Source organism: Mirounga angustirostris, unplaced genomic scaffold (assembly GCF_029215605.1).
Source record: "Mirounga angustirostris isolate CCGP_5_RB_7025 unplaced genomic scaffold, mMirAng1.0.hap1 SCAF_6, whole genome shotgun sequence".
NCBI lineage: Eukaryota > Metazoa > Chordata > Mammalia > Carnivora > Phocidae > Mirounga > Mirounga angustirostris.
Window position 1 is genome coordinate 147970100 of NW_026991714.1, and position 990609 is coordinate 148960708.

At 44.3% G+C, this 990609-nt stretch overlaps 8 protein-coding genes, 3 long non-coding RNA genes and 2 pseudogenes across 42 annotated transcripts; 5 read left to right on the forward strand and 8 right to left on the reverse strand.

Moving 5' to 3' along the window:
• Positions 1-191684: 191684 nt before the first annotated feature.
• Positions 191685-191784, reverse strand: LOC123847233 (U6 spliceosomal RNA; annotated as a pseudogene).
• Positions 191785-312012: 120228 nt separating this feature from the next.
• Positions 312013-322937, reverse strand: TEX36 (testis expressed 36). Its single transcript, XM_045879231.1, has 4 exons — positions 322887-322937; positions 317531-317662; positions 316696-316776; positions 312013-312309 (listed from the first exon to the last, which is right to left on the reverse strand). Exons 1-4 carry the CDS (start codon positions 322935-322937, stop codon positions 312013-312015), a joined length of 561 nt encoding a protein of 186 aa, XP_045735187.1.
• Positions 322938-355078: 32141 nt separating this feature from the next.
• EDRF1 (erythroid differentiation regulatory factor 1) lies at positions 355079-396565 on the forward strand. Of its 8 annotated transcripts, XM_064595436.1 has the most exons (27): positions 355079-355299; positions 356354-356562; positions 358388-358454; positions 359111-359236; positions 360170-360294; positions 360534-360690; positions 361406-361450; positions 364035-364136; positions 364404-364525; positions 365232-365343; positions 368095-368242; positions 368319-368427; positions 368720-368831; positions 370479-370739; positions 373338-373409; positions 373686-373836; positions 375855-376043; positions 376637-376903; positions 378183-378401; positions 380375-380598; positions 382724-382882; positions 383040-383189; positions 384396-384549; positions 386186-386301; positions 387192-387343; positions 395052-395160; positions 395722-395859. In XM_064595436.1, the coding sequence occupies exons 1-27, from the start codon at positions 355192-355194 to the stop codon at positions 395725-395727; spliced, it is 3771 nt and encodes a 1256-aa protein (XP_064451506.1). In that variant the 5' UTR covers positions 355079-355191; the 3' UTR covers positions 395728-395859. The 8 variants fall into 8 exon arrangements, with proteins under 8 accessions (XP_064451506.1, XP_045735003.1, XP_064451502.1 ...); XM_045879047.2 differs by lacking the exon at positions 395052-395160 and having other exon boundaries at positions 395722-396565; XM_064595432.1 differs by having other exon boundaries at positions 395052-395858.
• Positions 396566-396719: 154 nt separating this feature from the next.
• MMP21 (matrix metallopeptidase 21) lies at positions 396720-405073 on the reverse strand. Its single transcript, XM_064595549.1, has 7 exons — positions 404912-405073; positions 404098-404596; positions 403104-403243; positions 402694-402835; positions 401550-401807; positions 398858-399030; positions 396720-398604 (listed from the first exon to the last, which is right to left on the reverse strand). The coding sequence occupies exons 1-7, from the start codon at positions 405071-405073 to the stop codon at positions 398305-398307; spliced, it is 1674 nt and encodes a 557-aa protein (XP_064451619.1). The 3' UTR covers positions 396720-398304.
• A 5721-nt stretch (positions 405074-410794) lies between these two features.
• Positions 410795-443719, reverse strand: UROS (uroporphyrinogen III synthase). Of its 9 annotated transcripts, none has more exons than XM_045879050.3 (10): positions 443463-443716; positions 434449-434537; positions 434178-434261; positions 432032-432128; positions 429725-429799; positions 422050-422124; positions 417115-417195; positions 416671-416756; positions 415643-415741; positions 412640-412936 (listed from the first exon to the last, which is right to left on the reverse strand). In XM_045879050.3, exons 2-10 carry the CDS (start codon positions 434509-434511, stop codon positions 412802-412804), a joined length of 795 nt encoding a protein of 264 aa, XP_045735006.1. In that variant the 5' UTR covers positions 434512-434537; positions 443463-443716; the 3' UTR covers positions 412640-412801. The 9 variants fall into 9 exon arrangements, with proteins under 9 accessions (XP_064451520.1, XP_045735006.1, XP_045735007.1 ...); XM_045879051.3 differs by having other exon boundaries at positions 434449-434590; XM_054508459.2 differs by lacking the exon at positions 417115-417195 and having other exon boundaries at positions 443463-443718.
• A 262-nt stretch (positions 443720-443981) lies between these two features.
• On the forward strand, positions 443982-456954 carry BCCIP (BRCA2 and CDKN1A interacting protein). Of its 2 annotated transcripts, none has more exons than XM_045879059.3 (7): positions 443982-444179; positions 446794-446868; positions 447476-447556; positions 451988-452077; positions 452726-452913; positions 454940-455114; positions 456506-456954. In XM_045879059.3, exons 1-7 carry the CDS (start codon positions 444012-444014, stop codon positions 456671-456673), a joined length of 945 nt encoding a protein of 314 aa, XP_045735015.1. In that variant the 5' UTR covers positions 443982-444011; the 3' UTR covers positions 456674-456954. The 2 variants fall into 2 exon arrangements, with proteins under 2 accessions (XP_045735015.1, XP_045735014.1); XM_045879058.2 differs by having other exon boundaries at positions 443984-444179; positions 456503-456954.
• Positions 456739-507471, reverse strand: DHX32 (DEAH-box helicase 32 (putative)). 4 transcript variants are annotated; one of them, XM_045879056.3, is made up of 13 exons: positions 507204-507320; positions 502515-502543; positions 492968-493498; positions 481648-481841; positions 477361-477733; positions 472240-472485; positions 470859-470958; positions 470613-470771; positions 462414-462605; positions 461442-461591; positions 459686-459873; positions 458335-458516; positions 456739-457283 (listed from the first exon to the last, which is right to left on the reverse strand). In XM_045879056.3, exons 3-13 carry the CDS (start codon positions 493247-493249, stop codon positions 457112-457114), a joined length of 2238 nt encoding a protein of 745 aa, XP_045735012.1. In that variant the 5' UTR covers positions 493250-493498; positions 502515-502543; positions 507204-507320; the 3' UTR covers positions 456739-457111. The 4 variants fall into 4 exon arrangements, with proteins under 4 accessions (XP_045735012.1, XP_045735013.1, XP_045735011.1 ...); XM_045879057.3 differs by lacking the exon at positions 502515-502543 and having other exon boundaries at positions 493354-493498; positions 507204-507471; XM_045879055.3 differs by lacking the exon at positions 502515-502543 and having other exon boundaries at positions 507204-507471.
• A 94-nt stretch (positions 507472-507565) lies between these two features.
• Positions 507566-606801, forward strand: FANK1 (fibronectin type III and ankyrin repeat domains 1). Its single transcript, XM_064595447.1, has 11 exons — positions 507566-507697; positions 581451-581628; positions 587565-587689; positions 594557-594638; positions 595607-595681; positions 596499-596564; positions 602309-602474; positions 605520-605663; positions 606209-606286; positions 606412-606456; positions 606552-606801. The coding sequence occupies exons 1-11, from the start codon at positions 507685-507687 to the stop codon at positions 606603-606605; spliced, it is 1026 nt and encodes a 341-aa protein (XP_064451517.1). The 5' UTR covers positions 507566-507684; the 3' UTR covers positions 606606-606801.
• A 2721-nt stretch (positions 606802-609522) lies between these two features.
• On the reverse strand, positions 609523-956885 carry ADAM12 (ADAM metallopeptidase domain 12). 7 transcript variants are annotated; one of them, XM_064595438.1, is made up of 23 exons: positions 956291-956879; positions 913222-913380; positions 865773-865846; positions 749807-749885; positions 733291-733367; positions 715671-715857; positions 708508-708573; positions 707356-707427; positions 702560-702729; positions 700037-700121; positions 694988-695136; positions 668847-669024; positions 663726-663815; positions 662088-662283; positions 646305-646413; positions 645999-646197; positions 643838-643915; positions 640998-641106; positions 637554-637689; positions 636812-636920; positions 634821-635000; positions 616382-616515; positions 609523-614368 (listed from the first exon to the last, which is right to left on the reverse strand). In XM_064595438.1, exons 1-23 carry the CDS (start codon positions 956432-956434, stop codon positions 614308-614310), a joined length of 2841 nt encoding a protein of 946 aa, XP_064451508.1. In that variant the 5' UTR covers positions 956435-956879; the 3' UTR covers positions 609523-614307. The 7 variants fall into 7 exon arrangements, with proteins under 7 accessions (XP_064451508.1, XP_064451511.1, XP_064451510.1 ...); XM_064595440.1 differs by lacking the exons at positions 609523-614368; positions 616382-616515; positions 956291-956879 and adding exons at positions 627906-628819; positions 892225-892276 and having other exon boundaries at positions 913222-913358; XM_064595442.1 differs by lacking the exons at positions 609523-614368; positions 616382-616515; positions 913222-913380; positions 956291-956879 and adding exons at positions 627907-628819; positions 892225-892276; positions 899476-899741.
• LOC129045916 (ubiquitin-conjugating enzyme E2 E1-like) lies at positions 717552-724670 on the reverse strand (annotated as a pseudogene).
• LOC135364812 (uncharacterized) lies at positions 807082-813433 on the forward strand. Of its 6 annotated transcripts, none has more exons than XR_010412618.1 (6): positions 807082-807194; positions 808099-808195; positions 809126-809271; positions 809621-809829; positions 812397-812548; positions 812820-813433. It is a non-coding gene; the product is annotated as an uncharacterized LOC135364812 (long non-coding RNA). The 6 variants fall into 6 exon arrangements; XR_010412616.1 differs by lacking the exon at positions 807082-807194 and adding an exon at positions 812031-812090 and having other exon boundaries at positions 807685-808195; XR_010412617.1 differs by lacking the exon at positions 807082-807194 and having other exon boundaries at positions 807686-808195; positions 812404-812548.
• LOC135364814 (uncharacterized) lies at positions 837997-848152 on the forward strand. 2 transcript variants are annotated; one of them, XR_010412621.1, is made up of 3 exons: positions 837997-838268; positions 846050-846195; positions 847147-848152. It is a non-coding gene; the product is annotated as an uncharacterized LOC135364814 (long non-coding RNA). The 2 variants fall into 2 exon arrangements; XR_010412620.1 differs by lacking the exon at positions 837997-838268 and adding an exon at positions 843881-844015 and having other exon boundaries at positions 847147-848140.
• LOC135364813 (uncharacterized) lies at positions 839485-843477 on the reverse strand. The gene is made up of 2 exons (XR_010412619.1): positions 841944-843477; positions 839485-839822 (listed from the first exon to the last, which is right to left on the reverse strand). It is a non-coding gene; the product is annotated as an uncharacterized LOC135364813 (long non-coding RNA).
• Positions 956886-990609: the final 33724 nt, after the last annotated feature.

Sequence of the window (990609 nt, forward strand, 5' to 3'; positions counted from 1 at the left end):
AAAACAGGTTTCAAAAGAAAATTTGCACACCATGTTCACAGCAGCACTATCAAGCTAGTCCAAAGGTAGAAACAGCCCAAACATCCATCGACAGATGGATGGATAAAAAAATGTGATCTATCCACACATTGGAATATAATTCAGCCATTAAAAAGGACCAAAGTCCTGACAAACGCTACAACATGGATGAACCTTGGAAACATTATGCCAAGTGAAATAAACTAGACACAAAAGACCGCATGTATGATTCCATTTATATGACATATTCCAAATTGGTAAACCCATAGAAACACAAAGTAGATTAGTGGTTGCCAGGGGCAAGGGAGAGGACAGGATGGAGAATGACTGCCTACTGAGCACTGAATCTCCTTTGGGGATGATGAAAATGTTCTGGTAGAGGTAGAAGGGGTAGGTGTACAGCCCTGTTAATGTACTAAATGCCACTGAACTGTATACTTTGAAATAGTTCTTTTTATGTTCTGTGAATTTCACCTCAATAAAAAATATAAAAATCAGTGAGAAGGAGGTGGAGTTTGGGAATCCTGGCCTGGGGATGATGATGGCTCCTGTCAAGAGAGCATTGGGGAAGAGAAGTGGTCAGAGATCTGGAAAGATCAGGGGAACCCGAATGGGAAGCCCAGGATTGGCCAGAGACGTAGAAGAATGCTGAGGTTCAGGGCCCCAGGAGCCAGGGAATGGGTTATCAGTGGGACACAGGTGGCCAGCAGCACTCAGCCAGGTAGAACAGTTGAAGAAAGAGAAGTTGTAGAAAGGTCACTTGGCTGAATTATCCAACGTATATTTACCGAGCTCCTGTGGTATGCCAGGCTCCGTACTGGTTACGGGGATTTCAGTGTTTTTTGAGGAAGTGGTTTTAGTGGATTGCTGGGGAGGGAAGCCAGGTCTTAGGTGTTTCGGGTGGGGATGTGTGGAGAGGAAATGGAAGCACCGGATACAGAGGAACAAGAGACTAGAGGTGGAACTGGACAGGGCCTCGGGATCAAGTGAGAATGTCCATGCTAAGAAGGTGGATTGAGGGGATCATTGACGATGGAGGGGAAAGAGCCCCAAAGAGGAGGAGAATGAAGGAGCCAGAGAGGGAAGGGTTAATTTGGAGGCAGATGCCTTGAATGAAGTGGCATTAGAGCTTTCTGAATCCAGGCCATGCTGTACCAGTGGGCTCATTTTGGGGGTTACCATTTTGGATGATGCCAACAGCCAGCAGTCACAGCTTTACTGATCTCCGGCCCAAAGATGAGGTGGCCCTGAGGATGTGTTGGGCATCAAATGCTCTCAACTGCTCTAAGCACCTTTGGGGTGTCCCATTACTGTGTGCCAGTCATGCATTCTCCCCCTGAGTTCTCCAACCAAGGGGAACCCGGCAACTTGGGACCATTTCTCTCAGATCACTGAGGCTCACATCAAGCCCAAAGGTTTGAAGAATGTCATGATAGTTTTGATGTCTCCCTGCTACCACTCTGCTGGCCAACAAGCATTGGCATCTGTGACTCCATTCTGTCCAAAACTAATTCAGTGCTTAAGAACATGAGCGCTTTCCAAAGACCATCTGTTTACTCTTCTGCTTAAGGAACTCCACTCTCCCACAGCCTCCTAGGATTGGATTCAATAAATTCTGACACGGAGGGATATTTTTTTGGCAGGCCTAGAAACTGAATGTTTTCCAAATGGTACATTATTGATATTAAAACCGATTTGTGCATCGCCAGCCATCAAAGAAATGTACTAAATAATATCTCCAGGAATGAAAAGGAAATTGAAAAGCCCATCCACACACATTTATCAGCAAAAACACTAGCCTAAACCATAAAACTCAGCAAGAGAGAAATCTATGGATCCCTACACACAAACAAAAGCTCCTTAGGTATATTCAGACTTAAATCCACTGAAATCCACCTAGAAACACCTGACCTGAGACGAGCTGTCCCAGGCAGCCTTGGCTCTGCTCCCCTCTCCCAGCATGTGGCCACCACAGGATGCACAAGGCACAGATCTGGAGTGACGGAACCTTGCATCTGAATCCCAGTCTCCACCTCCCACCTCCCAGAAGTTGTGGTGTGATCCTGCACAAGTTATTCAAACTCTCCAAAACCTCAGTTTCCTCCTGAGTAAAAGAGCCTTCTCGTAAGATTGGGTGACTAGTACATCTCACTTTCGTCTCCTTCTCTACTGCTCTTTGCCCCCCAGCATATGTGTGGGCACTGAGAACGACATCAGACCAGCACCCTGTCCTTCTGTTCATCCTGCTTTCCCTGGGGTTGGTTTGCTCGCTGCCTGTTTGCTATTTCAAAGAATGTGATTTTCTAATAGAGAAACACTAAACAGAGTAGGAGATATTTAATCAACGTTTGGTTGAATGCATAAGGATTGCATACAGGATAATTCAGTGAGTAACTTAAGTAAAGCAATGGCATAAATATTTAAAGACTCCTTGAGAATGCAGCTGTAAATCGGTATTGATTGCTGCTGCATGGTTTATTGAACGTTATAAATTTATGTACATCATCACAATGAAGAAGGACAGATCTCCCCATGATTAGAAGGCAGGCATGATTTCCACTGGTCATGGAGAGTGGAGTGTAATATCTGCTTTGTCATCAAAAGGGATTTTCCGGCTGGTCAAGGGGCTTTTGGTGAGCTTCCAAGGTTGGATGATTGCAGCAGATTTCTTTTGAATTTTATACAACTTAAATATCAGGCAGTGGTTTTAAGCTAGAATCACCAATGGTGTATCAAGTATTTGACTTAAAATTTACATCTAGAATAGATTAGTGACAAGTTTTATAGGGCTTTAATTTAAAACCCATCATGTCCACACAAATGTGCAATAGTCCAATTTTAACTAGGTGGGGCTACCAGCTCAGTCACACAGGATGAGCCTGGAATAAGGCTTCTGGGATCATTCCTGTGGATAGGTATAAACTTCTAATAAAGGTGTTTTCTGTAAGAGAGACTATAGCTATACACTGGCCTTTTTCTGAATCACACAACCCATATGTTGTACCCAATGAAAGGCTAGGCAAATTCAAGTGCATCTACCTGATCCATGTTCCTAGACTACAAAATTAGTCAAATGGGCAGTTACAGTTTATATTATGATAATGCTGTCTTATGGTGGTTTTTTTTTTTTTAAAGATTTTATTTATTTATTTGAGAGAGAGAGAGAATGAGAGAGAGCACATGAGAGTGGGGAGGGTCAGAGGGAGAGGCAGACTCCCCGCCGAGCAGGGAGCCCGATGCGGGACTCGATCCCGGGACTCCAGGATCATGACCTGAGCCGAAGGCAGTCGCTTTAACCAACTGAGCCACCCAGGCGCCCCTCTTATGGTGGTTTTGGAACTAGTGAATTTTAAGTGTTTACTGTCTGACCCATGTTTGACAAAACATGGAGGTAGCTGAAAAGATAGAACAATGTATCATCTAAGGAAAACAGAGGAGAAATAGCTTCATGATCATGGGTTAGACAAAAATATCTTAGGATACACACACTCTCACAAATGCTATCCACAAAAGAAAAGCTTGCCAAATTTGACTTCATTAAAATTAAGAACTTAAAAAAATTGAGATGTAATTAAAATTAAGAACTGTTGCTCATCAAAATATGCTATTAAGTGAGTGAAAAGGCAAAACAAAGATTGGAGAAGATACTTGCAACATATATATCTGACAAAGAATTTGTATCCAGAATATATAAAGAGCCCCTACAAGTCAATAAGGGAAGGACTTGAACAATTACCTCACAAAAAATAATGTTCAGATGGCAAATAAACATATAAAAAGATGCTCGACCCACAAGGAAATGCAAATTAAAATCATAATAAGACATCACTGTACACTCTCTAGAATGACTAAGACTAAAAAGATTGTTAATCCTGTTGGTGAGGATAAGGACCCTCACACATTGCTCGTGGAGAGTTCATTGTTATAATCTCTTTGGAAAGCTATTTGACATAATCTACTGAAGTTGTGCAAGCATATCTCCTGTGACTAGGTACATACCCAAAGGCATAAGTTTATCTATCTCCCAAAAGAATGTACAAAAATGTTCATACCAGCTTTATTTAAAAACTGGAAACAATCTAGGATACAATTTAATATACAGAAATCTGTTGCATTTCTGTGCACTAATAGTAAAGTAGCAGAAAGAGAAATTAAGAAAAAATCCCATTTACATTTGCACCAAAAATAATAAAATACCTAGGAATAAACTTAACTAAGGAGGTAAAAGATCCATACTATGAAAACTATAAAACACTGATCAAAGAACTTGAAGAGGACACAAACAAATGGAAAGATATTCCATGCTTATGGATTGGAAGAACAAATATTGTTAAAATGTCCATACTACCCAAAGCAATCTACAGATTTAATGCAATCCCTATCAAAATACCAACAGCATTTTTCACAAAACTAGGATAATCCTAAAATTTGTATGGAACCATAAAAGACCCCAAATAGCCAAAGCAATCTTAAGAAAGAACAAACAGGAGGTATCACAATCCCAAATTCAAGATACACTACAAAACTGTAGTAATCAAAACAGTATGGTACTGGCATAAAAATAGACACATAGATCAATAGAACACAATAGAGAGCCCAGAAATAAACCCAGGCTTATATGGTCAATTAATCTTTGACAAAGGAGTCAAGAATATAAAATGGGGAAAAATCAGCCTCTTCCACAAATGGCACTGGGAAAACTGGACAGCTACATGCAAAAGAATGAAACTGGACCACTTTCTTACACCATACATAAAAATAAACTCAAAATGAGTTAAATAGCTAAATATAAATCCTGAAACCATAAAATTCTAGAAGAAAACATAAGCAGTAGTTTCTCTGACATCAGCTGTAGAAACATTTTCTACACCTGTTACCTGAGGCAAGGGAAACAAAAGCAAAATCAAACTATTGGGACTACATCAAAATAAGAAGCCTTTGCCCAGCAAAGGAAACCAGCAACAAAACAAACAAGGCGACCTACTGAATGGGAAGATATTTGCAAATGATGCATCTGATAAGGAATTAGTATCTAAAATATACAAAGAACTTCTACAACACCAAAAAACCCCATTAATTAAAATCTGATTAAAAATGGGCAGAGCACCCGAATAGACATTTTTCCAAAGATGACATACAGATGGCCAACAGACACACGAGAAGATGTTCTACATCACTCAGCATCAGGGAAATGCAAATCAAAACACATCTGTCTCAGAATGTCTAGAATCAAAAACACAAGAAACAACAAGTGTGGGAGTGTTCTAGGGTGTTGTAGGCATTCTATTTCTTGATCAGAATGATGGTTACTTAGGTGCATATATAGTAAAAATCCATCCATCAAAAGAATCCTTAAGATTTGCATACTGTATTGTATGTATGTAACATTGTAATAAAAATGTAAAAGAAACAGGAGCCAGCAGCGTGCTAGCAAATGTTTAACAACAAATTCCATAGGGAAAAACAAATCCCCGCCTTGATTTCTAGTGTTTGCTAATTTCCCTGGTGTAAATATTCTCACCATAGCCAATTCCAAGCTGTACTGATTTAAGAATTGGCAACAAAATTCCCCCAAATTTAACACTCAGCTCTCACCGGTTTAAACTTTCCACCACTGTGGGGATGATTGTATTATACTTTTGATGGTTCTCAAAACTGACCTCCTCCTCTTTCAAGCTTTTGAAATTAGGGGACCAGCCTGAGGTGTTTATGTAACCCGCTTAAAAGTATTACCATTTGTGGGCGCCTGGGTGGCTCAGTTGGTTAAGCAACTGCCTTCGGCTCAGGTCATGATCCTGGAGTCCCGGGATCGAGTCCCGCATCGGGCTCCCTGCTCGGCAGGGAGTCTGCTTCTCCCTCTGACCCTCCCCCTTCTCATGCTTTCTCTCTCTCAGTCTCTCTCTCAAATAAATAAATAAAATCTTTAAAAAAAAAAAAAGTATTACCATTTGTAGCTACTTAACTGTTTGACTCAGGATTCTCTTGGTATTAAGAACCCAAAATAAAGAAATCGATTGATTGCTGTTGTTGATGCTGCAATCTTCATCTACAGCTCCTGGCTTTAATTTTTGTGTGATTATAAAAGTCTTGCTGTTTTTATTTCAAAAGAAATATTATAGGAGCACCTGGGTGGCTCAGTCATTAAGTGTCTGCCTTTGGCTCAGGTCATGGTCCCAGGGTCCTGGGATCAAGCCCCGCAAAGGGCTCCCTGCTCCGTGGGAAGTCTGCTCCTCCCTCTCCCACTCCCCCTGCTTCTGTTCCCTCTCTCTCTGGGTCTCTCTGTCAAAAAAAAAAAAAAAAAAATCTTAAAAAAATATTATAAAAATTGGATTTATGGAGTATTTTTTATATATATATCAGGACTCTTTGGGCTGCAAGCCATAAAACACAACTAAAAAAGGGGGGGCAATATATTTACATTTGTAACTGGGAAATCTTGGGGGAAATTAGGAATGGCTGGATCCAGGGGTTCAATACTCTAATGGTATTAGAGTTCTGTCACTTTTTCTCCCTCTCACTTGTTTGCCTATAGCTGCTTTTATTCCCAAGCATGTTCTTTCCATGTAGTGAATGGTAGCTGGCCGCTGAACTTACATTCTCCTTACAGCTCCTGATCCCAAAGACAGAAAAGTTTGGGAAAGACTCTAATTGGCCTGACTTAGATGAAGCGTCCATCTTTGAACCAACCATAGTGGCTAGGGATATGGGGTTCTCCCACTGGCCTCAGCGCACTTGTCTTGGGTCTCTGGTGGGTGTGAGGGAACAAGAGCTGCCCCTGGGACCACATGGATTGTGCAGGCTATCTATGGGGAGACAGAAAGATGGCTCTGCAGAGGGAGCAATGGGATGCAGATAGAGATTGAGTACCACGTGGCATGTAAAATGTCATTCAAAGAGAAATTTTGGCCACTACAAAGACATTTGGAAGGTGAAACTCACAGGCAGGGAGAAAGAAAAACTCAAGTCAGAAGAAGTCATGTGACTAAACACGTGGAAAGGGAAGAAAGTTTAAGAATAGGATGAGGGGTTGGGTGTCAGGGATCATAAACCGTGCAAGGACCTGAGTGCAGCAGGTGGAGTGGGTGCCTGCCTATGACTAGGACAGAGCACTGTATTTTGTCCTGTACCTCTGGCAGACCCACTGTGGGGGCAGGGCTTGCTAACCCTGACCTCATCAACGCAAGCCTTGAATGCCAGGACAAGTATACTCGATTCAGGAGACAGTATAGACTCAGGGAACAGACGTACGAAACACTAGTGGAGTGATTTGGTTAGGGGGAGCGCTCTAACCTCTCTGAACCTCTGATTCTTCAGCTGTAAATTGAGAATTATATCCACTTTGAAGGGTTCTTGAAAGGACTAGGGCTAATCTACCACTTATTAGCCAGGGGTGACCATGAACAAGTTACTTAAACTTCTCCGAGGCTCTTTTCCTGAGTCTATAGAACAGGAAGAGTAATAGCACCACCTCACAGAGCTGGAAAGATTAAATGAGAAAATCCACATAAACCGTACAAACAAGGCCCAGGACACTGCATATAATGATAATAGTAACAACAGTTATTCTAACCAGAAGCAATCGGTAGTTTTATTCAGCCAGAAGGCATCATGCCTCCTCTGAAGGCACTTTCCATATCGTGGGAGAGGTGTGCAGTCCGTGTCTGACCTTCTGTCCCATCCTGACCTCCTGTCCCATCCTCTGAGCTCTATTAAGGGAGAAACTGCATCTTCCTATCCCCATGGTGCTTTATGCCTAGCAGGTGCACCGTAAGTGTGTGCTGAAGAAATGAATGAATGGAAGCTCATTATGATGAATAGAACCAGAACATACCTAGAAGGCAAGTTAGCAATGGAAATTTTTATCTTGAAAAAGCAAACCCTGAGCAAGATCTATATCCTTTTACATGGATGAACCTCACAAGATAGAACTGCAGTAAAAAAAATTAAGTTGGAGAATGAGGACTATTCCATGACATCATTTATGTAAAATTTTAAAGGTACAAAATGTTTTCTATAGAGGGACAGGTTGGTAAGAGTATTATTACCTAGGAGTACAACGCTGAGCACCACCCGCGGGAGTGTCTCCCCTGGTGAGGCACGAGGGCGTGTCTGGATGTGTTGAAGGTCAAAGGAGTTTAGCTTTATCTGGAATGGTTTAATTTTTTTAAAAAGGACAATGGGTTCATATGAATTGTATAATCTTTAAAAATAATAAACAGGCAAAAACCAGGGAGCAAATATGGCAAAATATAAATAAGTGGTTAATTCTGGGTGCTGGGAATCTGGGGTGATAATTATTTTTATTATCTATCATGTTAGATTTAGTTTTTATGTTATTTATTTTTATATTTTAAAATTTACACTAAATTTATAAATTTACTTAAATTATATCTTATTAACCAAATGATTATTTTATCCACAGGTAAAATGGCACACTATACAAACTCAAAGCTACAAACAGTTATACAAGGGAAGATTCTCCCCACCCCCACCCAGATTCTCTCCCTACAGTCAACAACTGTTAGCAGTTTCTTAGGAATTTTTCCAGGGATAGAGTCTAAGTTTACACAGTGTGTTTTTTGCACAAATGGTAGCATTCTACACACATTATAACTTACTCTTTTAAACTTCACAGAGCATCTTAAAGATAGTTCTATGTACATACAGAAATTCTGCACTTTTTTTTAAAATAAAAGGTTAACAGTATTTCATTTTATGAATGTACCATAATTTTTTTAAGCAGGCTCCTATTGATGGTCATGGAGTTTGCTTCCAATTATTTGCTATTAGAAACAGTGTCTCAGCAAATACCATTGTCCATACATCTTTGGGCATGTCTGTGAGTCGATCTGTGGGAGCAATCATTACAGGCAGAACCGCTGGGTCAGAGGGTGTGTGCATTTACATTTTTGACTGATAGCACCAAATTGTCTTCTATAGAGATCATTCCAACTTATCCCCCACCATCAGGGTATGAGAAACTGTATTCATTATCAGTATGATAGGTGCAAAAGTTTGTGTTATTTAAAGCATTAAAACAGAACAAAACTCAAACAATCCGTAAGTTTTGAGTCCCAGGAACTGCAGAGACCTGTAGGAATCATGCGTATCTGCTTTCAGAATTGGCAGGCATTAACAGCAGAAGATGGGGCACGTTTTAGGTAAATATTATGGCTAATGAATTTTGTTCTTGCTGGGCTTCAGTCCACATTAAGTACCCGCAGTGTTAAAATTTAAAGTATTTTAAAATCACTTTATGTAGCATAACATAAGCATTCTATTACCTACTCCAATCTCCACTGGTTTATTTTGAAAGTGCCTCCCCCCAGTAACTGCCTTAACATACCATGTATTTTAATTATCTGATTTACAGAGTTTGGGAAAACCTAAACAAATCGGCATATGTCAGAACATTAACAACTTATTTAGCGGTATTTTTTTTTATTTTTTATTTTATTTTTTTTAAAGATTTTATTTTATTTATTTGAGAGAGAGAGAATGAAAGACAGAGAGCATGAGAGGGAGGAGGGTCAGAGGGAGAAGCAGACTCCCTGCCCAGCAGGGAGCCCGATGTGGGACTCGATCCCGGGACTCCAGGATCATGACCTGAGCCGAAGGCAGTCGCTTAACCAACTGAGCCACCCAGGCGCCCCAACGGTATATATTTTTTAAACCAAAGGCCAAGAAGATAACTATCAATTATATATTACACATAAGATTTCTTTAGAGTGTTTATTTCTGCTCCATTTCAAATATCCCCAGTGTCTAAATGATGGATTTTTATTTTAATTAGTCTTAAATTCCAGGAGAGTGATCCTAATGTATAAGAAGATGTTGGCAGTTGACTGATAATAAACTACAAGCCCACCTCCCTCAGTGAAGCCGACAACCACACAATGGCCTTTGGGGACTGAGCTTTGGCCCCAGACTTTGTTGTACCAAATCAAGGCCAATAAAACTTCCTGCTTTGAAAAGAAATGGGCAGTCTGGCACTTTCTTCGAAAGTGTGCTTTGTTTTTTTTTTTTTTAAACATGAAAAGGATGCAAGTAAAGGCAAAAAACATGACTGACGCAGAGAGAACTTTCCAGTTGCAATGGATGTCAAAATCCCACCAAGTTGTTCTGTGGATAGCAACGAACCGATTCTAAAATTTACATGGAGGCAAGAGACCCAGAATAACCAACACAATATTGAAGGAGAAGAACAAAGCTGGAAGACTGACACTACTTGACTTCAAGACTTACTATAAAGCTGTAGACAGTGTGATATTGGGGAAAGAATAAACAAATGGATCAATGGAACAGACTAGAGAGAAATATACCCACATAAGTAGTCAACTGATCTTTGAAAAAGGAGCAAAGGCAAGAGAATGGAGGAAAGATGGTCTTTTCAACCAATGGTGGTACAGCAGCTGGACATCCTCATGCAATTAAAATAAAAAAGAATCTAGACATTTGCAGTGGACAGAACCAGATTTTTAGGTGTGAGGGGGAGGAAATGTTAGATGAAATGCCAGAGTGGGGCTACCGAGCAGGAGTAAGGACTTCTTTCTTAAAATCTCTCAGAATAAACAATCCTGCCTAATTGGGAAGGTCAGCAGGGCCTGCTAAGGTTGCTGGAATTCTACAGTATTTTTCACCCTCTGACTAGGCTGTCTCCCCTGCCCTTTCTTTATCGTGCCCAGGGGTGATACAGAGCAATCAAAATGTGTTGAGGCTTATTACACCCAACCAGGGGCTTCTGCTCCAAGCAAATCGGAGTGCAAAATAAATATTCATTGGCTTTGTCCAGGCTTATCCAAACAGCCTCGTTAATGGGCGCTTCCAAAAAATATATTTTGCCTCTTTGAGTAGAGGAAAATCAATAATAATATTAAGTTTATGTGAAGGTCAGCTGGTTCAGCACTTAGCTTCTCTCATCCTCAGATTTTAAAGGGAAGGATGAAGGAGCATTATTTCTGACAACCCTGCATGGAAAATAGTCTTGACTGAGATTCTTGGACTTAATAAAAGATTTATGGTAGAAATTCTGCAAGTAATATCTTGTTAAAATAACTTCTGTGCTAACCTCAAGTGACAAGGGATTGCTCCAACTTGTTCCTACAATTCCTGGGCCTTCTCTTTAATCTTTTATTAGCTCTGTTCTTCAAACTTGAAATACAAGGGACGACAATTGTTTGGGTCCATTATCTTTGATATGAGTGTCTCTTTGCTGTATTTGGAGATGTGTTTTCTTTTTCCGAATTACAAATGAAGTAAATGTCACTGTTTGATGATAATGGATGGCATTTAAATACACACTGATGTTGCATTGCTTAAAAGTCAAGACCCTCGTGAGCAGTGGTAAGTGATAGGCAGAGGGTGGTTTCTGGGCTAGAGAAGACAGTGGGAAGAGTTCACAGCTCTGGTGGAGAAAGCCAGAAACACTGCCTGCCCCTCAAGATCTTTATTGTTATAAAATGAAAACAAAGAAAAGCACAAGTGTGTGTATACATAAAGACTATTTCAGAGAAGAACCATAGCCAGAATCGTCTCCCACAATCTGGTAACTGGGCAGGTGATCCTGGTTGTCCATGATTATGGACTAAATTGTGTCTCCTCCTCCTCCAGTCAGATATTGAAGCCCTAACCCCCCCCATATGATTGTATTTGGAAATGGAGACTTTAAGAAGAGAGTTAAGGTTAAATGAATTCGAAAGGGTAGGGCCCAAATCCAATATGACTAATGTCTTTATAAGAAGAGACCAGGAGTGCATATGCACAGAGAAAAGGTAGTGTGAGGACAAGGTGGAATGATGGCCATCTGCAAGCCAGGAAGGGAGCTCTCACCAGAAACCAACCCTACTGGCACCTTGGTCTTGGACTTCCAGCCCCCGGAACTGTGAGAAAATAAATTTCAGTTGCATAAGCCCCCAAGGCTATGCTATTTTGTAATGGTAGCCCCAGAAGACTACTATATCTGTCCATCCACAGATGCCAACTCATCCTCTGCAGCTTGGGCATGGGTATGTGACCCATGCTAGTCAATGAGAGAGAAAGGAGAGTCTGCTGGGGGCTTCTGGAAAAGACTTTCCTTCTGATAGGAGAGAGAGACATGTTAGAAGAAACTCTCACCTCCTTTTTGCTTTTGAATGTTGTCATGTGAGGATGTGAAGCCTGGAGCTGCTGCAGCCATCTTAAGACTCTTTGGAGAAGGCCAAGAGGATTGCCAGGGTCTGGCCCCAGAGCCCTGGAAACTGCTTATCCCTACACTCTTTGGGATGGGGAAAAATAAACCCCATATCTGAGTTACTCTTACCTGAATATGCATCCTTGGGTTGAAAATATCTAAAGAATGCAGTGATTAAAAAGCACACAAAGGAAGTCTACTGAAAAGCCTGTCATTTTACATGATACGATATCAGACAGAGGAGCTGTCTCATTCTAGAGAATTCTAATTAACTCAGGCCATTAGAAAATTGAATCCTAAACATAGAGGCTTCTCAGTGTTGACATTACCTATTGACTATGAATGATTACAATGACTGTGTGTGACTCCAACACCACTAGCATAGGATGACATTCAACAGTTTCTAGTTTTTTCGGATATTCTCCCTGAAGACCACTAGAATTTATCTCCTTTCCCTCATCTCTGGCATGAGCACCCCGATCCATTGTCTTGCTCCTACACAGCTCCCATGGCTTCCCTCCTGGTCTATGTGCACATACTTGTTTATCTTTTACTTAAGAAAATTCAAATTGAGGTAACACATGTACAAGGTCAGAAAATAAAGCTGCACAGAGGGATCAAGGGCCTCGCCACCTGCACCCCAGTCCTGCTCCTCACAGGCACTCCCTTTAACCATGAAGTCATTGTTGAGTAGCTTTATGGTCCCCCCTCCCATAATTATATTATTATTTTTAGTTTTTTTATAGTTTGTATCTATATACATATACTTATTTATCTACAGTTTGGAGGTTTCTTCAAAAGTTAAACATGTCCCAAGAAGAACAAACACATATGTCCACACAAAGACTTGCACGAGAACATTCATAGAAGCGCTATCTATAATCACCAAAAGGTGGAAAGGACCTATATGTATATTCACTTATGAATGGATAAAGCATGCTATATTCAGACAAAAATATTATTCACCAATAAAAAGGAAGTATTGACGCATGCTACCACACGGATGAGCCTTGAAAATATGCCATGTGAAAGAAGCCAGACATAAAAGACCACATACTGTATAATTCCCCAGATGCAAAATGCCCAGAAAAGGCAAATGAATAGAGACAGGAATATGAGTGGTTTCCAGGAGCTGGAGGGTGGGAATGGGGAGCACCTGCAAATGGGCATGAGGGCTTCTCCTGAGCTGAGAGAAATGTTGCACAGATCTGTCAATTTATTAATAATCATTGAATTGTGCACTTAAGGAGTGAATTTTATGGTATGTAAATTATACCTCAAGAGGGCTGCTAAATATATAAATATATAAATAAATAAATAAAATGACAGAACTCTCTATTTCTTGTTCTATCAGCTAGAAACAGTGCTGTCCACTTCCTTCTTTGTGGGATGAGATGGTTACCTCATCTCCCACTGCTCCGGCTTCCTTCTATTTTCCAACTTCTCTGAGTTGTAGATTTCCTTTTGTTTTGCAAAAAACGCTAACATTTTACACACATAAACTTATAGGATTGAAATCTGTAAACAGCATTTAAGTTAACATGATGATGCAAATGTTTTTCATGAAAGAACCAAGTCTGGTACGAGGATTGTATTTCCCTCTCTATAGCTCCACCATCATTTTTCCTGGATCACTCAAAGGGAAAAGGGAATATTCAAATGGTTCCCCATTTTTGCCTTCTGTCAATTCCTTAAAATTGTGTTACATTTGATTTTTCTTCATATCTGAGCAACGCCTTTCTTATACATTTGCACCCTTCTCCTGCCCCTGGATTAAACAAATAACTTTTCTATTTTAGAATAGTTTTGGATTTATAGAAAAATTGAGAGTACAGAGTGTTTCCATATACCCCACATGCTGTTTCTTCTGTAATTAACATTTTACATTAGTGTGGTATATTTGTCACTATAAATGAACAGATATTGATACATCATTATTAACTAAAGCCCATACTTTATTCAGATTTCCTTAGTTTTAATGTAATGTCCTTTTTCTGATTCCATTCTGGAAACCACAATACATTTAGTTATCATATCTCCTCAGGCTCCTCGTGGCTGGGACAGTTTCTCAGACTTTCTTTGTTTTTAATGAACCTTGACAGTTTTGAGGAGGACCGGTCAGGTGTTCTGTAGGGTGTTGCTCTACTGGAATTTGTCTGATGTTTTTCTCACGACTGGATAGGGTTATGGGTTTTGGGGAGGAAGATTACAGAGGTAAAGCGTCACTCTGATTATAATATGGCAAGGGTATATAAATGAAAGTGGAGCCTCTGCATAAATTATCTGGACTTCTGCCTAGAAGCTTTGTTTATTCTTCCCCAACTATTCATTGATCCATTCATTTTTATTAGTATGGACTCATGAATACATGAGTTTATCAATTTCTCTAAGTCTATGTGAAAACAGAGAGAAACTATATAGCAAAACCCCAAATCCATGGACAACATTTACAACAAAACTAGGCAATATTAAATCATTTCTATCTACCCCAAAATAAACCTGAGTGGGAGAAACACCAAGAACTGTAAGACTTGCTTGTCATCAGTTCACAGGAAGGAGGAGGAAAAGATGGAGTAGCATTTAATGAATCTAAGTACAGGACAAACCCCAAATGCCAGGAAGTACCCACTGGAAAGAAGGTGGGAAAACTGGAGAGCAACAGCTGATACCAGGAAGGGGTCTGCCCTCTCTAAAGAGGTAAGCATTGAGGGCACATTCTGCATGGAGCACTGGGTGTTATGCACAAACAATGAATCATGGAACACTACATCTAAAACTAATGATGTAATGTATGGGGATTAACATAAGAATAAAAAAAAAGAATAAATAAAGAGGTAAGCGTAAGAGGCCTGTGCTAAGAAGAACTGAAGGGGTCCCACACGAGGGAGAAAATGCTGGGAATTTAAAGATTGAGCAGGAAAGGAACAAGAGAAAGGAATGAAAGAAAGATCCAGGTCAAAGCAGGACAGAGGAACATAGGCAGCAAAGCCCAGAAAATGAGACACGGTACTTTTGGGCACCATGCAAAAAACAAAAGAGGGAACTCTGTGAAGTCAGGAAAACTGTTTTGAACCCCTTTGTCATTCTTAAAGTTCAGAACTAATTTCCCATAAAAATAACAGAAAAGCATTAAGGCCAAATCTCATACAAAAATATTGGGGGGAGACGAACCATGAGAGACGATAGACTCTGAAAAACAAACAGGGTTCTAGAGGGGAGGGGGGTGGGAGGATGGGTTAGCCTGGTGGTGGGTATTGAGGAGGGCACATTCTGCATGGAGCACTGGGTGTTATGAACAAACAATGAATCATGGAACACTTCATCTAAAACTAATGATGTAATGTATGGGGATTAACATAAGAATAAAAAAATAAAAAAAAAATTAAAAAAAATAACTATATACTCAGCAAAAAAAAAAAAAAAAAAATACTGGGGGGGGAAAAAAAAAAGAGAGAGAGAGAATAAAGAGCAGAACAATACCCGATGGAAATCTTCAAGAAAGGCATGCCCATGAAACAGATGGAAGCCGCAATCCAAGGAAAGAAAATATGAGCCAAGGATTTTATATCCAGCAAAACTAACTTTCAAGTTTAAGGATCATGGATAAATTGTACTATTGATCCCATGAGCCCTTCCTGAGAACCTACTAGAAAGCAAACTTCACACACCCCAAATAATGGGAGGTTCACCAGGTAAGCATTAAATATAATTACCCACAAGATGTAGACCCACTGAGGGGAAAGAGAGAACACATCCAGTGCAATGGTCAGATGCTCTGACAATATAGTCAAACTACCATGATGGCAGGGGGAGGGGTGGGGTGGGGTGGGAGAGGATATAAAAATATTTAATGTTTTTAGTAAGCCTAATAATAATACTATTCTGGGGTTGTACATACAACACAGGATAAAATAAATGATTAATTACAGGCCATTCTAACATCCCTTATGACTTTGAAAACCAGGGATTTCAGTGGGGAAGGAGGGAGACAGAAATGGAATAGAGAAAAGGAAATAAAATGTGTATGTATTTGCTTTTTTATTTTCTAGCTCTGTCTGCTGAAAAGGTCTAGATATAATGACCAACTGTATTAGTCTGCTAGGGCTACCACAGCAAAGGGTCACAGTCTGAGTGGCTTAAACAAGAGAAATTTATTTTCTCACAATTCTGGAGACTGGAATTCTGAGATCAAGGTGTTGGTTCCTTCTGAAGCCTCTCTCCTTGGCCTGTGGATGGTTGCCTTCTCCTGTGTCTTCACATGATCTTTCTTCTGTTTGTATCCTAATCTCTTTTTCTTAAAAGGACACTGGCCATATTGGATTAGGGTCAACCCTAATGACCTCATTTTAACTTAATTATCCCTTTAAAGACCCTATATCCAAATACAGTTACATTTTGAGGTACTGGGGATTAGGACTTCAACATATGAATTTTGTGGGGAACACAATTCAGCCCCTAACACCAACCTAGTTCAATAGTAATGTGCAACTCCACTGCCCAATGTCTGGTCCTTTACACTAAAAGAAATAGGCCTTTTGGAGAGACTTGTGGGGTAGTTTTTGACTGAGGTGGTGGTCACAAGGTGTTCACTTTATAATAATTCATTGTCATATACTCATTTTATGTAGTTTTGGGTATGTGTTTCATTTTATACTAATACTATAGATTGAATGTCTATATCCCTCCAAAATTCATATATAGAAAGCCTAATCCCCAAGGTGATGATATTATGAAGTGGGGCCTTTGGGAGGTGATTAGGTCATGAAGGTGAAGGCTCACAGTTGAGATTAGTGCCCTAATAAAAGAGACCCCAGAGACCTAGCTTGCTCCATCTTCCATGTGAGGACATAATGAAAAGACAGCCATCTATAAACTCAGAAGCAGGCTCTCACCAGACACTGAAGTGTTGGTACCTTGATCTTGGACTTTCCAGCCTCCAGAACCATGAGAAATAAATTTCTGTTATTTATAAGCCACCCAGTTCATGGTATTTTGTTATAGCAGCCCAAGTTGACAATGGCAAATAAAAAAGTTGAAACAATTTTAAGAGGAAAGATGAAATGCCTAGCAACTTGATCAAACATGCAAAAATAAGAAAAATGTACAAGAGGACCAACACTTGAAATAATAAAGACAGAAGGAATAATATCAAGTATATCAGTCATTATATTAAATATGAATGAACTAAATCCTACCACTAAAGACAGAGGTTGTCATATTCGGTGTTTAAAACCAAACTCAGCTAGTATAAAGAAAATGTGGTTTATATATACAATGGAATATAAGTCAGTTGTATAAAAAAGAATGAAATCTTGCCATTCACAACAACGTGGGTGGAGCCAGAGAGTATAATGCTGAGTGATCTAAGTCAATCAGAGAGAGACAAATACCATATGATTTTACTCATATGTGGAATTTTAAAAAACAAATGAACAACAACAAAAAACAAGAGACAAGCCAAAACAAAACAAAACAAAAAAAACCCAGACTCTTAAGTATAGAGAACAAACTGATGATTATCAAAGGGGCGGTGGGTTGGGGGGGGATGAGTGAAATAGATAAAGAGGATCAAGAGTACACTTATCATGATGAGTACTGAGGAATGTATAGAATTGTCGAATCACTGTATTGTATACCTGAAACTAATATAACTCTGTATGTTAACTATATGGGAATTTTTAAAAATGGAAAAAAAACCCAATAAAGCCAGCTAAATACAAGGTATACATATTTAAAGATAAATGGCAAAAAACGGTTGAAAGCAATGGGTTGGTAAAGCAATACTAAGCAGATACAACCAAAAGGAAACCTCTATGTATATGTGTAGCACATTTTCTTTAGGCATTCATCCATCAATGAGTACTTAGCTTGTTCCCAGATCTTGGCTATTGTAAATAATCCTGTAATGAATGTGGGGGTGCAGATATCTCTTTGAGACAGTGACTTCATTTCCTTCAGTTAAATACACAGAAGTGGGCTTGCTGGATCATACCGTAGTTGTTTAATTTTTTTGAGGAACCTCCATATTGTTTTCCATAGTGTCTATATGAATTCATATTCTCACCTACAGTGTCCAAGGATTCCTTTTGGTCCATGTCCTCGGAAGTACTTATCTTTTGTCTTTTTTGGAACAGCCATTCTTATTTATTTATTTGACACAGAGAGAGACAGACAGCAAGAGAGGGAACACAAGCAGGGGGAGTGGGAGAGGGAGAAGCAGGCTTTCCGCCGGGCAGAGAGCCTGATGCGGGGCTTGATCCCAGGACCCTAGGATCATGACCTGAACTGAAGGCAGATGCTTAATGACTGAGCCACCCAGGTGCCCCTAGAATAGCCGTTCTAACAGGGTCAGGGTAATATCTCACTGTGGTTTTAATTTGCATTTTCCCAATGATTAGTAATATTGAGCACCTGTTCATATACCTGTTGGCCATTTGAATATCTTCTTTGGAAAAATCTCTATTCAGGTCCTTTGCCCATTTTTAAATTGGATTATTTGTTTTTTCGTTTTGTTTCTGCTGTTGAGTTATATAAATTCCTTATATATTTTAGATACTAACCCCTTTTCAGATGTATGGTTTGCAAATATTTTCTCCCATTCTGTAGATTGCCTTTTCATTTTGTTAATGATTTCCCTGCTGTGCAGGAGCTCCCACTTATTTATTTTTGGTGCTTGTGCTTTTAGGGGCATATCTATAAAATCATTGCCAAAACTAATGTCAAGGATATTTTCCCTGTATTTTCTTCTAGGAGTTTTACGGTTGTACATTTAAGTCTTTAATTCATTTCAAGTTAATTTTTGTGAGGGGTGTAAGATAGGGGTCCAGTGTAATTTTTTTTTTTTTATGTGTGAATGTCCACTTTTCCCAGCAACATTTATTGATGACACTATCTTTCCTTCATTGAATATTCTTGGCTCCCTTGTCAAGTATTAGTTGGCCATAGATGTGAGGGTTTATTTGGGGGCTCTTGATTTTCTTCCATTGCTCTTTGTGCCTGTTTTTATGGCAATACTGCACTGATTTGATTACTACAGCTTTGTAATATAGTTTGAAATCAGGTATGATGCTTCCAGCTTTGTGCTTTCTTAGGATTTCTTTGAATGTTCAGGGTCTTTTGTGGTTTCAAAGGATTTTAAGATTGTTTTTCTATTTCTATAAAAAAAATGCCATTGGAATTTTTATAGTGACAAAAATAATCCAAAAAATTCTATGAACGAATAAATCCTAGATGATAGTCAAGAATGTGTAAAAAGAGAAGCTTAATGAGGGGAAATTTGTCTTATCTGGTGGTAGACCACACAATAAGGGTACTGCAGTGAAAATAATATGGTTATTTGTTTCAGAACAGGCAAATAGATAAGTGAATCAGAATAGTGAATCTGAAATTAGAGCCAGAAGAGAATTTACATATGACAACAATGGTGGTTAATTTTGGGGAAAGGACAAGATTATTTAATAAATATTGCTGGCACAATTCACCCAACACCTAGAAGAAAATAAAAGTGAATCCTTGTCTTATATTCTATTTAACGACAAATTACAGCTGTATTATGGAATAAATACAAGAAGCAAAACCTAGCAAACTCTGTGGATAATCTAGGAGTGCGGAGATTTTCTTTACCAGACTGACAATTCAAAAACTAAAAGAAAAAGATAGACATATTTGAATATATAAAAATTAAAAACCTTTGTATGGTGAATGATTTATAAACAAAGTCAACAAACAATAGTTTTGAAAAAAATATTCAATAGAGATGACAAAAGTTATTTCTATCTATTACATAAAAAGAGCTCTTATAAATTGACAATAAAAAGCTGATAGAAGCAATCCAATAGAGAAGTGAATAGGGCGTTCATGAGAGTGCAAATCAGAAAGACCAGCAAACAGGAAAAGGGCCTTGAGTTTACCAGTGGTAAGGAAATTTCAAATTAAAGTAGCGATGTAGGGCGCCTGGGTGGCTCAGTTGGTTAAGCGACTGCCTTCGGCTCAGGTCATGATCCTGGAGTCCCGGGATGGAGTCCCGCATCGGGCTCCCTGCTCAGCAGGGAGTCTGCTTCTCCCTCTCCCGCTCCCCCCTCTTGTGCTCTTTCTCTCTCTCACTCTCTCTCTCAAATAAATAAATAAAATCTTTAAAAAAAAAAAACAAACCAAAATAAAGTAGCGATGTAATATCATTTAAACCCACAAGAATGTTTAAGAGGAAAATAACACCATGTGTGTGAAATAAAGTGTAAAACCTCTTACATGTGTATATATGCAAATGTGTACTTACACGTGCATTTTTTGGTCTGTATATGATTTTATGAGCATGGAAAATTAAGAAAGGCTTTACTGTAGATTGCTAACATAAGTCACTAATGTTGGTGCTGGAAGGAAGTGGGAAGGAAAAGGAGAGGGAGAAAAGTAAGTCAAATGAGAAAGGAAAACAAAAAATAAGACAGTATTTTTAAAAAACATTGATAATGGGGCAGCTGGGTGGCTCAGTTGGTTAAATGTTCGACTCTTGATTTTGGCTCAGGTCGTGGTCTCAGGGTCCTGGGATCGAGCCCCACATCGGGCTCCCTGCTCAGTGGGGAACCTGCTTGAGACGCTCTCTCCTTCTGCCTCTGCCCCCCACAACCCCGCTTTCACATGCACTCTAAATAAAGAAATCCTTTTTAAAAAAGCACTGATGAGGGCGCCGGGGTGGCTCAGTTGTTAAGTGTCTGCCTTCGGCTCAGGTCATGATCCCAGGGTCCTGGGATCGAGTCCCACATCGGGCTTCCCGCTCTGCGGGAGGCCTGCTTCTCCCTCTCCCACTCCCCCTGCTTGTGTTCCTGCTCTCGCTATGTCTCTCTCTGTTAAATAAATAAAATCTTTAAAAAAAAAAAAAAAAAGCACTGATGATATATTTATGTATTTGTGTGAAGTTATATGTGTATGTACATATGTAGGCTTTTCTTTTTTACAAAGAAAACATTTCTTCAGATTCTTGAAACCCTCAGTCTACTGCCTCCCCATCCCCATTTTATTATAAATTTTAAAAAATAGAAAAATTGAAATAGTACAGTAAACATTTGGATATCCTTTACCTAGATTCAACCGCTGATAACAGGTTAATCTATTTGTTTTATCTCTAAGGGTGTGTGTATAATGTATATATCTGTGTTATGTACACACATTTATTCTCAGAATTATTTGAAGGCAAATTGCAGCATAATGTCACTTCATCCTTAACCACTTCAGCGTGTATCTCCTAAAAGTAAGGACATTTCCCCAACATATCCACAATACTATTATAACTAAAAAAATGTACACAAATTTCATAATGTCATCCAATATCCATTGCATATTCAGTTTCCCCCAGCTATCCCAATGGCATATATATGTTCACTCTCTTTCATTTTTTGAACCAGGATCCAATGAAGTTTTATGCATTGCATTGTCATTTCTTTTTGTGTTCTTTAAATCTAGACTTTTCCCTCTGATAGTGACCTTTGGAAGAGTCCTGGCTAGCTGTTTTGTTGAATGTCCTCATATACCATGGATTAATCCTCCCTGGTCTCATTTGACCACCTGTTTATCTTGAGTTGCCTGGAGTAGAGTGCTGACCCATGGTCAAAGCTACAGACTGCACTAAGTGGCCCCCATCTCCACCACCCTTTTTGTCTACTTCTCTGTCCCACCTTCCATCAGGCACAGTGTTTCTTATTCGTGAGCATCCAGGGTCCCTGGGGATAGACCAGTCCTCCTCCACAGGGTTCTGACCCCTGTGCTTTGCTCTCTGCTAAGTTCTGTCAGCTGGGCCTCAGGAGCTACCTCATCACCATCTATTCACCAGCCTCCATAAATTCTGCCCTAGTCCGGGCTGAGCAGAGGCAAAGGCCAATGAGCTACCACTTTACTAGGAAGTGGAACTCCAGGTACAGGGGAGGGACATCAGGAGGAGGGAGAACCCACACGAGGATGTGCTGGCCCATTGAGTACAGCGGACAGATCTTGCGGGACCAGACTGTGAGGGGTCCAACGGCCCCATCTCTCTCATTAGTCAAAGGTTTACCTTATGAGGCTTGAACGCCCCACACTTGCAGGTTGCCAGGGTCTAGAAGCCCAGGAGCGCCTGCGGTACCCCGTGCCTCAGGGAAGACCGGGGAGGAGGTAAGACTTTGTCAGGTGCTGCGGGCTGGAAGTTGGCTAAAGCCCTCCCGGCTCTGGCTTGGTGCTGTTGTGGCTAGGACAAGGAGTTTTGAAGTGGTGCTGGAGAGGTATCCCATGTACCACTCTGGCCAGTGGTCTGCCTCTGCTGTCACTGACTTACACCTTTTCTTGGTTGTTGTTTACCATGATTTAGGAGGGGTGACAGGAAACAGGAAAGATAAATGCACACAGTTGACTCTTCACCATGGATAGTGTTTTCTTCATTTGTTTTATGTGCTTTCTGAAATATGAAGATGTGAACTCAGTGGTATGCTGGGGAATGCTGAATAACTGGCTCTCAGGGGGGAAAAAGCCCTGATTTGTAGCATTTGCTGATTTTCATGGTGCAAATATGGCCATCATGGCCAATTTCAGGCTCCCAATGTAATGTCACTGAATGCAGAGTTGGGAAGAGACACAGACAATTAGCTCCCATGAGCTGGTACACGCCAGTTCCCACACATCCCTGTGTGTGAACTGAATATTAAGCAATGAAGGACGCAGGAAGTGTGGGAGGCCTGCTCCATGGTCAAGTTGAGAGAAGCAGAAAAAGCAACAATTAAAAACGAAAGGGCAGTCCTCCATTTGCTGACCCTTTATTTATTTTTTTTTAAAGATTTTATTTATTTATTTGAGACAGAGAGAATGAGAGACAGAGAGCATGAGAGGGAGGAGGGTCAGAGGGAGAAGCAGACTCCCTGCCGAGCAGGGAGCCCGATGTGGGACTCGATCCCGGGACTCCAGGATCATGACCTGAGCCGAAGGCAGTCGCTTAACCAACTGAGCCACCCAGGTGCCCTGCTGACCCTTGATATACAACAAAGCACCAACTCACAAATGAAATATTAGAAAATACCTTGTTCCTGACATGGGAACTGCTTGTATTTCTCAGCTATGCCTGATTTTTTGGGTTCTATACCAGTCCCCATAAAATATCAATGACAGAAACAACAACAACAAAATAGAGACAGTTTGAGGAGGATGCAAGGAAGAAGTGTATCCTACCTGTTGAGCCCGTCGGCTTTGCAAGCAAATAGACCCAAGATCTGATCTCCATTCCTACCCAAACAACTATAGGAATTCCATAGGACCCAGCTCTCCCAGTAACACTTAACCTCAGTGTACCTGGGCCCACATGCTTAACTCACACAACCTATTTCCTAGCAAAGGGATTTTCTTTTGTGAAGCCCATCAATATCACCTAGTGAGCTTTGTCCAGCCCCCACCCCGCCCCCAACTAATAAAAGTTTCCATCTGATTCAATTGTGCCTCCAGGGTTGAGAATCACTGTACTGGTAGGTGTACAAACACAAAATGACTTTAAGACCATGCGTGAGACACACCTTTTGGCGAGTCCTCAAGGGGCATCACTGGAAAATCAAAGTTACCTGTCTAAGAAAATGTTTCTAATGGCTTCAGTGTTCAGTAGAAGGCCCTTGAGGAAATGGCTCTGGGGTTGGTCCGTGTCTGCACACTCACTGGATCCTGAATGGTGCAGAATAGTTAGTGGTCTAATGACAATGGCCTGGTGCTTGCCCACCTTATTCCAGTTCTGCAGAATTTAATAATGCATAGCTCCTGTATTGTAGATTATGTTACCCAGGTGCTTATAGAACAGTGGGCAGGGAAACTTATTGCTCTTCTAAGTCCTGGCTGGATGGCAACAGTCTTAAGACCTGAGAGGTCTTTTTTTTTTTTTTTTAAAGATTTTATTTATTTATTTGAGAGAGAGAGACTGAGAGAGAGAGCACATGAGAGGGGGGAGGGTTGGGAGGGTCAGAGGGAGAAGCAGACTCCCTGCCGAGCAGGGAGCCCGATGTGGGACTCGATCCAGGGACTCCAGGATCATGACCTGAGCCGAAGGCAGTCGCTTAACCAACTGAGCCACCCAGGCGCCCAAGTCCTGAGAGGTCTTAGTGATTCAGCTAGACTGTCTCCCCAGAGCTCAGGCCACTAATGCAGGGCCTCACATTTATGCTTTTGTTGCTCCAACATTTCAGAATGTGGCATCCAAGTCCACCCCGATCTTATCAATGATATTTATCCTTAGTGGATTTTGATCATATTTACTCCGAGATTTTACCTGTCTAGACCAAAGAGGCCCCAAGCCTGCAGCCCATTCTCCTCAGCAGCCCCAGCATGACTTCCGTGGTCCTTCCATGGGCGGCCTGCCGAGGCCCCAGAGGCACAGTTTTATTTAACCATGTAGATAGGTAAATGCTGTCCAGTCTTTTCTCATTACTTACATCAATCGGAGGCCAGTTGGTGGGAAAGAACTCCAACTAGGAGTGACTCAAACAAAAGAGTATTTATTACCGCATGTACCAAGAATTCTGGAGGTAGACTGGTTCAGGCTGGGTTAATTAAGCAGCTCAGATATTATCAGAGACCTAGGTGCTTTCTATTTTTCCACTCTGTCATAGCCTTCATGTTGTCTATTGTTCTCAGTCTTGTTCCCTGATGTTAGAGATCGGAGCCCCAGTGCCCACTCCCTGGGCAGACATAGCGACATGAGCAGCAGGGAAGAGGAGTTGTCTTCTCCTGTGTGTTCCCTTTTATCAGGAAGGAAGAGCTTGCTCTGAAGTTTTCTAGAAGTTTCCCCTAATATCTCACAGGCCAGAATTTCATCATACACCCACCCCTAACTGATCAGTGGCAAAGAGAATGTATTTACTACGAATGGTTCAGACTAATATTTAATCTGAGCCATCTTGTATTGAAGAAAATTGGGGTTTATTAGCAAGAGGAGGAGAAATGGTTGTAGGACAAGCAACTAACCATGTCTGTAGCCCCACATTTTGGTTACAACAGCGTACCTGAGGTACATGACTATCCGGATTTCCAGGAGACTTTCTGGAGATCTTCATTTTACACAGGATACATTGTGGACTCCTTGCATACACAGAGGTACCTTTACTTGCCCCTACATTTCACTGCGGGTTTGGCTGCGTCTACACTGCCAAATCAAAAGCACTTTCCCACAGGACTTTGAGGTACTGTTCCAGCACCTTCCAGCACTCCATGTGTCTGCAGAGAAGTCTGAGGTAAGCCCGACTCTCAGGCCGAGCCTGATAAAATGTTTTGTTCTCTCTGGAACAGTTCTGAATTTCCTCTTTAATGTTGGAGGTCTGAAACTGCACCCCAAATATCTAGGTGTGGACCTTCTCTTGTTCATCTGCCTGGGCACTCGGTGGGCAATGGTAGTCTGAATATTAAACCTTTACTTCCATGTTTATTTCCTCTTTTTTTTTTTCCCCCTCTGCTTCTGGAAGTCTAACAGAACTAATATTTTACCTTCTGGATCTATCATTCTTGTTTTTTCACCTTTTCTAAATTTTCTGCTTGTGTCTGCTCTAAATGATAGGAGGTTTCCTCGGCTGATCTTCGAGACCAGGGATTGGCGAGTTACAGCAGATGTGGCAAATCTTGTCCACTACCTGTTTTTGTATGGCTTACGAGTTAGATTTTTAAATACGGCTCCGCCCATTCATTTACATACTGTCCGTGGTTGCTTCGGGCTGTAATGACAGTCACACAGCTGTGGTGGAGACTATGGTTGGCAATGCCTCAAGTATTAACTGTCTGGCCCTTTACAGAGAAAGTTTGCTGAGTCCTGTTAGAGAATACCACTGGGGCTTTTAACCATGCTCATTCTATTGTTCAGGTGGTCCACTGAATGTTTTCATCAATAATGATATTTTAAATTTCTTTTTCTTTTTTAAAGATTTGAGAGAGAGAGGGCATGCATGCGCCACGGCACAAGTGGGGGTGGGAGGGGCAGAGGGAGAGCAGGCTCCCCGCTGAGCAGAGAGCCTGATGCGGGGCTCAAACCCAGGACTCTGGGATCAGGACCTGAGCTGAAGACAGACGCCTAACCCACTGAGCCACCCAGGCGCCCTGAATTTCTAAGAACTTTACTTCTCTGGTTATTCTTTTCATCAGATGGATCAGCTATTTTGTTATGGATTTAATAATCGTTTTTAAGTAAGCTTTTTACACAAGTACAAAAAGGGGCACAAATCATAAGTGTAAAATTCACTAAATGTTCACAAAGGGAACATGTCCATGTAACCAACCAAAAGAAAAATAAAATGACCAGCACCCCAAAACCCCCTTTGTACTTCCATAGATTACCAACCAAAAGGTAACCACTACTTTGACTTCTAATTTTGAGCTTTATCAGAATGGAGCCATTCAGTATGTGTCTTTTGTGTCTAATTTCTTTCACTGACTATTATGCTTGCGTGTAGTAATCAGTGGTTCATTTGCGTTTCTAAATATTATTCCTTTACACGAATATACCACAACTTATTTAATAATTCCATCAAAGTTGTTTCCAACTTTTATAGCACTGCTATACACATTCTTACACATTTTAAAGAACATATTGTGTACATAACCATTAACGGGGAATAGATTTCTGAGCCAGAGAATATGTTCAGCCACAGCTGATACCGATGAACCCCCACCAGCAGCGTATGAGAGGTCAGTTCAACATCCTCACCAGCACTTGGTAGGATCAGTCTTTTGAACTGTAGTCATGCCAGTGGATACGTGTTAGTGTTCATTGTGGTTTTAATCTCTACTTCCCTAATGACTAATGAGTCTGGGAAATTTCCATATGTTTTGGGCCATTTGGTAGCCTCTTTGGTGAAACATCTGCTTAAGTATCTTGCTCAGTTTTCTACCAGATTGTGTCTTTTTCTTATTGATTCATAGGAATTCTTTATGTATTTTGGAAATGACTCCCTTGTCACTCTTCATGGCTTGCCTTTTTTACACTCTGAATGGTGGGGGTTTTTTGGTTTTTGTCTTTTTTGATGACCAGAAGTTCTTAATTTGTAGTGGTCTAACTTTATTTTTTAAGTTAAAAATTTTCCTCTTTAAATTTAAAAAAATTCTAATTTTGGGGGGTACCTAGGTAGCTCAGTCGATTAAGAGTCTGACTCTTGATTTCTGCTCAGGTCATGATCTCAGGGTCACAAGACTGAGTCCTACATTGGGCTCTGTGCTCAGGGCAGAGTCGGCTGGAGATTCTCTTCCCCCCGCCCCCTGCTTGAGCTCTCGCTCCCAAATAAATAAAGTCTTAAAAACAATTCTAATTTTTTTCCTTCATGGTTAATGCTTTTAACGTTATGTTTAAGAACTCTCTGCCTACTTTGTAGCCGTGAAGATAATTCTCCTGTATTTTTTTTTCTAAAAGCTTGTTTTGTTTTTCCTTTCACAAGCTGATCTCCAATTAATCTGGAATTCATTTTTGTTAATGGCTAGGATTCACTTTTCCTGCATGGATATCCTATTGACTCTGTTTCATTTATTGAAAGGGGTATCTTTTCTTATTGCATGGATGTGTCACCTTCGTTATGAATATAGTGACTCCATACGTGTGGATCTCTTTCTGGATCCTGGGTTCCACTCCACTGCTCTGTTTGCCTGTAAGTGCACCAATACCATCTGCTTTGGGTAGTATGGCTTTGTAATAAATCTTGACATCTGGTCTTGTAAGACCTCTAGCTTTGTGCTTCTTTAAGATTGTCTGGGTTGTTCTTGGTCTTCATCATTTCCCCATAAACTTGAAAATCAACTTAGTTCAGACACACACATTAAAAAAAAACTTCTGAATTTTTATTGGGACTGCATTGAATCCATAATTCAGTTTGGGAATATCTTTATAACATTGACTATTCAAATTCATGAATGTGTCCTTCCTTCCTTCCTTGCCTCCCTCAGGTCTTTTAAAATTTCCATTGATACTGTTTTGCATTTTGTTGTGTGTATAGATTTCACAACATCTTTTGTTAGATTTATTCCTGGACATGTTGTTTTCTGATGCTATTGTAAATGATATCATTTTTGAATTTAATTTTCTATGTGTATGTGGCTGGTACAATAGATTTCTGTATATTGACCTTATATCTAGTGACCTTGAATTCATTTAGCTGTGAATCTTTTCAGTTGCTAATATTCAAACGTGTTGTTTGTGACTGTCAGTTTTTTACTTTCTTTCTTTATCCTTAATTTTTTTCCCTTACTTTATTGCACTAGCAAAGACCTCTAGCACAATGTCGTATAAAGGGAATAGTGGGCAGTCTTGTCTCATTCCTAATCTCAAGGGGGGGGAAAGATTTCAATATTTCACCACTAAATTATGATGTTTGTTCTGTTTCTTTTTTTGGCACTTTTTCTCAGTTTAAAGAAGTTCCCTACTATTCATACTTTTGTTATGAATGGGTATTGAATTTTATTAAATGCTTTTCCTGCATCTACTGAGATGATTGCAGAATTTGATAATGTAGTACATTATTTTGATTGAATTTAGAAGGTTGAACAACTTTCCATTCTTAGAATAAATGCAACTTAATAATGATGCATTACCCTTTCTATCTATCACTGAATTTGATATAGGTAGATTATTATCTACCATTAGATATTAGGGTTTTCTAGTCTCCATTTGTTACCCTTGTTCTTTGTTCCTATTTTTGTCTTCCACTCTTTTTTTTCCTGCCTTTTGTTGTTCGGATTGAGCATTTTACAGGATTCCATTTTCTCTGCTTTCTTAGCAGATCAGGTATACTTTTCCTTTTACATTTTTTACTGGTTGCCTTAGAGTTTGCAATATATACTTACAATGTATCCAAATCTACTTGCAAATAACACCGTGCCACTTCCTGGGTTGTGTGACTGCCTTACAGTAATGAAATAATTGTCCTCCCTGCCATCCCTTATATCATTGCTATCGTTCATTTTACTTATATGTTAACATATACTAGTCTATATGTATATACTAATATAGTATACATATATATGATATACATGAAACCAAACATGATTAGATACATTGTGGCTATTATTATTTTGAACAAACTGTTATCTGTTAGATCAATTAAGAAAAATAAAGTTTTTATTTAACCTTCACTTCTTTCTTCTTTGATGCTCTTCCTTTCTTTTATGTAGATCCAAGTTTTGGATCAATATTTTTTTCCTTCTAAGGAACTTCTTTTAACATTTCTTGCAAGGCAGAACTACTATAAAAAATTGTCCTCGACTTTTGTCTGAAAAGTATTTCTCCCTCACTTTTGAAGGATAATTTCACAGGGCACAGAATTCTAGGTTGGTGGGTTTTTTCTCTCAACGCTAAATATTCCACTCCACTCTCTTTTTGGTCATGTGGTTCTGAGGGGGAGTCAGATGTAGTTCTTAGTTTTGTTCCTCTCTAGGGGAGCTGTTTCTCGCCGCCGCCCCCTCCCCCCCCCCCCCCCCCCCGGCTTCTTTCAGAGTTTTTTTTATCTTTGATTTTCTGTAGTTTAAAGAAAATATGCCTAGGTGTAGGTTTTTTGGACATTTACTCCACTGGATTTTCTTTGCGTTTTCTGTATCTGTGGTTTAGGATCTGACATTAATTGGGGGAAATTCTCAGTCATTATTCTTTCAAATATTTCTTCTGTTCCTTCCTCTCTTCTTCTTCTAGAATTCCCATTGTGCATATGCTACACTTTTTGTAGCTGTCCCAGAGTTCTTGGATATTCTGTGTTTGTTCTCTCTGCTTTTCAGTGTTTGAGGATTCTATTGATCTCTCCTCTGGCTCAGAAATTCTTTCCTCAGCTCTGTCCAGTCTACTGCTAAGTCCATCAAAGCCACTCTTCATTTCTCTTACAATGTTTTTGATCTCTAGTATTTCTTTTTGGTTCTTTTTAGGATTTCCAGCTCTCTGCTTAGATTACCCATCTGGTCTTGCATGCTGTCTACTTAATCCATTAGAGCCCTTAGCATATTAATCATGGTTGTTTTAAATTCCAGGCCCGATAATTCCAACATCCCTGCCACGTCTGGTTCTGATGCTTGCTCTGTCTCTTCAGATTGTGGTTCTTGCCTTGTAGTATGCCTTATAATTTAAATTGATATTCAGACATGATATGTTGGTACCAGGAATGTACCAGGTGAATAGGCGTTTAGTAATGTGAGGTGAGCTATAGGGAGAAGGGAAGGATTCTATGGTCCCAGGACTAGGTCTCAGTTTTCTAGTGAGGCTCTGCCTCTGGGCTGTGAGTTTCACAAGTATTTCTCAGTTTTTTTTTCTCTCCTTTAAGTGGGACACCAGGGCTAGAATGGAATTGGGTATTTCCCTTCCCGCAAGTCAGTCAGGTTCTAGGTAACTAGTTTCCCTTGAGGGCAGGGAAGAACAGGGTTCTCTGACATATGTAGATAGGGCTCCTTTTCCACTCCCCCTGCCAGAAGCCTGAGGGGATGTTTTTCCCTCTGACATTTACTGTGGGAATGCGGTTGAGCTCCTGGAAGTAAATCTCACAATATTTTGGAGGCTCCCTTAGGACTGAATCCCCCTCGAGTTTTCAACTTCATACTTGTCCACACTGAGCCTCCAGCCATCTGTCAAGTAGAGCTCAGAATTTCCTCCCTGGCCCTGGTTGCTTCTGTGGTTTCTGCTTGTGAGTCTCGGCTCTGGTTAGCTGTGACTCGCTGTATCTGCCTTTTCCTCCAGCCTCGGGAGAAAGTGGAATGTGTTCTCCCCTCTCTTACGGACTCAAGAAGAGCTGTTCATTTTTCACTCTATTTAGCTTTTTACCTGTTGGGATGGAGTGGCCCCTTCTAAGCCCCTGATATGGGGAACTAGAAGCTGAAAGTTATCACTGAATTTGATTTGCTCATACTTGTTTAGGTCTTTTCATCTATGTTCATGAAGAATATTGGTCTGTAATTTTCCTTTCTTGCTAACTGCAGAATTGAATATAGCCTGCTACCCACATGCTACATGGTGCTTCTTACAGAAGCCCCACGGATGGGAATCTGGAGACACCTGTTGGGGTAGCACCTACACATTCTAGAAGACTGGTTGGTATGGGTGTTTGAGGCTTTCAGTGAATTGAGTCACCATGCCGTGGTACATCAGGCACAAGACCGTATTCACCATGGATTCCTCCCTTTACCTTACCCTTGGCATCAATATATTAGTAATTCCTGTTGGTGGTACCTTCATACAAAATCAAAATTCAAAGAACTTCTTGCATTTTTGTTGCCCTACCCTTGTCCCAGACATGGTCTCCTTTTGCCTGGACTACTGTAATTGCCCAACTCATCTCTCTGCCTCCCCTCTTGCCCTGTGCTCTCACAACCCATCCTACACTCAGAAACCAGAGAGGTCTTGAAAAACATCTGTAGCTAGTCGTGTCACTTCTCTTTTATCCATCCACTATGTTCCCATTGCAGCTAGAATAAAATCCAACCTGCTTACAGGGTTTCAAACAGAATCCAGTCCTTGTATACCTTATAAATCTCATGTCCTACTCCTTTTGTTACTAGGTTCCAACCTTCTAAATATGCTATCAAATTACCAGGTGTTATTTTCTTTATAGCACTTCTCTGTATAAAATAGCCTTGTTCCCTGTTTATTTTCTGCCAACCTTCCCCACACTCCTTGAGAGTTGGACATTCACTGACTGCCATCCCCAGCCCTGAGAACAGTGCCTCATCATAGAAGGTATTGGATACATGCATGAACGCTCTCTCTTAGTTCTTCAAACAAGACTGAAGTTTGCTATTGGACTTTTAGCGGCCCTACCTGGTGTATTTGAGCCTTCCCTTGGAGAACACCCATCTTTCCCTTCTTTCAGGCATCTACTCTCCTCCAAAACCTGTCTGCTCTGGGTTGTTCTCCAGTGCCTTTAGGCAGTTATATTTTTATATTTTATCATTTGCACAAGAGTCTATTTGATTGGAACTTCTCCCAATAACCAGGACTGGATGGATATATTTTTGAAGTTAGAATGTGGAGCTTAAGAGAATTTTGGTTTCTAAGGAGTTTTCATTGGAAACTTGTAAAGACAGAGTTAGCACCAAATGAACTGGGGAAGACTGAGGATGGTGCAAATTTTGGGGGGAGGGTAGACCAGAAGTGCAGTTTTGGACATGTTGAGTTTGAGATGTTTGCTGAGTAGGTCACTGATATGCAAAGAACTACATCTTGGCAACAAACATACAAATTTTATTTAAAGCCATGAGACTAGGGGAGATAGTTGGGAGTGGGGACACTGAGGAGAAAACCAAAGACTGTGCCCTGCACACTCCAAAATGAAGCTGGGAGAAGAAGAACCAGCAAAAGAGCAAGAGCAGTAGTCAGTAAGGGGGTGGGGAACCAAGAGTGGTACCCTGAAAGCCATATTGAGAAAATGGATCACGAGGGAGGGAATGCTCCTGACAGGGCCGCAAGGTGGGACCTGAGAATGGGCAATCCTGAATGCTGGTGCTGAGAACCTGGTTGGGTGGTGGAGTTTGAGAGAGAACTGGGGGTGGGGACTGGGGATACAGAGGGGTTTATTTAGAAGTGGCTCCTCGGCAAGTTGGTGTAAGGATCAGGATGAGGGCATCATCAAGGCGGTGTTCAAAAGTGCATGATGCCAAGAATTTCTTGGGATGAAAGGGAAGCCAGAAAGAAACTCACAGAAAAAATCTCGATTGGCTGCAAGGTCCCTGAACCAGGGAAGAGCCTGTGAGGTGGGAGGAAGGAGTGAGAAGGTCAGAGAGGGCCCCTGATGTTTGCTGTTTCCTCCGTGGAGCCATTCTTTGCGATGAAAAGGCTCAGAAGGAGCTGAGGGGAGTCTGGCAAGGTGGGTGGAGCCCGGTGGAAGAATAAGGAGCTTTAAGGCCTGAGCGGGATGGAGTGCACAGACAGATGATGGACTCGTGGAAAGGTCTGGGGTGCAGAGAAAGACTGGACCGCTGGATCCAGCTGTCAGCGCAGGACGAAAGTGGGGCAGTGAGTGGGGGAGGAGCTGATGGTGAGGACACATGCCGGAGGCTGGTACAGCTGGATGGTGAGGGCTCCACAAGAACGAGGTGAGCTGAAGGTATAGGGGAGATGGTTCTGAAGTCCTACTCCCACCACCCTTGTCCCTGGGGTGTGGGCACGTGCAGAACGAACACCCTCAAGAGATCAGGGCTTTGGGGGAGAGCAAAGCTTCAGCTCTATTACTCTTAAAAACATCAGGGGGATTATTTCTGCCCCATCATTCAAGCCTTCAATAAGAATAGTCAATACCAAATACTTCTCAGTCCCAGAGCTATTACTCCTTGGCATTCTGTGCTCATAATGTACTTGCAAATTGATTGTTTGATGTTTTGTTTTACTTAACTTTTCAGGGTTAGCGGTAAACCAATGACTAAGTGTGCTCCCTCCACAAGCCTTCTCACGCCCCCTCAGTTCAAAGTATCACTACCTCTCAGCTCCTCCCCTGCCACTCAGCTCCTCCCCAGCTCCCCCTCCCTAAGCCCCCCTCCCCCGCTCCTCCCCTGTCCCCCCAGCTCCTCCCCTGCCCCCCCCACCTCCCCCCTTCCTCCCCTGCCCCTCCAGCTCCTTCCCGGCCCTTTAGCTCTTTCCCTGGCTCCCAGCTCCCTTCAGTCCTTCGTTCTTCTCAGCATTCAGATCTCATCTTAATGTCACCTCCAAGAGATAGACCTTTTGTCATCATTCTGGATAAGGTCACTGCCCTTCCTCCCCAATCTGTTATTTCCACACCCTTTTCCTTTCCTTCATAGAACTTAGTCCCATTTATATATTTCCTTTTTAAAGGATCTATTTCTCGCAGAATAAAATTGCACTAGGAGTTGGGTCAACTGTCCCGTTCACCATCGTATTTCCAGTACCTGCCGTAGTGTTCGGCACATAGCAGGCATTTAATAGGTATTTGTTGGGCATGTATTTGTATCTCCATTTTATAAATGACAAGAATGAGACTCAGCGAAAGTGACAAAGCCTGGCTTCCGACCAGGGTCATCCAACCTTCCTCTTTCTATAATCCCTCTTGAAATTAGGAAATGGTTTATTCTAATTCTTCATGGTGGGTCAGAACGGCCGCAACGTCTTTATCACATTCTTTATGGAGAGGTGGTGAGTCCCTGGCCCTCCTCGGATCTGGGCTGCTCCTGAGACTGCATCCCCCAAAAGGAGGCTGTGCTAGTTCCAGGCTCGGCCTCGAAGAGGACTGGCAACTTCGCCTTCCTCCCTCTGAGAACACTTACTGTCAGGACACCTGACCGCCCCGTGAGACTGACTGTCCTTCTGGAGAGACCACGTGCCAGAACCACGTGCACCATACGCAGCTGCAGGTGCATTTTGGCAGAACCTCCAGGTGACTCCCGCCCCAGCTGCCAATCAGCTGCAACCTCAGGAGATCCCGAGACCCCACCCAGGTGAGACCAGCAGCCCTGCCCAGCTGAGCCCTTTCAACCCGCAGGACCACGAGGCTTGTTGAAATGGTTGTTTTAAGCAGGGTGGGGACTAGGATGAGGCAAGAAGGCACCTAGGGCACATGATGTAAGGAGGCGCTCTGCTCTCAGGGACCCAGCTTGTCCTTGAGAGTGAATACCTCCCTAGGCCTTGTGCCCTGGGGGGCCTCACTTTTCTCTGCCCAGACCTGGATTTTCAGCCATTAGGTTTGGGTAGTTTTACCCAGCTCTGGAGAACCGAAGCACTCGTGGTGACTTGCACAGAGCAGGTGAAGTTACTCATGCTTAACTGAATCAATTAAAGTACCATTCCAACTTCCAAACAAGGTGCTTTCATAGGAATCCCTGGCCCTGACCCTGACCCTGACCCTGACCGTTTACATCACACTTTCTTCAACACATCAGTCCTGCAGATTTCTTGCATGTCTTTTCCTATGGTTCTAAACTCTCATTGTCTCCACCTCAGCAAACATTCTTGAGCATCTACCTTGGGCTCAGCGCTGTCCCGGCGCTCAGAGATGGTGGGGAGAGGGCAGGGGAGACAAATGAAGAAGTGGGTCCTGCCTCCAAGCGCCGACCACAGACCCAAGCAGCCGATGTGGTTGGCCAAGACTCAGGGAGCCAGTGCCATAGGACGTGGGGGCTGCCCAAGGGGCTGGAGGCCGTGACGCCTGAACTGGGGACACAGCGGAAGACTGGGAGGGGGCAGGTTTGTGCCGAGCCCCAAGGGTGAGGACGGCTCTGACCAGCAGCGGTGAGGGGACAGGACACCTGTGCCCAGCTGTCACTGAGGGCCCGGGCTGCTCACATTGACCTTTTGTTCTCTTGTTCCATCCCCTTCCCCACCCCCTTCGGAAGGATCAAGGGAAAAGGGTGTTTCCAGAGGTCTCTCTGGCTCTTACCTCAGTGGTGGCTCAGACTGACGCCAGAGCTGGTGCCTTTCAGGGCAGGGCAGCGACGCGTTCCTGGTCAGTGGCCGGTCACAAACCACAAAGTCTCTGTTGCCCTAGCCCTGCTCCATTGTCCCCTAATAAAATGACCTAAAGGGACTGGACCCATTGCTCCTCTTTGCAGATGTTCTATAAAACCCGACTCGTTGGAAGTAAATATGGGAAAGCTGGTGAAGCGCCTCCTGCACTGAGATCCGTGTTCACAGCCCCGCACTGCCTCGCTGGCTCCCTGTCAGGTGCTCCCGCAGGCCCCAGGGTCAGGCAGGGCTCATTTTCATGTAATTCTTTACAATTAGCACGTGGCTTGTCTGCAGAAAAGGGTAGCCAAGTGTTTTCAAATAGTATCTTCTCCGCAGGTTAAACATTTACTTTCTGCTCTGCTAACACAGTTGATTTGCAGAGCGAACCCCCTTTCCTCTGAACTTCTAACAAATGCAACCCAAATTCTCCAGGTCCCACACCAGCTACGATGGTGGGTTGGGGGGTGGGGCGCAGGTGTGCTAGTGAGAACTTGGGCAGAATCTGGCGGAGGAGGCAACTGGTTCCAGCTGGCAAGGGAAGCGAGGGAAATGGACAGAACCTCTCTGTGACAACCTGTGTGGGGCCAGGAAAAAGGTTGAAAAAAAACCCTCTTAAGCCTTGTGGCCCGTTGGGGATTTCAGCGTTCTCTAGGAAAGAATCCCCATATTCTGGGACCCATGGCTTCAGGCCTCGTGGAAATCCCAGGGACAATAAGTATTGTTCATAATATAATCGTAAACATATCCGTTGTACTTCTTGATTTTTATGTTTACATAACCATTCTTCTCTTAGGGTCGAATGTCTCACTGAGGTTTGGCCACGAGAGTGAAGGCGGGGGGCCTGACTACTGGCCCTCCTCCGTCGTGGATGTGGGGGCTTGCAGACTCAGACTTGAGGGGCTCGGCAGGTGACAGGAATAAACAGCACGTGGGGGGCAGACCGGTGGCCATGTGAGGCCCTTGGCTCGCCTGGAAGGAAAGCATGACTGCACATTCCTGCTTGTGAGAAACAGTGGCCCCGTGGTCCTGCGTGGCCAGATCTTAATAAGAGAAGATGGCTATCTGTACTTTTCCTTGAAATTGGCAGCAAAACATTGCTAGACCAAACGAAACGTGTGTGTGGTCTGCACTGGGCAGCCGGGGAAGGGCAGGGTGTGCAGGGGAGGGAGGGAGGGAGTGAAGTCAGATCTCTGGATGCTGGTTCTCTGCAGTCACTGGCTGTGTGACATTGGCCAAGTCATGTCCCTTCTTGGGCCTCATCTTCCTCATCTGGAGAGTCACGGGTCTGGAAGTTTCCATCTTTATTTTGTTTTTTATTTTTTATTTTCTTAGAGGGGACGAGGAGCAGAGGGAGAGGGAGAGAGAGAACCTCCAGCAGGCTCCATGCCCAGCGCAGAGCCCGATGCGGGGCTCGATCCCATGACCCTGAGATCATGACCTGAGCCGAAATCACGAGTCAGACACTCGACCGACTGAACCCCCAAGAGCCCCTGGAAGATTCCGTCTTTAAAATGTTGTTCAGCCTCAGGATTTTGAAACCCCAACACACGGTGTGATATCTGTACTCAACGAGGTGGCCAAAAAATTGATGTTAAATTAATAAAAGAATGAATGACTCACCTGGACTTTTTGCAAAGATAATCAGCCTCAGAAGAAAAGTCTTAGACAAGTCCCTGCTTTTCCCTAACAAGTTCCCCATTGTTTTCTAAATCTTCCCTTGATGCTGTTTGCCCCTTAGATCTCAGTTTCCATTTCCCATGAAACCTCAGCTTTTGGAAAAGCAGACCCGCGGACTCCTCTGCACAGCTCCGGTATGGGAGCCCTGGGTGGGCTGGCTGCCCTCCCCTTGGCAAGCCGCGCAGGTGGTCCTGACATGCGCCTGTGGTCAAGAGCCACCGACGTGAGCACTACACGCTTCCACATGAGACGGGAGTAAATCTGAGAGTGCTGGATGCCCCTGAAGGAGGACACCAGGTTCTGTGGGCTGCCGTCAGTGGCTCAGCAGCCACGAGAGTAAGGGCGGGTGTGGTGCACTTGTGGGTACAGAAGGAAAGGTGATTTGCCCAAGCGTAGCCCATCCGGGTGATAGCCTGGCACCTGCACCTTCTTACGGGACCCCTTACCTGTGCAAATGAAATCAGCCTTAACAGGATAGGATCCCAAAGATGTTATAGACGAAGACGGGGTTTTCCAGGATTTGCAGAAGTTTTAAACTGAAGGGACCCCAGGGGAGAGGATGTCTGGGAAGAGCGGCTGGCCTACTGTGTGCCGTCCACTCTCTGGAGAGCTTGTATCTCACTTGGATCAAATGATGTGTTATTATACGATCTTACCAGTGGCAGAATGAAGGTCAGGTGAGGGAGGAAAGTTCCCCAAGATCATGTCACTTGTAGGTGTGGATCCAGGACCCAAACTCGCCATGATCTGGCTCCAATGTCCTCATTCCTCCAGTGAGGAATTGAGACATGGTTTACCAGATTGGTCTCCTTCACTGGACAGGTGAACAGAGGTCGCCCCCAGAGCTTACTGGCTTCATCAAGGTTAGAGCGAGTGTGTCAAACAGCTGCTTTCCATGTGGAAAGGGGGTGGTCTTTTGGTGCTGTGTTCGGCTCTGGGTGACACCAGGCTGGTGGAGGCAGGTCCCCAACACCAGGAATAGAAACCTCTTGCCATTGCTCCCTCTTCATGACATCCTCAACTCAAGAGTCACTTTGGATTGGACCAGGCTAAGGTCACCTTCTGAAAGAAGCCACTGAGACGGTCATTGAAGGCCGCCATGAATGTGGCTTGGGGACACAAGAGTCCAGATATGGGAGCACCACCCACGGAACCCCTCCTCTCCCCACGGGCCCTGGTGTTCTTGTCCCACTTTGGGGCTGGCTCCTCTGTTGCTGGTAGGCTTGCGGTCCGGGGATTTCACTCAGGGCCATACCATGGCAGCAGTGGTAAGCGTGACCCAGTTCCCTGTTCCCGGCCTCTCCACTTCCCCGTCTGAGTTGGCCTGGGAGGTTTCTGTGAGCTTCATAATCCCCAGCAGCCAGCCAGTCCTCGGATTCGTTTCAGCCCGGTAAGTTCTCCTGCCGCTGAGCCACCTGTCAGGCAAGGCCTCCCACACCAGATGGCCGTCCCTCCTGCCCCTCCATGGCAGTCCAGCCAAACCCAGGCCCGGCATGGACAGAAGAGGACCCGCGTGGCCGTGGCCAAGGTCAGAGTGTCCATCTGGACACAGGTATGAGCAGAGCCGAGGCATGCCACAGAAACAGCTTTGGCAAGGGAGCTGTTCACAGGCTCTGGGCTCTTGGTTCCCTTGCAGTCTGGTTTCAAGCTCAAAAGCCGCTCGGAGGCACAGCTTCTCCCATGGGTAGCGGACTTCCTGAAGAACCGCCTCCCCCAGGCTCCCAGTCATGGCACCTGCTTTCTGTCACCCCGTAACCCCGAGGGCGAATGATCTCGAATCTTTGTCAGAGAGGAGTTTGGCTATAGATGACCCCCCTCAGCTTTTCCAGGGCCTATGTGGCCTGGTGCTCAAGGTCCATGGTCAGCAAGCCTTTCCCTGTCCCCTCTCTCTCTCTCTCTCCTCATGGCAGAGCCTTGAATGCTGAACTTTTTCCAGTGTCATCCTCCCTTCCTTGTAGCTCTTCAATTTGACCTCACACTGTGGCAGTCAGATGAAAATATGAGACAATATTATTGTACCAAATTATTTACCAAACAGACAACTGGAGAGGAAATGCTGTTTTATTTTCTGAACAGTGAGAAATCTAAGGAGACCTACTTATTTTCCATTCTCTGATTTTTCCATGTGTACAGAAGAGGGCCATTAAGATGGCCTTGCAGGAAGCTCGTTTTGGCTGCGAAGCAGACCCTCCTCCTCCAGTCACATCCCATTGGTAAGTAATAGACTCTGAATAAAAAAAATATCCCACTGCATTCTGAGTTTCCAAACCAGCACAACCCATTTCTTATTCTAAACAAGGGAGCCAACCAACATTTATCTTCAGGGCTGAGATGTCAGTGTTAAAAAAATGTTTTAGAACAGAAAATGTAACACCCATGTCCCAGCCTGGCAAGGATGACTACATGCATTAAGCTGGTAATTGCAGAGTATTCATGCTTCTTCCATAGAGCTTTTATTTTTTTCCCAAGCGGTAGCTTCAGGAAGGCACCTTTGTTTTCATTCCAGTGTGGCTTACGTTGGATTCAGTTTTTCAAAATGGCACCAGAAACATCTTATCAATTTCCCCAGGACCTGGTGAGATGGAACCATAAGACTGATCATGTTCCTTCATGAGACACACGTTTGAACAGGGCAATCCTATCACTACTCAGGCCCGTCTGGGAGTCTGGGTGGATCTGGTGTAAGTAAAAGAAATGATGGGCTGGTAGTCCTTTGGGCTTCAGAAGAACACTGTGCTGATTTGCCTGATTTGCCTGCCCTCCTCAGATCACTGTTCAGCCACCAGCATCCCAAGTCCTGTAGTCTTTTCCATTTGCTTCTTTATGGATGGGCAGGTCACCTGACAGCTGCCGCCTGGACGGAGCTGGCCTTGCGGTTCTGCCATTCTCCCTTGGCTGTCCTCTGATGCTGGCCAACCACTTGCCAGCCTCACTTGTGCATTGCCGATACTGGGGAGGGAGTCACATCTCATTTGAGCACCGTTTTAGCTGCTATTTTACACCCAGATGTGAGTACCTTTCTCTCTACATTATATAAGTATTTAAGCTTTCATTCCAACTGTCTCCAGTACTTACTACAACAGACAGGCAGATAGACAACCCCCACGGTGCCGGAAATACCTCTCCGCGTACCTTGCTCTTCAAAGGCTGTCATAAATAGAAGGTACTGAAGTGAAGCAAGACTGATGCGGGTTCCAATAAAGTCACCCCAACTGTCTCTCCGAACTATGTCATATATTCTGGAAGTGTGCTGGCAGTGGTGGGGGAACACGTCTTCTCTGTTCCCAGTTTGGGCTCCTCCAAATGAAATATTAATAGTATCACCATAGCTGCAATTGGGCAAGATGAAGAAGCTTCCAGTAATAAGTCGTGCTTACAGAAATGTTTGTATTCATTTCAGGTTAGCAGAACCACGATTGATGTAGAGTGCTAGGTGTGTGTTCTCCACGCACATAAACTGTTCAGGGAGTTCCTGAAACCCTGGAGGATAATTCAATCTCCCAAATGAAGGTTCCCTGGGAAAAGTGAATACAGTGCTGTGTCAGCAAAGGCTTGCCCCTGTCCATTAGGACTCAGTGATTCATCCCGGAGGCAAATGGCTCACTGTTAGTGTCCATGCGCATAAATAATGCCATTTTATAAGTGCAAAGACTGCGTGTCTGAGTGCGCACAGTTTTAGTCTGGCTGATGTCTGTGGTGGTTCTGGTGGGCCTTGTGGAGTGGATTGCCAGGTGGTGCCAGAGCTTATAGGCAGGAGGCAAACCCCAGCAAGGTGGGAATGTGGAGTCAGCTCAGCTGCTAGAACAAACAGCCTAGCCTGGGGGAGCTTACAAAGCACGCATTTGTTTCTCGCCGGTCCGGAGCCTGACGTCCAACATCAGGAGGTCCGCGTGGTTGGCGTCTGGTTAGGGGGCCCTTCTCGGCCCAAAGAGAGCCTCTCTCGTATCCTCACATGGCAGAGGGAGAGATCATCTCCCTCCCATCTCTTCTTGTAAGGACACTAGTCCCAGTCAGGAGGGCTCCACCATCATGACTGAATGACCTCTCCAAAGCCCCCCCTCCAGACGCCATCACGCCGGTGGGTAGGGCTTCAACATGTGAATTTTAGGGGGGACACAAACATTCAGTCCAGAGCACAAAGTGCTGAGTGTAGGTGTCCCTTTGGGAGGGAGATGGTTGAGCTTAAACCCTGAAGAGAATCTCGGAGGAGAGAGTTCCGGTGAACAGAGGGTATGCAGGAGGGTAGGACTTCTGCCTCACCACTCCGCGTGACTGGAGAACTTTGGAAAATGGAAGCTCTTTGGGTAGACCCATCCTCAGGCACCTCTTCACCACACAAGTCATGAGGATTAATGAGATGAGAAACCTCTGTAAGCTCCTCAGATAAAACTTCTATTCACTGATGGTGTCGTTACCCTCATCTATGCGTGAGGTGTCCTGATGAGGGAGTCTCCTTCTGCATAAGAAGACTTGCTTCTTCAGGATCATTTGGGGTTTGTGCAGAGGTCATTCACAAACTGGAATTATGGGCTCAGAAATTGTTTCCCATCTAGGTGCTGCTTAGGTACTGAGATTCAGTAGCTCTTGGTCCCTGGCTCCCTATTATCTCCCTGGCTCCCAGTCCCCCAACCAGAGGGATCAGCAAACTTTTCCTGGAAAGGGCCAAATAGCAAATAGTTTCAGTTTTGTGGGCCCTATAGTCTCATCGTCCCTGCTCAACTCTGCTGTTATTGCACGAAGTAGCCATATGTAAACTAATGGTGGCTGTGTTTCTATAAAACTTTATTTACAAGAACAGAAGGATGGCGGGATTTGGCTCCTCGTTGTAGTTTGCTGATTCCTGCCCTAGATGACGTTGGTTGGTCAGCTGGCTCAGGCAATAAATCATTCACGTATTTAACAAAAGTTCACTGCACATCTGCTCTGTACTCTAAACTGTCCACAGTTCTAGCTATTTGGGATATATCAGTGAACAACACGGACAGCAGTCCATAGAGCTCTGTGCTCTTAGAGCTTACATTTTTTTAAAAAAGATTTTGCTTATTTAACAGAGAGAGACACAGCAAGAGAGGGAACACAAGCAGGGGGAGTGGGAGAGGGAGAAGCAGGCTTCCCGTGGAGAAGGGATCCCATGACCCTGGGATCATGACCTGAGCCGAAGGCAGACGCTTAACGACTGAGCCACCCAGGTGCCCCTAGAGCTTACATTTTTATCAGGGAGACAGACAACAAGTCAATGGGATGGATTCCCTTCTATACCTCTATTCTGCCCCTTCTCACTTCACCCCAGAGAGGCTCTGTGCCCATGGTGGTCCAGGGGGACTGCATCAATACACTCTCTTGTGTCCACCTTCCTCCCATTGGGTCCAGCCCATGAGAGGTAGAGGCAAGAAGGGATTTTATTCCTCCTGCTCCTGAGATATCTGGTCCATAATACCTATTTGGGTGTACATCTGTGTACAGACACCCTTAGCTGCATCTGTCTGTTTGTTTCTAAGCCATTTAATGTTCTCCAGAGAGCATACTGGAGGCCAAATAACAGTGGTTGAGAATATGAAGTCAGACAGATGTGGGTGTTACTTTAAGTTAAGAGGATGGCGTCAGACCGATTGGGGCAACTTCTTGGAGCTGCTGTTTTCTCATGTGTAAAGAGAAAATAATAAGAAAACTGCCAACCCCATAGGGTTGCCATGAGTATCAAATGTGATAATGCAGGTAAAGTGCTTGGTACAGGGCCTGGCACACAGAAAAGTTTCAATAAATGGTAGCACTGATCAATATATGTGGTATATTGCAGCTCATGTTGGCAAGTTACTTTAAATATGGTGCTTATTATGAACATATCTTTTTGTGTCATGAGCACTGTAGACCCGAGGGCAGGTGCATGGAGAGAGATCCAGTTGGCTGCAGTTTTCAAGTCTGGAGCCTCTCTGGCTACTTCTGGGCTGAATGGCCCCTGCCCCCGCCCCATGCCCACCACTCAAATCCAGCTTCTGTCTCCCTCTGTTCTATTTCACAGCCTAGATTCACCCATCACCTTTACATTATTTAGGAACTGATGGCTCCCTTTGGTTTCCTTCATTGTTGTGAGATCCTACATTTTTTTGTTCCTTCAATATTATTTTAATGGAGTCTCAGGAGAAAAGAGAATGCTGGGGCTCAGTTTTCACCTGGAAGGCTACCACTGAGGCTTTCTGGGTTTTTAAAAAAGCTTGATTCTCTAAAAATTAATGTTTAATTGTGGTAAAATATATATAACATAAAATTTACCATCTTAACCATTTTAAAGGTATAGCTCCGTAGTGTTAAGTACATTGATATTGTTGGGCAACCACCACCACCATCCATCTCCAGAGCTCTTTTCATCTTGTAAATTGCAATTCCGTCTCCATTAAAAAGTAGTTCCCCCATCCTGCCTTTCACTCACCACCATTCTACTCTTTGTCTTCATGAATTTGGTTACTCCAGGGACCTCACATAAGTGGGATCATACAGTATTTGTCCTTTTGTGACTGGCGTGTTTCCCTTAGCACAATGTCCCCAAGCTTTATCCACGTTGTAGCCTTATAATATTCCATTGTATGTATAGACCATATTTTGTTTATCCATTTATCCATCAATGGACACTTGGGTTACTTCCACCTTTTGGCTATTGTGAATTATGCTGCTGTGAAGATGGTTGTACAAACATTGTTGAGTTTTAAAAGGGCTGCCATGCAAGAGACCCTGGCCACTCACCCCCAGATCAGATGTATCTGTGTGTACATTTCTCATTGCATTGAGATGAAATAATCATCACCATCATCATCATCATTATCACCATCACATTGTCATCCTATAATCCCCCAGGGTGAAGAGTTTTACTTGATACACTTCTTCTAGGTCCATTATCATAATCCAAGAGGTAGCTCAAAGAGTTTGAACTCCAGAGAGATTCAGTGACTTCCCTAAGCTGGTGAGAGGTACAATTAAAATTACAGAATAGTTCTATCAGCCTGAAAGACATCGTTGAACTCTTTTGTTTGCATAGACACTATTGTGGGTTGATTAGGTAGAGATGGCCATTGAATGATTATCTCTAATCTGGTAACTTTAATGCAACTTTTCCTGATGAGACAGACTGATACTATACGTTTCATGTAAAAAAAAAAAAAAGAAAGAAATCTGAGACTTTGCCAGCTAAGATAAGACAGAGTATCAGATAAGATTCAACTATTAAAATGATAGAAATTCATTCCTCTTTATTTTCATGGAGGGGAACAAGGTAAGCTTTCTTGGGTTGTTGGCACTTTTTCTCCCATTTGTATATTCCTTCTAAACATGAGCATTATGTTGTTTATTCATCTGTTAATGACAGCTGATTATCAAACCGTAAATATACATGTTGGATCTAATGGTTTGTGAATGTTAAGCATCAGACAGTAATATTTGTGGATATTTAGTGAACTCTACAGCTTCATCCCAATCACTATCTAGCTTGTCAGTTTTGTGTAGAATTATCTGATTCTTTGTGCTGTCAGCCGAATCATGTGTTCGGCAGAAAGCAGAATTTTTTCCTCCCATTATTGCTATTTTTTTCTTCCTGTCAGTAAACAGATTAAAAAAAAGAAAGAAGGAAACACAACTCTCTTGTGTAATCTAGGCTACAGATATCACATTTTCTCTGTGTCTTTTGGAAAATAGTAAATGTGATTTCTTAAGGCTTTTCATTTTCAAATCATTTCAGGCACGTTAGCAGATCCACATGCACTCGGTACTTTTGCACTGTATATGGGAGAGAGTAACAGATATGCAGATGCTGAAGTTCAAATCAAAGGACTTCATCCTTCAGCCCGGAAGTCCCATGGTACTTATTTAAAATTAAAAAATATTTGGCCACTAGCGGTTTGCTCCCTGAATGCCAAGATCCATTTATTTATTTTCTTAGCAGAGCCAGAGTAGCCTGGTGTTTAAGCTTTGACGGTATGCTAATATGTGCTGAAGAAAGACACACTGGTCTCCAGGGTACAGCCAGGAGCCTCTGAGAACTTTTCTTAAAATGTCTTCATTCTTGATTCACCCAGAAAAGAGTGAATAAGCACCTACTAGTGCCAGGTCTGCGCTCAGCTCTGGGGGAATGGGAGGTTCCAAGATAGAATGGGAGGCAACATGGCAGAGCAGAAAGGGCATGGTCAGAACCCCAGCCTTAACCTCCCCAACCTTTCCTCTTTGACCAGGATGGAGACACCTATCCCAGGGAGCTGGAAGATGAACTGCATGGCCTGTCACTAGCTCATTGTGCAGTGCTGCGACCCTCAGGCTTATTTCCTCAAACAATAAGATGGCTTACCTTTCCTGTGTGCTGCCCGCCCCCCTCCCCTTCCCATCTCCTACATCCTACCAGCAAGGTCCAAGAGAGCGCCTCAGTCCACATTCTGTCCAACACTTCTATGTCAGCCTTCTTCATTTTTGTCAGTTGAATGGGCATAAAAATTGCATCTTATTGTGATCTTGATTTGCATTTTCTCAGTTCTAATAAAATTGAATATCTTTGCATACCTTTATAGGCTATATTTTTTTTTTCCTCCTCTGAATTTATAGGCTTATGTCTTATCCATTTTTCAACTAGGTTGTTTGTTTTTGTTATATTGATCTGTAGGAATAAGACAAGGATGTCCTTTAATGCCCCTCCTATTCAATACTATCCTTGAGGTCCTTGTCAAAGAATAATAAAGACATGAAAAAGAAATTAAAGACATTAGGATTGGAAAGAAATACATTACTGAGTACATAGAAAACTCCAAATAATCTAAAAATTTTTGTACTTACAGGAGACCTTAGCAAGGTGGTTGGATATGGAACCAATAGACAAATGCTAGTGACATTTCTATTCACCATCTATAAACAGTTAGAAAATGTAATATTAAGAAGGTCATTATTTATAATAGCCAAACAACATTACCCAATAGCTACAATTAACTCTATAAAGAGGTACGCAAGACAAAACCTTAAAAATATAAAATTCTTTAATAAGTCATATTCAGAAGACCTAGATAAACTGAGAGAAATTTTATGCTCATGGATAGGATTTCAGTTCTCTCCTGCCACTCCCCCAGTAGATCTATAGAGTCAGCACGATTCTATTCTGTGGAATTTGACAGTTTAATTCTAGAATGTATGTGGATCAGTAGGAGGGCCAAGAGCAATTAGTAACTGTTAGGACAGTTGCCCTGTCAGACCTAAGTCTTATTTTAAACATTTAATAGTGAAGACAGTAGAATCAGTGCTTGGATAGGCAAATCGTGAGTGCAACCAAGAGAGAGCAGGAAGAAATCCCTGTGTATGTGGAACTGTGAAATATACCACAGGTGTCATGAGTGATCACTGGGGAGAGATGGAGCACTCAATAAATGAAGCTGAAAAATTGATTCTCCATATGGAAAACCGAATTGGGTCCCTATCAACTCCAAGTGGATTAAAGTTTTGACTGTCAAAATGACACTTTAAAATAGAGGTGAATATCATTCTCATCTTGAGAATGGATGTGTCTTTAATTTCTTTTTCATGTCTTTATTATTAGGACCTCATTTTCTCAGGTCTAATAAAATTGAATATCTTTTCATACCTTTATAGGCTATATTTGAGGTCCTGAGGACCTCAAGGACAGTATTGAATAGGAGGGGCATTAGAGGACATCCTTGTCTTATTCCTACAAATCAATATAACAAAAACAAACAACCTAGTTGAAAAATGGAAAAGACATAAGCCTATAAATTCAGAGGAGGAAAAAAATATAGCCTATAAATGTATGAAAAGATATTCAATTTTATTAGAACTGAGAAAATGCAAATCAAGATCAAACTTTTTCATCACTTTTTCAACAAAACTCAAACAAGTGAAGCACAACAGGGAAGAATGCTAATTCTGACTAAATGAAAATGAAAGCCTTCCTCCTCCTCCTCCTCTTCCTATTCTTCTTCTTCTTTAATCAAAAACCATTTAAAAAAGAACAACCATTTTTTAAAAAGTGAAATGGAAAGCCACAAACTGGAAGATATCAGTAGTAGAGATAAGTGACAAAGGATGATTGTCAAGAAAATATGAAAAATCCCTTAGAACTCCTTAAAAAAAAGATAATCAACCTAATAGAAACGTGTTATTTTTGTATTTTCACAGTAAAACTGTACTATATACACTAAAAATGTACATTCCAAAGACATTACAAAATTAAAAGAGAAAATGAAGAGAGAAGTTGTTTTATCCATAAACACATGCTTTCTCTCCATTTGAGTCTTCTTTAATGTCTCTCTTTAAAAGCCTTTATAATTTCTTATGTTTAGATTTTGTTTATTTCTAATGGATTTCCCTGAAAAAATATAAAGTAAAAAGAGACCAAGTGTTAAAATAATTAATATATAGTTCTTACTACCCAGTAAGAAAAGTGCTCAACATAATAGAAAAATAGGCTAAGGGTAAGAAATCAATGAAAGAAAAGTACAAATGGAGAATAAACATAAAAATGTTTTACTTTACTAGCCATCAAATAAATGAAAATAAAAACAGCAATGAAATTCCATTCTTCCATTTCCAAAGATTGTAAGAATGAGTGAGATAGTCATTCTCATCTACTGAAGTTGGGTGTATAGACTGATTCCACATTTCTGGGAAGTAATTTGATAGCCTGTTTCTTTCTTTCTTTCTTTCTTTCTTTTTTTTTTTTTTTTTTAAGATTTTATTTATTTATTTGACAGTGAGAGACAGTGAGAGAGATTCCACAAGCAGGGGGAGTGGGAGAGGGAGAGGCAGGCTTCCCGATGAGCAGGGAGCCCAACACGGGGCTCAATCCCAGGACCCTGGGATCATGACCTGAGCTGAAGGCAGACGCTTAACGACTGAGCCACCCAGGCGTCCCTTTGTTAGCCTGTTTCAAGAGCCTTTAAAATGTTCCTATTTTTTGACCAAGTAACTCAACTTTTAAAATCTATGCTAAAAATGATTAGAGACACAAAGTTTATAAATAAGAATGATTATCATTATTTATAGTAGCACAAGACTAGAGGCAAAAATAAAATATAAAAGGTAAAAAAAAGGGGGGCTCTATCCATTCATAGACTATTATAGAGACTAACATTTTTTTCATGCTCAAAATTAAGGTCATTTAAATAAAATATCCACGTGATACCAATTTTTACCAATGAGATTAAGAAAATCGATGGTTCTAAGCGGTGGGAAAGATAACGCAACAGGCAGCATCACACACCTCAGGGGTACATTTTACTTGGCATAGTTTTTTTGGAGGGAAATCTGGCAGCACTAATAAAAATGTTAAATGCATATACCCAGCACTTTTACTTTTGTAAGTTTCCCGATAGATATATCTGTTTGAGTGGAAAGACTTTTGTAAAACAATTTCATCACGTTGTAATTTGAAACACTCTAAATATCTATCAGTAGATGACTTGTTAAATTACAGTAGATGCATATGATGAAATACAACATCAATCTCTCTCACAAAATGAGATAGAACACAGGTGCTGAGATGAAAAGATATCAAAAGCATACAATTAAGGAAAAAGGATATGTCTTAGTGTGGGTTTCCTTGGAAGCAGAGCCTGAGACAGGGGTGTGGTGCAGGTAGTTTCTTTGGGAAGAGATCCCAGGAAGAAGGAGTGAGGAGGCAGGGGGAGTGAGTCAGGGAAGAGGAAACAGCAAAATCATCACATAATGGGGGAATCAAGAGCTTGATCCACCTGGAACCTCCTGAGAAGAGTATAGAAGGGCTCCAGAAGTGTCCCCTGATTGCAAGACAGGAGACAGAGTGTCTGGACAGAAGATGAAAAGGTGGACAGTGTGTAAGAGAGGATGTGGTGCTCACCCAGAATTGCCTGCCCCACTTGGGGCTGAAATTAGGGGTGGTCCAGGGGATGTGACCTGGAGTACCAGAGGAGTCCACTACAGACTGATTCAATTTAGTTAAAAAATAGTTTACATATATACATAGGGATATGCACAAGAAGTCCTCTTCACTGTGATTGATTAACTGATGCCCTCCAAGCCCTTGATGAAACATGGTCCACATTTGTGTAGAAAGTACGGGACTAGCAGGTTACTCTCTAGAGCAGTGGTTCTCGAATGTTAGGGAACATCAGAATCACTTGGAGGGCTTGTTAAGACATTGATTTCTGGGCTCTACCCCTGCAGTTTCTAATTCACTAGGTCTGGATTGGGCTGGAGAATTTGCATTTTTCACAAGTTCTCAGGGATGCTGATGTTGCTGGTCTAGAGATCACTTGCTCAGAACATCTATGCATTTTCCCCACCAGCTGGATTGTGTGATTACCCAGAGTCCAATGTGTTAGTTCCCAAAACTGTTTATGTCAGTTGTCCTTGTTATTGTAACTGGGTAATCTAATTAAACGTTGAATGAACTCATGAAATGTGAGGGGGGCAAGGAAAAAAGACCTGTATCTATAAAATATGAGTTGAGTGCTATTGAACAGACACGATATAGATGAGTCATTGAAAAATTGCTATAGAGTTAGGAGTGATCAAGGCAATGGTAAAAAATCACAATAACTAAAAATTGAAGAACCACAATAAGCTAGAAAATTAAGAGATTATTTGGAAATGTCCAAGTTCTTGCTTCATTATAGAGCATCTCAAAACAAAAATGTATGCCAGTGTATTAATAGTATAAAAGATTAATATATAAATAATACATTTGAAATGCACTTGAATACTTAACACTGAAAGAAGAGGTCTTGCACCTACATTAGAATATTGTCAAATCCATGTAAATTTATTTGTTTTAATTTAAATATAAAGTTTAAAGTACTTACGATTTTTTTTTCTGATTTTCTGCTTGAACCATTTTGATCAATGACTGGTCCTGATCCAATTGAAGGAGAGACCCTCTTTGTTTTTTTAAGATTTATTTCTTTATTTTAGAGAAAGAGAGAGAACTTGGGTAGGTGGAGGAGGCAGAGGGAGGGGGAAAGAGAGAATCTCAAGCAGACTCCCTACTGAGTGTGGAGCTCCATGCGGGGTTCGATGCACGGCTTGATCCCAGTACCCTGAGATAATGACCTGAGCCAAAGTCAAGAGGCCGATGCTTAACTGACTGAGCCACCCAGGTGCCCCTGAAGGAGAGAACTTCTATTGTCTCCACTATTGAATCTTTCTGTCCTAAAGCAGTTATTTTTCCAGGCATAAAGCTGGAAACTAGGAATTCTGATGAGGATCCCCTCAATGCCCCTAACAATAGTATTTTGTTATTAGGGAATGTTAATTTAGCATTTAAATTGTACAAAATTGTACATTTTATACGTTGTTGCCAATCTCTTTGAGTCATGACCCTGTCCCCAAGTACACACAGAATAAAATCTAAATCCTTGGTGTGGCATTCAGGGATCTCTCTGATTTGATCAACATCTGTCTGTCACTCCCTGTCATTTCTCACTTCTTCCCTTTGTATACCTTGAACCACACATAAATTATCATTTTTTGCAACTTGTGCCTTTTTAATGAGCTCTTGCCTTTGTTCATCTGTCTAGAGAACTATTTATCCTTCAAAGTTGAGCCCAAATATCCCATCTCTGGGAAGCCTTCTCCAATTCCCTCCCTTATTCCAATAGCGATTTGTGTATAGTCTTTGATAGTACTTGTCAGATTGCTTTGAATTTTTTTGCTTTGGTTTCAGTGGAACCTATGAAATCTTAGCTTTCAATGTCTAGAATATTTATAATCTTTTACCGCATTTTACCTTATCACTTTACCTGAGCTTTGTTCCAGTCCTGACACTCAGTAGGGGCTCGGTAACATTGTTGGAAAATATGAATGAATGAATGAACGAATGAACGGACACTCATGACCTTTTACATGTTTATGCTTCTTAACCACCTGTAGACATAAAAACTCACTGGAATTTAAATGACGACTTAAGTGCAATACATATTGTCTTGAATTACTCACATCACTCACTCTCGTTTAATGCTCACCAATTTCTTCTTGTATTCATAAATAAAACCCATCCCTGTTCTAAAAACTGTTTTAAAAACACAGGAGTGACACCCAAATTGCTGAATAGATAAATAGCTTTATTAAATATGATAGCTTCAGCATTTTACAATTCATCAGTGAAAATTCCCCTCTGGGAGAACATGATGCTTCTCAGTCTCATCAGCTGTAAAATGGGGGTTATGGGCAGTAATTAGAGAGATAATTTATGTAAGGTATCTGAGCACAGCAGGGAACCAAGAAATTAACCGATTACACTTAACCGTGGATTTAACTGACCACATTTTTGTTGAATTGAGTTTGCATAGCTGTAGAGACCAGTGCTAACCATTTGCATATCTTTAAAAAATTTTTTAATTGTTATGTTAATCACCATACATTACATCATTAGTTTTTGATGTAGTGTTCCATGATTCATTGTTTGTGCATAACACCCAGTGCTCCATGCAGAACGTGCCCTCTTTAATACCCATCACCAGGCTAACCCATCCTCCCACCCCCGTCCCCTCTAGAACCCTCAGTTTGTTTAGCAGCCATCAAAAGGAATGAGATCTTGCCATTTGCAACAACATGGATGGACTGGAGGGTGTTATGCTGAGGGAAATAAGTCAATCAGAGAAAGACATGTATCACATGACCTCACTGATATGAGGAATTCTTAATCTCAGGAAACAAACTGAGGGTTGCTGGAGTGGGGGGTGGGGTGGCTGGGTGATAGACCGTTTGCATATCTCAATGCAGGACTCCTACACTGAGGTATTTACCCAGTAAAGCTCACATAGATGCATCAAAAGACATCACAAGAATGTTGATAGCATCGGTCCTCATAATGGTCCCAAATTGGAAACAATGTGAATGTCAGCATGAGAATGGTTAAATGCATCATATTACATTCACACAACCATCCACACAGCAACAAGAACAAAGGAAGAACTACACGTTTGACTCTCATAAGCTCAATGCAAGAGAAAGAAGTCAGAGGCAAAAGAGTAAATGTTTTAAAGTGATACACACTTTAACAGCAAGCAGACCAACCTGTGGTGACAGAAATCCCGAGCCATTACCCTTGGTTGGTGGGGGAGACACTGGGAGGAAGTACAGAGGGATTCTGGGGTGCTGTGATGTCCTAGATCTCCAGCGGGGTGGTTCTCTGGGTGTGTTCACTTTGTGAAACTTCATAAAGCTATTTATGACCTGTTTGCCTTTCTTTATGGGTGCCATATTTCAATAAAAAGCTTACTTTAAAAGACAAAAGGGAAAAAATGGCTGGGTGACTGGAAGGATGGACCTGACAAACATAATGACTAGGAATTCCCAGGGTTTGAATAGTGGTAGAGAGGCAGGGAAGCAGCCAAAAGAATGAAGGCATCAGGAAGAGATCCTCGAGTCTCTATGTGTATGGATGAAAACCAAAACCTCTGACAGTAATGACTTGTTTTTTTTCCTGGGTGATGCAGCAAAAATGCTTGTCACCTGATGAGACAGGAGAGTAGCCATCTGGAAAAGTAAATATATGATCTAAACTCTACACTGTACATCAGGATAAATTCTAAATGAGTCAAAGATTTATATGTAAAACAGGAAACCATAAATTTACCAGAAGAAAAATGGGAGAATTCCTCTTTTACTTTGGAGTGGAGAAGCTCTTTCTAACTGTGACATAAAAGCAAGAAAATACCCATAAATTTGACTACACAATAATAAAAGCCTCCCGTATGGCAAAACAACCATGACCACATCACACAATAAAATAAACAGAAATCCTAGGAAGCAAAGCAAAGCACAAATGAAAACCGAACAGATAAATTATAATTCATACCGTTCACACTGTAGCAAAGGACTAACCTTCTGAATATGTAAAGAGCTCCTAGAAACTGATAAGAATAAAACAGAACCCAAAAACTCAATAGCAAAATAGGCAAATGATACAGTTTAAAATAAAGGAAATATAAGTTCCTTTTAAACCTATGAAAAGGTGCTTAGCCTCCCTCATAATTAGAGCAATGCAAATAGAAACGGAGCCTCCATTTTTCATTTATTAGATTGGAAGAAAAACATGTTTGATAATATTCTGTTGGTGAAGGTGTGGGGAAAAAGGCGTACGTATGCATGGCTGTTGAGTGAGTGGATTGGTGCAAACCTTCTCGAGGCTGTTTGGCAATACCTATCAAAATTTAAAAGGTCTATCCCAGTGACCCTGATTTTCAGTTCTGGGAATTTGTGTATAAGTCTTCAAGCCCACAAGCCAGTATGGAGTATGGGTCAGATTATTCACTGCAGTACTGTCATCGGGAAAGACTGGAGACAATCCAAGTCCATCAACAGATGGCTGGTTAAATGGACGATGCATCCACACAATCTCTAGTTAGGTGAAGAAAGATCTCCAAGATACACCGTTGGGTGGAAAAAACCAAGGGAGAACAGTATATATAGTAGGCTACTTTTTACATAAAGGTGTGTGTGGTGGGTGGGGCCAGGAGAAGACTCTATATCCGTACTTGTTTGGTTTGGGTAAAGAAACGTGGAGGACTACATTAAGAATCTCAAAACAGAGGTAATCTGTGTAGAGAGGTGGGGGGTGATGGCAAATTGAGTGGGGAGCAGACTTTTCCCTGATTACCTTTTCATATAAAGGATGTTTGATCTTTGTGAATATGTTAGCCATTCAAATGATTTAAAACAAATTATTACATGGCAGTCTGCACTGGTATAGTTTTGGGTAGAATGCCCTGCCTCCTTCTTAAGCTGGTGACTTGGCAAAGTAAGATGAGAGAGAGAGAATTTGTGAATTTGTGGTCTTTTGTGGCTTTAGTTTTTTCATTAATAAGAGCAAATACAAGTCACGTACTACTTCAGAATCATATTTTTACGATGGCTTTTAGGGATTGTCTAAGTAAAGGGATTTAAATGTGTTGCTCACATTCTGAGACTCATCGTAAAGGACAGAGTGCTGAAAGTCTACCATGGAGCAGAGAGGCCCAATGTGGGAAATGTGTTGGAATTGCTCACTTGTAACCTCCCAGGTAGAGACAAAGGCGAGTAAAGAGAGGGGGCTCGCTGCAGGGTTTGGTGAGAAATTGAGCACACTCCAGTTTTACCCAGTTACCTGAATATTTTAAACAGAAGTAGCTTTTGGGTAAACAATCATTCCGGACAAGTGTCTGTGCTTTCTGATTTTATCGGGTGCAGCCGGACAGAGAAGTGACTCAGAACCCACCGCCCATCCCTGTCTAAATCGCACGGACCCTGTCTTAAGGGCAGGGCGTGTGTCGTGCTTATCCAGGCAACGACCTCCTGAGTGAATGGGGGGGATGAAACAATTCTTTGTGTTCCTGGCGTTTGGGTGCAGCCGGCGGAGTAGGAAGGAAATCAACATGCGCGGTGCCTGCGGCCGCGGGACCCGCTTGGTGAGTGGCTCTCGATTAATTAAAGCGGACGTGCGGTGAAGTCGTTCTGTGCAAGTTACAGACTTTGAGAAATTGTCTCAATAAAGGAGAACTTCATCTGGCCTTAGGTAAAAGCCAATCAATAAATTAGTTGGCTGAGGGCAGAGACGTGAAGGGAGAAGGAATAAGGGTCAGGACGGCGATCTGTGTAAAAACAGGACGGCAGCAAGAGTCAAGGAGGTGGGGAGGGGGGCAAAGCAACTGATGAAGGGCAACAAAATAAAATGAGATGAAAAGCCGCTCCAGCCCCAGCGCGCCATTTCCCGGTGATGTATGCGCTAGCTGAAGCTTCGTTAGCGGTGTAGCCTGGCGAGCGGCGGAGAGGGCGCAAGGGGGCGGGGGGGGGTTGATGGCCCCCGCCCCCCGCCCCCCCGCCCCCCCCCGCCCCAGTCATCTGTTTTCCCCTGGTGGTGGTCTCCATTAGGGTAGAGGGGCGATCCATCAGAAGCCAGCGGCTCGGGGACGTCCCGGGCGGGCAATTGCGCAGAGAGAGGCCGGGCGGTGCGCTCAGTCCCCGCAGGTGCCAGGGGCGGCGGCCCGGGCCCCGCTGGCCCCGCTGGCCTCGCGCACCTCGAGTCATGGCGTTTACGCCGCACCTCCCCGGCTACACTACTGTTATTTAGCATCCGCCTGCCATCCATAAAGCACTTCATCGCCGTTTGTTTGTTATTTCGGACTCTCCTGAGGTTCGCTGTTCTCATTCCCAGTCTGCAGGGGAGAGGGAGCGGGAGAGCGAGGGAGGGAGGGAGACAGAGGTGGGCGGGGGGGGGGGAGGGAGGGAGGGAGACATGGAGGGAGGGAGGGAGGGAGGAGGCCCTGCCCCAGGCTGCTACCTGCACACCCCGCCCCCCGCAGGCCCCTGCACAGGTGGGAAGCCTGGCTCCCCCCCCAAGGGCCCTGTCCCCCTCAGCGGCAGCACCTGTCGGGTGAGGGCGGCGGGGCTGGAAATACCGGGACTCGCATCTGGTCCTCTCTCCCCCACTGTTCCGTTTTATGACCGTGGGCAAATCTTTCAGTGTCTTTTGTGTGTCCTGAGCTACAAAAGGACAAATTATGGTGGCCCCTCCCCGCCGCCCCCCACCCCCGCGAAGTCCTGCCGGATCTTTTGTTTTTCCCTACTGTAATAAATCTGAGAGACCAAATATGATGATCAAGAAGAAAATCCACCGAGTTCTGAGAAAGGGCACGTTTCTACACTCTCCTGCTCGCCGGCGTCCTCGCTGGAAAGGCCGTCCTCTGGGGAGGAGTCCCCGACCCCTCTCCCCTTCCACTTCCTCGCTTCATTTCCCGTCTGTGCCTCCTCAGCTCGAGGCCTTCCAACGGCCCCTACCTCCCGGGAGTCAAAGTGGCTCCCCGGAGTGGCCTCCTGGGACTGGCCCCCTCCCCGACTGTAACCGCCAGGCCTCCTCCCCGCTCCGGCCCGGCTCGCTGGACTCCCCCTGCACACCTGCCTCGCCTCTGCTTCTCCGCGCTGGCTGGTTCACAAGGTCCCGATCCTGGTCACCTCCGGGGCTCCGCCCTGGTGACACCTGCTCAGGGAGGGCTTCCCTGACCATCCTTGGCACCCCTTGCCTTATTTTCCTCATAGCACTTGCCGCCAGCTGACATGCTTGGCACCCTCCTTGTGCGTTTGCTCGTGTCCACCTGCCCAGACCCGAACCTCTGCAGGGCGGGGATTTTGCGGCTCTGTTCCCTTCTCTATGTTGAGTAGCTTCACTGGTTTCTGACTCTTGGTAGACAGTAAACATTTACCGAATAAGTGAATATAGCTCTACTGTAGCAATTAATAGTGATAATGCTAAACATTTGCACTACAATTTGCAAAGCACTCTGAATGCAAAGCAAGCAGCATTCATGTATTTTCATATCTTGAAGGTACGTTTGCTGGTCACAAACTTGGATGTGCAAAGAGGATCACTTTATGTCTCCTGGGAGTGAACTTGTTTCCAAATGCCTGATTCATGGAGGGCGGAAGAGTTCCTCCTGCCCATAGGAGGCTACTCTAATTTTCACCCCCTCCCCTCTCCCTGGACAGGCTCTAGGGTACCAGCCCCTGCTGTGCTGGGTCCTCTCTGGCTGGCCTCAGTGGAGAACTGGCAGGCTCTGACATGCCTCACCCAGACCCCGTTTTTCTGGGGTGCTCATCCTGGGAAAGGCCCACATCCTCCTGCCCTGCCAGGCTGGGGAGCCCACTGGCAGCCTCGCCCTGGAGCCCCAGCCAGGGAACAAGCAGACTACAGATCCTCTTGCACTCCACTCAGGCTTGAGGAGAGTTTTCGGATTCCAGAGCCCTGAGGAATCATGGGTTCTTCCTTCTGCTCAGGGTTGTGAGCTCATTATGCCCTGAGACTCCTTCCTCTCAGAGTGCCAGTGGGGAACCACTTTGTGTTATCTAATGTTGAGTCTCCGGACCCATCCGGGGAATCTCAGATGACACTTGGGGCATTGTGTGAAAAGAGGACCTTCACCAGCATTTAGACCCCAGCCTCCTCCCCCAGTTCTTTTAGCCTGTCCCATGCCACCCAGGGAGCAGGGGAACCATCCTGCTGGCACACATCTTTCTCTCTACTGTGGTTCACACCCCAGTCTACCAGATTTCAGGTTTTTTTTTTTTTTTAAGATTTATTTATTTATTTTAGAGAGAAAGAGCACCAGTGGAGAGGGGCAGAGGGAGAGGGAGAGAATCTCAAAGTAGACTCCTGGCTGAGGGCTGAGCTCAACTCAGGGCTTGATCTCATGACTCTGAGATCATGACCTGAGCCAAAATGACCAGTTGGGCAAGTAACCGACTGAGCCTCCCAAGCACCCCCACCAGATTTCAGTTCTGATGGGCCAGTCATGTTTTTAGAAATCCCCAGAGCCGTGTCTCTCTCCAGAACCTGGTGCTTGCAAACCAAAGGCAAGGCTGGAGGTTGAACAATGGTGCACATGGACTTTCAACAGTCTGCATTGAAACTCAAATGGAAAACACAGAAATGACCCAGAAGGAAAGTACGATGAGTAATATTTCAAAATATCGTCTGCATGCATATGCATTGCCAATTTACAGTTTACCAGATGTTTTCACCTACATAAGTGATATAGTCCCGTTGTAGAGACAAAACAGTGGCTTCCTAGGGAATAAGGGCACTTCCGTCCTGACATCCAGTCTTTTGGTTCTAAAATTTTTTTTCCTACGTTAACTTTCCATCTTCGGGCTCTAAGTGGTGGTAAGTATTTGATGACCTGTCACATTAGCCTAGAGACCATATCTGATCAAATCCCATGTCCCACGCTTGAGAGACCTGACATGTGTGGGTTGAGAATTTCTACTCTCCAAATGCAGCTGTCCTCGAGGGGCTTATAACAGGAATCACTTCCCTTTATCTCTTTGTCTACTTCCCTTTTTCTGGTGTTTGCTGCTCTTTTCGATGTCTGTAGTGTTATCTTGCTTTGTCATTTGTTTGGTATATTTCCTTGCCCAGTGTCAGACTAACAGCTGCTTTATTATACTTTCAAGTAACAATTGAAAACAACCAAATGTTCAACAACTGGGGACATGTTTGTTCAGTGAAATATTACGTAGGCCCTAAAAATGAAATTAATAGATGTACAGGGAAAATTTTTAAAAATATCTTTATGTTAAAATAATGAATAAAAAATGGTCTGTACACCATGCTACATTTTACCTGTGTAAAAATGAATCCATGTTGATAAGAACTAGAAGGAAATATGTGAAAAAAGAAAAACAACTTTGGAGTTATGGTGATTATATTAGTTAAGGTGAAGCAGGTGTTATAAAAGAGAAACTCTGAATCTCAGTGGTTTCATGAACTAGAAGTGAATTTTTGCTCACAGCAAGTCCAGTGCAGGTAATCAGGGACCCAGGCTCCTTCCAGCTGATGGTGATTCCCTCCTCTGGGGTTTGGCATCCTCTCCATTCAGTGGTGGATAAAGACTCATGTTCTAACCCACTAGCCTAGAGGTGAGTCTATTTCCGCTCACATTTGATTGGCCTGAGGGAGTCACATGGCTCCATCTGGCTGCAAGGAAGGCTGGGAAATGTAGTCCCAGCTGGGCTGCTGCTTCCTAATCACAAGTGCATACTATGCAAGGGAGCATAGTACTTCAGTATAGGTAAGTATTTTAGTACTTTAAATGCTTTAATACTTTAGTACTCATCTGTGTCTCTCCCAGTGATATTTTTCTTTCTTTAAAGTTTTCTTTAATTTCATTAGATGTATTTTAAAATAAATATAGGTAATTAAAATTCTTCTGTATATCCTTTTATTTCAGAAGAGTGAAACAAGGACACATAAACTCAGAAAACCAAGATGACCTGGGAGTAGAAACGGGTAGGTAAAGCAGAAAGCATAAATCAAAGTCACGTCTTAGTGCATGTCAGTGTTCCCTCTCATTTCCAAACTTTTGTTCAATTATTACCTGTTACGGACTGAATTGGATCCTTCCCAAAATCATACGTTGAAGCTACAACTCCCAATGTGACTGTATTTGGAGATAGGGACTTGGAAAAGTAATTGAGGTTAAATGAGGTCATAAGAGTGCGTCCTTGATCCAAAAGAACTGGTGTTCTTAAAAGAAGAGGAAGAGACACCAGGAGTGTGTGTGTACAAAGGAAAGGCCTTGTGAGGACACAGGAAGCTGGCTGGGTGGAAGCCAGGAAGAGAGTCTTCAGGAGAAACCAAGCTGCTGTTCCTTGATCTTGGACTTCTAGCCTCCAGGAGTGTGAGAAAGTAAATTTGTGTTGTTTAAGCCACCAAGTCTGTGATATTTTGTTATGGCAGCCTGAACAGGCTAACACATGACCACTCCCCCACCAATTCATTGCAAGACTCTTTGTCCCTTAAAGCTCAGGTAGGATGCTGCTTCTTCTGGAAAGCCTGCCTCTATCCCAAGCATCATTTAGTGTCTCTCCCTTGGACTTTCCCAGCATCCTGGTGTTACTCTGCCCACATTGTTCATGAAACCCAGCTATAATGCCATCTCCTTATCTAGAGTGTAAGCCCCACAACAGGAAGGACTCTATCATGTATCTCCAGGTACCCAGCACAGTGTTTGGTGAACAGTGAGTACTCACAAGGTGATGTATAACAGTTGGGAAAAATAATGCACAAACAAAAGATTTAAAAGAAAAATCTAGGAAATCAGAGGTCCACAGGGAGCTTTGGAAATCTCTGATATATTGTTAGGAATCTGGAAGGCCATGCGCATATTTAGGGATGTACACATGTCCAGGGCTATGCATATGTTCAGGAAAGACCTGAGAAGGCTCTAAGCTCTCAACTCTGAAGAACTTTGAGGCTCTGCACAAGCAGAAAGTGAGGCTAAGACAGAGTTGTAAACCACCTGGCTGTGGGTTGAAGGAGTGCTCGACATGCACACAGAGCCCCTCATCAAAGACTGGGAGATTTATCATTTCTAGACATTGAAGGAAATCTCTAACCTGTGATTAGCTGACCACTAAGCTAACTGTGCAGACTTTAGTTACATATCAAAGAATAAGACTTTACAGAATTGGTTCAGAAAAGTCAATAAAAAGCCAACAGCAACCATAATAAACAGCAACAACAACAAACCCTGTGGAGGGGGGAGGATCTGATTTCCAGAGTCGGCCACTTTATATTATTTTAAATGTCTAATTTTCAGAAACAAACAAAGAAACAAAAACACAAGGCTTGCAGATAAACAAGAAAGTGTGGTCCAAATAGAGGGGGACAAAAGTCAATAGAAACTGTCTCTGAGGAAGCCCAGACATTGGATTTACTGGACAAAGACTTTAAATTATTTATTTAAAATATGTTAAAAAACTAAGGTGCCTGGGTGGCCCAGTCAGTTAAGCATCTGCCTTCGGCTCAGGTCGTGATCCCTGGGTCCTGGGATCAAACCCTGCATCAGGCTCCCTGCTTGCTGGGTAGCCTGCCTTTCCCTCTCCCTCTGCTTACCACTCCCCCTGCTTGTGCACTCTCTCTCTAATAAATAAATAAAATCTTTAAGGAAAAAACTAAAAAAAATGTCAATAAAGAACGAAATGAAAGTACATGAATGATGTCTTGCCAAACAGAGAATATCAGGTAGGGACAGAAATTGTGAGAAAGAGCCAAATAGAAGTTTTGGATTTGAAAAGTGTAATAATTGAAATGAAAAATATAGTAGAGGGGCTCAATTACAGATTTGAGCAGGCAGAGGGAAAAATCAGAAAACTTGAAGATAGGTCAACTGAAATCTTCCAGTCTGAAGACAGAAAAAAAAAAAAAAAAAGAAAGAAAGAAAAGAATGAAGAAAAATAAGCAGAGATCTGTAGGACTCCATGCAACATACCAACATATGCCTACTGAAAATCCCAGAAGGAGAGCAGAGAAAAAGGGGCAGAAAGACTATTTGAAGAAACAATGGCCAAAAACTTCCCAAGTTTGATGAAAAACATTAATCTACACATTCAAGAAGCTCAATGAATTTCAAATAGGATACACTCAGAGAGTCATAGCTAACCACATCATAATCAAACCATTGAAATTCAAAAACAAAGAGAGAATCTTAAAAGCAGCAAAAAGAAGCAACTCATCACATACAGAGGATCTTCAATAAGATTAACACCTGAGTTCTCATTAGAAATGATGGAATCCTGGGCACCTGGGTGGCTCAGTTGGTTAAGCAACTGCCTTCGGCTCAGGTCATGATCCTGGAGTCCCGGGATCGAGTTCCGCATCGGGCTCCCTGCTTGGCGGGGAGTCTGCTTCTCCCTCTGACTCTCTTCCCTCTCGTGCTCTCTGTCTCTCATTCTCTCTCTCTGAAATAAATAAATAAAATCTTTAAAAAAAAAAAAAAAGAAATGATGGAGTCCAGAAGACAATGGGATGACATATTCAAAGTGCCAAAAGAAAAGCTACCAAGGGGGCACCTGGATGGCTTAGTTGGTTGAGCGTCTGACTCTTGGTTTCAGCTCAGGTCGTGATCTCAGGGTCATGATCTCATGGTCAATGGGATCGACCCCTGCATCAGGCTCTATGCTGGGCATGGAGCCTGCTTGGGATTCTTTCTCTCCCTCTCCATCTGCCCCTCCCCCCACTCATGTGCTCTCTCTCTCAAAACAAAATAATAAACTATGTTTAAAAAAAAAGGCCATGGGGCGCCTGGGTGGCTCAGTTGGTTAAGCAACTGCCTTCAGCTCAGGTCATGATCCTGGAGTCCCGGGATCGAGTCCCGCATCAGACTCACTGCTCGGCGGGGAGTCTGCTTCTCCCTCTGATTCTCCCCCTCTCATGCTCTCTGTCTCCCATTCTCTCTCTCAGATAAATAAATAAAAAATCTTTAAAAAAAAAAAAAAGGCCATGAAGCAAAAATTAAATCTAGCAAATTATCCTTTGAAATAATAGAGAAGTTAAAAATATTCCCAGAAAAACAAGAACTGAGTCATTTGTTTCCAATAGACCTGCTCCACAAGAAATAGTAAAAGGAGTCCTCAAGTCTAAAATGAAAAGACTCTAGGCAGCAACTTGAATCCATATGAAGAAATAAAGAATACTGGCAAAGAATACTGGCAAAGGTAATTATAAAAGAGAAGTATTTTTTTCCTTTTTTTTTTATTCTTATGTTAATCCCCATACATTACATCATTAGTTTTAGATGTAGTGTTCCATGATTCATTGTTTGTGCATAACACCCAGTGCTCCATGCAGAATGTGCCCTCCTCAATACCCATCACTAGGCTAACCCATCCTCCCACCCCCCTCCCCTCTAGAACTCTCAGTTTGTTTTTCAGAGTCCATCGTCTCTCATGGTTCGTCTACCCCTCCGATTTCCCCCCCTTCATTCTTCCCCTCCTGCTACCTTCTTCTTCTTCTTTTTTTTCTTAACATATATTGCATTATTTGTTTCAGAGGTACAGATCTGAGATTCAATAGTCTTGCACAATTCACAGTGCTTACCAGAGCACATACCCTCCCCAGTGTCTATCACCCAGTCACCCCATCCCTCCCACCCCACCCCCCACTCCAGCAACCCTCAATTTGTTTCCTGCGATTAGGAATTCCTCATATCAGTGAGGTCATATGATACATGTCTTTCTCTGTTTGACTTATTTCGCTCAACATAATACCCTCCAGTTCCATCCACGCAAAAGAGAAGTATTAATGTACTTTTAAGTCTTCTTTTCTCTTATTTGATATAAAAGACAACTGCATAAAGCGATACTTATAAATTTGTGTTAATTGACATACAACGTATAAAAATGTCATTTGTATACAAGTAACAGCATAAAAAATGAGGGAGAGAACAGAACTATATAGGAGCATAGTTTTTGTATAATACTGAAATTAAGTTGGTATTAATCCAAATTTTTGTAATTTAAGTTGTGAATTAAGATGTTAATTTTGATCCATAGGGCAACCAGTAAGAAAATAACTACATTTTAAAAAATGCTAAAGTAATGACAATGGAATTAAAATGGTACATGAGAAAATATTTAACATACAAAAGGTGATAATGGAGGAATAGAGGAACAAAAGAGAAAGAAGACATAGATAAGGCAAATAGAAAAATAGCAGACATAAATCCTATCCTATCAGTAATTATATTAAATGTAAATAGATTAAAACTCTAATTAAAAGGCAGATATTGGTAAAATGGATTAAAAAAATATTCTACTGCATGCTGTCTATAAGAGACATGTTTTAGGTTTAAAGACAAAAGTAGATTGAAAATCAAGGGATGTAGAAGATATATAATGTCAACAGTAATCAAAAAAGAGCTGGAATGGCTATACTAATATCAGAAAAAATAGACTTTATGTCCCAAATTGTTACTAGAGACAAAGAAGGAGATTTTATAATGATAAAAGTTCAAGAAATCAAGAGGATATAACAGCAATAAACAATTATGCACCTAATAGAGTTCCAAAATGCATAAATCCAAAACAGAATTGAAGAGAGAAATAGACACTTCAACAATGATAGTTGGTGACTTCAATGCCTCCCTTTCTTTTTTTTTTTAAAGATTTTATTTATTTATTTGAGAGAGAGAGAGTGAGATAGAGTGCATGAGAGGGGTAAGGTCAGAGGGAGAGGCAGACTTCCCACTGAGGAGGGATCCTGATGTGGGACTCGATCCTGAGACTCCAGGATCATGACCTGAGCCGAAGGCAGTCGCTTAACCAACTGAGCCACCCAGGTGCCCCAATGCCTCACTGTCAATAATAGAGACAACCAGGCAGAAGATAACCAAGGAAATAGAAGGCCTGAACAATGCTGTAAACCAAGTCGACCTAACAGACATCTACAGGACGTTCCACCTGGCAGCAGAACACATATTCCTCTCAAGTACAAAATGGATTAGACCCCAAAATAGACAATATGTAAGGTCATAAAACAAGACTCAATAAATTTACAGGGCTTGAAATCATACAAAGATAGGATGAAATTGGAAATCAATGACAGAAGAAAATTTGGGAAATTTATACATATGTGGAAATTCTTTTTTTTTTTTTTTAAGATTTTATTTACTTATCTGACAGAGCGAGAGAGACAGTGAGAGAGGGAACACAAGCAGGGGGAGTGGGAGAGGGAGAAGCAGGGAGCCCGATGTGGGGCTCGATCCCAGGACCCTGGGACCATGACCTGAGCCGAAGGCAGATGCTTAACGACTGAGCCACCCAGGCGCCCCTACATATGTGGAACTTACACAACACATTCCAAATAACCAATGGATCAAGCCAGAAATCACAAGTGAAATCAGAAAAATCCTATGAATGACTGAAAACAAAAACACAACATACCAAAACCTATGGCACACGGCAATGATAGTGCTTAGATGGCACAAAATACCTATATTAGAAAAGAAAAAAATATCCTGAATCGATAACCTAAACTTCCCCCTCAAGAAACTGTAAAAAGAAGAGCAAACTAAATCCAAAGCTAGGAGAAGAAAAGAAATAATAAAGATTGGAGTTGACATAAATGAAATAGAAAATAGAAAAACGATTGAGAAGATCAATGAAGACCAAAAAGATAAAGAAATGGAAAAATCTTTAGACTGACCAAAAAAAAAAAAAAGACTCAAATTACTGAAAACAAGATTGAAAGAGGAGACATTACCACTAAGAGAAAGGACAATGCGGTAGTACTATGAATAACTGTACACCAAAAAAATTCAGATAACTTAGGTGAAGTGGACAAATTCCCAGAAGGACAGAAATTACTAAAACTAACTTAAAAAGAAATAGAAAATGTGAATATAAGGAGATTGAATTAGTAATAAAAAACTTCGCAAGAAGAAAAGCCCAGAACCAGGTGGCTTCACTGGTAATTTTCACCAAACCTTAAGGAAGAATGAATTAATTCTTTAGTTTAATTAATTAGTTTAATTAACTAATTAATTAATTAGTTAATTCTTCAACACCTGGTCTTCCCTAAGTCTTCCAAACGTAAAGGAATGGAGACCACTTCCCAAATCATTCTGGAGGCCAGTATTACCTTGATATCAAAACCAGACAAAGACATCACAAGAAAACTACAAACCAATACCTCCTATGAACATAGGTACAAAAATTCTCAACAAAATACCAATAAACTGAACCCAGCCACATATGAAAAAGCTTACACACCATGACCAGGTGGGACTTATCCTGGGAATGAATGCAAGGTTGGTTCAACACCTGAAAATCAATCCATATAATGCACCATATTAATGGAATAAAAGACAAAACCCACATGATCATCTCAATAGACACGGAGAGACCTTGTGTCCAAATTCTGCCTCTGCCACTCACCGACTTTGTCACCTTGAGCAAATGTCTTGACATCTCTGAGCCTTATTTTCCTCAGTGGTAAAGGATTAAATGAGTCACTAGAGCTAATACAATCAACATATGCTAGTAATTCTTAGTAGAGAACACGAGAAATTCCGATGCAGTAGATCAGAAGTAGGTTCAGGTATGTGTATGTGCAATTAACTAACAAGTTTTCATTGAAAGTAAAATATATGTGTTAATCTAAAAAAAAATTGCATGGACATACACGATAAAAACTTCTCCCCAGTGGTGAACGGTTTCAGACATTTTCTGTGGTGCGTACGTTTTCCCACAGCCCCCTTGGATGCATGCCACGGGGTGCCACTGGGTGCCTACACTGAGACTCGTTGAATGTGTGAACCATGTTGGCACATAGCAGGTGTTCAATGAATTTCGTTTCCTCCTATCTTCTCCTCAGACATTTCTTGTGCCTCTGGTATGATTTTTATGGAGCTCATTCTTATTCAGTGTTACGAACTCTATGCTTTGTCTTCTGAACTAGCTCATGAACTCATTTGGCAGGAGGAGGGCTCTATCTTTTGCTCCTTTTATGCTCACCACAGGGTTAGGTGTACGGCAGTTGGGTAGATTTGCTTTTGAAAAATACCTTGTTGAGCGGCACCTGGGTGGCTCAGTCAGTTAGGCATCTGCCTTCAGCCCAGGTCATGATCCCGGGTTCCTGGGATCGAGCCCCTCATCGAGCCCCCTGAAGGGAGCCTGCCAGGGAGCCTGCTTCCCCTCTCCCTCTGCTGCTCCCCCTGATTGTGCTCTCTGTCTCTCTCTGTGTCTCTGTCTCTATCAAATAAATAAAATCTTAAAAAAAAAAAGAAAAGAAAAATACATTGTTGAGAACATATTAGAATCGATAAGCCAAATGAAATAAGTATTTGTGCTTTTATTTTAATTCGTAAACTCATTTGGAAATGTTATCATGTAGCGACAGTGCACTAGATATAGTAGATACACTATTATTTCCTCCCTCAGAGCACTTAATTTCCCGCAATGGTCATGCCTGGGCACTGCGGACTGCAGTCACATCTACCAACATCGCACCGAGAGCAAATAGGAGATACTGAAGCAACTGTTGAATCCACTGAATGGTAGTGAAATATGGGCTCACTGTTACTGATGAGAGAACAAAGAAAAACACAGAACCTGTTTAAGACATGAAAGATGTTAGTGTCAGGATGAGCAATGAGTTCGTACCTCTACCAAATGTGCAAAGCAGGTTTTTGGAGACAAAAACAAAAGGTTATTTTGAAGGCAATCAATTTTGTTTAATTTTAACATGGCCACATTTGTGCCAAGTGATTAACATTTTCTCGTCAGCCTAGCAACTGTGATATGGCTAAAATATTTGGCAAAATGCTGATTTTAGAAGTCAGGTGTTGTGCCAACCTTGCTAAATGATCTAGATATAATTTTTAAATCACCCAACCACTTCTCGATGATTTAAATGGGCCATAATAGCTTTTCATCGAAAGAAAGATATTTTTCTTGGTGGAAAGAAAGATATTTAAGGTACCGAAGATAATGCTGAATATTAGAAGAAAAGGAACACGTTGGAGGTGTTTGAAAGGTAGAGATATTGGATATTAAAGAAAAATCACTCCCTGGAGGAATCTGCCACTACCGTTTTCCCAAGGCCAAGAGATACGGAGAGATCCTGGCGTTCTACTCTCCCCCACCCTGCTCTGGGGGATTGCAGTGAGAATGAAGAGTCCGGACTGCACACGTTGAAATTCATTTTTATTTTGACTTTGCCTTTTCATGTCAATTAGAGACTCTTTGTTAAAATGATGACATAATTTTCACAGAACTATGTTATTGTAGGCTGGAGGATATAAAGCCGCTTAAATGTGACTAATGTACTCACAAATTCCTGCCCAGAGCACCATTTCTCAAGGGGGCCTTCTGCATAGCATCTTTTTAAAGTGCAGTAGAGAGAGATGTAAATGCCCAAGAGATCCAAGCAAGGCTTTTGGCGGAGATGGGGGATAAGCTCCTTGTTCCACAGCCGACAGAGGTTGCAGGGAACCAGAGCGTCCTTTGCCTTGGACTTGTCTCCACGCTCCCTTCCTGTCTTGTGATAAGGTTACACTGAATGGGGCTGGCATCCTTCAAGGTTACTGTTCCAGAAAATATTTGCAAATAATTTGACGTGCTGTCAGCTAGCAGGCTGCAGTGAATTCTTATAATTCAACATACTAATGTAGTTTTTCATGCCTTAAGCTATAAATAAGTTAGATATGCAAAAGTTTCTATAATATTTATTTAATAACAATATTTTAAAAATAAATCTTGATTATCCCATCGCGCTCCAGTGGAAATCTTCCACTCTGATGGTTGTCTGTGACCTCAGGCGGTTTCTTCTTGCCTTTGTCTCATTTGATATCACAGAAGAAACACGCTTGTTTTTCTTTTCAAGCTTTTGGAAGTAGCACTCTGTCGCTTCTGCCTACATGCTCCTCATCCAGGTCTCTGCTTGTTAAATGACTGAACTCAATTCAAGTCGAATAACCGCAGGGGGATGGAACCTCCACGGGTCGGGGGGCCCTGGGCTGGGGCCATGAGAAAATGAAGCAGGTGTCCCAGACCCTGACTCATAAAAGACCAATCGTACCACAAAGTGACTGCCCTCGCTTTTAAGAGAACACAGACGGGATTACTGACCAGTTCTTGGAGAAGTGGCCCTGAATGGGACCTGCAAAGAGGTATTTAAAATGCCATCAGGTTGTGGGCAGGGAGAGCTGCCTGTACAGACAGGGAGGTGGGAAGAGTGTGGCTCAATAAGGCAAGGCAAATCGTAGTGGCAATTTTTCTACCGGTCAGTTTCTGGAATGAGGTCATTTAAACTTTAGATCTGCCGAGTTCATCTGCATGGCCCTGGGCATGCCTGGCAGGAGGCCTCCAGGAACTTCTTGGAGCTGGGTACAAGCCAAGAGCACTGGGGCTGGTGTCACAAGGAATTGGGTCCGCTGTACTGACGGGCATCTCTTCCTTCCGAGTGTCCAGGCTACGTGTCCTTCCTCTGGGGTTGCTGTCACTGATCCTAAAGGAGCCTGGTGTCTGACAATGAAAGGACACGAAAGGGATGATCATGCTGTGTTTGCCCCACACTTTCAACAAGGTTGGAACGGGACCCTGCGGAGGGGGGCTGAGGGAGGGAACAGCATCGTGGCTTCACGTGGTTCCTGGGGATGTCCCCAGAACCAGGGCTGGTCCTGCCTTTGGGGAATGTAGCCATGTGCACAGAGGTGACCAGTGTGCAGGGGATGGCTGGGAAAGAGTAGGTCAGCATCCATCCGCCAGGGCAGCAGGTGTGGCTTCTCCAGTCACTCTGTCTAGTTTTATAATTGAAATATAATCCACCCACCATATAATTTGCCCATTTAAAATGTACGATTCAGTGGTTTTATATTCAGAGTTGTGTATTCCAAACCACAATCAATTTTAAACATTTTTATTAGAACCCCACCTAGCTTACCTGTTTCCATCCCCCATTCCTCTCTCCTTCCACCACCCGCCCCCAGACCCCCACTCATCTGCTTTCTGTCTCTATAGATTTGCTGTTCTGGACATTTCGTAGGAGTGGAATCATATAATATGTGGTCTTGCCTGCTGGCTTCTTTCACTTAGCATGTTTTCTAGGTTCATCCATGTTGGAGCTAGACTATAAGCTCCTTAAGCAGCCGGCACACAGTAGGTGCTAAAATATGTGTTGGATGAAACAGTGTGCAAGTGGGAGTAGCCGTGGTGCGGCCATGACCGTGGCCTGCCACCCGAACACCTGGTGCCTTCCTCCCAGTTCGGCCCCTCCTGCCTTCCTTTAGTTCCACCAGGAACACGGGCTCTGGTTCATGGAGACTTGGACCACTCTGAGACTGTAAATGAGTTTTGGAGATCATAATGTGCTGTCTAAATTTAGGGAAATATTATGAACAGGGCAGTTAAAGGACACAAAACAGGTTCACCCTCTGGGGCAGAGCTAGCTTAGCAATGGCCAATTGCTTAGCAGTGCGGGTAATAATTTTATGAAGACTTTTCCCCCCTTTATCATCCCCCACCATAAAATATGCAGGTAAGGGTTAAGCCAGGCTTGAAAATATTTTTGTTGCTTTTCGAGCATACACAATTTTGGGGAAAAGAATTTACTCATTGTAGTTATGCCCTACTGAGCAGAAATATATCTACAACTATGAATGTCTTTTTATATTTTAAATAAGTAGACTGGCTTTTTTTTTTTCTCAAGCAAAGGCATAATTGTATTTATTTTAAATTTATATCCTGTCTGCTTCAAAAAGGAATTTGAGGCAGCCAGGAAAATCATAAGCTATAAAATGAGCAAGCTCCATTTTATACTAATAAAATAAAAGTTAGGATCTCATCAGTGAAACAACTTCTCTTTGTGCTGTACTGTGTGCAAATATTTGGATTACTAAAGTGAATTTATGAAGCAATTACTTTTAATGCTATAAGAGGAAATTAAGTACTCATTGATTCTTGATTTATAAGCTAGAGCTAAAGATCATGAAAAAGCAAATATAACTTAATTAAATGTCCCTTGGCTTTGCTACTATTGAGGTCTTCACTCATAAAGTTAGTAAAACAAACCATTCCTAGAACATAAATGTATATTGGTTCTTCCAGTTGGGAAGGCATATAATTTACTGGTTAAATATATTCAGCAAAGTTAACCCAAGTGAGAGATTTTCCCAGTGTCCTCTGGGGCTTGAAGAGATAAAAGCTATTGTAGTTTTAGGGAAACCATTGTCCTGGGAATGATAGGCACTAACTTGCTGTAAAAAGGAGTAAACAAAAGGGCATCTCATTTTTTTTCTATTAGAAAATATATTTTAATATGCTCACAAAATAGACTATAGATCTGTGAAAGAAATAGAGCTTTATAGTCTATTCATTGGCTATGTACTTGTGGTTATTCATTGCTGACAGTGAACGCATTAACCTGGGATAATTTAATTGAGTCTTCTAGTAATGTTGCTATTTTTCTACTCTGAAGTGTAAATGATTTTTAAAAATTGGGTTCTAAAATGTAACACTTCAAATGATGTATACAGCGAATCAAGGAGCCAGTGCAAGTCCCCTTTTGTGCTCCATGAGTTACTGATTAGAAAAGAAAGAATAAAGAAAGGAAAAATAAAAGAAAAACACATAGCAGCAAAAGGGTGGGAAATGGAAATTAGACCCATTGGACAAGGAGTGTCAGGAACCTCCACCTGCATCTCTCTTCCCTGCAATTGTTGGTCTTTTGTGGAGATGAGTGGGGTCAGGGTTTGGGTCTCCTATCTGGTTGGGTAATGGGAGGATTTATTCAAATAAATTGTAAGTGAGCATGCCCAGCCAGAGTTTCAAAGTTTCTCCTGGCTAATGTAGGTTTTGACAAATTCTCTTCTCCATCACTAGGATAGATTGGAATCTCATCTTCGAGGGCATATCATGCTGGTTTGAGGAGGAAGTAGCAAGAGAATCAGCTTTTAGATTCTAACCAGGAAGTGTTAGGATAACCATTATGAAAAACAGAATATGCTCACTTCAAGAGGATGAAATCACCATCAGTGGGATTTGGACTTCATGGACATTTTTTAGGAAGTATTGATAGGCTAGCAGACTCCCTCTTGGGTTGGCCTTGTGCTAGGCAAACATTTTTATCTAGTGGTTGCTTTGGCATTAGGGACATTCTGTGGTGACAGAGATGTGTTTTCCATCTTGTGACTGAGTCCATGACCTTGGCCTCACTGGCAGTATGTTCTAAACACAGGTACTAACTGGACCTGGTTTGTAAACTGGGTAGACTAAGAGTACACTAAGAATATAAGAAAATCAAAGTGAAGAGACATATTAATTTGCTAGGGCTGCCATAAGTACCACAGACTAGGGGCCTAAACCACAGGCATTTATTTTCTTACAGTTCTAGGGTCTGGGAGTCTGAGATCAAGGTGTCTGCGGAGTTGGTGTCTTCAGAGTCCTCTGTTCTTGGCCTGCAGATGGTCCTCTTCTGCTTCTCCCTGTGTCTTCACATGGTCCTTCTCTGTGTGTCTGTGTCTTAATTTCTTTTTCTTGTAAGGACACCAGTCATAATGGATTAGGCATTATCTACTTACTTACTGAGAGCAGAGAGCATTTGATGAACAGGATAACCTTGAACTTTGATTTTCATAACTCCTTGGGAATGGAAGGCAAAGCTCCAGATCTATACGAGGATGGAGTCTAAAAGGAGAATCCCTGCTGGTACTCTAAAGCAGTAGTTCTTTCCTAACTGGGGGTGATTTGGCCTACCAGGTTACATGGGGCAATGTCTGGAGACATTTTTGATTGTCATGGCTGGAGAGGTCTACTGGCATTTTCTGGATCAAGGCCAGCGATGCTGCTAAATACCCTACAACGTACAGGACAACCTCCCACAGCAGAGAATTATCTGGTTTGAGGTTGAGAAACCCTGCTCTAAAAGGTTACATCGTTAGTATAAGAGTGAACTAGAAATTAAGCCACTTTTCTCCCATCCCCCAAAGTGCAAGTAAAATTATGTTTCTAAAACATGGTGCTGGGGAAGGTGTGCCTCCATGAGAGTCTATAAGCACAAGATTTACACCTCAAATTTATTCTGAGGCTATTTTATCTCAGGCAAATTTAAAGGGGTTCCAGGCTGATCATCCTCCTAGGTGCTTGGCAGAAGCAAATTATCTCTCTTCTCTCTGGGCAAGTCCACCTTCAACTTGTGTCTCAACTAACCCACACATATAAACTTCTGAGAAATACACACATAGCAAAAGCCACAAGAAAATAAGCAAGAGTGAAAGCCAGCAGAGAGAGGAGGATCAGATTCCCAAATAAGTCAGTTGTTGAAATTAACACATAGAGAATATACAATAAAGAGAGTTAAATGTTTAAAGAAATAAAATGAGTACATGAAACGATGATTAAAGAATAAGAGACTATACATAATGACTGAGCAGATTTGAAAAATAAACATATAGAATTCAAAAAATGAAAACCGGAATGATTAATATTGAAAACTCCACGGAAGGCAATTAGACACAGCTGACAAGAGTCAGTAAACTAAAAGGCAGGTGTAAAAACGTTCCCAGGGAAGCACAGAGAAATTAAGGCATGGACAAGTAGAAAGAGTGACAAGGAGATGTGCAGGATGGAATGAAACGGTCCAGCGTATGTCTGATTGGAGTTTCTGAAAGAGAATAGAGAGAAAATGGCATACAGTCACTGTCTAAAGAGATAATCGTCGGTCATTTTCCACAACTCATGAAAGATGCCAATGTATAGAGTGAGAAAGCCCAGGGAAGCCCAAGCAAGACGGACAAAGAAGAAGAAATCCTGCACATAAGCTCATCATAGTGAAACTGAAGACCACTAGGGACAGAGACAAGCTTAAAAAATATCCCGAGGAAATTCAGTTACCTTAAAATGAATGGCCATTAACTGACCACTGATTTCTCAGTAGGAACAACAGAAGCCCAAGCAGAATAGAATGCTATCGCCATCACCCTAAGAGAAAACAACTATCAACCTAGAGTAATGTACCCAATAAAATTTATTTCTAGAAAACTGAGAGACTTTGCCATCTGTAGACCTCTAAGCACAGTAAATTCTAAAAGAGGGACGTTAGGCAGTAGGAATGCGATCAGGATGGAAGGTCTGAGATGCGAGAAGGAAGAAAGAGTGAAGGAAGTATGCACCCAAACAAAAATGGGTTAAAGAAAACAGTATCAGCAATTCTCCTGGTTGAAAAAAAAAAAAAGAACTCTTATAAAATAGCACTAATGTCTGGAGGGGTTGCTCAGAATTAAAGTGTTCTAAGGCCTTGTATTGTTTCAGAGGAGAGTAAAGATAGTCATTAGTTATACATTTTGGAAAATTCAATGTGTGTGTGAAAATCCCTATGTAGCTATTAAAATAATGAAAATGAGATGCATTATTTCTAAACTAATAGTGGAAAAAGGGAAGGACCCATGTACAAAAGTTTGAAAACAAAACTAAAATAAATATTGTTAAGGCATACAAACACATAATAAAACTATAAAGAAAAATAAGAGTGATACACACAGAAGTCAGGATCATGGTGACCTGGCAGGGGGTGGAAGGAATCAGAAGATCCGGGAGGGACACACAGGGCTTTGACTTCAAAGGCAACTGACAGTTTTTTCCCTACACTGGGTGATGGGTCCATGATCATTGACTTGTTATTATTTACATCTCAAATTTAATTCATTGTGTCTAGTCAACATTTGATTATAAAAACAACAGATTTTCAAAAGAAAAGGATAAAAAAACCTCTCATGAAACACTTTCTGTTTTCTGTAACACTAATAACACTTTCAGAGTCAGAGAGATTTCTGTAAGGGGCCCATCGCCCTCTCCTTCTACGGCTTCTGGGGCGGACACAATGCATCTCAATTCTCACATCTTCATTGGCACCTCACTTAGCAGGGTGGACAGAGAAGGTTTGCAACACATGCTGTTGTGTTTAACTGAGTTTATATAAAAGAAGCTATGACTATCAGTAAGACGACTGTGCTTAGAAATTAAAGGAACGCGCGCCATTATTCGTCAAATAATTTAAATAAACACAGTTTTTCAGGGCAAAGGTTAAAATAATGGCCTTCACCTCTTCAGGGGGCTGTCTTGATTTGGGTTCCCCTGGAAGCAGATCCTGAGATAAGGATTCAAGGTAGTTTATTTGTAAGGTGATCCCAGGAGCTGAGACAGGGAAGGTAAGGAAGCCAAAAAAGGATGACTTATGGAGCTAGTCACTGGGGTGGGCTCCATCCCTCTGGGGCCTCCAGCAGGAAGTCAACCCAACCATGCGCTGAGGCAGCTAGGTATCTGTCACCACTTCCCTGGCGTAGGTGATGCCTCCCAGGCAATCCCTCTTCAAAGGGCTGGCTTGTCCTGTGTCCCCAGCAGGAGACAAAGCCCACGGGCAGAGCTGTACTGTGTGTAGTAAGGAAGCCTCCTTTGGCTCGTAGAGGCGAAAACTGGGGGACATGGGCAGATAACTACAGCGTGTGCAGGGGCCCTGGCAGCCTTCTGGGTAGGATGCTGGGATTCGTGAGCTCGGGCAGGAGTGTGGCACTTAGCCTCGAGGAACCAAGCAAGAGAAAGGAGATGTGAGATCGTAAAAGGGGTTGAAAATACAGGGGCAGCCACACTGAGTGCCATGGTCCCAGTGGCAGAAAGTGGGCAGAGGTGCAGGGAGACTCCCCGGACTGTGACAGCTGTGACAGTAATTGGGGCTTCTCTGAACCTGGAGGTACAGAATTAGGGGCACCACAAGCATAAACATTCCACAGATGGCAAGGCTGAGAAGATCACCAGCGAGCGTTGAAGTTATCATGGGAAAGGTTAACTTTTCCATGTAGAGTAGATGTATAAAGGGGTAGTTTGGACATATCACTCAAAAGGGTGAATCAATGATGTGGTTTCATTTCTAAAGGATGTAAATAGATACACATACAGAAACATACTATATAGGATAGGCAAATACAGGGCAAAAGAATGAGAAAAACAGATTACAGTATGAATATCACATAAAGAAGAATTCAAGGAAAGAGGCATTGAATGAGACAATCGCTAGGAAGGTAGTGAATGAGCATTTGTTGACTGCTTTTCCAGAACCTATTTCCCCAACATTGTTCTGATTTCCCTTGAGGGGAAATCCCCTTGAGGACTTTATGCTTCTTCCATTATTAGCCATGTGTCTTGAGCTGGGGATCACCCACTTTCAGCTTTGGGATGGGACCGCAAAGAACATAGATACTCCAAAAGACAGGATGGAAAGAGGCAGAGAAACCAAGATCTTGGTGGCATCAAATAGGGCTGCTGGATCAAACCTCACCTAAAGCTTGCCTTGTTAGTTACAGGAACCAGTACATTTCATGTATTATCCAAACAATCTTGAGTCTGGTTCCTATCATTTGCAATGTAAAGAGCTTTTACTAACACAAGGGGTATAGTACACAACCAAGATAAAATTGTCACAATCTTTATCAACTAAATAATCTATCATTGAAATATATAAAGAAAAAAAACCTCAAGAAATGCAGGAGAAAAAAAAATAGAAATAAAATTTTAATGGAAGACTTTAAAACTCTTTAGGGACCAAATAGGAAACAAAAGTGAACATGTAGAAATGTGAATAATGTAATTTAACAAGGCAGATCTAATCGGTATATCAACTTTATGCCATCTGCTGTTTCAGGTGCCACTGGTACATTTACACATTTCCATAGTTGAACCGTGACAAAAACTGAATGTGTTCCCTAAAGAAGAACAAGTACGGCGGTCTCTGCCGAATATTCTGGGAGCTAACAACAAAGGTGGAAAAGAAACTCAAAAAGCCTCCAAACCAATCTCCCTTTTAACCCATTTTTTAAATAAAAAAGGAAATAAAACCTGTAACTATATATAGAATATCTAGGAAATACTGACAATAAAAATACAATTTTAAAGTCAATCAGAGAAAGATAATTATCATATGATCTCACTGATATGTGGAATTTAAGAAATAAGGCAGAAGATCAAAGTGGAAGAGAGGAAAAAATGAAACAAGATGAAACCGGAGAGGGAGACAAACCATAAGAGACTCTTAATCATAGGAAACAAACAGGGTTGCTGGAGGGAAGAGGGAGGTGGGGTAACTGGGTGATGGATGCTAGGGAGGGTATGTGTTGTAAAGAGCACTGGGTATTACATAAGACTGATGAATCACAGACCTGTACCCCCGAAACAAATAATACATTATATGTTAATTAATTGAATTCAAATAAAAAAATACAATTTTAAAAACAAGATATAGCTGAAATTGGACTTTATGGGCATTTTCTATGTAGTACTTTATTAAATAAAAAGGAAAAATATGTAACTCAAGTATTCAATTCAGATAATAAGAAAGAATCTACCTTCTGCTCCATTTTCCTGTGAACCTAAAACTACTTTAAAAAATTAAAACCTGTTTTAAAAGAGAGCTCACTGGGGCACCTGGATGGCTCAGTAGATTAAGCGTCCCACTCTTGATTTCTGCTCAGGTCATGATCTCAGGGTTATGCGATCAAGCCCCAAGTTGGGTTATGCACTGCGCATGCATGGAGCCTGCTTAAGATTCTCTCCCTCTCTATAAATAAACAAACAAACAAACAAACAAACAAATAAATAAAAGAGAGTTCACAAATTTTAAGAAAACAGAAGTAAAAGCAGACATAAAATTACATATTAATAAATTAGAAAATGGTATAACTAAGAAATACAAGAGAGTTCTTTGGGAGGTTGGGGGATAATTAATGTCTTGTATTAGTTTACTAACTAGCTTAGTCAAGATCTGGGAGAGAAAGCCCAAATACACAAAACTCGGATTCACACAGAGAAACTAAGTACAGACGTTGATCAAATTTGAAGGATGCTAAGACAGTACTTTGCTTAATTCTATACTAATCAACTTAAACACAGGGATGAGGTAGATAATTTTCAAGGAAAATAAGATCATAATCAACTGAAAGGTAACTAGAAAATTTAAGTGGGCTAATAACCAAGGAATGGGCTGGAGGAAGTTAAGACATCAGTGTGTAAAGGTATTACCCTGAGGGTTTCATGGCCAGTTCATTCAAACCTTCAAGGAACAGATAATTCCTATGCTTTGTTAGCTCTTGGAGAGCACAGACAAATAAGGAAAGCCTCTAAAATCTTGTTTGAATGCCCAAATTTGTAAAATAGAGCATGCACCAAACCAATGAATATATTGACAGAAAAACAGCAGGACAACCTCACTCAAAACCCCGGTAAAAATTAGAATCCTCTATTGAAATATAGAGTCTATGGGATATTAAAGGAATTATACCAAGAGGTATACCAAGACCGAGAGGGGTTCTTAGTAGAAGAGTAAAGATGATTTAATAGTAAGAAATCTACTAATATATTCCATTAAATATTATCAATAGATATCAAGGGGCGCCTGGGTGGCTCAGTCATTAAGTGTCTGCCTTCGGCTCGGGTCATGGTCCTAGGGTCCTGGGATCAGGCCCCACATCGGGCTCCCTGCTCGGCCGGGAGCCTGCTTCTCCCTCTCCCACTCCCCCTGCTTGTGTTCCCTCCCTCGCTTTCTTTCTCTCTGTCAAATAAATAAATAAAAATAAAAATAAATAGATATCAAAAATTTATTTAATAAGTTTCAATATCTACTCATTTTTATTTATTTATTTTTTTTAAAGATTTTATTGTTAAGTAATCTCTACACCCAACATGGGGCTCGAACTTACAACCTCGAGATCAAGAGTCACATGCTCTACTGACTGAGCCAGCCAGGTGCCCCAGAATATCTGCTCCTTATTTTTAGAAAGCCCATGGTTAAACAGAAATAAACAGATACTTCTAGATACAATTTTATGTGTGCGTAAGGTATGTGTGTAAATTATGTTACACAAAACAGTAGCCAATTTCTGCTTAATAATAAAACACTAGCAGCAAGGCCCATTAAAGTCAATAAAAGACAAGAGTGCTGGTTATTATTACTATTATCACAATCTGAGAGTTACCACCAGATTTCCCTGCTACAGGTTTTAACAATTTATTCTCCTCTCAACTGAATATGAAAGCACCTGTTACCCTAAACTTTGGCTTACACTGTCTTATCACTCTTTGCAATCTCTGCCAACTTGATACAGAAAAATGATATTTTACAGTTGTTTTAATTTTCATTTCTTCAAGTGTTAGTGAGCTGAATTTTTACACATTTAAACACCACGTGTACTTTTGTGAATAACGTGTTCAAGTTCTGTACCCATTTTTCTTTTTGGTATTCCATGTGTGTTATCGTTGTATTTGCAAATTAATGATGTTAACCCTTTGCCATGTATCTTGCAAATATTTTCTCAGCTTCTAGTGTGTCTTTAATCTTGATGGTATCTTTTGACATGAAGACATTTATTTATTTATTTATTTATTTATTTATTTATTTATTTATTTATTTATTTTTAAAGATTTTATTTATTTTTATTTGAGAGAGAGAGAATGAGAGAGAGAGAGAGAGAGAGAGCATGAGAGGGGGGAGGGTCAGAGGGAGAAGCAGGCTCCTCGCCGAGCAGGGAGCCCGATGCCCGACTTGATCCCGGGACTCCAGGATCATGACCTGAGCCAAAGGCAGTCGCTTAACCGACTAAGCCACCCAGGCGCCCGACATGAAGACATTTAAATGTTTTCATATCATAAAATATTTTATCTTACCTCTAAAGTTTTCTGGCCTGGGTGGAACTTCCTATATAGGGGAAGTTTCTTTTTTTTTTTTAAGATTTTATTTATTTATTTGACAGAGAGAGAGCACAAGGAGGGGGAGCGGCAGAGGGAGAGGGAGAAGCAGACTCCCCGCGGAGCAGGGAGCCCAGTGTGGGCTTGATCCCAGGACCCTGGAATCACGACCTGAGCTGAAGGCAGATGCTTAACTGACTGAGCCACCCAGGCGCCCCATATATAGGGGAAGTTTCTATTGCAAGAGCATAACAATCTTCCCCACTGTTTTATTCTAACAGTTTTAGAGTGACAATTACAATTTTACATTGAACCCTTTGATCCAACTATAATTTATTTAGGCATAGGGACTAAGGTGGGGCTACAAACAGTTGGTATGTTTTTCCATATTCATATCCGCTATTAAATAATTCATCTCTCACTCATCGATTGTAGGCATCGTCCCTAAATGCTATTTCTTCTCTAAGCTCAGGTTTGCTTGTGTGCACTCGGTTCTATTTCACTTGTCTGTCGCAGTGCCAGGATGCACACTGTTCCAGAAACCAGCATTATTGGTTCTGGTATTGGCCAGGGCGAGCACTCCATAATGATTCTTCTATTTTAGGATTTTTCTTCTTCTCACAAGTTAGTTCTTCCAGAGAATCTCCAGAAGCTTCAAGTTCCAAAGCAATCTCATTAAAACAACCATGTAAAGGTGAATTAAGGGACGGCAATTTCCTGCGTCCCCCCCCCCCCCCCCGAGCGCTCTGTCTAAATGTACCACGCTGCTGTGGTTCTCGGCGTGGCCAGGACCTAAACTGACCTGGCCACTATCTGTGCGGACACCGAAGCTCGGCCGTGGCCTTCGCCACCATGCATCCTGACGGATGGCTCACAGCATGCTTTTAGCATATTACATCACACTCTTCAGCTTCGGGACGATTATTAATAAATGAAAGGATTAATAAATGAAAGGATCGCATCCTCTCATGAAGAATAGGCAGCAATGGTAGATCAATTTCTTAAAAAGATTTTCTCTTAATTAAGGAGTCGATCCCATTTACAATTGCACCCAAAACCATAAGATACCTAGGAATAAATCTAACCAAAGAGACAAAGGATCTGTACTCAGAAAACTATAAAATACTCATGAAAGAAATTGAGGAAGACACAAAGAAATGGAAAAACGTTCCATGCTCATGGATTGGAAGAACAAATATTGTGAAGATGTCAATGCTACCTAGAGCAATCTACACATTCAATGCAATCCCCATCAAAATACCACCCACTTTTTTCAAAGAAATGGAACAAATAATCCTAAAATTTGTATGGAACCAGAAAAGACCCCGCATAGCCAGAGGAATATTGAAAAAGAAAAGCAAAGCCGGTGGCATCACAATTCCGGACTTCAAGCTCTATTACAAAGCTGTCATCATCAAGACAGCATGGTACTGGCACAAAAACAGACACATCGATCAATGGAACAGAATAGAGAGCCCAGAAATGGACCCTCAACTCTATGGTCAACTAATCTTCGACAAAGCAGGAAAGAATGTCCAATGGAACAAAGACAGTCTCTTCAACAAATGGTGTTGGGAAAATTGGATAGACACATGCAGAAGAATGAAACTGGACCACTTCCTTACACCACACACAAAAATAGACTCCAAATGGTTGAAAGACCTCAATGTGAGACAGGAGTCCATCAAAATCCTAAAGGAGAACACAGGCAACAACCTCTTTGACCTCAGCCGAAGCAACTTCTTCCTAGAAACATCGCCAAAGGCAAGGGAAGCAAGGGCAAAAATGAACTATTGGGACTTCATCAAGATAAGAAGCTTTTGCAAAGCAAAGGAAACAGTTAACAAAACCAAAAGACAACCGACAGAATGGGAGAAGATATTTGCAAATGACATATCAGATAAAGGGCTAGTATCCAAAATCTATAAAGAACTCATCAAACTCAACACCCAAAGAACAAAGAATCCAATTAAGAAATGGGCAGAAGACATGAACAGACATTTTTCCAAAGAAGACATCCAAATGGCCAACAGACACATGAAAAAGTGCTCAATATCGCTCGGCATCAGGGAAATCCAAATCAAAACCTCAATGAGATATCACCTCACACCAGTCAGAATGGCTAAAATTAACAAGTCAGGAAACGACAGATGTTGGCGGGGATGCGGAGAAAGGGGAACCCTCCTCCACTGTTGGTGGGAATGCAAGCTGGTGCAGCCACTCTGGAAAACTGTATGGAGGTTCCTCAAAAAGTTGAAAATAGAGCTACCATATGATCCAGCAATTGCACTACTGGGTATTTACCCCAAAGATACAAAAGTAGGGATCCGAAGGGCTACGTGCACCCCGATGTTTATAGCAGCAATGTCCACAATAGCCAAACTGTGGAAAGAGCCAAGATGTCCATCGACAGATGAATGGATAAAGAAGATGTGGTATATATATTCAATGGAATATTATGCAGCCATCAAAAGGAATGAGATCTTGCCATTTGCAACGACGTGGATGGAACTGGAGGGTATTATGTTGAGTGAAATAAGTCAAACAGAGAAAGACATGTATCATATGATCTCACTGATATGAGGAATTCTTAATCGCAGGAAACAAACTGAGTGTTGTTGGAGTGGGGGGTGGGGTGGGAGGGATGGGGGGACTGGGTGATAGACACTGGGGAGTGTATGTGCTCTGGTAAGCGCTGTGAATTGTGCAAGACTGTTGAATCTCAGATCTGTACCTCTGAAACAAATAATGCAATATATGTTAAGAAAAAAAAAAAAGAAGAAGAAGAAGAAGGTAGCGGGAGGGGAAGAATGAAGCGGGGGAAATCGGAGGGGTAGACGAACCATGAGAGACGATGGACTCTGAAAAACAAACAGGGTTCTAGAGGGGAGGGGGGTGGGAGGATGGGTTAGCCTGGTGGTGGGTATGTAGGAGGGCACATTCTGCATGGAGCACTGGGTGTTATGCACAAACAATGAATCATGGAACACTTCATCTAAAACTAATGTTGTAATGTAAGGGGATTAACATAAGAATAAAAAAATTAAAAAAAAAAAAAAAAAAAAAAAAAAAGATTTTCTCTTTATTACTGTCAAGGGGTTAGATCTAGGATAGTGTAGCATACAGATAATAAAGGTGAAATACAGGATACTTTGCAGATAACTACTATCCACTTTCTTTTTTCTGACAGTTATGGAGGGAAAAGAAAACCACAGATGTCTGATAAGACCCAGAGACGTCCTTTCATTATGTGTCTTAAGAGATAGGAGCAAGGGAGAATAGAGTAGAAAGAGACATCAGAAAAAATTAGGAGGGGAGAGAAAAAAACGGAACAGTCCTGTATTATATGGGTGGTTTCTGATTACTGCACATCTGCGGACAATATTTGAGATTTATTTCCTTTCTCTGGGGATTCCTTTGCCGGGCTAAAGTTGGTGTCTGCAGCTCTGCAGAGCTTCTGTGGAAGGGTCCCTTGGCAGATTCAATTCCACGGTTTTGTCTTCATTCATAATCCATACTTTACACATCTCTGCAAATAACCACTGGAATTTAAACTAGAAAGTGACAAAATGGTCCTGGCTGTGGGCCTAAACAAAATCGGAACATTTGACTCTTTTGAAGTCATCTCTGATCGCTGTCCCTTTAACACTAGGCTAATCTTCTCCCATTGAAATTGTTCTTCCTTGCTTTTAGGATTACCAACAGTGAAGAATGAAAACAAAGACATCACAGCACAATTTCTCAAAATAAGTCTCTAGGCTGACAACGTCCATATGAAAATAGGAAGAAAATCACCATAAACATTTAAAAGAGAAAAGAAGAAGGAAAACAATCAGACTGCTCGCCACTCCGCCTCCACAATGGCCCAGCCTTGAGGACACAGTAAAAGTCCGTTTATGAGTCACCACAAGTCACCATGGGCAGCTTCCAATTTTTAACGGAATTTATTTCGAGGTATAACCCATAGGTCCCTGTTAGCATGATCCCAGATCCCAGAGCAGTCCAAAGATGTTCGTTCACCCACGTGAGCAGGAGAACCCACACACAGCCTTCACTGGTGGGGTCACTGAGACACAGGTATGCCATGCTTAGGTACCGAAGGTGGGGCTCAAACTGACCAACTTTTCGGTCAGTCTGGAGATCTGGGAAATATCTAGATACACTTTAATTTCAGGTAAAAATTTGTTCTTTTTCTGTATTTATTTATAAGGGATCAAATTCTATCTGAGATAAAGAGAAATGAGAATATAGATTACAAAGAAATTATGAAACAGAGCCCATGAAAATAAACATATAGAAATGTAAATGTAACCAAGTAAATAGAAAAACAAAAACAAGGATCCATAATCAAACCATCCTAATACTACTATATTTAGCATTTTAATTCTTTCCCTTCTGATCTTTTTTCCTATGTGTATATGTATGTAAACTCTTTTAAAAAAATGGTCATATTCTTATTGTGATAAAATGTGTATCTTGTTTTTTTTTTAATTAAGCATGATATTGTAAGCATTGACAAAGTTCCTACACAATCTTAATAATCTATTTAGTGGATTTACCATCATTGATTATTCCCTTCTGATTACGAATGCATGTGGTGTCTAAATGTTATGTGTGTGTGTGTGTGTGTGTGTGTGTATAGGATGCTTTTATGCATTCTGCTTTCCCTTTTTTTCTTCCTCGCTCCTGCTTTTTCATCTTTATTTCCTTTTACCCCAAATCTCCACTATTATTCCTCTCCCCGCCATAGAGAGCAATTCTAATTCAATGAGTTTGCTTTTGTTTGTCAGGGTTTTTCCAAAATGAGCAATGCTGTTTGTGTGCGTGCATTTATATTTTACAAAAATGGTATTTGGTTATGTATCTCATTCCGTTTCTTACTTTCTTCACTGAGCACTAAGATGAAGATCCATCTGCATTGCTAAAGGTCCGTGTCCTTGCTTCCCTCTGCAGTAAACATTCCATGGCGTGTAATCACCACACGCCTAGTAAACTATCCGCTCCCCTCACCCCACGCCCCCCCCTGCTGCCCCTGCCACCCGCCCATTGCTACTGATAACTCTGTGCTTGTATACGTTCTTTTTGGGAACATACTTGTATATGTCCCTTTTTGGATTTGCTGGGGAATTTCTTGGGAAGGCATATCCAGGGTGAGATTGCTGGATCATAGGGCCTATAATACTTCTTTGACTAAAAAGAGCCAAAATTGTTCTCAGAATGGCTGTAACTTTTTACATTTTTACCGGTAGTTCATGAAAATTTCACATCTCCACATCCCTTCCAACGCTTGGAGTCATCCCACTTCCTAAATTTTTGCCAGTCTTATAGATGTGAAATGTATCTCTTCACTGGTTTAATTGTTACTCTCTGATTACTAACACATTTGAGTGTCTTTTAATTTGCCTGCTAGGTTTTTGGGCTTCCTCTTCTGTAAGTTGCTCGTTCGTATTCCCCACCCCCATTTTTCTATTGGGGCTGTCCTTTTCTTTTGGTTTATGGGACTTCCTTGAATATTCCAGCTTTATCTCTTGTGTATTCTCTATTTGTTGGACTTTTGTCTATTGGTCCATCAATTACTGAGAGTGGAATGTTAAAATCATTAACTATGCTTTTTATCCCCAACTTTTCCCTCTAGCAATTTATTTTTTAATGTGTTTCTATGCTCTGCCATTGGGTGCAAGCACATTTAGAATTGTTGTCTTTCTGATGAGTGGACCCTTTTATTACTAAAAATCTCTCTCTTTATCTCTTGTAGTTCTCCTTGCCCTTAATCCTATGTCTGATATTAATAGAACCACCTCAGTTTTCCTATAATTTATACCTCTAGTAAAGATTATGGTTTATCGTTTCTATCCTTTTACTTTTAACCTACCAGTGCCTCTATAGCCTTTATATTTTATAGGAAACTTTTGCAAAGAGGAAATCGGTCTTGCTGTTGTTTTTGTTTTTCAAATCCAGTGGAATTAGGCTAAGAAGAGTCAATTCAGAATAAAGAATTCATTACACCATGATGGGTCCAGGAAACAAGCAGGGAAGTGGGAATTGTTTTAGTGACCAAGACGGTGTCTGGTTAATTTGGAAGGAAGAACATTTTAAATTTCATTATCCAGGTGGCTTGAATTTACTAAGGTTTTTCTTGACCTCCAGCATCATGTTTTCTTGGCAGTCCTGATTCAAGAATATATTACAGGAGGGAGGAAGGCACTTAATTTTAACCTCTCGGGGAAAAAACAACAAGCAAAAAATCAAACCAGAAATTTTTGATTGTTTCTCTTTAGAACTCTGCCCATTACTGAAGATGTGCTCACCGGATAATTAAGTACCCTCATGATAATCAGGGGTGTTAAGATGCTGGAACAGAAAGAAGAGATTTCATTATTTTCCAATAACCTGTAGTCTTTAGGCTGTGATGCTCCTAAGATCAATATTTTTATCTCTGTGAGGACAGTATACATTCATTTTGTTACACATCCAGCATTTCCAAAGAGGCCATTGTTTCAGGCAAATGGAGTCAGCCCAGTGCTCTGTTGTTATAATGAATTCTCCTTCAAGACGCATAAAGTACTTGGAAAATTGCAAACTCCTGTTTTAACCAGCATGATTTCCAGCAGTTTTAATGAATGTTTTTTAGAGAAAAAAAATCACCCTGACAACTAACAGTTGTGTTTATCATCTCTGCCACAAAATAGTAAAGATCTGACTGTTCTTCAGGTAATCAATTTCCAGGAATTGCTAATAACAGACTTAGTAAGTCTCCCAGGCTCTGCAACTCAACAGTTGTGTGTAAGCTGTAATTTGCATTACAAATAGTCATCTCATGACACAAATCCTGAGATCATACTAACAGCCAACTTTCATGCAAGAGACACGGTTTGTTATATACATGACATGGGCTGTCCTGTAAGGCACCTAATTGCGCAATTAAGGTTTATCACAGAATTCTTATATATCAACAATTTTGCTTTAACCCCCAAGTTTCATTTTTTAGCTCTCAAACTAATGTGGAAATAAGGTTTTAAAAATTCACGGTTCTAACATGTCACACCGTTGTCGACTGACCTTTTTGAAAGAGTTTGCTAAATGATTAGAAGAGTACTAATTAAAATTCAGGCTTCAAGAAACGTATCGGATCATAAGTCGAAATGCTGTTTACAAAACTTTCCCTGACTCGTGTTAAGGTTTTGTAGATGAAATAGGTTCTCTGCTGTGCTATCTTTGAAATCTGGAAGAGGAAAATTTAGTTGTGAGGGAGGTTGTCTTCTAACTGCATTTTTACATTGCCTCTGACTTTGGTTCACTCTGCTCTGTGAATCTGAACAACGAAAAGGCCACATTAATGTGATGCTTGCTAGGACAATGGCTGAGGTCCCTCTTGGTAGCTGAAAATCTAGATCATGAATCTTGATGGAGAAAGATGTCATTCCATAAATATGTAAGATGTCCTTAAGCCAAGAGATCTATCATTTTGGCCCTATTTGTCAGATGCTGAGAAACAACGCCATTCTCCTGAGACTCTGGGGGGTCCCAGCAGGGGGCCCTGTTCTGGAAAGAAGACTTTCACAGGAAGCTGACTGAGGACTGTTTACTTCCTGGTTATGTTGCCAAAAGGACATCCAGCAAAAATCAAAGACCATTATTTAAACTATACAAAGAGAAAACCCCAGCAATGGGTACCGGCTACAACCCTGATCATTTTGATGGGCTAGGCCAAGAAATTTGGGTAGAAGATGGATGTAGGTAAGTGTTTAGTTTAGGAGCAAACCAGGCTCTTTTATCTACCATGTGAATTGTCACCTTTTGCCATTAGGTATGATTACAAACTGGAAGTCAGATGCAGAAATTTGGGCTTTGAATAATTTCTCCCTTGGTCTTATGTAATGCCTGACTCCCAAACATTTAAGCATGTTGAGATAACAGGTAGGAAACGTGTAGCAGAAATTTTTACTGCCCGCCTTCTATGAAAATGATTGCACATGCTACCAAGTAACTATAGTTTACGGTTCTCTGGGAAAACAGGAGGAATCAAATTATTTATGAAGTCAGATTTTGGATGGTTACCAATGGCCTGGAGGAGACTAACTGACGGGTAAAAATGTTACCCTTTAGCACCAAGTAGATGATGTGACCCCACGCTCCTTTATACTCTATATACCTCCAGCATCAGAGACTGTCCCGTACACTCTACAGTTGGAAGGCCATGAGAATATGCAATGCCCACAACTTAGCTTTATTTAGGGAAATAATAGTCTTTGCCGCCATTTGTGTTTGTGAATATGTCAAGGAATATTCATCAAAGAAGTGGGGATTGGGTGAGGGGAACTTTCTGGAAATGTAAACTGTAGAGACAAAAAAGTTAAAAAATGAAAAGATAGACAATCTTTCTGAAGAAAGATTGTATCTGTTTTGCTTCATTAATGAATGTTGGCTATAACAGTTTAAACAAACTTTCAACAAATATTTTTATGTCTGTCAATCTCAGAGTCTTAAAATCAAGCAGGGAGGGAGGGATCACTTAAGTTATGTAGCTCAGCATTCCCCTCAAGGCAGGAATTTCTTTTTTTTTTCTTAAAGATTTTATTTATTTATTTGAGAGAGAACACGAGAGAGAGAGAAAGAGAGAGAGAGCATACAAGCAGGGGGAGCAGGAGAGGGAGAAGCAGGCTCCCTACTGAGCAGGGAGCCCGATGTGGGGCTCAATCCCAGGACCCCGAGATCGTGACCTGAGCCGAAGGCAGACGCTTAACCAACTGAGCCACCTAGGCGCCCCAAGGTAGGGATTTCTTATAGAATATCCCGACAAACAGTTATCTAGTTGCTACTAGAACCTTCTGTGAAACCAACACTTCTCTCCCTCATGAGGCAGCTTGCACTACTTTTACTGGTAGAAAAGTCTTCCTTGTTTGCAACAGAAGCTCCTCTGTTGACATGCATTCCTCCATGCCATCACATCATCTTTAAAGATTTTATTTATTTATTTATTTGAGAGCGAAAGAGAGAGAGAGCGGGGGGCGGGAGGATTGGTGCAGAGGGAGAGGGAGAATCTTCAAGCAGACTCCACGCTGAGCACAGGGCCCAAAGTGGGGCTCGAACTCACGACCCTGAGATCATGACGTGAGTTGAAACTAAGAGTCGATGCTCAACCAAGCCACCGAGGTGCCCCGCCACCACATCATCTTTAATGACAGAGAACAGCTTTTCATGGGATGACCTTTCAACCCTGGGAGAGTTCACAGGATGACCTTTCAACTTTGGGAGAGGGGATTCCAGTGCCTTCAAACCTCCCCTTCTCTAGGCTAAAGAGTGTTCCCTTCCTTTACCCTTGGAAAGCGTAGCAAAGTGGTTCTTAACTTTGTCTAAGTCATTGTTCCTTGGAAAATCAGATGCAAGCTAGGAACATTCTTCCTGAAGAAAGCAGACATATGCTTCGGGAGGGATAGGAACATTTGTTTTTATTTTGATTCTTTTCAATCAAGCAATTGACATCAGGGTGTTCCGCTTGAAAAATGGAATGCAGGCGAATTCCGGTTCCCTGAGGGTTGTGGGTATGCTGAGGACCCCATGGGGATGCACGTGCACTTCAGTGCCCCACTTTCCTGGGGAGAGCCGGCATAGCCAGCCTCTCATGTTCACGAGCAGGGACCCAGTGACTGCGAATTCTCTCCCTTCCTGGGACCGCCTGCGGCAGGTACATGCTCATCATTGGCGGGGCCATCAATCGCTCCTCGCACAACATCCTATACTTTGGAGTTAACTGGAGTGATGCATGAGCCCCGCCACGACCCGCGAGAGACCATTTTATTCTTATTTTGCAGTTGGGGCAACAGAGCCTCTGAGAAGATAAATGACTTCCTCGAGGTCACAGGGGTGGCCGTGTGCAGGGCCCAGCCGGCCAGGCTCCCTGGTACCCCACCCAGCGCCCCTGCATCCACACGAAGCCGACTCCCACTTACTAACCCAGTAAGCTGAACCATAATCTCATTAAAGTAGAAGAGCAAGAGCCACATCCGGGCCTTCCCAATTAGCGGCCTAATGCCGTGTCTTCACACACAGGTGGGCTGGAAGCTCCAGGAGCGAGTCCTTTACTGCCAGTCCCGGAGGAACCGGGCCTGACGGCGAGCAGCAGTCTTTGCAAGGGGAGGCGATGCTGTCCCCTGGGGGGGGCCGAGCTTGGCTCTCAACTTTAGGGGAGCAGGTGGCCTTCCCTGAGATTTTGTTCAGGATCTAAGAATAGAAACTCCTTTAGAGCCCTTACGCTGGGGGACAGATCATCTCTAACAGGAAATGAATGGTTTTAAGAAACCACATTTTGCCCGTGGCCCCACCCAAAACAGCCCGAGGGTGCCAGCCAGCTCCAGAGAATGCTCCAGAGGAAAACCCCGCAGGAGGAGATGCATTCGGCTGGCAACGGGCCGGGTGGCGCTCGTCTCGGCTTCTGTCTCCTCCAGTGTCTGTGCGGCCGCAGCAATGCCCCTGCCGTATCTATGCTCCTCACTCTCCCTTCTGACCTTGAGAATGCGTGGACACTGCTCAGCCACCGGGCAGGGCTTCCGCGGTTCAGTTCGTTCACGGCGAGGCGGCGGGGAGGCCGTGCACGCTTTCTGCTGGAAGGCTCTGTGGCAAATCCAATCCCCTCCCTGTCGGAGATGTGAGGCCCCGGACGCTGGCCAGACAGTGGAGGCAAAGCCCCCCGGGCTGCCTTCTGCGCTCTCCAAACAGCTGCAGGCAACCCGACCGTCGGGCCACGCAGGCAGGGCGTGTGGCTCAAGCAGAAACCACAACAGCCGGGGCCTGGCGGACACACTCCGTGGCAATGCCATGTTCTGCACAGATCTAAGTGGGTTGCGGTGGGTTCCAGGCCGGGACGGTGCTCAGGGCCAGTGTGTGGTCTCAGGGGGGGTGAGCGTCGCCGGCGGCCCGACGTGCACACAGCCCCTCCTCTGACTATGCGTCCCTTCTAGACGCCGGCTGAGGCTCGCACGGGGCGCTGGGTAACCTTTTGTGTCGACTGGAGTGGGCCACAGGGGGCCTAGACTGACCATGATTTCTGGGTGTGTCTGTGAGGGTGCTTCTGGACGACACTAGCATTTGAATAATCCGTGGGCTCCGTAGAAGAGATTGCCCTCCGGTCCACTGAGGGGCTGACCAGAACAAAAAGGAAGAGGAAGAGGAATTTGCCCTTTTACTTTCTGCCTCACTGATTGGACTGGGAGATCCATCTTCTCCTGCCCTTGGACCAGGATGCACACCTTAGGCTCCTCTGGTTGTCAGGCCTTCAGACTCAGATGGAGTTCCCCCACCAGTCTTCCCGGTCTCCAGCTTGCAGATGGCAGACTGCGGCCCTCCTCGGCCGCCCTAACCATGTAAGCCAACTCCTCGTCATCAATATCTACCTGCCTGCCTACCTGCTTATCATCCATCTACCTATCTCCTATTGGTTCTGTTTCTCTGGAGAACCATGACCAGCACAGGAGGAGACAGCCAGAGCAGCACATATTCTAGAATCAGGACTCAGACCTGCGTCAAAGACACACAAAGCCAGCGCTCTTCTGACGGCCATGCTGCCCGAGAGCCAGTAAGATGGCGGCACTCACGATGGGACGGTGTCCACACCTGTTCACGGGGTTCTAGAGAGGTGGCTGAGCCTCATGGGCAGAGGCACCCAGATGATTTGGGGGGCACAGGGCTAGGCAGTTGCCGACGGAGTCATCCAGTGACAAAGTTATTCTCTTTCCAGTCCCCTTTGAACCATTCTGGGTCCAGCCAGGAACAAAGTCCCATTGGGCGTTCGTCTTAACGCCTTTCCGATGCCAGCCCAGGCTCAGAGCCTTCTGCAGACAACAGCTTTAAGCCAGCTGTCAATAACATTGTTTTGTGTTTATTGCATTTGTTTTTCTAGTTATTTTTTCTCCATTTGCGAAAGGGGAGACTTACTTTCCATTTTCAGAAGTGACGCGAAATTTTAAAATCGATGTGTTGTTTCATGAAAGGTAATCAATTTAAAGAAAACAATTAAATGAGAGGACAAGTGGTGTACAAATTTCACAAAGTTTGGAAAGCATTAGCACATGACCTAGGATGCAGGTTTGGCTCTGCCATTCCCGAATCATGTAACCATGTGTGGATCACTTAATTATTGCTAATTCGATGAGATAATGGAAAGGGCAATTCTCCTTGAGGTGTAAAATAATAATCAATTATTACTTATTGTGACTGCTGTTGAATTGTTATGTTAAAAACAATCACATCCCAGTCCTGCCAGTAGTTGTCATTTGTTGCTATGACCACCGCGGGGGGCAGGGGTGCTCAGAGAGCCACGGTGCCCTGACGCGGTAGGTTGCCCGGTGAGGAGTTTGGATGCCAAGGAGCAGGAATTGCAGACTATTCATCTGATGAATGGTTTCCTATAGTGTCACAAGGACAACAGGATATTTGTCAGCTGTGCCAGGGACACAAGCTCCTGGTCACCCAGGGAAGGGGTCGGGGGGGAGGCGGCCCTGCCAACACAGGATTGAGAGGAGCTTCAGGGAGCCCCAGAGCTGGGATCCCATCTTTGTGTTACAGATGGAGACATTCCCGTCAATAGCATTCCCCACAGCAAAGAGGCCAGCCCTTCACTGAGGGAGACCGGGAGGCACATCCCCCAGATGCTTGGATCCCCTTCCTGAGATGGTGTGAGGGGTACTCCTGCAGGGTTCCTGCTGACCCCTTATCCTGAAGGAGACTTCGAAGAGGAAGGTCAGTGGTGTATTGGGTAGCTCCATGGGGCCATGGCTGATACTAGTTTTCTCACTGCTTTGTTTTACATTGTTGTTGTTGTTGTTGTTTTTAACAAGTTTATTGAGGTACAATTAGCATATAATAAACAACATATCTTTAAAGCCTATAGTCTGATGAGTTTTGGCTTGCATAAGTACCCATGAGTCCCCTCCACAGAGAAGACAACAAACACATCTGTCTTCCCCAAAGTTTCCTGTGCACCTTTTAAGCTGTCCCCATGACCCTCTCTGCATCCCCATCCTCAGACATACCTGCTTTATGTCATTATAGATGAGTGTGCATCTCATAGACTCTTGTACAAACAGATTCATCCAGTATGTACTCTTTTTTTTTTTGCCATGCTTCTGTTAGCATAATCATTTTGAGATCCCCCTATGTTGTTGTATGTATCAATAGTTCATTCTGTTACATGAATGGATATCCTGCAACTTGATTATACGTTTGCCTGGTGGTGGCCATTTGTATTTTTTTTTTTTTCCCCAGCTCTTGACTATTATGAATAAAGCTGCTACACATGTTTGAGCACAGTCTTTGTCTGAGCAATGCCTTCATTTCTTTTGACTAAATAACTGAGAATGGACCGGCTGGGTCCTATGGTAGGTCTATGTTTAGCTTTTAAAGAGAATGCCAAGATGTTTTCAAATGTAGTTGTATCACTTTATATTCCAACTAACAGCATATAAGGATTCATTCCAGTTCCCCCAAATTTTTGCCAGCACTTGGTGTGGTCGGCCCTTTTCCTTTCAGCCACTGTGGTGGATATAATACTACTACATTGTGGTTTTAATTTGTATCTCCCTAATTGAGGAATAATGCCACATGGTTTTTCATGTGCTTATTTGTCATCTGTGTATCTTCTTTGATAAAGTGTCTGTTCAAATATTTTCCCCATATTTAAATTGGGTTGTCTTCTTATTATTCAGTTTAAAAAGGTCTTTATATATTCCAGATACAAGTCCTTTGTCAGAAAAACTTTTACAAATATTTTGTCCCAGTCTGTGGCTTGCCTTTCATGTTCAGAACAGAGACTTTTAAAGGGCAAAAGTTTTAAATTTTAACTAAGTCAATGTACTGATTTTTTATTGTGTAGTTTGTGCTTTTGGTTTGTTTTTGTTACATTTAAGAAATTTTTGACAAATCCACATCATTAGGGTTTTCACCTATGTTTTCTCTAAAATTTTAAAGATTTTATTCCCACATTAAGATATGTGATCTATTTCGTGTTAATTCTTGTATACGATGTGAGGTTGGAGTTCTTTTTTTTTTTGCTTTTGGAAATCCAATTGTTCCAGCACCATTATGCTTTTCTCATTAAATTACCTTAGCCCTTTTATTGAAAAGCAAATGATAAATGCTTTAATACATATATTTGATACATGCTTTGATCTATGCATGGGTTGATTTCTGGACTCTATTGTTCCATTGATCTCTATGTGGCAATACCACACTCTCCTGATAGCCATAGCTTTTTATGAAGTCTTGCAATCTATATGCTCCAACTTTGTTCTCCTTTTCCAAGTTGTTTTGGATATTCTAGGTCCTTTGCATTGCGATGTACATTTTAAAGTCAGTGTTCTAATTACAACTTGCCTTTTTGCACGACGATGACTCTGGGCATTTTTGCTTTACTTGGGCCCCTGCAAAAGGTGGTGAGCGCAGCCCCTCGGTGTAAGACAACCATCAGGGAAGGATGTCCTGTGTCTGCCTTCCTCTCTCTCTTTCCTGGCACCCTTTACCCCTAAATTGCTTAATTATTCAAGGAATACTTCTGGCAATTAAAATTCTTATTATATAGTCATGGTCTATGTTAAACATGGCTTCATGGTTGAATCTCTTCCTCTCATCTGGATGCCAGCAGTCAGGATTCGCAGTGCAGATGAAGATGGTGGAACACTTATTTTAATAGGCTGGAAGGCTTCCTGGCATGTTTTGAGTAAATTGTGCTACAGTCATGCGGAACTGGATTAGTGTCTGTTTTATAAATAAGGTCCAAACGGTATCACTTTGCAAGGGGTAGCAGCCAGAGACACCAGGTTACCCTTCTGTCTGCTGTGTTAAGGAGCATTCTTGTCCTGACTGTCTTATCTTTAACTCAGAAGTGGAGGGAATGGGCTTTAAGGGATGGGGTGCAAGAGAGCTTTGGGCGGCAGCCCAGAGTGAGCAAACACGGGATCCAAGCACACGGGCCGTACAGGACACAGCGCTGGGGTAATGATGGGAGAGCCGAGAGCACAGAACTTAACTGCCAGAGGACGGCCCTGAGGGTGGATGCCATGTGAGAGGTGGCACTGGGTGCCTCCTCGTCCTCGTCCCAGCCCTGCAGGACAATCGGCCAGGGAATGCTCTGAAGACTACCTGTGACTCACCCATCAAGGACTCATTTCAACCTGGGCTCATGCATTTCCTACATTCTTTTACTTTATTAGAAAACAGGTCTTGGACTCCCTGTGCCCCTCCTACCTCCCATACCAAACCAAAACAATAAAAATCCTCACTTCCTGAATTGAGTTCACAGGGTGGGTTTTAATTAACTTAATTTTTCATATATCAAACTGTTCCCTTTGGGTGGGGAGGATTCCTACTTTGTGCCAGGCCCTGGGCCGTGATAGGAAAGGCAGGGGCGGCCGCTGACCTCCAGGAAGGCATGGCCTCAGGCAGAGAGGGATTAACCCATAAATCATTAAAGGTAAATGGGAGCTGGGAGGGCTGCAAGGGAGGGACAGGTGCCTCCTTCGGCTGCTCCTAGCAGGGAGGGACCCCTCCACTTTCAGGGAGAGCCTCAGGAAAGAGAAGGCATTTGAGCTGAGCCTGAAGATCAGCACCCATCAGTGTTATCCATCTATTAATGGTAAACAATGACAACACCACCATATCACAGGTAGGGAGCACTTTATAAGAGCCAGGCATCTGCTGAATCTGGAATGTCTCATCTAGTCCTCAAAACAATCCTGTATTGATATAGGTGCATATAATTATTATGTTATATATAATTATGATTACATTATACGTATTCTAGTTCTAATATGTGTAATGTATTCCATATGCATATCGCCCCCCTTTCTCAGATAAGAAAACTAAGGCTTGGGGAGAGGCTAAGTCACTTGGCCGAGGTCTTGCAACTCATAAGCATAAGAGCCAAGATTTGAATCCAGGCTCTCGTGCCAGAGCCCAAACGTTGGCAGAGAAAAATCTTTCTCTACGTTAAATGGACTTGTGTTAAATGCTGAGTGGAACTCTTCTGGCTCTTTTTATCTAGAAAGTTTCAATATTTAAGCTTCTGGGTGTTGAAAAGGCACAGCTCAGCACGTCCTCTCTATCGTCAAGTGCACGGCCACCGACGAGTGAGAGCTTCCGCGCCCGCACAGGCTGCGGGGAGGACCACGCACGCCGCCCTGGTGCCCCTGTGTGCATTCATGGTGCTAAATAAGACTTTACTGGCTACAATAACATCCGTCAGTTATCTGTGCTGTAGTGTAAACAATGAAATTCTTATTATGTACTCAGAATCCACAAAGCCATTTCCATGGAAACTCTGTTTTCATGTCATATCTTTAATGAATAGGTAATGAAAAAAATGCTGCATTTACAACTTCATTACTAGTTTAAAAAAGAAAAAGAAAAGCACACACTTGCACACACACAAGCCCAGCTATAAATTTGAATTACAGTCACTGTCATATCTTAGAGCGTGGGGGAACATCACAGAGTTTTCAAGGCTGTTGTGTTGGATTGAATGAATGGAAAAGAGGACAAAAAATTTTTTGTATTGCCAAAACCCTACTTCCCGGGCCAAAAACTTGGAGTGTGAGCCTCACTTTTGATCTCATTATGATTTTAATAATTTTGGCACCAAATAAATCCCTGGGCCCACCTCAGAAACTAGGGTGTCTGGGAATGGAGAAGAAAAGCCCAACACATGCTCCTAGTTTCCTGCAGGGGCCCCAGCTGACCTGCCTCTGTTTTTCAGACGATAGGGATCTGATTTGCCGTTAAAAGATTGCTTTAACGTAGCATAAAAGATTGTCTAGTCACAGCATCTAGTCACCGAGGGGAAAGAATCCATTCTTGTGACATCAGTGCAAGTATCTTACAAAGGACGTTTATGAGAATTATTAACAAAGAACTAGGTAGCCTCTATCCTGATGGTATGATCAAGACATGTGAGCCGGTCTGAAGGGATGACAATGCAGCCACAACATGATAGGGAAGAGGAAGAGGCTGTGAGGCTGTCTCCATATACACAACCACCAACCATCTTCTGGAATGTTCTCCTGCAGACAAGTGGACCGGTGCTTACCTGCTACCGCCCCCACCCCTCTTCACTCCATGCCATGAATGGAATGTGCAGTGGGGTACAAAATCTCAGCGGCAGTTCGATCAGCATGGAAAAATATTTAAAACCTGATGCCCACTCCATCAATCCATCCTGTCTCCCCATCCTTGCCCAGGTCAAGTGTCTGATTGGCTAGGAAATGTTTCACGTTTCCCTGCATGGTCATGAATTCATGCCACTGAGCAGGGACATCCAGTAAGTTCATGGGACAGCAGGTCCTCATTCACCAGACCCCATTATTTGGGGTTTGTGATAATCTCAACAATAACCGGGCTGAGGCTCACCTTTGTCCATTCTTGGCGACAGTGTGCTAAGAAAGCCCACAGGGAAAGAGAGATAGTAAAGAAGATATGTAGATCACTTCCAAGTGGTGCCCATTTGTCTATAAAATGTAACTTATCTATTCATAAAATTCTTTCCCTAAGAGCTTTGGAGAGGTGATAATTTTTGTCAGTGTAATTCTAAGTACATGAAAATAATAAGGCTGCATTTCTTTGATAACACTTCCTGGATGGGAGGCTTCATGCTATCATGGAGAAAAACATTGTCTAAGCTCCCTTATGAACTGGCTGTGTGGCCTCTGGAAACTCATTTCCCTGGGCCTTGGCTTCCTCATCTGTACGTTGAATGGGGGGGACAAGATGATCTCTGAGTGTCTTCCAGTTTTAATATTTTATGAATTCACATGCTTCTCACCAAATCCCAGGCTGAGACCCCGCCTCCATTAGGCTGACGCCCAGAGTCGCCTGTCTGATGTCTGATGCCAACATTGCCTTTGCAAGCATCCTCGGGGCTCCTGACTTGGCACAAACAGGTCCCTGTTTGTTGTCTCTGTCCACAGTAACACTGCAGGTCATCATCCACACGAGCCCCTGGTCAAACCTCAGCTTTGGCTCCCCTGGGGGACATTGGTCTGTGTCTTTGCCGACCTTCATGTGGACTCGTGTGGGCTACATTGCCAGTACCTTATAGGAGTCCACCTTTAACACAGCCTTCAAATCCAGACACAGTGCGTCCAGCCATTGCTGCCCGGTGCGGTGACAAACCCAGAGATATACCTGAACGTTTAGACCTGGGTGTGGGGTCCACCTGTGTGATCCTGGGCAAAGCAGTCTAAGCTTCCGTCTGCAAGTGACAACACTAATACCTAGCCCCTGAAAACCGTTTGGGGGTGGTGTCTGAGGACTCCCAAAGATAATGAGGTGAGATTGATTTGTAAACTGTAACATGCAATGTGAAAGTATTATAGGACAACCACCCCAGGCTCTGCCTCCTTCGGAGAACGCACCAGGCTTCCCAGCTCCTCCCTCATGATAGGAGCTAGTGTAGCCTACTTATGCTCTTGGGAATGAAGAAGGAGATACTGATGATTCAGGAGACAGAGGATAAGCAAGTCCCCAAGAAGGTGTTCAGATCGGAGCAGGACACGCAGGACAAATGGGGTAGGGGTGGCTGGGTTGGTGGCATTGGTCACGGGAAGTTGAGGATGACACAGGAGAGCTCTCGTGTGTGTGTGTGTGTCCATGTGTGATTTTAGTATGGAGAAGTTATGAAGTAGGGTCATGGTGGGTGCCCATTAGGATTCATGGCTGTGAGTTCTAAAGTGCCCCCACTCCAAGCACAAAAGTGAGCTTCTCTCTGGCAACATCCAGTTGCTCAAGTGAGCATGGGGAGGTAGTCTGGATGATCACATTTATATAACGCCCAAACTAAGAAGATGGTGAGGAGAGGCACTAGAATGTTCATGGTGGGTGTCTTTTGATGGCGAGACCACGGTTGGTATTTTTTTTCTCCTTTATATTTTATATATCTTCTAAATTTCCTATATGGAGCTTATAATAATATATAAGGAAATATTATTGGAAATTTAGTCTGCATCATCATCATCATGTGGTGGAAAATATAATTATAGCTTTTTGAAAGAAAAAAATATGGAAGCCAAGGTGAAGGTAGTCACAGCTCCCTATATGTCGGATATTTCTATCTGCCAGACTTTCTCTGTGACATTCCAGCAAAGCATTCCAATCAGCTGGAAAGTCTTTCCAATTAGCTTTTTTTAAAATCAGATTTTATTTTGGGTAATTTGAGATTTCAAGAAAAGTTGCAAAGATAGTACAGAGAATTTCCATATACTATTCCCCAGATTCCATAAATTGACAGTATCTTACATAGACATGTTAAATTTGTCAAAATTAAGAAATTATCACTGGTACTTTACTATAAACCTAGTCACAGACTGTAATGGGTTTTGCCACTTTTTCCATGAACATCCTTTTTTTCTTTCAGTATCTAGTCTGAGATACCACATTGCGTTTATCCAATTAGCTCAAAAGATTCCTTGGCCAACATGCAAAAATTGTTAATTTTATCGACCTCATAGGGTCACTGTGAGAATTAACTGAAATAATCTGTAGGAAAAAGGTTTGTAAACTGTAAAGTGCTGCATTATATTGGATGATGATGATGATGCAGACTTCACACTGGGGCCAGCTCCAGGAGCTGAAATGGAAGGGGAAAATGATGAGATAGACTTGCATTTGTATACCATCTTGTACTCCTTGAAGTGCTTGAAAGCCTCCTCTGCTGATAAAAAGCTACCATATATTGTTTACTGTGTACGTTGAGTTCTGTGTTAAGTGCGGATGTTAAGTTTCCTGAGGGCTACTCTAACCAAGTACCACAAACTGGGTGGCTGAAAACAACAGAAATTTAATGTCTCACAGTTCCGGAGGAGGGAGGTTCAAAAATGAAGTGTCAGTGGGGTTGGATCCTTGTTGGAGGCTCTCAGAGAGAATCTGTTCCGTGTCTCTCTCCCAGCTTCCAGTGGGTGCCGCCATCCTTGGCATTCCCTGGACTGTAGATCCATCTCTCCAATCTCTGTCTCTGTCATCACAGGTCTTCTCCCTGTGCCTGTGTGCGTGTGTGTCTCTGTGTCTGTCTCTGTGTCCAAACTTCCCATTTCTCATAAGGACACCAGGCATTGCAATGAAGCGCTCTCTAATCTGGCATGACCTCATTGTAACTCAATTACATCTGCAAAGACCCTATTTCCAAACAAAGTCACGTTCTTAGGTTCTGGGTGAGCCTGAATTCTAGGGGGACACTTTCAACCTAGTATAGAGCTTGAATTCATTAGCTCATTTCATACGACTGATCAACCTTACGAGGCAGATATTTTTATTAAATCTCAACTTACAGACAGAGAAACAGAGACTTAGAAATAACTTGCCCTAAATCCAATGGCTTAAGCGGCTGTGCTCAAACACTGGTCTTAAGCTCCACACTCTTCACTATCCCGTGTTTCTCAGAGTAGAGTTCAAGGTCATCTTCTTTGGATGCTTCTAAGTCTTAAGAATAATTCAAAAAATGTTGTTATTCTATTCTGACAATACTCTTCTGAAAATCCACGTGAGCATATTATGGAGCCTTGCCATGTGACCCAGTGGGCCCCCAGCACCCGCCCTTGCAGCTGTGGCTAGGACCGTATTGGGGTCAGGCCGGCCACAGGCACTGAGGACTGCCTGTAGGAAGAACTCAGCTCGCCGAGCCAAGCCCAGAAGACATCACAGCGCACCAGACAGACAGGATTCCTGTGAGTTGAACTGAAAAAAGATCCTGTGGCAGGGAGGTGAGGATGGCGTCATCATGGACACTGGGAGTAGGATTTGAAGAACAATCCAGACCCCATAGGGGAGCAGCCGGGAGGAGAGCCACACTGCAGAGATTTAGTTCTGGCGCAACATCATCTGCCACATTAAATCCATGCTTTTAATTGGACTTTTATAGGTTTTATGGTTTTGTTTGTGTTTAATCTTTAAATTTGCTTTGGTTTTTATAGATGTATAAAAGCTATAAACATAAGGAGATTATATCTAATTTATGTTTGCACATATTTGAGTAATGTTATAATAAAGAGAATTAAGGTCAACTTGAGGAATTCACGAGATTTTTCTCTAGTTGGAGGAAAAACACCCTTTGCTCTCTCTTGCCTGCTGGCCTCTCTCTTGCCGTGGCGGGCAGAGGAGGGAGGGTCTGGAGGGCGAGCTCTCACCCTGCGTTAGCAGGGAGGAAACGTGGCCTCGGGAGAACAGGTGACTTCCCATGTGGCGTCACACAGATGGTTCAGGGGAGAGCTGGGAGGACCCACCAACCACCCAGGAGTCCAGCCTGTTTGGGGCAGCGCACTCCGCTCAAACCACCTGAGAACTTACAGGGGATTCATTGGTTCCTGTTACTAAATCAATCAGTGGGTAACACTTTATGCTGGTTTTGATCCAGGGTCCAGATATGTGTCCAGGACTTCGGTTCTCTCTTCCTCTTAGGACCCCCATAACTCCTCAGGACAGCTCGGCCCCCAGGGCCCCCAGATAGCCACGGGCAGCTCCCAGGACTGGGTGCTTCTCCCTCCAAGCCCAGCAGGGACACAACCACTTAGAGGAAACTCCCACACATACTATTGGCTCTGACAGGGTCACATTCCCATCTTCAAAGCAGCCCCGGAGCCAGTGAAAGAGAGAGCTAGTTGGTTTACATCTAGGTCACGTGCTTGCCCAAGACCTAGTGGTGCAGCTACCCCTCCAGGAGCACATGGGCTGGCGTCCCCAGGACATTGGGTGAGGTTACTGAGAAAAGAGTAAATGGGGGCACCTGGGTGGCTCAGTTGGTTAAGTGTCTGCCTTCGGCTCAGGTCATGATCCCGGGGTCCTGGGATCGAGCCCCGCATGGGGCTCCCTGCTCAGCAGGGAGTCTGCTTCTCCTTCCCATCCCCGCTCGTGCTCTCTGTCACTATCTTTGTCTCTCTCTCTCAGATAAGTAAATAAAATCTTAAAAAAAAAAGATTAAACGGATGACCGACACAAACATGACAGATCCCAACCATACCACCTTTCTTGCTGTGCGTCCCCCAGCAGTTTCTTAACCTCTCAGTAACACGGGGTCCTCAGCTGACAAGTAGGGGTCACGATAGCATCTACATCGTAGTGTTTGGGGTTTTGTTTGGTTTGGTAAAAAATATATCAGATAGTACACACAAGGTGACAGGCTTAGCATCTGGGACACAGAAGTGCTCACCACAAGTTAGCTGTTATTCATAGCAGTTTTTAATTTGCTGCCAAAACACAGAGGTAAATAACGAGAATGATGTCTGGGTGGGGGCGGGTGGGGTCTGCTCCTGGGCTTGACCAGGTGAAGAACCTATGCCTGCTTAGGATGAATAACCCTGGCTCAGCCCTTTGTCTCAAAACCTCTTAAAACTGGGATTGCTGGTATGGTTTACGTTAAGGGTGGAAAAGTTCATGGATGTCCAGTATCAACAAAGTAATGCGTGCACCTGTGTGTGTAAGTATAGGGACGCATGTGTCCATGTGTGTGAGGAGTGTGTGTGTGTGTGTGTGTGTGTGCATAGGGAGATTTGGAATAGTGAGTTGAGCTCCTCAGACTGAGTCAGGTTTTGGAACCATGCAGGTGAGAGGACCTGAAAAGTCTGGGTGGTCTGTAGGGACAAAGGCCTTTTAGCCCTGGAAACTGCCTAAGGCCAAGGCGGGGCTTAAGGCCCAAGCCCGGCCTTTCTCCCTCTAATCAGGCTGTGCCATCTCATTAAGAATCCGGAGAAGCCCAGGTGTAAAACTGTCCCTTAAATCAAAGCACACGGAGGGACAGTGCAAATTCTGGCAGCCTGTGGTGGGAAGCGAGGATGAGAAGACAAGGGCACAGCAGGCATTCCTCTATTTTCTCTGAAACCCCAGCAGGACCCAGCTGTGCCCTGCGGGGAAGAAGGCCAGTGGGAAAGGCCAAAAAACAACCAACCAACCAAACAAAACCCCAAAAACAAAACAAAACAAACAACAGAAGCTTTGGTGGTACACACTACACCTCTTCTGCTCTGTGGAGCGGACCTGCTTCTCACCAGTTCTGGATCCTTGGAAATCATACCGGGTGTGTGTGTGTATGTGTGTGTGTGTGTGTGTAGAGAGAGAGAGAGAGAGAGAGAGAGAGAGAGAGACGCTTTGGCCACCCAGCCAGTGGCTTTCCTCTCCCTCCTTGTCTGGTATTAGAACAACAAACAGCCCCTCCAGTGGGCACCAGGCTGCATGAGGTGATGCGTCAATGGGGCAATACTTCTTAGGCAGGGACAGAGAACCTACTCAACCTCGTTTGTCTGCAAAGAAAAAACAAATCCTGCGAATGTTCAATCTGAGTTTGTTCCAGTTAATCAGAAATCCACCAAGGTGATTTAGATGTCCTAAACATTCTTTCAAAAGTTTTGGTTTTCTAGATAGGGTTCTAATTCAAGCCAGTGTTGAAAATTTAATTAAAAACCATGAAAAGGAAATGCAGGGAGTAAATCAGGGAGGGTGCTGCTCATGGGAGTATGTTGTTTTTTCTTTTAAAATGGCAGGGTTTCTCTCTGATAGTCGGTTGCAGCATTTGCAGCGTGAAGGATTGAGAATCAGTTTAAAAGAGGAAACCGCAGAAAAAGAGATGGGTACTGATGCCTTCACAGACCTGGCTGATTCACAACCAGGATGAAAATAGGAGGATGCAATAAATAAAGTGCCCCAGAATGTATGTACAGGGAGGTTCATCACTGGGTATTCATAGCGCTGAAAACAGGGAGGCAATTTAACTTTCTAAATCAGGGGAATGGTTAAAGCACGCTACTTTCACAGTCTGGACTTCAAGGCAGTTGGTACAAATCCTATTTGAAAAATATTTAATGACAAGCAAATACCTGTGACTCAGTGCCCAGTTTTAAAAAGGAGGGTTCAAAACTCTATGTTTTGTACAATGACAATATCCAGAACATGTTAAAATGTACAGAGAAAAGACTAGAAGGAAATCTTCTAATTTGATAACAACGACAGTGAAAGGTATGTGTTCATGGCTCGGGGGTGAGACTGGTGGTCTATTTTACTTTCTTCTTTAGATTTTCTTTACTTTAGAAACCTTTTGCAAGTGGGTGTCTGGGTATCATCAGCCCACAGATGTCTGGAGATTGATGAGGTCACTCAGGACAAGACAACAGGAGGGCACAGGAGGACCCCAGGAGCCTGAATGTTTAAGAAGCAAATAGAAAGGTAGAAGAGTGAATGAGCTAGAGAAGAACTATGAGAGAGGCAGGCACGGAAGCAGAAGAACATGGTGCTCACACACGTGCACACATATGTATGCCACACACACATATATATCACATACATAATGTGATATAAATATAATATATATATATCACATTTAACATCAGGAAGGAATTTTGAAGATCTTCAGAACCACAGGAAATAAGAGGCATCAGGACTACAAGTGCACATCACTCGTGGACTAAGGGCCTGGATGGTGACCTCGAGAACCCTCATAGAGCGGTAGGAACATGGAAAGGTCCAGGCTTCCCTGGCCTACAGAATCTTCCCTTCCCTCTACCCCTCCCTGATGACTGCAGACTCTTGCCATCCTCCTTCCTTTTACACCAAGCCTTCTTGAGCTTCCTCCACGTGTCATCTCTCTGTGCACCTCCATTCCTCGTCCTTCGTGGTAAGCTGACGTCCGCTCCGCAGCTCCATGGACAGTGTCCACCGTTAGACCAGTGACGCCCTCCTGATGGATGAACTTCATCTGCCCCAGTCAGCGTGAGCTCTGCCGTAACAAGCACCATGGCTTGCGGGGCCAAAACAGCAGACGTCTGTTTTCTCATGGTTCTGGAGCCTGGAAGTTCAAGATCAAGGTGCTAGCAGGTTCATTTCTTCTGAGGCCTCTCACCTCAGCTCAAAGACGGCCACCTTCTGCCTGTGTCCTCACATGGCCTTTCCTCTGTGTGTGCCCACACTCCTGGTGTCTCTTCCTCCTGGAGGGACACCACGCCTCATCCTTGAGACCTCATTTAACCCTAACTACCTCCTTGAACACCCTATCTCTCTCACACCTAGGTCATCTAAGTGAGTTCCCAGCCCCCACACCCTCTTCATTCCATTGCCTCAGCCGAAGGCTTCCTCAGGTCTCCTCCTGCTGACCATTTTCCACTGCTGACCACAGACCATGCTACGGTCAGAGCTGCCTCTCTGCAATATAGATCTGATCATTTTGCTCCTCCCGATTTCAACCCCTGTGGCTTCAGAATGTCATTTCTGATAACATCACACCATGTGCTCTGGAACGACTCTATATCATACCTGGATGCACCAAGGACCTTTATGACTCTGTTTCCACATATGCCATCTCTTGGGCCTAGAACATCCTTCTCTTCCCCCCCGCCCTTACCTGACAAGTTCTAGTTAATCTTAAAGGCACAGTTCAGATGTCACTTCCTCATGGAGCCTTCCTCACCTGACCCAGGAGGAGTTGGTTGGTCCTTCCTCCTGGCTGTCACAGCCCTAGTTCCCCTCTCTGTTCTAGACGTAAACAAGATTGTCCACCTTCTTGTGCAGCCTGGACATTGGAAGCTCCTGAGAGCCAAGACCAACTTCAAATCCAACGGAGGTTTTCAGCACATAACAGACATGTAAAGAAAGCTTGTTGAAGAAATGTATGTCTAGGTGTGCCCAGGGGACTGATTCAGGGTACGATGTATCTATGTACTTCGTTATGCAAATCTAAAACATCCAGGTAAAAAGTGGATGATCCAGGAGCAACACACAAACATTTAGGTAACTGCACATCCGATGATGCTGAGTCTTGAAAACACAGGTGAAGCCAACAAATTCGTTGGGCTCAGGACTCCTTCCTCTCTTCACATTGTTTTTCTTCTTCTGTAGAAAATTTTATTTTTAATTTGCAAAATGCATAAAAAAGTACATTGGAAAGAAAAATCATCACAGTCTCACACTTGATATGGGAAGTAAAAAGTGACTATTCTTGCCTTTTCAGTCCCTCTAACTTCACCCTGAGAGATAACCACTGATAATAGTTTGGAGTGTATCCTTCTAGTTATTTTTCTGAAATGATATGAATGTGTAGACGTGTACACTTTTTAAAAACAAAATGTGATTATGCTATATGTATTGTTCTGCAAATAGCTCTTATCCCTTTAAAATATATCATTTTGGGGTGCCTGGGTGGCTTAGTCAGTTAAGTGACCGACTCCGTTTTGACTCAGATCATGATCTCAGGGTCTTAGGATCCAGCCCCACATCAGGCTCCATGCTGATGTCTGCTTGACGTCATGCGGAGTCTGTTTGAGATTCTCTCTCCCTCTCCCTTTGCCCCTCCCCCTGATTGCACTCTCTCTTTCTCTAAGTAAGATAAATAAAATCTTTTTTAAAAATGTGTGTATGTATATATATATATATATATATATAATTTCCCCAGGTGGTACCTATACAGCTCTTCTTCATTCTTTTTCTTTTTTTTTTTTAAAGATTTATTTATGAGAGAGAGAGAGCACGTTCTTGAGTGGGGGGAGGGGCAGAAGGAGAGGGAGAGAGAAATCCTTAAGCAGACTCCCTGCTGAGCGTGGACCGCCCCCCCTCCCCGCCATGTGGGGCACCATCCCTGGACCTGAGATCATGACCTGGGCCAAAATCAAGAGTTGGATGCTTAACCAACTGACCCACCCAGGTGCCCTATCATTCTTTTTCCCAGTTGCATAGCATTTCCATCATCTGGATGTACTGTTCTGTTCTTGCAATACTACAGACTTCCGCAATGTAAAATAACATATTTGTGACTAATGCTAATAAATTATTTTGAAGGAACTGCACCTCCAATAAAGAACTATAGGCCTAAACCCTTAACTAAGTAAAAGAAAGGTGTCAAAATGCATTATCACTTGCAAAAAATGCCTTGCAACTGAAAATAAAGCCTTGTCCCCTCCCCCACCCCCGGACTTTTGTTTAAGCCTGTGTGGAGATCACTGTGATATTTTTACACTTATCAACTAAGTTTACAAAAGCTTGGAGTAAGAAATGCTCTTCCTCAGAGAATCTGTTAAAGGGGAGGCTAGCCTCATGCACCCCAGGCTTTTCTCCCTGCCTCCTTTGACTCATTCTCAGCTCAAGAAACCTAAGTGTAATTCTGTCTTCAATGCACTATAGAAAAGGTCACTTTAATGCATTTGAAAAGATTTGGTGGATGGCCTTCTGAATTGTTTGGGAACTTTTGAGTTATGAGTCCCTCGCATAGGCAAATGCTAAGAGTAAATAACTAAACAAGCAAGAAGTGCTTGGAATCATTTACCTCCAGGTATATTTGTTTATAAACCATTAAATTCAGCAGAACTATTGAATGCGACAATAAAGTTTGGTGGGATAGAGAAGTCCTTGCTTTCTATAAAAAATAACAAAAGCTCAGTGTACCACAGCAATATGTTTTTCTTAACACAATTCCTAGAATTTGTATTGTTTATGATAAGAATATACTACTCTGAGTTCATTTATAAAGTCAGCTAACCAGTGGCCATGAGAAAAATAGTAGCATAGACAATTTCAAGACTGAATTTCTTCTGTTGATGATATGTGGGTGTTATTGAATATCAGAGACCAAAAGCATACAGTTGAGCTAGGAAATATCAATGGAATTGGGATTTTGTGGTTGAGCCTAAAGGATCTTTCACACCAGTCCCTTCCTCCTGCCTTGGTGATCTCCTTAAACTATGTGGGAAATTTAAGCTACATGCATTTGATGATGAGTAGTCTGAAAAACGAAGTGACTACAAGTTAGAATCTCTATCAGAAAGAAGACTGTGCAGGGGCAGGCTGTCTTTAAGACATCAGATGATGAAATGAGACCTTTCCTGATCTCAAGAGTGTACCTATTTATTTAGAGTTTACTTAGAACCAGAAGGACTCTTGGGGGTCACCTGGTCCCACTCCAATGCCTGACTTTACAAATGGGAAATCTGGGGGCCAGCGTGGCATACTCAGCAAGTCACTTGGCTGCTCAGAGATAGACATGAGGCTTGATGTAAGTTTTCTGAAGCAGGTTCATCAGAGGGCAGAATTTGAACTTGGCAGAGAAACTGGAAGTGTAGGGGACCACAAAGAGGAGGAGTTCCAAAATCTGAGGGCCAGCTATGTCTAAATCCTTGGCTGGTTGCTGAACTATGTGAGATGTTCTTTTAACACTTGAGTGCGAGGGCACAAACACTGTTGTACCTTGTGCACGCTGTCGCTCATTTACTAGCTCACCTTGTGGATGGGGTGGGCAGCAGCCAGATCTGCAGCCCCGTCAGCTCCTGTCAGGTCCCTTCAGCTTCTCTAACTCCTGGTCCAAGCTCATCTTGAGATGCAGAAGCAGCAAACAGACAAAAACTGACCAATGAGCTGCCATAATTACACAAGGTCAGATCCTTTAGATGAACTGCATATTTCCCTATCATTCCTAGTGGTTCTTATGGTTGTTTTTATTTATTTATTTTTTTAAAGATTTTATTTATTTATTTGACAGAGAGAGACACAGCGAGAGAAGGAACACAAGTAGGGGGAGTGGGAGAGGGAGAAGCAGGCTCCCCGCTGAGCCGGGAGCCCGATGCGGGGCTCGATCACAGGACCCTGGGATCATGACCTGAGCCGAAGGCAGACGCTTAACGACTGAGCCACTCAGGCGCCCCTCTTATGGTTGTTTTTAAATCACACCCTGACTGATACACCACTCAAAAGGAAAGAATAAGAACGCTGGAATGACTATATTAACATTAGATGAAGTAAACTGTAAGTCAAAGGGAATCACTAGGGACCAGGATGGATAATTCATAATGGCAACAGGGTTATTACAGCAGGATGATACAATTATAAATGTGGGTCCATATGATAACAGAGTTATGAAATACACAAAACAAAATGGCAGAACTAAAAGGAGAAATGAACTACTCCACAATTACAGTTGGAGATTTCCATACTCCCATTTAAGTATTAATAAAAAAAACCCAGTAAAGATATGAAAGACTTCACCAATACTATTAACCAACTGTACCTAGCTGACATTTATTCCATCTAATAAGAGTGGAATGTACATTTTTTTTTCAAGGACACATGGAGCATTTACTAAGATAAACCATATACTGGGCCATAAAACGTCTCAATAAAGATTATTAAAGATTGGAACAATACATATTATGTTTTGTTTTGTATTACATATCACAACAGAATTACATTAGCAACCAATAGCAGAATGATCTCTGGAATATCTCCCAAATATTTAGAAATTAAACAAACACTTCTGAATAACCCAGGGGTCTAGGAAACAATTTTGAGAGAAATTAGAAAATATTTTAAACAGAGTAAAATGAAAACACAACTTTTAAAATTAGCGAGATGCAGTTAAATCAGTGCTTAAAGAAAAATAAACACCCTTAAATGCTTATGTTAGAAAAGCAAAATGTTCTCCAATCAGTAATCTAAATTTCCACTTAAAAAAAGCTAGAAATAGATGAGCAAATTAAACCCAAAGTAAGTAGAAAGTGGGAAAAAATGAAGAGTGGAAATCGATGAAACTGAAAACAAAAAACATAGACAAAACAATTAAAACCAAAAGTTTGTGTTTTTTGAAAATATCAATAAATTTAATAAACTTCTACTTAGACTGATCAAGAAAGAAGAGAGAAGACAAAATGTACTGATACCATGATGAGTGAGACAAGAGCCATCACTAAAGATTCTATAGGTTTTAAGAAAACAATAAGGAATTATTATGAATGACTTTACCCCAATGACTGTGACAACTTAGATGAAATGTACCAATTCCTTGAAAGACAGATTACCAAAACGAACTCAATAAGAAATAAAAACATGAATAAAGAAATTAAATTCTCAACTGAAATCAGTCCTGCAAATAAGATTCTAGACATTCATGACTTTATTGGTAAAGTCTACCAAACATTTAAGGAAGAAATAATACCAATCCTACAGAAAGTCTTTCTGAAAATACAGGAAGATGGAACACTTCCAAGTTATTTTATGAGGCCAGAATTACCCTGATATCAATGCCAGGCAAAAACATCGGAGGAAAAAAAAGAACATATGTGCCAATATCAGGCACCAACATATAAGCAAAAATCCTTAATTTGTTAAGAAAATGCAATATTGGTTTATTATTAGGAAATTAGTCCTATAAATCATGATATTAATGGAATAAGAAGACCACATGATCATCTCAATAGAGGCAGAAAAAGCATTTGATTAAATTCAATTCCTGAAAACTCTGAAACCAGAAAGACCATGAAACTTCCTCAAACTGATAAAGAGAATTTATGAAAAACCTACAGCTAATATCATACTAAATGATGAAATAGGGAACACCTCCCTCTGAGATCAGGAATGGTCAAAGGATGTTCACTCTTACCACTTCTATTCAACATTATACTGGAAATCCTAGCAAATACAGTCAGGTACACACACACACAAGCATAGAGATTGGAAAGGAAAAAGTAAAATCAGTTTCACTCTCAAAACATATGATTGTGTATATAGAAAATGATTCCTAAGGAATCTCCAAAAAGATGCCAGGACTAATCAGTGATTTTAGCAAGACCCCAAAATAAAAGGTCAGTGTAAGAGTCAATGATATTTGTATGTATTAGCAATAAACAATTAGAAAATGAAATTTTAAAATATAATTTGCAGTAGTATAAAAATTATAAAGCACTTAGGGATAAATTTAACCAAACATGTGTAAGACCTGTACACTGCCAAATATTGATGAGATAAATTTAAAAACACAAAGAAAGGGCAAGATATAACATGTGTATGGATTGGAAGATTTAGTATTGTGAAGTTAGTGTTCCCCAAATTGATCTACAAACTCAACAAAATTCTGATCAAACTCCTAGCAGGGTTTTTTTGTAGAAATTGACAAGCTGATTCCCAAGTCTATATGGAAATTCAAAGGACCTAGAACAGCCAAAATGATAATTAAAAAAAACAATTTGGAGGACACACACTACCTGATCTCTTTAGTATAAAGTCATAGTAATCAAGACAGTATGTTATGGCATAAGGGTAGACAGACAGACCAGGACTCTTATTTATATGGTTAATAGTTTTTTGCATAAAGGGAACAAGGTAATTCAATGTGGACTTTTGGTCTTTCAATACCTGTGCTGGAATAATCGGATAGTCCTACAGAAAAAATGAACCTCAGCCCTTCTCTCTCACCATATACAAAAATTAATAGGCCATAGACTTCAGGGACATTGAAAGTATAAAACTTCTAGAAGTTAACATTAGAGAAAAACTCTGTGAACTTTGGTAGAAAGATAAAAGATTTCTTAAAAAGGAAAAAGAAAAAAAGGAAAAAGAAAGAAAGAAAGAAACCCTTTTGCTCTTCATCAAAATTAAGAAAATGGGAAGGTAAGCCACAACCTGGGAAGACATATTTGTAAAACATATATCTGACAAGGAGGGTGGAGTTCAGAATATATAAAGAACTCTTATAACTCAATAAATAAAAAGTAAAAAGACAATCCAATTTACTTTAAAAGAGAGCAAAAGAGGGGCTCCCGGGTGGCTCAGTCGTTGGGCGTCTGCCTTCGGCTCAGGTCATGATCCCAGGGTCCTGGGATCGAGCCCCGCATCGGGCTCCCTGCTCTGCAGGAAGCCTGCTTCTCCCTCTCCCCTTCCCCCTGCTTGTGTTCTCTCTCTCGCTGTGTCTCTCTCTGTCAAATAAATAAAATCTTTAAAAAAAAAGAAAGAGAGAGCAAAAGATCTGAACAGATGTTTCACCAAAGGAGACCTTCAGGTGGCCATTAGGCAAATGAAAAGATGCTCAGGGAAGCAAATGGAAACCAGAATGAGATACCACTAATCAACCATTTGAATGGCTAAACAACCGCCTGACCATAGCAAGTATTAGAAAGGACACAGAGCAAGTGGAACTTTCATGTATCGCTGGCAAAAATGGAAAATGGTGAAGCCATTTTGGAAAACAGGCAGTTTCACTGAAATTGAACATAGACTTGACAAATTACTCTAGCAATACCACTCCTGGATATATATGCAAGAGCAATGAAATATGTCTACACAAAGACGTGTACATGAATGTTCATAGCAGCATTGTTTACAATGGCCCCAAACTAGAAACAACCCAAATGTCCATCATATGGTTAAACACATTGTGATTTATTCATTCGATGGAATATTACTCAGCAATCAAAAGGAAGAAGCTACTGATAGACAAAACAACAGGGATAAGTCTCGAACACGTGCTAAGCGAAAGAAGCCAGATGCAGAAGACTACAGGCTGCACAATCCTAGGGGGATGGGCTGCAGCAGAGCCCAGGGAACGTCTGGAGTGATGAAACGTTCGGTGTCGTGATGGGGGTGGAGCTTATGTGATTGTGTACATTTGCCCAAATTCATCCAACTCTGCATTTTACATGAGCGAATTTTCCTGTATGTAAATCTTACTCCCCAAATGTGTCCGGAAAAAGCAAGAATAATTTCTGTACCAACAGAGACTTTAAGCAAGACATTTGCAACAACTGACATGTTCTCCTCCCTTGTACATACACAGTCTATCACTGGGGAAGTGATCAGCTGATTCTTGCTTAAGACAAGAGATCCTCATCGGAGTCGATTAATCCTGCTATTCTGTGGGGCCTCAGGGGGCTTTTCCTGCAGATCGCCCACAGCTCTATGCAGCCGTGGTGGTGGCTCTCTTTTCCCTCTCTCCTCCAACAGCTGCAAACCTCCGAGACCTTGGCTTAGAATGAGTTGTACACCTGCATCCCTTCCCTCTTGTCTAAAATACCTGCAGGCAGGACCAACCAATGAGACTATTTTCTTTTAGCAGCTTACCAAGGGGCGATTGAACTTCCCCGATACCTGAGTTCACTGCCAAGTCCTCCTTGTCTGCTCCAAATCCCTAATGCTTCCATCTTCACTTGCTCCTTTTCTTCCCTGAAAGGCAACAAAGCACAGCTCATAACCATCTTCTGTTAAATAACTTTTCATACCCTTCAGGAGAATCATTCAATCATACTCCATCCTTGCATACTGAGACAAGTGTTCCTCACGGTCCGTGCCTCTCGTGTTCTGTCTCCCCAGAGAAGGGCCTCCCGGGCCTCTGGCTGAGAGCATGCTGGGGGAAAAGGCACTGTCTTCCAGGAGCCTAGGATCTTGTGCTCCAGGAAGTGGGGAGTGGGTTCTGCTACTCATTCATTGCGTGACCTTGTGGCAAGTGACCTCTCTGAGGCTCGGTCTCCTCATCTGATTATTGGCTGTCATAATATCTATGAGAAGCGCCAACCAAGAGCAGATGGCCACTGATTCGCCCCCTCCACCCTCGCTCTCCAATCCAGAAACCTAACTCCCCTTGTCCCTTAGAAAGTGCTATGACTGAGCTCTACTTATCCAGGTGATTAAGGTATTGCTTAGACACTGTATTTTTGAAAATTAATGAAGCAAGATAATCATACCTAGTATTGATATAGTCTTTTATTCTGTTATCTTAACTATGCTTTATGAAGCTACTATAAAACTGTTTAGTAAGATTACTGTGAATTAATTAATATTTATTATACTCTTGGAAGCAAAGTACAGCCTTTACATTAATCAGGTACAGTGAACTAAGGAACATTCTTCCTGAATTTGCAAGATCCTGTGCCATGGATGCTCTTGATCTGCAGCTAAATTAACCCTCCCTTTTCAGCCAGCACTGCTCAGATCAGCAGGGACCCCCTGTAGGAGAGCTGGCGTGAACTACGAACTAAGAAGAAAGAAGTCATTGAGGACCTCTAGCCCATTGCAAAGGACAGGGCTCCAGATAACGCCTATAGAAGGACCAGAGCTGTCCTTTTCCACTTTTGTCCCCTTGTCACTCTTGTCACCAGCTGTCTGATTGGTGGGCTGTCATTAGCATATACCTGTTCTTTCAAGGGAAGGGGTTGGAGGGGGCATCAGAGGTGGGGAGGGAGGGAAAGAGGGCAAGTACTGGGCCAAATGCAGCTCCTGACTTACCGAACAAACTCTGATTTTATACTGCAGCCATAATTCGTTTGCCCGGCCGCGTTTTTTTTTTTGTTTGTTTACCGTGTGGGCTGGTGGTCTCTGCAATTTGGTGACTTAATAAGTGACTAGAACTATTTGGTGTCAGAACATGCTTTAATTCCCAGATGCCTTGGATAAAGCGTGAACATGCTTTACATGCAGCCCTCCCTCCTGCTTATTATCATCACAGATTGTCCAAGTTTACTTCAGCATTGGTTCACATTTAATTGCCTAATGGAATATCTTGACCAATTGAGAGAGAGAGAGAGTTTGGTTATCCTACAACTAAAAGTTTACCCTGGGCCCAGAATAGGCGTGTGGGGGTGTGTGTGTACTCATGGGCACACATAAATCATAGAGAAATATTTACATAGAACCATATGTACAAACCATATTTGTAGGATATGTTCAGGTGTTGGAATTTACCTATAGCGTGGCATCGGGAAGGGCATATGACATTTAGTAGAACAGCCCCGAGAGTAAATCCCAGCTCTATCACTCACTGGCTGTGAGCCGTCGGGAAGTGAATGTGTGCGCTCGAGTCCTCAGTTTCCCCATCTTTAAAGCGAGGACAATAACACAACAATAATAATCCCCGCCGTCTCACCAAACTTACTGTATTTTCCAGGCACACAAACCAGGCATTTGAAAGTGTTTTATAAACCGTGAAATTCTGGGGCGGAGCAAGATGGCGGAGGAGTAGGAGACCTGGATTCCGTCTCCTCTCAGGAATTCAGCTGGATAGGGATCAAACCCTTCTGAACACCTACAAACTCAACAGGAGATTGAGGAAAAGAAGAGCAACAACTCTCTCATCAGAAAAGCGACCACTTTCTGGAAGGTAGGACGTGCGGAGAAGTGAATCCGAGGCGATATTCGGGAGGATAGACGGCGGGGGAGGGGCCTCCGGCGGCCGCTTCTGACGAGTGATAAAGCCGCGGAGCACAAAATCGGAACTTTTAAAAGTCTGCTCCGCTGAGGGACATCACTCTGGTGGCTAAGCGGGGGGTGGAACCCTCCGGGACAGTGTGGTCTCGGGACCCTCGGGGTCACAGAAAGACCGGGGGTGCCTGAGTGCGGCAGGGCTCCCAGGTAATGGAGCAGGGAAGCCGGCTGCAGAGGCGGAGCCCAGGCGCGGGCTCTCAGCTCGGGGTGGCCATTGACCGCGATCCGCGGCACAGTCGGGCCCCTGCTCCTCCAGCAGGGACCCAACAAGCGGCAGATCCGGGGAGACTCACCTTCCTCCCCCGGGAGGAGCCGCGCGGGAGGGCACCGCAGGGATCTGCTGGGTTTGGAGACTCCACCCGGGGTCGGGGGCCAGAGATAGAAACGCGCGGTCACAGGCCGGGTGAGCACGGAGTGAGGCCGGAGACCGGGGAGACGGGGGTGACTGGCGGCTTTTCTCTGGGGGCTCACTGAGGAGCGGGGCCCCGAGTTCTCGGCTCCTCCGGGGCGGAGATTGGGAGGCCGCCATGTTCACTCTCCGCCTCCAAAGCTGTACGGAAAGCTCGCAGGGAACAAAAGCCCCGGAGAGCAAACCGAGCAGATGACTTAGCCGGGAGGGGGCAAGGGCGGGGCACTTCCGCCTCCGGCAGAGACATTTGGAAACCACGGCAACAGGCCCCTCCCCAGAAGATCAGCGAGAACAGCCAGCCAAGACCAAGTTTACCGATCAATGAGAATGGCAGAACTCCAGCGCTAGGGGAATACTGCACATAGAATTCACGGCGTTTTTACCATGATTCTTTAGTCTTTCAAAGTTAATTTATTTTTAACTGTCTTTTTCCTTTTTTTTTCTTTATGAGTTTTTCTTTTTCCCTTTTTCAAACAACATCTTATCAATCCCTTTTTTTTAAAAAAACATTTTATTTTTCATTTTTAGAGTCATATTCTATCCCTTCATAATAGTTACCCATATTTTTGGCTTATATATATAAGTTGTTCTCTCTTTAAAATTTTGAGATAGTTTCTTCTAACAGATTAAAATATACCCTAAATCTCTAGTATATGGTGTTTTCTATTCCCCTGCCTGATCACATCCTCTCCCTTTTTTGTTCCTTTTTCTTTTTTCTTTTTTTAAATCCTCTTCTTTCTTTTTTCAAACAACTTCTTATCAATTCCTTTTATAAAATTTTTTATAATTTCCATTTTTACAGTCATATTCCATCCCTTCATCATATCAACCCTTATTTTTGTACATATATAAGTTTTTCTTTCTTTAAAATTTTGGGAGGCACTTTCTTCTAAAAGACCAAAATACACCCCAAATCTAGTGTGTGGCACTGATCTATATACCATATAGATCATATTTGATCACATTCTGGTTTTTCTTTTGTTGTTGTTGTTTTGTTTTGTTTGTTTTTGTTTTTATCTTTATCTTTTTCTTTTTCTTATTTTTCTTTTTCTTTTTTCTCTCTTTCCCTTTCTTATCCCACTGCTTCAGGTCTTTTCTGATTTGCTTAAAGTATATTTTCTGGGGACGTGGTTACTCTGCTAGCATTTTGTTCTCTCATTAATCTATTCTCCTCTGCACAAAATGACGAGACGGAAAAAATCACCTCAACAAAAAGAACAAGAGGTAGTACCGACTGCCAGGGACCTACTCAATACGGACATTAGTACGATGTCAGATCTAGAGTTCAGAATCATCACTTTAAAGATACTAGCTGGGCTTGAAAAAAATATGGAAGTTATTAGAGAAACCCTTTCTGGAGAAGTAAAAGAGCTAAAATCCAACCAAGTAGAAATCAAAAAGGCTATTAATGAGGTGCAATCAAAAATGGGGGCGCTAAGTGCTAGAATAAATGAGGCAGAAGAGAATCAGTAATATAGAAGATGAAATGATGGAAAATAAAGAAGCAGAGAAAAAGAGAGATAAACAACTACTGGATCACGAGGGCAGAATTCGAGAGATAAGCGATACCATAAGACGAAACAACATTAGAATAATTGGGATCCCAGAAGAAGAAGAAAGAGAGAGAGGGCCAGAAGGTATAATGGAGCAAATTATAGCAGAGAACTTCCTTAATTTGGGGAAAGAAACAGGCATGAAAATCCAGGAAGCACAGAGAACCCCTCTCAAAATTAATAAAAATAGGTCAACTCCCCGACATCTAATAGTAAAACTTACGAGTCTCAGAGACAAAGAGAAAATCCTGAAAGCAGCTCGGGAGAAGAGATATGTAACCTACAAGGGTAGAAACATTAGATTGGCAACAGACCTATCCACAGAGACCTGGCAGGCCAGAAAGGACTGGCAGGATATATTCAGAGCACTAAATGAGAAAAATATGCAGCCAAGAATACTATATCCAGCTAGGCTGTCATTGAAAATTGAAGGAGAGATAAAAAGCTTCCAGGACAAACAAAAACTAAAGGAATTTGCAAACACAAAACCAGCCCTACAGGAAATCTTGAAAGGGGTCCTCTAAGCAAAGAGAGAGCCTAAAAGCAACATAGACCAGAAAGGAACACAGACAATATACGGTAACAGTCACCTTACAGGCAATACAATGGCACTAAATTCCTATCTTTCAATAGTTACCCTGACTGTAAATGGGCTAAATGCCCCAATCAAAAGACACAGGCTAACAGACTGGATTAAAAAACAAGACCCATCGATATGCTGTCTGCAAGAGACTCATTTTAGAACCAAAGACACCCCCAGATTGAAAGTGAGGGGGTGGAAAACCATTTACCATGCTAATGGACACCAAAAGAAAGCTGGGGTGGCAATCCTTATATCAGACAAATTAGATTTTAAACCAAAGACTGTAATAAGAGATGAGGAAGGACACTATATCATACTTAAAGGATCTATCCAACAAGAAGATTTAACAATTGTAAATATCTATGCCCCTAACATGGGAGCAGCCAGTTATATAAGGCAATTAATAACAAAAGCAAAGAAACACATCGACAACAATACAATAATAGTGGGGGACTTTAACACCCCCCTCACTGAAATGGACAGATCGTCTAAGCAAAAGATCAACAAGGAAATAAAGACTTTAAATGACACACTGGATCAAATGGACTTCACAGACATATTCAGAACATTCCACCCCAAAGCAACGGAATACACATTCTTCTCTAGTGCCCATGGAACATTCTCCAGAATTGATCACATCCTAGGTCATAAATCAGGTCTCAACCAGTACCAAAAGATTGGGATCATTCCCTGCCTATTTTCAGACCACAATGCTTTGAAACTAGAACTCAATCACAAGAGGAAAGTCGGAAAGAACTCAAATACATGGAGGCTAAGGAGCATCCTACTGAAGAATGAATGGGTCAACCAGGAAATTAAAGAAGAATTAAAAAAATACATGGAAACCAATGAAAATGAAAACACAACTGTTCACAATCTTTGGGATGCAGCAAAGGCAGTCCTAAGAGGAAAGTATATAGCAATACAAGCCTTTCTCAAGAAACAAGAAAGGTCTCAAGTACACAACCTAACCCTACACCTAAAGGAGCTGGAGAAAGAACAGCAAATAAAGCCTAAACCCAGCAGGAGAAGAGAAATCATAAAGATCAGAGCAGAAATCAATGAAATAGAAACTAAAAGAACAGTAGAACAGATCAACGAAACCAGGAGCTGGTTCTTTGAAAGAATTAACAAGATTGATAAACCCTTGGCCAGACTTATCAAAAAGAGAAGAGAAATGACCCAAATCAACAAAATCATGAATGAAAGAGGAGAGATCACAACCCAACATCAAAGAAATACAAACAATTATAAGAACATATTATGAGCAACTCTATGGCAGCAAATTAGATAACCTGGAAGAGATGGATGCATTCCTAGAGATGTATCAACTACCAAAACTGAACCAGGATGAAATAGAAAACCTGAACAGACCTATAACCACTAAGGAAATTGAAGCAGTCATCAAAAATCTCCCAAAAAACAAAAGCCCAGGGCCAGATGGCTTCCCAGGGGAACTCTACCAAACATTTCAAGAAGAATTAATACCTATTCTTCTGAAACTGTTCCAAAAAATAGAAATGGAAGGAAAACTTCCAAACTCATTTTATGAGGCCAGCATTACCTTGATCCCAAAACCAGACAAAGACCCCATCAAAAAGGAGAATTACAGACCAATATCCCTGATGAACATGGATGCAAAAATTCTCACCAAAATACTAGCCAATAGGATCCAACAGTACATTAAAAGGATTATTCACCATGACCAAGTGGGATTTATCCCTGGGCTGCAAGGTTGGTTCAACATCCGCAAATCAATCAATGTGATACAATACATTAACAAAAGAAAGAACAAGAATCATATGATCCTCTCAATAGATGCAGAAAAAGCTTTTGACAAAGTACAGCATCCTTTCTTGATCAAAACTCTTCAGAGTATAGGGATAGAGGGTACATACCTCAATATCATAAAAGCCATCTATGAAAAACCTACAGCAAATATTATTCTCAATGGGGAAAAACTGAGAGCTTTCCCCCTAAGGTCAGGAATGCAGCAGGGATGTCCACTATCACCACTGCTATTCAACATAGTATTGGAAGTCCTAGCCGCAGCAATCAGACAACAAAAAGAAATCAAAGGCATCCAAATTGGCAAAGAAGAAGTCAAACTCTCACTCTTTGCAGATGATATGATACTTTATGTGGAAAACCCAAAAGACTCCACCCCAAAACTGCTAGAACTCATACAGGAATTCAGTAAAGTGGCAGGATATAAAGTCAATGCACAGAAGTCAGTGGCATTCCTATACACCAACAACATGACAGAAGAAAGAGAAATTAAGGAGTCGATCCCATTTACAATTGCACCCAAAACCATAAGATACCTAGGAATAAATCTAACGAAAGAGACAAAGGATCTGTACTCAGAAAACTATAAAATACTCATGAAAGAAATTGAGGAAGACACAAAGAAATGGAAAAACGTTCCATGCTCATGGATTGGAAGAACAAATATTGTGAAGATGTCAATGCTACCTAGAGCAATCTACACATTCAATGCAATCCCCATCAAAATACCGTCCACTTTTTTCAAAGAAATGGAACAAATAATCCTAAAATTTGTATGGAACCAGAAAAGACCCCGCATAGCCAGAGGAATGTTGAAAAAGAAAAGCAAAGCCGGCGGCATCACAATTCCGGACTTCAAGCTCTATTACAAAGCTGTCATCATCAAGACAGCATGGTACTGGCACAAAAACAGACATATAGATCAATGGAACAGAATAGAGAGCCCAGAAATGGACCCTCAACTCTATGGTCAACTAATCTTCAACAAAGCAGGAAAGAATGTCCAATGGAACAAAGACAGTCTCTTCAACAAATGGTGTTGGGAAAATTGGATAGCCACATGCAGAAGAATGAAACTGGACCATTTCCTTACACCACACACAAAAATAGACTCCAAATGGTTGAAAGACCTCAATGTGAGACAGGAGTCCATCCAAATCCTAAAGGAGAACACAGGCAGCAACCTCTTTGACCTCAGCCGAAGCAACTTCTTCCTAGAAACATCGCCAAAGGCAAGGGAAGCAAGGGCAAAAACAAACTATTGGGACTTCATCAAGATAAAAAGCTTTTGCAAAGCAAAGGAAACAGTCAACAAAACCAAAAGACAACCGACAGAATGGGAGAAGATATTTGCAAATGACATATCAGATAAAGGGCTAGTATCCAAAATCTATAAAGAACTCATCAAACTCAACACCCAAAGAACAAAGAATCCAATCAAGAAATGGGCAGAAGACATGAACAGACATTTTTCCAAAGAAGACATCCAAATGGCCAACAGACACATGAAAAAGTACTCAATATCGCTCAGCATCAGGGAAATCCAAATCAAAACCTCAATGAGATACCACCTCACACCAGTCAGAATGGCTAAAATCAACAAGTCAGGAAACGACAGATGTTGGCGGGGATGCGGAGAAAGGCGAACCCTCCTACACGGTTGGTGGGAATGCAAGCTGGTGCAGCCACTCTGGAAAACAGTATGGAGGTTCCTCAAAAAGTTGAAAATAGAGCTACCATATGATCCAGCAATTGCACTACTGGGTATTTACCCCAAAGATACAAAAGTAGGGATCCGAAGGGCTACGTGCACCCCGATGTTTATAGCAGCAATATCCACAATAGCCAAACTGTGGAAAGAGCCAAGATGTCCATCGACAGATGAATGGATAAAGAAGATGTAGTATATATATACAATGGAATATTATGCAGCCATCAAAAGGAATGACATCTTGCCATTTGCAACCACGTGGATGGAACTGGAGGGTATTATGTTGAGTGAAATAAGTCAAACAGAGAAAGACATGTATCATATGATCTCACTGATATGAGGAATTCTTAATCACAGGAAACAAACTGAGTGTTGTTGGAGTGGGGGGTGGGGTGGGAGGGATGGGGTGACTGGGTGATGGACACTGGGGAGGGTGTGTGCTCTGGTAAGCGCTGTGAATTGTGCAAGACTGTTGAATCTCAGATCTGTACCTCTGAAACAAATAATGCAATATATGTTAAAAAAAAAAAAGAAGAAGAAGAAGAAGGTAGCGGGAGGGGAAGAATGAAGCGGGGGAAATCGGAGGGGTAGACGAACCATGAGAGACAATGGACTCTGAAAAACAAACTGAGGGTTCTAGAGGGGAGGGGGGTGGGAGGATGGGTTAGCCTGGTGGTGGGTATTGAGGAGAGCACATTCTGCATGGAGCACTGGGTGTTGTGCACAAACAATGAATCATGGAACACTTCATCTAAAACTAATGATGTAATGTATGGGGATTAACATAAGAATAAAATAAAAAATAAATAAAAAAAAAATAAACTGTGAAATTCTGCCTGAGGCTAGTTATTGCTTCTAGATTTTATGGGAATATGGATATCCAGATTCTCAGACTGGCATTGAATTTGGTACAACCTGAATACAAAATTTCTCTAATGATTTAAAAAAAACCAGAAATTCCATACTTCTCCATGGGTTTCCACCTCATACCCATTAGAATGGCTACTATAAAACTCAAAAAAAAAAAAAAAAAAAAAAAGCCAACCTAGAAAACTACAAGAATTGGTGAGGATGTGGATAAATTGGAACCCTTGTGCATCGGCTGGTGGGACTATAAAATGGTGCAGCTGCTGTGGAAAACAGTATGGTGGTTAAAAAATAAATTAAACATGGCATTACCATATGAGCCAGCAATTCCAATTCTGGGTATTTACTCAAAGGAATTGAAGGCAAGGACTTGAACAGATATCTGTAAACCAAGGACCTTAGCTGCAGTATTCACAATGGTCAAAATGTGGAAACAACCCATGTCCATCGGTGGATCAATGGGTAAACAAAACGTGATCTGTCCATGTGAGGGAATATTATTCAGCCTTAAGAAGGAATGAACTTTTAACTTTTGACACCTGCTACAACATGGCAGAAACTTGAGGATATTTTGCTAAGTGAAATAAGGAGACACAAAAGGACAAAGATTGGAATAGTCAAATTCAAGACGGATAGTAGAAGAGAGGCCACCAGGAACCGGGGCGAAGGAATATAAGGTGCATTAATGGGTACAGAGTTTCATTTGGGGAGAATGCAAAGGTTCTGGAGACCAATAATGGACAACAATGTGAATGCACCAGTACCACTGAACTATACAATTAAAAATGGTTAAAAAGGTTAATTTTGTGTTATGTGTATTTTACCACAGCAGAAAGAAATTTCCATGCTTCCCCCCGCCGACCTCGATCTAACTACTTGGATTTAACTATTGGTCTTTTAAATATCAAATTTCAGTTACCCAGCTCAAACTGGTTGACAAAGAACTTCCTGGAGCGTGACCTTGGCCGCGTAACCCCATCCCCCCAGGAAGGTGTGAAATGCTTTCGCTCAGCTGTGGTAGCTCTTATTTTAAAGCATAACCATGGTTTCAAGTTTGCTGATACACTGATATATATATACCCGATTCCGTAGTGTTTTCTGTACTTATTGCACACCTTTTTTAAAGGGGCTCATTTTGTTTTTGTGTTGGTGGGTTTAGTTTTGCTGGGGTGCCGGCAACTTTTGTTTTGTTTCGTGTGCCCCTGAGCTTTGCTTCCTGTCACAGCGTGAGCACACATTTTGCACTTCTGGTCACACCTTCACGTCGTCCACTGTACTGACTTGTGCTGACTCCCGGCGCCTCTCAGTTCATTTATCGTGTGCATCAATTAAAACGCAGCCCTTCACCTGGGCCATCGGCGCAGACAACCTCAGACCTGTCTGGTTTCCTTCCAAGACACTTCGAACTTCCAACTCAGCGGCCACCCCACATCTGGGCTGTTTACCTCCTCCCCTCTCCCAAGACAGAAGCCCCTGTCTGCCTCAATCAAGACCTGTTCCACGATATTCCACCAAGAGGTCTTCTATCTGCTTTGTGTGACAGCATTTTCTCATTCCTGGGGACATTTCCCTCCATTTCTGCGTCTGGCGTGGACTCAGTGCTCTCCCAACACCACTTGCTCGGGGCGGGGGTGGGGGGGCACCTGCTACCTGTGTTCAGAGCCTCTCTGCTCCTTCCCTTGCCAAGATGTATCTCTGCCTTGCATTCTGCCTCTTTCTCTAGGTCATTGTCATCTCCCCTGCTGGTGCTGACCTGTTGCATAAAATTTCTAAATAGGAAACTGGAAATTTGAGAATGTTTTCTACCTTCTTTTTTTGCAAATGACTTTGTAGCATGAAAAGCGTCGGATTCCCAAGAAAATCTCTGAATTTTATAATGGTTGTCCTCCATTGTGAGCTAAATTCACTGTCTTTTCATCACCTTGGCATTTAATTTTGTTAGACTTACTGTCCCATGAGATGAGCTCAGTCTCTGCCTTGCCTTATTGGCTCTAGTCTCCAGCAGACTTCATGGGACAGTGGGTTTGAATGTGGCCCTGGGCAGGGGACAGCTCAGCACAGCAGTTCAAAACATGGCTCCGAGCCAGATGTGGGAGTTTGGACCCTACATCTACCAATTGCTGGATTTTTCTTAGCTCTGTGAACTCAGGCAGGTAACTCAAATTTGTGAGCCTTGTTTCCTTGTCTGTAGCATGAAAGGTCTTTACAGTGTCTCACTCGCTGTGGGAATTGTTGAGCTATCATGGGTGAGTGCTTGGCACCATAACCCCAACCACAGTGGCAATCATTCAAGGTCTGGACTGCATGCTCCCTCCTGGGGCAGGACCTTACCTCCCCCGCTGTATCCCTGGGCCCGCACCCGGCTTGGCTGGCACAGAGGCGAGCATGGATGGAGGCAGGTAGGAGGATAAGACGTGTGATGCTCTATGGCTCCGTGCATGCCCCAGGAGACTCCAGCAGCAGCTCGTAGAGCCTTCTTTAATGGTTCCCTTCTCCCGGGTGGCCAGGCCTCTCACGCTTGTGCCTACAGTGGAAATACATACACGCTTCCTTTCCGGTCTCCTCCCTTCGGTTCTGGCTCCTCATCTTCAGAGATCCTCATCTTTCTTCCAAACTTGGATGCCCTCATACTTTTCTACAGTTTCATCCAGAGAAAGCTTGCCTCATCCTGCCCAATCCCCACCCCAGGCCAGGCTCCCCCGTGGCTTAACTCCTCTTTCATCTTTCCCTGGTTTCCCCCCCACCCCAAGAAAGGAAATCTGTGGTCTGCCTTCTCTTTTCTTTGCCTTTTTTCTCCCTTCCTGCCTTCCTTCCTTTCTCTTTCTTCCTCTCTCTCTCTCTTCCTTCCTTCCATCCAACCTTCCTTCCTTTTCTTTTTCTTTTTCTTTTTTTTTAAACTAGTGCTTGCCTTTGCTTGCATTGTTTGGGAACCACTTCAGCCTTTATAATGAAAGTCCTGTGCCTTGCACTATTATAATTTGATTTTAATAACACAGGGGCTTCTGGTCTTGGAGGAAAGCTTTTTCCCACTTTAACGTGTCTCAGCCACTGCCCTTCCTGTTAAAGTCACAGCAGAGCACAGGTTCTGGTACCGGGCAGCCTGGGTTTGAATCCAGCTCTCCTACTCTCTAGCTGTGTAACCTTAGGCAAGTCACTTAACCTCTCTGTGCCTCACGTGTACAACAGGGATAATAATGCTCCTTGTGAACACTGAAAGAGATAATGCCTGCAAAATACTTCATGTGTAGAGTGTCGTAATGTTCCCAGTAAGTCATTTTATGAAACTCCTACCACTGGTAGCGAGTTTTCTCATTTCTGCTTTTTTCTCAGGCCGAGTCACCCAGAAACTGCAGGGAGAAGTTGAGCTGGGCGGAGCTTGCTTCCAGTTCCTGCCCTGCACTGCACCCACGTTCCTCTTGCCACGCTGCCCGTTTGCTCCTCGGGCACCTTTACTGGTACCAGAAGCCCCGGCTAAAGGAGAGTCCGAAGACGCTTCTCTGGGCATTGCTGGTAGGTGAAGCGCCTGGACTTAAATCTGTACTTTCTGCTTTTGGGCCTCCAACAACAACCACCTTTGTCACTTGACAAACCTTGGGAGCCAGGCACAGGGCTAGGTGATGCAGAGACATTTCCCAGAACCCTGGTAGCATGGGGTGGTGACAGATACACAGAGCCTCAGAAACCCCTTGAGAGGGACAGCGCCGGGGGCAAGTGTGTGCCCCGCTGGGCCGGGTGAGGCAGAGGAAGAGAAGGCTGCTGAGGCCCCGAGGAAGTGGTGCGAGGGCCACGCTTGGGATGAGGAGGGGGCGCTGGTAAGGGCATTCCAGGCAGAGGGGACAACGTCGACTAAGGAATGGAGGCAAAAACGATCTGATCCAAGGGAAGCCCAGAACCAGATGGAGTTGACTGTTATTGGATGTGAAGGGGAGAATGCGTGACTCCACAGAAGTAGATCAGAACACCAGCTCTAGGGTTGATAAACTCCCCCTGAGAGTATAGCTCAATCCTCAGCCACAGGCTAGCTCCCTACACACACACCGCCCCCCCGCCCCGGTAACCTTACTTCCCCAAACTGCTGGCCTCTTCCTTGGGGTAGAGCCTGCCTGAGCATCAACCACGCAGGTGAGCAGAATTGCTTTGAGAAAGAGACAGAAACCAGAGGGGGGATCTCTTCACTCCCCAGTCCCCCTCTCTGCTTCCCCACTGCCCACCACCCAAAAGTGACTTCTCATGGGGAACTTGTAGAGGGGGAGAAGTGGGCCCCTGAAATGATGTGACCCACCAATACCTGCTGAGCTCCACTCTGTCCTCCCCGGTGTGTGTGGGGCACAGGGTTCACCCCCCTCTACAACCTTTCTACAGTGGGAATTCCTGCCTGTTCCTGCCAACCCCGAGTCTTGGCTGCCAAGGCCCGCACCGTAGCAGGTGCAGATATGTGTGTGTAACGCTCCCGGGACTCATTTAAGAGTCAGAACTCCGTACAGCAAACCAAAGGATGCACTGAAGTATCTTGAGGGCACCTCAGACCCATGATCCTTCTCTGTAACCAGGTGCTCTCTCAGGGTGGCCCTGTTGCAATAAATGTTGCGCCAGCCAAGCACGTGAGAGCCACTCTTAACATTTCCTGCCCCGCTCCCCCGACCCCATACCTCCACTACCAAGCCCCGCCCATCTTACCGCCTAAAAGCCTTCAGTCCATGCGCATCTTCCCCTCTTCCCACCACGCCCCAAGTCCCAGCCACCACTATATCTTTCCTGGACTCCTAAGAAAGCCCCTAATTGGGCCATCCACATCTCATCTTGAACTCTCCCAATCCGTAACTCAGCCCAAAGCCAGGGTGATTGTTTTCCAGCTAGAAATCTGGTCATGTCTCCAACACTCATTACCTTCTCCGGCTTCTGTCTGTCCCCAGGACGAAGGTCCAAGCTCTCGCCAGGACCGATGGGGTTGTGTGATGCCAGCCTCCCGGTTCCACCCGTCCCCACGCTGTCTTCCTCTGTCCCCCCCCCTCCACCGCCCATCCTCCTGGGCCTTTGCTCAACTTCTACTGGGAGATTCTGTGCCTCCACGTTCACTCCAGTGCATCCTTCAGAACTGCGCTCTCCTAGCACTCCCCCGGGGAAGCCCCCCCTCCCACTCATGGAGACCCCAGGTGCCTGGTCAGTCACACGTTCTCGGAGCCTACTGTCCCCATGTAGCCCGCACCACGCTGTGTCATGCCTCAGTCTCTGCAACTATTGTCGTCATCCTGTCTCTGTCACCAGCTCAGAGTTTCCCTAAGGAATATTTTTGCTCACTCTGGTCCCTCCAGGGTCTAGGACGGTAGTAGAAACGCAATATAAATTAATGAATTCCTCATTATTATTTTAGAGGCCATCAAGCAGAGACCTACCAGTGGGCTCCTTAAGTGTGGAATTTAATGCCAAATCCCTATGTAATTTTAAACAGTTCTTTTACTAGAATTTGGGGAGAAACGCCGTAATGAGAGCCACATGGGGGGTACATTTTACACACATTTGCAGACGGGGAGATGTAAAATGACATTTTCTGCCCAAATTCCCAGGCTATTAATATTAACCCAAGGTTAAACCTGAAAGTCCCTTCCTCCATGAGTGGCACTGAACTAGGAGGCAGTGCATGAGGGTGTGACGTCCCCGCAGAGACCTCCGAGCTTCTCGTGACTTTGGAAGAGGAGAAAGAAATAAACTTCTCAAAGCAGGCAAGAGTGAAATGTGTTTGCAGCAAATTCCTTTGCGGTTCTAAGACAGTGCGGTACAGACACGGAATCGGTCGTATCTGTCATTAAGGTGCTAACGAGAAAACATCATACACGTATCACCTGAAAGCTGCAACAGAAAGCATCACCGTATCACTGGAAGAGGCGAGAAATGGAGTAATCACCATCAACAAAATCTATTGTTCCCAGGTTGCAAAATTGAGGTATTATTTCTACTGCAAGTCAGAATGAAACCTGTTTACATTTGTCAGCAAAATGATCCCATTTTACACCATTAACATTTGGCAAGACAGAGCACCCTCCATTAGCTAATCTGCAGATGCCCCAAGCACGAATTCCGGAAAACAAAGAGCCAGCAAGGGGCTGACTCCTCCCCACTGAGCCAAACCGATGAGCTAAGGCTGCGTCTGGGTTACAACTCAGGTAAGGCAGCGGCGTGGTAGGGGAAATGGAATGGTTCATTAAAACAATTCAGGATCTGGTGACTGCTGGGAAAAATGTCACCAGCATGCATTAAATGTCAGGAGGTACTCAGGCAGGGACCACTGGCACATTAAGATATGCATGGGGTAGCCATAAAAGGCTCAGGACATCGCAGTAAATAAAATAAACACCTGTCATTAACTTACGTCTCAAGGATGGTGAGCAGGTGCCATGTTCTGGATTCCAACGTCCTCTCTTGAGTCCCCAGTGCTGAATGCTGGGTCCTGGGACCCCTCCTCATTCCCCAGCCTGGCTTTCTCTTGGGGATGTGGCCACTCGACAATGTCTTTGAGTTTCAGTCCATCTTGGTGGCATCCAGCAGATGGCTTTCCCAGCTGTCCTTCTAGACTCAAAATCCATCGGATGTCTGGGAACTAAGGTCTGGCTCGCAGGTATCACCTACTCCTTGGCCATTGGATATTCTCTCCAGGGAGAGAAGCCCTCATAAGATGTTGCAAAACAAAACTTGTGGCATGAGGCTAGATGTAGCTGAACAGCGAGCCATGAAACCCCACACGTAGAGGGTGTTCCCCGATGACTTGGGGAAATTATCCAACAGATCCATGAATGGTACCAAGAATAGTAGCAATCATTCCCCCAATTTTCCTTGATAAATGGATTTCTTGAGTCTTCTAAATATGAATCTAAGAAAATATTTTGAAATGTAAACACCATAAGACTTATTAAGAGAGAATCATACTTCAGAATTTGTGCTTACACATAGTGGGTATTATTGAATGAATGAGTGAATCCCGGCCCCAAGAACAGACATGCTACCACGGAGTCAAGTAAAGCATTAGTGGTTGTGGACACTGAGATTCGTCGGTGTGATGATTCTTCGTCAACAAACACCGCCCTTTCATACACACCAGTGGAACAGTTTCCAATTGTCATGACTGGGCTAAAATCCAGTTGGAATCTTCTAGCCCAGAAGACTACCCTAACGTACTTTTCCAGCGTGGGCCCTAGTAGTAGGATAAAACATGAAATTTCAGATTGACCTGAGCTCCAGACAGTGGCAACACTATTTTCCATTTGTACGGCGCTTTGAAAAAGCACTTCTATCCTCTATCTTGTTTCCACACATATTATCTCTGGGAGGACAGTAGGACAGACCTTGTCCTCTGTTGTGAGGACACAGAGGGGTCATGGGGGAGCTGGGCATAAGCCCTCACTCTTCCTCTTGGCTCTGGCTGAACCTAGCAGAAGACCCAGTTCCCAGCGTTCCACCAGGACACCAAAATTCTTCCCACTTTTGACCGCTTGTCTGCATATTCTCTCTGCCTAGAAAATCACTCTCCCCCTGCCCCCAGCCATCCCCATATTCTGCGGGTAGAGAACATCACATCGCAGCTTCAGCAAACTTTTCAGAGAGGTGTCCCGTTCAAATTTGTCCTACTCTTCATGTCCTTCTCAAACCTTTTCAAACTCTGCAAGGACATATTTATCTGTGTGTATTTATCACGGTCTGCCTCCCTCAGTAGCCCTGAACTGCACATGGGGCAGAGACCCTTTCTGGTTTGTTCCCTGGTATGACCTACTTCGTTGTTGGCACCCCATCTGCACTGTGTCTGTTATTAAGTTCTGTTTCTGGGTCCCAAACCCAGCCTTCCATACTCCTCCTCCAGATATGGGGGCTGAGGCTCTGCAAACACAAGTCTCCTTTGCCAAGTGCTCTCAATAGGATGTGGAGAGGAAACCTGGGCTGGCGGCAGGGCCGGGGAGGAGGGATTTGCTCCTTTCTTTCTGCCAACTCTTCCTGCCAGAGTTTCCCTAACAGTGTCCAGGAGTTTTTTCTTGCCACCTGCTCATTGTGATCCCCATAAGCCCTCACTCCCCAGCTCAGAGCATAGGTCCCAGCTCTGCAAGGTATCCCTGCCAAGAGCATAGGTCATATAATATATAATATATTGGATATTATATAGCGTACATCGTATGGTATATATCATATAATATTATATATAATTATGTATTGTATAATAATAAATATAAATATATAATATAAATATAAAATATATATTATGCACCATAAGATGTACACTATATATATATATATATATGCTAGATAAATATAATAATTTCAATGTTCCTGCAGCCCTAGCTGGGAGGTAGCCGCTTTCAACAGTTTCTGTTTGTGTCCCCCTTTCGCTTCTGTTCTCCAATGCTTGTTCAGACAGTTTCTCATACTAAATTCTCTCTGTTAAAATAACTGATAATTCTTTTACCAGTTAAAATAATTTACTTGACTTGGCCCCTGCTGAGACAATTGCCGTAGTCATCATCATGACGGTCAACATTTACTGAGTGTTTATGACCCCCCAAACACTGTTCCTAGAGTTTTACATGGATCCATCGAGTTCTCCAATCCTGTAAGGTCCACAGTCAGCTCCCGGAAACTTACAAACTGAAATGTAGGAACAGAGAGATGCGGTAAGTTGCCTAAGATTTCACAGCCAGTGAGAGGCAGAGCGGGAGTGCTTCTGAAGGAATGTATGAAGGATGAATGGCCCAGCCAAGGACTGCAGCCCTCCATGTGGGCGAATGTCAGGGCACACCGCTGTGCTGTGTTTGTCCTTGGGTCCACATCCCCCGGCTTTCAGAAGCGGTTCAGTTTGCTTTCGTCTCCAGTCTGAACGTTTCCAGATTCTGGATGTTCAGCTCATTCTTCGAGAGTGGCTGAGCTAAACAAGGAATGCTGCCTTCCCTAAAGCTCATCTCATTCCCCGTCTTTACCTGCTCTGGTCGTCAAACCCCATGGGAGGCGGTGAGAACCAGCCGCTGGAAGGAGCATTGCCAGGACGACCCTGGTGGTAGCTGCAGGGATGTGGGTGTCCATCATACAAGCTGTTGCCCTGTCTTCTGTCTCACAAGACCCTAAAGGGCCACCGGGGAAGGCACAGTGCTTCCTGAGGGCATGCTTTAGGGTCATGACGCTTCAGAACATCAGTGGATGCCTAACATGGAGAGGAGTTACCCTTTGGCATGGTGGTTATTATGAGCCTCCTTGCTGCACTCCGGCTGAGGGTGCTCGGAAATAGAAGAGGCTTTCTTCCACTCTGCAGGATAATTACTTCAATTTCCCTCACTCACATGGATGTTTAATTTTGTAACATTGCTATTGGGCCCAGAAAAAATCCCCCCAGAGCCCATTATTAACATCCTGAAAATGGAAAGCATAATCTCAGAACAAATAGCTAAAATAATATTGTGCCAGGGTTTTATTTTTGCATTGTGAAGAGGGAATGAACGCTAAGCAGTTGTTCTCTCTCTTTTTGTCTTCTGGAGTTTGGTGTGCTAGAACAAAGTGCTTTAGAAACAAAGGAAGCTGAACCGAAGAGGGCAGGAGGGGCTTGGCGGTGGAGACTGCATTCCCTTCCAGCCTGTGGGTCATTATCATGCCCTTAGGAGAGGGAACCCAGCCTCCTTCACCTTGCCTAGATGCTCCCTTGTGGTGGTTGGGACCCTGGATCATCCCTATCCATTTTGCCTCTTGTATCTGTAAGCTCAGAATTTGGCAGCTCAGCCATCCCTGCAAATAATCAACTTGTTTAGTTCACGGCTCTCCCAGCCACCACCAGGCTGAGCATCCCACCCACATTATCAAATTTTCTGGAACTTTGGGCTGGCCCATAGTTTGGGACCCCATTTCTTGGCACCCAGACTGGGAGTTTAGATCAGCCGTACCCCAGGGCCAGGGGCAGCTTGGTTCCCACACCAGCCTGAAAACAGAGACAATGACAGTGACTTTCCTGTCACCAGAGTCCCCTGGCTCTCTGCACTGAATGGGTACCAACGGGCTTCACACGCATGTCTTTGTGGGTCACCATGGATTTGTCGTTGGGCTTGCCGGGCCTTACTTTGCCCTGGGAGCATGTGGGTGCTTGGCGTCCATCCTGCAACCTTAGCCCCTCAGTGCAGGACCCAGGTGCTTGACGCATCGCATCGCTGCCCGGCAGCCACCCCGCTTGGCAGTCATCTCGAAGTAATGCATTTATCAGTTTATTGGTACAGGAAGCTCTCACTCTGAGGCTTATTCAGCAATGCGTCTTAAAACCATAATCCAGGAACATAATTTAAATTTTAAATAAATGCACTACACAGCATGATGTGAACCAGGCAACGAGGTGGTGAGCTTAGGAGTTGTGCGGGGAACTTCTAAGGATGCAGAAGGCTGGGCACAGAAGAACTTCCTTGGGTGCGGAGGCCAAGAGAGAAAGAGTTGGGCTGACTGTGTCACAGGACTAATGCAGATTCCCGTCATGATGATATGTTCCGTGTTATATACTGATACGTTAGATGTCGAGTTAAAGAATCCCCTCCGGAGAAGGCCCCCTCCCTCCTCGCCACCTGCCCCCTCCTCTCGCCCTCCCCTCCCCAAAGCCTCTTCCGCGCACGCTTCAAGCTTTATTTCATCCACTTAATGCACTCTGCTCTGTGCTCAGGTACTTAAAATCTCCCATTACTCTCACTCTGGCTCTTTTACGGCTTTTTTTATTTGCTCTATCATTTCACAGTCCAGTTGTTCTTTTCGGTCAGGTGGACTATAAAATACTCCGATAACAAGTTCACACTAGGAGCCGACGCCGGGCTCCATCCATAATGGCCGCAGACTCTTCTATGACTAGTGTATCCCAAATCAGCGCTTTCAAAAAGCTGCCTGTCCCCCTCCTACCCAAAGAACCGGTTGGTTTTCCACACTCTTCTGTGGGCTGCTCTGAGGGTGTCTCCTTTCACGTGAACAATTTTTCTTTTCAATAACCCGGCCTTTTTCACCCTTGCTTTTTTTTTTTTTTTTTAAAGATTTTATTTATTTATTTGAGACAGAGAGAATGAGAGAGAGAGAGCACATGAGAGGAGGAAGGGTCAGAGGGAGAAGCAGACTCCCTGCCGAGCAGGGAGCCCGATGCGGGACTCGATCCCGGGACTCCAGGATCATGACCCGAGCCGAAGGCAGTCGCTTAACCAACTGAGCCACCCAGGCGCCCCTCACCCTTGCTTTTTAATTACCTCTCTTCTCTAAAGGTATTCGAATCTATTGCTGGGCATTTAATATTTTTCTCTCTATGTTGGCATTTGTCAATATGAAATGAGATTGGTGGTGTAGCTCGCTCTGTGGACTGTCTTCATTAGCATGCTACCTTTGTCTGTACCTTTCACACCTTTACAGGCTCTGGACCCAGGTGGGGAGGGACAGTGGCTTGGGGAATCGCCCCTGGGGTCCAATGGCCTGTAGGCCCACCTCACACCATCTGTCGGGTGACACTGAGCCTCTCTCAGCCTGTTTCCCATTCCATCTGTGAAATGGAAATAATAATAGCTCCTCCTGCCGGGATTATCCTGACGATCGAATGAGATGGCCCATGTACTCGTAGGTCTTACTACCATGGGTTAGACTGAAGCTTTTCTCTCCCCCCAGGGACACATCTCATAGAAGAACAGTCCTCACTGATCATCTTCTTGCCGCCATCTCAACCAGGAGTGGCTCAGAAAAATTCAAAACCCACCATTGCTGCTGCCTGGCCCAAGGCCAAACCTGCGGTCCTCAATAGTCATCCTCCACATAAGGAAGTGTGGGCATTCACTCACTAATTCAGACCCAACATGACTTTAAGGCTTGTGTCCCTTCATTTCATTAATCCAAATTTGCCTGAAGTTTATTTTCTAAAAACATCTCCATGGTTCATAATATTAGTAGAAATCTGGTATCGATCAGACCAAATTCCAGAGTATTATTATTGCTATTTTTCTTTAAAATTTTTTAAATTATAGGGGCACCTGGGTGGCTCAGTCGGTTAAGCGACTGCCTTCGGCTCAGGTCATGATCCTGGAGTCCCGGGATCGAGTCCCGCATCGGGCTCCCTGCTCGGCGGGGAGTCTGCTTCTCCCTCTGACCCTCCTCCCTCTCATGCTCTCTGTCTCTCATTCTCTCTCTCTCAAATAAATAAAATCTTAAAAAAAAAAAAAAAAAATCAGTCGGTTAAGCGTCTGCCTTCGGCTCAGGTCATGATCCCGGGGTCCTGGGATCGAGACCCACGTCAGGCTGCCTGCTTAGCAGGGAGCCTGCTTCTCCCTCTCCCTCTGTCTCTGCCTTCCCACTCATGTTCTCTCTCTCACTTGCTCTACTCTCTCTCAAATAAATAAATAAATAAATCTTTAAAATATATTTTTTAAATTATATACTAACCGTACACCAGGCTAAAGGCAAGGCGAAGGGCAAGTACTCTTTACCTGTAAAACCTTGCAAGGTGGGTGTTATTTTCACCCATTTTACAGATAAGGAAAAACTGAGGCCCAAAGAGACTGAAAGTCCTTGCAAGGTCACGAAGCTGGAAAGCAAGCAGCAAGATGAGATGCAGGCTTAAGTTTGCCTACCACCTACTTCCTCCCAAATCTGCCATGTAGGAGAGGTCTTCATCTCTCACCAGCCACAATCCCTTGTGGTTTCACTTAGGCTGGCCCTTCACTTCCCACAGCCACCTGGAGTCCTGAGACTATGGGTCAGAATGTACCAGTGGATCTGAGCAGAGCACTGGAGAGCCCAGAGCGCCAGCTCTGCATATGAGGGGTGGAGTATTTATTATCTGCAATCAGTCTTCTCATCGAATTCCTGCCACGCTGATTATCGGCTGGAACGTAATATGGCTCTATCTAATGACAGCAGTACATTCATATCACATAAATCTCATTTTGCATAAAATTTGGGAAATTTTTCCTCTCAACTCATCCAACTAAAAATGATAACCTAAGAGGGAAATGATTTTCTCTTCCATCTTATGTTTCTCCCAGATATATAGTGTCTTTTTCTGAATAGAAAGCACCTTGAAAATAATGAGTGAATTTATCAGTAGGACATGAAATCTACTTATTATGTCAGATAAGTATATTTACTTATAATGGATCCCCATCCATCTCCAAAAATTGTTTGAGGTGGCTTATGGTAACAAATATACAGATGCCAAGATCATACGACAAGTAAAAGGAAATGTATAGACTGTCAATGTGGAGAGGAACATATGATATTCAGGCCCATGAGAGCCTCCTGAAAATGCGAGATCCAGTGGTGATGAATCATTACGGTGCTGGTCATTACACCTGCCATTTGCTAGCACATACTCTGTCCCAGTTGTTTTATATACGCTATTTCACTGAAGCCCTCCAACCAGTTTGTAGGTGGGTATTACTCTCCCTAGTTTCAAGATGGAGTAGCCGTCCAGTGGTGATGGTAATTTGCCTAGTGCCTCCACTTCCGAGGACCAAGGAATGCTCTGACTGCGGGATTGGCTTACACAAGCTTCACAAAACTCTCCTCTGCACCTCTGTCCCCCACATCCCAGAAACTCTCCCTTTCCAGATTCTGCTTCTTGGACCACTTGTTCCTTCCTCTGCCTGTTCCTTGAGGCTAACCCACCCCTTGGGATCCCTTGTTTATCTTCTGCCCACTCCTCTGGCCTTGCACTTTCGGGTCTGCCATGCTTCCTGTTCTGGCCTGGTCCATGAAGCTAGCATTGCCTCCTTTGGCCACAGGGCAGTTCTGTCTAGCACTTCCCATCTTTCTGAGCTGTCTTAATTCTCAGCACCCAGACCACCCTCCTGTTGGCCCCCATCACCCCGAGTAGGCCTTGGTCTAGTCCTTAACCCACCACCCAGCCATAGCCTACCTTATGGACTCCATATATCTCCCCAAACCCTCAATTCATATGTTGAAATACCAACCCTCTATGGGATGGTATTAGGAGGAGCGGCCTTTGGGAGGTGATTAGGTCATGAGGGTAGAGCCCTCATGACTGGGATTAGTGCCCTTACAAAAGAGACCCCAGAGAGATCTCTCACTCTCTGGGCCATGTGAAGATACAACGAGAAAATGGCAGTCTGCAACCTGGAAGAGGGTCTCACCGGAACCCGACTGTGTAGCACCCTGATCTTGGACTTCAGCCTCCAGAACTGCAAGAAATAAATTTGTTTGTTTGTTTGTTTAGAGATTTATTTATTTATTTTATTTGAGAGCGAGAGAATGCATGCATGCACACGCAGCAGGGGAGAGGGAGGGCAGAGGGAGAGAATCTGAAGCAGACTCCCCGATGAGCGTAGAGCCGGATGCAGGGCTCAATCCCACGACCCTGAGATCACGACCTGAGCCAAAATCAAGAGTCAGGCACTTAACCGACTGAGCCACCCAGGCGCCCCAGATTTCTGTTGTTTATAAACCACTCAGTCTATGGTGTTCTACAGCAGCTCCAGCTGGCAAAACCAGCCAACCTTCCTCCTTTCCACGGGGCCACCAGCTCTCCACTGTTGCCCCTGGGGGACTTGCTTATTGGGACATATGGGAGGACGGATCGAATAACTGAATGAATCACCAAGTGATGGAAATGCATAGATGACGGGCAGAAGTCTTGGGCTCTGCCTGGAAGACAGCAGACACCCAAGATCACACCCCTGAACCCAAACCCAGGTCTGTCAGTCTCTAAGGTTCACGCTCTTTTTCTGCACCCTGGCCCCCTGGGCATGCCATGACCTCTTGGGCTGTACACAGACCACACAGCTCTGGGTGTGTTGCACAAGTCCCCGTCCATCCGGGATCCCACGGGGATGGTGCCTCCTAAAGCCATGCGGAGTAGAAGCACTATCCTCCCTTTGCTACCTCCACGCTTCACAAAGGCTCAGTGGCAGCAGAAAAGTCTAACCCCTGCCATTCCAGAAGGCTGGGCATGCCCCAGTGCCAGCCGGTCCTCTGTGGAAGGCCACAAAGCTCAGAACAGGACCGACGCTTGCTCTCCACAAGTTTCAGAGCTGCTTCTGCCCTGGAAAGTGATGGAATATTCCCTGAGAGTCACACTTGGCGTCCTTATAATGCCCATTCAATACATTGTTTTGATGGAAACATCACAAATCCATTTTGTGAAAGCCAATGATATTTGCACCCAAGAATTCAATAACAGGACATGAAACTCAGGGAAAGAAATAATCAAATTGTCCATCCAGAGTAGAGTTAAAATTGTCATAAACATTGATCCTTCGTTGCAGGGAACAGAAATAATAAACAGTTCCTGAAATTGCATAGCTGCAGAGATTTCATTCTCTAATTGTCAAAAAGCATTAAACATCAACTATTTATTTTGCAGCAGAAGAAGCGAAAACAGACTTCAGTGCATCCCTTCACCAGAGGTTGTCCCTAATTGTCATGCATAGATTGCAACAGAGGTTACTGAGAAAAATTGTTTGCATTTATTAATCAAAAGGAGTCAAAGGCACACAAGATATCATCAAGGCTCCCTTGTGCTGGGGGGAGGCTGACAACTAACATTCCTGATGAAGTGTTTGCAGAGCGTTTGCAAGCTGTTCAGAGGCTTTTTTCTTTGCAGGTGCAAACCTTTCCATCGGAAACATCAAAGGAACAATTGAAAATTAAACATAGTAAACATCAAGAAACAGGTTTCAATCTTCCATTTTTTAAGACAATGGGAGAGGTATAATTAATTTCAAAGCAATATTTGTGTTCTTTCGAAATTCATTTGTGCCCATTAGCATTTCATTAGTTGTGTATGAAGCTCTGTTGCTCCTCTCTCCTCTCTTTTGCCCCTTTTGTTTTTTAAAAATAAGAAAGTTGAACTACTCCCGAGATGTCTTTTGCTCCCAAGCATCCATGCATAGATAATTATCTTGCTCGGCCTGTTTGATCAATAGAATAAGTCAGAACTGCTCGGGTAAAGTCGGCAGTAGGAAAATAGATTAATGGAAAAAGAATTCCTTTCTGGTAGTGGTTAGAACTTCAGAAGAAAACACAGCCTCCCTGAATTTTGCTACTGAATAGTTTATTTTAATATACTCATTGTAGGTACCTTTTAATATGTTGGTTTTCTTTAATTGCTCTCCCCGCCTCCACTCCATTTGGTTTTAAATTCGTCCCCACACAAGATAAATGAAATGAAAATACAGCCTGCATAGATTATTTTGTTTGAGTTAAATGCTAGAAGCATGGTTGTTTGTTTGGTGTTTTTTTTTTATATTTTGTTTTTAACCAGTATCTGGCTTTTGGACATTATATTCAACCAGTGATATTTCCTGGATCATCTGAGTTACATACTAATAACCTTTTCCCTTAAGGTCTATTAATTTTACACATCCTGGACAGGAGATCGACTGCCTCAAACAGTATGCAAGGTCCCTCATGTTAATAAAAATATAACCCTTTATTGTGCTCCATAAAATGGCACAATGTAACATGAATTCTGTATTGATATTTTTAGTAAATAATAATGCTGAAGATTTTGATTGAAAGTATTTATTGAGTTACTCAGTTACTTTGTCCATTATTCAAGTATAATATATATAATTATTTTATTTGTATTTAAAACCCTTAATTTATGTGGCTCCAGTGGGTAGGGAATGGAATATTTTCTAGAGAAAATTCAGTAGGGACTCCTCCCTCCAAATGGGCCTTAACCTGGGGGGGGGGGGTGCCTTCAGCCCCCACCTCCTGGGACAGCTGTATTTGATGCTTGTTCTGTATACATCAGGTGCAACGGGACAGGTGTGGCCCACCATTTCCACAAGTATATATGGAAATGTGCTCATGAATATCACTTCTCTCTCTCTGCTGTAGCACCCCTTCCAAAAGTAAGTCTGGATGAACAATAATTTATTTTAAAATCGCCGTTGACCTTATGGAGTGTTTTTAAAAAGCTGTAACTGGAAATCCATAAATATTTTATTTGACTGACTTGAAAGCAACAATATAGGACTGCTCCTGAGTCCCCTACAACTCAGCACTGAAATGGCAGGAGGAACTGACATGGCAAAATACAAAGTGTCACCCAACTGAGAACCATCCAGACAGCCCATAGATTGCTTGGACCAACAGTCACAGCTTTGGAGACACACGGTCAATGTGTATGTGGCTCCTTGGCTTCCTCTCTCAGATTTGGGGATGTGCTATTGTCTTTCTGATCGTACCCCTCTGCTGGATCTCAGATACAGAGATCCAAACGACCACCAGCAGAATTAGTGAGCAGCCCAGCAGACTTGCAGTTTAACTTCGTACCCCAAGGGAAAGAGAAGAAAGGCTCAGCTAGCGACTAATCCACCTCTCCTTGTTTTAAATCTGCTCCGTTTCTTTTGGTTGAGAATGCAGCCAAATCAGAAGGAGAATAAGCCACGGTGTTTTGGTCGTTAAGCCAGGATGAGAAGTTTCAGGCTTCTCCACCTTGCTGAGATAGGCAATGACTTTGAGGCTTTTTCTTTTTGAAAACGAACAACAGGGTTTGCATTTTCCCAAGAGTGGTACGAAAATGCCCTCTAATTCCTTTGTTGCTTCTGCTCTCCCCGGTGTGATCTTTTAACGTGAGCCCCCGTGTTGTTCAAACAGCACAAGGAAAGCAGAGAAAATCAGCCACGGAACCAAAAAGTCATTTTTTAAAAAAGATTTTATTTATTTATTTTACAGAGAGAGACACAGCAAGAGAGGGAACACAAGCAGGGGGAGTGGGAGAGGGAGAAGCAGGCTTCCCGATGAGCAGGGAGCCTGATGGGGGGCTCAATCCCAGGACCCCGGGACCATGACCCAAGCCAAAGGCAGACGCTCAACAACTGAGCCACCCAGGCGCCCCAAAAAGTCATTTTTTAAAAAACTTACTTTATCATGGTATTATAACGTCTGACCACGAGCAAGGCTAACTTCTCAGATAAGGGAAAGCCAGGGCCCTAGAAAATCGCAGAAAAACCTAAAAGAAAAATCTTCAAAAGAGTAATTTTTCATGCCTGGAGGTCTCCCTTCAGGTGCGTGTCACCCGCGTGTCACCTGCCTGACTCTCCGGTACTCCTCGGGCTAACTCCGTGGGCTCCTCGGACTCAGGGCTGCTTACATCTTCACCCCATGTCATGTTGAAACATCTGACGAGGTCACTTGGAAGAGCACCGGTTTCCGTGTCCGCCTCTCTCGAGCAAGTAGTTGTTAAAGAACATATGCAAGTTCCCCAGGAACTGACCTGAGCATGTCCTGGAGGCTGCCTGTGGATGCTGGAGACAGTAGGCAGAGAGCATGGCTGGCAGGGCATCTGCATCCCACAAGGCTCCCCAGAAAATAGGGTGTGCAGCCTCCGCGTGCCCCACGATGAAGGTTAAGGCGAGGGTGGCTCCGTTTATGTGCTAGGTCGATCATTCCAATGACTTCTTTTCGAAGGCTTCCTTCAGAAACGAGAGAAATGATTCAGCTCAGATGTAGAGTTCAAGTGTCTTTGCTCAGTAATGCTGTGTTTTTCTTTTGAGAGCCTAAGGCCCCATATGGACCAAAACACACAAATTCCATTTTCCGTGGAGCATGGTGATTTGAACCGTGATGAAAAGTCAAAGTGTAGAGCTTCCAAAAAATGTCATATGCCTACTGAGACTTGAGAATGATTACATTCTGGAAAGATTAAAATTTCTATTCAAGTCAACTAAAAAAAACACAGGATTACTCCCTTTTCATGGTTCTGAGATGATTTGCCATGTGACCAAAGGTGAAAAGTTTCATCCATTCATTTTGTAGCAAGTAGTTACTGAGTACCTACTGTGTGTCAAGCCCTGTGCTAATTTCCAGTCGTAAAGATAAAAATACATGGTCTGTCTTCTTCTTTTTAAAAATTATTTATTTATTTATTTGAGAGAGGGAGAGGGAAGGGGCAGAGAGAGAGGGATAAGCAGACTCCAAGCTGAACGCAGAGTCTGACGTGGGGCTCAATCCCACGACACTGAGATCATGACCTAAGCCGAAATCAAGAGTCAGATGCTCAACCGACTGAGCCACCCAGGTGTCCTCATGATCCTTTTTCTTAAGTGGCATATGTCTCCGTCGGGAAATGAATATGTAATCAGGAAGACGTTCATTTACAAGAATCACTAAGCTTCAGTCAAGGTCCCCATCGTGTTAGGCACTGGGGGACTGTGTTGGATGACTCAGACCGTCTCTGCCTTCAAGGAGCACAGGTGTCCTGCATGAGACACAGACCTGAAACAGAGGATCATATAGCTACTTACTGATACTGTGGCCAGGGCGGTGACCCCATGGCACAGGGTGTCAATCCTAGTGCAAGGAGCCAGAGGATGCCCTGTGAAACGGTGACATGCATGACAGCCAGAGTCACCAAAGAAAAAAAATTTTTTAGGAATTATATTTGAGGGCGTCTGGGTGGCTCAGTCGTTAAGTGTCTGCCTTCGGCTCAGGTCATGATCCCAGGGTCCTGGGATCGAGCCCCGCATCTGGCTCCCTGCTCAGTGGGAAGCCTGCTTCTCCCTCTCCCACTCCCCCTGCTTGTGTTCCCTCTCTTGCTGTGTCTCTCTCTGTCAAATAAATAAAAAATCTTAAAAAAATTATATCTGAAAAAAAAGTGGCCATTGTGTGAAAAATCAGAACTTTACTGAGTGGGTTTAGTATTGTCTTTGTGTTTCCTTCCATTTTGCAAGCATGCATGGCCAGCGTTCCAGGGTTTTAAGCTTCTGAAAGTCTTGCTCTGGTTCTGGGCTGGTCCTGAGCAGGGACCAGAGAAGGCACAGCCCCAGGGACCAATTCAAGGATTCTGAGCATTGCTCTGGGGACAAGGGAGTTTTAGGCAGCTGAGTGGTCCCGTCAGATTTGCACTTTTGAGACCCCTCTCTCTTCGGTGTGTTTGGGGGAGGCGGGACGGGAGAGGAGAGGAAATGCAAGGAGACTGGTGAGCAGGCTCCACAAAAAAATAATAATAATTAACTACTGTTTACCGAATACTTCGTCTAGACATGGTCCAGGGGGAGCAAACAGGAAGGACTGCTCAGTGCTGGCAGGAAAATGTCCAGGGGGTGGATGCAAGCAGGAGGCATTGCTGGGTTTGAAGGATAAATAACTAGTTGCTTTGCAAGGCGGAATGTCTGAGGCAGGACTTTCTAGGCAGGGGGAGAAAGGTGTGAGCCGGAGGCATCGTGGGGACGGGAAGGGACTCGGGATGGTGGTACAGGGGGTACCTGGGGGAGCCAGGGTCCCGGGATCAAGCCCCACACTGGGCTCCCTGCTCAGTGGAGAGCCTGCTTCTCTCTCCCTCTGCCCCTCCCCCTGCTTGTGCTCTCTCTCTCTCTTTCTCTCACTCATTTGCCCTCTCTATCTCAAATAAATAAATAAAATCTTAAAAAAAAAAAAAAAGAATGTGAAGCTCAGCCCTGTGGATGGGCAGACTAAGATGTTCCCAGTGAAATATAAGCCGTGTTTCTAATACTTTAGAATTATTGCATTATTGAGTTTTCTATCCATGGTCGTATTTGAGGCCTGAAAAGACTTCTGCATGATGATTCTAGTGGATTACTGCTCTCTTGCTAAGGACAGGCCACCCCACTTTAGTCCTCCCACCTCTAAACAAGGATTAATAAGATACCAGTTGCTGAACTGCACCCCATCTTGACCCTATCCAACTGGAGCTGGCCCCCTTTTCCCCAATCCCTCCTTAGACCATCTAGCATGTCTCACCTCCTCCTGTTGAGATAATCCCCAAGTTCCTTGGGGATACATCCTCCCTTGCTGCATCAAGCTAAGTAGACCTAGACCTAATGTTGCTGACTACAGATGTATCCTTGGTGATCTAGGGCTGGTGGCTCCCACACACTCAAGGGATGAATGCTGAGGAGCAGGACAGCATGCGGGGTTTGAGGGTTAACCAGTCTCAGGTCCAATTCTATTACTTACCAGCTGGAGAGTTTTGGAGAGTTATTTGATCTCTCTAAATTTCAGCCTCCTCTTCCATAAAATGGGAATAATAGTAACTTCCACCTGGGGTTGTTAATGAGGGCAAAATGCCAGAACGCATTTACAGAGTTCTGCACACGGCTCACAGGGAGGATGCTATGCTTGAGAAGTGGGACATCATGCTGGAAGCTCCTTCATACCTCTTGCGACTCTGAAATAAGGCTGTGCACAATAAACAAAATTGGGGATTTTTCCAAATGTTAGTTTAGAGACTGTATGAATGGAATTTTCTGGGAGTCTAGGCACCCTTCACCCCGAAAGCCTTACTCTTTAAGACTGATACAAAAGAGAAAGGTGCGTAACAGACAGAATGAGAGGTGTTCTTGTTGAGCATGGGAGACAAACAGCTAAACCTTAAAGCCATGTCTTTTTTTTTTTTTTCCAAATGGTTGAATTCCTGAGTGATCAATTACTACTGCCTAGAAAACCCCTTCCAGATGGTACTATGTGCCTTCAAGTAAGTGGCTGTACTAATAAAAAGTTACATCCACTTTAATGCATGTGGCATGGCACAATTTATGAGAACTCAGTTGGAGTTGACACAGGCTCAAATTCTCCACCCCCCACCCCCCGACACCCAAAGCGAAAAGTCTGAGCCACTTGGAGACTCAAGATTGTCGGGGTCTACGGAATGAACTGCACTGGACTCCCTGGATTTGGCATGTTTCTCAGCCCATAAAAAGCTGGTATGTTGAGAAGGAGCCTGTTTCCTGTTGTTTGACATGTGATAGACTCACTGCTTCTTGGAAGAAAGTCTGTTATGGACTAAATGTGTCCCCCCCCAATTCATATAATAAAACCTGACCCGCACAGTGCGATGATGGTAGGAGGTGGGGCTTTGGGGAGGTGATGAGGTCACCAAATCATCATGGGACTAGTGCCCTTATAAGAAGGACTCCTGAGAGCCCCCTTGCCCCTTCTGCCATGGGAGGACACAGCAAAATGTCATTGATGATCCCGGAAACAAATTCTCACCACTGAACCTGCGGGTGCCTTGGTCTTGCTTGGACTTTCCAGCCACAAGAATTGTGAGAAATAATGTCTGTTGTTTATATGCCCCCCAGTCTGCAATGCTGTTACAGCAGCCCGAACCAAGAGTCTCTTCCAGAATCAAGAGCCAACAGAAGTAGTTTTGTTTATTTTTATTTTTTAAAAGATTTATTTATTCCAGAGAGAGAGAGCGAGCACGAGCAGGGGGAGGGGCAGAGGGAGAGAGAACCTCAAACAGACTCCCCACTGAGTGTGGAGCCCAATGCAGGGCTCAATCCCACAACGCTGAGGTCACAACCTGAGCTGAAACCAAGAGTCAGACACTCAACTGACTGAGCCACCCAGACGCCCCCAAAGGTTGTTTTAAAAACATCCCATCCCTGTTTTATCCCATATTAAGTCATAATTAAAATGCCCAGTGACATTATCCACCGAAACTCGTCCACAAAGGTATCGCCTCCTTCAGCGGCAACCAACCTCTTCCAGACTTTCTGCTGCATGTTACCATGTTGGGGTGGACGTGTTTGAGCTACAAAATATTGGAGTCCCAAATATAAAGTACCATTTCAACAAAGTTCTAACGCATATGAGACAGCTTTTCCTAAGTGAAGTCCTGGGCACAAAAAGACAAGGTATAACCACCAGCAATGGAGGCAGAGAGAGAAAATGCTGGAAGACTCCTGTCGGCTAAATTCCATGGAGACTGTTTTGCAAAAGGTGCCGTTGCTTCCAGATTCCCATTTGTTCCTTCAGGATATATTTTTGGAATACAATTATTTCTTTTATCATGAAACAAGTCACTCGTTATTGAAGATTTTAAATAGTAAAATAGAAAACAAAGGGAAAACAGTCACATAATTCCAGTGTTGAGGGTTTTCCCCACTTCCTTTTCTCATTTTTCCTCCACAATTTATATTTTACTGTGTGTGCAGGTTTGCATTTTCAATGAACATCACCGGATAGGATTTTATTCTCACTATGCTGTATTTTTCATAAATATCATTTTATACATTTCCAAACACTCCTTCAGGTGGCTGCTCCACGGTTTTTACGACCATTCCCCTACTGCTTTAGACTCAGGTTGTTGACCAGTTTTTCCCTATTAAACTTACACAGCAACTTGCTTGTGCATCAAGGGGTTTTATACATATATTTTAAGTTATTTGCTTGATTCAAGGATGAGGTATAGGGTTACTGGGCTTAAGAGGGGGTGAGATTTCAGGGCTCTTGAGACTTCCGGTACATTTGCAGGAGGTTTATCTCATAAATCACTAACCATAGGCAGTTGAGGTAGCCAGAAGCACCTGTCACATTGACCCCTTGATGGGGTCCGCCGTTTGCTGGGTCCTTCCACGGAGAACCCTGTGCTCAGTGCTGCGGGAGGAATAGAATTGATGGCACACTTCTTGACCTCAAGCAGCTCTTCCTCTACCAGCTGGGTGTCACTGGCAGAGAGCTTGCGCATCATCCGCCACCTTCCTCGCGCCCATTCTTTCCTTCTGGGGCTGGGTCTCTCCTGCTGCCCCTGCCCCCACCCCCACCTCCTAATCCATTCTCTGTCATTCTTTAACTGCTTTGTGGCCCAAGGGTTTGATCTCTGGGAACTGCACTGCCCTCTGATTTGGGGTTGGGTCCATGGACAGCATGGACAGATTAGGAGCAGTAGACGGAGGAGAGGTCCCAGCCCACCGCCCCCCCCCCCCCCCATCGCAGCTCTGGTGGCTTCTGGGCTTGCCGCTGCTGTTGGAGGTCCTGCTTCCAAGCTCTTGCTGGGCCCACATAGCAGCCTTCCCCCACTTCGCCCAGTCAGCTCCAGGGCTGGGGAAGGTTTTCTACTGCATCTAGTCCCTGGGAGCTTCACCATGAACTATCTCTGCAAAGAGCACCTTCACAAAGCTCTCCTCCAGGTGAATCCTCTGATTTTTCCATCTGTTTCCTCGGGGCAGAAAAGCTTCCTCACCCAGCTTAGAGTCACGGGACATTCCAATCACCCACCTGCCTGACCAGTCACAAACTCCAGTGACACCAAGCTGTCCGCTCACCCCAGGCCAGCAGCCTTTCCCACAGCAGAGACTTGCTCCACCATCCATCACTCGCTTGGACTGAACCCCCTTCACTCATTCTCGATTCCTCTTTTGTCTGCTGCTCCCACACAGATGGCTCCGCCTCCAAACTACTTCCTCAATCCATGCACATCGTTCCATCTCACTGCTCTCACCTCATCCAAGACGTCCTTATTTCTCACTTACATTGAGACAATTAGCCTCCTAACCAGTCCCCCACCCCCAACCCATGTCCATTATGGCAGAGTAGCTCAGGGCATCTTTAAATAAACCTTCCTGTGTCATTGCCATGTGTTAAACTCTCCACCAAACTAAGTCCCCGTGCACTGGGACTAAAATTCATACCTAGAGTCTGGCCTACAAGACCTGACCTGTGCTGCCAACACCGCCCCCACCCTCTGCTGGAGCATCTCTGTTCTCCCACCTGGTGCATTTTCTGGATGGCACTTATCATCTAACCTGACCTCATTAATTTTATTTGTTGCCTTGCCTTCCCTCTCCTGCCCCACTAGACCATACGCTCCAGAGAGTGGAGATCGGTTTTGTTTATTCATAAACATCATTTTATACATTTTTATACATTTTTTTATTCACATTTATTCACAATTAGGTTTCCCACCCAGAACAGTGCTTGGCAGATAGTATGTGCCCAAAACTCTGTGTTCAATAACACACCAATTCAGCAGCAATGTAAGTAATAGTAACCATAACTGAAATAACTATAGCATGTGGAAGGTAAAACCCATGCTCTGTGTCCTGGACAGGAACTCAGGTATCTTTCAGCTCTGATCCAGCTGTCTTATACAAGGCTCTCAATGAGTCTGGGAAGTAGAGGTTGCTATCCCTATTTTACAGATGAGGAAACCAAGGCTCACAGAGCTTGAATGACTTGCCCAGGGTCAACCAGGGAATAGGAGGGCCAGCACCAGCCTCGGGAGTACTGCTGGGCTATGGCCCATGTCCAGTTCTGACCTGGGATGCCTGTGACATCACACTATTAGATGTCTATCACCCCATGATAATTAATTTTATGGGACAAGTTGGCTGGGCTACGATGCCCAGATATTTGGTCAAACATTATTCTGGATGTGTTTTTCAGATGAGATTGGTATTTAAATCAGAAGACTTTGAGTAAAGCAGATTGCTCTCCATCATGTGGTGGGCCTCATCCCATCAGTTGAAGGCCTTAATAGAACAAAGACTGACCTCCCCTGACCAAGAGGGGATTCTCCCAGAGACTACCTTTGGACTCGATCTGCAACTCCTCCCTGAGTCTCCAGCTTGCTGGCCTATCCATTCTGAATGGAAACAGGATTCAAACTACTAGTTTCTAGGACTTCAGAGCCTGCATTCTTTCCACTGGGCCACAGTCCTTCCTAGACAAAAAGGAAGAAATGGGCACATGAACAAGAGAGATATAAAGATGTGCAGAGGTTCAAACAAAGCGTGACTCCATCTTGCATTGGTGGAAGTGATTGGGGACCAGGCTCCATCTTTCTGTGGGTCCAGTTTGCTGGTCAAGTTCCTGATGAGAATTTCTGGGCCCACTGAAGGCTGATGGTGTTGATTTCTGGCAGGGTTGCATGTGGGTAAAAAAATCTTGCTAAAACCCTGAACGTTTTAAAACTAAATTACGAGTTGATGAAATCTGATATCCTAATGTCCTGTGATTTCCCAGTGCAACCTGTGAAGCCTCCATCTAAGAACGCTAACATTCAGATGAAACCTGATCCTGAGTCAGGCAAAAAGGGGCTTTGATGAGGTTGTTGTCACTTGAATTCCCACATGGTGTCTGTGAAGATATGGCCCAGAGGCACTTTGTTGAGAAGTTTGGAGTACTTAATCCAAATAGTAACTCAAGCCCTTAATGTGCTATTATATCAAAAAATGCTTTTAAATTGTCATGTTTTTAATAGAAAGATGAAAACAGAGATATTTTATTAAATATTTATCTCATTAATAAACACGAGATAATCACTGCTTTTTATTTTGAATTAACTTTCCCATTTGGGTTCAATGCACATTTTATAGACATATTCTTTTCTCTCGATGTGAGGGAACTTAATTACAAAAGCACAATTGGACTTCTACTCTGTATGAAAATGAAGCAAACGAAATTGCTTTTCCCCCCACAAAGGTTGTTGTTACGAAAAAACACAATTGAATATGACAGTTCTTTGCTACCCAGGAATTGTTTTGGATGAAGTTTGGGGATTATGTGCAATTATACAACAGTAGATTTTCCATGACCATTCATGTTCAAGGACTTATTTTAAAGATAAAATGAAGCCTAAGTACAGAATAAAAAGAACCATGATAACAAGTGTTCTTTACACCTCTGTTACAGTGGTCAACAGATAAGTGTTATATTTGTGTATCAGAAATCAGTGAACAAAAAACGTGCAGCAGGAAGCAAACAGTTTGTCAGAAAACCATATCAGCAAGGCATGGCATCTTTTTATCCCTCCTTTTCCATGCTCTAAATATCCTTGCTTCCTCCTTATTACGTAGTTCCTTCTTCCTCCCCCTCTGGCGAGATAAGACAAAGTGAAAGATGAGTGAGCATGGCATCTGGTAACTTGGCACTGCGTGGCGCCTGCGGATGGCTGGACGTGGCTGGCTCCTGCCTTGCTCCCTCAGTTCCCAGAAGATAAGTCTGCAGATGGCTGTTCCCAGCAAGAACCATGGCCCAGGAACACTGCCTAAAGCCTTGAGGGCTGTGCACTGCACAATGGCGGCCGGTGGGTAGAGGTGAGGTGGACAAAATTCACATGAGCAGCAACGAGATGAGAGCCCTTGGAGTTGTCCAATGTGGTGGTACATCCTATCCCCTGAACCAACCCCTTCAGAAGCAGGGCTTTATCCAACCCCTCTGGCTGGCCTCTGGGACCTGGCCTTGTGGCTCCTTCTCTCCACTGACCCCAAATGTACTAAGGGTCCTTCATAGCATCCAGCCCTCGAGCTCTTTGCCCCTGGGTTGAACTCTGGGTTTCTGCAGCTCCTACCTCCCCTGCTTTGATTGGCTCAGGGATCTCTGATGAGGCTTCTGACTCAGTTTTCCTACTTAGTGATAGTGGGCTATCCTCCTCCACAGCCCAGTTCCTCATTTTAGGATGGAACCCCAGCCCATTGCCTCATCTAGCTCTTGCTAAACTCCTTCTATGGGGTTTGAATCCTGCCCTAATCCTACCCTGGAGCTCATTGTCAGATCTTCTGGAACAATGACTACTCTGCCTGTTGGACTTCTGATTTGTTTCTGGATCCCATCATCCTGGCTAGATACCCAAACATTCCAAAATCTGCGATGAGCAGGAATGGTTGCCCTCTCAGACATACTGTTTGGGGTTGCCTGGCTATTCTCTTTATGTGTCCGCCCAAGCTCCCTTCCCCTCAGTGGTGATTGGGCTCCTATGACCTGGCTTCCGTCTCCCTCTGGGAAGTGAGCAGGTCTCCAGCCAATCCGGTATGCTGCTCCATCTCTGACAAGTGTCCCTTGAGAAATATTTCAGGAAAGATTTTTATCTGATCACAACAGGCAATGATCAAAGAAAACTAATTCCACTGTGTTTGTTACAACAACATCAGTGAAAGAAGTCAAGAATATAGTCTCAGAAGGAGCATAAAGTATGCAATAAAGGCCAATACATAATTAATGAATATCATGTCTCTAACATAGTGTTCTAGAAAACTAAGCACACAATGTGTAATTATTCCTCACATCATCATAAAAGAGGGAGTGGACAGATGCTGGTTGCCTCTTATAAATAAGGAAACAAGAAAAACCAAACAATTTTCCCAAAGGAAGCCCAATAGACATTAGAAATGAAACCCAATAATCTTGAAACCCAGTTGTGATGCACTTAATATGTCAGTAGGAATCTCCATCTCAAATTTCCAGTGATCTGAGGCAGTCACTTGGTGTATCTGTTTTATAGCATTTGCTGTGGAGAATCCCTGTGTAGCCACAAGTTCCAACCAGTTTGGGAGTCACACAAGAAAACCAGTCCATTTATTGACAAATGGCCACATGGTATGATGGGTAGGAGCATAGAATCTGTGTCATGTTGCTTCTGTGCCAATCCCACTTCTACTACTTAGCTCTTTGGTAAGATTAATTAAATCGGTACATAGATAGACAGCTGATGATGTTTTGACTAATATATGTGCTTGGCATATGGTAAGCATGATATAAGCAGTAGCTCTTACTATTACAATATATTCACATTTCGTTTTGACCCCAAATTGGAATGAATTACTGATCTTGATCACTCTTGTTATTCATCACAATTGATTTGAAAGATCTCTGGTTGAAAAAAAAAAAAGAGGCAAATATATCCTCTAAGTTAGATAAATTGAATATATCCAACAGAATAATTCTACAAGTTCTAAAGACATTATTAGAATCTTCTGAACGGGCCACAGATTCAATGTCTCCAGGCAGGTGGCATGAAAATGAGATGTAACCAGATATAAGACAATAGGAAAAACTTTAAGGAATATTGGCTAAACAAAGCATCCTTCAGATGAGGCTCATGATGAATTAGTTTTAATGTATTTATTTGCACCTTTTTGGTATCTTTATCAAATCACTGCCGTCTCTCACACTCATAAAAGAAAGGTTTAAATATGTGTGTGTGTGTGTGTGTATAATTACATTGTATATGCAGACCTTCTTTCATCTGTTTACTTTAAAGGAGCCTGTATTTATGGAATCAGTCTCCTTTGGTTTGGATGATTCTAATTATTCCACAACTCCTCAGCCTGCAATTGGTGAAATATATTTGCACCTATTTATGTAAATCTAATTTGTGTTCTTGGGAATTTAGTTTCTCTTTTCTCTGTTAAAAAGGAAATTCCTCCAGTGTAAAAACCATATTTCTACTGAGCCTAATAATCAGACATATCTATTAAGTACCTAATGGTATCCAATGCTGAGCTAGGCAAATATGAAGAGATTTCAGAGCTCAACCTTCCCTCTGGTTTCAGAGGTGGGTCATGCTCACGGAAACAGTCCCTAGAACCACGATGACCTCTATGGAATATTTGCTGAGGGGTTATACCATGTCAGATCTCTTCTGAGTGCTTTATTATTTCTTTTAATCCTTCAACAACCCAGTAAGGCCATTCCTATTATTATCCTTATTTTATAGATCAGGAAACTGAGCAGAGGAGATTAAGTACTTTGTTAGGTAACATAGCAGGTGAGTGCAGACTTAGGAGGAGAACCACACACCCTAGTCCCCAGTCTGCCTTTTTCACAGCCCACAGACCTGCAAAGCCAGGTAGAACCCCTGGAATTCTTGTGTAGATCTCCTTGCCCCCCCCCCCCCCCACAAGCACTTTCTAGAATAGGGATTTTTGCATGCATCAAAGAATCATACAAAGGCCGGGTGAGTGGATGTAGGTATCTACTCTTACTCCTGCATCCAAGCCCTAGAGAGTAGGGGAAAAAAATTTAATATTGACATTATCACATGGGGAGAAAAAGAAATGTTAGTGGTTTTCTGGATGAAAGGAAGCAGAGGGGATAGGATTCATGGAGAAATGAGAGTGCAGGAAATCACGGTGCAGGAAGACACGTCTCAGAACCTACAGATCAAACAGGCAAAAATAGAAGCGAAGCTACGGAATAGTGGAATAGCACAATTTATAAACTTGATCTAACTATATAGAATTTTCTAAACCAAAATAGAGAATAAATATTCTCTTCAAACATTCATAAAGCAGTCACAAAAACTAAATGTGAATTCTGCTGAAATTAAAATCTCAACTGTCCCCAAAGCAGAAATCTTAGAAGCCAACTTTGCTACTCAAACTGTATTAAATCTGAAACTAGTACTAGAGGATAGAAAAGAAAAAAAATCCATATGAGGTTTGAGGGTAAAAAAATCTTTTTAATTTGCTGCATATTATTTATAAATATTATTTCCAAATGGATCACAGGTGCCATGTATGTAAGTAATAGCAAAGATGCAGTGAGGGCAGTTTTCCTAGGGGGTGTGGAGTGGATGGAGATGATAGTGCGCTGGAGTGATCTAGAAGCACAGCCAACAGACCTCGGAAGCGGATTTGACTGCCCTCACCCCCTCCCCCTAGTCCCTCACTGCCTGGGCTCCAGCCTTTCTCAGCCTGAGCAAGAGCTTGTCCAGCTTGTTCGGCACTGGATCCCAGGGCCGAGCACAGACCCAGACCCAAACCAAGTGATTCATATAGCTTTGGTGAAAATTTTTATTGAAGTCTGTCCACTCAGCACATAATCGCACCCAGAGGGGGCATTTAGTTACAACCTTCTCCCCTCTCCAGCAAATACCATGCCTGGCCAAGCCCTGGGGGAAAAAGACCACCTAATATTTATAGACACTTTGCAACTGACCAAACTCCTCAGTGTAAATGATCTAGTTTTGATCCTAAAACAAGATTACTATTCCCATTTTTCAGATGCTGAAACTGAAGCCCAGCTTACCCAAGGTCACAGCTAGCAAGTGGCAAAGCTAAGATTTGGACTCAGTGTGAACGAAAATTGAGGAGTCCATGAAAATAAGTAAATAAGGTAATATTTATTGATTTATGGAGTCCCTACTCTGTGCTAAGTATGGTGCTGGTGCTTTATAAAAATTGTTAACCTTATTCTGTCCTCACAAGGACTTTGCCAAGTATTTATAATCTACATCCATTTTCTATACCAATGAGGAAACCAGATAGAAACCTGCCAAGGTCACAGTAGAGGAGCCAGAATTTGAACCCAGGTCATAGGTCCAAGGCTCATCATGCCCTTTTCCAAATGTACACTGCCCCTCATTGGACCCCTTGCTTTCAACTTCACCATCATCAGGGCATTGACAAATAAAGCTTTCAATGCAGTTTAATTCTGATCAAGGAGGATGTTGCTTTTGTAATACGAAAGTGATGCTTTATGAAACTAAGCTTAGGAACCGTTTGAGAAAGTGAAATGCTATTGATTACTTAATAGTTACTGCATAAATCACCTTGGACACAAATCATCTATTACTCTCTAAAGGGCAGGAACTCAATATCTGGAAAAAGCTGGACAAATGTACCACAGTGAGTATTAGAATCTAGTTGGAAAGACCCGCAATAAAGGTTTATAAATATTTCATAGGCTCACTAGTTATTTGTCCTATAGTTTTAGTTTTTATAACCATCATAATTAGTTATTTTCAAGAGAATATCTGGAAGGGAAACTTAAATTCTGATAGGTAACTACAGCAATATTATAAAAGCACAAATCATCTGGATTAATTTTATGTGAACTGTAGTCTAAAAGATATCAATTTATTGATTTAAAAAATAGGGTTGAAGACAGAAGCAATTCTTGGATACCTTCATGGAGCAAAATGAATAGCTCTAATTACTGAGTGTGACACCCACTTTGTGCTTGCTACAAATCATAGAGCCATAAATTTTAAAGCTACTTAGTGTTCCATATTCTTTAAGTGTTCTGAAATTGGGATCAATGTCCAGCCACACGAGAAAATTGTCCTTAAAGAATAAACTGTACATTCCCATTTTTCAGAGGGAAATGAAAATATTGAGGCCTTTATGTTAGGACATATAACAAGTTGGTAACTGGACTGATTTATTTAATCTTTTACTCACGCACAAGTTCAAGGAACAATTTGGGATAGTTGCTAGGTGCCTGTAGATTAATAGTTTGGGGGAAGGAGATAAAGTACAGGTAAGCTGGAGGTGGAGTATACCTCATTGATTAGTATCCTTTTAAAATAGCTTTGTTGAGATATAATTGACATACAATAAACGGTACAAAGGGTACGGTTTGATACATTTTGACATGTATATACACCTATGAAATCTTCATCACAATGAAGATAATGAACATATCTATCACCCCCAAAACTGTCCTCAGGCCTCTTTGTAATGTCTTTCTCCCACCCCTTTCCATACTCCCCACCCCCCTCCAATGCCCCAGGGCACCACTGATCTGCTTCTGTCACTGTGGATTAGTGTGCATTTTGTAGAATTGCCTATTTCATATTTCATGTCAGTACTCTTCATTTCTTCATATGGATTGGAGTTACCATTTGGGGTCGTTTTTTGCTCCAATATACCTGCCTTCCCTCCCTGCTCCACTGTGTTATTATTGTCATGTATGTCATATATTTATATGTGATAAGCTTAATAACACGGTTTCAGAATTATTGTTCATGCAACTGTCTTTTAAGCCAGTTACCAGAAGAAAGCATATATTTCTACTTTTATAATTACTTACATAATAACCTTACTGGTATGCTTTGTTCTTTTATGTGGATTTGAGTTATAGCCAGTCGTCATTCCCTTTCAGCCTAAAGAACTTCCTTTAGTATTTATTAAGCATAGATTTTTCAGCAGTCTACCCCGAATGAAGTCAGCCTCTTGGCCACCCCCTGAGAGAAGCACGGTACCATGGAGCTGGTGGGCAGGGGAAGAAGGCAGCAGACATGGCTAAAATTCCACAGGCTCCCACGGTTTCTTCCAGTTCAGTAGTTTTTCTGAATGACCATTTCTCAATCTGTTGTCTGTCTTTGTTCAATTTCTAGAGTCCCAGAATGATTCTTTTTGACTGTTTTGTCTAGTTTTGTGTTGTTTTTTAGGGAGAGGATTTGCCGAGACCCCATTCATAATCTAAAACTACCATCTTGGGGCTTCTGGGTGGCTCAGTTGGTTAAGCGTCGGACTCTTGATTTCCGCTCTGGTCATGATCTCAGGGTCATGAGATGGAGCCCTGTGTTGGGCTCCACGCTCAGCAGGGAGTCTGTTTGAGATTTTCTCCCCCCGGGTCCCTCCCCCCGTGCACGCACGCACATGCTCTCGTGTGCACGTGCTCTCTCTCTAATAAATAAACAAATCTTAAAAAAAAAAAAAAGTACCGTCTTGATGGTCTTGTTGTTCCGTTAGTTTTTGGTTCTCTTTGTCCGCTTTTTATGACTTCTTTAGATGAACTGTGTTTTTAAATTCTATCTTATTTACTTTTTTTTTTTAAGATTTTATTTATTTATTTGAGAGAGAGAGAATGAGAGACAGAGAGCACGAGCAGGAAGAGGGTCAGAGGGAGAAGCAGACCCCCCCGCTGAGCAGGGAGCCCGATGCGGGACTCGATCCCGGGACTCCAGGATCATGACCTGAGCCGAAGGCAGTCGCTCAACCAACTGAGCCACCTAGGCGCCCATATCTTATTTACTTTATTGGCTTATTAGTTACTACTCTTTGTTATTTTAGTATTTACTGTAAGGGTCATATCGTACATACTTAACCCACAGACTACCTTCAGGTGATATTCTACTGCAGCACATATGTTAGAGGAACCTTACGGGAATATACTTCCCTTCACTCCTCCTGGCCTTTGTGCTACTGCTTTCATACATTTCACTTCTGCAAATATTATAAGCCCCATAAAACTTTATTGTTTTTTGCTTAAATAGCTGATTACTTTTTAAAGAGATTAAAATAGTAAAATAAATAAATAAATAAATCCTTTCTCTTCATCTATGTAGTTACTATTTCTGGTGCTCTTTGTTTCTTTGTGTAAACCCGGATTTCCATCTTGTATCATTTTCCTCCTGCCTAAAGCATTTCTTTTAATATTTCCTATTGTTCAGGTCTGCTGCTGATGAATCGTTTTAGCTTTTATATGCATGTGTATGTGTTGCCTTTGTTCTGAAAGATGTTTTTGCTGGGTAAGGAATTCTAGGCTGAGAGGGTTTTTTTTTTCTTTTTTCTTTCTTCAGTACTTTAAAGAAATCTGCTGTCATCTGTATCTTTGTTGTTCTGTATGTGATAGGTCTTTTTTTTCTCGATTTCCTATTAAGATTTTCTCTTATCACTTGTTTTTAAGTGATTTGATGATGATGTTCATTGGTATACTTTTTTGTTTCTTCAGCTTGTGTTTGTTGAGCTTTTTCTATCTATGGATTTATAGTTTTCATCAACTATGGAAAGATTCTGGCTATTTTTCCTTTCTTGTTCTTTCCTGTCCTTTAGAGACTCCAATTAGGTAAATTAGGCCACTTGAGGTTGTCCCACAGCTCGCTGATGCTTTATTCGCTTTCTGGTCATTTTTTTTTCTATGTGTACTTCATTTTGGATATTTTCTACTGCTATATCTTCAAGTTTGCTATTCTTTTCTTTTGAAATGCCTGATCTGTTATTAACCTCATCTATTTTATTTTTTATTTTTTAAGATTTTATTTATTTATTTGAGAGAGAAAGCAAGAGTGAGTGAAAGAGAGAGAGCATGAGTGGTGGGGAGGGGCAGAGGGAGAGGGAGAAGCATGCTCTCCACGGAGCAGAGAGCCTGATGAGGGGCTCAATCCCAGGATCCTGGGATTATGATCTGAGCCAAAGGCAGGTGCCCTTATACTTGCTGTGTTTTAAAAGTTATAGCACTGAGTGTTATATGCAACTAATTAATCGTTGAACACTACATCAAAAACCAATGATGTACTATATGGGGCCAACTGAAAATAATAAAAAAATTAAAAAAAAGAATAAAAATAAATAAAAGTTATTTTCAATTTGTAACTTATTTTGTATATTTGTTCTTGCTCTCATCTTTTTATCTTTAATCTTATTGAATATATGATATACATATTTTTATTGAGTATATATAATATATGAATATATGCGTATCTTTTTCCTTTTATATATCAATGGACAATTGGGTTGCTACCATATCTTAGCTATTTTATTTTATTATTTTTTTACTATTTTTTATTTTTATTTATTTTTTTAAATTTAATTTAATTTTATTATGTTATGTTAGTCACCATACAATACATTAGTTTTTGATGTAGTGATCCAGGATTCATTGTTTTCATATAACACGCAGTGCTCCATGTAGTACGTGCCCTCCTTAATACCCATCACTGGGCTTACCCATCCCCCCCCCCCCCAAACCTTCAGTTTGTTTCTCAGAGTCCATAGTCTCTCATGGTTCATCTCCCCCTCTGATTCCCCACCGCCTTCATTTTTCCCTTCCTTCTCCTAATGTATTCCTTATGTTCCACAAATAAGTGAAACCATATGATAATTGACTTTTTCTGCTTGACTTATTTCACTTAGCATAATCTCCTCCAGTCCCAACCATGTTGATGTAAAAGTTGGGTATTCATCCTTTCTGATGGCTAATATTCCATTGTATATATGGACCACATCTTTTTTATCCATTCGTCTGTTGAAGGGCATCTCGGCTCTTTCCACAGTTTGGCTATTGTGGACATTGCTGCTATGAACATTGGGGTGCATATGGCCCTTTTTTTTCCCTACATCTGTGTCTTTGGGGTAAATATCCAGTAGTGCAATTGCTGGGTCATAGGGTAGCTCTATTTTTAAATTTTTGAGGAACCTCCACACTGTTTTCTAAAGTGGGTGTATGAACTTGCATTCCCACCAACAGTGTAAGAGGGTTCCCCTTTCTCCACAACCTCTCCAACATTTGTTGTTTCTTGCCTTGTCAATTTTTGCCATTCTAACTGGTGTAAGGTGGTATCTCAATGTGGTTTTGATTTGAATTTCCCTGATGGCTAATGATGATGAACATTTTTTCATGTGTCTGTTAGCCATTTGTATGTCTTTTTTGAGAAGTGCCTGTTCATGTCTTCTGCCCGTTTGTTGACCTGATTATTTGTTTTTTGGGTGTTGAGTTTGAGAAGTTCTTTATAAATCTTAGAAATTAGTGCTTTGTCTGTAGTGTCATTTGCAAATATCTTCTCCCATTCTGTGAGTTGCCTCTTTGTTTTGTTGACTGTTTCCTTTGCTGTGCAGAAGTCCCAAAAGTTCATTTTTGCTTTTGTTTCACTAGCCTTTGGAGATGTATCTTGAAAGAAGTTGCTGTGGCCAATGTCGAAGAGGTTACTGCCTATGTTCTCCTCTGGGATTTTGATGGATTCCTGTCTCACATTGAGGTCTTTCATCCAATTTGAGTTTATCTTTGTGTATGGTGTTAGAGAATGGTTGAGTTTCATTCTTCTGTATATAGCTGTCCAATTTTCCCAGCACCATTTATTGAAGAGACTTTCTTCCATTGTATATTTTTTCCTGCTTTGTCGAAGATTATTTGACCATAGAGTTGAGGGTCCATATCTGGGCTCTCTATTCTGTTCCATTGGTCTATATGTCTGTTTTTATGCCAGTACCATGCTGTCTTGGTGATCACTGCTTTGTAGTATAGCTTGAAATCTGGCAATGTGATGCCCTCAGCTTTGTTTTTCTTCTTCAACATTTCCTTGGCGATTCAGAGTCTTTTCTGATTCCATACAAATTTTAGGATTGTTTGTTCCAGCACTTTGTGAAAAATGTCATTGGAACTTTGATCGGGATTGCGCTGAAGGTATAGATTACTCTGGGCAGCATAGACATTTTAACAATGTTTATTCTTCTGATCCATGAGCATGGAATGTTTTTCCATCTTTTTGTGTCTTTTTCAATTTCTTTCATGAGTGTTCTGTAGTTCCTAGAGTATAGATCCTTTACCTCTTTGGTTAGGTTTATCCCGAGGTATCTTATGGTTTTTGGTGCTATTGTAAATGGAATCGTTTCTCTAATTTCTCTTTCTACAGTTGCATTGTTAGTGTATAGGAAAGCAACTGATTTCTGTGTATTGATTTTTTATCCTGCCACATTACTGAATTGCTGTATGAGTTCTAGTAATTTGGAGGTAGTGCTTTTTGGATTTTCCACATAAAGTATCATGTCATCTGCGAAGAGAAAGAATTTGACTTCTTGCCAATTTGAATACATTTTATTTCTTTCTGTTGTCTGATTGCTGTTGCCAGGACTTCTAGTACTATGTTGAACAATAGTGGCCAGAGTGGGCATCCTTGACGTGTTCCTGATCTTAAGGGAAAGGCTCCCATTTTTTCCCCATTGAGGATGATATTTGCTATGGGTTTTTCATAGATGGATTTTATGAACTTGAGGAATGTTCCCTCTATCCCTATACTCTGAAGAGTTTTAATTAGGAAAGGATGCTGTATTTTGTCAAATGCTTTTTCTGCATCAATTAAGAGGACCATATGGTTCTTCTCCCTCCTCTTATTAATGTGTTCTATCACATTGTTTGATTTGCAAATGTTGAACCACCCTTGCGTGCCAGGGATAAATCCCACTTGGTCGTGGTGGATGATCCTTTTAATGTATTGTTGGATCCTATTAGTTAGGATGATGTGCATTGGTATACTTTTATGTTTCTTTAGCTTGTGTTTATTGAGCTTTTTCTATCTATGGATTTATAGTTTTCATCAAATATGGAAAGATTCTATTTTTCCTTTCTTGTTCTTTCCTGTCCTTTAGAGACTCCAATTAGGTAAATTAGGCCACTTGAGGTTGTCCCACAGCTCGCTGATGCTCTATTCACTTTCTGGTCTTTTTTTTTTTTTTCCCTATGTGTACTTCATTTTGGATATTTTCTACTGCTATATCTTCAAGTTTGCTATTTTTTCTTTTGAAATGCCTGATCTGCCATTAACCTCATCCATTTTATTTTTAAATCTTAGTAGTTTTCAATCCTAGGAGTTTTGACTCATATCCTCTTTTATTTTATTTTTTAAATTTAATTTAATTTTATTTTTTTTTTAGATTTTTTTTTTATTTATTCATTTGAGACACAGAGATACAGAGAGAGAGAGCATGAGCAGGGGGAGAAGCAGAGGGAGGGGGAGAAGCAGGCTCCCCGCTGAGCCAGGAGCCCGATGCGGGACTTGATCCCAGGACCCTGGGATCATGACCCGAGCCAAAGGCAGACGCTTAACCATCTGAGCCACCCAGGCGCCCCATATCCTCTTTTATATACCCCACCCCCCGCATGTCTCTAACATAGTCAACTTTTTCCTAGCTTCTTGATATAGAGTATAGAATGTAGTCACAGTAATTGTTTTAATGTCCTTATCTATTAATTGTATTATTGCTGTCATTTCTTGGTCAATTTCAATTGATTGATTTTTCTTTTCATTAAAGGTGGTACTTTTCTGCTGTTTTGCATGTCTGGTAATTCTTTATTGGTTATTCATTTCTAAAAATATTCTTGAGCTTTGATCTGGGATTCAGTTATTTGGAAACCATTTCATCTTTTTGGGTCTTGCTTTAAGCTTTGTTAGGTGGAACCAGAAATGTGCTTAGTTTAGGGTTAATAGTCCCACCACTGAGGCAAAAGCCTTCATAATACTCTAATACTTCACGAATTATGAGGTTTTCCCCTCTAGCCATTACAAATAAGCACTATTCTCTGCCCTCCATCAATTCAGGCACTGTTCTCTCTAATCCTTCTGGGTGACTCTTTCCCTTGCCTTGAGTAGTTTCCTCATATGGATGTACTAATCAGTACTCAACTGAATACTTAAGGGGAACCCTCTGCAGATCTCCAGAGCTCTCTCTTCTACAGTATTCCTCTTTGTCATCTCTCAGCTGCCCTGGTGTCCCAGGGCTCCCTGCTCTATCTCCTCAACTCAGGGAGTCCACTCGGCTCTGTCTGCATTTCCCCTTCCTGACCTATGGCCTGGGAACCTTCTCTAGGCAGAAAGCTGGAGCAATTACAGGACGCATCTCATTAGTTCCCCCATCTCTCGGGAATCTCCTTCCTTTGTTGCTTGATGTGAAATGTCTTATGAGCCATTGTTTCATATAGTTTGTCTTGCTCTTTAGTTGTTTCTGGTGCAACAGTAAATCTGTAAAAACTGTTTTTTATTCCTGGCAAAAGCAGAAGTCTAATCAATATTTTTTTGAAGGGGCTTTTATTGCAACTTTTTATTCGACATCCACTATATACAAGGCACTATGTCTACTATTTGCATGGCTCCCTAGGGTTTTGTTTGTTCTTGAGATGTGGCATTAGGGAGGAGAAAGGAGGTAGAATGCACAAGTGGCAAGACATGATCATCCCCATCGAGGAACTCACAGTCTGGTTGGGGAAACAAGATACAGTCACAGACCAGAGTTAAGGTAACTGATGCTGCAAAGAAGAAGATAAAGATCCAGAAACATTTATTCAACACATATATATTGAGAGACTATTCTAGCTGCTGGGAGGTGAAGTGATGATCCAGACACGATCCCTCCCTTCATGAAGCTTACATTTTAGTGGGGAAACAAACAAACAATAAGCAGATAACTCAGTAACTGTAATCTTGAAAAGTAATAAGAGCAACAAAGGAAGATTAAACGGGGTAAGGGGACGGAGAATGGCTGGGGTGCTATTTGAAAAGGGGAAGCCTCTCTGAGGCAAGGCCATTGGAGGGGAGACCTGAACTCAGTGAAGCAACTAGTAAACGAAGAAGTGACCCATACATTTCAGAGGAGGAGGCTTTCCTTCCAACTAGGGTGATCAGCAAAGGCTCAGGAAGGTTACATTTGAATTTCCATAAGATTTTCATAAAGAATGATCCATTGCTGGTGAGAGACACTGATAAGAATGGGAAAGGCATTTTTGTAGGACAGGGATTACAGGTGCTCACCTGGAGGCAAGTATTTGGCAAGGAGTAAATGAAATAAGTAGGAGAGAATCTTAGCGCCCAACCCTAGAAAGCCTGAGCAGACGAGCTAGGGAGTCTGGTTGGCTTTGCCAGAGTTGTGTAAGAGGTGAAGCCAGCCAAGCTTTGAGACGACCACTCAAGTCCTCATGAGTACAGGAGGAATTAGAACATGGTGCAAGGATGGAAGAGGAAGGGCAGCAGCCAGCCCAGCAGTGGCAGTGAGGGTCGGTGTGCCAGACCTAGAGTGGGGCCAGAGGAAGCATCAGCAGTGCTTAAACACTTGGTGGGATGGATGTTGGGCAGCCAGGAGGTTAGGGGTCAACAATGCCATGAAGGTTAAAATTCCTTGTAAAGGATTAAACTTAGGGACTACAGAGTCAGATTGTAATAGAGACTTTCCGCAAATAAAGACTCAAGTTAAAAACCCGACTGTTGATTTTCAACTAGTTTTTTGTGGTGCCTTTTCTCAATCCACTCATAGGAGGACAGTGATGCCAGTGGGCTCTCATGTTGTAACAGACTTGATTTTCAAGGGAGCAGCTCAAATCCAGCATCTTTGGAAGTCTGAAACATCCCATTTTCTCTGCCAACTGAAGGCGTTCCATTAAAAAAGAAAGATCACCATTTTCAGAAAATCTTTTTAGTTTTCCCATCAGGAAAAGGTTTCTGAAAAGACAGTGGCAAGCTTCTTTAGACCTCACATAAAGAAAACTATGCTCAAGGGACAATTGCAAATGAATGAAGGGAAGCTGCAGCCAAATGAAATGTGACAAACAACTGTCATATTCCAAACGGTCAATCAAAAGCTGGAACAGCGTGAATGTAACAGAAGTCCATTATGATGAAAATAATGATCTCAGGACAAGGGATACTTAATGATTTGCAAATTTAAGTACAAGATAAATATTCATCCATGTCCAACTGGTAACTTTCAAGTTCTAACCATTTTGTATGGCTGACAGTATTACCTGCAATGGTGGGGGCACTTTTAAAGTGAGAAGGGAAACAAATAATTTATCTTCATTTTAATTTCAATACAATTGCAGAATACCATGGTACACTAGAAATGTGAATGATACACTGAGGGGTATCTTTTTTACATTCCAGAGTATCTCACTGCTTGGGCAGAATGGTTCTCTTACCGGAATTGTTCACAAAGCAACCTATTATATGGTGAGAGGTACCCTCCGGGCACCATTGAAATTAATATGAAAGGAACAATCAAGAATGCCAAGTGCAGTACATAAAACACAGGTAGGTGGTGGAAGACAGATAAGCAGCCACGAGGTTTAAGTTGCAGAATCTGAAGCTGCAGAAAGATGTGTTATACAATTTACATTACAACCAGTCACGATTTTAGAATGGGTAATGAAAAGCTCATATGGTTAAGTATTGAGCCCATAAAACAAACAAACAAACAAAAAAACACAAAAAGCTTTGCAGCACAAGGGAACTAAATGATGGGTAAATAGACAAAGAAGATAATCAGAGAGCAGGAGGAGAAAGCCGGACTTGCTTTCACAAAATTCCTCTGGTTTTGGCAACTTTACCTGCACATCACACATAGTGCTCTCTCTCCAGTTGGATCATTTTTAAAGAGGGTTTCTCAACCTTGGAACTAGTGACTTTTGGGGCCAGAGCATTCTTTGTTGTGGGATCCTCTGTCTGCCTCATAGGATGTTTAGCAGCATCCCTGGCCTCTACCCCCCGGATGCCAGCAGCACCCGGTTCTCTCAGCTGTGACAACCAAAAATGTCTCCAGACATTGCCAAAGTCTCCAGGGGGGGAGGGGGAGGGATGATCTGACCCCGTTTGAGGAAGCAACAATATAAACTACTCCAGTGAATTACTTCTGCTTCAAATCATATGTACTTCATCCTTTAAAGAGTGTCACTTATAATAAAATGCCAATTTTGGTTAAAAAAATCTGCACACCAAATTAATCTGGAGTGCAACCTAACAGTCATGTAAAATAACTAATTTACATGAGTTCTGGAAAATCTCTTTGCTGACTTCTCATTCTACCTTCAAACAATTGGGAAAAGTGTTTGGTCTCCTGTCCATTCATGTAGTGAGCAATACTTGGTCACAATAAAACCACAGACAGTTACCCTCCTAAGATACAGCAGCAAAATAGTAGTTCAACACTTTCCCTACTTGATGCGATGTAAAAAGAAAGCCAAGTATATTCTGTAAATGAGGGAGAGACACTGAAGCAGCAGGAATGGTGTCATGGTCACCAGGCTATCAGAGGTGTGGAGGGGCCATTTTGATTCTTCCGCAGTAAGATACTCTTTGCGACTGCATGCTGGCTACATGGTTTGTGCTGTAAATTAAACTCGTGTTCACTATGTCTTTTCCTAATCTGGAAATAGGGCTAGACGATTAATTCCATGAGGGCAGGGACAATATCTCGTGTGCCTTGCTCACCACTGTATCCATAACACCTGGCCCAATGCCTGACCTATTGCCAGCACCCAACGGATGTTTGTTGAATAAATAAACAAACGAAGACAGAAATGCTAACTTCCAAGCAAATAGATTAGGCTGTCAGTTCCTTATTCTTTTATTTCTGTGCCACAGCCAACTCTGTGGTTGGCAGGTGCCGCATAGTAGGTGGTCAACAAAAGTCTGTGGAACTCATCTGAATGGGAGGTCTCTGTTTGTGTCTCCTGGGCAACAAAGCCCATCTGACCGAGGCCCAGGCAGGTGGGCTGCCTGAATCTGGTGGCCATGCTCATCCATTCAGCTGTGTCCAGGTATAACACGAGGACATATTCCACCATGAAGACCCAAATTAAGACATCTTGTGTGTAAAGATTTCAATACATGCTCTGCAAAAGGACACTGTCACCCTCTTTGATGGGTGAGGAGGCAGATTTGGTCCCTGAGCCTCTGGATGCTATTACCAGAGAATGTCTAAGGTGCCACAAAGCCACCCGTATGCAGGATGTGACATTATGGGCCATGCTGCAGCCTCGGAAAAGGATTGGGAATGTACTGTGCAAATTAAATCATCACAGGCATCGAGGAGTTTATCCTCATCTTAAATGGCATTATCTCTCATATTGAAACTTTAACAACTCGTCTAAAATGAAAAATCAGAAGTGTGCCAAAAAGCAGAGCTGCTGGAGGAATAATGATGTGGCTCTTGGGGAAGGCGCCGAGACTCTCTCTAAGAACAGAGGGCCCAGCGAGTAGCGCGCTGGAATACAAGGGGGGCTGGTAGAATGACAGTGCCCAGAAGCTACTGTGAATGGTAATGACAGGCAATAAAATACCCCTTTAAAAATCCGGCGAAAGATAAAGACAGTAGATTGTAGCAATGCTTCAATAACCAACTGTTAGTAGATTAGCATAGGCACGGCGAGAAAACACAACTAAAAATTATTCAATCATACCAAATGCTTGCAGGGAAACTAGGCCAAGAAAGCAATCAAAATCAAATAGAAGCAAGGTGTGTTTATATAATTCAGTAGTTCAAAAACATTGAGAAACGCATTGCAAAGATATTTCAAGGGTTTCTAGCTCCAGTTTAAGAAAAAAAATTAATGAAATCTTCATTAATGTGAAGAATGAAGAACACAGTTCTCTCTTCCCTCCCCACCCCCTCAACCAGGGTTACTAGGAGACGCCATATTCCGTGTGAGAACTCCAGGACGCAGTCATAAAATACAACACAAATTTATGCAATTTGCATTAAGTTTGGTTCTACAACATATGTGGCAGACCTCTTGAATTAACTGCATTCAATGTTTTCAGTTAGAGAAAGAAAATTCATGACTCATAGATGCCATAAATGAAATACGGCATACAGGTGCTAATTACTCGAATTGCATTCTTGAGTCTTTGAAGATAAATTAGCCAACAATAAGAAATTGATAGCTAATGCCACAATTAGCTACAGGTACAACAGAGTGACCTATATAACTTCCCATTTTAAAAAAATCTAAAATTTACACAGGTTAATAGCATGAAAGATTCTTCATTATTACTCATGGCAGAAATGCAGTTCTATAAATGCACTAGTGTGGCCTCCTGATGATAACTGCTTGAAGAATACAGAGGTAGAATTACTCGTGTTAATTCTTTGAATAAGAAAGGCTCAGATTAAACTAGCACTCACTGAGCATTACTGTGTCCTAGGCACTCAGAAAAATGAGATCTCATTCAATCTTCCCATTGGTCCCGTGTGGTTAGATACGCTCCCATTTCACAAACAAGGGAATGGGGGCAGGGGTGATGCTGATGTGGCTTTTCCAAGGCTGTGTGTATTGCTCTTCCTGCCCCTCGCCTCAGTGGGCTAGGGGTTGGGTGTGAGAGATGCCTCTCAAAGCATTCTTGCTGAGTCAGAAGGTAGGGTTAGTCTACGGGGTACATGTATTTGCCTGTAAATATCCCTTCTGCTGGGAAACCAGCTCTCTCTCAATCACTAATAATCTTATTGGGTCTATGGGGTTTGAGTGGAGCTGACCTCTGAATCTTAGTCCAGGAAGCAGCATATGAACCAGCTGGCCACTCAGAGCACAAGGTGAGGACAGGTCAACTGGAGAACCTACTCCCTGGGTTCTCAAGCCCATAGGACCACATGGGCCTGAGTTGCAGTGGCCTCATTGCTCCATGTAAGACAAATCTGCTGAGGACCAGCCAACACAGAGAAATAGGAGATGGAGACATAACATCATCAACATCATTTAATTGTGCCCTAAAGCCAACTCTACCTCTTAAAATGTTTGTTACTGTTGTTGTTGACTTCTCTTTTCCATTTCATTAGTTTGCCCCTAATGTCCCTTCTCTGTTCCAGGATCCCATCTGGATGCCACATTACATTAGCCTTCTGGTCTCCTTAGACCTCTCTGGGCTGTGACACTTTCCCAGACCCCCCTTGTTTTTACTGGCCTCGGGAGTGTTGAGGAGTACTGGTCAGGTATTTTGTAGTATGTCCCTCGGTGTTGGTCTGTCTGAGCCTTTTCTTGTGGTTGGACTGGGGTAATGGGCTTTGGGAGGAAGACCACAGAGGTAGGTGAAGCACCTTTTTCATGGCATGATATCAAGGGTGCGTGATTTATCACTGACAAGGTTGTGAATGTCCTTCATCAGAGACCACCAAGAACACACCTGTAGTTAAATGGGTTGTGCCCATCACCCCCTGTGGTGAGGGAGAACACACACCATGAGGGTGTTAGAAACAACCTATGATAGGCGTTGGGCTTTGGTTGGGTGATTTGGAGGCGGGTCTAAGGAATCGGGGGTTTCCTTTGGATTGCTGTCAGAAATCGGGGCAGTTTTATGATTGGTATCTCAATAAATCTTATCTATAGGAAGAGGAGACTAGCACAAGTCCCCCCTACCCACCCCTTCCAGGTATCACATGCTTTTGAACAACTGATACCAAGTAGGAGATCACAGATGTATACCGTACAAAATCAAACATAATCACATGATTTGGTTAGATTAACTAGAATTACTGAATGGATACACCTCTCGGTGACAAAACACCCGGTCAGGAAGGTGTGTGATGGCCACAGCTGCTTCCCTCTAAGGGCACATTCCTGGTGGAGCTGGGCTCGTCCTCGCGTAGGTCTGCCCAGCACTGTTGAAATCCTGCACAAAGAAGCTCTCGCTGTCCAAGCATAGCTGCAAACCACGCTGATCCGGCAACAGCCCGGACACCTCACATCCATAAAATCAGACTTTGGATTTTGAACCAGCTATCTCTTTTTATGGCCTTTCTTCTCCTCTTCCTAAGATGGACACAGTAAATCTCTAGCCAGAGGCGTGTTGACCCTTATCTCTATTTATCTAGCTACACATGGACAGATGCAGTTCTCTAAATCTTACGGTGGGCAGGCAAGGCCAGCACAGGGTAAAGCTACCCTGGGAAAGACGGGCAGTCACTCCTGGGGGCTGAGGGGGAGTGTTTGCTATTCTGTGGGGGGCATAGCGACCTCGGTTCTGTCTGCGCTTAGACAACAGTATAAAGTGGCCTTGCTTTGTCTCATCTTATCATGGTCTCAGGAGAGCTTTGGGTTTGATTTTCTGTGACATGGCGTCTTGTCAGAGACTAACGTGGTCTAGCTGTGGGAGCCAGACCAGCCTCTGAATGTCAGGGGCATTTTCCTTCTCAGTGCTCACCCTGGCCACCCCTGTTGCCAAGTCCCTCCACCGTGTAGTTACTTTCCAGCTCCTTCCGTACTGTCCTCCTGGAAGGAAGTCACAAGGTGTGGCTGACGTTCTCAGGGTGGTGGTTACGCTCCATCAACCTGAGCAGTTGTCCTTGAATGTTTACATCTTTTTTTTTTTCACTGAGGCTGGTCTGCGTCAGGTTTTGAGGAACCCCAAACAGTTCTGACGAGTCTTCTCAGGCCTCAGGGTCCTTCTTGCTCTTAGGGCTGCTGTGCTGAGTTCAGGTCCTCTTGTTATTGAAAACATTACAATGAAGTCACCAGGGAGATCTCTCTGAAGACTGATTAAGGAAGATGATATGTCTAGACCGATGAACCAGGCTTGTTTTTCCAGGTATCCCATTGGGAGGGGGGAGTCTCATGTATCAAATAAGAAATGTACTTCTGGGAGACTGGACTCTCCATCATGGTCCAGATAAGAACTTACTCTGAAAATTCAACCTAAACAGAAAACCAAGTGCTATGCGATGTGCCTGTCTAGAAACAATAAAGATCCACACTGTGGGGAGCAGAGTTCCTAACAAATGAATGAAGCCTCATTCTGGCCCTGGGCTGGGATGATCTGAAGAAAACAGGTTGCTCTTAAAAAAAAAAAACAAAACCAGGAGCTTTTGTTCTGCACTAGAAAAGATAGAGTTCTTTCCCTTCAGCAGCCGGCTCCTATTCACTGCCAGCTTTCTTCTCCTGTACAGGAAAATCAATAAAGACAATGAATAAATGGCAATCCCATTGAGGGCTGCTTACTAAGTGATTAAATGTTTCAAACCCCAAATACTTGCATGCTTCAGGGATACAAATCTGAATGAACATATGTAAATGGAATTAATGCTCAAATAATTTTCTAGTTACTTAGCACAAATGTGCAATTATTAATACTGCCATAATTTATGTTTGAATATTTATCCCCGTTTGCCTAAGCATAAAATCTTTAATCTACTTTTCTGACATAATTTGAAAATAGATATGGGAATCTTTTTAATCATCTTATGCTTTTTGTAGAGAAAGGAAGGAGACAGGAAAAAAAAAAAGCCTCAGGTAAGGTGGGATAATTTCTGATGTCTCCACTCCCCCTACCAGAAAGGGAAGCAAATGGTCCTCCCAAATCTGTGATGAATTTGGTACAGGGCTATCAGTTTCAATATTACTTTTTGCTGCAAGGACCCTGACCATGCAAAGAAGGGTTTTTACCTCAACTTGAGAATTACAGTCCTTTAGATGCCACCCAAGAGTTTTTAAAACTTTGATGCAGGACAGAAAAGCTTCCCTGCCCAACTTATTCACCTACCTTTCTCTCCCTGCCATCCACACTGGGAGGGGAAAAAAAACAGATGCTGAGAAAGATAAAGAAGACAAAGAAAGAGCCTCTTATATCTGCATCTTTTTTATGAGAAGGAAGACTGGGGTCTGGATTCCAGTTCTTCAGCCACTCCCACCCTGGGTGATCTCGGAGAAAGAAGTTCTCTTTGAACCTCTGTCTCACCATCTGTTAAAGAAGGAGGGAGGGAGAGAGGAAAGAGGGTGAAGATGGAAGGACCGCAGAGGAGAAGGAAGGGAGGAGGGCCGTCTCTAAAACTTCCTTCCAAACTTGAGTCTATGGCTCTGAAATTCCAGATTCATGAATCCTTGTCTACTATGCCTTCTACTTCTCTTTATGTCCTGCCAGCCTATCTCTCCCACCTCCTGGTGGCGTGATGACCATGGTCCTACTATCCAGGAAGGTCCACCGAGCTGGGATTAGTAGACAGAGTCTTCACTGTCTACAAACTTCTCAAGTCCCAGGTACCTAGGGATTGGACGACTGACTTGGGTTTGAATGTCAATGACATAAATGTATTTCTAGTTTAATGAAAATGAAAGCATATGGTGTCAGGGAATATTGTTGACACTGATTTTAATAAGAGAAAATGGAGGACTAAGTAAGAAAAATAAAACTAGGGCGCCTGGGTGGCTCAGTTGGTTAAGCGACTGCCTTCGGCTCAGGTCATGATCCTGGAGTCCTGGGATCGAGTCCCGCATCGGGCTCCCTGCTCGGCGGGGAGTCTGCTTCTCCCTCTGACCCTCTTCCCTCTCATGCTCTCTGTCTCTCATTCTCTCTGTCTCAAATAAATAAATAAAATCTTTAAAAAAAAAAAAAAGAAAAAGAAAACTATAAAAAGGTGGTTTGGTTATAAAAACTAAATAATAGTCACTTATGTGAACCCCTAATTTATATCTCATTACTACACAGAATCTTGTTATTCCTGAAATATGTTAAATTAAACTGTATACATTTTAAAAATATGTATTTATTATTTATTTCGAATTAAGCATTTCAATCATTTTGTTCAAAATACAAAAATTTCCAAGTGTGTACAATGAAAAGTCTTCCTCAGGCACCCAGTTCCCCACCTCAGGGGCAAACAATGTTCCTAGTTTCTTATGTATCCTTGTTTATAAAAGTAAATACACAGGGGTGCCTGGGTGTCAAAGTCAGTTAAGTGTCCGACTCTTGGTTTCAGCTCAGGTAGTGGTCTTGGGGTAGTGGGATCGAGCCCCGCATCAGGCTTTGCACTCAAAGCGGAGTCTGCTTAAGACTCTCCATCCCCCCTACTCTTGCTAATGCTCTCTCTCACATAAATAAATAAGTAGATAGATAAAATATACAGATTATTCTTCCTCCCTTTTTACACAAATGATGACCCACTATAAGTTGTGTAGATTTCACATTAAGAAAAGATAACAGGTCACATAAGCTCAGCCCTCATAATTGTCTGTTCGTTAACGTAAAAAAAAAAAGCGGGCATGTTTTGATTGTCATTGACTGTATTTGTTTATGTATATAATAAATACATGCACAGAGCTTACAACATGCCAAGGATTGTTCTAAACTCTGTATTAACTCATTTGATGCTCACCTATCCTAGTACCTTTTAAAGGAATCCTAAAAGAAGACTCAGTTTATTTAAACAGTAGTTCTCAAGGGAGTTGTACCACCCCCTGGGGGGAATTTTTGAAATTCGCAGTGGTAGTTTTTGTTTGTTACAGGGACTGCTGGGCATCACTGGCACCTATTTGGTTAATACCCTGCAATGAATGGGACAGTCCTCCACAACAAAGCATCATCCTGCCTTGAGTATAACTTTGAAATCTCCCATTGCACACTATCATTCAATCCTAGAACCTAATTCTGTTCACCATAAAAGCACAAAATACCTTTTGCATGGTTTCCATGTACACTGAATTTTCCAGAAATGCAACAATGATGTAAATTGAGGGAAGACTGCATTTTGTTTCATTGGGCATTTTATCACGAGTCCTTCACTATTTCAGAAAATCATATTGTTGACAGCAATTCCTCCTGTGGGATTGGAGTCTTCAGTGCACCACACCTGTGTCAGAGCAGACCACGCCCTTGCGAATTCATCAGTCTACATCACCAAGAGGCTTGAACTCGCTTAACCATTTCTAACTATGACTTTGAATCAAGAGACCCAGAGATGGATGTTAGGACGTGCTTCAAACACCTGTAAAACTCTTTCAACTCAATAGACCACGATCAATACTAAAAATGAGAATCACCCGCGAACTCCGGAATCTGCGTGGCTGTTACCTTGCTGGTCTATTCTGTTTTGTTCCCGACATGCGTCACCTCTAGGCAAGTGGGAGCCTGGGACTTGGTACAAGCAGGACTTCTGAAGTGTGTGTGTGTGTGTGTGTGTGTGTGTGTGTGGTGGGGGAGGGACTACTTGAGTTTGTACCTTAGGCAAGAGCCGGCCCAGGAAAAAAGCAGGGCCTAAACGTCCAAAACAGGTGGGGTGACAGAGAGGGAACAGAGACTGTGGAATCAGGAAGCAGAACCTGACAGATTCTCAGAGAGGGTGAAGGCAGTGGGACCTTTGTGATAACCTGAAGGGGAGCCAGGGAACGAGAGGGAGCTACAAGGACCCTGCGGTGGTTTCCCTCCTAGAACTAGGCTGGGCTATCAACCAGCCACAAGGAATGCACACAAGGAACGCAGCCACTCTAACCAGCTAACGCCAAGGAAGAAGACTTAAAAGACTTTACAATCTGGTTTTGTAGATGTGATGGTGACTTTGTTACCTTCCTCCATGTGATGATACTGCTGCTTGAATTGGAGGAAGCAACGGAGATAAAGGGAACAAACATTTAGCATACACAGACTTAGACAACATGTTTATTGATTCTTTAGGGATTTAAATATAGGACAGGCCATTTAGCCAGCACTGGGTGTACGTTTTTGATAAATGTAACCTAAAAACACTTAGTGTAAGACTGAAGATGTGGTCAGCTTCCCTGTTTCATGTCAGGTGGGTAGGACTGGAAGAGGAGAGAACCTGTGAATGGAGAAGGATCATGAGCACAGGCATTTTAAGGAGCAATGTTGCAGTAGCTTATTATGCAGCTAGTGTTTTGCTTAGTCAGTGTAAAAAAATACATCATGAAATTTAACTTTTGGCAAACTGTGCACACCACTGGGGTCAACAGTCAATGTTTGCTTTCAAGATAACTGAAAATGTTTTCAACTAAGCAGGTTATACAATCCCCCATCCAACCTTCCATCTTCCCTTATTTCTTAGTTTCTCCATTTCTGTCTATTATAACATCACCTTGCCTACATCTGATTTGCTGCCAAGTTCCAAAACATCTTCCTTTGAGTCTATTCTATTTGTTCCTTCTTTGATGTCCTCACTGCTGTGTTTCTAATGTAGAGCCTGGTTGCTCTTTTTCCTTTTTCGTCTTCCATCTGAACACTGTTGACATTTTTTGCGGGGAGGGTGGGCAAAGGGAGAGAATTTTTTTTCTTTAAGATTTTATGTATTTATTTGTCAGAGAGAGAGAGAGAGAAACTGAGCAAGCAGTGGGAGTGTCAAGTGCAGGAAGAAGCAGGTTCCCCGCTGAGCAAAGAGCCCCACATGGGACTTGATCTCAGGACCCTGAGATCATGACCTGAGCCAAAGGCAGCCACTTAACCGACTCAGCCCCCCAGGTGTCCCAGGAGAAAGAGAATCTTAAGCAGGCTCCACACTTAGTGTGGAGCCTGATGTGAGGCTTGATTGCATGACCCTGAGATCACGACCTGAGCCGAAATCAAGTCGGATGCTTAACCGAATGAGCCACCCAGATGCCCCAGAACATTGTTGACATATTAATATTCCCCAAACAGTGTTCATCCGTCATTCTTCCAATCATTTCCCCTCATCTATCAGGATGAGACTTTTTGCTTCTTTTCAACTTCTAAAATCTCTTCCTACATGTTTTCTCACATTCACTTTGACCCTTTACTCCCCCATTGATCCATTACTAAGTCCTGCTGATGCTGCCACTGAGATCTCTTTTGGATCTGCTACTTTCCTCCATTCCCTGTTATCACTCTAGTACAACCCTCACCTGTGTCTGTGTCCCGACTGCTCCCATCATTCCTCACGTCCCTCTCCAGTCCATCCTCAATGGTAAGAGTGAATTTTTAAAAATGTACATTAGATCATGTCCCCTTGCTTAAAACCATTCACTGGTTTTCTGTTGGACTTAAAAACTCCTTAACATGAGCTATAGGGCCTTGCACCATCTGTCTCCTGCTTACCTCTCAAGCCCCAAATTGTGCTACTCCGTCCGTCCCTCACTCACCATTTTCCAGTTATATAAGCAACCATCACTCCATCTGTATGTTTCATTCATGTCCCAAGCTTTCTTCCACCTGTGTCTTTACCAGGCTATTTCTCCTAAGCCCCTACTTTTCACCCAGAGAATGCCTTCTTATCCTATAGGTCTCATCTTACACGATAGCATTGTTAGAAATATAAACATTCTCAAGGAAATTAACTAAAACAGGATCTTCATGAAACTCAAGATCAACAGTGAGATGATAGAACACAAGAATAATATGAAAAGAGAACTGGGAAAATAAGAAATTGAGGGCAAAATAAATCAGACTGCAGAATGAATCGATCCATTACAAAAAAGGAGAAGAGAATTTGGCTTTGTAGAAAACTGAGTCAGAGACATGGAGAAGAGATTTGAGAAAGTCAAACAGAATACAGAAAGAAACAAGACTAAAAAGATAAGAGGCATGATGAAGATATGAAGGGCAGACAGCAGAGATCCATACTCAAATAACCGATGTCCTAAAACAGAGAACATATCAAAGGAGCAGGAAAATATATTCAAAAGATAATAGAAAAAAAACTTTCTTGACGTGAAAAAACCGCATCTGCCTGTATTAGGCTCCCAGAGAAACAGCCAATATGATCTATAGGGATATATATGTGAGAGTTATTACAGGAATTGGCCCACGTGGTTACAGAGGCTGAGAAGTCCTGCTGTCTGCAAGCTGGAGACCCAAGAAAGCTGGTGGTAGAGTTCAATCTGTGTCCAAAGGCCTCAGAATCAGGGCGCCAAGGGCGTTAAGTCCCTGTCCAAGTCTGAAGACCCCCAAACCAAGAGCATTGAGGTCCAAAGGCAGGAGAAAGTGGATGTCCCAGATCAAGCAAAGAACAAATCTGCCCATCTTCCACATTTTTGTTCTCTTGAGCTCCTCAATAAATTGAGTGCCGCCCACTGGCATTGGTAAGGGCAATCTTCTTTACCCAGTCAACTGATTTAAATGCTAATCTCATCCAGAAAAACCTCATATACACACCTAGACATAATGTTTTACCAGCTATCTGGGCATTCTTAGCCCAGATAAGCTGACATATAAAATTAACCATCACACTTCCCATCAAACAGGCTCACCAAGGGATGAGTCGGTTAAGCGGCTGCCTTTGGCTCAGGTCATGATCCCAGCTCCTAGGATCGAGTCCGGCATCGGGGTCCTGGCTCAGCAGGGAGTCTGCTTCTCCCTCTGCCTGCCATTCCCCCTGCTTGTGTTCTCCCTCTGACAAATAAATAAATAAAATCTTAAAAAAAAAAAAAACAGGCTCACCAAATTCATCAAATGAAAAATGATCAAAACAGGAAGGTATATCTTGGCAAATTTACTGAACTTTAGAAATAAAGACCACTACACGCAGCTAAGTAGATAGGACAAGTCTCTCTGAATGGGAAAAATTAAGACATTTGCAAGTGTGCAAGGACTAAAGGAACGTATTGCTCTTACATGTGAATCAGAAAAGTCTTAATGAAGCAATCTAAGGAGCTCAGAGAGGATAGAAAATAAGAAAGCCATTGTTCTAAAGGATTAGAGATGAACACTGAATCCACATAAATAAAGGTAAAGAACTATGGTGGTTATGTTATTCAAAATAGAATGTAAATCTATATGCAAACATTTTAAAATTTTTAATGAAAAAATTAAAAAATTCAACAAAACTTGCTATTACAAAGAGAACATAAATGTTTTGTGCAAAAATAAAAACATAATGATAATAGATAAGGATACTGAGATATATATGTGTGTATATACATATACATATATATATATATATGTATATGTATATGTATGTATCTCAATTAAAGACACCAGAATATACCAATTAAAATTAGGAAGAAAAAGAATGAAGAAAAAAAAAGAAATGAAAGAGTTCTAATTTCCTCATAATGTTTAATTTGGTAAATTGATAAATGGAGAAAGATTTAAGAATATTGTTTAAAGTTGTAAAGGTAGACATTAGTTGGAAATTAAAACAGTCTATGTATCTTCCATTTGCCTCCCAGGACAATAAACAATCAAAACCGAGCCAAAATATATAGTGAAAGAACACAAAATCAAGAAAACAAAAAACCCAAAAATTACTACATAGAATTACAAAGTTGAAATGAAATACAGCTATTACAAAAATCAGTGCAAATGGGATCAAAAACTAAAGTCATCTATTTGTTCTTAGGGACAAAATGTGAAAGTAAAAGAATGGCCCATGACACATCAGGCAGCCATAAATAAAGAGAAAGCAGGGTTTGCAACATGAGTATTAGACACAGTTGAATTCAGGTGGGAAAGCATTATAATGCTGAGGTATAAAATTCATAATGAAAATTCATGTTTCATTCATCTTTATACATCAAACAATATAGCATCCAAACAGATAAAAAGTAAAAGTTGCAGGAAATGAAAGGATAAAGTATTTGAGACACAATAGTAAGAGGAGACTTTTAAAAACACTTCTCTTAGTCACTAATGACTTCCATAGACTAACAACAAGTAAAGAGACAAAAAAAACACTAGATCTGATTAATATAATTAATAGCAATTTCTTTTCAAGTGCCCATATATTTTGCAAAAATTGGATAACAAATAAAGTCTCAGTCAATTCTAAGAAAATATAAATGGAGCAAGTTTTCTGACCACAATAATAAAACTAAAATTAAGTAGTGAAGAAGAAAAAGCAAAAATAAAAAATCCCCACTAGTAGTAAAAACACAAACATCTTCTAAACTACTCTTAAGTCAAGAAAGAAATTGAAACCATAAGCCTCGAGTAGCTACAAAGTAATACACATTAATTCCTAAAACATCAGTTTTAAATTCTTTCTCTAACAATCATTAAAGAATGAAACAAATGAATTTGACATCTAAATCAAGTATTTAGATAAATAACACTAAAACAAACACAAACAAAAGAAGTAATTAATAAACATAAATGCAGATATAAATGAATTAGCATACAAAACTGGCAGAATTGATCCATAAAATCAAGAGCTGGTTAAGGTGAAAGCAATAAAGACCCAGAGTAACATAAACTACTTGCTAGACTAATCAAGAAAAAAGTAAGAAAGCACAAAAACACAAAATTAGAAACAAGAATAGAAAATAACCACAGATACAAAGGGAGTTTAAAGAATCCAAAACAGTATTTTGCACGATTCTAGCTAATACATTTGAAAACCTGGCTGAAAAGTCAATTATTACATTTCCGTTTCCCAGCTTCCCAGCCTCCTCTGCTGAAGGGGTATCCATTGGCGGGCTTTGGGAAAAGTGCATCTCAGCTAAAGAACACAGGTGCACCAGCTCTTCCTGGATTCCCAAAGCTGCTGCGGTCTCCTTGCAGCCTTGAGGGAAAAGCTGAGACTCACAGACACAAGGCAGGGTTGAACCGCAGAATGAACACCCTCTCCCTCCAGACTTCCTGTTACTGGAGGAAAAAGAATGTTTTATATAAATCTTTATTACTCAAGTTTTCTGTTATTTGCAACAAAATGTATTTCTGACAGGAGCATATACTTTGTTACTATGACAAAGAAAGTACCTTACATTTATTTTAAAAACAGGAACAAAGCAAGCAGGCCGCTATTACTACTCTCATTTATCATTCTGCTGGAAATGTTAGCCGATACAAATAGACAGGAGAACCAAATAAGAAATATAAACGGTAAAAAGAAGAAGGCAGGTTGTCATGATTTTAAATGCTATGACTGATAGAGTAACCAAATGAATGAACTAAAAACCATTATTAAAAATATAACTTAATGAGGTGGCTGGCTACAGAATTAATATACATAAATAAATGGGCTTTAATATATAAATATAGTCATGAATTAGAGAATATAATGGAAGAAAAGATCCTATTTATAATAGCAAAAAAATTGATAAAATAACTAGGAAAATGTTTGGAAAAACGGGACTTAAAACTAAAAATCTACTTGTTCTTCAAAGGTAACAATTAACATTATAATGTTAATTCTTTCTCTATGAGTTATAAACTCAATACAATCTTAACAAAAGAAAGTTGCCTGATGAGGCAATATTAAAGTAAACCAAATGAAAATCATGAAGAAAAATACCAAATGGAACAAAGAGGGATACTTGATCATGATAAAGAAGCAATCTACTAAGATGATAAAATAGTTATAAATTTTAATGTATTGAATTGTGTAGTGCAAAAACTGTTAGAAAAATCAGAATATTAATAAAAATAATAGTGAGACAATTTAGCACAATTGTGTCAGAAATGGACAGATGAAGACATGAGGATTTGAAAACCATAAGGAACAATCTTAATTTAGTAGCTACATGCAGAAATGTATGCCTGACAAATGGAAAATAGTCATTCTATTCAAAACTGCTTAGCATTCAAAATGTTTACACACATATATGTAATATATATAAACATATATATACCATAAAGGAATCTCAAATGTTTACACACATATATGTAATAAACATATATATACCCTAAAGAAATCTCAGTTCCTAAAAGTAGAAATCATAAATGCCAGTTCCTTTGATTATAATTCAATTAAACTAGAAAATTAATAATTCTAAAACCTTGTGCATTTACAAATTCTCTTCTAGATACACGTGTCAAAAAGAAAAAAAAGTATAGAATATTCAGAAACTGGTAAAAATTGAGGCACAACTCAAAGTTATTGAGATGTAGTCAAAATAATGTTTAAAAAATGTATTGCCTTGTGTTTACTGGAAAACAATGAAGACTAAAAATTAAATAATTAAGCATTCAATTCAAGAAGTTTAGGGAAGGAATAATAGCCTAAAAGGAAAGGCTGATTTATTCATATCTCATCTCCTGAATAAAATCAGAATTACTGCGATAGAGAGCAAAATGGTAAACCTGATCAGCATAATCAATAGTTGGCTTCTTTTAAAATAGCTGATAAAATAGACAAATCTCTGGTAATTCTAACCATGAAAAAAATGGAGAAAACATACATAAAAATATTAGAGAAGACATATGAGGCATCATCAAAGTCATGGGAAAAATTTAGTAAGAGAAGATTTGTATACTCTCTCTCTTCTACGAAGATGTTTTAATAAATCTTATAAATTACTTTAAGAGTAGGGTAACCCTTGCCAGGCAGAGGAGGACATTGTGGTGGCTGTCATTGCCCACGTGTGGCAGAACTTAGCTTTGCTTGGAAGCTCAGTCTGCATTCCATTTTCAACTCAATAAAGTCATTTCCACTGGAAAAAAAAACAAGCATTTGAATTTCCCACTTAAATTTAGACCCTATAGGTATGCATAAAACATTTCAAAACTGATCACATTAATATGAGACTCTGAGGGTGTGGGGCCCTGTGTTCTGGACCAGCTCCTAAGTCTAAGGAAGCCAACGGCCTCCCTCCTCCGCCCCACTGTAGGGACTGGAAGAGGCATGCCAGGAGCAGGAAAAAGGACCCCACCTTCATTTGTTTCCTGGAAGAGCCCACTGAATAGCTGGAAAGTTCCTACTATGAAAATAACATGGTCGACATAGCCAAGGGCAGATATCAAATTATAAGAAAACTGGAAGAGAAACAACACTCTAGTAGCAGCAAACATGCAAAGTGCCCAGATTTTGGTTTCTAATTCCATTCTCCAATGAAAGGAACCAGAGCTCCTTGGAGAAATGGCTGATTCCAGGACTGGGGTAGAAACTATAAAAGATGAGTCAGGAGCATCTGGTAGGGCCAAAAAGTAAGATACTGCTGAAAAGATACATATATTTTTTAAAGCCGCCAAGAATGAGGATGCGTCAAAGAGACACAGGAGCCAACCGAAAGAAGTCCCAAAGACTGAAGACAGAGCAATTTGAGCCATAAAGTTTAAAAAGTAGTATTGGATTGGGGCGAATGCCTGGCTCAGTCCGTAGAGTGTGCAACTCTTGATCTTGGGGTCGTGAGTTCAAGCCCCATGCTGGGTGTAGAGATTACTTAAAAAACATTTAAAAAAATGTAGTATTGGATTATAACCCAAAGTATAAGACAAATACTTATCATATCAGTCCATATCATATAAGTAGATAATTGAATAGATTAATAAGTGGAGAATAGACAAATCTCCTTGTAGAAACATTCCAAATAATTTATGTAGAAACTCTGCCTTCAAGGAGGGGGAGCATAACTCCCACTCCTTTGGTATTGGCTAAGTATGGTGACTTCCTTCCAAAATGCACAGCATGGAAAGGAGGGGGTAGCTTTACAGTGGAGATACCCCAAAGCACTACCTCAGCCATGTGATCAAGGGCAACATCCGCAATCAGACATCATGTGGATAGTGTGTACTCCTAATCTGTGTGATGAACATGGCACTTCATCTCTATGATCTTCCTGCCAATAACCCATAACTCCAGTCCTATCGTGAAAAGACATCAGACAAATTCCAGTAGAGGGGCATCCTACAAAATGCCTGACCAACACTCCTCAAAACTGCGGAGGTCATCAAAAACAAAGTCTGGGAAACCGCCACAGCCAAGAGGAGCCTAAGAGGACATAATGACTGAATGTCATATGGTGTCCTGGATACAATCCTGGAACAGAAAAAGGACATTAGGTAAAAACCAAAGGAATCTAAATAAACTATGATCTTTACTAATCATGTATCAGTGTTGGCTCATTAATTATCACAGAAGTACCATACTAATTAAGATGTTAATAATAGGGGAAACCTGGTGCCAGGTATATGGGAACTCTCAATTTCTCTGAAAATCTAAAACGAGCAAAACACAAAGTCTATTAAAAAGAAAAAATGGGTAACTGGTGGAGCTAGGGTATGGACAAAGCGGCCTTACTCTACAGCCCATACTGTTAATAAGTAATTTTCTAGAGAAATTAAAATTATCACAATTTTCTTAATAAAGAGAATACAAAACTAAATACAATAAGCTTAGATAAATTCAACAGGTTGCAAAATTGCATATCTTCACCTCCTCATTCCCCCTGAACCCCAAAAGGCAGCAGACCTATGGTTTCATAAACAAGTTTTTCTGAAGGAACCAACTCCTGTGACATTTTTTGCTGTTACAGAGAATTAAAAACAAACAAAAAACTGAAAAACTGAAAGTTTCTCAACTCATTCTATAGAGTCAGTATAATTCTGACACCAAACAGGATGCGTGTGCACACAGACACCAATAAACCAGTGCGATCTGTGAATACACATTTAAATTTGATGTAGTAACAAATTTTATGCTGGGGAAAGCCAGGGCAGCCAGAGTGAGTCATCAGAGGCCAGGGAGTCATGCTGTCTACCTACTAATACAGACCTAATTCAATATTTAACAGCTTTCCTGATATGTTCTGGTTGACTGTGAGCCCCAGTACAAGCCCATTTATGCTATATATCTGCGCATTCCTGTGTTTTCAAGTCAGTAAATATAGAGATCAGGATCTGGAAGGACACAGACCACACTGCTTACAAGGGTGAGAGAACAAGCCAGAGCCATGGTTGGTTTTAAAAAAGGGGAGATTTTACTCAATTATCCCCTATTATTTAAAAAATAATTTGGTTAAAATAAGACGTGTATTCAATTCAACTTAATCAAAATCCCAATTAAAAAATTTGATGTGATAATATGATATGATGATAGATTAAGTGAGTGTAAAACTCATCTGTGAAAATAAGCATGTGCAAATGGAAAAGCACGAGGTTGGGGAGTACAAAACTTGCCCTAAACTGATAGTAAAATATGTTATAAATCTCAGTGTTTTAATAAGTGTCCTACTGACTCAGGAATAGATGGAAATGTCAACAGACTATAGTGTCCAGAAATGATCTCAAGTATATGTAAATTTAATGTATGGTAAAAGTAGCATTTTAAATCAATGGGGAAATGATGGAGGGGAACTGGGATGTCTAGCCATTTGGAAAAATATTCAGTCAAATCTCTATCGCACTGTTTACCCTGAAATAAGAGTATAGATTCGTCAAAGATTTAAATGCAGAAATCTAAGAACAGGACATGAATGGCCTGTATAATCTTGGCAAGGGAAAGCTTCTCTGATAGGATGAGGCAACTAGAAACCACACAAAAGCACACCATTACACTCCCTAAGAATACTTTTGCACAATAAGGCATACTGTAAGTAAAATCAGGATAAGAGATAAGCTAGGGAAAATGTCTGCCGCATGTATAGGATGAAAATTCATATCCTTTGTAGAAAAGTAAGAAAATGTGAAAAATCCCAAGATGCACTGGAAAAAGGAAGCAATAAAAAGGGGAAGGGAAAGTCCTTATTTAGTGCCACATAGCAATTCCTCCTCACACAAAATGTGCACCCTTTTTAGCTGAGATGTTCCACTCCTAAGATTCAATTCTCTAGACTCACTCACAAAAACTGGAGCACTGTTTGCAATAAGGAAAAAAATCTAGAAAAATCCATTGTACACTAAATACTCAATACTAGAGTACTGAGTAAATAGATTGAGGCATATCCATATAATGGAATACTCTGCAACCATCAAAAACAAAAAGGTAAATCTGTATGTACTGACACGGTAGTTTCCAAGATAATTAAGTGAAAAAAAAGTTGCACAGCAAAGTGGTCACATTTTCATAAAATAATTGGAATATGTATAATTGCATAATTATAGAAGAGGACCTTGGAAGATTGTACACCAATCTGTTACAAGGATGATTTCTAAGAAGTGGGAAAAAAGTGAAGTGCAGGCATCTCTATTCTCTTTCTTACGTTCATGTACAGTTTGGATGTTTTTAAGTTTGCATCATGTAACCAATAAAAATAGGAATTAAAATTCAGAAATAATTTTAAAGTTGTTAAGGTTCTTTTCTCACTTTTATATTCTATATTTATGAGCAAAATGAAAAATTCTAGAACAAAAAAGGCAACCAACTTGATTGATAAGCCAGCTGAATGAGTTAGGCGTCATAAAGCAATCTCAAATTTTCAGCCAGAGTGCTAGTTCATTCATAAAGAACATTTGAAAATGGGAATAAGAGAAAAGCCCCACAGAAAACCATCACAATCTCTCCCACAAACTTCCCTAGTTCCTTCATTCTCCTAGCGGCCTGATGGTGGCATTAGCCAGGGACAATGAGTGGTGAATAAGTAGCTTTGGATAGGAAGTTGCCATTCCAATGGGAAACTCGGGGGGAGCACTGAACAAATGGAAACTTTGTTTTAGTGAAGAAAGCCCACCCGCTGCGTGGAACACTGGAGGCAACTGTTGTGCAGTAAAGGAACACTGGATTTGAGAGTCCGGAAATTTGGGTTGGGTATTTCCATCAAGACTGAGAGAAAATTAGTGAACTTCTTTGAGCCTCATTTTCTTCCTCTGAAAAATGGGATTATGATACCTATCTCATAGGGTTGTGGTGAAAGATAAAAAAATTTTAAAAGATTTATTTATTAGAGAGAGAGCATGAGAGCATGGGGGGAGGGGCAAAGGGAGAGGGAGAGAGAAACTTAAGCAGACTCCATGCTGAGCGGGGAGACCGACATGGGGCTCAGTGCGGGCTGGATCTCACCACCCCAAGATCACAACCCTGAGATCATGACCTGAGCCGAAACCAAGAGTCAGGCGCTTAACCCACTGTACCACCCAGGGGCCCCTGGCTCAGTCGGTAAAGCATGTGATTCTTGAACTTGGGGTCATGGATTCAAGCCTCAAGTTGGGTGTAGAAGTTCCTTTTTTTTTTTTTTTTTAAAGATTTTGCTTATTTATTTGACAGAGAGATACACAGCGAGAGAGGGAAAACAAGCAGGGAGAGTGGGAGAGGGAGAAGCAGGCTTCCCGCTGAGCAGGGAGCCCGATGCGGGGCTCGATCCCAGGATCCTGGGATCGTGACCTGAGCCGAAGGCAGACGCTTAATGACTGAGCCACTCAGGTGCCACCTAGAAGTTCCTTTAAAAATAAATAAGATAAACGTGTACAGAACACTCGGTAAATAGTAAGACAATGTGAATGTGCAGTGAATGTTACTATCCTACTTGCGGAATGTGTTAGCCGGTAGAAAGCGGTAGTAGGACCATAACTCTTAGCTCATGAATTCAGTGCACCACGATAGGGCTAGGGTTGCTGGATAAAATACAGGATGCCTAGTTACATGTGAATTTCAGATAAACAATGAAAAATTTTTTAGTATAAGTAATGTCCCATGATAACTGAGCACAAGTTAACATTTAATTTTAACTATTTTCTATTGTTCTCTCATTTCGAATAAATTAGGTGTATCTCCCCAACTATTTTGAAAGCTCTGTGGGAATACAGATCATATCATATATTTATCTTGGATAACAGGTATGATTACCTATTATCCAGGTATGCTCCAGGAAGTTCAAACACTGTCATGCTTAAAACAGATACTAATAATGATGAGAGACAGGATTTGGTTTGGGTGTCATTAGTCCCTCTAATACCTTCAGGGCTTGACTAAACTTGCTAATATCTCCAGAGTCCTCTCATCTGGCTGCCCTGGGAACCTAGTGCTCAAGAGCTCAGATACTTGCCCATTTCCCGAAGTTAAGGAAAGAAGGTTACAGAAACCTAGATGACACTAATGGAGCTAAGCTCATTCTTATTTGCTCTCATACCATATAACTCAGGTGCTTGATTCACCCACACTTGGCTTAAAACCTTAAATTCCTCCTGTACTCTGCTTGAGTGTTGCTACATGGTTATGATTCACTAAGAGATAAACAGATCAAATAGATTCTTTAGAAGCTATTTGATTTCTTAAAAAAGAAGAAAGATAATTTGCACTTTTATTTATTTATTTAAAGATTTTATTTATTTATTTGACAGAGAGACACATAGCGAGAGCAGGAACACAAGCAGGGGGAGTGGGAGAGGGAGAAGCAGGCTTCCTGCAGAGCAGGGAGCCCGATGTGGGGCTCGATCCCAGGACCCCGGGATCATGACCCGAGCCGAAGGCAGACGCTTAACGACTGAGCCACCCAGGCGCCCCTAATTTGCACTTTTAAACATGGACTCTAACTCAGGTTTTGCTGGGTTTTAGGCTTACCAGATTTTGAAAGAAGACAGCATTTCTAAAACACTGGTCTCTGTCATTCTTTCTTACTTGGCTCTTTCTTGCTAAACTTTTCAATGAGGTTTTGGATCTGCCACAAAAATCCTTGAGTTAAAAGAACATATTAAATCAGTGCTCAGTTAGAAGGGAGAAAAACCAAAGAATGTAAGAGTCACTCTACCCATCGGCAAGATGGTAATCTCGATGCACTATGCGTAATGCCTGGTGTATTTTTTTTTTTTTTTTTTTGAGGGAAGATACAGAACTTTCTCAGAACTCTTTGATGAAATATACACTTGAATCACACAAAAAAAGAAAATGTGACAAGGAAATACTTTGCATACTGAGCTGTGACCATGGTTATGTAGGAGTATACACCACTTCCAATTAAACAAAGAAATAGGCAGTAGAAAACACTTTTTTTTAAACCATGAAGTCTCTTTGAAAGAAAAGTAGAATTTGCACTCTACCTTATTCATTAAAGTTAGAACCTGCCATCCCTTTAATGAGCAGCCTGAGGGTGGAGAAAGTGTCTTGAATAGCTATATTCCAGGGAGTACTTGGCATCATCACTGAAACATAATGTGGGACTGCAATTGTGTGGGGTTTTTTCCCCAGTGAATAGGAAGTGATCAAAGATAACACTGCCTGAGAAAGAATTAAAATAGTGTAACATTGCATCAAGTTATAGCCAGTGCCAATCATTATATGGATGAATGAACAAGATCCTTTAAATAATGGTATAGACGTGCTGTGGCATTCAAAATATAATGACCAACTTCAGTGGGGTTCAACTAAAAATGCAAAAGCATGTGCCCACTCATCTGGCCAGAACAGTGAAGTATAAGCACGTCTCCTTAAATAGATCTGTAAGCCACATCCTTCATTTACATCATCTATAAAACACTGGACTATAGGAAGTAAATTAATTCCAAAAGCCTGCCTTAGGAATTTTATCTTAGCATGGGAAATGCTATCTACTAGGATACTAGAAAAATTAGAGGCACGATAAAAAATATAAAGTAAAAAGGACTTCTTTAATTACAATGTGATCACCTTTCCCTCTGTGAAAGGACAGGAAAGGAAAGGCACAATACAGGAATTGAAGTCATCATTGTGTAGATGGAGAGTTCCTGGCATATAATGCTAGACAGAGCTATTTACTGGAAAAAGTGTTGGTTTATTTACATGCTAAACAGCACCACCTTCTAGCTTCGGGCCAACTGACAAATAATAGCACAGCAAGGGAGAGAAAGAAAAGGCAATCTTCCTTATTCCAGAGAGAATCAGAACAAGACAGACAGGGGTTGTCACAAATCCAAACATCTTGACCCCATCATCATAAAATGGAGTGCCCAGCCTCTCCAAATATCTCCAAAGAGATAATCTTTGGGTTTTTTTTGATAACAAGAATCATAGCAAGGAAACTTGACTCTGCATCCAGAAGAAGGGATAGGGAGAGGGGAAAAATAATCAATATTTGCCTTAAACTAGGAAATCTCCATAGCCTAACTCCTTCAAAAGATGGGAAAAATAAAATTTAGTCTTTGCCAAATGCGCCCTTGTGCACTGGATAAAAACAAAGGTGAAAAAATATCTGATCTGATGAACAAAGACTGGCTGATGGAGTGAATCATTTTAATACAGTAAACAGGAGATCTGAGTAAAAGGATCAAAGGAAGCCAGAGAGTGTAATGCACCCACAATTGCAAGTGCTCCCCAGGGAGTGACAAGAATAAAATTGGAAGATTTTGCTCAAGAGAGATACTGCCACTGATTCTAATCTAGTTGTCTATGCTAATCAAGGCACAGCCTTTGAGCTTTCTCTAGAAGTTTTCACTTCTTTGATTTCGAAAATAATGCTTGCCCTTGCAGTTGGTATATATAAATTCTGACAGATACTAAGAGGGGAAAGGAGGGTACTGAGTGGGGAAACAAATAAAATATATGCGATATTGTTCTAATCATGCCCACCCCTTGCTATGCAAGCTTTGGCAAATCATTTTATCCCCGGGCAACCATTCCTAGATTTTATGTGTTTACCCTATCCCAAATATTTGTATTTTACAATAAAACATGCCACCTTCCCCTCTCCCCACCCCCCCTTTAAACAAATAAGACTGGGTCGAATGAAAATTCACGTAAGAAACGGTATTGACAGGATACCCATATTTTTCTTTCCTCATTTGACATTTAGCTTACTGAGTGGGATGAAGTATATCAGGAAGTTATCTGTGCACCATCTACATATACTACTTTAAACTTTATCAACAAGACTACCGTTGGTCAGAGTTGAAAAATAAATGTCTGCAGGACTCGTTTGATTTTTAGTTTAAGTGGCCCAAGGAAATGATGACAAGCTCACAGCGAAGCAACGCTTGGGAAGCCGGTGATGCAAATGGTGGGAAAAGAGGGGGGGCATTAGCAGCCTAGAAACTGGCCACATTTCCTTCACAGAACCAAGTGTGAACGTGTGTTCACTGAGGCCTTCACAGGTGGTGAGCACTCACCAAGGCCTGGGACTAGGCCTGGATGCTGGGCCACTGCCCAACGGTCATTACCCAGCAGCCAGAGGCCACCCGCCATTGCCGGGCCGGCTTTGCCCTCTGGCCCCTACCCGGCAGGATTTGCCCGGCAGCCACCGACCCTTTCCGTTACCTGGCACCATTATCAGGAGGTCGTTTCCCCCGCCGTTATCTGGCAGCCATTGTGTGTGGGTCCTCAGCGACCCACTACACAGCTGCAGCCACTGGTGTCCACGTCGCACCCCCACGGGAGAAGCCGGCTGCGGAGTTTCTCTCCATGGCCCAGAACTGCTCGGTAGCTGGAGGGCCCGGCCAGGCGCCACGGGACTTCCGGCCATGCGCCACGGGACTTCCGGCCATGCGCCACGGGACTTCCGGCCATGCGCCACGGGACTTCCGGCCCCCGCTGTTTGGCTAGTCACCCAGGGACTTCCGGGACGGGCTCCTAGTGGTGCGCAGAGGCTGAAGCTGAGTAAAGCCTGCCCCCCTGGATTCTTGTCTAAGATGCTGCAGGACATTCCGGAATCCTTCTGAAATTCTGCAGAGTTTCAAAGACTGTTGTATTTAGGACAGCGCCTCTCGCTCTGGGTTGGAAGACTTCTTTAAGACGCTGATTTGTGTAAGCTAAATTGCCTGAGTGAGGGGGTTAACCAGAAGTTTCTGCTTCGCGCAGATAGCTGTGTCCTGAGCCTGCCAAGCCCCGTCATCTGCGCTTGGCCCACCCCTGGCCCCAGCGGCGCTCCGTCTCCCCTATCGCGAGATGCAAGAGGAACCATGTCTCGGCTGTGCTCCCTGGTGGGGAAGACTCGGGCTTCAGCGGCCGTGGGGCTCGCGCTGTACCCCAGGCGCGGGCTTTACCACTGTGGTGTCAGAGGGTCTGCCTGGGGAGCCTGGAGTGGAGGAGGGCCCGGAGCAGCGGGAGACGTCCCCCCACAGCAGCTGCAGAGGACGGGGAGGAACGTGGGGGGTAGCACCGTGGCGGGTCGCGTTAGAGAAATCTGCTCTGGGCCTGGCGCTGTGGCTGTTTTCTCCCCGGCTGTGTGGCCTGGGAAGCGTGGAAGGCTGAAGCTGCTGTGGCACCTCGGAACTTGAACGTTTGGCAGGCGCTGGCAGAGAGACTGCGGGCTTTGGGAGTCATTTCCTAAACAGGCTCCTGGTGTGGAAGGGTTTGTGGCGAGCGGGTGACTGAGGTTTCAGCGTCCGGGCCACTCCAAGGAACCCCACATTTCCAACCCCTATGAATGAGGTCCCCAGACAGTCTGCAGGGGTAGAAAGACTTCCGTGAAGAAAGCAACAGATACTGGATTTGCTCCTGTTAATGAAGTTTCGTACTTCGTGCCAGACCTCAATACAAATCATAGCCTGGAACTATGTCCTAGAATGACATAAAAAGAGAAAAGGTTTGGGGCCAAATATGGCAGCTCCATTCTTGGAAACAAAATTTCATCTTGGAAGCTTGAAGTTCCAGGTTTTAAACGTTAAAGTTACAAGCTTATCACAATATTTCCAGCACTAACTGGTAATGCAAGTAAAGTGATGACTTTACTATTTCATCCCTGAAAGAAAATACTTGGCATCATTTATACGCCTTGGTTCGTAAGGTCAGTTTTTTGTGTTTTGTTTTTTACCTTTTTGGAAGGCATTTAACAATAGCAAAAAAGATTATTTTAGAGTGAGGGAGAGCCTGCGAGGGGAAGGGTCAGAGAAACAGGGATAGGGAGAGAATCTCAAGCCGCCTCCCCGCTGAGCACGGAGCCGGATTTGGGGGCGGTCTCCATCTCGCCACCCTGAGATGCCTCTCCCTAGAAGGCATTTTGGATAAAAAAAAAAAAATGAGAACTTCATAAGCTCCAACCCTCAAGAAGGCTAGTCTGCGGGCTGCAACTATAAAACTGCAGGCCTGACGATGTTATTTCGGGGATGTGTACATCACATCCTTAACCCTATGTTCCCTAAAGGTGGTGATCTTCAAGTAGGAGTGACAAAAAGGGGAGGGGCACTGTTGGAATTTTTAGGGTAAACTCCGGAGTGGTGTGGTGAAGAAAGACTCTTCTACAGACTATTTTCATAATACAAATGAAAGAAGTTAAAGCTTGACAAAATCTTTGGCTGGTGGGCGGTATGCAAGGTTTAAAGAGGGGAAGTTAATTAAAGTAAGCTAATTTAAATAAAAAAGATTGGGAAACTTTCTTAATATTAAGCTGGTCTAGAGAATTTATCTACTGGGGTCCCTGGGTGGCTCAGTCAGTTAAGCCGCCAGCTCTTGCAGCTCAGGTCATGATCTCCTGGTTGTGGGATAGAGCACACATACCCCACCCCCACACCTGGGGCTGGGCCAGGAGTCTTGCTTGTCTCCTCTCTCTGCCCCACCCCCTGCTGGTGCTCGCTCGCTCTCTCTCTCTCTCTCTCTCTCTAAAACAAATAAATAAATCTTTGAAAAAATAAAAAAAAGAATTTATCTACTAGGAAGGAACTTAGGTAGAGAAAATAGTCACATGAAAGCATAAAATACGTATAAACTGATGGAAACTTCCTAGCTGAATGATTGCTGAATTAAAAGTTAATCATCATTGCATTAGGAGACTTCAACTTTAGGCAATGAATGATAGACTGTAGATTTCCAAAACTGAAGAAGTAAGATCATGAAATTCACCTTTCATTTCTATTTTAGACCCAAGTAAAACTTAGATTTAAATTCAAAAGCAGACAAGTATTCAGATCCTTAATACTGTGATTTTATTTGGAATAATTGCCTTTTATTTTCAATGCCTGTTGTGTCTTTACCTCATGTCACAATTTAATCCCTCTTTAAACTTAATTTAATGCCCAATTTAATCTCAATATGATAGCTAATAATTAAGATAACTCATGTTGTGTAGCATACTGTTCGGTTGTGTTGGTCATGTATATGTGTTGTGTACAATACTGTGTTGTACCAGGCAATTTAATGAACAGTAGCACTTGATGTATTTATTAAGGAAGAACAAAAAACCAAGCTACCATCTTTTGAGAGTTAAAACATAGGTTTTCATGGTGATGGGATGAATAGCAAAAGATTTTACATGCTACAGAGGCCCACTTTTAGTATTTGTACATTACATGTACAAGTGTACAACCTACAGGTGATGTGTATTTTATACGTACGGATCTGGACAGTATATGTACAAATCTGAAATAATCATTTTGTAAGTATAGTATTATGTGGATTAATAATTTGTATTAGTGGTCTTCATCCTTTTCCCCCTTTTTCTCGTGGAATCTTTCAAAGGAATTCTTGGAAGCCCAATTTGCAAAACAGACACAGGTAGCTCTGCTCTGATCAAAGTGTTTGTGGGGGCTGGAGATGGGGTGGAGGGCCTAAAGGTAGCCCTTTAGGTTCACTCTCAATGGCCCCTACGCCCTTTCATGTAACCTCTAGAATTTCTGGAGCATAGTTTGGAAATTGTTGTCCTATATAATGCCCTACATTTGTGGTGGGCTTTTATATGTGTGAAGATACTTCATTCCCACAACATTCAATGTTTTTTCATTTTACAGATAAGAAAACAGGGGCTCAGGTCAATTCATTTTCCCACTGTCACATAATTATTGAGTGATAAGATTTAGGACTTGAACTCAAATCTTCTGCTCTGCCCTTAATTCAAACTGTCTATAACAATAGAAAACATGCTCAGGATGTTTTCTAACATCCAAGTAGGATGAGGTAGAATTTATGTAAAGCGTGAGTGTTTCTTAATGTAGTCCCTCTACAGCAGAAGTGAGTGATGATAGTCATGTGGATCACAGTCCTGTGGCTCACCCAGGTCACCGACTACAGAAGGCTGGGAGATGTCTGTAATCTTTACCTATAAACCTGGCCCTTTCTTCCCCACTTGAGAAAGCATATTGGAGTACAGGGTACAGGGTGATGATATTATCGGAGTCCATTTTTATTTATGAACAAGATGAACAGTTCACCCCTTGCCTTTGGCAACCGCCAGTCTGTTCTCTGTATCCATGGGTTCAGGTTTGTTTTGTTTTAAATTCCATATATAAGCGAGATCATACAGTATTTGTCTTTCTTATTTGTCTTATTTGTCTTTGACTTATTTCACTTAGCATAATGCCCTCAAGGTCCATCCACGCTGCTGCAAATGGCAGGATTTCCTTCTTTTTTTATGACGGAGTAGTATTCCATTGTATATTTACATATTTTCTTTATCCATTCACCCAACAATAGACACTTAGGTTGCTTCCATGTTTTAGCTATTGTAAATAACACTGCAATGAACATGGGGGTGCATATATCTTTTTTCAGTTAGTATTTTCATTTCCTTTAGGTAAATAACCAGAAGTGGAATTGCTGCATTGTATGATAGATCTATTTTTTTAAACTTTTTGAGGAAACTCCTCACTGTTTTCCATAATGGTTGCACCAATTTACATTCCCATCAACAGTGCTTGAGAGTTCTCTTTTCTCCACATATTCAACAACACTTATTTCCTTCTTTTTGATAATAGTCATCCTAACAGATGGGAGGTGACATCTCATTGTGGTTTAGATTTACATTTTCCTGATAGTTGTGGCTCCTTTTTACTCTACTTTGGGATGCTTTTAGGTCCTCAGAAGGAAAGAAATGTAGAACTCAGAAAGCTCATCAGTGAATATCTAACCAGTATTGAACGTACTTGCCACATGCAAGATTTAAGTGCTGCATCACAGATGGGTGTTGAATGTTATTATTCTGATTGTTACACTAAACACTGCCCATCTTATGCCCAGGCAGTTTATTTTTTTTCCCCTAATTTTCCATTTTTCATTGGTCCCTACTGAGTCCCTTCTCCCACTAAGGTAACTTTTGATTTCAATATTATAGTCAAGATGCTGATCACTCATTGCACTTCTTTAGATCTACTGTCTCTCAACTAGAAGATGAAAAACAATTATTCCCACTGATAATTAAAGTACTGAAGTTTGTGAACTGTTTATCTTGTTCATAAATAAAAACTGCCTCGGATAAAAACAGGTTAAGACTTCTCAGACCCCTTGATATGTTCATGCACATTGTAAAGCTGAGAGCACAAGAAAATCAGAAGCATTTTTACAAACAGCTAAATAAAGAACTTTTTCCCTACCCTTTCATACCTCAGCAAAGCACTGGAGTTCTGGGAAATGCCGATGTACAGCAATGTCCTTAAGCAAGTCAGAAAATTGGCAGATACTTCCTAATTAAGAAGAAAGCTCAAAATGTCTGGAACCAAGCATAGTAATTTCACACTAGTCTTCCCCTACCCCACATCGCACGGGACTGGGGCTCTATGGAACACCCTAGTCCTTTGGGTGAGGCTGTTCTAGCCCAGCTGTTTTCACTTACCCAGGATGACCTACAAATACCCACCTTCCTTTCTTTTTTTAACTGACTTTCTCCACTTGGAAGGTCTTGCACTAAGCACCTGTTAGACACAGAGTCCAGAGCTGATGGCCGGGGGGGAAGAAGGAACTGAAGGATCCTGCCCTCCACAAGCCTCCAGATCAGCATGTAAACTCTGACCTGAAGCCCTGCCAATGTTTCCCTGCACTGACTCTTCTGAACCTGTGGATGTTATGTTTACACCACTCTTATAACCCCCACCATATTTTACTTTGTATAATAGTTATTTTAAATTTAATATATATTAACAGATATCAATATCTATTGAGTTTTCTTATTAATTAGGAGGTATCTGTCAATTACTGACTTGCTTAAGAACATTGATGTGCATCTGCATTCTCTAGAAGTCCAGTATTTTGTAAGTCATGAGGAGGTAGGGGAAAAGTTCTTTATCTAACTGTTTGTAAAATGCTTCTGGTTCCCTTGTACATGTACAAGGACATGTGTACATGTACATGAACATATACAATGTACATGAACATGTCAAGGGGTCTGAGAAGTCTTGTCTTGAAGACACCTGTATACCTTTTTAAAACTTCAATGGATATTAAATATTAAATATTAAATATTGCCAGGCACTGTGCTAAATGCTATTCAGGGCAAGGAAGGGAGTCTTGCCTTCAGAGCAATTAGCATTCAAGGTAAAAAGTAATATTAGAAAAGTTAGAAAAGTAGTTATTGATTTATTTTTTGACAAACTGATGGATAATTGACAAAAGTTTATATATTTAAATATGTATACATTTTGAAATAACCACACAATCAAGTTAATTAACATCCATCACATCACATAGTTGCCTTTTATTTTTTTAATATAGAACACTTGACAAATTTGCATGTCATCCTAGTGCAGGAACCATGCTAAATAATCTCTGTATCATTCCAGATCTGTGCTCCTGAAGAGACACTAGTCATTGAGTGTTAGCACAAGTCTTAAATCCCCTGACTTCATGAAGAAATGTAAAAATTTTCCCTTAGTTGTAGACATTTAAGTACACACCCTCCAATGCTGTGTTTTCCTTTGCCTTGCCCTCCCAGCCCCCAGTCCCATAGAGGAAATGAAAGACTCCGAATTTAGCTTCAAAGTCATATTTCTTTGTACATAGAAGTGTGACCATGTCTAAGGTGCCCTGAACCTATTTTTAAACTAAATGACTGGAAGAAGAGGTAGGAAATTTAATATTAGTGTTCTTTTTTTTCTTTAAAATCTTCTGGGGCTACCCTTTATTTTTTAATTATTTTCTTCTTCCATATTTGTTTTTCCACTTACAACTAATAACAAAATGAAACAGAAGTGGAACTATTAAAGAGAAAATAATTAACAATTAGGTATTTAGAATACTTAGGATTTTGCTTTATACAAATATTGTTAAAGCTATTACTCATGTTGAAGTTTTAGCATTCATTAATGTACGTATTTTGTGCAAAATCAGCAAATTCCACATTCCCGGTTTGGCTGTTATACACACAAATTAATGAATGTACTTTAATGAATTTGATTAATATGCAGCAGTTTAAGATCCATTTTGTATTATTAGCCCATGAAATGTTCCTCATTGAATGCTGCTGAATCAGAATGCTGTATTTGCCTGGGAAAGCTCTCTCTCTCACACACACAGAGACGCTCTTCACAAATAATGTAAAGCTAAGATTTTCGTAATTATCATAATTCACTCATTAAGATATTAGCAAACTGTCACAACCACAAAAGATTCTCTATGCATGGAATTTTCCATCTTTTGCCTGCACCCAAGATATACATGCAGTTACAGTGCCCGAGAATGTTAAATGGAAACCCTACTTCTGCATTTTATTAGCAAATTTTGCAAACTACAAACAGCTTGAGTGCTGTATAAATTTATAGTTGTACTTGCACATTTGTGATGGTGGTTTTCGGCATGAAAGTTTTATCTAAGAGCTTTTACTTGGAACTGCACAGAGCAATTCCAAAACCTCAAAACTAAAGGAAAATAAAATTGAAGTGCCTTTACAATTGTGTGATTTATACATTAAAGTATTTATTTTAAAACAAGATTAAAAATACTGCACTCCTAGAAACATTCTCTCCTGGTAGAAGCCACTCAGATGGAAAATTTCATCTATTTCAAACTGATTTTTTGCCTGAATGACTCTCACATGTTTTCCTAAAACCTAGTCATGTCAAACGATTTATTCTACCTTAATAATACTGTGCAAGCAGCCAGGAAGATTCAAGTGTTGAAGTGGTAGAAGGCAGTTGGCCAATTAGGTGCTCAGCTATATTTTGATTTTCTATGCTTAGACATACTTATTCTTTTCTTACCTTCTGATCCCCTACTCAGTACTTCTAGATGAGAATTTCTGCATATTTCTGTCCTCAGAATACTTAGCCAAATTTGAGATATAGAATGCATTTTGAATCAAAATCCCAAATAAGAATAAGGCAGTGAAACCCATTTTCCCACTTTAAGAGGTAATAGAAGGAGCTCAGTATGGCATACAAAGGGCACATGTACTTCAATGTCTTTCCCAAGGCACCCCTTCGCCCCCTTCGTAGTACAGTACGATCTGTGCTATCACAACGCCCCTAGTGATAGGGATGCTCTGCATCTTATTAAAGATGACTGGCCTAAAGAGCTACTGGGTTGCACTATAAGAAGTCATTTTTTTTTTTAAGATTTAATTTATTTATTTGACAGAGGGAGAGAGACAGCGAGAGAGGGAACACAAGCAGGGGGAGTGGGAGAGGGAGAAGCAGGCTTCCCGCTGAGCAGGGAGCCCGACGCGGGGCTCGATCCCAGAACCCTGAGATCATGACCCGAGCTGAAAGCAGATGCTCAATGACTAAGCCACCCAGGTGCCCCAAGAAGTCATTTTTCAATGAAATAATTGACACTTTTTCTTCAGAATTTTCTCTTACTTAAAAAATTATTTTTTGCTTCAACTATTATTGTCATTGACTCACCATCCTCTGGCAAAGTATATTATTTTTGAAAAATTGATTTTAAAGAAAATAGCCTGCAAAATTTTCTTAACAGAAACAATTGCTAGGGGCGCCTGGGTGGCTCACTCATTAAGCGTCTGCCTCGGGTTGTGATCCCGGGGTCCTGGGATTGGGCCCCGCATCGGGCTCCCTGCTCCGCGGGAGGCCTGCTTCTCCCTCTCCCACTCCCCCTACTTGTGTTCCCTCTCTCGCTGTGTCTCTGTCATATAAAATAAAATCTTAAAAAAAAAAAAAAGAAACAATTGTTAGGCCAGAAAGTTAATGGGACTTTCTTGTCTGGATGAGTTCATACCATGATCTTGAGATAAAAAGATATAGGATGTGGTAAAAGTCTTAATTTATGATCTCAAGAAGTATGTGAGAAAGCTACAAAAGTAAATCCAGACTGTTACATTGTGTGGAAAAGGAGAATTAAAGTTGCAGGTAGAATTAAGGTTGTTAATCAGCTGACTTTAAAACAGAGAGATTATCCTGGATTATCCAGGTGGGCCTGATGTAATAACAAGGGTCCTTAAATGTGGAAGGGAGAGGTAGAAGAAGAGTTTGGAGTGTTGCAGTGTGAGAAATACTCATCTCACTGTTGCTGGCTTTAAAGATGGAGAGGAGCCATGAACCAACGAATACAGGCAGCCTCTAGAAGCTGGAAGGGGCAAGGTAGTCAGTCGATTCTCCCAGAAAGGAATCAGCCCTGTTAGCACCTAGATTTTAGCCCACTGAGAGCCAGTTCAGACTTCTGAACTATAAATTTTTTTTTTAAGGATTTTATTTATTTATTTGACAGAGAGAGACACAGCGAGAGAAGGAACACAAGCAGGGGGAGTGGGAGAGGGAGAAGCAGGCTTCCGGCTGAGCAGGGAGCCCGATGTGGGGCTCGATCCCAGGACCCTGGGATCATGACCTGAGCCGAAGGCAGGCGCTTAACAACTGAGCCACCAAGGCACCCCCTGAACTATAAACTTGAACTATAAGTTGGTGTTTTAAGCCACTGAGTTTGGGGTAATTTGTTAAAGCAGCAATAAGAAACTAATACAGCTGATAGTTAAGATTGCTGGCTGCTTTTTTCACTGCTACTTTTTTCTCCTGAGCTTTGACATTTTAGCTTGTGGGTTCATCCTGAGTGGGGTTTTCCCCTGCTCTTTATACTGTCCTCACTTTGTCAACCTGTTTATGGACACAAGGAAGCTCCCTGGGACCCCAGGTTGTAACCTGGTAATTCCATGTCCAGTCTCACAGTGATATTGGTGCTGTCCCGGGGCTAGCCAAGGGGACTAGTGGGCAGCTTGGTCCAAGTGCTGCCACAGTCAGGGAACAGCAACTGGAACTCTTTCTGGCTTGTTTCACTTGTTAGAAAGCATGATTAGCCCTTGATTGTATGTAGGAAGTAAAGCAGTGGTCCCCAGCTGGCACAGGAAGCTCCTGTCCAGGCTATCCCACAAGAATCAGATCTTTACTTCCATGTCTGCTTTAGAGTTAAAGCTTTGTAGGCCTCTGGCTCATGACACACTTTCTGCTTTGTAGTTCTGTTTCTGGTCCATCAGGATGTTTTTCTTAGCATAGCCATACTTTTCAATTTATAATACATATTTAATATATAATGTAATTTGTAAAATACATATGAAATGCTGACTGCATATTTTGTTATTGCTGTGTTTGGAGCAGAGGGGAGAAATTCCAAGCACTACCTCAACCATAAGACTGCAATATGTAGGTTGTATGATTTTTTTTTTTTTTTTTTAAGATTTATCTTTTCATTTTAGAGAGAGAGAGACAGCGAATGAGCCAGGGGTGGGTGGCGAGGAGCAGAGGGAGAGAAAGAATCTCAAGCAGACACCCTGCTGAGCGGAGAGCCTGATGCAGGGCTCTATCCCACGACCCTAAGATCATGACCTGAGCCAAAATCAAGAGCTGGACACCCAACCGACTGAGCCACCCAGGCACCCTGGATGTAGGATTAACATTTCACAGAACACCGTGTCCCAGGTTTTTACCATGTTTTAGTTGAAGAGAAAATATAGTAAGTGGTTAGATATTTTTATTTCTATCAGTGATTTGCTTTCTGCATTCCCAGGGATGTCACTTTCTTCAACAAATAATACCCTTTTGGCAAAGGCTTAGCTGGTTGAAAATTATAAGAGAAAGTTTCATTGTATTGCACTTTAAAGTGGTTGTTCCAGAAATTCATCTTAAAACTTGCTATTTCAGGAAGCTGGCTCAGCTCCTCCACTTTCTCTGGAGTCCATCAATTCCATAAATTGGCTAGGCGTTACTGGAGGATGATTGTTAGGGTCAGGAGGGGAAGGAACAGAACACCAGGTGTTACATTACAAAAGGTGGCATGAGTCCCTGGTTTAGTCATGTACTTTAAGAGTGTGGAAAAGGGCTGTTCACAGTTAACACCAGAAGTGCTCATTAAACTGATTTTCTGTTGGGAATGATTCCCCCAAAATGTCTCAGGCTATCAAATAGCTAAAATTCTATCAGGATTATGATACCCACTGAGTTACAAGTTATAAGAAATGATACTTGAAATAAAGGCTTTGCAGGCAAATTAAAATAGTAATAATTTCAGTTAATGTAATGATATCTTTTTTTTAAATCCCTTAATATCATTCAGCCAAAATTACATATTTGGGAAAAAATGAGCTACTAAAGAAGATTTCCTAATTGTATGTAATATGCTTGAAGGCAAATTGCGGATGTAATTCAGATGCCTGGACACAGAGGAAGATGGCTCTGATGATGATATTATGCAATAGAACTACATTTTAGTCACAAACAGTCATAATGTAAAATTATTTCCCGGAGAAAGGAAGCTAGGAGTGTGTTACAGCTTCCACAGTAAGCTGTGTAATCCTGGCTACACTCTGGAGATCATATTTTTACCTGTATAGGCTTCTCCGTAAGCCCTCAAACCTTGCAGATCAAATTTTGACATCTAGAATCCCAGTATTTTGCAAGTGATAGCACTAATTTTCCTGAAACTCAATTGCGAGTCTCTTGCTGTCTTTGTTTAGTTTACGACAATGTGGTATTCCCTCAACCAATTCATTTTGGCTCACCCTTGTCTCATCTGTAGGCTAACAAAGCCCCAAAGCTGTTTCTTGAGGTGAAAGGAGAATTACTTAAACCAAGCATGAATCCTTTTAACTATTTACAACTAGAAGTAGCTGGTTTAAGTAGGGTTTTGTGTGTGTGTGTTTTTTAATTTTACATTGTCGAGCTACAAGTTATTGTCAAGCGATCTATCAGTTAAACTTTTACACTTACTGTAGTTCAGTGGCCACAGTATCTTACATAGAATTTCATATTGGTGCACATGTGATCTTGACAAATGACTAAAAATCAAACTGTATTCTGATTTGTGGTCTAACTCAGGTGAGTAAATTTGAATTTTTTTTTTTAATGCTCAGGCGGGGTTCACAAACCATACTGGTAAAGGCTCATAAAAAGTAGGTCTCATGGTGGTCTCTGCCCCTCTCCACTCCCCAAATCCCATGGTTTCTTTTCTTGCCCTTGCTGGCTCAGGGGTCAGATACCATCACCTCTCACATGTTGATTTTAGTCTTCCTGAGATAAAGGCTCAAAACCCATCTGGGCCACACTGTTGTGAGCTCTGCTTTCTCACCACCTTCAGAGCTCATGATGGTGTCTTCTCCTTTAACAAGGTTGATTCCTTTTCCATCCTCCCATGTTTCCTTTATGCTGGGCTAAATGCATTCCTCCACGGGGTATGGCTGGGACAAGGGACTCATCCATTAGTCCTGGTTGGCTTTTGGGATAGCCATAGCTCCAAATAGGCTTCTTGGCTGGTGAGTCGGGGCTCAACAGTTCAGTCAGTCTCCCTACTAGGCCTGCAGTCAATTTATGCCCATCTCCCAGCTTCTCCTTACGCCAGCTTCATGATGGTTTATTAGTTGGATCTCAAAACTATCACAGGACAACTGTGGGCTTTAGCCTGTCATTTGGTCAGGGTTGTTGCTGGCTTGGGCTTAATACATCTGAGGGAAAGCCCAGAGATGGGAGAGCAAGAAGGAACAAACAATTGTTTCTCTGGCCCTGGTCAAAATTCTCTTCAGCTGATTCTAGGCACTTAGTATTCAGGATCAGCTCAGGCTCAAGTCTTTCCAGAAGACAAAGGAAGATGAAGACCCATTCTTAATTTCAAGGCAGGTTTTGTAAGAAAACCTTCACCTATTGCAATGGGGCTGGGCAAGGTGTCTTCAGAACAAAAAAGGGAGGTGCCTGGGTGGCTCAGTCAGTTGAGCAGCTGAGTGGAAGGACTCTTGATTTCGGCTCAGGTTGTGATCTCAAGGTCGTGGGACCAAGCCCCACATTGGGCTCCACCCTCAGTGCAGAGTCTGCTTATCCCTCTCCCTCTCCCTTTGCCCCTCCCCCTCTGCCCCCCCCTCCTTGTTCGAGTGCATGCACACATGTGCTCTCTCTCTCTCAAATAAATTTTTAAAAAGTTTTTTAAAAAAGCCTCCTGCTTTTTTTGTTTCCTAGAAGACCCACTGAATAATGGGACCATCCCAGCTAAGAGGAGGACATAGCTGGCACTAGCTGGTATAACCAATATCAGATACTGTGTGAAAATCAAGCTTTGGTTTTTCAGGTGGCCATATAATACTTGAGTAAGGTCCAGAATTAGGCTAAACTGAGTTGGTACAAACTACACCTGACCTTTTATCATTTCATGATACCAGAGAGCTGCCTTCCTGTGTTTACCCTCTGTGTGAAATAAAGATGGTGGGTATAATCCTTTCTCCCTTCACGAGAGAAAGAGTCTATGTAGACATTTATTTACTCAGTTTAACTTTTTGTTTATTGAGCCACAGGTCTATAGCCGTCCATCTGCAATGGGGAAGGAAAGGGAGAGACATTCATGTCATGGCAGGACCTTTGGACTAGGACTGTGAATATCTAGGATTTGATTTGTCACTCATGAGCCAGTACTCCTTAGTTCTCAGTTGATTCCTCTGCAAAGAGGGTTGACGGTAAAAAAGCTATGAGGGTTTCCCAGTTTTGTTAAGATGGGCACATCAGAAAAGGAATGTGAAAGCTCTCAGAAAAGAAGTCTACTGACATGTTTAAGAAATACCTAGTGAGCAGCAAACTATGTGCCAGACACTGCCAGTCTCTACAGATTAGAAATGAAGATGACACCCACACTGCCTCATGGAGACCAACACTTTTAGCCACTGAGAGGTAAAGTCACAGCCTCCAGAGATAGAGAATCATTATAAGTATTATCTTCAGTTAGGGACTTTAATTCAGTCTCCATGTTGCTGCAGCATAGCTCAATTCCAAGTAATGATGCATATGCTTCTTTTCCTCCACCTCTGCCTGATTTTTTCCCTTATATCTTCTTCCTACAAATCTGAAGTAGTGCTTGGGGAAGTAAGGGGCAGTTGGTACTGGGAAATATATCAGGGATCAGGGGAGGCTTATTGCAGAAGGGACATCTTAGTTGAGACCTGAAGCTTGAATTGGATTTGATGAAGCCAAAAGGGGCGGGGGGGAGTGATGGAGAAAGAAGCCAAGGCTAAGAGAAAGAATCTGTGCAAAACCCAGGGATGAGCGAGAACAGTAGACAGAGAGATGAGAGTAATTTGGGTGATTGTAATGAAGAGTCCAAAGGAGGGAGGGAAAAGAGGTGAAAAGGATGAACGTTTCAAATATTGGGATGACAGGTATGTGGGAGAGAGGTTAGGTTTGCTTTGTGCAGCAAGCTAGCTCCAGGGGCACAACTAGAATCCAGGGGGAAAATTCCAGGGAAAAGGACATTGACTAAAAATTAAACTATAGTTATGGCTTCCACTTAGCCAGTCCTTCCAGTATTCCAGACACCATGGTAAGGATTTTATAAGCATTATCTCATTGGAGTCTCAAAACAACCATGTAAGGTAAATGTCTTGAGAAAACAGACTCAGAGAAGTTATATTAAGTAGCTCAGGGTTACACAGTGAGGACAGAGTTGAGCTAGGATTCCAAAATTGCTGCTCTTGGTCACCACCGTCAAACTGCTTCCTTGTGAGGATTATGTTGTCACAGAACAAATGTATGGCTCTGAAAGTCTCCTATCACTGCTGGGATATTGTAGAGGATCCAGGCATCAAGAGAACCAGTAACCTTCTGAGAATCTTCCCATTGTGAGATCCAGGGATTCAATGACACGTCAACAGCTGGATACATAAAACAACCCTGAAAGGCAACCAGCTTCGGCATTTTGGGCGGCTTTATGTCGTGTATAATGAGCCCTCCTGGGGTACCTTTAAGGGGGGCATTCTCAGGCTCCATCACTGCAGAAGAGAGCACCGAAAGGGAGGCAGAGTGAAATGGACCGAATTAGGGCAGCTCAGCCCTCCAATAAAGACATGCATCTTTCACAAACATCTGCTTTAGCTAATGCTGGCCTTGGGCAGTATTAAATTATGTATTCAGCTCTTAAACTATCACAGATTCATGTTTCAAGAACATAACCATGAGAAAATATTGCACCACTAGCAGAAACAAAACAGCTCTGCTCATTTTGCATTAAATTTTTTTTTGGTGAATTTCTATAATGATTCTTCATTTTCTTTCAAATTAAAGGGCATTGTGGGAGACCAAATAGGTTAGAATGCACAGGAATTTTTTTCTCTTATTGACTTACTGAAAAAAAAAATAAAAAATTGCCTCTTTTGCTCACCATTCAGTGAAGGGTATCCAAATAGCAAACAACAATAAATTACACAATGAATTTGGGCATGTTAGAGGTAGAGAAACCTTAGAGAGCATTCCAAATGTGTTTTCTAGAACTGCCTCTTATGAAGTGCTTCTCTAAGGTCAGAAATCATGATCTTCTTGAAATACACCCTGGGTAGGCCAGCTCCCACCTCTGTTCCAGCATTTTCTTAAGACAGAAACAGCCATGGGCTATCACAGTATGAGGACTTTACCTGTGAATTTTTAAAAGGGAGAGAGATGTTGGGGGAAAGGAGGAGGGCTCTCTCATGTCATTAATCCTGACATATTTAGTGATTAATAGTCAGAAAATAGTATATGGAGTTCATCAAAATGTGTGCTTCTCAGAAATCCCAATAAAATAAAACATGAAGAATCTTCTACAAAGGTGTCCTTTGTGGTGGCAACCCGGATCCTCGCACCCTGATGGAAGACAATTTCCATAGTGATAGTGAGTACAGGTGACCCTTTCAGGCAAAACTCCAAAAGCATGGATTCTCCTCTCTCTATAGCTGAGGCAAGCATTTCATTCCCTGCCCCTTTCCCCTCTCAATACATAGTGATGCTCACAACTTTCAAGTACTTCCTTATTAAAACCCTGAATTCTGGACTCTTTCTGGTTTTTTCCCTTCTTTCATGAAGAAAAAAACCCCTCTTTCAACAACATGTGCAGAGCATATACTCTTAAAATGTTGTGATAACCCGAATTTTTGAAAATTATATTGAAAGGCATTACTTTTGCAACAATCATTTCCTCCTTTACTCTTTCCATAAATATTTAAATAAATTTTTAGATCATTCTTGTTTAAAAAAAGATACACCAGTGGCCTTATATAAAAGAATTTTTCTGGCAACTTGAAAATGTAGTAAATACAATAAAAAGAGAGTAAAGATTTTGCAGTAAGTGCCCTGTAACAGAATATCTCAGCTGGAATAATCATGTCAAGGAGCAGGCAGTTGGGCAGGTGATTTTTCTTAAATAGAATTCAATCCACTAATGCCAGCCATGGTCCAAATGAGGCAACTGCTGTGGGTCAAGGTGGGGAAGACGAAGTTGTACAAAGATGGAGCTGCAGTAAACTAAATACATCTCTGCTCATTTCCTCTTTGGTCTAAAGCACGCAGGAGAGGCATTGATCTTTGCCAGACAGTCTTAAACACCGTCTGTAAGAGGAAGATGAGTTAAACTCAGCAGAAGCATGATTGCTCCCCGGCTGATGGAGAGGCGGGGAGGATTTGGTGTGGGGGATGCTGGGACTGACCGTGTCTGTAGGTGGGCAGGTGGAGTGATGCTGGCCTGGCCCAGAGGCCGTCGGAGGTCGGGACTTCCAGACCTGACCCCAGGCAGGCCCAGCGGAGAGTGTCTCAGCATAGCAATCCAACTGGCCAGGCCTTCCAGACACCTTAATAACTCTGTACCAGCGATTCAGTGGCTGGAGGAGGAGACGTAGAAACGAATTTGAGGTTCTTTTTGACAATGACTTTTCTCTCTAAGGTCTTCAGCTAGTCTAAGTGACTGCCTTTTGTATAGCAGCAATTAAGTCAAGCTGTCCAAACTCACGGGTGTCTCTGTCAAACACTCTTCCTCCAAGTCAGCACAAAATGTGAATCTGTAGGATGTTCTGCCAACATTTCGTTTCCTTTTTTCTCCAACCCCATTTTTCAGGTTGCGTATTTCTGTATGTGTGTCAAAACTGAAGACGTCTGTCAAAAGTGTTTCACTGAGTATAGTTTTTGTGTTTGTCTTTTCATGGAGAGGGAAATGTTTTATTTTCTTCACTGTTTGTCTTCCTTCATCTGGCAGAGACTAAGCTGTCCCACCGACACCCAGTGATTTAGAACAGAGAGGAAATTAATATTGGGGTTTTGTTTAACAGCGGCATTACATCTGCCATTAAACAACTTTTACTTCCTCTCCGAGTAGCAGAGAAACTGTCTTTCCTCAACCAAAATGTCAAATGAACAGAGGCCTTAAATAAGAACATGAATTTGACCTTTACCAGATGTCTTTATTCTTTAACATTTCTCAAAGATACACACTTGGAAAAGTTAAGACTTGCTGATACCCAGCACGGATGCTTTATTGTCTGTTGTTTCCAAGATGTCAGAGGCTTTCTTATGTGAACAAAATGACTATTTCCGTCATAATGGAGCACAATTATTTATTCACCTAGCAGAGCAGAGGAAATCATTTTTAAACTAAAAACACAAAATGCGTTGTCTCTACCACAAACCTCCCACAAAAGCAGGAATCTTACTTCGTAAGTAGAACCAGACCCTTACTCCATTCTCTGCCCAGCAGAAAAATTACATGGCTTTTAGGTTTAATGGCCTTTTAGGCTTGTCGCCAAAAGAAGTTCCAAAAAAACTTCTCTGGTCCCAATTTGCCCTCTCAGCCCAGGTCTTTGTAAGCAGCGAGCAGAGTCGCTGGAGAACGTCCAAAGCGGGCTCTGTGAAGTGGAGGCCCGAGAACCACTCCACACAATTGGGAGCAGAGACAAAGATGCCCCGTGACCACAGTGAGTCAGACTGCCACAGAGCAGGGCCAGGACGCCGGGCACAGCCGCAGGGCCCGAGCCCCTCCTCGGGTGCATGCGTCGTTGACGTTGTACAGGTCAGTGCGTCGGCCAGTCGGGGCTGCGTCCGAGGCCCTCCCCCCCGTCGTCGTTCTGTTGCTTCTCGTCCTGGTTCTGTTCTGTCTTCAGGAAACAACGGTGGCTTTTTTTTTTCTCATTAAAGATTTGGGCTTTTATCTGAACATTTCACATCCCAGTCCTGAGTCCAGACTATGAAGCAGAGAACACTTCTCTCATTTTTCAGGGGCATCTTCAAGCTAAAGGGACTTCAGGAGAATCTAAGAATATCCTTGCCGGCCTAGACATTCTCCTCTCCATTAGCTCAGGCTCCTCACTCTTAAGATACGAAGGACGCAGACCAGTTGCCCACACAATAGCTCCATTGTCCGTAGGTTTTCCTCTCCAGAACACGGGATTCTCTCCTTCCTTCATTCAGCAACTGTTCATGTGCTGCTGACTCACAGCAAGAGATCAGGAGCTGAATGCCATGCAGTACCTGCCTTCAAAGAACTTAAGAGTTACCCAGAGACATCAGAAGTTGGCACCAAGCACAGGGGTTGTCATCACGGTTTGTTCAAATTGGTGAGGGTCACTCCGAAGGCACCGGAAGGACAGCAGTTCTTCAGAAGAGGGGAGGGTTGCGTCCGGCTCTGGTCATCAGAGGTGTCTTCAAGGAGGAGCCTGCACCCAGGCGGACCTTGAAGGCCCTTTGAGTTGAGATATGCAGACGCTGAGGGCAGGCATCCCACCTGGAGCTGAGGAAGCTTGAAGAACCATTTTATCTTACTTCCTCTAGTCAGGCGGGTTCCTAAGGGAGCTGGAAAATACTTCAGCATTGCTGGTGGCTGAGCTCCAGGCGCTTGCTTCCCCTCACAGCCAGCCGGGTTAAACAGTTTTACAGCTGACACAAATAGACAAAAATAAAACAAAAAATTTAAATGATCTGGATTGGAGGAACTTAAAAAAAATTTGTTCAAGAGGGAGGGGCGCCTGGGTGGCTCAGTCATTAAGCATCTGCCTTCGGCTCAGGTCATGATCCCGGGGTCCTGGGATCGAGCCCCGCATCGGGCTCCCTGCTCCGCGGGGAGTCTGCTTCTCCCTCTCCCACTCCCCCTGCTTGTGTTCCCTCTCTCACTGTGTCTCTCTCTGTCAAATAAATAAGTAAAATCTTAAAAAAAAACACAAAAAACAAAGGGGGAAATGCCCTATAGTATCAGTACATAATTTGGCTGGGTTCTCAATCACACCTAGCTGATCTCAGGGCCCCGCATTGGAGTTGCTAGAATGTTCTATATAGCTGAGATCTCAGACACAACAGGAAGACTAGAGCTCCTCCCTGGAAGCCTCTGGAGATGGAGCTTGTGTGACTGTTATCAAAATAAAAGATGATTCCTGAGAAACAGAAAGACTTATGACAAACTTACACCTCATATGAACAAATCCAAACCTGTGACTGGAATGTTCTCACAGTTATTTAAGTTCCCAGAGCGTGGCAAGTTTTTCTCCTAACCATATCATTATTGTTGAAATGTAAGAAAAAGCAAACTGAGAAATGACATCCTTCTGAATAAGTGTCAGAGAGCCAAAAATGTAATAGTCCAAGCACAGGCATTTCCAAACCTTTCAAATAGAAGACAACACAGTTAAATCATTTTTATTACAGGTATAAAATAAAAATTGGTTAAAATGTTAAATCTTTATGAGCATGACTCTGCTTTTAACAATTTCTAATTTACATGGGATGATCTGGCAATTAAAATTGTCTCTAATTACTCTCCTAGATACATTAAGTTCACTCAGTTTCACCTTCAGGCATTTAATGGCAAAAGACCATAGTAGCTTTAGCCACATTTTAAATATTAGATCTGTAGTCAAGCAAACTCGTCCATAGAGGCCTTTCCTTTTCTGTTTCCTAGTCTCTAAATGGCTCACAGTAAGACAGCAGGGAGGGTGGCGGAGGACAGAGAGTACGGTTCCATTTCGTGGTGCAGATGACAGCTATACCCTGGAATTTGTCTTGAGCTGAGCTTAAGAAAGGATGGCTTGGGGAAAGTCAGGATTTACAACGGAGAGGGTTTTGAAGGTTGCAAACGCCCTTATGCTGACTTCCCAGCGCATGTAGACAGCTGATTCCTCACATTTGCGTTCTGTCTGAGGCTGGGTGACAGCTCTCGGTAGGGCAGGTCAGGTGCAGCAGCGGAGTGGACTGTCTTCCGCAGACCGTATTAGGAGGCTCCACTAGACCTGCTCCCCCACTTTCTGAGACTCTGAGCCCCCAGAAAGTCCACTTAGATTACAGTATCTTACTAGGGCAGTATAAACTGGTAAAGAGGTTGATGGAAATCCAGTGCAAGAGCTGGTCAACGGATTTGAGCAATATAGGCATCTGTCATGGAATCGGAGCTATAGTGGCCCAGAGTTTGCACCTGACTGGTGTGATTATGGTGTCCATGCTTTGGGGAGAGTAGCTGCCCAGTGCAGGATTTTGGGGTGGGGAAAGAGGGCATCTTCATGGTGGGGAGATTGGGGGAAAACTAAGGGGGCTGGTGAAGAGTCAGAGCCTGTGTGAATGAGGAGGGCATTGACATTGGACTCTGATTAAATAAACACTTACATTAAGGATAATGGGAGCTAGGGTTCTCATTGTCTGAGAAAGGAGTTACAGTTATGGAATAGAAGAAGCTAAACCCCTGTGAGTACCGGTGTGAACACATGGGGACACCTCAATTGCATTGAGCACATACAGCACACAGATACTGCTTCCTAAATACCATTCTTTCCTAAAAGAAACCAGGGATCCTTGGAGAAATGTCTGATTCTATGGCTGGTACAAAGAAAGAACAAAATGAATTTGAAATTTGTTTTTGTGCCCCAAAGTAAAAACGTGCTTGAAGAATGGGGAGGACATGCCGAAGGGACGCAGGAACCATAGTGAAGGGGCTCTTACTGGCCGAATTGGGTACAATTTGAGTATCAAACTAAGTAATTTTAGTAATGAATTATAACCCATTGAATAAAATGGGAAACCATGAAGGCCACATTGATATAAATGAATGAGTAAATTGAAAATATGGTGAGGAATAGGATGTTTACATAGTCTCAAAATATCTCCCCACAAAATACTTATTAATTACAAATAGAAAAAGAGAGCTGACAGTGGAGAAACCTGGCAGATTCCACCTTAAACAAAATAAGTAGTATCAGTAAGGGGACAAATTGAGATTGTATGCCACCTGATAGCATCCCAAAGAAGAATACAGCATCATATCTGTGGTATTCTTGTCCCAGATACATAGCGTGAATCTAATCCCAAGAAGATAACAAACCCTGATATGAGGGAAATTTCACAAAATAACTGGCCTGTCATCTTTGAAGGGTCAAGGTCATGATGCTCAGGAAAGAGATTAAAGAGAAATGACAACTAAGCTCAACATGTGATTCTGAACTGGATCCTTTTGCTGTAAAAACATTACATCCTTGAACAAGGATGGAGGGTCAGATAGTATTGGTATATCAATGTTAATTTCCTCATTTTTTGGTTGAATTTTATTTATGCTGGAGAACATCCTTGTATGTAGGAATACAAAATACATACTAAATATTTGGGAATGTTGGGGCATCATGTAGACAACTCTCTCTGAAATGGTTCATAAAAATTCCTTGTCCCATAGTTGTAACTTTCCCATAGTTTGAGTTTGTTTTTTAAAGCAGTTAATTACTTCTCACTTCAATGAACATTGGCTCTCATGATGAAATTGGCCATGGTTAGCCTTGTCAGGATTTGCACAATCAACATTCTCAAATACACGTGTTCAGGAAAAAAAATGGAGTTTGGAAGCTTTAGGAATAATTGACCATACAAATAATTCAATTTCTACAAACAGATACTTGATTTTGTTTTTGTTTTTGTTTGTTTGGTTAGTTTTTTTGGTGGGCAGCAAACTTCGCTGAGTGATAGTACAAAGCTCCCGAAGATGAAGGGAACCCTAGAGGGTTGCCACTAGAGTTTCTAAGTCTAGGGGTTTTAGGGGCCTGTTGGCTCTGTTTTAATCAGATTAACCCTCCATGCGCCTGTCACCCAATCAGGTTTTTGTCATCTACCTATCATGTGGGAAAGGGTGGAGGGCTCCTTCCAGGGAGGTATAAAATCCTTTATTTTTATTTTTTTAATTCAATTAATTAACATATTATGTATTATTAATTTCAGAGGTAGATGTCAGTGATTCATCAGTCTTACATAATACCCAATGCTCATTACATCACATGCCCTCCTTAATGCCCATCACCCAGTTACCCCATTCCCCCACCCCCTTCTGTCCAGCAACCCTCAGTTTATTTGCTATGATTAAGAGTCTCTTATGGTTTGTCTCCCTCTCTGATTATGTCTTGTTTAATTTTTCCTCTCTTCCCCTATGATCCTGTTTTGTTTCTTAAATTCCACATATGAGTGAGATCATATGATAATTGTCTTTCTCTGATCGACTTATTTCGCTTAGCCTAATACCCTCTACTTCCATCCACGTTGTTGCAAATGGCAAGATTTTATTTTTTTGATGGCTGAGTAGTATTCCATTGTATATATATATAACACATCTTCTTTATCCATTCATCTGTTGATGGACATCTGGGCTCTTTCCATAGTTTGGCTATTGTGGACATTGCTGCTATAAACATTGGGGTGCAGGTGCCCCTTCAGATCACTACATATTTATCTTTGGGGTAAATACCTAGTAGTGAATTCCTATGTCATAGTGTAGCTCTATTTTCAACTTTTTGAGGAACCTCCATACTGTTTTCCAGAGTGGCCGCACCAGCTTGCTTTCCTAACACCAGTGTAAGAGGGTTCCTCTTTCTCCACATCCTCACCAATATCTGTTGTTTCCTGACTTGTTTATTTTAGCTATTCTGACTGGTGTGAGGTGGTATCCAATCATGGTTTTGATTTGTATTTTCCTGATGCTGAGTGATGTTGAGCATTTTTTCATGTGTCTGTTGGCCTTTGTATATCTTCTTTGGAGAAATGTCTGTTCATGTCTTCTGCCCATTTCTTGATTGGATTATTTGTTCTTTGGGTGTTGAGTTTGATAAGTGCTTTATAGATTTTGGATACTAGCCCTTAATTATCTGATAAGATATTTGCAAATATCTTCTCCCATTCTGTTGGTTGTCTTTTGATTTTGTCGACTGTTTCCTTTGTTGTGCAAAAGCTTTTTATCTTGATGAAGTCTCAATAGTTCATTTTTGCCCTTGCTTCCCTTGCCTTTGGCGATGTTTCTAGGAAGAAGTTGCTGTAGCTGAGGTCGTAGAGGTTGCTGCCTGTGTTCTCCTTTAGGATTTTGATGGACTCCTGTCTCACATTTAGGTCTTTCAATCATTTTGAGTCTATTTTTGTGTGTGGTATAAGGAAATGGTCAAGTTTCATTCTTCTGCATGTGGCTGTCCAATTTTTCCAACACCATTTGTTGAAGGTAGCTCCTTTTGTCTTTTTCCATTGGATATTCTTCCCTGCTTTGTCGAAGATTAGTTGACCATAGAGTTGAGGGTCCATTTCTGGGCTCTGTATTCTGTTCCATTGATCTGTGTGTCTGTTTTTGTGCCAGTACCATACTGTCTTGATGATTACAGCTTTGTAATAGAGCTTAAAGTCCAGAATTGTGATGCCACCAGCTTTGGTTTTCTTTTTCAACATCCCTTTGGCTATTCAGGGTCTTTTCTGGTTCCATACAAATTTTAGGATTATTTGTTAACAGCTCTGTGAAAAAAGTTGATGGTATTTTGATAGGGATTGCATTGAATGTATAGATTGCTCTAGGTATAGACATAGATATTTTAACAAAATTGGTTCTTCCAATCCATGTGCATGGAATGTTTTTCCATTTCTTTGTGTCTTCCTCAATTTCTTTCATGAGTGTTTCATAGCTTTATGAATACAGATGCTTTGTCTCTTTGGTTAGGTTTATTCCTAGGTATCTTATGGTTTTTGGTTCAATTGTAAATGGGATCAACTCCCTAATTTCTCTTTCTTCTGTCCCATTGTTAGTGTATAGAAATGCAACTGATTTCTGTGCACCGATTTTATATCCTGTCACTTTGCTGAATTCCTGTATGAGTTCTAGCAGTTTTGGGGTGGAGTTTTTGGATTTTCCACAAAGAGTATCATGTCATCTGCAAAGAGTGAGAGTTTGATTTCTTCTTTGCCGATTCAGATGCCTTTTATTTCTTTTTTGTTGTGTGATTGCTGAGGCTAGGATTCTAGTGGTGATGGTGGACATCCCTGCTGTGTTCCTGACCTTAGGGGAAAAGCTCTCAGTTTTTCCCCATTGAGAATGATATTCGCTATGGACTTTTCGTATATGGCTTTTATGACAGTGAGGTATATTCCCTCTATCGCTGTACTGTGGAGAGTTTTAATCAAGAAAGGATGCTGTACTTTGTCAAATGCTTTTTCTCCATCAGTTGAGAGGATCATATGGTTCTTGTCCTTTCTTTTGTTAATGTAATGTATCACATTGATTGGTTTGTGGATTTTGAACCACCCTTGCAGCCCAGGTATAAAACCCACTTGGTCATGGTGAATAATCCTTTTAAGGTACTGTTGGATCCTATTGGATAGTATCTTGGTGAGAATTTTGGCATCCATGTTCATCAGGGATATTGGTCTGTAATTCTCCTTTTTAGTGGGGTTTTTGTCTGGTTTTGGGATCAAGGTAATGGTGGCCTCATAAAATGAGTTTGGAAGTTTTCCTTCCATTTCTATTTTTTGAAACAGCTTCAGAAGAATAGGTATTAATTCTTCTTTAAATGTTTGGTAGAATTTCCCTGGGAAGCCATCTGGCCCCAGACTCTTGTTTTTGGGGAGATTTTTGATTATTGCTTCAATTTCCTTGCTGGTTATGGGTCTGTTCAGGTTTTCTATTCCTTCTGGTTCCGTTTTGGTAGTTTATACGTCTTTAGGAATGCATCCAGCTTTGCCAGATTGCCTAATTTGTTGGCGTATAGTTGCTTGTAATATGTTCTTATAATTGTTTATATTTCTTTGGTGTTGGTTGTGATCGCTCCTCTTTCATTCATGATTTTATTTATTGGGGTCCTTTCTCTTTTCTTTTTGATAAGTCTGGCCAGGACTTTATCAATCTTATTAATTCTTTCAAAGGACCAGCTCCTAGTTTCGTTGATCTGTTCTACTGTTCTTTTGGTTTCTATTTCATTGATATCTGCTCTAATCTTTATTAAATCTCTTCTCCTGATGGGTTTAGGCTTTATTTGCTGTTCTTTCTCTAGCTCCTTTAGGTGTAGGGTTAGGTTGTGTATTTGAGACCTTTCTTGTTTCTTGAGAAAGGCTTGTATTGCTATATACTTTCCTCTTAGGGCCGCCTTTGCTGCATCCCAAAGGTTTTGAACAGTTGTGTTTTCATTTTCATTTGTTTCTGTGAATTTTTTAAATTCTTCTTAAATTTCCTGGTTGACCCATTCATTCTTTAGTAGGATGCTCTTTAGCCTCCATGTATTTGAGTTCTTTCCAACTTTCCTCTCGTGACTGAGTTCCAGTTTCAAAGCATTGTGGTCTGAAAATACATAGGCAATGATCCCAATCTTATGGTACCGATTGAGACCTGATTTGTGACCCAGTGTGTGATCTATTCTGGAGAATGTTCCATGTGCACTGGTGAAGAATGTATATATATTCTATTGTTTTAGAATGCAATGTTCTGAATATATCTGTGAAGTCCATCTGGTCCTATGTGTCATTCAGAGCCCTTGTTTCCTTGTTGATCTTCTGCTTAGATGATCTGTCCACTGCAGTGAGTGGGGTGTTCAAGTCCCCTACCATTATTGTATTACTATCAATGTGTTTCTTTAATTATGTTATTAATTGGTTTATATAATTGGCTGCTCCCATGTCAGGGGCATAAATATTTACAATTGTTAGATCTTCTTGTTGGATAGATCCTTTAATTATGATATAGTGTCCTTCCTTATCTCTTATTACAGTCTTTGTTTTAAAATCTAATTTGTCCAATATAAGGATTGCCACCCCAGCTTTCTTTTGATGTCCATTAGTATGATAAATTGTTTTCTACCCCTTCACTTTCAATCTGGAGGTGTCTTTGGGTCTAAAATGAGTCGCTTGCAGACAACATATTGATGGATCTTGCTTTTTTATCCAGTCTGATACCCTGTGTCTTTTGATTGGGGAATTTAGCCTATTTACATTCAGAGTAACCATTGAAAGATATGAATTTAGTGCCATTGTGTTACTTGTAAAGTCACCTTTCTGTATATTGTCTCTGTTCCTTCCTGGTCTGTTACTTTTGGGCTCTCTCTTCACTTAAAGGATCCCTTTTAATATTTCTTGCAGGGCTGGTTTAGTGATCACAAATTCTTTTAGTTTCTGTTTGCCCTGGAAGCTTTTTATTTCTCCTTCCATTTTGAATGACAGCCTAGCTGGATAAGTATTCTTGGCTGCATATTTTTCTCATTTAGCACCCTGAATATATCATGCCAATCCTTTCTGGCTTGCCAGGTCTTTGTGGATAGGTCTGCTGCCAGTCTAATGTCTCTACTCTTGTAGATTACAGACCTCTTGTCCCACACTGCTTTCAGGATTTTCTCTTTGTCCCTGAGATTTGCAAGTTTCACTATTATATGTTGGGGTGTTGGCCTATTTTTATTGCTTTTGAGGGGGGTTCTCTGTGCCTCCTGGGCCTGAATGCCTGTTTACTTCCCCAGATTAGGGAAGTTCTCCACTATAATTTGCTCTGATATACCTTCTGCCCCCCTCTCTCTTTCTTCTTCTTCTGGGATCCCAATTATTCTATATTGTTTCCCTTTATGGTATCACTTATTGCTTGAATTCTCGCGTTATGATCCAGTAGTTGTTTATCTTTTTCTCAGCTTCTTTATTCTCCATCATTTTGTCTTCTATATCACTAATTCTCTCTTCTGCCTCATTCATCCTAGCAGTTAGAGCCTCCATTTTTATTGCATCTCATTAATAGCCTTTTTTATTTCGACTTGATTAGATTTTAGTTCTTTTATTTCTCCAGAAGGGGATTCTCTAGTATCGTCTATGCTTTTTTCAAAGCATAGCTAGTATCTTTACAATCATTATTATGAACTCTAGTTCCAACATCTTACTTATTTCTACACTGTTAGGTCCCTGGCAGTCAATACTGCTTCTTGTTCTCTTTTGAGGTGAGTTTTCCATCTTGTCATTCTTGCAGAAAGTGGTTTCTTTTGGGGGCACCTGGGTAGCTCAGTCAGTTAAGCATCTGTCTTCAGCTCAGGTCATGATCTCAGGGTCCTGGGATAGAGCCCTGTGTCAGGCTCCTTGCTTAGTGGGGAATCTGCTTCTCCCTCTCCCTCTGCCCCTCCACCCCACTCATGCTTGCTTGCTCTCTCTCTCTCTCAAATAAATAAATAAAATCTTGAAAAAAAAATAAAAGAAAATAGTTGCTTTTCTATTTGTAGAATTGCAGCTGTTCTTTTCTTAGATCTCTGGTTGAGTTCTCAGGTGCTCAGAATAATTTGATAGTTATCTAGCTGAATTCCTGGGACCAGATGAAACTAAGGACTCCTACTCCTCCACCATCTTGGACTATCTGCCCTTGATTTTCTTTGTTAATTTTATATTCTTTCTGTTTATTAGGGATCACTATATTGCAGAAGTTTTCAAGCTAGCAATCTGTCCAAATGAATGTATCATATGACACTGAATATAATTCTTTAGTAGTTGCATCAATGTGATCTTTTTTGAAAAATGATATACTAATGATGCGAATTATTTAATTACACCATTATGAATGGGCCTATCATCTTGATTTATAGAACTTGTAGTATAAATTCTCCTGGCTCATGGAACTCATGTACATGAGCCTTGGAGCCTGGTGTGCTCAATGAGTAAAAGCTTTTTGGCAAGAAGATTTGCTAGCCATTTACTATCTTCTTTTTTTTTTTAAGATTTATTTATTTGTTTGTTTGTTTGAGAGACAGAGAGAGAAAAAAATGAGTGGGGAGAGGAGGGGCAGAGAGAGAAGCAGACTCCCCGCTGAGCGGAGTCCGACACAGGGCTCAATCCCAGGACCCCAAGATCATGAACTGAGCTGAAGTCAGACACTTACCCGACTGAGCCACCCAGGCACCCTGCCATTTACTATATTCTTTTTGATTCAAACTATCATTTCTCTTAAAACTATGGTATAGCTTATATCCTCAAGAAAATCTTTGAGTCACTGAGTCACCACTACCCCTCCTCCACCACCTTAGAATATTTTCCACACTCCTGGTGTGTTATATAATCATTTTGTTACTCTATAAGAAAGCAAACAGTGTAGCTGTATGAATAATTAATGATATAACATCTTTCAAGTGAGACAATTACTTTTGTTTCTTTGGTATGTTTGCATTATTCCTCAGTGCATTGTTTGTACTCATTTTATGTTGTTAGCAAACTTAATATTTTTAATACTAATAATTTCACTTTATTAAGATTTTTAAATATACATACAAAGGATCATATTGTACACATATTTCTGTATCTTTTTTTTTTTTTTTTAAGATTTTATTTATTTATTTGACAGAGACAGAGACAGCGAGAGCAGGAACACAAGCAGGGGGAGTGGGAGAGGGAGAAGCAGGCTTCCCGCCGAGCCAGGAGCCCGATGTGGGACTTGATCCCAGGACCCTGGGATCATGACCTGAGCTGAAGGCAGTCGCTTAACCAACTGAGCCACCCAGGCGCCCCATATTTCTGTATCTTGCCTTTAAAACTCAACAAAACCTCATGGAAATCCCTCCAAAAACAACCGGTATAACTTTAACTCATTTTCAAGTGCTGCATAATATTTCATAATGTGGATGTGCCATAATCTATTCAATCATTCTACTGATAGGGCTTAATTTAATTTCCTTTTTTTTGTACAAATAATGCACACATGAATATCATCTTTATATGTCTTATATCTTTCTGCTTTTATTTCTGTGGATTAGAGTCCTAGGAATGGGAACATAGCATCTTAGAAAAGGCTATGACAATTTACAATGTATGCCTACCCTTTTATGCTCATTCCTAACAATGCTGAGAATTAATATTGAGTTATTTAAACTTGTTTCTAGGTCAGGGGCAATGATTCCCTCGCTCATCTAACAAACATTTATTGAGCACCTTCTACATAGCAGGCAATGTTGCTGGCAGCTGTATACGGTGTGAACAGAGCAGGTCAAGTCCCTGTGCTCCTGGAGCTTCCTTTCTAGAGAGGTAAATGGACAGCAGATACGTGGAGAGACAGAGGGCACCTGGAGAGAATGGGACAAGACTGACAGAGGCGGTGAAGCAGGCAGTGCTATTTGAGATGGGGTGCTCAGGAGAGACATCTCAGAGGTGACATTGGAGCAGAGACTTGAAGAAGTATGGAATTGGGTCACAGGAAGAGGGGACAGACAGTGAAGGCCCTAAGGCTGGTGCATGTTTGGCTTGGCTTTTGGGAGGGATAGCAAGGGGCCAGTGCGGCTGGCAGGATCTCCACCTCTACACCTCAGAGCTCCGTGGAAGCCATCTTCAGAGGTAGTGCCACGGACACTCACTGGGGGGGTGACACCTCTGGGTGTCCTGCACATTGCTGGTCGCTGTACACAGCAGGAACATGCTGAGAACACACTGGCACTAAGAACAAAGACCCCTTTCTGCCTCGGTTTCCCTCCAGTGCCTCTATTGGCAAAACTGGCACCTAATAACATTACAAATAGTTTTACAATAGTTTTTGTAATATTTTACATTATAAATAGTTGTACAAGTATTTTTTCCAAAATTCTTCATTACAAATATTTTTTTCCAAATTTATCCTTTGTCTATTGACTTTGTACAGAGCCTAATTTGTCTTCTTAGTGTTTAAAAACTGTATCTAGTCACATACGTCTCTCTCTTTTTTTTAATCTACAACTTCTAAGTTTCCAGTGGTGGTTAAGAAGGACTTTTCAGCCTCCAGATGGTATGTGTACACCCCTAGATTTTCTCGAGATTTTTAGAGTTCTATTTTTTTTTTGTATTTATATCTTTAGTCCGTGTAGATTATATTTTTAAGTGTGATATAAATAGGGATCTAATTATATTTTCTTTCAGATAGCCCTTGTACTGACACCATTGATTAAATAATCTTTGTCCCACTGAAATGAAATTTTGTCATTTATTATACTTTTGTATTTATTGGGATCTGATTTTGGATTCTCTATTCAGTTTCACTGATCCATTTGTTTCTTCCTGGATCCACAATGACTTGATTGCAGACCTGTTATTTTATAAGACAAGTACACCCACTGTTCTTTTTCATAAGTTTCATAAGTTTCTTAGCTATTCTGAGCACACTTATTCTTCAAGTTTCAATATCATTCCACCCAATTTGGAAAAACTCTTTGAGATTTTGATCAGAATTAGATTACTTTTACATATTAATTTGGGAGAATTGACTTTTTTATGAGATGTCTTCCAATCCAAGAAGAGTATCTGTTCAGATCTGGTTTTATACATTCAATTAGGGTCTTTGGTTTTCTTCTTTTGGTGACTATACTCTTTGGTTAAACGCATGTCTAAGTATTTGTGGCTTTCGTTGCCATTGTGAATGGCAGTTTTTCCTTCTGGTGCTTGTGGCAATGTCCCAGCAGGAGACACATAATATACTCAAATGGGGTTCTGAGCAGAATTTTAAAAGAAAGTATTTGTAAAGGTGTGGACATGAGTAAGGGAAATCTACAGTGATGGAGAAGCATACCAGGGCAGACCCAGCGGGACAGCGAGGGTTGGCAGGGAGCACTCTACAGACTTGAAGAGAGCGCTGCAGCGGCAGGAAAGAACAGCTCGAAAGGAGCCTCTGGTAGAGGAGGCAGCCAGGGCCCATTCTCGGTACAGCAGAAAGGGAGACGCCCTGTCTCTCCCACCTCCTGCCAGTGCTGCCCAGGGGCAGAGCCCAGCTGGAAGCCAGAGGGCAGAGAAGGGAGAGGAGGGAGGACCAGGAAGGCAAACAGAGTCTGTCCAGTACCATGTTCAAATTTAGAACGGAGGAAAGCTATTGAATTTTTGGGCCTTTGTCTTGTATTAAGCAACTTTACATGTTATTATATTAATTCTAGTAACTTAAAAGAAATCGAATACCTTTGGGTTTTCTGGCTGTACCATGATATCATTCTTTAAAACAGGTGATTCTCTTCCCTTCCCATGTTTATCTCTGTCATTTCATCTTCCTGTTGTATTAGTTTGTGAGGGTTGCCACGACAAAGTAGCATAAATCCACAGGCTTAAGTGGCTGAAATGTATTGTCCCATAGTTCTAGGAGCTAGAAGTCCAAGATCAAGGAAGCATCAGGACTGGCTCCTCCTGCAGACTGAGGGAGGATCTGTTCGGTGCCTCTCCCCCAGCTTCTGGGGGTTTGCTGGCCATCTTTGGTGCATTCCTTGACTAACAGGCGAATCACCGCAATCCCTGCCTTCACCTTCACAGGGCATTCTCCCTGTGCCTTCCCCCCTTTATAAAGACATCTGTCATATTGGATCAGAGCCCACCATAATGATCTCATTTTAACTTGATCATCTGAAAAGACTCTATTTCCAAATAAGGTCCTACTGTAGGTACTGGCGGTTAGGACATCTTTTGCAGGGGATGGGCGGTACACAATTCAACAATTCAACCCACAACACCTGTCCTATCACCTTTAAGACAGTGCTTATTAATAACAGCTATGGCAGGCATTGCTGTCTAATTTCTAACTTAGTTGAAATTATTTTAAGTTTTCCTCTTATAGGATATATTTCCTGTTGATTTTTGGTGAATAATCTATTAAATAATTGGGTCAAAAAATAGTTTAGTAAACAAATAACATAGTTATCAAATTATTAAATTAAATTATTTTTTCTTTTTCCGTTTGACAAAAATTTTCATTAGGAATAAGATTACCACTACATTTTTATCGATGGTCTTTGTAGCATCTGTTGATTTGATCAAATACCTTTACTCTTTTAATTTATTGATGTAATGGATTATGTTGATAATTGTAGAATTGTTGGATGTCTCTTGCCTTCCTGTAAAAAACTCTTTTTGATAAAAATTTATTATTTGTTTGATATATTGATGGGTTCTATTGGCTAATATTTATTTAGAATTTTTACATTGATTTTTGTAAGTTAAATCAGACTATAGTTGTTCTTTTGGCAACTCTTTTTCAGGTTTTGGTATTAAATGTATGCAAACTTCATAAATTTAATTGGGAAGATTTCTTTATCTCTGGCCTAGAATAGTTTACATAAATGGGATTATTTATCTGATCTTTAAAAGTTAAATAAATTTCAGCTGTGAACCCACCTTGTTCTGTATGTTTCTTAATGACATATCTTTAAGCAGCTTTACAATTTTTTTCTATGGTAATTGGTCTATTCAAGGTTTCCACTTTTTATTGGGTCAATTTAGGTAATTTAGAGTTAATTTGGGTTTTTTCCTTCTACATGTTCGAAGTGTTTGCCATAGTATTACATGTGATACTCCCTCATGTTTTTTCTAAGTTCTCTTTTATCTGCAATTCTGTCTCTTCTCATTCTTAATCCTGCATATTTTTGCCCTCGCTCTCTTTTCCTTTATCAAACTTGAAAGGAATTTATCTTTTTAAGTGTTATTTCCAAAGAAACAGCTTTTGGGTTAATTTATCTTTCTACTGTCTTTGTTACTATGGTTTTCTATTTCATTAATTTTGTCCTTTAAATGAATAAATGCCCACTTTCCACCTTTTTATTTATTTTAAAGTTCCTTTCTAATTTCTGGTTTCTTTATTTTTAATATTTTATCTTTTAAAAATTTTTGTTTTTTCCTTATTTTCATATTTGATGACTAACTACTTAAATCTATAGATGTTGTAAAGTTTTTAGGTGTGCACCCTAGGTTTTTAGAATAAAAATGTTCTCTTCATTTTTTTCTTTCTTTTTTTTTAGGATTTTATTAATTATTTTAGAGAGAGAGAGAAAGAGCATGAATGGGGGGAAGGGGCAGAGGGAGAAGGAGAGAGAGAATCCTCAGCAGACTCCCTGCTGAGCACAGAGCCTGACACCAGGCTCAATCCAACAACCCCAAGATCACAACCTGAGCCGAAATCAAGAGTTGGACACCTAACTGACTGAGCCACCCAGGCACCCCCTCTTCATTATTTTCCAAGTGGTTTGCTATTTCCCTTTAATTTTCTTTGTGTATGTGTTCATGGTTTAGTGATTATATTTTATTTATTTTTTATTGAGGTAAAATTGGTATTTAACATTATATAAGTTTCAGGTGTACAACATGATAATTCGACATCTGTGTGCACTACAAAGTGATCCCCTCCCAAAAGTCTAGTTACCATCCATCACCATACTGTTGACCCCCTTCACCCATTTGGCCCAACTCCCAACCCCCTTCCCCTCTGGTAACCATCTCATCTGCTCCCTGTATCTATGAGTTTGTTTAGTATTGTTTTGTTTGTTATTTGTTTTTAGATTCCACATATAAGTGAAATCATATGGCATTTCTCTTTCTCCATCTGACTTATTTCACTTGAGTAATACCTTCCTGGCCCATCTATGTTGTCACAAATGGCAAGATTTCATTCTTCCTTGTGGCTGAGTAGTATTTCATTGTGTATATATACCACATCCTCTTTATCCATGCATCTATTGATGGACATTTAGGTTCTGTCCGTATCTTGGCTATTGTAAATAATGCTGTAGTGAACATGGGGATGCATATATCTGTTCAAATTAGTGTTTTTTTTATTTTTTGGATAAATACTCAGAAGTGGAATCACTAGATCATATGGTAGATCTATTCTCAATGTTTTGAAGAACATCCATACTCTCTTCCACAGTGGCTAAACCAGTTTGCATTCCCATCAACAGCACATGAAGGTTCCTTTTCTCCACATCTTCTTCAATACATTTTATTTCTTGTCTTTTTGATACTAGTCATTTCTGACAGATGTGAGGTGATATCTCATTGTGGTTTTGATTTGCATTTCCTTAATAATTAGTAATTTTGAATATCTTTTCTGGTGCCTGTTGGCCATCTGTATGTCTTCCTTGGAAAAAATGTCTATTCAGATCCTCTGCTCATTTTTAAATTGGGTGTGTTTTTTATTGTGGAGTTGTATGAGTTCTTTATATATTTTGGTATTAATCTCTTATCAGATATATGATTTGCAAGTATTTTTCCCATTCAGTAGATGCCTTTTCATTTTGATGATAGTTACCTTTGCTGTGCAAAAGCTTTTTAGTTTGATGTAGTCCCACTTGTTTATTTTTGCTTTTGTTTTCCTGGCCATTGGAGTCAGATCCACAAATACATCACTGAGACTAATGTCAAAGAGCTAACTGCCTATGTTTTCTTCTAGGAATTTTATGGTTTTAGATCTTACATTCAAGTCTGTAATCTATTTTGAGTTAATCTTAGTGTATGGTGTAAGATAGTGGCCTGGTTTCATTCTTTTGCCTTGTGGCTTCCCTTTAATTTTTTATTTGACCTAATGATTAACTAGGACTGTGATTCTTAATTCACAAGATTTTTGGTCAGTGTTTATTTAATTTTTTTGGTGTAATAATATGGCCTTTACAAATCTATTTTTTTATCCTTCTGTGCCCATGCTTGCTTATTTATTTATTTATTTTTAGTGCTCTAATTGGCTTTGTTTGTTTGTTTCAGGGGTAGAATTTAGTGATTCATCAGTTGCATATAACACCCAGTGTTCATTACATCAAGTGCCCATCACCCAATTACCCCATCTCCCACCCTCTCCCCTCCAGCAACCCTGTTTGTTTCTTATAGTTAAGAGTCTCTTATGGTTTGCCTCCTCAGTTTTTATCTTATTTTATTTTTCTTCCCCTTCCCCTATGTTCATCCTGTTTTGTTTCGTAAATGCCACATATGAGTGAAATCATATGGCATTTGTCTTTCTCTGACCTACTTATTTTGCTCTACATAAAACCCTCTAGTTCCATCCACGCTGTTGCAAATGGCAAGATTTCATTCTTTTGAATGGCTAATATTTCATTGTATATATATATGTGTATATATATACCATATCTTCTTTATGTATTCATCTGTTGATGGACATCTGGGCTCTTTCCATAGTTTGGCTATTGTGGAGATTGTTGCTACAAATATTGGGGTGCGTGTGCCCCTTCAAATCACTATTTTTGTATCCTTTGGGTAAATACCTAGGAGTGCAATTGCTAGGTCTTAGGGTAGCTCTATTTTTAACTTTTTGAGGAACCTCCTTACTGTTTTCCAGAGTGGCTGCACCAGTTTGCATTTCCACCTAGAGTGTAAGATGGTTCCCCTTTCTCTGTATCCTCGCCAACATCTGTTGTTTCCTGAGTTGTTCATTTTAGCCATTCTGACCAATATGAGGTGGTATCTCATTATGGTTTTGATTTATATTCCCTGATGCTGAGTAATGTTGAGCATTTTTTCTTGCGTCTGTTCTGTGTCCATGCATACTTTTGATTTTTCATTATTGTTTCCTCTTTCTCCTTTAAAGTTTTCTTGTTTAGTCAAGTTGCTATTCATTTTATTTTCCCCTGCTAATGTAGAATTTTAACTGAACATTTCTCTTCAATAAATTGTTATTGGATTTTTCCAAGAACTCTTACACAGAAACATATTTCTAAGTTTTTATTTTCAGTTAAGATACTAAGTAGTTCCCCCACAAGGATGCACTATTTTCTTTTTTCCTCTACCCTATCCTAATAAGGTCAAACCATTTTCAAGATGTTCTTGGTTATCCTTGAAATTTTATTTTGGTAAATTTTAGCATTGATTTATTAAATTTTAGAAAAACTAACAAATCAGAACTAAAAAGGAAGTTGGGATTGTGATAAAAACTGCATTAAGTAGATTTTGAGCAGTGGCATTTTTAAACATTGACTTTCCTGATCTGAAAACATGATCTGTCTCTATTTAATTAGGATATACTATCCTTGAGAAAAGCTTTGTCGATTTTTTAAACCAAGATGCATATGTCAGATTCATTTTCCAAATTTTATACTTTTCATTGCTATTGTGAATGGGATCTCTGTTTCCATTATATTTTCTAGCTGATTATCATTGTAATAAAGGAAAGCAATTGAATTTTATATATTCATCTTGTGTCTATTTAGAACTTAAACTAAAATTTAAAGTTGATTATAATAGTTATTCATTTGGTTCCTTGGATTTTCTAGATAAATAATCATATAACCTATTAATACTGATGATTTCCAGTGCTTGTTTCTTTAATTTCCCTTTTCTTGTTCTATTGCACTAGCTAAAGTTCCCACATAGTGTAGAAAAATGGTTCTTAGAGAAGAATTATTGTCTTAATCCTAACTTTAGCCCAAATATCTTTATTTAAACATCTTTAAATATTAATTTTTATATTCTAATATATATTCTATATCATTTTTAAAGTTTTATTTTATAGCTATTTCCTAAGAGTTATTTCTTTTTATTTAAACCCAGAATAAATCTGAAATTTTGTAGGATGTCTTAATGTCTCCTGAGATGATCACAGGACTTTCTCTTAATCTTTCAATGTAATGATTTACACAAATAGATTTCTTAAAAGTGAATGGCCTTTGCATTCTTAATCTATTTTATACCCTGTTGTAATTTATTTACTAATATTTTCTTTCAGTTTTGCATTTTTGTTCATGAATGAGTGACCTTTAGTTTTCCTATCTTCAGCTGCCCCTGTCTGATTTTGGTATCAGGAATATGTTAGTCATTTAAAATGTGTCTGAAAGACACACCAAATGTGTTTTTGCAAAAAAATATGAATTACATCTTAATTCTATTGAAAAGTGTCAGTCATGCTAACCAGCTTTTGAAAAGAAAGGGTTCCATGGTCCAACAGGTCTGGGAATTATATCCCTCTGTTAGAGATTCACAGTACACTAGGTACAAAGGTTTTGGAAATTCCTGCTGGGAAGAAGCTTATTTCTTCAACCCAGGCTTTCCAAACTAATTTGAGCACAGATATTTCGTTCTTTTAAGCTTATCTATGAAAACATCCTACACAGTATCTTTAAAGAGATATCAGTTTTGGAAATGCTGATGTAAGCACAAAGCTGTTTCTTGCAAATTATTTATAACAGCAAAGATTAGAGAACAAACTGAACAAGAGGGGGATGTTTAGGTAAATTATGGGAGGATGGAACATCATGCAGTCAGAAACTGCTGTGCGCAAAGATTTTATAAAGGCATGAAAATGCTTTCTTTTAATGTTAAGTGAAAAATCAAGATAAAAATATATGATGTCATCATCTGTACAGTAACACCAAACAAAGAAATGAAAACAAAGAAAATGATTAGGAGTAAATCAAACAAAATTTCAGATAGTCATCTTGGATGGTTGGATTTTTTTTTTCCCCATGTTTCTACAAGCATGGATTGCTTCCATACTTCTCCCAATTTCTTCCATGGAAGGGGAATTTTGTTGGCAGAGGGAAGAATGTCTAGGAGAAGGGGGTGGATGCCAGGGCCTCTGTGTAATATTCTTTACCTCCTTCCTTCCCATGGAAGGGGCTGGGCCATGTCCCTAGTGTGAATTTAAGTGTGAGCAGCCTCTCGTACACGCCAACACCAGGTTCTAACTTAGCAAAACAGGCTGTGGCAGCATGTACTCCATCCCCCTCTACCCTACTCCTTTTCCATTCCATCCTTGTAGAACTATAGATGACTCTCTTTCCCTTTGGATCTTAGGCTTCTCCAAGGAGGACAGTGTCTGATGGACCTCTGAGTTCCCTCTGGTAATTAGCACAGGGCTTTAGGCATGACACATGTCAACAGATGTTTCTTCATATTCTAAAATAATGTAAGTGGTGTCATTTTCTTACGTGCCCCCAAATCAGTCCTGCTCAGCATGAAAGAGTGGAGAAGGAAGCGGAAGAATTCTATAGCTCCAGGAAGAACACGTGCTAGAGGAACAATAAGCTCTATACTGGTCACTGAGGCCACTCCTGATTCTCTCCCTCCACATTTGTTTATTCATGGACTTTGGACAACCCCCCCCCCCGCAAAGTAGGGATTTTCTATTTTGCATAATGTAATTTTAATTGATTACATACGACTGTTACCCAATTTCAGAGTAACCATAAAACTCTGTATATTGGACAATCACCTAGTAAGGGACATCTTTTTTCATTACAGAGATAGAGAAGTTGGGGTAACTAGTGACCAGCTCCAACTCTTGACATATTAATGGTATTCTGATTCTAATCAATTACACGACCATTTACATAATTCTTGACCTCTTCTAACACAGAGAACATTTTGCTTTGCAATTTTTGAAGCCTAAAGATATAGAATCTCCTCTAAGGGCTGAATCCACACACACACACGTACACACACGTGCAAAGTCAAGAGCATATTTTTCAAGGAGGAATGGAGGAGTCTCTTTCCTACTTTCAAAAATCATGTGCAATCCAGAATCTATTTGGTCACTACCTCACTCTATATTATTTTTAAATACTCTGTCAGATAAAATAAAGCCTAGCTTCCCTAAGATTTTAACATAGCTTTGACAACAACTTCTTAAAATCAAGAGTGACATGATCTTAATAGCTTTCCTGGACTGAGCTCCTTCTCTGAGCCAGACACCAGATGACTGTCACTCGCTTCATCCTCAGAATCCCCCAGGCTGGTGGGTTCTGCAATTGCAGGTGCACAAGCTGAGGCTCAGGGTGGTGAAGTCACTACATAGGATGGCACAGCTAATATATATGCAAAAAAAAGGGGGGGATGTTTCAAGCACAGGTCTCACTCTCTCCAAAGTCAAACCATTTATTTTTAACAGATTCACGGGAAAACTGGAATTAGCATATGAAATAAACAATACTCATACAATATGACAATAATAGAAGGAAAACCCTCAATTGGCTACCCACTAAGCAGCACATAATATGCACAAGGCACTGTTCTAAGCGCTTGCCAGGTATGAATCCATTACATTCTCAGTTTGACCCCAGGAGGTAGGCACCATTATTATCTTCGGTTTAGAGGCGAAGTAAGAGCCCTGATAGGTGAGACAACTTGCCCAAGGCCATTCCCCTGGCAGCAGCAGGGCAGAGCTTGGACCCCAAGGAGTCAGCTCTAGATCAGAGGAAGAAGCCACTGCTCTGTGCTACATGAGAATGACAGAAGCCGTTGGGACTCTCCTCTTGGCTGTTGGTCATCTCCATTAAAACTGATGAATTCAACGCTTGCTCTACTGTCCTCAGCTTGAAGAGATTTTTGGATTATCTTTGGGAATCAGCAAGACATGTTTGTTCTGGGTCAGGCAAGCTGTCCCAGACTCCTTTCGACAGAACGTGTACCTTCAAGCACCCTTGGGGGGAAACAGCTGTGGGAATAATCCAGCTATTGCCTCAGTGTTTGTTAAATCCTCATGTCACTGGTATAAATTGGACTTTGGACTGACTTCTTGGTTTTATCAAACATCTATATCCTGGTGTGTGTAAAGGGAACATCCTTTAGGTTTTCCAGAATCCAGCAAATAATAAGAGGTGGAGAGGAGAAAGTTCTGGAGTTCACATCTCACATTGCCCTAGAACCACATTAGTGACACCGTGAAGCCTTATTTTTCCAAGAGATTATTATCATCAGAAGAGTGTCTCAAGTTAACATTTTCCAAGAGCTTCCCGTCCCCTTCGTATTTATTATTTTGGCTTCAAATTACCTCAGTCAATAAAATTACCATTGTTGGTTCGCACCTTTCAGAGAATTTGTGTGCATTAAACACTTTGGCAATATTTATTTATTCTGCCATCTGTCTCACTATCTACACATTCTCAATAGTCTGGCCTCGAAAGGGCCCAGAATCACCTGAGCATCATAAAATTAGTCCATGGCTGTCAGAGTAACGCATGGAGAACACAGCTGCTGTCCTGCTGCCTGATTTAATGAGGTTCCGAAAGTATGTGGACAAGGATGCTTTCCCTTGGTTACCATGGAAACAGGACGGGCTCTCAGAGCAGGTGTCAGCAGCAACGAAATCAAGATGAATCAGCTGATGGCTCGTCATCCACAGGAGGCGTTGACCAAGCCCCCGTGGCTCCAGTTTGCACATAATGGTGCCCTCCTGCTCCTTCCTTCAGACGAACTCCAGGACAGAGACCCAAACTCCACCCAAACTTTATTCCAAACATACTGTGTTGCCATATAAGCTTTGTGAGTCGAAAAGGACTTAAACTTCGAGAACTTCAAAATTAGAAATCCCAAGTACTTCTGTTCTTTCAGATCCTAATTAATTGGTGATCTGTTGTTGTATTTGAAAAAATAAATAAATAAATAACACACGATCCACCCCTGAACCTCCCCTTCTATCCAATCAACTTGAGTTTATTTGATTTTATTCAAAGTCAAACTCATTTCCATCTCAAGAGGAAACTTTTTGTTTTAATGAACAGAATAGGATATCTAGTGCTTCTGGCTAAACTCACCATTTCCTGGGTCAGAGGCTTTTTACACAAAGCTGGTTTTCCTCCTAAGTTATGTCGTCACAAGTGAAGCAGTGTAATTTGTAAACTTTAGTGTTAGCTACATGAGTCACTTCTCAGAGTCCACATCACTTGTAAAGAATGGAATAATTGAATAGAAAACCATTCTTTACAGTTCGTTCTGTGACTGTAGAATCTTTTCAGATGAAAAGCTAGGAATGGAGACGGGGGTTAGCTGAAACCCCCAGAGCACCATTCCTCAGGAAGTTCCAATTTGGCACAGAAACTTATAGCAGAAAACCTTTGGTAAATACAAATCTCTCCTCTCCGACTTGTGCAAAGAGAAGGAATCTTTAACTTCTTGGCTTCACCTTCTCAGGATTTTTCTCCATTTTTGGACAGGGTCAAATAGAATTCATTAGCCAATTAGCTCAGAGAAAATAAGGCAGCGTATGTGCTATTTCATGTAGAAAAAGAGCAAAGTGTTCCATTTTTCTGCTTTTTCGGCTGAACTGACAGATATTCTTTGTTCTCTAGGAATGTGATGATTTAGGCCAAAATTCTGCTTCCTGAATAATTTAGATAATTGCCTCCACCCCACACTTTGCTGGAGTCGGAGAGATTTGACTTCAAAAAGCAGGTGATCAAATTAAAATCATGTTTTGACGGACCTTACTTTGAGCTCTTTTTGAAAGGAAAAGATAGATATTTACTGCTTAATTAAATGTTTCTGTGTGTTTTGAAAACATAAACGAACCATACAAATACTGAATGTTATTAGTCTAATGTTAAGTGGCGAGCAGTGAAAAAGCTCTTTTGAAACGGAGCTTGATATCCTAGACTTTGTTCCATAAGAATCATCCAATCAGACGTTTTTGTCAAGCAGATGTTAGAGTTTCGATGTTGGAGGAGACAAAGCTTTCATCCTGGCCCTCAGGAGTTGTGTGTACAAAGTGAGGTTTGTTCCTTGGCTCTGTAGTTGTCAGCCTGTGTCCTGTCACTCCCAGCCAGTGTCCTGTGCTGTAAACAGCAAAGAGGAGTCTGGGGGCTAGCCGTTGACTAAACATTTCCTAGGGTGCTGTTGACATGGGAGCACCCAGCACGCACGGACAGCAAGGGCTCCCCGTGAAGAGAAATTAAATAAAAGATTTCGTTTAAAGCATTGGGACTGCTGTCTGGACTTGCCTCCCTTAGCAGAAAGAGAGCTTCATTTTGGCATCATGACGTGATTGTTGACTCACTTTGTGGGCATTTTCTCGAGCCCTTGGCTAATGCTACTAACGCAGAACCGAGGTCCGAGCACATTAGTTGTTTGCTTGACAGGATCCACGATTTGGCCCGTGCCATCTGCATGCCTTCCTTGTCTGAGTGGCTCGCTTGTGGGTTTGCTGCCTGGGGGTCAACAGGTGCACCTGCAGCCCAGAGCAGAACAAGAGACAAAGGGATGAAGCAGAGGGGGTCATCTGTCCCTCATGCCCATGGGCACAGGCCCTACCCTGGATGGACCCCACTGCGCACCACATCCCTGCCTGACTCTCTGCTGCTCCCCAGGCGGGCTGGAGACTGTACCCCGTGGGCCTCAACACTGCCCTCTCCAGCTCCTACTAGGACCATTTTGAATCTCTGCCCCTCCTCAAAGTCTGCCCTGCTCTCCCGCAGCAGCCCCTCCTCTCAGCAGATGACCTGGCTCCCCAGGTCACAGAGAAAACCGAAGCCTCAGGCAGGACCATGACCAACCCTGTAAACTAGCCTGACCTCACCCATCCTCTCCTCATTTCTCAACCACAGATAATGCTTACGTAGCACTTACCATGGAGTCTCTACCTGTGCCCCTTTACTTACTCCTCATAACAGCCCTGAGAGGTAGGCGCTGGTCTCATCCCCATTTCAGAGATGAAGAAGCGGAAGTACAGAGAGGCTATCGCACTTGGACGTAGTGTGTGTCAGAGCTGGGATGTGACCACTGTTTAGCCATTGTGCTAAGATGGAGATCAGCTGCTTATCTCCAGCCATTTTCTCTGCAGCCTCGGGGTCCTATCCCCTCCCACCTTCTGTGGGATTCACTCTAACAACCCTCCCTGCCCCCGCTGGATCATCAGCCTCTCCCTTCTTATTGGTCCTTTCCCATCAGCAATTAAATACACCCATCGACCCATCTTCAAGAAGTCCTGGATCCCCCTTCTGTCACCTTCTGTCTTCTCCCTCTCCCCCTTCCTCTCTTCCTCCCTCTTCTCCCTTCTTCCCACTCCCCCTTCATTCTCTCTCTCGCTCTTTCCTATCCTCTAGTTCAACACCATGCTTCATGCAAAAGCCACCAGCACACATGGGCTCCATTTTCTCACCTTCCACTTACTCAGCCCATGGTGAGCTGGCTTCTGCCCCCATCACCCCATAGAAAGGTCCGTCAGCTTGCCAGTGATCTCTATTGGGTCGTTTCAGTCATTGTTCTTGGCACATAATTGACTTTAAAGAAATGTTTGTGTAAAATATGCAAACAAATGACTATATAAAATCTAATAAGAAAAACTCAGCTTATTTCTCCCCACTCTGTTCCCCATCCCTCTAACAGCTTACCTCTGGAGATCCCCCTCAGTCAGCACCCCCCACACATCACAGTTCCTCAGCCTAAGGTCCCAGGACACCTGCGTGCAAATCTCATGCCCATCCCCACCCCCACTCGACCTGCTAAGATTCTCCAGGTGGAGTCTGGTATCTGCAGTGTCAGCAGCTACTGGAGTTGAAAGCCAGACACATGGCAGTCAGAGGACCAAGGCTCCATATCTGCCCTTCTGTTAATGTTTATGATTCTAGGATCTCCTTATAAACAATCAGATTTTAAACTACAAAAAGGGATTATGCCTTTGAAAACAGTCACAGATAGGAAGGAAAATGAAGTATTCTCTTTGGCATTCAGTCATGCTTGTGGAATTTCATTGATCCTGGCTGTTTGCTTACAGCACTGACCCTTTCCATGAAGGCTGTATTAAAGGTTGCCACAGCAGAACAATAGCAGGAGCAATCGGGGTGCATATATGCGCTCTGATCAGCTTATGTGGGGGAACTGACATCTTGGAGACTCTGGATCTGTGTTCCCTGCTCCCACTTTTTGGGACAAGAAAGTCTTTTTTAGAATGCAGAATTGCTTCTCAGATAAATGCAGACGAGGGGATACTTTCCCTCTTATGTGAAAATGCTCAGTGATTTTCAGTCCATGTAATTAATAACTCTAATACTCCTTGCTTATATGTTGGATTGCTACTCACACACCACTTCCTGTACTTCAGCACGGTTTACTCAACAACAATGCAGAGAGATGGGCAGGGCATTTTATGCATCATTCCTTCCACAGATTCCGAACAGGGGCCTGCTCTGTGCCTGACCTCGGCCTGGGTACCACGGGAACACAGAAGAGGGTCTGACTTGGAGACTGCTGCCCTCCCATACCTTGCAGGCCGATGGAAGAGATAAGCCACAGGCACACCATCTAGTACAACCTAGAAGGTACCAAGGGCCTTGAGACTCAATTGTAAATGCCCTGAAGGCAAGAACCTGCTCTTTTGTATCTCTGCACCAAGGACAGGGTCTGGCAAGAGCCAACATTCACTTAACTCGGATAAATGAATAAGAAGCATCAAGCGCTTTGGAAATTTGGAGTTGGGTTGGGATGGAGGGGGTGGATCACTTCCTGCTTGGGGTGGGTTGGGGCTTCCTGAACAAGGAGATATTTGGACCCAGCAGCTCCTATTCATCTGTAGAATTTCACAAGACATCTTTGTTCAAACCTTTACAGATTAAGTGTAAATCATGGAAAAGATGTTAGAACATCAACCTGCATAGCTTAGCTTGTATTTGGGTGAAAGGCATATTTTACCCAAGTGCCCACTTACATTCAGTGTTCTCTAACTTAGTATTAGTTTCAAAGACTTTTCTCCTGTTTCATTTTTGTATTTGCTTGTTTTTGCTCTATTTTCTCATAAGAAAAAAGCAATGCCATCTCATAAACAACTTGGAAAGTGGAGACAAGTTTGAAGAATTAGGGGGAAAATCACCCATAATTCCATGACCTAAAGCCAACCATGGTTATTATTTTTGGCATATTTCTTTACAGCATTTATATATGTAGGTGTTTTTAACATTGAAAAGCACTATTAAAAACACAATGTAGAGTACTTTCCGCTGTCAGTAAAACTCTTCAACAGCTTTCTAAAGCACTATGGCATGAGACACTGTTGCTCATGCTAGAACTTTTTGTCATGTTCAACATGTGGCTTGTTCCAGTTTCACATTAATAGAAATAAAGCTGAAATGAAATCTTTATAAGTGTGGCCCACGTTTTGGGTTACTTAGAGTAGGTTCCTCAAAAGGAAATTATAGAATCAGTGGAAGCAAACATTTGAAGGATCCTAATTAGATCCATGTTACCAAATTGCTTTCTAGAAAGTTGGCTTTGGTGTACCCTGCTCCTGGAAGGTTTGGTGCTGTCCACCAGCTCTTCTAGTGACAGACGGCTGCAGAACAAACTCTCCCCAAAGTGAGCAGCTTAAAGTTACAGGCATTTCATTCTCTCTCACAATTTTGTGGGGCAGGTGTTCAGGCAGGGCTCAGCCAGCTGGTTCTTCTGCCCTGTGGGGCATGGACTGGGGTTTCTTGGAGGGGTTCGGCTGGCAGCTGGTCTGGTCTGGAGGGTCCAGGACGGCTTCTCCGCACATCCCGCACCCTGGCTCTGTCAAATCCCTCCCCTCTCCAGGTGGTCTTGGGACCTCCTCCCAGCCAGCTAATCAGACTTGTTACAGGGTGGCTCAGGGTGCCACAAGCGAGCCAGGGTTCCCAGAGGAAGGAACTGGAAGCCGCCAGTCTCCTAAGACACAGTGTCACTTCCACCATAGTCTGTTCAGAGCAGCTACAGAGCCCACCCAGCCTCCAGGGAGGGGACCAAGGCATTACGTCCCTGGGGAAGGAGTGTCCAATATTTGTAGCTACTTCCAATTCACCATAAGAGCATCGAGTGTTATTGTAAGAAATATTTATTTGCTTGCCAGTACGAAAGATAAGATGTGGTTAGATAAGAAAGTGCTGCTTTCCTTATAATTTATTCATTCCAGTCCTCAACTGTTTCATATAATCATTGCCCCTTGAATTGTCCTACCTGTGAATTGTTTGCTCCTGCCCTTGGGTCTCTGCTAGCTCTGCCGCTTAAAACCTCCAGGCGGTGGGCGGGCTACGTAAGCTCTCCAAGCCTCTACTTCTTCGTCTGCAGAATGGGGCTGATAATGTTATCCAGCCGAGCACCTGTGAGAGTTGCTGGGCTTTTAAATGAGAGGAAGAATCTAGAGAGTTTAACATGGTGCCTGTCCCGGGACAAACACTCAATACACGCTAGCGACTATTGCTAATTGTATCATTTGTTCGGAGTCTTGTCCTAACATTCAGGTGCCAGCTTGAGGACGTGCAGATGGAAAGATGCAGGGTTGCTGGGGGCACCGAGAGACTTCAGACAGAGGCAAAGCCAGGCATCCTCTGTGTTCTGCACAGTGCCAGTTTACAGTCCCAATTCCCTGGCACCTCTGCCCAAGGACAGGGAGTTGACGGCTTGAGAGTGGGCACAGTGCCATACTACGAGATGGGAATGAGAACAGGCAGCCAGGGGAACATGTATGTGTCCTGCCGTGTTTGTTAAACAAACCGTGCCCAGCCAGGGGGCACTAAAGCAGCTGTCAATCCTGGTCTTACAGATCCTGCTAATAGGACACGTGCAATCATCAGTCCAGCTCTGGGAAGAATTACCTTTCAAGTTTGTTTTTTTTTTTTTTTTTTTCCTAAAGAAACAGTATAGTACACCTAGCAAATACAGAGAAGTTGATTTATGTCTCATCCATCAAACTGAAATAAATGTTATTCCATGGAAACGAGACCAGCACTTTGAGACTGGAGGTAGTAAATTCATTTGCTGAGCACTGACTGAGGAGTACCCACATTTGTCACTTCCCCCTCTTGTCTGAAGGTGACACTCAGTGCTTAGCCACCAGCAGTACCAGGCTTTCAGTGGCTTTTCCTCCCTGTTAGTGATGACGGGTTGTGTCCTGCCAGGCTCACACTCCCTTCCTGATCTGAGCCCAGTAGGGCCTGGCCATGCTGGTAGCCTCTCGGGTGACAATCTGGACCACGAGTAGGTCAAACCACAGCCTTGCCAGCCCTGGGCACATCAGGTGGGTGATAGGCCCGGTTGGAAGACAGGCAGGTATGGGGTGCAGCAGGGAGGGAGAGGCGGGTGATGACAACTCAGAAGGCAAGGGCTCCCCCATCACCTACCAATCATGTGACATAAGCTTCCTGGGTCTCAGTTTCCACATCTGCTAAATGGGGATACAAATGCCTGCCCTGCCTACTTCCAAGAATGTGAAACCACACAAAACAGAAACCTTATTACCACACGAGATGTAAGCATAACTGAAGCAAACATATATATTCTTTCCGTACTGTTCTTTAAAAGGACCTTTACATGTACAGTAGATTTCATTCTCTAACAGCTTCCAAAGGGTTTAATAAATATTGCTTTTCCATTTTACAGAGTAGAAAACTAAGGTGCGTTGAGTTTGACTTGCCAGGTCATAGAGTAGAGCCCAGGTCTCCCACCCTCCACTATTCCCACCAGACCACATTGTCTTCAGGTGGGACAAGGATACCGGGTATGTTTCCAGGGCCCTGTTTTTATGCACCACTGGAACAGTTTCAGCCAGGCCACAGTGAGTTGGGACTGATTGCTCACCTGGAGAAGTTCATAGACTCCCATCCTTCATCATTCTCAGTTCGTGGAATGCTGGTTGGGGAGGACTGGGTCATTCGGAGCAACTCCATCTGGCAGTAGGACATAAATCTTGGAAAGGCAAATGCCCTACTGCGAAGAGGCCAGACTTGTCAGTCAGGTAGAACTGGGTTTTAATCTCTCTACTGACTGGCTGAGTAAGTTACTCCATCTCTATGTGTCTCAGTTGCCTCAAAAATTGGGGACAGTAAATCATGCTGTGTGTGGCTGGCGAGGGATTAAATCATGTTCGGTGCACAAAGTGTCAGGCCTAGTGTCTGGCATCGAGTGGGTGGACATGTTTTCTTCCTTCTTTCCTTATCATCTCTCTTATCTTTCACGTTTTCTTCCTTTCCTAGGGATCTTGGAAATATCTCAGAGATGAACCAGACATACTTGACCTTGGAGATTTCTTGAGCAGATCATGTTCTGCAGATAAACTAAGGTAATGCTAACGGGCATAGAGCTCGGAAGGAGCCAGCCTAGTCTCTGAGGATGGAGACAAAGCAAGAGGGAGGTTGTTTATATAGTGCAACCCACTACATTCGGATATTCCTTGGTACTTGGTACCCAGCTCCTCACATGCTGGGGAGCGAAGTAACCACCTAAACCCTGGAAGCTCCTCCCACCTTTTCCAGGATAACCGTGTAGGACCTGAACATCCCAAGGACTGGATTCCAGATTCCAGTCTCCTTAGAAGAATGAAACACTTCTGAGAACTCCTTTTTCTTCTTTCTTTTCTCCTCCCATTCTTATGCAATTCCTATAGGGACTCTCAGACTCGAGACAGTTCTCTCTCAAAATTCTGCTTCTGAGCGGCACAGAGGCTGCCCCTCCCCTGTGGCTTTTAAGTCCTTTCCTTCTGTTGATCCCCCTCCTCTCTTCCCACAGGTGTGTGCAGTAGGAACAAGATACTCATGCGGGGGAAGGGGGCTGGCGGAGGGGGGGCGCACATCATGCATGAGTATCTATTCCTACTGCACATACCTGTGGACCAGTGAAGCTCCCTAGCACGTGCTGGTGGGGAAAGCCATGATAATGGAGTGCAGACAAGACGAGGAGTTTGAGCTGGTGTCCCCCGGTCTCTCCTACTGTGACGCGTGTGGGAATGGCATGCAAGGGTCCTGCAGGATGGTTTCTATTTCCCCACTTCTCCCCACCCCAATCTCTCCATCAGGACCCTCCCCTGCTACTGGCCTTTCAGTAACATCCATCCTGAACCCAGAAGCTCCCTGACTTCGTTGGGTCTGTGCTGCTCCTTCTCATGCCCTCTGGGGTGTCACAAGCACCCCGTCCCTGTCCCATGCTATTTCCTCTGAGTACAACACTGTTCCCTCTCCTGTCTTCATCCGGCTATGGCTGACTCAGCTCAGCACCGGCTCCTCCGGGAAGCCTTTCTGACCACCCTCTTCCACCCCAGCCCCATGTGGTCTGGGGTGGGGGAGCCCCTTCTTTGTAATGACTCTCATTCAGCAAACCTGTTCACTGCCTCCTGTGTGTTGGCCACATGCCGGCACCAGGGACACAAAGACAAACAAGACACGGTCTTGGCCTTCAGGACGCTTATAGTCCCCTTCCCTGGAGCAGTGAGGTTGGGGACACAGGACAGTGCCTGGAGTTCTCTTCTCCTGGGCCATCACACTCCATTGTCTTTGTCTACTTGCCTGTGTCCCCCACGGTGCACCCTGGAATCCTGGGAAGGGTCCTAACTGTGTCTATATGTCCCCCAAGCACAGGTTCTAGCACATAGAGTCCTGTGCCCCCCGTGAACACACGGGCGAGCGGGTGGGTGAACACACGGACTCGCCACAAAGGTTTGGTGCAGGCCTGGGAGGCGCCACGGTCCGAGGTGCTAGCTTCACGCTGACCGTCACAGTAGGAGCTTGCTGCTGATCCCGTTGGGCGGCTGTGTTGATGAAGTGATTCATAGTCCGGAGTTCCCTGAGCAAACACTGTGGCAGAGAAACAAAAGGAATTCCTGTGGTAATACTTGCTTCCTGCTCATGAGCTCTTCTCTTGCAAGCTGGAGTCGTACGTTAGGTTCCTCCTGGACAAGAGTTCATGCGTGAGCGATTTATGAGGGAAGTGCTCCTGGAAACACAGATGGGAGTGGCGGTAATTTTGGGAGCAATCCCAGCCCCAGCCTGATCCCATGGAAAGTTCTGCAGCGTGAGTTACACCTGTGATGCCTTATGATCTGTGTCCACGTCACCATACGAAGGGATCGCAGAAAGCTGTCAAAACGTTATTCCAGAGCGTGTCCGTGCGGGTGTCTCTGGAAGAGATCGACATTGCAATCAATCAACTGAGTAAGAGATGTCTGCCCTCCCCAAAGCAGGCGGACATCACCCAGTTTGCTGAGCACCTGTGTAGAACAAAAAGGCAGAGGAAGGGTGAATTCTGTCTGTGTGTGAGTGGGGCACTGTCTCCTGCCCTCAGATATCAGCACTCCAGGTTCTTGGGCTTCCAGACTTGGATGGGGATTTACACCATCAGCTCCCCTGGTTCTCAGGCCTTTGCACTCAGACTGAAATCCACCACCAGCTTCCTTGGATCTTCCAGGACATCGGGCAACTTCTTGGCCTCCATAACGACATGAGCCAATTCCTAGAATATATCTCCTCATATCTGTATCTGTATCTATACCATTGGGTCTGTTTCTCTGAGAACCAGAATACAACACCTCAAAGCTGAGCCCAGGGGAACAGGACCTCAAAAGCCCTTTGGGCCAGGAGAGACCAGGGCCAGGAAGCTGGAGGTCTGGGAGGAACATCTACACCTTTTGGTGACAGGAATACCCAAGAGCCCTGGGGTGGGGGCCCCCCCTTGTTTCTATTTGACTTGGAAATTTATGTCTAACTGACAGATGCCAAGGGCCACACTCAGCAGGGGCCTGTCCTACAATCACGGTCTCCAGCTGGACAGTGAAGGTTGATGCCACAGACGTGGGCTGAACCCAAACGAGGGCTCCCTTGTCCAATTCTAAGAGGGGCTCTACCTGTGTCCTCGATTTCTTTGCTAAGGGCTTTATCCTGTTGTGTTAGGGGTGGGCAGGGGTGGTTCCGTTAATCCAAGAAGGCAGAGAAAGATCTTCCTGAAGATCAGAGCATGTCCTCTCCTATTTGGCAAAGCAAACAGGTGGAGATTAGGAATGAGAAGTCAGTCACGGAGGCCTCAGGGCTGAACACAGAGAGATCAGAGCATACTTTCCTTCCTTGTCTTGAGTTTATTTCTAGAAAGCATCCCTTTAAAAGACATCATTAAAAGCTATATTCGTGGACGCCACAGCCACAATATTTGAGTAGGACATACTGCCAGCACCTCACTCCCTGCTCCCTCTGGTTCTTGGAATGAAAGCATTTTCTCCAGAAAAATGAAGGTTAATGTTAGAAGTGCTTGGGGAATCACGCCACTTAACTAATTTCCTAAGTGTTTCCAGCAACACAGCCTCAGTGGAAACTTTGGAGGGAAAGAGAGAGCCTTTCAAAGCCTTTATAAAAGGCAGCAGCACCCCCTCCGACACCGGGTAGAAGAGGGGACCACAAATAAAAGAGCGTCTCAAAACTCAGAAGGAGGAAAGGATCGCTGGAGGGCGTGAGGGGGGCCGAGAACACATGAAAAAAGATATTATTCCCACTTTGCTGATTATAGAGCTCCACCAAATCCTCCCACGCCGGAAAGAACAAAGTACTCATTTCTAGCAACCCCAGAACAGAAGAAGGGGATATTGCAGAATCCCTTCATATTAAGGAGCAATTAAGGTATTAGGAGATTTCAGAGAAATTCCAACAGAACAGAGCCATTCTCGTACATTACAAACCACCTCTGAGTCCTTGATGAACTCCCAAGACACCGTGCTGCTCTGTTCCTTGTTATTTTTCTGGCTGTTCCGTTCACCCATTCGCTCAACAAATATTTGTCAGGTGACTTCTAGGCACAGGTCATGGAAAACGATTTTAAGGACCCACCGACGTCCTGTGGCAGAAGGAATCGGAGCTGGAGTTAGAAAAGCTGAGATTCAGGTCACCGCTGCGCCACGCACATGCTTTGTCACACGCCTTTCGAGCTCCCGGTCTCAGGTTCCCCACCTGGAAAGTGATCCTCTGATATCTCTTCGCAGGGGAGGCGACAGGGCTCCGTAAAAGATAAAGTGCTTCGCAAAGGTAACCGTCATTCTTTTTGGAACGTTCCCGGACAGGAAGGGGCAACACATTCCCTGGTTTGCCCAGAACGGTCGGTCCCAGGTGACACCTGTTGGCCCAGCCCAGCTGCCCTGCTCCAGGGGCCCCAGTTTGGCAGACCAACGACAGGATCCCCTCCTGGGAGCATCACCTGTGTGGGACCAAGTGCGAGAGCCGCACCAGAGCTCCGAGCGGCTTGTTGCATCGCAGTGCGACTCCGTGCCTCGCTAGCTGATGGAGGAAGCTCCCTCCTGCCTAGCCATCCCTGCTCTCTCTGAAGGGGCAGCCAGCTCAGGTGTGAACATCATTCCTGTTCGCAGGAATCAGTACTCTGCGGCACATTTGCAACAGAGGGCTCTCGAAAAAAAGAGAAAAATGTAATTTGTGGCGCCCCCGTCATGAATGCAGACCCCGGGTGTGAGGAACTGGTTTTCTGCACAAAGGCCTTCTTCAGTTCGTAAACTGAAATATGATATTTCAAGGCCACAGCGCTGCTGACCTCTGACAATAAGCACAAAGCACTGGCTGAGGCTGGCGACTGCTAAAACCCGGGAGATCTGGGCCTTCCCACGTGGAATTAGGCTGCAGAGTGGTGGCCGAGAGGGGAGCCTGCCAAGGGTCGGAACTTAGACTTCAACTCTTGACTCGCGTGCCCTTGGCCACGTTCCTCAGCCTCACCCTGCAGCTGTTTCCTGACTTGGGGTTTGGGGGGGGCAGTATGACTGAAGCACCTGCCTCCCCGTGCTGTCCTGAGGAGGAAGGCTGGTGCACGTAGCGTGTTTAACGCGGGCCCTGACGCAGGGCACATTGTCCATCAGGTGCGGAAGAGCTTATTCTCAATTCTGCTGCTCCCCACAGAGGGCTCTGCAGTGGTCAACAAGCATGTTCATGGTCAACAGGTACATGGCAGGAGTAAGGGCCAGCCCCTGCTCATACTTTCTCTCCCTTGGCCTTGTTTCCAGATCCTCTCGAAAACTGTCCAGAACACAGTCTTCCGAATGTGGTCAGTGAGTTTGCACCCTGCCTGGGTGAGTTAGCTGTTGCCACAATAACGCTGTGTCACAAACTACCCTACACCTCAGTGGCTTCAGACAACAATGATTTATTCTCACCAATGTGAAGGTCAGCTGGTGTCAACAGTCCAGGCTGAGCTCTGCTTCAGTCCGCTCTGGTTGGGGGGATTCTGGAGGTAGCTCTGTGAGGACTCGTCTCTCATCCTCCTCCTGCAACCAGGGGCCCACCCCGAGGATGCCCTTCTCCTGGCAATGGCAGGGGCCCCGGAGGGCCATGGGGAGCCCTCCAGGTCTCTCAAGGTCTAGGCTCAAAACCCAGTCATTGCCACTTCTGCCCACGTATCCCCACCCAAAGCAAATCACATGGCCAAGTCCAAAGCCAATGCTCCCCCAGAAAGGCCATGGCAAGATGTGATGGGAGAGACAATAAAGAACTGGGGCCAATTCACAACATCTCATCTTTTGCAGAAGAGGATGGAACAAACAAATTCTGAGTACCTCTTTTGGACTAGGACATGTTTCAGCTTCAGGAAACCCTATGAACCCATTTTACAGAGGAAGAGACTGAGGGCTAAGATTGAACCATCAGCTTTTGCTGTGTAACAAAGCACTCCCAAACAGTATCGATACCTGAAAAGCATCATTTATGTAGCTCACAATGCTGCCTATCAGCAATGTGAGCTGGGCTAGTCGGACTCACTCAGCTGAGAACACTATGCATCAATGCTCAGCTGGAAGGTTGGCTGGAGGCTGGTGGGGTTTGAAATGGCTTCGCCTACCTGTGTGGTGGTTGGCTGGCCATCGGCTGGGCGACAGGGATCCTGGGCTATGTGTCTCTCCTCACCCGGCAGCCTAGCCTAGGTTTGTTTGTATCTGGATATCCTGCATCCAAGGGCAGCAAGAGAGAAAGCCCCAACATGTAGGCACGTTTTCTGCCTTCGCTAGCTTCTTTGCTAATGTCCCAGGAGCCAAAGCAAGACATAAGACCAACCCAGAGCCAGTGTGGGAGAGGATGATCCAAAGGGGTAGAGAGAGCAAGTGAAATAAATGAAGGCCGTCCTGGCTATCTAACACAAGTACCTGGCTTGGGGCACACAGTGACCACATGGCAGGCTTCCTTTTTTGGGACTTAGGGGTGACAGGCATGTGGTAAGCATAGCCTGCAAGTCATCTGTGTCCCTGATGTGTTCCAGTCGCATAGATCACTTCCCACAATGGCCATGTAAACTTCCTGTCCTTGCTGGACTTTCTACTCATATCCATCTCAAAGCCTCATGTCTCGGGCAGTAAATAAAAATTAACAAATAAATGTATTTCATGACCTTTGGGAATCTGGGACCTTTGGGATCACCATAAGCTGAATCTCTTAGTAGCAAAATTTACGTTCAGAAAAAGAAATCTTGCCCATGTGATTCGGGAGATTAGTTCTCCAAAAGCATTGTTATAAACGGACGTGGGGGATTCTGTAGGTCTCTGCCCTTGTGCCCACAACAGGGCACCCACCTGTCAGGCTATTTGCTGGGCCTGGTTTCTGAAGAAGTGCCCAAGGATTTGCTAAATGTGCCCAGGTCTTAGCATCTGAGCTTTTACTATGCAAATAGGCTCAAATGCTTCACCCATTTCGCATCATTTATCTGGAAAAGGGCAAAATCATTTTCCAAATTGGAGCAGACATGGAGGGGGGAAATGTGTTCGGTGTTATTGCAATTAGTCACGCTTTGGAATATCCTGGGGAAAGTCTACTCTTGAGTTATTATTGACATAGTGAAGTGGAGGAGGTTAAAAAGAAGTCTGCAGGCACCATTAATTAACCTCTCCATTATTTTTATTTTCCTGTGCATTTTTCTGACGGATAGGAGACCCCAGGGTCAAACCCTGGTAGAGCCGTGGGCATCCTGGCCCTCACAGAGCCCACGCCTCCCGCTTTCCAGAGCCAAGGGAATGGCTGGCAAGTTCCACAATTGCAGCAGGCTATCGGGGGGGCACAGATCCTGGTCCCACATTGTTTGTGACGTGGCCTCCCTCCTCCCAGTCCTCCCAGTCCTCCCAGTCCTCCCAGTCCTCCAGAGGTTGCTCACATGCTACTTCTCCAGAAAGCCTTCCTAGGATGGATTTCTCCTTCTTCCATAACTCTCAGCCCTGTCTTAGTGCCTCTTTCTGGTGGATGCTGGGGTATTCTGCCCAGATTCCTCCTCTAGGATGAAAGCACTCATGCTCACAGCTGCAGCCCTCCCTGGCAATTGCCTTTGACCACAGGGAATAGACTTCCTTGCTCAAGGTTACACCCACTGGGGGAGCCTGCAGCCAGTGACTGGCTAAAGCAGGGATACCAAGCCCAGCCCATTTCCCGAGATTTGGGCACATCTTGGCTTCAGAGCTCCTGGAGGATCGGCTGGGCAGATGCCTATTGCACCTGCATTGTGGACCCACTTCTCCTTCTGCTCAGTGCTTACTTCCTTACAGGCTCACCTCCCAACAACCCTCCCCCATACACCTTCTGCATGTAGCTCTCCCTCTCAGAGTCTGCTCTGGGGAATCTGAATTGAGACACTCCATGGCACCCTGTGTCTTATTTTATTTGCTAACTGGGTGCTCTGAGGCTGAACTCACCACTGATAGTTACTTTTTTTAAATCTTACTGGCTAAAAATGAAGTTACAGATTTAAAGTTGCTTGCAGTTTCCTCCTTAGCTAGAGATGGAGGCCGACCTTGTCCCTGATAAAAGACTGCAGGTCTGTTTGTTTGGGGGTGGGAAGGACATTTCAGTGTCCTTGTAGTCATGTGGAGCAGAGCCCCAAGCCTGCTCTGGGATGGAGAGGTTGAGGCCACAACATGATCAAACCCTGTGTGCTGATGTTCAAGGCTGTCTCTCCAAGGCAAGGAGTTCCATCTTGTCCAGGAAACCAGACAGGGAGGAGGGGTTTTTCCCCCCCTGGGCTGAGAGGAAGCACAGCTTTGAATCAGCTCTGGCTTGAGGGATGTGACGAAAGCAGTCCCCTCACTCCTGGGAGGAGTTGGCTGGTCCTGTTGAGGGTGGCCATCTGGGATGGACACCTAAGAAGAGAGAGAGCCAGAAGGGGACCCTGTGAAGGGCATGGCCAGTGGACTCTAAGAGATGTAAATTCTGGAATCTATTTTAAAAGTTTCCTCATTTGGGGGCACCTGGGTGGCTCAGTCAGGTGGGCGTCCAACTCTTGGTTTCGGCTCAGGTCATGATCTCAGAGTCGTGGGATCAAGCCCTGTGTCGGGCTCCATGCTCGGTGTGGATTCTGCTTAAGATTCCTTCCCTTTCCCACTCCCTCCCCCTCTCTTCCCACCTTGCCCATGAGCACACATGCTCTCTAAATAAATAAATAAATAAATAAATACATAGATAAATAAAACAAAAAATTGTCCTCATTTCCACTGTAGCCCCTGATGTTATCCCCAAGCCTCCATCGCCATGTAGATACAAGGGAAGGGCCTGTGTCCACGCTTGGCATGTAGAAGATGAGTTCCAGCAGCCCAGACAATGAGAGTGACATAAGGGAGGGGATGTGAAGTGATAAACTCTAATTCAGTCAGATTTCTGGGAAGAAAGCATTCTTGAGAGACCCAGAAACACTTGGAGTGGGGGAAGGGGTTCTGAGGAAAACAGGCCTTGTTGGCTGAGTGTTGAAGGGCAGAGGCTCTGGGGGAGCTGTGTCTATGGATTCTGGCTGGTGGGCTGTCTCCCTATTCCCCTCCTGGGAGGAAGGAGTTAGTGGATTCCCTCAAGCTGAGAGTGCACTGATGTGCACCCAAGGGCCAGTGATTCCCAGCTCATGGTCTGTGGTGTGCAGAATTCTAAGATGACTCCCACTCCCCTGCAATCCCTTCCCCTGTATATGATGAGCCATCACTCCTGCAGTCGTGGTACATGATGTGGCAGAGGGATTTTGCAGCTGTAACTAAGGTAACTAATCAGTTGACTGTAAGATAGAGATATTACCTGGGTGGGCCTAACATAATCAGAGACCTTGGCTGGTGGCAGAAAGAGAAATCAGGGGCATTTGCAGCAGAAAAAGGATTCAGTGCATCATTGTTGACTTCAAAGATGGAGAGGACCACATGCAAAGCCTGGAAAGTGTCCTGTAGGAGCTGAGAGTGACTCTGGCCAACAGTCAGCAAGGGCATGGGGAATCTCAGTCCTACAACCACAAGGAACTAAATGCTGCCAACAGCCTGAATGAGCAGATTCTTCCCCAGAGCTTCCAGAGAAGAGCCCAGCCAGCAGACACCTTGATTTCAGTTTTGTGAGACCCTAAACCGAGGCCAGCCCATCCCAGCACATGTCTACCTACGGAACTGTGGGAGAATAGGTGTTGCTTGAGGACACTACGTTTGCGTTCATTTGTTACACAGCAGTAGAACACGGATACAGTCTTCTTTGAAAGCTCTTTGCAGTAGATTTTGAAGCACTATGGGCCGTGGTTGAAGTCCTTCCTATTCTTCTTCTCAGCTGCATGACCCCTGAACCCCAGTTTCCTGATCTATAACACAATGGATATAATGCCTATCTTTCAGGGCCGTCTCATTCACTGGAGTCTGGGTAGGTGGCTGCTCTTGGGAGACTCCTCGATCTATGGGGGGGGCACCTCAGCTGTCTCCTTGTTAAAAGAGCCTCATTAATACTTATCGTATCATTGTGCTAATGATCCTATCAGACCAGATAGTGGATGCAGGGCATGACGTCAACCTCTCCTATTTACACCACCAGCCTGAGCACAAACCACACACATCACACACCCAAGACCAGGCCATGAAGGGCGATTTCCTGCAAGCCTATCATCAAACCCTGTCATTTCTGTGTAGCGCAGGCCCCTCTAATTAAGAAATTTATTGAATGTTTAAGAAAAATTGCCTAGGTGTTATATTGTCCCTTTAAGGAGCCAAATATGTCAATGCAACATTTTACTTGCATCAAAAAACAAAAAACAAAAACAAGATCCCATCAAAGTTCCCCAGAAGAGATTTTGCCAGAAGTTGTCAAATCAGAAAGTATGTTGCCATCCGTCTTTTCCTTCAGATCCCCTCCAGTGTTGTCCCGCAGGGAAAGCTCCTGATTGAGATACAGGTGGCCAGTATGCGGGGAGCTGGGGCCCACACGTCCAGCATGAAGAAGTCACGTGGCCGGCGGAGGCGGCTGCTCCGGATGTAAATGTCTCCCACACACATGGCGTCCCATCGGAGCGCCAGTGATTCATGGGGGCCCTGATCACAGGCCCTACGTTATCTAGTAGATTTCTGAAGTTTTCCACCAAGCATTTTATTTTAAGTGACAGTTATTTCTATTAATGGGTGGGCCCTGTCAGTTTCCTGACCCCGGTCAGGAAGGATATTCTTCCTTTCCAATGGCAGTCATCATTTCTGTGAAGTGATGCGTGTAAAGGAGGCAGCCAGTGCAGGGCACCTCACATGGGGCTGTCACTCAAGTTGACATCTCCATGTCGGAGCATTTTCTCAAAGTTTTCTCCATGTGACCTGCAAGTTAAAGATCAGGGGGCTCCCTTCATCCAAGCCATCCAGGTGCCAATCATCCTTACCTAAAAATGAAAGTTACAACCAAGCAGGGCTACTATTTATCCTCTCCTGCCTGGCCCATCTTCTCCCTGTCAATCTCGCCCTCTCATTATGGATACAGGCGCCTCTTCTCCCGCGCTGCAGCCTGCATTAGCTGCCCCCGCTCTCCCACTATTTGTCTTCCCTCACCTTCTGTGATGTTTTGTAAAATAATCATGTCCGCCTGGCCTTCCTGCTTTTTCTACCTAATAGGAGAAGGGGACATTTTTCCTCTCCTTTGCTTTTCTTCGCCTTGTCTGCTCTCCCTCCCTCCTTCCCTCCTTCCTCTTCTCCTTCTCCTTTCCTTCCCCAGGGCCTCTTCCTCTTCCTTTTTCATTGTCCCTCCTTTATCCCTTCCCTGTCCCTGATGTCCTCCTGTGAGGAAGTTAAGCTCTGATTCTGCTCTGCGCAGCTCCCTTCCCTTGGACGTGCTGCTGCCTGCCCGCACACCCGGCCCCAGGCCCCTTCCCAGCCGCCAGCCTGAGCCCCGGTCCCGCCTGACGTCCTTCCTCCTCCCCCACCGAGCCACCACTCCTAACCTCCTGGCTGCCCTGATAAGGAGGTGCGTCTCTCAGCCATCAGCCCCTCCTCTCCTCGTGGGGCCTTGGCCTCCCTTCGGCTTCACTAAGGATCTTTCCTAGCTCCCCCTGACAAAAGCACTACTCTGAGTAAAGGCCTTGTTCACTCATTCAACCACTTCTCATCGAGCACCTTCTACCTACAAGGCTCTGTAGAACGAGGGACCCTGTGGTTAATGAGACGGTCACAGACCCAGCTTGCAAAACACGGGAAGCCCCACAGGAAACGCACACCGAGCAAATGTCTACCAAATGTGGTCATCAGGATGGCCACGCATGGCACGAAGTAAGTCTGTCATCCATCAACACACGTCCTGTGTGCTTGCTTCCTGGTAGGCACCCCGGGCACCGATGGCCACTCGCTGCGGCTTCTCCTGGAAAAACACATTCTGCTTTCGAGAATGTCCGGCCCCTGAGGATGGCGGGCGGACCCCTCCTCATGGGTGGACATGGCCTTCCAGTCTTCTTGCACTTTTCAGGAACTGGGATGGGGGAAACCACTGGGTTGTGGTCCTTCTGCTGGGAGGGGGCTCGGGCCCGTGTGCTGGCACACCTAAGTGTTTCAAGCAGCCTCAAGTGGTTTCTCAAGTGTTTTGCTCTCAGATGAAGCATGAGCACATTTTCTCAGCCTTCCCTTCCACACGGGACCACTGCCTCCTCCCAGCACTTGCTCACTAGCCATTTGCCTCCACACGGGGCGAAGCTCAGCTGTGAACTTGAAAACACAAGTACGTGTACTGAGCTGTGAGAGCCCAAATGTGTCTGTACTACCACAGAATGCAGGAAAATGGTGTGAGTCGTAGGGCCCTAAAATAGTGAACAAAGAGACGAAATTCCTTAAGTAACATCCTCAGCCTCCATTTTCCCTTGTGTCATGTGGCCTGGCCATAGCACAAAGAGATTTCCAAAGCGTTGCACACATCATTTGCCCCAATAAATGTTCATCCACTTTCCCTGATATATGCTATTTAGATGTCCCAATTGTGGGGGCGCCTGGGGCGTGCAGGCTGTTGAGCGTCTGACTCTTAATCTCAGGGTTGTGAAATCAAGCCCCACATTGGGCTCCACACTGGGTGTGGAGCCTGCTTGAGATTCTCTCTCTCCCTCTGCCTCTCCCCCCACCCTTGCTCACGCATGTCTCTCTCTCTCTCTCAAAAAAAAAAAAAAGTGTAGATTTTTGTGAACCCAGCACGAGCATGAACAAGTGTGGGAAACTATACAAAAAGCCTCAGTGTTCGTGAGGATGGGCTCTAGAGGCCCCCACTGGCAGGGGAATCTGCACAGATCTCAACCTTGGAACAGGGAGGGACAATGTGGGGAGGGCAGACACAAGGGGTCACCTGTTTTGCTTCCTGCTTCACTGTTGATTGTCACATGAAAGGAAAAGAATGGGGGATAAACTGAAGAACCTGGCTGAACTGGAGAGACTGGGCCCCACTGTGGGGAACTGAGGTTTGCTCTTTGCAAACCAGCCTGGGTGCCTTCTACACAGACACTGGGAAACGATGAGTTGTGACAACCTCGTGAACCTTTCCAAGAGATGCTGCTCCTCATCATTTCAGAAAGTTCACGTCTGCGCAGAAGTGAACTGAGTCACACATTGCTAACCTGATGAGATATCACTGGGAGATCGAATACTTTACCCAGAGGACTGGCTTGAGAATAGGAGGAGTTAAAAAAAAAAAAAAAAAACCCAAAACTACTGTTAACTTTGAAACTAAAACAGCAACTAAAAGTCAGACAATTAAGCAGGGAAACCATGCACAAATGTCACACACAGAGGAGATCAAAGGAAACTTCAATCTCTGATAAAGATCAAGAGGGACAACTCAGATTTTTTATGGCATCTGCTGACAAATGGCTGAAGTGGAAAAAAAAAACACCTAGTAACTTGATTTCTCAATATGCTGCAGAGATCAAAGGCTAGCCTCGGAAGTGAAATACCACAAGAAATGGCACACCCTTTATTTTTATTATTATTTTGGGGGTAACTTGTATTTTAGACCCATAAGTCAAGGTTTGGAGCCTTATGAGCCAGTGTCAGGAGATGTCAGTCAGCTGGCTGAACGGCGAGGGATGTATTGCACTTGGAACCTGTTCTCCTATTGTCTCAGCCCACCCCCTCCCTAATGAAGAAGGTGACACAAGACCTCTGTACATTATATAGTAGAACCCTCTGATGTCCCAGAACACAGCTTTTTCTGAGCTGGATACTATGTGACTCCGTGCACACGTGTCACATGTATTCCATTGTTCTTACGTTCTGGCATTTTATCCTCTCATAATATACCCACATCCCCCGGACTTTTCTCCCCCCAACTCACTCTTCAACATCAGCTTTATCACCTTTGAAGTCTGGTCTTCCTTGAGTTGCTAGGGTTACATCTGTATCCACAGCACTGAAAACTATCCCTGATCTGTTCAAATGTGTAGGTATCTGACAGCAGGTAAATAAAACATCCAGCTGTGTGACTGCTTCCGTTTTCATCTGGAACTTCGGCATGATGCAGAGATCTCTTGGATGACGGCTAGCCTGTTCTTTCAATTTTCCACATTTGGTTATCATTATATTGTTATTTATTGTTATTTTTGTATAATTTCCCGATTCATATAGGTAGCCATTTATGAACATAATAATGTGGTTAATATCTTACATAGACAATTATCCTTCAAATGTAAGTTAATAAATGGATTACGAATGAATCCAAGAATATTTTGGCAAATATCCCCGAGAAGCTGCGTTGGGACTAAAGCCATGGTAACAAAGCAGCGTATTCTGGCTGGGGGATCGATGGTGTGTTTGAGAAGCTTAATAAAACATTAAGAGTGTTAATACTGCTGATTCCAGGAAGGTAGGCAGAGAAGTTTAATCAGGTATCAGGCAGGTAACTAGACAATGTAAATAAAATAGGTCAGAAATACATGTCCTATAATCAGTATTATTTGCGTCTCTCCAGTTGAGAATTACACACCTCAGGATAATGCTCAGATTATTGCAGTGTGTTAGAGGAACCTGAGAAGCCAAAATGTGCCACTTCCTGTTGCTAAGTTCCTGGTAGATGTGGTCCAGAGTCTGACAGGCAGCCCCGAGCAATCTTTTCCCTCTTGGATGCCGGAAATGACCCGTGTGCAAAACGGTATGTCCGCCCAAACTCATGCATCCTAAATCCCTCTGGATGTTTCAGAAATCCAGATGCCCAGTGGGTCTTTCTCAGTGTGGCTTGTGCTAAAAGAGCTGTGTTCTTTTCTTAGTTACTTTATATTACAGGAAATTTCAAGCATTTACTAAAATGGAGCAGCATGATGAATCCCAGCATACCCATCAACTTCAATTATTGGCAACCTTTCACCAATCTTACAGCTGATTTTTTCTATTGCGGCAAAAAAAAAAAACCACAAAAAACCCTACATAATATAAAATTTACCATCTTCACTCTTTTGAAGTGTGCAGTAATATACTTATGTTACTTATATAATACACACTGAATATACCACTGAGGTAAGTATATTCACACTGTTGTAAAACGGATTTCCCAAACTTTTTCATCTTGTAAATCTGAAGCCCTCTATCCACTGAACAACTTCCCTTTGCCCTGGAGACCACCATTCTATTTTCTGTTTTGAATTTTACTACTTTATATATTTTTAAGATTTTATTTGACATATAGAGAGAGAGCACAAACAGGGGGAGTAGCAGAGGGAGAGGAAGAAGGAGGCTCCCCACTGAACAGGGAGCCCAACACGGGGCTGGATCCCAGGACCTGGAGATCGTGACCTGAGCCAAAGGCAGACGCTTCACCGACTGAGCCACCCAGGCGCCCCTGAATTTTACTACTTTATGTTAATGGAATCAATCATAAAGTATTTGTCCTTCTGTGACTAGCTTATTTCATTTAGCATAACATCCTCTAGGCTTATCCCATGCTGTAGCATGTGACAGGATTTCCGTCCCTTTCAAGCCTGAATAATACTCCATTGTGTGGATGGACCACATCTTGTTTATCCAGTCATCTGTCGATGACCATTTGGGTTGCTTCCACCTTTTGGTGATTGTGAAGAGTGCTACTGTGAACATGGGTGCCCAAATACCTGGGAGCCCAAGATCCTGATTTCAGTTCTTTTAGATATATCCCCAGAAGTGGGATTGCTGGATCACGTGGCAGTTCTGTTCTTAACGTTTTGTGGAATTTCCCCAGCAGTTCCATCATGTTTACCATCATGCCAACAGTGTGCAAAGGTTCTAATATCTTTACATCACCACCAACACTTGTTATTTTGTTCTTTGGGTTTTTTGATAGTGGCCCTACTGATGGGTGTGGAGTGATATCCCATTGTGGTTTTGATTCGCATCTCCCTGATGATGAGTGCTGTTGAGCTGCTTCTCATGTGCCTCTTAGCCATTTGTCCATCACCTTTGGAGAAGTGTCTAGTCAGGTCCTGTGCCCATTTTTTAATTGAGTTGTTTGATTTTTTGTTGTTGTTGCTGAGTTGTGATTTCTTCTTAAGTAGAGACATAAAGTTTTCATGTTTTGTTTTTAATCATAAAAACTGTAAAAGAAAAAGTGGCTAGACGACGAAAATCAAGATCCAGATAACTATACAGAGGTAGTTTCCAATACAAGCCAGATCGCGTTAGTAGGTTACTTTGAACTCTCAATACGGCTAGTGTGAGTCATCATTCAGCCGTCAAACATTTACCAGCACCCGTCTGAGCCAGCCTTCCTAAATATGAGATATGGGTGTATAAAAGGCCTGGCCTCTGCTTCCAGAGTTTACAACAACTTGGAGAAAGGCAGATTTTTGTCTGATTTGTTTTAACAGCTTTATTGAGATATATTTTACATACCATATAATTTACCCATTTAAAGTATAAAATTCAATGGGGGTTTGTATATTAATTTTTGAGATTATGATAAGATCTATGTAACATGAAATTTGCTAATTTAACCATTGTTTTTAAAGATTTTATTTATTTATTTGAGAGAGAGAGAGCACGCGCGCACGTGAGAGAGAGCACGCGCAGGGTGAGGGGCAGAGGGAGAAGCAGACTCCCCAGTGAGAAGGGAGCCCCACTCAGGAGTCCATCCTGGAACTCCGGGATCATGACCTGAGCCGAAGGCAGACGCTCAGCCGACTGAGCCACCCAGGTGCCCCTAATTTAACCATTTTTAAGTGCACACTGGGGCCTTGTGCTATGCACTCCACAGACTAGCCAGCAATCTTCCAAGTGATCAGGTTTCTTCAATTACCTCAGGCTGGACAGTCAAGTGCTCTCCTTGAGTTGCTCATGAGAGAAGGCAAACACATCAGCCCTTATTTCTGCCCGAAATATTCCCTCCAGTTAAAGGATAAATATTAGAGAGAAGCCAGTGGGGCATCTAAATACAGCCTTCCTTCCCTTAGCCCCTAATCACCAATCTGTGGTATGAAGGTTTATTAATTAAATAATTATTTGATTTTTTTTTTGCCAGATTATTCATTCATACGGTTCAAACACTGAAAAATCCCCAGATGATGTTAATTTCCCCATCTCTCCCAACAGGCGACCAGGATTACTAGATTTTTGTTTGTGTTTGTGTTTTCTTTCTCCATCCAGAGACCTTGAAGCACTTACAGACTAATACAAATATACCTTCTCCCCCTACCTTAATCACAGATGGTAGCATATACATTGTTCTGAAACTTGCATTTTTCACTTAACATATTTGGAGGGTTTTTGTGATGAGTTTTTGAGCATCACAAAGACTAAGAGATCAAGACTTCTGATGGGAGTAATTTTTGCAATGTATTTGGTTATTATTTGATGACTAGTGTGTGAGTCATTCCACAGTCAGCATCTACCAGAGCACACCAAAGTTCACAGCTTGAATTACCTGGCTCATCTGGGTGTCAGGAGACCCCATTTCTACCTGAATCATCCAGGCAGCTGTGGTTGATTAGAGTGGGTCTAAAAATACATGGCCCTTTCCCATTTCCCATCAGGGACATACTCTATCATATTTTGATCCCAACTTATTTTAAAAATCAGCATAGCTGGTCAGTGGCTTGACTTGCTGACACTTCAAATGGGAGGCAAAGGCTCAGAAAGATGAGAAATGGGTATGTGGGAGCCATTTTATAGTCTAGAGCTCCCACGGAACACTCCGAAGAGTAAATAGAGAGCACCTAAAAGGTGAAACCCGTTTACCAGAATGCGAGGTTTGGCAGACCCTGAGTCGGAGATCAGCTCCTCCAAGCAAAATGGCACCATTAATCAAAAGGGAAAGAGGGCCCCTTGCAAGAGTGGTATGTGTCGTGGGAAACTGGACTCAACTTGAAAATTCACCTCGTCACCGCAGGCGGCCTCTTCCTGAGCAGAGAGCTCTTGCTTATCAGCCAGAGAGCTCAGGACACACGGTAAAGGTGGATGGAATGAATTGCATCAGAGGGAAAAATGGGGGTATAGAGAGGAGTTACTGGGTAATAAATGGGATTAGCTTTAAATTATCTCAATTGATGAAATTTTCCTCTTGACCTTATGGAGGGAAATAAAACAAGGTGAGACAATGGGAAGATTTCATTCTGGCTAGAATATTCCATCTCTAGGCCTCTGTGGTAACGTTCACCATCACCCCATTAGATTATCCTCCTCTTGCTAAATTATCATCGAGGCCTCATTCCTTCCCCCTTCATTCATTGCAAGCCCTTTGAAATAGGTACTTCCAAAAGGATCCATCTCCTTCTTAGTTCTGATGGAACGGGCAGGCCTCATACAGGTGTGCATGCCCCAGCCCTGCGCGGACTCCATTCCCGGGTCTCTCTCTCTGTCTCAGGTGAAAAGAAGCCTGTTGCCTCATTCTGCAGTCCTGCCCGCCCCTCCCTCCTTTCCTCTGGCACCTTCAAGAATTCACAGAATTTTAATGTCTTCCCCACATGTCCCCTGGTGATGCCAATACAATGTTTTAAAAATAACCGCTATTTTGGGGTGGCTCAGTCGTTAAGCGTCTGCCTTCAGCTCAGGTCATGGTCCCGGGGTCCTGGGATCGAGCCCTGCATGGGGCTCCCTGCTCCATGAGGAGCCTGCTTCTCCCTCTCCCACCCCCCCTGCTTGTGTTCCCTCTCTCGCTGTGTCTCTCTACGTCAAATCAATAAATAAAATCTTTAAAAATAATAATAATCTCTATTTTATTTCATTAACTCCATCCACAGATTTATGACTTCACATTTCATCATTAGCACAAATGTGTGGGCTTTGAACCAGAGAATGCGAGTTGAATTGCTGGAAATGGTCTGTTGCAACAATGATCCTTCCACCCCGAGTGAGAGAAGCTGGTTGTGAGGTCTGGCGCCAACCCGCCCCTTGGGGGGAGCTGTTTGTGCCACGTGCCCCGCATCCAGGGCCCGGCTGGAGGGAGAACACTGGGGTTTGGGAGCGCATTGTTTTGGAGAAGGATAATGTGGCAGGAGCTTGTTATTTAATAACTAGCTGCCTTCTGAGCGGGAGAGTTAATCACTACCATTAAGTAGTGATCACTCCAGGTGAGGAGATGAGAGCAGCTTCACATTTCGAAAGTTTGAAAGTCAAAAAGCAAATGGCTGATGCAGGAAAACTTGACGAGAAGGCTGCTCTTGGTTCCAACTGTGTGCGAGCTGCTGGGCTGTGCTTTGAGGTTGTGGGTTTTTTGTGGGTTTTTTTGTAATGGAAATTAAGATAAAACAACTTGATTCTGGCACCTGGCCCTTTCTGGTTTTACCTATCATCATGTTTGAAAGTTTTTACAAGGAGCCCCTTATAATTTTTGTAATTAGAAAAAGCAATTGACATTCTTTAAAACAAAAGAAAACAATGGGCTTTTTTCACGCTCCTTTTTTGCCTCACCGTCTTCCTCGGATGGCAGTTACGGCCCAGGGTTCAAGGCTATTTATCCAATCGTGGTAAACAACAGCAGATTTTCGCTTTTGCTTTCTGACTCTGAGAAATGAGATCCACGAAGACGAAGACCGTTTCCAGGGAAGACAGCACAGTGGAAAACAAAAAAGAAGATGGAGAGGAAAATGGTCATCACTTCTGGCCTTCCAGGTGTGTCTTCTGCTTGTCCTTCAGCTCCCCAAAGCCATTCCTGGCCACCGGGCCCTGATCAGCTCAGACATCTGGATCAGGAGCCCGAGCCGACCGTGTGGGAGCCAGAGTGTGACTCGGCTTAGGGAGTGTAAGTTCAGCCGACACCGGCTCTGAGACCCACCGCCCACCCTTGCCTGCAGTTTGAATCACCTGGGGAGATTTACAAGACTCTGAGCTCAGAGTCCACCCCGCAACGACTTGAAGGTGAGGGCTCTGGGTACAGGTAGATGATGGTATTGTGCAGCCAAAGTCAAGAACCTTCCTTCTCCTCTCAGCTCTGCCTCCTGCTTCGGTCAAAGTCCTCCCGTGTTGAGTGTGGTCCATGGAGTAGAGCATCGGCAGCATCTGGGAGCTCAGGAGAAATGCAAAATCTCAGGCCCCAACCCAGAGCTTCTGAATCAGATCCTGCATTTTAACCAGCCCCCAGATGTGTCCTGTGCGTGTTAAACTGTAAGGAGCACCGACCTCGGCCTCAGTCAGAACCTCTTGCCCCGACTCACTCATGGTCTCCCAGGGGGTTTCTTTTCTCTATTTTCCCTCATTTCGAGGCCATTGCCACACTGTTGAAGGGGTTCAGAAAAATCCACTATAAAATCACCGTGCGCTGAAGGCATTTGTGTTACTGAAATCTCTTATCTGCCTGAAAGCGGAGCCTCCCAAAAGAACTCAGTGGGCATACATCCCTCCCTAGCTCACCTCTAATCTTCTCGGACCCTAACGGACTTTGGTACCCGACTATCACATCTCCCATCTATCCTTCTAAGGGGCCATTTTCCTTTCCAAGACGTCGTTGGCTTTTCCATCAGTGCCCTTTCTCCCGTCTTCTGAGAAGGCATTCCCTCTCCCAGAAGTGCCCCTCTGCCCTCCCCATCCCCTATTAGATGGGACAGAAGCCTTGGATTCTAACCACCTCCTGACTCATGTTCTTCGAGAATTCCCATGCTGTTGTGTCATTTAATCTGGTTTCCTCTCCTGCTAGTTCATCTTTTGCCCATTTAATTTGCATGTCCCCAGAATTGCTCTGAGAAGACGGAGGTTTCCCTCCCCCACGTGACACACCTAATCATGTCAGACTGATGCCTATAAGATGAAGTACCAACTCCTTCCCGGGGAACAAGGCCCCTTGAAACTAGGCGTCAGACCTCTCCGAGTGGTTGTGTGTCCCTGGCTCCCTGGAGCCCTGTCCTCCAGCCATGTCGACACCCAGACATCACAGCCCTCTGTCAATCTGTGTTTGCACAGACTATATCCTCTAAATGGTCTTCCTCCCTCTTCTCCCCCTGGTGATCTCTCGCTCTTCAAGAGCAGCCCTGCCGGTGCCCCGTCCATACACCTTTCCAGTTTTCTTCCCCCAAAGGCCTCTCAGTGCCCCTAGCCTGTGACTCCAGTGCCTGGCACAGAACCTGGAACATGGGAGCTACTCAAAAAGTAGTTTAGTTTGGGGGCGCCCAGTTGGCTCAGCAGGTAGAGTGTGAGACTCTTGATGTGGGGGCTGTAGGTTCAATTCCCACCATGGGTACAGAGATTACTGAGAAATAAAATCTTTAAAAAAAGTAGTTTGGATCAATGGATAGAAGGCCTTAGTTCTGGGTTCTGGACTTCTGAGGGCTCTGCACGTCACACACACACACACACACACACACACACACGCTGATGTTTCAGAGAACACGTGGGTGCCGCTGTCCTGGGGGGATCTGACAGGTGATGCTGGTAGAGCTCCGCTCCAGCCCCAAACATCCACTCGGGTAAGAACAGCTCAGGCTTTAGGGAAACACTTCTCTAAGTCTCTTGCCCTATGTCCTCGAAACAAAAAGTAGCTGAGCCCAAATGCCGTGAAGGCTTGTGGGTTGTGCCTCTGGATGTCAGAAATAGACACAGCTTCAAAATAGGGGAGGATCTGAGCAGCAGAAGTGCTTAGGTAAGATAAATGACTAATTAATTCCCTTGTCAAATCCATCCTCCCAGATAGGCTGAACACAAGAGATTCTTGCATAGTGAAGTGCATTGTGATACTGAGAGTCCATTTTCTGGCTTCTCTTTGTATTCCAATTTGTGGCCCAGATGTACTAAAGAACACTTAGCTGTAGTTAAATAATTCATATTGCTCTTAAATTTGCATACATGTGGATCTAGATATGACAGACATGAAGCATGATACCAACTCCTGTGGTTGCAACTAGATGGACTCTGGACACTAGAACCAAAAGTAATCTTATTTTTGTAAACTACTTAATGAGATTAGCTAGACTTTCAAAATCACAGAGAAATTCATCTCTGAAAAAATGGTTTCACTTTTTATACCCATTAATGATATTTTCTGTTTTTCCCTTTAAATTTCATGGATATTAATATTTTAAAAGAAAGAAACTTTTAAAAACATGAAAAATAATGTTGATTTTTTGAGGGTCACATTTGCTTTCATTTGTTTTTTGATATAAATATATTTAAATTGTATTTACTTTAGACACAACTACATTCTATTTTAAATCTTTAAATCACTGAGAGCAAATATAAGGCAAGATCATGATGGGAATAAAGAATAGAATGTAGAGCTCAGAAAAGAAAAAAGATACAGAATACCTTCAAATAAGTGATCTGCATAAATTTTTTAAAGCTAGAAACAATTAAAGTGAGAAGTCTATGTCAGGCATGACCCACATAAAATTTGCTAGTAAGACATTAGAAATTCTATACTTAATAAAGTTTTAATTACTGATCAAAACAATGAAAATGAGGGAGAAAATTATTCTAATCAAATTCACAATTTTAAGAGGTCAGAGGAAATCCCCACTACATGAAGATTTAATTACTGATCAAAGCAATGAGAATGAAAAAGAGGATTGTTCATAACAAATTCACAACTCAGAAGCAGCAAGTGCAAGTCTGGCCTGTCCTTTAGAAGTTGAAGAAAAATCCATTCATGAAATTAGCAAATTGGATGAGAAAGAGAAATCTCTGGAGCTTCGCTCACTTATTGTAGGACGATCCTAAAAATGGCGTCAACGCTCTTTGACAGCATGAGAATGTTTCTAGCAAAACACAATCCGATTCAAATTAGCGAATCCAATTTTTCATTGGATGAGCATGAGCATGGCAGAAAACTAAGTATTTCACTCTATACCAACATTCTTTCAAATGGAGAAAGAACCTCTAAAAGCTGGTTTTCGTATTCCAAAGTGAAAGACAAAGAATTTTGTGACACGTGTTATGTAATTCACAGCCGACTTTTGAGATCAGCTTTGGCCAAAGATGTTATTTGTAGCCAGAAACATCTGGATTTTTTATCAAAATAACACAAAATGTCACTTGCACACATAGGAAAAAAGTACACACATGCAAGTACTAAAAATTTAAGAATGGGGTGAATAAAGAGCAAACCACTGACAGCATTCAACAATGACAAGTAAATACCAGTCTACAACACTATTGTGATGTTCTGAAAGGATATATTCGGGACTCAATATTTATCCAAGAGTTACGGTGCTTTTTACCATACTGAAACCCCAACATTTACAGAAAACAATAAAAATGTTCTAGGTTTAATAGAAATAATCCCAGTTTTTAGGCGAGGATGGCCAAAAATGTAAGATGGATAAAAGTCATAAAACAAACATCACTATTCAGGATGGAATAATTCAAAATGAGATGATTAATTCAGGAGGTAAGAAAGTAAGAGAATCAATCCTACATACAATAAAACCGTAGGTAAACATTACTCAAAGCAACTAGATGTTACCACTGACAAAAGTCATGTTGAACAACAAACAGTGATTATACGTATTGTTGAAGAGCAAAACAAGAACGTATTGCATTGTTTTTATACCCAGTAGTCTTTTATTCAAGAACTGCAAAACAACTTTCAATTTGTGGCATTGATTTAAAAGTTTATTGAGGGGTGCCTGGCTGGCTCGTTGGTAGAGCGTGTGACCCTTGATCTCAGGGTCATGAGTTCACTTTAATCACTACACACTGGGTGTAGAGATTACTTCTAAAAATGTTAAAAGCTTGTTGAGAATAAGTCTATGAAAATGGCATCAAACATAGTAAACAAAAAGTGTATGTCCCCAAATTTTTTTACCAAAAACTCAGAAGCATCCCATGTATAGCTCATAATTTGACTTTGTTACTAGGACACATGGTCTCAAGTTAGCTAGTGGTGCATTCTTCAGAATAATTAAGCAAACATATAAAGGGTATTTTCTAGATCTGCCCAAAAAGGGTACAGCTTGATCAAACATATATCAAATCTGACCTACAACCTCTCTAAGACTTAAAATGGGAATGCCAAGTAAATGCCACTCAAGCAATTACATTAAACTTAAAGAAGATATGAGAAGAATTAAGCAAAAGAACAGAAGATCCACCAAAAAAGTAAATGGATGGAAAATGAAATCAATTTTGAATTTTCATTATCCACTGTTGTCAAATATATATTGTTGCTTGCTCTTAATAATATTATCAGAAGCTTCCAAAAGAAAAAAATAATTTAAGTGTAGGTACTTCATTTTTTTAAAGGCTTTATTTGGGGGCGCCTGGGTAGCTCAGTCGGTTAAGCGTCTGCCTTTGGCTCAGGTCATGATCTCCAGGTCCTGGGATTGAGCCCCATGTCAGGCTCCGTGCTCAGCAGGGAGTCTGCTTCTCCCTCTCCCTCTGCCTGCATGCGCGTGCCCTCTCTCTCTCTCTGTCAAATAAATAAATAAATGTTTTATTTATTCACTTGAGAGAGACAGAGACAGAGAGCACAAGGGGGGTGGAGGAAGAGGAGGCAGAGGGAGAAGGAGAAGCAGACTCCCTGCTGAGCCAGGAGCCAGATCCCAGGACTCTGAGATCATGACCTGAGCCAAAGGCAGACATTTAACTGACTGAGCCACCCAAGTGCCCCGCTACTTCATTTGTTAATTATTAAACAGTATTTTTGGAAGTTTTAAAGAAAATGAGTTTTCTTTTTTTTTTTTTAAAGATTTTATTTATTTGACAGAGAGATAGACAGCGAGAGAGGGAACACTAGCAGGGGGAGTGGGAGAGGGAGAAGCAGGCTTCCCGCTGAGCAGGGAGCCCGATGCGGGGCTCAATCCCAGGACCCCAGGATCATGACCTGAGCCAAAGGCAGACGCTTAATGACTGAGCCACCCAGGCGCCCCAAGAAAATGAGTTTTCTTCATCAAAGGAAAATACACACAAAATATGTGGCATTCCATTAATATGTAAAGAAATTAGAACAAAGGAATGGAACTGATTGGATAACTAGGAAGATCTACATAAAAAATAATGCCCAAATTAGTTACTAGAGAGGATATTTTCTGGTCATTATGGATCAAGGAATACTCTCAGTTAAGATGTGAAAAAGTTGAGATTTTACTGTTATTTCCAGTTCTCTTTGTGATATCCCAGCACTGAAAATTTTGAAGAAAGAAATTAAGAAATATTAACCTAATGTAGACATTGCTTTAAGAGATGATAAACTTGCTAAATAAGTGATAGTGATTTATATGATAAAATTATATTTTATAATGTTTTCTAAAATAATTTATTGTATGTGATTCCATTATAATACATGAGCATGATATGTACAATCACCATCCATTTTGGAATCTAAGTTTTGCTTGAAGAAGTATATTGAAGACTTCAGTAGTTACTTGTTCATAGAGCAAAGTTTCTCTAATGTGAAATTAATAGAACCTAGGAATTCTGATTACTCAAGAAATGTCTAATTTGACATTACCCCATAGGATACATAAAGTATGTGAGAATCTTTATTATAACAGTATAATTAGTGATTTTGCTGAAATTGAAGTAAGAAATATAAATTTTATGGAATAAGTATATAATTTGTGAATTATGGATTTCACCCATCCATTACTGACCCATCAGTAAAATGTGTATAGACATACACAATAATAATTAAATTTGGCCATCTCTGATATTTTGGCCAACTTTGTCATGTAAAAACTAGAGCCAAACATATTTTTAATTATATTATATTTATTTTAATGAGTTAATATTTACATACATCTCCATTTTTAACATATTTAACATTTTTAACTTGTTCTTATGAAGAAGGTATAGGTCTCAAGTGAGAAGGATGGGACGTATTTTAAGAGCTTGTGAGATTGGTGTTATTTGTTTTTTTTGTTTTAAAGATTTTAATTTTATTTTATTTTACTTTATTTACTTATTTGAGAGAGAGCAAGCGAGAGAAAGAACATGCACAGGTCGAGGGAGGAGCAGAGGGAAAGGGACAGGCAGACTCCATGCTGAGTGTGGATCCCGATGCAGCGCTTGAGATCATGATCTGAGTCAAAATCAAGAGTCATACACTCAACAACCGACTGAGCCACCCGGGCACCCCTCACCTTGACTGGTTTTAACTCAGCTGTCCATGAGCTAGAAATGGGGGTGGGAGGACAATAACACTGGCCTTTCCCAAAGACCCCTGGGGCTCAAGCTGCCAGTGGAGTGCCCAGTACTTGCCCCTGACCTGTCAGCTGACTTCCTGGGCACTGATGCTCCCACACAGCCAGCCCCTCTGCCCCCAGATGCCCTATTCCCACAGGCCGTGGTTGGAAGATGGCCCACCTGTGCCATACCAGAGGGACCGCCTCTCCCCCAGCTTCCCTTCAGTAATCCCAGGGGCCCCGTAAGTACCTACAGAACTGAGATGTGTGCTTGGAGTACCATAACCAACAGCATCCACTGGCTGCAGTGGGAATGGAGGGCTCCCCACAGACTTCCCCAAGGTAGAGTTTGCAGCCAGCCTGCGTCTCTGCCTTAACGTCTTGACCAAGCTCAGACACCCCACATCTTAGAGCTGGCCTCTCTCCTTCTGTATGAGTGTCTCACTGCTTGTTGCAACAAATGACCACAAACTTCGTGCCCAAAAACAACTCAAGTGCATTTATTATCTTACAGTTCTGGGATGGAGAAGTCCCTGAGCTAAAGTCAAGGTGTTGGAGGCTCTAAAGTGAATCCATTTTCCTGACTTTTCAGACTTCTGGAAGCTGCCGGCATACCTTGGTTTTGTGCCTCCTTCCATCTTCAAAGCCAGCAATGGTGTGTTGTGTCTTCCTCACATTGCCTAACTCTGACTCTCTTGCCTGCCTTTCTCTTCCATTTATTAGGATATCGTATAACCTGGCTTGAACCCTATGCCCATTCCTGAGCTGGGGTCAGGAAATGGGGGAGCACTACCAGCTGTATTCGGGTCATATATGTCTCCATCCCTTTAATTCAGAGGGGTGGGATGCAGTGATGGGCAGCCCATAGCAGAGGCACAGGGCTGAAGCAGAGGAAGAAGTTTTCTAGTTTCTTCTGAATGGACAAAACAAGAAATATCTACTACAAATATTCATTATTTTAAATCATGGAAAAATGTTAAAAATTCAGAGCAAAAACATCACCCATCATTCTGTCATCCCCAATCAACTCTAGTTAAGACTGTGGAATATTTCCTCCAAGTCCTTTTTTTCTGGGCACATGTACATGTTGAATATAGTCCTACCATATCGTATAGACAATTTCTGCATCCTGCTCTTTTTACTTGAAATTATAACAGAAGGATTTTCTCATGTTATTTCCTTTGACTCCGTGCCCTGCACAAATCCACTTCCTTTCCGGCTCCAGCTCTTTGGCAGAAGAATGTATAGCCTGTGGAAGGAGTGTGGGCTGTTTTGATTTAGGGGAATTTGAGCAAAGAGAGGAGAAAGAGGAATGAAAGGCACAAGCCTCTGTGACCCTTGCAGAGCCACTGAGACAAACAGATGACACATTATATGTGAAATGCTTATATCAGTTATAGTCATTTATCGCCAAATGCAACTTCCCCCCAATTTTTTAAGTAATCAAGTTCACAGGACAGTCCCAGTGCCAGTGGAGGGTTATGCTCTCCTGCCACAGAGTCCTGCAAGGTAGAGGAGTGCTTTCCCAGAGAATCCATACAGTTAGTGTGAGTTGTGGGTGGTAACATGGTTTTTGCAAGGCATTTCCAGCTTCAGGTGAGGACAGGATGCTATTCTGAGAGCAGCTGATAATATGTGCATCCAAATCCACGGGCTTTGAAGCTGCTTAATTGAAATTCACATCCAAACCAAATTCTGGTTTAGCTCAACTTGACTACTACGGATGGTGAAACTAAATCCCTGGGTCGCACAAGGATAGTGATGGAGTAGAGCTTGTTTGCTGGCACAGAAATGACATTTCAACTGGAATTAAATTGTCTTCATGCAACCAAACCAAATTTTATGTCATTCTCTGACTCGGATTTTTTTCCCCCAAGATAACACAGACAGAACCCAGGTACTGTCAGTGACTCAGAAAACTCAGTTCGCCACAGGCAGCCAAGTTTGGCTACGGGCTTACTTGCCGGCCAATGGGCTCAGCTTTCCTTGAGCAGAACTGAGGGAAGGAGGGGTGCCATGTCCTCCATCTCCTTCCATTCTTCATCCTGTTTATCCTCGCCATCAACAAGACGTGCCTGTTCTCCCTCTAGATACTCCTCTGCTATCACCTGCAGCTAGACCATGTCACTGCTCACCTGCACTCCTCAGGTGAGCCTCACAAAGCAAGGAGGATCTTCCAATGACCGAAACTTCAAGCATCATTCCCCTGCTCACAGCTTCCTGTTGCACTGAATCAAAATCCCCACTCTTCACCATGATCCATGGCCCTACAAATAGAACCCCTTTCTGACCCACCCCCTCTCTCCCTTTGCCCACATACTGCACCTTGGCCACTCAGGCCTCTGTTCTAGTCTCCCAACACCGCAAATTGGTTCCTGCCTCTACCTGAGCTGCTTCTCCCCAGCTCATCACACCAAGGGCTCCCAACCACTGCAACTCTTGACTCAAAGTCAAGATCTTGCTCCGTGAGGCTTCCCTCACGGCTACTTTCTGCTTTATTGCATTTCTAGCACATTCACTCTTGGAAGGATCTTGTTTTTTCATTCATGCATGCTTATCTTCTATCTCCCCAACTCCAAGCAAGCTCCTTCAAAGCAGGAATGTTGTTGCTCTTAGTCAACACTACTTAGTAAGCATCTTCTGGGTACTTAATAAATATTAGTTGAATGAAAGAACGAATGAATATCCAATTCTGAAAAGACATGTTTTCTATTAGGCATGGACAAGGATATGTTGGAGTGTCAGTTTCACACCAGTCAATGTCTCCCTGGTTTTTACCACTAGCTTCCTACGTATTGCACTTGTCTTTGAACGATGAAAGAATTCCCTTAACATTCATTAAGGTCAGGCAAGTGAAAGTCTTATTTCTAGTAAGGGAGAGCAAAAGCATGAATCTAAAATGTCAATTGCCCTAAGGTGTGAAAAATATTTTAAAATTCTCCATTTGCTCTTTGGTGGTAGTATCCTTTGTGGAAATCTTTTCTCCATATTATATTCATGCCTGATGAATGGAAGAAGAGAGTTTTCCTAGAACACCATAAAACACACCCAGCTAGATGGAGCTTAGGAGTTATAAGTGCCTTCCTAACTCACAGTGCCTGGTGAACTGGAAGTAAAAGCAGAGAGGGAGGAGAGAAATCATTGATATATAGAGCTAGAAGACTGATAGGGACGGGGGAAGGGGAAATTTTAAATTTAGAGTCCAGCAGCCTTCTGAGAGGGAAAGGTCAAAACCCCAAACCCTCCTTGCCCGGGTTCAAATTGTCTGAAGCCGACCAGCTGTTCGGGTTGGTCCTGGCCAACGTCCGATGAGCAAAGCACCCAACCACTCCTTAAAGCCTCACACTCCCTCTTCTGGGAACAGACCCTATCCCTCTGATCAGGGGCGGGCAAATGACCCATCCCGCGCCAATCATAATCCTTCAGCACCTAGACTAGGATTATTGGTCCAGGGATGTCACATGATACAGCCAGGCCAATCAGAGTCCTTCCCGGGGACTTCGCGGGCTGAAACCGGAAGGGGAGAGTCCTCCACGATCTGAATGGACATCAGCCTGGAGGGGCTTGAGGTCCGGTTCCCTGAAGAAAACCCCCTTGCTGTCGGAGAGAGCGAAACAACGAGCAGAGGCAGACACAGGAGCTACAGAGTCCCCAGGGCAATCTGGGCCAAGAGTAGAAAGCACAGGGGCCCACGCTGTGGCACAAGGTCCACCTGGGTTCTCCAGCGGGGGCCGCTGGGGTCTGCTCCGGCTTCAAGTCCCAGCGGCTTGTTTCTTTTCTCCCCGAGCTCTCTCCAGCTGGCACAACCCAAAACACGGGGAAGCTTGCCTAAACCTGAAAATCTTTTTACCTAAACTTGTGGGATTGAATGGGGCTTCTGCCACGCTCCAAGAGTCCTGGACAAGAACAGGTGCGCAAGTCATCCCGGAGACCAGGCTGTGAGGGAAGTGGTTGCGTGCTGGGGGCTGTGGGGTGCTGGGCTTCTGACCTTGTCCAGGCTCATGCATCCCCTTTCCTGGAAGTGAGTGTGTCTGAAAAGCAGCAGCCCTGGGAGTGCCACTGGCTGGGCACAGCCTTGGGCATCGGGGGTACCCTCTGCCCTCCCATCGGGGAGAGCTTGCAGCCACAGGAGTAGGAGCCTGAGCCCCAATTCCAAGGCTGTAATGACACATGCTCTGCAGGGCGAGCAGGGGTCTCCCCACACTGTGAGCCCAACCCTCCAGCTCAGGGATGGAGTGAAGAGACCAGCAGGAGGAAGTGAGTCTGAGTGCACCTGATCACAAGGCAACTGAGTCAGGAAGCAAAGGGACACAGCCTCAGGCCAGGGAGGTGGGCCGGCAGGAAGGGGGTGGTACCCTCCCTCTGGGTCCTAGCTGGGCCTGTAGCCTCCATCCTGACCGCTGCGTCATCCCAGAGAAAAACCATGGCTGGCACCTCTGTGCTATCTATAAAGCACTTTCATGCTTGTTGCCTAAGTCTACCTTCTCAGCCTTGAGCCTGGAATACAGACTTGGTGCACATTTTTTTAAAAAAAGATTTTATTTATCTGAGAGAAAGAGAGAGCATGAGTGGGGGCAGGGGGGGGGTTGCAGAGGGAGAAGCAGGCTCCCTGCTGAGTGGGGTTCCATCCCAGGACCCGGGATCATGACCTGAGCCGTAGGCAGACGCTTCACCGACTGAGCCACCCAGGCGCCCCATTGGTGTGCATTTCACAGAGAAGGACGCTAAAGCTCTGGGAGGAGAAGTGGCTGCCAGCTCCCCAGCCCTGAGGTGCCTCTTCAGAAAGAGAAGAAACTTTCTGCATACCCCAGGGCATGGCCAAGTCGCAAGTGGACCTAAGTAACTTCACGTTCGGTTCTCCCATTCAGCTGAGCGCAGACTTACAGATTGGAATTGGTGACCAAATGCAGTAGATTTTACTGTCTATTTGTGTGAACTTGACTATTGAATTAGCCGCTTAGAAGTTCAGTTGAAAGAAGTAACTCAGCCTCATACACACCTGTGGGCTCAAATCCATTTGTTCATTTAGACAATCAACAGATAAACCTGAGGAATTTGCTTGAATTAAGAGCCCAAAGTCTTCTTGAAATGTCATTTTTCAGTGCTTATTTCACTTTGGGTTGCTAGGAGATAAATTGGTTTAAAAAAAAAAAAAGCAATTTGCATAAAGACCAGGAAAACATTTTAATAATGTCAATATATAGCCAAGTGGACTAAAGTGCTAAAGTGACTATTTTTCACCGGATAATTAAGCCTCCAAATTTAAATGTTATAAAAGAGATAGACTTGTATTCCATGGAGGTCTATTCCAGTTAAGTAGCTAATTATTTCTCAAGAACAACACTGAGTCATGTTAGACATCTTCTTGCTGATCTAATAATATTAAGCTACTCAGAGATGTCTCCTATCCTATCACATAATCAGGAATGGAAAGTGGGTAGGGTTTTAATCGCAGAATTGTGAGAAATCCATTTTTTAATCACTAGCACAAATCTGACAATCTGTCCAGCAGCCAGGAGCTAAATTAAAGAAGTTTTCTTTCCCTGATACGTATGCTGTAAATCTCAGTAATTCAAACTGATGGAGAGGAAGAGCCAATCTATTTTGGAAAAAAAATATATATATATATATCCACTGTAGGACTCACTTAATACTTTGTAAATTTGCCTTTCAAGTCCCATTAGAATCTTGAGTCCTGCACAAAATGATTGATATGAAAGTGTTACTTGTGATTATTGTCTCAAAATAGGTACACAGACTACAGAAGAAACTTTGAAAACGTTTTTGAAATGCTGTGCTCGCCTGTTTGTCAATGTTTACAAGGAGATTCCCATCATTCTCTCCATCCCTGTCTGCTAGTCTTTTCACCCTTGAGTTTCACCACTTCTCCCAGCCAGAGGAGGGGTCTGTTCTCCCACCCTCGAATCTGGGCAGGCCTTGTGACTTGCTTTGAGCAATAGATTGGGACGGAAATGGCATTGGGTGAGCATAGAGCGTGGCCCTTAAGAGGCCTCGATGCTTCTAGATCTACCCTCTTGGAATGCCACTGTCATGTAATAAAGCCGCAGCTGGTGCCCTGCAGATGAAAGACCACTTGGAGGGAGAGGCCCTGCAGATGCTCAACACCAACAGCCAGACATGGTAGGCTCCTATGGACCCAACAGGCCCAGGAAAGGCACCAGAAGGACTCAAGCAAGACTTGCAGAACTACCCAGCCGAGCCCAGCCCAAACTGCTGACCCACAGAATTGTCAACAAATAGCTATTTGAACCCACTAAGTTTGGAGGTCATTTTTAATGCAGCAATAGGTAATGTGTACAAATCGTTTGGATTTTTTTTTAATTCAGAAAAATTTTTAAATTTTTTTAAATTCAGAAATAAAAGTACAAAAAAAAAAAAGAAAGAAAGAAAGAAAAACATCCCCACAATCTTACCTCCAACATTAACTACCATCAGTATGTTGGTATTTTTCTTCCAAATGTTTTCTTGTATGTTTGTTTTTTACAAGAATGGAAACATATTGTTTTATAAATGTGCTTTTTTATGCACCCAGTGTGAATGTTTTTGTGTGTCATAAACTAGTCTTTGCTTAGTGTTCTCTTGGGTGATGGTCAGTCAAGTATAGTCACAAGAGGGGACACAGGAGAGGTTCAGGAAAGCCAAGTTTATTATACCACCAGGTCCTAGAAACAGGAGACACAGCATGCCATGTGGGGTCACATGGGGAAGCAGCAGGATGGTCAGGAGACAGGAGGGGCAGAAGCCAAAGGAGAACTTTGGCCATAGCTTTCATTGGAGCCTCCTTGGGAAGGGAAGACAGGACAGGACAGCAGCTTAGATTGGCTAGTTTGAATAATTTTGTCAGGCTCTGGGCTCTGGCCTCTGGTTGTCTGTACCAAGCCCTGGGATAATTAGAGCAGAGGAGTATGGCTTCCTGGGGTCTGCAGGACAGAAAGAGGAGGTAAAGCTCAGGACTACTTAGGTTGCCTGTGAAAGGTATACTGCAGCTGAGCCATTTGCAATCTCTAAGAATTTGCTAGCCCTGGGAGGGGTAGTCTCTCCCCGGCCAGAAGGGTTCTTAAGATGTCAAAACCTGGGGCGCCTGGGTGGCTCAGTCGTTAAGCGTCTGCCTTCGGCTCAGGTCATAATCCCAGGGTCCTGGGATCGAGCCCCGCATCGGGCTCCCTGCTCGGCGGGAAGCCTGCTCTCCCTCTCCCACTCCCCCTGCTTGTGTTCCTGCTCTCTCTGTCTCTCTCTCTGTCAAATAAATAAATAAAATCTTTTAAAAAAAAAAAAGATGTCAAAACCTATCATAATATAGAGAAGATGAAAAAAATATATAAACAATAGAGTCTTCAACCTCATTTTAAATAATGGCTTAGTATATAATGTCTTCACACGAGTCTTCTGGAAAGGACAGCCTTAGGCAAGAATTGAAGGGCTGAGACTTTATTTGGGAGGTGCAGACCCAAGGCCTAGACAATAAGGAAAAGAAAGAAAAAATACAAGGAAAAACACAAAGCAATGCTCTGTGATGAGTCATCATGCCGGCAGTGATTTCAGGACAAGCTCCAGAGAGATACAACAGGTCATTCAACAGATGTGTTCCCTTGGCATCCCTTGCAAGGAGGAACCTTATCACCACATAGTTCCCCAAGGGGAGAAGCAAGATGGAGTCTGCAGACCCGGGCTTTTCGTTGTAAGTCAGCCACTTGCTGTAAAACTCAAGTAAAACTCTACATGAGCAAGTATCTGCCCGATTTCCAAGAGGTCGAGGGTCACCCCCATCAGGAGCTAACTCGCCCACACTCACAGTGGTGTTGTGGAGTGCATTGGTGTTCGCTCGGGAAGCCGGCCTCATGGGACTTGGTCTAAGCTGGGAAATAGAGGGGGACTGTGTAGGGGGGGATGTGAGGCCCAGAAGACAGAGATGAGCAGGCTGTCTGGGGACTCTGAAAAGGCACAGACTTTGTGTCCAATGCATGTGTATCTAGCGTAATGTATTTAACCCATGTTTCACTCCCAACATCATACATATAGTTTATTTCCAGTGTACGACTTTAAAAGCTGGGTTGTGCTAAACATTCTTGCCAGTTAACCCTTGTTTTCGTCTGGGACCATTTCCTTGGCATAAACCCCTAGAAGTGAAACTGTTTGGTCAAAGGTTATAGACAATGTTGAGGACTTTAATCAATATTGTCACTCAGATAGCCATTACCCTCGCCTCCCTCCCCCCAACAGCTAGAGGGAGGCAGTCTCAGCAGGGTGGCCCCGGGTGGGGGCTAGAGTCTGAGCATCATCTCCGCCACCTCTCCGTGCAGACTCGGGGCAAGCAAGTATCTTCTCTTTGTCTGTTTTTACCTGTAAACCGTGAATGATGATGCTAGAAACCTCCTCACTTGGAAGTGTGAGAACTTAAAAATGAGTTACCGCAGGTGAAATGTTTGGAATTGCGCCTGCCCCCCGCCCACCCCCAGGGCCACACGCGAGGAGAGTGTGCGGTCATTCACGTCACTTTTATTACCACACGCCACTCTCGGTTCTCAAAAGGAACCAAGTTAGGTGGTGGGTGATGGAAGTCTGAGAAAGCGTATACAGCTGGCTTTCATCAGAGGTCCCCGTCCCAAATCCCCAACTACCTTGCCATTCAGCTCTACCTGTGGTGACTAGGAGGCAACAAGGCCCAGGGGTGAGAGGCCCCACGCTACACAGAATTATCGAGAAGACCTCTCCCCCAAGAGGCAGTCAGGGGCTGGCAGGGGGCCCTTGCTCTGTGTGCAGACACAGGCTGGGACACCTCACTGATAGAACCCCTGCATCATCCAAGTTTCTCCCCCCTACACTCCCAGTTTCTGAAGTCAACAGAACATCAGTATTCCTGTTGCAAAGCAAATCTGAGTCTTAACGTTAAAAGTGTAATTAGAATAGTCATGCGTGTGCACAGAGCTGCCACGTTAAAGTGGAAAACCCCTCTAACTCAGAGGATCGGTGAGCAGATGCCTTCACCATGGTCTGGTCACTCAGCTCTGGTCAGCTTTCCTTTGTTTAAACTGACCTCCCCAAGCAAGCGTGCAACTCTTGATCTCAGAGTCGTGAGTTCAAGCCCCACGCTGGGTGGAGAGCTTACTTAAAATACAGATAAGTAAATAAATAAACAAACTGACCTCCCCAACATCAGGAGAACCATTAATGCCCGGGGAGGACGGACCCTTGCCCAACACGGCTACTGAGCTCTCACTTCTGAGCAGGACCCTGGGCTCACCGGTTTTTTCACAAAGTGACCGCAGCAAATCAAGTCCTCACAAGCAAGTGTCCTGCACAATAGAACCTCAAGTAAAACTCTACATGTTGAATGAGCTTATTGTCTCCCTCTTGTTTGCAAACATGTACACAGTGAGATCTTGATTATTTCAGAGCTTGGAAAAACAAAATTGTCTTCCAGCCTGTTTGAGTGCTGGATGATTTTTCTGGCTCTTGGAGAAATGCCCAACCTTTTTGGAAGAGCATATCTTGTGCATCCTAAACCCTCCCATTGGGAGGAAACCCGGATCGAGAGGGCAAGCCTTAGGAGCGTGAAGCTCGAGGCAGCAGGTGGAGACCTTTCCCACGAAGACGCGTAGGCAGGAGGCACCCCCCACCCACGTCTGCTCTCCACCAGTGGGCTCTGCCCCCCACGTGATGGTTCTCCCCTAACTACATGCTCACAAATGCAACATGAGTCTTTCTTTGCTTCTGCAAAATGTAGTTACCCAAACTTTAGGTTTAGATTCCAGAGGAAAGAAATCGTCCCTGCCTTCTGACAAGTTGCCAGACTCTCGAAAAGATGATAGAGTCTGCAGACCCGGGCTTTTCGTTGTAAGTCAGCCACTTGCTGTGTGACTTTACACAACATAATTAGCTTCTCTGGACTATAGTCTCACCAGGGTAATAAGACCTGTGCTTGTTTCAGCAAATTGTCAGGATACTCAAACACACGAATATGTTAGAAAATTCTTAGAAGGTACAAAGCATCACACAAATGTAAGTTATAACCCTTAATGGTATCACGTGAGGTTAGCTCCCGTTATGAAACAGATGATGAAACAGAAAATAAAATTTAGAAAATGAGCAGAAGCACAAAAGGACAAATACTGTAGGACTGCACTCACATGAGTTACCTGGAGTAGGCAAATTCACAGAGATGGAAGTAGAATAGAGGTTTCCTGGGAGTGGCAGGAGGGGGGGATGGGAAGTTAGTGTTTGATGGGGAAGAGTGTCTGTTTGGGAAGATGGAAGGGTTCTGGGGATGGATGGTGGGGACGGTTGCCCAACAATGTGAATGTACTTAACCCACTGAACTGTACACTTAAAAATGGTTGAAATGGTACATTTTATGTTGTATATGTTTTCCCACAGTACAATAAAACCCCAACAAAAGTAAATGAGCAGATGGTTTAGGGAGACACAGGATTCTTTACAACAAGGGCTTTAACTTACAGATCATCGGAAAGAGTTGTGTCCATGTGTTTGGTATGTTTGCTTTCTATGGCCAGATTCTATGAGAAGCCAAAACCTCATCAAAAGGTATTTAGGCTTTTGCCTTTTGAGAGGCACCATCCATGTCCACTGATGACCACCCTCAGTATTATGTCCTCACCAAGAGCGGCCTGCCTATGGGACTGGTCCCGTAGCCAGAGCAACCTCTCCTTCCTTAGACACGGACAGATGCTCCCAATGTTTGCTCACTCCCCCCCTTTATCTTGTGTCCAGGGCTAACTATGTCCTCTGCACAGAAGAGTCTCCCTTCCTTAGAGTGGCCATAATCAAAGCAGGGAATACACAAACTTCCTATATATGGATGACCCTATAATTTATCCTCCAAAACGTGACGCTTTCGAGAAAGGGAGACCATAGCCCTAAGTTGGGACAGTCCCAGGAAAACCAGGGCATAGGTTCTCACTGCATCTTTCCCACCCCACCGAGCCTGCTCCAACAGATAAAATCCTGGCCATTTCTTTCCCCTAGCTGTCACTCCGTCCTCTCTAAGGAAAGGGGGAGAAAACAGCATCCAGGGAGAGAAGAGAGTCATTCAGACGCAGCTCTTCGATAAACACCCTGGAGCAGAAGCTGAAACTCTTGTGAGTGGGAATGTTCTGTGGCCGATGAGGTGGAGTGTGTCTTTTCTCTGGGGAAGTGGAGAAGGAAGAGGGGCGCATGGGGTGAGGCCAGTAAAAAGGCCGAAGGCCGCCTGCTTGGTGGTGAGAGCACCCCAAACCCACGTAGAATGTTGGGTGACGTTCCCAGAGGCATATGGTACCCATACATGAGTGGGGGTTTGGGGAAATCAGTAAAGACGTGGGCCTTGACACCCTGCAACCTGGACAAACCACAAAAACACTGTGCCAAGTGCAAGAAGCCACATACAAAGGCCTCATACTGTGTGATTTAGTTTACGTGAAATACCTGGAGAAGGGCAATCTATAGAGTGCAGATCAGTGTTCGCCAGGGGATTCGGGAGGGGACAAGCGAGTGACTGGTTGATTCTATGGGCTTTAGTTTGGGGTGACGGAGGTAACCTGGGGCTAGGAACATGTGGTTGCACAGCACTGAGAACGTACTAAAGGCCACAGAATCGCTCCCTTATTAAAAGTCATACATTTTCTGTTACGTGAATTTCACCTGAATTTTTTTTGAAAACTGTGGTCAGGCGCTTGGGTGGCTCAGTCGGTTAAGCGACTGCCTTCAGCTCAGGTCATGATCCTGGAGTCCCGGGATCGAGTCCCGCATCGGGCTCCCTGCTCGGCGGGGAGTCTGCTTCTCCCTCTGACCCTCCCGACCCTCCCCCCTCTCATGTGCTCTCTCTCTCTCAAATAAATAAATAAAAATCTTTAAAAAAAAAAATGAAAACTGTGGTCTTCCTGGTGGATCTGACACAGGCATGTGGCAGCAGAGGGTAGAGGCCGGCCTGGCTCTGGGAAGAGTCGCACACAACCAGATGTCCAGGGGGCAGGAGGCCCCAGCTGCCAGCTGGGTTACACGGGGGGAGAGGGGGTGGTCACCTTGCTCGCTGTAGCCCATAGGAACTTAAGTTTTCCACTTCCGGTTTCCAGCGTCTGGTAGCCAACTGTCTTCTCAAATAAGTAGAACAATAGACTGTCTACTGATACCCATTTCAACCAGAAGAGATTGAAAGTAAAGGTATGGGAAAAAGAGGTCCCAGCTAAGTGAGGACAAAAAGAAAGCAGACGCAGGAAAATGAATACCAGAGAAAATTGAATTCACAGTGAAAATCACTGAAGGAGGCAACAGGGGTATTTGATATTGACGGAAAGTTTAAGCTTAAGCTTGCCTACTCTTAACACCACTGCTTCAGAATCTGTTAGGTATTTAAAAAGATCAGATGGGGGACACCTGGGTGGCTCAGTAGGTTGAACATGAGACTCTTGATCTCAGCTCAGGTCTTGATCAGGGTCGTGAGTTCAAGCCCCACCTTGGACTCCACATTGGGTGGATAAATAATAAATAAATAATTACATAAATAGATCAGATGGGGTTGATAAGCCCACATACCTGTGGTTTAACACACCTCTCCCTGAAATTGATCAAATAGACAAAAATTGATCAAATAGACCAAAAATCAAATAACCCCCAAACCCACATTTTTTCTTAAAAGATTTTATTTATTTATTTGAGAGAGAGAGAGAGAGAATGAGAGAGAGAGAGCACATGAGAGGGGGGAGGGTCAGAGGGAGAAGCAGACTCCCTGCCGAGCAGGGAGCCCAATGCAGGACTCGATCCCGGGACTCCAGGATCATGACCTGAGCCGAAGGCAGTCGCTTAACCAACTGAGCCACCCAGGCACCCCCAAACCCACATTTATAGAAATTTTAAAGCACAATTCAAAACAAAATACAAAAATCTGTATGTTTTGCTAAATCATTACTTAGAAAGTCAGAATCTTAAGTGTATACACTGGAAAAAAGAAAGATTAGAAGTTGATAAACTGACTTAAGTTAGCAGCACAATTGCAAAGAAAGCAGAAGAAAGGAAATGATAAAGTCAGCAAGAAATGCACAGAATAAAAGAATAGAGAAAATCCACAAAACCAACATTATTTTCCAAGAGACTAGTTTAAACAGACAAACATCTGGCAAGGTTGAGTGAAGAAGGGATAGAAGGAGAAAAAGAGAAAGAAGGCAAAAGGCAAACAGCTAGGCATGCAAAAGGGAATATAGTTACAGTTACAATTCATATTTTAAAAATCGGCAGAATAATTTGATGTAAACTTTATACAACGTTTGAAAACTTAAGTAAAAATAAGTAATTTTCTCAAAATGTGTGTTACACTATTGTGAATTTAGAAAAAAAACCCCACAAAATCAGAATAGATCTATTAAATAAATTGAATCAGAGTAAAAAAACTCACACAAAAGGCTGATCTAACATGCTGACAGGTGCATTTTACCAACGCTTCAAATAATAAGTAGATTATCTTTCACTTACATAAATCATCCCCCCCCACACAAAAAATATGTATATTACTTAATAGAGAGAAAGTTCCTCAAACTCCTAGCATCATGTCAATATCAAAATCAAACAAGAACGCCTAGGAAAAGGAGAAGTATTGGCCAAGCTTCTGCAGTAGTCTCCCGGCTAATCTCACTGCTGCTATTCTTAGAGTTAGAGTTTATTCTACTTACAGCCCAGAGTGATCTACTTAAAGTATAAGTCAGATTATGTTAACACCTACCATTCTGGCCCGTCCTCTACCTCGCCCCCTCGCTGTTCTTTGGGCACACCAAATACTCCTGCCCCAGGCCCTTTGTACTGGCTGTTCTTTCTACAGAGACCACTCTGGGGAGCTTTGTAAGAAGAGATACCACAGAGCTTGCTCTCGCTCTCCCTCCCTCTCTCTGCCACGTGAGGACCCAATGAGAAGACAATGTCTGCAAACCAGGAGGAGAACTTTCACCAGGAACCAAATCTGCCTTGATCTGGGACTTCCCAGCCCCCAGAATGATGAGGAAGAAAACGTGTATGATTGAGGCCCCCCAGTCTGCAGTATCTTGTCTGGCAGCCTGAGCTAAGACACCTGCTAGAGTAAATACTTTTTTATCAATGTCTCCCCTTTGGGAATGTAAGCTCCGCAAGGCGAAGCCTTGTCCATCATAATTTCCTCCTATTACGCTCCTCAGATGTAAAGAATAGTACCTGGGGTGCCCAGGTGGCTCAGTCAGTAAAGCGTCTGCCTTTGGCTCAGGTCATGATCCCAGGGTCCTGGGATCAAGCCCCACATCAGGTTCCCTGCTCAGTGGGGAGCCTGCTTCTCCCTCTGCCTCTCTCCCTGGCTTATGCTCTCTCTCTCCCTGACAAATAATAATAATAATAATAATAATAATAATAATTAAAGAATAGTAGCTACTTCAGAGAGCCACTGTGGATCACATGGGGTGGTGGTCCGTGCCATTCTGCTAGAACAGGGCCTGCGCCCAGTGAGTGCTCAAGCATGTCACTCCTATGAGCTGCCTGCCCCTGGACAGTGTTGGGGGGGTGACCACATCACGCTGCCAACCTCACGGTCACCAGAACTGCCAAGTGCTTTGCCTTCCAGCTCCATACTCCAGCCAGTGGGGGTGGGCGTCTGGGCCTCAGGTGCGGACAGACTTTCCTCCCCTCCACCATGGGAAGTCCATCCACTGTCCCACCAGTGACATCCGCCCAAGCCCAAACACCTCTGGAGGCTTTGGGTCACCTGCAGATGTGATTCCAGCCTCTCGTCCAGCGTCAGCAGGACACACGGATTTCCTGCCCCTCCCACGTGTAGCTGTTTGCTGTGTCCTCGAGCCCACCTTTGATAATCTACCAATGACAGGAATAATGAGCATTGGCTGAGATCACAGACCAGGGCGGGCCCTGCCCCTCTGTTATTTGTAAGCTCACGACAACCCTGGAGTGGGGCAACAGGGGAGGAAATCAGCTCTCGTGGGTTAAGCTCGTGCCCCGGTCACCTGGCTGATGCTCAGCCCAGTGCCTCTTTCCGCCTTCACCCCTGCCTTGAGCTGGGTTTGCTCGGCTCAGCTGCCACTTCCCCTGACTTAGAGGAAGTGGGTCCTTGGGAAAGCCCAGGCTTCAGGCCCTGACAAAGCCACTTCTCCCCAAACCAAGAGAGCCCACCACTGAGCATCATCGCTGAATTGGCCTAATCTTTGTGCTGAGAAAAATGAATCCAGAAAGTGCATTCCTACTCTTCTCGGGGCCTCTTTTAATTCCATATTTCATGAAATCAGTAGATTTTACTGATTTTTGACTCGGAGGTTTTTAGAGACCCAGCGGATTGATTATAGGAAATCAAATCCATTCAGAGAGAAGCCCAGCTCTGTTTCATCATTGGCCAGGCTCAGAATTGTTTCAGCAATAACTTACTTCACCTGAATTAAATCACACCTTTCCTGTAAGAAAAGAATGACTAAAATTGAGTGGTCTTGAAACTTCCCTGCCATTGTTGGAACCCCAAGTCCAAAATTATATCCTTGGTCCTAATGACTAACCCACTCACAATAAATGTGAAACTAAAGTTGAACTTGATCAGATCAGCCATGGTTCCATAAATGGGGAACTCCTGTGGAGTCTTACCTTTTTAAACCATGACCTTGCTCCCCTTCCCATACACTCTCCCTTCGCTGCTCCCCAAAATCACTCACGAAACCATTGAAAGGTATACTCATCTTGGATAGTTCTTAAAAAATTGGAAAAATTTGGAAAAATTGGAAAAATCGTCTGGCTGGCCCAGTCAGAAGAGCATGTGACTCTTGATCTCAGGCTCATGAGTTCGAACCCCACATTGGGTGTAGAGATTACTTAAATTAAAAAATAATAAAATAATAAATAAAAATAAATAAAATAATAAAAATAAATAAAATTTATAATAATAAAAGGGAAAACAACATTCTTTCATTATAAAATGTAACCGCAGTAAAGAACATTTGGTAAATGGAGAAAGAAAAAAAAACCATAATCCCAGCAAACTGAAACAGCTAATGGTTCATGGCGGACGTCCACAGTGTGGTCCTTGAAGGCGTGAAGACTAAAGTTCCTCTCAGTGTGTGGAGAATCACGTGCAGAGCTTCGGGATGCTGAGGACCACCTGCCACAGGGACAGGCCACTGCGCCTTCCTTCAGAGGGGCAGCTTTCTACTGTGTGTGTGTGTGTGTGTGCGTGCACCTGCGCGTGCATATATTTTCTCCTCTCTGCGTTGCTTGTGTTCCTGCTCATCCCTGTTCATTTTCAGTTTTGATCTTTTTCTGCATTTTCTTCCAGGACAAGTTCTTTAAGAGATGCGTCTTTTGTTACACGTGCTCTCAAGTTCCACACTCAAGAGGACACAGAGAGGCAACCAAGTGGCTGTCTGCTCACGGAAGACAGCCCACGGCCCACGAGGGCACGGAGGTCCCTGCTCCCAGGGCCACACCCCTCGCTGAAATTGGTAACATGCCACTGCTTCGAGCTACTTGCTAGACCATGCTGCAATAAAATCTCTTCTAATTTGGAGCCCAATATTTCAGGATGGGGGCTGGTCAGAGGCTCCGAAAGTGTCAACAGGTCCTAGTTGTGATCTTTCATAAGTGATGAGAGATCTGGGCACCTGGGTGGCTTAGTCGTTAAGCGTCTGCCTTCGGCTCAGGTCATGATCTCAGGGTCCTGGGATCAAGCCCCACACCAGGCTCTCTGCTCAGCTGGGAGTCTGCTTCTCCCTCTCCCTCTCTGCTCTCTCTCTCCCTCTCTCCGTAAGTAAATAAAATCTTTAAAAAAAAAATGATGAAAGATCTGAGCCTCAGTTTCCTCATCTGTAAATCTGGGAGGTCTCTAAGGATCCCTCAGGAGGGCTTTCCCTGGCTCCCTGGCCACCGCAGCCCTCCTGTAAGGGAGCTGTGATGGAGAGACCTCTCCCCCCGCCATCCATAGCTCTGCCCCACCCTGGACTCCAAGACCTGTGCTGACCTGAGGCAGAAAAGACATATAAAGCTTCAGCCCCTTGTCTGGGATTTGCCCTGTGATCTAGTCCTGACATCCCTAGCCCAGTTCAGGAAACCAGGCGTGGGTCCAATTTATTTAGGCAGCAAACACAAATGAGTCAGCGCTTGGAGCTGGGCCCTGTGCCAGAATACATAGAGGAGTGGTACTCATCCTACCCCCAGCAGCCCCAGGGGATGCACAGGACAGCCCAACACGGTCCTCAGGCCTGTACCCACCAATGCCCAGCCCAGCAAGCACATCTGTCTGGGTCCCTGGCCTTGAACCTAGACCTGTCCTGCACCTGTGGACCTAATAGCCACCCTACCCCTCCCCACTCTGACCCTCGACTGAGCCCCTCTTCCTCAGATCTTAAGAGTTCTGCCCTGAGCTCTGGGCAGATGTAGAAAGAGATGGAGAGATGTCCCGGGCAAGATGGCACGGCTGTCCCACCATTGTCCCCACTCCCATGAGAACTGCTCTACCTGGCAGCCCGGATCCCTGAGCCATCCCAGTTGTACTTACAGAGGACCTTCCTTTACTTACATTACCATGGCTGAGTTTCTATCTCTATCAGAATGATTTAAAGTGAGAGAAAAGGCAGTGCTCAGATGTAAGCCGTATTCCACAACTGTGGAAACAGAGGATCGCAGCGGCCAAGGAGCCTGCCCAGGCCACCCCGTGATGGCCGGGGGCCCAGGTACAACTCTGAATGCGACCGACAGGCCTTTGCATTACACTGCTGAAGGGGGAACGCTCATGCTCCATGGCTAAGCTAAGCACAGATCCCTCGGTTTCTAAATGTAACCCCATCGAAAGACCTGAAAATCTCTCTTGGCACCATCTCTTTAGCATTTCAAGGGTAGGTGTTGTTGATGCACCATCTTTGGAAAAGTCAGATTGGGTTTTGTACATGTGAGATGCTCAACTCCACGGCCTGTTTCTGTTTGGGTCTGACCTGAAACTTCACTAATAGTAGGGGCCTAGCTGATGACCCCAGCCAGCAGGGGCAATTGTTACAGAATACAGTGTGTATGCCAAGTCTAAAAGCAATTCAGTTTTAACTTTCTCCTTTGGCCAGAGGAGTTGGCATGGGTAACTGTTGATCCAATTTGGCTGTCTGGTTGAAACAGAAGAATTGGGAAAATTAAACATATTTGTGAAATCTAGCATACTTTTTATCGACTAATGCCCACATCCTAATATTTGGGGTTTGATTTTTCAGTTAAGAACAGTAGCTAACATTTATTGTGTGCTTACAATGGGTAAGAAACTTTTAACCAATAATCATATTTAATCTTCACAGTAACCTATGAGACAAGTATATTGTTTTAGAAACTACAGTAATTACTATACGGGGACCTCCCAGGAACCTGCCCACAGTGGGCAGCCAGCAAGTGGCAACACCAAGTCTCCATCAGGGACGCTCTCTCCCAGCCTTTCAGCCACATCACCCCGGAAAGGTGAGCTAAGGAAACAGCTGATTGCTTGTTTGTTTGAGGTACAGACAGGGAAGATAATTCAGGAATTTGTAATTGCTCATCCCTGCTGGGGGATATTAGCTAGACATTAGCCTTGACACGTGAATCATGACACTTGTGTCCAGCTGACTTATTACCTATGCACGATGGTGCTCACCAGCTTGCCGGCTTGGTTTAGAAGATGCTGGAAAAAGATGGTCCTCACTGCATCTAGGTGCTTCCACTGCCCATGGCTCAACAAGGAATCCAGTGCTCTCCCCGCCCCCACGGCCCTCCCTCACCCCCCGACCCCCACCCCCGGCCACATTGCTAGCCTGCTCTCGCTAGCCTCAATCCTACATCTTCCTGCCCTACTCAGGAGGTTCCCTCCCATCTCTGGAAGACCCTCCACCGGGAATTTGTGGGTCCTCCTGGGTGCTCCCCAGCAAGGCCTTCCTTACATGGCTCTGACTCCATCTGAATCATTCATTCACTCCTCTCAAACGCGCTCTGAGCGCTTGCTCTCGGGCTCGGACGCCCCACAGAGGGACAGAGAAGTGGAGGAGGACTCCGCGCCCACCGCGGGAGGGAGGGAGGCCACCACCGGCGGAGAGGTGGGGGCACGAGCCTGCGTTCATCCCCGGACTCTCTCCAACCCGGTTTTTTGTTCCTTGTGTGTATTTCCAGGCTACATAGAATTGTATTCCTTCCCCGCCCGGAGCTGTGAACGGCTCCTGTGGCCAAATGTGGCCAAACAGGGGCAGAAAGGGCCCTGGGACAACTTCTCAACCCCAAGGACCGCCCAAGGGGTAAGGCCTAGCGGGCTCCTGTTCTAAGGGTCCAGCTCCTCCAAAGAAGAGGACTTAAAGTCCCACCCTCCCCACCGCTCCCCCTCTTAGAAACTACAGAAGAGATGGTTTCCACTTGGGTTTCTCCAACCGCCAAGGATCCGACAGCCCCCTTCCCCCACGCCAGAAGCCTGGTGGGGGCGGGGTGGCTCACAGGAAAGCCCTCGGGCTCCCCACCCCCACGTCTCCCCGTGTCCGGCCCGCTCCTGTCCACCCCACCCCACGCCACTCAGCCCATCCCCTTCCCCCACCTCTCTGTCCCCGAGCTCGCCCTCAACCCCCCATCTACTCCCCCCTCCGCTCCCCCCCTTGGCTCCTGGCTCCGCTGAGCCGCCAGTCCTGCGCGCGTACTCCCCCTTGGCTCCCGCCTCCGTTTCCCCCACTCCTCCTCCCACCCCCAGCCCCGCGCGCCGCTCCGCCACCGAGGGTTTTTCCCCTTTACCACGGCCCCCAAACCCGGTAACACTCAAACTGCAGACTGCACGAAGAGGGCTGCGCGGTCATTCTTGCCTCTACAATGTGGGCACGGCGTTCACACCCGACCGGGGACCCGCTAAGCCGCAGCCCGAGCTCAGCAGCTGCGGGGGCGGCTTCCGAGGCGGGGGCGCAGGGTCACCTGCTCGGACCTCGGCCCACAGCGGGCGCGGTGGGGCCACTGGGCCGCGGGGCAGGCCTCCGTCTCCTCCTTCCCCTTGCAAGCACAGAGTATCCAGGGCTCCCCACCACATCCTAGTGTTGAAAACCACAGTCCCCTCCCTCTGCCCAGCCTGGGAGACCACCCGACAGCAGGACCCTGCGGGAAGAGTGGAAGGAAAAAGGGGGCGCTGCTGGGGCGCAGGGGGGCGCAGAGCGCGCAGCGTGGTGAGAACTGGGGCCCGGGTGGGAAGCGCTGCGCCTGGCCGGTCCCTGGTGGCGCACAAAAAGCTCCTGGGGACCAGGGTCGGGTGGTGCAGTTGGTAAGTGGGGCAGCAGCCCCGGCTTCCCTGGCGGGAACCCTGGCGAGACGGTGGAGGTGGGCGGGCCAGGCCCTCGCCCAGGCCGGGCTGTGTTCCTTCTCCTCCCCTGCTCACCTCTCACTGTCTTTTCTCCCAGACAGACTGTACATTCTGACGTGGGACCAGGTCTTCTCAGCCCATCTCAGTAGCCAGCAGAAGGCAGTGCCGTGTGAGTGCTTAATACATTTTTTATTGAATGAAAAACAAACAGGGGAATGAAGGAATAAATGGAAGAAATTCTCTGGGTCCAAGATGGGTCTATTTTTACATCCTAGTTACAAAAAAATTCTCTCCATCTTTCTCCTTATCTATCAAAACCAACTTTGTGCCTTAAAAAAAAGTATTCAATTCATTCATCTACCAAGCTTTTATTTAGCACCTAGTGTACAATTTTTGTACTTGGGAGTTTATTGGCCCTGAGGGAAGTTTGTATCTGAGACTGTTCTTAGAGTCAGTGCGGTAAGACTCAATTTTCAACAATCCCAACAGTCCTCTAACTAGGAGTAAGAGACAATCCTTCTAACTACCTTTGTAGGATTTTTCCCTCCTGCAATGAAATGTATTCAATGATGAGATGTCAATAGATTCCTGAGTTTTCAAACATCTTTCTGAAAATCTAAAGCCTGGCCCACATCTCCCTGTCTGTCCAAACAGGTAATTATACTTTGTGTATTAAAGTCTTATATCTCTGACCTATCCAGTGCACAAAAAACAGTTTAACCTTTAAACCAAGTCATGTACACCGTTTTACTCCTAGAAAGAGGAATTTATGTTATTCTGTCAAATCAGTATCAACCTGACCTTTAAACGCATCAGTGTTTCTTGGGAAAATATTATGGCTGGGATGCCTACCAAGGTAAACAATATTAGGGGCTCCTACCCAGCGCTGAGCCATGCTGCGCGGAGGCCTATGGGAATAAGAGGATGGACGGCGGCGGGGCCCAGAGCTCTTCTGACAGACTCCGCAGGATATGAAGAACAATGTAAATGCACCAGAGTTGGCAGATATATTTCTATATTACTGTTCCAGAGATAACAGCTAAGGTGAATCATTTCCCACCACCTACCATTCCAAATTATTTCAAATTCTGAAGGGACCCTATTTATTTCATTGGTAGCTAGCAATTTACTTAGCTGAAGATCATTATATTTATGTGTCAGTGAAATCCTCACAATAATTACACATTTGTGCCATCTCAGATGTGCTATGCGTATTCTCATTAGTCATGTACTTGGAAGGATATTATCACATTTTTGTAGCAACCTTCGCAACATACATATAAAGCGCCCAACTGGATGTGAACTTTGATTCTCATGGTTTTCTTACACATCAGATTTATCAAACAGCAGGGCAGCCTGCATTCACATGCAAATGCTAACAGAATGCTGGGAAATTGTCTTAATTTCTCTTTTCTCTCCACCGCTTCTGCGCCACAGCCCTGGAAGATATTGTCTTGGGCAGCAGGGAGAACAAACCTAGCTGAGATCTAAAATTGCTTTAGAAGCTTACCAAAAAGTTCTATAATGGGAAATATTTATAAGGCAGTATGCTTCTTTGCCAATCATAAAGTCATTGATGGGGAAGGACAAGCAGGGCATTTGAAATTTCAAGTGTTCAAGCAAGTGTCCCCGGGTTGAATTCCCTGGACAGCATTTGTGAGGCTGGTCGGTTTACCTGAAAAGTCTATTTTGTCACAGATTATTAGAGGGAACAGACCGCCTGGTGGTTTTGTCTGTTTCTGCCTTCCCCACGTTGATTTCAGACAGGTCCACTATTATCATAAACAAGGTAATTGTCAGAACATGTCTAACCTCGATAGCAAATAACCATGATCGGAGAAGGTTTTCTCCCTCCTGAGAAATAGATACCAAGAAAACATGACGATTCATGTGCCAGAGACCATTATAGGACCACTGAGCTCAGGACAGGGCACGGGGGAGGAGGTGGGGGAGGGGGATTGTCTTATGGCACATACCATGGTTTGCTAGAGCATATAATTTTGTGTGATCATTGCATTTACATGTGAACTCCCCCACGAGATGATGAACTCCATGAGCACGCAGACCGTGTCTGCTTATGTTCACCTTCACGTCCTCAGCCAGGCTCTGCTGTGGACGCTATGGATAGATCCGTTAGCACAACAGACCAATATCCTTGCCCTGTTGGAGTTGACAGTTCAAAGATGGACGAAAGACAATAAACATTAGAAATAAGTAAATCTATGGTCTGCTAAAGGTAATACAGTATGTTAGAGGGAAAAAACTTTAAGCAAGATGAGGGGTACAGGGAAGTGGGGGAGGGAATCATCTTTGTGAATGGCGCCACCTGGAGTTGTGCAGTTAACGGTCCTGGTATTTATTTTTGCCAATATGACGGTGTAAAATGGTGTTGATTTTAATTGCATTTTCCCGGCTACAGGTGAGCTGAGCGTCCCTTCACAAGTTGGCAGAGTGCCAGCTACTCACCAGACAGGGTTCCTCTTTATCTTGGGTGCAGTTAGACTATGTTTCCCAGCCTCCTGCGCAGCTGGCTACAGCCTGGGGTGGAGTTCCAACCAATAGAACGTGAGCTGTAGGGTCTTCACCATCTCCACCTCTGGCTCATAAAAACCTCTTTTTTTTCCCCAGCTGCCCCGATCCTCGGGCAACTTTGGCAGTCCCATGTTGAAGATGGCAGAGCCCCCAACAGCCTGGAACCCTGGAGGGCTGTGAGGACGGGAACTTTGCCCCTTCCTCCTCTCACCAGCCCGGTTTATATGAGCAAGAGATAAGCTTCTGTTGTGGGTCTGTATTTACAGCAGCAAGCCCATCCTCACGCAGGTGTGTTCATTCAATTTCTCTCTTCTGAGGATGACCTGCTCAGACCCTCTGCCAAACTTTGTATGGGGTTGTTTATTCCTTTCTTTTCTTTTCTTTCTTTTTTTTTTTTTTTACTTGTCTGTAGGAGTCCTTTATACCCTTGCTATTCAAAGTGTAGTCTGTGGACCAGCGAATAAATTTCACCTGGGACCTTGTTAGAAATGCAGAGTCTCTGGCCCCACCCAGACCCGCCCCATCAGAACATGCATTTTAAAAGGATCTTCTGGGGCGCCTGGGTGGCTCAGTTGGTTAAGCGACTGCCTTCGGCTCAGGTCATGATCCTGGAGTCCCGGGATCGAGTCCCACATCAGGCTCCCTGCTCAGCAGGGAATCTGCTTCTCCCTCTGACCCTCCTCCCTCTCATTCTCTCTCTCGCAAATAAATAAAATCTTAAAAAAATAAAAAATAAAAGGATCTCCTGGTGATTCTCAGGCCCATAAAAGTCTGCGAAGTGCTCCTCCCCATGTTCTTCAGTAATAATTCCTCATCTTTCATGTGCATTGAATTCATTTTCTCTGGTCTGTACCCATCTTTCCATGTTTTTGGCTCTGTCTTCTCATGTATAGATTTAAAAAATTTTTTGAACATTGTACTATTTACCAAAATGTCATGTATTGTTTGTCCCCTTTGTCTCCTAAGAAATTCTCCTATGCCTGAGGGCATACAGATACCGTGCTGTATTTTCTTCTAAAAGTTTTAAAGTTTTCCTTTTCACAGATTGTTCTTGCACCTGGAACGTATGTTTGTCTGTGATGTCCCATAAGGCTCTCCTCTTATTTTTGTGCGTGGGCAACAATTATCCCAGCGCCATCCGCTGAATTAATCATGCATTCCGTACGGATCTGTCATGCTACCCCAGTCACAGGCTGTAAATCAAGTTTGCATACACACGTGCTTCATGTCTCTGGTCTCCCCATTCACATCTTTCTTTTGGGTAACCTGCTCCCCCCCTCCCAGCTTAACCATATATTTCAAACAATTTGTCCACATCATGAGATTCTTTGACAATGAATTTGAATGGCTGGCTTCATATTCTGCCGTACTTCATTCTGTTCGTTTCCTTGTTTTTGTTTTACTGTTGTAAATAACAGTGGGGTGAATATCCTTCACACGATCTTTGCATGCACGTATGTTGATTTAAGATAAATTCTCTGAGCGAAATTACCAAGTACGCACATTTTTAAAGCATTTGATAAATATTGCCAAATTGCCCTCTAGAGAAATTGTACCATTTTATATTCCCACCTGTTTCCTGCCGCCTTCCTTAACATTTTAATTTCTCAGCATTTAAATCCCTGCCAGTATCATAAGCAAAATAGTAGACATGCTATCGTAGTAACTCATGTGCCTTTGATGACAACTGAAGATGCACATTTTTTATACTTTTTTGGCCTTTTGTACTCATTTTAACATGTCTGAGCGCATTTATGTGTAGATGTCCTTTTCTTACTAATAAAGCTCTTTATGTATGAAAATGTCTACTTTTACATGTACGTTGCATTTTTTTGGCAATTTGCATTTTACCTTTCATTTTTGCTTACCACGGTTTTTGTTTTTTTTTTCAGTGTGCAGAAGCTTTAAATGTTGACATGGTAGGCTCTAGCAATGTTTTCCTTTAGCTTTATACTAAAAGAAATAAATAAGTCCTATCCCCAAATGACCGCTGTTGGGTTTTTTGTTTTGTTTTGTTTTAGTTCTTTTAGATTTTATTTTTCACGTTTTACTGTTTAATTCACTTGTTAGTTACACTCAACCCTCAAGTGGCAACTGACTTCTCCAGCCAGGTAAAATCCCCCTATTATACACTTACAGAGTACCAGGTACCTTCCTTCCCTCTGAGCACTTTTCACAATGGTAATGTTTTACGGGTGTGTGAATCTTTGACTGATGTCTGTGTCCTGATGTAGCATGCAAGCCCCATGAAGGTAGGAGTCATTTTTCCATCTTTTTATTCCCAGCACCTGTCAAAATGCCAGGCACCTGCATCCACTCATGTGTTACCCCCTCTGGCTTTGTTTAGAGCACCTGAGGATTTCTGTGTCTGTCAGCACTTACCTGTGTCTATTTAGCTCAGCTCATAGGCATATGCAATTATATGTATATATACACACACATATATGTACATACTTTTATAGCTATACAGTTGGATCCTAGTCAGCCTTTTTTTTTTTTTTTGCAGCCCTCGGGAGGCTGCCTGGGCTCATCTGACCATTTTCTTCTTTCCTGTGGTAGATCACTTGGTAATCCTCTGGGCTTTATAAACAGGCAAACATACTACCTAAACATAATTTAGTCTGTCTTGTTTGTACCAGTCACAATTCACATCTTTGATTTGTTTATTGCATTGGCTAAAACTTCCAGAACATGCAGTCCTTTCATATCAGGGGGAAAAAAAAACTGTGTAAAACCAAAATAGAAAAACAAATAATACATCATATGTTAAAAAAAAAAAGATAGTAGGAAGGGAAAAGTGAAGGGGGGGAACTGGAGGGGGAGACTAACCATGAGAGACTACGGACTCTGAGAAACAAACTGAGGGTTCTGGAGGGGAGGGGTGGAGGGATGGGTTAGCCCGGTGATGGGTATTAAAGAGGGCACGTATTGAATGGAGCACTGGGTGTTATATGCAAACAATGAATCATGGAACACTACATCAAAAACTAATGATGTAATGTATGGTGATTAACATAACATAATAAAATAAAATAATTGAAAAAAATAAAATAAATTTACATGGATAAAAAAACAAAATAGAAGAAGATTGTAACTTAGGTTGTAATTTTTTTCAATTATAAATTTCAAAAGATATCCAGATGGTCTCCTGATGTGCACACAAAGAAAATTTTCACCATTCTCATATCAGCACTAAAAACGGCCACCATGTACACTAACTCCCAGCACGCCCCCCCCCCCACAGTCTGCTCCACTGCAGGGAGTCCAGTGTTCCAGTGGGAAATGAGGGTCATGTCCCCTCCAGCAGCAGGGTGCAGAGGACAGGTGCACCACCTGGGTATCAGGAAAGCTAGGACACACTCCCAGCTCTGCCCTAGGCTGGCGCCCAGTTTTGGACAAGCCACCGTCCCTCTATGGTTCTCATTTTCCCACTTCCCAATCGAGGTACTTGCCTCTCAGTCTGCAGCCTGGGACTCCAGGCTTCTGCAGAAATGGCCCTTCAGGCCATGTGGGTCCTGCCACTTCCCAGACCTTGATCTCTGAGCAAGGCGATCCCTGCCAGAGCGGATGCAAGCCAAGTGATGATTTAAATAAGCTCTGACTTGAAAGCCTGCTGCAGTGAAGGTATTAAGGAGATAAACCTTGGAGAATATCCTGTATTGGCTGAGTTGAGCCTACATAGATCATGGAGAGAATAAACCCTAAAGCACCGTCAACTGATCACAGGAGCAGAGAGCCCAAGACGAGTGATGCCAGGGAAAGCCAAAGTCAGCAGGAAGCACTACCAACAAGTCCAGAGGAGGCAGAGACAAGGGCTCAGATCCTTCCCGGCCGCGCAAGACCCCTCTCCAGGAGAGCCTCCCCTGGCCCCATCTCATCACCCCCACACCAGCGCTCCCCAAGCATCATGGCGGACACCTCCACCACCTTGCAACTGCTCCTTAAGAGGGACCGTGTCTTGTCAGTTTTGCCTTCCCCAAGCAGTTTTTAGATGCTCAGATTGTGACATTTTTACTTTTTTCAAGTCACATTTTGTTTCGAGTTACAAAAATATCAAATGCTTGTTTTAGAATATTTAGAAGATAAAGTTAAGGGAGAATCGGTGATAATCACCTCATCCAGAAACCACAGATTACATTTTGATGTATTTCCTCTGTTCCTGAGGTTGGTTTGTTTTTCACAAAAGCTGTCTTACTATATGCATAACCTACATGCATATATCATTGTAAAAATTTCTTATATCATTAAATATTTCTCTAAAATATGATTTTTTAGTAGCTATATAATTTTTCATCTTGTATCTGAGCATTCTCCATTAGCCAGATATTTAGCTTTAGTCTTTGAGCTATTATTAATAACTCTGTGATAAGTATCTTTGCCCCTAACTCTTTGCCTAAGTATCTTGTCGATTCCTTAGGCTATATTCTTAGATGAGGGATTATTGGATCAAAAGATAGGAATTTTTATAGGGCTGTTCATAGGCACTACTCCATTTCCTTCTAGAAATGTGCCGGTTCTGTCTGAAATTGTCCGTCTTGACAAATCCTTGCCAGCGTTAGGTATTTAAATTATAATAATAAATATCTTTGCTCATTTCAAAGTGAGAAATGGAAACCCATTGTTGCTTTAATGGGCTTTTCTTTGATTACTAGTGAAGCTGAAAATTTTCTCATTTGGTTACTGTCCATTTGTAATTTATCTTTTGTGGATTTTCTATTCATTCCTTCTTCCCTCTCTCTCTCTCCCTCAGACATTCAGTAAAACTGTGCAGAGGCATCTGTTGACCAGACCCTGCCCAGGGGCCATGGTGGACATGGTCAGGAAGACACAGTCAAGGACTCAGCATCCCTTGGGTGACACACACCCCAGCAGAAGGCCACCGGACAGCCAGAGACACCTGCTGTGAGGAGGCGACCACACATATTTTTAATCATGGTAAAATACACATAACATAAAATTTGCCATCTTACGTGTACAGTTAACTATTATTAAGTATATTCACATTGTTGTGCAACCAATCATTTTGCAAAACTGAAACTTCATACCCATTAAACAACTCCTGAGCCCTCTCCGCCAGCCCTTGACAACCACCATTCCACTTTCTGGCCCTATGATTTTGACGACTCCGGGGACTTTATATGAGTGGAATCATACAGTATTGTCCTTCTGTGGCTGGCTTATTTCACTTAGCCTAATGTCCTCAAGGTTCATTCATGTAATAGCATATGACAGGATTTCCTTCCTTTTAAAGCTAAATAATATTCCATTGCATGTATGTGGAGATATATCTATATTTACATATCCCACTTTGTCTTTATCAATCCATTGATGAATACTTGGGTTGCTTGCCCCTTTTGACTATTGTGAAGAACACCGCTATGAATTGGGTGTACAAATACCTCCCTGAGACTGTTTTTAAATCTTTAGGATATATCCCCAGAAGTGGGTTGCTGGATCATAAAGTAATTCTATTTTTAATTTTTTGAGGAACTGCCATACTGTTTTGCATAGCAGCTGCACCATTTTGCATTCCCATTAACAGGGCACAAGGGCTCCAATTTCTTCACATCCTTGCCAACTCTTGTTACTTTCTGTTGTTTTGTTTGCTTGTTTGTGTTTTTAATAGTAGTCGTCCTGACAGGTGTGGAGTGGTATCTTCTCGTGGTTTTGATTTGCATCCCCTGATGATGGGCGAAGTTGAGCATCTTTTAACGTGCTTGTGGGCTCTTTGCGTATCTTCGCAATGGATGGTTTTTGACACTGAATTTGCCACCTTGCATGGAGCATAGTGATATTGGGAGGCATTCATCTTTCTGCATTAGCTCATTCCTTTTTAGTAATATCTTTAATAGGAAGCTGACTTGAAATCGTCCCAATGATTAGCCAATTTCTAAATGAGACAAAAAGCTGGTGACTGTCCCGATCAACCAAATCCTCCACACTCCTGACGCATGAAGGTGGGAGGCCCTGTAAGGACGGACAGGTGGGTCTGAAGCGGCTTTGTAAGTACGAGAAAAGGATTGTTAAGCCCACCTCTTCACAGCCTCACTGTGAATGTTATATCAGCAAATATGTACCCAAGAAGTTAATAACACATTAAAGAAAAGACTGGAGGTCAACTATTTTGAACGGTTGTCTATGCAGTTTGAATTTACAAAGTATCAGGCGCCTCTTCGCTTTGGCTCTGGAGACAGGGCGCAGGGCCATGTTGACGGTGGCCGTCCTATCCTCGCCTCGGAGTGGACGCGTCAGCATTGGCTGGACTAACACATGTGTGGACAGGCTGCGAAGTTTTCTGAGGCGTTGGTTTCTCCCCCGTGGTACCATCAGTTCCTGAGTCCCAGCTTCCAGGACTCTCTGCAGCAACTTTTTTGCCTTTAAGATGGACAAACTGTAGTCCTGAAACGCCTCTCCCAGGGCGAACGGTGGCAGACTTCAACAAAGTCACTGTACACCAGGGTTTGCAGACACAAAACCTGGCTGTCGAGTCTCCTCCTCTCTTCCCAGGACCCTCTGATGAGCGGTATCATCCGAAGAACCTCCCGAACCAGAGTAAAAAGACGTGGGGATGGCGCCAGGTGTCCATGTGAATGTTGGGACGGTCGTTTCCCCTGGAGCTGGGGGCGGGGCCGGGGCGGAGCAGGAGCGGGGCCGGGGCGGGGCCGGGGCGGGGCCGGGCGGTGCTGAGGCGGGGCAGGGAGCTCTTGGGGGCGGGGCAGGGGCGGAGCAGGGGCGGTGCAGGGGCGGTGCAGGGGCGGAGCAGGGGGCGGTGCTGGGGGGCAGTGACCAGACATAAAGTGAGAAACCTAAAAGCCGGTCACAGCAAGTCCTGGGGTCCTGGGGATGCTTGGGATCTGAACTGAACCAAAGGATTTGGTTCTCAACACTGCGCTGAGAAAAGGGAAAACGTGGGGTGGGTTCTTACTGGTCAGCTTGTTCAGAGCCAGGCCGAGGGTGCCACGCAGGCCCTGAGGTGCCCCAGCTCGCCGCCCACCTTGTTTTTGGGGGCTAATATTAGTTGGAAGTTTTAAAGGGGTGGAGCAGGGAATGAGCCTCTGCAGGAAGGCCAGATATCCAGGAGATGTGCAGTCCTGCGGTCAAAAAAAAAAAAAAAAAACAGAGAGGCAAGAAAGCGGTAGCTGCCACCGTTTGACTTTAACGGAGCAGCATCCAGGGAAGTCGGGCAAACAGGGCTTTGTGAGAGGAGGCTCGAGTGCAGGGGGTGCTGGGGAGAGCCTCTGTCCCTTCAACAGCAAGCACAGCCATCTAAGAGCAAACCACCTCTTTGCATAGCAAGATAAGGAAAAGAGCACAAAGGCAAGAGGACACGTGCAGAAAGGCGAGAGCCTCAAACACAGGGGCCCATGCCCAGGAGGAGGCCAGGGTGACCTGGCCTGTGGAAGAAAACAAACACAAGCAAAATGAGGTTTCCAGGAGACACGCCAAAGCATTTAGATAGTCATCTCTCCAAATCTGGCAAGGGAGCACCTTTTCCAGAAAGTTCATGCTGATCCTCGCCCTGTGTGCCCAGCTCAGCCACTGACTTAGCTCCTCTGTGTACAGCAGTCTCCCACCAGACTGGGGCCCCTCACCGGGGGGGGGGCAAGGCCGTGACTCCCTTGTCCCGGGTGCAGAGCCTGGTGGAGCGAGGGCTCCTCGAGGACCCAATGAGAGGAACTGAAAATGGTTTAGACCCACCTCCCCAGAAAAAGTGTTCAAATCTTCTTTCGAGTGATATGGAAGCTAATAATGAGCTAACGTGGAGAATAGAGAGGTGTCCACACTTAAAGTGAAAATCGGGTTTGGTCCAGAGATAATTTTGATGTTCTGGCTCAGTTCATAGTTTAATTTTAAAATATTTGTTTCCATCTGGGGGTTGGCAGAATTGTGTATAGAAAAACCCCACTGATGTTTTCCCTTCTAAAAGGAGAAATGGGAGGCAGACTGGAAGGTTAACCATGACACATTTGTTACACACATTTAAAATAATTTGAACAGCATTATTGAAATGTAATTTACATAATATATATAGAAAAGTCTTTGTGTCACAAGAGCAGAACTCAGTGTAACCCCGCACCCAAAGCAAGAGACAGAACATTGCCAGCACCCCAGAGGCTCTGACCTGGACTTTTGAAGGGCTTGGCACCCGGCCTAGTCCAAGAGCCACTTTAGTGGCAGACTGTCATGTATACACTAGGCTGTGTTTACTTAACCGAAGTCTGTCTTCACTATGGGTGAAGGATTTGCCACACCCAGCCTCCTTGGCTCTGAACATGCTCCCTTGGGTCATGGATTCCATAAGAGCTGGGGTAGTGGACACTGTGGTGCGCTGCCCAGACCCCACTGGCACACGCCTTCACCCAAGATCACACCCTTCCTGGGGCAACCCACTCCCAACATCTGATCAGGGCAGGCGATAAAGGCCAAGTTGTCATGGCCCAAGTCAGGACCCCTCTTAGGGACTGTCTTAGCTCAGGGGTCCCCGTGGGGACAGCCAAAACTGTCATCAGTCCACCAGCATGGCAGCCCTCCTCCCCTGGCCAGTCCCACGTCCTCCCCATGCTTCCAGTCTGGGCCTGAGGGCTCTCTCGAGTGAGCATCCTGCGCTCTGAACTCCACCTGAGTCTGCTACCTGGGCACCCGGCCTGCAGCCATGGGCTCCCCTAGCCTTCCAGCCTTCATTTCCAATGGCGGCGCCGTGTGCCGGCTCTGTCCTGGGCAAGGTCCCCGGTGCTGGAGAATATACTGAAAAGGGTCATTAACGGGCTTCACTGTTCACATGCCGCTTTGCTGATTACGGAGCTCTTCCATGCACACTAGCTGCCTGCTTTCTGCTATTCATTCACTCATTCAGCCGGCCACTCAGTGAAATGCCTGCCCCACCCCAGGAGTGACCATACAGTGAAGAGTAAGACCTTCTCCCTCCGAGAGCTCACAGTCCAGTGCAGAAAGCAGAGGCCACAGCAGAATTCTCCAGATACCGAGGGCCACGACAGGACAAGCTCCAAAGTGGGGAGAAGAGTGGCAGCTGGGGAGGCAAGGCCTCCAGGGAGGTGAGGCTCCAGCTGCCGAGGAGCATCGGTGAGACCACAGAGTGCGAGGGGAGACACGCAGCCAGGCCCCAACAGCCATAGAGGCCACACGCCCACCCAGGCTCCCTGCGGTTCCCATGGGCTTACCCCAGGGTGGCTGGGAGCCCGAGAGGCCCAGGGGGCTCTGGCTTTCTCCAGTGCTAACTCCCAGAGCCTTTCACCTCACACTCACACCGCTCACTGGGGCCCAGGGAGCTGGGCAGGGAAAGAAGAGGGGAGAGTGTAGGGAAGGAGGGAGTTTGGAGGCAATGAGTGGTGGGTGGTAGGATTCCGAACAAAAGAAGAGCATGATCTTGGCAAGTTGCCCCAGGTCCCACTTCAAGCACTGGATTAACTGAAATCCTTCTTCACTACTTTCCAAAGTCAACAGGATTTGTTGAGTTTTGTATCTCCAGTAGGGGAAGAGCCTTGAGAGAGAGAAAAAAAAAGAAAAGATGTAAAGTGAGATGTTTTCACTGATCTGAATGTGGGGCATATTGACAATTGGAAAAAATTTAAATGCGGGTGCCTGGGTGGCTCAGTCGGTTAAGCGTCTGCCTTCGGCTCAGGTCATGATCCTGGGGTCCTGGACTGAGTCCCACATCAGGCTCCTTGCTCTGCGGGGAGCCTGCTTCTCCCTCTCCTCCCCACTTGTGCTCTCTTTCACTATCTCTGTCTCTCTCAAATAAATAAATAAAATCTAAAAAAAAAATTTTTTTTCAAAAAAAGAAAAACATTTAAATGCTTAATTGTGGGGTCAGACACACTCCTTTAGAACATCACTGCTTAAAAGCACAATGAACATGAGATTATGCTTTTTGATGTTACAAAGATAAAAATATATCTTGCCTATTTATCAAATTAATCACCCTAAAATCTAAAGACAAATGGGATTCCTAGGGCAGTATTTAGCCAGTAATTTAATACCTAAGTTTTTCTGATCAATAAACCATTGGCCTGTTAGAATATTTAAGTCATGCTTAAAGTCATTCAGAAAAAAAAAAAAAAATTTATCAACTTAAGTTCTTTGAAAGCATGTCTTTAAAATGTCATTTTTTATTTATGCATTGTGTTTTACATTATTATAAAACAACACCAAAAAATTTTCATAAAACTATTGAAGGGGCGCCTGGCTGGCTCAGTCAGTGGAGCATGCATCTCTTGATTTCAGGGTTTTAAGTTCCAGGCCCACGTTGGGTGTAGAGATTACCTAAAAATAAAATATTTAAAAAAATTTTTTAAGATATTTAAAATATTTTTTAATCAGAAATGTCATCATTTATTATGTCTTTGATGCAACGAGTATTTGAGGGCTAATACTATGTGCCAGCACATCATACAACTCTAGGGGGCACCACTCATGTTGTGATGTCAAGAAGTGGTCCAGGTCTGTGTGAGGCTCTTGGGACACTGTTATGAACAGAGTGTTCGTGTCCTGCCCAAATTCATATGTTGAAACCTTAACCCCCAGTGTGATAGTATTTGGAGGTGAGACCTTTGGGAGGTCATGAGGGTGGCGCCTCCAGGATGGAGTTAGTGCCCTTAAAGAAAAGTAAGAGTGCAGAACATCCTCTCTCTGTCCCTGCCACGTGAGGACACAAGAAGATGGGGAAAAGAACTTTCACTAGGACCCAATCATGCTGACTTCCCAGCCTCCACAACTGTGGGAAATGCACGTTTAAGACATGCCAAGAAATTCTGTTAGAGTGGACTGAACTAAGACAGACACCGTGGTGATAAGACAGTCCTTGTCCTCGGTGAGCATATAGTAGAGTGTGGGACCGACCAGTGAGGAGAGCCTCACGGGGCCGAGGGCACGCCCCTCCAGAGCCCAGAGGACAGCCCCAGGCTCACCTGCCATGGGGTCAGGGAAGTGCCAGGTGTGACTCCTGGACCATTATAGCCACAGAGAGTCTTCAAAGATTCTCCAACAGAGAGGTTAAGGGATTTGTCCAGGCTAACCCGAGTGGCTTTCAAACTAGAGTCACGATTTACTGCTTGTCCAAATGTAGCACGCTTACAATCATGCATTAAAAGTTATGCAAGTTATTGGTGCCTTAAAAAAAAAAAAGGCTCGTAATAAAATATATTTGAGGCCATGCAATGATAAGAAACATTTGGCATGTTGAAGGGGAAAAAATTCAAGCGTACCGTTGTAGAATTCTCCCCTATGAAAACATCTGACTTGGTGTGCTTGGCTGGAGGGAAGCAAGTTTGAAAGAACTCGGTGTGGAACCCCGGCCGGAGCCCCGCCTGCTTAATGCAAAGAGCGCATGCACTGCCAGAGAAGATTTCCACCTCAGCACCTCGGACCCAGAAACACAGCTAAAGCCCCCACGACAGCTAATTCGTGATTGTGGCCGCCAGTATGGGCTAGTGGCCCTTGTGCAAAATCTTCCTTCAGCAAACCTTCCCAGGGGAAGGCTGAAGGCATGCTGCTTTAGGAACTGCCGCCTCTTGTCATAGACCATCTCTACCAACAAGGAACAGGAAAATGGCCTGGAAGGCTTCCTTCGTGGGAACTTTTCCCTGGCGATAATACCTGCATCTTCAGGTGCCGTACAGAAGCATTGAAAGGAGCAACTGTTCTGGAGGAAGCTTCTAGGAAGATCTTAGGGAAGTTATGCGTTGTACACAGTCAGCAAGGGAGACCTCACACTGTTCTAGCATCTTTGTTTTCAAAGTCATTTTTAAAGGTTGTCCTAGAACAAAAAGCAGGGCAGTAAAAAGTCATACTGGCTAGCTGTCTGCCGACTGTCTGCTTTTTTGGGCAGCAGGTGCACATGCCCAGGTGCATATGATCACAGGAGGTGGTCCACTGTCTCCTTCAGTCTCCACAGCGTCCTCTGGAGAGAAGCAACAGTCTGGGTCCATCTCACAGATGGGAAAGCCGAGGTTCACAGAGGCTGCTGAGCTGCCCCGAGTCACATGACGTACATGTCCCAATTGGCAACCGCCGAGCTCCATGCCCCCACCCGGTGGCTCTGGTTTGGTGCCGGGCACACTGCCAGGGGGCCCTCCGTCATCTTTTGATGACTCAGCACCGTGGGCTCGGGACCGGCTGTGGAACCGCGAGGAAGGGACAGGCGCTGCCCAGAGACAAGGAGCTCGGCGTGTGGGGATGGTGAGAAGCACTCCAGGCGCCTGGCTACCTGGAGTTTAGAAGAAACGTTTTGAGAAGATAATTTGTAATCAGAAAACCCCAGGGTCTGAGAAGCCTGCTTCCTCATCTTTCTTGGAGAAATTGAGACGACTTTAAATTACCTGACAAATTAGTTCATTTTAATGTCAGAATGCATCAAGGGGGGAAGGGTTTCTAAGGTGAAAGACTAATAAGTGTAATTGCTTCTTTTTTCAAGATCACAATATTACTTTGTTCATTATGAAATAATGAAGCATTATTTAATCCCATTATGAAATAAATGAGATTGAGTAAATAGCATGTCTGCATCCATGCAGTGATATAAAGTCAGGAAATGTTTATCCCACTGACATTTAAAAATAGCAGCTCAATTTTTCTTAGTAATGAAACTGTAGGTGTTTCATTACAAAAATATATTTTATAAGAAATACAAATACGGCATTGTTAAATTAACTGTTAGGGAACCTCTCCGGCTGAACGCCTTCCTGGATGGTTGGGTTTTGAAATGTGGATTCGCTTCTTCAAAATGAAGCTGATCTGTGGGCTGTGATCAATATCAAACAAAATCATCGGTGAGATGCAAAAGAAAAAAAAAGTCAATATGAGTGAAGAAGGTGAAGTCCGAGGAGCCCTATTTCAGTATGTACACCTGCCCTCTTGTGGTGTTCATCTGTATGGTCGCCTACCGCACACTTTTAAGACTATTAGAAATAAGGTATCCCAGGGCATCTGGGTGGCTCAGTTGGTTAAGCGACTGCCTTCGGCTCAGGTCATGATCCTGGAGTCCCGGGATCGAGTCCCGCATCGGGCTCCCTGCTCGGTGGGGAGCCTGCTTCTCCCTCTGACCCTCCCCCCTCTCATGTGCTCTCTGTCTCTCTCATTCTCTGTCTCAAATAAATAAATAAAATCTTAAAAAAAAAAAAAAGAAAGAAATAGGGTATCCCAACTACTATCCTAAGTGGCTGTGTGCACGCCTCACCACAGAGCCCTGTCCCTAAATAGTTCCGATTCTTTTTCAACAAGCATGTACTAGAAACCTCCTCTGTTAGGGATTGAAACCCTCAAGGTGCACTCACATTTGGTGATAGCAACATCGGAGCAGAATCCATTGCACGATTTATTTTGCTCCAGCTACTAGGACTGCACCACAAATGACCCCAAAACATAATGATGCAAAACCACCATTCTGGGAAGCAGGAACTCGGAAAGGGGATGGTTTGTCTGGGGCCTCACGTAGAAGATTTAAACATTTGAAGGCTCGTTCACTCTCTAGGGGATGAGGCTGGCTGGAGGCTGGGGACCTCAGTTTCTTCTGCACATGGCTCTTCACTGTGGGCTTCTTCAGAGTATGGTGGCTGTGTTCCAAGGGTGAGTGTTCCCAGGAGAGAGAATGACAGGCAGAAGCTCTGTGTTTATGACCCAGCCTTAGAATTCAGATATGGTCACCTCCACCATATTCTATTGATCACAAGGGGCCAGCCCTGATTCAATATATTAGGGAACCAAATCAGGGCATGAATACAAGGAAGTAGAGATCATTGGGGTCCATCTTGAAGACTGACTGCATACATTTTAATAATGAAACTATACTGTGTTCTATTTTTCAGTAAGGTATGACTGCCTTCACCTTCTGCACTTGGCCCTAGCAGGCTCTCCATCAGACTGCAGACCAGCATGTAGGACTGAAGCCCCCTCTCCTCTCTGCATGAGTGTCTCTGGGAGAACGATCGAGGGAGATGTCCCAAACAGAGGAAACAGAGGAAAACAGGGAAAAGGCGAGATCTTCCAGGATCTAGCTCTGGAGGGAAAAAAGGAGGGCAGCGGAGGGACGCTAGCACGGATGGGTAGGAGGTGGTCAGTCTTGGGCGGGTGGGGGGAAGGGGGACTTCTGTCTTCTCTTCGGAGAAGTCTCCTTGCCAGGTCCCCATCTACCCCCACCTCCACCTGCATGTTAAGAGATTCCATCAAGGACGTCTGGGAGAAATACGAATGACTAATAAATGTTAAAGAAAAAACACCTCAATTTCACTAGTAACCCTGGAAACAGACACTGAAGCCACATTCAGATACCCTAAAGGGATTTTTTTTAGGTAGGAAGGGTGGGGTCAGAATGCTTTCTCAATGAGTGGAACCTCATTGAATCTGAAAATGCACTGCTGCCTATAATTATCTGAGTATAACTCAAGTCTTAATTCAGGTTTTCCATTTTTAAAAATATAAGTATTTTTGGTTCTGAAAAAAATAGCTTCGTAGTCAGGAATACCAAACGCTGGTATCAGATCACTACCCACAAAGCTATCTCAGGGGACAGCTATGTAGCCAGAAGCTGTCAAGGTGTGGCAGTTGAATATAGGACAGAGAACTCACCCTTGATCTGGAACATTCTGCATTGTGGTCAGAAAGGAGACGACCAAGGGCAGGGTTGGGGAGTGTGAGGATCCTGAAAACATGGCGTGGGGCCTGGGCCTCAAATAACAGGTGAACAGGATCCAGGATGTCCTCTATGGGGTGTGAGGGAGAGGGAACAGCATGAGCCAAGGGCCAGTGGTGTCAGCCAGAGCCATATGCTTGGGAGATGACAGGTACCAATGTCCTGGTTGGTGGTATGTGGAAGTTGGCACCAGAGTAGTTAAGGGCCATGACAGGGAGGCTGAACTCAATCCATTGATGTTAGTCTCCAGTGTTTTTCAGCAAGGGCACCAGCATTTGGGTAAATTTTGGAAGAATCACTCTGTGCAGGGTAGCCATCGAGGAGCAAGAGGGCCTGCCAAAAGATGACAGCAGGAAGCTGAGAGTCAGGGGCAGTGGAGGTGGGAAGAGAAAGAAGGAAATTGTTAGAGAGACCTATCTAAAGCCGAATGGCAGGATGCAGGGGTGAGAGGCAGGGAGGCATTGGGGTGGACCCCCAGGCTTTGGCCTTGGTGACGGGATAGATGGTGGTGTCTGTAACTGAACGTGGAACATGAGGAGGGGGAGAGTCAGTCTGGGAGAGACCTTGAGCTTGCAGTCGGACTTGCCAAGGGTATGTGCTTCTAAGACCACCAGGGCCCAACTCTGGCTCTGCCTGGGGGCACGCATCTCGTTAAATCTTTCCTCCTCCCCGCTGCAACAGGCCTCCAAGAGGGACAGGACTCTCCCTCCTATTGCATCTCTGGTGCTTAGCCTGGGGCTTCGGGGAGATTCGGCAAGCTTTGCTGAACGCATGGTTGCGTTCGTAAGTGATGGGACAACAAAATGCATGCAAGCCAGAGGAAAGGGAAGAGCACAGGAGGGGAAAGGGCCCGGAGGCACCCTGAGGACCGCCATCTGAGAAATAGTTGAAAAGCAGAAAGCCAGTGCAGGTGGTGGGAAAGAACAGGAGGGAGGGGCAAGAGACCCAGCCCAGCTAATGTACTGTCCCCAGCTCTGCCCATGTTAGCAGACACAGCAATGGCCCGGCAATGAGCCCCTCGGACATGGTCCCTGGATGAACAGCTCGTGCTGACCGTGTGGACTGGAATGAGTGAGAACTGGTTCTGTCCATTTCCATGCAGAATCTGCTCTCTGCAGACCACAGGAATCAGCCAGCTGGTGTCCCCCCCACTCCCGCCCCCGGCCACTTTCTTCCTAGACATGGAATCACACACCCGCTTCGTTGTCTCATCTTTCCAGATCATATTTACGGAGGGAAAGTTTCTTAAATATCATTAATTACCTTGAAGAATTCAGTAAGTGGAAAGACCTAATGAGGGATTACTTTTTATTAACGGTAGTAATTTGGGACATCTGTTTAGGAGCCAACAGCCCTCCAGATGAAAGTTAAGATATGGAGGCCTATGGCACTTGATTGAATTTTGTGTGTCTACAAATGCAATTTATTGTGTTATACATTTGCCTATGATATACTGATATAAATTAGAATTTGTCATAACGATGCTCACAAAACCCTAAAGAAATGGCCGTGTTCAAAACATGAAAAACAAGAACAAAAACATTTGCTTGACTTGGAAGCCTCACGCGATGATCTTGTTCTGAGTAACAGCATCTGTTAAACAATTAATTGTTTTGCTGATCCATTTAAATTTTTTGTCGTCAGACTCACATAGCAACGGAAAATTTAGAAAGCAGGGAAACCGATCTCCCCGAATCCTGCCCCCATCACAGAGGTCTGATCGTGATTGTAGGGCTCCGTCCTTAGCCCTAAGCAGATAGTTTTTTTTAGTTGTAAACACAGTGTACTTTGTATCCTGCTTTTTTTTCACTTAACATTATCTGATTCTTTTTTATGAGCAATGAAATTTGATACGAGGTGGCTGCTCACATGGTTTTTTGAGAGAACATGGTTGGAAGGATTGGTGAGCATTTTCTAAGCCCCATCGACTTCAGGGAATCAGGAAATTAAACTTTTTATTTATTGGTCTTTGACTTTCCCATAAATGGACACAGTTCCACCTTGTTTGACTGCATTGTAAAAGCAAGACACTGGCTGAACAAAGACACGCCGGTGAGTAATTAGGCATCAGGTGGAGGCGGGGAGGTGCTTTATGGGGCCCATTAGTACTCACTGAGCTGCCTTTAAGGTTCGAGTCTGCTCCTTGCACATTAGTTGCCACTAGTTTCTTTGATTTCAAAAAACTGGGCTTTGGGTGGGGGGAGGGGTGTCCAAATGTTTAAAAACGGTAAACCGGCCTTTGTACAGTCGTTTAAGGGAAAGGATAAAGGGTGTTTGTTACATACGTGCTTTTAAAAAAAAAAACATTTTCTGAATCTGAGTTGCTTGGGCACTTACAGTGTAGATGGCGCGGTCCACCCTGCAGAGCCCGGGGAAGCCGGCTCCCCGCTTTCCCACCCAACAGAGGAGGGGGCGCGGCCCCCCTTGCCTCTGCAAGGTTTGCGACATCCTTGAGAGGCTATGCTCTGATCACATGTTCCTCGGCCAGCCCACCGGGCTTGTGGGTCTTGACCAGTGTTCTGGGGGAAACGTGGTTTATGTTGCGTGCACTTTAACTTGCGAAAGGCATTTCCTTATATATTTAGTTCAGAGCAAAAATTGTTTATCTTCTTTACCTGAGATCACAGCTATTAAATAAATAACTAAAGGGAATCCATCTTCAGAGGGGAACGTTGGCGAGTTTTTTCCCCACAAACGTGGCCTCAGGAGGACGCTGTCATCTTTGTAGTGCCATCTTTACTCACCTGCCGTAGCTTTGTAAAGCAGAATGATCTTTGTTGCTTCTAGCATGGAAAAAGTCCGCTTTGTTAAAAATCGTAAGTTTAAAAAAAAAAAAACACTAGTTTTAGTGGCTGGCTGTTTGGAAACACTTCCTCGTTGATTAGCGCCATACATCGTCAGTGAGGGTCAGTTAGTAAACTAAGCGCTTCACCAAGGTCAAGGTCAAAGGAATGGATGTGAGCTTGTCCCCAGGGTGCTTGCCACCTGGGAGGAGAAGTGGATACTTAACTTACCAGTGGTCTCAGGGCTGTGAGGGAGCTGGGAGGAGAAAAAAGAAATGTTACTTCCCCTCCGGGGTGAGGGTGGGGGACCAGGTCGTCCCTTCACAAGGCAGGACGAGGGGTCAAGGTCACACCAGACCCATCGCCAACACAATATATTTTGGTTCTCCAGGAACTAATGCAATCCACTGCTGTCACAGGAGAATTGTAACTAGGGACCCAATCTGATGAAGAATTAATGGCAAAGAGTCTTGATGAGAAGGGGGCGTCACCCCCGGGAAAGGAGATGGTTTCTCCCCAGAGCTTCCAGAAAGGAATGCAGCCCTGCCCACACCTGGATTTCCGTTGAGACCCATTTTGACTCTGACCTCCAAAATTGTAATAAATATGAGTTGTTTTAATCCCCCCCCAAATCCTTCTGTTGATGCTCTTCCTCCATCAAGCTAGCACCGCATCTCCTCCCTGCCTATCCGGTCCTCCTCCTGAGCTGAACCCCAGTGCCTAGCTATCTGCTGGAGGTTTCCTCTGCCTCCCCAGACACCTCGATGGGACCCCCGCTGCCTCCACGGTCATTATCTCTTCCCCCGGCAGTGCCTCTGCCCTCTCCCCGCACAGCCAGCTCTAGGTGAACGGGGCAAGCACCACAACTTCATGTCCCAACCATAAAGTGGGAAAACAGACCTCATTCCATCTGATGAATAAACCCCTAATCCCTTACCATTACCCTACTCTTGATTTTACCTATCATTAGGCTTTCAGCGAGTAAATAAACAAAACCAAAATAACTGCTTATATCCATAAGTAATCAAAATGTATTTAGTGCTTTAACAAATAGTTTGTTTTTCCAATTTTCCTTTAATTAGCAGGGAAAGAATTAAAATCAATTTCTCATCCAGCAGGTAAAAAATTAGACTCAGCTTCTGCCCTTACACAAATCCAAATTTTAATGTATGCAAGAAACACAAATTCATAATTGTTCTTTAATATCGTATGTATCCAATATTAAGCACATTTCTATGACATTTATCTTATCTCCCTGATCACAGCTTAATAAAATTATAATTATGACCTTTCAAAGTATTATTGCCTGATCCACACTTAATCGGCATTCTCCGCTTGAAACCTTGAGTCTTGCAAGGGGGCCGCTGCATTCCATACTGAGAGAGTCTTTGTGCACTAGGCGGGAGGGTGAGTTGGCCCCTGCTCCCCTCGTTCCCCAAGGCCCAGAGCAGGGGCTTGAGAAACAGTCATTGAATGATGAGTAAACACGAGGTGTCGGGCATGTTTTACGTGTATTCACACTGGTACACGTGAAAATGTGACTACACGAAGCCCAAAGGGAAGGGGGCACTTGGGGGGGTAAGGGACAGGGGTGGGGACAGGGCTGTATTAGGAATGAGCTAGAAATCAGCCCAGACTGAGTTGGCCAACATTATCTGCTTTAATCAGAACCATCCCGATCGGCTGAAGACACTGAGCTCCTCAGCGACTGTGCTCGTGCTGAGCCAAATCCCTCCTTTTAAAAAGGATGCCAAATGTGACAGATGTCAGGCCTTGGTGCCTGTCTGTTCTCGGAGGAACGATCCGATTTCTCCCGTGGGATGATGCTGAGACTTGCCGTGTCCTCTTCTGGGACGGCGGCCGTGTCTGCTGAGGAAGGACTGCACACGCCAGTCGCGGCTGCTGAGAATCACGGAAACTTAGACCAAGGTGATAAACAGCAGGAGATTATTTAAGACAGTTTCAGTGCTTCTCCTTTGGGCCTAAGGAATAGCGGTGTGTTCTTGGGCAGGGAAGGCCAGATGCTACCGTGGTCGCTTATGATCCCGTGAACAACGATACGACCCTGGGTGATTGTTCTTTCTGCGGGGGACTCGTGTTTTCCGTTACAAACGATGTGGCCAGACCAGCACCCAGTGGGGCCAAAATGATGCTTCTTGGATCTGACCTGATGTGGCTCCTATCTGGGCAGGGGGAGGGAAAGATGGGAAGAAAATAGCATGTGTGCTCTTGTGCCTGTATGGCCCAATTTGGAAACTTGCAGATCTGTTTGATTTCGGCCGGGAGAGAGAATACAGCTTTTGAAGTTATTTTGATTATCCTGTGCAGAAATCACACGCTACACCTAACAAATTCAACAATTTCATAGAGCCGTAGTCAAGCGTGTGGTTACAATTTTATTCATTCCATTTATTCAGTGAGTCAGGCTCTGACAGGGGGTTGATTTGTTGTTTAATATTTGGGGGGGGTTATTTTGGTATATTCGTAACGTGTTTACTTAAATACCGCGTGTGAAATGAGATGTTTTCATTTGTTTTGATAGGTACATAAAGGCAACGTACAGCATTTCACACTTACACAGCACTTTCTGAGTCCTCAACACGGCACCAGGACTCGAGAATGACTACCCCGCGTGCTTGGGAAGTGTCAGCCTCACTTTGCCCAGAGCAAAGCGGGGCTTGAGCCGTGCTGCCAAGCCCCCAGACCCAGAGCCCAGCTGAAGGGGCTCTTCCCCAATCTCAGGCTCCCACCATCACGCTAAGACCCAAGACTGTGGGCAGCAAAGAGCCCAGAGGAGGAAATTGATTCTTCTTGCTTGTTTTATGGTTCTTAGGGTGTTACCATAACAGCATGGATTCTTCCCTGAACTCAGCGGAACATATGGGAAACCTATACTTAGCTTGTCATTTCAAGCCCTTCCTCCCCCACACCCAGCTCTCCCCCCCAGAAGTCCTCAATATGGTATCAATTCTGTAGGTTAAAAAAAAAATGTTCAACTGGGTGAAGGGTCCTTTGGTCTTGACCCATGGGAAGCAGCGATGTGTCCTGCACTTTGACTGGAGTTGCAGTTGACCACTAAAGTGCCAAGTGGACATTGTCCCTGGAATGGCTGTCCTGTCGGCCACGGCAGGAGCAGCATAGGCAAGACAACTGAATCCGGCACAGCCACCAGAACAGAGACGGCTTTGGCCAAAGACAGCTACAGAATGTGCAAAACAAAGAGATGGCACAAGGCAATCTTTAAAAATAGTCATAAATGTCAAAACAGACCAAATGAGAATATGCTCCTCTGCCTAAAAATAGACAGTGTTTCAGAGTTGGCTTCATACAGGAAATCATCACTCTGCTCTTTTAACTCTCATATTTAAGGGTCTTAGATCTGACTTTTATAAAGGAGAAATCCAATAGTTATGCACATGCTTACAATATGCACAGTAAGTAACTGAATCTCCCTGGTATACTTCTAGAATGGATACTAGGCAGCATCTCTCCAAAACAGGATTACTAAGCCATCAGCTGTTCTTTTAGTGTCTAAGTCATTTCTAGGATGGCACAAGTCCAAGTCTCATTCATTAAAACAGAAAAAATCTATAAACACCTGCATGTAATTGATTAGTAAGTTGGGGTTTCTTTAACTGGCTGTTTATTCCTCTGTTCAAAACAACACACTAAACAAAGAACCAACAATGGCAAGTCATTGACGTTGTGCCAAGTTATTAGAGACTTTTATTTTTGTAAAGTGGGTTATTGTATTTGGGGGGTCAACCTAAGTCCCTGAGGGCTCCCCTTCCATTCAAGTGCTGCGTCCTTTTGTTCTTGGTTCACTGGATTGAGAACAAACGGTGAGGTGGGAGGTCGTTGGACATTGGTGTTTGCTTTTTATGTAGAAAACAATTAAAAAGAGAAGACTGGGTTTAAGGGCAAGTTATCTAATCTGTGTTTCTGCAGATGATAAACACACCCCCCACTCCTTAATCCCAAAGAGCAAAGGATGACTTCCCCCAACCCCTCATCCCTCCTTCACATAATTGCAGATTTAGTTCTGCATACCTTTTTGGTAATTTTGTGAATTTCATCCCCTAGGATGTTGAATTTGGGGTCACTCCTGTTGGAGATTGTTGGTGTTTGGGCAGAGATAGGTGAGGTGAGGCAGAGGTGAGGCAAGCGAGGATTTGGGCAGACAGCGAAATGGGAGGGAATACACCTGTAAGTCAGAGAGTCAGAGACTGCTTTGCAAAGAACTCATCACAAAGCCCTGTGGTGGGGAGAGGGGGGTACCTGAGAGCTGTGCCCTGGGCAATCCCCAAAATATTTCCAAGAATTCAAGTACTTGGAATGTCTGGATGAGGCAGAGATGCCAAGAAGCAGGACTGGACACCAGAAGCAGCTCAGATGTCATCAAATCTGTTATAAGGCACTCTATTGAAACAAGCCCAAACCAAAACAAAGCATCTCTTTGAAACTGCGGACAGGAAGAAGCATTCATACAGTATCCCTCAAAAAAGGAAAGGTAAATAGAACCTCCCTGAGGACTGATTTAACGTGTATAAAATGTCACTGAGTAGTCTCTCCATTTTAGTGTGTCATTTTAAAAAAATTAATGTTAGTGAATATAAAAAGAATTTGTAAATGCTGTGATAGGGATTAATAGGACTCCACTGTCTCCTTGCAATCTTTCTCCTAAGATCTGAAGGTCCTCAACAGAGAATTCTCCCTAAGGTGGGGCTGAGGATGAACCCAGTCCCCCAAGATGGGGAGTAATGACTATAACCTCAAGACCGACACAAAGGGTTGGGAATATTTGGTTGGCCAAACACAATGTGCTCTTCAGGGTAAGAAATTGTTATCCATGTGACTGCCCAGATGTGAAATCATATATCACAGAATAAAAGCCAACATTTAAGGTTTTAAGAATTACTCCTCACAAATTGCAATTGACATGCACTGAGTCCGCCTTCTACATCGTATCACTTGTACACACAGGACACACGCGCCGTGAAATGTGAGAGCAGAGACTCACGGGTTGAGAGGGAGGGACGCCACTGGAATGTGCAGAGAGACCTAATCTTCCAGGGTCGGAAAAGAACTTTGAGGACATTCATTCCCAACCCTTAGTCCCTATTTCCTGAAGTGTGGAAGAAAGACACTTCTAGGTAGCTGAGAGAGGCAGCATTAAATAATATTGGCTTACATCTTAAGAAGTCATTTCTTTTTCTATTTTAAGCCTTCTGCTTAGGTTGGGGAGAAAGCCTTGTTTGGTAACTACATGTCTAATGCCTCTGAGGGCAGACCTCAGACACGAAGTCTTGAGGGGGCAACGATCTTTGGCTGGAATTTAATCACATCAGATTGGGTTTTCTTTTTTCTCCTAATGTGATTACCTATAGATTACTTTGTACTTATGACAAATGATCCCGATTTTCTAAAAGATGGAAGACGAGATCAAAGTGTGCACATCAGGGCTGCAAATGGGGTAACCAGTCCAAGGAGGCAGTGGGTTTGGGAAGAGGCGAGGCCCCGGGACAGTTGACAGGGTTCTTTATAGAGATTCTCTGCCGGAGTTGGTCGCCAGCACATTCTCTGTGCCAGGCAGTGAACTGGATCTGTGTCTGGGTCAAGGCAAGGGGATGGGGAGCAGTTACCTGGGCCAGGGGTCAGGGCAGTGCCCCAGGAAGATGGCAACAGACAAACTGGAAACCCTCCCCCAGAAGCAGAGCTGCTGCCACACCCCGGACAGTGCATCCTGCCACTCACCCATCTTCAGGCTGACAGTGTGAGGACACACACACTGCTCACAGATCCTCACAACGTGAGCATAAAACTAAAAACCACCAAATGTTTGCACCATGCTAGAAAGGCAAACACAAAGGGGTGTCTGGGTGGCTCAGATGGTTAAGCGTCTGCCTTCAGCTCAGGTCATGATCCCAGGGACCTGGGATCGAGTCCTGCATCGGGCTCCCTGCTCCTTGGGAGCCTGCTTCTCCCTCTGCTTCTCTCTCTCTCTGTCTCTCATGAATAAATAAATAAAATCTTTAAAAAAAAAAAAAGGCAAACGCATAGAGCAATGCCTGAGAAACAAAATGAATGGACAAAAATAACAAGATATTGGAATAAGTAAAATTATTATCGGACAGAATTAAACATTCCATCCACTAATGAGACCCGAAAAGAGACTCTGGAAGTTAAAATGTTGTTTGGTTATAGGAAACCGTCAGTAGCTTGGTTAAATAACAGAATGGACCCATTGAAGAGTCAGCTAGCAAACTAGTGCAAATATACAAGCCGACAGAAAATATAAAGGAATACTTCAAAGTTGAGAAAGACAGGTCCAGATATTTTCGTACCCATCTAAGAAGTATTGTAGAAGAAGAAAATGGAGTAGAGAAAATAATCAAAGAAATAATTAAAGAAAATTTTCTGACCTTTAAAAAAGTAAAAATTAAAAATACCCAAGGATTCTAAAAGTGAAATAGCTCACCCAGTTCTCAAGGGTACATATCATGTAAATGCTAGACTTGCTGAGCCAGTTAACAAGGTAGATATAATCTATTTTTATTTTGTAGCTAGCAAAAGAGTCTACGCACATAGAAATACATACATACACACAGGCTTGCATGTACACAAGTGCATGTAAAACTGGTAGAATCTGAATAAAGTCTATGGATTTAACATCAGTTTCCTGCTTGTGCTATTTGTGGTGAACAGAAGTCTAGGATGACACCCTTGACCCTCACTCTTGTATAATCTCCTGCCCTTTAGTGTGAACAGAACCTGTGAACGTGATTCAATATCACTCCTGTTATTGTGCTATGTTATTCAGAAAAAGGAACTTGTCCAGATGCAATTAAGGACCGAAATCAATTGACCTTAAGATACAGAGATTGTCCTTCTGCCATGTGAGCCCTCGCCAAATGCTAAATCTGTCCCACCATGATCTTGGACTCCCCAGCCCTCCAGAACTGTGAGTAATAAAGGTTTGTTGTTAACAAGCAAAAAAACAAACAAACAAAAGATATGGATATTAAACTGGGTGGGTCTAGGGCACCTGGATGGCTCAGTTGGTTAAGCGTCTGCCTTCGGCTCAGGTCATGATCCAGGGTCCTGGGATCGAGCCCTGGTTCGTTTCGGGCTCCCTGCTCTGTGAGCAGTCTGCTTCTCCCTCTCCCTCTGCTGCTCCCCCTGCTTGTGCTCTGTCAAATAAATAAATAAAATCTTAAAAAAAAAAAAAAAAACTGGGGGGTCTGATCTAATTGTGTGATCCCATTAAAAACAACAAACAAACAACAGTAACAGTATTTTCCTAGGGAGACAGATCACAAAATGTAAGAGAGATTTAAACTCCATTGCTGGCTTTGAAGCTGGATGAGGTGATAAGAGCAAGTTAAGCAGCACCTTCCAGGAGCTAAGAATGGCCCGTGGCTAACAGCCAACCCGGGAACAGGCATCTAGGTCCTGCAAGTACGAGGAACTGAGCTCTGCCACAACCACGTGGGCTTGAAAGAAGACCCCAGGCTTCAGGGTGAGAGTGTAGTACAGACCACCCTGCATTTTAGCCCATGAGACTCTGAGCAGAGAATCCAGCCCCATGTGCCCAGAACCATGAACTAATCCACGGGTGCTGTTTTAAGCCGCTACGTTTATGGCAATTTGCTACAAGCAACAGAAAACAAATACGCTGTTGTACTATAACTACGCCAGATATTATCATTGGGGAAAATTGGGTGAAAGGGACACAGAACCTCTGTACTATTTTTGTTTTACAATTTTCCACAAATATATAGTTCTTTCAAAAGAATGTTTTTTTTAAGCCTTTATTTATTCATTTGAGAGAGAGACAGAGAGAGCACAAGCAGGGGGAGTGGCAGGGAGAGGGAGAAGCAGGCTCCCTGCTGAGCAAGGAGCCAGACTTGGGGCTCAATCCCAGGACCTGAGCTGAAGGCAGACGCTTAACCATCTGAGCCACCCAGGCGCCCCCAAAATAAATTTTTTTAAAATAGTGATTACACATCCTTTTTGAATACCCCTAGAACATTTGCAAATATTGACCATGTGTTAAGCCACATTTTAAAATTTTCAGTAAGCAGAAATTATACAGATTTTAATTACTGACCACAATGCAAAAATTAATTAATAAAATATAGATGATGAAAACTAACAAAAGAATAAATTAGAAAATGTACTTCTTAATAATTCTTGGATTAAAAAAGAACATTACAAGCTACTTTAAAATGGATATTCTTTTATGCTTTGTCAAAGCTTAATTGACCATATAGTTGTGGGTTTATTTCTGGGTTTTCTATTCTGTTCCATTGTTCTATGTGTCTGAGAGGGAAACCGAGAAAAAGACTCCTTTTTTTTTTTTTAAGATTTTATTTATTTATTTATTTGAGAGACAGAGCTTGTGAGAGAGAGATCATGAGCAGTGGAGAGGGGTAGAGGGAGAAACAGACTCCCCATTGAGCAGGAAGCCCAGGACCCTGGGATCATGACCTGAGCTGAAGACAGATGCTTAACTGACTGAGCCACCCAGGTGCCCCAAGAAACAGACTCTTAACTATGAAGAACATACTGATGGTTACCAGGGGGGAGGTCGGTGGGGGGACAGGGGAAATAGGTGATGGGTGTGAAGGAGGACTCTTGTGATGAGCACCAGGTGATGTATGGAAGTGTTGAATCACTATATTGTACACCTGAAACTATTATTACACTACATGCGAACTAACTGGAATTTAAATAAAAACTTTTAAAAAAGAAAAAAAAGGTAAAAAATTAATAAAAATAAAATGAACAGTATATAGAGAAGCATGATGTATCTACAGAGTGGCCTTTGAAAGAAACAGCCTTACCTTACTTTACCTTACCACAAGAAAATAGGAAAGGCTGCAAATAATTGAGTTATGCTTTCACCTTGAGAAGCCATAAAGAAATAAAAATAAGCCCAAGAACAGAATACATAAACATGAAAGCATAAATTAGTAAGATCAAAAGCAAACAACACCAACAAAAATGTAGATTTAGTAAAGAGAGCAAAGACATGTGAACAACATTTAACATGTCAAAGGACAGGACATAACTTTAAAGATTAAAGAGAATAACTAAATGAAATACCCCAGATTCAAAAATCAATATAAAACAGATGATTTCCTCTACAAATAATAGTGACCAAAGTTAGATGGGGCACCTGGCTGACTCAGTCGGATGAGTGTGCAACTCTTGATCTCGGGGTTGTGAGTTTGAGTTCCATGGTGGTGTAGAGATTACTAAAAATATATATATATATATATATATATATATAAATAAACCAAAAAAAGTGACCAAAATTTGAGAAAAAGAAAAAAAGAAATAGAAGATACAGACTAATTTTCATAAAATACATTGAGAAGATGTTCAAAGATCTGTACCTGAAAACTGCACCAGGTCCAGGAGATTTCATGGCAAATTCTATAGATATTTGCAATTTATACATGCAGTGTCAGAGCATAGTAAAAATAGATTTTAGAGGAGCACCTGGGTGGCTCAGTCGGTTGAGCCTCAGACTCTTGGTTTTGGCTCAGGTCATGGTCTCCCGGTCATGAGATCAGACCCCTGCATCAGGCTCTGCACTCAGCTTGAAGTCTGCTTGTCCCTCTCCCTCCCCCTCTCCTCCTCCCCTTCCTCCTGTGGGCACGCGTGTGCACTGTCTCTCTCTTAAATAAACAAATAAATAAAAATTTTTTTAAATCGATTTTAGGGACCCCTGTGTGGCACAGTCAGTTGAGCATCCAAATCTTGGTTTCAGCTCAGTTCATGACCTCAGGGTCATGAGATCGAGCCCCGCATCTGGCTCCACGCTCAGCATGGAGTCTGCTTAATACTCTCACTCCCCCTCCCTCTGCCCCTCCCCACTGTGCTCTCTCTCTAAAATAAATAAATGAATCTCTTAAAAAAACAGGATTTTAAATTTTAAAAGGATTTTAAAATCCTTTAAAAATTTGCATATAAGAGAATAATACATCAAAAGAATAATATCAAAAGAATAATAAGAATAATACATCATATCATAACCAACTAAAGTTTGTCCCTAAGAATGTTAGTATGGGTGAACATTAGAAAATCCATTAATATACCTTACTACATTCACAGATTAATACAGAAAATTTATATGATCATCTCAATAAGTGCCAAAACATCACCTATAATATCACCATATATTAACAATAATAACTACAACAGATTTTAGAATTATTTCATAATCTCAAACATAGGGGGTCCTAAGCAAGGCATGAGATCCAGAAGCCATTAAATAGGAGATTTATACATTTTACTACATGAAAATACACACAGAACTAAAAATATGGTGTATGCCACACCTATGTAAGATGTTAACAATAGGGGAAACCGTGGGGGGTGATGAGTGGGGGAGAGAGGGTATATGGAAACTGGGTACTACCCATTCAGTTTTCCTGTAAACCTAAAACAGCTCTAAGAAATAAAGTCTATTAATTTAAAATAGATATATGGTAACAAAGAGGGAATAACCAACATTTGATACAAAAGCCTTAATATCTTAATATATCAAGAAATCATGCAAATAATTGAAGAGTAAGACAAATGAACCAATGGAAGAATTACTGAAAGATACAGATAAATAGTTCACAACAAGAGAAACACAAATGGCTTTTCAACAGCAACACACACAATGAAAGAGATATAAATTGATACCTTTTTTTAGCTAACAAACTGGTAAACATAAAAGAATTTGTTAATGCACGAGTGTGGGAAAATAGAAGTGCTCAGATCTCATATCCTGTTGGCAAAGTTGTAAGCTGGAGACAGCCCCTTTCAGAAAATTTGATCTTAAAATATTTAAAATTTAATATAAACTAAAATTGAAAATCCACATATTCTTTGGTTGAACTAGTTTATTTTTATGAGTTTTACCATATAGAAATGCTCACAGATGTTTATAGGAGGAAAAGACAGAAACCTGCATAAATGGCCATCAGAAGATTCCAGGACCATGGCACACCTCCATGTAATGAAATACCAGGCAACCGTGTTTTCAAAAAAGATTTATAAGTACTGATAAGGAACGACTTTGAAACTTCAAAGATGCATTCGTAAGGATAGTTGGTAGTGGAGTAGCAGAAAAGCAACAGTGGAATGGTGTCTACCATTGGTGTTTGTTAAACGGTGTGTTTGCGTGTATGATAGAGAGAGAATGAATCTATACAGACTGCCTGGAAAAAGATGCACGTAAAAAAGTGTCAGTCAGTAGAGCTGGTGCTGGGAGAAAAAAATGGGGACTGGAGTTAGGGATATCAGGGAAACCATTTTTCACTCTTTAATTTTCTTTTCTTTTTTTCCCATGTACGTACATTACATGGACTTCACAAAATAACTTAGGCAGAGAAAAACAAGAAACAAAGAATTAGAGATCATTCTTAACCTGGATCAAGATTACCTATCTAAAACCTACAACAATAGTCAGACTTCAGAGAAACGCATTAGAAGCAGCCCTGTTACATTCAGAAATAAGGATATGTACCATCTGTGCCAATATTCAAATTGTACCTGATGCAATAAAATGAGGGTTGTCACAGTATAAATGTGAAAAATGATACAAGTGATCATTTTTGCAAATGATATAATCTTCTGCATAGAAAATCCAAAAAAAATCCACTGAAAAATTATTAGAACTTTATTTTTGTTTTTTTGGAATATATAATTACTACAAGTTTAGCCAGGTGTCAAATACTAGATTCACATACAGAAATCAATAGCTTTTTTACACATTAGTCAAAATCAACCTAAAAGTGTAACTTAAAAAAGAATTCAAAATAGCCACAGATGTTCAAAATATGCAGGAATAAATATAGAAAAGAAACATGTCAGAACTATGTGAAGAAAACTATAAAACTTCACTGAAGAACATAAAACAAGATTTGAATAAATGGTGAGATCCACTGTGGCGTAAGAATATTGGTTCTCCTATAAATTATTTTCTAAATTTGGGGAAATTCCTATCAAATTACCAGTGGATGTACTTGACAAGCTTATTCTAAAATTCATCTTTAGGGAAAACATCCAAATACAAATAAGAAAGTGTTGGTATTGAGTGCTGGTGACACTGGTAAGTTTATAGGAGTGGGATACAAAGGACCATTGAGTGGGAAAAGACATTCAACTTTGACAATAATCAGACAAATGCAAAATAAGAAAACAAGTAAAATTTTTGTCCTTACATATCCTTAAATATGTAGAAGATAATTTGAGGGGTGCCTGGGTGGTTCAGTTGGTTAAACATCCTACTCTTGATTTCAGCTCAGGTTATGATCTCAGGGCTGTGAGATCAAGCCCTGCATTGGGCTCCGTGCTGGGCATGGAGCCTGCTTAAGATTCTCTCTCTCCTTCTGCCCCTCCTCACCCTCTCACTCTCTAAATAAATAAATAAATAAATAAATAAATAAATAAATAAATAAATAAATAAATAAATAAAATGATTTGAGGGGGGAGAAACTGAAATGCACAGATACCATTGGTAGGAGTTTAATTAGTCCAGTCTCTAAGGGAATTTGGGAGTATTTATGAAAACTTAAACTGTGAATACCATCCAATCTAGCACTAACAGGGTAACTTTTCAGATTTTACTCCACAGGTGCATATAAACATCACCCAAAGAGGTTGATCAAAGTGTTCGTATAGCACCAGGTCTGACAGCAAAAAAGTAGAAGCAATTCAAATGCTCATTAATAAGGTAATTTCTAAAAACATGATGCATCCATTTTAGGGAATACAGTGCAGCAGTTTAGAAAGCAAACCAGTCTATTCATACTGACATAGTAAGAACTCCCAAGATATATTGTTAGATATCAAAAGAAAGTTATAGAGCACCATGTGCTGTATAACAGTTTATGTTCAAAATTTATATGGAGTTATACATATGTATATGATTATAAGTGCACAGAATAAAAACAAATGGTTAACTTACTTCTGGGGACAGGACAAGGATTGGAGATGTGATGAAATCAAGGGGAACTCCTGCTACCTCTGTACTGTTTGAACTTTCAGAATGAAAATGTAATCCTATATCAATTACATAATTTTTTTAAACTCCCCCCAAAGGTAATGTGGCAATTTTAAAGTTCATTTAAATACATTTTCGTTTAAAGCACTTTCATTTAAAGTGTGTATATCTTCACATATCTTTATTTTATAAGGACTTGAATATTTTTCAACCTTATTAAAAAACAGAAATATTTTAAAGTGGGGAGTGGTAACATTATGTGTAGCTTTTCTAGTTTCTCAATATAAAGACTTTAATCTCTGTGTTAACAAAGCAAGAATATTTCACCTCAGCATTAAGGCATGTACAGTCTCTAATCTCTAATTTAAATAAATCCTATGTTAACTAGTATGGCTGAGCCAGAAAACACATACTTTTAGAATGTTCAGTGCAATACTAATATTACAAAACTCAATAACCTTCTGGAAGGATTAGGGCTCCAGTGAAGAACCAACCTTCTTGTCAATAGCAAACCTTACTTTTGGAGTCTTTTTCAAAAACTCTGTATAGCTTCTCTGAGGAATAAATTTAAAAGACTTCCATATCTCATTATAATGTCTTGGGAAGCGTCTGAAAATTGGGACCACCACAACTTCTTGATAGACATAGGATATTTGGTTATTTGAAAAGCCATCAAGACAAGATGGAACATAGTCACACGCCCAGAGATTGAAATTTCTTGAAACATGTTGCCGTCTCTCTGGGGAGATCTTCCTACGCCCCAGGCCCTGGGGAAGAATTATAAGAAGATTAGGAGAAAAATATTCACCGTCACAGAATTCTGAGGTCTTTAGTAAAACCAGCTACATGGCATCCTATGTCTTAATGCACAATATGGCAACCACTACAAGAGGTATCCTTTACCGACTTGCTAAAGGCTGTACATCAACACTCAAAGTATGCTGGTGGTGTTTTGTTAGGATTCTTTCAGTCTTCCACTTACACCAATGGGGCTGGTCTTCTAGAGACACAGAGGGTGGAACCAGAGAGACCACAGCTGGAAACAGTCTATTAGCCAGCCTGGACTCCCTGGCACCCTGGGCAGTTTCTCTGCACCCATGTGGCATCTCAGTGAATCCGCCGCTGGCTGCATCCCAGCATTCAATGGGATAGACAGTTCTCCCTCTAAGAAGTCCACAGAGGCTGGATTCTTCCCATGAAGGAAGCAACACCTTTGGGGATCTGCCCACAGGCTTCCTTATTAACACTCGGAACCTCACACATGAACCTGAGAATGACTATGTATTCAGAATTGTGCTTTTGATCTGATCATAATGAGAAGACAACATTATGCTTAGACAAAAGACTAGGAGAAAAGAGACATTAGATTACACAGACTTTACATTACAGATCGTCACGAACTCACAATGGAGCAACATACCATAATCCCATGGTAAGTTGAAAAAAATCCTAAGTTAGGGACTGTCTGTAGCAAAGTGAGTTTGTCTTTTCATAAGGACCAGTATCATTCAGAGTGGCAGCAGGTGGCACATTCCAATGAAGGTAATTTGAAGAGAGTTTAGTAAAGGGACTATTTTGGGGGAACCCTATGGGGAAAGTGCAGAGGCTCCAGGTCCAAGGACTTGAGGAGGAATGTAGTCCCCACAGATTGGCCCCTGGTGCCAGGGCAGAGAGGAAGGGGGAGACTGGCTCTGGAGGGAAGATGCTGCCCAAGCACCTTTCTAAAAATGTACCTGCAGATACTCCAGAAAAAAAATAAAAAGGAGACAAAATGAATAGGGAAAGAGCTACAAGGAAAGGAACAAGTAAAGTTTGTAATTAAGTCTAATTACTTGCTGATAATGCTATGAAATATATTGAAACTTCACATAAGAATCTACAAAAAGAAAAGAAGGGAGGGGAGAGAGAGAAAGAGAGGGGGGGAGAGAGAGAGAGAAATCTGGAACTGAAATCCCAGGATTTCAACTTGACTGCTTTGAACCCCAGGAGGTGCTACTTAACATTATCCCATGAAAATGGCACCTTCTTGAGTTGGGAAAGTACATCCTGGCCCCCAACACAAGAATCCCTAGAGAGGAAAGTGAGGGAGGTCAGTACACTGAAGGACTTGCCTTATTCTTGGGGGAAAAGCTATAGATATTAAATTTTATATTAATAGAGTAATAGAGTGTCAATGTATTTCTTAAACATTTATACTTAAGGGTAACCACTATTAGACAAGAGAAGTCAGAGTGAGCAAATAAATTCAATCTAACAAAGGACAGCAAGGAAAAAAAAAAAAAGAAACAACATGCGAACATGGTAAACAGGAAACATAAAATGAGATAGCAGAAATAAAACCCAAAACACAAATTATAACAATGTGAATGGGTGAAATTCTTATACAAAGAAACAATGACTCTTGGATTTTTTTTAAACCATTCTCTATTTTATTTATGATTTAAAAAAAAAGAAAACCAACATGAAATGACTAAAAAGCATAAGGACAAAGGAATAAACCATAATAAAAGTAACGACTGTTTTCAAAAAGAAAGTAATAGTGGCAAAGCTAATATTGCAATCTAGAATTCATGGCTAAAAACACTAAGGTATGCAAAGAGAGACACTTCATTTTGATAAATAATAAAAGCCACCAAGAAAATAAAATACTCATGAATTTTTATGCAGAAAGATACGGCATTAAACTACGTAAGGCAAAAAGAATTTAGAAATTCAAGAATAATCTTAGAAGGGAAAATTGACAGATAAAGACAAAAACTAAGAAAAGGTTATGAAGGATTTGAATAACATAATTAAGTCTTAAATAAAATAAAGAACTTTGTAATCAACAGATGGGGAATATATGTTCTTTTTAAACACCCATGAAATACTTGTTAAAATTAATCATGTATAAGATAAAAAAGATAATCTTTATAATTCAAAATCCATATTCTGTAAAAATATAACCCATTGAACTAGATATTAGCAACAAAAGATGATCTCAAAAAATTCTGACCATGTAGAAAATCCAAAACATTCTTCTAAATTATTTTTAGAATTAAAAATTAAATCATAGACTATTTGAGAGCAAATAACAATGAAACTTTAGTTAGAAAAACTGTTGGGATGTAGCCAAAGCAATAATCTGAGGAATATTCATAGTTTTAATAAGTTCATTAACAAAAACAGTTGCAAGCATATGAACTAAACATGCAACCAAAAATGATTAAAAAGAACAGCAAAATAAGAGTATTTGAGGAGGTGTTACACCAATAAATTTGAAAAGAAATAGATAAATTTTAGGTAAACACATATCAATAAAATCTACATGAGAATAAATCAATCAAATAGATTAATAAACAATGGAGAAATTGAAAGGGTAAAGCAGTAAAAAAAAACAAGAACAAAAAAAAAAACTTCCTCTAAAAAAAATTATTAAATCCAAATAATTTTACAAGCAAATTCTATCTAAACCTAAACTCATTAAACTGAAAGTTCACACCTGATCTAAACTATTCCCAAACATAGAGAAAGTTGGGAAGCTTCCAGTGTTTTCTATGAGACTAACATAGCTCTGGCAAACTATTTGTGGTACAATCCTGTTTATCGCATTAACAAGATACACACTTATATGTATATGTTTGCATGTGAATTGCAAAAATTCTCCAATTTTACCCACCAAACCATTATTTGTGAGGCATCAAGCTAGCATTGTGAGGAGGAAAAGTAAGAGTGCAAATTTTTTTTTAGTTTTATTTAATTCTGTATTGTTTGAAAGTTGTAAAGGACATATGTTACTTTGATAATTCAGAAAACCATTTTAAGCATTCCATTTAGAGAGGCAGGCAGAGTGGATATTCTGGATCTGTATTCAACACTCTGCCAGGGGCAAACCAGAATTTTTAGGTTAAATCACTTCAATTTAGCTTAGATATGGTAGCCTAGAGGAAATAGTAACTTTGGGCAAGTTGTTTAGCTTCCCTGTTATCAGGTTCCCCATCTCTAAATAGGGGATGATGAGTAATTAGCCAGCAGTGTTGTCTTGAGGATTAAATGAGATAGTATGAGATGCTAGCATATGCCAAATGCTTAATAAATGGTGGGTGTTATGTACATCAACATCATCATCATCATGGATGTTCAGATTCGGTAAGGATTCTCAGAGATCACCTGATCCACCCCTCTACCTCAGATATATTAACGCTGCCCTGTCCAGTTTGACAACCCCCAGCCACACGTACGCTCCAAATGTGGGTCTTCCAAATGGAGAGGTACCAATCTGGATTTTAAAGACTTAGTTTAGGGAATGTAAAAAATCTCATAAATAACGTTTATATTGATTACATGTTGAATCAATAATTTGGGGAGTTACTGAGTTAAATAAAATATATTGTTAAAATTAATATTCACCTCTTTTTACTTCATGTGGCTACTAGAGAATTTGAAATTATGTCTGCAGCTCACTAGATCTCCAGGGCACAGAGCTGTGTTCACCACCACTAAGTGCTATCAGACTCTACTTACTCCACTGAGGGTGACTCATCCCCTCCGGGGAAGGCCAGCTCCAGTGATTGGGAAGTCCTTTGTATTATGTAAGCTTCCCTTCCTCTTACCTCTCCTTGTGGGGTGTGGTTCTGCCCACCAGAGACACACAGGCAACCCCTCCTTCCCATGATAGATCTTCACAAGAAAGCTCATGACTGAGACAGTTTACGAGAAGGCACTTTGAGAAATAGGAAGTACACACTAACATAGGCAGAAGGACTGTGCCGTCTGGCGCAGAAAGTGGCATGGAGGGCGCCTGGGTGGCTCAGTTGGTTAAGCGACTGCCTTCGGCTCAGGTCATGATCCTGGAGTCCCAGGATCGAGTCCCGCATCGGGCTTCTTGCTCGGCAGGGAGTCTGCTTCTCCCTCGTCTGACCCTCCCCCCTCTCATGCTCTCTGTCTCTCATTCTCTCTCTCACAAATAAATAAAATCTTTAAAAAAAATTAATTAATTAAAAAAAAAAAAAGAAAGTGGCATGGAACTCTGAGAGGTTCATGCATTTTTTTTTTTAACCTGTTATGAGGCATTAATTTTGACCTGGTTCCAATTTTGAGGAAAATCCTCTGCCTTCACCGTGCCTCCCAGGGGCGCTCCCAGTTTGACCAGTGATTTGGGGAGCAATACTCACAGAGTCCAGGTAGCATCCAGAGCTCTGAAAGCTGTGCCGATTGTCGTGGACAGAGAAGGGGAAGTTGTCACTTACGGCTTGCTGGAAAAGACCGAGGGAGGAGATGAAAAGACACACATCAGGACCCCAACGTGCTTTCAGAACCGACATACAGTAGCATGGACGGAAGACAGAGAGGCAAAGGGACCTCTAAGTAAGAATGAAACCTCACCCCCCACCTCCGGAAAGGAGCAAAGGGCCCAGGACAGCCAGCTCGTGGGTGTGTCCACCAACTCAAGGCTTTAAAACTCGACCTGACTGGTGACCTTGCAGAAAATCACAAGAATTCTCTTTCAAAACACCTTCTTTGGAGGCAAAGAAGGAAAAGCGTATAGGTTCATGGAATGGAAAGCTGGTAAGGACTTTTGAGGCCAAGACCAAACTTCTTCATCTGACCAATAAGGATCCTGGCAGACCAGAGCCCTGCCCCAAACAATCAGCCTGAGTTAGCTAAGGGTGAGGTCCACACCTGCTTCTCCTTCAGCCCACTGCCCGCCGCGGAAGCTGCTCACAAACTGGCGGGGGGTGTGCACGTTAAAGCTGTAACCAAAGGTGATGTTCCTTGTGCAAGTCAGATGAGCCTAACTTGATGGTCTGGACCAGGAGGCAGTTCCTTCTAGAGATTATTTGGGGTGTCACAGTAAGCAGGATATGAGATGGGATGCTACCCGTATTTAGGGAGCCAGGGATGGCGAAAGAGTAGTTCCTTCCAAAGAACGGCTGGCCAGAAATGCCAGGGGCTGCCCCCGTGGAGAGCCACAGGGACGGGGGCCCCGGGCCGACGCTCCAGACTCACCTTCTCCCGGACTTTGTAGATCGGTGGTAACTTCCCCTCCACTTGCCGAGACAAATGTGGACGGTGGGGCTCTTTTAACATAGCGCTTGTGCTGGATTCCGGCGTCTTTTCTGTTAGTCCAATCTGAGGGAACTGAAAAACCAGCACAGGCCGTGATTAAAACCAGACACAACTGTATCTCAAAGCCAAGGATCGGGGCTTCCTCCGTAATGTGATTAGGATGCCATTTGGGTGCTTCTGGTGTGTGATGGAAATGGCATAATTTTTATAATTTTCAAGTATTCTTTCCAAGACAAAAAAACATGGTAATGGCCCCAGGCCATCCCGGCCAGCTGTTGCCAGTTATGGGACCACCCCCGCTGCGCCCCCCGCCTGGAAATGCTTCGCCCGGCTGCGGGGGGGTGGCCTGTGAGCGCCGGCCGTGCTCTGAGAAGGCTCAAGTGTGCGAGACCCTCCTTCGGGTCAGGGCGCTCCCCACGTGGGGGCCCAGGGGTCAACCGGCCTCCTGCAGGTGGGTGCTGGTGCTCAAACCCAGTTGCGTCGCCGCTGAGAAGGTACGGGGTGGGGAAAGTCCATGAGGAACAAAGAGGGGATAGGATGCAAAGCATAATACTAAAGATGATTTGGGGAGGCTGTTGGTATCTCCCCATGAACACTGGGGAAGGAAACACGTCTGGGCAGAGGGAGGAGGTCCCAAGAAGGGCCTCCGCCCACCCCACAGAGAGCTCTGGGCATGGGATGGCCTCTCAGAACCGTCCTGAGCTAGGGCGAGGGGACTGGGCCTTTGTGCACCCTCATGGATCAGTCACCGCGTGTGGGTTGTTCTAGGAAGAGGGGGTGACCTCGAGGAGGTGTAGCTGCCTTCAGCCAAGGCATCCCTAGGGTCAGAGCACGGAGTTCTTCCAACTGGGGAGGAACCATAATTCGGTGGTTGGGTCACAGACTGTAGATTCAGAGGTCCTGAGTCCAGCCCCAGCTTTCTCTCCTATGAAGTGAGCCTGATTCAAGAGATTGAAATTTTCCAAGCCTCAGTCTCTTTATCTGTAAAATGGGAATAATAATACTTATTTGACAGGGTAGATGTGATTAAAAGGGAAAATGCATGCACCAGAGAATACTCTATACCTGCTAGCAGATTCTGGTTTTGCTCACAGCTGTCCCCTTCCCGATCCCCAAACCCACTGCCACACCTCAGGCTCCTGCTCCTTCCTTTATGGCTGATTACAAGGAATTTGGCCAACACAGCTATTCTCCCTTGTTCCTTCTCACATCGCCGTGTAACTGCGTATCACGTGGCTTCTGTCCACTGCCTGCACCGAGTGTGTTCAGTATATTACTGTTTATGTAAAAAGGTGGGGAGGTTACATCCTACACAAGGTACACGTGGTGGGGTGTCCTCTGCAGCAGTGAGAAGCAATGGGCTAGGTGACACACAGCCACTGAGCCATCTCTTAAACACAGTGCTGAGTGGCAAAAAGAAAACCAGAATGAGATCTATAAGCCAACACCGTTTCTGTAAATAAAGAACCCATGCACACGAGACAATACCTGATTTACAGAACACATCTGAATGAAAAAGCTCCCAGTAAACACTTACGAATGACTGCAGGAATGGGGATCAGGGCAGTGAAACAGGCCCACGCCAGTGCCCCAGCCAGCACCCGCTCGGAACCCCAGCCAGCGCCCTAACCAGCGCCCAGCCAGCACCCAAACAGTGCCCGGCCAGCACCCAGCCAGCCAGGAGCCAGGGACCCAGCCAGCGCCCCAACCAGTGTCCCAACCAGCACCCGGCCAGCACCCAACCGGCCAGGAGCCTGCACCCCAACTAGCATCCTAACCAGCGCCCAGGCTCTCCAGGGGACCTGAAGAAGGAGGGAGGGAAGAGGGAACCAGGAAGGAGGACGACTTCCTTTTCACAATCATGTTCCACTCTTTAAATGTTTTAACTAAGTGCATCCTTTACATCCTCTTTTCTTCCACAATAAAAATATCTGTTTCTGCTTACAGTTGTAATAATACTCATGGCTTAAAAAAAATCAAACCTAAAACAAAAGGAAGTCAAATTCCCCTGGACTCATTAGTGACCCTCTTTTTCATACATCCCTGTAGACATGTACACCCATGTATGTGTATGTATGGATGTGTGTGTATATATATATAGATAATTTTGCATACATAGGGTCATATTATACATGTTTCTAAACATCATGTATGCCTATTTATTTAAGAGTAACTTTTGATTACTTTCTCCCCCCCTTTTGTTGCCCCAGATGACGATATTCATGGCTGAGTGCTCACATACACAAACATCTAACCTGCAGAGGGGGCTTCGAATGCCTCACAAAAATTGGACCATAGGGGCGCCTGGGTGGCTCAGTCGGTTAAGCGACTGCCTTCGGCTCAGGTCATGATCCTGGAGTCCCGGGATCGAGTCCCGCATCGGGCTTCTTGCTCGGCAGGGAGTCTGCTTCTCCCTCTGACCCTCCTCCCTCTCATGCTCTCTGTCTCTCATTCTCTCTGTCTCAAATAAATAAATAAAAATCTTTAAAAAAAAAAAAATTGGACCATAGGATGCATACTGTTCTGCTCTTTGCTTTCCCACTTAACAAGGTACCCTAGACATTTTCCCAAGCCAACCTATATATTTCTAACTCATTCTGTTATATTTTGTAATGTTCTAAAACAATTTTTTTTCCAAAGTAAATATAAAAAATACAGAGAGCCTCCAGATCCATAACCTTTCCTTGCTCCCTTCCTCCCCTCTGGTTGTGTCAACATTCCTGTCTGGGCAGCTACAGAAAATCAGGCAGGGGTGGGAGTCATTCTAGCATCAGGAATGATCCCTCTCGCCAGCTAAATGACAACTGACTTGAGTTCATTTGTATGCTGGAAGTCTAAGGACTAAATCACTAGGAAAAAAATAAAGTCTCTAGTATTTTAATTTCACTCTTTTAAAACGTATATTTAATGTTGATAACATGATAGCTGTGAAATAAACCCTTCTGTTGGATATTGTAACCATGAAATATAGCTTTTTAACTAGTTGGCAGTGAAATTTTTGCTGCATTCAGTCACACAATGACTGCAATATTAAACAGGAAGGTGAAAGTGTATGGGAAAAGCCTTTCCTGCCCGGCAACAGCCAGATTACAAGCAGCAAGGTCAACTGCAAAATGACTGTCACCTTTAATGTGGCAATTACTGTCCTCCCCAGTGGGCTGCTGCTGACTCAAAGCCAAAGATTTCTTTAATTTTCCCAACTGGCCTGCAAGTTACTTTGGGAAACGTCATGATCAGCATATTCTTCTTATGCTCTGAGGTGCTGGCTGCAGAAGGGACCCACCCCAAACCTGCAAGTCAGACTTTGGGAAGTAATGCCTCTCCACCTGAGCAGGGGACCCGGGTGCAGTCCTGGGATCACAATAGGAGAGGAAATGTTCTTTCCTGCTTTCTCCCATGTAACAGAACCCTGACTTTGTTTGAGGTGGCAATGTGGCTGCTTAAAAAAATACCTCCCCAAACTCCCCGGCAGTTTAATTGGCTATGTGACCCAATGAGATCAAAGCAGAAGTCTGCAGGGCAGGGGTCCTGGGATAGCTTTGTTTTCCCCCATGAAAAGGGACAGAATCAGCCAACAGGTGCCTTCTGTCTTTTTGTCCTTTGACTTCCCCCTCATTTACCCACCTGAGTTGTCGTGTCACCAAGGATAGTGTCACCAAAGTGACACAACAGAGGACTGAAAAGGACCTGATGACCTCCAAGAGCATCTGTCTCAGCCCTGAACTGCCTCCTTCTGGATTTATTGTTACTGGAGAAATACAAACCCTTATTTGGTTCACTGTAGTCAGCTTTTTATGAAACCTGGTCAAACACAGTCATTGCTGATATTGTAGGTGATAGAGGGGAAGCTACTTAGTCTGAGAAACTTGTATTTTTATCTTCAAGACTGACTCATGTTATGTAATTCAACCTATTTCCCATTTTACTTTGGCTGCCAGGAATCTCAGAGTCAAATCTGATGATATTATATAAATAGCAGTCATGTAAGCCATATGGCCGGTGTATGTTACATATCTTCCCAGTCTCAGCCTTTTATTCTTAAATATATTCAAACTGATTCTGAATTTTTATTTTTTTATGCTTTCCTGCTTTATTGTGAGTATTTTCCATACATTACTGTAAATCTTTGAGGAATGACACAGGGTATATAAGGAAAAAAATGTAGATGTATATGTATAATATTAATATACAGAATAGTTAACAAGTATTTAATGGTTACTCTGTTTGCATGCATCATACTAAGCACTCTGTGTGAATGGTCTCATTGATCTGCACAATAGCCCTATAACCTCGGTACACTGTGCTCCCATTTAACAGACAAAGAAACTGTGGTTTAGGAGTAAGTTGCTTAGCCAAGATCACATCCAGGTGGGTAAAATTTGGTTTTTTTTAAGATTTATTTTGAGAGAGAGAGAGAAAGAGAGAGTGCACAAGCAGAGGGAAGGGCAGAGGGAGAGAGAGACTCTCTAGCAGACTCTGCACTGAGCATGGAGCTTGACTCCGGGTTCCATCTCACCATCCTGAGATCATGACCTGAGCCGAAACCGAGTCGGACACTTAACCGACTGAGCCACCCAGGCGCCCCATAAAGTTAGTTTTTTAAAGCCTTCAGACTGAAATACTTCAAGGTGTTTTCTATTTTTCCTTTCCTATTTTTTTTTTTAAGATTTTATTTATTTGACAGAGAGAGAGAGAGTGAGAGAGGGAACACAAGCAGGGGGAGTGGCAGAGGGAGAAGCAGGCTTCCCGCGGAGCAGGGAGCCCGATGCGGGGCTCGATCCCAGGACCCTGGGATCATGACCTGAGCCGAAGGCAGACGCCCTAACGACTGAGCCACCCAGGCGCCCCTATTTTTCCTTTTCTTTCTAAACAAAAAAGTGTTAACTTTTCCGTGTATTACAGCTCTGATACAATTGGTAAATAAAAAGACAAAGATCCCAGCCCCCACGGAATTTATATTCTAGGAGGGGAAAGAAATAGCACACATAATACAGTAGATCACATAGTATGCAGCAAGATAGATGTTATAAAAAAAGAAAAAGAGCACCCAGCAACGGCAGCCTTGTGGACACTCACAAGAGTGCTGAGTGTTTTACACACACCAGTTGTTTCATTTAATCCTCCCAAGGACGCTATGAGAGTCCCATTTCACAGGTGAAGGAACTGAGGTTAGGTAAGTGATTCATCAAAAGCGATGCCACGTGAAGTAGCCGCAGCGGGATCTAGACTCATTTCTGTGACCTTGACCACACCCATGTGGCCTGAGAAAGGAGAGAGAAGCCACCATCTTTCTCACCCATCTTCCATCCTTGTCTAAAGTTGGATTGAAGCGTCTCCCTTTGGCCATTTTCTGCAGGAAGCCGAAGGTGGCTGAGGTTGGCTCCCTTACCTCCCCACTGCCTTGGAAACTCTGCGCATCTGGAAGACACTCCTCCTCCTTGTTCCTGACCTGAAGCCTCTACCAGGAGGGGAGGTCCAGGGGGACCCACCGTTGCCATAGAATCAGAGCCCCCCATCACAATGGGGGAGGACTTCGGGTCTTCTAAGCCCTCTGAGGGTTCCTGCATGGGGTCCTTGCACCTGCTGTTCCCTAAGGTATAAGGCAGAGAGTCACCGGGTCCCAGCTGAGGAACCGCTTTAACAGGTCAGACAAGTGGGAACCAGACAGCCTGGAGGTAAAAGCGAACTTTTGTCCCCTCTAAATCCTCGAACTGGTGACATTAGAGTTGAACATCCCCATGGTAACCATCTGTCCCAACTTCTTAGTTTTCAGAGAAGTGAATCCAGGCAGGAGATGACCTCCTTCTTGGTGGGATTGTGACACCCAGGCTCCAGGGTTCCCTCCCTGTCCCAGCTCAGACTCTCTGTCCCGAGGGCATCCGCTGCTTGCTCACCTTATTGCACGCCACTGAGGCGCCAAGGAAACAACAATCGTGAGCAATCGTGAAACGCCAGGTGCTGTGCTGAACTGAATATGTTCACGTGTTTTTATCTTATTTTTGCTCCACGACAACCTTTGGCGTTTACAAATGAGAAAACAAGGGTCAGGCGGCCAATGGAGCTGGCACTGGGTCAGGGGACGGCTCCAGAGCTCACGAGCCTTCCCGAGGGCCAGCTGGCCTCCCTGGGGTGCACAGGCTGGTCCTGAGACCTGGCCTCTCGCTCCGAGCCCGGATACCCAAATCTGCTCAGCAGTGTGATTTCTGCTTCTCTTGCTTTCTTTCTCCTTTTTGAATGTTCTATCTTGACAATTCTCTTGGCTATCCCATGAATTAATAAGAATAAACATCTATAGGAGAATCTGTCCAGCACCGTCTCATCCCCTAATCACCAAACTGGGCATTCGCACAAGACTTTCCGGGTTGGTGACAAGGGACCTCTCCCCTGGCCAGCACTGGTGGCTCGGAGCGGTGGGCTCCTGGATGTGAGGCCTGGGGTGGTACAGTTCTCTCGCGGCCATGAGGCTGAGTCCTGCAGTAGGGGTGGAGGAGCAAAAGACAGAGGGACAGGACACAGCGTCATCGTGTGCTGGGGAGCCGCTGTACCAGCTCCAGACAGACAGCCTGCTATGCGGGGAGAATGCAGGCTGCCTGGGTTTCTGCTTCCAGCTGACCATCCCTGAGATGAGCTCAGCTCCCTCTGCTTCTCACCACTCTGCCTTGCTGTCCTCCTGTGGCTTGGAGGTGACATCTGTGCTCCAGGCAGCAGGGTGGAGAAAGGGCACATCCCAGAGGGTGGGACTGGACCGGTCCTGGCCCCTGGATTCATGGCACGCTCTCCTTGCTGGCTCAGCCGCTTCTGTCTAAGGAAGATTTCCACCTGCTGCTGTGGAACGCTTCATCCTTGGTCACGTGGTCACACCTCGATTTAAGAGAGGTTGCAAAGTAGGCTTTGTCCTGGTGGGGTCTTCTCCCAGCTGACGTTCCATCACCCTGAAAGAGACAGAACAAACATCAAGGACACCCAAAAGCCTCTGACACCCTGATGGATGTGAAATGCTCTCTTATCTGTAATTTGAATTGCCCTGACTTCTGGCAAGTTAAGCAGGAGGTGATGTGCTACTTCTCAGCATTGCAGTGACAAAGGAAGTAGGCCCCATAAAAGCACTTTGTAAACTGTAAAGTACTTTGCAAAAATAAGGAAGGACACATGTGAAAAGCACGTCAGTGTTGACTAAGTATTTTCCTTTTCACTATTCATTGTTGCATATGACTTTCACCAAACCCCCAAGAGATGTGCTGGTTATTTTCCTTCTGTATGCCTCCCACACGCCAAGTCATTCTCTATCCATCTCCACCCCATTCTATGCCCTGGTCGCTGGCCTACAAAGACTGCGTCATCGGTACCTACCCTTTGGCTCGGGTTGGATTCACCCAATAGGAAGAAGCAGTGAGAACTGGAAGGGCCAGAAGAGCAAGGCGCAGGGTGCCGGTAAATGGTTAACAACCAGCTCTCTAAGGAACAGTCTGATTTGCAGGGGTGTTTGCCAATTTCCACGGTATAAATACTTCTACTGTGGTTTTTAAGCTAACACCACCAAACATGGAGTTGGGGAAAGATGTACACACAGGCTCTAGGCCCCCACTGGGTCGAAGGATTGATCTCCCAGGCTCCCTTCCTTCCAGGCCACACTTTGGAAGGAGCTATGTTGTTCCATCTACATCCACCACTCTGGTCAGTCTGGCAGCCCCTCTCCCATAGCTGCCACTCTTGCTGTCAACAGTGACCTCTCCCCCACCTCTTTGGCCTTGGGGTGGGCAAGGCTTTTGGCTCTCACAGGTCCTTGTCAGCCCCTGAACCCTGCCCACGTCTCTAGAAGGAGATCCTTCATTGGACTGTCTTCTGTCTCAGAGTGGGCCATCTGGTTCCTGCGGGGACACAGACGGGGGCCCACGCAGGCATTAGCAGTGACCTCCACTTACAGAAGAGGAGACTGAGTCTCACACAAGCGGAGGGACTCCCTGCAGTCACACAGCTACTATGTGGCAGAGCCCGAACTAGACCCCAAATGTCCTGAGGCCAAGTTCAATGCCAGCATGTGGTCACTCTGCTGCTCTTCCCTGACTCCACTGAATTACGGAGCAGTGACTTCGAGGAGGATTGCTTTAATTCACTTTCTTTAATTTACATAAAACGAGGCCCTTCTAAATGCCTACCTCTTGGCCACAGTCCCTCTCTCCGGTGACCTCTGGAGGTCAAGGCCAAACGATTGACATCATGGGCTGCCCATGACCCGGGGCAGCGGAAGCGAAGCCAGGCAGCACTGCACACATGATGGCGGAAAAGAGGGGACACTAGTGCAGAATGTGCTCCTCCCACACCCCGAAACTGAAAGGAAAGCGAGAAGGATGGAGGAAGCCAAAGACTTCAAGTTTAAAAGCCTAGAACCAGGACCATTTCCAACACAATGTCTCACGTGCATTCACTGTGTCTCCACCAATGGAGCAGAAAATTTTTTAAAACTGAAATCCCATTTTTAAATATATTTTGCATTTCCTCTGTCTTCAGTCATCCGCTCTGTTAAACAAGGACTGTGATCTCTGGTTAAGGAGTATTTCAATTTTTTCCCCTTTGAATGATTGCTTCAAATTCTAACAAGTTTGTCCAAGGAAATCAAAACTGAATAAAGAACACCCCACCAGGAAAAATAAAATTCCATTTTTCTTCGGCTAGGATTTCTCAGGGCTTGGGGGAGGGCTGCTCCTTGTTGGTATTAGTAGTATTATTTGCAACACTCCCCAGTTTGCACACAAATCCTGGAGCGCTCAGGGTGCCCAGGTCCCTGGGACTGAGGTCAGCGGAGGTCCACGTTCCATCCTGACCTGTGCTCTGCCTGTGCTGAGCCCCTGCATTCCAAGCATGTGGCACTGTTTAATCACTCGGTCTACAAAGACTTACCAGACATCCCCTATATGCCGGTCTTGTTTTCAAATCGCACCAAGGCAATCACCAAAATCAGTCTTTATAAATAGGAAATCACAAATTTGCCAATTCATCCAAGGATGAGTACCCCCAAATTATTGATTAACCAAAAACTATTTTCAGTGAACTATCTACATTTATAGCAAATTATTTGCCCAATGGTTTTTTTTTTTTGACTTAACAGTTGTTGTGTACTTTGACTTTTAGATCTTGCACATCTGAAGTGTTAAGGAGTTTGTGAAAGGTAGATGTCTCTCTCTCTTCCATGAGTTTCCGTGTAGTATGCCATTCCTTGTTTAATGACATGCTATCTTTTGCGGGACAGAATGTGGTGGGATTATGGGTGCTCTGCAGGCATGCTTTCACACATGTCTGTCCGTGCCCACCCGTGACGCCCCGACAAACCTCAGACCTGCCCACACACGTGTGCTTCCAGTTGTCATTCCGCCAAATGAATGTTTCATCTTTACGTTGACGTCCACAAACCCTGGACAACTTCATTTCCATCTGCATGTAAAATGTTGAGTACTGAGAAATTCTCAGACATCTGAATTATAAAACGTATTTTTGTTTCACCCCACAAGGTAAACTATCTGGGTCCTTTCTGCAAATAGCAACCGAATCAAGGTGACTTGACTGCACTTTTTTATTATGATTCGTGATTTGTATGGTACTAATGGAAATGTTAATGGACGCACAACACATTTGCATGACATCCTGAAAAGCACTCTTGCATCTGTAACGGAAGCACATTTTTTGTTGCACCCTATGTTGCAAACTATCTGGAAAATTAACTGCATCTCTCTCCCTTCTGCTCAAGAAAACAATTCAGTGGATCCAGACGAGTAAGACTCATTGAAAGACAAGAAGGATAACTGAACCAACGGGGAAGTTTCTTGAATTGAAAGGCAGACGCGAACTCACTGTAACATTTACAAAAACCCTTGTCTCTGCCAACGGGCCTGATACCCCAAATTCAAATTACGTGGGACATTGTCATTGTAATGACTGAACTTTTGATAAGCTTGCTGAAACGTGAATTTCCATAAACCTTTCAAATGGTTTCCAGAGAAGCTTTTGGGTAATTTCTAATTTGGAGAGTTGGTCACTCAGAGAAGGGCTCCCATCTGGCAAATTGTGCTGGAGACGGTGAAGGACACAGTAAATCCCGCTGCTGTCCTCATGCAGCCAACCCTCCTCTAGACATTGCCACACAATTGGTCATAACCGAGAGAGGCACGGACTGCCCCAGGACCGTGTGACAGAGGGACCTGAATGAATCTGAAAGGCCACCAGGGCGGTGAGGAAGACGTGAAGAGGTAAACAAGGGCCACAGGCCAGGGAAGAGGGCAGCTCACACCGGGCAGATGGACGCCCTGGCAGTGGGCGCAGCTTGGCTCACTCCGGAGATCACAGGGAAGCCAGTGTGGCCTCGATGCCCGTGGGACAGCGCAGGTGGGAGCAGAGGTTGAAGGGAGGAGAAGCAGGCAGGCCACTCGGGGCATCCAGGCATCCAGGCAGTCCATGAGCACCTGCCCTCCGTGACCTTGACCCGACAGCCAGTGTTGGCAGGAGGCAGAGACCCACGGACCAGGCGGCAACAACCAAAAAAGCCTCTTGAGTCCTTTGGCTCTTTTTAAAGAAAAGCACCTTAGAAATAAGACGTGCCCGAGATGCAGCAGATGTGTTGAGCTTATTCTTTCTCCAAATGCTGAGAAAGACAAGCAGAAACATTGAGTTCGGTGCCCGTTTCTCCACTGGTTGGGAATTTTATGCCTGTTTCCACTTGCGTGCGCGCGTGTTTACAGAGGTTGACGGTAAAGACGGGGCGCTTTGTTTGCACCCCCTGGAAAGACCGCTGCTCTTGTTCTTGCACAGTCCGAATGGGCGAGCCCTCCGAAAACACAGAATAAAAGACGGCAGTGATTACAAGTGTGGTTCAAAACGGAGAGCACTAAAACGGACAATGCCAGCCTCCAGAATCGTGGAGCGAAATGGCAAAATAAATATCTATTTTTCAGCTAAGGAAAAAATGAGCCGTGTCTCGGAACGCGACGGAAAGTTCGTCTCTACCCCAGCTGGGGTGGCAGGGGGGAAGCAGCAGAGGCAGGGTCCCCAAACGAAGAAGAGATCTGTGGGCCTTTTAAAATCTCCTTTATCCTCTTATTTTGTACTATAAAATATAATGGAGATTTCATCAACTTGGCAGGAACTTGCAAGCTAATAAAAGAGCCTTGTTACAAAGATAATAGGAAGAGAAAAGTCATAAAAGATAGACTTGGGCTAGGTTCTGGCCTTAGGCCCTCCTTTCCCCAGCTTGATGGGGACCCGAGGTTCATCAACTCAGTTAATGGTGTGGATGACCACCAATTTGTCCTTTCTTACTCCTGCTCTTTCTCCACATTCTGCGACATTTCCGCCCACAGGGGGTGCCTTGCAAAGGCCAGTAGGAAATCTATACAGCATGAAGCCTTGCCGTGTCGCCTTCGGCACACGTGTCACCCATTCATTCGCTCAGTAAATGACCCCCTGATGGAGGAACCAGACAGGACATGGCACTGAAGCCCATGTTGATACACCCCTTGACCTGAGAGGGGACTGGCTTTTTCCTCGGATCCTTCTGCTTCCCCTCTAGCTTCCAATTTATCTTGTCACCAAAACATCAGCTATCTCTTTTTCCCCTACTCCTCTCCAATGTGTGAGTTGACTGTGAGGTAAGGAACCCGCCCATCGGGGTCTCCCCTTTCCAAGTGTGGTCCTTAGACCAGTAGCCCCAGGCATCACGTTGGAGTTGATGAGAAATGCAGATTCTCAGGCCCCTGCCTAGACCTACTGAATCAGAATGTGCACTTTCACAAGACTCCCAGGTGATTCAGGTGCACATAAAAATTTGATAAGTGTCGGGGCGCCTGGGTGGCTCAGTTGGTTAAGCGACTGCCTTCGGCTCAGGTCATGATCCTGGAGTCCCTGGATCGAGTCCCGCATCGGGCTCCCTGCTTGGCAGGGAGTCTGCTTTGCCCTCTGACCCTCCCCCCTCTCATGTGCTCTCTCTCATTCTCTCTCTCTCAAATAAATAAATAAATCTTAAAAAAAAAAATTTGATAAGTGTCACCATGGAGAATCAGGAGGCATCTGGGCCTAAGACCCATCTGGGCCATGGATTTGGAAAGCCCCATGGGCACATTTGATCCTGCACCTGCAGATAAACGCTGCAGCCTAATCCTTGGACAATGACCACTGTCCTGCTAGACTTTGAAAGATTCAGAAGCCAAACAGGAGGCTAAAAGAGTTTACATTTACCTATAAGGTTTTCCCCTCAGGTGCCCAAACCCTTTCTAGACGGTACCACACAAACCTTCAGTGTGCTTGATATGGAAGGAAGGAAGTGAATAATGTTTTCCCCCGGAGGACCCTGAGACACATGCTGTTTCTTTGCACAGTTACATAAACATACTGCAGTGTGGTTGTCTTAATGTTTAATTTAGATTGCTGCCCCATTGATTCAACTGTGGCTCAGGCAAATGAGAATAAACCAGATTCATGGTTCTGCCGTGCCACGGTCCAGTCGTCCTGCCTGTAGGAGAATGACCACATCAGGGTTGTGCGCCTAATTAAGCACCTAGTCAATAACCCACTCCCTCTGGACTGAGCCATTTGCTTTATCCATTGCGGGAACGAGAGATCAAGCTGGGCAGTGAATGTGGGTAATTCATGCAGGAAGAACTCATTTTAGGTGAGGGTGGATTGATTGGAATTGGTTGTTTCAGAGTCAGAGCCGGAGAGAAAGCGCCTTCCCTCCTCGGGCAATTCCAGCACTCCTTCACAAAGGCGAGGTGAGGTCTGAGTCCAGCCTGCCAGGGGTGCACGAGTGTGAACCCCGAAGAGCCAGCACGCACCTCACCGTGGTGGCCCCAGAGATTTGGGGACAGACTCCGTCATTGGTACGTACACCGCTCGCTGCCGTAGGACATCTGGAATTGTTCTGTGGTGAGATAAGAACTCTGCATTTTATCTGAGGTCTCAAGACAGCTTACTGACGGCGCGTCTTACTGTACGGCGCATAATAACACTGTTAGGGGAAATGTCAGCAAAGGCACTGAAGGGAGGAAAAACACGAAATCAAATTTCTCGTATGACAATGGCTTGAATATTTGTTGGGTGTTTGCTTCCACCAAACGAGGCTGTGGATTCTTTTCAGGCTGATTCGATCGGCCCCTGCACAGTGTTCGTCCAGCCAGCCTACCCAGCAGTCAACACATTTTAACAAGCCATCCACTCTTCCTCCTCTCAGAGAGGGGTCTGGAACAGGCAGATGCTGTCCCAGTCTCTTCACAGAGAAATCATTTTCATAACATCCCGAGCGTCCTAAGACTTCGTGGTGTATTCTTTCATCAGCCATCTGCCAGGGTGGATGCATCCATAAGACATCTTCCTTCACTGGCATAATTAAAAGAGATTCTCCTCTTTCGAACGTTGTGTTACATTTACATTCAAAGTTATTTTGCTCTTTCTTTGCCCTTGCCCTCAAGGAATTGTGGGAATTCAAGTTAATAGGCTTTTAATGGCTCTGTGATAACTGTGATTATAAACTGTGAATCAGATGGGGGGGAGCATCAGAGTTCAGCGGCATCTCATGCAAAGACACCACTGTTGCTTTTGATCCTTGGTTGAAATTTGGTTTTCACTGTTCAGACACCACCATCCCTTAAAAAAAAAAAAATTTTAAGATATCTCATTTGTTTCACAATTGCTTTGATAACAATTTTAAAACCTTTACACATCTTCCTTTTGATATATTAGCAGCATTTAGAAACACATCCTGTTGCTAAAAATTAAGTCTACAATTGCATTTCCTGCTTCCTTTTTGAGGGGAAGATGCCGATTTATTTAAAACACATGCATCATGTTGGACACACACGCTCACACACACATACGCACACACCGCCTTCAACTTTTCACTGCCAAATATTTAGAAATAAATTTTTACTGTGTTCTCTGAACATATAATTACTGCTTTGAGGCTAGTTAATGAAAATATACTTTTCTTTGAAACATGTTGGCTCTACTAAATGAGCCTTTCCTTGTGAGTCCACAGATGAATTGTGAGCCTCTTTGAAAAAAAAAAGAAAGGAAAGAAAAGGCATTCTGATCATTGTTGCCAGATGTCTCAAGCAAGCCTGCCAAGCTGGGGCTAGAAACGCAGCCTCAAAATAGCAGGCATGGGATTGTCCCATCAGCCAATTAGGGCCCTGAGAGCAAATTAGCTCTCGTTTCCCATTGGCCAGAACATCTGTGACCTGCACATGGACAGCCCAGGGACATTCTAGTGAGCATCCCCGACTCTGGCCAATTGCTGTTGGCATCTGAAAAGGCCACAGATAACAGTCAGTCCACAGTCTTTAAAAACTGCCCTGTTGAACACCTCAATTCACTTCCTAGGAAAATCGCCATGGCCATCCTTGGAGACCAGGGCATTATCTAGGCAAAATAATCCCTGTGGTTGGAATAGTTGCACAGGGCAAAGCCCTCACTAAAGTTGCTCTCTAGAGACAAGGTCTTAGTCTCAGGTAAGGGGGCCCTTACATACAGCACCCCCCCCCCTTGGCGGAGAAATCAACTAGATTTGTTCCGTGGGAAATCTATAAGAATGAAAGCTGAGTAATCGAGCAATAGACAGCACAGCACGGTCTTCTTGAATAACCATCATCTCAAATTGGAGATTGCATTTGCCATCAATTTTAAAAGACACATTTCAACAAGAAACCATGGGAGACATGGAACCCTAAAGACCAGTTCATCTGTAAGGAACAAAGCAACGCTGTGGGAGGAAGTCTCATCTACAAAGGTCAGCTCTTGGCAACATATGCCCCACTGGGCAGCCAGGAGCTCTTTAGAAACTGTTCATTGGTGCTGCAGGACTGGCATCAGGACCAGAATTAAGAAATTACTTTTGGCAGCAAAGAGTAATTTGGTAGCAATGGCTCCCAAAAAGCCTCAAAAATATCCATATTTTATGATCCACCAATTTTACTTCTGAGGATTTACCCCAGGAAACGACCCATATATTTGCACGAAGATTTATCCCTAAACGTGCTCAGTATACTATTTGTTTGAGGAAAAAAATTGAAGCATAAAGTTGAGCCCAATGCAGTCATGAAAACCACAGAATGACACAGAAATGTTTACATTATATTGTTCATTGAAAAAGAAAATAAAAAAGAAAGGTAAACGGGCACCTGGGTGGCTCTGTCGGTTAAGCATCTGCCTTCGGCTCAGGTCATGATCTCAGGGTCTTGGGATTGGGCCCCAGTAGGGCTCCCTGCTCAGTGGGGAGTTTGCTTGTCCCTCCTCCTCTGCCTCTCCCCCCGGCTTGTGCTCTCACTCTCTCTCTCTCAAATAAATAAATAAATTCTTTAAAAAAAAAAAAAAAGGAAAGGCAAATCACATATAGAATGATCCTCTTTTGTAAAAATATATATACATATTTATAGAAAAATGGAAGGTTACACAAAAAGTTTTAGAATTACTTGAGTTTTTTCTCTTCACTGGGCTTTTCCAAATGAACATGTATTGCTATTGCGGTTAGAAACAAAATGAGAAGATTTTTTCAAAGAAGGCATAGGAAAGCAAGTAACATAGGATCAATGTCTTATAGCAGTTCAAGACCCAGACAAGGAGAGGGCATGAAAATTAAGTTATAAAACACTGTGACGCATGTGATGATCTACGAAGAACAAAGAAGGCCAGACTGGCTCTGGTCAAATCATGAATTTGCACGTGTTCTAGAAAAAGTGTTTTAAGGGCAATGCTCCACATTGCATTAGGTGCTGAAGATACCACGGCACATAATCCGTGGTCCCTACTCTGAAGGGCTCACCGCCTGTCTGAGGAATGCGTCCACATGTCCACGGGAGCACTCCCATTCCACCCTCGTGGCAGGCAGAGAAGTTCCCCGATCAGTCTCCGTGGAATCTACTTGAATAAGCCTTCACATGATAGAAAGTGAAATCAAATAAAGCTTAAAGTCTGCCAAAGCATGACACTTGGCCTTAACCCAGACTTTTAAGAGTGAGACCTTGAAGTCCAACGATGAGGAATAACGAAGTTTCAAGTTCCAGCAGTATCCCTGCTGAGATCTTTAAGCAGGAAGGCTAGGACCTGCTAAAATGTCTTCGTGGGTTCCTCTGAACACAACTGTGAAACTTTCAAAGCTTCCGTTCTCGGGAATCAGACCCCAAAAGATAGATTTTTGTCAATTTAAGATATATTTCCTCTCTGTTATGGAAAAGCTTTTGGCATGAATTCTTCAATATCCAGTGTGCATTTTTACAGTAAATAGACCATCTGACAGATTCTTCTTCAAAGGAGTTAAGGAAGCCTCCAAGGGCATTGGCCAAGTGGTCAAGCCAGGGTTCAGTCCTAGGGAACAGAGGTTGATTTGAAGGGGTAGTTATGGGAGACTTGGAGGCAGGAGGAACTGGGGGGATAACGGACATTTGGGGGCTTGCCTCTCTAGCGTCCATCATCACCCTTCTTCCAGCAATAACCCCGATTTCTGCTCATCACGACCATCGGCCCACATGGTTGGGGTGGAGTTGGTTCTGCCTTTCACTCAGCACTAACCAATTGGAGCATCGCGTTCCCCCGGGTGCTACTGTTTGGCTCTGGGTGGGCACATGACAAAATCAGGCCCATCAAAACAAAGTAAATTCAGTTCTAAAGCACAGCAAGAGTCTCAGTCTTTCCCGAAAAATTCGAGTTTGAATGCCAGCAGGCTGGCATCTCTGTCACCACCTTCCTGCTTTGGTATCTCAAGAAGGAAGCCAACTCACAGGCCCTGCCTGGCGGGGCTGAGGGAATGTGGATCCTCCCCACACAGGCTGACCTGCACCCGAAGCCAGCGGTACCCCTGAACTGCCAGGATAGGAGCCAGTAAATGTCCTTCTGTCTGTGAAAAGGGAGGGAGGACTGAAGGAGAAGCACAGAGAGAAGTCTTGGCCTCACAGGCAGAGGGGGAGGGGAAGTCCCATGGGAAAGGAAGGTGGTGGGAAACAAAGCTCAGAATCCACTTCCTCCAGGATCAGGGAGCCCTACCTGGGGCCTGGCTAATGCCTTCAAAGCCCAGGAGTCTCCTGCCCAGATGGGGGTCATTTCATAGGCCTCCTCGTCATCCGCGTTCCTGGCCAGCCCCCTGCTGTCCACCACTGCTGAGCATGCCTCACACACCTGTCACCCTTATCTTCTGCAGGGTAGACCTCTTGGTATGGCTCCCCAGGAATGACACTATAGGAGGCTGAGCCCCAACAGGGGAGGGGAGGGAGGGAAGAATTCCCACTCTCTGGTCCCCATGATCACTCCATGTACTTGACTCCAATCCCAGCCCCCACACACACTCTGGACTTGAACTCACCCCAAAACACCTACTGCCCCTCCCCGATTTGGCAAATCTCGGGACCTCCATGACAGCCCCACTGTTCAACCTGTAATTTCTGCTCACCCTGCAGCTGGCACAGATGGCCCGAGATGCAAACCCCAAGGATTGAGGGACCCCTTCTTGCTCTAAGCGTGGCTTCCTTCTTGTTAACAAGACTTGCTCATTTGTTACCCACAGTCTTTATGTTTGGGGTTATGACAGGCAGGGTAAGTGAGCTATCATGAAAATTTGAAAAGAGCAAATGGCAGAAGACCCACCAATTCAATTTCATTGAACAGAGTTGCTAAGTTCCATATTTATTTCCCCATTAATCACCATATCAATATCATTAATGTAAAGTTATATACTTTTCTGTTAAAAATAGGCATTCTCAGGGTACCTGGATGTCTGAGTCTGAAGAGCATGCGACTCTTGATCTTGGGGTTGTGAGTTCAAGCCCCGGGTTTGGTGTAGAGATTACCTAAATAAATAAACTTAAAAAAAAAAAAAAGGCATTCTCATCCTGCATCTTTGTTGACCACGTTTTCTGGATTTTAGTGCAGTTGGACTCTTGGGTCTGAAAAAATGGCCAACCTCTGTTCTAACCCATTCCAGGGGAATAAAACAGAACTTGAAAAAGTACATCCAGAATTACCTGTTGTCTGTTCTCCAAGTCATCCTGGAAAGCAAAAGCCACCTGAATGCTAATGCCCCAGTATTTCTCTGTGTTTCTCAATATTCTCAGTATTTCTCTGGACCACAAGAAAAAATTCCAACACTTAGAAATGTGTAGGCAGCAGCAAGAACCCTGGGAAAACCGGCCTTGGTTGGGACAGCAGTATCAGCCCGTGGTAGGAATGCAGCTTAGGAGTGGGAGGCTGGTTTGTGCCCCGGCACTGCCACTTCCTAGGTATGTGATCTCAGGCAACTTCCTTCACCCCTTTGTGCCTCACTCTTCTCATCTGCAAAATGGAGATCAGTTTTAAGGGGAGGCTGGGTGGCTCAGTCGATCAAGCATCCGACTTTTGGTTTTGGCTCAGGTCCTGATCTCAGGGTCCTAGGATGGAGCCCCGAGTCTTCTTGTTCCTCTCCCTCCCCTTCTGTCCCTTCCCCTGAGCTCGCTCTCTCTAAAATAAATAAAGTACCAATATCTTTGGGCTGTTGGAAGGATTAAAGCCATTGATAACAGGTGAAAAGCCCAGCAAAGTTCCTGACCCAGAACTAGGTGTAAATTAAATGCTAGCTCTTTTTACTATCTAGTACTGTTTCCTCAAAGTGTGCAGATTTGTCAAGGAGCCCGTGGGAACACAGTGGCTGCTGGGGCTGGCAGCAGGAAGTGGCCTAGGAAGCCCGAGCCGGCAGTGCCCGAGCTGGGCACGTGCTCTGAGTCTCTGGAAGGCTGTCCACAGAGCCAGCGCATTCAGATGTAAAGGAGGCTGTGGCAGAAGCAGATGCTTCCACACCAGTCTGGAGTGCCCCCCAAAACGATGTCCTCATTCCCAAGGATTCTCACAGCCCCTGGCCTTGGATTCTGCCTCTTCCTCTGCTCTCTGCTCTGACACCAGGTCCCCTGCAGCTGTGTTGGTATCTGTCCTTTCTTTGGCTTGTGGATGGTGGCATGGAGGTGGGGTGGGGGTGAGGAGGAGTCCTGTGCAAGAGAGGACCCCCAAGCACCAAATGGGAAGTCTGGAAGCTCAAAGGCAAATATGGATTCTGTACAGCTTTGCTAATGGAAACCCTTGCTTCCAAGAAAAATCACCAGCAATGACAGGCTCTTCAATGTAGTTCCAGCCACAGGCCAAAGATCGGGCTTCGCTGAACCAGAGTAAGGGAAAGAATGACGTCAAACATCTTCTTTGTCTGCACACAGACTGTAATCAGCTCCCCACAAGGTCATCCTGGAACACCAAGGACAGTCTAGACCCCTCCTGGCTCTCCCCAGTAATGGACAGAAGCAATGGTGCAAATAATCTGGCCAAATGGTGGGTAATCCAAAAGCCATTTCCATTTGGCCTTGGGAGAAGTTTCCATGCTCCTTCTGAGCGTGGGTGTATGCGATCCTCCCTGCCAGCTCTGGGGCATGCAGTGGGTCTGGGCATACTTATCCTGAGATCAGGCTGCACACAGGGGAAGGTGTCTCCAGCCAGAGTCGCACAAGCTGTGGTCACTGCAGAGCTTGGACGACAGTGTGGCCCATTCAGAAGGGATGGGTGCAGGGGTTCTCCGTGTGCCCCCGGCCTGTTATCCATGCTTCTCAGCCCTGCCAGGCTGACCCTGCCGACAGCATCCCTTGGGCTCCTTGCTCTTCGGCTTCCTGGCAGGTTTGAGCAACAGGAGATAGGAGCAAGGAAAGGAGAGGAAGCCCGGCCATCCCTTCCTGCATCCCTTCTGTACTGGCACTGTTTCTCCGGTAATTCTACGTCCCTCCACCTCCTCCTTGGTTCCAGTGCTCACTGAGCTCCTGGAACACCTTTCCCTCCTCATCCTTTCAGTCCCCAGGTGGTACAGAGTCTCACCATCCCATATTGGACTCACCCACCCATACCTCCATGAGTGGTGAATTCATTAAAGTATTTTCATTAAACCATCTGGGGCGAGCTGTTTCCCACTGAACCCTGATGGATACAAGATGGTAGCAGAAGGGGATGAAGTTGGGGCAGGAGCTGGGGGCCTGGGAGAGTTCATCAGAGAGGCAGCTAAATGCCCACTCAGAGCACAGTGCCTCACTAGATCTCACTGAAGCCCACCACACCTTTATATTTAGGGGCCACTTGACTCTGCTTGGCCTGCCCCCCATTTCAGACAGGGGGTGTCAGGTACAACACATATGGACCTCCATCCAGTGTTGGAGGCCAATTTGTCTCTCCCCTGTGGTCATCTGGGATGATGGGGTCCTCCAGAGATGATCGACTTCTCTTGGAAATGGATATATCAAATTATAAAAGGAGCATCTCACCCAACATTCTTGACTTTTCCTCCTCCTGAGCCCCTTCTCCAATCCTGTCCTCTCAAAACTGGGATTCGGACTTGATAAGAAAGACCTTTTGTCAATCACTGGTTCCATGATCTTGACCCAGACCCTATTTTCTAGAATCATGACCCAAATTCTTCCTCCTCAGTCTGTTCAGCTTTCTGGCTTTCTGTTGGTCAAAGCCATGGCTGCTGTGAGTTTGCCACTGTAACAGTCTATTTCATCATTGTTTGTTGATGGACAATTCAGTTGTTTCCGATAGCCCTTAAATCTAGTTATTTTTCAGAGTTTCCTGCCCCTGTGAGTGGTACCACTATCCATCCAGTTCCACACACCAAAGACTTAGGTGTCATCCACATACATTTCTCTCCTCCACTCCCCAAATCCAAGCCACCCCCAAGACCTGGCATATCTCTCAAATCCATCCACTTCTCTCCAACTCAGCTTCCAACATTCTGGTTTAAGCGACCACTGTTTCTCAAGGGGATGGCTGCCTCGTTGCCGGAATCCCTGCAACTATCCGGGCCTCTCCATCCAAGCCATTCTGTACCCCATGGTTTGAAAATGTGACTCAGACCATGTCAACTGTTAATATCCTCTCGGTGGCCACCATCACGCAGCGTAAACAGCCCATAAACTCCTGACAGCTCTGGCCCCTGCTTTTGTGTCTGGCTGCATCTCACTATCTTCCACCTCCTTTTCTGCATCCCTCCACAAACCACACTCACATGGCCTTGGTACACTGCTCTGCCCCACACCCACCTGGCCCCTTTGTCTACCCAACTCCTGTTCATCCTTCAGATCTTCAACATACTTCCTCTAGATCAAGTTAGTCCCCCACAGTTAACTGTAGAAACCTGAACTTTCCTTCAAGGCACCTATCACAGTTTGTAATATATCACGTGTTCATGCCTCCCCTCTAGGCTATTCGCTCCATAAACCCAGGAATTATCCCTGGTTTTGCTCCCACCACTACATCCCTAGCTCCTCTTACATGACAGGTGCCCAAGAGTCTCGAATGAATGATGGGTTTTTTTTTTTTCTATTAAAAATGCTACAGAGGAAATTTTTGAATCCACATGGCAAATTTACCACATGCTTCTATTTCCTCTTCTCCTGGAAACCCTCCAATGTAGGAATTTTTCAAAGGTGTAGACCCAGAAGAACAAGAACAAAGAGACATAAAGAGGAGACAATAACAAAAGAAAGATCTCAGCAAATTTTTGGAATGTAAACAAAAAAATACAAAACAACAAAAAAAAACAGGTGAAGAAAATAGTAGCTGCTGCAGCAAAGAACTGCAGCTATGACCCAGGGGCTGACAGAAAGTCAGCCAGGTGACACGGAGAGCCCGGGCCCCTGAGACCTGGGAACAGTTACTGTGCAAGATGGGGACACGGCAAGTCAGGGCCTGAAAGTGCTGGTTGCAAATCTGTAGCCAGAGGGCTAAACCCTCGCCCCTCTCCCACCCCAGGTAGTCTAGCAACGACTTTCCCCATCTCTACTCTGACACCACCACCAGTAGAAAAGCAGGAGATTCTCCTCCGGACAAAATGAACCTGAGGGTCTCCACAGGGGAGGAGATGAGGCATGGAGGTAAGGGGAGCACATGACTAAAAATGGGCAGTTCAGTGAGCATCTATTAATCTGCAGCTTCACGGAAAAATCCTCAGGCACAGAGATGCAACTTTTCGCAGTTGCAAGTCAACCATGGCACGCTGATTGGTCTCAGGACACAGGCAGGGACAGACTGTGTCCACTACCATGAATAAATGCGACGTGGGAGCCTTGATTCTGTCCTGGACAAGAGAAAGAAAAAAGGCAGCTATAAAGGGTAAGTTGAGAATGTTGGGGAAATTCAAATATGGACTCTATATTGGGCTTTATTGTATCAGTGTTAAATATCTTGCTGTGATAATAGTATTGTGTAAAAATATAGGCAAATATCCTCATCCCTCTAAGGGGATGCTGAGGCATCAAGAATAGCTGGGCCTTTTAAAGAGCCAACAAAGGAATTATACGCATACAGATATATGTGTGTGAATGTACACACAGATAGATGGATAGATACATACATATACACATAGACAAATAGGCAGACAGGGTCGGGGTGGGGAGAAGAAATCAGACGGAGCCAGTGTGGCAAAATGTTAACCATAGTGAGACTAGGTGTGGAGTATTCAAGTATTCACAGTTCCATTCTTCGGTTTTTATAGTAGGTTTGAAAATTTTCAAAATAGAACAACAACAAAAAGAATCCTAGTAGAATAAGATCCCTCAACAGCAACACTTAAAGAGAAAACCAATAACAAAGATACTTTATCAGATATTGAGTAAAAGTGATTTTCAATCCACATTCCTATTCCCAGCCAAACGATCTACCAAAATAGTGAGGGCAGGAGAAAATATTTTTAACATAGGAGAGGAGTCAACATTTTTATCTCCCATGTACCTTTTCTCAGGAAGCTAACGAAAGACATGCTTCAAACAACAAAGATGGGATGCAGGAAAAAGCACCGGAAAGAAAAGAAGGCTCAGGATGGTGGGAAAGGGAAGCCACAGGATACAGTGGTACAAGAAGACATCCAGTCCAGGCTGCAGCAGGAGGGTACCGCGTTCTGGAAAAGGAAGAAAAACAGAAAAGACCAAACCAAACACAACAAAACTCTCCCGGGCCTGCCCAAACGGGACTTGTCATTGGTGAACATGGATCAGAGCATTAAAGGAATGTAAGGATGACACGTAGCAAACTGGCAAATATAAAATCAATGCCGTTGTTAATTCCAGAAAAAAAAAAAATGACGAGTATTCCAGAAAAGAGATGAGGGACTAGAGCATGTCTGCCTCAGTATTTAACAATATTTGTAACGTTATGATAAAGGAAACACTGTTTTGGTTTTTTTTTAATTATTCAAAGCTGGGTGGGGGCATCTGGGTGGCTCAGTCAGTTAAGTGTCCGACTCTTGATCTCAACTCAGGTCTTGATCTCAGGGCTGCAAGTTCAAGCCCCATGTTGGGCTCCACGCTGGGCACGGAGCCTGCTTAAAACAAAATTGAAACAAAACAAAACAAAGCAAAAACAAGAAACTATGTGGGAGAGGTGATGGGGAGTGTGTGTATGGAAAGGTAGAGAGTTGGCTTTAATGATGTCCTCACCTGTCTGATTTACCACGTCTGGAAATCAAAAGATAGCGTAAAAAATGGATACATCAAGGAACAGCTGCTTTTAGTGGCTTAATGCCACTAAAAAAAAAAGGTTGAAGAGAAATAGCAGTATAAGAATAATATTCGAAGTTATGGTGGTAACTAGCAGAAGAAACAGTTGAGTGGTGAGTGCTTGCCAGGAGGAGGTGATGCTATGGGGAGGGGAGGGATGTGGCAAGAGACAGCTACTGGTCATTAAAGTCTTTGTTGCCCCGTTTTACTTTTAAAAGGATCACACGAACAGTCACATAGTGCTGCTTACTGTGTGCCCAGAGTGCTTTAGATACTTTGTGTATATGTTCTTTAATCCTCCTATCTCCAAGAGGCAAGTGCCTCTGGAGTCCTGTTCTCAGTCAGCCGCGCTGCCCCTCGGACACATGCATCACGGTGATCAAAGTGCTAACTAATTTTCAAAAGATGCTGCACTGAATTTCCTTGTCTACATATTTTATGTGCTAGTATGTGAATATCAGATTCCTAGGAATAAAATATCCTTAATTTTTATAAAAGGCAAAACATGGTGTCCAGCTCATCCGGTGGACATAAAAACTAGGAATGTTGCTGATGCGGATGTTATGTTCCTCTTCTAGTAGAACTGAGCACAGAAGCCAATGACTTTCCTTTGTATTCCAATTTTTAGCAGGTCACCCCAGTTTTTGCATTCCCGCCCCCATTTCCCCTCTCATCTCTCCTGTGACGATGATCCTTGTAATGGTACCTGGGGAATAAAATATAAGAAAAATGAGCACAGAGAGAGTAAATCGAGCTTCCTTTAGAAATAGAGGAAAATAATTTTGCAGCTGAGAAAACATGTGGAAATATTATTTTTATAGTGAAAATCGTTACATCGCAATTTTAAATTACATTTCCATTTGAAATGGAGTCGATTTGCACCACCTACTGGAATATATGGCTCTATATAGTCCAAGGTTTCAAAATTAGGAATCCACTTTTAAGAATTTAGAGTTATGTTTTTAGTTATCTTTGAGAGACCAGTCCCTTTGATATGTTGGAAATGCCAAATGCTAATTTATTTCAGGGACCATTTTCTAAAACAAACTCTCTTTAGAAGCCAAATTTAATCATCTAGTTAACAAATTGTACAACTGCTTATAAAAATAAAATGATTAAGCCAAATACATCAACCAAAGAGATAAAAATGTAAATTAGAAGCAAAACTGAAATCAATACACATTATCAGTTGCTAACTCACTATTAAAAAAGAAGATTCAAGCAGACAACTGGAAAATGACAGGAAACATAAGCAAACGGGATAATAAACAGAACATAACTCAACATTAACTAACAAAGAACTTGCCCAATGAAAACTTGATAGTGTTTATACCCAAAGTAATAATCATTGTCATGGCTTAATTACAGCTGAACATCAACACACAAAGTATTCATATTTAAGCTCTTTGACATTGTAAAGGAAACCCCAACAAAAATTTCATTCTTCATGACAAACTCCTCCAAGCAATAAATTGCTGAATATATAGTAGCAACATTCATTATCGTATAATTGACAGAGATTCAGAAAAAAAAAAAATACATCTACAGTATCCACTATTCTACATGAAATTCCTTTAGAAGCCTAAATATATTACATTTTAATTTCTTGAAACCTATTATAGCATTTCACTTATTTTATGGGTATTTTGTCTGAAAATTGATTTTATTTTTAGATGTCAACTAAATTAGATCTCAACTCAATTAACTGAAGCATAAAATATAACAGCAAGATATATTTACAAATACACCCTAGAAAATGGTGTGCAAGTAACCACCTGATTTAAACTCCTAAGCACAAAAAGATCTCGTGCGATGGCAACCAACTCACCCATAATCCTCTTTGTTGTTGCAGGTGATTTGTGCATGACAAGCCTGTTTACAGTGACAAATGTCATGTGCAAGGTTGCCGGAAGGTGTTTTTTTCTCAGTTTAGTTCACCGCTGGTGTGATTTCATTCTTAAGGTTCTCATCTGCATTGGAAAGCGTGGTGGTTTAATTTCTGTCAGCTGAGCTCAAAGCCTTTCACTGAGGATACACAGAAAATTCTTTTTTTTTTTTTAAGATTTTATTTATTTATTTGAGAGAGAGAGAATGAGAGACAGAGAGCATGAGAGGGAGGAGGGTCAGAGGGAGAAGCAGACTCCCCGCCGAGCAGGGAGCCCGATGCGGGACTCGATCCCGGGACTCCAGGATCATGACCTGAGCCGAAGGCAGCCGCTCAACCAACTGAGCTACCCAGGCGCCCGATACACAGAAAATTCTTAACGAGGCCACGGAGGCCTTTCCTGGTCAGGACTCACCTGCCTCTCCAGCCCCACCTGCCACCTCAAGCTCCCCGGGCTTCTGCCCCAACCTCACCACCGTCTTCCCGTGCCTCGCCCTGGCTGTGCTCCCCACGGCTACCAGGACTTTGCCTATGCTTTTCCCTCTGCCTGGAATTCTCTTCTCTCCCCACTTTGGCCTAGTTACTTCTTCCCTGACTTTCCTGGCTGGGTCAATTCATAGTGGCAAGTTTGTGTTTTGGGGGTATTACCTGCAAGTTTCTGCATGCCCCCACTAGACTGTTTTTACTCACCTGTGAGTCCCAAGAGCCCAGCACACCACCTGCACAGAGGAAATATGGAATGACTCACTCAGATCAGGACCAGAGAGGCACCTGCTCTGGCCGTCCTCTGGCTACACCCCTCCCCAGAGGGAGTGGGCCCACCTGGAGCTCCAGGGAGCCTGCTCTGAAGGCTCCGAGCCTGCTCTGGGGCCCATGGAGGCTGATTCCCAAGCCTGTCCCCCAAAGGACCTGGTGTATCCACCCCCATGCCCAAGGGGTGGCCAAGGGGCATCTGTCAGAAAGATGAGAGGATAAAATGTATTTTAGGGGCACCTGGGTGGCTGAGTCAATTAAGCATCCAACTCTTGATTTCGGCTCAGGTCATGATCTCAGGGTTGTGAGATCGAGCTCCACATCAGGCTCTGCTGGGCATGGAGCCTGCTTAAGATTCTCTCCCTCTCCCGTTTCCCCTCCCCCCGAAAATTGGAAAAAAAAAAAAGTATTTTAATAGTTGCCAAGGGTGGCTGTGTTAAAGGTGTATAGTCAAGGGAGGAGGATAGAATGTATTTTATTTAATAATTTGTTAGCTTAATATATAACTTGAGATATTTCGCTATATGCTATGCAGAACTCCATTTATAGTTTTCCCCAGACCCTGCCAATCCCCTCCCCAAAAAATAGGCACAGAAGTGGTTTCATGCATATCTGAAAATAAACTTTATCTCTCATTTAATATTAAGATGATCTCCTGTATTCCACCTGAAATCTGAGTTCAAAGGGGAATGATTCTTAAAGTCAATAGAGATATAAATATTTAATGTCAAAACTCCTTGAGAAGCACAATGAATGGGGCCAGGGGAAGAGGTGCAGGGATAAACAGTTGAAGTGATTCAGTTTGAAAACACGTTTTAAAATCATTATATGACATTAAAATATTAAAAATTATGTTCTTTGGGTAATAGGATAATGCACTTTCTTGCCTTTTTGCATTTTACTACTGTTTGAATTTTCTAACATAACAGTGCTTACATTTGTAATGAAAATCTTATTCTTCTGAAAAATCAAGTTACTGTTCTGTTTCATTTACAAAATGTGAACATTTCACCAAAGCTCACCATCTTCTTTGCTATCCTTCACATGGAAGCAACAGTAGGAATTTTCTGCCCATGTATTAATTTCAGAGGCAAAAACTGTACCTTCTCAGAACTCAGTGGAAAAGGACTATGGCTTATCTTACATTGTATGTAGTGGGGAGTCGCAAACAAGCTCATTTCTAGGTTTAGAAAATGTGTCGCCTGCCTAGTGGACCCAGAGTCCACTTTATTTTAGGCAGCTCCCTGAGTGTTCGTGATTTCTGCTAACTTTCATTAAGCCCACCTTGATTTCTTTTGGTTTCCTTATTATGGTCTGGAGTTTCTTTTTCATAGCCATGCTTCTAGAAATCCAGTTTTGTCTAGGGGCACCTGGGTGGCTGAGTCGGTTAAGCGTCTGCCTTCAGCTCAGGTCATTATCATGATCCCAGGGTCCTAAGATAGACCCCCGAGTTGGGCTCCCTCCTCAGCGGGGAGGCTGCTTCTCTCTCTGCCCCTCCCCTGTTCATTCTCTCTCTCTCTCCTCAAATAAATTCTTTTAAAAAAAGAAATAAGAATGGTCTAGTTATTAACCTAGAAAGAACCAATTGCCCTCCTTCCTATGCCCCATCTCCCACCAAGTCCCTCACACCATGTGTACCAGTCAACAGGTGATGCTCTTGTCCCCTCCCCCTTGCCTGGGCTGCTCCCGCCTCCACATTTTGGCAAGTGTTTTTCCTTCACCATCCCACACTCTGCCCAACCTTCCAAATCCCCAACCACCCCAGGCTCCACAGCCCTTCCTGATCACCCTCCACACTCACCCCTCCCAGCCGAGTGTAATTATCACACCTTGGAAGCTCTACCACACCTGGGACTTCTCCTTTACCATAGCAGGACTCACATTCACCTGTTACTACTGAGTATTGCTACTGTCCTTGTCCTCTTCCCAGAACTAGATCATAAGCCCTCAAGGTCAGGAGCCCTGTTCTGCTGCCGTCTTTAACCCAGCGCTGTGCCTAGGACTCAGTAAGTGTCTGAAATGAATGAAGCATACATTGTTTGGTCAATCCCAACACTTCTGTCAGAACTGCTCAGGGCTCTCTTGAGAAATGTGTCTTTTCAGTGCCAACTCAGCAGCCTGACTTAAGACAGTGACTGACAGAAGAAAATGGCCAGAAAAATGCAACACAGAAGATTAAATTATAAGCGATGAAGAATGAACTAATTTCAATAATAATTTGAGGAAGGGGAGGGTTGGAGGAGGAGGCACACTGGCTGTGTGTTGATAATTGTTCAAGGGGGATGATGGTGACAGGTACATGGAGGTTCATTTTCCTATTCTCTCTACTTAGGTATATATTTGAAAATTGTGTGATGAAAAGATCTGAAGAAGAAAGCAACTAAAGAGAAGCAGCCGCAGCTGGTTTGCGGACTCAGGAGGCCCCAGGTCCAGGTATGAGAGGACTGGGAGGCAGCACCCCTGCCCCCACGCCGGGTACCATCCTTCCCTGTGGCCACACTGCTGTCGTCCAAGCTCCTCTCCTCCTGAATCTACATGCGCCCCCACTCATGTATATGGTCTCCACGCTCAGACCTTTGACCCAAGTAATGCCATCCCAGGCTCTGCCTCTTGGGTAATGCCCCGTGTTCTAGGACATTCCCAAACAGGAATGGGAGCCCCTCAGAGCCGGGCTCTACTTCAGCTAATCCAGTTGGCAAACCCTAACCCACGTGTGTGGTAAGTCACACACTGAGATCTTCTGGAACATAAAGTCCTTGACGTTTCTTAAATGACACCAAGTAGCGTCCTCTACATGGAAGGATTTGCCACAGGTCCCAGGAGACATCTCAGTGGAAATTTCTCCAGTCTAGAAGCCTTCCTGTAGCAGTAGAGGCCATTGCAGACCACCCTCTGCCCAGAAGGCCGGTTCTATTCTAAATGACCCCTCTGAGGATCCTCCCTATGGCTGTGATTCTCCCGTGAGTCACTGCAATCAGATCATAAACATTCATTGCAGTCAAGATGCACGCAGCGTCATAGTACTTTCATACCCAGGTCTTTCCTAAACAATTCATGATAGCCACACTGATTATGTCCAACCAGTTTTAGGGGATAAACAAGCCTGAGACCTTCCAACAGGAGAGCTCAAGCTTCTCCTCCCACTCTTGTGCTCTTTCCTACTTCCAGTCCATTAAAAGAATATTTGTAATGTAGATGAGGCCAGTCTTTTTGCACAATGTTGACAAACAAGGGGAAGATTCCAGAGAGAAATGCCACAGCAGTGAATGAATATCAATGATGCTTTTCCATTTTGTGCTTATAAAATGCCTTTTGTACCAGAATCTCAAAGCTCTGCAGGAAGCAAGGCTTTGATAGGCACATTCACTCAGGGTAAACGTGAATGGCCAGAGCTGCTCAAGTCATTTGTGATAAGAAAGAACAAAAGTCCAGACACTTTAAAAATGCAATATCCTTGCCTTCTGAGTAGTAAACAAAAGTATGCAGAAGGATAATGACATCTGTGGATTCTGGCTTCATTGCCTGGAGAGAAAGAATGTAAATAAATATGTAAAAAATTGTCATATGTGAATAACACCCATGGTTCATCCAGCGGTTACCACTCAGCCCAACGTCTGCATGCAATGGATTCTATTCCTGGGTGCCTTGTGACTGCAGGACACTGAGAAAGTAAAATATATCTTTTCCATGCCCATGAGAAGACAAATATAGAAATGTTTAGTTAAAAGGTCTGTCCAGTCAGCGACTTTGACATCTGATGCCTTGGCACTAAGTGATACCTTCCTTTTGTTCTCTCCACTGGAAGCCTCCTTGTAAATGCTTAATAGCTAAATGATTCATTAGGGCCTGCAAAGGCCAAGCCCTTAACTGGAAAGGCAGAGGGGGGACCCACAGGCAGCGCCTGACTGTGGGATTGATTTGAAAATTCATTTGAGAATTCCTTCCTTCTCACTTTTCGCCGAAGGTGCGTGCACCGCATGAATAACCACTCAGGCTCCAGCCACCAACAAGTGGTCTGAAGAGCGGACGTTAGTGACTTTGAAACTGTTCCTAGGATTCATTTGCGGTAATAATCAGCTTCGGAGACTAAAACTCACAAAGACTAAGAGCATGTCTGCTGTGAAAGTAATACCTAGCAGAGACAACCTGCCCCTACAATCACTTGCATTGTATTCTGAAAGTCAATGCTAATCACTTACAAAAGAATTTGAGTTCTTCTAGTATCTAGAAAAGGAACTCCTGAAAGTGCAATCCAAATGACTTCCAAAGAGTTTCAAATAATTTGCTTAAATGTTACTAGTCTACAGAACACAATTAAATAATTATCACCTAAATTAAATAAGGTATCATGTAGTTTTAACCAAGAGGGTCTTGCCATTACACTGGTAAATTGCACCTCAAAGTTTTCATTGTCTTATACTTTAAAATCCTTCTAGTCTTGTCAAATTAAGGTGTAAAGGAAAATACAGATCATTAACTTGATAACTGTTCTTGACTCAAAGAGTGGCCGGCGTGTGTGGTTTTTGATACCATGGTGTGTCTAAAATAGTCTTTCTAAAAACAGTGGTCTGTAAACTTTCTTATCACATACTATCATTAGTTTTAAAATGTTCTGAACATGCAGCCCCAATGTATGTATATTTACTTATTGGTAAATTACATCATGGCAGTAATACATGAACATCAAAACACAAAAGTAGAAATCGATATTTAATATATTTTAATTTATTGACTGCAAACTAGTAGTTCTGTTCCACTAATATTCTTTAGAAGAGAGTAAAGTGGCCAAACAGGTTTATTTTTGTGGCTCTTGGTTGAAAACTTGGTGGCAGAACAATTTGAAGTATCCCTCTAAGTTCAGTTTATTTTAAAACTGGGTTGGAATGGCTGTCACTACTTAAAATAGCTCAAAAGATAAGTAAACTAACTAGGAAGAATCACATGGTCTCAGAGCTTTCCAAGTCAAACTATCATTTCAATTGTATCCACACATGAGGCAAACATTGTAGTTGAAATCTGGTTACATTTCCATCTTCTTTGAGTCCACCCTCTTTCTTACACACCAGTTACATGGTATCAAGGAATAATTCAGAGATAGTAAATTGTTTTACACGCAATTTATTTACTCGCTCGTGAGGCAGAAAGGTCAACAGACTGTTGTCAAGGAACAAAATTAGAAACAGGCTGTATGAGAGAGAAGAAAGCCCCTGCGGGCAGCTGGGAAGAATGAATCTTGCAGGCACATTTTTGGGGTAAACAAATGAGTTGGTGGCTGACAAAGAGATCGGTCTGGGCATTCTGAGTAGGCTAACCAGTGGTACTGAGGAAAACAATTAAGATGTGGATAGGTTTTTCCAAAGCCTTAATAGTGTGGCTGAGGAGCACGGCGGGCTTGTGGTCTGTAGGATGTGGGCTCTGCTCTCTCCCTTTAGTTAGACACTGCCTAAGGTAAACCAGATCTGCACCCCTGGCCTCCTTAGAATTCCTCAATATACTTAAAACAAACTCCATTTGGAAGATTTGTAAGAGGTGAGAAGTTTTGGATCTTAAGTTGACTGTGCAGAAATGAGTTTTTAATAAGCAGTGTAGGTCATTTTTAGCAACAAAATCATATAATGTTGGAAAGATTTGCAAACATCTATTTTCAAAAATGCTCTCTTCATAAGATAAGGGTTTTTTTAAAAAAAAAAAAAACCAAAGACTTTCTCACTTGTTAAACCATCACCTTTCTCTCGAAGGGACAGATTGTCTGTTTATTTTTGTGAAATATTCTCCTAAAGCATCCTAATAATGGCTACTTGTCATCACAAAAAAGATGAGGAAATGTGGGACAATTTTTATAAAATATAGTAACTCATTTTAAAGCTTGACAATTCTTTTTTTTTTTTTTTTAAGATTTTATTTATTTATTCGTGAGAGACAGAGAGAGAAAGGCAGGAGAAGCAGGCTTCCCGCTGAGCAGGGAGTCCGATGCGGGACTAGATCCCAGGACCCCAGGATCCTGACCTGAGCTGAAAGCAGATCCTTAACTATTTGAGCCACCCACGTGCCCAAGCTTGACAATTCTTTTAAGTGCTTTGTCACATGATGATCAGTGAACTGTGTGTGGTACATGAGATTGTCAAAGTCACCCCTCATCACAGAATTCTGAAAAGATTCTCCTAAAGGCCTTGTTTTGTCACCAGATTTAACCACATGGATGGCATCTACTAGCCCATCTGAGCCACCATATACTCTGGTAGACTACAAAATGGTCACCAGACATCCAGTGCCCCTCGTTGGGGGCATTCATCTTCCCTGCGGTAATGATGCTACACTTGGTCATGTGTCTCATTTTAGCCAAAAAAAAGGTGAGTGGCAGCAATGTTTGTCACTCCTGACCAGAAGCTTTGGGAACTGGTTTACAGGTTGTACCTGTCTTGGTTGCACCACTCTAACAGGCAATGCTCTGCCTCACAGAGTAAAGATCACGTGGACTAGTGCAAGGATATCCCAAATTCTGCCTGGGATACACTTCCACTAAATATTTGGGACGTTTTTACTCTTAAGAATTTGTTCACAGTTTACCTGAAATTCAAATGTAACTTAGCATCCTGAATTTCACCTGGGGACCCTAGTCGTAAGTCACTACATTTGGGGATCATTTGTTTTGGCTGTAAACCCCAATCTTCCCTGACTGATACACCACCTGAGCCTGGCCCAAGGAAGGATGCCTGCGTCAATCTGCATATTAAGTACTAGGAAGGCTTAATTTTGCCCTTACTTTTCAGATTAAAAAGAAGAAAGTTCCAGTTCTTCCTGAGAGCTGGCAGAGTTCTGTAGAGATCACTGTTCTAAACTGTGGTCACTGGCCGCAGTGGTCAGATACTGGAATCTTGCTAAAAATGCAGATTCTCGGCACTACCCTACTGATTTTGAATCTGGAGATGGCTGGAGGATCTGCTGGCTTAACAGGTTTCTCGGGTGATTCTGAGACAAATTAAAGGTCCAGTGGCCTGCGTCCGCATTTCAACTTTCTATAAGGCTGCGTGGGAGTCTGAGGCTCATCCTGCCTTTGCTGTTAAACTCGTTTTGTATGATGTTCAACAAGTCAGTTCTATCCTCCTTTCTGGACTGCACTGTTCAATCTATACAGAGGGATGGGATTGGCTCAGATCATCTCGAATCTCTCTTCTAGCTCGAAAAGTCCAGGACAAGGAGTCAGAAACCCAGGGCCTTCCAAGGTCCCACAGGCAAAGTAAACAATTGAGGGTGGGTAGGTGTAAGACACTAGGTCGTGCGGGGGACCGTGGCAACTTGCAAGGCACAAGCCCTATTCTAAGTGGTCCCTGCATGTTTTCTACTCTGCGGGCAGAACTCCCAGGGTCCTAGGCACGTCTCCCTTGCATAGAACTGTAACTTTTTTTTTTTTTTAAAGATTTTATTTCTTTATTTGAGAGAGGGAGAGAGAAGGAGAGAATGAGTGGGGGGAGGGGCAGAGGGAGAAGCAGACTCCCTGAGGAGCAGGGAGTCCCATGCAGGAACTCAATCCCAGGACCCTGGGATCATGACCCGAGCCAAAGGCAGATGCTTAACTGACTGAGCCACCCAGGTGGCCCCAGAACTGTAAACATTTAATGACAAGATTTCTAATTTTGCTTTGGAAAATACTGTGTGCTGTGATTAAGCAAATTTATGACTGGGATCTCTCTGAAATCATAACATGTGCTGGGAGATGAGATTTGTAAATACAGACAGTCTAACCTACAAATTGTTTCAAAATGGAACAAGCTGTGTGTGAAGACTAACTTTAATAATTAGTGATTGAGCAATAGTTTGGAGATACTTCATTATACATTTTTAGCTTTGATTTTGCAGATTAAAAAAAATTGGAGCCAACAACATTGTTTTTATGTCTCAAACATTTGATAAGCATTTTAAAAGCCTGTCATACTAGTTATTTTACCTACATTGCCTAAGGGCTGAAACAGTTCAATGGGCTGGTGCTGTGCCTGGTGTTGGTAAAACAGTTGATCAGATGGGACACTACCCCTTGAGGAGCTCACAGGTGGCAAGAGAGGCAAATACAAACAGGTAATTTTTCTATAAAGTGGCAAGTGTAGGATAAAGCTACATATAAGCTTTGGGAACAAGAAAAGGTACCCTAATGGGTAAGGAGGGAGAGGTGTCAGGAGAGACTTTGGGATAATACCTGAGATGAGTCTTGAGGAATAAGCTAGGTGAGGAAGGGAAAGGTATTCTAAGCAGAGGAAAAACACCAGCAAATACAGACTTCTGGAACCTGTTGAAGCAGAAAACTGTAAGCAGTTCATTCATTCAACCAACATTTCCTAAGTGGTGAAAACATCAAGTGCTGGGGAGCCAGGTAAACACCTGAGAGTGCTGATTGGCTGGGGGACAGGGAAGGAGGCAGAAGGCAGACATTGATACAATACAAAAAGAAATAAATAAGCTTCTTAAAATGTGAAATTCTGGAAGTAATCATCCATGTTACCCACAACATTAAATTTCAATCACTTACATTAGAAAAAATGGTAACTCACTCTCTCTCTCACTCACACACACACACACATACACACAGCACTTAAAAGTGTTTGAACAGAGAAAAGAAAGCAATTAACAAGCACTTAGCTAGAAGAATGGATCAACTTTCTGTAACTCAGATGTGCTGTTTCTCCTGCCCTCAGGAATCCCCCTCCATTGCTGCCTATACCTTGCTGGTTCTAGCCCTGGGAGTGGCCTCAGGAAACCCAGTCTCCCTTCAGGTTTCATGCCACAAATGGTCCTGAGGGGACGGGAGTCACTGGTCCCCCCACCCCCAGCCTGAAGCCCCTCTCTGCTCCGAGCACCCTTTCTGCCGCTGACCTCTTTTTCTATGCTGAATTTGACTGTTTCATTCCTCTCTATCTTCTTTCTTTCTTTCCTTCTTTCTTTTTCAAGATTTTATTTATTTGACAGAGAGAGAGAGCACAAGCAGGGGGAGCGGCAGGCAGAGGGAGAGGGAGAAACAGGCTCCCCACTGAGCAGGGAGCCTGATGTGGGGCTCCATTCCAGGACCTTGAGGTCATGACCTGAGCTGAAATCAAGAGTCGACACTTAACCAACTGAGCCACCCAGGTGCCCCTCTTCTTCTTTTTTAAATATATATTTATTAGAGAGAGAGAGGGAGAATGTGAGTGGGGGGGAGGGGCAGAGGGAGAGAGAGAATCTCAAGCAGACTCCATGCTGAATGAGGAGCCCTACATGGGACCTGATCTCACAACCCTGAGATCACGACCTGATCTGAAATCAAGAGTCCGACGCTTAACCGACTGAGCCACCCAGGCACCCCCTCTCTGCCTTTTCACAGGGCATTTCCAGCACATTTTCCCACTAACATCACCAAGGGTTCAGGAACCTACTTCTCAAGAAGCCTGCAATATATTTAGGTCCTGAAAAAAAGAATTACTGATACCTCAGAAAATCCCTTCTTACAAAGAATTATACAATAAAACAAAAGAATTTAAAGATTATTGGAAGCTAAACTATGTATGTTTAAAAGTTTAATAAAAATTATGTTTTATGATAAAATAATGCACAATCAGAAAAAAATTGGAAAATAAAAACTTTAAGAATTTTAAATCACTTCATCTCACCACTCAGAGACGTTTTTATGGACATAGACGCAAGAAAAGATACGTTTTAAAAATTAGGAAAATATGGGGCGCCTGGGTGGCTCAGTTGGTTAAGCGACTGCCTTCGGCTCAGGTCATGATCCTGGAGTCCCCGTATCCGGCTCCCTGCTCAGCGGGGCGCCTGCTTCTCCCTCTGACCCTCCTCCCTCTCATGCTCTCTATCATTCTCTCTCTCTCAATAATAAATAAATAAAAATCTTTAAAAAAATAAATAAAAGTCTTTAAAAAAAGGAAAATAATGCATATTTGTTTTTTAAAATTTTATCATTTAACATCATATGTACAATGGAAATGTTCTTGAACATTCCTGAAAAAGAAGTTAATAGCTGCACAAGTTAATGGTATTACATACCAAAAAAGACTTAAACATCTTCCTAAAGCTAATTTAAATTGTGCTCAATTTTTTTACTACAGTATTACCTTGCAAAAAAAGGACTACAAAATACAAACAAAAAACGATAAAAAGCAAAATCAATACGTTGAAGTGTCTACAAAATGTACTATTAAGTATAATTCATTGTTAAATATTATTCATAAGAATGTTTCGTTACATTTGAAAGCAATTTGTAAATTGAGCTTCCTCAGTCACAAGGATGTCACAAGGACGTGTGAATATGCACATAGTGAGTTATCAGGGCCAGATGTAAGTTACAAGTTGAGATAGCCAAATACTGTAAGGCAAAGTTAATTTTTCAAAAACTTTCCAATGTTTTACCACAAAACAAAGCAAATTTTTATGAAGGATGTGGCTGCATTTAACTATGCTTGGTAAGACAGTAGATGCGGAGTCTGAGCAGAAGCGAGCCTAGCATCTCCCAAGCCTTCACACGGCCCTGGCTGTTTCTCTACTTCCTTACAACTCAAAGCACTGGCATCAGCTCCTGGAAGTCTGTTAGAAATGCAGAATCCCAGGCCTATTGAATCAGAATCTGCATGTCAACTAGATCTCCAGGTGTTTCCTCTGCACACTAACGCTGGAGAAGCCCCAGGACCACCCAGAAAGCCCTTTGCTAGCTCCCTAGGACCTGACAAGTAGCAGGCTTTCCGCAGATGCTTCCCGAGGCACTAAACAAACCCTGCACCTTGCAAAACCCTGTGGAGGTGAGACCGCCGTTGAAATGCGTCCTTTAGTAAAGGCGGGGGCCCGCGGTTCCAACACTCCGGGCCGCGGGCCCAACCTCGCATTGTGATGCGGGGGCAGGACGCCGAGCCCGGGCGCGCTCCAGTCTGCACTGCCCCTCACCTGGGCACCTGATCTCTGCCTTCCTGGGGCTGTGAGCCCGTCTGTAAGCCGGTGGGGGAGGCAGGAGCACTAGGACCTCGCTACTTTATCTCACTGGACCCGCTGGTTACACGGACTGCAGCACCTCCCCGCCCGCGCTGCGACGACCTCGCCGAAACTGACACCCCCGAGCCCTAGTCGCCAGAACTGTTTGCCAACAAAGGCCAGAGGCGTGCAAAGGGTGGAGCCTGGGAATCAGCTACCGCGAGACGTGGTCCCCTGAAGAGGCTCCGACATGCGCAGGCGCACTACACCGCCTGCCTCCGCCGCGAAGGTGGCTTCCACCGGGGAAGACGGGGCCGGGCCTCTGGCACAAAGATCGCGAGATTTGAGCGCGTCGCCGCGACGCCTTCCGGTCAGAGACCGGAAGCGCAGTGTACGGGGCGTCTCTGGAGCTTGCTTTGCTGTGCCTCCGAGCCGGTGGGCCCGGTTTCTGTCGCGGCTCCTCGGGTCCCGTTCCGCCTCGCCTACCCTGGGCGGAGGTGATGGGGGACTCCAAGGAGGCTGGAGCGGAGTCTCCGCCGGCCGGGGCCGCCGCTCGAGGAGGGCTTAGCCTCCTGTCTCAGGGAGAATCCGAGGAACCTTCTGCACAGGTGAGTCCGTCCTGGGGCGGGACCTGCAGGGCTCCGGGGGCTGCGGGCCCGCTCCGCGGGGGAGGCATGTTACGGTTCCCGGAGGCTGCTGATGCCTTCTCTGCGTCTCCCGGACAGTCCCCCAAACGGAGTGGAAGCCTGTGTGTCTGTGGTCAGGCATTCGGATATTTGCATCCAAGTCACTCGTTATCAAAAGCAGTTCTGGCTCCCCCCTCGGTTATAACCGACGGGCGAGTTAGGCACGATCTGGGCTGTCGAGGAGCGTACATGTGAATATGTGGTGACAAAATGTGGCACAGTCGTGCAAACCTGGAGGGAAAAGAGCGGGTGTCAGCGGGGAGCTCACCGAGTTGGGATCGAGGTAATCCTTGAAGGGTTCATAGTGTTTCCCGGGCCGAAGATGGACTGCGTGAAAGGTTAGGATAGTGAACTCGGACACTGAGCTTCCTTGGGGGAGTGCAAGTGAAGAGTGTGGGGAACCCCCAGTGCCTTCCTGTGAAAGTGAAGGTTCAGGGCGTGTAATGAACCGACGAATCAATTACTAAACGTTTGCTTGAAAACAAGCCCCAGGGGCGCCTGGCTGGCTGAGTTAGTGGAACGAAGGATTCTTGATCTCTTGGTGGTGAGTTCAAGCCCCACGTTGGGCGTAGAGTTTACCTAAAAAAACAAAAACGTCCCAGATATCCTACCACGAACGACTTTCTAAATGATACGTTACTGAAATTAAAAGAATACATCTTTAATAACAAGCAGAGGTTTTATCAGATTTTGCATTTTGTTAATGTGATTCTGTTGACTGTCCTTGGCTTTTGCTTGTCCACTGTCTTAGCTGATAATCATAAACATTGTACTTCTTGACTCATGTTTTTCTTTGAAATTATGTGAAAAAGAGCTAAGTAAATGCGGCAGTGTGTGGTGGCATTTATTGCTATTAGAATAGTGTAGCATATATTCTTGTGAAGTCTGATGTGGTGGGTTTTTTTTTCTTTTTATAAAGGTGGGATTTTTAATTCCTAGTAGTGTTATTAAAAGTTTTGTTCAATGTGTTAATTAGGGATCAGCTTTATTTCTTGGAGGCAATGAAGTGAAGAGCCGAGCTGTGGTGAAATACTCTTCTGCCCCTCCTAGAACAGCATTTGCACGCCTTGAAGAGAAAACAGACTTGAAACTCCCACCTGCCAACTGGTTACGAGAGAGTGCCAAACTAGGGCCAGCAGGAACTACCATTCTTGGCAACAGTAAGAGAAGCAAGCCATTTTCAAGGTAAATATTAATCAGTGGCATTTTTACTTGTCTCTCAACACTCCCCCCCCCCCCCCCGCAAGCCCCCAGACTCTAATGTTTGCTTTTTTGGTTCAATTGGTAATGCTTATCATCTTGGTGAGATTTCTCTTTAGAGAAAGGTTGTATTTGACTTTCAAAGTCCTTTCCGAGTAGGATTCTAATATGAAGACATCAGTTGCGTATACTTCTTTCAGGTCTGCATCATGTTATTAACAAAGCTGAGTTTGACCACTTAAATTCAGTCAGCTGTTTTATTTTTAGCCAATCTACATACCTTTTGAGTATGTGAATACAAAGAATCAGGGTGGCACATGAGGAGGAGAACCCTTAACACTACCTAATCTGCCCTGTAGAGGTTTTCATTAAATGGTGGTGGATGGTTTCATCTGAAAAAGCCTGATGTAGAAACCCACCATGTTGGGTGACCTACACCCTTGACTGATACTTGCTGAGACAGTTGCTGGAAATTCTGCTGGTGGTATTTAAGTGTGAGAGAGTGGTCTGGGTTCGTACAGAGAAACATATGCTAACATTCATATTCTTTTTTTTTTTTTTTTAAGATTTTATTTATTTGACAGAGAGAGAGATAGCGAGAGCAGGAACACAAGCGGGGGAGTGGGAGAGGGAGAAGGAGACTCCCTGCCGGGCAGGGAGCCCAATGTGGGACTCGATCCCAGGACCCTGGGAAAATGACCTGAGCCGAAGGCAGACGCTTAACGACTGAGCCACCCAGGCGCCCCATAACATTCATATTCTTGTAGACTACTTAATGTGTAGGATACTCTTTCTTTCCCTCTCTGTGACTGAACCTAAAATATGTCCACATAACCAACGAGAGCCATAAATACGTTAAAACCTAATGATTTAGTAGTTTAGAAATTATCCTAATGCCTCCGAAGGTAAAAGTTGTATTTGCAAAACGTTGTTTGTAGCATTATTTATACTAGCAGAAAGTTGGAAATAGTCCAGATATTCTCTTTTAGAAGAATGGCTTAATTATATGTCAACACAAATATTATGAAGTGATTTAAATTTTAGTTATATTGACTATGTGCAAACATGTGCTAAGTACTTTATATGTTTAGCTCATTGAATTCTCACAACAACCCTTTGAGTTAGGTTCTGTTAACTAATTTTCACATGGGAAGACTGAGGCTTAGAAAGCGTAAGTAACTTGCCTAGCCTGCATGGTAAATCATCAGAGCATCCTTTGAAGTGAGGCAGTCCTAGGTAAGTGTTCTGATCCTCTGCCACTTACTAACTGAAAAATGGTGACATCAGCTGCTTTTCAGGCTTAGAGATTGTAGACTGCCTCACGTGGCACCTGACACAACATTTTTTTTCTTTTCTCCTTTGGGCTGAATTGGGGTCATGTTCTTTTTTTTTCCCCCCCGAAAAAGTAGTATTGTGTATCACTAGCAACACAGTCCTAGAGACTAAAATCCTGATAAGAAAAATACAAGCAGAAACACTTATCTCTTTACCTAAAAAGTATACTATCTTGAACTGCTTTCTCTTGGAGATTTTTTGGGGGATTTGTAATTATAAAAAGAAAGTAATTGCTATTAATTGCTTCTAATGATTATTACTGTATTTTACCCAATTTAAGATGTGATTGATTTAAGTCTTTGTACCACAAAGAAGGAAAAACTATTTAATTCTAATGGTGATAGGCATATTGATTGCAGAGATGTAAGAATATGGAAGATGGGTATCCTGGAAGTGATGGGATAGTGTATTCTCTTATAAACTCTACTTGTATCATTATGAGCATGACCTTTGTGGCCTTTGTTCCCTTCATTAGCTTTGGTATGGCGTACGACTTTATTGATTCTGTGGGAAATGATGTAGACGTTGTCTCTGACTCTGAAGTAAGTGTCCTTATTGGTGAATGTAATTGGGGTGTTTGTCAGGGATTTATAACATGCTCTATTCTGTAGTCTGGAAAAATTGCTGATGAAATAAGATACAACTGTCTGATTATCGAATACCCTTTCTGTTAGTAAAGTAACACTCTGCCGCATCTCCTTTCAAAAAGGAAGGAGCGACACCCAAAACACTGGCAGTGGTAAATAATTAATATTGATGGCTGTGTTTTAATAACAGCAATTATTATAAGTCATTAAAATGTGTGGGATGACTTATATAATGTTACCAGTTGAGAATTAGAAATGATACTTATGGCAAAATCTATTGCTCCTTAGTTGGTCAGTTTTATCTGATATGCTAAAAGCCTAGGTCTGTGCAAAAGTGACCTGTACGCACTTAACTTTAGGAAATTCCATTGTGTAAAAATAAATCTTTGTCCACCATTTACATTAACATAGGATGACAGCTAAAGTGTAGGTGATCCTGGTTTTAAAGTTTTATCTTCACGTGTTTGTATTTAGCTATTTGTGTACAGTACAGTTACCTTAGGAAAATAAAGTTTATTATGCTTTAAAATTGAATGAAGTTAAAATTTGAAAGAGTTCAAGTCACACTAAAACGGTCTTTTTTAACTATTTTTCCTCTTAATTTTTTAAAGAACATAAAAAAGCTCCTGAAGATTCCCTACAGCAAGTCCCACGTAAGCATGGCTGTACACCGCATAGGAAGGACTCTCTTACTCGATGAGTTAGATATTCAGGAACTCTTCATGAGATCATCTCAGGTGATACTTTTTGTGGAAAAACAACCATTAAAGCACTCTTTTAACAACCTAAGGGCACTAGCAATATTGTTTCAAAGAAAGGCTGAAGGGGAAATGCAGTTCGGCAACTGAGAAATGAGACGTTTTGTGGAATATAAAGAAGTTTTAATAACAAAAAAATAGAAAACAGAGTGAACGGGGAAGAAACTTACTTATAACCAACAGCCAGGATTCTTGCAAAGAAAAGGATGAAACCAATGAAGAAAGTTGTGAAAAATCAGAAATCTAAGGGGATAGTTAAAATTTTTGAAAAGTCCTTTGATGTTTCCATTAAAGAGATTCTCATGAAACATAACTGCCAGGAAATGTGAAAAATGTTAGAAATTATTCCTATGAATACATAGTTATTAGAATTAATTGGTTCACTTAAAGCAGAGCTTCTCAAACTGTTTTGGTAAATGACTTTCCCACCCTCCCATGTGACATTGGTGGATACTTTTTGAAAAGTGTAACAGTAACGTTTCAGTTTCTCAAGGCTTACTCTCCATTTCTGTACTTGGACTGGGGACTGTTGGCAGTTTAGTGTATATTATGCTTGCCACTGGTCAAGCTCTTGGGATGTGACAGTAAATCACAGTCCTTTGCTGGCAGCTTACAGTTTTGGCATTATATATCTGGTATATACATACCCAGATAATTTCAATATGGTAGGCGTATTGGGACTTACTCCAGGTACTAAGGAATGTGGTAGAAAGAAAAACCACTTCCCTTAGCCTGGCTCAGGGAGAAAAGGAAGACAGATTTCCCAAAAGAGGTGATAGGACTGAGTCTAGAAAGATAGTATTTGAGTATGTGTTTATTAAATAGTATTTATATTTTCTGTAAAAGAGGAGTGGGTAACAAATTGTTTTGATTACAGGTTTGTTGTATTTATAATTTTCTTTTGTTACTCAGACTGGTGATTGGACATGGCTGAAAGAATTTTACCAAAGACTCATTGATCAGAAGTGGCAAAGGAAGAAAAAGAGCAAAGAGCACTGGTATCAGAAGGCTATTCTTTCCAAGTTTTTATATTATAGGTACTTGGCTACTTGATTATTTTTTATCTTAAGGAAAATGAAATTCTGTTCTGAAATTTAATTTTAAGCTAATAAAAGTAATTTAAGTTTTGCAACTATTGATGACATTTCAGTGTCTCCTATTCTGTTTTAAATAAGATTTATGGTTGATTATGGAATTTAGCTTTTAAAAACCGGTAGACTATCACATAAAGTTAACTTTAGTAACAGTGTGATATTTTTATTTCTGATTTGGCCAGTATCAATGGCGATGGAGCCGCTCAGCCCGTCCCATCTGCTGCAGAACAGCAGGAATCCTCCAGTTCAGATCAGACAAATGATTCAGACGGGGCTTCGTGGCCCGCCCCCTTTGAAATGCCTTCTTCAGTTTCTGAAGATCCCAGTGCTTCCAGTCAGGTTAGTTAGTACTTAGATGTTAATTCAGTAAACTCATTTAAGAAGACAAAACCAATGATCTTGTTAATAAAAATAGAACAGGAGTCAAAAATACTCTAATTATGTCTTATAATTAATTGGAAAAATTACTTTAAAAAATTTTTCAAAATAGAATTTATAAAAACTATGAATAGCTAGATTAGATTTTTAAAATTAATTCGAAATATTTAAAGATTTTTATTAGCTTTTAAAATAGCTTATCAGTATGTTTATCAATACCGATTATCTCCTTGAAGTCATAAGAATATTATGTGATATAGTGATATAGAATATTTTAAGCTTTAGACTTGCAGTAAATGCTTATCAAATATTGAGACTCACAGGCCTGTTTGTAATTTAATACTGACCTTCTTACCTTAATTTTTAGATTGTTAAGCCTAAAATTGCCCTTAAGATTTTCTGGGTGAAGTTCCTGAGACTTAACCCACATTAATATTATAAAGCTTTTAGAAAGGAAGAGAAAGTAGTATGTCTGTTTTGTCTCTTGTATTCTTGGGTTTTTTTCTTATTTCTTGTTTAGTTTATATTATAAAGCTTTTAGAAAGGAAGAGAAAGTAGTATGTCTGTTTTGTCTCTTGTATTCTTGGGTTTTTTTCTTATTTCTTGTTTAGTTTACTGTGTCTATCAAAGAGTAAAGTAACTGCATCTATGTAAATTTATGCATGTCTGTTTTTAGGAAAACATATTGACAAAGTCGAAGAAGATAAAAATGAGATCTTTGGTAAATTGTGTTTTTCCTCTTGCTATGTGTTCTCACATATTGAACATTATTTGTCCAGATTGCTGCTATCCTCCCAAACTACAGGGTTACAGGAGGGAAATACATTTAACTTGATTTTAGTTTTAATACGTTTTAAGATAGAGAAAGCTCATTAAGCTATGTAATGAATTTAAATTTTTTCCAAAGTTAGGAAAGTTATAAAGAAAAAGAAGTAATTTGCAGGTTCACATAGTGCTAACCTCCAGGAGGGGGGGTGTTGTGTGAATGAGAAGGGGCGTGGGTGCTGGGTGCTAGCACGGACCAGTGTCATGACCTGGGTAATGATTACATGGATAATTTGCTTTGTAATTAGTCATTTTACTGTATGATTTCTTTTATGCATTTTCCTATATGTGATTATATTACATTAACGGAGTTTTAAAAAATTCATTTAGTATTCCTTGACTTCAAAACCCACACATTACAAAAAGACCACATAACAGAAATAAGAATCTCCTGCCACCTCTCTGCTCGTCTCCCAGCCTTATCATTTTGTTCTTACCTTGTTTAGGGCTTGCTGTGAAAAATCAGGGAGGCTGGAATCTGTAGACTTGTATTTGGAGGAAGTAAACCGGCACCTATTTAATGCCTCTTATGCTATGTACTTTAAGCCATGTATGTGTATGTGCATGTGCGTACGTATACATTTTTTTCATCCTTGGAGCTGTACATGTATTAAGTGTTGATGGTACCATTTTGTAAGTGAGTAAAGTTTATAAAGAGTAGATGTTTGCTCATGGTCACACTGCTGGTGAAATCTGAAGATTGAAACCTTGAGCTTTCTGACTTCAGAGACCTGTCCTGACAAGCAGTACTCCGCTGCATCCGTGTGGTCCACACGTTAGTTTAGAAGGGCCGTGTACGCAGTAGGATTGTCATAGCAGTGCCGTGGTCCTAAGCAGAGCTAGCCTGCCATAAAAAAAAATCATCTTTGACAGAATATTTTATGTAACATTATACTGCCTAAATTTCAAATTTAGAGATTGTTGTGCACTCTATTACCTCATGAATTCTTTTTTTTTTTTTTAGAAGATTTTATTTAATTTTTTTGACAGAGAGAGACCGCGAGAGAGGGAACACAAGCAGAGGGAGTGGGAGAGGGAGAAGCAGGCTTCCCGCGGAGCAGGGAGCCCGACGTGGGGCTCAATCCCAGGACCCTGGGATCATGACCCAAGCCGAAGGCAGATGCTTAACAACTGAGCCACCCAGGCACCCCTTCCTCATGAATTCTTATTCCCAAAACTAACCTTGCTGGTTGGAGGCCTGTGTTAAGCAGTGTTAGAGTTTAAATAGGTGTCTGTGGTTGGCCTTGGAGCCAGACTTTTATTGATAACATTATAATCCAGAGCCCAGACTCCCACTAAAGCTGCTACCTCGCAAATACAGTTTGGGGATTTGGTCCACAGGTTGGTGACTTGTCCGTACAAACAAATAAAATAAAAAAGCTTGAAGTTCTAGTGGGACTCTTTAAGAAGAGTACAAGGCAGAGCAAAAGCACTGGAGATTGTCCCCCACCCCCACCGTACTTGCAGTCGAGTGTACTCACTTCACAGGCAGGGGCTGAGCTTATTAGCATGCACATAGGTTGAGAAGTAAGAAATTTATGGAATAAGCTGTGCACATGCACATACACATACCGATCTTGGGATTAAAGGTTTAAAGTAATGTTTCTTAAGACAACTGTCCCTAATGGTTGGAAATTTGAGTGGTAGATTGAGTTTACCCATTATCAAATGTTCCCCTTCCTCAAGTGTTTTCTAGAATATATTTCACAGAATGTATTAAGAATAAAACGTGTTCCAAGATTAAATAAGTTTGAGAACATTGGATTTTTACAGAGGGGAAGTTGATTTTTCTACTACAGAACCTTTTAGAGGCTTTTTTTAATGTAATAAGCATTGTTACTGTCCAAAAGCAAATCTGTGGTGAGCAGTGGGTTTCAAAGCTTACCCTGGACGTTCTTCACTGAGTACCTCAGGGACTAGTGTTCTGTGAAGCACATGTCAGACAATGGCAAACGTCGGGGCTGCTCTGATGACCGATGTCTCAAGAATAATATGGCTGAGGGGTGCTGGCTGGCTCAGTAGAGTGTAGGACTCTTGATCTTGGGTTTGAAAGTTTGAGCCCCATGTTGCATGTAGAGATTACTTCAAAATCTTTTTAAAGATAAAGGAAAAATAAAAAGAATCCGGCTGAGGTTTCTTAGAAATTTTTTTAATTCAGCAGAGACGGGGTGGGCTGAAATAGCAGTGGTATTCAGATTTATCCAAAAAGGAAAAAAATGAAAACTTTGAAAGCTTAAAATAATCTTTAATCTTTTTTGAGTATGATCTAAATGTGATTAGCTTATTAGAATAACTGTGATAATTAAGAGCTGAAGTAAGCCACACATTAATGAGAGTTCATGATTTGCACATTAGTCCTAAATTCACAAAAGTAGATTTGAGGTTTATACTTTGAATGTTTAGGGGATACTCTTGAAAAGTAGGCCATTTGTGAGAAATTACGGCAGCAGAGTCACTCCTTATCCTTGCACTTTTCACAGGGAAGTGAGCCTCTTGAACCCTCATACATAGTGGGGCATGTGGCCTCAGCACCCAAAGAACAAAACCTGACTACTTTATTCAATGACGGGGAGAACAGTCAGGTATGCTTTCCGTGGTGTCCAGATTGGGACACCTGATCCCCAGTCTACTTTGTCATTTAAAAGCTAGTCTGAATTGGAATTTGTAGGGAAAAAAGTCCATTTGATACTGAAAATCACTTTCTAAACATCTCTGTGATCTTATAGCTCTTTGACTTTACTTTGTCTCTTTGTCTTTCCTTTTTCTAGAATTTCTGTGAATCATGGGGGGAAATTATGTATCTCCTGTGCATTACATAATAACCTCTCCTATTTTATTTTTAATCAAAGGGTCTTAAAAATGATTTTGTTCGGAATATCTTATGGACATTTGAAGATATACATATGTTAGTTGGCTCCAACATGCCTATATTTGGAGGAGGCAGATATCCCGCAGTCAGCCTACGTCTCAGGTAAACCAAAATGGTATTTCTTTAGAGTCAGTGTTTTATCTGCTTTCACTTAATCTGTTAATCATCACCTTTATCTGGGTTTTTCACCTCCCTCCTCCTCCCCCCCCCCCCCCCCTTGATACAGCACAGTAAGGACGGGGCTATTATCAGCAAATGCTGAAAGCCCTGGGGCTGGCTTTGCATTCAGGTCCTTAACGAATGGAGTCAGAGATCTGTTGTACCGGCTTAATCTTATGTCTGAATTCACAACGAGTGTGAATATAATAGAATTTAATTAGTTAAGGAGATGGTTTACCAGCTTCTTGTTAACTAATTGTGAGCACTTCTGTTAGTGCTCCAGCTGTATGTGTTCCTATCAGCCAGTGTGAGCTACAGCGTGGGCATTATTATACGTGGTGGTCAGTCTTTCACCTCAGGTTGTATGAGGAGCATGCAGTAGGCTCACAGTAATCTGCTATCCTATTTCCTTCTACTCTTACTGGAAACTTGTATGGATTCCAGTTAGGAACGCAAGCAGAACTTACGGAAAGATGGTAAGAACACACCACGTGAGCTACATGTGCATATTTCATCAGGAAATAAAGTTCATACAGCATTTTTCACCTAGGGGAGAATAGATTAAAATGATTAAATGGTGGAAATAAGTCTCAGATGGTTTATTATGGAACATCTTAAACTCCATAACACTAGAAATGTGTATTTTTAGGGACAACAACAAACCAATTAATGTGCTAACTGGAATTGACTATTGGTTGGACAACTTGATATGCAACGTGCCGGAACTTGTGATGTGTTTTCACGTAAATGGAATTGTGCAGGTAAGTAAGGTACAGTGTGACTTCTCTAATTTTCTCCCAAATGAAAATCAGTGCAGAGTGCCTCACCAAAGTTTTTGAGGCCCTTAAAATTCTAGGCTGTCTTTTTAACAAGGAAGATTGTTGTGAATAAACTGAAGTTTGAGTGTTTTCACATTTGATTGGGTAATATCAGAATTCTAGATGTTACAGGAGTATAATTGTACAGGTCATTTGTGGGAAGTTCATAAATATACTGCAACCTACATTTGTAGCCATAGAACTCTGATTTTAATGCTAGAGATTCATAGTAATTAATTACCTAAAAGTGTCTATACAGTGGAGGTATCCATTTAGTATACAAATATCTACAGGGTATATGCAGAGTCTTAGGGGAAGGTTACAACAATAACGTGTGAAGTCAATAGTTTATATAGCATATTGTTATTGAGCTTGTTCTTTTTGTGAGGTACTTTATCCTCATTATAAGTATTGAGGGAAAACAAAGAATAAAGTTTGGTCACTACCGAGGAAGGTAAAATACTAAAGGGAAATAACAGGTGCAAAGAGAAAGATAGGAGACCATCTGTTAGAAGGGCAGGACACCCATGTAGGTCTGGGTGGTCAGGGAAGGTGAGATCACTTCTGTTTTGATCTGAAAGAGGCTTCTGGAAGAAGTGGTCTCTCTGCTGAATCGTGAATGATAGCCTCTCCAAAAACAAGAGATGAATGTTAGAAGACTAGTGTTAAGTAAATGAAGGGATTGATAACAAATGCATCTAGGGACACAAGATTCATGTAACAAAATAGCAAATAGATTAGAAAAGCCGAAGTGAAATAATGGAGAATCTAGGATACCGAGTGTGGGCTTAGTTCGATTGGTAACCTGGAATCTGCGAAGGCTTTGCATCTGGGAGGTGAAATTCGTTGTGTTGGAGTCTTAGTTTGGAGATGGTTTGTAGGATAGGCACGGGGGGCTCGGAGACAAGAAGCCTGGGGAGGGAGTTACTTTTGCAAGTAACTTGATGGACTTAGACTGTAGAGAAAATACTAAGAATTGACAGTGATAAGAAGGAGCTAGCGTTTATTGAGTGCTTGTTTTATTCCAGATACTTTGCTAAGTGCTTTATATGCATTACTTACTTGATCTTCTTAGCTGCTGGAATACCAGTATTCCCTTTTGATGAAGAGGGAAACTTGAGGATCAGGGAGCTCAAGTGAGTCGCCCAGGGCCCCATTGCTAGTAAGTGGTGGTGCCAGTATTTGAACCTGTATCTCGCTGAGGCCATGCTTCCAACCATTGTATTCCAGCCCAGTGATTCTTTTATTTATTTATTTGTTTGTTTGTTTGTTTGATGGAGAGGGACACAGCAAGAGAAGGAACACAAGCAGGGGGAGCGGGAGAGGGAGAAGCAGGCTTCCCACCGAGCAGGGAGCCCGATGCAGGGCTTGATCCCAGGACCCCGGGATCGTGACCCGAGCCAAAGGCAGACGCTTAACTGACTGAGCCACCCAGGTGCCCCTCCAGCGCAGTGATTCTAAACCTTCAGTGTTTATCAGAATCACTCGTGGTCTCTAAAAAGACAGTTTGCTTGGCTTCCTAGTGTCTCAGGATAGGTGGGATCTATGTATCTGTCAAAGAAAGAAAAAAAAGAAAGCTTTGTAGATGATTCTGATTCGCACTCTTGGTTGGGAAACACTTTGTACCATTACCCTAAACAGCAGCATTTAATGAGAGGCTGTGGCCGGAGGGGGTGGTTACAGGGCATTCCAGGGCTTAGGCTCTAGAGTCGCGGTGAAGTCATTGCCAGAGATGTGGGGACATTGAACTGGTTTAGGCAGGGAAGGTGATCAGTCTTCATCATGTGTTCCATTTGAGGAAAGCATTGAAATGTCCATGAGCAGTTTGAAGTTACAGGCCTTGGAGAAGATGGGGCTAAGAAATAACCTGAGGTCCATCTCCCTGGATACTGTTGGATGTCATCATCACGGGAATCTATTCAACTCAAACGTTGGAGCCTTTCCCCATGTGGGTGAAAGGGGAGGGGGGCCTGAAGAGTGCAGTAGAAAATCCAGGATTTTAAGGAAGGAATTATGATGTGGGGCTTTAGATGAACCGAGAAGGAGGAAAACCAACCTTAGGAGACTATTTGGTCTTATTTTCCAATCGATTTGGAGTTTCTTGTCTTAGAGTTTTCAGAAAATGTGGTCGGAGACATTTAAGGAAGTGTGAACAGAAGACAAACTAGAAAGAAATTTGGAGGTACTTTAGAGGTCGTGGCAGTGGTGTCCATGTGGCCTCTGCTCTTGCTGCTGCCTCCAGTCCCCGTCTCTGCTTCTGTAAAGGAGTCGTGTCCGTAGCTCAGGGGAAGAGTAGTGTCTGCTGGAGGGACTTGCCGAGGGAGTCTGCTGTCTGGGGGAAAAAGGCTGGGTGAAGTCTGCCTTCATCTACCGTCCTCCCAGGTGAAAACCACCGGGTAGAACGGAAGGTAGTATATGCTGCAAGCCGTTCCTGTGAGAACAGAAGCAGGAGCGTGCCTAAATTTGTGGCTCTGAATTGGTGGTGATTCTGTCTTGAGACTCGTTCCTGTGGTAAGCCGACGGCATTGCTGACAGGTGGGTCGGGTTCCTTTGGAATGTTGGAGCAATAAAAAGATCGAAAACCAGTGGGTTCAGCTCTTCGGGGCTGCATGGATCTCTGATGGCAGGATTTATATACTTGGTTCCTTTTTAATAAGAGAAGTTTTCTCTGAAACTGCGTTCTATGTTTTACAGAAATATGAAATGATAAAAACCGAAGAGATTCCCAATCTGGAAAACTCAAACTTCTCTACGAAAGTCATAAAAGACATAGCACAGAATATTTTATCATTTCTAAAATCTAACTGTACGAAAGAAGGACATACCTATTGGCTGTTTAAAGGTAAATTCCTTCCTGAATGAACAACAATAATTGATTTGAGTGACCCTGGTACACTAAGGTTTGTTTTTCTTTTCAGCAAGTGGCAGTGATATAGTGAAGCTTTACGATCTCACTACTCTTTGTGAAGAAACTGAAGACAAGTACCAAAATCCGTTCACAATGCCGGTGGCTATTCTCTTATATAAGTGAGTGCTTGAAGAAGTAGCCTTATTTAAAATTTTAAAGTGCACAGCCACACTGTCTGGGTCAAAGCTTTTAAATACCTTTTAGGTTTTTGTAGCTTAAGAAACAAAGTATGTACATATGTTTACAGGCTGTACCAGAGTCAACCTGGGGGGGAAGTAAATACCATATTTTAAAATACAGTATTGTTTCTTACATCCCTCATTCTATTGGAAGGTGAGAAGGGCATGCTTGTACTTGAGTCTTGCAGAGAAAGAGGAATGGGGTGTAAAGTTGATACAAACATTTTTTTAGGGTTGCTTGCAACATGATGATGAAGAAGAATCAAAATAAGAAACACTACGGGACTATTAGAACATTGCTTCTTAATTGTGTTAAATTGTTGGACAAAAGCAGACATCCTCAAGTAAGATTAACATTTATATGCTCTTTAAAAATATTCTAGCATTCTGAAAGATTGTTAACTAGACTTTAAAGCCTCTTAATTCATAGTCTGAACCGCCCTGCCCATTATGGTAGCCAGTAACCGCTTGTGGCTGTTGGGTGCTTACAGTGTGCTTAATTTGAATTGAGGTGTGCTTTAAGTGTAAAGTACACATTGAATTTTGAAGGTTGGGTGTAGATATTGCATGTTGAAATGATATTTTGTGTTATTGAACTAATATATTAAAATGAATTTCACCAGATTTTACCTTTCATAATTTAGCCACAAGAAATTTAAAATTTCATACGTGGCTGGCTGACATTACATTTCTGTTGGATAACACTGTTCTATAATTCTAGAACTCGTCATTTTAACAGTGGTGCTGTTGTTTTCCTTTGTCTTAGCACTTCTAGAAGGTGGAAAACTATTTTACAGTATTTTTTAAAAGATCCATTTACACAAACAGGCCTTGTTAACACTTTGTTGTATAAATAAGGTTCACACTCTGTGCTTCTTCAGTATATAAAGCATCTCTTAAAATAATCTTTTAGTCATGTGCCCCACAATTTTATACCACCCTTACCCTCAGTTGTCTGAATCTGACAACTCCTTTTTGATGTAATGCTAGTTGTATTCCATTTAAATTAGGAAAGGCATGGAGCGGGACGCCTGGGTGGCTCAGTCCTTAAGCGTCTGCCTTCAGCTCAGGCCATGATCCCAGGGTCCTGGGATCGAGCCCCGCATCCGGCTCCCTGCTCCACGGGAAGCCTGCTTCTCCCTCTCCCACTCCCCCTGCTTGTGTTCCCTCTCTCGCTGTGTCTCTCTCTGTCAAATAAATAAATAAAATCTTTAAAAAAAAAAAAAAAAGGAAAGGCATGGAGCATATGCAATGTTTTTTTAAAGATCCAAGTTAATTGTAATTGCAGCCACATCTAGTTGGATATAAAAGTTTGTTCTAGAGACCATACCAAGAGAAAACGCTTTTTGAAGAAAAATGGCAAAATAATTTCTGACTTCAATATCTAATTGCCGATTGAGGTGGTGGTATTTAGTGGAAATTGAATAGTTTATGTGAAAGTTAGGAAAGGGTGTTGAAACTATTGAATGTCCGTGATCAAAAGTAACAACAGATAATAGAGTAGAATAAATAATATATAAATGCTAATTTTAAGAGATGCCAGGATGGACTTTTCCTTCATTAAGCTAGTGGGGGTTCCCCCCCCGGAACCAAAGATCATGTAATAGATATCAGTTGCTTATCAAACCCTTATTAATTAATAGCTTGTAAAGAGAAATTCTGGTTTCTCAGTTAATATGGAGTGTTGTCTTGCTAATATTTTAGTTATGACACTCCCTGTGAAAACTTTTATTTCCAGTTGCCACCGTTTTTTAAGAACAGGGGGCTGGGGATGGAATAATGGCAGGAAATAAACATAACCCATGAAGATTTTATGGAGAACCTTCACAGTACTGATAACCTTGACTTGAGAACAGTTCTGTGTGTATTACAGTGTGGAAACAGCCTGTTTGCAGACCTCCTAAAATTTGTTAGTACAGTAGTAAAATTTATTCCACTTTAGAATGCTCAGTTTTGATGACAATCACATGTATTTCTTTTTTTTTTATAAGATTATTGCTTCAGCCAATTACATGCTTTCAGAACTTTTTCAATTAGATGAACCTAAAAAAGAAGAAAGTTCAGAATCTCCTTTAAATGAGAATTCTGATGAAAGTTACAGTGAAGAGGAGGAAGAGATGCCGGACAGCGATGAAAATGGATCCTATAGCACCAGTTCTGATCCCTCAGATGATAACAAAGCAGTAGCTATTATTAAGTCTGTTGGAGAATTGTCAGTTCCAGAAAAATACAAATCCATTCATCAAATCCGAGTAAGCATGGTAAAATTGTATTAAAGTTTTATCAATGGAAAAACAGTTATTAACTGAATACAGCTAGCCTCTCAAAAGATGGCATTACTGGGACGCCTGGGGGGCGTACTCCGACTCTTGGTTTCAGCTCAGGTCATGATCTCAGGGTCTTGAGATTGAGCTCCGTGTCAGGCTCCGTGCTCAGTGCAGAGTCTGCTTCAGAGTCTCTCCCTCTTCCTCCACCCCTCCTGCTTGTGTGTGTGCACGTGCGCTTTCCCAATTGCTTGCTCACTCGCTCTTTCTCTTTCAAATCTCTAAAAAAAAAAAAAAAAAAAAAAATTCAGTAGATCCTTCATGGTCCAGGGCCTAGTAATCATTAGCTTTATGAATACTAAAACCTGTTTTATAATTGCCCCAGGGCAGCTGATCCACATGCAAACCAATGGTAGATGATGTGTAAACCACACATCAGTATATTAATTTTTATGTAGGAGATTTTCCTTTGCAGTGACCAGTGTATAGTCCTGTCTCCTCACCGGGGTATTCATTCTCAGTTTTTGGGTTACTGGGAAACTGAATGTGTAGATTGCTTGGTAAATGTAGAATAAGAGCAGACAAGGGGTGGCTTGTTGATCCATTTGTGGGAAGCTGGTACCTTATCCCGGTGCTACAGGACAGCACTTTTCAGTGACTGGGCCATATCAGCTAGATTGGACACATCTCTAGCCTGGTCAAAGTCAGATAGACTCTAACCACTTCCTACCCTTTTAAGTTCTGTTGACATGGACTGCACTGACTATTCTTCTCCCAATTGGTCATTTGCAGACAGTAGAATTACGTTTCAGGGTGCCTGGGTGGCTCAGTCGGTTAAGCGGCTGCCTTCGGCTCAGGTCATGATCCTGGAGTCCCGGGATCGAGTCCCGCATCGGGCTCCCTGCTCAGCAGGGGGTCTGCTTCTCCCTCTGCCCTCTTCCCTCTCGTGCTCTCTGTCTCTCATTCTCTCTGTCTCAAATAAATAAATAAAATCTTTAAAAAAAAAAAAAAAAAGAATTACGTTTCAGTTTGCTAAATCCTAATTACTTTCCAGTCCTACCTCCCTGTGATCAGATCCAAGTCAGCCTTAAAAGACTGGCTATTCCCGAAACTGAATATAGACATATATACAGATAATCTCTTAACGTAAGCTCTGAGTTTGACTTTCAGATGGAAACTTTATATCCAGATAGATTTTTAGAGGACACCTCTGTCGCCCAAAAACATTGCTTATCTTTTTGACTCTTCACTTTCCCTTCTCATTTACCATAGCCACATTGCCTTTTTTCCTGCCTCATGCTCATCAAGATCATGCCCATGTGAGGCATCTGCTGTTGCGTGTGCTCGGCATGTCCCAGAAGTTTTCATGGCTGCCTTTTTTAAACCTAAAGTCTTGATGGAAATGTTGCTCCTTCTGAAGATTTTCCCCTGACCACTCTAGCCAGAGCATGCTGTATTTTTATCTCCTTCATGGAGATCATAATCTGTATCTAAAGCTTGTGTTTGTTTCCCTTCATGAAAACAGAAGCTCCCTGTATGTATAGACATTCTTGTATCTCCCATGTTGAGGACACGTAATGGGTGCTAAGGAAATACTTGACTAAATGACTCCAGGACAAGTTCTTAACTGTCCATCTGAGTTTTAGTGCACTTTCAGCTTGAACCCCCCAGTGGAATTTAAAAAAAAAAAAGTTTTTCCTGATTATAAACAAGATTACTGATGGCAGAAGTTCTGTGTATTTGGGGAACTGCATTGTAACACAAGACCCTAGATTTATGGGGCAAGTAGATGACAAAGACGTAGTGGTATGTTAGTTTACAATTTTTTACAAAGATGGCACTTTTTATCAATATCTGAAGCACTCAAAAAATGCGGTCCTATTATTCATATAAACAGGTCTTTTGTTAGCTTTGCCTTATTAGTGTACTTTTGAAACTACAGTCAGCGTGGCTTCAGCACCTCATTTCCAGCTCAGTGACTGTGCCCACGGACAGGTTACTTAACATCTGTGCTTGATGCACAATGAGAACAGTCATACCAGCCTTGTAGGATTCACCGAAAATGAACTGCCTCGCAGAGGCCCTTACACATAAGATCACTTAGTAGATACAGGTTGTTAACTGGTTCTGCTCATAATTAAGCATATAAATTGTGCAAATTATGCAGTGAGACCATTGGTGATACTTACTGCTAACTTGATGATACTGTTAACTGTGTGTTACCAAGTATCAGTGCTAATTAGGGATTAAACTCACCTATTAGATTAGGTATACATGTATCTAAAACATTACTCACATTCTTGTTTTTTTCTCATAATAGAATTATTTTTAAAACTTTAAGAATTTAAAGTAACATATACTTTGGAATATCTTTTTATGAGGCAAGGTTTTTGTGGATGCTTATGTCACTTTTATCTGCAGTGAAAGCAGTACATTAACCTTAGTATCAGTGACCTCACAAAGCTGAATACACAGCAGATTTTGAAATTATTGATGTGTAGAGTTTTAATAATTCCCAGGAGCTGAGAGCTGTGGAGTTTGTCACGTGGGCAGCATATTAATAGTTTTAAATGTTTGTTTCTGAAGCCCAGTTGCACGTTTCCAGTTTGCCATGACACAGAGGAGCGCTGTAGACTCGTGCTTAGCTATGTTCTGGAGGTAAGTCTTAATTTTGTCTTCACTGTTTCAGTAAACTTATATTTGGTATGCACATAGCGCTTGTTTATTGGTGTCTAAACATTATTCTGAATGATTCTTTTTTTCCCCTTTAAGCATAAAGTGAAAATTAGTTTTTCCCAACCGTTTCAAGTAAAATGTAGTCTTTTCAAGTCTGTTTTCAAAATTTAAATACTCCTAAATGTGTTCAGAGCCTTATATTTAGTTTCTAGTTGACCTTCAGTTATGCGTATAGTAAATGTTTCTCCTTTTTTAAAGGGGTTAAAATCTGTGGATAGCAGCATTAAAAAAGAAAGCGACCTTCCTGCAGCTGACCCCAACACCCCAATCCCATTAAAATATGAAGATGACTCCACAAGGGGGGGTCCTGAGGGTCTGGAGAAGCAGATGGCCTTGTTTTTGGACAAAAGTAAGTTGAATTGATGTGCAAATAAGGACTTTTCTATAGAATAGTATATTAGTCCTTTATCAACAGCAGACTTATGTCAATTAAGGCATTCATTGAAAGGAATTCAGAAGGATATCGTGTGAATGGAAAGTAGGGGAAAATACCATTTCATTCAAAATATAAAACAAAGGATAATTTTGGCCCTTTATAGATATTCCTAATAAGTTCCGCTTCTTCCAGTTCCCTGCAGCGAGCTAATGCCCTCAGCTCAGTGCCCTCAGCTCAGTAGGGTTCTCATAAGAAATTACTGCTTCAGTAAAAGCAGTCGTGTGTTTAAGAGCAGACTTCGGAACCAAACTGCCTAGCCTCAATCTTGGCTTTGCTAAGGCAAGTTCCACGTTCTTGAACCTTATTTTTTTTTTCCACTCTCAAAATGGAGACAATAGTGCCTACTTTAAAGTTTTTATATGGATTAAATGAATTAATATGTGTGAAGTACTTAGAACTGCACGTAATAAGCGCCATGGGATTGTTGGCTTTTGTTACTGAGTGGGCCTTGAATAAGCTAGAAAGGTCGCTTATGAATTGTCTAATTTGTTCCTCAGGAAAGTCACTTCATGAAGAACATGTGGACTTTTAAAAAATCACTTTCAGTTGCTTAAAAAAAATGTTTTGGAAGCCTGTATGAAATACCAAGAGCTTTCCTGATTTTTCTCTTCATGAATATAAGTTGTATGTGGGGGGAGTAAATTTATTGCCCTAGCATTTAAGTACTGCTTCCTGTGTGCCCGGCTTCAGCCTTTATACTGTGAGGAGAACACCAGGACTTGAGACATCTCTGCCTTTTTTATGGTATTCTTTTTTTTGAAATGCCTTTTCTCTCTTTCTTCGTCCCCAGCTCAGCTGTTGAAAATCCTGCTGATGTTCAAGAGATTTATGCTCACCTCTCTCTCTAGTCAGAATTGATTCTCCTACCACTTTGTCCTTGAGCACTTAACTGAAGCCTGCCTTATGTCATAGTTAGCTGTGTTGAATGGTTTTATGCACACACACCAATACAATTGTGAGCAAAAATTGTGTCTTATTCAATTCTGGTGTTCTCACCAAGCCTCACACACAGAGAATGCGTACAATAACAGAGGAAAAAGAAATACATGCACAATTAAAACCATAAGAGAGATTATAAGTACCTTTCATTGGTTTGAAAGATTCATGTTGTCACTGATCAAAAAATGAGAAATCTTGAGGCTCAGAGACTGGGGAGGAGGATTCCCACAGCATTTTGTTCTTATCTCTGTCATTGCACTTAATAATAGATTTTGCTGTGGTTTGTGTTAGCAGCCTATCTCTACCTCTAGTGTGCGAGATCTCTAAGGATGGAGAACAAAGAATTTCACGTCACGGTTTCTGGTGCCTAGCATAGTGCTTTGCACAAAAGTGATCATTTGTTAGATGAAGAAGGTAGTAGTAGGCTGGGCTTTATTAAATAAAGCCTGTTCCTGGTGGAGGAAACAGTTCACTAAGAGAGGAGGTGGGAAAAATAGGCATCTGTGCGGGCAACAAGCAGTAACTTGACTTTGGCTGATGAGTAGTAAGGGTGGAATACTGGGGAGGAAGACAAAAATGTCACCTAGGAAGTGGGCTAAGATGCTTAGACAGGACTTAATAAGTGGTACGGAGCCATTTCAGTGTTCTAGAACAGGGGTCCCACTATAATTAAAGCTTGTTTAAGGAAGGTAAACCCCCTGGCAGGTTAATACATAGACTGGAGAAAGGACATGCCAGTCATGAGTTATGTCAGTGACCCTGAAAGAGCATGACAGAGTTGACGGCAGCAGGGAGCAGAGAGCCTTCAGAAATCCCAGTGAGGGTCTATTGAAACACTGCCATTTTACTCTGTGGTTAAGTAGTAAAGCACAGTATTTACCAGTCTTGTAGCCATAGTACCTAAGCCTGGACTGTCTGTCAAGAAACGTTATTTATAGTGAGACTTACATTCAGATAAAATGTGCTTCCTTTCTCCTCCTCCATTGTCATAGTGGGCTCCCTTCAGAAGGGTAATTATTCCAGTCAATCTGGAATGATCCCTGGTTCTTGGCAACATAAAATGAAACTCCAGCTGATTCTCAAGTCATCAAAGGCCTATTATGTTTTGTCTGATGCTGCCATGAGTCTTCAGAAATATGGAAGAGCGTTACGATACATTAAATTAGCTTTGCAGAGCCACGGTAAGTCATTGTAAAAATTAATACACTTCATAGACATTGGGAGGGGAGAACAGAAAAGGCATCTGAATCACAGTGAAGTTTTATTCCTATTTCTGTTGTAAAATTTAACTTTGAAATAACTTTTTCCAGTCTTGAGTGTGTTACTTCGTATTTTATTTTCTGCTCTGGTTGATTATCTCTTCCTTTTTTTTTTTTTTTTTACTTTACACTTTTTTTTTTATTCTTATGTTAATCCCCATACATTACATCATTAGTTTTAGATAAAGTGTTCCATGACTCATTGTTTGTGCACAACACCCAGTGCTCCATGCAGAACGTGCCCTCTTTAATACCCATCACCAGGCTAACCCATCCTCCCACCCCCCTCCCCTCTAGAACCCTGTTTGTTTTTCAGAGTCCATCGTCTCTCATGGTTCATCTACCCCTATCTCTTCCTTTTGAGATACATAAAGCCATATGTGATATCTGACATAATATAAATGTAGAATAGATATAGTGGTACAAAGCTTTCAGCTAGTAACAAATTAATATTCACTGTATTCATTAATTTCTAATACACCGGTGTCTTTTTCTCTTGCACCCCTTCTGCCCAGATACTTACTGCTGCCTCTGCACCAACATGCTTTCGGAAGTGCTGCTATTTCTGTCTCAGTATTTGACGCTCTGTGGCGACATCCAACTGATGCTGGCCCAGAATGCAAACAACAGAGCAGCACATCTTGAGGAGTTTAATTATCAAACAAAAGAAGATCAGGAGATACTACACAGCCTCCACAGGGAGTCCAGTTGTCAAGGTATGCCAGTGAGACCCAGCATTCGATTCATGTGGGGATTATTCCGTCCAGCTTATGCTTATCCGGGTATGTCCAGGAAAGTGGCGAAAATATTAGTGTTTTGATATTGCAATTTTGTTTCATTGATTGCTTCATTTTAAAATTGAACATGATCCCTCGTGTATTTGTGTGTAAAATGATTTCAAAGTATTTCGTAATTACTAATTATACAACTAGGACTAAAGATAAAATAAGCTCTAAGACAATTGTGTTGACTTTTTTACTCTTGTCTTTTCGTGAGGTTTTCCTAGGTAAGTGAACTAAGCCATGGTTTTCTTTTGGAAAGGAATAACAGTTGGTAAAAGGGAGTGAATTACCTTCTGAATGATTTTTGGGGGCCCAGATCCAGAGATCACTTTTTTAAACTTAGTTCATGGCTGACTGTCTTACTGAATATATTACTTTGTTTTAGAGTTGTTTGATTTTAAAACTGGGAGATAGAATTAGTCCACAGCGACTATATCCTTAGTTACGGTTGTAAGCTCACTGTGGTCAGGGTGGTAAATGAGCTCGGAGATCCGTCCTTCTATCATGGCATTGTCGTATTTTGCTCTTAAAGCGTTGATGTTATTTGATATCCACCTCACCAAAATTTTTGGACATTTACACATCTGGAGAAGTACATTGGGGGAAACGTAGTATTTCCTCACTTTGGCCCTCTTTCTTCCTCTTCTCTCTTGAGTTTCTCAAATGATCAGTTTCATCAAGTTAATTTCATTTAAAACACTTCTGTGTGAGAGTGACATCTCTCGTGGATGCCAGTGTTAGCAGCAGGGGTGTTCCCTTTTTTCCCCCTTGAATTTTGGGCCCTGCACCTGAGTTTACTCCAGTCCCACCAGATGGCCTGTTGGAGTCTTTGAGAGCTTATGTAGCAGCTTCTTCAGTGAGGTAAACGGACATTGCAAACTGTAAGGTACGTAAGTAGCCTCTTGTAGCAGTCAGCTCTATTTCAAGAACTATTTCCATTAATTAAAAAGGAAAAAAAATGTTTTATCTCGTATCAGTGAACTTCAAGTCTGTACCAATGAGCAAGTGTGCTTGGTAAAATCCAGATCATGGAAGTTGTTTGGTATTTTTGGTCAGGAAAATATTTCTTTATTAAAACATTAATATCCCAGGAAAACATAGTTTTCTAAATTAAAAGATCTTTACTTTAAAACGTAAAATTTTAGATGTATTGATTAAATCCTAGTAGGATTATACCATTTTGGATTTCTTTACTGTCTTAAAAATAGGAGATTACATGGATACTAAGGAAAAAGGGTTCTCGGGACTCATGGTGATGTTTCCTTCTTTTTCTTTCAAGGGTTTGCATGGGCAACTGATTTGTCTACAGACTTAGAGAGTCAGCTTTCAGTCAGTTGTAAATGTTACGAAGCTGCTAATGAAATCTTGCAATTTAGTGACTTAAAAAGCCAGAACCCAGAACACTACGTACAAGTATTGAAGAGAATGGGTAACATTAGAAATGAAATTGGTGTGTTTTACATGAATCAGGCTGCTGCACTGCAGAGTGAGCGAGTAGGTGAGTATCTCTTTGGAGTCCTCTCTTTATTGCGTCTTCTCTTAGAAAATCATGCTGATTTTATGGTCTGAGCAAAGAACTGTGGCACTTGACTTGATGTAGAAAGGGGTGCTCTGTTGATGAGTCTTTTATTCTTAAGTTCTTGAGAAATAAAGATAGGAAAATACATTTCCCTTTGAGATTCATCATTTCATTGTCCTCCATTCTCCATCTGATCAGTTCAGAAGTGAAGCGCACAGCCGGCCTGTGCTAGGCTCTGTGCTGCATGTGTAATTGACTAAAACATAGTCCTCTTTCATGTCAGGAAGCCAGAGAAATACAGATCTTTGGGGTGCCGGCCTGGCTCTGTTGGTAGAGCATGTGACTCGATCTCGGGGTTGTGAGTTAAAGCCCCATGTTGGGTGTAGAGATTACATAAAAACAAAGTCTTAAGAAAAAATAAAAGAGGGGCACCTGGGTGGCTCAGTCATTAAGTGTCTGCCTTCAGCTCAGGTCATGATCCCAGGGTCCTGGGATCAAGCCCCACATCGGGCTCCCTGCTCCGCGGGAAGCCTGCTTCTCCCTCTCCCACTCCCCCTGCTTGTGTTCCCTCTCTCGTTGTATCTCTCTCTGTCAAATAAAATATTTTTTAAAAATATAAATAGAGAAATACAAATTTTTGAAAAATGCCATAAGCACAGATGCAGTACAGTAGAAGAGTGGGGAAAGGAGATGTTTATTGAAGTTGTAAGGCTTTTTGAGGGCTTTTGGAAAGAAGGTGTGGTTTGAGCAGATTGGTGCATGACGTAGGATATCAACAGGCAGATATGGGCAAGGGTGTGCTGTCCAGACTGAATAGGCAATATTGAGAAGGACTAGAGACGCAGCGTCCAGTGGACTGTGAGGGTAGCAGCAAGTGGTCTTTTGTGATTCGGGCAGAGGATGACGGATTCAGCTGGGCCTGTGTCAAGTTGGAGATACGGGTAGACATGTGAGTGGAAGGTCTGGCTCAGTTGTTGGTTAGAAACCTGTACTTAGAGCTTTTGGGGTTAGCAAGACATAGGTTGGGGATCACTCAGATGATATAGGGAGGGGATAGTTAGATCCATGAGAATGTTGGAAATGTCAAGACCACCCAGCGTAAGGAAGGAATAGGGTGCAGTAGTATGGAGGACAGCGGGTAATTTGACGAAGTGTGCGTGTGCCTGGTTGTTTGTGAACTGTGCTTGGCACTGGGGATACAAAGAGGTCATGCTTTTTAAAGTGTTTTGTTATGTAAGAACCTGTGCTTTTGAGGTGTCTCTGGAGGGGGGAGTCCTTGAAGGAGCACGCAAAGTGGTAGAAACCTAGGAGAATTAGATACAACCCAGATCATACCTCTTACAACTCCATGGGACCACGTGTTTTGAATCTTTATAAAATAGGGCTTTGCTCAGATGTTTTTATTTGCTTGTTTTCATATCAGTTTATAGTGAAAGAGGGCCATGTTTGAGTATTGTATGAATCTGCTCAGGCTGCCATAACAATACCACAGATCGGGTGGGTTAAGACAGAAATCCTACTTCTCACAAGTTGGAAGCTGGAAGTCCAAGATCAAGGTGCCAGCAAGTTTGGGTTTTTCTGAAGCCTCTCTCCGTGGCTTGCGGATGGCCACCTTCTTGCTGTGTCCTTACCTGGTCTTCCCTGTGCGTGTGCCCCTTGTGTCTGTTTCTCTTAGAAGAACACCCGTCAAGAGGGATCCGGGCCCCATCTTATGACTGGTCTAACTTTAATTACCTCTTTACAGGCCCTGTCTCCAAATACAGTCACATTGGGGTTAGGGCCTCGCCATGAGTTTGAGGGGGGTATGATGCAAGCAGGTCACTGCGATGGCTGCACACAGCTGGTTCCTTAGCTGTCCTGTCCCTGTCCTCCTGCCCTTGTCCTTTCCTGGGACGTGCAGAGGGTTGACACTGATGTCTGCTTACATGTGTTTTTTTCTCTTTTTGGTGCAGTGAGCAAAAGCGTGTCTACCGCGGAGCAGCAGTTGTGGAAAAAAAGCTTTTCTTGTTTTGAAAAAGGAATTCACAACTTTGAGTCGATTGATGATGCCACGAATGCTGCCCTTCTGTTGTGTAACACGGGGAGACTCATGCGGATTTGTGCGCAGGCGCACTGTGGTGCCAGCGATGAATTTAAGCGGGAATTCTCACCAGAAGAAGGCTTATATTACAATAAGGTAACACACTTGCTTGCGTGTCGGACCTCATCCATTTACACCTAATTGCCATTTACCTTTGCCATCGCTCCCTGAAAATATTATAAAGCTAACTAGAACTGTGGTGATGGCACAGGAGGAGACAGAACACTCAGAGACCGGCCCGAGAATGCGAGAATGTAGTGTTGAGGGTGGCATGTTGAAAAGATGATTATTCAGTGAGTTGTGTTGGCGTAAGCAGAGGAGACATCAGGTGGATTAAAGGCTGACGTGGAGAAGGGTAACTGAGAAAGTGCCAGGAGAAAGTGGAGGAGAAGCTTTGTGTGATGAGACCAGCACAACACAATAGCAGGGGTCACAGAGTAGACGATGGATACATTTAAATGTGTAAAAATAACAATTCCCAAATGCACAACAGAAAGCAAAATTGAAAAGCAAACCCCAGTCTAGTGAAAATATTGATAACACAGAACAGATCAGAGGTGGATAAACCCTTCATATATGAAGAAGAGTTAAGAACCATTGAAGACAGGGGTGCCTGGCTGGCTCAGTTGGTAGAGCACACGACTCTTGGTCTCCGGGTTGTGAGTTCGAGCCCCACGTTTGCACATAATGCTTACTTTAAAAATAAATAAATAATCACTGGAAATAAACTGCCACAATAGACAAAAGGGCAAATAATCTTTTTTTTTTTTTAATTAACATATAATGTATTATTGGTTTCAGAGGTACAGGTCTGTGATTCATAATACCCAGTGCTCATTAAGGGGCAAATCCTTTTTTTTTTTTTTTAAAGATTTTATTTATTTATTTGACAGAGAGAGACACAGCGAGAGAGGGAACACAAGCAGGGGGAGTGGGAGAGGGAGAAGCAGGCTTCCCACGGAGCAGGGAGCCCAGTGCGGGGCTCAATTCCAGGACCCTGGGATTATGACCTGAGCCGAAGGCAGATGCTTAACGACTGAGCCACCCAGGCGCCCCAGGGGCAAATAATCTTGAACAAAAAATTCATACACATTAAAAAAAAAGTGGTCAATATGTAAGAAATTTTAAATTTTTATGAAATTTAAAAATTGAGTTTCTTTTGTTTATCGAATTGCCAAGTATTTTGGCAAGTGGTAACATCCAGTGTTGGAACAAGAGCTCACCTTTTTTTTTTTTTTTTTAAGATTTTATTTATTTTGAGGGGGGGCAGGGAGGGGCAGGGGGGAGGGAGAAGGACAAGCCAACTCCGTGCAGAGCCAGCGGTGGGGCTCCATCTCAGATCATGACCTGAACTGAAACCAAGAGTCAGATGCTTAACCGGCTGAGCCACCCAGGCAACCCAAGAGCACTCCTTTAACAAGTACTTCACAGCTATGTGAATACTAGTGAAGAATGTTTGTGGCATAGGAGATTTTTTTTTTTTTAAGATTTATTTATTTATTAGAGTGCGAGTATGGGAGGAGGAGGGAGAGGGAGAGAGAGAACAAGCAGACTGACTACCTGCTGAGCACAGAGCCAGATGCAGGGCTCGATCTCACGACCCTGAGATTATGACCTGAGCTGAAACCAAGAGTCAGATGCACCACCCAGGTGCCCCATGGCATGGGAGATTTTAAAATCCTTTTTATAGTTTTTTTAAGTTTACAGATACACAGAAAAATGTAGATGATACACACAAGAAATGTAGAAATTATTGCTAGGTGATGGAATTAAATGTGATTTTATTTGCTTAAATATAATGACCATGCCCTTTAGGCTGGAGGTGGGAAAGGGTGGAAGGGGTTGCTTTTTACAGTCAGATCCAGCAATTTTTTATCCTTGGGCTCATCAAGTTAGTTTTTTCTAGCTTACTAGTTATATAAACAAATTTTCATTTAGAAAGGAAAAAAAACCAAAGGAAATGCATCTTCGTGCATGAGCATGAGTCAGAAGGCACTAAGGCTTATGCTGGACTCGCCCTGGAAATGGGGAGGGCTTGCAGTCCACTTGAACTGGCTTGCCTCATTGCAACAGTTTCATTGATACGGTTTTTTCCTTTCCTCACAATATTGCCCTTCTGTAAATTGTTCCCACACCAAATTAACATCTGGGTGATTTTAAAGTATGTTTTATTTTCATATGTTGTTGGCGTATCAGAACTGGATCTTTCCCTCCCTCGCAGGCTGTTGATTACTATTTGAAAGCTCTGAGGTCACTGGGGACACGAGACATACACCCGGCTGTTTGGGATTCAGTGAATTGGGAATTGTCCACGACTTATTTCACGATGGCAACTCTACAGCAAGATTATGCTCCATTATCTAGGAAAGCTCAGGAGCAGGTAATAATATTTGCGGGGCTATAAAAGAAGTCTTCAACTTTATGCCTTTAACAGATATTGAGCATATTTTCCATAACAAGCAGGATTTAAATATTTTTATTTAAGATTATAGGCTTGTCATTTTTTTCTCCTCCCCCTTAAAAAAAAAAAAAAACAGATTGAAAAAGAAGTCAGTGAGGCTATGATGAAGTCCTTGAAATACTGTGATGTGGACTCAATCTCTGCTCGACAGCCTCTTTGTCAGTACCGAGCCGCAACCATCCATCACAGGCTGGCATCCATGTACCACAGTTGTCTGAGAAATCAGGTATTGCCATTCCAAACTTAAGTTCAATGCCAAGTCCATTTAAAAGTGTCTGGTTGTTTTTCTTATATTTCACTATCTATTTAAATGCCATCTATTCTGTTAGCTGCTTTAGAAAAACTTGCAGTGTAGGTGATTTTCCACTCTCGCCTCTGCTGCATATTTTTCTCTACAATAATTGATTGGGTATTATTTTGTGAAATTACTTATCTTCTGTGCGCCACCCCCTCCCCACCAAGTCTCCCTCCAGACCCACCCGGAGTAACTACTGTCCTGGATTTTCCAGTATGTCCGCACCTTTTCTGTTTTACCACTTAAACATTTTACCTGGTGGTGAACTTTATAGGAGAAATCATACTGTACGTATTCTGTGGTTTATTGCCTTTCACTAGACGTGGTGTTTTTGAGATTCCTCCTGGTTGGTGCATTTTCTTAGTTCACTAGTATTCATTTAATGAATATATCACAGTTTATCCATTTTGTGATTTCTGAACTTTTGGATCGTTTTAGTGTGAGGCTATTAGAAGTAATCTGCTGTGAACAACCTTGTACATGAATCCTGGTACTCAGATGCATGTGTGTCTAAGAATAAATAGAGGCCCAGGTTGAAGGTACCTTCCTTCAGAATGGTTGCCTGGCTTCTGCCAAGGAATCTTGTGTTTGAAGTTTCTCAGGAATGTTTTTTTGTTCGTGTTGCTCTTTCCCTTTACTTAGCTCAGGACCAAGACAACTTACCTTGCAGTCCCTTGGGTATGGGCCTTCTTCTGGGTGCCCTTATCCTGAGAATACTGTCCTTTGAGGTCCAGCTTAATCAGAGAGGATTTCTTTTCACTTTAAGCTGGCCCCTGGACACTCTTCCCCTTGCCCCAGGACATCCTAACCAAAATTCAGGCTTGCCCAGATGGCCTAGTATCCTCAAGGCAAAAGCAAGCTTTAGCATTCCAAGACAACCCAATGGGGAAAGAATTGTTTTTTCAGCTGATAGTGCCAGGACAGCTGGATGTCCACATGCTGGAGTTGGACTCCAGCGCCCCATATACAAAAATTAACCAAAAGAGGATTAAACAACTAACTGTAAGAACTAAAACTATAAGACTTCTAGAAAAATAATGACACTAAATAACATTTAGTGATCCAGAGACTTGGTTAAGTAGTTACAGTGAAACCCAGGCTTTAAGATTTGTCTTTTTATTTTATTTTTGATTCTAGGTTGGTGATGAACATCTTAGGAAGCAGCACCGGGTGCTGGCAGATCTTCATTATAGCAAAGCTGTTAAGCTTTTTCAGCTTCTCAAAGATGCTCCCTGTGAACTACTTAGAGTACAGTTAGAAAGAGTGGCATTTGCAGAATTCCAAATGACCAGTAAGTCTTAACTTTTTCATTTTACAGATCTGTGTGCACTGACTTCGTGTTGGATTGTCTTAGAGTGAGACAGACGTGGGGATCTCTCTTGAATGTAAATAATGTTGTTTTCTTTTTAACTTGCCCATAGTTAACGGCTTTGGGTAGGGGCCAGGAGAAGTCTCTATACTTCTTGAAGTTTAGAAAATGGGTTTGATTGTGTTCTGTGACCTATTTATGTTCGTAGAAATACTGAAATATAGCCCATGCTCTCTTACTTGGAAAAAAAAAATATGACCGGTCACTTGAGGCCATTAGAGATATAAATCACATGAACAACATAGAGAAGCAGTGGTCCCATTGAATTCCTTTAAACCTACAGTGGGTACTGGCAGCTGTAGATTACGGAACTAGAACTGTAGATCCTGAGCAAGGTTAGAGCTATGCGGGAAGGGAAGGGAAGGAGGCAGGTGGAGGAGCTGGCTTTGTTAGGGCAGGCCACAGCAGGGAAGGAGTCGCTGCCCCACGCTGAATGTGTTTGCCTGAGTTCTCCCGCTCTTGCCCACCTGCTCCCCTTCTGCAGCAGGGGTCTTTGGAGAACTAGCTCTCATGTGGTAAAGAAAGAAACATTTCTTTGAAGTGCAGCTGTTCATTTGATTTTATTTCAGTTGTTTTCTTGTATAAAATTAAAATAAATGTAATACTTAACCAGGTAGATGAGACTCTTTCAGTAGAGTATCCCTGAAGGATGCACAAGAAAGTGATAACATTGCTGTCTCTGGGAGCCAGGAGGAAGGCTTTCACTGTTTTCTGATTCAGATTTTATACATTTTGAGAATGTATTACCTATTCAAAACAGTTTTTAAAAATACTTTTTACTGGGACACCTGGGTGGCACAGTCAGTTAAGCATCTGGCTCTTGATTTTGGCAGAGGTTGTGACTCAAGTTCATGAGATCGAGCCCCATGTCAGGCTCCACTCAGTGTGAAGTTTGCTTGAGACTCTCTCTCCCTTCCCTCCCCCCACCCCCACCCCAGAAAAATAAATCTTTAAAAAAAAACACACACACACAAAAACTTTTTACTGAAAGTATTTTTAACTTTTTGCCAGTGTATACTAAATGGCAGGATTAACAGTAGCTCTTTCTGGGGGGTGGGTTTTGGGTGACCTATTTTCATTTGCATCTTTGAATTTTCTGCCATGTTTGAATTCCTTCAAGAGAGCAGGCATCATTTTCATAGAAACAGACGGGAACAAATTTGCTAAGATGATAAGTATGGTTAATTTTCCTTCTAAAAGATGTTTAAAAATTGAGTACCTGAAAAAAGTAATGTAAAGATTTGGGGGCTTTTGGACCAGACTTGTCCCAGCTGGTTTCTTTGACCTTACATTCCGGTCTTATTTCAGATAGGCTGTGTTCTCACCCTGACAGAACCAAATGGTAAGGCAGGGAGACAATTGTTACTTATTGTTTTGTAGACTTAATATTTTTATTTAGGGATAATTATTAAAAGTTGAATTTTAGAAAATTTGTTGAGATTCTCGTGAGCTACTATTATAGCATTTGAAAATCCGTTTTCATTAATACATTGACATTGGATGGGTTTCTAGATTTATATTTAAAGGAATGATCATTTTTGTGTTTTTAACACTCTAGGTCAGAATAGCAATGTTGGAAAATTAAAAACACTATCTGGGGCACTTGATATAATGGTGAGAACTAAGCATGCATTCCAGCTCATCAGAAAGGAGCTTGTAGAGGAATTTGACCAGGTAAATGGAGAAAATATTTATCTTTGTTTTTTGTGTGTCTTAAGCTAAATGGTGAACATACATAGTGAGCATGTGGGGTATGTGTGTGTGTGAGGTGTATGATGTGTGTATGTGTATATACGGACATATATACATATATGTGCTTTGCATAAAACCCATTAACAGTGATCTAGTATATTTTCTTGGTGGGATTATTAAACTCTTTAAGTTGGAACTATATCTTTTATATTAAAATTTTTTGTTCTTTAACCACATAGAGCTTAGTAAGACCCCAGTAGCATAACATCTCTGTTGTGTATTCCTTTTGCTTTTTTTGTTCTTTTTTGTTGTTGTTCTGTTTGTTTTTAAGAAAGAAAGAGGTACATAGCTCTTTTATAATTTCTGCTGAACTGCTGCTGGGGAGCAGTTGAACAATGAATAGGCTTAAGCTCCTTGGAAAGCAGTTCTAGTTTGCCTGGCATTCCAGCGTTCATGCTGCCTTCTGCTGTTGCTGGAAGCTTCCCTGAATCCCCCGTGGTCCACCAGCCTGTTACCTCTTCCAGCCCCGGTTTGTCCAACCCTGTAGCGTGCCCATTTCCATCTTGCTCCTTTACTGCAGTGTTGCAAAGTGGGAGATTTCCATTCGGGATTAATTTCTTCTATGTAAGTGCCTGTTAGGTGTGAGGCATTTTTCACAGGTTTTAGTCTATCAGAGTGATCTCCCGGGTGGGAGGCTCATCACATTTCAACAGGCTGTGCCTGGAGGAAGACAAATGACCTGGGGTTTCCTTTTGTTGGTTTTGTTTTTGGCTAATAAGTTTATGGGGTGAGTGCAACTGTGGTCCCTTCACTTCACTATGAAGCTGTCACTCTCGGGCAGCTTGGGTAAACTAACTTCTTGTTGTTTTCAGCCTAAGAGTGATGAGTCCACTCCAGCTGCGGATTCCTCTCCTAGTCTTAATCGAGAAGAAGTGATCAAGCTCCTCAGTATATTTGAATCTCGGTTGTCATTCCTTCTCCTTCAGTCCATCAAGCTGCTGTCTTCAACTAAGAAGAAAACAAGGTAAATCCAATGGTTCTTTGTGGAAATTTCTTTTCCAGCAGCTTAACCTGTAGAAAGGTAATAATCTCTACTGACCGTATGAAAAGATAGATAGGTTGTATTCATTCTTGTCTTTTATGTGGGTAATCAGGGATTTTAAGTGGTGCTCTTTCCTGACTTGGTAAATCAGATGAGACTCCTCTCCGTGTGGCCTACTACGTATTGAAACTATAGAAACAGGTCTTGCTTCCTAAGAGTAAATACCCTACTGGTTATAATGTTTTCCCTGAGTGAGATGTGACTGACCCTGGAATGAAGACCTCGACTGTTTCTAGTAACTCTCCATTGTCTTTAATGGGAAGGCAGGAGTACAGTTTTGATATTCAGCACCGAATACACTGATAGGAAGGAGATGACAGAGTATTGAAATCTCTGTAAAGCCCAAGAACTTAGTGAAGAGAAAAGTGTGAGCATCTCAGCAAAAAATGTTCTCATACACCCATAGTTCTTTTGTTTTTGCCAGAGTTATTATGTTGGCATTATTAATTTAACTTAAAATTCTAGTAGTAGGTACTAGATCAGGAAGGTAATATAAATAATGTCTTCCTTTTTTTAAATATAAGTACAGTCTAGCCATCACCCTACACATACATTGTTATCAGTTATTCTGTGTGTGTATTTTATCAATTTATAATCTTCAGGTGCTTTGTCTCTATATTTGTTTTAGTTTACATATAGTAAAATTTACTTTTGGTGGTGTATAGTCCTTCAAGTTTTGAGAAACACATACAGATATGTGTCTCCTGCCAAAATCATGACGCAGAACAGTTCCATCACTCCAAAAATTCCGTCTTGCTACCTCTTGGTGGTCAGCCCCTGCTCTGCCCCAAATCCTTAGATCTCAGGGAGAAAGCTTGCTGTCTTTTACTAGGAAGTGTAGCATCAGCTGTGGGTTTTTGTAGATGCCCTTTATCAAGTTGAGAATGTTCCCTTCTATTCCTAGTTTTTACCATGAATGGATGTGGAATTTTTGTCAGTTTATTGGTACACACATTGAAATGACCACATGGTTTTCCTTCTTTAATCTCTTGATGTGCTAGAGCTCGTTCAGGTTTTTTGAATGTTAAACCAGCTTTGCATTCCTGAGATAAACCCCACTTTGTTGGCATGTGTCATTCTTGGGTATCCCTGGGATTCCGTGTGCTAATACGGTGTTGAGGATTTTTGTGTTTGTTTGTGAGGATGGTTCTCTCCTGTAGTGTGATCACAGTTCTGGTCTTGTAGTGGTTTTGTCTGCTGTCAGTACTAGAGCCCTGCTGGCCTTATTAAATCCCTTTGCAAGTGTTTCCTCTTCTGGTTTTTAGGAGTGTAGAGTTATTGTTTCTTCCCTAAAGGTTAGAATTTACTAGTGAAATTATCTTAACCTAGAGTTGGCTTTATTGAAAGTTTTTCACAATGAGTTTAATTTCTTTTCGTAGATAAAGTTGACTTTTTCTTCTTGAGGAATGAAAGTGTATTTTAGCTGTTGTCAGATGTATAGGTTCACAGTGTTCCGTATTATCCTGTTAATGTCTTAAGGTGTTTGTTGTGGTAGCCCTCTTTTCATTCCTGATATTGCCAACTTTTGTCTTTTTTTTTTTTTCTTGGTTAGTCTGATTAGAAGTTCATCAATTTTATTGATCTTTTCAAAGAACTGGTTTATTCAATTTTTTTTCCCATTTTTCTATTTTCAGTGTCATTGATTTATACATTTATCTATATGCCTTTCTTTCTGCTTATTATGGGTTTCTTTTACTGGTTTCTTTAAGTGGAAGCTTAGATTATTGACTCGAGACCCTTTCTCTTTCCTAATATAAGCATTTACTACAAATTTCACTCTGCTTTTGCTACATCTCACAAATGTATTTTCTTTTTCTTTCAGTTTAATTTTAATTTTTGATATCCCCTGAAACAACTTCTTTGACCCCTGTGTTATTTAGAAGCATGCTGTTTTGGTTCCTAAATAGTGGGACTTTCCAGGTAATCTTTATTATGGATTACTAGTAATTCCATTATGTGCTGAGACCATAACTTCGTATGATTTCTCTTTTTTGTGTACGTTTGTATTATGGCCTAGAATATGGTTTGTCTTTCCATGTGCACTTGAAATATATGGGTATCCTGCTCTCTTGGATAGAGCATCCTGGAAATGTCAATTAAGTTGGTTTATAGTATTATTCAGGTCTTCTGTATTCTTACTGATTTTCTACTTGTTTTATCAATTACTAAGAGAGGAGTGGAATTTTCCAACTACAGGTGTGGATTCGTCTATTTTTCTCTTCGGTTCTGTCAGTTTTGTTTCCTCTGTTTTGATGTGGACACATTTAGATGCATACACATTAAGGATTGGTCTGTCTTGGAGAATTGACCCCCTTACCATGTGATATCTGCTTTTTATCTTAATATAACTACTCAACTTTCTTTTGGTTGATAGTCTTTTTCTTTCTTTTGACCTAACTATGCCATTTTAGTAAAAGTGAGATTCTTATAAATGACATATACCTGGGTCTTGCTTTTTTTAATCCAAACTTACAATTGGTGTCTTCAGACCATTTACATTTAAGGTGATATAGTATAGTTAGATAAAATCTGTCCTCTTGTTAGCTGTTTTGTCTTTTTTGCCTTCTCGAGTTAATTGAACATTTTCTATGATTGCATTTGATTTCACTATTGATTTATTATTTATACTATTTTTTAAATGTTTTGGTGGTTGACCTAGGGTTTAGGTTTACATCTTTAATCAGAGACCACTTTCACGTGATATTCTGTGGCACCACATGTTGTATGAAGACCTTCAGATAGTCCCTCCCAGTTCTTCCCTCTCTTCAGTTGTTACCATTCATTTCACTTTTACATGTTACAAACACAATACACTACTACTGTTTCTGCGTTAGATAGTTACCTTTTAGAGCAATTAAGAATAGAACAATTTATTTTTATGTGAATTTATTTTACCTTCATTTATTCCATTTCTAGTGCTCTTCTTGGTATAGATACCATTTTCTGTCTGGTGTCCTATTCTTTCTGCATGAAGAACTTCCTTTAACATCTACCAGCAAAGAATTCTTCCATTTTGATTGTCTGAGAAAGTCTTTATTCCTCCTTCAGCTTTGGGAGATGTTTTAGCTGGGTATAGAGTTCTAGGTTGACAGACATTTTTGTCCCACACTTACGGGATGTCCCTCCCTTGCCTTCTGGCTTGCGTGTTCTCTGACAGGAAACCTGTTCTGATTCTTACCTTTGTTCTTAGGTATATAATGTGCCTTTTTTCCACCAGCTGCTTTCAGGGTTTTCTCACCCCACCCCCCAGCAGTTTGAACATGATATTCTTGGGTGTGTTGTGATTTCTCCTTCCTTCCTTGGTATTTTTACTTCTTCTGTTCCATTCTCTCTTCTTTCTCTGTGGTTCCAGTTGTACCTATGCTAATCTATCTTTAAGTTCACTGATTCTTGATTTTTGTCACTTACAGTTGAACTTGTCAAAGGCATTCTCTATCTCTGTTTACTGTGTTCCTCATTTCTGGTATTCCCATTGGGTTTTTTCTGTAGGTTCCATCTCTCTGCTGAAGTGACCATTCTGATCTTGCACATTGTCCACATTTTCCACTTGAGCCTTTTAATGTATTAATCATTGTCATTTTAAATTGCCGATCGGATAGCTCCACCATCTGTGTCATATCTGACTCTGGTTCTGTTGATTTTTTCTCTTGGTGTGTGTTGTTTCCTTACCTTTCTACATCTCGTAGTTATGGGAAACTGGACATCTCAGCCTGAGGGAAGTAATTTTTGTGCCTGGAAAGTTCTTACACCTGTCCCATGCTAGACCTTTAGTATGGGGGGTTGAGTTCATTTTTCTAGCCTGGAGCTGAGCTGTGGTTGAGATTTTTTTTGTTGCTGTGGTTACTTTTCATGTCCAGCAGCCTTCAAGTTCCTCAAGCAGTGCCTGTGCTTAGTCTGGAGCAGGTCTGCAGAGGGTTTTTCTGAATGTCTCCTCCGCCTTTAGTTTTAGGATTTTCCTAAGGAAGGTGTGTGGTACCTGAGAGAGGGTCTGTCTTCACACTCTTGGAGTTCTCTCAGCTATAATTCCACTCCTGCTTGTCCTTCAGTGCTTCTAGCCTGCTAGGGAGGGGAAGAGGGCGGGCCAGGCCTTCTCAGTTGTTCTGAGTAAGCCTCAGTCTTAGGCAGACACTGGGTCCCTGAGGGCCAGGTGCGTGGCCTTACACTGCTCCTGCCCCAGCCCCAGGGTGGAGTGGTTTCTTCTGTTCACTGCTCTGTGTTGACTTTGACCAGTGCCCTAAGACTGCCATAGCTTGTTGCCTTCCTGTCCCTCGACTACACCCTACAGTTAAGGCTTTCATTCCTTGGAGAAAAGGGTCTGGGTGGGGTTGCCTGCCCTTCGTAGCTCTAGCTAGTCCCCTTGCCTAGCCTGCACGAAGGTTGCTTTCTTTGGGCTCTCGCCAGATTTTTATGTGAGCGTCTGGTAGGGTCTTTGAAGAAAAGCCTACCAGACAAGGTAAACTCATCCTATATCTGCAGCCCCCTTCACTCCCTCACCAGCCCTCACTCAGCCTCTACCAGCTCATTAAATTCTTAGCAGTATCTGGGTATCTGGCTGCATCTGCTGCAGACGAGGAAGTACTTCGCTATCTCCCTGTCTGTCCTTAGTTTGCAGACTCAGTGCTTACCCAGCGACCCCAGCTCTTTGACAGATTCATGCAGAGTCATGTCCTTGTAGTTTGTCCTGCTTTGTATTGCTGTGTTTGTCAAAACGGTGGGAATGATACTTTTTCCTGCTGTCTACATCTGAGAAGAAACCCTCTCCAGTAACGCTTTCAGATAATTCTCTGTGGCCTGTGGAGAGCTTTTGTTTGGGGCGGAGCACTCAGTCTTGGGTGCGCTGCCATCCCAGCTGCCGTCCATCCTCGGCGCGGCTCTGCATGCCGTCCCCGTATGACCAGGGCATATTGGCACGTGCGCTGTGTTCTGAAGAACCAGAGAACTAAAAGGCACAGGTCGTGCGGGTCGTGACACGCAGTTGAAAAACTGACGGCTTGTCCTGTTTAACAACAGCGGGTAAATTTCAAATTTTTTTCTTGGTTTCCACAAGGTGGCAACATAAACATAGGCTACGCGAGAAAGAGTGATTCACTGATTTGTCACAAATCGATGGTTTGAATACTTAGCTAACAGGTGATGGTTTGGTCTTACAGTGTCTTTTATAAACATAACTGTCGGGGCACCTTGGGTGGCTCAGTCGGGTAAGCATCCAGCTCTTGGTTTCAGCTCCGATTGTGATCTTGGGGTCGTGAGATCAAACCCCCAGTCTGGCTCTGTACTGGGCCTGGACCCTGCTTAAGATTCTCTCTCCCCGATCCCCACACGCTCGCACACACACACTCTAAGAAATTAAATCTAAAAAAAAAAAAAAACGTCATATATATGACTTAAGGAATTTTTATTTTAGTGGAGGGTCTTCTAACCTGTTTTTTCAGGTTATTAATATCCTCTCGAAAAAAATGCAATCTGAAGTTTTCATGCATGATGTGTAAAGTCCTGTTTAGCTAATTTGTGTTCATTTTTCAAGGTTTATTAAGTAAAAAGACTGTTAAATGTGATATTTATGTTTATACAGTTTATATGTTGATAGGCTTCAAAACAGAGAGAAACTGGTTACTGAGTGACTGTGTCTCCTGTGTCACTGATCACACATGAAAACATGGGATTTTATCGTGAGGAGGGAGGCCTCCTGCGCTGTCTCACCATGAGCTGTGAGCATTCCTGTTTGGAGTAAAGGGAGATCAGAACTAGACTTTTTTTTTTTTTTTTTAATTTATTTATGTGAGAGAGAGCATGAGTTGGGGGAAGGGGGCAGCAAGAGGGGGAGAAGCAGACACAGGGCTCCACCCCAGGACCCTGGGATCATGACCTGAGCCTAGGCAGACGTTTAAATGACTGAGCCACCCAGGCGCCCCAGAACTAGACTTTAAAAGAGAGGAAATAGTATGTTTGGGTTTTGTTTTGATTATTCTCTACCTACCACAACCCTGCCTTAAAAAGAAAACAACTTAGTAATTAAAAATCTTAATTTTCTTAGAATCCTCTTATGACAACTTCCTCGTATGACAACCGGTGTTGTCCTGCTAGAAATGCTTGTTTTATCTGTTGGGTTGTGTTCTCTTTTTGGATGAAGAATTTATTTACTCTTGTACTATATGTTAATACTCACTGCTTTAGCAGATTGGAACCTCTTGACCTTTTTTGATGGCTTTGGGGTTTCATAGAATGAAAAACTATGAAAAATAGAAGTAATCTCTGAGGGTTTGGAAAGCCCTTGACCATAGTGCAGAGAGCAGATCTTTTAGCTTTATGGGCTGTTCCTGGCCATTTAATATGTATGTTTAATATTTGGTTAAGATTATTAAAAGGAAAATAGAGGAATGTTAGTTGCCTTTGGAAAAAAGATAAGCCAATGAAATGTTGAGACCTTTCTTGTTAGAGTTCATGGTTCAATGAAACTGTTGATGAGAGTTGATTAAGGATGGGAATCATTTGTAGAAATTGGAAGATGGGGCACCTGGGTGGCTCAGTCGTTAAGCGTCTGCCTTTGGCTCAGGTCATGATCTCAGGGTTCTGGGATCGAGTCCCACATCGGGCTCCCTGCTCAGTGGGAAGCCTGCTGCTCTCCCTCTGCCTGCCCCTTCCCTGCTTATGCTCTCTTTCTCTCAAATAAATAAATCTTTTTAAAAAAAGAAAAATTGGAAGATGGAATATTTAAGATTCAGAAATAGGATCAGAACAAATCTCAGAGGGTTTTAAATTTATGATCCCAGCAGCTATCAGTTATCTTTAGGCCCCCAGCTAAAATAGGGTGTCATTGTCCCTGAAGAAAAACTCATTTTTGGAGCACTGATTAAGTACTACTGCCTTCATTTGTCAGGAGTTTAAGTTTCTTATAAGATTATCAGAGGTTTTATAAACGTCAGCCCCACCCAGAAATTAAAACACCGTGCTCTTAGGCCCAAACTGTAGACAGTGAATGCATTTTGAATGATCACTTTTACTCTGCCACAGGTGGTTTGAAAGGAAGAGAGATTTGCCTGATAAAAGAAGTAGGACTAAGAGGGAGAAGAGAAATGGGTTTCTAGAGAGGGGTGTGTGGGGTCCCCCGTGGTCGGCCCCAGCATGGACAGGTGGGTCCTGTTGAGGCCTCCTAGCCCGAGCCTTGATGTGCGCCAACGGGAGTCTCTAAGAAGGCTGCTGGTTGGCTCTCTGGCCGGCCGGACGGGCACTCAGGCAAAAGCAGAACATTTGTACATTGGTGAATGGAAAGAACATAGCATTTGAAGTCAGAATATAATGTTTTGACCTCAGTACAAATTATTTAGCCCTTCTGGGCCTTGGTTTTTCCATCTGTAAGGTAGGAATATTCTAAGTCCTTGCCCTTCTGAGGCGATGGTTGTCACACGGCTCAGATGCAGACACGCACACTCGGAGACGATCCACTGTCCACAGGAGCCGGTCCCGTGTGGCCAGAGGGTCTGTATTGCATCTGGACTCGTTTAAAAGGGGACGGGGGGGGGGGGGGAAGGATGCTAGAGGCTAGAGATGAACTGCCATGTAATTACTAATCTTTTCTACTAGTAACATAAATATAATCTATTGATCTTTCCTGTGGGGGACCTATTTTCAGGACAACTGAAGTCTTTGTTAAAACAGTTTTTAAGTGGAGTATGTCTAGGACCCTGCACTCAAGGGGCATTCTTCACACGATGTTGCATGGACAGTGTGGATACGTCAAGGTAGAGTGGCTCCCAAGTCTGGGGTCTGGGCTTCAGTCCGGTGCAGTTCTAGCCCCACGGAGAGCATCCCCATATTCAGGCTGGTTGATCTGAGGGTTGTCAGGCTCAGCACAGAGAAGGGAGGAAATACTGGACAGCTCTGTGCCGTACTTAGCCTGTCTCCGCTGGATTTTCTTCACAGCGTGTCTGCTCTGACACGCTGTTTCCTTCTTGTTCAATGCACGGCTTCTCCCCTACTCCTCCCTCAGTGGAACGCAGGTGCCGAGAGGGCGGGGGCTCTTGGTCTGGTTTGTCCACTGCCAGGAGCCGTTTCCAGTACACGGGACGCACTCGGAGACTCAAAGAGAAGGAGCATTGGTTCTAGTTGATGCAGTGAAGTAAACGTCCACAAACAGGCCTCTAAGCAATAGATGCAAGAAGGTTAAGTATGGAATAAACATGAATAGAACACCTGCTTCCCTGTGAAAAGTGACGGGCTATTCCTATTTACTTTTTTGGATTTCTTCTTGAATTGGTGGGCATTGCTGTGTACTTCACGTCTTTGTTTTTGTTTTAATGCAGCAGTAATACTGAGGAAGATGTAGTCCTCAAAACCAACAAGCAGATTTACTCGCAGCTTTTGAGAGCTATTGCTAACAAAAATGCAACTCTTCTGGAAAGAATTGACATTCTCATCCATTTGCTGGATCAGCTTGCTCGCGGCAGCGGCGTGCAGTGACTCGTGCCCGAGGCTCCGGCTGAGGAGATCCTGTCAGTGCCTTCTGCTCCCGGGGGCTCGTTTGTCCATTCGGTGCTTCGTTTCATTAAATATGAGGGAAATCTCCACCTACAACAGGCCCGGCAGTGGAAACAGTTCTCTTTTCCCATGACAGACAAGTCATGGCTGAGTTCTTTGACTTTTCATTGGAAGTGCTAAAATCAGAATCAGACTTGGGGCTCCCAGCATTTGTTTCTTTGCGAAGTACACGGTACCTCAGTGTTAACAGACTTGCTGTGGTGGCTGGTACACTTGTAGACATTTTTGAGGTATGTTAAGCTACGTGGGTTTAAGATAATAATTATTTTGGATGATGTTACTTTGGTCAAGGGAACTTTTCTCCAAGTGATTTTAGTGGTTCACATGGGTTAGAGAAATGTCCTGTGCATCTGCAGCATCTCCTCAGTTGCACAGAAGGAAGCCTGTCCTCCTTCAGCTTCGGTGCAGGATTTGATGGAGACTGGCCATTGTGCGAGTTTCTGTATTTAGTGCATGTTCTGAAAGGATCCGCTTTTCTTTGACTTTGTATGACAGTTGATCAAGAATAGGTACTATCCCCCCCTTTTTTTCCATTTTAAACTTGAAACTGTGAATAAGGTAAGAAAACTATTTTGAATAAATAAATTATTTATTTAAAATGTCTTCGTATTTTTCCATTTCACGTTCTTGACTTTGAGTTTTGATTTGAACTGGTTTAATGAATGAATTTTACAAAGGAAAGATTAAAACATTAAAAATAAAATTGTGCCACTCACTGAGTTCTCACTAGAACGTCACACTCATTTTTCGCCCCTTTTCCTGCATGGCTCCTGTCTAGTTGCGTACACATGGCCTCTGTTTTTTTCCATGCCTACATACATCGTGCAACGCTGTGCTTGTCCTGTCCTACTAAAATCCGTTTCGAGGAAATGGAACAGAAATCAAGCATACGCTTTCCTGTCAGGTGGGTGGATGGGACTTAGGTGCATGAGGCCTTTGTAGACAGCCTGCCCTGCCTCCAAGTCCGCTAGCCTGGCCCCGAGGGCCACTCCGACCTCCTTCATGCCATCAGCAGACCCCTTTCCCTGCAGATCCTGCAGAACCCCTCCATTCAGCAGCCACACCTCTCTGGAGGAATCTGAACTATAGGGAAAGTTGTCTGGAATAAGCTTGTTTTAAGCGGAGTTTTTACGGAGTGCTTTCTCATGCACCAAGACTTTGGGGTGTTTTCCTTGGCGGTGTGTTGACACCTGTCATAGCTCGGCGGAGCTCCTCCTGGCCGCTGGCCGTTTGTCCACTTCCTTGGGACAGATTTGCATCCATTTTCAAAAATCATTGAAGCATTTAAAGTTTTGACTAAGTCATGAAGCCGGTGCACAGACTCAGTCTCCTGTCAGGACAGCGTTCACTCTGCTCCCCCATCGGCAAGCGCTGTCTCCGCTAGTTAAACCTGCACGCTTCCGTGGGGAAGATCTGACGCTGAAGTAAGCTGGCGTCAGGGATGTCGCAGTCCCGGTCTTGTTCTCTGGCCTCTCCTTGGCTGAACAGCCTTTTCGTCCAGAGGAGTATTTGTTTTTAAGCAAGAAGATACCAATTCTAGCTGTCTTCCCTTGTCTGAGCAAGAATATGAACATCCCTACAGGGGGAGAGAGGTCTTTTTCAATGTTTTTGTAGTCTGACTTTTAAGTTCGTGCTGCTTAAAGTGCTCGTGTCTTAGCTTTTACTTGAGAAGAATTGTGCCATCTGTGGCCTGATCACCGAGATGACTTGTTTTGCAGTTAACTTCAGGGCAGGGATGGAGAGCAGGTTGCCTGGGCACTGGGCTGGAGCGAGGAGGCGAGGGTCGCCAGCAACCACGGCATCTGACTCTGGGAAGGACGCAAGTGTGAACTTCAGCTTCCTCGACTAGAAATGTGCACAGGAGTAGGTCCCCTGGCACTCTGCCAGACTTGTGAAGATCGAGAAATACATGGGAAAACCTTCTGTACACAGTCATGTATTAGAAAAATATAAATTATGACAGGAATTGTGGAATGTAGTCAATTTGAAATCTGTGACCTTTTCCACTGAATGCCCCCAGGGAGCTGCATTTCCTTACATGACTGGATCCTATGGCTATAGCTACGCTTCCGTCCATCCATGAAATTAGGGGGCGGGGGTGGAAAGACAGGGATTCCTCAGGATTCTTTTTTTTAACCTTTTCTAAAAGATTGGCAAAATTATTCAGTGGATTTTTTTTTTTGCCTGAGAAATTCACTTTCAAATCAATTATTTTAAAAGTTCAAGTAATGCTTTTCCCACCGGGTTTTAGCCTTATTTGGTTACTAAAAATCTGGTTTGTTTTCTTTGTAAAAGAAATCAGACTTTCTCTTAGAAATCCTTTGACTCCCGTTTGCCCGTTTTTCTCATTACATGTTCAGGGTGGAGGTATGGACGTCACAAATGTCAAACCACCGCTCTGAAATCGACTGCTTCGGAAATAAGCCATTTGAAGGAAGCCAAAAATGCTGTTGTCTGTCCCTGTCGCTAACTACTTTCCAATATGCATTGCCTTTGAAAAAGAAAATGGCGTTGTGTGCGTAGGAGTAATAGGCTGAGTCTATATTCCTGAAGGGATGGTTCTCTGGCTCTATTCCCGGAAACACTTCAGTGATCTTCATCGGATAAGAATCAAGTACTCGATTTCTGTTGACATCAAATGCAAACACCTGCAAAGCAAGGAAGAGAGTTAAGGCTGGCTTTTCTGAAAATCATTGATTTTTAGGTTAATTTATAGGAATGAGGTAAGTAAATCTGTGGCTTTGCACCAAATTCTCTGGGCTTGAAGTTCTTCATTTTCCATATGATGGGATCTGCCATGGCCACCGAGGTCTGAGGCAACTAAGAACAACTTTTAACTAAGACCTTGAATTTCACATAGGGGTGAAGAAGCAACACCAGGCTGGAAAGCATCCTACTTACGAGGGACTCTTTGAAGAAGTAAATTAACTGCTTTCTTCGGTCATAAAAGGCAGTGTCCAGGGGACTTGGGATGCCAGGAAATCCTTCTGAAATCAATTTGGGGTAGCTTCTTCCTTGTTCATCTTCTGTGTAGGCCTGATCCTTGTCACTGTCATATCTCCAGTACTGATTTCCTGAGGGCCAAACAAAAAATGCTAATATGGTTTATTACCATTTAATTATAGCAAACCATGAAGAGGGACTGCTTTCAACATAGATCTCAGCCAACCACGATGTTCTCCTGTGATCCCAGGACAAGGCAGGACCTCAGCCTCTAAGCAAAGCCTCCATTCAGATGAATGATTCCCCAGGTCTTGAATTACTTCTAGATAGATCCTGGCAATCACTGCTGCTATTGAAATGTTGGTTGTCAGGGGCGCCTGGGTGGCTCAGCTAATCATCTGCCTTCAGCTCAGGTCATGATCCCGGAGTCCCGGGACCCTGGGGTTGAGCCCCGAGTTGGACTCTCTGCTCAGCAGGGAGTCTGCTTCTCCCTCGGACCCTCCCCTCTCTCGTGCTCTCTCTCTCAAAAAAATAAAATCTTTAAAAAAAAAAAAAGAAAATGTTAGTTGTCTTCTGTCGGGCACTCCAGCCCACTGGCACTCATCAAAAGCAAAAAGCAAAAACGAAAGGACAAAAATCATGTGGTCTTTTTCACAGAAGATTCTTCTTCTGTTTCTTCCTATATAGTCTCATGATCTGCCTTTTACATGTTAGAGACCCATGGGTTGTCCTGAGTCATTTTCCTACCATAATCAACCTAAGCCCTCTTTTTACAGAAAACAATCCTGAGGCTTATGATGGGGTTTTACTTTTTTTCAGGATTTTAGAATTACATCATTTTAGAAAAGAGCTGAAGTGGTCCGTCCAGATCACAGCCCAGGTGGACCCGGTGCAGGCCCCTCTTCCCATGTTCCACTCACGTGATTCCACCCACTGCCCTCTTCCTAATGTCATGCTCTGCAACACCACAGGATTATTCTAAATTCTCCTTAATAGTTCCTAATCCTGACTATTTGGCATATTGTCAGCAGAAAATAGAACAAATCCACGGGGTTAGATATTTTTGTGTTCACAACTTACACCACGCCACAACCAGTTACACTCCTTAGCCACCAACCATGTGAGCTCCCTCTCCCTCATTCCCTCCCCGCCCCTCGCCGCCTCCCCCTGCAAAGGTTTGCCATCGAGAAAGAAGAGTGAATGACGTGTGTCCAGCCAGGGGGTGCAATTCACTCTAACTGGAATACTTTTTGAATTCAAAGTATTCACACAGCAAGTTAACTTTAAGATGTTTTTAAAGCTCCAAGAATAAAATACAGCCATATGATAGCAATCCCCCACGATGACCTAATTCTATAATTAAGAGTCTTTGTTGCCAGTATAAATTCTAGGCCAGGGCTTCTAAAGCACTGAATGTTGTGCTTCCAACTCTGAAAGATCTAAACCAGACAGGTCCACCCTGGGCAATTTCTTTATGTAACTGAACCAAAATAATTCTTCCTTTGTGTGATGTAAGGAAAATTAAGACCAAATTCATACGCAGGTTTCCTACGGCCAAATCTGCATGCAGCATCTTTTTGGTTGGGCTCTTGCCTCACTGAGTCCTGAGCGGTTTCAGACAATAGGGTCGTATTACTAGGGAGCTGGGCAGAGACAGGGCGCACCCCTTACCTCTCGGGCGAAAGTCTGGGGAAGGGAAAGAAAAAGCAGCCACCCAGAACCTTGTTTGTGGTTAGGCTCCACGCATTTGGTTTGCCAAGGCAGCCAGCCTCCGTGACGGGCACAGAGGTTCTGGGCCAGGTGGTCTGTGAGTAAAGCAGCAGCAAGAGAGTCTTGGCCGGCCTGCTCTGCGTGTCCCTCCCACCACCGGGGCCCCCCACCTCAGTTTCTGCCTTCCAGCAAAACACTGATCCTCCCTGCTTGGAAACCACCGATTCCTGCCTGCCTGCTGGATGACCTCCAGCCTCTGAGCACAGAGGCTCTCGGTGCTCAGGGTGACCCTGTCTTTCTAACCTAATCTCGCCCCGTGTGAGTGCCCTGTCACACCTCCATGGGCTCAGCTGTCTCTCCCATCTGCGTTTTCACCCTCGCTCACCCTAAAGCTTTGCTTCTGCCTCCTGTGTCTCACCGCCCCCTCACCCCCATGCGCACCTCCCCCACCACGCTATTCCCGGTGTCCCTTTCGGGGCACCCGGGGTCCTACGCATCCTCTGAGGCTGGGGCAAGCCCTGAGTTCTGGGTGGCTCCAGCATCTGGTTCCAGGGGTAGTGGTCACCTTGTCCGCTCTTCCTTCCCTTCACCACATAATTCTAGTGGTCAGCTTCTAAGGTCTTTTCTCTCCAGAACTAGTTAAAACTTCTCTAAGGAGGGCCCTTTCTTACGCAACCACCTCAGGGCCTGGCATAGTTGGTCTACTCATTCATTCACTCATTCATTTGTTCCTTTGACGAATTCAGTGCCTTCTTACAGAGATCAGGGGATGCAACACAGTCCCTGTGCTCACAGAGCTCACAGTCTGACAGAACAGACAGAAATTAGGTGAGTGATTGCAAGAGCATTATACTAAGATTCTTCGGTATGGAGCTCAAAACATTTGTTCTGAATGCATCTCTGTAATAAAAGATATAGAACCGTCCCGAAGAAGCTCTACCTTTAAAAAAATAACGTTCGTCTCTTCTCCATGTCCAGAGGTGGACAAAAGCGTCGATGTTTTGTGTTGGGATTCCGTGCCAGCCACGGAGGATTTGGATAGGATCCCCGTAGCGCGTCCGGTTATTTCGATTTTCGTAAAGCCAGTACCAGCTCTTGCGGAAAAAGTAGGTGCTAAATCGCATCATCACGGCTCCATGTTGGTTTCGCTCTTTGCGAATCCAGTCAAATGCAGTATCAAATGATCCTTCACATGAACCTGAGAAAGAAAAACAAAGTCCAGCCCCTGGTCACCTGGTGCAAAAACCAGCAGTCGCTATTTTCACATGTGACTCGAACAGAGACAACTGCGAAGCTGGAGTGTTCTGTCAAGCTGTCTCAAAGCAAGATGCCCCCCAAGACTGAAGTAGGCCTACCCAGCCGAGCAGGAGGAGTTGGAGGGGCCCCGGGGACCTGCAGCAGTGCCGGCTCACGTGGGCCGTTCTGGCTAATCTTTGTGCAGAAGATTACTCTCTTGAGGTGTCTCGATTTGGGATGCTGGGTATGTGATCACCCTAAATATAACTAATGCCTCTTGATGGCTCGTCTGACTTCATGAGAGGCAAGCAGTTTGGTTCTGGGCACACACAAGAGTAAGATTTCCTCTGCAGGAAAGAAATCCATCCTGGCATTTGTCACTCTCCAAACGTGCTGAGAGCATCTTCGCATAGAATGGCTGGAGTGGAACAGAAATGGTGGTGCTCTCCGTTTTAAATGGAAAAGGGGAGAGTAGCTTTCTTTCCCCTCAGCCTCAACACTAGGTCATTAATCACTTCCATTAAATAATGAACCGTTAACACTTTGGCCTGAACAACTGAAGAGAGATTAAAGTTGATCCTGGCAAGGCTCCCGCTGTTCTTTGCCTTGGGACGGCAGGGAACTTCTCCCAGGGGCTTCCAAGTGCCTGCGGCGCCCACGGGAGGCCACCGCCTGGGTGGCCCACTGCGCTCTAGGAAACCACCCTGTTACCCTCCGTCCTCCCAGGGACATAACGTAGCGCAGGGAAGAGGGAACATCCACGGGAGTGCTTTGCTCTGCACCGGTGGCTACCCTTGGGGCACGGCCACCTTGAAGGAAGAGCTCACGATCTTCCAGAACAGTCTTACCATACAGCTTTTGAACTGCTTTTCTGTCTGACCAGTCCAACTCAAACACAGGCTCCTGGGGGATGTAATTCGGTTGCATTATGGATCCTGTCCTGTAGGTGTGAGGCAAGCCGAGTACGTGGCCAATTTCATGGACGGCCACCTAGAAGGGAACACAAACCACGCGTGCGGTGCCAACCCTGGGTGTCTGGGAGTCACGTGGACCCCCCCGCCCCCGCCCCCCACTCCAGGGGCAGGCCTGTGCTTTAGGAGGAACGGCACTTGTTAAGGAGAAGGGGAGCGATGGGGAGACTCGGGGAGCTTTCTCAGAAGGCTGTGGACACTGCCCCCGAGAAGCCCTGGCGTTCTGCGCTCCAGCCCATGCTGCGTGCCCTTTGCCTGGTCCCTCCGCACAGCTGCAGACCACTTACTTTGAGAAGGCTGATGCCCGCGTCACTGGTGGGAGGTGTGAAGTGTTCATCATCGTCAAAGTGGATGTCGCCCAGGCGCCAGGCATGTGCAAACTCCTGCCCGCTGCCATCAAAAACCCGAGGACAGCCCAGGTGCCGGCCTGGCAAGGGGAGAGGGAACACGGACACCCGAGGGTTCGCGGCCTCCGGGGGCTCACAGTCCAGGAGCAGAAGCAACCACTCCTGGCTTGTGCAACAGTGTGGTGTCGAGTCTAAACACTTGGAGATAGCTGCCTAGCAAACCTGTGGGAGCCCAGAGGAAGGGGCGGGGGGTGCCATCCAAAGGCTGAGGGAGGAGACAAGATCTGAGCTGGATCCTAACAGCTGAGTGGTCAGGACATGAAGGAGGTGCTGCGCGATGGTCCCTGCCCTGTGTACGGTTTTCAACAAGCCTCCTGTGTAGGGCTCACAGCAGGACAGTCAATCCAGTCAGACCAGCAGGGCAGGCGTGAGCATCCCTAGCTCCCAGACGGGGTGCAGAGAAGTTACCCTCTCCAAACCCACCCAGCTAGGAGGTGGTGGGGCCTGCTGGTGGGGCCAGCAAACCACCACGCGCTAGTTCTCCCCAGGAGTGGCGGGAAGGGTGAGCCAGGCCTGGCTCGCGCCCTGCTGGGCTCGACGGGGTCCCTGCAGCAGGGCTCACTGGGCTGATCTGCTCAGAGACAAGCGGAGGGCCCGCACGGATGTCCCCATGTGACCGCTCCCCGGTGGGCGCAGGGAGACCTGCCGTGCCCTTCCCAGTGAGTGGCAATAAAGCAGCACCTACAGAGGGTTTGCCATCCGCCCATGCCCCTGGCAGGTGCCACCTCGGACACCCCGGAGGCTTTGCAGGTGACCGGGGCGGGGTTCCCCCCGTCGGCCTGTTGGCCCCGGGGCTCCCAGTGAACCGGGCCCGCCGCCGGCCGTGCGGGAGGGCAGTGGGGCTCAGCCCGCCTGCAGTCTTCGCCCTCCTCACCTCGTCCGAAACCCAGCTTTATGTCCACGGCGGCGCCGGGGGCGGCGAGGTCCTCCCGGAAGTCCAGCGGCATCACCTCGCTCCACATCCGGAAGGCCAGCCTGAGGATGTGCCTCTGCTCGCCCACGGCCAGCTGCCCGCTGGCGCCCTCCCCCAGCAGCCGCCAGGTGAGCGTCCTCTTGGCGAAGGCCCGGGTCCCCCCGCGGGGCGCGGCGACCTCGGGCTGCGGGTCCCCGGGCGGCGGCGGCGCCCGCAGGAAGCGCTTGGGCCGGGCGCGGGGCGGCGGGCGCGGCGGGGGCCCGGGGGCCGGGCGCGGCAGGGGCCGCGTGTCGGGGACGCCGCAGCGCGGCCTGTTCATGGCCGCCAGCGTGGCCGCGTCCAGCCGCCCGCTCGCCGGCAGCGCGTTGACCCTCTGGAACCTGCGCACGGCCTCGGCCAGGGCGGTGGCCCGGGGGCCCGCGCGCCGCGCGTCGGCCCAGCCGTACTTGGACAGGAATCGCTGCGGAAGAGAGAGGGCCCGACCCGCGGGGCGGGGGTGGCGCGCTGAGCGTGTGTTTGCGTCACGTACTAGGTTCCCGCGGGAGACTGGACGCGCCAGGCCCGTAGGCCCTCCCTCATTTCTAGCGGGTGGTTATCGTTGTCCGGGGGAGGCCCCTCACCTCAGGCGGTGTGGCCGCCTCGCACGTGCCTGCGTGCGCGCGTGTCCGCGAGCGCACGTGCCCCCGACGGTGTGCACGGCCCCGCGCCTGCGCGTGCACGCGTCTTGCGTGCGCGCGCGCGCGCTCGTGCGTGGCGGTGCCGCGGGGGCGCCTACCTGCGCGGCGACGGGGTCCGCGATGGGCTGGGCCCGGCGCAGCGGGGCGGGCTCCGCGTCCGAGCGGTCCCGGCTGTGGGAAAGGGGCTCGGGCCCGGCGGGCCGCGGGGCAGCGAGCCAGCAGAGCAGCAGGGCCCGACGGACGACGGAGGCGGCCAGCATGGCCCCGGCTGAGCCCCGCGCCCCCGCCTCGCCACCGTCCGTCCCGTCTCCCTCCCGAGGCGCAGGCCCCCGCACGCTTTTATACACGCAGCCCCGGGGCGGCGCGCGGTTCCAGGGCCTCTCACCCAGGCCCGAAGTGTGCCCACCGGGAGGCCCGGCGGGGCCTGGACGCGCAGCCCTTTGAAGGCCCCAGGAGCACGCTTCTTGCTGGGGCGAGAATGTTTGCGGCCCCCGCGGGTGATTACATCCCGACCGGGCGGCCACCTGCGCGTTGCATCTCTGGTGGCGGCTCGTGGGCAGGCTGCCGCCGAGGGAGCTGCGGCTGGGCCTGGTGGCGGGGGCGCCGAGCCTCGCCCTCGGCCTGCTGGGGCCCGCCGCCCCTGCGGCCTCACCGCCTGAGCCTCCGTTTGCTCGGTTTGCGTCCGTCGTCTTTCTTGGTCAGCCAGGGTTGGGGATGATTTGTGTCTCTGATCTCTTGTTGTTGTTGTTTTAGGAGACTGACGCGCTACCTACGGCGCTAACGAGGCACCTGTTGTTGCGGTTTTAAATAAAGGCAATAATCAGTATAGGAAGATGTAAATTTCGGCGGAAATCCGGTGATTCAGATGGTAACATTTTGGTGAACATTCTTGCGGATCCATGTATTGTGTACGTGCGCAGGGAAGGATTTGTGTGTGGATGATTTTATATAAGTTATATTCTCTACGCTATTGCCACAAACCAGTGGAAGGTCATGGATGCCTTTGTGTGTTCGTGAATGTAGGTATTTACCCTCCTAGTTAATGGCTGTGTGGTGTTCGAGTCTGTGGGCCAGGGATTTGTACATGAGGATGAAGTAGAATCACCTCAAGTTCTAGAACTGCCCCTCTCCGTTCCCCCTCATGAAGGAGTCTACTGGAGGAGGGACAGGGGGAGAAAAAATAAGCTCAGCTGCCTGGAATTTGTAACTGGTCACGTCCAGGGAGCCTGAGGGAAGGGAGTAAGGCCCTTCAGGCACTAGGGCTGCAGGTGAGCGCCTGGAGTGCCAACGTCACAGGTCTGATCACAGCAGGGGTGCCGGTGTGGGGGTGTCCTTTAGCTACTCATTCATCCATCAAATACTCCTTACTGTTCTAGGGACAGGGAATACGGAAATGAACATGATGGACTCATTCTTTGCCCTCGTGGAACTTACATTCTAAGTGGAGGAGACGGACAATAAACAAGACAATGAATGAAAAATTCAAATAGCGACAGGGACTAAGAATGTAGATCAGGAAAGTGAGTGCCTTGGAGGTGGGGAGTCAATATTAAGGTGGCCAGGAAAGACCTCTGGCAAAGATGAAAAGCAATGAAAGAAAAGTAAGAGGGACAGTGTCACATGTGATTGGGGATTCATGGGTGGTGTGGGCAAAGGAAAGGACAAGTGCAAAGGCCCTGGGGCAGGACCCAGCACCTGCAGAATAACAGAGGGCAGTGTGGTAGATGTCAGTGAGGGGGCGGGAGGAGGGAGGTGAGGATGGAAAAGAGCGTGGATGGGAAGATGATGAAGGACCTGGAGGTCAGATAATTTGGACTCCACCCTAAGTTTAGTGGTGATATTTTGAGCAGGAGAGTGACTTTATTGATTCATTATTTAAAGAATCAACCTGGGGCGCCTGGCTGGCTCAGAGGAGCAGGTGATCCTTGATCTTGGGGTTGTAAGTTCAAATCCCACGTTGGGTGTAGAGATTACTTAACTAAATACATAAACTTAAAAGAATCCTCCCAGCTGCTCTATGGAAGATAGATAAAAAGGGGGGCATCCCAGAGACAGGTGTAGACTGCATCCTCTGGCCTGGCAGTCCCTCCGGGGTGCCCCAGCAGCCCTTCTGTGCCGGGTTGGTCTGATGGCCCTGTAGCCTGAGACCCCTCATGGGGCTCCAGGATATTGGGGTTTCTGGACAGGGCACAGTACTAGACTGTGACCCAGGAGGATCTGTTCCTAGTGAGGTCCCTGGAGCAGGTGTTTGGCCTCACACCCATGCTGCAGTGACAGGGCCAGCCCCAGTGGCATCAGGGTATTGTGCTCACAGGGAGCTTGGATACCTGTCAAGCTACCTGCACAGCCCCACTCAGTTCCTGTCAGCTCAGAGGTATTTGGGGCCGGCCACGTACCAGGTGGGGACGCAAGAGCGAGCGGGGGGTGGGGGGCATGACTATGGAGTGGGGGCCTGTTGGTTCGAAACCCTCCCAGGGCTGTCCAGGTGTAATGGGTGCCTGCACCCGCCTGCCAGATCTTGAAAGTTTATCAAGAGGCCCTACCTGGGCTCAGTCCCATAAATTCTGCAGGTGTTTTCAACACCACATCACCTTTCAAGGCTGTGTCCTTGGAACAGCTTCTCGGAGCAGGAAAGGCAAGCAGAACAGAACCCACATTCCAAGGACTGGGAGGGGGTGAGGAGCATCGGCGTGCCCAGGTCCAGCTCATGGGTCAGTCGGCATTCATGTCTTTTAGATGACCTTCCCCGGCAGGGCCCTTCTGATTACAAAGGGCCGCTCACCCTCAGCTGTGTCCACAGACCCCCGCTGCTCCCCTGTCTCCTATGGACGTGCTCTCCTAGCCCCCCGAACCAGCAGCACTGGCTCCGAGCAGTCCGAGGTCAGTCCTGCGGCCGGGGAGGGCACCCGGGCCAGCCTCAGGAGATAGGTGTGGCTCAGGGCGTGGAATTTCCCATCGTTACCCTCACACCCCCTGCGCGCTTTCTATATTCAGAAGCAAGCCCCAGGCATCCTATATAATCCTGTGCATAAATATGTTCGTATGGGTCTGTGCAAGATAGACTCTTGGGGGGAAAAAAAGCAAAGCATACCACCATTATCACGCCTTAAAACTGAGCAATAGCCCTCTGATAGTGTAACGCGGACCCAGGCAGAGTTTACGTTTTCAATTCCAGCCTCTTTCATTACAATTTAAATTAGCTTTCGATTGTTAGGTACATCCTGAATACTTTCTGTAAAACGGAACAAAGAAGATGAAAAGCGCGACAAAGTGACTCCCAGTGGCATGCGGGTACCTCGTGCTTCCCGTGTGACTGGGGCACACGACATTTACATAGAGCCAGAGGGGGGCTGCCCCAGCGCCGGGGGGCTGCCAGTCCCCCGCCCGTGCCCGCCGGGCCTGCTCTGCTCTGCCCTTGTCCCTGGATTCCCGTGAGGGGCCCAGGAAGCTCATCCCCTCATGCCACAGAGCTGGCCTGGCAGGCTGTCTGCACCGGGTGGCCAGAGACGCCTGGCCACCACCAGTGCCCCACTCTGGTTTCTTCCCACTGTGCCCTGTGTCCTGTTGTGTATGTGTGTCATTTACATGTATAATACGTATAAGCACATATATGACTATGACACATGTCAGTCATGCATCAGTGCGTGTGTGTGTGTGTGTGAGCTGTATTTGTCAACATACTTCATGTATCCACGTCAGTGAACACATACACCCCAATACATGGCTACAAAGAATTATCGCACCTTGTGGGCAAAGCCAAGTGCAACTGTCAGGTGTAAGGGCAGTGTTCACCTTCCCACATGATTGGGTTTAAATCGAAATCTCAAACTGTGTGTGTGGTTTTTTTTTTAAAGATTTTATTTATTTGAGAGAAGAAGAGAGCGTGCAGGAGCAGGGGAGAGGGGCAGAAGGAGAGGGAGGGGCAGACTTCCCACGGAGCGGGGAGCCAGACCCGGGGCTCGATCCGAGGACCCTGGGATCATGACCTGAGCCAAAGGCGGACGCTTCACCGACTGAACCACCCAGGTGCCCCTCAAACTCTGTTTTGATTAGAAGATAATCCTAAACATTCTCTCTTGGGGAAACAAAAACCTGCACAGGTACAAGATTTAGAACAAAATTATTCAAGATACCATCTAGACACTGTATTTCCTGGGAGGCTAACGTTCCGAACATGGAACAGAATTGAGAACTCTGTGGTTGAGCGCTGGTGTCCCGAGGGCTGATGTCACACAGCCTGAGTTCTGCCGGGTCTGAAAGCCAGTCGGTGCCTGTCCATCCCCTGAGCTCTGGCTGAAGACAGCGCTTCTGAAAGTCAGGTCTTCAAACGTGCACGGCAGGTCTCTGTAAAGATGGCAGGGGGCCCCGCTAGGGCTTTATGACAGCAGGGTCTTATTCCCTACCATTGTTTTCTCCTGTGTAGTGCAGTTGGCCTCTCGCGGCTCGGGGATTGTCCACCCTTCTCTCAGAGCGTTCTTCTCCCCGATTATTTCAAAGCCTCTGAGTAGCCTGACTGGCGACACAAGGTTCCCACTGTCTGATTAAATTGCTCATTCCAGGTAAATTGGATTTTAAGGAAATCAGTTAGATTTAGGAGGAAAAATGGCAGAGAAAAGCGGGTGATCTACAATACAGACAGGAACGACAGGGGCTCCCAGAGAAGCTGGGTCCTGGTCTGTACAGGGCACTCCTCATCTCTGTGCTTGGGGGAAGGGTTTGGCTGGAAGCTTCCAGATTCTCCTTAAATGCTGAGATGGCATGATCCACTTGTCAGTGGGAGGCCTGAAAACTTTTTTTTCCCTGAAGTACATGTCATTTGCAACATGGGTTTACATATTCTCAGCACCACACAGCATGACATTTTGAAAAAGACTTTCCCTTAATTGTTCCCACGGGAGATTTTTGAGCCTGATGCACAGGGAGGGGTCAGTCCTGACTCCGAACGGGGATCGATCTCAGGAAGCCCAGGTGTCAGGGAAACCACCTGTGCAAATGCAGGCCTGGGTGTGACTCAGACGCACACTGCTGCCCGTGAAAGGGAGGAGAAAAGATTCTTCCCACGCCTGCTCTTCTGATTTCCTTCTCTCTGGACTGTGCCTTTCAGTCGCTTCCCACCCACAAAGAAACCCCTTCTCTCCGACGGCCAGCCTCGGCTCCTAGGCCTGCCCGGGAGCGTTCACACACGCTTACACGTGGAAGGCTCTGTGGCTTGGGCCTCCTGGATCCCCCGCTGACCGAAGCGCGCTGAGGCGGCGAGGCGGCTGGGTGGGGAGGGAGGCCACGCTCACTGCTTGCCTGCATTTCTCTGCCCAGGTGTGTGGGAGACGCTTCAAGATTATAATGGCCATTGACATGGAAATTATGATTGCTGTTGGCTGTTGCTTACTGCTTGTTGCATGGTTGCTGATTTGCTGTGTCCTCTGTCTTTGCTGCAAGGTGTTCAGAACACTCAAGTGAGTGGGGAAGGGAGGAGGGCAGAGAGGTTTGTATAATCAGTAGTGTGGCTTGCCCAGCTGAGAACCTCCAGGCAGTTGTAAGAAATGGGCTTAAAAAAAAAAAAAATCTGGGGGCACCCGGGTGGCTCATTCGGTGGAGTGTCCGACTCTTGATCTCAGCTCAGGTCTTGATCTCAGGGTCATGGGTTTGAGCCCCATGTTGGGCTCCATGCTGGGCGTGGAGCCTACTTAAAAAAAAAAAAAAAAAGGAAAAGAAATCGAATCTAATGCTTATTATAAAATCTCCGAAGGGACATATGACAATCAATGGCATCAACACAAAAGGCAGATGATTGGTTTGGAAGAAGGCTGTCCTGAGACTCTGCTGTCTCCAGCTCCCCGCTGTCAGGCTCCCCGCGACAGAACCTCAGAGAGGGGTTCTCTGGCAACAGTCGTCCAAAGACAGGTGGCCTCCCCGCCCACCCCGTCTCCTGGCCACAGTCCTGTTGTGTGAAATACAGGCTCTTTATGCTGAGCTCAGTTGCCTCCTGACTTTGTTCTTTCAAGGTGTTTGCAGGCCCCTTTGGGGCAGGTGCCGTGCTGTCTCTGATCCCCAGGTACCCAGAACGCTTTAGGTGTCGGGGCCATGACCCCAGTATCACCTTTGCCATTCCGGCAACACTTTCCACCAGATAAACCGCTCAACTCAGATGGAGCAGGAAATGCTGAGCAGTACTGTTTGTTTATGAGAATACGTGACACACTGCTTATTACCCGCCAACCTAAGCTCTCCATCCAGATCTCGAGGTAGCTTCAGATGTAGTTTTCTGAGCTGCGGTGCACACATTCAGGAGGCAGAAGCTCCTCCCCTCCTGACAGACGGGCAAACTGGAACTCAGAAGGCAGGAGTCACTCCCCTAGTGTCGGGGAGCCTGGGGCTCTGAGAGTTTGATGCCAACAACCCCTCCGCCTGGGCCCATGCTCCCCGACCCCAAGCTTCCCAAGCCCTCGGGGCTGTTCACTCGGTCCCTCTCCCTGCAAACAACCCTGGCACTGTCCGTTGTGGGAGGGCTGGTTCCTGTCCTCACCCAGGTGATGCCTCCGTGGGGGCTCGTGTGTGGCCACTTGGCAGGAGTGTGGGGGTGATGGCAGCCGGGGGCCGTGTGCACACAGGGGACAGTGGGCAGCAGGTGGGTCAGAGGGAGAGCGGTAGTTTGGGGGATATAATCTGGAGCAATCCGGCAGGGCTCTGACCTGCAGGCACACGGTCGGGGGACCGCCTCGGCCAGCGCAGGTCCTGTAGCCATCCCGGGTCCCGGTGGCGATATTCTGTCCCGAGGCTGGCCTCGAGACGCAGCCCCGGCGTGGCGGGCCCTGCTTTGTGGGGGCCTGCATGGCCCGGCCTCTGGGCTCCTCGGCTGCGGGGCTGCTTGGGGCCGGGCTCTTCCCCAAGCTCAGGAAAGGTAACGCCGGCAGAAAAAGGCTCCTTGGGAGTGGCAGGGATTCTAAGCGCACCTCATCAATCCAGACCTGACGTTCAGATCAGAAGGAAGTGGTGGGATGGATTCTGACCCATATTCAGAAACATGACTACAGACAGAAAATACGGGGCCATCACGGAACGTGCGGAATTTCCATTCAGGTCACTAACGATTACCAGGTCCTTACTTTTGTACTGAGGTCACGTGGAGGCGAGGTGGCTCAGGAGCGCCATCAGTCTGGGCCTCCGTGCTTATGTTCACAAGTCCCCTTCAGAGCGTCCTGGCTGGTCACTCACTCGCTGGGTGACCCCGAGCAAAGCATTTAATGCCCCGAGTCTCAGGGTCTTCCCCAGAGAAACGGGAATCCTAGTGGCGTCCACTCCTCAGGGCGTTAAGGGGACCGGGGAGGAGAGAGGCAGAGCACTGCGCGCGGGGACTGCCAACGTGACACACCTTCCGGGGAATGCACTCGTGCTGGGCAGACAGTCCTCCTTCCTGCCGAACGACGGACACGGTTTCATTCCACCCAGCTCAGGCTCCAGGCCAAGATTTTAAAAGCGGAAAGAAAGTTTGGGGGCAGACTCCCCAAGCCTGTCTGCAGGGCACTGCATCCTGCGGGCAAAGCCCTTCTGTGTAAACCAGCCTCCCCGCCTCTCAGACGCCCTGCCTGGTCTAAGCTGCCTTTCATTTCTGAAGGAAAGAAAGTCTCTCCGTATTTGAATGGCAGGTGTCCACAGCTCACAAAGCCGGGACTTGAAGGTCCTTTTTATAGGATGCATAAAGCTACTTCCTACACAGCAGGTGTTATCATTCCTACGGGGTTGGGCAGTTCTCAGAACATGGGCACGTCTTTTTCCTCCACAAACACAGCTCTGCGTGGAAAACGATACACAGCGAGTGACAACTCAGCGCGAAGAGCCAGGTGGTTTATTTGGTTTTCTTCCCTCTGCCAGAGGAGCTCTCGCCGGGCCCATGTGTCCCGGGGGTTCCGCGGAGGCACGAGGCAAAGGTGTGGGGAGCCCCGCCGATGCCTCGCCTCCCTGCACCAGCAGCAGCGGGACGGGCCACCGACTCAGCAGCGGGGGGCCTGAAGGGCCAACCGGAGGCCCTTGGCCAGGGCTGGCGGTGTGGGGCTCTCGGCCAGGCAGCTCACAGGCAGGCCCTGGGCGGTCAGCGCGCGGGCTGTGCTGGGGCCGATGGCGGCAAACTGCAGGGGGAGAGAGAGGGAGCTTCAGCGCACCTGCGGGGCCGGCTGGGCGGACGGGGGCAAGGCCTGGGCCCGTCAGGTCGTCGCAGCTCCTAGCACGTGTGATCACCCCTCCCGATGCGAACCCAGCCCTACACCCGCAAAATGCCTTTGCCTGCATGACCTCATTATAGCCTCCCCGCCGGCCTGCGGCTCGGGTGCAGGGCAGGGGCGCCAGGCCCCTGCTCCGGTGCCCGCCGTCTTGGCTGCCTCTCCATAAGCCTCAGCCGCCCACAGTTCTGCCCTGGGTGGGGGGCCAAGTGGAGCAGACAGCAAAGTCTGAAAGGTGCTCTGGGGGTGGCAGGGGCCCCGGCTGCGCTCCCCAGGAAAACGCAGCAGCCGAGACCGGGACCTGGAGCCGGAGGCCAGGTTCCCATCCTAGCTCCACAGGATAGTGGCCCTAGCAAGTGACCCTCCCTCTCTGGGCCTCCGTCCCTTCATCTGTAAAACAGAGGGGAACAGCCTTCCCCGTTGGGCTGCTCTGAGGATCACGTGGGGGCAATGTGAGCAACCACGTGGCCAGGGGCCCCGGCACAGAGAAATGGTCGGCGGCCACCAGTGGCTGCCGCTGATGGGAACACGGTTACTCCAGATGAGAAACTCCAGCGGCCTGAGGCTCGTTAGCCGGATGCCTCTCTCCAAACATCGCACGTTTGATGGTCATATGCAGAGCCTCGCTTGGGGCTGAATGTGGTTTTTTGTTGTGGTGACCCCGGCCCTTGCTAGGTGTCCTCACAAGTCACTTAGCCCCTCTGGTCCTGTTTCCTCATCTGTCAAAGGGGTACAATTACCCTTGCTTGGCAGGGCTAGTGGGGGGGTAAATAAGATCTGTTGCTCTGGCAGGGAGAGCACTCCCATCACTCCCACCCCAGCACTGGGGTGCACGCACCCCTGCCTGGGAGTAGGTCTGTGAGGATGGCAGCCCTTACCCTGGGCCGGGTGTGGTGCAGGGAACAATCTCAAGACTCGAAGCCCCTCTTTCTGGGGCATGTCAGAGCCACAGGACAGAGGCTGCTGCCCCCCCGGAAGCCCGAGCTCCTGTAGCCCTCCCCCACCCCTGCCACTCCACCCTGAGATGCAGCCATTCCTCAAGAACCTCCCTGAGGAAAAGATGGTGCCGGACCCCTACCTCAGAGCGGGCACAAACGTGAACTCAAAGTGGATCACGGACCTAAATGTAAGAGCTGAGACTGTAGACACAGAAGAAACGTGGGGGGGCCCTTCATGCCCTGGGATTGGGCAGTGGTATCTGAGACACAAGTCGCAAAGGAAAAGATAGATGAGTGGGTCTTCACCAAAACGGAAAAGCCGTCGTGCCTCTAAAAGGGCACCGTCTCCGAAGTGCAAAGACAGCTCACGGGATGGGGAAAACGTATCGGATGGGGAACTTGCATCCAGGAACCCGTACGGCCCAGCAACAGCCGCAACAAGACACACGGCCAGGACGTGAACAGACACCTCTCAGAAGATACAGAAGCAGCCGACACGCACAGGGAAAGACGCTCAGCGTCATCGGTCACGGGAGCAATCCAAGTCAAAACTCCCCCACAGCCGCTGGGGCGGCTGTGATCGTGAAGACCAAACTTACAAGTATTGGTAAGGGGGGGCAGGAAGCAGAACCCTCCTGCGTAGCTGGTAGTCCCGATTTGGCTTGATTCCTACCCCTGGACCGGTGGGCGAGTTCTACCAGATACTGCCTGGAAGTGCTCCGTCACCTGGCCACGGCTCAGGTATCACCGCGGCTAACAACATGGAATCCGTCCTCCTGGGTTCAAATCCCTTCCTCCTGTGAGGCCTAGGGCAAGACGCACTACTTCTCTGAGCCCAGTTCTCCACCTGCAGAACTGGGAACCGGTGCGGACTGCGAAGGTGTGCCGTGAGCCGCACCTGCAGTAAAAGCTAAGAGCACGCACTCTGCGTGAGGGCACACGGTGCTGGTGGCCCCTGTCCTGGGGCCCCAGGTGGCCTCCACCCTTTCCCCGGTCCCACTGGAGCCAGTTCAAGAGCCTTCCCGTTACAGGCCCCAAAAGCCTCGTCGTTACTTACAGACTCCTAGCAAATGCGGTCCCTCACAAGTGGGAATGCCGTCCCGTGCCTACGTCACTGCCCTCCCCTTGTCACGGAGGCACATTATCATCCCACAGCCTCGCGGGAAGAAGGGTGAGTGCAGTACAATAAGATATCTTGAGAGAGTTCACGTCACTGCTACCACAGGATATTGTTGTAACGGCTTTATTAGTAGCTATTGTTGTTCATCTCTTACTGTGCCTAATTTAGAAATTAAACTTCATCACAGGGATGTATGTGTAGGAAAAAACACACTATATCAGGATTGGGTAGTAGCCGTGCTTTCACACATCCACTTGAGGGTCTGGGAACTTATCCCCTGCAAATAATGGGTGACTACGTGTCTATAAAAGCCACAGAGGGATAATCATCCTCATGATACAAATGAGGAAATAGGCTCAGAGAGGTTAAGTAAGGTGTCCGAGAGCACCAGCCAGGAAGTGATGCTGGAGAATTCTCGAGCCTGGTCTCTCCAGGGCTACGAGGTGACATCACGGTGTCTGCTTGGTCAGGAGTGCTTTGGCTTTACATGGGAACTCTAGGTAATTAGTAAGAATTTTTAAAAACCTTAAAAGACCAAAAGCCCACTGAATATCTCACCTTAATTTGATCAATGTTGTCGCCAGATAACTCTTGAATATGCTTGAGGCTGTAGGTAAGGCCAGAGGGACTGAAAAATGTGATGCTGGCTGGAATGCCCTGCAGGGAGAGCATAAGATCAGTCTGTCGCCACAGGCCAAGGAGAGAGAATGTTCCCCTGGTTCCCCCAGCCAGGCACCATCAGCCCTGGAGCCCCAGGAGGCAGCCCCCAGGCAGCCCCACGGATTCACAGCAGAAGGGCTCCTGGTGGACGTGGCCTTCTCTGCTCCCTCGAGGCCAGGGCCGAGTTCAGGCGAGGCACCGTTCAGAGGACAGGGTGCCACTGGGGAGGCTGGGCGCTGCTCCTCATCGCTCTGCGGCCCACAGGTGTGTGTCTGCCTGGCCAGAGGACAGGGGCACTGTGGACCCGCATGCCCAGCCGAAGCAGACGCTGCCCCTAGCTCACGTGGCCAAAGTGGCCCTGATCAGTGAGGCAGCAGTCCAGGCTGTCAACTCTGCGTCCTTTCTCAGGAGACAGAAGGCAGACTGGCTGCTTGGCTCTCTGTTTTCGTTTGCACTAAGGGGACGTCCAGAACCAGCAAGGCATTCAGAAGCCTGTCCCAGGAGAGGGGGGAGGCGTCGCACTGAATACAGATGTGGAAAACCTTAACTCACACAGGCGCCACCCACCCCCCTGCCCGAAGCCTTCAGAGGTCCCTGTGGCTTCCTCGGTGGGCATTGTGGGCCTTCCCAGTATGGGCCGAGCCTCCCGTCCCAGCCTCTGCCCCGGGGCTCCCCCAATGCCCCACACATGCCGGACAGTCACAGCATGGCCCCTTGCTGCCCAGGCTCACTGTGTCTGGGGTGATATCCACAGGGCTTTGTGCATTTTCTCTCCTTTCACCCTTCTAAAAGCCTTCCGAGAGAGGTCTATTCCCATTTCACAGATACAGAGATGGAGCCTTGGGCAGTCATGCGGCTGGGATGGTGGAACCACGCACAGGGGTTTGGGCCTCCCCGCCGCCAAGTCTCCTGCAAGCACCACCCACCTGCTTCGAATAGTAGCTGTTGAGGTTCACTTGGATTCCCGGGTGTGGGATCTTCTGATAGACAGTTATGCTTTCCATGGGAATCCCTGGACACAATCAAAAGCAGGGAATAGGCTTTATTCCACCGGAACACCGGGCTCCATCCTGACGCTCTCCTCTGCCCCAGGACCTGCCCCGGGGTCCGTCCACACCAGCACCACCCGCACCCTTGGCGAAGGCTGTGACACTCTGCGGGCTCCTAGCCGGAGCCGAGCGGGCAGACGAGCGCAGGGCTACGGTCAGGACAGTAGACTGCACCCCACGAGGGCCGCCCGCCCTCCCTCGGCCTGCTCTCCCCCGGGGGCTCCGCACGGTGGACCCCGAACGCGGACCACGAAGGCTCCCGGCAGACCCGAGGAGGCGGACCAGGGAGGCTGTGTCCACGAGCCAATGCATTGCCGTCACCTCTGTCCTTGAGCATTTTCGGCAGGATTTCTCCTTTGACGGTTCCACAGGGAAATAGAAGAGGCAATGCTGGTGACTCCCCTGCGGATAAATAACCAGACTTTGTCAACGCTTTCAAGAAGGGGGTGCATGTGCCCAGGGCACGGGGAGCAGCAGTTCCGGGCCGCCCAGCAGCTGTGCGTGGGAGGGAAGAAGCTGACCCTGCTGTAGGAAGATCACAGGGGATTCGGCCACGGCGCTCAGAAAACGGGCATCCCCGCAAGCCGGGGCCACTGTCCCCCAGGCCCCTTCAGCCCCTCTGGTCCTGACGCGGCACCTGGGCTGCGGGCACGAGCTAGCAGGCGGCTCTGCACTTGGCTGGAGTCACAAGGCACTGCTGCAGCCACGCTGCGCCTCGGGAGGAGCCCTGGAGGCCACAGGTGGTGGCCGGAGCCAGGGCCCACACTCAGGAGGCGGCAGGGAAATGGCAGCCACAAGTGGCCCTGCGGCCGCCCCCAAAACAGACGAGCTGCGTGCCTTCTGTCCCCTCAGGACGGCGGCCACCTGGCCAAGTGCCCACGGGGCGGATGAGTGGCCGTGTAGGGGCCTGCTGAGAATGGCCTGCCTCCCACCCTGCTCCCCGTCCCCACTCTAGGAAGACCTTGGGGTGCGTTCGGCTCCAAGCTCTCTGCAGAACGAAGATGGCATGTAGTCTGAACACCAACCTGAGACACTACCATCTAACAAAACCGATGGGCGAATCCTCCCCAAATGTGAACATTCTGATAGAACCCCCCCCCATGTCCATCCATCAGTTGGAAGAAGTCTTAATGGCTGTTGGTCACACACAAACGCATTTTTCTGTACCCGTCAGATCTCCCCGAACACCTCTTTGGGGATTGCAGTCGGAGGAAGAACAAAGCAAGCACTTCCCGTCTAGCACCATCTCCCGGAAGGCCCAGACCAACCACAGGAATAACTTTCTTTTTCCAGGTTATTCGAGAACTACGTCCTGGTGAATGTGTTCTTGATTTAAGCTGCTCTGTAACTATCAGCACGGACGTAAAAGAACACAAGGAATTGGGAAAAATTCAAATGTAGACAATAGATGCCCACTGATTTCTCTTTTCCAGTGGGAGCAAAGGTTTCATGCACTGTAGATGCCATCCTTGGAAACATATTTTCAAAGCCATGTTCAGGTGCAACTTTCTTAACCAGAGCCCAGGCGTCCCTCCAGGTCTGTGTGTCTGTCCATGTGTGTTAGGTGCTGGGGTGTGCAGGATTCTAGAGACCAAAGCTGCTCCCACAGACCCTCCCAGCCATCTGCTCTGGGGCAGCTTCAGGAATGCAGGAGGCAAGCCAAGGGCCTGCCTTTCCAACAAGCCCAGCCCTAGAGGTGTGCAAGGGGCCTTCGGAAGATTCCGGAATCTGCCCTTCAAAGCATCTCTTCGGAAGGTTTAGCCTAGTATTGAGCTGCTCATGCTTATTCTCGGATTGCTGGCCGCTAACTCGGGAGATGGGAGCTTAGTGTGTGTGTCCTGGTCCAGGACAGATGCCTGTCTTTTCTGACGGCATCACCAGTGCCTGGAGAGCCAGGCCCTGCATGCAGGCCCAGTCAGCCCAGCTGACGTCATGGAAACCCGTGGCACTCTCAGGAAAGGGAGGAAAACCTGAAAATGTCCTGGTTAGAATCCTCTTCTGCTGGGCGGAGATGTACCACAACTATCCTTCCTGGGACCCACCCCCTTCAAGAAGTCAGAGGCAAAGAACCCATTCTTTTGGGGGGATAAGTTTACTGCCTGCGGATTTTTAACCCAAATAGGCCACTGCTAAGTAGGTCAATGCTAAAGCTGGCTGATTCTGCAGAGGTGTGAGAGGTTCCTGGAACAACAGGGAGACAGGGGCCTGCAGGGGTCTCACCCGACAGAGAAGACACAGAATGGGGACTCACGGGGCTCAGAGGTTGCCCGTTTCTTTAACAGGAAGGACGCCTGGACTGCTGGGCTGTGGGGGCTGAGGCCAGCAAGGGTGCTGAAAATCCCAGGAGAGGGTTGTGCTGAGGGGCTGGGGACTCCATAAGTAGTCACTGTAGTAATTAAGGTAACAAGGCTGATTTTTTAAAAAATGCCTTTTCACTGGAGGACACGTGTGTGGCTGGAAAGCTCCGACAACTGCCAGGTCTGCACTGATTTCGGCCTCCCAGGCGAAGCTGGGAGATGCGGCCGTGCAGAGAGAGATTCTCGTGGTGGAGAATCCGGACAACAGGGATGCGAGGGAAGGAAGGGCCGAGCTAGTCCAAGAGGCTGCAGGAGTGGCCATCGGCAGCCCCCAATCCAGGGACATTTCAAATAACTGCACCCCCCTCTGTCTGACTCAGGTGGACCCCTCTCTTGCAGAATGCTGTAATGCCCCCTTTTACCATTTATTTGCTGCTTTCTTTTCCATTAGAGCAGATCTCCTGGAAGGGGAGAATTTTCTATCAGAACAATGGGCTATCAGATTAAATGAGTTAATAGTTTTAAGTGCCCTCGATGATATCTGTCACGTAGTAAAAAGTGTTAAGTAAAAGAAATAAGCAATAACTATGAATTGGCCTGTTGACTCCAAACACTGGAAGTAGATTCTGAGCTTTTAAAATCCAGTTTCAGAGCTTGCTGGGGCAGAAAATCATTAATGCCTTGGTAAAACCAAGGTGAAAGTCCTTATTAGCAGTCAAGAAGGATTCCTATTTGGATATTCTAATTGCGAATTAAAGATTTATTAGGACACACAGGCGTGCTGGTAACAAATGAGAAGTAACAAAGGCTTTGCAAAGAATGCTGCCCCGTCTCGCCGAGATAAGGCAGAGTACGTTCCCATCTCCCCTCTACGCCTCGAGTCAGTTAACTGAAACACCAGGGTGATATCTCAGAAGTGACACGGGTCCTTCCTGCCTTGTATACGTACGCAGAGCAAGGAACACCAGCCTGATGACTCTGGACCTGAAAGTGAGGAATGACTCAATTTCCTTCCATCTCTTTCCAGAACTAGTGTGTCAGCGGTGAGTACAGCCAGGTCATCTACCCTGGAGACAGGCTGCGGCCACCTGTTCATTAAGGAGCTAAATGTGGTACTACCCACGGAACCAGTCATTCGTCTTCCTAAACCAAAGCACTTAATCCCCCGGGGAATGCCAAGTTCTACCATTTACATTGATTTCCACATTAAAACAGAAGGGCTTTGTTACTGTTTAATGGTGACCATTGTCCTCTACAAATATTAGAAATAAAGAGCCTGGCGTTGGATCATTCTGGAACATATGCATCCCATGCCACAGACTGCTGGGGAAAAACCCAATCACATGACGTTCCTCTCGTCCCAGAAAAGGTGAGGCTCAGTGACCCTCAAAACAGTCCCATGGGCCTGAGGACCCTGAGGTGCCCAGGGCTGTGTTCACCCCCGGACCACCGGCATAACTGCCCTTGGCTTCTCAGCAGCTTTCAACGCCTGGCCGTATAGTATCAAGCGACTGGCAGGCCTGAGCTGACGCTCAAGAAGATGGCCGCTCAGCTTGGCCAGGCCTGTTGGCATGGACCAAGCCCTCTCTCGCCTTGCCCCCCGAATGCCCTCCTGTCACGCCAGCACAGTTCAGCGCTCAGCAAACCCTGCGTGAGAACACCTGTGTGCCGGGCCACAAGGCAGGAGTGGGTTCAGCGACAAGACAAGGCATAAACAGCATGTGTGTGGTGGGGGTGGCCAAAGGAGGGCCAAGGTCTCCAGGACAGTGGACATGGAAGGACCACAGCCTATGGCGTCCCTGTCACAGAGGAGCCTACGTGAAGGACAGGGCCTCTGTAGGCAGCACCAACGGGAGGGAGGAGCAGAGACAGCTGTGCAGGAGGCGGGAGGTGAGGATGTGCTGGGAGCACCGGATGGCCAGCTGGAGAGCCATGGACCCGGCCACTAGAGTCGTGGGCCGGGCGACTGTCCTGTTGAACAGCCCCCGAGGCCTGCAGTTCAGGTGGAGTGGTGGACACAAGAGCCGGGGTGGGAGGCCCAGCGGTGCTGCCCTGGGACAGGAACACAGTGCTGGGTACTCGGTTCTCTGCTCCAGCCCAGGCCAGCACCTGCTTTGGCCTGGATGGGGCCCGGAGGGTCACTGGATTAGGGCTCACCTCCCTCGTCCCTGGGGCTTTTGGAGGGTCTCTGAAACACACCCCCTTAGTAAGAAGAGCATTTTTCAAAACTTAGAGACATGAGCAAACTAAAGCAAAGAGCTGGGCTGGGATACAGTGGCAGATGTGACCAGAAGGCAGGGAGTGCCTTCCCTCCAGCTGCCCTGCTCCACCGCCCACGGGCAGCCTCCAGCCTGGCCCTGGAGACTCTGTGGGGGGCAGAAGCAGCAGTGGGAACCCATGTCTGTTGAGTGTTGATGGCCTTCCCGCCCCTCTCGCTCCGAGAGCTCCCCCAAAGCTTTGTTTCCATCAGGGCTGCACCCGCACTGAAAGGCAAACACCTCTACAACCAGCGTCCTCTCAGGTCCCGGTCCACACGCTGCCCAGGGATGCACTCCCAGGGGGTGGGCCAGCCCTGAGAGGGCGCTCGGAGGAGGCGGCCCCCCGAGAGGGGGGACACAGACTCAGGGGAGGTGCCCAGCTGCAGTAGCCCGCCTCCTCTCCGGGTAGCATCACTGCAGACGGTCTCCCTGGATTTGTCTCCGAATGCTTTGTTTTGTGTCATGTTGGAGTTGTCTCAAGTCCTCTGGTGGAGGGGGCGGAGAGAGGCTGAATCTCAAACAAGCACAGACACACACCGGGAAAGGAGCCCGCGGTCCCACGAGCGGCCTGCACGCTGCGCACCAACCAGCGTCACCACGGAGAACGCGCCCAGGAAATGTTCCTGTCCCGGGGGGTCGGGGGTGAGGCCAACAAACAAAAAGTAAATGGGCTTCAGTTGGAGTGACCTTTTTCTACTTACGGGAACAAATATATTCTGCAAGCTTTTCTGCATTTCCGCAGTGTGCTCCTTCTGTATCCAGGCCAATTTTATTCACTGGAAAACAACAAAAGAAATATGTTTTCATGTGGCTATTAAAGACCTCTGTTCTTGGGTTGTTTGCTAACGTGCAAATACAAAGGAACGTCTCCTCCTGAAGGCAGGTGCAGGGGGCGGCCGGCACTGTGTCGGACGTGAGGGTGCTGGGCCGTGGGCCCACCCTTCCTAGACGTGTGGCTTTGGGTCACGTGCCAGTTTCTCTGAGCCCCACTGAGCTCGGCTACACTAGGGGAAGATGCCACCACCGGGGACTGCTTTAAGGATTATACGAGATGATGAGAGCAAACTGCGGGCCCCCTAGGGGAGCTGAAGAAAGGCGGTTTCTTACCAGCCAGTACGGAGGTGGTGAGCATTTAGGATTTACTACTTCTCACAGGGCATGAGAGAGCCCTCGTCCTGCCGGGAAGCCAAGGCCAGCGCCCATCCAGAAGGGGGTTGTGGGCTGACGTGGCCAGACTGAAATGGCAGGGAGGGCAGGAGTGGTTCCCCGGCAACCTGCCAACAGCGACCCCCAGTACCGCGACTACAGGTCATCTGGGGCGAGGGGCAGACCAGCAGCTTTGAGAGACTCCTCAAGAAGTGAGGCAGGAGCAGCCCCCCCCTCCCCGGGCCCCCCTGCACTCTTCCACACGGGAAACCCTGGCCACTGTGCAGAGGACGCCGGGGAGGAAGGGCCACGGGCCCCGCGCCGTCAGCGCTCAGCACCTGCGCCCGGAGTGTGGCACCTCCCTGACGGAGGAGGAGCTGGGGCCCTTCCATTTCGGATTCACGTGAGAGCGCTGGCTAAGAACAAACTGCAGCTTTCACATCCACACCATCAGCTCTTCACTGACAGGTCATTTCAAGGGTCCTGAGCCCAAGAGACAAAAGTCACATGCAGCTGTCAACTTTGTTCCGGAACAAAGCCCTTGTTACGCTGCATGGCCAGCCCAGGCCGGGCCGCCCGTCCTCTGACTGAACTGGGAAGGTCTCGGTGCACCAAGCCCCTGATGACTTCCCAGGAACGGAACTGGGACGTGAGTACCGCAGTGATGTTGGTATTTAACGTCGGCGCTCATCCGCGTCGTTCCTGCGTTAACTAGACGGGAGGAAGCCCATGGAGACTCTCACGCGCGGCCTCGCTGTTCCGAGTGAGCACTGGCGCGTTACTTCATCCTCGCACGACCCTGGGACGAGGGCTCCTGAGAGCAGGAAGCGGAGGCCCTGAGCCGTCCAGCGCCTGTCAGCTCTGCCTGAGAGGGCCGGGACTGGGCTGTGGGGCCCGCCGGCAGCCCGCAGAGGCTCTCTGTAGAGATCAGGGCAATGGATGTTTGCCGGAAGGTCTCAACCCCTGTGGCGGCAAGGCTGGCCCTGCTCTAAGTGGGTGCAAGCATTTCAGCCAGCCCTCGGGCCCAGGCAAGCCCGCCTTTGGGGCCTCCCCAGGCCATGATGACAGGGGAACTTCAAGTGACTCACAGCTGTGTGAAACGAACCAGCCTGACCCCAGACAAACCTGCCATCGTGTTCTTTACATTTAAGAAGTTAAGGCTAGGACTGCCATGGTGGATCCAGTCGGAGGGCTTGTGTAAACCTGGGGGTGAGCTCCCCTGCTGGTGGATGCCTATGTGCAAAGGTACCCTGTGGTTATCTGAAGGTGAGATAAAATTCTTAGTGCACGATGCCTGGGTGGCTCAGTCAGTGAAGCGTCTGCCTTCAGCTCAGGTCATGATCCCAGGGTCCTGGGATTGAGTCCCACATCGGGCTCCCTGCTCAGTGGGGAGTCTGCTTCTGCCTCTCCTGCTCTCCCTGCTTGTGCTCTCTCTCTCTCTGACAAATAAATAAAAATCTTAAAAAAAATGCTTAGTGCATAAGCAGATCAGTAAGAATCAACAAATGGGATGTGAAGACATATTAAGGTTATAGATATAGATGATTTCAGTATTCTCCCCAAATTAATGGGAAAATGAAGCAATGAAAAACACTAAAAAGCCAGATATGGATTATGGGGTGCCTGGGTGGCTCAGTCAGTCGAGCATCCAACTCTTGCCTTTGGCTCATGGGTCCTGGGATCAAACCCTGGGTCGGACTCCATGCTCAGCGAGGAGTCTGCTTCAGGATTCTCTTCCTCTGCCCCACCGTCCACTCGCTCTCTCTTGTGCACTCGCTCTCTCTGTCTCTCTAAGATAAATAAGTCCTGATGGACTTTGACATCAAGACCACTTGCTTGGGCCCGGTTTCCATTTCCACTATGCGAAACATTTCTATCTTCTCTTTGCTTAAAATGTTCCATTCTCCTGACCTGACCTGCAGCTTCTGGGGGAAGCAGAGGCAGTTCTCGTGCTCAGTTTGACCAGAGGGCTCCTGTAAAATGGCTCCCAGTGATCTCGGTGCTCACACCACCTTGACATCCCTCCTCTTGAGTGTGGCCTGGACTGCATTCAAACAAAAAGAAGATGGCAGAAGTGATGGGATGTCACTCCCAAGATTAGATTATGAAAAGACTGGCTTCTGGCCTGGACGCTCTCTTTCGCTGGCTCTTGGATTGTCTCGCACGCAAGAGGGAAATCCTGCTGTCGTGTCATAACATAGCCCTTAGAGAAGGCCACGTGAGGGCTGGGAAGTGGAGCCACGTGCGTGATCTGGAAGTAGGACCCCCAAGTCAGGCCTTGAGATACCTGCAGCCTGGTGAGAGACCCCGAGCCAGACGGACCCAACTCAGCCATTCCCAGATGTCGGACTCACAGAAACCGAGAGAAATTAAACGCTTATTGTTTCCAGCCACTAAGTTTTGGGGCAATCCGTTACACAGCAAAAGATGACTAACACACGGGCCTGGTCTCCCCCGGCTGTCCGTGTTCAACTTCCTCTAACTCTCCAGGCTCTTGCTGAGCCTCAGGATGAACAGAAGCGTCCAGCAGTTCACTAGAGAGAGCTCCTCTGGGACATCATGTCTGGGAAGGTGAACTAAGATAGAAGGTTCCAAAGTTGGGTGACTGACTTTCATGTTAAGATAGAATGTGGTTTCTCCTAAGAGATTTCTTTTCTTCTCTTTTTTTTTAAGTAATCTCTACACCCAGTGTTGGGGCCCAGCTGAGCCAGCCAGGTGCTCCTCTCCCAAGAGACTTTTTAAAGGAGCAAAATCCCTAATTTCATCTCTCCTTTGATCATGTTCTCCCAGCATTTAGAACATGTCCTTTTCCTTCACAGCGGTACAAACAGGGAGCCGGCTGGGGCCAGCAGGTCCCATGGGACCAGGCTCTGTGCCACAGGGGATGCTGGCCCATGCTAGCCCCCTCTGTCTCGGGTTTCTCATCCCGTATCACCACTTTTGTTCTCGGGTTTTCTTCTCATTTGACAGAACAATGAGATGCAAAATGTGTAGTGGTGCCACTGAGATCAGACCGAAGGTAGCATGAGAATCAAAATGGGATAATTTACAAACATGCCATGTTTGATAGCTGAAGTGTTGCTGTGTAAGTCCGAAGTTGTCTCTAGACTTTTCTTTCCTCTTCTACTTCAGAAAAAAAGAAATGGTGAAAGAAGGTGCAAGCAAATTCTTAACTGATTTGGGGGGGAGGGGGGAGTGGGGGCGGTTTCCTTGGCAACCAAGGCCTGATTCCCTCTTTGCTCATCTGCAGAGCTCCCAGGTGCAAGTTGCTCTGCGCTGGAAAATGATGCACCAGCTCTTAATTAGTCAGCAACCCGCAGCTGGGGAACTCCTTGACGTCATTTTGTTCTCTGGAAAGAGAGCTTTTCATTCTTAAACTACTCTCACTCATCCTGGGGCGCCTGGTGGCTCAGTCGTTAAGCGTCTGCCTTCGGCTCAGGTCATGAACCCAGTCCTGAGATTGAACCCCACATAGGGCCCCCTGCTCAGTGCAGAGCCTGCTTCCTCTTCCTCTGCCCCTCCTCTGCTTGTGCTCGCTCTCTCTCAAATAAATAAATACAATCTTTAAAAAAAAAACACTTTCATTTATACTGCATCTTCCCCTGATATCTTAAAATTCATTTGGACAATCATTTTGAAACAAACTGCCCATTGATGGCCTCACAATTGTTAAGTATTGTTTCATGCTTAATTTTTATGTTCGTTTGTAAGGTTGATTTTTAATGATTCACTGTTTACCTTTGTGCTTTAAAAATAACATACAAATTCAAGACCGTTTGGAAAATGTAGAAAATACTAAGAAAATTGTAAAAACAACTATAATACCACCATCTGGAGTACCTTTCATAGGGTTATTTCCTTTCAGGTTTTGTTCTTGTAGTAAAAACACATACCATAAAAATTTACCATTTTAACTATTTTTAAGTGTATAACTCAGTGACATTTGGTAACATCACGACCATCACCAGTATCCACTTCCAAGACTTTTTCATCAGACTAAACAAGAACTTCCCATTTCCCCCCGACCCCAGACCCTGCAAACCTCTCCCATACCTTCAGTCTCCGAGTGGCTGCTCTGGGAGCCGCAGGTAAGTGGAATTATACAGTGTTCACCTTTTTTGCATCTGGCTCATTTCACTTAGCGTAACGTTTTCCAGGTTCTTCCACATTGTAGCCTCTGTCAGAATTTCCCTCCCTCTTACGTCTGCATGATACTCTATTTCACGTATACACCACATTTTATCCATTTATCTGTCCATGGATATTTTGCTTGTTTCCACCTTTTGCCTATTGTGACTGATGCTGTTATGAACATTACATACTCCAACAAGTATCTCTGTGAGTCCCTGCTCCTCTCAGGCTCCTTTGGGGGTAGGGAGGGCTCTCTAGTACAGTGTCTATATTTTTAAAATAAACTGAAATTGTATCATATATCTATATTGCATCCTGCTTTTTTTTTTTTAAGATTTATTTATTTGAGAGAAAGCAAGCATGCACACATGGGAGCAGTGGGGTGGGGAGGGGGAGAGGGAGAAGGAGAGAAGCAGACTCCCTGCTGACTGTGGAGCTCTACGAGGGGCTCAATACCACAACCCTGAGATCACGACCCGAGCCGAAATCAAGAGTCGGACACCCAACCGACTAAGCGACCCAGGCGCCTCATCCTGCTTTTTTTCTTAATGTTACATTGTATCTTTCCGACGCTATAAAGATGCTTCAAAATCATTTAAACAGACCACCTAGCCTCTCCTGTCCCCCTTCTCCTTTTGAACATTTCAGCACAAAGGCCCTCAGGTGGGGCAGAGTAACATGAATGTCATGGGGGAGTGGCCAGTGTTGGGTGTCAGAATCCACATGGGCTGAAGAGGGCATCCCTGTGGGGGCAGAGCCAGGGGAGACTGGTTCCTTATAGGAGCACTGATCAAATGAGTAAATGTATGACCTGGGAGCCAGGTTTCTCCTTGCCAGAGATGGGAGTCACAAATACAGAAATGAAAGACCTAGAGAAACTCTGTTGTGTTGGACTATAACTGGAGGTGGTGGAATGAACTCATGGTTTTCAACATAAGTAGATATAAATAAAGATGTGTGTGTGTGTGTGTGTGTGTGTGTATTCCCTGTCTCTGTGTACTGAAAAGGGCCATGAGCAGTGAGCAGTGAAGTGCAAGGGCAATGAATATGCTAAGCATCCTCATCATGGCTTCTAAATACCCCTCTCCACTAAAAGGAACCAGGGCTTCTTAAGGAAAATGGTTGATTTTAGGGCTGGAACAGGGAAAGTATAGGACAAACCTGGAACATCTTTTTGCATCAGAAAAGAAGGAAGTACTCAAAGAATGATGGAGACATGTCAAAAGGACACAGAAGTTGCCTTCAAGGGGTTGCCCCTGGCCACAGCAGGGATAATTTGGGCAATAAAATAAATAGACTTAGTAATGGATTGTACCCTATTAAAGAGGAAACCATGAGTCCATACTGATGTAAATCAGCAGCTACTGATGAAGAATACATTATCAGGGGCGCCTGGCTGGCTCAGTAGGTAGAACATGTGATTCTTGATCTTGGGGTTGTAAGTTCAAGCCCCACGTTGGGTGTAGAGATTACTTAAAAAAAATAAAATCTAAAAAAAAAAATATGTTATCATATAATCTTAAAGTACCTCCGCACAAAGTAATTAATTTCAAGGGGAAAAACGGTAGCTTCACAGGGAGAAGCCTCATATCACTTTAATCAAGGGATTACAAGGAACATTATCAGTAATGGGGCAAATCAAAATGATGCACTGCTGGGTAAGAGGCAAGGGGAAAAGCTTGTGGTATTCCTGCCAGACATATATAACCTGAATCAATGTAATCAGGGAAAAAATCAGACACACCTAAATTGGGGGACCATCTATAAAACAACCGGCCTGTACCCCAAAAGTGTTGAGGTCACAAAGCCAAAGACACATGGAGGCCCCTTTCCAGCAGGAAACTAACGAGACATGACAACTAGACGCAAGGCAGGATTCTGAGCTCAACCCTTCTGCTACAACGGACATTATTGAGAACGAGAGGTACTAATACATGCATGTTAATTTCTTGAGTGTGATAGTTGCAGCTAAACAGAAAAATGTGCTTGTTTGTAGGGAACCTACACTCATCTATTTGGAGTTGATGGGACATCACGTTGGCAACTTACTCTCCAGGGTCCAGGAAAGATTGAGTTCTGTGTTACAACTATAGGTTTTCTGTAAATTTCCTTCAAAATAAAAAGTATGTAAAAGAAGAAGCTACATAATCATCACATAGATGTATCCTAATTTATTTAACTATTCCCCTATTGGGGGCTTTCCTTTTTCCATGATTATAAATGATGCTATGATATACATTCTCATATAAAAACCACTTCTCAGGGCACCTGGGTGGCTCAGTCATTAAGCGTCTGCCTTCGGGTCAGGTCATGATCCCAGGGTCCTGGGATCGAGCCCCGCATCGGGCTCTCTGCTCCGCGGGGAGCCTGCTTCTCCCTCTCCCACTCCCCCTGCTTGTGTTCCTGCTCTCGCTGTGTCTCTGTCAAATAAATAAGTAAAATCTTAAAAAAAAAAAACCAAAAAAAACACCACTTCTTTTCTCCTCTATTGGATTATTACCTTTGGCTAGATTATCAGGAAAGGGATTAGTGGGCCAAAGGGTACAAAGCTTGCAATAGAGTTTTATTTTTTATTTTTTAAAGATTTTATTTTTTATTTTTTAAAGATTTCTTTATTTTTAAGTAATCTCTATGCCCAACGTGGACTTTGAACTCACAACTCTGAGACCAAGAGTTGCATGCTCTACTGACTGAGCCAGCCAGGCACCAATGTAACAGAACTTTTGAATATATACTGAGTAGTAGCAGAGACTACAGGAGAGAAGAAAACCAGGTTTTCATTCCCCAATGACTTCACCATGTTTGTTTTTTAGAAAAAACACTAGTTTAAAAAATGATTTTTTTTGCTTATGAAATTTACAAATAATTAGTTAAATGTATAATGCTGCTGTTAAGGTATAGTGAAAGCGCTCTCTCTCTCTAAAATAAATAAATCTTTAAAAAAAATAGGCAACTTCATCTTTCTTATCACTTAGAAATACCAAGGATTTTAAGAGCTCTGTCCCAGGAAACAGGGACAAAGACAAATACATATTTCTTACTACAAATCACAACATCACTGTCCTTTTTTGGTGTTTTGTCTTTACCTTGATTGCTTACCTAGAGAAGCAGTAGCATTTCCGACCACATACACTGACTTAGCATTCCATTTTTCCCTCAGAGAATGTTTCCAGACTGTAAAACATGGGATGAAATGTGAGCTGCAAACACCACAGTGGCCATCTGGACTGTTGCCCAAAGCTCCTTGCTCATCCTAAGACGCTTGTGAGCAAGGCAAACTATTAATAACCACGTATAAAGAACAGCATCTCAAACTAAAATTCCATTTTTATTCTGTTCATATTCGGCAGGCCAATTCTTAAAAATCACTTCATAAATGTTTCAGTATGCCTTGCTTAGAATATTAACTCTTTTCCACAGTTGGTACTAGAAGCATTTTTAGTGTGTACCAGAAAACAAACATAACTTGAAGAATGAATTTGCAGGGTGACATTAGAGTTTAAAAATCTAGACTTTTGGGCGCCTGGGTGGCTCAGTTGGTTAAGCGACTGCCTTCGGCTCAGGTCATGATCCTGGAGTCCCGGGATCGAGTGCCACATCGGGCTCCCTGCTCGGTAGGGAGTCTGCTTCTCCCTCTGATCCTCCCCCCTCTCATGCTCTCTCTCTCTCATTCTGTCTCTCAAATAAATAAATAAAAATCTTAAAAAAAAAAAATCTAGACTTTTATTTATTTAAAAAAATTTTTTTTTAGTAATCTCTACACCCAACATGGGGCTCAAATTCACAACCCCAAGATCGAGAGTTGCACACTCGGGGGGGTAGGGGGGGCGCCTGGGTGGCTCAGGTCATGATCCCAGGGTCCTGGGATCAAGCCCCACATTGGGCTCCCTGCTCCACGGGAAGCCTACTTCTCCCTCTCGCACTCCCCCTGCTTGTGTTCCCTCTCTCGCTGTGTCTCTCTCTGTCAAATAAATAAATAAAATCTTAAAAAAGTAAAAAAAAAAAGAGTTGCACACTTGGGCCACCTGAGTAGCTCAGTTGGTTAAGCGTCCAACTCTTGGTTTTGGCTCGGGTCATGATCTGGGGGTCATGGGGTTGTCTGCTTGAAATTCTCTCCCTCTCCCTCTGCCCCTTCCTCTGCCCCCCTCTAAAATAAATAGATAAGATCTTAAAAAAAAAAAAAAAAGCCACATGCTCTTCCAACTGGGCCTGCCAGGTGCCCCTAAAAATCTAGACTTTTAAAGAAAAAGTCACTGGTCATTAAAAAGGGCAACTTAGTGTCTAAAAAAGCAATACACCTGGTTTTATTTGGGACATAAATCTGAAAGCAGTCAAGAAACTATAATCTCAGATGTATACATTAAGTCAAAGTAAAGATCGTAACTTTCAGGTTCATGAGCAAACACAATTTAATAGAGAACATTACCATCTTAGGGCAAAAACAGACACCTTTAACTGTGGATGAAAGAAATACAAAGAGAAAATGGGTTGCATAGATATATGCTAAGCCACTGGGTGTTCAATACTTTTTGAGAAGACAAGGAAACATGAGTTCTCCCTTCCTAAAATCTGATTAGGAGCATAACTTTCCCTTACATTTAAGTGTTATGCTACCCTTTACACTCCCATGGGAGATTTCCTTTTATTTATTTAATTAATTAATTTATTTTTCAAGATTTAATTTTTTTTTAAGTAATCTCTACACCCAACATAATGAGGACCACAGTACATGTGCCTCTGGTCAGTGTCCAGGAATAAATGAGATGGCAAATGTGAAGTATTTAACAGAGCCTGGTATGCACTAGGCTCTCCATAAATGTTAGCTACAAAGCTATTTGATTGAAAGACTAAGGTGGTTGTTCAGTCTGAAGCCTGGGCTCTGTTCCTGTGTTTTTGAAGGAGAGGGAAGGAGGTAGGAAGAAGGGACTAAGAGATGATCATGTCATTAAGTGCCTGGCACGCCATGGGCCATTTTTTCAATGTGGTTGGATTTTCTCATCATCCCTTTGAGGAAAGAGACTGCCACCAATATATTCTGAGGAGAGAGATGACCACCTGGCAGATGAACCCCTCAGGGTCTGGGGACTTTGGGGGCCGCCCTGTCTCCTGTTTCCCAAGACAGTATCTGTGACATGACACCTCTAGGCGTCTGCTCCCGTCAGAGAGCTACGAGGCTAACCTGTCATTCTGTGTGGGACATTAAGAATCAGCTTATAAGGAGAAAGGTCATTTTCTGCTTCCTCCAAAGGTTACACAAACATGAAGTAACTGGGTATGTAAATACTTTCTTGAGCTAAAAGCCATTGAGATGTTTCAAACCTGAAAAATCCATTTCTGGAATCCGGTATCCCTGGTCAGAACAGAGCAAAGAAAGTCCAGTGGGATTCACAACAGAGCCCCCCTCACCTTCCGTTTTATTGTCTTTCTCCAGACACAGGTCCACTGCTTCCACTGCTCTGGGGCTGGTAAAGATGAGTCCCCCATAGCCTTCAGGATGACACAGCTGTGCACCAAACAGCAACAGACATTTTACATGATGGCCAAGTTCAGCATTTCCCAGATTTCCAAATGCTTCACAAAACTAATTCCTTCCATCCATCCATGCATCTACTTATCCATCCATCCATCCACTCTTCCACTCGACACCTACTGGGAGCTTACTATATGCCTGGAACTATTCTAGGCCTTTTAGGATATGCAGGTGAAGTCACTATTCATGGTATTCCCCTCAAGCAGCTCCCAGTCAAGGGGAGAGCCAGGAAAGAGCACTGTAGGGTGGGAGTTGTAACAGGAGCAGAGAGGGGCCATCTGACCCAGCCTGGGCTTGGGTGGGGTGCAGGTGGGAGGGCAGACTGGACCTGCATCTGTAATAAAACTGCAATCTCCAAGGGACGCCTGGTGGTTCAGTCGGCCTTCTCTTGATTTTGGCTCAGGTCGTGATCCCAGGGTCCTGGGATGGAGCCTGGCATCGGGCTCCATGCTCAGAAGGGAGTCTGCTTGGACATTCCCTCTCTCCCTCTGCCCCCGCCCTTCGAGTTTTCTCTCTCTCTCTCTCTCTCTCTCTCTAGGGTAAATAAATACATCTTTTAAAAAAACACTGGAGGGCGCCTGGGTGGCTCAGATGGTTAAGTGTCTGCCTTCGGCTCAGGTCATGATCCCAGCGTCCTGGGATCGAGTCCCGCATCGGGCTCCCTGCTCCTTGGGAGCCTGCTTCTCCCTCTGCCTCTCTCTCTCTCCCTCTGTCTCTCATGAATAAATAAATAAAATCTAAAAAATAAATAAATAAATAAAATAAAATAAAAAAACACTGGAATCTTCAAGGGACGATATCCATGTTGAAGCCTTGATTTTCAAAGACAATAATAGTGATAACATCTACCGAACATTACTGTTTTTATATATTGTGTCCCTCACTCTCTGAAAGTTCCCTGGGAGATGGCTGGGGTTCCTGTTATCTCAAAGATGAAGACTCAGGCGTGGAGAGGCTGAGGAACTGCCCACGGCGAGTGGCAGGGCCAGGACTCCAGCACGTGCCTTGTGCCCCAACTCACTGCAGCACAGTGAGCTAGACAGAGTCCAGAAAAGCCTTCAGGGGACACGCTGGCTGGCGGTGACAGGAGAGGCTCCTGTGGAAACTCTAGTCTGTGTGGCCACGGGGTCCAAGAAGTGATCTCAAGTGCCTTTCCAGGCTGCTTATGGGAGGGCATGCTGGTCTGGGTCCTTCTTACCTCATTCCCTCAGCACACAGCCCAGTGCATAGGGGCGTAACAGACGCCAGATCAGTGTCTGTCGGGTACATTACGGAATGAATCATTCAACATTCGGCCCAAATCAAAAGGAAAACACTGGCTTTCCTCAAAGAGCAGGAGGGGTGAACCTGGCGCTAACAGAGGCTTGGAGCCTGGGAGCAGGGCTGGGCACCCTAGTTCACGAAACCAGCCTGGCTCTTCCCTAATGTGTCTAGAAAGGAGCTCCGGGGAGATGCCCTGAAGGCGCTCCCCTCCTGGGACTGGGTGCACGCTGGTGAGGGCTGCTTGAGCACTGAAGCTTTGATCTGAAGCATCTGGAAGGCTTTACTGAGATCGTGTCTGCCAAGACTGATCCCGGTTACACCTGGCGGCAGACCTGACGCTGTGGGGGAGCAACCCTCTTGCTGGAGATCTCAGCCGAGCAAGTGGCCCAACCTGGGGCCTCTCTCTAAAACGGCAAAGTAACACCTGTGCAGTGCGTGGTCGGGGCAGGTGGGTAGACGGGAGGACGAACTGGAAGGGCCTGCACGGCTGAGAGCCCTCCCTGCAACCCGCTCTCCCGACACCCCCCAACACCCCCCCCCGCCCACGCCTTCAGGTCAGGGTGGCTTTCCGGAGGACCTGCTGGAGGCTCAGGGACAGTCTGATAGCCACGCCCACTGGAGCCAGGTGAGGCGGCTCTGCCCTCGTCTTCAAGGTTGGTAGTGAAATGAGGAAGCGGCGAAGAAATGCTGCCGGCTTGGGCTGGCAAGGGTTCTACAGAGACTCAGAAGTTACGGTACTCGGACACTGACGGACCTTACCTTCTCAGAAAAACTGGGAAGAGACAAAAACTCAAATGATAAAACAGGGATCAGAGTGGCTTGAAGTCCATATAATCCTAGTTCCTGCAAATACAAGAATATAGTTCTGGATTGGCCAGGGCTGTTGGGAAAACAAGGAAAGCGTCACCGTACCAACTTACTCTGCGTCAGCGGCTCGGAGGGTTCACAGACCCCCCAGCGCCTCACCCCCTTAGCTCCCCTAGTAAGACAGTGTCCTGCTGTGCGGGACCTGGAGCCTCGGGCAACTTACCCTGATGTATGGATCTTGGCCACAGTCGTCCTCCTTAGCGTCTTTCAGTAAGAGAACCTTCATTATCACCTGGCAGTCCTTGCAGGGCGCTGGGACAGAGCAGGGAGACGGGTGGATCTTAATTAGATCTCAGAGACTCTTCCTAAGCAACGTCGGATGGGACGGAAGCACGGGAAGAAGGTTATCAACTGCTCGCTGAGGTGACCGACCTATCCCTCGCCCACAATGACTTAGCGTTAATGGGCTTGTTCCTTCTGAAGCCCCTGTCACTGATAAGGCCAAGGGACAGCATGCGGGCACTTGATATCACTTGGAAAGGCAGATGAAAGCCATTAGGGAAAGCCCGTGTCCTGGGCACACATTTAAGGCTTCTAAAGAGGAGTGATACAAATTTGGGGTTGTATCATTAACAAATAGACAAAATTATTTTAAGGAAATAAAGAATTACTTCTGTCTCAAGATAAATGTACTAAGTAGTTCATAAGCTCTTTAGGAAATAATCATATTGACCCTTCTACCTCTCAAATGATGTTTTATAAATGGTGTCAAACATGAGATCTCTTTCAAACCTTAGTCTAACAACCTGGAAAAGAATTTGTTGATGTTTCAAAAGCCTTGCCTACTTCATACTCTTTCATCCTATAATTTCACTTCTAAGAATAAATACTAAGGCAATACTCATAAAAGTGTGCAAAGACTAACATAAAGATGTTCATCCTGGATCCTGGTATTCTTTTTTCTTAACCGAGGTATATTTGACATACAGCACTGTGTAGGTTTCAGCTATTAAGCTGTTCATCTCATACATTTATATACTGCAGTATGATTACTACAGTAGTAGCTCAGTTAACACCTCTACCACACCGCCTCATAATTATTTCTTTTTTGTGGTGAGAACAATTAAGATCAACTTTCCTAGGAACTTGGAGGTTTGTAAAAGAGTATTGTTGACTATAATCACTATGTTGTGTATTAGATTTCCAAGACTTACTCCTCTTCTAGTTGCAAGATTGTATCCTGGTATTTATAGTGGGAAACAAAGTAAATGTCCAACAGTGAGAGAATGGTACAGTTATATGAAATCATTAAAATATTCATTAATAACTTAATTACATGGATTATTTAATCACAAAATGTCAAGTTAAAAAAAGTAAGATGCATGTATGGTATGGTTTTATAAATTTTATATATGCATATGTATGAAAGAATATGCACCAGAATACTACTAATAATTATTTCTGGGTGGCAGGTTAGGGTGATTATTTTCTTGTTTACCTCTTTGTGTATTATCCACATTTTTTTTTACAATAAACATTAAATTATTTTGTATCGGGGGGGAGGAATTTAATATGACCACCCCAAAGGCCTCAAAATAAATGTTGCTAGAGACCTGCAGAATAAACTCTGCCTGAAATGTGTATTACTATCCTGTAAATAGCATTAGGCCCACCACCTAGTTACTTACTAAATATTATACAGTGGTTGGTAATAGTCAAACAGCGTGTATTGTTTGGAGCAGAAATGTGTTAACTCTGGGAGCCATTACTTGTGAGTTATTACTGAATAGGTTTCTGGAACATTATAATATCTACGGGACGTCTTAGGAAAATTTGGCTCAAAATGAACTGCTTTGTATCTAAGCAACCAGCCCTGGGTGAACAAATAATAATCATGAAATCAAGTTCTAATTACTGCTGCTGTCGAGCTGAGAGCCAGAGAGACTGGGGCTTTGGGGAAATGGGCAGTATTGTTCCTATCATTTCCTGAAATTACTTGGGATGTGTCTCACACGGAAATTAGGAACAAGCCTTTCTGAGCTGGGCACGCACAGCTGTCAGTCAACCCGGCAAGGCTCCAGTCCCCATTTCTTCACAAATGGTGCTGTGAAGGTATTTTGGAGAGAGGATAAAGTCTATCATCGGGTGGCTTTTCGCCAGGGAGATTATCCTAGATAATCTGGGTGGGCCTCCTCCAGTGAGTGGCTTTAAGAGCAGGACCCAGGCTTCCCCGAGGAAGAAATTCCAGCTGTGGCCACAGCCTCCTCTGCTGCCCGGGCCGCCCCGCCTTCTCAGCGGCTTGCACTCAGCTTGCACTCAGGGTCTCAGACTTGCCCAGCAGCCCCCATAGTTGCACCAGGCAGTGCCTTGCAGCAGGTCCTAATCCATATCCCCCACCAGCTCTGTTTCTTTGGTTGAACCCTGACTGATCCCGAGAGCCCCAGAAGGGGCTGAGATGAGTGGCAGGTAAAACTTAGCATTTTCTGTTAACACATAAATGTTTCCAGGCCCACAAAACAAGCCAGGATTGTGGGGATTAAAAGGTGGGAGCATGTTGGAAGCAGTTGGTCCCGGGCCTCAGACCTCAGCCCCACCTTGGCCCAGCCATGGTTCAAGGCTCTGGGATGTGTATCCCCAAGATTTCAAAGGATAGGTTAGTATTGCTTTCAAATCCCAGAAGCCAATGTCTCCCAAGTGTTTCTATGCTGTTCTCAGGCAGTGACACCTGGAATCTGCCTGGGGGAGATTAGGTCTGCATTATGTCCTGGGGGCGGGGCACAAGTTCAAGTCCTACCAAGTGCTAAGAGGTGATGTGAGAGAGATAACTGGGTGCTGATAGCTGGTTGCCAGTCCAGGGCCACCTCTCTGAGAAGGTGGCATCTTAGTTGAGATCTGAATGACAACAGCAGCGAGGAGAAATGTTCAAATGTCAGGAAAGGGCTGAGCACGTTCCCAGGAGAGAAGGGTACGCATGGCTCCAGTGGGAAGGGCAGGTGGACTTGGACACCATGAGAAATGGGAATCCACGGACAGGTGTAAGCAGGACTGGCAGCGAAGGTGTACATGCTTGAGAACGGTCTCTGGCTGCTGTGGTGAGGATGAACAGGCAGGGGAGCCGTTAGGAAGGGGCTGGATCAGGGAGTCACACCGACAAGGTTAACAGGACACGGTGTAATTCAGGATGAAACCATCTGTGTCCATGGCCTGACGCTTGGGACTAGGTGAAAATGTCTTTCTTCTTCGAATCCCACCTAAACTTGGGGTTTGTTCGGTGTAATCCTATCAGTGAGTTAACAAGTATTTCTAGACCGTTACTGAGTCCCAGGAACTGGGGATACAATAGGATTCCTGCCTCGGATTTACGGGAGGGTAAAATAGACACTTCACAAATAAGTAAAAACAATGACAGAGTCGGTGTGGTAAGTGCTATGAAAACAAGTCAAGATGCTCTGGAAGCATAACTGGAGGTCTTACCTGGATGGGCGGGGAGTGGGGGGCAGAGGTTGCCAGTTGCCCCCAAATACCCACCCTTCCTTTCTCACTCACAGAAATGGAATCCCTCATTAGTAACAAGGCACACATTTGCCCAAAATAAAAACAAGTGCCGCATGTGGCCAGGGGACTAGCTCTGGCCCACAGGATGTTAGTGGTAGTGATGTGCACACTTTGTGGGGCCTGCCCTGAGAGGGAAGTGCCATGCGCCTACTCTTCCCCACTGCCTCCCTGCTGGCTGGGGTGTGGATGGGAATGTTCTGGACCTTTTCTTGGTCTGTGAGAAGCTGTAGTAATGCCACTGTCTAAACTCCTGTGACTGGAGAAAGCCATTGGGACAGAAGTCATTCCTCACTCACAGGGTGGCTGGCTGATGTCATCTATGTATGTGCCTTTAGAAACACATGTACCTTGGCTGTCCCATGAGCCAGTCCTCCCCCGGTATTTCCTCTGCTAAGAGCAGGGTCCGTCGCCTAGTCCCTGGGCCTTTGCTGCAGACCCTTTGGCTCTGCAGAACCTTTTGGGACTCCCCACACCAAACCGCACCCCCCCCCCATCACCTGTAGACCTTTCTCGGAGCCCTCGGATTCTGCCCTGGGCTGAATGTGCTAATAGTACAGTGAACAGTACCTGTCAATTAGGGGGAATCAATTCTAAAAACATTATTAACTTTAAATCTTCAATTACTAAGAAAATTAGTAATGTGTGAGTATGACTATCTTTGTGCACTTATCAGGTGATTTCTTTCTCACTGAACTTGATGACATGAGGCTCTAGCAGGGAAAAGAATCACCAGCAATGGTTCCTCTTAATTTTGCATTAGAGGTGCTTTGAGCCATGGCAGAGAAGGAATAAGGGTGGTAGTCTGATTTTTATTTGTCAAGTCCAGCAGCACATCTCATGGAATCTCTTAACAGTTATTATCCGGAAGCCGTCAATTTTATTATCTAAGACAACCACAGAGTAGAACCCAGAAGAAACATTTTCTCTATCTGCAGTGGGTAGATTGGTTTTGCTTTCAAGTGTTTGCATTATTAAACTAAGCCCTTTGTACCGGAGTGATACTTTTTATCTTAGTCACGCCATAACAGAATTCCACAGAATGGGGGCTTCCACAGTAGACATTCATTTTCTCACAGTTCCGGGGGCTGGAAGTCCAAGGTCAAGGTGCCATCATGGTTGGTTCCTGGTGAGAGCTCTCTTCCTGGCTTCCAGACTACTGTCTTCTTGCTGTGTGCTCGCATGGCCTCTCCTCTGTGTTTGTGCAGAGAAACCTCTGGTGTCTTCCTCTTCTTCTAAGGACACCAGACCTAGAGGATTAGGGCTCCACCTAATGCGTATAGCAATAAGGCTTGACCTCGCAATGAGCTCATTTAATCTTTATGACCTCTTTTTTCTTTTTCTCTTTTTTTTTTTGGGGGGGTAGGTGCCATGTCCAACATGAGGCTTGAACTCAGGACCCTGAGATCAAGAGTCACATGCTCTACCAACTGAGCCAGCCAGGCACTACTCTCCATTACCTCTTCAAAGGCTCTATATCCAAATAAAGTTCACATTGGGGATTAGGGCTTTAGCATATGATTTTGGAGGAACACAATTCAGTCCATAACAGAGTAAGTTACAGAATAAAGCGGGGGTAAAGATGTAGGTACAAGAGGTGGAGATATCTGTTTTGCTATGAAGAGGAAAAAAGGGGCCGTAACTGGTGTGGGAGGCAGTGGGGTCGAGAGAGGTTCCAGAGGCACCTTCCCACTCCCCAGTACATACATATGGGAGATACCAGAGCCAAGGTAGGCACTGAGAGGTGAGTTCCAGATGATCAGCAAGTCAAAGAATGCCATGCAGTGCACTTGGGGAGCAACCGAGCAAGGTTCTTTGGCATGACTTACTCCTTGAAGCTCCTGGTGTACCTTGTTCTGCCTTGCCCACCTTGCAGAAGCTCCTGAATTTTAGCAACAAGGAGAACTAAGCACCAGCCGGCCTTCCAGGCCTGGAAGTTGGCTCTCAATTAGGCACATAAGGGTTTCCGCAATCCTGTTTTCATTTACCAAGAAACACTGAGTCTCTTCTGTGTGATGCTGAGTATTGGGTGGTGGGCAAGGGGCAAATAACATTTAGCACCCACTCTCAAGATGCTCCAAGGCTGGTTGGGGGGAGAGCGACAACCACAGAACTGTGAGCTAAGTGTTGAGAGAGAGAGACAAAGTACTGTTACTACAAACTGCCATGATTCAGAATAAAGGCTTTAAAAGTCTGCATCTGGGCCTAGGGCTCCTCTGATTCAGAATTCATACTCTGCTGTGGGAGATGATTTAGGGTGATATGTGCACATCCCAGCTACTATGGATATAAGGTCTGGCAAGATTAGTGAGTGAGTTCAGCAGCTGATTTACGCCGAATTGGTCAAAGATGAGTAAAGCCAGCTTTTGTTGACTAGAACCCAGAATATTCTAGGGATTGGGGCAGGCAAGAGGGTTCTCCAAAAGTGAACAACCCCTTTCTCAGCAATGTGGCTTTGTCCAATGTTCATCTCCACCCAGAACTCCTTTAGTTGTTCCCATCAAGAAGTTCAAATACCAATCATCCCATCGCTTGCTATGAAGAGCAAGCAGTGATATGGCAGATCCGTGCACTTGGCCTGTTATGGACTGAATCCAAAATGTATGTGTTAAAGTCTGAACTCTCAGAATGTAACCTTATTTGGAAATAGGGTCTTTGCAGATGTAGTCAAGTTAAAATGAGGTTGTTTAGGGTGGGCCCGAATCCGGTATGACTGGTATCCTTATAAAAAGGGGAAATGTGGACAGACACACACTCAGGGAAAACATGTGAAGATGAAGGCAGAGAGCTGGGTGATATGATAATAAGCCAAGGGACGTCAGAGATGGCCAGCGAACCACCAGAAGCTGGGGGAGAGGCACAGAACGGATTTCCCCTCAAGCCCTCAGAAGGAACCAACCCTACTGACATGTTGATCTTAGAATTCTAGCCTGTGAGACAATACATTTCTGCTGTATACAGCACCCAGCGTGTGGCACTTAGACACGGCAGCCTGGGGGGCTAATATAGCCTCATTCAAGCTGCAGCCCCACCCATGGTGTACACAGATCTATGCCTGCATTTCTCCGGGACCACGTTGAAAGCTCCCTGCTTGGAGAAACTCCTGTTACCTGCCTTGCAGCAAGAATGGGAGGAAACCAGGAACAGGAGACAGGCAGGGGTATGAGCAGGTTTTTAAAGGAGGATTGTACATGAGCCACTTTGGACTTTGGGAAGAGGTGCAGCGGAGGGCAAGGAGCCTGCACTAGACGGCAAAAGCCTGTGTTCTGGTCTAGGCTGCTCGGCTCTTCATCTCAGTCCCTGCGATTGTGAAATGGGCTGGTCCTCTGCACTGCTGGCTGTTTTGCAGGACTTTCTTCCGCACAGTAGCTGCTCAGTAAATATTTGTTCACGCTGAGGGAAAACAACACTTTAGGTGTACCCGGCATCTCCGGAACAGGGGAACTGATCTCTTTTCCTTAAAGAAACAGGGAAATGATCTGATGAAGACTACCTCGCTGGGAAGACTCACACTTGCCAACCGTGTCCTGCTCCTCTCCCAGCAGTCAGAGCTGCCCCTTTTAGTGAGCGCTTACTTACTCTGTTATTTACGGGGCTAAACAATTTACATTGCAGGATCTCAATCCTCATTTAAACTAGCAAGGGTAGGTATTAGTATCCTTACTTCACAGAAGTGGAAACCAAAACTCTGAAGGGTTGAGCAAGGTGCCCAAGGTCACACAGCAGCAGTGAGTGGAGGGGTGGGATTCAATCCCCGTCTGAAGCCCATGCCCATTCCCTAAGCACTCCCATCACTTCTCAGCTCCTGTCAGATACTCCATGCTACTTCCCACTCTGACCATTCGCTCAACGCTGGAAGCTAGTCTGAGGACACAAAGTAAGGCTTTTCCCCGATCTCCTGTCAAAGCAATACAAGCTCCCCGGAAAATGTGCAAACTACAAAAAAGTACAGTTCTTCAAAAAACAAACTACAAAAAAGTATAGTACTTCAAAAAACAGTAAACACAGAAAGAATTACCATATGATCCAACGGTTCCACTTCTGGGTATACACACCCCAAAATTTAAAAGCACAGACTTAAACAGGTATTTGTGCATCCAAGTTCACAGCAGTGTTATTCATAATAGTCAAAAGGTAGAGGCAACCCAAGTGTCCACCAATGGACGAATGGATAGACAAAATGTGATATATACATACAACGGAATATCATTCAGCCTTAAAAAGGAAATTCTGATACATGCTACAACATGGATGAACCTTGAGGACTTTATGCTAAGTGAAATAAGCAATCGCAGGACAAAAATTATAGGATTCCCCTAGAGTAGTCAAATTCATAGAGATGGAGAACAGAATCATGGTTTCCAGGGCCTGGGCAAGGGGAAAATGGGGAGTTATTGTTTACCGGGTCGAGTTTTAGTTTTGCAAGACGAAGGTCTGGGGATGGATGGTGGTGGCTGTTGCACAACAAATGAATAAACTTAGGCCACTAAACTTAATACTTAGAAATGATTAAAATGGTAAATTGTGTTGTGTATGTTTTACTACAAGAAAGTATAAAGAAACAGAAAAAATTATCCATGATGTCTGAGTGCAACTCTGTTGATAGGCTGGGACCACGTTGAAAGCTCCCTGCTTGGAGAAACTCCTGTTACCTGCCTTGCAGCAAGAATGGGAGGAAACCAGGAACAGGAGACAGGCAGGGGTATGAGCAGGAGAGCTACCCCATCAGATGTGAATCCCTGATATGCATGTCTATCAATATCCAGGCTGCGGCCTGCTAGCGGAGACTCTCAGGAAGGACGGAACCCACAGAACACAATCCTGGCGCCTCCGGGGACCCTTACCTTACCCTGACTCCATTTCCTGCTGCTGAAGGGTCCCTGAGAAGAGGTTATCAGGTTTCTGCTTAAACCTCTGGGCTGCCGCCACTTCACTACACACGGCAGCTCCTTCCGTTTTTAGAATCAGAGGTATCCAACCCACTTTTCTCATTTTACAGGGGGGAAAAAAAAGTTAAACCATAGACCTCCTTCTCAGATAGTTGATGTCTTCTTTAATTGAGGACTTTCTTTCCAAATCGTCTTTACAATGAATGGCTGCATACTGGTAGCCCGTGGGATACAGCTGACTGGGGACTGAATTTTATTCGGCACAGATGTTAGAAATGAGGAGCGATCTTGGGGAACTCCAGGTTCTCTTGAACGTAAAGGTCTGAGGGCACTAGGCCAGCATGTCCCCTCGGCCACAACTGGCTGCACTCTCTAGCTGACCACGGCCCACTCCACTCTATCCTCTCCAAGCAGGCTCTGCTCTGGAGTTCCGATCTCCCCACTGGACTTGAAGCATTTAAGGTTAACCCCTATCTTAAAGAACCTTTCAGGTCAAGAAATGCGCTTAAAGAGCGTCGGTTAGGGCAGGGCTTCGGAGGAGATTCATTCAACCGCGGGCCAGGCCGTGCCACCGACGGTGCTGGGGGCCCTGAGCCCGGCCCTGCAGGCACCTGCGCGGGCCCGGCGACCTTCCATTCGGGGTCGATCGCTGCCCCCGCGCCAGGGCCCCCGCCCAGGCCAGCAGGGCCTCGGGGTTCGGCTGCCCACTCGTCACGCTCCAGCTAGCGCCGCAGGCTGGCCTTGCGCGTCCGCGGGCCTCGGTGTCATCGTCGGCACCGTGGGCGGCGACACCTACCTCGCTGGGCTGCGGAGGCCCGAAAGGCTAGGCGCTGGGACAGTGCCCAGCACTCGGAGCGCGCCCCGTCGGGGGCGGTATCTCGCGGTGCCAACGAGCCTGCGGTGCAGCCACCTGAGAGAGGAGCCGGTGGGCGGCCCCCTCACCACGTGGCCTCTGCTGCCATGGAGACAGCTCGCGAGTGCCCGCGCCGCAGCGGCACGGAGGCCGGGGGTCCCGCCGCCGGAGCCGCGCACAGCGGGAGCGCGCGCATGCGCACAGACACCCTGGCCCAGGGAGGGCGGGCCGAGATGGGCCGAACCACGAGCGAAGGGGAGGAGGAGCGTCGGAGGGACCGAAGGCGGACGGAGGGGGGAAGAAAATGCCAAAATAGGACCTCAAACTTGGCTTGGCCCCTAGAGATCACGGCCGTGGAATCCGCCGGGGGCCCGGGGGTGGACCCCGGCTCAGCGCCGAGGACGTCCGTCTTCTCTCCCCCCCCCGGCTTGTGTGGGTGGGCCCGGAAGGGAGGGCTGGTGGGACTTGCGCAGGCGCGGTGAGGCCGGCAACATGGCGTCCAGGCCCAAGCGGCGTGCGGTGGGTAGTGGGGCTCCGCAGCCTTCAGGCGTCGCGGAGCAGCGCGACGAGGGAGAAGAGGAAGATGAAGTGGAGGATGAGGACGAAGACGATGGAGACAGTGACGAAGAGGAGGACGAAGACGACGAGAGCGTCGACGAGGTGAGAAGCACACGCGACCCCCGTTTGCTTTATGTGTGGGGAAGAAACTTTCTGGCCGCCAGAACCGTGTGACGGAGCAGCGACCGCCAGCAGCTGAGGGTCTGTAAGCAGAGACTGGAGATGGTAAAAGTGCCTAGCTCGGGCTCCACGGGAGCTTTTGCACACTGCAGCCACAGGTATTTTTGAGAAGTCCGCTCCGCCGGCTCGGCCCCTCCCACCGCTCCAGGAAAACCCACCGCAACCTTCTAAGGGGCTCTCTGTGGTTCTTCGGCTGAAGCCCCGAACCCATACGGGCGCCTGCAGTTTATTCGCTGCCCAGTCTGCAGCCCGGTTCTTGTTTAGATTGTCCTCGCTGGCCTTCCTCAGCTGAGACCCACATTCCAGAACCTGCTAAACTTGAAAGTGTGTGCGAATGCACTGTTTTCTCGGAGCCCCAAAATAAGTGTGTCACTTACCAAGGTATGATTTAGGACTGACCTTGGGTGGCGCTTATAAGCCTCTAAGATTTTGTTTTTGGTGTGAAGCAGTCCTTTCATTTATTTATGCGACACTTAAGTGGCATCACAGGCTAGATTCTGTTACTGTTTTGCAGAGAGATCAAGGAGCCCAGGCACACACAGCTTCATAGAATCTCACGTACGCAGTCACCATACTTCGCCCTGCCCGAGGGCCTTCGTATGTGCTGTTCTCTGTGCCAGGAACTCATCCTCACTCCCAGCTCAAGTGTCACTTCTCTAAGGGAAGACTGTCCTGGCTTTCTTTTTTTTTTTTTTTAAATATTTTATTTATTTATTTGAGACAGAGAGAATGAGAGAGAGCACATGAGAGGGGGGAGGGTTAGAGGGAGAAGCAGGCTCCTCGCCGAGCAGGGAGCCCGATGCAGGACTCGATCCCGGGTCTCCAGGATCATGACCTGAGCCGAAGGCAGTCGCTTAACCAACTGAGCCACCCAGGCGCCCCGAGATTTTATTTATTTTTGAGAGAGAGAAAGAGAGAGCATGAGCAGGAGTGGAAGGGGAGTGGGAGAGGGAGAAGCAGACTCCCCGCCAAGCAGGGAGCCCGACGCGGGACTCGATCCCGGGTCTCCAGGATCATGACCTGAGCCAAAGGCCGTCGCTTAACCAACTGAGCCACCCAGGCGCCCCTGTCCTGACTTTCTTAACTATTTTTCAAGCTGTGTGGCACCGTGTACCTGTTTCTAGCATGTGTACATTTATCTCCACGAGTATTTCCTTAAAGTCTCTGTTCCCCCCTAAACTGTAAGCTCCCTGAGGGCAGGACCGTTCATGTCTCCTTTTCTTACCTTTTCTTCGTGAGTGCCTGGCACCGTGCTTGGCATGTGGTGGTACTCAGTATTTGTCAAGTGAATGAAGTGTAGCCTCAGGTGCGTGGGCTGAATCCAGTGCTAGGCAGCCGGGGACTTCGGAAGTGATTTTGCTCTTTGCTCATCCTTACTGCAGTCACGTAAGTAATCTCTTCTTTGTGGCTGCTGTGACCGTTTTATCCAGAGCAGACTTGCTCTACGTTGAAACTAGATCAATCTGAGTTTTTTGTTCTTCTCAGGCTTTTGTGTCAAGTGAGGAGATGGCACGAAGGGGCTTTGTAACCTGTGCAGATGGTAGTCGTGGCCATATTTTTGCCTGTTGGAAGCCTGGACAGTTCTTCAGATAACATTTTCTTCGTGTCCTTTTTCTGGCATGTTCTGTAGATAGAGATAGAGGCAAAAAGAGTGGCGATAGAGGGAAAAAAAAACCCTGTAAAGTAGAAAATAATGCTTGAATTATCTTAGGAAGTTGTGTGTGATGACCAGTTTTGTGTGTTATTTCATGTAGAAAATACGTTAGGGTTTGAAGCCAACGGCCAAGAAAGAATTCTTGAGATATTTTTGGTGCAAAAAGGTGGTTTTATTAAAGCACGGGGACAGGACCTGGGGGCCGAAAGCTGCGCTGGGGTCATGAGGAGTGCCCATTATATACTTTCAAGTTGGGAGGGGGTTAGGGATAGTGTAAGTCCCTAAGGAATTTTGGAAGCAAGGTTTCCAGGACCTTGAGGGGGCTAGCTATTGTTGGGAAAAAGTCGTTTATTACTGTTTAATAAAACCTGAGTCATGAGGCCCTTTAGATGTATATCGGTAGGTCATATGCTTGGGGGATGATTGCCAACATGTATCTTGGGGAGGGGGTGGAGATAAAGGAAGTTTCCTTTTTATATATTAAAGATTTTTTTTTTAATTTTTTTTATTTATTTGAGAGAGAGAATGAGAGACAGAGAGCATGAGAGGGAAGAGGGTCAGAGGGAGAAGCAGACTCCCCGCTGAGCAGGGAGCCCGATGCGGGACTCGATCCAGGGACTCCAGGATCATGACCTGAGCCGAAGGCAGTTGCTTAACCAACTGAATCACCCAGGCGCCCCTCCTTTTTATATATTAAAAAAGTAGAATTACAGGATCCTGGGGGTTGGGCTAAGACTGTTCCCTTAGCGAAGTAATAACATCAAGGTAGTTGAGTCCCTAGAGGAATGTCACTGTGCCTGTTTCGAGGACTTATCAGTGGGCTGTAGATAGTAAGGAAATTTAATAATTTTTCTTCTGCCTTTCCTATGTCATTATTTGCAGGAAGTGAATGTTGAATTTGAAGCTTACTCCATCTCTGATAAGGATTATGACGGAATTAAGAAGTTACTGCAGCAGGTATGGTCTTTTACCCCCTACACACAAATCTTTTCTAAGAAAATCCAGGCCATTCAACACAAGCTAGGTCAAATTTCATCCTTTTAGAATTCCCATTCTTATTCTCTCTACCCTGCAGAGAAGGAAGGATTGTTTCTCTTCCCCTCCAAGGCTAACTGATTAATATGTTAATAAACACCCTGTGTCCTAAAATACCTTCCTTTTCATGTGCTTATTATTTGAGCTACTCTACTGTTTTTCTCTTCCAGCCAAACTTTGTGGGGCAGAAGAATTCTTCCATAATAGTCCTGTCCCTTAGTGCACCAGCTGGTGCTACAAAATCCATGCTTGTTGCTTCTACACCATCCCTACCCCATGTAAGGTGGCTTTGGTTTAACCCTTCATAGCCTCCAGTGTCCAGTCACCAAATTCTTTGGCCTTTTGTCCATCCTTCTCCTCCTCTCCCCCACACCCCCTTTATTACCACTGACTGCCTCTTCGATTTCAGTGCCTTTAGCTTTGATTCTCCTGGGCTTTTCCTTTGCTCCTGGGATTGCTCTTCTGAGTTGTTTTATTAAAAAATATGCTTTGATTTTCATTTAAAATAAGTTTTTTTTTCTTCTCTTAGCTTTTCCTAAAGGCTCCTGTGAACACTGCAGAACTAACTGATCTCTTAATTCAACAGAACCATATTGGGAGCGTGATAAGGGTAAGCGGGACAGTTACGTCTGTTCTGATTAAATTATTTTTTGGCCTGTTAAGGTCCTCCTGATGTTTAGCTGGGGGGCCAGGAACTCAAACTGGAAAGAGGTGTTACTGGAGGAAGGGAGGCTGGTTAGAAAGCCGTTCCAGTAATTTCCAAGATTACTGAATGCAGGAATCCCAGGATTGGCAATGGATAGCAAGAGAAGGGGGCTATTTGGAAGATACTTGGGAGATGAGATATGGTGGCGATTAGTGAGTGAACTGGTCAGAGTGAGGGGAAAGGAGTCAAGGGTGGCTCCCAAGCGTCTGGCTCTAGCAACCAAGATTGCGAGCATGGAGGAAGAGGAGGGCAGGCGGGAATGTGAGTGTGGGTGTGTACGTGTTGAGTTTGATTTGCCTGTGATACGTGCACGGGAGGTGTGAGCAGCGGCCGGAGACTTGGGCATTCTCAGCAGATGGACGGTTACCCAGGGAGGGTGGGGATGGACACTGCTGATACCACCCTTACTTGGAGGAGTAAGTCAGTGGCAGAGTCTGCAAAGGAGTCACGGTGGGGCGGTGGTGACCTGGAAGGGAGGGGCATCAATCATTGGAGGGAGCTTTTGGAGGAGGCACAGCAGGAGGGTGAGTCCTGCCCCCGCCGCTCCTGATGATGCTCTCGGTTTTGTGTAGCTGCCTAACAAACTGCCCACAGTTCGGTGTCCTAGAATAGCAGCGGTCATCTGTTTGGGTCATTTGGACAGAGCTCAGTGAGGACAACTCCTCTCTGCTCTGTGTCACATTAGGTAGAGCGAGTCAGCGGGGGGGGGGGGGGGGAGTGGAATTCACTTTGAAGATGGCTCACTCACGTGACCAGCAAGTTGGTGCTTGGCTGCACATGGGGAGCCCAGCTGGGACTATGGGCCAGGGGCCTCCTTTCCTCCGCAGCGCGGGCCCCTCTACACAGCGACTGGGGTCCAGGAGCAAGCAGCCCCAGAAAACCAGGCACAAGGGCACAGCTTTGTATTTCCGCTGTCCTCCTACTCAGACATGAAGGTCTGCACAGGTTCAAAGCAAGGCTGCACAGACCCCACCACTCGGAGGGAGGAGGGGCGAGGTCCTTTGTCAGAAGAGAATGTGGGGCTAGAGCTGTGGTGGCCATCTGTGGGAAATAGAATCTGCCGTGGTGACCTTGGTCCGTTTCCGCATCCATCTCTGGAAACGAGAGGATGGTCCTGGTCCCTGCTTTGCACGGCGGTACGGAAGCAGCAGGAGTTGCTGAGCGCACGGTGCTTAGAGCCACGGTGTGTGGCAAGTGCTAGAGTGACGGCGCCCACGGCTGGTGTCTCCTCCTGTCCCAGCACGTGCCGTCTGCGTCGTGGTACAAAGGCAGTGGCCCTGGGGTCTGATGCTCATGCTCACCGCCTCCCCGCGAGCCATCTCCCTTTGTTGTCAAAGCTGACGGTCTTGAAAAAGTTGGCATTCGCAGCCGCTACCTCCTCTTCTCCTAAACCCCGATCTGGTTTTTCCCACCAGTATTCTACTGAGGTTCTGGAACTGTCGGATAGGGTCACCAGCATCCCCGTTACTAAACCTCATGGCACTAAATGCAAAGCAAGTGAAGGGAATAGCACCTCCAGTAGCTTCCTTTTACTAGAGCAATGGGAAAGGCAGGCCTCTTCACCAAACACGTGCCCAGCCGGTTAGTGTCTGCGTAGGCGTGCTGACGACACCGACTCCATCTTTCTTGTTCGTGCTCGCACCGTGACCTCCTGTGGGGCTCTGCTCTGGGCCCCCGGGAGGTTAACGCATGCCCTGACCGGAATTCAGGAAGGCTCGTTCTGATCTTCCATAAAGAGGCGCAGCGAAGGCCCGCCTTAGATAACTACCCTGCGACCTCCCCCTCCCCGGCCCCCACCATGCCCCTGGCCCTGTGAGCTGTGGGGTGAGGTCTGGGCTGCGTGGAGAACAGCTGCATAGCCCCGGATCTTTTGTCCGCCCGATCTGTCAGTAACAGCCTGAGTAAGACTCAGTGGTGTGGAGTGGCTTGCTTCCGTTTTCTGTCTTAGCTGCCTTCTCAGTGTGGAGGAGACGTGACTGACCCTCTTCCATCTTCTAACCATGTGCTAAGACCGTCCAACAAGAAACCGTCAGACTTTTATCCTTGCAAGAGCTTGCCATCAGCAGGGGGCTTCAGCCTTCACCGGGATGATTACACTAATAACTTCACAGTAACAGTTACGGCTTTTGGCTTCCACAGAGGTACTCGAGGTGTCCCAGCGACAGAGACTTCTGTCCCTAGGAGAGGGACTGCGCAGAGCTTTCACCGGAGCCCCTGGGACTCTTGCAGAGACGGCAGATCCTAGGGCTGTGGAGGGCAAAGGGCAGGGGGAGGGCCATGAACTGCACGTGTGGGTTGTGTAGAGAGAGATTCCAGGGTGAGGTGTTAGGTGCAGTTGCTAGGACTTAGGTCCTAGGAATTGTGTTGAACCAGGAGGCCTGAGGGATGAGAGGAGGCATGGGAGGGGGTGGTGAACGGGTCAAGCAGGCAGGTCTCTTGCTGGGGGGGGGGGGGCGCAGGTGGTCGTGGATGAGGCTGATGGGATTGTGACCCCGGCCCCATGGAGAGGCCGCTGCCGTGTGGTGTTGCCTCGGTGGCTGCTGGCTGTTCGAGGTGGACCAGGGCGTGTGCTCCAGGGGATGCTAACTGCTTGTGAGCCCCTGACCATTTGGGGATTTCTTTCTTTCTTCCCTCCATTCCTCTCCCCTTCCCCTCCCCTCCCCCCTCCCCTCCCCTCCCCCTCCCCTCCCCTCCCCTCCCCTCCCCTCCCCCTCCCCTCCCCTCCCCTTCCCCTCCCCTTCCCCTTCCCCTCCCCTTCCCCTTCCCCTCCCCTTCCCCTTCCCCTCCCCTCCCCTTCCCCTCCCTTCCTCTTCCCCTCCCCTCCCCTTCCCCTCCCCTTCCCCTCCCTTCCTCTTCCCCTCCCCTCCCCTTCCCCTCCCCTCCCCTCCCCTTCCCCTCCCCTTCCCTTCCCCTCCCCTTCCCCTCCCTTCCTCTTCCCCTCCCCTCCCCTTCCCCTCCCCTTCCCTTCCCCCCTCCCCTCCCCTCCCCTCCCCCCCTCCCTCCTCCTCCACCCCCTCCCCCTTCCTTTTATTTTTGGAAAGTAAGCTCTCTGCCCAGCTGAACTCACAGCCATGAGATCAAGAGTCACATGCTCCTGTGGCTGAGCCAGCCAGGTGGCCCAGTTTGGGGAATGGCTTAGGATTCGACACTGAGTGTTCCTTTTCCTTCCCTTGGCCCTCTGTCCGTGCTGCATGTGTTTCGCTACAGTAGGTGGGAGACCTGTGAAGTGCAGGACATCGGTCTCCTGTTGATCTTGAGGGACCAGGGCTGGCGGACGTGTTCTCTTCTTTGCCTTCCCGTCCCCTCATGAGCAGGTGTGCCCAGCTCGCGTGGGCGTGCTTGTGTCCTGAGCTACTGCCCCTGCCTGTTAGTGCCTCCTCTTGATTCGTGGAGCTTGAAACGGCTCTCGTTTTGGCACATGGTTTTATTTCCTCGGCCAGCCCAGCCTTCCTCGTTCCCACAAGAGGAGACTGGTGGTCTCTTACAGCCTGGCTCAGCGGAGATGTTGGTCTTAAAGCCTGGCAGCCGCTGTGCCCGAGTCCCCCCGCCAGTGGCCCAGCCGGCTGAGATCTAGGAGCGCCCCCGCTCCTTCAGCCGGACCCCGTGAGCAGCGCTGCTGCCGTGGGTGGCAGAGCTCTGTCATTCCCTTCCCACAGAAGAGTGTCAGGGACACACATGGGACAGTTGTGGGTCCCTGCGGTCCTGGGTGCTGGGGGCGCTGTGGGAGTGCGCAGCGTGAGCAAAGCACATGCGCCCGGCGGAGGGAGGTGTGGAGGGAGCGCGAGGCCTGGCGGGGGGGGGGGGGGGGGGGCTGTCAGTAGAGTCGTCAGGTTCACGTTGGAGTCCAGCATGTCATTCTTCTCCGTTCCTAAATCATTTCCTTTCTTGCCCTTTTTTTCTCTCCTGCTCGCGTGGTAGGAGTAAGTGTGCTCAAGCATCGTTCGCCCTCCCCAGCGCTCGGGCCTGGCCCGCACTGCAGAGGCGAGTGGGTGGAGGGGACCCGCAGAGGAGAGAGCAGGGCTGGCTGCCGCCAGATCGCTTAGAAGACAGACAGGTGGTTGATTTCAAGAGGTTTTATCTGGTCTGGATTTGTAATATATTGAGAACCTAGCATAAAGAAAATTTGGAGCAGGAAGCAGTCCTCCGCAACGTATAAAGGGGGAGCAGAACCAAGGGAGGTGAGCTGATAGGGGCAAGGCCCATGGTCCTCAGCGTGCGATGCTTCCCTACGGTGTCGGCAGCCACGAAAAGTGTGTCTGAAAACTGAAACGTGAGTTGGTATTCCACTTCCTCCCAACCAAACATCAATTTTAATTCTTTTTCTTTTTAAAATAGCAAACGGATGTTTCAGAAGACAGCGATGACGATGTGGATGAAGATGAGATTTTTGGGTTCATAAGTCTTTTAAATTTAACTGAAAGAAAGGTTGGTTTCACTGGGTGGCATCTGAGCTCCTGTTTCATTTAATGCATGATGACTGTTTTTATATCAGACGATGAGATTAACAATAAGGATATGTGCTTTTGTGAAATCTTACTGTAATCTTTTTTTTTTTATGATTTTATTTATTTATTTGGGAGAGGGAAAGCACAGAGGGAGAAGCAGGCTTCCTGCTGAGCAGGGAGCCCAGTGTGGGGCTTGATCCCAGGACCTGAGCCGAAGGCAGGCGCTTAACGCCTGCACCATCCAGGCGCCCCATGACTCGCTGAGTTTTAATAGAAAAGGAAAACCAGCTGTTTACCTTCCTCAGAATAAGATGCCGGTCAGACTTCATCTTCAGGTTTTACGTGAACTCTCCAGTTACTGCCATCTGTCTTTACAAGATGGACTGGGCTTGCTATTCTGGTGTGTGAGTGTTGGTCTAACACTGTCACCATTGCTCGTGGGGCCGTAAATAACCAGGTGTAGATACCTTGAGAAACGCTTAAGCTGTCAACACTGAGGACAGGTGGGATTTTAAAGGCGGTGGCAGGAGACTGCCCTCACTGTAAGGTTAGAAGGTGGTAGAAAGCACTTTGTTTTCTGCTCCAGGTGTGGCCTGTAGTGAACAGCAAGCCTTTCTTCGCTTCCTAGGGTACCCAGTGTGCTGAGCAAATTAAAGAGCTGATCCTGAGCTCCTGTGAGAAGAGCTGTGGAAAGAGCTTGGTAGAGCAGCTGGACACACATCTGAACGACACCTCCAAGCCTGTGGGCTTTCTCCTCAGCGAGAGGTTCATCAACGTCCCTCCTCAGATCGCGCTGCCCATGCATCAGCAGCTCCAGTAAGAGCCTGGGCCACGTGCCCCTGCCCGGTAGTTGTCCGGGGCAGACCCAGCAGTCGGCTGCAGTGGGAAGCGCGCCACCCACCCTCTCGGCAGCCTTGCAGCTCGAGCGAGTGGAGGACCCTCCTGCCAGAGGCGTGTCCCTTCTTAACAGCGGGCTTCTTAATGGCTTGTGGCGTAGTCTGAATAGTCTTACAAGATGTCCAGGGTAGAAACACAGATGAGTTTGTACAGGCTTTTTACCCTCTACTGGACTGAAGTTTTCATCCTCTTCCCAAATTTCTGTGACATGGATAAAATGAACAGTTACTCCAGTAACAAACTGGGTACAGTTCCTCAATCCCACTGGGATGTTTTGTAACTAAGGAAGCCGCAGTCCTGATCCTGTGTCTCTGGCTTCTTGGGGTTTGCTGTTGTGTTTTATTTCTTTGTTTTAAAACGACCCTGAGATCATGACCTGAGCTGAAACCAAGAGTTGGAAGCTCAACTGAGCCACCCAGGTGCCCCTGTTGTACTTTCTTAATGCAGGGGTTTTAGGTTTACAACATTTTAATTGTTCAGAAGAGCTAAGGATTGGCATTGCTGTGCCCTGAGGGGGAGCGGATGGAAATCGACTGGCCCGTGCGGCATGGGTGCTCTTGCTCTGGGGGCGCGGTGCCTGGGTTTGCCCACTGATCGCCCTCACACTGGGGGTGTGAGGACAGGCTGAGCCTTCAGGTTTCCCATTTAACAGGTTCGTTGCTTTTTAGTTTGACTCTCATCCCTGCACGCCCCTGATGCCCAGCTGCCATTCATTGGACTTCTCCTGCATGTTCTTTGTTTAGCCTTTCTTTCTGATCAGCTGGAGCTCATTTTTATTTGGTTTCACAGGAGGGTGATGTGCTTTCTCCTGGTCCTCTGTTAAAGAAAGCTGAAGTCTTTACATCTTTGATTAGCCAGATACATAGGGAGATGCGCAGTTTTTGGAAGGCTGTGTTGCCACTCCATGGACTATTCTAGAATCTAGAGGGATCTGTCCTGCCATGCCATTTCTGCAGTGTCAGGACTGTAGTCATAGTGCCGGACTCTAGTGCTTGGAGACCAGTTGTCAGATGCTCTAATGGCATTGGTTGTGGCTCTGTTAAACGTTTTTGTTTTTTTTTTTTTAAGATTTTATGTGAGAGAGAATGAGAGAGAGAGCACATGAAGGGGGGAGGGTCAGAGAGAGCAGCAGACTCCCCCAAGCAGGGAGCCCGATGCGGGACTTGATCCCGGAACTCCAGAATCGTGACCTGAGCCGAAGGCAGTCGCTTAACCAACTGAGCCACCCAGGCGCCCTGCTTTTATAATTCTTATACATGTATAGATCTGTAAATAACACATTAGATTATTTTGCATACTTGATAAGGTAATTAACATGAGCTGAAGTAAGCACAGACACAGTAGCCTCTAAGTAGCAGATACCATTACTTTTCTTTTTTTTTTTTTTGAAGATTTTATTTATTTATTTGAGAGAGAGAGAATGAGAGACAGAGAGCATGAGAGGGAGGAAGGTCAGAGGGAGAAGAAGACTCCCTGCTGAGCAGGGAGCCCGATGCGGGACTCGATCCCGGGACTCCAGGATCGTGACCTGAGCCGAAGGCAGTCGCTTAACCAACTGAGGAGCCCCAGGAGCCCAACCACCCAGGAGCCCCAACATTTGTTTTTAAAAAACCAGATTCTTACCGGTTTTAAACTTCTGCAGAAGCAGAGCAGTGATGTTAACTGAATTTGAGACTCCTGTTATTTGCCGTGTATCCACAGCTCAGCATCTGAGGGATTCCTCCTCTTGCTTACTATAAAACACTGCCGTAGTCCATCACAAGTGCTGTTGCCTACGTAAGGAGAACTCATGGCTTAGAAGTGTCCAGATCTGATGTCTGTCCATCAAGCCCGTGTCAGAGACGACAGAACCCCCTGCAGAGGCCTCACGGGTTTCCCCTGTGTTCTGGTTTGTAGGATTTCACCCGGTTCAGCAGGCAGACCTTCTCTGTGTTATGCTTTGCAGGAAAGAACTAGCCGAGGCACACGAAACTAACAAGCCATGTGGGAAGTGTTACTTCTACCTTCTGATTAGCAAGACATTTGTGGAAGCTGGAAAAAACAATTCCAAAAAGAAAGGGAACAACCAAAAGGAGGAGGAATTAATGTTTGCAAATGCGGAGGAAGAATTTTTCTATGAGGTAAGACTGTCCTGTTCTTATCTATTTGTTTGAATGTAAACAAGGATTTTCTTGACAGTCGGCAGGATTGACTGCTTTCCTGTTTATGGCAAAATCCTCTGAGGATGGCGGCTCTTTCTCCATATTGCCAGCGGCTGGAGGCTAATGCGGTGCCCGCACCTAGTATGTACGTTCGCAGCGGGTTCGTCACCAGCCCCCCAGCCCCCAGGGTGGAGCCTGGGGAGGGGAAAAGCCATGAACGTTGAATGGTGATCAGGCACTCAATATGCTTACTAGAAGGTCTGTAATTCTAGAACCACTCCACGGGGTAGGCGTTAGTCCTGGTTTGCCGATGGGGACGTTGAGTCTGAAGGAGATTAGATCCATTATCTGAGGTCATGCAGGTGGTTGATGTGAAAGCTCGGGCAGGCCCTGCTCCCCAGTGATGGCTTACATGCTTCTCTGTGCCCTTGGTCCTGGATGTCCTCCCACTTTTGGGATTTCTAGCACTTTCTTGCAGAAAGGTGGCTTATGCCATGACAGACAACCAGACACCAGAGAATACGCTTTCTCACCCTGACCTCTTCTCAAAAATGTTAAGTAAATCTGAGGGGTAACTTACTTTCCTAGATTAGAGGATGTCTATTACTACCTTTTTAAGATTTTATTTATTAGAGAGAGTAAGCACAAGCAGGGGGAGCTGCAGTGGGAAAGGGAGAGGCAGGCTCCCCACTGAGCAGGGAGTCAGACATGGGCTCACACCCTGAAGTCAGATGCCACCCAGGCGCCCCCATCTGTCACTACTTTTAAAAAGCCTTCGACTAAATACTAAAGTACCACAGATTCAGCTCTGCCCTTGTTTTTCAGGAAGTAAATAGTGAAAATTAAATTTTTTTTGCCTGAGCACCTTAGGCAGATAGTTTAGGGAAGGCTGGATGGGTATTTTAAGATGGCCTGGTTACCGTTTTCACACGGCATGATTCCAAGGGAGCAGCCAGGACAATGAGGAAAGACCAGTGTTTGAAGACCATGCTTCTCATTAATTGTCAAATGTTACAAGTGTTTGTTTCACTTTTCTGTTGCAAGATTGGAATCAAATGAGAATGAATATGAATGACTTCAGAATTATAAACGCTTATAAATGGTGGTAGCATTATGTCACTTAGCTGCTGTTCACCTCTTAGGACTAGGACACTGCTCTCCATGCTTCTCCTGTAGGTTAGAAATCTGTTTGGTAAGCATTTTGTAACTTGGGCCTGAATATCCCATTTGAGCTTATTTTAGTCCGTGTTTTGCTTCTGTTCTCTGTCATTCTCAGACACGTCAAACAGTATTCCTGACTGCCACGTAAATAAGTTTTGCCTTTGGGTTGTCTGAATTTTTAACTTACGGTTATATATTTGGTTCAGAAGGCAGTCCTGAAGTTCAGCTACTCGGTGCAGGAAGAGAGCGACACTCGTCTGGGAGGCAGGTGGTCCTTTGATGATGTCCCGATGAAGCCCTTGCGAACCGTGATGTTGATTCCAGGTGACAGGATGAACGAAATCATGGATAAACTCAAAGAACATCTTTCTGTCTGACCCATTTCCCATGGACAGTAGTGGGGTGGTTTTGTGTATATAAAATTACCAGAAAACAGCTCAGATTTACTGAAAAACTCGTGACTTTATTCAGAGTAAGGTCCTCTACAAAAAAGTAGGGCTCTGTCACCTATGTGTGTGACCCATTTACAAAATAGCTTTTTAAAAAAATTTGGTGAAATTATGAATGGTTGATTAAAAGCTTTTCCAATAAGAAGGAAAACATGGAGTCGTAATTTAAAGAACTCAATAAAAACGTCTATTTTTTTATTTTTAAACAATATACAAAGTGTTATTTTTTTCAAGACTCTCGTGTGGGGTGTGTTCTCCTTGTTCAAGTTAAATGTCCGCACCTCCAGCGGGGCTACGCTCAGGCCGGCGGGGGCGGGGGGGGGGTTACTTATTGCACATCTTGCTTCCTGTAAAGATTCTGAAGCGTTACTGGATGGTGCATCTCTGCTCAGTAGTCTCAGGGCACTTCTCACACATTTTCTGTTCCTTTTTCATTGTTGATAGAGGTGAAAGGTGATCCACTACTTGATGGAGAATGTCCTTACTTTCGCTAGGAGGCAGGTTACTGAAATAGTACGGTGGCACCAGCTGCATAAATCTGTGGAAAACAGAAAGGTGAGAGTTTTTCCCTTTTTAGGGAGAGATACCAAACATTACATGTGGGAACTTCCCACCCCGGGAGAATCTAGTTGTAGACCTGGTATTTAATTTGAACTCTCCCGTCTCTATCTGCCTTTGCAGAATAAATACTTCCTGTGGTTTTCATGGAGTCAATCCAATTGCATTTCTAGAATAAGTTGGCTTGTCTAGTGTTCCGCCACACAGTGGGTGATGCCCAGCACAACATGGGAAAGATGAGATCAGGTGTTCCAGAGAACTTTCGGTGGGTAAGAGAGGGGGTGTCTTGGCCTCTTTGTCTTACTAACACCACTCCCCATCCAGCTACTAGTTAGTTTTGGTTCCTGCCTTGAACATCACTGTCCAGGTAGGAGTGTGCGTGGACCCACATCTGCAATGGCCCCAAAAGACTGCTCTTCGTTCTCACTACTGCCCCCTGCAGTTCACTCGTAGCCACCGGAGTCATCTTTAAAAGTCTATACCGAGAGATGTTACTCCAGCTTAAAACTCTCCCATTTCTTTTGTACTGCGCTTAGGATAAATTCCAGACCCTCATTTGGCTCATAAGCCCTACACTTCTGGTACCTGCCTGCCTCCCCACTCCCTTCCCCACTGGCCCTAGCCTCGGGGCACGTGTGTTCTCAGAGGGCCTTCCTCAAGGTCTGCACCTGCAAACACTTTTTCTCTACAGCTTTTTGTGCCTTTTAAGAGGCACTATGCTGTTAAAAAAAAAAAAGTGTGGAAATATTTAAGTAATCTCTACACCCAACATGGGGCTCGAACTCATGATCCCGAGATTAAGCATCGGAGGCTCCACCGACTGAGCCGGCTAGGAGCCCCTTTGCGTGGTATATAATTTATGTTGTGATCCCAAAGAGAGGAACATTTAGATCAGAGAGACCATAAGTAGGTACGCTCAGTATAAATTAAATTGGTGCCGGCGTAACCTAACTGAGAATGTATTAAAAGCCAAACATGTCATTTAGTCAAGTATGAGTTGGAAAGAACTCCCTTTTTTCTATTAAACTTACAGTTCAGGAGAGATTTCTGAGGTAATCCTGATGTAGTTGTTCTCAGATATGCTGAACTTGTGGAAGAGAACCCACTCCGGCATCTTCTTGGTGATGGAGTAACCGGACAGGGGATGCAGCTGAGCAACTTGCTTATGTGTTAGCATTAAGTAGTTACCGGATCCGTCCACATCCCGCGCAATCTACAAGGCAGAGTTTTTAAGAAAAAAGATTTTGTGTTAATATGGAGATCAATAGACAAAAATGTTTTGTTTAAAAAATTCCAAAGTACTTTGTTCAAAATAGTAAAAATTACACATTTGCCACCCATGTTTCCTACTTTCAGATCTAGAAAATAAGCCCAAAACAGATTTTGCCCAAAACTTTGAGACTGTGATGATGACATTACTAACTTGAGTAATTTCAGGGCAGTGGGTGGAAAGCACAGCTACGGAGGCTAATGTTGGGGTCGTGAAAGCCAGCGTGGTACCTGCCACACTATGGGCGATATACTCAGAGGTCAGGTGCTTTATGCCAGATGTTTTAGCTCAATAAAGTAACACTGTGATATAGGAACCTTACTTTCTGTACATGATGAGGAAATTCATGTTAAAATGTCATTTTTTCCTCTATTAAGACCGCTCTAGAGTGTGAGTGGAAATACCACAATTTCTCTGACCGTGACATGAAGAACATGCATGCTTCCTTCCCCAATGTGCTTTAATTTAGGGGAGCTGCATTAGGCAGCCTTCATTTGGGGGATGAAAAATGGACACTACTTTTACTTCTTGGGTGTTAGTATCATCGGTTAAATGTGAGCTAATTCACAAACCGGTGAGATGAGGGACTGTATCTGATGCTCAGCCAAAGAGCGTGTTTTCCTAACTTTCCCTCTGTGATGAAAAAGGCCTTTTGTCCTTTTGGACAAAGTGAACATACTCTGGCTTAGCCCTTCAATTCCCTTGAGGGGAAGTACATTTAAATACTAAACCTTGGGGCGCTTGGTTGGCTCAGTCGTTAGCAGTCTGTCTTCGGCTCAGGTCATGATCCCAGGGTCCTGTCATGATCCCAGAATCCTGGGATCGAGCCTCATGCTGGGCTCCCTGCTCGGCAGGAAGCCTGCTGCTCGCTCTCCCACTCCCACTCCCCCGCTTGTGTTCCCTCTCTGTGTCTGTCTCTGTCAAATAAATAAAATCTTTACAAATAAATACATACATACATACTATATCTTTAGTAACACAGAAGGTTTTCAGTTTTATTTAAAGTTAACACCAGTAATAGAATCCTCCTAGGTGAGAACTTCCTGACAGACCGTCCCGAACACGTGACATTCTGGAAAGACCAAAGTGAAGGCTGCCATCCCCACTCTCACCTGCATGAAGTAACCGGACAGGAGAGCCTTCTTTATGTTCAGAGCGTTCTCCTTTGAGCCAAAAGCAGGTTCTGCACAGGGGAGCTCGATTCGCTTGACAATTTCTAAGAGTTCAGCTCGGACAACGTCTGCCATCCTGAGAGCACAGCAGTTGAGGAAGTAGTCATGACACCACTTTTCAACACAGTCTGGGAAGGAAAGAAGAAATGATTGGCCATAAGCGGTAAGAGCCCCGGCCGGGAAGGAGGTGTGATCTCTGTCCTCTGCCCGCCTCGCCTCAAGAGGAGGTCACGTGAGCGGGTGGGAGGGAGGCTGCAGGGACATGGGCTGGCTGGCAGGACCTGCACTGGCCGTGGGGGTTCTGGAAGCCCACTGAACTGTGGGAGCAGCATGTTCTAGTGCTGACCAGTGTAGCCCCCTTCATCGGCAGCTCTGAAGGGGGACAGAGGAGGGTGTCTCTGACCGTTTGGCTCGTGTAAGAACAGTGAGGATGTACCCGGCCCCAGCATTTATTCAAACTAGGAGGGGCAGGTCTACGGTAGAAGTTTCCCTGAGCCATGAAAATATCTCAACATGTTTATAAGAAAAGGATTACTACTAGGCTGATTTGGGAATTCTGTTAAGCTCATCTACCCGCTCTAGCTGCAAATTTTATATTAAAATTCAGTCATCTGCTTCAGTTTGAAGTTAATGCTTTCTTGCTACCCGTAGTTACTTAGGATGGACCTGGAGTTCTGTCTTGTGCTGGGAATGCACCTGGCCTTGGTACAGCAGGGACGAGACCCTGGTTGACCCTGTCCTGTGCCCTCAGGCCGCCTCAGCAACAAGAGCATGTACTTGGGCAAACAATGGCACCCACCGTCCTTGCTCTCAAAAGATGCCACCAAGCTCCCCCTATCCTTGCTGGCTCCACTGACTTTATCTTCTCAGCTCTGAAAAATTAACTCCCCACTCTCTATAGCTGTACTGCCATTCAAACTGCCATGTCATCTTTTTCAGCTCACTTTTCATCCTGTCCACCAGAGCAAAGGAGGTAAAAGATGCTTCATGGAAAACAAAGGTTCCCTTGCTGGAAGGGAGCCCCTCACTGGCTGCCTTTGGAGGCCCCAGCCTGCGCCCGCTGCTCTGCCCTGCCCGCCCCTCAGGATCCTCTTCCTGTCTTTAAGGGAAGAGGGTGTTCTAGCTCCCTTTTCGTCGGGTCCCACTCGGGGAAGTTCACACGCTCACTGTCGGGCTCCCTGTCGGCTAGCATCAGGACTTCTGCCTCAGCTTTTCCACATGCCCTCCCTTCCCCTTGGCCAAGTTCCAGTCCAGTTCTCTCCAGCCCCCCTCAGCACACCCACCGACTCCTTCCTAGTATCTGAGGCCCGGGGTGGTTGGTTTGGTTTGGTTCTGAATGTCCGTATTCTCTCTCCGCCTAGGAGTGAATGTGGATGTTAGGGAAAGCACAAAGCACAGCTCTGACCCCAGGGCACTTGGAGATGGCAGTTCCTTTCTTCCCCCGACCCTGGAGGGTGGGAGCTGTGCCGTGCAAGTCTCTGTGGCCCCATGTCATCCATGCCGACCTAGCTCCCTGAGGGCTGGCCGGGCTGAGCGCTGGGGTTCCAACGCACGGCAGCGAGCACAGCCAGACCCTCAAACGCCAGCCCCTCGGGTGACCAACAGGGCTAGAGAAGGGTGAACAACAACTCAGCTTTCTTTGGGGAAGGAAAGGTGGAAATTAGTCAGATGCTCCGAATCACAAGCGTTCACTTACTCTCACTGGCAGAGTTCAGAGCTATGTCTTGGTAGGCCTTGTAAATGTTGATGAGGGTAAAGTGATCTCCTTCGGGATGTAAAAACGTCTTCCAACAAGTCAAGGCAGCCTCCTCAGCTCCATGTGGCAGATTCGAGAAGCAGTTGGGAGCTTTAAGATGCAAAAGGTCACAAGGTCAGCGAGACTGGAGACCTCTGACCTGAGCACAACACGCAGAGGGAAGGGCTCACTGCTGTGCATCTAGAACCGCTCCCATTTCTCTGAATAAATGTTATTCTTGCTTACTTAGAAATCAGAGACTTAGGATGTTATCATCATGTTTTTGTCCCTGTTTATGTTTGCCTCTGTCAGGTATAGTGAGTCCCCTGCTGGTACCACAGTCAGAGCAGGGGGGCCCCCGGGGACTGGAGCTACTCAGGCCCAGCCACAGCCTTTGGCCTGAGCTGCCAGTAAAAGAAATCATTAAAACACAGAAAGCAAGAAGAATGAAGGAGGTAGGAAAGAAGAACAGAAACGCATCACTCTTTGGGGAAGAACACTTCTAGTGACACATTTTTCTTTCAATGTCTGAGTAATTCACTGGATTTTGATTTTTTTCATATTAAGATAATTTGTGGGGCGCCTGGGTGGCTCAGCTGTTAAGCATCTGCCTTCGTCTCGGGTCATGATCCCAGGGTCCTGGGATCGAGCCCCGCATCGGGCTCCCTGCTCAGCGAGAAGCCTGCTTCTCCCTCTCCCACTCCCCCCCGCTCTTTCTCTGTCAAATAAATAAATAAAATCTTTAAAAAAAAAAAAAAATAATTCGTCTTTCTACCTTTTAAATCTATTAAAGTACTTAATTATCACTTCAAAGGGTTAAATGAATTGGTCAAAGTCTCTGTTAGGTTCTTAAAATATTTCAAACAGATCTCACTTAAATCTAGACCTGGGACGAACTGACAGCACAAAGGAGCCGTGCTCCCAGAGGAGTACCTGTCACCATGGCCGCGATCGTCAGCATCTCCTCCACACAGTCAAATTCACAGGATGCTAGGATAGACTTTGAGAGCTGTGGGTCAAGAGGAAACTCCGACATGATGATCCCAAACTCCGAGAGATTCCCATCATTGTCCAGTGCGGCCAGGTAATCCAAGTCTTCCAGAGCCTGCATCAGACTTTCTGGGGCTAGCAGAGAAAAAAATCATCACCCATCTCCTAGAACCAAGATGGGGTGACAAGTCCTGGGCCTCCCCTCACATGAAACAACCAAACTGGGCAAGACATGTGAAATGACAGCTTGCAAGACAAAGAACGTCAGGCAGTGAAGGACAGTGATTCCTGAGAGGGGGACGCTAATGAGGTGAGCACCATGACTGCCCAGTGTAAGGCCTTGAAAGAGTTTCCTGGCTGCAGTGCCGGAAGTGGACCCAGATGGAGCCTGCTGGAGTTATGAAGATGGTGCGGAGGGTCCAAGGAGGCTAAGGTGGCCAGAGCTTGCAGGTGGGACTACCTGATGGGAGAGAGCCATACAGAGACAGGACTTGGAAGATCCACGAAAGGTCTCCTCGATTCGTCAGCGGAGCACGCGGAAGAAACTATGTCGGGTCACAGAACCATCCAGAGGATTAGAGGGACAGTGCCGTCTCCTGACACGGGGTCTAGGATACTGCCCACTTCTACCCACTGGGCTGGGAAATCGCAGTTATGGGGCCCCGGGTAGGAGAAGCAGAAGGGAAGACTCCCCGCCCCCCACCCGTGATGTGCACTCTCCAGTGCCAGCTAACAGAGCTTAAAACCAGGACCTGAAAGGATCATCCTGCAACCCAGGATAAAGGTCAAAAGTATTTATAGGAACACAAAATACCCAATACGCAACACAGCAAAATGTACAATGTCTAGCATCCAATAAAAAATTACGTAGAGGCATGAAGAGCAGAAAAATACAGTCCCATAATAAAGAGAAAAATTAATCAACTGAAACTGACCCAGAACCTGCAGAGATGACAGAAATAGTAGGCAAGGATGTTTAAGAGTTACTTGCTGGTGCAAATAAGGGCAGAAGGCTGATTTTCTCCAGATCTGTATTTCTTAAGTTTATAGAACATCAATAATGGTGTGGTGTTTATCACATATGCTTAATCCCCACCAAAAAAGATAATCCATTTGTTCAAAGCAAGGTACTCTCCTTGCCCTTGCAGAGTAAGAGGAGATCAATAAGTACGTGTGTGTTTCATCTGTCGGGCAGGTGGTACAGCAATAAAGGCCACACAAAGAAGCAAACCACACAGTATTAAGCTGCTGTCGTGTTCTACCCCAGACACTGAAGGATTTCCGAGCACCTCCAGATCACTTTCATGTGTCTCAACTCTCGCAGGTACATTGTGAGCAGGAGATGAATATGATGGGGACCCAAGCAGCAATTTCACCTACTTGCATCTGGGAGTTCAATGTAACAAATAGTAAAAATTTTCTTATTTGCTGTTCAAACACCGACCACTAAGCTACTTATCAAAATTTCAGGCCAACTGTGTAACTCAAAGGCCAGTCACCAACTCAGATTTGCTACAATCCCCTCGTTGCTAACAAGATGCCATGAAAACAACAGGAGAAACCACTGCTGTGGATGGAGATACGGCTCGCTGAGGGTGACGTGCAGTTCGTCAAGTCTCTAGTCCTTTCGCTGCAGAAGAGCAGAGCAGGTAACGGGCCTGATCTCAACCTGAGACGCATCAGTCGCAAGCAGATCAGTTCTGGAAAAGCAGGTGTCAGGGCTGCCAGAGGCTCTAAGAAGTAGCCCCCTGCGAACCTGCCTGGACTCCAGACGCCCGCTGAACGACCTGGAGCACAGCTTTAATCCCCGACTGGGAGAGAAGAACTTTAACTTCCCTATTGCTTTCGAATCCTCTCATTGAGATTGAACCACTGAGCAGCACAGGGCTCCCAGGAGATTCCTGTCCTTCCCCGCGTTCTGCTCCCCCAGTCCCGCCTGGGTGCTGGCATGGAGCACTGGTGCGCTCCTCGTTCCTTCTTGGACACCCCTGGGCAACGAGGAGACCTTGAGAGGCCACAGTCCCGGCAAGGAGACAGATGGGCTATTTAGCAAAAAAAAAGTCCGAGAGTTCTCTCAGTGAGCCATGAAATGAAGGAACAGGTGACCTGCTGGCGAAGGTGTGAGACGCAGTCATAGAAACACGCATCTCAGATTAAACACAGCAGGAGCGGGTTGCGAGCACAAACTTAATTACTGAAAACTGTTTAGAAACCAATTTCTATAAATCAGCAAAGCCGCTGCATTATAACTTACAGGATCTTTGGCAACTGTCCCCGTAAGCATCTGGCTCCGCAGCTGGGCTCTGTCCCCAAAGGGCACCTACTCCTCGTTTTTATGCCCTGCAGCTCAGTTGGCTGCACACAGGATTACGAAATAACTTCCTAATTCTGCTCCCGTCCTAACACCAGAAGAGGATGTTCTTGGGGTTTTATTATATCAGAAGGAACATTACACAGGTGAAAGAACAACAATAAATAACTGAATAGGATTTGCTAATATTACGTCCACACTTTAAGACATCTCCCCAGTGTGGCTCATAAAACGGTCTCAGCTAAACAGCAGAAGGGTGTAGACGAGGCTCTTCACAGCAGCGTCGTTTAAGTGCGGGCCATGGGAAACAGTGCTAACAGATGTCGTGCCGGAGCAGAACCGGGCAGGGGGTGTCTCTTGGTCAGCAGTCCCCATGGTTGATTCCTCTCTTTCCCAAGACCCCTTAACCTACTCTCTAACCAATAAGGATACAGGATTAAGGTTCGGTTGGCGTCGCTAGAGTTGGAAAGGATCTGAGAGATAGGGGGGCCTCCACTGGTCACCGGGAGAGACGCGTTTTCAGCGCCATGCCCACGGCAAGGTGACTCCTTACGGGTAGCAGCAGACCCTTTTGTCCCCAGCCCTGCCACGGACGGGGTTCTCGGGCTGCAGCACGAGGCAGGGAGCCCTCTGAGCTTACCGCTCCATGCCGTGCCCTGGAAGGACAGCCTCGCAGACCAGAGAGCCTCTGGCACCTCCCGTCACTCCCGCCCAGCCCAGGCCTAGGAAAGGACTAAGGGGAAGAAGGGAGCAGAATCCATCTCCAGGGGCTGCCTTGCTGGCTGTTGGTTAGTGGACTTATTTCCTTCTAAGGATAACACTCAACTCATTCACTCACTTCCTCTCAAGCCACATGTGAGTGTCTTGTGATCTTGGCATTTGCAAGGCCCCAGGGGCAGGGACACATGTGGGCGGATGGGCCCAACCTTGGCCCTCCTGGAGCTGGAGGTCTTAGGAGGGAGACCCACATATAAACCAACGACCAATTTCCAGTGTCCGGAGATGCAATTTTACCCGACTGGCCTCTTCTCAAGGAAATGCACCCCCAGTCCTAGAGAAGCACGATTTTGTAGTACGTGACCACCTCCCAGACTACCGCTAACCTCCAGACACGGCTGCCTGGGTCAGGGTGGGCCCTGCTCAACCCGAGCCAGTGACACTCTCCGGGGGTGGGGGGCGGGGGTTCAGAGTCTGGATCAAGAGAAGCTGAGGGGTTTCCAGGGGCTGACTTGGAGAGTACAGCTGAGATTCTGCCATGAGGACTAACGAGAGAGAGCAAAGGAGAAGAACCAAGAGACCCAGAGATGAGACCCCGTGTGCCAAGGCTGTTCAAGTCTCTGTTTTCTTAAGTGTTCCTGAGGCTTGACTTCCTTCTCACCCTGGATTTCACTGGACACCCCAATGTCCTTATGATCCTTCACTTGTGTTTACGTTAGCGTGAACCGCATTGCTGGCACCGTGTCCGGAGGAATTCTAACTAATACACCACAGCATAATAATTCAGGTGCCGCTGGAGCTTCGAAAAGGTAGGGGCCAAGCTGGCCTATGGGAGGAACAAGAACGGCCGCCCTCAAAGCTCTCACCGTGTGCCAGGTACTTGCATTCATCACACACACACGGAGAAAGACGACAGAGAGAAATAAAGTCACAGCTTGAGAGGACTAAAGAAAAAAGGAAGTTTCTGGTCCCAACTGGTTTTAGGACTGGGACTTGGGCATCGTGCATGGTGCACAGAGGGGAGACACTGAGGAATCAGGAGATGGCTCTGGGCTGACGGTGTAGACTCTAAAGTCTTGGGACTTCTAGGAAACGGGTTTACGAGTTTGGCTCTGAAGAGGCCAGGACGGGCAGGCTTCTGTTTCCTCAAATTTCAAAGGACATGCTCATAAAGCCTGGCAATTGCCTAACCTCGCCCTCTACACACTACACACAGCACTTCGGCATAAATCATCTCCTGTGAGCCTCTAGGAGCCCCTGACACGAGAGGGCACACACCGTATCCTCATGCCACAGATGAGGAAAAGCTAAGTGACGTGCCAGAGACACAGGGTTCAGCAGCCTGTCTCCGCGCTGCACGACGGGGACGGGGGCCCGGGCCTTTGCACCTGCTGTGTGTCTTCTGGCTCCAAGCTGGACGCTCTGCTGTGAGCAGCCTGGGGCTGCCTCCGAACGCCTGCAGCTCCGTATCTGCTTCTCACACGGTGAAAACTGCCCTTTGTAGGGACTCTGCCACTCAGGGCCCAAGGCCTGTTTCGGAGCTCAGGTAGGAGTCACACAGGTGGGGACAGCTACAGGATTTACTATAGGCCAGTCATGTAAATGGATTTATACTGCCAACTTTATGGGCCAATTACTTTGATTATGCTCACACTCAGATGAAGAAACTGAGGCCCAAGGGGGTGACACAATGCCGGATGTGACACGGGAGTGGGGGGCCGGGGCCAGAGCCCTGGCAGTCTGCTTGGGAGCCCGAGCTCCCTGGTGCGGCCCCTCATCCGGGGCCCCTCTGCCCGGCGGGCCAAGCACGGTCCAGTCCCACAGCTCGCCACGGCTTAATTATCAACAGCGTCCCCTTCTGCCCTCCAACGTCCTGGCCTGGAGAGAGAGTCCCGTGCTCACAGGACCCATGACGAGCCTAATGCGAATCAAGAGCTGAAAATGCTTCCATTCTCTGCCTTCTAAAATCTCTCCCATTCTCCTCTTCACTGAAGTGAAGAAAAAGTACTTTGTGCCTCTTTTCCACACTCCCACCCCGCCACCTGAATACAGCAACAAACTCTGCAAGTGCGACCGTCGCTGACGTGGACACCTGGACGGGGGCTTCCTGCCCGTGTGGCATCGGCCTCTCTGCTCACGTCCGGGGCTGTCGGGCGGGCTGGGGGGTGTGCGGCGAGGCCGTCTGCGAGCACCAGCACGTGCACGTGGCGTCTGCAGCCCCTTGTGCCCCTGCTCTCTTCTGAGTACAGACGGTCACATTTAAAGACCCTTTTGCAAACCCCGAAGCAAAATGCCCCATTTCCAGTGTTGCAGAGACAAGCAGAGGCGCTTCGCCAGCGTGCACACAATCGAGGCTTTCCTGTGGCAGACGGGATTCCAGAAGATCCTGACTCCTCTGGGGAACTTCCTGCAGCATCACCGCAGATCAAGCCCCTGCAGCATCTCTAAGCCCTCGTCCTGCTGACTCCCAACACTGGCGTCCACGGCCGCAGCGTGATTCCGTCCCTGTGTCCTTGCCCGCCTCCCCGAGTGCTCGGTCTCGTCCTGCACACCACGTCTGGCCAGTCTGTGTGCGGGTTCATTCTTCCCGGATCATTCCAAAGCCAGTCGTCTCACCCACACGAGCTCTGCACCCAGACACAAAGATGACATTTGGTGCAGGCTGGTACGTTGCAGCTAGTTTGTCCCCAGTTTCGGTGTAGGTGCCATTGCTTCCCAGAAGGAAACGTGTGCTCAGTTGACCCGGGGCCTCCTGATCCACATCAACAGTGATGGTGTCGCTCGTGATGGAGGTCAATCTTCAGCACCAGGGAAGAAAAAACAATGGACGCTCTTTTTGTCCTTTTTAAGAGATCTTTATCAAGGGAGTTCAATGAATAGCCTGTAGCCTAGTTATGCCAAATTCATTTTCACATGGCTCATGAATCCTGAAAAGGGTAACAGGTTTGCTGCATTTGCATATTTCAATGGGAAGTTGAATTAAATGCACCAGCTGCAAGCATCATCTTTTTTTCCTCCTAAAATGATGAGCCAGAGTGACTCCACAGTTAGCTTTTCCCCCAGCACAGCAGAACACAGTCCTGTGCGTACCGCTGGGAGACAACAATAAGCCGCCGCCCTACCCTCGGTCCCCGGTGACCGGCTCCGGGCCGAAGCAGCGCAGACGGGGCCCCCGGGGGAACGCAGCGTTCTCTGCACCGCTGTGCTTTGCTGTCCGCTTCTCCCTGCACGGCAAGCTCACCGAACAGCCGCTGTCCGCAGCCAAGAAGACGCCTAGGGAGTCAACACGTGCTGATGCGGGGCCCAAGAGACGAGCAGGGGAGCTGGGCAGCCATTTTCCCGAAAACGAAGCGTGTTTCTTCAGAGCTCGGTCTCTGGAAGGTCTCTGCAGGGGTCACTGTGGCCAACTGGCCTCCCGCAAAGTCGTCCGAAGCTCTGAGGTCACCGAGGAGAAACCCGAGAAACGGGGGCACATGGCAGAGACCCTCCCTTTCTTCCTCAGTGGTCAGAAGGACACCGGGAGAGGAGGGGGCGGCTGGGAAGGCGGCCACCAGCACGGCCGGCCTGCTGGGCCCCCGGCCCCCGCCCCTGTCTAGCTCGCCACAGTTCCCGTGGCGGGGGGGCGCGGGGGGCAGCGGAAGGCATCCCTTCCTGTTGAAGCCCAGGCAGGCCGCGCTCAACGAGCCGCGTCTGAGCCGCCCCTGCCGGCTCGGGGGTGGGGCGCTGGAGGTCTGGGGGTGCGGTGGAGAAGCGCCAGACAACTCCCCAAGGAAAAGAGGGCACAGACGACTGGAGAGATGTTGAGGCCCATGGGCCTCCGCTGTGTTTAACACTCCAGCAGAGTGTTCACCCTCTCCGTCTGTGTACGTGACCTGATTTCTGTGACTCAGTTCCCTCATCTGTAAAATGGAGCGAACCAGAGCATTTGCCTCAGGGGCTTGTTGCAGCTTTGAACAACTATGTGTGTGCGGCCCATACAGAGGGTACTGCCGTTCTCCCTGAGAGGACAGGCAGATGTTTAAATGGACAAGAACAAGGAGAGCATTTGCTACTTTCAGCCTTTCTTTGCCGGCTGACTGCTGACGGTTTAAACTCCGTAGCCAGTGTCACCCCCCAGACATTGCAGGCAGAGCGTTTGCCCACCAGGTAGGAGAAGCCAACCGGGAATGTGCGAGAAGGCGGGAGGCTAAGAAGAGAAGGTCCCGGCTTCCCTTCCTGAGCTCAGCATGTGGCGTGGCCGCCCCACACACTGCTGAAGCCGCCTGCCCCGTGCTTTCTCGGCCTTTCCGCAGCACCCTGCTGGTGCCCCAGAGAGCAGCCGCCGTCCCAGCGAGGGAGGGGCGGCCCTGGAGGGGAGAACGCCGGCACCTCCTGGGTGACGGGACCCACCAGAGGAGAGATTCCCCCGGAGAACCATGACCGGCCTGTAACTAGTCTCAGCCCTAGGTTCAAGAACCTAACCTCTTCACAGGAGAGCTGGACCGTAATTACAAAGGAGGGAACTTCTAGGGGGGCTCCCCCGTGTGACAGAGCGATGCAGGAGGAAGGACTGTAGGCTGACACACGTCCCACCAGGAAACCTGAAAGCTGCCAGAAGTCACCTGCCCTCGGCTGCAGGCAGCCTCAGACGCCACACTCAGACCCCAGCAGGCCCCTCGGGCCCACCCTCCTGGGCTCCCGGCTCCCATGGCAGACCATCCTCCACTGCCTCAGGGCAGGGATTTCTAGAGGCTTTTTAAAAAATTCCTTCAGAGGGTGCCTGGGTGGCTCAGTTGGTTGAGCGACTGCCTTCGGCTCAGGTCATGATCCTGGAGTCCCGGGATCGAGTCCCGCATCGGGCTCCCTGCTCAGCAGGGAATCTGCCTCTCTCTCTGACCCTCCCCCCTCTCATGCTCTCTGTCTCTCATTCTCTCTCTCTCGCAAATAAGTAAAACCTTAAAAAAAAAAAAAATTCCTTCAGAGAACATTTGCCTCTAAAGGGAAAAATGCTTCCGTACACACGCCCGCCACCCCACACTTGCCCGCACTGCCGAGGGCCACCTGCTCTCCGGCCCGGGCCCGGACAGGAGGCAAGGAGGCCCGTCTTGGCCCCGCGCCCGCGAACACAAAGCTACCTGGTCTGTTCATGAAGTCGCAGTGGCCTAAGCCCGCGATGTCTATTCTCTTCAGGAAGAGCACCATGCTGGTGAGGTTGGCTTCCTGCATTTCCACTGGCTTCAGTGGCCGCATGTCTTTGGAAGCAAATTCCTCAGAGTACAGACAGAAGAGTTTTCCTAGAAGAAACCAAGGAGAGTGGTTTTAATGTCTCTAGGTTGCCTTCGTTCAGGAATTTACAGCAATCTTCGTGATCGTGGTGCTACCTGAAGAAGACGAACCGAGAATCTGCTTGCGTATCTCCGCTTGGCTTTGGCTGATGGGCTGCGTGATGAGTGAGTCTGCTCTTATTCTAGGGTTGTACACCTTTAAATGGAGACACAGCAACTTTAGCATCAGATCACTCAAGATTTCGCAGGCTCGCTGTACCGGAGGGGAGCGTGTGGTTTGCAGCATTTGGTGAAATGCTCTGCTATGGACTCATTCTCTCTGGACCATCTTTATTATTGTTTCACTTGCCTTGAGACAGAAACTGCTAGCGCCTTAACAAATGGATTTCAAGTTGTCTGCTTTCATTGTAGGTTCCATAAATATGGGACCTCTGCACCATCTCCTGAAATGCTAGCGGTGTCACTTCTCAAAGCACGACCCTGTGATGACAACAGATCGGCATCCACCACACGGAGGAAAGCATTATCATCGGCCGGTGCGTCTCTTCAAGGTTCTATTCAAATTGTGATCTCAGCGGTCTGACCTTGATAATAATATGCTGAGATTTTCCGGTCATATCAGCTCAGACAAAAACTGCATATGGCACCAACAGTGATTTTTTTTTTCTTACGGGGGCTGGAGGGGGGCAAGTAATAGCTCTGGGTTCTCTGAATGGTGGACTAATTCAGTAAGAGCCCAAACTGGTGCCAAGGGAACCTTCAGAATGGTTGGAATTGCTCTGTCGCAGTAAGATACTCAGAAGACCCGGTTTCCTCGAGGGATAAAAGCATACGTAATCTCTAATAAGGTGAAACGGATCAATACTTGGGTAGGTTCCTTCAGTTCTTAAATGCTAGGATTTCTTAAGTTCCAGTGTCTTTGAGAGTTTGAGATATCCTACTTCCCTTTTTCCTAATTTTCTTCTTTAAAGGTAGTTATAAAAAATATTTTTAAAACGTTAGGATAGAATTTTATCATATCAACATTAAAGCTAAAACTTGGTAAGATTAAAGTCCGTGTACTTGAAACTAATTTCTGGTAAATCACCTCAGGGAAGAGGCTAATCATTTTGGTAACGGGGCTACCAAAAATACTCAGTGGATGGACATAGGGAAAGGTTGGTTTAAGAGTCCAGTAATTCGCCTTGCTAGCACCAGAGCTTAAGAAAGACCACTGACAAGGAGAGCCACCATCTTTATCGTTGTGTCTTTTCTGAAGACGTCTTCCTGTGACACCTCTGTCAACTCAGTTTGGGGATTACCTACGTGCTAAGGAAAGGCAGTAATGGGTAAACAAGACTCGCAACACTTTCCCTTTCCACACAGGAGCCAGAGACGCCCCAGATCCCATGCTTCATCCTCACTTCCCCAGTGGGCATCGTGGCAGGAACCCAAGGACAATGATCAGCAGATGGTTTCCCGACTCGACAATAATTACCTTTCTCCTTTCCACACCCACATCAATAACAAATTTGACTGTGTTGCTCCAGATCAAAGACTCCCCAGAGCTCGCAGTTAACACCACTCTTCTCTGATAAACTTGGCATCTTTTTTCTGTTTCATCATTTGGCTTGAACAATGCACATTTGTCTTTTGGATACAAAGGAATAACTACCAGCTCTCCAAGATCTGGGTTTAAGTTCGATCCTTCTTGACAGATGATTTCATAGGCTTTCTCAATATCCTAAAGTAAAAAATAACATCAGCCATGAGAATAAACATGTCACAAACAACTTTATTACTTAAAAAAAGGTCTAATTAAATAAAACTATAGGCAAAAGCCGCATAATGTATACAAGGAAAGAAATACCTGTGTCGTCTACGTGAATCATTACGTGAGGATGTAACTGGACAAGAACATTTCTTTGGGGAAGTTAAATATAATTTATTGACAATTTCATGGCTTTTTAAGTCCAAAATGGTTTTCCCCTTGTGAAATGTACTACCCTGTGCCTTCATGCATTTATCCCATGTTTCTAGCTTGATGCATTTTCTCAAATCCATTACCAATGATGGGAAAACCAAAGTTATTTTCACATCAGTGATGATGCATCACTGTGAACTAATGGTGACAGAGTAGAGAATTATAAAACAATCTCTGGACTTCCAATAAAAACATATACACATACACATTCTGTAATCAGGGTCTCTGGGTCACTCTGAAAGCTGTCTTGACCCATTAGTACTTTAAGACAGCACACGTGCAATGAAGTAGGCAGGAAATATTCACTGCTAATTCACACACCTTGGCATGATTCAGGCATTTAGAAATATCCTTTTAAATTGTTTCACTGCCAAATGTATTGAAAAAAAAGTAAATTATTTCCCTTAAAACTATACGTAAGTAACTAGTGCAAAATGCTCAACAGGCAAGGCATTTTAGATAGTATTTTTCTATTTCTCAAATACAACTAGTTTTTTAAGACCTCATATAAAAAAGATGTCACTTAATTTAATTCTTACACCTTTTTCATTTATGTTTCTAAAATTTCTACTTTCTTAAGGGCCCAACAAACTACCAAATGGAAGAAGCCTCATTTCATTCATTAGATTTCACTAAAACTCTAAAAAAAAAAAAAAAAAGATGACTTTCCGTGACCGTTCAAGTTTTAAGACCTATTCCGTTTTCCAGTGCGCTAGCTCACTCACTCTCCTTCCTTCGTTCATTTGCAGAAGAGGGTTAACAGAAGGGTTTTGTAGACCGATCTGCCTGGAAAAATGGCATCATGGGTGAGCTGTCTGAAAGTTATTCCTGAGCCGCAGGGAGGCCCCAGGAAGCGGGGCAGAGGCCTCCACGTGAGCAGGTGTCCAGTTACATTCTTCTGTATACACGTCCCACAGAGGTGGCTTCCTGGCAGCAGAGGTCTACCAAGCAGAGTGTAACCGTGGATCATAATGAATGAAAACTTGCCGAATGGGACAATCGGAACAAACTTACAATTCTGATCACGCCATCATCGTATGTGAGAACAGCCTGTTAGACAGGGATAGCAGGAACGTGGGCTGTGCGTCCCTGCCGCTGGCCGCAGCTCAGCCCCCCAGGACATCCCCCGTTCCTCCCAGCAGGCTGCCCACAGGTGCTACTGGACTTGGAGATGGACACAGATTCCAGCAGCCCACTTGTGAGCAATTATTTTTCAAAATAAACCTTCAAACTGGACCCAAACGTTTCTCTTATTCTCTTAGAATACTGTTAAAAGGTAATTTAGGCCGCTCATTTTTTATTTGCTTCTAGTTACTAAACCTTCTTGGTTGTAGGCGGGTTCTTAGGTTGAGTTTTGTTCCGAATGGAGAAAGAAAAAGGCATAAAAAAATCTTCAAAAGCAAAAAAGCGGAGCAAATAGAAACCGACGCTGTATGTGGTTCAGACTCCTCAGGCTCAGCTGACAGGGCTTTGAGGCCATAACCTTCAGAATTTGAAAAAAAAAAAAAAAAATGCTCAACATACGAATCTGGTGCTTCCAACCTCTTAGTCATTTCCTTCTTACCCAACGGGTACAGTGCACTGACCTATGGGGGGGGCTTCCTAGGATTCCCTGCAAAGTCATGGAAAGCACAAGACACACTGAAGGGAGATCCCTCCAAACGAAAGGCCCGAAACCGCACAGAGCACTTCCCAGAAACCCTTCAACCTGACGGTGCCTTTCTGGAATGGTTTAGATGGGCACAGGAATTGGGCTGATAGGACCATAAATCTCAACTTCGCTCTCTACTTAACGTATTTCACTTTTCCAGGTTAGAAGACAGTTAGGTGATGAGGAAACGAGAAACACCGAGGGCTCAAAGCCTCGATCACGTGTGAAGACGTGGGGCAGCATGGGGCCGTGGGGACTAATCCACAGCTGGTGAGGGTCAGGCCAGCACTTACAGCACGTGGGGCACCGAGTGCTCACCAACCCAAAATGCTGCAGAGTATTTCTACAATTTCTACAATTCTACAATAGTAGCTCTTAACATAGAAAATGACCAGCAGTACGTTTCTGTTCATGTACTTAACTGCTTGCGTTCCTAGGACATTTAACTGCCATGGCAGATTTGAAAGTTTTATATATAAATTAAGAAAGCTTCAAATAGTACGGGAGGAAAATGATCAATAGCTGTTAACATGGATTTCAGAGCAAGGCAAATTTTCCCAAAGAGACAAATTGTAAGACCAAAGGAAAGGAGTATCTTTTTTTTTTTTTTGAGAGAGAGAGAGTGCACAAGCCGGGGTGGGGCATGGAGGGGAGAGGGAGAACTTTAAGCAGACTCCACACTCCCCACAGAGCCCAACATCCCAAGACCCAGAGATCATGACCTGAGCCGAAACCAGGAGCCGGATGCTTAACTGACTGAGCTACCCAGATGCCCCAGGAGAGGAATATCTTAATGGTAATGCTGACAGAAGTGGTGAAGAAGAAAAGAAGAACGTCCGTCAGGAGATGAACTGTGTCCAGTTTGTTGGGGGGAGGCGGGGAGAAGCAGACACCAGCTGTGGAGTTCGGAGCCGAACTGGGAGGGAAAACTGGTCCGGCAGAGGTATGCTGAAGCACGACGCTGCCAAGCCAGGTCTCTGCCTGAGCCTGTGGACCCCGGGGGGCCTCCTGCAGAGACCCCAGGACCCGGGTCAGACCTGCAGCCCCTACCCAACATCGCAAGACTATGGTTTCTTCACAGGAAATGTCTTTCTGGTCCAACTTCATGAAAGATTATATGCCTCTGTAAGCCCTGGGGTTAGACTCCCAGCCTGGGTAAAAATGCATCTCCTAAAGTCTGACATTTCAAAAGTCACCATGTCATTAATTACAGCTTATATTAAACTTATAAGAATCAACTACCTTTCTTAAGACCATCCATCCACTATCCCCAATTCTGTTATGAACTTTATTTTTCAAAAACCCATTTTGGGGGGCGCGTGGGTGGCTCAGTCAGTTAAGCGCCAACTCTTGATTTTGGCTCAGGTCATGGGATGGAGCCCTGTGTCAGGCTCTGCGTTCAGCATGTCTCTCTCCCTCTGCTCCCCCCTCCCCCAATCTCTCTAAAATAAAATCTTAAAAAAAATCCATTTGGGAATTTTTGCTTACTCTGACTTGAAGAAGGACTACTCATTCTACCAGTCTTAATTATACTCCCCCCCTCCAGAAACTTAGGTCTTCTTTTTCACCTAGCGACTGACATTGACACTGGCTAATTCTGCCATTCTTCCCTTTCTAAGTCTTCTACGGGCTACACTGAGAACCTTTAATCATCTTCATAAATCCTTCTCTTGGCTGCTTCATCATTTTATTACTTTCCTCAGGACTTTCTTGACTATCTTGAATCATGCAGGATTAGGAAATGGTAATAGAATAAATCACTGTAATAGGTAAAAGAACAAATTATATAATCTATACGTGAAAAATTGATAAACATGCTGTAGTTATCATATATCTGAGATTTTAAATCACTTTCTTTATGGAAGCAGGTAAAATCTGTCTAAAGTTCCTGAAGCTAGGAGGGTCAGTCATCCTTTATGCTCTGAATGTAAAACAGAATAAATACTTCTGTAAGTTATTTCTGAAAGCATGTGAAACTTAAGATTCTGATGGAGAGCTCAGAAACTTGTCTTTGTTCAGCTGGTGGCTGAGCCAATCAATTTCCTTTTTGGTTTCTACTTAGTCACTGGAATCACTACATATTTGGGTCATGGTCCAAAAACTAGTACTTTTACTGAGTAAGATGATGGGTAGGAAAACAAAGACCAGGAAATTAGTCTCTAAGAAGAAAGGTATAATTCTTGAGATTCTGGAGGCTTCTAGATTCGGCCAACAGAGTGCTAGAAGGGAAGGAGGCGGCCACTGTACAGCTGCAATTAAAAACAAAAACAAAATCCAAAGGAACCCCAAATGGCATCTTGAGGATGTAAAAGCAATAACAGATGCTCAGTTACACATTTCGAATTGTTCTTTTGAAAGCACATCTAGAATCCAAGTCAGATTTTTCTCATTCATCTTTTAAGAAGAGGAGCCCAGTGTAGGAAGAAAGCCTTCCGGGAACGCTATACATTTTATCTTTCTGCCTCACACCCCACTGACTATTGTAGGAACATCTGTGGGAACTTTTTTTGTTCCTTTGCCCTATGTCAGGTGCTTAGGGGACAGTCCTCCTCTACGGCAAACACTCCTGGTCACACAGGAGACCACCGAGAGGGTGACAGGGGTCAGTGTGCATCTTCTCTCCAAGACCATCCAAGCGTGCGGGCGCAGCAGGGGCTGGGCATCTCGGGCAGCCTGAGACCTGGCCCAAGAGCTCTGGAGACCCCCCACTGTGGAGTCCCGAGCACCTCCCCTGTCCCCTGCTCTCACAGCTCGTGATTTCACAAGCCCTCCCGTGTCCTCTGCTCAGAACCCGTCTTATTTACCCTGCCGGCATGGCTTCCCGAGTACTTTAAAAAAAAAAAAAAAGGTGTGTTGGAACCAAATATTTAAACAGTGAGTCAGTAAACGGACACCTGGATGTTAATTATTAAAAGCTTCCCAACGAGGTTAAAAGGTTCCCCCTAAGGAACCCCAGGCCTCTGTGAGGTCAGAATATGACTTACGTGTTCACAGGCCAGAAAGACTGCAATGTCCCCCTTCTCACCGGACTGGTGAATTTCAAAGATAAGGCGTAAAATAGACTCAAAAGACTCCTTCTGAGCCCCGCTCAGGTACACAACCTCCACAGGGTGCTGCTTTTTCACTTCTATGAGAGGCACGTTTCCGTAGTAAGAGCTGAGTTTGCTGATCAGGTGTGGCGAGGAGTTAATTATGAGCTTCAGTTCCGGGCGTGCCAGTAACACATCCTTCAGAAGTCCAAGTAACACGTCGGTGGCAATGCTTCTTTCATGGACGTCGTCCAAGATGATGACCCCGTAGCTGCCCAAAAAAGGGCTGGACATCATCTCTCTCTGCAACATGTCATCCGTACAATACCTACGAAGAAGCAGTAGGAAAGTCAGAGGCCCTCAGGAAAAGTCGGAGACTCCAAACACCACCACAAACGCCTCGGCTACACCCTCTCGCTAACTGAGGGGTTAGTGTGACATCATCACACGTTACTACCGACTCTGGTCTAAAAACAAATTATTTAAATCTGTGCTACTTCCTTCATGTTAGAAATTAAATCTATTCCCTTCTCAGCAAAAACTCATCTAAGCACTGATCTTACGGGGAGAAATGCTCTCTGCCAGGAGGATGCGGTGTGTTATGGAAATACACCAAGGCTTCATTAAAAAGAGGAAGGTGGTGACTTATTTAAGACGCCTCTAGACTCAGCAAGGCCTGGGCCTTCCAGATGATCAGGTAACGCTAAGGGAACACTAAGGCTCAATCCTAAAACAATATAAACCTTCAATTTTCTCCATAACACAGAGATCTACTTCCTATCTTTGTGTTACAAAGACCATGTGTACAGTGCTTTAAAAAGTGCTGCTCCTGATAACTATTAAAAAAAAATAGATTGTTAAGGTTTCAGGAAATGTAGTTTATATTTCAAATTCCTAAAACAGACTTTCTGAAAGCTAAAAATAAAATATAGGATAGTTTTATTAATATTTTCCAAAATTAAATGTATTGAATTTGACCTTGAATGAAAATATGAGTAATTCTTTTAAAATCTATGTTCTAGGGGGTCCATATTTGAAATTTATGTGTCACTTCTACAAGTCTGGATACCTGGTTCAGAAAGACTATTTTTTAGGGATATAATATTTGGGTACCCACTGTTTCAAAAAAGGTCACGAAAAAGCTTACAGAAGAATTAAGATGTTATATACAACATCCAAAAAAAATGGTACTAGGCATAAAGATTATATTTACTAAGGGTCTATTATGTGCCTGATAAATTAGATACTAAGGGGTTACAAAAAAAATGAAAAAGACAATAGCAAGTATAGAACACTGCCTTCCATAATCAACAGGTCACTTTAAAGCCTCTCATTTAAATAGCTATTCAATCTGAGCTTTTTAAAAATTATGGTTAGCATAGTTCTCTAAGAAAATGAATCTGGTTCCGCTTTACCTAGATAATGAAAATTTAGCCAACATGTACAAGGTGCTCACACTTGTCAGCCCCACGGATTAGCTCGTTTTGCCCTCACAACAACCCTGTGAGCAGGCAGAGTAAGCACCCCATCTTACGGACAAGGAAGCCTGAGCCCGGAGTGGTCAGGTGGCCAGTGAGGGGCTCAGGGGAGCAAGTGGTGGGGACAGTCCTCTTACAGCCATGCTGCCTCCTCTTCAGAGCACAGAATACCAGGAGGGAGATGGGGGAGCTACTCTCTTTTATCATACGGCTTTTCACTAGTTTGAGCCTCTCTGCTGTGACTCCAACTCTGTTAGCATCAACCGCAGTACCTGCTGACTCTGCACCGGCTGGGGGCTGTCAGCCTGGAGAAGAACGAACAGTCTCCCAGCCACGAGAATAATGGCAAAGTGCAGATACAAACGACAGTGTGAGGGCCAGGCCCCCCAGCCAAGGCAGCAGGAAGCAGAACCTGTCGGGGCCACGGCAGGCCACCAAGTCCCACTGCCTCCCGACGTGCACCTGCGCCTCAGCAGCCCCACAGCTGAAAGCTGTTGTCCTTACTAAGAGGGAATGCTACATGCAGATAGGAACTAAAAAGAGGTCAACGTAAATTGTAGCCCTTCCTTTGGCTGTCACGATCGAATGCTTGGTGGGGGGGGAGGGCTTTCCAGAAAAATATCACATGGAAGCCAAGTCCCAGCCGAGAGAGGTGTCTTCGACCTACTCTGACAACATTACTAGATTTCTCTACAATTATTTCTCTCTGTGGCTTTCTAAAAAAACAAATATATACTTGGTCCATATTAACAATACTGTAATATTTCATTTAAAAAGTGACTACATCCAAGAGTTCCTGCCAAAAGGTTTTCAAAGTCCAGATGGCATTAAAGATATAAAAATACCTATATTAACTTTAGACTATAGTCAGAGTTGTCCTTTAATTAATACCATGACCATCTGAAAGGCCACTTCAAAATGTAAAAGATAAAGAATGAATCTGTCAAGCTTGGGGATCCTTCACTCCTTCTGGGTCAGGATGTCCTGCCCTCTCCAACTCCAGCAGGGAGGTTTTAACCTAGTTAATCTGTATCATTCACAGATCATTTGCATAATAGAGAGTTTATGCATATATACGAAACTGATGACTCGGGGACACCATGGCTATAAAAGCAGAAGGTGACAGATCTCCAAGAAGTTCAAGTCCTATCGCTGTTGATGGAAAGATTCCCTACGGTTTAACACTAGCCCGAAGACCTGTAGCTTCCATTTTTGAAGATAAACATTGGAAGGAAAGCAGCTTGGTACTAACCAAATGAGTCGCATGGCCTTTCTGAATGGGAAAAGTCTCCAGACTTTACCACTAGAGGCTCTAGGCTCTCTAGCCAGCTGGGAGAGGGCACTACTCCTTCTTTCCACTAGCAAATTGGCTGAATGTTCTCTATGAAACAAGCATGTCAGATGCTGGGGATATGAGGAAGCAAGAGCCAGCACCTCTGTACTACACCGTACCACACCAAACTGTACTACACGCCACACCATACCACACCGCACCACACTGTACCACACAACACCACACCACACCAAACCATACCACACCAAACCACACACCACATACCATACTACACCATATACCATACCACACACCACACCACACCATACTACATCATACACCATACCATACAACACTGCCACACCGTACCATACCACATCACATCATATCACCCCATACCACCCCACACACCATACCATACGACACACCACACCACACCACACCGTACTATACCATACCACACTGTACCACACCGTACCATACCACACCATACCATATATACCATCCCTGTTACACTAAAGCAGAGCCTCCCCAACGGTGTGTCACATAAAGGAGCTACAGACGTGCGAATATACTGTTCCTAAGACACTTGTCTCCTCAGCCCTTGGAGTGGTCAGGCAGTGCCTGGGGCAGCTGAAGCCCTTGGGATGGCCAAGCAGCTTGGACCATTTCCTTGGGGTGCTGTTAGATATGTTCACTTTCTAGGTGGGCTATGATATAAAACTTGTTGAGAAACACTGGCCCAGAGCACTGCTTTTTTTCAATTATATTTTTTCTTTTCTCTTTTCCTCTGTGTGTTAAGCTCTTAGAACCCTCTGTGCAAAGGAAATCTCACAGTGAAGCTAAAAACAGAGATAAAAAGATGCCTTTCTCCCTCAGCTTGTGGTAGCTACTGAGAAGGATCCTTGGAACCTGTAAAACTCTGAAAAGTAGAGTTAGACAAACACTGATCAAACCTGCCATGTGGAGGCTGGTACCAGGTTTTACAGAGGTCCGGCCGAGTATTTTCTAAGGTACGGTACAGGAGGGTGAAGGGAAGCCTTCCTGGAGTAGGTGACCCTTGCATGGGGTCTTGCATGCCTAGAAGGAATTAGCCAACCCCAGAAGAGCCATCGGCATTCCAAGCAGAGGGCACAGGGGCACAAGAGGACCACACGTATGTGTCAGCTTGGCTGTTGCACAGATAACTTGTACGGACCCATCATGAGGAGCTTGAGAAGCCCAAGCTTGAGGGCCTTTGGGCCCAACCTAACAAGTCGTACCTTTTCCCTGAGGATTATGGGGAGATACAGAAGAAGTTTAGATAAGAAATCCCTGATGATGTCCGTGTAGGAAAACCGCCAGTGCACGTCTGGCTGGAGACGGAGCGGCCCGTTACTAGGACACATTATAGATGTCTAAAATGTAGAACACAAGAACACGCTCCTCTAGGATGGTAGAACACAAGCCGAGCGTCATCAGGCACAGCAGGCCCAAGCTCCCCACACCCACCTCAGGATGGTTTCGCTGGTGCAGCAGTTTTCAAAGGGGATCATGTAGCCAACTTCATGGCCAATGTTCACATCCATCTCGTCTGCCACGCGGAGGGCGAGCTGCACCGCCGTGGGCTTGTGGACCTGTGTGCACACCACGCCCCCGTGCTGGTAGTGGATGGAGAGGCAGTACTCGGCGCACCACTGAGGAACCTTTCACGGGGAAAATGAGACAGGATCAGCTTCCTCTGGGAGAACCACCAAAAGACCAGGGTTCATCTTATACATAATTGTTTCTTCCACCAGTGAATCACCAGGGGGCTACGCTACATCTCACTCAGTGAAAATCTGAACCATCTGTGCTTATGCACAGAATCATTCCTATTAAAAAGTTTAAGGGTTAGCAGGGACTGGGAGAGTTTGACTTCCTCCAAATGAAAAAAAAATGCAGATAAAAATAAAAGCAAAATAAAAAAAAAGATTTTTAACCTCAGCTGGGTTTCTGAAAAGACTCATGTATTTACAGGCTGTTATTTTCTTCCTGGTTACAAGAGAGCTCCATCAAAAATATGGCTTCTGGTTACACTGTATGTTAACTAGGTTGAATTTAAGTAAAATCTTAAAAAAATATGGCTTCTGGTATCAACTGCTATGTTTTAAGCAATGTTAATATTAAATAGCATTTCGATGAACAATAGTGACTCCAAATCAAAGCATGCACATTTAAACCTAAATGATCATAACAAAATAACCAGATAAGCCTACTCAACATTTCCCTGGTAACAGAAGCTAAAAGGAAATCTCACAGCGTTTAACAGCTAAATACAATGTAAAATAAGCTCACTGAGCTAGTCAACCAATCCATCCAGATTTGGAAAGAGTCAATTCCAAGGCTGCTGTTGAGTCATTTATATTAAAAATCCTTTTACTGAAAATGTATTATAGAGCAATTGGCTTTATCAAGTTCATTTGTGCAATAATGAGTAGAGTAGAAAGTACTTGTTTCATCTGTATGCTGTAACCTTAGGCACTGTCAGTAAGCCATGCTTTCTTACATGTGTCTTTAAAATAAATCATTCCAAGAGGGTTTTTAAATAGATCTAAGGTACTAAAAGGTTTTAACATGTTTAATTATTTTGAGATGTGCTATTTAGTAGAGCCATCATAGAACTCCTAGATTATAATCCTCACTATAATTTGAAAAATAAACATAACCAGAAATCATAAGTAACTCCAAAATGAACTGCTATAGAATGCTAATCCCTAATGATTAATAGTGCAAATGTAGTTCCTTCATTTTAAGATAGGTGTCAGCCTTGTCAACAGGTTGAAAACTAATCAGTAATTTATTCAGCACCCACTTTGTTCTGTGAAAGATGAAGGTTTAAGGTACTGCACCCAGAAAATGTGGAATCAGGGCACAGCAGGGAACGACGAGGTACTCCAGGGACCAAAGTCCAGACTTCCAGGCCTGGCTTGCTACTAGTTCATTATTTGGTTTGTTTGTTTAGTAATCTCTTCACCCAAGGTGGGGCTTGAACTCACGACCCTGAGACCAAGAGTTGTACGCTCTTCTGACTGAGTCAGCCAGGCGCCCCAACTAGTTTGTTATTTGTAAATCACAGTTTCTCTAAGCTTCAGTTTCTTCTCCATAAAATGGGTTGAAGGGATGAGTTACCTTCGAGTCTAAGCTCCTGGGACATTTGCTCCACAAGGCTTACTTAGATCCCATAGGGCACTATCCAACGACCATACACTGATGACCCTTCCTGCCGCTGCTGGTCTGTTCCTGGGTCCACCCGGCCCGCCACGCTATGAGCTCTGGGAGACCAGAGACCTGTCTATCTTGGTCACCAAATAATCTCAAGTAATTTTACTCAATAAATATTTGATGAATGAACAAATTCCTTATACTTTCCAAAAATATTTTAAAAGCCTATGATTCTGTATGCTCTACCTTGAATTGCTTCACCGTCACCAGATCACCCCACTGGGAATTGACATAAATTTTTCATTTTTTTTTCCACCCAAATTTTCTGTCCCCTCATTCCCTAGCAAGTAATTTTTAATTCTTGCCAAACCCTTGCTTTTTAACCTGATTCCCTTCATATCACGGTCCACTCTCTAGGTGCCTGGCTGAGACTTTAAATATCATTCTTGTGAAAACCGTATTAAAACCATTCGTTTGAGGGGCGCCTGGGTGGCTCAGTTGGTTACGCGTCTGCCTTCGGCTCAGGTCATGATCCCGGAGTCAGGTTCTCTGCTCAGCGGGGAGTCTGCTTCTCCCTCTGCCCCTCAGCCTGCTCATGCTCTCTCTCTCTCTCAAATAAATAAAATAAAATAAAACCATTTGTTTGAATTTTTGTCTCCCCACTGGACTGGAGAGTCCTTAAGCTGTGTGGTGTGTGTGGTTCATATTTTCCCCAATCCTTAACAGAGGGCCTGACACACATAAGAGGGATAATAAATATTTGGATGGATGGAGGGTTAAGGATATCGTAATAATAATCAGAGGAAGAAAAGGAAAAGGCTTGGACTCAGAACTGAGAAGTAATAAAACCAAGGGACATTTAACTACAAAGAAAGCATGAGGAGTACTCACAAGCTGAGTAACTATGCATAAGAAGAAACAAATCTTCTAAGATTTCTAACTAAGAATAGTAGGGTGAGTATCACCAACCATCAAGAATAGAAAACTGGAAAGTAAAATAAAATAAAATGAATGAAGCTAAACGGCAGAGGGTGCGTTTGTGAGGGAGCGAGGAGCTAGGAGGGGAGGGAGACGACCTTTGACCTTCGCGAGTGAGGAAAGTGTTAGGTCGGGTTGTTAAGGGTGCACATCCAGGTGTGGCTAACCTGAGAGCAACTGACAAACAGGCCAGGAGCGCCGAGGGGCCGGAGCTCGAGGTAGGCGTAGGGATCACAGGATTTCAGAGCTGGAGGAAATCTCTGGAAGGCACGTCGGCCACACTCTCATTTTACACACGAGCAAAGTCTTAGAAGGGTGCCTTGCCTGAGTCCTACTGCCAGTGTGCAGCCCAGCCCGAACTGGTCTCAATCCTCCCGCTTCTCGTCTAGCGTAATTTCCACCACACGCAGGTGCTTCCAAGCATCTTCATACAAAGGTGGCAATGGAAGCCGCGAGACTCTCAGCTGTCAACATGTTTAATTAATCACTCTTTCCAGGCTAACGACAGTGTCGACACACAACACTATGATGACCACCCGCACTGTTTTACACAGGGAGAACTGTTGCTGAAATTACGCCATCCAGTTTCGCTAGAACATCTGAATATATTCAACATGGTTATTATGCTACGATCCAGGATAGCTGGCTTTCAAAGTCTGGAATGCTACATGATTCAAACAATTACGGGCCACATTCCCAAGCTACTGATGGGGATTTTGACTGCATTTCTTTTCTATCTACTCATATAAACAAATGCTGCAAGATTAGATTATTATAGGGCATTTATAATGGTATAAATGTCATATAGGTCCGGAAGTGCAATAAATATAACAATCCAACAGTCTTTCATTGTCCTTTTTTGCCCCCCTCCACAACTGAGCGAATTATTTCACCTACAAGGCAAAAAAATTAATTGAGAAGTGGGAACAGCTCTTCTAAATTATATCCGTTAAAATAACCAGTGAAAGACTGGCCACATGCATACTGTGCTTAATGTGGGGATGTTTGCTGACACAGCCGAATGACAGGTGGAGCGCAAGCCACGGCTCACTGCAGACAGCCCACTCAAGTGTCGCTCTGACTGCCCACGACGCACAGCCCCTGCGGGAACAGTTACACACGGACGGTAGCAGCGAGTGACGCTCACGCACAGGAAAGGAAATACGAACTCACCTGTCCTGCTCAGTACAATTCCTCTGGCTTTATGCACCTTCTGAATCACTAAGCCAGCCAAGGCCCATTGTCAAGTGTGATACCTTAGCAAACTCAAGTATTGGCTGAAAAAAGTATGATTCAGCAACTGCTAGAAATGTGGACATTTCATCATTTCCAGGGACACCAGAATTACAGCGTCACAGGGCATGCCTGCATTCTCTGTGCCAACAATAAACACGGTGGCCTTCTGTGGCCTGATTCTGATTCCCCTCTGGGAGTGGCTTTTTCTTTGTCCCAATATACCTTAGCCTCTCACCAATGAGTTATGCACCTGTTCGAGAGTTCACCCTCTATGGTTTCTCTGCGGAAGATGGTCCCCTGCCCCCTGGCATCCAGAACATATTATAAGTTGTTACCACAAGAACCTGGACAGCTTAACTACCTACAGCTTTCTATAAATCATTTGGCTTTACTCTTTGTAGAGAGAAACACTGAGTACTAGGCCGCTTTGTGCCTTAAGTAACACTTCAGAACTTAGCAAAAGGGCACCTGGGTGGCTCAGTCGGTTAAGTGTCTGCTTTCAGCTCAGGTCATGATCCCAGGGTTCTGGGATCGAGCCCCACTTCGGGCTCCCTGCTCAGCGAGGAGCCTGCTTTTCCCTCTCCTTCTTCCCCCTGCTTGTGCTCTGTCAAATAAAATTAAAAGAAAAAAAAAAAAGAACTTAGCAAAAGCCGTACAATCTGGTGAACAAAATAGGAAACCGTTTTTTTTTTTTTTGCATTTATTCTATGCAGAATTTATTCCCGGGCCCATAAGGTTTTGTTTCTTCAGTTTCTTCTGGGATAGCTTTTTCTTCTGCGCAACCTCCTCTTTTGGTTTAGGGAACAATCTGGTCTTCTTCAGTCAGGATGATCACTCCGTGTGGCAGGGCGAGCTCACGTAGGGGTGAATCCAACCACGAACCCTGTAAGTTCCAGGCCGCATCTTGGGGGCTTTGTTCGTCTGCACGTGCTCCATGACCAGAGAATCGACATCTAAACCCTTACGTTCAAGCATGACTCTCTGCATTTTTCAGCACTCTTCTTGGGCCCCCGATCCTGTGTGCAGCCCACCGCTTGGCCCGGGCACGCGGACCAGCTCCACCAGCAGCGATGGAGTGACACACACACGGCTTCTGCAAAATGACATCCTTCACTACCTGGTGGCTTTTCAGATCTGCACACCCTTGATGGCCTGGGCACTTTCACGTGTGTTCTTCAAGTGAACACGCAGACTTGAACCTCTTGAGTTGCATGATTTTGTAGGGTTTTCTGGGTCAAGCGAATAGCGAACCACTTTCAGAGGTCACCTCGGGCCACTTAGGGGGAGAACAGAAACTGCTCTTTTAGCACACGACAAAAATAAACCTATTTACACACTTATCTGGGAGTCTGGGCAATAGACAACCCCCAAATTTGTATGTTTGGTCTAGAAACTCTACCTACTAGAAATCACAACTGCAAATATTTTCATTCAGAACGCACCTCACAATTGTTTCAAACACCCTCAACCCATTTTTTCTTCTTTTTTAAAAGATTTTATTTATTTGACGGGGGGAGAGAGGCAGAGGGAGAAGGAGAAGCAGGCTTCCCGCCGAGCAGGGAGCCCAACACGGGGCTCGACCCCAGGACCCCGGGATCATGACCTGAGCCGAAGGCAGACGCTTCACTGACTGAGCCACCCAGGCATCCCTCCCTCAGCCCATTTTTTAAATGCCATTTCCTGGACCATGTGACGTGCCAAGCGTGTTAAAGCCTGAAGCATGCCCCCGCATTGTCCCAAAGCCCAGCTCAGCTGCCTCTGGGGTGTGCAGGGCAATCGGTGTTAGAGTGCACAGTAAGAATGTGCGTCCCCAGCTCCTGTCTCCTGCCTGAAAGCAGATCACCAGGACTCTGGCCCATCTGCAGCCTGAGAGTAGGTAAGAGGAGTCCTCTGAGTAAGCAGAATCTAATCTACATCAAGGCTTCATCAGCTTAAATTAGTGGCTGGAGTTCTACAAGTTGTCCAAATTCCGAGTGAAGCGAAGACGCTCCATCCTCCAGGCAACAGGCCCGGAGGCCGGCGGCTGGGCTTGGGAGGGCTGGGGCCCGGGGTCCGCAGGTGGGCCCAATCCGGGGCAGCAGCAGCAGCATCCGTGTGCGGGCCCACGGCTGCCACTGGGGCGAGAGGACAGCCACATCCGTGTAGAGCTCCCTGGCCTTGCACCCACTGCCAGAGACGGTCTCAGCTCACTGAATGGACATGTGCATAAATGAAGCGAGACAAAAGTCATCTATGAGACACACGCTGCTCCTGTTAATACACCCTGGTCCCAAAGGCCCCCACAAGCCCCCGTTTCCCATCACTCCTCTGTCCATGCCAGCCCGGTTCCTCCTCCGCTTTCTAGGACCACGGGGGCTGCAGCCAGTGCCAACGCTCTGATCTCTCACTCTTACTCCAGTACCACAACCAGGGAATCCAAAAGTTGGAAGGAACCTTCAGCACCACTGATTCACCCAAAGGTATGAATCCTTACAAAAACAGTCCTGCAAAGTGCCTGTGCCTGAGCATGCTCCTAAGGCTACCCGAGGTGAGGTACTGTATCAGGATACATTACTGAGGAGTGGGTCCCCTTCTGAATTATACGTCCCATGTCCCTGGATATCATAATTTGTACATATCTCGACATGGAGTGAACACAGGTAGAATCTACCAGCAGAAAATGGTCGGCATGTTTACTCAATTAACAGGGTGGAGATGTTCTGTACCATATAGTTTCTTAATATAGGTGAAGTCTCAGGCACATCGTGCTTATCCACCTCACTAACCCATCCATTTCCTGGGAAATTTCAGGACAAAAGCTAGAGGAGGAGACGCAAGTAAAATAGATAGTTCTAAAAATATTTCATTCTCTTTCAGGCTTTTTTATAAAGCTGCCCCCAAAAAAGGCAATAGGAAAAGGCTCTATAAATATATGAAAGGTTCTCCCATTTTCCCTAGGGCAGTCACAAAACGCCAGCTGGACCAAAGAGAGATGAAATTTTTAGGATCCTGCAAAATATTTGTGGTCCTCTTTAGAAGGCTTGGGTCTAAAGACAAACTTTTGTTTGAAAGGCTTAAAACTCTGAAGAACAAAACAGTCTTGGAAGCTCTCTGTAAAAAATAACCAGGTTGTTTCCAGAATTGAGAAAACCACCAATGCTCCCAGTATTTAAATTAGTTTAGAATTGGCCCATTTTCCCATCATTTGAGTACTATTTTGATTTCTGCCACCCTGTCGATACACACTGACTTCCCAATTAACAGAAAACAAGCATTATTTGTGAAAATGGTTGAGAAGTCAAAGATGACAGGAGAAACCACTGCTAGGTATTAACATATTACAAATGTATGATAATCCTTATCTTTTTTTTTTAAGATTTTATTTATTTATTTGAGAGAGAGAGAGAATGAGAGACAGAGAGCAGGAGAGGGAGGAGGGTCAGAGGGAGAAGCAGACTCCCTGCCGAGCAGGGAGCCCGATGTGGGACTCGATCCCGGGACTCCAGGATCATGACCTGAGCCGAAGGCAGTTGCTTAACCAACTGAGCCACCCAGGCGCCCGATAATCCTTATCCTTAAAGATCACAAATTCTAAAAGAAAACTCAAGAAGTATATATTTAATTTTTTTTTAGCCAAAAGTGTGGGCTAGCAATTCTGAAACTACATTATGAGCATGTTTCTAAGACTGAACAAGTAAAGCTATCGCGAATAATGAGTGGCAGGTTTCCCACAGTTAGAGAACAGAGTTACACATGGGAAATGGGCAAAAACAATGAACCCTGTGGTATGGACATGGAACCAGAGGCATCAGCATGAATTTGTGGTTTTTAAAATACACAAAGAGGGCGCCTGGGTGGCTCAGTTGGTTAGGCGACTGCCTTCGGCTCAGGTCATGATCCTGGAGTCCCGGGATCGAGTCCCGCATCGGGCTCCCTGCTCGGTGGGGAGCCTGCTTCTGCCTCTGACCCTCCCCCCTCTCATGTGCTCTCTCTCTCTCATTCTCTCTGTCTCAAATAAATAAATAAATAAAAAATCTTTAAAAATAAAATAAAATACACAGAGAAAGATAAATATGTAGAGAGAGACAAATACATGAGAAAGAAACAGAGCTAGAGACAGAGAAGCAGAGTTAGAGGTATCGAGAGGGGGTAGCCATACATCCCCCCCACACATTTACTTCCTTGCTCTGTTAACTGACAGGGCCTGGAAGCAATGACAAGCCGATGACAATGCCACTTAGTGTCCCCATCTTGGTTTCTAAGTACAATTCTCCACTAAAAGGAAGCAGGGCTCCTTGAGAAAAATGGCTATTTCTAAGACTGGAACAGACACTAGTGGAGCCTGAAATGTCTTACTGGGAAAGAGCAAAGAAGTGCTCAAGAACCAGGGGGCATGTCATAAGGACACAGGAGTCATCCTGAAGGGGTTCCCACAGGCCATATCAGGGACAATTTGAGAAACAAAATAAATGGGCTGAGTAATGAATTATAATCCATAGAAGAATTATGAGCCCACATTGAAATAAATGAACAGATAAATAACAAAGAGGAAGTTTAGCTTTTCAGAAGAATTCCAAATATTAAATGTAAAAGGAATGTCAGAATTAGAAAAATCACCAATTTGGTTACCACCAGTGTAATAATGTCAAAGAATGATCTAAGGATGCTAAATAAAACCAGTAGGCAAACGCATGACGAGAAGCGTACTTTATATAGTCTCTAAGTATCTCCCCATATCTTTTATTTTACTTTTTTTTAAGTGAAACACATTTTTTTTTACTCCATTGTGTAAAAACTCTTGAAAATATTTAACAGAAGATTTATACAAAAATGCTCATCATGGGGCACCCAGGTGGCTCAGTCGGTTAAGTGTCTGACTCTTGAGTTCAGCTCAGGCCTTGATCTCAGGGTTGTGAGTTCAAGACTTGCATTGGGCTCTATGCCTACTTTAAAAAACAAAACAAACAAACAAAAAAAACAACAACAACCAAAAATGCTCAACACAACACTGTTGGAATAGCCAAAGACTGGAAGCAACCCAAGTGCCCATCATCAGGAGAATGGATATATAAACTGGTATATTCTCACAATGGGATGTCATTAAAAGGAAAAACAAAGGAAGCCCAGCTATAAAGCATCAGAATCATCCGTGGTTCTCAAAGCATGGTTTCTCAAGACCACCAGCATTAGCATCACCTGCAGGTTTGTTAACCACCCCAGCTCTCCTCCCCATACCTACTGGATTAGATACTGAGGCGGGGGGGGGGGGGGGGGGGCGGGGGGGCGGTGAAGCGGCAAGTCGGTTCTGGAAGGCTTCCAGGTGAGTCTGATTGACTCAAGTTAGAGCATCACTGTTATGGCTGAATATCAGTAACACCTGGGCAAGACAAGCTGGTCTCAGAAGAACACAATATGTTCATTTAATAGTGAAAAACTGGCTAACCGAAGTAACAGCGTTTTTAACCAAAAAACACGGTAAAGCTATAAAGGAAAGCAAGAAATGATTAATACAAGTTACTTTATGGAGGAAAGAGGATAAAGTACGGGGAAGGGCCACACAGACAGCCTCTGAGAATAACAGTGTCTTATTTCTTCAAGTAGGCAATGGGTACGCAAATCTCCCCACAGCTTTTAAATGATGGGGGAAGACAGTGACTTTACGATGAAGAACAAGACAATCACCACCTTACCAAGTTATCAAATTTAATTAACGTCAGGGGAGAAATCTTATTATGCCTCCTGATAGGATGCACTGAGGACACCAGAGCACTTGCGTGGTCTTCCTGCTGCAAATGCGTAACTGGAATCTAATCCTAAGGAAATGTCAGACAGGATCAAACTGAGAGATGTTGTACAAAACACCTAGCGGTACTCCTCAGAAATGTCAAGGTCATGAAGGACAAGGAAAAACTAAGCAGCTGTTTCAGATTAGAGGTGAGAAAAGAGAAATGGAAATTACATGCAATGTAATTTGGATTGGGTTCTAGACCAGAAAAATACTTTATTATAAAGGACATTAGTAGGAAAAGTGGTGAAATTTGAGTATCTGTACGTTAGGTAATCATGAAATGTCAATTCTACATTCCTGACTTTGATAATTACAGTGTGGCTGTGCCCTGTTTTTAGTAAATACTTTAAGTATTTGGAGGCAAAGGGCATCATATCATTAACTTTTAAAGAGTTCAGGATAAAAACTGTACATGTCTGTATGTCTGTGTGTGCATGTGTGCATGGAAAGAGAGAATGATAAAGCAAATGTAAGATATTAACACTTAGGAAAGCTGGGTGAACAACATATGGAAAATCTTTGTCCTATTTTTGCAACTTTTCCTAAGTCTGAATTACTGCAAAATAACTTCAAATGATTTTTTAACTTGCCATTTGTCCACAGAAATGAGGATTATTATACCCAGTTTTCAACAGTAGCTTCCTGCTGACAAACCAAAAGCATTCATTGTAACAACTCACTGTAACAAATAACAATTCATAGCAAACCCTCCACATTGGCAGCTCTAAGAAAAACCACCTATTGTCCATCCTTTCTCTCTTCAAGTCAGAACAAGTAAGCCTCAGAGGTAACAAACAACCTGAACATGGTAATGTACAGTAGAAAGTACTCTTGGAATTGCAGTTTAGGAAGTTGTGTGACATTACACAAATTATCAAATCCCTCTGGGCCAGTTTCATCATCTGAAAAATGAAGGCATTCTGTCAGATTATCTTTATGGTCTATTCTAATTCTTACATTGCAAGAATCCATACATGAGTTTCGTAATAAAAATACTGCTTGCTTTAGAATTTAAAAACCAAAATACAGATACTACTAAAATCAAATCTAGAAGTTCAGGTATAAGAACAGCCTGGACATTATGTTTTCATTAACTACCCTGATTCTATCCTCCACACTAGATCCCAAAATGTAGGGATGGTATTTGAGCCAGGATGATATTTGACCACTCATTTCTTATGGTCTGGAAAATAAAAATTTTCTGTGCTGTTGAATTTCTGTAATTTAACCAGCTTCACCATGAAGCATGACCAAACACCTCGCGATCATCAGACTGCTGGGCACATGAACATGACAATTAATCCCCAAATCTGTGGCAGGCAAATAGCACCTATCGTATCTTTTAAATGTAATACGAGCCATGAAGTAATTTGAATGGATTTTTATCTACCATTCTAGAGAAAATTTACTGGCACACTGAACACAATATCCACATAGGTATAATTAACGGTTACTCAGCTGGCTTTAAGAAATAAAACTAGGAACGTAACTTAATTGTTGTGCCTGAATTGCTAATGCTCTTTTTGTTCTGTTTTGGGTTCTTCTGGTTTAGATATCATTACTAAAACTGAACACTGACATTGCACTTAAGTAATAAAAAAGTGCAACACACAAAGCGAACGGCATTTCGTAATGCCTCCTCCTCACCTGAGAGCTCTTGCCACATCTGGCATCTCCTGAAACGATCACAATTTGATTCTGAAGCAGATTCTCCATAAAGGAGTACTTCTCTTTCCATATGGGAAGATCTTCCCTCTCTTTTAGAAGTTTGTAATAACGCGATGAATATGGCAATCCATCAAAAGGGTTAAGTTCCAAATCCTCACAAGCCAAAACCCCCTCCTCATCCCCATCACTGGAATCCAGGGATTCGGGGAAGTAGCGTTTCTCAGAGGCAGAGCCTGGGCATCCCAGTCCCTGCTCTTCCATCCTGTCCAAGAGTGAGCTTAAGTATTAAGTAGCTGGCATCCTACGGTCAAGCTGTTCCGACAATAAGCCACTGCAAACGGCGCTGAGAGTCTACGGATACAAACTTGGGCGCCTCAATCGCCAAGACTTCAGCTCAAAGTCTTCGCAAGTTAATTCCTCAGATCCGCATCCGGTCTTCCTTGCTGTGCTGCCTCCGCTCAGCTCACGTAAGCGCTCTTCTGCACATTAAATGACTGTCCATACGCCACCCTACAAACACACCAACAAAAGAAGGAAAATCAGGTACACATACGAGATGCTCAAAAGAAAAAGCACAGGCCTTCAAAACAAAAGCGTTAACTGGCTTTCTTCTGCGAGCTGGTTCCTGCCTGTCATTTCTGCTGCCTCTTCGAGAGACCAGGAGTAATTCAGGCTAGCTCTTCAAGTTTGATGAGCTGCAATTTTCTCCTGGCCAGCTTGGGGACAGTTCCACACTGGACCTGGTGCTCTTGGCCTGACCTCTAGCACTGGCGCCGACAGTGAGCCGGGGGTGTGGTGGTTGTGAGGCTCTATCACGCGGTCTCTCACCCCACTACAAAACAGATGCTGGATCCTGTGACGGGGAAAACTGTTGAGGACCAGGGAGTCTTCCCCTAACCTGGTTACCAGACAGTCTATTTTGTCTTAATTAAGAAATCCTCTAGCTTAAAGGAGAGTGTTTTTAAAAACTTCATTTAGATTTGCTTATGCCAGTCTACAATGACAGCTGACGGAAGTGGCTTTATTTTTTTTCCCCTCGGAGGCTATAGCTCGCTTTTATTAATAAGGTCTTTCGTTTGTTTAATCAAACCAGAAGCCTCAAGCACATTTCTTGAGATTCCAGGGTCTTGATCCCAAAATAGCTAATTCAAGTGACAACAGAAGAAAACATTTATTTATTTTTAAAGATTTCATTTATCTATATATTTGAGAGAGAGCAAGTTGGGGGGAAGGGGGCAGAGGAGAGGGAGAAGCAGACTCCCCACTGAGCAGGGAGCCCAACATGAGGCTCAATCCCAGGACCCCGAGATCATGACCTGAGTCGAAGGCAGATGCTTAACCGACTGAGCCCCAGGCGCCCAGAAAATATTTATTTTAAATGAAGAAGAGAAATTACCCAAGCAAGGGCAAATTTACACCAGTAACTTATTCCCTACAAGTCAGGTAAGTGATCTTTCAATCCTGATTTTTTAAAATCCAATCAATATTGCTGGGAATAAGCCCCTTTTCACATTAACCAGGTGAAAACTAAAAATACAGAGAAACTCAAGTAAAAAAGAACAAAGCGTAATCTGTAACTCACGATATTGTCAAATTACTCTTTTTACAGCACCTCATTTATTTAACTATTGCTTTAGATGGTTAGTGGGCTCACAGGGCTAGCTCCTCATCCTACGTAATAAAAAAAAAAAGGCTCTTCACTGTTCAAGTCAGGCTCCGGGGAAACACACACTCAAGAAACAACTGTTGAGTGCCTCCTCAGGGCTTCAGTTAATAACACATGTTAAGGATACTTTGAGGTCAGGACCAAGACTTTACAAGCTCACACACAAATAGGCCGAAAGAGGGAGAAATTAATAACCAGAGGGACGGGAGAAAGGATGTTTAAGCTCCTCAAAGGTAGCGTTCTTCAAAATTCATTCTGAAAGTTGTTTCAAAATTAGAATGGTGTAATAACACAAATGTAGTATGGGTTAACGTTGCAGCTCTTTGCTGCTCCCATGGCTGAGACCAGATCCACAGAACAGCTCCAAGAAACACGCTGGCTTGAGATCATAGGACAAGATGACTTTAAGAAGTCATCTAAGAATCAGAAAATTCCACTGCTTAAGAGAAGTTAACATTTGGTTTTCTATTCAATTTTCCCTTTATTCTCATTAGAATCCCTTCTAGAGGTTCTCCTTCTACATGTAAATTAAATTGCTGTTATTATGATTAGTGATTGCCATAGGTACTATTTCTGAACTGTTTTACCTAAAAAAACACAGCTATTATTTTTACCAAATAAACACCCTTGAAATGTTTTTCTTAGTTTTCTAATACTCCGTAAAGGTGCAATAATCTTTTAAAGTAAAATCTTATTTATAAAGTATCGACCACTTTGAACCATCAGGAAAGAGTCGAGTTTTCCAAACAGTCATCTTTCTAGAGATGGAAGCGTCACCTGGCCCCTTCACCACACACACGTACACGGTACGGCTCCATCACCAACTTCTCTGTTAGGCTGGATTAAAGGTGACCACACACGCTCTGTCACTGCTCCCCTGGAGAGGTGGAGTCCACTTCCTCTTCCCTTTGTCTGGGCTGGCCCTGTGAATCACTATGATCCAAAGAATGCAGTGAAGTGATGCTGAACCACTTCCAAGGCATTCACATGCCTGAAACCCTCCCTCTTGTTGCCAGCTGTCATTCTGTGAGCCACCCAGGCCACATGGCGAGGCCACTGGGCAGAGACCAAGGCTGGGCTTCCTCTGGCAGAAAGCACAGACATGCCATGTGGGTTAAGCCACAGAAGATGGTCCCAGCCAGGTCAAGTCTCCAGATGACCACAGGCCCAGCCAACACAACACCCAGCAAAAGCAGCACCCACAGCCACCCAGTCAGCCCAAAAAACCGTGAGAGGGAACACACGGTCACCGCTTCTGGAAGCTTCTACATTCCAGGGTATTGGTCTTGGCAGCAACAGATAACCAGGCCTCTCTGCCTACTAAAACAATCTAAGTTTCTCTTCATGACTCAGGGTCACCATTACATCAGTTCCTAAACAGAATGATGTCCTCAGACTTCCCCAAAGTGTTCAGGGATCAAAGGCCCGACTGGTCTGGAGCCCCGCTTTTCCTCAGGGATTCGATAACCACGTCACACTGTGGTCCGTGTGCTTACCTAGTGGGGCCGTCCTCTGCTTTTCTGACCTGCTCTCCTACTCAGCATGTTAGAGACCAGTTAGGCCTGTTGGACAGATACAATACTTGTAAAGGCTGTGGCCTCAAAGGGCTCTATATTGAATCCAGTGAGTCTGAGAGGCAGCACTTTGAAGTTCGCGATGATCTGTTTTCACTACTCAGAGGACTTTCTGTTGCTCGATGGTTTGAGTCCCAGATTTAGAGGGGGCAGTGGCGGAGTTTTCACGATAGACAACACCTCTCCACATTTATTCTGCTACTGGCGTGACCCATGTATCTTCTTAGAGGTCATTAAATACATACAAGAGATCCATGTTTTGGCCTTTGGCAAATTTAGTAGTACCAGTAAGGGAAAACAAATATGGTGGGTGACATGCCACTCAAAATAAAATTTAATAAGAACTGTTGTGTTAGGAGTATCAGCTACATTCCACTGTAAGAATCTGAAAGGTTGGTGTTTGCTCCTTTTCAAAGCTTTCTTCCATATAAATTGTAGACTGCATAATTTGTCAAGGACTGCCCTTTGAAGTGAGTCTATTACAACTTTTAAACGAGCACTTATGAAAAATAATACAGATCCAATGTAACATGAAACTACCTCAACAAGAAAGAATCAGAAGTTGATGTAAGATGAGCTATGTCTTAGTCATTGTGATCCTTGGTTCTGGTGCAGTTAATTCTAGAAACACTGTTCACAGAAAAGGTAAAGTTTGCAAGGGATTAAGTAAGACAAGATTGTGAAATTTGTCCTGAGAAACTCTGGATTAGGTTTCGCTGTTCGCTGTTCGCTGTTCCTCTTCTGCATTTTTCTCCATGTTCAATTTACCAACAATACATTCTTCACACCTATCAAGTTCTCAAACGTACAACGTGAGGACTTTGCGGAGATCCGATGGGGCCTGTGTGGCCTCCTGCGGCCTCACAGCTTTGATGCCTCCCATATGAAGACTCCCACTTATGTGTGCTGTCAATCCTCACCCTAAACTTCAGTCTCATGTGTTCTACTACCGACTCATCACGTCCAACTTGGATATATAACAGGCATTTCAAACTTAGAATGCCCTAAACTGAGCTCCTGATATTACCCCAAAGCCACAAACCTGGTCCTCCCAAGTCAATGACTTCCTTTCAATTGCTCAGACCAAAAAATTTGAAATTATTCTTGATTTCTCTTGATCTCAAATTCCACATCTGATCCTTCAAATGGATGTACTAGGCAGAATAACAGCCTACAGAGATGTGCATGTCCTCATCCCCAGAACCCGGGAATGAGTACTCTGAAGGCCAAAAGGGACTGAGGACGTCACCCAGTTAAAGCCCTCCAGCTAGGGAGACTATCCTGGTGAGTCCAATCTAATCTTGAGAGCCCTGAAATCAGACAACCTTTCCCAGTTATAGTCAGAGGGCTGCAGTGTTGTTGGCTTTGAAGATGGAGGGAGGGCCATGAGCCAAGGAATGATGTGGGTGGCCTCTAAAAGCTGAAAAGACAAGGAAATGGGTTCTCTCCTAGTCTCCAGAAAGGAACACAGCCCTGCCGACCCCTCGATCTTAACCCAGCGAGAACCTTGATGGACTTCTACCCTACAAAACTGTAAGAGAATAACTAACCACTCGCTTTGCAGTGATTTGTTGCAGGAGCAACAGAAAACAACCTGATCATGTCAGTTCTACTTTCAAAATACGTGGAGCACCACTGGGAGCAGCTGTTCCCCGAGATCCCTGTGGTAGCCTCCTGACTGGCCTCCTGGTTTCACTCTTTGCCCTTCTCAACCCAGTTGCAGTGACCCTGTTAAAGTCAGCTCATGTTTCCTCTGCTCGCAAGTCTCTACTGGCTTCCCACCTCATCTTACTCCAAGGAAAACCCCAAACACTTAACAGGATCAACAAGCTTGGAGGCTCTGGACCGGGCAACGGCTCTGGCCTCATTGCCAACCACTCCCTCGCTCCTCACACTTCTAGCCACGTGGCCCCCTGGATGTTCCACAGACACTGGCTCAGGCTGGCCTCGGGACTTCGAGCCTGCTCCTCTGTCTGAAATGTCCTTGCCTCAGGTGTCCCAAGGGCTAGCTCCCTCTCCTCGTAACGGTTTTTATCAAATGTCAGCACGGTGAGGGCTTACTGGCCACCCTGTCTACGCTTTGACCCACATGCCCCACAGCCCAGACCCGCTTCCTACCCCCTTTTCCTGCTTTGGTCTTTCCCCTTGACACTCACCACAGGCCAACAAAGTATATATTTTACCTCTTGATCTTGCTTCTGGTTGGTGTCCTCCACCAGAAGGCGAGCACCATGAGGCAGGGATTTGTGTCCCTTTTGCTCACTGCTGTCTACCACAGAGCCTGACACATACGAAGCATTCAGTAAGTATTTGTTGAGTGAATGATGTTGGCACTTCAGAGATATTTTTACTCAACTTTTCCAGGTTTGCCTAACATTGCGTCAGTGACGACGTCCTTTCAAACTCCTCAGGGTTCAGTTCCTCCCCTTCTCCTAGTCCTTCACTTCATGCCGAGATGCCGGTGATGGCCTACTGTCACTACGCCTTCGGGACTTCTGTGACTTTGTGTCCCCTTTCATTAACGATAGGACAGACTCCTGCTATTCCTAAAGGCTCTGGCCTGAACTGGGGGAATTCCCAGATTCCAAAACTGAAATATTTGTATAGGTTCTTGGTTTGTCCTTGAATCAGACACCCAAACCACAGTTCACGCTTTTTTCAATATTAAGGCCGTTTTCTTCTTTCAGAAGAGTCATGGTGCAGAAACCACCAGGGCCGCACTGAGATCTGTCAGAGGCGCGGACCACGCTTGCCCCAGGCCTCCGACCTTCCATAACCGATATGGACAAAGCAACGTCCTTACATACCAGGCAACTGCCCAACTATCTGTACTACCTATTATCCTTTCCCTGTGTTTTTGGTCTCTCTGCTTAGACTGTTACTGGAGCGATACCCTCTTTGGTAATTGCCACAGTCTGAGCCCAAATATCGTGGGTGCTTAATTAGCAATTAGAGGCTGAGGAGCTAATGACTGAATCACTTCCTGTTCTTTAGGGATTTTCCACTTTTAAGACTAACATCTGTCTGTTTTATGATAGATATTATTCATGATCTAATAGGTTTTCTCTATCCTCAGGTTTTCTCATCTTCCATGCCTACACTTCTGGTCTTCCATTTACTTACTCAGCCAGGACCTGAGCGCCCACTAAGTGTCCACCTTGCGAACAGGCCTGTGTCACAAAGAGAACAGCCGGGTCTGGGTCCTGTCCTCACGGAGCTTACTATCCGGCGAGGCAGAGCAGGGGTGGGGACGGAGATCGTCTGCGACATGCGGACTTACTCTCATGGTCAAGTAACTAGAAGAAGGAAGATGTGATGTGTGGCTGGTACATAAAAGGAGAGAGAAAGGTTCTGGTACAGATGAGCTCACAGAGCAGACAGCACCAGATCACCAAAGGTATGCTAAAGAAACTGTTTTATTTTAAATGCCATGGGTCTAACTTACCCAGTCATTTCTTGATCAAAATTGTTTTACTCTTTTGCTTCTTTTTACAATTCTCCTCTTAGATTTGATATGTTGTAGTACTTTTTTTTTTTTTTTTTTTAAGATTCTATTTATTTGACAGAGAACCACAGCGAGAGAGGGAACACAAGCAGGGGGAGTGGGAGAAGGAGAAGCAGGCTTTCCGCCGAGCAGGGAGCCCGATGCGGGGCTCGATCCCAGAACCCCGGGATCACGACCTGAGCCGAAGGCAGATGCTTAACGACTGAGCCACCCAGGCGCCCCTGTTGTAGTACTTTTTAATACTAAGAATTATAATGTTCTTAAAGTCATTAGTGAAACAAGTTCCAGGAGAGCTGGTAACATCTTAAGGCAAATGGCAGGATGAAGCACATAGTGGGGTTATTTATGAGCTGGCTTACTAAGCCCAGCAAAAGATCATTTTCATGTACAAAAATTCTTAAGATTTATAAAAACTAACATTTCTTCAGCATTTTAAATCATTTTCTGATAGGTCTATGAAAATTGCCTGTTCTATGATCTAATTCAGAGCCAATCCCTTTTCATCTCCACTCTTTAGGGAAAGCGTTCTGGGGGAAAAGGAAGCACACACACACATATCTTGCCTTTTAAAAAAAATTATTCTTTTTATAGGACTCCCAAATCTGTGTTGACACTATGTGGCCAATGAATTTTTTCTTGAAGAATCAGTGCTAATTTGTATTGAAACTTTATAAATATTTTCGTATCTATTTAAGGTCTCCTTATATTCTGCACAGCAGTAAATTATTTATTATTAAATATTTATATACAGGTTCCAACAGAATTAGTAATCTAAAAACAAAACAAAAAAACAAAACCAAACCTAAGGATGAGTCTTCTGTAAATACTAATCTTAAAAAGTTGTACTTTTGTCATTTGTGTCCCCAAACTCACTTATTCCCTATTAAGATTTTTCAACCTCCTAGGAGAAACACGACCCTCCATAAAGTGAAGTCTGATCTCTCTTATGATAGTGTATGTCCTGAAAAGTAAAAAGTATTAATTCTGGCCATTTATGGGAACAGCTTAGCAAAAGGAGACATCTGTCTACGTGGAGCCTTTGGAACCACACTACAGGACTAATGCAAACACTCGCTACATGTACGCAACACATTTATTCAGATTTTCACTTTGTCCTCTTGCTCTAGGTTCCCCACACACGTCTTAGAGTCAAGATCCGTTTCTGAGCCATCTCTACAACTTCTACAGAATAAGATATAGGGTTCTGCACAGACCATGTGATCAATAAATATTTGCTCAACTAATAAACAATATCCCTGTAGCCCATAATTATAATGTTTAGAACAGAGAAGGTTAATGAGGCATTACAAGTGAATAATAACTGTCTGCAGGATAAAGGGCTATTATTTTTTAGAGAACAGGATCACTGATCCAACATTCCATGCCAATTCCATTCAAAATGCTTATTTGTGGCAACATAAAGAGCTTGCACTGAATGTAAATCAACTCACTGCTTCCTTCACTGAAGACGTCTTGCTACTAAAAATGTCAGCTCAAGGCAGCAGTAGGATTAGTGCCACAGTCCACGTTCTGGCACAAGCTCCTTGTCCCGCTGCCAACCAGTAACAGTCTGTGGACGGGAACTGGTATGCACATCATGCTGGGAGAAGCATGGTTCTCTGCTGCTGCTAAAGGTGAACTGATAACAATAATGGTAATGATGACAATTCCACCAATTAGCCTTTACAGAGTGTGCTTATTGGGTGACAGATGCTCTACGTACTTAAACACTTTGTGTGGATTATTGCATTTAAACTCTTAAAGACCCCGTGAGGGTTTACTTTATTATTTCCACTTTTCAAATGAGGAAATTTAAGCCTTTGGAGGTTTAATTTATCCAGCTCCTAACAGCTCATCTGTGGGAGAGCAGGTGCTTGAAGTCAAGCAGCCTGATCTCAGCTTAACCCCAGTTAAGCGTACAGTGTATGCCTAACCACTCTGTGCCAGGCCACTTCCTGGCATCAAAGAACACGGGCTCACGATGAAACACCGTGGGCTGAAGGAATCCTTGATGCTATGGGACATGTCAGGCAGGGGTGGTCTGGAAGAAATACCACAAAACAGAACAAGTGTAGCTCTCGTATGAAAAGAAAGACATTTGAGAATTTCTGAAAAACATGGCTGTAATCACCCACGTGGCCTTACAGCCAAATATTTAATAGGTAAACTTTATCTCCCAGGCATGTGATACTCTAACTGAAACAATGGGCTTATCATTACTAGGACTTTGAGAAGGTTACCCCGTAGTTTGCTTTTAATTGGCTCAGAGCTCCCCAAAGCACATCCTATTTGGTTTCTAGTATCTACTTAAAATCTTTCTTGAACAAGATGAAAGTTCAGCATTTATTTAAAAAAAAATCTTATCTCCAGCCTTTTAACAAGTGGACTTTTGATTTTAAGTAAGCAAATTGCATCAGTTGGCTTTTTCAAAACACTCAAATTAAAAAAATTATTCACTTTTAACTCAATATCGGTTCATACCAAATACAGCTGGAATAACCAATCTTGCACAATTAATTTAAGAATCCTACATTCCACTGGTAATTTAAATTTTTGTAGACTTATATACAGGAAGATCTCCCAAGCTCAATCAATACTTACATATCATAATAACCTATCACTCCTCACATATACATTTGTAAATCAAGGGTTTTATTAGACTTTCGAATGACTGGGCCATTCAGTGCTCTTCAATACTGTTTTGTTCTGTTTTGCTGAAGAATATTCTAAAAACTAGTATTTGAGTAAGAGCAAAGTTAAAAAAGTTTGCTAAAATATTACCTTGGCAAATTGCTGAGATCCAGCAAAAGCTGAAATTCAAAGAAAAGGTTATTGTCAGTCTTCCTAGGAAGATAATATAGTTATTTTACCTCCAACATTTATAAAGTGAACTTTTCGCCCACTTGTTTGTAAAGAAAGCATTTGTATGAGGCATCATCATAACTCCCGAAGCTACATTTTACTTGAATTATTGTTCCAAATGGAGATGGTGAAAAACCACAAATATCAGGATATTTTCTTTCTTGTTAAGAAAGTCACAGGTAGTCATTTTGCAGTAACTTTAATAAAACAATAACAGATTGATAAAGTATGTTGTGCATTCTATGGCAAGTGGAAGAAAATGTAATTTCAGGGAATGCCAATGCACGAGCCCCTCAAGAGCAGGGATTCTGCTTCATTCATCTTTCCAGATTTTGAGCTGACCTTTTTGGCCAGTCCTCCTCAGTCTCCTTGGGTTCTTCCACCACACCCACCTCCTCATGTCAAATAGCTGTGCACCCCACGGTCCTAGCCTTGACTCTCTTCTCATTCCACATAATCTCCCTGGAGAAAACCATTCACATTTTAACTTCAATTTCTGAAAGACTCAGGCTTCTTTCTTTAGTTCCTGACCCACATGTCTGACTCCTACTTAAGGGAAATCTCAATTTAGATGACAGGCATTTCAAATGAACTGAACTCATCATGGATGCATTTCTCACACTCCCTAAAAAGAAAAAGACTTCTTTCCTTCTCTTGTGTTCTGGATTTCGATAACAGAACAATTCCCCAACACCTGGGCGGTCATCCTTGGCTTTTCCCTCTTCTTCACCCCCTACACCACCAAGACCTGCCACTTGGACCCTCTCAGAGGCCCCTACCCCCTGGTTCCCCGCCCTCCCAACCACCACACTTATTTTATCATTTCTTCATGGAATTACCACAAAATCTCCAGCTTGGTTTTTCTGCCTCCAGTTTTGGCTCTCCACCAATCCGTCATTCACAGGCTGCCAGCGACCCCTTTCAAATGGAGAACCGATCACGTCACTGACCCAAATCCTTCTCATTACCTTCAAGATACAAATCTCACTCCTTTGGTTCTTTCTGATTTAATGCGTATCTGCCTCCCAGCTTCACTTCCTTCTATGCTCTTCTATTAAGTTCCCTCTGCTCCAGCCACAATGGACTCCTTCTTAGAGTTGTTCTCTCGTGACTCTGTGCCTTTGCCCGGGAAGCCCTCACACACAATCCATCTGGTCATTTCCTATTCCCTTATGAAGAGCAACCCCCAAGAAGTACCTGACACATTATGGATGCTCAATATACGTTTGCTGTATGCCTGCAATAACAACCACCTACATTTACTTTACAATATGCAAGATATTTTCACTCCTATCTATAATCACATTTCACTGATTTTGATTTTCACAACTCAACTGTTAGACAATCATTGCAGATCTTGTTATTCCCAGTTACCAATGAGGAATAGCTCCTGACTTTCCAAAGTGGCATAGCTAGAAATTAATGCGATCATCCCTGACTAAAAGCCTGTCTTCTATTATTATCCTATTTAAATTATCAGGTATACACTGAAAACCCACTATGAGCTAAAAGGAGCACTGGACTTAGTTCCTAAAATATTTAATCTAATCAGAGGCACAGACCCATGCACATAAAGTGGGAGAAAACTGCAAGAAAGTAGAGTACAGGGCCAGGTGCCAAACTGGGTAGTGGCCCCAGTAGGAGAGAGAGGTGCATTTTGTGGGCATTAACCTAATCCTGGAAGACTTTCCAGATGCGGGGGCAGCAGCAGTCCTACAGCCCAATTATACTAAGAATGAGTAAAACGCTGAAAGAGCATTCCTGGAGTCCAACAATTTTGAGCGCAGACCATCACAGATCTGGAGGACAAAGAGGAAATGAGGCAAAAACGGAAATTCGTTTTCTACCTTGACTCAACTCCTTGTAAGTTTCAGAAAGTAGTGGAGAAAGAGAGAAAAAAGTACCCTCACTCTGGCAAAACAAAAAGCAAACAAAAATCCAGGAAACAAAAACAAAAACTTCCTCTGACTTCCATAAACACCCTGTCAGTAGGACAGTAAGGCTAGGAAACAACACAGTCATTTGCTGGTCTTTCCTTTTTTTTTTTTTTTTTTTAAATCATCCTACTTGCATTAAATAACATTAACTTTCTACCACAATTATTTTTACTCTGAATTCTGATGTGGCTAAGAGATTTAAGTAAGAAAAAGAAAGGCTATGCCTGTCCCTCCATTGCTACCTCATTCCCTGGTGATAGTGCTTTGGTTTACTACTTTAGTTAAGCACCAGCAAAGTAAATAATGTAATTATTCTATCTAATTTGATGAGCTTGGAGATTTTTTTTAAAAATCAGGACTTTATTGTTTTTTACCTGACCATCAGTGACATCCTGAACATGCCAATGAAAAGAAGAAAAAAAAAAACCACACACACACGGTAAGAAATTCCCAAAAGGAGCAACCAATGCGTTTGCCATTCATCTCAACCCCTATCCCATTAGCAACTTCCTGACCTCAGGATAGCTCCTCCAACAAGAAAGCATATCCCTTTGGGGCGCCTGGGTGGCTTAGTTGGTTAAGCGACTGCCTTCATTCAGCTCAGGTCATGATCCTGGAGTCCTGGGATCAAGTCCCACATTGGGCTCCTGGCTCAGCGGGGAGCCTGCTTCTCCCTCTGACCCTCTCAGCTCTCATGCTGTTTCTCACTCTCTCTCAAATAAAAATAAATAAAATCTTTAAAAAAAAAAAAAAAAGAAAGAAAGCATATCCCTTTATCTAAAGCACTTTCTCTAACGCTCTTCTCACTCAACAGACAAGTGCAAGTACCCTGTACCAGCTGCTGGAGGGAGAAAGAGAAACTGAATGTTGTCCTTAAACATTTTAGTACCTTTCCCTTCCCCACTTCACCTCAACCAGTCATTTCTTCCATAAACTCACTATCCCCGAAAATCAAATGTTGCTTTTCACAGTTGCCAGTTACCTATTACCTGAAATATTTCAATGCAAGACTTCCTCAATGTCAAGTTCACGGCTACTGATAAAATCATTCTTCTACACTGCTAAGTTTGAAGTACCAACATATACCTCCACTTTTCCAACTTTAAAATATACATGCAGCAACCAAATTCTTGAGTCCTTGTTATTCCAGTGTGGTGATCGACAATATTGTTTTGTTGTTCTTTTTAAATACAAATGCTGAATCCTTTACTGTTTGAGAAAATAAAACCCTACCTCTTTTATGTGTTAATAAAGACCAGGTTTTTATCACTAACTTGTCACTTTATAGTATTACTAATGCACACTATGTTTCTCGGATGAAAAGACAAATTCACGATTTTGCTAATGATACGAAAACTAGAGTTTGAAAACACTGTTCTAGAGAAGTGCTGTTGATCTTAGATGCTGTCTAAAAATGCATCCCCTGTCTCTAAGTTTCAGGAACAGGTAATTAAGGTGCCATGAAGCGTTTACTTCCCAACCTGAATTTATTACTTCAATATTTTAGCTTATGAATTGCGGGTTCAGGATATATCACACTGCTTGTCAATATCCACACATAAACCTTCTTGCTTTGACAATTAATCTGAAAAAGGGTCTGGACAGTCTGAGAGGGGAAGCCCAGTTGAGTGGAACATAATAAATGTCCGTTTCCATCACAGAATATATGCTTCTCAAGTTCAATTAACCTCTGAACGATTCTCTTTCTGAGAGGAAAGTAATTTTCCTCAGTGTCCTTGTCATCTATGGAGTGGAAATCTCTCTAGTGGCAAAGAATGAGTAATCGCTTACATGACCCCAAAAGGGCTCTTCTCTTCATTTCCCTCAAGTGCTGTCTAGAGCAGCGGGAGGAACAGATAGGGGGCCATAATCTCCAGACATGAGCACTAAATCAATCACGCAGTGTCCACCCGCCTGCTCCTTCCTTCTGCTCCTCCATTTTTCTTTCCTCCTTAAGGCTCGTTTTTGTTCATCTAGGACGCTCCCGGTGGTTTGCCTTTTTACAACCTACCAGGCACAACCTCTTGTGATCCTCAAAGCTTCCTTAAAGCACAACCGGCCCCTGTATCTCAAAAGCCAGTTACTAGGATACTATTGCGTGGGATGAGGTTGCATTCGTTTAACAGCCCCACAAAGTTTTGGTACAAAATATGTGTGCTGACTCCACAGCTCCACCGAAAACCGGGAGGATGGAAATAAACAAAACAAGCACGCGAAACAACCCCCAGTCCAACCGGAAAGGTCCAACCCAGGCCCACTGCCTGAAACGCGATACTCGGCATGACCGGGCAACGCGGGCAACGCAATTCTCCTGGGTTCCAGGATGCCGCCGCCGACGGAGAGGCTCGCACTGGTTGTATGCTTGCCGTAAAGGCGGCAGGAGTGACCACCCTCCGCGGGCCTGGCCGACGCCCGGCTGCCGAGGGCTCGTGCTGCCGGAGGGCTGGGGCGCAAAGGGCCGCTCCTGCCGCTGGCACGCGGACCCGGGAGGCAGTGGCGGGCAGGCGGCCTCCGCCCCGGCCGTTTCGGGAGTCGGGGCGCGGTCGTCCGGGGCCAACGCGCGGACAGCGGGGCCCCCGAGGCGGCGGGGGCGCGCCGAGCCCGGCGGCCGCAACAGGTGCGCCGCGGCCGCCCTCCCGCCCCTCCCGCCGCCCGGCCGGCCGGCCTTTACCTGCAGTGGCGGCTCCCGAGCCCGGGGAAGGAGGCCCGGCCCCGGCCGCCCTTCCCCACCGGGCAGGCCGAGCTCGCCGGACGCACGGCCTGACGGACCGACGGACGCCGCGGGAGGGCGACGGGGGGGGGGGGGGCGCCTGCAGGCCCCCGCCCCGAAGGCCCGGGCACAGGCCCCGCCGGGGGGCTCGAGGGCTGCCGGGGCGGGCGCGACCGCCCAACCGGGCCTCAGGGGCAGAGTCTTCAGCGGACGACCGGGCCGCCGCCCTCGCTCGGCGCCCCCGGCGACGCGCGGGCCCTCACGCTCGCCCGCGTTTCTTCGCGGCTTTTGGTCCCTCCCTCTCGCCGTCTTTCTGGCCCCGCCTCCCCGCCCTCCGGGTTGTCAAGGCAACCCGAGCGACGCCTGCCGCGGACGAGAGGCGTTAGGCGCGGCGGCGGCGGCGCCGCGGGCTCGGCCCTTGGGGGCCCGGGAGCAGCCGAGCATGGAGCCCCAGAGTAAGGCGGCCGGGGCGGGCGGGCGGGCCGGGGCCTCCGGGGAACGAGGGTGGGCGCCCCGCGCGCGGTCGCAGGCTTTAAACGCTTACGACACGGGAACACGGTTCTCCCCCTCGCTCTTTTCTCTCCTGGGGGGAGGAGAGGGGCCCAACCTGCCGTGTGTGTCCGGTTGGGTCACGAGCGCCCAGGGAGTCCGCTGGGAGCCGGAGGGACGCGAGAGCTCGGGAGTGTGGACAGGAGGGGGCCGCGCCCCCGCTGTGTTCTTTCCTGAACTTACCCCAAGCAAATCGTGTGTTATTACTGTCACTCTCATTGTTGTCAATTAGTTTGGTTCGTTCATTGTAAAGAGCCGTCCTGCTTCTAAAACGTCAGCAATTGAACAAGCCACGAGGCTGGGTCTTGCGTTCGGTTGAGCTGCATTTAGGAGAGCGAGCCCGTCCACCCCCCACTCCATAGTCTGTGACTTAAAGGAGGAAAAAAATTGAGCTTTGTTCACGCGTATTTGATTCATTGCTAAAGGTTGTACGAGCTAGGACACTCCAAAAAAAAAAAAAAATCATTTTCCTGTTTCCCACATTGTTTGGCAAAACGTGGGCAGTCTGGAGTTAAAGATCAAATACGAGCTCTAACTTAACTGGGTTCCCTGGCTCCCAAACCTCTCTAGGGCTGTAGTACCCTGTCCTTCTTTTCCAAGCTAATGTCTTGTTGCTCCTTTCGTTCTTAAAGTGAGAACAGTGTTTTCTATGGAGACTTGGAAGACTTAAACTTTTATAGAAGGTTGCAGTTTGATTCTCAAAACCAAGTCGGCTTTTCTTTTCTTTTCTTTTCTTTTTTTTTTTTTAAGATTTTATTTATTTGACAGAGAGAGAGACAGCGAGAGCAGAAACACAAGCAGGGGGAGTGGGAGAGGGAGAAGCAGGCTTCCCGCCGAGCAGGGAGCTTGATGTGGTACTCGATCCCAGGACCCTGGGATCATGACCTGAGCCGAAGGCAGGCGCTTAACGACTGAGCCACCCAGGCGCCCCCAAGTCGGCTTTTCTTGGACAATTTGAAAAATGGAAGTACTCAGATCAAATCCATTCTCTGGGGAAAATGCTGGCATTTTAAAAGGTCGTTAGTTTGGGGCAAGAAGGCTTTAAAAGTTTTTTTTACTTTCTTTTAACTCATTTGCTGATGAAACATGTAAGTTGAGAGTTACAGTTGCTTGAATTAAATTTATACACTATCCTGCCATTTGCATGTATAACTCTCCGGATTTTACATTCTATCTAACTCATTGAAAGAAACTGAGCATACGACAATCCTAAAAACTTTTGTCTGGTGTCAAACTGATGCCAGGCTGTGCATGTTCTCTGTTAATGGAGGAATGAAGTGACATGTATCTTTTAGAAACAGCAACTTTATTCCTTCAGATTTGTTATTGTTTAAATGTGTTAAGTATAAATTTCAACTAATTCAGTGCTCACTGTCTTTATCCACTCACGCATTCATAGTATATATTGTGTTCCAGACACTGCTCTAGAGATGGGGGTGGCACAATGAATAGGATAGTGTTAGTTTAGGCCATCCCAGGAAAACCCTACAGAGACTTGACCAAGTACAACCCACACCTCCCTCAGGTCTGAGACTGAGAGAGAGGAGACGGACGGAAGGCTTCCGGAGGAAGTAATAGGAGGCCTGCAGAATTACCCAGCAAAGATAAGAGAAAGGGGTTCCAGGCAGAGGAAACCCCTGGTACATAGGCCCTGAGACCTGAAGAGCAGTGGGTTTGAGACCCAGAGTAGGAAGATTAGTAAAGTTGGAGCTAAGAAGACTGGGGGTAGAGAGGTCTGGAAAAGTCAACAACAGCCAGATCATGAAGGCTTTATAAAACTATGTAGGAAATGTATTATGGGGCATCAGGGTGGCTCAGTCAGTTAAGCATCCAACTCTTGATTTTTGGCTCAGTTCATCATCTCAGGGTTGTGAGATCGAGCCCCACAGTGGGCTCCACACTGGGCATGGAGTCTGCTTAAGATTCTCTCTCTCTGCTCCTCCCCTCCCCGCTCCCTCTCTTAAAAAAAAAAAAATGTATTATGTGTATGAATTATATGTTTATATCCCATTGCATTGGGTTTTGAGGTGGAAAATTTTTGTTAATTAATCCATGCCTAGGGGACAACTGTACGTTTATTCCTCTGCACATACTCTTAAATGCTTTTATCGATATAATTTCAGGTAATCCAAACAATCACCAGTTATCTTAGGAAATTCCTTTTTTTTTTAAGATTTTATTTTTATTTATTTTTAAAGATTTTATTTATTTTTTTGACAGAGACAGACATAGCGAGAGAGGGAACACAAGCAGGGGGAGTAGGAGAGGGAGAAGCAGGCTTCCCTGTGGAGCAGGGAGCCCAATGTGGGGTTCGATCCCAGGACCCTGGGATCACGACCTGAGCCGAAAACGCTTAACGACTGAGCCACCCAGGCGCCCCTAAGATTTTATTTTTAAGTAATCTCTAAGTCCAATGTGGGGCTCGAACTCACAACCCCAAGATCAAAAGCCTCATGGTCTACTGACTAAGCCAGCCAGGTGCCCCAGGAAATTCTTTCACAGTCTAATAAGCACCATTTTTGGTAAATATTTACTAAATCATTCACTGTGATGTTTAAGGTCCCTTTTAACTTCAAAATTCATATCCAACCTTCAAAATTCAGATTTTACCTGAAATTTACGTTATTTCATTCTCTCAAAAATATTGGAGAGCACTATAGATATGGTATTAAGAAGTATTATAATTATGTATAACTACTGTTATTATATTAATGATATATTGTGATGCCAATATTATCTAACACATTTTAAGCCTGGTGTTTACACGGTACCTTTTGTTAGTGACGGGTTTCAAAGAACATTTTACAACTGTAGCTGCACATAGCATCAGTGAATTGATTGAAAGGAAGGATCCTTCTTAATTGCTTTAAGGATTAGACATATACCCAAGGAAAACACCAAAGAACCGCTAGAATCAGTCTTATCCATTCTGTTTCCACACACTTAGGTTTCTATTACTTTTAGGAATGACCTTTACTGGGCGCCTGGGTGGCTCAGTTGGTTAAGCGACTGCCTTCGGCTCAGGTCATGATCCTGGAGTCCGGGGATCGAGTCCCGCATCAGGCTCCCTGCTCGGCGGGGAGTCTGCTTCTCCCTCTGACCCTCCCCCATCTCATGCTCTATCTCATTCTCTCTCTCAAATAAATAAATAAAATCTTTAAAAAAAAAAAAAAAGGAATGACCTTTACTAATGGAGTCATTAAAATCCAATAAACATAAACTCTTCAGACCTCACAGTGGGATCATACTCTGGCTATAGGCAGAGGACAGGGGCTACCACTATTTTACAGAATAATAATAAATCAATGAGCCAAGAAATGACTCCTCAGAGAAAGGGCAAATTAAGTAAGTTCACAACCTTGGGCTGTTCAGAGTGGTTTTGGCTCTCGGCTTACACATGTACGTCTTTAATTATTTTCTTCATAAACCAACTAGACTATGGAAAGTTAACCCATGTATGAAATAACATGGAAAATATACATCAAATTCTTTTGTTTTGTTTTGGTTTTGTTTTTAGAAAATATTTAAGTTCAACAGTACTGTCTCTTCCCTAATTTCTTAGTGAATGACAATGCCAAGCGGTAGCTTTGGGGGTCTTTACCCTCTCTCTCATGATCTTTCTTAGCCCACCAAATCACCCTAAGCAAACATACAATCTGGGTATAAAAACTGTGTATGTTTATCAAATGCAACATCAAGATAAACCTCCAGCTCCCACTTAGAACCCTATTGCTGCCTACTCTCTCTATAAAAAATCTAGGTCTAGGTTAGGCCAGGCCGCAGTTGACTGCTACACACCTGCCCTTAGAAAGAAATGCCAAGGGGGCTCCTGGGTGGCTCACTTGGTTAAGCGTCTGCCTTCGGCTCAGGTCATGATCCCAGGGTCCTGGGATCGAGCCCCGCATCAGACTCCCTGCTTGGCGGGGAGCCTGCTTCTCCCTCATCCTCTGCTGTTCCCCCAGCTTGTGCTCTCTTGCTCTGTCAAATAAATAAATTAAAAAAAAAAAAAAAGGCAAATGGGCATCTAAGTTATTCCAATGACTAAGAGAGTGAGGCATTCACTTAAAGGGCTGAAGCCTTTCTCCAAACCTGTTTTTCTACTAGTTTTCCCATCTTTGATAGGATTACATCATCTCCCCAGTTATTCCAGCTGGAAATCAAAGAGTCATCCTTCCCTCCTCTCTTCACTCCCCCTCCCTTGCACCACCCCACCCACCCGCATGCCTGTTTACTCCACCTTCAAAAGACACCCCGAATGTGCACCTTCCTCGTCCTACTGTCATCACTGGGACTCCAAGCCACCATCTTGCTTAAGCCCTGATTGGAGGCTCTACTGACTTCTGCAGTCCCTCTCCCCTGCCTCGTCTATGCTCCACCTGGAAGCCAGAGTGACCTCTTCAAAATAACGTATTACATCATGTTACTCCTCTGCCAAAAGCCCTCCAGAGTTCTTACAATGATCTAGTTGTCTCTTCAAACTTATCAGGTGTGTGATCTTACATAATTACGCTTCAAGTGTATGGGTCTTTTTTTTTTAAGATTTTATTTATTTGAGAGAGTGAGAGCACAAGCGGTGAGGAGGATCAGAGGGAGAGGGAGAGGCAGACTCCCCGCTGAGCATAGAGCCCGACTTGGGGCTCGATCCCAGGACCCCAAGATCATGAGCTGAGCTGAAGGCAGACGCTTAACCGACTGAGCCGCCCAGGTGCCCCAAGTGTATGGGTCTTTTAGTCCCTTAAATGTATCAAGCTCCTTTAAGGATGGTGAATCTTTGCACCAGCTTTTTCCCCTCCTGTTCTGACAGATCTGACTCAATATCCTCTGGTCTTAGCTTAAACGTCCCCTGCTCATTGACTCCTTCCCTTAGACCCTAAAGTAGGTAGTGCCCCCCTTCAGACCTTTGCATTTTTCTCTTCCTAGCAATGATCACAATTCGAGCTTCTTTTGTTAATTAAAAAAATCTGTTTTCACCACCAGATTGCAGCGTTGTGGAAAAGGGCCTGCATGCTCTTCTGGCCCTAGTGCCTGATGTGGAGTAAGCCCTGAACAAGCATTTACTGATGGATGGCACTGCTGTTAATGGCTGAATGCCTCATCTAATGTTATTTCCTTAAGAATGTGGTGTCGTTAAAACCGAAAGGCGTTTTACTCTATAACAGGAAGGGCTGTGCACGGGTGAAATCTCAAGTGCCTCTTGTGGAGGGTGCTTCAGGTCAAGTTCATTTAACTCAGGTGCTTACACCTGTTAGCTGGATTACAAACATGGCATTGCTTTTTACTAGCCTAAATGAGATGTTTTAAGAATCTCATTTTATCCAAAAAAATTAAGGAGGGGTGCCTGGGTGGCTCAGTTGGTTAAGCGTCTTCCTTCAGGTCAGGTCATGATCCCAGGGTCCTGGGATTGAGTCCGTCATCGGGCTCCCTGCTCAGCAGGGAGCCTGCTTCTCCCTCTACTCCTTCCCCCTGCTTGTGATCCCTCTCTCGGATAAATAAATAAAATCTTTTAAAAAAATAAGGAAGGAGGCAAGTAATCTTATTTTTGAGACCAAAGGCTCACCGGATCATAGCTCCGACAAAATCTTTGCACTACCATGGGATACTCACACGTAGGTTACCCAAGAGACTGGTAAGAATTTAAGAGTAATTATGTAAGCCCAGGAATGTTTTTAAAAATCTGTTTAACAGTTTTTTCTCAAGGAGTCTTAGCCCCTAAAGAATATTAATTCTATCACTTCGGTTATAATTGAAATATCATTAAGAAATAAATGCTTATATAAATCAAGTTCAAAACTTAGGAAAAAAAAAACAATTTCAAAGCAACATCTTTTAAATTGATAGTTTCAAATCCCCATCAGAATACTAAAATTCACTGTAATCCGGACCTCCGGATGCGCCGCCAGCCCCAGAAAGGGGCAAAACCCCCAGGCAGTTGCAGCTGCATCTCAGCAGAAGCTCACATTCACCTCAGCATTATTCCCAGACCAAGTGTATTCCTGGTAACCTGGACTTTACCTCTTGATGGGAAAAGGAAGCACTGTTACGACATGCCTCCTCTGGAGGACCTGCCTGATCACCCCCGGGAGCTGAGCCAGCCAACCTGATTGAAGAGGGGGGTTGTGCACACCAGTAGCATCCAAGAATGGCCTGAATGACTCAGTAAGTACAGAAGGTGGTGTGAACTCGTTCACAAGTAAACAACTCACAATGCAAGAAATGTTCTTGCATTTTCTGTGCTCACAGGGCTGGCTGGCAAGCCAGGGGCAAAGATGCTTATCCTTGGGATCCTCCAGCCTGCATTCTGGGGGCATTTCTCTCTTGCGAGGCAGAAGGAAGGGAGGAGGCATTCCTTTCTCTTAGACCCCAGGTGCCAGCTCCTTTAGCTGTGCCCTTCCTCCTCCCAGGTTGTCAGGGATCCTTCTCTGGCCTTGTCTTCTTGGGAGTGTCTTCTCATCCTCAGACTCTCCTGCCTCCGTGTCTCAGTCTGGAATGCACTCCTGCCTATCTACCTGTCTATCCTTGAAAACAAGTTTTGGACATCACTGTCTCTTAGTAACTTTGCCTGTCTGTTTACCATCCCCCAACCCAAATCAGAGTTACTTTCTTCCTCCTAGGTACTGTCTGCATTTTATTAATATGTTTATTATTCTAACACATTGTAATCAATATATATTTATCTGTTCAGCTCTCCCATTAAAAGTTAACTTGAAATCGATAAAGAATTTAAACATAAGATCTGAAATTTTAAAACCCCTGGAAGAAAAACATAGGGTAAAACTCCTTGACATTTGTCTTGGCCATAGTTTCTTAGATATGACACTAAAAACAAGTAACAAAAGCAAAATCAACAAGTGGGACTACATCAAACTAAAAAGCTTCTGTACAGTGAAAGAAACAACAAAATAAAAAGGCAACCTACACAGAAAATATTCACAAACCATCTATCTGATAAGGGGTTAATATCCAAAATATATAAGGAACCCACACTACTCAATGGCAATCATCGTCATCATCATCATCCTTATCGTCTAATTAAAAATAGGCAGAGGACCTGAACAGACATTTTCCCAAAGAAGTCACAGTTATACCTTGCTTTTCGAAAGTTTACATTACCCCGCTTGGCTTTTATGACAGACCTATATTAGTACCTGTTTTTTCTAATCAAAAATAGAGTTTGGGTGCCTGGGTGGCTCAGTCTGTTAAGCCTCCAACTCTTGGTTTCAGCTCATCATGATCTCAGGTCTTGAAATCAAGCCTTGTGTTGGGCTCTGTGTTCAGCAGGGAGTCTGCTTGTCCCTCGCTCCTCCCCCTGCGTCCTCTCTCTCTCTCTCTCAAATAAATAAAATAAAACCTTAAAAAAAAAGATAGCGTTCATCAGTGATTTTGCAGTGAGCCCTTACAGCAGCAGCGTGCACCCCAAGCAGGGAGAGCGGCGCAGCCAAGAGCCTTACCCGGGAACCACACTCAGCATCTCTACCGCCAGAGCTGTGAGCAGTCTATGAGCATCTGTGCCTCATCTTGATTTATTCTGTGCATCTGTTAGCAAGATGTGTCCTTAGGTACCAGAAAAGTCTAAGAGAGGTTATTTTTTGGATCTGAGAATGCTAAAAAAAAGTTTTCCATGTTAGTTAATAGCAATTGCTGCTTCTCTACACAATTTCAGCGTGTGAAAGTTTTCATAGGAACATTCTACTTCGAGATAGCTGGGAAAACCTGTGTACGAGTGGCCAAAATGTACACAAAAAGATGCTCAATATCACTGATCATCAGGGAAATGCAGATCAAAACTACAATGACCTAACACATCAGACCTGTTAGAATGGCTATTCTAAAAAAGATAAGAGATAACAAGCGTTGGCAAGGATGTGGAGGAAAGGGAATCCTGGTGCACCATCAGTGGGAATGTAAATTAGTACAGCTCCTATCGAAAACAGTATGGAGGTTTCTCTAAAAGTTAAAAAATAAAACTACCATATGCTCCACCAATCTCACTTCGGGGCATATATCTAAAGGAAATGAAATCAGGATTTTTTTTTTTTTTTAAGATTTTATTTATTTATTTGACACACAGAGAGAGCGATCACAAGTAGGCAGACAGGCAGGCAGGCAGGCAGAGGGAGAGGGAGAAGCAGGCTCCCTGCTAAGCATGGAGCCCAATGCGGGGCTCGATCCCAGGATGCTCGGATCATGACCTGAGCCGAAGGCAGACGCTTGCAGACGCTTAACCGACTGAGCCACCCAGGTGCCCGAAATCAGGATCTTGAAGAGATATCTGCACTCCCTCATTGCAGCATTATTCACAACAGCCAAGATACATATATAATGTATATATAATATGCCTATATATATAATATACCCATATAATATATATAACATATATGGAATATTATTCAGCCATGAGAAAGAAGGAGATCTTACCCTTTGTGGCAACATGGATGTACGCTTGAGGACCTTATACTAAGTGAAATAAGCCAAAGAGAGAAAAACAAACACTATGATTATGATCTCCCTTATACGTGGAATCTAAACAAGTAGAGCTTTCTAGAAACAGTAAGTGGAATGGTGGCTGCCAGGGGCTGGGATTAGAGGGAAACGGGGAAACGTAAGAGAATACAAACTTTGACTTAGAAGATGAGTAAGTTCTGGGGATCTAATGTACATGGATACTACAGTTAACAATACTATATCGTATATTTGAAAGTTGCTAAGAGAATAGATCTTACATATTCTCTCCATACGTGTAAAAAAAGTTAATTATGTGAACTGATAGAGGTGTTAAGCCGCCTATTGTAATCATTTTGCAATACATAAGTGTATCAAATCATCAGATTGTACACCTTAAATCTACACAATGTTATTTGTCAATTACATCTCAATAAAGCTGGGGGTGGGGGTGGGAAGCCATGAGCTCATCATTGTTTTCTTTTCTGGAGCTCTCTAGAGCACTTGGAAGAAACCAATTAACCGTATTGTACTACTTACTTTTACTTGCCTTGTATAGGATTTGATGATAGGTATCAAGTTTATATTTTAAGTTTTTGCCACTGTAAGCAATGGACTAGCAGTGTCCCCTTTACCACTGGGGGGTCAGTAATGTCTTTAATCAGATTGGAGAAACAATTCAGTACCAATTCAGAGAAGTCATCCTAAAGGTTCTGTTCTTTGGATCTGATTCTGTATTAATATTTGTATCAATTAGGGTTTAACTAGAAAAAGCAAAACCACTGCGAGTGATACAGTATGTGTTTTCTTAAAATGTTCATTAGTGGTAATTTGTTATGCAGCAATAGAAAACAAGTATGTTGCTTCGTATAGTTTCTGTGGGTCAAGATTTCAGGAATACTTTAGCTGAGTGCTTTTGTTTTGGATTGTAGTCCACATGTTGGCCACGGCTTCAGTCACTTAAAGGCTTGACTGAGGCTGGAGGATCTGATTTCAAGATGGCGCACTCAAAATGGTGACAAGTTAGTACTGGATGTTAGTAGGACAGTTCAGTAACTTAGCACATTAATTTCTCTATAGGGTTGCTTGAGTGTCCTTATAATTTGGTAGTTGGTTTTACCCAGAGTGAATGATCTCAGAGAAAGGAAGGTAGAAGCTTCAGCATCTTTTATAATCTGGCCTTGGATGTCATACACTGTCGTTTGCCTTAATAACACAAGCCAGCGCTATTCACGACAAGGGAGCCTGACAGAGGGCTATGAAAGGGCGCGAATAGCAGGAGGTGAGAATTGTTGCAGGCTAGACACTACAGCACTTGTCCATGGTCTCATTCAAAGAACCAGTTTTCGGATTTTTGTATTTTCTCCATTATGCATTTGTTTTCTATTTCATTGATTTCTGCTTTTATCTTCATTGTTTCCATCTTTTAAGTTTTCTGTTCTTTTTTAAAAAAAAGTCTTTGAGAGGGGTGCCTGGGTGACTGTCGGTTAAGCATCTGCTTTCTGCTTGGGTCATGATCCCAGGGTCCTGGGATAGAGCCCCCCATGTCAGGCTCCCTGCTCAGCAGGGAGTCGGCTTGTCCCTCTCCTTCTGCCCCTCCCCCCTGCTCTTGCGCACTCCCTCTCTCAAATAAATAAAATCTTTTTTTAAAAAGTCTTTTAGATGAGAACATAGTTGTTTTTCCGCCTCCTTTTTCAAATATGTGCATTTAAGACTATGAATTTCCTTCTAAGCCAAGATTTAAATGCATTCCACAAGGGTTTTTTTTGTAAAGTTATATTAAAATATGACATATGTCCAAGAACGTACACAGTATTAAATATACAGGTTGGTGAATTATCTCAAAAGTAAACACACCCATAACTAGCACCCAGATCAAGAGACAGACGACTATTAGTTATTTCAAAGCCTGAGTCTCATAATATTGCCAGTTACTTTAAAGTTCATGTCTGATCATTCCAACACCTGAATCACTTATAGATTTGTCTCTCTTTTCTGCTTTTTGGTCATTTGGTCACATATCCTCGCATTCCTGGTAATTTTTTATTGAATGCTTGACATTCTTTGTGAAAATCATAGAGGTTTTGGTAGATATTATCCATAAAGGATTTTATTTACTTCTGGTTGGCAGTTAGGTACAAACAAATCACCTTAATTTACCCAAGGGTGGTCTATTTTCAGTTTGCTTTATTCTTAGGATGTAGTTATTTCAGGGATCTTAGCTGAAAACTTGGGGCCTTTACTAGTGCCCCTCCCTTTTCTCTCTTTTTTTTTTTTTGAGAGAGTGCAACTGTTGGGGGTGGGGGGCAGGGTGGGGAGGGGCAGAGGGAGAGTCCCAAGTGGACTCCATGCTGAGCGTGGAGCCCAACGCAAGGCTCAGTCCCACAACTCTGAGATCATGACCTGAGCCGAAATCAAGAGTCCGATGCTTAACTGACTGAGCCACCCAGGGGCCCTGTCCCTCCCTTTCAGTAGGACTTATATTGCATTTTGACCCCCAGCACCATGACACTGCTCATCCATGGTAGAAGGTTGGAGGGGAGGCATGTCCACAACAGCTCATGTGCAGGGAAAGCTGAAAAGATTGGGGGAAATGTCAGACCTTTGCCAAACAAGGTGATCGTGTAAAACTACAACGTTCCATACTGTGTCCAGAGGTTCTTCTACTTGTCTCTCTGGTTTGTTAGAGGGAAGGCTGTTCCTCATTGATTCACCTTCTTCAAAGTTGTCACAAGAAGGGACTGACTTTTCATTGAGTTAGCTGTAAGATCAATTCAGAGAAGCAGGGACCTACCTTTTATGAACCAACCACTTTATCTTGCTTAAGGTAACAGAGCCGAGTACTGCTGAAAATCAAAGTATTATTGCAGCCAGGTCTTGTTGATCAATATAAAGTCACTTCCTATTCTTTTATTTGCAGCATTCCAACATATTGTACTCAGTAGCTACACCTGGATTTATTCGTGGGACTCCTTTCTTCCCATTTCTCAGAGAAAAATAATCATGACAGTGTTCTGTAGGAAATCCCATGTACCTGAACCTGCTCTCTTGTCCTCCAGGGTGAGATGATCACAAACTGATCTTTAAGAAATCTTTTTTTTGCAAGATCACTTTTTAGAGAGAGAGCACGCACAAGCTGGGGAAGTGGCAGAGGGAGAGGGAGAAGCAGGCTCCCTTTTAAAGATCACTTTTAATTTTTATTTATTTATTTACTGAGAGCACACCCAGGTGCAGGAGGAGGGGGGTGGGGTGGGGGAGGGGCAAAGGGAAGGGGAGAGAGAGGATCTTAAGCAGACTTCATGCTGAGCACAGAGCCTGACGATCTCAGGACCCTGAGGTCATGACCTGGGCCAAAATCAAGAGTCAGATGCTTAACCAACTGAGCCACCCAGGCGCCTCTTTAAGAGATCTTTTATAGAGATTAATATGAACGATTTAGCCAGCATAATGAGCTCTAAGAGACATGAAGTAGCTACAGAACTCTCGCTTGGTAGTCTGCAAAGGGAGAATAACTGTGGTTTAGTGTATTATAGAATTCTGCGAAAGGGGCTGGTAGAGGAATCCAAACCGTGGCCTCACAGCCTGCAGCCTGGGAAACGTCCATTACGTCCCAGCATCCTCTGAGCGGCGCTCTGCGGCCTGCATCACAAGCCCCCTCTGCCTCTTACACCGCTGAAGACCAAATATGACAAAGTTCAGGACAAAACTTCCCAGTCTACTTCAGGAATGAAGTTAAGAATGGCTGAGTTCAGTAACCGCATGACTCAAATAACGTTGCACTTTGAACATTTGGATCCTTTCTCCTTCACAGAAGATTGTCCATCACCTGTTCCAGTGGGATAAGAAATGAAAAGATCTACATCCTGCCTTCTGCGGCTCAGCTCCTTGGAATGACAAGGTTTTCTTGGGTTAGTTTGTCCCCACTGTGAACGTGAGGTGGGCTTTTCCGATCTTTAAAAGAATAACGGTTCTGTTCAAGATTGGACTTAGTCCCCTTGGGCACTATAGTTACATAAATACTCAACTTCTCTTAAGTTTATGCTCTCTGTTGTGTATATGTATACGTATATACGTAGAACAGAAGTATATGCAGAAACATAGATATATGTACTTTTTATTTTGAAAATTTTGAGAGCTGTAGAATAGTTCAAAGTCATACAATGAATACCTCCATACCCTTCACATAGATGTGATTGTTCACAATTTGCCACACTTGGTTTCTGCCTTTCTCTCCCCTGCCCACACTCACACACACTCACAAATGTACATAAGCACATTTTTTGCTGAGCCATCTGAAAGTGACACACCATGACACCATGGTCCTAAATACTTCAGCATCTTTCTCCTCTAAGAACCAGGACATTTTCTTCTGTAACCACAATACTACTAATACACCCCAACATTTAACATTGATATAGTAATATTATCTAATACATAGTCCCTAGTCGTATTTTCCCAATTGTCTTAATGATGTCCTTTATGGTTTTTTCTTTCGTTTTAAATGCTTGGGACCCTCTTCAGGATTAAACATGGCATTGAGTTGTCATAGTCCTTCAGCCTCCTTTAATGTAGAATAGTCTCCGTATTTTTTTTTTCTTTCATGACACTGATATTTCTGAAGTGGCCAGGCCAGTTGTCTTATAGAAGGTTCCATGCTGTATTTGTCTGATTGTTGCCTCCTAATGTTTTGAGTCAAATATTTTTACAAGGAGTGTAATATTACACAGATGCTGCTCTGTCTCTTTCGTTACATCTTATCAGGAGGCACGTGATGTCCGTTCTGTATTTTGATACAATGTCACTGCTGCCATTGAAAAAGAAGAGACGAATGTTCTGGAATGAAATGTAATTAAGAGTTGGGCAATCTGTTAAGAAGAAGACTAGTTTCTCAAGGCTGTCAGGACTGGTGCTGCAGGAGCTGCTTAGTTTGTATTGCTCAAGCCACAGTGTCATGCTTCCTTTTACTGGTAGTGGGTGGCAGGGGTATGAACATGCCCTCTTCTCGAAGACATCTCCTCCTAGCAGAAGAGAGAAGCTAACATGTATGAAAGGATCTTCCAGTGTGATAAGACTGCTTAGGACTAGAACACAGATGTGAGCATGGCAAGAATAGTGAATCAGGGGCTTGGTAATTGAGGCAAACCCTACTCTCCATATTTTGTTTTCACTGCTTCCCAGGATATACTTATGATTCTACTTAGGCCTATTTCCGTCTTGTCTTCCACATTCACTACAGTCACTCACGTTTTTATTGCCTCCCTCATGTTTACTCACCAGAGCCCTGCCCTCCACTGCTCTGTACTTTCTGTGGTAGCCTGCTTCCAAGATGGCTCCCCAGGAGCCCTCCGCCTCCTGGTGTTCTCACCTGTACCCTGCCTCGTTGTACCAAGGTTGGTCCGTGTGACCAGTGACATATGGTAGCAGTGACATGTCACTTCCAAGATTGCATTATAAAAGACTGGGGCTTCTGCCTTGGGCTGGTCTTCAATCTCTGTTTCCCTCCCTCCCTCGCTCCCTCTCTCCTTTTCTCTTTCTCGGATTACTCATCAATTGCCATGTCATGGACACACTCAAGCACCCTATGGAATGTCCCACATGGGGACAGGCCAAGTACTGGCTTGCAGGCAGATTCTCCAGCCTCAGCCCAGCCTTGAGATGACACCAGCCTCAGCTGTCAACCTGACTGCAACCTCCAAAGAAACTCTGACCCACCCAGCTTAGCCATTCCCAGATTCCTGACCCTCGAAAGCTGTGAGACAATTGTTGGGTACTTGTTTTAAGCCACAAAGTGCTGAGGTCATTTGGTTTTTTTGTTTTTTTTTTTAAAGATTTATTTATTTATTTGAGAGAGCGAGAATGAGAGAGAGAGAGCACATGAGAGGGGGGAGGGTCAGAGAGAAGCAGACTCCCCGCCGAGCAGGGAGCCCGATGCGGGGCTCGATCCCGGGACTCCAGGATCATGACCCGAGCCGAAGGCAGTCGCTTAACCAACTGAGCCACCCAGGCGCCCAACTGAGGTCATTTGTTATGCGGCCTTGGAATCAGACACCATTTTGTACCTGCTGCTGTGAAACCCGGCCTCTGACCCCAAGCCACCTGGATCTCCCCCTTCTATAACTTCCTTTGCGCTGCTTTTTCCTCTTTCTAGACTTTATTATTTTGTGGTCTCAAAAATAAAAAATTATAACAGTATATGGTGAAAAGGCTCAGTCTTTTAATACTGCCATTCAGTTCCTGCCTTGCAGGCAAGCACCTTCTTTGCTTCTGATCTTTCCAGGGATAGTTGAAATGTTATATATACAAGTACATTATATATACTACATTCCTGTCTCCGTTCTGTATTTTGCTTTTTTCACCTAACGTTATATTTTGCTTTCTTTTTATTACGTGAGTTTTCTCATATTTTAAACAACTGTATAATACTCCATGATAGAAATCTGCTGCAACTTACTTAACCAGTCCACAAGGGAGCGGCAGTGTTCAGGCTCTTGCTACTGTGGTAGGGTGAGTGTAAGGTGTCTGCTATCCTAATGCCCTACGCCTGTGAGTGTGTCGCTTTCGTGGCAGAGGGGCTTTGCAGCTGTGATTAAGGGAAGGGTCGTGAAAAGGGCAGATTAGTCTTTTATCCAGGTGGCTCCTGTGTAATCAATCACAAGAGTCCTTTTTTTTTTTTTTTTTTTTTAAGAGGGAGGCAGGAGCATCAGTCTGGAAGGGGATGTGAGCAGAGTTTGGAGTGTTAGAAAAGTTGGAATCAAAGAATGTGGGAAGATTTTAGAAGCTGGAAGAGGCTCAGAAATGTACTCTCCCCTAGAACCTCCGGAAAGAACAAGCCTTTGATTTTAGCTGGGCCAAGACCTATTGTGAACGTCTGACCTCCAGAGCTGTAAGATAATGAATTTGTTGTTTTAACCTGCTGTGTTTATGGGAATTGGTTACAAAGGCGGTAGGAAACAGTACGGCTATTATTACAAACAATTGTAAACCAAGTTGCATTAAGTTACCTTGTATGTTGGACATTCTGCATTTTGTGCAAGCATATTTGCAGAATAAATGCCTAGATGGGGAATAGCCCGAGGGCAGTGCTGGGTTTGGCTAATCCTCACTTCCAATGGTAATATTTGTGAGAACAACTCTACAGCCTCCCCAACGAGTATGTGATCAAAACTTTGGATGTTCACTGTTCAGCAATTGAAAAGCCCTAATTTCTTTGAACAAGCTAATTATTATTAAATATTCCTCATCTGCACACCACGTTTAGAATCTCCTTCAGAGTTGGGGTAAGTCCTTATTTCTATTTATTCCACGTTGTTTGCCTGTGTTCCTCCTACTACCTTACATAGCGTGGGTTCTCCCCAAAAGTGATAAAAGGATATGTATCCAAAGGCATCCATTCTACAATAGTGGGTAAGAAATGTTATGTAGGATCCATGTTATCCATGTATAGACCCATCAAATTTTATTTATCAAAACAAAATGCTTGGTTTTGGACAAAAACATCCTAATTGCAATCATTGATAAGAGTTAAGGAATGGTTGCCTGGCATGCTTGTCCTGTTTTTTTGTTTTTGTTTTTGTTTTTTTTATGGATCTAAGGTGGGATCAAGAAAGAACACGCGGCCTTACCTTGCTTCTGTGTCCCAGGCAGCTACTGCAGACCTTTCCCATTAAGGGCAACACGATCCCGGCTCCTGGAGGTAGCCAATCCTTATTGATTATTTGCTCGTGAGCAAAAACTTGTTTGTGTCCTATTTAAGGACTAACAGCTGCACCACAAACTGTAACCTTGTGCTTTTCCAGTGGGGAATGAAGCATATATAGAACCTTTTACCACCTTCCTTAGCTTGGGGGTGGTTACACCTCCATTCCTTCTGTTTTTTTCTTACTAGCATTGCCAACATCTTTACTTTTTTGAGATCTTAAAACTTCAGGGAAAAGGAAAAAGCTATCACTTTCCTGAAAACATTGGAGACTTCTAACTTTTTAAAATTAGTTTCTTTTGTTTATAATGTAGCCTGATGGGTTTGAAATTTAATTAAAAAAATTATCTGGTAAAAGTTCTGACTCGAGACATATCCTGGTTAATCACTTGAGCTGTTAGCTAAAACTTACTTAATACATAGTGCTTAGCTTCTGTGCCAACCAGTGTTAGAGTACACATTCAGAATTTTCAAACCTTTCAAGAAACAACAAAACTTCAGTATAATAAGTCATGGAAATAGAAATCTGTTGCCAATGAGCCCAATTATAAAAATTTTTTGGTTACTGACAAGGGTATAAAATGAAGCTTTTTAAGAAAAACATGTGACTTCTGTCCTCTTGCTATTCGGAATTGGTGATAATTAACAAGTACCCAACAAATAACTTTAAAGATAGACTTGTGCGTCTCCATCCTTCTCTGATCATGTGTCCTCATTTTGATTGTCCCTCATTCTACATGACCCCTAAACTTGAGCCCTTTAGCCATCTGCCAAAAGGAGGGCGTATTTGTGTGAGGCCCACTGTCCAAAGGCTTGGCACCTGATGCATTTCACTCACTAATCAGCCATGGGATGGTAACTTGATGACACAGGAGTAGTGAGTCAGGCTGGTTAGCAGGAGTCAGGCTGGTTTGTTCCAGCTGTTTCTGCCAAAGCTTTCTCTCTGGTGGTGGTCCCTACCACCACTGCTTCCAAAGGGCCTCTGTTTACTTTGAGTTCCTTTTAGATAAAAGTGAACCAATTTACAAAAATGTGATAATGCTAACAACACTTAAATTACCCTTAGAGCTAGTAGTTTGAAATTTCCTACATACCCCTTACAGTGTGGGACACTGCTCTTTTCCCTCAGGAAAACAACTTCCTATGGTGTTTCCCCCCCAACACAGAATATGTAACAGTCCTCATTCTTTTGTGATGTAACAATCTAAACTTACATGACGTTTTTCATTTTCCAGAGCTCCATTGTGTATCTTTTCAGACTTAAAAAAAAAAATCTCCATAATCTCTTATATTCCCACACCCCACCCTCTGCCTCAGCTGGGTGGTAAAACCCCAGGAGTACAGAAACCACATCTGTCCACTGTGTCACCAGCGCTTAGGGCCTCAAGTATTGGTTGAAAAAGTAAATGGAAGACCTAAAAATGTGGGCAGGATTAAAAACTTCACGATTGGGGGAACCTTATAGTGCTATGGATAAAGAAATGCTGACCCAAGGCAGTGTCTTTGTTTTGTTTTTACCATATTATTTTTCCCCAAGGAGAAAAATTTAAATTCTCCCTAAGAAACATTAAATACTCAGAAGAGGAATGAAATACGTAAGTATGGTTGAGTTTGAAAGGCCACGTAATAGCTAAGATTCCACCCACCCCCTCCATTCCCTGCTTCAGGAACTAATTTGGGGGCCTATTGCTCCAATGGAAGTTCCGTGATCTGAGGCCTGGGTCTCTCTGTGGGCTTACTTTTACTTCCTGAAGATTTGATTGCCTGTAGAAGGGGAGGGGAAGAGGGTGGTTGTGATAAAAAGTGTGGTCTATGAATTCCTGGGTTGGGTGAGGCATGGAGGGGAAATTAAAGAATTTCTGGCAATGAACTTGCATCCCATCTGAGGGAGATTTGGAGAGAGGGAGCCAGGCAGACTGGAAGTGGTTGGCAAAACCCTGGGAAAGGTTGGGAAAGACTGGTAGATCTAGTTCTACCAGGAATCCATCCAAGAATATTGAACTTGAAAATGATACAAAAGCAGCTTTGCCATGGCGGGGGAGAATTGCCCCTCTAGGGGACAGATTGATTTGCATATGCACAGACCAGAATCCTCTGTTGCCACTGGTTCTCTTCAACTTATTGTGACCTAGGCTGTGCAAGTCTAGACTGGAAAACCCAAAAGTGGATGAGGTGAACAATGCATAATTTTTCCACTGAAGCACAGATACTTTCCTATAATTTGTAAGTGGTTGGCATTTTCAAATTTTAGATTGCTCTGCGTTAACTTCACAGTTTGTAATAACTGTGATTAGCAGTTTGTTTCTTTCCTCGTAGTCGAACTATTTTTTTCCTCTGGGTGTGAAAAGGTAATGAGAGGTTTTAAATAGGATTTTTATCAATAGAAAGTAGGAGTTGTCTGTATTTCCTTCACATAGGGTCATGAAGAAGATATTCTAAGAAGACAACCTTTGTGGGCCTCGGGCAAACTATTTTGATTGCTTAATGTGTATATTTGGTATAAACAAATCTATAGTTAAAAAAAATTTGCCAGTTGCATTATTTATAATAGCCAAAAGATGAAAACAACCCCGGTGTCCATTAACAGGTGAACAGATAAGCACACAATACATGGTCTATACATGCAATGGACTACCACTCAGCCTTAAAAAGGCAAGGCTTCTGACACAGGCTGTAACAGGGATGAAGCTGGAAGACCGTATGCTAAGTGGAATAAGCCAATCACAGAAGGACAAATACTGTGTGATTCTACTGTCAGAGGACAAAAATAAATTAGTGATGCTTGTCCTTTATGTAAGAGAAAGCAAGCCGTGGATGGGGGAACATAGTGTCTATCAATGAACTCTCTTCCTGAGGGATATGGGGAAAGAAGGAATGATACAGAGCTTTAGCAGGGCAATGCAGAGACAGGGCATTTGATTGTCTGGGGTGCATACGTGACCTTATTTAGAAAGATCAAGGAAGGAGGAGCTAAGTAGAGCCCAGAGTTGGCTCAGCATTTGGGGATTGACTGACTGGATATAAGGTGCTCCTGGTCAAGTGGGAGCATTTACAGGAACAGCAAAGTTTGGTTTGCTGATGTGACCCCTGCGCTGGAGTCCCTCCAGCTCAGGCCTAGAGATTGAGTTCACTACTTACCTAGAGTAGTCAAATCCACAGAGACAGTAGAATAGAGCTTGCTAGCAGCTAGGGAAAAGGGGGAGTTGTTTAATGAATGGGTATAGGATTTTAGCTTAAGATTAAACAAGCTCTGGAGAGGGATAGTACTGATAGTTGTACAACAATGTGAGTGTCCATAATGCCACTAAATTTTACACATGGGGCGCCTGGGTAGCTCAGTCAGTTAAGGGTCTGCCTTTGGCTCAGGTCATGATCCCAGGGTCCTGGGATTGAGTCCCATATCAGGCTCCCTCTTCAGCGGGGAGCCTGCTTCTCTCTCTCCCTCTGCTGCTCCCCCCGGTTGTGCTCTCTCACTCTCAAATAAGTGGATAAAATCTTTAAAAAAAGTACACATAAAAATGGTTAAAATTGTAAATCTTGTTAAATATTTTGTCACAGTAAAGATTTTTTAAACACCTGTCATTTGAGCAGCTCCTAAATGCTAAATGCTTTAGGTACATCTCCACTAATCCTTAAAACTGCCTTGCACAGTGAATACGGTCCCTAGATCACAGATGAAGAACCAGCCTCCGAGGCACTGGTTCTACATCCAAGGTCTCACAGCTGGTAAATGTGACATCAGCTTGTATGATGTTAAATCATGCCCTCTTTCTGCCCTGCCACACTCCTCTCTAAATAGCTGGAGAAATATCAGTGGAGAATCTCAAAAATAATTAATAGAATTGAAAGTGTAAGAAACATGTATATTGTTTGAACAGAGACTGGCTAAAGATGGCTGGGACTGGTTAAGTCTAAATATAACTGAAATGTGAATCAATAGGAAAGGGAAGGAATTTCTAGGTTTCAAGATGAACTAGAAGTCCTGAGAGTTACCTAGATTGAAATCCTAGCTCACTAGAGAGAACTAGGAGTCGGCTACTGTTAGCTATGGAGAATATTCGGTAAAGCCAACTTCTAATGTCTTTAGCCTGCATTTGTGTGATGTCCAATAGAAATCGACACTAGGAAACACTGGAGGTAGGAATGCCCCCTTTGAATCTCCTGCGAGGACCTGGGAGACCTTGAGGAATGAGAGGAGGAGTCTTTCCTTTGGAGTCAGGTGGACTATTAAAAACTAGCCAACCCCTCAGGCTAATGGTGGTTGCTGCTATTCCATGTTGGACCTGACCCATAACATTTAGAAGGCATCAGTCTTTTGAGGGATACAAAGGCTTTGAAGTGGGTCAGAGGTGTGTAAACCCAGCTCACCCTCACTGACCTTTGCCGGTGGAGGTTGTCTGATTCTGCTGGGGCTTTGTACGTTCACTTCCTTTCTCCTTTTGTGACCCTGGGGTACACCTTCTGCCCACAGCTGCTGCAAAATCCTTACCCTAGGGGTGTGATGAATATGCTCTGAGGTTGACCATAAACCTGCAAATGAGTTTTTCCACTGAATTTGATTATTTTCTAGTTTCTTCTTTCTGATGAACTTTTTTAACCGCCCCCAAAGCTACTTGACTTTACTTTTGTAATTGTTATGAATTCTTTTGGGAACGCTTGGTCCTGATTCCTTGCTTCACCACACAGCAGGTGTATGACCTTTTTGTTTCTGCCCGTACTGCTTCTGGAATTTTACCTTATTGTGACTTTTCATGACTATAGAGTTTAGATTTGCGACTGCTCCAGTCAATAGTGGTTTCTTCCAGCTCAGATGACCCTGAGACCACATCTCAAAGTGCAGGGGGAGAATACGGATGCGGTGGTAACTGCTGCCTCTTGCACATAACTGTGCTTTTAAAAATTTTAACTCCCAGGGAACCTAGGTGGCTCAGTTGGTTGAGCGTGTGCCTTCAGCTCAGGTCCTGGTCCTGGAGTCCTTGGATCGAGCCCTGCGTCGGGCTCCCTGCTCAGCAGGGAGTCTGCTTCTCCCTCTGCCCCTCACCCTGCTCGTGTTCTCACTCTGTCTCTCTCAAAAATAAATAAAATCTTAAAAAAAATTAACTCCCGGGGTGTCTGGGTGGCTCAGGAGGTTAAGCATCCAACTCTTGGTTTTGGCTCAGGTCATGATCTCTGGGTCGTGGATCGAGCCCTGAGTTGGGGGGCTCTGTGCTCCGCAGGGAGTCTGCTTGAGATTCTTTCCTTCTCCCTCTGCCCCCTCAACCCGCTCACGTGCGTGTGTGTGCGCGCGCGTGCATGCTCGCTCTCTCTAAAAAAAAGTATTTTAATTCCCTTTACCTTTTTTATATAACAGTCATGAAAATATGTGTAAAAACTTTTCCCACTTAATGGGGGAAATTTGAGCTCATGTTTAGTTATCTTCATTCTTATCTGAAAAGGTTATTTAAAAATTTCTAAGGTTACTATTTCATAATTGATCAAATGGTACAGAATTATTGAAACTTTAGATATTCAAAAACATTTTTTTTAACTCCCTATGTTTTCTCCCCTTGCTGAGGGGCACTGGTGAACCTAAAAAGTAACTTGAGACTATTGTGAACAAACAAGATCTAGGATGCAGAAGAAAGCTGCAATCATTTGACCTGTACATTATGCTTTTTTTTTTTTTTTAAAGATTTTATTTACTTACTTGAGAGAGAGTGCGAGTGGGGGGAGAGGGAGCGAGAGGAACCCAAGCGGACTCGACTCAGCCCTGCACACACAGACCAATGTGGGGCTTGATCCCACGACCCTGAGATTATGACTTGAGCCGAAATCAAGAGTCTGACACTCAATGGACTGAGCCACCCAGGTGCCCCTGTACATTTTGCTTTTTGTTTTTCTGGATTTCAGATGCAAGCTGAACCTTGAAATCTCCGTCCTCAGAGTCTTCCAGCACTGTGATGGAGCATTAGCCCAGTTGTAAAAGTTAGATGTGACCTTGGACCTAATGTTCCCTTACGGCCATTTTCATAAGGTGTCCAGATGAATATGTTGCTCCTCACTACACTAGATTTATTTATTAAAAAGAAACTTTTTTAATGATTTTATTTTCAAGTAATCTCTGCACCCATTGTGGGGCTCAAATAACCCAGAGATCAAGAGTTGAATCCTCTACTGACTGAGCCAGCCGGGTGCACCAATATGCTAGATTCATTAAATAGAACATTTCAGGAAGGTTTTTTGTTTTGTTGTTTGTTTTTTCCTGAAAATGTTTTCTAAGGTAAAACAAAACAAGCTTTTTTTTTTCCTGTCTCCTGGCGTAGTCTTAATAATAAATGCAAATACTCTGGAATGATTTTTTGTTGTTGTTGTTAGAAGGCCACATAAACACTTCTATTTTTCTGCGTGATTTATGAGTAGGGTCAACACCATTACAATGATGATCATAAATGGCAAATGTGTCCTAGTTGGGCTCAGCCACTGTGGTTGCTGTTGGCCCAGAGCGAGCCCTGGGCAGCTGATACGTCAGCGGTCGCACAAAACGTATAGTAATGGTTTTTGCGAACTGCTGGTCAGAACTCCAATCTATCAGTAGACCAAGGCTTTGATACGCAGGCGTTTTGGTGAAGGTTTTTATGGGTTTGCATCCGTTTAAAAATCAGCTTTCAATGTATTAAAAAACTCTATTTTAAAGCAAATTTGGGGGATACTTATATGCCTACTATTGTTCTTCTGTGATGCTACATATTTATTTTGCTGGCCATCTAATTCATTAATAGGAAAATATTTGTGTCCATCTCCCTGCTTCCTCTCCCTTGATCTTGGCTGTTCTTGGCCTTTTGCACTTAACTGGTAAGTCAATTCTAAAATTTATATTTTTCACAAAAGTTGTTGGGATTTCCATGGGGATTCAATCAATAGCTCATTCTGGGGAGAACTTTATAATATCGAATTTTCCAATCGATGGAAACCATGAGCTTCATTTGTCTTCCCATTTCTTATGTCTTTGGAACATTCTAAAATATGGTTTTCTCTATTAAGGTCTTATACATTTCATAGGTCGATTACTAGGTTCATTGCATTTTTAGTGCTATTATAAATTATTCAATTTGTTAAAATTTAATTTTTAATTGTTGGGTGTATGCCTAGCCAACTTGCTCATTACTTATATAGATTCTTTTGGAAATTTCAATATAGTTAACCAAATCATCTGTAAATAAGTTTTTTCTCTCTTGCCTTATTCTTTTGCTTTCTCTTATTTTCCTTATTGCACTGACTAGGACTTACAGGAAAATATTGATCTGAAATGCTGACAGTGGTCATCTTTGTTGTCTTTCCAATTTCAGAGAAAGCTTTCAGTGTTTCCCATCGAGAATATTTTTTGTTTGTGGTAGATCTCCTTTATCAGAATAAAGAAGTTCCCTTCCATTCCTAATTTGCTTATTTTTTGAAAATGAAATGGGTTTTGAATGTTATCAGATACTTTATGCACCTGAGATGATTTTTTTTTCTTCTTTAATCTGATGATGTGTTAAGGGTTTTTTTTTTTTCCATGTAAAAATCAAGCATTCCTGGAATAAAACAAAACTTATCCTTTTAATATATTGCTGGCTTTAGTTTGCAAATACATCTGTAGACTTTGTAAACCCGCATACAGTACACTTCATTCTTTTTGGTGTCCAGCTCTGTCATGTTGACAAATAGTCATGTATCCACTATCACAGTGAAGATCCATAACCGTCCATCACTCTAAAAATTGCCTTGCGCTCCCCCTTTGTAGTAACTCCTCCCCCTTTAGCCCTTGGCAACCACTGATCCACATCCCTCTAGTGTTGCCTTTTTCAGAATGTCACTAACATAATGCAATTGAGATTTACCCATGTGGTCTGTATCAACAGTTCATTCCTTTTTATTTATACTTAGTATTTTATCATATGGATATAGCATGGTTTATCTGTTCACCTTTGGGGGAATGGAATCTTTTCATTTATTAGTGCATTATAAATGAATTTGCTATGTATGTTTACAAACTGGCTTTTGAACGTAGGTTTTCATTTGAGTAAATACCTAGGAATAGGATTGCTGGACCACATTGTCAGTATATGTGTGACTTTATAAGAAACTGCCAAATTGTTTTCCCAAGCGGCTGGACCCTTTCAGTTTCTTGGATAGATACAGGAGTATGTGAGCTATCTATTTCTTCTTGAGTGTGCTGGTGTATGGGAGGCAAAATTTTACCTGACCCATCTTCTGTTTTCAGCTAGGGCTCTGTAAGAAAAAGATTTATAAGCGAAAACCAGCTAACCTGTGTCGGGGGCACATCACAGGGGATACCTCAGTGAAAAGTAACTCAGAGTGGTGGTTTAGAATAGCCTGCTTATGTAGCAACTTCAACAAAGGGCAATATGTTTGTAGAGAAATGATAGGAAGAAGGAAAGCAGTTTTAGGCTTCCAAGGGCAACAAACTGGGAAGATTAAAATACAGATAAAATGAGGAAACTAATGGAGTAAAGTTTGGTTGCAGATTCCTCTGGTGCCATCTCTGGGCTGGGAAGTCTTTTTCCTATAAAAGAAGAAGTTACATCCTGCCTTCAGGCATAAAGGAGGGAGGACAAAGCTTTTCCTGTGTTTGCTGGGGCTGAATTGCCTTCTGCTCAAAATAGTTTTTATGTAAAAGAGGCGTGTTTTGAGGTGATATATTCTGGTTTTCTTCAGTAATTTGTCTTTCAAGGCATTGATCTATTTAATTTGTAGAATTTCTAAACAAAGGTCATCTTTGTAAGTATCCTTTCTTAACCTAATGTCTGTAGGGTTTGGAATGGTGCTTCCTTTATTTATTCCTGGTATTGGTGATTTGTGTTTCTCCCTTTTTCTTGGTCAGTCTGCGTAGAGCTTTATTAATTTTATTATTTTTTTCCCCAAAGAACCAGCTTTGAATTTCATTGACTTTTCTATTTTTCTATTTTAAATTTTATTGATTTAGTCTCTTCTATTTACTCTTCTGCTTGACTTAGGTGTCTTCTGCTCTTCTCTAAGTGGATACTTAGATGATTGCCTTGATACTTTTCTGATATAATAACAGTGCTATAAATTTTCCTCCTGGCACAAATTTTGATAAATTGATACGTTCAGTTCAAAATATTTTCTAGTTGTCCTTGACCCACACATCATTTAAAAGTACATTAATTTCCACATACTTGGCAATGTTCCAGAAATGTTTGTTGATTTCTGGCTTAATTCTGTTATCAGAAAACTTACTTGATTTGACTTCAATTCTTTAACATTGTTAGGGTTACTTTTATGACCCAGAATATAGTCTATTGCATTCTGCCATATTGATCATTCTTCCAAGTTTTGACTTCGTCTCAGTCTGCTTGCCATTTACTTTTCAGAGTCTTCAAGTCCTTGCAGTTTATATTTTGTCTCATTGTAATCAGAGAGAATGACTGTCTACAACATGAATACTGCATCTTGGCCAGCACCATAAATTGTCAACACATTTTCAAAATACCTTTTCATCCACATTGAATAACATTGCCCTATAAATATCTTTTCTTGCAGTTGCCTCGTTGGCTTTTGGTATCAAGGTTATTTTTATTTTAACTTCATAAAATGAACTGGGGAGTGTTTCTTCTTTTTCTATTCTCTGAGAGCGTTTATGTTAGATGTTTTTTCTTTCTTTTTTTTTTTTAAGATTGACATATTTATTTTAGAGAGCACAAGTGCGAGGAGCAGAGGCAGAGGGAGAGGAAGAGAGAATCTCAAGCAGACTCTGGGCTGAGTGTGGAGCCTGACTTGGAGCTCAATCCCAGTACCCTGCGATCATGACCTGAACCAAAACCAGTAGTTGGACGCTTAACCGACTGTGCCACCCTGGTGCCCCAGATTTTTTTTTAACTTGCATATTTCATGGAACATTTTGGTAGGCCACAGGAGCCTAGAAATTTTAAGGGAAGATTTTGACTAGTGAGTCAATGTGTTTGATATGTAGAAGATGTCTTAGTTTTTCTACTTTCTGAGTCTGTTTTGATACTGCTTTTTTCCAGAAAACTGTTCTTTGTCTATACTTTAAAGCCTATTAGCATAAAGTTATAATTGCAAATCATCTTTCCAAAGTCTTCAGGTCTAAAATAAAAGCCTCATTTTATGCTATCTGTTGTTGATTTTTGGCTTTTTTTTTTTCCTTGCTAACTCTTGCTAAAGTCTTGTGAATTTTATTATGCTTTTTAAAGAACCGAGTTTCAGCTTGATTGATTCTATTGTCTGTTTCTTTGTATTTTGTTCATTTCTGTTACGTCTTTCCTGTTTCTTTGAGTTTATCTTGTTTTTCTAATTTATTGACGCTTAGTTCATTGATTTTATTTTTCAATGTTTTCCTACAGTACGCATTTAAGACTATAAATTTGCCTTTAAGAATAGATTCAGCTGTATCTCACTTTTTGATATGTAGAACTGACAATAATGAATTTTCCTTGGAATTTTATCGTTGATCAATGGGTTATTCAGCAGTGTGTGTCCCAATTTCTAAAATGTGGATTTTCTCATTATCCTTTGTTTCTCACTCTCAGCTTAATTATGTTGTTAAGAGATTGTGATCTGTATGCCACTTCTTTAAAATTTGTTGCTTGCTTGGACACTCAAATATATGGTTAATTTTTTGAAATTGTTTCACCTTTACTTGGAAGGAAGTCTGTTTCTGCAGTTAAGATACTGTGTCCTATACATGTCCATTGATTCTTTTTTCATAATTATTTAAAATTCTACAATTTCCTATTTTTTTTTTTTACTTTTTCTATTGCCTGAGAGATGTTAAATATGCCACTATGATTGTCAAAATCAGAAGGTCAAAAGTTGACCTTCTGTCAACTTTTGCTTTCAATTTTGAGGCTATATTGGGGCACATGATTTCAAAACCATGTATCTTCTTTGTAATTTGAATTTCTTTTGAAATGCTTTCCTCATTTATGTATGCTCTCAACTGTACAGATGATTGATATAGCTACAGTAACTTTGGCCACCCTCTGCTGTGTGTATGTGTGTTACATGTATGTTATAATATCTTTCAACCCTTCTGTATCTTTTTTTTTTTTTTTAAGATTTTATTTGAGAACGAGAGAGAGGAGGGAGGAGCACAAGCAGGGGGAGCAGCAGGGAGAGGGAGAAGCAGACTCCCCGCTGAGCAGGGATCCCAATGCTGGGCTCCATCCGAGGCCTCTGGGATCATGACCTGAGCTGAAGGCAGACGCTTTACTGACTGAGCCACCCAGGTGCCCCTGTATCTTTATATTTTATTTCATTTATTTATTTATTCCTGTATCTTTATATTTTAGATAGGACTCTTGTAAATAGCATGGGATTGGACTGAACAATTTAACAATTTCTAACCGAATCATTTAGTCACTTTGCGTTTATTACATATCCTGATGTTTTTGGATTCCCTCCATATGGTTGTGTGTCTGATGTGTATGTGTTTGATCATCTTATTTTATATTTTCTACTTGTCCCCCACAATGCCCCGCTTTCCTGTCCTCTTTGGACCAGTGGAATTTTTTTTCTTCTCTAATTGTTTGGAAGTCTTTGTTTATATTCTTTCAGTGGCTATCATACTAATCTAAACATGCATATTTAAGTTATAAAAGTCTAAAGTTTACCTCCTGGGTGATACAAGAACTTTAGAGTATTTTAAATGCTTCAATTCCACTTGAGTTATGCTATTATAGTATATCTAAATTTATTTCTTCATTTTCATCTCTTTGTTTTGAGATGTTGGTAGATTCACACTCAGTTGTAAGAAATAATACAAATATACTCTTTACTCCGTTTCTCCCAATGGTAACATCTTTCAAAACTATAATATCATAGCACAACCAGGAAATGGACATTAATGCAATGCACTGGTTTTATTCAGATTTTACCAGTTTTATGTGTGTGCATGTGTGGGTGTATTTAGTTCTATGCTCTCCTGTCACGTATAGGACTACTGTTGCCCAGACATAGAACAGTTCTGTAAGAAAGATCCTTTGTGTTGCTCTTTGTTAGCCACAGACACTTGCTTCTCTCCCTAAGCCCTGACAACCACTACCCTGGTCTCATTTCTATACTTTTGTCATTTCAAGAACATTATATAAATGAAACCATATAGTATCTAATCTTTTGAAATTGACTTTTTTCATTCAGCTTAATTCTCTTGAGATTCATTCAGGTTGTTTTGATGTATTTCAATTTTACCATTTTTGTTTTTCTATTTCATGGGAAATTTTATTGTTTTATACACTTAATATTTGTTTAGTTTTGGCCATAAATTCACTATTTTTCTCCCCCGTTCTTCATTTCTTCTCGTATCACTCAGGATCACTTTCTTCCTGACTGATTAACATCTTTTAGGATTTGGTTTAGTAATGGTCTCCTGGGGCAAACTCCCTGAGTTTCTGTGTCTTGTATGCTGTCTTTATTTCATTCTTACACTTTTTTTAAAAAAATGAACTAAGTTATATATAGGCAAGCACATACAGGTTTAAGAATCATACAGTTAAAATTATAAAAGTACAACTGAGTGAATATTTACGTAGTTAATATAAAAGAAATGGAACATTAACAGTACCCCCTTAAGCCTCCTTTCTATTCTTCCAGTTGCTACCTTACCCTCCTCCCCAGAGAAATTTCCCATCCTGAGTTTTTACACTGTAGATGAGTTTTGCCCATTTTTGCACTTTATAAATGGGACTTTTTTGTCTGTCTGCTTTCCATCAGCATTAGCTATGTGAGACGCATTCATGGCCTTGCACATAGCAGTGGTTAGTTTGTGTTCATTGTTGTATAAATTCAATTTTACTAATATTCCATAATGTAATTACTCTGCTGGTGGTAGAAATTCGGTTTCCAGTCTGGATCTACTGTAAGTAATGCTGCTGTGAGCTTTCTTGTGCATCTCTTTTGGCACACATGTGTCTATTTCTATTGGCTCTGTACCTGGGAGTGGAAGTGTTGTTTTGTAGAGCATGTTTATGGTCGGCTTTAGGAGATACTGCTAAATTTTAGTTTATACTTCCACAACTGGTGTATGAATGTACCAATTGTATCCCATCCTTCCCAATACTTACTATTGGGTCAGCTTTAAATGCATTTTTAATTTGGTCATTCTGTTGGGTATATAATAATATCTCATTGAATTTGAATTTCCATAATGCCTAAAGAGGTTGAGCATCTTTTCATATATTTCAATATTGGTCACGTGGATATTCTCTTTGGGGGAAGAGTCTGCTCAAGTCTCTTGCCTCACTTTCCCTTGAGTTGCTGGTCTTTTTTTTTTTTTAGTATTGATGTGAGGGAATTGTTAAATCTATTCTAAATCGGAACCTACTGATCAGATTTTCTTGGGGCTTTTTCATTCTCCTAACAGTTTCTTTTGATAAATAGAAATAATCAGTTCTAATGTAGTCTAATTTATCAATCTTTTCCTTTATGGCTAATGTTTTCAGTGTTCTTTATAAATTTCTTTTGCCTAATCTAAGGTCATAAATATATTGTTATCTTTTAGAAATCTTTTTGGGTTTATATCTATCTTTATGTATGGTATAGATTTTTTTCATCTGGTTATTCAATTGACTTAGCACTGTTGCATTAAAATGACATTCTTTCCAGGGCACCTGGCTGGCTCAGTTAGTAGAGCCTGTGACTCTTGATCTTGAGCTCATGAGTTCGAGCCCTATGTTGGGTGTGGAGATTACTTTTTTTTTTGTATTTTATTTATTATTTTTTATTATGTTCAGTTAGCCACTGTATAATAATACATCATTAGTTTTTGATGTAGTGTTCAATGATTACTTAAGATGACATCCTTTCCTCACTATTCTGCAATGTCTCCTTTCTTATAAATCAAGCACCATAGAGCCATATGGATGCTTTTCTGGCCTCTTAGCTCCTTAGATGATTTGTCTGTAATTGTTCTGGAAATAAAAAGCATAAAACACAGCCCCTGCTCTTAAAAGTACTTAAGTCTAATGTAGGAATCAGTTAAGTAGCTTATTTCAACATAATGTGGTGTGGAAGAAAACAATGTTAAAACTATGCTCATGTTTAAGTTTTCAGAATTGATCTGTTAAGATTCACTTTAGTAAGGCAATTCAGTAGGGAGACTGTTTTCATAACAAAGATATTTTGTGTTTCATTACTTGGATTTTCTTTATAGTTTACTGTATGTGACTATATCCCTAAACATACATTGTTTAGTTTTACCTGTTTGACTTTCCTATAAAATGGCATTTATACCACATGTATTCTGTACTGTTTTTGTTACGGCTCAATTTAAGCTTTTAAGACCAATTATATTTTAGTGACAGAACTTCTAGCAGTAGGAAAAATTTCATGCCAGGTGGTTTCCATTAAATTGATAGTTTCTAAGATCTGGTATACAACATCATTTTAGGTGGTATTAAGACAAACATTTTAAAATGATCACTTCATATTTTAATAGTTTCTATTGGTTAAAACCATAGTATTGGTTTTTCATTTACTTATAGCATAAAATTTCAAGTCAACATAAGAACATTTAGGCCGATTTTGCAGGTGGCAGATACTTCGTTCTTCTTTGACAACATGGCAGACCCTTGAAGTGGTGGGGATGGCCTGTGTGGATGACCTGGCCTTAGATAGTGCCTTTCCTGGCCCAGGGAATGAGTGAGGAGGATTTATCATCGTCGCCTTTTGGTCAGGGCTACTCTGCAGTCAAGGCCAAGTTGCTCCCTAAGAAAGTTGACTGGGATAGGAGTAGCAACTACACGATACTGTGCAAAAGGTGAAATCTGTCTCTGGTTTGCCACTCTTCTGCCATGAGTGCCTACTCACCACTCAGCATGTGAGGGATGCCCATAATTCAATGTCAACACATTCATGATTTCTCTGGTTAGAAGATGAAGTGCCACCCCTGTCTGGTCTTCTCTGAGAGATGGAAAGGTAAAGGGTGGTATCGGGGTGCTTGTGAGGGTTTTGGATTGAGAAGCTGGTGAGCAAATCCTAGGAGTTGTATCTTGAGGAGTGCTTCAGTTCCAGAAAGAGTTCTGAAGCTAGGAGGGTGGGTTTCTAAGGACAGGACAGAAGCTAAAGACCAGGAATAGAGCCAGAGCTGGGGGTGGAGGAGAGTGAGGTTTGGGGGGAACATTCCTCATCCAGAGTGAAAGCATCAGGCTACAGTACATTTTATGGCAGTAGATGGAGCAGATTTTATCATTTAATGTTCACGTCACACAGTCATCAGTCTCTGGGGAAGAAGCAGGAATCCACAAGACCTGACCATGCTTGTGGGGGAAGCAGCACAAATAGCCCAGGGGAGTTAGACAAGTGTTCCAAGTGTGGGAGGGTAGGAGGAGGCTGACCTATCCATGACAGCCAAGAACCAGGCTGGAAGGGGAGTTGATCTGGGGGAAAAGAGAAGTTCATTTTTTAACCTGTTAAAGGTTTGAGATTACCGGGGCCCATACAGGAGGCTGGGATGAACAACAACGGAAAAGCTAAGCAAGAGTGCCAGGGGTGGGGTCTCACCAGGCTGGGGACAACAACCCAGAGCTGTCGGGGCAGCGTGGGAGACAGAATGGCTGACTCTGCACATAGCTAAGGATGAGAGTAAAGGCCACAGGTAGTGACGTTGTCTAGTACAATGGCTTGTATGTAGCATTTCATAAGTATTTGTTGAAATATTTTTGAAATACCTGTGCAGCGTTGGATGGCAGAAATTTAAAAAATGTAGTGAGATTTTTAGCTTCTGGAGGTGGAGCTTCTGGCAGGCTTAACCTTGGGATGTAGTTTTACATGTGGAGGTAAAAGAAAAGGACATTCAAGTTCTTGCATTCGTCAGTTTACTCGGACTAGAGCCCAACGCTCTCCTTCTCAGCCTCCTGCTTTGTCTGGCTGCTGTTTAATATATAATTTGTAATAAGTAGGACTTGAGTTCCCTCTTCCACAATAACTTAGAAGTCTGCTGTGGCTTTTTAAAGGCTTGTCAGCGCAACTGGGGGCAAATGCCAGCAACCTGGCTCCCGGCTTCGGGGGAGGAGACTGGAAACTAAGACTGTGCCCCGTTACCGTATATTACTAAAGAAACGGGCATCTTTCAGAGGTGGGGCAGGTCGCGTGGTAAACCGACGCAGTGGGACGGGATGAACACCGGCCAGGTCACGGGTGGCCGCCGCATCTCTGCGACAGAGCGCTGGGTAAGGGCTGAGAGGAGCCTGGCTCTGAGGGAGTCCAGCCATAGGCAGGAAGTGTGGCCGTGCTGGGCAGGCAGATGTCTGGCTATTCATAGGGTTGGAGCTGTGGGTGGAATTCCAGTCCTGGATGAATTAAGGCTGATCTTAGACCTCAGTGGAAGGAACAAAACTGGAGGGAGGGGGAGGGGGGCCACAGGAGGGCAGCTACTACTTATTTAGCACTGTGGACTAAGCTCTATGCAGAGCACCCAATAGCTGGAATGCGGCAGAACCAGTCTGGCTTCACAACTGCTCTTCACCACCAGGCCACAACAGTCTGTTGCTGGAGCTGCCTGGTGTTGCAGCTTGGGTATAGTGAGTGCTGGCCCTACAACCATGTTGTCATGGGTCTCACTGGGCCGTGCGTCCCAGCACCGTGCTGTTTTCCCTGCAGGTTAAGCTCAGTGCTGCCGTCCAGCTGGGTTGAGACCATTTTCCCAGCATGCTAGGTCCCGTCTGCTGAGAGTGTGTGGGCAGAGCTTCTCCTTGTTTCACCGAAGACAGCCTTCTATTCTGATGGAGATACCCTGCCGTGGGGCATCCTCCTCCCCACCCCCCACCCCCTTCATTCCTTTGCTGAAAGTCCTCCTGTTTTACTCTGATTATCTTCTGAGTCCTCTTCCTTCATTGCATTTGTCATAGTTTGTAATTGGGGGATTATCCAATTCTTAGCTCACTGCTCTATAGAACTTCAAGCTTCACGAAGGCAGAGGCCATGTCAGTTTGCTCATCATTGTATCCTCCTAGCTTCGCACAGTTCCTGACCCCCAGAAGATCTTTGATACTACTTGGTGATGGAACAGAAGAGCTCAGGAATATATCTGTCCACATATGGTTAATTAATTTACAACAAAGGAGTCAAGAATAAACAATAGGGGTAGTCCCTTCAATAGTATTGGGAAAACTGGACCCCATCTTACACCATACATAAAAATCCACTCAGATGGATTAAAGACTTGAATGTAACACCTGAAACCAAAAAAGAAAACATGACCTCCTTAACATCGGTCTTGGCGGTGATGACTTGGATTTGACACCAAATGCAAAAATAAACAAATGGGACTATATCAAACGAAAAAGCTTCTGAATAGCAGAGGAAAACAACAAATGAAAAGGTAACTTGGAGGATGGGAGAAAATATTTGCAGATCTAAATTATATAAAGAACTGATACAACTCCATAGCAAAAAAAAAAAAAAAAAAAAATCTGATTAAAAAACGGGCATTGGACCTGAATAGACATTTTCTCAAAGAAAATCTAGGAGTGGCCAGTAGGTACAGGCCTGCCTCAGAGCTATTGCGGGTTTGGCTTCAGACCACCACACAGTGGAGCAAACATCACAATAAAACAAGTCAAAATAGGGCGCCTGGGTGGCTCAGTCATTAAGCGTCTGCCTTCGGCTCAGGTCATGATCGCAGGGTCATGGGATCGAGTCCCGCATCGGGCTCCCTGCTCAGCGGGGAGTCTGCTTCTCCCTTTCCCACTCCCCCTGGTTGTGTTCCCTCTCTCGCTGTGTCTCTCTCTGTCAAATAAATAAATAAAATCTTTAAAATAAAATAAAACAAGTCAAAATAATTTGGGGGGTTTCCAGTACATGTAAGAGTTATGTTTATACTATACCGTAGTCTATTAGTTGCAATACCATTACGTCTAAAAAAAGAAACCCCAACAATGTACATACTTTAATTTAAAAATGGTTGCTAAAAAAACCCTAACCATCATCTGAACTTTGAGTGAGTCATAATGTTTTCTGCCGGTGAAGGGTGTTGCTTCCGTGTCTCTGGCTGCTGACTAATCAGGGTGGTGGTTGCTGAAGGTTGGCATAGCTGTGGCCACTTCTTAAAATAAGATGTGAAGTTTGGCGCATTGGTTGACTCTTCCTCATTTTACACACTAATTCTCTATAGCATGGGATGCTGTTTGATGGCATTTTACCCACAGTAGAACTTCTTTCAGCTTTGGAGTCCGTCCTCTCAACCCCTGCTGCTGCTTTATCAGCTAAGTTATGCGATAGTCTCAATCCTTTGTTGTCATCTCAGCAGTCTTCACAGCATCTCCACCGGGATTAGATTCCATTGCAAAAAACCACTCTGCTCGTCCATCCCAAGCAGGTCCTCATCTGTTCAAGTTGTGTGTGAGCTCGCAGCGCTTCAGTCCCATCTCCACGCTCCGCTTCTCATCCTAGCGCTCTTGTTCCCAGCATGGCTGTAGTGACTTCCTCCACTCAGGTCTTGAACCCCTCCAAGTCATCCACGAGGGTTGGAATCAACTTACTTCTAAACTTCTGTTGTTGATATTTTGACCTCTTTCCGTGAGTCACAAATGTTCTTAATGTCCTCTGGAATGGTGATGCCTTTCCAGAAGATTTTCTACTTATGTTGCCCAGATTCATCCAAAGAATCCCTATCTATGGCAGCTGTAGCCTTATGAAATGTATTTCCCAAATAATGAGACTTGAAAGTCAAAAGGACGCCTTGATCCACGGGCTGCAGCACGGATATTGTGTTAACAGGCATGAAAACACTCATCTCGTCCATCTCCATCAGAGCTCTTCGGTGATCAGGTGTGTTGTCCATGAGCACTAATGTGTTGAAAGGAATCTTTTTTTTCCTGAGCAATAGGTCTCAAGAGTGGGCTCAAAATAATAAACCATGTCCTAAACATGTGCTGTCATCCAGGCCTTGTTCCATTTGTAGAGCACAGGAGAGTAGATTTAGTATAATTCTTAAGGGCCCTAAGATTTTTTGGAATAGTAAATGAGTACTGGCTTAACCTCAAAGTCACCAGCTGCGTTAGCCCTTAACAAGAGCGTCAGCCTGTCCTTTGAAACCAGGCACTGACTTCTCTCTGGTTCTAACATCCCTAGATGGCAACTTCTTCCAAAAGAATGCTATTTTGTCTACTTTGAAAATGTGTTTAGTGTAGCTACGATCCTTGTCTTAGCCAGATCTTCGATAACTTGCTGCAGCTTGTAGCTAGAACTATATCAGCCCTGGCTTCTTCGCCTTATACTTTGATGTTATGGAGATGGCTTCTTTCTTAAACCTCATGAACCAACCTCTGTCAGCTGCAAACTTTTCTTCTGCAGCTTCCTCAGCTCTCAGCCCTCACAGAATTGGAGAAGTCAGGCCTGCTCTGGATTTGGCTTTGGCTTAAGGGAATGTTGTAGCTGGTTTGATCTTCTGTCTACTGCTAAAACTTTCTCCATATCGGCAATAAGGCTGTTTTGTTTTCTTATTATTCATGTGTTCATTGGAGTAGCACTTGTAATTTCCTTCGAGAATCTTACCCTTGCATTCACAGCTTGCGTGTCGGCTGAAAGCTAGGCCTCTTGCACCAGCCTTGGCTTTCGCCACGCCTTCCTCACTAAGCTTAATCACTTCAGCTTTTGATTTAAAGTGAGAGATGTGTGGCTCTCCTTTCACTTGAACATTTAGGGGCCATTGTAAGGTTATTAATTAGCCCAATTTCAATATTGTTGTGTCTCTGGGAAGAGGGAGGCCCAAGGAGGAGGAGAACAACGGAAACGGCCAGTCAGTGGAACAGTCAGAACACACACAACATCAAGTTAACCTCGACTACGTTTGCAGCCTTGTATGGGCGTGGGTGATAATGCCCCAAAACATTAGAGTAGGGATGCCAAAGATCACTGATCACAGATCGCCATAACAAATGGAATAATAATGAAAATGTGTTAAATATTGTAAGAATTACTAAAATGTGACCTGGAGACATGAAATAAGCAAATACTGTTGAAAAAATAGCACCAATAGACTAGCTTCATGTGGGGTTGCCACACACCTTGACTTTGTAAAACAACACCCCCCACCCCACCCCCCCAAAACTCTCAATATCTGCAAAGCACAATAAAAGGAGATAATGACTGTACATGGAAAGGTGCTCAAAGTTCTTCCTCATCAGGGAAATGCAAATCAAAACCACAGTGAGCTAGCACCTCAGACCTGTTAGGATGGCTGTTATCGAAGACAAGACAGAACAAGCGTCAGCAAGCGTGTGGAGAATCGGGAACCCTGTGCACAGCTGTTGAGAACGTAAGCTGGGGCAGCAATTATGGAAAACAGTATGGAGGTTCCTCAGATTAAAAACAAAAATACCAGGGCACTTGGCTGACTCAGTTGGTGGAGCTTGCAACTCTTGATCTTGAGGTTGTGAGTTTGAGCCCCACATTAGGGGTAGAAATAAAAAAAAAAAAAATCTACGATGTGATCCAGCAGTCTCACTGCTGTGTAGATATCAGAAGGAAACCAAATCACGGTCTGGAAGAATCTCTGCATCCCATGCTCAACACAGCGTTATAGTAACCAAGACATGAAACAAGGTAAATGCCATCAACCAGATGAGTGGATGAAGAAAATGTGCTATATTTATACACACAATGGAATATTGAGCCATGAGAAAGAAGGAAATCCTGCCATTTGTGACAACATGAATGGACCTTGAGGGCTTTATGCTAAGTGAATTAAGTCCGAGAAAGACAAATACTACGTGATCCCACGTATAGTGGAATCTAAAACTGAACTTACAGAAACCGAACAGACTGGTGGTTGCCAGAGGCACGGGGGTCAGGGAAATGGATGAAGGTGGTCGCAAGGTACAGACCTTCAGTTATAAGTCCTGGGGATGTAGTGCACAGCATAATGACTATAGTTAACATGACTGTGTTGTATATCCAGAAGTTGCAAGGAGAGTAGATCTAAAAAGTTCTCAACACAAGAAAAATTGTAACGATGGGAGATGATGAATGTTAGCAGTATATTCATTATACAACTGAAGCTAATATGTTATGTCAGTTACAGGGCAGTAAAGCTAGAAAACAATACTATTTGATAAATGAATGCTGAGACTGCCTTAAATTAACTTTCTTAGTTCTTAGTTGCCATGTAGGTTATTAGATCACAGCCCTGTCTTCCAAACTGCATTGAGCGTGGTAAGAAACTGCAGACTTGCTAGAAACTTAAATCCCATTCAGCGGCAGACCTGGGTTTTGTGAGTTCTGAAGCAATTTGGGGAGCCCTCTTCAAGAAAAAGAATGGAAGTTAGAGTCTATGTGTTGCCAGAATGAGCACAAGAATGGAAATTATGAACGTAAAATTGGTTATGAAGGTGTATACTTACTTAGAATGACCGAAAGCACAGCTAATTAAAAACATAAGCTGCCCAAATAAAAAAAAAATGCCACAGAAATCCAGAAAGAATAACATTTTTATTAACTGTGATTTCTGTTATTTAGTTTTTATTTCTATATGTTCTGGCTGTGTGCTATTGTATCCCCACGTGTGTAACAAGTGACCTTGGAATTTTGTGGCCAGAGGAGAAAGATAATTTAGTCTTTCCATTAATGTAGCTATTAAACTTCTTACTCTAAAGTTATTAGACTTTTTTGCTTAATCTTGCTATAAGTGCAGTTCTGTTTTATTTCAAACCTAACGAGGGCCACCAGCAGGAGAAAGGCCTGCGTACTTCTCGGAGCCGATCCTCTGCATGCAGGGGTCCCTAGCACAGTTGATGGTAGGTTTTTCAAACTCCAGGAAACCATGACACTTCTTCCTGGAGCATCAGTTCTACTTGTTAGTATACACACTGAAACATTTTTATACTAAAATAAAAACTGGAATATCCTAGAGTAGAATGGAAAATACATTAATTTTTAAAGCTCGAACACGAGACTTCATAAGGCCATAATTTTGAGTTCATATCTCAACGCTTTAGAATCTAAGATCGTCATCTGGTTTCTATTCTTGTGCTTCCATTTGTGTTTAGATTTACTTGAACTTGGTGAATTTTGTACTTTTACTTCATTACTTAACTGGAACTTAAAACCTACTTTAATTGAAGTACACCCTAAGCACAGAAATTCAGGCTGTGGCTAACTGAATTTTCACGAGATAAATATACCTGTACATCCAGAACTGGCAGCAAGAAACAGAACTTGACCCCAGCCCAGAAGGTCTCCATACAGTCCTTTCCACGTACTACCTCCACTCCACTGCCCTGATTTCTAACAGTATAGCTTAGTTTTGCCTGATTTTTTTAAAAAAAAGATTTATTTATTTTAAAAAGAGAAAATGAGAGGGGTGGGGAGTGTGGTGGAAGGGACAGAGGGAGAGATAGAATCTCAAGCAGAATCCCTGCTGAGCAGGGAGCCTGACATGGGGCTTGATCTCACAACCCTGAGATCATGACCTGAGCCCAAATCAAGAGCCAGATGCTTAACCAACTGAGCCACCCAGGCGCCCCTAGTTTTGCCTGGTTTTGAACTTTAAGTGGAACCATCCAGTCTGTACTTGTTTGGATCTGGCTTATCTACCCCAACATTATATTTATAAGACTCATTTGTATTGTGCATAGTAGCAAATCCTTCACTCTCCTTGCTATTCCCTTGTCTGAATATACCACAACTTATTTATGTATTTCACTGTTGGGCATTTGGATAGTTTTTATATTTTGGCTATGTGAATAAATACTACTATGATCATTCTAGGACATGTCTTTTTGTGAACATGTATATGCATTTGTGTTGAGTATGTATAACTAAGAGTGGAATTGTTGGGTCAGAGGGTATGCATGTGATCAACTTTGGTTAGACATTGCAGTTGACACACTCCCCAACAGTGTATGAGAGTTCTGAGTGCTCTGCCTCGTCACCAGCTCTTGGTGGTGCTTTCTGTCTCCTTAATTTTAGATTTTCTGGCACCTGTGTGGTGGTGTTTTTATGGTTTCAATTTGCACTGCAACTTTTATAAAGTATGGACAGCTTAGAAAAGATTATGCTTTGTTGTTTTTGGTATTGTGTAAATTTTTGGAATTGTCAAATTTGGGAAGACCTCTAAATTTTATTCATGAGATTTAATATTTCAGGAAATTTCCCATACATAGAAGTCTGGATGAATAAATTACGATATATCCATACATCCACACAATGGAGTGCTATGCAACTGTTTTTTTTTTTAAGAGTGATATCCATGAGCTGATGTGGGGTGATTTATTTATTTTTTTGGCAAGTGCTATGATTGTCTGCCAAAATAGCATTATATACTACCTTATAGAAACTGAAGACAAATTATTATCTGAGTCTCATAACGTGGCTACTAGAAGATCAACTTGCAAATATCAATTACTACATTTCTATATGCTAATAAATTGTTAGGAAGCATAATTTTAAAATATCATTATTATATAAAATTCAAAGGACCCTAGGAATACATCTAACAAAATGTGAGTCCTGTATGCAGAAACTTAAACCACTTCATTGAAAGACATTACTAAAGACTCAAAAGTATAATGACTTACAGGTAGTTAGACTGAGAATTGTAAATTTATTAATTTCTAATCAAAATGGTGCTGGGGCAGAACGCCTGGTTGGTTAAGCATCTGCCTTCGGCTCAGGTCATGATCCTAGGGTCCTGGGATTGAGTTCCTCATCAGGCTCCTTGCTCAGCAGGGAGCCTGCTTTGCCCTCTGCTGGCCGCTCCCTCTGCTTGTGCTCTCTCTCTCTCTCCCTCTCTCACAAATAAAATCTTCAAAAAAACAAAAAAAACAAAAAACAAAACCCAAAATGGTGCTGGGGCAATTGTATCAATATAGGGGGGTAAATCCTATGAAATTGGTTTGCTATCTCACCTTGTATGTAACAATCAGTACCAAATGAATTGTTTAAATGTAAAAGGCAAAGCTTTAAAACACTTGGAAGAATTTATAGGAAAATACATCTCTAAGCTTGGAATAGAAAATAACTTGTTTCTTCACTTTATGATCTACCTTTATGAAAAAAGACAAAATCTTGCAGAAATTCCACATTTGCAACATCAAAGGATTAGTCTCTAGAATATATAATGAATTTCTACAAGTGAATTAGATATAAACAACCAATGGAAAAATAAGCAACGTATAGGAAATGAACATTTTGCAGAAGAGGGAATATTTTTAGCAAATAAAATCTCATGAAGGCAGTTAATCTCTTTGGTAAACAAGGAAATAAAAATTAAGACCACAGTGAGATACCATTTTGCATCTACAGGATCGGTGATAATTAAGAAGTCTGATAATGTGTTGGATAGATTATGGATCAATAATTTTTATACTTGTAAGAGCATAAATTGGTATAATCAGATTGAGAGACAGTTTGGCATTATATAAAGGGTGAACATTTGTATACCTACAGACAAGCAGACTTTATTCTTAGGTCTAAACTCCAGAGAAGCTTGTGTGTATGGTTACCAGGAGACCAAGAATGTTTGTAGCTGCACTGTTTACAGTAGCAAAAACCTGGAAAAGACCATCTGTCCATTGTCGGAATGGCTGAATAAATTACAGCATATTCACATGATAGAATATAATACAGCAATGAAAAGCTATTCACAACTTGATAAATGATAGTAACAAAATTTCATGAAAAAGCAAGTCTCAGAAGATAATACAGTTTAATATCCTTCTATAAAGTTAATATACCAGCAAAACTAAACAATAAGTAGGGATTCATATATACAATGTTAAACCACTTTTACAAATCATAGGCATAACAAATTGGTAGTGTTCTCTGGAGGATTAAGGAATAGGATGAGGACAGCACAAAAGTATAGTCACTGGTATTCATATTCTTCTAGATCTTCAGCGGGTGGTTGCTTTATAGCGTCTGCTTGTTATTATGTTTATATATTCTACATTATCCAGTGATATCAAGTGTCATAATGAAAATTATAAAATTAATAAGAAATAGCCTTGACATATCAATTTTATTTGTATAAACTGTACACACACAACCAATTAGAAGATATAGGAAGGGAACTTCCTACATGGCATTCTAGGAATAAATCCCATGGGAAACCTGCAGGATCTATGTGAAGACAATTTTGAAAGTCTACTGAGAGCCATAAAAGGAGACTTGAAAGTGGAAAGACATATTTTTTCCTAGAAAAACTTATTTCATAAAGATGTCAATTCTCCTTCAGTCTAGAAATGTAACATTTTATAAAATTTCTGAAGGTTTTTTCAGCCTAGATAATTGTAGAATTCATATATGGAAAATAAGTATGTGGGTACATGCAAAGAAATCATGAAACAAAAATAAAGGTGACTAGAACTGAATAGAAAGAATTTTACAGTTAATAAGACCAACTACATAATAGTATAATAGGCAGAAGTTTCAAACAGACATTGCACATGTTTTCTAAAAGCAAATGCAAATGGGTTTTAAACATCAAAAAAAGTTCAGTCTTAAAAAGTTCAATCTTAGAGAAATCTTAATTAAAATGACAACTCAATAATTAGCAAATGAATAACTCAAAAAATGGGCAGAAGATCTGACCAGACTCCTCACTGAAGAAGATACTCAGATGGCGAATAAGCATATGAAGAGATGCTCAATGTCCTATACCATTAGGGAATTGCAAATTAAAATAACAAATGAAGTAAATAAATGAAAACAAACCACTTCATACCATTCAAATGATGAAAATCCAAAACTCTGATAATACCAAATGCTGGTGAGCATGTGGAGCAATAGAAACTCTCGTTCTTTACTGGTGGGAAAGCAAAATGGTGTAGCCACTTTGGAAGACATTTTGGCAGTTTCTTATGAAACTAAACCTGCTCTTATACAGTCCAGCAATCACACTCCTTGGTACTTACCCAAAGGAGTTGAAAATTTATGTCCAGACAAAAATCTGCTCATACATGTTTAGGGTAGTTTTGTTGATAATTACCAAATTCGGAAGCAGCCAAGATGTCCTTCAGTAGCAGAATGGATAAATAAGTGGTGGTATATCCAGACTATGGAATGTTACTCAGCATTAAAAAGAAATGAGCTACTAAACCATGAAAAGACACTGAGGAACCTTAAGTGCATGTTAGTAAGAATCTGAAAAGGCAAAGCTATGGAGACTAAATATATAAAAATAAGGTCAGCCTATTGGTTGTCAGGGGATTACAGGGAAGGAGGGATGAGAAGGCAGAGCACAGAGGATTTCTAGGGCAATAAAACCAGTAAATCTGCTCTGTATGATCCTATAACGGTAGATATACATCATTATACATTTGTTCAAATCCACAGAATATACAAGGTCAAGAGTGAGTCCTAATGTAAACCATGAACTCTGGTGATGATATATCAATGCAGGCCCATCAGTTATAACAAATGTACCACTCTGGCACAGGATGTTAATAGTGGGGAGGACTGTGCATGTGTAGGGTCAGGGGTGTGTGGGAACTCTGTACTTTCTGCTCAGTTTTGCTGTGAACTTAAAACTGTTCTTTAAAAAACAGTATATTGGGGGTCTGGGTGGCTCAGTCAGTTAAGCATCTGCCTTTGGCTCAGGTCACGATCCCAGGGTCCTTGGATTGAGTCTTGCATTGGGTTCCCTGCTCAGCGGGGAGTCTGGTTCTCCCTTTGCCTCTCTCCCCCACTTGTGCACTCTCTCCCTCTCTCAAAAATAAATAAATAAAATCTTTAAAAAAATTTAAAAACCAGTATATTTAAAAAATGACAAGGAGGTACCATTTTATAATCATCTAAATATTTGACACACTATTCCTGAGGGTAGGGAAGTAGGCATGATTTTTGCTGGGGCATGGAAGGAGCAACTTATTAATCCAACTTAAAAACATATAGTCTCTGACTTAGCTATTGTACTTCTAGGAATGTATCTGTAGGATACATTCCTATGTGAATGAAAATGTCTATGAACCCAGGATATACATTGCATCATTATTTATAATAGGTAAAAAGACTGGAAATATTTTAAATGTCCTACAAAAGGGAATGGGTTAAATATAGTACATTCATAAAATTGCATACTTGTAGGTATCAAAAGGAAAAGTAGAAGATAATTGAGTCTTCGATTGCATTAAAAACAATGTTTGGTAGAGTTTTAGCTCTGCAACTCTATTGGTAATGTCAGGTACTTTTTTAGATTTTTACTGTCAAATCTGCTATGATTTCCGTCAGGTTTCTTTCCTATAATAATCCACATTTTCATGGCTCAGGGCAATCATAAATACTCAGTATTAAACAGTTTGTCAGCAAGGTCTTCATAATAGTAGCAATTATGAGTTTCATTTATCTTTAAATTATTTTTAATGAGAATTCAGCAAAATATTGAGTATTTTCCTAATGTTCATATGATCCACTCTTCTTCATTATTTGGGTTATCAGGTATCCAGTGCCTATTTGCTTTATTTGAAATTTATTCCAACCATTTCATTACTGCTTTTATTGAGATCTGAAAATTTTCCTCTTACAATTTGCTTCCTGATATCAGAATAATTTCTATTAAATTCATTGCTCCTTTTTAATCACTTGTTTCATATTCCAATAATTTTGTACTTTGGTATTTAATAAATTGAAATCCTTCCTATATGTCCAAATCTGAAATTTTGAATTTAGTGAACGAATCTAAAAGGATTTTTTCCAAATTGTAGTTAGGATGGCATAGTCAAACTTTCTTAATTTTTAAAGCATTAAAATATTTAAAAATAATCCACATATAAAATATGCCTTCTAAAAAGTTGTACAATCCAGTGCTTTTTAGTGGTGATACTCAATTTTAAGAACGTACTATCCAATTTCACTTATCACTCCCAAAAGAACCCCCATCCCCATCAGCAGTAACTCCCATTGTTCACCAGCCTCTGGCAACCATAATCTGCTTTCTGTCTCCATGGATTTGCCTATTCTGGACAACTCCTATCAACAGAATTCTACAATATGTGGCCTTTAGTGCCTTTATTAACTTTTTGAATAAACTCGTGTCTTATGTTCCAAGTTTATCTTGTCCTAGAAAAAATATTTCAGAGTAGTTAAAATTGTTATTGTACTTCAAAATGTTGTGCTGCGGGGCAGCTGGCTCATTTGGTGGAGTATGCAAGTCTTGATCTTGGGGGTCATGAGTTTGAGCCCCACATTGGGTATAGAGCCTACTTAAAAAAAAAAAGTTGTAAAATGTTGTGCTGTAAGATCTCACTGCTTTGTTTGTAACAGGCAAACCATTTCACCATCCTTAGACTCTTAAAAAAAAATCCAATTTGGCATTTTTTTGTTAAGATTTACTTATTAATTTGAGAGAGAGAGAGAACACACACACATGGAGGGAGAGAGAGAAGCAGACGTCCTGCTGAGCAGGGAGCCCAATGCGGGGCTCAGTCCCGGGACCCTGGGATCATGACCTGAGCCAAAGGCAAATGCTTTGGTATTAAGTATTTTCTGAATGAGCCACCAGGTACCCCTGGCATCTGTTTAAAATGCTACATCTAATAAAAGAAAGAATAACTGTTGCAAAATCCTGAAGTAGTCTGCAACTTCAGAAATTGGGAGGAACTCTTCTTGATGTGATTTAGGAATGAGTTGCATCCAGAGTGTGTTTTAAGTGCTTACTAATGTTTTCAAAGAGTGCTTGAAACTTTGTCATCTCTCCTAACAGTCTTGTCATTGAATGATTGTAAGTGTGCAGCGTGGGTTATGGTTGTCCAAAACTTCATTCGCTCTGGGGAATTGCCAAAACTGCATTTGAATGATTCTTGTGTGTGCCTAAATTTCAGATGAATTTTGGCAAAAAAGTTAAAAATTGGTTTCCTGCATGCCCAAGTGTTATTTTTTTTTTAATTTTAGAGTTGCACACTTCATGGCGTATCCAAAGCAATTCACTACAGCAGAATCTGAAGCAAGAGAGGCTTACTTGATGTCTGGTTTTGATTTCTCACTTCATTTTGCTCAAGTTTTCCCTTAGTTTGATTAATTTTTCATGAGCTGTTTTGGATAAATAAGTCAATGTTGACTCTTCATTTTGACAGTTTTCCAAGCACTCATGTAAAAAGGGATCAGATCTAGCAGTTAGTCTGACAATTTCCTGAAGTTCTGAAGAGCATTGCCTTTTATTGTCTGATGGGTAATCCTTTGTCACTTAACAATTGAATGCCCTCAACTACTCCTTTTCGTACTTCAAATAATATTGTATGTTGTTTCTCATCTGTTCTTCAGGCGATGGTAAAAGTACATTTTAATTTATGTGTCATCCAAGTAAACATAACCTCCTTGTGTTCTGTGACACCTGATTTCTGAGAGTTCTTAATATATTTAATTCCGCCTGAAAACTTATGTGGTGTAGGTAAAGTGGATCTTGTTAAAAATATTTAATATCAGTAAAAAAAGAAAAACCAACCCCAATACGTATATTCATCAGTTGTGGAACAGACTAGCCAAGATCTTATAACAATTTCGTATTTAAATGTGTTTTATAATACCTGTTTGAGAAGCATTTTAACAGATCCTCATTTTGGTTCTCTGTAAATTGAGATCATGATTTTGCAGGTGAAAAACTCACACACACACAGTGTGTAACAGACCAGGATGAGCATTCATGCTACTTATGGAAGTCAACACATTCATTAAAAGGAGGCTGTGCTGACAAATTGTTTCCTCTTTGGAAATTATTTTGTGTTTGATTCTCGTAATCTTATTTATTTTGTTGTCATTTTTATTATCAGTGTCTTCTTGACTATTATGATTCTTTTTGAAATGGTTCTGCATACCATTTCAACCATGAGAGTTTTTAATTTCATTGTTAAATGGGAGAGTTGTTTTCTTTTTTTCTTCCCCTTAACATTTTGAAGGTCCTGCCAATTTATTCTTTCAGTTTTCTCTTTAGTTTCCAGTAGGGTCCTTATTTTCCAGTATATTTGAGTTTTGGAATGATCAATAATTGTAGAAAATAGAAAATTTATCTGAAATTAAGGCAAACAAGAGCAGTTAAAATTCATTTAAGAGGGCGCCTGGGTGGCTCAGTCGGTTAAGCGACTGCCTTCGGCTCAGGTCATGATCCTGGAGTCCCTGGATTGAGTCCCGCATCGGGCTCCCTGCTCGGCAGGGAGTGTGCTTCGTCCTCTGACCCTAACCCCTCTCATGTGCTCTCTCTCATTCTCTCTCTCTCAAATAAATAAATAAAATCTTAAAAAAAAATTCATTTAAGAATTGCCACTGTGTTTGAACGATCCCCATAATTGTGTAATTAAATTATTCTCAGGCTACACATAGTGAATTATTGATGTGATATGTGTAGGAGTTTTTCACTGGGACATTTGTATCTTCAGGCTACTTGGCTGTATTGGTGGCAATTTTGCATGCTGTTTTATCTGGAACTGTCAGACTTTGTGAGGACGAGATGCCTTGGCTAAGTTAAGGCACCTAGGAATGCATAAATCATGCAGCCGCCTCATCAGTTATATTTGCTGTTTGAAGTAAGGCTTTGTGTTTGTGTCCTACAGACCAAGAATTTTTACTTTTTATTTCATGTAATTTACTGCAAAAAGAAAAGTAGGGTATGTTTATAATTGTATATGCTGCCTATTGAGTATATTTCTGACAGGTGAAAACTTCTGTTTTAATTATTTATCAATGAGATCCACATCCTCTGCTTCAGATTTTAAATAGTTGATGTTTGGGAGAATTTTCCACAGACTAGCTTCTGGCTCTCTCCATCTTGCCGTCTTTCCCTGAAGGGCATGTTCCTAGGGCAGTAGGAACTGCTCACCCTGAGCCTGTGTGATGGGGAGTGAGCCCAGTCAGTAATGGGAGCATCCTGGGAAGCCACGGTTTCCAGAAGGAGGACTTAGCAGTACCTCGGTGACACACACAAGTGACTTAGAGCTACGCCAATACCTTACCAAAGGAAATGCTTGTCTAGCTCAGTGCCCCTTTGATCGTAGGACTACCAGTCCCCACAATGCCGCCAGACCCAGGGGAGGTGGGCAGAGGGGTAGTCGGAGTGGGAAGAAAGTGCGCTCCTAACAATTAGGAGTTCTGACATTGTTGGCAAATTTTACAAGAAAATGTTTTGCTATGTGAACACATTGTTAAGACCACTTGGAAGGGGCCCATGCTTGTTCAAGACCCCAAAGATTTAGGCTTCATGAGCTCTGTAGTAAATCTCTCTCTGGGTCTAATCATTTCATGGCTTTGGGACCCCTTCCTAAGAATTTAATAAATATGGGTCCGGTTGGACAGTATTTGTCTGTTGGGCCACACCATGTCCCAGATCGCTAGTATAACCTAAACATTTTTGGGGTCCTGCGCCAGGGAAATGCTTTCCTTCATGCTGCCTCTGCTTGCTGCAGGATTCCACCTGAGTCCGCCCAAGTGTTTGTGGGGTCAAGATGCCTCAGCCCAGCCTGGGGCCTGGGGGGCAAAGGAGAAGCATTTTCTGTAGTGGGGGAAGCCCCCCGAACCCCCCCCCCCCACCCATCTAAGTAGAAACCTATCACCTAATGAGGGCAAAGGTCTATATCAAGAGCATCAGACTTTCCAGCCAGACATTCTTCTGTCCTTTTTCTCTCTGGGTCCGGTGGCTGACGATACATGCATTTACAAAGGTCTTGCTCAGTGAAGAGCACTTTCCTGGAGCTTTCTGTACCAATCTAGGTAAATGGTCAGGCCCAGAGTTGCCCTTTCTTGCCCAGGGGCCCTGCCACAAACCCCAAAACTGCTTTAAAAGGTTTTGAAATGATTATACTCTGTGAATACACTGAAAAGCACTGAACTATAGACTTTAAATAAATGAATTTTATGGTATTTCCATTCTACCTCAATAAAGCTGTTTAAAAAAATAGTTCAGAGAGGGGATGCCTGGCTGGCTCAGTCCACAGAACATGTGACTCTTGATCCTGGGCTTGTAAATTCGAGCCCTATGTTGGGTGTAGAAATTACTTAAAAATAAAACCTTAAAAAAAATTAGTTCAGAGAAGACCCTCTCTGGGGGAGCTCTGTCCCAAACCAGAACCACAGTGTGTTTACAGGTGCTGGAGGGAAGTTTGGTTACCAAAGCATTCCTTTTGTCCCTGGAAAGTTTCTACTCACCCTTTGCAGGGGCTCAGGTGTCATCTCGGTGAAAACCGTCCCCCTGAGACTGAGCTGATCATCCTTTTTGTTTTTATCTCCATTTGTTTCTCTCTCGCTGGGTGGCACTTTGCTCTTGGTGTCTTGGCCACGTGGATCCCTCTAGCTCCTTTGAGACAGGAGATGTTCACATGCTTCCAGAATTAGTGCCTGATGCAGTAGATTCAGCAAAGGGGAGGCTGATGGCCCTGTGGGATGATGGGCAGCTTTACCCCCACAGAGATGTCTGTAGAAAATGCTGGGTGCTTTTCCTCTCAGCAGCTGATTCCAGGGCACAGCTTACCATCTATTTCTAGGGTGGTTCTCAGACTTGGGTGTGCACTGGAATCGCCGGGAAGTATGTAAAAACACTGTGAATGCTCAGCCCCAGCCTCAAGAGTTTCTGATTCAGTAAGTCCCAGTCAGAACTGAGAATTTGCGTTTCTAACAAGTGTCCAGGGATGAGCTGGGAACCACACTCTGAGAACCACTTGCCCAGTGGCCACCACAGCTCACTGTCCTGGGAGGGCTGCCAAGTCTAGCCTCTGCTGGGGCAGGCTCAGGGTTTGCCTCTGGCTCTGGGCTGAGGTGGAATCTCCAAGAGGCCCGTGGACCCAGGGGACTGGTCTGGGCTGAGGGCTATCTAGTGATTTGCAAACTGCCCTCCATGCCTCTTAAGTAGAAAGGAGCTGCCTCAGGACACCCTCTAGGGGCTGGGAGGCTGTGTGGGTGGTCTTCAGACCCCTCATTGCCCGCTTTTTTCACCAGATCAGCTCCGTTATGTCCAATGTATTGAGATCATACAGATGAATTTGTTTGAAGAATGGGTTCCATTGCAGGGGAAAAGATCCAAGGTCACGACCTGGATTCTGGGCTCTGGAAGAGGAGCAGCTTGTTGATGTTCTAGATGTCCTCCGAGGTCCCTGTCCCAGGGAGCCTGTGGGGCCCGGATCCCTCTTGGTTGCTGATTCGTACGTACTTTTCCCTTTCCTGGGGAGTCACACCTCCAGATCCAACACAGCTTTGTGGTTAAGAACTTGAGTCAGGCAGAGGAGAGTTTAGCCACTCCTGGTCAGGCAACTCCTACCTCTGGGAGGCCTCCGTGTTCGAGTCCAACTTTTGGGTAAGGATTCTGCCTTCCTCCACGGGTGTTGGTGATCCTGAATGAGATGGCTGCTCGCCAGCACTCAGCCCAGCATCTGGCACAATGTTAGTACTCACATAAATACTGGGATTGCCATGACGGTTTTGTTACGTGGTGAAAAGCATAAAATTATCCTCCTAGAATCAAACGATTTCAAATAAAAGCAATATGGATTCAATATGGATTCAATATCACAGAAGAATTTCAGTAGTTAATGGCTTTTCCCCCCTATATTGGGCAAAATGGATTTTTAGGTAAAAAAAAAAAAAACACAACTAATAGAGCATTTATTTAAGAGTAAAAAATAGTTTAAAAGGAACAGTTGCCTAAAATCATAACATTAGCAGAAATCACTCTGGTGTTTTTTGTCACTTGCTTTGCTTGACAAAGGATTTCTGTGGAAACACTTGTAATACTCCTCTTTGATATAAGTATCTTATTTTTTTTTAATTTTATTATGTTATGTTAGTCACCATACAATACATCATTAGTTTTTGAGGTAGTGATCCACGATCCATTGTTTTCGTATCACACCCAGTGCTCCATGCAGTACGTGCCCTCCTTAATACCCATCACCGGGCTAACCAATCCCCCCTCCCCCCTCCCCTCTAAGTATCTTATTTTTAAAAAATATTTATTTATTTTAGAGAGACAGGGCGCAAATGGGGGGAGGGGCAGAAGGAGAGACTCTTCACCCGATTCCCTGCTGAGCACGGAGCCCAACTCGACGCGCAATCTCACCACCCATGAGATCGTGACCTGAGCTGAAACCAAGAGTCAGATGCTTAACCAACTGAGCCACCCAGGCACCCCTAAGTACCTTATTTTTTAAATTGTTTTTTTTTTTTTCTTAAAGAAATTGTTTGATCAAAGGCACGGAGACATCCATAGAGTATTTATGCAGGGAGCATATGTCAATTTTTTTTTTTTTAAGATTTTATTTATTTATTTGAGAGAGAGAGTGAGATAGGGAGAGAGAACGGGGGGGAGGGTCAGAGGGAGAAGCAGACCCCCGCCGAGCAGGGAGCCCGATGCGGGACTCGATCCCCGGACTCCAGGATCATGACCTGAGCCGAAGGCAGTCGCCCAACCAACTGAGCCACCCAGGCGCCCCTAAATTATGTTTTAATAAAAACTCCGTTACATGCTTCATCTCAAGTGATTATTTAGCTCCCAAACAAAATCAAGTTCCTTCCAAGTGAGAAAGAATGTCTGTTCTACAGCCGTGCCAAGCAGGCAGGGAAGGGAGTGGTGGGGGCAGTCAACTCAAGGCATGTTCAAGGAAGTTAAGATTTTCGAAGTTTTTTATTTCAGTGAACTATGATCACTTATCCTGGCTCTGGCAGAATGCTATGTGAGGTCATGTTCTTATTTCTTCACATTTTTAAAGTTCAAGTCAGGGGGAAAATGGAGATCTCAAGAAAGCTGTGTCACACTTGGGCTACAAGGTGTTTGTTTCACCTACCAAGAATGCAAATATTTCACGCATGATGCAGAAGGGCTTTCTCAAAGATTGTACAGAAAATAAAATCTATTAGAGCTCTCCCTTGCCTGCATGCTCTACCATTAAGTCACCATATTATAATGCAGGTTATTCAAGCATAGAAAATGGGAAAGCACAGTCCAATTTACTGCTATGTATGCGCATGAATAATCTTTATTTTTATTGCTTTCCCACTCCAGTCAAGGTGAAATTTTTTACTTTTGACCTGAGGCGCTTGTTGGGTTTGCAGAAAATACAGCACAGGTACATGGGATATAATATATTTATTGTATGTGTTTGTAGTGGTATAAAGGGATTGCAGTAATTTTAAAGTTTAAAAGTTATGGTTAGGCATTTTAAATGAATATAAAGTGAAAATTTAATAATTATAAGAGTTAAATGATTGATAATCTGTGGGTATATTCATTTAGCAATATTAGTGGCCAGGAAGGGACTTGCTCAGGTTCCTTAAGAAAATACCTGACAAAGCAGAGGGAAGATAGTAAACAGTTAAAAAGGAGAAATGGTAACTCATTATAAATTTGTGTACCTGGGTGGTCTAGAACTCCTCAAAGTCTTTAATATCGCACCCCTTGATATTATGCATGAGAACCCTGCGACCATGCACTTGTATCCCCTGGTTCTCTGTGCTATCGCGAGATGTTTCTTCTTTATATACTATTAACCTCATGATACATTCTCGTTTACTTTAGGCATATGATCTATTTACTCACATATGTGCTGTTTTTAGCACTCTTTATTCCTTTGTGTAGATCCAGATTTTCATCTCCTAGGATTTTTCTTCTGCCTAAGAAATTTCCTTTAACGTTTTGTATAGTTTAGGGTTGCTGGTGATGAATTCTTTCAGCTTTTGTCTAAAATAGCCTGTATTTTGTTTTTATTTTTTAAAGAGATTGCCACTGGGTAAAGGTTTAGGTAGACCCTTCTTTTCCTTGGGTACTTTAAAGATGTTTCTATGTTGTGTTCGTGTACATAATTTCTGAGGAAAGGTCCACTCTTTTCTTTGTTCCTCTGGGTTTTTCTCCCACCTACCTATGGTTGCTTTTAAGATTTTTTTTTGCTGAATATCAGTAGTTAGGTTAAAATCTACTTGGCATGGTTTTCTTAAGTTTATTCTGCTAAGGGTTCTTGAAGTTCTGGATCTGTAGGTTTATACTTTTTATCAAACCTGGGAAACTTTTGACTATTATTTCTTCAAAAATTCTCTGCCTACTTTTTTCCCTCTCCTTCTTGAACTTGAATTACATGTAAGTTAGTCTGCTTGATATTTTCCCTCAGCTCACTGATGCTTTTTAATTCTATGCTTCATTTTCTAAAAAGTTTCTTTTTTTAACCTAAGTAATCTCTACACCCAACACGGGGCTTAAACTCACAACCCCAAGATCAAGAGTCACATGTTCTCCCTACTGAGCCAGCCAGATGCCACCATTTTACCATTTTTTTTAATTGCTCTGTCTTCTAATTTATTGACAGTTTTCTGCCATATGCGATCTGCTATCAATTCTATTCAGTTTATTTTTTCATTTCCTATTGTATCTTTCAAACAGGTCCAGTTAGACATTTTTTATGTCTTCTGTTCTTTCCTCATCATGCTGGTGTTTATCTTCTTGAACACCTAGAGCATACTTATACTAGGTTAATATGCTTGTCTATGAATTCTATCATCTATGGCATTTCTGAGTTGATTCCTATTGATAGATTTTTTTCCTCATTATAGGTAATATTTTCTGCTTCATATTGATGATGCTTGCTTCTTCTAAAATAGCTTATTTTTATAAAAGTTTTAGATTTACAAAAAACCACAAAGATAGTACATAGTTTCTCCATAACCCACACCTAGTTTCTGCTGTTAACAAATGTCTATACTTTATATTTCCTTAGTTTTTACCAAATGCCTTTCTTTTTCTTCCATGATTCTATCCAGAATACCCCATTATATTTAGTCATCAAGTCTCCTTATGCCTCTTGGTGGTGGCAATTTTTCCAGACTTGTCTTGTTTTCAATGACCTTGGCAATTTTGAGAAAGCTGGTTCAGGTGTTCTGTAAGATGTCTTTCAGTGGGATTTATCTGACCTTTTTCTCCAGATTAGGTTCAGTTTGTGGGGTTTGGGACAGAAGACCACAGAGGTAAAAATGCCATTCTCACTGCACTGATGAGGCACTATTGATGTTAATTTTAACCACCTGGGTGGAATGGTGTTTGTCAGATTTCTCCGTTTAAAGTCCCTTTCCCCCTCTTGTCCCTACTGAACTCGATGTGTGGCCCACAATGAAGGAGCAAGCAGTTATATTCTACCTCCTCGAGGGCAGATCACCCACATTATCTGAAGTCATTCCGCGTGGGAGATTAGTTTCTTCTTTCACATTTATTCATTCATACCAGTGTGGACTCATGGAGATATACTTCATACTTTGGAGTATAGTCCAATACTAACTTCATTTTGTTGCTCAAATGTTCCAGCTTGAGCCTTTGGGAGTTTTTCAGTTGGTGCCTGTGTTTCTTGGGCACTGTGGACTTTTTTTTTTTTTTTTTTTTTTAACTATTAACTTTCTGGCACTATAAGATGCTGCAGACCATCTTGTGTGCTTCCTGCCCCATTTCTAAAATCAGCCCTTTCTCCAAGGGCTGGCTTTCTTCTTAACTGAAGAATGACATTAGAAACCAAGGTCTGCTGGCTCTGCTTGTTGCTATTTATTGGGGTATCATTTTTTTTAGGACTTCTCAGCTGACAGAGCAAAGAAATAGAGGAGTGTGGACACACATATCATATATGTATATGTAAGTTAAGCTACACATGAGTTCATACTGATGTCTCCATAACTATAAGTTAACATGTGGATCATTCTAGCCTCCTCTCCTTGCTTATCTGTGAAGTCCCCCTCCAGTAGTGACAGATTTGGTTCTCACCATCTGCTGTTCATTTACTTAATTGTTTGATGCCAAGTATACATGCACAATTAACAATTGTTAACCTGGGGCGCCTGGGTGGCTCAGTTGGTTAAGCAACTGCCTTCGGCTCAGGTCATGATCCTGGAGTCCCTGGATCGAGTCCCGCATCGGGCTCCCTGTTCGGCAGGGAGTCTGCTTCTCCCTCTGACCGTAACCCCTCTCGTGTGCTCTCTCTCAAATAAATAAAATCTTTAAAAAAAAAAAGAAAATTGTTAACCTGTACTCCTGTGGGAAATGGTGTTATCCACTGGAGTGGAGTGCTTGTGGGTGGTTTCTTTTCCCTTGAGTTGAGTCTTTGCATAGTTCAAAGTTACCTAGGGCGGCCCCTTTTCCCCTACCCATCAATGAGGTGGTTTCATACATTTGTAACAGTTAAAGATTGTTTTATCACATTGTGCATTCCACCTTGGGATTCCCCAACTACCTAAATGATTTTAAAAATTTGTATACATTAAGCTTCACTGCTTGTGCTGTAAAGTTCCGTGGTTTTTGAAAAATGCATAGTATCATGTATCCACCTTTAGAGATTTGTAAGGAATAGTTTCACTATCCTAAAAAATCCTTTGTGTTTCACCTAGTCATCCCTCCTTCCCTACCTTAAAACCTCTGGCAACTACTGATTTTTTATTCTCTTCACAGTTTTGCCTTTGCTACAATATCCTATAATTGGAACAGTATGGATGTATCCTTTTTGGACTGGCTTCTTTCACTTAGCAATATACATGTAAGATTCTTCTCGTGGCTCGCCGGGTCATTTTTTTCGTTGTTGGATAACATTCCACTGCAGGGATGCACCATAGATCCTCTGTCTCTTCACTTACTGAAGGGCCTGTTGCTTCCATTTGGGGACAACAATGAATATAACTGTTGTATAAACATTCTCAACACAAGTTTTTGTGTTGAGGTAAGTTTTCAGATCAACTGGGTAATTACTTAGGCTCTTGATTGGTGTGTCATATGGTAAGACTATGTTCAACTTTGTAACAAAATAAAACAAAAACCAACCAAACAAAAACCATGCCAAATTGTCTTCCAAAGTGGCTGTACCAACAGCAGTGAAGGAGAGTTCTTGTTGCTCTGCATCTTGGCTAGCATTTGGTATTGTCAGGTTTTGGGATATCATCTATTCTTATAGGTGTATGGTGGCATCATGTTGTTTTAATTTGCAGTTCCCTATTGGCATGTGATGTTGAGCATCTTTTCATATGCTTATTTGCCATCTGTATGTCATTTTGGTGAGGTATCAATTTAGATCTTTGGCCAATTTCTCAATTGTTAATGTTGAATTTTAAGAAGTCTGTTTATGTTTTGGATACGAGTCCTTTATCTGATAGGTTTTGCAAATATTTGCAAAATGCCTTCTTTTTTCTTTTTTCTTTTTTTTTATTTGGAAACACCTGAGTGGCGCAGTTGGTTGAGGGTCTGACTCTTGGGTTCGGCTCAGTTCATGATCTCAGGGTTGTGAGATCGAGCCCCATGTCAGGCTCCTTGCTCAGTGCAGTCTGCTTGAGATGCTCTCTTTCCCTCTCCCTCTGCCCCTCCCCCTCTCTAAAATAAATAAATCTTTAAAAAAATGCCTGCCTTTTTTGATAAAAGCATTTATTTCATTCTTGTTCCTGAAGGGAATTTTTACTGAGTATGCAGTTCTAGGCTGACAGCTACTTTTCCTCTTCTCTCTGAAGATACTCCTATGTTGTCATTGAGAATTCTTGTCTCGGGGCACCTGGGTGGCTCAGTCGTTGAGCGTCTGCCTTTGGCTCAGGTCATGATCCTGGGGTTCTGGGATCGAGCCCCGCATCAGGCTCCCTGCTCTGAGGGAAGCCTGCTTCTCCCTCTTCTACTCCCCCTGCTTGTGTTCCCTCTCTCGCTGTGTCTCTCTCTGTCAAATAGATAAATAAAATCTTTAAAAAAAAAAAAAAAAGAATTCTTGTCTTCTCCTGACCTTCCTTTGTGAGGGGACGTGTTTTCTCTCTAGTTGCTTATGGGATCTTGCCATTGCCTTTGATGTTCTGTTGTTTCATGTTTGTGTCTAGGCATGTTTTTATTAATGCTGCTTGGGATATGTTTTTCTTCCCGAAGTTGTGCATTTATATTTTTAATTAGTTACTGTTCATTTTTAGTGTTTAGTCTTTAAATGTTGCCTCTTCTCCACTCTTTATTTTTCCTTTTTGGCAATCGGAGGGACTATATCTTGATCTTCTCATTCTGTTTTCTTGACCTCTATTTTATAGATTATATATTTGCTTTATCCTGGGTAAATCCTTCAAACATATAATTCTCTTTTCATTTCTGCTTACTTTGCCACTTAATCCACTGCTTAGTTTTTTATTTCAACAGTTATATTTGCATTTCTAGGATTTCCATATGCTTTTTTTGTCTGATATTTTTGGGCATTCCTAATAGTTTTTTGTTATATGTTTAACTTTGTAAATCTTTTATTTCTTTAAAACTTATGTGCATAACTCTTAGATCATCTGAATCTGACCATTCCAACCTCTTCGGTTCTTGGAGGGTATTTTTGAATGTAGGTTTATTATTCATGTATGGGGTGGGTATACAGATCAGGAGGCTGTCATTGGAAAGATAGTTTGTGACTCACAATTCATAGGAGCAGGGGGCATGCCGGGCCCTGTGGATGAGGATACACAGGGAGGTACCAAGTTGGTCAGGAGGCAGAGGGCGAGTAAGGAGGACTGTGGGCAAGACACTTTATTGCAGTTTCTGTGGGAAAGACAAGGCAGAATAAGCAGGTTTAAGGTTGGCTACTTTGAATAATTCCCATATGCTCTGGACCATAGGATGTCCCTAGTTGGTTTGGTATCTGACAGGTGGTTAGGGCAGGTGGATATTGGCTTAGAGTTTAAGAGCTTAGAGGAGGTGGGAGGAAGTGTGTGCTCTGGATTAGCTAGTTTTCATATGAAAGGTGCACTGGAAGGCAAATTTACGGCCTCTAGGAATTGGCTAGCCCTGGGAGGGGCAGTCTCCCCAGGGTCAGTAAGGTCCCAGATGTCAAAACCTCACAATAAAAAAGGCATGCTTACGACAAGGGTCTATATCCCTCACTGTGTGGTAGCTTGCCTTCCTTTGTGTTTGGTGATCTTTATTTGATCTTTTTTTTTTTTTTTTTTTTTTTTTTGTCAGAGAGAGAGAGAGAGAGAATGCACAAACAGGGGGAGCGTCAGTCAGAGGGAGAAGCAGACTCCCCACAGAGCAGGTACCTCAATGCGGGGCTCGATCCCAGGACCCTGGGATCATGACCTGAGCCGAAGGCAGATGCTTAACCCACTGAACTCCCCACACGTCCCTCTTTATTTGATCTTAAACTGTGTGGCTAATAACTTGGGGGATCTTTCTGTCAAAGAGCATTTGCTTCTGCCCTAGAGGTAGTTGAGCTTAAAGGAACCATGGCCACTTTGGATCCCTCACTTAGAGTGGGAGAGTCTGGTTCCACTGTTGCTTGTTGCTTCCCAAGTCCAATATGGCAGTGACATGGGTGCTGTATTTCTCTGGACTCGTGCTAACTCGAGGCCCTGCTGCTCGTAGATGAGGCCAGCTCTGGTTCTCCCATGCTCTGACTCCCTGCTTCTCTGGCCCTGGTTCTCCGCCTCTGCAATTCCTTCCTTCCTGATTTCTGGTTGTTCAGGGACACTGAAGCCCAGGTTTCTGTTCCCATTGGTTCGTGATGGATCTGAACCCTGCTCACATTTTACAGTATTTTTTAAATTGGGGTGGGGGTGGAGAGGTGGGCTGTCTCTGGATAATTCTTCTACCCTTTGTGAGACCAAAGGTGCCTCAAAGGGTACGTCCCATCCTAGCTCTAATTATTGTGGAGTGGAGGGTCCTTCAGAGAGTCAGATGGGTTTTGTTGCCTATATCTGATCACTCTATGACCCGGCCTCCTACCTCCCAGGCCCTCACCACCATCCTGTTTCCACCTGGATTACTGCAGGGGCCTCCTGACAGGTCTCCCTGCTCCTGCCCTTACCTCACTTTGGTCTATTTCCAGTATGGTAGCCAGAGGGATCCTGTTAAAACCTAAATCAGATTGTGTCACTCCTATACTCAGAAAGCTTGAATGACTTTCCATCTCCTGCAGCACCAAAGTCAAAGATTTTGCGGTGACCAAAAGATCCTGGATGACATCTCCTGTCCACCTCCTTGCCCCCTGGACTTCTCTCCCCTCATCCTCTCCTGGTCTCGCTCATGATCCTCTAATATACTGGCCTCGTTGCAGTTCAAGAAACATGCTGGGCTTGCTGCCGCCCGTAATTTGTGTTAGCTATGCCTGCTGCTTGGAGTGCCCTTCCTCCATGACTTTGTTCTCTGCTCTGTTCTTGATCTCACTCTTGATTTCAGCTCAGGTCATGATCTCAGGGTTGTGAGATGGAGTCCTGCATTGGGCTCCACACTGAGCATGGAACCTGCTTGAGATTCTCTCTCTCCAGCTCTCTTTGCCCCTTGCCCCATTTGTTCACTCTCTTTAAAAAAAAAAAAAAAGTCGTATCCCCAGTGCAGCTTTCCCCGGCTACCCCAGTCTAACACCGCAACTGACCCCACCCTCTCTAGTCCCATTCCCTGCTTGATATTTTTCCTTAGCACTTGGGATCATCTTATGTACTATATGTTGTTTCTTTTAAAAACCAACTTTACTGAGATATGGTTTACATATAATAAAGTATACCTATTTTAAGTATATAGTAAGTGGAGTTTCGACAAATGTGTTCACCTGTGTAACCACCACTTCAGTCAAGGTATAGAGCATTTCTATCACCAAACCCCCCACCCTAGGTCCTGTGCTATGTTGCAGGCACCTTTCTAGGCCATCACTGGTCTGATTACCGTCACTAGGGATCTTGGCCTCTTCTAGAACTCCAGATAGGTGGAGTCATTCAATATGAACACTTCTGTCTGGTTTCTGTGACTCAGCATACTGGTTTTGAGTTTTATCTGCTACTACATTTATCAACAGTACAACAGCCAGTCATTGGTCGTTATGGATTAACTATGCATTCCTTTTTATTGCTGAGTGATATTTCATTGTACGGATGATTACAATGTCTTCATTTACCCACTGATGGGCATTCGGTGTGTTTTCAGATTTTGTTGGTTATGAATAAAGCTACTCTGAACATTCATGTACAAGTCTGTAGATATGTTTCATTCACTTTGGATAGATATGTAGGGGTGGAGTTGTTTCACTGTGCAGTTTCTGTTTAACTTGATTAGAAACTGCCAGTTATCCGAAGTGATTGTACAGTTTTAGATTTCCACCAATAATGTGTGAGTTACAGTTCTGCATCCTTGCCAACACTTAGATTCCTCAGGCTTTTTTACTTTACTCATTCTAGGCATTTCATCGTTTTACCAAATAGCCAAAGAAATCTTGAAAAAGAAAAAACCAGAGGTATCACAATTCCAGACTTCAAGTTATGTTACAAAGCTGTTGTCTTCAAAACAGTATGGCACTGGCATAAAAATAGACACATAGATCAATAGAACAGAACAGAAAACCCAGAAATAAACCTACAATTATATGGTCAATTAATCTTTGGCAAAGGGGGAAAGAATATCCAATGGGAAAAAAGTCTCTTTAACAAATGATGTTGGGAAAACATTCAAAATGTTTTTTAATATGTTCTGGACATGTGTTTTTTGTTAGATGTATGTATCACTAACATTTTCTCTTGTTCTCTGTGTGCCTTTTTATTTTAATGGTGATTTTCAAAGAGCATATGTTTTTAATTTTATTGAAACTCAGTTTATCAGGTTTTTTTTCCTTTTGTGGTTAATGCTTTTCATGTTCCGTGTAGGAAATCTTTGCATTATGAGTGGTTGTAAAATTTTGTCCTAACGTTCCCTGTATTTTGTTTATTCATTTTGTTTAGTATCTTTCCCTCACCTGCTAAACATAAACTCCTTGAGGTAGAGATTTTTGTTGAATTTATTGCTAAATCCCCAGTATTGGATGAGTGCATAGTTCATAGTAGGCTCTCAGTTAAATATTTGCTGAATAAATGCTTTTATAATTCTTTTTTTTTTAATTTTTTTTTTTTAAGATTTATTTATTTGAGAGAGAATGAGAGAGCACATGAGAGGGGGGAGGGTCAGAGGGAGAAGCAGACTCCCCGCTGAGCAGGGAGCCCGATGCGGGACTCGATCCAGGGACTCCAGGATCATGACCTGAGCCGAAGGCAGTCGCTTAACCAACTGAGCCACCCAGGCGCCCTGCTTTTATAATTCTTATACATGTATAGATCTGTAAATAACACATTAGATTATTTTGCATACTTGATAAGGTAATTAACATGAGCTGAAGTAAGCACAGACACAGTAGCCTCTAAGTAGCAGATACCATTACTTTTCTTTTTTTTTTTTTTAAAGATTTTATTTATTTATTTGAGAGAGAGAGAATGAGAGACAGAGAGCATGAGAGGGAGGACGGTCAGAGGGAGAAGACTCCCTGCTGAGCAGGGAGCCCGATGTGGGACTCGATCCCGGGACTCCAGGATCATGACCTGAGCCAAAGGCAGTCGCTTAACCAACTGAGCCACCCAGGCGCCCACCATTACTTTTCTAAGAGAGCAACAAAAATGTATAATATTCTGTGATACAAATAAACCTCAATTCATCCATTTTCCTGTTGAGAAGGGTATTTCCAGTTTTTCATTACATCATTAATAACATGACTGTGGTCTTACCAGGTCATCTTGTCCACGTGTGTGAATATATGTCTCACTTTAAACCTGTTTTCTGGGGTGAGGGGGTTGATTAATGGTCTTGTTTGTCTGGATACAAGAAAACCAGTCTCTTGCATACTGTTGGTGCATTGATATATGCACTGTTTAAAGGGTAATTTGGCAATGTACATCAAAATGAAACCTATACATATTCAAAAACTCGACAATTTTACTTCTGTGAATGTCTTATAAGAATACTTGTATCACTATGTAAAGTTAAATGCACCACAGTTTTTATTGAAGTATTATCTGTACAAGATTATCATATACAGAGAGTAGTTTGTTTTCAAAATTTGAGTTAAAGCCACATATGTTAACATGCAAAACTATCAGTAGCCTGTTAATTTAAATTGGCAAGCTGCAAAACAGTACCTTGAATCTGATGTCATTTTTGGAAAATCTTCTATATCCATGCTCAAGAAATCTTTGAATCTTCGTTGAATTTCTAGTGGTCATCATTTTTGGGCGGGGTGGGGGGGTGGGGAAATGTGCTTAATCCAGAGAATTCTTTTTAAAAATTTCCAGTATCTGAATAAGTATCTTTGTTTCTTTTTGAAGACCATACGGCATGCTTTTTTTTTTTTTTTTAAAGACAGTACAGCATACTTTTTAGAACTCATCTGGTTGGACAGTAATGACTTTGCCTCTTAATTGAGGTTATGCTTAAATGCTTACGTGTGCCAATTTTCATTTGTAGGATAAATTTTATAGTCTCCATTTAAAAAGCGATGTACATTTCCATGCGACAGTAAGATCGTGGGAGTGAAAACAAAAGCTTGTGGTTTAAGGATAATTTCAAGTCAACATTTCCTACACATTTTCCAGAAATTGAAGGGAAGAGTTGGGGAAGGATGTAAGTGTGTGAAGAGGAAAAGCCGTGGAGGAAGGGAGCTGAAGAAGGTGGAAAGGAGGGGAAGCAGGCTGGCTCAGAGGATGCAAGAAATTTATTTGCCTTCAACCTGAGATCAAAGCTGTACATTTATAACAGGTGCAGAGAGGGGGAAGGAAGTCTATTTCAAACTGTTTGGTACACACTGGAGGAGAGGGACTTTTTGGAAGGACAACTATAACATAGTAGCTGCCTCTGATTTTTGTTTGTTGAACAGGTTTAGTTACTATGTACAGAAAAGTGTCTGATCATGAATCTTGGCTGCCAAGACCTGATGGGAGCCAAGAAACAGATGAATATGAAAACAATCCCATAATAGAAGCAGGGGATTTCTTATTCAGAACGTTATCCCGATAAATGCAAAGAACAATGACCATTATTTATAATTAATGCCCGATTTATGATTCTGGTTTTTTCCATACTGGCTGCCAAAGTACAATTATTTTCCTGTGTATACCCTGGTAACTTCTTTAGAATGAGTGAGTTTGGAGAAATTTATGGTTAAAAAACAGTTTTTATATGGTAAGTTCAGTCATCCCTTCTGTTCATTCTTTTTATTGCGAACCATTGCAGAAAGCAATGTTGGAGAAGCAGGGGCATGGTTACAAGTTCTAAAAGAACCCCATTTGGAAGAGCCCCAGGATGTGGGAAATGTGTATTGATGTATAACAGAAAAGCACGATGTTTTCATTAATCACAACTCTTAAAGATTCCCATTTATTAAGTATGGGTATCCCCTGCTTTTCAAGTGTTCACGTTACGCCACTTCACTTTTACAAAGACCTACGTTAGTACCTGTTTTTGCTAAGTGAAAGAAATCTGAAGAGGATTTTCACTTTAAGAAAAAGGCAAAATAAAAGAAGACAAAATCAGAGAGGGAAACAAACCATCAGAGACTCTTAACTCTAGGAAAAAAACTGAGGGTTGCTGGAGGGGCGGGGGTGGAGGGATGGGGTAACTGGGTGATGGGCATTAAGGAGGCGACTCCACTCAGCATCTCTGCATCCAGCTTTGACCTGTGTCTGTGAGCATCTGTGCTTCATCTCCATTTATTTTGTGCACCTATTAACAAGATGTGTCCCAAGGGACCAGAAAAGCCTACGAGAGGTTATCTTTTGGGTCTGAGAATGCTAACAACTTTTTCCATATAAGTTAATGATAATTGCTTCTTTGTTTTATGCCATTTTGGTTTATAAAAAGTTTCACAGGAACGTTCTATTTTTGGATAGCAAGAGAACCCTGTATGTCCATGATGAGGGTTGAATTTTTCTCTAGAGGTCTTCATATTAGTCAGACTACTCAGTTGCTATTAAAATGATCCAATTCATTTTTTGGTTTGGATTTTGCATGGGGGCAAGTTTGCACCTCATGTTACCATCAACTTAAGTGGAATGCTGAGTCATTTTTCTTGCTATAATGTCATCATTGCCCTTTCTGGGCTGCACTCTTGACACATGAGATCAAAGGCCTCTCAGCATCTTGGTCTGTTTCTTGTCAAGCAATGATCATAATTGTGATTTTTGGGGGGAGGGGTGTCTTTGTGTAATGTTTTTATCTGCTGTAAGACTGGCCTCAGAGCTAGAAGTGTCTGTCTTGTCCCACCCTACTCTCAATACTTAGCAGAGTGCCTACCACACAGTAACATTCAAAAAAAGATATGGAAAAATAAAGATCAGAGAATAGGTAGAAGAACGAGATTGGTTGGATGGAGAACAGAGCAGGAAAAGAGCAGTTTTGAGAGAAATTTAAGATGATGACCCCTGATATAATCACTTGAAACTGCAAAATGTGCTAAAAAGCTGTAGGATTGCAAAGATTTTTGTCGGTTCACACCATTCCACTACATTCATGTGAATAAGAGGGGTTCAAACAATATAGTTATTTATGTTACAAGCTGGATTGAGTTTTTGTAGGCCTAGGTGGAAGGCAACTGACAACCTCTACCTCAGGAGACAGTATCACATCCTATGGGATGACAGGCTGAACTAGAAGATGGGCAACATAATTATTTGAACTCCACAACACAAGAGGTGGGAAACCTCTCTGTTTATTTGAAGTTGCTATTTCTCACACCTACTGGTCAGTAATATACAGTCTAAGCCTTGATAAGCACTGACAGCTATAGAATAAAACATGGGGCACCTGGGTGGCTCAGATGGTTAAACATCTGCCTTCGGCTCGGGTCATGATCCCAGGGTCCTGGGATCGAGCCCCACATCGGGATCCCTGCTCAGTGGGAGGCCTGCTTCTCTCTCTCCCTCTACTACTCCTCCCTGCTTGTGCTCTCTCACTCTCTCTGTCGAATAAATAAATAAAATCTTAAAAAAAAAAGAATAAAACATGGTAAATAATATATTGTGTTAAGACTACTTATCTTTGATGGTTGAATTAATTGCAACCTATTTTAAGGAGTTATAAGATAATTCCCTGAATATTGGAATAATGTCAGCTCGAATCAAGCCTTCATGAAGTGGTTGGGGGTGGAGAGTGAACCTCAGTTCACTCTCCTCAAGGAGCTTGGTCTCAAGTTAGATTGAACGTATCATTGGAATGTAGAAAATATTAAAGACCCATGACTCCCGTGGGTGTCTGAATTTGAAATGGAACCACCTTCGTATAACACTTCAAGGTGATTGTGGACTACTGGTGATCTGGATACCCATTTACTTGGGTAGTGCGTAAGACAAGAATAAGGTTAGAAATACATCTGTGTGTGCAGTACCTTGTTCTGTTCTTTTGTTAAGTAGTTTAGGCATAAAAAAGTTATCACCTGCTGCCACCCAGCTTAGGAAACCAAGTGTTGCCTGTAAAATTATTCTGCTATTCCATTCCTTGCCCTCCTTTCTCTTGATACAGTTTTATTTTCTCAAACTTGATGGAAATCGTCTCATTATGTACACATCCTTTTACAACTTGCTTTTGTAATTCAACTACCCCCCTGATTTATCCATGTAGATGAATTTAGACCTAATTAATTGCAACTTTAATCTTAGCTGCCATACAGTATTCCAGTGTATGATTATTCGTAATTTGTCCAGTCTTCTCATGCTGGCGATTTAGCTTGTTTCCAATGTTTTCCAAATCAGAGTTGCCGTGAACATTCCTGCCATGCCAGGGACTGTAGGTGGGAGTGGAATGGCTGGATGGTGGAGAAGGCCCTTTACTTCACTTTGACATATAGCTTGCCGAAGAGATTTCCCAGTTTGTACTTCCACTGGCAGTCTGGGAACGTTCCAACTGTTTCTCTTCTCTGCACTCAGCAGAGTTCAATTTTCATAAACTTGATTATTGTGCAGTCTCCTTTGGATTCCTTTTCTGATGATCGGTGAGGGTGAGTGTATGTGATTGGTGTTCTGCTTCTGCTACGTTTCTTGGGCATAGTCTTTAGTGCAATTTTCTTCATGTATGTAAGCTAAGCAGATGCACATAACATCTTTCTATTGCTACTATTAAAATACCCTACGATTTTCACTCTAACTATAGTTTAAACTTCAATGACCTGCTCTGTGCCAAAAGCATATAAACAGCAAGTTGACTTTTCATATTTGGTTTGGAAAGACTGCATTTTTTACCCGGATTTGTTACTCGTCTCCACTGAGAAGCTCAGAAGAGCCACACCAGGCGCATGTGGGAAGGAGCAGACTCTGCAGGTAGAGACCTCGGCTGCAACACCTGCTCCCCGCTTATGGGTTTTGTAGCCTTGAACAAGCTGCTTTGCCTGTCTGAGCCTGTCTCTTCCTCTCTGCTCCTCATCTGTACGTGAAGAGCGTCGGGTCACCGAGAGGTTTAGACACTCTGCAGTTTGAGTGTCCAGCAGTGCCTTCCTTGCTCCGGGCAAGAAAGAGTTTGGAAACACATCTCCTATTTTGTCTACTACCTGTTACCCATATGGAATTCCAAGCAGGGTTTCCACGTAGCAAAAAGGACAAAGTAAGTGAACGTTTTCAAAAGCATTACCTCTATCTGATGTTGACGCTCCTTATACATTTCAAATCACTTTTCAATATTTTGTTGTTTTTTTTCTTTGTGGGAAATTTGGGAGGGAGGCAGTCCTCCTTATTTATCCTCTTTTTCCTGAGGAGGGAGACCTGCAGTGGAGCCAGGACAAGAGTCTGTGGTTCCTAATTCTTACTCTGGGAGGTTTTGTCTTTTGTTTTTTGTTAGTTGGGTTTTGCTTTATGTGTGGTTTCTGTTTTCCTCTAAAAGCTTTCTAGCAAAGTAGAGAGAAGCACCTTTAAGCAGTTTGTATTTTATATTATTTTCTCTTAGAAGATAAGGGTGGTTGGCAATAAAAATATAAGGAAATTTTCTAAGAAAATGAAAATGTTTTTGTTAAATTTTTAAAAAGATTTGTTTATTTTTGAGAGAAAGTGAGTCAGGGGGAGGGGCAGAGGGAGATAGTTACAGGCAGACTCCCTACTGAGCATGGAGCCCGACGGCAAGATCCCATAACCCTCAGATCACGACCTGAGCCGAAACCAAGAGTTGGATGCTTAACTGACTGCGCCACCCAGGCGCCCCAAAGAAAATAAAAGTGTTTTTTAATAGATGGTGTCCTCTCTGCCCTCAGGCTCTGCTAGACTTACCCCTCTGACCCTTCACGCCTCTCTTGAGAGCATCTCACCCCTCCCAGCTGCACCCCCCGCCCCCGAGATACACCTGCTACCTCTCCTTTCCCCCCTGCGGCATGCCTCTGGTTTGTTTTTGTTTGGTGTCAGGTCTCTTAGCACCCTCCCCCTCTCGGTCTTGGTTGTGCTTGTGCTGTTTGGACATGGGAGGTGTCCCACAGATATGCTGAATAGATGGATGTAAACTTATTCCTTGGAAGTAGGTGGGATGCAGAGTATCTGCTTGACACTAAAATGGTCAATAAATTGAACCAGAGTGTAATGGAAACGTCTCAGGCTATAAAGCATCCACATTGACTTATTGGTTTATTTTTATCAGACTTGTTTCTTCATGTACATGTAAGCTCAGAGAGAGAGAATCTAGGCTGATAGTTGATCTTAGCTGAATTTTGTTTTCATTGAGAATATGTGAAAATGTGCAATAACATTTTGGTTTTTTTTTTCCCCATATTCAATGCTATAATGACAATAGAACTTACCCCCATATCAGCCATAAAAAATCTGCTCTGTCTTTCATTTTTCTAAGTTTTTCTGTATACGCATCTGTATATATATATATATTTTTTTGCTTTTTTGACCTGTTTTTGCTTTTTTTAACACTCCTTTTTTGATTAGTAGTAACTTTGCACATTTTCTTAATTGTATTTCCTGGTGGTTATAGTTTTTCCAAATTATCTACTTCTGTCCTTGGTCCTTTCATCTATTAGAGTTTTATAGGATTCCATTTTATGAAAGCAATAGGATAGTTTGGTGAGGCTAAGCCCATTTTGGCTGTCACATTTCATTTTTAAGTTAAAGGAGAAGCTGTCCTCACTATGTGGCTATTGTGATATTTGATTGAAAATTCCTTCTTCGGTATGTATTCACGGCAAACAGTTTTTGATACTTCTAAAAATCCAGGGTGTGGGAATGATTATGATCTCCTTGTCATATTGATTTGGAATATGATTTTGATTTATGGTTGCTATAAATATATGGTCAAGTCATGACGAATGGCTTCGAGGTGACAGCCACCACTGTCCTTTATATAGTGTCCCCTCAGTGTGCTGTCATCTTCATTACAAACCATCTGCCACTCAAGGCCAGGCTGCCGATGTCCCTTGTCAATGAAATTTGACCTCAGTAAATTTGCAGGTGTCTTTGGAAGGACAGGGAAACTGCCATTCTGCTTTTATGGTATTCTATATTTAGAGTGACGAGATTCTTATTTGCTTCTCCATCATTTTCTGCTTTCTGTGACCATAATCACGACTAATTTCAATATAGACTGTGATCATCAGTTCTCTCTGTAGCTTTTCAAATACTGTCACGTGGCTGTCATTAAGCGACCAGGTTAATCTGATGTTGTTATGCATTCATCTTTTTTTTTTTTTTTTTTTTTTTTTAAAGATTTTTTATTTTATTTATTTGACAGAGACAGAGACAGTGAGAACAGGAACACAAGCAGGGGGAGTGGGAGAGGGAGAAGCAGGCTTCCTGCTGAGCCGGAAGCCCGATGTGGGACTCGATCCCAGGACCCTGGGATCATGACCTGAGCCGGAGGCAGTCGCTTAACCAACTGAGCCACCCAGGCGCCCCTATGCATTCATCTTTTGAGTCTCCTTTTATAGGGCTGGCACATTTCTGTTGTATTATATTATTACAACCTGTATTTTTTAAAAAATTAGGATGCTAAGGCCTAATACTGTACAGTGGTTTACTTACACTTTATAGTATTCGTGTTTAAACCTATAATTTGTAAATGATAGTTTTTTTTAAAAATTGGATTTTTCATGTGCTTAAGAGCCATATTTTTTACCATCTTTGTAACCATTGGGACTGAATGGTGACAGTGTATGAAGGCCTCTGTATTTTATGTTCATATTATTTATTACTTGACAAATGGCAAGAGGGGCATAAAACTCTTTTATCTGTCAGATTTGCATAAGAACTTTCTTATAAAGAGCACTTATGGTGCACAACACATACATAAATCTTCATGCAATCATCCTTTTGCAGTCTCCCTTGTAGTATTTCCTTTTTCATAATTTGGAAAAATTTTTTTTGGTATTTGTTTTATTGAGGTATAATTGACCTATAACATTAGTTTCAGGTGTACAACAGAGTGATTCAATATTCGTGGCCCCACAGGGAGTCTAGTTACCATGGGTTCCCACACATGGTTACAAAACATTTTTCTTTCCTTCCTGTAATGAGGACTTTTTAAGATCTGCTCTTACCAACTTGCAAAGATGCAGAATGGTGGTGTTTGCTATGGCCATCCTGTGGTGCATCATATTCTCCTGACTTATTTCATAGCTGGAATCTCGTACCTTTCCACCCCTCTACTCCCCCGCCCTCTCCCCTGTCCTCGGCCACCATCAACTTGTTCCCTGTTGGAAAACTTTTAAGATAAGTTTGCCACAATGGAAAGAACCTACCAACTGTTTAAAGGAACCACGCAAAATTGAAGGTAGGGTTTGTTTCTTCCTTTTTGTTGGTATCTTTGGGAAAGTTAAATTTTAAGCCAGAGCTTGTGACATGAGATTATGTGATTGTCTAAATTTTGACACTGGTTATCAGACTTAAGCAAAAGCATCTTTTAAAAGATCTGATACTCACAGGAGAAAGAGAGTTCCAAAAGTTCTGTATAAAAAGTAGCCTTAGTCTAACACTGTACATTGACTATACTGGAATTAAAATAATGAGGTCGCATCTAACTTGTGTCTATTAGTGTGTGTTTGTGGTGTGTTGTACATTCATTTTATAAAACTTACAAAAGACAATTCCCCAAATAGCATTTATGATAGAAGATAAATACAAGTATGGATACAAACATATTGGTTAAATAAATAGCAAAATGGTGAGCTTCTGGAGTTTTTAAAAAATGTTGATCTTAGTCACCTTACGAAAGATGTCATACAGCCAGTCGGTTAATCCTAGAGTAGAGTGAGCCGCAGCTGGGGTCCTAGATACACTTATCTCGCCCACCCCTTGCAGTTTCTAGCTTCCCTGTAAAGTGTGGGGGTGACAAAATTTAAACATAGAGGAATGTGTGCGTGTGTTGGTAATACACTCGATGTAGCTTATTTTTCCAGTATGATGTGTACTCCCTGACCTGGTATAAATACTTGTCTCAGATTTCTCTAGGGGTTATCTCACTAATTGTTTACCCCACATGCTATAACCTTTTCTTGACCTGTTACTGCCATCTTTCCCTCCACATTCCATGCTGGACATAAAGAGGCCCCTGGCTGGCTTCCTACCCATATTCTCAGTGTCAAGGTGGATGGCAGCCGAAGCTCTCTGCCTTCTTGGCCCCCACTTAGGGTTCTGTGCTCTTTTCAGACCGTGTTCTTTTTTGCAGACTGAGTTCCCGAAGATGAACAGCCTCCCTGGCCCCAGTGCCGTGGGGAATTTACCCTCCCTTCCCCTTCCTGTGCATAACATCCCCGCTCTTCAAACAATGATAGTCTCCATTTTTCTTGTCAGCTTCTCATGCTCATTTTTCAGTTTCCTGGGGGTTTAAGCTGGTTCACAAGTCACACCTTATTTTTAAAATGAATGGTTTCATTCAAAAACCCGACTCTTAACTCTAGAGAACACATTGATGGTTACCAGAGGGACAGTGGCTGGGGGGCCGGAGGAAATAGGGGATGGGGATTGAGAGGACACTTATCTTGATGAGCGCTGAGTAATATATGGAAATTGAGCCATTATGTTGTACACCCAAAACTAATATAACACTATGTTAATTACACTGGATTCAAAATAAAAATAAAATGAATGGTTTGAAGACCTCTTTAGATCTAATGAATAGATTTTTCACCCAGGTCTACCTTCAGATCTCTGCTCCTACAAGGTGGTATGGTTTAGGGTTCAAAATAAGGACTCCTGAGTCAGACTGCCTGGTTCTGCCTATTACTACGTCTGACTTGGGCAAGTTCCTTAACCTCTCTGTGTCTCTGATATTTTATAGTGGTAAAAGGATTTTTATTATTTCCATCTGTAGTTGTAGCGAAGGTTACCTGGATAAATAAGTGTAAAGCATCTATGACAGTGCCTGGCACCGAGTAGATACCATACGATTTTTGTTGTTCCCCAGCCACTAGGCATATCACTTGCCATTTCTGGCCGCTCCCATGGAGGCTCAGTGCTGACCCAGGCCTCTGTTCCTTTGGCATCCTGATGTTTGCACTTTGACTAGTAACCTGTTTATACATATATTTTTGGATCCTAAAGCCAACATCCTAAAATATGTCATAACAAAAATACCAGAATTCTTATCAAAATCATACGGCTCCATGTACCATACAGGTTTAAAATGCAAACATTTTGCCAAATAGGTTTTAAATTCTTAAAGAACTGAAACCCTACAAATAGAGTGGCAAGTCTCCCTCCCCATGACCTCTCCATCCCTTCCCTGACTTCTTGGAGATAACTCTATCCTGGTGGTGTGCATCCTTCCCATCCATGTATTTAACCTTTACTGCATATTTGTGTATTCACAAACAGTATCTAGTGTTGTGTTGTAAAAACTTACATAAGCAGTATGATGTAGCGGATCCTTTGAACGTGTGTTTTTCACTTATTAAGATTTACCCGGCGCCTGGGTGGCTCAGTCGTTAAGCGTCTGCCTTCGGCTCAGGTCATGATCCCAGGGTCCTGGGATCGAGCCCCGCATCGGGCTCCCTGCTCCGCGGGAAGCCTGCTTCTCCCTCTCCCACTCCCCCTGCTTGTGTTCCCTCTCTCGCTGTGTCTCTTTCTGTCAAAATAAATAAATAAAATCTTAAAAAAAAAAAAAAAGATTTACCTATATTGTGTGTAGATCTAGCTCCTTTTAGCTGCTGTGTAAGATTTCATTGTATGAAGTACACCGTAATTAGCAAGTTCATAGGCTACTGAGTTATCACAAAACACTTTGAATATTTTTGACTCTGTTTCAGAGCATGAATTTAAACCCAGATTTATCCAATTCCATCATGCCATGCTTTCGATAAATACTAGGAAAATCAAGTTGGGAAAAATGAGCTTGCAGGCTGCCCCCTAGTGTATCTGTGGGAAGTAAAGGAAATTGGTGGTTGTCTGCCCTCGGGGCCTGGAGCAGGCAACAAGATCAGGGCAACCCTGCCTTCCTAAAGGAGGGCTACACTGCAGGATGCCCCGGGGTTTGTGGGGAGTAGTAGGTCCGCTACTGAGATGGGGCTTCAGGGAAGAACAACACCCTTTATTAGTGAATAGCAAGTGTGGTAAATCACTGATACTTCTGAGGCCTGAAAGGCCCCGTGGAATACAGAGAGTTTTTAAAAGAAGTGTCAGACATCAGGGGCACCTGGGTGGCTCAGTGGTTAAGTGTCTGACTCTTGATTTTGGCTCAGGTCATGATCCCACGGTTGTGAGATCAAGCCCTGCGTCAGGCTCTGCGCTGGGTGTGGAGCCTGCTTAAGGTTCTTTCTCTCCTTCTCCCTCTGCCCCTCCACTTGCTTGCGCTCTCTCTCCCAATAATAAAATCTTAAAAAAAAAAAAAAAAAAATAGAAGTGTAAGACATGGACCCAGCCCTCAAGGAACGTAAAAATCTAGCAGGGCATGTAAAGCTAACATGAAGTGCAATAGCCGGATGGATGCTGACCAACTTGGTGTGTGCTGTGCTGTGCCCCTTGTCTTCTTTGGTAGCAATAGCCTGTATTGTTCTCTGCATCTCATTCAACAATACTTCCTGGAAATCCTTTCAAGGCATCTAGAATAGAACTAGTTCATTTTTAAAAGACCATGGAAAATCAAGAAATGGGCAGAAGACATGAACAGACATTTCTGCAAAGAAGACATCCAAATGGCCAACAGACACATGAAAAAGTGCTCAACATCACTCAGCATCAGGGAAATCCAAATCAAAACCTCAATGAGATACCACCTCACATGAGTCAGAAAGGCTAAAATTAACAAGTCAGGAAACGACAGATGTTGGCGAGGATGTGGAGAAAGGGGAACCCTCCTACACTGTTGGTGGGAATGCAAGCTGGTGTAGCCACTCTGGAAAACAGTATGGAAGTTCCTCAAAAAGTTGAAAATAGAGCTACCCTACGACCCAGCAATTGTACTATTGGGTATCTACCCCAGAGATACAAATGTAGTGATCCAAAGGGGCACATGCATCCCAATGTTTATATCAGCAATGTCCACAATAGCCAAACTATGGAAAGAGCCTAGATGTCCATCAACAGATGAATGGCTAAAGAAGATGTGGTATATATATACAATGGAATATTACGCAGCCATCAAAAAATGAAATCTTGCCATTTGCAACGACGTGGATGGAACTAGAGGGTATTATGCTAAGGGAAGTCAATCAAAGAAAGACAAGTATCATATCTCACTGATATGAGGAATTTGAGAAACAAGACAGAGGATCATAGGGGAAAGGAGGGAAAAATAAAACAAGATGAAACCAGAGAGGGAGACAAACCATAAGAGACTCTTAATCTCAGGAAACAAACTGAGGGTTGCTGGAGTGGAGGGCGTTGGGAGGGATGGCGTGGCTGGGTGATGGACATTGGGGAAGGTATGTGCTATGGTGAACGCTGTGAATTGTGTAAGACTGATGAATCACAGACCTGTACCCCTGAAACAAATAATACATGATATGTTAATAAAATAATAATAATAAAAAAGACCATGGAATATTCCCTGCTATGGACATGTCATTTATTTGACCATGCCCTTATTAATAGGTCATCTCTTGTTTGCTGTAACCTGCTAAAAACTGTAGCACTTAATATCCTTGTAGAGATGTCCCTCTGTGCTTTGGTGCTCTGATTTCTGCAGGCATGGGAATGCTGGAGAGAGGGCTATGTGTATGTCTAATTTTAATACATGCTGCCATATTGCTTCCTAAAAAGGCTAGAGTTCCTGTTTCCCTACCAGCAATGTTTGAGAGTGTCCTCTCCCTACACTGTCACCTCTAATAGTTGGGATATCTCCTCTTGGGCTTGACTGGATATAAAGTTATATACCATTGTTTTCAATCTCTGTGGCCAGTAGGGAACATCCATGTCTGTTTGGACATTATACTGGCTATTCGTTTTTGAGATTTTGTGCGCTGCTCATCTTTTGCCTGGTTGGTTGTTAGCCTTTGGGTTTTTCCCCTTGGTTAGTCTATAAGAGCTGTTTATTTAGAATAGATATCAATCCTTTGTCATCTGTGTCACAAATATTTGGACAAGCTATATTTGTTGGCTTTGTTTACCAGCCAGTTCACTGAAGGATTATAGCAGCATACTGAGTTTCATTAGCTCAAAAACAACCTAATTAGTCTGATATATTAACCATCATTTTGGAAAGGTCCATAAGTGAAATATGGTATTGATGGGTTATGATACAACCTACTCGTTGAAGTATGTGGTAGCTCACTACATCAGCTGGATTTTCTGTCACTTAAGCTTTTCAGATATTCTTCAAGCAGCAGGGGGGAGTACTCAAATCTGTGTCTGATGCATAGGAAAACAGTCTGATCTCTGAGCAGGTATAATGCACTCAGCTGATCTCGGGTCATTATGGAAATGGAGTCCTTAAAGTCTGTATTGTTCTTTTTTAGAAATCACGCCATCCTCAAAGCCTCATCCACCTGTTGTGGGCAAAGTGACTCATCACAGCATCGAGTTATACTGGGATCTGGAAAAGCGAGTGAAACGGCAAGGACCTCAGGAACAGTGGTTCAGGTTCTCAATTGAAGAAGAAGACCCCAAAATGCACACTTACGGTATCATTTATACGTAGGTGCAATGTTGAATTGCTTAACATTTTGCTTTGATTTCCTGATGCACTGGAATGGTTTTTATTGTCTTTAAAAAGACTCATTCTGGGGGCGCCTGGGTGGCTCAGTCGTTAAGCGTCTGCCTTCAGCTCGGGTCATGGTCTCAGGGTCCTGGGATCGAGCCCCACATCGGGCTCCCTGCTCCGCGGGAGGCCTGCTTCTCCCTCTCCCACTCCCCCTGCTTGTGTTCCTGCTCTCACTGTCTCTCTCTCTCTGTCAAATAAATAAATAAAATATTAAAAAAAAAAAAAAAGACTCATTCTGAAATGAAAGAAAAGAATGAGCTGGCATCATCAGCCAGCATGCTTTTTATGAATTAGAATTTTTGGAAAATCAGCATTAGCAGTAACTTTGAAATGAAGCCTCCTCTACCTTTGAGAGAGTCTTAGGCTCCTGCAGTATTCACATGGTATATTTTAAAATTCTAAAATGTAGAGACAGAATCAAGAGCATTTGAAATTGGAGGAGGCTGCTGTGTTTGGAGATGTGGGCTGGGGCCTCCACGTCTACCCAGGACATCTCTGGACCTTCTGTCACCCCGCTGTTCTTGGTTAGCTGTTCTCAGGCTGTGCTGGTCCCCAGGGCGGGGCCTTTCTCGTTAGGGTTCCTCCTGTTTTCACATGGCTGGTTCCTTCACACCATGCAAATACCAGGTCAAATATTCCACCCGGGCACCCCCTCTGTCCTGACATTGTTTGAGGTGCTCCTAACATTCGGCTCTGCTGGAATTATCTGTCCCATTGACCTGTTCATTTTGTCTCCGCACCAGTGTTTAAACTCTGAGAGGCAGAAAAGATTCCTGCTTGCTTAACACCTGATACCCCCACTCCTAGGCAGTGTGGGCACCTAGCGGGTCCTCTGAAGACTTGTCACGCGAATTAATAAATCAGTGTAACTGGGGGTAATCAAGAAGTCCTTTTTTCCTTAGCCTTCATTTCAACTCATTTCTTCCCTTTGACTGCTTTACCACTTGCCAAATGACTGTCTTAGGGATACCAAAAATGTGATACAAATGTGGCTGTGAACTAAAGTTAATTTTGAGGGGTGCCTGGGTGGCTCAATTGTTAGGTGTCTGCCTTCGGCTCAGGTCATGATTCCAGGGTCCTGGGATCGAGCCCCGCACTCGGCTACCTGCTTGGCGGGAAGCCTGCTTCTCCCTCTCCCACTCCCCCTGCTTGTGTTCCCTCTCTCGCTATGTCTCTATCTGTCAAATAAATAAATAAAATCTTAAAAAAAAAAATAAAAGGGGCGCCTGGGTGGCTCAGTCGTTAAGCGTCTGCCTTCGGCTCAGGTCATGATCCCAGGGTCCTGGGATCGAGCCCCGCATCGGGCTCCCTGCTCCGCGGGAAGCCTGCTTCTCCCTCTCCCACTCCCCCTGCTTGTGTTCCCTCTCTCTCGCTGTGCCTCTCTGTCAAATAAATAAATAAATAATCTTTAAAATAAAAACAAAATGAATTTTGAGATAATCATAGATTCCTATCAGGCAGTAGAAAGAGATAATAGAGATCTTGCGTGTATCTTGCCCGTGTCCCCAGGGCTAACGTTACGGGATGCCATAGGGCAGCCTCACAGTCAGGAGACTGGTGTTGATGCGGTCAAGGCCCAGAGCATTTCCAGCAGTTTGCTAGCTTTTTCTCAAGGTGGCATCGAGATGATGTTGAGGGCATTAACAGAGGCTTTCACTCTTCCCTGAATGATGACAACCCTGAGATTTAATGAGATTTAATGAACAATTGGTTGGTTGGTTTTTAGATACAAACAAACAAAAAACCCCAAAACAACAACAAAACCAAATGCATTTCTCTGAAATGTAGTTACCATCTGCAAATAATTTTGACCCCACGACTCAAAAATGGTATTTTAATGAGGTCATGCCGTGTTATTCTCTATTAGGTAATTTCCATCTGAAATCTGAAAGCATGAATTAGGATATTAGAAGTAGGAGTATGGAGAAGGGAAGAAACATCCTTTCTTTCCCGGGTGCCCCTGGCACATATGCTGCTCTCGGGCACGTCAGGTGGGGCCGTGCTTGATGCTCCTTCCTCTTCTTTCTCCCTTCTTGGCCCGCAGCCAGGCGGACCGCCCCCGGCCCCGCTGGAGCTCAGCCACGCACTGGCCTCCAGCCTGGGGCATCTGTCGCGGCTGTCGCACGTTCCCCAGAGACATGAGTGCTGTCGGGCTTGGGGGGCGGTCCGCCCGGAGGAGGGCCTGGCATCCTAGAGCTGGCAGCAAGACCTGCCGACTGCCACCCCCAAGCTTGCCTGCCCTCGGAGAATTGACGGCAGAAGTTGCCACTAGGTGGCAGAATGAGACTGTGTTAATCTTGACCTCTTCCGCTTCCTTCCACTATTTTCTCTAGGTATCCTGAAGACTAGCAATGCCTTACTTTGAAAAAGCGGTTTCCGAATATCTGACCTTGGAATTATGGATTTAAGAACTTCCTTTTGACTTGTCCATTTCTGTCTGTGTTCACCACCAGCCCATCCTGAATCGGTGGTGACCTCACGGCCCCTTACCCTGTTTTGTGAGTTCTCCCTTTGCAAGTGCCTCATTCTGCTTCCCCTCGTGATATCGTGGCATTTCCGCCCGACCAGGACGCAGCCTCCATCTTCTGACTAGTGTCCTGATGCATCTCCAGGTCCTGCAGCGAAGTTGCACATTTGCTGAATGAATGGGCCTTGTCGCTCTTCTCTTGTCTTCTAGCCTTCCATTCTATCTTACTAATCATCCTTTTGTCAAATTCTCTTCAGGGAATCTCCATTTCTGGAAGTATGAAGGTCAAACTGCAGATGATGCCCTTCACAGTTGGCCCACAACCCGCCTGCCTTGTTGTCTCTTATTTCTGAGCATGAATCCTCCAATGAGATCTGTTTACTGTCCTTTGAATAGGCCCTGACTTTTCTTGTGTGTATGTTCAGCAGTTTTTTCTGTTCAGACCAATGTCTTCCTGGCTGATCCTTTCTTCTACATGGTTAGATTCTACCTCCACTAAGAAACTCACCAATAACCTATTCTCTACCCCTCTAAATTCCTGTGACAACTGTGCATTTCATTCATGAATCATTCATGCACGATTATCTTGCATTTCAATCAGCATGTATTAAAGGGTACCTACTACGCACCAGACACTGCTCTGGATGCAGGGGATGCGCACTGAACAAACGGACAAAAATTCCTCCCTCATGATGAGAAAAACAATAAATAAGAGATGTAAGTGAAAATACAGAGTAGGTAAATACAGATGGTGAGAAGTACCAAGGAGAAAAAGCATAGGAAAAGTTGGGGGTTTGGAGCAGAGGTAAAGAAGACTTCCCTGAGAAGGTTGCATCTGGATAAAGAAGCAACTGAGGCAGATCTGGAGCCTGGAGAGTATCTGAAAGAAGAACATTCCAGGTAGAAGAAATAGCAAGTGAAGCCCCCTTGAGATGGGACTGGGCCCAGTATGTTCCAAGAACACTGAGGAGTCGAGTGAACGAGCAGAAGAGCAGCACGGGATGAGGTCAGCAAGGCAATGGGAGGCTGTTGCTGGAGTCTGGGGGGTGGTGGTGGGGGGCAGAACTGTGGCGGGAAAGCCAGCGGAGACTGCTAGGCTGAGGAGGGGCAGGGCCTGGCTGACACTCTTGCTCTCTGACGGTCGTTCTGGCTGCTGAGGTGAGAATAGGCTCCATGGAAGCACAAGGCAGCGAGTACTTCTGCAGTAAGTGAGGTGGGAGGTGATGGAACAGGGCGAGCCGTAGTTGAATTTAGGATGGTTTGAAAGACAGACTTGAAGACTTTGCTGGTGGCTCAGAGAGGAGATGGGAGAGAAAGAGGAGTGTCAAGGGGGTAGATCTAGATCTGCCCCTCCTGGACAGGCGGGTTTTGCTGCATTAAACCTCAACTTCAGAATCTCCATGCTTTAGGACAACAGTTTATTTCCCACATGACATACCCAATGTGTTGGCCATGGCTTCGTTCCACGGTGTCTGTCATCCACATCCACCCGGGCTGACGGAGCAGCCTCCGCCTGGAGGTTGCCAGTCACTGTGGCCATGGGCAGAGGGCCAGGACACACTGTTTCTAGAAGCTTCCATCCAGAATGACCCATTTCACTCCTGCTTCTGGTTCCTTGCTCAAAGCAAGTCCTACGGCCACGTCTGAGTTCGACAGGGCAGGAGTAATAGGACCCTTGGGGGAGGGCACCAAATATTTGGGACCAATAATCTAGTCTTCCCAGGTGGCACCAGCGGATTGGGCCTGAGCATCTCCAATAACAAAGATGGGAAGATGGGGGGTGTGGAGAGGAGCAGAAGCTCAGTTGGGGCATCAGCTGGAGGCCGAGTGGAGATGTCAAGGAGCAGCAGCTGGGGAAGATCGGCCTAGGGGAGAGTCCCCAGCTCCTGCTGGACTGGATTGGAACTGCGGGGGCGGGGGGAGCATAGAGAGAGAGGGCAAGTCTGGCAACCGAGTCCTTAGGCGTTCCAGTATTGGGTTTCTCATGTTCCATGTTTGCTCAGCGGCTACATCAAATATTTGCTTATCGACTGACAACAAAAATACAGGCAAGCCCTAGACTTTCATCTGCTCTCCTCTAAAGTCCTAAGACTGTTTTACTCGTTTAGGTACCAGGCGTGGGCCGTGGGAAGTTGTGCTTCTCCACGAGCTTCCCGAACGGCTTCCGTTTGTCTCCCCACAGCTGGGCTGTGATCGTTGTGGAGTACCGCGGTGGACAGCTGTGTCCCGGGGCCCCTGTGTGTGTCTCGTACTCTCCTCGGGGTCCTCTCGATTGAAGGGAGAGTCTCTAGGCTTCCCTAAATGTGCCCAGTGACTTCCGTTTTCTAAACAGTTGTGTAATTCCTCTTTCCAGGGGTGATGAAGGTGCTGCTTGCTTCAGCGTGAACTTAGGATATTTAGCAACATTGAATTTTATTGGGGGCACTTTTGATTTTATTTTGGTTGGAAACTATGTTAAGTATTTGACACCTGACATTGAATTCCACTGAAGCTTGGACATTGTATTCAATTTTCGCTCCTAAAGATCTTTTCAGATGCCACAAATTCTGGGCTCCCTTTCTAGGATTCCCATATCTATAGATATGGATGTATGCTCACCTAGTGAGGAAATCCAGCTACTCTTTTTTTTTTTTTAAGTTTTATTTATTTATGAGAGAGAGTGAGAAAGAGAGAGAGCGTGCACACACAAGCAGGAGTAGCTCCAGAAGGAGAGGGAGAAGCAGACTCCCTGCTGAGCAGGGAGCCCAATGCCAGGCTTGATCGCAGGACCCTGGGATCATGACCTGAGCCAAAGGCAGACGCTTCACCCACTGAGCCACCCAGGTGCCCCAAAATCCACCTATCTTGAGACCACTTTGCACAGGTGGATGTATTTTAGATGATGATAATGATTTTTAAAGCCATGCAGTTTTTCTGAATATTTATCTTGGTTTTAGAACTTTTACTTTTATGGTAAATATATTTGTATCGACTCTTAACCCTTCTGTTTTCTTGGTTTCTTAATTCAGATGTTTTTCTTAATGCCACTGGTATCATTTCTTTATTGTCTTTGTTGTAGTTTCTTCTTTGTTGATGATGTGATGTATCAGTTATCTCTTGCTGCATAACAAACCACCCCCAAACTTAGTAGTTTTGCTTAAAGCAAAAAAAAAAAAAAAAAAAAAAATCCTGTGTTTGCTCATGATTCTGCAATTGGGGCAGGGTGGGAAGGGACGGATGCGTGACTTGTCCTTTGCACTCAGGGCACTCCCCGTCTAGTGTGGGAGACTGATAAAAGCCAAGATGGGGTCATACTGGAAGTAGACAGAATTCACACCTTGCTTCCACCTGCTTTTAGTGACTTTCAGGGCGTTCCTATTTGATCCCCTGGGGTCCTCATCATGTGTGTCTCCTCCCACATAGGGGATACTCAACAAAGCACGTTGTAGAAGGTCTGGAACCACGAACACTATACAAATTCCGACTGAAGGTCACCAGCCCCTCTGGAGAATACGAGTACAGCCCAGTGGTCTCTGTATCTACCACCAGTGAGTATACAACCACTGTCCTCCTTTATCTAAAGATAAATGAAGACAACAAGCCATAGAGAGGTAAAAATATCTTGCCTTTTGCTCGGCCTTACTGGAAGCAGAAACTTTCATTTTTTTAGAAAGATTTTATTTATTTTAGAGAGAGAGAGAGAGAGAGTGCATGAGTGGGCAGGGGAGGGAGAAACAGGCTCCCTGCTGAGCACAGAGCCTGACCTGGGGCTTGATCCTGGGACCCTGAGATCACAACCTGAGCTGAAGGCAGACGCTTAACCGAGTGAACCGCTCAGGCTCTTCCATTTTTAAAGACTGTGCTAATACTGTTCCCTGGCCAGGCCAGGCCACAGCAGGAGGGAAGTCTGTGCTTTAACAAACGGGCAGAGCTGTTCTGGGGCCAGCACCGCCCTGGGAGTGCACATTCAGGACTAAAAGTACAGAAGGGTGGAGTCGCCTTTCTTGGGAAGTGGGCCGGGGCGTGTGGGCTGAGAAACCGTCTGCCTGTTGGGGTGTGCCTCAGGTGACAAGGTCTGCAGAGCACTTTGTCCCTTTTGAACAACCTCAGTTTTATGTCTTGACACACAAATCAGATTCCCAGGGAGGCTGTGAGTGAGGAAGAACGAACAGTGGGACTGACACACACACACACACAGGCGGGGCAAGGGGTCAGCTGCCTCTGACTTGCGTGTCCTTCTCCCAGGTCCCATCTGAGGGTGCAGATATTTTCTGTGATTGGTATTTTAAAACGTTTCAAAGATGTGTGCATGTCTAGAGTGTGGTAAAGATTAAAATAGTCAGAAATGTTCTTCATGGCCCGCTCGCTGAAAACACTTGTTTTCAGTTGCACAACAAAAATCTTCCTCTTGTGAGTAAAAGTGATTTTAAAGTTTTAGTCAATATTGCATATGGCATATGTGGGTGTACACACACATATACATATATAAGTAAAACATAGTTTTCCTTCTATGGCTTTCAGTTGTGTCCTTTATGCATTTATTTGGAGAGTTCTTTTTAGATTTAAATTCAATTATCCAACTTATAGTACATCATTAGTTTCAGATGCAGTGTTCAGTAACTGATCAGTTGCGTAGGACACCCAGTGCTCATCATATCACGTGCCCTCCTTAATGCCCATCACCCAGTTACCCCATCCCCCCCACCTACCTCCCGTCCAGCAACCCTCAGTTTGTTTCCTAGAGTTAAGAGTCTCTCAAGGTTTTTCTTATGTGGAGATATTTTTATGTGGATTAAAGATGATTGAGGTTTTGAGTTAGCCTATCATCTCTTCGTTTGCAAACAAGGCACTAGGAAGTCGGGTCTTAGTTTGGCAAACTGAGAATTCAGTGACAGCTGAGGGGGGGGGTGTACCTTCCCCAAGGTGCTCCGCTCGCTGCAAAGACACATAATTTCAGAGGAGACTTTCCAAGTGCAACGGTCAGTTACAGAGACGCAGGTCAGGAAAGAGGGCTTGTCCTTCATGTGGTGACCATGAAAGCATTTCCTTCCTATAGGAGCTCCGGAGCTCTGGAGCTTTTAGGGGAAAGAAAAGGCAGAGCCGCTGAGTGTGAGTTGGTTTCCTCTGTGTTGAGGGCAGGCACAGAGAAGGGAGGAGCAGGGGCAGGAGAAAAGTTGGCAAAGGGGAACCTATTGTTTGAATAGAGACTCTCTAGGGGACACTGGGCCAGTGTGCTCCCTCCTGTCCTGCTGTCCCCAGCCAGCCACAGGCCACGCCCGCACTCCTCTGCCTTTGCCCCTTCTCTCTCGAGTGCCCCCTCCTCGGAGCCCCCTTCCTGGTGCCCCCTCGGCTCCTCTGTCTGCTGAGCCACTCGCCAGGCAGAGCTCGCTCAGGGGCGGTTCCTTGTGTTTGCCCCAGTACCCGGCTGGGTATCACCTCCAAGTGCATCTTATTACGTGTATTTTTTCATCTTCGTCTCGTACCGACTTGCGTGCTTCCAAAGTGGAGGATGTGATGAGTCGGTCATGTCTGGTGTAGAAGATAAAGGTAAATGGATGGACAGACGGTGAATGGAAAGGCCCAGAGGCAGAATTAGGATGAGGAGGGAAACACTGATTTTCTCAGCTCGCACTCCCATCTGTGGGGAGATGGACGTGCGTCCCAGGGGCTGGGGAGGGTCCCCCTGCACCTGCACGGTGAGGGCGAACAGGATGCAGAACCAGCCACGGTGAGCCTTAGCTTGCCCACTGGCATCTTTCCTCCTGCCATATTCACGCCAGGACAGGGGCTGCGGGACCTTCCGGCCAGAGCTGATGTGTTGGGCAGGGGGGCGGGGGGGGGTTGCCTACCGTTTGGAGCTCTTCGGGAAGGCAGAAACCATGGTAGCTTTCTATCAGCTGACAAGGATTGTGCTGCCTTCCTGCTGAGCTGGCTTCCGAGAGGGAGCCACGGAGACCTGGTCCAGGGGCCCAGGGCATTTGTGACTGCAGTCCGTGGCTTCCGTGGGCCACTAGGCCAGACCTCCTGCAGGGACCAGGGTGTGATGGAGACGTGGTTCCTGGTGATGACCTGCAAACCGGGCTTCCTGCAAGTTTCATGGTCTGGTCACAGTGCTGTGCTGCAGAAGAGACAGACTCTCAGCCTCAGGGGGCTCTCCCGGGTGGCAAGGGTCCCTCTTCCTGATGGTTGCTGCTCCCTTATGCTATTATTAGATTTATAATATCCAAAGCAGACTCCCTCAAGGAGGTAGATCATGCTAAACAAAGAATTAAAAATGGGCATATTTTCCAAAACAAGTAAAAAATGCTTCTGTGGGTTGATCATTTGCATTCAGTTTGAAAGTGTTTTTAGTGAATCACGAAAGCATGTACTTTGTTTGAATAAAGGATGCTCAGCCTTTTTTTTTTTTTTTTTAATTCCAGGTAAAGTACATGAGTCTCTTGCTTAAATGAGGCATGCAATTTTAATCAATTGGGCCCTTAAAAAGAGACAAGCAGCTGCTGTTTGTTAATTGGCAAATCTCTCCTCCAATGAGCTCATCATTTATTCAGTGCTTCTAACAGACCTGAATTCCACCCAGAAAGGTGTTAACCGCCACATTATAATATCTGCGGGCACATCTGCCACTAAATGACCCTCTTACAGACCATGGGGATGGCTTTCCCCTCCTCCTGGGTGTCCCCTCCCCTGGCCCTACCTGATGAGTTCCATCCAGTGGGGATGCAAGGGCAGGCACTCACAGACATCCTCCTCACGGGCAGCACCGATTCAGTATTTGTTTGTTGTTGCAACACTCAGGGTAAACATTAGCCAAACAAACCCACAGAGGCAAAGCCTGCCTTTTTTGTATTCATTGAACTTGATGGCAGTCCCCTGGGCCAGGCCCACCATGTCTTTGAGGATTCAGGGATAGGAGGAGTGGAACGTTCGGCTCACCATGGAATTTCCTCTCTCTGTGACTCCTGCCTATAGTGGGAGGGAGAAAGGACTGCTCTGCTCTGCTCTGCTCTGCAAAGAGGAGCCTTTTCATTGTTCCTCTGTCTGATTCACATAAACGGAGACCTTTGTGTGCCTTGGTTGATCCATGTCTGGTCTGGTGCTAATCCTCAGTACCTCATTGCCTTCCTGGCAGTGGTCTGAGAGGGGTTAATGAGTTAATGCTGAGAAAGAGCGTTTATGCCCCGAATGATACTTATTGCTTCCTTTTGCAGAAACTCTGCAAATAAGGAATAGATTAACCATTGTGCTGTGTTCCTTCCCTTCCGTGAGATGTCCTTTTGTTTTCAGATTAAGTTATGAGGGCACTGATTACCTTTGCAGAAGCTGGAATAGGGCAATGCATTCATTTAAATTATGTCCTACTATCAAAATACCCCGGTCTTTGCTGCGCATAGTCCTCAAACCTCTAAGCACAAAATGAACTTATTTCACTTTCCAATATTTGCAAGCTGCAGAGCTTCCTGGGTAGGATGCGCCAGGAAGCGCCCCCCCCCCCCCCCCACTGGGAGGGCTGGACTGGTTGGGTAAGACAGATGATGTGAATTGGAGGTGGGTCGGCGCAGAAATACACGGGGATACTGCGTGTGCCTTTAGAATGTTCTTTAAAATCTTAAGAAATTAGCATTTTTCTGAAGCTTTTAGGCTTTAGTGTCCCCTTTCATTTAACACTTTGTGCAGGGGGATCATATTTGTTTATTTAAGCAATTTGCTTATTTTCTAAGTGTAATAAGTTTGGAAGCACAGAATGGATTGGTCAGCCACCTCGGCATGTATTAAAACACCCCAGGAAGGAGCGTGGTGTTACGAAAGACTTGGTGTGAGCTCTACTCACTCAGCCTTCCTGGCTCTCAGTTTTGTGGTCTGAAGAACCGACAAAGCATTGTGTCAAGTCCTAGATAGAGCTTAGTTAATAAGACTTGAGTTACGATGCCATATTTTATTTTATTTATTTATTTATTTATTTATTTATTTATTTATTTATTTATTTTAAAGATTTTATTTATTTATTTGAGAGAGAGAGAATGAGAGACAGAGAGCATGAGAGGGGGGAGGGTCAGAGGGAGAAGCAGGCTCCCCGCTGAGCAGGGAGCCCGATGCGGGACTCGATCCTGGGACTCCAGGATCATGACCTGAGCCGAAGGCAGTCGCTTAACCAACTGAGCCACCCAGGCGCCCAGGATGCCATATTTTAAAATTGAGTAGAAATAGGATGAGCTTCCTATGTCCTTCTAGATGATTCTATGCAAATTAGTTGTATTTTTAGTGGCAATTGAAGTTTGAGAATCACAAGAGGGGGCTGTTTGGTGGGATATACCACCTCTATCCCCCTCTTCCCTCCCTTCTGGGAAGTGAGAAGGGAGGGAAACTTTCCTTGGGTTTAGTTTGTCCACTAAAGTAGGGATGCGTCACCCAATAGATCATTTTAAGTCCATACTATTCTAGCCCAGGGTTTCCCAGGCTTGGCACTTTTGACATTTGAGGGCTGGATAATTCTCATCGTGTATACTGTAGGATGTTTATCAACATCCCTGGCCTCTACCCAGTAGACTCCAGTAGCACGAACCCTTAAGGTGTGACAACCAAAAAAGTCTCCAGGCTTTACCAAATGTCCTCTTAGTGGTGGTGGTGGTGTTGGGGCAGGGGGTATACAAAACCCTGCTCCCTTCCATAGCCCCCCAGTGGAACCACCAGGCTAGGCATGATCTATCCTCGGAAGGCCAGGGAAAGTGGTGGGCCTTGCCCTCTTGACAGTTTATTGTGATACTTTTATTTGAAGCTTTTGGTCTAAAAATATGTGTGGAATGATGAAAAGGAAGTACAGTGTGGCTAAAAAATCTTTAGGAGATTGGCAAGCACTAGCAGACAAAATTGTTATTTCAAAAACAGTTTTCACTTGGCTTAAATTTATTTTTTTACCAGAAGAAGAAGGGTATCAGCTAGAGGTCATTCTGCTAGTGATCACTACATTCTTCTGTCCCCCGGTTTCCTGGTTTATAATTTGCCCAGCTAAAATCCTCCAAGGAAACAAGTAGAAAAGTCGCTCCAGGGCCCAGGAGTTTTTCCTAGCGTATCTACCTGACCCAGATGGGTACTGAGTTTATAATCCCCAGTTCCAGTCAGCTCCAAGGTCTCGTCCCAGAGAGTTTTTCTACCATAGGTGCAGGAACAGGGAATTTCACTCCCCACCTGGGGGCGCCGGCCAGGGGATCTCTGGAGGCCAGCCTGGAAGAGGGCGGTGAGGGGTAGGTGAGCCCCAGGAAGCAGTCTCGGGGGCAATGTGGGAGGACAGGATAGGAGATGGGTGTTTTCTTTCAGGGTTTAAGATGATGATAGGTTGGAAGCAGGTGCTACGGTGTAAATGGCAAAGGAGAGGAACATGCTTGATTTGTTCTCCCTGGGACCCTCAGCGTCGAGACTGGGCATGTGAGCTACTCAGTAAACATTTGTTGAATGAATGGAAGAGACCCACTCAGATAGGTACGCTCAGCTTGTGAGGGGCTGGGCCTGGGAACGGTGGGGATAAGGACAGCAACCACTGCCCTTCCCACCACCTCACAGCAGACCCGGGTATTTAGGACATGCCAGGTGCTCTGCTAAGTGCTTCACGTATGTTCCATTTACGCTCAATCATTCAAACGATTAGAAACTCACAGAATGTGAAGCAAGCCCTGAAAGACGGGCTTCTCTCACTTGGCACTTTATTGTCACACTCTGCTCCTTTCTGTCCTTCCTGTTCTCCTCCTTGAGGAGCTAAGGTCCCCCCGCCCCCGCACAAAGGGACGCCCTCCCTTCTGCCCCACGTCCCCTTGTTCCTGGAGTACCTTGCAGCTCCTCCTTGGTCTTCTCTGCCTGGCAGGCTCTCCCCATAATCAGGCTTTCTCACGGTGTTCCCCCTCCGTGAATGAGCTCCTCCTGCCCCCCACCCGCCGAAGCTCCGGGAGACAAGGCCAACATGAATGTTATCTTCCTGGGAAGCACTGAAATTTTGGATGTCAAAAGTTACAACAATTTATTTTTGTCGTTTGTTCAAGTAGTTTAGTGACTCTCTGGCAAGCAAAACCAGCGTGTTGCGACGATGGTGGGGCCTTTCCTTGCTAGTAAGAGACATTTAGTAAGTCTTAGGAAATCTGGAAGGATTATTTTCACCTATCAAAATACCATTCGCAAAGCAGTACTTTTATAACTTGAGAATATCCCAAGTCCTGAGGACAATCTGAATGTTCTTAAGATATGGAAACAAGGTCTTTCTCAGTAAGAGAAGTGGAATAGGAAATGTAAGCTATACTTCTCTGAATGGCCAAGTGCCTTCTTGGAGGGGAGCGTGAACACCTACTCAAGGCTGTGTGAGGTGCGTAGCCAGAATGAATCTTCTTTCATTCAACTTCGGATGACCATTTTCCATCTTCTTTCTTCAGGAGAACCCATAAGTAGTGAGCACTTTCACCGAGCTGTCAATGTGAATGATGAAGATTTGCTGGTTCGAATACTTCAAGGAGGGTGAGAGAGCCCTGCCTTAAAGTTTAAAAATGTTTAACGCCCAGCAAGTGCATGGAATTGCACTTATTTTATTTCCCCCCAATTTTCCATGCCTTTGAAATTGCTCCAAAACAGATCTCCAGTGACTGGTGTGAGTCCAGCATAGTCAACAAAGATGACCTTTAGCCCTGTGTAAATGCTATATTTTATAATTATCTAATGAAAACTGAAAATGAAAATTAGAAGTCTGGGTATCCTATTCCCAGAAATAATTTCCGACTCTCGTTTATACGCCATAGCGTTTAGGCAAATTTCACCCCCAGGTGCCCGCGGCTATCTAAGGAATCATTAAATCAGCGGTTTCTGATTCAAAACGTTGGCAAAACCCCAGACGAACAGTAGCAAATACATTTGCTGCCGTGGGATCTTTGAGGCCGTCTCCTAATGCGAAGTAAACGATGTTACTTAGATTCTTCTCGACTCAGTAGTTTTGAGTAGCTTAGAAGACCAGTCATTTTGCGAATAGGGCTCATAAGTTGGAGGAGAGAAGGATCCTGCAAAAAGCCAGCGCTTCTAAGCTGGTATTTAAGAGCTCTGCTTTCTTCCTCCAGTTGCATCAAGGGAGAAATGCAGGCCTCCCCCAGTCCAGGCTCACGGCGGACCGGAGTGTCTACACTTCTGTGTCCTTTGCTCTAGAAGGGGGTGGGGCTCGTCCCAGCGTTTTATCTGCTCACATCATGGTTTTGAGTTGAAGGGAGTGCCTGTTTTAAGCGAAACTACAGCAGTTTCTCTCCTTGTGAATTTGGATCCTTGAAAAATATTAGGCAGGGCCGTTTAAGACAACAGAAACTTAATGGCCCAGAAGAAATTGGGATTTTCGGGAAAATGAATCATTTTAGCCACCTGTGTCCTGCAAGAGACCTCAGCTGTGAATCTACGGGGAGCCATGCCGAGCATGTTAATCTCTTTTCTCTGTGTTTTTCCCCAAGAAATGTTAAGGTTGATGTTCCCAATAAGTTTGGCTTTACTGCTCTGATGGTCGCTGCCCAGAAAGGCTACACCAGGTAGGCCTCCTCCTTTCTTATCTCTAAGTGGCTGGCCCTTCCACTTCGCCCAGAGGCTCTGCTCAGAGCACGGATGGGAGGGGAAAAGATGTGTGTGCAGGAGGCCCCTTCTTCTCGCTTTCCAAAACCGTACCACGTACGGGCTGCACAAAAACTCGGCTGTTTGAATCCTGAAGTTCTATACCATGCGGCAGAGAATGTAAAAATATATAATCCTATGGTGAGGAAGAGAGGTAGCCACTTAATTATATTTTGCAATATATTTTATATGTCCCATAAATAAAATATATTTAAAATATAAATATTTTATATTTAAAAAGCTGGGAAGGATATTAATTCTGGAAAACAAACTTCCCTGAGAGGTTGCTAAGATACAATTTTCAGGGATATTATTATCTCTATGCCACAAAGAAGCATACACACTAATGGCTTATTTTACAATCATATTTAATACTAAAGTGCCATTTTGAAAAAAAAGATGTATATCTTATTAAATGCTGCCATTTGGAAATATATTAAAATGGTCATTAAGGTGACAGTGAATTAGCTCGACAGAACAATGTGTTTTGTGTGGTATATTTTGTTTTCAATGAATAATTCATGTGAGGGAGAAGGGCCCCCCCCCTTTTTTGATGTTGAAGAGGTAGTTTTCTGGTTTAATAATGTCCTGTCTTTGACGCCAGCTGCCCTCTGAAGGCAGAAAAGAAAGTGTGGAGATGTGTCTTCAGTATGGTGCTGTGCATCATTCCCGCATTATTGTGGGTTCCTTCCCCTCAAAGCTGTGTATCCAAGTTCCCTTCCAATTTGTTTCCTTCAGGCTTGTGAAAATCCTCATCTCTAATGGCACGGATGTGAATATGAAGAACGGAAGTGGCAAGGACAGGTGGGTGGTGGGACATGCTCCAAAATGTTCCCCGACTTCGGTTCCCAGACTTCGGCCCAGATGGTTTTTGCTTTAATCCAAATATTTGCAGCAGATTCTTTGGACAGGACTGTATCCCAAAGGAAAGATGTCGATGAACAAAGCCTGGCTTATTCATTTGTTCGCTTATTCCTTCATCCCACAGGAATGAGGTGGGCTATACTTTCTACAGCATCCACTTGCCCTAGCTCAGTGCCCGGCACACGCTAGGTGCTCTGTGACTGGTAGCCATCACCAGCGCCGCGCTGGGCATTGGGCTGTGTCTGTGAGACTTGGGGCCCCCGCCAGGGCTCTCCTCACACTTGGCTGAACTCTCTTAACTAAGACTCTTGGTGTTCCCAAAGAAGCACATAACAGTCACAGTCAAAGCTACGGCCCCAAGATCTTCCCTGCAGTGAAAGCATGGAGTGCAGCAGAGGAGAAATTGACAAAAAGAGCATGATACTTGGAAACCTATATTCAGACAGATGAAGGAATGCTCTACAAAGACTTAAAAATAATCAGTATTCTAGTATTAGGTTTAATTAACTGATTCGTTCTAATCAACCAGGATTTGTTGAATGGCTACTGCATGCCAGGCTCTGTGCTTGGTGCTTGGGTAGAACAACACAGAAAATGCAGGGGTTTTGCTCCAGGAGCTTAGAATCACATGGTACATACAGCTCAAAGGTGTGCACCCTGCAAACTAGTATCTAAACAGTAGCTACAAAAACACAGGTCACCTTTGGTGGGCCGCAAGGAAAGTGTACATTTCTGAGCTCAGAAAGCCTACCTGCTACACCCTCTGAACACACACAGTGATAGATTTTAAATAAGATTACAAAAAATCATTTAGAAGTTTGAGGCGTCTGGGTGGCTCAGTCGGTTAAGTGTCTGCCTTCGGCTCAGGTCATGATCCCAGGGTCCTGGGATGAAGCCACGAGCGTGTTGGGGCCCCCCACTTGTGCTCTCACTCTCAAATAAATAAATAAAAATCTTTAAAAAAATCATTTAACAATTTAAAAGGGAGTTTTCCATGTAACTCTTAGGTTAATTTGGAGTTAAGCCATCAACTCAAGAAGTTTGAAAAAGAATAATACCAACTTAAAAAGGACAAAGAAAATAACCTTGAGGGGTAGGAAAGAGGAAAGAATTAAAAGAAATTGATTAGAAAATAGGAAGATTGTTGAAACATTTAAGAACAAAAGATGTAAGAGCTGCTTAAAAAAAAAAGCTTATACAATAAAATTTACCAATTGCTTATAAATCTAAGAAGAAAAAATCAGAATTTAGAAATGCTACATGGCTGTGGCTATAGAGAAAATCTTTTGGAAATTTAAGAAGAAAAAAATAGACTTTTGGAAGGGTACTTAACAGTGGTGATAGAGGAAATCTAAATGTAAAAAGAAAATGGTGTGCTGTGTCTATGCTAATAGATGTGATAATTTCACTGAAATTCTCTTTTCAATGGTACTTTTTCTGGGGAAATGTAAATCTTCACAAAAAGACACAAAATCTAAAACAACCAATATCCATGCAAGAAGTTAGAAAACTTATTAAGGGATTATCTATGAAATAGACTGTGGCTTAACTGCTGTGCCCATGAGTTTGTGAGGATTGTAGGTTAGGATTGTAGATAACTTATTTAACAGAGGGATAGCTGGAATATCCCAGAGGATAACCTTACTGCTGAAGTCTGAGACAGAAAGAAATCTCTTCATATGTTTATATGCGTACAGGTATTTATGTCTCTTCCATCCTAACTCGGAGGATCATGCAGGATGGTAAGGATGTCTAGACTAGGAAATTTCTTAATGCTTCCCATTAGTAGACCAAAGGTGAAAACCTCTGTATGTGTAGATGCAAAACAAAAATTGGGTGAACTCAGCACCTTTTATTAGTTAAAAGTACAGGATGCTTTCAGTCCTGGTAACAGCGTCTGGTGCATAGGACGACTAACCTCTGCTGATGGAGTGAATCCTTTGATTGCATCCTAAAAGCTTGTTTATCATTTCAGACGATCAGCCAGTATCATTCCTAGTATTGACAGATTCCTTTTAAAAGTTAGTAGTGAAGTCCATAGGAGTGGTTGAGAACCAGATAGTTCGATGTCAAATCCAGATTCCCCTGTGGTCAGGGTGTATGACCTTGGGCAGGTCACTTAACCTCTGTGGGCCTCAATTTCCCCATCTACAAGATAGGGATAAGAGAAGTACTTGTAGAATTGTGAATGTTTAATGAGTTAATACAAGAAAAGTGAGTAAAACAGTGCCTGGCATATGGTAACTCCACATTATATTTTGTTATTTCATGATTGGTATTTTGGTGTGCTGGTCAACCTGGTGAGAGATGAAATGGGAGTAAGAGGCATGGCTCCTCTCTCACAGTGCCCAAGTGAATCAGCTTTCAAATACTTGGACTTAATAAGGAGGTTTAGTAAAGTGGCTAGCCACTATTTAACAAAAAAAATTTTTTTTCCTTTGAGGGAAATAGAATAAATAATATCTAACAGAAATGAGAAATTTTGTATAAAAAAAACCTATAAAAATTAGGTTAAAAGATTTAAAGATTTAAAAGGGACCTATACCATATGCCAGAATGGCAAGATCGAAGGCTGTAAAATTTTCAGTTTTTCCTAAATGAATATATAGATCCAGCATAGCCTCAAATGGAATTATTCTTGGGAGCCTGTCAAAATGGTTTTGTAATTTACCTGGAAGAACAAATGGATGACACCAGCTATTAACTTTGTTGAAGAGAAATGTGGAAAGACTTTTGACAGTTATTAAAATGCCTTATAAACTTATAGGAATCAATGTAGTATGAGATCGGTACAAATAATTGAAAAAAAGATGTATAGAATGAACTAGAAATAGTTCTTCATGTACGTCAGAACTTAGTACGTGATGATGGGAGCAACACAAACTAATGAGGGGGGTGTTAGAAAAGGTTATATGAAGAAAAAAAGTTAAATTCTGGTCTTCTATAGCATGCATCAAAATAAACTCCAGATGCTTTAAGAATTAAATGTAAAAGAACCATAGAAACCACAGCATATGTCTATCTGATCTTATAATGAGAAAGGCAAAATCATTGAAATAAATCACTAAGGAGAAGATTAAGGGTACATAACACTTTTTTTTTTAAAGATTTTATTTATTTATTTGACAGAGAAAGAGAGAGCACAAGTAGGCAGAGTGGCAGGCAGAGGGAGAGGGAGAAGCAGGCTCTCCGCTGAGCAGGGAGCCAGATGTGGGGCTCGATCCCAGGACCCCAGGATCATGACCTGAGCCGAAGGCAGCCGCTTAACCAACTGAGCCACCCAGGCGCCCCGTACATAACACATTTTTAAAAATTAATTACAAAGTTAAGGGTAGTCTGGGGAGAGATTTGCAAATATAGACAAATGACTGGCATATTTAATATAGAGAAGATACACATACCTACCCCCCCAAGATACACAGTAGAAAAGAACAGTTTACACAGACAATTCATAGCAGAATAAATTAAAAATTTAATATGCAAAAGTGCTAGTAGTAAAAAATTAAAACCTGACTGTCCTATTGTTAATTAAAAGATGATAGTAGTGTTGGTTTAGGTGAGTAAAATGGACACTTTTAGGTGCAATCGATAAAATTGTAAATTGACATAACCTCTCTAGAAAGCAGTGCATCTAAAGGGAGCCTTAAACATTTGCATTAAGCATCTGGCAATATGCATCAGAAGCAAGCACCTCAAACCCTGGGCAGGTGAAGGGCCATGTTTGTCTCTACCAGGAGTTTCCAAGAAATGAAGGCCTACGTAAGGATACAGAGATGTGGACATCGGGTTCCACTCCAGCTCAGCTCAGGTTTGGGCCTCAGAGCTGGACATTCTATTTATCACTCAGAGAGCTTTGTAGAATTTCCCTACTGGAAAGACTTCCTTCGCAGCCCCCATCACCCACGGCACTCAACTCTTTATTTTGAAAAGTTCAAACATTTAGAAAAGTTGAAAGAATAGTACAGTATATTTTTATATTCTCACCACTTAGGTTTGGCAGCTGTTGACATTTTGCCCTATTCGCTTTTCTTTCTACATTTTTATTAGCTTTTTTCTCCCTACTTACCCATTTCAAGGTTAATAGGCATCATATTCCTCAATATTTCATTCAATATTTCAGTATGTTATCTTCTAAAAGCAGGGACGTTGACCTGCATAATCATCATTGTCACACCTAAGACACTTCACACTAATTTCCTGACATCATTGATGCCCTGGTTGTGCAAGTCTCCCCACTTGTCCTCCAGAAGGTCTACATGGCTCTATTTGGGGGGATGGGGACAAGACCATGATCCAACTAAGGCTCACACATTGCCTCTGGTGGTTCTGTTTAGTCTCTTTTATTCTAGCCTGGTCCTCCATCCATTATTTTGGTTTAAATATTTTTTCCTCCCAGCATTGACTTTTTGAGGAGACCAGACCAATTATCCTATAGAATGCCCTATGTTCTTGAGTTGCCTAATTGTCTCCTAGTTGTGGAGGCGGTGCTTAACTTGTTCATTCGTCCCTTTATTGCCAATAAAGTTACAATTAGGTTTAAAGGCTTGATTTGAAGCAGGTTAACATTTTTAGCAAGAACACTTATGAGCTGGTGTTGTGGCTCTAGGCTGGATCCATCAGGAATGCATGCTGTCCCACAGTTGGTGATTCTAGGTTTGATCATTTGGTTAGAGTGTGGCTGCTAAATCTCTCCTTCGTAAAGATAATAGTTTCCCACTGAAATTAGCAAATAACCTATGGGGGTAATCATGGTGTGAATATTCTGTTCTCCATTAACCTTTTACCCAATAATTTTAGTATCCATTGATGGTCCTTGCCCAGATCAATTATTTAATTGGGAACTACAAAAGTGTGATTTTCTAATTCCATAATTTCTTCCATATTGATGAACTGGCAGGCTTGGGTGAAAAGGGCTTTCCCTCATCAATTGAGGATGGACTACCTTTTATTCTATAAAGGCAGGGAAATGTTTAATTAGTTTCTTTACATGCTAATATTTAGAGTATGGAATTGGCTTAATAGCCATCTATCGTAATGTCAAATGAGTATTTTTCTCCCCTCTATCTTTTTAGAATATCTTCACAGGCTCGTGGATGTTTTTAAATCCAGTATTTTACTCAATTTACAGTGATCCCCTTTTTTAACTGAGATAAATTCACACACTCCTTTAAAACTTGGCACTTAAAGACTAAATTAACAATGCTATATAACTGCTTCTGTGGTCGAATTCCAGAACATTCTTAATCTGCCCAGAAAGAAGTCCTGTGCTCACCGGCGGGCACTTGCCATTTCTTCTCTCCCAGCCCCTGGAACCCACTAACCTGCCAGTTCTGTCCCCGTCGATTTGCCTCCCCTGGGCATTTCGCGTAAACAGAATCCTACAATATGTAGCCTTTTGTGTCCAGCTTCTTTTAGTTAGCGTAATGTCTTAAGGTTCATTCATGTAGTGGCATGATATCAATATTTCTTTTTCCTTTTTATGGCCAAAGAATATTCTGTTGTACGGATATGCCACATTTTGTTTATCCGTCTATGAGCTGATGGACACGACATTTCATATGAATAATTTTCATGGCTTTTCTACTCACATTAGGATTTCTAGGTTTAAACCAGGCAGAGTAAAACAGGGACCTGAGTTTGGCGGCTGTACTTAGAGCTATTGCTGCTTCCTCCCTATGTTGCAGTCTGATGCTTGCATGCTACGCGGGACACCTAGATGTTGTGAAATATCTCCGAAGACACGGCGCTTCCTGGGAGACCAGAGACCTAGGAGGCTGCACAGCTCTGCACTGGGCTGCAGATGGAGGCCACTGCAATGTGATTGAGTGGATGATAAAAGATGGCTGTGAGGTACGGGATCTTCCTTCTCAGCCACATGTGTCATTAAGACCTTGCAGTGCCGTTCCACAGGGTGTAGGAGAAGCAGAGCCTTATGTGTGTGCCTTTGATTAGCTGAACTTAGAAATGCTGCAGAAAGTTCTTTGACTTACCAGTAAGAAGGTTTCTGAAGCCCTGGGGAGAAAAGGTCATTATAGAATTGATGTGATGGTGAGGCTTCAGATCATCACGGAGGTTTGTCTTGTGTAGGAAAAAAGAAACTGCTGACTCCAGAGCTGGACCTGATGATGCTTCTACTTTGTTTATGCCTTTGCTCATTCACTCATTGTCTCTTCATTCAATCTGTCCACAAAGCTTTACTGAGCACCTGCCATGGATGGGATGCTAGTTTAAGTCCTGGAGACACAGGACGTCAAGAACTCTTAAAGCCATAGTGCTTCTTACTGCTCTTAGAATGAGACTACTTTTATTTGTGGTTTGCTTTAAAGATTAGCCATTACAAAACCTTTCCCAAGAGCAAACTGACCATATCACAAACAGAGCATATCAGCTCCTCGTGCCTTTACCTTGAAGCAGGCGTTTGGGTGCCCTTCTGGTCTCGTGTTATCAGATGGTGCAGATTTGATTTAGCAAATAGAACCGGCATTGTTTGGACTTCTGTAGCTGTTTGAAGATGAGTCAACAGAATTAGCTCAATTACAGTAACGGCTGATAACTTTGAGAACTTTAGTTCAAGACTCGAAAGAAGTTAAATAAAAATTTCAAGGCATGGAAATAAGGAATGGTAAACAAAATGCTATCTTGAGATTGCCAGATGCTGTAGAGTATGGAGAAATTAAACTGATGACCTGGAAAATAAACTCAAATTGAGAAGAGTCATGTCTCCTGGAAGATGTTAGCTGATTTGTTCTAGCTTGTCTCTGAAGTGTGATTGAGGGAAAGCCTGGCTTTTAGCAATTATGGGGTCTCACTGGTTCCCACTGCTGCCTGCAGAGGGCTGAAGAAAGGGCCCTTTGAAGGAAAAACCTCTGTGGTTAAGATAATTCCCTTTTATTACATTTCCTGTTTTTTTTTTCTTTTCTTTTCGAAACATGCACAAGAGGTCGGAAGGATTAACATGTGGGCCTCAGTGGTAGGCGGGGCCGCACTTGCCTTGTGTGGTGGTGAGAGCCACAGTTGTCTTGTTTGGTTTATGATGAACTCTGCTCATGCTTTGGTCCCAGTAAAAGTCTGTAGTTAAAAATGAAGGTTGACCTTTGCTGAAAGAAGGGCAGGTCTCTGCCATGAACATTTAAATACTGTAATTTTGGAAACATAGACTTTCTGGGCTTCAGATATGTGCACGTTTATTTGTGGGTAGATTCTATCTTTTTCTGTAGCCCTCCAGCTACATGGATGTTGCCACTAAAGATTTCCGTGTGGTCGGCTGGTGGCAGATAGAGGATATCAACAGGAGTGCTTCCATGTTCTCGGCAGAGAGGCCACCCCATGTTTGGGTGGCAATAGTTAGGATCTGGGAGCCAAGCCAGGCATTGTGGCCACCATTCTTGAATATAATGATTTTCTACTGACAGTGACCGACTTGCATGGGGAACCGCCTCTACATTTCATGACCACGTGACCTCAGGAGAGGCATTTGACTTCTTGGAGATGTGGCTTAATCACTTGTAGACCAGCAATAAAAGCACCTACCCCATTTAACCCTCAGACCCAAAAGAGAAAATGGGGGTGAAAGTTCACCGAAGACCACATTTAGCACCATGTAAAACAAGGGGATGATTTTATTATTTAAACATGATGGAGTCTGCTGCTCAGAGGTTGTTATTCGCATGAGAAAGAACTGCAAATCCTAATGATGTTGAGTGGATAATCTCATACATATAAATAACCTGAAACATTCCAGGGACTTTGGCAGTTTCTAGTTTGTTAGTCCATTCTGGTGTTTCACTAACATGTTTGAATCATTCTTCTGTAACAGAATTTAGGGGGGCGTGTGTGCATGCATACACATATATATTTATTTTGGTATCATTCTTCATGGGTTGGTGAGGCCTTCACTGGAACTGGAGGAGGCAATGCTCACATATTCTAGAATGTGGCTTTTAAAATATGACCTTGAGAGCTTTCAATCACTGGGTTATTGGGAAATGGCCATCTTATTACGAGTCAAATTAAGTTTGGAGAAGGTATTAGGTTGGTTAACTTCTCAGATTGGAATTTATGTAGTAAAGCTGGTTGCTTTGTGTTGATTCTACTTGTAGTTCTCCTGCTTAAAATTAATCCATATTGATAGGTATAAGGGTGTGTATATATATTACTGTCTTGTTCCAGAAGGGATTTAAAGCTGCTTACAGAGATACTTACTTATCTATCCCGTCTTTCAACCTTTTTTTTTTTAAAAGATTTTATTTATTTATTTATTTATTTGAGAGAGAGAATGAGATAGCATGAGAGGGGGGAGGGTCAGAGAGAGAGGCAGACTCCCTGCCGAGCAGGGAGCCCGATGTGGGACTCGATCCCGGGACTCCAGGATCATGACCTGAGCTGAAGGCAGTCGCTTAACCAACTGAGCCACCCAGGTGCCCTCAACCATTTTTTTTTTTAAGATTTTATTTATTTGAGAGAGAGAGAGAGTGCACAAGCAGAGGCAGGGGCGGGGCGAGAGGAGGAGAAGCAGACTCCCCGCTGAGCAGGGATCCTGACGCAGGGCTTGATCCCAGGACCCTGGGATCATGACCTGAGCTGAAGGCAGACGCTTAACCGACTGAGCCACCCAGACGCCCCCATCTTTCAACCCTTTGAACCAAATGTAGATGAAGATGCCAGTGGGATGTCCTAGGGCCTCTCAGCACCCTATAAAGTCCTAACACAGCATCTCACTGCATGTGAATGTTACTTTAGCACAGTTCCCTGGATCCCTATTTACCAAGTCGCAATCCTTATGGGCTATCCAACTCAGGGGCATTTGCGCAAGTGAATGTTCCTTTGTAAGTTTCTGATGAATATTTTTAAGGAAAAAGACACTGGACTAAGAGCAGCTCTTCCTCTGGCATAAAGGTAGACGCTGTGGACACAGGCTCAGGATGGACCCCACTCATGAGAGTCTCTGCAGTCTCTGGAAACCGGAGTGCAGCCTCCGTGCTGATCGAAGCTGGAGCAGACGTGAACATGAGAGATAAAGATGGAAAGACCCCGCTCATGGTACGCCTCCCTGCAGAGCACAGCCCGGCTTTGTGTGTGGGATTAAGGTCAGAGCTGCTTCTATAATTAGGCAATTCTTGTGAATTCAGCTGTGTATGAGCCCTGGGTTTTGGCTGTCTATATATTTCCCACTGGCCTGTTAATAAAGGCATGACAATGTCACTACAATATTTTTGTTCTTTTTACAACTATTTCTTTAAGGATTACCAGCCCCAGGCCCCCAGGCCATTGTAGCATCCTAAACAGATCTGTTCAACAGAGAACACGCTGCTTTCTTGGGCTGGCCTGGCCTAGCGTTTCTCATGTCATTGTAGTGGAGAGGAAGGCAGACTCCGCTTCCGTTTCCCTTGCCCTCAGCCTCGCTGCAGAGTGAGAGCATGTGTCTGTCCTGCGAGGCCACAGTGGTCCTGGCTGGCTCTGCCTTCTTGAGAAAGCCTCTGGGCGATTTCCGCAGGCCCACCTGCATGGGGTCCACCCTGGCCACTGGCCTCGTCCTCTGTGGGGAAGGCAGACTCGCTCACACCCCACTGTCTTTTGTTTCTTAGGTGGCCGTGTTAAATAATCACGAGGAGTTAGTCCAGTTACTTCTTGACAAAGGAGCAGATGCAAGTGTAAAAAATGAGGTAAGGAGCTCAATCTTTATCTAAAGCCTTTTCCTGGAGGAGGAGAAAGAACACACACACACACACATACATATATATGTTGTATATTATTATATACATGTAATTTTTATTGTTTTCACTTTCAGTTCGGCAAAGGTGTCCTAGAAATGGCCAGAGTTTTTGACAGACAGGTTGGAATATTCTTTTGGATTTTTGAGGCTAATTTTATGGTACTTTAAAATAACCACAAACCTTGGATGACATTCACCTGTTTTTGTTTATCTAGAATGTGGTCTCCTTATTAGAAGAAAGGAAAAGAACCCAAATGGCAAAGAAGTAGTCTGTCTGCTGACCAGGGCGCTACTGACTTTGAAAGCCTAAGAGAAACAACGTCAAAACCCGACCGTTGAGCTAGAGATGAAACTCCGCGTCTTTTGAGGCTATACATTTGATTATTTATTTAGTTGAAGATTCACAGTGAATTTTGTGACGTACAACTGTTCCCACTTTGAAATACATCTTCTTTTTTTACCTAAGCGCGTGTGCCTGTGGGGTCGTCATTGGGTGTCTGCCGCGTGGGGATGTTTTCTTGCACTTGCGCCTTTTGGAGTTAGACGCAAATCCAGATATTTATGTCCTGGAGCTGCACAGACAGACACGGATCTCCCACTTCCCGCTCCTGCCCCCGAGCTGTCCGCTGAGCCACTCTGGGACCTTGTGGAAATTCTTCCCCTCATGTGTTTTCAATTATGACCTCCCTTCCCGACTTCAGGCCTTCCAGGCCCTGCTGTCAGGCCGCTATTCCCTTCTGGAGTGACGCTCCTGGAAGCCCAGGAGGCCACGTGAACGGTTTTCTCCTCAGCTGTTGGGCTCACATCAAAGTAAAAAAAACAAAAACAAAAACAAAAACGTATTTCAAGACTCCGATTCCACTCTTTTAGAGGTGTCTGATGGAGGATCAATCTTTCTAGAACAGACCTGAGAATGTGTTTGCATATCCGTATGCCCTGACAATGAAAGACCCAGCCTGCTGGCATGTTGACGACCATGCCAAAGAGAAGTATATTAAAGTCAGCGTCCAGAGCAGAAGGGTTTTCGATGCTGACCACACAGTTAGTTGGAAGACAAGTAGGCATTAACCACAGCTAGGTCTGCTGGTTGGGAGCTTAGACACACGTGTGCGGGAGCTTGAACTCAGCAGATGCGCGTGAACGTGAGCCAAGTGAGCGAGGAGACCACATGCATTTTGTGTCTCCAGAGAGAAGCAGGTTAACTCGGCCCGAGGAGAAGACTAGCTACCAAGGTCTGCATGGGAGTGGAATTTTCTCTGTAAGGTAAAGCCCGATTAAAAGGTAATTAAAGCTCCAAAGCTTTGGGGAAAGGGCACAGAGACAAAGCACAGTTGATTTTATTGATGTTGGCAATTCTCAGCTTTATTCCGTAGTTTCTAGAACATCCACCTCAGGAACTGGGTCTGTGGGTCATAGACTGTCCTCTCTTTACACATTTCATGAGTGTTTTACCTTTTGTACGAATGCATATTCCTTTAAATTTGCTAGATTAACTTTTTAAATCTCTCTCCAAATCGGAGTGTAGTCACAACGTCTCACAGCCCTTTTCCCCCCATGATCAATGTTGACCTTCATCTTCAGTTCATTTCTCAGTCTGTTGTAGATCCTGTTCACGAGCCCCATCTGTGGCAAGAGCACATGCCCCTTCTCATTGACAAAATCCTGGAGACGTCCTCCCATCCTCCTGACAGAAGCCTTGGCCATACAGTGGGATGACTTTGGTCAATGAAATGGTAATGGAAATGGCTCCTGCCCTTCTGGGCGGAAGTTTTACAAATCCCCACATCTCACTTCCTTCTGCCACAAGACCAGCTGTGACTCAGGAGCAGGTACTCCATCAGCCCAGGGCCCCAAGGAAGAGCCAGAGTTAGAGTTTACCCCCGGATGTGAGTAAGAAATAATCCTCTTGTGGTTTGCTATTGCAGTGCAATTTAGCAAAAAATGACTGCCTATAAGATCTTGCCATAGGTGAGTTCAATTTTCCACAAATGATGTTCGCATCTCTCGAGTCCTGTGGTTTCCGGCCTTCTTCAGATCTTTAAAAACTCAGGAATAGATACTGAGTTTTCTCAAATGTCTTTTCAGTGTCCCTGGTAATCCTAATATGGCATATTTCCTGAAAATCTGTCAATTCGGTGACTTGAATAAGTAGATTTAAAAATATTGAACCATCCTTATATTCCTGAGACCTCTCACTGATTTACAGTGGACTGTTGGATTCTAGATGTTCCTATGCTTTGTGTATGTGCTTTTCATCTTTTTCCTTAGTGAGATTAGTGATTTGACTTGTGTTTTAATTTCCCCAAAGACACAACCTATGGTTTGTTGTACCATTTGGAATTTGAGTTTTACTTTGTGGCTTAATATATAAAATTATATATATATATAATAGTTATACCTATATAGTTATATATAATAGTTATCTATACAGTTATATATAATAGTTATATATATAGTTTAGTTTTATATATAGTTTGACATATAGTCTGTGTATATAGCTTTCTTTTTCAGAGGCACTTTGAAAGAAGGCATATTCTGTATGTTTGAAGTATCTCAATTTGATACATATCCATTTTGATTATTTTTTTTATTATGTTCATTTAGCCAACATATAGTATGTTATTAATTGGGGTCTTCTAGGTACTTGTTTTCTGCCTACTTGCTTTGATATGGGTAGAAGGTGGTAAGAATAAAGACCCCTTGTTACCATTCTGTATATCTATTTTTCTTTGTATTTTCTGTAGTTCTTTATGAAATTGGATTGTTTCTCAAAAATCTAAAAATTTCTACTACACTCAGATTTTCATTCTGGAGAAATCTGATGTCCATGTTTCTACCCCGCATGCTTTTTTGAATTTCTCTTTTGTAAATAAGGTGAGTTTTCAAAAAAAAAAAAAAGATTTGGATAGGTTATACATTTACATTGTTCAAAACAAGTATCTGGTCCCCCTTCCCTGACTCCTCCCCCCCCCCCCCCCACGCATGTTAAGAGACACCTTCTTTCTTGTGCCATCATCTGACTGGTTTGTGTGGACTGACAGCACCTGACCCCTGACCACCACTCTTTTTAGTTTCTTATGGACTGTTCCAGATCTTCCCTGTGCCTCTATAAATGGGTGAGAATACAGATAAGGGGTTTTCCTTTCCCCATTTTTGTGACATTGTCAGTAATGAACGAGACACGTCTTTATATTTACCTGGATACCATTTATTGGATATAATATTCTTAATGGCTTTCTCTACGGAAATAGCAGGTTGTTACCTGTAGAACCCCAATATGAGAAATGTGTACAAAAGCAACAGACTGTAACGTGAAAGGTATGTGGAAAAAAAAACAGCCGACTGAAGCATTATAAACGGACGAAGCACGATGAACTTAAGGAACTGGTCTATTTCGTAGCTGTAAGTGTGCTGTGCTGAGTGGCCTGCAGCTTAGTGTTCAAGAGTTTTACTTAACAGTTGCCAGACACGCTCAAACCATGGGTCTTCCCCACAACCTCCCAATTCAACCTGATAGAAGGTCTGCCATTCCTCGTCTTGCCTTGGACTCTTAGAGGATTTTCTGTCTTTCTAATTTGATACTTTTTTTTTCTATCATTGCCCTACTTACATGCTTGCTTATAGGCCATGAACTTGGATGTCATTCTGCTTCTTTGTGAAACTGAAAAAATCACAAGCTATTTATTATTTTGTCTGGATTTAAACTGCGCTTAAATTGAGGACTGAATAAATTATTTTCTGGAAGGAAACTCACAGGGGGAGCGTAAGACAGGTTTTTTGCTGATGATGTGGAAAATCAGGATGGGTTCCAGACTATTCGACTCTTTGACCTGGAAGAGCTGAGGCTCACTGAGAATTCCTTTCACTGTGCGGTAAATCTCCAGGCTATCACTACCCATTATTGAATGTTATAACAATTTTATATGCAGTATTTTGTCTCCTAGTTTTTCTCCTATGCAACAGGCTCTTAGGGCTGGACTGTCAGCTGCTAGTTCTGTCCCAAGAGTAAGGAGGGGATTTCCATCCGTGTGTAGGTAAATGGCTTCTGGAAGCATCCTCACTGCACAGAAATGGTTCTTAGCCTGGGGCTCACTGACCTTTCCTGGTGTGTAACTTGTATCACTATCCGAGTTTCCAAATAGGTTTTCGAGGAAGAGATGTCAACAGAAACTGTAGAGTGAGTCAAGAGAATTGTGCCATCGGAGATGAACTGATTTTCTGGGGGTGGGGGTGATGTGCCTGTGGGAAGCGCTCTGCTGGATTCAAAGCTGGGGCGTCGCTGGTGGGCTTGTTCTGAGCCGCCACTCTGGAGAAGGGTGGGCTTTGTGCGTCCAGTGGCTGGGCTGGTGGGGTAGCCACACCCTGCCCCAGCCCCCACTCGGGCTGACCTACAGGAGCTCTGAAGGCAGAGATTTGTCACACGGAGGGGCATCGGCACTAGGTTTGGTGTGGAAAAGGGACCGGCCTCTGGGTGCTAAGAGGCAGACGTACTAGCCTCAGCTGCTTGTGTCCGACGTGTGTATGTTCCTGAGTCATGGGGGGAGTGACTGTAGCAGCCTGGGGCAGGCCTCTGGGGTGGTGGGGAGGACAAAAGATGGCAGCTGCAGTGTCTCCCACCAGTCAGCCATAGCGTGTGAAGTCCCATCTGGGGGTCAGCACGGCACCGTGAGACTTCTGGGGAGGGTTGGTATCCTGTTTATCTGGGTCACTTGTGGCTAGCTGGGGTCCTACTGATGGCAGGGAGGAAGGAGCTCCAGAGCGAGTCTGCCCTGGGCTTGCTGCTTCCAGAACACTGAAGGGAGCCCTCCGTTGCAGAAGTTCTCAATGAAATCAGCCTCATGAGGAAAGACTGCCAAGGGGTCAGGTTTCGTGAGAAAGATCCAGCCCAGCTGCCCAGGCATCTTGCCCTTTTAATTGTCAGGGTCGTATTGGCTCAGAATGCTTAGTAAACATCAACTGAGAGATGGCAGGAAGGTGCTCGGGCGTTCTAGCTGGCCCAGCACCAGGCTCTCTGCAGCACCAGGGGAGATCACAGGCTCCTAAGAGCAGCTTCACATGGATCAGAGTTTTTGCTGTTTCTCTTTGAGGGGATACAGCGATTGTGTTGTATGGATTTGCGGGAGAACAATGGCCTATGGTTTCAGCCTGAGAATTCGTAATAAAGTTAAGAAGGCATAAAAAATGTCTCCTCTGAGACCAGTCAGGAGTATTTATGCTCATGTAGTTTAATTTGTTGCTTTTGTGGTTTCTGTGATGTCATCCCACATGTGTAAGCTGGAAAAATTCACACTGGGAAGTGTAACCTCTGTATGCATATTTGGACAATGGAAAATGTTATGCATTGTTTCTCTTGGTTGCTACACATCTGATTCCATGTGTCAGGAAAACAAACTGTTACCAAAAAATTCAGGAGATAAACTTTTAAAGAGCATGCCTGGAAAATTAGCCCTATACTTCCCAGTAAGTGGGGTCATGTAACCTACAACTGTAACAAGACAGGGGGAAGAAAAAAGTGACTACCCTCAGGGCCTATTTTGGGTCTAGACATGTTAAATTTCTCAGTGATGGCCTTATTAACTCAAGCCAACCCTTATGCACGCCTATAGAACCTTTAAAAATATTAAAAATGGACTGCCATGGAAATATAAGTATTGATTTTTTTGTTTTCACATCTATAACGATATAAAAAGGGAGAGGTACACCTTCCCCCCCCCCCCCCAAAAAAAAAACCCCTGGCTCTTTTCCTAAGTTATATTAAAATGGAGCTTATTGCTAAAATGCTTCATTTGATAGGTTCTGCATCTTGGAAGTATTGTTCCTTTAATATCTGCATATTGGTCAGGGGATGTTAGGTTTAAACATGTTCTTATCCAGAAATAACTTGCAAGGCTCTGTAAATGCAATCTGTACTGTAGAGATAGGAATGTGTCATCCATGACATGGTGTAAGATCACAGCGTTAACCTTTTTTAATACCAAAATATTCCTGGTTCTCTGAAATGGAAGCACAGGAATTCTAGCTAAGGATTTAAAAAAAAAAAAAAAAAGACAAAAGACAAACTTCACATCCTCTTCCTCACAATAGGAGGAGGGGCTAAAATGACAGATCTAAAGATCTGGGCATCTGTAAAGATAATACCCACATAATGCACCATAAAAATTCTGTAAACTTTCAACAGCATGTGTTTTGGCCTTGATACAGTTGCCAAATGTACTCTCAGTTACAGTAATTCTGTAGGTATTCGACAACAGTAATACCTTCTAACATGGCTTTGCCTTTTCAAGCAATTAAGAATTGTATGATGGAATGTAGTAGAACTGGGCTCCCTTTTGTGTGTTTGTGACATGGATTTATTCAGTTTATCTGCGATCATGAATACTATGTTGCCTAGATACAGTGGAGGACACCGGGAGAGTTCAATGCAGTCTTGTTTTCCGGAAGGCAAACCGATTCTTGGTATATTTTGTCTCTGCTTCGAGGCATAGGAAAACCGTTGAAATGACCCCAGCTGAAGTCTTTATCATAAAACACTCAGTGAATTACGGAACTGTTGTCAACTGCCTTCTAATGTGAAAACGAGTCCCATATGACCCTACTAGAAGGCAGAGGCATAATGGCATTTTACCTTGTGTGAGTATTTTTGTAATTTCCATGCCATTGGTGCAGGCAGTTTCAGGATCTTGTGAAAACGGCTCCCCAGTCAGACATTGGAAGAGTAAAAGGTTGAAGGGGCTGCTACCCAGGACCGCATTTCATGCATATTTAGGATTAGGAAATTGATTTCCTTATCACATTCTGCGACGCTCAACAGGTAGGTTGTGAGGGTTTAAAAAAAGGATTCAGATCTTATGCTAAAAATATCTTTCAGAGATTGCCACAGCCAAGCTGGGAACATAGAACGCCCCCTAAATAACGGACTAGTAACTTGGATGGCAGACTCTGCCTGCCACACGGGGTTCCATTTGGTTATAGTTTTTGTGGGCAGAGGGAGTCTGCCTAATTTTTATCTACAGCATTGATTCACTAGATCTGGTTACTGGTTCACATCTGAAAATAGTTATGGTCCCATGGAAAGCCGCCTCTGTCTGTCTGAACGCAGAATCCTTGTACTGTAATTTGCTCAGCTCCGAACAGTACAGCGGGCCGGGGGTTTGCAGTGCCTGGGCAGTAGCCTGCTTGTACAAACGCCCCCCTTCCCCATCTAAATAAGGTCCGAGGCCAGCATGGTGGGAAGGGCAGTGTTTCTGTAAAGCAACGGTCTTGGCCTGCTCCTCAAATGTGCTCGCAGCCTGCGAGCTCAAGGTCAAGTTTCTGCCCTGGTGTGGCCACACCTTAAAATTCCTTTCTGCTACTCAGGTTCTCTCCAGACCGTCCTGGTCAGAAGCCAGAGCCTTCCTTCCTGTCCTGGAGCTTCAAGGTGTGGCTGCTGGTGGGCTGAGGCCCGGGCTCACAGAAAGCCCAGCCCAGCCTGGACTTGAAGGCCCTGGCTCTGGGCTGAGATCAGGGGTCCCAGGGAATCACTCAAGGTTCTACCTGGGGTCTCCTGAGCTGGGTCTGCGCCATAACCACAGCCGTGGATAGTTGGGGAACCGTTCTGCCAAAAAAGCCTCGATCAGAAAGTCAACCTCCTGTCCAGAATCCCATAAAGCAAGCTATTTCAAGTTCACTAACTACTGAAAGCACACAAGCCTTCCTTCCCTGGAAAACTCAGTGATGGTAAAAATGCCTCCCACAGCGCACCGCGCTGTAGCCAGCATTTCGCATAAATTAATAATTTACAAGTACCTGAGCAAGTATACAGAGCACCATAGCACAGCACCAGCGGCAGTAGCTCGAAGTTCGGAGAATAATGGTGTTTTAAACATTAAAAAAAAATCCTAAAAGTTGGTACAAAAAACGAACTCCAACTGGAGTTGAACGATAGTGCAAACTTCTGTCTTCACTGTCGGAAAAAAGGTGTCGACTTGCTTCTCACTTGGTGTAGGCGGCGTGGGGGGGTCTGGGCGCTTGATGGGGGTGTTTAGGAGCGGGTCTGCGGCAAGAGAAAACAAAACTGTCACAAAGGTGTAGGCGGAGCCCCTGAAAGCGGCTTCTGCGGGTGCAGACGTCTGCGGTCGGGGTCCTTCCCCGCCCTTGGCTGCGCCTTCAGGATCAGCCCCCACCCCCGGTGCTGAGGGCCGGAGACGGCTCTGGCATGTGGCAGGGTTGCGGGTCCCCTCGGGGAGACTGCTGGTGGCTTATGCCCCTGGCCACGAGAGGAACCCTCGCCAGAGCCCCACCTCCTCTCCACGAGCTGACTCTAGAACCGTGCCCACTCACTAGAAAAGATGGGAGCCACGTAGGTCATCGAACCTTTTCTAGGAGCCACGTGAGAAAAAGCAAAACCTAGAGGGGACACAGTTTAGTGAAGAGTTTCACTGAACTCCGCACACGCATCGTAGCTGTACGTGTCCGTGGGGCTGTCATCAACGGGAAAAGCCCCCGCGCGACTTGGCATGTGGGGCCCTAAGTGGTCCCCATCCCGCGTGCGTCTACACTGACGGGATGTGTCGTTTCGGCAACCGGATCAGCCCGGGCACGTCTGGGGAGCAGAGCCGGGGCACGTGGGATCCCTCAAAAACGAATTCTTCTCCTTCGAGAGCAAGACCAACACCAGCTCGCACCGGAGTCAGCGGCCGGCAGAGGGGACGACGGGCCACAGCTTGATGGCATTTAAAAAGAGTGCCTTCCCCTCGTGTCCATGTAAAGCAGTGCTTTTTCTTTTGAACAAGAAAAGTAACTTTAAGACCGGCATACAAACCACAGTGAAATAATTAGGATGCTCTGCAATCTTTCTGTATTTATGCAGTCGGGAATGAAACCACTGTTCTGCCCCCTTGACCCGTGTTATCTCTGGGATTTATGAGGCCGCTCGCTCTCTCACAGGCCAAACATTTTTCCCCAAAGCTGTAATGACATCACGAATGTGTCTCTTCCCCGCTGGAGACACTGAATTACTGAGCCCAGGGCCTGGCCAACAGCCTACCTTTGGTTCTTTCGAGCTCCTACAGCAAGCTTCCTGCCAAGGGGGTATGCGTGTCAGAAGGGTGTTTTGGCTGCAGGTGTAACCTACCCATTGTGGGGAGCGAGGGGGGCCAACCTGTAGCCTTTGTCTGTTTCCAGGGTGTAAATCCTCCGGCTGTGTGAGCCGGCCACCTTCCATGGCATTTCCACCATACAGAAATAGCCGTGTGTAACCTCCAGAACATAGGTAACGGTAAAAGGTAAAAAAGGGGTTTTGAGGCTTTTATGTTTTTCACATAACTTGTCTCAGTAGGCGTTTATGTAATAGTGGCTCGGTTTAACACCTAGCTTGCAAAATTCCTGGAAATTGAATGGCTCTCGAAAACCAGCATGGACCAGCCCTGGCCCACAGCCGGCGTGCCATCCCTTCCTCATCCTGTGGGATAGGGTAAGCGATGACCACGGCTGGGGAACAGTCTCAAAAAGGAGATTCCTTTTGTTAGTTGGATGGAGAAGCTCCCCATTGTACCAAGTGTTCAGGAACTAACTCCTCACCTCACCTCCCTCATTCATATGTGACTCCCCCCGACACACCTCACCTCCTTTCTCAGGACCCCAGGGATGGGGCAGAGTTTATGAAGGTTTCCGATGGTTTTGGAGGTATGTTCAGTCTTCATAGGATCACAGCACTTTGTAGCTGTTCGTCTTCATCTTTTTGGGGGATGGGGCTGGCCCATCTCAAGAGTCACTGGTTTCCCAGACACACGATCTAGGACTACTTGATCCTGGTTTCTCTTGGGACACTGGGGCTCTTGCCAAGAGCCACTGGGTGATTCCAGGGATTATAGGCTTGTGACTGCCTCCTGCTAATGCTCCTGTCTGCTTCGGCAACTCCTTTATGCTGTTCCCAGGTACTGGGGTATAGGAAGCCTGGCCTTAGACTACTGGGCCCACGTCCTGACAGGGCAGGGAAAGCACAGGTCGGTGCGGCTGCCCCACACGGTTCTGGGGAGAAAGCGATGGGCTGGGCTGTTACACCGACCTGAGGGGCACCAGGTGGAGCCGCTCAGCCTCCTGCTGTCCCAGGGTCCTGGCTGAGGCGCTGGCGAGCCGGCTGGTCTTGTTCAAAGGATCTGCAGGCAGAGGCTTCTGAGGAGGGCTTGGCTTACGAGTTCCCTGCAACAAACCACAAGATTATGTGTGATCACCCATCTCTGTGAGCTGTGACCAGAACCTGACCTCAGGAGCCACCAGAGTCCCCTGCAAAGTGGTAGGAGTAAACAACTTTCTGAACGCATCCTCTCGCCATACAAGCTGGTTGACCTTTGTTAATCTTCTTGCCAACATTTTCTCTAACATTTAACAGGTGTCTCAATAGGCTCACATAGTTACACTCAAAGGAGGGGCTCCAGATGGCACACTGGTCACAGGTCTTGGGATACAGTGGACACTGGCATTTCTGGGCCAGTGCCACCTGGAGGATGTAAGCTTCCCTGTGTCTTTAAGCTTCCTTTCGATTTGTAAAGGCCTAAAATTGAGAGGTTGGTAAAAATCCGAATCTTCCAGAATTGTGTAACAGAATTCCTTCAACTGCGAATGAATTTGCCAACACAAGTAATCATCTTTCCTCCACCACTGTGGTGTCCGTATACCCAGTGATGATCCAGATGGCTGAGTGAAATGCACCAAAATTCTTCTACCAAAATACTTAGTTCAAAGAATCACAAACTCACATAGAAAATGACAACCAGGAAGAAAACCAAAGAACGTGTTTTGAGGGACAAGTGTAACTCTCTAAGGAAGCTAATGGAAAGGTCACATGGACCAGAGCATGAACTTGGGAGTGATTCTACACTGGGCTTTATCTAAACACCAATGCCTTGGGACTGTGCCGGTCACTTGATAGGCCTAAACCTCAATTTCTCCCTCCTTAAAATAGGAGAAAAAGGGCCTATCTCAGAGCATTGTTACGTAGACTACATAAAATGATGCACAGGAGGGCGCCTGAGGGACTCAGTAGGTTAAGCATTTGCCTTCGGCTCAGGTCATGATCCCGGGGTCCTGGGATCGAGTCCCGCATCGGGCTCCCTGCTCAGCTGCTACTCCCCCTGCTTGTGCTCTAATAAATAAAATCTTAAAAAAAAAAAGCAACAAACAACAGTAAAACCACAAGTCACTTGTTTCAGGGGCCCCTCCCCCAGCTACCCTAAGAAGAGGGGGTGCAGAGTGGGACCTGGGGTGGGAAGTCAGTTAAGTGTTGACCGTGTTCTCCTCTTGGCCCACGGTGAACACAGGTGCCAAGACACTGCCTTCTCTGGTCCTTGGAGCCTAGAAGCCCTCACGAATGCAGGGCAGGTCTGTAGGAAATGGCGCCAAAACCTCAAGGAAGACAGGATGTCCTAGTAAGAAGATGTTCTACCTCTCTGGCACAGGACGCGCTATTCCATACTTCCAAGACCACTCAAGAGGATTTTGAAACACTTGACTTGAATTTCTCACAGTACTTACCCCACTAAAATTACATTTCCTCCGCAAATGGAGCTCAGTTGAAAGAATGCAAACGTGTATAATCACCATTGAACATATCTTTGTAAGCAGAGGAAGCAAGTCTGGAAACCACAGCTGTATGGAAAATATGCCAAGTTGAAACAAGGAGCAACGGGCCACTGACCAAGGGACAGACTTCAAAGAGACATTTCTATACCAGTTCTTATTAAAGGAAACAACACAGAGCAAATGCCTTAAGTAGGCATAAAGACCATCTAATGTGCCTGTGAGGCTGTGTCCTGAGGATGGGCTGTTTGGATATTCAACCAGGCTCTGCACAAACACAAGGGTTACTTAGCCTCTAAGTTGTAGAGGGGGTGCTAATAGGACCTTCCTCAGGAGGTTGATGTGAGGACAGAGCTATTATCTGGAAAGCTCTCTGTGCAGGTCCTGGCTCACAGGGTCCAATGAGTATGTGTAAGCTATCCTACAGCTATTGGGGAGCGAATTTACCATCTAAAGGTACCGCAATCCTACCAACAAACTTCGGGTAATAAACTATGGGAGTAAATCAAGCTCCATTTCCTGGAAGAGGGCAGAAGACTATGAGCAAGATATTAGTGTGTGATGTAAAAATGAATGTGTGCACCTATAAAACTGAAAGGCTTTGAGGTTTAAATGATTCATTACTAAATGATACTAGTTTTGCTGCTAAGAATGAATAAGTATCTGGTCTTGGTAATAAAGATAATGTCAGGTTTTTATTGCAGTGGAGAAAAAGTGAGATCCGTGTTATAATGTATCATAATATGTTTGGATTTATCACGGAAACTCAGGAGATAGGTAGCTTGGCCATTCATTCTAGTTTGTTTGGGACATTTGCAATTTATGTTTATGGCCCTGTTTAATTATTAATCACCACTCTCTCAGCTATGTCCCGGTTTAAAGGATAAATTGTACGGTCACCATAGTGACCAAAGCCCAAACCATGGAAATGCTGATCGAAAGTTCTGACATCAAACCCTGGGATCCGCAAGGCACCGATCCACTGTGAAACCGGTCACACTCGCAGATGCTGCCTAGGGTGACATGTCTACTTCCTGCCAGACCCGAATGTGAAGTTAGTGAAAGATGATGCATCCTCCCTTCTCAGATATCAGGCATGGCGATGGGAAGCCTACAAACAGGTGGGAGGAAACCCTAGCTGCACAGGCCATGACCTTGCAGGAAGGGGCAAGAGTCCTACACACCCTGTCAGACATCACTTTTCATGCTGCCTTTGTAAACCTCGGTTTCCAAGAAAAGTCCAGCCTGGCCACAAAGAGTCCTCAGAATGGAGTGGAGAAAGGACTCCAGGCCAGATTGTTCATACTCAATAAATATTCCTGTAGACCGATTAAAATCAGGAATTCAAACCCCCATTTCTCTCCCTTTTCAACTTCCAGATATTGGAGGAAAATCGAGATCCACCATTACATAGAACTGTCTCACTTGTCCATGTTCTGCTCACGTTTTAGCAGCAGTTGCATAGTTCAAAGTTTTTAGAGGGTTGAGAATACATTTTTAAATCCAAATAGAGTCCTCTGCCTTGACCACCACCATCAACCATTATTTACCTCTGTAAGCGAGAGTAAATGCGTCCTGCTTATCGGAGACCTCTCCACAGGAAGATCAGATGTTTTCACGGGAAAATGCCAGCAACGCCTCGGGTATCCCCGACGGGCTACGCAAGGCCGGGGTGCCATCAGCCTCACCATCCATACTCAGCCTCTGTCTGGCTCTGTGAGGAATACACTTTAAGAGAACTCCAAGGATAACCAGTTCTCAGGGAAATGCGGCAATTTCTTTTTATTGTTGCTTCAGAAAAGCAGAGGTCTCGACACATCAGCTCTCTTAAAAGAACACACTAACACCTGTCTGTAAGATGACCTTGACCCTTCTTTCTGAGACTACCTGAAAACAGTACAGAAAATGCACATAAAGGAGTAATACTCTATCTTTGAGAAAAATTTACAACCCCAAACAAACATATAAAAAGGAGGCGAAGTGTCCAGCAGGCCAGGGTGAAGAAAGGTCATGAGAAGGGAGAGAATGCCTGCCATGGCCAGCCTGACAGTGGAGAGGGGAAATCCAGCCCCCCTTGCTTGAAACAGGTGTGAGGAGTAAGCAGATACCATGCTATGTCCGGGCTGAACAAGCAGCAGTGTAGACAGGCCCAGCCACCCGTGCCAGCCTGGAGCAGGGCCAGGGCCCACAGAGTCCTTGCTGGGAGCAGGGAAGGCCAGACCCCTCTTCCCTCAGAGCCTTGAGCACTGGTCTGGCCCTTCCCCCAGCTGTCTGGTGACTGGTTTTCCAGGAAGAACTGTCCACATTTAAGGAGGAGTTGGACACCCTAGGAAAAGGAAGGCAAGCGAAGAACCCACCCTGCAAAAATGTCTATCTGCAGAAATGAAAAACAGAGGCAGCAAAACTCAAATAAAACCATGAAAACCAAGGATGAAAACAGTACCGAACACAGGGCTGTGAGGGTCCTAGCTGAGGGAGATGACAAGTTCCACAGTAAAAGACCACAGCAAAGGTGACACAACATGGTGTCACTTAAGGGATCTGAGTAAAGATAGAAGAAATACCCACATTTATTTTATAAAAACTTCCCTGAAATAAAGAGGGTCAAAATCTATGGATTAGAAGGGCACCGTTTCCCTGGTAGAAATAAATTCGACTCCTCAATAGTAAGACACAAACGACTGAAGTTACTGGACAGCAAGGAGACCAAATCATATCACTCAAAAGGGCAGGAAAAAACAGCTTCTGATTTGTCCAGGGCAGACAGAGGAAGCCCAGGTGTAAAGCAACAAAGAGCTGCAAGATGGCAAGATATACCAGGTCAACATCTCACTGCAAGAAGCAGCCTGCAGAGGTGGGTAGTACACTGAAGCTGAGAAGCCATTTGGCAAATTCGGGAAACCTAAGTTTTGGTTTTTATATCCTTTTATGGTGAGGGAGATAGGAGTCCAAGGTCAGCACCAGCCCACGTTTAATAGGAGACTATCCCCTTCCCTTCCCAACCTCTCCCCAATAAAGCCGGGCTCTACAAAGAACTATACCTCAGGTAAAAATGTTCTAGAAGCACTAGGAAACTGTAAGGAGAGTTCCCTTGGTGTTAGGAAGACCAATGTAGGAAAATAAACCTCTAACCACAAATTGCACTTGAGGACCTGAAGCTGAGATCACATCACCTCAGTGGCTCAATAAAGTCAAGCCATTTAGAGGAGTCTCAAACTAGTACTGCCTCCGGGCGCCAGGCAGAGACAAAATATATCCTCTTTGGAGGGTCACACCTTCATCCTAGACCTTAGAGAACTCCCAGATGGTTTTCTAGATAATTTTCCAGAAAAACGAGCAGCTCATAGTACAGAATTACCAAGCACACAAAGAAGCAAGGAATTGTGAAAGAAACCTCAGGAGTAAATACCCAAAGACTTCAGATTATGGAATTACTTGAACACATTTTCTGTGTTTAAGGAAATAGAAGACAGGTCAGCATATTTGAATAATAAGGAAAATTTCTAGAAAGAAAAAGTAAATAAAACATAATTGCACCAAAAAGAATAAAATACCTAAGAATACACTTAACCAAGGAGGTGAAAGACCTGTACTCTGAAAACTATAAAACACTGATGAAAGAAATTGAAAAAGACACAAACAAATGGAAAGATATTCCATGTTCGTGGATTGGAAGAATTAATATTATTAAAATGTCCCTAATGCCCAAAGCAATCTACAGATTCAATGCAATTCCTAGCAAAATACCAACAACACTTTTCACAAACTAAAACAGATAATAGTAACATTTGTATGGAACCGCAGAAGGCCCCATTAGCCAAAGCAACCTTCAGAAAGAAGAACGACGCTGGAGGTATCACAAGCCCAGATCTTAAAATATACGACCAAGCTATAATGACCAAAACAGTATGGTGCTGGTGCAAAACGGACACACTGAACAATAGAACAGAACAGAATGCTGAGAAATAAACTCATGCTTATCTGGTCAATCTATGACAAAGGAGGCAAGAATATACAACGGGGAAACAAGTGTCTTTAGTAAATGGTGCTGGGAAAACTGGACCACTTTCTTACACTACACACAAAAATAAACTCAAAATAGATTACAGACCTAAATGTGAGACCTGAGATCATAAAACTCCCAGAAGAGACCATAGGCAGTAATCTTTTTGACATTGGCTTTAGCAACATTTTTCTAGATATGTCTTCTTAGGCAAGGGAAACAAGAGTCAACTATTGGGACTACACCCAGATGAAAAATCTTTGTACAGCAAAGGAATGAACAAAACAAAAAGGCAACCTACTGAATGGGAGAAGATATTTGCAAATGACAGATCCAATGAGGAGCTAATATCCAAAATATATAAAGAACTTGCACAACTCAAGACAAAAAAAAAAAATCCAGTTAAATCATGGGCAGTGTGGGGCACCTGGGAGGCTCAGTCATTCAGCGTCTGCCTTTGGCTCAGGTCATGGTCCCAGGGTCCTGGGATCGAGCCCCACATTGGGCTCCCTGCTCTGTGGGGAGCCTGCTTCTCCCTCTCCCACTCCCCCTGCTTGTGTTCCCTCTCTCGCTGTGTCTCTCTCTGTCAAATAAGTAAATAAAATATTTTTAAAAAACATGGGCAGAGGACCTGAATAGACATTTTTCCAAAGAAGACCTATAGATGACCAACAGACACATGAAAAGATGCTCCACATCACTGATCATCAGGGAAATGCAAATCAAAACCACAATGAGATACCACCTCACACATCAGAATGGCTAGTATCTGAAAGATAAGCAATAACAAGTGTTGGTGAGGATGTGGAGAAAAAGGAACCCTCATGTACTGTTGGTGAGAATGTAAGTTGGTGCAGTCACTGTGGAAAACAGTATGGAAGTTCCTTGAAACATTAAAATAGATATATGATTCAGTAATTCTCCTACTGGGTATTTACCCAAAGAAAATGAAAACACTAATTTGCAAAGATCTATGCACCCCTATGTTTACTGCAGCAGTATTTACAGTAGCCAAGACATGGAAGCAGCCCAGTGTCCATCGACCGATGGATGGATAAAGAAGGTGCGGTACAGATGTACAATGGAATATTAGTCAGCCATAAAAAAGAATGAGATCCTAGAGGGTATTCTACAAAGTGAAATAAGACAGAGAAGACAAATACCCTACGATTTCACCTGGGGAATCTAAATGTGTAATAAAAAAACCCCAAACAAATGAACAAATAAAGCAGAAACCAATCCATAAATACAGAGAACAAAACTGGTGGCTGCCAGTGGGGGGAGAGGGAGGAGAATGGGCAAAAAGGGGTGAAGGAGTGGCGAGTACAGGCTTCCAGTAATGGAGTGAATAAAGCACGGGGATGAAAGGCACAGCACACAGAATACAGTCAACGCTCTTGTAACGGCGGCGTATGGTACCAGCTGGGAGTGACGCTTGTGAGCCCAGCCTCACGTACGGAGCGGTCGGAGCCCTGGGTTGTGCACCCGAGACTAATGTCGCATTCTGTGTCAGCTGTCCTTTAATAAAAAAAAAAAAAAGTAAAACACAGGTGAATGTAAGTGCAAACTGTGTGAAGCCAATTGTAATTTGATACCATTTATGTAAATTGAAAAACACGGCATATTATATACTCATCGGATATATATCTATGTGAAGATATTGAAAGGTTCTATAGAAAAATTAATACCAACCGTTAAAAGTGATTGTATCTGAGGTAGTCACAGTGACTTTGTCTGGACTGCTTTATTTTTCCTTTTTTTTTTTTTCCCCAAAAGGAAACTGTGCATGTCACGTATCTGAGATTTAAATAGGCACATAGAAGAACATGGAGATAACAATGGGTTGTTTCTGTGTAGTGTAGTGTAAATGTGGTGAGTTCTAGATTATTTTCACTCCTGTGTGTTTTAAACATCTTAAGAACTCATGACAACAAAAAGGAAAATAATTTCAACCTTTGGGCCAAAGAAAAAAAACACAAGGGGAAGTGTAGGTGATTTTAAAAATATAAATATTGAGAACAGTACAAATCAGAACCAGTGAGCATGGATAATGCAGTGTTTGGAGGGAAATTCCTAGACTCCTGTGCTTATTTGATAATGTGTGCATAAAATAGTGAAGTATGAACAGAAATGAAGTAAGGGTCTAAGAAGTTAGAGAAATAAACCTAAGGATGAAGTGAAATGATAAAGGAGAAAAGAATACATTAGAAAAATGAATAGCTATCACTTAGCAGAGACTCATTACACAGCAGGCTAATGATATTAGATATTTTCATGTAATGACCACGAAGCCCAGTGAGGCAGGTGCGCTGTCTGGCATGTGCTGGGGGGACTAAGGTAGCGCTTCTGTGGCCGAAGGGCGGGGACCAGGAGGCCGCATCACATATAAGGCCCCCAGCCAGCTCCTGTGGGTGGGCTGGGGCTGCTGAGCAGCCAGAGAACGCTAAAAAAACACAGGCCAGAAAGGGACAAACCAGCATACAGACTCAAGAAACGGGGTTGAGGATTACTCAGGTGGCCTTCTAGAAAAAGGGAGTTGGATTCCTACTTCATTTTATACACCAACATCAATGGCAGATGGATCAAATATTTCAGTGTAAAAAAAATCATGAAAGAATGAGACAAAAACTTTTGTATTCTTTGTGCAGGCAGGCCTTTCTAAAAGGACAATGAGATGGCAGAGGAGACAAAAAGACAGTTTATGAAAAAGGAAAAAAAAACCCCACAAACGGATCTTAAACCTTTGAAAAGATGTTCTGCATCATTTATGGGAAGAGAAATGTAGATACCATTTATTTTTTTTTTACCTATCATATGAACAAAGACAAGCAAACTCTGAACACCGTGTCGGTGGGAGAGTTGGGGAGTAGAAGTCAGCAGGACTCCTTTCCAGGCTGTTCCACCTAATCAGATCAGCTTTTGGACAGCCACCGTGGTCCCGGGACGTTACCCCACAGACATCCTCTGCACGGCCCGAGGTCCCCGGGCAAGGACATACCTGTTTGATGCCGCAAATGACTGGAAACAACCCCCATGGCCCTCAGTAAGGGACAGGTTAAATAATTTATGGGATGGCTCCACAACGAAACACGAAGTAGCCAAAAGAACGAGGTGGACCCCCCGTATCACCGACTGGGCATAAGCAGAGTGCCAGAGACTCCAGGGTGGGCTGCATTTGAGTTCCGAACAAGAATCCAAGAGGAAACAAGATTGCCAGCAAGCCGGCAGGTGCTTAAGGCAGGTGTTGGGCAGACGGTGTTTCATTGTACTCTTTTCTCCGATTTCGCATGTTCAAAAATTTCCAAATTTTCGATAATCTCTCTCTCCAGAGAGAGACAAAGTGGAAATGAGGCTTTAGCCTGTATTCCAAGTTGTAGTTTACAAAAGCCTAGGAACCATGCTTGCTTCTGGCAAAAGAGGCCTGGTGGCAGAGGTGGGAGGGAGACCAATTGTTTTCTAAGTAACCGTCTGTTGTGTTGGAATGTGTAATTATGGGCACACATGACCTATTACAAAACATAAAGGGTAAAATAGGTACCATTTTTTCATGTACAGCTTACGTGCTTCTCGTAACTTTCTAAACGAGTGGAAAACAAACACCCCTTAGAATACTGTCATCATTTGAATGGCTTCCCTCTGTAGTTACTTCTCTCCAGAGAGATACAGGTGCTTCCACAGGTAATAAGTGTTTTTAGAGACATCACACGGGTTTGTCACGTGAAAACTGGTATAGGATATAGAAACCAAAGAAATTTCAGTTAAGATTCCTGGAAGTCCTGGGCAGGTGGCAGGGAGAGGTCAGCAGGAGTCCAAGACCTTGGTAGCTACATTTCAGATTTACAGGAGGAAGGGACTCAAAGTTTTATGAACTCCTGACTCATGGAGCGTGGTGGCCCCAGGGGAATAATCGATACTGTGACAAGGCTTCTTTTTTACTACTTAAAATTCACATCCATTTAGCATATTCCCCTCACATCTATGTTCAAGGTACGACTGGACGTGGGTGTGCCTGGAGATGCGTGACCTGGTCTGTGCCTCCGGACATGGGGCAGAACATGCATCAGGGTAACCCTGGGCCGAGGCAGCAGGTGAGCGTGGAGGCTCGTGGGAGGACTGCGGGAAAGGTCAGACAGGAGGCAGTCTTGGACAGCATCTGGGCAAAAGGAGAAAATTTGGAAGCAGTGAGCAGGCACGGGCGGGGGGCTGGCGGGTGGTGTTAGGTGGGGGACATTTTCCAGCACTTGTGCTCAACTATTAGCTTTTGGGTTGCCTGCCATAATGAAGGCTTTTAGAAAGATCAGTTTCGTCGTATTTCATCTCACTTCCTTGGGAGAACATCTTGACAAATGGATTTCCTTTTCTCATTACTCATTGGCATTTCTGATGAGAAAGGACCTAAATCATCAGATTTCCAGGCCCTGTGAGCGCTGGTTTAAATACCGGACACCCACACAGGCCAGAAGGGTACAAGTCCTTATTCATTCGAGTGCTGAGTTCATTCTGTTGAAGAGGACTTGAAGAGTCAGGGCTCAGCCTCCGAGTCCAAATTAATTTGTTTGGCTCACATCTATATCCTAAAGCATTTGGGAATGAGTAGCTATTGTTTTCCAATCACAGCCGGGGAGGTGGGGGGGTGGAATTGTTCAGCACCCCCTCTGTGGGGCTGGGGAGGGAGGGGATTTTGGGGCTCCTTGAAACAGACCTTCCTCCCCCCCACCTCCCCAGGCCACTGAAGCAAAGTTGGGCTGCTCTGGAACCTTCTCTGTCAGCAGAGACTGTACAAGATGAGCTGGTCTCGTTTTACAAAACATGGTTTGTAGTATGTTCCACAGACACAGACAAGGTGTTGATGGGGAGAAACGTCCTGTCAGAAACACGGAACCAAACCTCTCCACCTCTGCAGAAAATGCACGCAGCCTTCTTCATATTCAAAATGCAGCTCCAGGACCACTCTGGTTCCGAGCAAGGCCTGGCTCCAGGAGAGATCAGTTAGGACAAGAAGAACCGGAGCAGGCTTGCACATGTTGCAAGCAAAAGAAAAGAGAAATGTAGGATTCTCTTGTTACAGATGGAAGCCTCTACAGGATGCGAGAAGGTCCTGGTAGGTCTGTAGCAAAATGGGGGCAAAAATGAATTCAACATGGCTGAGGTGGTCAGTGGTCTGAACTATGCTAACCATAACCGTCTTCAACCCGAACAGCCTCTGCCTCCCTCCTCTCTAGCCACCCATCTGTCGCAGGCTGCAGGCAGCAAACGTGGCTTTCCCACCTCTGGGAGCCTTCCTACACAAGCTGTTTGGCCTCACTGTGCCTTGTTTCATCCTCTGTAAAATGGGGCCAAGCGGGAACCATCAGCTCCCAGGCTCCGGGAGATGGTCAGAAATGCTTGACTCAGGAATATCAGCCATGTAATTGGTGTTCAATAAATGTTTGCTATATTACAGCAATTTAAAATAGAAATAGAAAGCTCCTTATACCAGAACAATGAGTAAAATAACACATTCAGACACATACATGCACACAGAAATACACTTCTACACTATTTGGTTATAAGAATAAAACTAGAAATGAATCCTGTCATTGCCGTTTTGGATGACATTTCTGCCACGCGGACAAGCAGTGGCAGAAATAGGGCTGGCAAATATTCTCATGGGCCTACCAGCTCTTTTAGGAAAAGACTTTGATTCAGCAAAAATCAATCTTTTTTTTTTTTTTTTAAAGATTTTATTTATTTATTTGACAGAGAGAGACACAGCGAGAGAGGGAACACAAGCAGGGGGAGTGGGAGAGGGAGAAGCAGGCTTCCCGCTGAGCAGGGAGCCCGATGTGGGACTCGATCCCAGGACCCTGGGATCATGACCTGAGCCGAAGGCAGACGCTTAACGACTGAGCCACCCAGGCGCCCCAGCAAAAATCAATCTTAAGAGGTGGATCCAATTGTCCTTTTTTTAGTTCTTACTTTCCTAAAAAAGCTAATCTGACTGGAAAAACAATCTCAGCCAGTGAGTTCAGTATCATAATTCACTGATAAGAGTACATGGAGGAAAAGACTTCCTAGCATTTTCCAGGAAACTAAGGGCTTAAAAAAATAAACAAAGACGGCTCTAAGCCAAATATGCCCACACATCAGCATGTATCGTTCAAATGGCATTTTATGGAGCAGACCTCAAAATAAAATACAGATAAATGCTAAGAGAGTGACACTTGCATGAAGTTTTCACTCTCTAGAAGAATAGCCCGGCTACGAATTGAAGGTGCCTCTTAGGCTCCCTTTAGAATCCTGGCACATTTCAGTTTGACAGCAGAAAATTGCATTTCAATCTGCTGCTACTTAACACAGCCCTCTCTAGACATAATTTTCTGTGAGCAGAAATCTCTTTTCTTTTTGGGCAGAATTATCTATTTCTTAGATGTGACATTGAACACATTTTTACTTAAACTTTAAGTGAATTCATTAAGCCAATTAATCAGAATAAACTACATAAAGGAATTCAGGTGGATATGTCCTAGCAATCTAATGAAAAATCCCAAGAGTCTGTCCCTATCTGGCCCTCTTCTCTTCTAGGCGCAAAAATATACACACTGATGTTTAGCAGTTGAGAATATGAGTGGTCCTCATATCTTCCAGGGTCACACCTCATTGTTCAATTCAGGCTTAGTGGCTTGAGGCCCTCTCTTATGTGACAGGAAGATGCTCTGTCTGTGTCCAAACTCTTATCAGTTTCCCCGAGTGGCGTCTGCGTACTGGGCTGCTGCCGGCTCCTTCCCCGGACTCCTCCTCCCGACTACGGTTCGGATCCTCTCCTGGCATCTCAGACCTGACTCTGCAGGGTGCTGTCCTCTTCCTGGGTATCAGCTTCTCTTTCCTTCTCCAGCCTACCTGGGACTGGCTCGAGGCCACTGTGGTGATGGTCTGCATGCTTCCCTGAAAGTTTGAGCATGTCATAGGGGACCAGCACACAGATGTTTCCCCTCCAGGGGTCCCTAGCTCACCCAGTGTTTCTAGGGCCTCCCTCCCTCCTGGAAGTCAGGTCAGTTGACTTCACAAACAAAGTCTGTGGTCAAGAAAGTGATCTTCTTGGATCAGTTCAAGATGGGTGAGATTATAGAGAGATGGTAGAAAGTTCATCGATGATGATGGAACAGTTCTCTGTCCTGAACATGGTGTTATGTGAATCTGTACACAGAGGAAAACTGCAAAAAAACCACACACACACGCACTCACACACACACAAATGCAGTTTAGAAAAAGGTAAAACTGAGTAAGGTCTGTAGTCTAGTTAATAGTGTGTGCCAAATGTTAATTTCTTGGTTTTGGGATCATACTATGTCACCATTGGAGAGCTCAAGAAACTATGTACTATTTTTACAACTTCTTGTGAGTCTACAATCATTTCCAAATAAACGTTAAAAAAGCAAAAAAAAAAAAAAAAAAAAGTGATCTTCTTGCTGGATTCTGTGTAGCTCTTCAATTGCCAGGTACCCATCCCTCCTCTCCTGGGCCCTGGTGTCAGGCTGGAGCCTACTGCCTCAAGTGGCTTCTTCCCAAGAAGATCCTTTCAGACTTCTGCTCAAGACCCGCACTTGCTAGGTGCTGCATCTTCTCCCCTTAGTACACATTATTCTATTTTTAAAAAATGACCATAATGGTAGAAATGACCCTTTTTGGGGGGGTGGGTACAAAGTTGAATGATTTTTAATACTGTTGCAGTCAGAGAAAAACAACATAGAATATCTTAAGAACAACCACCTCCAGAAGGGCTCTCAAAGCCTTCTGGGATCCATGCACAGATTTCCTTTCTTTCCTCTTCACTTCCTGCCAGACCCTGAGATGAACTACCCGGCAGCAGGACGCACAGAAAGAGGCACTTGGTGCTTCCAAAGTGTCCAAAGTGGCCTGAAAGAGGCAAACATCTGCTGATTGGTCTGAACCTTGCCCCCCACGCCCCCAAGTGCGTGTTCCCTCAGACACAGTCGATGCCACACAGAGTGTGGCATTCTGTGATGCTCCCTGTTGACACAAGCACACAATTGTAGGTGGTCACATGCCTCTGTGACCCCCCGTCCTCCTTCCACTATCCTGTTCCTAAGCCTGCCTTCTGCCTCTCATGCTCTGGGGGAACTTGGGAGGAGTCAACTAACAGCCAGATGAACACACTGCATTAAGTTTCCTCTAAGGTAGTTGGCAGGATGAAAAGGAAACGAAAGTTTGTTTCCTTGATCGAGGCTGAGGAGTTAGGTTGAGAAGCTTGCATTCCAAGGGTCATTTCATCATGAAGGAAATGGCACCCAGGAAGGGGACATCTGTGGACAAGAGAGGGACCGGATTCAAGCGTCCTCGATTTGTATAAATCAAATAGAACATTTGATGGAAAGATCAAATGTTTTCTATAAAGAACTAACTTTTAACCTTTCGATGTAAGGTATGTATCATGTCTACGATAACGTTTTCCTTCTGGAAGGTTTGGATGGTAAGCCTGGACGAATGAAGCACGGCTAGCCATGTAGCTGTGTGCTTGTCAGGTTGTGGGGGGCAGGGCATGGGGACTCGAAAGTGCATGATGTCCGTGGATTCAATCTATGCTGCCAAGTAAGAGCCACCTCCACATATTCACCATACCTGCATGGAATTAATTTCAGTCCTCTATGTGCGATGGGAGAGAAAGCACGAGCCTAATCTGTATCATATGTCTCGGAAAAGCTCCAGACAGACACCAGCCTGGAGTGAGAAATGTGGATTTTTCAGTTCCTAATGTTTAAAGGGTAACATTTCCTTCGTTTCATAAAACAGAATGAAGGCCTTTTTTGGGGGCTGTTTTTGAAGGAAATCTTGAAGGAATGACTTCTGTAGGCATTTGCTGTTGTCAGGAAAAAAAGATACTAGCAAGTGAAAATATTTTGCCTCAGATCCCATAGTCTGTTAAAGACAGTCCCAATTTGACATGGTGCATAGGCGAGTTGCTTAAAGAGAGACATCAGAAGCCCCAGCATGGGGGAATCCACGGGGAAGAGGATGGCAGGCTCTGCGGATATCTGAAATTTGCATGCAAAGTATTGAGTACTGGTGCATTTTCTGAGGTTCATAGCTTTCATCAGATTCTCGAGTAAGTCCATCACCCAGATAAGTTTAGGACATGCCCACTGCCTTCCCCCATTGTAAATCCAAGACAGGTTAGAAAAACAATTGTAAAAGAACTCTCAACAGCCAGTAAAATAAACAGAAGAAACTAGAGGTAGATCTTGACTGATATTGAAATGGAAGGGGACTTTGCAAACACAAAGAAAATGGGAGAATTCACACAAAAGGTGAATAAATTTAATATGTAAAACTGGAATTCCTTTTATACCCCAAAATATCATAAATAAAATTAAAAGGTAAATTAGGGAAATGTTTACATAAATTACTGGAAAAGGGTAAATGCTCTTAATAAGAAAATGAACTCTTACAAATTGGGAAGAACAACTCTCTCTCAAATAGAAAAACGTAGGCCAAAGGTAGGAACAATTCATAGAACAAATACAGTTAACAGCAGCTATATGCTGGAGCTGGCTGGTACTAGCTCATGTCGGCCAATTCTCTACTCCTTGTTTAGTGACATTACATTGATAGCCTGAAATTGGCCATGGTGGGAGTTTTTACAGCAGAGAAATCATTGACGAATCAAGGCTTTTTTTGTTTTGTTTTGTGTTTTTGATGGCCAATTTAATGTTATACCATTGGTTAGTAGATAATATAAAGAGCAGTTCAAATGTACCATTAATCAGAGAAATAAAAAAAGAAATGAGCTCTGGAAAAGATGGAATAAGCACTCTTCAACCTATACCTCATGCAAATTACAACAAAAAAGTCTGGAGCAAATCCATGAAGCAACAGAGACTCTGAAAGTTGGAGAAAAATAAATGGACTGGCTGTGGACCTCAGAACTCAAGAGGCTTTCCAATAGTGAATTCTTATTTTTGTTTCTGCCATTTTTATATCTTGGCCTGTGCTCTGGAGAGGCTCTCAATCTGGAAATGCCAATGGCACCAGAGCCAAAGGAGGCCCAAGGAAAGCCTTCCGTCTGCAGCCAATAGATGGGGAACAGTGTGCCTCAATAAGGAGAAACATCTTGACCATACCTGACCTTACTCCAGTTCCAGGTGGGTACCAGAAAAAGCCATCCCCTCCATCCCCAACTGGTCACCACATCCTGGAGATGGCAGATCCCTGCTTCCCAATCCTGCTTACAGTAACAGGCCACATCTCTTCCCTGGAACAGAGACTGTGGGCTGAACTTTTTGGTGGATTCCTCATCGCCACAGAGGCCAGAAGGAAATGGAACAACATTTTTTAAATGTTGAAAGAACAGTCAACCCAGAATTCTATATCCAGGGAAAATATCCTTCAGGAACAAAGGTGAAATAGACATCTTTGGATGAAGGAGAACCAAAAGAACTTGTCACCAGTGGACCTGCTTTAACAAAATAGCTAATGTTTCTCAGACAGAAAGGAAATGATAACAAAAAGAAACTCAGAGTATCAGGAATGGAAGATGAGAAAGGGTGGATATGTGAGTAGATGTAGCAGACCACTCTTAAGTTTTAAGACTTGATTTTGAACACGTCTTGCTTCATGGTTGAAAGCAAAATTATAGCATCTAAAGTGGTTCTCAATGCACATAAAGGTATCACTTAAGACATCTATGTGATAAAGGGGGAAGAATAAAGAGATCTCAAAGGTGGTAATGTTTTTACATTCCACTTGAATTGATAACGTACTGATACTAGTAGACTGTAATAAATTACGCGCATATGGTGTAATCTTTAGAGCAGGAGTTTTTCAGTCACGTGATTTTGTCCACCTGGGGCATCTGGCAATGCTCGGAGACATGGTTCCATGTGCAACTGCCATCTAGTTGGTAGAAACCAAGATGCTGCTAAACATTCTACAATGCACAGGACAGTCCCATATAACAAGGCGTTATCCAGCCCCAAATGCTGACAATGCTGAGGTTGAGAAACCCTGCCCTATGGCAAACTATACAAAGACGTATCTCAAAACCACCATAGATTAATCAACAGGGAATTCCAAAAAATGTTCAACTAACCTATAGGAATTCAGGAAAGGGGAGCACAATAAACAAAAATCAGAGGGAACAAACAATATTAAAATGGTAGACAAATTCTAACACACCATTTTAATTGCATTAAAAGTAAATGATCTAAACACACCTATTAAAAGACAGTGATTGGCAGAATGGATGACCCAGCTACAAGTGGTCTCCGAGAAACTCATTTTCAATATGACGACACAGGTAAGGTAAGAGTAGAAAGGTGGGAAAAGACACACCTTACAAACACGAATCAAAAGAAAACTGAAGTAGATATATGAGTATGAGATAAAGTATACTTCAGAACAAAGAGAATTACCAGAACTAAAGAGGGCTAGGACATAATGATAAAACGGTCCATTCACCAAGAAAACACAATCTCAACTCTGTGTACCACAAACACCAGAGCTTCAAAATACATGAAGGAAAAACTGATGGACTGAAAAGAGACACATTCATTGTTGAAAACATCAACATCCCCTTTGAGTAAGTGATGGAACTGCTAGACAGAAAAAATGAGATTTTTTAAAATATCAAATTGGCAAAGCTTTGAAATGGTAATACTTAAAGCTAGCAAAGTCATGAAGAGACAGATGCTCTGTAATAATGTGGAAACATAAATATACATAGGAGTCCTGAAAAAATATTTAATTTATATATTAAGAGGCTTAAAAGGGTTACAGCACTTTTCAACCGAATACTTTCACTTTTAGGAGTATCTCCTAAGGGAATAATTAAAGTGTTCCAAAATTTATCTGTCTAGACCTTCACAACAGAGCTATTTATAATAGCAGAAATTAGAGACGTCCATACTTGCCCACTAATTGGCAAGTGCTTAAAAATGTATTCTACATAGATATATAGTGCTATTGTTAAAGTGACATGTTTAAGAGTTTTTAGTGCTGTGGTAAATAGGAATGATTTTAGGGCAAAAAAGTAGTATATAAAGTAATGTGCATACAGAATAATCTAAATTATGTTAAAAATACACATGCAATTCTTAAATACAAAAATTGCTAGAAGTGTGACCATGATAGCAGTGAAAAATTACCAGGGATTATTTCTCTGTGTTTTGCATGTGCTTATTTTTACTGCCTGCCCACCTTAAGTTTCTTATTGTGAAATGATGTCTTATTCATGGTCTAACAAATAGGAACTGTTAACTTCTGGAACAGCATAAAAATGAGATAGAGGATAGATACTGAGGATCCAATACTATGCCGCATCTGGTATGGAGACTCAATGGATGGTAAAATTCTTGTGAATAATTTTGAAAATGAAAAAAGGGTAAGAAAGTATGCCCACTAATATTCCTGAGGTGACCTTCCTTTTTTGTTTTTAAAGATTTTATTTATTTGAGAGAGAGAGAGAGAGAGCACACAAGCAGGGGGTGTGGGAGAGGGAGAAGCAGACTCCCCGCTGAGCAGGGAGCCCGATGCGGGGCTCGATCCTAGGACCCTGGGATCAGGACCTGAGCCGAAGGCAGACGCTTCACCGACTGAGCCACCCAGGCGCCCCCTGAGGTGACCATTTTTATTGTCTGGGCCTCACTACTGGCTATACCCCTGTCATTCTCAAGAGTATCATGGATTAGGTGGTAAGTTGGGCGGGTGCCCTGGCTATTCCGAATGCAAAATATTCCCGATAAAACACACCTATCGTGACTATACATGGAGCACTGTACTAATGCTTTACTTGGCTTATCTCACTTAACCACCTGAAGAGCTGAATTATCTGCATCGTACGGAGGCTGCGGCAAGTGGACCAACTAGACGTCAGCAGGTGGCAGGGTCTGGACTTGAACGACATCCATCACATTAACTGCGGAGGGCATACCTGGGCCTGCCGGAGGGCAGGGTTGGCCGGCAGGGGTCTGGCGGGGACGAGGGGTGCGCGAGGAGCCTTCTGGAGGGGCGGGAGCACTCGCTGAGGTGAACCAGTCACAGGGGCATCATGGGCTTGGAGGGGCCCACTGATGTCAACGTTCTGACACGGGGGCCACCTCCTGGTATTGTCCTGCAGGGACAGAGCAAAAACCAGTGTCGTGGGTCCTACCACTCCTCAAGGGGGTGGTGCTGACTCGTCGTGCATTTCCACGAGGGGGAGTCTATCCTTATTTGTTTAAACTTCACAGCTGGAGCAGGAACACCCTTCCAACCCAATCTGGAATAGCGGGATTGGTTTCTATGGGAATTTTAAAAACTGGTTTAATTCATCAACAAATAGGCACAGGGCACCTGGGCAAGTGCCAAAGAGTATGATGACACAGACCAGATCTTAAGGAAAGGATGGAGGAGTTGTGAACTGAGGCGGAGGGTGATGCCCTCCAGGCTCAGTGAGAACCAAGGAAACCCCTGGCAAGGAGGATGTAGACTTCTGGAAGCCAGCCGAGATGAGGGGTCTGAGCCTGAAGGGTCGCCTCCTACATGGTGCCCCTGCTTTTTGGGCAGGTCAGAACAGATGCCTCATGCCCCCGACCCTCCCTCTTTTCTTCCTTTCTCTCTTTCTAAAAACAGCTTTATTGAGGTTCCACGGACAGATGGCTAATTGCACATACTGAAACTGGATGGAGTGGAAAATTTTGACATGTGTCCACACCAATGAAACCATCACAATAAGTAAGATAATGAACACATATCCACCGTCACCCTTCCCTCCCATTCCACTCCTCCTTGCCTCCCCTTCCTTGCAACTACAGATCTGCTTTTTGTCACTGTAGTTTGCATTTTCTAGAATTACATATAAATGGAATCATAGAGTATGGACTTTTTTTTTTTGGTCTGGCTTCTTTTACTTGGCATAATTATCTTGAGATTCATCCATGATGTTGTATATATTAATAGTTCATTCTCTCTTATTGCTGAATAGCATTCCATTGTGTAAATATACCAAAGTTTGTTTATCCTTTTACCTGTTGATGGAAATTTGGGTCATTTCCCATTTTTTGGCTCTTCGAAATAAAGCTGCATTTTTGGCTCTCATAAATAAATCTAGCTGTTCTTGTATATAGCCCCACGTTTGGGGCTGAGAGGTGGTAAAGCTTATTAGGAATCCAATCCTCTATACTTTTTATATCAAGGGAGATAAAATAGTTCATGGTTTAGTAAATATGTGAATAGTCATTTTTAAAATCATTTGTCACTTCTTGATCCCAATACTGTCACTGTTACAAGTTGGACCCTTGTTGAATGAGTCCAATATTCAAAAATTCTCACGCATATAGCAGAAACACTTGATGAGGAAAACTAAATATTGGAGTGGACTCTGGTGATAATTCACGAGGAAGCAGGAAAGTTTAGAGCCAGGAGGGAGCCAGCAGGTACTTTGGGTTAAGGATCTGGCTCTTTGAAACCATAGGGTAGGGTAGACAGAGCTTCCGCAACCCAGAGCTGGAGCAAAAGGGACCCATGCATGGGCTCAGTGTAACTCTGAGAAAGGCACTGGGAGATACAGGGCCAAAGAAGATGATCCAAAACTTGCTGGTGGCATCTGAAACCATAGGAGGGGCCCAGAGCCAGGAACCTGCTTGGGAGGCAGACCCAGTGGGCCTCCTGGGAATTTGGTCTGTCTGGGTGCTTGGAGGGATCATGGCCCACCACGTACCACATGCCACATCACACAGGGGACACTGCCCCAACTGGATTTAGTAGAGCTTCCATGGGGCAGAGTGGGCCTCCTTCCACCCCTGACCATCCTTCACAAAGTGGGTGGACTCTGCATTTCAGGGATCTATTCCTACTATGAACAATCTATTCCAACTCGAGCTCTTGTTGAAAAACCTGTGTTGCAATGAGCACACGAACTTCTCACATTTGTCGACAACTTACCTTCGACATGTTGGAATGTGACGGCTTCCTCATCAGGCCTTTGCTGAGGTGGCTGAGGTGAGCCTGACCCGGGTGGGAGCCGCGGGATGGCCTTGAAGGGTGCACACACCTGCAACACAATCCCGTCACAGTAAACAAGCGCATTTCCCCTCTGGCTGACTTCACTTTTTCTGTTTTGTTCACAATCACGCTCAAAAAATAATTGACTTATTTTAACTCAATATGGTAAACATGCAAAGGAAAAATTATCTAACATTCTTACGGGATTAAAAATAAAAATTGATTCTCACCCACCTACCCCCACCCCCCCGCCAGAGCCACTATTCTGTGAAATTAGTTCTTGCAATCCACAGACATGTGGGTCTGAGACACCTGGGAGACGTTTTGTAGAAAGCTGGTATTTCAGCAAGAACGTCTTTGAATCTATTTGGATCAAAAGCTAGCCCATCTGACGAAACTATTTTAACATCCCATGTCTTGTAAAAATTACTAATAGAAGGGTGGGAACAAATCCATCAGTGGGACCCATCAGCACCCTGCTTATTTATATAATAAGCAGCAAACAGTTTGAAGGGAAAGGAAGGAGGCAGCTGGTCTGGCAGAGATTTTAAAAAAACAGAACAACCGTTTTACTATCTAAAAAGCCGACCTCTTTCTTTGCTAAGGAAAATGAAGCGAGAAGCAGTTGGCTGTGCATTCTTTCAAATGCCACTTCTGCAGAAATGACCCAAACCCAGGGTACCTTAGCTTTTCAATGGTGGTTTTTTTATCTGTAAACAGCAGGTGTATTAATGTCTTCCTTTTGAGATAAACTGCAAATCCAGCAGCAAGAAGACACAGGATGGTCACCAGAATTCCTATGGTTAGACCTTGGTGATCTGAAACAGAAACGCATTTTGCTCAGGCAGAGAGGCAGTTATAATGAAATACGGGACGTATCAGATCATGACATTTATGGCAACGCGAGCTTTGAAGGAAGGAACAGAGATGGAATGAGTAAATCCCCAAATGATGTACTGATTAATTAGTCATACTTCAAAGGTCATGCCTGAGGTTCAGTCTGTGTCGCCATCATGCACTTCTGACAACTCTTGATAAACAGGAACGTCGTCCATCAGGTGGGACCATAGTCCTGACCACATGCGGCCCCCGGCCCCCCCGACTGCCCCACGGGGATGGTGGCCACAGAGGGTGGCAGGAGGCTGGCATGTCCCCGGACTGTGACCTCTCTAGCCCCCATCACAAATATGCTCCTCCCTGCGTCCTCCTCCTCTCATTCTTGAGCACTGCGATCTGTGTTTGTTTTGTTTTTTTGTATTTTTTTTAGCCCAAGAATTTACTTCTGGACATTGTCAAAATAGAAGGTGAGAAAAAGACCCAACAAAACTCATAGCTAAAAGGAAAGGCCCACAGATTTGGTTTTGTTAGGTTTCGCTCTGTTTGTTAGGTTAGGGCCTCAAAATACAAGCTTTGGGGGGCAAACCCCGTTCTCTGGGAGGGTGCTGTTTATTTTCTCCAGAGGAACATCCCCTTTTCTGTGATTTGCTCCCATTTTATTCAGTACAAGGACACTGAGACTCCCTCAAGGGTGTGGAAAAGAAGGGAAAATCAAAACTTCAGCCTGGTTTCTGACCACAGAAAGAGTCCCGGAGAGGAGTCTGCCAGGCTAGAGAGGAGCTAGATATGCAACCCCCACGGCTCTGCGGAGTCCTTGAGAGCATAGATGGGAGTTCGCGGGTCTCTGTTTCCCTGCCAGCAACAAGCAGGATGTGCCGCCCCTAGCAGGAGGGCCACAGTCCCCTCAGGCTGCTGGGGGTGGCTGTGCAGGTCCCGCTGCCCCCCCCAGGCCTCCCCACCGCCATCGCTGGCCACGATGCTCAGCGGGCTGCCCGCCAGGCCAGGGCAGCAGCGCTCCTGCTCTGGGAAAGAACGCCTCACACCCTCTCTGTTTCTGGACTTCGTCCCCAACTGACAAGTCCTATCCGGGACGTGTCTCAGCCTAAGTAAGACAATCAACATATGACAGTCGTGATTCCCTTGTTAGTGTTACTGGAAAAGCCCCGCTTCTGGGTCATTCTTTTCAGCCGGGGGCTCTGGCTAGAGCTCTGTTGTGTCTTAACACAGCTAACGAAAAAAGTGAGCAGCACGCGGCCTGAACCACAATTTCTAGTTCCTCGCAATCAATCCGTAAGTCTTAGGCCGATCAATGTATCCAACCGGACATTACCTAGGCCTCCAGAATGAACTTGGCTGCACCTCCCGGGCCACTTGCCTTCATCCGTTGCAGGACATGCCATCAAGCTGCTCGAGCCAGCAAACCGGGGTCCCTTGGTCCCCTCATGCGGTGCGAACACCGTGTCCTGTGCAGCTCCCCACGTTGGCCCACCTCCCTGAGTCCCACTGTCGCCCCTCCCCTGGCAGCGTTTTGCTGGGCCACGCTAGGTCTGCTCCGTGTCTCTGGGGCACAGTGGCCGGCACGTGGCAGGTGCTCGAGAAGTCATGGTCAGGCTGGCGGGCGGTGGGGGCAGGGAGGCCCAGCACCCAGCTCCCCACACCTGCCGCTTCGGCGTGCGTTTCAATGTCCTTTCATGCAGTAACGGCAGCTCGTTTTCATTGCTGTAACGATTCTTACCTGCTACAGTGAAGAACTGGCAACTGCGGATCCCCTGCCTTCTGTGAAGCCCCCACAGCTCAGTACCACGGCCAGTACCAGTGCATACTGGCCAGTCCCCTCCAACCCCTCGGGCGCCACCCAGCTGACTCGATGCGGGGGGAATGGGTGGCGGTGCCCCTGCCCGAGCAGAAGCTAGAATCCTGCTAGTTGTGCCCGGCACACACTTCACGCCGTCCCCAAGCATTAGCCACGGGGCAGCAGGGACGCCGTGCTCAGGGTGCAGACGCCGGCGAGGAAAGGGGACGCGGGGCCGGCCCTTGTCTTCCTACCCCCAGAAGGAACACTCACTAGACAGCAAGACTTTCTGGTCCTTTTTGTACTTGCTGTGGGGCCCGGACCCGAGGGAGGGGTCGCCCCGAGTCTCTGAGAGCGACGCTGAGACCCGTCCCTATTTAAATGGAGGGATGATCGGGAACTCACGACACTTTATACAGATGTGCCCGCGGGGCAGGTCCCCCCTCCCCAGCTCTGCCCTCACCGCCTGGCCCCGCAGAGCAGTGTTAGGTCTGTCGTCTTGGAGACGTGGTGACCCACTGCACGTCACAGCAGGACGTGAGACACGTGACGTCCTCCATAGCAGCATGAGCCACCGTCTGGGCATCTGCGCGTCATGGGGCTCAGGTGAGCACCGAGGTGTCAGGACAAGTGGGCTCGGCGCTGGCCCCCTGCACCTTTTTGATGTGTTTCTTTCCCTTTACAAGGGACATCCTTCAGACTTGGCCCTTCACTGCCTGACAAACGCTCAGATAAAACGGCAATGCACCAGGAGACCATTCCTCCAGGTCGTCCGGGGAGAAAAGAAGGGGGGTCAAGCACAGCTGCTATGAGGACTCTTTTTAGGGGGAGATGGACTTGGTCTCAATCTTAGCTGTGTGACTTCGGGTAAGTTACTTACCTTCCCTGAGCCCCAGGTCCTTTATACGTAAAGAAGGAAGGGTAATAGTGACTTGGGAGTTGGGCAAGGATCTGATGAGATCATGCAGAAGGAATACCCAGCATGGTGACTGCACAGGACAACCGCTCAGTAAACAAAAGCGGTTGATTTTACCACCGCTGCCTCTGGGACCATTCACCTGGGCTTGGAGGACGTGTCTCCCTAGTAAGGGTTTTAGGAGACATTCGGCATCACACCTCTTGGTCCCCAGGGCACCAAGGCTGGGCTTTACAAAGTCCTTTCGCCCCTCACCGAAGTTCATACCCAATTGGCAGTCCGCTGTTGAAATGACCTTAGCTAAGCAAAGCGTCGCAGGTGAAGAAGGGACAGAGTCAGCCTCTCAGCCAGAGCAGAGCAAGGAGTCTCAGCAGAGGTCAGGACGGGACAGTGTCTGGAAACAGGCCTTGGATGGTGTCAGGCCCTCGTGGGGGTGCACTAGGGTTCCCACTGGGGGGGTACACCTGCATCCCCTTGGCAGCTGGTGAGCCCTCCGTCTTGCTTGGAAGGACCGTGCCTGACTACCCACGGCCCCCCAGTCGCTCAGCGCCCACTCCCGGGGATGCGCTGTCCCCACGCACCTGCTCGCCGGACAGGGCCGCTGTCTGTGCTTCCCCCGAAGCCAAACTTGTCACAGAAGGGAGGCGCCCAGTGGGCCTCACAGTGGCAGTTCTTCCGGTTGTTACACACCTGTCCGGGCCACAGGGGAGGGGGACATCGAGAGAGACGCAACATTAGAGCCCACCCTCCATGTGGGGCGGCAGTAAATCTTTGAGCTCTAATTGGCTGCCAGACCAAAGCAAAGGCCCTGTGGTCAGCGTCCCCGTCAGCGCTGACACCGCCAGATACAGACAGGCCACTGTGAGCGTAAACCCGAAACACAGCACCACACGGGTGGGACCAGAGCCTGAGGCTGCAAATGTAACATAATCTGCCTGTCAGCAGCTGTTAAGGGAGTGATGGAGATTTTGGGGGGTCTTCCACTGCCTCCCACCCCTTTCTTTCTCCGTCAATTACTGTGTCCTCTTTTTCAAGTCAGGATTCCTCCCCCCGACCCCTGCCCGCCATCTGACCACAATGAGAAGCCCTCTCGATGGTGAGGAGCGACCCGGCTTCAGGGCTGTGGAATCGGAGCCCTCGGCCATCACGGGCCTGACAACCTCTGGGCGCAGCCCTGCCTCCTGCAGACAGATTACCGAGTGGCATAAGCTGTGCCAAAGCTCGGAGAGGCTGGCTGACCTGCTCCCGACATCACATGCCTGAGACGCCCGCCTCCCTCGGGCAGGCCCCCAGTGGCCCTTCCTTGGCTCCCGGCCCTGCACGCTGGCCACGGCCTACCAAACCCTGGTGTCCTGGTGACAGGAAAGGGTGCTGAGAAAGCAGGAGGATGGGCTTTGTTCTGGAGGGCCCTGAGCGAGTAGCCTAGCTTGGAGACGAGAGCCCTCCAGAGCGGGGCCAGCTCGGCTCACCTGGTTAGCAAGGGTGACCGAAGGAGGCTGCTCCCCAGCCTGAGTCGGCTGTTAGACTCGCTGTTACTATCTATGGAACTTACGGAGCCCCTGCATGAACCAGTGGAATATGAGCACGAAAACAAGAGGACATTATCTCTCTGAAAACTGGGGGGCATGCTTTGGGAACACTGGATATGGGCAAGTCGCTAAAAAGAACTTCTGACCCATCTGGAACGGGTGGGATGCCTGTGAATGCCCAGGAAGAGCTGCACAAACTAGGAAGGATTCTGTACTCGGGTTCCTTCTGAGTGTCCGAGTTTCTCTTCCACTTAAAGAAGCAAACTATACATCGTAGATGATGCGCTTTGCGTGGTTTATATAAGGAAGTCAGAGCAGAGCTACGGTCAGGACACCCACCCCAAAGGCCTCAGCCCTGCATCTGAATATTGCCGGGTGGGGCCAAATACATATCTTATATTTTAAAGCAAAAATAAAATGTTTAGAGTAGATGTCTCATTGGTGATGTTTTCCTGCTTCCACTGATTTTTTTTTTTTTGATGACTCAACCATCAAAAGCCCCAATTGCCTAAAATAAGACCGACAGTCCAGATAACCTGTGACAAGTTGGAAAGTATATTCCCATAATGCTGAAGCCCACGCAGCATTGATTACCGAGTGGCATAAGCTGTGCCGAAGCTGAGCGTCTTGCCTGTTTCTCAGAGGCGTTGCGGCCGACATACCACCCGCCAGGCACCTGCCAGGGTTTGGCTCTGTGCGGCCCACACCGTTTGGCACGGTCTCCCAATGCAAACCGGAGTCATGCGCCCTTTGGCCTCTGGCAGCTGAGAGACTGCAGCCCCGCCACCCCTTTTGGAGGCACTGCTGGTGAGCCTGGTCTGACTCGGGGAAGGCCTGTGGTCAAGTGACTCGTCACCAAGTCACGGCAGCTGTTCTGCCTACCCAGACAATGTGGGCCTTTCCTCTCCAACACGTGGATGGGAGCCCAGGGATGCTGCAAAGTGAGGCGTCCAGGGTCCCCACCCCAGCATTCCCACTAACTGGTCATGTAACCTCGGACAGGAACTACCACCTCTTGGTCCTGGGCTCCTTCATAATAAGGCTGCACCGGATCATCTCTTTGGGCCATTAAAAAGAAATCTATGATCTAACAAAGACATAAGAAGATTTCATTTTATACTGACAGTCAGCTATACAAACCTGTCGAGAGATGCCATTGCAATCCTTCATGGTTACGGCGTAATAACCATTTTATTAAAACCCCCATAATTCTATGTTAGAATCATTGGCGAGTGTCTGTGAGTTTTAAAAATAGAATTCGGAGCATGATTACTGCAGAAAAGTTTCAGAAAAACAAATGAACCACCGGCATGGTTAATCAAGATTAATATGATTCCATTGGAAATAATTAAGTCCATCAGGAAAAATAAATTATGTTTTAAACAATTAGAGTCCTCTTCTCTCCTAAAAAAAATTCTCTGGACTAAAATAACAGGCTTCTTTAGTTGAAATGCATTGTATGTGATTTCAAGAACATGTGGTCAGTATGTTCTGTCTCCTTTGTTTTATATCCTTTTGGAAGGATTTCAGTTCAGACACATACTCTGAATCTTGGTTGAAAGAGGGACAGCTCTGTTTGAAACGTTAATGCAAAATCCTTTACGCAGGAAGGTTAGTTTTAAAATTACTTTGAAGATGACAAAGTCCCTTTGTAACAATCACAGGATGTTAATCTGAAAGATAATTACTGCACAATCTGTTTTTCTTTGTTAAATAAAAGTCACATTACTCATGCTATGTAAAGGTCAAAGAAAATTAGTGTCTTTAGAAGAAAACACTGAAGCAACTGCTAGATTTTTAAAAGTTATGGATTGCAGAATCCTTTACAAATGAATGATTTAGCGCTTAGCTTGATAGGGACTGGCTATAAAAAGGCAGTTCAGCCGGCTCACCCCTCTCTGATGGCATCGCATCACACATTCATGAACACCGAAGACGCTTATGTTTTGACACCGACGATTGAGGCAGATCTGCAGAAGGAGGAAAACAGTCAATTTCTCAGCCCCTTTCCAACCGCATGCACAGTCTCTATGATTTAAAAAGGGAAAGCAAAGAGAAGTTTGAAGAAGACGATCTTCTTTCAGCTCCTATGGATGCAGCACAATGATGGGCTCTCCATTTGACTCCGACCTGGATCCGGATGCCTGCCTCCAGATTTCAAGACTCAGGTCAATGTGACTCAAGTCACATGGTGCTTCATATGGTTTCAGTCAGTTATGAGATCACGATAACTGATTTTTGTTTAGAGCTTGCAACGAAACCTGTGAATTGCAGCATCTCCCCCCTGTCTGCCCACGGGCCCCCACCTGCCCTTTCCATTAAAAGATACAGGAGAGGAGAAATGCACCAGCCCTTAGCCTGGGGCCTGTGCAGAATCAAAGACTCCAAGAATCCAAGGCCCAAGAACCTTTTAAAGGAGATACCGAAATATGGGAACTTTTCCAAATTATCATCGATGACACACACCATTAACAGAAATGCTCAGCAGAGGAAAACACACAGTTCCCTTGTGTTTATCAGGTCTTTGAGGAGGAAGTAATTTGCTAAATGATACTGGGCTGGTTGTAAGAGTTTAGTCTCATTTTAAAGGTGCCTAATATACTCCCGACTCAAAGGATCAGGCCCTTTATCTCCCGTAAGATGTTACAAATGAGTGGAGTCAGAGGAAGAGAAGTCTAATTTTTAGATTGCAGAAGCATTTCTAATCGAGTGGAACCTTCCTATGGGAAGTTCACACTAGTGACACACTTTGAAAAAAGTGCCAGCTGCCCTTGCCCAGAACAACTCCCAGGGCTGCCGGGAATCTCGGCCAAGGGGACTGTCACATTCCAGCTGACAAAAGAAACGGAGGTTACAGAGAACACAGCAGGACCCCGGTCAGAATCCCAGCATATGGGTGCTGCTCTCCTCCCAACCCACGAGCAATGCCAAGGACGGCCTTCAAAGAACCCGTGGTCTGCAGGGATGGAGATCAAAGCACATTTAATCTTGCACACGGAGAAAAAAACTCATTGATAAATTGAGCCCTTGGAATTTCGGTGTTCAGATGCACCTGGTTCTGGCTTCTGGCTGTTCAGACTACAGCTTAAAAAATGAGTGTTATTCTAATGTCAAGGCCTGAAGAGAAGCTAACGTGTGTGGTTAAGGAGACCCCCGGAACGTATATCGTGTTTCACGTATCATCATCCCATTTTCTTTGGGATGAGGCACTTGCACCTCAGAGTATACGGGGGGACAGGGGTGACGGTACAGAATTCTTGCCCTGGGGACTCTGCTCAAGGAGGTGAATCTATCTTTCTATTCTACTCTGTAACCTCCATGTACGTGAGTGATTTCATAATCATTTTAATGGGGGGCGTCCTAAAAAAAAGCATGTGGGGGTTGATTAATCCTCTTTCCTAAAATGTTTTATTAACTTGCTTTCATTCAGCCTGATGAGAAAGTTTGGTGAGAAAAATCAACGTGGCAGAATGTTAAAAAAAAAAAACAACTCAGTTTCTTGTTTTTTCATTTTTGACTTTCTTTCTAAACCCCCAAATATCTCCGTCTACCTTTCCCGCTGGTCTCCAAAAGACCTCCCTTTGGCTTCAAGCTGATCCTCTCTCTTCCCCTCTCCTATTCTCTCTATGGGGGTCTCTGAAAATACATCTGACTTCCCGTTCTGCCCAGGTGAGAACAAGCTGTCACTGGGCCAAAAACCAAGGCCACATTTCCAAAAACAATATCATATGCTACTGTGTTTCCTTCCAAAGTAACTTCCTGGCTGGAAACACTCATGACACCCAGAGTGTAGAAATGACTTATTAACACTTAAAGGCTGAGAAACCAAGCTTGATTTCCCCAAATCTGCATCTCAATGGTCAGGCCAGGATCTAGGATTTATTAACTTTGCCTTCTAGGTGCAAAAGAACTGGATTCCAGAGACAAAGTTCTAGGAAGGAGTGGATTTAGGAAAACAAACAAACCTCCTAAGTCAGTTCTTGGACAGGACGTTTCTCAGCAGGCCCCCTTCCAGACTTACATTTATGATGCGAATGAACTTTTGGGTCTTACTTTTCCATCTGCACACTTGGTGCCAGCAAGCACAAGCCCGGGGTCTGGCAGGTCATCGCCCAAGTACACGTGGGTCCCGCGGCACAGAATTCGACCTCCTTCCTGCAGTGGGATATTCGTTTCTATGGAAACAGCATTGGTACCAATGACGGGCCTGCTGGCCCCTCCTTGACACTGGATTTTTCCGCATTTAGCATCTCTGGAAGGGCGAGAACAAACAGTCCCCAAAGAGGGCAAGTTTGGAACCGGCCCTGAGCCGCGTAGGAAGTTCAAAGTGATGGTGTGCTCAGGTTGTGGGTTCCATACCTCATCTCGCATTTGGCAAAGGAACTCTTAGAGTCTTTGCCACAGTTGCCATAAGGGTCACCTGCAGAGTTGACTCTCTCGAAGCAGATCCCGGGGGCAGGTTTAGCACCTGAAACAGAAGCAAAGCAGCACGTTTACCTCCTGCAAGTGTTTTTAGTATTTGCTGTTCAACAGCCCTGGGCTTGCAGGTTAAGGGGAGATGTGTTCGGTGTGCAGAGAAATCATGCCTGCATCTTGGCTGACTCCTGGTATGAGCTGACCAGTGGCAGCCTAGCAGCCTCTCCCGGCTTCGCTCACAGTAAAGCCTGCATTTCATAGCTCACTCTTCTCTAGGGCAGCTATCCGGGCCCAGGGTGTGTGCAGCCTCTCAGGAGATGTGGCCTGGCTGTGGGACCAGATCTGACCCAGCACAGAAAGGAGGTGGCTAGCTGGCCGCATGGACAGGGGAGCTTGCTTACTTTAAGAGCATCTCGCACCATTCTGGTGAGAAAGTGCAAGCTAGAGCAGGCTCCAAGGAATAATGATGACTATGTGGGGATGCAGAGAGAGAGAGACAGAGAGACAGAGAGAACAAACAAGCAACACAGAGATCTTACACAACATTTTCAGTCCTGTAAAGCTCCCTGTAAGAACAAACACTAGCTTCAGTTCGTGCCTATGTTGGCGAGGAGACCAGGGAGGCATAAACCCCAATATTCATTTTGCACAGAATGACAGTGCCCGGTAGAGAGGCACATGGGAGCCAGAGAGCTCAGGACACGGCCATTTTTAGCACATCTTTCGGCCAGGGAAAGAGCGAACGTGTGCTTTGGGGTTTGCACTGCCAAAGCTTTGGAGGGTTCTTGGATCCTATGCATAGTGGCACGTGTCGAAGATATGGGAAATGCAGGAAAATGGTCCATACTCTTCGGAATGAGCTGTGCCTTGTGGTGTGATCTTGGCCTACCTTCTTCCCTACACTGGCGTCCAGGTGGGTGCTCCTTCTGATATCACTTCCAGCTGCCAGGATGCCCACTCTCCAGAGCTCACTCTGTCCCTCGCCCTTCTCTGTACCCAACTCTGGGGAAGCTCCATTTGCTTTCCAAGGTGACAACTGACTTATCTAAGATACCAGTCTGACGATGGGCAAGGGAACAGAAGATGTTCTTATTTCTAAAAATGTCTCTTTCGTTAACCTGCACCTGATTCCTCTTTATCAGGCAGGAGCAGACATGAATAGCATCTCATTTAAAAAACAACAGACAAATCAAACCGAACAAAACCCTTGCAAGAATTGGGATGGGCAGTGTGTTCCGCCATTAACTTCTGCAGTGAGCTACCTGAGTCCTTAACCTCTCATTTTCCTATTCTAAGATTTTATTTATTTATTTGAGAGACAGAGAGAGAGAGCACAAGTGGGGGAGGAGCAAAGGGACAAGTAGACTCCCCGCTGAGCAGGGAGCCCGATGTGGGGCTCGATCCCAGGACCCTGGGATCATGACCTGAGCCGAAGGCAGACACCTAATGACTGAGCCACCCAGGGACCCTGCCCCCCCCCCCATTTGTTTGTTTAAAAGCTATATTGAGAGGTCTCTCCAAACTCATTTTTAAGGACATTACCACAACTGGACACAATTCTCGGTCATGGAAAAAGGTGAGGGTCTGGCTCCGCAGCATCAGACTCCCTTCCTGGCCCTCCAGATTCCCTTTTCTGTTTGCAGCATGATTACAGAACTGACACACGCAGCTTCTGACTACTACGGATCCATTTCTTCCATCTTATTCTTGTTCATCTACCCACTGGAGGCGGGAGGATGGCGAGGGTGAGTCTCAGTGTTGAGCCTGTACTTTGAACTTAAATCAGTCCTGTTTGATGGTACGTTGATCAAAATACCTGGATCTAATTGATCAGTTTTAGAAAAACTGGCATCTATGGAGAAAGGGGAACCCTCTTACACTGTTGGAGGGAATGCAAGCTGGTGCAGCCTCTCTGGAAAACAGCATGGAGGTTCCTCAAAAAGTTGAAAATAGAGCTACCCTACGACCCAGCAGTTACAGTACTGGGTATTTACCCCAAAGATACAAATGTAGTGATCCGAAGCTGTTTATAGCAGCAATGCCCACAATAGCCAAACTATGGAAAGAACCAAGATGTCCATCGACAGATGAATGTATAAAGAAGATGTGAGATACACACACACACACACACAATGCAATATTATGCAGCCATCAAAAAACCCAAAATCTTGCCATTTGCAACGACGTGGATGGAACTGGAGGGTATTATGCTGAGCGAAATAAGTCAATCAGAGAAAGACATGTATTATATGACCTCACTAATATGAGGAATTCTTAATCTTAAACTGAGGGTTGCTGGAGTGGTGGGGGTGGGAGGGATGGGGTGGCTGGGTGTTAGACATTGGGGAGGGTATGTGCTATGGTGAGCGCTGTGAATTGTGTAAGACTGATGAATCACAGACCTGTACCTCTGAAACAAATAATACATTATATGTTAAAAAAAAAAAAGTAGGAAGGGAAAAATGAAGGGGGGGATATTGGAGGGGGAGACGAGCCATGAGACACTATGGACTCTGAGAAACAAACTGAGGGTTCTAGAGGGGAGGGGGCGGGGGGATGGATTAGCCTGGTGATGGGTATTAAAGAGGGCATGTATTGAATGGAGCACAGGGTGTTATATGCAAACAATGAATCGGAACCCTACATCAAAAAACATTTTTTAATTAATTTAAAAAAATAAAAAAAGATCAGCAAGCCTTAAAAAAAAAAACCTGGCATCTAGAATATCAACAACTCAATGGTTGTTTGTGTATTCGCATGGACTCCATGTACTTATTACTTGCCTGTCTGGCCTTTTCTCTGCTTCTTTCTTTCTTTCCTTCCTTCCTTCCTTCCACCCATCCATCCACCCATCCATCCATCCTCCCATCATGTTGTAGACTTCAATCACACACAGATTTATCTTGCACTTCCTATCTGCCAGGCATTGGGGGCATAATGGTTGGTCACTGTGGACAAAACCTCCTGCTTGCTTTAAAGTTGCAAGGAAAAACAAAAAGCAAGCAAATGAGTATATTTCTCTCAAGTCCAGGGGTGGGGAATGTTATGAAGGAATCGACAGAGTAGGAGGGTCCAGGGAGCTATTGTGCTAAGCAGGCTGGTCAGGAAAGAACTCTTAGAGGAGGGACCAGGAGCTGAATTCCACCACTCAATCCTACTAGGGATCCTAAGAGGTAGGTCTCATTATCCCATTTTATGGACAAGAAAACTAGAACCTAAGAGGTTAAATATGTGGCTTAAAGCCAGATATCAGGACTACCTGAGGGTAGAGCTCAGCCTGTCCCCTCTGGTGCTCTGAGGTGTATCGAGGCCCCACCTGTGCTGGGTCCTGCACGGGCCTTGGGGACAGAGAGCAGAAGACCCAACTTGCATCCGCCCCCCCCATTGCTGAGTGGGAAGCCAGGCAGGTGCGCATAGGTAACAGGGCAAGAGCCATGATATTTACTCGCATGCTGCCCAAGTGATCCTGGATTTAGGAGATACGGGATAGGAGTTCCTTCATTCCCTCTTTCCCTGCCTCAGAAGGATAAAGGAGCTCCCGCAGTTTCTGGGGGATGCTAAGCTCCTGGGACTGGGGAGGCAGAGTTGCTCTCACTCTGCCATTGATGCTGGCTGATGCTACAGAGGTTCTGTCACGCTTCCGGGAAATGTGGCCACTTAGAAAAAAACCACCTTGCTGCAATTCGAATGTATTCATTGATAAATTTGTTTCCTCATAGGTAAAAAAAAAAAAAAAAAAAAAAAAAAAAAGAGATAAAAGAGATTTTATATACGTGTGTGTGTGTGTGTGGGGGGGGGGTAGAGATTTCCGAGCTTGCAAATAGCTGGAAGGTAGGATTGGAGGAGGGTTGGACTGGGGCATGCAAAGGGTAAGACCAGGAGGAAGGAAGAGGGAAAGAGATGGGTCGCCACAGCAATTTAAAACAAAGGGGGCAAGTTTGATGTATGAATACCACAGAAAGTGGCTAAAACATGGCAGGAAATCAAGCAAAGGAGTACAAACAGTGTTTAAGCAAGTATAAAACATTTTAGAAGAGAAAACCAACACTAGGTCACTGCTTGGGAATCTGGACCTGGAACTTGGGCAAAACTGGGTCTTCTAGGGCAGGGGGCCTTGGGATTTTAATGCCCCAAATGCTAATGGGCTGCATGGCTTAGAAAACCAGGTGAATGTGTGGTGTAGGGACTATGAAATCCTTAGAGGCTACAGAAGAGTATTAGTGGTTCCTGATAACTGTGAAGTGCTGTGCATGCCCAAGTAGAAGGCCACCACACTCTTAAGGAGAGTTGCCATTTTCCCACAGAGAAAATGGCCCAGAAATGTTGATAGCCAATTTAAACATGTGAATTTTTGGCAACATGGATGACAGAGTCCATAGTCTTACAACACAGTGTCAATTAACTTGATGAGAAATATTGAAAAGTCCCATTTTAATGAAGAAATACTACTTTTTCTTTTACTCTCCTATATTGTGAAACAATGCCACTCAGCATCTTTACATTTCTCTTTGGTCTCAAGGTCTGGTCAACTGATCTTTGACAAGGTGCCAAGAAAGCCCGATGGGGAAAGGATAATCTCTTTAATAAATGGTGCTGGGAAAACTGGATATGCACATGCAAAAAAATAAACTGGACCCTTATCTTCTACTGCTGCAGAAATGAAGTAAAAAATGGAGTAACGACTTAAATGTAAGACTTAAAACTTATAGTTTCAAGAAAACATAGGGGAAAACCTCCTTGACATTGGTCTTGGCAAAGATTTCTTGGACATGACACCAAAAACATAGGCAACAAAAGCAAAGATAGACAAGTGGGACTACACTGAACCAAAAAGCTTCCTTATGGTAAAGGAAAAATAATCAACAAAATGAAAGGCAACCTACAGAATGGGAGGAAATATTTGTAAACCATCTATTTGACAAAGGGTTAATACACAAAATACACAGGGAACTCCTACAACTCAACAGCAAAGAAAATCCCAAATAACCAGATTAAAGAATGGGTAAAGGAACTAAATACACAGTCTTCCAAGAAGACATACAAATGGCCAACAGTTATACAAAAAGATGCTCAACATCACTGATGATCAGAGAGATGCAAATCAAAAGCACAAAGAGATATCACGTCATACCAGTTCGAATGGCTAGTATAAAAAAAAGCAAAAGACAACAAATATGGGCAAGGGTGTTGAGAAAAGGAAGGATTTGTACCCTTGAACCATACATTGTGGGGATGCAAACTGAGACGACCTTTGCAGAAAACAGTCCGGAAATCCCTCAAAAAATTAAAAATAGAACTACCATATATCAGTAGTCCCACCTCTAGGTATATATCCCAAAGAGCTGAAATCAGGATCTGGAAGAGATATCTAAATTCCCATGTTCACTGCAACATTATTCACAATGCCCAAGACATGGAGCCAAACTGTGTCCATTGACGGGTGAATAGATAAAGAAAATGTAGTATATGCACAAAGCTGAAGGTTATTCAGCCTTAAAAAAGAAGGAAATCTTGCCATTTGAGACAACATGGATAAACCTGGATGACATTACACTAAATGAAACAAGTCAGACACAGAAAGACAAATACTGCACAATCTCACTTATATGTAGAATCTGAAAAAGTCAAACTGATAAAAGCAGAGAATAGAATGGTGGTTGCTAGGGGCTGGGGGAAGGGGGAGCTTTGGGGAGGCATTAGTCAAAGAGTACAAAGTTTCAGTTATACAAAGTAAGTCCTAGAAATCTACTGTACAACAGAGTCTATAGTTAATACTGTATTATATACTTAAAATTTTGCCAAGAGGGTAGATCTTATGTTAAATGTTCTCTCTCTCTCTCTCTCTCTCTCTCACACACACACACACACACAAATAAATGAAGAGGTTAAGAGGAAGAGTCTTTTGGAGATGATGTATATGTTTATGGCATCGATCATGGTGACAGCTTCTTGGATGTATACTTATCTCCAAACTCATCAAGGTGTATACATTAAATACTCACAGCTTCTTGTATGTCAATCATACTTCAGTAAAGTGGTTAAAAAGTCTGTTTTCCATAGCACATCCTCTGTACTTCTAGCTCATTTGGATGCTGACCTTTTTAATCTGTTGTGATGTTGTCACTGGAAATCTTATTTTTAGTACAAGTACCCATTCCTCCAACAGTGAGTCTTTTGCTTTTGCTTTTTTTCTATTTGCTCAGCAGGTGTATATTCATGATCTCTATAACCTAATCATTCATCCTGTTGCTTGTCAAAGTGATCTTTTAAAAGCTCTTTTACCAGAATAAAAAAAAGTGGAGGCATGAAGTCACACTCCAGGCATAATTAAACAGGTGATAAATGTCCTTGTCTTTTCTTAAACCCAATTTTGTCAGTCAACCTCAACGAACCTCCTAAATAGCACTGATAGATGCTCATGAGGTCCAATGTGCCTTTCTGGCTAGACTGTGAGAGTCAAAAGATATGACTGAGAGATTAAGAGGTCGGTAGTGAACCATTCTTTCTGGTGGATAGTTTTTCGGGGGTTTCCATGCTTTTGTATCTGGGCATGTACGAGATCTAAGGAAAACATTGAATGTTTATCAAATTTCAATTGCTTGTGGAAGGCTCCTCCCCTTTGGTCTCTATAATCAGCCATGCTGCAGAGTTGGAAGAGCAAGAGTTTGGGACTGAGAATAACACAGGCTGATCTGATGTCGACCCTACATACCAAGGGACCCTGGTAAAGTGATATATGCTCTAGAGACTCTGTTCCCTCATTTGTAAAATGGGGACAAGGCCATCCCTTGACCCAAAGGTGCTGTGAGACTTCGTGAATCCCTAACACGTAGCAGTCTCTCAGTAAACCTGAATTATAATAAGGACAGCCATCAATCATGAGGAAGAGGAGGTCTGGCTCCTGGGCATTAAGAATGGGAGGACGCGTGAGGGAGAAGAGAGCTCCTTGTGTCTGGCCGTGTTTACAACACTTACCATATTTATAACAGTTCACAATCACGTCCATAAGGGCTTTACATCTGTCTCCTTCACAGATGATTGTCCCCAGTGCCTAGCACATCATACGAAACCAGTGAAGAGTGCTGAATGGCTGGATAAGTAATTGCTGAACCCACCTTGGGACACGAGGGGGAAGAGAACTCCTTTTCTGAAACCCTGGGAGGTTTTGAGTCCTTTTTATACTCCCGGGACAAAGGTCACCTTCCCTATAATTTCTTTCCTCACCCTTAAACAAACCAGCACACACACTTGAAATGGATGAGCATATTTTAGGTCACCAACATGCCATCTGTTGAGTCTCCCCACTATTAGGTATTGTGCTGGGTCCAGCATGCAGGATCTTTAATCCTTCTAACCACCCTGTAAAGTCTACATATCCCATTTCACAGATTTAAACACCACTGCTCAGTGTTCTAGCAACTTGTTGAAGATGTTAATGTTGAGTAAGTGGTAAAGCTGGACTTGATTAATGGACCTAAGCTGAAGTCCATGATCTTTCTATTCAGCTGCAGTCTTGTGCTGCCTCCCTCTTGGAAACCACCTAATTGGCAACAGACTCCTGTCCCTGCTGGTCCTTTCTCTCCAGAACCACCACTCAACTCCTGTAAGTCACCTGTTCTTGGGCATGGCTCTATCTCCACCAAATCTTTTTCAGAGGATAACTTGACAGGCTGCCATACTGGCCACCCCGTGCTTATTTCTCAGGTAATGGTAATGAACTGAACTGGGTGACATGCCCTTGAGTCTGAACACACTCAGTGGGGGTCTTCCTCCAAGAGGGGGGCAATAGAGAGAGGCAGTAAACATTTTTATGCCTCTCTGTTGAATCTTCACTGACTCAGGAAAAGAAATGAAAAGCCCCAAATATAATAACTTGAAAACTTCTGTGGGCAGAAGTCAGTCCATAATGAAGCAAAGCTGGGTAGGGGTTGACCAGTAAAATTTACTCCACTCTGGTAGGAATCTGCCCAGTGGTTTGAACAATGCAGCTTTCTAAAGGTTAACTTTCTGTCTCCCCCAGGAAACCAATAACCGTCTGTACACAAGGCTTTTATTCATTTCAGTTCTCACCCAAAATTCGAGGGTGGGAGCAAGAAATGCCACGTCACATGGATGTAGTTGCAGGATGTGTCATCCGTGGGACATGGTGATGACCCGGCTTGCTATATCATGGCAAAAAACCCTTACATTTGGACAAAAAAATAGGTCATGCTTTCATCAGCTACGTAAACTTGGGGATGCGATAGATCGCTTTCTCTCTGTGAAGTCGAAGACCAGAATGCATACTCAATCCCTGTCACGTGCGGTCTTCATTTACCTGAAGAATCCATGGAAAGCACACTATTATGTGCAATTCACCATCAACCTTGGTGGATAAGATCTTTTGCCTTCTCCATCCTCAGGCACTTGGGGACTGACAACTTTCATCAATGCGCAGAAATGGTTGTTTTAATGTGGGTGGGGGGGATGGTGAATGGCAGCAGGTGCGAGGAGGATGGGGCAGAACCCTGTTTCCAATGCTTGTTCTCATCCCGCTGGGCTTGCCTTTCCTACCCTAGAGTCTCCATGTTGGGATGAGAAATCTTGGAGCAAAAAACATGGATGTTTAAAGGCCCAGGTTTAAAATGAACAGAACTGATTTTAGAAGTATATAAGCAGTTGAAGACTTGATTCAGATCACAACATGCCCTGTTGCTGCCCCACCTCCAATTTCAGGCTGGAGGACAGAGCCATGCAAGGTTCTGGGCCACATCTTGGGGCCAGCATGCTTGCAGCTAGAGGTTGGGCACTGCTGGGCACCAGCCCTCCCAGCACAACCCATTGCACTCTGGCCAGACCTCTCCTGCGGGGTCATCTCTCTCACAGGAGAGCTGTGCAGCAGGAGGGGCTTCCTCGCCAGAGGGCTAAAATATGCCACAGGTCATAGATTGGGTCAATGATGGATACATAACAAAAGCCAGCTAAAATAGCATTTTCCTTGGAACCTGACTCCTGGAGCCAGTTGGCTGAAGGTCCTGGGCTGCTGTGTTGCTTGACGTTGCAGACTACGTCCTTCAGGGCCGTCCTCCATCACCACCATCCCGTGAGGCTGGGGTCCACCCTCCTTCTCTCATCCATACTGTACGGGCTGTCCCCTCCTTGTATTTACCACACTGGCTTTTTTTTTTTTTTTTGCCTCTTGTGATGTCCCAAGGCTCTTGCCTCCCTGTAAAAACCCAGTGGACAGGGGTGGTGCCTCAAGCCTGCACAGAGCAGGTGTGTGCCAAGAATGAATGAGTGAAGAGCCGCGGGGAACGCAGCTTGGGGAAGGCACGTCATGTCTCAACTGCCCTCCCCAGAGGAAGTCAATTGCGATTTCTGTAGAACAAAACATCTTGGGTAAATGAATGCTGTCTCCTGGCTCATCTGTCCCGTGGCTCTGGATTTTCACTTACTCATTTAAATCAAAGGAAGTATTAGCATGCAGTCCGATGAGGGAAGAAGATATAAGGTCATCAGGAGACAGAGTTTTACAAATACAGGTAAAGTAAGAAACCGTACGGGCAGGACAACCAGAAAGGGAGCTCGACGCTGACCCTGGGAGCAGAGACCGCTCTTGCATTCAAAGAACACATCATTAAGGAAGGAGAGTAGGAGCCACGAAGCCCAGAGACAAGTCCTGAGCATCTGGGCTCAGGCCAGTTCTGACAGCGGAGCAGGGCCCAGCCAAGTGTTTCACAGGGCTTTCTCTTAGAGACAGAATGGTCAATAATTTCAGAAGTGTAAATGACTTCTACCCACTGGGAAGAGGTTACGAAGGCACAGAGATTTGGGTTCAAAGTTGCCACACTTGAAAACGTCTGTCTTCACGTTTTCACGAAAAGATTTCATGTCTGTCTCTTGGAAAAAATGACAACAGTGTTCTTTTCGCTACGATAGCTATCAACTCACAGCCTTTGAATCCTTACTAACAGAACACTTAGATGTTTTGCCATTATCCAAAGATAAAATTTAGCCTTTCAGAGGGAATTCTGACATCCCACTGTATTTTACAATTACCCAGAAAGTGATGGGTTTTAATTACTAGTTTTATCTTCAGAGGGATAAAACTTATATTTGTAATTGTAGTTTGCAAGTTCCAATGTCATTATGTCTTTTGAAAGAGAGATGATGACATCTTGCATTAAGCCCACAATTTACTTGATCTAATCTTTTCCTTAAAATGACTCTATTATGCAAAGGCACTTCTCACATTTGGGCGGATGGGCTCCTCCCTCCCTGTCACTAACTATCCCGCCCCCGCTGCTCATACCCATAGACAAAGGCCCTCTTTCGAACGACTGAAGGCTGTCCGGTTGTCCTCGTATTTCTCCCTCTCTCTACTCCAAACTGACCTTTGCGTTCAGTGGAAAATGGAGCCCAAATGGACAAGTTTTATCACTTCCTTCTCACGCAGTGGGACCAAAGGGAGACTCTCCTGCCTCTAGACGATAGGACTCTGGCAAAAGTATCTTCTCTTCCCATCACGCGTCACCAGAGTTGTAGATGATTAGTAAATGTACTGCCCCAGGTGTATCATAATAATGCAAACTCATTTAAACCAGCCTTGCAGATAAACACTGAATATTTACCAGCCCATAAAAATTGTCTGGCCAGCTCACACTGCATAAATCAAGTGACACTATTTTCTGGTGAGTGATAAAATAGATAACACTAACATATTTCAGGACTTCCCTGATGCAAATTGTTTGTGGCTCTAGACATGTAGTTATCCGTAAGATTAATTTCCAAGTAACGCTTTCAGCAACCATGGTTCAGATAAACAACGTTGGCAAAAGTAAATTTTCTGCCTGAAGAAAAATATCCAGCTGTATTTCAGAAGGAATAAAGGTCATATCACATGGACAGAAAATCATTGTGGCTATTAAGATGAAACTGGACTAAGGGAGCTAAGCACAAGTATACAGTTTGAACTGCAGATAACATTTCTGTGCCTGATAGCAACCTACAAAGCCTTGAGAGACAATTTGTGGAAGAAGAATTGGGGGCCAGGGGAGGGAAGAATTTAAACTCCTCGCCAACAAGAACATTATCAACACTAATTAGGAAAAGAAACAAATGAATGAAAACCCCAAAAGGTATTCTAAAAGGGTATTACTTTGCTAGCGAGGAGTTGGTTGCAGGCATATGTTTTGAATTTTCTATCATTCTATTTGTAGAAAGATTTGGAAGCAGGATTATTTTATTGAAATACAACGCCGGATTGAGAAAAGTCTATTTCAAAGGGGAATAGTTAGCTGGAAGGAGGGCTTTATCCGGCCAGCATTTGGGCAGCCAGGTCTGGAGACTGATGGACATCCTGAGCATAACTGGATGCTTCCGGATGACTTGATGGTTCGGTCGGGTCACTGGGGTGCGTGTGGTGTAGGCCAACAGAGCAGGAGCCCGATGACCCTGGAGCTCTGAGTCACTGAGCACTGAGCCTCAGAGGGGAACGAAAGCGACCCTTCAGCAGATGTGGTCCAGAGCCCAGAGCATTAGCTAACCATGGGGAAATGAAATATGGCAAATGTATTCCTGACAATAAATTTTCCCTCTCTGAATCATGGAAAGCTAATTTAAACCAAGCACCATAACACAGCATTAGAATGCTCTCAGCCCGGTGCCTCTCGCTGGCCAGGATCCTGGCTGTGGAAGTCATCCCGGCCCCCGGGATCGTGAGGGTCACATCCTGACTCTACTCCAGGTCCAGGGGAGAGCACAGAGGGACTGTGGGAAGTAGGTTGCTCTGGCAGAATCAGGGCTCTTGAGTCAGCATCTTACAATAGCTGGACGCCGATGATTATTTAATGAATGAGAGAATGGAGTGACAAATGAGGATCTCTGCTCTCCAGGTCACGGTTCAAGCTCTGGACAAGATGAACTGCCTGCAGTTCCCTGGAATGCCCCCCCGCCCCCAGTGTTTCTCTGCACCTTGACCCCTGCTATTCCGTGTGCGGGAAATACTCTTCTCCTCCCACCCCTGCTAAACGACGTCTCCAGGGCCACCTCATCTAGGACGCCTTCCGGGTTGGCTCCACACCTCACTCCAGGCTGAGCCCTCTCTCTTCCGTGCCCAGCCACATCCCAGCACTCACTACAGCCCCAGGACGTGAGCATCTTGCTCACCAGTCGGTGAGCTTCCTGTGAGCTCAGGCTTATCTTCTTTCTAGGGTTCAGACTTACTAAGTGCCACACACCTAGCACGTGACAGCACGTGATATATGACACACGACAGGCCGGCCATAGGCTGTGTTCGAGGACAGCAGTATACCCCGGAGGTAGGCGTATTACAATCCCCGTTTTACAGATGAGGCCCGAGGTTGGGTGGTCTGTTGAAGGCCCCCTCATCAGTAAGTGGTCTGTTCAATGCCTGTGGTAGGCAGAAAAAGGGCCCCCCAAAGAGGCCCACGTCCTAATCCTCGGAACCTGTGAATATGTCACCTCACATGGCAAAAGGGACTTTGAAGATGTGATTAAGTTAAGGAGTTGGGGAGGATCGATTCTCCTGAATGGTCTGGGTAGGTGCAATAGGATCACAGGGCCCTTATAAAAGGGGGACAGGAGGGTCAGACACAGAGAAGAAGATGGGACAATAGAAGGAAAAGCCAGAGAGGGAGAGAGATTGGCAGATGCGTGCTGCTGGCCTTGAAGATGGGGATGGGGGGGGCGGTGGTGAGTCCAGGAATGCAGGTGCCTCGGGAGGCTGGAAGAGGCACAGAAATGTCCTCTCCCCTAGAGCCTGTGAAAGTAACGCTGCCCTGCCAACATCATTTTAGGACTTCCAACCCGCAGAACCGTAAGATGACAAACTGGTGTCATCATAAGCCACTACGTCTGTGGGGATTTGTTAGCAGCCCCAGGAAACTCGTACAGTGCCCTTGACCTAGACAGCAGGGCAGCTGCTCAGACATGGAAGGAAAGGAGCATACTGCATTCACAGAGGAGGTGGGCAAAGGCCCTTCTGAGGAGGTGTGGAGGGCCGCGGCTGGCTCTGCCCTCCCCACCCCGAGGAAGTCTGCACGGCAATCAGAAGGACCGAGAAAGGATTGGCTGAAGGGCACTGAGCCCTGGGAAGTCACGAGCCTGAGGTGGGTCCCCCCAAGCTTGTCCCTTCCAGGAACTCTGAGCACCCCTGATGCCAGGGAGGCTTAGTCTGCGGGCCGTGACCCTCTCACAGCAAACGTACCACGGCCCGGGCAAAAGCCTCCTCAGTCCTCAGGGGGAGGGCCGGAAGAGAAGAGGCAGGCTGGGGGCTCCAGAGCACTGGCCTTCCTCAGCAGGGGCACCGGCCCCCAGGCAGTCAGGCCTCCAGCCTCGCTGTCAGCCACCGGGATGCAGGTAGCTTCCTACTGCTCTTACTTTGGAAAAGCTCAGAGCGTGAGTCGGGTTGTCAGTTTGCCTGCCTGTTTGGCGTGCGCACTCTCTCCGGTCAGGCAGCTTGAGAAGGACTCATCTGATGAGATAATACACACCAGCCTTGGTCACCAAGAATCTGAGGCCTGCGGCCAGCTGAGTCACACAGTGGTGGTGGCTCAGAGAGAGCCGTGGAGTCCATCTGACCTCACTTTGGAGATGGGGCCAGACGCTGTAATATAGCAGGGCACCCAAGAGCACATTTTTCTCCAAAAGCTCCAAGTGCTGTGTGTGCTCTGGCCACAGAATGCTTTTTTGGAAGGGAACATTAGAACAGCCCCTGTAACTCAAGAAGGGGGAGATTACTGAGTCCGGAGAAAGGCTGGGAAGGAATGGCCACTCGGGATGCTTTAGGCCACAAGGATTTGGCCTGCAGCAACAGCCACTGTCCCAAAGTGACCTCACTGGGCTAAAAGGCGTCTGAAGTCACGAAACCATCAGAGCCCATCCGACCACCTGACACGTGTACAGTGAATGCCTTCTTTGTGCTTGTCATCGCAAGGCCGGCACCCCGTGTGCGATCGAGAGACCCTACCCTGGCCTGGGGGCCCCATGGCCCAGCCGGTGAGGCGGCCAGGACGGAGGGCTGGTCAGGGTCCTGAGATGAAGCACAAGGCCCCAGATACCACAGGCCTCCTCCTTCCGTGCCCAGGTGGATTCACGAAGCCTGAGGAGCACTGGGAGAACTCCTCACAGATACGATGAACAGGCTGCATCAGCCCCTTGTGGCTGCATTCATGCTGCTCCTTCTTGCCCCTCAGGGAGGTCCAAGTACAGAGGGGCATCTTTGGCTGGTGGGGCAGTGGCTCCATGACAGGACCCGACCCTCAGAAACGTCTGTCCCTGTTCTCCCTGCTTGCTCACCGCTTTCACATCACACTGAAACCAAGCTTTGAGGACCAGTCATCATTTTCTGTCCTAGTTTACTGTCCTCATCACTCCTGAAACCGAAACCTCACAATGAAAGTCTGACAAAGGCCCATATCGGCTTTCCCTCCCCCTGGGGCTTACCTGGCTCTCTGCCTGGCTGACCACAGTGGCCTTGCCATAGCTGGTGTCCCTGGCCAGGCCTGAGGTCACCTCTGAAAGGCAGCGGCAGGAGGGAGAATGACAAGGCAGGGTGGGGACCGCACTCTTAGAAAGTGCTCTCCATGGGATTTATTGCTGGAATCCCAGAGCTGGAAAGAGGCAGCAAACCCTGGGGTGGGGAGTCCACTGGGTCCTTGCTGTTCCCCAGGCCCTGGACCTTTGGCTCCAGAAGATGGGTCAAAAGAGGAGAGACATGCCTAGAGGACCGATAATTCCCTCTTTTGCATCCAAGCTTCCGTTTGACTGTGGAGCTCCTGTGGAACTTTGTTCTAGACCTGGTTCTTTGGTGCGACTGCCCAGCCTGTGTTCTATAACACTGCCTTTGGGTCAACTGGCCTGGGTTCAAATCCCAGCCTCACAACCTCACGAAACTGACTTCCAGTCTCTGAATTTGAGCTTCACTTTCTCTAAACTGTAGTCATTGTCCCTATCTCTAATGTTGGGAGTTAGAGGGGAAAAGCCATACGGAGCATCTGGCCCAGCATCCCCTACACAGGAAGCAGTGAGTGGACAGCCTCTAATTACCCCAGCAGCTGCTTCCTGACTAACTGCCCATCGGGGCACCTTTTCTGGAACACACAAGTCTATCCCTCTGCTTTTAGAACCAAAATGGCTTTCAAGGCTCTTAGACACCTGTGTCCGTGTTCTTCCTCTGAGCCCTGGTGTACAGGCTGCCCATCGCAGCAGTCCCTTCCCTGTACCTTCCCATCCGAGGGCCAGCTTGCTGCTCCTTGTGTCAGGAGCAACCTCTCCCTGTCCTTCCTGGTCACAGACTACTCATGCATCAAGTCTGCAGTGACTTTCTCTTTGGCAACGCCAGGCTTTGGTTGGGGTCCTTCTTTGAGCACCAAGAAGCACTTACACATAATCAGAGTGGATGGAAGGTTCTGTCTGCCCGACTACCTGTGAAGCTATCTGAGACCAGGAGTCATGGCTGATTCTGCCCTGTCACTCCCTTGGCCACACAGTAGGTGCTCACGCATCCCTCCTCATTGGACCGCATTGAGCCCTCAGGACAGGCTCTGGGCAGCACCGTTTTTGCCTGCCTGGTGCCCGGCATGGCCCCAGACCTACCAGGAAGCCACTCACTGTCGCTGAATGGAGGGAAGCTTTGTCGATGGCGCACTGCAGGAGTGATGCTTCTGGAAACAGAGCGAGCTCCCCAGCCCCACTGCTCTGCGCCCTCCGGTGGCAGCCACCTACCTGGTCCCCAGAGTGTGACGCACTGCTGCTCGTGGGTCTGACAGATGCCATTGTAGCAGTAGCCGTCCACCCCCTGACAAGGGTGCCCGTCATGCAGGTACACGTTGGCGGGGCAGTGTGGGCTGGCTCCCGTGCAGAACTCTGGGAGGTCACAGGAGTTGCTGGAGTCCCTGCATGCTGTCCCCGCAGGTTTCAGCTGGAAGAAGAGGCTGTTTATGGAATGTGTGCTGCAGGAGACGGGGAGCAGCTTCCCGGCAGCACCCGGGGGCAGAACGGAGCAAGGCCATCCTCATGAAGTCCACATAAAAGGGCAAGGATTCCACAGCAAGAGACACATAGAGAGTCATTAAACAGAATCTTGCTCTGGGCTCTGGGGTTCACCTTTCCACTATGGGGGTGCAATCAAGAGCTGCTTTTTAATTTCATGCAATATTAGGGTTTTCTGCTGAGCGGACGAGCTGATGGCTGGCACCTGTCCCCCCAGGGGAGGAGTGGGAAGGGAGTGCTGGCTGATGGGCCCCTTCATTCTGAAGAAGATCTCTGGTGGCCAACACTGTCACGTGTTTTATGATGATGTGCGTACTTAACGGTGTTACCGCTGTGGCCCAGATGACAAAAATCATCCAAGGGCCTGGTCACAATAATTTTTCACTTTGTCATCAAATCATGGAGTTAGAAACCTGTCTGCAGGACTTCATGGGGAGGAGGAGAGAAGAGGCAAAGGAAGGGAGCAACAAAAGATGCTCAGAACCACTGGCCAACACCTCATCATTTCATGGTTGAAGACACGAAGGCTGAGAGTGGCTGGTCAGAGGCCGCACAGCCAGCGACCCCCCTGCCCCCGTTGTCCCCAACACTCTCCCCCACCAGCAGCTGTGTGCCAGGGGTGCCAGCTTCCTTGAACAATCCCCCAGAAGTTAATCACAAGTTAAAAGGGCAGGAGGGACATTTCAAGCCGGGTGTAAGATGGTGCAAAGCACTTCTGAATCACCGGGCTCTCGTGGGGGAGCTAAGAGGGAGTTTCCTGCCAGCAGAAGGCCAAAATCAATTGCTTAATTAAAAAAGAAATAAAGTCTACCCTTGGAATCTTTGCATCAAAAGCTCAGGCTTCTGGTCTGTCAGATCTCAGCTCTGAATAATGAGACCAATGCTGCAATGGCCCAAGTAAACCCAGTCATGGCGGCAAGGATAGGCAAGGTAGGAAAGTGCCGCGGCGGGCCGGGCCGGCCAGCACCTTGTGTTAGGAAGACGTCAAGATGGGGATGTTGACCTAAGACCCCTGGAGCAGCCCACAGGGTTTCTTAGCCCAGTGGGCAGATGCTCCCCGCTCTCCACGTGTTCCCATTAGGGTGAGGGGACGTCATGCACCTCCAATAGCACAACATGGGCATGTTTAACACTGAGCCGGAGAATTCTGGCACAGTCGCTTTCAACCCACAAATAAGTAACTTACCACAGATGACTCAGCACTGAAGTGTGCATTTCTCACAAAGATCGGGTGACAGTAAGAACAGGCAGTGGGGGGACGCTGACTGGTGCTGTAAGGGGTTCTAGTTTTCACAGCACAGGAGTCATGTGTCCTGCCTCAGAGTGGAACCCGCTGAACCCGGGGGTGGCCACGGAGCCAAGAGAACTCACCTGGCAGTCTTCACAGCACAGCCCGTGGGCGCACACAGCGTCGGGCCTCAGCGTGCACGTGGTGGCGTTGCAGCAGAGATTCAGACATTCCTGCAGGGGGAGGGGGGTTCGTGGGACACGGTCGTAGGTCGTAGGGGGCGACTACTCACCGAAGGCAGGGACCATCAAGCGAAGGACGAACCAGAGGGCCTGGCCCTTGAGCTGCAGACCAGTCTGACTGAGAGTATCTTCATCTGTAAGAAAGCTAAGCCTCTGGTGTCCGGTGAGTGCTTATGAACTGATGGGGTGAGTCCCCGGCAGGAGTCGGTAGCCCTCAGTGCCTTTCGCGGAGGGCCAGGGAGCCTGCGCAAGGAGGCTGGCTACTGAATCCAACCAAGTGGGCTGGGGCTCTGCAGGGAGCTCTCGGATGCATGCGGGGCTTATTGCTGTGAACTGTATCAGGATCACTGGCATACTTTGAACTTACTTATTTAAAAATATACAGAGATGTGTACCAACGTAACTCTTCAAATACCGACCCCTTTTCATCTGGAGCATGCCGGCAGGAAATGAAGTCCAATCAGTTGTGTTTGGACCACAGTTCCCTGCAATCCTACCAAATGCGGTGGCCAAGACTCCTGCTAGCACAGGTGGGCTGCCTCACCTGACAAGGCACCTGTCAGGTCTAAAATGCACAGTACAAGGACCAAGATCACTGGGCAGTCTGTAGGCTGTGCCCACTGATTTGCAAGGGATTTAAACAGATCAAATATTAGATGCATTGTTCTCTCCGAAATGAGAGAAAATTACCTCCTTTCTTAAGCTGTGCTTTGTAAGTACCTGCTTTTTTCTAACAAAAAAACCCTACAGGGGATGGACATCTTTGCTTAGCTGTCTACAAAAGGTCTACACATATTATCTACTGTATTCAGGAAGTCCTTGTACTTTAAAACATCCCAATAACTTGGAGTTTACACATTTTAGAAGAAACTGAATTATCAGAAGGAAGAGTTCATAGGGTCTTTGGTGTTCATTTATAAATGTCCTTTTATTTAGTATATGACATGAGCAGAAGAATGTATATACTATTAGCTAGACTGAAGCCAACCATGTACTATTTTAAGAGTGTAGTCGTTTACTCCTGAAAACCATCTTCTGTAAATGAACTTATCATTAGTATTATAAATGCAATTAATAACATTTTGTTGATAATCAAGAAGATTTAGGACTATCCTAGATCTCTGAACTGTACCCTGCATAAGACTGTGAATTATGCTCTCATTTGGTGTTTACCATTTGCCCCTATTATATGTACAACCAAAGTTATTAAATTTTAAATTTGTTCAAGGACTTCATAAACATCCGGAGTGTATAATATACACAATAAGATAAAAGTGCCAACCAGAAGTCATAGCTGTAACTTTCATGACAGTAAGGGTTTCTAACTCATGGACTTATAATCCTATAAAGTTTAGGAACTTGGTTTTTGTTTTGTTTTGTTTTTTTTAAAGGAGTCCATTGATTGCATTCCTGACCAGTACCATCAAATATACAGCAATGTCATCCTGCTCATTAAGGTCTAAATGGCTCTACTAATGGCACACTAACCAAATTACAGATTTCCCTGAGCTACTAAGTTAAATCAGCTCTCTGAAAACTGGGTCCTAAGATTCTTGGAGAACTACCTCCCCCCACCCCTGACAAAATCACCGAATAATATAAGCAGCTGCTCAAATGGAAACGCAGCCAAACAGAATGGCTTTGACTTCAAAGGGGATTGATAATGTGAGAAAGATAACTAAGTTTAAAAGATATTTGCAGGCTACTGGCATTCTATTGACTTTAAACAAGGAGATAAGGCTGCTTTCCCAACCCTGTGAGCGGGATGAATGAGTGAGTTGTCAGGATATCCTTATGGTGGATGTAAATCCCATGCCCTGTACGGAAGGCTTCAGCAGCCACTTGCCTTCATAACTGCCCAGGATCTATTTCTTCCGCAGTACTATATTTATCAGAAGAGACAAATTCTTCATTTGCTGATACATTTATTATTTTAGTACTCAATAGAAAAGTTCAACAGAGCCAATGAACACTAAGTCTCCAAAGAAAAAAGAGTAATGAAGCCATTAGAGAATGCTGCAAAAGCCCTGTCGTTCTTGGGTTGTGGGTGGTAGACCCAGATTCTTCATCACTGTGCTCTGGGGTGTCTAAGGTGCATCTTCTTGACAACAGTGGAGATTATATCCAGGAGCAAGGGGGCAGAAGCTGGGCTCAGTTGTACGCTGGGAAGGTGGTTCTGATCCCATTCGCTCGCTGATGTGGTGATACACCGAGTCCCTCTTTGGGGGAGGGGGGCGGGTATGGGCCAATATGAAGCATAAGTGTAACGAATATTTCCAGGGCCTGAGTACTGGGAAGCCGGGTAGAGAGCCCAGGTGAACTGAGCCCAGGTCTGACTAAAAGTTTTGGTCAAGGCAATTTGGAAACTGGATATGGGTTGTTACATTGTTAGATGCAGTTTGAAAAGCAAAACTAAAGAACTGCAAATTGAAGCAAAAACCTTGCCCATGACTTTGAAAGATTTCTTGGAACAAAGGACTTTGGATGAGGAGAATGACCGTTCTCTTCAAATACCAAGAAATTATCCATGAAATAGGACCCTACACACAGATATATATAGTTGGGAACTACGTGCAGGCAAAATAGGGCTCTCCATAAGGAAGGGGTTTGATTTAATCAGTGCTGCCCTGCGATACAGTATCCTGCCTGGAGAGATAATAAGTACCCTGCCAAAGCTGAATGCCTCCTCGATGGAGGTGAAGTTGAGGATCACATCAGTGGCTGGCAAGTTTCAGGCCCTCAAACATTTGCTGACGTGATGGTGGTAGGGGGTTGCTGGTGGGAGGGATGGTGGGGGTGGTAGTGATGATGGTGGTGGTGGTGGTGGCGATGATGGTGGTGATGATGCTGATGGTGATGATGACGATGGTGAAGGTGATGGTGATTATGGTGGTGATGATGATGGTGATGGTGGTGGGATGGTGGTGGTGATGGGGATGCTGGGGATGGTGGTGCTGGCAGTGATGATGGTGGTAGGGATGATAGTGGTGGCAGTGATGATGGCATTAGGGATGGTGGTGATGAGGATGACAGTGGTTATGGTAGGGCGGTAATGGTGGAGTGGTGGTGGTGGTGGTGGTGGTGATGACGATGGTGATGATGACGATGGTGAAGGTGATGGTGATTATGGTGGTGATGATGATGGTGATGGTGGTGGTGGTGATGGTGGTGATGATGGTGATGGTGATGATGACGATGGTGAAGGTGATGGTGATTGTGGTGGTGATGATGGTGATGGTGGTGGTGGTGGTGGTGGTGGTGATGATGCTGATGACGATGGTGAAGGTGATGGTGATTATGGTGGTGATGATGATGGTGATGGTGGCAGTGATGATGGTGGTAGGGATGGTGGTGGTGATGCGGATGGTGGTGATGGTAGGGATGAGGATGACAGTGGTTATGGCAGGGCGGTAATGGTGGGGTGGTGGTGGTGAGGGTGAGGGTGGCAGCAGTGCCCGTGGTGGAACTGGAATATGGAGCAAGTGACTGCTGGTGGTCATTCTAAACCTGAGAGTTCATGACTCTATGAAGAGCTGTCAAATTTATTTAGATTAAATAAAGAATTATGAGGACTTTAAATCAAAGACAAACCATTTTAAGGCCACATAGCCTCTCCTGAGAACTATGGATAATTTAAACTAATTTTGTTTTTCTTCTTCAAGTAATTAACAAAGTCTCTAAGGAATTTCCCCTTTGAATACCCCATCCCATGACAGTTTCAAGTTTTCCTTCACTAATCTTAAGAAGAGTTTCTATAGCCCCATGCATGAGGACTTGCTCCCATACAGCAATCACCCCCAGCATGTTGTGAGCACAATTTCTGCTGCTCTGGACAGAGCTGTTATCACAGATGAATCCCGGGTTTGGAAAGGGCACACAGACATTTGATGGGACCACCCCTATAAGCCCCATCCCCTAGTATTTATTCACTCCCTACATTCTTCCAGAAATGGCCAGACTGAGCCCCAGATCGGTCCTGCTGGTATGGGAAACCAGAGAGTCTTGGAGATGAAGCAGATGAAGGAGATTCTACAATCAGTTGCCTGTCTGATAAACACAGGAATCTGAGGGATAGCCCAGGTTCTCTGCACATTTCCTTCCACCGCAGAACCCCCTTTCAGAGCAGCTCTCCAGAACATGCTCTTCCTAAGCTCTCTCCAAGCCTGTCTGTGCATCCAGCTAAGCCCGCCTTGAACCCATCTGCCATTCCAGCTTGCATCAGCTCTCAGGGAGGGAATCCCACATGCAGACGGCTTGCGATACAAACTGCTTGCTTTGATTTAGACTAAACACAACCCCCTCCGAGCTTCCAGGAGGCACTTGTTTTTACCAGGAGGTCTTACTGTGTCCTGTCTTTCTCTTTCCTTCTCAAGATTATTCAGAGATTAAAAAGTGGCTGCTATCATTTTTATGTTGATTAACTTTATCTTGGGCCCTACGGAAACAAGAAATTTTCCTGACACTGGCTGGGAAACAGGGCTCAGTAAGCCATTTGCTGGATAAAAATGTTCCCTGCTTTTGCTAGCGAGCGAGGAGGCAGCAGCCTGGAGCCTCGGCTTGTGCATAATAGAGGAGGCTGTGGTATCAGGCAGAATTGCAACGCGGGCGGGAGCTCTCGGTTCAAAATGAATGTTGCTTATTCAAATTCCCCTCTGGTTGCTCGCCTTACAAAGAGAAAGAAAGGATGCTTATTAGCCCTCTGAAGCTAGCATCCCAAAGCTTTCTTCTCTGTTAAACTCAAAGCGAAATGCTTTTTTTATTGTTTTTGTCCTCATCTTGCCTCACCTACATGGTGTCCTTCAATAGAGAAGATCCTTTATTGTTTCAAACCAGTGCTATGACTCTTGTGCCATCATTACAATTCGAGAGGGCCACCCTGGCTTGTGCGGCTGTTCAAGGTGGCCGTTTAGGACTTTCCATCCTGAGTTTCTAGCACTGTCATTCTGCTGCGTCATTCTTCCATGTGCGTGCTTTTTTGTTAGCTGTGGCCGCGAGGCAATGGTCCCGGGACGGGTCTCTTACCTCGGGCTCCCCACAGTCACACTCCTCTCCTTGTTCCACGTAGCCGTTCCCGCACTTCTGGCCCCCGAAAGACTGCTTCACTTCTGGCAGGTTAAAGAGGCACATCCCCACGCCCTTCTCCAGGCTGACCTCCAGGTCCTTCTTGCTACAGCTGCTGAACACCATGGGGAATGGGAACCTGTGGGGAAGAGCTGGGCCAGTCAGTTGTCAAGGCACAGAACGGGCAGGTGTTCATGGCACCTGCTGATGACCCCTGCCCACCTGTCCACTGTTCATCTCCGTGAACAAAGGCTTAACGACCTCGCACAAAACAAGGCACGTTCGGCTACCTCCCAGGATCTGCTCCTGGACAGTGCCAACGCTACCAAGGAGGAGGTGCTCTATCAAAATAGAAATGATCTTTTGATAGTTTTCAAGTCAACAAATTTAGCCAGAATGTCATTATGAACAACTACTAATGGTTCTGTATGAAACGATACAATGAAAAATGGATTCTTGGGACCTGCAGCTTCCATACAGTATGAACACATACTGATGTCCGTATTGGAAAGTACAAAGGAGACCCAAGTACAAAAGGCTGTGTTTATCAATTCCATGGCTCCACGGACACCACCCTGCTAGAGGTCAGGGCCGGCTGATACAGGCGTGTGGGTCTACGAAGGGCAAATGACTGCTTCCCAAAGCATAGCTATAAGAGAATGGAGGTGGCCAGAAACGCAGGTTCTGTTCTTGCCCCCAAATCCCAGGACTACAGAGGGCTGTGGCAAAGCTGGCCAACTCCCCTGGGACGTTCATGTTCCCCCTTCCATGGTCTAGAGGGGCTGTCCCATTCCCTCACTCCAGGGTGGCTCTATGACTAATTGTTGGCAATGGAACATGAGCAGAGGTGGTGATGGGGAGTGCTTCTGGCTGAAGGTAGTTAAGTGAGTGTTCTTCTTCAGGTCCTTTCTTTCCCTGCTGCCAGTTGGGCTCAGGGTATTCCAATGTCCCAGGAGCTGAAGGAGTCAGACATGGCACCTGGTCCTGCCTCAGTGCTGGGAGGGAAGCCACCTGCAGCTTACAGCCCCCAGCTGTCACATGGAAGGGAAACACACCTACAGCGGCTACTGTTATCCAACACACGTGGGGTATCTCGCTCTGTCTCCAAATGCATTTTCTCCTATCTTGAGACAGCAATGATTATAAGGGACAAGTGTGCCAGAAACCCAGAGGCTCTTACTACCTAGTGAGGAAGCAGGGGCCTGCTGACCAGTAAGCCTAAACACCTTCTTTCCATGCAGACCTTTAGGATGACATTATAACTGGATCCTAATCAACTGGCCAAACCAACGCAAGCTATTACATCTTCCTGAAGATGACAGTCTGGCCACCATTTGATACAGTTTGGCAATATTTCAAGATCAGGATAATTTCCTCCTAATACACTGATAACACTGTCTTATTCCTGCCCCCCCCCCCAAGTGTTTTCTATCAATCTCAGGCTATTAACTCTGGAGTAGAATTCTTATCTATAAATAAATTGATAAGTGCAAATCTTGCTCTTGGATGGAAAGGCAAGAATAAACCAGGACTTATTTCTAGTGCTGTCACAAAGTTCCTTTGAAAATCTTTTTAACTTTCCTCAGCAGACAGATCGATTATAATTGATATCAAAATGATGCTGATATCAATTTTGATATCAAAATAGCTTCAAATGATGATCACAAGAAAATTCTAATTTTATCAATTTAGAAATGCTTTGTATTGAAAAGGCAATGGCACATTACACAGGGACTTGAGAGCACTTCTTCCCTTTGCAAAGAAATAAGTTTCATCAAGGCAAGGATCAGACGTTCTTCAATGCTGAGAGTCCTAGGACACTTAGGTACGTCAGGGCCTGATCCAGGAGGTCAAACATTATTCTCATGTGCCATGCAGCCAGGTGTTGTGATGAATTCTTATCAGTTCATTCTGGAAAGGAACTGATTTCTAGAATGTTTTAACAGCTCATTAGAAAAGACACTAGGATCACCTGTAAATCTCAGGAAGGGCTTAGGGCAAGAAGAACAGTAGTTGAGAGAAGCCCAGGGAAAGAGTGGTATGAATTAACCTGTTTCACAAGGGGGCAGAGAATGTCCACTAATGTCCAGAGGCTAGAGGGCAAATGCCAGCTCCAGTCCCAACTTACATAGGTCCTCCCATCTCGTTGTATTGCAAAATAACAAATACCTATTGGGCTTTGGGTAGATGACATTAAAGAAAAGGGATCGAGATTGATAAGGTGAATGGGATCAGTTTAAGTCCAGGATTTAAACTTCAGAGTGTTTGGGAGAGGAGAGGAGATCCTTGTTGGCAAAACCACATTTGTGTGCCTGTGCTAGATGCTGTCTGGAGTTATCCGTATAATAATGAATTTCAATTTCTCTTAGAAATAGGGGGATGAACAAAACATAGAAAAATCCTGACCATCATGGAGCTTGCATTCCAGTGGGGCAGGAAGGTAATGCATAAGGTAAGGGGGCCAAGAAAGTGTGCTAGAAAGGAACGTCAAAGAGAAAAATAAAACAGGCAAGAAGGAGAGGTTGTGTGTAGGAAGAATGGAATTTTTAGGAAGGCTGCTAGGGAAAGACATCACCAGGGGTGGGGGTGGCATTTGAAGCTCTCACCAGAAGGGTGTGAGGGACCAAGCTGTGGGCACATCTGGAGGAGGAATGTTCCAGGCACAGGGGAAAGCTGGTGCAAAGATACATGGAGAGATGTGACTGGACTAGAGGAATTTGCTCAGTAGAAGGCCCCTAGGCCACCTGAGTTCATGCCGATGGCAAGAAGACTACTATGGAGTATCATTAAGTGGGGGGGGGGGGGGGGGGGCTCTACCCTGCATGGACCAGGTACTGATAATGGTTAAAGGCATTTTTCATAAAAACTTCAAACTTTATTATTTTCCCCTTTTTAGCAAACTTTAAAAAAAAAAAAAAGATTTGAGAGAGAGAGTGCACATGCAGGGAGAAGGGGCTGAGGGAGAGGGAGAAAGAGAGTCTGAAGCAGACTCTGAGCAGAGCCCTACATGAGGCTCAATCTCATGACCCTGAGATCATGACCGGAGCTGAAACCAAGAGTTGGACGCTTAACCGACTGAGCCACCCAGGCACCCTGAGCAAACTATTTTTGAATGACAAGCAGATAGAGAATATCTAAAAGTTATATTTAACCCAATGGCCCTTCATCCAATAAACAGAATTTAGTGAGGTAAAATGATTTCAAATCTCCAAAGGGAATTTGATGGCACCAAATATTAGATTCCTCTAATTATAATACCATCCTAATCAACACATATTTGAAAACATTTGACATCCAAATAGCCACTGGTTACACAATGCCTAGTGAACAATTGAGGTCTTGGCTTAAGGAGTCAAAGAACAGTTCATTCATTTTCATGAAAAATGTGCAATGGACCATGAACAAGGTATAGAAGCTACTCCCCAGGATGGTGTCAAGAATCCATGGACAGGATCTATCAGCCCAGTGATTAAGATGGCTATTTCCATGGACAGGATCTATCAGCCCAGTGATTAAGATGGCTATTTCTTCAGCCCAGTCACAGGTAAAAGAATGACACCAGGAGGATGCTTGGCATGGCCAAGCTCATCACCCCACTTCCTAGGTACCAACTCTGCCTTTGAGCTTTGGACGACAGCAGAATTAAACCTTATGGGTAGGGGCAGAGCAAGATGGTGGAGGAGTAGGAGACCTGGATTTCCTCTGATCCCAGGAATTCAATTGGATAGGGATCAAACCATTCTGAACACCTATGAACTCAACAGATCGAAGAAAAGAATAGCAACAACTCTCTGAACAGAAAAGTGATCACTTTCTGGAGGGTAGGACGTGTGGAGAAGTGAATCTGAGGTGATATTTGGGAGGATAGACGGCGTGAGAAGGGGCCTCCGTCGGCCGCTTCTGGCAAGTGATAGAGCCGGGGAGCACAAAATCGGAACTTTTAGAAGTCTGCTCCGCTGCAGGACATCGCTCCGATGGCTATGTGGGGGGTGGAACCCTCGCTGGGACAGTGTGGTCTCAGGACCCTCGGGGTCACAGAAAGACCGGGGGTGCCTGAGTGCGGCGGAGCTCCCAGGTATCGGAGCGGGGAAGCCGGCTGCAGAGACAGAGCCGAGGCACGGGCTCTCAGCTCAGGGCTGTCATAAACTGTGATCCACGGCACAGTCAGGCAACTACTCCTCCAGCAGGGAGCCAACAAGCAGCAGATCTGGGGAGACTCCCCTTCCTCCCCTGGGAGGAGTGGCACGGGAGCACACTGCAGGGATCTGCTGGGTCTGGAGACTCCACACCGAGTCAGGTGCCAGAGATAGAAACACTCGGTCACAGGCTGAGTGAGCACGGAGTGTGGCCAGAGACCAGGGAGACGGGAGTGATTGACTGCTTTTCTCTGGGGGCTCACTGAGGAGGGGGGTCCCGAGTTCTCAGCTCCTCCAGGCAGAGACTGGGAGGCCACCATTTTCACTCTCAGCCTCCAAAGCTGCACGGAAAGCTTGTAGGGAACAAAAGCTCCCGAGAGCAAACCCGAGCAGATGACTTAGCCCAGACCCAGCAAGAGCCGGGCAATTCCACCTCCTGCAAAGACATTTGGGAACCACGGCAACAGGCCCCTCCCCCAGAAGATCAGCAAGAACAGCCAGCCAAGGCCAAGTTTACCAATCAATGAGAACAGCAGAACTCCAGCACTAGGGGAATACTGCACATAAAATTTATGGCTTTTTTCCCATGATTCTTTACTCTTTCAAAGTTAATTTTTTTAACTGTTTTTTTTTTTTTAATTTTTCTTTTTCCCCTTTTCAACCAACATCCTATCAATCCCTTTTTTTAAAAAAAATTTTTATTTTTCATTTTTAGAGTCATATTCTATCCCTTCATAGTAGTTACCCGTATTTTTGGTGTATATATATATATGTTGTTCTGTCTTTAAAATTGTGAGATACAGTTTCTCCTAACAGATCAAAATAGACCCTAAATCTCTAGTGTATGGCTTTGTTCTAGTCTCCTGCCTGATCACATTCTCTCCCCGTTTTTTGTTTTTAAATCCTTTTCTTTCTTTTTTCAACCAACTTCTTATCAATTCCTTTTATAAAATCTTTTATAATTTTCATCTTTACAGTCATATTCCACCCCTTCATATTAACCCTTATTTTTGTACATATATAAGTTTTTCTTTCTTTAAAATTTTGGGAGGCACTTTCTTCTAACAGACCAAAATACGCCCAAAATCCAGTGTGTGGCACTGATCTATGCAACAGCCTGATCATATTTGATCATATTCTGGTTTTTCTGTTTTGTTTTTGTTTGTTTTTATCTTTATCTTTTTCTTTTTTCTTTCTTTTCCCCCGGTTTCAGGTCTTTTCTGATTTGTTTAGTGTATATTTTCTGGGCACGTTGTTACCCTGTTAGCATTTTGTTCTCTCATTCATCTATTCTCCTCTGGACAAAATGACAAGACGGAAAAAATCACCTCAACAAAAAGAACAAGAGGCACTACCGACTGCCAGGGACCTAATCAACATGGACATTAGTAAGACGTCTGAACTAGAGTTCAGAATGATGATTTTAAAGATACTAGCTGGGCCTGAAAAAAGCATGGAAGTTATTAGAGAAACGCTTTCTGGAGAAATAAAAGAACTAAAATCTAACCAAGTAGAAATCAAAAAGGCTATTAATGAGGTGCAATAAAAAATGGAGGCTCTAACTGCTAGGATAAATGAGGCAGAAGAGAGAATTAGTGATATAGAAGACCAAATGATGGAAAATAAAGAAGCTGAGAGAGATAAACAACTACTGGATCACGAGGGCATAATTCAAAAGATAAGCGATACCATAAGACGAAACAACATTAGAATAATTGGGATCCCAGAAGAAGAAGAAAGAGAGAGAGGGGCAGAAGGTATATTGGAGCAAATGATAGCAGAGAACTTCCCTAATTTGAGGAAGGAAACAGGCATCAAAATCCAGGAGGCACAGAGAACCCCTCTCAAAATCAATAAAAATAGGTCAACACCCTGACATCTAATAGTAAAATTTACGAGTCTCAGAGACAAAGAGAATCCTGAAAGCAGCTCGGGAGAAGAGATCTGTAACCTACCATGGTAGAAATATTAGATTGGCAACAGACCTATCCACAGAGACCTGGCAGGCCAGAAAGGACTGGCATGATATATTCAGAGCACTAAATGAGAAAAATATGCAGCCAAGAATACTATATCCAGCTAGGCTGTCATTGAAAATAGAAGGAGAGATGAAAAGCTTCCAGGACAAACAAAAATTAAAGGAATTTGCAAACATGAAACCAGCCCTAAAAGAAATATTGAAAGGGGTCCTCTAAGCAAAGAGAGAGCCTAAAAGCAACACAGACCAGAAAGGAACAGAGACAATATACAGTAACAGTCACATTACAGGCAATACAATGGCACTAAATTCATATCTTTCAATAGTTACTCTGAATGTAAATGGGCTAAATGCCCCAATCAAAAGACACAGGCTATCATATTGGATAAAAAAAAACAAGACCCATTGATATGCTGTCTGTAAGAGACTCATTTTAGACGCAAAGACACCCCCAGATTGAAAGTGAGGGGGTAGAAAACCATTTACCATGCTAATGGACACCAAAAGAAAGCTGGGGTGGCAATCCTTATATCAGACAAATTAGATTTTAAACCAAAGACTGTAATAAGAGATGAGGAAGGACACTACATCCTAAAGGGTCTATCCAACAAGAAGATCTAACAGTTGTAAATATCTATGCCCCTAACATGGGAGCAGCCAATTATATAAGGCAATTAATAACAAAAGCAAAGAAACACATCGACAACAATACAATAATAGTGGGGGACTTTAACACCCCTCTCACTGAAATGGACAGATCATCTAAGCAAAAGATCAACAAGGAAATAAAGACTTTAAATGACACACTGGACCAAATGGACTTCACAGATATATTCAGAACATTCCATCCCAAAGCAACAGAATACACATTCTTCTCTAGTGCCCATGGAACATTCTCCAGAATAGATCACATCCTAGGTCACAAATCAGGTCTCAACCAGTACCAAAAGATTGGGATCATTCCCTGCCTATTTTCAGACCACAATGCTTTGAAACTAGAACTCAATCACAGGAGGAAAGTTGGAAAGAACTCAAATACATGGAGGCTAAAGAGCATCCTACTTAAGAATGAATGGGTCAACCAGAAAATTAAAGAAGAATTAAAAAAAATTCATGGAAACCAAGAAAAATGAAAACACAACTGTTCAAAATCTTTGGGATACAGCAAAGGCAGTCCTAGGAGGAAAGTATATAGCAATACAAGCCTTTCTCAAGAAACAAGAAAGGTCTAAAATACACAACCTAACCCTACACCTAAAGGAGCTGGAGAAAGAAGAGCAAATAAAGCCTAAACCCAGCAAGAGAAGAGAAATAATAAAGATCAGAGCAGAAATCAACGAAATAGAAACCAAAAGAACAGTAGAACAGATCAATGAAACTAGGAGCTTGTTCTTTGAAAGAATTAACAAGATTGATAAACCCCTGGCCAGACTTATCAAAAAGAAGAGAGAAATGTCCCAAATCCAAAAAATCATGAATGAAAGAGGAGAGATCACAACCAACACCAAAGAAATACAATTATAAGAACATATTATGAGCAACTATATGCCAGCAAATTAGATAATCTGGAAGAAATGGATGCATTCCTAGAGATGTATCAACTACCAAAACTGAACCAGGAAGAAATAGAAAACCTGAACAGACTTATAACCACTAAGGAAATTGAAGCAGTCATCAAAAAATCTCCCAACAAACAAAAGCCTGGGCCAGATGGCTCCCAGGGGAATTCTACCAAACATTTAAAGAAGAATTAATACATATTTTTATGAAACTGTTCCAAAAAATAGAAATGGAAGGCAAACTTCCAAACTCATTTTATGAGGCCACCATTACCTTGATCCCCAAACTAAAGACCCCATCAAAAAGGAGAATTACAGACCAATATCCTTGATGAACATGGATGCAAAAATTCTCACCAAAATACTAGCCATTAGGATCCCACAGTACATTAAAAGGATTATTCACCACGACCAAGTGGGATTTATCCCTGGGCTGCAAGGTTGGTCCAACATCTGCAAATCAATGTGGTATAATACAATAATAAAAGAAAGAACAAGAACCATATGATCCTCTCAATAGATGCAGAAAAAGCATTTGACAAAGTACAGCATCCTTTTTTGATCAAAACTCTTCAGAGTATAGGGAAAGAGGGCACATACCTCAATATCATAAAAGCCATCTATGAAAAACCCACAGTGAATATCATTCTCAATGGGGAAAAACTGAGAGCTTTCCCCTAAGGTCAGGAACGCGGCAGGGATGTCCACTATCACCACTGCTATTCAACACAGTATTAGAAGTCCTAGCCACAGCAATCAGACAACAAAAAGAAATAAAAGGCATCCAAATTGGCAAAGAAGAAGTCAAACTCTCACTCTTTGCAGATGATATGATACTTCATGTGGAAAACCCAAAAGACTCCACCCCAAAACTGCTAGAACTCATATAGGAATTCAGTAAAGTGGCAGGATATAAAATCAGTGCACAGAAATCAGTGGCATTCCTATACACCAACAAGACAGAAGAAAGAGAAATTAAGGAGTCGATCCCATTTACAACTGCACCCAAAACCATAAGATACCTAGGAATAAATCTAACCAAAGAGACAAAGGATCTTTACTCAGAAAACTATAAAATACTCATGAAAGAAATTGAGGAAGATACAAAGAAATGGAAAAACGTTCCATGCTCATGGATTGGAAGAACAAATATTGTGAAGATGTCAATGCTACCTAGAGCAATCTACACATTCAATGCAATCCCCATCAAAATACCATCCACTTTTTTCAAAGAAATGGAACAAATCATCCTAAAATTTGTATGGAACCAGAAAAGACCCCGAATAGCCAGAGGAATGTTGAAAAAGAAAAGCAAAGCTGGTGGCATCACAATTCCAGACTTCAAGCTCTATTACAAAGCTGTCATCATCAAGACAGTATGGTACTGGCACAAAAACAGACACATAGATCAGTGGAACAGAATAGAGAGCCCAGAAATGGACCCTCAACTCTATGGTCAACTAATCTTCGACAAAGCAGGAAAGAATGTCCAATGGCAAAAAGACAGTCTCTTCAACAAATGGTGCTGGGAAAATTGGATAGCCACATGCAGAAGAATGAAACTGGACCATTTCCTTACACCACACACAAAAATAGACTCCAAATGGTTGAAAGACCTCAGTGTGAGACAGGAGTCCATCAAAATCCTAAAGGAGAACACAGGCAGCAACCTCTTTGACCTCAGCCACAGCAACTTCTTCCTAGAAACATTGCCAAAGGCAAGGGAAGCAAGGGCAAAAATGAACTATTGGGACTTCATCAAGATAAAAAGCTTCTGCACAGCAAAGGAAACAGTCAACAAAACCAAAAGACAACCGACAGAATGGGAGAAGATATTTGCAAATGACATATCAGATAAGGGCTAGTATTCAAAATCTATAAAGAACTTCTTAAACTCAACACCCAAAGAACAAATGATCCAATCAAGAAATGGGCAGAAGACATGAACAGACATTTTTCCAAAGACGACATCCAAATGGCCAACAGACATATGAAAAAGTGCTCAACATTGCTCAACATCAGGGAAATCCAAATCAAAACCTCAATGAGATACCACCTCACACCAGTCAGAATGGCTAAAATTAACAAGTCAGGAATCGACACATGTTGGTGGGGATGTGGAGAAAGGGGAACCCTCCTTCACTATTGGTGGGAATGCAAGCTGGTGCAACCACTCTGGAAAACAGTATGGAGGTTCCTCAAAAAGTTGAAAATAGAGCTACCATACGATCCAGCAATTGCACTACTGGGTATTTACCCCAAAGATACAAATGTAGGGATCCGAAGGGGTACATGAACCCCAATGTTTATAGCAGCAATGTGCACAATAGCCAAACTGTGGAAAGAGCCAAGATGTCCATCAACAGATTAATGGATAAAGAAGATGTGGTATATATATATATACAATGGAATATTATGCAGCTATCCAAAGGAATGAGATCTTGCCATTTGCAACGACATGGATAGAACTGGAGGGTGTTATGCTGAGCGAAATAAGTCAATCAGAGAAAGACATGTATCATATGACCTAACTGATATGAGGAATTCTTAATCTCAGGAAACAAACTGAGGGTTGCTGGAGTGGGGGGTGGGGTGGGAGGGATGGGGTGGCTGGGTGATAGACACTGGGGAGGGTATGTGCTATGGTGAGCTCTGTGAATTGTGCAAGACTTTTGAATCACAGATCTGTACCTCTGAAACAAATAATGCAATATATGTTAAAAAAAAAAAAAAAAAAAGGAAGATAGCAGGAGGGGAAGAATGAAGGAGGGAAATCGGAGGGGGAGATGAACCATGAGAGACGATGCACTCTGAAAAACAAACTGAAGGTTCTAGAGGGGAGGGGGTGGGAGGATGGGTTAGCCTGGTGATGGGTATTAAAGAGGGCACGTTCTGCATGGAGCACTGGGTGTTATGCACAAACAATGAATCATGGAACACTACATCAAAAACTAATGATGTAATGTATGATGATTAACATAACAATAAAAAATTAAAAAAAAAGAAATGGGCATAAGACATGAACAGACATTTTTCCAAAGAAGACATCCAAATGGCCAAAAGACACATGAAAAAGTGCTCAACATCGCTCAACATCAGGGAAATCCAAATCAAAACCTCAATGAGATAGCACCTCACACCAGTCAGAATGGCTAAAATTAACAAGTCAGGAATCGACAGATGTTGGTGGGGATGCGGAGAAAGGGGAACCCTACTACACTGTTGGTAGGAATGCAAGGTGGTGCAGCCACTCTGGAAAACAATATGGAGGTTCCTTAAAAAGTTGAAAATAGAGCTACCATACGATCCAGCAATTACACTACTGGGTATTTACCCCAAATATACAAATGTAGGGATCCAAAGGGGTACGTGCACCCTGTTGTTTATAGCAGCAATGTCCACAATAGCCAAACTATGGAAAGAGCCAAGATGTCCATCGACAGATGAATGGATAAAGAAGATGTAGTATATATATACACACATACACACAATGGAATATTATGCAGCCATCAAAAGGAATGAAATATTGCCATTTGTGATGACGTGGATGGAACTGGAGGGTATTACGCTGAGTGAAAGAAGTCAATCAGAGAAAGACATGTATTATATGACCTCACTAATATGAGGAATTCTTAATCTCAGGAAATAAACTGAGGGTTGCTGGAGTGGTGGGAGGCGGGAGAGATGGGGTGGCTGGGTTTTAGACATTGGGGAGGGTATGTGCTATGGTGAGCGCTGTGAATTGTGCAAGACTGTTGAATCACAGATCTGTACCTCTGAAACAAATAATACATTATATGTTAAAAAAAAAAAAAAGAAGATAGGAGGGGAAGAATGAAGGGGGGAAATCGGAGGGAGAGACAAACCTTGAGAGACGATGGACTCTGAAAAACAAACTGGGGGTTCTAGAGGGGAAGAGGGTGGGAGGATGGGTTGGTCTGGTGATGGGTATTAAAGAGGGCATGTTCTGCATGGAGCACTGGGTGTTATATGCAAACAATGAATCATGGAACACTACATCAAGAACTAATGATGTAATGTATGGTGATTAACATAACAACAAAAAAACCCTTATGGGTAGTGTGTTCACTACTCTGTCATGGAATCACTTACCCACTTACTCAAGGAGTCTTCAAGAGTCTGTTATATTCAAAGCTCTGAGGAAGATCCCAAATATGGCTGGAACCCTTCCCACTGTCCCCTTGTAGGACCTTTGCCAAGGGAACTACCTGACACACCCATGCCCCACACCACCTCTCCATCCATAGAAATAAAATATGGACACATATTTACATATACATAAAATAAACATACCATATGTGCTTATCCATATAACAGAATTTATATAAAAAGTAAAATTATAATTATAATGCATGTAATTATATTTAGTTAACATATACATATATATTTTTAAAAATAGCTATTGAGAACCTTCTTTAAGCTGGGTGGCATGGTGGGTGCTTTCTCATAGTAATATTTCTTTCTTTTTTTATACTTTTTTGCTGTTAGACTTAAAACTTCAAAGCAATTCGGTGAGACAGGTATTACTATTCTCATTTTGCCAACAAGATGAATGACTGGTTTGAGAGTTTACGGTTAGGGGATGGGAGACACTGGATTTGATTCCAAGTTCAGTTATTTAAAAACCCCATTTTCTTCATGACTGAGGTCAGTGCACACTGCATTACCTGGAGGGAACTGCCAGAACATGGACAGTGATCAATAAACTCTCGACATACTGATTTAAATAAGAAGGACACATCCTCGCATTGCCCAGCATACGCCTGGATCAGCGGTTCTCAAAGTGTGCCCCCCTGCATCAGCATCACTTGGCAACCTACTGGAAATGCAAATGCCCAGGCCCCACCCAGACCTACTGAGTCAGAGAAACTCAGGGGTAGGGCCCAGCAACCTGTGTTTTAATAAGCCCTCCAGGTGATTTTTCTTTTTTTATTTTCTTTTTTATTTTTTTAAAAGATTTTGTTTATTTATTTGACAGAGAGAGATACACAGCGAGAGAGAGAACACAAGCAGGGGGAGTGGGAGAGGGAGAAGCAGGCTCCCCGCAGAGCAGGGAGCCTGATGCGGGGCTTGATCCCAGGACTCTGGGATCATGACCTGAGCCGAAGGCAGACGCTTAACGACTGAGCCACCCAGGCGCCACCAGGTGATTTTTCTAAAAATGGAGGTACAATCCATATAACAAAGTCCCCCATTTAAAAGCATGCAATGTAGTAGCTGTTAGAACATTCGAAATGTCGTGCCACTGTCCCCACTAGTAATTCCAGAACATTTATTTTCCTTACCCCCCTCCCCCAAACAAACCCCATACCCATTAAGCAGTCACTCTTCATTCCCTCCTCCCCGTAGTTCCTGTCAACTACTAACCTGCTTTCTGTCTCTTTGGATTTGCCTGTTCTGGACATTTCATAGAAATGCAATCATCCATTAAGTGACCTTTTAGGTCTGGCTTTTTTTACTTAGCGCAATGTTTTCAAGGTTCATCAATGCTGTGACAGTAGTTATTAAAATTAAGTTTTGGGAACAACTGATCTAGATTTAAAACTCAGGGGTCATAAAGGTAATAGGGACAAACCCACATCTACTTAGGTCAGAAAATAAGAAATACAATCTAGGTGCATCAAAGGTCACCTTTCATGCACCCAAATTAGAAATAGCTCTGTTTTACACCGTGGTTCCATTTTCTAAGGAAAAAAGCCCAATGTATAGCATTTTGAAAACATGTGATTATAGGCAGGTGCTAAAAATCACATGAGTGTCTGTCTTTTAAAGCCAACTTCAAATCATGAATAAATTTTCAAATATCTTTCAGTGTTACACCAGAACGACCAACTAATCAGCACACTATATACTAATTAAGGTGCCACGGAAGGTTCTGGTCGTGAAACATGAGGTTTCTGTTCTGAAGCAAGTTCATTCCTCTTGCTAACAACCCCACTATATGGTAATTCTGCCTTCCTCTGGTTCATTCTGTTCCTGCCTCATGGTAGAGCTGCATTCCCTGTAACAATAATGAAAAGAACACTGCATTGGGCCACATAGTTGCCCGAAACGTCGAAGATCTTCCACAGCCCAGGGTCAGTAGTTTAAAAAGACAAGCCTCAGTTCTTTGCAGAGCTTTCAGGAAGCTCATCACAATGTGCTTTTTAACACTTCTCGTAAATTATCCCAAATATGTCAGGACAGCCGCTAATTGAATTGACATACAGCAATGAGAGACTGGTGCAAAGCAATAAGACGGGAACATTATTTAGAAAAGCAGCCCGTCTGCCAGAAACTTGCCCTCCACACAAGAATGCTTTCAAATGATTCTGCCTCGGGCCCAGAAACAGTGCTGCTTTCTGCTCACGGGCAGATGCCACACGGGAGTGACTGGCTCCTGCCCAGATGTGACCTCTTCTCTCACACACACCCACCTCTGCCTCTAGTTTTTAACTACCGAGGACACTCGGGGGTAAATTCACCACGCAGAGTGCAAGGTCAGAAATAAAATGTGGACAGACAGACAGCTGGGCGATGTGGGGAAAAAACAAAACACAAAACTCACTTTTTGAAAGAGGAACGCCACTTACAGCTTCTCGCTGTAAATGCAGCCCCTGCTTAATATTTTAGCCGTCACAAAGCTGCCAAGTAAAACATTTTTAGGGGTTACTTTTACTTGACAAATCTGCAGTCAGAAAATTCTTCGCTTGCAGGCACCTATTATGCATTTCCCTGCTATATTCTTGGGGTGAACCATACTAAGCCAATTTATCAGCCCTGACAGTAGAAGTCGGGAGTTATCTGCCTTGCAAAAGCTCTCCAGGTATTATCTGGAGACAAAGGCCATTCTTGTTGAAAACGAGGCAGCCAGGGAAAGCAGGTGTGACCAGGCTGGATTCAGGGGGGCGTTAGGTGACCATGCGCCAGGTTTCCCAAGACGCCCTCGCCTCTAATAAATGTGGGTTGGGTCCCAGAGTCTGAGTTCCCAGCTCCGAGCTCCGGGGGTGACATCAGTCTGTGTGCTGACTGCAGGAAAGACATGGAAGTGACCCGAGGAAGGCGGGGAAGTGGCCTGCGCAGCTGCTGAGAATACCTTGGAGCTGACACAACCGTGTGACAGGAAAAGCCAGCATCGCAGGAAGCCGGGATGGATGGGAAGCCTTCCAGATTTACTTAAATCGATTGGAAAAGAAAAAACCACCACCACCACCTCACTTCTCCCACAGCTGATAAATGATTAAGGCATAGCTAGTTTCAGAAAATATGTTGCCGACATTCTGCTTCCTGCTGATTTCTTTTTGCAGACTAGAGTGGAGTTTTATTTCCTCCTGACAGGAGAAGTGACAGATTCAGCAGGCCTGGGGGAGGGTGGGGAGGGGGGTGCTCTTTACCTGGGAATGTTGCACGGAGCAGGTGGAGAAGAATCGGAAGTAGAAGACGGAGTCTGAGCACCCCATCCATCAAAACTAAAGCCACGTTTTAAAACTGAGCCTCAGTTTTCACATCTATAGAATGGCTCAGGATCAGTGAGCTTCCAACAAAAATGCAGTGAGTCTCCAGTTAACTTCAAAGCACCGTGAGATGCTGGTTGCCAGTATTCATAGGAAGAAGCTGTGTATTTCTTTTTAGAGTGCTGCTTTGGCTACTTCAAATTACTGACTACGAGTGCCTTGTACATTCAAGGACTTAGAAACATTTCGATGGGATGCAGAATTTATCATAGTTGTGGCTCAAACGTAGCAATCTTTAGACTTTAAGACCACAAGTACCTGTCAGCTTGAGAGGAAAATGATTCAGGAGGCCGAGGGATGATCAGGCAGTTAAGTACGATTCCTCAATTGAATACATATATGGTGTGAAAGGAGCAAAAAGACCCAGCTCCAAAATGGAGCTCGACCAGAACAGGGACTGGGGAGCAGACACAACCAACCCACACAAATAAAAACGCATTTGGACGCCTCTTACCTGCCACGCAGACGAGCTTGTCAGCAGAGCCCAGAACCTCTTTGCAAGTCTTTCCCGAAGCTTGGGTCATGTGAGCACCCTCCCCGCAGTCCTCCAACCCTGTCCTCAGGCTGGAGTGTGACCCCAAACACAGCAGACCTGGCCTCTGTGCTCTGAGAACATCATCTCATGATGCATTCTGTGTCATTCGCTCCACAACTAGCCCGAAGACCTTTTTCAAAAACAACTCCTTAGTTTACAGTTCAGAGCCGATTTCTACTCAGCCCTTCTCCCTCCAGGAAGGAGCACAAACCCCACGTGATCATCATTGTCCCTTCCTAGTTAAGCCGGAGGCCTGTTTACAGTGAGAGGGTGCATGAGGTCACCATTACGAGGTCAAGTTTCAAACCCAAAATTCTAGGGCCATCTTCAGAAAAATGTTTAGGTTTCTCACAGTGGTGACCAGGACTGAAAACTCTCAATCAGCATACGCAGAATTGAGGTGTAAGCAAGAAGGTGGTGCTGTTGGGACCGGCCTGGTCTCCGGCAGCCTGGCAGGATGGAGGTGCAGCTCAGGGAGGCTGGCCCATTGCAGGCGTTCCTTGCCCCGCACATCAGGGATAATGAGCATAGATATTAATAGCAGTTAGCACTAGTCAGTGAGCCCCTGCTGTGGGCCAGGAGCTCCGTGGGCCTTCTCACTCGCCCGTACCCCTGTGAGTCAGATTACATCATTTCTATTTCGCAGATGGGGATACTAGGCTCCAAGAGCTTATGTACCTCGGCACAGTCATCTCAGGTCTCAAAACACAGCTCTCTGACCTGAAGTCCCATGTTCTGCACCTGCAACCCACCTTGCTTCCACGGCAGTCAGGAGGCCTCTAGGAGTGTCTTCCAGAAGTTACTCCCAGGGTAGGGGCCTTAGGGCAGTCTCAGGCATGACCTGGCACAGATGACTTAGCCAGGAGGATCAGCATCCATGGATGGGCAGCTGTCCAGATGCCTGAGCTCCCTGAAGTCAGGTAGAGGCAGAAGCAAACCCTGAGATCCTGCACGTTACTCCAAGCATACCTTCAAGCACCGCCCTGTACGTCTTTGGCGTAATGGGAAACAAAGGCCAGGTCTTGGGAATTATCCAGCACACCTGAAGTCAAGCCCGGGCCAGAATGCACACACCTGCGGGAGGTTGTGAGCCTGTTCTGGCCCCAAGAAGCTGAGGGCAGAGAAAGGGGTCTTCCACCTGGAAGGCAGTGTGACTGCTGGGAGATTCCTCTGAGGTGTGTGTGCGGGGGGTGGGGGGGTGGAAGGGGACCCAAGTCTGCATTGTGCCCACCCACGGGTGTACAGCGCACAACCCTAAAAACCCTGGCTCACATACACCGAACGAAACCCAGGGTGACCAAAAGGAATTCCTCCTGTCATCTCCAGGAACGGAAAGGAAAGTGACTGCGTTAGGGCCAAACGCTGACCCAGTGGGCCTACCAGATGGGCTGCAGAAGGCAAAGAAAAGCACCAGGACAGGAGCAAATGATCAAAACTGGCCTTAGTAGGACTTGTCCATTGTTAATAGCAAACACCTGGGATTCAGAATGAAGCCATCTGCGGCACATTATAATTCATGGTTTTACATGTGAACTTTGATCCCTGCTCCTCCTCCCTGGAAACCAATTAAAGCACAAATGTAATTTCCTAGAATTTTTAATAAAGAAAGATACCAACTAAGCTCTGCCAGTCAGTTGAGAGGTACACGGGAGGTCTCTGGACGTTACCAGAAATTAGACCTCTCACTTCTGGGTTCTGACAGCTGTTTCCTCTTGAACCCAGGCCTGCAGGGCAGGGGGCTCACAGGCGGGGGACCCGGCCCATCAGAGGCTGTGTCTTAGATGAGTTTCTCAGCTTTGTTACAAGGAAAGGCCCCTGTCTCTGCGTGGGGCTCATCAGGGACTGGGCTCTGGCAGATGCAAACCGATCCAGAGGTGAGTAAGGGACAGTTTGCATGCCCAAGATAACTCTGGTCTTTCCTCCTGCCCTAGCAGACAGACCTGCGTAGATTATGCTAGTTGCTTCTGCTGGCTCTGAGAGTCTGTAACAGGAAAGACACTTTCAATCAAATGTGATAGAAGAAGTAGTCATGCTAGATACCTCCAAGCCACCCACCGGGGCTGCAGTTGGCATGAGTCCTGTTCTTGCCTCACTGAGCTCCTGACACTGGGGTTGCCATCAGGGTGGTGAAGGGTTGGCCCCTGGCTCCACCCCAACCCCCACCCCATGCCCAGTGGTTTGGAACCAAAGGCTCTTCCGCTCAGACACACGTGGGGAGGTGCAGAGGAATGGGCCAAGAACCAGAAGCTGTGGGCTGATATCTAGATCTGATCCAGACTAGCTATGGGGCCACTAAGCTCCCCAAACCTCAGTTTTCTCCTCTGTAAAATGGAGGTGATTGTCTTTGCCCTTTATTCGTAGGCACGATTAAATGAGAAAGGAGATATGAAAGTTCTTTGCAGACTGGAGAGTGGTCTATGAAATCCACAGGGCCTTATTCTTACCACTACTTTTAGATTTTATATTTTTGAGCCCTCTCCTCCCACTTCAGTTAAATTAAGCAAAGGGTTTCAGGAGAAGCCACTTCAGGAAGGATTCTACTTTTTGAAAGCAAATTGCTCCTGTCACCCTGATCTCCAGAGTATGTATGACAAAAGCAAATACTCAGCCACCTATTTACCACCCATTTCCCTGGGGTTTCTCAGCTCTTATTATAAAAGACAACAGCCTCAGAATCTTCTCTCCAGAGGTTCAGCCATTACACAAAAGGGGGAAAGATGGCCTCCCTCTGCATACATATGATTGTGCTGCAATCACCATCCATCCGTCTGTCCATCCATCATTCCACCCACCATTATCTATTCATCCACTGATCCATCCTTCCTTTCTTCTAGCCATCCATCTGTCCATCCTTCCACTCACCATTATCCATTCATCCACTGTTCCTTCCTTCCATCCATCCACTGATCCATCCTTCCTTTCTTCTAGCCATCCATCTGTCTGTCCATCCTTCCACTCACCATTATCCATTCATCCACTGTTCCTTCCATCCATCCATCCATCATTCCATTCATCATTATCCACTCATCCACCAACCCATCCTCCTATCCATCCATCCTTTCATTCAAGAAGTATTTATTTTACTTCACTATGTGCCAGGCACTGTTTTAGGTGCTGGGGACTTAGCAAGGACAAAACACACAAAATTTCTGACCTAGTGGAGCTGGAAGTGGGTTCTGCTGGATATTGTTGATTGCAGAGAGGCCTAAAAGTTCACCCTTGACCTCACACTGGAGCCTCCGTGCCATATGTCCTGGGGAGAGGAGGAAGCCATGGGTGTGTGTATGTGTGTGTGGGAGGGGGAGGGAAGCATTGGCAGAATTTCAGCTATAATGTTTTCACACATGTTCTACCACAAATAAAATGCTGGATTAACGAGCAATGACAGGAAATAATTCTCTGCTGTTATAAGTTGAAGGAAGTTTGCAAAACTAAATGGTTTAAAATTGGGTCAGCTTGCCTGCCTCCCAGAAGTCGTCCAGGGACACTGCTCTGTGCCGAGAAGGCTTCAGTCCCCACACGAAACCCAAACATGGCTGGGGCCACGTTCATGTGGCAAACACAGTGGTAGGCCGAATGGCACAGCTCCCCACGACTCATCCTCAGCCTTGATGCATGGAGCCCGGCTGCAAGGAGCTCTCTCGAAGCCTCCAGCTGGAAGCTGAGCAGTTTCCTCTGACCATTACCCCAGGACAGATGCCCTTCTCCTCTTCCTGAGGCTTAGCTGCTGCAAATTTTTGAGGTAAGTCATAGGAAGGTGGAAAGGCAGGGGCTCGGCACCTGACGACTCAGCCTTATGTCCTGGGATTTCCACTTGGCTAGTTTTGAAAATGTAGGCAGTTCATTTGCCTTTCTGAGCCCCAGCTTTCTTCTCTTTAGAACAGGCATAGTCATACCCACCTCACATGGTTTACTGATGAACCAAGACATTGGAATGTAATCCTCTAGGATCAAAGTCAAGTTTTCCTATGGGCCTTTCCCCCAAACTGGATATTGAAGAAGCAGAGGCCATGCCGACCCATCTCCCCAGCGTGACCTCTCTGTTTTGTGTCCAGCTTAAGAGAGGAGGAAGATTCTACTGTGCCCTTAGGCAGTGACTTTTAGTATTGAGGCTCTGCATTAATTGCAGACAAACGCCCGTATTTTATAGTGAGCAATAGCTAATTACACAGAGAGGAACAAGAACATTCTCCATATTGGTGCGCCCTCTTGAACTCTTTTCAAGAATCTCTCCTGCCAGTTCATTTCCCCTTTATGATAATGTTGGGACGTAGCCAACAAAATTACTCTGGCTGGATAATTAAACTGATTCTGAGACTCAGTGTTTTAATGTTATTAGAGTTCCTCATTTTGTCCCCTCCTTGAATAAATATTTCCATTTCCCTCCCTACCCTTTGAAGGATGAAGTGAAGCCTTTCTTAAACCTTTCATTGAGAAAAAAAAAAATCACTTTTAAATGAAGAGATAATATGGGAAAATGATTTCCCACAAACCAGTTCTTATAAAATCCCCTTATGATAAATGTATTTCACGATCTCAGTTCTTCAGAGTTCGGTGTGTGTGGGGGGGTGAGTTTTAATTATGTGTATTTTGCCCTCTTCTTCAAGAATGCAAGTTATACCAAGAGTACAGACTTCCCAAATACATCTAATTTCTATCAATTCCTAACCACATCCCAAACTCTGAGGAATCTTTTACTGAAAAGTTCCCTTTAGTTCCTTGAAATACGTTTTCAGATAGAGGTCTCCTCAAACAGAAAACCAGTTTTCCAATAACGCGAGCTACGAATTCTTGGGCAGAGTCTACCTAACCTCATTCAATTCTTTAGGGTCCAGACTGGACTGTGTTCCAGAATGTCTTCCCTGCCCACCATTCCTTCCAACTTTTTGCTCCTTGTTTATAATGAATTATCGTTGTTTTTACGTGTGAAGTGGTATCATGGTTATGTTAAAAAATGTCTCCTTATCTTGCAGCGGCATAACTTAGAGGTGAGATTCTATGAAATCCAGGACCTTGTAAGGAGACTAGCTTAGGTGCCCCTGCAGGGAGCCTCATGGCTCCCAAAATGTCCCCCGTCAGAGTCCTGAGGTTCTAATATGCAATCAGCACAGTTTACTTGCCTGTCATTCCACCACAGTATGAGTTTCCAGAAGGTTCCTGCCTTCTGTGTCTGGGCCCGCATTCTGCTCCCTAGGATCTGGCACACAGGGGCACAGTAAATGCTAGTTGAGTAAATGAGTGGTTTCGCGATGATTGGTTGCCTAACCCGATTTCCTGCAGCGGGCTGGTCCTGAGTCAGAGGCAGGCCTGATGTCTTCTTAGTTTTCATCAGAGAAGGCTGAACCTGGGTGGAGGCCATCCAGATGTGCTCCACGTCCAGACAGCTGTGTAGCAAGTAGGTATGCAATGAATGTTTCCTGAATTGAATTAAATGGCACTGAATGAGCCAATTATACAAACTTCTGAGGATGTCGCATGGCAATGCTTTCTGCTTAAACATGGTTATTTGATCCAGTTGTAGATGTTATTCCTGAATGTCCAACCTCAGCTTAATGTAAATTCTTTACACCACTGGAGAGCAAGGGGTCACCCTCCCGTGATTTCCTTAGCCTGCGTTATCCTGGGCGCACAACACACTGCTCTCCGCTCTCCGTTGGCAGCCACGGAACATTCTTTGCTCAGGAGCTGTTTGCCAGCCTGGACAAAACAAAACCCAAATAGCTCCAAACCCCTAATCTTAGCAACAGCATGAAAACTATGCAGTAATTCCTTTCAGATACACACACACACACACACACACAGAGGGAGTGCGAAAAGGCTCTTCCATGGCTCTTTGAAGTCGAGTCCTTAAAGGATGTTTACTGTAGGAACAGCAAAGTGAAATCCTAAACAGAATAGCACTTTGTACATCAAGTATGCAAGCCTGGAGAGGCGAGGGTGTGAGGTGTGTATGATGCACCACCTGGTGTGCTGAAGAAGGACCCTTCTCCTTGAATTCCAAATGCCTATTAATTACATGAAAATAAAACTAAAATTTGTAGCCCATCACTTTGACTTCTTCTTCTTTTTTTTTTTTTTTTACAAGAAGCACACCCTGCCTTTTTAAAATAGACACAAACCCCTTAATTTGGCAAGGTATCATAGCTTGGATGCTGGTGATCTTAGAAGGGAAGAAAGCCTGAAAGGTTAAGTCAGATCAGATTACTGTCCTGCCTAAAACCCTCCAAGGACTTCTCACTGCCCTCGGGACAAAACCGTGTTCCTACCTGGTGGACTGGGCTTTGCTGGCCTTGGCTCCTCCCAACCCCCTTTGTCTCCAGCAGCACCAGCAACCTGTGCCCTCCAGGCCCCACCCCCATCGTGACCCAGCCCCCGACAAGCCCCTGGCCTCCGGTCAGCACTTTGGTCTTTACTTAAAGGTCACCTCCAAGAGGGCTCCTCCCCAAGCCCCTAATTAAAGTGGGGCCCCTGGCCCATATGTTTCCTTTCCAACCTCTTCCTTTGTGTCCTTCAAAGCACTGCTCTTTAACCTGCGATTTTCAATGTATTGTTTTTGAAGTCTGTCTTCCCCCAGAGTGTGCAAGTTCCACGAGGCAAGAAGAGTGTCCTGTTCCTGGCTGTCACCCCGACATGTACGAGGGCACGTGAGACCTCGCAGCAGCCGAGTTAGCGTGCGTCCCAGACTCAGCTGCGTTCCTCCCACAACAGGCTCCCTTCCTCCAACTCTTGCTAACAGAAAACTTCCTGCAAAAAATAAAGGAAGCCCTGAGAGTACTTTGTGAATGCCAATACTGCTTTTTTGGGGGGTCCACTCTGGGAAGTGACATTTACAATTATGCTAAATATCCTTTTCCAAATGTGTTCAAACTATTCACATTTTTCTTACTCCTGTAAATGCTGCATGCTTCGTCCTCAACCCTTTCAGCCCAAATGCTCCAAGCAGCTCATTTACGGGTGGACTCCACTGAGTCAACTCCCACACGAATTCCCAGATACTGCTTTTGCCAAAGAGTGATTTCCAAGGCGGGTCTTCATGTGAACTAAGCGAAGACAGAAAACACATGCTCGCACACACTCCAGGCCTTGCGGTCATTAACAGTCCAACCTGTAAGGAACCCCCCCCGACCACCCCTGCAAGCTCCCGCGGACGTCACGACACCGCATTTAAGCAGGAGTGCACGCTAGTGCGGTTCTCCCAGGGCTTCAAGTCCCATTTGTCAACGACAGGCAGGTGGTGAATATTTCAGAGTTAGAATTCTGGAATGTCTTGATCAAGAATACCCAGGGCATATTAAGGGCTGCGCTTTCCCCCTTCCAACCATCAGCAATGCTTGGTCCTTTCTGATTCGGGGAGACCTAAAGATCATGAAAGCAATCACGATTCACCTCTTTTTGAGCCCCCTCCGAGGCTAAGACTTGAATAACATTTTGAACGTTTGCTGCTTGTGCCTGAAATCAGTAGTGCAGAGGAAGTCAGGGGGAAAGTTGGTGTTTGGCCAAGGGCCAGCCTACAACGAGCCCTTCACACAGACTGTGGGTGCGTGGCTCAGTGCCTGTTTTGAGGTGCTGGAGGTGCTTTCCAGCAACTACGAGCAGGGATTCTGGAAGACGCCCTCAACAATTTAGTCCCTGTGAGCTAAATAATAGCAGTAATCGTGCTGCCATGTATGTGTGGAGTGATTTACAATTTACAAAGACATGTGATCTCATTTAATCCACTCTGCCGCTCTCGAGGGGACCCTATGAGGTAAGAGAGAGACCACGTTGGGATAATACTGCAGATTAAAAGCAGCCTAGAAGTTCTACAATGGGTGATGGATGGCTGAGGGTTGCCTGGGCGGCCTGACCTCCCCCTCACTGTGGGCTTTTGTGATTAATTCACCCACTTGCTTGGGAAGTTTCTTTCCATCTGAGAAAATTAAAAACACCACTCTCTGTTCAGGAATGTGGGATCATAAATGAGAACCAAATAGAAAAGATTTATGCAAAAGCACAAGCTCAGCAAAAGAGAAAACTTAGAAATTGCTAATAAGGTATAAATCAAGTAAAGGCTATTAGCAAACTCCTGGTAAGGAAAAAAAAACGCCTTTGAAATGATTTGCTGAGCTCTTAACAATACCGCTTCTACCTATGATTTTCAAATATCTCCAGGGTAATTTGGCTCATATCCTTAAACACTGCCATGACGACTTTCCAATTTGAAGGCCTTTATACAAAATTATGGGAAGTGTCAGAAGGTAGGTCTTGCTACTGTGCCTCCAGAATCACATAATTCTTAGAGCTGTAGGGTCTTCCTCATCTGTGCATTCCCCATGACAATAAGCACAGGGGGTAAAAAAATGTGTTGACTATGTGAACAAGTAAGTGGAAGGTGGATGTATAGATGATCTGATGAAAAGATGGATGGATGGATGGATGGATGGATGGATGATGGATGGAATGAACAGTGAATAAATGGATGGATAGATGGATGGATAGACAGAATGAATATGAATCAAGGGATGGATAGATGGATGGAAGGAAGGAAGGAAAAAGACAAACTCACTCATTTTCTTGATGAAGATTGGTTAAGACCAGAGGGGTTACTCCTTTGCCTGTATTACCCAAAACAATTGGTATCAGAATAGGGGCTCCCAGGGCTTTTCAATCCTACTCTAGTGTTCCCAATCTAGATTTTCTTCTCTTTCATTTGCCAATTTTATCAAGAGTTCCAAAACATTCATGATAGTAGTCATTGGGAACCACTTCCGGAGGCATGTAAGCTGATGTGTTTGTGTCTATTTGATAAGCAGGGAAATTTAGCAAACAGTGAATTTTCTGTGGCCACTTTGAGTTCATCAAGAATGAGAAAGCATGAGCACCACTCAGCTGTATGTTAACTTCCTACCAACCTCATTGAGATTTGCATGGCATGCTGGCCAGTGTTGCGGGGCTCTGTCTGGCCTGGTAGGATATTGGAAAAAGAAGACACCTACAGGCCCCTGGCCCAACCTCACACCCTAAGAAGGAATTCTTTGCCCCAAATGCCCCCTAAATAATTATCTTGCCTCTGCCTGAACAGTTTAAATGACAAGGAGCACCCACTTTGTCAGAGTAGCCTCCCTTTGGGGAGCTCCCTGGTCAGTATCTAGGGTTTTATAATATTTCACTTCCTGTTGGTGTTGGCCTAAGATACTCTCACTTCAGGCTCCGGTTCCTGGCTTCAGTTATCTCAGTCTCAGAGCAAATCCCTCGACTGGGTCTTGGTAACTCCCTTGAATCTTGCTTAAGACAGAACCAGGAGCAAAAAAAGATGCTCTCCGAAGACTCTGTGCTAATGGTGGCGATGAATTCAAGCAGTCACTTGCTAATAAGATAACAGTGAGGTGCCTCAAGAACAGGCTTAGGCATGACAAGGTCCAGGGTGTGAGCCGTGCCCTTCTGCCCAGTCTTTGTTTCAGGGGCAATGTGATGCCCAAGGAGCCATTTGAGAGGAGCCCCCCAGAGCTATTGCTTGCAGAAACATAACCACATTCTGTAACAATCCATCCCTTTACACCTCTAGCAGGTGTCCCGTCCTCACACCAGGACTGGCCCCTTGCCAGCAGGTCTTCCCAGAGGCCAGTCTTTGGGCTGCCAGCCAGTACTTGCTTCCTGCTCCAGCATTTCCTTCCAGCAAACCCAGAGAGCAGGCCTCACCTGGGAAGTGCCTTGAAGAGAAGTGTTGGGAAGGTCTCACTCAGGTATAAAAAAAGAAGATCGTAACAAGTGCGCGTTCTCCTTTCCTAATGAAAATCTCCCCACATTAGCACAGCGCCCTGGTTTGGGCCGGGCCCGTGAAGGCATCAGGATGTCATCAGAATCTGTACTCAATCACTCCACGTGGCATCTCTTTCCACCTCATTTGAATGCTCCCTTAATGAAACTGTCTTCCTTTTCCCCTGGGCGAACCAAGTCTCCAGTTTCAGAAAGGCATTCCAAAGGGAGGAACAGCGTGATTTACTGACACAGAGAAGTCACTTCATTTAAACCTCTCGGATCCTGTAAGGTGATGCCTCAGAGGCGGGAATGCCGCAGGTCCCCCCTCCCCCTACTGATGCACTTCAGATACTGCCGGCCATGGCCTTGGGGCCAAGCCCGAGGGAAGAAGCACTCCCCAGCCCACACCCTCTGAAGGCCATGTGACCCATCTAACCCTGCCCCCTTTGCCCAGTGAGTTTTCTCGGCCCTTGGCTCGCGGGGGCAGTGGAGCTGTAGGCTGTCTGCTTAGAAAGGGATTTCCTTCTGGAAGTTTCCATGGGTGGTCTGGCCAGAAAACCAGGGAGATTTTTGCTTAGCAGTTTCCCAACATGCAATTCACCCTGTAGCAACTCTGAAATTGGCTGGACCGTGGGTACTTGCCCGGTGGAGGGGTTCATGATGCAGCCTCCTTTGTCAGCGGCCACACTGCAGCCACAGCCTCGCTCCAGTGTGTCGTGGTTCATCCCGAAGTTGTGGCCCAGCTCATGGGCCAGGGTCACGGCGGCGCCCAGGGGGCTGTCGGAATGGTCCTCAAAGCAAACATAAGAGCGCAATGTATAGTTCACCTCTCCTTGGCCTTTTCCTCCCCCCCGTCCACCTCTCTCCCCCACCACTGGTCTTTTAACATCTGACCGAATCCAACCCCTATAAGGAACAAACACAGAGTCCCATTATTTAGTTCAAACGTAAATAAGAGATGTGACCTATTTTATGAAACCAGCTCAGGGTCCCTTCTGCAGAGGAATGCATTCCTACCTGAACACAGGTAGGACTCTTTATGTCTTTACATGAAATGCTCAAGGCAATCATCTCTATTCTCTTACCTGCAGTCACTTACAAAACATCTTTCTTGGGGCTTCTGGGTGGCTCGAAAAAAAGTACCATTTTATCCTCGAAGGAGATGAGGCTGATGAAAAGTTGGGAGGGGAAAGCATACTTTGTGACATTCTAAATAAGACCTGAGCGGGGGTACTGAACATGCCCTTCCTGTCTACTTAGAAGGATACTTGGAAAATTCACAATAATTCACAAAAGAAGCTCGCCACATTGAGTAATCTGTTTGAAGACTCAGTGAATTAGGATTGTATCCAGGTATGGCTCACTCTTGCTGGCTCCTTGTTTTGTCAAGTAGATCTCGGAGATGGGTAGAAGCACCCTGATTCTCTGACTGTTGGTGCTGGGGGTTTGCTCAACTCTTTGATGGGTTTTGGAAGATGGTCTCTCCATTCAGCGAGCATTGTGTGGCCACCCCTAATTTAATGAAGTGCATGGATGGTTTAGATGAATAGGTATTAGAGATTATTGTTACTTAAAATAGTATTACTAAATTATTAAATACTAATTATTAAAGTATTGTTACTTAATTTTAACAAACTAAAATTAATTATTAAATGGGATTTGCAGAAATTATGCCCATTTTTTGGGTTTGTTTCAGGAGTAGAATTTAGTGATTCATCACTTACATATAACACCCAGTGCTCATTACATCAAGTGCCCTCCTTAATGCCCATCACCCATTTAGCCCTTCTCCCCACCCACCTCGCCTCCAGCAATCCTCAGTTTGTTCTCTATAGTTAAGAGTCTCTATTTTGACCTTATTTTATTTTTCTTTCTATTCTCCTTTGTTCATCTGTTTTGTTTCCTAAGTTCCACATATAAGTGAAATCATATGGTATTTGTCTTTCTCTGACTGACTTATTTCACTTAGCATAATACCCTCTAGTTCCATCCATGTTATTGCAAATGGCAAGATTTCATTCTTTTTGATGGCTGAGTAGTATTCCTATCACTCCTTTTTCTGTTCATCAGTTGATGGACATTTGGGCTCTTTCCATAATTTGGCTATTGTTGATAGTGCTGCTATAAACATTGGGGTGCACGTGCCCCTTCGAATCACTATTTTTGTATCCTTTGGATAAATACCTAGTAGTGAATTGCTAGGTTGTAGGGTAGCTCTACTTTCAACTTCTTGAGGAACCTCCATACTGTTTCCCAGAGTGGCTGCACCAGTTTGCATTCCCACCAACAGTATAAGAGGGTTCCCCTTTCTCCGCATCCTTACCAACATCTGTTGTTTCCTGTGTTGTTCATTTTAGCCATTCTGACCAGTGTGAGGTGGTATCTCATTGTGGTTTTGATTTGTATTTTCCTGATGATGAGTGATGCTGAGCATTTTTTTTCATGTGTCTGTTGGCCATCTGTATGTCTTCTTTGGAGAAATGTCTGTTCATGTCTTCTGCCCATTTCTTAACTGGATTATTTATTTTTGGGGTGTTGAGTTTGATAAGTTCTTAACAGATTTTGGATACTAGCCCTTTATCCGATATGTCATTTGCAAATATCTAGGTTGCCTTTTAGTTTGTTGACAGTTTCCTTCATTGTGCCAAAGCTTTTCATCTTGATGAAGTCCCAATAGTTCATTTTTGCTTTTGTTTCCCTTGCCCCTGGAGATATGTCAAGTAAGACATTGCTATGGCCAAGGTCACAGCGGTTGCTGTCTGTGTTCTCTAGTATTTTGATGGTTTCCTATCTCACATTTAGGTTTTTCATCCATTTTGAATTAATTTCTGTGTACGGTGTAAGAAAGGGTCCAGTTTCATTCTTCTGCATATTGCTGTCCAGTTTTCCCAACACCATTTGTTGAAGAGACTGTCTTTTTTTCCACTGGATATTCTTTCCTGCTTTGTCAAACATTAGTTGACCATAGAGTTGTGACCATTGGTGGCGTTTCTGAAAAGGCCTGCCCACCACAGAGCAATGAAGGTACTTTATTCAAATACTGCTTTGCGCTAACCAGGAAAGAGATAAGAGGTTTTCCAAGAAACTTCCAGGAAACAGTGATACTGGGTTTTGGAGAAAGCATCATTCCTGATTCAGATAATCTTTGTGGGGCCTCTTCTAAAGGCATGAGCATGAAAGATTATATAGGCTGTTGCTCGTTATAGCTGTAGCTGCCTCTCTCCCTAGCCCTGAGTCTCAGAAGGGAACAGCACATCAAGGGACCAAGTTATTCTTAGAATAGATGAAATTCCTAATAAATTACTTTGTTTAGATTTTACAGTTTCCTGTTGTAGGAAGCTTCACAAATTTGTTTCAGGAAATCAATTCTCAAGAATAACACAGGTTGGCAAAGAGAATGTAGCCAACCTAAGAATGTGGAGGGCTGAATTTAGCATATTTTGGCACAAAATTCAAGGACTTCATCCTTTAAAAATTATTCTTTATTTGATTCTTTTGTATCACTGAATATCTTGGGTTTGTTTTTAATTGCCAAGTTGTTTTACATTCTTCACGGATAAGTGATTATGAACAGACTATCTTGCAAGAGACCCTGATCAACAGTTTACATTTGTAATAAGAAAAAAAAAAACCCTATTTCTTTATTTATGGCATAATCCCCAACCAAGGCTGTTCTAGTCCAGTTAGATACAAGGGCATAGCTTTAAGTTGCTAAAGCAAAGATTTGCTCCATCTTAAAAAAACAGAGAACCAGTAGAGGAACTCATCTTTTCAATTTGATTGGATTCCTGCTTCCCTGCTACACGATTTCCTTCCTCCTAGACTTGTGAGTCCTTGAATGGGGGCATGGTCACATGGAACAACCGTGAATTTAATTTTAGAGACATAACAGGAGAAAGTTCATCTAGAAGTTTTAGGTCTGGTCAAGAGATGGATCTCATTTATCTCATGAATTTTATAGAATTAAAGGGGCTGTAGACTTTTGTCCTACTTGATGCTTCCCTCATATGTGGAGTAAACAAAGGATGTGTCTAACTGCTGCCAAGTTGGTCAAACATATTTCCTGTTGATTGACTTTGGTCTTGACTCGATTACCACTGCAGTACACATATTTGCTTGTTTTCCCACATTTGTCTTCATCCATTTAAAAAAATAGGCTTTTCTGTATACTTTTAAAGAAGGAATCTTGATCAAGTGCTTCTATGGAAACGGAATGAGGGACACAAGCTGAAGAAAGCCACTTACTATGATCAGAATGGTTATAAAAATGTTTAAACTCTCCAAACAGAAGAACCTGCCATACTTATAAGGAATTTAGTTTCGGCTCTAAAAAATATTTACACCCATTTTAAGTGGCAAAGTCAGTAGCAACTGACCATGGAACCATGAAACAGAAAATTATTCCCTCTTAAAATTTTACAGGCTGCTCTGTAAAAACACAGTTGGGATCTGACTTGAAATTAACCTGGCACCAACAAAAACCAATCTTTCCAATGACTTTCATAGTGGGGATCACATACAGGGCTCATAGGTCCAAAGAAAACCAGAGGGTAGCTCGTTCAAGCCAGAAATCCAGAGTGGGTGCTATCCTCCCAAATGGCTACTTCAGCTTGTATGTTTAGTGCATATTTATATGAATTACCAACACTTATCAGAGAAGAGGAAAACATTTGTTGTGTATATTCACTAAGAAGATTAGGTCGGGCACTATGTGGAAGGAAAATAATAGTCAGCAGAACGTTACTCCTTTTGCTCCTTAATACAATGGGGTATTCAGAAATGTTCTGTTTGAAAAAAAAATGTGGAGGAAATCATGGTTTCCTAGAAGGGCAACGTTCTGTTTGTTTAATGGAGATGTCAGAGTAGTCTGTGAGAATACTCCTTGTCTGAGGGCTGGTGCAAAGGGGACACTGCATTTTCAGAGCAGGGATGGTGCCAGCATGAGGTGAAACCTTTTCTTTAATTAACTGATGGAATGGAGCAGGAGTCCCCTGTCGGGCAGTGTATCAAAGCTATTTCCCTCTTAACTTCATAAGAAACAAGTCCCAAATATTCTTCCACTTTTGTTCCCTTTATAAACATGTAGAGCCCCCAAATGACAGAATTATCCTTATGAAGCAATAAACCTAGGTATCTGCCTTCCAAGATTAACGTTATTATGAAGACAAATTGGACACCAGGTAGGAGGTAGATCAAGCATCTGCAGTGGTAGTCAAAAACCTAAGATTTTTGGCTGTTGGGCCTGGAGACAGAACCATCAGAAAATCATTCTGGTAGTAATGTTTGGTGAGACCACAGTCCATCTAAGAAACTGACTGATGAGGGGCAACCCCAGTGCCCTGGTTCATCTCAATGCTGGGGGGGGGGGCGGATCCTGGATTGGAATGCTTTGATCAAAATCCCAGTTGAAACTTTTTCTCCATAAAAGGGGCAGACAGGCTTCCACTGAGTTATTTTTACACACTCACCTTACCTGTGTACGACTTGATGTGGTTTTTTTAATAAACAGTCCCTAATATATTTTGGGATATAGAAGACCATAAATAGAACTAGAGAAAGGTAGAATTACGTATAAGAAGCATGAAAGAAAATGGCCTAATTTTACAAAGTCCGATACACGTAGAGCTGTCTGGAGAAATGCAGGGAAATGGGTGGAACATTGCTATCAGCAACTTGGTGCCCTTGACTTACCATGACGATCCCTCCCGACTGCTCTGCGGTGCACATGCTCATGATTGGTGCCATGCCAATGGTGGTCCCTTGGAAATAAACCCCACTGGGAAATTAAAAAAAAAAACAACTTTCTTAAGTTAATATAGAATGAGGGCATTTCCTAACATTTGAAATTCTTTTGGCCATTCTTGCATTCCAACAAGAAGAGCAAGGGTCCATGCAAAAATGAAGAGAGCCACGTGGGGTGTGTTTACAGGTGATTTGTGTCCTTAGTTCCTCTCAAATGTATTTTTGCATCTTGGTCCCATAATCCTTTCAGATTTTTGTTTGTAAGACTCAGACCATGACCAGTCATGACCTTTGTACTTATGAGTTGTATCCTGCCTATTTCCTACGGATTGGAGGGTGCTGCTCCTTTGAAACATTTGCTGATGGAAGTGCTGGGAAGAGTCACAGAGAATCACTGGTAACTAAATGAAATGCACGTGGTGGTTTACTAGACTTTCTGTTGTAGCTGAATTTTGTTTTCCTGTGTAGATTTACAATTAGGCCAGAAACCCAAACTCTTTCAAGTGTCTTGCTAACGTAGCTGGCAAAAATGAAACCGGCAGAAAAATGACTGACCCTCTGGAACCAATGCAGGATAAGCACCCACCCAGGAGGAAGCCTCTGCACCCCGGGAGGAAGGTTCCAGTAGGGGATGTTGTGGCTTAGGGGCAGGCTCTCCCCTATGTGGATTCTTAACCTGATCAATGAGTCTAATGACGTGAAGCCCAGTTTAAAGCAAGTGCTGTAAGTTTGACCCTCACGCATTAAAAATTAAACATTGTTCGTATTTGTTGAATCTCCTTTAAGGGAATCTCCTTTAAATCATTTGCTCATGTTATCTTAGCTACGTACATATCTAGATTATATATATGCTGTTCGAAAAGTTAGTTATTCTGACAGTATTCAACTGAACAAAAGGGAGTAAGTATATATAAAACCTTATCTGTCTACATATGTATATATATATATATATCCATCCATCCATCCCATCCTGTCATACTCATATGTACAGTAGTTGGGGTTACAGATTTTATATTTACATCTATATAGACCATTTTAACAGATATAATTATATACGTATATAAAGTTATATAAGAGGCTAATTTATTTCCAGATGTTCAAGTTGGACAGACTCCATTTGGGAAAAAAAAAATAAAACAAAATACTCTGACTCAAAATATCTAAAGTGTACTTTAAGTAGTTCAGGATTAATCAATGCATAAAATATGAGGCAACCCCAAATATCCAAGGCAGGAAAAAAAACCAAACAACCCTGTGAAAATGGCTAAAGTAAATTATCAGGGAATGCCAACAGCCTTAGTTCAAATGTAGACATTTTCTAAAGTGAGGATGGGGTTAGAATGGTTTTTAACTTTCTATAATTTTAAAAAAGATTTTATTTATTTATTTGATAGAGAGAGCACATACACAAACAGGGGGAGGGGCAGAGGGGGACAGAGAAGCAGACTCTCTGCTAAGCAGGGAGCGGGGCTCCATCCTAGGACCCTGAGATCATGGCCTGAGCCAACAGCAGATGACTGAGCCACCAAGGCGTGCCCCACCTTTCTATGAATTTTTAAGAAACTAGATATAATTTTCCAAAGAAAAAAGTCTCTGACCCCGAATCTTTCAATTCAGTGAAATGAGCTACATGAGAACATAAGAATAATAGCATAAACTGTTTAAGGGTCTTAATAAAAAGTTTGTCACTTGGGAAAAATCTACTCCTTACCAATTTAGATTATGATAAGATTTTTTTTGTTTTAAATATAAAGGTGTTTGAGCATCTTCCCAGTATATTATGTTAGAGCTGTGCTTTCCCTCATTTTATTATCTTCATGACACAGTGCGATAGTTGCCTTCTCCCGGAGGACCGGGGACTCCCGAGAGCGGGGAGGCTTAGAGTGCTGGCCATCGTTATATTCAAAGCACCTAAAACATACTTGCTTCCTGACTGGTGCTCAATACACACTGATTGAAAGAATGCAGACTGCTAGGGTCCTCTAATCTAGAAAACCAGAGTTCCAGTGAAACAGGAGGAGGGATGAACATTTCCTTTCTCCAGGCATCTGGCAATAATCATCCTAATGCATCACCTTCACATCTTGCATAAACATTTTTCACTAATAGTGAAAGAAAATGAGCTTTTTTTTTTTTAAAAAAAATAGCCTATTCAGGACAATTTTGTATCAAGACAAAGACTAGAAAAATTTGCATAGAGGAAAACGTTCAGGTGATGGAAAAAGAAAATAAGACATCTCTTAGAGGAATAGGTTTCCTCGGGGGTTCAAAGGGAGACTTTCCCAATAGAACCCCAGTTTGGTCAGGATGGCATGTTCCCCACTGATGTGGGCTGGGAAACACCCCTGTACAAGTCAGTGTGGTCTGCAGAGAGGTGTGCAGCTTTGGGGACTGCCAGGTGAAGCTAAGAGGAGAGGGGGCTGCTGAGGTCGCTCTTTCTTTAAGCAAAGGAGAGACAATGAACCCCCATACCTGATAAGCTGGGCATTGTCATGCGATTTGCGAGGTAGAAGCTTCATCTTTCTCCAGTCCAGAAATTCATGGAGGCTTGTGAACGGGTCCTGACTTATAGAGCATTTGTCGATGTCATTCCACACCTCCACGCCCACCAGCACTATCCGAATGTTCAGTGGTCTGTAAAACTGACGAAGACAGGCACCCTCTGGGGATCACATTCATGAGAGCTTAAAATGCAGACTAGAACATATTTGCATGTTTTGGACTTCACTGACATGGGTGAGAAAAATATCTCTGTGCTCCCTTGTTCCTGTGGCATTAGAATTTAAGAAATATTTGCAGTGTCTGATGCAAAGTGATGTGTTAACTGGGTTTCCATTGTTGTTGAATGGTTAGACGCCAAAGTTAATAGGCTTTTTGATGTCTGCCCTTATTTGTAGGGAAGCACACATTTCACATGGTTCACTGGTGATTTAAAATGTGCATATAGATGTGTACTATCTCTAAAGTAGTTACATTATACCCAAAGACTGCCAGTTAATAACTACTGCAGGAAAAACAATGAGGGAATTAGGATCTTTCAGACACTCTGCCAAGGACAATAATTTGTTCCTTTAAAGCAAAATGTTCTACCTACGAGTTACTGAAAATGAATTTGTATTAATTTTTCAGCAAAGACTCAGACTTGGCTGACGCTATCACGTTCCATCCCTTATAATCAACCTAGAAGGTTTTAATTAAATGCACAAATCAATATCTTTCAGAATAATAAAGGCATACGCAGAACCCTTCTTCTGGAACTTTAATAAGCATTTTCCTCACAGCCAGAAGTTAGTTCACCAGCGGCATCATGGGAAGGATCTTCTAAAGGAAGTTCCTCTTTCATAGGCTTGTGAAATCACGCTTCAGGTATACCACCAAAGCATCGTCTCACTGCCATTCTGTCTCCTATCTTTATATACTCCTGGCTTCAACCTACAACCCTTTCTCCACAAGCAGATCATCCTGGGGCAGAGGTAGGAAGAGCAGCTCTTCTAATGGCGAAGGGAGGGTCTAGTCCGGGACAAGATGATTGGTCAGGGCAGAGGGAGGAACTACCCGTTGCCTCCAACTACCTTGCTGCCCGCCATGTGCATTATGACAAGGAGGTGGCTCTGTGCTCAGGGCCCAGGGGGTGAGGACATGGGATCACCTGGCTGGCTGTAAAATCTTCCAGTGCCCATGATGGGTGAGGCGGTACACAATGGGCAGTGGGGAAGTCCTCATTTGCTGATACTCCAGGTAGCCAAGGAGAAAGATGTGGCTGATGGGGGCAGCCAAAGTCGAGCTCCAGATGTGAGCAGGTCCCATTTTTATGCTACACGCATCTGGGCCAATAAGTAATAGAAGTCACAGAGGCTCCTCATTGGATGGTTAAGCCCCATTCCAATGTGGTGAGCTAGTGGGCAACACACTCCCCAAGTCTCAGCATCTGACCCCCATCCTGACCCACAGGAGGCAGGCTCATCGCTTTCCCCACTGATCTCCCTCAGTATCTGGTGAGCATTAGGTTAGCCCATGAGTATGACTGGAATGCACACTACGTCCCAGAACGTAAGCTGGCTGCAGCGGTCCCATTGGGCTTCAAGCAGGTAACAATTACAGGCATTACATTAATAAGTTAATGAGACAGGGCGCCTGGGCGGCTCAGACGGTTGGGCGTCTGCCTTCGGCTCGGGTCATGATCCCAGCGTCCCGGGATCGAGTCCCGCATCGGGCTCCCTGCTAGGTGGGGAGCCTGCTTCTCCCTCTGCCTCTCTCTCTCTCTCTGTCCCTCATGAATAAATAAATGAAATCTTTAAAAAAAAATAAGGTAATGAGACAATTCTCTGACCTAAATGCTGCCCAACGGCTTGTTTTTAATCAAGAATTGCTCAGTCTGTCGTATGGACTTGCAAGCTCCCAGGCCAGGCTTCCCGGGCAGAATGAGGTTCCTGGACTCTTCTGGAACCCTGACTGCCCATGTCTGGCCGCTGCCCTTTGACCGGGAGACCACACTTCCCACTGCGTTAGGCACAGAGGTAACAGTGATCAGGAGGCAGAAACGTTGGCGCTCCAGTGCCGATGTCCACACCAGCTCACCAAGCCATAACCTCAGAGCCAGACGCCCCATGTGGGCTTCACGTCGTCATCTGTGAAGGGGACACTGAGTTTGCCTCCGACAAGGATTCTAGGGAAGGGGTAACTAAGGTCTGTACAGCACGGTCCCTCAGAGCTGGCCTTGGTGCTTGCCAACCGAGGAGCTTTTCATGAAACGATGGGTCATGATTTCTGTCTATTAGCTCGCCCGGGTCCCATGCTTGCGACAGACCTCACACGGCGGTATGTAACGCACGCTCCTTCCGCTCCCAGTTGGTGCCACTGAACACCGGTCAGGCCCCTACTCCGGCTGAGTCATCAGACCCGATCCCTGTCCTGCCCGCTGGGGGCCTTCTTCCCAGGCTGCGGACAGCTGATAACAATAACCACAGCGGACCCTCGGTGAGCCTCTCCTACGCCCGAGGCACAGCGCCGGGGACTTTCCAGGCTGCAGCTCTGTTAGTCTGCACCCCAGCCCAACGGGGCGAGAACTAGCAATATCTCCATTTTGTCCTCAGGGACGCTGAGCTATGGAGGGATCGGGCAACCGCTCGAGGCATGACTGGTGTGGCTGGGGTGTGGATGTAGGCAGCCCGGCCCCAGCACCCAGGTCTTAAACCACTAAGTAGCACAGCCCCTCCTGTACAAGTGCTCAGACTCCCTTCCAAGAGGACCCGCTGTGACCCCAGGCCCAGAGAGAAGCTGGACAGGAGCCTGGCAGCTGCCTGTCTGTCCACGCACCCCAGAACATGGGGGGGTGCAGCCCGAGGGCCGTGGCATCGATTCACCCACGAACACGGTGGCAACAGGCAATTGCTTGGCTCTTATTTTATGCTAGGCTTGGCACTGGCACCGAGAACAAGGATTAGGATGCCCTTGCCCTTGGCCCCCAAATGCTCAGAGGGCAGCAAGAGGCTCAAGGCTGGCGACACTGAACCACTGTGACAGTTCACTCCAACAGAGTGAACTACCAAGAAAGGGTGCAAACAGGAAGTTCGCGGGGTGCTGTGCTGAGGGCTCAAGGAAGCCTTTCTGGAAGGAGTGGATCTGAAAAAAAATTGAGCGGGAGCAAAGAGAAGACCTGGTGGGCTCCGACATGAGAACTTGCACCCTTCAGGCAACCAGCTCAGGAGAGGAGGATAGAAGACTCCCACAGGCAGGAAAACACCCGAAGAAATTCAATGCACGGAAGCTGAGCCCTTTCAGAAGTAGGTCACAGGGTCTGCGCCAGCGAATCTGCCGCTGGTGCTAACTTCTTAATGGATACGAGGTGGGACAGGTGGGAGGTGAAAGGTTAAAGAGGCAAAGCTTGGGTGATCACACACCTCCACTGCTCCGCCCTGCAGGTGAATCAGGACCTGGGGAGCGCCTCTTAGTTCCTAGACACAGGCTTTGCCTCCAGCTATGAGCATCAGACCTGCTTTCCGTGTTTTACTTACAGGGGGAATTTCCTGGATGCTTCAGAATGTCACCTTTGTACTCAATGACTTCCTGGTCTTTCAGTCTGGGATGTCCTTCTCCCTCTTCCCTTCAGGCCAACCCAGCCAGCCAAGCAGCTATTAATTTAGAATGGCCAAGGAGAGCCAAGATTTCTGCAAATGAGGAAGTTGCCACTGGAACCGTCATTGTTTTGGGGTCGAGACACTCCCACTTGGAGAGGGGCAAAGCTGAACTTTTGAACACCTGCCAGAGCCCAGGGCTCATCATCAGTTAGCAGAACTGGATGCACAGAGCATCTGGAGGAGCCTGGGTACCCCCAGCATGGTCTTCAGGGTCTGCTTGGGGTGGCCACATATGTGCTCAGCAATTTAGCTCTCTCCTGGCCAGAAACACAAGAGCAGCCAGGCTGGCCAACTCCAAGGAGTCTGTCAGGTCTTTTCTGAGGTATATGGTTCTTTAATTACCAGTGCGAGTTATTAACAACCCCCCGATTGCCAAGGTACCCGGGCAGCAATGTCTTTGAAAGCTTCCAGGTGACTCCGACGTGCAGGCAAGTATGAGAGCCTTCAGCCCAGACAGCCTGACAGCTCTGTTCTGCAGGCATGCCGCGGGAGGGCAGGTGCTCCGACAGCTTCACCCTCTCCTTGCGAAGAGGTAGCATGAAGAGTGTCGCTGAGCTCCTATTCCCGGGATTAGACCAGACTTCTGGGGTTTCCTCCAGGTCTGGATCACCTTTGCCAAGGGTGAGCTCCCAATCTCCTCATTCTTGGTGAGCAATTTTCCAACAGCTGATTGAACCAAAAGCCAATTTCTGGGTCTCGGGACCGTGGACCCCTGTGTGTGTCACTTATAAATGACAGCCTGCCCTCAGGGGGACTGTGGACACAACCCAGGGAGACCTGGGAAAAAGTCCCCTTGGGAGTTCTCCAGAGGGTCAGATGCATCCTATTGGGGTTCTGGCTCTAACTGGGGAACCTGAGACGCCCTCACACTGGGACTCTGGCCAGAAGAGAGCCTGGAGGGAGATGTAGCCCAAGGCCACCGCAGTCCAGACAGCGTGCGTGGGTTGGCCTCTCCCGGAGCTGCTCCAGACCGGGAATTCTGTGCTCGGAGGAAAGGGGAAGTCCACGTTCCAGCCCAGCACCAGAACCTGGTCTCCCTGCCAAGTCAGACGAGGTGTGTTCCATTCCCTCCACCTCGTTTCTAAACATTTACATGCTTTGAGTGATTTAATTACCCGAAAAAGAACTTACCTTGTCAACGTGATTAGCGATCTCTATTAATCGCTGCTTAACTTTTTCCAGATCTTTTCCTTGCCTCTGAAACTTAATAATTTTAAATGTCAGCATTAATAATGGCAAGAATATCAATCAAATCTCATCTTCCCAGCTCCTGGAAACGTGAAGTCTTGAGCTCCACAAACCACCCGGGACCCTCCATGGTTTATAGTGAAACGAGTTCCCATCCTGAAGAGTAATTTCCCCGTCTGGGGACTTTCTGAAACTCCCTGAAATTTGCTCAAGCCAAGTGCTCAGAAGACAGTAACTTCTGTGATTTTTCCAGCCTCATAAATGATGGAGGCCGTGACATGTTTTGGCAGAGAAAACAGACAACGAGAAGGCAGTCCAAAGCCATTTTTCATATCATCAACTTGATTTTAACTTCCTCAGAAATTTCCTTTATATATGTTCCTAAAAATTAAACAGTAAAAGTAATAGAAGCTCATGGCACCAAGTCAAACAGTGCAGAGAAGGGAGAAATGTTAATGAGCCCCCCTTCTCCTCTCTAATTGGACCTTTCTGCATGGGAACGGTTCTCTGAGCAACCGTCAAGCTGGTTTCATTCATAGGTGTCGGGCGGGTGAGTTCACGAGAAAAAGTCACCTAATTCATAACATGGAGTGGAGGCAAGGAATGAATGCAGAGAAGACCGTCTAAAAACAGGGAATTGGAAACTAATTCAAGAGAAAACGAACCTAGCATCAAAGCAGATTTCAGAAGGTAGGGTCTTTCTGCTATGTCTCCACACGCAGCCTGGATTCTCCGATTCATTTTGGGTCGGGACGTATCAGACAATTTTACTTGAAACTTCTCCCCCAAATGTGTCAGAATACATTCTAAAGCCATCTGCCATTTCCCCCAAATAATTCCTTTTGGAGAGCTTAGCTACAGAATAGCTCTGCTTTTCCTGCAGTCCTGGCTTTTTATTTTGTAATATCAAATACATTTGCAATATTTTATGCTAATACCAGAAAACCACTTTTTTCAGTAGGCTGTTTGCAATGCTTTTAAGGGTTCATAGAAAATGAAGTTAATCAGAGCAAGTAATAACTTGCTAAATATTTTCTTTCCCGTATTTTTTTTTTTTTAAACCAACTGTACCGAGAAGTTTGAAAAAGTTCTTACCTCCCGGTTGTCTGCTACGATAACCAGCTCTACGTACTTGGTCATCTTGAGGGTCTCTCTTTTATGCTGCCAAAAGTAAACATGGATTTAATTTCTTTTCACACCTCTCCAGGGCTTCCAGAAGACTGTCTGTATCTCTGAACCCAAGCACTTTGCCTAAGGGGAAACTATCCTCACCACCACCACCAGCAGCCCCACCTCTGTTCCCTCTAGAAGTTCACTTCCAACCCCAATGACCTCTGTCAAACCTTCTCCACACGGGTGACCGGTTTCCCTTTCCATATGGGAAATCCTTAAAAAGGAATCCTGCCTGCTGAATTACCGACCGTGGGATCAGAACGAGTCAAGATCATTATTAAATGAAACATGCACATACACAAGCAAAACCAAAGCACTGTCTGGAACAGGAGCAGGCTGATGGCCGTTCGTTTTGGGCTGCATGCAGCACAGAGGAAGATCCCTACAGAAGATGATGGAATTCAGTGTCTTATGTGTGTTGCTTTCCCCTTCACGGTCGAGTGTTGGGATAAGAGAAAAGTGAAAGAGAATATATTTTGAGGTGGGACTGCATGATCCTTCTGGGGAAACACTAAATAGTCCTCTTTAGGTGGCTTATTTCTTGTGGCTGAAAAATCTAGTTAGAAGCAAAGGACAATAGTGGTCTGGAGAACAGGGAACAGCCAAGCTGATAAACGGAACAGAGTCAGGCGAGGAGGAGGTGCTAGGAGAAAACCAGAAAGAAACAAAAGAGACAGAATAGAAAGAAACAGTGTTAAGAAAAAATAAAAAGACTGAACTATAATGCCACGGAGCAGGGGGATGGAGGGGGGGGAGTGAAATAGTTGAGGAATAAGGAAACTGTACATCAAGGGGTAGGGACGGAGAAGATGCAGAACTCACTCTGAAATAAAGGCAGCCTCTGAAGTGGGTTACATTTTAATCAGGTTTCCTCAAAAAACATTTGCACTCTTCCATGAATTACTGGGAGAATCCCAAAGGCATTTTTAGGAGAAAAAGAGCAATTCATGGAGGGTGGTCTCAAAAAGCAAACATTAAAAACAAAAAACAAAGCCTTCTGTTTCTGCAATAAAACGCCGTTGGAGCAAACGGGGGCTGAGGTGGGCTTGGTCCTTGCAGCCGATGGGCTGGTTTTTGCGTTAGGGACACTGCTCCCCGTATAAAACTCTCATGCCCTAACCACACTTTCAGACAAAAGCAAAAATGACCGAGGCATGCTTTGAATCAGCTTTCCAGTGACATAATCCTGAGGGAAACATCTTTTATAAGACAAATCCCCATCAGTCCGGGATCTTCCAAACAGATTTTTACAAGAAAAATGTTTGTATCATAGCAGTGTTCCTGCTCGCCGCCCAGCTGTGCTGATTCATGAATTTAGGGATCCCTCAAGAAATCTGGAAACCTTATGGAGAAGGGAAAAATAAAGCACCAGGAAAGGTATAATTTCTCATACTTTTACAATGTTACGAGAAAAAAAAAAAGTCAAGGTTGGTGACTACATGCTCCAGGCGTGCTTCCTGGTGATAACTATGTACTCATAAGGGAAAAAAGATGAACCCCAGTGGTACCCACTGGTGTCCCCAGAACGAGCCACCTTTGGAGGGGTGAAGATCTTGCCCCTTTTCCTTCACGAGGTGTGAAAGAAGCAGATGTCTCTCTTTGTCCCCCGCCCCACAACTTCCCGATTAACCACGAACAGATTCAGCTAATCATACTAAAGAGCATACAGCTCTGTGACAGAAAAAAACCTAATTAATCTTCCCTTGAAAAACCCGCAGAAAGGGCCTTGGTTGTTTAGACGTTTACACCTTTCAGACCACGAAGGGTGAAATAAATGACCAGGGGATTTTTCCCAGTGGCCTTGGATCATCAGTTAGAAAATACACAATTCCAGATAATGAAAACAAACAGATGAACACAATTTTCCTGTCTCTGCAGTTTTCAGAGAAGTCCAAATTTTCTCATGAATTCAGAGAAATGCAAGCTCAGAGAGAAGCCTAACCACATAATAATAAAAAGCCATGGGGGAGGGGCCGGCTCATGGCCGCGAACATTCATTCTTCCATCAGCGGCACACAGAGAGGCTTAAATTACCTCCACATGACTTCGACCTATCTGGGCTGTCCGGTTAAAAAATATATATATATTTAAAATTTTTGATATGAAGAGCAACATTTGAAACTGGTGGCTTGATTGAATTTTCATTTTTGGGGTTATAAACAAAAGCCCTTCCCCAAACAGATAGGAACATTAGCCTCTGAGAATGGCCCAACAGAGTCTCCGTTCCAAGGTGGAGACCGAGGCGTTCTCTGAGTCTTGCTCAAGAGGGAACCAGTTCCTGGGCCTCTCGAAGTCATCACAGCCAAGTTCCCAGAGACAGAATATCCCCTGACATGCTGTAACAAGAACTCTGGCACGGGGGACTTAACCCAACCCAACTCAAGTCAGAAAAGCAAGTTAAGATGAAGGTTTCAATAAACGCTTATCATACCTCCTCCCTCATCTGGGCCAGACTATGTGTCTATCATTTACTCACCCCACAAATATCTACTGTCACTCTCTCTGTGACTTGGCACTAGGTCGAGTGCTGGGGATAGAGGGATGGACAAGAAACCCAAGGTCCCAGGCTCATGAGGCTCGAATTCTGGGAGGGGTTAGGAGACAGGGTGACAATAAAGAATCAACGAAAAAAATCCTAGCCTGTAAAAGGGGCAAAACAATAGACCTAAACAGTGTTCTGCAAGGAGGATAAAGATGGGGGCGTGTGACGACGACAGCTGCGAACTGAGGATGAGAAGTAGGTATGTGTGCGGGGAACAGTGTTCAGATAGATGGAATAGCCACAGCAGAAGTTCTGAGGCTGGGAGCACGTGGAGAGTCATGGCAACAGGCAGGGTGGCTACATGGTCTAGAGCGGGAGGAAGGAGTGTGGATGAGCCTTGGATGGGGCAAGGAGGCTGAAGGATCATCTAGTGACCTGAGAGCACCAGGGAGCCCCTGCACAGGAGGTTTTAAAAATAGCACTCTGGCTGCTGGTAGAATGGATTATGGGAAGATAGTAGCAGAAGCCAGGAGTGCAGGTGATTGCTGGTGACAGTTTGGGACAGGAACCATGGAGATGGGCAAAGGGGTTCCAGTTGGGTGTGATGCAACCATCAACAAAAGATCAATATCAATGAAGCCAGGGCCCACGTTTCCGTGGGTGGCAAGATCAGCAAATTAAATAAATCCAAAGTTTGGTTTGATCTTCCCCTGAGTAAAAAAGGGTCGTTGTTTGCTCACGAGAGGCTCGGTGCCTGGACTCTGAGGCCACTTTATGAATATTTATGAGCTGAGCCCCGGGTCCCTACTCTGCCAGGTCTTCTCCACCATCCTGACACTGGCTTGTGCGGGGGTGTGAAGCACACTGATCACACCTGTGTGCGATGCAGCCCCTGGGGCCCGGCTGATGCTCGGGCAGCAAAAGCAGCCCGAAAGAGAGACGGTTAGCTGGAGGAAGGGGCTCCGTCTGACGGACTGAACGTTAATAGGGACAAATGCGAAATACTGAAGTTGAGTCCACAAAGCCAATGGCACCAGGGAGATCTATTTATTTATCCAGAGTTTTACTGGACTTAAGTCTCAATAGGAATCCACACCTGGAGATTCTGGAGCCTCAGAGCTCAGGGCCAAAGAGGCCATCACTCTGCCTCTGTTGTCTACCAGCAAGATCTAGGAAGGAGCAACCAAGGCAGCGAGAGCGGTTGATACGGTCTCTCAGAGGCGGTGTGGACGGCAGATGATTATGTCAGAGAGGCGTTGGGTAGGCCTGCTGTAATTAGCGGGGTCACATGGCTGTGGCCAGTTCCCGATGTTCAGCGCTCAGGCTCTGCGCCACCATTACGTGTCTCCTACCAAACAGGAGGGGCTGCCTAGAAATCAAAAGCCGTAGACGGGCCCATTTCAGAACGGCTACGTTTGAGGACACACAACGGTGTCCCCCTGACCGGCTCAGCAGCCTGAGCCAACACGGCTTCCTACAGGAAGTACTGCCTTCTACGTTGGACTCATAATCACCTGCACTAACGGAGGGGAGCGATATAGCACAGATGATCCCCAGAGGAAGGATGACGCAAACATAATTCACATTTGCCTTTGGGATGCATTATGGGATCTTTCTCCCATGGCAGAGTTCCCAAGCCTTTGCCTACAGCTGGCTCAGGCCAGCGTTAGAACTAGTCTGCGTTCTCGCCCGGCTCCTTGGTGGAGAGGGAAGGAGCGTGGCGAGACGCAGGGCAGCGGAGCGGCTGGGGCTCTGCAAGCCGGACTCAGGGAACCTGCAGAGGTTGGATTGGACTACAAGGCCATGTGACTGCAGGCGCCCCTCCAGAGCGACTTGGGTTCTCACTAAAATCTAACGTAGAGCCTTGTAAAAACGGCAAACAATAGCTCCAGCTTGTATTATTGCCCGTGCATACCCTGAGTGCTGATTTATTCCTGCTGCTCTGGGAAGGGAAACGCAAATATCTGCAGAAAAATCTCAGCCTGCAAACCAGTCTTTGCACCAGTTAACATTTAGCGGGGGCAGAAGATGCTCGCGGAAGCGGGTATGGCCGCCTTGTTGCATAAACAAGAGGAGCTAGCTGCAGTTCCACTGATTTTTTTTTTTTTTGAGTATAAAATCAGGCGGTGGGAGTGAGCAGGTAAGCTGCACATAACGTGAACGTGTCTCTTTCACGTTCACCGGAGACGCTATCCCAAACCACGTGGTCTCCAGTTCCAATCCCCTAGTCGTCCCCGAACTCGAAAATTACGTTTCATATAGTTTTCATTATGTAGATGTACTTTATGTCATATTTTTTCTTCCAGTAAAACAATCACAACTATTTCTAGAGAAAAATGTTGAGGGCAGAGCTGTTGCCTTCCCTTTTTTAAAGGTTCATTTGCACCCCAATATGCATTATTAACAAAACAACATTGTTATTCACATTTTGCGCTCTCCTCTACCAGTCAGAATGACTGGAAATTACGGTGCCAAGCACAGTTCTAGAAAGCCAGAAGCTTAAAGAACTAAAATATGGCTGGCAAGTAGAGACCGAGCCCATACTTCTACATGAAATGGCAAACGTATTCAGATGTCATTTAAACTGTCACATTATAAATCTCACAACATGGGTAACGTGTATTCAACAAGGTGCTCAAAGCAAAGCGCCTTGAAAACAAAATGCAAATGTTTTCCTTGTTTATGACTGGAAAAGCTACAGCTTAATCACTTCTTCTCAGAGGTCCGGAATCGGAGGCAAGAGAGTGTTTGAAGAGTAAAATAAACATGCCCAGGGACCACAGAGGCGGGTCTTTGTGATTCCAACTCTTCAATCTGTCACTCTAAAATGGGTGGGAGGGGGGTGAAAGGCAGGATGGAAATTCTTTTGAGCTACTGTTCATTGTGGGGGGGGGGGGGGGGCGGATTTTTCAAGCTCTGCTCCCTGGGTCTCCAATCCTGAGTATCAGTGTCAAGGTGGGTCACCGTCCCAGACGGGGGTTCTTCCTCTTCTGTGTGATAGGGAAGAAAGGGCAAAGAGGTGGCAAGCCCCTGCCATAGAAAATCTTGTGAGCATAATAAGAAATAGAGGACAATAGGGTCACACGGGCAGAACACCAGATCAGGAAGAATGAACGAAATGAAAACGAAGGTTAGGGGAACACAATTCACATGTGTGAGGGAAATTTTACAAATGAGAAGAAATCATTTACGACCACATGTCCTGTTTGAACTCAGAATAAAAATGATGAGGAATGAACAAAGAGGAATAATATATATGCAATGTTGAATGTTAAGCAGTGGAACACTCCAAGTCAGGAAAGAGAAAATGTGCTGTCTTTTAAGTGCAACCTTGAAGAACACGTCCCTAGACCACCCAATGTTAGCACAACTGACATCGTATCTATGAAATCCTGATTTCTTGTCAACAGAGGAACAGGAAAGCCAGAGATAAAAATCAGGAAATTGTTGGGAATTTCCTATCTGGTTGTACTCACTGAAAGTTAGGGCCCCCAGCCAAATGTGGCTACCCTTACTTCTTTTATTTAAGAGTGTTCTGCTGCAGGGCATCTGGGTGGCTCAGTGGTTAAGCGTCTGCCTTCGGCTCAGGTCATGATCCCAGGGTCCTGGGATCGAGCCCCACCTCGGGCTCCCTGCTCAGCGGGGAGCCTGCTGCTTTTGCTCCCTCTGCCCCTCCCCCCACTCATGCGCGCTCTCTCTCTCTCTCTCTCTCTCACCCACTTTCTCTCTCAAATAAATAAAATCATTAAAAAAACCAAAAGAGTGTTCTGCTGCGGCCTGTGGTGCCCACATAATACTGGACATAAAAGGGTCACGCAGCCATTTGGGGTGGAGGTTTCATGATATTGCACCAGAGGGTATTGGAGTCCCTGTGTTTCTGCCTGCTTAGCAGGGAAGGAGATCTGTGGCCCAGACACCATCAGGTAATGACTCTTCCCACTTCTGAAGCAGAAGGAGGGACCTTTGATGAGCAGAGCCAGGAGCAGGTGGCCAGAAAACACAGGAGTGCTTGGACCATCTTGGGAAGGAAGGAAGGACAGGCATGGGCAGCATGGACTGGGGTAAGCAACACTCCGTAGCCACACTGCATGGCCAACATTCTGTTCACCGCGCACAGGCACGCAGGCAAAGACTGGGGATGCTATGCAAATCAGAACAAAAACCCTAACTGTAAAACAGACTTGCCAATGAAGAAGGCTCCATATTGTCTCTCTCCTCCTGAGGAAGGAGAGCTGCCCAAAGGCAGGTGAGGATCCATTCTCGTCTTATTCATCATCATGGGTGCAATGGTGGGATGCAACCCTGGGTCTAGGCCCACAGTAGCTTCTCACTGGTGACGTAATGAATGGTAATTTTCTGGCCTCTGAGCCAGACTTTACCCAGCGTAGGTTAACGAGTCTGAGGCCGACATTTGCCAAACAATGATGGAGGTTTCAGTATTTGGTGATGCTCTGCATACATGGTAGCAACCACTCGATAAACCGGGGGACTCCAACCCCAGACACAACAACCAGATGGCAAAATTTCTCCAGATGCACTAGCCCTGGGTGCCCCTAGCTAGAGTCCCCACTCCCCAGATTCGTGACCTTGATCTCCCCCCTACCCTTCTTGCCCACGTCTGGGAGGGTGGCCGGAGCCTGTTCTCTGCAGCGAGCGCAGACGTGCTGTGCTGTGATCCACAGGATCCCCAGGTGCCCTTCAGGTTCTCCACCAGGAAGAGCTTGTATGTGTTCGTTTCATTTTTCATTGGTTCCAAGATATAGGTGTTATTTTCAAATGTAATAAGTCCCCTGTTGAAAAAGAAATAAGAAAAAATATATAATCTTAAGGGTAGTTTCTTGTTTATGGCCAAGGCTCTGTTCTTAACGAGAGAAGAAATACAAGGAGAAAAGCCAATTTATTTATATTCTCAGGTTTTAATTGGGAAGGACATTTCTGAGCCATATGTTTGCATGGATTCATCTTGCAAATGTTTTGAAAACAAGTTTGGGAAATGTTTTGTCTCAAATATTTTACGGTAAAGAATAGACTGTGTTTGGCCTCTATGTTTTTTTTTTTTTTAATTTTGATTTATAATTTTTTTACTTCTCTAAGATATATTTCTGGGAAAAAGAGTTGAGAGATGTTTCATCTGCTTAGAAAGTAATTCTATCTGGATTAGCAGATGTGATTCAGAAAGGAAATCTTTTTCTTTAAAGGAAAATTCTTGCTTGTGAATTATTCAGCCTGATCAACTATGTTTCCTAAATATTTGAAAGGATTCTGATATCAGGTTGAGTATAAACTTATACTTATTTATGGGAGCTGTGAATAAAGGAAGCAATGTAGATGCACAAAGCATTAGAATGGCTTCTTGAAGGCTGAGCTCTGCCCCCCGCTCTAACTTGGTTAAAGGTGGATCACTCCTCATAGGAGCCAAGACCACTGGGAGACATCCCAGCCCTGAGGCTGGCGAGGTGGCCTTCAGAGTCTGGCAGTCTGGTGTAAGTTCCAGCTGTGTGGCCTTGACCTCTTTGAACCTTGGTTTCCTTACCTGGAAAATGAGGTAATAATGCCTAGTTTTCAGGGCTGCTATGTCATGCAGTTAAAACTTTTAGCCCTGTGGAGGCCATAAATCAGTGCTTAAATGGTAGTTGTCCTCTTTGTTATTAACGAGGGCAGGTCCATGGACTAGGCTTCTGTTAACATGTTACTCCAAATTCCAAATTCCTGACAATTTCAGGAAGGTCTTGTGCTTTGATAACACATCTGCCCACATACTGGCCATTGATGACTCCCTGATATGAAATAGAGCAGTAATATGATAAATATACTTCTGGGAATGACAATAAGAAAGAAAGAAACCTTTGAAGTAACTTTAAATTTGGGAATAAAAGTATAAATTCTTTTAAAAAACAGACAAATTTGCTAAACATTCCACCTTGCAGAGACAGACAGTGGCCTCAGGCCACGGACCACAGTGCATGTCTGACCTTCTGGTGCAGGACAGGCCCGGTTCTGCTTCCCAGAAATGAGCCGCACTAACCTAGGGGTGTCAGCTTCCTTCAAGTGATAGGGAACATTGGCCTACATGATGGTTTTTGTTTCTCTTTTCCAGTGTGGGACAGGAAAGTACTTTAATTTAAAAGGCTCTTCTTGATATTGAAAGAAGGATTTTCTTTGGAGAAACGGCAATTTGAGTAATAGGAAGCTGGCAGCTTTAAGACTTCCCACACAATGATGGAAGCTTCTAGTGACTTCCATTCTTTAGCAAGGCAACCACAATCTCTCCACTAGAGAAATGCATCACATTTTCGTGTGAGATTTATTGCACTGTAAACAGACATGTTGAACATAGTGAACCTTAACCTTTTTTGAGACATGAATGCTTTTATACCCTCCTCTGAAAAATTCACATGTATGTATATCTGCAGTATTTTGCAGATAACGTCAGAAGATTCAGGACTATGGATGAGGTCCATGAGCTCCAGTTTTAGGGCAGTAGTTCTTTTTTTTTTTTTTAGGGCAGTAGTTCTAACACATAATTTATATTGCCTCAACCCAAGAATTTGAGTATGCCTTCATCCTTAAGAAACAGCTGAAAAAGGGGGTTGCTCCATTGGTTTTCTTCAGAAAATCTGAGCCTTTTTCCAAAAGAGGGACCTTGTGAAATGTTCTTTTGTCATTCATTATTGCTTATTTCAGTCATTCACTTGTGCTATGCTTATCGTTCCAAATGTAGCGTATGTGCTGCAGAAGCAAGCACCATCCTATGCTTATTGATGGCCCATTTATGGGTGAATATTTAGTCACTCTTAGATTTTAACAGAATGATGGAATTTCAATACTCAAACAGTATGGAAGGAAGAGGTTTGAATGAGTCAAATATGTATTTTGAACACAACTGGTGAACAAACACTCACTACTCAATTCATTGCTATTCAACTGGGTTACTCCACCAGTCCTATGTAATGAAGTTACAGACTAAGGAAAAGAGAAAGATCATGCCTGGGATGCCTGTGCCCCAACTCATGTCTTTGTGTGTCTCCAGTAGATTGTACAGACATGACTTCGGCCATCAATTCTGTCGGGGTGGCTTTATCTCTCTTCTGAAAAAGTTCTTTACGAAACAAAACTTAGATTTCTAAGTGTGGAATGGGTAATGGGATTTTTGTTTCTTAAAGTTGATTTTAAATAGCCTAAATTAAGAAAGAGTACTTAAAAATGATAGGCCAAGGGAATGCGGAAGACAAACACACTTGAAGGGAAAATACGGATTTCCTAAAAAACTGACTTTCCTGCCCTAAAACAAAGATGATACCAACATTTCATTTGATAACTGCAACATTTTCTATTTTGCGTTAGAGTTAAGTAAGCTGGACACTCACAGTAAAACATGTCACCAAGTTCTAATCATGAGAAACAAATTACTGAAAAAGTTTTTCTACTTGATGGAAAATTTTTAGAAATTGTTACTTAGTCAGAAAAATGTTCTCATATCTCCTTTTATCTTTTAAGTCATCCAAAGGCCAGATATTGAGAAACTGGGGTGAAGGCTTTCCCTTTGCTCTAAACAATTGGCAGCCTGTAATACAGCTTAATTAAATAATTGCTTTGGACTGTCGTGGGTATAATTAATCATTTAGCCCTAGAAATTGCTGGAAACAACAGTGGACACAAAATTCAAGGATTCAGGGTTTCTGAGATGTAAAATTTTGATGTTCTCACAGCCCTTGCTGGCCCCAAGCTAGATAAGCGAGTGTGATTTAAGTTGAATGTTAAAGATATTTAGTTGTAAACTTTGGAGTTGGAAGTATCCCGGAATATGGAATTTAAATCCAGCAGACTTTGAGGTTGTGGTTCTTTCCCCTTGCCAGAGTGGGGCAGAAAAATGAAGACCCCCGGTACCTTTTCTAGGGGGAGAGTAAGAGGATTGGGAGGATATTGGAGGATACTGGACCGGCCATCATGGCGGGCAGTGAATTGAGTGTAGTGAAAGGAGGAAGCAGAAGAGAAAGGGGGGGTTGGGCGTGATGAGGGCCACCCCTGATGGTGCTCTGCCCGGGCTGTGCTCCTTGCATTTATCACCGAGTGGACCTGCACATCATTGTAGCTCTGGCGATTACCCCCACCATCAAAGACACTTGGGCAGCTGGAGGCAGTCCTGGGACCTGTGTGCCCAAGCCCTGTACCTTTCAACCCTTCTGCTTTCCTGTCTCCCTCTAGGGCTCTTTTGAGAGTGGGCTGGGGCCCTGGACAAAGATGAGCATGATGGAGGAGAAAAAAAGCCAGAGAAAATAGGCAGCCTTACTTTAAATTTTAAAATCTTGTTGTTTTTCCTTCAATAGAAACTTAGAGGAATCTATTAAAATTTTAAATTGACTTCGTTAGCTTTCAAGGTGAAAACTCAGGAGGCCTGTATTTCCTCGAGATAAGTTTTTGTTTTTCTCAAAATTCAGTTTTTAATCTCCAAAGCAACGGTGCATCAGGCAATAACACAGCTTAATGCTGTTGTTCTTATTACGATTGTTCTTACTACTCCCAGGCAAGCAGGAGAGTGGCATGGATTTTGACTACCTGTAATAAGGTAATGATTAGAATATATGAATTATCCAGACTAGCTCCATGTTGAATTGCTAATTGAATTTTCTTGGAAAAAGGACTTTTGGTCTAGGTATCAGGCTGCCAATCATAAGTTAGAAATGCGGTTGGCATGAAATTTAATTTCAGCTCTTTCCTGGGGGAGCCCATGTGTAAAAGCAATATCTCACCTCACCTACGCTGGATACGGTGATCACGGCGATTAGTGAACACGCAAGCACTGGAGGGCTTACTCTCAACAAGTAATTTCCATGGGAACTACTCATGTATGATCAAGACAAATTTGCATTGTCCCCTACTACGTGTGAAGCCCTAGGCAGGCTCTGGTAGAACCCACAAAGACATCTCACCCATGGTTCCCGTTTCAAATGTAATCATATCGGGGTTTGGGAGGCATATGACAAAAGAGGTAAAATGTTAGACTATTATAAAAGATTTTAATAGTAGTTGTGAGTGGCACATCAATAATAATAATAGCAGCTAGGATTTATGAAGACACCACCCCCCTGAGCCAGGCTCCTTTTTACAAAGAACAGTTTATCGAGAAATGATTCAACATACCATTAAGTTCACTCTTTAAGCAGGCAATTCAATTTTTAGTACATTCAATGAGGTATGCAAACATCGCCACTTACTCTAGAACAATTTCATCACCACCCCCCAAAAAAACCCATGTCCCCATTATCAGTCACTCCATAGGCTCTCCTGCCCCACGAGCCCGGCTTCTGAATCCTCTATTTTCTCTGATATTTACAGCGATCCTTTTAGAGCAGGTATCATGAGCCCCTTTTACGAACAGGAAGCTAATGCTAAGAGCCCAAGGTCGCTGTGGTGGGTAGAATAGTGTCGCCCAAAAGGACATGTCTGACTCCCAACCCTGGTCCCTGTGAATGGAACCCTTGGAAAAAGGGTCTTTGCAGATGGGGTTTTGTTAAGGATCTCAAGATGAGCTCCTCCTGGATTGGCGGTGGGCCCTAAATTCAATGACACGTGCCCTTAGAGAAAAAGGAGAAGACAGAGACATGTGGGGAGGCGTGAAGGTGGCAGCAGAAACCAGGGACAGGGCGAAATCCATGTCCCCATTATCAGTCACTCCATAGGCTCTCCTGCCCCATGAGCCCGGCTTCTGAATCCAGCCAGGGCAGGCCAAAGGTGGCCAGTAGCCGCCAGGAGTCAGGAGCGAAGCATGGGGTGCACCCCTCCTCCAACGCTGCGGACTTCTTGACTTCAGACTCCTGGCCCCGAGAACCGTGAGAGAATACACTTCTGTGGCTCTCAGCCCCCAAGCGTGTGGTGGCTCATTATGGTGGCTCTCGGACACTCCCACAGTCACCCAGCTGGTCAGCTGCACAGCCAGGACGCCCCCGGTGGACCGGGCCCCCGAGCCCTTCCCGCGACCATGTCCACGCCGGACGGGTGGCCCTCTCTCCTCGGGCACCAAGGACTCCTCTGAGGAGGGCACAGCTGAGTTCCGAATGCAAAGGCTACTCACAGGCTGGGCGGTCAGCCCGGTGCCTACCGAGGGAGGGTCATCCACCGCCCATGGGAAACAGTGGGCCCTGAGGGGAGTTTTGGAGGATGGGAGGAACTTGGAGAGTGGGGAGCACGGAGGCCAGGTGAATGGCCTTGAAGGAGCAAAAGCTGGGAAGAGAAAGGTCAGGATATGCAAACACCACACACACACACGAGGGTGTGCGCGGATGGACGGTGGGGGCCGCGGAAGGAAGGGGGAGGGCACAGGATTTGGGCTTTGTTCTCTGCCTCCATCCTTCACCTTGGCTTTGGCCTTGGCTGCACTGTGGCCTCACCACACACCGTTCCACACCCTCCGAGCTCACGCTTCAAACTCCCGGCCGAGGGGCGTCTGTTCTTGCTGTCCCCTCCTTCCTCCGCCTTTCCCCTCCCCCACCCCGGGAGCCTCTACAAACCCCCAGGCTCCTTTCGCGTAACCAGGGGTGCCCAGCTCTCCGGCTTGTGGGACACAGGCTGCTCGCAGGCCACGGCCGTGTTCCGTTCCTCGGTGTTCCCACCCAACGGCCTGCCACCGTTCCCGCCGCCGCGCCCGGGCTCGAACGACCTTCCGGGCCGATGCATGAGCTGCAGGGTTCCGCTCAGCCGACCTTCAGGATGGCCCGGCATCTGCGTCCCTTCCGTGGTTCCTCCGGCGGCTTTGTGCATGCACACGGCACAGCACTCGCTACCCGGGCCGCGCACGGCATCGGGCTGCTTTCCACACCCAGGGAGGGCTTTCTCCGTTTGTTCTGGTTTTGCTGGCCCGGCGCCAGGACTGGCATGATCAGTGGGGCATCGGGACAGGAATAGGTGGCCCGTGAACAGCTGCGGGCACACGCGTGGGAGGGAGCGAGAGCCTCTGACTTGGAGGCCATAGGAGCCATGTGGCTTTGCCTGCGGAGAGGTGGCAGGACTTCTGTTATGATCAAGCCCTGTTTTTGAAACATGACCTTCTGGAATGTGCAAGATGACTGTGAAGGGAAGGGTGGAGGCAGGAAGCACGGGTGGGAGGCAATTAAACAATCTTGGAGCAAGGGTTGATCCAGGGTGGTGATGGGGAAATATGAACAAGAAACACTTGTTTCTTGCAGGAGCTGGAGCAGGAGAGGGGTCATCAAAGGTCACCAGGGGCCAAGCTTAGGAGCCAGAGATGCGCTAGACCTTTAATGGAGAAGAGGTAGGAGGGGAGCCCAGGGGGCCGAGGAGTTTAGATTCGGACATTTTGGCATTTTGAGGGGGAGTGGAGCAGGGGAGAGCTGACACTTGACCTTGGGCGACCTTCAGGATGGACAGCAGTGCAGCCCTGCAGAGGGTGCATATGAGCTGTGATCCCAACACTGGCTCCCACAGATGTTCCCACAGGACCTGTCCACGGGAGGAGGCCAGGACAAGGAGAACCCCGCCCGAGGTGGTAGGTGCGGCCAGAGGGCTGGAGGGCCAGCAGCGTAGCCAGCCCCTAGAAGCTGAGGGAGCAGAGCTGAAGGTCGAACTGACTTTACGTCCTCTCTAGCCAATTTCTTCCTTAATATGACCTACTACGCTTTAGAGATGTTTTAAAAATTTGGACTGGCCAAGAGGCACCTCGGTGGCTCAGTCAGTGAAGCATCCGAGTCTTGATTTCAGCTCAGGTCATGATCTCAGGGTCGTGAGATCGAACCCCACATCTGGCCCCAAGCAGAGTCTACTTGTCCTTGTCCCTCTGCTTCTTCCCCTGTTCATTCTCTTTCAAATAAACAAACAAACAAACAAATAAATAAATAATTTGGATTGGCCAAGATTGTCATTGACCACCTGATGGCTTGGGGAGAGCATGTTTACTCTACCGAGGCTGACTGAGCACCTATAACATTCCAGGTTCCAGGCTGAGCCCAGCGCCCCGCCTGCCTGGAACTCACGGTCTAGCAGACAGGAAAGTGAATGCAAGGTTATCTCCATGCACCTGACTTTCTGGCCCATTAGACCACATGGTGACAGGCCATTTAGGTTGAGCTCTGAGATCTGATAAAAAACCATATCCATCCAGGTGAGCGACCTGTAGTTAAGGTGTGAGGTGTCAGGAAGGCAGTGAGCACACGGCACTGGACCTGTCAGCCTGCGGGAAGGCTGTGGCTCATTCTCCAGCCTGCCTTGCTCCCTCCATCTGCTCTTCCTCCTAAGATTCCTTCCTCCTCTTACTTTACCAGCTGAGATTTCTGGTTGATTTTTCTTTCTTTTTTTGTTTTGTTTTAATATTGTTTATTAGCACAGTAACAAATGCAGACGTAAGTAGTCCACAACATATAACCAATCCACTGAGCAACTCCTATTCCACACCTTACAGTTAACAGCTTAAGGTATTTTACTACAGGTTTTCACAAGTCATGATTCAAACCTCTTATCTTGTCACAATAAAGTAGATTGGCATATAAAATAAAATACATAACTACTCATTTCCTATATGGTGTCTTATAGCCACATACCCATTTTATATATATGAGATGACAGTCTCTAAAAACTGTTAAATATCAATGTTCCCTCCCAAGAAGGGAAAACAAATTCCAATTTTTTTGAACAACAAAAAAATGTGTAGTCTTGGAAGGACCCTACATAAATGGCCATGGGTATAACCTGTAAGAAATTAAGCTATTTTAAATTTACAGACTATAAGCAAGTGAACCCAAATGTCTACTCTCTGTACTACGTTTCAGCTAATATTGCAAATCTAATGACAGTTTTAAAAGTTGTTATTACCAGTTCTGTCTAATGTAGCAAGATACCTTAAGTTACAACAAAATCTTAGGAAATAAGACTGAATAGTATCTGTTACAGAAATACCCTACTCTTTACCAACTCCCACTCTCCCCCACCCCTTCAAAATCATAAGTAGCTCTCTCTGTGACAGACAAATAATGTAAGAATTGTGAAAACCCAATTTATGTAGCGTGTCTCTTAGTCCACTGTCTGGCCATTCTGTCATGTTCTGCTCTGTTTGTCATATACTGAGTGGCGCCCAAAGTGCCACCAAAGTGTCAGCAGGATTACAGTCTGTAAGAAGGGAGCAGATAGAAAGGAGAACTTTAGAAATGGTTAGTGCTGGACTCCAGTTATCTTTTAATATGTCCAAGCAAATAACTCCTTGACTGTTCATATGACAGTGATAGATTCTTGTCTGAAATGTAACCTTTGGAGGCTTGAGGGGGTATTCTGGTATAAAAGTGGTATCAGGGAAGAATACACCACCCTCATACACGGATCCTGGAGGCCCCAGAATGGTTGATCTCCATTCATAGATGTTATCACCTTTGGGACCAGCACTGCAGTTAGGTGGAGGGTCTAAAGTGATGTCTGCCAGTTCCTTCTGAATCCTCTTGGTGCTGGTAGACAGGAGTTTGGAGTTTTTGCTCAGGCTGACTTTACTCTCCTTCTTCTTGGGGGTGTTTGTTTCTTTCTCAGTTTACTGATTGGAGGGTGAAGATGAGGAGGAACTGGTGCTGGCCCTCGAATCGTCATCCGACATAGCGAACCCTCCACTCCCCCCCCCCCAACAGCCCCTCTCTTTGTGTCTGGCTCCTCCATGCCGTCGCCGTGGCTGCGGCTTGGTTGATTTTTTCAAATGGGTCAATTCAACTTGTCTGTTAAATTGTAAATAATGAAATAATGATGCTGTATAACAGCAGAACTTTTTTTTTTTTTTGTACAATGGTTGCCTTTGCCTTAAATTGCAAATGATTGCTTTCATTATAATGGTTATTTCTGATTCTATGGATCATAATGCTACCCTTTGAAAAATAAGTTGATTAACTATTTTTCAATAGTATGGGGCAAGAAGTATTCCTGCATTCTGTGCTGTATTTGATTTCATTATATAAAATTCAGTGCAGCAAACTTTTTATTATACAGTTTAAAGGAACATAATAATGTATGTACTTATTGGGGGTAACAAACAGACTTGCATCTGAGTATTTGTGTGTAATTGAATTTTTGAAAGCATTTTGTGCTGTCTCCCACATCGAAGGCCAGAGCTAAGAGCTCCAGGTGCTACAGGCAACGTATCCGAAATGTTTCCCGTCATGAAGGTCCTTACAACAAGGTATGCGAATGTACGGCGAGGTATGCCAACTGTCAATGGAGCGAGGAGGGACACGTGCCTTAACACAGGGATGTGACCAGATATTTAGAAACCACCTGCTCCGTGGCAGGAAAGGGCTGTCTGTGGCAGCACAGGGAGTCAGGGTCGGTCTGCAGCGGGGAGAGTCTTTGGGGGGCAGGGGCGGGGCTTCATGCAGGAGCATCCCTTGTTTTGGTGAAGCTTCTAAAGCCAAATGGGAGGTGGGGAGAGAAGCACGTCCCAGGCGGAGGGACGGCAGGGACAAAGACGGTGAGATGCATGAGGCATGTTCTGGAAACAGCTAGCAAACAGTGGAACTGGGGGGGCTTCCTCCCCATAGAGCCGTGCCTGCCCGTGGCTCTGTGAGCATCACAGGAGAACACGCAGAGGTGCGTAAGTGTGGGAGATGCCTCTCTCTCGAGACAGAAGCTGTGCCTCAGAAGGGGGTGACAGTGTCGTTGGGTGTGGGGATCTGCAGCTCCGAGCTGTGGCATCAGGACGAGGCCCCCGATGGCGGAGCCTCAGGTGGGAGCTCTGCACAGTGGTGGCATTAACACTGTCCCTCCCCTCAGGAAAGCAGGAACGGTAGTGATGACGAAGAAGGAAGTCCGGCATCCCCTGCGTGTGCCTTCGACACCCCCAGGGACACGTGTGTGTGCACGTGTGTGTGCACACATCTGAGAGTGTGCTAGTATGTGCGTGTAAGCACACAAGTGCGAGCGTGTGAGCGCACGGTACGGCAGCGTACGACGGTGTAAGTGTGCGCACGCAGGAACTCAAGTGCAGGCATGAGCGTGTAAGTGCGAGTGCATGTACGCTTTGGGCTCAAATAGCTTCAACCCCATTTAGAAGTAAAATTAGTATTATAACCCATTCTAGTTTACAACCCTAGATACCAGTTTCCTCATCTCTGAAGTGAACGGTGGGCTTCAGCCTGTTAAACCACAGGTGGTTCCTTCAGAAACGAAGCCTCATTTCAACCACTATGTGTGCAGGTGATGGGAGATCTTTTGGCTTACCCCAAAAGTGTGAGCCCCCAAGACTCCGTTGTGTCAGACGCGAGTAGGAGTTGAGAGGGCGGAGCAAGAGAACAAGAAGAAGTGGTGAGAGACGGTGTCTTCCCTCGAGGAGCTCAGGCTCCGGCCAGAGGGCTGGATGGGGATGGTATTTATGAATAAAATCAGGACACGGGGACATGCTGTTCTGATGCTGCAGCAGGAGCGTGCCAGGGATGGACGTCTGTCCTGTGACAGAACACAGCAGGTAAGCACCTCCAGGGTGGGAACAGACTTCTGTCCCCAGCACCGCGACAGCTGGGTCCCTGTGCAGCGTGGTGGGGAGGAGTCCCCGACGCCCATGGGGCTGCTGGGGGTCAGGTACTTACGGGCAGGGGGCGTGAGGCACGAAGCAGGGAGAGAAAATGAGAGTCTAGAACGTCAAAGGAGAATCATGCATCTTTGTGCTGGAACCGTGCTAACAAGGACTGAGCATTTGGGGGACACACAGGCTAATAAGGACTGAGCATTTTGGGGAGACATATGATATAGCAGAAAACTAACTGATGCCTGAACTTTGCCTTTAACTTGGAGTCCTTCCAAAGTAAGAATAGACTCCACGGCTGAACTCATTTTTATGACCTGTTTTCCACGTTGCACTCCATCCTATTAAAGAGCTGTTCCCTCTTCAATCCCGCTTTCTTCTGGGATCTTTATGCTTTTCTCGCTCCTTTTCTTTCCCCCCTCAAGCTTCAAATGAAGAAGGCTGACTTGCTTGCTTTCCTCCTCTCTTCTCTCTTCCAGGACTGAGTATTTTCTTGCTGCCCATCTTTGATCCAACCTTTCTGAAGCAGTGCAGGACATTCCTTCTCTGCTTTTTCTCTGCAAAGCTGTAATCTTCTGGGCTCTAATTAATGTGTCCCCTAGGACATTTGAGTTTTCCCCCACGTTCTTAGATCTGAATGTGTTTTTGAGTCACACCATCCTGGACATAATTTTTAATGCCTACTATTCTTTCCCTAAACCCACAGGACCAGTGCCATGATGGTGGCATCTCCCCTTCATCTCCAGTCTTAATCGATTCTTCTTGCAGTGGGTAGTTGATCCAGCAGAGCTTTTTCTCTGGTCTGATTCTCTACTTGCAAGATCTCAAGGTTGACTCCGTAACTCCAGCATTTCTCTGTGGATGCATGGTCTGCTGCTTTTCTAACAGCAACACAAAGAGCTGGGAAGTCCAACTTCTCACGAGCACCATCCATGCTCAGTGTCCCCCATCAACGTTCCCACCCCTCCTGGTGGCCGACACCAGATGATGCAGCACCTACTCTTCTGACTTTTCCTAAAATGCCAGCCATGCGTAATTTTACAGGATTCCTCTTTGCCACATTATGGTCTGTGCCAACTACCCCGGAGGGAACATCGTCCGGGTGCTGGAGACGAGAGGTGGAGGCTGAGAAGCAGATGCTGCTCAAACTGGGCAGAGAGGTTGACCTCTCTGTGTGGGAGGACAGGTACCTGCACCTTTGGTGGGCAGCCCTGGGAAGAAGGATGGGAATTGTGACAGAGGGGCATGGCCAAACACAGAAGGCAGATTTATCCTATTTGAATATTACTCTGGGAATACTCTGATTGTTCCTCTTCATTTTTTATTTTTTAAATTTATTTTTTAAAGATTTATTCATTTTAGAGAGAGAGAGAGAGAAAGCATGAGCAGGAGGGGCAGAGGAAGAGAGAGAGAGAATCTCAAGCAGACCCCACACTAAGCTCAGAGCCTGACCCTGGGATCACGACCTGAGCCAAAACCAAGAGTCAGATGCTTAACTGACTGAGCCACCCAGGCGCCCCCTTCCTCTTCATTTTTTAAAACTAATGAATTTGTATCACTGGTTTGTAAGTTGTCTATATTTAAAAGGAGCTTTTAGGAATACCTTGGAGATACCCTTTCTCTTTACCCATCAAGTGTTCGATATGCCTATGAAAATCACCTGAAAACTACCAGACCAATCCCGAAGCCTTTATTAATGCCTGTTCTCAGTTTTGATGGTCTAAAATTTCATCACAGATGTGTAGAAGCCATTGTTGGAAGAAGCCTGTTTGTTTCTTACTCTCCCGGCCCTCATTTGTTCTTTCTCTGGCAAAAGCTCCCTGGTTTTCCTTGGTGCACTCACCCACCCCACTTCCCATCCTTGGGGTTGGGTGTGGTTCACCCCCAGCCTGACCCAGGGAGTTAAACCAGAGCATCATACCCACCACTGGATGCTGTGATTATTTTAGGGATGAGCCTATGACCCAGTCAGGGCCAAACAGATGTGTTTTGGGGAGCTTTGCTGAACTTGAAAGAGGGGCCCTCATTCTTTTACTTGCCCTCTGAGGCTATAAGCCTAGGGCTGCCTGCAACCCCTCTGTAACCACAAAAAAATAAGCCATGTGTAAAAATAAAACCAACACAGAAGGAAGTAGAGGCTAGAGTGGAGAGAGAATGGACTCTGATAGCATTGGTTAGACCCTGGATCCAGCCATGCCTGAAGCCACCTGTGGCCTTTTAAATAGCATGAGTCTACCTCCAAGTTTTGTTTGTTTTTTTGCCAGTTCAAATTAGCTTTTCTGTTCTTTGCACAATTTGACCTTTATGTTAACTTGAAGGCTAGAAATACCTAGCCCTCAATAAGTGGCCTTTGAACAAACAGGTCCGTCTTTTAGGCTCCAGAGAGGTGCAATAGTAAAGTGTGGATTTGTGGATTTTCCCTTTCCAGGTGTGTATTAGAGACTCTTAACTTTTAAGCGTGTTGGATACCACACAGGGTAGAGTGACAGTGATTTCCACGTGTGATCTTTCCCACCATGGTCCTGTGTGCATCCGCCATGTTTCCCTTAGGAGGAGTACAGCTTTGCATCGAATTAGCCCAGAAGTACTGCATGAACATACCTCCTGACTGGCTCATCCCAGAATCAAAGAACACGAGACAGTCTCAAGAGTCTGATGGTTCTTCCTTTGGCTGCTCACTCAAAGTCAGGCATAGGATTCACTTTCCTATAGGTCACTGCATTAATTTTCAAAACCACCACTTCAGCTAGAGACTTTATTCTATTTTAATGCAAGGAAATTGGGGCTCAGAGAGGTCTGGCTACTTGTCCACTGTCACACAAATACATGAAGGCACCAAGCTCCTGCTACCGAGGAAGCCATGGGAAAGCCCCTCACGAGGTAGGGCCTCCCAGACGCAAGCGAGCCCGGCAGGCGTGCTGGGCGCTCAGAGGAGGGCAGCGTTTGCAAGTGACGAGATGCAGAGAGAGGACCACCGCTCCCCGTGGACCGAGGTGCGCGAGGGAGGGACTTGGAACGATGAAGTGTCTTCTCGAAAGGCTGTCGGGGGCAGGGGTCAGCAGGGTGAGCTGGGTTTCAGCTGGGGCGAGGAGGGAAGGTCAGGGGGAGGGTAGTTGGAGGACGGACCGTGAGTCCCAAGAGCACAGTGGGAAGGTGAGGGGGTGAGGGGAGGAGTGAGAATGGGGTCAGTTAGAGGATTGAAGAGCTGTGTGGAGACAGCTAGTTCACGGTGCTAGTTCACTGCTAGGGCTGTTGTGCTCCAGGGTGGAAACATCTACTGTTGGCCCCAGATCATCCATCGTGAACTCCCCTCCGTCCCTCCCCTCCGTCCCAGACGCCATTAGGTCTGACCCCATCCTGTCCTTCATCTCTGTTTGCCTCTGTCTCCCCCAGGAGCCCAAGCTCTGGTTTTTCCATCAAGACGGGGCCCTGTCTCCACAGAGCTCTTTAATCCTCTAACTGACCCCATTCTCACTCCTCCCCTCACCCCCTCACCTTCCCACTGTGCTCTTGGGACTCACGGTCCGTCCTCCAACTACCCTCCCCCGACCTTCCCTCCTCGCCCCAGCTGAAACCCAGCTCACCCTGCTGACCCCTGCCCCCGACAGCCTTTCGAGAAGACACTTCATCGTTCCAAGTCCCTCCCTCGCGCATCTCGGTCCACGGGGAGCGGCGGTCCTCTCTCTGCATCTCATCACTTGCAAACGCTGCCCTCCTCCCAGCGCCCAGCATGCCTGCCGGGCTCGCTTGCGTCTGGGAGGCCCTACCTCGTGAGGGGCTTTCCCATGGCTTCCTCGGTAGCAGGAGCTTGGTGCCTTCGTGTATTTGTGCCCCACACTACCTCGGGAGAGCGAGTCTCAGACACAGAGCACTTTCAGTGGAGAAGGAAATGGTCAGAGGCTTATGCAGATGCCAGAGGCATGAGCCTCTCTAAGCCCTTGAAGAAGTTTCTGGACTCTTGCTTGTCTACAGGTGCCAGCTCTGCCCGGGCTCCTGTCGCTCGGCAGCATCCCTGGGATGGAGTCCAGTGGAGCTCTGCCCCTCTACATGCTCCCCTTACAGTCTGTTTTCAGCCCAGCCGCCAGAGTGACCCGTGTGAACGTTAAGTCAGACCGCAGCATGAAGTTCCCGTGACCCCCGTCACAGACAGGGGAGAGGCCAAGGCCCTTCTCCTTCTCTTCTGACCTCAGCTTCCCCTGCCTCTTCTCCCTCCTCTGCCTCAGCCACACCAGCCACCTTGCTGCTCTGCCAACCCGGGCATTTTCCTGCGTCAGGGGCTTAGCACATGCTGTTCCCTCTGCCAGGAATGTGCTTCCTGCAGACGTCCGCACGGCTCACTTCACCTCCTTCAGTGCCCACACTGAGGAAGTACTCAAGGAATGTCTGCTGAAGGAATGATTAACAGGAGAGCAGCCAATGCAACGGCAACAAGATAACTCTGCTCACATGTCAGATTAGCAGATGTTTCAAAGTTCAATAACATCCTATCAATGGTGTATCAAAAATGCTTTATGAAAGCAATAGTGTGCAGAGATAAGTGTGTGTACACACTCAATGGGGTGAACCAGAGATTTAAGTTTCTGTGTCCTGACTTGCAGAGACAGAAGGATCAGGGTAGAGTAAGGGGAAGGTGTGACCTATTTTTATAAAAATAGAGAAACACACACATGCACCGGGCTTTGCCTGCACAGGACGAGGAGAAAGCTGGGAAAGGTACCCCATGCTGCTGCCATGTTTTACCTGAGTGGAGTGGAAGAGGGTGGATGGGGGATGGTTAGCTTTTTTGTACAATTTGCTGGATTCCAGTGGTAAACATTGAAAATACACCAGATATGTCAGGGATTGGGGAGGATGTGAGGAGAGAGAACTCTCAGCTCTGATGGCCAGCGTGGGAACTAGGACAGGCACTTGGAAGAACAAAGTGGCAGGACTGTTGCTGGTAAAAGTGAAGGCCCTTCTGCCTCCGCACGGCATCTGCTCTTCCCGTCCCCCGCCAGCCCCCCTGCCCCCCGCCGGGCCCTGTGCACAGAGGCACAGACCCCCTGAGGCCCCTGGCACAACCAGTGTGGTCTGCAATTGAGAAAAGCAGGAAACCACCTAAATGCACATCATGGAGGCTGTGAAGAGATACGATGTGGCAAATTCAAGCCTATTTGTCAAAGGAAGGAACCAGTCCCACGTGAGCCAAGGAGGATGGATGTCAAAACAGTGCTGAAGACAAAAGCAAATTGCAGAGTGAGACAGGATGCCCTCTCTTGACATCTGTAAATTGTGCAGGTGACCTGGGTCATGAAGAATGGGCAGTAGCCTGGAAGGATGCATGTTCCACGTTAATAGAGGGCACCCGGGGGTAGGGAATGGGATCAGGATGGGAGACGGAGGGTGCAGTGGAAGGGGCTGGCTCTGGGGGGCACGACTGAGGGACTGCTCTGCTCTGGGCCCCTGACACGCAAGTGAAGAGAGAGGGCAGACACAAGGGCCACGAGAGTGAGAAGCAGGGCCCGAGCGGCTGGCACTGGCAGGAGAGCCCCATCCTCGGGGTGGCGGCCCCACGCAGGGACGGGCATTTCCCTGGCCGGGTGCATCCCACAGCCGGGGCAGGGGGCTTCTCCAGGCTCCACGGGCCGGGTGACGCTGGGGACTTATCATAGACACCGCCGCTGTGCATAAGGTGCGGCCACGGGGACTCGTTATTAATTGAAGCGTATTCGTGAAATGCCTGCCGTGTGTCAGGGTGAATCTGAGAGCGCCCGTTTCCGCTAGTGTTCAGTGAGGCTTCTGGCTTCTTCCACAGCTGTTCACACCCTGACGAGCGCCGGGTAGCCACACTTCCCTCACACGTGCAGAGCTTGACCTACCTGTGCGTGCGTGGTAGTGCGTGTGGCAGATCGTGTCTGCGGGTGGTGCCGTGGGTCGTGAGTGTACAGCGCCCCACGCGGGACTCCCAGGGACGTGGCGCTCCTGGGACCCAGAGGGCAGCCCTGGTCTCACTCAAGCTGGCGCCCCCCAGGCCCTTGTCCCTCTCCCCACAGAACCCGGGGCCCAAGCAAAGCAGGACATGGGGGGATAGAGCTGCTGGTTCACCAACCCAATGAATGAAGCCGGTAAAAAGGCGGAGGCGGCTGGAAGTTGGGCAGACAAACTGGTTTTCGTGGGGAGCACATGAGAGCCAACTGTTGGTGCGTGAGTGTGATCCGGAAGGACGAGCCATGAGGGCTGGCTCGTCCGGCACGGAACGGACCTGTTTCCTGACACAGGCTGCAGCCTCATAGCCGGAGCCCCTACACCCCACACCTGGCTTCAACTCACCTCGATCTCCGTTCAGCTGCTTGCTCGGCTTCACCTCTAACGAGGGGAGGCTCGGTGGACGAGCACACAGCCTGAACACTAGTACCTGAGCTCCTACCTTCTAACACCGGGAATTACTAAGCACAAGAGCCACATAAACAAAAGATCGTCACAAAATCCTTGGATGTAGAAACTCAGCACGTTCAGTGGCTCTCAGCCCACCAGGCCTGAGAACCTTCTAGAAAGAGTTGCCGTGGCAGAGAAACTAAGATCCTGCGTGCGATGTGCTCCTGCGAGGTGTCCAGCAGGGATTCTCTGTCTCGCTGGGTGGAGGCTCAGGCCCCACCATTTACTCTTGATCCTTGAGAGCAAATGGGAGAAGGAGGAGGTGGTGGTCATGCTCAAGACCGGAGCTGGCCCCGAGAGGGCCACTTACCTGAGGCCAGAGCAAGTGCTGAGACTGGCTGTGGAGCCAGAGTATCCTTGCACGTGTCCGTGGTAGTAACAGTGACCCTGCAAGGAGGAGAAAGTCGGCTCAGTCACGTAGCTTCTCGCCCGCTCACTATAAGCCAACCGCCTCCAACCCCCTTCTCCTGCTTTCAGCTATGGGATTCCCTTTTGGCATAAAATACTGAACCAGTCAATATTTAATGCTAAGCCCAGCGTGACCCGGCCAGGATCTCTGGCAGGAAGGTCTGATTTACTTAGAGATGATGAGTGGGGTGTTAAGCTGCATCCCGGTCCCACTCTTGTCTCTGACACCCTTCAGGGAAGCTCTGATGTGGAGTGTTTCACAAAACCCAGCGGCAGAGCAGAGCACATGGACATCACCACCTTACCCTCTTGCAAGTTGTCTTTTGTAACAAGATGAGGACCCGCATGGCCTATTTAAGCACACTGTGAAATGTAACAAAACGTGGCCTAAATCTATGGCTTCTGGAACCAGAAAAGCAGATGAGATGGCAGCTGGAGGGGACTGCCCTGAATTGCCCAGTCGAGAGCTGTCGGTCTCTCTCAGCAGGAAAAGAAAAATAAGAAGGTCTTTTCGGTCTACGACAGAAGTCCCCATGTGACACCTGCAGAATTCCACTTCTTGAATAAGGTTACTGCTTGCAACAAGAAACCACAGCACAGACCCTTCCTTACTGAGAGAGATCTGTCCAGAATCCACATAACAGAGTTATAGGGCGGCCCCCACTAAGTGGCTGACAGGCAAGAAATGCTAAGTGGGCTCCATTTGCCTCTTTTGTGGCCTGTGCACACCAGCCACGTGGCCCAGCAGAAGAGGCGGCGTGGAAGGAGCAGAGCGAGTGGGCATTGGGCTTCAGCCCATCCCCGCTGCATCCACCACAGCACATGGCTCCTTTACTCACTTTTCCCGGAGCAGAGCTTGGTGTCCAGCTGTTCTGCCCAAGACGACCTTGACTTTGCTAAGAGGACTGGACTGGGACACCTGGGTGGCTCAGTCGGTTAAGCGTCTGCCTTCATGGAACACTACATCAAAAACTAATGTAATGTATGGTGATTAACATAGGAATAAAAATTTAAAAAAACCACAACGGTAGAGGAACAGCCATTAGAGGACAAAAACAAAAACAAAACAAAACAAAAGTCTGCCTTCAGCCCAGGTCATGATCCCAGGGTCCTGGGATCAAGTTCCGCTTCGGGCTCCTTGCTCAGCGGGGAGCCTGCATCCTCTCCCGCCTGCCACTCCCCCTGCTTGTGCGTGCGCTCTCTCTCAATCTCTCTCTGACAAATAAATAAATAAATAATCTTAAAAAAAAAAAAAAGAAAGAGGGCTGACCGGATGGGATTAAGCAGCCAATGACATCCTGTAACACCTCAATAAAGGGGTCAAGGTTATCTGTAGAGATTATCTGAGTAGAGGACAGACTTCTGGGACCATCTGAAAGGCAACTCAAGGAGGGAGATGAGAGCGCTGGACACTTGTTATTTTGACTTTTCTAGAAGTTCTCAAAAAATACAGGATACTAATACTTTGCTTACTATGTGAGAAATGATTTTTTTTAACTTATGATATCTTTGGTTGTACAGTTTCCCATTCTTATAAAGCCAAATTTTCCATCTTCCTCTTTATGAATTTTATGTACCACTTAGGGTGGCTTTCCTCAAGGTCACACGTATGTCCTTTATTTTCTTCTATTTCCATAGTCTTTTTTTTTTTAAAAGCTTTTTTAAAAAAATTTTTTATTTATTTGAGAGAGAGAGAGATAGAGAGAGAGAAACAGCATGAGAGGGGATAGGGTGGGAGGGAGAAGCAGGCTCCCCGCTGAGCTGGGAGCCCGATGTGGGACTTGATCCCAGGACTCCGGGATCATGACCTGAGCCAAAGGCAGTCGCTTAACCAACTGAGCCACCCAGGCGCCCTATTTCCATAGTCTTATACTTAGCCCTTTAATCTATCTGAAATTTATTCTTTGAGGGTGGTGAGGTTAGAATCTGTCCCCCACAAACTGAGACCCAGCTGTTCTCTGCCACCATTTCCCCTTTCCTGGTGATCGGAGGTGCTACGTGTCATATACGGGATGCCCGCGGCTCTGCTTTTGTACTCCATGAGCTGTCCCACTTGAGACCAACCTCCATTTGTCCATTTCCATGCCAGGATCGCCACACGGTTTAGTTCCTATTGTGCCATCCCACATTTGGATGTCAGATAGAACAAGTTCTCTGTTTTGATTAAGATTAAATTCACATACCACAGCATTCACCCTTTAAAAGCATACAGTTAGCGGGTTCAGAATGTTGTACAGCTGCACCACTGTCTAACTGCAAAACATTTTTGCCACTTCGAAGAGAAATCTCATCCCCACCAGCCCTCACTTCCCTGGACCCGCTCCTTCTGCCTCAGCTTCCTCTCTCTATGGATTTGCTTATTCATTCATTTCGTGGCAGTGGATTCATACTTAACGTGGCCCTTTGTGTCTGGCTTCTTTCACTCAGCATAACGTTTACAAGGCTCATTCAGGTTGTAGCATGGGTCATTCCTTTCTATTGCAGAATAACAGGACACAGTCTGGAAATGCCAAATTTTGTTTATCCATTCATCAGTTGAGGGGAACTTGGGTTGTTTCCACTTTTTGGCAATTGTGAATAGTGCCGCCATGAACATCTGCATACAACTTCCCGTGTGGATGCACATTTTTGGTTTTCTTGGGTATATACTACGATATATGATTTGCAAATATCTTCCCCCTCTTTGTGGGCTGTCCTTTCATTTTTCTCGAGCATCTCTTTTGAAGCACGAAAGTTGATCGTTTTGATGAGGTCTGTTTTTCCCTTTGGTTGCTTATGTTTTCAGTGCCATATCAAAGAAACCATTATCTCAAGGTGCTGAAGATTTCCACCTATGTTTTCTTTTAGGAGTTCTACAAGTTTAGCTCTTATATTCACATTGAATTAATCTACATTGAATTAATTTCACATTGATCTACACTGAATTAATTTTTGTACATGGCTTGAAGCTGGAGTCCAGTCTCATTCTTCTGCATGTGCACATGCAGGTGATCCAGAGCCATTTGTTAAAGGGCTATCTTGGCAACCTTGTTGAGGGCAGGTTTTCTTTGGTTCTGTTCTTTTCTTCAAATGTTTCTAGGATATTGCTGCCTATTTTCTCTTCCAGCTGAATTCTGGAATCAAATTTTAAACTTCCTAATAATCCATTGAAATTATATTATATTAATAATGTGGTTAATAATCCATTGTAATATGGGCGCCTGGGTGGCTCAGTCAGTTAAGCGTCTGCCTTCGGCTCAGGTCATGATCCCGGGTCCTGAGACTGAGTTCTGCATCGGGCTCCCGACTTGGCGGGAGACCTGCTTCTCCCTCTCCCTCTGCCCTGCTCATGCTCTCTCTCAAATAAATAAATAAAATCTTTAAAAAAATAATAATCCATTGTTATAATCTACCAAGATCAATTTTCCTATTCATGTACATGGTATGTTTCCATTAATAAGGTTGTTATTATGTCCTTCAGTCTAGTCTTGGATTTTTTTTCATATTGCCATTGCAAAGCTTTCATCAGGCTTATTCCTAGGTATTGGGCAGTTTTGTTGATACCACAAATAGGATCTTTTTTCTATTACGTCTTATACATGATTATTTTTCATGTAAAGGAAAACTTTTTTTTTAAAGTTATTCCATATCAGACCATCTTATCAGCTTGGTTTATAGTTTGTATAAACTTAGTAGCCTATCTTGGATTTTTTTATGTTGTTGATTATATTGACTGCAAACAATGAAAGTTCGTGGCTCTTTTTTGGCCTCCAGGCAATGTTGAGGAGTGGGGTGGCTAGATGTCCAGGGGCGAAGTCAGGAGAGGGAACCACTCACAGAGGGAAAGCATGTGCAGAGATGGGAGGCAATGGAGGAGGGGCCGGCAGTTCAGGGACGGGGGTTAGTTCTGCTTGCCTGGAAGGTTCTAGGGCAGGAGCTGGGCACTCACAGCCATGGTGAGTCTGACCTCTCCAATAAGCAGGTGGCTCAGGAAGGAATGCATTGGGACGGTGGCAGGGGACACCTGCCAGCCTGCCATATCAGGTACCCACCCAGAACTTGCTTGCCTTTTTAGTTTCCACTTGAAATTACTTTTGAAAGGCTCCACGGCCCCCTCTCTCTAGATAAGTGGACCTGTGTACCTAAGGGAGTTGTGATAACAATTCCTAATCATGATGAGGTTATGTAACTGGAGCGTAATGCCCCAGGGCACCAGAGGGGTCCCAGCGGGGGGATTTCGGTCCTGGGTGCCCAGCAGGCACATCAGAGCGGAAAAGACTCAGAAAGCGAAAGAGCAGGAGCTGATCAGTTTAGGCTGCCCAGGGCGCCCAGAATCATGGTTTTTATCTGTCACCCATCATACATCACAGATTTTGCCTCGTTTTAGAGAAATATGAAATGTTGCATTGGTAGCTGAGTATTGGTTAAACAAAGAAAACCCAAATAGTGACAATAATCTTAATTACTGACCTCTGAAATTTCAAACTCATTTATTCTCAGTCTCTATTTTTTAATAGATTATTTATCAAACGTACTTTCAAATTAAAGACCCAGAAATATAAGCTCATTAAAGCATGAGCCGAGAACAAATTAGTATAAAATTAATTTCCAGTTCACCAACTAAGTTGAAGTAGCGCTGATAATGGAGGCGGGGGTGGATCTTCACTCGCATGAGCTGGTCCCGAAGCCATCCCGTCTCTCTCGGTCGTTACCAGAGTTCATAACTTATTTCCTAGCGCTAAAACTACGTTCGATTCATCTTCGGACAGCTAACAAGCCTGCTGCTCACTCCTTAACTTCTCAGATTACCAAGCATAGCTACTAGAACTCCAAACTCCAGATTCTCCAGGACAATTCGAATGTCATGAAGTTTTGATTTTTTCAATATGATGCACTACATGCTTACACAAATGTGATTTCATTTTGAGGACGCAGTAAGTCATACGGATAAACTCAAACTCAGAAACACATACTCATCACACCATGTGCCACATAATTGGTTGTGAATCTGATTACGAGGAGTGGAAGAGACGTAGCCTCCCGCTCTCTGGGAGGTTTCGCCTCCCCCTGCCTCTCGCTGAGGCATGTGGAGCAGGGCCCGCTCTGGGGTCTCCAGGCAAGGGCTTACCACCGTATCCGAGAGCCAGCTTGCCTCCCATCGACTGATGCTAGAAGGCAGGAATCCACCGGACCTTACGGATTCACAAACACCCGGCCTGTTGGGTGTGGAGGGGAGTACACCAGCGAGACACAGAACAGGCATCTGTATGCCCGGGGAGGCCATGCACCCAAGGCGCACTGCAGCTACCGATCCTGTTGTTTTCCCTGGCAAACGTTCCCAAAGCACCCCCTTCCACAGCCTCAAGAGTGTCAGCCACTGTCCCTTTTTATCACACCCATGTCTGTAGTGGCGTCTCTGAACAAGACACTGTCCCGTTAGCACGTCGATGCTGCTGGTTCTGCTGATCCAATACATTCTATTTGTACCAACAAAACATAACCTAGAAAACAGTCCCAAACACGCATAACCACAAAATTACATCTTTTCCTTTACAAAAACCTCTAACCATGTATTTTATATACTTATTACTTAACCTAATGCATTTCCCCACTCCAGTAAAATAAGTTTTCCTTCTGTTTTAATACTATCAATCAAATGTAATGGTGGGTAAGAGGGAGATGGAATGAGAACCCTTGAGCTTGAGAAGAGGAGCCCTCCACTCTCTGCCATATGGGAAGTAAAATACGAATTCTGTTATCCAACTCTCAGCGGACTAGAAAGAAAGGAATTTTATCTGCTAAACTGCTAACAAAAACGGCCTGACCTTGTGATTCAAAAGGACTGGGAGCAGACAAAGTCTCTTAGGGAATATGCTGAGTGAAAATTATTTTCAATGCCTCCTTTCCTTGGGAAGTTTATAGCCACCCCCATCCTACCCCCAGCCACACCATATGTAACGTGCCAAACTGCCTTGATTTAGTATTTGGATCACACAGTGTTCTAGCTGGAAGGAAGCTTCAGGCCATCTGAGGGCAACCTTCCTCTTTCAGGCAACCCCCTTCCCGAGCAGATACGGAAACTGAGGCCCTGACTGGTTAAGTGGCTGTCGAAGGCCACAGAGTTGGTCAGTGGGCTAACATTAGGGGGGACTAACATTTAGGCCTCTCGACTCCAGGCCAGATGGCTTCTCCCCGTGTCCTGCTGCAATGAACATGTGACCTCACAGATCTCTCTTTTCCGAAATAAAAGCTATCACCTAAAACCCAAACTTGGACGGAATGCCTTCTCAAGTACAACAGAGTCTATCCCAGTGCCACTCAGGAAACCGAGGGAAAGTGATTTCCAAACCCGCAGAGAGCCCTGCAGATAGAAGGGGTCCGAGGGTGAGTGCGTGCGTGTGGGTCTGCGTGGAAGCGTGTGCACGTGTGTGGGAGCATACGTGTGTGTGCATGCGTGCACGTGCATGTGTCTGTGTGAGCTGCTGGCCCGCATGCATATGTCAGCACGACCACGGTCTAGGCCGTGTTCCCTTGCATGGAACATCGGGCCCCCACATACCACATGGTTTGCTTGAGACTAAAACACGGTGGTGCATTCGAGCAAAGGAAAAAGTAATTTCGCAGCCGTGCGTTTCTCTGGTTGGGCTACGTTATGCTTGGCCTTGAGAGTGTGCGGGACAGGATGGCTGAGAAGTAAGTCACCACACCCATACTCCCAGGGCTATCTTTGCTCTCAGCTCTAACAAGAACCAGGTCTGGTTAAGCAACTATAAAGGACGAACCTCAGGGGCCATTCACATTATTTCGCTGTGTTGGAATTCTGCATCAGGGAACACATGCTTAAGAAATCATGTTCACGTTCCTCGGGACCTCCCAGCAAACTGGGCCTGGAAACAGGATGTCTGCACGAGTGAGAGCGCTTGTTGGATCCCGAGTCGAAAGTCTTGGAATTGGAGACGCAGAGTGTCAGTTTTTCATCTGTGAAATGGGAGTGACCCTGATTGCCTAGGGTTTTAGGGATCAAATAAACATTACATAAGGAGAGTTTGTGACATGTAAGGCACCCCCATAGATCTCGAATATGAAAATAGGTATTTTAAACCCATTGTGCCATAAACTCAACTTTCCTCTGTGCTAAACCCTAGCTCGGTGTGTTTTTGCTGAATGAATGAATGTGTGAGAACAATGGACACACTGGAGAGAAGGGGGCTGATTTTCTTATACTCCCACATGGGTTCCTAACTCCCAGCTCCAAATCCACTTGCATGCTGTGTGGGACTTTGCAGAACTGTGAACACGAGCAGGAGGGGCCTGGAGGGAGCCAGGTCAGAAGAGCAGATGGGCCAGTAGCCATTTCACCAGGATGCACGCTCCTTAAGAACACTGTGCTCAGCACAGTGCATCACCCCCTTTCCTGGCCGAGGCCCACTTTCTCATCCTGCTATCCTAATATAGAGGGACTTCCAAAGCAACGTACGGTCCTGGGTGGTTATGAATTGTTGTAGGCCGTGGCTACAGCTGGCTCGCTTTTCTAAAGCCCTGACTGTGTGCCAGGTTCTAGGGTCTGTTTCATGTTCACATTCGTGGCTGGTTAAGTGCTTCGGCTGGGATTTGAACCTGGGCAGTCTGCCTCCCTGGCTTGTGATCCTGCCTCCAGACAGAAGGCCTCACTCAGAGCCTTCCCTTTCCAACAATTTGGAAAAAGGAAGTCACCCAAACCTGGGGTTCCTCTGGGAACTCATTCCAGATTCCACGTGGGTTTGGTGCTCCCATTATTTGGCTCCTTAAGTATCCTTGCCATGGGCCTGTCGTGTCATTTGTAGTCAGACCGCATGCTCCCTGAGGACAGGGCCTGTGTCCTGCTCCCTTCTGTAAACTGCTACAAAGCACGGCACCCTTACTGATGTGCATTCAGTTGGGCTTCAGAATGATGCGCTCAGCAAATTCCCAGAGGGCCGTTCGGGCTTCCTTTCCATGCTCCAGGACTGAAGATGAGCAGAACACCCTGTGCACTCCCCCAGAAGCATGTGCTGGGTGTCTCCTTGCAGATGAATGCTAGTCCATTCCCTAATCCAGCCTGCTACAGTTTTCTAGACTAATTCCATTAACAACAGACACCACAGCCAGGAACATGGAACAGAGACCCTTCCATGTTCTGTTCCAAGTGAATCAGAGGCAGGATCACAGTGGCCAGGAGCTCTGATTCTAGAGTCTGGCTACATGGGTTAATCCTTATCCCCTGTGGGTTTGATCTAGTGATTTAACCCTGCTACATCTCAGATTCCTTATCTGGGCATAAAAATAGCAAACACTGATTTATTGGGAGGATCAAACAACAAAATGTCTGAAAAGCACTTTACACCTTGCCTTGCATATTGCTGACTCTGACATACCGAGCATTCAGCACACGTCTGTTGTTGGGCGAGTGTCCGCGTGAACGGTGCAGGCACGAAGAGGAGGTATGGCACCACTGGGGAATGTGCACACTCGTCTAAGAGTAAGGGGGCACTGGGGAAGCTATTGATGATTTAGGAGGATCGGAATCAGTGCAACAGGGAATGGCACACCTAGAAAGATGTTCTGGAAGGACTGCTGAGGCAGGAACAGGGGTTGGATGGAACCCAGGTGAGACTAGGAGTGGGGAGAAAAGGTTAGGTGGCTGTGACACCTTCTGGCTGGGCAGAAGGCAAGGCCTGTGCCAGAACCACAGAAGGGTCTGTGGACAAGGAAGGGTGGAAGATGCAGTGGGGTGGGGTCACCGTGGGACACGGTCAGTGCGTCAGTCGGTGGAAGAACAGGGCAGCCTTCTGGGAAGAGTACATGGATTGCATGAATGTAGATACAGTGAAGGCAGGGAAATTAAAGCCATTTTAAAGCATTTCTTAAGAGTCTGATAACAAGCCTTGCTCACACCTGCTACACTTACGGGATGTGAATGACCTGTGACTTCCCTCCTATATCCAGAGTCATCTTTTCACACATTTCTGATGCTTTCTAACTGTCGAGGAATGAAGTTGACTCCCTAATATCCACTTGCCCTGATGTGTTTAGTCCAAGTCAACTGCAGAGATTTGACTCCTTTTTTTTTTTTTTTGAAAGGGAGAGAGTCAGGGGAAGAGGCAGAGGAAGAGGGAGAGAGAGAATCTCAAGTAGACTCTGCTGAGTGCGGAGCCCAACACGGAGCTCGTTGCAACAACCCTGAGTTCATGACCTGAGCCAAAGTCAAGAGTCAGACACTTAACTGACTGAGCCACCCAGGCGCCCCTCGACTCCTTTTTTTTTTTTATTAAAGATTTTATTTATTTGACAGAGAGAGACACAGCGAGAGAGGGAACACAAGCAGGGAGAGTGGGAGAGGGAGAAGGAGGCTTCCCGCTGAGCAGGGAGCCCGATGCGGGGCTCGATCCCAGGACCCTGGGATCCTGACCTGAGCCAAAGGCAGACACTTAACGACTGAGCCACCCAGGCGCCCTATCGACTCCTTTTTGATAGGAAACATTTACCAGGGAAATGGATGGGATGTCACCCAAACAGTGCTTTTGATCAAAATACTGGATTTCACACCTATCTGAGGTCCAGCCTCAGTTAACACTGACTGGTCTCCTATTGGCACCCACCAAGCAAATATTTTCATAAGTTTTTCCAAGAGAAACACATGCAACAAATGGAACTTTCTGGGCACAGCTCATGCATCTAAGGTCAGACACTTCCCTTCTCCATCTCCTGGCCCTGGCCTCAGCGGCCAGGTCCTCTCCCCTGGGCTTTAGGCTTTTCCAGAAGAGCCAGCCGCCTTATCTTGCCGAATCCCTGCTCTTGCTTGGTGTTGCCACCAGTGGGTCTTTCAAAGCCTACACTGGTCTTGACACCGAGGTTGAGACCTCTTATGCCTTCCCAGTGTTCCTCCAGGACAACCACATGTATCACCGTGGCCGCCAAGTCCTCCACACTCCAGCCCCTGTCAACTTTTAAACATCCCCTGCTTGCAAGTAAAGCTCAGCATCAGCCCAGAATATGCTTCCCTCACCCGTCCCCTGGTTCATGTCTCCTCAACCTTCAGATTTTGATTCACGTGTCCCTTCCTCCACAAAGGCTTCCATGATCCCTTAGACCAGATTAGGCCCCTCAACCTTCCCTTCAGCACATTTATCACAGATTTTTGATTAGGTGTGAGATTCTGGGAAAAATGTCAGTCTCCTCCTTCTGGCCCCACATAGGCCCCCTTGTCTATAGTCAACCCCTGCTGTACCCTCAGTGGTGGCCACAGGGCCTTGGCAGTGCGGAGGTACTCAGTTAGCGCAGGGCAGCAGATGGGTGCCTTCCCACCGAGCGCGAACAACACTCAGGAGGGGTTCTGGAGGGTTACTCCGGCCTCTCCCGGAGTTTGTGTTCTGAGATGCAAACAGCACAAATGTCATGTCATTGTCTCCCACAGGCCTTGTTAAAAGTAACAATATAAAACATAATCTTCCCTCAGATGTGGCCAGCAAAGGGTAAAACCACAAGTATTTCAGCCTGTCAGGACAATGGAGAGATAAAAGACAAGCGATTAATTCCAAAATTAAAATCAGCCACTACTCTGCCTGTCAACCAGCTTATGCTGATGGTTGAGAGATGAAATTTTAAAAAAGAGGGTACTACAGCCAAAAGTGGTTCTTATTTTTATATAATCTTAAATTTAGGAAAATCCATTGTGTGCTGACTTCAGGGGATAAGAAGATGAGTCAGCACATTTCTTTTTTGTTCTCCAGCCTGATTCAATAAAAACAAAACCCCAAAAGCTGCGTCTGTCTCCTTACCATGAAAGACAAGAAGAGGTCATGGACTCCGCTCAAGGGGTTTCTGTTGGAAGGACTGGCTGTCTAGGGCTGTGGATTCTCTTTAGTGGGGAAGACTGTTCACTCCTTACCTTTACAGTAACATGGCTAAAGGCACAGAATGGGAGCAAAGGAAGGGGACAATGTCGATGCTGGATTACAAGACATGTCGTTCTCTTTATAATTGTACAAGCGATATGTGCTTGCTGTTTTTGGAGGCTTGGAGGTGCCAGTTAATTTATCCTCCAGTTGCTTCACCTACAAGAACTAGATTCAGAGTCAGATGGAAATCAAAAACACTTTCATGTTTAATTACCTTCAAAAAAAGGGGCTTCTGGTATATTCCGTTAGAGGCTACAACTTAGGCCTGGGTGGAACTGAAGCATTGTACAATTTCCAACCTTCACCCCTACCACTCCGTCCTTGCTAGCCAAGCCTTGGGGCCCATCTCAGGGATGCTGGGGCTGCAGAACCCTATTTCTGAGAATACTCCATGGAGGGAATGGGCAAGCCTCAGCCACCACTGACTGAGGGAGGACAGCAAGGCCCCTTCCAGGCATGGGCTCTCCCCGCTCCCCAATGAACAGGGACCAGGGTTGTCGGGCCTGCGTGCTCCCACCTCTTCTCCCTATAAAAGACACTTCCGTGCAGAGGAGTGAGGGATGAATAGATGGATGGGGTAGACATTTGCCTGTCTATACACTGACCTTGTAGAGAAACAAGAAGAAAGAAAACATAATCCTCCCACTCACCATATATACACAAAAATCACAGAAAATAGAAAAATCCAGAGCCTCCCCACACAGAGATGGCCACTGTTAGCATGCTGGCACGGTCCCATGTGGCTAGTCTCTAAGACGGCTACCTCTGTAGCCTACAGCCCGCACTGTCCGGGTCCCTAGTCCTCTGTCTCTTCTTCTCTCTTATCATATTTGTCTTCCCACATGAGAAAAAAGGAAAAAAAATTGCCTAAGAAAAGGAAAATTAGTAAGGGAGATTGAAACCAAAACCACAAAACTGGTGGAATAACTTTGGGAGCATATCTTACACATTCTGGGTGTGTCCATGCTAGAAGAGGGACACTCACCCTCACATATGATGGGTAAGTGGAGGACTCAAGCTTACTGTCACTGCATTGCTCAGATCTCTTTTTTCTGTTTCTATCTGGAACAGCAATTACACTGTGAAGACAGCCTTAGTGATAACTATAAAGCATATATTAAATGAGAGCATCCTAGGAGAAAAAAGAGGAAAAACCAGAAAGTCAAGTGTGAAATGATGGCGCCAATGACTGGACCTGAGGTCGATCATCAGATCTTCATTTTTTACCTCCATCTTTCTCCTGGACTCCAGATTCATATACCCAGCTGCCTATTGAACACCTTTACTTGGCTGTCCCACTACAGACTCAATGGGGACAAACCTGTCCTCACTGTCCCCTCTGCCTTCCCAAACCAACAACTGCTCCTTAATGGTGCCAGTGAGAACACATGGCCCGCTGAGCACCTAAGCAGAAGGGACTGAGCACTGTTGGTGACACACCCCTCATCCACTGTCACCGGATTTTGTCTCTTCTGCCTCTTCAAGTTTTCTTTACTCTGCCCAGTTCCATCCATTGCAAGGCTACTTCTGTGGGCAAAACCTTCGTCAACTATATTAGGTCCCTAACAGATTTTCTCGCCTCTGGTCTATCAGCGATTCTGCCAATCTGCCATTCCCCACCCATAAGAGCTCTTATAATCTACATGATAAATACTTTGGATTATATTTGAAGAAATGATATCAGTTATAATAATACTTTTCATCTAGAGATACTAATACATTAAATTACATTCTTAGATACACTGATGCTGAACTATTTTTGCATTCCTCAAATACGTACCATTTGGTCACAAAGTAGTTTTAAAAATATGTGCTGGATGTGATCTGTAAATATTTTATTTAGGATTTTTGCAACTATGTTCATAATTGAAACTAGTCTATAATATTCATGTTGTGGATGCTCTTTTGCTGATTTTTATAGTTCCCCTCTCCTCCTTAAAAAAAGAATTCTCAGGGACTATTTGTTCTTTATAGGTTTGGCAAAAGTTACCTGATAAAATATTTGGGTTTGATATTATTTTGGGGGGGGGACTTAAAAAATACTATTTTTGATTTAATTTATTTATATAGTTATATTTACATTTTTGTTTCACCTTGAACAGCGTTAAGAATTTACATTTTTAAGAAAATGGTTAGTAATGTTGATAGCATTCCTGTGATTCTCAAAATCTCTGTATGGCAATAGTTATGCCTGTCTTTGTGTTCTTAATACCATTGCTTGGGAATTCTTCTTTCTTCACGATTAGATTTGTTTTTTATTCATTTTACTAATATTTTCAAAGAACCATCTTTTGGCTTGACTCTCTCAATTTTTTTTTGGTCTTCCCTTTCATTAATTTCAGCTCATCTTTTAAAATCTTTATTTCTGAGAGAGGTATATTTAAATCTCCCTCTCTGGTTGTGGATTTGTCAGTTTATTTTAATTCTTTTGATTATGGCTTCACAGATTTTGAGGCTATTTTACTGGTACGCATAGGTTCACAGTTATTTTACCATTCTTTTGAATTGTTCCTTTTATCATTAAGTAATCAACCCTTTTATCCATAATAATGCCTTTTCTCTTTGCCTGAAGATCTAGCTCATCTGATACTAATGCTATGAAAGCAGCTTTCTTTAAGTTAATATTTGTCTACTATATATTTTCTACTCCTTTCACAATCATTTCGTATTTTGCGTGTGAATCTTGTAAAAATTACGTAGCTGGATTTTAAGTTCTAAGCAGATATTCTGTTTTTATTTTAACAAACAAGTTCAATCTATTTACATATAATTAGATTACTATGTTGACTCATTTTTATGTAATTGTTTTGTGTTTTATATCTACTCTGCTTTTCAAATCCTTTTCCTTCTTTCCTGCCCTCTCCTGAGCTGATACACTATTTTTGTTCACCGTCGATTATTTGGAATTATATGTTCTGCTTTTCTATTCTTTTAAGGGTTATACTTAAATTGGCAAGATATTTATCAAAAGCTGAAGTTAATCTGTATCTGTATTATTGTCAAGTACAATACAAATTCTTAAATTTGTACTATTTGCTCATCTTGTCTTAAAACATCCAAATTTAGTCATTATTGTTGTAATTATTATTTTAAATAGCTTACTTAAATTTATTCACATGCACTTATTTTGCTTACTATTGCCTCTGATTCCTACTACCCTTGCCTCTTGTGTTCCATTTCTTTCTTCCTGCAATAGCCCCTTTGGTAGATACTCTGTTAGAATTTGAGAATAGTAAATTCTCTCGTCTTTGTGTGCAAATGTATTTTACTATTATTTTTGTAATTTTCCCTTGGTTTTCTGAAACTTTAATTTTGTAGTTGCTGACAAGAAGTCTGTTGTGGGTTTGCTTGTCATTTTGTACAAATGTCTCTTTTATCTCAGGTGGTTTTATGATTTCATCCTTGGTGGTCTGCAGTTTTACTACCAGCCATCCTGGTGGGAATTTATTGTTATTCTTCCTACTTGCGATGCATGTCTTTCTTCAATTCCGGGACCTTCTCATCACACTCGGTTTAAACACTGCTTCTTTTCTATTTTCTTTCTTTCTGTATCTTCACTCTGGAATTTCTTTTTTTAAAAAATAGATTTTATTTATTTATTTATTTTAGAGAGAGAGTGCACGAGTAGGGGGAGGGGCAGAGGGAAAGAGAGAATCTCAAGCAGACTCCATGCTGAGTACAGAGCCTGACGCAGGGCTTGATCTCATGACCCTGAGATCACAGCCTGAGCCGAAATCAAGAGTCAGACGCTCCACTGACTGAGCCACCCAAGTGCCCCTTCACTCTGGAATTCTATTAGTTCTATTCTGTTGTCTTTAAAATATTTACAAATTTGTCTGATTTTTCTATTATCTTGCATTCCCAGAGGTGCTGGTTCTCTTGTTATTCTTGTCCACCAATGCTCACTTATAGTGGCTTTTCTCACTGTGTGTTTTGTAATTTTGATTTGGGACTCATCAGTATTCTTTGTTTTTGGCATGGGCGTCTCATGATCTGAGCCATAGAGATATCTCTACAGAACTATTTTGGGTTGGCTTCAGCCCAGGGGACCCAGGATTGCTGATTTGGGACCAGTCAGGCTACGATTGGTCCCAATATATTTTTGAGGTCAATATACTGGCTGGGAATTACATTTCTATACAGGTATTAGAAATTTAGACACTAGTCCACCCCACTGCAAACATATACTTATAAGGCTAGCTGGGGTTTCAATTTCTCTGTTTTTTATGAGAGCTTTCTTCAATCCAAGATACCTTGAGACAATTCTCTTCGTTGTCCCTTCTCTGGACTAGAGTTCTTCTTGTCCCTTTTTCACAGAGGAAGCAGCTCTCTGGGGGCCCAGTTTTTGTGGACTCTCAGTTGTAGGTGCCCACTTCTCTTGCCCCAAATCCCAAGCACCAGGTAACCCTCTGAGGTCCCATGACCCCAACTCACCAGCCTACTGCTCTGAGCTTACATTCCCTCTTTGTTGCTGCCTCCGGGGATTTCCTGGACTCTCTTTTAAGCTTGACCAGGTATTAACAGAAGTTCATAGACGGTTATATTTTATCCAGGACTTCTATGTGCTTTCTTCAGGCTGGAAGATCAGTATTAGGTCATTCCACCAAATAAACTGCTATGAGTCTGAAGGTATCAATTTGTACTTGCCACGTGCCGAACACGTGATAAAGAAAAGCAGCGTTGGCATAGTTCACAGAAGGGAGAGATCCCTGCTGATACTCACAGCTGCTTGACAACACTTCAGCTGTAAATGTAAAGCCTTCCTCTAAGCTAATTCTTTTTACAACAAATATCCACAGCTTTTTATTTTTTAAGTAATTTTCCTAGTCCTCAGAGGGCAGCAACTCTCTTTAAATCCCTATATTCACATACACAGGCTGAGCACAGAGAGTGCCCAGTAAGCACTTGTTAAAGGATCAGATAAAATTAGCATCTTGTCCAAGTTACATATAAAACTTCAAATACCAGGAAAGCTAAAAGGTGATAAAGGTCATATTATAGTAACAACCACGATATAGAACTATATTATTTATGGTGGATTTATCATTTATATAAATAAGCGGCTTATACATTTATTTATGGTGGATACACTTACAATAGGTAGGTTGCATTTCTAATAAGTGGGATACATGTCTAGGTTCACCAGAATCAGGTTTCCTTTGAATTTCTTTAAGATGCTTAAAGTGTAACACAGCTAAGTGCAGCCCAGGGATGACGGCTTTCCAAGCCATCTTGAACTTTTGCTACGTTTTCTAGAAGGGGTTTGCCTAACTGAGCAGCCCCCAGTGGTTGGAAGGTGGTTTCAAGGTCAGCCATGCCCCAAGGCCTGTCCCGGCACAAAGCTGGCCAAGGCCAAGTTTTCCTGGAGCTAGGATGCAACGCCCAAATCCTGAGGATGCACAGGCTCTTCACGGGATCTAAGGGAAGAACCTGGGCGTGTGACTTTGCTAGGATAAAACAGCCGCAAAGTGCAAGCCCAGATTTGATAGCACGGGATCATGGGGGTCTTGCTGCCGGACTTACCGTGTGATTTCGACTGAGGGAGGTATCAGTGCCATCTTGCAGATAATGAGTTTCCGTGAAACTGCTAGCAATGAGACCTCTGTGGAAAAGCAGAAACAACACACAAAAAAGATGAGTGTAACATCCTATTGATAGGTTGCTTGTGAGTTTCTAGGCCACTGGGCAGCCAGCATCTGACCCATCCTTATTCTACAGATGACCCCATAAGGCTCCCAGAGGACGTTCCACCCTATTCAGGAAGGAGGTGCGAGGAGACCCAGGCAGGTGGGATTCAGACACATGTGCTTCGCACAACAGCGCCCACATTACACGTGGAGCCTTCCCTCTCTCTCACCTCGTTCCTCCAACACACTCCCAGGCGTATGCACACCCAGCAACACATGCACACAAGTGCACGTGCATGCTGGAACGTGCACAGAACACACACTCTTCTGCAAATCGCATGTGCAGGTTTCCAGGTTGGGAGAATTACCTGCCTGGCTGTCACCAGGCTCTCCCATCTAGAATCAATGGTGGCGCCACCTATTGGGAAAATAATTCTGGGTCCACAATATTGCCCCTGCTGATATTTCCTTGGGTGAGAGAAGCAGCTATCGATATGGAAATGTCAAAGAAGAACTCAGAACAACAGTGAAATGTTCAAAGCAGTGCTACAGGAGGTGAGGAAAAATGATTTCGGACACATTGCAGTATCAAATTTTTAAGATAAACTGAAGGGGAGAGGAGAAGCCCTCTTTATCCTAACTAAAATTGCATGTGGTCCACTAGATCTTCATGGATGAGAGTCAAGCATGAGCTTCTTTACGTTTTAAATTATTTAGCCATTTCTTTTGTAATATGCGCTCTTTTCTTCTCTTTCAACAGAACTGGGACAGATCGTTCCTGTGCTCTTATTGCATGTGAGGTGCTGTACTAGGTGTGAGGGTACATAGGTAAATAAGGACACTGCAGCCTGGCAGGGTGACAGAGGAGACCCCACCCAGTGTGCGGGGGGCGGCCACAGAGGGAGGCACAGTCTCACTGGGCGGACGGAACATGGTAGGTGGGATGTTGCGGAAGGAGAAGGCTCCACACAGGAAGCCTGCCTCTGGAGCAGCAGTTGGCCACACAAAGGAGGGGTGGGAGCAGGAGGGAATTCCAGGCAGAGGATGGCAAGGCCAGGAGACTTAAGGTCTGAAATCTGGGGAGCTGGCTGGGTGCGAGACAGGGAAGGGTCCCTGTGCATGGAGCCTGGGTTGCATCTGCCTGGGCAATGAGGAGTTGAGAGCTGTCTTAAATACTGGACTTTGCAGGAGGTACAGTGCCTGCCAATGATGCTGTCTCCCCGCAACCCCAGCCTTCAGAGAACGCGCTTCACACTGTTCATTGTGCTGGGGGTCGCTCGGCTTCCAGTCCAGAGATAAACATGGGATCCAAGCAAGCCCGTCAGAAATCTTCCCTACAGCATGCGGTGAGCTGGGACCTCTGGGAAGAAGTCTTGTCTCCTTGTTCTCAGAGCTCCAAAAATATGCTCACTGGGCTTCCCTCAGCCTGGTCCCTTGCTTTTCAAGGACGCTGCCCAGAGGACCAAGCCATCACTCAGCTCTGGCAGAGGGGAGAAAGGGGGAGACTTTCCAGGTGTGCGGGGGACCCACTTTGCCTCTACTCTTCCCCAATAAACCCCTCTCTTGGGCTTCGGTTGGCTTGAGTTGGGTTTTGCAACCAGAGCGCTGACAAACAGGGAAGAGACGTAAGTGGGAAGTTTTGGACGAAACAGATAGGAATATTTTCCTTACAGTCCATCTCTCCAGTTTCTCTCCCAGCCACGCCCAGAACTGAAAGCAGCCTCCCTGTTTTACATGGATTTCCACATATTTAGGATATGCCTGGCTTACATCAGTTAGACCCATACAGTGGTCTGACTTGTGCTCTGCTTACCAGCGAATGTTGGAGAAGGGTGTGCCAAAAACATAAAACAGACGATCTCTCACACTCACTGACAAAGGTACATGGATCCTCCTGCACCATCCCCCCTTCAGTCTGTACTGATCATGCTGGGGGAGGTTAACCTCCCTGTTGCTTTTGGTCTCAAATCCCCATCTTCTAAGTATCCCTCCTGTGAGCTGGACAGGCTCACTGTCGGGGAGACTGCAGCCCTGTTGGGATGGGCAGGGGCAGGTGGGGGAGGTGTGGGAGGCTGGTAACCTTGACTGGGATAGCTACAGGGGAGGCCAAGGAGATGGGGACAGAAAAGGTCAATGAATCTTTCCAGAGGGTGGTTCTGAAGGGAAGCAGAGAGATGGGGTGTGAGGTCAAGAGGCAGGGGCTTGAGGGGAGAGGGTCATCTAAAGGGACAGGCTGGAGAAATGGGGACAGAGAGGGGGTGGGTCAGAGCTGCAGAGAAGCCTGCAGGAAGATGCACAGAGCAGAGAGGGCGGTGAGGAGGAGCCAGGAGCTATGGCCTGCATGGGGCAGGGCCTGTAACAGCCTCAGTGCTCCTGGTGAAGGAGGGGCTTGGTCGGCTCCAAGATCACAGAGAGAGGAGAAAAAGAAAAATGTAATATAATTCGAGTTATAATATTATTACTTCTATTATTTACTGCTTGCTCATAATTTTATTATTTTGCTTACATTTTGTTAATACTTTAGTAATTCCACTCCTGACAGTACTAGATTCTTATTTTGAATGAACCTAATACTAAGAGGAGTAACACACACAGGAATTTGTAGAGAGGTAATTTATAATACAAAGAGATATCATTTTAAGGCTTTCTAACCAAAAGCTAGTTTGAATGGATGTCCAAGAAGAAGACTCACTTCATGTAAGAGAGACATGGAAAATCTTCTAGGAAAGCCAGGAATTGGAGAAGATGAGGTTTTGGTAGACGACAGTCAGCAAACTTGTGGACAAGAGGAATTTTGGGGTATACCAGCAGAAAGATTAATTGTAATGCTTTAAAATGTGACTCTGTGCAGTAATACAAAGACCCATGAATACTTCAGCCTTTAAAAACCTACTACTTTATTGCACTACTAGGTATTTATCCAAAGGATACAAACATAGTGATTCGAAGGGACACCTGCACCCCAATGTTTATAGCAGCAATGTCCACAATAGCCAAACTGTGGAGAGAGCCCAGATGTCCATCAACAGATGCATGGATAAAGAAGATGTGGTGTATATATTCAATGGAATATTACTCAGCCATCAAAAAGAATGAAATCTTGCCATTTACAATGATGTGGCTGGAACTAGAGGGTATTATGCTAAGGGAAATAAATCAGTCAGAGAAAGACAAATACCATATGATTTCACTCCTATGTGGAATTTAAGAAACAAAAGAGAGGAACATAGAGGAAGGGATGGAAAAAAAAAATAAGATGAAAACAGAGAGGGAGGCAAATCATAAGGGGCCCTGAACTCTAGGGAACAAACTGAGGGTTGCTTGAGGGGAGTGGGTGGGGGGATGGGGTAACCGGGTGATGGGCATTAAGGAGGGCACACGATGGACTGAGCACTGGGTGTTATATGCAACTGATGAATCACTAAATTGTACTCCTGAAACTACTAATACTATGTTAACTAAATTGAATTTAAATAAAGAATTAAAAAAAAAAACAACCCTACTGCTTTTCCTTGTTGTCCTGATGTCACTTAAACAGAAATACCATCTCAGTCATACTCTGAGCTCTAAATAATTCTTAAGCATCATTGCAGTTTCCTTTGTTGAAAGAAGGGGAGGCTGGCTGCTGAGTAATACCCCAGCTTGTCCCCTGAAGCTAAGACACGGATGACACTCCTTTTTGAGTTTTTCTAATAGAATCTGGGAAAGAACTGGCCTTGAGTGCAGGCGCAGGGACAGCACCGTGGGTGTTAATCTTCTCAAAGGGAGGGAGGCACACAGAACAGATGCCCAGGCTCCGTGGGCGTGGCCAGCACCCTGAGCTCAGAGGGGCTGGACAGGCTCATGCCTCAGTTTCCCACAAGGGATTGGGATAGGAGATGGAGGACAGACAGCTGGCATGGCCCCTGAGGCCCCTCTGCAACGATCAAGCCACGGGTCTGTGCTTCCACACGGGGCTCCAGGAATTGGGGGTCCATAGGCCACACACTGCACAATAGGACCCATCCTACTCTCTTTGCTGAGCTCCTCCCGGTGCCAGACGGTCCGGTCCACCTCATGTTTCCCTTGGGCTGCGAGGAGCTGAAGGCAGTGATGGGCCTGTCCAGACCCCACTTTGGGATCATGCACTCCCCTGCTTAAAACCCCAAATGCCTTCCCACTGCATGGGGAGGCCTTCCATGCTCTCCAGGTGCTCACAACCTTACCCTCCCAACACTCCGTGACTGCTAGTGACTCTGTCTACCTCAGCCAACACTGCCTCCTGGCACGTTCTAGAACATTTCACACCCTGTTCCACTTAGAGCCTTTGCATTTACCCTGCCCTGTGCCTGGAACATCCTCCACACAGTTTTTCGTGGAGCTGGCTCCGTTTCATCTTTCAGGTATTAGTTAAATGTCTTTGCAGAGGGTCCTTTCCTGATCATCTTCCCAGAAGCGGCCTCCGTCACCGCCACTCCCCACATCACAGAACCCCTTTGGTTTCCTTACTTGTCTATAACCTCCTAAGATTCTAAGCCGCAGGAGGGCTTTTTGCCCAGTCCAGGCCCTGCGCCAAGCCCTTTATATGCATCTCATTGAATCCTGGTAGTGCCTACTCTCTGGCTCTGTGGGTTAGATCCCATTTTTATCCCAATTTAAACAAGGAAACTGAGATACCGGGAGGTTAACTGACCCAGCCAGGCTCCCCCCATCCGTGGCGGCACGTGAGTGGTTTTGGTGTAGAACCTGCGCTCGTAACCACTGTCTTTACAGGCTGCTCAGGAGCTGTTGTACTGAGTGTCTGCAGCAGGTGCTGTGCTAAAGGGCTGGAGAAGCATGTGTCAAGGGAAAAAACACATGGACGGACGGATGGACGGATGGATGGACGGATGGACGGATGGATGGACGGACGGATGGATGGACGGATGGATGGATGGATGGATGGATGGATGGATGGATGGACGGACGGACGGACGGACGGACGGATGGATGGATGGATGGTGAATGACTGAATTTCAGGAGGATGCTGCAGGCACAGTCTTTTTGTCTAGGGCTATCCCCTCCCAACCCAGGTATCCCATGTTTCATGTCTTTCTTAGGGACCACTACTTGCTGAGGAACCTCAGTTGAAACAGAGAATGTGCTCACTTGAGGCCTTCTAAGATGTGTGTCTAATTCAAAAGGGCTAGAAGTCAAAGGTCCTTTGGGAAAACAGAGGGGCAGTCGGACAATGGCCATACTGGAAATGCAATAGCAATGGGCCCATTTCCTTTAGATTGCCCCAAGGAGAAAACCCAATTAGATGGATGCTCTGTGTCAGCAAATGAAAACAGAAGGTGAATGCATAATTTCATGAGAACTGCTTATTAGATGAGTTGATCTAACACGGAATTCTGTTCCTCTCTACAACAGAAAATAAAATGCCAGGAGTTGATTTTGCTGTTCTCCATATGTTTTGTTATTATAAGTGACACCTCAATATTCTCTCATATAATATGTTTTGTGCTGGGCATCGGGAATAAGACACCCCCCAAACTCACCATCTGGTGAAGGACAGACCCAGAGAGTGGAGAGAGCTCCGTGATGGAGATATGCCCAAAGCACTGGGGGAGTTCAAGGAAAGGCTTCTAACCCAGAAGCCAGCCTGAGGGATGTGGTACCCAAGTGAGTCAAGAAAGATGGGGAAGGGCGCCTGGGTGGCTCAGTTGGTTAAGCGACTGCTTTTGGCTTGGGTCATGATCCTGGAGTCCCGGGATCGAGTCCCGCATCGGGCTCCCTGCTCGGCGGGGAGTCTGCTTCTCCCTCTCCCGCTCCCCCCTCTTGTGCTCTCTCTCTCTCTCTCTCTCTCACTCTCTCTCTAAAATAAATAAATAAAAAATTAAAAAAAAAAAAAGAAAGATGGGGAAGAAGAAATCAGGTTGAGAGGGGATGGTTATGTGGGAAATGGAGAGGAATGAGGAAGAGAATATTCCAGATAGGGGTAACCACATTCACAAATGCACAGAGAGTACAGGAGGAGCATGCTAGTGGGGGATGGGCACAGGAAATGTGAAGCTGTGTGGAGTTGCAGGTGTTGGGGTGTAAAGTTTGTAGTAGGGAGACACACTGTTGCTCAGATAGGCAGGCTGGGGACTAATCCTACAAGCTGCAAGTGTTGCTGACCTTATTCCGTGCAATGGGGAGCCATTAAACTTCGCAGTGACCTGAGAAGACACAAGCTTTGGAGCTAAAGGCCACTCTGACAGCCATGTAGATAAGCCTTTGGGGGGGAAAAACAGGGGCGCCTGGGTGGCTCAGTCAGTTAAGCGTCCAACTCTTGCTGAAATCAGAGTTGAAAATTTCAGCTCAGGTCTTGATCTCAAGAGTTCTGAGTTCAAGCCCCACACTGGGCTCCACACTGGGCATGGGGGGAAAAAAAACGAAAGAAACAAAGGCAGCAGGAAGCTAGTGTGAGCATCCAAACAAATGACCAGACCAATATATGAGCCTTTGGGATGGGAAATTCAGAAGAGGGCACAGAATTAGGAACCTCAGTTGACAAGTGAGATGGGTGGTTCATACAGGACGGAAAGGAGACGGTACATTCTGTCCTGGCCATGTCGAATGTCAGGTACCTGGCAGACATGCTCGTGGATATCCAGCAAGCAGCTGACTCTCTGAGTCTAAGGTTTAGAGAGTGGCTTGGAGTGAAGACAGAGATGGAGACAGACAGCACATGCTTTCTTTACAGGAGAACAGGTACAATCTCATCCTTTCCAGTCGAGCACTATATTTTCTAATTTCAAAATCTTTGGGTATATCTGGCTAGAAATGATCATTTATGATTTACATTAAAACACTGTGATGTAGATAATGTTTTTCGTTATAAAATATCTTACCTTTCTGAAATGATTTGTGTATTGAAATAAAAAAAAATCACCCCCAAATTGCCTTTTTAAAGTTAGTATTGCAATGATCCCACTTTAAATTTACTAGTATATAATTTAGTTCTATAGTTTGAATGAGATGGATTTCATCGAAATGACATATTTTATTCCCCAAAGCATAGGAGAGCCGGAAGAAACACCCACTTATTTTTACTTCTGGGATGGCTTTCTCTGTCCTCCCTCCATTAACATCTCTCCCGTGTTCGGCCAGGACTCTGTTATGGGCCTTTCCCTGCTCTGCCTTGATTCTTAGTGACTCGGTTTCTCTTGCATTGGGTAAGGGGCAGAAACTACATCCCTAAGCTAGCAAAATGCCTAACACACCAAAGTGCTTAATAAACCGATGACAGACACAGGATCATTAGTATAGAAAAGCAACCCAATTTGGACAGAATGTGTTCAAACTAACTGCATCAATTAAAAAGAAAAGAAACATGGCTCTAAAATGTGGTCACCGATCCTGGAGGGGGTCTGGGGTGGGAGACAGTCACATTCACTCCCTTGTTATTTCAAGAATTCTAAATGCCGTCAGGTCATCAAGACCAACCTTGACAACTTGTCACCAATTTCAATTTCAGAACTGCAGTGAGGGAAAAGCAAGCTTAGAGACTGGCACCAATTATTTAGAATATGAAAAACTCATTGATGACATGTCAACTTTTTCCTATTATTTCTTTGAAGACTATACATTTGGTTTAAGGGCTTAATTATTCTGTGCAGCATATTCATGCAAAAGCATCACAAGACACCTCTTGTTTGTCCATTACACTAGCAGGCACCGCGGATACTTTGCAGTTAAATCGCACGCACACTCGTGATCTCTCTAGCAAACCCATTTGGTATTCAAAGCATCCAACCCAGTTTTTTGCTGAAGATTTACTTCGCTACAAGTTATTATTCCACAAATTACCAAATCATTCATATATAAATTTGGGTAATGGTTTTCTTTACAAGAATTTGGAAATACAGCTATGAATACGTTCTTATGAGGGATAAACCATCTGGAGCTTCAACAAAATATAACACGTAATAAAAACCCAAATTAAAAATCATGATCAGGATTTTCCCAGTTACTAAAATGAGTATCCTTTATAAAATGATCTATTCCTCAACCAGAGCTAAATAAATATAGAGAAAAGATCGACAGGAAAACCAATATGTACCCAGACTGGATGCTTCATACACTGAAAGTAACTCCTAGTTTTCCGTGAAAACTCTGCAGTGGCCGGAGTCACGGGACTCCTCACGCTCATATCATTGGCTCTTCCAGGCTCTTTGATGGAGAGATCAGACAACTGAATAATTCTCTATAAAGACAGTGCATTGAGGTATGAAATAAGAGGAGGAAAATGAAAATAAGAAAACGAACCCAAGACCTGCTGTCTTCTATGTCTCAGCTTTGCTGGAACTTCCTTCACAGCCTTGTCCTTGCAAATACTTATGCTTTTTGTTTTCCTTGTAGGGAAAGTCATCCTGGTAAACAAATGATGCTCTGGTTTCTTGATGTGGAGACTGAAAGCAAAGCCCTATCCCCATGACCATTTATGACTAGTCTTCACCAGCAATGCCATCTCCCTGCTGATGTTTGCTTATGGATGTCGGGCCCTGGCACACCTGGGTTTCAAGTGCACTTTCGAACTTTCCGTTGGCGGAGAGCCTGTGGTGTAGAGGTTGTTACCATCTGCCCGGCAAGGAAGAGGGAAATACACAGAGAGGTTAAGGGACTTGTCCAAAGCCCCACAACCAAGCCAGTGGAGACTGAACTTGGCTCTATTTGGCTCCAAAGTCCACCTCATCCTAACCACTGGTCAACCCTGCTTTGCCAGGAAAAAATGGAGCACATGATTCCTAAGGTTTGAAAAATAAGTACCAGCAAATCATATTGTATCTTTTCCTGAAATAATTGTTTCCACCCTACAAAATGGGGCTTATGCTGTTTCTGTAACACTCCACTTAATTTAGCTACAAAATTCAAATTATTTTTGGTTATAATTTTGGTATTTGGGATCCTAACTATTTCTAGCTGTACAACTGTAAGAGCAATGAAGCATTTACATCTGATGTTCTTTTGTTATTCTCTATTTGCTAAAATACTCAAAATGATTAAGCAACTTTTTCCCCTCAGAATAAAAAAAAAGTTCCCTCTCCCCAGCTCTTTCTCATTTAGTTTCACTAACTATAATAAATAAAACTGTTGAGACAGCATTTTGGAAACTGTAGGGGAAAATTAAGTTCCCTGCAAAATAGTCCTTAATGTGCTGCTTCCGTTTTGCCACAAATACACAGAATTTTGGATCAAATCATGGGACATTTACACTGAAGTATGTTATTCCCATCCCTTGGGGCTCTTCAGATGACCTCATCCTTCCCCAGAGTGAACGGATTACAGGTGCCGCCAGGGACTGCTGTAGACTTGGGAGCGATGCGGATAAGGATGGGGGGCCATATTTGCCGGCTGCATTTTCCAGGTGAGACATGAGAGGTGAATGATGAAGGGTTCCTACCACTGCGGCTCCTCAGCTTCGTTCCACGGGGGCCTGAAGCGTCATCGGGCTACTCTCTCCCCTTTACGTGGCTACCTGTGGTTCCAGTGGGTTTTTTTTTTTAAAGATTCATTTACTTATTTTAAAGAGAGATCAAATGGGAGGAGGGGCAGAGGGAGAGGAAGAGAGAGAATCTCGAGCAGACTCCCTGCTGAGTGCGGAGTCTGATACAGGGCTTGATCCCAGGACCTGATCATCCTCCATCATGACCTGAGCCAAAGTCAAGAGTCAGATGCTTAACTTACTGAGCCGCCCCAGCGCCCCTCAAAGTCTTTTGAATGTGGGCTTATTAACCGCTCTGGGTGGTTCTTGATGGGATATGACTGTCTTCATAGCATGAGATTTATCAAGTTCAATTAACATATTTTTTTAAAGATTTTATTTATTCATTTGTCAGAGAGAGAGAGCACAAGTTGGCAGAGCGCAGGTAGAGGGAGACGGAGAAGCAGGCTCCCCGCTGAGTAGAGAGCCTGATGCGGTGCTCGATCCCAGGACCCTGGGATTATGACCCGAGCCAAAGGTAGATGCTTAACCCACTGAGCCACTTGGGTGCCCCCAGTTTAATTAGCATATTTTTTAGAAAAATAGGGCTGTGAGACAGGAAAAGTTAGAAACCCAGCAACCCATTCATTCCGAAGGTAAATAAAGCCCCCTAGCCACTTTCTGCAGACGGGATTGCAAGACTAGATTTTATAGGTTAGCTTACATGGTCCTCTTCAAACATTTCTGCCAACACAGGCAAAAAAGCTGGGCTTTTTTAAGCTTCAGAGTTTTTTTTCTTCTTTTGAAAAATAAGTTGGCCAAATAACAGCATCAGTTGCTAATATTCGTTTGAACTCCTACTAAGCGAAAGCACTTTATGTGCATTATTTTATTTGATTTTTACAACAACGCTAGTGGGCTGATTCCTGTTTTGAGATGAGGAAACTGGGATCATATAGGGGTTCAGTGACTTGTCTAGGGTCACACAGCTGGAACTGGGCAGATGGTCTGACTTCAGAGCCCAAGATCTTATTGCTATGCTTACATTTGCCTTTACTGTTCATCTCTCTTTCAAGGGACACTATATTTAACATGCCAAATTCTGACTCTGAAAACAATTAGAAAGAAATTGTAGTTTGGGTTGGGTGGGTCTATTTCCCATTTATTGCTATAGGTTCAAAATGAAAAGGAGCAATTAGGGCAGTATGAGTCAGGGCTCTGTTCACCTCTGGTCTGAAGAATAATTACCTATGAGGAGTTGTTTTGTGTGTATTGGTGTAGAAAAGGGTGCCACTATCCCATACAGAAAGGTCAAAAGTTCAGTAAGGTAAGCGAATGAAGAAGGAAGCCCATTTATATTTTTTAGTTGGTGCTAAACAGTATCTGAAAATAGTCGAGTAGGTTTGACACCAGAAGTAAAGTCGACCTCCAATCATGTCCTAATTGCCCATTGTGCCCTATGATGGTGGTGGTATTCATGGCTGCAACTCACTGAGCATCCACACGGTCTATGATGGGCAGGACATGTCCTAACTAGTGGCTCTTTAAATCTTTCCCAGGACCATTTCATAAATGCAGAAACTGAGGCTCAGAGGTGTTGAGAAGTTTGTCCAAGGTCACAGAGGGATCGAGGAGTAGTAGAGTGAGGTTTTGAGAGGCTGTCACACCTTACACTCAGCCTTTGGCCATCGCCTGTACCCGGAGAAACACGCATGTTTCCATCTCCTACCGCCCAACAAAATTCTTGGTGGATCATTTTAAGGAAGACAGGACCCAATGGCACAACCAGATAGGGTGCACGAGGGGATGAAAGCCAAGGGAGGTGCCTCCGAGTGCTGCAAGGGTTGGGGTGGGTCCTCCTTGTTGACTTTGGAGGCCCCATCTCCTGCCTGGTTCCTATCTCCCCAAAGGCTTCCAGTCAATATTGGCAGGATGCTTGGGCTAATATATTTCCAAGTAATACAAATCCAGACAAGGAGACAAATCTATCTTCAAAAATACCGTTGGCAACAGCACAGCAATGGTGTGGCCGAGGGCAACCCTGGTTCCACCTTTTTCTTCTTTGTGCCCTTGGACATAAAATTTGACCTACTTCACAAAGTTCTTGTGAAAATAAGAGATGCTAAATGCTTACACACGTCCTGGCCCAGATTATGTGCTCAATGAATGGGAGCAATTATTAGGACTCATAAACCCACCAGCTTCTGTCCCGCTTACCCCCCCATCTCCCGGATCCAAGTCACCATCTTCTCTGACCTTCTGTGACAACCTCCACACCAGACTCCTATTCCATCCCCATCCATTTTCCACACAACAGCCAGAGTCAAATTTTTAAAACAAAAATCAGATCATGTCATTCTTCCACTTAAAACCCGACACTCCCTTCTGACAAAGCCCAGAGGGCAGTTAAAATCCTGGAGCGTAGATGGGCCCCACTTCCCTGTTCACAGGCCCAGCTCACCTCACTAAGACTCTGGGGCCTTCCTTTGATTTCTCAAGGCCTCCACCCTTCTTATCTTGCTCTGGAACATTCTTCCCTCTTTCCCTGCCTTGGCCAGCTAATAGTAACCCTCACCCTAAATGACATTTTCTGGAGCAGACTTCTCTGCCTGCCCCTCTCCACATCTGGTTCTTCTCATAGCCCCTCTTGTGGGGACTTGCTCTGTTCCCATAGTGCTCACTGCCCTTCATTGCTTATTGGCTCTGTGACTTATGCGTCCTCCATTAGGGAAGAGGCTCATCTGTCTGATTCCCTCTGCGTCTTCAGCCCTTAGACTAGGGCCTGCAACCTAATAGTAGTCAATATATTTTTTTAAGATTTTATTTCTTTATTTGAGAGAGAGAGAGAGATATCAAGAGAGCATACGAGCAGAGGGGAGAGGGAGAAGCAGGCTCCCTGCTAAGCAGGGAGTCTGATGTGGGACTCAATCCCGGGACCCTGGGATCATGACCTGAGCCAAAAGCAGACACTTAACTGACTGAGCCACCCAGGTGCCCTTCAGTAAACATTTTTTTGAAGGAACCTAATAATCAAGAATGAGAAAACTACATCAAACACATCATAGACAATACAGTAATTACTGATTTGCTGCTCTTTTAGGGTATGAGACATTTCTTCCTGCTCCCCAAAACAAAACCCTCCACCACCACCACCACAACCACCACCAAAAACACACAAAACCTGATAGATAAAAGATACTTAAGGTTCCATCACTTAGAACAGATCTAGCCTTTTGTTTGTACTGCCGAGCAAATAAATTGCTTTTTTTTTTTTTAATCTTCAAAGAGCAGTTTCTCAATCTTTAGCATGAAAAAAAAGGCTAGGCAGATTAGGAAACACCCAATCAAAACACCTTTTAATCCATGGGCATAGAGCTTTAAATGAAAGGTGAAATGACTCCGGTATGCACGGACCTTCCCAACACCAGCTGGTGTCTGAGTGGCTGCTGGTGTGAACAGGCATCCTCCTCGGAGCCCCAGGCTGGAGTCTGGCCACACTGCAGGTCTGATGACCTGGTAAGCTGTTGCACAGAAAGTTGGATGTAGCTCAGCCTGTTTTCCTCACCCACACCGCTTGATGAAGAAGTTTTATTAATTGGTGCTCTGAGGCAAAAGAGGGGATTTTCTTGGCCCCAGAGGAAGCCAGCCAGCCAGCTCCCAGGCAGACTCGTAGACTGACCAGCTGGGCTCTCTTAAAAATTGACCTACATTGAACCAAACTCATAGAATGTGTGTTACATCAAATTTGTTCCCTTCTGCTTACTCAAAGACAGTTCTGCTCTGCAAATTTCCATTCCATCAGTGCCAAGAGATAGATGCCACGAGTGACCTATGGCAGGGGAAAAAGACACCTAGCTTCTCAAGTTTTCTCCACCAGCCACTGAACTCCTCAGACCTTCCTGCTGACACTACCCAAGCAACAGGCTGTGGTTCTGAAATGGATGTCTTGCTCCTTTTTCTAAAAAAGGGCCTACTGGCTGTAAACCCGGGTGTTCAGAGTCATGGTCCGGAAAAGCACACCCTCGTTCCCGTGATGGCCCACTGCCACTGCCTGCTCACGTCCCTGAGGCTGAGTCACAGAGATCCCAAAAAAGCCACAGATTTCTGCTGGCACCAACAGGCACCGATGTCTGTGAGAGATCCGGTTGAAAAGATGGGTCTTTGGGGCAAGGAAGGGCTGTAAAATGTAAAATTGTAAAATGAAACCATAAGTCCCATCTGAATTCTGGTTGCTGTGTTCTTCATAGGAAGTATTCTGTTTCCCCAACTCCCCCTTTTTTTTCTTTTTAAAAGAAACCACAATAAGAAGTCCTTGTAATCCCCAACGTGAATATTTCTGATTCCCAGGAGCTGTTCTCTCAATGCTTACCTGATTAGCAATGGGGCTTTTTTAAAAAATAACTGGAAGGTTTTGCATTTTGACCTAATGCCTTCAAGAACCCCCAGGGAAGAACCAAAGAGCAGACCCCAGTGACAATGGGCCATTGATGGATTTCTCTCCAGGATAAAGGCCAAACCGATCAATATTCCCGCAGCTGGGCCTCTGAACTACTTGCCTCCTCCTCGCGGGTTCTCCAGGGGTAAATGAGCACTTTTCATGGTGCCTTAATTCCTATTCAATTCCAGCCCCCAGGTTTATGAAGAGTTTGGCTAATTCCAACAGCTAATTTTCCACGAGCACTGAAGTGGCTGAGTCAGAACGTGGCTGGGAGTATTGGTTCCTGCCGTCATTCTTACGACAGGGTGATAGGACCCACCTTGTTGATTTCGTTGACTAATACCATGCACGGCAAACTATCACCCTAGGTCATGGCAAACAGAGATCTTCAATGAGCGTCCCAGACTCAAACTGTAAAACTGGTTAAAAACCATGATAGGGGTGCTGAGTTGGTTCATATCTGATTGAAGCAGGGACCCACTGCATTTATGAAAACTTTGGAGTCCATCTGCCATCAGCATTCCCAGTGTACGACTTGCTTGTGCTCTTTTAAAAAGCCGTTGGCATCACAGTCGAGACAACACATACCACACTCAGCTAAGACAGCTCTTCCCCCTCCCAGATGCACTTTCTGTAACCCTAAGTCTCCAAGCTGTGTCCTGGGTACAGGGCAAAAATGGATACCTACTGCATGCACCCAAAATAGACCATTACTTCACTTCTTTGGACAGGCTTCGGGCAGAAAAAAGACAAACATGCTTCCAACATTTCTGGCTGCCCAGTCACGGATCTGTTTCTCAGATGACAATACTGTGGTTTCTTTAAAAAAAGGAACACAGAAGAATACTTCCTATAAAGAACCCAGCAACTAGAATTCAGATGGGATTTATGGTTTCATTTTTACACAACAATCTTGCACGCAAAGTTGGGGATTGGGATTACATCATATGTGCTACTAAACTCATATTCTAAAAACATGCTCCAGAAAGGAGTTCTTCATTAAAAGCTGAAATCTTTCCATGTGTCTGAGGAAAGAAACAGTGGACTATATTGAGGAGGAGGAAGGCACAGCTTAATGATTAAAAAATGTAATTTACAGTGATCTGCTTCAGTAATCTTTCCTAAAGAGTTTCACAGAAAAAAAAAAATACTATAATCACCTACAAGCTTATTGAATTAATCAACACTTCTCGGGGTCAGAAAATAGTGATGTATCCTGTATGTCAGAAGGCTGCAGAAATGGCTCAAACCAGGAAATGTGTAAAGTGTCAAGTCGGTGCTCTTGACTTTTCCCCATAAGGGTGGGTGTATCCAGAGGAAAACAATCCCATCTCAGCTCCCTGGGGGTCACTGCTGGGCCTAGGACCTGGAGATCTGGACCAGCTGTTATCTGTACTGGTCCTGGGGAATTATTACTCATTTTGCTGGGTGTGACAGGGGCACTGTGGTCTCAGAAAAGCATATTGACATGTGGAGGGGCGAAATGACATGGTATCTGGTGTCGGTTTAAAATGACCTCTGGGCGGGGGGGGGGGCATTAGAAGAAACAGGTGTGGCCACGTGTTTACATGGACAGACTTTGGGTTATGGCAGTGTGGGCAGGTCTCTCAAGCTCGGCTCTGTTGACAGGTGGCACCGTGGAACTCTGGTGGAGGCTCTCCTGGGCCTGTAGGATGCTCAGCAGTGTCCCTGGCCTCCACAGGACAGCAACCACCCCAAGCTGTGACAACCCAAATTGCCTCCAGCCACTGGCCCATCTCCCCTGCGGGGCTGGATGCCCTCAGTCGAGAAGCACTGTGATGTGGGAGCATTCATATCCTATTTTCTCTTCTCTTGAATACATTTAAAAGGTTTCGGAATAAAAGGCTTTGAAGTTAATGGAGGAATAAGAGTGTAAAAAATCATGGTGCCGGGTGAGTCTCTTGGACTGTTTGGAGAACATTCCTGAGAACCGTGGCCACATTGGTCTGGGGCCCAGACACCAGGGGAGTTTCGGACTCTAGTCCGGAACACATAGTGGGGTGTGGACCCATCTCAGGCCAGGGATTCAGCCCCTCGGGGGACCTGGGCCCAGGAAGGTACATTGGAAAAAAGCAGCATTATTAGTCCGTTATGTTCTATTCCATTTGCTTTATCCTTTGTGCTGGCGTGGGCTCTCTGGGGCTCACGATCTCCCTCTCCACTCCCCCCACATTTTTTTTCTAAACCAAGTGACGGTGTCACACACCATGGCCCTTCACCCCTACGTATTCTGTGGTGTATTTCCAATGAGCGGACCTGTTCCCCCACAGATCACGGTGCAGCTCCCCCACATGAGTAACGACACCGATGCGGGGATACCCTCATCCACCCTCCATGGATCCATCCATCCACTCTTGGGTTCATCGCCTCACATCCACCGTGGACTCAGTGATGCTTTTTGCAGCATTAGCCCCCCTCCAGGACAGGATCTGATCTAGGATCAGGTATTGCTCAAGGAGGTTATGTCCCTTTGCCTCTTTTTACTTTTTACTAGCAATTCTGAGAAATAACTCACATCCCATACTATCTACCCACTCAGAATGGGAGTTTTAGTCTATTCACAGAGTTGGGCAACCATCCACCACAGTCTGATTTCAGGACATTTTTGGTCTCCCTTTGCCCTTGACCCTGTACTCGTCACCCTTAGCCTCCTTGAATTTAGAACATTTCTACTGCTTTTCTTTTACTTGTATGATGTTTAATAAAATACTCCTCATGTGGGGTTTGTCTGCTATTACCTTGTGATCCAGTGAGGTTATCCATTCTCGAATCAACTACTTCCTACCTGACGCTCGGTCTCTCTCAGGGTATCCCAGGGGAGACACGTGGTGTCCATCTGTCCCTCCAGGCTGATCGCCTGGCCAAGGTGCTGCAGGACGTCCGCACTGTACAATTACACCAGTGGGTGCTAATCTAGGGGGAAATCTGGATGAGGAACAAGGTATCTGTATGATCTTCGAGTGTCTCTTCACAGACAGCTTATGATTTGGAAGGAGAGAAAACCAAGAAGTTTCTTTGGTGCTACCCACCTCTGCTCACAGGCACAGCCCCTGCAAGGTGTTCTTTCAGAGCTGGTCGGGAAGCTGGCCGTGGGCTGGCTCGGGTCTACACCGCCGTCCTGCCCAATCAACCCAGAGGCTGGCTGCCTGGTTGCTCGTAATCTCCTGGAACACAGCTCATTCACTGTGTGCATGCTTTACAGTCCCTCCAGGACCCAGGAGAGGAAACGAACACATTTCTGGAAGGAAGAAGGCTGTCTTAAACTTCCCCAGAGGCGCCGCACACGTGGGAATGAGGACTAGCATGCCAGCCTGCTCTCAGCTCAGGTGGCCTCACAATCGACGGAATTAGCCTCTGACAGACTAACAGGGAGCAGGAGATTGATGGGGGATGAAGTACAACAGATGCTTCACAAGGAATTGCTTTCTCTCGGGGCCAAGGCAAACCCTGTCCTGTTTGTTGTGCTTGACACAGCTGAGTGCCACAGATGTGGGGGTCTGGCCCCAGTGAGCAGGGCATTTCTGCCCAAGACGTGTGGGTGAGGGGGGACCAGGCAGAGCCACCGGGAGAAGTGGAGACCACCTTCGGAGCGAGTCCTGCAAGAACGGTGAGAAACACAAAGGCATGGCCTCCGACGTCTCCTCACAGGGAACCCCGCGAAGGAAACAGAACGGCACACACAAGCAGATGGCGTATTTACAGATGGGAAAGAACACCGTTGAGTAGCAAACGCGACCTTCAGGAGAATGGTTTACCCAGAGGCCATCAGGCCACATAGCCAGGTGCTCAGAATTTCAACTTGCCTTGGCCTTGGCCTGCCTGCTCATGGGGCAATGTTAAAAAATATTATTATTGTTTAATTGTAACAATAACAATTGCTCAGAAAATAAAAACCGAAACAGGCAAACCACTGGAACACCAAGAAGAGATTTCTAAGGGTTTTTATTTTAAACATATGTTCCTAAAACAGCCTGTGAAGAGTGCCAAAAACACAGCGTCAAGTCTGTTTTCCTTTTTCTGTGTAGAGGGTTTGCTTTGGAAACTGCCTATAAATGCCCTAAAACTTTTTCTTTCATCGAAAACAATTGAGGAACAGGACAAGGAGTTCTGAGGCATAATCTACTGATTTCATTCAAGTGGAGTGAGAGGGAAGTGATGTCTGTGTGACATGGACTGAAGTTACGGCGGGAAGCTGTCAGGAGGAGGGTTTGCTCACCCCATCGGATTGCACAGAAGAGGCATCGCGTTGTACAGCATTCTGGAAAACCAGCTCAGCCACTTGGCTGCCCTGCACGTTGGTGGCGGAGGGAGAAGAAAGGCTCTCCCTTCCCATTCTGGGATTCCATGAGGGCCACGGCATCATGCAAGGGACCCCACATGGCATTCAATCCCCAGAGGCTGGCAAGAGATTCTATTCCCTTCTTTTTGGCATATGGGCCCTGGAAGTTCTTTCCCCAAAGCTGTGGGATGGAAATCCACACTCCCTGTGTGCGAGCTCAGCATAAAGAAATGGCTGTCCTCACCCTCACCCCACACACCACAGAGAGCATCTCCAAGGGAGTTAGTTCACTGTGGTCCTCAGGCCTAGGGTCAAGGAACAGGGTGGCTAATAAAGTAAAACAGACCACGCACCGAGTTAACTCACTGATGTCACTGAGCACACATAACAATTGCAGAACAATCCCAAGAAAGCTAAGAATGTTCTTGGGGACTCCATCTGAAAGAGCATCATGAGTTAATGTGCGTTCAAGGCCTCCGTGGGCCCCACTGCCCTTTGCTTCAAAGATTCACAACTCAAGTGAGAAGGGTAAACAGTGCTCTCTGCCCAAAGCCATGATTCAAAATTCTGGCTTTGTTATCCTTCAGCGTGGGATTAATTATCACAAGGCCTCGTAGGGAATTCATTTATATATGATATAAAGTAGAGTTTACTGTCATTTTAAATAAAGACACTGGATGAAATTTAAAGCATACGAAGGGTAGAAAGAATATAAAACCAGAAATGGCAAGACATCACAATTCTGAGGAGAATTCTGAATCATGATCTGGGGCATATTCTATCTGGTGTTCAGAATAAGTAAACAGCAGAAATAAGTACATCCAGTACTATTTTATTTCAGAGTAATATCATTCTTTTGTTTCTATTGTGTAGGGAGCAGTAGTGTAACTAAAATACAATAATCATCTTTTGGTCTAAAAATAATGACCTTATAGAACACAAATTGGAATAAAAACTTAATTCATAAGGGTTTTTAACAATATCTCGCATTGTCTCCTAAAGTATGGAGGTTTACATGATTAAATGTAAGGTGACTCTTCAATATGGTATCAGTGGATCATAGAATCTTTCCTCCAAGTGTTTACCACCAAAGTCCCAGAGAGGAGAAGGTATAGAAAGAAATCTGCAGTCATGACTCCTCATCTTTCAGAAAAGGGGTCCCTTCATTTAAAAAAGAACCACCCTATTTGAATAATGCTACAGTGATTCTGTCATTGTACTATATTTTTAGAGCAGGGTTGTGCTATGCAGAGAGAGAGGGAGAGAGAGAGGGAGAGGGAGAGAGAGTAGGACAGAGGGAGACAGAGGGAGACAGAAGGAGGGAAGGAGAGAGGGAGGGCGTGGGGGGGGAGGAAGAGGGAGGGAGCGAGAAGATAGCCTGGTTGAATGCATTTGCTATTCATTTAAAGCTGTTCATTGCTGCCACTGCATTATGGGAAATGTTTATGAGAGCTTTTTATGAAAGGACGGGGCAGGTTGTCACGAAACATGTAGAATTACCTGGGAGGAAAATTTTAAAATAACATCAGATTGTAAATACAAAAAAAAAAAAAAAAGGCAAAAGATCAGAAGAAAGAAGATTTGATGCTGGTGAGGTGTGGACCACTGGTAATTACTGATTATTAACATATTAACTGTATAATGATACTGGTTACTATTCATCAAACCCCTACTATGTGTCATGAAGGGTGTTAAGCATGCTCTCATTTACTACTTAAAAAGACTCATAAGGTCCCATAATTCTGCCCATTTTACAGAAGAGACAACTAAGGAGCAAAGAGATCACTAGTTTATTTGTAGTAAATAGAAGACATACAGTTGGGACCAAGATCAGTATGACTCTAGACTTTGTTTCAAGTTTTCCTATGAAGATTTGAGACTCTGATAGGAATAGGTTTTTTTCAACTGATTATTTAAAAGACAAAAATAAACAACATTTTGGCTTAAGAATGTGGGAAGGAAGCCTGGGGAGAACCAAGATACAAATCTGTGAACAAACAAAATGTAAATACAATACAATGAATGAAATAAAATACCGAAATCAAGAATTACCTCATGCTTAATTATATTGTAACAGAGAGTGGGATTCAGTTGCTGCAGAATTCCTTCATTACCAGGCTTTTGGCCAATACGGAAGAAAGGTTTTGCACTTACCTGGAGGTACTAGGATACAAGTAATGTGCCAATCAAGTCTTTGGCATCTTAATTCAGATTCATTACATAAGAATCTCTATGTGCTCATTCAATTTAACTTGTTAATTTGGATAAAATTTTAGTCTCTAATTTTGTAAATTTTTTTGCTAACAACAATTGGGTAAGCCTTTGTGTCTTATTTATGACTATCACTGACATGAAAAATGGTTTTGTTAATATCTCAGCATCTACATTAGATGAAGTCAAACATTACAGACATTTCAAGCATCTTTTCTATATAAATGGGATCTACTCTCTTACGTAGAGAATAAACATAGTTTCAAGCAATCAAGGAAAAAAAAACCACTGTAGTTATGAAGCTCCATATCAGAGGATTTTTGTTCATGAGAACATGGTACTATTATCAATTCGTATTTTCAGGGATTTAAAAGATTTTTAAATCTAAAATTCAAATCAATTGAACAGGTTAGAAAACCTGAGAAATACTCATTATGCTTCTCTTTTGCCTCATGTCAGTCTTTATCAAAATACCATTTCTCCCCTATAAACATCTTTAAGATGTTTCTGTAAACAGCCACTGAAAACTTACTCAAGTGTCAGTCTCTTTTATGTACAAGAACAATATACAAAAAAGCAACACATTCTTTGTATGCTCATAAAAATAATCTTTTATTTCTTATTCTTCTTTTATGATATCTAAAGTACTAGAACACAGGTGCCTGGGTGGCTCAGTTGTTAAGTGTCTGCCTTCGGCTCAGATCATGATCCCAGGGTCCTGGGATGGAGCCCCACATCAGGATCCCTGCTCGGCAGGAAGCCTGCTTTTCCCTCTCCCACTCCCCCTGCTTGTGTTCCTGCTCTCGCTATCTCTCTCTCTGTCAAATAAATAAATAAAATCTTTAAAAAAAGTACTAAAACACAACAAAACCCGGCTGCAGACAGAAAAAAGAAATTAAAGGAAATAAAAAGATGAAGTCAGAACACTTTACAAAGAATGTTCCTGTGGGTACCTTGTAGAAAAGTAAAAGAGAAAATGTCTCCCTTGCATGTGGGGAACACAACATGCAACTGACAATGTCTACTTAGGCAGCACCCAATCAACACGATTGTATCATTTATTTCATGAATATAAGTGGAGGGTGTGGGATTCTTTCATTGTTCCTGCCAAAAATTGTCATAAATACCCATTAAAAATGCAGCAGTTCTGAGAGGGAAATTTATAGTGATAAATGCATATACTAAGAAAATAGATCTAAAATAAACAACGGAACTTTATACCTCAAGTAACTAGAGAAAGAACAAACTAAGCCCAAAGTCAGCAGAAGGAATGAAATAACAAAAATCAGGGTGGAAATAAAATAGAGACCAGAAAAACAATAGAAAAGATAAACAAAACTAAGACTAGTTTTCAAAAAGACAAACAAAACTGACAAAACTTGAGCTAAACTAAGAAAAAAAGAGAAAAGCCTCAAATAAGTAAAGTCAGAGATGAAAGAGGAGACATTACAATGGACACTACAGAAATACACAGGAGCATGAGACACTGCTATGAACAATTATATGCCAAAAATTCGACAACCTAGAAGAAACAGATACATTTCTAGAAACATACAACCTACCAAGACTGAATCAGGAAGAAATAGAAATTGTGAACAGATCAATCATGAATAAAGAGATTAAGTCAGTAATAAAAAAAAAAAATCTCCCAACACAGAAAAGCCTAGGACCAGATGGTTTCACTGGTGAATTCTACCAAATATTTGAAGAAAAATGAACACCCATTTTTCTCAATCTCTTCCAAAAAAATTGAAGAGGAGGGTACACTTCCAAACTTATTTTACAAAACCAGCATCACCCTGATACCAAAGCCAAAGCCAAAAACCAGATAAGGACACTACAAGAAAAAACTATAGACCAAAATCCCTGATGAATACAGAAACAAAATTATCAACAGAATATTAGCAAACTGAATTCAACAACATATTAAAGGATTATACACCATGACCAAGTGGGATTTGTCCCTGGAATGCAAGGATGGTTCAAATCAATAAACGTGATACATCTCATTACTAAAATAAAAGATAAAAACCATATGGTCATCTCAATAGATGCAAAAAAGCATTTGATAAAATACAACATCCTTTCATGATAAAAACCCTCAACAAATTGGGTATAAAAGAACATCCCTCAACATAATAAAGGTCATATACAACAAGCCCACAGCTAATATCACACTCAGTGGTGAAAGACTGAAAGCTCTTCCCTTAAGGAACAAGATAATGGTACCCAGTCTCATTACTTTTATTGAACATAGTACTGGAAGTCCCAGCTAGAGCAATCGGGCAAGACAAAGAAACAAAAGGCATCCAAATCAGAAAGGGAGATGTAAAATTTATAGATGATATGATCTTATATGTAGAAAATCCTAAAGAATCAACCAAAAAACTATTGGAACTAATCAATGAATCCAATATAGTTGCAGGATATAAAATCAACACTTGGAAATCAGTGATGTTTCTATACACTAACAATGAAATATCTGAAAAAAAATTAAGAAAACTATCCCATTTACAACTTCATCAAAAACAAAAAAATAGTTGGCCATAAATTTAACCAAGGAAGTGAAAGATCTGTACAATGAAAACTACAAGGCTTTGATGAAAGATATTTAAGAAGTCACAAACAAATGGAAAGATACTTTGTTGTCATGGATTAGAAGAATTAGTATCGTTAAAATATCCATACTGCCCAAATCCATCTATAGATTCAAGGCAATCCTTATCAAAATTCCAATGGTATTTTTTCACAGAAATAGAAAAAGTGATCCTAAAATTTGTATGGAACCATAATACACCAAAATCCAATAGCCAAAGCAGTCCTGATAAAGAACTAAGCCAAAAGTATCACACTTCCTGATTTCAAATTATACTGCAAAGCTGTAGTAACTAAAACACTATAGTACTGGCAAAAAATAGACACCTAGACCAATGGAACAGAAGAGACACCCAGAAATAAACCCCCATATACAACCGACTAGTATTTGGACAAGGGAGCCAAGAACACTCAATGGGGAAAGGATAGTCTCTTCAACAAACTGTGGTGGGAAAACTAGACAACCACATGCAGAAAAATGAAATTGGACTCTTATACCACTCACGAAAATTAACTAGAAATGGATTAAAGATGTAAGTATAAGACATGATACCATAAAACTTTTAGAATAAAACAGGGAAAAGCCTCCTTGACATCCTGGCCTTGGTAGTGAATTTTTTTTTTTTTTTTTGCATATTACACCAAAAGCACAAGTAACAAGCAAAAATCAACCTGTGGGACTACAACGAACTAAAGAGCTTCTACACAGCAAAAGAAACAATCAACAAAATGAAAAGGCAACCTGCAGAATGTTAGAAAATATTTGCAAACCATATATCAAAAAGAGGTTAATACCCCAAATATATAAATAATTCATACAACTCAAAAACCAATCTAATTTTAAAATGGCAGAGGAACTGAACAGACATTTTTCCAAAGGAGACATCTAAATGGCCAATAGGTACAAGAAAAGATGCTCAACATCACCAATCATCAGGGAAATGCAAATCAAAACCCCAATGAGACATTCTTTCCCACCTATAAGAATTTCTACCATTTAGAAGATAAGTGTTCACAAGGATGTGGAGAAAAGGGAACCCTTGTGCACTGTTGGTGGGAATGTAAATTGGTGTAGCCACTATAGAAAATAGTATGGATGTTCCTCAAAAAGTTAAAAATAGAAATACCATTTGATCCAGCAATTCCACTTCTGGGTATATATCTAAAGGAAATGAAACAGGATATGCAAGAGACATCTGCACTCCCAGGTGCGCTGCAGTATTATCCTCAATAACAATATAGAGAAACAACCTAAGTGTCTGTCAGTAAACAAATGGATAAAGAAGATATGGTATACACACACACACACACACACACACACACACTGGAATATCATTTAGTCATGAGAAAGCCATGAAAAGAAGGAAATCCTACCATCTGTGACAATATATCTTGAGGGCATTATACTAAGCAAAATAAGTCAGAGAGAGAAAGACAAATACCATACGATCTCACACGCGGAATCTAAAAAAGCTGAACTCATAAAAATAGAGCAGTGGGGCAGTGGGGCTGGGGAGATGTTTTTGAAGGGCAGGACTTGCAACTAGTAGATGAGTAAGTCCTGGAAATCTCCTGCACAGCATAGTGATTTATAGTCAACCATACTGTGTTGTGAACTTCAAAGTTGCTATGAGACTAGATCTTAATTGTTCTCACTGCAAAAAAGAATTAGTAACTATGTGACATGTTGGACTACGGAGGTCCTTGTATTGCAATATGTAAATGAATCAACAGGTTGTATACCTTAAACTTACACAATGTTATATGTCCAATTATATCTCAGTAACAAATGTAGTGGGTTTAGCAGCTCTTCTTTCCTCTTTGCTGCTTACTTTGGCACTGTGGTGGTTATTACACAGCAAATAAATATGCCTTCAATCTGCCATTTCCCAAACTGCTTCTCTTCTGGCTTCTTTTCGTAATCAAGTCATTCCACAAGATACAATCAATCAGCACTGTTTTCTTTATCCATTGGACTCAAAATGAGCTGGTTGAATTGGTCAGAATAAAATTAAATCTCTGAGTCTTCCATCTATCAAGAGTGGCAAGGACTGTGGGATAGAACAAACAAAACCAATCCTAGAGAGAAAGTGGAAGTGATTTCGAAATATTGTGACCTTGTGGGAAAAAATAGGTCATAATTTGAATGCTAAAAAATGTCGAGTCACACATACTCTGTCTTTTGACTATGTTCAACATTAGGTGTTAATTCCATAAATATTGAGTGCCTCCCAATGCCAATCTGGGGATGCTGGGGATACAAAGATGAATTAGACAAGTTCATGTACTCAAGGACGCTTCTAGTCTAGATATATACAAACACAAATAAAGTGCTGTAGAGGCTGGGCTAGCAATATACGCAAGACACCGTGAGGTTTGGAAGAGGACGGTGTTATCTGTAACTGGGTAGGATAGGGATAGGGATGCAAGCTTGACCCTGATGTTCCTCCTCAGTCTTACTGTTTGCCTTCAGAGAAGTTCTTTCAAGATATTCTACAACCCCCATGTAGAAGTTATTCTTCAAAGAGAAATATTCTTTAGGCTCTAAGGTCCATACAATACCCACCTAAATGATACAGATGTGACATAGAGAGTATTACTATAAATAACAGAAATTATTTGGGCTGATTTCCATGTCCCGGGTGTTATATTAAGCATTTTTTTATCCTTACAATAACCCCAGGCACTAATCTTAATCCTAATTACACGAGAAAACTTATGCTTGGGAAGATGAAGAATGTTCTAAAGGCCATACTCTAGTAAGCTGCTGAAATAAGATGAGACTCTGAGTGTATTGACCTCAAGGTTTAAGGTCTAAGCTATAGCAAGGCTTATGGCAAGGAAAACCTTTCTGAGCGTTCTGCATTCAAGAACCAGTCTATTTGATTCTGGAGGAACACACCAGCAACCAACCTCAGGCATCATTGTATTGGTTTGGCACTTGCAGGTGTGTAAGCATGCCTGTACATGGGTGATGTGTAAGGCTGATTACCATACTCAGGAAAAAGCAAAAATACAGCACCGACATGTTAAACAGGAAAAATATGGCAAATCTCAATATAAAAGTTAAGCTTAATAATTCTGACAAAATGAAAAAAAATAAAAGAAGAAGAAGAATGTAGCAGGAGGGGAAGAATGAAGGGGGGAAATCGGAGGGCAAGACGAACCATGACAGACGATGGACTCTGAAAAACAAACTGAGGGTCCTAGAGGGGAGGGGGGTGGGAGGATGGGTTAGCCTGGTGGTGGGTATTGGGGAGGGCACGTTCTGCATGGAGCACTGGGTGTTATGCACAAACAATGAATCATGGAACACTACATCTAAAACTAATGATGTAATGTATGGGGATTAACATAAGAATAAAAAAATAAAAAAAAAATTCTGACAAAATGTGTCTTAGTCTGTTTGGGCTACTATAACAGATTACCACAGACTGGGAGGCATACAAATAGCAGAAATTTATAGAAATCCTAGTTCTGGAGGCTCCAAGTCCAAGATCAGGCTGCCGGTACGGTCGAGCGAGGGCCTTCTTCCTGGTTCATAGTAGTGCCTTTTCACTGGTCCTCACTGGTGGAAGGCGCTAAGGAGCTCTCTGGGGTCTCCTTTGTAAGAACACTAATCCCATTTATGATAAAGTTTCCACCCTCATGAACGAATCACCTCCTAAAGCCCCCACCTCCTAACCCCATCACCTTTAAACATGAATTTGGTGAGTATACAAATATCCATAGCAAGATGTATCAATCTTAAAAAAAAAAAAAGATAAGCCCAAGTATTTGTCTGTGTAGCACCTGGTCCAAAAGAATTTAAAGCAAAGTAGCAAAGTTCCTCATATTCCTCATATAAATATTTATGAAGCTTTAATTTGCTTTTGCATTGGAAGCTATCGATCCTTTTCCCTATTCAATTGTAAAACCTTATCATGGACAAAGAAGCTTCTCAAAAAGAAAGTTAATGAAGAGTAAGCTTGTTATTTTGTTGGTTTTCATTTCCCAGTGTGGTACCGTAGCTCTGGAGAGAAGGCCACTGTTCCTGTAATTATACTGAGCGCGCGTGTATTATTGGATAATAGCCAAAAACATTCTGGAAGAGGAAGAGGTACAAATACAGTTCGAATGAGGAAATGTAGAGGTTGCTTTTAGCCTGCTAATTTAAATCATGGGTACTATTTCCTGGACAAAGCTATAATAGCTTATTAACATAATAAATACCAAAGCAGATTATGCTCTATTGGGACTGTGGTCATGGTCTCATTAATTCCTCAAAATAATTCCAAGAGTAATACTGATTTACATTATATGGCACCCATTCCTCCTGTTTCATTATTTATTCCAGGAACTTTAAATAAGTGTCACTGGGTATCAGGCACGGTGTTGGGGAGAGAAAGACCAGTGAGGCAGAAACCCTTGGAGGCCGCTAGAGGGGTTTGGGCAAATGCAACAGAGAGGTCCTTCTCACATGGCATCTCTTCTATCAGTCCGATTTCTCAGGACATCATGGATTTAGGTAATCTCAGGGCAATTCAATCTACCTCCCAGTGCTCCGACCTTCATATCACATATGAGCATGATGTCAGCTAGAACACCACTGTGTGCAATCAAGGCTTTACATTTTCTTTTCAGCTTCACTGAGGTAGAACTAACAAATAAAACTGCCAGGTATTTAAAGCATATGATGATTTAATATCCATATACACTGGGAAGGAATTCCTCCCATCGGTGTAATTAATGCGTCCATCACTTCATATATTTATAAACATCTACTTTCTTTGCAAATTTCAGTTCATCATATGGTGTTCTTAATTAGAGTTAACATGCTATACATTAGGTCCCCAAATCTTATTTATTTTATAACTGAACGTTTGTATCCTTTTCCCAACCTCTCCCTATTTCCCCCTCTTCCCACCCCCCAGCCACTGGAAACCACTTTTCCACTCTCTCTTTCTGAGTTTGACCTTTTGTTTGTTTGCTTTTAGATTCCACATATGAGTGATACCCTGCGGTATTTGATTTGTCTCTCTCTGTCTGGTTTATTTCACTTAGCATAATTTTCTCCAGGTTCACCCACGTTGTTGCAAATGACAGGAATTCCTCCTTTTTTTTTTAAGACTGAAAAATATTTATTGTGTATACACACCACAGTTTCTTGATCCATCCATCCACTGAGGGACACTTACATTGTTCTGTATTTTGGCTATTGGGAATAATGCTGCAATGAACATCAGAGTGCAGAGATCTTGTTTTATTGAGAAGAGTCATCCTAACAGGTGTGAGGTAATACAGTATTGTGGTTTTAATTTGACTTTACATTTCAAAACACCTCACCCCCAGCCCCAGGATGATGACTTCAAACAGGATAGTTTGGCTTCTTGCCTTGCCATTTAAACACCCCGTTAACAAAGCGAAATAGAGGTGAAAAGGCATTTGGGGGCAAACACTAAAGCACAGGCTTTCGGAAGATATATCTGACAAGTATGTGATAGTCCTTACATTTACACATTTATCCCATACTTTTAAGAAGTCTATTTTATTAACATACTCAACTATTTCTTGGATGTCTCCTCTGTTCCCACATACTACCCTAAGTGCTGAGGACATGACAAAGATAAAGAATAAGATGTGGTTTCATCTTCCCCCAAGTGGCAGAAACAACAGCTGTTCTCCCAGAACCCACACGACAGGCATCCAACAAAAGTTCATTGAATGGATGGATGGGAAAATGGATAAATGATAGCATGTTTTGAAATCCAAACACAGAGATGTTATTTACATCTACAATTTACATGTAACTATAGAAGAATCTAGTACTGAGTCCTGTGACTAACACTCAAAAGCTTGGCATCACAAAATGTTCCTAAATCCACATTTAAGAAATGACTGTATAACATAATGAATTATCTAATATTCTTGCCTGACATTACTGCTATCCTTATATGATGCTTGCTTTTCTCCAAAAAGGCCATGATGTCTTTATTTAACACCATAACGCATGAGCCAGGGAATGTGGATTTAGTCCTACTAAATCTGTCTCAGAACCAGAACCCTGTCCCACGGAAGGGAAACATCTCGGCTCTTTCCAAGATTTATTCTTTGCCCTTTCTCCCCAGTGCCACCTTGATCCAGGAACAGCGGAATCGAACTACCAGATACAAGTGAAACTGCTCAATTATATTTCCGTGCCATTAAACTGTTTTGATACATCAGCAACTTTTAGATAATACCAACAAATGAACCTACTACAGGCTTTATTATCTTTCCTAAGTATTGAAGCTATTCTCTACAGAAAACCCACAGCTGTCGAATGTTACATAAAAGTGGTCTCAAATTTTTAATATGACACAAAGCTTATTAATCCTGCTCAGATTTCATGCTTAAACATTATTACATTAGTCTTCCAAATATGATTTATTTAGACTTAAGTACACCCAGTTTTTATGAAGAAATGGAAAATGCTGTATCATATTTCACAAATTAGGAATGACATTTTTTTTAAAGATTTTATTTATTTATTTGAGAGAGCGAATGAGATAGAGAGCATGAGAGGGGGGAGGGTCAGAGGGAGAAGCAGACTCCCTGCTGAGCAGGGAGCCCAATGCGGGACTCAATCCCGGGACTCCAGGATCATGACCTGAGCTGAGGGCAGTCGCTTAACCAACTGAGCCACCCAGGCGCCCAGGAATGACATTTTCTAGATTGGAATGAGGGGACTCAGCATGGGACTTCAACTTTATAGCACGTGGTTTTGTCAAAAGTATAGTATCCAGGGACGCCTGGGTGGCTCAGTCAGTAAACGACTACCTTTGGCTCAGGTTACGATCTCAGAGTCCTGGGATCAAACCCCGTGTCAGGCTCCCTGTTCGATGGGGCGTCTGCTTCTCCCTCTCCCTCTGCCCCCCTGCTCATGTTCTCTCTCACTAGCTCTCTCTCTAATAAATAAATAAAATTAAAAAAAAAAAAAGTAAGTGTCCAAAACTCAGTGACCTTTCTGTTGGCCACCACTCATCAGTGTCGTCTTTCTAATATTTGTGCTTTGTGTGTTGACAGCTACCCTACAGGGAAAACAAATCCCCGGTCAGCACTGGGCAGCAGAAAGTACAGGAGATCCATCTGGGAAGACGAGAGTTAGAGTCCTGCCCAGCTACCTCCAGGGTGGCTAGACGGCATCATCCTGCCATCCCTCCAGGGTCCCGTGAGGATTAAAACCTACATGTCATCGACCAACACCATCCTACCTGCTGGGCCGTGGGCAAGGAGGGAAGCCGCCTGAAAGATTTACAGACAAAAGCCAACACTGCAGCCTGAACATAATCTTCTATTGGATTAAATCCTCTTATCTAATAAAGCAGAGCTGGATTCTCCTTTTTTTTCTCTTTCTGAGCCTTACGTCTTACTCAGGACTGCCTGACACAATGGTCTGGACTCGACAATGCAGAGCTGAGTCCTAGCTCACATCTCTGGGTGATGATGGAGCATGGTTGTGGGGTTGTTGCTGTATCCGTCCTCTACGTCATAAAATACTATTTATTCTGACGTCCATAAAGAAAGAAAGATGTTGCAACTGTGTCACGTTTTCAAACGTACAGCATTTCTTAACAATAGTGCAAAGTGAAGAAAGTCTGAATTTACTCCTGAGCTTTCCTTTTTGGATTTTCTGTTTGCCAGCCCAGGGCTGTCCCCTTCGGTCTAAATGAAATGACTTTGATAGAGAAGCAAAGGATAACACCTTTCTCTGAACACAGTGCTCCCACTTGGCAGGAGCCAAGGGCTGCTGGAGCATCTAGGTTCTAGTCCGATGTGTTTTTCAGGATGGAGGCAAGTAAATTTTAGAAAATATATCATGTAGCCAACAGTGCTCTATTATATGCTTAAGGTAAGGACTGCATGGGGGCAGTTATAACGAAAGACTTCCCAAGTGACCAGACCGACACACAGGGGTGCACTGGCTGGACAGCGTCTAGGAGGGCAGAGCGACCAGGCGCCATCCCGTGAGGGACAATGAGAGAAACACAGACAACGCGAGTGACAAAGAGCAGCCCAGGTTCCAGGGGGCAGGAACTACACCGGCCCCGTCAATTTATCCTAAGTGATCATTTTATGGGCATTGTTAGTGTCTCATGAAACAGGCCATCTCAAGTGAGAGCAAGCTCCCCGACTCCGGGATGAACGAACCCTTGGAGGGAATGTTTTCGAAGATACCAAAGATTAGCCAGGGGAATGAACTGGGTAACTGAGAACATCCCTTGTAATTCTGAAGTTCGATGCTGTTGTGTTTAAATGTTCTGTGTGGATTTGCATTGAACTGGTGAGTCGGTGGCCTCTCTCTGGAATGTCACCGCTCAGGCCGCACCAGGGACAGGGAGCCAGGGGAGGACTGCTGCCTCTGTCCTTCGCTCCCACGGATTCTGGCAGGAATGAGTGTCGGTTGGTGGATGCCAGCCAGGCCTGTCTCAGGAAACTCATCTCTACAACTTCGTTGACTTCTCCCTTCCAGTTGTCAGTATGTAACATGCGGCTCCGGGTCCTCACACTGCAACCCTCTCGGGACAGCAAAATTCTGTTGATGTATTTAAGCAACCATTACCTTTGGGGAATCATCTGGTCAGTAACGAACAAACGAGCATCTGTGACTGGAGAACAGTGACATGGTGCTTTGTCAATGGAAAAGTTCAAGTGATGTGTCTGGCTGGGCAGCTATCCGAATGAAGGAGAGTTTATTTCCCTGGAAAAATCCCTCAGGCTCTTCAAACACAGTTGTGTTCAATGAGCTGACATTTGGATAGGACCAACCGCATATATACACTTCATCTATGTCCTATCTTCCTTTCATCTCCAAGACAGCTCTGAGACACAGGTACCACCATCTTTGTTTTATAGAGGGGGAAACTGAGGCTCAGAGGGCAAACATGCTTACTGAAGGCCACAGTCACCAGCTATGGGCAGATCAATCCATGCCTGGCTTTAGAGGCCAAACTGTGTGGTCTTCTCTCGGTACCAGCACTTTCCCTGTCACGGTGGCTACTCCCTGTGCTGTTTTTAAGCTAATGATGTGAGTGATGCAATAACTAATTATTTCATTCACTCTAATGTTTAGGTGCTGTTTACATTTATAAATCTTTTGCATCGTGGGAATTGCTACATTGGTAAACTTTTTCTATTTCATCTCAAATTACAGATAGAACAAAGGACAGGCGTCCCCTGAGAAAGGGCCCTCTTTGCTGAGATAGTCTCCACATGATTTTTATTGTTCTCATTCCTTCTCTTTTTTAAGCTCTCCCCAACTGTGAAGGAAATGAAATATCAAGTGTCTTTCTGCTGCTGGGGGCATTTCAGTGAGTGATTTTGACCTTCCTTCTAGCTCCTTTTGAAAGCCAAGGAAACCAGAATGCTGACACACAGGCATTTGGGGCTCAGCAGGTGGCTGTGTCCTACACCTGTACACAGAGCCTGGGTCAGGTGCCCAAGGGGTCTCCCACGGGACGCCCCTGGCCAGAAACTCCACCCCTGAGGCAACAGTCTTCCTGCCCTTGGGGGCAGTGGTAAAGCAACGGGCCCTCAGCCACTTGAAAGCGACTTCAAAGGGACCATCTACAGGAGAAGGGAGCTGACCCATGCACACAAGTGAGGGCAACTGGCGGGAGTAAGCCAGACACCGCACACCTACCAGAGTCATGGGTTTTAAGCTCTTGCTGGAGCTAAAGTTAAAGGCGATTTGAAGACCCCTCACTTCCTGTCCCTCTAGGTCAGAGAAAGTGTGCATTCGGTAGCCACGCTGTACCTGGGTCTCCGCTGATACCTTCCTCAAAGCTCAAAGCCCATCATTCCTGCTAACGGCTGGGGCAGCCAGCCTGGCTGTGAGCAGGACGAGGATCCAAGGAGAGGCATCCATCTGATTTAGCTCAGGGACTGCTCAGCTCAGATCAGGCACCTAAGGAAGGTGGTTTGGGTCTCCGCAGAGGAGGTTTAAAGTTCTGACACCAATGTCATTTAAAAAGCCAGACTGAGAGATCAGTGAGTCCTGCTGGTGCTGCCCTATATAGCATGAGCTACTTGATGAACACTGTGATCTGTTTTCAGTGTTCTCTGTCCTCTTCTTCCTCCCAGCCCAAGCCTCCATATCACACTCAGTTTCTTTCCCCCAACCAGGCTGGATCATAAGGAAAAATATGTTAGGAGCAGATTCTGAGGACCAAAAGTTGAATGCTATTCTAAGTTTACAACCCAAATCAAAGCCCTCTCTATGGACCTTTTTTTAGACACCATATGTACCACTGAGCATGCCCTAATTTTCTTGGCTATGTCACTGTTGAAAAAGTCTTCAGGATTCAGGGTGGTCTCTATTACTGCCCACAACAAAATGCATATCAAAACTTCTCATCCAAACTCACTGAATGAGACATCAACATACCAGTCTGTCAATCCATCTGTCATTTAGGCTTACTTTAGACCTATGATATATCAGGCATTCTTCTGGGAAGAAGCTGTACACAGGCCTTACCCGTGTGTGACCTTACAGTTTGGTGCTAAAGAACATTCTTTTTTCCTAACTTCTATTTTAGGGAGCTTAAGCAGTCATAAGCATCTTCTGTGTATGCAAGCATTTCTCTTATATTTGATCCAATGACATCTCTTTATACACCTTTTAAACTCTCATTCCATCTTTGGGATCCTTTTTTCAACAGTGTTTGAACTGTCATCTCTATTACCATTGATCATCCATCATTCATCCATCCATCCATCATCCACCCACCCATCCATCCATCCATCCTCCACCCACCCATCCATCCACCATTCATCCATCATCCACCCACCCATCCATCCATCCATCATTCATCCATCATCCATCCATCCATCATCCATCCATCCATCCATCCATCCATCCATCATCCATCCATCCATCCATCCATCCATCCATCCATTCCTCATACGCCACCCATCTATATACCCACCTATCATCTACCCATCCCTCATCCACCCATCCATACACAAACATGTTCTGTATGCCAGGTGCAGTGTGAGCTCAGGTTGCATGAAGGTCCCTGTCCTCAAGTAGCCTGCAGCCTAGAGCAGGGACACACGCATAAAAATGCAGCGAGTGCTTTAGGAGCACCAAGGAGGAAGCCCTGAACTTACTCAAGAAATTAGAGAAGGCTCCACAGCCCAAATGCCATAGGGAAGGGTCATGATGGAGAAGGACTCACCAGTCTAGAAGAGTGTGCAGGAGCAGCACAGAGTAAGGAAGTGAAGCAGGAAAGTGCATGGAGCATTCATACAATGGGGAGAAGTTTGGCTGGGATGAAGCACAGGATACACAGTGGAAGGTACAACTGAAGCTGAGAGGACCAGTTGAGGCAGAATGTGAGGGGCCCCCAAAGCCCGAGTCAATCTGCACTCTGTGGCCTTCCTTATCCTTTCTGTGATTTTAATTTTCTTGTCCTGACACCAGCAGCCATAACCACGTCTGCTCTACTAATACCACCAAGTATTATGAGGATTTTTCGAAGGCTGACTCTGAGCCAGGCATGTGCTAATCATGCATTACCTGTTTATTCCTCTCAGTAACCTATGGGGTAGATCCTGTACTTCTTCCCCCTTTATAGCTGACAAAGTGAGGACAGATCGGGCTCCCTGTCCTGGGCCATACGGCTGGTCCTCGGTGGCCCTGGAACCACACATGGCTGATCCTCAGTGGCCCTGGAACCAACCCATGGCAGGCCTGCTGCAGAGCCACGGGTTAGGCTGACACGCCTGCAGAACCTTCCTGACGATGGCACCATGGTGATTCCACTCCTCTCACTGCCCAGGCTGTGGTGGCTTGTTTCACTCTGTATTTCAGGCACATGTTCCTACTCAGTTCTCAGTACCCTGTCAGTCTTCCTCTCTCCTCATCATATGGTCACTAAAGGCCCGGCATTCTGAGCGGGGTAACTAGCTCTTTCTTCCAAATGCCCACAGGAGAGTAGCCGCTACATTAGGCAGGCACTGAGGACCTGGGGCTTGCCTCCCCCACCAGCCCAACATCCCCCCTGGCAGAGATGCTCTGCCCACCTTCCAGCCTGCTTGGGTTGGGGTGGAGGGGACCAAAATGGGGCCTCTCCGCTTCTTTCTCCACCCAAGTGCCCACTGTGTGAAGGAAGAGAGATTGGAGGGGGGTGGGTGAGAAAGGGGAGGAAGCACACGGGGTTCCTGATGTTGTGGTGTGAGCAACACCGCAGATGGCCTGTCCCTGAGTCAGAGAAGACTGAGGTGGGGGTGGTGGGGACTAGCAGCCTGGGTTTAAACCTTGGCTCTGCCAACCAAAAGCTGTGTGTCTTTGGGAAAGGTGAGTAACCTCTCTGTGACTTTTTTTTTCATTTTAAAAAGAAAGCTAATCTTTTGTGGTCCTTATGAGGATTATACAAGTTGATATCTATAAAGGGCTTAGAGAAGTGCCAGGTACACAAAAAAAGAGCAACCCAACAAATGATAGTTATTATGACTATTAGCAAACATAGGATGAGCGCCCACTCTGCACAAGGCACCCTGTTCTGGGTGGACCAGTCTTACCTTCAAGGGGCTTACGTGTTACTAAGGCGGCAAACACACATTAGTACATTAGATATACCTTCAGTTACCACTTTGTATAGCCAATGGCCACTTACTACAGGCAAAGAAGATGATCAGGATTCCGAGCAAAACGTGACAAGGGACTCAATGCTACCCAGCTATCTATACCCACCTCACTCTTTATTTTCTGCCTCAAAGCTCCATTTTTTACTTCAGTAGATGTGACCCTCTTGAGAGGAATGTTAAAGATGCCTTCCTCCCGCAGCTGATTACGTGACTTCTGAAGCGGTCATGAAACATTTAAAAGATCAAATTTAAGCAAGGAGTCCAGTGGCAGTTTGTGCAACATGACAAGGGCCCATTTCGGCCCAGGACTATCTGGTCCTGCTCCAGTGGCATTAGCTTAACTGATCTAGAGCTGTGGGTTTGTACCATGTGGTTTTGCAAGAGGCAAGAACAGTCAACCTACTTCCAAAGGGAAAGAGTAGTCAAACTTTGCCGAAGGATTGACTGTAATGGTTTACTGAAGTAAAAAAAAAGGAAGGCAGAACATACAGCATCAACGTGACTGAGTAAATGATTCCAGAAGACAATGAACTCAGGTGACCAAGAGGACCGGCTTCCCATTCACTTGCAAAGTCGCTGTACTCAGATGGCTAGGAAGGAGGCAACCTATCTGATTCCTGCCACAGCTTAATTCCCTTAAGAAAATGCCCTTCCTGGACTGACTTACTGTGCACCATAAAACTGGATGCTCAAAACAAAACTCAGTCATGTAACCCAGAAAAGGGACAGGTTCTTTCAAAAGCCAAAGGAATGACCGACCACGGCATTAACATGTCTTAGGCATGCAGGGGACACCAGAAATGGGAAGCCAGTGTGGAAGGGTTGATCTGGAAAGGGTGGGGTGTGGGCACGGGTTCTGTTGTGGGGTGGCCTGAAATGTTTTAAAATCAATGCTTCTCTTCCTGGAGAATTTACATTTGTGAAAGGAGGAAAATACTACTTAATAAGCATGCTAGGTACTTATCAGGAGAAGATTTTTTTTAAAAAGCCTCCGAATACAGAGTGTTATGGGAGCAAATGTTAAATCGAACTTCAGAGTGACCCAGTTTCCAACCAGGAAGTATCCTCGGTGCTTTTCTCTCTGCCAAAAGTTACAGACACCTAATAAGAAAAAAAAAAAAAAAAGGCTTTCTGGAGGCTGTCAGCCCATCTGTGTGAAGATTGGAGAGGAATGCTTCAAGTTTTCAGGGACAAATCAAAGGCAAAGAGGAGAAAAGGAAGTGTACACCTCACCATTTATTGGGAAGCAGACTCGGGTAATTTTGCTGAGCCAGTGACAGATGAAACACACGTCAAATGTAGCATTTCTCACATGTGGACAAAGTTCTCCAATTTTAAGAGACCCCCGATGTTGACTCATATTATTTTTATTCTAATACTATTTAAATGTATATAAGCATAAAACAAGGTATACACTTTTGCTTATAGCTCTTATTCCAACCAAAACAGATTTATTATAAGTGCCAGGCTGCCAACCTAAGAATACTCAATTGAACAGTATAATTCAACCTAACGGGTATTGTGGTTTTGTTGAAACAAAATTGCTCCCGTCGAGTTTCCGAAAAATGTGACCCTGGTTTTGGTTCTACATGCAATGTTTCTGTATTTGATTTTAAAAACACCCTTGCACACAGCAGTCATCTACATACTTACGGGATACAGAACGGTATGAAAACCTTGAGAGCTTCGTCTGTCTGAATAGGATAATCAGACCTCATCTGTCTCTGACATTCTGCCAGTAAGCAGTTCTTGAACCCCTGTGTCCCCAAGGTGGAATCCGATCCCTTTGTTATTGGAAGCTAAGGCTGTAGGACTGTCATATGGAAAATCTGCATTAAACATGGACCAATCTTAAATATTGTTGCACTCCAAGGAAACATTATTTTATTTTTTTACTACTCTATTGACAAATGATAAATGTCTGGGAACTGGTAACTAAAAGATGGGGAGGAGGGTCCATGAAATTGTTAGGAAAAATGACCTAAAATTTGGGAATAAGGCACAAAGCTTGCTATGTGCACTTTCCAAGTCAAACCAGAGCACTGCCTGACAAGGCCACCTAGGATCCGGTGGCTAACGAGGGCAGAGATCAGCAATCTGCCACTCGGGGCCTGTGTTTGGTAAATCAAGCTTTAGAGGAACACAGTCATTGACATGTTCCCGACGGCAGCTCTGTGCTACGCTGGTCGAGTCATGGTGATGGGGGCCAAATGGCTGCAAAGCCTAAGATATTTACTCTGTGGCCCTTCACAGAAGGCATTTGCTGACCCTCATTCTAGGGAATGCTAATGGGTTGGTTTACTATTTGTTTTCAATTGGGGACCAGATTCTGTAAAGTTAGATGCTAACTTGTAGAAGGCTCATAAATTACAAGCAATTTCATCGGGTAGAAAAGATAATTCCCTAAAGTTAGGGTCTCACTGCCCTGCAGGATTCATGTTGGTTTGTTTTTTTTTTTTTTTATCTAAGTCAGGACTCTGATCTGCCTTCCCCACTCCCACGAGCCAGCTCTGCCGTCCTCACTGACCAGCTGCTCACGCCTCTCACAGATGCTCGCTGTACGTTTATTCTGAGTCACGTCTTCAACTTTCTGAAATGCGTACTTGGACATCCCTTACTTGTTCACACTTGGTCAGTGGGCACACATTTACCGACCAACCCACGGGGTGCCATGCGGGATACAGAAGAGAATGAGGGTAGGAGTTGCTGGAACAGTGTGAAAAATAACTCACCAACTCCCGTAACTAGTACATATTAGTCATGTGCGCTCAGAAAAGAATGTGTGTAGTGAATGTCATAGTCAACTGTAATTGCTTAGTTATAATTAGTTACTAGAGGGTAAGATTATAAATAAAGTTTTTCTCCATGTTTCTGTAGGTTCTATAAACTGGGGGGAGTTTAGCGGGGGGAGAGGAGGATTTTAATTTTACAAAAATTACTGTTCAAGGTAAAAACACAAGATGAAAATACTAGGAAAAGCACAAAGAGTTGGCTTAGTTTCAATGGGGAGGAAGTGACTTCTCTGCTGAGAAAATCATGGAAGGTTGAGTAGTCTCGGTGGGAGATCAGGAGGCAGAGAAGACAGGGCAAAATCAACCAGGGATCAGAAGAGGAGCATCAGAAAGATCAGATGAGAACCAAGGGAGTGTGGGAATGGGATCTACCTTGAGAAAGGCTGGTCTGTTGAGCACCCCAGGACTCAGATGAGCCAGGGAAAGGCCCCTGGTTGGTACAGGATCCTGCCTGGCTATATTTGGCATTTACACACCTTTGGTGCCCAACGCACATGCTCAATCAATTAGCTGGAGATATAAGCCGGGGACTGAATGAGGTCACGGGGCAGTGAGGGTGCATACCAGGAGGATGGGCCTGCAGACCGAGACTGGGCGCCCATGCCTCAGAGTTCTGAGAGGCCAGGAAGAACAAGCAGGTGCACTGTGGAAGGTGACGAGGGTGGATGGCGAGCTGCCATGCCAAGCAAAGAAAGTGTTTCTGAGTTGCGGTTATAAACGGTCAGGACTGAGCACTGACTGTTTAATTTAACTACTCACAGGTCAGCAGTGACCCAGGAAGAGCTGATTTGGTAGAACGACTGGGACAGAAGAGAAGTGGAGGCAAGTAATCGTCGAGGATTGAGACAAATCTGGATTTAGGCTCTCAGTGGGAGCAATCGCTGGGGTGGAGGTGAAGTGAGGGGAGGTTTCATTTCTAAGAAGATGGGTTTCAGAGCCTTAGGAGCTGTCTGGGACAGGACCGACACCCGATGACGCTGGAGGGAGCTGGGGGTGGGGAGGCTGTCCTGCAGGTGGGGGAGGACGGGACCTGACACAGGCAGCCCAGCCTCAGACTGTTGTCAGGCCATGCACAGTACCACAAACCAAGGCAGCAGGGCTTCCAGACCGAGAGACCAGTGGGGTTGGACCAGGAGATGGGAGCTGTGGAAGACTACGGACAGGGTGAGGAACTAGGAAACACAGCAGGGGCTCACTGATGTGGCCAGTGAGGTAACATGAAGGAGCAGTAGTTTCATCTGGCAGCTTCCAGAGAGCGGGGAGCCGAGTGGCCGACGGGTGAGTAGGGGACAGGGCGATACGTGTGCACGGGGACGTGGCAGTTACAGACAGAACTGTGTTGGCGGGAACGTCTTTGGGGAGGCGGGGAGGATACAAATGGAGAAGAAAATTGCTCATGAGCCTGAGCGCCCCAGGAAGAGGGGGGCGCCTAGAAGACCCTGAAATTCTCTGCCAAGAATGAGGTGACATCACATTCCGTGAGGTACTGGAGGAGGTACAGAAGGAACAGGGACCTCAGTGTGACCTGACTGGTTCATGAGAAACGTGAAGATGCAAAGGAAGCATTCCTGCCCATTCTAGCACCAGCTCGACAGACAGACGGACAGCCGGATGAGAAGAGTGGGTTCTGCTCGGGTGGCTCTGCAGCCCTCCCTGGCGAGCTCACAGAACCCCCGAACGGGGGACTGGAGAGGGCTGGGGCACTTGCCACATGATGTCCAGCAGCAGACACGCTTTCCAGATTTGACCTCACCCCTGCCGTGGCTGAGAAGTCACACTATCTGGAGCGAGATGGCTCCGTGCCCCACATGCCTATCTGTTCCCAGCCCCTGCAAGAGGGCCGTGGAGGGGCCAGATGTTCTGGGTTTTGCTGGCTCTGGCAGCCCAAGATGTGCCATCTGGTTCACTGAGGCAGAGCCTGCGGCCCGGGCAAGTGCACCCTCCTCGCCAGATGTTACTGCCATCGCTTGGGTTTCCAGGGCCGAAGACCAGAGTCTCCACCCCACCCCCCAGGCCCCAGGCTGCATGTGCCCCCACATCCGTGCCCCAGTGCCTGGCATCCAGCCTTGCAAAGCAAATGAACAACCCATTAGAAACAAACTTTTTTTTTTTTTTTTTTTTTTTGTCTCAAGGTACGTCTGGGCTTCCACCTGACAATATGCTCTTTCAATTCTATTTTTCTTTAAACCCCACCAAAATTCATGTGTATTTATGAATATACGGTTACTGCCAAATTCCTGGTGATTTATTCACATTCAAAGCTCCCAACTGCGGTGAGAAAAGAGGAGCACATTTTTCAGGAGGGGAAGAAATGACTTTTTCCAGTGTATCAAAAATATGTCCCATTTTATTACCATCTATCAGGTATCAAAGAGTAAAGGACGCAGGCTTGGGGAGCCAGGCTACGGATTCCAGGGTTTTCCTTCAGGGGAGCCTGCCCCTCTGCTGTGCTTTGCTGCCCAAGGAAGAAGTCCAGTCCTACCTCACCCGTGAAGTGACCTTCTTGCCGGGCCCAGGACCCCACGGTGCCCAGACTGACCCCATGAAGCCTCGGTTTGGGGCAATGATCTGGATGATCCAGGCAAATGTAAGAACAAGTGACTTCAAGGACCGGGATGGTGTCAGTGAGGTGAGGCAACCCAGCGACCCTGGTAAAGCGACCTACTCGCCATTCTGGCCAGATAAACAGAAATAAGTCTGCTGGCGGAAAGGACCCACGTCAGAGTCACGCCACCCACTGGGTCTGCTCCTTAACGACTGCTTAACGTACAGCCCAGTTCACAGCCCGTCCTGGCTGCCAGTGAACACGGTGCCTTTAAATCCTGCCCATGCCTACTCCCACCACCTGCCCCAGGGTCCCCCCTTCACCGCAGAAAACCTCTGCTCCACGGGCTCTTTAGCAACAACATGACTCTCAAGGATCCCTCGGTCGATGTGAAGTTACCAGTGCTTCATAAACATACTGGTGCAGAGCACATTTCATACAGCTGTATGTCTCATGGATTTACTTCTAGGAGTTATTTTTCATTGAGTCAGAGGAAACCAAATATTTTAAATTATAATGAAATACAAAAAAATTAACATAAAGTTTCTCTACTTGCCACTAATATGTCCTGATCATGAAACAATGAGAATGCATTCTTTTATTTTGTTTAAAGATTTTATTTATTCATTTGAGAGAGAGAGAGCACAAGCAGGGAGGAGGAGCAGAGGGAGAAGCAGGCTCCCCGCTGAGCAGGGAGCCCGATGACGGGCTCGATCCCAGGACCCTGAGATCATGACCTGAGCTGAAGGCAGATGCTTAACCGACTGAGCCACCCAGGTGCCCCAGAGGATGCATTCTTTTAAAATAAATTATGCTCCTCTCACTCTAGCAAGTGGAGATTGTACATGATCTTGAAACAAGAATTAAGGTTTGTTCCGTCAACAAACATAGGCAGTGACTATCTCTGATCAAGGGATGCTTTGTGGTCAAACAACTGACTAACAAAAACAGAAGTCCCTCAACCCCTACTAAATGCAGGCACTTGACGGGGCCACAAATGATCCATGGATCAGGTCTTCCACATTCATCATGACCTATACCATCCATCAACAGTAGGACTGATACACTTGCAACTGGAACATTATCATCTATAAGACACTCCTTAATATTCACCGTTCTATTAATTAAAATATTCTGTTAATTGGCATTTCCATGAGGGACCAGCCTGAGCCACAGTGAGGTGGAACAGGTACGAGGTGTTGGCCGGAGGGAGGTATAGCTCACTGGGACTGGGAGGAGGGGCTGGAGGGAGGGGAGAGCCCAGAAAGGACATCGGACCTCCTGGGGCTTCGGTTAACCCAAAGTTGGTGTCTTTGAAAAGTCTGAGCAACTTATTAAAACCAGAAATGTTGACCCTCCAATATGATCAGATGCTTCCTGAATCACCAAAGACTTCTGGTATAGTATCAACACTCAAAATGTTTATGCTCTGATTACGGAAATTAAACCCAGCCCACGGGAAAGTCACTGATACCTGTGGAAGCAGCAGAGTGTGGAGCGAGGCTTTTGGAGTCAGAAAAATTGGGTGGGACTCCTGGCTCCACCTGTCACGGGTTTGTAAGTTCTTGGGAGCAAGGTGTTCACTTCTCTAAGCTGCAATGTGTTAATCCACAAGGCAGGAACATAAACCTCCTTTGTGGAATGGTTGTAGGACTTACAAGACAATGCATGCAAAGTGCTCGGTACATGCCAAGTGAGGTCTCCGAGAATGTTAGCTATTCACAGCAAGCGCAATACCAGCACCTGGAAAGCACTACATGATAAGCTCTAAATGGTTCAGAAAATTCAGAGGAGAGACAAGTCTCCCAGTGGGTTGGCGTCCTGAAGACTCCAGAGAAAGAGACTCCAGGGTGTGGCTTTGAGACAGACCTTGGAGAGTTCCAAGGACTTCGATGTGGGGCAATGGAGGAAGGGGAGGATGGTAGTAGTTAATTCAAAGCAGCAGGGAGGGATGCTGTGAGCAAAGACACAGATATTGCAAATGCACACGCAATGTGCAGGAGACAATAAGTAGATCATTCTGGGTAGGGCATAGGGCTCTCAAATGGGAGTGATGGGAAGGAAGACTAGAAAAGTAGGCTTGGCCAAGCTGGGGAAGAGTATGAACACCCAGCTATGGTCAGAATTTCTCCTGCAGGCAAGAAGGTTTCTGAGCAACTGAGTGATAGGAAAAGGAGCATTTGAGAGGGAACAACATGGTAGATGCCGTGGGTTCAATTGTGTCCCCCCAGAGAGGTATGTGGAAGCCCCAAGCCCCAGTATCCATGATTGTGATCTTATTTGGAAACAGAGTCGTAGCAGATGGACTCAAGTGAAGCTGAAGTCATGTTGGAGTAGGGTGGCCCTCATCCAATGACTGGTGTCCTAAGGAGACAGAGGCAAACACGGATTCTTCCCTAGAGCCCTAGGAGGGAGCGTGGTCCTACTGGAAATCAGAAGTCCTTGATTTTAGAGTTCTGGCCGCCAGAACGATGAGAGAATACATTTTTTTTATTTTAAGCAAAGTACCAATTTGTGGTCCTTTGTCATGCCAGCCCCAGGAAATGAATAACCATAGGGCTGTGCGTGTTAGAGCAGAACGAGGACCTGAGCATAATCACCAGATAGGATGGCAGTGGTGACCACGTACAGAGCTGAAGGCAAATCAGCAAGACGTGGAGACTTAACAGCAGTGTGGAGAGGAGGAGAGGGAAACAGTAAAGATACAGAGGGCCGAGGGGGCCTCTGTCAATGTCAAGAAATACCAGGAATGAGGACGCTGCTTCTGGCAGCTGGACTGGGCCATGGGTAGAGCCCCGTTAGGTGTGGCGGTCGATGCTGGTTTAGCAAGTATGTAATTAACCTGAAGGACATCTGGGAGGAGAAGTGTCCTCTGTATTTGTAATAGCAGAACTCATCCAGTCCAGTGGAAAAGTAAACGATCCATACGATGTCTGAGCATCTCCTGGCTTCCCACATTTGACCCCTCTCGACATGCTCCATTGGTAAATCACAACCTTCAAACATCTGGGTGGAGCTATTCTTTCTCTGTGTGCCTAGAGATCGGCCCCATGTGGAGAAATTCAGCTCCAGAATGCACTCACGTGGGTTTACAGCTATTAGTACCTGTGGAGAACTTTTGTTTTATTTCAAGATTTTTAGAAAAATAAACAAGGCATACCATAATTGTTGGTTAATTTGTTTTCAGCTAAACGATTCCAGATTTTGAGCTTTCTGACTATTGCCACTTTTACCTCTTTTGGCCCACCCTTAAGTTCACTGAACTGTAATTTTGCATAAATTTAATGACTATCAAATGGCATTACGAAGTCTGAAAATCTTCCTTTTTCATTTTGAGGTGTCCCACCCTGTAATCTAAGGGCTTGAAAAACCCCAAAGTGCTCTATTTCTTCTTTTCCCTTTCTCTCTCTTTTCCAACCAGAAGAAATAAAGGTCATTCTCCAGTCAGAATAATTGCCATAGTGGAGAGAAGGTATTTTTCAAAACTTTCTCTCAAAATTACAGATTTAAGATGACAATGAAAGTAAAATTGCAGCTGAACTCCAAAGCAAAACCTTCAACTAAAAATACAAGCTACTCACACTGTGCAACTTGGCCAGGGCCAAGAGGCAAAAAGCACTTTGCTTCAACAGAATTCTCATCATCTCGAAGTGTCTGCAGAATTCAGGTGGCTTCGAGTTGTATAAAGTTCCCAAATGACTGGAGGTTCGCATACCTAGGTGTCTCTGAAATGCCTTTCTAACATTTTTCCGAAGGTCAAACTGACACTCAATCTTCAAACCACTGAAAAGAAAATCATGTCTCTGCGCGAGACACTTCTATTTCACATTGTTGCAGATGGTAGAATGCAAGGGAATTATGTATAAACTTTTGTCCTGGTTCCTTTTACATGTGCCATGGTAAATCACAACTTTCAAACCTCGAAGCCGAACGGTTCTTCCCCTGTGACATCTTTAACTAGACATCTTTTGTGAAAGCTCAGTTGTTAAGCAGTCCTCAGTTTTCATCAGGTAAGAGGTGAACAAAGAGAATGGGTGTGTGGGGAAATGGACAGGCACGTCGTTAATGTGGTGAAAAAAACCATGCAGAACATTCATTTCTAAATTTAAAGTTTCGTACCTTAATACCTAACAAGAGAATGCATCTGATTTAATCTGGAGGAATCACAGTAGTACTTTTCTATAAGGAGCAGGAAAGCATTTTTCTTGATATCTGTATTAATGTATTAATGTTATATGCCATCCTCCAACATCTATTCAAAAGAATTACAGTTTGAAGGAGGAAAAATACCTCAGTTCAATTGTAACTAAAATCATATTTAAGGTAAATACTGCAACAGACGTTTTAACTTTACTTTATAAAAAGCAAGTATAGTGGAATTCCTGTGTGGAATGTAGGTGTTTCAGCCAAGAAAAATTATGTTTTACAGATTTCAGACGTTCTTTTTTGAACAAATATAGAAACATAAACATGCGGAAACACAGAAGTCAGTGAGAAAAACGATTTAGACATAAACTCTATCAAAGCATCAAATACCGTTTTACTGAAGAGCCATTCAATTTTTAGATAAGAAATAATTTTTCACAAACATTCCCTGAATATCCTTTACTCCTCTGACAGGATCTGACCAAATACCTTTCCAGGTACAATTTTCCTTCCCACTCCCACAAATTCCTCAGAAGCATTCAGAAGCGCTTTAAAGAGTTTTGTAATTTGGGCGACGAGAGGGTCTGACCACCTGCTATATGCCCCACCCTCCCTGGGGAGTCTGGCTATTCCTGATGGGCTGTCTTTCCTGTGGTAGATGTGTTCCTGGGAAAATTGAGTAAATCAGGCTTTTATTTTTATTATTGTTGTTGTTGTTTGTGAACCAAGTCATCTTGTCCGTGCCCTCAGGGGTTTGCTCAGGGACCGAAGGCTCTTCCACCATGAGCTCAGAAGCAGCCACTACAGCTCAGCCTGTGATGGGGGGCTGGGCTGGGCTGCGAGTTTCCAGCTGCTCGCGTCCGTCTGTCTGTCCTTCTCGTGGTGGAGCTCCCTCCTGCCACTGAGGCTGGAAATGGCCATCTCCCTGCCCTTTGATGTAACCCTGGTCAGTGGTCTGCCGTGAGGATTTTTGGAAAGGTCTTCGCCCCTACTGGAAAGAGCAATGCAAGGGAGGAAACACGGCTTCCTTTCCTTTTTTAACCATTAGGCACTGCTCAGTGAAGGCTGATGCTGCAGCATGAGCTCTAACTACAGGAGAAAGCTCAGGGAAGCACCGAGTAGCTGCCCCAGGGGCCGGTGGTGCTCCGTGGCTGACCCATCTGAGCCAGAAGGGCCATCTCTGCCTGTTTACGTGAGATCATAAACTCCTCACTGCTGAGTACTCCATGACTCACTGGAAAGCACATCTCTGCCTCGTGTCCTGTCTTCACAGGCAGGGGCCCCCCAAATCGCTCTCGTCCCTCCAGGCTTAGCCAACGATCAGCCTGAGGGAGCCTCGTCTGACCTGCTAAGGCCACACTGGTCACTCCTTCCCTGGCACCCTGTGCACGCACGTGGCTTGGGCTCACGAGGCTAATACGACTTTTTGCTTACCGGCAGGACTAGCTCAGAACTTGTGGTTCCCAGTGCAAAGGAAAATGTGGCGCCCTTTGTTTACAGTTCATTAAGAATTTTAAGATAACAACCCAGAGCAGTAAACCAGGGTGGGGCCCGGTGGGACTCCTCAGTTTGCACACCCATGAAATGGGCTCTGTTTATGAGCAAATCTTTTCTGGAAATGTCCAGATAGGTATTTCAGGCTCTGCGGCCACACAGTCTTCATCAAAACTGCCCCACTCGGCCGTGGTGGCATCAATGCAGCCACAGAGAATACATAAGTGAATGGGCGTGGGGGCTGTGTTTCAATAAAACTTTATTTATTGGAAGTTGGCCGAGGGGTCCTTGCTGGCTCACCGCTGCTCTAGACCAGAGGCTCCTCAACATTGGTGTGTCCCTGAGGATTACCTAATGGGTCACTTGAGGATCTTGTGAAGATGGATTCAGCAGTACGTAGTGTTGGTGTAGCCTGATCCACATTCACAAGCTCCCAGGCGATGCAGATGCTGCCTGCCGGCCCTGGCACCACATTCTGGGATGTACATTCATGTCTGAGAAACACTGGCTTAGCCTGGAGGGTGAGACCATGTGATTTCTCTCTGTGGTCAGTGCCCCGCGCAGAAAGCCACCCCCTCATCCCCCGACAGAGTCCCAATTCCATGAAGGCAGGAACTGGACCCGCTCTGCTCACCAGCACTGTGTAAGCAGGACCCAGCACAGTGCCTGGCACAGGGAAATATATGTCCAGAAATGCAAATTAATTACAGGAGCTCCAAAATCATTCGCCGAATGAATTCACTAGGATGCAAGTCCTCAAGAGGCAGTCCTTATACTTCTAGTATCTTCTAGACTTCTGTCTTCCTAGGAAAGACCCTTCTGTATTACAAATTTTAAACAAGTGTTGAAGATCTTCTAAATGTATCTCATCCAGATTCTGTTTTTACATGGCCACTGTTGCTGTTCCTGTCATCCTTCCCTCACCCCTTCCCGTGCCATCCATCAACTCATCCCCCGTTGGCTGGTACCATAACCCTCACTCTTGAGGACAGCCTATTCTAAGTGGATTAGGTAGGACATCACCCATAGTCATGGGGATGGCCATGAAAACCGAATTCCCACAGGAACCCTCATTTCGTGGCCACGGTGACTGGCTCGGGGGACAGGCACATCATGAAAGCCAGGCCAAGTGGATACCACCACAAGATTTGGCTGCAGGTTCCTGAGAGAGATGGTCTCTTTTGCCTGCAATTCCAAAGCTAAGGGTGTATGAGTCTGGGGATGCCGACGGCCTTCTTGACCATCACAGAAAGAGAGCCTGACCAAGAGACAGCCAGGGAGACAAGGTCCCTTGGCTCCAGCCATGGCTGAAGTTGTACCTTGCTTCCTGGTTACGTGATGCAAAAACTTCTTTACATTTTCATCAAGCAATCTGAGCTGGCTTTCTGTCACTTACAAGCAGAAGAATCCTAACTATGTAGAAACAAACTCCCTTAAATAAATAAATAAAATCTTAAGAAAAAAAAAAAAAACTCCCTTGCACTTTGGGCCAACTTCATTCCTCTTATGTTAAATTAGTTTAATCACAAGAACCCACTTTACATAGGATAACTAAAGATTTGATTTAATGTTAGTAATAACTATAAAACTGGAAATGAATGGGACCACCCACATCCACTGACCTGTTACCCCATTTCTTAAAACTCAGGTCAATCCATACCAATTCAGGATCAGTATATTTGTTAAACATGACCTGTCCTTCACATAGAAAGTCCTTTAGAAAGAGACAGGCTTTCACAGGTCAAGTGGATACCTGGCATCAGGTAGGTGAGAAGCAAACTCATGCTGTATTTTCTAGAAGTGAAGACAAAACCCAGGCTAAGACACCTTATCTCAGACTTTGCAAACTCCTTGTATCTCTGCCCCTCCCATCAATTTATGACTCTTGTTGGCGGTCCTAGAATATGCATAAATGTTACTCCTTGGGAAATGCTGTTCAGTATGTTGTGGTCATATTTCTTATTGTTGATACTTTAAAAAAATCTGAAATATTCTGGTCAGCAGATGATCAGTTTTATGAGTAAAAACATCACTGGTATCTGGGTGAATTCCAATAACGCACATTAATACGTACACTCATCTACATTAAAAAAAAAAACGCATCACAGTCTAAAAATTTTGGTGGGAAGGCTATAATCTCACATTCCCAGCAAGATTTCATGTGTCTAGAAAAATGCCTAGTTTTTTTCCAGCAGCATCTAAACAAATTACCTTGAGTTTAGCAAAACAGGATCATACTTGAACTCAACTGAACCACAGAAACCTCTAGCATTGTGATGTTGTTAAACTTTCCTTATCGGGGGAAAACAGAATGTAAAAACAAGGTCATCCTGTAAGTCTTCCACTAGTCTATAGAGCGAGTACATGGACCTTGAATTTCTTTTTTACCCTCTCAAAAAGTATTTGCCATACATACCAGAAATGCTGAGCCCGAAGGAGTTCAAGACCCCAAATCCAAAAACAGCGATGTGCCATTAAATTACACTTGGTTAGGACACTCTCCTACTGGTCTAGGGAGACGGACTAATCCAATTTTGAAAACAATTTCAAATGCAAGCATTAAAGTAAAAGAGTAGACTCCTTAACACTCAGCCAGAGAATTAAGTTAATCATAACATCTCATGAATCAAGAGAAACACAGCCTCCTGCTTCCAGAACATGTATATTCATATCTAATGTTGACAAACACGCTAATTGCCTGCTATCCAAAAAAATGTATCTTTTTCTATTAGGGGATGTTTGTCTGTATCTGCTAAGACCCGGTAGTGGGCAATTATGAGACTATCCGACTAACACCAACATTTAAAGAAAGAAACATGCAAGAATCATGCTCTAAGTTAGTGTGCTGCAGTACGTGGGTTTTCTGTCTCCCAAAAGGTTTGCAATTCTCAGCGGACACAGAGGAAGGAAAACAGGGATTAAGAATATAAACCAAAAGTCACTTCAGATGGACATTTTGTGATCTTGGATCAGAAAGCCTGGGGAAAAGGAGGAATGGGGAGAAGGCATAGAGGAAAAGGGGGAGGGTTTATGACGCCTCTTTGTCCGCAGAAAGCTGCTGGTGATGCCAAAAATCTGAGCAGAGTTGACATACTTTTGATTCCATAAGTAAGAAATAATGATGCATTAGGATTTTTCCTTGCAGTCTAAGTTGCGTGATTACGTAAATTATTATAACTCAGTTTTAGGTTAGTGCACATGAAACTGTATTAAAATGATAATTTAAGAAACAGTTCTTCAAAGAAGAGAGCAACACGCATCTGTGTACTTCAAGCATTGTTTTACTGGATTTGAAATGCCGTTGGCATTGAGGACTTGGTCTGACCTGATACAAACTACAATCGTTTCCACGCTAATTATACTGACTCACATGGCAACTGGTTACTAACATAGAATTCCTTTTGTGGTTCTGTAACATTGTTGCAAACCTTTCAAAGTTTATACTACTCTAGATTATTTACTGATGCTCAGAGCTGCTGTTATTTAAATAGTTTCTCAAATACCAAGTCTTGTCCCACTCATCTTCTTATCATCATCCCTCAGGAATTAGAGATAAAATCGCAGAGTATATTGTTAGATAAGATTACAAAAATATACCAAGACCCTTACATATTTTACCACGAATAACACTACAAGGAAAAACAGTGGACAGCAAGACTTCCATGTAAGCTAAAGATTTCAATGGTCTCTGTCCATTTTTTTCTGGTAATGTATGTTTTACATAAAGAGGGTTATTATGCAGGGAGCTGCCTCTTGGGTGTGGGATTATGGAGGCCTGCATACTCTGTGTTTCTTGACACGGATTCCTGCTGTTTTAATGAAGAAATTCTTCTAGCTCCTGCCTGAGACCAGGAAGGATGTGAAGAAGCTGCTCCCAAATTCCTTACTTTAAATCAGTGGCTCTCAGTTGAGTGATTTTGCCCTGCAGAGGACACGGGTAACACGTGAAGACACTTTTGGCCGTCACAACTGAGGGGGCAGATTGTGGGCAGAGACCAGGGATGCTGCTACACATCCTCCAGTGCATAGGGCAGCCTCCCTCCACAGAGAATTATCCCCTCCTCTGCAAAAGTCACTAGTCCTGAGGTTCAGAAACCTGTCCCAGCTTCATCAGGCTCTAGCTCTTGGTCAGCTGGATGGCTCTCAGAGCTCTTAAGTCATCATAGGGGCGTCTGGGCGGCTCAGTCAGTTAAGCGTCAGACTCTTGATTTCGGCTCAGGACGTGATCTCAGGGTCGTGGGATCAAGCTCCGCGTCGGGCTCTGCGCTCAGTGCACAGTCTGCTTGTCCCTTGTCCCTCTCCCTCTGTTCCTTCTCCTGATCGCATGCACTCTCTCTCTCTCAAATAAATAAATAAAATCTTAAAAAAAAAAGATTCATATGTAGTTGTGCACAAGGACAAATAGATACGGGAGGCACAGGAAAGGCACAGCACACACAGAGTTTTCTGAGAAAAGGTTACGGTAAAGAGAAAGAAATCACATAGGATTTCTCTTTGCTTTTCAGTGATAGGTGATCAGCCAACAGGAAATATAATAAATAATAAATGTTTATTGGGGGATAAAATCAACACCTCGAAAGCAGATCAAAGAAACCAGCAGCTCACAGCACAGGAAGACTGAGCAGAAAAAGAGAACGGTCTGAGCAGTCTGGCTAAAATGATCCTCTGACTTTTGCAAGAAAAGTCTACGAGGCCCAGTGGGATGAGTCAACTTCTCTGAATCTCATCCATCAGAAATCCCAGCATTGCAGCTTAGAAAGAAGAGAAAGGGGAAGAGACTTTCTCGCTGCTCCCTCCCATAGCTTTCTCAACGATCACGTCCCCGCGCCCCTAACAAAGCGAGCTTTTCCTCAATTATGCGCCAACTTTTTGTCGTAAGAATCTTCTCTAAGAAATGTCAAATGACAGAATGTTTCTTTTCATGAATTAATGAAATTTTTCTATTACTCATTATAGTGCTGTCAAAAGTGAGACCAGCGAGACAGCAATGAAAGCTAGAGTTCCAAAGGCAAGAACACTGTCAATCCTCAGTCAGGAATTCTGGCAAGGAGCCCAAGTCCTATCAATACGGGAGGCACATTTTTTCATTCTTTAATTGCTTCTCATGGCTACTTCCAGAAAATGCAGGCTATTCCCACCTTGATGAAGAATGAAAAAAAAAAACACAACAAAACAAAACAGCTTCTGAATTATTATGGTAGCAGCCCTGGGTGTAAATTTCTTCAGACACCTCCATAGAATTCTGCTGGACACGTGAAAATTGTTCCAAACTGATAGAAGTGAATAGAAATGACCCGATGGACAGTGCTATTCCTTTTTTGTCTTGGCATAAAAGACAAAACGGCCTTTTGTTGTGACTACTCTTTAGACTCCATAAGGACAATTGGTGGTGATAAGATTAATACTGGGGTATCCTATCTTCATGTAGAATTCATTAGGATTTGACCTCATGCTATGATGATTTGTCATGCTTTTGATTGTGACAAATGAAACAGTCAGATTTTTACAACTGTAGAGTTTGAGACAGTGGTCATATTATTACCAAAATTATCCAGATAGTTCAGCTGCATTCCTGCCAAGAGCTATTCAAGAAGCTTTCAGGATGAGGATAACAAAGCAAGGACTGTCTTGTTATACCGGATGCAGGCTTTCAGCCAGAGAGGATCCAAAACACAGATTTTCTAAAACAAGAAGCTCTTTACCCTTCCCTTCCAATAGCTTCCTGTCCAATTAGCATTGAGCTCAATAGCAGAACACATGATTCAACAGATTTAGGGGTCTGGATCCATGAAAGTTCAAAATACAGCTGGTTATCCTACTGAGCATCCAACTTCACTGCTGGATATTCTACTCAAAATAATGCATGTGTAACTTATTCCTTGATGCTTTTATTAATGCATAACTACATCTTGGGGGTTCTGCAGATACTGACTTAATTCATAGGCTCGATTCTCAGCCTTCTCTGGCTATAACAGAAATGCTTTATCTTCTCCTTGTCTGCCAGGTGCATCCATGCCTGCTAGCTTCCTCCTGGGCTGACCTGCTATGGGGAAGATCCTTCCCTTCATCTGTGTCTGGTGAACTCCATCTCATCCTTCCAGAAACAGCACATGACAAATCTGACATAGTGGCAACTGACATTGACTGATGCTTTCCTCTGTATCAGGGCTATGCTGGGTGGTTTACAAACACTATTGTCTTCTACTCTCAAGTCCTCAAGAAAGGGAGCTAGTTCCTCGCTCCCACTCTTGAGTGCCAGCCCCACTGAGTCACTGAGCACCTGGCCCCAGCAGGTCCCAGTCTAGTATTGAGGCAATGACCGCATGGCATTCTGCCTGTTAGATGGGAAAGAGCAAAGCATGATGGGGGAGGGAGAGGCACAAGGGAGAACATCCTGGAAGATGTTCTGGTGACAGGATGTGTGGGCGAGTCTCTCTTAAAGCCTGAATAAATGAGTCCAGTGAAGAGGATGGTAGGAGGAGGTGTACGTTTGAAATGATTGGGATGAGAAATGATGACTAGGACAGGGAGGTCATCAGGGATGAGATGTGGACATCTGTACACGGAGGAGAGATTTCTCTCCACTGGTGCTCTGCACTTTGGGAGGCAGAGGGACAGAGCAGAGGGCGAGGCTGATCCACAGTGAGAGTTTTCTGGGCACCAGGAATAGGGTGATAGGGAGGGAGGAAAGCCATGAGAGGTTGGGCAGTCTGGGAGCTCATGGAAAGGTTGCAGTGGGCATGTATGGATGGCTTCCAGGCAGGTGGCATTCTGGCCCCCGTCTTCTGCCAGTGGCCCCATATTTTCCTTCAGCTAACTACCCTTGTCCCATTCTCGGTCTTTTTGGTTTGCTGGAATCAACTCCACCAACAATGGATCTTGGTTTTACTCTGACATGAGGGACTTCCTCTCTTCCCTGCTGAGCAGCTGCGGTATCACAATGGGAGGCACAAGCTGCCGCCGCCATTTGCAACCACGGTGGGCTGCCCAAGGAGAGGTTCTGGAGAGAATGGAGATGGAGAGCCTTCCCAGATGGAGAGAACTCATCCCTGTAACTGCATCCAAACCTGCCGAAAGTATCTTTCCTTTCCGAGCTCCTTCCACAGACTGGGGGAGGAGGTCTATTGCTGTGGTCTTGCTTCCTCTCCACCACTGTTTGCAGGTGAGATGGGGCGGTTAAGTTATCTTCTAGCCAAGGGTTGAGGGACCACGTGGGGCTACATGCACACCTAACCCAGGGCATGTTCCCCAGGCTAGACATGCAGAACACCCCACTCTCCTGGGTGCAGTGAGTGGTCCTCAAGGGATGGGCGCTCCATTTACAGTCTTTTTCCTTCACTGATTGTCACAGAGACTGTGAAAGAGAGTTGATGTATTCTCAAAGGGGAGGGAACCTAAGACCACATGACTCTGGACCTGCCAACAGCCTCCATGCTTCCTGTGGTCAGATGCAGACTGATGACGAAGCCCACAAAGAGCAAAGTACAGAACGAGGGAGACCACATGAGCTGATGAACACCCTCTGTGCATAAGCCATTTTGAGTTAGGTTTTCTGTTATTTGAAACAAATTAGACCAAATAATACTTTCAGGATGGAGCAGTTGTGAAGTCCAATGTGGAATGCAGAATTTATAGGAGACAGGAAAGGAACGGGAGTTATCTGGAGCTTAATTACTGTCCTAGGAGATGGAAATCGGCTCCCATGTGCTCCCAGCCCTGCTGCCATGCAGCTCAAGAGCCTGGCTGTGCATTGCGACGGGCAGGCACCGTGCTGATGAGGATTCGGGCTCAGATTCCTATCTTCCAAATGAGGATTTTCTCCTCTTTGATGTGTGCTCATCCACAGACTTGGAAAAAAGTTTCTCACACAGATGTGAAAATTCATTCTGAGAATATGGTGTCAGTGTTAATGTAACACAGCTTGGGCTCATTAGCCAGAATTTTGAAAAAATAATTTGTTCCAATAATGATCAGGATGCTGCATTTTCCAAGTGACTAAATTCTACCAAATTCACCTTGAACTGAGGAATAAAAGGTATATTCTGGATGCACGTGTGCCCCACCCCCCAGCCTTAGCAAAGATTAAGGTATACTTGTCTTCTCTGACAGAGAGAATGAGAGACAGAGAGCATGAGAGGGAGGAGGGTCAGAGGGAGAAGCAGACTCCCTGCCGAGCAGGGAGCCTGATGCGGGACTCGATCCCAGGACTCCAGGATCATGACCTGAGCCGAAGGCAGTCGCTTAACCAACTGAGCCACCCAGGCGCCCTATACTTGTCTTTATTAAGCATTAGTTTATCTTTTGGTAACAATCTTCAAAAGAAGAGAAAGTGAAGTGCCAGCTCTTTTCTCTCTCTCATTTTTTCTTTGGAGGGGCCAATCCATCTCATCCTGTATATACAAAGAAAACCAGGCTGCCCTCGTGTCTCATGTACCATGAGGTCTCAGACTAGCTCTGCTGACCTAATTGTAGCCAGCTCAGGGACTGATCTAGGTATCCCCTAAACATAAACATGTGGGGGCTTCTGAACTTAATAGAAGTCTTGATTATGGAGAGATCGATTCTTTTCAATTTTATTGCAATAGTAGGCAAAGGACTTTTTTTCTTTGGTCATGATCAAATACTTATAAACACATGTGGACCACTGAGCTCAGTCCCACCATCTGCTTCCTGTGTATTTTCCCGTATGAACCCAGAGGGATTTTTCAAAATAACAGCATTATTTTTTTTGTTATGTTCAATTAGCCAACATATAGTACATTATTCGTTTTTGATGTAGTGTTCAATGATTCATGAGTTAACACCAGTGCTCATCACCACACGTGCCCTCCTTAATACCCATCACCCAGTTACCCTGTCCCCCATCCTCCTCCCTTCTGTAACCCTCAGTTTGGTTCCCGGAGTCCAGAGTCTCTCATGGTTTGTCTCCCTCTCTGATTTCTTCATTCAATTTTCCTCCCTTCCCCTGTGGTCCTCCGTGCTATTCCTTATGTTCCACATATGAGTGAGACCATATGATAATTGTCTTTCTCTGCTTGACTTATTTCACTTAGCATAATCCCCTCCAGTTCCATCCATGTCGATGCAAATGGTGGGTATTCATCCTTTCTGATGGCTGAGTAATATTCCATTGCATATATGTACGGCCAAGGGATTGTTGAAAAAGAAAACCAAAGCTGGGGGCATCACAATGCCGGACCCCAAGCTACATTACAAAGCTGTGATCATCAAGGCAGCATGGTATTGGCACAAAAACAGACACATAGATCAATGGAACAGAATAGAGACCCCAGAAATGGGCCCTCAACTCTATGGTCAACTGATCTTTGACAAATCAGGAAAGAATATCCAATGGAAAAAAGTCTCTTCAATAAATGGTGCTGGGAAAACTGGACAGCCACATGCAGAAAAATAACAGCATTATTAAAATATAATTCACATGCCATAAAATTCACCCTCTTTAAAGCATACAGGTGAATGGTATTTTAGTATGTTTGTAGAGTTGTGGGAGGGATCTTTTTTACAACACATATCAGCTCTCATCCCCAACCTCAAAGCCCCATAAAACTCTATGAGATGCGCATTTCACTTACCCTTTCTTCCCTGCAGTGTCCAGCACATTGGCAGATAACAGGTGCCCAGTACGTACTTGTGGAAGGAGTACATCTATGATTCTAGAGGCAGGCTAAGCTCAAAGATCAACTACATACAGAAACTTTTGTGTTCCGGCAATGATATTATAAATCAGAATTTTACTAACAACAAAATACTATAGGTTATCTTTGCTATTTGACAGTACGAACTTAGACTGTATATGATGTGGTGTGTATGTGTTTTGTTCTTTAAAAAGAACACACACCCTTATCTAACTTCAGCCTAGGACACTTTAGAGCTGATACCAGATGAAGTGCCAAGAGGGAATTAGTCAAACGTTACTGATTCTTAAGTGAGTGTTTCAGGCAGACAGGCAGAAAAAAAGCAACCAATAATTGATCAAGTATTTGTTTCAACAGGGCTTTGTGAAATAATATGCTGGGTTTTACCAAATAAATAAATAAACCGCCCACTGATTACCCTCAAACGTTTTCTCTATGAGGGTTGCAGAGTAATTGCTAAGTATCAAAGTATGCACAGGCTAAATTACCTGCCAACATGAAACTGAATATTTATTCTTATATAAGTCTCCATGTGACTAATGCTAATTATCGTTGTGATTGGTAATCCATAGTTTGAAAAGCTCGCACGATGCCAGAAGCACTCAGATGGAAGCGGAGTACCAGGAGGGTGTTTCAACAATGTTCTTAAAAGTTTCCCTGCCAAAACACTAGAATGAACTCTTGCTGGCTTACCACTCAAAGCAGAGACCATCTGTTGCCTCTCCTTTCCATGCATAGAGTAAAAGCAAATTAAAGCAGGTTCCTTCTCCTAAAAACCAACTTTCTGAACTGAGGTGAATTCTAGGTTCAGTGATAAGCAGCTTAACAAATGTCTCGTTATGACTCTTAAGAAAATAACACAGTGACTACAAAAGTCCAAATTTATGACTTGACCCAATGAATCACTTCACAAATATGATGAAATCAGAGGACTGGAAACAACCTAAATGCCCATCAATAAGAAGCAGCGGGTTAGGTCAACCGGAGTTCATCCAGTCCATGGCATTTGGGGCACCATTAAAACCATGAGGAGAAGCTTGTGGCTGGTCACAGAATGACTGCCAGCAGGTGAGTGCAGGGGGCCGGGGGCAGAGGGACCAGCTCCGGGCAGCCACATCTCCGCTCCGCCCCACATCAGTGACCTGACTCAGGAAGTCCTTCTCTCCTCTGTTCCCCCATCTGGAAAACAGGGGGACAGTTATAGCTCCTACCTAGAGGGTTGCTAAGAGCTGTTCCTGGGAAGATATTTGCAAAGCACTTAGGATGGTGCCTGCCATACAGTAAACATCACACAAGTACTTGCTACTCTTCTCGTCCCCATACACAGATGTGTTAACATGTGCATGGATCATCTCTGGAAATGTCTAAGAGGGACTGGAAGTAGGGGTTGCCTCTGAGAGAAGGTTCTAGAGGGTCTGGAGGGATATTTTCTTTTCACTGTGTCAATCTGTGACTTAAACAAAAAGCCTTACGTTTTTAAAAAATGAAGAAATAGGGCCCCGACAGGAGGAAATGTTTTTGAGATGAGTGTCTATGACGTTCATAATGACTCAACTTGGACTCCTAGTTGAATGCAGGTGGCCATGCCTAGGCCATTTTTGGCCCTGGAAGAGCAAACTCCTGGGAAGGGGGCCCTCAGCCCCACCATGGGCCATGAGCCCACTTTCCGTGGCTCCTGGATGGGTGAGGCCACTGCTCTTCAGCTGGCTTCCCATTTCCCATCCCTTCTCCTCATCTCTCCAACTCCTCTCTGGCAGAGAGGCTTGTCCTGAAACCCTCACTGGGCCATTTTCCTGCTCAGAACCCTTGTCTACACCCCCTGTCCCACGGTGCCAGGTCCAAACTCCTGGACCCAGCTGTGGAGGTCTCTTGGCACGTCTGACCATTCTCCGTCTGTCCAGCCCCAAGTGCCCTGCTCTTCTGACACAGGCCAGTGCAGGTCAGCCTCACCTGTCCCCACCATTCCCGCCAGCGCCTTTGGTGAGGGGTCACGTGGCTCCTAGCTCGGGTCCAGGCCACCTGCCTCCGGACGTCACTCTGCCGCCGCCAGTTTTGGCTGTCCAACTTGGGTAAGTGCCTTCCCCTCCCTGGGCCTCAGCCTCCCCAGGGGGACACAAGGATGACACCACCCCTGGACACCACTGGCTGGTGGGTGAACAGAGCCGTTGTATCTCTGGCTCAGAGACAACCCCATGGGGCTTCTCTTTCCTCTTGCTCCCTCCCTGGCTCTGGTTGCTTCCCGCCTTCTCTTTTCATCGTCTCTGGGTTTCAATCTCTATTACATACATGGGGGAGATCCCGGACAGGGCTGTCCCCTGAGGGGGGGAGTGCAGTTCAGTTCAGGGTCACCTGAAATCATGGCACATAGTGAAGTGATCAACTGAGGGGCTTAGCTTCTGGGACTGCGTGGCAATCACTGGGGAGAGAAGGGGACTGAGGCCCGGCTGCTAGGGAAGGCTTTACTGGAAGCTGACACACATTAGGGCTGAGCAGGATGGGATCATGCAGAAGGTGCGCCCCTCCGCAGGCCCAGCTCTGAGCTGCCCTCGGCGGGGGTAGGACTCAGAGGGCAACAAAGGGGACTCCGCTCGGGTGTGAGACTCATGCCCACGATGAAAACGAGGCCATTCTTCAAGAGCAGAGTGTGTGCCCGTGAAAGCAAGTTGCCTACTGGTCACCCCCGAGCACAACCACGGCCTAAAGTGCTCGTGTAGACAGAACAGGTCGGGTGTGTCAGCCAAGGGCCACGGTACCCATGAACACATAGATCTTTTGACCAGTGAGAGCTCAGGAGCGGCCCTGCTTTTCTAGCTAACATCCTCCCACTGACATTCCCTCGGGACATCTGCAGCCTTGTCCAGACAGGACGCCACCTGGAGGTGGCGGTGGTGATTGCTCTCCCCAAGTCGTTGCATTTCAGCATTTCGTTGTCCCCTTGTCGTGCTTGCTCTGCTGTTGGGTGCTAAAAATATTTGCTCACAGCTTGTTCTTTTCAATAGTCTGAATGATATGAGAGAAGATAGCATTGCCCCCAATCACACACTGAGGTGTCCTGGGCAGACACATCTTCATCTGTCCCGCCAAGCCTTCCAGTCCACAACTCAGCACCCCGACGTTCGGGCCCCGACTCTGTGGGAGACATTGGGTAGGACTGGGAGAGGGGTCGAGGCTGGGTTCTACCCAATGAGGACAAGGGAGACGTCGGTGGGACTTGGGGGGGGGGGTCTGAGGCTGGGCTCTACCCAGTGAGGACAAGAGGGACATCAGGTGGAACTGGGTGTGGGGGGGTCGAGGCTGGTTCTAACCAGTGAGGACAAGGGAGACATCGGGTGGGACTGGTGGGGTGTCAAGGCTGGTTCTACCCAGTGAGGACGAGACGGCCCTTCCTGAAGTGGTAAATCCCACTCATAAGTTAAAAGGATTCCCATAAAGATTAAAACACAAACTACGCAAGCACCAGTCAGCCCGATGAGGCGGATCCATTTGTTTTCCAGCTGTTACCACACTTGCGGGCTCCCAGCTTCGCTTCTGACAAGATGCATTCCCTCAGCGCCTGCTTCAGAAATCACAGCTTATGGTGGGCCTCTTGTTTCAGCCGCAAGCAACCGTGAGGCCAGAGCAATGCCAGGAAAGGGGCGGATCCTCCAGGACTGTAAATCTTCTCTTCCTACCATAATGTGAAAAGTATCACCCTGCTTCAAAGGTTACTTAGAGCCCGTCCTTTACTAACAATGCCTTTCGTTTCAACCGTTTGGAGTGCCAAACATACAGCAAAAAACCAGAGGGCTCAGTGGGTTGGGGAGGCAGCCACCCTCCCTTCCTGGAACCCAGCCGGGCTGCCGGGATGACCCTGGCCGAAGGCCAGAGAACAGTGTCTTGGGTCAAAGAGAGGGTTCCAGATTTTGAAAGATGATCCTTGAGATGCCCCCAGAGGGGTTCCAGGTCCTCATCCACATCTGCACCCTGGATCTTCAAGCCCAGTGCCTTTTCCCTCTAAGTTCCCATATACTGTGTTTTCACATGAAACCCCATGTAACAATTAAGGAGAAGATTTTTATTTCTCCCTCCTCTCTTGGTGCTATATTTTCAGACTCTGAGCTCAAGAATCAGAGATGCTAGCAAACACATCTTTGTACATTAGAGGAGCTTGGTTAATAAAATAATGACAGTAAGTAAAAATAGCTTTTACAATAGAGAAGACGGAATAAGATGAATGCACATTTATAATAATGACTACAAAAGGCTAAACTTTATGTACCTAAAGAATGTCCTAAATGAATGTGATCTTTGAAAAGATGGACTAAAGTTTATCCAGAAGACAGCATAGTTTACTGAGAAAAAAAATAAGCAGTCCTATAGGTCTCTACAGGAAGGAAACCAAAATACCCCCAATCTATGAAGCTATCATAGGAAAACAGCAAAAGCTTATTATGTATTTGGCATATTTTTGGATCCACACCAATTATTATATTTTCTAATAAGAAAAATTAGAAGTTTTTGATTCCATGGAAGCACAATATAAAAGTGACATTTTGGTTTAGTGACACCGTTATAATCAATCATTACCAACAATCAGAGCAGAATCAATTGTTGAGTATCCGTATATATAGGGTGACCATCATCCGATTTGAGACCTCTATAAGAGTGAAAACTATCAGTAAACACGACCTGATGATAGGCATAAACCAGACTGTCTCAGGCAAACGTGGACATGTAGTCACCCTAACTATGTCATCCTCCTAACTCCACATCTACTCATTGAGGTAGGAATTATTATCCCCACTTTACAGACAGGAACACCAAGGCTTGCTCAAGGTCACACAGCTAGTAAGTAGCAGAGCTGGGTTTAGAACTAATTTCAAGGCACTGGCTCTTCTGGGCAGACTCCCAGCCAATAAGAGACACACTATGGGTATCTTGGTGCTTTGTGTCTGTTAGAAGGGCCAAAGCAGAACACTGAGAAAAATCTCAGGCTCCGCGAAAGGGTCCAGGAACAGGTGCTATGGGCAGGGGGCACGAAGGCCACTGGGCAAATGGGCTGCCTTCTTGTAGCCTTTGTTTATTCAACCCACTGCACTGGATCTGTATCTGCTTTGTTTTTCCTCTGTTCAAACAATACCCTCATCCAACTTTCAACAGAACACAAAAGCCAACCCCAGAAATAAATCCTTCAAAGGGAGTATGTACTGCTCTCTTCCATTTCTCATGTGTCACTAGGAAGAGAATGGCATCTGCCGAATGAGGATCTGTGGAGATATCGGGGGGGGGGGGGTGATGAATAAAAGCAAGCAGTTCAGATATTTGCCATAAATGTTGATATCAATGCCTTCCATCAGTTACACACCTGCTGCCGGCCTGGCCTTGTGCCTGATGCTTTATATACATTACATTCAATCCTCCCAATCCTGCATGAAAATGTTATCAGAAATTCACAGGTGAGGATAATGAGATGTAGAGGTTACGGGTAGTAAGTTATGGGGCCAGGATGTAGTAGCGAAGTATGGAAAACTCCAGAACCCATGTACTTTTCTCCACAACTGTGCAACACGAAGGGCCCAGCCTGTTTGGGGTTGTCCTTGAATGAAAAAGGACAAAAGCAAAACCAAACCCATTGCCACAAGCCACAGAAGGAGTTATCACTCCAGATGTGATGCTGAGATGATGTTGTATCTGTGAGATCTGGGCCTGCTACTGTCCCTCATGCCCTCCATGGCTATCCTGGAGACCTCTTCAGGGAGGCTCTGCTCAGGCTGAACCATCATCCTAATAGCCGCACCACCCCAGCACCCCTGCCTCTCTCCCTGAGGGCAGGCCAGGAACCTTTGCTAATCTGGGCATAAGTTCACCTCTTTACACTGTGGGATGAAATAGGTCCTTTCCTTTCTCTCTCTCTCTCTTTTTAAGATTGGAGAGCTATAAACTGTCCATGTTTTATAGAGAAAAGGAATGTCCATAAATCCAATGGTAAGTGTTACTATATTATATTTTAACAACTCAGAGGAGTCTGGTGAAAATCCTTATAGCTGAACAGCCTTAGTCAAATATAATAATAGCTCATGATAGAAATAGGCACTTTTCAGTTTCTCAAAGTCATCTTTTCTCATGTAGCTCTAGGTTCTATGAGATAATCAATAGATTTTTTCAGTTAGACCATCAATTTAATAGGTTTGATACATTAACTCCACCTATTAAATTTTTTTTTTTCTGATAGACTCTCCTTCCTGTTGCTATTACCAGACAACCCTGGGTGACTAAAAATTTTTTTGTCAGTTTGTAGGGAAAATCGGAAATTTGGTTTTGCACTGAATTGGATAATCAATGGGAACTGACCTGGATCATAGTTGTCAAAGCTAGGCCGTGGAGAATTGGAAATAAGATGAACAAATGGAGAGACAAGCTCAATAATTCTGGAATTTGCCATGGTAATGAACAGCACCTTGCCATACCAAGTAGGAAGTCTGCAAACCTCAGTGGAGACCAAGCCTAGGACTTATATACACAGTGATGCAACACACTTCTATATAAGCTCTGATAGGGACATATAAAATAACAATTATTATGCTTAAGTTATTGGATTATGGGTGATTTTAATATGTGCCAGTTTCCACTCTTTTTATAATGTTACAACATGTGGACAAGGTTAAAATACCTAAAATAAACTCTTCACCATCTGTCTTTTCTCTCTCACTTAAGGAAAAGGAATTTGGCTATAAGTGGCTGTTCATCGTTCACATCCAACTCGAGGAGAGAGAGGTGCTGAAATCCATCTTGGGGGGAAAATGGGAGGCAGGTCTGAAATTCAAAGACCTGGAACCTCCCCTTTGCAAGGGAGATTTGAGCTCCCTCATTCTCCCCGAAGAGCAAGTGGGCTGACCCAGGTGCTATGAAACTCTATCATATTAAAGAGACACCCAGTCACCAGAGTTGCCACAAATCAAATGTAAAAAATGGCAGCATCTTTACTCTTCTTGATGCCAGTGCTCATCTCTGAATCACTGAACACACATAGACCCTCGAAGCCAGAAAGCCAGACTGGGTCTGAAGAGATCATCTTGTCCTCGGCGACCCAGTGGATGCACCCCGTCCTTCAGAAGTCCCCTCTGGGGCACCTGGATGGCTCAGTCGTTAAGCGTCTGCCTTCGGCTCAGGTCATGATCCCAGGGTCCTGGGATCGAGTCCCACATCGGGCTCCCTGCTCCGCGGGAAGCCTGCTTCTCCCTCTCCCACTCCCCCTGCTTGTGTTCCTGCTCTCGCTGTCTCTCTGTCAAATAAATAAATAAATAAATAAATCTTTAATAGAAGTCCCCTCTGAAGAGGGCTTGTCTCTTAAGATTCTTAAGCAGATGAGTTTAGCCTTGTTTGAGCCGTGATGCTAGCTAGCTAACCTGGCACATACAAACATATGCATGACATGGAATTGTGGGCCGTGCTATTCTTTAAACAAAGGGGCGACACTCAATTATAGGGACAGCTCACAGCCTCCTAGCTCCCAGGATTACTGACTGTGTATTCTGGGTTTCTGCACAAAGCCTCAGCTTGGAGAGAGGATGCCAGGTCTGAAAATCCCTGCAGCGCGGCCATCTCCCTCATAAAAAGCACTGTGTTCAGGGCAATTTGCCTCTGAAGACTTACAAGAAATTGAATCGGCAGGTTCATAAGGCGTGGCCCCAGTCCTAGGTGTGTGTCCTTGCACAAATCCCATAAGCCTCCGTGAGTCTGTTTCCTCATGTGAAAATGGGGAAAAGGCTAGCGTTTGTCTTACTGGGTTTTTAGGGGGAGAGCTGAGTGCAGCCCCACTCACAGTGAGTGCTCAGCACACAGGCTTATGAAGTCTCTTCTTGCAAAGTGCTGTGCCCAGGGTCTGGGCCACAGAACGGGTCTGTCGGGCATGCTGATCTAGACACTCCTCTAAAACTTCCATCTTGGAGCTCTCGCCTTACATTTTTGTTTTCTAACCATAAAGAAAATAGGCATCATGGTAGTGACTTCAAATTTCAGGAACAATCAGTGGAAGCAGAAGTTGTTGAGAATCTGTAATCTCTCACTTGTCAGAGTGTCCAAGACGAACCAGCCTACTCTCCCCATTTTCATGTGTTCACCCTCACAAGGATTTCTGACTCTTCTGAGAGACCTCTGCCTTTATTCCATACATATTCCAATTTCTTGGGAAATTAGACTGGCAATAGGAAATTTTCCATCATTTCACACAGGGCCAAGGGAAAAAAGCCATTGCTGATTCATCATGCTTGCTAATTGTCCCTCTGCTTCCTAGAGATTCAGATTCAGCTCTGCCAAATCGACCGCAAATGCTTTATTCAAATAAAAAATAATTTTCATTTTGCCTCTGTCATTTTTCTTATCAATTTATGGTTTATAAGTTTTCACAAGCCCATTTATTTATTTTTTGAGGTATAAGTGACACACAATAATATATTAGTTTCAGGTATACAATGTGATGATCTCATATCTGCACACATTGTGAAATGATCACAATACGTCACCAAAGTTAATATGATATGATTGACTATATTCCCCATGCTGTACGTTTTGCCCTCATGACTTATTTTGTAGTTGGAAGTCTGTATTTCTTGATCCCCTTCATTCATTTCACACCCTCTCCCAAACCCCACTTCTCTGGCAAGCCACCAATCTGTTCTCTGTATCTATGAGTCTGGGTTTTGTTTTGTTTTTTTGCTTTGTTTTTTAGATTCCACATTTAAATGAAATCATGTGGTATTTGTCTTTCTCTGGGTGACTTATTTCACTTACTTCAAGGTCTGTCCAAGTTGTTGCAAATGGCAAGATTTTATTCTTTCTTTAAAATAACTGAATAATATTCCATTGAATATATATGCCACATCTTTATCCATTCATCTGTTGATGGATATTTAGGTCGTGTCCATATCTTGGCTATTATAAATAATGTTGCAGTGAACATAGAAGTGAATATATGTTTTCACATTAGTGTTCTTGTTCTCTTCAGAGAGATACCCAGTAGTGGGATTGCTGGATCATACGGCAGTTCTATTTTTAATTCTTTAAGGAACCGCCATACTGTTCTCTATAGCAGCTGAGCCAGTTTCCATCCCCACCAACAGGACATGAGGATTCCCTTCTCTTCACAACCTCACCAACACTTAATATTTCTTGTCTTTTTGATAACAGTCACTGAGCTGATCATATGCATTTTATTTTTCACTTTGTTAATGTGGTGTATCTCATTGATTGATTTGCAGATGTTGAACCATCCATGCATCCTGGGGACAAATCCCACTTGGTCATGACATATGATCCTTTTAAATGTATTGTTGAATTTGGTTTGGCAATATTTTGTTGAGTATTTTTGCATTTTTGTTCATCAGGTGTATTGACCTATAATATTTTTTGGTGTTATCCTTGTCTGGTTTTGGTTTTGGGATAATGGTGGCCTTGTACAATGAGTTTGGAAGCATTACCTCCTCTTTGATTGGAAGAGACTGAGAAGGATAGGTATTAAATCTTCCTTGAATGTTTCATAGAATTCACCAGTGAAGCCCTCTGGTCCTGGACTGTAGTTTGTTGGGGGGTTTTTGATGACTGATTCAATCTCCTTACTAGTAATTGGTCTACTCATATTTTCTATTTCTTCATGATTCAGTCTTGGAAGATTGTAAGTTTATAGGAATTTATCCATTTCTTCTAGGTTATTCAGTGTTGGCATCTAATTGTTCATAGTAGTCTCTTATGACTCTTTGTGTTTCTGTGGTATCAGCTGTAACTTCTCTCTTCCATTTCTGATTTTATTTATTTGAGTGCTCTTTTTTCTTGGTGAGTCCAGCTAAAGATTTGTCAATTTTGTTTATCTTTTCAAAGAACCAGGTCTAGTTTTATTGACCTTTTGGACTGTCTTTTTAGTTCTTTTATTTATTTCCATTCTTTTTTTTTTTTTTAAGATTTTATTTATTTATTTGAGAGAGAGAGAATGAGAGAGAGCAAGCACATGAGAGGGGGGAGGGTCAGAGGGAGAAGCAGACTCCCTGCCAAGCAGGGAGCCTGATGCGGGACTCGATCCAGGGACTCCAGGATCATGACCTGAGCTGAGGGCAGTCGCTTAACCAACTGAGCCACCCAGGCACCCCTATTTATTTCCATTCTGATCTTTATTATTTACTTCCTTCTACTAACTTTGGGCTTCATTTGTTCTTCTTTTTCTAGCCCCTTTATGTGTAAAGTTAAATAGTTTATTTGGGATTTCTCTCATTTCTTATGGTAGGCCTGTATTGCTATGAACTTCCCTCTTACAACTGCTTTTGCTGCATCTCATAGATTTTGATACGTCATATGTACTTTTTGCCATCTTGCTAATTGTTTTCTGGCTGCTTTTGTAATTCCTCTCTGTTCCTTTCTCCTTCTCTTTCTCTATTCTTTTGTGGTTTGATAATTTTCTTTAGTATTACATTTACATTCCTTTCTCATTTTCTTTTGTGTATTTACTATATGTTTTTACTTTGTGGTTACTGTGAGGTTCACATATATCGCCTTATGTATACTACAACAGCCTATTTTAAGTTAATAACAACTTAAATTTGAACATATTCCAAAACTCTACATTTTTCTCCCCCTCCAATTTTATGTTTTTCATGTCACATTTTACATCTTTTTATTTTATGTATCCCTCAACTAATTATTATGGTTTCAGTTAATTTTAGTACTTTTGTCTTTTCACCATTAGTAGCTTTATAAGTGATTAATCCACTACCTTTACAATATGTTTACCTTTTCCAGAGAGATTTTTACTTTTGTGTGTTTTCTTGCCAATTCTTTTCAGCTGAAACAAGTCCCTTTAATATTTCTTTTAAGGCTGGTTGAGTAGTGATGAACTCCTTTAGCTTTTGCTGGCCTAGAAAACTCTTTCTCCTTTGATTCTGAATGATAACCTGCAAAGTTTCTGCTGATAAATCTGCTGATAGTCTTATGGGGTTTCCCTTGTACATAACAATTTGTTTTTCTCTCCCTATTTTTAAGATTCTTTAACTTCAGACATTTTAATTATAATGTGTCTTAGTGTGGATCTCTTTGGGTTCATCTTCTTTGGAACTCTCTGGGTTTCCTGGACCTGGCTATCTGTTTCTTTCCCTAGGTTAGGGAAGTTTTCAGCCATTATTTCTTCAAATAAGTTTTCTGCTTCTTTCTCTCTCTATTCTCCTTCTGGGATCCCTCCAACACAAATGTTATTCTGCTTGGTGTTGTCCCATAGTTCTCTGAAGTTATATTCATTTTTTAAAAAATTATTTTTTCTTTTTGCTGCTTTGTCTGGATGAATTCCATTGCTTTGTCTTCCAGCTCACTGATCTGTTCTTCTACTTCATCCAATCTGCTGTTGAACCCCTGTAGTGTGTCTTTCAGTTCATTATTGTATTCTTCAGCTCTGTGACTTCTGTCCGGCAGTTTCTTATGTCTTCCGTCTCTTCGTTGAAGTTCTCACTGGGTTAATATATTCTCCTAAATTCAATGAGCATCTTTAGGACCATTACTTTGAATTCTTTTTCAAGTAGATTACTTATCTTCATACCACTAAGGTCTTTTTCTGAGGTCCTATCTTGTTCTTTCACTGGGAACATATTTCTGTTTCTTCATTTGCTTGGCTCTCTGTGTTTTTTTTCTGATAGGTAAAACAGCCACCTCTCTCACTCTTAAAAGAGTGGTGCTGTATAGGTCATGAACATTCTCATTAGACCTTCCCCTCATTCTTGGTTTCTCTCTAACCTTTGTGATTGTCTAAACTTATTCTAGATAGGTCCCCGTTGTTGAGGATGTGCCAAGATCTGTCTATGTTCCAAGGGGAGGAATCTCATTTAGCTCCTAGTTTCAGGCTGATTGGAAGCCAGACCCTCAGGAAGCAGCTTTTAATATAGGCAAATATATACAGTCCTGTGAGGCCACAATCATAATCCCTGCTGGCCTATATACCAGGAGATCTAGAGGTGTCCACTGAGTGATAGTTGTAAAAATCGGGGCTCCAGATGAGTGTATAAGCTCCTTTCTGGGAGGTCTTGTTGAGCTGTAGCAAGGCCAAGGCAGTGAGATAGGATGGCGTCTCTGTTTACGTTCTCTGGGAGAGCCTCCTAAGCCTGTAGATGTGTGGGAAACCTGAAGCCTATCCCTTAGGCAGAAGCCCAAGGCTAAGTAAATATGCTTTTTTCACAGGAAGACTGGGGTTGTGTTTCAGTTTGTTGTCTGTGCAGTGCCCTGGGGGTGGTGGTCTGTCCAGAACTATCTTTCCAATTGTTACTTTCCCAGGGGAGCTCAGGAATGCCAGCCTTCTTGGCCACCAGGGCCAGATGATCCAGGGCCATCCCCTGTGTGGACTACATACACACACTAGCTTTAGCTAGGCAGCAGGAGAGTATAGAAGGTGGGGCACATTCACTGGTTTCAGAAAGGCGGTGGGAAAATAAATCCTTGATTCCATGCACACCCCTGGGCTTTAGGAATGCAGCAGGAGAGTGCCTTCTCTGTAAGATAAGATAGGGAGGATGCCACCACCACTGCTTGCACTTGTCAGCCTGAGCCAGGGAGCAAGGGAAGTGTCACAACTGTCCAAGCTAAAAGACTTTAGCTAGCCAACGGGAGATTGCGGCAACTCTTTGTACTAACCTCCCCAGCCAGGGAGCAAAGAAGTATCACAATTACTTGTGCTCTCTGGCTTCAGAAAGGTGGTGGGATAATGCCACAACCACTTGTCCATGCTTATCTCAGCAAGGTGGTGGGAAGATGCCACTTCTGAGCTCACCAGCCCCTCCATCTCCAGTGAGAGTTTCAACCATTCCCTGACCCTCCAGCAGATACTTTTAGATTAGCAAATGACTTCTCCTTCACACATAGTCTTACGTACTCTTCAGTTTTCAATTTTTTTTTTGCTGGGTTTTTAGGCAAGTGAGACCACATGAAAGCAAGGGGAATCTTGGTTTCCTACAGCTTTGGGTCCCTTGGACATCAGTCCCATTGGTTTTGTAAGCTAGATGTTTTAGGGGCTCATCTCTCTGGTGAAGATCCCTGGGGTTGGAGATGTGGGGCACCCACCCCTCACTCCACTTCTCCAGGAGAGACACCTGTCCCACCTCTAGATCATGTCTCTGTGCTGGGGGTGGGGTTTTGGTGAGACCACGTCTCTGCCTCTTCTACCGGTCTTGATGTGGTCGTTTTATCCTTTTTATCCTTTGTTATAGGGAAACAGCTCATCTTGTTTTCAGATCTCTTTCAGAGGGAAATGTGGATCCATGTGTAGCTATAGGTTTGGTGTGTCCACGGGAGGAAGTGAGTTCAGAATCTTCCTAGGCTGCCGTCTTGTGGAAATCCCTCAAGCCCTTCCATTTAGATAGGATACAGTTTAAGGGGGAGGTATTTGGCCTATAATAAGCACAATTCTAAATATCCTTGTACAATTTAATCTAGTAGTTTTGCTCCCTAAATAAGTATAACACTCTGATGTAGATGAAGTTTAATTTCAAAGAAGTATTTCTCACATTTCGGCTTCTGCCTGCCACATTCTTCTGCTCTCTCAAATCAGTCAAGGTTATAAGTACCAAGACTATGAACACTAATTGAAGATGGGTGTTATTTCTCCATGGAAATCACTCTGTTGTCTATCTTGGCCATACATATCACATGCAATACAATGAAGAACAACCTTCCATTTTCAATGTCCTTGAATGTATGAGTTGAGAACCTATTGGGTATGTATATAAAATTTTTAAAGGGCCACAACTCAAATTTGAGAAAGAACAATAAAAGCAAGCAATTTTAGAAGAATTTCCCCAGCAGCACCAGAAAACCTGCACCCCACATATACAAGAAAAGCAGCCCACATACTCCCTTCTTAATTCCGTTATAGTATAGGACAGTGGCCATGTCAGGCCTAGAAAAAGGTACATGGGAGCAGGTCCCAAGTAGGCTGCTGTGGCAGGAGATAAGGAAGCAATTGCTTGGGGGAGTTGGGCATCAGGGAAGAACCAAAGCCAAGCCAGCCCCCACCAGTCTCCCTCTTCACAAGGATGGCTTTTGTTTGGGGGTACAGACAGGCTCCTGCCACCTGTGGGTCAGGCTTGGGGGTGAGAAGCAGCTCTTTAGAAAGGAAGTACCCCCAGGAGATGGAGGAGGCATCTCATCTCATGTCACTGTTCTGAGTGGCTGAGGCAGAATGCTTCTCTGGGGATGGAGCATACTCCTCGCCATTCACATCTCACAGGTATTGGCCCAAGCCCCTTGGTAAGGGAGGAAGAGAGCTGGCTGCATTTGTTAAAACACAATTTCCTTGTTATAGGTCACATTCCAAAGTTACAAAGCATGGAAGTGGAGGTGAAATAGTAAGAAAGGAATTACTTAAAAATATGTCACACACTCGAGGATTACAACCTGGCAGTCATAGAGTTTCAAAGCTGAATGATCTCTGCACAGTTTTCCAGTTAAATGCCTTCATTTTATAGGTGAGGAAACAAGTGCAGAGAGGTGAAGAGACATTTGCAAGGTCACACAGCAATAAGGTCAGCACGAGAACTTCCTTGATCCTTGTATTACTTTGCCTGATCATTTAGAAAATCAGTGGGCTTTTACTTTTCACCTGGGAGCCAGACTTATCTGAATTACTGGGTGGAGGCATGCATGTTTAACACATGGGATTGGAAAATGAGCATGCATTCAGGATGCAAAATGAGGGTGGAGGAGCTCCCCCCTTCACCAAGCAGGCTGGTCTTGTCTGCCAGTCTGATAACCAGCTGAAATTTCAGTACACACCATTTTCAGCTTTTAGCACCAAAATGAGCAAGGACTTCAATATGAACCACAGTTCACGGAATTATGGTTGGAAACATCACTCCTCTCTGAGCTCTCTGGAATTGCAACTGGGAGTTCCCAGGGTCCCCAAGCGACTGTTACAATAACCTTACAACAGGATGTAAGAGTCCACTGCACAGTAATTCTAGCTACCTCCCAAATGGAATGATTTTGAAGCTTTTCATAACTTTAACAGAAATGGGGTTGTGGAGTGAAGTTCCCCTCAAAACCTGAAATGGTCACCTGGGATGTGGCCCTAGCACCCCCAGAGGGCGGCAGGGATGAGCATTTTGTTGTGGACCAGCTGTAGACCCAGGACACCCAGCACCGACAGTCCATGCAAGCCAGGATCATGCTCTGTGCACATGTACAGATGGGTTAGAGAGGATAGCTGGATAATGGAACAATAAACTCTGTGTGATTCCCAGGGGTCTGAGGCTGTTATTTCAGCCCCTGGATGTCTGCCTGAACACAGCTCTCCAGGACACAAGAACCACGTGGGAAAGAAGGATGAGTTCAAGGACAGGAGCAAGAGGAGGACAAGGGGGCACGTGGACGTGGCTGATGAGCACTGTGGTCGGTAGAGTCCACATGGAGAGGGAAGTCTTCCTGCCTGCTGACCACATGGGCAAAGGTTTCAAGGGCCCCTTGAGGAAGGCTGATGCACACACAGTAGTGGCTCTGCTCCAAAATCCTTATGTTATCACAACATGGTCGTTGGTGTGGTCATTTGGGCTGCAGGACCAGGATGGCCTGGGGGAAAGTGTTTGGGCTGCAGAATCTGATGGGCCTGAGTTTGAATTCTGCCTTTGCCCCAACCTGCTGAGTGACCTTGGAAACAAGACTTAGTTTCCACATCTGTAAAGTGGAATTAATAATTACACCCCCCCAAGTTTGGTCACACCAAAATGCATGCAGAGTGCTCGGCATATACTAAGTGCCCAGTAAGTAAAGATAGTAGCCAACATGTATTGAGGGGTTACTATGTGCCAGGCATTTTCACCAGGTGCTAGGACACAGGGATAACAAAGACTGACTCAGTTTCTACCTTTAGAACCTACAGTCTAGAGAACTAGGGCTGGTTTGCAAACTGTACAAAATGCCTGGGTATGAATACGAGCACATATTTACTAGCCAACATGAATGAATTCCTGTGCTCTGTTTTCCTTGATGTTTGCTCTCGAAAGTAACTCCTTGTCCTGTGGCAGAGTCAACCATGTTATTTCCATTAAAATAAATGTTTCTTGCTATTCTCAGCATTATCAGCATCACCACCACCACCACCACCACCACATCACCATCATCATCACCACCATAATCACCATCACCTTCACCATCATCATCATCACCATTAGCATCATCACCACCATCACCACCACCACCACCACCACATCACCATCATCATCACCACCATAATCACCACCACCACCACCATCATCACCATCATCACCACCATAATCTCCATCACCTTCACCATCGTCATCATCACCATCACCATCACCACCACCACCATCACCATCATCATCATCATTATCTTCTTCATCATCTTCAAGCTCATGATTAAGCACTTACTACATATGAGGCCTTTTGCTCAGCCCCTTACATGGATTCTTGCATTGATTTTCAAGTAAAGCATTCCTTTCCAAGTAGCACTGTCGCTACTCAAAGCATGGGCCAGCACCTGTGCATTACCTGGGAGCTTGTCAGAAACATAAATTCTCAAGCCCTACTCCAGCCCTATTGCCTCAGAATCTGCATTTCAACAATATCCCCAGTGATTCATAGGCATATTCAGGTTTGAAAAGCACTGATTTGTGAAGGCGGCCATCTCTTAGCAAAAAATGGCTCTCCACTCTTCCTTCCTATGAAACCCACCATATAATCCTGATGATCTCACAAGGCTAAGAAAAAAAATCAAAGGGACAGGAAAACAAAAATCACAATACTTTTGTGAGGCCAAAAGAAAGCTGGAAGCAGGGAGGAGGGTGAGAAGGAAGAGTCCTGGGCAGGGGGCTGTCAGCACCCCCAGAGCCCCACCCTCAGCACTTCCCCGAAGCCTTGAGGTCCCTGGAGGAGGTGTGGGCGGGCGCCTTCCTGCGGTGACATCCCTGAGTCAGGGCCTGTGGTCTGGGAGGAGAGGAGCTTTCACAGGCCAGGGGAGGGAGGGCCAAGGACCGCCCTAGCAGTCCCAGTCCTCACTTGAAATGTAGAGAGAAGGATGCCTAACAGGGGTCTGCCCACCAGCTGGCCACTCGGGGGCCCTGCATGCCCCAGCAGTGCCCAGACCCTCTTGGCAAAGGCAAATCAGCATTTATTGAAAGTTCCCAAAGTCTTAATGCCCCAGTGTGACAGCAAATAATTGCTATTAATAAAAGCTTAACACTTAGAATGGGAGAGTTTTTGATACATTAAAGTACACCCTAGGGTTTCTCCTTCATTCAACTTCTATGAAAGGCATGATTCCCAGAGATCATTTCATTCAAGCCCAGGAACTGGCAGCTAAAGGAACAGAAGCAAAACACATTTTCAAAAAAGTAACTTCAAATGTACAATGTTGGGTTCAGATAGAGGGATTTAATTTTTATAAAACCCTAAGAAGGTTTAAATTTTTTTAGACACGTTTTTTTAGAAATACTTAAATGGAAACCATCCTACTCCTAAGTCTATTTCATACTAGAATGAAACCAGATAATTAGAAATCATGTTTCTGGTAGGTATTTTTACACTCTGGAAATGCAGGACAATTTCATACTAAATGAAATACTTAGTTATACATATTTACCCTTCCCCAGAGCACTTTCAAGTTCTGGTTATCAAGAGGAAGGGTGAACTCTATATTTGTTTCTCTGTCCATAAATCATGATCTCCAGTAAAGACAGGTCCCACCCGTGCATCATCTATTCTGCTGTGTCTAAGCCTCCTCTGTTCTTTAAATGAAAAAGCCGGTTTCCCTTGCAAGATAATAAATCTATTTGTAAATCCAGTGATTATGTGGAGTGAGAATTTATAGAACATTTTTAGGATAAAAAAAATTGTATTGGCAGTGCATACAAGAGTTGTCAGAAGCAACAGCAAATCGATGGGTGCAGGAGGAAAGAAAATCCAAAACCTTCTTGTGATTACCCTGTTTGCCCAGAAAACAACAACAACAACAACAACAGCAAAACACAAAAAACAACCTAGGATGACCATATACATGGAAACATGAGGCCCAGAGGTTTCCTTATTCAAGTGATCACACATGCGATGTCTCTGGCTCATACCCCCTGCCCCCCTCTCCACCACCATCCCTGGAGGCAGTAGAGACTGGGGTTGGAAAGAAAAGCATGGTGGGGGGGCGGGGCGGGGACAAATGCTATTAATTAATTCATAGGCTCTTACTTCTCCTTTTGAGCAAAAGTCTGTAGAAACCAGATCCAAGTCTTGTCTGGAGTCTGTGCCCTCATGACCTCAATTTGGGGTTTGTTAGGTGTTTCCTCATGGTATAGCAGGTTGAAGGATAAATTACGTTAGAGGCACTGAAACTTTTATTCATCTTAATGAATTCATAAGTGGCGCTCTTTAAAAACATTTTTAGCATTAGAAAAGCAATATACGTCAACCACAGGAAATTATAAAAAAGCTCCTAATAATACACTGTGGAGAACATTATTTAGCATTTTTATGCATATCTTTCCTTCCATTCTTTTTCTATGTATGTGCATATTCTTCCTCCCTCCCTCCTCTCTGAACTCCCCTACCACCCACTCACCCTCTTTCCTTCTAATTTGGGAGCCACACCCCTTCTCATGCTCAAACCTATGGTTGGGGTGGAGTTTTGCCTTCTGGTCTAGTAAATGTGCTGAGATGATTTTTAATCTTTGACAGGTTTTATTCTTTTGCTCTTATTACTGAAGGGTGAAAGCAGGCCTTCCATAGCCTTGCTGACTTGACTTCGGGGGCACCCCTATAGTCCATGAGCACAGCATCCCAGGAGTTGTGTTTCCGCAGCACCATTTTTATCCTCAACATGCTGGCCTATAGCCTTGGGCCTGGCCAATTCCTACCTGTCCTTTATATGCGGCTAATTCTTCCTGATCCTTCTCATCTTGACTGAGCTATAACTTCCTCCAGCCTTCTCTGGACACAGCCTACTTCTGTCCCTCCAAGCCCAGAGCAGGTGTGTGTAAGCTCTGTGTGATCTTCCAGCCCTCAAAGCACTTGTGACATCGGGTTGTCATGGCTGATTGACCTATCTGTACCTCAGATACCACATACAGTGGGAGGGAAGGCAGGGGCTGAGTCTGTTTCAAACCGCCCCCCATTAGCTCCCCTGCACCTAACACTGCTCCTGCCTCTGAGTTGATATGCCTTAAATATATCTTCAGTAAATATCATAACCAGTCTGCAATGAATATACATACACCTTGTAATATATTAGTTACTTTCCTTAGAGTAAATCCTTGATGTGAAATTGCTCAAGGGGTATAAATATGTTTAATATTTATTGTCAAACTGCTCTACTTCACGGTGCCCAAAGTTCCATTCTTCCTAACTGTGTCAGAGTCTATCCACTTTCCGGAAACCTCATCAACACTGAATAGTAGTCTTTTTTATTTTTGCCAACCTGGTAAATGAAAAATAGTCCCTCATTTGACTATGCATTATAGTATACAGCAGTTTAAGTGTCTTCCCTCATATTCATTCATCATCTGTGCTTTGTGATGGTCTTAAAGTCAATTTTTATCTTAGTGTGAACATCTTTTGCTTCTTGATTTATAAAATTTATTTATATATTAACTATATTTATACTGACAACACTTTTTCCAGGGCATCATTTGCTCTTTGTCCTTGGTTTTTATATTTTAATATCTGTAAGTTCCAAATTTTTATTTCATTCAATACTACACTCTTACCCTTTAGAGTTGTTTTTTTCCTTTACTGTTATGTTGAGGAAGGACATACATAAAATGTTAGGGGATTCTGTCCTATGTAAGTTGCAAAAGATTACATTTTAAAAGATTGTAAGTTGAATTTTAGCAACCAAAATCATTATATTAAAAATGTAAGACATCAATTTAAAAGGGATTCTTTGGTGCATTGTTCCGTAAATGGAAGCATTCTTCTGCAAGTCTCTTGTGACTTTCGCTTGCTATATACAGTAAATCTGCATATTCTTGTATCTTAATAGATTTAGCTCAAAAAATGATTTCTTCAATCTACTAGAGACTGAGGTTTGCTGGAAGAGCACATTCTGCTCTACCAAACCGTGGTCACTGAACTTTTGCAGGAGACTTAATCACCACACTTGCTTTTCTTTGTGTTAGAAATCCTGACCTCGTTCTCCCAGCATTTTGTAATAGTAATGTTTTTTTGGAAACTTAAAACCTTAACAGGGAGAAAACAGGGGAACAGAAATAGGAAATTAGTGGAAAAAGAAAAAAAACAGCTCACAATAATAGGTCCTTCCCATCATGCAAATGTGCCTTCGTAACACCCATGTTCTAGACAAAACTGCCCTGTGTCCAGGTCCAGCTCCCACTCCATTCCCAGGGACTCTGCCCCTTTTGCTGTGTCTACTTTCCTTACCTTACATTCTCTCCTCACCTGCTGCAATGGGGCTCCTGCCTCCATTCAAAGGGCACTAAGGTCACCGATTAGCCCCCCAGCCAGATCCGAGGAGCACTTCCCCTCCTCCTCCCTTGCAACACTGCCTTCGGTCTGGATTTCCTTCCAACCTCGCTGGCTGCTTCTTTTCCTTCTTTGTGGGACCTTCTTCCTCTTCCCAACCTCAACATGTTGGGGCCACACAGGGATCCGGGGCTCAGTCCTTGACCTGCTTCTCCGTTTCTTCTCTCCTTAAGTGCCTCAATCTAGCCTTAATTTCTATTCTTTTGATCCCCAACTGTTTTCTTCCAGCTCTGAATTCTAGACTTACATCCAATTGCTTTTTGACGTCTCCACTTGAATGTCTAACAGACACTGCAGGCTTCGTAGGGATAAAAGAGCCTCTTGGTATTCATATCCCCTACCCCAGTATGCCCTATCACGACTGAATAAAGGCCCCTCAAAGATGTCCTAGATTCCTGGGACCTGTGGATATGTTGCTTCACCTGACACAGGATCTCTGTTGATGTGATTGAATGAAGGGCTCTGAGGTGGGCGGGGCGATCCTGCATCCTCTGGTCGGGCCCAGCGCAATCACAAAGTGTCCTTGCAAGACAGACTGGCAGGAGGGTCAGAGTCAGAGAGGTTAGAAGATCCTACCCTACTGGCTTTGAAGGTGGAGAAGGGCCCGAGCGCCAAGGAATGCAGGCAGCCTCCACAACCTGGAGAAAGCAAGGAAAGGGGTCTCCCCTACCACCTCCAGAACTGTAAGGTAATCTGTGGTGCTTTAAGCCATTAAATGTACAGTAATTTGTTCAAGCTGCAGTAAGAAATCAATGTGTCTACCTTCACCATAGGCAAAACGAAACAAAAATGTGCCCCCTCCTTAGTCTCAACCAGCACTTGCAGATTACCTCAGCCACGCAAGCCAATGGCTCCGGGGTCAGCTCTCTGAGGCTTTTTCTCTCTGGGTTGTACATCCAGCAGGTCATCCACTGACCTGCTTCCCGCAAAAGTGGTCAGTCATGGGAGAACCACTCTATCGTTATGTGGCTATTACTGTGGTCCCAGTGGACACTGACAAAATTGCAGGAGGACAGACAAGGAGGGAAAAGAACATAAAAGATACTTAGGATGTAGAATCCATGGGACGTCAGGAAATGAAGGGGTCAGAGGGCCGAGCAGGTTGGTGGGGGCCGGGGCCCCCCAGTGGAGACACAGAACACAGGGGAGGAGGTCTGCGGGGCAAAGCTGTGGAATCTGGATATTTCCCGTGGCATCTGACATGCTTGTGGACTATCACCCAGGCAGAGACCTCCAAGACTCCCCTTCTGGGGCCCGGGGCCGAGCTGCCAGGGTTGCAGATGTAGATTTGGGCTCCAACAGCCAAGAGGTGGGAGTTCAAATCATGCCAGAGGATGGGACTCTCACAGGGCCATCCCTTCAGACCCGGGAGGAGGAGGAGAAGCTGAGGAAGAGGCAGGAAAGCCCTGAAGGTGGCCAGAGGGTGCTAGGAAAGCCCACGGTCATGGAATCAGGTGAGGAGGGCACTAAAGAAGGAGAAACTGAGGAACCGTGCCAAACACAGTTCATGTGGGTGAGCACCAGAAAAGGTCATGGGTGTCAAAGGAACGGAAGTAGCAAAAATGGGGAATCAGGGCTGGTGTGGACAAGAAGGGATGAGGGAGGGAGGGGGGACAGAGGGAGGTGAACACATGAAGGGGTGCTGCAGGATCTATGTGGTTGGGATGGATGGGTGGAGAAAGGAGGCGTATTTTCAAAGCTGGTGTATTTTATGGGCTACATAGGAACTGGGAAGGAGGGAGAGGATATGGAGATGCAGGAGACAGACCCACCATGCAAGAGGTATCAGAACATGAAGCCCGGCCCCCCAACAGTCTCAGAAGTCTAGCAGAGAGGGGAGCATTCTGTACTTGTTGAACATTTGTGAGTTAGATGCTTCCAACAAGGGGGACTCCCTTCACTAGTATATTATATGGTGCGCCCACCTGTATGAGAACTGCACTTCTACTGCAGTAAAGCAGTCTCTGGCTTATGATCACAGATAAAGAGGCAAGAGCAGCAGTATTTATACATTGCACTTGGTATTTTATGTCCTCTGTATACATAATTCCATATCCCAAAGGTTCCATAAAGGAAATGGGAAGAGATGAAGCAGGGGGCAATATATCATCATTTTCTTTGCATGCATCAGATGAGAAAACAAACACACACCAATTTTACAGTAAAGAAGGTAGAAGCTGCTGTAGCTATCCCTCCTGCGGAAAGTAATGACGGGGCTGGTGACACACAGCGGGCTGAATATAGCAGAGACTCCCCCGCTAATCGGCACGCACGCCATGCCTCCCCAAGGAAAACCACTCGTCGTAAGTTCACGCCTGGCACCGCAGAAAGACTGGAAGGAAATAACCAGGAAATAATGTGGTGACATTATGTGTCATTTCTTTCCTTTTTCTTTTTGCTTATCTGTGTTTTCTATACATAATTCTCATGAGTCGCGTTTATAATAAAAGATAATTGCAGTTGTGATGAAATGTACATGTCAATAGAAACTCAAAACTGTTCCTTAAGTAGACATTAAAGTAGTTCAGTGATTTTTGTTTCTTTGAAAGCTGGTCAGGTTGCTATTGCCAAGTCTCAGATATACAAATGTGGAGAATACTTTGTGATGGCAATCATCTTGACAGGTATTTGCATGTTTGAGAGAAAAATACACTCCTGTTTCTCATTTACCTTCCCATGACAACCACACTCACATCACTTCTGACACAAGATATGTGGGTTCCTTCCCCACGCTTTGAGCAACCAGTTGGGTATCCTAGAATTCAATTCAATCCTGACAGTGACCAGAGTGAGTGCAGACCCCACGGCTGATGGGATCAGGCCCACAAGACTGCTGCCCACCTTAGATGCCAATCATGAGCAGTAGGTACCCAGCTTACCCACAGCTTCTGTCCAACTTGGCAAATCAGAGGTTCCTACAACCCCCACCCTTGCATTCATTTGCTAGAGCAGCTCACAGAACTCAGGGAAACATTTATGTTTACCAGTTTATCATAATAAAGGGTGGGATAAAGGGTGATGAACAGCCAGATGAAGAGATACATAGGGTGAGGTCCATAGGGTCTTGAGCTCAGGAGCTTCTTCCACATACTTGGGGCACATCATCCTCCCAGTATGTGGACGTGATCACCAACCCAGAAGCTCTGTGAACCCCATACTGTTGGGATTTATATGGAGGTTTCATCATGTACTCATGATCGATAGATCATAACTCCATCTCTAGCATCTCTCCCCTGAGGGGTGCGGCGGTCAAAAGTTCCAAGCTTCTAATCATGGCTTGGTCTTTCTAGTGACCAGCCCGACCCAGGAATCCACCCACAGGCTCCTCATTAGAACAAAAGACATTCGATCACCCAGGAAATTTGAAGGGATTTGGGAGCTCTGCGACAGGAACCAGAGCCAAAGACCAAATATTATAGGGGCGCCTGGGTGGCTCAGTCTGTTAAGCATCCAACTCCTGATTTCTGCTCAGGTCATGATCTTAGGGTCCTGGGACTGAGCCCCACATCGAGCTCTGCAGTCAACTCGGAGTCTGTTTATCCCTCTCCCTCTGCTCCTCCCCCCACCACCCCCGCCCAACTCAGGCTATCTCTTCCTCGCTTGTGCTCTCTCATAACTAACTAACTAACTAACTAACTAACTAACTAACTAAGTAATCTTTTTAAAAAAAAGGCAAAATATAACAAAAAATGCTTCTAGTGCTCTTATCATTTAGGAAATTATAAAACATTTAAGAGCCCTGTGTGAGGGACTGGGGCAAAGACCAATATAAATATTTCCTATTATTACACAGCATATAAGCCACATGATCCCACATACAAACACAGGCTCAGAAAACAGATCAAATGACATATATAGTTCAACAATATGGTTCTTTCATTGCTTATTGAGTAGCTTAGTCTGTGCCAAAGAATGAGCTGAGTGCCATAAAGGATATAAAAACATGGCAGAGTATCGAAACTGAAGACATGCCTGGCCTGCGGGGAACAGAAACACACTTAGGTATTAGTCTTAGTCTTGGTATTAGTCTTCAACATCTAGATTTGCATTTGCCTCCATCCATGTAAATAAGGACAGAGATCCAAGATTGGTGGTAAGCAAGTAGTTCTGGAAACCAGGAATAATTCCAAAAAGAGGGATTGATGACACCAATGTTCACACCGGCAAACAGCCAGGGACAGTCCGACCATAGGTTCCCAGGAGGAAGCCCCCCGACTCGGGGGTGCAGAGGCATGCGGCCGGCCCACTAACTGCAGTAGGACATTAGTAGGGCATCAGGAGTAAGACCAGAAGGATGGGGGAGGAGAGGGGGAGAGCCATTGAGGAGCTGGAGGCGGGGACGGGAAGCGCCTGAGACTGTCCATGCTCCACACGGCCCCTGAGTCCAGGCCGGGCCACCACTGGCCAGTGGGTGACAGGCCAAGGGCAAGCCTGAGGAGGCGGTCACCTCGAGAGAGTGACACAATGGCACAAATGCAGTCAAAGGCAAGCGAAGACACACCTGGGGGAGACGGGACAGGCTCGGGAAGCGAGAAGCATCGGACAGAGGCGAGGAGACGCAGTCCACAGAGACGCAGCCGTGGCGCTGCCCTTGCTACCTTCTGCCCTTGCTCGGGTTCTGTATGCTCCCACACAGCGTGTCCGTGCCCGGGAGATGGGGTGTGCGGCCTCACGGGGCTGGGGGGTCTGAAGACCGAGGCCCGAGCCCCAACAGCACAATGGCAAGCTCAGATGGCGCTCAGTAAAAATGTCTATGATTTAGCTTCGCCTCCTCCCAGTCTCTCCCTGTGTTACTGCCCCTTCCCTGCTTGTTGCTCTGCGTTTCACAGGAAGGAAAGGACTCTATGGTTTTACAAATGTTTAAAAGCAACCAGTTTACAGGAAGAATAATGGAGATGTTCAAAGAGGGTGGTGACCCCAGGAATCAGAAGGTGGAACCCCAGGATGGGGCCACCAGTTAGATGGGACGAGGTACAAGTGGACGAGGCGGAGTTTTGGGGGAGGTGAGCAAGTGCAGGGAGGTGGCGGCTCACCGGCATGTTGGCAGGACTTCCAGATGAAGGGCCTTGGGGAATGTGATGCAAGCTCCCCAGGAGACGTCCCCAGTTCAGGGTCAGGCAGGGAGGGGAGGGCTGGGGTGCAGGGGCTCATGCAGGCTCTGAGTGCTGCGCTGGGAGTGGGGTGGGGGCTGCAGGTCTCATCCTAAGAGGGGCAGGGCCTCCACAAGGGAGGAGGAAGAACACATTTGTGATCCAGAGGGAACATTTTTGCTCCAGGGTGGAGATGACCTGCAGGCGGCTGTCCAGCTCCCAGAGTGAGACAGCGTGCAGCTGGGCTGGGCGAGAGCAGTGGAGACGAGAAAATCAAGAGGATCAGGAGATGCATCAAAGCCAGCATCAGCAGGCCCGGGTGCACGGACTCTTCAGGGTCCGACTCTGGTTGCTGGGTAGGGGGGGATGCTGGAGCCTGAGATGGGGAGCCCCAGGGACAATGGGGGTGAAGGAGAGCAAGACTACGGCTTAGTTTTATATTTACTGAGTCTGAGATCCTGTGGGACAGCGGGCATGAACATTCTGGTTTCCAGAAATTACCAGACTGATCTGGAACTCCAGAGCAATCAGAGCTGGAGACACCAGTCTGCGTATTGGGTGGAAGCATGTGCAGAGGGAGGAGCACCATCAAGGAGAAGCCCGGGGAAGGTTCTCAGGAGTGATCAGATCTCAGGAGATGGACAAGAGCCCCAGAGGTGGCATCGCCAGGCCGAGGGATGGTGGTGGTGGGAGTGGTCCTCCCTGGGGCAGGCAATGTGCAGCCTCCTCTGTAGAGAATCTAAAACAACACGAAACTGACCAGGGCCAGTATGCTTTTTATCACCCGCGTGTGGGCAAGTGTAAGCAGATCCAGGGACAGCACATTCCTCCCGCCGGAGCCGGCCTCTCCCACGCGTGGCTGCCTTTATTAACACATTTCCCAGCGCTCTTTAAATAAGTACCCTCGTGGTCTCTTTAATTTGGAGATTTTCTTTAAAACTGTTATGCCTCCTTTTCTGGACTCTGAGATTTATGTAACCCAACTATCTTATTCTTAGTTCTAATAAGAACACTAATTGAGAAATTTTTGTCGGGTTGGTTGCTGGTCTGCAAGGACAGCTGCCGGCTATGCAGAGGAATCATCCAAAACATGCCTTTTAAAAAGTCATTAAAAGCGTTTTTATTTGTAAGAATTCTTTCATTCTCTTTGACAGGTACATGTATTGTATAAAATGAGGTCCCCCAAGCTCTTGCTACTGTGGTATTTTAAGTTACATCCTGAGAGTTTAAGTGATAAGTCTAAAACTACGTAGAACTTTCTAGAAATTAACATAAGAAGGTGGAATTTAATCTCTGGAATAGGAATTTATGTGGTATTATGCGTAAGTATCTATGTCATTATTACTGCCAGTCAATAGCTCATAAAAAAAAAAATCTATAGTTTTTTGCCCGCTAAAGAGGCACAAGAACCAGAAATTCATTTTCTCTCTCAAAATCTTAGCTTGGTTTCCAAGGGCAAACCTGAGATATCACTTATTCTGCTCTATTACTCTTTCTCCCCCCTTTCTTTTATAAAGAGGATCTGCTCCAGAGGCTATGCAGACAAATGAATTATTCATGGACAAAGAGATAAAAGAGAAGGTTTCAGGGACTAAAATATTTAGGCCTCCGGTTCTAGGAGTTTGATCACATTGACTAAGTGGGCACCAGGGAGCTGAAATAAACCAAAATTAAGAAGTAAAAACTGTGTCAACATCTATTATTTTTTGTGGGAGGAAGGGAGAACCATTTCCATCAATAATGTCAGTGTTAAGGATTAACTTTTGAGGCTGCACTAATTGAAAGAATTGCATGGACATATCATTTATCAATGTGTTCTAGAGGTAGGGTATGAAAACTACAGAAATAAAAGGTATGTAGGAACAAAAAAACATTGTTTCCATGGAGCTCAGATATAATCACCGGGGCCCTATGGAGAAGGCGGATGCAGAGTCAGCCCTTTCTGTGAGACGTGACCTAACAGTGAATCTGCTGGAAATGTCACCACTGCGGGGCCAGCAGCCCTCTCCTTGTTGCTTTTTACAAAAAATCTCTTTGGACTTCTAACCATCAACCTTCTGAGTAATTGGGGATGTCTAGACCAACGGCTAGCTCAAAGCTTTGGTTCACAGGGAACAGATCCCACCTTTCTAAAATAAACAGCTGTAGGGGGTGACATGCTCTTTTTGGAAATCAATTTAAAGCATACAATATTTATTGAGCTCTGCATTTTCTCTATGAGGAAAAAGAGATCATCTTAAAAAGAAATACAGCAGAATTCTTTACTGCTGGATCCAAAGAGTGATGTAGTGATGACTGCAACTTTTTTGATTATAAATCTCAATATTAGGTTCCAGAAAGCTTGGGAGTTGAAGAGAATCATTCCCTTCATCAGGAACTACATGATTCTGTATTAATGATCCTCTGACAGGAATGAGCACCAGGGATGTCACGAACAACAGGACGTCTATGGTTCACCCAGCTAGATGACACATAGGGGCATCATTAAGAGAGTAAGAGTTCTTATCACAAGGAGAAAATTTTTTTCCCTTTATTCTTTTCCTCTTATTGTATCTGCACGAGAAGACAGGTGTCAGCTGAACCTGTTGGTGATCATTTCACAGTAGATGGAAACCCAACCATCACGCTGTACGCCTTAAACTTATACAGTGATATGTATCAATCATTTCTCGATAAAACTGGACAAAAATAAATTTAAAAATGGTAACTGTGAGGGGCTGGATGTGCTCATTAACTTGTGATAACCATTTCAAAATGCATACACATATTAAATCATCATATTGTACACCTTTTAAAAATCACATTGTATAACCAGAATATATGTGCTTTTTTTGGCGGGGACGTCAATCACCTCAGCAAAGCTGGAAAAACTACAATAAAATAAGGGAAGCTATATGTATGATAAAAACTTTAAAATTTGGTCCCTTTCTAAAGAAAGGCCAGCATGCCCACCCATGGTGGGGGCGGTGAATACACTGTGCATATCATTGTAGGAGTCCTGGGGGGCTCTGGTTAGAGCGGTTTCCAAGTCAGGATTTTACACTCAGTGGCTGGGTGCCCACTGCTATGCCGAGTGCCCCCAACCTCGGTCCCCCCGAGGCCGCACACCTCCATAACACCTGCCCCAGCTTCCGCCCCGAGTCCACTCAGACTCCCTTGCTGGGCCTACTCTACCATGCGTCTACACTGCTGTTGGCGCATGCCATACTCGGTGGCCCAGTGGACACCCCAAGAGCAGAGACCTGGCTGAACGTTTTCTTTGCCTCCCACTCAGGCCTAAGCCTGGAGTGTGTCCTTCTAAGGACTCCTCATTAGCTGCAGAAAGGTACCTGGCCAAGTCACCCATACTTTGTAAAAACTCATTCAAGTACACTTACTAAGCAGTGGGACCCTCAGGTAGGTGATGCTCAGTGATATATCTCACTTACTGGGTCCAAGGGGCTCAACCGTGCGCAGTAAAAAGAGTAAATTTGGGGCTATTTCCTATATTGGTGCTTTCCAAACCTAGTGAGCAGCAACGGTCTGGAAGGACTCAGACTGCTGACTCCCATCCCCTGGGTTTCTGATTCAGGATGTCTTGGGTGAGGCCCAGGAACTGGGCCTATATTTCTAACTTGTCCCCAGGCCCTGCTGCTTCTGCTGCTGGTCTGGGGAGCTCACTTTGGGTGGCACTCTCCTTGATGCAAGGTAAGCATCTGGACATTGACTGAGTCCACATACAGGCCCCAGAGATACAGCAACACAAACCCAAAGGCAGCCTGTCAATGGTGGTTAGGGACGGTGGAGGAGACCCACATGACGTGCATGGACATACAATAAACACACAGTTACAAGTAAGAAAAGTACTTTCCACAGAAGGGAAGGGAGCACTAGGAAAGAATAAGGGGTGGCTGGTCAGTTGTGTTCTCTCCACATTCAGGCGGAGGCCTGAAGGCTGAGCAGGTGGCAGAACGGCAGGCAGGACGAAGAGGCAGAAACTTCCAGGCCCAGGACAGAACTAGTGAAGACTCTCAGGCAGAAAGGACACCTGTTTGAGCACTGAAAGGGCCAGACCCCTGAGACAGCGTGAGGCTGACGGGGACACCCTGGCCGGGAAGGTCTCGGTCAGGAGTTTCCATGTTATTTCTCGAGCGACAAGCAGCAGCTTGAGGCCTAGCTAGACTGCCACGAGGCCTGTATTTGACAGGGACAGACTTGACCTTGTTGGTTTGCTAGGACTTACAGTTAACTCTGGAATGAAATTTCAAATGGCATCAAATTATCATTCAGAAACTGATGAATGGATAAGCAATATGGCGTGTCCATGCGGTGGAACACTATTCAGCCATAAAAAGGAACAGGGTGTCAGCACACGCTGTGATATGGATGAGCCCTGAAAGCATGACGCTAAGTGAACAAAGCCGGACACAAAAGGCCACACATAATCCCACTTATAGGAAATGTCCAGAATAGGCAAGTCCATAGAGATGGAAGGATCGGTGCTTGCCAGGGGGTCGGGGACAGGGAACACGGGGACTAGGCGGTGACTTTATTAGGTATGGGGTTTCTTTCTGGGGCTGATGGAAATGTTCAGGAATTACAGAGTGGTAATGGTCTCATGACACTGTGAATATACTAAAAACCATAGCAATTATACCCTGTAAAATGGTGACTTTTATGTTATGTGAATTATGCCTCAATTAAAAAATCATAACTAGGAAATAAAACTGACTTCTTAGAAAATGGCATTCGGAAAATTGTTTCCTCCAGACTCTTAGAACACATGACTTTACTCAGACCTGCAGAATCTCTGTCTTGGGTGACAGCTCTTCCTCCCGACAAGCAGAATGCACATGTCAGGCTGAGGTTCAAGCTGCTATCTGTCAGGCACGTTGAGGCCATGACACGAAGTGGCCCCTTCCTGCCCCTCACTCGCCTGGGGGGCACTGGGAAGTTGTGGAAAAGCAGGTGTGTTTCAGACCAGGGTAAAGTGAGTGACCTTGACTTTTTCCCTCATTGGCTATGTACGTGGCCTGGGCCAAGCTGTGAAGAGTGTCCCCATCTCTAAAATGGGGAAAGAGCACTTGTAAGACTATGGAAGGAGTAAAGGTAATGTGTGCAAGGAATGCACTGAAGCAGCAGATACCTAGTAAATTGTGTTGTTAATAGTCTTACGGATACACTCCACAGCATCTTGGCAGTGAATGCATTTTATAAACGTTCTATGGAATCCCCCATAGCAAAGAAAGAACTGGTGGGTAACACTTTGAAAAACAGAGCAATTTTTTTTTCAAATCCAATAATCATCTCCTGACATACATGTTTGGAATCTTAGACTGATTTCTCCCCCCATTCTGTGAGTCAGTCTCTTTGCTTCAGTTTATGCTTGCAAAGTTATGTTTCTGAGAAGTTGCATGCAAATCACATTTTCCCAATTCTGATACTATTTTCCCATTGTTCCACATTATATGCTCAGGGGTGATTTATCTTCATTTGTGATTCATTTTCAATTGGCACCAGCTCCTCACACTCCAGTTTGAAGCCTCTTGTCTCCCCAGACTCTGTCAAATTGTAAAAACATACTTTAAAGTTCCCTTGACATTTGAAGGCACCCCCACTCACCTATTTTATAAAATCAGACTTTTAGTGCTAAGGCTTTCCTACAAGCAGGGGATAGAGCTGTAGTTCTGGTTCAGCAGTAAATACCAAATAGGCTTGCTTACTTTCCACGGAATACCCCACAGGCTTTCAAAAGCAAGGCAAAGTGATGCAGAGTGAAGTTCAACCTAAGCAGCTTGGCGTTGCGTGGGCGAGGGGCGAGGGGGAGGCTGTGGGAACACGGCAGGGGGCAAGTCATGGGCCCCCCCCACCCCCCGCCTATCCGCACTGGGTCCCTGCAAGCCCTCTGATAACACGCCCAACAAACTCATGTAGTGGGGATCAGCTCTGCTTTGCTTGAGTGGAAAGAGGTGCTGGCTCTCCATTCGCTATGCACACAAGAAGCATAGTGATGGCTGGGGTCCCAGGTGCCTCGGGATGCCTACGTTTGGGAAGAAACGAGCAGATGCAGTTTGTCCCATCTTTGGCCTCAGACTTGCTGAGAAGGAGCTCCCACGGGCTCCTTCTCATGCCTCGTTTTGACACCCACAGAGTGCTGTGGACCGTTAGGATCTCACAGAAAGGCACATTCCTCTGCTTTCCTCAGTGAAGCTGTCTCCCTGCAAGGGATGTGACCCAGCCAAGGTCATGACCCACAGAGACGTACAGGCGAGCCCAAGCCGTGGCCACACTCACCCACCCGTGTGGGACTGGGGATGACTTCATCCTTTTTCTCTTCCCCTTAGACACTCGTCCTGTCTGCACACTCAGAGCAGCTGTGATGGCTGCAAAACATCCCAGGAGGAGGCCAGCGTGACCACATCAGTCAGCGGGCCACGGCTGAGCAGTCAGCATCCCGACCACCCTCTGCCACAGGACAGCCGGGGCATGGGGTTCATGCCCCGCGAGGCTGCTGCCTCCATCCACCAACTCCTCAGCAGCGGACGTGTGCCCAGCTCTCAGATGCTCAAGCGACGTAGAAAGACGATTGGGGGTAATTATGGATAGCGATCCCGAGTGCGAAATTATAACCCAGCTGAACCTCTCCTGACTGCTTACCGGGTGCCCTACACGGCGCTAAGCTCTGTTTGTGCCTCATCTTACGCAATTCTCTTGGCTCCTTCTGAGGCAGAGACTAAGATCATCCTCAGCGGGGACCGGAGGGGAGTAGCTCTCTGTGTCTGTGTGTGGGGGGAGGTCATTGAGGCCAAGTTAAAACATTGATGGAATGTGTTTTTTCACTTTCAGGGTGAATATCTTTTTATTGACTTCTTTTGGGGGGAATAAAAGTCGTCTTTGTACAGATACCTACTTTATGAATAGAAGAATGCTAATTTTAAAAACACTGCATTTTAGACAAAGATCTAGGCATTTCTGAGAAGTAGCCAAATGAAAGCAGCTTCTAACATCTCTTGTCCTGGCATCAGATGCTGGCTACTCTGCAGAGCTTGGAGGGCTTCCGAGTGGCCCAGGATGGTGTAGATACTGCTACTGCATAATTTAAGTGACTGTCCTCTACATCTGAGTTCTTATAAATTCTGGAGCAAACTAGTTTAGAAGAGATTTGTAGCTCTATTAAAGTCTAGTGAAGGGCACAGTACCAACTGGATCAGGCTGGGGTAGGAGGTTTCTATTGCTCAAATTCTAGTCATTTCCAGACTCCTACTCATGTTTTGGCAGCTCTGTGATTAGAGCATAAGGGTTCAGCCTTTACACTGTGGCTCTGATGGTCTCAAGTACTTGGAAATGAAGTATAAGATGTCTAAACAACTCATCAAGTATTTGATGTACGCTATGTGCATACCACGAAGCCAGCTTTGGTGGTGTTCAAAACTGTCCAGCAGGGCCTTTGTCTTCACTCCGCTTACACACAATTCTGGGAGATAAGACAAATTTGGTGAAAGACAGCTGGAGAACACGCTCAAGTACGTAACCATGCAGGGTACCGGCTGCAGATGAACAGTAACTGTAGAACGCATGGAAGAGAGGAGGGGGACAGATGGTGAAGGAGAAGGACAGGCTCCGGAGGCAGAGAGAAGACAGGGCACAATGAACACACACCTCGTGTGTGAATGGGCCCAGGGTTTTCTAGAGAACTTGAGCTCACTGTGTGTTGGAGAATCATGGTAAGAATGGTGGAATGTCTGCCCTGGATAAGCCAAGTCATAGGGACCCAACCCTGTTTCTCAGCAGGAAAGAGTCACTTAACATTTCATTCAATCTATATTTATTGGCATTTATTGATTTATAGGTCTCATGCTGGGGATTCAAAGAGAAGACACCACATGTCAGGTCTCAAGTAGCTCCTACTCCATAAATATAAGCAGACCGATGAACAAATTTCATGGAATGCACATACTATGACCAAGTTGTAAGGGGCTAAAGAGGAGGAAAACTTCCAGCTGAGATGGGGCAGGGGTGAGGGAACAGGAAAAGCTTTGAAAAGATGATGCTGGAGTTGTACAGTAGAACACAAGCGGATGCGGGGTCCCTGGGTGGCTCAGTTGGTGAAGCATCTGCCTTCAGCTCAGGTCATGATTCTGGAATCCTGGAATCGGAATAGAGCCCAGGGTCAAGCTCCATGCTCAACAGGGAGTCGGCTTCTCCCTCTGCCCCTCCCCTACTTGTTTTCTCTCTCTCACTCGCTCACTCTCTCTCTCTCAAATAAATAAATAAAATCTGTAAAAAAAAAAAAAAAAAAGGACACGAGCGCATGCTAACTCACCAAGCAAAGGTTAAGATTAGCACATGCTAGACAAGAGAACTGTACGAGCAGGGACGTGGGGAGGTCAGTATCCAGGGGTGTTTGAAATGAGGGTAATTACCTGGAGGAGGAATGGAGGGTGTGTGATCTGGGAGGGGGTTGCATGGAGGAGGAGGGTGGTAAGCAGCAACAAATACAGCAACAAAGACACGGGGACTTACAAGCTATCGTAAGGAACTAGGACTTCCCATTCTCAAAAGAGGGAAACCATTAAAGGTGAGAGAGCAGGAGTGACATGCTCCAGCCTCAGCCGGCAGATAGACAGAGGGACACGACACGTCTGGTATTTGAGTCTGGAATCTTTATAAGATAAGTCAGTGACAGGAACTTTCTGGAAGGTCATCCAGGAGACCTGAAATCCCCTAAATGTACACTGATGCAAACCTGGCGCAGAGCAGGGAAGAGGAAGGGCATCCCAGGAGGGACTCTGAAGGAAGAAACAAGAACTTAGATTAGATCTAGACCAGGAGAGCAGAACGGGCTCCTGTCGGCCTGAGAAGAAGGAATGCAGTTGGGAATTAAAGCCAGGGAGGGCAAGGGGGGACCAGGAAGTCACATTTGGAGAGGCTGGTTTTGGGGGATAATGGGACATCCGTGAAGGACTGGACAGTGGGTGACAGGTCAGGGCTGGAGGCACTCATTTTGGAACCCGTGGCAATGGGAGGTAGGCCTCAGAGAAAGACGAACGAATTAAGACCCAAGGGGCTGAGGACTGCGTGCCCTGGCACCCACCCACACTTAGAGGCCTGAGGAGGAAGGACATCAGTAGTGAGACATTTGGGGGACACTAGGAACACCATGGAAGTCAGAGAAAGGGGTCCTTCAAGGAGAAGAAGACAACACGGCCAGAAGGCAAGGAGGAAGTGGACTGAGGAAAAGGCTTTGGAGTCGACAAGAACGTGGCCCTTCCTCTGGGGTCCCTGGAAGAAGGAGGTGGGGAGAAGCCGGACAGAGGGAGAAGAGGCATGCGGCAGGGCCCACAGTTATATGCAGTGTGCCTGCAAGATGAAAGAGAAAAATCTGACTGGGACTGGGTGGACAGATGGATGAATGGATGGGGGGATGGACGCAGACTCTTCTTTAACAATGGAGAGATCAGAGCATATTTAGAGAGGGAAAGGAGAGAACAAATGGGGAGGGCCTAGGAAAGATGGTAAAGGCAAAGAAAATAAACCAGGACACAAAATTCTGGGCTTCTGGAGGAGATTACAGGCAAAACAAAACAAAACAAAATTAAAAAAAATAAGATAAAATGGCTCAGGGAACAAAATGTTACCCCTGTTTCTCAGAAAGTGGGAGAAGGAAGAAAAGGCATCCACAGGCTGTTGATCTATTGATGTAAGGTTAAGAGTAATTGCTTAACTCATCCCTTCATTTTGAAGCTATCATGAAACAACCCAGATTTCACAGTTCCGTCCTCAATAAAATGCCCACGGACAACCCTAGGTAAACTCTGCTGATATCCAGCCATCCAGGCAGGTACATATTTAAGCTTCTGTTCTTCTACAGCAAAGAAGAAATGCCACTTAATATTTCAGTGAAGAGGCTTTCAAAATTGTATAAGATAATTTCTCTTTGGAAAATAACTCCAGTTATCCTTTAAAAGATCTGAAAGCAGTTCCTAAGAAAACCCTTTCAGTGTTGAACCTCAAACTGTCCATCTCAAACGAACTGTGCTGCATAGGGAGTCGGAATGCTGGGAAGCCTAAGAAGAATCAAGTGCGTGCTCACTCTAAGCATTACCGTCTTTGGAGATGGTTTTAAAATACCATCACATAAAATGCTTGCGTATCATATTAACTCTTCTTGCCATTTCTCCTAGACAAAAGAGCTTTGATTCCACTCAAGTACAATGTCAACAACGCCAGCAATGAGAAACATTTCGCCAACCCAAGTTTCACTCACGGATCGCAGCAGAAACAGGAACTTGGAAGCCGTCATCCGCCTGCCCATCCCTGCGGGACATCGAGGAGGGCGCCTGTTGTCAGTGACGCATGGGCAATCCCAGCGTCTGGATAGGTCCTGAGAAACTCCTGTGCTTCCTGGCCCTGAGTCATAAGGAACTGATGGCATTTCACAGCCCAGGAAGAAAGGGAATTACTTAAGACAAGGCTGGACGCCGACTCTGAGAGTAAGTCATCAACCAGGAATTCTTCACTATTATCTCGTTTTCGGTACTCGTAAAAACGTCAACCATAAATAATGAATGCATGACTAAAAATACCGCTCAAATCAGCGTGGTGGCAACTAAGAGATAATACAGTCAGCACACAGTGGCCATAACTTCACCTCCTTCTCTGTCTGGCCATTCACTAAAATTCCAAGAACTAAGAACGAGGCCCACTTCCTGAGCTCCCACAGTGACCCAGTGACTCAGTGATGGGCTCTTGGAACTTGGTAATCTCTTCAAACCAAAGACGTGAGAATCAGAAGGGTCTCTGAGGGCCATGAGGGCAGCAGGCCGTGGTGGAGGGCTGCAGGAGAAAGAATCTGATGCGGGTTCGAGTCCCAGGCCCTACCCTCTGGTGGCTCCAGAGTTCATCACTGAAATTTCTTGGGCAATGTATTGCATTCCTCCAGGCTTCACATCCTCATCCACAAAATGAGGATGGCACATATAAATCCTACACATCATCGGGTTATGGAAAGAATCAAAGGCCACCATTCACGTATTCTTTTCAAAATAAGGCCTAGTCTATGTGCCAGGTGCTCGCCTCAGCACTGGGACGAAGATGAACAGGATGAGCAAAGTTCCCCACATGAGAGCACTCACACACAGCCTGGTGCATCGTGAATGATCATTTCCGTCCTTCCTTGTGCTTCACACTCTCACCTAGCACACACACACACACCACTGTGTCACCACTGGGCTCTCCTGGATGCTTCCCTTGGTTTCCCCACCTATCCTTCATATCTTCCACTCCCTGGTCCATTGCTGCCCTCCATGGCCAACCAGGAGACATCTCTGTCCTCTGACTGGCTCACCAACAGGTACAGATCTTTCAGTGTTTGGGACCATCACTGAGTACGTTCCACAAGCTAGGTCTTGCCATAAGTGCCTCTCAAGTGTTTACCTAGTTTATTCCTAGAACCACCCACTGAGTACAATGAACTATCATTCATTTACAGTTTAAGGAAACTGAGACACAGAGCAGTTAAATAATCTGCCTGAGACCACACAGCTTCTGTGTCTAAGTCCTGCCTCCTTGCCTCCTCTCTTTCCAGTTAGCTCTGGAAGACCTTTCTCATTCTATAATCAACTTCCTCTCCTTAAATCTAGCCACACCTGAAGGTTGGAGTCAAATGCAAACACTCTGGTCTCCATCACCTCTAAATCACCAAGAGGGAGCTCTACGTGGGGTTTAGTGGTAGTGGGGGTTGGGGGTGTAGTGTGTTTATCTGCAAGGGGACACAGAGAGCTTAATGAGTCTATAGAAGTGCTTTGGAAAACCATTATCAGTATGTAGTCTTTGCCTACAACATAATTTAAACTGCAGGAGCTCTAAATGTTTCCACGGCTGCATTAGCTTTTCTCCTCCTGAATTCATCTAGCACTTTGTTACGTGCCCAGGACGTATAGACCCACTGCTCTGACTAGTCATGCTGGACCATTTATCATGGTCCTCTATCAGGCTGAAAATTTCTTAAAGTTGGAACCTGGGTCTTGGTTTCCATTCTGCTTAGCACAGGGGCTCATGCACAGTAAATCACTGATAAACGTCCGCTGGGGGAACCAGAAAGAGAAAGAATGAATGAGCAAGATTGTGGTGCATGGCCAGATTCCACCCTAATCATTAGGGCAAGGACTCCAATCCATCCAGGATGACCACAGAAAGCAGGAAGCCAAGCATACAGACTGCAGGGCTCTTCACAGGCCCTGGCTGAAGTTCCTCCGTGCAGCATATTCCCAGAATGTGAAATGGGGATTCAAGGAGTCAACAGACCTAACAACCATCCCTCATGAACTGACACCCACTGTAAGTGAAGGGGCCCACCTTTACTTAAATAAACTAACATTTAGTAGATAAGATTTGAGAACAAACAGCCGTAAGATAAACCAGTGGGGACAACCCAGGCAGACATTTTGTTCACATGTTTATGGGGAGGGCTGTGTGCATGTGTGTGTGTGAGTTCATTAGACATCCAAAAATGAGTATTTTTAGAAAGGGAATGTTATGCTGTGGCCTTGTACTTTTATTGTATCATACATTTTACTCGAGTGTTTAAAAATAATTTTTAATCTGTCAAGACTCTTACATTTAAACAGCATTTTTTTTTTTTTTTTGGTTATTTTGGTGGATGGAGGTGGTATGTGGATGGGAAATTAGAAGAATAAATTCCAGGGCGCCTGGGTGGCTCAGTTGGTTAAGCGACTGCCTTCGGCTCAGGTCATGATCCTGGAGTCCTGGGATCGAGTCCCGCATCGGGCTCCCTGCTCGGCAGGGAGTCTGCTTCTCCCTCTGACCCTCCCCCCTCTCATGTGCTCTCTCTCATTCTCTAATAAATAAATAAAATCTTTAAAAAAAAAAGAAGAAGAAGAAATTCCAATAGGGACAAAAAACTTCTTGGGAGTTTGAAGTCATTAGCTTTCTTCTTCTTCTCCTTCTTTTTCTTCTTAACTTACTGAAACTGTTATCAAGATCATTACAGAATTACATGCAGTTATCAAAAACTAATAGAGATTCTTTGTACAATATGTCCAGTTGTCCCAATGGTGACATTTTGGCAAAACTTTAGTACAATAACATCACGACCAGGATGTTGACATTGATGCAATCCACTGATCTTATTCAGATTTCCCATTTTAATTGTACCCTTTGTATGTGTGCATCATTAGCTTTTTACTTGGAATAGCTTATATTATTGATCTGCTGTCAATCATTCCAATTTATAATTAATACACAACATCTGATTTTTGGCTCTTACAAAGTGGCAGGCATGGTGCCAAGAACTTTACATTCATGATGTCAATTAATCCCCATAACTTTCTTGCCTCCTCCTTCTGGTAATAGAAACTCTGCCTCCCCCACTGGCCAAAGGAAGTGCCTTGTTTTTCTCCAGCCAAGAGGTGGGGACATGTCTAAATGGACCACCTCTCTGGAATGTGACCCTGACAGGAGGATAAAAGGAATGTCCTTATCAGACCCTGATGAGCCTGTCCACTGGTTCTTCCAATAAGACCTGAGTGGCCCTGGTCCCCATCTGTGTGAGACCTGGTTCTTCGTACTTTTTCCTAACTCGGTCAGCTACTCCACATCCTTCCTGTAGACCCCCTTTCTGAAGCAGGCAGGGTCTGCTCTGATGCCTGTGGTCAAGCCCGTCAACGGAGTGCGTGCTGGGATCATGAGTCTCTCTTTAGAGCAGGAAGCAAGCCAAAGAAGCTAGGGAGGCTGCCCAGGCCACATGGCTAAGAAGTGGCAGAGCGTGGACATAGAGCAGCCTGCCTGTGTGCAGAGCTGATGCCTTAGCCGCAGGGCTTACTGCCTCCCACGGCGTGTAGGGCTGGACAGAGGTGGCATTTGTGACACATGGTCTCTTCTTTGGGATATTTCTAGGTGGTAAGTTCAGAGTGGATACTTGGTCAGGGCTATTTTCTCAGCACAGAACACGCCTCGCTAGGACAGATTCCTGTTTCCAATGCCATTACATAAGTCCCCTGCCAAATGACATCTAACACTCACTGATTAAAAGTATCCCTTCAAGTCTGTCCTTCCCTGAACCTCTCTCCCCAGGGTCCAAGCACAGGAAATGTTGTTCTACCACTCTTGACATTTACTACAAAAATTTCTTACAAATAAAAAGAGAGTGAGCCAGAGAAAGGGGGAAATGCATACATTAAACTTTTGAATCACCACGAAGCATTTCTTCGGCATTACTCGTGCTTTTACAACTGGTCTTCATCAAAGGGTTTTCATCTGCTCGCCAGTGTGTCATCTGTCCTAATGACTCACGATGAGGGCTCATTCCTTTCAGCATGATTTATACTAGCTTATCATTCCCTTGTTCTCCAGGGGGATGCTGAGCTACAAGCGAGATCAGCCCATGGAGGAATAATCGCGAACCAGCCAAGTCCTCATGTTAAGGAAACCAGCTAATGTGCTGTCCGCAAATGAACCCACTGGAAGACTAGAAGGAGACACCTGCTTACTGTCACAAGGTAGACTAGATAAGCAGGGCACCACCCATCCCCAGGAGAGAACTCAGTCCTCTGATAGCCTTTAGACTCACTTTCCTTTAGAACATCTTTGGGGGAAGGATGTGGGAGTCTTCATAACCACCCAGGTCATCCTTGCAGAGGGGTTCCTGGGTGCAGGCACCATATGGGGGTGGGATAAGCCATGCACAGCCATGGTTCCTGCGTGGCCTGAGCTTGCCCAGGTGTGGTGAGAGAAGCTTCACACACGAGTGAGGTAGGTCCCAAGCCTTCCCGTTTCCTTCCCAACCCTCCCGCAGGTCCACCAGCCCTCAGCATCCTGTTAACCGCCCAGCCTGAAGCTCAAAGAGAGGTCTGCACACAGGCAAAGGATGTCTGGGAGTGTATGAGCCTGGGCATGGTGGCATTGTCTCTGCCACCTCTACCAGGAGCCAAACCCACATAGTGTGGACTGCCCAACGGCCTCCTGAGTCCAGGGCAGGGCAGGGGAGGTAGGCACTGGCAGGCTCTATCAGGCACTTAGTGCCCTGCCCAACAGCAGCTCCTTTTCTATCTCCTTACACCAGCCTGGTCCTCCACAGTGGCCCTCAGCCCTGTTGCCTAATCAACTTGCCTGGGACACTGAACAAAAAAACACTGATGCACAGACAGAGGTAAATCCAATTAGCCTCTGACCTAGGGATTCTTGGTTTTGTTTGCTTGTTTGTTTTAATTCTAATATGCAAGCAGGATGGAAAACCATTGGTCTGGCATATAACAATCATATTATCTGAATGAATGAAGGGATAGGTGTTAAGCACAGAGTCCCATGACCCTGTCACAGCGGAATAGCAAGTCCAATGTATTAGGAAGCAACACCAACTCTGGGTTTGTCATCTGGAGCTTTGCTTCAATTTCCAACTCCACCACCATGTGACCTAGGTGAACCTGGGCATGCACCTCTCTGCTCTTCAGGTCTGCGTCTGTAAAATGGGTCACTTGGACAAGATGAATTTGAGATGTCTTCATTCACCGTGCACTCAAGCATCCAACGCCATGAGCATCCACTGTGTATGTGGCTCTCTCCTGGGTGCTGGGGATTCAGCCAGAGACCAGACCAGCACCTGCCCCTCCAGGAGCTTGCACCCCGGGAGACATTCTCCTTCCACTTTGGACGCTCTCCAAATCTAGAGGTCTACTTCATTTATCTGAATAATAGCCCAGTTCAGAGAAGCAGAGATCATGCCAAGTAAGAGTAACTGGAAGCAAGTGTCCCCTTGAGTCCCTGGAGGGCTGATGGGAGATGAGGTTAAGTAGGAGGGTGGATCTATCCAGAAATCTCTTTCCTATTAATATCAACACTGCAAAGGCCAGTTCTAAAGATTCATTTTAGCATATTTATTCCTAACAAGTCCTGTTCTCGTGGCTTTGAGGTGGGAATGACAATGATGACAATAAAGGGACTGTGGTTTTGCACTTCCTACTTTTTGCAGACACTCCCTAACCTGCTCTTGGCAGCTGCCCACTGGCTGCCCCATGCTCCCCAACCTGCCGGTGCGTCCCTGTCCCACGTCCACAGCTCTCACACTGCCCCTTCTTCCCCCAACATTCCACGTCCTGCATATGTGCTCCCACCTCACTCTACAACGTGCCTGTAAAATGCAGTGACACCCAACGGTCAACCTCCACAGACAGACCAGGAAGGACAGACATGAGACAACATTGTCCTCAAGCCAGGATGCCAGTTACGCTCACTCCAGTCTTCCCACCAAAACCTCCCGAGTAAGAAACCCCGGAACCTCCGCATCATCTGCAGCTCCGGGGTCAAGATGGGCCACTCAAATGGAGATGGTCTCTTCACAGCCCAGAGAAAGTGGGAGCTGCACTGATGTTAGCAAAGTAACGCTTTCTGACCCAAATAAAACTTAGAAGCAAGGGCTTCTTTAGGCACACGAGAATCCCTTACTTTCTCCAAGTTTCTCAGGCACACAGAAGTGGTAACGTACTTCTATGCTGTATTAAAAAATTTTTTTACTGACTCTTTAAATAAAACTCTATGCACAATAGTAAAAGAAAAATGGGGAACTATGACCTGCCATTAGGAATTACACCTCGTGTAAAATACCAGAACTGCTTCACGAAATAACTTTCATCCATCAACTGTGGAGGTGGGCAGGGAAATACAACTGTCCTCATTTTATAGAGGTGAGAACAAAGATAAAAATATATAAATGCAGAGGTTAGAATAAAAAAGAATCAGTCTTTCCAAGGATTCAGGAAAAGACTCAGCTGAGCAAATGATGCCAGACATTTATAAGCAGGAGATTCTTTAACCAGAAATCATGGATTTCTGGGCAAAGGGAAGTGTCCTTTCGAGTACCGACCCTGAGACAGCTAGGAAGCGAGGTATCTGTCATATTTGCTCAAGATAAAGGCACTCCCAAAGAGAAAATGCTTCTCAATTTTCACAATAAGGAGATACCAGAAGGATCTTTGATCATATATCTATACACAGTTTATAGCGATATCTACACATACTGTAAAAGAGTCAACTGTTCACTTACAGCATTTGTTTGGTTACATAGTTAAGATGCATTACATTAGCTAATTGATTAATATTGCTTTTTCCCGTTCTCACATCTCACAAAACACTTATTTGAAATCTTTGTCCTCGGAGTCTTTCTGAGTCACTTCACAGTTTTCTAGACTTAGCGTCTCCACCTGCATCTGAACAGTTCAAGATTCAGCAACTGTCCCCTAACCACTTCTTAAACTCCTCGACCTCAGTGGCCACAGTTTCCACGCTGGATGAGCGCCACCGGCTCGCACGCGAGCCCCGGGCATGTCCCTCGGGGCCTCTGATGCCTGCTCTGGACTCCTCCATGTCACTCTCTGTGCAGCAATCAGGCTGTCATTTTTTAAGACACAAATTTCACTCTGCCACTTCCCACAGTGTGCAGGACAGAGCCCGAAACCCATCCGAGGCTTGGTGGCTGTGCTCTTTGTGGGTCCTCAGCCTCCAAGCCTCTGCCCAGCCCCGCTGCCACACCACCAGCTCCCGCCCCGCTGCCCCTGCAGCCTTTCCACCCCTGCACCCGTCTCCTCCCGAAGGTGACCTGGCAGAGACGCACTCCTGCCTTCCTCTCGTTCACACTCTCTTAGGCGCGTCCAATGCTTATAACCATAGAATTCATTGTTTGTAGCCTCCCCTCTTCGTCATCTCACTGTCCCACTCGGCTGCAAGTTTTTGGGGGGCAGGACGCCTTCTCCTCCCTCCCACACTGTACCCCAGTGTTTGCACCGTGCTTACTGTATGGTAGCAGGTCAGACAAAGTGAATGAGTAATAGCAGCACCAGCTAACATTTAAGGGACACTTATTATGCCTCAGGGTCTACACTAACCCCATTCATGGCTTATTGATTTAATTCTAAAAACAACAGGAGAGTCTTGATGATCCCCATTTTGCAGACACCAAGCCAAGGCTTCGAAAGGTTAATTCCTAAATTCACACGCCTCAGCCTAGGCTTCATCAGGATGATCACATCCCAGCCCGATGCTTCCAATTCATCTAGTAAAATAAATAACCTTCTTGGATATCTGAGCAAATGTGACACAGAAGAAAAATACTTTTAAAAAGGCCCGCAGAAGATCTAAGAGGACAAACCAAGCTCTGGAGAGTCAAATAGTAAGTTTATAAAATGAACTGAAACCTACTCGCTCCAAAAACCCTGTTGTCAAAAGTTTTGTAAAGTTTGTTTATTGAAAGAGGTATCACATGCTTTCCTTAATAACAAAAGCAGCAAGTCACTCGTATTTTTTTGTTGTTGTTCACTTAAAAGTTCTCAGGCACATGATCTGGTCTGAAATAGCTAAATATTTCACTAGGGGAAAATGCAATTCTAATACCTGTATTTTACATGTAAGTGTGACATCCTGATTTCTTCTGTTCTCCATTGCAATAGCCCCGAGTGCTCCCTGGGCACTGTCTACACAGGGGTTGGGGGGGGAGCACTTCTTCCCCAGCCTCTGTGGGAATTGAGCCAGTACAGTGACCCAGCTGCTGACATCTACCTGTAGGAAAGGTCTGAAATCGTCACAGTGCGGCTTGGTGGGCCAAACACATAATACTGAATATTTCTTTTAAAAAGTAAACTGAGGGATATAGAGCCAACCCATTAGCAGTGGCAGGAAGTGGGGACACCCCACTGTGAGGGGTCCCTGTAAGAACACAGAAATAAAGGGAACAGACATTTAGTCTGCAGGTTAAATTAGTCACATTGATGAAAAACAGAGGCATTTTAGTGGACACTGCAGTCCCCTTTACAGAACGCACTGCCCCCGGGGTCTGGAACTAGAAGGTGAGGCTGGAGACCTTGGAGGCTTGGCTGAAACTGCGGGCCAGTGGGAGTCCGATGAGCATGACCACTGTGGCCCAAGGAGCAGCTGGGACTAGAAAGGGCTTCTCCCCATGGAAGGCAGAAGTGGGATGTCAATGAAACAGACAAGGAGTAAGGGGGTTCATCCAACACAGCTGCAGAGAGAAAAACACGGGGTGTGGAGCCCACCAAGTTTCTGTTCCCTAGAACGGGGCCCGCTGTGGGCAGGAATGGCTTGTTGGTGCCCTTCTGCCTGCACTGAGTAAAGCTCATACATTGAGCATTGTTGTAGGCCTGGCACTGGGAAAAACACAATCCACTCAACTGTAGGAGGTATCATCCCCATTTTATAGATAAGGTGCCTCAGGCCCGGAGAAATTCAGTGTTGGACTAGCATCTCACAAAGTGTAGGGACTGTGGGATCTCCAATCTGATCTTCCAGTAAATTCTGGATTTGCTGTCCACCACCAGTGAGTTTGGTCATTGAGATTCAGGCCTCTGAATAATTTCTGGATGTGCAATTTCCGGATGACCTCCCAGAGGTGATGGCCCTGCCTTTGAGGCCAGCTGCCACCCCAGGTGACCAGGTGACACCCGAGTCCCACCATCTACAGTGGCACAGCAGATCTGCCACACGTGCATTGTCTCCACGCGGCTCTCCAGATCTGTCCCGGGAAAGCAGGACAGATCGCCGCAGCCGGCGCTCCAAGCTGCCTGCTGAGCATTCTGTACTCGCAGGCAAACCTGGGTGCACATTTGCATTTGAAAAGTTGATTTCTGTTCCTGCCTGAGATTCTCATAAATCAAAAATGGTCAGTGTTTACAGCAGAGTCCAAAGGGAAAGCCGCTGGGAGAGCCCCAAACACTTAAAAATTCTATATGGGAACCAAGAAAACTTCATCTGAACACAAGAGACTGGAAGAACTAACAGGCCCGCTTTTCATCTGCTTCTCATTTAGAAAAATTGGACTACTGGGGAAAAGGGTAACAATAAAAATTGGAAGCAAAAAAAAAAAAAAAAATCTTTAAAGGCAAGCAGATCACCCATTCTGAAACACATAGAGGTTGATGCAATCCTACCCTTTCTCGAAGGCCAGTTAATTGTTTGGATAACCTGTCAGGCTGTGGGAAGGGTGACACAGAAATCTGACAGAGGGCTGGTGATCATGGCCACAGTGCCCACGAGAAGAGCTGTCATTCAAAAGCAGGGACCATCAGTCTTAAGACAGATTGAGTCCCTGTGACAGAGCTGTGGCAGGAACAGTATTTGCCTCTGTCAGGCCACCCCAAAGGCGGAGGAAGACCGTCCATAGATCGCTCTGGGAAATATATAATTGTGTAACATGTCATGTGTATTTAGTTATATATTTATAGATATATACACATGTGTACACACATATATATACCAATGTACTGGTGAGTTTAAAGAAAATAGATTATACTTAGAAAAAGGCAAAAAAAATAATTATTTGGAGAAGATGGCAGGGCAAAGATGGAAAGAGGAAGAAAAGTATGTCATTTACCTAGTTTTCCCTGTACATTAATCAGAAATCTTAATTTATCAATACTCCTTAGTATTTGTTTTAAATCAATTCAGACAAGCCTGTCAGTTGCTATTCTATAAAATGGGGCTGGGTTTAAGCACTGCAAAGAACAGGGACCCCATAGGACTTCTCTCCATATCCCAACCCCCAGACACTGTCTGAAACAGTCTGTCGAGCAGATGCACGGATGAACAAACAGGAACGAAAGAGCAGAATACATGACATGGAAATCAAGTACTTTAATATCAAAATACGAAAAATAAAAATGGCAAAACATACCTCAGATTAAAAGTTCTTTTCTTTGTTAATAAAAAAAATAAAGATTGATGATCCTTTTAATTAATGGAGTATTTTTTAATACTCCACTTAGAAAATTTTGAAGGAACCAACATTCAAATATTACCTTCTAAGGAACCTTAATTTCTGTGTTTAAATCATAACCTGTAGATGATTTTCAGGGCATAAATCAAGTTTGCACTACTGTAGAATTTTTTTGCTAAGTCACTGAAAATATAGCCTGAACTAATAGGTTTTTCTAAACAGAGCATGTTGGTTACTAGTTCAACCTAACAAAATGAACGATTGAGTACTATAATGACTGATATTTATGTAATATATAACTATATAATACGTTAGGAGATATATTTCTCTATGTTCATGTCAGTATAGAAATTTAATGACAAATATATTCTGAGAAATCCCACTCTTTATATAATATTTGTATTTGTATTTCCACTTATAGGAATACCATGCCAATGATTATTAAAAAAATGATGTCGATTCATTGAAATATTTATCCAGTTCCTGTCATTGGCAACAAAAGGTGCTCCCTTTCCTTAAACTCATTCCAATGACAGTGTCCTCTGCAAATCAATCAGGATTTCTATCTAAAGGATGTCAGAGGGAAAGAAGGAAACACACAATGGGGTTCAAAAGGATTAGTACAATCACTCTTTGTGGACAAAAAAATTGTGTTAGGTTTTACCACAAAAAAGACAGTGTTTTATTTTTGTGATCTATAGTATATATATATAAAAGAATATGAAAAAACAAACACTCATGCACCCATCACTGGGTTTAAGAAATAGAACATAACTAGCGTCCTGAAGGCATCTCAGAGCCTTTCCTTCCATCACCATGTTTGCTTTAAAAATTATTTTCAAAGACTTGAAGGGGATTAAGGCGATGGTCATGTATCATTGTGTCATGAAGACTCTCCAATTTTTTAAAAAATTCTTTACTTAAATTCAATTTAGTTAACCTACGCTGTATTATTAGTTACTGGGGTAGAATTTAGTGATTCATCAGTTGCATATCACACCCAGTGCTCGCTCCATCACATGCCCATCACCCAGGCACCCCATCCCTCTAACCCCCTCCCCTCCAGCAACCCTCAGTTTGTTTCCCATAGTTAAGAGTCTCTTATGGTTTGTCTCCCTCTCTGTTTTCATCTTATTTTATTTTCCCTCCCTTCCCCTACATTCCTCTGTTTTGTTTCTTAAGTTCTGCATATCAGTGAAATCATATAATTGTCTTTCTCTGACTGACTTATTTCACTTAGCATAATACTCTCTAGTTCCATCCATGTCATTGCAAACGGCAAGATTTCGTTCTTTTTGATGGCCGAGTAATATTCCATTGTATATATATACCACATCTTCTTTGTCCATTCATCTGTCGATGGACATCTGGGCTCTTTCCATAGTTTGGCTATTGTGGACATTGCTCCTATAAACATTGGGGTGCAAAAGCAAAAATTAACTATTGGGACTTCATCAAGGCTCTCCAACTTCTAACAAAAATGCCATCTATGCCTCAGGCTAAGAGTTGATGCTTCTGCTGTGATTCTCTCCCATGAGTGGTATTCCATACTTGCTTTATTGTGTTGGCCATGAGCTTCCCCCGAGCACACACATCTCCCTTAGATACACAATCTCACATATTTAAATCTCCCAACAGAATAGAATTTTAGGTCTCCAGGGAGTAGAGCTCCGAGCCACATGGAAGGAGTTACTCACTCAGGGTTTCCTGGTTCACTAAAATACAGCTAAATATGAAATCTTGGATCTCACAGGAATTGCCTAACTGGTCTCGATGCTTAAATACAGTATGTTATACGTGATCCCTCATCTAGTATTGTTAAGTACAATTCCTCCCAGTATGACCAGTTCAAGAATTCCTCTGGGACAAGTAAGAATGTATTCTAATTCAGGAAATTACTGAATGGCCATACATCTTAGAGGGGAAATGTGCCCCTTGACAACCATCCAACCCAGTTCCTACATTGATAAGCCATTGTTTTCTTTTTTTCTTTAATTTGGAAAATATCTTGTTTTTAAATTTATTAATTGAAGTGCAGTTGCTATATATTAATTTCAAGTGTACAACACAGTGATTCAACAATTATACACATTATGAAATGCCACAATAAATATATTACAATATAACCAACTATATTCCCTACACTGTATTTTTTATCCCTGTGACTTACTCAGTTTACAACTGGAAGTCTGTATGTCTTTATCCCCTTCATTCATTTCAGATTACAAATGAGAAAAATCAGGACTAGAGAGGTTAATTAATTTGCTGAAAGTCACAAAGGTTACAAATACCAGAAATTTCATATTTCTTCCTTCTTGATCCAATGTTTCATCCCTATACTACACTAAACCTCTTTGCTCTTGGGGGAAAAAAAGAGCAATGATAGGCATACATCATACTTCCCTAAATGGTCATCTTCATGACTTCTATCAATATGAATTAGAATTGCTGTTCTGAAAATAGAATAAAATAAAGAAGTATTAGTTGGTTGGTGGTGGGGATATTCTATAGATCTGGAGGAAAGCCATTAATTTATGTGTCTTTTTTAGCAAACTTGAATCATTTCTGGGATATAATAGAGCATAAATAAGTTAATTAACAAATTAATAATATATGACCATCTGCATCAACCTTACATTTTGGTTCTACATGCAAAAGTTACTTTGAAAAAGCATCAGTTTTGAATAAACAACTTTCTAAACAAAAAGAGATTTGTGTAATGCCTATGTAGGTAATTGATGGTCCAATGTGAAAATACAGACTTTTGAATGAGGAAGTATTTATAGAGCATAAGAAGTAATCAAGTCATAAGCATGACTATATTTGGTATACAATAATAAATTTGACCCAAAATTTAAGTGTATTTTAAACATAGTTATTAAATTGTAGGGATAGTACTTTTAGTTAAGTTTTTAATGTCATTTATATATATATATATATGAAATTTTTTTATATATATATTTTTCCACTTAACCAACCTCCTAATATTCTATATATTTTATCAATATACAATACCACCAGGACTTCAGTAAAAATGTTAATAATTCTTTACTTTGTGAAAACCACATATAAAAACCATACCCCACAACTCCTAAGGGAACTTCTGTGGCATTGAGATTTGTCACCTGGGTGTTGCTTGGTTACTAATATAGCGCAGAAGGAATATCCATTGGAGTCTGTCAGATTTTTAAAGAAAACCAAGAAACTGATCAACAAAACCCTGTAGGCCAGTTAAGATTGAAGAGGTAGCCTTAGAAGTGCTGTGAAAATAACTTTATGCGTAAATAAATTGTCTCCCATAATAATTCTCCTGCTGTTGAGGTTGCTCTTATATCGTCTATCTGCCCACATGTTTTTCATAAGGAAGAAAATCTTTAAAAAATAAAGAAATTCTGTTCTCCACTTATGTTAAGCCCACTTCAACCCACAGTGAAATCCACCAGCACACTGAAAGAAGTGACTGTTTCATAACATTTTTAGATAAATGCCCTTCTATTTTTGTCAGGTGTACTTGCACAAGCATGGCTAGCCTCAGCGTCTTTTCAGGCTGTGGGTCTTTGAAGAATTTACTGCCGCTTTCCTTTAGTCTGACTAAGTCTGCTTATCAGTGGAACACTTGCCTTAACTTGCCATTGTCATTGGCATGGAAACAGCTCTTGAGGGACACGTGATGTCTGGACTCTAATTCAGAGCCCCGGTTCTCATGCCAGCAAGACTGGGATCAATTCCTGCTTTCATATTCTGACCCCTAAGTATCTGCTTCCAGGTAGGAATGCAGGGACATGTTTGCTTTTAAAAGAATAAGAAGATTTGGGTCTCTATAGAGAGGTTTCAGAGTCAGGCTTATATCCTGTACTCTAACAACTGCTCAGGGACAGGCTCTGGCACACCTCTGCATCCCCATGGAACCTGTCGTGAATGTGGGTGCTCAACAGGGGACCATGGAGTGAAGGCCCCAAGTGTGAGGTGTTAAATTTGAGGAATACAATAGCCACCAACAGGCAAAGCAGAGCAATGATTAGAAGTGTTCCTGTGTTTTTCTCAAACTTCAGGGTAACCAACAGTTGATGAGGAAAAGTTCTTCTCTGCAGAAGAATTCCAGCTAAACAATGCAGAAGGGATGATAGAATTAGAACTTCACCACTTTGCAAGACCCAAAGAAAGAACTGATCCAAACAGTCGTTATTAATGGCCACTGACCCTGGTAGGTTAAGACTCACATGGGGTTTTATGACAGAAGCCTCAGGATGATCCTTGAACCCAGTGATCAGTCCAACATCACAAAACTCCCAATGTGATATAAGAGGACACAGCATCATCTGTGAGGTAGTCCTACCAAAAAACCAGAACCTGCATCTGCTCAAGCCTGTAGATCTAACTACTGGTTAACAGAAAACACAGGGGCCAGAGGAACGGGCTAGATAATCCCGTGGGGATGCAATCAGCAAACTAGCATATGAAAAATTCTACTGGCAGCAAAACCTGGTTTCATCCACAGGGATTGCAAAATTTCAAAGGCAAGAATTAAAAAGAGAGACCATTTAAAAAGGCTTAGCTGTAGCAACCAAATGTAACGTGGGGAGCTGTGTTTATACACGGCTTTAAACAATCTAACTGCCAAAAAGTGTTTCAAGCCTTCTGGAGAGTTAGTCTTACGTCTTACCAGATCAATGAGTCATGATGTCCCACAAACAGAAGCACTAGGGCCTTTCTGTCAAGGATGAGACAACTGGAAAAAGGCAAGGGACTTGCCATACATACACCAGCCTGCACAGCATCTGTATGTCATCACTGCCTGCCACACCACAGGGAAGGGGCAGTCAGATGATGGCCACAATGACAACACCCCGCTTGCCCCCCAGGCACCGGAGACCACCTGCACATAACTGGGACAACCCATTATTTTCCATTTATGATGCAGTGTTCTGGGGAGGAGCCCTGAGGATGCGCAGGATTTTCATCAGAAAATCATAAATCCAAGGCACAAGAAGTGAAGGATTGGAAGTGACGTAATTAGACTTGGAAATCCACTTCCATATCAAAGACCTTGTCAAACCCTTTAAACTTTAAAGAAGTCCATTCAAGGACACCATACTCTCAAACTGGAATGCAGAGGGGTACTGTTTTAGAAAGGCTGATCTTAACCAGTCAAGGCACTTTAAAGTTAAGTCAGGTTGGGGAACAAAAAACTCTAAAAATGGTGTTCTGACCTTTTCCAATGTCTTTTATAACTTCAGAGACTGAAATGAGGAGGGAAGCTCAAGCAAACATAGTTCTTATTCAGCAAACAAAATTTCACCCAATTAGAAAGAACTTAAATGTTAAGAGACTTTAACCGCATTCGGAAGGGGTTTGGTCTAGTTAGAAGATGGCCGAAGTCCATCAACTGCATGAGTCTACAATCACGCTCAGAGAATTTTCAACTGTCCTTCCCTACTTCATCAAAGTGCAGAGGGGACCCCTCTGATACAGCCCAATGCCCCAAAGTAGAGGATGGAGCTGACCATGCTGCCGAAATCAGACAACCTGAAAAGGTGTGGTCACTTCCTGTAGGAAAGGCCATTCCCATGGGCAATGCATTAGCTAAGACAGAAACCCCAAACTAGAAGGATCTGGTGGGCTGGCATTTCCCTGCCAGTCCCAACACCATCCAGCACAACTTTCTGCCATAATGGAAATGTTTATATAGCCATACGTGGCAATAAGCATGTGAACTATAACTAGTGTAACAAAGTAACTAAAGTTTTTATTTAATGTAAATAGCTTCATGTGGCCAGTTATGAATATAACTCCTTGTGGAATATGTCAAAAATACAATCCTCAGGCCTTATAACTGGAGATTCTGGTTCAATAGAGAGACATGGGGCTAGGTATCTGCCTTTGGAACAAGCTCCTCAGGTGATCCTGGTGCTGGTGGTCCCGAAATAATGCACCAGACTTGAAGGAGGACAGGAGTCTCTGTATGCACTCCCAGCAGAGGGAGCACCCATTACATGGAGACAAGACAGACTACAGAAAGATGTGGAATAGGGCACCTGGGTGGCTCAGTCGTTAAGCGTCTGCCTTCGGCTCAGGTCATGATCCCAGAATCCTGGGATCGAGCCCCACAATGGGCTCCCTGCTCCACAGGAAGCCTGCTTCTCCCTCTCCCACTCCCCCTGCTTGTGTTCCTGCTCTCGCTGTGTCTCTGTCTGTCAAATAAATAAATAAAATCTTAAAAAAAAAAAAAAAGACAGACGTGGAATAGGGCCTAGAGCAAGCCTGGCCCCACAGTCTCACCCTACTGTGTTCCCACCCAGATACCACATGAAACACTGACATTGCCTTGGGTTGTGACAGCTATCTAGACATTCTCAGGGTCATGGCCAGGGCCTCACGATGTCCCATCCCACCCCAGGCTGGTGCTCTTCAGCTCATAGCCCCCAGCCACTGCTATACTTAGGCAAAATACCCACAGATCCCAAAGAAATGTCATGCCCAGTCCCACATGATAACCTTCCACAGGTCACCTTCCGGAGTGGATTCTGTTAGGCCCAAAAGTTGACCCTCCTGCAAGGCTCTGAGGACCATGCCCACTACAATCTATGTCTTGGTGTCCCCAAACCTTGCTCAAAGGGCAAGTTCTTGGTCCTTTGTTAGGTTTTCTATTCTGATCAAAGATCATCAATCTTCTAGCATTTCATGTCTAAGAATGATCCTTTCCATTACCCCACACATTCAACTGTTCATCAGTTTCTGCCCATCCACCCCCCCCCCACCACCACCACCAACATCTCTCATCTATTCCTTTCTGTGGAGTCTCCATTGCTTGGGGCCATTACTAGCTCTTCCCTGTTCACCAGCGATAGCTTCTTATCCCACCCACTCTTTACCACCCCCAATCTCATCTTCACATGTAGCCAGAATGTTATTTTAAAAACTAAATTTTATCATGTCATTGCCCTGCTTACAGGTCTTGCTCCCATGGGGTACCATTGTCCCTATGAGAAAATACTTAGGTCCTTATCATGGAGCACGAGGTCCTATATGGGCTGGCTTCCAGTTCCCTCTTACTATCCCCCTCTTGCACACTAGCACACCGATTTTCTTAGTGTTTGAAACACTTCAAAGCTCCTTCCCCCCTCCCAGGACTCTTATGCCTGCTCCTCCTTCTCTGGGAATCCTCTACCCTCTGCCCTTCTTTAACTGGCCCACTCTGATTCATGTGGGGCTCAAATGCTTCGTCACACAGCTTCCTTTCCTAGGCCAGACGGTCTCACACTTGTCTTCCTCAGCTCTTAGCCTCACTGTCTTTTATTATAGTTTTGTGATGGCCTGTTTAACATTGAAGTCCTTGACTGACCTCTAAGAGGACAAGGACTTGACCTTGTTTTCTCTATCTCCAGTGCCAACCACAAGTATCTGGTATTAAATAAATAGGTGTGAACAAATGACTAAGTGAATAAAGACTAAAGAATTATTACTGATTAATTTATTACTAATCATTTGAATTAATAAAGATTTGTGGATGGTAGAAGGGAAGCTGAGAGACAAAACCATGAAACAGAGTAGAATTTCCGAGATGTGGTTTTGTCCTTGCTAGTTCAGTCATAATTAGAACCATTTGATGGATTAAAGCTGGAGGTTCTAACAGGCAGGCTGGACTTCCTCTGCAAGAGTAGAAATGAAAAAAAAAATAGCACTCTATACACAAAAACTTAAAAATTTTTAATCCCTGAAGATGTCAATATTGTGAAATTAAGACTATTGCAGCAACAGGAACCCAAAGGATTAGCTAATCCTTTCCAGCTCTTGTCAGAATTGGGCTCTTTGGCCATCTTCAAGACTCATGGGCAAAGATTAGGCATAATCTGATCTCCACTAACTTAGGAAGTTTGAAACAGGACATAGTTTCAGTGAAGCCAAGGGTATACTTAGGTGAAATAACAAATACCACTGGGTCCACAGGAATAGGGCACTGAGTCATTCAAACCTGATTATCAAAAACAACAGCAGCTCTAATCTTTCAGCACTCACTATACACAGACTTTTATTCCTTCTTGCAAACGAGAAAACAGAGAATGTAAGCAGCTTATTGTTGGAAGCAAAGCTGGGTTTCAAAGCCTGGTTTCTTGATTCCAAACCCTGTGTCTTCTCCCGAAGCTTTCTCCTTGAATAATTAGTGTCTTACACCATCCAAGACAGACCTTCACCCTCCTGGTGACTCACTTCTGGCTTGGCCCAGCCTGTCCACGTTCCATCATTCACTCATATGGTAAGTGCTCATTGAGTGCCTACCACCAGCCAGACGCCATGGAAGTGGGTGGAAGGCAAGCTGAGACCCTGGCCCTGGCCTTAAGGACATCTCTGGTTGGTGGGAGAGGGAAGGGAAGTCCAACGGTGGGAATGAGAACTGTGGCAAGCACCTCTCCAAGATCGGGTGTCGAGCAGCACAGGGGGAGGGTTCTGGATATGGCCTGACAAGGTCACTGCACAGCAGGACCCCAGCCACACCGGTTTAGGGCCAAGCGCACCCAAGCACACAGGCCGGTGGCAGTCACCTCAGCAGCCACACCACCTCAGGGGCTCACGTTGTTTGTGGGTCCCATTCATGAGAACTGCGAGGAAATTTCCTTCTGAACTTACAACGTTTATTTTCTGTTAACCCAAGCATAGGACTTTACATTTATCCCCATTAAATCCCATCTTGTTAGTTTTGGCCCATTGATCCAGACTGCTGATATCTCTATAATCCAGATCCTGCAATGCAGAGCACTTCCCCTCCAGCTTTGCACTGCCAAGAAGTGTGATCTATGCACCTTTTATGTCTTCATAAGGATGGCTCTGGAAATTGTGCGTCATGCCGAGGCCTTGTACACAGCCCTAGGGCCACTGACTGCATCTCAATCCAGCTGTCCAGCACAGTTTGGGTCAACACGAACAACAGATTCATATCCTCTGGGTAGTTATTTGGACAACTACTAACCTATCCAAAGCATCTCTGCACCAGCTACATTTCTCCCTCCCACATCATGATACCCTGAGAGATGTCATCACATAAACACCTTCCCAGATATTTACACCCATGTCCAACCAACTTAAAATGTCCTTTCTGCTACTATTTGAGTGAATATTAATTAGATTTGCCCCTTCAGAGATGTCTGGAATTATTCCAGACAGAATTAAAGCCAATGCTAGAGTTCTTCCAATGCAGAGACCCGGCAAAAATAAATTCAGCAGGCCATGGACTGCCCCCGACACCTGCCTTCTGTCAGTGAAGGGCCAAGGCTTAAAAACAGAAAGCTCGGTAAGTTTGAGAGATTTGGGGAGTGTGATCTACTGCCATCACTTCTAATTATCCTAAACTGGAAAAACGGATGTCTAAGCTGGCCAGCCTGTCTAATAAAGCATTTTGATCAAAGATGCAGTTGCACAGAGTACCTGTTTGAGGGATGGCCTGAGAGTCCACGGGGACCCAGGAGAGTTATGGAAGTCATAAAGCGGTCCCTGCAGTTCCGTAGGCAGACAGCAACACTGTAAAAAATGCTTCTCCAGGGAAGCTTTGAGTCTCTTTAAACATTCAATTATGGCTATACAAACACATATTTTAAGTGAACAGCATCCGATCTTTGCACAAATTAGGGATGCTAGGAGGCAAATAGAAGAGATTCCCTGAAACAACTATTTAATACAAATTCCAATCTGTTTCATGAAGAATTGGTGTATGTGATGAGTTTTTGATCAGGGTTAATTAGGTGACCCTCTTTTAGCATTAGCTGTGGATTATGGCTCTTATGATTGAAGGAACTGAGGCCACCTTTATTTTGGTTGTGATTTCCAAGCAGGTTTTTAATTAAAACAGATTTATGGATATTTAAAGACCCAGTATTCAATGGGCAGAGCTTTTTAGCCCTTTGAAAGTTGCTGGAGGTCCTTCTAAAACACATTTCCTTTTTATTAATAATAAATACTCCAATATCCTTCTTTTCAACCATTTTTAAGTTTTGATGGATTTTTTTCCCTTCAGTGTAAAAAGTTTTCTTAATTTTAATAGTAATATTTTCTTTTATTATGTTATGTTAGTCACCATACAGTAACATCATTAGTTTTTGATAGTAATGTTTTTGGGGTTTTTTTAAAGATTTTATTTATTTATTTGACAGAGACACAGCAAGAGCAGGAACACAAGCAGGGGGAGTGGGAGAGGGAGAAGCAGGCTTCCTGTGGAGCAGGGAGCCTGATGCGGGGCTCAATCCCAGGACCCTGGGATCATGACCTGAGCTGAAGGCAGACGCTTAACCAACTGAGCCACCCAGGCGCCCCAATAGTAACGTTTTCTTGTTGTAAAACATGGATGAAGTAAATGTCTTCCATAATCTTACTAGTCAGCGATACATGTACACGTGTATAATTTTAAAATCAAAACTGAATACCCTATAAAATATTATCTAACATGCTGTTTACATTGATTACATCATGAATGCTTTTTACAACGATGAAGATCCCCACCATCGCCTTTAATTGCTACATAGAGCTCTATTTTGTGGCTAAGTCATAATTTAATCAATCTCGTATTGATTTAGGTAAAATATTCTACGGTGAACATCCCTGAACACAGGGCTGATTTGCAGCCTATAGGCCAGATGCAGGGCACTTACAGGTTACTTTCTGGTTGGCCAGGCTCTCTACTGTGCTGGTTAAATATTCACATTTATCTTGCTTGAACATTTGAGTTCTTAGACCTTAATTTGGATAAAGTCCCTAATTGGATCTATTGGGCCAAAGGCTGTAAGAATTAAAAATTCTACTTTCTACTGGACAATGGATTATATTTTGTGTCCAGCAGCACCAAGAGCTGGAAGCATACAAGCATTTTACTCTACCCATAAAATTACAGATTTTTGGTATTCATGGTCTCAAAAGTGAAGTCCATATGAAACATGTAATTTTTTTTCAACAAAATATTATGCTGAAGTATTTGGGGGGAGTGCAACATTAAAATAGTAATATTGGCATGTTCTAATTATGAAAATGTTATTTTTAGCAGGGCACAATCTCTACAACTGCTGTAAGTAGTATAATTAAAATAAAGCCATAGAATGTCATAGGAGCATATCAAACACTCTCCATATAATTTCTAACATGTAGGTTGACAGTGAGGTTGGGAAGAGAGATATAAATCAAGAAGAGATAGTTTCATGTTTTCAACTTTTTAAATTTTGAGAGTATTTTGTGAAAGGCCCAGAATTAGAAGTGAGCAAATTAAGGCAGCTTTTTAAATGATCTTTTATACAAATTAGCCACTGTCAAATAGTCACTGTGTATTATACTACCTGCCTTAGTAGAAGAAACCATTTTCAAAAAGAACCACGAATGAGGCTATTGAGCCACTTCAGAGACTCAGAGAACCAGAAGGGCGCTAAGAGCTGCATTTCTATATGGAAAAGCATGTCCATTATAAAGCTAAATGAAGCAAGTTATCAAATTGCGCACAGGCCACAATATCCGCTAGGAAGACAAAACAAGCAAAGCTTATTTATAAGGAAAACATGTCTTTGGACAATCACTAAAATATTCATCAGGATTGTGTTTGGTAATAGAAGTATTTTCTTTTGGCCCTTTGATCTTTTGTTCCCCTACAATTTTCAATTTTCTGCACTGGACATGTATTCCTTTTAGAATAAAAACAAATAGATTAAGGTTTTTATTAAGTTGATTTCTATTCCTCTACCTGCCGTCCTACCACCATCTACAGGTCTGGAGTTGGCACCACTCCTGGTGTTCACCACATCCCCCAACACTCTGACAAAAGAAGTGGTTGCCCAAATCCAGCAGCAATCCTAAAACCCCATCAAGGCCACGCATCTCCACCAGAAGCCCTATTCTCTTTTGATCTTTCAGGGAATACCTAGTTTCGTCTGTTGAGATATTTCAAAACCACATACAAACAGCAATTTACAAAAATTAAAATGTCCCACCATATTCTCACACGAAAAAAGAAAAAGAGCGTGAACGTATTTACTTGGCTAAGAGAGACATATCAAAGGCAACACAGAGGTTTCTGTTCAGCTTCCTGTTCATTCAAGACATGTGCCCGAACCTCTATTTTAAGACCATCAAGTCATGAGGAAGGCTAAAAACATCATTTATTGCTTACACATGCCTTTAATCCGTTTAATGGTGAGGAGTAAACATACAAGATATATTAAAAGGCAGGTTGCTATCCTATTTTACCTATATTCATGTTAAGCATATTTATTTTTAAATGTATGTATTTACATGGATCTCTTAAATTGCTGTTGGCCATGATATTAGATACGGGATGGGAATGGGAGAACTGGCCATGGTGACCCCATTGATCTGACTTGCTTGTGACCCTCAAATCAAAGCACTGATACCGTAAGTGATCGGATCTGTTCACATGGAGACAGAATCAGATTTTGTGACATCTGTCTCTGGCAGAGCTCAGCCCAGTGAAGCTCTCTCATCTACATGATCACATCAGCAAAAAGTCCACATTTCACTGATGGGTGAGGAATAGGCACCAGTGATTCTGAAGATAGAAACTTCTAGAAGTTTTATCTATCCAGAAGATAGAAACTCCTGTTTCGAATCAAGCAGGACATGGTTAACTTCATTTACATCTTTAAATACAGATTACTTATTATGAGCACGCAGATCTTTCCTGGTACTAATCAAATAGAATAGTATGGCATCTTCTGGGTCTAAGGAACCCAGGGGGCTGCCAGGGCATAAAGGATGACAAGAACAGGGCTTGTGTTACTTACGCCTTGAAGCAGACAGTTTTCTACTGGGAAGTCATACAAAATACGTAATAATATCCATCTGCTCCAGGAAAAAAAAATATAATGCCATTTTTGGAAATTTAGATAGTTTCGCAAAAAAAGGTCAAATTTTTAAATAAAAAGATAAAATAAATACTTTGTGCCACTGGAGACAAGCTCTGAAAGATAAATAAACCCTTGGTATTTCTCAGGGAAAAAATAGAGGTTCTATTCATTTGAAGCTATTTCTCCTTATATAAGCCAGGAATTGTGAAAAGTCAACTAATTATGGAATGCTATTACTTGAACAGAAGATGCTTAAATTCTATCCTTGACAAATCAGGCTTTGAAAAAGAAACATCAGAACTATGAGAAAAACCTGCTGATTTACAAAGCTTTTTTTTAGAGTGATAAAATTCTTCATTTTTCCACTTCATTTTTTCAAGTTAATTCCAGCCTCAGATCCAAATTGGGATTGTGAATCCGTGCATTTCATTCTGTTTCTCTAAATGCCAACGTAAATTACACAGCACTTTGAACCCACAGCTCCTAACTTTCTCCCATGGCACAGTACACAAGAATTAACGTGACTTACTCATTTCTTTCCAGATGTACGATCAGTTCTTTGCTTTCCAGTTGCATTCGAAAATTCAACACTTCTGGATGATTCTGAAAGATAAATAAGAGAAATCAGCTGAAACACATTTCACATTGACTTGCCAACATTTGAATGTTCTGAAGGCATATTCAACAGAGGGAGAGAAAAATACATTTTCTTCTTGGGACCATTCTGATATCCCAAGTAGAGGAGATCAGGTGAACCAGGATCAGAGTCTGGAGGATGCACCACCCTCTGGGATGGCACGAATGTGGCCTGGACCCCTTTCCTTTGGGCACATACCCCTGAGATCCTTCTTGACTACCCCCACCTCCCACAATGAATTCGTCCCTCAGTTTCCCTGTCTCTATAAATAGCACCTTCACTTCCCCAGCTGCTCATGTCAGAAATGTGAAGTCCTGCCTAAAACCTTCTCCCTCTCCAGCTCCTCTTAATCCATGAAAAGGTCTTGCAGGGCTGCTCTCCAAAACACAGCTCCTGTTACATCTTAAACCCCTCCACCTCTCATCGGGATTACCGCAATGCCCTCCTAACCTGGGTCCCTCCATATCTACCTTTGCTTTCCTCCCATTCATTCTCCAATGGCAGCAGAAGCTTATCTTCAAAAACACCTCCTCATCAACCTAACTCTGATTCTAGGGAGACTGCACTGGTGTCCCACGATAAGATGCCACCTCTTTAATGTGGCCAGCGCTGCCCGTACGGCTCTTGTCCTCACTCACACGGGCCTCACCGGCAGCTCAAACACAATGAGCTCCTCTGTAGTGCTGATCTTTGCATGCTGTTCCCTCTGCCTGGAATGCTTTCCCTCCAGGTCCTACACTCAGTACCAGCTTTAACGTCAGTAAGTCAAGGAAACCTCACCTTGCTCCTAAGTCTCATCGCATGCCCCTCTTCCCAGGCATGCTTTCTTCCAGTCTCCCGTCCTTTCCCTCCTTGTGGAAGGAAGAACTTCCTTCCTACTTGTAGTAACTCAGTATGTTGATCTGTAGATCTACTTGCTTATTATGTCCACAGAGGTGCCAGATAAGTAACAGAAGCCCAATTAACTTAAGGTGAATGAAGGAATTAATGAATAGGGCAAATGTCTCAACCAATCTCTTCTCCTTCTCACGAGGTAGACATCCTCCTTCTCCTCTGGGCTCCAGGGAACCCCGCTCATGTGTGCCCATCTGTCAATGGGGACAGGTAACTATATTTTTTCTGTTCTGCCCCAGAAATCCCAATGAGTTTCTTGCCCTGACCTGAGAATGTACCTGTGTGACCATGTCCCTTAACTCACACCCTTACCTCAATGTGTGCCACACTCCTTGAGCCCAATCATTCAGAGTCCTTGCCCAAGTCAAAATCGACTTGCCAACTCAAAGGTATTCTGTGAAGCCCCCTGCCCCCTTCCCTGCTGTGTACTCCTAGTGATTCTGAACAGTCACTTCCAGCCCCTCCTTATCCGGATCAGCATATGTCAAATGGGGGTTCTACGTATCCAAGGGGCAGTTCTCACTAGGAGAATTTAAAATTTTCAATGTTGATTTTTAAAAACAAATCATTTTAAAAACAACTGTCTGGGTGACAAGTGAAGGGCAAAGACGGGGTTAATGCACAAATAATGTAGTCAACCTAAAGAAGGGCCAAACGCCATCAAAGCCCAGGGCAGGAATTAAGGTTCCTTAGGGGCTTAAAAGGAGCGAAGTAGAGTAGAGCTGGGTCATCATGTGGAGCTTGCACCACAAGCTCAAGGGTGCCCAACTCCCCGCGGTCAGTGCCCCATCAGGGCTGCGCTCGGCGGCTCAGCCCCGCGCAAACGTCATCACCGCAGGAGACTGGTGCTGCCAACCTCAGTGGCTGTGGTTTCGCCTGCCTTTGCTCTGGAAGTTCCTTCAGTTTCATGCTTGTATAGTGAAAATAAGACCTTTGTGGTGTTCTAATATTCCGGTGTTAAGAGGCACTATCATAACTCCAGAGTTCAAGGGACTCTTCTTACAACATAGCATTTCATCTGTACTATGGATCAACTAACATGTTACTATGTTATAAGAGAAGATGGAGTATAAGCTCCAACATCCAACATTAGTTGAAATGAAACAAATTTAAACAAAAACCCTAACAACAGAAGGTCACATGAGTTTTGGGAAAAGGTTAAAACGTGCACGCACTCATACCATGGGACTGGGACAGCGTCAGGGCTGCCCTTCGCACATCTGGATAGTTTCCGATGTTGAATACGGTAGCCATTAGCCACATATGAATTTACATTTAAATAAACTGAAATAAAATTTAAAAATCAGTTTATCAGTCTCACTGGACACATTTCAGACTCAATAGCAAGATGTGATTAGTCGGCAGTCCCCGTTGGACAGAGCAGAGCGACAACGTTCCCACTTTCACAGAAAGTTCAGACATTTCCATCTTCATTGAGCATCTCTGAGTCAATAATAAAGATCTAAAATTTGCAGGGCACCTGGGTGGCTCAGTCGTTTCAGTGTCTGCCTTCGGCTCAGATCATGATCCTGGGGTCCTGGGATTGAGCTCCGTGTCAGGCTCCCTGTTTGTGGGGAGCCTGCTTCTCCCTCTCCTTCCCATTCATGCTCTTTCTCCCTATCTCTCTCTATCTCAAGAAAATAAATAAAATCTTTAAAAAAAAAAGATGTAAAATTTGCATCATCCAATTGCTGCCTGAGTAATAGACTATTTTAAATATTGGTGCCTTCAGGGGATATAATTAGGTGCAAACCCAAGTGGTTTTTTAAGTGCACATTAAGAAAGCTCTTCTCAATTTTAATTGATGAGTCATATTATTTTTAAAGGAGTTACTTAAGCTTGAGAGTTAAACTGGTAAATTTCCATATAAATGAAATGCTTATCTATATTTTCTGATTTTAAACAGATCTTGTTTTATATAGACGCATTCTAGCAAATGACAACACAAACATCTAGAATCTTGTAAAAGCCACACACTGTAATTGACATATTTTGACACTATCTGATGTTTATAAGAATTTTATGGGTTTCTGAGTGCTGAACTTCTAAAATTAATATTACTATTCCCGTCCTATGCAACATTAAACCCACATTATGTCTTTAAATTTTAATATAGTGCGTAAAAGTGCTTATAAGTCCTGGATTTGCTTTTGAGTCTGTCACAGGGACTTTTGCCTAAATTTACCTATATTTTCTGACACTGAGATTTAATTACAAATATGCACAGGATGTTCTCTCTCCACGGTTTGCAACTTGTACTTATTAATGATTTCTTAGAAAAATGGGATTATTAATTAAGTTTACAATAAAACATTAGAACAAAAATATGTCTCAATATTTTGTCAAGATGTGCCCAATATATGCGTATGTATGTATATTTGAATGTGTTTTATATATGTGTATGTGTAAATAACTTACTTTAATTACAAATTGTCTTTGCCTAAGATATTGAAACCTGTATCACATTTTAAAGATGAATCCTGACAATTATATTTGTGAATAAAAATAAAATATTTCCAGTACCCCTCCCCCCACCTCCGAGTTTAGCTAGTTTAAACATTACCATTTGTACTAATTCCACAGGAAGTCCCTACAGGACCTGTTATAACATTCCAATATCAACATCTTTCAAATGAATACATTTTTCCCTAGGGAGGCAAAAAAGATTTTATCTGTATATTTTAGTTGGGATTTAATGGTACAGGAGAAATCAATGGGCAAAAAGAACAGAGAGCTATTTTCATTCAAAACCACTAACTGCATTAGATTGTTCAGTTTAAAAGCATGTATCCATTCCATTTTCTTTTGATTCTTATACATTGGAGATAATGAACTAGTGCTGGTTATATATAGCATTCCTTTTCTTAAAAATGATATATTGATTACCTTAATGGAACTGTGTCTTTTATTGAATGCTTAAAGAACTGCACTTAATTGGGAAAAGTATAACCAAAAAAGAGTATACAAAATGTATCACTACAATTTTATTTTTAATTTTTAAAAAGATTTCTTTATTTATTACTGGGGGAAGGGGCAGAGGGAGAAAGAGAGCATCTCAAACAAACTCTTCACTGAACATGGAGCCCAACGACGTAGGGCTCAATCTCATGACCCTGAGATTATGACCTGAGCTGAAATCAAAAGTTGGATGCTTAACTGACTGAGCCACCCAGGCGCCCCACTACAATTTTAAAAATAATAATTATTAGCGTACCTACCACTCAGCTGAAAAATAAAAATATTACCAGAATCTTAGAAGCCCCTTGTATTAGTTTCCTAAGGCTGCCATAACCAAATACCACAGGCTGGGTAGCTTACCCAATAGAAATTTATTTTTGCATACTTCTGGAAGCTAGAAGTCCTGATCAAGGTGTCAGCAGGGTGGTTTCTTCTGAGGCCCCTCCTCTTGTAAATTCCTCATGGAAACCATGTGGGCAACCTCCCCCAGATGGTGTGCTGTCTTCAGACAGTTCTGCAAAGTAAGGCTCCAGCCAGGACCCCACCACCCATCTCTCGGACCCTCAGTTGCCCTGCCCTCCCTCTGAGATCAACCACAGGGCATCTGTCCAGCACATTCTACTTAACTGGAAGTATGAACAGATGACTCAAAGTGATTTATTAATTAGCTAGGGTTTCTTCCACGATGTGTTGACTTTCTTTAATCTATGTAATTGGGAGCTCCCCCAAACTTGAATTTAAATTATTTCACCCATGGTGGCTACAAAATATCTCTAGTCAATACATGTAACTTTTCATGGATGCAGGATGCCTCCAACTGCTTCTTCTCTGATGGATGGAATGATACACAGCATCATCTCCTTGGTGTCTCCATGTCCTTAAAAAAACACCCAATTTTTGGCGACTTAGAAGAAGTCTGAACCAGATCATGAAGTTGAAATAAGGTGGCAGTGAGCCACCAGAAGGAAGGGAATTACAGGAAAGAAAATACAATGTAGGGTCAGTAGCCGAGTCCACTCCCATCCTGGCTTCTCGGTTACCCTTTCAAAGATGATGGTCAGTTCTGACCCATACTCACTCGTCTCAACTGTTGACACTGGAAGCTCAGAGGGATCTAATTTTTCAAGCAGAACAACAATATTAAAATACTGCATTTGAGGGACTCTGAAATAACTAGATTTCCTTCCAGCACTAAATAAAGGCTTCAGACGATAGCCTTGGCATTCATGGGGCACAAGGGAGTCATTTATTGCTATGAATATTTAGAGGCAATCTTGATTACCACTTTAATATTAGTGGGCTGGTTCCAGAGCTGGAAGATATGCACACCGTGGAATTGAGAGAGGGCAAAACTGAATTAACTGCAGGATAGCACAGGAGGGAATGAAGGCATTGCAGTGCCATAATGGGGCGTCCCTGGCTCGGGGACTTTTACTTATTACATAAATGATGATAATGTTTATTCAGGAGTCATCGATAATTTTTGTTCTGACGGAAACTGACCTTAGCAAACACCTTGTTAAAAGATGCAAAAGGGCACATATTAATCTCAGGTAAAAACTGCTTTTGAAATATAGGTAATGTCATTTTTAAGGTTTCCGTGGGTTAAAATGTTGGGTTATTTTGAGTACAGATTCTCCTTAAGGTATGCGTGTGACATGACGGGTTTACAGATTTCCAGCCTGCTTCTCCCTTCCCACAACAAAACTCACCACCTCACTGCCCCTGGCATGCGTGATGCTCGTAGTTCAAGTTCTTTATCCTGTGGCTGCTGGAGTGATCACTAATGCTTAAATTTGCAGCAGACATTTTTGATTTTCATTTTAGATTACTGTAGCTGTAGCCCAAACATCTTAAAATCCTTATTGATTCATTGAAATGTTGCCAGTCTTCCCCCGTGCCTCTGTATGCGATGGGTTCGTAGTGCCCCGTGCACTGTGCTCCCTGGCTGAGGACATTGGCTGATTCTGAAGCAGACACGGTCATCTGCCCCCTCCTGGAGCTCACTACTGGTCTGTAAGAAGACAGTGTCAACATGACTTAACAGGAAGCAATCTGGAAAACACTACAATGCAGGTTTCTCAAATTTAACACATCTAAAATTCATTTCTTATTTTACGGCCTCTCCATCCATTCCAAAGAGGAAGTTGGGGAAAATCAAATCAATGCTAGCTCTCCATCAAAGCTAGCCCAGTGACAACACATGCTCTCTCTCTCTTTTTTAAGAAATATTTTATTTATTTGAGAGAGAGCATGAGAGGGGGGAGTGTCAGAGGGAGAAGCAGACTCCCCACTGAGCAGGGAGCCTGATGCGGGACTCGATCCTGGGACTCCAGGATCATGACCTGAGCTGAAAGCAGTTGCTTAACCAACTGAGCCACCCAGGTGCCCCAGACAATGCTCTCTCTTAAAACCTGTCAACGGTGGCCCACTGTACTTAGAATAAAACCATGGCCTTCATACCATGAAGGGTCTGGCGTCTGCTCACCAGGCTTCCCCAGCACACCACTGAGCTGGCCAGGCTCCAACCCACTTCCAGGACTCTCCACCTGCTGACCCTCTGCATGAAGGTCCTCCCTGGGCTCCAGTGCTAGGTCTCAGGCTGGACATTGCTGCCTCAGAGAAGCAGGGGCCATCTTAGTGGGGCTCTGCTCTCCCATGCCCAGTTCCCACCCTTCATAGATTCCTCATTTGTGATCATTTATTGGTGTGTTTATTTCACTTGTTGACTGGGTATCTCCTAGCAAAACAGAAACTTTGCAGGGAGAGGGGAATTTTTTGGCCTTGTTCCACATTCTGTTCCCAACACCCAGAAGAGGAGCACCTAGAAACATCTGTGGGATGGTGGAAACAGGTACAGAGGCTGTCAGAGGTGGCAGAAGGAACACGGTCTGAGGGGTAGTGAATAAACCCCAAAGCCATAAACGTCAAGTCAGAAGGTATGAAAGGGACATCAGGACTCTCCTCCCCAGGTGGAGTTGTCTGTCCCCAAACAGAAGCCTACAGTCTGTTCCTCTGACCCTAATGGGCTGCCTGCCTCACCCCTGGAGACTGATGTCCCACATGGACCCAAGTGGCCAGACAGAGGATCCCTTTATACTGGGCCTTTGACTATGACTTGCATTCTGTTCTTCTAAGGAGGGTGGGTAGCGCTTGCTGGAAACTGAATTCTTTATATTTATACTTGGGACTGATAAAAATGTCTAGTTCCTAACACCCTCTTGCTCCTCCTGCTCAGTTTCTTTGGACCTTAGTGATAAAGAATCCAAATCAGGGAAGAGGCGGACAGAGCGGGAGGCAGCAGGGGATGTGATGTTACATAAATCAATGTGAAATATAGGGCAGACTGACAGGGTGGGGGCTAGGGAGAATCAGAAATCAGAGCCATGTCAAGGTGAGGGCGGGTGCTGAGCAAAGTCAGGGTAGGACGGATCTGAGGAAGACTTGTTTGCTGGTAATAACCTACTGGTTATTAACTATCCCAGGCGTGGGGACTGTTCCGTGGATGCATGGTGACATGGAGGCCTGGGAGCAAGACTGGGTGGTGACATGGTAGCTCTGGGGACAAGGCCGCGCAGTGACACGATGGTGAGATCAGGCTGCTGAAATTGGGCCTCAGTTTCCTCACAGGGATAACTGTACTGTTTCTGTCTATCAGTGTGGGTCTGCAGAATAATGGGGCCTCAAAGATGTCCTCATCCCTGGAACCTGCAAACATGTTACCTTAGTTGGAAAAAGGGACTTTACTCATGTGACTAAGGACAGGACTTTGAAAGGGGAAGATTATCCTGGATTATGCAGATGGACCCAATGTAACAATGAGGCTCCTTAAAAGCACAGAACCTTTCATTGCTGGGGTCAGAGAGATGCAACACACAGTGGCCTCTAGAAGCTGGGGATGGCCATCAGCTTACAGCCAGCAAGAACGCAGGGACCCGGCCCTACGGCCTCGAAGAGCAGGATTCTGTCAACATCTCCAATGAGTCAGAAATAGATCCTCCCCTAAGGCCTCCACCAAAAACAGCAGTCCTATGACCACCCTGATGTCAGCCTGGTGAGATCTGAAGCAGAGAACACAACCAAGCTGCCAGACTTCTCATCTCAGAACTGAGAGCTAGTCAATGGGTATTGTTCTGAGCCACTTAAGCCGTGGTTGTTTGTCACAGCAACAACAGGAAACTGACACAATCAGGAGAGACTACTACGAAACTCAAATGGGAAATGTCTGTTGGGAAACCATCCCGTGCGATAAACTGAAAATGCAGGTGTCTTCTAGAAATCCAATCATGAGTGAGACTTCTTCACAGAGTGACTGTGACAAATGCCCCATCACTTATTATTTATTGCTATTTACCCAAAGTACAACTCTTTTAAGTCTTTTGCATTTAGATCTAAATAAGGATTTTTTGTGGGTTTGTTTGCTTTTTATTTGACAGAGAGAGCGCGCACAAGCAGGAGGAGTGGGAGAGGGAGAAGCAGGCTCCCCACTGAGCAAGGAGCCCGACGTGGGGCTCGATCCCAGGACCCTGGGATCATGACCTGAGCTGAAGGCTGACATTTAACTGACTGAGCCACATAGGTGCCCTGAACAAGGTTTTTTAAGTTAACAAGTTTTCAAAAAGAAATATTATACAGTCATTAATTGGGGGCCTAGTTATGAGCCAGGTACTGTGCCAGTTCCATATGGGAAGATCTTATACCTGTATGATCAGTACGACAGAAGGGATGGAAGATTCTGCAAGACCCACGGGGATACTGCAAAAGACAGTGGATGCCCTTCATTTTGATGTGAAATATTCTAAAGAAAGTACTTTCTAAGATTTGCTTACTGATATCAGGGACATAATACTAGAAAGTAGCACAGAGCATTGCTTTTCGGAATGACTTGTCTCGTCTTGAAAGACACAGCCGGAAAATAACAGGCTCTGTGTGTATTAACCAGAAAGCTTGGTTTTCAATTCAAAGTTCATTTATCTAACTAATTTGATGTCTGGAAACACTCATGTACCATATTTTTCTACAACACCATTTCAAAACTGTCAGTCAGAGGGAGTTAATAGCTTAAGTTGTTAGTTTGTTTGCATGCAAGCTGTCTTCCAGGGAGAATATCCCATTCATATGTTGACTGAGGCCCATTTATAAAGCATTGCTGTAATCTCTTTCAAATAAACATTAACAGAATATAATAAGCCCTTTAAAAAGTAATCCTGCTATCGCTCAGAGGCACTGCCAAGTCATTGTGTACTAACGAAAGCCCAGCGCAAACAAGTTTTTCTATTACAAACAGAGTTACAGCTAATTGCTAATTTTTTTTTAATAAAACATGCTCTAAGTGCTCCATGAAAACTCACACTAGAAGCCACGCAGAGATCTAGGAGAATTCGCATTTCACAACTTCAGACAAAAATTGGAGCGTGACTCTCACCAGCTTTCCCTATTGCTTGCCTGTCACACTGGTTCTTGGGGTGTTTGGGCCTCAGAATCAGGAGGAAACGGGAGCAGCAGAAACAAAGGAGCATCGGCTGGAGCAGAAACTCCTCCTAGTCAGGAGAAGGACAGCGGAGTACTGGCTGTGGGTTGGGATGGTCCAGCTGGGCAACTGAGACTCAAGAAGAGCAAGCCAGGCACTCCAGGGGTCTCTGGGCACCACCACACGAACCTCCCTTCCCTGGGTCAGCAGGACTTAACACCTCTGGAGGATACAGTTTTCTGTCTTCAATCTAGCTCCATTCTGGGACAAAGAGGTCCTCAATTGGTACGCTTTGCTGAAGGAAAATTCAAGTCCAACTCCCTTCCTGTTAAAATATTAGTGAAACCGACCAGTCATAAATCCAGTGACACTTAGGGCCAACTTTGTCCTCTACCTTGAAGAGTCCCAATTCCAAATCCCTAGCTCCAACCTCTCTCTTAAGCCCAAATGTGTTGCAAATGTCCCACAAGCCATGTCCAGCGAAGATCTTGCCAGCAACTCTAATGTGCAGGTTAAAACCCACTCACGTCTCACCTCTCCCCTGCCAAGTGCACTCCCCCAAGTGCTTTCCTCATCCTGTGACACCCCCCCCATCCCTGTTGTCATCATCATCCTCAAAAGGCCACATGCAGACCATCCTCTGACTCCTTCCTCTCGGTCATACGGTCATACGTTAAACTAGTGGCCCAGCTCTGACCTTCTCCCCCCTCCCCCCATGCATCTCTGCAACTCTGTGCCTGCTGTGTGGTCCCCACCCAGCTCTGCTCTGGTCACTCTCTCAACAGCCCACAGTCCACATTGTTCTCGGACTGCTCCATGACTGCAGGGCTCAATCATACTTCTCTCCTCTTTCCTGGGTATGACATCCTGGCTTCCTCAGCATCCCTGACTCCTGAGTCTGCCCACTCTCCCTCTACCCCTACTCACTGTGCCAGAGCAGGTTGCCAAACATTTTCTGTAAAGGGCGAGATAATAAAGAATCCGTATTAAGTAAAGACTTCAAGCTCGGTGGGCCTTATGGTCCCTGCCACGATGCTTTGTCTCTGCTGTGACAGTGGACCCACAGCCAGAAACAAACGGTAAATGAACAAGCGTGGCTTTGTGCCAGTAAAACCTTATTCACGGAAACTAAAATTTGACCTTCATATAATTTTATGTATCATAAAATATTATTCTTTTCTTGATATTTTTTTCTAGCCAGTAAGAAGGCTAAAAAAACATTCTCGAACCTGAGTGAGCACCAAAACCACCTGGAGGGCTTATTGAAACCGACTGTGGGGCCCATCAGCAGATCTGGGATGAAGCCCAGGCATTTGCGATTCTCGCAAGTGCCCTGGTGATGCTGCTGACTCTGCCCATGTGGGCACCATGTTTTCAACACCACTGTGCTAGAAAAGTGTGGTTTCACGGGGCGGCAATTCATAAGGTCCCCTCAGTCTGCAACTATCGATGGTGTGGCACCACATGCGTGCACCCAGTGTTGTCAATTTGATTTAGTTCCTAACATCTAACAGGAGAATTCACAGACAAATCTGGACAGGAAGCTTCTCAGAGGGGAAAAATAGGGGGCAAATGGCAACCCTGGGCTTGCACATCAGGTGGCGAAAATTGGCTAAAACCGAGCAGAAGCTGCCAGTTCTCCCAGGCCCACCATGCCCTAGTGTGTCTGTCCACAGAGGCCCCAGGGCAGAGGTAATCTACCATCCTGTGCCTGGCCAGCCTCATTTGATCATAACACCTGCCTGGCCCCTGGTGGCATTCGAGTTCACTTGAATCTCTGGGCTAAAGTTAGGATGAGGACAGAAATAGGATGATTGTGAGAATGCACAGAAGGACTGGATGAGCACGCCTTTTCTTTTCTTGCCTTCCCTTCTACTTCCTGAACTCTGCCCCATCCCTTAGGATCCCTGAGATGCTCCTGACCTCCCAAGCTCTCCCTAGTGGCTCAGGTAGAACCCTCTTCTCTACATTGGAGACTATACATCCACATTGTGCCTGGGGTATAGTTGCTTCTGTCCGTTGGCTTTATGCTCACAGGGCTATAAGCTCCTTGAAACCTGAGCCAACTCTGAGAAACCATCAAGATGCCTCAAGTGCTGCCTTCTTGAACATACAAAGTACACAACTAATGCTTGTTTGATTACCTTGATCAGTACATTAAAAAATATTGCTCACTCATTCATTCATCAAACATTTACATGCCTTAAGTATAGGCTGTCTACCCTGCTAACCAATTTTGACCTTTGCTACAAAGCGCAAGTTTATTAAAATACCTTATTTTGCTGAGCAAATGAATATATTGGCTATTTTGTTGTTGATGTTGTGTTGACAGAGTTAGGTGTTTAAATTCATCCTTGTTACACACTATTTTCGAACCAAAGTAGAAAACCTAGCCCTTGCCAGGAATGAGCCTGGAAGCATCACACATGCATGATCACCAAATCCTTAGCCTATTTTGGGTCTCCCTTAGCCCATCTTGAACTAAACCATAAGAGTGTAAACGAGGCAGGACTGAAAGGGCCACTGTGGAAACTGTAGGATTTCTACCAGGACAATACTGGCTGCCTTCAAGTGGATATGAAAAATGAAGTTCACAGTCAGTGCTGTCATTTTCCATCACTGGGGCTGGCCATGGCTTTGCGTTTGGGAGGACAGCCAGGAGTGCACAGGGCTACCTCCCGGTCCTATGGGAAGAGGAAAGAATGGCTACATTCCTATCAACAACCTTACAACAACCATGCAAAACTAGACAAATAATCAACCTAACTGGACATTAAAACTAAGTAATGTTGACCTGACGAAAAGTGAAAGAGAAAGAAAAGAGATAACTCAGCTAGACAGATGTAGCACATAGATATGAATAATTTGTGACTGACCCACAAGATTTTTAACGAAGGAAAACCAAAATCCCCTTATTTTCTAGAGACAGAATGGTCAGGGATACCAGAAGTCCTGCTGAAAGATATCTTATTTGTAATCATTTCAAAGAAAATAGTTCAGAAAAGATTTCAGATGAGTTACTAGTTAGAAGAAATTTTGTATAAACAAAATTGTGTGTGTCTATATTTTTCTTAAATATAAAACTAGATCTTACTTGTAGGTGCACGGAAGTAAGGAAATGTAAAAATTGCTGCACGGTCATCAGGTTTAAGTTAAAGGTTTCCCTGCTCATTTTTATAAATAGAAAATCTGTGTTTAGTAGAAGATAAGAGGAAGTGGCCAATTAAGTCCACCAGCAGCTTCCCCCTGAACTAGAACTCACTTTCTCATTATAGCTTCCTCACCTACTCAAGGAAACTAGGATCACAAGACCTGAGGTCAAATCCAAGACCCATGACTAACTACCTCTGTGACTTAGTCATAGTTAGCCTCACTGAGCTTGTTTCCTTGCTTGTAAATCATAATAATACCAGCTGGGAGGATTAAATGGCATGGTTTATGTCAATAGCTGGACAGGGCTAGCACATGGGAAACACGTAATGTGATTGACAATAAGGATTACACCACACTGCCATTCGTATTGATCATACCTCTGTTTCTTTTGTCTAAAAACATATTTTTGCCCTCCAATGCAGCAAAACATTCCCATTCTTACAATCTAGTTTCCATTTCGTTATAAACCGTAACATCTCATCACAAAAATACACATAAAAACATATTTATTTTCGTTCTTCTACTGGAATTGTTGAAAAAAAGAATTATTCAGAAGAACCTCATCCAAATGGTTAATCATAGCTATCTACTAAGAAAAGAAAGGTTAGTGAATCCCTTCTCAATAATTCTTGGGGACTCTCTCCCTCCCCACAAAAACATTCACATGCTCCTACCTTCATTCCACCTGTACGGTATTTTATTTATTTATTTATTTATTCATTTATTTTTTGCCTATCCAGAAGGGTGTTGTTTGTAAAGAAAAACAAAACAAAACCATGGAATGTGGAGTGGACAGAAGGCAAGCCAATCTCTTTTCATCTAACAATAAAAGCTAAGAAGAAACCATGGTGATAAAGCACTAAACAACAGGGAAACATACACACACTCCATGGTTAAATCACGCATCTACACACTGTGTCTGCTATAAACGATTCAAAGTCCTGGCAGGTAGATTTCATGAAAGGCAGTGGCTGGAGAGAACAGCAGGCTCATATCCATTCCTGTTTGTGGGAACCCTCCGGAAATATGTGCTAAAACATTTTTGAAAATAAAATGCTTGGCAGGTAACTTCTTATTCCTTAACTTTGAATATCCTGTTGAAAAGAACTACATTTTCAAACCAGAGAGGAAGACAAACCATAAGGGACTCTTAATCTCAGGAAACAAACTGAGGGTTGCTGGAGTGAAGGGGGGTGGGAGGGATGGGGTGGCTGGGTGATGGACATTGGGGAGGGTACGTGCTATGGTGAGTGCTGTGAATTGTGTAAGACTGATGAATCACAGAGCTGTACCCCTGAAACAAATAATACATTATATGTTAATAAAAAAAAGAACTACATTTTCAAAGTCGTGCAAAGTTATCAGTCCCTCCCCCAAATACATCTTTTGCAGGAACTACACACCCCTGCTCTTTCCACTGTTCTCTACCTGATATGGTTATAGACCAATAACCATTGTTGGACTCTATTCTGGAATCACGTCAAGTGGATCAGGTTCTTAAAATGCAAGCCTGGCTGTAATATTTCAGATATAAGTCACCTAATTTAGAGTACAGTGAGATTCCTTATCCTCCTTGATCTGTACCTTCAGGATCTATAAATTTGATCCAGGACTGCATTAGCTTTTCATCTACTATGATCCCTACCCTCTTTATCCTATCAACTGTTCTTATACGAAATCCCCATCCTAGAACTGCTTACTTTTTTTTTTTTTGGAACTGCAGGCCTTGTTATTTTACTTATTGATTTATGAGTTTTGACCCATAGTTTAAATTATTGAGAACTTTAAAAGCCATAACTCTTTTGCCTAACCTGGTAGCTACTTGGTGCTGTGCCAGGCTTATTAAAGTATGATATTCCAGTCTTGGTGAAGTGCCAAGAAATGGGCACTTTCATGCACAGTTGGTACAAGTATGAATTGGTACAGCCTTCCATGGAGCAATCTGGAAATAGTTATAGTACCCCTTTAAAATGTACATATATTTGATTCAATAATTCTACTCTTAAGAATTAATCTAAATGAAATAACCAGAAAAGCATGCATAGATATAAGCACAAAGACACTTAGCATAGTATATTGAAAAGTCAGAAAACACCAATATGTTAACCCCAGGGGAATGGTTATAAAAACGACACAGGAACCACAGGACATGATATTATGAAGTCATTAAGTTGCTGGAATGAGAATGGGGAAATTCTGTTTCTGGTGATGATGCTCTGAATAATCTGGACTCATCCTCCCACTGAAAACAGCCAGAGAAGGTGGGCAAAATGTATAAAAATTCTATTTGAAGACAATGCAGAGTTTCCAAAATAAGGAAGAATTATGGAACCATGACTCAGGTAGAAAAGGAAACCCATGGTGTGATACCAGAAGTTGAGGTTAACTTTTCTACTTATGACATCTGTAGCTATTAAAAGAGGCAGTTGAGAGTCTGAAACTTGAGCAAACTTCCACCAGATTCACAGGGTGAAGGGGACAAAAACTGGATACCAGAGCCTGCTAAAAGGTGATACAGACAAACCCCTCTGACTCTGGACTTTGGGTTGGGATTTTGAAATGCTATACTCTAGGAGAAAGTGTGCATCAGAAGCAGACTAGTCCTCACAGAAACTGAAAGCAGCTCAGTCCTTGATCTTGAGTGCCCCAGCTTAGACATGAGCCATGTACAGCATCTCAAACTATTTTTATACATCTCATACACAATGTCTGACACTCAGAAAATAACCAGGCGTAAGTGGACACCAAGAAGAGGACATGGAAAATCAGGAGAAACAACAGGCAATAGAAACTGATCTATAGGAGATTCAGTTGATAGAGCCAACAGAAACAAACATGAAAATGATTATGCTAATATGTTCAGGAAGTTAAAAAACAAAACTTCCAGGTGAGAACTAAAAATTCCTGTATATTCTAGAACTGGAAAGTACAACTCAATGAAAAAGTTCCATAGCAGTTTAAACACAGCTGAAGAGAGAAATGGTAGAGTGGAAAATAGGTCAGAAGAAAATATGCAGGACTAAAGCAGAGAGACAAAAGGATGAAGAATTTAGAAAAGAGCTAAGGAGACCTACAGGATCTGGTGAATGGTCTATGCATGTGCAATCAGAGGCACAGAAAATGAGACAGGAGAAAACACAGTGAAATCAATATTTGAACAAAATATAATGAGGAATTTTCCAAAATTGGCAAAGACATCAAGACCTACATTTTAAAAAACACCATGCATCCCAAGTACTATATATAAGGAAAAACCACACCTTTACCTAACAGAGTAAAATTTCTGAAAAACAGAGATGAAGAAAAAATATAGCATCTTAAAAGGAACAACGATAATTGGCAGATGACATCACAGAAAAACAATGGAATATATTATAGTGCTTAAAGGAAATAGTTCCTACCCAGTATTCTACATCCCATGAAATATCCTTCAAAATTGAAAGTTAAATAAAGACATTTTCAGACAGATAAAAATTTAGAGAATTCAAAAGCGACAGACTGCATTAAAGGAATACTAAGGGCTTTTCTTCAGACAAAAGAAAAATTACCCTTGACAGTTGCTTGGAGATGCAGAATGCAATGAAGAGATGAAGTTTAATGTGTGGGAACCTTTAAATGAAAATTAAAGGCCGGGTGTTATATGCAGCTAATGAATCACTGAACACTATATCAAAAACTAATGATGTACTATATGTTGGCTAACTGAACATAATAAAAAAAAAAAAGAAAATTAAAGGCAGGTTACAACAATAACAAGAGAGACAGGAAGCAAATATAACCCAATGAATGAGTTTATAGGAGTTTACACAGTTTCAACAACTTCATTTCCAGAGACATATTGTTCAACCAGAAGAAGCAGCTTTCGTGACCCCAGGTATTGGTGTTTCTATCTGGAACTTTAGTCACTAGAGATGTAGTCCAGATTTCTTCTGGCTACACCTTTCTTTGTTGTCATGCATTTATTCAACAAATCTATTAAGCATCTATTACATGCCTCACACTGTGTAGGGAACTGGGACCACAGAGATAAAGACACCCACTTTATCGATGGAGAAGAAAACCTCAGGGAGATTACTCGCAACTTGCTCAAGTTCACCAGGCTCATAAGGGACAGAGCTGAACTCCGGTTCTGTTTCTCTACCATACATTTTTTACTAAGCAGCCCTGACTCTTTAAAAAAAAAAATACTATATATATGAATGCTAACTGGAACTGATGCATGTTACTCTTTCTCGCTCATGTTTTGTTGCCATTAACTCAGCTTTTTTCTCTCATATCCTTATACCACTATCACTCTACCATCTACAAATTATTCCCTTTAATGCTCTTTCCTATTCCCTATGCCTTTGTTGACTAAAATATTTTGAATTTATTTGTGAGATGTGCAATCTTCTATTTAAGATGTCAGCATGCAACATTCTATAGCTGGAAGAATTTCACTAGGATTTCTAACCATTTAATGCTATCACTCATAATCATGCACAGCTGCTGTCCTCTCACCCTGATGGAGAACTGAGGTCAGGGGCCAAGGTGGCCTAGAGAGGAAGGCAGGAGACTGCGTCTTCCCTCCACCTGCCTGACCCCATCCCACCTGATTAACCTTGGCACTGGGGCCCTGCTAATACACAAAGGTGAGAAGGCCAATGCTGATGCTTTCAGAGGGACTCCTTCCTGCTTCTCAATTACCAGTTCAGTACCTCGGAGTGAAGAGTTATTTCTCTTGACTCAGGCAATAACTTCTGCACATATTTGTATCAAAATTTAACAACTTGGAGGGAAAGATTATTTTCACAGAGAAATGATCAATCACATGTTTATATATAATGTATGGCCAAGATACAGGTTTATAAGACTGAAATACTGCTTCCATGATTTAACCTGAGCCTCCATCTTATAGAAAGATAGTCTGCAGGCTAGAGGCCGAACTTTCCAAGTCTGGCACAGGAACAAACATGGTGAAGCAGCATGAAAAGTTTGGAATGATGAAAGCATGTGGGGGTAGGGTCTGAGGAACAATAAAAGAATTATGCCAAATGATTATTTGATTTAAGCATCACAACTGGATGACCCTGAGAATCCCTCTGGAGAACATAGTATAGACTGTTGCTTCTCCAGAGAATGTTGAAATTTTAGATAAGGCCAGGATGTTTTTATACACTATCTGTACCGTAGACCCTGATTTTAGTTACTACAGAACTTATTAAAATGAAGGACCTCATATTTTATGAATAGGAAAGACAAAAAAACTGACCTGACTAGGGAATAAAATTCTTAACAGAAAAATAAAAATAACTTTTAAAAAAAATATTTTATTTATTTATTTGACAGAGAGGGATAGCAGAGCAGAAACACAAGCAGAGGGAGTGGGAGAGGGAGAAGCAGGCCTCCCACTGAGCAGGGACCCCGATGCGGGGTTCGATCCCAGGACCCTGGGATCATGACCTGAGCCGAAGACAGACGCTTAATGACTGAGCCACCCAGGTCCCCTAAAAATAACTTTTAAAACCCTGATGTAAAAGTCTCTACAGGTTGAGTGTGTAATTCTTTTCACACGCCCACAGATTAAGTGTTGCTCACATACAAACATTGCTAGCATCTTTCATGAGACTCCACAACCATATCTTGATGAAAAAGACCAACTTCTGAGGAAGCCCAGAGGTTTCTGTCAACAGGTCTTTCCCTTTTCATCTGCTCAACAAAAAACAAGTATTCAAAATAAGCGACTCTTTCAATAGGTAGGTTGAAATCACTGGTTATCAACCTGGGGTGATTTTGCCCCCAGGGGACATGTGGTAATGTGTCAAGACATTTTTGGTTCTCATGACTTGGTAAGGGGTGCTCCTGGCATCTCGTGGGTAGAGACCAGGGATGCTGGTAAACATCCTACAAAGCACAGGATAGCACAGGCCCTGTCCCCCGGCAAAGAATTATCCTGTCCAAAATATTAATAGTGCCATGGTTGAGAAACTCTGGTATTAAAGTCTTCTTCATGAATAGCTGTATTTAACCAGATGGTCTATAACTTAATAAGTACTAATAACCTACTGGATTACATAGCACTCTTTGTTATTTTATGTGTATATGCAAACAGATGTCTTATGTATTTTTAACGTCACCTTTGAATGGGAGAAAACTTACCAAAATATAGCTACATTCAATTTATATCAGTGTGAATGTAGTTTCACTCAGCCCTAGAAATGACGATACACTGGAAAAGAGATTAATGTGCATTTAATCTGGGGAGGTTTTCTCTAAGAGATAGTCTTCAGTTCTCATTTAAAGGAAGATTAGGGCATGCTGGGGAGAGTGGAAAGAAAACTTTCATGTTTCTGAGTCAAATGTGCAAAAACTTGGAGACAGGCAAAAGGAACACGGGGGTGAGGAGTGGGGTGGTTGATACACTTGGAACAGTGGATTTTTGGAGGGGGAGGTGTATTTATTTCAGATCAAGACTTGTAGGGTGTGACCATTTGGCAGGAAGATTTGAGGACAATGATCAAAAGTCTGTATTTAATCCTGAGCAACAGAAAGCCAGGGACCATTATGGGTCCACTGAGAAATACTCAGAAGATGAAAATACACTGGTCCACTCTCTTCTCATCCAAGTGGACAATATCGCCCTTTGTAAACACTGTTGTCTTTCCTAATTTCAAGGCACAGTTAATACTCTGCCTCTTTAATCCTAGTTTATACTCTTTGACCAGGCCTTAATCACTTAATCTATTTCAAATTTAAGGAACATACATGGATAGCATGTATCATGACCATGGGACAGCTTGAGCCACTTAAGAAAAATTTCAAGTACAAATAGTGTACGAAAACATCCTGGCCTTATCTAAAATTTCAACATTCTCTGGAGAAGCAAAAATCTGTAGTATGTTCTCCAGAGGGATTCTCAGAGTCATCCAATTCTGATGCTTAAATCAAATAATCATTTGGCATAATTCTTTTATTGTTCCTCAGACCCTACCCCCACGCTTTCATCATTCCAAACTCTTCATGCTGCTTCACCATGTTTGTTTCTGTGCCAGACTTGGAAAGTTCGGCCTCCAGCATGCACACTATCTTTCTATAAGCTGGGGGCTCAGATTAAATCCTCAATAACTTGTTATTGGGATCACAGATGTGCTTCTGGACCTGTCTTCCTTTTGCATGCAATCTCACGGAGTTTGGGCTGAAGATAGAAAGTCAACATTTTTTAGAAAATAATTGGTCTTTTATGATCTTGGGAGAATGACAAATGAGTTTTAGCAAAAACAGAATTTTGATAAAACAGAATGCAGATAGATGGGAAGAATTCATCCCTTGCATGAGGACACTTAGGATAATGAGTAGAGGCCCAAGGTACAGGAGGACAGAAAAGGTCTTAAGAGTTTAAAATGGTCTCTACAAATTTAAGTAAAAGCACAGTTGTCTCCTATCTAAAGTCAGTTTGTATTCAGTTGTTTTTAAAAAGGAAACCACCAATGAAGAAGATCCTGTTATGTTCAGTTATAAATCACCATTGAAAAATAACTTTTAGGAAAAAAAGACAAAGGTTTTTAAATAGGCAATACACATCACACCATTACCAAAGAATGCGTCTTTTCAGAATTATAAATGTCCGAAAGGTATTTTTGAGTCTTAAGGCAATGAAATCCTCATGACTTCCAATTTCTACTAGTTGAGCACACGGGCTAGAATGCTAGAGAAAAGGTGATCTGTATGAGAGAGGATCAAGAGGAGAAGTGGAGCACCTGTGGAATGGGCAGCACATTAAGGGTAAGAGGAGAATATAAGCCCAGGGAGGGGCAAAGTGGAAAGCTGAGTGCCTGGACACTGATGTATGCATAGAAATAGGGGAGTGGGAAGGGGGGTTGGTCTGATCATTTCTTATATTTGATGGGCTAAGTATTTTTACATATATGAAATTAATGTTTCTTTAAGTACAATGGGACCACTGCTGCTTCAGGCAACATAGATATTCCTTTTCACATGTCACTTGGTAAAATCCCCATTCATCACAGTGTGCTTTTCATCCTTTGGTATTTCCAGTTGCTCACACTAACCTATATATGTCCCTAAAATAACAGCAGCTGTTGTCACTGTTTTCGGAAAAATACAAGCATCTTTGGACAGCTTTTCCAAGCAAAACACTCATTTTCCTTTTTATTAAATTGGTCTTGATTACAGTGGCAATAGTTAAATAACTACAGAAATCCAGTTAGAAAGAATAATGTACAGATTACACAAGGGTCCCAGGTCATTTCCCAAGACAGGTCATTAGATTACTCCCTAAGAAGAGAAAATTCATATATAGCACTTTCTCCTCAAGATACTCAGGGCAATTAAAGAAGGGGACTTTCTGAGGCAAGGTATAATGGTTTGAGCAAAACTAGGGACAATGGTAAAGGGAGATTATTTCTATACAGCAAAACAGGGAAACAAGCAATATGGTTGAATACTGCTCCCCCGCCCCACCACACACACACACATACCCAGCTTGAGACAGACTAACCGTGCATAGCAAAGCATCTTTACCCGGGGTGGCTGAGGTTCCTTCATTATCTGCAAGGTAATGCCTCACCTTGCTTCTCCTAACTGTGAGAACACCATTATATTATACCTCAAATTGGCTTGTTCATAGAAGGGTAAAGATCCTAGGCCAAAGCGTATGTTTAAATTCTCCCACCACGGTATAATATTATTTGACAGAGGACTATGAATAAGTTAAAGAAGTGTATTGGTATTTCCACAGCTTTTCTCAATCAGATTTCCTCCGGAGATTAAGTTGTAATGCCTTAAGATATCCATTATACATGATGAATTCATTTCTGTTCTATACACTGAGAATGGTGCTGGTTATGTACCATTCTTGGGAGAATTGAGAAAACAGACACTGAAATCACTTTTTGTCTTCTGTGGTTCAGAACTCTGGTTGAGAAAGACTATGCTGCACATAAACACCCAAAAATAAATAAATAAGGTAATAAAACCAATGGAGACAAAGAACTAAGAAACCAACAATGTAGAAAAAATCGAATACTAAAACAAAACAAAACAAACCCTAAAACAAAACTTTACATTAAAACAAAGTAGGAAAAATAAGGATAAAAAGAAATGGAAAAGTAGAAAATAAATAGCAACCACTACAATAGGAGGCAGAGGTGGTCAGACTGAATAAGCAAGATTTAACTATATGTCTGCAAGAAAGGGACTTTAAATATAAAGATGCAGCTAGGTTAAAAGTCAAAGGATGGAAAATGACAGGCCATAGAAAGTGAAATACTATTATTTGATAAACTGGATTTCAAATTTTAAAAATTCTCCTTAAAAGACATCATTAAGAAAATACACAGTTAAGCCACAGTGAGAAAAACCTGCAATACAAAGATTTTGTATCCAGAATAAAGAACTGTTACCAACCAAGAAGAAGAGTATAAACAACCCAATTAAAAATGGGCAAAACATTTTGAATATTTACCCCCCAAACCCCCCCAAAATATTTGAATGGCCAATAAGTACATGTAAGAATGTTCAATCTCATTAGATATTAAGTAACTAAAACCACAATGAGTACAAATATTCATCCATTAGAATGGCTGCAATTAAAAGGACTGAGAATACCAAGTGTCGGTGAGAGTTGGATCAATAGAACGCACATACACCACTGGTGGGAAAGCAAAATGGTGCAACTACTTTGGAAAACAATGTGACAACTTCTTGGAAATCTAAACGTGTATTTACCATTTGAAATGAGAATTTCACTCCTAAATATTTTCCAAAGAAAAATAAAAATATATGTCCACACAACAATTTACGCAGGGATAATCATAACAGCCTTTTTCTTATTAGTTCAAAACTTGAGTCAATCCAAATGTCCATCAACAAACTGTGGCATATCCAACAATGAGTTCCTATTCAGCAATAAAAAGGAATGGACTGATGACACCAATTACAACACAAATAAGTCTCAAAAACATTATGTTAATCAAAAGAAGACACAAAAGGGTACATACTATATAGTTCTATGTATATTAATTTCTAGAAAAGAAATATATAACCTTTAGGGATCAAAGAATAGATTGGGGCCAGGGTTAATGGAGAGAAATGACTACAAAGGAAATTTTGGGGATGATGGGTGCACACATTTGTCAAAATTCATTAAACTGTATACTTAAAATAGGTACGTTCTATTGTTTTTTGTTTTATTTCCAAGTTTATTTTAAAAACATCTCCACTCTCATATGGTTTTACCTATCTCCCCTCTAAATCCTACTAATTTTTGTGTTATATATTTTGAATAAATTCTAACAAAATTTTTCAGATTGAAGGGAAATGATTCCAAATAGAATTATGGCAGGTTAATTGACACTTTTTTCATTATGAATATCTCTCTTTATTTCTAATTATGCTTCTTGTCTTAAATCTAGTGTATTTGATATTATTACAACTGGTGAGTTTGATTAATGTTTGCATAGCATATATATTTTTTCATCCTTTTCCTTTATTTCTATAGAAATGTCTGTATTTCTATATGTGCTGAAACTTAAAGAGTGTGTCTTGTAAATCACATATAGAGAGTTTGGTTTCTTAACTCCATCTGGCAATCTTTGTTTTTTAATTTGCCCATTTAATTTTAATATAATTATTGACACAGCTGAATTTAAGTTTATCATCCTTCTATTTTTTTGTCCCATTAGCACTTTATTTCTCCTTTCCTTTAAAAAAAATAAATCATGTATTTTTCCTATTCTATTTTTCCCCTCTAATAGCTTCTTTTATTTTTTGTATATTTGTTTTAGTGATTAGAGATTAAAATCTGCATCCCAGACTTACTATACTATATCTTAAATTGGAATCTTTACTGCTTTCAGAACAATGCAAAAATATTATGACAGTTTAATTTCATTTATTCTTCCCTTTGTACTACTGGTGTCATATATTCTTCTTCTACATATGTTGTAAATCCTTAAACATCTTGTTACGGTTGTTTAACAATCAACTTTCTAGATTTACCAACCTATTGACTTTTTCATGCTCTTTGCTCTTTTTTGCAGTTCTGTGCTTCCATCTGGGTTCATTTTCTTTCAACCGGAAGCACATCCTTTCATAGTTCTTGGGAGTCTTGAGTCTGTTGCAGATGAGTTTCATTACCTCTGTTTGGTCTTTAACATTTTTAATTCTCATTCATTTTTGAAGAATATTTTCATTGGGCTGGATTGTAGGTTGGCAGTTTTTCTTACTTTCTGCCCTTTCAAGATATCTTCTCATTTTCTTCTTGCTGGGGTATTTCCATTGCATAGTCAGCTGTAAGTCTTAATTTTGCTCCTTTGAAAGTCTTTTTTCCTCTGGATGTTTGAAAGATTTTCTTGCACTTTAATTTTCAATAGTTTGATGGGATTTTCTCTCTATTTATCCTAATTGGGATTCATCGAGCTTCTTGAAAGTATGAGCTGACTGCTTCTCATCATTTCTGAAAAATTTCTCAGCCATTATATCTTTAGAGGATGCTTCTGCTCCAATCTCTCTCCTTTCCTTATGGGATTCCAAGTATGTGTAAGTTAGACTTCTGACTGTTCCATAGGCTTAGGTATGTTCTTTCCACTTATTTTTATCTGTGTTTTATTTTCATCTATTGCTCTGTCTTCAAGTTCACTATTCCAAACTTCTTCTGTTTACATTCTGCTGTTAAACTTTCCAATGAATACTTAACATTAGATATTGCTTTATTCAGTTAAAGGATGTCCCCTTATTTTGTAGATTCTAAGCTACTGTTGAAATTCTACATATATTTCTCCATTTATAGCTTTTTTAAAAACCATACCAATCCTAATTACTTTTGTCCTTCTCAACTAGTTCCAATATCTGGATTATTTGTTACACTGCTTTTATTATTATTTTTTGTTTGTTTCCTGATTGTTAGTCACAATTTCTGGCTTCTTTTTGCATGTCTAGTCAATTTTTATTTCATGACAGCCATTGTATATGAAAATACCGTGGAGGCTCTTGATGATATTTGCACCAGGGAGAGGGCAGCCTTTCCTCTAGGGCGAGATTGGATCAATGTAATCAGTCCCTCACCTATCAGAGATTGAGTTGGGTCAAGCTGAGTTGCACTCCTAATAAGACTCACCCTACCTCCAGTTAATGCCTCTGCCTTGAGAGTGACCCTACCAGGCTTCTGATGGAGAGTCTGGAAGATCCCTGTCCTCTCAACCCCAAAAGACTGCAGAAGAGGTTCAGTTCTATCTTTTGGAGGTCTAAAGCTTACTCTTCAGCTTCCTTACCCATGAAAATTTAAAATCTGGTGTGAGAGGGAAAACAGTCATGTGACTGTTGCAAGCCTCATTCTTGCTGGATCTTGTCTTCCAAGCACCATGAGTATGTAGAAGATTTCACCCTGCCTTTCCAACCCATCACCTGAGCCTCCTAAACTACACCAGCACTTACATGTAAATTTGTACTACTTAAGTCAAGGAAATTTTCAACAACATGAACCTTTTCTTTACTACTTTAAACATTCCCAGAGAAATCTTACTTTCACTACTGATTTACTTACCATTTTAATTTTCTGAATTTTTTTATTATGTACATTTAGCCACCATATAGTACATCATTCGTTTTTGATGTAGTGTTCAATGATTCATTAGTTGTGTATAACACCCAGTGCTCATCACCACATGTGCCCTCCTTAATACCCATTACTCAGTTACTCTGTCCCCCATCCCCCTCCCTTCTGTAACCCTCAGTTTGTTTCCTGGAGTCCAGAGTCTCTCATGGTTTGTCTCTCTCTCTGATTTCTTCCTATTCAGTTTTCCCTCCCTTCCCCTATTGTCCTCTGCACTATTCCTTATATTCCACATATGAGTGAAACCATATGATAATTGTCTTTCTCTGCTTGACTTACTTCACTTAGCATAATCCCCTCTGCTTCCATCCAGGTCAATGCAAAGGGTAGGTATTCATCCTTTTTGATGGCTGAGTAATATTCCATTGTATATATGAACCACATCTTCTTTAACCATTCATCTTTTGAAGGACATCTTGGCTCCTCCCACAGTTTGGCTATTGTGAACATTGCTGTTATGAACATTGGGGTGCATGTGCCCCTTCTTTTCACTACATCTGTGCTTTGGGGTAAATACCTAGTAGTGCAATTGCTGGGTCATAGGGTTTTTTTTTTTTTTTTTAAGATTTTATTTATTTGACACAGAGAGACAGCTAGAGAGGGAACACAAGCAGGGGGAGCAGGAGAGGGAGAAGCAGGCTCCTGGCTGAGCAGGGAGCCCAATGCGGGGCTCAATCCCAGGACCCTGGGATCATGACCCGAGCCGAAGGCAGATGCTCAATGACTGAGCCACCCAGGCACCCCCATAGGGTTTTATTTCTAAATTTTCTTTTAGAGAGAGTGAGTGAGGGGGGGAGAGCAGATGGAGAGAGAGAATTTTAGCAGGCTCCATATCCAGCACGGAGCCCAACGCGGGGCTCAGTCTCATGACCTTGAGATCATGACCTGAGCTGAAATCAAGAGTCATATGCTTAACTGACTGAGCCGTCCAGGGGTCCCCTACTTAGCATTTTTAACAGATAGTGTAAGAGTGAACTTCTATACAGTCACTACTTAAAATTAATTCAAGTTTTGAGTAAGCGATATCTTGACTACTTTTTTTAAATCTTGATTTTCTATGTAAGGAAATGCCCTCAGACTATATCCTAGAAGTTTAAAAATATTCTCTGCAAATTGACTGATGCCTGGTGTGCTTTGCAGTGGAGGATACTGGAACATCTCTTTTCAGATAAGAAGCATTATCATCTCATAGTTAGCAACTGCAAATAACAGCTGTGACATGTTATATCCATAGCTAAAGGTCAGACCTTATCACTTACCAGTCCAGGAATGATGCATGGGTCAGCTGTCATGAAGCCTCTTCTGGGATAACTGCGGAGATGCATTTGCACAGTTGAGTAGACATTTTTTCCTGCTTGCCTTCCATTCTCCTGGTATACAGTCCCAGAACCCAGAGTTCTTTTGAGGAATTGCCACTCTCCCACTCGGTCCTTGTAATTATGGTTGACTATCTCCTCCTCCCCATGCCAAAGGTGGGCATATGGCCCAGGCTTTGTCAGTCACTTATTCCATGCTTCTGGTTACACTGGACCATTTCAAATGTTGACACATAACTCAAATTAGTTCTCAGAGACTCAATTTGAGGACTCTTGTCTACATTGCAGAGGATGAGAATGTCTGTAGCTGGGGTCGCAGAGAAGGAGGTACAAGACTGGAGCTGTTGGCAGCCATCTTGCCACTATGAAGTTAAGGCCTCTCTCAAAACAGAGCTAACAGGGAGGTACTAAGAGATGTAGATAATAAATGCCAGTCTTGAGGACATTGGTTGAGTCCCTGGATGTAGCCTATCATGTCTAAACCAGGAAATGGCCCAGAACTTTTCAGTTTTGTGAATAGAAAACAAAGATCCCTGTTTAACATAAGCAAGCGTTAGTTGGTTTTCTGTCACTGACAACCAAGAGTCTCTTCATCGGGTAATCTGCAACAATGAATCATCATTCTAGCGAGAGTCCATTCTAAGACAGAGGCCACCTGGTGAGCTGGGTGTATCAGGTGGAGAGTTAAAGTGCTCCTAGTGTATTACACGAGGTGGGAATCCACACTCAGGAACTGGCTGTGTTACAAGCCAAATATGGACTTCAGTAAGTCACTCAGCTTTCAAAGAGAAGCAAAGAAAATCACTTTTAAGGACTAGCAGCTGGAGAGAATGGCATAATGTCCACAATGAAATGATCTAAGACAGTTGGAAATATGGACCTGAATCTTGCAAAAGATCAGGGCTGGTGGTGAGGATTTTGTCATGTTAACAGAGGGGAGGGTAGCAACCCTTGAGATGGAGAAGGGATCTAGAGAGAGAATGTCATAAGAGGAAGTAGGCAGAAGACAGAACCTCATGAGTTGCATAGATTTAGAAGGCTGGTGGGGGAGAATAGGAACAGGGGGTAAAAGTGAGTGAGTAGTCAGGGAGGTAGGAGAATCAGGAAAAACCTGGACCAAGAAATCAGGGGCAGCAGGTGGATGAGAAAGAAATCACCAACTACAGATACCAAGAAGTTGAAAATCCCACAGACTGAGGGAAGGGCAAGGAATTCACCAAGGTCATCGCTGACCTTGCCAAAAGCTGTTCCAGGCAAGTGATAGGGTAGAACCAGGCTGCAACAGTTACCCAGCAAATCCATGGTGAAAAAGCAGACCCTAGGAGCCATCAGCTCCCTCTGAGATGGCTGGTGGATAAACCAGGGGCAGGAAGGCAGTAGCTGGGGGCTTAACTCCAAAACAATGTAAGTGCCATGACATTGTCTTCAATTGTAAATCACCATTTGGGGTGCTCGTTTTCAATAGGAAGCTATAAAAAACAGACTCTGTAAATAAAGGTGTAAGGCTATGATGCCAAGTAGCACATGCCCAGGAAATTTATCAAGAACTTACGAATTATGTGTTTGGTGAGAAGGGACCAAAATATGAAACTGTGTGCTATGAAGGGGAAACTACTACGATTTAGCTGAGCATCTACTGTGTATGGTGTACAGTAGATCCTAAAAAGCTTTTAGGGGGTGCCTGTCCATGCTGAGGGTCAGTGCAAGATAAGACCTCCAGGAAGCCTTCTCTGAGCCATGCCCTTGAAATATTAAGATCCCACCCGCACTGGGTTTGGGGCCCTTCTTGCTGTCCCTGTGCTGGCTGTGGTTCCAACACGCCTCTAGGAAGTGCTTTCTCTACACAGGTGTTTGTCTCTTCTACTGGGCTGACAAGTCCCAGGGGGGCAGGGGTTATGTTTGTTCATCTTCATATCACACAGTCTGGCACAGAGTAGACAATTAGGGTTACCAGATTTAGGAAAAAAGAAAAAAATAAAATCTAGTTAAATTTGGACTGCAAATTCAAATACTGCATACTTTTTACTCAAAAGCTATTTGTTGCTTATCTGAAATTCAAATTTCACCGGTCATCCTGTGCTTTATGGGGCAACCCTACGCATTCCATCCATGTTTCCTGAATGAATGCAAAAGTGTAACTGGGGGAGGAGATGGGAAGAGGACAATTAACTCCTTCTGAACCCACTCTCCAAAAATGCTAATTTAAAAAACAGCACAGTGCTAGAGGTAAGACACTGGCAGTGCAGTTAAGACCATAAGAAGACATGAGAGAAGATTTCAGAAACCTATAGCAGGATTGCCAACGAGGGGACCCCATGTAGTTGGATATACCTGCTCCCCACCTCTGCCTCCCAGGATCACAACTCCTGATGTTAGAACCTGGCTGTGCCTCTGGAGGAATGTGGCTGAATTTAGGTCACTGTTTCTCCTCAACACACAAAACTAAAGAAGAAGTACTATGTGCAGCTGGGTGGTCTTGGCCACATAGTTGAGGGATCCAGAGACTGTGGGATCAGTGGAGTCTGGGTGGTCAGGGAAGGCTTCAGGGAGGAGGCGTGCCTGTGGTAAGGCCCTCAAGAAGGAGGAAAACACAAACAGGCAGAAACCTCTTCTTGGGTTCTGACTCTGACTTCTTTGTAATTATACCTCAAAAATAAGCCAAACATGAGACCAAGATCGTGGCTGTCTTCCTTAAACACTTGGTTTGTTTGTTACTTTAGCCTTTTCTCTGCTTCAGTAACAAGTGACTTTCTTCTCTTCTCCCAGCAGACGAGAGTTTCATCAACCCTGCGATCACCACAACCTAGTGTCTGACAGACTGTTAACTATGCCTGTCACTGCAGGCCATGTTCACACACAAAAGTGCACCTGTGTGGAGAGGCTCTGTTGGGTAACGGACCCCTGCAGTCAAGTCTTTGGACGTGGTGTTGCCTTCTTTCCTTTACTTTTAGTTGACATTTTATTAGTTACTTGCCTCTGTTTTATGTGGGAGGCAACCATTTTGTTCAACTGAAGACAGCATTTTAGCTTGCCACTTTGCTTATAGTTTCTGTGGGTAGGAACTTGGATCAGTTTAGCTGAGAGGCTCTATCCTGGGGTGTCTCATGAGGGTGCAGTCAGACGTCAGCGAAGGCTGCCATCATCTGAGGGCTGGACTGAGACCGGAGGACCCACTGCAAGATGGCGCACTCACAGGCAAGAGGGCGCACTCACAGGCAAGAGGGCGCACTCACAGGCAAGATGGCGCACTCACATGCCTGGCAGTTGATGCTGTCAGCCAGACAGCACAACTCTTCACACGGCCCTCTCCACAGGACTGCTTAAATATTTTCAGGGCTTGGCACCTCCAAAGTGAGAGAGCCACGAGACCAAGGTAAAAAGTGTGAAGTCACATGCTGTCTCTACTGCCTTATTCTATTGGAGACACAGACTAACCCTGACTCAGTGTGGGAGGGGGCTTCAGAAGAGTGAGGGTAATATGGGAAGTTGGCCTATCACAGAACCAGTTTAGGAAACTCAACTTAGAAAATTCAAAATATGCTAATTTATTAGTTACGTCTTAATATTTCAAGGGGCAATGTCTCCCATCCTGGAAATAGAAGGACATTAAGATCTTACCAAAAATGGCGAGATGCCCAAGAAGACTACACAAAAGGGAGGCAGGGAACACAGAGGCCTCATCAACACCATCTGCTTCAGGGGTTGGGCCCTATCCACCCCCATCTATCCACCCTCCATCTGTCCACCCCCCATCCCTCAACTGCCAACCCAGATATCATTGATATTTACCACACAAACTTCTGTGGTAGACTGTGGGGAATAGTGGTAAGCAAAAGAGATACGTCTCCATCCTCTTGTAACAGACAGTCCAGTTGGGGAGGCAAACAAACAAGCAGATAAATAAAATGGTGTGGCACAGTGTAAAAGAAACTGAACGGAATTATAGCAACTGGCAGAGCAGGTACCTGCCTAAATGAGATGAGCAGGGAAAGCTTCCCTAAGGAAGTGGTTTTAAGGCAGAGGTGAGAAAAGGCTCTTGGCAGCAGTGATCAGAGGACAATGAAGGGACTCATGGATGGAGGTCAGGAATGGGCACAGGAAGGTTCCTAGGGCTCTTCTGAATAGAATCCCAGAGGACAAAGCCAAGTGTGGAAGATGAGACCACCAACCCTATCCTAAACGTCTTCCAATAGAGGGGCTGCATCTGTGGCATTGCCTTGGGGCCACCAGAGGAGCAACAGGTGGGGAAGGAGTCAAGCCTGGAAGGAGGGGTGGGAACAGAAATCCCAGGAATATGGGGGAAAGTCAGTCTGATTTCTGGAGAGGAGACCAAATGTCCCAGGTGAGGCAAAGCAGAAACCAGGTGAGGGTGGTGTGAGGACAGGCTATGGCGGGAGGTGGGTATGCTAAAAGAAGTTTGAATGCAGAGAGAGTAGAGCAAAGATAAGCTTTAGGGCTGCAGGCCAAAGTCTGACTTCTGTTTAGAGCATCATCTCAATGGGGCTACACATCGAAAGGTTCCACTCTTCATTTTGGACAAACTGGGAGCACCATCCACTTACAAAGTGGGACACACCTGAATCAATCAAGAGATATGACATATATATTTCTGGGAAAAAAGATCTGCCTAAATCTGGTGCAGCCATTCTGGAAAACAGTATGGAGTTTCCGCAAAAAGTTGAAAATAGAGCTACTGTCCGACCCAGCAATTTCACTACTGGGTATTTACCCCAAAGATACAAATGTAGTGATCCAAAGGGTCACGTGCACCCCAATGTTTATAGCCACAATGTCCACAATAGCCAAACTATGGAAAGAGCCTAGATGTCCATCAACAGATGAATAGATAAAGAAGATGTGGTATATATATACAATGGAATATTACTCAGCCACCAAAAAAATTGAAATCTTGCCATTTTCAACGATGTGGATGGAACTAGAGGGTATTATGCTAAGCGAAATAAGTCAATCAGAGAAAGACAATTATCATATGCTCTCGCAGATACGTGGAATTTGAGAAACAAGGCAGAGGATCATAGGGGAAGGGAGGGAAAAATGAAACAAGATGAAACCAGAGAGGGAGACAAACCATAAGAGACTCTTAATCTCAGGAAACAAACAAGAGGGTTGCTGGAGTGGAGGTGGGTGGGAGGGTTGGGGTGGCTGGCTGATGGACATTGGGGAAGGTATGTGCTATGGTGAGTGCTGTGAATTGTTTAAGACTGATGAATCACAGATCTGTACCCCTAAAACAAATACTTTATATGTTAATAAAAAATAATTCAAACATACAAAGTAAAAAAAAAAGTTTTCCCAAAAAAAAAAAAAAAAAGATCTGCTTAAGAGTCCATTGTTTATAGTAACATTTTCAATAATTTGAAATGCAAGTACCTGAGGGAAATGCTTGATTGTGAAACTATGAAAATGACTTTTATATTTTTTGTAGCATTCATCAAATCTAAATGAAAAAGCACTAGACCAAAACAAAAGCCAAGAAAAAAGTAAATGAAATGAAATAATTGAAAAATAAGGGACTCTTATAAATATTAATTCAAACATTTCTGGGGACCTACTATGTATCAAGTACCAATAGACTCTGAGGATACAGACATGAGCAGTACATAGTATCTGCCCTTCAAGATTTCAGCTTCCCTAAGAAACCAATAACAAAATCAACTGTTACGTGTGGATAACACATACCATGATGGAGGTACTGACTGGGTGCTCGAGTAACATGCTCCAAGCTGGAAGTTCTGAGTGGGTGCTTGGGTAACATGCTCCATGCTGGAAGTACTGACTGGGTGCTCAAGTAACATGATCCATGCTAGAAGTACTGAACTAGGTGCTCAGGTAACATGCGCCATGCTGGAAGTACTAAACTAGGTGCTCAGGTAACATGCTCCATATTGGAAGGACTGAACTGGGTACTCAGGTAACATGCTCCATGCTGGACTGACTGGGTGCTCAGGTAACATGCACCATGCTGGGAGTACTAAACTGGGTGCTCAGGTAACATGCTCCATGCTGGCAGTACTGAACTGGGTGCTCAGGTAACATGCTCCATGCTGGAAGGACTGACTGGGTGCTCAGGTAACATGCTTCATGCTGGAAGTACTGAACTGAATGCTCGGGTAACATGCCCCACATGGGACCTGGGTACCTGGCAGCTAACCGGATGTTGAAAAGGGGTGGTGTACGTGAGGAGTTTGGGAAAACCACTGCTTAGTCTGCTTACAGACGGGCATGCTTAAACAACAGACAATTAATCCCCATAGTTCTGGAGGCTGGAAGCCCAAGATGAGGGTGCCAGCATAGCTAGGGTCTTGGTGAGGGCTCTCTTCCTGGCTTGCAGACGGTCATGTCACTGCATCTCACAGGGTGGAGAGAGCTCTGGCCTCTCCCTCTTCTTACAAATATGCTGCTCCCATCCTGGGGGCCCCACCCTCACGACCTCATCTAACCTTAATCCCTTCCCAAAGGGTCCACCTCCAAATGCCATCACGTTGGGGGTTAGGGCTCCAACATGCAAACTTTGGGGAAACACAAACATTCAGTCTGTAATGCCAACCAAAGAAGGTGATTTCTGAGGTCAGTCCAGGAAAATGGAGACAGGACGTGGAAGGTGAGGGAGGGTTAGGGCAGGGAAGGTAGGAGCATGTAGAAAGCCCATGCAGAGCAGTAGTGGGACTGGGCCTCTGGGGGCCGGCAAGAAGGTGCAGGTATGGCACAGCGTGAGGAAGGCGGAGGGGGCTCAGGTCACAGATGGATGCACAGGCCTCACATTAAAGGTCTGGGTCTTTTTGTTTCTCAACAAACAGGGTTTTAGAGGGGAGGGGGGAGGGGGATTGGTTAGCCCGGTGATGGGTATTAAGGAGGGCACGTACTGCATGGAGCACTGGGTGTGATACGAAAACAATGGATCGTGGATCACTACCTCAAAAACTAATGATGTATTGTATGGTGACTAACGTAACATAATAAAATTTAAAAAAAAAGAAAAGAAAATATGGGGGCACCTGGGTGGCTTAGTCAGTTGGGCGTCTGCCTTGACTCAGGTTATGATCCGGCTCCCTGCTTGGTGGAAGCCTGCTTCTCTCCCTCTCCCTCTGCCATTCCCCCCAGCTTGTGCCCTCTGGCTCTCTCTATCTCTCTGTCAAAAAATAAAATAAAATAAAATAAAGGTCTGGGTCTTACTCTGAGAGAAACGGGGAGTCACTGATGGTTTTTAAATAGTTCTAAGACACAGTCAGATTTGTGTTGAAGAAAGACTCATTCTGCGCAGTAAGGGTGGATCTGAGTGGCCAGAGAGTGAAGGATCCACTAAAATGCCATTAAAAACCGGGTTTCCGAGGACGCTTCATGGCACTGGAAGTGTAAATAACAACAACAAACACAGTGAATCTTAGCATGTTCTATACGCTTAAACACCATCTTAGCAACAGCCCTCTGAAATAGGTAATTTTTTTTGGTTCCCGTTTTTAATGGGGAAGCAGAGGTTCAGAGTGGTCGTGTTACTCGCCAAAGGTCACAGAGCAAGGGAGTAGCGTGCCAGCCCTGCACCCCTGTGAGCAGTCAGCTTAGACAGTCTCAGTGCTGGGGAGGGGCCTGCAGAGAACAAGAGTCCCTCACCAGCTCTTGCTGGGGTCTCTTCATAGGCCTGGGCCCCACGTTCCGTCTCTAACATAACCCATCTACCGCCTTGCCACCGCTTTCCTTCCTAAAACGGATGCTCGATCTCAAATGGCTTCTGAAACCACTGCCCCAAACATCACTTGACTTCTCAAAACCTTCCATGGCTTTCCACTGCCTTTGGAATGGAATTCTAACCTCTTAGCATGACATTCAAGGCCTCGCTTCACCAGAAAACTCCAATCCTGAGAGTGCCTTATCCGTCATCGGTGTTTGTCACCTGCGAACACAAGCAGACAACACTACAACTTGCCACCCCGGGCATGGGCAGGGCAGAGTGTGGCTCCAGATCTCAGCTAGGACCCTCTGTACATAAGGAGGCTGAGGTGGGGAGGGTTTCAGTGGGCTGCCTCAGTCTGCAGAGAAGCTAGAACTCATGCCTTCCTGTTTCGTCCCATCAGATTCAGAAACACGGCCAGGAAATCCGAAGGCGAGCTCCTCCAGCCTCAGCTGCTTTAAATAAAATAGTTAAATTAATTTGCTGTCACGGCCGCAGGAATTTCTCGAGAGGAGGTGCCTCCGAGGTTAATGAGTATAATAGGCCAATTCTGTGTGTGCTCGCATTTCTGGAATCTGCAAACACGGGCAGTTGTAACTGGTAACGTTTCACTGAAAAATGTACATGTGTTGTCTTTGGGGGTATTTACTTAACTAAAGACATACATTTCCACAGCTTCTGGACATTTATTTTATAGGAAAAGATCTTTAAAGCCTCTCCAACTCATTTCCCCACCTGCCAACTCCTCTGGCCGGCTCTCCCCTAGCAGTGCGTGCCGGGGCCAGAAGAACGGCTCCATGTTCCTGTCCATTATAACCAGCAAAAATGCACTCGATGTTTTGCATTTGACTCCAGGACGCTGTTGCTGTCCTTCCCGCCTGACAGCTTCTTCTCACCCTGTCTGGGCAGCTGAAGTATGTGGGACGGAGATCGGAACCCTCGGCCGTCGGAAGACGTCGGAGGACGCCCGGTTTGTGTTATGCCCATTACCGGCGTTTCCCGTGGCAGCTGCATTCCCAGAAACGCTTCCAGACTGAACCAGACAAGGCCCGGTACCTGCCAATGAAACAGCAGGCTGGAAAAACCCAGCTCTGGGACTCCACCGAGACTGCTCCAGAGATGGCCCTGAAAAGGCTCCCTTCTCCCCTGACTGGGGCCGGGAGGCCAGGGGGTCGACAGAACCGGAATTCCTCACTCGCCCAACGTGGTCCAGACATGAAAAGTGCAAGACCACAAATGCCGGCTCTCTGGGCTCCAGATGAGCAGAGACGCGGACGTAGGAGGCCAGTGCCGGGCCAACCAACAGCTCCCGGGGATCTGACGCATTCCCACGTATCCCACTTAAGACACTAAAACCAGCAAGAACTTCTGGCAAGGCAAACACATTCCTATTAGCTGAAGAGGCACAACCAGAGAGCATATGCCCAGTGGCCTTGTTTCGAACTATAAAAGGAGGGACTAGATTTCAAAGGAGCCATAATAGAATTCTCTGCCCCTCGTGGGCTCTCAGCTCTTCCTTATGTTTGGACCGCAGGAGCTGACATTTCCTAGAGCTCTGCTTGAGCAAGCTTCAAAGCAGTTCTGAAAGGAAATTGCCCAGTTTTATGCATTTTTTAAAAAGGGCAAAGTCTCTCTAGCATCCAGCACAGGGCCTGGAACATGAGGGGCTCGCAGTAACTGTTTCCTGATTAAATGAGTATACAGAAAGAAGTCAAAAGAGAAGTAGGATAATGTTGAGGCAGTAAAATTTTTCCGCTCAAAAGTGACACGTCACAACTCTTACATGGAGCTCTACCGGATGGTGCTTGTTCCTGGCTGGGCCACCCCGCTCAGCAGCTGAGCAGGTTGTCATGGCTCATCTCTGGGGATCCAACCGAGCCTGCCTCCCCCCAAGGGATGCAGGACTTACTCTGCTTAGCTGTACACACCACCCCTGGTGAGGTACTCAATGAGCATCTACTGGATGGAAAAAAAGAAAGAAACCGTGAAATGTCTTGGGCTGTTTTCAAATGATATACTGTTTTCCCCAATGACAGATGCATCTAGAGAGGTACACAGCACATTTCATTTCAATCATTTATATTCCTTTTATGTGTTGGAACAAAAAGTCAGCATGTCAAGCACATATAAACTATTAAGTGTGGCTGCTTCTATAATTAGACTGAACTCTTTCATGTGGATCCTGGCTGACTGATGTTTGGGAAACACGGATGTGAACTATGTCACCTGCATATACAAACAGAGCCCTGCTAAGCCAGCAGTGACGGGAAATAGTGCATGCGTCACGTTTCTGAATTTGGGCTGACTGCCCTCATACGTTCAGGAGTGTCCCCTGTGAGATGCTATGGGGCTAAGACATGCCAGGGAAGGCCAGGAAACGGAGCCAAGCTAATGGCTCCCGTGGGAATGGGGAATCCTAACAGAAACATAATCTGCAACCCTGCTCTCATTAGCTCTGTGCTCTCACTCTGTTTCGGGTTTATGACCATGTCTTTAAATTACATGCTTGGAAAATGAGTAGGTTCAAGCAAAAGACCCTTAGTATCTTCAGTGAGTAAAAACTGCACACGAGAATTGTTATACCAGCTGAATGAAATCTTTTTGTGTGCCACTTTTAGGAAAAAGGTCAGATTAATGTCCAGTAATTAGCAGAAAGGCAGCCTGGAGGCATGGATCAACTCGGGGAATCTGAAAAGCCAGAGTTAGGTCAAATGCTGGAAAGCTGGGCATTAATTTTTTAAAATAACATTTTAGGGAAAGAAACTTGATGATTAGGTTTGATTCTCAAGAACTGATTTAGGTTACTGAGAATTGCCATTCTTCATTTTTGCCTGAATAGGTATAGCCATAAAAAAACAAATTCCTGGTGTATTTTCTCTTAATAAAATTTTTAGAATCAAAAATATTGTGTGAAAAGGTATGGTGTGCCCCAGTCATGACCCAGCATTTGAAGTTTGTTTCTCTCAAATCTAGCAAGGACACACACATCTATTTCCTTACTCTGTCAGCTGAGGACACCCAGAAGTGTCGTTGTGGTGCTGGTAAGCACACCCAGCACCCAGATCTTGATGTCTAATACCATCCTCCAGTGAACCAGGGCTCCCTGGAGAAATGGCTGATTTTAGGGCTGGGGCAGGAAATATAGAAGATGGACCTGGTACATCTTGTAGTGACCGAAAGTAAGGAAGTGATCACACACACACACACACACACACACAATGGGGGTATGTCAAAGGGACACAAAGCCAGCTGAAAGAGCTCCCAATGGCCAGTTTAAACAATAACTTAAGTAAAATAGTACTGGGGGTGCCTGGGTGGCTCAGTTAGTTAAGCGTCTGCCTTTGGGCTCAGGTCATTATCTCAGGGTCCTGGGATCGAGCCCCGCATCCGGCTCCCTGCTCCGCGGGAAGCCTGCTTCTCCCTCTGCCCCTTTCCCCCCTTCTCATGCTCTCTCTCATGCTCTCTCCCTCTAATAAATAAATAAAATCTTTAAAAACTAAATAAAACAAGAGTATTGGATTACAACCCAAAATATAAATATCCATGAATCCATCCTAATATGGATAAATAATTGAATAAATAAGTACATAGGGAGAGTAGATAAATCTCACCTGCAGGAGAATTATAAATAATTTATGTAGCTACTTCACCCTCTAAGAAGTGGAGCGTAACTCTTTTGAGCATGAGATGTACACAGTGACTTCCTTCCCAAGAATCCAGTATGGAAAGGAGATAAACCCGGCAAACATGACCTCAGCCAATCAAGGTCAACATCAACAGTGATAAGTTCTGTTGATAGTACTTGCTATGGTGTAACAAGAAGGTACTTTACCTCGGGGGTCTTCTCCCCAACATAGATAAGTCCAGCTCAATCATGAGAAAAATATCAGACAAATCCCAAATGACGAACATTCTACAAAATCCCTGAGGAGTACTTCTCAAAATCATCAATATCGTCAAAAACGTAAAGTCCAAGAAACCGTCAGAACCAAGTGGCAAGATATGATGACTACATGTAACGTGGGATTCTGGATGGGATCTTTGAAAAAGTATATTAGGTAGAAACTAAGAAAATATAAATTAAGTATGGACTTCGGTTAGTAATAATGTACCAACACTGGTTCCTTAATTGTGACAAATGCACCATAATGTAAGTCAGTAACAGGGCAGACATTGTGTGAGGTATATGGGAACTCTGTACTAGTTTTACAATTTTTCTGTAAATCTCCAACTGTTCTCACATAAAATACATACTTTAAAAAATCTAGCAAGAACCGACTTTGAGAGAGGGAGAAATCAACTTTTCTTCATACCTGCCCCCAATCTCCACTGGGCAGATTTCTGCACATACATTAGTCCTGGGAGACATACATTTCCTTTTGCCCATTTACATGTGGTGCCATCATACACTCTCAGTAGGTGGCTATTGCCCTTAATGGGGCAAAAAAGTGGTACTTGGGGAGGGGTTGGAAATCCTTAGATATTACCAATGATTTGTAACCCTCTGGAGCTTAACTCTAGCTAACAAATCTTATTTCTTGGTATTTAATTTCTCCCTAAAGAAAAATATAATTTAAAGTAATTTAAATTTAATTAAAATTAATTAAATTTTCTCTTTAGGCAGGCAATAATGAAAAAATGGTTATAAAATACTGGTGTGTACCACTCAAAAACACATACCTTATGCTTACAAGGAAGCGTGCAAGAATGGGGGAGTCCAGAGCATGTTAATTCAATACAGGGGGGGAAATCTCACACAAGCTCTCTACACAGTTCCCCTACAGTCACATAATGGCCCTGTATTTGGCTGTTTTTAACATGATTTTACATACTTGGTTGCAAGCACTCTTGTCATAGATTTAAAAAGATTTCTCCCTTTTCAAGGAAAAATAGAATTAAAAAAAAAAATCTGAACTTTGAACTTTGGTTGAATGAAACCTCATCACCAACATGACTGTTTATTGAACAACCAGGAAGGAACCCATCCCACTGGTTATGTTGTAACTTGTGAGAAATTCCAGAGTAAATGTATAGGTGAGGGCTTCCTCAGCCTTCACATGATGTGAAATTACTAAATGCAACATTGATACATATTAAGTCTCTCTTGGGAAGGTATGCTCTTTTCGTCTAAACTGTGATTTAAAAATCTTTAGCCTTTATAGAAATTTTATATTCTTTGAAATGTCCCCAATCCCCCAAACTTTTTTCTTTTAGTGAAAAAGTTCAGGTTAAAATATAAAAAACCATGTATCATTAATTGTTACAAATGTGCCATAGATTGTAAATGCGAGTAACAGGGAAAGCTGAGTGCGGGGTATATGGGGCTCTCTGTACTATCTTTGAATGTATCAGTAAATCTAAAACTACTCCAAAATCACTTATTTTAAAAAGCATAAATCTCTTATGAAGTACTTATTTAAATTTATTACAATCGTTAGTTCACTAAACGGTGAGCTTCTCAAGGGCGGATGGAGGCTCACCCACCCTGTGCCACAGGAACTTGATCTAGGACCTGGAATGCAGCAGGTACTCACATGTGCTTAGATGAATGCTTGGAAAATTGAAAACAGAATTCATCAGACTCCTTTTCTCCTACTATCAAGCAACTCTATGCTCTACCTCTCAGTCATGTGAAGAGTCTTACCTAAGAATTATAAAGAAGAAAAAATTATAATTCTATTTAAATAATGCAAACCACTCGATCCCCTAGCATTACCTAAATTTGTTATTTTAAAATATATTTTTAAAAAGTCCCAGTTCCAGGGGCGCCTGGGTGGCTCAGTCGGTTGAGCGTCTGCCTTCGGCTCGGGTCATGATCCCGGGGTCCTGGGATCGAGCCCCGCATCGGGCTCCCTGCTCGGCGGGGAGCCTGCTTCTCCCTCTCCCACTCCCCCTGCTTGTGTTCCCCCTCTCTCTGTGTCTCTCTCTGTCAAATAAATAAATCTTTAAAAAAAAAAAAAAAAGTCCCGGTTCCATTATGATGCTAGAGGTCTGGCGGGGCAGTGGCGTGGGGAGGGAGGTGCAGAAACTGTGGGGAGACCTGATTCAATAGCTAATTTTAAAATAAATGACCTTAGGGCTTTGCTAAGGAGTCACAAGCAATAGATGAGTTAGCAGTGAGCCACGTGGAAACGTAGTCCCAGAGCCCCTCCTTGGTGGAGAGGCGTGCTCCCAAAGCTGGGGTCCCAGCGGAACCAAGCACAGCAGCTTGGCTTGCGCGGTCCTTCTTGTGTGTTGGCCGAGCGGGAGGAGTGAACAGGAAGGCCGTGGAGGGGGGGGAGCAGCACTCACATCTTGCTTAAGAAAGTCGGAAGGCCTCTGGCGGCCTGACAGCGAGCGGGAGGGAGAGCACGCCGCCCTCCATCAGGACCGGCCGGAGTCCGGATTTACGAACCCGTCCCGATGCGACGCGCAAGGGGAGAAAAGCTGAAGATTTTCCTGCGGAAGCAGCAGAGCGCTACGGAAAGAACACCAGATGCAGAATGTGATGGACCTGGGCTCAGTCGCCGGACCGGCCACGTCCCGTTCCAGCTGGGGCGCGGCCACCCGCTGGCCTGCGCAAGCGCACAGCTCCCGCCCTGCAGGGCCCCTGGGGGCACCCGGGGGGGACATCTGTACAGTAAGGACACCTACCTAGTTCAGGGGCTGCAAACTACAGCCTGCCCTCAGGCCAAGTCCGGCCACTGCCTGCGAGCTAAGAATGGTTTTACATTTTCAAATGATTTAAAAAAATAAAAAATAAAAGCTTTCACGACATGAAAATTACCTTAAATTCAAATTTTGACGCCCACAGAGAAGTGTTTTAGATCACGGCCATGCCCGGTTGTTCGGGTACCGTCCACGCCTGCCTTTACGCCACAAGGGGCAGAGCTGGGCGCTGCGGAATCACTGCGGAGCTCTTCACACAAAAGGCTGACTAGCCTCTGGTCAAGGGAAGGTTCTCCGTGACTGTCCTTAGCCTTCCGAGTCTGGCCCCCAGTGCGGTGGCTCAAGGGGCAAGTTCTCCCCCTCCCCCTCCCCGGGGGACACGGAGTTGACATGACTGCTGGGGACCGCACTGCGGGCGTCTGGTGCGCGGGGCCTGGGATGCGGAGCGCCCTCCATCGCGCAGGACGGGCCTGCCTGTGCACACACGACAGGGGACAGGGAACGAGCCAGCCCCCCGGGCGCCAGCGCGGAGGCTGAGAAGCCCTGCCAGAAGGCCCAGAAGAAGTTGAGAGAGAGGAAAAGAGGCTGACACTTCCCGGAGCGTGCTGAGGGTGCGACGCCAGGCAGCAAGGCGACGGCTACCATCTCCTTTGCAGAAGAGGAAACAGGCTCGGCCGAGGCTCGCCCCCAGCCCGACAGCACCCAGCGAGGCAGAGGCCGTGCAGGAGTCTGAATCCATTTCCGCATGTGCCAACACCTTTCTCCTCACGCAGCACATGGGACTGATGGAAGACAGGTGCCTTCCCGAAGATACAGGGGGGCCGGCTCCTCCCCCTCTAATCCCGCTCTCCCAGAAGGGTGGGCATGGTCCTGGCTGGGCGGGTTATGTGAGGCTGAAACAGGAGCCTCCTGTGTGCCCACAGAGTCTCATGGGGATTGTCAAGCGAGGAGTGGGGCTGGGGGTCCAATGGGAGCTAAGTGGTTGGGGGTCGGGGGTACAGACCTTCCTAGGAGACTGTATGTTCTGGAAATAATACATTTCTAAGGAATAGCTTCACGATGGGTATTTTAATATTATATTCTTAAGAGGAAGCACTATTGGCCAGCTTTAAGCTAATGTAAGCTCAATGTCCCATAAGTCGGAAAGGCTAACTGTTGAGCTTACTCAGCCAAGAAGCAGACACCAAGAGCTGGCCTGAAGCAACTCCTGCAATTATCAGAATAATCTCTTAGAGAAGGGGAAAGTCATCCTGTAGAGGGCTGGCCATGTAAACCCACCCAGACAGAGTAACAGGACCCCTCCTGGAACAGAGAGGCAATGTGGGGAGTCACTGCAGATAAGACATTAGTAACCACAAAAGTGAAAAATGCAGCATTCCAACAAGCTATAAAAGACGTCTACATGATTTAAAAGCCCCTGTAGTTGCTAAAGGGAGGTCAGCAACGTCTAAAAAGTTACGGTAGTTGGAGAGTGGTTTGCAAACTCTGCAGAAATGGAGAGGCTCCCAAGGCACCCTCTGGCATTTGAATAGAGTGCAAATGTTCACTTTCATTTGCTCTATCTTCTGTAGTAGCAGTGGCCATCTTCACACCAGTGAGTGACCTGGGCTCCGGGCACAGAGGAAAACTCAGAGCCAGGCCACAAAGTTGGTTACCTTGTTCCACTAGATGCCAAGCACCGCATGAAGGGATGAGGGCATAAAGCCACTGTCCCCAGGGAAGGCACAGGTTGGTGGGAGAACTAGAAGTATAACGTAGTAATGAAAGCACAGTATGGTCTGTGCCAAAGAGCTGAGTCCCACACCATGTGAAGGTGGGGTCCAAAGCCAACACAGAAAGCCGCAGTACCTAAGGCAGAGTCTACATTAATCTTCAAAATGCCTTATGGTTTTCATGCTTTTTAAAGATTTTATTTATTTATTTGAGAGAGAGAGAGTGTGTGTGTAGGAGGAAGGGCAGAGGGGGAAGGAGAGGGACAAGCGGAGTCTGTGCTGAGTTCGGAGCCCAGCATGGGGCTCAATCTCACGACCCTGAGATCATGACCTGAGCGGAGACCAAGAGTGAGATGCTTAACCAACTGGGTCATCCAGGCACCCCAGTTTTCACGCTTTTATACAAGTTCGACATGGCCCTTCTCTCTAGAACGTTGTTTCTTGGGTTGAGCATAGTTGAGCTGGTTTTCTTTTGGCCCTGCTGTAAAATGGTATCCAACGGGAAGAACGGGCATTGCTCTCAGGCAGTAAGCAGCTTGTCCGGCAAGAGGTGGAAGGACCTGAGGAAGCAGCAGATGCAGCTGCCCCCTCATGCCCACCCCGCCTGCTCCATGGGCAGATCGGGGGATATACATCTGATCTAGCTTTGTGTCTGCAGCGTCTGTCTGTGCCATGTGCCAGGCTCCATCTGCATGAGTCAAGTGTGTGCACGGCATGACTGCACATCACTGAGATGCTGTGACGACAAGGACAAAGACACAGGAAGGACTGATTTGTCTGGGGGAGCTCAAGATGGGCTTCACAAGAGAAGGTACAATTTAAGCTGGGGCTTCAGATATCAGGGACACAGCATATGGCAATAAAGAACATAGCATGTTTAGGTAGTAAGCTGACTGGGATGAGCTCAATGGCTGGGAGGTAGGAGTAGGGCCTTCAGCATCAGGACAGCCCCACCTATAAAGCATCTTAGGCATCATGCAAGGAACGTGGCTTTGAAGTCAGACATTATGGGTAGGAAGCAGGAAAGCGACAGGCCAGATCTGTGTCTTAGTGACAGGCTAGATCTGCTTGCATTTGTAGAATGTCTGGAGCAGAGAAGGACTAATGAGGCATGGTGGGAAAGGGCCATGTGTTAGACATACTGGGCCAGTGGACTCAACCTCATGATGTCTCCAACCTCATGATCTGAGGGGAAAAGGGGATGACAATCTTATCTTCTAGGAGCTATTAAATAAAGTAGGGAAGATGGACAGGGGGCTGTATCCACTTGGGGCCACAGCGCATTTAAAATAATTGGGAACTTTCAGCTGGAGGCGCCAGAAATCCACTGCAAGTTGGGACTGAATCTCAGAAATCAAAGCAAAGTGAGTGATGTGGATTTTAATTCCATGTATGTTAGAGGACAGATGGTGAGGTCATCATATGAAATGCGCCTGACAGGGTACTTCCCACCCGGCAGGAGCTCAGGTGTGGGGGCTGATGTAGCTGTAGTCATTCCTGTGAATGGCCCCCTCCCTGCTGCTCTGGGGGACAGTGAGGCCACAGAAGTGAATGACATGGCCAGTGGGAGTCCTCTGTCAGAAGAAAGTCAGTGGAAACCAACAGTTAAGGGACAAAGCCAAAAAGAAGAATAAAAAGCAAGAATTAAAAACATATGAGGAGAAACAAGAGAGAACAGGGTCTGGGGAGCCAGAGGAAGTGAGAATTTCAAAGGAGAGTGACTCAGTGTCAAAATAAGTGAGATAAAGAGTGAAGGGCCCAGGCTGTCTTCGGAAGTTGGGAGGCTACCTATGACCTTGGCAAGGGCCATTGTTGTGACAAAATGCTGGGAGAGGAGGCTGCTACTGGGGGATGGAAATGCAGGGGAGGCAAGCACTAGATGGGGAACCCCATGACAAGTCTCCCTGGAAGGCCTGAAGCAGAAGTCCTTCGAAAGAAATGAAAGGCTTCTTTCAATGCATGCAGCAGCATCTACTTCTGCCATTTTAATTAGTTGTTATCTGATATTTGGTATTTGAGACCCACAATATGCTAAGGGAAGCTTTGGTTTCATGTTCTCATCTGTCTGCCTTTACTTTCCATTTCGCACACTGTTTCTACATATTCATTCTCATGTGAGAAAGCTGGAAGTTGGAAACTTCCTGGAGCATTCAAAGGCTGGGCTCAACAGAGATCATCTCCTGATCGAGTCACATCCTGACATGTCTTCCCTGGGTCCAGGATTGAGTTTTTTCAAGACATGAAATTGGAGAGGGGTCCCTAAAACACTTTAAACTTGCAGTATCACCTTCCATTTGTGTAGCTGGATTTTAGATCCTGAGGTATTTCTACAGCCATTGCTTCATCTCATTCTTACAACGACCCTAAGGGAGAGGAAAAGCAGATAAGCTTATTCTCCTGTTATAGATCAAAATAACAGCAAGCAAACAAACAAAACGCTGGAAGCTCCGATTTATGCAAAGGTCACGTTCTTTCCCATCCCCTACTCTTTCAAGTAAATTATCAGTGGCAATGATGCCTTGATTTGTAAAAGGCCTAATAATATCCTATCCAGATATATTTCAATCACAGAGCAGGGAGAGAGAGAATGAGAGAGAGACCATGTGACAGTACTTTTGCCTGAATCATCTCAGTCAGGTTGACCACCACTCTAGCAGTTTCCAATAGTGCCATGGTTCTAATCTTGTGTGCTCATTAGAATCCCTTGGCAGCACTTTATAAAAAGGAAGATGCCTGGGCCTTCCCCAAAACTGAAACTGTCAAAGACTGATTGACTAGAAACATACAGGAGAGCAAAGAATAAAATAGCAGAGCAGAAAAGCAAGAATGTGTAACTAAAACTACATTCTAAGGTACAGCAGGCAGAGTTGTGTGGGAAAAAATAATCATTAATGTATGTTTTGCATGCTTGAGGATATACCCTATTGATGCAGTTTGAAATTAAAATGTTGACTGTTCAATTTGAAAACAAGACACACACATACACACCATTAGGCGGAATCCCTATTCTCACAACAGGTGCGCACATCTACCTCGTGGAGGCTTATGGCACACACGTACAAGCACGTTAACAGACATTTACATGTACCCTTTATCATGTGGGCTCTTAGTTAACCAGAATAGATGGGTACACGTTGTAACTACAGAGCCATGATGCTGGTTCCATGAGCCCCACAGCATTATGACAAAATGCTGTTCCCCAAATCACCTAAGTCCCTATTTTCTTAAGTAATGTCAGTAACCTGGAGTTATTTTAGTGTACTTGGTATGTGCCTACTACCTGCATGGTTCCAATCAGGAGGCAGAATTGCAGAGGAGCTAAGACAGTTATCAAATAATAATTGTTTTCTAAGTTTTCTATAAAGATGGTGCTGGCGGCCCATAGTCATCAGGTTGTGGCGAGAAGCAGATGTGCCAGATGCTTCTTGATGTCTACATGATGGCTGGCTGGCAGGGAGGAGAAAGCTGGAGGTCCGAAAACCAGAGCCCACCTGAACGGGTCCACCCAAGGACATGCCGAGAACCCTCATCAGGTTGTTGCTCTGATATGCTCCCCAGATAGGGAGGCCAGATAAAATACAGGACACCAGTTAAATGTGGATTTTGATAAATAACAATGTCCCAAATACTGCATGGGGCAGACTTACAAACAAAATTCACTATTTATCTGAAGTCCAAGTTTAAAGGGCATTCTGTACTTTTATTTACTAAGTTTGGCAACCCTCCTATCAGGGAAAGCCCCCATAATGGTTTCCACCACCCAAGAAACTTCAGATTGTTCCATATTTTTGTATTATTAATTAGCACCTATAAATATTTTAAAGACATACTTTCTGAAATAGTATCCTTCTCTTTTCTGCATCTAACATATCATTTCTAATTTTTCAGATTAAGGGCACAATGAACTATTCTTTAATGTCTTAAGTCTTTCTTCTAGGAAACACCATCAATACCATCATGAGTGACTTATACTCTGTATATTAAGTTTACAACAGTCTCCATGAAACAGAAATATTCAAAAAGTGCAGATTTAGCATTTGGATCTTTTAACCAAATCTCCAACCTTTCTGAATGCTCACTTTCAACTGAAAGCCTTTCTAGAAAATAATGATGTAAATCATATTATCATTACTCACATAAAGGTGGCCCACTGCAGCCCTTCCAGAAAGCTACAGAGGATTTTCACAATCTCAACTGCTCTTTAAAAAAAAAAAAATCTGTTTTCTATTATGAAAAATAATCTAAAAATAGTTCCACATATCACAAGGACAAAGCCATCTGTATGATCTCTCCAAAGAGCTCATATTTCTATAGATTTTTATCACTTTCCAACTGTTTCATCAAGTTCTGAAATTTAAGAAAGTCACGTAGATTTGGCAGCTTAAACTCCTCAAAATATTAAATTGAATTGCTAATATTGCAATTATTTTATATTATTCTTTTACATCATAGAAGGCTCAAATAAAATATGTATCAAAGTAAACAAAGCACAAAACTGCATTAAAACTCATTATAAACTTCCTTAAAAGTTGCATTAACATGTCTCTACCAATAATCGATGGATAAAACCAAAATGTTGGTGCAACAGAAAAATACCCAGCACTCCAGTAAAACACACAGAGAAATTGTGTATCTGGAAATGTTAGCCCCGGTGTGTGTTTGGAAAAATAACTTTCAACAGATGTAAATAATGTTGGGCCACTCATCAGGACTGTCACATCAAAACTGGTGTGTATTTTCTCTTAAGAATCAAGATTTCACTCTAGAAGAATAAAGTCAGCATTAAAATAAAGACAAAACTTGAACAGAAGAATATGAAGGCAGTTAACATGATTTTTAAACTTGAGCCATATAAGAGAAGTCCAGAAAATGAGAGAAAATGAAACAACTGACCTTTGCATGGATGCTCTCCATTGGGTCCCAGAGGTCTCCATTCAAGAGAGAGACATGGACGACTTCGTAAGCTCCTCCCCAGCCCCTTCTTCCAGCCAGCTGCATGGAAGGTGCTAATTTGTTTCCCAGGTTCACCCCTGCATCAAAAAGAAAACAGCCCTGTTCTTCATTCTTGTCAGGAAGAGTCCGGCATCAGACGCTTATGACATAAATGACTCATTGAAAATATTTGGAAGCTGAAGGAAGCCAGGGAAACAGCACTATCTATTAAGTCACAGTCAGTGTTAAAAGTGATGAATTCTCTGTCAATCTAGCCAAACAATTTTGTGACTTAAACAAAAGCTAATTTTTCCCTTCAAGTCCTATGGCATGTGCTGGGTGATGATCGAAGTCAAAGTATATAATTCCATCCTTCAACAAGCAACAAAAACACACAAGTGGTGACTTTTTAAGTGATGAATTAATGCTTTGCTTCAGATCAGCTCTCTATTAAACATCTCAAGGCTTTAGCTGTATTAAGACTAAATCCATTTACTTAAGTCCCAGTGAATCAGCTCAACACAATGCCAATTCTCCTCTCTGTACTTACGCAGGCTAATTTTATATGCTTCAGTGAGTGATTCTATAGACAAAATTAATTTGCTAGTTCAGACTGACTAGACTGGTTTATGTAAAAAAAAATTAAGTCATTCAATAAACTATTACATGATCTTGTTTCTTGGGGTCCTGTCGAACCAGTTAATGTCCCGACACAGGTTCAATTTAGCCCCATTTCCATAAACAATCCTAATGGAAAGTATAACATTTTTTTCTCTTCTGGAGAGTGTATCACTTCCTTAACAAGTCGGGTAATTTCTCTGGGCTTGTTCTCCTATGAGGTCACGTTCCTGCTATTTGGTGTGACCACAGTATATCCCTCAAGGTGAAGGATGGGAGCAGATTCCCTCACATGTTATTCCCATTTCTTCAACCAGGACTCATAATTTTCAGACCTGAGTCATAATAGCACCGTTTTAAGTTACTAAGGAGTTCACATTTATTGGGCACAAATGGTATTGAAATTTTAATCCTAGACATTTTACAGTTCTCCAAATACTTTTAAATCCACACCATTTTATCATTCTCGATGTGGAAGTCTGCAGTTATATTCAGGTTACAAAAGGATTACTACTTGAGTATTAACCGTCTGACACAGCCCCTCTGGAAAATTCTCAAGCTGGTCACAAAGCATTTAAAACTCCCAGTTGTTGAGGGACCATGGGAACGGGGATGAGCAAAGAGTTAGGGATATGGCCAGTGGCAGAGGAGGTGAGTGGACCCATTGGCCACAAGGGGTCGGGTGGGGGTGTGGGGGGAGAGGACCAGGAGCCACGTGAAGGAGGAGAGGAGAGTGTGTGGGGCCCAGGCCTGGGACAAGCTGAGTTGTTTGGGATGAACCCACATTCAAGTGATGAGGGTTCCAGCCCTGTAACCAGGGGGGATGGTTCTAGGTGGTGACATCTGTGGGCACCGATGGAGGGCTGGATGGAAGTGGAAGAACTGGAAAGAACTGCTATCTGAATGGAAAATGCTGTAGCCCTTCTCCTGGCTACAGAGGGGGCAGCCATTGGCAGCACAGAGATTGTGCTTAAATGACCTTGCTTTCACACCCTTCATTGCGCTCCCCGCTAGTGTGACATCACTATAAGTAGGGACTTCGGGGTCAGACATACCCCAGCACCAGTATCAACTCTTCCACGGATCAGCTGCGGGTCTCTGGTCCAGTTGTTTGCCCCCTGGTTGGTTCGTTCACTCATTCACTCACTCATTCGACAGCTATTTATTCCCTGTCTACCTCCTGATGGACACTGTGATGTCTTCCATTCAAAAAGCCCATCATTTCCGCTTTGGGCCAGTGTGCACTAATGTCACCTGGCTGGAGACAACCCCTCTGCCTACACTGCTGGGACCCTCATCTTGTAAATGCAGCTTAACACCGGAAGACTCCGTTCTCTCCATCCGGTGCATCTAAGAGAGGGACAAAGATAAAGCTGCCCTCACGACTTGTGTTCTTGTGTTGGCAGAAAGATGAAAAACACAACCATTTCAGAGAGCAGTCAGGACTATGAAAGAACAGGGCTACAGGGGCTCAGTGTTATCCTTGTATTGCTTCTGTAAATTTGCGATGGCTTCCAAATAAAAGATAATAAGGAAAATCGAAGTGACGGTAGAGTCGTGGGGAAGGCTACTTTTGATGGATAGGCCGGAAAAGACCTTTACTTGTAGGGAGGGGGTGCACATTAGCCCAGACGTGAAGATGAGAACCTTCCAGCCCCACACAGAACCAGAGGAAGAACGAGTCAGCAGGACAGCACGTGCTTTCCTTTTCCATAAAATGAGGCAGAGCTTGGGAAGGCCAGGAGGAAATATGCATGAAGCATAGAGAACAATGTCCACTGGTTTCACCGGCATCATTCTCGCCAAGACCCGGGTCTCTTGCTCAGGACTCTCAGTGGGATTCCCAAGTTGGAATTTACCAGAAGTTCATGCTGATCCAGTTATACAGCTCCTGCAGAACCAGACTACAGAGTGCAATTAGCTGAATGTATCTTAACCGAGAGCAGGTGTGTTATTCGAATTGGACTAAGAAGGCTTTGAAATACCAGCAATTACAGACTAAGAATTGGAGATCCATCTGAACTTTCCCCTAAACCAATGAAAACCATGCCATGTGCCAAGAGTCACCATGGCCAGCATTTTAATCTTTTGAAAAGTCAGGTGAAACTGTTAAGAAAGTGACTGCAAGCATTTAAAAGTGTTCTCTACAAAAACAAACCAATTTGATTATAAGCTGTTCCTGGCAGTTCTGGCAGTTAAACTTCCAATGCAAGTGGATTGCTAACTTGAGCGGTTAGTCACAAACCCAGTTGTCCAAGGGCTTATTAAATCCAAAACAGGAGTTCTGCATCACCCATCACCCAGCCACCATGGGGAAGACAGGATGCTCTCCGGGGCTATTCCAGCCACGCTGCTCAAAGACCGAGGAGATCTTCACCCTGCCTCAGACTCTTGGAGAACAGCCTTTGCATGCGACCGAACTCGCTTGACAAGAAACCATATGTTTTAGAAGGAAGGAGATGGCACCATGAGGTCCAGGTCTCCTGGGTGAATCATTAGCATGACTGCCAGCAGGGGCTCTAGAAGGGGTAGCAAGTCCACATCCTTGATTTGGGGGAAGCTGGGGAACCTCTGCGGGGCCTCCCATATGACAATCAGGCTGAAGCTGCACAAACCAAAAATCAAGGAACGTTTTTAATCCTCTGGACCTTTTTCCTCCAAGACTCTTGGTAGCAGAGAAAGAGAGTCATATACTCTCCTGAAGGCCAAATGCTCCAAGCACTGAACACCTCCCTTTCCACCTACATAGTCCATCATCTTCACCCCAAAGAAGTCCTTTTGGCTGAATTCTTTTTGTCTAAGAGGCTTTATTTCTAAATATTCCAAGGAGAATTTCGAGGCAGACTGTGCCAGCACTTGGAGAATGTTGTGCAACCTTTTTAAGAAATTGAGTAACTGCACTGTTTGCTGAGTACAGTATTTATTATCTATGTACATGGATAATGAAGCCATCCCTCAGCTTTTTAATTGGTTGCACCGTATCCCCCAGCAGTATCTGTAGTCAGAAGACCATTTCTTATGAGCTTTGCTTATGTATTTATACACTGGTATTTCTTTTAGATGATGCAAATAAAAATTTTATTTGTGCTACATGGATAGACAGAATAAATTATATACAGCTGTGAGATATCACAATATATTTTATGGAGTGATCTTGTTGACAAACCATAAAAGCAGGTCCTGAATGATGTATACATCCAAGCCCTCAGAAGCCCCGGGAAAAAATATGACCTTATAAAATATACAGTTTGCATACATTTTGTTTTTCCTAATATTTGGGCATCAACAAAATCGGTTGCTTAAATAAAAAATGTGAATAGTTTACATTGGGGAGGAACTTCTGGCTCTTTTTCTGTTGGGTAACCAGATACACTGCTTGCCATTTTGATAAAATGGCCAGTTTGCTTCAGTCTCATAGTGGGGAAAAAAGCATATTAGATACTTTGGTTTCTAACACAATTATCATCTGTAATAATGAACTTTACTTTCTCAAGGGAAATGTATATGTCTATTTTGCTTTTGTCCTTGTCTGAGCTTTTCACCTTCAGATTTGATTATGACCGGCCAACAGGGAAGGTGTAAGACCCAATTCCGCAAGCAAGCAAGCATCTTTGTAGCAATGGCTTTTAAGGTCTTGGAAAAGCCACCAACGAAGACACCTGCCCAAAAGGGACTGATGATCCCCCCGTATGAGTCACCCAGAGCCTGGCTGCCCATGAAAGTCCTGCCCGTCCCTGCTCTGGCCAATCCTCCTTTGCCTGCCTTATTAAGAACAACCACCTGATGCCCGTCGATGGGCTTCGGTTACGTACAGGCAGAGACTGCTGTGGAGGTCTGGACGGTGAGCAATGAACATCTTAGAGCCACAAGGCCTGGCCCCGGTCTTGAGTCCTCGGATCGATGCTCTCCAAGCCTACCCCTGAGGTTCTGCTCTCTACAAAGAGGGACAACATTTTCCTCCCTTCCTAGTTCTTACAGGGTGGAGGAAGCTCAACGCAGTCAAAGGGCTTTCAAAAAGTGGCAGAGGAGGTGAGTGGACCCATGCTTCAATGCATGAAGTTAGTTTAGGATATCTGAATGCACATTTCCAGACTTCTACACAGTGTTTGTCTGACCAAACCATGCTAACAGTGTGAAAATGACCACTGCCTGTCGATCGTCAGAAAATGCCGGGCGTCGGTACTGGTGGGTACCCATTCAGGCCACCTAGTGGGTCACTGGGGAAGCAAACTCTGATGAGATTACTACTCAAGATAAAACTTAAACATCACATATGGAGTTCTGGCTTTGAAAGGAAACCAGTATCAACACCTGCATGGACCTAAGAGAGGAGAATTGATCTGAGGCACTAAAAGTAGGATTAAGATAAATATTCTTCTGAAAATCTAGTTGGGGGAAAAAAAATTGAGGTAGCCATTATGAACTGCAAACCAATCTGGGGACAAGGCTCTGGAAACTCACAAAGCATTTTCCTTAGCCCCAAGTATGCAAAAGCTAAAGAAAATTTTATAGAACTGAGCCACTCCTTATTTCAGGGAAATATGGTGGCAGTGCTCCCATAAAGGGCGAATGTATTTCCTTGGTTCAGATTCCTATTTGCACTTACCAAATAACTGTCACTCTTTCATTTCATCTGCAGACTCCCCGGGTGGAAATTAGGAATGTGATTTTAAAATGACATAGCTCAGGGATGCTCAAAAGAACCAAGGGAAAAGTTAATCAGAAAAAGAGTAATTTCAGAGTGGAAAAATCTGAAAAACACTACTTCGGCCAGATGATCAAGGGCAACATAAATAGCAATGTCATATTGTCGGTATGTACCTTTTAAAGGATATGGTAAAATTAACACTTTACTTCTGCAGTCTTACTCCCCCAAACCCATGCCCCCAGTCTAACCTGAGACAAACGCCAACAGATGTGCATCCTACAATACACGTGACCAGCACACCTCGAAACGGTTGAGGTCATCAAAAACAAGGGCACTCTAAGAAACCCTCACAGCCAAGAGCAGTCCAAGAAGGCAGGACGACTGTCCTGTGGGGTCACATGCTGGATGGGATGGAGAAACAGAAAAGGGAAATGAGATAAAAAAGGAAGGAAATATGAGGGAAGTAAGTAAGTTCATACGAATATGAACTTCAGTTGAAAAGGTTTAATTTTGGTTCATAAGTTACGATAAAGGTATATATTAATGTAAAATGTTAACAGGGGAAAGTGGTTGTGGGGAATATGGAAATGATCTATACGATCTTCTCGATTTTCCTATACATCCATAACTATCCTTTAAAATAAAGTCTATTAATAATCACTTTTAAAACTTAATCTGAATCTTGGGGGAATAATGTCATTCCGGAGCAATTCAGTATCCGAAGCCCAGAGATGGCTGGTGACCACGGAGGACTCCAAATACCAGCAAACTGGAGGGCTCGCCTTTCTTTGTTCTCATATTGCTCTTCATTCAGGTAGAAGAGAAGACTTGGCAGCTGCAGTCAAGTGAAAAGCACCAAGTAACTGACAAGGTTTTCCAGAGTAGGAAAAGGCAGACGTCTGTGAAAGCAGTTGATCCTCAAGCAACTGAAAGGCCTCCTACGTGCCCCCAGATACTCTAGAGAACACAGAAATAACAAGCTGCTGTAAACATTTCAACGTTTTTGGATGATTGGCTACAAGGTTCTGGGGGAGTACAGAAGTAAAAAGTTGGTTTAGGAAGGTGACACCAAGTGACAGTCACATAAATACTTTGATAAAAGGATGCTGAAACAGAACCAGACTGTCTCAGAGCCTAAGATTTTACTTATCCACACCGGCAGGCTAAACTATCAAGACGAAGCCCAATGTAAAGGAAGTAGTCATAGTGTACTGAGTCAGAAGACACAGCTTACACCCATCACAGGCCATTTATGGATGATCTTGGGCAAGTTTCTCTTCCTTGACACTCAGATTCTTTCTGTGTCCAGGAGGCTATGGGACCATCATCCACCACACGAGACTGGCAAGAGGACCAAGTGAGATCCTGGATGTAAAGTGTACATGGGTGTCATTTAGCTTAGTTTTTTGTTTGTTTTAAAATCAGTGTTTGGAAAGAAATACATGAAAATGCTCTTCCAGATTTTTTCTGAGTGTTGGGACTATGAATTCATTGTTTTTCTTCTTTATGTATCTCTGATTTTTCTATAATCAGCACATATTACTTTTATGATGGATAAACTTTTATGATGAATAAAAAAATAAACTTAAAAAAATCAATCATTTGGACTTGTGACAACAAACCAACTGCTCGAATGTTTTCCTTTCTTACCAGCTTTCCTGGTATCACAGATACACAGACTTGGGCATGCCAGAGGACAGAGCCCATTTAGAAATAAAAGCAATCAAGCACTATGGAACAATTGCAATTTTGAAAAGATGTTTTATATGTCATTTCCAAACTCAAAGAAAGCTGATTATAGCTTCTCAGAAATGTTTCAAATGGATTCATATCCCAAGCATCCATTGTCTACTACACAGAAAAATAATTCTCCATGCCCATAGTGTACCCTGTTTGCAGGGAGCAAAATCATTTACAACATTAATTTATTACGCTGGTCAGTGGAAGCTAAAGCAAGGACCATTTTACAAATGGTCAGACTGAATTACCTGATTATATGGATTATTCCTAATGTTTCCTAACAACAAATGGCAGAATTAATGGCAAAACCCAAGCCCTTTGCATTTCAAATACATTCATTCACTTTGCCCTTCATAAGAGGGACCAAGACGTGCTGCAGGAATTCATTTGATTACTTTTGGGGGTTGGAGTGGGGTCAGAATTTTCCAAAATTTACTTTGCCAACAAAAAGTATATAAGGGGGGAAAAATGGAACCAATGATTAAAATCTATACTCCAGGAGCCATTATTGAAAGTTAACAGCAAAAGGACAAGAATGAAAACTAGTTTATTCCACTCACTATAATAAATTTAGCAAATGGAAGTACACAACAGTGAGGGAGTGGTCACTTTCCTTCTACACTAGAAACTCAGTTCCATGTGAGGGCAGTCTCTCACATCCTCGGTGCACCATGTGTCACCACCGACCAACTTCTGCTAGAATATACACTGATTTGGCAGCACCTGACCGTTCTCTGACCAGGCCTTGCCTTGCTCCATTCATCACCCTTTCTCCCCAGCCTTCTTCTCTCCCTGAGGGACTTGAGCAGCCCCCCAAGTCCCAGCTCTGGACCATCTTCCCTCTCTACTCTGATTGTCCCCCACAGAACTCACTAACATTAAGCTGATGTTGCCCAAATCGATATTTTTCCATATGGCCAACTCACCCAAGGGCAGTCTGTATTACAATATGTACTGGGCATTTTAAGTCCTATGTCTTGTCACCATCATCACCTCAGATTCAGCATATTTAAAAATCAAAGGTTTCATTCCATTTCCCAGTCAGACAACAAAGCATTCTGTATCACACACGTCTTGCCAATGCCACCACCATTCATTGTTCCTTAAGTCACATGGTCACATGGCTGGGTGATCTGACACAGTCTTTGTCTTATGGCCCATAGTCAACAGCTCCAACGAGATTCTTTGTGCTTTTGTTTTCTGAAAGCTCTCCTATTTCTCAATTGAATCCTTCTAGATAGCCTCATCACCTGCAGGTTCTTCCTCTTCCAATCTTAAAGGAGAAGACCATCTGAGAAGAACAAAAACCTACAGCATTGTTTTCCATCAAGAGAACATGATGTAATGTCCCAAGGCAGTAGAGAGCAGTCAGTATGGCTACAGTGGACTGGATGATGGGATGGAGAGAGATGTGACCGGAAGCACAGGGGGTAAACAAGGCCTGGATCATGGTGGGCCTTCTAAGGCAGGGTCTGGATATTGATTGCAATGGGAAGGCATTCTAGAATAGAGTAGTAATCAGAGTAAATCATCCATATTGGAAACATTCTCTACATGAGAATAGAGAGTATGAAGGCTGGAGAAGAATGGATAAACAAGAACCATTCATAGGCCAAAAATTCAGTGTTGAGCATAGGTGACATAATCAGTAAGCACTTACCGATCACAATGGTGAACACCAACTGAACACCTGCTACACACCAAGCCCCGCTCTAACTCCTTAAAAGTTTAACTTGCTTAAACTTCCCTACACCCTATGAAGTTTATATTCATTTAATATATGAGAAAACAGGCACAGAGAAATTAAGCCCACGGTCAAATAAATCAAGAAGCCAGGAGGCCAAGCCACACAGCCAAGTTCTCAGATCTGTGCTCCAGCCATACTGCACAATGCATTAACAATCACTCTGGCCTGGAAACACTAGGAATGAGATTCGATCCTTTCCCGTGTCCTAAAGTCTCAGAACTCCAACCCCTGATCACTTCAACTTGCTCACTCTGTTGTGACCACACGGACCACCCTTCTGACACCTTACTATACCCAGCTATGTCTTACCTCATGTTCTTTGCACTTACTGCTCCCTCTGCTGAAGACTTCCGGCTCTCAAACCTTTGCACGACTCCAAATCTCATTATTCGTGTCTCAGCTCAAATGTTACCACTTCAGAGAAGCTTCCTCCCAACCCAAGATCCTCTCCAGGCCATCATCCTACGCTGTTCCTTTCACGGCAACCGTGAGTACCTGAACTTGCTTTATTTATTTAGCCTTTGGTCTGTCCCCACCTCCCTACTCCCCAAGCTAAAATCACAAGAGGTAGGGGCCCTGTCTGTCAAATTTCCTTTTTTATGCTCATGTGCAGACATGTATTTATTTAATGGATTATTACCAAACAAATGAAAAGTTCTCACAGCCTTGTTGTGATTGTAATGACATAGGGGAGGGGGCCAGGGCTTGGTTCTCAGCTTGGAGGTTCTAACAGGTGACTTTTAGCTTACCCAGCAATGTCTGGTCCCTTGCAGGTCAATGCACAGAACCAAACCCACATGTGTCTTATTTATAAGCCAGGATTCCAATTTACTTATTTTTAATGAGAAAGAACTGCCAAGTCAACCAGAATCCTCATCTAAGGCATTTTGCTCATTATCTTCCCAGCAGGAGATCTTCCTTGAAAAGCCAAATTAAGATCAGAACAGAGAACTGAGGGACCGTAACAGAAACTGTGATCATGAAAGCCCAATATTGCCTTCCCTACCCAAGAGTGTGTACCTACCATGCTAGCCAAGGGAGAGCTGAATCTCAGCAAGTGTGCTGTGCACCAACAGGAAGCAAACACAGACTGAGTATTTGAACTTGATTCTATAGACTCTAGGAGCTCTCGAAGGCTAGCTCCCAAATACTTATTGCCTCATAATGTAGATGACTCTCCTACCACCAGTTGGATACTTCATCTTCCTTATGAGAAAAATGTACTTTGAGTTTTAACTCAGACAACAGTTTGTGGACCTGAAACCCCATGTCTGTTAATGAGAAAATAGATGCAGAATTCCAAAATGCAACACCAGGGACATATCCTATGCCTCATGCCCCTACTATAGGAAAAATTCCTCCCCATTCTCTACCTGCTGGACGCTCAACTGTAGGGACTCCTGTGGCTCAGGCAGTTTGGGGGTGGGAACATGGCAAGACTGGGGGTCTTGGCTTCAAGGTGGTACATGGAGGAAGTAAAGATGGGAGATTATGGGAATTAGCTAGGGAATACCTGCCCAAATCCTAATGACCAAGGGAAAAGCGTGGCTGTCTGGAGGCAGGGGGAGATAGTATTTTACAACTGTTAATATTCTAGTTGTTGACTTTGCCAGTTGAACTGGAGGGTCCCAAACACGAATCCTAACAAATAGTTCAACAGGATAAAAAAACTATTATAACACAGTGGTTAGAGTGTTGAGTTCAGAGAAGTTTTAATTCTCTGAGATTTGATAAATATTAGGCAAACAGAATGACTTAGGAGCATTTTTAATAATTTCAATTAGAAATACTTTCATTCTCAGTTTTTGTCCAGTTTAGGAACTTTTAAACAATTTTCTCTCAATACTACAAATCTTTATTCTGATCTATTCCCATGAGACAACAGAACTGGCCAATCCCGTACTAGCCAACAAGCACCTTACCAGAGCAAGTGCATTTGTGGGTTGAGTGTCATTGCCCTGGTTTAAAATTCATGCTAATGCTGCATTAATTGTTTTAAACGGATTCTCAATCCTCTCTAAAATTAGTGCTGATAAGCCATCCAAGTGCCACCACTGTGAGGGGACCACAATCACTACCCAGAGCTTGCCTTGTCTTTCCCTCTCCCATCTGGCCACACAGGGGAGCCCAGTGGCATCCACAAGAGGAGGCGCAATGTTCCATGGCCTCCCTGCACAAAGGAATGCTGGGGGCAGGGGAGAAAGGGCGGACGGAGAGTGGCCAGGGCTCCCTCCTGCCCTTTGCTGGATATGAAGCATGACTGTTTTCTGTCTATTCAGCAAGGACCAGGCCCTGGCAGGTCGACAACTCAGTAGCCAGTCATAGCCAAAAGTTCTGAAAAAAAGCCTTCTCAAAAATATCTGAGCATTTGTGGGATGTCTGGGTGGTTCAGTTGGATAAGCATTCAACTCTTGGATTTCAGGCTCAGGTCATGATCTCAGGTTCCTGGGATCGAGCCCCACGCTGGGCTCCCTGCTCAGCGGGGGAGTCTGCTTGTCCCTTTCCCTCTGCTCCTCCCAATGCTCACTCTCTCTCTTTCATAAATAAATAAATAAATAAATAAATAAATGAATGAATGAATGAATAAAATTTGAGCATTTGTAAAGAAAAAAAAACCCTTTTCCTTGTTGTTTTAATGTGCATTTGTCCCTAAAGTTAAACTTTTTCATATTTTTATCAGTTATTTTCATTTCTCATTTTGGGGATTATGTTTTCCTATCTTTTGCCCACTTTTAATTGTTTGAATTTATTTCTATGAAACGTTATGTGCTAAGAATATTAAACAGGCTTATTTCTCAAATGAACAAGCAACCAAACAACTCCCGAGTCAACCAGCATCTTCCCCAAGAGTAGAGGAGGCTGTCCCCTCCAGTGGGGATCCCCCTTGTGTGGTTCAGGAGCGGCGGGGAGGGGGTGTAGGGTTCCACATGAATCGAGACCACATGCAGCCTCTGCCTTTCTGGGACCCTTCTAATGTACATAACAGGGTACACAATACTTAACCCCCGTGAGAGCGGAGGAAATTATAGGAGATGTCTTGTGGAAAGAAAGCCTTTGGCTTAACACGTGGCCCATGGCAGAGCTCAATCTGAAGTAGCCATTTGGGAGGGAAAAAAGGAAGGAAAGCAAGCTGTCCTGAGTGTCAGTTTCCTGCCAGCTTCCACAATGTGTGTTCTTCCCTTCAGTCAGACTTGCTTCTGTCCTCAGGGAGCACAAGGCCTGGTGAGGAAGGCTGGGAGGCTGAGCACCTTTAAGAGCAATCTGAGTTGAAGCGGAAAACGGACGGCAGTTGACAGGGTCCAGGATACCAACTGTAGCAGGCTTCAGACAGGTGTGCTCTGGGCATTCCCGTGTGTGGGAAGAGGGCCGAGAAGGGGAGGGAGGGATGCAAGGACCACATCCCAGGTCTGCCCGCACAGTGCGCACACAAACAGCAAGGAGGGGACCCGTGAGGACGTGGATGTCTCCGAGGAGAAAAAGATGTTACCTCGAGTCCACTCACAAGTGCGACTGATGTGCTCTATTGGTCCCCTCTCAGACTTTGTTCTAACAGACATTCGTGTTTATTCTACGGACTGACAGACACTTCCTCCATCTCTATTCCCCATGGAATTTCAAACTCACAAAACCTTCATCACTGAGGAATTTTCTTAGACAGTCACTGTTTATGAGAACAGACAATAAATCAGGATCTGTGTAGGGTTACCAGACATAGGGGAAAAAAGCATGACATCCAGCTCAATCTGAATCTCAGATAAACAACAAATGATTTTTTTTTAATAAAGTACGTCCCCTGTAATATTACGCGACCCTGACCTGAAATTCAGACTGAGCTGGGTGTCCTCTGTTTTATCTGGCAGCCTCAGATCCAGGCTCCTTGAACAGTTCGCTGGCCCACAAAGCCAAAACATTTCAATCAATTCTTAGGAGCATATTCTAGTTTCAGAATTTCAAGTGAATGCGAGAATGCCTGAAACGTAATTATTCTCAATCAATTCAGAGTGGGTGACAATATTTACTGTGGCACAGAATTTGAGACCAAAGAGCCCAGGTGACATATTTCAAAGGGGAAAGAGAGATGGTAAGCTCACTCGAAAGCACACCTCTTAAGTAACTGGATCCTCTTAATCTCGCAGCTTGTGTAACCCAGCTGCTGGAAGACAAAATCTATACACAATAAAGAGTTTCATTCAGGGGTCCACATGACTCCATCCGTCACCGAAGCACATGTTTGGCACAGATTGAAAGCCAAAAGCAGTCTAACAAATATTTCAAAACTGAATTTATATCTTTCTAACACATGGTTTATATACGGATGTAATACCTAGGGAGCTTTTCAGTTCTCAAATAATATCCTGGCTAAACTACAAATGATGTCTGCAGCAGACCACAATACCAAAATTATTTGCTTTTTAAATATGTTAAAGAAAGCTAAGTTTATGAGGGGGCGGCTGCCAGAGATGCCTGCTTTAGTATGCAATTGTTATAAGGGAGCAGAATCCAAATACATCCACTGTAAGCTAAATATTTGCATAATTCCTTATACAAAGAGGGAGCTACTCTCCGAAGCTCCAACTTGGGCATGAAACTACCAAGGATGCTTAGCTCACGTTTTAAATGTTCTGAATATGCCCTCCATCTAGGAAACCGCTTGCAGGTCACCTCTGTACCAGGGCATGTAGGATGTTTGCTCCTGCAGTCCCAAGGTAGAAGCCTAATAGCTTTCCTGGCATGAGAGTGCGCTCAGGCATCCTGGCCGGTCCTAAGTGGCTTTCCCTTTAGACAAATTTCTAGATGAGAACTGAAAACTATTGAAAGACAAATAGTTTGCCTTCAGTGTCAAAAAAGCCTCATGTTTGGAGACTTTCCTGTCTTCATCGTTTTCAGTTTTCCTCCACCTCTCCGATAGCTGGAGATGCAGCTTCCGTCCATCGGGGAGCAGACAGTATTTGCCACTGGCTGGCCAGGGCATCCTTGTAAATGCTCCGATACCCTCTCTGCTCCCAAGAATAAAATGGAAAAACGGAAACTGTCAGCAAGCGCAGTCCCCACGCTGGCCCCCGCTGAAATTCTCCTAACTTTTCCCGTGTGTCCCAAAGATTGCTTTCTGAGGAGGGCTGGGTGGGGAGCAAGGAAATCATCACATTGATTTTCTGTGGAAATGACACAATTTATATTTTTTAACTTGACAGTATTAGCAGAAATCAGAGCCACGTGGAGAAAAACTCTCCTCCTGAATGGGCATGCATTCACTCTAGAGGGCAGACTCTAGAGCTCTAGAGGGCAGACTCTGAGAAAGGGAGGGGGAGGGGGGACAGGGACAGCTGTTTGGGGTGTCATCCCCACAGCGAGGCTCACCTGGCCCCACAAGGTGACCAGCATTTTAGGACGCTGCTGTCCCAGGGCCTGACTGTGCACATTTCTTGGAGGACTTTGTATGCTGGCCTGGATGCAGGAAGGGACAAGGGTGTTGTCAATGGCAGTCTGGTAGCCAACATCTCCCAGGAGCTTACAAAGTGCTCTACCCAGCCAAAATTGTCACGGTAGGTTGTATGCACCCCGTTCTCCCCACGTGCAGGAAGAGGGACAGGATGGGTGGGAAGTGAGCCTTGGGGAGGCCAAGTGCCTTGCAGAGCTCACCCCCCTGGTGGGTGGCAGAGGACTGGCTCAAATCCAGGGCTTCACCAGCCATGGTCACCTCAGACTCTGGGTCCCTTGACACCACACTCCTCCTCCACAGTGGTATGCCCAGATTAGGGGCTTCAGTTACCTGAAGCGGGGCTGGGAGGCAGGCAGTCTTCCAGCAGAAGCTAGGCTGTGGCAAGGGCCATCCTGAGGTCCAGGCCCCACTCTCAGCTGAAGCTGATGCCAAGCGACATGGGCCCCCTGACCCTTCAGTCTGTCCCCTGGTCTCCCCTCCAGTTTCAGGTTTCCCACTCGACCTGGACCTCACCAGATGCGGCCCGGTTGTGACCAGTGCTCCTGCCGGCTCTGCCCTCTGCCAGCCCCATCCAAGTCAACAGGCTCTCCAACTTGATGCCCAGGCCAGTTCTCTGCCTCTCTGGAAGCCACTCTGCACCCTCGAGGTACAACAGATCCCTGTCCCACCCAGAGAGCTGCCCAAAGCCTCCCACGGGGCCCTGCGGGCACCTTGTACAGTCTTCCCAATGTGGAGCCTCGTGCCATGGCATGTGGTCATCACCTGGCCACCTGGGAGCTGGCCTCTTAACAGAAGCTTCTACTTTGAGCCCCAACCCCCAACACCCAGGACCCACCACATGCTAAATAAGTGTGTTGAACAGATATGATAGAGGGGATGAGGTCCAGAAGTTGTCGAGTGAGACACGTGAAAATGCCCTGGTTGACAATTTGGGTCCAGAGAGAAAATGCCAACCTCCTCATCAACAACACAACAACTCCATCTGTACCCTGCTTTCCCAGCCTCCTCTCTTCTGATGCGAAACCCCCGCACTGAGCCCCCAGGGGCACTAGTTGGTTTCAGGTGTCATCCACGTGTCCCATGATTCAGGCCCTAACCCTCACCTGCTCTTCAGACTCAGACCTAGGAGTAGATGGTTGAAAGCACTCAAGCAGGTCACTGGAAAGCTCTGGGCCTTCTCCCCCCTCCTCTAGATAAAGGGGCACCAAATTATTCTGGGATCTTCACTAAAGGAACTCAGACCTCGAGTGTCTCAGGACCCAGGCACATTAGCACCACAGCTGGCTGGGTGCAAGATGCTCTCAGACAGGACTCAGATCACAGGGGACACGTTATTCCCTTCCTACACCCCTTCCAAGTCTTTTAATTGGGGCAACATCTGTTTGGTCTAACAGACCTAATACCGCCCCAGCCCCTGGCTGACCACCCTTTTGCACAAAGGGAGCAGGGCTCTCGCTCAGGGACATCAACAGGCGCCACTGTCTGGCTGCAATGTAATAATCCCGCTGTGTTTTCCTTCCATTTGTTTTTATACTCTTTGTGACAAGTGATACTGGCCTTCCATTTATAATATGGAAGTACAATTTCCTCCTTAAATAAATTGAAGCAGAATGTGTATATATTGACTTAAAGGAAAATTTAAGATAAACTAAGAAAAGATGTTATTTAAGTGATAGCACAGGTGATACCCACATTTGAAAAAGTCATGAAGTTCTCAATGCCAAGTTGTGAAACCTGGTAGTGCATGGACCGCTTAGACCATGCTGGCCCACACTGCTGTGTGCTGAATTACTGAAGCTGCTCGATAAATAAGCAGGGTCCCACCCCAGCAGAGATGAGATCCTGATTAAGGGAACAGTACCAAGTGGGGTATGAATCTGCATTCATAATAAGCTTCACAGGTGATTCCAATGCAGGCCATCTGGTAGACCAGTGGTCTCAGAGACCCTGGGCTTTGAATCAACAATCCTTGACCACCACTCTAAAGTCAAAGCACGAAGGCTGCTCTTACGAGAAGCACGTCTCTATTTGGTGATTCGTACTATGATCAAAGCAGGTTTTGCTCTACTACTCCAGAACATCTATCCTTTCATCCATGAGACATTTGAGCATATCCTACATACAAAATACAGCCCATAGATTGAAAGGGAATTACCACCCACTCCCTATGTTCAATGGATGCAATACCTAATGAGTGGAGATGTATGAGCCATAAACTCTGATAGCAATGAGCTCACAACATCATGAGGCCACTATTGAACCCCCCAGCCTTTACGGAGTACCTCCTGTGTCGCAGGCCCTTGGGGCCGGGAGTCAAAAGTCACAGGCCCAACTCTGAAAAGACTTCACAGTATGAAGTGGAGCAGACAATGGTGTCAGACCAAGATGGTGGAGCACCCAGGGAGAATGCCTACACAACTTGGAGAAAAGAACTGGGGGTAGAGGTGGGAGGACCATAGTCAAGGAGGGGTCCTGAGGGACAGAGGTTCACAGGCACAAAGGGGAGGCGTGCGGAAGGGCATCCAGGGCCGAGAAAGCAACGTATGTAGAAAGTAGCCATGTGGATGATAAAACGGGGCAGACACTGTGGTCACATTAGCTTGTCACACTTTCCATTTCATCTGTAGAGGATCTCAACCCATTTATTAAAGAGCTAAGTTCTAGGAGGGCCTCTGGTAGCTAAATGAACTAAACAGGAGATGCATGAGTTCTAAAGCCAACCACTGCTCGTGAGTGGACAAAGGTAATGAAACCCAGCTCTAGCCTGGCCCTGCTCATAGACCTTTCGGGAGATTTCACAATGATCCCAGAATCCCTAAAAAGATTGGGAAACTGCCTTCTGTAACAGTTGACTGCTTCCAGCTGCCCTTATGTGGGAAACACACTCCCCAGGGATAACGTCCCTTTGCAAGTCTATAGAGTCTTGTTTTAACCCCAGCCAGGGACTCATGTTCACAGCACATTCTACATGCCTAAATGTAATATCATAGGAAGGTAGCCCATGAAAATTTGAGATGACATATTTTAAGTAATTTTCATACTGATTAAAAAAAAAAAAAAAAACCTTATTTAAAAGGAAAGATATCTGGGGTACCTGGCTGGCTCAGTTGGTGGAACATGCAGCTCTTGATCTTGGGGTCATGAGTTTGAGCTCCAGGTTGGGATAGAGATTAAACAGATGTTTTAAAAAAAGATATGCATGTATTTACTTATTTCCCATTGATACTACTTCTGTGCCTCCATGAAATCCTGCTCTTTCCCTAGTTTGGTATCTCTCTTCGGACAAGTCATCTGACCTTTTCAGCCTTACCTTCCTCATCTGAAAAATGAAAGATTTATGGATTGTCACCATGGCTTTTTGGGGTTCCAAGAATAGTACTGTGGTTTTAGGAGTCATTTTTATTAAAGGAGAATCCCCAGAATGTGTCCCATCATAACTCTGCTTTAATGCCCCTGGCTCCTGCCCTCCATTAACCCTTGGGTTTTGAGTAACTAGTGGTCTTCTGCTCTGGGAGGAGAGCCGAGGGAGGATTCAGGAGTGACCACACATGCACATGGCGTCAGGCACGCAGGAGGTACTCCACGAACATCTGGGAAGGGGACGGTGAAAACAGTAGTAGCCATACAACTGGGGGAGTCTCTAGTTTCTCATGTATCTCTAAAATCCTATCTTCTGTATACTTTACTAGAAATGATACATGCAAATAACATTTAAGTTTAAATTACTTTTTTTAAAGTAGGGCCTTAATGGAAAAAAATGCTTAATGCTGAAAACTAACTGGTTGGCTATTCAAAAAGAAAGCTCTGTGGGAGGATCTCTGGGGGAGAAAAAGTACCCAGACACATCCGAGTCTTCCAACGTGTTCATTTGTAAAGTGAGTGCCATGGAACTGACAGAGGCAAGGTCTTCCGTCATGACTTCTAAGACATTTTGTTTTTTAATGGAATACTCAAAAAAGATAGTCAATCAGTGAAATTCTAAATCTACACTCTTCATTTTGGAGTGGTGGCACCATAAGGACATAAAAGTTTTTCACGTATTTATATTGAAACTTGCACTGGTCTGGGGCCCCTAGGTGACTCAGTCAGTTAAGCATCTGCCTTTGGCTCAGGTCATGATCTCAGGGTCCTGGGATTGAGCTCTGAGCCCCGTGTCAGGTTTCCCGTTCAGTGGGGAGTCTGCTTCTCCCTCTTCCTCTGCACCCTTCCCCCTGCTCTCTCTCTTTCTCTGTGTGTCAAATAAATAAAATTTAAAAAAACAACTTGCACTGGTCTTGGAATTCACAGTCATTCACAGAAAATTTGCCCCACAGAGATCTGACGTCAATCGTCAAAGAGCAATTCTCTGCAGAAAAAAGAACCATTTTTTAGGTAGAAAATTTTTTAAATTCTGTCTAATGAATACTACACATCAAAATAGATGGCAGGGAGCCAAAAATTTACTAAGAGGAAAATGTATGGTTTTAAATGTGTTTATTATCAAGAGATAGGAACCTAAATGAACTAGCCAAAAAAAAAAAAGCCAACAATGAAAAATAAAAGGAGTTAAAAAAAATAAAAGCAGAAATTACTAAATTAGAAGCCATAAATAAAAGCAACAGATTCAATTACTAAATCCAAGACTTAATTCTTCAGATGGACCACATCCATATCCAAAACTCTGTTATGTCCAGACAAGGAGAAAGACCAATTGTAAAGAAAGAGAAATAGGTATATTTATAGGTACAAAATTTAAGTTATAATCAAGTACTACACATTCTTTATACTAGTAAGTCGGAAAACATGGATAGAAGATTTTTCAGGAAAAGAGGTTACCAAAATTGGCTCAATAAAGAAGTAGCAAAACCAATGGCAATGTAAGTAGCTGAAAAATCTGTAAGAGATTTATGTTCCATAGAGATTCTGGGCCCAGAGAGTGGTAAGGGAAAGTTGCGAAAACCCAAAGACAGATTATTCTCGTATTATTTTTACTGTCCCCAAACACACCCACACACATAGTCAAAGGCAGGACAAAGGAAACCTGGGGATTATGGCGGTTGCTGGAATGGCCCTAATCCTTCACTCTCCCCCTCTCTATCTGAGCCCCAGTGAGTCTCTAGCTTCAGGACTGAGATTTAGCATTGCAGCTCCTCTTGGCAACCCCACATGGCTTCATTCCGGGTTTGGCTACCTGACCTGGTAGCCAAAGTCTGAACGCTAGCGGGTCAGACCCAAGCAGAGGCTAGAAATGGGCTTGAGCGTTACAGCTTGTTAGTTCTTGTGCCTCTGCCTGACCCACAAGAAGGTGCCTGGGCAAGCCGGCTGGAGGGACAGAAGAGACTCGGAGCAAAGCCTAATCACCAGATCAACAAGTCAGAGGACCCATAAACATATGAACAGGCCTCACCAAGACCAGAACTGCCCCCCGTAAATCCCTGACTCACAGACTCAATACATGCTTCGTGGTTTTAAGCTACTGAATTTGGGGCCAATTTATTAAACTGTATTATTGTGTCAATAAACAACTGAAGACCACTTTGCCTTCTTAATTTAGATGTGAAAAATCTTAATTAGAACACTAGGAAATTAAATTCAGCAGCATATTAAAAATATGATATACCTGGAAAGAGTCAGATATGTCCCCCAAATATAAGGATGTTTTGATACCGGGAAATCCATCAATGAATAATTATATCAAAAGTCAATGAATATTTGTATCAGTAGATCAAAAGATTCAAAGAGAGAGAAAAAAGGAAAAGATGTGGTGGCTCAGTGTCTAAAAGGCAGTTAATAAAATTCAATATCCAATGCTGATTTTTAAAAATTCCTATTTGAAAACTAGAGAAGTTCTTCCTTAAAATAATGAACTTGCATCTTAAATCTACAGTCAATATCATAATCAGTGGTGAAAACACCAAGGGCCTTTCCATTTAAGCCCAAAACATAAGAGGGATTCCTACTATTTGCACAAGTTTTTAAAACTTCTTTATATCTGAGAGACTGCAAGAAAGCAATAAAAAAAATTCAGAGAAATAAATGTAAGAGAAATTATTTATAGGTGATAGGATCAGTTACCTAGGAAACCCAAGGAAATCAACTGAACCTCTACTAAAACCAGCAAGATATTTTAATAAACAGGTCAGTCCCAGCATGTACATATATAAATCAATACAAAAATACCATTACTGAAATAAAATTGAAAATTGGATCCCATTTATAATGACAAGAAAAGAAAAATAACCAAGGGGGGGAGGGGAAACCTAAAAAATCCTTCGTGAGAAATGGATGATAATGCTGTTCACCCAAAATTATGGTTCATGGGATGCCTGGGTGGCTTAGTCAGTTAAGCATCTGCCTTCAGCTCAGGTCATGATCCCAGCATCCTGGGATCAAGTCCTGCATCGGGCTCCCTGCTCAGCGGGGAGACTGCTTCTCCCGCTGCGTGCCGTTCCCCTCCTTTTGCTCTCTCTCTCTCTGTCAAATAAATAAATAAAATCTTTAAAAAAAATTATGGCTCACAACAGGGTAGTGTCATAACACGTAAGTAGCTCTTAACAAATCAGTATGAGAGAACAAACAGCTCAATAACAAAGTGACCCAAGGATATGAATGGACAGCGTAAAAAAGGAATCATAAGTTGTTGGTAAACGTAATGGGGAGAAATTCAACTGCCTTAGTAGGTATTTAAAGAGAATCTCCTCCAGCTCCTCCTCCTGCCCCTCGCCCTTGCTTCTGTGAGCAGGAACTTACCCCTGGCCTCCCTCCCTGCCCAGCCCCCCCAGGGAAGGGACAGTGACATCTACAATCCAAGAGACTGGGAGGAGAAAAGGCCTGCTGTGGCTCAGTTCCCTCCGGGCTCTCCCTCTCTTCTTGGACCTGCCCTCTGCCCTGTGTGAAGGGTAGTGACCCCTCAAGGAGGCGACACAGCAGCAAGCCCACTCGGCCACCGGCCGAAAGCCAAATTCTCCCACAAGCTTCCTTGTAATAGCTGATAGTTTGATCCCCAATGTTCAGTTCCTGAGGAATCAATGCATTCTGAATCTAAGAAGAGAAGAGCATGCTGTTTATTTGACTCCCAAGCCCCAACAATCATTAAAAATGTGAGTTAAGGGGCACCTGGACGGCTCAGTCAGTTAAGCGTCTGACTCTTGATTTCGGGTCAGGTCATGATCTCGGGGTCGTGGGATCAAGCCCATGTCAGGCTCCATGCTGAGTGTGGAGTGTGCTTGAGATTCTTGTTCTCCTTCTCCTTCTGCCCCCTCCCTCATGCACACATATACGCACGTGTGGTCTCTCTTCAATCAATCAATCAACTACTCCATCCAAAAGAAAATAGGAAAAGAAAAAAAAATATATATATATAGGGCATGTATAAAAGAAATAGATAATGAATTTAACTCCCATGTGAATAATCAGTTTAAATGTAATTAGATGAAATGTTCCATTTTAAAGGAAGAAACCCTCAGAATGGATTAAAATGCAAGGCCAACTAGTTACTGTTTATAAGAAATGCGCTTTGAGTATAACTACGATAGATAGGTTAAAAGTAAAAATAATAATAATAATGGAAAAAGATGCTCCATGCATACATATGTGTCACTAAGCATAAGAAAGCTGAGGGGGCTGAACAAGTATTAAAGTGGACCTAAAAGAATTACTACATGAGATACAGAGGAAATTTTGTAATGATAAAAGGACATAAGCAGACATTAACAAGGTGCACAACCTACTAAGAGTTTCAAAATACACCAGAAAAAAATGGATAGAACTGAAGGGAGAAACAGACAGACTGACAACGCTAGTTAAGGTTATACTACTCTCCCAGCAACTGAGAGCAATGGCGAACAACAAACCAGTAAACTTCTAGAAGATTCAATCGCACCATCCACCAATCTGCCACGTGTAGAGCACTGTTCATCCAATAGCCGCAGAAACCACTTTGCCTCCCACTGCTGGTGGAACACTTGCAATACAGACCACACGCCGGGGTACAAAACTAGTCTTGACAGATGTAAAGATCTAAATCATTAATAATATATTATCTGATCACAAAATGAAATTAGAAATTAAAAACAAAATGATATCTTTTTAAATTCTCAAATATGTGGAAAGTAAGCAACGCATTTCTATGTAAGCCATAGGTCAAGGAATTACATTACAGGGGGGAAATTTAAAATATTTTTAGCTACATGATAATACAAACACTGTCCTTAAAAATTTGTAATATGCAGCTAAAGATGTGCTTCCGGGGATATTTCTATTTCTAGATGGTTCTGTGGGAAAAGAAGAAAGGTTTTGTATCAATAGCCTAAGGATCCACCATAAGAAGCTAAAAGAAGAGCAAAATCAAAGACAAAATAGAAAGAAATACAAAAAGACAGAAGGCTGGAAATAGAAGACAAAAGAGAAAATCTTTGAAACCAAAGTTGCTTGTAAAACTGATAAAATTGTTAAACCCTCAGCAAGGTGAAAGAACACACAACTTACCAATTTCAGGAATGAAAGAGAGTGACATTATTACAGAGAATAAGGTTATTACAATAAGAAAATACTATGAAAAATTGTATGCCAATAAATTTAACTCAGATAACATGGATGTGTTCTTTGGAAGTCACGAATGACCAAACTGACGCAAGAATGAGAAATACCTGTTTGGCCCTATATCTGTTAAAGAAACTGAATTCACAACTAATGCCCTCCTCTCAACATGCACACGCACCCAGCCCTCTCAGTGGCCAGATGACCACACTGATGGATGTTATCAGACATCTAAGAGAGAAGTAATAACAATCCTACATTAATTCTTTCACAGAATACAAGAGGAAGGAAAACCTCCCTAACACTCATTACGAGGCCAACATAACCCTTATACAAAAACAGACAAGAATATAATGAGAAAAATATTATAAACCAGTATCTCTTCAACACAGACTTAAAATCCTTAATAAAATATTAGGAAATCAAACCCAGTGCTCTCTCTTTATGCATGTCCACACACGTCCACACACATGCACACAGGAAAATAATGCGCAGTTCGTTTTTGGATTTAAACTGCCCATATTCCCAGGACTAAGCTAATTAGGCCACCCTGTTCTTATTTAAAACTCTTCAGCCACATGGATTTCACTATTCCTTTGATAACCTACTTCAATATTTTGTGATCTGGGCTTAGTTTTTAGGCTATTTCTACAAAGGACTGATGGTAAACCACCAAGAGAAAAATGTATTACAAAAATAAATAGGGCACAACCTTAAGAAATGTACTTCTAAAATTACTGTGAGTTTATCAACAATGAACTCTGATGTTCTCAAACAGTTGTGTATAGAAATGTTTTTCACCCAGACCACTGAAATCATCCAGCATGGACATAGATAAAAGGATAACCAAGGTCAACATAAGGAAACAGTATGAAACAAAGTAAAATTTATGAATTGCAGATTGGCCTGATGTGAGGTTTTACGTTTTTTGTTGTCCTTGCTTTTGTAGTTGGTTGCACTTAAGTTCTGCTTCAGAGTCATTTTATCCCCCTGTTGAATCGTCACTTCAAAGGCTTAAAATGGAGTAAAGAGAGGACGGGAAAAAAGATGTGAATATACAGTTGAGTTCATCTTCACCAGGTCACTAGGTGCTGGCGAGAAAGAACCCAGCCCAAGGCAGCACACACTTACTCACAACCGTCTTTCCCCCCGGCTGCTTCTCAGGGAGGTCATGGGAACAAGCTAAAGCTGGTGGAGACCTCTTCTGATTGTTTATTAAGTTATCAGCTCATATCTTCTACCCAATATAAAAATACTACTCCAAGTATAATTTCATGTATTTCCCAGGGATGTTTCTTTTGGATCACTTGAAGATACTAACTACCGGGCGCCTATGTGGCTCGGTCAGTTAAGCGACAGACTCTTGATGTCAGCTCAGGTCATGGCCTGGGGGTCGTGGGATCGAGCCCCACAGGGTCTCTGTGCTTAGCACGGAGTCTGCTTGTCCCTCTCCCTCCGTCCCCCCCCCCCCACTCTCATATTCTCTCTCTCAAATAAATAAAATCTTTAAAAAAAAAAAGATACTAACTACCCTTTCAGCACCAAATATTAGGACGCACGGTCTTTTTAAAGAAGATTGTCCAAATATGCTGATGCATTTACCTGAGAAGTTGCACACCAACAGAAGTTTAAGTAGAGGGTAGAGCTTCCGGGAGCCACGTTGGCTGACAAGAAAAGGCAGCACGCACGGTGGGGCCGGCGGCCGACTGCGCCAGCACTTGCCGTGGGGCTGAGACGCGCTCAGGACGCGGGACAACAGCGAGCAGCTCGGATGCGGTCTGTCGCCCCGGCGCTTAAACACGAACCAGGAAGACAAACAGGCGGCGGTCCGGGCGCCTGGGTGGCTCAGTCGGTTGGGCGGCTGCCTTCGGCTCAGGTCATGATCCCAGGGTCCCGGGATCGAGTCCCGCATCGGGCTCCCTGCTCGGCGGGGGGTCTGCTTCTCCCTCTGACCCTCCTCCCTCTCATGCTCTCTGGCTCTCATTCTCTCTCGCAAATAAATAAATAAAATCTTTAAAAAAATAATAAAATTGTTGTATCTGCCTGTTTGATCCTATTACCATTATATAAAACCCTTCTTTGTCTCATTACCATCTTTGTTTTAAAACAAGTCTATATTGGGGCGCCTGGCCTTTGGCTCAGGTCATGATCCCGGAGTCCTGGGATCGAGTCCCGCATCGGGCTCCCTGCTCGGCGGGGAGTCTGCTTCTCCCTCTCCCGCTCCCCCCTCTTGTGCTCTTTCTCTCTCTCACTCTCTCTCTCAAATAAATAAATAAAATCTTTAAAAAAAAAAAAATCTTAAAAAAAAAAATTCTAGGGCGCCTGGGTGGCTCAGTCGGTTAAGCGACTGCCTTCGGCTCAGGTCATGATCCTGGAGTCCCTGGATCGAGTCCCGCATCGGGCTCCCTGCTCGGCGGGGAGTCTGCTTCTCCCTCTGACCCTCCCCCCTCTCATGTGCTCTCTCTTTCTCTCTCTCTCAAATAAATAAATAAAATCTTTTAAAAACAAAACAAAACACAAATCTGTATTGTTGTCAAATAAATAAAATCTTTAAAAAAAACAAAACAGGGGCGCCTGGGTGGCTCAGTCGGTTAAGCGACTGCCTTCGGCTCAGGTCGTGATCCTGGAGTCCCAGGATCGAGTCCCACGTCGGGCTCCCTGCTCAGTGGGGAGTCTGCTTCTCCCTCTGACCCTCTCCCTTCTCATGCTCTCTCTCACTCTCTCTCTCTCAAATAAATAAAATCTTAAAAAAAAAAAAAAGGGTGCCTGGGTGGCTCAGTCGGTTAAGCGACTGCCTTCGGCTCAGGTCATGATCCTGGAGTCCCAGGATCGAGTCCCGCATCGGGCTCCCTGCTCGGCGGGGAGTCTGCTTCTCCCTCTGACCCTCCTCCCTCTCATGTGCTCTCTCTCATTCTCTCTCTCTCTCAAATAAATAAATAAAATCTTAGAAACAAAACAAAACCAGGCGGCGGCCCAACGCGATGAGCCCTCGGAAGAGCAGCGGCCCTCGCAGCGCACTCCGCGGCGGGAAGGCACGTCTCAGCGGGCGCCCAGCGCGCGGCCGGAGCTGTCCCGCAGGGGGCCCGAGAGCTCCGCGGCGAAGGGGGAGGACAGCAAGGATGCGAAGGCGGCCGCACAGAACCACCCTCCCCAGCAGGGCGCCGCTGCCACTTCTGACGCCTCGCGCCCGCGCCCGCCCGCCCCGGGCCCGGCCCGTTCTCGCAACGCTCGTCGCCGAAAGAGCGCGCCGGCGCCGACGGACGGCTGAGACGGCTCCCGATGGCCTCTGCACGCGCGTGCGCACCCCCTGGCGCGGGCTCCCCCCCGCAGAGGGGCCGACCTGCTCACGTGCTCTCGCCGCCGCAACGCGGCAGTACTTCGTGATCAGACTGCGAAGCTCGTGGCGTAGGTCTCCCCAGCAGACTCCCTGCCGCCTTCCAAGCTTGCTTGCTTGGCTGAAACTAGCCGCCATGGTGGGGAGGGAAGCGAGGGAGGCCTCCTGCCAAGGGCCAGCGAGGAACGCGGACCCTCAGCCCAACAGCCCTCGGGGAGCGACGTTCGGCCCGTAACCAGCGAGCCTGGAAGCAGAGCCTTTCCCAGTGCAACCTTCAGATGGGCGCCTGGCCCAGGGGTCGCCTTGATGACAGCCTGCGACAGAAGCTGAAGCAGAGGGCCCAGGGTGCCCACATTCCCGACCCACAGCAACTGCGAGGTCATAAGGCTGTGCCACTTTAGACCACTGAGTCGTGGTCACTTGGTACACGGCAACAGGTCACTAATGCATTCGTGCATGTGCATTCATAATTTAAATATTTTCTACAGCCATCATGGATAAGTGATTAGGATGAGTCCTACATCTTACTTGGGAGAAAGAACAGAGGACAGATAATTATTATTCAATCAGCTTCCCTGGCAGAGAAAACCTGTTTAAGCTAAGTCCACACATGCCCCTTTAATGTAGAACCAAAGGGTCAAGACTGTTAGCCCCTGAGAATGGGTCCCTAGCCTGATCTTTCCTGTCAGTCCCTGAGGGTCAGGACCCACCTAAGGAAAAGTCCCCGGGATCTACACAGTGAACATCTCAAGTATCACTCTACCCAGCATCTTTCTGGAAAAATGAGATGCTCTCTCCTCAAATCCCAGTACCGCAAGATCAACACAGGACGGGGCAGCTGTGAAGGGTTCCAAATCTGGAAGGGCACTTGGGAGTCATGGTTCCTTCCAGGGTACCCACATTGGGTGAGCCACCGTGGGCTCTGAAATCCACCATCTAGTTTGGTTGTGACTCAGCCTCCTATCAGACGGAGCTGCGGCAAACTGCAAGTGCCCTATGCCTTAGTCCCCTTATCTCTAAAAAGGAAATAATTAGAGCACACCCCTCCCAGGACTGTAGGGAGATTTGAATGGGAGGATTCATGTAGAGTCCAGCGAGCACTGAATGTTCGGTTCCATGCCAGGGCTTCACAATGACTGGTATTAGTATGCCCATTTCTACTGCCTATTTGCCTGTTTGGACAATACTTCTTGTGCACAATCTTGCCGTGCCACCTGCTTGCTTGTGTAACCTCGTACACGTTGAACTTCCTAGCCTTGGCTTTCGTATCAGGAAAAGAGAGTGGCCATAGCATATCCTGCCCAGACCATGCACTGAGAATGCATGTAAGCTCCTGGATCAGTCCTGGCACATATTTACAAAAGCAAACACTCCTTTATGGAATTCCTTCATTCTGTCTTCAAAGTAAGAGCAAGGACCCTCAGGAAATATGACTGTTGTCCAGGTACGCAGGTAAAACTGTAAAAACTAGGAGCCGAGTATGGTCCCTAATGTGCTGAACTAAGACTGAATGGATATTTTTTGAAAATTCATTTGCTTCTTTGCAACTCAAGGGAAAAGGTAGCCAGAACCAACAGTTTAAGATTCGGGAGATAAACAATCTTGGCAGTGAGGGAAAAAATACCTTTCCATTTACTTATCTTTTTTTCTACAAATTGGGAAAAATAACATCCACATTCAGTCTTAGAGTGGAACATTTTTGTCAGAGTCTGGAACGTTCTAAATTTTACTGACTAGAAACACAAGGATTCAGAGCCTTTAATGGCTACACTACTGCAATCCCACACTCTAATTGGTAATTACCACAAAAGAGTTACATATATGCTCCATCCACAAAATGTAAAAGATTCCTATTTCTACTGAAATCCTACAAACACCTACCCAGCACCTTGATAAGCATTTAGCGTTTTACATTTTATTTTCCTTGTAATTCTACTCTCAGTCCTCCTCCCAAACCCTTGCTCAACAAGCCAGTGGAAGGTGAAGGCTGGGAAAATCGTGCCCCTGGCCTGGGTCTCTGCTACCTGTGCTCTCTCCAGCCCTATGCTGAGCCCGCAGCATGTCCCATAGTGGAGAAAAAGGAAACTAACAATCATTTTGTTTGCTATAACCAAATATATCTGACATTATTAGGATAATCTCAAATGGTCCTGGTTAACAAAGAGATGCCCCAGCCGGAGACCAGTAAAAACGAACACTGAAACATGAGATTAAAGGCTTGAGGAAAAGAAACAGAGCCATCCTGCTTTCCCAAACCTCTGCTGCCCCTGTGTTGACCTCTGCGATTAACCGGCACACCCATCTTCCAGCAGCAGGAGGGACGGCGGCTCATGGAAGCTGAGTACTTTGGGCTTCCCAAGGCATGAGCCCAAACCTATATCATTGAATAGACAGTGGTACCTACCGTGTGCCTCCCAACCAGAAGGAAGAACTCAAATTACAAAACGCTCTGCCAACATGCCCCTACTTCAGTGCTCACAACAACCCAGCGAGGTAGGCTGTATACGTCTTTTCTCTCTTTTTAATTAAAAAAAAATTTTTTTTAAAGTAGGCCCCATGCCCAAGATGGAGCCCAACACAGGACTTGAACGAACAACCCTGAGATCAACACCTGAGCTAGGATCAAGAGTCGGATGCTTAACTGAGCCATCCAGGCGCCCCTGTATCCTTATTCTTCTTTGACAAATAAGGAAACCAAGGTTCAGAAAGATTTAGTAGTTTCCTCAGGCCACACAGCTGTAAAGAGGCCAAGCCAGGCCTTCTCAGTCCAAGTCTGTGTTCTGGCATGACCCCTGGCACCCTTCAATGTCATCACTGCAGCCTGAGAACACACAGCACCCTCAACTCACTAACTCCGCATGGAAGTGACATCAGGGGAGAGAAGTTAAAGAACTCTCCTTATGTGATGTCATGTATGCCTGTAAGAAGAGCAGAAGCCTCTATTAGGGATCTGTTCATGCTTTAAAACAGTTGTCTTGACTTGGCTTTTTAAACTCCATCCTATCTCGTCCCTTCTGCCACTCCTTTGATATCACTTTCTTACTGAACCTCTGTCACTAACACCATGGCCCTCAGCTGTGCCAAGTAAGAGAGAAGGTTGAAAAGCACTTTCTCAGGGCGAGCAGAGATACGAAGAAAGAGGAGAGACACTGAACCATGCGGAAGTGGGACAGGAAGTTCCCGGGGGACCATCTACTCCAGCTGAGTAAATTACGCTCCAATGAACAGACTTCCCTACTAAGAAACTGGAAGTAAAACTTCATGCATTGAGTACACTAAATCCAAATTTTGGTGACAAATCAGACATCTGATTTTTTGAGATAAATCAGTAGAGAAATCATTCTGTACGGGATCGTGTTAGTCATTCCAAGAGTTACAAAGATACACAGATGAGAGTTCCAATCACTGGCTTGCCCCATCATTCAATCCGCTCTCTATATTAGAACCTGAAAGTATGGAACAAATTCAATATACATCCCGGAAGGCTCACATGAATGGAATTCTGTTGACACCTCCACTGGCAGAAGAGCGGCTTCTGGGAGCGTATTCCGGCCTTGTTTCCCAGCTGTTCGCATTCTGCCTCAGCCAGAGGAGATGGGAACAGCTGACGGCTTCACCCCCAAAGCTCAGCTTGGCCCCATCATTAGCACATCTCACCCCCGCAGCTGCCAAGGCAAAGACTAACAAGCCAGCAGGAAAGCAGCTGACTCGCTTTTCTGACCAAGCTCTGGCATATTGGAAGCTGAGAACCAGGGTGCCAGGTGGATTCAACTCATTTTCTGTACATCTGTAGGATCTACTCACTCTGCGTGCCAGGAGGTGAGCAGCTGTGTCTGTTTTTCTCACCAAGATATCCCTCAGTTCCTGGCACAAATCTGAGATTGTGGTAGGCAAATAAATTTGTTGACTAAGATAAGCCAGTGTTGGGGACTCCCAGTTCTGAAAACATGGTGGACTGAGCTGATTCAGAGAGAAAACTTTCTCAAGACAAACACATAAAAATGTTAAATAAAATGTGGGGGTTTTATAGTATATACATAACTAAACTAGAAAGAAAGGAAAGGAAATTACCGGAATCCATAAACTAAAAAAAGAATTCATAGCCAGTGCATTCAAACACCACCAACGCCATCAAAGCCACAGAGACCCAGCAGATACAGGTCCGCGGCCGAGGAACTGTCAGTTTAATGACGGGCAACATGACTGCAAACACAGGAGATGGGGAACTAGAGCTGGGACTCCTGCAGGATCCAAGTTCAAGGGGCTAGAAAAACTTGACCAAATGCCCCAGGGAAACTGCAAAGTGGCACGTCTACCCAGAGAGCTCATGAGGGTTAAGGGGTCTCCCAGGAGAAATCAAAACCTCAAGCCTTCACCACATGAGTGTAGACACCAAAATTACAATAATCATATGGTACACAATTCCCAAAATGAGAAATTAACATAAAAACTGAGCTCATAGGAGTGAAATCCTTGAAATACCCATCATAAATAAATGAACTGCTCCACTAGACCCTTCATAATCCCAGGTGCATAAGACTCCCATGGAAGCAGTAGTAGTGGATGGGAACAACTGAAAATGAGTTCACAATTCAAAATTGCAAGAAGAGATAACCCCTGACAATACAGATATAACACCCTAAGAAACAGAGATAATAGAATAATCTAAAAGGTGTGTGTGTGTGTGTATACCTTTTAGATTAAACATATATGTAAATACATATACAGATATACATATATATATACACATCTCCATTCTCTATCTCACCAAAAGTTTTGAAGACATAAAACACACAGAAACCATAATGGAAGATAATAAAAAAACATTATTTATAAATTATCTGGCAGGTTTAAAAAAGAACAAAATGAAGTTTCTGTAAGTGAAAAGTAAAAGGCATTGGAAATTCAAAGTAAGTCCATAGACAGTTTAAACAGCAATATAGACATTGCTTGTAAGAGAGCCAGGCAATGAGGTTTAGGCCTAGAGATATCACCCAGAGTATAAAGCAGAGTGATAGAAACAAAGAGAAATTAAAAGCAGTATGACTGAATGATAAGGTCTTGTTACATATAAAAGTCCAAAGAAGGTAATGGAGAAAATAAAGACAAGACAGCAATTGGAGAGATGATGAACAGTTTTTAATAATTGATTGGATTCAAGACATGTCAAAAGCAGATATACACAAATTAAAAACAAATCCAGATCAAAAAACATAATAAAAACTTCAGAACCACAAAACAAACAAAAAAACAAAGAACAATTTTAAGAGCAACCAGAGAAAAAGGCAGGTTTAGTGCAAAGGAATCATTAAACTAAAGGCTCCTCAACAGTAATAGTAGAGACCAGGATACAATAGGTATTATCTGCTAGGGGACAATAACCATCAACCTGGATTCTATACAGAGGTAACCTAACATTTATGAAAAAGAGAAAACAAACATTTTTCTGGCAAACGCAGAGATTTGCTACTCATAGATTTGCTACTCATAGATCTTCAGTGAAAGGCTACTTTGATAAGAAGCAAACTAAATCCAGGAGGCAGAAGTGGTCTGCAAGAAGCCGTGATGGAAGAGAGGAACTAGTTACACTGGACTCATCCAAATAATCCGGGACTATAAAAAAACAAAAACAGCCTGGGTGGCTCAGTCAGTTAAGCATCTGCCTTCAGCTCAGATCATGACCCCAGGGTTCTAGGATCTAGCCCCTCATCGGGCTCCTTGCTCAGCAGGGAGTTTGCTTCTCCCTCTGCCTCTGCCTCTCTCCCTCTCTCTCTCTGTCAAATGAATAAATAAAATCTTAAAAAAAAACAAAGCCTACCACCGCCCTATGACATTTTTTGATAATGTGTTTCAAACTGATAGAATAAAATGCTAGACAACAGTCAGTGGGAAAAGAAATGAAAAGCATTAAGCATTCTTAGCCTGTAGTACAGTTTGAGAGGAGGCCAGAGTTACTGACCACCTTTATACTTTGGTGCCTGAGATGCAAATGTTAAAAATTGTGGAAACGGAATATATAACCTCTAAATTAACAGAACTGGACAGAAGTAGGTGTAAATAATCCTTCAGTAATATAATAGGAGACAGAAAAGTATTTAAAAATAGCAATGGTAAATAGAGTTCAAAATTTTCAAAAGTCAACATAAATGTAAATGGGTAAAACTAGTTGGTTAATATGCAGCAATTGCAAAATTTTAAAAATCGAGACATATTTGCTCTACGATGGGCACTTGTGAAATATAACATGGAAAATTTTAAAGTAAAGGTAGAGGAAAAAGTATGCCAGAAAAATTTTAACCAAAAGAAAACAGATATAGTAATTTTGTCTTAGACAAATCTGAGCCTGTACACAGTTGAAGAGACCCAACAAACTAACCTCAAAGTGTATAATGCAAAAACTGACAGAATTACAAGGAGAAATGGAAAACCCATGATTCCACTAAGTTCTTAAAACCTCTCTTAGAAACAGAAATACTGAACAATATTTATCATAATATGATGTGACATCAGTTAATAAGCTTAATCTAATTGACATATTCAGAACACTATACCCAATGCATTATTTTCAAACACATATGCAATTTTTACAAAAATTAACCATGCATGAGCTCATGAAGAAACTTCAAATGGATGAGAGTCAATAGGACACAGATGGCTCTTTCTGACACCAATGCAATAAAATCAGATATCAATAAGAAACTATCCTTCCTCAAGCATTTGGAAAGTGAAACACATGCACACACACACAATCAAAACATGTGTCTAAATAACTTAGTAATAAAAAACAGAAACAAAAAAAACCCATAATGCAAATTATGGACTATTTTGAATAGGCTGATAACACAAAACTGGAAGCAAAATGTGCACCACACTGAAAGCAGTAAATGGAGGGGAACCTTCACCCTTTGTGACTATAACAGAGGAGGAGGACTGAAGGTGGAAGAACTAAGCTTTCAACAGAAGGAAGGAACAGAACAGTATAAGCTCCAAGGAATTAGATCAACAAAACATGAACAAGTGATCTATCCAAAAATGTTTAGGAAAATCTTAAAAAAATTAAACCATTTATATATGTTAAAAGGAAAACATTTTAGCAAACTAGCAGTATGGGGAAATGCTCTTAACCCAGTAAGACATATCTAACAAAATTTTACAATAAACATCTTAATGGTGAAAAGCTAGTTATTCTCACTGAAGTTGAGAAAAAAACCCAAGGACACTTGGAATCACCAAAAATGTTTATCATTGTAATGGAGGTGCTAGCCAGTGAAAGAAGAAAAATAAAAGAGATAGAATGCACAAGAACTGTAAAGAAAAAACAAAATTTACCATCATTTTCTGGTAGTAATCCTTTTAGAATTTCTATGAAATCAATTTACAAACTATCAGAATAAAAATCAAGCAAAGTCACTGAATTCAAAAGCAAAACACAAAAATCAGTAACATTCATTTATACTGAAATGGAAACATCTATGAGAAATTTTCAAAAAAAGATATTCCACAAATAAAATAAGAATAGCCATAAGCTGGTATTTATAAAAGCTGAGAAATCGACACGTGTGTTCATTACACCAGTCTGTCTACTTTTGTGTTTAAAATTTGCCATATTGAAAAGTGAAAACCTAAAAATAAAAATAGTGATAACATTCAGAATAACAAATCTATTATTGTACCTCAAAATATATCTTAGAGATGTGAAAGAACTTTAAAGAGAAAGTTATTTAAAATTTATTGAACATTAAAAAACATATGAATAAAGAAGTGACCGTATTCATGAAGCAAAGCTTTGATGTCATGATGTAGTCAATTCTCCCTCAAATTATTTATTTCTATTTTTTTTATTTTTTTCCCTCAAATTAATCTATAAGTCCCCATAGGATATTTTGCAGAACTTATCAAGATTATTCTGAAGTTCATATGAAATATTAATGTTTCAAGAACAGTCCAGAGAATTTTAAAGGAGAGTAGGGAGAGGAACAGGGGAAATTAATGTTCTCTGAGCACTTAGCACGAGCTGTCCAAAGCACTTCCCATATATTATCTCATTTACTCCTCCCTGCACCCCTGTGGGGGCAGAGACTATTATTATCACCATTTCATGCAGGGAGAAACTGGGGGAAAAAGATTGCACAATTTTTGTGAGGTTTAAGGTGACCAATCTTCATGGTTTGCCCAGCACTAAGGGTTTCCGGCAACATGGGATTCTCAGTGCTAAAACTGGGAAATTCCCGACAACATAGGATATTGACCAACTTCCCAAGGTCACATGTAACTGGGTGGCAGACTGATATGTAAACACTGGCAAGCTGACCTCAGTGTCTGCCCTCTACACCACTATATGCCAACCAATCTAAACACTTAGGGCTGAAAACAAACTACAGAAACCTGAACACAGGAGGATGCTGGTGATAGGATAAACAAATGTCCAACAGAACTAGGAACCCAGAAAGATATCTGTCTGTACTTGGTATTTATCAGAAGGGAGAAAGGATTCAATAAATGTTAACCAGGATGACTGGTTATCCTATCTATATGTGAAAAAAAATAGATGCTGACTTCATACAATAAATAAAAAATAAAATCCAGTTATACTAAAAGTGAACATCAAAAAGTTAAAATTTAAAAGAAATTATTATATTATTATTATTATTATCATCATTATTATTATTATTAGTGGGCTCCATGCTGAGAATTAAACACAGGGCTTGAACTCCCATCCCTGAGATTAAGACCTGAGGTGAAATCAAGAGTCTGGCACTTAACCGACTGAGGCAGCCAGGCGCCCCTAGAAGAAATTATTTTTAATCTCTACTGGAGTTTAGGAAAGAAAAAGATATTTAACCAAACCTAGAAAAATGGGAAAATGAGAAAACTAAATAACTCAAAGAAGAAATAAAGAAAACAATACAGACACATAAAAAGAGACTTAGAGTCTCTAGTAATCAGGAAATTGACAATTAAAATAATGAAATAGTTCATATCCAGCTTGGCAACAGTTAAAAGTCTGAAATTGCCAAGTATTTGCAAAAACACAGGTAACCAGAACTTTCTAACAAGTAGGCGTGTCAATTGGTAGAACCAATTTAGAAAGCAGTGGAGAAAAACATGAAAATGGAAAATTGGCATACCACACAATTCATTTGTAATAGATTCCCTAGAACTCTCACCTGTATAAGGAGACAGTGCGAGCATCCCTGCTCCACTGTAGTGTCAGGAAGTTGGGGAAAACAGATATTTATCAATAGGAATTTATGGCTCATTCAATTAAAAGGAATGAAGAAAGCATATGTATCAACATGAATAAGTCTTTATTTTTTTAAAGATACTATTTATTTATTTGACAGAGAGAGACACAGCAAGAGAGGGAACACAAGCAGGGGGAGCGGGAGAGGGAGAAGCAGGCTCCCCACTGAGCAGGGAGCCCGATGCGGGGCTCGACCTGAGCCAAGCCACCCAGGCGCCCCATGAATAAGTCTTTAAAAATACTGATTTAAAAACAGCAAGTTGCAGAAGCCTGTTGTGTACAGTAGGGTACTCTTCACATAATATTTAAATACAAAAAATATTGAATATTGATTAGGGATATGTAGGAGATGAGACTGCCCAATTTTTTAAGCAGTTGTCTAGAAGCTGAGTTCTTAATGTAGCCTCGGGAAGACATAAAAGCTTAAAAGATAAAAAATGTCAATATGATGTTGAATTATTCAGGTTCTCCATCCCATCTATCAGCTGGAGACAAGGTATATTGGGCATAACACACAAGGATGCAGAATGAAAAATGAGCTGGAGGAGGTATGAAGATTGAAATGGCAGCCTGTCAGACAGCATGACATTCAATGCCCACATTTCAATTGGCAAATAAAGTATATTTGAACTGTATTGCCATTCTGCTTAAAACTAAGCTAAATCAAAATCTCACTGCTCTAGATGTTATAAATTACACCAAAGACAGAGTGCAGAGTACATAGACTACAAAATGTTCCCCAGGGCTGGGTTAAGACCTAGTTTCCATCATGAGACAGCCTAGAGACTGCCCTACATCTACAACTTAGCAGACACTCACCATCTGAAGCTGTGGTTTCCTCCTCTGTAGAGTGAGGGTAATAGCAGGATCCACTGCAAGACTCTCACATGAGGATGGTATGAGATGGTGCGTGCCAAGATCTTAAAACTGTCCCTGGCACCAAAGCACTCCATAAACGCCTTTTTAAGTAACTATGTGCTGGTATAAACACTTCAGGTTTAATAAAATACCAAACAAACACATAAAGAAATAGCTACTCAAAATGCATAGAAACAATTTCTTGAAACATTCTGTCTAGATCACATCAACTTCACTTTCTCAATTCCAGGGAGCTGATAATTAAAGAACTGTACATACCACAGAGTTGTTTAATACAGCTCCCAGTGGGGACACAGCCAAAGGGCTATGGGGCTAGCCATTTGTTAAACAAGAAACATCTGAAAATGCTTCTCACACCTGTCTTTATAAATCATAGATACCGCAGTTCAGCTTAAAAAGGCTCTTGGAACACAAAACAAAAAAAAATTTTTTTTGCAATTTTAATGAGTTCATCACAGCATCTTCTACACCAGGAAGAAAGATGTTTAGCATCTTTACGTGATGCAGTTGCATTGCTTTAAAAAATCTTCAGTTTCCACAGCTGCAACATCTATCTAATTAAGTATATATTGACTTTCAGCATTTATAGATTTTAAAAGAAAGTTTTAAAACATTTAAAAATGGGTGTAATTTTTGTTTCCACAAGGAAGGAACAGAAAGAGCCAAATGACAATTAAGAGAAAGAAAGCGCATCTATACGTAGGGAGCAGTAACAGAAGCATGGGCTGACTTCTGAATGTACATGGCAGACCCACAGGTGTGTACCTGCACTCCCTCCTGAAACCCCACAATAAGGAATAATAACAATAATTTTAAAAACAATGCATTGGATAGAAGATAGCAGATAAGAGAGAGCAACGAAGCTTTCAAAGACGGAAGAGGATAGATGAGTGGTTTCTTACTTAGCAGAGAAGAAAGGGCTGGAACCCTGCTGCTTAGAGAGGAGGCAAGCCATTGAGAAGGTGAGATGGATGAGCAGAACCTGAAAATACTTGGGAACGGGAGGCAGGAGCACCTCTGATGACCAATACAGGTTGAGCTGAAATATCATCCAAGGAGAAGTTAGGAGCCCTAGAGCCCCCTGCAAAGCCACCATGGTGAGGGGACGGCCCCTTCCTCTCTGACAGATGAGGAGATGTATTTTCTGGAGACACTGAAGCAGAGAAGTTCTATGCTCAAGGACCTCAGGGATAGCTGGTGCCAAATTGGAAGCAAAAGGATGAATTAAAAAAAAAAAAAAAGTAAAGCACACTTAAGAGTGAGACATCAACTTTAACCCTGTTTCCCTTTCCTCAGCTCACAGACTGTCTAGTCAGGCTTCAATCTCCTCAGCAGGAGGATGCATGGTTCTCCTCTGGGAAAACAGACCAGCCTAAGAAAGAGGATACAGTCAGTGATGTATGAAGGTCCCCGCAACAAAGTGGTGCTCTGGAAGCACACAGAACTTTCAATCAGCCTCTTAGTGTCTCATTATTAAAGATAAACAACCAAAATTCAGACATCTGAAAAAATTCAGACATCTGAAGAAATTCAGAGATTATAACAATAGGGGGTGGGGAAGAATCTCAGAGCTAATGATGAGAATGAAGTGAGCAAAAAAAAAAAAAAAGCTCAAAAAATAAAAATTAATATGCTCCAAGAGTTCACCAAAATCTTACATTTTTTACAAAAAAAAAAAAAGGAACAGAACAGAACACTACCAAAAAAAAAAAAAAAAAAAAGAAAGAAAGAAAGAAAGAAAAGAAAAGAAAAGGAGCATTTGTAGAACAAAAAACATCTCCTGGAAATTAACTATCTGGTAGAAATAAATAACTCAATAGCAAGGTTGGAAAATGAAACTAAACTCTCCCAGAAAGTAGAACAAAAATACAGAGATGAAAAATAAATGAAGTTAGAGAATATTTCCAAGAGACTGGGACAAACATCCAGCTAATAGCAGTCTCATAAAAAGCATACAATGGAATATTATGCAGCCATCAAGAAAAATGAAATCTTGGCATTTGCAATGACATGGATGGAACTAGAGGGTATTATGCTGAGCGAAATAAGTCAATCAGAGAAAGACAAGTATCATACGATCTCACTGATATGAGGACTTCTTAATCTCAGGAAACAAACTGAGGGTTGCTGGGGGTGGGTAGGAGGGATGGGGTGCCTGGGTGATAGACACTGGGGAGGGTATGTGCTATGGTTAGCACTGTGAATTGTGTAAGACTGTTGAATCACAGACCTGTACCTCTGAAACAAATAACACATTATATGTTAAAAAAGAAAATAGTAGGAAGGGAAAAATGAAGAGGGGGAAATTGGAGGGGTAGATGAACCATGAGAGACTATGGACTCTGAGGAACAAACCGAGGATTCTAGAAGGGAGGGGGGTGGGGGGATGCGTTGGCCTGGTGATGGGTATTAAGGAGGGCACGTATTGAATGGAGCACTGGGTGTTATACGCAAACAATGAATCATGGAACACTGCATCAAAAACTAATGATGTAATGTATGGTGATTAACATAACAAAATAAATTTTTTTAAAAAAAGCATGACAAAAAACAGCAAGGAAGAAATAATTGAAGAAATAGTACAAGAAAGTGGACTAGAATTTCATAGCACGAATTTTCAAACTGAAAAGAGCCACAGAGTTCCCGGCATGGTAACTGATAAGAACTTAGTTAAACTAAATCATCATGAAATGTAAAAATACTAGGGATAAAAAGATAATAATAGCTTCCAGGGGGAAAAAAATTGTCTACATTTAAAGGACTGACAGAGCGCTATCAAGTTCTCGAGCAGCAATGGGCATACAGACAGTAAAGAAATATAAAACACTGAGGAAATAGGACTTCCACCTTGGAATTTTATACCTAAACAAACTAGCAGTCAAGGGTGGAATATATACACATATTTTTATGCAAGGTAGGGCAGGCACACATTCTGACCTTTCTTACTCACAGAACTCTTTTATTTAAAATACCAACGTGAAAAAAAAAAAAAATAAAATACCAACGTGCACAGCTAAAAATATGTATTTTTCTATTTCCCCATGTAGTTAGCAGTGGCCCTGTGTCACAAGCTGATTAAGAGAAAATCTACAAAAAAGGTTTCTGGAAGTATTCATATTTTCCTGCTAAAAGAGATCTGGCTGGCTCTGTTCTTTACCTTTTCTACCCTACTACAGCCTAGAATTCAGACATAATGCTAAAAGGCAGAGCAGCTATCATGAGACCGGGGGCAGAAACATAAAGGCAAAAGTTGACATGTAAGGATGCCAGTTACGAACTAAAGTAAAAGCTTGGGTCCCTGATAGTCTCATGGACCCACTACACCAGCTACTACACTGCTTACTTCACAGCTGCGTGTCATATAAAGCTAAAGAAAAAAAAAATCTGTAGTCAGGTTTTCTGTTATTTGTTGAATATTCCTAGCAAGTTATCAAGTGGTTTTACCTCCCATGCACCCTTCCTCAGGAAGTTACTAGACGATGTGCTCCACAAAAATAAGGAATAAGCTAAGAAAGAGAAAGTTATGGTGCTCAGAAAACAGGTGATCCCCACAGAGGAAAGATGCAAAACAAATTGCAAGTGTCTTAGTAATAAGGGTAGTCTTGAGACAACAGCTGTACTATATCCTAAAAAGTAACCAGTTTATATTGGAACAAAAGAATAAAGGGCTCCAGGAGAGAGAACATTAAATAAAAATAAATAATGGGGTGCCTGGGTGGCTCAGTTGGTTAAGCGACTGCCTTCGGCTCAGGTCATGATCCTGGAGTCCACTGGATCGAGTCCCGCATCGGGCTCCCTGCTCGGCAGGGAATCTGCTTCTCCCTCTGACCCTCCCCCCTCTCATGTGCTCTCTCTCATTCTCTCTCTCAAATAAATAAATAAAATCTTTAAAAAAATTTTTTTTAAATAAATAAATAAATAATGGATAGATTACCTGATGTGTTTGATCATGTTGAAAGGAATTTAAAAGTTCTCCCAGGAAGTCTGGGAGGTAGAGACTGGTACACAGGAAATAAAGCAAAAACAGGTTTTCTTTTAGAAAAAGCAATTATTAACTCTAGGAAAAACAAAAAGTTGCAAGAAGTATGAAATGGAATCACAGAACACTGTGTGGCTCGACTGTGAACAATATTTGCAAAGTCTTTATAGTGCAAACATTGAATTTTGTTTTTTAAAAATTATGGCAACACTATACTGGAAAGTTGGAAAGAAGAGATGCCAGTGTGGCTGGAGTAGAATGAGCAAGGGGAGGGGGGATAGTAAGAAAGGAGATCATAGAGGAAAACAGGGATTAGGTTATCCAGAGGTTTGAATTTTCTTTCCTAAGAGCCGTAGAAAGCCACTGGAGAGTTTTAAACAGGAAACCAGCATGATCCAACTCATGATTGAAAATGATGACTTTGGCTGTAGTATTGGGAAGAATACACTGTGCAGGGGCAGGAGGGAGAGCCAGCAGACCGGTTGGGAGACTACTCTAGCAGCGATACGAGGCTTCTGCGGAAGAGAGAAAAAGAAATAAAAAAGGAGGGCTGGGTCGGGGAAGGCATACTTTGAAATGGTGGGGAGAGGGCGGATGGGAATACACATTGGAGGTTGGTGGCTTTTAGAGACAAAGGGATGACTTTGTGTGTGTTAGCATGAGACATCTGGAGAGGCAGAGGGTGTTATTACTGAGCTGGGAAGACTGGAGGAGGAATGGATTTAAGAGTAGAGGGTTTGGGGTCTAGGGTTCTGTTTTGGACCTGCTGGGTACCAAGTAGGCAACTGGTCTGGGTTATGGGGGTAACACACAGGGAGACAACCCCCAGGATATACTGTGCCTTCAACAAGTAGTAATTCCTCCTTTTCTCTTGCCAACACAAAGACATGTTTTATTATATGCTTGGATTTTTAAGGAACTGCAATGCTATGATTTGGGGCACTGATTGATTTAAGAATTGATAACTGAGAATCCAAAGATAAACAAGAAGTGAATGCTGGGATATCACAACCTATACCCCATTCAAAACGTTTAGGTCTAACTGGTTTTCTATTTGAGTCAGATCTACCCCAAGGAAAATCTCTCTCTACCAAAGCTGCAGTCATAAAATAATAAAAGTCCCCCACTCTGGGAAATAATTTCCCATTATTAGCTTGATTTAGTCAACATTTTCTTCTAAAACAAAGAATTAATATTCTCCATGCTCAGTGGACTTCTATGTGTATAAAGCATATGCCAAGTTAAGGACCACACTCTGAGATTGAGTTTTAAAAAGTTCCTTCTCGGGGCGCCTGGGTGGCTCAGTTGGTTAAGCGATTGCCTTCGGCTCAGGTCATGATCCTGGAGTCCCGGGATCGAGTCCCACATCGGGCTCCCTGCTCAGCGGGGGGTCTGCTTCCCTCTCGTGCTCTCTGTCTCTCATTCTCCCTCTCTCTCTCTCAAATAAATAAATAAAATCTTTTTTAAAAAAATAAATAAAAATAAAAAATAAAAATAAAAAGTTCCTTCTCAACAAACATTCAAAAGGACCAATTTGTACAAAAGTCCTTCAAAAACACTTTTGATCACTATTATTTTCATTTGCAGGTCACAGAGCTCTTTAAACAGCAGTGTTCTTTCTTGGCTTCCCCATTGTTTTTCACTGCTTTGTGCAATCCTTTTATTTAATCATTAATTCCCCAATTGGTCTCCATTGCTGTGTGGATTTTAACGAGAGCTGGGTTTTAGCCACATTACAGTAGATGTGCTGGGGGTGGAGGGTACCAGTGGCAATTGCAAAATAAAACGTACCATAAAGTGGTAACGGCTCATGATTGAGGCCAGTTGTTGAAAAATAAATGCCTGTTACCGAGAACCATAGAAATTTAGAGCTGGAGGCCAAGGCAAGCCATTCATTGGTAGGCCGACAGCGCCTCTAGCGGCAGAAAGGCCGCGGTGGCGGCTTCCAGGAGAAGCTTCCGAATTTTTAAAAAGGCACCTGCTGGGTGAGTCCTCATTATGCAAAAACAAAGGCTCCACAGGTGCCCGATTTTAAGGGGATACGACTCGAGGAAATCTAGATCCATAAAACAGCTATAATACCTACATTTTAGTTTAACTTCGAAATGAGTTGTCGCTTTACACAGGTTGATTCAAGGATTATTTATAGCCGAGAAACTGACGAAGTGGCGGGAGGCGGAAAAATTCTGCTCCAGTTTGGCCGCTACGGACGAGGGAGCGGAATAAAAAAAAGTGGAAAGGAGCGGAATAAAAAAAAAAAAAAGTGGGAAAAAAAAAACCTAAAGAAGTAGGTGAAGAGTCAACTTTTTAAAAACGGAGACCGCTGTGGAACGCAGCAGGCACACCTGCGGAGAGGGGATGGCTCACCTGTGTGGTTTCTGTGCCTCCCCCCAGTGTAGCCCTGGGGGAGGTGGGGTGGAAAGGAAACTTCATGGAGGGCTGACTCAGAACTTGGGAAGTAGGGAGTGGATTCGCCAAGGGAGGGTGTCAGGAAGAAGACCCGACGCACATCATCCCGAGCGACACGTGTAACTGTCAAGACTTAGACACCTTGGCAAAGGACACCCGAAGGGGAGGGGAGCCGAGACCAGCCCCCAGGCTGTGCCGTCCGGGCTACCCGCTGGTGTCTTGCGGGCCCCGAGCCAAGTGTTCCCTCCTCGCCCACCCCCCCCACCCCCCGGGGGAACTGGCACCTTGGGGAGGAGGGGCTCCCCTAGATGCGCCCCCGCGCGCCGCCCCGCCGCTTGGCGTGTCCCCCCCCCACGACCCAGTGCGGCGCGAGGTGCCCCGGGGGGACGATCCCCAGCCCGCGGACGGCCGCGGGCGGCGGGCGGGAGAGGAGGCCGGGGCCCGGCGGGAGAGCCTGCGGGGCTCGGCGACTTACCTCGGGCCGCGGGGGGCGCCAGCAGAGCCCCGGCCAGGGCGAGCAGGAGGGCGCGGGCGGGGGGCGCGGGCGGCGGGCGCGCTGCCATGGTCGCCGGCCTTCGGTGCAGCAGCTCTCGGGGCCGGGCGGCGAGCGCCGCACCATCCCACGCGGGCGCCGAGCGGGGCCCGGGCGGCGCGACCCGAGGGATGTCCTGCCGCAGGGAGTCAGCCCCGAAGCCCTCGCGCAGCGCCCGCGCCGCCGAGGAGCGAGTCTAGGCTTTCATGTTTTTGAGAAAAGTTTCCCCCGCGGGGTGTGCGTGTGTGCGCGCGCGCGCGCGGCTCTGGCACGAGCCAGCCTTGACCGTTGCAGTGAACGAGCAAACTGTCCGCGTTGGCCCGGGGACGAGGAAGATCGTTGGCGAGAGGAGGCAGGCCTGTGAAATGGATCCGCGGCCAGCAGTCACCGCTCTCATTACCACGGAACAAATTACCGTCTCCCCCGCACCCCGCCCGCCGGCGGCGTCCCGCGGGTCCTAGAGACCGCTCAGGGGGCCCCGCCAGGGTCCCGCCCAGAGCCGGCGCCCGCCCGCCGCCGCGGCCGGGGGGCGGGGGGGGCTGGGGGGGCGCTCGGTGCCGGGCGCCTCGCGGGCCGCGCGCCCCGGCCGCACAGACGTGGCTCGGTGGCGGCGCGGGCGCCCGGAGCGCACGCTTCCCCGCCCCGGGATGATGTGGCCGCGGGGCCCCGGGCGCCCGGCTGCCAAGAGCACACGCGGCTGCACGGTCCAGCTTTCCAGGCTGAGGCCGGAAGGGCTGACTCGGCTGCTCGCTCCCCGGCTCGCCGGGAACCCGCGCAACGCGGGTAGCAGGTCCGAAGGGCGGTGCGGCGCCCGCGCGGGCGTCCCGGGCCTGTGCCCTCAGCCCCGTCGCGGACACTCGGGCCTGAGAAATAATCGGACTCGCAGGCACGCGACGACGTCTGGGCATTACGTTTTTGGTGTACGGCTTTAGGGCTTCCGTTGATAGGTTGGCTCCCGTTTCTTTCCCTATGGCATGGGACCCACAAAAGGGTGTCCCTCGCGGCGTCCCCAGCTTTCCTGATCATGAGAAGCATCTGAGTGCGCCTGTGGGAAATACAGAGTCCCGGGCGCCCTTCCCCGCCTGTGGCTGGAGACCCTGCGGGCCACGGAGCCAGGGGAGCGCCGGGTGTCTGGGAACCCCGGGCGAAGTCAACGGAGGGCCTTGCCTTGAGTTGAGTCCTAGTTCTTGGCGGTCTCCGCCCTTTCCGCCAGAGAGCCTCGCACAGCCACGACGTCCTTTTGCTAACAGGACTTGTCGCCCTCTCCCAGACGGTGGGGATCCACAGAGACGCAGCTAGGCTCAGTGAAGGAGCGAGGTGCATTAAGGATGGTTGCTACGACCCACCAAAGACAGGATGCTGTCCTGTGACTTCTCACCAATTCCTGACTCCGCCCGCGCTCCAAGGGCCAGTTAGCCAGGGTTTGAGGAAACTCCCCGGACTGTCTTCTGCTCTGTACAGGAAAGCCGCTTTCCTATCTCCCACCCGCTCCCAGGGTTTTGCAGCGTTCTCAAGAACCGCGTCAACCCTCCCAACAAAGTACAAGCCTTTAAAAACAAAACAAACAAACAAGAAAATCCTGAAAGCCAGAGGCACTGGCCAAAGGGCCCACCTTCTCCGTGCCAGGGCACCCCAACACTCCATCCGGAAACAAGGCCCAGTTTAAATCCCGCCCTGCTTAATCCTTACCCCTCTGCCTGGCCTTTCTCTGATCATTCATTCCCTCAATCAACAATTAGCAACGCTATGTTAGGGACTTGGGAAACCAAATGAAGGAGAAATGCCTTTTGCCTTCAAAGACTTTTCTGTCTTGTAGGACAAACTGATAAATCAGGACTATTGAACAGTGTGACCGGTTACCTAACCTACTTAATTATCACTGGGTTGCTTGTTAACTACTATATTATTTACTAAGGGACTTCATAGGATCTCAGTATTGTGCCAAAGTAATGCGGCCAGTGCATTATTTCAACTTAAAATCCTGAATATACAGATGAAGAAACTAGTGTATAAAGGTTAAGAGGCTTCCCCATGGCCACAGGGCTAAGGAGTAGGTCAGAGCCCACACCAGATGTTAGCAAATACAGCCTGTGTCTTTAACTCTGACTTCTAAGCTTCAGGTTCAGCATCTGTTAAGTGAAAGTAAAAGACAAACCTCCCAGATGGTAGAGAGCATTAAATAAGCTAATACAGTGCCCCACCCCCAACCCACGGGATTCCTGACCTTTGTTACGAATTCAAATCCCCTGGTATTTGCACTGGACATTATTATTAGGACGGTCTGGGAAGTTTTGGCAAGTACTCAAGTGGTTCTGATACTTTGGTTCCAAGAAGTTCAGAAACAATGGGCAAGGGAATTAGAAATTGTTTCCTTTGAAGTCAGTGGGACAGACTAGTTTGAGGATGAGTCTAGCTGCTGGCCTCTTGAATCTTTCTGACTGGACAAATTTTTTATTCATAATGGGCCTCATATGTGCTGTGCCCTGGGCTGGGGGCTTTCTATACGTTCCCTTCTAATGATCCGTTTCTTTTTGCTCTTCTATATTCAGCCGTTACTCTTGACTGTGGAAGTCCAGTTTTTGTTTTGTTTTTTTTTAACCTGGAAGTTGCAAGGCTCTTTCCAAAGTGTTACATGTACCCCAAGACTGCCCTTGGTTTGTTTTTGACTGAATGAAAGAAAACCGCCAATGCAGGAAGGAAAAAGTAAGACAGGAAAGAAAATCCTAGCCACAGCCCTGGTGTCTCAACCATTTAATTCCCCATCTCTGTGAAACAAGGAGTCTGGGCTGACACTCCATCCATAAAGACGTCATGCTCATCCATAACAGCCGGCTAGGCAGAGAGAATCCTCCATCCGGCAGATGGTTGGCCTTTGGATGGGAACTCTGCCTCCTCATCCACAGGAAATGGAAGCCGACGTGGCATTCAATACTGGATTGTTAGGTCATGGTATAGGGTCAGAGGCCAGGATCTGCTCATTAAAATTTCAGATAGATGGCTTGTTGTCCCTTCCTTTCCAGAAGAATTGACCTTTGCAATACCATTTCCTGTGTGCTATTTTTGCTGAACAGCCTGGGCATTCATGAGCAGGGCACTTATTACTTACCCAAGCTCACATTTAGCTCAATCCACTTTGAGTACAAGCAGATGAGAAATGGAGGCAGATTTTCCTAAGTCAGGACTTTACAGGTAGCCACTCCTGACTCCTGTAATGGGTCAGCCTCCCTGCAGCTCGACCCACTGATGGAGCTTCCAACACAGGCTCACAGAACAGCTTTTATCCATCCAAGCACAGTTCCTTGCCGCAAAAGTAAACAAACACAATCGCCCCGTAATGAAGATTCTTGGAAACCTTTTTAATTTCATCTCTTGGGGGGCTTGAAACTCATGACCCTCTCAGTCCATGATGACACGGAGTCCATTTTCTTTTCATAGATCTCACTTCGAGAACCCGTGCTTCACTTCAAGAGGCTTCTCAGTTCTCACTGCAAGAGCACCCAAGAAAGAAGAATGCTTTGGGGGAATCAGGGGCTCGTGGGTGCTCTGGGTCAGAAGGGACATGGAAAATCATTTAGGCCAGCTCCCTTCAACCCCATCTATACTCACCTGGGGCACCCTGCCAACTGACGATCCAATATCTCCTCATATACCTACTGTGATGGGGAACTCATCACTCATTACTCAAGAGAGCCCATTTTTAAGTACCCCAAGTGACTGACAACACCCAGGAGGAACAGAGAGCCACCCCATGGCCAGCATGCCAGCCGTGGAGATAGCCCCCCGCCCCCCAGCTGCATTTGCCTATCCTTTCCCACTGTCACTGGGGCAGGCTGGATACACAGGCAGTACTCAGAAAAAGGCAAACTGGGAATCTCAAAAATAAACATGAACTCCCAAGAATGACCAAATATTTGAAGATCCCCCTTCATTCAAGAACTAAAGCTTAATCTCCTTCCCTTTTCATGGAGGCTGAGCTGGGAGACTCATTCTAATGAATAAAATATGGCCAAAGTGACCGTGCATGAGCTCTGAGACTAAAGCATGAAGAGCAGGAGTGACTCAGGTTGCTCACTCTGAAGAAAACCAGCTGCCGTGAGGACACTCCAGCAGTCCCAATGCAATGCTGCATAACAAATTACCCCCCAAATTACTGGCTCAAAACAATAAATATTATCTCGAGCAGTTTCTGTGTGTGAGGAATTTGGGAGCAGCCTCGCTGGGTGCGGTGGCCATGGGGTCTCTCATACACTGCCCTGCGCTGCCAAATCTTGACTGCGCTGGAAGCTCCACTTCCAAGATGGCTCACTCCCATGGCTGATTTGGGGGGTAATTTGTTATGCAGCATTAGACGACTACTTCACGCTTAACAAAGCAAACATTCCATTTCCACGAGAAAGTCTGCAAGGATTTTAATATCAAGGGTACCTCCCTTCTTGCTTGAGCTTTGAATATAAGTTATAGATGGATGCAGGGCGCCTGGGTGGCTCAATCGGTTGAGCGTCTGACTCTTGGTTTCGGCTCAGGTCATGATCTCAGGGTCATGGGACCAAGCCCTATGTCTGTCTGTGCTGGGCACAGAGTCTGCTGGAGATTCTGTCTGTCTCCCTCTGCCCCTCCCCTACTCGCTCGCTCTCTCTCCAATCAATAAATAAAATCTTTAAAAATTAATAAAAAAAGTTATAGATGGATGGCCACAGGCCTCAGCTATGTACCAGCATGATTATCAACAGTACCCTCCATTCACTGTCACAAGCATCACGGTTTGCAAACAAATTGTACCGCTAGCCTATCTGTAGATTAACATCTTTTAGGTGGTGTGTGGGGGCAGGAGATGGAGGCAAGCGTACAAGCTTGGTTCTCCATCTTGACTCAGTTCCTCCTATGAATACGGTTGAACGTGGGACTGAACTTAACGTTGCCGGATAGTATACCTACTAGTCTAGCCGTGGCCACCAAGGCAAACTGTCGAGGGGCGTGGACTTCCACAAGCTTTCCGTGAGTCTTTTCCCTCCCCAGTGAGCCAGGCACGCAGTGATCTGATCTAAACTGCCACTTCCGGACGTGGTGATACATTTTTTTACCAGCTGCCAAAGAACCCGCAGGCATTTGCTGTTCGCTATATCTTGAACACATCAAAGCGAAAATGTGATTAAAGGCCATGCTCGCTCTTGGATGGAGAGACCCCACCAGGAGAAGCAAAGATGCTCCCACCCGGCAAGGCTAGCCACTCCCTCATCGGGTTTCTGCTCCGAAAAGAGGCACAGGCTCTCAGTGGCCAGGAGAGCTGGGATCCGTGGGGCCTCTGGAGGGGAGCCAGGCCCCCCCTACCCACTGGCCTAGTCCCCAGCAGCTTGCCTCCCAGGGAGGGGTCAGCCCTATTCGACAGTAACCCCAGGGAGGGCCATTCCAAGACGTCCATATGGTTCTGAAACTCCCTCTTTACCTAATCTCTCTGGTGGCAAATTGGACCTTTGCTGCTTCTGTGCTCTTGAAATTGGAAAATAACTGGATCCCGACCTCTCTCTATGTATTTGAATCCAGTCCCCATTTCTTCTTTACTGTTTAAGGCACATAAACCCCAATTTCTTTAACTTGTCTCTTGGGTCCTATTCCTGCTCTCTTTAATCATGTTTTTTGCTCTCCTTTGGATCCTTTCCAGTTTCCTGATTTCTCTTAAACTGTGGAGGCAAAATGTGGCCGGGGAGTTCCAAGGGTCCGCAGGAGGCTACGGGGAGCAGAAGCTGCTTTTTGGCCTTGGCTTTATGGGCGGTAGGGTCTCTCTGCCCCTGAGACTCTTAACTCCTCTTGGGAGCCTGACTACTTTCTCCTCTGGGGGTGAGGAACAATTCTGGGTGGTTCCGGGGAGGCGGGCTGCTCTGATCTGGGTGCGTCTGGCCTTCCATCCATCATTGCCCAGCCTCGCTTGTGATATGAGCAGCCCTCCCTCTTCACTGTACTTGCTGAGTTCGCTCCCTGGATCTCAGTTTCTCCGCTTCTTTGATGGACACTTTCAGGAGACCTCCTTTCTCCCCTTAACTACCCCTCACGGGACTCAGGCAGAAAAGCCAACTCAAATTTCTAGGGCCTGGGGTCCCTTGTTCTTCCTCCTACACCAAACTCTGGTTTAGGATGTGATAGAGCTTTGATTTTGTAGCTGTGACCAAACATTTGACACTTTTCATCACCACCACGTCCCGGCCCAGCAGCGCCCCGGCTGCCGTAGCCTACCAATACCTAACAGTGGGAAAGTGCCCCCTGCCCCCCATCTCGCTGGGTAGAAACATCCCCAGCATTCCTTTCCCCACCTAGTCTTAGGCAATATTCCTCAGGGAGTTTTCAGCTTTCTTTGTCCTAGGCTGAGCTGGAAAATAAAAAGAAGTTGAGCACTCATCCCCAGAGCCCCTTCTGTGTCCTGTGCTGGAGGTGAAGAACACAGACAACCGTCCCCATTCTGCTGACCCCCGTCCGGTGTGATATAGAGCGTAGCTCTAAGCCTACCTCAAATAACCATAATGGACAGCCTCTGTCCTGAATCTATGTGCTCCATCCCAGGCCTCCGGGATCTCATCAACCCCAGCGAATCCTCTACATTATCCTCCTTTTGAATGAGGAGATGGTGGTGGTGGGGGGGTGTCTGAGGAGTTACTTGGTCACAGACTTGAAAGTGATACAGCTGGGATTGGAAGCTGAGTGTGTCTGACTCCAAGGATCCCCCATCTCCTTTCCTCCCTGCTGAGCCCTTCCTCTCTCTCTCCCTCGACCACACTGTTGCAATTCATAAAGTCCTGTCTACTCGGCCTCAGGAAAGGCTCCTGAGTCTGCCTCCTCCTGCACCGCTCCAGCCCCATGGGCTGGGTCACCATGGCGCCTCCCCTCCATGACAGTCACAGGCCCCTGGAGCTTGTGTTGCTCTCATTCCGGCTACTGCTATTGCAAAAGCACTTTTAAAATGAAAACCTGACAAAACTTCACTAAATCCTCATGGTCTTTAGTAATATATCGGATCTCCTTCATGGGATACACAAGGCCATTTGGGATTCGACCACAACCAGCGTTCCCAACCTCATCTCTCCCCTACCCGCCCCGATACACAGCCCCATCCTTTAGCCACATGGGACCGCTCGACATTTGCTAAGTGTCTAACACGTTGTGGTTTTCCATGCTTCTCTTAACATCAGAATATCCTTCTCCTCCTTCTGATCCACTCTTCAAAGCTCAGAGTGACACCATTTTCTCCGCATTGTTTTTTCTACGACTCCAGGCAAAATGGAGACTTCCTCTCTTTGCTTGCACAGTTCTGTGCATCCAGTGCTGGTATTGGGTTTACCACGTTGTGCTATAATGATTGTTGTGTGAGCCTGCCTGCCTTACTTGACAGGGAGCCCCATGGGGGTCAGGCCCCTTGACCTATTATATCTGATATGGCCGCACCTAGCCCAGAGCCTGGCAAAAAGAAGGGACAGCAATTTCTGGTTCAGTGGATAAATGAACCAATGTGTAACTATTCCCACTTGGGTCTTTGACTTTTCCTCTCCACACAGCCTTCCAATCCGGGCTCAAAAATAGTGATTCCATGTAAGCATATTTATTGCTGAGGTCCAAGAAGATAAGTAGGCAATATTTCATTTCTCTCCTAAACCATTCCCCCAATAACCTCTGTAATTATTCCAGTTAAGGCCCATTACCATTGCAAATCAAGTTAGGACTGATTTCCACAGTGCTAGCAATCTATACCAGGACATGTTTTATTTTTGAAAATCTTCCATTTTTAACCAAGTCTGTGACTCCTGGTACTATTTTTAAATTTAATAGAAAACAAAATCAAACTCTTTTAAAACTCCAAACCACCTCAGACTGTGTTTTGTTCTGGTAATCAGACAATGGATAAAGATTGTGGTTACTTGGAGATATTGCCAACAGTGGAAAAAATAAATAAGAGCATGAGTCAGAATAATTTGAATCCAGAAATGTGTGTTGGTAATAACTCAGAAGGTCACATGGAAGAGCCTTGGTCACAAAATCAAACTTGATGGGTTTTTTTTTTTAAAGATTTTATTTATTTATTTGACAGAGAGAGACACAGCGAGAGAGGGAACACAAGCAGGGGGGGTGGGGGAGGGAGAAGCAGGCTTCCCGCCGAGCAGGGAGCCCGATGCGGGACTCGATCCCAGGACCCCGGGATCATGACCTGAGCCGAAGGCAGACGCTTAACGACTAAGCCACCCAGGCGCCCCAAACTTGATGGTTTTTTAAAAAATTATAATTAGAGAGCCCCTTCCACCTGGTAGAGTGCCAAGAAACCTTACAAAATCTAGTGTTGGGAAATCAGAATCCTGCACCATCAGGAAAATGCTGTCTCTCTGGGGGGCAGGATGCAAACAGTCTTGAGTGCCGTATGGAAAAATGGCCCACAGTGGCGAGGAAGCAATGTATCATTGGAGAGGGGACCGTTAAAGTAGGGTAAAAGCCATCGCTCCAGCCTAATCCTGTTTGGCACATTTCCAGCAGCACCCTGGGTGGGGGATGATGTGCAACAGGACTCCATGTCCGACTGCATCGCACTGGAATACCAGAAGCATTACCCATAGCGCCGGTTTGCTATTCAAAACCAGCTGCTTGTCCACCTCTCCGTGGAGGCAGGAAGGTACCCTGCTTATTCATCCCTCAACGGAACACTGACCCCAGTCCTGTGTTGGGCATCCTCATGACATTAGGCTTAAATCTGCCAGCTCAGTCCCCATGCCCAGCAACCACGGTCTCCATCCTAGGAGTGGCCATCCTAGAGAAGGAAAATGCAGGCAGTCAACAATGGTACAAGAGAGTGTCCCTGTCGCTCTCCCACCCCGCAAAGAACGGTTCTTTAGGCCTTAAGAGAACAGGGTTTAGACCAAGGGTCTACACGTGAAATCTCTCTAGAGCTGAACGCCACCCCCTTCTTCTGCTTAGATTTGTAACCTATTTTACCACTCTTGCACCGACCTACTTTGGAGTTCTATTTTGGAAAGTGTCACGAAAGCCTCTTGTACCCCATGCAGAAGATGAACCGCATGCACGCATCCCCAGAAATCAAGGCCGTGGCAGTTTTCCACACAGGAGCTTGATTTTCCTGTCACAAAAAAACCACAAAAAAACAAACAAAAGAACTTGCCAGCACTTTAAAAAGTGTCAACAGTCCTTTCAGAAGTAAAAATACACATATGTTGGGGCGCCCGGGTGGCTCAGTCGGTTAAGCATCTGCCTTCGGCTCAGGTCGTGATTCCAGGGTCCTGGGATTGAGCCCCACATCGGGCTCCCTGTTTCTCCCTCTCCCTCTGCTGCTCCCCCACTCATGCTCTCTCTCTCTCTCTCTCAAATAAATAAATAAAATCTTAAAAAAAATACATGCACGTTAATTTACTAGAGGCTTCTTTTCTGGTAAAATACCTGCAGGCTGATGTCAATGCGTGTGGGCGCGAAGCCTCGTCTTCCACACACAAGTCAGCAACTGATGTAGAAGCCGTGGCCGATGGAGATGCCAATGCCCTCCAAACACGCGCCCTGCTTCGTGTCGCTTTCATCTGAGTCGTGCCCCCACCGTAACCAGTGGGCTAAGATGACATATCTGTTCTGTAACAGAGTGACAGTCTGGGCAGCAGACGACCAACATCTGGCTCCCAAGTGCTGGGTCTAGGCCGGCCAACAACGATGCTATGATAACAGTGATTGCCATTTGCTGAGCGCTTCTTACGGTCCAAACACCTCACACATGTAATCTATAAGCTTCTCTATTACCCCGGGAGCTGTATTTTATGTAGTTTCCCATTTTACGGATGAAAAAACGTAGGCCCAGTTTACACTCAATTATTCAAGCCCTCCTGCCTACTAAATAGCAAACCCAAACGAGGACTCCCACCCAGGTCTGCCCGATACCAGCGTCTGCATTTTTTCCCCCTAAACCACACTGCCTCTTCTAAAAGCAGATTCCACCCAGATTTAGATTTAAATCCTGTGATCATCCCCCTGCCAGTAAGCCATTTGGTTTCTGTCCCTTATCACCTATAAAATGGGAGTGCTCTTTAGCATTGATAGATTTTTAGGTCAATTAAAAGGGGAAAGATATTAAATGCAACATGGTATCCTGGATCAGATTCTGGAACAGAAAAAGGGCATTAATGGAAAAACTAGTGAAATCTGAATAAAGTCTGGAGTTTAGTTAATAGTCATGTACCAGTGTTGGTTTCCTGGTTTTGACAAATGTACCATGTTATTTTCGATGTTTACAGTAGGGAAAACTGGACAAAGAGTATGTGAGAACTCTCTGTACTATCTTTGCAACTTTTCTGTAAGTCTGAAATTATTCCAAAATTTAAGCGTTTGTTTTTTTAAAAAAGAGATATCTAAATCAATGAAAGGAAAAGAATGGAAAAATAGTAGGTCTTTTCCTGTGGCTTCGGATTGTTGAGATTTGAACCAAGTATTTATTGTAGGCTGGACAGAGATGTGGACTGACATTTTTAATTATACATCAATGCATTAGGATGAGCACATTTATTTAAATACGTTTATTTATAAGTGCTGCCAAATGCATTGCAGTTTTCTTGTCCTTGCATATTTTCTTAATAAATTCCCAAAGTGGATCTCTTTAATGTAAACATTTTTGACATTACAAAGTGGTCTCAAAAGCTAAGTGGAGAAAAGTGTAGATAGTAAGCTACCATTTATCCAAGAAGATGTGATACGAAAATATGTATATGTGTATAATATTATGCTATTATTATATTGCTTTTTTAAACGAAAGGATAAACCATAAAATTTTTTAAATTATTCCTTATAAGCAGAAGAAAGGATCATGACAGAGAGGGAGGAGTAGGTTAGACTCCTCCGAATATACTTTCATTTGTACATTTGACTTTGAAACCATGAAAACATTTACAGTTATAGGATAAATTAAAATATTTTTAAAAATCAGTCCCCAAAGTCAAAAGCCAAATGAAACAAACGTACCTATATATTGATTTGTGGCATGACCACAAAGACAGAAACTACTCCATGTGACTTCAAAACGTTAATTTGACTGTACACCCTTAGTTAGACCCATGCTAAGAACAAAAAGAACATACAAGAGGAAAAACAAAGGGTTTTAACGATCATATTATGGACTAGAGGGCTAGAGCTGTTATTCTGAGGTTTCAGATTGATGGGATCAAGTAAAATGCCCCCTAAAGTCTAACTGAAAGTATTCTTACAAAATCATTATACATTTTATTTTAAAAAACATATTTTCTAGCTTTATGCACTGAAGAGTTCTGGAAACAATGACCAACCACTAATGAACGTGGCCAGTGCGGAGACTGTGGTCTCCGAGGGCCGTTTGCATTAAATGCAACCAGGGCTCCTTGGAGAAATGGCTGACTCTGGGTCTGGGAGACAGAATGTCTTCCAGGGGAACCTGGAAAATCTTATCATATCAGAAGAAAGGAAGCTATCGAGAAGACTACTGGAGTCAAGCCAAAAGGACCCAGAAGCTACTCTGACCAGGCCTCCATTAGTCAAAGATAAAATAATTTGAGCATCAAAAATAATAGCTTGAAAAATACACTTGTATTCATGAATTCACTAGAATAGATAAAAAACAAACAACCACCTCTGTTGGCTCAGGACGCTAGGGAACAAACTCATTATTTTGAAAATGGGTTCGGGTGCCTGAGTGAATCAGTTGGTTAAGCATCTGCCTTCAGGTCAGGTCATGATCCCAGGATCCTGGGATCGAGTCCTACGTCGGGCTCCCTGCTCAGCGTGGAGTGTGCCTCTCCCTCTGCCTCTCCCTCCTCCCCCACTCTCACTCTCTCTCTATTGCTCTCTCGCTCTCTCTCTCTCAAATAAATAAATAAAACCTGTAGAAAATAGAAAGAAAATGGGTTAACGTAGAGAAAGATAATCCTGACTGCCGTATGAACTCTACCTTTGGGTGTTCAAATAGCTGATGCAGGGAAGTCTGTCCTTAGAGAAGTACACAAGGTCATCAATGCAGAAGGAACAACACAATTAGAGCATTTCTTTGCAACCCCCAAGGAAATAACAAATCAAGGAATGATCACTGGTGGCCACTAACGTTTCCAAGAGAGATGACCAGACATTGTGCCTCCTGATGAAAGTATATACAATACTTTGTCCAAATCTAGCAAAGTGGATTTTAAAAACTATAATGAGCAGAGAAAAATATTCAGAGACGCCCTGGGGACGCAGCTAGCTAACTCTGGACTGCGGGCAACCAGATCAGCATGCGTTAACAGACCAGCATCAGCATCACTGGGGAGCTGGCGAGAAATGCACATTCTCAGGCCCATCCCCAGACCTACTTAATCAGGAATCTCTGGGGTGGGGGCCCAGGGACCTGTATTTTAACAAGCTCTCTGAGTGATTTCTTTCACATGGGAAAGTGTGAGAAGCACTGATATGCAGGACAAGCAACCTGGTTACTTCAACAAATGACCTGCAAGAAAAAGAAGGAAATTTACGGATTCATAAAGAATTTTTAAAAAATCAGTAATATGCAGTATGTGAACTTTGTGTGGCTCCTGACTTGAACAATCTGTAAAAATCTTTTATAAGGGAAATGGGGAAATTTGAACACTGACTTGATATTTGATATTAAGAAGTGACTGTTCATTTTTGAAGGGATGATAGTGGTCTCGTGGTTGTATTTTGAAGAGTCCTTTTTTTTTTTTTTTTAAGATTTTGTTTATTTATTTGAGAGAGAGAGACAGAAATAGTGACAGAGAGCATGAGTGGGGAGGAGAGGGAGAAGCAGGCTCCCCGCTGAGCAAGGAGCCTGACATGAGACTCAATCCCAGGACCCCGGGATCATGACCTGAGCCAAAGGCAGACACTTAACGACTGAGCCACCCAGGCACCCCTGAAGAGACCTTTCTTTAAGCAAACAAGTACTCATACATTGGGCATGAAATGATGTCAGCATTTGCGATTTATTTCTACTTAATTCTGGGGTGGAAAGTGGGGAAATAGGTGAAGGTATGACAGAAACAAGATTAGCCATGACTTTGTAATTATTGAGGCTGGGTGATGGGTGCTTGGGAGCTCCTCACACCACTCTCTCTCTTTGTTGCGTCAATATTTCAAGCTGTCTATAATAAGATGGTTTTTTTAAAAAGGACTAACTCAGGAAAATAATATAGCAAATATCACAAAATGTTAACCAATTGTTACATGGATTGACGGATGTACTGGGATGGTTGTTATGCTTTTCTCTCTACTTTTCTATATGCTTGAAAGTGTTCAAACATAAAAACAAAAAACTTCATTGGAAACTATTTGAAGTAGGTTCTCATGCTTAAGTGGGCATCAATATAGGAAACTCACATATTTTCTTAAACCATTATTGATCACTTTTGTGTGCAGATGCTGTGTTCGTATGAGGTTATGACTGACACCATCTCAGGTGTTACTAAGTGTTACTAGCTTCAATTTAAAACTGCAGAAAGGGAGGCCCAGGGAGGCACTGACCGAGGTTACTCTGCTGAGTTCTAGGTCAGGTTCCACTTTGTCTCTATCCAGTTCAGAGCTCTTCCTACTCCTCTCCCTGCTGGAATTAGAACATCAGAGCACAAAATCTTTTCCCCAGTGTATCTGTTTATCATTCCTACAAGCCTGGGGGTCCTTTATGTGTCCTGGGACATAAGTGATAGCACTGTTTTATGTATTTGTTAGGTGATTTTTTTTTTACTTAAAAATGTTCACTGAGTTACAACATACACAGCATGTATTAAGTATATCGTCTCATGAGTTTCACTTACGTATGTAATCCTGGTACTGCTGCCCTGATCAAGATCTAGAATATTCCAGCACTCCACCACCCGTGCCCCTATCGAATCAAGACCCTCCCCCCAGGTAAGGACTCTGCTGACCTCCACCACCACGGACGCAAATAGGTTCCCTGGTGGGTGGTTTTATGTCTGGCTGTTTTCATTCGTCACTATGTCCCTGAGATTATGCACACATGTAGCTGCAGGTAGCAGTAGATCATCCTTTCAGTGCTGCATACTATTCCCTTGTATGGATCGACCTCCAATTACTGAATCCATCCTATTTGATGGGAATGTGAGTTGTTTCCAGTTTTTAACTACTGTGAGTAAACCGTCAATGAACATTCTCATAAATGTCATCTGCTGGGCATGTGCACACACACTTACCTTGGGTATAAACCCAGGAGTGGAATTGCTGGGTCATGGGAATATTATGACCCTCTATTTAGCTTTAGCAGGTAACTGGCAAAGCAATTTATAAGGCAGTACCCACTCTTCCTCCCGCCAGCAACATACAAAAGTCCCAGGTGATTCCCATCCACAGTGACACAACTGCCATCAGTTTTGCCATCCTGCTCTCACCCTGCTTGGGAAGCCCCCCTAGGAACCGTCCTGTATGCTTCTGCGGAATTGGCCCCTCGTCTGGCTCACACAGCATCTTCTCCCTCTGTTGCAACTCCTACCACCTCTGTGGGACCATTTGTTTCCTGGGTGTCACCCGACATCAGAATTGAGATCCCTCAAGTGCAGGGCAGTGTCATATTCTTCTTGGTATCCCAAGAAGATGTCTGCCTGGCACATAGTCGGTGCTCAATGTTTGATTCAATGAGTGAATGAATGAATGAATGAACGAACCAATCAATCAATATTCTTAAAAGCCTAAAACCTATCAGGTCTCAACCGGTACCAAAAGATTGGGATCACCCCCTGCCTATTTTCAGACCACAATGCTTTGAAAGTAGAACTCAATCACAAGAGGAAAGTTGGAAAGAACTCAAATACATGGAGGCTAAAGAGCATCCTACTAAAGAATGAATGGGTCAACCAGGAAATTAAAGAAGAATTTAAAAAATTCATGGAAACAAATGAAAATGAAAACACAACTGTTCAAAATCTTTGGGATGCAGCAAAGGCAGTCCTAAGAGGAAAGTATATAGCAATACAAGCCTTTCTCAAGAAACAAGAAAGGTCTCAAATACACAACCTAACCCTACACCTAAAGGAGCTAGAGAAAACACAGCAAATAAAGCCTAAACCCAGCAGGAGAAGAGAAATAATAAAGATCAGAGCAGAAATCAATGAAATAGAAACCAAAAGAACAGTAGAACAGATCAACGAAACTAGGAGCTGGTTCTTTGAAAGAATTAACAAGATTGATAAACCCCTGGCCAGACTTATCAAAAAGAGAAATGTCCCAAATCAACAAAATCATGAATGAAAGAGGAGAGATCACAACCACACCAAAGAAATACAAACAATTATAAGAACATATTATGAGCAACTCTATGCCAGCAAATTAGATAACCTGGAAGGAATGGATGCGTTAAGAGATATATCAACTACCAAAACTGAACCAGGAAGAAATAGAAAACCTGAACAGACCTATAACCACTAAGGAAATTAAAGCAGTCATCAAAAATCTCCCAACAAACAAGAGCCCAGGGCCAGATGGCTTCCCAGGGGAATTCTACCAAACATTTCAAGAAGAATTAATACCTATTCTTCTGAAACTCTTCCAAAAAATAGAAACGGAAGGAAAACTTCCAAACTCGTTTTATGAGGCCACCATTACCTTGATCCCCAAACCAGACAAAGACCCCATCAAAAAGGAGAATTACAGACCAATATCCTTGATGAACATGGATGCAAAAATTCTCACCAAAATACTAGCCAATAGGATCCAACAGTACATTCAAAGGATTATTCACCACGACCAAGTGGGATTTATCCCTGGGCTGCAAGGTTGGTTCAACATCCGCAAATCAATCAATGTGATACAATACATTAACAAAAGAAAGAACAAGAATCATACGATCCTCTCAATAGATGCAGAAAAAGCTTTTGACAAAGTACAGCATCCTTTCTTGATCAAAACTCTTCAGAGTATAGGGATAGAGGGTACATACCTCAATATCATAAAAACCATCTATGAAAAACCTACAGCAAATATCATTCTCAATGGGGAAAAACTGAGAGCTTTCCCCCTAAGGTCAGGAACGCGGCAGGGATGTCCACTATCACCACTGCTATTCAACATAGTATTAGAAGTCCTAGCCACAGCAATCAGACAACAAAAAGAAATAAAAGGCATCCAAATCGGCAAAGAAGAAGTCAAACTCTCACTCTTTGCAGATGATGTGATACTTCATGTGGAAAACCCAAAAGACTCCACCCCAAAACTACTAGAACTCATACAGGAATTCAGTAAAGTGGCAGGATATAAAATCAATGCACAGAAATCAGTGGCATTCCTATACACCAACAACAAGACAGAAGAGAAATTAAGGAGTCGATCCCGTTTACAATTGCACCCAAAACCATAAGATACCTAGGAATAAATCTAACCAAAGAGGCAAAGGATCTGTACTCAGAAAACTATCAAATATTCATGAAAGAAATTGAGGAAGACACAAAGAAATGGAAAAACGTTCCATGCTCATGGATTGGAAGAACAAACATTGTGAAGATGTCAATGCTACCTAGAGCAATCTACACGTTCAATGCAATCCCCATCAAAATACCATCCACTTTTTTCAAAGAAATGGAACAAATAATCCTAAAATTTGTATGGAACCAGAAAAGACCCCGAATAGCCAGAGGAATGCTGAACAAGAAAAGCAAAGCTGGTGGCATCACAATTCCGGACTTCAAGCTCTATTACAAAGCTGTCATCATCAAGACAGTATGGTACTGGCACAGAAACAGACACATAGATCAATGGAACAGAATAGAGAGCCCAGAAATGGACCCTCAACTCTATGGTCAACTAATCTTTGACAAAGCAGGAAAGAATGTCCGATGGAAAAAAGACAGTCTCTTCAACAAATGGTGTTGGGAAAATTGGACAGCCACATGCAGAAGAATGAAACTGGACCATTTCTTACACCACACACAAAAATAGACTCCAAATGGTTGAAAGACCTCAATGTGAGACAGGAGTCTATCAAAATCCTAAAGGAGAACGCAGGCAGCAACCTCTTCGACCTCAGCCACAGCAACTTCTTCCTAGAAACATCGCCAAAGGCAAGGGAAGCAAGGGCAAAAATGAACAATTGGGACTTCATCAAGATGAAAAGCTTTTGCACAGCAAAAGAAACAGTCAACAAAACCAAAAGACAACCGACAGAATGGGAGAAGATATTTGCAAATGACATATCAGATAAAGGGCTAGTATCCAAAATCTATAAAGAACTTATCAAACTCAACACCCAAAGGACAAATAATCCAATCAAGAAATGGGCAGAAGACCTGAACAGTCATTTTTCCAAAGACATCCAAATGGCCAACAGACACATGAAAAAGTGCTCGACATCGCTCGGCATCAGGGAAATCCAAATCAAAACCTCAATGAGATATCACCTCACACCAGCCAGAATGGCTAAAATTAACAAGTCAGGAAACGACAGATGTTGGCGGGGATGCAGAGAAAGGGGAACCCTCCTACATTGTTGGTGGGAATGCAAGCTGGTGCAACCACTCTGGAAAACAGTATGGAGGTTCCTCAGAAAGTTGAAAATAGAGCTACCATACAATCCAGCAATTGCACTACTGGGTATTTACCCCAAAGATACAAATGTAGGAATCCGAAGGGGTACATGGACCCTGATATTTATAGCAGCAATGTCCACAATAGCCAAACTGTGGAAAGAGCCAAGATCATCGACAGATGAATGGATAAAGAAGATGTGGTATATATAAATATATAAATATATATATATACACACACATGCAATGGAATATTATGCAGCCATCCAAAGGAATGAGATCTTGCCATTTGCAATGATGTGGATGGAACTGGAGGGTGTTATGCTGAGCGAAATAAGTCAATCAGAGAAAGACATGTATCATATGACCTCACTGATATGAGGAATTCTTAATCTCAGGAAACAAACAGGGTTGCTGGAGTGGGGGGCGGTGGGAGGGATGGGGTGGCTGGGTGATAGACACTGGGGAGGGTATGTGCTATGGTGAGCGCTGTGAATTGTGCAAGACTGCTGAATCACAGATCTGTACCTCTGAAACAAATAATGCAATATATGTTAAGAAAAAAAAAAAAGAAGAGAGCAGGAGGGGAAGAATGAAGGGGGGAAATCGGAGGGGGAGATGAACCATGAAAGATGATGGACTCTGAAAAACAAACTGAGGGTTCTAGAGGGGAGGGGGGTGGGAGGATGGGTTAGCCTGGTGATGGGTATTAAAGAGGGCACATTCTGCATGGAGCACTGGGTGTTATGCACAAACAATGAATCATGGAACACTACATCAAAAACTAATGATGTAATGTATGGTGATTAACATAACAATTAAAAATTTTTTTAAAAATCCTAAAACCTACTTACCTGGCAGGACTCGGTACACAGTTTATATAACAACTAAACTCTTCGGACCATGTGAACCTATTTAAATAGCTGTAACACACAGGGAAAATTTGTTTGGCTTGAAATTCAGAGAAGTCTCGAGGATTAGAAAATGTTTTCCATCTTCAAGGCTTCATGTGCAGCAGGACTGGAGGCACAAAGAAGTAGGACTCAGCTGCCAGAGAGGAGCTGCCTTGGTTGGCACCAAGCTTAGATAGTGTGGATCTGTTTTTGAAAAGTCCATCCCTTCCCCACTGGCCACCATATTGCCATAAGCACGGAAAACAGCATTTACATGCTCACGTTTTCAATCCTTGCCAAGACCAGCAGTCTTCTGTTTGTGGAGGTTTCATGAGATGCAAACGCTTGCCCTGCCCTGACCCTGTCTCTGAGTTGAGGAATTCTCCGAAGTGACCTCATGGTCTGGACGCACATGCCAAGAGGAGAATGATCACAGAGATGCTATTTGGGTCAGCTTGGACAGACGTGTCTACATAAAGGTTGCCATTAAGGTGGTTGGGGGATTGAGAATCCACTGCTGGGTGAATACCCTGTGTAGATAATTGTAACCACCAGCAATTAAAGGGAAAAGTCCATCTTTTAGGCAAGTAGTTGGCTTTCGTTGAACTTTGGCAAAATGATTACATCAGTGAACTGGTATCTGCAACTTCAGTTGTGAGCATTTCATGAGCATTTCTCTATGTCGAGGGTGCTACCAAATGAAAACAGAAATCACAGAGGCTGAGTGGTGACAGAAGCAGAGCTATGAGGAAGATTGAGGAGATTGGAACGAATGTGCTTCTCATGTCAGCAGTATTCATTCCTTCAAGTCACACCAGCCTGGAGGTGAGGATTAGGCTGCATTTTATTGCATTTATCTGGGTCTCCATTGCATTTTCAACACTGGCTCTGGTGCCCACGAAGGCAGAAGACTCAGCCCTTTACTTCCAGGTGGCCCGTAGGACTGTCACATCTGTGATGTGCGCAAACGCCCTTGGCCTCCACTGTCCCCCTCCCCACCCAGGCAGGGCGCTCAGCCCCGTCTTCCCGAAGCTGCGCACAAGGAAACAGCACAAGGGCCAGATGACCTGCGCTGGGCTCCCGCAACACGGTGACATGTGACCCAGTAGAGCCACCTTGTTTGCAAATGTCCCTGGGAATTTTAGCGAAGATAGCACTTGTCAATTCAGGCTGAAAAAAGATATTGTCATGGGAGTATTCTCACACCTCCCCCGTTTGCCCAAGGAAAGAAAGCCCTGTATGGATGGCCCTCATTTCTCCAGCCTCCCGGGGATAGTTTACTTCTGCTGGGCTGACTCCTGGGCTTTGTGATCCAGGAGGAGAGGATGGGCAACAGAGAAGCCGACAAAGACCAGCAAGAGAGGTGAGGACTTCACCTGAAGCCCAAGATGGTGACATTAGGGAACATTTACATATGAAAGGTGAGGAGTCAGGTGGAGCTAAGGGGTTGGGAAAGGTGGCGTAACAGGTCCTTGATTTGGGGGCAGAGGACAGCTGAAGTGGGGAGAAGTGAAAATGGGGACTCCAAATAATGGGGTATAAGTTCCTAAGTGTTTTGATTTGGGGCCCCCAAAGGACTGGACTCCCTACAAATTAGTGTGTGGCCTTTCCCCCTGCTCGTGCTTGCTCTCTCTCTCTCTCTCTCTCTCTCTCTCTGTGTCTCAAATGAATAAATTAAAAAAAAAAAAAAAGAAGAAGAAGACTACCTGCTGATCGAGGAGCCCAACGCGGGGTGGGAACTTAGTAGTGGCCAGGAGCCACTTCCTGGAAGAGAGGGGGTCTTGAAGTGAGTAGGAGTTTGGTAGGTGAAGACATTTAGGGTGACTTTCCCAGTAGGAGGAACAATGTGGACAAAGATGTGGAGGCGTGACCCCAGAGCACGCTGCCTGCAGCTGCATCTTGCCCTTCTAGTCTAGAGGGTAGAGCAGGGGCTGGGGGGGGCAGGAGGAAGGCTGGGGCAGACCCTTGAGGACCCTCAACACTGCTGCGCTTAAGCTCTGGGAAAGCACCCTCTGGAAGACCATCCTCTTATCTGTGTCCCGTCACTGTTTCTTTCAGGAGATGCCTTGTGGACAATTGACTTGGGACGTCCCTCTGAAAAAGAGCTGCAGTTGTTCTCCAGGCGAGATCTGCACAAACCAGATTTTCCTGAGCAAAGCTCCAACACCAGAAAACTGCATTCAATGACATTGGCTTCAACACAGTCATGACCTTGAAGCCTTTATGGGAAATGGAGATCATTCTAATCTCTTGACAACAACCCACTGCAGAACTGAAATGGCTGACACAGAAGTAAACACATTTAATTACTACCAATGTAGAAGCGACTCTTGGCAGAAAGACAGACCTATCAGGTACAAGGTGCCCCCCTCACATGTTTTGAAACTGTGTTTTCTGGCCTGGGTTTTCTTGTAAAAACTCTTGATTTCCAAGCAGCTGCTTAAATGGGCAGCAGACAGTTGTGTGGGGAGTCTGTTGTCCTCCTCAGGGACACAGGGAGGACAGTCAGGGACCCTCAGCAAACACTCCCTCCATCCCCAGCCAGATTGGCCCATCTCTGGCAAGAGCTTCAGCACTGGGGTTCACTTTGTCTTGCCTGTTCCCAGGCAGAAGATAGAAACAGCAGAATCTCCTCATAAAAGTTCCAAGTCTTCCTATCCTGGAATAATGAAGTAATTCCCACTCTTGTCTCCAGACCGGAGGGGATGAGTCATGCGGAAAAACACCCTCCTCTTTTTCCCCAGCAATGCATCCTCCCAAGCAGGGGAGATAGCCGAGAGTTGCCATGGCCCTGGCTTTCTCTGGGGCCCGAGAGTGTTTTCTGCATCCACGTGTCACACGGTCTGCAGACCAAAGCCTGAAATTGTAGAATGCCTTCTCCCAGCCTCTTCCCTCAACTCGCCTGCCTCTAATCCAGCCCTAATTCCACCTGGGCACTCTGTCTGCTGCCCTTTAAAACATCAAAGAACAGCTGCTCGCTGGACATAATGTTGTCTTTGTTACCCCTGAAGGACTGGAACCTTTAAAATGTCACTTCCTTGCAGATTTCCCTTGGTATAAATGAAACTGATTTTAAAGTTAAAATTTGCACTTGGAGGTTTAATTCCTGGGGATTGTGTCTCTTTCTGCCTTTCAGCTGGCTCACCCCTTGGGTCTGACATCCTGACATAGATGGATAGGGCTCTCTTGCAAATCCTGTAACTCTTGCAGTTCCTAAATCTTTCCTATCTGAACTTAAAGAGGCATCCCCGAGGATGTACCACTGCTGTGACCATGCATTCTGGCATTGAGAAGATTGCTATTTTTTAATGATTTGCTTGTCTCTTCAAGCAGCAGTTACGGCTGTATTCATCTTAGAAATGATCGTCTTTGTAAGATTGGACGGATCATAGTAGAGAATGACCAATTCCTTCCAGTCCTGGACTGGCGTCCACTAGACTTATGGCAGCAAGTCTTCCTGCTCCTCGGGGAAATCAGTTCAGTCTGTCCTCTGCTCAGAAGGTGGAGCCTGCATTTATCCTGGACTCTGGCAAGAAGGCGGCAAAGAACAGCATCCTGCTTTTCAAGGTCAATGCTAGGTCCCGCCATGTTCACACAGCATGAAGCTTCCACCAAGCAAACCAGAGGCCAGTGCTCAGGCTGTTGGAAGACAGTCATCCTTGGCCCAAAGGCACTAGGGTGTGGGGCTACAGGGCCTCGAATGATATGAAAATGAAAATGACCAGTCACCCAATATTAACATGAACACTTTTCCCCAGGTCAGGGACCATTGTTTCTGAAAGTTGATCTTTCTGGAGGTAAGTCTTCATTATCAGGTGCTGGTTGCTCTGGTTGTGGCAACTCACTCCCTCTGCTGTCCCCCAACCTGCCCCACCCCAAGCTTAATGGCCCATGCATCTCCATTTGCATTTTTTTATCCCCCAAGGCTTGGCTCGGGGGGGCAGAAAGGTTTATTCATAGGGTCACTTCCAGGTGGTGCAGTAGCTTCCAGAATGATTCCTAGGCTGCATGTGGGCTTAGGAGGAGAGAAGGCAGCCATTGGTTATGGAATGGCCTTGAGCATGGAATGGGGAAAAAGTTAAGTCCTCTTTGCAGTACTCCTGGGGAGTCTCTCTGTGTTCACTGTCCCTGTTAGTGGGGTCCTCTGGCAAGAGGTGTTTGAGACTCCAGCCTCTGTCTTCCCAGCAGGAGAGGTCAGGATGGCCCGCAGACCAGATGGCTTCCCCATTTAGTGGGGCTTCATTAGAGCTTTTTCAGGATGACCCCCCCCAGACATACATCCCACCCACCCAAACCTTCAGTCCGTAACATTGCTAATTATTTCCCAGTGGTAAGAGAGAATCTTAAGCAGGTTCCACACTCAGTGTGAGCCCAACATGTGTCTTGATCTCAACACCCTGAGATGATGACCTAAGCTGAGATCAAGAGTCAGAAGCTTAACTGACTGAGGCACCCAGGCAGCCCTACCCCACAAGATTTCTTTCTTTTTTTAAAAGACCTTTTAATGGGCATGTAAGATTTCTCCCGATGGATATACGAGTTTTTGTAACCATTTCTCTATTGTTGGACGTTTGGCTTATTCACATTTTTCTCTAAAGATTTTATTTATTTATTTATTTATTTATTTAAGAGAGAGAAAGACAGAGAGAGAGCAAGCTGGGGGTGGGGCAGAGGGAGAGAATCTCAAGCAGACCCTCCGCTGAGCATGGAGACCAACGTGGGCTCCATCTCACAACCCTGAGACCATGACCTGAGCTGAGACCGAGTTGGATGCTTAACCAACTGAGCCACCCAGGCGCCCCTCACACTTTTTTCCTCTTAAAAATAAGACTATAATTTAATTTCTTACATGATGTGCTTTCAAAATTTTATAAGTTTCTAGAATGCCAGCAGGATTGTTGGTTCAAAAGAAATGTACATTTTACAGCTTAGCTATGTATTTCTAAGTTGATTTCAGGAGTTCTATCAACTTATTGTCCAGACAGTAATTTTAAAAATTACTTCAAAATTTTGAGAGGTAAACAGTTGTGATTTATGTCTTAAGATAACATAAATTATTTTTATCTAATTACAAAGGTAGAAAATTTGGAAAATATAAAAGGAAGAAAATAAAAATAAAGTGTGAAGATCAGTATTTCCAGGGAGAAGGAGATGATTTCTGCAGCTTAATATCAAATAGTTCCGAAAAATAATATATAGAGTTTTACATAACATGTGTAGTATTACACATATAATATATACACACATATACATGTGTGTATGTGTATATAACATACAAGTATCATGCCACACACGTTATGTCATACATGTTGTACATGACGTGCATACATCATACATACACATGTGTATATAACATGTTATATCATACATATTACATGCATTATACATACCCACCTATACAGAGATTATATAATGTGCTTACATGTACATACATATTACGTATAATCTATATTTTATAGTCACAATATGTAGTGTATGTGCACGTGCGTGTGTGTGTGTGTGTGTGTAGAGAGAGAGGGAGAGAACAGTAAAGCAAACATGGTAAAATGTTAACACAGTTGGTGAGCGTGGGTGAAGGTCTGTGAAGGTATGTGAGTATTCCTTGTACTACTCTTGGAACTTACCTATAAATATGATGCTTTTTTAAAATAAAACATTAGGGGCATCTGGGTGGCTCAGTCGTTAAGCGTCTGCCTTCAGCTCAGGTCATGATCCCAGGGTCCTGGGATTGAGCCCCATGTCTGGCTCCCTGCTCAGCGGGGAGTCTGCTCCTCCCTCTCCCACTCCCCCTGCTTGTGTTCCCTCTCTCGCTGTCTCTGTCAAATAAATAAATAATCTTTAAAACAAACAAACAAATAAATAAATAAAATAAAACATTAATTGATTTTGGATAATATACTTTCTGGGTTTTTTTTTTCCTATGCATAAAAACACCGTTTTCTCACAAACAATGAATCATGGAACACTACATCTAAAACTAATGATGTAATGTATGGGGATTAACATAACAGTAAAAAATTAAAAAAAAAACACCATTTTCTGCCAATGTAAGGGTTCATACTATTTTGCTTTTTTAGCAGCAGCTTCATAACATCACACTCTACCATAAATATGTTGCCCAACCTTGGTACATCCTCTTATGGATGTAAGCAATTGCCTTCCTGTGGAACTTTTAAGTTGTTTTCCATTTGTCACTATTAAAAATACTATTTCAATAAATGTCTCTGGGCACAAATCTTTCATCATGTCTTCGGTAAATTTCTTCGCTGGGAAGGGCTGCTAACACAAATTGCCAAATGCCGCGGGACAGGTTCCTCTAATTCGCTCAGCCACCCGCCATGCGGGACGACTGCTCTGTCAGGTGCCAGGAACAGAACCGTGCTCAAAGCTGCTCCAGGGGGCGGGGGGTGGGGGGGGAGCAGGCTCTACAGCAGGCTTGTGGCGGGTTTCAGGGGCTCCAGCTGCAGGAAGCACAGCCTGGCATTTCGGACGTGGGGTGTCTCCTTGGGACAGCATTTCTCCCTCCCTGTCCACCTCTCGGGGGCTGCTTCTTTGCAAAGCCGTGTTCTCACGCCTCCTTCACTCCCACTCAAGGGAGCCTCTGATTCCCTGTGCGTCCACTCTGGCTCCCACTGCAGGACTGTGCAGTTGAGCAGCTCTCCACAGTTTGTGCAGGTGGGATAGCATGTGTGTTGGGCGTGGGTTGGACAGAGCACAGATGTCTTATCATGGAGCAGGACCAGAGAGGCAATGGCCCACACCTTGAACTCACATGGTTCCCTGTTACTATAGTTTTCTTTCACTCTTAAAAAAAAAAACCCCACAAAATTTGATAGTTTGAAACATTTCATTATTTTAATTGCATTTCTTTGGATGCTTGTGCTGTTTAGCATTTGTGCATGTTTGTTGACCATTTATCTTTCTTCTGTGAAAGGCTTGTGCATGGCCTTCCATCATTTTTGTACCGAGTGTTGTTTTTCCTTCACTGATCTATATGAAGCCTTTATAAAGGGCATCACCCTTTGTCATATAGTTCAAATATCTGTCCCACTTTGCTATGCGACTTTCTGCAGTGTTTCCAGTGCCTTTTGACATTCAGCAATTTCTCAACTTTGTATAACCAAATCTAAGTGGGTTTGTTTTGTTTTTTACTACAGCTCAACATTTATAGAAACGCTTCGTCCTTTGCTTTCGCTTGAAAGTCTGCCCTCCACATGCTCAGGCATTGGAGTTCTGCGCCGCATCCCCTCTTGATCCACCCATGTGGTACCTACCACAGCCCCCCAAGTAGGCGTCCAATCAATACGTAGTTGCTGTTGACGCGAATGAAGGGTAATGAAAACTCTTTATGGTCGAATGATTTTGAATATTATATGCAAGGCTGCAAATGAGAATGCAAGAAGCAATGTCCTAAATGGCACCCTGGTGCCTCTCAGAGGACCTGGCTAATTGAATTCAAACCATATGTGGGGCTGTCTTTCCCAGGACAATATGCTCAGAAGGCAGCGGAGATGAGCTGCCTTTCCAGAGCCTGGGAGTCCCATAACAGGACCAAACGAAGGTTGAAGTCAACATCTTCCTTCTCTCCCTTCCGAGATTTGGATTATGATGTGTACCTTCTAGCATTAATGATTTCTGAAAATTTATAGAGCTGGTACTACGGGGCTCATCTGCAAAGAGCAACACAAGTGTTTTAAAGTGGAAAGTAGTGTCCCCAAGCCCAAGGCAATGAGTTGACGGTCACCACAAATTTTTTCACGATGTCTTTAAGCACATACCATGGCGACAACAACAAAGTCATTGTGCCGGGCCCCCTTATGGCTCCAGGACTTTGAACCTCATTTTGGAAAGTGCCCACAGAAAACAAAACCAAAACCAAAACCATGTGGTACATTTCTAAAGACAAACTGCTCCCATAGTGCCCCGTGCCTTTTCAACGTTGTGGCGGCGGGGGTGAGGGGGGGCAATCTCTTGTTTGAAATCTTGAGTTTTTTTGACAGAATTATTGATTCTATGTTGTCTCCCCTGACTACAAGATCACGAACTCTCTTGCTCATTACAAATCAACATCTGTAGAATGGTCTCTTTCACCAACATCAAGAAAAAGGGAACTTGGGTTTTCGAAATAAAGTGTCTGGAGAAAACCAATCTGTGTACTGCACAGATTATGCCCTTAAAAATGCATTTTTAGATGAAGTTAGTATTTTATGGGCTATTAATAACATATGTGTTTGGGGAAATGCATATATTCTACAGAAGGAAGAGAAAGTTATAAACCTTGAATCTCACATCTTTGTATCACAGTGCAGTTGTGACCTACATTTGACGAAAACTTGCCATTACTTAGCATGGAGAGTAAAGTTTCTTCATTGATGTGACCCGGAAGGTTCAGAATTCAGAAGTTTGTTTCTGCTTCTGGCTGAGATTGCTGCTGACAACCCCCGCCCCCCCCGGCCTTACCCATCACACACTTCGGCCACGGCTCTGAGCACCGCTGGTGCCAAAACGCGGGCTTTGAAGCATCGAGCTGGGCCTGTGAATGGCACTCGCTGTGTGTATACATAAGAAGTCACCTCACCTCAGAATGCGATTTCAACCTAGTGGCGATTTTCATTCAGAATCGGAAAGAGTCTGTGTCTCCCATTACCTTTGAGTTTGAAGAGACGAGTTACACAACGTTCACTTTCCCAGATGGAGCGAGACACGGAAGGAAGACAAGTGAGGAGCAGCTGGCGAGGCCCAGATGTAATGAAAAACTGGCTGGTGACATTGAAATGAGAACATCCTGACACCCACGGGTGCCAGGCTCCCTGCCAGTGGCTGGGGAGATATAACCCCTGCCCCCGGGGGGCTCTCCGTCTAGCTGAGTCATCACAGGACTACATTATTCTCATGTCATGATGAACCTACTTAATTCCTCCTTATTCTGCAGGCCTGATACCTCACTGCTAAGGATGCAAATATCCAAGGCAAATATTTTCTAATTTTATTTCCCTGAAGCTTTGAGGTATCCTGTTCCATATGTTAAGTCTAATGGAGTTCAGAACACGCAGTCCCCAAATACAGCATCTTACCACGTTTTAAGCATATGTGAAGCAGAAGGAATTTAAGAAATGCAGGTGCAGGGAAGACTCCCTGACCCTCCCTTCTCCCTGAAGCAGTTGAAAGACCTCATGTGAGAGGTGCTTCCCTGTGCCCGAAGGAAAGGAGCATCCTTATCTCAGGAGATGAGGGACACCAAGAGGACTCTGGGTGAGCAGGCCTTATTAAGTTTCCTACCCTTTTGCTCATACTCTTGGTCCTACCACGTTTTCCCATGACTGTCCACTCTTCATCAGAGCTAGTATAAAAACACATTAACCATTTCTCCAAGTGTTCATTTCTCTCTTTTTTAAAAAAGATTTTATTTATTTGTCAGAAAGGGAGAGCACGCACAAGCAGGGGGAATGGCATGCAGAGGGAGAAGTAGGCTCCCTGCTGAGCAGGGAGCTCAATGTGGGGCTCGATCCCAGGACCCTGGGATCATGACCTGAGCCGAAGGCAGACGCTTAACCAACTGAGCCACCCAGGCGCCCCGGGCTGGCGGGGCAGGACGCAGCAATGTAACCAGCATTCAGGGATGCTCATCTTTCTACTCTGAGCCCCTGCCCTGCAGGAGGACCAGATGGGCAATAGGATCTATGGTCCCTTGCTTCTCAAAGTACAACCTTCTCACTGTCCTGAGTGGGATTCTAGTACTTTAAAAGAAGCTTTTTCTTGTGCACAGCAAGTCCCCTAAACATGTCAATTTCTTCATCTGATACTCAGCCAATCTGTTTCAAGGCTGGAGGAAACACTGACAAGTTGCAGACCTTTATTGAGACATGCCGGTCTGTCTCAAGATGGTATTCAAGAGTGATTCTGAAAGGACACTATTCTATTCTTATCTTAGAAGGTCTAGCCAACCCCCCGCCCCCGCCCCCGTATGCTCACACACCGCAGCTCCAGCTCCTATTAAAAGGAAGCCAGTCCAGAGCCTACCCACTTTCTACCTGATGGGGCCATTCTGTGGGTAATGAATGTGAAGTGGGCACGACTTATAAACATGTAGACTTTTTGACTCAGAAACAAACAAAAAAAGGGAATATCTCAGAAAATGAGAGAGACCACTGAAGAGCTTTGAGCCCTACAGCTCACTCTCTTGACATCTTTCATGAGACAATGGTCTTGAAGCCAAGCTTTGTGCGGGATGAGGAAGTAACTTCCTAAATTCCTTTAGTTTCATGAGCCTATCAAGCGCTCTGCCTAAGGGACTAGATCCTGGGGATTATATGCCAGGGACAGAGAGAATCCAGGATATGACCCAGAGGAGAAATCCATTTCCTCTAGGTGGGACAGAGGAAGGGCTTTAATTTGCTTCTCCAGCATGTTTCCAGGCCTCTCCATGAGGCATGCAGGAAGGCAGCAGGAAGTTCCTGATACACCACGCCTGAGAATGCAGAAGTAGAGCCCAGTCAGCACAGAGAACCGGCAGCCTCAAGCTCAGAGAGTGCATGGGCTGTAGACTGGCGTAGCAAGTGCAGTTGAGAAATGGTGTGGGGCTACAGGATGGCAAATGGTGTGGGGCTACCAGAATGGCAAGGGTCCTGTCTTGGGCTACTTGGGCTGCCACAAATACCAGACTGGGAGACTTCCACAACAGACAGGTCTCACGGTCCAGAGACTTGAAAAGTCCAAGACCGAGGTGCCAGCCATCTACGTTTCATTCTGAGATCTCTGCTCGTGGCTTGTAGACAGCCACCCCCTTTGTTGTGTGCTCATGTGACCTCTTCATGCATTTTAAGGAGCCTCAGACTCAGGTCATGATCTCAGAGCCGAACCTCATGACCTCGCTTAACCTTAATTACACCCTTAGACGTTCCACCTCCAAACACAGCCATACAGGGGGTTAGGGCTTCAACATGTGACTCTGGGGGTAACACAAACATCTAGTCCGTAACAGGACCTTTGCTCTCCGAGGACCCTGGAAGCAGGTGTGAGGCTGTGTCTTACTCTTCCCTGACCTTGTCTCATGTCTACAGATGAGATATGAGATGCACATATCAATAAGCTTCTGCTCGTCTCTTATTAATTTGTCCTTTGTTAAAAGCCTTAGCTGAGAGCCTAGGACAGAGTGAGGAAACGTTTCTCCGCCCCTTCAATATATAGCACATAGCAAGTGAGTGGCATGTGGTTAGCACTCAAGAGAAAAACAACACCCTAAGCCATTACTTTCAGAGACATTTGAACTGGGTCCCGAGCTCAGTAGGTTTCTATCCAGGTTTCTCCTCTGTTCTGTTCCTGACCCATCAATGAGAAACCACTTCATGCATCGGGGGGCTGGGTAGTGGGGGAGTCTCACTCAATTGCCAACTGAGAATTCAGGTCGAAACACCCTAATCTGAAAAAAAAGGCTTCATCGTATTTCCCTAATCTGAGCCAATTTCACATCTAAAAATAACCAATGTCCGCACATCCCAGTATCACTCATGCAAAAGTATTCGCTATGCTAGCGAAACGTCACAGGCTACCAAAGTCCCAGAAAACTATCCTGAATCATTTTGTCATTTTGATTTAACAAACGTTTCAGACGAGCGAGCAAGAATTGGAATTATAATTACGTCAGCATATAATAATTAAATCCGCCTAACCATCCTTCGCTGTATACTTTTCAACAAAAACAAGCACAAAATATTCTGTACATGCACTCAATAGATTTCAATGTTAAGGACAAAACTGGCAACACATAACCATTAAGTGGATCGTCATCGCAAATTCCTCTGGTATCCATGTCATAACATCAGTCACAAGGAACCACAGTGGATACAACAAATACTGTGGGTTTACCTCCTTGCAAATCGGCAGCAGCGAAAAGATTTATAATTTCCCTCTCCCTGACATCAGTGGGCAAGTAAGCAGGCAGCCTCGTTGCTTTGATGAAAGGATATTACACATCGTATGTACTCAACACAGGGGACAGTTGTAATTTGCCCTACTTCCCTGATGTCAGTTCCAGCAGTTCAGGCAGGTCAGCAAAGTAAAGACACCAAACAAAGAAAGCACGCTCGGCACGTCATCGACAGGACGCTTTTCCTATGTTTCTCCTAGTGCTGCTTCATAAAGAAGATGGAAAGAAATTCATGATCGTTTTTCTCAGCTGCCGTTTAGACCATAAGCTGCGTTCTCTTCCTCTGTAGGCTTGGATAAGCATAAGCCAACATTTCTGAAGGTCCTAGAGGCAAGTAAATGCTCTCCCCTCCCTCCCTGGCTTCAAGTCATGGTTTGGCTGCCGCCTGGCAGGGACCAGCCTGGCAGGGACCAGCAGCATCCAGCATGTGGACGTGAGCAGCTTCCTAGAGACGCGAGGAAAACTGGACATTTGTCAATGCCTCCTCCCTGACACACACCCCAGACAACTACCTCAGACAGTCTCTTGGGGTCTCAGAATCAGAACTGTGCCTGAGGCAGCTGACGGACTTGAAAAAAAAAAAAAAACCTCGATTCTCGGGGAGACTTGCCAATGTTGTTGCTAGGTTCCATGTGGAGAAAACATTTGCGTGAAGGAGCAGCCCGACTGCGAGGATAAAGGGGGGCCCCCGTGGAATCCCACAGAGTTTTCTGACAGCCCACTCTCCCGATGAGTGGGGAAGACTTCCTGGCAGCTCGGGATAGACAGAGAAGGAGAAAAATCTGGAGAAATGGTCCCTGGTGTGGGCCAGTTCAGCTCAGCGTCAGCCCCTTCCCCAAGGCTGCCATTCAGCCCGGACACTTGTGGGCACCTCCCAAGTACGCGTGAAAGGGCATAACGTACGAGCATCTGCTGATAGACTCGTTTTCATCACTTCACAGATCATTTCCTTTGCTTTCAACGTGGATGCCAATGCTCTCACACAAAGCCACCGTGAGTCCTTCCTGCACCTCGCTCTTACTCCCCTAACCCAGAAGGCCCAGGTCCCCACTGTCGCATAGCCTCCTGCTGGCCGGTCACGTCATCTCGTCCTTCTGCATCTGGCCTGCCTCCTACTCAGACCGTTGGTCATCTGAGAAAAGTCAGAGACCAGGTCCATAGCCAGCAGTTTGTACGCCGAGTGTTGAAATGGGAGAACTTCCTAAGCAATAGCATTTCAACCACTCTTCAGCAACTGGTGTTTCACAAATGGTTCTTTCAAAGAGCCTCGTTTCATGTGAGCAAGCATTTGCTGACTCACTCAGGGAGCACACAGCTTCCAGGAAGTTTGGTTGGCAATACGTACTGGCTAAAAAAACCAAGGCAATTGTTTTTCCATTATTCCATTACCAGCTGGCGAGAGGATAAATACCAAAATAGGAATTTCTCCTCCAGCATGAAGTCATGGAGACCACAGTGAGACAGGCTGGTCCTGTTACCGGCTGCCCACCTCAAATTATTTCAAATGTTGCTCGGTTCGAGCTCATGAGCTGTCAGCTGCAAATCTTCAACTCCTGCTACCTGCTTGTGTCACTGGAGAATCGTTCCAATGCCAGGACCCAAACACGCTCAGATGTAAAGAAATCAGCTCCCAAACGAAAAATTTGATTATTGAAATTACAAAGGTAGATTCTACTTAGAATTTCAAAATCATTAAAGTCTTTCCTGAAGTCTGATTTTAAGAAGAGAATCCAGCAACTGGGCCACCAGTTCCTGAGAGAAATATCATTATAACACTATTGTATTTCTGTTATAATCTTATTAAAACACAAAGGAAATGCTGGGAATCCAAATTTACTCATCAGCATTACAAAACAAATAACGACAATAGGGGAAGAAATTCAGTTTAGCAGAAACCAGGACTTTCCTTTGTAGCCCTGTCCTGAGCTCGCTGCCCAGAGCACAGACCGGCTCGAGCCAGACATCACAAACTCACCCAGACTCCACCTCGGGGGCCTTAGTTATGAAATGTCCTCAGAAATACATCATTCAAGGGGTGTCTGCGTGGCTCAGTTGGTTAAGTGACTGCCTCCGGCTCAGGTCATGATCTCAGGGTCCTGGGATGGAGACCCGTGTTGGGTTCCCTGCTCAGCGGAGAGCCTGCTTCTCCCTCTGCCTCTCTCCCCTGCTTGTGCTCTCCTGCTCTGTCAAATAAATAAATAAAATCTTAAAAAAAAAAAAAAACTTAAAAAAAGAAATACATCATTCAAGGGCATTCGATCCCAAATTGACTTTTACTTACTGTTTAGATTTTAAGACTTGGCATCCGCTTTGCAGAGGGGGTAAGCTCTTCATGAGCAACTTTGGGAAGTTGGCCGCATCCAGGAATTCTGAGATATTTGGTTGCTAGGTGACATAAACCCACTTAGAAAGTGTCACAGAACAGTCTAGAAGTGGTTGGGCCCTGAATTTAAATTATTGGTTAGGAAAAGCTTTGAAACTCTCTGAAGATAGGAAAGAAAAATAAGAAAAGGTGAGGCACTGAGAAAGACTGGCCTGAACTAAGCTCATAGATTTGGCTTAAATGATTTAAGAGAGCGTGAAAAATCTGAATAGAAATTCAGTGTACCATCTTGGAATTCAAGAAAGCTGGGATTAACCCTTAAGGGTAAGCATAAACCACGCTGTTGAAATTGTTTCTAAGTGGGAGAAGAGCTTGAAAGCCAAAGTTTACAAAGCATCCTGTTTGTAGGACTGATTTTTGCTGTGGCAACATCCACGGAGTCAATGGTCTTTTTGGCGCATGTTCTCAATGCCAAGCTGAGGGATGATGGGAATGGACAACTCACGCCCCCTGGGCCCAAGGGTTCCCGAAGACACTCCAGCCTCCATTTCTGCATCTGGGTGACAGGAAACACTCTGGTGTGCCTGCTTTGGGCCAGACACACTTCGAAACACCTGATTCACACTGATGATCCATTCCCATAGCAACCTCTTGAGGAGGTGCTAGAGTTGTCTCCTATTTATAGGTGAGGGAACGGAGGCCAGGCTAAGGAGCGGGCTGCGCCAGTGTTGGGTGGTATGATCTTGCCCTTGCAAAGCTGCCCTTCTTGCCTCCTCTGTTGAAATGGATCCAGGTCCCCTAAATGTGTTCCCTCTGTTTGCGAGCACAACGCTAAGCTTTGTTGGTGAAGGAGACAGAGACACGGCGGGACAGAAGGGTGCCGCTTCCTAGGTCTGGGACGTTTGCTCAGCGGGCTCCTGTGGGTCAGGGGGCGCCCCCTCGCCCCTCAGGTGGCACTGCAGCAGAGTAACATCCCCCCACCCCCCGCCCACAAGTGTCCTAGAGAGCTGGCTTCCAGCAAGTTCCAGAGGGAGGGTTTTCAACGAGATCCAACAGCAGGACACCACAGGAATGCCTGCCACCTGCTAAGCTACATCCTGTCTGGATCTCAGCTCAGGGCAGGAGGGGATGTTCCTTATGGGGCCGTGCTGCTCGGGGGCTGTCCCCACCTGCATGCTTTCGGGTTTCCTCTCCTCACTAGCCAATCCCTCGTTCCTGCACTCCCTTTATGGTAAGTAATTATATACATTACACTTTTCCCAGCCAAGTTACTGTGCTGTTTCTCTCTCCTGATTGGATCCAGACCGATCCCCTAGCCCGAGGGCAAGAGACTGGGGAGCAATGCAGCCAAGACTTGAATCTGGAGTCTAGTCCGGACCATGTTGTTCATCATCTCCTGCTGGCAGGGCCTGATACCATGTGCCCAAAGGGCAAAGCACCAATTCATCCTGGAGGGCAGGGCAGTGGGCAAGGTGTCAGGAGAGAACCCCAAGGCTGAGTTTTTAAACAGTTTTTTGATAGACAAGAAAGTGAAAGGCATTCCAGAAAAGGGATGGCATATGCAGCACTGGGAGGAGGGAAGGTGAGTGACAGCCTCGGGATGGGGACAGAGG

Coding starts and splice junctions, on each gene's coding strand:
- TEX36 (XM_045879231.1), bottom strand. CDS start 322,937: ATGGCCAAAGGGAGACGCTTCAATCCAACTTTAGACAAGGATGGAAGA. Junction 317,663..322,886: donor TAGACAAGGATGGAAGATGG/GTGAGAAAGATG, acceptor CTGGTTTTTCAG/TTCCCTCAGATTGGACTAAC. Junction 316,777..317,530: donor TCTACAAAGTCCGGGAGAAG/GTGAGTCTGGAG, acceptor GGTCTTTTCCAG/CAAGCCGTAAGTGACAACTT.
- EDRF1 (XM_064595432.1), top strand. CDS start 355,192: ATGGGGGACTCCAAGGAGGCTGGAGCGGAGTCTCCGCCGGCCGGGGCC. Junction 360,691..361,405: donor ATCCCAGTGCTTCCAGTCAG/GTTAGTTAGTAC, acceptor GTCTGTTTTTAG/GAAAACATATTGACAAAGTC. Junction 383,190..384,395: donor ACAGTTGTCTGAGAAATCAG/GTATTGCCATTC, acceptor TTTTGATTCTAG/GTTGGTGATGAACATCTTAG.
- MMP21 (XM_064595549.1), bottom strand. CDS start 405,073: ATGCTGGCCGCCTCCGTCGTCCGTCGGGCCCTGCTGCTCTGCTGGCTC. Junction 402,836..403,103: donor CGGGCATCAGCCTTCTCAAA/GTAAGTGGTCTG, acceptor GTTCCCTTCTAG/GTGGCCGTCCATGAAATTGG. Junction 398,605..398,857: donor ACTTCTTCAAAGAGTCCCTC/GTAAGTAGGATG, acceptor CTTGCTTTGCAG/GTGTTTGCATTTGATGTCAA.
- UROS (XM_045879050.3), bottom strand. CDS start 434,511: ATGAAGGTTCTCTTACTGAAAGACGCTAAGGAGGACGACTGTGGCCAA. Junction 434,262..434,448: donor GCCAAGATCCATACATCAGG/GTAAGTTGCCCG, acceptor TTGTATTTGCAG/GAACTAGGATTATATGGACT. Junction 422,125..429,724: donor AAATGCTACTGCTTCTCTAG/GTAAGCAATCAA, acceptor GTTGTTTTCCAG/TGAATAAAATTGGCCTGGAT.
- BCCIP (XM_045879058.2), top strand. CDS start 444,012: ATGGCGTCCAGGCCCAAGCGGCGTGCGGTGGGTAGTGGGGCTCCGCAG. Junction 452,078..452,725: donor TAAATTTAACTGAAAGAAAG/GTTGGTTTCACT, acceptor TTCGCTTCCTAG/GGTACCCAGTGTGCTGAGCA. Junction 455,115..456,502: donor AGGAAGAATTTTTCTATGAG/GTAAGACTGTCC, acceptor TATTTGGTTCAG/AAGGCAGTCCTGAAGTTCAG.
- DHX32 (XM_045879055.3), bottom strand. CDS start 493,249: ATGGAAGAGCAGGGACTGGGATGCCCAGGCTCTGCCTCTGAGAAACGC. Junction 481,842..492,967: donor GATGTGGCAAGAGCTCTCAG/GTGAGGAGGAGG, acceptor TCCCCGTGAAAG/GTTCCTCAGTGGTGCGCCGA. Junction 470,772..470,858: donor TCTCGGTTCGTCTTCTTCAG/GTAGCACCACGA, acceptor GGTTTCTTCTAG/GAAAACTCTTCTGTCTGTAC.
- FANK1 (XM_064595447.1), top strand. Junction 596,565..602,308: donor AACGGAAGTGGCAAGGACAG/GTGGGTGGTGGG, acceptor CCTATGTTGCAG/TCTGATGCTTGCATGCTACG. Junction 602,475..605,519: donor TGATAAAAGATGGCTGTGAG/GTACGGGATCTT, acceptor TCTGGCATAAAG/GTAGACGCTGTGGACACAGG.
- ADAM12 (XM_064595438.1), bottom strand. CDS start 956,434: ATGGTGCGGCGCTCGCCGCCCGGCCCCGAGAGCTGCTGCACCGAAGGC. Junction 669,025..694,987: donor ATCATGAACCCCTCCACCGG/GCAAGTACCCAC, acceptor TCTTCCCCACAG/GTTCCCATTCCCCATGGTGT. Junction 643,916..645,998: donor CCAAGTGTGCAGATGGAAAA/GTAAGACCCAAA, acceptor CTCCTTCTGCAG/ATCTGCCTCAATCGTCGGTG.